The sequence below is a fragment of the Ambystoma mexicanum genome, chromosome 11 (genome assembly GCF_040938575.1).
Source record: "Ambystoma mexicanum isolate Mex_15411 chromosome 11, UKY_AmexF1_1, whole genome shotgun sequence".
Classification (NCBI taxonomy): Eukaryota; Metazoa; Chordata; class Amphibia; order Caudata; family Ambystomatidae; genus Ambystoma; species Ambystoma mexicanum.
The window spans coordinates 397,885,273-398,699,404 of record NC_090934.1 but is presented as its reverse complement, the minus strand read 5'-3'; the positions used below and the strand labels follow the sequence as shown (position 1 = coordinate 398,699,404).

Here is an 814,132-nt window from a genome sequence, read left to right as displayed (position 1 = left end):
GATGAATTTTCTGTAGAAATTGGCCAGGCCCAGAAACCGTTGGACCTCTTTCACCGAGGTGGGGATGGGCCAGTCCAAGATGGCAGATACCTTCCTTGGATCCATAATGATACCATCAGGGGAAAGAATGTATCCCAAATACGGAACGGATGACTTCTTGAAGACACACTTCTCTGGTTTAACTAATAGATGTTGTAATTGCAAGCGATGCAAAACCGTCTGGAGATGTATCATATGTTCAGATGGGGATTTTGAGAAAACCAGAATGTCATCCAAGTATACTATGACACTGAGGTATAGCAGGTCAGAGAAAAGACGATCCATAAAGCGCTGGAATATGGCAGGAGCGTTAACCAAGCCAAAAGGCATCACTCGGTACTCAAAGAGACCAAACGGAGTACGAAATGCGGTCTTCCATTCGTCTCCATCCTTTATACGTAGAAGGTGATATGCACTCCGGAGGTCCAGCTTAGAGAAGATAGTAGCACCCTGGAACGCTTCCACTATATCTGTTATAAGAGGCATGGGGTATCGGTCCCGAACTGTAACCTTATTTAGCCCTCTATAGTCAATGCAGGGCCTTAACTCAGTAGAATCCCTCTTAGGTATGAAGAACAGCGAAGCTCCAGCCGGTGATTTGGAAGGACGAATGAGGCCATTGGTCAAATGAGAGTCCAAATATCTGCGAAGCGCCCTTTTTTCTAGTAGAGACAGAGAAAACATGCGGCTGAACGGCACCAGGGCATCGGGCACCAACTCAATAGCGCAATCCTCCGGCCTATGTGGAGGTAGATCCAGGATTGGATCATCCTTGAAGACTTCCTTGAATTCTGCCAATTCCGGAGGCACCCTACTGATCTCATGTACTCCTTCCTTTTGTGGAGTAAGGACTTGCACCATTTCCTCTGAAGCAGGGGATAAACAATACTGTTTGCAGTATGGGGAGGAAAAAGCCAAGGTGTTTTGTGCCCAATCGATGTGCGGGTTATGCCTCCTCAACCAAGGAATCCCCAGGATCACAGGGAAATGTGCAGCTCGTATCAAATCAAATTGTAATTCTTCCGAATGCTGGAACACCTGGACCTTCATGGTTTCCGTGGAATGGGTAATCGGTCCTGACGAGAGTGGTGAACCGTCAACTCCCTCTACTTTCTGACATTCCTTTCGTTGTAACAGAGGGAGGCCTTGTTGGTGAGCCCACATGGTATCCATGAATATGCCTGCGGCACCACAATCTACCAGAGCCATGGTTGTAAGAACCTCTGTAGGAGTCTCCAACTGGATGGGAACTGCCATGAGACGAGAGTCCATCGAGACGGCTTGTGAGGCTACCGTTACAGTGACATAGGGACTAGCACTCTGTCCTCGGATACTCGTCCCCTTTAGTTCCGAGGTTGATCGTTTCCCGACCGCTTAGGTGGAACTTCTGGACAGTTTCGTAGTAAATGAGTGCCTGATGCACAATACATACAAAGGCCAGCATTCCTCCGACGTCTTCTTTCTTCAGGAGTCAAGGAAGATCTAGCAGACCCCACTTGCATTGGTTCTTCCTTGTTCTCGGAGTCAGGTAGGGAGGGCAATGAGTGGGTACTCGGTAGAAACGAGGCCGGGGCTCTTTGCTTCTTTCTCTCCGCCTTGCGTTCACAAAGGCGATAGTCAATTTGAGTAACAATGGAGAACAAATCAGACAGGGTGGTGGGGCGAGCTATCCTTGCCAGTTCGTCCTTTAATTCGTCCTTCAAACCTCGACGAAATATGGTGTATTGAGCCCGTTCTGGCCATCCAGCTTCTGTAGCCAAACGTTTAAATGTGGATATATAAGTCTGTATATCTCTAGAACCTTGGTTAACATCCAGGAGTTCTTCCGCAGCAACATGGGTAATCTCTGGTTGCTCGAAAGCCTGGCGCAATAAGGACAGAAACCCCTCATAATCTCTTATGACGGGGTTATTGTTAGTCACCAACGGGGCAGCCCAGGCTAATGCATTCCCCGTTAAGTTGGATACCATAAATCCCACCTTGGTATGATCATTCTGGAACAACAGAGGTCTAAAGGTGAAGTAAATGGTACAAGCATCCAAAAATTCCTTTAGTCGTTTCGGAGTACCATCGTACTTGCCAGTGGATAAAGCCATGGGAGGTAAGTCAGAATCCCTTGTATCCCTAGTAGAGACCATCTGTCTCAATACGGCATTATCCGCTTTCACATTCTGGAGTTCCACATTCAGGGCCTGGACAGCAGCCACTAATTCCTGTATTTGTTCTGAAGTGGCCATCCTTTTATCCTGGCGTTGCAAACTGTCAAGCTCACTCTTGATTTCCGTCAATTCCACTCCACCTTCCTGAGTACCCCTCGTGCCCTTCTCCTCACCTGTAGTATCCTGGTCTGACGCAACTCCGAATCTCCGGATTCTCAATGCTTCTTCCCTGGATAGTCGATGTGGTCTGCCTCGAGAGGAAGCCACCCTGCCCCTCTAACTCGGGGCCAAGGGGGCCCCCGTACCGGGGCAGACCGGTTTAGGGGAAAAAGCCAGCGGGCATAAAAAACCCCTCGTAGCGGAACCAGGTAGCCGGTTAGCTGACACAAGAAACTAAATGCAGACCAGCAGGATAATCGGAAAAGGACTGACTGCTCGGAGGAGTGTGAAAAGACAGTCGAGGTAAAGGGAAAACCAGGAAGCGCTACCATAGATAGCAAGGTACGCCAAGAGAGTGCAATCTCGTAGAAAGGAGAAAGAAAAGAGCGGCAGGGCGCCGCGGAGGAAAGACCTACAGCGTCTCAACCCGAAAGCCTGACGCGGAAGGTTGCAACGCATCTGCTTCCGGGTTGGAGCCGGCTAAAAGGAACTCGTCGGTCTGAAGACTAGACCGCTGCGGACAAGAACGTAATGCGTAACGGCAAGGTTAATGGCCGCTCCATCGCCAGCGTTTCCACAATCGCCAGGGACAGCGGTGTGTGACAGAAGGGCATGTTCTTTCCTGACATTTAGATTCCTTCCTTGGCTTGGGAATGGAGCTCGACATCCCTGTGAATGCAGATTTGGGACTGAGGTCCTGTGCTATGTTCCTCTTAGGCTATTAAATCCGACTTAATGGCCATCATCCTGCTCCCGATCTACTTCCCTTGTAGTTTATATGGTCAAAGCCAGAGATTCGTAAGTCTCCTCTGCTTTGGAGAAGAGATCAGGGAGGACTCTGTCTCACCATGGGTTCTGGCTGGTGGGGAGGTTCTTGGAGTCTAATGTTCAGGAGCTCTATCTCCATCGGCTCTTCCCTCCGCTGGCCTCGCCAGCACCTTACTCGATGCCTTGGTTTGTCACAGGTTTAGCATCACTTCACCTCTAGATGTAGGCTGGGACGTTGTGCCATACCACTTTTGTCTGTGAGGGGCAATGCCACCTTTGAATCTGAGGCAGTTTATCCAGAAGTTGGCCTCTTCTGGCTTAAGCTTTCTTCCCTCAAAAGGGCCAGGGTTTGGTCTCACTGGGTTTCCTTGCTTCCACTAACAGGTCCTGGGATACATGGGTCTCTAATGGGGATTGGCCATTCGACTTGTTTCCTCCAATGAAGGCTCATGTAACTCGTAAACAACCTTTTGTAAATGTGGTGGCAAAGATTTCTCAAGTTGCTTTAGTATGAGCATTTATTTAGCTTCTTCGAAGGTCTTTTGTCCCAACCATTTATTCTGAAAATTCTTAACCCAATATGACATCTGCTTGTAAGTCTCAACCTGCTGCAGTTGTAGGTGTCATAGCCGTAGCCTGTAGTGCTCCTGGACCATACATTCCATGATACCCCTCGTCAGTTCTACATAGGGGGTGGTTCCATCAGGATTCAAAGCTTGAAAGGCCTATGGGCCTCGCCCATAAGAAGAGATGTGATTTACTGAGCCCAAAGTGCTTGGGGCCAACCTGCAGTCTCAGCCACTTGTTCACAATTGATTAAAAAAAAGCTAGCTGAGTCTTCGCCATTACTAAACTTCTGTAGGACAATAGATGTATCACTGAGAGTCCTCGTCCCTGAGCCATGGCTTCTCTTAGGGAGTTTAGGACTTCCTGGTGTTGGCGGCTGATGGTCCATCAACCCGCCACCAAAGCCATTAGAAGGTCAGACGTGCTAGAGCTTGGATTGTCTTCTTGCTCCTGGCTATTGTTAGAGCATTAAGAGAGCTTGGTAACCCACTTCACTTGGTTTATACCTTCTACAACTGGCTTGTTCTTTGTCTGGCATCCTGTATCTTTTCCAACAAGATACTTCCTTAAGCCAGCTGATGTTGCATTTTCAAAATTGCGAATAACGGGGTCTGGTAGCTGAACACTGCCTGTGAATCATTCCAGCCATTTTTGATGACATCCGGTGGTGGATGTATTTATGACCCCTACTGCACAACACTGAAAGGATTTTTGAAAACGACAGAAAAGAAGTGTTTCTCTCCCCTGAAGAGAGTTCAGCCATTTAAGGGCAACAAGAACTGAAACATGTTACATGTCGGGAACAGATGTTTCATCTGTAACACACTTGTTTTGTGATGTTGTAAATAGCTGATGTTGTTGTATTTATGTTAGAGGTTTTATAAGTCATTTATGTCTATTGAGTTATTTCATTATATGATTGTATGATTATATGTTGTGCTGCATTTGAGGGTCTCTTTGTTTTTTTGTATTTTCATATTTTTTATGTATAATAAATCAGATATTTCTGTATTCTCTTTGTACTCTACCTATTTCTTCAAGCTACAAGTACGTGGTTTTCTTAATTAAAAGAACATGTGTGTGTTCCCAGTATTACATCTACATATGATTATTGTATTGTCCTATCTCTTTGTTTGATGAAATAGATCTTTACTACCCCTGAAGGTAGAGATAGTGAATGTTGGGGGTAAGTTGTGTTTTGCCTTTTTGATTCGCCCCACAGACGCAACCTACACCCACAGGTGACTTCAGTAACAAGGATGCTGGGGACATTAATACCTTGCTATTAGCATTCAGAATACTCTTAAAAAGTAAGTAAAAGGCAAAGGTTATTAGAACACCAGAAGTTACACTTTTTCATAAGCAGGGAAAAATACTTTCAGATTGCACTTAGAAGAGTCATTCAATTCAATAGGCTAAGCCAAAGTCAATAGGCCAAAGTCTTTGTATAGGATGCAGCACTTCAGGTAAGTAACTGGAAAGATCTTTGCACATGTGCTTAGGAGTCTTTGGTAAAAATCAAATGTAGGGCCACAAGCTGATTAGACTTGTGAGTTGCAGAAGTTACAAGCACTTCCACAGTAAGAGGTACGTTTTCTTAGACTTGTTTTACAGTAATGAAGAAAAGGTGCAGCTGAAGACTTCTGTTCCCGTGCAGCTCTGCAGATCTCACTGTTCCTGGGTCTCAGTCGTGGGGACAAGAGGGAGGACGTCCGGGGGTCTCCTGCACTGTACTGGCTCCGTCACAGCTGGCAACCAGCAAACTTTACTTTCAGTGGCTGTTTTGAGTTTCAGCTCCTTGCGGTACAGCAAATAGCAATAAGCACGTTCCTGGCTGTCAAGGTGGACTTTCCTCACATCTGAGGTCCTGCACTCAACTGAGGGGGGTCAGGCTTGGTCAGTCCTGCTTCGTGGGCGTCCGGAAGATCTTCCAAAAGCTTTAGGCCAGCTTGCAAGCAATGCACACAATCTGGTGGCCCTCTCCATGGCTCTATGGTTTCCTGCAGCAACTCTGAGGAAATTCAACCAGCTCCGAGATGGGTGTCCTGGTGGCTTACTTGGGAGTTGATTGGTCCCACCAACTCAAAGGGAGAAGTCGTCCTTGCAGGGCTTCTGTCGTCGTGAACTTGGAAAGTAGTCACTGCAGCAGGGCTTCATCGGGCAAACCAACAGTCCAGGAGTTGCAGCAGGCGTCCTCTTCAAGCTCTTCTTTGGTTCCTTCGTCCAGTGGTCGACTCTGCCTTCCAAGCCAAGAGACTCGCCTTTTATTCCGTTCTCTCCCATTCATTCCAGCCTAGCTGTCACTCACCCAGCAGGGTGGCTGTCCTTGCCAGACAGCCAGCCAGCCAATCACCACAGAGTGCATTTGGGTCTTCTAGGAGACTACCCACAGGGAGTTTCCTGCCTACCCCAGACACTCTGGAGCCAGAGGCGGATTTCTCTCAGAAACCCAGCTAAAGGCGAAATTAACAGAGACCAAACCTGGTTTGGCGCACAGAGAAATCCTCTAGATGGACCTTTCCACAAAGACCTGACGAAAAAAGAAGACCAGCACCATTTTAACAAGGATGGCTGGACCCCATTTTCAAAAAGATGGCTCCCGTGGTTAACGTTACCGGGTCCACGAACGGTTGTGGTAAATGCAAACTTTGGTAGTTCAAAACAAAACCACTGCCACCATCCAGTCAAGTGAAGAAAGGGTAACATAAAAAATGTTACATGAGCATCTAGACACAGGGGATAATAAGTAACCCCTCCAGCACTCTATTGTAAGATAGGGTGTGCTGGGTCTAGCAAGTAGAATGCTAAGTAAATTCCATTTCACTTTCCTGCTCTGGGAAACAGTAGTTTATCCCAGAGAAGGTGTTTAAACCTTGGGAAATCTAGAAGACTTCTCTGTGGCACTGCACTGAAGGTGCTTTGTGACACATTTGTAAAAGATGATGCCTATGGAGTTGGTCATTCTCCATAACCAAAAAGAAAGAAACACAGAAAACAAATGGAATTAAAAGTACAAGGTCCCAAAGTTCAGCAAAAGAGCTGGGGGTCTCTAAGGTAGAGAGGAATTAGCACATGTTTGAGAATTCTCCCTAACACAGAGTGGGTATCTTTGCTCTGTATAACCTAAGGAGGAGCCCAGACGTTAAATATGCTGCCCAATACGCAGAGGGTCTGCTGTGTTTGGTACTCTGCTTTCCTGCTTTTGGAGAACTTACACCAGTAGAGCGAGTATCCTTTCTCGGTCTACCCTAATAAGGAGCGCAGGAGTTAAATACCCTGCCCACTATGCTGAGCTCCGCGGAGTGCAGGCAAAGTTTGCTGTGTTTGGCTGGGTTTGCGCGGTTTGTGGAGTGGCTGCTGCAGAGACTCGTATGAAAATTACCGGAGGCACACAAAACACACTTGAACACTGTAAACAGCCCCAAACAAGATCACAACAGCGTTGCCGTAAATCCACACTACCAGAGGGCTTGACGAGAGACCGTGGTCAAGAGCACACACTTCAGCCCTCCCAAAGTACTGTAAGTGAAACAAACGTCTTTGATGAAGTGACTGTTTCTGTTTTGCATAATGAATGCAGTGCAGTTCTGAAGCGGTCCAAAAATCCAGCAGATCGTACTGCGCGTAACCCCAAGCCCCCCACCATAACTCAGAAGTCAGGCCCTTACCTGGGTATTGTGGCACGCCCTGACTGCGTTGTGCTTGTGGGCTGTCCTCTCACTGCTCCCGTTGTTCCTCGCCTGCGTGTCCTTGCATGGCGTGTGGCCAGGGTTCCGGGGGGTGTGGCTGACGGGTGCTTGTGCTCTGCTGGCTTGGATGGGCCCAGGGACCGCAGTCAACAAAGGTTGATGTGTGTTGCACGGGGAAGCACCATAAATGCGCATATGTTCTCCAATAGCTTGAACATTTGTAAAAATGCACACAATGCAAATAGTAAAGCAGTGGCTTCAGCATATGTTTGACAGGTGTTTGAATCCTGAAATTGTGCGAGATGAAATGCAAGACGAAATGTTCACCAATTGTAGCAACATGGATACTGTGAGTCTCGCAAAAGTGCTCAATGAGTCCAAACACCATGAGATAACTAAGGATTGCCCAGGAGGCTACTAATGTAGATGAAAGTTCGATCATCCATAATGCTGAGGCTGCCTTGATTCAGGCGTATGGTCTGCTGTTGCCACACACACAGCATACTCCCATGGAAGAAGATTTTGAGATTGAACAAACTGAGGGAAATCTATAATCAACAATGATAGTGACAAAAAAAGGTGACGATATGCCTCACCGACGCAAATCTCTAGCGGTTGCAGATAAGCGGCTTCAAGATTTGCAACAAATGACCAACAACGTCAGGAGCAATTTGCTTAAAGGAAATGTAAAGGATTATTTCCCAACTCGACTACACTTGTCATTGAAAACAATTCAAAGCAACCTCATGGCACTGACTTGAATGCTAGCCCCAATATCCGCTCCAAAAAACGGAGAACTGTAGAATCTAGCAGCTCGCCCCCAGTCGTCTGTTCTCAAGGTAGAGCTACAACCACTTGGTTTAAAGGTGGAATCAATCCAGGCTCTGTAAACAAGCTCAAGTGCCTGACTTGTAAAATCAGTGGATCGAGGGGTAGAAGGAAGCATTGGACAGAAAATTCGATTGAGTCCTCTGACGACTCGTCGCTTGACTCTTCATGCATAGCTCGAGAATACCCCATAATAAGACTTAACACCACAGTCAGAAGCAATAACCCATCAATAACCACCAGTAGTATTAACAACATCATTGAAAATGTGATTCGTGAATTGAACCCGAACATCATGTTGGCATTAACAATTGCTGTTGCTGCCTTCTTAAAGATGTATGAACATCTGAATGATAACTTGAAAGATCAAAGCACGCTACTCGCAATGCTGAATTTCAAAATTGTAAACCTGTAAAGGGAAATATTCTCAAACAAAACAAAGGCAGCTAATGAGAATGAAAAAAACTAACTTTCAATGAAATTACTGATGGAACAATTGAAAAACAACACAGAAGGCAAAAGGCTAATAGCGGAAGTGGATCAGGAAGTCCTTGACTTATTAAAACGAAGACAAGAGATTACTCTCGTGAGCGACTCTGGTGTTCAACAAAAAGGGCCTGTTAACATCCAACAGCGTGAACACCCACTTACAACAATTTACCATGACAACTACAGTGAGCTAACCCCTTGCCCCACAATGGCAGAAACAAGGACTTGGCCAGGGGGGAGAAACTCGTTCAGCTGCCAAGAGCGAATAACCAAAGAGCTGCCAAAGGACAAAACCAAATGAGACAAAAAAGAGGTGACCGTAAAAGTACCTTCAGGCTCTGGTAGTGCGGAGGGTGGTCCCTCTACCTCGGCCAATGCTGAAGGTCTGGTTGGTAAACCTCCCAGCCCAGAGCAGTAGTTGTCAATGGTGTCACTCCTTAACCCTGTGGGGGTCAGGATGACGGATGGCCCAAGTAACGTCTCTATGAGCCACTCGAATGAAGGGTCGCTAGTGCCCAGTAAAAATGAGGGAAATTATGCAATTTTCCACTCCATTAAGTCAGGATTGAGTATGACACGAGGAAGCAAAATCCCACAAAGGGAAAAAACGAACAATCAGCCAAAGGGGAAGAATCATAATGCTAATAAATCTCAAAAATGTCTTCGGAACATCAAGTCGCTGAACATCATAGTTAATCCCCCCAAGGCAAACTGGGTTTGTTAGAGGCGTTGATTGTGGATTGAACCTGCTCATAATCAACTTGATGAAGATGGAGGCAATACGGCAAGGGACCAAAATATATCTGGCTTTCTTTGATTTGGCTTATGCATTTGACAGTGTGAACAGAAAACTACTGTGGACAAAACTGATAAAAAGGAAATGCCCAGATAGCCTGATTAGAGTACTCAAATAATTGCATACAGAAATGCAAATCAAATTCGACTTGATCAAGCAGGCTCCCTGTCTGCCCCCATCAAGACATTGAGAGGTTTTAAACAGGGATGCCTGCTGGCGTCTGTTAGAGAGAATTCTCCAGAATGGCTAATTTCCCTTACCTACTGAGTCCCTCCGCAGCTTTGCTGGATTTCTGGGATTTATTTTTTCACCTTGTGAGAGTGTGAGCCTTTTTTTCCCACTCTTGCATGTGTTTTGCTGTGCGTGTTTAACATTTTCTTGTGTTCATAGACTGTGGAGCCTCACCTACTCCATAGGCGTCATCTTTTTACTGTATCTTGCACAGCACCTTCAGTGCAATGACACAGGGCTGTCTTTTTGACTTCCCAAATCCGACTCCATTTTCTGGGACTGACTACTGTCTCCCAGAACATGTAAAGTTGCCATTGACTTTATTAGTCTCTTTTAAAAAAAACTCACAGACCCAGTCCAAACTATCTTAAATAGAGTTCTGGAAAGGGTTAATACTTATCCCTTTTTGTCTGTTTCTCTTGGAGCATTGTTTCTCTCTCTTTTCATTAAGACTTGGCTGGTGGCAGTGGTAACTACCCTATTTTTCCTACCGCGGTTATCTTAAATGGCCCTGGTATTGTTTTAGGCTATCTTGGTAGCCTCGAACTTGAACTTGCTACACCATATACGTTTTTATACGGTTCCGGCTGGGTTTAGTCGCCATTTCTTTTTGTAAAAGTCTTCCTCATGTTTTACTCTGCGCGTCAACCAGGTTTGGTTCCTTTGTTCGCCGTCCTTTCGCGGGCTTCTGCACAGAAGCCCTCCTTAGGTGCATGTATGTCTGAGGGGGACAGGATGTGAGGGAGGGTTTAGGACTCCCTGCACAGGGTCTCCTTGGAGACCCATGTCGCACTCTGATCTGACTGGTTGTGGTGACTGTCCCAGCGGGACAGCCACCCTGCTGTGTGAATGGGGGAAAACTGCATAGGCAGAGTCGCCACTGGAACGAGAGAACTGAAGAGGAGCTCACATAAGAGGACCCCTACCACAACTGAACCGCCCGGTGAAGCCCTGCTGCAGGTCCAAATCTTCATACTTGAACGACAGGGAAGATCTGCAAGGAATCTTCTCCCCTTGAGCTGGTGGGAACAACCAGTTTAGCAAACTGCTCGCCAGGCCTCCCTTCTTTGGTTGAATTTGCTGTACAGTGCTACAGTGAACCGGATAGCCAGGAGGAACGGACCCTGCTTGCGTTTTAAGGAGCGCACCTTTTATTTGTTGCTTTGCTCTGCTGCTGGTTTCTTCCCTGGGCAGTGCAGGACCCTCAAGTCTTCCTACTTCATGTCAGTACGACAGTCACTTCAGGAACCGTGAGTCTGCAGGACCTGCCAGGAGCATCTGCCTCAGCTACAGCCTTCTTCTCAATTTTTAAGGTACTGTTCAAATCCAGTTGTTCGTTTCGTCCAGCCGCAGTGAAAGTGTGTGAAACCTTTCGCCAATCCGAGGGCTTATCCTTCTCCATTCTTTAAGCTAACTTTTCTGCCGACCAACTTCGTCCTGAACTCTTGGCAAAGACTTAACCGTGAACTACCCTGAACTGTGTGATCTTGAGCAACAGACTTTGACCCATTAACATTGGACCAGGCCTATTGAATTGAATTCCTCACTGTAGTTCCTTTTTCTAGACTGCCCTGCTTACTTACTTGTTGGTGCTGCTCAATTCTTGTCTAACTTTCTTTCCCTCCCTTTTAAATTGCTGGAGTGCCATTTTGCTCACACTTCATTTTGAGCCTATCTTGTCCAGAATCTATTGATGTGTAAATAAATGTATATTCTTTTACTCAGAAACCTTGAGTCAGTGTTTCTTTGAATCATAGTAATTGCTTCCTTTGTGTAACTATTGATACTGCTCAAATAAAATTTGATTTGATCAAACGGGCCCTGTGTCTGCCCCCATCAAGACCTTGAGTGGTGTTAAACAGGGATGCCTGCTGGCGTCCATACTGTTCAACCGGTTCATTTCAGACAGGAGGGTGAAGTGTCCGCTTTTCATGTTAAAATCAATGGAAACCATATTGGATGGATGCTTTACACAGACGATGTGGTCTTAGTAGACATGACCCCCATTGGCTTGCAGCGAAAACTGTCCGCACTAGAATAGTACGTTGACGCAAACGATCTGAAAAGAAATCCTGCAAAATCTGAGATCCTAATTCCCCAAACTTTAAGAGGGAAATCGCAGAGTGTCACGAAAAACAGAAGAAACCGAGATAGCGCAAAGAGAAAGAGGAAGAACATTCCAGTGCAAGGGAGCCAGCAAGGAGAAAGAGCGAAGATGTGAATGAGCACAAGGCGGACGAGGGACAGCAGGAAAAAATTGGCGACAAGAACGAAGCAGGTGAGTGGGAGTATAGTATGCGACTAGGGAAGATAGGTAATCAGGAGCCAGGCCATAGAGAGATTGAAAGATCAAACACAAGAAAATGAATTTGATGCGAGATTGGAATGAAAGCCAGCCAAGAGACAAAAGAGAAGAAGAAATATAGCCACCGGTGGGGTTTAGAAGACAGAGTAGACAAAAGGAAGCGATAAAGACAGATTTAAGAGGAGCTAGATGAGTAAGAGGGAGACCAAAAAGCACTGAGGAGCAGTAGAAATTGTGCCACTGGTGCTGTTAAATTGGTGCCAAATGCTGCATAGATGTACAGTAAAAGGAGTGAACTATTTTATGTATTACATTTTATTATACGCCCAAACCCTAGGGTATCACGGCATCGGTTTGATAGTTACAGTCAAGCTTTCTGGTTACACGGAAGTAGTGTTAGCACATAGGAATTAAACTTTTGTGGTTACATGCATTCATTTTCAGTTGACAAATATACGATGCTGTTACACTATTTGTGTCGTGGTCGCCTAATAATTTTCTATGTTTCAGATTGAGCAGAGTGTGGATTCCCTTCTCATTGACTTGAATCCATATTATTCATGGAGAACTTTGTTGATTTTGACGTTTTCCTGGAGTTGCTGACGTATGCATGTTTTGAGGATTATAGAGAGGATTTTTGGCGATTGTGTAGTAGTTGGGGTCTGCGGTGTGTTTTGTAAGATGGGGTTTATTGATTTAATGACAGCGATTGGGAAGGTAAGTGATATGCTCCTGTGTTCAATTTAGGTGTTGGGAAGGCATGAGAAAACAGGTACCAAATCTGTTTGTTTGGTTATGATTGAGTAGGAGGTGGGAGAGCATGGGTCTTACAGTGCGCCAGCCAATATGCTGGAGCTGATTGTGGAAGCAAAATCTTGACTAAAGAGGGTGCGAAAAGCAGTTAGTGACAGTAAGGAAGAAGCTGTGGGTGCATTTTCCTTAGGTGGCCAGGGTATTGTTAGTCTTTTCCTGTCAAAGTGGTCTTGTATTTGTTGAATTTTGTTGCTGAAGTGTAGAATCACAAAGTGCTTCTGTGGATATAGGTGCAGGGTTGCAAGCAATAGCATTCTTTTATTAATGTATGATTTTTAAATACTTTTGACCGAATTGTGCAGTAGCTAGTGGGCCGTGTTGGTAGTGCCCTTTTTTTGCTTTGATTTTTTTCAGCCCAGGGGTTTCGTAGTTGATGGTGGTAAGACACCTTGTTTGTTTGTAGGTTACTTCTTCTCCAGCTTTTCTTGCGCTTTTGTTGTCTTTTTTTGATACAATTCTTTTTGAGGGTGAACCATTTGTATTTTTGTTCCTTTTGTGAAGTTATGAAAGGTTTTATGGCGTAATGGTGGTCAGGGTGGTGTTTATCCACTTGTGAATGTCATTGAGTAGGTTGTCTGGTTTTCTGATATTAGATTTGGTTGAGCTGTGAGCTTTAGTGACTTCCAGTTGTTCCAGAAAGAGGTTAACCTGGATTTTTTTCCATACTCTTGTTAACATTAGTAGTCCTTTGGAAGGTTACACTAGTGATGAGGCAGCTGTGTAAATGGTGAATGGGATGGAAAGGTGACCCCCCACAGTAGTTGAGCTGGGTGGAGATGGTAATGGTGGTCTTGTTGCTGAAGACACTGTCTAGGTGAATCCAGCTTTGTGAGTTGGTCCTTCAACCAATTGTTTATGGTGAAGGGTGCTGAGGTTGTGGAAAGAGACTTTGTAGCTATGTTGTCCTCCTTCTCAAGCGAGATGAAATGATATTTTATTTATATTGCGTTCATAAACAAGTGTTTCAGAGATCCTGTTCAAGTTTCCCAATATGTATGCTGAGATACTTGTGGTCTAAGGAGAGATTGTCTGCAAGGTCGTCCCTAAGGCTATGCATAAATGTGATTCCAAGGGGTTTATGGCCACAAGTAAAGTAGGCAAGGATTTAGTACATGGTACTACCTCACGAAGTTCACAGAAATCTTATGCATGGCCTAAGGGACAAGTTCACATAGGATCACTGACTGCACAGATATTGCTGGCATCCCTCTCTCCACAGCAACTTAGCCTATGTTTACACACAATTTCAATTGCCAGCCTCTGTCAAAGAGCATGGCACAGCTCCTGAGGCTCCCAGCAGACCTTAGCAATAATAGAAGATATCCAGGATGGTGGATGCAACATTTAAGAGTTTGGTCTGCCTCCCTGGTCAATTAGTGACCCAAGATGAATGTAATGGACTCAGCCAATTCCAATCCCTCACCAATTTGCCATTACATGGGCTACAGGACTACCTACGCACAAGGTCTCAGATGGTGTGAATGTTTGTCTTTGGAGATGGGACTACTGGCAATATTTTGGAGATGGTTTGAGTGAAAGAGCAACTTGGGGCAAGAGAGGAGCATATAGAACAGTAGGGCTTTGGAGGGTAGGAAGAGGTAAGGTAAGTGGTATTATATAGCACAGTTCTGGCAAGATTGTTGGCTTCGCTGAGCATGGCTCAGTAAAAGAGTCGGCTTGGTAAGGGGTATTGATAGGATAGCGGGAAAGACGGATGCAGAAACCTGTAGTGTTGATGGGTGCAGGTTGGAAGTACATGCATCCCAAAATGCAAACTATGTGTTTTCATCTTTGATACTGACAAGGGCAGTTAAGCCGTAAGGGAAGCCCCCATGTCTCTATGAATTTATTGAAAAAGTTAAAGCCCAAAATCTGTTATGTGTACTGGAGCTGGTGGGTTCTTTATGTGGAGTGTAAGGTTGCAAGATTATTGGATGCATTGAGACATGAGACTGGAAACTGATTCGTTCAGGGGAGGAGAGGGGAGATGTCAGTGTTGTTTCTCCCAAACTCTTAAATTAAGATTTTGAGAGGTTCTATGGCAATACATTGTTATTCTGTGCAGGTAACAAATTTGCGGGAATCTTGAAAATGGTAGCGTGAAGAGGTAGAGTGGATTCTGCGAAGGTACTTGTTAGGAGTTCCGAGTGATAAATTATGAATGTGATGTTAGTCCAGATGGCCCCAGTCTTAATAGGCTGTGGAGTTGACTGGTTGCTCCTTGTAATGGAGAGAGGGTCCCTTCTGAAGGTATGACGTCAATGCGCTGGATTTTGGGTATGATTATTTGGTGGGGGGACTGGTACAGGTCGATAACTGGTTTAAGGCTTTGGGTAATTGTTATTTTCTGTCCTATGTTTCATGTTGGTTAGTAGAATATCCAGGTCTCAAGCAGTTTCCTAAAAGATCGGTGGTTCACTTGCATAGATGTTTTGGTAGTGTGTTCCAGTGATTTGTGGCAAGGAACAAAAAATAAGACCCCCACTTGTCACTTCTTGTTGAAGTTCGGGACTAGTACTAGTGCTGTACGTAGCTGGCCCCAAGAGTTTCAGTAGGATTGAAGTGCTGGAATTTCCTTAGGAAGGAGCGAGGCCCCCTTCCATAGCAGGGGCAGTGTGCAGTGCACAATGTTTTCAAGTGAATCCTTTTCTTGATGGGCAACCAATGGAGAGTATGTAGAGCAGGAATAATGTGTTTGAACCTTTTCATTCTGAGAAACAGAATCACTGCTACATTTTGTCATGATCTCTGCTTCCAAAAGATCAGGACTTGCCCGACTCCCTTGGAAGCAGACCCATAACCCCGGTTCCGAGTGCCAGCCAGTCCCAATTGGGACCTTTTGGACCCTGTCCTGGCGCCAGTGGCACCAGGCTCATAAAGATGCCCAGTCCCAGCGCTGGAAGCGCCGGGCTCACAATGCTTGGGTGGACTTACCTGCAGCAGACCATGCTGCTTACTTACCTGCCAGTTGAACCCCTGATCCTCTTCTGTTTGGGACTACTTTTCCTGTTGGGTGGGGCAGGAGCCACTCCCTAGGTTCAGAACACTGGAACTCTTCTGGAAAGCAGGAACTCTTTTCTTACCTAGGCGTGGCTGTGGAAGGAGACACCTAAGCACTACAGGAGGCTATTTAAACCACACCCGATGGATGAATCTTGCTTTGCGTTATTCTGCATTCTCTGCAGCAGAACGCTCATCGTGTCTTCTGCTTCTGATCCTGGGCCTAAGGGAACAAAGGCTTACCATCCTGGAATCCAGTCTTCAGCAGCACCTGTAAAGACAAAGAAAGAACAGGTTAGCACTACGGTCTTCAGTGGCAGCGCATCTCTTACCTGGTCCATCGGCTGTCACCAACGCCTCGCGCTGCATTCCGGCATCTGAAAGACAAAGGCTTACCTACTCTTCGCATGCTCCGGAGGTCTTCGCACTGCATTCCAGCATCTGAAAGACAAAAGCTTACCAGCTCTTCGCACGCTCCGGAGGCCTTCGGCGCTGCATCCCGCATCTGAAAGACAAAAGAAGGTGCGCTTAAAGACATTGGGCAACTTTATTACTCACGTGCCATTACTCCTTCCCACGCCGAATCCAGTGGGTATTCCAGCACCCTTCAGCTTCTCTAAAGCTCCGAACTTGTACCTGCAAGATAAAAGGGACAGTTAGTGCGCATCGTGAAGCAGGCTACAAGCGCTTACTTACGTGCTTCCAGGCGCTTCTATTCCTCACGCGGGTTCGATCCTCAACTCTCATCAGCCTGCCATCCGCCATCGCCGGAACCCTGCAAAACAAGAGATATCATTACAAAAGACTTTTAAGACATTTGAAGTGCCCAGAACTTACCGTTCGTGCAGTTAACGACGGACAGCAGTCCTCTGAGGTCAAGAGGCCTGCACCCTTATCCAGTGAAGAAACTGGTTACGGCACCCTGCCCCGAGGCAGATGGAGAGCTCGGCGTTCACTTACCTAAGGTGAGGGTGTTAACCTTTGGGGTTCTACAGGAGAAGAGAAAGGGAAGAGGAGAGAGGCACCCAATAACCCCAGTTCATTAATCCCATATTTTCTATCTGCAGACATCTTACTCTTCGAGTCAGACATACAGTGCACAGAGGTCCAGCCCAAAGAGCCAACCGTGTGTTACACATCACCTTGGAAGATACGGCATTCACCCAGTCAAGACCGGCGCCTCTGTGGGAATCAGGTGAGCGTTACACATTTTGAACCATGTCTGGGAGTCCAAGATGGAGGCATTTAGTGTAGTCTAGTCTGGACAGTACTAGAGTGATCACTGCCATGGCTCTGTGGGTGAATGTTAGGTAGGGTAGGATGCGGCCCCAAGTGCAGATTCTGAGAAAGCAGCTTCCGATGATTGCTTTGACCCGAGATTCAAGGGTAAGGTTGCTGTCCATTGTAGTTCCAAGATTCCTTTCTGTAGCTGTCTGGAATGGGCATGGGCCCATCTCATCAGGTCAAAGGACTGTGGTGTGGTTGGACATTGGCAGGTTGCAAGCATAAGTTCAGTTTTGGTAGGTTGAATTTTAGTCTTTTTACTGTCATCCTTCGGTCCCTGTGTGCAGCATTTGTGGATGGATAGTTTCAAAATGTGTAGATTATTTGTGTCATCGGCGTAGTTGAAGCAAATTATGTTTAGTCGTGTAGATGTTGTATAGAAGAGGTGATTGTGTGGAAACTTGGGGATACTTGGGTGAGGCAGGGATTCGTACTGGCCAATGATGGTGGTTTCGGTCCTGTCTGTGAAGAATGAAGCAATCCATCGGAGAGCTGTTTCTTTACTTTTCATGACCGATCTTGTCAAGGGCAGCTGAGATGTCCAGCAAGATGAGAGCATTCTTAGGTGTGTCCCAGATTGTACACAGAGCTGCTTCTGAAGCCATGGATAGTCTGAAGCATGATGTGCATCGGTTAGGAGGGCTTTAGTTTTGACAACATCTCGGAGTTGACTGGCTATGAATGTTTCCAAAAGTGTCCCAATGAAAGGGGTGTTTAAAATTGGACAGTAGTTGGCTGGGTTATTTGGGTTTGCTGTAGTTATTTATTATGTTGAGCAGAGGCTTCATGTAGGCAGAGTTCAGTGGGGCTGGAGCACTTCCGCTGCTGATGGAATTGTTGAGGAAGGATAGGTAGATAAATGTTAGATTAGGGTGTTTTTTGATGGATTTGTAGTAGTTGGGAGGGTATAGATCTGTTGAGTTGCATGTCTCAATGGTGGTGAGTAGGTCCTCAGTGGAGAGAAGGTGAAAGGAGATTAACAAGCTTGGACAAGAAGCAGAGGAAGTTGTCAGGGTGTCGTCTGCAACATATTAATGTGGGGATTCTTTATTGTGCATGTAATCTTGGATCTTAAGGATCTTCTTGTTGAAATGTGCTGCAAATAAATCACTAAGGATTTGGGTTGGGGTAGGAGATGTGTTGCAGGGCACTGGGTTTGTGAAAACTGAAGACTGTGAAGTTGATTGTGTTGTTTAAACTGTTAAAATTGGTGGACGATTGTTGTGACGGCACGCAGTTACTGCTGTGACGTACAGCAGATAGGACTTTTCACAACTGGGAAAAAATAATATAGTGCAACACACCCTTCTGCGGGGAGGTCCATTACCGAAGCTGTGATGGGGCATCATTGTGTCTGGAGTGTATTGCATCAGGCGAGTGGATGAACCACTCACCACAACATGTATGCTGTTGTCTGCAGAGCAGCACACTGGAGCAACTTTAGTACCTGCTGCTGAGCTGCCACATGGGCGTGTGGCTTCTTTGGTGTTTCACCATGGGTGGGCAATTGTGCACAAATTCCATCCCGGCCTGAAGTCTCTGCTGTGGGGTCTCCACATAGACGTGCAGCCTCTTCTTTGATGGGTTCCTTGGGCAGTCAGTGGCATTTTGGTTTGGTTCCTCTTTGTCGCCATCTGTACAGTTGGTCGGAGGAAATACACAGGAGGCAAATAGCATGAGCCTACAATGAGAGTGAGAACACCAGTGTTTCCTCCTTGCTGGGCATGGAGAGGCACTGTATATTGAATCCAGTTGAATAACCCTGTGAGCTGGGCTGCTGTGCAACGCCAGAGGAGGGGTCGCTCTCAAGGTCCATGTGGGGTGAGGGTCCCCTGATTGAGTGGGTCAGGAGGCTTCACTTGCCTATGCAATGCTCAGTTGGATGTAGGTGGCGGAGACAATGTCCCAGTGTATTTGAGGGAGTGGCATTCTGCCAGAGGGCCTCTGTGCAGAGGCTGGGGTGGAGAGAAGTGTTGAAACTGCAAAGGCATTCAAGTTTTCATGGCAATGCCAGAGTAGCATCAGCCAAGTTGGTAAAAGCGTCCTCATTGGTTTGGTGGCCTCTAGTATATATTTGAGAGCTCTTATTCTGGCGGGTTGTTAGAGTCAGGGGCCAGCACAAGAGAGCTCAGAATGGGGAAAATGTAGCCAAGATGACACATTTAGAGGGTCCCTCGTCTTCCACGTCCCCTGAAAGAAGTAGGAAATGGCTTATAAAAGCAGGTGGACTTTCCCAAAAAAGATGGTTACAAGGGCTTTGAAAGCTTTCAAGCAGGAAGGGATATAAGAGGGAAAAGAACAAGAAATCTCCCTCTTCTTCATCATCCTCCTCCAGTTGTTCATCCCCTTCTTCTGATTCGTCTCGGTTATCACTTTCTTCCTTCAATGGTGCACAAAATGGAAAGTATTTGGACAAGGAGGCTGTTGCCTCTCTCCATATACAGGTTGTGAATTGCATGGAATTCTCCGTCTCCCTGAATTAACTCCCCTCTCCTGCTGTGGGTTACAAGAAGCACCTCACTCTAAAGCATGGGCTACATTTGCACCCGGAGGTGAAGGAGAAGATCTCAACAGAATGGAGAGAAACAGAAAAGGTGGCTGTCCCTAGATGTATTGCCAAGCTATGTTCCCTGCCTCTTTCACAATTCCTTCAAGTAGATTCAGTTCTGCCCAGCCTGTTGGGCAGATCATCCATGGCCCTGGAAGAAGGCATCAGTGATAACACAGATAAGAAGGTGGATGGGGCCCTGAAGAAAGTTTATGGAGAAGCTCACCTAGCTCTTCGGGCAGCACCTTGCACCTCATATACAGCAGAGACATCCTTGCCAGGGGATTAAAACTATCCAAGGCCTTTCTTGATGGAGTGATCTTACTCCAGTGCTGCAGATCATCAGGACTTAGAACAATTTCTTTCAGATCTTGTCTTCGACGTGGTCAAGGCCTTCACAATGGTCATGGGGTCCTCTGTTGCAGGGCGAAGGCTGTTATATATTAAGGATTGGCATACAGACTCGCGTCAAAAAAGCGGTCGCCATGAGGATCCCTTTTAAGGGCCTGATTCTTTTCAATTATATGTTGGAGGACAAGGTTCACAGAGTATTCAAATCCAACAAGCATATAGGAAATCTGGAAAAAAAATTAAAATCAAGTCCAAATCCTCCTACCCCAGTACAATGGCATATACATCAAGGAAGTCTTTCTCCTCGACAAGGTGTTGTGGCATGGGAGACACACCGAAATGGCAGCATAAGGACAGAAATGCATTGTCTCCGCAGGGGTCTTAGAGATGCTGTTTGCCAGTCCTGTAGGAGGGTGGTTTTGATGATTCTGCAAGCAATGTATCAAGAGCTCTATGGAAGCTTGGGCCAACAAGTTGATCTGGTGGGGGTATCATATCGAATTGAATTCAGCTCTGTTCCATACCCATTAGGGGCCATAGCTACATCAGTTCCCAGAGGGCGACAGAGAAAGGAGGTGATGTTACAGGAAATTCGAGATCCTCTTCCAAAGAACCAATTGGACAAGTGGTTCTACTGCATAGTCTTCATGGTTCGCAAGCCAATGTGTAAAGTCGGGCTCATCCTGGACTTCGAGAGACTGAACCACTTCATTATCACAAGGCACTTCAAAATGAAGTGTCATGCAGCTAATTAGTCCCATGATCATAGAAAAGGATTATTTAGCTTATCTGCACCTGAGAGGTGGCTACTTTCATATTCCAATCTGGAGAAGCCATCAGCAATTCCTACAGTGTTCCATAGCGGATTTCTAGTTAAGGGCTCTCCTGTTTGGTCTGAAGTGAGCTCTGGGGATTTTCACCAAGGTCTTGGGGGCTGGTGGTGGCTTGGATTCATCAGCAGGGTATTTGTGTGTTTCCCTATCTAGATGATTGGCTGTTCTGTTCAGGGCATTAACACAGGTTCAGTTACATCAGAATCTTCTCGATACATGCAGGACTCTAGAGTTAGGTGAATTCCTGATAAAGTGGAAAACATTCCAGCTCTTTCCAACTCTGGTCCTTCTGTTTATAAGGGCATGGTTTCTCACAGCAGAGGGGATGGTGCTTCTACCAGAGAGCAGAACAAGCACCAACCTGCAAGCAGTCCTCTATCTGGCACTGCCCGGGACTTTCGCCAATCTTCATGAATCATTGCTTCCTGTGTATTCCTGGTTCCTTGGGCTTGCCTACACATGGAACCACTTCCATACCATCTGCGCAAGAACTGGAGGTAGGTCTCCCAGAACGTTAAGGCTCTTGTCCCTGTGCCAGAGTCTGAGAGCCAATCTCAGCTAGTGGTTCTAAAGCAGCAACCTTTTCAGAGAATTTCTGCTCAAGAGGCCTTTGCCAACCATTGTTACTACCAATGACAGCCAAGTGGGGGGCAGTGGTGGAGGGGCAGAGACACCAGGAGAGGTCGTTAGAACACAAAGCCTATTGCTCCTCCAACTGCAGAGAGCTAGCAGGAGCCCCTCACACCCTGAAGTTTCACCAATTTTTCAGTGAAGGGCAGGGACTCTGCAAACATATAATACTACAGCCCTGGTATATATAAAAAAAAATATGGGGGCACTTGTTCCAGACTCCTGGAACATCTGGCTCTGCAGCTGGGGATATGGGATGAGCCAAATCTCCTATCAAGGCACCACATATAAGGGGCAAAGATAATCTGGAACCAAATCTTTTGGCCAGGAAATACCCTTGTGCCACATAGAAACTCATCCCAGAGACATTCATCAAGGTGTGCAAGTTGTTCTGGACTTCCATGCTTAATCTCTCTGCCCCCTCAGAAATTCCCAAACCCCAACAATCTGTATACTGTTTCCGCATCATGGGGCCTTGGCAGTGCATGCAATTGCTATTCAGTGAACAAAGCATCTACTGTATGCCTTCTCTCCTTTGCCGTTGCTCCCAAAAGTAGTTCTGGAAATCCAGGATTTGGCAGCTGAGGTCATTCTGATAGCAACCACTTGGCGTTGCAGATCCTAGTTTCCCCCCCTGATTGTGGACTTAGCAGTTTCCTTGAGGTTTTCTCTTCCGGATCATTCTTATCCCATCCAAGGATTGCGGCAGGGAGGTAATCTAAGGAAACCATCATGGGGGCTTGAAAATTGAGAGGTAAGGACTATCCAAAATAGCTAGAGCAGCCAGAATGATGAGGTTTGCCCGGAGGAGGCGCTGGTATAGGTGTCAGCAATAGGGAGGCCCCTGAGTTGGAGACCAGGATGTCCTTTTTAAACTTCCTCCTACCAGATTTAGTGAGGAGAGCAGGCTAGTTGATAGAGAAGCAGTTAGAAAAGGTAGGAGAGACAGAGAGCACCACAGAGTCGGTAGGGAGAGGAGAGGAGGGGAGACGGGGCAGGGAGAACACTAGGGAAGGGTACAGGGAGGAGCGCAAGCAGATGAGATAGTAGAAGAAAAATTGTACAGATGACAGGAGCTCAAATAATGATAAACACGTTTGCTAGATAAATGCTTTGCTAAGAAGGCAAAAACCACAGAACGGCACTACTTTCACAATGCAATTTTTAAATACTGGAGAAAAACACACCTAAGTCTGAAAGTCCTGTATAGTGGGGGAAAAAGGCCTTGGTTCCTAGGTTTCACAATGCAATTTTAAATATTCTTTTGACTTTTTCCTGTTTTAATAATTGTAGTTAATGTGTGGGTCTTTTTTGCTTCTTGTGATGTTAAGCCTGGTGATATCACTTCATGTGATATCATGGATGACAATGTGTATGTGATGTCACTTCCTTTAGACACAAAGTGGTACTTATAACAATTTTGAAAACGTGAAAGCTGTGTGTTAGGGTCTGGATGGATTGTCATGGCTGATGCCTGACATAGTGATCTGCCTGAGAAGCTCTCTTGTCTTTGAACGTGTGGTTCAGAAAAAATTCTAAAGTTTATAATCACGCATATAGTGTGGACACCTATTCCCTGTCTCTGCTATATGTTTTACTTTAAAATCTGGTCAACAATCCATGTTAGGTTTTCTCCCTCTGGTGCACACCGCTGTAAGATTAATGCTACAGGTACGTTTTTGTGTATGTGAAATTGCTAACTCGGCTATGGCTTCTCCGTCGGCTCTCTGCGAGAGACCCTGTGCTCTAAGTCCTGTGGCCTGCCTTGCAAGGATTGGGGACGCTTTGGGTGGGGAAGCTTTGGGTGATCCCTCCTTTTACGCCTCTAGGATTTGCATCACAGAGCTGGTGGCTTTATGTTCCCCAGTCGGCCTTGGCTGGTGTGGCGACAGTGTCTTTGTCAAACCTGTGAAAGGATTAAGGTGAAAAGGCTGTGGGATGTCATGATCAACTGCCACAGTGCTCTGGAAGGTGCTACTTGTACAGAAGTAGAGGACTGTGATCAGCATCTACAGGGGCGGTAGTGAGGTGATGATCTCCCGGTTCCATGTGTTGAAATCACGGCAAAAATTGCTGTGGTTACAAAATATCGCAGCAAAAATGCTGTGGTTTTGCCGCCGCAATCCATATAAAGGATGTGGGGGACACCCCCGCTACCCTTGGACCCATTATACAATTTAAATGGTATAACAGGGTCAAACCACAGCATTTTTGCTGCAATGTTTTGTATAGGTGAAATTTTTTCTGCGATTTTATCACTGCATACCGATCTCCCTGTTTGTCTCCAAGGCATCCTCTATCTCAGCCATGACTGAGAATAGCGATGGACCTGCTGCTCTAGCAGGCTGATGGGCTACCAGCTGGAAAGGCTGATTAGAAACTAGCTGGGTAGGCTATCATCTGGGAAGGCTGATTAGCGTGAGGTCCTCCTGAAACATGCTTTTGCGCTACCTGCAGAGGAGTGAGGGGGCTTCTACGCTACCTGCTACAGGGGCCTCTGGGCAGGGTGATGAGCTACCTGATGTAGAGGCAGCTGGGAATCAAGAGCTACCTGCTGTGGTCGCTGCTAAGCAGGATGATGGGCTTCCTTTAAGGCAGGCTAGATGATGGGCTACCTGCTGGGGTGGGCTGCTGCCACTAGTCCACCAAGGAAGCTGCCACGAGTAGCAGGATTCACTGCAAGGCAAGGAATCAGTAGGCAATGTTAACATTTCTATGCTGTGTTTCACCCACCACCAAACAATGCATGATTGCAGATGTGGGGAGCCAGTGCTATTTTAAGGTCTTATATTGAGTGTTAAACAGGGTGTACTGGGCTATTATTTTACTTAGCGGACTGACATTTAGTCTATAAAATATGTTAACAATTACTGCCTGTTTCAAGCAGCGAAATTGCATGCACAGTATACATCCTTTCCTCTCCTGCTATCTCTTCTTACCCCTCTCTTGCTCCTCTGCTGCCTCCTTCCTCTGCCACCTATTCGGCACTGCCTGCTGCTTCTTTGACCACCCTGTTGCCTACCTCCTCTGCCCATCCTCAGGCACCTCCAACACTTCCACAGGGTGTACCTCTGGCCTGTACCCCTCCCCAGAAGTCCTTCAAATGTGGCAACTTGCTCCACATTGCTATTCTCAACTTTCGCTCATCTGTCAAACACTCCTCTGACATCTGCCGTCTCCTGGAAGAGCTGGATTTGGATGTACTCGGTCTCACAGAGTCTTGGTTCATGGCCAGCTCTGTCACGAGTTTAGACACTCTCCTTTCCGATGGCTACAAGATCCTCTCCGAACCCAGAACAAACGTCCCAGTGTAGCCTTGATTTTCTCAGAGTGAATCCCTGCTTCTATCATTCCAATGCAGCACTACTACTTCTTTGAATGCCTGGACTGCAGGCTCTCTACCTCTCCTAGCCTCTCTCTCACTTTGGCCACTAACAGGCCGCCTGGCTAGGTAGCCCTCTTCCTCTCTGTTTGGGCCGAACTCTCCTCCTTGCTCCTTGCCTCTACCTCTCAACTTCTCCTCCTCTGAGATTTGAACATCTGCATGGATGCTACCAGCCCTTCTTCAGGACTCCTTCGCAACCTCTGTGATTCGCTCTCTCCCTCTATTCTTCCCTCTGGCCCGACTCACTCTGCAGGGCACACCCTGGATGTTCTGATCTCCTCAGACCTCACCTTCTCTAATCCTCTCACCACTCCTCTCTCTTGGAGTGATCACTTTCTCCTTTCTTTCCACCTCTCTCTACCCCGCAGGTCAAGCCAACTCCAGCACTGCCACCTACCTTCTCGGTCATCTGACACATGAAGCGTGTGTCGGTTAAGGCTTTCACCGCTACTCTCTCTCCTCCTCCTGCATCTTTGGCTGACTCGCAAACTGACACAGCCCTCTCTAATTTTCATCTCTCTATCTCTAACACTCTGGATGTCCTTGCCCCTGTCATGAGGATCCGCTTGAAGCCCAAACCCAACTGCAACTCTTGCTATGATTCTGACCTTGCTGTCCTTATACGCAAGTGTAGGGCGGCGGAGAGGAAGTGGAGGGCATCAGAAGCACCCCCTGACAAACTGGCCTGCCACCTGCTTCAAAGGCAGCACAGATACACTGTCCTCTCTGAGAGCCTACATCCAGGCCTGCCTTTCTGTGGTATATAACAACTCAGCTGAACTTTTCAAAATCTTCAAGAAGCTTGCCAATCCAGCTGCAGTCTCTACCTCTCCTGTTCCCTCCCAGGCCCTCTGCACGGCCTTGGCCTCTCATTTCACTACTAAAACTCAGGACATCTTGTCCACCCTCTCTTCCTCTACCTCCTTTCTCCTCCTTTCCCCAGTTCACTCCTGACAATGTTTCTAGGCAAGTCCGATCTATGAAAGTCTTGTCAAAGCAGGTTCTCCCCTGCTCCTCCAGAACCATCAAAGACCGCATCAACACCCTTGCTCCAGTTTTGGCTGATTTCTGCAGTCTCTTCTTTGCCACTGGACTTCCCCCCTCCCCCTTACGCACTCTCTTGTGCACCCCTTTCTAAAGAAGCCCTCGGCCGATCCTTCCTCTCCGGCTAACTATCGCCTGATCTCCATCACTCCTTTCCTGGGCAAACTCTTGGAAAAGCTGGCCATCTCCAAGCTTAATCTACATACTGAATCTGTTAGTTGTCTCCATGACCACCAGTCTGCCTTCAGAACTACGAGAAGCATGGAAACTGCTCTCCTGAACACCCGTGAAGACTTGTTCTCCAATCTTGACTCTAACCTCCCTTCTGTCCTCATTCTCCTCAACCTATCCTCTGCTTTTGACATGGTCAACCATGCCATCCTGCTCAATCGCCTCCGTGACAACCTTCATATTACTGATCAGGCCCTGGCCTGGAGGACTACCTTTCTCACCGACCGACCCTTTCAGGTTCAACTGGGGTCTTTCCTCTCTCCTATCTTTCTCTCTACTTGTGGTGTTCCCTGTGGCTCTAACCTCTCTCCCCGGCTCTCCAACCACTACCTGGCACCTCTTGGCTACCGCATTCCTTCTTTCAGCTCCAATTTTCAATGTTATGCGGATGACACTCAGCTCTCTTTCAAGCTCCCCTCAGCCACCTCTGCTTCATTACTCAAAACAGGCTGTCTGGCCGCAATTCAGGTATGGTGTCCCACCAATGATCTCTGCCTTAATCCCAGTAAGACTCAGATCCTTCTCATTGGGACACCTGCTCCCTCCTTTCCTCTATCTCTCTGGCTGCCCACTCTGGGCTCTCTTCCTGCTCCTTCCTGTGCGGCTAAGAACCTTGGTGTCATCTTCGACTCCACCCTTTCCCCACATCTCTGACGTCTCTAATAAATCAAACGATCAGCTGCACCTCCTCAGAGATAGTCTTCCTTTTCTCACTTTGCACCTGAAGCTCACTGTCTCCAGAGCGCTGGTTATCTCTATACTGGGATATTTCAACAGCCTGTTTCTAAATCTTCTAGCCGGTCTAGTGGCACAGCGAGTAGAGTGCTCGCTTTGACATCCGTGCAGAGCCTACTAACGTAGGTTCGAATCCCGGCAGGGCCAAACTCAGCCTTTCATCCTTCCGAGGTCGATAAATGAGCACCACACACCGTGGGTAATAATAAGCAGCGCTCAGATACCTGAGGGTTTGTAGCGCTTTATAAATGCGAAATTAATATTATTATTATTATAATAATTATGTTTTCCTGCCTCCACTCTTCGACCTTTACAACTTATCAAGAACAGAACTGGAGAGATACAACTTGTCCTTAGCCTCAAGCCCAGGGATTGTACCTCTCCAGCTATGAAATCTCTTCATTGGCTACCTGTGGCTGCAAGGGTCATGTTCAAGACCCTCTGCATCGTCCACAAGGCTTTCTGGGGCCTGGGACTGCTCTACCTCCAACTTTCTCTTCCAAACCATCTTCCTTCTCGAGCTCGCCGCTCACCCACCTACAACTCTCTGAAGGTCAGATGCTTCTCTAAGCAGAAAGATGGGGGCATATCCATCTCCTCCACTGGGGCCACCCTCTGGAACAGCCTCCCTGCCTCTCTCAGACTTGAGCAGGACCACCTCCGGAAGCACCTCAAGACCTTCCTTTTTGCTTATGCTTTCTCTCTTCCTCTCCCCTGCTGATGTCCCTGACTGCTCCACGCACTGATCACCTGGTCACCCTCTGTACTCTGTCCCAGGCTCCTGCATGCCCAGTTGCCCTCACACTGCATCCGGGGTCACTAGCACTTAAGGGTCTGTATCTGCAATACGACAGCCCATTCGCTATGCACTTACAAGCCCCCTGCTGGCTGCACTTGTGAGTTAACTGCACTTCCTCCTCCCCTCCCCCCTGGCATTTCTCCATTTCCCTCTTCCCTGCACTTGCATCATCTGAATGACACAAGGTCTAGTAAGATTGTTATTTTGGTCTCCCTTTGTTTCCCCATTATTGTCTTGTCATGCCTAGAAACACTTTTGTACAGGCACGTTATAAATGCCACATCATGTCATACAAGGTTGCATACTCTGTGATTTGGTATTTTTTCAACACTGAGATTGTATGTGAAATGTCCACCCATTTTCTTGTCGTCTACAAAAATGTGGTGGTTTAGTGACCTCTCCAGCAGCCACAATACAATTACAGAATAACAACTCATACCTAGTGATCTAGTCTTAGCAGCCCCAAGGGTACATACATCCGGTTGGTCTCCAAGTCGGGGCTCGCTTGGAAGCACGGAGTGGATGTAATGGCCCGGGGTGGTGGACCTAGACTATAGAGGAGATATTAAGATCTTACTCCAGAAAAACGATAAACATACTTCTCATGGAATGACCAAGGGAAGATTGCTCAAGGAATTCTAAGGAGTGTGCTATCCCCTAAACTCATAGAAGTACATGAGCTAGATTCCACAGGGAGAGGGGCTAAATGTTTTGGGGAGGCTGGCCACGGTCCAGACCCACACCTAGGCCTACCAAAGAAGAATTTTGAGGAGGGGGAAACAGAGATAATCCCAGATGTAGCCGTTTCACAAGGCAATAACTCTGTGTTGGCTGAAGCTTTCCTCACTCATCTCTGAGGAGGAAGGCAGAAAGAAAGATGGTCCATTTTTTTCTTGAAACTGGGAATATTACACAGTGGTGCTACCACCAGTGAGGGAACCCTTCAAACCCAAATAGTAGTCACCAGAAGCCACTGCAGGATTGTTTTAGAAATCACCTATGCCCACCTCGCTTTGGGACATTTGGGAACAGCGAAAACCCAGGGACAAGTAGTGAGCCGATTCTATTGGCTGGGAGTATACGCTGACATCAAAATTTCATCATGACATAACCCTCCTCCAGGACCTTTACAACCTCTACCAATAATAGACATCCCCTTCTCCCGAGTAGGGATAGATATTGTGGGACCACTTGGACCATCAAAACTTAGGAACAAGTATATCCTAGTTATACTAGACCATACAACACATTACCCTGAGACCTGTCCTATGCGAAGTAACAACTCCAAGCAAATTCTAAAACGCCTTATCCCCTTTTTTTCACAGGTGGGTTTCCCAAAAGAAATACGAACGTACCAGGGAACAACCTTCATGAGCAAAAATCATGGCAGAGGTCAAACAAATCCTTCAAATTAAAACTTTAAGGACCTCTATATACCATCCTCAGACAGATGGCCTGGTTTAACGATATTATAAAACACTCAAGAGCGTTCTTAAAAAGTTAGTCGAAGCTGAAGGAAAGAACTGGGACATGATCATCCGTTGGGCGGCCCTATTCACCATCAGAAAGGCTCACCAAGCTTCCCTTGCCTTTTCACCTTCCAAACTCCTTTATGGGCGTGATCCCAGGGATGTTTTCGACATGCTAAGGGAAACCTGGGAATAAAGAGAGGAGGCTATCGCACCACAAACTACACAGCATATGGCTGTAGTAAGAGATATAGTCTGTAGTCAACTAGCTAAGACCCAAGAACACCAAAAAGCCCAATGTGACAAAACAGCTGTCACTCGATTGTTTTCCATTGGACAGAAGGACCTAGTACTACTCCCTACTTCTGAACATATGCTCTCTCGCTGGCACAGACCTTATGATGTATTTATTTATTTATTTATAATATGCTCATAGCCACAAATGACTTTACATATACAAACAGTTTAAAACACAGAATCAACAATCCATAATTCTAAAAAAATTTCATACAAAAATTCCCTCTGATAGATCCTTTAAAATTGTTAAAACTAATTCATAAAATTTCATCATGTGATATACCAAATTAATATCATTACCTTCCATCAGACATTTCCAAATAGTTTCAACATCTTCAGTTAGACTGGAATTCTTATAGCGTAAGTGGTACTTTTCACAAATAAGTACAAGACTCTCACAGAAGCATATTAAGTGTTTGGCAGTTTCAATTTCTAACACGCCACATAATCTACAAAACCTTGTCTTTCTCTCAAATCCCAATTTAGAGCCTAGGATTTCCATCGTATCGCAGCGGTTAAATTTGAACATAAAGTACTGTCTCACAGTTGCCGCAGTAGGAAAGGCATATTGGTATTTGGGTTTCACCGATGTTAGTGACCAATGTTCTAAAAATAAACCGCTTGTAGATTTTGTGGATAGGGTGATCATGTCACGCTCCTTTGCATAGCTATATATTACTCCTTGTAACAGATTTTTGATCTTAACTTGCTTTAGGAGTAGCCAACTCTTAGTGTTAACAGTCGCCCATTTCACATATACCGCATGTAATCTACTTAAAGTTGAGAACTGTTTTTGTGACCCTCCTTGGTGAATGTATTCATCAGTTTAACCACAAAAGTACTGGTAGATAACATGCTTAGTTTTGCATATAACATTGCTGATTTGTATTCCAAAATGTCTTTCGCATATCTAAAATTACCTTCTAATAAAATGTATTCACATGATGTTGCACTAGGTAGCCTAAACAATGATTTTAAGATTTTTGCTTCTAATTTACACATTTCATTAGTAAATTTACCTCCCCAAATCTCAGCACCATATAATAAACAGGATATTATCTTACTTGCGTATAATAATAAGATTGTATTTACAGAGATGCCGCCTTGCTTCCCTATAAATTTGCTAATTACACCAGTGTTATTAGAGCATAAAAGTTTTGTTGCCTCCGAATGATGTTTCCATAGCAACTTAGAGTCAATTATGAATCCTAAATAACGATAACATTCAACTTTTTCAAGTTTTTCTGAGTTCACCATCCACTTAAAGTTATTGGACCAAGTTTGTTTCATGGTACCCAGAAAGGCCATTACCTTTGTTTTTGCAATGTTAATTTTTAACCCATTCTTTTCAGAAAAGAGCAACAAGTAGTTTAGCCTTATTTGAAGCCCTGCCGGCGTGTAGTCTGATAAGACCAGATCATCAGCATAGCCTAGCCATGGTAGCTCTATTGTGCCCAACCTCACTGGGTAAACCATATTTTTGTCTACATCATTCATACAATCAGCCAGGTAGAGGTTAAACAATGTCACTGCTAGTCTGCATCCTTGTTTTACTCCACAAGCTGTGGGGATTGATTGCGAGAGTCGTCCTTCACCATCTAGACGTACCCTGACTGAGGTGTCAGAATATAGAGTAGCTGTATCATAAACAGAAGCCCTTCTGGAATCCCCCACAGTTTGTTTGTGCCAAAGTTTATCTCTTATCACAGTATCAAATGCTGCAGAGAAATCTATGAACACCACATATACTGGTAGCTTACGGACATTCCACGAGTACTCAACTGCTGATACTAAAATAATTATATTATGGGTAGTGGAAGAATTTGCTCGAAACCCTGCTTGGTAGATCGGCAAGATCTTATTCCTCTCTATCCATGTATCTAAGTCGTCGAGTAATACTTTTGCAAATAATTTTGCCGGTATGTCAAGCATCGCTAACATACGATAGTTACAAGGGTCTTTCCATTCTCCTTTTTTATATATCGGCAGTATTACACTTTAATGCCATGTTTTTGGAATCACCCCATTCATACCAATCCAACTAAACAGCAGGTATAGAACTTTTGCCCATACTTCTGGTGCTAGATGTAAAAGTGCATTACATGTCCCGTCAGGGCCAGTGGCTCTAGAAGTATGTAGTTGCACAATCATGTTAGCCAGAGAAGATTCAGAGAAATTGCCTACCCAGATTGTCTGTCTTGGCAACAGTGCGTCCTTAGTGATCTTATCGGAGCCCAAAGTATGTTTAACATGCATAATCCACTCATTTTCTCCCACGCTGTTAATTGGGAGGTTATGTTTTTTTGCATCATTTATTACACTCCACATCCCTTGATGGTTATTACTTCTTGCATGGGCCGCAATATTTAACCATATTTCACATGCCTTATTTCTTTTATGGTGACGCATCCACTTCTTATGTTGTTTTTTTTAGCCATTTTATCTCTATTATAGCATCGATACACTTAGTTTCAGCAATTTGCTTAATAGCTTTCCTCAAGACATTTTTTGCTTTATTTATTGCCGGATCATAAGAATTGTGTTTGCCGTGAGTAAGATTCCACTTTTCACCATTGCTGGAATACTCCCATTTTTTGGAGGCAGCTACTTTGATCTTACTTATGGTTTCTTCATATGTAACAACAAGATCATTGTTAGTAGCAGTTTGACCATCATCTATCATCTCCCACCATTCTAGTAGCTCTTTAACTGCTATACAATTAACTTTTTCTAGTTTAGTGGGATTCCAAGAGATCCGGTTAGCAGCATTATTAACTTTTATATTCCCAGCCATGTGGTATTCTGCGTCCTCATTAGGGTACTCCAGCATTACAATAAGTGGAAAGTGGTCACTTTCTTCACGACTATTGCCATATCAATGATGAAACTATTGGCCTTTTCATTAACAAAAATGTAGTCGATTGTGGATAGACTACCCCAACCTACTCTTGTTGTCGCTCGTTTAGCGTCACCTTTAGTGTTTCTATTTAGCATGGTGAGCTCTTGGCTAATTATCAACTTACACCAAGCATCGCCACACTTATTGGATACTTCTATTGCAATAGGGCCAGAAATCTTATCAAAACTCGTGGGGTCCACTGGTAAAAATACCTTGGCATTCAAATCTCCTGCAATAATAATTGGAAACACAGCATTATATTCAGTTAAGATTCTTGTTAGCATCTCAACATTCTCTTTGTTCTTAATTCCATTCGGTGGATTATAAATATTTATAAGCAGGAAACTGGGGAAACAAATGCTATTAGTTTTAACAGTTACTCCCAGAATCATCTGATTAGACCAGCTAGATTTAACACCAGTCCATGGGTGTTTAATAGCTGTTAGAAGACCACCTTTTGGGCGGCCTTTCGGGCCTTTGGATGCCAAACTTTGAGAGGAGCACCACCCGTCTATTTCACATGTGTCACATAGCCATGTCTCTTGTAATGTGACCAAACAAAAAGTGTCTAAATTACTGAGGAGTCCAGCTTTTTCTCATAATGCTGATTCCCTCTAGTGTTCCATGAGATCATCATACTGGTGCCATCAGGAACATTGTTCTAGTCTAGATTTAAACTCTATTGGAAGCCATTGCCAGTAGCCAGTCGTATCTAGATCGCTGTTAGACACACCAGGGACTTTTGGTTTACCGATTTTTTCCGGTTGGTTAACCTTACTAGCATGGGGTTGTTTCACTAGTTCATTAGCACATTTAGGTGGTATAAGTGAGTTAGTATCAGTAGATGTCTCATTCAGGTTTACAAATCTCAAATTCTCACTTCTTTTTACTTCAATAGGAATCCTCTGGTATTTCACTCTACGCATAGAGGTTTCTGTGCAGGTATATCCTAGTTTAATAAAATACTCATGGTGACTTAGTATGAATTCATGAGTATTAGCTTCTAGACACCACACATTGGTCGTGATTAGTTTTGGGGTTACTAATTGGTCAACAATCTTAAAGTCGCTAGATTTTACCATCCGCAGCGGAACTACCAGTGAACAGAGTTCAACTATTCGCTGTCTATTTAGTAACACCATTGGTTTAGATTTGTCAATTGCCTGAAACTGTAGCACCTTAACAAAATTTAATGGGTCTCTCTTATAAGTGGGATCATGCACTTTGTCACTACTATTTTCACAAAAATTGACAACTTTTCCAGCCTGTTTCTCAGCAGCATTACCTTCCAGGGAGGATACTGACTCAGGACAAGAGACTGGACTTTGAACAAGTTCCATTTTTTCTTCTAGAAAAAGAGTTTTAATTGCTTTTAGTACCTTCTTTATTGTTGTTTATCTTTTTTCCCCTCTTTTCTTTTTGCTTTACAGGGACTACCTACTCATCTAGTGTTGGTGTCACTAGGTTGGACGGTTTTAAAGTCTTATACACTTTGCTTAGACCCTTATGCTTTTTGTAACTATCCTTTCCAATCATGTCTACTGGGGCATGGATTCTTACTATGTGTTTACCAGAGAAGTTAGGTTCTTTGGTTATATGAATCGGTTTGGGTCTTATAGGATCTAAAGTGACTTCACTGGAGCATACACATTTTTCCACATTATTAGGCATGGCATCATCACTTACAATGCATCAGTTCGTGATCGCTCTCTCACACACATCATATGGAAGTGATCGCTGAGTTTTTTTCAATTTTCTTTGATTCATTGCTTTTTTTCCCTTTCTCAACTTTTTCTTATACCAGCAGACCGTAGCGTTAGAGTCAATAGAGTACCCCGCACATTGGTCATGTATTGCCTTGACTATGTTTGCTTCGGGTTCAAGTCCACCTTGTGCAGTTGTCTTTAAAGGCAGTTCAGTATTCGTACCGACTTCTCTAAGTGTCATGCATTCTTTAGAGGAGTTAGCATGCTGTATGGCAATGTGACGGTCTAACTTTCGTTCAATCAAATCACACCTTTCAACAATCTCATTTAACACCCGTTCTGGAGCTTCCTATAATTCCTCATTTTTCATCAGAGTGAAACTCCCATTCTCATCAGATTGCCTGCTGTTTATGGAGATCGTACTAGAGTTCATTCTAGAAGTGGGGACATTCGTTTTTGTGTTTGTTACCTTAGGCGTAGTGACAGTATATGTTATTAAGCCAGAGATGGGGTCAACAATAATTTTTTCTTTTGCTTCTTCGTCTAGTTTACTCACTTGACCAGTATTGCAGCTACAATCCTCCTTACTGGCAGTATCATTAAGTATGTCTTTATTTACTGTTTCATGCATCGTCGAATCTAGAACCTGCCAGTTTTTTAAATCTATAGGTCGATGTAATGCTGTGCTACTCCATATAGCCATATCGGTACAACTATTACAAGAGTCCGTGATGTTAATTCTCTTATGGGGACTCGACTCCTCTTTGTTGTTTTGAGTTTCTAACAACTCGGAGAGTAATTTACCGCCGATACATGGTAGTCTATTGGAGAGATCGTCAACTAGTTCAGCGCTTATCTCAGAGCGTACACTCTCTGCCAGGTTAGTGTTAGCCAACTTTATGGACTCAATTCTGTCAAAAAAAGACGTAATTTTAGCTAACTTGGCTTCAGGTAAGAGTCCCTGCTTGCCAATGATCTTTCTTTTACAGGCACGGTTGGGGCGCTGGATCATGTCAGTTATTTTTTTCACTTCAATGTCAATGCTATTATTAGATCTTAAATTCTGACTCATATTCAGTTGAGATTTATTTAGTAAAGGCTGGATAAATATTAAATTACAATTATAGTTCCACTCACCTTGGTTAGGGTTTCACTGATGGACACTCTTTCAGTTATGCACTGTACAGCGTTATAAATAATAGTACAGGTTTAGTGGTTTCCCTCTCATGTATTAATATATCTGGTTCCCTTAATTACACAGCAGCATAGACTCCAAGCAATGCAACTCGCGCCTCGCACCGCGAACAGCACACTTTTGTGCACTTACAGGTGCGCGCGCAAGGTGTGCTGCATGCTGGGTCTTTAGCTCAGTGCAGGGGAAGTGGAGGGGAGGGTCCAGTTAGCGCAAGCCAATCCGTGGATTAGGAAGTCACAGAAGAGACTGGCCCCTGTAACTATAGCATTTTCTAACCCAATAGAAGACTTAAGACTCAGATACACCACATTAACTTCTTAAGAGTGGAAAGAGGACCTAGTGGAATCTTCCTCTGTGGTAATGGCCAGTCTTTTGTCAGAAGAGACAGCCTGGTACAACCTAGTACCAGTAGACCTTCCACCATCCCAGCAACAAGACATCAAGATCTTTTAGATCAATTCACAGATGTTTTTAGCTTTGTGCCTGGGAGGGTGAAGGAGATTTGCCATCATATATGACCGCCTCACCCCCTTAGAAAAGTCATTCATCTCAAGCCCTAGTGGATCTCTGAAGTCTGAAAGGAAATAGTTCTCCAAGAGGTGGAGAAAATGCTTGCTGCAGATATTATTGTACCTTCACAAAGTCTGTAGACCTAGTGGCAACACCTGATCAATTGTGGCGATTTTGCATAGACCATACAAAACTCAATGATGTGCCCCAGTTCGTCAACTACACAATGGGCCTCATTACGACTTTGGCGGTAGCCATGCCGCTATCGCCAAAATCGGGTTCGGGTCCAGGTTCCCTGAATGGGGAATTACCGGGCCATTCCGAGTTCGGAGGGCTCAGTAATTCCTCCCTCCAGGAATCCGGGCCCAGACCTTCCCCATTCCCATTTGAGCCCCCATAGGGCTCAATGGGAATGGGAATGGGAGAGGGAGCGGCCCGTTGTTTGCTCCCTCTTCCCCTCGCAGGACCCAGTAAGGACGCCTGGTTTGACCAGGCGTTACTTACCGGGTCCCGGTGAGGGGAGCTTGTAATGAGGCGGAACGGGTTTAACGGGTCCGCCTCCTTTAGCGGAGCCCGTTAACCCGTTCCGCCTCAGTCGTAATGAGGCCCAATGCCACGGATTGACTACCTTATTGATTGACTGGGTTTGGCCATCCATCTCTTCACGATTGATCTTACCAAGGGCTATTGGCAGGTGCCATTAAACCCAGAAGACAAGGAAACAATTGCATTATCTACCGCTACTGGACTATTTCATTTCAAAAGTAATTTCATTTTGGCTCCATGGCGTTTGCACCACATTCCAGAGATTAATGGACCAGATTTGGCATCCTATTCCGGTTTTAGTGGTGCTTATCTGGACGATTTTGTCATTCATAGCAAAAACTGGGAAGAACATATGTACCATATGTATGAGGTTACTAGAACCCTAAGATGAGCTGGCCTAACTGCCAACCCCAGGAAATGCTGTTTAGCCCAATCAGCAGTAAAATATTTGAGTTTCTATTTGTGAAAACGGGCTGGTTCAACCGCAGTTAGAAAAAGTCTGGACTGTTTAAGATCCCCATTCCCCAAGTCTAAAAGGGATTTAAAGGATTTCCTAGGACTTACAGGTTAGTACAGGGGACATCACCTCCTGTTTGACTGATAAGTTAAAGAATTACAAACCTCAGAATTTACATTCAAGTCCGTCTTAAAAGTCCCCAACTTTAACAAGTTTTTGCGTCAAACAGATGCTTCCAAAGTGGGGCTAGGAGCAGTTTTGCCACAAGAGTATGATGGGGTGGAACATTTATGCTTTAAATCAGCTGGAAACTATTCCCACAGGAGAGAAATTAGGCCACCATTGAATTGGAAGTTTTAACAATAAAATGGGCTATAGGATACCTCAAATTTTACCTTACGGATAGTGAGTTTAAACTAATTATGGACCATTCACCTCTTACGTATTGTATGCATTATTCACTCGAGGATAAAGCGCTGGTTTCTTGATCTTCAACCCTTCTGTTTTATTGTCAAACACAGAAAGGGAAGGGAACAAGGAAACGTTGATTTCCTGTCCCGTTTTCCTCTAGGTGATGAGTAAGCAAGCAGCATTAGAGGAAGGATATGTGACGAATTCCTGGATGTCTTCTCTTCTCCTCTGGGCGGAGCCCCTTTCCATGAGGCCAGGGTGGTGAGGCTGCTACCGGATAGTACCCCTGGGGGTGGTGCACAGTGGGAGGATCATATGGGGAGAGAGACCCCCTCTGGGATAAAAGACAGACATCTAGGGGGAATGCGGTATGCCAAGCCTCCACCCACACCCTGTACACCTTCCTTTCCCATAAAACCCAACTCCATGTATGTCTGTAAGTCTGAAAACGTGATAACTACTGAGACGAGGAAGAGCAGGGACTACCTAAGCAAGGCTTACTTAACATGTACTGGGACGAGGAGGAGGTGTGGAAGAAGGAAGCGCAATGGTGAGAACTTTAATGAACAGTCTAGTCTTCTGTGTTTGCTTATGATAAAAATGAAAGAAGCACTTACCATGTTGTCAAGCCCCCCTTGGAGGGACCGCAAGTGTAGGAGTTGTCCAGCATGGCAAAAAGAAGAGGCTGCTGACTGGGACTCGGGCGATAAGGCAGAGATGTCCCTACACGGTCTGACCCTGAAGGACCAGTTCGGAAGCTGTCCAAGCAGAGGTCCAGACCCGTAAAGAAGCTCAACCATGCAGTCAAGCACAGACTTGCAGTCTGCAAGGTGCCAGACACTGCAGAGCCGCTACAATAAACCTAAGGGTGAGGGAAGCCACAGAGAGATCAAAACCAAAGAAGGAAGAGCCCAAGAATGACCGGAGCAAGCCGCGAAACCCTAAAGGTACCTGGGTTTCCAGGATGGTTGGTGGGGGCAGAACACAGATGGTTGGTGGGGACACAACAGAGTCGGGAAAGACTCGGGAGACGGCAGATCAAAACTCACAGAGCAGGGGCAAGAAGGGAACCTCTGGGGTAAAGAAAAATATTAAGAACACCAAAGACAGAAATAGTGAAACTTGGGTCTGATACCCGCACCCACAAAAGAAGATACATACAAGTCATCTTCTTCATGTCAGTACCTGGCAGGAGAGTGAACCAGGTCTTCCCCCTGGTTGTGTTTAACTGTGAAAACAAGATACCAGGAGAAGGGAGAAATTCTCCCGGTAACCGAAAGCTGAAATTACTTTCTGATACAAAGTGTTAAAAGATAAGCATTGTGCATGTCAAAGAGAAGTGCTTGAACGTTGTCTTTTGTGTTGGGGACAATTTTGACCCAGGGAATGGAATAATTTCCCCAAGAAGAAGGCAAAGCCTGGAAGTAAACTTTTATCCCCAGCCCAGAAGAAGGGAGTGAGTCTTCTTGACCAAGAAGGCCTAGTTTATCTTTTAGTTTAGTTATAGATGTAAGGGACAGAAGTAGGGTTTTAAGATAGGACGGTGGACTATTGATTTACGCTGACATTCTGACAGAACCCTTAGCGTTTTAGTTGAAGCAGGAAAACCCCTATTAGATATTGGTCAAGTTAGGTTTTCTTTTTCTTTTCTTGGTAATACGTCTATAGCAGTCACCACGCCACTGGTGTGTCAGTCTCTTCCTTCTGCACCCTTGCTTAGTTGATAAATGAGACCAGAAAAATGTTGTGCAACATAACGCTCCCCCGGGATGAGATCAACTAGTTCACTGCAGCCCATCAGCCTACAGCCTTAAAGCGCAGAGAGCAAAGGGTTGTGTGGTGTGACCCCATGGAGAACAATTGGAATAGCAAGAGAGACTGTGTGAATGGCCAGTAAAGTCAAAGGCCAATACCCCTTAAGGCAATCTAGACTGAATGTCTACCAAAAGACAAAGCAGGAAAGGATTGAGAAGCCGCAAGTAGATGAAGCTAAGATTAATAGCTGTAACAAGTCTGTATTTTTGAAGGCACCTGACATTTCTGAACAATTCCACCGTTTCCCAGCTCAAACTGCAGGCTGCAATTACAAAGTCATGGCAGAAATTAATATTCAACCTGTATTAAGCCAAGATGGACTAAAGTCACAGTTGGCCCGAAAGATGACTTTGTAATTATGGAATCATACATTTGGTAAATGTGCGTTATTACTGATCATGGATCTGGGTTTTTTTGAGGGGAAACAATAATGAAAGGGTGGGGGCAGCTATCACAGCATCTACCATAGAATGCACCATAGAATGCTCCCCTGAAGAGGCGAAGGGTCAACTGCCTTTGTGGGGTGCCATTTACTCAAAATCAAAGGGCCAGGGTGGAATAAGATGATAAGACCCAAGAGGGTTGCCCAAATTGCTTGGGTCTTAACTCACAGTTGCTAAATCTTTCATCTGCAATGGGAGCTTGAATTCATAAGGTGGATTTAATTCTGCTCAAGGTCAATTTGTGCACCAGTACATCTAAGAAGGATGAGGGTGTTAATGGTTTTAATTGTAACCAAGTTGACATACTGTACCACTTCACCAGCATTAAGTGAATTGTGCAGCATCAGAAGAAGGAGACAGACTAGTAGTTGCCATTCTCAATAAACTGTTATTGAAAATAAGAAATGCCTCACTTTCCCTAATCTATGCTTGTCGTCAATAGTGAAGTCCAAAGTCTGTTGTCCGTCCAAAACTAAGCTGCTCTGACTCTACCATTAATACTAAACCACTAAACTCCAGCAGAATGACTCCCTTCTCCTGGGGCTGCTTTATGAGTGGGCCTATATCAATAAAGAATCTTCAGATAGGTCAGGAAACCAGTAGTCAGGAAGTCACTATAATCCAATGCACATAGCAAGCCTGCCTCCGTCCCCACTTCGTTTCTGTCTCATAGCTCAGGCTCGACTACCAGGAAGTCACTACCATCTACTACACAGAGCACACCTGACCTCTCCTCCACATCGCTTTTGTCTCCTGGTTCAGTAAACCATTGCCTCGGCAAAACCGTACGGCACTCTTTGTCTTTCTGTGAGCGTTGGGGGGTTGCCGTGGAAATGGTGGCGTCCAGCTCACTGTTTCCTGGTAACTCGCTTGCGGCAGTGCCACGTATGGCAAGTCAGGTGACACCGGATATAAGCTCCGCCCATATTCTTGAGCGGCGTTTCTGGATTTGTATTCAGCTGCGTTACTTTGTTTCTTAGTTTTTGCTTGAATTTGGCTTTGAACTCTATTTCTGCTAACCAACCTTGATTTCTGTCTGAGCCCTTGACTACTGCTACGCCTGGATTTAACTGACCCGGTTTTCACTACGGACTGCACTTGACTACGATTTTGTTACAAATACCGCCAGGAACGTTACGACCTCTGAACGGATTAAGGACTTCTTGCTTAATGGATAAATCACCTTGTCATCGACTCCAAAGAACTTTGAGACCCTTGAGCTTCAAGTCTACAGAACTCTGTGTGCTCGGACTAGAGACTTCCTGAGAGAGCACTTGTTTCTTTGCTAGGCGTCCTCATGCCGTCGGTGTTAGGCGTTCTTTCTTGGAACACTGGACTCCATTTCAGGCGTCCTCATGCCGGCTGGACAGGGGACCTTTGCATCACTCCAGTTCTCGACTCTGCACAAGAAAACGTCTCTTGCAGCATATGCTGATGGTAAGACATTATTATTCTTTAACCACTGTAGTATAGGATTGCCATATCACCACTGTTCATTAGTTTGTCATAGTATCATTGTCCTTTGCCTACAGGGTTACGTCTGAAATAACCAGGAACAGGAATTGTCCTTTGCCTACAGGGTTATGTTGGAAATAACCAGGAACAGGAATTCTTTGTGACTAGCCTGAGTCTCCTGCCTGAAACACACAAGTGAGCATTTTGTTCATACTTCTGGTACTACCTTTTCATTGTGGTAAAGGTCCCGATAGTGTGTTTTTCTTGCAGCCAGCTTCCTGTGGCGTTCTTGTTCCATTGGTGTACCACCATCTTCCGGTCAATAGATTTCTTAGTCTGTCCTTGTGTACAACTAAGAGTTATATTGGCAGAAAGAATTTGTCCTCTACACAACGAGTTTCAACTGCCAGTAGGTGCACTCCCCTAGGATACCTTACAAGATAGTTCTTGCTTACCTTTCATAACTGTTTGTTTAGTTCACTTGTCTGGCTTTTCCACAGCCATTTGTTCCCTTTATCTTGGCCTTTCATGTTCCTCTGTACATATTCTCTGATACCATGAGGTTCCTCCACTCTGTTTTTCTCATATGAATTTGAAAGTCTCTCGCTCTCTCTCTCCGACACCCAACTTGTGTTTTGAGGATTATAAACAGTCTACTCTTTAGCACAGCTCGTAATTCTCTGATTACTTGACTTTTCACTGGAATGAGTATGGCGTACCCAGTGATGATTTCCACTTTTCTGGTTGGTTGGTCTTTTGCTGGGACGAGTATGATGAACCCAGTAAAAAGGATTTTCATGATTCTTGTGATTTGGTCCATCACTTGGACAAGTATGCTGAGCCCAATAATAATTATCTCTCTTCTCATTACTTTGTAACTCACTGGGACAAGTATGATGAGCCCAGTAGTGATTTGGGCTCTTCTTATTAGATTATATCTTACTGGGACGAGTATGATTACTCCAATCATTATATTCCTTTTTTCTCATTGTGACAATTAAGACTTTGCCAATCGTTATAACCGCCTCTCGCCCTGGGTCTACTGCTCTCCCTGTTACCTTCCTTGTAGTGGGGCTGCATCACTTGGTTGGGGATCGCCTTCATTTCTCTTTCTCTTGTGCAAGTGATTTCAATCCGGCATACACCCAAGTCACGCCCAGCGTAGTATGCAATTGAAACCCTTATTTATTTTTATCTATACATTCAATATTCTGAACGCTATACCACTCGTATCACACCCTTCTCTTGAAACCCCCCCATCCCCCCGGTCACATCACACTGAACCAGGAATCAGGCTAGTTTGCAAAGGTAAATATTTATTTATGTATTTAAAATTCAATCACAATATATTTAATAGGTAACAACAATCACCAATAGGGTGACAGAACACTGAGTAATATCTTTAATACTTTAATACAGTACGAATCAATTTATGAGCACAAAAACACATGCAGCACAGAAAATAATGCGTTTGGGTTGGTTTGGAATAGATAGCACTTTTGTTAGAGGTTCCCCCTGCAACACCCCTCAGCCCACCAATAGGTAATGTAAAGAGATGGGAAGAGAGAGCAGGTCTTCAGGAATAGCACAAATCAAACAATGTCACTCCCACCTTCCCCCTTGAAACACAAGAGAAAAACGGAATTAACTTTTCAGCTGTCCGGGTGACTTTGAAATTGTCTTTGGAATTGACTGAGCAAAAACACCAAATGTGGTCAGAAATACTTAAATTATTATAATTTCCTATGGGAGCTGCTTTGAACAGTTGCAAACAAGCACAAGCAATGATTTAGTCAAAAGAAAACATTTGAAATCTCAAAGTCCAAGTGGGAATAAATTAAAGTTATTTCACACGTGTAAAATTTCTCAAAATGTAAATTCCCGGCAAACTTTTCCTTATGCAGATCTATGGAAAGCTAAGGGTGTTAGTTACAAGTAGGAGTTGAAATTGCGTTTCTATCATAAAAACTGTGGGAGTTATAGAGGTTTTAGTAAGAGTCGTTTTTGCAAATTAGGCGCAAGAATGGAAAACAGAAATGCACTTTGAAAATGAAAGATGGGTTGAGTACAATAGATTATGACTATGAAAAAGCGAATACCACAGATGGATTTTACAGTCACGTGATCAGCGTAACCCACCTGTTGTGGATACTCTACTTCTTCAGATGAGAAAAGAGTCTGCGCAAAGATAGTTCTAGCAATACAATGGTTCTGAATTAAAAATGGGATGGGTTTTAGATTGGGATCCTACAATGCAGATATATTAGGGTCACTTTTCTTCCTTTTAATACTCACAGAATAAGTTATAATTTGGACCGTCATTTCTGGTCATGGATTGGATCTGGTCTAGGAAGAACAGCACATCAGGCACGGGATTGGATCAGCTAGGCCGGTCCCGGATTTGCACAGGATCTGTCCTTCTTATTTGTGGATATTTCAATCAGCTGGATAGCGAGTTCCTCAGGCAAGCCTAGTGGTAGCAAGCCAGGGAATTTCAGGATACTAGTTCAAAAGGCCTTCTCACACCACAGCGCTTCACTGGGTTGCAAGAATAAGTTTGAAGATTTAGGCCTTGCGGAAAGTCAATAGTTCTCTACTGCTTGCAAGAGTCTTGGCATCTGGATCTGGAAGATGTTAAAGCTGGATGTAGAATGCTGGATCACAGTGCTTTGCCGGAATCAGGAAAGTGAGTGAATCAGTGAGTCCCTATGTGTTGTCAGCTGTCTCTGTTTATCCTTTCAAATGACATCACAAAATGGGTGTATGGGCCGGCTTAGCTAAGCTTGCCCCTGTGAGCTGGGATTGGATCAAAACGTCATCTCCGCCTTGCATTTGAGTGATTGGATCAAGGCCGGATGATGTCACATTTTATGGTTTGCTTTACAGTTCTTAGAAACCTCCCTTTAGCTACTGGTCTCAAAATCAGATTTTATACGAAATACACGTTTCTACAGTGGTCACTTTTACACAAATCAAACACAAAGATTCCATATTTATGTAGCATCTGTTCCTCAAAATCCCACAGCTGTAGGATCTTGTTTCAACTTTCTACAGAATTTTGTCCTTTTTGCTATGAACGCAATTTCCAAACGTTATGCAAATTTCCACAAATGTGTGTGTTTAACATGGGGATGTGTGTGTACATTTTCAAAATTCTAGTATTAAAACATTTCACATAAAACCACATATATTGCCATTCCTGTCCAGAACATGTTACACGGTTCTGCCACCTCTTAAAACGTGCAGCCAAAAATTAGACCAACAGATATGTCCTTGGTATATTTTTCACCACTTTGAATCACAAGTTATGAGTCTTTAAAAATTGTTCTTTGTTCATGTTTAACAGCAAATGGTACGCCCCTTTTTCTCTCCCTGGAGTCCAGGAACGGGCCCCTCCTTTGGGAGTCCCTTCCAGGAGTAGTTTACGATCCTCTTCACACCTCCGTTTCCTGGGCTGAATCTCTGCCATTGTTCCTTCTCTTTCTGTAGACAATAGTCTTGGCTAACCCGCAATTAGCATCTCCCAGTGAGTTTCAGCTGAGAGGATGTTCCCTCCCCCTGGTTTTCCAGTTCTTGCAGCTCAGCCAGGCTAATTTATCCTAAATCCAGGAAAAACAAAATTTGTTGCATCAAACATAAATACATTACTCTCTTAGCTTTAACCTGTGCGATCAAAGACATAACTAAGATCCGCATTCCTTTTAGCCACAATCCTTTTTATGCTTGCATCCATCAGATTTTTAGTTTAGATCACTTTGAAGTTTCATCAAAAGCTCCTCTGACAGCTGTGATTCACAGGTGGCCCAGGGTACTGCATCCAGATTTTGACAGGGGCTGTCAGTTTACAGACAATCCAGTTTTTCTAAACAAATGTTTTGCTCTTCACATTAGGACTTTGTTCGCAATGCTTCATTAGATTACATGAATTTTAGCGCCAAGCAAGGTTTTGGATGTTGAGAAGTATTGTGTTATAGGCCTTTTGGAGTTTTTAGCAACAAAGCACATGTCATTTATAGGCACATTTTGGGGTTTCATTTGCAAAGCTCTGCTTCTCTCTCTGCACTTTGTTTGCTGGTCATGGAGCCCACTGGAACATTTTCTGCAGTGTGTGCTCTATCCCACCACACATGCACCCTGGGTGGCAGGTTGTACATCCATCTTTGTGTGTTGCAGTTTTTGTAGATTTTTGGCGCACACAAGGGTTTTGCCGCCATTGTTGCTTTTTCTTGCACCATCAGTATCAGAGTGATGCAGCATAGCAGAGTGGAGTGGGTCAATACATCCCACACTTGTCAGGATGGCTTTTGCTCTCGGTTCACTTTCTTCTTCCAGTACCTTCCAGCGTCCTTTTCAGTGCATGGTCTTGGCTTCTCTCGCTCCCCGGTCCGGCCACCATTTCCACTTCGTACGTCCCTCCTTGGACAGGACTAATCTTTGCAGGCTCTCTCTGGCTTGCACGTTGAAAAGGGTGGTTCTGGCACCTGTCCACTGCAGCTTCCTTCTCGCTTGTGAAGCAGCCTTTCCCCACGATCATCTGCGTCACTCCAGTAGCTGGTTTGAAACTCCCGGCTCTCTCACTGACGTTCTCTCTCTATTCCCACTTTTATGACGCTGCTGTGGGGCTTCCCCAGCCTTTTGTGGAAGTCCTTTATCTGTGTCTTAGTCATATTCGTTATGACTCCATTGTTTTCCTTTATCTCAGTACCAAGCAGGCAGTTGTCTTCACATAAAACATCACAGTAGCAGATGTATAAGGAGTCTTCCTGTTTTCTCCCAACAGGGTTACATTGTTGGGTTGCCGAGTGAATTGGAAAGGGAGTGCCTCATCGGAATGAGAGCCCTTGTCCCCATGGGGGGAGTCTCTCCCGGTTAGGTCCTGCTTGCCTCTACCTCTAGGGAGGGTATCGCGTACTGGCTCACCTCCCAATGAAAGGCTGGCCCCTGGAGAGAAATGACTGAATCCCATGATTCATCACAAAACCCAAGAATATTGGTTCCATGTGATAATGTCCCTGCAAAAATGTTGCCAAAAAATGGCTGTGGTTTGCAGAGACATTATCACATTGAACATGCAGGGGACACCATATATAAAGTCGCCACAACCTTTTCCCAGCGACCATATGTATGGTGACCATATATATTGGGATAATATTACCGGATACCAGAATATTCAGGATAAACAATGGAAATGATAACCCTCACTGCTTTGATCACTTCTAGAGGGAAAGTTTGTATGATTGCAAACAAATCTAATAGCGAAGTTGGAAGGTGTGTTGGGACTATCAATCCATTATTAAAAAAAAATGTTACTGCAGTCACTGAATCACATGATCGGAAAAAGAAAGATCTGAAGTGGAAACACAAAAAAGGGAATGGGGTACCCAAGCTTACCAAAAATAGGGGCCTAGGAGAAAGGAGATTCTTTATTAAACAAATGTCTTAATTGGTTGGGAAATGAACAGGGTTGTCTATCAGTCATTATAACAGTTGTCAAATCATTTAGGTGCCTTTCAAATGATATGGAAACCAAGTTGACTCTGTGGAGATGGTTTTAACTGATGAATATATAGCAGAGGCTTTACTGAGCATCCACGCTGGGAGCTTAACACTGAATTGTACAGAAATTCAGATCTGAGGTTTGGCTACAGCCTTAGGTAGACCCAAGGCAAAGGATTACAAGGAAAGAGTAAAGGGCATGTTGCTACAACAGGCAGTCACCCGACTGAAACAGTCGGGAGATGTCTTTATGCTAGACTGAGATAGGCTGTCCCCCTCTGCCTCTATCCCATGTGAAGAATCACTTGACAGAGAGGTTGCCATACATACCTTACCTACACCAGTCGACCCGCATGACAGACTATGCCCAATCACATGGAACATCATCCACGTCCTAAACAGCAAAGTTGAGGACGTGGACTGATGTGATTTTGTAAAGGCCCAACATATTATTGCCTTCCAAGAAACCTGGACCCAATGTTTAAGCCTGTCAGCCAGGCTATATTACTTTTATCAAGACAGCAGTTGGTCTAAAAAGGGAAGACCCAGCAGTGAACTGTTAACCTGGGTGTCAGTAGATTTAAATGCTTCTACTAAGGGAAGGCACACCAAATCCCCAGACATGCTTGGGATTAACGTGACGTTCAACAATGTAGATCCTGAAAGAGTCTGTTATATTTATAAAGCATATTTAAGACCAGAGCTTCCGCTACTGGAAAAACAGGTGAACATTGTGGGTTCTATGATGAACCAGAAGGAGTTGTAACCTTTTCTGTGTGCCTCATGTTTGCAAGCCTCCACTGTCCTCTCTTGCACTGCTGCTTGAGTTCTGAGTGCAGCCACAATCTTTAAATGTCCTGCGCAATGTAGCGCAATGTAGTTTGAAAAACAACTAGCCTGCGCGTTGTACTTTGGGCACTTGTTACTTGGCACAAATTCTCTCACCCACCTCCTAGTCTTAGTACCTGAGTGATTATGGGAGTTGGAGTACACGAATGTTATTGGGCTTCTACTTCTCAAATAGTTTTCTTCAGAGGATTGCAATAAGACATATTAGAAACAGAAAGTGGTATGTGTTAGTAATGGGTGTTTGGGCCAAATGTGGAGGCCGGACTACAATGACAATATGCCATTGGGAACTTGGGTATCAAAGGGTCTTCCTCATGGGAAAGCGTCTTGACCAATGGAGCCGAAACCTCATCCAGGTAGTTGTCTTCTCCCATGTGATCCTCTCTCATGAAACCGCCCCCGGGGTCAGGAACAGGTAGCGGGCGGCTGCCATCCCCTGGCTACATGTGAGGAGGTTATCACCAGGGAACCAGTGATGACTCCATTGGATTCATCACATTAGTCACAGTTCCCAAGTCTAAATACATAAGCATGCTAATGTAACACACACTTTATTAATGGGCGATCTAAACTCCCAATTTAAATCCTATGAGCCTTTTACTGATCTGCAGAAAATGGAAGATGAGGCATGGGGAATCCCATTGTGCCTGGCAATAAGGCCTGTAAAAAGGCTACCAGGTGTGTTTTGTGAATCAACAACTATGATGAGGGCTGTCAATAGTCGTCTAAATGGAACCGAAGCACCCCAAAACACTTTTAGAATTTCAAAAAGAACTAGCCTACTTGATTATGTGCTAGTACACATTACGTCTTGGAATATGCTCTAAGAAGTAGCGGTTACAGAGAGGCCTGAGAGCCATGTTGGCCCAATGATGTGATATAAGTCATTTATAATGCGCGTGTACACAAGTGTTTTTAGACGCAACAAGACTAGGAAGGGAAGACTGAAGGAGGACAAAACAGCGATCTTACTAGGCCTTGTGTCATTCAGATCGTGCAAGTGCGGGGGAGGGAGGGCATGAAGTGTCAGGGGGGAGGGGGTATGGAAAGTGCAAAGGAACTCGTAGATGCTGCCAGAGAGGTGGTTCATAAGTCCAGAGAGTCAAGGGACCATAGGGTTGCAGGCCCAGTCCCTAAGTTGTTGGGAGGTCCGGAGGCAGTGCAAGGGCAACTGGTTGTGCAGGAGCCTGGTCCTGTAAATTCAGTGAGTGGCCAGGTAACCAATAAGAACAGCAGACAGGGACATCAGCAAGGGAGCGGGAGAAAGAAAGAAGAAGCAAAAAGGAAGGTCTGAGTTGATTCTGGAACCCTAGGTGCTTCTGCTCAAGTTTGAGTGTCATGATTCCTGCCCCTCATGTCCCCAGCCCTCCAAGATGTCAGGCTGGAGCCAGGCCACGATCACCTACATGGCCCTCAAGGGCCTCTCCATCCCTCCAAAGACCCACTTGGAGTCAGTCTTGGTGCTTGTGGCACCGGACTCACTCACTCCCATAGGATAACATTGGGGATTGGACTTGTAGTGCATTGATGGGGACAAGATGGATGCCCCCACATATTTCGGTTCCCAGAACTGCATGTGCGGTCTAGTCTTTTGGGTGTGGTTCAGCCCAGAGACACCTGGGATATCCATAGACTATTGAAGCCACACCCAGGCTGAGAAACATGCTTTGCGTTTTCTGCACCTGCAGCGTGACACTCACCGTGTTCGGACCGGTCTCCAGTAGGCCTGCATCTTTCTTCTGCGCTCAGCTCCTGCAAGAACAAGAACACCGTTAGGAGCAGCCTTACCTTGCGGCACTTCTGCCCATCATTCATCGCTCCTTCTGTTCTGCGGGCATCTTCGGCGGTGTCATTCCCATCCCGGCACGCTGCTTCCTAAGGAAAAGGGAAAAGAACAGAAAAAAGGCATTAGTAAGCATTCTGCAAATCTTCGCTTATTTTTAAATACTGTACGAGCTTCAAACGCTTACCTGAATCCCAGCCGCTCTGGGGGAACTCTGTCTCCGGAACTTCTCATCCATCTGCAAGAGGGAAAAGAGACTCCAAGTTAGCGTAGAAACATCTAGAGGCGCCGCATACCGTGCTTACCCACCGCATTTGTTCTTTGTAACCGGCATCCACGCTGAAAACATTGCGGCACCTAAAAGACACAGAAAAAGAACTCAGTTCAATGCAAATACGAAAGGGGTGCATCGCGCTCTCACTCACCTTCAGCGCTACTCATCTTAGCAGCACACTGCCATCCCCGGACGCCGGCCATCATCTAAGGAAGGAAAGGAACAAAGTTAGAGAACTGTTCAAAAGACTCATTATACTTACCTGCCGGACTCTTGCCAGTGAAGTAACTAGGCAGCAACGAGCCCGCATCAATCAACGTGCCCCTGCGCTGAAAGCAGGACAGAGAGCACACTATCCAAGAAAACAAGGTGAGCTGTGGATCAAAGGGAAGGGTTGGACCGCGGGGAAGAAGGGTTTCAAGCACACAGAGACAATAGGGTGTTAAACTCTACCAATCCTGTGTTTCAGGCCCAGTCTCCAGTCGAATAGCCTCCAGGGAAGGGTTCGAGGTCGTAAGAGGTCAGAACAGGCTGAGTGACGTCCCCGTGGATACCAGGTGAGCGTTACAGAGAGGCAGGGAGGCTTTTCCAGAGTGAAGCCCCAGCTGAGGACATAGATCTACCCCCACTCTCTGCCTGAAGAAGCGTCTGACCCTCAGAGAGTTGGAGGTGGATGAGCGGAGGGCTCGAGAAGGAAGATGCTTAGGAAGAGAATGTTGGATGTAGTGTGGTTTCTGGCCCCAGAAAGCCTTGTGGACGATGCAGAGGTTCTTGAACTTGATCCTTGCAGCCACAGGGAGCCAGTGGAGAGATTTCAGGGCTGGAGAGATACGATCCCTGGGCTTGAGGCCAAGGACAAGTCTTGCAGTCCTGTTCTGGATTAGTTATAAAGTGCGAAGAGTAGAAAGATGCTGTTGCAATAGTACAGACTAGAGAGGACCAGGGCTCTGGGGGAAAGTGAGAAGAGGAAGAATACTTTTGAGGAGGTGCAGCTGATAGTGTTACTTCTTAGAGACATCAGAGATGTGAGGAGAGAAGGAGAGGGTGGAGTCAAAGATGCCAATAAAGTTCTTAGCCTCACAGGAGGGTGCAGGTAGAAGGCCCAGGGTCGGCGGCCAGAATGAGAGAGCGAAGACGAGAGCAGGTGTCCCAATGAGGAGGATTTCAGTCTTACTGGCATGAAGGCAGAGATCATTGGAGTTACACCATTCCAGAATTGCGGACAGACAGGTATGCGAGGAGGAGTAAAATAGGCTGAGGGGATCCTGAAGGAGAGCTGGGTGTCATCTGCATGACTCAAAGTTAGAGCAGAAGGTAGAGATGCAGTGGGCCAGAGGTGCCAGGTAGCGGTTAAAGAGCCTGGGAGAGAGGTTAGTTGATTTGTGAGAAAGAAAATCAACCATGTTAGGGCCTGACCAGAGATACCCAGGTTGTAACGGAGATGAATGGGCAGGATGGCGTGGTTGACCGTGTCAAAATCAGGGGACAGATCAAAGAGAATGAGGACAGAAAGGTCAGATTCTAGCTTATAGAGCAAGTCTTCACGGGGGATCAGGAGAGCAGTTTCCTTGCTTCTGGCTGCTCTGAAGCCAGACTGGTGGTCAGATTCAGTATATAGATTAAGCTCGGAGATGGCTAGCTTTACCAGGAGTTTGCCCAGCAGTGGAGTGATGGAGATCGGGTGATAGTTTGTTGGAGAGGAAGGATTGGAAGAGGGCTTCTTAAGGTGGGGGTGCACAAGACAGTGCTTTAAGGGGGGGGGAAGGTTCTGGTGGCAAAAGAGTGATTGCAGAAATCGGCCAAGGCTGGAGCAAGGGTGTCGATGTGGTCCTTGATGGTTCTGGAGCTGTAGGGGAGCAGCTACTCTGACAAGACTTTCATGGATCAAACTTGTCTAGAAACATAGTCGGGAGTGAACAGGGCGAAGGAGGAGAAGGAAAGAGGAGATACAGCCGCAGAGGGGCCTGGAATGGGAGAGGGAGAGGAGGTAATAATAATAATAATGATGTGTTATTTATATAGCGCCTTAATCCAAAGCGCTTTACAGAGCACATATTTACATACAATGTCACCCAACCAAAATTGGTACTCATTTATCGACCTCAGAAGGATTAAAGGCTGAGTTGGCCTTGCCGAGATTCGAACCTGCGACCTGCAGATCACGCTCAGATTGCAGCAGCGAGCGCTCAACCCACTGAGCTATATTACCGGCTAGAGGAAGAGGAGAGAGTGGACAGGATGTCCTGAGTTTTAGTGGTGAAATGAGATGCCAGAGCCGTGCAAAGGGCCGGGGAGGGAACAGAGAGGTGGAGACTGCATCCGGATTGGCCAGCTCCTTGCAGATTTGGAAAAGTTCGGCAGAGTTGTTAGAGGCCGCCGAGATGTGGGCTTCGATGTAGGCTCTCTTCTTGGAAAGGACTGAGACTTTGTATTGCCTTTGGAGCAGGTGGCAGACCAGTTTGTCAGAGGATGAGCCTGATGCCCTCCACTTGGATGCAGACTTCAAACGGATCCTCATGGGGCAAGGACATCCAGAATGTTAGAGATTACGAGATGAAGGTTCATGGGTCAGATAACCGAGAATGTGGGTGGCAGTGCTGGGATCGGCCTAACCTGAGGGGCAGAGAGTGACAGGTGAGAGGAGAGAAGAAAGTGTTCAGCCCAGGAGAGAGGAGTCGTCAGAGGGTTGGAGAGGGGGAGGTCTGACGAGATCAGAACATCCAGGGTGTGCCCTGAAGAGAGAGTCGGGCAGGAGGGTGGGGTGGAGGGAGGGAGAGAGGGAGAAAAAGAGGGCGACCGGGCCAGGTGGCCTGTAGATGGTTGCCACAAAGAGAGAGAGGCTGCAGACCAGGCATTCAAAGGAGGAGTAGGCCTACATACGAATGACAGAAGCAGAGATCCACTCAGGGAAGATCAGGGCTACTCCCCCTCCAGGACAGTTGGTTCTGGGTTTGAAGAGGATCTTGTAGCCATCAGGAAGGAGAGTGTCAAAACTTGTGACAGAGCTTCCCGGGAACCAAGTCTGAGGAGGGTTTGACAGCGGAGTGAGAGTTAAGAGTAGCGACGTGGAGCAGATTTCCACCCTTGCAGGACTTCCATGGAGGGGTACAGGCATGCAATATGCCCTGCGGAAGTGTTTCAGATGCCCGAAAATGGGCAGAGGAGGAAGGAGGAGATGGCAGGGTAGCCAGAGAGGAAGAAGAGGGCGCTGGAGAGGTGGCGGCGGAAGGAGAAGGCAGAGCGACCAGAGAGGTGGCTTAGGAAGGAGGCGGAGGGGTAGGTAGGAGTAGAAGGAGAAGGAAGAACGTTGATAAGATGCGGGAAAAGTCTATTGAAAGGAAGGAGATTGGCCTGAGGGCCCTGGACCAAGACGGTGCTATTTAACTAGACATTAATGATGGTCTTGGCGGATGCGGAAGAGGGCCAGGAGGGCGTCTCACTGGGTGCCACCATTAATGAGAGAGGAGAAATTGGAGATAGTACAGATACTATATGGGGGGTTCATTGGCCTGGAGAGGGAACGACAGAGGATGTTGGTGAGTGTCTGTCTGGAGGAAGGGAAGGTGTAGGTATCAGCGATAGGGAGGCCCGGGTTGGAGACCAGGATGTCCATTTTGAGCTTCTTCCTACCAGACTTAGTGAAAGGGATAGGATAGTCGATAGAATAGCAGTTAGAGAGGATAGGGGAGACAGAGAGCACCATAAGGTGCAGGGCAGTGGGAAGGAGGGGGGGGGGGGTCAACTGCTAGTTGCATACAGGAGAGAGGCACACGGGGGGGTGTCACACACAATTGAGGGGGCAACAAGCAAGTACGCCAAAGAACAAGAACACTGGAAAATTCTGCAGGGCCCTAGCGTAAGTGGAGAAAACAGTGCAAGCAACAAATGTACACCACAAGAGTACTCAAGGGCGCGTGAGAATGTAAGTACATTACAGAATACAAAACTGGTAGTCCTAGGAGACCTAAAGGGGAAGAAGAGAAATGCAAATGTTGCAGCACGTAAGCAATGCAATGTTAACACTATAAAACAAAATACGCAAACACTGGTAATCCAAGGAAACCTGGAAATAAGAGGAAAATGCAAGTGATGCATTGGAATGACCATACAATAGTCACAGTACGAAAAGGCGTGGGATGCAGGGAACAATACACTGGTTGCGGCTGATGGGAGCCTGAAGAGGAAGGAGAGGAGGGAAGCGAACCTGGTTTGCGTGGGGAGCAACGCTGAGAAGGATGCGCAGGGCCGGGCGAGCGGGGACAAGTTATGTGGGGAGCAACACAGAGAGGGATGTGCTCAGCCAGGAGAGTGGGGGCAGTCGCATGGGGAGCAACACTGAGAATGATGCGCAAGGCCGAGCGAGCGGGGACAAGTAACATGGGGAGCAACGCAGAGATGGAAGCGCTAGGTCGGGGGAGCAGGGAGAGGGTTGTGTGGGAACGCACATGGTGCAAAGACAGTGAGAGCTGTGCCTAAGTTGCGAGGGAGAGCACGTGGCACTCGGGACATGGGGAGCATTGCCTAAGTTGCAAAGGGAGCAAGTGTGGGGAAGGGCGGGCACAAAAACAGGGGAAGCGGGGAACAGTTGCAAGGGGAACAACTTGTGTGCAAGAGGGAGAATGGAACAGATGTGCAAGGTCAGGGAGAATCATCCGCACTCACAATCTGCACTGCTACCCCATTGCCGCCAAACACCTGCGTTGCACAACACTTCAGCCGTGTCTTGAGAGGGCTTTGCCGCAGAGGGTCCGAACATCGGTTCTTAAGGGCTCAGGAGTGTGGAAAACTGCGTTGTGTGCTACGTGTCATCGGGCAGGGTCTCCTGTGTACCTGTGTCGCACAACACCTCGGCCCTGTCCTGCGAGGGCTTTGTCCAAGGATAAGGACAATAACAGTGTTATCATCAATTCACACATGAGCTGGGGCATGAGATAGTGGGAAGGATCCCTTTTGGACTAAAATAGCAGCTAATAATAAAAAACGTAGGCTGAAGTGGGGCAATCTGGTATTGGTTGTTTCTCTACACAAATATAATGCACTACTCCTATTTTCTTCCAAATGTTATGTTAGCCCCTTCTAAAGAGTCATTAGCAAGTACATTTTATGATGATATAATAAGTGTAGTAACTCCTTATGTGGCAAGGCAAGTGGGAGGAAAGGCAAACAAATAGTGAAAAACACACCCTGATTCAATACACAATGTGGAATTGCTTAATGCTCATGAGTCTATCCCAATTGATAGTTTACAAGTAAGGCTTGCTGGAAGAGAGCATAAGGAACTCCATTTTAAAAACGAGAAGAAGTTAATAGAAGTCGGGCTGAACTCAGGCGTGTGGTACTAGCTGGAGATTCACAGAGAAATGTTGCAGCATGACTAAGTTCTTGGAGAAAGACTGGTTTTCACATTTTAGTGCTCTTTATGATTGCGAAGAAGAAGGACCATTCAAAATAAATCTAATTTTGAAAAGAGGACCATCTGTCCTTCTCAGTTAATCTCACATCCAGAAGGCCCCTGGACCTGATCATATTCCAGATGACCTGTTTTTAAATGAATTAGAAATCTGTGAACCTTTTTTAACAAAGATGTTCCATTGTTGGAACCAGAGCGGACTTCCCTTCTAGCTGTCAAGCTGCCGAGATCACCACCATGTTCACGAAGGGGAAGCGATGCAATCCCTCAAACTGTCGCTCAATATCTTGGAGAAAATATACTGGAAAATTCTATTGGTCAGTTTAGAACAATTGTGTGAGGAGTGTAATGTTATAACCCATCTCCAAGCAGGCTTTAGAAAAGGAATCTCAACGAATGACCAAATCTTCAGGCTAAATCTGCTCATTCAAAGGTATGTAATACTGGACGGCAAAATCCTAAATATGATCTTTACTGATCTGAAAACTGAATTTTACACAGTATCCTGGGGGGAACTATGGCTATGGCTGTGTCTGTGGAGAAATAGTGTACCGCAGAAATGGGTTCAAGCCACTGAACACCTTTTTAATGAGAACTATGCTGCACTTCGATGGGGCAGAGATGGCGAAATGTCAGCCCCCTCCCTCCCTGTTTCGTGGATGAGTAAGGCAAAGCTGTGTTTTGGCCCCACTTCTTTTACCATGTACATACATTAAATGGCAATGCCAACTGCCAGACTAGAAGCTGATGTCCCGATTCTGAGTCACCAGAAGGTTATGTCCCTCCCTCGGTTTAATGGTCTGAATTGTATGCTATGTGCACTTTATCTCTGAGTTCTGGATTAATCCAGCATGTATAATGCCGGATAGTTGTAGGATACTCAACGAATACTATGAGTTCTGGTTCATAAAGGAATGGGTTTGTAAACCAGCCCCACGGAAATTACCAATGAACTACCTGGAAATCGAATCTAGCTATCACTAGAAGGCTATCAGGAGGAACCGGTTCCGTTCTTTAATAGATTACTATACACAAAGTACCTTATGGGAATACTGCCAATAGCCTCTTTTACTATCAAATGGTCTAGAAGGACTGCTCAGTCAGAGGCCCATCCCTTCTGCGTGGGAACAAGGGAAAGTCTCAACCATTTTCTAACTTTTTTTATCACTTCTAACAACAACCAAGGAAAAGAAGGTTGCTACCAATATTTTAAAATCTAGGTATTCGGACAATTAGGGATGCAATCTATCCGACCAAATAATCTGCTAATTTGCACAAAACATATTGCACAATGAAATGATTGACCGTAGCATGGACTATGAGAACAAAATGGTCAAAATCCCATCCTGGTCCAAATTATTGTGGTTGATGGCTCTGGTCATGAATTAATTATTATATAAAGAAACTGTGTACATGGGTGAACAAATCTGCACTCATATTAAAATAGTGAACACTCAAATAAAATTGGTTGCTAAATCGATAATCCATTTGGTCAAATGTAAATAAGCAATAGTCATGTATTGTGCAATATACAAATGGCATAATAATGCCACATGACAGCATGTAAATCGTTTTAGCAACATGTTAAGCCAATAGAATATATTGTGGCTTTAATTTTCACATCCTGAATGGCCAGAATTCAAGATAATGCCAACCTGAAACATCCAGTTAACCCCATTGGACAGTGATTAATGTAATAAAAGAAGTTGTGTAATGAACAAAGATAGATATGCAGATTCTTTGACACACACTTCCAGCACGTCGTTATTCATGATGTTGAAAACATTTCATTAGTGACTTAAAGGACTTTTATTTTTTGCATGTTAAGATAGTAGACATCTTTCATATAAACAAATCTTTAAATGGGTGCTTTGTGGTGCTCACTTCAACTGTCACAGATTTGCAAGGTAACTGGTGCTTTGCGAGCTCTGTGAGTTGGAAATGTTGTCATGCATATGAAAGACTCTGCCACTGATAAAAGAAATGTGTTTGCAACCTGAGCACCTTAACGACCTGCAGACCACGGACGCTGAGTGTGTCTGCCTAGATGTGACTTGGGAAACTGGCAGTGCTTGAATGTCCGGCCTGAGCTGATTCTATATTTGGCGCAGGAGAAAGACAAAGCGTCCATCTTGAGCCTTAGAACTAAAGGTATGCTTTGTCAAAATTAAAAGAACTGGTGGTACGGCGTACCAATGATTTATATTGCACTTCTATCTCTGAAGCTAAGTTATGAGAAGTATATGTTGAAGGCGAGTGAATTGGAATAATCAGCTCCAAAAAGAACCCGCTACAAGTGATTGTCAGAGCCTAGCAATAAGGAAGAGCATAGTTCATTTTTAGGTTTGACAGAATACTATTCCAAATTCGTGCCCAGGTTCTCAGAAACAACTGCATCGTTTAGAGAACTATTGAAGGAGGGAGCAGAATACAATTGGAGCCCAGAACAAAAGAGGGCGTTTGAGGAAGTGAAGACTAGTATTGTGTGTGCCCAATGCCTACGTCCATTTAACTCGATGTGGAAGAGGTATATTACCACAACCGCATGTGGTCTAGGGATGACACTCATGCAGAAGAAAGGCGTTGTAGAACACGTGGTGGCATTTGCCTCCAAGGCACTGTCAGAGGCAGAAAATAGCTACTCCACAGTGGAGAAGGAAATGTAGGCATGTATCTAGGAAGTGGAGTATTTCAGGACATATATGTGGGGCACAAAGCTTCACCTAGTCACTGACCATAAACCACTGGTGCACATATGAGCCCAGGGGGCACAAAGACGTTCACACTCTGGTTGGCAGGCATAGCAGCAAAACCTCAAGAATACACTTATGAAATTGTACATATTCCTGGATGGAAGAATGTGCAAGCAAACTGCATGTCACGCCTGCTGGCCCAAGGGGTCAGGGTGACCACGTTCCTCAAGGATGAGTGAGTGGTGGCATTGGTGGGAGACCTGAAGAGTTCCTAGAGATGAGTGAGAGACATTGGCGAGAAGAAGCGGCCAAGGTTGAAACAATGGCTAAAGTCACTACATGGGTCAAACACGGATTGACCTGATGAAAGGGCCATTCCTGAAGGGTTGAGGCCATATTATTTATTTATTTTGTATTTTTAAAGCGCTCACACAGCCCACGGGCATATTAGAAGCAGAATGTCTGTTACTGAGGGGTGATCGGGTGATACCCCCAGTGGGCATTAAGAAGGTCATTATGTGCAGAGCTCACTCAGGACACTTAGGTAGCAAAATGACCAGGCACAGAGTGAGTCTCGTACTGTTGGCCAGGCATGGACCAAGAAATTCAAGCAATGATGGAGAGGTGCCAAAGTTTATCAACAGCGATAAGTGACTGAAAGTCAGGCAAGCACCATTGATTCCCAAAGAAATACCAGAAGGAGTATGGCACAAGATAGGAGTGGACTTCATTGGACCATTAAGAGCCATGCTGTTGGAACACAAGCGTGGTGATGGTCAACTAACTCTCGAAATAGGTGGAGGCGGAATTTGTGCCTCCACAGCGACAGTCATCAGTGTGTGCACATCTGTCTTTCAAAGAGGAGGGCTGCCAAAGGAAATCGTGATGGACAATGGGGTCAGTGAGTGTCTAGAGATATGGAGGGGTCCATGAGGGACAACATCATCAAGCAGATTAAGTCATCTGTATACCATCCCAAAGCGAATGGGCTGGTGGAAAGGGCAAATAGGTTAATCAAGAGAGCTTTGCAACTGGCCACAGCCTCAGGCATGGACCCCCGCAAGACAGTGAAAGAAGTAGTAGCTTCCCACCACAAACTGACGCCCAACTGGACCACCAATGTATCGCCATTTTACATGCTGAGAGGGAGAAAGGCGGTCTCCACAGTGGTACCTCAATGGTTATCGAAGGTAAGAGAGGATGACTCCATAAACATGGAAGATGTGTGGAGAATCAAGAAAAGCAGAGAGCACATGAAGAGGTGGAATGACCACTGCAGGGCAGTAAAAAGGACTGAAGTAGAGGAAGGAGAATTCGTGAAAACGTGGATGCCTCACAAGGACCATATGGCAGGGTCCAAGTATTGTACACAGGGCTCTCACAAGGCGTGTGGAGGCCCGGGGCAAAGAATTTGGTGAGGCCCCCTTATGATTTTTTGCACTGGACTAGCGGCGGCACCTCCACAAACAGGAGACGTGAGAAATCTCCCCTTGAGGTTTTGTGGAGGAACCAAAATATGGTTTATTACTACAACTGCAAATCAACTAGAGCAGAGTTAGATTTCTCTACTGAAGAAAGGTGTATGCAAGACTAACTTTTGTATCATATGTATAAATATCTATAGGATGGCATGGCGGCATGTGGTGCTTGACAACAGCATTAAGAAACACCCTGCGCCTGTGTGCGCATTAAAGCACACATCATACCCAGTGACAGATAGATGATGTACAGTGGAGGCTGGTGAATTTCTGAACTGAAGAGGCTTAAATGTTTGTGCCAATTATGCAGGATCGATAGAGCACAGTGAGGGAGCACAAACCAAACAAGGGTTGCTTGAGGGGGTTCTCACTCCCAAGAAAATGTTTGAAACATTGGGTGAAAACTATGCATTTTCCAGCACTTTCTTTGCAAAATTGTGAAGAACTCCATACAGTTTGCAATTAGTTTTGTGTGGAAGAGCATGGAAAAACCGAATAGTTGCAAGTCACCAACCATGCACAGAACATTTTCCAGTACATTTCATGCGCCTTTCACACAACATATGCTAGTATAAAAATATATTCATGCTGGTTGTTCCCGTGTATGTCCATGCAGGCTGCACCAATATATGCCATTATTACCATGTACGGACTCTCAGCCAGTAAAAATGCCATGCCACAGAAAGTATGTCTAGGTTGACTGTGCACCATACGTGTTATTATTGGCTAAACTGGTCTAAATTCATTGTGCTCTAGTTTAGGCAATTAGTTTGTTTCCTTTACCCTTGATTCATGGTCCTGTGCATCAAGGGCAAAGCAAAACCAGTATTGGAAATGCGAACAGTTCGGGCTTTTGTGTAGGCATGGGAAAGGCACTGCTTTATTAGTATTAACTGGCAGTTGATGGTAGCAGGTGCAAAATACTTTGGGTACCTGGGCATCTAATAGCAGTGCCTGGCAAATGCCTAATACCTGTGCACAAGCCAAAACTGTTGGTTTTGCCAATGTTTGTTTTTAACAGGACTTCAGTGAAAGAAGTGTGGTGCTTTTAAATCGAGTGGCTGAAGGAAGGCCTGGTCAAGAGATTTTTACTACACCAGTACCATGTTTACAACCCCAATTAACACTTGCAGGTACTTTGAGGGCACTGTTTGCTGGTAAGGCTCGAATAAAGCTAGCTCTAAGAGTTCCAATAAGGAGGTGTTTTGGATGGGTGGGAGGCAGGAACTGGTTGAGAATTGCCATAGGGATTAGAATGGCCATGAGAAGTCGATGGGTGGCCAAATAACCAAACAACACCTACAAGCTTTGTATTACTCTTCATATTCCATTTCTCCCTATCTGTACTGAATGCTGTTATTGGGACGGATCTTCCCAGATCCGGGTTCCAGCAAAAAATGACTTTCCGGATCTCAGATCCAGCTCTACGAACCTGGGAAATCTATGTGTACTACAAGTTTATTTTAGAATGGTGTCTTGTGTTTGTGTTTTAAACTATGTTGGGCAGGGATGCTAGGTTCCAAAGTGAGACACTTCCCCACAAGACCACTTGAGGGTCTGAGCAGGAGCCCTGTGAAATCTCTTGTCAATGTTGCACTGTATTGGAAATATTGATGTGCATTTTTAGGTTTAAAAGGGGTGCAGATTTTGTACTTTGCTGACATTATAATTGTAATTGATTATACATTTATAATTGTTCTTTTATAACGTGCTTAATACCAATGAGTGGTTTCTACGTGTGGGATCGGGATTCAAACCTGTGTTGCGCTGCGCTGTCTTGCTTCCAAGACAAACGTGCTGCCCCTGAGCTAGTCAATTTCTACCACTGTCGGTTCACTAAAGCAATAGTTTTGACTTATTGGTGGCACACCTAATAACGCAAACAAAAAGAATGCCATGCAGCGGCGCAACACCATTGAGCAGATCGGGCTCTAGGCTCCGCCCGAAATGTTGAGCTTTGTTGACTTGACTTGACTAAAGCCCTCCCACTTTGAGGCAGAAGGCTTCTTTCGATGTGTCACCAGCCCATAGTTTTGATAATAACATCAAGAGCCTTTGACGGAGCGTGGTATTTGCTTATGTTTAAGCACTCGTTAAGGTGAGGGAGCAGCATCAAACATGCAGCGGACAAAAGCCTATCCATGCAATATCAACAGACTCACTTTGATGAAGACAACGTCTTGACTTCTAGTATCAGCTTTTGGATGGCCAACCTCTCCAGAGATTAGCATAGCATTATGAAAGTAAACAGCCTCTGAATTGGGGTGAAAGGTATGACAAGTGGCCAAAGGGAAGGTGAAATAGCTAATCAGCTTCCTATCTGGGAAGTGGGAGCAGGGCTGGCTAAAGATGTGTCAGGGCTGGTGGGGGCCCAATGCTGATGTTTGTGGGGCACCCCTTGCCTTACAGATCGGAAAAATAGACCAAGGCACCTGTGGGGTGCTTAAATCAATAATGAAGTCAAAAGAATGCCGTGAGGTGGTTAAAAGCTGCAGATTATCAGTAGGTTTCTGTGTCATAAGAATGCAAACATAAGGTAAGCTGCTTGGGGGCCCATTTCAACTGTAAAAGCTGAAAGGCCCAGATGCCATCCCTCAGTGGGGAGACCAACAGCACAATGGGTTTATTGGCCCCACGCTGGCCCCACTCAATATCTGCTTTCAAAACTGTCATCCAGCCCCTGCCGGGCTGACCAACAGTTCTGTGGCCAGATGGAACAGGACACAAAGGTTAAACTGTGCCTGGGCTTCGCTGTTAAGAAAGGCTCTGCCATTACTAACATAAAACATTTCACTGTTAACACCTGCATTCATATGCATACATTTTTAGGTAATTGAAATAGCGATGTGGGGTTAGCACTTGCATGCTAGGGAAGTGATTAGAAGGGAAGTGGTGATGGGAGACATCTCATTCTCACAACGGTCCTTAGGTGTGTCGTTCAGAAATGGAGTTAGCTGCTTTTAAAATTGTACCTTCACTAGAATAATCTCATTCGAATGTGCAAAGATGTTAGATGCACCTGCACAAGTATGTTTTCCCCTCCCCCACAGTCTCTGGTGTTAGCACCTCCCCCAACATTTGAAGTGTTAGTTCCACCCCCTGAGATTTTACCCAATGTGCACCTCTGATGCCATGCCCCTGACCCTAAATTAAGTGGCCAACAGGGCTGCTAAATTTAGGGGTGGGAACTGCCACACACACTCGCATACAAAACATTCACCCATGCATTCATCCACCACTCCTTGCATGCTCGCACACATAAAGCCAAACACAGCATTGACACAAACATAAACACCAACATGCACACACACATGCATACACATATACATACACATTTAATTTAAAATAAAAACACCTTACCTCCATGCACCCTTCAGAAGCACCGCAGTTACGGGAGGACCAGGTGGTCCTCCCTTCACTGGACACTTAGACATGCTGCCTGACAGGAGAGGACTCCTCTCTTCATCAGTCAGCGTGTTCACGCTCTGCGCAACGTGAACACACTGACTGACAGGAAAGGAGTCCTCTCTTGTCATTCAGCATGTCTACATTGTCAGCTGAATAATGGGAGGCAGCAGAGCCCACTTCTGAGCCCTGCTGTGTCCCATTACTTTGCTGTTTGTTGCTGGCCAAACGGCTTCGGAGAAAACAGAAAAATCATTGCTGGGGCAGAGAGTAGCCAGCACAGTCCCCCGTGTGAATAAAGGACACGGGAGGACTGTGCTGCCTTCTACTCAGGGGAGGGTCCAAAAGGCACCCCCCCCCCCAAGTGCGAGGCCCGGGTAGCAGTTTGCCCCTCCTGCCTCTCCCTTGTGCTGGCCCTGACAGTACACCCATGAAGGTGATACAAAGGGATCGAGGTAGAAAGCCTGCAATCTAAATGTTCGAGGGAGTAAAGACTGAACATTATTTTTCCAAAATAATCTTCGGTCTTTTCTCCCCTGAACATTTACAACTTGGACCCTGCCCCCCCACCATGCCACAGGCCATCATCTCGAGAGACTTCCAGGGAGAACAAGCAGAGGAGAGCGAGATTCCAATTACGCGGAATGAGAAGTAGCAGCACCCTGGCGCTCCTTCTTACATAAAGGACCTGCGGTCCTACACTTAATCCTGCACATATGTGACAGTGATGCAACTGTCAAGGGTAAATAGTATTGATGCGATGACAGTGAATTAACTGTCCAGCGTAAACAATATTGAGAGCGAGCAAGTAAAGCAAGTTCTCCCTCTACTTCATGTGTGGGGTCTTATGTTGGGCCACAACAAAGTGGCATGCCCAGTGTGTGGCCACAGCTTAAGAGGATCTGGGCCACACCCCAATATGGCCAACGCCCCGGCATTTTGGGACTTGTAGTCCCATTTGGATTCCTCAATGCTGGGGTCTTTAAGGGATTACCGGTTTGCCCCAAAAGGTGCACCCTGTTACGGCCCAGGCCTGGCCAGGGAGGAGACAGCCAGGGGCTCCCATATAGGTTTGCTGTTGCTTTTTGCAGCATTTAGTTCTTTTGGGCTGGTTCTGGGGGCGGTCCTTGCCAGTGGAATTGTGACCATCTGACTTATGTATTATCTGAGGGATTTTATCAGGGTTGATCTCATCTATTGAACTGACGTTTTATGTTTGATTGCAGGAGTTTTCATATTCTTTTTTTTTTCTATTTATTAATTCTATTTTAGCAATTATGTCAGTTTCTGTGTTTTCTCGAAATAAAGATGAATTGATTGAGTCATGAAGGAGGTGGCCACGGGTGGTTGCTTCCATCTTTGAGGCTCATTATACATTACCTCCATGTCCACTCTTCCTCGTCCCAGTACTTCCTTCATGAGGCACCTGCCTCCGACACAGGACCTTCTTCTATTTCTTTAAATCCGTATAACTCCTCCCCCACATCCACGTCACTCAGTATAATTTTTCCTGCCTCCAGCAGGTTGGACTTTTTCTTCCCAGTGCGGGGCACCGGGGAGCACCGATTGCTGGCCCCCTGGGGGGGCTGTGTGGTGGGGCCCTCGGCTCCCTCAGGTGCGGCGCTGCTCCTGGGCCCCCTGCGGGGCTTGGGGTCACAGTTGAGCTGGATTGCCTCGCTCGGTTCTTTGCTGGGCTCCGGACCGCAGCGTGAGCATTGTGTCCCGGGTCCTGCACGGCCCGGGGGAAGGTAAGGAGAGGGGAGGACTGGGCTTGATGTTTTTCCCCTCTCCTCCTGTTTTGGCCATCTTGATTAGACTTGGCAGTATGGGCTAGCCTTCCCTTTTTTGTGAGGCCTCTCTGCTTCTTGTCATGGGGTGACAGTGGCAGAGAGTCTTTGGGAGTGTGGGGCTTTGTTCTGTCGCAGGCATGTCACATACCACCCGCTCCTCAGAGACACACGGCCAAGGATGCACCCGATGTTAGCTGCATTATCTGGGGGAAGGTAACGAGAGGGGAGGACTGTGCTTGATATTTTTCCCCTCTCCTGCTGGTATGGCCATCTTGACTCCTTCGACAGGCCATTTTCCTTGTGCTTTGTGTGCACATCTTTATTGGAAAATATGGCAAGCACTTGGCAGTATGGGCTAAGCCTTCCCTTTTGTTGTGAGGCCTCTCTGCTTCTTGTCGTGGAGTGACTGTGACAGAGAGTATTTGAAAGTGCGGGGGCTCTGTTCTTTCGCCGGCATGTCACATACCACCCGCTCCTCAGAGACACATGGCCCAGGATGCACCGGATGTTGGCTGCATTCCTTGCTTGCTGCCTGTGAATACAGCGCAGATTTGGACACGTCTGCAAGTGGCCTGAAGGGTACCGGCCTGGCATAGTCTACATTTCGGGTTCGAGTTTCAGCGGTGCTGACTCGGTCCTTCATCCTTCCTAGACCGACGCATTGGAACCATTTAGAGCATGGGGCTACCAGCTACTGGATACAGGGATCAAGCCATCTCACAGTCATGTGGCGTGTTAGTGGTGTGTTTGGGTCTGTGCTAGCTATGGACGCAGACTCCTTGTCCTGTCCTCTTCCTCTAAACTGTGCAAAAGTCAAAGGAGTTCATTTGCTTTTCCCTTGTCCGGCATGGGATTATGGAAAAAGCATCATGGAAGTAATGGCCCTGCAGGGGGTTGCCAGTGTCTCTTATTTTAGGGCCTAGGTCCTCTGGTGCCGACGTGTTGCTTTCACGCCTCCTCTCAGACTTGTGGGAAGTGATAGGGCACATGGTGGCACATGTCTGTGCTTAGAGGGGTTCTCAGAGCCCCTGGTGCTGGTGGAGGGGGATGTCACTTCAGTGGGTTTTCCAGTATAGGCATACCCCAGGTAGGGGGTTGCCTTTGATGTCTGCTATCCGGGATGAATTGCTTTGCCCCGCTTTGTGACAGTACTCTGCCCTTTTGACGCCAGCCTGGTGGCTCCTCTGTCGGCTGAGGGGGCGATAGTCTGCTGGATAGGTCTGATCTTTTTGTGGGATGACAAGCATGCTGTTATATTGTGGCACAGGCCTGTTTCAATGTCCTGTGATTTCCCTCTGGCGCAAGTGCAGTGACTGGCGGTTTTCCCTGGTTCCTCGTCTCTATCTTCTCGGAGGTGTATGGGACCGGTGGGGTTCGGCTTCCTGGGTAATGGGCTCCTTCCGGAGGGGGGTATCAGTTGCCGTTCCTGTCCCTCCTTTCCAGGTTTGCATGGTTAGGACTTTGGTACCCAGCTCACGGTCCAAGTAGTTGGCCATGGGATCTGTTCTCTCCGAACGGTTGTTGTGGGTTACCGTCTTGCACGTTCCTCACCCTGTTCAGGGTCAAGTTTTCTACTTGCGGGTGTTCCTGGTCCCTATGCCTTCTAGGATGAGTCACCAGCTTATGGGTCTCAAGACCCTGCACTGCTTGTCTGACGTCTGTGGAGAGCGTACTCTGGATGTTGTGCAGGGGGGCGCTTCCTGGCTGTTGTGGGCTGGGTTCTCAGAAGGCAGTATGTCTCGGCTCGCCTGTTGCTGAAGTTACGGGGCACGTGGCGTCTTGCGTGTTTTCCGGTTCCCTGAGTCCGTCTTCGGTTACGTCCCCTGGTGTCTTTTATACTCTCTCCCACTGGCTCCCGACATCTCGGCTTTCGTAGTTTTGTTTTCAGTGTCCCCAGCGCTGCAAGTCTCCCTGCTATGGTGGCGGGGGGGTTCAGGTCTACAGGCTGAGGTGTGCATGGTCCTTCCTCCTGTGGCCTCTCTTACTACCAACACCAGAAGAAAGGGTCTACATTGGGGGTCCTCTCAGCTCAAGGGTTGTTAGATCTGGGGAGAGCCGGCGATCATCCAATTGTCAAGAGTTGTGCCATTGTCCAAGCTCTGGTGTACTTCGAGGAGTTGCTGGACGGTCAGCGGTTTTTGGTCCAATCGGACAATACGACGGCCTTGGCATATGTCAACTGCAAAATGGGTTCCGGCCGCTCCTTGAATGCTATGGCAGCGCTGATAGGCACCTGGGAGGAATCTCATCTGGTGTCTCTGGTGGCCTCACGTATCAGAAGGGTGGACAATGTTCAAGCGGATCTTCTCAGACGCTGGTTTTCACTCCTCTGCGGAACTGGTCCTGTTGGCCCAAGTCTTTGCGGTGACCTGTGTCAGATTAGGGTCCCTGGTTCTAGACCTGTTTGCATCCCCGGCCTCAGCAGAAGTTCCCCTCTTCTGCTCTTGGTTTCAGGCCGAGGGGATTGGGGGGATCTCTGTACAGTGGCCTTGGGGTTTTCTTTTATGCCTTTCCGCCTTTTCCCATTCTGCCCCGGGTGGTTTGGCACATCACAGTGTCCAGGGTGACTGTGTTGTTGTTAGCTCCATTCTGGTCCCACCGGAGTTGGCTCCCCTCTCTGTTGGAGCTTCGGTTCTAGGAACCTTGGCTGGTTCCGAGGTGGCTGTGTCCCCTTCAAGGGGATCTGCGGTTGGAAGTCCACCTGATGCAATGGGCAGTGTGGCTATGGCTCATTCTAGGTTAATATCTCAGGGGTTCTCAGAGCGTCCATAATGGATGCTCTTAGACCCTCCACTCTGAAGGTGTTCGGCAGACATTGGGGCCATTTCCGAGACTGGTATGGGTGGTCTGGGATCCCTCCCCTGCGTTCTGGCCACTCTGCTATCCTTGGGTTCCTCCAGGAGGGGTTTTGACAGGGGCCTGGCAGTTTTTCCAGGCTTCGCTCTCAGTGGGCCTCCAGGAAATTCTTTTTGGGGGACTCTGATGGTCACTTGGATGGGGAGGTGTTGGTGGGGAAGTTGATCCAGGGTTTTTCTTCTCGCCGTCCTTGTGCTGATAAAGGGCTTCCCCCTTGGGATCTCCCTCTTGTATTACGGTTCCTTCACGGGCCTCCTTTTGAGCCCATTTCCGAGATTGATATCAAACATCTTACACTGAAATCTGCTTTTCTTATTGCCCTCCCTTCTGCCCGTAGGCTTGGGGAGATTGGGGCTCTCTTATGTCACGCTCCTTTCCTGAGGGTGCTGCCAGACTCGGTGGTGCTGGGGTGTGGTCCGAAGTTTCTCCTTTAAATTGTCTCTCGGTTTTCACACCTCTCAGGGTCTGGTTCTCCCTGACTTCTTTCATGATCCAAGAACGCCTGAGGAGGTGGCTCGGCTTAACATTAATGTCCGGCGGGACGTGTTGGAGTTTGTTTGTTTGTTTGTTTGTTTATTTGGTATAGCGCAAAAACCAAACCCGAATGGGTAGCTGGGCGCAAACAGTACAAGATTGCTTAAGAACTTGGTTACAGGAGGAAAACACATTATACAGTTCACAGTTAAATCAAGGAAAGTATAGTTTATACAGTTCACGTTGGGTCAACGGTAGGTAAAGTGAGAGAGCAAGGGGAAGAGAGGAAAAAGGAAATAAGAAAAATAAAGAGGTGCGGAACTACGGTTCAGTCAAGTTGGTCGGATGTCATTCATCTGGTTGCAGGCATCTAGTGTCTATGTGGGGAGGTCGAGTTAAGTGTCATTGGCACGGATCCAAGTGAGGACTTTACGTCTAAAGCTAGAGTAGGGTTGGTCCATTCTGAGATCCAAGGGGAGTTTGTTCCAGGTTTGCGCAGCTATGATAGGGAAACTAGAGCCGCCTGCTGTACTCTTTTTGAATCTAGGTATCACTAAGGTGGAGGCGTTGGTCATTCTAGTAGGGCGGTTAGAGGTTCTCTTGTGGATTCTGTTGGCCAGATAGGGGGGGGGCAATGTTGTTGAGGCATTTGGATGTGAGGGAAAGTATTTTGAGGGTGATCCTGTCTTTAATTTTTAGCCAATGGATATTTTTCCTAAAGGTGGAGATGTGGGCTCTGTTAGGAATATTTAAAGCTGCTCTGATAGCGTTATTTTGGAGAGTTTGTAGTTTGTCAAGGATATACTTGTTGGAACCTGCATAAAGGGCATTACAGTAATCCAACTTGGATATGATGAGAGCATTGGCTAATGTGATGCAGCTGGTCTCAGTTAGAAAAGGTCTACATGCTCGGATCAATTTGCAAGTATATGCTGTGGAGGATGCTAGCGAGTTCGTTTGCTTTTTGAAGGTGAGCGCTGAGTCAAGATAGACCCCGAGGGTTTTGACTGCAGGCATCACTTTAATGACGTTATTGTCAATGTTGAATGAGGCATAGTTAGGGTCAAGTTTTTTGATAGCCAACGCTGAGCCAATGATCAGTAGCTCCGTCTTGTCGTCGTTCAGGCAAAGGCCATGGGATGCCATCCAAGCCTGAATGAGGAGATATATCTTATTTACTAAGTCCGTGTCTTCCAAGAAGTTACCCGAAAGGGGGATTAGAATCTGAGTGTCATCTGCGTAATTAGTGTAGACAATACCCAGTCTGTCCAACTTGTCAAACAGGGGCTTAGTAAAGATGTTATACATCGTCGGAGAAACACATGATCCTTGGGGAACACCGCATGAAACTTGTATGGGGTCAGCGGCTGCTAAGGGTGAGAAGACTCTCATTGTCCGGTTTGCAAGGAAGGATTGTATCCACATTATGGCATCACTTGAGAAATGAGCGGCCGAACTTAGGTGATTGCATAAGACTGCATGATCTACCAAGTCGAAGGCCGCGGATAGGTCAAGGAGGAGTAGCATTGCAGTTTTACCAGTAGTATTTGGCTTGGTTTGCTTTTTCCACCAATTTGATAGTCTTCTGATTGCTTGTGGTCCGGCTGGGCATAACGCATCTGTGGTTTCCCTTTTCCGGTGGTTCCGGGTTGTGATCTCCAGGGCCTATGTGGCTTCTGGCCTGCCTGTGCCTGTGCACGATCAGGGGTGGTCCGCCAGGGGTTTGGCGGATTCCTGGGCCGATGCAGGGAGGGTTTTTCTCTGCAAGAGATTTGTATGGCTGCCGCCTTGGCTGGTCTAGGCATTTTCATCAACCGCTATGGGTTGAGTTTCTCCCACTCGGGGGTTGGTTCCTTCGTGGTTGGAGTTTTGACTGTGGGGAGGTGATTTAAGAGTTATTGTGGGTGTGTTTTGCTGCACTATTTTTGGCTCTGTGTCTCATTGGGACCTTTTCCCTGTTGCTGCTTTGGTATACCTCATGAAGTAAGTACTGGGACGAGGAAGAGTGGACGTGGAGGTAATGCTCTGATTACTTACCGGTAATCTCCATTACTCCTAGTGCTACTCTTCCTCGTCACAGTACTGACGACCCTCCTCACCCTCCCTGCGGGGAAGGTCCCATGCTCCGGCTTGGTAATATGAAACTGAGTGACGTGGATGTGGGGGAGGAGTTACAGGGATTTAAAGAAATAGAAGAAGGTCCTGTGTCGGAGGCAGGTGCCTCATGAAGTAAGTACTGTGACGAGGAACAGTAGGACTAGGAGTAATGAAGATTACCGGTAAGTAATCAGAGCAAGAGCGGCTATAGCCTCTAAATGATTCCTTATGGGAGACAGACTGGAGTAGATTCTACATTCAACTGATGAAGGAGTCAACTTTTAAATTGTTTTTTGTCATAAGCGTGTTCAGCATATGGCTAATGTTATATTGCAAGGGCTATGAACTCAGTGCAGTAAGCCCGTTTTGGTGGCGATTGCAGTGGCATAAAATACACTTAACATAACACAGCATCACAGTGCCCCTGGGATGTTTGCGAGCTTTTCTAAATGCAAATAAATACATAAACTAATTTCACTCGCCACCTCTATGCATACCATGTCTTACTCGCCAAGAGTAAAATATCACTAGCCAATGGCTAGTGGCGAGTGCAAATTTTGCCCCCTGACATACTATGGGCCTCATTACGACCCAGGCGGTAAGTTACCGCCTGGGTCGTACCCTTACCACCATGGTGTAAACTATGTTTACACCATGGTGGATGGCGGATTTACCGCCCCATTCCAAGGTGAGTGGGGCGGTAAATCCCCATTTCCCATTTTACCCTTCCCCATTCCCATTTATGCCCCATAGGGCATAATGGGAGTGGGGAAGGCGCTAATTACGCCAACGTAAATTACGGTGGCGTAATTAGCACCATGGTCCCTTAGCGCCATGGCTTTTAACACCTGCAAAAAGCAGGTGTTAATATCACCATGGCGCTAACGGACCTTGTAATCAGGCGTTAAGGGTCGGCGCCGTTTAACCCCTTAACGCTTGATTCAGTTAATCTCACATCCAGAAGGCCCCTGGACCTGATCATATTCCAGATTACCTGTTTTTAAATGAATTAGAAATCTGTGAACCTTTTTTAACAAAGATGTTCCATTGTTGGAACCAGAGCGGACTTCCCTTCTAGCTGTCAAGCTGCCGAGATCACCACCATGTTCACGAAGGGGAAGCGATGCAATCCCTCAAACTGTCGCTCAATATCTTGGAGAAAATATACTGGAAAATTCTATTGGTCAGTTTAGAACAATTGTGTGAGGAGTGTAATGTTATAACCCATCTCCAAGCAGGCTTTAGAAAAGGAATCTCAACGAATGACCAAATCTTCAGGCTAAATCTGCTCATTCAAAGGTATGTAATACTGGACGGCAAAATCCTAAATATGATCTTTACTGATCTGAAAACTGAATTTGACACAGTATCCTGGGGGGAACTATGGCTATGGCTGTGTCTGTGGAGAAATAGTGTACCGCAGAAATGGGTTCAAGCCACTGAACACCTTTTTAATGAGAACTATGCTGCACTTCGATGGGACAGAGATGGCGAAATGTCAGCCCCCTCCCTCCCTGTTTCGTGGATGAGTAAGGCAGAGCTGTGTTTTGGCCCCACTTCTTTTACCATGTACATACATTAAATGGCAATGCCAACTGCCAGACTAGAAGCTGATGTCTCGATTCTGAGTCACCAGAAGGTTATGTCCCTCCCTCTGTTTAATGGTCTGAATTGTATGCTATGTGCACTTTATCTCTGAGTTCTGGATTAATCCAGCATGTATAATGCCGGATAGTTGTAGGATACTCAACGAATACTATGAGTTCTGGTTCATAAAGGAATGGGTTTGTAAACCAGCCCCACGGAAATTACCAATGAACTACCTGGAAATCGAATCTAGCTATCACTAGAAGGCTATCAGGAGGAACCGGTTCCGTTCTTTAATAGATTACTATACACAAAGTACCTTATGGGAATACTGCCAATAGCCTCTTTTACTATCAAATGGTCTAGAAGGACTGCTCAGTCAGAGGCCCATCCCTTCTGCGTGGGAACAAGGGAAAGTCTCAACCATTTTCTAACTTTTTTTATCACTTCTAACAACAACCAAGGAAAAGAAGGTTGCTACCAATATTTTAAAATCTAGGTATTCGGACAATTAGGGATGCAATCTATCCGACCAAATAATCTGCTAATTTGCACAAAACATATTGCACAATGAAATGATTGACCGTAGCATGGACTATGAGAACAAAATGGTCAAAATCCCATCCTGGTCCAAATTATTGTGGTTGATGGCTCTGGTCATGAATTAATTATTATATAAAGAAACTGTGTACATGGGTGAACAAATCTGCATTCATCATATTAAAATAGTGAACACTCAAATAAAATTGGTTGCTAAATCGATAATCCATTTGGTCAAATGTAAATAAGCAATAGTCATGTATTGTGCAATATACAAATGGCATAATAATGCCACATGACAGCATGTAAATCGTTTTAGCAACATGTTAAGCCAATAGAATATATTGTGGCTTTAATTTTCACATCCTGAATGGCCAGAATTCAAGATAATGCCAACCTGAAACATCCAGTTAACCCCATTGGACAGTGATTCATGTAATAAAAGAAGTTGTGTAATGAACAAAGATAGATATGCAGATTCTTTGACACACACTTCCAGCACGTCGTTATTCATGATGTTGAAAACATTTCATTAGTGACTTAAAGGACTTTTATTTTTTGCATGTTAAGATAGTAGACATCTTTCATATAAACAAATCTTTAAATGGGTGCTTTGTGGTGCTCACTTCAACTGTCACAGATTTGCAAGGTAACTGGTGCTTTGCGAGCTCTGTGAGTTGGAAATGTTGTCATGCATATGAAAGACTCTGCCACTGATAAAAGAAATGTGTTTGCAACCTGAGCACCTTAACGACCTGCAGACCACGGACGCTGAGTGTGTCTGCCTAGATGTGACTTGGGAAACTGGCATTGCTTGAATGTCCGGCCTGAGCTGATTCTATATTTGGCGCAGGAGAACGACAAAGCGTCCATCTTGAGCCTTAGAACTAAAGGTATGCTTTGTCAAAATTAAAAGAACTGGTGGTACGGCGTACCAATGATTTATATTGCACTTCTATCTCTGAAGCTAAGTTATGAGAAGTATATGTTGAAGGCGAGTGAATTGGAATAATCAGCTCCAAAAAGAACCCGCTACAAGTGATTGTCAGAGCCTAGCAATAAGGAAGAGCATAGTTCATTTTTAGGTTTGACAGAATACTATTCCAAATTCGTGCCCAGGTTCTCAGAAACAACTGCATCGTTTAGAGAACTATTGAAGGAGGGAGCAGAATACAATTGGAGCCCAGAACAAAAGAGGGGAAGTGAAGTGAAGACTAGTATTGTGTGTGCCCAATGCCTACGTCCATTTAACTCGATGTGGAAGAGGTATATTACCACAACCGCATGTGGTCTAGGGATGACACTCATGCAGAAGAAAGGCGTTGTAGAACACGTGGTGGCATTTGCCTCCAAGGCACTGTCAGAGGCAGAAAATAGCTACTCCACAGTGGAGAAGGAAATGTAGGCATGTATCTAGGAAGTGGAGTATTTCAGGACATATATGTGGGGCACAAAGCTTCACCTAGTCACTGACCATAAACCACTGGTGCACATATGAGCCCAGGGGACACAAAGACGTTCACACTCTGGTTGGCAGGCATAGCAGCAAAACCTCAAGAATACACTTATGAAATTGTACATATTCCTGGATGGAAGAATGTGCAAGCAAACTGCATGTCACGCCTGCTGGCCCAAGGGGTCAGGGTGACCACGTTCCTCAAGGATGAGTGAGTGGTGGCATTGGTGGGAGACCTGAAGAGTTCCTAGAGATGAGTGAGAGACATTGGCGAGAAGAAGCGGCCAAGGTTGAAACAATGGCTAAAGTCACTACATGGGTCAAACACGGATTGACCTGATGAAAGGGCCATTCCTGAAGGGTTGAGGCCATATTATTTATTTATTTTGCATTTTTAAAGCGCTCACACAGCCCGCGGGCATATTAGAAGCAGAATGTCTGTTACTGAGGGGTGATCGGGTGATACCCCCAGTGGGCATTAAGAAGGTCATTATGTGCAGAGCTCACTCAGGACACTTAGGTAGCAACATGACCAGGCACAGAGTGAGTCTCGTACTGTTGGCCAGGCATGGACCAAGAAATTCAAGCAATGATGGAGAGGTGCCAAAGTTTATCAACAGCGATAAGTGACTGAAAGTCAGGCAAGCACCATTGATTCCCAAAGAAATACCAGAAGGAGTATGGCACAAGATAGGAGTGGACTTCATTGGACCATTAAGAGCCATGCTGTTGGAACACAAGCGTGGTGATGGTCGACTAACTCTCGAAATAGGTGGAGGCGGAATTTGTGCCTCCACAGCGACAGTCATCAGTGTGTGCACATCTGTCTTTCAAAGAGGAGGGCTGCCAAAGGAAATCGTGATGGACAATGGGGTCAGTGAGTGTCTAGAGATATGGAGAGGTCCATGAGGGACAACATCATCAAGCAGATTAAGTCATCTGTATACCATCCCAAAGCGAATGGGCTGGTGGAAAGGGCAAATAGGTTAATCAAGAGAGCTTTGCAACTGGCCACAGCCTCAGGCATGGACCCCCGCAAGACAGTGAAAGAAGTAGTAGCTTCCCACCACAAACTGACGCCCAACTGGACCACCCATGTATCGCCATTTTACATGCTGAGAGGGAGAAAGGGGGTCTCCACAGTGGTACCTCAATGGTTATCGAAGGTAAGAGAGGATGACTCCATAAACATGGAAGATGTGTGGAGAATCAAGAAAAGCAGAGAGCACATGAAGAGGTGGAATGACCACTGCAGGGCAGTAAAAAGGACTGAAGTAGAGGAAGGAGAATTCGTGAAAACGTGGATGCCTCACAAGGACCATATGGCAGGGTCCAAGTATTGTACACAGGGCTCTCACAAGGCGTGTGGAGGCCCGGGGCAAAGAATTTGGTGAGGCCCCCTTATGATTTTTTGCACTGGACTAGCGGCGGCACCTCCACAAACAGGAGACGTGAGAAATCTCCCCTTGAGGTTTTGTGGAGGAACCCAAATATGGTTTATTGCTACAACTGCAAATCAACTAGAGCAGAGTTAGATTTCTCTACTGAAGAAAGGTGTATGCAAGACTAACTTTTGTATCATATGTATAAATATCTATAGGATGGCATGGCGGCATGTGGTGCTTGACAACAGCATTAAGAAACACCCTGCGCCTGTGTGCGCATTAAAGCACACATCATACCCAGTGACAGATAGATGATGTACAGTGGAGGCTGGTGAATTTCTGAACTGAAGAGGCTTAAATGTTTGTGCCAATTATGCAGGATCGATAGAGCACAGCGAGGGAGCACAAACCAAACAAGGGTTGCTTGAGGGGGTTCTCACTCCCAAGAAAATGTTTGAAACATTGGGTGAAAACTATGCATTTTCCAGCACTTTCTTTGCAAAATTGTGAAGAACTCCATACAGTTTGCAATTAGTTTTGTGTGGAAGAGCATGGAAAAACCGAATAGTTGCAAGTCACCAACCATGCACAGAACATTTTCCAGTACATTTCATGCGCCTTTCACACAACATATGCTAGTATAAAAATATATTCATGCTGGTTGTTCCCGTGTATGTCCATGCAGGCTGCACCAATATATGCCATTATTACCATGTACGGACTCTCAGCCAGTAAAAATGCCATGCCACAGAAAGTATGTCTAGGTTGACTGTGCACCATACGTGTTATTATTGGCTAAACTGGTCTAAATTCATTGTGCTCTAGTTTAGGCAATTAGTTTGTTTCCTTTACCCTTGATTCATGGTCCTGTGCATCAAGGGCAAAGCAAAACCAGTATTGGAAATGCGAACAGTTCGGGCTTTTGTGTAGGCATGGGAAAGGCACTGCTTTATTAGTATTAACTGGCAGTTGATGGTAGCAGGTGCAAAATACTTTGGGTACCTGGGCATCTAATAGCAGTGCCTGGCAAATGCCTAATACCTGTGCACAAGCCAAAACTGTTGGTTTTGCCAATGTTTGTTTTTAACAGGACTTCAGTGAAAGAAGTGTGGTGCTTTTAAATCGAGTGGCTGAAGGAAGGCCTGGTCAAGAGATTTTTACTACACCAGTACCATGTTTACAACCCCAATTAACACTTGCAGGTACTTTGAGGGCACTGTTTGATGGTAAGGCTCGAATAAAGCTAGCTCTAAGAGTTCCAATAAGGAGGTGTTTTGGATGGGTGGGAGGCAGGAACTGGTTGAGAATTGCCATAGGGATTAGAATGGCCATGAGAAGTCGATGGGTGGCCAAATAACCAAACAACACCTACAAGCTTTGTATTACTCTTCATATTCCATTTCTCCCTATCTGTACTGAATGCTGTTATTGGGACGGATCTTCCCAGATCCGGGTTCCAGCAAAAAATGACTTTCCGGATCTCAGATCCAGCTCTACGAACCTGGGAAATCTATGTGTACTACAAGTTTATTTTAGAATGGTGTCTTGTGTTTGTGTTTTAAACTATGTTGGGCAGGGATGCTAGGTTCCAAAGTGAGACACTTCCCCACAAGACCACTTGAGGGTCTGAGCAGAAGCCCTGTGAAATCTCTTGTCAATGTTGCACTGTATTGGAAATATTGATGTGCATTTTTAGGTTTAAAAGGGGTGCAGATTTTGTACTTTGCTGACATTATAATTGTAATTGATTATACATTTATAATTGTTCTTTTATAACGTGCTTAATACCAATGAGTGGTTTCTACGTGTGGGATCGGGATTCAAACCTGTGTTGCGCTGCGCTGTCTTGCTTCCAAGACAAACGTGCTGCCCCTGAGCTAGTCAATTTCTACCACTGTCTGTTCACTAAAGCAATAGTTTTGACTTATTGGTGGCACACCTAATAACGCAAACAAAAAGAATGCCATGCAGCGGCGCAACACCATTGAGCAGATCGGGCTCTAGGCTCCTCCCGAAATGTTGAGCTTTGTTGACTTGACTAAAGCCCTCCCACTTTGAGGCAGAAGGCTTCTTTCGATGTGTCGCCAGCCCATAGTTTTGATAATAACATCAAGAGCCTTTGACGGAGCGTGGTATTTGCTTATGTTTAAGCACTCGTTAAGGAGAGGGAGCAGCATCAAACATGCAGCGGACAAAAGCCTATCCATGCAATATCAACAGACTCACTTTGATGAAGACAACGTCTTGACTTCTAGTATCAGCTTTTGGATGGCCAACCTCTCCAGAGATTAGCATAGCATTATGAAAGTAAACAGCCTCTGAATTGGGGTGAAAGGTATGACAAGTGGCCAAAGGGAAGGTGAAATAGCTAATCAGCTTCCTATCTGGGAAGTGGGAGCAGGGCTGGCTAAAGATGTGTCAGGGCTGGTGGGGGCCCAATGCTGATGTTTGTGGGGCACCCCTTGCCTTACAGATCGGAAAAATAGGCCGAGGCACCTGTGGGGTGCTTAAATCAATAATGAAGTCAAAAGAATGCCGTGAGGTGGTTAAAAGCTGCAGATTATCAGTAGGTTTCTGTGTCATAAGAATGCAAACATGGGGTAAGCTGCTTGGGGGCCCATTTCAACTGTAAAAGCTGAAAGGCCCAGATGCCATCCCTCAGTGGGGAGACCAACAGCACAATGGGTTTATTGGCCCCACACTGGCCCCACTCAATATCTGCTTTCAAAACTGTCATCCAGCCCCTGCCGGGCTGACCAACAGTTCTGTGGCCAGATGGAACAGGACACAAAGGTTAAACTGTGCCTGGGCTTCGCTGTTAAGAAAGGCTCTGCAATTACTAACATAAAACATTTCACTGTTAACACCTGCATTCATATGCATACATTTTTAGGTAATTGAAATAGCGATGTGGGGTTAGCACTTGCATGCTAGGGAAGTGATTAGAAGGGAAGTGGTGATGGGAGACATCTCATTCTCACAACGGTCCTTAGGTGTGTCGTTCAGAAATGGAGTTAGCTGCTTTTAAAATTGTACCTTCACTAGAATAATCTCATTCGAATGTGCAAAGATGTTAGATGCACCTGCACAAGTATGTTTTCCCCTCCCCCACAGTCTCTGGTGTTAGCACCTCCCCCAACATTTGAAGTGTTAGTTCCACCCCCTGAGATTTTACCCAATGTGCACCTCTGATGCCATGCCCCTGACCCTAAATTAAGTGGCCAACAGGGCTGCTAAATTTAGGGGTGGGAACTGCCACACACACTCGCATACAAAACATTCACCCATGCATTCATCCACCACTCCTTGCATGCTCGCACACATAAAGCCAAACACAGCATTGATACAAACATAAACACCAACATGCACACACACATGCATACACATATACATACACATTTAATTTAAAATAAAAAACACCTTACCTCCATGCACCCTTCAGAAGCACCGCAGTTACGGGAGGACCAGGTGGTCCTCCCTTCACTGGACACTTAGACATGCTGCCTGACAGGAGAGGACTCCTCTCTTCATCAGTCAGCGTGTTCACGCTCTGCGCAACGTGAACACACTGACTGACAGGAAAGGAGTCCTCTCTTGTCATTCAGCATGTCTACATTGTCAGCTGAATAATGGGAGGCAGCAGAGCCCACTTCTGAGCCCTGCTGTGTCCCATTACTTTGCTGTTTGTTGCTGGCCAAACGGCTTCGGAGAAAACAGAAAAATCATTGCTGGGGCAGAGAGTAGCCAGCACAGTCCCCCGTGTGAATAAAGGACACGGGAGGACTGTGCTGCCTTCTACTCAGGGGAGGGTCCAAAAGGCACCCCCCCACCCCCAAGTGCGAGGCCCGGGTAGCAGTTTGCCCCTCCTGCCTCTCCCTTGTGCTGGCCCTGACAGTACACCCATGAAGGTGATACAAAGGGATCGAGGTAGAAAGCCTGCAATCTAAATGTTCGAGGGAGTAAAGACTGAACATTATTTTTCCAAAATAATCTTCGGTCTTTTCTCCCCTGAACATTTACAACTTGGAGCCTGCCCCCCCACCATGCCACAGGCCATCATCTCGAGAGACTTCCAGGGAGAACAAGCAGAGGAGAGCGAGATTCCAATTACGCGGAATGAGAAGTAGCAGCACCCTGGCGCTCCTTCTTACATAAAGGACCTGCGGTCCTACACTTAATCCTGCACATATGTGACAGTGATGCAACTGTCAAGGGTAAATAGTATTGATGCGATGACAGTGAATTAACTGTCCAGCGTAAACAATATTGAGAGCGAGCAAGTAAAGCAAGTTCTCCCTCTACTTCATGTGTGGGGTCTTATGTTGGGCCACAACAAAGTGGCATGCCCAGTGTGTGGCCACAGCTTAAGAGGATCTCGGCCACACCCCAATATGGCCAACGCCCCGGCATTTTGGGACTTGTAGTCCCATTTGGATTCCTCAATGCTGGGGTCTTTAAGGGATTACCGGTTTGCCCCAAAAGGTGCACCCTGTTACGGCCCAGGCCTGGCCAGGGAGGAGACAGCCAGGGGCTCCCATATAGGTTTGCTGTTGCTTTTTGCAGCATTTAGTTCTTTTGGGCTGGTTCTGGGGGCGGTCCTTGCCAGTGGAATTGTGACCATCTGACTTATGTATTATCTGAGGGATTTTATCAGGGTTGATCTCATCTATTGAACTGACGTTTTATGTTTGATTGCAGGAGTTTTCATATTCTTTTATTAATTGTATTTTAGCAATTATGTCAGTTTCTGTGTTTTCTCGAAATAAAGATGAATTGATTGAGTCATGAAGGAGGTGGCCACGGGTGGTTGCTTCCATCTTTGAGGCTCATTATACATTACCTCCATGTCCACTCTTCCTCGTCCCAGTACTTCCTTCATGAGGCACCTGCCTCCGACACAGGACCTTCTTCTATTTCTTTAAATCCGTATAACTCCTCCCCCACATCCACGTCACTCAGTATAATTTTTCCTGCCTCCAGCAGGTTGGACTTTTTCTTCCCAGTGCGGGGCACCGGGGAGCACCGATTGCTGGCCCCCTGGGGGGGCTGTGTGGTGGGGCCCTCGGCTCCCTCAGGTGCGGCGCTGCTCCTGGGCCCCCTGCGGGGCTTGGGGTCACAGTTGAGCTGGATTGCCTCGCTCGGTTCTTTGCTGGGCTCCGGACCGCAGCGTGAGCATTGTGTCCCGGGTCCTGCACGGCCCGGGGGAAGGTAAGGAGAGGGGAGGACTGGGCTTGATGTTTTTCCCTTCTCCTCCTGTTTTGGCCATCTTGATTAGACTTGGCAGTATGGGCTAGCCTTCCCTTTTTTGTGAGGCCTCTCTGCTTCTTGTCATGGGGTGACAGTGGCAGAGAGTCTTTGGGAGTGTGGGGCTTTGTTCTGTCGCAGGCATGTCACATACCACCCGCTCCTCAGAGACACACGGCCAAGGATGCACCCGATGTTAGCTGCATTATCTGGGGGAAGGTAACGAGAGGGGAGGACTGTGCTTGATATTTTTCCCCTCTCCTGCTGGTATGGCCATCTTGACTCCTTCGACAGGCCATTTTCCTTGTGCTTTGTGTGCACATCTTTATTGGAAAATATGGCAAGCACTTGGCAGTATGGGCTAAGCCTTCCCTTTTGTTGTGAGGCCTCTCTGCTTCTTGTCGTGGAGTGACTGTGACCGAGAGTATTTGAAAGTGCGGGGGCTCTGTTCTTTCGCCGGCATGTCACATACCACCCGCTCCTCAGAGACACATGGCCCAGGATGCACCGGATGTTGGCTGCATTCCTTGCTTGCTGCCTGTGAATACAGCGCAGATTTGGACAGGTCTGCAAGTGGCCTGAAGGGTACCGGCCTGGCATAGTCTACATTTCGGGTTCGAGTTTCAGCGGTGCTGTCTCGGTCCTTCATCCTTCCTAGACCGACGCATTGGAACCATTTAGAGCATGGGGCTACCAGCTACTGGATACAGGGATCAAGCCATCTCACAGTCATGTGGCGTGTTAGTGGTGTGTTTGGGTCTGTGCTAGCTATGGACGCAGACTCCTTGTCCTGTCCTCTTCCTCTAAACTGTGCAAAAGTCAAAGGAGTTCATTTGCTTTTCCCTTGTCCGGCATGGGATTATGGAAAAAGCATCATGGAAGTAATGGCCCTGCAGGGGGTTGCCAGTGTCTCTTATTTTAGGGCCTAGGTCCTCTGGTGCCGACGTGTTGCTTTCACGCCTCCTCTCAGACTTGTGGGAAGTGATAGGGCACATGGTGGCACATGTCTGTGCTTAGAGGGGTTCTCAGAGCCCCTGGTGCCGGTGGAGGGGGATGTCACTTCAGTGGGTTTTCCAGTATAGGCATACCCCAGGTAGGGGGTTGCCTTTGATGTCTGCTATCCGGGATGAATTGCTTTGCCCCGCTTTGTGACAGTACTCTGCCCTTTTGACGCCAGCCTGGTGGCTCCTCTGTCGGCTGAGGGGGCGATAGTCTGCTGGATAGGTCTGATCTTTTTGTGGGATGACAAGCATGCTGTTATATTGTGGCACAGGCCTGTTTCAATGTCCTGTGATTTCCCTCTGGCGCAAGTGCAGTGACTGGCGGTTTTCCCTGGTTCCTCGTCTCTATCTTCTCGGAGGTGTATGGGACCGGTGGGGTTCGGCTTCCTGGGTAATGGGCTCCATTTCCGGAGGGGGGTATCAGTTGCCGTTCCTGTCCCTCCTTTCCAGGTTTGCATTGTTAGGACTTTGGTACCCAGCTCACGGTCCAAGTAGTTGGCCATGGGATCTGTTCTCTCCGAACGGTTGTTGTGGGTTACCGTCTTGCACGTTCCTCACCCTGTTCAGGGTCAAGTTTTCTACTTGCGGGTGTTCCTGGTCCCTATGCCTTCTAGGATGAGTCACCAGCTTATGGGTCTCAAGACCCTGCACTGCTTGTCTGACGTCTGGGGAGAGCGTACTCTGGATGTTGTGCAGGGGGGCGCTTCCTGGCTGTTGTGGGCTGGGTTCTCAGAAGGCAGTATGTCTCGGCTCGCCTGTTGCTGAAGTTACGGGGCACGTGGCGTCTTGCGTGTTTTCCGGTTCCCTGAGTCCGTCTTCGGTTACGTCCTCTGGTGTCTTTTATACTCTCTCCCACTGGCTCCCGACATCTCGGCTTTCGCAGTTTTGTTTTCAGTGTCCCCAGCGCTGCAAGTCTCCCTGCTATGGTGGCGGGGGGGGGGTTCAGGTCTACAGGCTGAGGTGTGCATGGTCCTTCCTCCTGTGGCCTCTCTTACTACCAACACCAGAAGAAAGGGTCTACATTGGGGGTCCTCTCAGCTCAAGGGTTGTTAGATCTGGGGAGAGCCGGCGATCATCCGATTGTCAAGAGTTGTGCCATTGTCCAAGCTCTGGTGTACTTCGAGGAGTTGCTGGACGGTCAGCGGTTTTTGGTCCAATCGGACAATAGGACGGCCTTGGCATATGTCAACTGCAAAATGGGTTCCGGCCGCTCCTTGAATGCTATGGCAGCGCTGATAGGCACCTGGGAGGAATCTCATCTGGTGTCTCTGGTGGCCTCACGTATCAGAAGGGTGGACAATGTTCAAGCGGATCTTCTCAGACGCTGGTTTTCACTCCTCTGCGGAACTGGTCCTGTTGGCCCAAGTCTTTGCGGTGACCTGTGTCAGATTAGGGTCCCTGGTTCTAGACCTGTTTGCATCCCCGGCCTCAGCAGAAGTTCCCCTCTTCTGCTCTTGGTTTCAGGCCGAGGGGATTGGGGGATCTCTGTACAGTGGCCTTGGGGTTTTCTTTTATGCCTTTCCGCCTTTTCCCATTCTGCCCCGGGTGGCTTGGCACATCACAGTGTCCAGGGTGACTGTGTTGTTGTTAGCTCCATTCTGGTCCCACCGGAGTTGGCTCCCCTCTCTGTTGGAGCTTCGGTTCTAGGAACCTTGGCTGGTTCCGAGGTGGCTGTGTCCCCTTCAAGGGGATCTGCGGTTGGAAGTCCACCTGATGCAATGGGCAGTGTGGCTATGGCTCATTCTAGGTTAATATCTCAGGGGTTCTCAGAGCGTCCATAATGGATGCTCTTAGACCCTCCACTCTGAAGGTGTTCGGCAGATATTGGGGCCATTTCCGAGACTGGTATGGGTGGTCTGGGATCCCTCCCCTGCGTTCTGGCCACTCTGCTATCCTTGGGTTCCTCCAGGAGGGGTTTTGACAGGGGCCTGGCAGTTTTTCCAGGCTTCGCTCTCAGTGGGCCTCCATGAAATTCTTTTTGGGGGACTCTGATGGTCACTTGGATGGGGAGGTGTTGGTGGGGAAGTTGATCCAGGGTTTTTCTTCTCGCCGTCCTTGTGCTGATAAAGGGCTTCCCCCTTGGGATCTCCCTCTTGTATTACGGTTCCTTCACGGGCCTCCTTTTGAGCCCATTTCCGAGATTGATATCAAACATCTTACACTGAAATCTGCTTTTCTTATTGCCCTCCCTTCTGCCCGTAGGCTTGGGGAGATTGGGGCTCTCTTATGTCACGCTCCTTTCCTGAGGGTGCTGCCAGACTCGGTGGTGCTGGGGTGTGGTCCGAAGTTTCTCCTTTAAATTGTCTCTCGGTTTTCACACCTCTCAGGGTCTGGTTCTCCCTGACTTCTTTCATGATCCAAGAACGCCTGAGGAGGTGGCTCGGCTTAACATTAATGTCCGGCGGGACGTGTTGGAGTATTTGGCTTGGTTTGCTTTTTCCACCAATTTGATAGTCTTCTGATTGCTTGTGGTCCGGCTGGGCATAACGCATCTGTGGTTTCCATTTTCCGGTGGTTCCGGGTTGTGATCTCCAGGGCCTATGTGGCTTCTGGCCTGCCTGTGCACGATCAGGGGTGGTCCGCCAGGGGTTTGGCGGATTCCTGGGCCGATGCAGGGAGGGTTTTTCTCTGCAAGAGATTTGTATGGCTGCCGCCTTGGCTGGTCTAGGCATTTTCATCAACCGCTATGGGTTGAGTTTCTCCCACTCGGGGGTTGGTTCCTTCGTGGTTGGAGTTTTGACTGTGGGGAGGTGATTTAAGAGTTATTGTGGGTGTGTTTTGCTGCACTATTTTTGGCTCTGTGTCTCATTGGGACCTTTTCCCTGTTGCTGCTTTGGTATACCTCATGAAGTAAGTACTGGGACGAGGAAGAGTGGACGTGGAGGTAATGCTCTGATTACTTACCGGTAATCTCCATTACTCCTAGTGCTACTCTTCCTCGTCACAGTACTGACGACCCTCCTTACCCTCCCTGCGGGGAAGGTCCCATGCTCCGGCTTGGTAATATGAAACTGAGTGACGTGGATGTGGGGGAGGAGTTACAGGGATTTAAAGAAATAGAAGAAGGTCCTGTGTCGGAGGCAGGTGCCTCATGAAGTAAGTACTGTGACGAGGAACAGTAGGACTAGGAGTAATGAAGATTACCGGTAAGTAATCAGAGCAAGAGCGGCTATAGCCTCTAAATGATTCCTTATGGGAGACAGACTGGAGTAGATTCTACATTCAACTGATGAAGGAGTCAACTTTTAAAATGTTTTTTGTCATAAGCGTGTCCAGCATATGGCTAATGTTATATTGCGAGGGATATGAACTCAGTGCAGTAAGCCCGTTTTGGTGGCGATTGCAGTGGCATAAAATACACTTAACATAACACAGCGTCACAGTGCCCCTGGGATGTTTGCGAGCTTTTCTAAATGCAAATAAATACATAAACTAATTTCACTCGCCACCTCTATGCATACCATGTCTTACTCGCCAAGAGTAAAATATCACTAGCCAATGGCTAGTGGCGAGTGCAAATTTTGCCCCCTGACATACTATGGGCCTCATTACGACCCAGGCGGTAAGTTACCGCCTGGGTCGTACCCTTACCACCATGGTGTAAACTATGTTTACACCATGGTGGATGGCGGATTTACCGCCCCATTCCAAGGTGAGTGGGGCGGTAAATCCCCATTTCCCATTTTACCCTTCCCCATTCCCATTTATGCCCCATAGGGCATAATGGGAGTGGGGAAGGCGCTAATTACGCCAACGTAAATTACGGTGGCGTAATTAGCACCATGGTCCCTTAGCGCCATGGCTTTTAACACCTGCAAAAAGCAGGTGTTAATATCACCATGGCGCTAACGGACCTTGTAATCAGGCGTTAAGGGTCGGCGCCGTTTAACCCCTTAACGCTTGATTCGTAATGAGGCCCTATGTGTTGTTTCGGTGTTGGACTAATGTGTAAAGATGTGTTGTTGGTTAGGGAGGGAGGAAGAATGATTTTGAGGTGATTATTGTTGCTATAATTTGCCCAGCAGTCCACCCAATAACTACTGAAAAACCTTTTTGACTTTGGAAAAATCAACAATGGTTGCATTTAGTCGTTTACGTCAAAATAAATAATTCTTTCTATCATTTGTATGTCGTGGTTTGCTGTATTATAGAATATTATATGAAGTCATTCTATAGCAGGTTATGCTATGCAAGGGCGTAGATTCAGGGCCCATAATGTGTAGTCACTTACCCAGGATCATTCTTCTGGTGGCCCACTGACACCTCCAAGTCACCCCAACCATAGCACCAGGTTTACATGGGATTATGGTGCAACACATCTCGGCATGACTATGGGGGTGTTTTTTTTCTTAAAAGGGATATGTAATGTCTGCCGCAAGAACATTGGTGGAGAAATGGGGATTAAGTGCAGCAGTTTCCCCCTTAGGTCCCCTCCGTGTGTCACAGTGCACCCCTCACTGCTTGCTTATCCCCTAACTTGCATTAGGATTGCAGTTTGCAGTTGTGATCGGGAAGGTCCCAAATGATTTGCAACAACAATGCATGAAAACCAAGCATGGCAACGGGTTAAATGAGCCTTTCCCCATCCCTTGCACTTTGATTCGTATTGGAGCTAGGAGGAGAATAGTGACTTGCTGTGACATGTTGGCTCTGAAGTGCTACATTTGTTTTTACCCATTTTTATTTTACAAATGCCTGCTAGAATTTTTATTAATTTATTGTTTCTTGCTAGCCGCTTATATGGGAAGAAAATACTGTTTCAAAGCGCCCACAGGGCAACAAGGAGGGGACAAGGTGGACGAAGACAATAATACATTAATACAATTAGTTACTGGCAGGTGTTTTATCACAGGCAGCATGAAAACATTTTAAAGGCAATGCTGGCATAGTTCATAGACATTGGCACAATGTACATGTGCTTCACAGTGGCAGTGCTGACATATGTTCGATACTACCATGAAAGTGTCTCACATTAGAAATACTGACAAATATCTGGTCAAAGGCAGTGTGAAAATGTATTTCATAGGGCAATGCTAGCATACACCACAGACATAAGCCTAACAAACAGATTCTTTAGAGTGGCAATGCTCCCATAACTGCACTATGCCCTGTGTACACTTTGTAACCTGGCATCCATCAATAGGATTTTTTCACAGAACCAATTGTAAATTGTATGGCTTTTTACCAGGTTTTCTATCAACGTGTGCACTGTAAAGTGCACACATTTGACCCATTATTTAAACAAATTCCTCAGGGTGAGAAACCCACCTCATATCCTCTGACAGTGGTTCAGGCTGCGTCCCTGCACTTGGTTGCTCATGCAAATCCAAGAAAAACATTAACGCACCATCAATGAACAAATCTGCTGCCACTTACCTGGCATCATTCGTAATAGAGGTGCCCTCTTATTAACCTCGTTCCACCTGGCACCAAAAGCTGCCTCATCTGCCTCCACTACTGCAGAATAGCAGCACCCTTTGGCAGCTTACAGCTGGGAGAAGATATGATATGGCATTTATAATGCACCTATACACTAGTATTTCAAGGCCTGACAAGGCAAGGGAGGGGGAACAGAGGGAAGATCGAGACAACGATCCCACTAGGCCAGGTGACCATGAGATCCTGCAAGTGCAGGGGAGGGGGGAGAGGATTAAATGCGGGGGGGGAAGAGGGAGGGGGCAGTGCAGTACATCGGATAACAGTAAAATAAATAACTAAAGACAATAAATAGAAGTGCTGCCAGCTGGTGGCAAGTGCAAGGGTAAATGCAGACATCAGGTGTCAAGTGCTAGTAGGGGCTGTGGGTATACAGGAACAGTCCCAGAGTGAAAGGATTTCCAGAAGGGCAGTGCAGGTGTGCAACCGGTGGGAGGGGGCCTGTGCCCAAAATCAGAGGGTAGCCATGTAACCAGTGCGGGTTCGGATTCAGCCAGGAGATTAGCAGGGGAGAGAAAGCAGAAGTAAAGAGGAAGGTCTTGAGGTGCTTACGGAACCAGAGATGGTTCTCCTCAAGTTTCAGAGAGGCAGGGAGGCTGTTCCAGAGAGATACCCCAGCAGAAGAAAAAGTTTTATAATCAAGTCGCTGCTTGGAGAAGCGACTGACCCTGAGGGTGTTGGAGGCGGATGAGCAAAGAGCTCGAGAAGGAAGATATTTAGGAAGAGAGAGTTGAAAGTATTGAGGTCCAGGTCCCCAGAAGGCCTTGTGGACAATGCAGGGGGTTTTGAACGTAATCCCTGCTGCCACTGGGAGCCAGTGCAGAGATTTCAGTCCTGGAGAGATACAATCCCTGGGCTTGAGGCCAAGGACATGTCACGCAGTCCTGTTTTGGATGAGTTGCAGAGGGTGGAGAGTAGAGGTAGGCAGATTTAGAAAGAGGCTGTTGCAGTAGTCCAGCCTAGAGAGAACCAGAGCTCTGGATACAGTGAGCTTCTGGGGAATGAGAGAAGAGGAATAATACCTCTGAGGAGGTGCAGCTGGTAGTGTGACTTCTTAGAGATGTCAGAGATGTGAGGAAAGAAGGAAAGCGTGGAGAAGGATAAATGAACTTCGAGGGAAAAGTCTGTAGGATGTTTTGCTAATACTAAACATGAGCAGTGGTAGAAGAACACCCAATATGGAAATGATAATGTGTTCCACCCCTGAAAAACAAGTGCCTAAATAAAAACTTAGAGTAGCAGTACACCCTTGGAAAGCATAATTTCTCCATTTCATCTTTAATTTTCTTTCATTCTCCTTTCTTCTATTTTTCCACTAAAGTTTAGTTCGCCAAATTATTTAAAAAGAGTGTCCACTTTTTCGAATACAACCCAAATATTGGAGTTACCAATCTGTGTTTTATTTTTGATTATGATGTTTCCACAAAAGGACAGTACATATCACACACAAGTTCTGGTCATATGTGGCTAACTGCAAGGGTATCACTGATAACCATGGTTTGTGAACTATCATAAAATTGTGAAATCTCCCAGAGTCTCCTGTTTAAGTGACAATGCTTTAATAATACAAATGTCAGCACGCAATGTGTGACGACTGTTTGAAAGTGATATGCATGACATTGGGCAATTTGACAGTGATGCACCTCTTTTAACGTATGTATACAAGGAACCTCAGAAATATGAAAATAATGCCTAAAGGAATGCAGGCATAAGGGTAAGGGATTTGGCTTTATCTTCATAGTAAAGAAACATTGGCAGTTCTTGAGATGTAGCAAATGTAACATGTGCATTAACTCCAGCACTCACCTATCCATCTCTGTAACTAATACTCAGTAATATAAAAACGTTTAACCCCTTAACTGCCATGGGATCACCCCCCCTCCTCCCCCCAGTGCCAAGGGGCATTTTTTGGTGATTTCAGTATGTCGCCATTCAATGCCTTGTTACTTTTTTGTTACATGAGATATCTCATGTAAATTTGGCCCCTTTTTTTCCCCACACATAGGCGGTCGTAACGCCACCAAGGAATCCTAGTTTGCTGTAGGGGGGTGAGAGAAAATAACCAAAAAGGGAGAACATTTAGGGTTTTTTCAGAAAATGACAATAAAATGATGTACAAAGAAGCCTGTTGTTTTTTCGTTATAAGTGCTAGGAACAAATGGTTTGCTGTGCTGAATTCCCAATTTCCCAGGTTTTCAAGAACAGGTTGAGTGGAAACCAATAAAACATATTTTGATATGTTTACCAACCGTTTTTTGGGAGGTCGGCGATTTTGGCCTTTTTTTCTAACAGGTCATGCGTGGATGGAATGGAAAAAAAGGGTGGGAAAGCTGAATGGGAGGACAGAAAGGCATACATTTCTGAAAAGTAGACAAAATTCCAAGTTTAGGAAGGGGTGATTTGCGCAGGTCAGGCAACAACTATGTAGGGGAAAATTCCAAAGTTTGGGGAAAAATTGGGAAAATGAAAGAAAAAAAAGGTATGTGGTGGACATGGATGGCCTAGTAAGGTAATGGCTTCTGCGAATTTTGAGAAAAGCAATGCTCTGCTACATTCCCCCGACTCTTCCAGTTTAGGAAATCACACATTTTTTGTAATGTTTCACAAGACAAGCAATACCACAAGCCAAAAACTGAACCATGGTACAAAGCTTTTTTATGCTTACAGCCTGAACAGACCTACTTACATGTGTAAGTAAAGAAAACAAATGTGGTGAGGAAGGGCACGCAGAGCACAGGCATACTTTTTGAAGTGTAGATGACTTGTCCAGGTTAGACAAGTGAATAGTACCTAAAGCAGCGACTAAATGTAAGTCACATTTGGGAAATGAAAGGATTGTGTGACAAAGGGCAGCAGCAAATGGGTGGAAACATTATGAAAACCACGCAAACACAACAAATGTCGTACCTTCCCGCGTTCCCACAGATGTCCCGACGGAAACGGTACCTCACATGTGTGGGTGCACCTACCTGGGCGCAAAAGAAAAAGGCTAAACCACTGGTAACCCCAAGTCTTTTCGGCAGAGCAGATTTTGAGGAATTTTGCTCATGTGGACAACCTACAGATTTGGGCCTAGGGTATGTCCCGGGCCTCCCTGGAAGCAAAGCTGGGCTTGGGGACATTCACCCTCATGAGAGTCAGCTGCCCAAGGCCAGCAATATGACCCCCTACCACCCTGGAGCTCTGGCTGGGTTGCGTAACAGCTTCTCTCCTCTGGGAAAGGACGGATACTCTGCTGAGGCTCCCTGGGACTGCCACTACACTTGGGGATGGTCAACCTACATGGGAGACAGCCGCCCCAAGGCCACGGACGTTACCCCCAACTTTCCTGGAGCTCTGGCTAGCCTGCGTTACAGCTTCTCTCTCTGGGAAAGGTCAGGGACCCTGAAACCGTTGCTGGGCTTGGGGACGGTCAAACCACATGGGAGACAGACGCTCAAGGCCAGGGACATCAGCCCCGACCATCCTGCAGTGCGGGCTGGGCTGCGATACATAATTCTAAATATCTCTACCATAAATGATTCAGTAGTGCTTTTTTTCACAGATACATCATGATTTGTTCGCATTCTGAATACTTGTGATAAAACTTTCAATTTACTTCAATATTAATGTTTGAAACAGACATTTATCTCGTTGGTGGGTGCCTCCCGCCCAGATAACCCATTTAATGCTTTTCTGGGAGAGGATGGATATTTCTTTGAAATGTAGGGGGAATGGTGGGTCTTACTGCAGCTTCTTCCCCCTCCCACAGCTCTCCCTACTTCTTTTTGTTGCTGTATTCTTACACTGGTGCAGCCGTTTTCTATCCTGTGTTTAATCTCTTCTCTTGATGTGGGTTCTTTTGGCTTCCTTGTCGCCAATGTTATGTATTATAGTAGGGCTCTGATAGCACTTACACAGACCAGCTCTGGAGCCAGGTAGGTTAGTCCAGGAAGGCTTTAATGTACATATATGCATATGTATAGGATCCAGTTACTCTCAGTATGTACATCACAGGTTCATGTAGACACAAGCAGACATTACAGGAACAGACCCACCGGCCATCCTTTCACTCCCAGCTCAGGCCCCCAACTGACATTCATAGAACGCTCAGACACACATTCACTCAACATTCTCCTGAACTGTCTATCATGCATACATCAACATTCCATCAGCATGCACACCTGGCCAGTGATACAATACAAGACTGACTTACATTACAACATCTCCCTTCCATAACCAGTCACACACCACAACACCTGCACTCAATAAATACAATCATAATAATAAAGTGTTGCACCTTTCAACATTGTTGAGAGCCTCCAGTACCCACTATGTTGTTTAGGGCTCCCTCTCCTCTTATACATGGTGCATATTTACACCGATCCAGTTTGTTAGGCAAGATTTGGAGCTGTACCCTTTGGGTGCACTACAACAATCTTGACCTCCTGGCAATAGGAACCCAACCTTTGGTATAAGTCTGTACTACACAGGTTGATAGCGTGATGAGCAGCCAGGCTTATATCAAGAGTGGTTAATGCGATTAGTAGTGGAGTTACACAGAGATTTACAGTGACAAGTATCCAAATAAACTCTTACATTCAATGTTTCTTGATTAAACAATTATTAATTTAACAGTCAGTTTGAGTAAACCTTCTTCAGAAGGAGAAATATAACAGTAACACACAAATACACTCCAAAATACACACTCTTAGTTTCTCTAAATCAGCAAAAACCCATTTGGGATGGCACACAGACACTTCCTACACCTTCAGGTGACTTAAATAGCTAGGACACTGTGGACATTAACATATCACTGTTGCATTTAGAGCAATACTTAGAAGTATGTCAAAGAGAAAGGTTATTAGAACAAAACAACAGATCTCACAAATGTTCTGAAGCAGATAATTACTTTTGGAAACCCCCAATGCAAATTAAGTTAACCCCTTCCTGGAAGGAAGACAAAACACAAAGTCAGAGGGAAGAAGAGTCATTCAGGGAGCCAGGTCAGGCCAAGGTCAATTGGACAAAAGTCTAGGTGAACTGAAGCAATTCTTGCAGGTAGGTAAATGTCTTGCACAATGTTTCAGAAGTCTTTGTAGAAAAGAAGAAATCAAAGTAGGGCCACAAGCTGATTAGGCTTGTGGGGTAAAGCAGCTGTTAGCAACTCTACAGAAGCAACAAAGACAAGTCTCAACTGAGAACAAGTGAGGCTACACAACAGGTAAGTTCCCTTAGACTGTACAGTACCTTTGGTTAGAAGAAAAACGGCTCCAGCTGGCTTCTGTTCCTGTGCAGCTCTGCAGATCCTGTGTTCCTGGGCCTCAGTTGTGGGGACAAAAGGGAGGACTCATGCACTTCAATGGGATGGTCGGTGAGAGAAAAGGGCCAACTTCTCTTCAGTGGCACTTCGCGGTTTCAGCTCCTCGTGTCTCAGCAAATAGCACCACCGCAGACTCTTGGCTGTTGAGATGGGCTTTCCTTGCATTTGGGGTCCAGCACTTTGTTGAGGTGGCTCAGGCTCGGTCAGTCCTGCTTCCTGGCAGTCTGGAGGATCTTCCTGGAGCTCTTGGCCAACTTAAAAGCAACGCACACGATCTGGTGTTCCTCTCCCTGGCTATTCGGTTCCAGCAGCAGCAGTAGTGGAAATCCAACCAGCTTTGAGAGGATGTCCAGACGGGCTTACTTTGGAGTTGGTTGGAACCACCAACTCAAAGGGAGTAGTCATCCTTGCAGGGCTTCTCTAATCGAGGCAAATTTGGAGCTTCAGCACAGCAGCAGGGCTTCACTGGGCAAACCAATGGTCCAGGAGTTGCAGCAGGCTGCTCTTCCAAGTTTTTCTTCAGATTCCTTCGTTCAGTGGTCAACTCTGCCTTCCAAGTCAAAAAACTTGCCTTTTATGCAGGTTTCTCCCATTCATTCCAGCCTAGCTGTCAGTCACCCAGGGAGTTCGGGCACCTCCCTCGCTTCCTGTCCCTGTTAGACACCCTGGAGCCAGAGGCAGGCTTCATTCGTGAATCCTGCCAAAGACAAAACGAACAAAGGGACCAAACCTGGTTTGGCACACAGAGTAAATCCCAAGAAGGACCTTTCCACAAAGAAATGGCAAAAAAAGACCAGAACCATTTTGACAGAAATGGCACCCTTGGGTGCTTTACTACGGCTGCGAACACAGCCTGTGGTAAAAGCACACCATAGTAGTTAAAAGTAAACCACTGCCACCAGCCATTCAAGGAAAGGGTAACATAAAAATGCTACATGAGAAACTAGAAAAAGGGGATACTAAGTAACCCCTACAGCACCCTACTGTAAGATAGCTTGTGCTGGGTCTAGAAAGTTACAATGCAAGTAAAGTCAATTTCACTTCACTGCTCTTAGAAACAGAAGTTTATCCAAGAGAAGGTATTTAAACCGTTGGGAAATCTGAAAGACTTCCTTGTGCCACTGCACTGAAGGTGCTGTGTGGTACAATGTAAAAGATGATGCCTATGGAGTTTGTCAGACTGCACAACCAAAAGAAAGTGTTCAAATTATAGGCAAAATACATGAGAGTGGGAAAAAAGGGTCTCCCTCTCTCCACGTTAAAAATTAAAAGTCCTAAAATCCAGCAAAGTTGCCAGTGGTCTCTAAGGTAGAGAGGAATTAGTAAATTTCTGAGAATTCTCCCTAACGGTTACATTCAATAGCCCTTGCTGCCATTCTTGACTGTTTAAAACATACACTGTACTCCTTTTCAGAACTAAAATGTTGTTGGGATTTTCATTTAACACGAATCAATGCTTATGATGCCCATTTGTTCCATTTTCTGTGATTATATGTTATTCCATGTCCATAAATGTGACCCTTTGTCCCGAATGTGCGTCCTTACATTGGTGGTCAATACGGCACACGGACTGCACGTTCAATGAGGAGGTACAGTAAAAAGCAAGTAAATGTGGTATTATAATGCAAATAAGCACAAACCTTATTGTATTCCGATATCATTATATTAAACAATATTACAGTAAGATCTTTTTTTTTTAGGAACAGTCAGCAGAATGTGAACATAACTCGTGGCAGCGAACAAAAATAAGAAGAGTTGATGAATTGATAATCATACATCATAAGAAGACTTGACATAGAATTAATGAGCCAAGGAATTCGTATTGTGATGGGAAAGTTACGCGAGTACGACAGTCTGTCATTACCAATGCGCTTCCTATGGGTGAACCCCTATCAATTTCCGGCCTGTGTGTTGCTGTGAATCGTCCCCCATTGCCGGTCTTGCCCTGCTTCCTGTCCGTTCTGTCACCGGCTCGCCCGGGAGCCTTGCCTTGTACATTCTAGTTCCGGGCGCTATCCTGGCAAGCAGGAAAAAGATAATGACGGCGGCGGTGACAAGTGCTTCTCGGCCGGTCAGTAAGGTCATCCTGCTCTTCTTCCTGAGCCTGGGCGGTGCGGCCCGCACAAAAGCCCGTGAGCTGCAGATGGTCACACTGGTGAGTGACGTGAAGAGGGGTGGAGGTAGCAGACACTGGGGAGAGTTGCAACGCAAGGAGTAGGAATAGGAGAATCCAAAAGAGAAGAGGCAGGCAAACATGGGATTTGGATAGAGATTACCTAAACTACAAAGTCTTTGGGAAAGAAGAAACCCTTCAAAAGAAGAGGTGGTCGAATAGACCCATTCGCAGAAGGTGGGGTGGAGGGGAGTAGGAGAAGACCACCTATTTATACAGCTAAGACTTCTGTACCCCCCCCCCCCCCAGGGCAGTTTCTAGTCCATTTGGTGCCCAGGGCGAAACACTAAATTGCGCCCCCCCCTCCCTCGGCATGCGCGCCGCTCCTAAACTATACCCTGCTGTTAAGTAACTCCTACCCAACGTCAATAAATCACTGTTATACACATGAAACAGGTTTTATTACATTGTGATTCAGGAACTTTTTATTAAAATAGCATTTTATTTTTCTAACAATTAGTGTCTATTTTAATTTCTTGTATGTGTGACTTATAAAAGCACATCATTTGCTTTTTGGACCCTTGGCTTCTCTGGTCCATCGTGCAACTGGTCCTTGATTCGTCGCTCTCCTCCGGTCCTTTCCCTTGCATGCCTGCCAGGTATTTCCATGTACTTCATGACACTGAGCCAGCCCAGGCATTTCCTGTTAATTGCTAGGACTGGTATTTGTGTTCTTCCAATTATAAGCATGGGCCTAGAAGGACCTCCATGCAAAGTGAAAATTCAGGACAGACTTATGGCGTCACGCATGGCATGGGCCCCCCACTTGGCAGCAAAGCCCTTGTGAGTTGCACCGCTTTTCTGTCACCCCTCTGGTCCTTGACTCCCTTGTGAGTCACTCTTTTCTGCTCAGTCGCCCTTCTGGTCTTGGGACACCTGGTTGATCGCTCTCCTCTGGCTCTTGGTTCATATGACCCATGACCCCTCTGGTCATTGGTTCCCTCATGAGTGGCTCTTCTGGCCCATCACCCCTCTGGTTATTGGCACCCTCATGCGTTGCACCTCTAGTTAATCACTCCTCACATTTTGATGTAATTATAAAATACCTAGGTGGTTACTGAGGATAATTTTTGGCAAAATAAGGGAAGAATAGTGGATTTACAATGCATCCGCTTGTACTCCCCCAAGTGAACAAGCCAAGTTCCAATGCTATGGCAGTATTGGCGAAAGGACTCAGTCATCTGGTTCATGCTAGAGTTGTCCTGTCAATGTACTGAGCATGAAGGAAACTCTTTCAGCTCTCTTTAATCAAGCCTTAACATCAAACGTTGCACTCAAAGTGCATGCCAGTGTTTTTTCAAAGAAGTCTTCTGAGAGTTAATGACTTAATTTGAGCTGGAACCACTACTGGTGTAGTAAAAATGTCTTAACCAGGTCTGCTTTCAGCCAATCGATGTATAAGCACTGTGAGTGTCCATCAGCGAAGTCCTGTTTAAAAAAAAACATTGGCAAAGCCAACAGTTTTTGGCTTGTGTATACGTTTTAGGCATTGGGTGTTCAACCTTTCTTTGCACACTTTACTAGGGGATTATCAATTGGGCAGGCTGCTTGTAGCACAAAGTGAACTTGAATTCAGGTGCAGCCTGATTCTATGTGTGTGGGGGCACCATCAGTCATCCCAGGTCGCGCATTGGCTTTCAACACTGTTGACTATGGGGCATTACTAAAGGTTATATTCATCAACATGGAAAACTAGGGGCTACTTTTTAAAGCAGGTTTCATCTCCCTAAAATGGATGCTCAATTCGTGCAGATGCATCCTCTCAAGCTCGAACCGCAATACTGTGGAGTAGATCGTGGTGTGTCCCAGGGGTCAATAACAACCATGCTATTCAACATGCATATTTTAAAGGATAGTTCCGGGACTTTTTTTTTATTGTCCCTACGGTTCGGCCATGTGTTTTTAAGCATAAATCGGTAGATCGTAGAAAACTTTCCTATGGACCTTACCCGACTTTTCGTCCATTAACGCACTCGAAATCAGCCGCCATTTTCTGATAATCCTATCATTTCCCCCCATCGACCTGGCTCACCTGCTTTTGCGGCACTAAATCAAATCCCCCACCCCTGAAACAGACTTTATCAAAACATTCATATTCCCCGCCTCTATCCGTGACGTGACTGTGCTGCGTAGGCAAACGCGCCTTCTACGCGACTCCACACAGAACCCGGAAACCAACACAGATCAGCTCACAACACAGCGCGCCACAATTCGGAATATGAAACTGTACTTTTAAATCAAACCGCAAGATTGTAAATTTGGTAAAGTACATTTATTGGACATCAAATGTTTAGAGAATATTCAGCGATTTGCATTTTTATTTGCTCACGTTCCAAAAAGTTCGTTTTGAGGCACGCGATGTTCCTTTGCTGTACACAGGGTCTTAGATCATCTCACAATACAGCGCCACAATTCGGAATATGAAACTGTGGTTTAAAAGCAAACGGCAAGATTGTACATTTGGCAAAGTACATTTATTGGACATCAAATGTTTAGAGAATATTCAGCGATTTGCATTTTTCTTTGCTCTCGATCCAAAATAGTTCGTCTTGAGGCAAGCGATGTTCGTGTGCAGTACACAGGGTGTTGGTTTACGATAAAATAAGCTCTTCGGTCGCATTGATAATCGCATGGCTGTTCCAACAACGAGGCACTAGGCCACCACAACGGTCTGTATGTTGCATCTAGCCGTTAGTACCGCGTAAGGGCATACTTGTACTTGGCGATCGTCCCATAAAATGGTCAGGGTGGTAACGTTGTTCACGCGGAGAAGCAACTGGCGGTTGTAAAAGCCATCCGCCGGTGTCTGGTACTCGTGACACATACAATAATGAAGGATGTACCTGTTTTAAAAACATAAAAAATGAAATTAGTCTCACCATCAGATCTTTATTAAAATTATTCATTTTATATATTAGGTCGGGAAATTATTTCATAGCTAGGACAGTGCAACTGGGTATTATACGTCAAGGGGGGACTGTAGGATACTGAGACAGTCCCCCAGTGCAGGGGTTGACAGGGAGGCAGTGCAGGTGGAGAGTGGAAGGGCCCAGGACCGAGGTCGCAGACAGTGGACCAGTTGTAGCAGGGGAGAGGGAGAGAGAAAGCAGAAGCAAAGAGGAAGGTTTTGAGGTGCTTCCGTAAAAGGAGATGGTTCTCCTCAAGATAGTGCGTGGTACAAAACAATATGCCACATAGAACGAACAAGTACAACTTAACCCGTCTTTAAAGCTACTGTATAGTAATTAAATTGCGGTATAAACTCATCTAAAGAGTTACTTACATTATATTAGCATTTTCCATTGTGTCTGTGCGTAGGGCAGCCCCGAAATACCACTCCTTCTATGCCGACGTTATTTCTTCTAATGAACGAACATTAAATGGCTTTCGTTTCTGAAATTATATTCATTATCGTTTCTTACGTTATTGCCCCACACCCCCAAAAAGAAGTCTTTCGGGATGGTCCCGGCCTGTCAAGGTCAAATAACAATAGAACCTTATACTGAGTCGTGGGCCGTTCCGGCACCCGAGCAAAAAATCAAAGCAGCTGACCTTCACTTTGAACGAGCACACATTCCTAGTTAGCTACATTCAGTGTAAGGCCATCTCACAGGACTCACAGAGCAATCACTTTTATTTACACAATACATAGCTACACATATTCAATGGGCCTGCGACATGAGGAGACTCGAGAGAACAGACAATCAAATTACAATCATTTAAACCGTGATGTGTATTTCTCAATGAGCTCTGCTTTAGGTGGACATGGAACAGAGGCAATGTTGGGTGGCAATGCAGTTGTCCCCTGCACAGGTTCGTTCACAGCTCCATGTATGTGCCTATCTAGGACATCAACAATAAGTCTCTCAATAAACTCATATTGCATATCCTCAAACACTGGTTTGATCACCCATTGTTTACTTCTTTTAGTGAAGGCCTTATTGTAGCGAAGCGTCCCTAAAGTTCCGGTCGTCCTACTTTGTTGACGGCCAACATTATGGTTATGTGCCAAGACCGCTAGAAGAGTCCGATTTATCATGCCCTCCATGCCAAAATGCAATCGTTTTGGCCTGTACTTTAGGCACATATTGTGGAACACCTCCAAATCTCCTGTGTGGCAGAATTCCCTGAGTCCCCTCAAATCTCTTGTTATAGTTTTATCAAATACAATCTTTTCAATGGCTTTGTGAGTGGGTGATGAAGGAATCAACCACTTCTTCTTCCGTGCCTCCTCTGTGGACAAATGGCCATGTTCACAATTGTGGAAATGTTGGTTTGTGGTCCAGCGGTGAACGTTGCTACAGTGTAGCATTACTGACCGCCATTTTTCCAGTAGAATTTCCAACGACCCTCCACATGTTTTTGAGCTCCACCAAAGATGGTTGCTGATTGACTTGGACCACTGTGAAATACCTTGCATATCTTTTTTTTTACCTGCAGCCGACATTTTTTTATTGATTGTTTTTGCAAGATGCCATACGTCAAATTGGTGATTTATATTTTTGTACTCTTCTCTCATTGTCTTGGCAATTGAAACGTGTCTGTCAGTGGCTATCAGGTCGATCACCATTCCCCGCGATTGTAGTTCTTGCAATGATGCTACAAAGCCAACTTTCTCCATGGCCACTGAGGATGTACTTTGTGACACCTGCACGACCACCGAACTCACAATTTTCTTACTTTCCATGTCCTGAAAGTGGAAGGTGCAGTACTTGGCTGAAAATCCTGGGCTGTCGCACTGTCCATCACCGGCTAGCCTGAACCGTTTGCCCGCGAATGTACTATCAATAGACATTTTTTCCATTCTCCAAGCTTCGCTAATGGCTGGAAATAGATAATCGGTTTGGTATTTGTAGAACTGAGTTTTCGCAATGAAATGGATTCCCACAAACTGAAAGAAAGACTCTAACTTTTTAAAACTTGAACCACTAAAAAGTGCAGCCGCTGCACAAAGTAGATTGCCTGCTGGCAGTTGCCCCAGCATGGGTTGTGCAGACCATGAGAAAGGATGATATTTTGTACAGGTGGCATGTATTTTAAGGTTAGTGCCTCGAATTGCACGAGTCACATTAATCAATGGCTCCCCACATACTTCCCCACCAACCGAATGCCCACATTTCATCCGAATAATAATATCAATCAAACAACTATCGAATACAATGAATTTGGCCTCTTTTCTTATACTGTCGCTCTGCATCCCAGCTGGTTCGGCCTGTAACGTTGAGGACATGTCACTCACATGAAAGGTAGAATCTCTGATATCGTCTTCCGCTATGTTCAGTGATATTGATGGTGTTTCATTGTCGTCCACTTCATTCTCTTCCATTGCAACATCTGTTCCTTCTCCGGCGATGGGTGAATAAAACAATTTCTTCAACTTTCTCGCGGTCTTAGTTTTTGCGGTTGTGGATTCTGTGAATTGATCTCCGACTGCATCCGAACTACCAGGAGGACATTCACTATCAATGGCTGGTGGTGGTATAGCTCCGTTGTCAATCACTTCATATTCTTCCCATTGGCACGATGCATCTCCAGTCTCAAGTCCCTGCCAAAAGGTTTGACAAGCAACATCTCTCGTTCGCTTCACTGTCTGTGTAGATCTAGTTCGTACACCCACTCGCAACTAGAGGACAGATTGGAAAAGGGATGTTCAGTTTAAACACAACTTACAGTATTGAACTATTAACAGTGAAAAACAACATAATATAGTGACCAGGACACTAACCTTCTTTTGCTTTCTTTTCTTTGAAACTTTCTTGCCTCGAACTTCAACATCCGGACGCTGTTGCTCCCACTCGTGTGTGCATGTCTCCACTTCCTCTTGCGCTGCAACGACTATATTTTCATGATAAGCACATCCATCACGCACTGAGGCTCCATCGACTCCCTGAAACATAGAACTTTCATTAGTATGTATAATAATATTGAAAACACAAAATGTACTTGGGGACCAATACCCACGTACATCTCAATAGCAAAACACGAATGAACGCTTTGTGTAGAACATTCAAACGACAATTATTCACGCATTGTTGATCTAGTTAGATGGAACTGTCAAGATCCATACCTCGGGCTCCTCATAGACTTCCATTGATGATATTATTGAAGATGATGCTTCAGTAACTCCCTGAAACACAGTAATTGCATTAGTATGGTTTTCTATTTTGTTAAAAAGAACATAAACTTTGTGCAGGCGTCAACGGCTCATCTAAATAGACCTGCACAAATGATCAGTTGTCTAAAATAAATAATGGATATCTAAATATGATTCGATTTGCTCGATCGTTGGAAGTGTCACCACCCAGAGATCTGCATCAACTACTAGGGGTGACGTTCTTGTAGAAGAAGCTCCGTCATCTCCCTGAAACATAGTACTTGCGTTAATAAAGAAGGAAGTATAGCGGATGTAATCACGTCATATGATTTCGCTTGATCTAACTGTCAGTATCCATACCTCGAAATGCATAAGAACATCAAGGGACGATGTAACTGCGGTGCACACTTCTGCAAGCTGTTGCGCCGACCCGTAACTGCATGCTCCCCCTTCTTCTTGGACTAATGCTCCATCGACTCCCTGAAACATAGGACTTTCATTAGTAATGAACACAATATTGAAAAAAGAAGACACATAGGAGGGCGACGACAGAAGGACATATCAATGGCTAAAAACGAAAGAAACATTGTGTGTAACAATCACGCTACAAGAATGCAAGATCTGATGATCTCCATCGATGGAACTGTCCGGAAACGTACCTCGAGCATCTGAGTGACATCAACGGTTGTCGTCAATACGTTGGACTTCTCAGCATCTCCCTGAAAGACAGTACTTGCATTATTTTGGATAACAATAATTATAACTGAAAACAAAGACTAGAGGACGAGTACAAGGGTGTACCATTAGGTAAAATAATTACACGATAAATTAAAACTATTGATTTACATGCCTAAAACAAGTCAGTGGCAGAATAGCCAAGTAAGATTACCCGATAGGCGCTTGAAGTGGCTGATGACTGCAATAACGACACGGATGGAGAATCTTCCGCCTTCATATTGAGTGGATACATAAATGGGGAAATTATTGTTAGCTAATGCTACACACTACCGCAAGGCCGAGAGATAAATACGTAAACTTGACTCACCAGTGGAGGGATGTGGACGAATAGAGTGGGAATAGCGGTTGAGAGCAATTTTCGCTTCGCTCGCGGTGTGTTCTTCTTTATTAGCAATGATGTGGAGTACATGTCTGAGCTAAAGTGCCTGCTGCAGATGCGGTATCGATCACCCCTCTTGTCCGCAAAGACTTCTAGGACTCTACTTTCAAGCTCAGACGGTGGATATCCGCAATATCGGACCCATTCTCTTATCTGATCTATTGTCTTAGGGAAAACATGCATTATAGTACCTTCAGATTTTTTATGGGTCTTCGAAGGGCAACCGCCAATGGAACAGGCAGGCATTGTGGAAAGTTCTGAAAAGTAAAGATCAACAATTCTATATGAATACCAATGTGTTAAAAAATTAAATGACACATAAAGGGTTCAATGCAAGGTTCGTTTTGGTTCTTGGAACTATACACATTATTCACATGCGGATAAGTATTTGAATAACTTTAAAAAAATAGAAAAATAATTTGACTAAACTCAGAACATGTGACTAGTTCCTTGCATGTACTTTCTTGAACGAAAAGAAATTGGACGCAAAATGATTATGGTACATGGCCTTACCTTGACGAACAAACAGTTAGATGCAGGGATCAGAGTAGTTTCTTGTCGTAGAACAGGGAGCAGTTCACAGGTTGCAAACTGACGAGCTTCCTCGAAGTGGTCACGGAAGTTCACAGAGACGAAGAGCAGATAACCAGCACCTTCACGGGTTGACTAGCAAAGCGCAAAGAACTTCTCATTAGAAATATGAAGTGGGTTATAAAGAATTCGAAACAGGGGTGTGTTTGTGAATGAATGACGTGTATATGTCGTGGCATTATGCGGTTTGCAGGGGGCCGTCCAGCATGAGGGGGGATGCTTGGCAGGAGACACGGGGTCTGGAGGTAGACATGGGAACAACAACCCATGCTCTATAGACCACTTTGAAGTGTACATGGTCTTTGGCACCTCTTGGCCTTTATCGCTCCCTGACAGATCCACTTGCCAGCACAAGTACCCCGGTGCGAACTGCCTTTGATAGGGCGGGGGGTGGATTGGGGCGGTGGTTGTGCAGACAAGACACAGGAAGACTCGTGAATGGAGACACACTTATGTGGATTGCAGGGGGGCGTCCAGCGTGAGGGGGGATGCTTGGCAGGAGACACGGGGTCTGGAGGTAGACATGGGAACAACAACCCATGCTCTATAGACCACTTTGAAGTGTACATGGTCTTTGGCACCTCTTGGCCTTTATCGCTCCCTGACAGCTCCACTTGCCAGCACAAGTACCCCGGTGCGAACTGCCTTTGATAGGGCGGGGGGTGGATTGGGGCGGTGGTCGTGCAGACAAGACACAGGAAGACTCGTGAATGGAGACACACTTATGTGGATTGCAGGGGGGCGTCAAGCGTGAGGGGGGATGCTTGGCAGGAGACACGGGGTCTGGAGGTAGACATGGGAACAACAACCCATGCTCTATAGACCACTTTGAAGTGTACATGGTCTTTGGCACCTCTTGGCCTTTATCGCTCCCTGACAGCTCCACTTGCCAGCACAAGTACCCCGGTGCGAACTGCCTTTGATAGGGCGGGGGGGTGGATTGGGGCGGTGGTCGTGCAGACAAGACTCGTTTGCCGCAGGGCCTCACCAAGGAGAGGCCATCTAACTGCATGTAAGAGGCAGGCTGCAGGATCTAGTACATGGAAGGCAGGGGGGTGAGTTTATAAATACCTCACCCTCCCAGGAGAATTTATGGGTGCAGTTCACCCTGGAGACCCTGGATGCCTAGGCAGTTAGTCAGCAGCAGGCTGGCCTGTGGTGGCAAGGCGGCACGGGCCAGAGGGGGTCATCTCTGTACCCGGTGCCCAAAAGGATGATTTATTATGATCAACTATATTGATTATTTACCTATAACCATGTTTTGTATCAATAAAATCCAACGGCCTTTTATTGCCAACGCTTGAACAAAGTGGTGTGGTAAGTATTTTTGGGGGAGGAGGCAAGGCCGGGAGGCTTGATGCCAACCCGCAAAATAACATATGTATGTCTGCTGCATATGGGTTTAACGGTTATGTGGATTGAAGGTGGGCGGCCAGCGTGAGGGAGGATGCTGGCCGGAGACATGTGGTGTGACAAGACAAGGCACAGGAAGACTATTCAATGGAGACACACTAGATTCATTTACAAAATCAAAACAACCATTGTTAAAATATATGTTGGGTTTTATTTTAGATCTTAATTTCAATTGAACATAAATAATAAACATTACACATTGTAAAGTTCCGGTTGCAGCACATCCAGGGAAAATCCGCGGTATTGTCCACTGTCGCTGGGGAAATGTTGTCTAATGGCAAGTACCGCACAGGCAGGTATTACTCTCCGAACGCGGTGTCCGAGCCTCCCGTGAAGCCACCAAGTGAAGCAACGATAGGCCACCAGCCTGTACCACCTGTGAAAATGAAAGATGCAAACTGTATTAAAATGACAAAACCTTCTTATCACTGTCGATTCAGGTAAAAAATGTCATTCTGCTTTGAAAAAAATTCTATCTAGAAAATGCACAATATGGAACCAATTTACATGCATTCGAATGATATGTAGATGTAATTTTATATGTGGGAAACAACCATTAAATAGTAGTGGCATCACTGACATCACAACCAGAGTATACTTACTCGTTACTCGGATTACGCGGACGAACAGTGCCGCGAAGTTCGTGCATAAGCACCATCATCATCCTCAACACGGTCCGTGAGAGGCAGGCTTCCCTGAACTCTGGCAGCTCGGTGATGCATTGCGGACTTGGCTCGCCTTCCGAAATGTAGGCCAAGCACCCGGAATTTTCACGGCAGCAGCAGTTCTCCTCCTCAGTTGGCATTAGCTCGCACCGATTGCACGTGCACCAGGTGGAGACGCCGTCCATGCGACATGGTCCAGGCTCTTCATCCGTTGACTGGTCCTCCCAACTGCCGTCCGAATCCCCATCGTTTTCGCGTGCTTGCCTTTCCAGTAGTTCTTCCTCGGTGTACTCGGGCTCGTACATATACGGCATTATTGTAGCCATTGTGTGGTAAAGAAAGTAAAATAATTTACAGAGATGGTACAGGTGTTCACAAGGCCTAGAAGCGGCGAAGGTAGCTGACCAGAGCACAGAAACGAGTCACATAATACTCAAAGTAACACAGAGAGAGTAATGGAATCGAAAATCTGCTGCTGTGTGTTGTGAAACGGTGTGTTTATACTTATTGAGGAAAGAGGCGTCCTGCCATTTCCATGGCGACACTTCATTAGCTGAGGCGCAGCGATTGTTGACACGAAACGTGCTTTGGCGTTGGGAAATGGGCGGTACCCGTCTGCTGATGTCAGGCTCAGGGGCGGGGGATTTGATTTAGTGCCGCAAAAGCAGGTGAGCCAGGTCGATGGGGGGAAATGATAGGATTATCAGAAAATGGCGGCTGATTTCGAGTGCGTTAATGGACGAAAAGTCTGGTAAGGTCCATAGGAAAGTTTTCTACGATCTACCGATTTATGCTTAAAAACACATGGCCGAACCGTAGGGACAATAAAAAAAAAAGTCCCGAACTATCCTTTAAGTGAAATCATTCAAAGACTGAATTTTAGTGGATAAGTTCACCTTCTTTTACTTATTCAAAATGTTTTTTCTTTGCCATGCTCACGGAGGTAATCCGCATTTATTTATTTTTTTCCGTTCACTTTTAGATTCTGCTTGAAATGGATGCACCCTTGTCTTGGGGGAACAAAACGCACCCAGTACGGTCCTTTCAAACTGTACAATCTGAAACTGACAAAAAGCCAACATCTTGTGAGTTTCATACAGTATTTCAGGCCCTGGTTGCTTTCGATTTTTACCAGCGAAATTAGCTTTCCGCCTTCTATTTTGCCTCCACTACAAATCATTGTACATGCTACAACAGGCCACAAAAAGCGCACTAAACATCTTCATGCTAGCGAGAACCGTCTCTGGGCACTTAAGAAATTGTGTCCTGTAAACACGAGGACAATGGAGGGGGAAGGGAGTCTTTATGCCTGGGTACAGGGCAGTTTCTAGTCCATAGGCTGCGGTGCCAAGCCCATAAAACTTTGCAGCAGCGATCAGCGCTGCCGATAAGCCACGGGGAAGTTAACTCCTAACATGATTGAAAAAGGAGTTAACTTCCCCGTGGCTTATTGTTTCTTCACTTCACCCGCTGTGGCGCCGAGTCTGATAGTGACCCCTGCTGCTAATGAAATTTAGCAGCAGGGGTCTGGCGCCGCAGCGGGTTTTGAAATGAAGAAGGCTGAGGGGCGGGGGATGTCAAAAGGAGGTCGTTTGTGCACGATTGCTCGAGTAGCTGATGTACTCACGTTAGGTGCCGGGGCATCAGAGGCGGCGCCAGCACCTGCTGCCTCTACTCGAGCAATCGCTCACAGCCTAAGGCAATTGAGCTTGCTGCATGGCGAATGCGCCCCCAGGGCAAGTCGAGCCGTCACCAGTGTGGGCTATTGCGCCCCCGGGGTGATAGCGCCCCTGGGCGGTCGCCCGCCTCGCCCTGGCCAAGAAACGGGCCTGCCCCCCCCAATACCTCAAGCTTGGAAGGGCCCCTCCCAAAATTAGAGAGAACGCGCGGCGAGTGATGTAGTGACTGGAACCATGGAGGCAGTGAGACAGGCTGAACATGGCGATCTTCTCCCGATTTCTGTTTCGGTTTAAGAGAAGGACGAAAAATAAATACGCAAAAAGATCCAAAAAGAGCAAAATAGGGAAAAGAGCGATCGATGGGTGTGAAGGCTTTACCGCTGGAAATTCATCTGGTCACATTATATTTTGTTGTTGTTTAGCTCATTTGTTATAACCCAATCTTTACCACCTTCATACTTGTTGTGCTGTGTACCCTCCCCGTGGGAAAATGAGCAAACCCAGATGTGTTTCTGATTAATGTCGTTACTTTGTACCATATAAGCCAAAGAAGCCACCTAACAGATTTTGCTCTTCTACCGGTTGGCGTACATTTGATACGAGTGATACATTATATAATTTCTGTGTGCTTCTCTTGTATTGCTCAGATTATGTATTCCTAAAATCATGATCAAATAAATAAGTATGCAAAAGATGTAATTGACGTCTCGGAAAAGGAACAGAACCTGATGGAATCTTTCCTCTACCCATATCCCAATACGTTTCTCAACTTTAAAGCAAAACATTCAAATATTTGCATTGAATGAGTCTCCATGTTTTACCCCATTGCAGTACCAACCGTCTCAAAAAAGTATGATGCTCTCATAAGCAGTCGTTGAATAAACCCCCATAAATGAAATTAAGTAGATGTCATCATTAAACCAAACTGGAAAAAAATCACATAAATAGCCTCCCTTTGTGTAATTAACTCCTATAAGCTTTACACTTCTTTTGTCAAAAGTAGTATGTGTTCCTCGCCGCGTTGTAGATCTAATTTTTCTTAGAAAATGTATCTTTAATGTTTCAAGAAAGTTTGAACTTGTTTGAAACAACTTGGAATGTGTTCCAATTAATGTAGTGTAGCCGGGTCCTGTATTGAGCGACATCTGCAATTTTGGCGTCCCTTTTGGCACTATGCCCTGCAAGGGAGAGAGGGAGCTGGTGTTACTAGGAAGTTACGAAACCTGAGGTAGTAATGCGTGCATGTCAAAAGCACATGTTCAAGTGTGGTATACTAGTGAAATTCTGGGCAAATCGCCTTATTGCAGCTTTGCTACAGGGAAGTCCCAAGTGGTATTCTTAGTCTTTGTTGATTGGTAATGCATTTCACCCAGCGACCATAGCTGTTTCTTGGGGAAACTGTACTTTGGTGGATGATGGGTAACTTAGTAGATGAGTGTGAGAGTGTGAATGCTCAACCAGCAGGGGTGCTGCTGTGTGTGTATATGTTGGCCACTGTGTGTAGCAGAAAGATGGATGAAACGAACGTTATAAGAACTTATGTCTGTCACCCATACTTTACTTGTTTCCGTTTTGACTAAGCAATACTGAAGGCATTATCCTGCCTCTTTGTGGGTATTTGGGATTGTTGTTACTGACCCTGTATTGTCTTGCTACTGCAGCCTTAGTTACAGTGCTGAGCTTCTATCATAAATGCCACAGAAGTTCTCCTACCTCTAACCAACACTTTGGACAATCACCTGGCCCAGAAAACCTGAAGATTCAACTGTCACCAGCATGAAACCAGCACAAAAAACCTTAACCAGAAAATAACCACTGTTGCCAGAAAAAACATCCTCTGCCTGATTGCACAAACTTGTTGCAAACGTATACACAACACAACCACCAATAACCCTCAGAGACTGTATTATTTTGGGACTGTCTCCCCACAACCCCTAAACGGAATTAGATTGATACTTACAAGAATATGTAACTCCCAAGTGCTTTTTTCATCACCCAAGAAGTACAGGAGATGGGACTGATTTGGTTGGATGCCTTGCTTCACGTTCCTTCTGTCCACCCATTTAAACTAAACCGGAACAGCAAGAACCTTTCCCAGTAGACAACGACCAAATACTCCAACATCACCGGACCAAAAATCTTGAATCACAAGGTTCCCTCTGGCTAACCTGTGCCACAGTGCCCTCCGATTCATATAGTTTCTTTTCACTTTGCATTACTTGCATAATCAACCCTCAGACATGGCAACACGCTATCTACCAACATGATATTAACATGGTAACATCATGTCTCGCTTCTCTAGCCGTATGTCTCACACCCATGGCAGAGACTAACTAGGTTTTCACAGCACCAACTTTAACTGATCCATCTTGCTCCCTCCCTTCTGGATGAAGCACACACTCAAGGTTTACTGGCTACTACCACCCTAGAGTTACATTGGCACGGAGGACTCTGGTACATCCTGCCTGCTAGCACAGCTGCCCAAATGGCAGAAGTGCACTATATACGACCACTTTACATGTGTTGAGCTGGGATCCCTTATAACAGTTATGAATAAGCACATCATCTTTTTCTTGTTTATTTTGAGATGAGGCATATCTTATAACAGTTTATGAATAAATAGTACCAACAAACATTTTCATGCTTATTATACAATGGTCTAGAAGGCAAACCTGATGGTTGCCCTTTTTCTGAGGGCTGGTCACGTTGATGTGTGGTGTCTTAGTTCCAGTTGTATAAGTAATTCCACAAAGAAAATTCGTGCCCATTTATAAATAATTACGTTTCTTTAGTCTGATTTTCCTTGGATTGGGCAGTAAACCTGGCATGTGTCTCCTTGTTGAACTTTCCAGGCTAAGCAATGTAATCCTGGGCATGTGATGTTTATTGTTGTTGGTCCAGTTGTGGTTCCAATTTATGGGTCAGTCCCAGCCTCACACGAGTTGTCTTTAGCTTCATCTTACTGTATGTAACATGTTCGAAGAGCAAAGCTTTCAGGAATTTCTGAAAGGTTGGTGGGGGGCATCTTGACGTTTTTGTAGATTCCTGGCCATGCTTTTGCAGTCGTTAGTGGCCCTAACAGTAAAGGAAAACCCATATTGACATTTCCTGTTGTACCATGGAACTGTCACCGATGATGCCTCTGTGGATGGTAGTTTCTTCACTGAGACATATCGTATGAACTTAAAGGTGAAGGCAAGTCCCTGAACGCTCACATCAGAGAGAATACAAACCGCTAGGGAAGAAAAGCCCAAGTCGATCTTGTAAGGATAACGAGTTTTAATCTCACACGCAGATGAGAGCAATAGCAAAGAACTCTGCTGCTAAGAACATGCTGCCAAAGGTACACTGCGTCATAATGCCGCAACAACATACAGTAAAAACCTGCGCGGCTGATTGGATGGACCCTATACATGTTCGTCCTTTACCCATAAGGGATGACGGTCTATTGGTCCCAGCCGAGTCCTTCTGTCTTCCATCACGTGGGTGCTGCAGGGCTCATCTTCTCACGTTGAAGGTCAGAAAACAAATTAATTATACTCCTACCATACAACTATTTTATCACTCATACTGTGCACTTGGCAGGCCTTAAGATGGGCACAAAGTAGTCTCTGGGGCACTCTAATCTTCACACACACATTTCACTCACTCCCCTCCGCACCATCCGGCTCCAAGGTCTCCACACTCGTTTGGATTTAATTTAGCCCTCCCTGCACCTTGCAATACAAATCATACGATTGTCACTCCACGATGTGCCCTGTACGTCCTCTTTGAACATTTCAGGACCTGTTGCTTTGGGGTTGGTGGTGAAAGGGCACCTGGTGTCGTGGAATTCAGAGGTCTTAAGTGTTAGTCGGTTATATGGGCCATATCTCGTGGTCGCCTAGGCATGGGCCGATTCATGCTTTGGCCAGTGTGAGATAACATGCACACCAGGCGTCGGTCTGTGATCACAGCCTTGTAGCGCACATTCCTCTCGAACATCTTTGCAACACTGTTGGGACAATGAATAGGCGTTGTGGCAGTTGGGAGTGTGGGCTGTCCTCATGGGAGGTCTGGCATGGCTGGGGATTTCTCTTGACTCGCGTTTTGGGCCCAGTGCATGCAATTCCGCATTTACCGCACAGGCCACCCCTTCTACCTTTGTTTACTAATATCTATGAAAAATAGCAATGCTGCTTGCGCCTTATGCTGTACTATGTGGTTAGACTATATTCGGTTATATCAGAGTGGGTTCCTGCTAAACTGGGAGGTGTCCCTCTCACCGTCCGTCCTCCCCCGTCGCCCATCATAGTGCTTTCTAAAGCATCTCGCCTCACTCTAAAGCGCCTATGGGGGGTGCAACAGGGCTACCCCCTTCCAAACAAAGTTTTCTTCTGTACCCTTTCAGTGGAAGGTTTGAAGGGCGATGACTACTACATGTTTTCAAAGACTTTCTTTTAAAAGTCTGCATTTTGGTCATGCACTTTTGGTCAACTTGCATTCAAACAGTTTTTGTTTGTTATGGGGGTCTCCCCATCCACCTGTCCCTACCCCATTTCCCCATCCTCCCAACACCCACTCCTCCTTAGAAATATACATATTGTGTATACGTATATGTAATTGGTTGATTCGACCAAAAGTGCAAGACGAAACAAGAGGGCTTTCAAACGAGTCTTGTAAAAGAGAGGCTACCGTTTAACTGCACTATGGAAGGGTTAAGAATGCAGAGGTGATGTTACCATCTTTTCAGTTGTATCAGAAGTAGAGTTCAGCATTTTTGATTTCTCTGGTAGCGTAGGGCTGTTGACGTAGATTACCCATGAGACTACAAGTGCAGTGGCTGCCAAGGTTGTGTCTCGGAATGATCAGTAAAGGATAATTTGTATGATTGACCAAGTTTGATTAGTCTTTTTTGTAATTTGTAAAGAGTGGTTATACAGACATACCGTACCCTTGCACGCACCAACATGGAGAGTTTTATTTAGTGAACGTATAGGATTTTAGTTTAGACGATAGCCAATTCCTATATAGTATGCCAAATGCTTAGTTCTGAGTTGCAGGCTCTGATGATTATTAGTTGGTTTTCTTTTTGCAATACTAGGTTGGTGATTTCCGTTATGTGATCATTAGAAATATGACTTTAAATTAATGCACATTTGTATATGTCCATACACCGTTTAGCTAATACAGCACGTTATCTAGATGTCTAAATCTTACATAGCTGTTACTTGGCTTAGATCAATGCTACTTGTTTACATTAGAGTGCACATTTGTCTTTCTTGGGTTTGAGATTACACCTAACACATGTACCAGTGTATGTGTTCCTTGCCTGCCCAGAAATTCTGAAAAAAGATCACATGCCCCCTGCTTAAAGGTGTTGGCCTTTGGGCACCCCCCCCCCCCCCCAAATGAATGTTTCATGCACCAAACAAAGGTAGGGCAATCAAATGGCTGGACAAAAAAATGTACAGTTAATGTGTTTTTAGGAGATTGTTAAACTTCTGGCCAATATAATAAAAGGGATGCACACTCCAGGATAACTTCTCCAAAGGTCCAGTATCCTTCCTGGATGCCACCCTATACGGGGACTGTTGGGGTTTCATCTCTCTCCTCTGATTGGCTAATTGTGTGATACTGCAGCTATCTTGCCGCTTACATGGCTCTGCCTCCCGCCCCCTGTTGTGTAGCTTCGGACTGAGATGTTCTAGCAGTCTGCTACCCTTTAAGTTGTTTCCAGAGTGCTTGTGAAGATCTATGTCGGTTCAGTAGAGCTATGCTCTCTGTGAGGCTGTCTTGCATCTCTGGCTTCAATCTCTTGCTGGGCAAGTTGTTATGTCCTTAGAATTTGTACCGCACACTGCTGCCATTTGCTGGTCTCCAGGTGCTCTGGTGGATCTGGAAGAGACTGATGGGTGTGTCTGGTTAGTTTGGAGGAGAGGGAAAGGTGAGATTGTACTACTTTGTGTTGAGATTGCAGATCGGAAGTACCCTAAACTCTGCATGCTTGTAAGCTTTCTGTCTGAGAAGTGTAGGTGGCATAGAAGGGTTGTGTCTCGAGGGATTGCTTCAGGCTTATAACGTAGACATGTGTTGGGTAGAGGCAGAGGGTTTATTGTAATTATTTATTTGTTAAATAGAAGTTTGAAAGTGGCTGGTTTATGTGTGGGTGTGGTAAGTTGCAGAGAAATTGAGGCTTAATCAAAAGGTAGGGAGTGTTCCGGATTCCATAGTGCTTTCAAAATATTGGTTCTGCTTTCAGTTGTGTTGATGGTGAGAGGTGTTTGGCTTTGGGGGCGCACAAAATGGGTGACATTTACTGCGCCCAAGCAGAGCGGGGATTGCAGGGGTGTCCCCCGCTCTACTTGGACGCCGTAACGGGAGTCAGGGGTTGCAGGGGTGTTTCCCCGCTTACAATTTTGGTAAGCAGGGAAAAGAAAAAAAAGAGAAAATCACCTTGCAGCATCAGCTCTAACTCACGTTAGTGGGAGGAGCTGGTGCTGCAGGATAGCAGGGTGTAGGCGGCACACACAAGTGTGCCGCTGTCAAGGTAAGTGGGGTGGGGGGGTTGGGAAGTAAAATGTGGGCCGAGGGATGCGGGCACAGTGATCTATCTGATCACTGCGCCGTGCCGTAATTTGCATTGACATTTTCGTCTGCGCAGTTACGGGCGGCGCAGTTATTACGTAGATTCTTTGGCTATAATGGTTGATGTGTGAAGATGTCCTGCTTTGAGATTTGGATATTCTGGGAGCCACAGAAGTCGTTCTGTTACACCCAGGTCTACATTTCTACCTCTTCCTTCCCCTCAGTACCCTTAGGAAGCCTTTCTGGCTTGACGAAAAAAGGAGGAACACTCTGTATTTGCAGTGTTGTCAATCCTGTTGTATTTAGCAAGCGGCCCACGTGAGGGTGCAAGACCCTGCTAGAGCGCAGAATTAGTTAGGATTTCAGTACCAAAGATATCCTGAATTGGAATTGGTGAACAAACATATGAGTAATTGAGAACAGGGTCCCAGATACCTTGGCTTGTAGAAGGGGATACATATCTGCACACTTATTTGAGTGAATTCAGTGGTATTCCAAGACTGGAATTAAACAGACATCAACCGCAGCCTATTCAGAGACCATCATCGAGGGACATCCGGGCCCTATTACCTACATGATAGACTTGATAAAGACCCTAGAGGTCAAAACATGTTTCGGCTGACCACTAAAGACTATATGTCTTCTTCTAAATAAATACCACCTGACCACTAAAGACTCTTCTATATACCACTGAACTCACTAAAACATGTGTGCAGATATTTATTCCCTTCTACAAGCAAAGTGTGAGGTATCTGGGACCCTGTTCTCAATGTCTACTAAAGGAGGTGTGGGCACCGGCTCCCACTACCTGTGACCTTGCAGCTATTTAACCAACTAAATCTATCTCTGAGCGAACCGCCGGAAGTGTTCCAATACTGGAGGCCCACCCCCAAGTGTTCCAATACTGGAGGCCCACCCCCACCTTCCGAACATATGAGTAATATTGACATCTTAAAAAGTGTTGAATATGGCTATATTTTTATTTTATTGTTCATTTATAATTCACTTAACAGCCAGTGGTTTCGAAGCACAGGATCGGGATTCCAACCTGTGTTGCGCTGCCATCCTGAGGTACTAGTCCAAGCAAAACAAGGGCATTGTCGAGGATAGTGGGATATTGCAACATGGTACAGCCCGCCTCTGCAGTCCATATAAGTATTGGCACCTGTGGTGCAGATGAAGACTGATAGGAAAAGCCGCCCCCGAAAAAAGAAAATGCTGATAAGCGTGCAACAGGGGTCGGAACATTGGGTGTCGACATAAAACAGAACTACATGGTGCCTGTTTTGGGAACCGGCCATCACAGTTGGTGTAGGCAGCTCGGGGAAGGAGATGCATTGGGAGCAGCTAGTGAATAGGGAGAGGAGAGGAGGAAAACCAGCAGAGGTCAACACAATCTGGGAGAAGGTTAGATGGCGGGCGGAGGGTCAATGCTTGCATTGAGGCTTGCGTTCCCAGTGTTGTGAAAAGCTGAAATGAATTGTAAAGATCTAATGTGATTTAATACATATTTGTTTTTTGTGTGTGTGACCTATGGCATATTTGCACCTTTTAGAATTCCTTTCAGCCAATCTCAACATGGGGGAACACAGTCATTACCTGCTGGGATTCTGTTTCTGAAGTAAAGGAAGCTGTCATGATCTCTGCTTCCAAAAGGTCAGGGTTTTCCCAACTCCCTTGGAAGCAGATCCATAACCCAGGTTCCGAGTGCCAACCAGTCCCAATTGGGACCTTTTGGACCCAGTCCTGGCCCAGTGGCACCAGGCTCATAAATATGCCCAGTCCCAGCGCTGGAAGCGCCGGGCTCATAATGCTTGGGTGGACTTACCTGCAGCAGACCATGCTGCTTACTTGCCTGCCAGTTGAGCCTCTGATCCACTTCTGTTTGGAACTACTTTTCCTGTTGGGTGGGGCAGGAGCCACTCCCTAGATTCAGAACACTGGAACTCTTCTGGAAAGCAGGAACTCTTTTCTTACCTAGGCGTGGCTGTGGAAGGAGACACCTAAGCACTACAGGAGGCTATTTAAACCACACCCGATGGATGAATGTTGCTTTGCGTTATTCTGCATCCTCTGCAGCAGAACGCTCATCGTGTCTTCTGCATCTGATCCTGGGCCTAAGGAAAAAGGCTTACCATCCTGAATCCATCTTCAGCAACACCTATAAAGACAAGAAAGAACAGGTTAGCATTACGGTCTTCAGTGACAGCTCTTCACTTACCTGGTCCATCGGCTGTCACCAACGCCTCGCGCTGCATTCCGGCATCTGAAAGACAAAGGCTTACCTACTCTTCGTGCGCTCCGGAGGTCTTCACACTGCATTCCGGCATCTGAAAGACAAAAGCTTACCAACTCTTCGCACGCTCCGGAGGCCTTCGGCGCTGCATCCCGCATCTGAAAGACAAAACAAGGTGCGTTTAAAGACATTGGGGAACTTTAATACTCACGTGCCATTACTCCTTTCCACATCTAACCCAGTGGGTATTCCGGCACCCTGCAGCCGCTCCGAACTTGTACCTGCAAAATAAAAAGACAGTTAGAGCGCATCGTGAAGCAGGCAACAAGCGCTTACTTACGTGCTTCCAGGCGCTTCTATTCATCACACGGGCTCCATCTTCAACTCACTTCAGCCCGTCATCCGCCATCGCCGGAACCCTGTAAAACAAGAGACATCATTACTAAAGACTTTAAAGACATTAGAATTACTCGAAACTTACCGTTCGTGCAGTAAACGACGGACAGCAGTCCTCTGAAGTCAAGAGGCCTGCTCCCCTTATCCAGTGAAGAAACTGGTTACAGCACCCTGCCCCGAGGCAGATGGAGAGCACAGCGTTCACTTACCTAAGGTGAGAGCGTTAACCTTTGGGGTTCTACAGGAGAAGAGAAAGGGAAGAAGAGAGAGACATTCAATAACCCAGTTCCTTAATCCCATATTTTCTATCTGCAGACATCTTACCCTTCAAGTCAGACATACAGTGCACAGAGGTCCAACCCAAAGAGCCAGCCGTGTGTTACACATCACCTTTGAAGATACGGTATACGCCCAGTCAAGACCGGCGCCTCTACGGGAATCAGGTGAGCGTTACAGAACGCAAAGCCTACCACAAAACTCCCGTCCAGGCACTATGGAAACCTCGGATACCGACCAGCTAGCCCAGTTACTTGGGGAACTAAGGGCAGAAGTGCATGCAGCCCGTCAGGAAACGAACGCTCTAAGAAGGGAACTGATTATTTCCAAGGAGCGAACAGATGATCTCGCTAGACAATTGCTACAGTCACAAGCCGGACAGACCCCGTTACCCGCATCTGGGGGAAATCTTCCTTCTACATCCTCTATGAATCCAGTGCAGATCAACCTACCTGGGAATGTACCTCTGGCTCCGCCCGAACGATTTTCTGGTGACCCAAAGAGGTTTGCAGTATTTATCAATCAGTGCCGGTTGCATTTCTTATGCCGGCCAGCAGCCTTTCCAACTGATCAAACTAAAGTAGCTTTCGTGCTTTCGTACCTTAGTGGCAATGCGGCAGACTGGTCGATCCCTCTAGTAAATCAAGATGATCCGGTCCTCCATGATTTTCAAGCTTTTCAGCTCAGTATGGAAAAACTGTTCGCAAGACATTCACAGGGGCAGGCCTTGGACAATGAGCTTCTTTCGTTGCGACAAGGTAATCAAGACCTTTTGGCTTATATTGCGTCTTTCAATAGACTGATAGTGGAAACTCAATGGCCTGAGGACAAAAGGATTACGCTGTTTTATAGAGGTCTACGTGGAGAGCTCAAAGATGTGTTAGCCCAAGTAGTGAATCCCCCACAAGATTGTTCGGACTATATAGACTTAGTCGTTCAAATAGATCACAGACTGCAGAACAGGAAGGCCGATCGTTCCAAGTTTGATGCTCGAGTATTTTCCAAACCGCCAACTCCTTCCAAAGGAGTAGACTCCGGGGAACCCATGCAAATAGGGGGTCTGAAAGGTCCTCTAACAAAAAAGGAGCGGGAAAGGAGAAAACAGTTGCAATTATGCCTCTATTGCGGAAACTCAGGGCACTTTCTTCGAGACTGTCCGGTGAAACCTGCCAAGAAGGCAGTAGGAGCTGCAGTTACCAAAGTTACAAACTCTGAGCAGGGAAACGACCTCGCCCGACAAGAATAGAGGTCCTCTTGCCGAGCGTGAAAACCAGTTCCGTGACCTCGCATTTCGTGATACCTATGGTCCTCATTGGCCCTGATAATCCGGATCGATTACATGCAATTGAAGCTTACGTCGACAGCGGTGCCATCGGCAATTATGTGGATCATGAAATGGTTTTGAGGATGAATCTAACTCTTTGTCCCAAGACTGTAAAGGACGTCATTACTACGGTGGATGGTACGGAGATAGCCTCCGGGCCAGTAACGCATACCACTCAAGAGGTGACGCTAGTAAGTCAAGATGGACACCATGAGAAGATCGTGTTCGATGTGATCAAGGCCCCTCAGTTTCAGATTATTCTAGGAATACCTTGGTTAGAGAAACACAATCCTCTGATCGATTGGCGAGCAAGAACGGTCCAGTTTCCAGAATGTGTCTCTACTTGTCACCCTCCACCTGGTGTTGCACTGGCAGCAATTTCTTCAGAGACTCCCCAGTTACCTCCCGAATACCTAGAATACCAAGATGTTTTCCGGAAGGATCCGGCTAACTTTCTACCTCCTCATAGGTCTTATGACTGCCAGATAGACCTGATACCTGGATCTACTCCTCCTTGTAGTAGAATTTATGCCCTCACCGAGCCTGAGAACCTTCACCTTCGACAATACCTGGATCAATACCTGGCAAATGGGTTTATTCGTCCTTCCAAGTCCCCTGCTTCTTCAGCTTTGTTCTTCGTTCCAAAAAAGGAAGGAGACCTTAGAACTTGTATAGATTATCGCTCCCTGAACCAGATCACCGTTAAGAATAGATATCCGTTACCTTTGATCCCTGAACTCCTGGACCAAGTCAGAAAAGCATGCATATATACAAAGCTGGATCTTAGAGGATCTTACCACTTGGTACGAGTAAAAGAGGGCGATGAATGGAAGACGGCCTTCCGCACCAAGTATGGGCTATTTGAATATCAGGTCATGCCCTTCGGACTTTGCAATGCCCCGGCCGCCTTTCAATATTTTATGAACGATGTCCTCAGAGAGCTCATAGATGTGTGTGTTGTTGTTTACATTGACAACATCGTCGTTTATTCTTCATCGGAATCTGAACATCGGAAACACGTGAAAATGGTCCGCGAAAGATTGCGTCAACACAAACTTTTCGCTAAGTTGGAAAAATGTGTTTTCAACGTGACTGAAGTTGAATTCTTGGGATTCATATTATCACCTGGCGGAGTGCGTATGGATTCAAAGAAGGTCGATGCAGTTCTCAAATGGCCATCACCATCCTCCGTAAAAGGTGTGCAAAGCATGTTAGGCTTCGCTAACTTTTACCGCAGGTTTATCCCCGAATTCTCTCGAATAGTCCAGCCCATCACTGCCTTGTTAAAGAAAAACAAACGTTTTGAATGGTCTACCGAGGCGGAACAAGCTTTCCAGGATTTGAAGACTAAATTTATCTCTGCACCAATCTTAAAACACCCTCGCCCCGAACTCCCCTACATCGTGGAAACTGATGCTTCAAGCCTTGCCATGGGGGCAGTTCTATCACAAAAGGACCCGGTAACCAATCAGTTGCATCCCGTGGCATTTTGGTCCCGCAAATTCTCGCCTCCTGAAATCAATTACACGATTACTGACAAGGAACTTCTGGCTATCAAGTCTGCCTTTAAGGCTTGGCGGCATTATCTGCTGGAGGCCCGACACACTGTTACTGTGATTACGGATCACCGAAACCTGCAATATTTGAAAACCGCAAAAGCCCAATCCTCTAGACAACTCCGTTGGGCATTATTCTTTGCCGAGTTTGACTTCATAATTACCTATCAACCTGGTACAAAGAACGGTAAAGCTGATGCCCTTTCTCGGATGGGAGTGGAAGAACACTTGATCAACCCTAAACCTGTACCAATCATTCCCGAACAAAGAATTCTGGGTGTAATCGCCACAGAATCCATAGAGGAAGTTAAGGATAAAGCCAGGCAACTTGTAACTCCAGCAGACATACAGAATTGGCATCTGCAGGGAAAGGACTTTGCAGTAAAGGACAACTTATTGTATTTCCAAGAACGATTATACCTACCCAGCACAGATTTACAGAAAAAAGTAATCTCTTGTTATCACGATTCTTTAATGGAAGGACATCCCGGTATGGCCAAGACCTCAGAAAAGATCAAGCGCTACTTCTGGTGGCCGTCTTGGAAAAAAGATATCAGAGACTTTATAATGTCCTGTGGAGTATGCGCCCAAAACAAGAGTCAAAAGGAAAGACCAGCAGGCCTCTTACGCCCTATTGACATCCCACCTCGCCCTTGGCATACGCTTTCTATGGACTTCATCACCGATCTACCTCCATGCTCCGGATACAATACGATTCTAGTAATCGTGAACTTATTCTCCAAGATGGCGCATTTCATTCCGCTCAAAGGCTTGCCAACAGCAGCAACTCTGGCCCGAGAATTTCTCGAAAACATCGTCCGACTGCACGGTTTTCCTTCGGTTCTAATTTCGGATCGAGGTAGTCAATTTATTTCTCATTTTTGGCTAAGTTGCTGTCGGTCGGCTCAAATTGATGTGAGACTATCGACCAGTCACCACCCTCAGACCGACGGACAAACCGAGAGGACCAATCAAACTCTGGAACAGTATTTACGCTGCATGCTGCAACAAACTGAAAAAACTTGGAAAGACATCCTTTAGATAGCCGAATATGCCTACAATAACTCTGTCCATTCGGGAACTGGGAAAACCCCGTTTTTTCTTTTGTACGGCAGTCACCCTCGAACCTCGGAGTTGGATCCCCTCCAAGATCTTGAAACACCAGCAGTAGACTACCTGCATTCTACAATCACCCAAGCCTTTAAGGAAGATGTTTCTCACCTTAAAAGGGCTAAAGAACAATACAAGAAAGGAGCAGATCAACATCGGAAGGAAGCCCCTCAATATCAAGTAGGGGATCAAGTCTGGTTATCCACCAAATATCTACCTCTAAAAGGGCCACGCACATTCAACCCAAGATACCTTGGTCCCTATTCCATCACTACCATAGTAAACCCAGTAGCGGTCAAGTTGGATTTGCCCCCGCACATGAAGATACATCCGGTCTTCCACGTCTCTCTATTAAAACCCGTGCAACCTCAAACCCGACTAACTAAATCTCCAAAACCTATCCTAGTTGATGGAGAACTCGAGTTTGAAGTCAAAAGCATTCTGGACTCCAAGATCTCCAAATCTAAACTATTTTACCTAATTGACTGGAAAGGCTACGGCCCCCAAGAGAGATCCTGGGAACCTGCTGAATATGTCCACGCTCCTCGCCTAATCAAAAGATTTCACCGAACATTTCCTGACAAGCCAAAACCCCCGGAGAAGCCCGGTTTGGGAGGGGCCTTGAGGGGGGGTACTGTCATGATCTCTGCTTCCAAAAGGTCAGGGTTTTCCCAACTCCCTTGGAAGCAGATCCATAACCCAGGTTCCGAGTGCCAACCAGTCCCAATTGGGACCTTTTGGACCCAGTCCTGGCGCCAGTGGCACCAGGCTCATAAATATGCCCAGTCCCAGCGCTGGAAGCGCCGGGCTCATAATGCTTGGGTGGACTTACCTGCAGCAGACCATGCTGCTTACTTGCCTGCCAGTTGAGCCTCTGATCCTCTTCTGTTTGGAACTACTTTTCCTGTTGGGTGGGGCAGGAGCCACTCCCTAGATTCAGAACACTGGAACTCTTCTGGAAAGCAGGAACTCTTTTCTTACCTAGGCGTGGCTGTGGAAGGAGACACCTAAGCACTACAGGAGGCTATTTAAACCACACCCGATGGATAAATCTTGCTTTGCGTTATTCTGCATCCTCTGCAGCAGAACGCTCATCGTGTCTTCTGCATCTGATCCTGGGCCTAAGGAAAAAGGCTTACCATCCTGAATCCAGTCTTCAGCAACACCTATAAAGACAAGAAAGAACAGGTTAGCATTACGGTCTTCAGTGACAGCTCTTCACTTACCTGGTCCATCGGCTGTCACCAACGCCTCGCGCTGCATTCCGGCATCTGAAAGACAAAGGCTTACCTACTCTTTGTGCGCTCCGGAGGTCTTCACACTGCATTCCGGCATCTGAAAGACAAAAGCTTACCAACTCTTCGCACGCTCCGGAGGCCTTCGGCGCTGCATCCCGCATCTGAAAGACAAAACAAGGTGCGTTTAAAGACATTGGGGAACTTTAATACTCACGTGCCATTACTCCTTTCCACATCTAACCCAGTGGGTATTCCGGCACCCTGCAGCCGCTCCGAACTTGTACCTGCAAAATAAAAAGACAGTTAGAGCGCATCGTGAAGCAGGCAACAAGCGCTTACTTACGTGCTTCCAGGCGCTTCTATTCATCACACGGGCTCCATCTTCAACTCACTTCAGCCCGTCATCCGCCATCGCCGGAACCCTGCAAAACAAGAGACATCATTACTAAAGACTTTAAAAACATTAGAATTACTCGAAACTTACCGTTCGTGCAGTAAACGACGGACAGCAGTCCTCTGAAGTCAAGAGGCCTGCTCCCCTTATCCAGTCAAGAAACTGGTTACAGCACCCTGCCCCGAGGCAGATGGAGAGCACAGCGTTCACTTACCTAAGGTGAGAGCGTTAACCTTTGGGGTTCTACAGGAGAAGAGAAAGGGAAGAAGAGAGAGACATTCAATAACCCAGTTCCTTAATCCCATATTTTCTATCTGCAGACATCTTACCCTTCGAGTCAGACATACAGTGCACAGAGGTCCAACCCAAAGAGCCAGCCGTGTGTTACACATCACCTTTGAAGATACGGTATACGCCCAGTCAAGACCGGCGCCTCTACGGGAATCAGGTGAGCGTTACAGAAGCAGGCTATGATCTATTTATTGTTACTTTGGAAAACACCGGCTGTGAAGGTATTCCATTTGTAGTGCTCAAATGGTTAGTTTTGTTGCGTCATCCTTCTATGCTTGATGCAGCCAGCAGAGATAATAATGATTGGTGAGTTCCAGAGGTTCTACTGTTCTTCCCAAATGAGGGTATTGATTGATTGTATGCTAGAACTGCAAATGAATAAGCGCTAACAGTTGAACTTACTGTGATGAATCTGATGGAGTCATCACTATCTCCCCTGCAATGATATCCTCCCACGTGGGGTTTTGCTTTCCAAAAAGTGCACAGACGAGCATATATCTTTTTTTTATCACCAGTACACTGAATGAAAAACCTTGAACGCAGGTAAGCAAGGATTCAGACATACACACTCAGATGATAAATTAGCTCTTATATGGCTATATATTCACAAAAGGCACACATAAATGGATAAACTGCAAAGGAAGTAAATTTCATGAGACAGTGATTTAAAAGGATACATCACTGTTGACGCAACCTTAGCGAACATCCTCATCTTGCCAGAATCGGCCGAAAACCCCCCCAAAACAGCCAGGCACAGAGAACACAGCAGCCAACAGGCCCGGAGCGAAGCGTCCCCCCTCCAAAATGAGGCTTTGTGGCTGACCCTCTCAGAGTCCCGCATTTTAAGCCCTCCGCAAAGGCAGGGTGGCATTTTCTCGAAACCTCTGTCTTGAGTCTGCTCGTTGTCGGCTCCCTGTATGCCCCCGGCTGGATTGACCTACAGTAAACTCAAGGAGCAGAGCTCTTCCCCTTCTCAAGAAAGCAGCAAAAACAACTCTGTAACTCATCCTCAACTTTGACAATGTCCATGGCAACCTTATCAGGTACTAGCCTGCAACTGCAGATCCCAGCCTTTTTGCACACACTGTCCTTAAATGAGCAATGCAAATCATTCTAAGCAATGAATAAAGTTGAAAACATGTTTTCCAGTGAAATAGTTCTAACGATGCTGAAAATATGTTTACAGTTCACAAGTGCAGCTTTTACTGAGGCATGGAGTGAATGTCCATTATGGCTCAGAGCGCACCAGAATGCACTGCGCACCAGCGTCATATTTGAGCTTAAAGTATTGCACATGGCCAGGGTACGGCAGCCGCTACCTGATCCAGACCCTCGGGGTGGTATGATGAGGGAGGATTATGTGGAAGGGGGCGACTGCCGGGAGGAAGTGATAACTCCATTGGAAGAGACGCAGTATTCCCTTCTTTTTTGTGAATACTTTTCTATGACATCCAAGATTCTGATGGCATGTTGTTATTCCAATCACAATTCTGTTCATCCCTCAAACACACACATTACATCCTCTGTTTCTGATGAAGAGAAACTCCTAACCAACATAATTTTAGAAATCTCATGATTTCTAAGGACTTCAACTACCCTAAAGCCTCAAGTACTCGAGTACTGAGACGAGGAAGAGGAGGAAGGAGTTAATGCAAAGTGAAAGTGACTCAAAGTTGAATATGCAGACTAGTTTTTGTAAAGCACAAGTACATGGGACATTTAAAAAGGATGTCCGTATTTAAGAAGGAGAGAGAGAGCCAGAGAACATGGTAACAGAGTCCAAGAAGCAGGCGGAACGACAGCAGGTGTTGCCATAGATGATTGCAGGCACATCCAGAAAGCAGCTCGCAACCTCAATAGATGCATACCTAATTGGCTTGGAAGAGAAACGCAGTGGGCACCTGTGGAGGACCGTTGGAGCTCTGGCAGCATGAACAGCAGGGATACCGGGAATACGATTGTGCTGAAAATCAGCATTCCTCTGCCTGGATCACGGAGAGACGCTGGTGAACAAGCGTAGATTGCAGGAGATTCTGCAGGAAGGTCTTAAGTATGAAGGAGGCCTTCACAGAAAAGAAGCTTCCTTGCAGAGACATGCCACGGGTCTGGGACCCTAGGAACAACCGATGAGTCTGTCCAGAGCCATTGGGGCCCCGTTGCGTACCAACAGACATTTAAACAAGTAAATGAAACAACAGTGTTTGAATACCGACCAGAAAAAGCACAAAAGATGTAAAGGTGGGGAAAGTGGAACACACATTACCCCAAGTCAACAACTAGAAACACAGTGAAGTGATATAACTGTGTTGTGTTAAAAGAAAGTGAAAACTAATAAGGAGCCCTGGCGAAAAGAATACATCAGGCAGTGAACATGTGAGGAGGAGAGACACCTGGCAGAGGAGTATACCAGGCGATCTGCAAAACCCCATAAAAGGATTCCTGACAGGGGAGTATACGAGGCAATCCAACTGAGCACTTAAAGTTATAAGACATTGTGGAAAGATACCTGGCAGGAGAGTATACCAGGGAATCTGAAGAACACATCAAGGGATTCCTGGGCAGGAGAGTATGCCAGGTACCCCTTTAAAGGTGTAGTAAGTATTTGCTAATTTGAATAAGATTTCTTTCTGTGAGTCCAGTTTCAACGAAATCAAGGAAGAACTGAATGTTAAGGAGCATATTGTTTATATAAGAAACTTTTGCCATTCTCAAGAAAATATTGTTTAAAAGAGACACTTTTTGACATCCTGCCTAAATGTCCAGGGTAAGGAAATCCCCTTTGAATACTAGGATTTCTACTTGGAAAAGATAATTTCAGTTGGATTTATTTATTTACTTTGATTATGTACACTTTTTTGCCAAACGTAGATCAGAACATTTCCATGCACCCTTTTTATTGTTTCTTTGTAGTTTGAAGGTCTGATTACAATATTTCGGACATAAGGATAGTGTATAGGTTTAAAACTTAATTCAGACTGATCTTTAGTTTGTTTCATAGGTAGGGAAACTCTTTAGGTTACAGATAGAGAGGTCTTTGTGTTTAATAATTTTTATTAATTTTAAATAAGAACATAATGAAAACCTCACCAGTGAGATAAAAGGATTGGCTAGACTATGAAGCAGGAGCTGCAGCAAGTAAGCCTAATTCCAGCAAGGGAGCAATACAAGAGGGAAAACAAGCAAAAGCTACTTCAGAAACCATTTGTAAAGTTTACCCTTAGTAAATTTGTTCCAACTCTTAAGCAGATTCTCTTGGCCCTGCGGTTTACCTTCCTAAACCATGACAAATGGGCAACCAGTAAGCTTTGTTTGGTTTACCAGCTGTGGTTGTGGAGTCCAGGTCTGCTCTGGGGAGGGGCGGGGTTTAGAGAAGAATGCATGATAAGTGTTACTTTGAATAAAGGAATTTTCACACAGTGATATTTTGAAAAAATATGTTTATCTTGTCAACGTTAAGTAAAAATTGTAATTTGGATTCAGAAAGCTCATAGGAGTTTTCTCATGGCCCTACCCTACTTGGTCATTCGGGACCATAGGTAACTAGTGACAGTTGTACCATTTCCAATATACTACCACTGATAGTCAATACTCCTGTCCTTGCAGAGTGACGTCAAATGTTGGGGTTCCTTTGTTCTGATGATCCACTGATGAAAAAGACGATGTTGAAGCCAGAAGGGCCCCTGTTGTTGCTGAGTATGTTGCTGTACTGTAGAGAAGTAGTGCTTGAACTCCGGTACCATGCAGCCCTGGTGCAAAATATGGAATTTTGTCGTACTCTAAAGTCACCTGTGCATTTGTGAATAGAGGTCGTTTAGTGAAACAAAGTGTTGCGTGCAAATTATGCATGCATGTACATATACCCTGTCCAATGAATTAAAATGTTTCAAATAACATTTATGGTCTTTCCACCTGTGACAGGTTGTCCAGTGAACCTCGATAGAGCACAGAGCCATAATCCATCTATTGGACACTGTAATCTTGGGCAACTGAGTAAATCAGTGGTACCACACTAGAGAATGGAGAGCCACACGCACACACACAAACCCCTCCCCCAATCTTACGGACCTTTTCTTGAATAATTCATACTTGCCAGATTTTCCTTGCACTGATACAGTCAGCGTTCAGAAATAATTTGTCACTTTTTGTAACTACTTTTCTTATTTTGGGGTCTCCAAATAGTCAGCAAGTAAGTGTTTTCATACTGCTGAGTGATCATGACGTATCTCAGACCTTTTACGTCTTTTACTAAGCTTAAGAATGTGTCATGTGCGGTCCAACGTTTTGTCTTTAGAATAAGACAACAATGAGAGTTTTTCAATTAGTATTTAAAGGTCCACAAAAGAGACTTGGACCATGTATTTTTGATCTACTTTCTAAAACATTAACAGTGCCCTTGACATGATGTTTGTACTGGGAGTATTTTACGCCTATTTTTGGAATTTGGGTCTGAAATAATTTTTAGTGGGTAAAAAAGCAATTTCCATTCCAAATGGGGGTATATTTTAGGTGAGAACACCTGTTTTCTCTGAAACATTGTTTTGTAATCCATACATTATTGCACCTAATAGAATCGTGCAAAATAAAAGATGCGTTTTTACCTTAACATTTCCCTTCAGATTTAGGAATAATAATAGTAGAGTTACTCCTTGTGGACTACACTATGCTTCTACCACTGGTGTACACATATTTGTGGAGCTATAAGTGGGGGTTGGGACGTTGGTGGCAGGCGCCAGTTTTTTGTGGGAGTGTTTGCCTGTTTTTAGGCAGTAAAAGCAGCTGGTATGTTGCTTCCTAGTGTCCACCGTTGGCAATTTGGTTGCTGTGCATTGTTGTTGAGTTCGTTGTCTTGAATGGCCGCCACAAGTTGTGGCCTCGTTCGGCTGTCTGGTTATTTCACCTCTTCTTGTCATGTCTGCACAACGACCAGGCATTTTTGCGGGCATGCGACTTGGCTGCAGCGAATGTATTGAAAGGCAATTCCTGGGAGCAGGGAGCATTTAACTGCTTGTATACTGCTGTGCCTATTTGGTCAACGAGCGCAAAGGCCAGTTGCTATGTTCTCTCTAGGTAGTAAACGCCTTTCCGCAGATGCCATCGGAGCAGTTAATGGAAGGATGAGTGGCAGGAGAGGTGGGTGAATGGGGTGAAGGGCAGGTGGATGTTCGGTGTTCGTGGGAAAGTGTCGGTGAAGGTGGATGCAGGGAGTTCAGAATGGAGGAGGGGGGAGGAGGTGATGCTGAATCGGTTGAGGATAGGTCATGTGGGTCTGAATGACTGTCTATTTCAAATAGGGAAGCGTGAATCAAGGGACTGTGCGGTGTGTGGGGTGCCTGAAACGGTGGGACATTTTTTGATTAGGTGTGAAAGACATGTTGCAGAGAGAGAATTGATGAGGGTTCGGTTGACTGCGTTGGGTGTGGCTGAGCTGAGTGAGAGGACTATACTGGGAGGTGATGGGGAGAGAGGCAGGAGGAGGAGTAGTGTGATGTTGGATTTTGTGAGGCAGACAGGGAGGTGGGAGGAGTTGTGAGCTTAAATGGAGCCAAATAATAATTAGTGGGTACGGTGCACATCATCCTATAGGATGGGGAAGCGCCTGCGTGGGTCCGCCCACGCTTCCGATAATTAAGAAGGAAGAGTGCAGTGTCAAGCAGAGCTTCCTTCGGATTCCTCTTCAAGCAGCCGTTCTCTTCCATGTCTGCAAACCTGATCCCAGGTTCGAGGAAATGAAGGATGCAGTTCCTTGAGTTATATTGGAGATTGGGGGCTGCGTAGGTAACCCAGTTCCAAATTGAATGGTTGCATTAATTTAAAACCTTTGGCTGCTACCCAGTTACTGGGTTGCCACTTTGAACTTTCACTGGCTTTTTCCTGGGCTTTCTCCCAGGTGTGAATTCATTCTTGAACCCAGACGACATTCGCCAATTGGTCCCATCTGGTCTGGGCAGTTGGAGCTGGGGGTTTTTCAGAACCACAACTTAAGCTTTGGCACTGGTGAAGCAGGACAATGTCCGTGATTAATTGCCCAGAAGCCCTCATGATTGGCCAGAGTGAAGCAAAGTCTGTTAATGGAGGGCTAAGGACACCTAATGCCCTGCATTGCCGTGCCGCTCGACATTTCCACTAAACTGCCTTTAAAAAAGAAAAAGTAAAAAGGAAGCTTCAGCTTGCCTGAGCACACGGTTGCTATGGTAAACCAAATGCACAGAAATGAGGTGTGAGTGACAGCAAAGGTGGTGTTTGCTTGGCAGGGGCCAGCACACACCGAGTGATAGGTGGAGTCCCAGGGAAAGGAGGGAGACCTCAGAGTGGAGTCCCCGTGATTGAGGGGCTTGAGGTGATTGAGTGGCGAGGGAGCGTGAGCAGGTAAGAGGAGAGGGAAGCTAAGGAAAGCCCAGCTGGGGAACAGGTGGCAGGGACAGGATGACAATGAGTGTTGGCATGGAGGATACAATAGGGCAGTCGGTGGTGCAAGGATGTGTAAGTGGTGAGAGATGTTTCAGCACCAAGTAGCCTCCCACTTGGCAAAGCCAGGCAAGAATGGCGTTTCCAAGAGGGAAGCTAAGGAAAGCCCAGCTGGGGAACAGGTGGCAGGGACAGGATGACAATGAGTGTTGGCATGGAGGATACAATAGGGCAGTCGGTGGTGCAAGGATGTGTAAGTGGTGAGAGATGTTTCAGCACCAAGTAGCCTCCCACTTGGCAAAGCCAGGCAAGAATGGCGTTTCCAAGAGAATACTGACTAATCGAGTCCAGAGTCTCCTCAGAATCTATGTTCCCGAATTGGCTGAAACAAACAGAATATTCCATTAACAGTGCTAATTGGGGGGGGCGTGGCTAGGAAGCCATGTGAAAGGACGTGTCTGTACGGGGGCTCCCGAAGATCCGTACATTATCCGACTGAAAACCGTGCAAGGACCGATGTAATTTGGCTGAGACTGATATGACTGCGTACATGAATCTCAGGTGAACGTGTGGACACGTTTCGATACGGGCCTGCACTGTGAGAGCGCAACAAGAAGCTAAAAGAAGACCTGGAGGCGAGAGTGCGATGAACGAGAAAATGGCCGCCGCCGCCGCCTAACGAAGGAACAAAGGAGTGATTGATCTGGGCGCCTGACGGTCGCACTGGAGCGTGGTGGTGGGGAAGGTGTACGACTCGGGTGCATCGTAGTCATTAAAGACACCCAGTCCTGCGAGGCCGACGGCGCGGACCTGGGAAGGGAGCAGGGCCTGGCCGAAGATACTTTGTAACTGGAGCGTGCGGTGTGACCTGGAACTGTGCCCCGGGCCATTCATGGCCTAAAGTGCGCTTCAAAGGGTGAGACGCGACCTGGCTTAGCCAGATGGCCGGGGGAGCCGGAGGACAGAGGAACTTTGTGTCAGAGATGTGGCGATAATGAGGGGGCACCCGAAGAGCGCACTGTGACACCCTGCCCTAGATCCGAGCGGGGATAGTAGGACGGGAGACATGTCTAACAAGCCCCTGAGAACGAAGACCAAACAGCCCACGCTCGACGAATACGCTAAGACGCCTCCCGGCCCAGACGGAGCCAAAAGCAAAGATAAAACGCAAGCCAAGGAAATGGCCGCCGGGGGTGCGAACCAGGAGGTCCTCGCTGCAATCGCAGACCTGAAAGCGACCTGGGAGACCAAGCTCCAGCTCGCTGTGGCTGAACTGAAGACCGCAATGGAACTCCAGGTTGGGGCAGTACAGGAGGACGTGAACCTCCTAAGGCAGGACGTGCGTACTCTAGCTGAGCGCACGGAGACTTTGGAGAAAGAAATGGGCCCTACCGCGGCGGACTGCGCTGTGCATAAGCGTGAACTCCATGCCCTGGTGCAACGCGTGGGCAATTTGGAGAGTAGGGCGGAGGAGGCAGAAGGACGCGCCCGGAGGAACAACATTCGTATCGTGGGCCTACCGGAGGGAACTGAGGGCCATAATCCAACGGAATTTATCGAAAACATGCTACTGCAGGAGATCACGGGAGGCACCCTGTCGCAGGGTTTTGCGGTTGAGAGAGCGCACAGGGCCTTAACTAGGAAGCCGCCGCCGGGAAACCAGCCCATGCCAGTGATAGCCAAGATCCTTAATTACCGGGACCGAGAAAGGATCCTTGAACACTTCCGCAAGGGAGGCACAATACAACGAGGAGCGGCGAACATAACTGTCTATCCCGATTACACCCTGCAGGTACAGCGCAGTCGTATGAACTTTGGATCGGTGAAGAGGAGATTGCGGGAAGCGGGGCTTAAATACATGTTGCTCTACCCGGCCAAACTGAAGGTTTTCTTTCAGGGCAAGCTGCTGTTCTTTGTCACCCCGGAGGATGCTATGGAGTGGTTGGATGCACAAAACTGCCCTCAGGAGTCAGATGTTCAGACGGCCGTTGGAAAATAAAAGACGAGATAAGTAACGCTGTAGGCCCGGTCGGGTCACGATTATTGGGACTTGAATATAGTCATTGAACTCGCTGGAGAACATGCGTGCGTCAGTGGTTATGAAACGTGGTCCGTGAGCACGGACATGGTTGCGAAGCAGAGGAGCCTCCAGAGGCCGCTCTTTACACCCCTTTTTGTGTTTAGTTTAGTCACTGTTAGTGGGGTGACACCCTGTCGGGTTCTGTATTTGGGTTTTCCAAGGAGGACCGAACACAGGGATGCCTGAGATCCAGGGATGGAGCTGGGCAGTTGTTTGGGGTAGGAGTTTGGGGGGGTGTTTTAGTTTTTGTATGAGCCTGGGGGTGAAACCGGGATTGGGTGTTCACAAAGTGGGGAGGGATTGCCTTGGATGGGGGGAGGAAACTACTGATAAGCCATGGGAGACCTCAGGATATTAACGTGGAACGTCAGAGGGCTTAACAGTTATCTTAAGCGAAATAAAGTCATGTTGTATCTTAAGAGGCAGAAGATAGACGTAGCCCTGCTACAGGAGACACATCTAAAGCGAGAGAAACTGGAGCTGGTAGGGAGGAAGTGGAAAGGAACAGTGGTAGGATCAACGTACTCCGCCTATGCCAGAGGAGTGCTGGTGTGGGTGGCGCCACACGTCCCATTTAAGCTAGTTGAGGAGGTTGTGGAGGAGGATGGGAGGTTGGTTATGGTGAGGGGGCTGGTAGAGAACAAAGTAGTGTGCATTGTAAACACATACGCGCCTAACCAGGAAACGGCGACATATTTTAGGACGCTGTGCACCAAGCTCAGTGTCGGGATGGGGGGAACGGTGATATGGGGTGGCGACTTTAATTGCGTGTTGAATCCCAGGGAGGATAGGTCGGATGACAAGATGGCTAAGCCCAGTCCGGCGGCTAAGGTATTGCAGACGCTGCTGGCGGATTTTGGCCTGGCAGATGTGTGGAGAGCGAAACACCCGGGTGTGAGGCAATACTCACACTATTCGGCTCCGCATCTACTGCACACGAGGCTTGATTACTTTTTCCCTACGCCAGACATAGTCGCGGAGTGCGAACATATAGACTACAGGGCGAGAGTCCTCTCTGACCACTCGCCCCTGGTCATGCGATGGCAGCTGTATTACCCACGAGCGCGTATACCAACATGGCGCCTCAGGGCGGAGGCGCTCAAAGACCCTGCCTTCAGAGAGGATATGAGGGAAGAGATAACTGCTTATTTTGAGGTGAATAAAGGGAGCGTTAAGTCGGCTGGCACTTTATGGGAGGCCTTTAAGGTCGTAATGCGGGGGATCGCCATTGCGAAGTCTAAGGGATTGATGGGGGGAGTCCTGGCGGATCTGCATAGAGCCGAGACTGAGCTGGAGGAGGAGTTGAAAGGTGGTGGGACAGATGCGGAGGCGGTCTCCAAATTGCAACAGGAGTGTGCGGACCATTGGGATAGGCTCTGTAATTTGAACTATAGAAAGTATATCGAGAGGTTGCATGCGGGGGGAGATAAAACGGGCCGACTCTTAGCTTGGCTGTACAAGAGCGAGACCCCACGATCCCCGATCAGATTGGTAACCAATGAAAGGGGGGAGGAGGTAGACACCCAAGAAGGCGTGAACAGGGCATTCGTGCAATACTATAAGGTCTTATACGAAGATTGCGAAGGGGGCAGCCAGGAGGAAATAGACGAAGTGCTGGAAGATATAGGCTTGCCTAAGGTCAGCGATGAGGAGCGAGAGGAGCTGGAGGCTCCGATCACCCTGGAAGAGCTGAAGGAGATTGTGAGACAGTTGCCCACTAGCAAGGCCCCAGGGGCAGATGGGTTCCCCAGTGAATTTTATAAAGTGTATGCGGAGGAAGTGCTCCCGCCCATGCTGGAAATGCTCAACGAAGCGTACGAGATGGGACGGTTGCCGGAGTCACTTAGGGAGGCGATTATAATACCGCTCCCCAAGCCAAATAAACCGGGACATGATTGTGGCTCTTACAGGCCCCTGTCGATGCTGAACCAAGATAGCAAGATCCTGACAGCTGTCCTGGCTACTAGAATGCGTAGAGTGATCAGCAAGTTGATCCACCCTGACCAGACGGGCTATGTCCCTAACAGGAACATTACTCACAACCACAGACGCCTCCACAGGGTGGTCGAGTGGGGTTGTAGTGATGACAGCGAAATGGCGATAGTGGCATTGGACGCGGTTAAAGCGTTCGACTCTGTTCGGTGGCCTTGGCTGCTGGCGGCTCTGAGATGGTACGGGATGGGACCAGGTTACGTTAGGTGGGTCGAGATGTTATACAGTGCACCACTAACCAGGGTCCGCACGGGTGCAGTGGTGTCAGAGAGATGGCAGTTGTGCAGAGGCACTAGGCAGGGGTGCCCCTGGTCCCCAATGTTGTACATCCTGGCCCTAGAACCCTTAGCGATTTACCTCCGGCAGCAATATGACCCGGTCGGCATCGATGTAAGAGGAGAGTGTCACCTTATATCCCTGTATGCAGATGATATGCTGCTATACCTAAGATACCCAGAAGAAAATTTGCAGTTTGTCTTAGAGGTGATGGGGAGGTATGCCTGGTTGTCTGGTATAGCGGTAAACCCCCAGAAATCCATTCTATTTCCGCTGGGGGGCTATGTGGGGACTCCGGTAGACAGGTTGCCAGTGTTGCAGATCCCGTGGGCGACGAGATCCTTTAGATACTTGGGAATTGACGTGTATCACACGACTGTGGAAGAGCACAAGCATAACACTGAACTTGCTGTGGGGAAGATTGAGAAATGCATGAGGTTCTGGGAAAGATTGCCACTAGCGATGATGGGCCGGGGAGCTATGCTTAAAATGGTGGTACTGCCCAGGCTACTGCATTATTTTAACAACATCCCTTACATGATTCCTGGGAAGTTTTTTGTGAGGCTACATAGTGTTTGCAGAGAATTCCTGTGGCACGGCACGCGCAACAGAGTTGCACTGTGGAAGCTGCAGAACTTCTACGAGAAGGGCAGAGTTAAACTGCCGAATTTTGAGGCCTATTATGTGGCAGCGCAGCTACAATATGTGTCCAGGTGGCTCTCTGACGACGAGACCCCTGAACACAGGCTGTTTGGGAGGGATTGCTCCCCTTTTTATCTGCGAGAGGTGATCTGGGTGACTAATGCATGCATGAGGGAGCGGCCTAGAATGCTAGCTTTGGGACGGAACATGTGGAAACGGGCCTGCCGGATGATGGGTAACCCTTTGCCGTGTGTGTCGCAGTTCCCATTGGTTGCACTGGCGAAGGGAGATGGACAGCTCAGAGTAATCATCCGGATGTACTGGGAGTCAGTGGGGTTGGTCACCATGGGAGATATTTGGCAGGATGGGACCATCTTGGAGTTCGAAGAATTAGAGGCAGGGTCGGGATTGCACAGGGGTCAATATATGACATATCACAGGATAGTGCAGGAGATCCGGAATAGGTGGCCCGAAACTACCCTGGCCGATGAACCGGACGCCACGGTGGAGATACTATATGACACATCGGAGGGCGGGCATGAGGTCTCTAGGTTGTACGAGATGTTGATGACGAAGGTTGGGAGTGATTTAGTGCACTTGAGACTGGAATGGGAAACGGAGATGGGGGCCCCGATGGCAGATGGGTTGTGGGAGCGAGCCCTGGGGTATCATAAAAAAGTATCAAGAAACGCCAGGTTTAAGCAAATACAGCTTTATATAACGCACAGGGCATACATGACCCCCTTGAGAATATCCAAATTTCGGGATGTCGGACGCCAGGCGTGCCCCAAGTGTGACGAGGAGAATGCAGACATGATACACATGTTCTGGGCGTGCCCAGTAATTGCAGGCTATTGGAGTGAAGTGGCGCAGAAGCTGGCAGGAAAGGGTGTCACGCTCAAAGTGGATTCAGCCTGGGCCTGCTTACTGGGGGGATATCCCAGAGCGCGTAAACTTAGACATGTCGAGAAATTGAAAGATTTGGCTTATGTGCTTGCTAAACGTAGGATTGCCATGGGATGGAAGGAGTGTCATAAGCCACGAATGGAGGTCTGGTGGAGGGATCTCCAAAAATGGGCGGAGGCCGAGACGGCTGTGTGGCGGGATACCAGTATTGCAGGGGAGGAGGAGGAAATGTGCTCCCTCGCGGCATGGAAATTGTTGATAGCTGAACTGTTTGGAACGGGGTCGGCTCCAATTGAATCTGAGAGCGAGGACGCCCCCCCGTTCACAGCGGATAACGATGGCGAACACCATACAGGCTCATAGGGGGGAGGGATGGGGATTGCAGTGCTTTTTGTTGTTAAATGTGTTTATTTATGTTCAGTTGTATTGTTGTTTGGCTTATATATAAAAAATAAAAATATATTTTAAAAAAAAAAACAGTGCTAATTGTGTATGATTCTGGGAAGCCAACCTTAGTGGACCTGCAACGGTTTAACACAAAAGTCCTGGTAACACAGACAAGCTGTTAGGCGTAGACTTAGGACATCAGGGTTTGGGCCAATGTGCAATTAAAAGATTTCCTAACATTAGTCCTCACTCTCTTAGATGCCATGACAACAAATGGCAACATACACACTCCACAAACTCCCTCATAGGAACAACATCTGACCATTGACGTCTGTAATGAAAGTATACAGGGGTTACACATAGGGTCACCCACAGGATACAGTAGGCTGAATCCTACTAGAATTAAAGAAAGGCTTCCTCAGTGTGGATCCCTTGCATCAATCTGTTTGCCAACTCAGCCAGGAACCCGGGTACCTGGGGGCACCTAACCCCGAGGGACCTTTGATCTTTCAGGAGCAAAGTCTTTCTTTCCTTTCTTGATTCAGTCTGACATGATATGATATGGCATTTATAACGCGCCTATACACAAGTTGTTTCAAGGCACGACGATGCAAGGAAGGGGTACAAACGGAGGACAGACAACGATCCTACTAGGCCAGTGATAGAAGTGTACCGAAAAAGTAGTGGAACTATGACTCCGGTGGGGGACAGAGTAAGAAGGAAAGGAGCAGTGTGCAACAGATTTTTCTGTTTGTAGTCATGCTGGTTGACGGCCAATTGAGTTGAAACAGATTTCAGTTTAGCTGTTACTAATATCCAGTGGTAAAGTGTAGAAGTGTGCTTTAACTTCACAAAGAATAGTTCCGGAATGGGGAAAATGATTGCAAAAAAGTAGTGGAGCTGTTAACAGTCAAAAATAAAAGTAGTGGAACACCGCTCCCGACTGTACCCGCTCACTTCGACTACTGTACTAGGCCAGGTGTCATTCAGATCGTGCAAGTGCGTGGGAAGGGGGCAGGGACAGCGCAGTACATGGGAATAGAAAAAACAATAAGTACGTAATGGCCAGCAAGTGGCAAGTGCATGGGTAAGTGCAGACATCATGTGTCAAGGGCTGTTAGGGGGACTGTAGGGATATCTCAACAGGGAAAAGTGTTTTAAGCTATGTCAGGGGAGAATCGGAAATAGTTTGGGCCTCACCAAAGTGAAGCATAGAAGGTTCATTTACAGATAGAAAAACGTTAGGGATCCAAGGGAATTGGGAAGCGTAGGGACCAGTTCACAGCAGATCCTTGCGGGTGATTAGCTCCTAAGGTTCATGGAGCGGAGAAAGGACCAAATTGTCATAGTTCTTAACGCCTCCTTTATGAATGTAGGAAACAATTGGGTGCATAAGTTTGATTCTGAAATATATTGCAGAGTACCCTTTGCTCGAATGTGTAGGGACTGTAGTTTAGTCTTGGTGGCTGTTGTTTTTGTAGTTCAGGGCCATGTGTACTTCCATGGCCCCTGTAAGATTGACCAGTGTTGTGATGCATCCACAGTGTAGAGTTATGCATAAGTGCAGAAGGCACTAGAGGAAGGGCAGGTGTGAGCATATGAGTTTGCGAGCAAAACCGCTATGCCTGAAGTGAAGCATGGAGCTGCAACTCTCAAAGAAGGAGCCAACTCTCAGAGTGCAACACATGGGGGATCCAAAGCAGCGAGCGTGATGCAATGAGGAGACCAAGGCAGCACTCCCAGGTGTGGCACCTCCCTAGATAGCAGGGCAAAGTCGAAAACAAGTTGCTAAAGCTAAGACCACAGTGCACACATCCATAGTCCCCTAGAAACACAATCGGGCACAACCTCGGCTAGGGGAATTACTAGGCAAATGAAAAAGGAAGCAGATGGCGGCCAAGGAAGGAGACTGCAGCTTGACAAAAAGCATGCAGTGCTGCAACATATTGGTTTGCTTAAGTGGGGGGTTCCCCGCCATGATTAATCTCTAAACATTGATTATTGCGGAAAGGGTATGGTGTCTGTTTAAAATGAGAAAATATGTCTTTTCTTCTTTTACCATTTTTAAAAGAGCCATGATTTGAGGCATTCGTCCCAACGTCTGTGTTTGTGACGTGTGAGTGGAGAGAATCAATACATTAGTAGGAATTGGTCTCATTCTGTGTTCTAGTCTCCTGCTTTAATGAAATTGTTCTGACTTTTTGATTTTTCATTTTTAACAAAAAGAAACATTTTCTGATGTATCTTATTTGTTTTCAGAGCTCTGTTGTACCTGGTTCGATTTGTTGGTGCCATTGCCAAGTTGCATGGAGTATACGTTGGGCGCTGGCACAAATCTCCTGTGAAATTGATGGGTGGAGGTGCTGGAAAGGGTGGACTTTGTTTTCGACAGAGTTTGTTGACTCAGCAGTTTTATTTGCTGCTCCTTAACTTTTTAATATTCAAGCCTCGAAGCAGGTCTTGTGACTGCACACATCGTTCCGGAGAGAAAGGAGGAACCTGAAAGACAAGTTCTTAAAGAGAGAATCACAACAAATCAGTATAAACAGAAGCCAAATGTCTCTGTAGCAAACTGAAGAGTGGCAACCTATGCGAGAAAAGCAATACCAAAAACACCGTGGAGAGAATAGTATGTGACCTATATTAGGATGCATTTAAATACATTGTGGGCTCTTAGTTAGGCGGTCTCCCTTTATATGTTTGTGTCTTGGGCCCCAAATCTGCATGAGCCCTGGTTCAACGAGTCTGCTAGAGGACAACTTGAGCTTGGCAGCAGAATATTTATTCTGTTCAGACTTTTTTGAGCCTCTAAAATTCAACATGTCCTGCTTTTTTCAAATTGTTATCTGAGTACTTAACCATGCGTCCCAGTCACTGCTCCATATAAGATTTTCAGGAGTATTTTATCTCGAAACTTTTATAAGTTGGCAGTAGTGGGGGCATTTTAGGGACTACAAAAAATATATTTTTTTTAACTTTCATTTTTATTTACATTTTAAAAAGAAGAAACCAAACAGCACATTTCTGACGACTTTTAACTCAAAGCTCATAATCAAACTCTACTATATTTTTAATCAAGTTAAATATATTTGTAATTTTAAAACCAGCATTGTTGATTTAATCTACTGTAAATGAAGATGTAGTTATATCCATTAGGCCATGTTAGTATTATGAATCTCATTTGCAGAGCTCTTGTTGTTACACCATGTGGATACTACCGGTCTGATCCCATCAACCAAGCAGTGTAGGTGGCATCAAGGGCCAGGGTCCTATCAACTCATTCTCACTATTTCCATTTCTTTGACATATTCACCTAACTATTAGGAAGTAAAATTGACTGGTACACTGCTTATCTAGACTTTGTTCAAGGTTCACCTTAAGTAATCCCATCATTGAATAGATCAGTGTATTTCTTTGCCTTGCAAAGGTTAATGCCTGCTATTCAGCTGCAGTACAATGCCCAATTTAAGGAGAGCTGTGTCAGTGAGTGCTAATGCTGTATAATGTAGACCTCAGTCCTGATTTATGATGCCTGGTGGTATTGCTCCAGAGGGAAGCAGTAGATGGCTTGAGCTGAGATTCAATGTTAAATACATATGGTTTCTTGTGATTGGAGCACTGGGGGAGGCGTACAGGTGTAACCAAAGATGGACGTGTCTCCTTAAAATAGAGTTTTCAGAACTGAACAAGTGCAGGGAATGTTCATAAGACTCCTGGCCATTTTCTATCAGGGTCATTACCCTGATTGCAAATAGCGCTGACTAGGTACGAATGCATCTGAGCGCTTTACAATAATTATATATATAATAAATAATGACATAAAAGTACAAAACCGTAACATTCAAGATTTAAAACATTGAGATCACAAAAATATAAAAGACTAAGGGCCTCATCATGAGTTGGGCTGTAGCCCTTAAATCCGGCGGTAACTGTATTACCGCTGCATTTAAGGGCTGACCCTATCATGAGTTGGGCGCTAAATGGGCTATTTTACCTTCAGCTTTTATCTGGAGGTGAAAATCCCATGTTTTCAACGGTATTACCGCCAGCTGTATTAGCCCGCATTATTAGCGACGAAAATGCCCCATTGGATCCGATGGATCCAATGGGGAAATTGGATTTACCATTAACACCCAACTCGTGATCCGGCGTTAATACCGCCAGACCGGTTGGTGCTAAGGCTATTGCAGTCGGGTGGTATTACAGCCGGAATACAGCCCAACTCGTGATGAGACCCTAAATACTAACACATTTTCTAAATCATCCAATCAATCCTATTATTTCATAGTGGACTTCCAAAGCCATGCTTTCAGACTTGAATCTCAAGTTTTCCAAAATATTACACAGATCAGGTAGTAGTAGGTTCCAAAAAGACACAGCAGCACCTGAGTGTTTTGCAGAAGTTGCACATCTAAACTTTGGTACTTAAAGAAGTAGTGGGTCTCGACTACAGAGACCTCTAGACCCTCCTGATATTTTTAGTTTAACTGCTTAGTTACCAGGAGTCTGAAGATAGATAGCTTTATAAAGTATACATAATAATTTAAATATAATCTGTGATGAATCTGGCAAATTCGTCCCTTCTCCCTTTGGGGGAGCCTTCCACCTTATTTCCCCCCCCCCTGTGAGGCTAGTCACCTTAAGGCAGAGAAGGTACCAGGGTTGCCTGCGGTGGAGGGGGTCGAATTGAGTTAAATGAAGAGAGAAATAAGTTGTCTAAAGGACCAGAGGGGCCTGGAGATCCCTGAAGAGATAAGAGACATTGTTACAAGAAGGCAACCTGCAGGGTTCAAACAATCTATACAGTATCACTATTAGGGGAAATGAAAAGGGCCAAGTTGGTGGAAACAAGCGAAGGGTATAATCCCTCCCCTTCAAGAATTTGAGACAAGTGGTTTGGGTAAATATCTGCAATTATTTTCTGAGGAATTTTAAAAAGAGTCTTGAAAAAAGTTTCTTTTGTGAACTGTTAAGAGCAAACGTTTTGTGCTACGACCAGTACTTTGGGAGGGATCTAACTGACACTGGCCGAACGAAGCAAGAGCTGGGAGGTTACGGCTTTGGCTCATTTGTATGTTGTTTTTTTCTAAGGTGATAGGGCCAGATAGTGACTTGGATTTGGACTGATAATTACCTTTTTGATTTTGACAGTTGACGAGCGCCATTATTTTAATTTGTAGGCAGGGAAATCCCTCATAGCAATAGGCACAGATGGGCATTTTTTCTTTTGAGTTAATTCCAAGACCCGTGAAATGTTAATCCTGTGTCTGATTACTCCTTCTGGTTTGCCACAAATCCTAGCTTTTAGAGGTAACTAGTGGAGGCAACAAAATAGGCGTATTACTATGAACTCTATGTGCCCCAGAAACTAAACGTGCAGCTGCATAAAACACAACCTTCCGAGGGGACGAAGATGATTGTCGCATACCAATAAAAATGGAGATACCAAAGTGGATTTGTGATTAAACCAGTGATTGAACTAAAAGCCGAAAATAATCAAGAAAGACATATATTTTCACTGCTCTTAATGCAAATAATTGGAAATTAGAAGATTTTACTGACATATTTATATAGCGAATAAAAGACATTTTAGATCCCAGATGAAAACCTAAAGCTGTTGGAAGACCCAGCTGTATTCAAATTAATGAACCAGCTAGAAAGTACTGCTTGCTTTAAGGAGTTGGAAAATAAAAAAAAAAAAACTATGTTTTAGAAGGGTTTAATGGGAGGACATCCATGTTTCAGTTTCAACTAAACAGTTAATTGCTTCATATCTTGCTTTCACAACATTCTGAAATATGCCTGGGTATTGTTGGCATTTTGATGTATAGCAACTCCATGTTTAGCATCCATATTCCCTATCGGCTGCATATATAAATGAAAAAGCAAAGGGGAAAGAATAAGGAACTAAAATGATCTAGATCGTGAGGTCGGTCCCCATCACAACAGTTTGCTTTCTGTTACACAAAAATTAGTGAAAACAATCCAATACCAGACCAGCGACCCCCTTTGACAAGACAAGGTTTCAATGATCTCATGATCGATTTTCTCGAATGTTGCCGACCAGTCCAATAGCACAAAGAAACAGGAGTCACCATCATCCACAATTCGATAGATGTCATTCAGAATATGTAATGTAACCGTTTCTGTGCAACAGCCTGTCCGGAAACCAGACTGAAACACAGCAATTAGGTTCTGATTAGTTATCTAGCCATTCAATTTGTCAAACAACTTTTTCGATGAACTTACCCAAAAATGGTATAAAGGGGTTATAGTTGGCCATACAATTCATGTGAAGATCCGTTTGTACATGCCCTATTGTAAGGGCGTCCAGGAAACAACCAGACCAGATTGACGGATGTATTCATTGTTACAAAAAGGGGAGAAAGATTTGAAAATACTCTTCTGCTATAGTGGCTAGACAAGGGTCGTCCGTAAAGTGAGTAGCTTCAGTCTTTTGTCAACTGTTAAAGTAGCTGCAATCAATTATGAATCTCCTCAGTTCCTCGCACAAAGTTCCACAACAGTTTATGGTCGGGATAGAATTTGCTTGAAAGTGAAATAGTCTTACACAATTGGTATGACATTCATTCATCGCCCGTATTTGTTTTGCAGAGTTTTATGCTGCAAAAACTCATTGGGGTGCTAAAGGCATATAAGGCATATAAGGATTATGGGGTGTGGGAAATAGGTTGTAAATAGCTGTGAAGATGCAGTTGTGGGGTAACCCCCCCCCCTCAAGAAAAGAAAAGCAATGAGTTTTTGTGGCAGAACATTGGCAGCAAAAAACGAAAATTAAATTAAACGGGCAATGGAATGACATAGAATCTTACAATTCTGTGGGTCTGGATTCCTCAGGCTCAATCAAAAACAGTTATTTTGTTTTTGCTCCTTCAACCCCTCGGGGGAAGAGAAGGTTGATAATTGATTGTTCCTCTCAGCTGCAATGACAGTATATTTCTTACTCGTTGGTGTCAGGTGATTTTTGGTCACTCATTATTAACCGCTCCCATTAAAGGGCAGTGTTGCTTGTGTGCAACTGGTCAATGGCTGGTTGGTTTCACCAGTCTTCTCCTTTTGGTTCGCATTTGCTGTAGCCTACCACAGTCTTGCTTCTTTACAGAGTTTTCTGATGCCTGGGCTCACATCTACAAGAAACCTGCTGGGCTTAGGTTCCTCCCCCTGGGGTCAGTCTTTGGCTCATGATCGCTGGCAAATATTCTTTTTTCTCTGCGAGTTCCACCAGTTCTGGATATCGACTCCCGGCAAACATGTCTCTGAACATTTAACTACCAGTTTCTCTGGGGTTCTCTATTCTTGGACTCTGCTGTTCTCTTGCCCAAAGACCACAATGCACAATGCAGGACCAACCTTGGCTCCACTGGTTTTGCCTTGCACCTTTTAGCACCCACTGGCCATCTTGGCCTAGCAGCTTACTTGCATCCTTTCCCCCTCTGCTTTTTCCCGCCCTCCCTCTGTCTTCTTCCTTTCCCTGCTTTATCTTCTTCTTTTCTCTTGGTCTTGCCCACCTAGATACTTTCCTTTCTCTTCTCTTGCCTCCTTCCTGCGCAGCCCCCTTCTCCACTCTATCCCCTGCGAGAATGAATAGATGTCGGACCAAAAAGGTGGGTAAACTCCATAACTCATCGATACGCAGGGTACAGAACAACATGAGAAAAAAGGATCTAGTGTCGCATGGAATGGATTCAAACCATAAATCATCAAAACCTACTGCTCAAGCCGTCAATGTGAACGGCACCAACAGAATCCCGGAACAAAATAGTAATAAACAATGTTAACAAAAATACATTTCAATTTAATGATAATTATGTTATGCACTACAACATAAGACATGATCAAATCACTACTGATAGAAAAACACTGCTACTAAAAACATTTAAATCCATATCAAAATGCATAAGACAGAATAAAGTGCAAACCAGTGCTTGGTAAAAAAATGCCTGCAAACAGATAAAACGGCAGAAAAAGTACTAAGAACAAATCATGAAACACATTTTGTTCCCTAAAAATAACAATGTAATAAAGAAAATGATTCGACATATGGTCAACTAGCTGAGGTCGTGAATGTACAATAAGTATCTATTGCGACTCTTCTGCTGTTTTCAAATCAAACTGGTCATGTTGTAATTAATCTGCAATAGAAAAGATATATTTATTTTCCACCTCCGGGTTCGGATTCGAAGAGCATTTGGCCTCCCCAGAACGCAGAATTCCTTTCAACTCACTTCCTAAAAACACATACTTAGGACCTGGTCATAGTGGTCACAAACAACTACCATAAAGTGAGCTGAAAAACAGTACGGGTTATTCAGTCCATGAAAGTCTGTATAGAAACGCTGCATACTGTTTACTGAACATATTTTAACAATAGCAGATAAACAAAGATCTCGGTTCAACTTGCATACTTGTAGTTTGCATCTTTTGAAGGCAAGTCCCTGATTGCGCACATTCCAGAGTGAATACAAGCCTCTAGGGAAATAAGCCAGCAGATAGCTTGCAAGGATAACAAGGTTTAATTGTACAAAATACAAAACATCAGCAAAGAACTCTGCTGCCCGAGAACGCTCTGACCCCAGAATACATGACAGTGCTGTATGAGGGACCACATTGTTCTAGATGACACCACGTATATGGTCTAAACTAGCACATTTAATTGGATGGACAGTATACACAATCCTGCTCCATATGACATGCCAGGCTACAATTGGTTCGTTCTCTGTTGGTCAGGCTCAACGTGGGTCAGTTGGGCTCATCTCGTTGTATGGTGAAGGTCAGGTTGCTCATGAAATAGTGTTACATCTAAGCTAGCACACCAAGCCTACTACTACATCACTGTAACATGCACCTGGGCGGCTCAGGGACTGGTGCCAGGGGGAAGGGAGGATGAAATACAGTCACACTGACCCACACATTCTGTGCTTTGTTGATACCTCTCCTCTCGCACCGAAGGTGCCCACCCTGGTTTTGATCTACAATTTATCCCTCCTGGTACCTTGTGTTACAAAGGATATATTTTATGCTGGCGGGTGAAGCATGACGCATGCTTAGATCTTTTATGGTCACTTGATTTGTGCTGGGACAGGGGGGGTCGCTTGCTTATCATGGAATGCAGGGATGTGGGGGTCGGGTCAGTGGTGTGGGCTCTGGATTTGACTTTGGGATGGTATAACTGGGGTCTCCCTTCCCTATGTTTTTAGCACGGGACAAGACGGGACTCTCGAGCAGAGCACACTCCTGGGCTTCTCTAGCATGAGCTTACAGTTTGTTTCCAAAATACCAGGGCCTACAATGGTCAAGTCTCTGTTACACCCAGTCTCTTGCCGCAGAGGACCTGATGTACTATTAACAACAAGCAAAATGTTTCTTTCAGTAATGTTCTCGTTGGATGATTTCCTTTCACCCGTGGATCCCCCTCAACCGGGCTCCGATCCTTTTTGTAACCTTGGCTTCCCACAGTCAGGTTCACATTTGCCAGTTTGACACAGTTCACTTTCATGATGCCTTGAGAGATTCACTTCCCTTAGCCTTCTAGCCCCCAGTCAGGCTTTTCACATTTATTGTTCATAGAGCGTTTTCCCTCATCCTGGCGCACACACCTGTTTCACAGTGTCACAACTTGGATAATGGGTTAAGGACTTTCGATTGTACAAAGGATTTTGCCTCGGCCCTCGCATGACCACCTTAACTCTGTATGTTGACCTTTTCTACAGCCTCCTGTTACTATATAATTCACAGGAAAAGGGGACGCGCCAGAGTCTTTTGAATGGACGTCCACGTGGCTCCGGACCACTCGGCAGCTGGTCTTTGCCTTGATTTTTAAAAGTTCAGTAGTACACAAGTTCTTTGTTCATAACAAGTTGCTGCTTGCAACCTTCGCTTAACACAGTCCAGTTATCTATCAGTTCTCCCTCCGACTCACCCGCTGTGCTGACTTCCTTGTCGGTTCTTGTCTCTGGAGTCAAGGATGGTACCACAGTAGCAAGTATGTCTCCCCGCCTCAGTTATCAGTGCAGGAGGGTACATCTAGGTACAACTATTGTACAGTCTAAATATGCAGAGAATGTACAACATGAAAACATAAGGCTTGTTAAAATAACACAGTGGGAAAGACTGATATAAGCAGGGGTAAAGGAGCTATGGTAAAAGCAGATTGGGGGAGAAACCAGGGAAAGAGCAAGAAGGAGGGGAGCTTGGTTGAGACGTTCTAAAAGGGTCTAACACATGGGAAGCAGGAGTTGGTGGGTAGTGATGGCCTTTGGAGGTAGTGGGGTTGTCCCCTGCTTCTGGAGGATTGGAGGCTGCAGGGTCAAAATGAAAGCAGATGCGTAAAAGGTAAGTGGGGGAGGGTGGGGATGTATTGGAGGTTTGAGGGGCATGGATTTGTTGATTTTGGCCACGGCTACGGTCAATTCTGCCGCAAACAATTATGCCACGGCCATCAACAACTCACTAGTTTATTATTCTGATAATGCTAGTGTGAGCTAGCTGCTCTATGCAAATGTCACTTGTGACTATGACATAATGTGCTGATTGTCTATGAATTGGCAGTGACAGACTATGGCGTCCATCGCTGGCAAGACAACAAAAGCTCTACACACATAACCTTAACAAGTTTTGTGCCAATGCACAGGGTATCCTCACTAGACAACCTGATTATCTGGACCAGTATTAGACACTCCTTGCAGAGCATTAGATTGTACACTTGGTGTCCTCACTGGACTACACATCTAACCAGCTCAGTGATAAGGGCACTTCTTGCAGATGTTTGGTCCTTGAGCACTTTGTCGGTGCATGATGATAGTTTGAATGTATTATAAGGCAGCAAATACATTTTTTTAAATAACTTGCTTAATACTGGAGCCGAGGATTCGAACCTGCGTTGTTCTGTGTTGTCTTGCTGTCAAGACAAACGCATTGCCTCTGAGCTATCCTCCGGGCCCAGTGAAAAGCAGATTATGGGGCAGTGGGTAGAATGTCATCATAGCCTCAATCAAGTGCCGTGCAGGGCTACACAAAGCTTGCACACAGAATGGCTTCATGAAATATCTTCACTGGATGCCATGTCTATGTAGGCCAGTGTTAAGGATGCTCCTTGCAGCACCTAACTCCCTGAGCATAACATTCACACCGGATGACCGCTCTTCGTTTGACAATACTGAGGCTAACTCTGATGGAGCTACAGGCTATGCACACGGCATCGTTGCCACACGTCATATGTTCTGAAACAATTAATACAGTCCCTTCTTGCAGCGCCTCGCCTAAAGCAGATCATCGATAGACAATGACAGATCTGTCTTGTATCAGTGATAAGTAGGTTTCATCCAAATGCTTGGACTGTGTGCAGAGTGTACTTGCAGAGAATCTTCTGCATAACCAGCATTTACTTAAACCAATAATAAAAAACATTAAAAGGAATTATGCCTTCATATAGAGTCAAAGAATTACATGGGGGGAATTGGCACATCATTATGACAACAGCTATACACAAGCACTGGCAGCAATAGTTAGCCACTGACACTCACCACCACCAGACCCCCTCACTCCCTAACCTGGTGCAGTCTCCCCACTCGTTCCAGCCTTGGAGGTCTAGATACAGTAGAGATTCTGACCTGCAGCTTCACCCTCCTATGGCAGCTTTTCCTCTTCAAACATGACAGCCGCTGCTGCCCTCCTGTGAAACCCTGGCTGCCTTATGTCTCAGACCCCTGCACCAAATTCTTTAACAACTGCAGAAGAGTGGATAAGTGCTCACCGCCCCATGTGACCTAGGCCTCGACCCTTATTAAGGCATTCCAACAAGGTGTACTTGGTTGGGAGGCTTGATGAGCTGTGACTTAGCTTTAGGAAATACATCTTTGCCTTTTCACAAGCTTATCCACCTCTCCACTTTGCCAGACTTCAGGTCTCTGCTTGTGTCAATATTCCCTTGATTGACTGTATGTGAGTACCTCGTTTTCTGTGTAGTTTTGCTTGCTTTGATACCCATGCTTTCTTCTCCATAAGTCCTTTGGCAGCATTTCATTACTCTAAGCTCCTATCTCTTTGTGCCTCTCAAGCCATTCCCCCAGTTCTACTGTCCATCATCTTGTTTGCTCTCAGGAGACATGCACTCTTGTGAGCCCCCCATGTGATGCTCTTCCCTTGCCCCTTTCTCTCTACATTTAGCACTGTTCCCTGTTTTTCATATCTTGTTAAACCTGACTAACTACCACTTCTTAACCTTCTGGCTTCTCAGCAGCACACTCCGGTGCTTCCTACTAATGTTCTCTATGTTCCCCTTCATCTGTGGCTATTTACTCTGCTCCTTCTGGCATCTGCCTCTTCTTTGCGTACTCTTGGTCATGTCGGTTGTGCTCCTGTATTTCATTGTCGGCAACCTCTTCATTCTCTAACTTCCACCCTCCTTTTCAGATGTGGTCCTCTTGTATCCCTTGCTGAGGCTAGGTTTCAGTATGGCAGTGCCCTGTGTTCATGCTGTTGTGGTATATCTTCCTGACATATGGGGTACCAGTGATTCTTTGGCAATACACTACTACACTTACTGGTAAGTGAACTTTGTAAAATATTCCACAATGTAACAGGTTTGTAAAACAGTTTCAGGAAAGGGTCTCAGTTTAGTAAAGAGTCTTTCCTAGAAGAGAACATGCAGTAACAGGTAAGTAACACAGTTTTCCTATCTATGCCAGAAAGTTTCAAGAAAGATCGAGGTTGACCAGTTGTGTGGCTTTAGGGCAGGCTTTTGGCAGGAAAGAGTTACCTTCTGTGAAAGTGTCTCAAGGAGCAGTTTCTGCGTTTCTGGTGGAGTTCAAGCCACAGAAGACCCTAGGTGACGAAGAGGGGGCCTAGGCATGAAGAAAGGGGTCAGCTGCAGCACTAGAGTTGGGAGAGCAATATTGGAAAAGCATTTCTGCAGAAGCCAGTTGGCTGTTTCCAGAGGTGGTCACTGTGCACGTTTGACAGCTACCGTGCTTTGTAGCGACTTCGTACTGGTGCAGGAGGGAACTCTTGGGAAGAACTATTGTTGATGATTCAGTGACTCCCAGTTAAAGGTTATGAGCCAGAGGAGCTGAAAGGCAAAGATGCTGCGTCTGCAAAGCAGGATTGTTCCGTATTCCTCAGGCACAGGATTCTGCTTTTGAAGATGTGATCAGCTGGAGAAGACCCAAAGGAAGAATGAATATTGAAGAAAAGCATACAAAGGCACTCCAACAAGCCACTTAAGAAGGACTGGGTGTGAGTTTGACAGTGCAGTTGGAGCTTCCCAGATGATGAGATGGCACAAGGGTGCATCCGTGTTGACCTGAGACAAGAACGCTCTGATTGGCTGGGCACAGAGCGTCTTCAGAGTCCTAGCATTGAACTGGCTCCCACTTCAGGCACGGGCAGGAGCTTCAGAGAGGCAAGGCCTTTGAGTAGGAGCTTGGATCCCATTGTTCCAACTAGATCAGGGGGAATGAGGGTCACAGTCAGTTCCTTCTAGAGAGACGGAGGTGTGCCATCAGATTCGGTGGAGTCTCAATAGATGCTGGTCCATCTCTCTGCCTACACAAGGGTTACCAGGATGCAAGAACAGTGCTCTAGCAGTAGACTACGTGAGTGGGTAAGGAGGTCTCGTTTCATCCATCTTGGGAGGTAGTGAGTGAACACATCTGATTACACACCTAGCATAACATAAACAGAGCAGTGGTCAGCCAGTGCCAGACCATCCCTTCAAACACACCCCAGCCTTCAGGAAGGTGTATCTAACAGAGTAATGAATCCACACTATTCCAGATAGTTATTTGCGTATGCCAGTTAGAACTTATTTTAGGCTAACTACAGTGCCCAGTCCCAGGATACATACATCAAATGGGCAAAGGTTGCCACCTCCCCATATGCTCATAAAGAGGGATTGGGATATTCATGTGACCCTCCAGGTCTTCAAGGCAAATCAAGAAAACATCAATTCTGGGCAATAGAGGAGGGGGTCAAAAAGGAACCAGCCAGGTAAAATGGATTACATCCTGGGAGCCATGTTACACAGGCAAAACTTCACCACCAACCTAGCCACATGACTAACGGAGAAGTGGCACCTCACCTGGGACACTATGGAGTACGTTTGGAGTACCCCTATCATGGCCATGCCATTCCTGTAACCCTCCTTTTCCCACCAACCATATCTTCCTTCCCTCTTTTTTATTTTCCTTGCGTCCCTTTGTGTCTCATGCCCTGCTCTCCTTTCTAATAGTCTGTAGCATCATGCCCCTTATCCACTTGATTTTCTTCCTCTTTCCTTCTACCTGCCTTATATCCCTATGACCTCTTCCTCTTCTGGCGCTCAACTGGTAGCTTCTGCAGAGCTCTGGTTTTTCCATCCACCTGCTCTCTTTTGACGGACTATGCAGTACCTCCGGTCCCCTACGTTAGCCTCGCCTTTGTTCATAGCTACTATCCTTTAAATAGGTAATTCCCAAGTAATGCCTACTGCTCTCCACTGTCCTGCTATTTCAACCTTACTTTGCCTTTTTAACTTCTCTCTCCTCCAACCTCAATCTGGTTCTCATTTGTAGTTCTGTTTCAGTCGCAGGGCTGATAACTGGCCCAACCTTACATGGTTATCCACCACACCTGTCTTGTGTAGGATCTGCAGCCTCATCCCACTGCAGTATGCGTTTCATAATAGGATGGTCATTGTAGTGACTACTGCCTATTTCTTGAGGTTCTGTTTCATTCCGGACAGTCGACCCATTTCATCTTAAGGTCTGCAGAATGTTAAAAACGTAATGCTGGTGTTGTGGCCAAGGTGGCTGAGTAGGCAAAAACATACAAAAATATGTTCTTGTCATCAAGAAACTCCGATTGTCCTTTTGAAGGGAAAACTACATTGTACTGAGACGAGGAAAAAGGTCTGTGGAGGAATACAAGCATGAAACAAACATAGAAAAGGGACTGTGACACTGCACCAGGGAAGCCCCACAGCAAAGTAATAAAAGAAAGAGTCGAAGACTGGGAGGAGAGAGAGATAATCCGTGAGTTATGCATTTGCTTGCAGGCATGTGCTGGAGAAGAGGTGGATGCATGGCGTCCTATGCCAAAGAGGAAACCAACTGAAACTTCAGGCATGCAGCATTGAGAAGGTGAAAAGGTGAAAAGAAGAGAGAAAAGAGAGCCTGTGAGTTACAAATTAGCTCACAGGCATATGTGGAAGGAAAGTGGGACGCATAGCGTCGGGGAGGTGAAGAGAGAAGAGAAGCCGAAGGTGGACTTATTGTAGTAAATCATGCAATACTTTTTATGGGACGCTTTGCCCTTCCTTGCCCTTTCTTTTCTTCCCATAAAGACTTTGATTTGTGAAAACGTCTTTTCCACATCGGCACTGGACATGGGCAAGCACAACATGCCACACACAAATTGATAAACTGATAAACCTGGCCACTGTTGGCGCTTTCCCACCTAATACTCATGTAACTTGAGATAATGGATTCTCAGGCACAAGCTCTGCCAAATGGGCATTAAACTGGGTGCACATAGTCTCAGAGGGCCTCATCAGGAGTCTATCAGCGCAGGATCATAAGTAGCGGTTGGGTGGTTATTGCCAACTCCCCATGGGGTCCACATTACCCAATCGGGTTTGGGGGCGCTATTACAACCAGCAGTAATATCGCCGAAAACTGACAGTAAGTGGACATTTTTACCTCCAACTTTTGCCAGAGGTAAACCTACAACTTACCACCCAACTGGAGATTGGCCACCCCAATGTTGGAATTGTTTGAGGTGGGGGCATTTTGCAAGGGAATGCAGGAGCAGGTCTGCAGTGGGGTATAATTATGGCCCACAGCAACAGGGCCAAGAGTATTCGTAACAGGGTTAAGGATATCAGAGTCAAGGGTTTTCCCAGGGGCAACACCAAACATATAACCAACAGCCTCAAGTATCTGACATGCAAGTGCGGCGTATGCCACAGCAGCAGCATGACGTTGCTGTCCTGGTGAACAGGGTACCAAGTGGGGCTACTGGCCCCTTTGGAGGAGCAGCAGTAATAGGAGGCAACCCCTTCTCGTTCACTGGATCGAGCACATACCCTGACTAGGACAGCCCACAGAGAGCACTCGCGTGTCCGGTCTTGTCGATGACCATCCACCCTGAAAAGGAACCTTTGGTGGGGGCAGAGATAGGAAAACAAGCAGTACATATCCATGGTGGACTTTGGTGCAACTAAATCATGTATCATGGAAGGACATTTTCCATTATTGAAAAAATATCTTGACGCGCAGTGATGGGGCTGTTTCCAAGGTTCCATACACTGATGAGCTGGACATAAATGTGGGAGGGAAGGTATTACGGGTGCCCTTACTATATTCCGAAAATTCCCCTGTCAGTTTACTAGGGGCGTACCTGCTCAGCAAGTTAAACATGACCATATCCTTTACAGATAATGGTATAGTCTGCTCCACGCCTGGGATGTGCGCTGTTAGGGCAATGTTGATAATACATACAATGACAAGGGAGGTGGTGGTCCGTCGGATTCCCGTAGACCTGGACATGTTTAGTTATGGTATTACTGTGCTTGTGGAGGTGGTGCCCCAGATCGCCAAACAGTGTTGGCAAGTGCCCACTGATTTTATCTTTCATCCAGCAGTGTCGTCTGAGGTGGTGGCACGAGCAATATTGTTGCTGGATCTGCCGGGGTTGTTGGTTTCAGACAAGAGGCTTGTCCTGTTGGGGGTTGACAGGGACGGATGTGAGTGGCACACAGTGCTCTGTGTAGATCCAATGGTACAACTAAAGGAAGTGACAGATGGTGAATTGTTTGAAAAATAACGACAACAATGGGGAAATAATCCTAGAGATCTGTATCCCCTGTGACACAATGATACAGTACCGAAATGTGCAGTGCCCCCTGATGGCAGTGGTAACTCCTCCCCTATTTATTGATGAAAACCTACAACATGTGCCTTTTACAGTTGTGGACTACAAATCTACACGACGTAGGGTTACTGAAGGGCGTGATCCCTGTGCATATAACACTAAAACCAGGTGCAGTGCTGCCCAGGGTAAGACAATATCCATTATTGAGGGAAGCAGAGGAGGGTATTAGAAATACAATACAGGCTCTATTGGACATGGGGATTATTGTGGCATCTAAATCCCTGTGTAACACTGCGATATACCCTGTAAAAAAAATCAACAGGGGGCAATTGGAGAATAATTCAGGATTTGTGCCCCCTAAATGACGTGGTACAGAAAGAATTTCCTGTTGTTGTTCCAAATCCTGTGACAATTTTATGTAGCATCCCCCAAGAAGCCACGTATTTCACTGTAGGGGACTTGAAAAATGCATTTTTCTCGATTGCACTCCATCCTGATTCGAGGTACCTCACAACATTCACGCAGGGCCATATGCGATTCGAACACACTAGATTACCTCAGCGGTACTGCGAGAGAGTATTTAACAGAATACTGCATGCCGATCTAGGAAATATTCAGTTGCCTAGCACGATTATCCAGTACGTGGACGAACTGCTAGTGTGTAGTGACAGTGAACAGCACTGCTGAAGGGACTCCATTGCACTCTTATAATTGTTGGCCTCTAAGGGGTAGAAGGTCGATCAGGCCATATTGCAATATTGTCAACACGAGGTACTCTATCTTGGGCAGTTCATATCAGGGAACTGTAAAAGAATACTACCAGACAGGGCAGCGTTAGTACGCGCCACCCCCAGACCCGCCTCAGTTAATGTCATGATGACTACCTCCAAGGGGCCAGACAGGGCCCGGCACCCTCAGAGGCAGGCAACATGTATACTAGGGAAGTCCCAGCCACCCCAGATAGGGGCTCTTTGGACTCAGTCCTGGCGCCGTTGGCGTCAGGCTCATAAGGGATAACAGTCTTGGCACCATCGGCGCCAGGCTCATACAAGATATGGAAGGAATAGTGTTTGGTGCAAACTTACCTGGCAGACCATGCTGCAATTTCCTTACCTGGCAGATCATTCTACAACTTCCAGATGAAAAAGGAACTACTTAACCACACGGGAGTGGCTGGTGGCAGGATACATACCTTCAGTGGAAGGATACATACCTGGGACTACTTGAAAGGCTATTTTAGCCACGCCCAGACAGCAAACCACGCTTCACGTTGTTCTGCTCATAGCAGCTGGACGCTCACCGTGCCTGCTCCTGCTCCAGTCCTCGACCACGCCTGCCAGCATCCTGGAAACACCTAAGGATAGAAAAGGGAAGAAGAAACAGGTGAAAACAAACCTTACCTGTTAAAGCTGCATTCCGGATTCAGCGCGCCAACGTTCCTGCAAAAGGACATCATTTTAAATACTCACCGCGCCGCATACATCTCGGCGCACTTCTCTTACCTGCACGTGGCGCCTTCGGCTCTGCGACGCCCATCCGGATCTCCTGCAGCATTCCAGCACCTACGGGGAGACGAAGAGAAGAAAGCAAGGTCAGAAGGGGAAAATAACCAAGAAGCACTTACCCGCCAAGCTAATTCTTCTTACCTTCGGGTCGATGCCATTCCTTGGGCATTTCAGCACCCCGGCCCCTATGGCGAAAAAGCAAACATCACATTAGTGAATGCAAGAACCGTAGCAAACCAACTATTTTAAACTCACCAGCTTACAGGTCGGACTCAGCTTCTGCTTCGTTCCGGCTCCATTTCTTCGGCATTCTCGAACTCCGGCCCCTAAGGGAAAAGAGACAGGAAAAGACAGTAGTGTGCCTACACCAAAACTCACCTGAAATCAGGTTTTCGACGGAAACCGCCCTCAGCCCGGAGTCTTCCATTACCTGCAAAAGAGAAGAGGAAAAGTTTAGACTCAAGCTTGCCATAAACATTTACGGTACTTACCAGAACAGACAAGCGAACTCGAACTACTATCCAGTGACGTAACTGGATCCCAACGCGCCCCTGCATCAAAAGCAGGATGGAGAGCTCGCCTTTTCAATCCCTAAGGTGAGTCTCCACAGGGAATTACAGAAGGGTTGCAAGGAGGGTGAGAAGGGGAACGGGAGATCAACACAAAACCCGCAGAGTATTAACCCTTCCTTTTCGCTCACAGAAGGGTATTCATCCGAGCCAGACAAGCCGGATTTGGGAACCCAGCCCACTCCATCTTCAGGGTGCTGAACTTCTCCTTCGAAGAGGCCACTGCCGTCCAGACCACGCCCGCGCCTCCGTGGGAACCAGGTGAGCGTTACAGTTAAAGAAATGCAGAAGTTTCTGGGCCTGTGTAACTACTGCAGGGCCTGGATTCTAGATTACACGGCATATACAAGTCCACTTTTACCGGTCTTTAGGGAAGCACAACAAACAAAGAACCAAAGGTTACAGTGGACAGCAGAAATTATCAAACCGGTTGATGATTTAAAAGAAGACATTAGTTCGGCACCACGTACCAGCCACCCCAGATTACTTGTTCTCACATTCGGATGGCCAGCTTATGACGGCGGTATTGACCAGAAAAGCACTATGAGCCATAAGCCATTGGCCTATTATAGTGGTACTTTGGACACAGTGATGCAGGGGCAGTTTGCGTGCGAACAAGCCTTAGCAGCTGCTGCCTTTGTAAAAGAGAAAAGTTCCACAATTGTGATGGGGTGTTCAGTCACGTTGTATGTGGAACATTCTTTGTTCGCCATTTTGGAAAGGTCAAAATCTACTCTGACTGCGCAAAGATCTTCGGCACATGAGATCATCATTTCCAAACCCCATATTCATGTGGTTAGGTGTAAAACATTGAACCCTGCCACCTTTTTAATGGACATGCCTACTACAGAGGTCTTAACGACGCACGACTGTGCCGCATATGAGGGGGAGGAGGACAACATTTCCAAAGCAGGGGACTGTGCATTGTCAGAGGGTGAGATACAAAGACGGACTGGGGCAGCAGCATTGAAAAGCTTGCCTATGCATTATTCTGCAAGGCAGCGGAACCCGTAGCACTCATTGAAGCATTGAGAGTGTCTCAAGGGTTCCATGTCGCAATATATGCTGACTCAACATTCGTTACAACAGCTGTGCCCGCTGGCCTATCCCGCTGGAAGAGGAGGGGGTTTCGGAGGGCGGATGGATACCCAGTGCAGCATGTGGCACTGTTAGAAATACTGATAGATGCATTGTACGAGCCATCGGGTGTGGCGGTTGTCAAGTGCGCCACACACACTAACGGGACAGATGAAATATCGATGGGAAATCCAGCCGCCAATGCGGCAGCCAAAATGGCGGCATAGCTGCCAAATTAATACCTGCTGAGTACATTGTGAATACATTGTGACTGCCCCACCGGCAAACGAGCATCCCGTACCTTATACGACATTAGCATCTCCCAAATTATTGAAGTACAAGGAAGGGCACATGAAAGGGAGAAAGAGTTGTGGTCACAGAGTTTCTAAGCAATTTCCGACAGATCTGTTATGGAGCTAAGAGAGCTCTGAGAAGAAAGTAATGCCCCAGGAGCTGCTAACAGTAGCGTTTGAACAGTTACATTACCATCCCACAGTTCAAAGCAGCAGATATACAGGAGGACTGGTTCATACCAAACATCCAGGAAAGCCTTACAGAAATGGTCATACATTGCACCACATGTCAAAGTTTCAATACAGGGATGACACTACGGACGTTACAGGGCACCTTGCCCCGCCCTACTGGGTTGTTCTGTGAATTACATATAAATTACGCTGATATGGGTGAGCGTTTGTAATGTGTCTAGGTACCTCATTGTAGTGGTTTGTCCTTTCTCAAGGTGGGTGGAAGCAGGGCCGTGTGCGCATCCGGATGCCAAGTGTGCTGCTTGATATTTAGTGCAGGAAGTCTTCCCGCAATTGGGTGTGTGTGAAGTTGTAAAATCAGACAATGGCACACATTTCTCCAATGCATTATTTCAGCACGTTACAACACTACTTGGCATTAAGCACCGGATGTGTTCGATTTACCACCCACAGGCCAATGGCGTTGTGTTGCGGATAAATGGGCTGCTTAAAAGCACGTTATCCAAATAGTGTACCCAAAACTGGGTGCACTGTTTGCCCCTGGCCTTCTTCAGTTCCGCACGCAGCTGAGCAAAGGCCACCATTTGTCAATCCATTAAGTGGTCACTGGCCGGCATATGCATACTCCCATATCCCCTGTAAGAAGGGCTTCAGACGCACATAGGGCAGCAGCGGTGCTAGGTAATGAGTTCAAGGAATATTAAATATAGAAAACTAGGGCCATTAAATGTGTCTCGACAGGTTGCACATCCTAGGATTGTGTCGGCAGAGACACCGGATGTCGAGACTACTACTGTGACAGATCCCAAGCATAGATCATGCAACCACTGCTGCCTGGGAACCTCATATACAACCGCAATTTCGTGCACCGATGGAATAAACCTTGGTTCCAAGGGCCCTATAAGGTGGTGTTTTGTACTCCCCTTGCTGTAAAAGTCGAGGAATTCCTATTGGGTCCACCACTCTGACATTCGTAGGACCCCTCCAGAAAGTACATTGGTACATCAGTTGTCTTAAAACAAACCTGTACCCCATCTACCTCACCGACCTGTCCACGGGTGATACTTGTGCGGTAGCACGTTCCGGTGACAGGCCTAAACCTAGCTGCTAGCTCCATATCTTTCTTTTTTCAGGGGCACTTTCTCTCTCTCTCTTTCTCCTTCTCTTCTCCTTTCTCCTCGCTCTCTTTCTCTTTCTTTTCTCTCCCTTTCTCTCTCTTTTCTCTCTTTTTCTTTCTCTCTCTCCCTTGTCCTCCTTTTTTTTGTGTACAAAGTACATCTTGTACGTTTCTCTTCTTCGTTATTTTGTGTGCCTGTGTTTTCATTGCAGGATAGAAGAAGATGGAGGTGACTAATGTAAACAATTTGTTAAGTAGGGACACGAGGTATAGATGCATGAATGAGAGAATATGGACCTATGTTTATTATTGTGGGTTGGCTAACATCATAGGTCTCTGTGTGATATTGATAGTACTGTTGGGATTGCATTGGGGAGGTGTTATAGGGGGACGTCCTATAAAGAGTGTGAAAGGGGGGAATAGGATTGTATATTATCCAAATGGGACAATACATATAAATCTTAATTATATAAGTGGAGTTACATATATTAGCACTAATGTGAACACTAACAATAATAATGGAAACAAATGTAATGACTTTAATAAGCACAATACGTCAGTGGGGGAATCAGTGAAAAGGTTGTTTTCAGCAAGTAGGAGATTGTCTAACACTGCAAAACGGTATAATGTTATTTCTGATAGCACTTAATGAAGCTGCCATCCGTAGAAACAGGTATAGAATAATGAAAAGAGAAGTACAAAGAAAGTATGACATGTATCAAAGGCTGGGTTTTTATGTGATTGAGGATATTCATCATCCCGAGTTCAACTTATGGTATTCTGACATGAGTGGTGTGGGGAGAAACTCTGTGAATGGAAGTTGTCATATTTGTTCACTCATTCCACATGCATCTGGGCTCCCAAGGTGTTAGTACCACAAGCAGTCCCAATTATAGAGGCACAGTGCCTGGTTCATCTTGCGCTATGCAGAATTAAAGGAACGTTCCAAGCAGATAGTGTGCAACTGCAAATGGTGGGTCCAGATCTTGTACAGTCCAGCAGTGATTCAAAAGACATCAAGTGTATGGAGCTGCCATATCTGATGGTGAAAGGAGGTAAACATGTCAATAACTGGCAGGACACCACACTACCCTGCTTGGCAGGACTGGTAACATAGAGCAAGGAAAGGATAGCATGAGTGGACCATTTCTGTGCGCAAATCTGGACAGAGCATATCACAAAGTTGACGTGGATTGCAACAATGGAAAAGCCGGTGCAAGTGCACAAGGAAGAAGAAAATAGACTTTTTTTCCACAGCAAGGGTGCCATTTTTGTTGGCTCAAACAAATGTTGCAATAAGACTCTCTTGATCGCAGACATGAAGATAGGAACAGTAGCAATGATGCATTACTACTGGGTCTGTGGCCGACAGGCTTACTTGTACCTGACACCATCATGGAGGGGCTGTTATTCGCTGGCCACACTGCACTCAGCGCTATTAGTAATCACAGAAGAACACCTGAAAGGGCAAGGACTGCCTGCCGAGGGACCAATTAGTTTCCCACAGTCATAAATGAAGGTAAGGGTCTGTTGCCCACACAGGTGCTCCACATCCTGCCAGGACGAAGACAGTTCTAGCAACCCCAGAGGATGAAACATCGAAATACGTATCCAAACCCTCTTCTACATTGTTTGCGGAAGTACCAGACGAATACAGGCTCTTTAGCTCAGCAGAATCCTTTTTTGCATCCTTACTTTTGCCGGGAGTGCTAGCCGCAGCAATTGCTAAATGGTTCCAGATCGTAAGGTGGGAGCTGTTCCAGCTCGTGAACGACACAGAAAATGGGTTCATCATGATCATGGTTGAGCTGCATGCATTGAGACTTATGATAATGTCAAATCGCTATTTGTTGGACATGTTAACAGTAATGGAAGGTGGGGTTTGCAAAAGGTTTGGCGATTCCTGCTGCACATTCGTGCCTCCAGAGAATGCGGAGAATGCATCATTATCTCACATCATTGCAGCTGTCCATGATCTGGGTGTTCGCATGAAGAAGGAGGGAGGAGTACAGGACATGATTGGTTTATCTGGGCATCTAGTTGGGCGCCATCGTGGCTTGGAGCGATCATGAAGATGTTAATGCCCATCATTGTGTTCATCCTGGTTATCTTCTGCACTTGTCACCTGTCCCTTTGATGTTGTGCCAATGTGGCACCTAAAAGCGTAACAACGATGGTATCAATTGGGGTTCCAAAAGCACCTCGCGAAACAAAAACTATTGAAGTACAAACTGACGTCCCACCAGGTGGCCCTGAACATGAAATGCTCCCCATTCCGTATGGAGCTGAAGTTGATCATCTGTACCACACTATTATTTCTCCACCCACGGATCCAGAAAATTGCACAGCGGTGTGGGTGGACCTGGTGGGGCAGGGGAGATGCATCTACATGACTTGCTCACATGAAGAGTATGTACGCAGAGGGGAGAGTGTGCGGTCAGTGTGCAAGGGCCTGGGTGCCAATAAAGGGAACTCAGCCATATGTAGAAGCAGAGACTGGGAGCTGGGGCGCAGAAGTATATCAGAGTTTGTTACTGTAGAAGTAAGAAAAGGGGGAATGTTGGGAAGGCTACCCCCATAGGTGCTTTAGAGTGAGGCGAGAGGCATTCAAAGCACTATGATGGGCCAAGGGGGAGGAAGAACGGTGAGAGGACCACCTCCCAGTTTAACAGGACCCTACTTGAATATAACTAAATATAGTCTATCCACATAGTACAGCATAAGGGGCGCAAAGTATTGCTATTTTGCATAGATATTAGTAACCATAGGGAAGGCCTGCACAGTGAATTCGGCATTGCATGCATTAGGCCCAAATTGCGAGACGAGGGAAATCTCCACCCATGCCCGAGCTCCCATGAAGACAGCCCACACCCCAACCATCACAACGCCTATTCATTGTTCTAACAGTGTTGCAAAGATGTGTTTTTTACTCGAGAGGAATGTGCCAGACAAGGCCGTGATCACAGACCAGCGCCCGGTGTGCATGTTATCTCACACTGGCCAAAGCATGACCTGGCTCATCCCCAGGCGACCACGAGTTTTAGCCCATATAACTGACTAAAACCTAAGACCTCTGAAGTCCATGGCACCAGGTGCCCTTTGACCACCAACTCCAAAGTAACAAGTCCTGAGATGTTCAAAGAGGACGGACAGGGCACATTCTGAAGCGACAATCATGTGCTTTGTATTGCGAGGTGCTGGGAGGGATGAATTATAGTTCAAAATGAGGGTGGAGACCTTGGAGCAGGATGGCACGTAGGGGAGTGAGTTAAATGTGTGTGTGTGTGTGAAGGTTAGAGTGCTCCAGAACCTCCTTTGTGCCCATCTTGAGGCCTGCCAAGTGAACAGTATGAGTGATAAAATAGTTGTATGGCAGGAGTATAATTAATTTGTTTTCTGACCTACGTGAGAAGAAGATGATCACTGCAGCACCCACGTGATGGAAGACGGACGGACTGGGCTGGAACCAATGGCCTTGCATCCCTTATGGGGCAGGCGGATCCTGTGTAGGCCCCAAACAACCAGCCGTGCAGGATTTTACCCTATGTAATTGCGTCATGTATGACGATTGTTTGTCTTTATAAAATTCTGCTTGTACTACTTTTCGACAGAACGTTCTTAGCAGCAAAGTTCTCTGCTGTTGCTCTCATCTGCATGTAAGATTAAAACTTGTTATCCTTACAAGATTCACTTGGGCCTTTCTTCCCTAGCAGGTTGTATTCTCTCTGGTTTGAGCGTTCAGGGACTTGCCTTCAAAAGTAAAGTGAATAAGACATGAGTCCAAAAACTGCCATTGTTTCCGTGGTGAACTGTGATATTTTTCCAAGGTTGTTCCCAATACCATACTTTCTTGGGTTAGGTCTTCTCTAGTCAGAACCATTGAGTCATTACCAAGCATTGAGACGTGTGGTGCAGAGCCTGCCGGTATTGTTTTTGCCATGATAGCTGGGAGTAGCAACAGCGTTCGGCGGTGCTAAAGAAAAACTAGAGCTCGTCAAATGCTTCCTCATGAACTTAGGTGGCGCCATGTTGGAAGGAAAAATGGCACTGGTCAGCTGCGCCATCATTCTCCATGATGACCACAGTAACCCTGTCCTATAGCATATGACAGGGGAAGGAAGACATACCCCTTGGTTTTATGAACATTGTTGAACCAGCCAAGAGAAGGAGGTTATTCTCTTGGCATCCTGCAGAGCTTGAGAAAGGCCAGGGGAAGGGAGACAAACTCCTTGGTCTCATGAAGATTGTTGAACCAGCCAAGAAAAGGGAGTCCTTCTCTTGGCATCCGGAGGAGCTTTGAGAAAGACCAGGGGGAGGGAGACATACCTTGGTCTTGATGAACATTGTGGAAGGAACCAAGAAGAGGGAAGAGCCCTCTTGGCTTTGTGAAACATCTGTTAAAAGCCAGGAGAAGAAAGACGTTTGTCCTGGCATTGTGAGAACCATTGAGAAACCAAAGAAAGGTCAAGGGGGATCGAGTCATCCCCCTAATGTTGTGAAGATGCACAAGACTTTTGTTTTGTGTGGTTTGCTGGAATGTTTTTGAGACTTTTGATTGACATTTCCGGAGAAGAACAATTTGGTTTGCTTCACCCAGAACTGAACTTTGGGTTGCTGTCCAAAAGAAGGGAGCCATTCTCTTTCTTAGAAGTTCATAGTATAAGAAATGGAATTAGGCTTTTAACACAGGACGGTGGACTCTATGCTTTAGACTGACATCCTTACAATTTCCTTAGTGTTAGTTGAGGCAGGGAAACCTTTCTTGGTACTAGCGTCAGATAGGGTTTTCTTTTATTTGCTCACTAATAAGTCTATAGCCAAAAACATGCAACCTGTGTGTCAGTCTCCTACTTCTACACCCTTACACTTGTCACAACCCTCAATCCAGCAAAGAATGGAATAAACATGTAACACATCTAGTACATTATGTTAAAATAACAAATTGCTGCTTAATGGCAACATCTCTCTCAGATTTTTCTAGGTTCTCCAAAAATACTTTCTGTACGGTTGGTGTAATGTCTTCTTGAACCACAGTTTTGAGTTGTGGTACAAAAATTCCAAGGCCAGTTAAGTCATTGAACAAGACTGCTCTCAAACCAAGGTTTCAGGCTGTTCCCAGTACCAGATTTATTTAATCAAATATCCTGGCAACCAGGTTTCTGCTTTTCAAAATGAGATGGCTGTATGCCGCTCTCCCTTTGCCACACTTCCAGTATTTGTTGGGACAGAAAGCTTTGCTCTATGCACACAACGTGGTGTCCAGTGTAGCCCAACTATGTACCACCAGACGTAATTAATCCATAACCGATGGTAAATGAATTTATTTTGGTCTACCATTTGAAATGGTTTGTAAAACAAAACGGTTTTATGAGGCTTTGAGAAGGCTGGCTGTGAGTGAGTTGGTTGTGCTTATGTGGTACACTTGCATCTCTTGCCGTTGGACTATCTGCATGGCCTATGAACCTAGGCTTTGGTAAAAGTCAGGGTAGTTACACTCCCTCAGTAACAAAAAAGGGTCAGTGGGCCGCAATTTTATTTTGTCCATTATCAAGCTGCAAATAGACACTGTAGTTTTGTGGCACTGCTGTTACAAGAATCCGAGAGATTTGCCCGCGTCTGAAAGTACCGCGGGCAAAACGTTCGCATGAGAAAGGTGCAAGCTACCAAATGTTCGCACCTTTCTCATGCGAACACACATACATTCTCACCCCACTTACCTTCATCTTCACGCTGGTTCCCTGCTGCGCCAGTTCCTTTTCACTTCCATGATCGGGAACCGGCGCTCCAGGGTCCTTTTCTAAAGGCGATGCTGGTACATCCCTGCAGCCCCCGATTTTTATTTTTTTACAATGCTACCTACCACCAAAGGGTCGAATATTTGGTGTTCGAACCTTTGGTGGTAGCATTTTTAGAACTTTTGGTTAATGCGAACCTTTGGATGCGGGAAAATCGTCCTAAACCCTGTTACAACTGGGTTGTTAGCCATTATAGTAATGTTTACCCAGCTCACTCCACAAAGGCTTACCATTTGTTATAATTGTTGAGCGTTCCAAATAGGCAACACAGTTCTTTGGCTTGCTGTGTTGTAACTGTTCAGTTTTCTAACACTAGAGAGCGAGAGAGAGACAGAGAGTCACTTGCCGAATTTGGGTAGACGTCATGCAGTAGTGGACTTGTATCCTTTGTACTTTCTGTACATGTTATGTTATCCAATATTTATACTTCTCCCATCACCACCATAGTGGTCTTACTGTGCCTGGCCTATCCTAAAGGTAGAATATTGCGACTCTGCCAGGGTGTCGCCAGACCTTAGTCTGTGGAGAGGAAGGGGATGGTTGGGGGAAGGAGGTGATATAAAAGCACAATTAGACAATCTAATCACCACAATCGGAGAGGGAAAACAATTGGGATGAGTGGGAGGGGAAATATTTGTTGAAGTAGGAATGCATGTTTCTTAAATGTGATTAGTTACTCTGAAACATGAGTGTACGAATCAGGGGAGTACAACTTGCTTTAAAGCAGAGTTTTATTGTGATGTGATATCTAGACCCGACGAAGCATGCTACTAAATGTAGTTCGTTAGTGAGTGGTTGCGTGATGGACTTGAGATGCTCATGTGGGCCCTAGTACTGTGGAGGCTTTCACTAAATGAGTTTGTAAGAAACAATCCTTATATCAAGGGAGAGGACTGGGTTAGCCACGCATGCTCACCGAAGTGTCAGTGAGAAAAATTGGATATGTATAGAAGAATGCCTGAGGAGAACATGTGGTAAGGGTAGGGGAGCGGAAGAGAAAACATGACAAACTTGTGTCCAGTAATATTAGGTTATGTAAGCTATGAGCTAGGTATAATTCAGTGTAATTCAATAAAATAGCATTTATAACAAAATGGCTCAAGCGACCAACTACTCAAGACAATTACAATCCTAAGCAGAACCTTTGTAGCCACTTGCAAGGGGAACTCCAACGCAGACTAGACACCCAACAGCACCACCCTGTAGATCAAACAGAAAGCAACTGCTGGGTGTGTTGCCTTATCATTAATGCACATTCCATGTCCAAATGCCCAAACATCTATTAACTACTACTTATTGCAGCACATGCTTACTCTTTGTTCTACCTGATTAATTTAATTAACATCACCAGCAAGAGGAGAGGGAGAATCACCCCCATAAACAAGGTTCCATTGATAATGCCATTTCTCTCCACCAACATCCTGATTATGGATCCAGTTTGCATGTAATGTCATGGTTACCACAATAATGTTATACTTGACTAAGCCCTAGGCTTGTACATCTATGACAATGCTCAATGACACACAGTCTGTCTTTGGCTCAACAGCGGTCAGGCTTTCAAGCCTTCTACAGGGTCATTGGTAGGCTGGGTAAGTTGAAACCATTCCCAAGAAATACAGAGGGATGGAGAAAATCGGATCAAAGAGCTTGGGCCAAAGCATCCTCACCACCCTACACTTCTTGGGCCAAAGCATCCTCACCACCCTACACTTAACTTTCTGAGTGCGGATACTCCAAGGTTGACCTTGCTGAAAACAAGCACAGCCTGGAAGCGCAACTGCAGTGGAGACCCCTGAGCTTCCAGGCTCTGCTTTTGTTTCCGGCTTTGGTGCCGCACCCCTCCATCTCAAGACCTCCGTTGCACTGAGCATGGGCATGGAGCTTTGGCGGACAACAAACTGTGTGCTGCCCTTGCCCTGTTAACAACTGGTCAAGAGCTAGAGGAAGTACTTTGGGCACTACCTGAAGGACAGAGGTAAATTATTGTGAATCAAGTAGGAGCTGTCGCATGTTGAGGGGTAGCTCCACCCACCTTGCAGTCCCTCCTCTCCATGGAGGTTCAAACCAATGGTTATCCCAGTATGTAATTCTCTGCCCCCACATGAATTTCCCGAGCTGAAACAAGAGAATAGGCACTTTCAACTTTAACTTTTCAATAGCCCCCATACAATTTTCACCCTAGAGCAAGGAAGCGCTAACCCCCTTATTGTGGCACTCATTCCCATTCCTTTCCAACAAAGAGGTAGACCACTGTGCTCCTCACCGCCCCTCTCACCCACGCCTACACAAATCAGTTTGGTGAGTGTCTTAGTATTTCCCTAGCCCCCCATCCTCCATTAATATAATCCCCCCACTTTTTGCCTTGTTCTTTCCCTGTTGTCGTCTTGTTAGTGCAGGAGCATATGCAATAGCATTCCTTTACATTTATTGTATGATCCTGATATCCTCTCCATTATTTCTCCCAGGAATACAATCCAGCAATTCACAATCCCCTTACTAAATCTCTAGGCTTGCTTCATCTGCCGCAGCCCCTCCCCGATGATGACTTCATGGTACCATCCTCAATTGTCTAGCCCCCCCCCCAACCCCACCTCCAGCATGTGAACTAGCCCCTATGGACAGAAAACAGTAAAGGAAGCACAAATGTAAGAAAGTGAGCATGGATTAGTATGGGAGCTTGTGCACCATGCATTATCTGTCGAAGTCACCATTTATTAAGGATTTCCCAACAAGGCAAACCCTCATTAGCACTTCTGGTAAGAGCCCCATGTATAATTGTTCCACTAGAAGTTTAAGAATAATGTCCATCTAAGAAAAACACCCCCTTAATTACAGGGACCGTTGGCTTCCATGGCAATCCTCCACTTGCTCTACTCTCCACCCCCAATTAATTGAAACCAGTGCTTTGTAATTTCAAAGACGGTTCCAACCTATTTCTGCTTGGTCCATCCGAACACCCTTGTTTGGGCGTGCAACTCCCACCTCCCCTGTAGGGCACCAGGCAGAATTTATCTATACCCCCTTTCTCCAAAATAATTCCTAATGCTTACCTATACCTGTTTGATTTGATTTTTAAAATTATATTGCACATATTCAATGGAGCCAAGCAGAATCTGCATCTGGGCGCAGATGATATCATTAGTTGAGCAGAGAACTGAACAATTATTAAGGGCCACTATTCAAAGAAAATGTTTTGAACTTTTTCCTAAAATCACAGAGGAAGTCGATTTTATGAAGATCATTTGGCAACATATTCCAGGCTCGTGGGCCTGCAGAGGAGAAGCATCTGTCACCCCATGATACATATTTAGATGAAGGGACTACAAGAAATAAGTTGTCCGGAAGATCGGAAGGAGCGGTTTGGATGGTAAACTGCAATGTTTGAGGAGAAATAGGTAGGTAGATAAGTCGTGAAGAAATGACCCTCTGCTGCCAGGGAAGCCAATGGAGACTCCTGCGAGGCTGTGAGGTCAGTGATTTCCTAGGCAAAGAATAAATGAGCCCGATGGCCGAATTCTGAGTAACCTGCAGTCTCTGCATTTGATCTTTTGGGATAGCCATAAGCAGGGCATTACAATAATCCAGCTTGGAGTTAAGTAATACCCCAACTACCACAGGGCGATCTTTCTCTGAAATAAGAGGAAGCAGAAGCTTCAGCAGTTTAAGATGGAAGTAAACCGCTTTCACCATTTGATTAACCTGCATGTTACAACTTAAATTAGCCTACCAAATACAGCTAAGATTCTTTACCTTAGATGAGACGATTGTTGGAACTTCAAAAGTGCTGGGCATGAAACACATTGCAGAATATTTGCTAGTTTCCTCTTAGACCCAAATACAATAACTTTGGTTTTCAAAAGATTAAGGTGAAGCTTATTCTCCACCATCCATGTTTTTATTTTGCCCGCGCAAGATAATATTTTATCAATCGCTTCCACTGGTTGTTTTAGCTGAACATACATTTGTGTATCATCGGCATATCAATTATTTTGCAAACCAAATTGGTTGAAAATTGTCATGATGCCTACCTCCAAGGTGCCAGACAAGACCCAGCTACCCCAGAGGCAGACATCATGTCTTCAAGGGAAGTCACAACAGCCTCAAGTAGGGGCTCTTTGGACTCAGTCCTGGCGCCTTTGGCGTCAGGCTCATATCGGGCCACAGTCCTGGCGCCATAGGCGCCAGGCTCATAAAAGGGGACTTTGTGTTAAAGGTGCTTAGTGTTAACTTACCCGATGCAGACCATGCTGCAACATCCAGGCCTTCTGAGGCCTGAATGGGACTACTTTATCTTTGGAACTACTTAACCACACGGGTGTGGTCAGGGGAGGAATACATACCTGAGAGGAAGGATACATACCTGGAACTACTTTGAAGGCTATTTAAGCCACGCCCAAGCAGCAACTCACGCTTCGCGTTGTTCTGCATCTAGCAGCTGGACGCTCACCATGTTTGCTCCTACATTCTGTCTTCTGCCACTCCTGCCAGCATCCTGGAACACCTGCAAAGAGAGAAGAGAAGAGAAAAGGGTAAAGAAGAGTCCTTACCTGCTAAATCCGCATTCCGGAGACATCTCGCCGACGGTCCTGAAAAGGAAGACATCCATTTAAAAGCACATCGCATCGATCGCTGCAGCGCCGCATCTCACTCACCTGTTCAAGGTACCACCACGTTCTACGGCGATATCTGGACTCACAGCCACATCACCGCGCCTAGGGAGAAAAAGACAATAAAGGTGAGAGGGGAAAGAAAACAAGGAAACCTTAATTTCCATTACAAAGCTTACCTGTTGGGTTATTCCAACTTCATTTCGGGTCGGTGCCGCATCCTGGCATTTCCGGACCCCGGCCCCTAAGGGGAAAAAGAGACATCAGCGTTAGTGGGCGCATAAAAAGACGTTACCCAACGCCCATTAAAGACTTACCTGATTTCTTCTGGATTGATCTTTGTTTCGGGTCGGTGCCACATCCAGGCATTTCCGGACCCCGGCCCCTATGGGGAAAAAAGACATCAGCGTTAGTGAGAGCATTGATACAAGGACACTGAGAGAACTCATCAAGCTCACCAGAGTCTCATTCTTCGGTTCCACAGCTCTTCTCGGAATAGTTTCCGCACCTGAAAAAGAGACAACGAACAATTATTATTGCGGAATCATACTCATTAACAGAATCCTTACGGTACTATACCCGGAAAACAAAACTTGAACCCTCTACAATCAAAATCCCAGTGAAGTAACTGGATACAACGCGCCCCTGCATGAGAAGCAGGATGGAGAGCTCAACCTTTCAAACCCTAAGGTGAGACTTCACGTGGGGGTCGCAGGAGGGTTTCGTAGAGGGGTGAGAGAAGGGAGCGGGAGGCTTATACTTTCTCCCGCAGATTGTTAATACTCCCTTTTCACATACAGAAAGATATTCCTGCGAGCCAGACAAGCCAGATTCGAAGGTCCAGTCCAGTCCATCTTCCGGGTCCTGCGCTTCACCATAGAAGAAGCAACAACACTCCAAACCAGACCTGCGCCTCCGTGGGAGTCAGGTGAGCGTAACAAAAATACTCATCAGTGGACGCATGTAATTATTAAATAATAATGGGGATAGGGGAGAACCCTGGGCCACACCACATTTGGCCGGTAGAGAATCAAACAAATGAGGGTCCAGCTTAACTTGTTGGGTGTGGTTAGTTAAAAAAGAGATCAACAATTTCAAGGAATCATCAGACATCTGAGCCACCATGGACAATTTCGAAATAAGAATGTCAAAATGAACCGTCTTGAAGGCTGCCAATATGTCTACCATGACTAGCAAGCTGATGTCACCCTCATCGGCAGCCCTCAAAATATAATCCCAAACAGAGATAAGTGCCCTCTGAGTACCATATCCTGACTGATACACATCCAGAATCTCATATTTTTCCAAGAAACTGGAGTTGCATGGTGACAATTTCTCTAGGATCTTGGCAGGCCAAAGAAGATCTCCAATTTGTCGGTAGTTTGAGAGGACCTTATCATGTAATGTGTTTTTTTTTTTTAAAGTGGCTTGAGGTACAATTTCTTTAGGTCCATTGCAATACAGACCTGGGCTAATGGGGCATTAACAACTGATAAAATAGGCCCACTTAATGCAGGCACATGTTTTCTCGCCAAATATGCTGGGATGGGATCATAGATGAAGTTTGTGAGTTTGAGCTTACAGATACGATTGGATACTGTCTCCAGATTAACGGCAGAGAATACAATCAGGAGAGGAGTCGATTCCAGATTTTGTTTGCTATGTAAGAAGTGTACCTTGATAGCAAGGCTTTCCCAAGTTGTACATGTGTTGCTGGAATAGCAAATGTTACCACAAAATGATCTGACCAGGTAACAGGAATTCTTTCCTGATAACACAGGGGTTTTCCTCTGAATATTACGAGATCCAAAAAGTGACCACCTGTATGAGATACAGACACAGTAAGTAACTGGAGATCATGAGATGGTAAGATATCTTTAAATTGAATGCAATCTAAATCATCTGGCTTGTTATACCAGATGTTAAAATCGCCCAAGATGATCATATTGGAAGATAAGCATCAAACTCATTTAGAAAAGAGCTAGCAGAGCATGTGGGTCTATAACAGAGAATAAACTGACACGATTCTTTAAAAGATATATATGTAGAAGTAAAAATGTGAGAATGTGTGTCCCAAATTAGTGCTTGAAAATTGAGTAATTCCAGGGACGATTTTGTAATGATAGCAACTCCTGCTGCTTTATGAAGTTCTGGGTTTAGCCACTTAATTTGAAAATGTTATGGAACTAATAAATGAAAGTGTGAAACAGAACTGGCAGTGAACCATGAATCCGTTACAAAAAGAATATCCAATTTTAAAGTTTTAATAAGCTCATTTAGTGCAACAGCATTTTTAACTGCTGATCTTGCACTGTTAATTTTTGAGGGCCCCAAACTCCTGTGCAAGTATTCAGTCCTTTCAATGCACAAACCTTCCTCCATGCAACCCTTGTCTTGGCAAGGCATAAAGACTCACACCCCTCACCCAATGAGAATATATGCCTAGAAAGAATAGATCCCATATTGTGTATCTAACAAACCCTCCTATTCCTTCCTTGTGGAATAATACAGACACTACTAATTTCCCCTCCCTCCCCCAGCCTAAACTCAAAATAACCAGAGCAACTCTGTGTGATGTAACCTATCCCAGAAGCATTCAGAATCTGAAATCTGATATCAAGTTAAGAACGTCATAATTGCCCACCCAACATAAAATGAAAGATATCAGACGCGGGAAGCAAGGTAGTAGACGGACAGGAATGGAGATCTGCTGAGATATATATATATATAGTTAATGTTTAGTTAAGTTGACCAGATTTATTGCAATAAACCCCATGAAATTCAGTGCAGTTGGAAAGTCATAACCAGCTTAACTCTGCGCGTTCCTGTGAATGCCCCCCCATAATGCTATGTCCCCCATAACAATCACTTCTCTAATAATATATATTTGCTCTTGGGCTTTACAAAAGTTTTTCAGTGAATTTGAAGGGTTTTGTCATACCATAGTTTTTTTCGACACCATTGGCCATAGCCTTTGGCCGTGTCCACTTTATATTTTACAACAGTACCAGGCCACTAGCCCGCTGTGCCAAGTCCCTTGGGTTCAACATCGACAGACACCTCATGTTCAAACAGCACATTGCAAGGAAGACGCAAACGCAAATGGCCTGGTAACAACTTTCTCTTGTGTGGAAAATCAAGCCCTTCATCCCTGAAAACCACTTCAGATCTGCTGTCCAAGCCTTGGTCCTCTCCCACCTGGATGGTGACAATGCCCTTTTGGAAGGCCTTCCAGCGACTACCCTGGCACCCTTGAATTGTGTCCTGCATTCTGCAGCAAGACTCGTTCAAGGACTCCGCAAATTCGACCACATCACTCCGACCCTCATCAAACTGCACTGGCTCCCACTACAAGCCCATATCATCTTCAAATCCTGTTGCATCATCTACAAGGCTGTCATACTGAAGAGCCCAAGCTACCTCACTGAGAAACTCAGCATCTCCGGAGGCCTTCGATCCACCAAAAGTAAGGAAATGTGCAGACTTGAATTACGACAGTGCAGGAAGGAAAGCAGAAGACAGGCCTTCTCTGTCTTTGCTCCAGGACTCTGGGACCTTTTCACTGTCAACATCAGACTTGCCCCATCACCTTTACATTTCAGAAAAAAGCTCAGGACCTTCACATTCAAGGAATGGCTCCCCCTTAACACATATGCCACACACCCTGCACTCCCCACCCTAACTGAGACTCGTTGATCTGCTCCCCACTGTCTTCCCCCATGCTGCTAATTGCCCACCCTCCCCTGTTAGCTCCCTGCTCCTTTTTTTTCTGCCTCCCTCACTCTGTTCTTCCCCCTATGATTGTAAAGCGCTCTGTTGCTTCCCGAAGCTAGGTCCACGCTCAATACATTCCTTAATAATAATGGCCTTTGTCCATTGAATATGTTCCCCCAATATATTTTGTTTGGTTATGGCATTGACCACGGCCTTTGGCCGTGGCCACTGCACCTGTTCCCACTCTCTTTTGGGCCCAATAGTTGGGTCCTTCGACAGTGTCCTCTGTATATTTAAAAAAACACTAGCGGGCCACTAGCCATGGCCTTTGGCCATGACCACTATACATTTCTTTTGAACACACTAGCCAGGGCCTTTGGGCCTGACCGTGCCCAGTGTGTATTTTACAACACTACCAGGTCAGTGGCCACTGAATTTAGCCATGTTTACTATCTATGTGTATCGGGCACACTAGCCAGGCCTTTGACCGTGCCCCATGTATGTTTTAGTAGTCGAGTTTCGTGTATCTTAGACTTTCACTTTTGAACTCCACCCCCCAAATACCTTTACCCTAACTTGAAGCATCTGTCGCCCCATAACCCTGAAAACATTCATCATCACCCATGAGTGATAGTCGTTGGCAGCTACTGTTTAATGTAGTTCTTGTTCATCCCGATTCCGACTGTTCCACGTTTCTGCTCTTCTTATTCCGTTATGCTAGGTTGGTCTTAGTTTCCTTTGCCATTGTTCCTTAGTTGCTTGCATCCCCCAAGCTCCCCCTTTCTCTGTACCTTTCAATCTTGGGGTCTCTTTTCCACCTCTTCTAGCCAGTGGTCTCCTGATACTTTCCCCTTGTTTCTCTTTTCCCATGGGTCGTCCTTTATTTTGGCGCCCCCGCCCCCCTTATTATAGCCATATGATTCTGTACATTCTCCTGTTTCCGCCGTGTCGGTAAAGAATCTGGTGCCATGTGGCCCTACCACTCTGAGTGTTGCTGAAAAAAGCATTGCATATGTATTATCTTTTTTTGTATTGTATGGTTAAAATAACCTTTAACAAACACAGTACGATTAATGCTTACAAAAGGAAAAAGAAAAGAAAAACGGAAGGAACAAAAAAGAAAGATCACCATCTTAACATTTCACACAATCAAATTCAACAATAAAACAATAAAAACCTCACATAGTTAAAACTTCTTTTACAAAGTGCACTGCTGTTATCATCCAAGGATCATGAACGTAAAAAAGCATAATAAATTGCCACACCACTTCACCAGATAAAAGTTCATATTTTTGCAGTAGATGTCCAAAATAATGATGTCTTAGATCATTCAGGGCCTGACAATATAATAAAACATGCTGCAATGATTCCACTCTATCAACCGAAAGACAAAATCTACTTATTCTTTGATCTCTAACTCCTCCAACTTTTGTCTTCTGACCCTCTCCTCTCTTCTCTCCTCCTCTCCTATAGCTACTACTTTTCTCTTGCAACTAAGTTATGACTTTTCTGTATGTATAACAAGTCATGTTCATATCTGTAACGAGCGCCACGATGCCCATGGGCTGCATGTGCGCTTAACAAATGCGAATAAATAAATAAATAAATAAATCCCTAGACGTCTTGTCTCTGGCGCCCATAATTTCCCTAGTTGGAAGTAGATTTATTCTTAATTGCATCATCTGGGCACACCAGAATGCGCTCAGTGATTTACTCAAATAAGATGGGCAAATTCCCACAGGCCTCACATCAAGGAGCAAACCTATTTACAACCGGTAAATTCTCACTTTCTCAATAGTGTGGATCCAGTCCATTTCTCTCAGTGTCTTATTTGCCTTCAATGGAGATTGTAGGACCAACACTTTAGATATATCAAATTCATCATACATATTTTCACAATGTTTTTCCCATTCATTCAAAGAGGACCAATATTTGTTTTCCAACAATACCTTAATTTGCCACCCATTCGATTCCCCCCTCAGCACAACACATCGTGTTTAATAAGGAAAGATTTTTTCATAGTATATGAAACATGATAGATGAAAGACCCAACTCTTATTGAATAACAGCTGCTAGCACTCTGCTAGGAAGCTTCAAAACATTATGCCAAAATAGGCCCTCCAGGGCAGCGCAATCCAGCTGAATCAGTAAACCCAGATTTTCAACCACATATGTTATGGGCAACATCTTCATTTTTTATAGAAGTCTAAAACATGACCAACCTTACAGTTTAATATAGAGGCTTGTGCAGCCAACACTGCCATTTTTGAGCGATAATAGCTATGTAGCTCAGTTTTTTTTTAAGCTCAAATAAGCGGATCCCCAGATATAGAAAATTGGAGAGAGTTTCTAAGTCTACCTCTCCCACAGACCAATGGAAATTCGTATACCTCTGCTTCACCCCTCTTCTTCATATTTAATATCTCTTTCCCGCAGTTTTCTCTGGACCCACTCAAAAGATTGGCACACTTTTTGCACTGCTTTCATAAAGTCTGGATACACAGCAACCGGTGCTCCAGGTGCCACCCAGTCTTTGATCCATTCCTCAAGGTATAGCTCCATTGATAGCCCTTCAGTTTTCTCAGGGATGCCCATTATCCTCGGGTTACTGCATCTTGTTTGCCCTTCTGCATCCTCCATTTTCGTCCAACAGCTGTGTCTTAAAGAGTAACGTGCAAAAATCACCCTTAATCAGCACCATTAAGTCTTCCACATCCGACATTGTTGTTTCCGTCTCTCCAACCCTGGTGGACACCTTCTGTAAGTCTTGCTTCAGAAGCCCTACGTCCATAAACATTACATTGATTCTTTTTACAGGGATGACTTGACTTCTTGTATGGCTTTCAGGATCTCTTGGATTGAGTGATTGGGCAATGACTCCTCTTGCTGACTTTGTGCCTTCTTCTCTTGTTCTTTTTCACGGGCCCCCGTTGTCGCTACAGTAGTGTAGGAATCCATTTTTGCCTGAAGGCTCAATTTCTTTTTCTTCTCACTATCTTTTGCCATGCTAAAATGGGATGTGCCTGTGTCAAGGCCTCTCACAGCACACAGTATCGTGTAACCCCCCGCCCCCAGCCGGTTTATCATCCAGTGACGACCTCTATTGCATACACTTGATTACAACGCTTATCGAGCCATTTGGTTAATTTTCTTTCTCAAGCTGATGCTTCCTGACCGAGCCACCTGTTGAGGAGGCCGCAGTGAAGTCCACCCCCACCGTGTCTGCTGGCTCTATTCACTGTAAACCCTTTAGTTACAGTTGAAGTGTGAAGTCCCCCACCACTCTCGACTCGTGTACCCAGATTAGAGTCTGTCTTTCGGCCCAGGGATTTACACCATCTATGCCCCAGAAGGTATCGGGGAGGCTCACCCTGCTCATTATTTCCATCCCCTCCGCACTCGTACCCTGCTCACTTCTCCACCACATCAGGTCTGACGGGCACCTTTCTTAACTCTGTCCTCTGTTCAAGCCCTGAGGTCGGGGTTCCTTCTTCCTTCCCCTCCGGTGCGCCGATCCGCTGTCACTGAGCCACCCCCTGGTACGCCTCGACAAAGTTTAATTTTTGGAGAAGCAAATCTCTTATCTGGTGCTCTGCAACCGTCCCCTCTCTCTGTTCGAGTTCTGAGGTCAGGGTTTCCTCCTTACTCATCTTCCGGTGCCCCAATCTGCTGTCACCATGCCACTATCTTGGTCTGTCTTGGCCCCAGCTCCGCTCCTCGGATTGCTTGCGTTATCAGAGATTTAAACTTTTGGATGTTCGCTCTGGTATTGCACACCCATTCCCGGCCTCGATACAGAGCCAGCAGACATTATTTTCTCAGTTGTACTGGTAGATAACTAGTCTTTTTTCTTATGTCGAAACGGCGCAAAGTGTGGTTGCGACTAGTCCATCACTGCTCAACATTGCCCCACTCCCCCCCCGACCCACCTGCTCCTTTCTTGAGATTAGCGGTTTAGTTGTTGTTCCAAACAGATTACAAATACGCCCACAAACGATGCACCAACTATGTGGCCAGACTAGATCACCAGGGGAGATTACTACATACTCTGATAGGTAAGAAATCAGAAGGTATTAGGTTTCTAGGCTTTACATAGTTTAGCAATGGTAAATGGTAAAAGTTAGACCAATGGAAAAGCACTTGTTTTGTGTCTATTCAGAATGTATACCATCATTCCACAAAAACGAGTGTTCTGTAAAGAATACTGATACCATCACCAGTCAAGGTGAGAGTATTTTCTTGCTTCTGTTGAGCACACCTATTATGTTTTTCAACTATCAGTTTAAAAGGGCTAACAATTTCAAGTTGCAAGCTACTAGACAGCCATATAAAGTCACTTGCCACCTACCTCAACTCTACAAATACACACAGCAGCTAATTTCTTACTTATCAATAGTCAATTATCACCAACCAATGACTAGTGCGAGTGCAGATTTTGCATCCTGAGTTTATTCAAGAGCATTCTTGACTTGTCTCACTTAGGTCTTTGCTTACTTAAGAAGCAATATAGGAATCAAACATCATAAACTGTGCACATATACATGACCTCAATTAATGAGGTGAGTGAGAGCAAATATGTTCTCTTCCTGCATTGATTCATTCATGCGTAGTGTGTATTAGTAAAGAGACTGATCCTCGTTTTCTATTCTTTCTCACAGCCCCACCCTGTCCTTTCACTCTAGGTGATACCTTATCTTCACCATCAATTTGTATATTGCTCTGAGGAAGACTCCAAAACAATATAGAGGATTCAGATATGACAGGTTAGGTCTTTTTGTTTTAGAAAGAGTCACGTATCACATGTGTTTTGACCTTTTTGTTATAATGTTTGGATGTTGTGTTCTATTTGATTGTATTCTGTGTTACTGATTTGTTCTGTGGTTTTCAAATATTTCTGAAATTGGCGTTGTTAGGCAGAAACCTGTGCAGTTCCCTTAGGGACCACTGCAAAAGATTTAGGACTACAGGTGGTTGGCAGTAAACCCAATTGGTAGCAGTCTGTACCACCCAGATTTACCTGGTAGCTGTGGCTGAGCAGTCAGACTTCTCTCAAGATGAGTTAGGCAGTATATAGAGTATACACAACAGGTACAGAGATACAGTAGCACAAGCAAACACTGACCAGAGCTTTGGTGTAAAAGTATATAATTATTTATTTAAAGACACTTGTAAATTACACTAGCACAAAGAGAGGTAAATAAATTCAACACACAGTCACTATTATATATATATATACAACCCTGATTACTTATTAGACAAGTCTTAATGAGAAACACCACTTATTTTCAGACAGAGGTGAGCGCTTAACATAAGATGGCACTCTAATAAGTTATATAAAAAGGGAGGGAAAAAGGCAGAGTTATGAAAGCACACAAATTTCAATACTTTTCAAAGAATCACAGTGAGGCAGGTTAGGCAGAGTCTACTGGAGAGCAAGGAAGTTCAAATGCCAGGCCCACTCTTAGAGAGAGCAAGCAAAATGTGTCCAGGATCACACAGCGGGGTTATGCTCAAAGAGTCTTTGTAAATAGTTCACAAAAAGATTGAGATCAAGTCAGGAAAAGTTAGTTAACAGGTCCCAGGCTAACCCAGGTTAGAAAGTCGGGATTTACTGTCACCCCGAACGATCTGTCGCAAGGGAAGCCAGGCGGGACACAGTACCTGAAAAGGGAAGAACGCTCCAGCGGGGGCAGTTGTTCCTGGCACCGGGTGCAAGTCGGTGTTTCGTCCAGAGGAAGAGAAGGCCTCGACGTGGAGGAAAGCTGGAGGTCGTTGCGCTGCCAGGGAAGAAACCAGCCGCAGAGTTTCCCGGTTACATGGTACCACCCTTTTCTTCGCGGTAGTGGTAAACCGTGGTATTCCGGTTGCCAGGGTGCTTGGCACGGGCAAGGCGGCCACGAGATGGTACAGGAAGGCGAAAAGACGGGCAAACTGGTTATCCCCACCAGTCAAAGGAAGAAGACTCTACGGGCTGGAGATCTCCTCTGTCGTCGGAAAAATTGGTGAGACGGTTCAGCAGGGCTCCACCGGTGGTGTCGTCGTTGCAGGTCGGCTCGGATCCTTTAGGTCCTGTGGCGAATTCTGAAGTTCCAGTCCCCAAAGCCCTGCTTTTATGCAGAAAACCCTCATTCATTCAGCCTAGCTGTCACTCAAACATGCTAAGTGGTGAACCGGGCAGCTCACCACTTGGGCCAATCACACAAGAGTGTGACTTGAGTTGCCGAGGCAACTCAGTCCAGGGTGCCTAAACCCCCTCCCACACTCCCTGTGGTACCCAGACAGAGTGGCACCACTTTTGGAGGCTTCTGTGGAGAAGCCCGCCAAAAAGTGGAACAAAGGGCTCGACTTGGGTTGGAGTCACAGAAGCGAACACAAACGCCATTTTGGAACCAAGTTTCAGCAAAAACTACCAACCGATGAATTTATATTAATTTAATAAACCGGCGGTATGTTCGAGGCTATTTTAAAAAGTGGTAGCCTCGAACAATGGGAAAATCCCAAAGGAATATATTTGCGGTCGAATATAAAAAGTAGTATCCACTGCCACCAGCCAAAACTCGGTCGGGGGGACTGGACAGTGCCCCCTCGAACAACAGACCCCGGGGCAATTGAATTGCCCCGACCAGTACGTCCACAATAGGATGGTGTGTACTGGTTCTGATCACAATTTGAGACTAGTAAAGCCAATAGTGACTTTACATGCCATGCGAGACAGTAGTCAGTCCCAGGGTATGGAGTCTATGTTTGGGGGTTGCTACGACACACCTGGGTTACTGCACGGAGGGTGCTGTGTAACCCACATATCAAAAACACATGAAACCCTATGGGGAAAAGGACCCCATAGCCCATAGAACACCTCAAATCATGTCTAAGAGTGGGAGGAAAAGAGTCTCACTCTAAGCAGGAGAAAAAAAATAAACCCCAAAAATCCAGCAAAGCTGCTGGGGGACTCACTAGGTTTGAGAAATTAGCCTTTACAGAGAATTCTCCCTAACAGGCGTATACACATATTTTGGATTCCCATTTTTGTATTCTCTTCCTTTTGGAGAGAAACGTTTTTTTTGTGTGAACACAGGAGCTTACATGCTGTTAGCCCGTGTTGAGTTATTAATGACACACAGAGTTTTATTGTATACAAAGCAAGGGATCGAGGGGCCTGCAGTTCCCTGGCTATACAGAGAATGAGACAACCAGGGATCAAGCTTCCGTGATGGAAAAGATGTGCTTTGCATAGCTCGCAGAAGAATCTTCTTTTATAGTGTGGCAGTAAAAAAAGGAATGTCAATCTCTCAGCCCTTAAGTTCAGGGTACTTTCTTGATACAACCCAGTCAGAAGATGGCTATTTCCCTCCAATGGGGTGTTTGCGACAGTCATCTTGTGCCAAGTGTGAGAACTGAAACATCATTCCCACTCTGGCTTCAGGACTTTGATCCTGTGTTGTATGTTCATATATCCTATGACGAACCCTAGTTGCCAGCACTAATTTTCTGGTAGTTCATTTCATATAGGAGGTCCCCAGGTGGGTGCATCCTCCAACCACTCAACAACACCCCTGTATGTGTCACATGTGTTCCCGAATCATGTAGCGCGTTAGCAATGGCATAACAATCTGAACCAATCATCACATTATAACATCTGCCCCTCCACTCTTTTTATCAACAACAGGAAAAATATAATAAAGGAAAAAAAATTATAACAAAAATCGCCGGGTAGATATAAAAAGGAAATTAACTAAATTCTTTGAAACTCAACAAAACACACTAAGAACTTTTGTTAACACCATATGAAGGAAAAAGGATATAGCAGCAACATGGAACACTCCAAAGATAATATCCTTTATGTTAGGCGATTACCAACTCAATAGTACACATAGTCCTTCTTGAAATTTTGTGTGATTTTCCTGTCCCTGGATGATACAACTTTTCCACCAACAGTGTCGTTGGAGAACTCTTCAAACTCCCGTACTGTCTCATTCCTGGGATGCTCTCGTACCACTCCATCTTTCATCAAATCGCTTCATTTTGCTATTATAACATCTTTACATGACCATTTCTTTCCATCCTCCAGAAACACTGACTTCTTGAACAATCCATTACTCTTTGTGGAGCCCTATATTTAGATTCACCTTTTAACACTTCCCTTGGCTCTTTTACCTGAACCCAGGTTCCTTTCTTAATTTTGCTTTCTGTCACATGCTTCATGCTATCATAATGTTTCTTGTAGTCATCTTGTCTCTTTCTTACCCTTCTGACAATTTTCTCCTTGTTCTTACCAGGAGTGAGCCAAGCAGGTCTTAGTCTATTGGTAGCCATTCTGCCTCTCATTAAGGTAAACGGTTCTTCAGCAGTGACAGAGTTTGGAGTGACCCTATACGTGTTAAGTGCCTCTTTTAAAATCTCTTTCCAAGGTAAATTATTGACTATTGCTAATTGAATGGTTCCCTTGATAAAACCCTTCATCCTTTCAACTAACCCATTAGCAAAGGATGATATAATGGAATGGTTTTGTGCTCGACGGCTCTTTCCTTCTACTGACATGAATTGAGCGCCATTATCTGAGATCATTTCTCTTGGATATCCTTCCCTGTTGAAAATTTCCTCCAGAAACTTTACTTCTTTCATGGAAGTAACTTTGGCTTCCGCCACTCCACATTCCACCCATTTGGAAGTGTAATGAACTAACACAATAAAGTATACCTTCTGAGGTCCCAATGTTTCATATGTCCGCATTATATCAATGGCCAATTTGTCCACACAGATTTAGGAATTTCCACTGGTTGAAGGGGTGTGGTTTGTGTAGTCTTCGCTTTATCGCTTACTGCACATGCAGTGCAATCCTTGACTAGATTCTCCATTTGATTCCACATGTTCGGCCACCAGTAAGCTTCTCTTATTCTTCTCTTAGTCAAAGACCTTCCCACATGACCCTCATGAGCTATAAGCATTATTCTTTCTCTTAAGGACATGGGCGGAATTATTCGGTCACCTCAATAAACACACACATCATTACTGGAGAACCTCCTCCTTTAACTTCTCCCATGACTTGATACTTGTATCAGCTTCTTTCCAATTGCTCCTGATAGATATCCTAAAATAGTCTTCTTCAACATCATCCTTTGTCGCTTGGACCCATTCTTCCTTAGAGAAACTTGGATGTATATGAGCCACTATGCGCTCAGTCTTGTTCTCGTAATGTTTCATCTTCTCCATTTTCACCGCTCTCATAACTCCAAGGAAGTCTAGAAAAACAGTCTGCTATGGAATTGGATTTCCCAGGAATGTACTTCACTTGGATATTAAATTGCATAATGTCTAAAGTCCATCTTCTTATTCTTGGTGAAGATGGATGTGAATTTTTAGAATGCAACACATGAATCAGTGGCTTATGGTCAGTTCTCAACTCAACTGGGATGCCCCAGATCAGACTTTTAAAATGTTCAAGAATCCATCTAACTCCCAAAGCTTCTCTCTCAATGGTGGAGGAAATTCTCTCCGCACCCCTAAAGAACCTGGACGCAAAAGCAATAGGAACAGCAATTCCTTCCTGTAATTGTTCAAGGACACCCCCCAGACCGATGTTGCTGGCATCAACAGATATCATCGTCTTAAACTTACAATCAAACATTTTGAGTGCAGGAGCCTTATTAACCAGGCCTTTTATGTCATCAAATTCTTCCTTGCATTTATCCAACCACATAAATTTAGCACCTTTGCCCATCACTTCTCTCATATACTTAGTTCTATCCGCATAGTGATCAATAAACTTTGAATAATATTCTGCTAATCCTAGGAAACACCAGAGTTGCTCTTTGTTCACAGGCTCTGGAATGTGTAAGATGGTATCTACCAAGGTTTTCTTTGGTTTAATTCCTTCCGCATTCATGCACTGTCCTAAGTATGTTACTTCACTTTTTCTGATTTTACACTTGTCAATTTTAAGTGTGAGACCTTTCTCTTAAATAACTTGTAGTACTCCTTGTGATTTTGCATTGTGTTCATCAGCACTCATTGCAGAGACAAGCATATTGTCCTGGAAGAAGTAAACATCCCGAAGACCGCTGAATAATTGGTGCATCACTCTCTGGAAGACAGCTGTCGCTGACGCCAAACCGAAAGGCATCCGTTTATATCTAAATGCCCCCAATGGAGTGATTAAAGATGTTAGGTGTCTCGATTCTTCATCCAGTACGACCTGATGATAGGCAGAAGATCGATCTAATGTGGTGAAAAACTTCACTGGTTTCATTGTGGTGAGCATCTCACTTATTAGGTAATGGATGGCGATCTACCCAAATATTTGCATTCAGGTCTCTTAAGTCTACGCACATTCGGATTGAGCTATCTGGTTTCCGTACTATGACAATTGGAGAGAGCCATTCTGAGCACTCTATCGGCTCAGTAATGTCCTGTTCACACAATCTTGTCAGTTCCTTGTGCAAAGCTTCTTTAATGCCTATAGGAATATTCCTCACTCTATGAACTATTGGCTTGGCACCTCTCTTTAACATAATCCGGTGTTTAAAACCTTTTAGTGTGCCAATGGTGTCATTTAAAACTCTTAGAAAACTTTTCGCTAAATTCCCATTTGTTTCACAACAATTTTCAGTAATACTTAGTATGGGAATACTTTCACCAGGGTGTATCTGATTTACAATGACGCTTGTTGGAGAACCCATGTTCAGCTACATATAATTTGCAATAGGTCTCCCTTTCTTTGAAAAGCAAATGTACCCATGTATAGCCATTTATATTAATGGGCGTCTTCCCATACCCTGTCGCTCTTACCTTGTCGGCTGTAGCTCTTCAATTTTCCCTCGTAGATCTTTTGTGATTGTATCCATATCAACCATAGTATATGGAGAGCCTGTGTCCACCATTACTTGTAGGGAAACTCCATTTATTGACATAGACACCCAAGGGCCCATACACTTTCCAGCTGGTGTAAACGCTAACATTTCTATTTCTTCATCAAACCCTTCAGTGACCAACAACAAACCACTCGGATTTCTGGTTTCTTCTAATGTCCTTATGCTGGCCACATTATTTCTCAAATTTCGACCTCCTCCTTCTTTCTGCCATATAGGTCTACCTCTGCCTCTGGAACTCCTGCACACTTTACCAAAATGGCCAACATATCCACATTTATAGCACTCTGCAGAGAATGCTGGGCATTCCCTTTCTACATTTGTGTGTTTGTATTTGCCACCCTTGTGGCACCTGTTTTGTGACCTGTTCACTTATTCTCTATCTCTCTTTGCATTGGTGTTGACATCCATTCTAGTCATCCTTTTCACTAAAGCAACTAGAGTCTCCTAATCTTTATCACGATTTTCATCTTGTGCATTTTGAATGCATTTCACTTCAATATTCTCCATCTTGCTTTGTAACTTGTTCATGCATTTTTCACCCAACTCTATTGACCTTGCTATTTCCATGGCCTGTTCCTAGGTCGGGTCCTTTGCTAGCCACAGTCGCTGTTGTATGCGAGGATCTGGAACTTGTAGAACCAATTGATCTCTCAGGTACTCATCAGCTATACCAGTGAAACTGCAAGTTCATATCAGACCTCTTAACGCTGCCATGAAGGTATCTACGCTCTCTCCTTTATTCTGTCGTCTGGAGAAGAATCTGTACCGTTCCAGTACAATATTAGTCTTGTTACCAAAGTGCCTCAGTTTTTATCAGTGCAGACTCATATTGTCTGCCCCCACTCGCTGCAGAAGTTGAATCACCAGAGCCCTCCGCACCATCCACTATATCAGGCAAAGTCCTAAAAATGCACAATGCCTCTGCAGCCACACAATTTAGTAGAGTAGTTTCTTTTAAGTCATCATTAAATTTAGCTCCACCAATGGCCCTTAGATAAACTTGAAAAATATGTTGCCACTCCACTGCTCCCATGTGCATGTTGGGTTTCCTGGTTGCGCCAAAAATTGGATGGGAGCCGTCGCGTTTTGCATTACTGTCATATATGGGTTCCTATATTATTAGTATCCTTGACCACTTGTTTTATTTTCTCTTTCTGTTGTCGTTTTTCTTTTTTTTTTTTTTTAAAGTTCAGCAAGGAAACTAATAGTCTCAAATTTATTATACTTTTGTTATCACCATTCCTTGTTTGCCTTAAATCTGCTTCCTTTCTTTCTCACAGACCTTTTTTTTTTTTTTACACTCATTGTCCTTTATAATCAGGATTCATCCCCATTCATGTGAATATCAGGCGTTTGCGCTTCCTATGGGCCACTTTCATTAATATTTTCGTTTTCGCCGCTATTCGGCACTTTTTTCTTGTTTTTTGTTGACCACGTTGCTATGGAAACACAGCTTTCCTTAAGATGGTGGCACGTTATTTCACGTAGCTATGTCCTTTCCTCTAATGTTTGGACATGCTCGCACGCGCTTGGGTTCATAAAATGCACTTGGCTCCGGACAGTTTCTTTGAGCTTTATGGACATATGTCTATATATGTATTCTTCTTGCTTCTCTAAGCGGACTTACTTGCTGCCAACGTGCCGCACATTGAGTGATATGCTCCACCGCGTCGTGTTGTCCGTGTTACGCTCCGGTTGTAACGTTTGTTCCAGCAGCGTTGCGGCGTGCTTCTCTGTCGGGGCCTCCTTCCTTCCAGTAAGTGCTATTCCTTGTCGCTAATGTTGTATGTTCATATATCCTATGACGAACACTAGTAGCCAGCACTCAATTTCTGGTAGTTTATTTCATATAGGAGGTCCCAAGGTGGGTGCATCCTCCAACCACTCAACACCTCTGTATGATTCTGGAACACGTGTTCCAGAATCATACAGCGCGTTAGCAATGACAAAACAATCTGAAATAATCATCACATTATAACATCTCGTCACTCATTAATCAGACCTCGGCTTCTGGATGGGACTTTGTGCCACCTGTTTAAGGTTTGGCGTCTTTGCTGCCCCTGCCCTTTTAACAAGTTTGCATCTGCTGCAGGTGCAGCCTGTGCACATGAGTGCCCCGCTGATCTCTCAGAGCCCTGCAAGTGCCTCTGGCTCCAACAACCAGTCAAGGCAGGGCATTTGGGGTGAAGGCTGTTCTGGGCTTTGAATTTCCGCTCTGTCAGTGTGTGAACCATGCAGCTGCTGTTTGGGCCATGTAACTTAGAAGTAACTCACAGGTGAGAATGTCATAATTGATGTTGCTGCATCCAAACCCGAAGAGTGAAGATAGAGGTGGGCACCACCACAAGGTTCTGAATATAAATGAAAATTCAAGTTAGCCGTCAATGAAATTATCCAAAGCAAGCAGGCTTTGTCGGTCCTTTGACACTAGGATCCTCAAAATACAAAGGAACAAAAAGTTGGGTGTTCCCACCCAGCAGTGCATGATGCTCTCAAGAAAAGCTCTAAAAGGAGCTATATGTTTGTGCTTCTTTCAATATTTTCGTGTCTAGTTTTCAAACCAATATGTTCAATTGTAATTATTCTATTTAATTCAACAAAAATAAGTTGTTCACAAAATTTTGGTTCAAAATAGAAAACCAATTTAATTCAGCAACAATCCACATTCAAATTGGTTTGCGTTAATACAAAAGCAGTTCCTAGGTCGAAATATGGCTCAATAGCTGATGCATTTCGGAGACTCGCTCCATCTTCAGGGCTTCAATCAAGCCATAAGTTACAATAACATGTACAACATTAAAATAAACAAGAACACCAAGTAAAGAGTACATACCACAATCATCCAAATACCACACTGATGTTATCACTTCAAGAACATGTAAGCTGAATAACGGCAGCAATTCAGTGGTTCCTCTTGACCAACAGTGAAACAGCTACAGAAAATCCCAAAGTCACAGTACCTATTAGGATTATGACACTGAATGTTATTGGATAAGAATGCCTTATTACCATCTTTATACTCACAAAACCTCTCCCCCCCCCCACCACCCTCACTACTCACCCTGTGGAACAGTTCAGTCGTTCAGACCCTCAACTGGCTGCCTGGTAATATTTTCAAATACAAGATCTGGCCAAACCTCCCTGCCCCGTACACCCATAATAAAGTGGTATTATGGAACTATAATTGCATGTTGCATTTGGTTAATTTTGTAAAAAGAAACACTTGTCAGCAGGGACTGGAACGAGTAGAAGAAGCGGGTAATAGATTTACTTTGATAGTTGCAATCTTGCCAATCCAGGTAATGGTCAGGTTGTGCTAAGATCAGGGGTGGAGAATCCCAGGATAGATAGCCTTGTAGAGGGCAGAAACCTCGTAGTTTATGGCATTGCCTGGGTATTAAATTCTACTAATGGCCCAGCGAAATTGGGTGGGCATTTTCAATTTAATTCAGGATGAGATTCATTTCTTTGCTTTCGGCAGTGTTGATTATAAACCCTGAGACTTCTCAAAATGTAGACATTTTTAACAGGGTGGGGATAGACGTGCTAAGTCTGATAGCTTGAAGAGATAATGCAAGCTGTGATCAATGCAATTTTATGAGAAAGACCCCCATAAGGAATGCCCCTGATGGAGCCAGAGTCTAACCTTGGTTGCCCGGGGCTACTATTAGAGCGAACAAGTGTTGACAGTAGGCAGACTTCTATTGTTTCTCTAAAAAGGAATAGGGAATCCAGCTGGAATCCTTTAAGATCTTCCCTGGCCATTGGGGATGAATAGAGTGTGATGAGCTCAGTATATAGTTCTCAACCCCATGAAAAAGTCCCCATGACTGCCATTTAGTATTGCCACTCATCCTGGTTGAATGCCTTTTCTGCGACCGGGACAAGCAGGACCGACGGGGAATTTGTTTTATGTGCAATATCAATAAGATCTATAAACCCTCCTGATTTAATCTGAAGCCTGCCTCCCTTTAACAAATCCAGACTGGTCTACCGCCATAATGTTAGGAAACATGGCATCGAACATCCGGGGCAATATGTCGAGCATCTTGCTGGATTTTGGTGTCTTTTGGCGGGGGTAGTGTTAATCAAAACATTTTGACTTCACCCATAATACTAGTGGTTAGGCCTACTTTTCCATTTTGTTTTGGACGGTAATATGGTGAGCTAATAAGAGATTGGGTGAAGTTCCTTTTTAAAAAGGAACCAGAGAAGTCGGCAGCACCTGGTGCTGTTTTGATTTCTGCATCAATAAGGGCTAAAACAATCTCCTCTCTAGTGATCTTTCTGCCCAGAGACCGCTTGTCTTCCTTTGAAACATTCGGAAGAGGACAAACATCCAGAAATTCTGTGATATCACCTCCTGCACTCCCTCCACAGAGTAGAGCCCAGAATGAAAATTCCTAAGTTTGGGCATACTGCCTTCTTGTGTGCAAAAGTGGTACTCTCTTGTCTTCTTTCTGGACCAACAGTTTTCAAGCTTTTTTTTGCGAAATACCAAAATTATTTTGCTTATTCTTAAGCAAGGCATTTTGCACCTTGCGGGCCAGCAGGGTGTTATGCTGTGATTGAACGGCCTGAAGTCTGTGGAAGGCTTTGCGGAAGCAGCTTCTCTGTACTTTTGTAAGAGGAAGCATTTTGGTCGATTTCTCCATTAGGAGGCATCTAATGGACAGCTTGAAGGTATCCTATTCTATATTAGTATTGTCTTGTGGCCCAGTGCTCTCGCAGAAGAACTGGGAGATACTGCAGTGACTTCCTAATGAACAAGTAGATCTCTCAAAAAGGCTGTTTAGCTTCGAAAAAAACATGGTCATGTTTTCCCTGGGGCAATATCCAATTGGGCATGCAATAAACTCGCATCTATATCAAATTAATTCATGTTTTATAACACGCTCAATACCGAGGGACCAGTCTCTAAGTGCGGGTCCGGGATTCATACCTCTGTTGCTCTGTGTTGTCTTGCTTCTAAGACAGGGCAAGGCATTGCCCCTGACCTATCCTCCCGGCCCATACAGATGCAATTGATTCTGAAGTGGAACCTGTGATTGAGAGAAAAAGGTAAAACCACCTTCCCCATGTTCAGATGCCTATGGGCTTCCCACAATCCCACCTAGTTTATGGAGTGAATATCTTCCTTTTCTGCTTTAATGGAGGAACTTTGGGAAATTATCATATAGTCACCAGGGCCCAAACCTCGGCTAGAGCACAGGCTGATGTGCTGTAGTCTATGCTTGGCTAACTCATCTCCATTTGTAAAATGGTTCAGTCACAGATAGTCACCCTACAAAGACCCTGCCTCTACGACCCACATTATAGCAGGTTTGTGAGGAGAGCATGGTCACTCTTTGGGATATTGCGAGTATGTGAAAAGGCTTAAAGTGTTAATTTGACTGCAGGGCTATGGCAGCATTCCGGCCGCGTCCCTTTGGGTCTGATATCAAATCTCGCAAACCCTTAAAGACATAGGGGAGCACGACCACTTGCTGCAAATCCCAAGACTGTAGCATTGCAGTGGGGAAAGCTCCTCTGCGAACCCGCGGGCCGACATCAAGGCCCAGACAGCTGTAGCAGTCCGCCATGTTGCATCTGCATCTCTATCCTGTGGAAGAGGAAGAAGGCCCTCCCCTCCACTTTCCAGCGCAAAGAGTGTCACCAACCGTTCCCCTACTGCCACCTGCAGTCAGACATCAACATGCCTCCCCCTTTTCCCCTTCCTTCCCCCTGCCCCCTTCTGCTTTCCCCCGCTCCTGCACCCCCTTTTTAAAGACACACTCTTACAATATATATAATTTAGCTGTGGTACAAGTAAGGATATTCCTGAGAGCCTTAGTTGGCAATGGGTCAGAGAGACTGCAAACTCGAGATTGTACTCTTATTGGAAGGTTCATCATAGCCCCCAGCCCCAAAACCTCTGTCTGTCACTGCCAACACCCTGCTCTTCACCATCCTGCTGCCTTCACACCTCGCTATTCCCTTCTTTATAATAAGGTGCTGCATATTATTTTGAGGAATATACACTCCACCTTCCATCTTTTCCGCTTCTTATTTCATTGTGAAGAGTCCCCTACAGGGTTGTTGCATCACTCTAATACCAAAGACCTGTTGCCACATCACAACCTGGTGAGTTGCTTCTGTTGGTGGTGGTTTAGGGGCAGGGGTCATATTTGGATTGTGAGAAGAGTTTGGTGCTTGTAGGAGACAGCATGGTAGAGCAGCCTCTGGGTGAAATGAGCAGGCAGGGATTCTGGTCTCTGCCCAGACCAATGCCTGACGAACGCCTGACAAACACCTTTTCCTGCCCTGATAGGCAAACATCCCAGTAGGCCACTGAGTATAGTATTGCTGCATGTTAAGGTTTACAGTATCTCCAAGCCTGCTAACCAACATACTAAGAAAGGTGAAATGAATGCCTGTGATTCTCAATTTTCAAGCTGCCCTTTTACTGACCCTTAACTTCTTGTCTTCCATAAGCCATAGCAGGTTATGAAAGTCTGAGTTTCCACAGCAGCCCTTTTCCTCTTCTGCCAACTCACAGATGATTGTTTTGTTCCTCAGTGGGTACAATATATCTATTTGAGAAAAAGACAGGGGAGATAGAGAAAAGGAACCCTCTGCAAATGGCCTGGGGTATGGAAACAGGGTTGCAAATTGTTTTGCCTTGTAAGGCCTACTCCCGCCTTCCCCAGACTAATCCACTTCCCTCTTAAGATTTCTTTCCTCCTTACACTACACACACAAACACCCACATACGGCCCCCACAGGCATAGCCATTAGCACATCAACACTAACTGATCACGACTAAGCTTTCCCCCTTAGCCCTGTCACACTTTTTTTTAAACCAATTTCTATTGATGTTATTGCATCAAAACAATATACAACAGAACTTGCAGTACATATTATAATATTTCAAAATTTACATTTATCCTTCAATGTCTACTGCTTGCCCCTCTCCCTCCCCCCATCCGAGCTTACTCCACTTCCCGGTCTGCATCTATTTCTTCTAAAGGGGTACCTTTTCATGTGTCCTCAGCGGAGTCCTGGTCGCTCAACCAGTCCTGGGTGGGCCTATACAGTGTAGCCACTAAGTGTGTCCAGGCCGTCAGGGTTTCTGCTTCCTCCTCCCCTCCTCTACTCCCCGTTTCATGCCATACTGCTGTTTTAGCTTCAGTCCATTTCTGAAGGTCTCTCCACCAGACCTCTATCCTAGGTCTGTTGCATGCCTTCCACCCATGACAATTCTACGCTTGGCAAGTATGTATGCCAAGTCCTTTAATTTGCTCACATATTTTAATTGGCGTGGCCTAGGGAATCCTCCTTCCAAACATGCCCACGCTGATTCAACATTTATTTTGATCCCCTTCTCATCTAGCCGGTGGGCTACTTCTTCCCAGAATTTCCCCATTTCTGGGCATGCCCAAAACATATGTGTCATCCCAGCGTTTTCTTCCCCGCATTTGGGGCATGTTTGCCGTTCTGCGTTCTTGAATCTAGCTATTCTTTGGGGAGTCCTATATGCCCTGTGGGTTATATATAGCTGTATTTGCTGTAGCCTCGCGTTCCTAGACACTTTCTTGTGGTACCCCTAGGCCCGCTCCCACATCCCGTCACTCATGGGTACACCGACCTCTTCTTCCCAGTCATATCTTAATTGTGCCACTTCCTTCCCCATTTTGTACATCAACAGTTCATATAGTCTGGATACCTCGTGCCCTCCTTCTTCTATATCATATATCGATTCTATGGTAGCGTCAGGTTGCTCATCTAATGTTGTTTCCGACCATGTCTCTCTGATCCGCTGTACCATTCTGTATATGCAATATATTGCCCCGCATGCAACCCTGTTTCCTCCACCAACGCCCCGAATACCTTTATCTCCCCTTCTTGCCATATGTCTCCCATTGGTACGATTCCCACCGGTTCCCAGTGCTTCCTAATTGTCTTCATTAGCTGCCCATCCCCTCCCGCTAATGCGACCAGCAGCATTTGGGGTGAACACGGGGCTGGGTTCTCCATGACCTGACAAGCTCCTCGCCATACCTTCCATCCCAGTACCAGAATCTTGCAGCGCTCTTTCAATTCTAATTTGGCCAGCCATATCATTTCTTTTGGGAAGAACGGGGCTCAGTCTAGTCTCAACAATCTCGATTCTAAGGTGGGGTCTTCTGATAACCACTTGGCCACATATTGTAGTTGACTAGCTAGGTAATAGATCTCATAGTTCGGCAGTTTTATACCCACTTTATCATGCGTATTCTGCAACATCCAAAGGGCGATTCTGTTCCTAGTCCCGTGCCATAGAAATTCCCTGCATATGCTCTGTAGCTTAATAAGGAATCCCCTCGGTATCAGATACGGTATGTTTCCGAAAAAATTGAATAGTCTTGGCAATACCACCATCTTCAGCAGCGCCCCTCTTCCCATCATTGCCAAGGAGAGCACAGACCAGAACCTCATACTATTTTCGATTTTCTGTACCGCTTTTTCAGTGTTATGCTGGTGTTCTGCCTCCACCGTGTGATAAATGTCTATCCCTAGGTACCTGAACGTATTAGACTCCCATGGTATTTGAAAGACTGGTAATTGATAGCCCTGTCACACTTGCCCACATCCGCAACTGCTAATCAGACCCAAAGCACTGTAGCCCATCAGCTATTGGGCTCTTCCCTATTGATAACTTTCACTGGCAAACCATACAAAGCAGAATAGCACTCAGGAACCGGGTGCATCTAACTTGCACCCATCAACACCACATGGTTTGAATCTTCCTTTCCCACTGTCCCACTAATGCGCCCTACCCCCTTTTTTATTGCATGGCCAAGATCAGTGAGGCCGCCAATAGCGGCTGACGGGTGCTATACAAGAACTCTTACATTACAGAATACCTATACAAAAGCCAAAACATTTTTGCCTTTGTATTTTGGACTGGACCTAAGTGCAAGGAATAGATGCAAGAACACCCAACCCCATTTTGCACTGCAACCCATAGAATACAGCGGAGTCCACAAAAAATTTGGGCCAGCTGTCACATAGTCAAAGACATAGCTGTGCTATCTGTGCCTGAACACACTGCTTAGCATGACTTCTATAATGTCTTTAGACTAGTCATCTCTGCTAGTAATTGAATAGTCCTCTAAATGCTCATTACTATTCACGTGCAATGTAACAATGGCAGTAGGCACTATACAAATGCGGAATAACATAATCTTTGTATATAAAGCTGAATGTATGTATGTGTGTGTGAATATGTGTCCGGCTATACAAATCCACACTGTTGAACCCAGTGCTACCAAAGTTTTCATGGATTCCTCATTTATCGGGGGCAAGATTGTAGTCTATTTGGATGCAAAAAATGTACTCCGTAGACACCCTCATTTACTGATGCTCACCCTGATTCACTACAGTAGGTACTAGAAGGAGACAAAAATTGTAAGTGTCTGAAGGTAAATGTTCGATATGTTGCTTATTCCTTTAAAATGTATTACTGCTGTATTCAATTTGAAACTACTTTATTAAAGCAGTTTTTAAAAGGAATTAAAAAAAATCACACCACTCCAAATATGGGAAATGACAAGGTTACAGATTACTTAAGTTCATTCATGAGACGAGAGCACAATCAATCAATATTTCTTGGTCATTTTTTCAAATGTGCTGAAACCATTAAGTGACTGAAACATGCCGAACAAAAAACGAACATCACTTGGAAAAGCTCCATCTGATGCAAAGCGAAAATCAATATCAAGAGCTTCTGGAAAACAACAACAAACGGCAGCACGACTTGCCGACTAGAGGATGAGAAATTTTCTCCAGGTCAGATGAGATGCCAGAGCAACTGAAGCAAGACTTGCTGACACGAGGACCATGGCACTTGAAAACCACTCAATCAGGACATGGGCAACGCTGGGTACCCATAGCCACGAGAGGTGCCCTCGCATAACAGAAGAATAACAGAAAAAAGGATTGAAAATGGGTCAAAGTGAGTCGACCAAACTTGCCACCTTCAGAATTATGACTATTGAAACAAGTTGAACCGCCATCCATGCCACCCACACTGAATGTTAACTGAGTGTTAGTGAATGACTAGTGCCAAGGACGAGCATGCTCATCGTTTTTGCATACACTTGCATAATAGCCTGGCACTTAAGGGGTTAACTTCACGCAAATATGAAGCAACTGCCATTATAATAAGCAGCAGATCACTTTCCCTGTGCCTGCATTCTTAGAGGTGGATGATTGTAACCTTTGTACTATTACAGCTACTGTAAGTCTACCATTAATAATTCAGGACACGAAAACTCCTTAGCAAGCTGTAGGGATGAGAGTACTCAGCCCCACACAGCTACTAAACCAGTATTCATTACAATCATAAAGGTGAATTGGGCGCAGCGCCACAGCTAATCCTCCTTGGCTTCTTTGGTAACATTGGCGGAGGGCAGGCTATACTTTGCAGGAGGGGTTGAGCTGATAACCGTAGCAACCAAAACAGCATTGATACAATGGTTCAAAAATAAAGGAATGTCCAATCAAGGTTCTATAAAAATAAGGACTTAAATAAAAACAAACAAGTGCAAACAGCTAAGTAAAACCCCTAAAAACCCATCCCTGTAAGAGACACACACAGAATGCAGACTTTGATGTGAAAGATCACTCTGACGTGATGAGCAGGTGTGTTCAAGAAAGAGATTTTGGCAGTAACGTCAATTGTCAAGAATGTCTTTGGAAGGTAAAGAAGGGGTAGTCAAATAATAACTTAGTTCTTGTCTTGGGTGCTTGACATCCTCGACCTGGGCTTCTAGGTGCTTTCCTGTAGACTTGCTGGTGTGGGGATGATAGTCGCGTTGATCCAGAGGTGACTTGGCATTGTCTGTTTCTGGATGGGGCTCTTTGTGGCTAGAGTCACCCTCAAGACTGAGTAATTGGGTCACAACTGCTTTCGATGGTCGGTCGCAGTGATGCTTTCACTGGGACAAATGTGCATGTGAAACGAGGGCTTCCAGCAGGTCGAGTTAGCTTTTGAATCTGGCCGAGACAAAGGTTCTATTGAGTCAAGTCAGCAATCGGGATGTAGCAAGTTGGATACTTGCACAGTGGCGAGCCGGCACGTCAGTCACTATAAAGGTGCTGTTCACTGGTGCAAGTCGTCGTTGAGAACACTCAAAGAAGCTGGTAAGCTGTTTGCAGATTGTGGAGAGCAAAAGCAGCACTCCAGGGAGTGCTTTATTTGCAAGAAATAAGGTGGGCAGAAAGTTATAGCGAGGCCTAGCAGAAACTGTGATGATGGAACCCCTCTCTCAGCTTACCACTCCTCTGGCTACTCTCGCACCACCCCTTTCCCATGTCTGCTGTCTTCAAATTGACTCGAGTGATCGGCACACTAGTGTGAGTGTGGCTTTATTTCAGTGTTGCCATTAGTCCCAAGACGACATCGTGACAACGGTTCCTATGCTCTGGGAGGAAGGTGCCTGCCTTGCATGGGGATGTCAAAGAGGCAGCTTTCTGCCCATTGTTCTGCATGTCGGTTGTGGAGACAGTCAAACCAGACAACTAATAAATGCCTCAGTCACAGCTGAGCCCTGCTAGCCAAGCTGACACTAGCATGTTATCGGGTTTCTGTGGCTGTAGAATTGGTTGAGTTTAGTAGCCACCATCAGGTACGGCTTATGTGTATAGATTAACATTCCACAGGGCTGACTAAGGTACTCAATTATTATGTTTTGAATAAGAGGTGCAGAAGATTAAAAAGCCACCTCTAACTGTTGACGCTTTGTGTTCAATAATCTGTCAGAAATGCACGCGACCTTTGAACCTGCTCTGCTGTTACTGTAGAGCAGTTGCTGTAGATGTTAGGATACTTTTAGAGCAAGGGAAGGCACATGATGATTGCATTATACTTTTGTTATGGAGCTTTATAAAAAGTAGGATCTGTTTAGCAGACCACTCTTTCAGAAACAGAATAGCCTGCTTCATTTTATTTAGATAAACCAAAAAAGCTCAAGATATTCCACTCTCACCATGTGGGCATTCTTTCTCAATTGCTGTTATCATCCGCATGCTCTGATATATTTTTACCAACGTTGTTTTGCAATTATTTAACAGGCTATTTGTCAAAATGCAGCACATTATTGTCCAAGACTACCATTACATCTAAGAAATGGAATGAAAGTATACCTCTCACTCAGTCTCAAGAATATTTTGACTACAGAATATTAAATATGCTTTCATTTGTGTATACCTTTATGTCAGAAATAATCCTTTTTGTAGCAGCTCGCCCCACCTGTCTATTTTTCATGCACGTTTGCTGGATTATACTTTCCGTTGGGTATTTGTAAATTTCAGACCAAATAGTTTAGGAGAATTTTGTAGGGACAGGAAAGTATTGAAACCACATTGATTATTGGGTTTGTAGAAATCACGACTTGCATTTCAAATTGAACTTACCTTGCCAACATAATCGCTACTAAAGAGGGAATTAAGTTGTGTCTTATTAACTGCAGATCAGCAGCTGTGAATCTGAGCCACACAGTCTGCAAAACTAAAAGATGGACAATGTGACCTACAGTTCCACAAGCTCAAACCACACTTCCATCCTTAACTTTCACGAGCAGAAAGAGGCCAACACTCACTTACTGAAACCACTTCTAGAGTGATGACCTTTTCATTTGTAGACACCAACAGCTGTTGTCACCTTGTTTGATCACAGGTACTCATTGTGCCCCTGGGATTTGTAAAGCCTTGTCTTAATGTTGTGAATCCCGAGCCTCATGACAGTGCCTGCCATTAGGGTCTCTGGGGCTTATCGATAGGGTATTTGTGCTTTCAACTTGAGCTGCCTATGCAGTGTTTCTCCACTGGCAGGTCCCTTTCCACTATATTTGAATTTTTCTTTGCAGTCTACTTGAATTGTGCATACTGAGAATGTGAAGCTTACTGCCATTTTCAAGGTCCCTGGAAATATCAGTCTGGCAGCTCATTGTGAATGTCAAGTTTACCGGGATTACGTTCCTAGATCTGACATTTTTTAGTTACGTATTTGAGGAGCATCTAAGGGAGCCCTGCCTTTTGTCTTGTGCTGTCCTTGGGAAGCCTTGCCTCAGTAACAAATGTGATTTTTGTTTTCCCGTCGCTGCTTGCTGTTCACTCGCAGTACGATACCGTGTATTCTCCAAGGAAACTTGTCATCGTCTGGTTTATCACAACCACGATGCTCCCGCCCTACTTTCCCTCTCGGAGGGAGTGTGGCGGTTTCCTGGCAGCTCTCAGCTTTAGATCCGGTGGGGTCGGGTGAATGCAGAGTGAGGTGGTGGAGGCAATCGGTTCTTGCTCTAAGGTCAGACATTATTAGTTGAGATTGTACACTGCAGTACACTAAACAGACGTGGTTTTACGTTGAGAATCTTTCTCTATAAGACGGTTCCTTCTTTTTCTTTTCATTTGTAATTGTTATTGGTGTATAGTTGTCCTTTACTTTGAAACTATACATTAGATCTTTGTAGATACATCTGTGGACACTTTTTTAAAAAAGTACTTCTCTCAATGAAATATGACATGCCACGGAGAAGGCTTGGCCAAGAGAATGCATATGTTCATAGCCTTAACTTGAGTTGGCAAGCAAGATAAAGAACTGCAACTACCAATATCATGTTTTTTGAAGTATGTAATTTAGTCCACAATCTTAATGTTTCTAAACAGTACGACCCATGTTGGAATTATATGCGTTGGAAATGCATTAATATGCAATAAACAAGATGGTTCCCAAAACACACTACACCAAAAATGCAATGATTGAAATACAGTCTAATGTTTATTCAAAATGGTCGATCAGCCTGACACGTGTTTCGAGCTTGACTGGCTCTTCATCTGAGGCTTGTGATTGAAGTAGTGATTTCAATTCGGAAGGGCATAGATTGCCTATAATTGCTCTACTGCTTCGCAGATGCGGCAGAGGCTGAATCAAGTATGAAAAGCAACAGAATAGGGCTCCATTTTGAATAAACATCAGAGTGTATTTCAATCGTTGCATTTTTGGCACAGTGTGTTTTGGGAACCATCTTGTTTATTGCTCTTGTAACGTGGTAGTATACTGGCAGTATACCCACACTCCCCAGACACCCGCTTACTTGTTGCTACTTGATATAACTTGTACAAGCGCTGTGGACACGCTTGACTTTTTCCTGCCAATCGTAATTGTTTATGCATTAATATGTAGCCATACTTACATTATTAGAACTGTGGGGTGAGTGTTTGTGTATGTCAAAAATTGTTTTGTGTTGTGTTTTGTGCACTGACATTTTGTGGTAAAACAGACACTCCTTTTGTTTGGTCTCTTGTGGTTTTATTTAAGGACGGGCCTTCACAGAGGATGCACCTTGTGAACATTTTGCGGTGTATTTCTATCTGTTTATGACATTGTGTGTATGAGATTGTGTCATATGAGGTTTTATACAAAACGAAAGGTGATTAAATTTGTACTTTGGTAAAACAAAATGTTTCTTAGTTCAGTGAAAGACAAACGAAATATTTTTAATGAGGTTAACAGGAATGCAATGGCCACTTTTCTGACTTGTGTTGCTCTCTGCTCCTTGACTGTTCTCAATTCCTCGGTTGCTTGAGGAGCCACTTTTTCTCTGTCTGCTTCAGTAAGCTTCTAGCAGGCTTTTGTCTACCTTCAGAATGACAGCTTCCCTATATCCTTGGTAATCAGTTAAGTACTAATGAATACGGCATAAAAAAACTGTGCTGAGCTGTTTTATTGTCTGTGCAAGTCAGCTGCAATTATTGCCTTCATAGCCCACTCCAGAGAACCCAACTTCACTAACCTTGCGGTCCGCTCCATGTGAGCTTTACGACCAACCAAAGTCTCCAGAAATACAGGAGGTCCACCGGAATCAATCAAAGGGCGCAGGCCTCAGAGAGTCCGTTTTCCACTTTCCATACGTACTCCCACAAACGAAGCCCGCAGTGAAGTTCCTCCTGTCACGCGGGACAGCCGTAGACGTGGACGAGACTCCTCAGAGCGTCCAACACTCAGAGGGCATAGTGGGCGGTGGTGGCAACAACGACGATGGTTGCCATGGGGGGGCTGTTGAGCAAAATAATGACATCAATCACCATACAACCGCAACCCGAGAAGGGCGACTCGGTTACCCTGCCTCCTGTCCCCTGGAGTCAAGTCGACATGACTGCTGAACTATCACTGTGTGAAGAGGCTGAAAATCGGGTTCTGGCGGTGGAACCCTGCCAGATAACAGCAGGAAGGAACCACAGACCCCCGTTCCAAATGAAGTCCAGGTGGTCCGACTTAGACTAAAAACTGTACCAGAAAATCCTGCTGGAGGAGCAGTGACCAGCACAGGTCATAACACCACAGAAGGAGCAGCTAAATTAAGGACAAAATTAACAAAAAGAAGAGGGATCCATGCATACTCTAAACAGACGAGTGAAACGACCAAGTCAACAAAAAAGACAGCAAGAATAGTGTTTAGGCCCCAAAAGAAAAGTAACATCGGCTACTGCACAGCACAGACCCTTACCACCAAAAGTCCTAGAGGAATTCTTCAAGAAGAAACATCTGACGGCCGCGAAATCTCAGACGCGGATTTACTGGCAGGAGTGGAGGAAGCATACAGTGCAATCATTCCACACCAAAACTGCAATCTCACTCCGTGGCAGCACCTGGTCAGACTGATACAGGCTCCAAACAACGAAGATGGCATTTCGCAAAGCCCAACATTAATAACGGGCTTTCCTATATGGACACAGAAGGACAGCAGTCTGTCTCCATCCTCGCAAAAACGCTCCATCCTCGCAGACCGCTTTGAGAGACTTGAACAACGCCTTGCCCAAACAGCAGACAACAATCCAGAGTTCGAGATCAACACCGGGAAACCCCACCCCTTACCAGAAGCCACCTCAATGGCGTCGGTAATCCGAGCAGTCGACAAACTACCAGCGGACAACCAGGACTGCATGGAAGGCAAAACAAAGGATTCTCAAAAAGCAGAAACGGTAGTACCAACCCATAAACCAAAGGGATTCATAGAACTTCCCTTACAACCTTCAAGAATCCCAAGGAAGGCTGGAGAGACGGCTCCTGGCAGAAATTGGAACACACCTTGACGACTCATCAAAAAACGAATTACTTCAAAGAACTCCACCACTCCACCGAAGATTGAGTGAGATCTCAACTCCTGTGGCCAAAGATTCTGCCTCCAAAAAACCGAACTTATTAACAATAATGTCCACGGTCCCCATAGCGTTGGCTCCATTCGCTAAACTGTACGAAGCCATAAATTACACTTTAAAGGATCATTCCACCATGATGTCTCTCATACATACTAAAGTGTCATACCTGGAGGGCTTCATAACCGCCAAGACTAACAAGAAACCAACAGTGAAATCTCAGAGCACTGAGACTCATCCTTGGACCTCAGTTCCTTCACCAATGGTAGCGACCAAACAAGCACCGCCTAAACTGACTTTGAAATCTACCAGCACCCAGCGAACAACGTAGCATAGTGGACAACGTGGAAAGACCTAAGAACTTAAGCCTGATAGCAACCAGGTAAACCAACAGCAGCCAAATTAAATCCGTTAGCCCAAGTGTCAGTACCGACAAAAAATCAGCCTGACATAGATCTAACAAAACAAATGACTTCTGATGAAATCAAACGTAACGTCTCAGTAGTCCAAGTAGTGTCAGAAAGGATACATCTTACCGACACTCTCAAAGAGAAACCAAAACAAATGGAACGTCACCGGACGGGGGCCCTCAATTAGCCTCCTTTGGAATTTTTTCTCAAACTACCAACCGAGCCACATAAAGCTCCCTTAGGAGTGAAGTCTTCAAGATACAAGCAGTGGCAGTAAGCAGTCAAGCTACAACGAAAAGGCGAGAAGTTGTTAGAAATCCCTAACAACCCGCCACAGGCGACACCTTCTAAAAAAGATGAGAACAGGAGACCAAAGTCTCCAGAGAAGGAAACAGACAGAAGGACATCCCCCAAAAAGGAAAACGGTGACAACTCCCGGGACCTCATGAATCTGACCCTATACCCAGCAGAAGACTCAGAATCGGAAATACCTCATGTGCTGCAGCAAAAAAGAAAAGCAGATGATCAGACGGAGGAAGTCCTCCCAGACGAACCAAAGACAAAAATAAGGATCATCAATGTCTCTTTGCCTATATTCCTAATGATGGATGAAAAAAGAAACAGGTGCACAAGGAAAGAGACACACAAGATCTTGGGAGCAAAAAAAGAGAAGGGCAGAAGAAGTCCTTATAGAAAACAAAGTTCTTCCTCTGAGAGCAGACTATCAAGGAAAATTATTAGAACTAGAAACCTCTTCAACAACATGCAAAACCACAGCCCCATAACCCAAAGACCACAAAACCAAAGTGACAAAGGGCTAAATGCACGAGGAAAAGATAAATGGACAGCAGAGAATAAGAAAAGATTGGGAAGTGACAGAAACTATGCTGAAAAAAGTGCGTACCTCAAGACACATCTAAGAAGAGAGATCAAACCCCACTCCACTCTTACATTCAAGTTGGAAAGACTTTTAGATCTGAAGGACAATCCTTAACCGGAGAACAATCATGGATCTATTTGAACACGTTCCAAGTTTGAGACGCCTATCCTCGAACGATCTAAAAATAGTTGAGCCGAACCCCAACGGCCGCAAAGATTGTTCTTTTCTTCACATTGATTCACCAGAGATAAAGAGTATATTACTGGAGGCTATAGAAAGCAGTCGAATCTTAAGTTTTGACCTGAGTGAAATAAATGCAGAAGAAGCTGTGAAGAAAGACTACACAGAGATTAAATCTGCACCTCATCGGGGGGAAAGCACCTCAGAGTGCAGTTCTCAGAGAGCTAAAAAATGCATAAACAGTAGTAGACGAGCAAGGAGTCCCAACAAACTGGCGGAAGGCGAGTCGACAAAGAAACAGCCTCTGAATCCCAAGAAGCGGGATTACAAATCATCTAGAAATTGCAATCAACACACCAGGAGACCAATTGAAACTATCCCCAGACAGCCAGTCTTACTCACCAACTACGAGGGATCTGGAGAGACTACCGAAGGGTCCTTTGCCTCATGTAAAAATTACCTTCGCCCAAGATGTATCAACCCAGACTTGGGGGGGAAGGAGCAATTTAGAGGAAAAACGCGAAACGGTAATGGGGAGAAAAGAGTGGTCATGGATTTCAACAGCCTTGGCACCTCATTTGGCATCTTAACCAATAAAATAGAGAAAAGTAGGGCCCTATGTTCCCTGAAAAAACATGGAACGGCCGAAGATCCAAACGCCAAGTTAATAATGGGATCCTGAAACACCTGAGGTTTTGGCCACCTCACTACAAAAAGCGATGTCAATTTGGGCACATTCGATGTACTTTGCTTGCAGGAGACCTCGTTACAAATAAAACCAGCCCTAGATGGCTATCACTTGGCCTTCACACCAGCAACAAAAGGACCAAAGGGATGACCCATGTCGGGATTGTTAACAGCGATTCGCTCAGGCAGCGGTCTCAACTTAAATAAAATCCCCTGGTCGACAGACTTTATTCAGGCCTCATTGATTACTTGGCTCCACCCAGCTTCAAAACATCTAAAGGAAACAGCAGAGAACTTCCTCCTGTTCAACATCTACTGGAATCCTAGATTTATAACCAACGAACAATTCATCAGACAGATAGAAACTGTGATTGAAAAAGCCAACGACAAGCACTCAATAAAATATACATTAATCAACAGGCACCTGAACGCAGTCTGCAATAACATAGAGGCTCCAAGTAACCCAACTACAGGATCAGAGGCATCTAAAGAGAGAGGACAACAATGGGCCTCCCTCATGGATTCGATGGACCTTCATAACTTGCATTGGAGTACAGATAAAACGAAGCCAATAGTGCCAACCTGGGAACGAGAAGGAATCAGTGCAATATTAGACCACACCTACGTCTCACAGGAACTTCTGGAATTAGTAGACAGCTTTGAAGTAATGAGAACAAAGCAAAGCGATCACAACTTACTGATAACCACATGGGGGACGCTTTGAATGCAGAGCAAGAAAATGACCCATGCGGTAGAAAATTGTAACAACGGTACAAGCTTGCGGCTCACGGAAGCAGCAATAAAGCACCTGACCAAGCAATACCCAGATTCAAATTCGCCATGTGAATGTCATGATGCCTACTCCCGGGGAGCCAGTTCATGCCCAGCGTCCCCGAAAGCAGACATCATGTCCCCAGGGAGGGACCCAGCAACCCCTTATAGGGGCTCTTTGGACATTGTCCTGGCGCCTTTGGCGCCAGGCTCATAGAAGGCATCAGTCCTGGCACCATAGGCGCCAGGCTCATTATGGGAGTGCTTGGATGAATTTACCAGATGCAGACCATGAAGCCGGATCCAGACCTCCTTGAGGTCTGAAAGGGACTATTTTACCTATGGGACTATTTTACCACTCGGGCGTCGTTGAGGAAGTATACTTACCTGGAACTACTTTTGGGGCTATTTAAACCACGCCCAGACAGCAGCTCACGCTTCGCGTTGTTCTGCATCTAGCAGCTGGACGCTCACCGTGTCTGCTCCTGCATCCTGGCTCCAGCCACGCCCGCCTGCAACCTGGAACACCTGAAAAGGAAGGAAAGGAGAGAAAGGTGAATAATTGAGCTTTACCTACCTCCATCCGGAGTCCGGAACCATCACTCCGACGATCCTGAGAAAAGACATTATTTTTAGAAGCGCATCGCATCGCTCGCTGCAGCGCCGCATTCCACTCACCTTCACGAGGCGTCCTCGGGCTCTTCAGCGACCATTGGCACCATCCGTCGCCTTTCAGCGCCTAAGGAGAAAAAGAGACAAAACAGAGGTGAGCAAAGGAACAGATTGAGGAAGGCCTGATTCTTCCACCTTAAGACTTACCTGATTATTGTTGGGACAATCTTTCCACACCTCGGGTCGGCGCCGCTTCTTTGGCACTGCCGTACCCCAGCCCCTAAGGGGAAAAAGAGACAAAACAAAGGTGAGCGAAGGAACAGATCGAGGAAGGCCTGATTCTTCCACCTTAAGACTTACCTGATTATTGTTGGGACAATCTTTCCTCACCTCGGGTTGGCGCCGCTTCTTTGGCACTTCCGTACTCCGGCCCCTAAGGGGAAAAAGACACACGCATTAGTGGGTGAAAGCAAGGCCACTAAGGGAACCATCCATCAAAAAGACTCACCAGAGTTTACCTTCGGCGAATCCATTCCTCTACGCGGATTCTTCATCCTGCATCTGAAATAGAGAAAAGGACAACGGACAATTAAGGCTTGAACTTTTGCAACTGAATACTTACGGCCTCATATCGGAAAAGTCAAGCGGAGTTGAATACTTACCAAACCCGAGATCCAGTGAAGTAACTGGAAATCAACGCGCCCCTGCATCAGAAGCAGGATGGAGAGCTCGTCCTTTCAGGCTCTAAGGTGAGACTCTACGGGGAATCGCGGAGGGGGTTCGAGGAGTGTGAGAGGGGGAAGGGGGGAATCCGACACATTATCCAGCAGACAGTTAATCCCCTTTTCCATCTACAGAAGGATTCTTCTATGGGCCAGACAGGCGAGGTTTGGGGGTCCAGTCCAGTCCGTCTTCCGAGTCCTGCGCATCACCTTAGAAGAGGTCACATCAGTCCAGAACAGGTCGGCGCCTCCGTGGGAATCAGGTGAGCGTTACAGTGAACATGCCGTGACGCAAGGGATAGACTATCAAACACTGCTCCTTGCCTACAAAGTGCCTAAGGGCAAGGCATCCGCATGATCAAATACTCCAAACCACGACTACAATCAGCAACTAGTCAAAGGACGACTCTAAGGCAAGCAAAGAGATGTGCAAAGAAATTAACCTCAGACGAGGAAAAAGAAAAAGCGATAAAAGAAGCAGTAAAATCTTTCACCACATGGCTGAAAGATTAGAAATACTGTCTGTACCAAGCCGATTCAGAGACAATGTTATGAGTAGTATGTGGTAAATAAAGCAGAAAATTCTGGACCCTAATAAACAGACAACAAAGGACGCAAACACCAACATGCAGAATAACGTTGGAGAACAAACTTTTCATGGTTCGAGGTTATGGTCCTGGAAATGCAGATTCCTCTCAGGGAACCAGGTTGCCGAAAGAACCAAGGCCGTTTTCATGATACCACTTCTAAACGTTCTTTCCCTTTAAGGAAAAACCTCTGTATTTGTCGTTTGATGGACAGATGGTGGTTGCCATGGAAACAGTGGCGTCCGTTACGTATGGGACAGACCAGACGAGTCATGTGATCAGGTCCTTATCAGTCCTCTTTCTGAAGGAGGCGTTGTTTCTGAACGTTTCCCAGTACACCTTTCTTTTGTCCTGGAATCTTCACGTTGCCGATTTGTTCTTGCCTGGTTTATGGATTCTGTGTTTCGCTCTGCCCTTTGGTCGAATTTGGCCAATTTTGTTTTACAGATTACCTGAACTTGGAACGTCTACGACCTGTCTTAAGCCTAACTCTTAACTTGTTGCCTTACCTGCTTTTCCGTCCTTGCAGCCTCTAGTGGGGTTCTACCTCTGGTTGCCAGTGTCTTGGAACTCTGTGACATCAGCTGTTCATCTATTTCTTTTGTTGTCACTGAAGACGCAAACTTGCGCACCAAGTTTTCTTATCACGTTTCATCGTATTTCTGGGTAAGATCTACTCTTACTTATTACATATCGGTCTACTTCAGGTTAGAGTACTTTGCTGATACCTTGTTTTACTTGTTTAGATCCACCTACTTCACCTGGTTATCATTCTCCAATATTCTGAGTCATCAACTCAGTCATCAACCAGTACAGGTTAGGAAGTGCTTAGAAAGTCTATGTTTTGCACTGTTGTTTGACATTGGTATTAACAGTGCCTTTTCCTCCTTACAGCCTGGTGTTTCGTGGGATCCATCTTCCAACCAATTAGTCCATCTGTATGTGTATTAAGACATCCAGAGGGTCACATTGGTGGGAAGACTAATATTCTTCACTAAGTGTCAAGTAAAACAGAAGAAGTCTTCTTGGTTTTCTGATTGGCATGATACAAACCTGGGTTGACTACTTCTCAGCTTTGTATAAAAAACCAGCTTCAAATCCGCAGACACCACGTCGACAGACAAACTCTGCCTGGAAGATTCCGTTTGACATAGAGATGATAGAAGTGAAAATCAAGAAACCTAACCACTCACGTGCTCCAGGACCGGACGGAATCACGAACTTCGAACTAAAAAAACACACAGAGGCTTGGTCACCTTTCATTACCAAGGACATCCATAACTGCACGAAAACAAGAACAATACCAGTGTCTTGGAAGACAGCGTGCATGGTAACAATTTTCAAAAAAGGAGCCAAAGACAACCCCCAGCACTGGCCCATTGCCTTATTAGACACAATTGGCAACATTTATGGAGCCTTGGTGCTGGAAGATTTCCAGAGATGGATCAACAAAACAGCTAACGGAGACCCTTTTCAATCTGGTTTTGTTAAAGGCTTGGGGACCACAGCAAACATCCTGCTTTTAAGCAGCGTCAAACCAAGAGTCAAGAAGGGGAAAACCTAGAGTTTTTCTAGCATTTGTTGACTTGGTCCAGGCATTTGACCAGGTCAACCGGAACTCATTATGGAGCAAGCTGGCTAAATTAAACTGCCCCAGTAACATACTGGACCCAATAATGGCAAGCTACTCTGACATCACCAGGCGAGTAAGACTGAATCACTCAGGGTTATTATCCAAAGAAATAAAGACAGAAAGAGGCGTCAAACAAGGATGCCCCCTTGGCGCCGGACTTCTACAACACCTATATAGGAGACTTTAAGAATTTTGAAGAGAGAGTCCGGGCATGCCCTCCAACACTGGGTGACGAAAAAGTGTCTAGACTCTTGTACGTGGAACAACATTATCTTAATGGATCAGACCCCAATAGGCCTGCAGCGGTAGCTAACCAACCTGGCAGCCTATATACAGGAGGACAACTTGGAATTGAACAAGGACAAAACAAAAATAATGTTGTTTGAGTTATACCCGAAAAGATCAGAACATCCAAAATGGATGCTTGATGGAGTGAAACTGGAAAAAGTAAAAAGCTTCAAATATTTGGGAGTCAAATGAGCAACAGCTCAAAAGAAACCCCAATGCAGGAAAACTTGTATGCGAAAACAAAGTCTTTGATCGCTCAAACCAAAGCAATAAACAGGAAGTATGGACACTTTTCGCTAATCAACTTCTACAAGGCCAAGGTGGTGCCCAGTCTTGTATACAGAGTAGAGGCTATGCCACCTATCCCGGACAACCTCTGGCAAAAGCTCGAAGGACTGTACTGGCGAAAAGTCTTAGCACTACCACAATCAACACCAGTGGCATTGATATGGCGTGAGTTGGGCGTTACGTCCCTGGTAGGGGCAGTTGCACGAAATGGCCTAATGCTCTTCAGAAAAATTATTCTCCCTGCTCCCCCATTGATTTTAGAGATAATAATGAAAGAAATAGCAGGAGGCAAATGCAACATGCTAACAAAATGGTCAGAAAAGAACAAGAACCTCCTAAGCGATCTGGGAAGTTCGGAAGAGGAGCTTAAGTCAAACCAAGAAAAAGTAAAGAAGCGTCTTTGGGAGTATGACTGGATCCGAACGTTGGATAAAGCAGCAACGTTCAAACTTACCAAAGACTTGCCATATTATCCAATGACAGTCAACCAAGTAAGGCCCTACTTGACCAGGTTTCCGGATAAAAAGGTACGGCACGGATTCCTGCGTATCCGTCTAAACGTGCTACATACAAACTAAGTAATAGCAACTAGAAGTAAATCTGGAAAAAACGTGTGTCGATTCTGCAGACGGTCAGACCAAGTTGAGACAATAAGACACCTGTTGTTATCCTGTCTGGGTACGGAAGCAGAACAAAAAAATTATCTAGGTCACATCTTCAAGGATGTGTATCATTACAGGGAGGAGGAATGGTGGGAGAGGCTCATGAGTGGAGACAAAACCAGCAGGGTAATCGCAGTGGTACATTTCTTCCAGAAATTGGGTTTAGAAGGGCCCTTGACAATCAACAAAGAAACGACAAAGTCACTAGGCCTGGGTGGTACTGGAACTGGAGAAGGACCCAACTTGATATAGAAGACCTATTGTAAAAGGAACAGAATAACTGAAACCAGAAAGCGACCCCGCTTTTTTCTTTTTCTTTTTCAAAGGATTTTTTTTCCCACTTAGTTTTTATTGAACATTTCATCAAACATTACATCCAACAGTCTACAACAGACAAAAGCCAAGAGTAAAACACAATCAAAGAGACCGCAAAACATACCCGCTCCCTCCCCAACCCAAACCCAAACCCACCCACCCCCCCGCCAAAAGCTACCTGGTTTACATAGAGTGAAGAGTACACGAGGAATAGAGTTAGGACACAGTATACATTGAGACTTTTCCACACAACCTCGATGTCTTAGGGTCCCAGTGGGTCGTGCGAGGGCTAGTGGACTACCAGCGAACTAACCACACTCCCCTAACTGCAAACTTCCCCCAACATCTGAATTGTTTACAATTTCAAGCCATCACATTCCGCACTTAACAAACCAATTCTCCATTCCTGTAGAAAAGAAGACATGTTATCATTAACTATGGCTGACAATTTCTCATACGTAAAAATTGCCAACAACTTAGTGAGCCATTCCGCTTTAGAAGGGGCACGGGGACTTTTCCAATTTTGAGCCACAGCCATTCTTCCCGCCCGTAACATAGCACTCATAACCCTAGTGAAGGGATCTGACTCACTATCGGGCAAAGGGGTACCCAGGAGGATCTCCAAGGGGTGAAGAGAAGGGCACAACCCCAAAATGCTCTTGATTCAACTAAGCAATTCCGCCCAGAAGACCTGAATGACCGGGCAATCCCACCACATGTGGAACCAAGTACCACGGAGAGAGCAATCCCTGGGACACATAGGAGATACCCTGGCAAACATCTTAGATAAGGTGACGGGAAGACGATGCCAGGAGTGGAGAATATTAAAATTATGCTCCATAGAAGCTGTATACAAACCCCCCCTAAAGATAGATCTGAAAAATCCCTGCCATGTGCGATCGAGTGTCATGCCCAACCTCTCCTCCGAGATACGCTTGAACGGTTGTCTACCCTCTAAGTTAGCTGTAACCAGCACGTTGTATATCTTGGAGAGCGATCCCTTTCTGGACTTAGCCTCCACAAAAACGTTTTCGAAGGGGGTTAAAGGACGAGTCAAGGACGCCCACCACCCAGCCTGGGTAAGGATACCCTTAACCAATAGGTAATTGAAGATGGAAAGCGGTTTCTCATGCAACACCTCCAGCAACTGGCCAAATTCAATAAACTCACCAAGATGAAAGAGTTGCGCCGCCTTTTCCACCCCCTGATCAGACCAGGATTGGGTTTCTTGGAAACCTCTGGATCCTATATTGAGTGGGGGGGCCTCATAGAGAAGAGAGGGGAGAAGGCCAAGAAGAGAGGAGCTTATTGTCTCTGCTGGGCTTCCAGGCTGCCCACAGAACAGACAGGATTGGGTGTGATTTAGCCACTGCTGGGAGGGATCGTGGAGGAGACCAAAGTAAATCCCTGACTTTGTAAGGATGGACCTGAACATCTTCCACATACGCCCAGTATGTCCTAAGGTCGTCCCTCAGATGTTCTAGCATCACCCGCAGCTGGGCTGCCTTATAGTACATCTTAAAGTCAGGGAGACCGAACCCACCGCGAGGGAGGGTCAGGGTGGAATATTTCACTCTTGCCCTCTTACCGCTCCAGACAAAACGCAGTAGACGGGATAGTAGAGAATCAAAAAAAGAGTCTGGGACAATGCAGGGAAGGGACGAAAAAAGATAGAGAAGTCGGGGGAGCACATTCATTTTAATCGAGACCATGCGCCCAAACCAAGAGAGTGAGAGGAGCCCACCTTGACAGATCCTGAAAGATCCCAACCAGGAGAGGAGGATAATTTAGCTCATACAATTTGTTTAAATCTCTAGGGATGTTAGTGCCAAGATACCTAGTTGCCTCCCGCTCTACTCTCATCCCAAGCACCTCTGATTTACCACTGATCTCACGGTCCAGTCTGCCCATCGGCATAATGCATGACTTGGATATGTTGATTCTAAGCCCCGAAAACGCCCCAAAGAAGTGGATCAAGCCTAACAAATGCGGGAGGGATTCGTGAAGCCTGGTCAGCTATGCTAGAATATCATCCGCGAAGAGGGATAGTTTGAATTCGCAGTCCCCACACTGCACCCCAGAGATACCACTATCAGTTCTGACCGCGATGGCAAAGGGCTCCATTGCCAGAGCATACAAAAGAGGGGAGAGAGGGCACCCCTGACGGGTACCTCTGGAGAGCAGAAAATCGTCCGAAGTGCAGCCGTTCACCAGTACCCGCAGTAGGGGGCCATTGTACAAGGCCGCAACCCACCCACAGAAATTGTCACCCAAGCCCATTTTACGAAGGACCTTCACCACGACACGGTCGAAGGCCTTTTCAGAATCCAACGAAAGGAGGTAAGCCTCCGAGTCCCGCTTAGACACTTCATGCAAAAGGCCCAGGGTTTTCCTTACGTTATCAGAGCCTTGGCGCCCGGGGATAAAGCCTACTTGATCACCATGGACTAGTGAAGGGAAAAGTTTAGACAATCTATTCGCCAACAGTTTAGCCAATATTTTAACATCTACGTTAAGGGGAGAGATGGGCCTATAAGACTGACAAAGCGAGGGATCTTTCCCCTTCTTAGGAAGCACCACGATAAGGGCAGACATCATGGGATCAGGGAGGGAGCCAGATTTCAGGGCCGCACTGTACACCTTCGACAAGAAGGGAGCCAACGTGGAACGGAAGGTCTTAAAGAATCGGACCGAGAAACCATCATCTCCTGGAGCAGTACCACTCTTCAGGGACGCGATAGTGTCAATTATTTCCTGAGCCGAGATGGGGTGCTCTAAAGGTTCCGAGGACTCTCGAGTGAGACAGGGGACAGGGAGGGAGTCCAGGAACCGGTCCACTTCTTTACCATCCCCATCATGTCCGGAAGCATAAAGACCCTCAGAATACTGCCTGAACTGCTCCGCTATTTGGCTATCCTGCAGGATTTTCTCTCCCGCCCGACCAGAGACCCAAATAACCCTCCTACTATTATGCAACTCTCGCAGCCTCCAGGCTAACATCTTATCTGCTTTTTCCCCTTTCTCCATGTATCGTTGTTTTAAGAACGCAAGCTTTCTTTCCGTCTGGTCTACAAGGAGGGCGGATAGTTTTGCTCTGTGGTTCTGAAGCGCTTCACGCTGACCTGGGGCAATCTACGTTTTCAACTTACCCCATGGCTGAATGGCGGCGATTTGCTCCCTCAACTTAGACTCCTCCTTCAACCTCTCCCTCTTTCTCCTAGCTCCCATTTCAATCAAAGTCCTTCTAATCGTGGCCTTAAATGCATCCCAAACAATTGTAGACTCATTCCAAGATGGCTGCCGGGGTAGGGAGACATGGCTGAGTCTCGCTCCTGCCGGGCCGCACCGAAGCACCTCACTTAGCACCAGATCCGAGGGTAAAAAGCACCCCCAGCGGCTGCTGACCCTCCCCGGGACACACCACGGAAGCGGGGGAGAGAACCACCGCAGAGGAGAGCGCGAGCAGAGGCTGCACTGCATCGAGGAGCCACCCCTCCCCCACCGAGGACGCTGCGCGCCCTGAGTGTACAGCGAGAGGGAGAGGCCGGGACAGGGACCTTTCTGCGGACGGCTGGCGGAATATTCAGGCACAGCGACACTCACCCGCCGGGCGAAGGGGATCCAGCGGCAAGCACAGGAGCCGCGGGCGGACCGCACCTGGTCCGCCCCTCCCCCTCCTAGCAAGCGCACTCCGCGCCGGGGAACGTAGCATCGACAGGAGCAGAGGATCCAGAGGCCATACCCCGTCCTCAGGGAGCGCGGCGTCTGGGAAGATGAGTCCCCGCTGGGGCTCCGGAGCCGTGGCTGGGCTGTAATACGAGTGGAACAATACGCGCGTAGGAGGAAACGCACTGCCCAAAGACCCGAGAACCCACAGTGACGAGCCGGGTAGCACAACAGGTGAGAGGGGCTGCCCCCCCACCCGCACAGAGGCACCCCCCACAAGGCCAAGATAGACACTCTGCTTTTAGGGGGCATATCCCCATACACCTCAGCCTTTGGCAGATTTACTGGGAAGTGACAGGCATAGGGTCAAGGACTCTACCCATAGTCCCCCTGACAGCATTGGGGGCAACGAGGCAAGTGGTACCCGGAGGGTGAAGGGCGAATAAGCGTCTCTGCAGGAAGAAGGCAATTTAGTCCGGGGCACACTATCAACCAAGCTCACCCCGCCACATCAAGAAGGCAACATAGGAGCACCCAAGGCACAACAAAGCTGCCAAGGAGCAAATAATCCCAGTGAGTACCTCACTTCGCAAGGGCAATGTCCAAGGCAAAGGGGAAAGGGGGTGTGACGCAACCAAACCAGCAGTCAGCTAAACAGGACCCCAGCATACTCCAAATGTGGGTGTCAGATACCCCTATAACCACCATGGGAAGATCGCAGGATGACCCACCGGTGGACTCCACCCCCCCCAACGCAAGTAACCAACCCCCGTCAAGGGACGATATGCACGCCTGGTTCGTAGAGCTGCAAGACAAACTCATGTCGACGGTTCAAGACCAATTTGCCACGATGAGAAACGACATGAAACAGGCGGTTTAGGACCTAAGGCAAGATGTAGCCAAACTGGAAGAAAGGACGGACACTCTAGAGAAAATTGTGCAAAACGTGGATGAAGAAACTCAGCAAAATAGCGAAACCCAGGAACACCTAGTGCGATTAACCCACAATTTAGAAATTCAATGCGAGGATCTAGAAAATAGGTCCCGCAGATCTAACATCCGCATAAAAAACATGCCTGAGACCCTGCTGGACAAAGATCTTAAGAATGCAGTACAGGAAGTGTTCAGGGACTTAATTGAAGCACAAGAAGCGGACAACATAGGGATGGACAGAATACACAGAGTGGGCCCGAAAAGAACTGGCGCCCTGGGGGCAAGACGTACTGGCAGCCCTCACATCGTACCCACAGAAAGAACATATACTGAGGAGAGCGAGGCAGGTAGACCATATAAGGATGAATGGGGCAGACATACAGCTTTACCAAGACCTGGCATCTGTGACGTTACTAAAAAGAAGGGAAATGGCACCATTAATAAAAGAGCTGATCGCAAAAGAAATAAGGTACAAATGGACATTCCCTTTTGGCCTGCTATTCGAGTGGGAAGGGAAACAAAGGAGAGTGACAACTTGGGAAGAAGGGCTCCACATCTTGGACATACAAGCAGAGGAGGAAGGAGACAGGGGCATCAAAGCAAAAAGGGAACTGCAAAAAAGGCCGAGAGGTTGGGAGGAGGTTCGGCAGAAAAAGAAACCAAGTGGTAGGGGGAACCCCAAACCGGCAACAGCGGAATAGAAGAACACCCATACAGGACGATGACAGGGGGCATCCCCAGACTATGGAACTTGCAGAGGCACTCTATGAAGGAACTCGGAAAAAGTAATTCCCAGCGGCCCGGCTGGGGATCAGGTACGAAAACGCAGAAGGTCTGAGGAATATGCAGGGTTTAAGACTCCCCGTAAAGGTTAACCCGAGTCCACAGAGGGCAGGGAGCGAGAGGCGTAACGCCCTAGCATCCATAGGTACCCGGGCCCTCCTCGGGATCAAAGTTGGTTGTTTGTTTATTATGGGGGGGAGTTGGGAAGTTAGGGGTGGAGGGATGGGAGGGCTACTCCGGAAGACAGCCGGGATCACAATACTCAGGCTCACATAACACCTGATCAAGGTCAACTGCAATGGGGAAAATCAGAATATTAACGTTAAACGTTAGGGGCCTGAACTCCCCAGTGAAGAGGAAGAAAATAGAGAATTTGCTTAAGAGGGAGAAGGCGGACATCTTACTCCTCCAGGAAACACATATAAGAGCACAAGACAGAAGGAAGGTCTCTCTCAGAGGGTACAATGTACTGGCACAATCGAACGCCACTGAAAAGAGAGCGGGGGTTCTAATTGCCACGCGGGGGGGAAGGGACGCAACACTAATAGATAAGCAGACAGACAGGGAGGGGAGAATGGTGCTCGCCAATGTATTGCTAGAGGGCTTTAGGCTCACCCTGGCGTCCATATACGCGCCAAATACAGGTCAAGACGGATTCATGCGGGATGCGATGGAGAAATTGGAGGGGTTTGCGAAAGGAGAGATAATACTGGGGGGTGACCTCAACATGGCATGGCAGCCGCAATTAGATAGGAGCTCGGGGGGACCACTAAACCAAGGGGCCCCATCCAGGCAGTTGTGTGACGCATGGAGGGAACTGAAGGGTCAAAACAAAGGTTACACATACTATTCACATGTCCATAATACGATGTCCCGAATAGACTATTTCTGGGTGTCGGTGGGAATGTTGGGCAAAGTGCAGGGGATGGAACTAGGCCCTATCGCAATCTCGGACCATGCCCCACTCTGGCTGGACGTACAGACCCCAGGGAAGGGTGGGGGGCTCTGGCGATGGAGACTCCCACAGGATCTCCTTTTAGACCCGGTGACTAGAGAAGCAATTAGAGACAAGATTGCAAAATATTTTGAACAAAATGACACAGGGGAGGTTCCATTGGGTACGGTTTGGGAGGCGTTCAAAGCAGTTACCCGGGGACACATGATAGCTCTGAAAGCCACCAAGGACAAACAAAGGTACGGGTGGGAAAGAGAACTAGAAAAAAACTCACTGATATACGAGAGGAACTACTAATACACCCTACCAAAAGCCTTAAGAAAGCACTGAGACACACGCATGGGCAACTGGAAATGCTCCGCAATAAAAAGGCAGAGACATCTCTCCTCTATCTTAAGCAGAGATACTTTATCAAAGCAAACAAGGCAGATACATTCCTAGCGAGACAACTCTCCGCAAAACAAAAATTCATTAACCATATTACACATTAAAGATGCACAAGGCGAACCCCAAAGACGCACTAAGGACATAGGGGAGGTATTCAAGACATTCTACGAAAAACTATACACGACCGAGCACCCAGACGAGGGCGAACAAAACAAATTCCTGCAATCTCTCCCCATTCCTAAGATTACAGAAGAACAGAAAATAGCTTTGGAAACCCAAATCACAGAGGAAGAGGTGAAGAAAGCAATAGCAGGACTCCCATATAACAAGGCACCAGGCCCAGACGGCTTCACGGTCCCCTTCTATAAAAAATATGCAGATATCCTCACCCCATTCCTAACAAAACTACTAAACACCTTCAAAGAAAGCGGAAATGTAACCCCATCCATGAATGAGGCTAAGGTCCTGGTGTTCCACAAACCAGACAAAGATCCATCCCTCCCGGGTTCTTACCGCCCAATATTATTGATTAACCTAGATTCCGAAATGTACACAAAGATCCTAGCAGCCAGGCTCTCTCCGCTATTGTCCTCCCTAATATACCCAGATCAATCAGGCTTTATCCCAGGCAGGCAAACCCACGACAACCTAAGAAGATTGACACACTTAATAGAAAAAGTAGGCATTACACACACGCCAGCCATACTACTCTCACTCAACGCCGAAAAAGTTTTCGACCAGGTGGAATGGTCCATACTTTTCAAAACGCTAGAGCAAATGGGGTTTGGAGAACAATACATAAAAATGGTCAAAGCCAACTATAACTCCCCATCAATAAGGATAGCGATCAACGGAGAAGTCTCAGACAGGGTGGAGATTACCAGGGGGACAAAGCAGGGATGCCCATTATCTCCCCTCCTATATGCGATATTCCTGGAACCGATACTAATTAAGATTAGGGAAACTACCCAAATAAAGGGGATAGAGATGGCAGGCAGACAACATAAGGTAATAGCATATGCAGACGACATGCTACTGGCCCTGGAGGATCCTGGGAAGTCTTTGCCACACATATTACAGGAACTGGAGGCGTTTAGGGAGATATCAGGCCTGAAAATCAATAGGAGCAAATCCGAAATACTACTATTGGCAGGGGACAAAGAGGCACAGGAAAGGGTGGCGGGCTCACTAGGTCTAAAGCTTGCAACAGAAGGAATCAGGTACCTGGGCATTACACTCACGCACAGGGTGGATTTACTGTACAAAGGCAATTACCCCTCTCTACTGGCCAGAGTGAAAAAGGACATGGAACGATGGTGCCGGCTAAGGATCTCATGGTGGGGTAGAATCTAGTCGGTGAAAATGAATATTCTACCTAAGCTACTATATCACTTCCACACCCTCCCGATAACAATTCCAAACTCATTCTTCAAAGCACTGTCAAAGACAATTTCATCATATATTTGGAATAAGAAGCCCCTAAGAGTCGCAAGATCGATCCTCACGACACATGTCCAAGAGGGGGGAATGTCACTACTACACTTCAGGAAATACTACCAAGCAGCGCAACTGTGGGTCCTGAAAGAATGGCTGGGGGATGACCAACAATCGATCTGGGTAACTCAAGACAGGGCAGTCGCCAGAACCCCGTTGGAAGAGATCCTCTGGAAGCTAAAACAACATAGACACCCGAATCTCCGCATTAGTGAAATCATGAATACTACACTGAGCTCATGGGACGAACAGACACGGAAGGGCTCCATGACCTCTGTGACAGCGCCATTCACGCCCATCTGTAGTGAACCCACAATTCCCACCGGGACAAGAGCCTGGGGCCTTTGAGAAATGGGAAGAGGCAGGCTGTAGGAAAATAGGAGAAATGTTCCTCGACAAAGAAGTACAACCCTTTGCAGACTGTAAAACGATGTGGAACTTGACAAAGGCGGATAGTTACAAGTACGAACAACTCAAACACTGGTTGGCAACGCCAGAGATTACCCAGGCGGCCACAAGGGAGTTAACCCCTTTCGAAAAATACATCTTATCCAACTCAGGAACTAAGAAACTGATCTCCACACTATATTACTTCATCAATACCCAGGACAAAGAAATAAAATGGAGTTACATGAAAAGATGGGAAAGAACACTAGGTGAAGAAATCCCAATTCAGCAGTGGCAGAAGCTGTGGACGGGCATTCCCAAACTAACACGAGTGGTGCAGACCAGGGAAATGTGGACAAAAATAGTCACGCAATGGCATTACACTCCGGAGAGGCTTAACAATATGTACCTGGGAACGTCCGACCGCTGTTGGAGAGGCTGCCCAGAAGCTGGCACGTGGAGGCATATCTGGTGGGACTGTCAACGGGTCAAAGGATTCTGGTTGGAACTGATAACAGAAATGAAAAAGATGTACCCAGAGGCGGATCAACTGGGGGAGAAAGTGTGGCTTTGCGGAATGACAGGGCATCAGTCCAAGAAATACAGCAAGGCACAATGGAAAAGCTTCATGAGCCTGGTCATAGCGGCATGGGCCACCACACACAAAACTGGAAAAAACAAGATCCACCACTAATATACACCTGGTTGCAAAAGGTCTGGTCGCAAATGACAATGGAAAAGATCACACTCCATCTACAGGGCTCGAACGAGTCATTCGTGAAGGAGTGGGGGGGAGTTCTGGAATACCTACAGTCGGACTATATGGCACAATGGTGCCCGCACAACATCAGAATCACAGACATATTTACCTCATAGACAATCCTGAGAAAAGTCGGAACATGGAACAAGCCTTCCGGAGAGGGGGGTGGGTGAGGGAGGGGGGGGATCCAAGGGGATGTTACTTTGTTATATTGTACTTTGTTACGCTGTAAAACAATAAAAATATGTTTAAAAAAAAAAAACAATTCTAGACTCCACCTCACCCGTGTCGTTAAGGCTAAAGAATGCCTCCATAGAAGACAGTAGGGACTGCCTCAGCTCCTTATCAACAAGTAATCCTTAGCAACAAGTAATTGCATATCCACCTCGACTTACTCGGGGCCGGGGGAGGGATTCCCAAATTGACTCGAAATAAGTTGTGATCGGACCATGGGACAGCCACAACCCCGAAATCGGACACGCAATCCCTGATCGCAGAATCCACCAACAGATAATCCTTGAGAAGGCTTGATGCACCGTGGAGTAAGACGTAAAAAGGGAATCGCGGTCACGCCAAGCATGGTGCGCATCCTCGAGACCCAGCTCACCATTAACCCAGTAGAATGCCATCCTCAATTGGGATCTGAGGTCGGGGCAAGGTTTTGGGGATCTCCTGTCGTTCTCCGGACACAAAACCATATTAAAGTCCCCCCAACAATTAGCGCGGGGGCGTGGCTAAATGGCCACGTAAGAGGACGCGTCCGTTAGGAGCTCCCGTGATCTGACACCGATCCTTAACAGAAATTGCAGTTTCCAGCTGAAATCTCATGCCAGCAACATTGCCGTGTGTGCATGAATATCTGCGGCATGCTCTGAGCGCTAGAGGGGCCTGATCGGGTGCTGGTACAGGAAGTTATAGCTGAGAAGGAAAAGCGAGGTGCCCACTGCTTGGAGATGGGCAAGATGGTGGCCCCGAACAAAGGGTCATAAACTGACCACAGCGCCGGACCGGGAGTGCTCGCTGGAGCGGTGTGCTTGTGCCCGGCGCTGCAGCACCACGGACACTAATGCCCAGCCTGGAGGCTTGTTAGCGGACCTAGCTGGTGGGAGGCCGGCGGAGCTGAGAGGTGGACACAGCTGTCCTCAGTGGATTCGAGAGGACATGGGTCCCTGTCGGGCAGCGTCACGGCGCGCTGTATAGGGCGGGGGCGGGTGCAAGTGCCCCTGTGTGCGTACGAGGTGAGCGGACCGGCTTGCAGGGAGGAGGGAGCGCCGGCCCGCACTGAGTCTCGGCTGCCGGGGAGAAGCGCCAGAACGTCCCCTGTGCGGCTGCAGCGAGCTCTACAGTGACGGAGCACACGGGGGCCAGGACTGGTCTTGCCCAGCCCCATCACGCCTGGAAACGGGACAGCAAGGTCCTAGAGGACCCGAAGAAGGGTCCCCCACGAGATCTTGAGGATGACAGGAGCACCCTGCGGGAGGTGCCGAGCCGGCCCCCGGTGGGGGGTGCGCAGTTGAACCCGCACACTGAGGTGGGGGAGGACCCCAGCGGGACACGACCCATTCACACGGCGGCCGCCGGCGTAGACATGTGCAGAAGAGCGGTAGCCTGAGTGCCCAGACCCAGTGGCGGACCTGGAGCGCCCTGAGGCTGGTTAAGCCGCGGGTACCGGGCAGCACCCTGGACAGATATGCAAGACGTGGCTACTTGAGGCCAGTGCCCCCAATGTAGTCATATAATCGAAGCAGATCCGAGGGCCACCACGACACGGTCCCTGTGTGGAGGTTTTTGGGGCACTGGAAGGACTCAAGAGTGGGCAGCACATGGGCCTGGTAGGTCGGACCGGCACTGTGGGACAGAGCTGGGCAGGAGCCTGGACCTTGTGAAGGAAGGTTGCAATCACACGTGGAAGGACACAGTCCACTCTGGTAGTGAGACAAGCTATCGGAACACCCGAGATACGGTCAGGCCTGGCTCGGACACCTTTGGGGTACTTTGCACGCCTGAAAGGTCGACTGCACGCTGTGGATTTGGCCCGCTTGCCCCGTTGCACCGAAATGTCCAATAAACCCCCCAGACTAAGGGTCAAGCAGCCCACACTGGATGACTTTGCCAGAACGCCATCAAGCACAGAAGGGGCTAGGAAGAAAGAAAAGGCCCCCAACAAGGGTTCCGGCCCTATGGGCAACCAGGAGGTACTAGAGGCAATCGCAGACCTGAAGGTGGCCTGGGAGACCAATCTGGGCCTAACAATGGACAAACTGGAAGCCGCACTTGAGCTCAAGGTAGGAGCCGTGCAGGAGGACGTGAACCTTCTCCACCAAGATGTAAGGTTACTAGATGAGCGCACGGGGGCCCTAGAAAAAGAGGCAGCCCCGAACATGGCGGCCTGCGCGACTCATCGATCAGAACTTCATGCCCTAGCGCAACGTAGGGGCAATCTAGAGAACAGGGCTGAGGAGGCGGAGGGACGTGCCCGCAGAAATAACATTTGCATTGTCGGATTGCCGGAAGGTGCCGAAGGAACTAACCCCACAGAATTCATCAAGTCCATGCTACTACAGAAGATCCCCAGAGGAGCCCTATCCCAGGGGTTCGCCGTAGAGAGGGCTCACAGGGCCCTGATGAGGAGGCCGCCGCCGGGGTACCCCCCTAGGCCAGTGATTGCTAAGATCTTAAATTAGCGAGATCGGGAAAAAATCCTGGAACACTTTCGGAAGGGAGGCACGATACAGAGAGGGGCTGCGCTTATAACGGCATACCCAGATTACACCTTGCAAACAGAACTTTGGGTCGGTGAAAAGGAGATTGCGGGAAACCGGCCACAAGTACATGCTGCTCTATCCAGCTAAACTGAAGGTATTCCACAAGAGCAGAAACTTTTTTTTCCACACTCCTGAGGATGCTATGGGATGGCTGGACGTACAGAGCTGCCCCAGGAATCGGAGATCCAGGAAAACGATGGCGAAGATAAGTAGCGAGTGTTTGGAGCTTCCTGGGCGCTGTAGCAAGTGACATTGGGACTTGAATATAGCATTGCATATAACTGGTGGGTGTACAAGCCTGGGGCCGCAGTAATAAATATGATCCAGGGGCAATGGATACTTTTTGATATCAATAGGGGAGCTACACGGAGCCTGACCTCATAACCCCCACCAAGTAGCTTAGTTAGGTCACTGGTAGTCCGGTGACACCCTTCTGGGCTCTGGTTCTGGGACTCTAGGGCAGAGCCAAACGCGGGGGGGCCTGAGACCCAGGGATGGAGCTGGGCATGTGTTGGGGTTGGGGCGGAGGTTGGGGGAGAGGGGGGAGGGCTGTGGCGGTGTGCAGTGGTTTGAAGTTGGGGAACTGGGAGGAGGGATGTGGGTGGGAGGGGCGTTGGATGGGAGGGAAAGGGTAACGAGCCAAAACGTGAATCTTCAAAGGCGGGATAATAGGTGGAGGAGGAAGGTGGGACACTGCAGTTATGGCGCCAGGGTGCCTTAGAGTGGTCACCTGGAACGTCAGGGGCCTAAACAGCTACCTGAAACTGAAAAGGTGATGATGTACCTGAAAAGGATGAGGATTGATATAGCGTTGTTACAGGAGACCCACCCCACTAAGGAGAAACTAGAGGTGGTCAGGAAGAAATGGAAGGGGTGCATGGGGGAGCCATGTACTTGGCATATGCTAGAGGGGTTATCACTTGGGTGGCACCGCATGTACCGTTTCAGCTGCTCTGGGTTGTGGCGGACCCGGACAGCAGACTGCTTGTTGTTAAAGGAATAGTAGAAAACCGGGAAGTGTGTATTGTGAACCTGTACGCCGCTAACCATGACACAGCGGCCTACTATAGGACGCTATATAGCAAAATTAGCCCCCTGCTGGGGGGGTGGGATCCTGTGGGGCAGAGACTTCAACTGTGTACTTAACCCTAGGGTGGACAGATCGGCATCCCGTTGACAGACAATTCTCACACTATACAGCACTGCACGACCTTCACACGAGGTTGGAATATGTGTTCACCTCCACGGGGCTGGCAGAAGAGATGGAAGGCACGGAATACAAAGCAAGGGTGCTTTCAGACCACTCCCCCCTGGTCCTGGAGTGGCGACACCAGCCCCCAAGGGCACGGATCCCCACCTGGAGACTCAGGGCCGAGGCCCTGCAGGACCCGGGATTCCGGGAGGATTTAAGAGAGGCGATCACCAAATACTTTGAGATCAATACTGGCAGCGTTAGCTCCATGGGGACCGTGTGGGAGGATTTCAAGGTGGTTATGCGGGGGGTCGCCATATCGAAATCCAAGGGACTTCAGGGAGGCTTAGAACAAGAGTTGAGGCGAATTGAAGAAGAGCTAGAGATAAGATAAGGCAGCTACAACGATCTAGCGGGGAATGCTGGGACAGGCTATGTAATATAAACTACAAGAAATACGTGGAAAGACAGCACGCGGGAGGAGATAAACTGGGCAGGCTGCTGGCCTGGCTATACAAGAGCGAGAAGCCGCGATCGGTGATCAGGGAAATAGAAGGGGACGAAGGGCAGACCCGGAACACCCAGGAGGAGGTGAACGTAGAGTTCTTGAAATATTATAAACACCTCTATGAGGACCCAGGTGGCCCGAGAGACCATGCAATCAAGGAGACGTTGGAGGACGTAGACCTTACCACTCTAGATGATGCAGAACGTGCCAACCTAGATGCCCCTATTACAATAGAAGAACTCGAGCTGGTAGTCCAGCAATTGTCCACCTGTAAAGCCCCTGCGTCGGATGGGCTGGCGAGCGAATTCTATAAAGTCTACAAGCAGGAACTGCTTCCCCCGCTGCTGGCCATGCTTAATGAGTTGTACGAGCAAGGCAGACTACCACCGTCCCTGAAGGAGGCGGGGATCATTCCGCTCCTGAAGCCAGGCAAGCCTAGCACGAACTGCGGGTCGTACAGACCCCTCTCAATGCTTAACCAAGACAGTAAAATCCTTACTGCTGTGCTAGCGAACAGTCTGAAGGCCGTTAATGGTAAACTGATACACACAGACCAAACAGGCTATGTCCCGGGCAGGAACATAACTGAGAACCTTAGGAGGTTGCACCATATCATTAACCAAACAAGAGAAGACCCAGGAGAAATAGTTATAGCCTCATTCGACGCGGTCAAGGCCGTTGACTCAGTTAGATGGCCTTGGCTGACCGCGGCTTTAGAGGGCTATGGAGTGGGTCCGGGGTACCGCAGATGGGTGAACATGCTATACAGCACCCCGATTGCTAGGGTTAAAACGGGGGATATTATCTCGGATAAATGGCAGCTCAGTAGGAGGACCAGACAGGCTTGCCCGTGGTCACCTATGCTATACATACTGGCGCTGGAGCCACTGGCCATCTGCCTGAGACAACAATACGAGGAGATAGGCATCCCTACTGCGGGGGGCATGCATCTTGTTTCCCTATATGCAGATGATATATTGTTGTATCTGCGCTACCCGGAGGAGAACATGCAGTATATACTGGAGGTGCTGGAGAAATTTGCTGCCCTCTCCGGCATAGCGGTGAACCCCAAAAAGTCCAGTGTGTTCCCCCTGGGGAGGTACAGGCATGTCCGCCCTGAGAGCCTGCCAATATTGCCAATACCTTGGTGCACTGAGTCGTTCCGATACCTCAGAATAGACCTACATCATACAGCGGGGAGAAGAACATGTACACAACACGGTAAAGGCAGTGGTGGGAATCAAAAATACCATGGGATTTTGGTCCAGGCTACCGCTGGCTATGGTGGGGAGAGCCGCTTTGCTCAAAATGGTAGTCTTCCCCAGATTGCTGCATTTTTTTGTTAACATCCCGCACGTAATCCCGAGGCGCTTTTTTGCTGGTCTCCACGGTTTGTGCCGAGGCTTCATTTGGAACAACTCCAGGAACAGGGTGGCCCTCTGGAAATTGCAAAATTTGTGTGACGGGGGGGGGGGGATAAACTTGCCGAACTTTGAACTGTATTACCTGGCAGGGCAGCTGCAGTATGTAGCGAGGTGGCTGTCTGATGATGAGACGGCTGAATCTAGACTGCTGGGCGGGGAACCGGCCTCCTTCTTTCTCTGAGAGGTGGTGTGGCTGTCCAAACCAAGGGTTCAGGAGATGGCGGGGATTCTAGTACTGGGCTGGGAGTTGTGGCATAGAGCGTGGCAGACATCGTGACACCAAGTTCCATTCTCCATGCAGATGCCGCTGGCGGCACTATGCAGGGAAGACCAACAGCTGATGCAGGGGGTCTGCAGGTACTGGGAACCAGTAGACCTGGCCACCCTGGGAGACATATGGCAGGAGGGGGAGGCGTTGGAGTTCCCGAACAGATAGAGGATACAGGGTTGCATGAGGGGCAGTACATAACTTACATTAGAATGCTGAAAAGGGTGCGAGCAAGGTGGCCACCGGCGGTGCTCACAGCGCAACCGGATGCCACTATCGAGCCGATACATGATGTCTCGGAGGGCGGGCATGAGATTTTTCGTATATATGAGCTGTTTGGGACCAAGGTGGGGAAGGAATTGACTCAACTGAGACAAATGTGGGAAGAAGAGGTGGGGGAGCCCATGTCGGACGGGCTCTGGGAAAGGGCCCAAAGATATCACAAAAAAGTGTCTCGGAACGCTAGGCTCCAACAAATTCAACTGTTAGTCACGCATAGAGCATACCTCTCCCCCAGTAAGATCGCCAAGTTTGGTGGTCAGGCGGCTCAGAAATGCCCTAGGTGCGGGGAGATGGAAGCCGGACTGCTACACATGTTCTGGGCCTGCCCGGAGGTGGGAAGGTTCTGGTCAGAATTAAAGACACGCTTAGCAGGATGCGGCATCGCTATGGAGGTGGAGTCGGCCTGGGCGTGTATGTTGGGGGGGGGTTTCCCCAGGCAATGTAACTCGAGGCATATAAGCAAAATGAAATACCTAGCATATATCCTGGCCAAACGAAGGATAGCAATGGGCTGGAAAGCGGTCAGAGACCAAGGATAGAGCTGTGGTGGGCTGACCACCTGAAATGGGCAGAGGCAGAAATGACAGTCTGGTTCGAAATGCTATTTAGAGGGGGGGAGGAGGAGGTAGGACCCCTAATTGAATGGAGACAGCTAGTGGCCACCATGAAAGGTCCACCTTAGTCCGATCACAGTGATGTTGAAACAGATACCGAGACGGTAAACCCGCCTGAAGAAACACAAGCTGATAACAGGGACAAATTGGCTCAAGTTGGGGGGGTTTGGGGGAAGGGACTTAAGAACTCGGCTTGTAACATTATGATGTTGAATTATTTGTGGACGTCCCGAGTTTTGTAATGTTTGGTGTGTTGTTATAAAATAATAAAAATGTTTAAAAAAAAAAAAAAACAATTAGCGCCCCTCTGACCTTCTCCCGCATTCCTCCCCAAAAAACATCTTGCCCTTCATTCGGGGCATATACACTCACAAAAGTGAAAAGTCGGCCCCTCAGCTCTCCCTTAACCATAATATAACACCCTTCAGCATCAGCTATGTGGGCTTTGGGGGAGAAGTGGGCATTCTGAGAAATCAAAAGGACGACCCCACGTTTTTTCGCCACATAAGAGGCATGAATCATTTGCTGGACAGCCCTAGATCTGAGCGCAGGCTCCCTCCCCTTGACCCAATGGGAGTCCTGTAGGAAAAGAAAGTGAAGTTTCAATCTAACAAATTCCCTCAACAACAAAGACCTTTTAGTCGGAGAGTTCAGACACCCGTACATTTAAGGACCCCACCGACATCAGCTGTAAGGAGTCAGCCATAAGAAAAGCCAAGAAGATCTTCTGCCCCCACAGGGGTGACTATAGAGAGTGCCCAACCCCTAGACCTCTGTGCACATGTGAAGCCCAAATAAAAGCATATATGACCCCTTAAACCAGGTAGACCCAAGTGCAAAAAACGACCCATCCCAACTCCCAAAAAAGAAACCCACTTCGAACCACCACCCACTGCACCCTTCCCCAACAAAACTCCCCACCCAACCTACCCCTGAGCGCCTGGAACGGACACAACATCCACTTGCCGCACCACCAGGCCGCCAATGATCGTCTCCACTTGAGCGAATTACGACAAGAACAACCTGAAATTCTGGGTCCCCCCCAACTACAAAGACACAACCCAACAGTTCAAACTCCCTAACCTCCTCCCCACCAACAAAGCATAGCCCTGCAGACCGAACACAGGAAGGTCTCAACATTCTTGCACAAGGTCAGATAGCCAACCATAAGGTCCCCGGGCACTCAAGCATGCATAAGAAGCAGGACCCTTCATGTCAACGGCCCATCGCAGACTGCTCTGGGGAGGGCGGGGCCACCTTTCTGTACTTCCTGTGCCCCTGGACGCGGCGCCGACCCGTTGCGTCCGAAGGATCCCGCTGAATCCCCTCCTTCCCGGCTCCCAACTCCGGACCTGAGGACGTGGCCCCCAGCAATTTGCTACTGACTTTGTGAATCTCCGACTCCGTAGTTAGGGAGTACTTATAGTCATCCAACTTGAACGTAAGTGAGAACGGGTGCCCCCACCTATAGTGCACTCCCTTAGCCTGGAGCCACTTTGTCAGAGGGCCACACAGTCTCCGGTGGGCGATGGTGAGCGCTGAAAGGTCCTGATAGATCGATATTTTATCACCCTCCCATTCGAAAGGGCCCTTCTGACGTGCCAGCTCTAGAATTTTTGACTTCTCTACATAGTAGTGAAATATGACCAGAATGGATCTCGGACCTCCCGCACGACCTCCCGCTCTGTGGGCTCTGTCAAATGTGGGCTCTCTGGTATTCTCTACATCAAAGAGCTTACTTATGATTGACTTGACTCTCATCGCAATGTCCAACTGGGTCTCCCCCTCCCGCTCCGGGACACCCAGAAACCTGAGGTTGGATCGCCGTTCCCTATTCTCCAAGTCATCAAGCTTAAGAGCGACCTTCTTCTCTCGCCTCTCTAACTCTGCCAGGCGCATGTCTAATTGAGTCTCGAATCGGTCTGCCGAGGTCTGACTGGCCTCTAAGGCTTGGACCCGGTCCTCGACAGTGTCCACCTTTTTATCTAGAGAGTCAAGCCGCCTGCCAATATCAGCCCTGAAGCCGCGGATCTCCTCCAACAGGGCCGCCATGTTCTCGCTCATGGACTGAGCCTCAGATGTCTCCGATGGACCTGCCGCCTGCATACTGGTCCCGCCTGGCGCCTGTTCAGGGGCATGCCGATACTTGTGCAGAGATTGCACCCAGTCCATCCAGAAACAAGAGAGGCGCGAACCACCTGAGATGTTCCAGAAGCAGGCACAAGGAGATCCCCTCCCCCACAGACAACCAAGTCATCCCAGCGATCCAGTTGCTGCTCAGCTCCCTACACTCTAGGGTGATACCAGGTGGGCCACAACTGCAAGCTAGCTCCAGGAGATGCAGCAGTATAGGCCCATACACGAGACCCACCAGCAAAGTCCACTGGCCCGGCACACTCCAGAGCAGACCTCACCCACTCCCTGGACTACCTCTGGGAGCCTTCTGCGCAGTGGACAGCAGCGAGTACAACCACAGAGTCCGAGGTGCCCCACCACCAGCGCGCGTGTATTCCTGACTGTGCACTCAGATGCCCGATGACCACCCGTAAATGTGGGGCAAAAACCAGGCCAGTAGTGTCCCCCACGGGATTCCTCTGCAGTTCAGGTGCCACTGTTCACAGCAGGATTGCCAAAGAGACCAATCTCAGTCCTCCTCCCGCACCTCGAACTACGGGGGACACCAGCCCAAGTCCCAACACACCACTGACCCAGCAAACAGTCTGAGCTTCAGGGAAAGTCCACAGAAAACCCGCTCGAGGCAATGGAGACAAGCGAACTATAGGCAGGCTGCCGGCCCCTGCCAGGATCTGCACGGGCCGTCCAGGCCCAGGAAAAGTCCAATATGGGGGGGCCACCAGGCCCTGCAGGAGCAAGGGCGCACCACCACCCCGGGCTGCACGTACCTGGAGAGCCACGCTAATGGAACAGCTCCGCGGGGCAAGCCGGCGGGCCTGTCCAGGCACACGGGATCCAACACCTAAGGTCCCGCAAGTAGGGCTGTCTGGCCCGCCAGGACCGCTCCAGGCGCCCTGCTCGCAGCCCCCACAGGGACCGCGACCGTCACGCCAAAGCACTTCGCTGTGGGGGAGGAGACCGCGGCCCAGTCTTCTGCCCCTCCCCCTCCGGCAGGCAGTCAGCAGCCGCGCGGTTCCCGCCACCGGGCGAACTGTCACTCCACTCCAGCTTGCTGCAAGACGGCGGCCGATCTCCGGCTCGGAGGAGTCCACCAGCACCGGAGGCCACAGTCCCCTAATGGCCACCAGCTTCAGCATGCTCAGGAGGGGGTCAGACCTCGACTTCCATGGGGATGTGGGGGCCCAAACAGTCAAATTCCGCACCCAAGGGAGGAGATCAGCCGAGACCTGTCACCACATCTCGGTGCCCCCTAGCGGCTCCTAAAGGATTTTTTTAAGGACTTAAAGGTTTCCTTTTTTCACTATGAAAAGAGACCAACTCTTCTAAAAATTGTATTTCAATTGAACCAAGTAAATAAAAAATAAAAAAGATAACCTATGTTAAGGTTTTGCTTTCTACTTTTGAAACTGATTTTTTTCAGTTCTAGCTTGAGAAAGCTTAACTGTGCCAGATGTCTGATACCAGTCGGCTGCTTCTTAATGCACAGTGTAACTTTCATTGGTGCATTGCAACTTACATTTGGCTTTTTCAATCAGTCACCTCCTCAATTCTGGCTATCGCATCTTTTCCTTCAGAGATAGTAGTTATTAAAACGTTAAAATGGCCCATTTCTAATTCAAGACCTAGGGTTGCTGTTACGTGACAGTTACATTTCAAGTTTGCGTAAGCTGCTGGGGATGGGCCGAGAATATTTGTGCAGCAATATATTGTGTGTCAATTGTGCTTCTGCTAAGGTCTGCAGGAGCCAGATTGCATTTGCGGACGCTTTCTCCTACTCTGTATCCCCACACCCACCTCTCCCTCAACTATAAAACACCCAAAAAGTTGCTCCTGAGCAGTCCTCGTGGACTCATCTTCCATGTTGGTGGCAGTGCCTAAGAAACCAGACAGTCTCTTTGAGTGGTCCAGATTCAGGAATTGGTCACAGACATCCGGGACAACATGCAGACAATTGATTACCGAACATGGTGTCTACAATCCTGAAAGGGAGGTTTGGATGAGGGCATTGAAGACTTGAGTTCAGTGTGTGCAGCAGTAGGGTGGCGATTGTGAGGTGTGACTTAGTGATGCGAGCCATTCGCAACCTGCCAGCATAGTAAGGTGGGAGTCATGGATATGTTTGTACCATGATGCTGAGTTGGGGGTTAGGGGTTGGTGAGGCAAGAATGGGTGACTGTTGAAAACACTTAAATGACTTATATAACAGACGTATAATAGTTTTATGCTGATAATGGCATACTTATTTTGTTCAAAAAGTAAGCAGGCAGGTCAGTCCAGATATAAAATTGTAGAGGAAGCCCCATCTTGCATCTTGGAGCGCTAGCATGCTGCAAGGAGCCAGAGGAGACTTCTTCCACACTACTGCCTCCCTGATCTGCTTCTTGCTGCTTAACATCGTTGGTGATTGGCTCCAAGACCTTATGCCAATCTCCCCTCCCCCAATCTGTACTGGAGAGGTGGACAGATGTGCCATTATCAGCTTGCGCTCATTTGTCTTGCAACTGAAATCTGAGGCTTTTCGTCCCTTCTTCCCAAAGTAGAGCCCCTCCTGTGAGGCTAGGGAGGTGAGCCCACTCTGCAATACCCTCCCTAGAGTTGAGGTAAGTGGGGCCTCAGTGGGAGAGACCTCTCCTTTGGGGAAAAGGTCTCCCGTTCCCATGATGAACTCCCAAGGGCTGAACATACTGTAGCTTAAGTGGGATGCTGAAAGGACCAGAATATATGAAATATGGGATTAAGAAACACATCATCAATGCCATTATTTTATGGGAAACAAGCAAATCCCTTCAAATACAAAATGACCAATCTACTGGGACGAGTAGGTTGATTAATGAGTCTTCTGTGAGAAGGCAGCCAGAAGAGAGACAAGCATGTATGTATGATTGCAGAACTCCCATGCTATGTCATACCTGGGGAATACGGAAACCCAGAAGCCCGCAAGTTGAGAACTCACCTGAGAACGCAGTGCAGGATACCCGTAATATTGCGAACACGAACAGAGAGAAACCAGCCAGGCAGGAGTTTGCGAGAAAGTGGTGACAAGACCATGAATGAGAAGCTGGGGTGGATGGTCTATCCACAAACTATCGCCAGGACCACCAACAGAAGCGAGTCACGAGGTGTCCAGTCACACAGTGAAGTACCGGGGCACTACGAAGAAGCAAGTGAAAGCGGATAGAGGGAGACACCAGTGAAACAAAGCAAACATCGGTCTGTGATCCGAGGTCAGGTGCCCAACCAACAAAGCCCCAGAGGACTTCCCCTGTCAGGATCGAAGGTAACAGGAAAGACAGGAAGCGGGGCAGGCACCCAGGGAATCGTTATACTGCATAAAAAAAATCGTCTCAGTGAAGAATATGAAACAGAGTTCACTTGGAAACACATCCTATTGACACTGGAGAAGTAACTGTTCAAAAGCTAAACAAAGCAAGAGAAAAGCAGTGGGACGAAATACCCTGGGAAAAGTGAAAGTAACTAAATACCTTATATAAGAAGAGTATAATGCGAGAGAGAGAACAAAGTGTGAGCTAGAGTTTGAGAGAACTAGTCAACTGGGCTATATATGAAGGGAAGTATCCCAAGTAAAGGGGATATACAATTTTCCAGGAGGCAAAACCAACCTGAAGAATAATACTTTAACAAGATACACTAACAGTAACATTGCGAGCTATGAATCCTATGAGAAAGTCCCAAAAGGGATTCCCAAAGAGAAAGAAAGATTTAGTAATACAGTTGATCAACTAAAGAGACTGATCCACAAAGTCACAAGAGACTGTTTGAGAATTAAATACTGTACGCAAGACGGCCGCTGAACCAGACGAGTAGCTGGCGAATCGGGATCATATGCTGCATGGGTTATTCACCCAAAATTTGATAGTGGGATTATGTGAACGCCTACCGCCATCCACAGGGCCAGATGCAAGTGGCAAGTTCCATGCCGGCTACAAGAACCGAGGAAATCTGATACGCTTTTCGGTTGAGTGGACACAAAAGATTCAAATTCCACATGAACAAGACTAAAGGACCAGTCGTTTGTCATTCCTCACCAGATTGCAGGCCCGGCGCCCGTAAACACCTACCTATGGGGATGTTCCCAAATGCTGGTTCAGAAGAGAAGATAGATTAATCTTGTGTAAAAGCAACTTAATAGTAGAATTTATGTTTTTCTTGAATAGTAAAAATCAAGAGAAATTCATTGGAGATTTTTTCTTGTGTACGCACATTCTTTGGACAACAGTGTTGATGTTATTTTCAGACAGCCCCTGAAGAATTGCCAGTATATATTGTTTCCAACAGGATGGAAAGAAACATTTTGGGATGTTATTCTTGAAGTATGAATTGGTATGAGTATGATATTATCAGTATGAATGGAGTGCGTGATGCGTTTTATTGTCTTAATCATTCTGCACTGCACAAGACACTTTTTTATTAGTAAAAAAGAAGGCATCAATTGAAATGCTTTGAACATGACAACTTCCTGTCATGTTTTGCACTGTGTATACGACTAGAAATTCACTAGTGGTCACTTATTAGTCCTCCTATTTTGATTGTGTTTTTAAACCTGTATTAACATTAATAAAATGTGTTACAATTTGATTCCTGCTTCCTGAATTGGTAGACATATCTGGCTCTCTTAACCAGTGTTTGGTTAATTACAACTCTTCAGCAACAAAATGGTCTGCCCCTGAGCATTGTTGTTTGCTGTTAAAGGTTTTAAAACCTAATTGAGGGATTGCTTTGAGGTCTCAGTTTCCCTTTGCAGAAGAGACCTCACTTGCTGCTCAGCTTAAATAATAGCCAGTCAAAAAGAGTCAGTTCAACAGAAGAGATATCACTCATTCCCCAGTTTCAAATGATAGTCAAGGACAGTCTGAAACATGAAATATCACCCACAGGCACCGAATACAGGGGGAAAAGGCAACTGCTCCCTTAGTTCTTTAGCAATGGTTGCAGGAATATCACGTTGCCTCTATAGAATTGTGTACAGTTTTCAGTTTCTGGCTGTACATTCCAGTGGTGGCTGTTGAATTCTTTAATTGGAGGGGTGTAAATATTTCCTCAAAATATGCCAGAGCGACTGAATGTTTTGCGAGGAAGCCCGAACCAATCAGGAGACAGAGCCGTTGCAGTGAGAAACACGCCAGAGCCCAATACAGTAAAAGAGATACAGCAATTCCTAGAAAAATGACTGACTCTCCCTATTGCCATGGGAATCTTCCCTACCTAACCAAACTAACTAAGGGTGCCCGTCTTTCGTCAAGAGTCCAAAGAAAAATGTTTTCAGTCCAGAAACTAACCCTAACTTAGTCTATTACTAGACCTAATAACTCAAAATGGACAAAATATACTTCTGGCACCTTCCCTTCAGCCGTCTGTCTTGGAGCTTTGTTTTCAGGGTTTTCAATTGCCACAAGTCTGATTTTGTCACATTCAGACAACAAATTAGTAGTAACTATTGATTCTGACTCTCTGCGTCTCTTTCATGAGTTTCTGTAGTTTGTGCTGTATATACAAGTCGACTGTCCAAGAGGGTGCGAGACCTACCAATGCCCCTCCTGCTATCTTTTTGGATGGAGTCTTGTATATTCCATCCACTTATTATTAGTCCCTTATACTCTTTTTAGTTGATTCTTTCTCTGCTGGGGTCTGTCATACCCTTAATGATGGAGTGGCACCACCAGTACGGGGGCCTGTGGTGGGTCAGAAAGAGGACATTGACTCTTTGAGGTCATTTCAATGATGTATTTATGAAAGAATAAATATAATGCCTAGCTGTCCTTTTTTCTATGGGGTGTTCCCTACCTATTTAACTAGCTAAAGTTTTTTGTCAGTCGTCTTGTGAATGTCCAAAAGAAAAGTGTCCACAGTCCAAACTAAATCTAACGGATCCTATCACTATTCTAACAACAAAAGATCGGAGAATGGCCCCCTTCTCCTTGTGCTTGCTTCTTGCAATTCTCTTCTCCTGTGACTTCTTTAATCTGTTCATATAGTTCCTTCAAGACTTTATTACAGTCCTTTTCCTGTTTAAACGTTGGCTTCTTGAACCCTGAACAATTACTTGGATCATATAGGGTTACTTTCCCAAGGTAGTGATACCCAGTATCTGTAAATCTTTTTTTATATCCCCTTCTCTTTTCCTAATGTCGCAATATTCTTTCTCTTTATCTCCTCACTCCGAATGTGCCTTAAAGATCCTATTGCATTCGTATTTCTCTCATTAAACACTCTGATTTTCTCCTCAGGTGTTTGTTTCTTAACTTTCATGTCTCTTTCCAGGTTTATTATATTAAGACTTCTCTTGTAATCATCATTCCATTTTCTTACTCTTTCGGGTATATCAATAGGACGAGCATGAATAGTCCCATAACGATTCCCCTTAGGCCTCCTGGGTCTCCTGTTTTCCTCTTTACCTGGACTTGCCTGGGATAACATCACCAGGGCCTTCGTATGTTTGGAGGTTCTCTGTTTACCTTGTTTCCTCTGCCTCTTGCTTGTCTCTGCCATCCCAAGCTCCGTATCCTCCCTCATTTCGGGTTAAGAGCTCCACGGGTAACCAGATAGTAGGTGGTCAGGCCGCATATTGGTCTCGGTGTTGATTGAGGGACCGCCAGTCCACCACAGAATCTCTGTGGTCACACAACCACTATTGCCTTCTTTCTTCTTCGTTCTCGCTGGGCGCTCGGTGTCCCGTGCCCTGGTCTCGGCTTCCTTGCAGTTTTCACACTCCTGGGCTTTGGCGTCTGCAGTGTCCTTCCCTGCTCAGGTGTGCGTTGGCCTGAGGCTTTGCAGGCTGACGTACGTGCCTCTCAGCCTCCGCTTGCTGCGGCGTCTCTCCAGTTCATTGTATTCATCCCAGTTAAATGGGACATTCATTTCCTGGTTGACAATAACAAATGGCAGCTTCTTCTTCCCAGTTTCTGTATTGAATGTCCTTCAAGTTGTCTGATATTCCCACATAGGCCATACAAGAATTTGGGAGTTCCTCATAGGAACAGGAGACTCTCCCAGTGAGGTCCCACTTCTCTCGACCCCTACGGAGTGTGCTGCAGAGCAGGCCTACCTCCCTAGCTTCACAGGGGGGGAGGGTGGAGGGCTCCCCCTTCGGGAGAAGGAACAAATTCCCTTGATTCGTCAAAGGCCTCTCTACTGGGCTCCCCTTTCTCTCACTTTGTAAAATTATTACTTGCACTTAACACAGTTTTTCTCTGTTACTTAAGCGTTAATGCGCAAAGGGGCGTTCCGTTTGTCTTCATGTGTTCTATTTACTCCAGCATTAGTTGAAACCAAACAAGAGGGAAACACATTGCTTGTGATGGGAGGCAATCCCATATAGGCAGATAGTGTTGCTTGCACAGGGAGTTTGTTGTGGGAATGAGTCTTTGTCCCCTAGAGGGGAGTCACTCCCAGTGAGTCCCACTTGCCCAGATCTCTAGGGAGGGTTTTGCGGAGCAGGTTCACCTCCTTAGCCTCAAAGTGGTTAGCTCCCCCTCGGGAGAAAGATAGAATACACTCAATTAGTTACAGGCAGGCTCATGTTCTTCTGTTTTTTTTTATGGTGATCAATTGAGTGACTGTGTCAAAGGGACACCATTTATTAGTTTATTTTTTAATCATTGTTTTCTGGTACATAAATCCAGTTGAAAAACAGTAAGACTCCAACCCCCAGAGTACATTGATTTGTTAAATGAAAACCCATCCTGACCTGGCCTGAACCCACGGATGACATAGTGACATGGAGACACGTGGTCACACATGGCCAGCCTCCCTATATTGTGTACTGGGAAACGGTAAGAAGACATTGGGGATATTGTGAACAAAATATTTGAACTAATTTGTTTCTTACTGTTCTTAAAGTTTTAGACAAAGGGGCTAGGATTTGGAAAGAAACCAAAGTGTTGTGGGTTAGAGCAAATTAAGTTATGAAGAGTGAGTTGCATTTGACTGGATAACTGGCATTCTTTGGAGTTGTAGGTGTCTGAACGCAATATCATGCACATATGAGCTTTGCATGAAAAAGATCTCTGTGCACGGGTAGAAAACAAGCATTAATAAAGCTAGCAGTTTTGTCTTGTCTGTAGTGAAAGCGTTTTATTTATAGCTATGCATTAACATCACATGACCAGGTACCAGCACGTTCACGTTTTGTCTAGTGTTACGATTGCATGCGCTGGTTACCATAACTTTGCAGATTTTGTCATATTTTAACACACACATATCATATTGCATGTGTTGTCATCATATAGCATGGTGCTCACATGATTAGCAGTACTCCTACAAACTGCCAGCTTTTGTCATTAGACGGCAGCAACTCATAAGCTTTGCTAGGTATTTAAGAGATTTTTCCATACACTTGAATTATATGCCAGAAATTGCAATTATGTGCCAGTTGTTGGCACTGTATGCCAAGGACTTACTCCATGAGTCCACCATTGCTATCATTTGCATAGGCATTCATGTCATTGTCAACATATACAACATATTGGCATCATATTTTCAAGTACTCACTGTATGCCAGGTTTTGACCTATATGTCTACTTGACAGATATTGATAGAAAGTACTTAAATAAACAACATGGCTCGATCTCCTCATAATATCTCCTTTCCTTCTCCCGTCCACTATGGTGCTTTGAAGCAACTTAAAGGTGTTCTTACGCGCCAAGTATATGACCTAACATTATGGCTTGGAGCTGCCTCAATATCCTCAGCTCCTAACTCATTTCCTTTCTGCCAGACCCCCTTCCATTCTTGTCCTGGAGCATTTGAACATTATCTGGGTGGTACGTTAGGCACTTCATCAGGGCTAAAAGTTTCAAGCTACTAGCCAGCCAGAAAGTCACTTTCCACCTCGATTTTCCACACTCACACAGAACACTATTTCTTACTCGTCAAGAGACCATTTGCACTAGCCAATGGCTAGTGGTGAGTGCATATTTTGAGCCTTGGTTGCTTGTAGTTCTCTTGCTGACTAATTGCTGGACTACCCCTGTTTTTCGCTCCACCCTCCATTGTGTATCTGCTACCCTCACTGTGTCCTTCCGCCAATGACTTGTAAAGCACTCCGTTTCTTCCTGAAGCTAGGCCTCCGCTCAATAAATACCCTAATGATGATGATAATATCAGTGGCCTAATATTAAATATGTATTTCAAAGAAGTTATTCTCACCTTGATTACATTTCTAATTATTTGTTTCTAATAGTTGGAAGAACAGATCACACAGCACTGATAGATGCTTCTTTTGAGGCAAATCTTCGTTAATGAAATAACATAAGCATGAGATAATGAAAATTGAGTTCTATGTTGTTCTTTATCTACTAATTTTAAGTCAATAAAACTATTGAAACCACAAGAATTTAATGAGGTTGGGGAGGGATTGAGGTGCAGTGTTTATGCATACATGCATATATACCACCATTCCGTTTAGGAGCTAGGAGTCCAGTCCTAGTATTTACTTTGCATTTTGGGACTTGTATTCTAGAATTTCAGTGTTAACTTTCCCTCAGAAGCTCAGTGTTACCCGAGCCCTGGTTCTCTCCAGGCTTGACTATTGCAATAGCCTCCTCCTGAATCCACCTTCTTCCACTCTGCATCCCCTACAGCTAATCGAGCATAGGGCAGCAAGACTTATCCTTGACCTCAAGGCCAGGTAATGCATCTCTCCTGCCCAAAAAAGTCTTCACTGGCTCCTGGTTGCTTCACAGATTAAATTCAAATCCATCTGTATCATCCAAAAGGCTTTCTGGGGCCTACGACCACACTATCTGCAACTCTCTATTACTTAATATTCCCCTTCTAGACCTCTGCGCTCCTCCTGCACCAACCCTCTCTGTGTAAAGTGTTTCGCTAAACAGAGGGCAGGAGGTTGATCACTTTCCCCAGCTGGCTTCCTTCTATCGAACAGACACTCCCCGCCTCTGCATCTTGAGCAGGATTTCCTTAAATTCTGTAAGCTCCTCAAGACCTTCCTCTTTACCTCCTCCTTCCCCCCTTCTCTCCTCTGCTAATGTTACAGTTGCTTTGGGTAGGTACCAGGGCCCTTATGCATCCTCTGGGCTCTGACCTCCCACACTCAATCGCCCCCAGCTTCTATCTTCAGCACTTGCCTCTGTACACCCTCCGTCCTGAGGGCTTGCACTCATTTTACCATGCACTTCATATGTCGCTCACCAATGAACACAGGCACCGCAGCACCTACTCCCACTGACCCGTCGCTTCTGCACTTGCACATTCTGAATGCATAGTAGGTTTGTCATTTCTTTTTCCCCTCCACTGTATTTATTATCTTTGTTTATTAATGTCTCTTATTCTCATGTCCCCTCTCTGTTGCCCTCTGGCCACGTTGAAACATAATTTATTTGCTGTATGAGTGCGTAACAGCCAAATAAATAAGTCTCAGAATGCAAAGAAAAAACGGCCCTGCACAAGCATCTTCTGAAAGTGATGGGTCACGTTGGCATGTGTTTTTGCGCTATGGGAACAACGGGGGGGGGCTCATTCTAGTGTTTTGGTCTGGGTGCATTATTCTCTAGAAACTGCTTTGCTTCTCACATGCAGTACCAGAATAGGTAATTTTTCCTCTGCTGATTAGAATTGTTTCTAAAGGGCACCTCCTATTTGGTTCTGTTTTTCAGTTATATCGCCATGGAGATCGATCCCCCATTAAAGGATTTCCCACGGATATCCACAGTGAGAGTGCCTGGCCACAGGGATTTGGACAGCTGACTCAAGTAAGTACAAGCTCTTTCATTATAGTGTTAGTTATCAGTATGCCAGCTGTTTATGCCTGAAAGGAGTTGATCAATTATGTTCAAGATAGTGCCAGTCCCCTCTCACAATCTTTCTCTCACTCCTTTATCAGATCATGACCCTCGTTTCTCTCGCCCTTTTTCTCCTCCTAAACTCTTTTTCCTTACTTCTCACTTTCGCCACCATCAATCTACCTGGGTCTTCTCTCTTCTTTTCTGTCCTTCCAATCTCCTCACATTCCTCCCTTGTCTCTTTACATGCCATGTCCTCTGACTACTCCCTCCTGTCTCCAACCGCTAGCTCCCTCATTCCCTCTGGTATTCTCACACTCCTCCCTTTCCTCTCTCTCTCTTTCTTCTCCTCCCTCCTCTCTCCACCCTCTTTCTTTATGCTTGCCTCCTTCTCCCCTTTCAATCTCACTTCTGTTCTTTTTCATTCAGTTTCGCTGTTCAATCTCTATTTCTATCCTCTACTCTCACTCTCCCCTATCTCTCACAAACCTCCTTTCTATGATCTACTCTTATCACACATTCTCACAACCACAACTTCAACCATTCACACTAGGTACCTGTGACTATTCACAAGGTTCTGTCAGTCTCTTCCCTGTGAGGGTAGGGAGGTGAGACCGCTACCCAATAGTCTCCCCTACAGGTGGTGGAATACGGGACCTTGCAGGGAGAGACTCCCCTCATGGGGATAAGGACTGCCGTTCTGTGAAGGAACTCCCTAACACCTTTTCCATTGGGGCCAAGTGCCTATCAGAAATCCCTTATAATACTACTGTTACGCTCACCTGGTATCCACGGGGACGCCACCCAGCCAGCTGGTCGCTGATGCCCTTCCTGATGGTTCCCCTGTGGTCTCAGTGTCAAGGGAATTGTGCCTGAAAAATGAAGACTATGTCAGGACTTGGCGACCAAGGTAAGCAGTTTAACCCCCCACCTCCTTATATTTCCAGCCCCTCCAGGTTCTCTTCTCACCTGGTTGCCGGAATCGGTGGGCTCTCCGGGCAGGGGCGCGTTGGCTTTTGTGGGCGCTGGCGGTCCAGTTACTTCACTGACTTTGGCCCTTGTAGTGACTTTCAGGTAGGTCTTATTGCAATTAATGGTGTCGTATTTCTTGCATGCCTTTTGTCTGTTCTAATGTCTCTTTTTATCTCCTCTAGGGGCGTGGAGTGTCCACTCGGAGAACGGGATGTGCTGGTTCTCACCAGGAGATGATGGCGCGCTATAGCGCTTTGCTGCGGTAAGGAGGCGCTTTGCGTAGCGCAGCGATGCCTTGTCCTCACTGACCTGTGTTTTTCCCTTTTCGTAGGTCGCAGAGAGTACCCAGCACAGATGGGATTTCCGGAGCAGTGCCGGTTCCGAAGTAACCAGCCAGGTCAGTCTTTAAGCGCTTTTATGGTTGTAATGTCTCTAGTACCTCCGTTAATAATGTCTTTCTCCTTTTCCCAGGTCCCTCGATCCGGGCGGCGAACTCCTCCAACAGAGATGCCCAGGAGCTGTGAGCAGAGATGGATGAAGATTGCAGGTAAGATTCTGCTGCTAACGATGTTTGTTTTTTCTGCAGGTCCGGAATTCGTCGGGTCCGCGAGAAGCTGGACACAGTGAGCGTCACGTTGCTAGAAGCAAAGTAACGCGAAACGTGTTTTCTTGTTCGAGTGTGGTTTAAATAGCCACTGTAAAGTAGTCCAGGTAAACTAGTCCCTAGGCCACCACACCCAAAACACTAGACTGCATAGCTTGGTTCTAGGAACCCAGCTATGTGGATGCCTGCATGTTGGCTGAAAGCCTTAATAAAGTAGTCCCTTAAGCAGATGCCTCTCCCAACTAATTAGCCTGTCGCCAAAGGCGCCAGGACTGGCCCCAAGAGGGCTTGAAAAGTGGAAGTCTTGCCTTATTAAAGATCCGAGCCCTGATTCTACCTGGCTTGTGGGCTTGCCAGTGGGGGTCAGGGCTGAGGGTCGTGACAACTGTGTTATGGTAATGTCTCTTCTGTCTTTGACCAACAAATTAATATAACCCAGACGAAGAAGAGCCAAAGAGACCTGCTGAGTAATAACAGGTGGTTGCCTTACCATAGTACTTGGAAGGGTTGGCCCCAAGGATGCATAAAGATAATCTCAACAGTAAAGAAGGACTTTGACTATACGCGGGGAGGATCCAGCCACAGGAAATAAAGAGCGAGAAAGGACTGGGAAATAGAGAGAGCAGCCAGCGTGAAGCCAGCCCTGCTTGGGAAGTTTGGACCTTGGAACATAAAGCTGCACAAACACTGATCCCCAGTGGCGGGGACCTTCAAGGACGCTCAGCAGAGCACTGCAATGAAAGCCAAGCTGGTGACCGGTGGAAGAGTGAGACAGAAGCTAGTGTTGGCATGACTTAGGGGAGGGGATTGTTTAGTCCAGCAACTGCACCGGAGCCGTGTGGCCCAAGTCTTGGGAGCCACGAGCATGAAGCAGGGAACCGAGTAAAGAAAGTAGGAAGCTCTGAAGCAATGCGCGTCAGCCCATCACCCTAGGAAGAACCAGTGATGCAGTCCCGACACGCAACAGGGAACTGGAGTAGCGGGAGACCCAGTAGGGCCTTGGCACAGCTCAAGAGACAAGAGGACCTTGGGAGTAATCTCCCTCCTCACAGTAGTAATATCCAGCGAACCAAGATTCAAGACTGCATTGGGAGGAATCTCCCTCATCACAGTGGTATTCCAAATAAGAGTAAAGAGGATACTAGACAACAAGAGCTGTCTGGAAGTAATCTTAATAAAATCATAAGACAGAGAAGAATTGCTGGAACTGTAAAGCAAACTTTCAGGAGTATTTGGGAAGAGACTTTTGAGGTCTTTTGTAAAAGACTATCCTAAGACAGCCCTTAAGGCTGTGCAAGGTGGATCAGGAGAAGGGAGTAATTTTACTGACCAGATGCTCTTTGTTGAATCAGAAGCTAGAGCAAAGGAGTTTTGGAAAAGCGATAAAGACTGAGCCCGTTCACTAGGAGAAGAGAGTCATTCTCCTGGTATTATTTTCATTTGGATGCTGAAGCCTTTTGTAGATTAGTGGTAGAGTTAGAGTAGGTTTTTGGACAGAGGATTTGTTCGAACATCCTTATGATGAGCACCCGAGTTTATATTTGTTTAGGTAGGGATAACCCTTTAGAGACGGGGAGAGGCAGGTTTTTTCTTTATTTCTTAAATAAGACTTTGTTGAAAAATGCTACCCCCTTGTCTGACTCCTTACTCCACCACGTGTGGCGATTCACAAGGTGTTGTCACTTCTCCCCAATGGGGAGCCCTTTTCCATTAGGCTAGGGAGGTGCGGCTGCTACTTAATAGTCCCCCTAGGTGTCGTTTAATGTGGTAGAACCTCATGGGGAGTGACTCCCCCTCTGGGGGCAAGGACCATCACCTGGAGTACAGCCCATTGAAGGTTGTCGCTCCCCAACCTTCCCTAGCCCTCCCCACTGTTCAGAACTATTTTATTGAAAGTAAACCTATGTATTGTTGTAACACAGGAGATAAAGCTAAATGTACTGGGACGAGAAAGAGCACAGGAGACATGAAGGTCATTGACTGTGCTAGTACTGGTACGCGGTGGCCCAGAGGAGGCATGACAATTAAATTATCAACAAAGAGAAAGGACTTTTACAATCTGCATGGGAGGAACTGGATACAAGGTATAAAAAGTAACAAAGGACTATCAAATGTGTGACGCTCAGCCATGTCAAGCGCAGCCTTGTCAAATCCTGTGAAGTCTGGCAGCAGTTGTGAGGGCGAACCAGCACCAGAGATCCAGGCACTGTTGAAAGACCGGAGGAAGGAGGATGCCGGTGAAGTACCATGGGAGTCCTCCACTTGTTCTGCACGAACGAACCCGGGCAGAAGACCAAGCAGGAGAGCAGAGCCGCTTAACAAGCGGGAGAAGTACTGCACAGCGGATGGGTTCCCAGGCAGTCCCGGTGACGTACCACAACCCCACACAAGGTAACGGGAGATATGGGAGACCCAGAGGGGACACAAGGATAGAAGGAAGGCTAGTTCATGAAGCTCTTGCTCGCCTCAGTAGTGGGAAGCCTGCTACTGGGGATAGTCAGAGAAGGGTCTGGGAATCCGAAAGTAAATACTGATAGTATTAGAGGAAATCTTTCTTGTTGCAGTGGTGACAATACGTCCACTGACCCCAACAAAAGGGAACTGAGAAAATAAGGAGAACTTCCTCATTGCAGTGACTAGATTAAGCCCAGTGATCAACAAAGAAGGGGACTTGGCTAACAACAAACCAGAGCAGCAAAGTGTACATCAGGCTGAAGATTGTGAGAAAGAACTGGAGTCGTTCTCCTGGTCCAGAACTAGGAGTTGTGCTAAAGACGCCAGGGCAAGGTAGTCATTCTCCTGGTCCTAAAATGAGAGTTGTGCTGGAGACACACGGGAAGGCAGTCATTCAACTGTTTTTTTTTTAAACTATAGATCTACACCAGGAGAAGGGAGCCATTCTCCTGGACGTGGAATTGTATAAAGGCTGTGTGAAACCCACAAGCCAGGAGTAGGGAGTTATTCCCCCTGGCATTTCTGTTGCAAGAGAACATTGTTTTGGACGCTATCTGAGCAGCAGGAGAAGGGGGGCCATTCTCCTGAAAAAGGAACTTTCTGTTATTTTATTCTTTATTTGTAGTGTGAGGGATAGGAGTAAGTAGTGACACAGGATGGTGGAGTTTAATTTGACAGACATTCTGATGTACCCTTTAATATTCGTTTTGATGCACGGAAACCACTCTTAGAAGATAGGGATAGGGAGAGCCTTTTATGCATAAATAAAATTCTATAACTACCACCATGCAACCTTTGTGTCAGCTTCCTTCTTCAACCCCTTACACATGCCACAGTACTACTCTTGCTCACATTCAGTACCTTAAATTCACGTGTATCCAATACTGCTGCAGACTACTCAACACTCCGCTCCACCCTCTTCCTTCCACCTGGTCTCTCGGTCCAACCCCACACTGCCTGACCTCAGCCATACACCTTTTACTCTCATTTTCACCTGCTGTTTATACCCATGACTTCATAGTTCTTTCGTTCCCCTCTCTTCCCATTGGCTCTGTGAGTCACCTTTGGGCCAATTTAGCCCAATGTTTTTACCTAGGGCTAGAACATCACGCCACTCGGGTTTCAAATGCAACCCATACCGCCTATCCCCTTCCCATGCATGGGTTTTCCTGCAGTCTTTGAAGTTTGCTTGTGTCAGTGTTTGTCATCTTGTTATCCTTTCGCCATGGTAAGTTACATTTCATGCTGGTTTGCTGGAGACTGTCATGCACTGCAGTGTCGTACTTGTGTCCGGTTGAGCATCCATCTGCTATGTGTTGCTCTTCTCCACTGACGCTTTGGATTCTAGATTGAGTTGTCTTGCAAGAACTAAGAACTTTGGGAAGAAAAGAAGCTGGACGGCATTGAGTGATGAGGGGTCAGAAACGAGAGGTGGACACAAAGTTGTAATGTTTTCAACATTAGCCATTTTTATTAAAATAAAAAGGGTTTGGGATAAAGGCCTAACTGTCCCCATCCTATCAATAGTTTCCCAGCCCGTGAAACTAAAAATAAAGCAAGCTGACCTTGTGTCCAAAATATACCTGACCCTCACACTAACATACACACCAAAAGGTGCAAGGTAAATGTCCGTTTTCAACTCAACAAAAATGAGCACAAATCCAAAAGTATATGTCCAACACAATACTCCTTGTGTCCAGGGGTCGATTTCCTTCCCCTGAACTATTTCAGCAAAACTGTTGAAAGTGGTTTGTTCCAGCAAGGTTCTGTTAAAGTCAATGAAAATGCCCTTTTCACAAAATACTTTCCTCAAGTTGACAAAGCAAATGTCTTTTCTATAGAATACTTTTCTCAGGATGGTAGAACAAATTTCTTTTTAACTTCTCACAACTGCTTCAAATGATAAAGTGTTTCTTTGACACCAATGTTCAACATTATGCTTACCTTGTATACTCTCCCTGCCAGGAATTTTTCAACTGAATCTCTAGATATTCTGGTGTAGTCCCCGGCCAGGCGTCTTTCAATTTATCTTTTCCTTTTCTCCAACTTATGAATCCCTGGTGTACTCTCCTGCCAGGAATTGCCCCCTTCTGGTTTGTACAGATATCCTAGAGTGCCCCCCTGCCAGGTATCTTTTTCCAAAAAGGGCTGACTGCCTTATGTGTATCTTTCACCAGCCCTTTGCTACAATGTTATCTTTCTTTTAAAGTACAACACAGTTGCACTTATTCACTGGTTATGCCTTGTTGACTCCAGATATCACTTGTTCCAACTTACCCCTTATTGATATCCCATATATGGGAGTTTGTTAAAGTTCTGCCTGTCAACTTCCTTCTCAGTGTCTTTGGCTGTGGCAATGTTTGTACCAAGGTTCCCCAAACTGACGTCTCACGTAAGGGGAATTGTACAACCTTTGCCCTTCTATTTCTTCTTTAATGTCTCTTGGCCTGGCAATGTGGGTTCCAAGTTTTCCCAAATTGACATTTCATGTAAGGTGAATTGCACCCTTTTTGCCTGTGTCCTTCAAATCTACTTGGTTGGTATTCAAAATTACTCCCCAAGTATTCATTAACTTGATAGCCCCTCCCCAGAGCCCCCCAACTCCTCTGGGTTGACTCCCCGGTGTAACGTGCAGCTGCAGCGAAGATGTGTCATCGGACAGGGGTCCCAAGCTAGGCAGTCTCTCCCTTCCCGTGTCAGCTTTTCACTCCTTCGCCTATTGAACCATTGCCACTTCACAATACCGCGTCTACACCGGTCCCGCTGCAAATGACTTCTCGCTTCCAGTGGTCCCTCCAGGGTACCCGCTATAACTTCACAGGAGTTCCTCTCCTACAGGAAGCTATGCCTCCAGGTGGTTGCCTGTAAGCACCTTCTTCCTGCACGGCTCACCTCTGTGAATCTGCCTAACCCTCTGGGTTCGCTTCCCACTCCACGCTCTCTGCAGCTCTTCTTTCCTTCTCTACCTTGCAGTTGATTATCAGGTTTAAATGGCCCGAGCAGCGGATTGTGAACCTGACAACTAGACTGTACGTAATACTTGGCATCACTTTCATTCCATTGGGAGTCTTTGCTCCTCTTCTTTGTCTCAGTACTTGAGGCTCTCTGGAACTTGGAGTTCCAAGGATTTTTAAACTGTTTTAAGTTGCATTCTTTTGTTTAGATAACAACCATCATAAACATTAGATGTGGTTTAGAGGTGTTGGGTACTTCTGACGAGTAAATAGAGTACTGTTTGGAAAGTTTAACAAAAGGGGTTATCAGGGTTTTACCATTGAAAGCTTCTGAATAATGCCAACATGCCTTCAGGTATTCTGAAATTAGGGTTTCTTGGTCACTGGAAAGGGAAGAATACTGCATCTCTCCTGTTGGAGTCACCACCTCCCCCTGACAGCCTTCTTCTCCCATATGATCCACCCCCAGGATACCATCTTCAGGGTCAGGATCAGGTAGCAGCTGCCTTTCCCTGGCCACATGGAAAGCTCTTTAGGCTGGGGATCAGTGATGACTCCATAGGATTCATCACAGTGATTGACAGTGGTACCATTCTTGGCAAGGAAGTCACATGCAGGTGGTTCAGGGCCTGCCCCAACACCCCCCTCTCCAAGTCCCTCACCTCACCTCTGGGGTGGGATCTGCCCTGATATGCTGCCTTCCTCAGGTTGGTAGGGTAGCCTGTCCCCCACCAACCCACCTGATAGGGTGAAGACCCTGACCCTGTGACAAGATTAAAGGACTGTATTTGTTACTCACTTTCACATTTTGAGGGCTAAGGAAAAAGAAACACAAGATTTTACCATTCCTGCAAACGTCTGGGAGCCCCTCTAACGAGAATGAAAATGGCTAATTAACCCACCTGTGGGTAGGTTACCACTCAGGAGGGACTACAACCACTTTTTAGCTCACTATACCTTTCAGAGGGGAAATATCCATGTGCATAGCAGTCTGGTCCTCCCACCCACAAAGGCAGTCTAGCACCAACATATTAGGCAATTCTCCTCTGAACAAGAGTACCAGCAGCAACCCAGACATGTGTTTCAGCATTTTGGGCCTCATCAGGGATTGTAGACCCTTCTGAGTGGAAGACATTCCATAAAACAGGTTATTTAAAACCATGTTTGTTCTCAGTAGAGGGGTTCCCAAACTCTTGGTAAAATTGTTTAGTTTCTGGTCTGTGTTGCTGGGACTTTTCTTTGGCTTTGTGGTGAAAAGGTATGCACATGTGTTCTCGCTCTGTTTCTAACCCTGACTTCTCTAGCTGTGTATCATGGAAAGACTGGTGCATGCTCTCCATGTATCGCTAGCCCTTGGTTGCCTAGCAATCTTACTGACGGGCCTGTTCATTTTCCATAGTTTTTTTCATTCTATATCACATGCCTTGGATGCCACAGAAAGGTGTTTGTTTGCTCCTTTCTATCTCTTGACCTTGGTTTGCTGGCTGTTTATGACAGAACGGTCTGTACTGCTTTCTCATTGTTTTGCTATTGTTGGGATGATTTCTCGAGTAACTAACCCACAGGTACATTTTATGGGTTTTATGCTAGCTGTCCCAGGTTTACCTATTAATTGAGCTGGCTGAGCAGCCAAGGTCAACTCTTAGGAGGCAGGGTCGGACTGGGACAAGAAATAGGCCGGGACACCCAAAAAAAAGTGTCACACCCCTCGCCTCAAAAAAGTGGCACACCCTTTGCCTCAAAAAAGTGGCCCTCAAACCATCATCCATGAATCGCATCAATTCACGAATTTCTAGAAAAGGCTATCCCAAAAACTCACACCTGGATAAAAGGCCCTTTGCAATAGGGTGGCCAACTTTTCAAAATGGCTTTGCAGGACACTTTACACGCTGAGGCTCAAAAATGGTTTGTAGCCCACAAGATTTTATACAGTGCCATTTGTTCTCACCAACATATGGATATTTTTGTTTACGTAGGGCTGTTGTGATGTTTAAATGTCCTGTCCTCTCTGGGTGCAGAGCAGTCAACCATTGACTGATGACTGCACACCTAGTGCACATTATTTTATAGGCTTAGCCATTCTTGAATGTCACATGTATTTTAGGCCTGGCTGTTTCAGGTATGTTTTTGGTCTTGTTTTGCCATAATGTGTCCATGGGTGTTTAATACATGGAAGAGGGCATTAATGCCTGTGCCCTCCGGACACGTGCCACACCACTACTCCAGGGGGAACCTGAGGCAAAATGGTGTTGCACCGGCACCCTGATCTACCAGAGAGAGAGAGAGAGAGAGAGAGAGAGAGAGGTTGTGTGTGCGCGTGTCAGAGAGGGGGTGGGCCTTATGATTTGAGTACTTAGCATAGCATACACTGTCCATATCTCGGGTGCTGTGAGCACCTGGGCATTTGATGACAATACCTGGGAAGACAGAAAACAATTTCTCTATGCATAAGATGTTTTATTAAAATTGTTTACTGAAAGTTTAGCAGAACTTAATACACCAAACTACCCAATATGCTCCTTTTATTGCATCCAGTAGGACTTCTTGGCTAACGTTATTTGTATTGTCAGAACTAAAACATCCAGCGATCAGTGGTCGAAGTGTACAAAAAGAAGTAGTGGAACTATGCTCCCTACTGGCCTGCACCGCTCCCCAAAAACCCCATCGCCACCTCCCTCCCACGCACAATACAAACCCCAAAACACTTGTACTTGCTGTTTTTGGGAAACGTTCAGTGCAGTGCACTGAGAGTGAAAGTTTCAACTTCTTCCTACACTTTTATTTTAAAACAAAGCCATTCTGGAGCGGTTTCTTTTTAAAATAAAAGCATAGGAACAGAACAGTAAAACTGAATTAAAAGAAAAGTGCTTACCACGTACCAATAGTGACAGCGTCGGTGAGGTCGGCGGCTCCAGAATCCAGACGATGGCAGATCCAGCAGCAGGCTCCAGAAGACGACGTGGCGGTTCCGGCTCCTCAAGAGGGCGTGGGCTAAATGCAGACCAGCCACCCTTAAGAAGGCCTGCTGTCCTGGTGTCCTGTGTGCACCACAAAGGGGAATGGGGATAGCCAGAATCTGATTAGGGGAAACATGGCTGGAGGTATGAAGGAAATGTGTCTGGTTTATGTACCAATGATGGTGTCCCAACGCAGCTATTCAGATATGCACCTACAAGAAACAAATGGACCTTCACTATTGGCTTATTTGTGACCTCCCTTTGAACCTTTCTGGTGCCTGTATGCAATGAGATGAGGCTGAGGATTTCACTGATCCCTTGCTATGTCAGGCATCAACAAGGATCCTCCAGCACACTACTGTTTATCTGTGGTTAAGTTCTTATTCCAATAAATAGCTCTGGAATTCCGGTTCCCTTTTTAATTGTGAAACAGGAAATAAAGGCAATGGGATCTTGTGAGGCCTTCAGACAAAGTGACATTATGAGCACAGTATTTTCCTGGAGGTCCTAACAGTTCTCGTTGGCATCACCAGCAGGTTCTCCCGAAATCCTGTTGTAGCCAGCTCTACCGATTGCCCGTCTCGCACAGGGTCAGGAAGGCCATGTAAATTCAACTCAGATGGCAGCCCCAGACCACCAGGGAATTTGTGGTCTGGAGGAGGAACAAAACTATTCCAGTATGCCTGGACACCTAATTAATGGATATTTTAACCTAAATTCTCTAAATACATTTTAAAAAGCTACCGGGCAGAGGAGGAATACAGACCTTGACATGAGGTCTACACAACATACGAAAAATACAAAGTGTCTATCATATAAGACACTCCCGTCCCCTGCACACCTTAATTATTGAACATACAGTCAACAATTTGGTCAAAAAGTAAACATAATTTAATATAGATACAAAGCCAAAAAAGCACATTTTCACATACACATATGCCTAAATGCATCAAGTATCAATCCCTACAAATATTCCACTCCTTGAAGTACATTTGAAATTTTGAAAACAATACACCAAGTATTATACAAAGAAGACAAATGCTCCTTGATGTGAAGTCTTTGTTTCTCTGGCCCAACATGTTTTGGGGGGTGAACCCCTTCTTCAGGAGCATACAATTTCTCTGACCTGTGTCGGAAGACCAGTGTCAAGTGTACTTGTGATCACAGGCAGTCATCTATGCGCTGTTGAACTGTTGCATGACTAATCAATGTGTACCAGGAAGTCTCCTAGCTCCTAGACGTAGAAATTCTTCAGTCCCAATTTCCTTAATACACTCTCCAACTATCCTGATGTTACGGCAGTCTATATCCAAATATTGCTCGCTGCTGAGTTTGTTATGAATAGACATATATCGAGCACCTCCAAGCGCCTTCACGTCCAGACTGTCAAGCTACAATTCCCCTGTTTCACTCTCCCATTAAGCTGATATAGCGGGGATATGTATTCACATATAAATTGTGACTACATATCCCCGCTATATCAGGTTAATGGGAGAGTGAAACACGGGAATTGTAGCTTGACAGTCTGGACGTGAAGGTCTTGATATACATCTATTCATAACAAACTCAGCAGCTTGCCATATTTGGATGTACACCACCTTAACATCAGGATAGTTGGAGAGTGTGAATTGCCATAGCATTTCGGTGCTGGACTGCCCATGTGGGCGGGACAAAGACTGATATGCAAATGGATATTTCCCATCTGTGAAAGGTACAGTGAGCAAAAAGTGTGTGCTGCAAACTCTCATCTCAGAACAGGTTATCATGCCATGTTCTTTCTGGAGAGGAGCGCCTGCTACCTATTTTCAAATAGTTGGAGAGTGTATTAAGGAAATTGGGACTGAAGAATGTCTACGTTTAGGAGCTAGGAGGCTTCCTGGTACACATCGATTAATCACGCATCAGTTCATCAGCAGATAGATGCCTGCCTGTGATCACAGGTACACTTGACACTGGTCTTCCGACATCAGGTCAGGAAATTGTATGCTCCTGAAGAAGGGGTTCACCCCCCGAAACGTGTTGGGCCAGAGAAACAAAGACTTCACATCAAGGAGCATTTGACTTCTTTGTTTAATTCTTGTTGTATTGTGTTCAAATATACTTTAAGGAGTGCAATATTTGCAGAGATTGATACTTGATGTATTTAAGCATATGTGTATGTGAACAGGTGCTTTTTTGACTTTGTATCTATATTAAATTATGTTTACTTTTTGACCAAATTGTTGACTGTATGTTCCATAATCAAGGTGTGCAGGGGACGGGAGTGTCTTATATGATAGACACTTTGTATTTTTCATATGGTCTGGAGGAGGAGACAGCTGAGTCGGTGGGAGGTTGGGAGGCGGACTCACAACATCAGGTTTTGGTGCCACTGATGTACACCGTGATCGTGGACGTGTTAATCTTGACCCGTGACTTTGTTAGCTTGCAGGTAAATTGTGATTTCATGAAAGTGGAATATGGCGCTATGGGAACATGGTTATAGTCAGTAAATTGCACAATGTTGGTGAAACGTCAAAGAGCTTGTTAAAAGTTGTATCTCACAAAAAACACCTTTTTAAAGCGATTGCTGAGTAATTGATGCGATTTAGATACATGAGGGCTGTCATCATAATCTTATGTTTTTTCCTACCGAAATGTAATTGTTTTTTTTTTGTGGGGGCAGATCCAGAATGGTGATAATATCCTTTCCTTTAGTAAACAAAACAAAAAAGGAAAAGACTAGTGCCTGGAAGGCTTGTCGGAGAAAGTACAGGTGGTTTCGTGGGAAAAGAAATATAATGCAAAAGTGGACATATGTCAGCAGGACCAGTAGGGCTGTGATGGAGTCAGTCGTACATCAGACAAAGGAAGCGATCAAACAGTAACGTGAAAGCAACGGGCATGGTAACCAGTCTTGCCAGGCAGAAGGGAGGTGCGCCAGACAGCGAAAATCACTGTGGCCCTGGGAAAACCAACCACATGCTCACCTGGCAGGGGCTTGGAAGCCTGTGGGGGACGCCGCAGACGGGTGCAGCTTTTGAACACGCAGCTGCCTATGCCCAAGAACTGAAAAATCTCACTGGATTTACAGTGTACATGTAGGGGGGCGGAGCCAGAAGAGCGCTCATGGCGGCAATGAGCTGCTCCGCCCCCCTTCTCCATGCTGTTGCGGATGCTTTTTATTATTATTTATTCATTTTTCTCACTCGCTCAACCGGCCTCCAGGGACTCGCTCACATACAAATGATTTCAGCCGGGCCGAGTGACCGATGACCCAATCCGACCCTGTTAGGAGGGAGTATAGTGGTTTCAAGATACAGTGTAAGACACAAGTAACCCTTTCACTGTCAGGACTTCACTGCTTTCCTACGGGAATAATGGCATGCATTTATATGTACATCCTAAGGAAAGTTAAAGGGTTAAACAAAAACATGTCAACACAGGGATTTTATGAAAATAATTATTTAGGTTTGGTGAAGGTAAGTAGACCTGTTTAAAATGGGTCTTTTTCAGGTCATGACTACCAGCTAGGATACTGCCTCTGACCCAGACTCGGTTCATCAAGTTCAATATTTGACTTGTAGTACCCAGGTACACTTGTAGATTTATCTGCTCAATTGTGCGTTTGTCGGAATCAATGGGAGGGACCAAATATCCACTGAAAGCCTGAGTGGAACATGGGTCCTGATGTTGCACTATCCACAATGTTAAACAAACGATGCTCTAAATTAAGATTGGATATACAGGAGCTACAAGCAGATCCTCAGGTGGTGCAGTGACGGTTCCAGTGGTGATGAATAACTGCAAGTAAGCTGGAATGCTGAGGAGTCACTGGAGAAGGTTTTGGCCCAGAGTGAGGCAGAACCGCTGATACTGGAGAGCAGTGCAGCTTTTCGTAAGGCAAATGTTCAACCTCTGGTTCTCAGAAAGTTCAGTTGGAATAGTTCAGGGAGGATCAGGACTTTTCAGAGTACCAACAGTTTATTCACAATTCTTCATTCTTTAGGCACTAAGATGCATCTGTCACTGTCCAGCAGCATTGCTCCTGATTTCCCATTCTACTGTTTCTTCATGTTACTCAATGCAGGGATGGCGTAGCAAGGCTTCGCTGGGAGCAGAGGCTCCTTGAGACTTCAGTCGGTGGTTGAGAAGGGAATTCATAAGCCGAGCAATCACTCTGGGTGCATCCTTTCAAACCATTAATGGAACCCCAATTACTGGAGGCTATTCAGACAGATCTTTTCTTTGCTGTTCAGACACTGCTTTTTCGGCAAAGGCAGAAGCCATGACCTTTTTAATGTCAAAAGCTGTGTTGCATTCACACTCCTAAAAAGTAGCTGCAGAACTCTGCACTGGACTTAGTACAGAAGTGATGTGCCCCGCTTAAGTTGTACACATACACCATTGACTGCCAACAACCAGTCGATCCCACACATCTAACGCTGCAAGGTTACTTACACAGAGAACAGAGCACCATAACCTTTAAAGGCTTATGGTTTCTCAGGAATACACCACATGCTTGTTTCCCTGATGAGGCTTCAGATTAGCACGTTTCAGGGAAAAAGTAATTAAACCAGTTACAGAAAAGCCAAAAATACAGGACCTCTTGCCAGAGGTACAGTTGAGGCCCTTAAACATGCTGGCCCTTGATACTTTGTTTTGCTGTTCCTGGGGCATAGAGGCGGAACCTCGCTGATGACAGTTTGGACTGGACTGCTCCCATTTGTGGTAGGACCAAGACTTATGTGCCTGCGGCTGGTCCCCCTCTGTAATAGCACAAATGGACTCAAAAGCAATGAAAAGGAAGCTGCCCAAAACAATGCCAGTGGTAGAAATTAATATTAAGCTTTTCATTCATCACTTTGTGTTGTCGCAAAAAGGCCTATGCATGTTCCTCTGGATCTGACCTGGGTGTTGTGGTGCATCAACAAAAGCATAGGACCCACGAAGTGTAGTTGAAAGATTATTTAACACAGGATAGGGTTGGAATAAACATTTATGGGGGTCTGTGGATTTGTCTTCCACAGAATAAAAATACCCCAGGGTGCAAAATGTTCCACTCTCCATTAGCCAGGTTAGTGATATTTGACTCTTGGAGAGTTAGAAATGGTATGCTGTGTGCATGTATAGAATTGAGGTGGTGAGTGACATTTTTTAATGGCTGGTTAGTAGCTTGCAACTTGAATTTTTGCACTCTGTATTTTTGTATTTATTGATTTATAGGAAACTTTTGCCAAAGCGTAGAACATACAGAACAAATCAGTACAAAGTCAATGCAAAATTATGCGCAATCAAAAAGAAGATAAAATTAGAGCATGTTAGATAGCAGATGATTTTTGAGATGTGTAAGAAAGAGAGAGTAATAAGGGATAGATGTAATATGCAATTTTTATTTATTATTTTTATTTATTATTATTTATATGTTCCTCTCTGCTCCGCGCTTTCCTCTCTCCCCCTTCCATGCACTTTTCCCATTTCCCTTTCCAATGCACTTTAGCGTTCTGAATGTTACTGGGCCTACTAAGATCGTTGTTTTTGTTCTCCCCTTTTCCCCTCCCTTGCCTTGCCGCTCTCTGAATCACTTGTGTACGAGCGCAATGCAAATAAATGATCATATATCATATCATAAAGCATTCCAAAGTTTAGGAGCTACAAGACTGAAAGAGCGAAAACGAGATTGGGCACAGCGTGGCCTCGGGACAGTTAGCAGAAACTGAAATTGGGAGTAAAGGGAACAAGAGTGGACATATAGAGAGACAAGTGTTCAAAGATGGGGTGATGCAAGCTGTGAAGAGTCGGGAATGAAAGCCGAACATAAAGTCGTCATGGTTTGGTTATGAACTTTTATTAAACTTAAATGACTTGGGAAAATGCCTCTCTGATCCCATTATAAAGAGGAGTTTCCCTAACTAAAAACCAAAACTTAAGGGTCTGTCTTTGTCAGGATGCCATCAATCAAAAGCCATCCTCGCGTCCAAACAATCTATCCTGACCCTCACACTAAAAAAATAAAGTGACACAAGTATAACCTGGTATTTACAAAAAGTGTTCTTAAATAAAAGTAGAATAGCTCCAATGTAAATGTTCTCCAAAAATTGAAAAGACCTTCATTCCAGAGGGTGATTCCCTTCCCCTCGACTCTTCACTGGTATCACAAATGTCTCTGGGTCTAACAGTTCTTTTGTGACTTTCTTGGCCCACAACAATCCTGTTAGACAAACACTGTTTAGCCTTGTAAGTTCTTCTTTAACAAAAAGTTCCTACTTGTAACACAAGTTCCTTCCTTGTTTAACAAACACTGTTTCTGCTAGACACTCCTTGTAAGTTTGCAATTTGCCTGGTATACTCCCCTACGAGGAATCTCGATGCACTTTCAATTGCCTGGTTTACTCTGCTGCCAGGTCATCTCTCGCACTCACAACTCCTTTGTATACTCCCCTGCCAGGACCTCTGTTGTATTCCACAACTGCCTGTTGTATGCTTGCCAGAGCGTCTCTTGTCTTATAGTACCTCTTTATCTTCAAGTAGCATAGACCTTTCTTGTTGGCTTGGTATATCTACTTGACAAACAATCACTTTACTTTCTGTAATTTCACAATGTTCAAAATCTTCTGCGCTCTTGGTTCATAAAGAATCTTCTTGTTATTTCACTTTCTGTAACTTTACAATTTTCTATTTCCATATTATATTCTGAGGGGTCCCCACTCTGATTTGACAGACTCACTGGTCCTCTGTAGCGTTTTTGGGGTTGCTCGTGCTTACGCCACATGCTTCCTACTCTGGTCAGCTCTGACGTCTCTCCAGGCTGCCTTGCAGCTCTGCTCCTGCACACTGGCTTCTCTGGTACGGATAACACTGCCTCGCTTGGCTGCCGTACATCTAGGGACCGTCTCGCGGTTTCTGGTCTCCACGGCATACCTCGCTCACATCACTTTTCTTTCCTTCTCTTTCCTGGCGAGCTCCCTCACTCTGCCACGCTGGCGAGTGCTTCCAGCCTCTGCACACCTACTCGTGCCTCCAGCTTCCACACACCGGCTTGTGTCTCCATTTGCCTTCACTGAAGCAGTCACGACGTCTCCTGAGCTGCTTCTTCCCATGCGGTTCACATTTTTAAAGGTCCAGCACACAGGTGCCGTCATCCAACAATTAGAACGGTCAATACGCTTGCTGCTCTGTGTCAATTCCTTCATCCTCCTCGTCTAAGTACTTAGGCTATTGTGGGATTTGAAGTCCATTGATATTAACTGAGAATTTAGGTGGTTATGGGCATTGAAGTCCTTTGATGATTTATGATGTATATCTCTTGGAAAGTCTTTTTCAAGGTTGCCATAGTTCAATATGAAGCGAAATTAGAACTGAAAAAGGATCTCTTAGATTTCTTGGAGCTTTTAGACAAGGTATTCTTAGTGCTGTCGGTTTTTAGACCAACAATGAGAGGTTGATTTGTAGGGTGTCGGGAAAAGGGTCTTTTACTTTCCCTAAAGGGGGGAACAGACACATGGCAATAGGCTATTAAGGTATTCGGTAACAGGGGGCCTTCCTCATGGGAGAATGGCGGATAGCATGTCTCATCCAATGAATTCATGACATCCACCCGGTAGTTGTTACCTCCCATGTAATCCTGCCTCATATAGCCGCCCCAAGGTCAGGATCAGGTAGCGCTGCCGTCCCCTGGCTACATGGGAGTAGGCCACCGCCAGGGAATTTGTGATGACTCCATTGGATTCATCACAGAGCCCATGAAGACATTTAAAGGTGATACAGAGAGAGTGGAACTGTAAATGATATTTGAAAGATAGCCAGCAAAGAGAATGAAGGGAAGAAGAAATAGAAGAACAATGGGGTTTCCGCAAAGAGTTAGAATGGCAGAATTGAAGATGGAACGAATAGGTGCAAGATGGGAAGCAGGAAGATGAACAAGAAGACAGGAACTGTCATGATGCCTGCCCCCTCATTTCGGGTCGGCACAGTCAACTCTGCTTCATCGCCGTACCCCGGCCCCTAAGGGGAGAAGGCAAGGACAATACCAGTTACCCCCCACAAAACGTACCTGATTTACCACGGGGGTCTCACCTCATCTCGGGTCGGCACAGTAAACTCTGCTTCATCGCCGTACTCCGGCCCCTAAGGGGAAAAACACAATAGACTTACCTGAATCTTACCGAGTGCCATTTGTAAATCTTCGAGTGGATTAATCGGCAACCTGAAAGGAATCGGACAGAGTGAAGAGCAGACATTTGAACTCTTATGAACAATTGGACTTTAGAGTCAATACTGGAACTCACCAATTCCTCTACGCCAGTGAAGTAACTGGTCATCAACGCGCCCCTGCGGTCGATGCAGGATGGAGAGCTCATCCTTCCAAACCATCAGGTGAGACTAAGGAGGGGACATCAAGAGTGATCAGTGGGAAGACAACGGGAGTGGGGAAGGTGGGTTGTCACTCAATTCCACGGGTGGTTAATTCCTCTTCTCCTTTGCAGAAGAATATTCTTGCGAGCCAGACAAACTAGGCTGAGCGGGCCAGTCTAGTCAGTTATCTCGGCGCTACACGTCACGCTGGTGGAAATAACAGCGGCCCAGTTCCGGTCGACGCCCCCGTGGGAACCAGGTGAGCATAACAGAACGCGAAGCCTACCCACAAATACCCACCTGGGCATCATGGAGACCTCGGAAACTGATCAGTTGGCCCAATTATTAGGGGAATTAAGGGCCGTAGTGCATTCCGCCCGCCAAGAAACCAATGCCCTCAGGAGGGAACTGATAGTGTCAAAAGAACGAACTGATGAGTTGGCCAGACAACTATTACAGAGCCAGGCTGGACAAACACCTCTACCAGGACTTGGGGCAAGTCCAGCTCCTGTACCATCGAGTAACCCCGGTGCAGATAAATTTACCTGGAGCCGTTCCTTTGGCTCCGCCTGAACGTTTTGCCGGAGACCCAAAAGGGTTTGCAACATTCATGAATCAATGCCGCTTGCACTTTTTATGTAGACCTGGAGCTTTCCCAAACGATCAGGCCAAGGTAGCCTTTGTACTGTCATATCTCAGCGGCAGTGCGGCGGATTGGTCCATTCTACTAGTTAACCAGGATGACCCGATTCTTCGAGATTTCCAGGGTTTTCGAACAAGCATGGAAAGACTATTTGCCCGACACTCCCGAGGACAGGCTTTGGACAACGAACTTTTATCCCTACGTCAAGGTAACCAGGATCTTTTATCTTACATTGCAACTTTCAATAGATTAGTAGTGGAAACCGAATGGCCTGAAGCCAAGCGAATCACATTATTCCATCGAGGACTTCGAGGAGAACTCAAAGATGTTTTGGCCCAAATCGTGAACCCCCCTCAAGACTGTGCTGAATATATAGATCTAGTGGTCCAGCTCGATTACAGACTTCAAACCAGGAAGGCTGACCGAACCAAGTTTGAGAACAGGGTGTTGGTTAAAACCCACGTAAGCTCCAAGGGAGTAGATGTCTCAGAACCAATGCAAATCGGGGGGGTTAAAGGACCCTTAACCCAAAAGCAGAGAGATAGAAGACGGCAACTGCAATTATGTTTATATTACGGAACTGCTGGTCATTTTCTTCGGAACTGCCCTGTAAGACCACCCAAGAAAGTTATAGGAGCAGCAGACGAAAACCATGTGAAATCTGACTCGGGAAACGACCACGCCTGGCAAGCGTAGAGGTCCGCTTGCCGAGCTTAAAGAAGGACACTCTGACCTCGCATTTCACCATACCCATGGTCCTTGTAGATCCAGAGCAGCCATCACGCATGCACACGGTAAAGGTGTACGTAGACAGTGGAGCCATAGGAAATTACTTGGACTGGGAATTGGCTACCAGGATGAATCTATCTCTCACCCGCAAGACCACGGCCGATGTTGTCACCACTGTATATGGAACGGAAATTGCCTCTGGACCCGTAACTCATTCCACTGCAGAGATGACATTGCTGAGTCAAGATGGGCATCGAGAGGCTATGATGTTTGACTTAATCAAGGCCCCACAGTTTCAGCTGATACTGGGGATACCTTGGTTGGAAAAACATAATCCCTGTATTGATTGGCGAGAGAAGAGACTAATCTTCCCAGAATGTGCTCACACCTGCTACCCAAGGAAAACTGAAAACTCAGTCCTGGCCCCAGTAATTCCAGTAGCCATGCAATTACCTGTTGAATACCAAGACTTTCAGGATGTCTTCCAAAAGGAACAGGCAAACACCTTACCACCTCACAGATCGTATGATTGTCAAATAGATCTTGTACCTGGAGCACAACCACGTTGCAGCAGAATCTATGCCCTTACGGAACCCGAAAATCTTCATTTGCGCCAGTACCTAGACCAGTACCTTGCTAATGGCTTCATTCGCCCGTCCAAATCCCCTGCATCTTCAGCTTTGTTCTTCGTACCGAAAAAGGAAGGCGACCTTAGAACATGTATAGACTACCGCCCACTGAATCAGATAACCATCAAGAATCCATACCCACTGCCTTTGATCCCAGAACTACTAGACCAGGTGAAGGACGCTTGCATATACACGAAACTAGATCTTTGGGGGGCATATCATCTGGTACGTGTCAAAGAGGGTGACGAATGGAAGACTGCTTTTCGCACCAAGTACGGACTATTTGAGTACCAGGTGATGCCCTTAGGACTATGCAATGCACCAGCAGCCTTCCAGTTCTTCATGAACGATGTCCTCCGAGAGCTTATTGACGTTTGTGTGGTTGTTTACATCGACAACATCTTAGTATACTCTTTATCAGAATCTGAGCATGTAAAACACGTCCGAGCAGTCCTAGGGAAGTTACGCCAGCATAAATGATATGCTAAACTGGAAAAATGCATCTTCCACACTACGGAAGTGGAATTCCTTGGATTTATTCTGACCCCGAGAGGAATCCGGATGGATACACGAAATGTGGATGCCATTCTTAATTGGCCTTTGCCAAGTTCAATCAAAGGAGTTCAAAGCATGCTTGGCTTTGCCAATTTCTACCGCAAGTTTATCCCGGACTTCTCGCACATTGTACATCCCATCACAACGCTATTGCGAAAAAACAAACGCTTTGTGTGGACAGAGGAAGCCGAGAACGCCTTCCAGGAGTTAAAAGCTAAATTCACATCTGCTCCCATATTAAGACACCGGCGCCCCGAGCTTCCCTACATAGTGGAAACAGATGCATCCAGTTCAGCCATGGGAGCAGTCCTTTCCCAAAAGGATCCCGAAACTAACCAGCTTCACCCAGTGGCATTTTGGTCAAGAAAATGTTCAGCCCCCGAATTAAACTATGCCATAACCGACAAGGAGCTGCTGGCCATCAAGTCCGCCTTCAAGGCTTGGCGGCACTATCTACTGGGTGCCAGACATACCATCACGGTCATCACCGATCACTGCAATTTACAATACCTAAAGACAGCCAAAGCCCAATCTTCGCGCCAGCTCCGTTGGGCATTGTTCTTCGCCGAGTTTGATTTTGTAATAACCTATCGACCAGGTTGTAAGAATGGTAAAGCAGACGCCTTGTCCCGGATTGGAATGGGAGAAGCAGAAATAACTTTAGAACCCGTACCCATAATTCCGGAACAGAGAATCCTTGGCCTGACATCCATACAGACACTGGAGAACATTCACAACAAGATCCACCAACTCTTTGATTCCGTTGCCCTACAGGACTGGGCAAAGAAAGGTCCAGAGTACTCTGTCATCGATAATTTACCTTATTACCAAGGCCGGCTATTTTTACCGCAAAAGGAACTACAGGAACTTGTCATTTCCCATTACCATGACACCTTAATAGAAGGGCATCAGGGTATTGCAAAAACCGAAGCTAAAATTAGGAAGCAATTTTGGTGGCCTACCTGGCGAAAGGATGTCAAGTCATTTGTCATGTCTTGTGGCATTTGCGCACAAAATAAAGGGCAAAAGAAAAAACCTGCTAGATTATTGCAACCATTAGACATACCACCTACCCCTTGGCATACCTTGTCATTAGACTTTATCACGGATTTACCCCCGTACCAAGGTTACAATACCATCCTAGTTATTGTAGATCTTTTTTCTAAAATGGCCCACTTCATTCCTTTAAAAGGGATACCTTCAGCTTCAATCCTGGCCAAGGAATTCCTTGAAAATGTTGTCCGCCTGCATGGCTTTCCTTCAGTGTTAATTTCAGATCGGGGCAGTCAATTCATTTCACATTTTTGGAGGAAATGCTGCCAACTGGCACAAATTGATGTTAGGCTTTCGACCAGTCACCACCCTCAGACCGACGGTCAAACGGAGAGGACCAACCAGACTCTTGAACAGTACCTCCGTTGTATGCTACATCAGTCTGAGGGGAATTGGAAAGACATTCTGTGGATCGCAGAGTATGCGTACAATAATTCCGTACACTCAGGAACTGGACAAAGTCCTTTTTTTACCAACTATGGGCACCATCCTCGAACCTCGGATTTGGACTCACCCCAGCATTTAGAGATGCCCGCAGTGGACCATCTCCATGCTGTTATTACACAAGCCTTTAAAGAAGCAACCATCCATTTGCAAAAGGCTAAGGAAAAATACAAAAAGGATGCGGATCAGCACAGAAGTGAAGCTCCTCAATACCAAATAGGGGACCAAGTATGGTTAGCCACTAAGCACTTACTACTCAAGGGGACTCAGACCTTTAACCCCAGGTATTTGGGACCTTTTTCTGTCAAGGCAATTATTAACCCAGTGGCCGTCAAGTTGGACCTACCTGCTCATATGCAAATCCATCCCGTTTTCCACGTGTCTCTTTTGAAGCCAGTGCAACCAGGAACAAGGCTAACCACTCTACCTGAACCTATCCTCATAGACGGGGAGCCCGAGTTCGAAGTCAAGAATATTTTGGACTCAAAAAGAGTGAGTTCAAAACTCTTTTACCTAATTGACTGGAAAGGTTATGGTCCACAGGAAAGGTCTTGGGAACCTAGTGACCACGTGCACGCACCTCGTTTAGTGAAGAGGTTCCATCGGGTATTTCCAGACAAACCACGGCCAAGGGGGAGAACGACTTTAGGAGGGGCCTTGAGGGGGAGTGCTGTCATGATGCCTGCCCCCGGAAGACCAGACCAGGCCCAGCAGCCCCGGAAGCAGGCATCATGCCACTTGGAGCATGCCCAAAAGCCCCAGTTAGGGGCCGTTTGGGTACAGTCCTGGCGCCTATGGCGCCAGGCTCATAAAGATAAAGTCAGTCCTGGCGCCATGGGCGCCAGGCTGATTATTGATAACTTACCTGAAGCAGACCATGCTGCATACTCACCTGAGGCAGACCATGCTGCATGAAGACTCAAGCCAAATGAGGCTTAGGAGGGACTATTTTACTGAAGGGACTATTTTGTTACTTGGGTGGGGCTGTGGAAGAATACTTACCTGGATCTTCTTCCAAGGCTATTTAAACCATGCCCGGACCGCCACACGTGCTTCGCATTATTCTGCTTGCTGCAGCGTAACGCTCACTGTGTTTTCAGCAGCTCCAGTCTTCAGCCACGCCCGCTTCAGTCCTGGGACTCCTGAAACAAGAAGACAAAAAGGATAAAGGTTAGAACAGGAGTTTTAACTTAAATCCTTACCTGAATCCTGATCCATTTCGCCAAGGAACTGAAAGACAGAAGTCTTTGAAGCATTGCTTCGCATTTCTACGGCGCCGCGCTGAACTCACCTGCTTGTCGGTACTTCAGCATTCCATCACGCTCTCTCCATCTCGCGGCCGCCCTCCGACACCTAAGGAGACAAAGACAGCAAGGTGAGCAAGGGGACTCTCTAAGGCCATACAAGCTACCCCCAAGGACTTACCTGATTTACCACGGGAGGTACTCACCTCATTTCGGGTCGGCACAGTCAACTCTGCTTCATTGCCGTACCCCGGCCCCTAAGGGGAGAAGGCAAGGACAATACCAGTTACCCCCCACAAAACTTACCTGATTTACCACGGGGGTCTCACCTCATCTCGGGTCGGCACAGTCAACTCTGCTTCATCGCCGTACCCCGGCCCCTAAGGGGAAAAACACAATAGACTTACCTGAATCTTACCGAGTGCCATTTGGAAATCTTCAAGTGGATTAATCGGCAACCTGCAAGAAATCGGACAGAGTGAAGAGCAGACATTTGAACTCTTATGAACAATTGGACTTTAGAGTCAATACTGGAACTCACCAATTCCTCTACGCCAGTGAAGTAACTGGTCATCAACGCGCCCCTGCGGTCGACGCAGGATGGAGAGCTCATCCTTCCAAACCATCAGGTGAGACTAAGGAGGGGACATCAAGAGTGATCAGTGGGAAGACAACGGGAGTGGGGAAGGTGGGTTGTCACTCAATTCCACGGGTGGTTAATTCCTCTTCTCCTTTGCAGAAGAATAATCTTGTGAGCCAGACAAACTAGGCTGAGCGGGCCAGTCCAGTCAGTTATCTCGGCGCTACACGTCACGCTGGTGGAAATAACAGCGGCCAGTTCCTGTCGACGCCCCCGTGGGAACCAGGTGAGCGTAACAGGAACTGCAATAAGGGTGAGAAAAGACTAATGCATTAATAAGAAGTTTAGTGGCATGGAATGTGAGAAGGGGCAATCTTTACAAATATGAAAGAGTTGGAAATGACAGCAGCAAGCAATGTTAGAAATATGTGATGAAAAGGAAACGATGAATCAAAATTTACCCTAGATTACGGGCTGAAGAAGCAAAAGAAAGAGTAGCAGGAGGGATTATTATAGCAGGTGGTGGAATAGGAGGAGGGATATGTGATGAGTCACGGGATCTTGTCATTTCTTCCCAGAGGGAAGCCGTTCACTGTGAGGCTAGAGAGGGAGGCTCGCTATACAACAATCCCCCTAGGGGTGGCAGAATATGGGACTTCTTGGGGACAGAGAGACTCCCCGCATGGGGACAAGGATCCCTGTTCCCTGACGGAAGCCCCTAAACCTTGGAGACCATGCAAACCTCTAGGTCTTCTGAAAACCAACCTGAGAAGACCACTGTCTTTTATTGCAATACTCCCTCCTTTCCTCATATAGGATTTGACTCCACCAACACGAGGAAGAATGAAAGGAACATACACAGCAATATTGAGTCATCTCCTAAAAGTACTGAAGAAGATTGAAGGAGTTATGCAAACCATCCTTTTACAGCTCCAGACAGTATTGGAAGGAGGTGGCTCAGAGGAGGCACAAAGAGTACATCAAAGACCACAGAGGAAAGACTTTGGTACTCCGCTAGAGACGGCCATTTTTCCGGACATAAACATTAAGGAAGGACTAATTGAAAGCGGCAGCCGATGTGAAGCCTGTCAACCCTGGCAAGTTCAAACCTGGGAATGAAAAAGTCTTAAGAAAGAGCAAGTTCACAGTCAAGCAGATGTCTTGGAAAGGTCAGAAGAATCCTCCAAAGCCAGAGGGAGGCATGAACTGAGCAGAAGCTGTACAAAGCCGACAGTGGTGTGACCTCAGAGAGATGGACCCTGTGGTCCTTCAGCTGCACTAAGAGGCTGCAGACCCTGCACCGCAAGAAGCGAAGAGAGAGTTACAGAAAATAGCCGAAGGGAACAAGCCAACCCACCACCCCAGGAACAGCCGACGACGTGGCCCCCAGCAAGCAAAAGGTAATGAGTGCCACAATAGACCTGCTAGGGGCTTGGGAGAAAGTGAAGATTGCATTGGGAGAAATCTCGCTAATCACAGTAACAGTGTTAAAGACATCCCAAGTGAAGATTGTATCAGGAGTAATCTCTCTCGTCTTAGTAACAGTGCCAAAGTTACCAAGAGTGAGGAGGGTATCAAGAATAATCTTCCTCCTCAGAAGAATCAAAAGAAAGACCTCCACAGTGAAAACTGACGTGGAAGTAATCTCCCTCATCATCAGAAGAAAGGCATTCAGAACAAAGGTAGTTACAAGAGTGGTCTCACTGCCGATAGCGCTATTAAGAATAGTGGAAGAAGCCGAGGGCACATCAGGAGTGAACTCCCTTGTTTCATTACTCAAGGAGAAGACCCGGGAAGTCTGGGAGTTTATATTGTGCTGAAAAGGAAGAACTGTTGGACAGTTGGTCAAACCTGGTAAAGTCCCTGGGCAGAGCTACAAGGACTGTTAAAAATGTTAGCAGAGACTATCTGAAAACAGCCTCTACGCCAAATCCAGTTTGAACCAGGAGAAGGGAGTCATTCTCCTGGTTTTTAAAAGATTGTTGGAAGTCAGCCCAAAGGTTGACCCAATTCACCAGAAGAAGGGGGCCATTCTCCTGGCCTCAACTTTGTTGTCAAGAACCTTTGTACAAGACTGTTAGAAAGCAGCCCAGAGGTTGATCCACTTGAACAAGGAGAAGGGAGTCATTCTCCTGGTGTTAGATCTGTTTGTCAAAACCTTTTTGATTAGTGGTAGGGTCAGAATAGGACAGAGGACAAACTCTTTACTTTGACATCCACCCTGATGACAAGTACCTGAGTTATTATTCATTTAGGTAGGGCAAACCCTCTAGTGATCAGGAGAGGTAGGCTCTTTTAAATAAAACTTTAATGCCATTAATATGGTGTTAGGGTGGGATCAAGCCTTACTGATAAAAGTTGGGCAAAGCTGAAGTTCAGCAAATGTAATCCCAGAACATCAAATCCAACAGTTGCTACAGCCGAGTCCATTGGCTTTGATCGTCCTAGTAGTTAAAGGATATTTATACTGTGCACTATCACCACCGTAGTGGTCCCCTGGTGCTCTGGCGGGTCTGAAAGAAAGGGGGGTCGGTTAGGGTATGTTAGTAGGGCAAAGTTTGGATAAAGAGCAAGGGAGCTGTGATGTACTGTTGGCAGCTTCAGTTCGGTTAACCCTGTTCGCTGAGATTTTTGGTGTGGTATCCGGTCGGTGTCTGTCGTGTGCTGTTGTGCAAGGCTCTGTGTGGTGTGTTTGCTGTTGCGGTGTAGTGGAGTGCGTGCGGGTTGCTGCTGTTTAAGGGGTATGTCTGTGTTTGGTTAGGGTTTGAGAGCTATATGAAGAGCGGTGAGGTTTTAGTAGGGTATGTTATTTGCATGATTGACTAAATAGACGCACATTAATTTGTGTGTCTTTCAAGCTTTAGATGAAATTTCTTCCTTAAAGTGATCTTGTTTCAGCATGACACAAGGCTGTCTCTCACCTCTCTCTCTCCATAAATTGTGTTAGTTAGTCTCCACATTTCTGTCTTGGTTGTTTCTCAGTCTGGACCTTACATCCCAGTCTGTGCCCGATGCAAAATGATCCCTGTGGATCTATCTAGTTGTGACCTACCCATAGCTCTATCTGTGTGGGACGTGGTTCAGAGTCAGTCCTTTCCACCATGTCCAGATTGACGGAAGGGAATCATCATATCTATGTCTCTGTTGATTTTCGTTGTGTGTCTCGGGTAAGTCGCTTCGGATGTCAGTCCATCTCCACAAGTCTGTTAGGGTTTTGTGTGCGTCATTCTAGTGCATTCCATCTTCTTATTACTAGCTTGGGTGACGGTTTCCTAGTGTAGCGCTATTGGTCTCGTTTAGGCTGGCGGACTAGCTTATATGGAGAGTGGGTTTGAGGATGGTTGTCTTGTGAGCGTGAGGCAATAGTTGCATAGTTTGGATGCAAAGTTGCATTGGGTTGGTGGTTTACAATGAGTCAGCGCCGGAGGACTGTTGCTGATACAGCGTTTAACGGCGTACGAGTACAAATGCAATAAGGATAAGTATTACAATACATTCAGAGCGTGATTGGATAGGCCCTGATGAAGGACTAATAGTCCGAAATGCATTGGCCGATTTATAATGTTGACTTATGAATGACGTCAACACGCTATACTTTAAAAACTTTGAAGAATAAATACGCTTTTTTCTTATAACTAAATAATCATTTACTTTTGGATTACTGGACAATTGAAGCAGTCAAAAATCCCATTGGGATAAAAGGGTGTGCGGCCCGCACCGCAGACAAGATTGTCGAGCTCATTTTCTAGTTCACTTCTTCTGTGCTGACACACGGTGGCACAAGTTAGTGGGCTGCACCCCAAACAGCATAATCTTTATACAAACCAATATAAGATACAGAATATCTAGCAGTGCCCGCTCAGACTTTTAGTTTTCTTACAATGAGGTAATGTCATGTCTGTCAGGGGATGCTTGATAATGGGGAAGGTTGATAATTGTGCCTGCTGTTCGTGTCAGCCTGGCTAGCTAATTTTCTGTCCTGATTGGGTAGTTGAACTTGGTCGGTTCTGCCTTGCCTAGTCTTGCCTAGTCTTTTTGTTTTTGAGGGTGGTTCCCTTCTCTATTGGTTCTTGGTGTTATCTGTACCGTCACAGGTTTTTATTGACTGGCTCTCTTGCATTTTTTGGTTTTATTGTTTGTCGTTTCCGTCTGGTTCCGAGGTCTTGAAGAGCCAGGTTTTGAGTAGTTTTCTGGATTTTAGGTGGTCTTTTGTGTTTCTTATTTCTTTCTGGAGGTTGTTCCAGGTTTTTGCCGCCAGGTGGAAGAAACAGTATCCCCCAAGTTTTTCCTAGCGTGTGACTTCGGTTCTAGACGGATTTCTTTGCTCGATCTAAGGATTCTCGTCGGCTTGTAGATGGTTATTTTCTTTTGTAGGAATTCTGCTCCCTGGCCGCTGATTGCCCTGTGTGTTATGCACATTGTTTTGAAAGTGATACATTGTTTGATTGGAAGCCAGTGTAGCATTTTTAGCGCCTGCGTGATGTGGTCTCTTTTAGATAGTTTGAAGTCTAGCCGCTGCATTGTGGATGCGTTGCAGTTTCTTCAGCAGGCATTCCGGCATTCCAAGGTAGAGGCTATTGGCGTAGTCGATTCTTGACATGATGAGGGCGACGATTGTCAGAGTTTAGTGGGTGAAGGACAGGAATGGTACGACTCTTTTTGTTGAGTGAAATGGGAAGAAGCATTTCTTAATTATTGTGTTTACTTGTGGTTCTAGTGTTAGTGCGTTGTCCATTAGGATTCACAGACTTTTTACTATGTTTGATGGTGTGGGCGCGGTACTCAATTCTATCGGCCACAGTATGTAGGTGTTCTCTTGGTTTTTGGATATAATCATGATTTCTGTCTTTCCTGGGTTGATTTCTAGTTTGTTGGCGTTCATCCAGTCGTAGATTTCTTTGAGGCATTCTCCTAGAGTTGTTTCCTTCCTGTGTATCTTCTATTTTGTAGATGATTGGAGTGTCTTTTGCATAGTTGTAGCACGTAAGTTTTTTTTTTTTAAGATCTTGATTAGCGGAGTCGGGTAAATGTTGAAGTACAGTGGTGATAGTGAGGATCCTTGTGGTACACCGCAGTTGTTCACTTGTGGAGCAGATTTGAAGGGCTTTATCCACACAGTCTCTGTTCTGTTTGTTAGGAATTATTTTATCCATAGTAGTGCTAAGTCCCTTATACCCATTTCTTCTAATCTCTTGATAGGGTTTCATAGCTTACTGTGTCGAATGCTGCAGAGAGGTCAAGCAGGATCAGGGCCGGGGTTGTGTCAGAGTCATTGTGTGTCTTTAGGTCATCCCAGATGGATAGGAGTGCAGATTCGTTTCCTCTCATAGGTCTGAAGCCGACTTGTGCTTGGTCCAGCAACTGGTGCTTTTGTACGTGCACTTGGGTTAGTTTGTATACATAGGTTTCTAGGAGTTTTACTGGTTAGGGGATGTTTGAGATTGGTCTGTAGTTTGAGAGGTCTTCCACGTCACCACTTGTGTTCTTAAGGAGTGGTTTTATAAACGCTGATTTCAAGGATCGTGGAACAGTATCTGTTGCGAGTGACAGATTCAAGAGACTTCTGTAGTATTCTAATGATGTTCCTTGTGTGAGAATTGATTTGTAGATGTCTGGGGGGCAAGGGTCCATGGGCGAGCCTGCTTTCTTGCTGTCTTGTACCAGCTTGATGAATGTCTCTGCTGATATTTGCGGGAAGTCTTGGAGTTTGTGCTCTGGCTTCTCGTTGGATCTGGTTGTTTGTGTGTTAGGATTGGTCGGTCTCTTTTGTATGATTTGTCGGATGTTATTGATTTTATTTTTGAAATGGTCTGCTATGTTGTTGAATAATTTCTGTGAAGGTATCGGAGTGTTGTCGCAACCTGGTGGGTTTCTCATTTCATTTATAATGTGAACATTTATTTTTGTGGGTTGGTGGCTTTGGTGATTCCATCATCATAGTGCCTTTTCTTTGCCTTTTGAATTTCCTTCTTGTACGATTGGATTTGCCTTTGGAACTGAGTTTTCTTCCATTGGTCATATTCTTTCCTCCATTCTTGTTCCAGTTTCCTCTTCTTCTTTTTTCATTGCGCTCAGTAATGGGGTGAACCATTTTGCCAATGCTCTTTTTCTTGAAGGGGTAAACGGTTTTTCTGGGGAGATCCTTTCGATTGTATCAGCGATCCAATTAGGTAGTAGGCCTGCTTTTCTGTCTAGGTCTGCCTTGTCCATTTCGGTTGCGAATGGTTTTGTTAGCTCAAGTTGTTCGATTAGGTTGCTCACTTTGATGGTTTTCCAGTTTCTCTTTGTGATGGTTGGGAGTTTGAGTGTGAGACAGTGAGACAAATCAGACTAACCTACCATTGGCCTAGCTCCTAGTGGGTGACCATGCATCAGTCTTAGACAATCTCCTAGGGGGTTGTGGATCACTATGCCCCCCCTGCTCTTGTATCTCAGGGCCTTTGTGCACTATGTTACTCCTAGATTACTCCTATCTTACTCCAACGGACACATTAACATAAGACACAAAGAAAACACATGAATGGATTCAACAATAGAAACACTTTTATTCATACATAGCAATGCGTGATGCAAACACTACTATAATGCAAATCTCGAATTTGCACCTTTTATGCTTTTGGTGCAAATCTACCAGCAATGCAATAAGTATAAGCCTTACAGGCTTCTAATGCAAGCATACTTCACACTCTCTCTCTAAGACAAACCCTGTCTGATTACCCCATCTATAGCTCTGTGTGAGTGTCTGTTCTAATTCCCCATGCACGTGTCTTATTCAACAATACTCCCCTCTCCAGCTCACTCTGCCAGTCTGGTCACTCGAACTGCCTCAATGCCTCTGCCAATCTCTCGAACTCTGCTCTCATCAGAATGCTTCCCGAAGCTTCCGAACTCCCAAAGCCATTGGATTCTGCTGCACCAAAAACACTTCTCCCTCAATGGCAACTTCCTTTCATTCGCCTCTCGATCTCATGCCAACCAAAAACGTCTCTCTCCAAGTAATCTACATCTACATCTAAAAACTACAACTCTGGTTATACTATTCAGTGACGTACACATATCCATGGTTACACTCGTTCTCTCTAATCTAAAATGCCTCTCTTTCTGTCTATCAGCGTTTCTAAATATGAGCAGTGCCTAAATGTCTGTGATGCATGTACTGTACTTTTCAATCACTGCATGTTCTGTCATCGTGACATTTTCTACATATCTATACCATATCTATGCCATTGCCTTCTTCTGTCTGCCTGCACCATCTCCTCATATTTCTCCATTCACTCGCTCTCTCCTTCTGCATGCAAAGCTCTCCATGCAAAGCTCTTCTCCCTCCATGGCGCTGCCTATCCCCACCTTCTCTCTCTGTGAAGCACCAGCCATGCTGATAAGGCCAGCATCCCTCTCCTCTCGGTTAAAGGTCATGTTATCTCTGTCTGCCAAGCAAACTGTTTACGCATACTTGTACACTGGAACTCATAACAATCTCTCCACACTCCGCAGAACAAACAGCTTCTGAATGGCTTCAGAGCCAGCTAAATGCTCTGTCTAGCGTTTACTCTTTCTCTCGACAACCCAAGCGCTATCTATAATGCAAACTTCATGCATATTCTAAGTGCACACTCAATACGTGTCTCTCTACAATGCATACATAATACATAACAACATTTCTGATGTTTGTTAATCTACTTAGAATCACATGCTGTGCATAGGTCCGACATCCAGTGGTCACTGCGGAGTATTGCATTTTGTTTTTCGTAGTCGAAAAAGGGGACGTCGACAAGGCGTGTCTGTAACACTATCCCTATAGTGACGTGCGTTGTACCCACAATCCCTCACGCGTCGAGGTCCCTCAGATTGTTTTTTTCCGCCCAGCTTATGGTCGCCTTACTCCTAGAGAGACATTGCAAAACAGTTACTACGGACCTCGGTCCTTAATATATACTTATTGTAAAGATCCCTCCCCTCGACATTAGCTGTGAAGCTGTTTCTCCGCCGTGCAAGTTCTCGACGGAGGGGAAGAGACGGAGGAGATCCCTCGGCGCTGCCGAACACGTGGCCAGGCCTCGCCGGCCAACATACAGTAGGGAGAGTGGGGGTTCGAACTTTTTTCTTCTCGTCGAGAATGTCTTTCTTTCTCCCCTATCTTTCCCTTGGGGTTGTTATCACCAGTTTTTATTGCCTCAGCTATGGAGGGGACACCTTTTAAGTTTTGCCCACGCTGTAGGGGCAAATACACTTGGAAGGACAAACACAAGCTCTGTAATCGTTGCTTGCCCCTCGATCATAAAGAGGACAGCTGTGCGGCCTGTAAGCTCTTGAAACCAAGAACACTTAAAGAACGGAAAGTTAAAAGGTGGGCAGACTACGCTATGGCGAAGTCAGTTTCCTCACCCGCTATTACAGAAAGTGACGAGGAGGGTGATAACTCGACGTCCGTTACGGAAGTCATTAACCCCCAGAAGGAGCGCTCGCGCTCCTCGACGTCCGTCCCCGGCCCCGACGGGCTCGGCTCACGCCCTGCTTATGGGGATGAACACCCCGGCGACAAGGACGCACACAGACCCCATAGGCCTAAGCACAAAACCCACGGCTCTTCTTCGTCGAGGACGAAGGATCCACCAGCGCCGAAGGGGACGCAGGGCACTCCGGCGTCGACCTCAGACCGCAAGGGTCTCGAGCCCCACCCTCAAACGCAGCCGCGACCAGCGATTGGGCTTTCATCTAACACGGGCGCTACCTCAAAAACATACGACGTAACGCTCCATAGAGCGGCCGTCGAAAAACAACGTCGTCGTCGAGAGTCTGGCGAGAATTGTTTCCGAGGATAAACGTAAGCGGACGACGAAACAGATGTCGAATACCGCACCCAAGGAAATAGAAACGCCGAAAAAGCACAAAAGTAGCCAGGAACTGCCCCATTCATCTAAAGGCACTTCTGAACTACCGGAGGGCTTTTCTGAGGGCGACGGAAACCTTTCGTCGACGTTGTGGGAGCGTTCAAAGCGTTTTGAAGGTGATAACACTGATTTCCCCCCTCTAGACTATTCAGGGGTTCCCCATGAGACCATGGAAAGACTCCATTCTTGTATGGAAAAGATGGAGAGGTTTTTGGGTAGCCAAAACCCACCCACACCCAAAAGACCAAGGGAATGGACCCAGGATGACCCTAGGGTCAAGATTCCTACGCTGTTTCCCCCTTCTACAGATGCATATGACCTCACTGAAGAGGAGCAATACCTCCAGGAAGATGAGGAGTGTTTAGATGGAGAGGAAGAACATGAGGAGGAGAGGTTTGAGGAAGACCCTTACACTTTTGAGGAAGATACAGCTACCTCACAGCCCTGGCACTCCCTATCAGTGCAGCCTTGGCAATCCCCATCAGTGCACTCAGACCCTGATGTCTTTCACCCTTCTCCGCCCAAGGACTCACATATTGGGAACACCTCCCCCATAGATGACCAGCCTTCACTTAATGCACTATTGCGCAAGGCAGCAGCGCATTTTGAAATAGACACAGGGGAGACTCTTCCGGACATAGACTTTGTAGAAAAAGTTATCAAAGAAAAAGCCCCGGTCAGTCAGTCCATTCCACTCCTGGCTTCTATAAGGAGAAGAATAACTCCTTCCCTTTCCAATCCGGCCTTAGTCAGAGGGGTCAACCCTCGGATAGAAAAGCTCTTCAGCCCTTCGTCTTCGGACCCTCTGTACATCAGGGGACATTCTATTCCGGACTCTCTGGTAGTTACTAACGCAAGAAAGAGAGCGGGGGTACCACTATCTACTAGTGAGGCACCACCTGACAAAGAGGGCAAGAAGCTCTATGCACTTGGGAAGAGAATCACGACCTCCGCCGCCTTCTCACCTAGGATTGCGAATAACAATTCCCTATTAGCTAGCTACGCAGATGCACAGTGGAGCAAGCTGCGCAGCGAAGCAGAGGATGCACCTGAACCCCTGCGTTCACGCCTGTTGGCTACTATATCAGAGGGAACTCTTGTAAACCAGGGCATCGTAAAGAACTCCTTGGATGCCGCAGAGACAGCTGGACGTTCCCTGGTTCAGGGAATACTTCTCAAACGCCATGTCTGGCTGCGCAATTCGGGATTTAAGCCAGAAACCCAGGCTTCCCTAATAAATAAGCCCATAGAGCAAACACATCTGTTTGGAAAAGCAGTTGATGAGGCCCTAGAACATGCGAAGAAGGAGTTTGATACCATCAAGACTCTTGACCAAATTTCTAGGCCACCTAACAGACGCAGCTATGGCAATAGACGCTCCTTTCGTGGCCAACGCCAGCAGCATAGCAAACAACAATTTTACTCTGCTACCAACTGGCCCTCTAACCAAAGCACCCAGTTCAGTCAAAGAGGCCAACGTCGTGGCAAAGGAAGAGGGCGCGGCTCCAGCCCAAAAGGCCCCACGCCCAATACCAACAAATGACCCAAAGATTCGGGTCCCCTCCCATGCATCACCGGTCGGGGGCCGGCTAACATCGTTCCTTTCAGCATGGGAGGGAATAACGTCAGACCGCTGGGTATTATCCACCATAGCCCACGGATACTGCATCGAATTCAACGGTTCCCCAAAATACAGACCCCCACGGAACCGGCGCATGACACCGGAACACCTCACTATTCTTCTTCAAGAAGTAGAAGAGCTACTGAAAAAAGAAGCTATAGAGGCTGTCCCCCTATCGCAGGTAACAGAAGGTATTTATTCAGTGTACTTCCTTGTACCCAAAAAGGATTTAACCATGCGCCCTGTATTAGATCTGCGTCCAGCGAACAATTTTGTCAAACCCCAAAAGTTTCGTATGGTAACCTTGCAGGATGTAATCCCACTGTTATCACAGGGGGATTACATGACAACACTGGACATGAAAGATGCATACTTTCATATTTTAATGTTGCCAGCGCACAGAAAATACCTCAGGTTCAAGATAGAAAACAAACACTACCAGTTCAGAGTACTACCCTTCGGGATAGCATCTGCACCAAGGGTATTTACGAAAGTACTGACAGTGGCAGCGGCCCACCTGCGCAGATTATCCATCCCGGTTTACCCGTACCTCGACGACTGGCTCATAACAGGGGATTCTTACGAAACGTGCTTCTCCAATACCCAAAGGACCGTAGACCTTTTGTCCCAACTGGGCTTCTCCATCAACGAAAAGAAGTCCAGCTTAGACCCCAGCCAAATCAAACAATTCCTAGGGGCTCTAATTCGAACCAAGGACGGCCTCATCTTTCCCTCCAACGAGAGGGTCCAAAACATGCTGTTTCAGATCCCCCATTATGTGGCAGGTCGAGAGGGTACGGTACGCAAAGCAATGCGTATGCTAGGGATGATGGCGTCATGTATTTATTTGGTACCTCACACGCGCCTGCGCATGCGCCCAATGCAAGAGTGGCTCTACAGCCAGTGGTGTCAGGCCAGCGGACAATGGGACGATCTAGTGGTGGTCTCGCAGGCCTTGGTTCTCTCGCTACGGTGGTGGACAAAGGAAAACCTGTTATTAGGGAAAACTTTTGCCACACCCGCAGTGGAAGCCACTCTAACCACAGACGCATCCCTTACAGGATGGGGGGCTCACCTATCCCATCAGACTGCTCACGGAGTGTGGACTCCGAGCTTAGCATCCAAACATATAAACCTGCTAGAACTATTAGCAGTGTTCAAAGCACTGAAAGCCTTTCAGGAACACTTACAAGGAAAGACAGTGATGGTCCTCACAGACAGCACCACAGCCATGTACTATGTCAACAAGCAAGGGGGCACTCACTCTCCAGGACTGTCCAAGCTGTCCCAGAATATATGGAAGTGGGCTCTCAAACACAACATGTTCCTACTATCACAACATGTACCAGGGGAACTCAATCTGCTAGCAGACAAACTCAGCAGAGACTTCCCCCTACCCAAAGAGTATGAATGGCAATTGCAAGAAGACATCGTCTTAAACGTCTTCACGCAATGGGGTTTCCCGGAAATAGACCTGTTCGCAACCCTGGAGAACTCACAATGCCAAAGTTACGCCTCCAGGTAGCCCCAGAACCAGTCCAAGGGGAACGGTCTGTTGATTCAATGGTCAGGGAAATTTGTTTACGCCTTTCCCCCGACTCCCCTCCTCAACAAGGTGGTGCACAAGATGCACCAAGAGCAGGTGACCATGATACTAGTGGCCCCAATGTGGGCCCGGCAGCCATGGTTCGCTCACTTGATGGAGATGTCCCTATCTCCCCCAATGAAACTTCCTTGCCCGTACAACATGCTGTCACAAGACAAGGGCAGGACACTGCATCCATGCCCTCAGACCATGAACTTAGCAGCCTGGCTCCTGAGATCATAGAATTTGGACATTTACATCTCCCTCAGAGATGTATGGACATCCTCAGGGAAGCCAGAAAACCTAATACTCGCCACTGCTATTCTAGCAAGTGGAAAAGATTTGTCATCTGGTGTAGAAGTAAGAACATCAACCCGGTTGACTGCTCTGCCACTAACATTATTCTGTACTTGACCCATTTACTGGATTCAGGTCTAGTGTTTAATTCCATTAAAGTCCACCTAGCGGCACTTTCTGCATACACCACTTCCCAACTTAAAGTGTCGTGGTGGAAGATACCAGTTATAAAGGCCTTCATGGAAGGGGTAAAGAGAATACACCCCCCGATAGCTAGCCCAGCTCCCGGATGGGACTTAAACGTGGTACTTTCTAGACTCATGGGCACTCCTTTCGAACCCATGCACAAGGCAACTCTTAAATACCTCACTCTTAAGACTGCTTTCCTAATAGCTATCACCTCCATTAGGAGAGTAAGTGAACTACAGGCTCTTTCTGTATTAGACCCCTTCGTATCAGTTCACAAGGATAAGGTTGTTCTTCGCACACACCCAAGGTTTGCACCAAAATTTCTCTCTAAATTTCATGTAAACCAATCTATAGAACTACCAACGTTCTTTCAAAACCCTTCCAACTTGGGAGAAAAAAGTCTGCATACACTAGATGTACGCAGAGCTGTCATGTTCTACATGGAAAGAACCAGATCACTGAGAAAGACTAATCAGTTCTTTGTCTCGGTGGCAGCAGGAAGAGAAGGAGATGCAGTCTCTAAGTCCACTATATCTAGATGGATTGTACAATGCATCACTCTCTGTTACACTCTTGCTAAGAGAGAACTACCCTTCAAGCCAAGAGCACATTCCACTCGAGGCACTGGGGCATCCATAGCATTCATTGCAAATGTTCCCCTTGAGTCCATCTGCAAAGCGGCTACCTGGAGTTCTGTGCACACCTTTACAAAACACTACTGTCTAGATGCACACTCAAGATCTGACTCCCAGGTGGGACAGGCAGTATTAAGAGATCTTTTCTCTACTGTTCCTTCTCATAACCCACCGCCAACTCCGGGTACTGCTCGCTAGTCTATGCACAGCATGTGATTCTAAGCAGATTAACAAACATCAGAAGACAATGCATTACTTACCGTAAAAGCATTTCTGATGGTTGTATCTGCTTAGATTCACATACGCCCACCCTTCCTCCCCGCTCGGATGGAAGGAACATAGACTTCCTTTTATATCTCTCTCTTCTGTACTCACTCACGTCTAGAAGGCTCCCTCAGGGCAGAAAAATACAAACAGAGGGACCTCGACGCGTGAGGGATTGTGGGTACAACGCACGTCACTATAGGGATAGTGTTACAGACACGCCTTGTCGACGTCCCCTTTTTCGACTACGAAAAACAAAATGCAATACTCCGCAGTGACCACTGGATGTCGGACCTATGCACAGCATGTGAATCTAAGCAGATACAACCATCAGAAATGCTTTTACGGTAAGTAATGCATTGTCATCTCTACATGTGTCTCTACAAATATAACATGTCTCTAAATGGCACTTCAAATATAACAGGCCTCATTCTATAGCAAATACAAATGGCTACATATATGTGAATAGTCTAATGTTGTACTTCATGTCACTACTAATCAGTACTATTCAGAATGTATGATGAATAACTAAACAGGATACAATGATCAATAACTGGATCCCTAAATGGGTAATTATTCTCTAACAATGGGTAATGATTCCATAATAATGGGTAATGATTCTGTAATGATAACAAACCAGGCTTCTCCATACTATCAGGTTTTACATGAGGGGCTGGATGGTAGCTTCAGTTGGTAGCGTTATCACAATGGGATGAGGAGATGGTCGCTCCAGAGTTTGTTTGTTTGTTTGTTTGTTTATTTTATTTATATAGCGCGCCTGACCGAGGGGTAAATGGGCGCTTAAGGTAAATGGTTACAGGATACAGTTTATACGTTTAGACCGATACAGAGTATCTGTATCAGAGGTGCGGTGAAGATACGTTTTTGTTGGCGCAAATTGCGTGAAGTGTGTATCCTGTTGTGTGTGTCGCTCCTTTGACCAGTTGTTGTAGTTTCATGATTGCTAGTTGCCTGATTAGTGACCTTTGTGAGTTGGCAAGTTTTAGTAGTGAGGTTACCATTGTCAATGAGTCCCTACCAGCCTACTTTTGTCCCCTCCAAAAGGGACCTATATATATGGTTGGTTTCCATGTCGGGTTTAACCTGGAAGTATGGCCTGGATGTAATATCTGATGTAATAGATTCCGACTATTGAGGTGACATCAAGGTATTGATACAAAACCATGGAAAACCGGCCTACCAGGTTAAAATAGGAGAATACATTGCTCACAGAGAGCACGGTCTTTCACCTACCCACCAACGGGCACAAATAAGATTTTACAGAAAGGGGCCTCTGAGGTTTTGGGAAGGCAGACGTAGTCATACCCAAGAAATCATGAAGAGGCACTACTTATTCCCGATCTAAACTTCGCTCAACATAATGATCCGATCTTAGTGGAGGCTTCCTTGAAAGTAGTTCCAGAAATTGAGGGAAGGGCACAGGGTGGTCCTTTCTTGTTTTTAAAACACATGCTCCTATACCGAGTTGACAAAACCACAGAGGGTCAATTAAGGGCACAATTGGTAGTCCCCCGTAGTCATCGGCGAGTAGTTTTAGAACTGGTGCATTCCCATCTTATGTCTGGGCACCTAAGGGTGACAGAAACTCAAGGACAGGTCAACCACTTGTGCGTTATGCCAGAAGACAGGCCCCCCCCCCCCCCATGGTATCTCCGGCCCCATTTCAACCTCTCCCAGTTATTTAGGTACCCTTCTCTCGGATCGGAATGGACATAGTGGGTCTGCTGAAGCCCTCTAAGTTGAGGAATGAATATATATTGGTGATTGCTGATTATGCCATCTGGTACCCAGAAGCTTGTCCCCTCAAAAACAATACCTCTCGGGGGGCGCTGTTGCGCACTGTAGAAATGACCACCTGATTGCAGAGCTCCCACTCCACTGATAAATCCTGCGCTACGTTATCCTCTCCAGAGTGGCCTGACAAGCTGGAACCAATGGTCCGGACAGCCTACGTGCCCGTGGGTACCCGGTGCAAATCCGGATAAGAAACAGACAAAAATGCCAGAGTTGTAGCTGGTTGAAAACTAGCCGGCCCGCACACCTTGTACCGTGGTCTGCGGAAGCTGCTGAGCCCCCACAATTCCCCTAAGCCGTTGAGTCAACTATTGGATTAAACAGCAGAAAACTCCTCAACTCAGAGGAAAAGGGGGAAGTGGAGAAAATAACAAAGACACAGGTAACTCCTCTGTAGTCGAGAACCTGTGAAAGAAATAAACAAATTACATTAAAACCTCATTACAATAACCTTTCTCCTTATTTTCCCCTTAGAGTCAAAGAAATACCTGTTAAGCCTCCCTGAAGATCTGAGAGGCTAGTTGTGCAACTACTTCTTTTGATTAAGAGGAATACATAAGAAAACATCTGATGGAATTATTCCAAAGTCTTGTTATCCATGACTCTTATGCAAAGTTGATGAGATTGTTTTCTTTTATGAAATGGAATTGCATCAATTGTTCCATTAAGTTCAGTTCTTTAGATTCTTGTATGCCATAGTTCAAAGAAAACACTCCTATACATCTTATATCCACAACTGGGTTGTAGTTATAAAGCCTTCTTATGAGTTCAGACGAATTTCAACACACTTCTGGATTCAAGCTTTAAACCTGACATAAAATAGATTAGAAACTCTTTCTTTTTAAAAACAAATCAGTTTTAAAGAGTCCCATCAAGGCAACACTTTCTCATTAAAAACGCGCGTTGAGATCCAAATATTATTAAATCCCAAACACACGTGCGCAAAACAATAGTGTCCTTTAAACTTTTAGAAATTTCCTACACGCATGCGCAAACAAAAAGTGTCCTTTAAACTCACAACTCTTCCTACGCGCATGCACAAGCAAATAGTGTCCTTCAATACAACCTCCTAACGCGCATGTGCCAAATGTAGTGTTCATAAACACTAATCCTAAATACGCTCGTGTGAATATAGTTAAACTACAATTTCACTCGAACACTGCCATTAATACTGCTAAAAACCTCTCCGTCATATGGACAACCATTTACAAGTTATGTCTTAACATAACTCATGCGCGATGACGGGAATTCTAATCCCTTCATAACCGTCACACGCGCATGCGCATAAGCATCAAAACAATTTCTAATGCGCAAGACGGAATACGGAGATTTCCGTCTAACGCGTATTCATTTAAACACATCAGGGATATTTCTTCAGTCAATAGCATAGGCGCATGAAAAAATATTGAAACATTTACATATGAACAGCGAACGGATCGCAATAAACGTTCCTAATATTAATTAAACATGAATGGAAAAAATATTATAAATGCATGTGATCGAAGCTACTTGCTCTTTTCCTGTGAACAGTCTCTGATGAGCAGAATCAAGAAAGATCCTGAACTAAATACCTAAACTAATAATATATTCTGCTATTTAAAGTCAGAAAAGCCTTTTTTCACAGAAATTTGATTAGAAGTAAAATAAGTTCACAATCTTCAAATGAGCTTTAAATCGCTGCGCTCCCACCAATGAGTCTGCTTGTCCTGTCCAACGATGAATACTTCTTAAAAAAGTGATTACAAGTTCAAATTGACAGTCTTCTAGTTTCATAGATTTTATCCAAACACAGACCAAAGGAAACAGGACCTCCCTGTTTCAGGTAAAACAATGAAAGGCAGTTTAGAACTTTGAAACTGCTCCCAAGTCTCGTAAACTTCCAATCACACAATCGCATCTTGACTACCAATCAGATCCCTGATTGATTCCCCTCTTCCTTCCCACCATGCTGGATTGGGATACTCTCCTTCAGATAAAATGATAGTTGAGGAATATGAAGGGAGAATTGGCCATAAACATAAATTATCATAGAAAACAAATGTTTTTTTCTTTTTTGTTTTATAACTCTGTTTATTGAGTTTGGACAACACAACATAGAAAAAACAACCATGGATCATCGGCATACATAGGATGAAGGCAACATAGCAATAATAACAGTTAGAAGAAGCCCATAAGGCAGAGGAAGAAAACACATTATTAATCACAGGAAACTTAATTAAATGAAGACTGACAGTGAATTGAAACCTGACACACCTGAAGCGATCCGACAGAGAGAACCAGACATACCCACCCGAAATCCGCGGACGCGGATGGTTGGAGGGCCGTGAGTGGGAGGGGCCTGCTCCTGCAGTCAGCGCCTCGCTTGAATCCTTGCTACAACGCGGGAACGTGTGTACAGAATGTGTGAGCGGAGGTGGGCTGTTGGACCGCTGGGAACGACCTGATCTGCGGCGCTATCTCGCCACGGGGCCCCGAGACCGGTCTCTGCTGCTGCTGTCCTCCGCAACGAAGAACTGCCGGCTGCGCTGTGGCTCTGCTGAGAGCGGAGGCCTAAGGTGGACAAAACATGCTCCCCGCGGCAACAAGTAAGAGGAACGGAGAGGCGGTGTGGGGGAGCTGTCCCCGGAAGACACGATTGTTCGGCCCTTGCCATTGAGGGGCTCTGTTGGGGCGGCTACTGGCTTTTGGAGCATAAAATAGGCACGGCGCGCCCTACTGGATCCACGTTGCATGCGGGTGCTTGGTCCCACACCGTGTGTGATAAACGGCTGAACTGGTTGTGTGGTGCCCGGGGGGCCCTCCCTGCGCACAGCCCCCAGTAGGCCACAGAAAACACCTTGATCCTGGGGTGCAGCCCTTATACGTACGCGGATTACACCACACTTGTAAATACGCTATAACACAGGAGGACCCTCGGATGGAGCGCTGGTGATAGTCCCCTAACTGCGCCATTGCATATGAGCACACACTGCCCCGAGAGGCGGGCCGGAGCCGATCCTGTTTAAAACTATCTGGCAAATATTAGTGGCCAAAGACATTGGTTGGGTCAAGACGCCACGTACTACCACGAATTTCACAATCCGACAATAGAGTACGTTGGAGGACACAGGCCACTCGTGATACACGGGCACCGGCAGACCATATCCTGAAACAGCTCGGAAACATCGCTCTCGACCTCAGGGCCTTGTCCAGGCCCCTTGCAGTAACAGTACATAAGAAACAGAACTGTAACCACGCAGAAGTGTGACGAGCGCAATAACGGGCCATTGGGGAAATATAACAGCAAATATCATAAACACGCTATGGGTCAACCACACAAATCGGGCAACGGAGCCAAGACTACTGCCAACAGGAATAAAGGCCCAATGGATGCTTTCACCGGCAGCCAAACTCAAAATCCTGCCATAGACGGCCATACCAGCTCTAATGAGACCCTGGATCCAGAAATTGGAGACCAGGAAGACAGGTTGACAACAATAGTGCAGAACGGATTTCGTGCAGTGAACATGAAGTTGGATGATATAGTAACCACTATTGGCTCCCTCAAGGCCAGAGTGGACAAAGAGAGTGCACGCGTCACGGAAACTGAAAGCAGAATATGCACCAATGAAGATACCATTTCGCAATACACCCGCTACATCATCCAACTTAAAGAGACTGTGTCCAAACTGCAAATTAAATGTGAGGATCTCAAATCGAGATCAAGGAGAAATAACATCCGAGTAGTGGGTGTGGCGGAATCCTTTGGAAAAGGACAGATGGAAAAACAACTGGAAATGCTACTCAAATCTCTGTTTGGGCCGGAGGCATTCCTCGAACACTTCCTAGTTGAAAGAGCGCACCGCACACTGGCGCCAGCATCTAAACCAGGCACACCGCCACGGACAATAATTGCTAGACTCCTTAACTACAGGGTCAGGGACGCAATCCTACGACTGGCAAAGGAAGGCTGGAACGCTCCAGTATGAAGAAAACCGAATACACATTTACCCAGATTTCTCTGCCGGGGTCCAAGCGAGCAGAAGATCCCACGAGCCTGTCAAAAGACTCTTGAAAGAACGCCAAGTCCCATACGCCCTGTTGTTCCCGGCCAAAATGAGGATTCAACATGCAGGAAGAGCGCTTTTTTTCGAATCTCCGGCTGAAGCCGTACAATATATTGAAACTTCCATACCCCTGCCTCCCAGAGGGGCAGACCGATACAGAACAACAGGCCTCGACCGGCGGACTAAAAGTTACCGAGTGAATGAGTACATGCTAAGTTACAAAATCATAGGGGCTGCGGCCTCGACTGATTAATGGTTAAGGTGGACTGCGTACTGTGGTCAAGTGGAGCTGGACCCTGTTCGGCGGCCATGTGAAGCAACATGGCTACCCCTGGAATATTCCACAAGTTCAGATGGGAACATCGTCAAGTTGGGGATGATGATGAGGGTAGGCGGGAATTAAGTGGGACTGGTGTTGGTTATTCCTGCTTGGGAAGAAACTTATTTTGGGTCAAGAAAGGGGGGTATAGCCACTGGACGGTGTTTGATCCAGATGGTTGTTTGACAAAGGTTAATTGTTTGTTGAAGGTTAAAATCGTGGTTGGACTGAGACTGGCGCTGACGGGGGTCGCACCAAAGTTATAACTCTTATGGTCGAAACAATGTCAAATTATCTCCCTATAATGCACTGTGATGGGTTGAGGATAAAATTACTTATGTGGAATGTGAGGGGACTAAATAATCAGATGAAAGTCAAGAAAATTGGTAATTACATTGCCAGACATGGCCCCCAGGTTCTGATGTTGCAAGAAACACACACAATGGGAGTCAGCAACACGCATATAATGCCCAAATGGGGGAATCTACGGTTCCACACAGACTACTCTTCACAGTCCAGAGGGGTTATCACTCTTATTCATCCAAGATTGGGATTTGGGCTGGAGGGCTACAAGGCGGATCAACTGGGCAGATACGTTTTTGTATGGGGAAGAGTTGCTGGCCAACAATTGTTGCTGTTCAATACATACGGGCCTAATATAGACGACCCTACTTTCTATGTGAATGTGTACCAGATGATCGCTTCGTATGGTATGTCCAATGTGATCTGGGGCGGAGACTTAAATGTGGCGCTAAATCCCATACTAGATAGGTCCTCGAAAGAGCTCTGAGCAAGACAGCCCTGACCCTGGGTCACATTCTCTCGCAACTTTCACTGGTGGATGCCTGGCGGGAAATGCACCCTGTGAGTAGGTGATACACATACTATTCTTCGGTTCATGACTCTGAATCCAGAATTGATTATTGGTTTATTTCCTCAGTCATGTCTGTTGCATTGCAGAATTGTGAAATTTTGCCCCGTACATTCTCAGATCATTCCCCAGTGATGTTGGAGCTAATGCTCCGAAAGGCTCCCTGTCCCGCAAGAGGGTGGAGAATGCCGAATGGGATGCTGGGAGACCCCGGGGTGGTGGAAACACTACATGCCGAAATAGCAGAATTCTTCACCAACAGTGTGGGAATGGTGGGAAGATACTGTACATTGTGGAAATCCTTCAAGGTGTGGATCAGGGGAGTGTTGCTGGCTAAGTCTGTAGGCATGCTGAAAAGCATATGTGCCGAGTTAACGGACATTGAAATCAAATTAGACACACTAGGGGAAACATACACCCATACACAAGGTAGAGAAATATTGGCTGACATATACACACACCTACAGGAATTTGACAAACTGGCCACCAGAGAGGTACGCTATGTGGCAGCCCCCATGCATGCACGCAGATACGGGGAGGGCAATAAGGCGGGAAGGACACTGTCCAATCTACTGAAACATGATAAACAACCCAACCGGATCACTAGTATACAAACACCACAAGGGGAGGTACTCTTGAAGGAGGAGGAGATAAATATGGAATTTGTTAAATTTTATAAAGAACTATATGCAAATAAAGATAAGAAATTGCACGCAGATATTAAAACATACCTTGCGGCACTTGCCCTTCCAAAACTCCCAGATGAAGATTGCTTGGCGATGGACCAGCCGGTGACCGCCGAGGAGGTTGAGGAAGCAATCAAAGCACTGTCATCGGGCAAGGCACTGGGGTTAGACAGGATAGGGGCTGAATTCTATAAAGAGTTCCGTGAAGAACTCATGCCAATACTAATGCTGGTATTGGAGGAATCCCTCGAGTGCAATATATTACCTCCAGCTATGGGAGAAGCGGTGATAACGGTGCTCCCCAAGCCTCGGCGACCATCACAAGATGTATCATCCTACAGGCCCCTGTCACTTATAAATACTGATGCTAAAATATTTGCAAAGGTGATGGCCAATCGACTTCTACTGGCGGTTCCTGTCCATCACGATCAAAATTGGTTTATCCCTACCAGATCCACTGCCCTAAATCTTGGCAGGCTTTTTGGCATAATGGCGCAAATAGACCCGGGGAGAAGCGCAGTGGCCATATCCTTGGATGCCGAGAAAGCCTTTGATTCGGTTTCATGGGTTTATCTCTGTTAGGCAGAATCCTGTGCAGTTCCCTTGGGGAACACTGCAAAAAGATTAAGACTACAGGAGTAAGCAGTAAACCCAATTGGTAGCAGTCTGCACCACCCAGATTTACCTGGTAGCTGTGGCTGAGCAGTCAGACTTCTCTCAAGATGAGTAGGGCAGTATACAGAGCATACACGATAGGGCCAAAAACACAGTGGAGCAAACAAACACTGACCAGAGCTTGGTATCAAAGTTTCTGATGTTTGTTAATCTGCTTAGAATCACATGCTCTGCATAGGTCCGACATCCAGTGGTCACTGCGGAGTATTGCATTTTGTTTTTCGTAGTCGAAAAGGGGACGTCGACAAGGCGTGTCTGGAACACTATCCCTATAGTGACGTGCGTTGTACCCACAATGCCTCACGCGTCGAGGTCCCTCAGATTGTTTTTTTCCGCCCAGTTTCTGGTCGCCTTTCGCGGAGCTCCTAGAGAGACATTGCTATACTTGCCACGGACCTCGGTCCTTTTGTCATAACTTAATATACTGATAACGATCCCTCCCCCTCGACGTTAGCTGTGAAGCTGTTTCTCCGCCGAACTGATTTTCGACGGAGAGGAAGAGCGGAGGAGATCCTTCGGCGCTGCCGAACACGTGGCCTGGCCTCGACGGCCAACTTACAGTAGGGAGAGTGGGGGTTAGAACATTGTCTCTTCTCTTTGAGAATGTCTTTCTTTCTCCCCTTTCTTTCCCTTGGGGTTGTTATCGCCAGCTATTATTGCCTCAGCTATGGAGAGGACACCATTTAAGTTTTGCCCACGCTGCAGGGGCAAATATACTTGGAAAGATAAGCACAACCTCTGTAATCGTTGCTTACCCTTCGATCACATAGAGAACAGCTGCGCAGCCTGCAAGCTCTTAAAACCCAGGACTCTTAAAGAACGTAGGGTTAAGAGGTGGGCGGACTACGCGATGTCGAAGTCAGTTTCCTCACCCGCTGCCGCTGTTACTGAAAGTGACGAGGAGTGCGATAACTCGACGTCCGTTACGGAAGTCATGAACCCCCAGAAGGAGCACTCCCGCTCCTCGTCGTCCGTCCCCGGCCCCGACGGGCTCGGCTCACGCCCTGCTTATGGGGATGAACACCCCGGCGACAAGGACGCACACAAACCCCATAAGGCTAAACACACTACCCACGGCTCTTCTTCGTCGAGAACGAAGGATCCATCAGCGCCGAAGGGGACGCAGGGCACTCCGGCGTCTACCGCAGACCGTAAAGGTCACAAGCCCCACCCGCAAACGCAGCCGCGACCAGCGATTGGGCTTCCATCTAACACGGGCGCTACCCCAAAAACATCCGACGCAACGCTCCATAGAGCGACCGTCGAGGTACAACGCGCAACGCACACAACGTCGACACCAGAGCCCTCGACGGACAAAATCGTGGTCGAGAGCCTAGCGAGAATTGTCACCGAAGACAAATGTACGCGGACGACGAAACAAACGTCGAATACCGCGTCGAAAAAACATAAAAGTAGCCAGGAACTGCCCCTTTCTCCAAAGGACGCTTCCGAACTACCTGAAGGCTTTTCAGAAGGAGACGGGAACCTCTTGTCGACGTTGTGGGAGCGTTCGAAACGATTCAAAGGCAAAAACACTAATTTCCCCCCTCTAGACTATTCAGGGGTACCCCATGAGACCCTTGAAAGACTCCATTCTTGCATGGAGAAAATGGAAAGGTTTCTAGGAAACCAAGACCCACCCACTCACAAAAGACAAAGAGAATGGCCACAGGATGACCCTAGAGTCAAGATTCCTAGGCTGGTTGACCTCACTGAGGAGGAGCAATACCTCCAAGAAGATGAGGAGTGTTTGGGTGGAGAAGAAGAGGTAGAACTTGAGGAAGAGGGGTTCGAAGAAGATCCTTACACCACTGCTACAGGGTTTGAAGAGGATACAGCTACCTCGCAGCCCTGGCATTCACCGTCAGTGCAGCCTTGGCAATCCCCATCAGTACATTCAGACCCTAATGCCTTTCTCCCTTCTCCTCTCAAGGATTCACATGGGAACTCCTCTCCCATAGATGACCAACCTTCCCTCAATGCACTATTGCGCAAGGCAGCAGCGCATTTTGAGATTGATACAGGGGAAACTCTTCCAGACATTGACTTTGTAGAAAAAGTCATCAAAGAAAAAGCCCCTGTTAGCCAATCTATTCCACTCCTGGCTTCTATTAAAAGAAGAATTTCTCCTTCCCTTACTAACCCAGCTTTAGTAAGAGGGGTCAACCCTAGAATAGAAAAGCTCTTCAGCCCTTCATCCTCTGACCCTTTATACATCAGAGGACACTCTATTCCGGACTCCCTTGTGGTTACCAGCACAAGAAAAAGAGCAGGGGTGCCACTATCCACTAGTGAAGCACCTCCAGACAAAGAAGGCAAAAAACTCTACGCACTGGGGAAGAGAATCACGACCTCCGCCGCCTTCTCTACTAGAATTGCTAATAACAACTCTCTTTTAGCTAGCTACGCAGATGCACAGTGGAACAAGCTGCGCAGCGAAGCAGAGGAAGCACCTGAACCTCTGCGTTCTCGCCTGCTAGCTATAATATCAGAGGGCACACTGGTAAACCAGGGCATCGTTAAGAACTCCCTAGATGCCGCTGAGACGGCTGGCCGCTCCCTAGTGCAGGGAATACTTCTCAAGCGCCACGTTTGGTTACGCAATTCAGGTTTTAAGCCCGAAACCCAAGCCTCCCTCATAAATAAACCCATTGAACAGACGCATCTGTTTGGGAAAGCAGTAGATGAGGCCCTAGAACATGCTAAAAAAGAGTTTGATACCATCAAGACTCTTGATCAAATTTCTAGGCCCCCTAACAGGCGAGGCTATGGTAATAAACGCTCCTTTCGTGGCCAAAGACAGCAGCAGAACCAACAACAACAATATTACTCTGGCTCCAACTGGCCCACTAACCAGGGTAACACCCAGTTCAGTCAAAGAGGCCAACGCCGTGGCAAAGGAAGAGGTCGTGGCTCCAGCCCCAGAGGTTCCACGCCCAATACCAGCAAATGACCCAAAAATTCGGGTCCCCTCCCATGCATCACCGGTCGGGGGCCGGCTAACATCGTTCCTTTCAGCATGGGAGGGAATCACGTCAGACCGTTGGGTATTATCCACCATAGCCCACGGATAATGCATCGAGTTCAACGGTTCCCCGAAGTACAAACACCCACGGAACCGACGCATGACACCGCAACACCTCTCCATTCTTCTTCAAGAGGTGGAAGAACTACTGAAGAAAGAAGCTATAGAGCCCGTCCCCCTATCACAGGTAACAGAAGGTATTTATTCAGTGTACTTCCTTGTACCCAAAAAGGACTTAACCATGCGCCCTGTATTAGATCTGCGCCCAGCGAACATATTTGTCAAACCCCAAAAGTTTCGTATGGTGACCTTACAGGAGGTAATCCCACTGTTATCTCAAGGGGATTACATGACAACACTGGACATGAAAGATGCATACTTTCATATTTTAATGTTGACATCGCACAGAAAATACCTCAGGTTCAAAATAAAGGACAAACACTACCAGTTCAGAGTACTACCCTTCGGGATAGCATCTGCACCAAGGGTATTCACGAAAGTACTGGCAGTGGCAGCGGCCCACCTGCGCAGATTATCCATCCCGGTATACCCTTACCTCGACGACTGGCTCATAACAGGGGATTCTTACGAAACATGCTTCTCCAATACCCAAAAGACCGTAGACCTTTTGTCCCAACTGGGCTTCTCCATCAACGAAAAGAAGTCCAGCTTAGACCCCAGCCAAACCAAACAATTCCTAGGGGCTCTAATTCGAACAAAGGACGGCCTCGTATTCCCCTCCAACGAGAGGGTCCAAAACATGCTGTTTCAAATTCCCCATTATGTAGCAGGCCGAGAGGTGACGGTACGCAAAGCAATGCGCTTGCTAGGGATGATGGCGTCATGTATTTATTTGGTACCTCACGCGCGCCTGCGCATGCGCCCAATGCAAGAGTGGCTCTACAGCCAGTGGTGTCAGGCCAGCGGACAATGGGACGATCTAGTGGTGGTCTCGCAGGCCTTGGTTCTCTCGCTACGGTGGTGGACAAAAGAAAACCTGTTATTAGGGAAAACCTTTGCCACACCCGCAGTGGAAGCCACTCTAACCACAGACGCATCCCTTACAGGATGGGGGGCTCACCTATCCCATCAGACGGCCCACGGAGTTTGGACTCCGAGCTTAGCATCCAAGCATATAAACCTGCTGGAGCTACTAGCGGTGTTCAAAGCACTGAAAGCCTTTCAGAAACAGCTACAAGAAAAGACAGTGATGGTCCTCACAGACAGCACCACAGCCATGTACTACCTCAACAAGCAAGGAGGCACTCACTCTCCAGGACTGTCCAAACTGTCCCAGAATATATGGAAGTGGGCTCTCAGACACAACATGTTCCTACTGTCACAACATGTACCAGGGGAACTCAATCTTCTAGCAGACAAACTCAGCAGAGACTTCCCCCTGCCCGGAGAGTACGAATGGCAATTACACAAAGACATCGTCTTAGACGTCTTCACTCAATGGGGATTCCCGGAAATAGACCTGTTCGCAACTCTGGAAAACTCACAATGCCAAAGTTACGCCTCCAGGTACCCCCAGAACCAGTCCAAGGGGAACGGTCTGTCGATTCTATGGTCAGGGAAATTTGTTTACGCCTTTCCCCCCGACTCCCCTTCTCAACAAAGTGGTGCACAAGATGCATCAGGAGCAGGTTACAATGATACTAGTGGCCCCAATGTGGGCCCGGCAGCCATGGTTCGCTCACTTGATGGAAATGTCCCTATCTCCCCCAGTGAAACTTCCCTGCCCGTACAACATGCTGTCACAAGACAAGGGCAGAACACTGCATCCATGCCCTCAGACCATGAACTTAGCAGCCTGGCTCCTGAGATCATAGAATTTGGACATTTACAACTCCCACAGAGATGTATGGACATCCTCAGGGAAGCCAGAAAACCTAATACTCGACACTGCTATTCTAGCAAATGGAAAAGATTCGTTATCTGGTGTAGAGGTACTAGCATCAACCCAGTTGACTGCTCTCCTACTGACATTATTCTATACTTGACCCATTTACTGGATTCAGGTTTAGTGTTCAATTCCATTAAAGTCCACCTAGCGGCACTTTCTGCATACACCACTTCCCAACTTAAAGTGTCGTGGTGAAAGATACCAGTTATCAAAGCCTTCATGGAGGGGGTAAAGAGGATACACCCTCCGATAGCTAACCCAGCTCCCGGATGGGACTTAAATGTGGTACTTTCCAGACTCATGGGCCCTCCCTTCGAACCCATGCACAAGGCAACTCTTAAAGATATCACCCTTAAGACTGCTTTCCTAATAGCTATCACCTCCATTAGGAGAGTAAGTGAACTACAGGCTCTTTCTGTACTAGACCCCTTCGTAACAGTTCACAAAGATAAGGTGGTTCTACGCACACACCCAAGGTTTGCACCTAAATTCATCTCGAAATTTCATGTAAACCAAACTATAGAACTACCAACGTTCTTTCAAAACCCTTCCAGCTCGGGAGAAAAAAGTCTGCATACACTAGATGTACGCAGAGCTGTCATGTTCTACATGGAAAGAACCAGACCACTGAGAAAGACTAATCAGTTCTTTGTCTCGGTGGCAGCAGGAAGAGAAGGAGATGCGGTCTCAAAATCCACTATATCTAGATGGATTGTTCAATGCATCACTCTCTGTTTCTCTCTTGCTAAGAGAGAACTACCCTTCAAGCCAAGAGCACATTCCACTCGAGGCACGGGGGCTTCCATAGCATTCATTGCAAATGTTCCCCTTGAGTCCATCTGCAAAGCGGCAACCTGGAGTTCTGTGCACACATTTACAAAACACTACTGTCTAGATGCACACTCTAGATCTGATTCCCAGGTTGGGCAGGCAGTATTAAGACATCTTTTCTCTACTGTTCCTTCTCATAACCCACCGCCAACTCCGGGTACTGCTCGCTAGTCTATGCACAGCATGTGATTCTAAGCAGATTAACAAACATCAGAAGACAATGCATTACTTACCGTAAAAGCATTTCTGATGGTTGTATCTGCTTAGATTCACATGCGCCCACCCTTCCTCCCCGCTCGGATGGAAGGAACATAGACATCCTTTTATATATATTTCTCTCTTTTCTGTACTCACTCACGGCTAAAAGGCTCCCTCAGGGCAGAAAAATACAAACAGAGGGACCTCGACGCGTGAGGGATTGTGGGTACAACGCACGTCACTATAGGGATAGTGTTACAGACACGCCTTGTCGACGTCCCCTTTTCGACTACGAAAAACAAAATGCAATACTCCGCAGTGACCACTGGATGTCGGACCTATGCACAGCATGTGAATCTAAGCAGATACAACCATCAGAAATGCTTTTACGGTAAGTAATGCATTGTCATATAATTATTTATTTACAACACACTTTAGGAAATACACTAAGCACTCGAAATCAAAGCAAGTTCAAACACAGTCAGATAAAGTATACACACCTCCCTTAATAATTATTAGACAAGTCTAGGTTAAAACACCACTAGTTGTAAAAACAGATGCGAGCGCTTAACTTAGATGGCACTCCAATAATTAAGTTAGAGGGAGAGAAAAAGACAGGTTATGGAAATAAACAGTTCCCACCACTTTTCTAAGACCACAGCAAGTTAGTGAAGGCAGAGTCTACTGTAGAGCCAAAGTTCATAGGCCAGGGCCACTTTAAATGGAGCAAGGCGAAATGTGCCCAAGATCACACAGTTTAAAAATGCGCTTAAGTCTTTGCAAGAACGTTCAAAAGAGGTTGGTTTGATGCGAAAGATAAAGTTGGGAGGTCTGGGGGCCAACCCAGTTGGAAAGCCAAGGATTTAAGGGTCACCTTTAGCGATCCAAAGAAAGGGAGGCCAGGTGGAACACAGTACCTTTAAAAGTGAGGAAGCACCAGCGGTGGCAGTTGTTCCTGGCAGCAGGTGAAGTTTGTGGTTTTGACCAGGGGAAGAGAAGATCTCGTCGAGGAGGAAACTTGGAGTCGTTGCACTGCCCAGGGATGAAACCAGCCGCAGAGTTCGTTCGGTTAAAAGGTGCGCTCCTTTTATTTCGCGGTCCCAGTGGACTGAAGCTTGGCTATCCGGCCGCGGGGGTGCTTAGCACTGGCAATTTGACCAAGGGGCATCCTGGAAGGCGAATGTCGAACTGGTTGTCCCCACCAGCTCAGAGGGAGATGACTCTTGCAGCTGAAGATCTTCTCTTGTCGTCGGGGAAAGTGGTGAGGTCGTTGCAGCAGGGCTCCACCGGTGGTGTCGTCGTTGCAGATGGCTCAGCTTCTCCCCTCTTCAGATTTCTTAGGTCCTGTGGCGACTTCCAAAGTTCCAGTCCCAAAAGCCCTGCTTTTATGCAGCAAAACCCCCATTGAACAGCCTAGATGTCACTCATACATGCTAAGTGGTGAGGCGGGTGGCTCACCACTGGGCCAATCAAGACAGAGTGTGACTTAGGTTGCTAATGCAACGCAGTCCATGGTGCCAATTCCCCCACCCACACATCCTTTGAATCCCAGACAGAGTGGCACCAGTTGGAGGGCTTCTGTGGAGAAGCCCGCCAAAAAGTGGAACAAAGGGCCCAACCTTGGTTGGAGTTACAGAGACGGACACGTACGCCATTTTGCGAAAGAGTTCTGGCAAAAAGACCCAACCAGCGATTTTATATTAATTAAATAAACCGGCGGTATCTTTACAATGCACCAAAAAAAGTGGTGCGTTTAAAATGAATGGGAAAATCCCATAGGAAATATTCCGGTGGAATATTTTGTGTGGTAACCACTGCCACCAGCCAGAAACTCGACAAGGGGGGACTGGACAGGGCCCCCTTGGAAACAGACCCAGGGGTAATCTAATTAACCCCTTTCAGTACTTCCACAATATGATGGCTTGTACTGGTTCTGTTCACAATTTTGGACTAATAAAGCCAATGGTGACTTTACATGCCCTGGGAGACAGTAGTCAGTCCCAGGGTATGGAGTCTATGTTTGGGGGGTCACTATGATACCCCTGTGTTACTGCACTGAGGGTGCTGTGTAACACATCTACCAAAACAGATGATACCCTATGGAGTAAAAGACCCCGTAGCCCATAAGCACATACCAAGTCAAAGACATACCTCAAATCATGCCTAAGAGTGGGAAGAAAAGAGTCTCACTCTTAGCAGGAGAAAAAAACAAACCCCAAAAATCCAGCAAAGCTGCTGGGGGACTCACTAGGTTCGGGAAATTAGCCTTATAAGGGAATTTTCCCTATCAATCTCCTAACTGTACTAGAGGCATTTGGGGTGGGTCCCAATTTTATAAGCCATGTAAAACTGCTATAGACTGAACTGGTGGCTCAGGTGTTAACCAATAAATCCAACTCCGAACTGTTTTTGTTGGGCAGGGGCACTAGACCGGGATGCCCGTTCTCGCCCCTGCTATTTGCATTAACCATAGAGCCAATGGCAGCTGCGGTACAGCTGAGGCATGCAGACAGAAGGATAAAAATGAAAGGGTCCACTCAGCTAATCTCACTAAATGCCGATGATACTTTACTATATGTCCGTGAGCCTGAGATAAACATAGCACCCATAATGGCGGAAATACACGAATTTGCAACATATTCCGGATATACTGTAAATAGCACCAAATCGGAAATATTCCTGCTCACACCGGCCACCAGACGCCCCGACATAATAAATTTTCTCAAATGGTCCGAACAGCACAACAGATATTTGTGGATCCTTGTGTCTAGAGATAGACTCACACTATATTCGGATAATTATGAAACCATACTACAAACTATAAATACAAAGCTTCAGATGTGGGGGCGTCTTCCGATATCGTAGTACGGCAGGGTCGCCGTTCTTAAAATGGTAATCCTGCCCAAACTACTCTACTTCTTTGTCAATATCCCCATATGGCCTGGCAGGACTTTTTTCACTAAACTCCGATCCATGGTGGTGGCATTCCTCTGGAATGGGAAAACGGCGAGGATAAGCTGGGAAAAAATGACAGAATCATATGCCTCTGGTGGTATAGCAGCCCCCGACTTTGAGCTCTACTATTATGTTGCCCAAGCGCAATTTGCAAAATATTGGTATAATCCTATAAATGAGGCACCCCACACATGGATAGAGGAATACACCACATACCCTACGGATATACAATCAGTCATCTTTGACACACAATACAAGGATACTTACAAATACAACCCGGTTAGCTGCACGGTCGGGGCATGGGAGGCTATATACAAAAGGCTGAAGTTGGAGACACCCTATAACCCAGAAATACCCTTATGGCATTTCCCGGGTATACCCCCTATGCATGACAGCACCGTACAAGAATCCTGGGACCCTAATAATGAAATGAAAATAGGGGACATGTTCATCAATGGCAAATTTGGGGGAACTGCTGAGGGCGCTGGGAGGTGAGCCACTTAGAACACTCCAATATTACCGTATGAGATCAGCATTTCAGAAAAGAGGGCCGCTATTCCCAGATGAACCTCGGCCACACACATGTGTACAGTTGGTAACAGCTACAGCAGGCCTGGGTACCTCCAGACTGTACTCAGCAGTGCAGGCCCATACCCCCACAGTTAATCAAATTAAAGAGAAATGGGAAAGAGACTTACAGACCCCCATCAAAGAAGAGAAATGGACCAGATACTGCTCACTCAGTAAGAAGGTGTCATTAAACTCTGGGTTACGGTTAATCCAATTCAAAATATTAAATAGGCTGCATTGCACGCCGACTAAAATATCAAAATTTGCCCCAGAGGTCTCTGATGCTTGCCCCAAGTGCAATGCGCCACAGGCAGGAGCCTTGCATATGTACTGGGAATGTCAGGTGGTGGCAGGCTTCTGGAAGGATGTTGTTGTGATGTTGGAAGAAATAACACAGGTACCCCCTGACTTAACTCCTCAAAAATACCTATTTGGGGACATTGGCAAGCGATCCGAGAAAATTAGAAGAATGTTCAATATTTCATGCGCGGTGGCCAAAAAATGCATCTTACAAAAATGGAAAAGCACTGGTCCACCCAGCATGAACCAATTTCTTCATGAACTAACACATGTTAATGAAACAGAAGAACAATATGTCTTGACCCAACCTCCGACATGCAGACCCACAGATATATGGGGCCCATTCAGAGTCTACCTATGTAACATGATCTCCGATGATGATGAGTCTCTGTAATTTCATATGTATAAAATGACCACAAATGTATATTTATTGATTGTATGTGGTGCAATGTGGGTAAGTGCTGTGTATCTCTTTGTGACCACTAATAAACAGAGTTTAAAAAAAAGAAAAAAACAATACCTCTCAAGCGATCTTAAAATATCTGATCCCCTTTTTGTTTAGGGTTGGTTTTCTCCAAGAAATTCTAACAGACCAGGGTAGTACCTTCTTGTCTGAACTATTGGCCGAAGTGAAGGAGATACTACAAATAAAGACTTTACGTATCTCTGTTTACTATCCCCAAACGGATGGATTGGTTGAATGCTTGAACCAGACATTAAAGAACATCCTTAAGAAACTGGTTGAAGCGGCTAGGTGTAATTGGGATACTATGGTTCCTTGGGTGTTATTTATACGGACGGAAATCCCCTCAGGCCTCCTTGGGTTTTTCCCCCTTTGAGCTTGTCTACGGACGAAAGCCGAGGGATGTACTCGACATGCTTCATGGGACCTGTGAGGAAAGAAAAGAAGCAGTTCTTTCCCATGTCACAAACTACTCAACGCTTAAAGGAGAATATGGCTATAGTGAGAGAAAAAGGCACCAAAAATCCTGAAAAAGCCCAAGAGAGTCAAAAGACTCAAGTTGACCGAAAAGCTGTCCACCGTTCCCTTTCGATCAGACAAAAGGTGCTAGTTCTCTTGCTCACCTGTGGCCAGAAGATGATTTCCAAATGGTTTGGGACATATGAAATCTAGGAGAAACAATATAACTATCTGGTAGCCCCACCCGATCAACGGTAAAAGACACTGGTCTACAACATAAACCTTTTAAAGGAGTGGAAGGTAGACCCAGTAGAAACCACGTCGATGACTATAGCCACATTACTGACAGGAGGCCCAGAAAAGAGTTTGTTGTCTCCTGACTTAACATCTCAGCAACAGGATGACATCCAAGATTTACCTTCTTAGTTTCACACTGTCTTTAATGATAAGCCAGGGAGGGTCAAGAATTTCATGCAACACATTCGAACCCTGCAAGGAAAGGTGGTAACCCTAAAACGGTATTGAATCCCTGACGCCAGAAAGAAGCCAATCCTCTGGAAAGTGGATAGCATGTTGGAGACATATATCATTGAGCCGACATAGAGCCGTTGGTCCCTGCCAATAGTCCTATTTGCTAAACTAGATCAGTCGTGGAGATTTTGTATTGACTTTTGAAAGCTCAATTCCATGTCCCAGTTTGACAATTATCCTATGCCTAGGATTGATCCGGTAGACAAACTGGGAACAGCACATCTCCACGATTGATCTGTCAAAGGGCTATTGGCAGGTTCATTTGAATCCATTGGACAAGGAGAAGACATCCTTTTCTGCTCCCAGAGGGCTGTTTCAATTCAAAGTCCTTCTTTTTGGGCTACATGGGGCTACTGCCACCTTTCAAAGGATGATGGAAATGGTATTGCGACCCTTTCACCATTTTTGCGCTGCATACCTAGATGATATCCTGCTCTATAGCCAAACGTTGGAAGAACATCTTTTTCACTTGTATGAAATCATAAGGGCCCTACAGAAGGCTGGACTGACTGCCAACCCTAAAAATGGCATCTGGCACAGTCAGCCATCAAGTACCTTGTTTTTTTTGTTGGGAATGGTTTGGTGCAGCCCCAGGTGGAAAAGGTAAAAGTCGTCCAAGAGACATCTCACCTTAAACAAAAAGGGATCTTTGGGCATTCTTGGGGCTCACCAGGTACTACTGTCGGTGTATGCCTAGTTATTCCACCATAACGTCATGTTTAACGGATAAACTTAAGAATGCGGGATCCCAGAAACTTTGGTGGGAGAAACAAGATCAGGTTAGTGTGATTAATCGAATGATGTCATCACTCCTTTCCCATAAGCAGCCTTTTCCAATGTGGCCAGGCGACGGCAACTGCTACCTGATCCTGACCAGGGGGGTGGCTATATGAGGGAGGGCCATATGGGGGAGGCGACCCTCTTGGGAATGACCCGGCATCATCGGATGAAAACACACATACCCCTTTCCCATTTAGGGATATCCCCTCAATTCCTCATGCCCCTTTATGGCATACTGTGGTAGACTCCTTCAACCAACCATAAAACCTGCTAATAACATCTTTCAGTATTCTGGGAATTAAATATAAAAAAAACTGCCTATGATTCCCATCTGTATGGAAACACTGGGATGTCCACTCTCCATGCTACTATTCATTCTGGTTTTGGAACCATTGGCGGCGATGCTAAGATCCGATGGCAATATAAGTTCGATTGGAGAGGATGTACATATGAATAAGATCTGTCTTTATGCAGATGGTTTACTGGTGCTCTTACGTGACCCCGGCGCTGGTATTGCACATTTAATGAGTGATATCCAGTGTTTCTCAGAATTATCAGGTTATAAGGTGAACCGGGCCAAGTCTGAGATTCTTCCGATTAATAGGGCACGTGTGAGGCACACATGCAGTCAATTCAACTTTACTTGGTGTCCGGAGAGAATGAAATATCTGGGAATTTGGATTGGCGCAGAAGTGGGGAAACTACCAAAGCTGAATTTTGACCAAATAAGACCCAAACTCTAATCTGATCTGGACATATGGGTGCTCTTGAGACTATCTCTGTGGGGCAAAATCAACTGCATCAAAATGAACTTGGCACCACAAGTTAATTATATCCTCTTAATGCTTCCAATCAAGGTGCACACAAATATTTTCAAAGATCTTGATCGGCCATGCAAATGTCATATGGGATGGCAAACCCGCAACGCTGGCTTTATGGAAAATGCAACTCCCTCTAAAACAAGCAGGTATGAACCTGCCTAACTTCTTCGAATATCATCTGGCATTCATGGCTAGACATCTTTGTCAGACTATATGCACAGAGAAAGATGAAGTGGATGAAATGGTGGCAGAAAGTAATACTTTATCGCAGCTAGCTCCTAAGGCCCTGCTGACGACAGTGACGAAACCATCGAGAGGGCAGGACCCGTTCACAGCCTTTATGCGTGAATGTTGGCGCTGCATGTCCAATCGTATGGGAATCTATCCTTTCCTATTGCAGGAAACATTGATTTGGCTGAATCCAGCATTGACCACTGAAAGGAAGGTTCTATCCTGGCTGTCTTGGTTCTTGGGAGGAATGTGATGTATAAAAGATTTGGTAGTGGATGGGTAATGGATCCCTTTTGCGCAACTGTGCTGTAAGTTTGATCTGAGTGAATTCACCTACGCGGAGTACAGGGAATTGAGGGGTATTATTGCTGGCATGTATGGAATTTTACGATCTTGCTGTAAAGGGGATCCAGAATTAGCCAAAATCTGAGCTGGAGAGCACAGTGAAACAATTGATCAGGACTGTTGGTTGAGATGCTGTGGCAATGTTCGACTGGTCAGCATGGATTGGGGTCTAAGAGCGTCGCAGACTAAACTTCTCTTTAGAACCTATTTGAGCCCAGAGCGTATGTTCAAGAGGCGTCTTCTGGATAGTGATCAATGTTGGAAATGCAAGCAAGCAAGGGGTACTTTAAGTCATTTAATCTGGACTTGTAAAAAAACAAAGGACTTTTGGGAATGGGTCCAAGAGAGGCTGGGCTTGGTCTTAAGCTGCACTATTGGAATGAATGCTACAATTTTGGTGCTTGGTGATGTGTCCTCACTGGATGGCATACAATTCTGTAAACATTTTTGGCTACTCTGGGCATGCATGGTTGCAAATAAAATGATTTTGAGGGCTTGGAAATCGCCTGCTTCCTTCTGTATTGATGACTGGGTGGAAGAGTTGTTAACTGTATCTTCCTATGAGAGGCCAATTTATAAGCAATCAGGAGACACTGACACATTTTTAGATATATGGGGATGTTTCCTTGAAATTTATGGCTAACATGTTCTTATGGAATCTGTGTTATTTGTTGTGCACTTATTCTCGATGAACCCCTCCTTTTCATCTTCCCCCCTTCTTTCAGTATCAATTGTTCACCATGATGTATGCACATTGAGAATACAATTTTATGTCTGTTCATTTGTATCATCACAATTACAATGCTGTTTTTAATGATGTTAAGCATCTTTGTTGAGTTCCATGATGTTTGCCATACAAAATAAAAACTTCTAATCGGAAACAAAGGACGTGAAAACGGTGACCCTGTGACATGTAGACAGGATTCCAGAGAGCTGCTTCACATTTACAGTGAGAGGAGCAAAGAGAGCCACAAAAAGGCTGTGAGTCCTAGGAAGGGAAGCTTGGGACACTGGGGCACTTAGGCAGTGCTATTAAGGAAAGGAAAGAGCAAGCAAAATGAATGAAAAGGATTTGCGATCCAATATATGAAAAGGAAGAATACTAGAAGTCAGTGTAAGAAATATGAATGTCAAATTTGCAAGTGTGTAAAGTGAATCACATGAGAAAGTCCTGGCAAAATCAATTTTGCAAATGGAAAAGGCTTAGCAGGGAAAGTATACCAGAAAAAGATATGTTTGTAAGTCAAAGTGCATTAAGTGCGGAAAGATCCTGACGGGGGAGTATATTAGGGGTCCTACGAGGCTGGAGTCCGCATCCAAGTTGTTTTTGCTTTTAAGTTGTCTTGTTGAATAAAGAATCCCAAGCAAGACTCGTACCGTTAGGATTGTGACTGTTTAAAAAGGCTTGATGAAGGGAGATATTCTTCCTAGAAGTGGATTGCAACACCAAGTGGAAGGAGATATCCTCTTGAGGTATATGCAATTTTTATTGTATTGTTGATCTATCGTATTGGTGAAGAGAAACCTGGGCAAGGGAGCCATTCCCTGGAACTGTGAATACTAACCATTGGCAACTTTTTGTGTTGGAGTTACACCTTCCTATTGAACTTGAACATTGCACTTCCAAGGGCAAAGACATTACCATGAACACCTTAGAGTTACTTTTAGAATGTGAGGGCTAGAATCAGATTTCGGACAACAGCCATTTTTGCTTTGGACATCTTGACACAGGACATACACTTAGTTTTGGTTAAGAGCATTTTCAACCCCCCCTTTTAGTTAAAATAAAAGTTTGCTACCACAATCTTTCTTGCATTTATCTATGTATTTTAGGTATAATTATCTGTGTAACTAAGCTGAGAACTTCCTTGTAACCGATGTGCCCTAATACCTTCACGTCTGGAGCGCAATACAAATGAATAAACAAATAATCAAACAAACAATCATGAGTTGTGTGCCCGTCTTGCATTCCTGGCCGCTCACAATAGCTTTAACATGTTAAAGCATATACTATGTAGTGGGCCTGGCCTCAAGGTCCCTGTTTTCACCAGGGTTTGTTTTCTTAGAAACAGCTGCATCCAAGTAGCCTTGGGGATGTTCTTTCTCAAGAGTAGAAGCAGTAGAACACCCTATCCTGCATATCAGCAGGAAACTCTTTCCTCGAGAGAAGAACTATTGAGCTAGAAGCCCTTGCCATCAAATGGGTCATAACATAATTAAAGTATTATCTAACTGGCCACATTATTCCCCTTTGACTTGGCTAAGCCTGAGGAAAGATACAAATCCCTGTATAATGTGTTGGATTTTGGATCTCCAGCCATATTGCTTTTCTGTTGAACACAGGAAAGGGAAGGAACAAGGGAATGTAGATTCCCTATCTAGATTTCTGCTAAATGAAGAAGGGCAAGGCAATTCCTTTAGGGTAACGGTATGTGACGATTCACAGGATCTCGTCACTACTTCCCAGAGAGTAGCCCTTCCCTGTGAGGGTAGGGAGGTAAGCCCACTATGCAACAATCCCCCTAGGGGTGGCAGAATGCGGGACCTCACATAGAGAGACTCCCCTCATGGGGACAAGGACTTATGTTCCGTGATGAAACTCCCTAAACCCCTTACCGTTGAGACCATGCTATCCTCTAGGTCCACCAAAAACCAACCTGAGAAGACTACTATCTGTTATTGCAATATTCCCTCCTTTCCTCATACACGATTTTACTCCACCATGACGAGGATGAATGAAAGGAACTTACAAAGCAATATTGAGGCATCTCCTAAAAGTACTGAGAGGAAGAAGATTGAAGGAGTTGTGCAAAATACTCCTTTTACAGCTCTCGGGAAGAGGTGGCCCTGAGGAGGCATGAAGAATACTTGGTTGTATGTGATATGGTCGCTGCAGAAATCCCACCTGAAATAAGATTGTTTTTTAAAACAAAATTGCACTTTATATGGGGGGCGGGGAGGAGACCCCACGCAGCCCCCCTCAATCATACTGCCCTTGCAATAAATTACCCTGACCCACGCCATATATATATATATATACGTGAAAAGGGCAAAAAATGTTTTTTTTTTGACGCAGGACTTTTCGCAGCGACCATATCACTGGTTATGGAATACTTCAGAGACACAAAGGAAAGATTGTGGTACTCCGACATAAAAAGCAAGGAAGGACTCCTTCAGAGGAGAAGCCGACGTGAAGCCTGTCAATCCTGGGAAGTTGAAACCTGGGAAAGAAGTCTGAAGAAGGAGCAAGTCCGCACCCGAGCAGACGCCATGGGAAGGTCCGAGGAATCCTCCAAAGCCAGATGGAGGCGTGACCTGAGCAGAAGCTGGTGAAAGGCCGACTGTGGCATGACCTCAGGGAGGTGGACCGTGTGGTCCTTCAACAACGCTGACACCGAGAGGACAGAGACCCTGCAGAGCTGCATCAGCACAGCGGGGAGTGAAGCAAGAGCTACAGTGAAAGGGCGAAGGGAACGAGCCACCCCAACACCCCAGGAAGAACCAGCGACATGGCCCCAGCAACCAGAAAGCAACAGGAGCTACAGTAAACCCAGTAGGGGCTTGGGAGAGGGTAAAGATTGCATCGGCACGAATCTCCCTCGTCACAGTGCTAAGCAGGGCAGTACTAAAGAGTGCGTCAGGAGTAATCTCTCTCATCACAGTAACAGTGCCAAAGTTACCAAGGGTGAGGAGGGCATCAAGAATAATCGAATGTAAGACCTCCACAGCGAAAACTTCCCCAGGAGTAATCACTGTCATCCCAATAATGAGAAGAGAGGCTTTCAGAATCAAGGAAGTTACAAGAGTGGTCTCACTGCCGATAGTGCTATTAAAACTACGGGAAGAAACCAAGGACACTTCAGGAGTGACGTCCCTGTTTCATTACACAAGGATGTTTCATTACTCAAGGAGAAAACCAGGGAAGTCTGGGAGTTTATATTTTGTTAAAAAGGAAGAACTGTTGAGCAGTCGGTCAAACAAGGGAAAAGGTCTGGGAGGAGCGGCAAAGATGTTTAAATGCTGTTACCAGAGACTGTCTGAAAACAGCCTCTATGGCAAATACAGTTTGACCAGGAGAAGAGTCATTCTTCTGGTTTTCACCTCTGTTGAATCAGATGCTATTTCAAAAGATTGGCTTTCAGAATCAAGGAAGTTACAAGAGTGGTCTCACTACCGATAGTGCTATTAAAACTAGGGGAAGAAACCAAGGACACTTCAGGAGTGACGTCCCTTGTTTCATTACATAAGGATGTTTCATTACTCAAGGAGAAAACCAGGGAAGTCTGGGAGTTTATATTTTGTTGAAAAGGAAGAACTGTTGAACAGTTGGTCAAACAAGGGAAAGGGTCTGGGAGGAGCAGCAAAGACATTTAAAGGCTGTTACCAGAGACTGTCTGAAAACAGCCTCTATGGCAAATACAGTTTGACCAGAAGAAGAGTCATTCTTCTGGTTTTCACCTCTGTTGAATCAGACACTATTTCAAAAGATTGTAGGAAGTCAGCCCAAAGGTTGACCCAATTGACTAGGAGAAGGGAGTCATTCTCCTGGCCTCATGTTTGTTGTCAAGAACATATGCACAAGATTGTTAGAAAGCAGCCCGTAGGTTGATCCTCTTGAACCAGGAGAAGGGTAATTCTCCTGATGTTATTTCGTTTTGTCAAAACCTTTTTGTATTAGTGGTAGGTTCAGAGTAGACCAGAATTGGATAGAGGATGGACACTTTACTTTGACATCCACCCCGACGAGGAGCACCTGAGTTATTATTCATTTAGTTAGGGTCAACCCTCTAGTTATAGGGAGAGTTCGGCTCTTTTCTCTTTTGTTAAATAAAACTTTAAGTCAAAATGCAACCTCTTTGTCCAACTCTTTCTTCTGACTTACCACAGATTCTAGAAGCAGGCAAGAACCTAATTTCGGTGTTTGAGGCATTATGGTGTAAGTAATGTGAGTGCATCCAAGTTTAAACTGCAAGAAGACGGTCAGAAATAGTAGTGTGAAGAGAAGGAGGAAAAGGAAATAAAAAGCGTAGTCGTCAGCAGCAAAGAAATGTGAAGAAATCCCAAAAGAGGTAATAATGGCAGACAATGGATATATGTACAATGAAAAGATAAGAGGACCCATGACAGAGCCTTGAGGAACTCCACGTGCAAGCAGATATAAAGGGCACTTTGTCAACCAAAGCAACAAAAAAGGAACGATCAGCCATATAGGACATAAACCAAGAAAGAACGGTACCAGAAAAGCCCACAGAGTGTAGAGTGGAGACAAGAGTGGAGTGGTCCACGCATCAAGGCAGCTAAAAGTTCAAGTAAAATGAGGATAGAACAAAGTTTAGAGTGCCTGAAAGATAAAAGGGAATTGGAGACATCGACGAAATCCTTCTGTCTAGTGATACGAACGAAAGCCTGATTGAGTGGGAGGGAGGGAGAATGAGAGTTAAGAACAAGATAAACTAAACATTCTAGAATGTTAGGGAGATAGGCATCCAGTCTAAACTGGATAGCAGTCAGACAAAGGGTGACTTGGTAGGCTCTATAAAGTGCCTACACAGACAGCTAAGCCATTTTAGCCATTCCTCAGGGTCCAAAGACAAAAAGAAAGAGCACAAAGCAAAATGTTCGGGTGCAGAATTTTCAAAATACATTGGTAGCTCAATTGCAACCGCCCTTGGGCATTTGGCTACCAAAAGGCTACAAGTTGGTATAGCCAAAACAAAACGAGTAGCTAATGCCAACCTACTCTCCAACACACTTTCTGGGTGACAAAACTCAGCCAGGGACCAAATGGGATGCCCAAGGAATAGCTTGCTCTGTTAACCTTATGCACTACTAAGGACAGCACATGAGAAAGGCGTTTCAAATAGATTGTCTCCTTCCACCTATTCCTCATCGTTGATATTCAATATCCAGCTTCAGCTGCTTCAGAAACAATTTTCGGCAGAGGGCACTGTGAATCGATGGGGTCGAATTGATGTTCCTCAAGGGCCTCCGTCTCGAGGATGATGTCATTGAAGGTATATAGAGCCCGCGCAGCGCCGGTTGGCTTCAGTTCAGTTTTTCCATGAATGCTATTGCTTTGAGAAATAAGGCACGCTTCATTACTTCATATGCGAGTATGTCTTCTTTGTCAACTCCGACTACCACGAAGATCGGGTTCAAGAAGTGTTGTGATTATGAATCGAAGATGTCTTTGATCGATCCACACTGTATATGTCTATGGTGTCTTGGGTTGGAGCATAAGACCTCGGCCTGCTCCAAGTGCCAGTCGATAACTGGGAAGGCCCTGAAGGAGCAAAAGGGGAAATTGGCAGTAGGTCGAAACCCAAAATCATCTACCCTGACCAAAAAACCTTCGACCGGCGAGTCGAGAGGCAACTCTCTTCGGAGGAAGAAAATAAAAAGGTCCAGAAAGAGGAGTGGTTCCGACCACTGCTCGTCATCGTCGAAGAAGTCCAAAAAGAGGCACCATAGTTTGCATTGTTGGACTTCATCGGCGCACACCTCCCTTGAAAGGGTATCTTGCCTGACAAAAAATCCACTCGTGCTGAGTGGGAAGCTTTTAGGGCAGAAATGCTAAAAATATTTGAAAAGCAGAAACCCACGGCAAGCCATGCTCCTACTGTACCTTCCAAAGAAGCCGGTAAGGAACGGGCTTGACCTAAATCCTGCGCACCCTTGTGCCCGGAACAAAGGCCTGATCCTCACTGAGAGCCGTCGAGGCCTCGAGTCGATGACGTGTCATCGAAGGATCCGTCGAGCCGAAAACATAAGCAAAGGTCGAGGTCGTCGACGCTGGCTGCTCCTTCGACGCCAGCCAAGGCTTTGATGTCGCTTTCGATGCCGAAGGCATTGACCCCAGCGGTGCCATCATTGCCAGCTGCGCCATCAACATGGATGTCGAAAGCCCCATTAAAACCTATGGCGCCATTGAAAAAGGTTTTGACGGCTCTTCCAGTGTCAAATCCATTATTCATAAAACCCTTGATAACTGAAAAACCATTTGTGCTATTACCTAGGAAGGACTATTTTAAATCCCTTACCTCAATATACGAGGAGAATGAACCCTCAGACAACAAGGCACCATTTGTCCTCCAATTTGGTAGTTTCATCCCTGAGGAATCAAGGTTGAAAGACCTTTATGACAACCTGCAGATGACCAGTGGAGTGGACACCTCACCTGAGCTAGAGTTTGAAAGACCAGAGGCTGGGGAGCATGCTGATGCGTCATATAGACAGCTCATGTCCAAGGTAGTGGAATATATGGGGTGGAGTAGGCCTCCGTTACCATTTGAACAGGATGATCTGACGGACATCCTGGATAAGGGTCCTCAGTCAGATCCTATATTACCTTCCACATTGCTCTACAAAAAAGGGTGGCAGCAGATTGGGAGATGCCAGAAACCAAGCCAGCTGTGAATAAAAACTTGACCAAGAAGTACCGGCCTTCCAGTAGTGACCCCGACTACCTGTCTAAACATCCCACTCCAGAGAGTCTGGTGGTACAGCTATTGCAATTTCTAAGCAAACAGATTACCCTACCATTGCTCCAGATAGGGACAACAAAAGAGTAGATGGATGGTCAAGGAAGGTATTTTCTGCAGGGATTATGGCGCTCAAATCAGCCAACTCCAGATGTGCCCTTGCAAAATGTACATTCACTCTATGGGACTGCATTTCCATGGCGGCAGAGCACATTCCCGATGGGGATGAAAGAGACGGGTTCTTAGCCATAATTAGAGATGGCAAAAAAGCCATGTGTGAGTCTCTTCTGTCAGGTCTGGATTTTGCTGACAGCATCAGCAGAGCCATGGCTAACACCGTTATGCGCAAGTTTGTGTGGTTGAGGAAGTCGGGTTTTGCACCTGATGTGCAATCCAGACTCCTTTACATGCCCTTTGACGGGTCTCACCTCTTTGGCAACATGGCTGACGAGAGCCTTGAGAAGTTGCAGACCTGAAAGGTGGTAGCCAAATCTTTAGGTGCTGCTATTAGGAAGCCTCAGCCTTTTCAACCTAGTGGACAGCCTTGGAGGGGTAGAGCATTTCACTACTACTCCTCAGTTGGAAGGGAGAGTGGAATGACTGGTCAAAGGGTCCAGAGAAAGTTCCCTCATGGTGGAAGAGGGAGAGTTGCGAAGCTAGCTCAAGCAGGGGCATCTTTACCATCTGCCACCGCATCAGCTGCCTCAAAACCTCTCTGAGGTCTTGAGTCACAGTTCATCAGTGGGAGGCAGACTGTCTCAGCATCTAGAAGACTGGCAAGACATCACTTCGGATGCCTGGGCATCGGAAACCATAGCCCCTGGGTAGTGGCTTCCTTTCATACAGAGACCTTAGAGAAATCTACCGGGGAGCCACTCTTTGAGGATTCCAGATCCGCTTCTTGTGCAGTAAATGTGAACCCTGCTAGAGAAAGTCACTATAGAGCTGGTGCCTGTAGCGGAGAGGAACAAGGGATGCTATTCCCCTTATAAGTGCCCAGCGTCTCCCAGCCTTTGATTTTTTGATGTTGCTCGGCCTCAGGGCATTGTGCATCTTTCTGGTGCCAGAATGAGGGCCCTTCAATGGGCTCTTAGAACTCAATGGTCCCAGTTCTCAGCAAAGATGTCGGACCTACTTCAGGTTCCAAGCAGGGACACAAAGGATCTTTTGTGGTGGGCCTGCAAGGACAACATTCTGAAGGGAGAAGCCTTTTGGCAACCATGGCCAGAGGAACAGTAGTGACAGACGCCTCACATACGTGGTTGGAAGCCCACACCAACGATCTGACAGTCAGCGGTCGTTGGTCTCCATCGGAGTCCAAACTAAATATCAATCTTTTGGAGATAAGGGCAATCAGACTAGCACTGACGGCTTTCCTGCCTTCTGTGTGGGGAAAGAATATCCTGATAATGACAGACAACACAGTGACCATGTACTACCTCAACAAGAGAGGAGGTGTAGGGTCACTAGCACTGTGCAGAGAGGCAATGCATTTCTGGTACTGGGCACTTCAAGAAGGAATCTCTCTATCAGCAGTTCACCTAGCCGGAGAACTGAACATGACGGCGGATGCTCTGACCAGGCAGAGCACAGTCACCCATGGTTGGGAACGAGCTCAGGCAGTCCTTCAAGAGATCTTCACCCTTTGGGGAATCCCTCAAGTGGATCTGTTCGCAACCAGTGTCAACCGGAAGTGCGAACTGTACTGCTCCTTGGAATTTCCCCCAAGAGGAACTCAAGGGGACATGTTCGTAGTGGACTGGGAATTTCCACTCCTATATTCGTTTCCTCCAGTCCCCATCATTCCTCACGTGAACAGGAGGTTGAGAAAGTTGGGAAACACATGATCCTAATTTTCCCAGATTGGGCCAGGAGGACGTGGTAACCGGACCTTCTGGACATGTCCATCTGCGCTCCAATACGTCTTCCACAAAAAGAGGACCTACTCTTGTGAGAGGAGGGTTGGGTTCTCCATCCAGAGGTGAAGACACTCAGCCTTCACGCATGTTTTCAGAAAGGCTGAGATACAAGGATTGGGACCTCCCAAATGACGTAATGGAGATTTTGCTTTCGGCCACAAAGCCAGAAATAAAGTACTTGTATCATTGTTGTTCGAACAAATTGTGCAACTGGTGCAAGGACAAGAATGTAGACCCTTTTCTGTGCAAAACACCTAAGGTGTTATCCTTTCCACTATCCTTAGCCAATCTAGGGTCCAGGTTGGAACTATTAAAGGCTATTTGGCGGTGCTATCCATTTGTAAGCGCTCATTTGAAGAATGTTCATATTTTAAGATTCCACTGGTGACACAATTTCTAAAGGGGCTCACCAATGTGCTCTCCCCGTCTCCTTTCCAGGTTCCAATTTGGGACCTTAATCTGGTTCTAATATTTCTATTGTGTGCACCCTTTCAACCTTTACACTCATGCCTGCTTCAATCTCCACTGCTTGCAGGTTCCCCATCCCAATTGCTGCTAGGGTGGCTAACAGCATGGTTGTGTTGGAAGGTGGCTTGGGTGTGGGTGTGGGCCTTTTGTAGGCCCCCAGTGCCCTATGATGTGCAGGTGGCCTGATTGTGCACACATGGGGCTTGTTGAAGCTCACCTGCCACTGTTTAACACCATATCCGCGGTGCCGGCGGTACTGGCACAGTGTTCAGTGTTACCGCCATGATCATGCCAGTGTTTCCATGTCCGTGCTACACGTAATATGCCTGGTATTGAACGGTGCCGGTGATTGGGGGTACGCCGCCGACTAGGTCCACTGGTTCTGTACTTGGTGATACCGGGTGCGTTGCGACAGTGGGGTCGGTTTTGCAGTAATGGTGTTTCTGCCATCACAGGTCTGAATGAGCTGATACGGTAAACAGTGCCAGTACGGTTCTACCAACACCGTAAATTCCGGCGTGGCAGACTCCTAATGAGGGCCAGAGTCTCAGAGCTATAGCGAGAAGAACAGGCTTGCTTGCACAGCAACATTCCATATATTCTCTATTACTCTAAATGATCTGTCCAGACTTATTTGCAGTTTGTGTCCAGGGCTGTTATGGCCACCACTGGCATGTAGGGTGCTAATAAAGTCAAATTAACTGCAATATCTAAAGAAAGATACCCCTAGTTCTGTTCAAACCAGTCAATAAGTATAGACAAATTATCAGTTTGAAACCAAGTGTATTGTATTGTGTTAATTACAAAAACAGTAGTACAATCGTATGTATTCATTAGACATAAGACTGTACACGATGACCCTGCCATATAGCCAGAATTTATCACAGTAATTATTTGTATAGTATTCCATTTTAGAGAGACATAAAAGCTCTCTGAGTTTTGGGAATCCAATCCCTTCTTTAGGTGCAGTCTCTTGAATCTGTTAATAGCGCAAAATGTCTTGGGTAACTATTACACATGTTAAAAAAAATCAAAGGATGCTCATCCGTGAAAGCCTTCAATTAAATCGTATACCATATACAGAAAGAAATCATTGCTGTTATTCCAAATCCACTGAGCATAATTAGCCAAACGTATTTAAATTAACAACTACCTCATGGAGTTAGTAAAGGTTCTTCTAAAATTTCTATCGGATTAATACATCTAATCATTGGAATTACCTTCGGTATATCGCCCTGGCCTTTCTTTGTTCAGAATATCTGAGGGTGGTAGCATCAAGCCAATTCTTTTTACAAAGTCCTCTTCAAAGGGGTTTAGCGTACTGCTTGGTATTTGTAATCCTCATATAGTAAGATAGTGTCTGGCATATTGCTCCCTAGTATGGGGTTATACTGTCCCAGTCCACTTTAAGGAATTCCTCTTACCCTATGGCAGTCTCGTGCTTTTTCTCTTATTTTCTCAATAGAAGTGTTATAGGGACCTTCCCACTATCATGGTTTCTACCACTCTTACTTAAAATGGTTAAAGTGCTCCTTCACAGCTCTTTTATGTTATGGATTATAGAGCATATTTAACTCATGAAGGATATGGTGCACTTCACACCTTAAATGGCCACCAGGGTTCAGGAAGGCATAGGGCGGCCCCAGCACCTGAGGCCGTTTAACAGATTCACACACATTTGCAAGGTTAGCATTCCCAGGGGTTCGTAAGTTCTCAACATGAATCTTGCCCTGAGCAGAAATCCCCTTGTCGGTACTCCTAGGAAGCTGTCGCTCATGCTACTGCAGTGTTTGCTCTTCTATGCCTCTCTGCCTCCTGTCTGGTTCAAGGTGCTGGTACACTGTCTTGCTCCCACACTTGCCACCTCTTTACATAGGTCATGCCCCCTGTCTTGCTTTCTCTCTCTTGTCATGATTGGCTTACTTTAGTATCTTTTTGTAAGGTTTCCTGGTTTTGGTCAAGTGGTAAATTGACTCCTTCCCCATCTGGCCTGCTGAAGCGCTAGCTGATCGGATACCCTGTTACCAAACTCCTACATTTTCCTATGGCTTTGTGCCAGTCTCCTATGTCACCACTTTAACATGAATCTGCTGACCAGATAGGACACATGGACTCAGTAGGTTTTACTAAAGACCGAACACAATGCAGGACAAAATGACAAAGGGTGTCAAGTTCAACTAAAAAGTCAATTTTCCCTACATGGTCAGGATTAACTCAGGGCTTCTCCCCAGGTTTCCTTCCTAAGAGAGACTTTCTTGCTAATTGTTCTGGAAACAGCATGTTTGTTTTTACAAAGCACTAATGTTGTCCTGCTCCGAGCTTCTGAGGAGCACACAATCCAGTATCAGCCTCAAGAGAATGTTTTCCTGTTCCTCCTCTTGCTTTTCCCTGAATTGGTCTTTGCATCCTTGGGAGATGATCTCCTTTCCTGCAAGAAGGGTTGCTTTGCATCTTGTCTGTTATCTTCTGCTTTCTGTCAGTTGCAGTCAGGCAAATAAATGGGGCCGAGGGGCAGAGGCAAGCTGCTCTTTGTTCTTACTGTCATGAAAAGGCACATCACCAGCACTGGTAAAGTTTGTCACCAGGTGCTTTGTTTTTTTTTCTTCAAATAAAAAAGTGTTTATCTCACAAGTTCATGGGTCGAGTGCATCTCTCCTAGGTCAAGTAGATAAACTTAATGACTCAACCTGCAGGTCTGCTGGGATTTTAAAGAATTTATGAGGCCTGCAGGATAGCAGAATGCAGGCTAGGAGATATTTTCAGGTCAAGAGAATGGCCTACTAGTCTGTCTCTAACTTCTCACTCTCTCGCCACAAGTACACATAAACAGGAGACAACCACTGACCACCTCTCTCAGCCTAGCTTAGCCTCCAGCTGGCACACACATAGAGCATTCATTCACTCCCATTCACTCACCGTTGATGTGTTCATCAACATTCCATCTCACATTGAGTGGCCAGCAGGACACAAGCCAATACCAAACACATCTCCTTCCCTTACAACAACAAACGCACAAAGCACCCATTCATTCTCACTCATTGACACAACAAGATGGCTAAAACCTACAAGCAGACAGTCCCAATCATAACCCTCAAGAGAGGAACCAGAACTGATAGCTAGTCAAAAATGGACACAAATATTAGTCCCGAAATGTTGGGAAAACCAAGAATATACTAGCTAAACCTACGGCTCTCTAGGCACATGTCAGGGAACAGACATGTGCCAAAAGAATGTAGTTGTAAAATCTAAAAAAAAGCGCTGGATGAGAAGTCTCGAGCAGGAAACACTTCTAATCCCACAATACACATATCCATGCCTGTGCTCAACACCCCCAGACCAGGTCTCCCATACATGCACTTCAATAGTCCCACAATCCCAGGACACACAACCAAACCACAAACATGCCGCTCAGCAGAGGTCTATCAACTGTAGAGGAAAGCTCCTACGGCCACTGACATAGCACCATATATAGTGGTGTTCTCATCACTTTCCAGAACTAAAGAGGCCACCATTGTACACATTCATGTCCAAGCCTGGCACCTCTGACCAGGCCTGCTCCATAAAAGTCCACCATTTCCAGGAAAAACTACTTAAACAACGAAACAAAACCCTGCTGTGTAGATGTTATGAAAACAGCCTACCAGCCACCTCTTTAAACCTAGCTCAGCCTCCAACCAGCACAAACAAAGTGCATTAATTCATTCAAACACACTCGCTGAACGTTCTCTGCGCTAGCACTCACTCTGCACACAGAAACATTCCATCTCCCATTCAGAGCGGTCAGCAGGACAGAGACACCAAGAACCAACACACCACCTTTAATCTGTCTCAGTTAATCTTGTTACTGTCATCTTCAATGGTTCCCTCCTGAATATCCTTACTTTCTTTAGCTTTCTGTTTGCAAACATCTCCTGCTTACTCCTAACACCTTCACTGATTTCAAAATAGACCCCTTTGACAAGCTATACTACCTCTGTTGGTTTTCCCATAAAACACTCCTGCTTGTTCTCGATTGACACACATTTCCTCTCTTTAGATAACTCCCTTGTCTATCAATTCTTCCTGTCTTCTCTCTGCTACTGTTTTGCACTCTGTAGGTGAGCTGTGATGATGTGCGATCCTCTTCTCCATTTCGATGTCGGCATCTATGTAGCTTTGTCTTCTCCTGCTGAAACGTTCTTCTCTTATCCGGCTCCAATGTAGATTGAGCAGGTGCAGTGCTGGCCTGCCAGTCCACAGGGGTCTCATCTGCTCACTTCACTGCTGCCTTAACCTGGCCCTTTTCCCCTCACATGAGGTCGCTGTTTGCCGGGAAGTCAGACTTCAGGGTCTTTAGGTAACATAGGGTGAAGTCATCACTTCACATTGGCCACATACGTTTTGCATTCATGATCACAGCTTTAGGTCAGTCTTTACGCTTTGTTTCCTCTCCAATCTGTATGTATGCTTTTGTATATTGTTCTTATAATAGTCAAATAACAGGCTTTACTTTCATGGACATAGCCAAATAACAGGCTTTACTTTCATGGACATATCACTCACTGGGCATGGAACCTGAAACAGAGGGGGCTCTGCCTGTATCCCCACCTCCGCCAGCATCCCTGCCTCCTCGGACACTATTTGAAGAAATCTCACTCATCTGGCTGTGTAGCCACGCTAGGCCAGCTATACTGGGCAGCAGAGACCCCTCCAGGATTAGTGAAGTCGCTGTGGATCCAATGTAGTCACAGTGGTCTGGCTGTGTATTACAGATAGACCTGTACATGATCCCTGCTTTGTTTAATGTCAGAAAGGCCTGCGCATGTTCCTCTTTGCCATCAGCCCATTGTGCGCTGGCTGTCTGACAAAGGCCTGAACATGTTCCCATCTTAATCCTGCCTAGCCCTAGTGCTCTGGCCAGGTTCTTTTCTGGCAGTGCATGACTGTGATGAATCCTGCAGAGTCATCACTGATCCCCAATCTAAAAGGTACTCCCATGTGGCAAGGGGTAGGCAGTCACTACCTGATCCTGGGAGTAGCATGATGGAGGATCATATGGGAGGAGATGGCTGTCGAGGAGAAGTGGTGACTCCCTTAGGAGAGACACAGTATTCTTCTTTTTGTGTGAAGATAAAGATCCTATAATCCCCAAAAACCTGATGGCATGCTGTCACTGCACATGTCCCTTTCATGTTAGAACCCAAAGAACATTATATGAAAAACAACCTAAACAGAATAAGCTCGACACCTTAGGAATACATGGGTCGCATGATTGATTATAATGGTTCTATCCTGGGTAAGAGTCCTGAACACAATATTACTGCACATAATATTCACATACCAATCGTCTGTTTCTAACAAACATATGTCCAACAAACAACTGAAACAATATAGCCTTGGAAGATTTAAGGATAATACAGACTTAAATTACCATAACACCTAAGGTACAGCGACAAAGAAGAGGCGAGAGGAGTCAGTATGGAACCGAAACAACCTTACGCTAAAGACGCAGACTAGTTATTTAAAGAATCATCAGCTGTGCAGAAGATTTAAAAATGGTGCGTCTTGCCGTGCACAGAGTGTAAGGAGAGGAGGATGGAGGTGCTCGCATTTCGAATGAATGGGCAGGAGCGGAAAGCTATGAAGGATGCAGAGCGGAAGACGAACTCTGAGGCAGAGTCACACAGGCGAGCCGTGCTGAAGGAGGACGACGCTAACAGGCACCTGCCTGCAGGCGTCGCATACCAGAGGAGATAGACTCTGGGGAAAGTCAGCTGCTGCAGGACCAGAGGAGCTGCTGTCTTGCAGAATGGCAATGATTCCATTGGCGGAGGAGTGGGAGACAAACACGGGAACCAAGACACTCTGTGTAACTGGGGAGACCGGCCCAGCAACGGTTCTTTGTTACAGACACACATTAAACCGTTGAGTATAGCTAAAGGAGTTGGGGGCCCTGGGACGTGATATGAAGTTAAAGGACACATGGGGAGGCAATCTGAATACTGACCAAGTAGAATAGAAGGGCAATAAGGGTACAGTTCTCCTCACATGAGATGTCAGTTTGGGGAAACCTGGAGCCCACATTGCGATCAGCAAAAAACAAGCAAATATTGTACAATTCTTCTCATATGTTGGTGTGGGGAAACCTGGAACAAATATTGCCACAAGTAGAAACCATGCCTGGCAGGCGATTCAACCAGGGGAGGAACAGTTGTTTAACGAAGAAACCATTACTGGCAGGCAAGTAAAGCAGGAAAGGAACAGTTGCATGAAGTAGAAACCAATCCTGGCAGGCGAGTAAACCAGGAAAGGAATAATTGTGTAAAGGAACAAACATTGTCATAATGAACAGTGTTGTTGAAAGAAAACCTTTGCTTTATCATCCTGACAAACTATTGTACAACAAGAGATATCTGTTCTGACAAAAGTATTCTATGAGGGAAACACTTACTCCGCCAACCACAACATTCCACCCAGCCTTGATCTGCACCCAAATAGCATCGAATATATATTTTTCCAGTTCCCAATTTACCCTATCAGTTTGACCATTACCCTCGGGATGATAACTTGTAGTCAAATTGATGTCTATCTTCAATTCCTTACAAAATGCCTGCCAAAACTTGGAGACAAACTGAGACCCTCAATCTGAAATCACCTGACTCAGTAAACCATGGATCTTCACCACATTCTGTAAAAAAGCTTGTGCTAGTGACGGAGCGGTAGCGGCCCCCTTTATTGGAATTTAATGTCCCACCTTGGAGAACACATCTACCACCACCAAAAGTGTCAAGCATCCCTTATCAAGAGGCAAATCTACAATGTAATCCATGGATACAGTGTGCCAAGGACGAGGCGGCACTGGAAGGGGCACAAGTAATCCCGCCACCTTCTGATGATCTGATTTGGCTTGAACACACATTTCACACGTCTTAACATAATTTTTGGTATCTTCTCTCATTCCCTTCCACCAAAATTCCCTTTGCAGCAACTCAAGAGTCTTCTTAAATCCCGTATCCCCTGCCAATGGGGAATCATGATAGGCCTTTAATGCTTCCTCTCGTAACTCCTCCGAGGGCAAATACAACCTAGAATATACATATGGTAATCCCTCCTTAATCACACCCACCAGATATTCAGCTTCCCATTCCAAGAGCTGCTCGACCGACATCTGTTGCTGGATTTGTTCCCGGAAATCCTTCCCCTTCTGTACCTCTCCCCCAGTAAAATTCCTTTCCGTAAGTAATGGTCTTGTGTTAGGAAAGGAAGAAGGCAATGAATATGGCAAGGGAAATGTGCACGAAATCGCACAGTGAACAACTTTGAATCTAACAACGTGCATACAATACCCAAGACTCATGTATACTAAAACCCAGGAGTGCAAATAGAGTGAAACAATAATACCAATATATGAAAAGGGATGTGGGGTAAGCACTTAGAACCTCCTTATGACTGAAAGGAAAGTCGGCAAACTCCTTACCCACTATGCTATTACAGATACTGACAGCCATAAGCCCACGTAGAGAGCAAGCAAGGACAGGATCTGTGAGCTGACACTCTAGATGATACTGAATAAGGAACTTAGAAACAGTACTCACGAGGACCGGAAAGACCACTTGAATGCCAGTAAACCCACGAACCCTGTTGATCAAACAGGGACCCAGAAGGCTATAACAGCAATGGGTGGAGGATAACTAAATACATAAGACCCAAGTCAAGGGGCAAGTAGGAATTGTGATTATAGAATAGTGAGGAAAACAAAAGGCATTCACACAGGAGCTAGTTACAACAGCACCCCACATCTAATAATCAATGGGAAATAAATGCAGAAGTGCAATGGAAAACATGGAATGGATCCCAAGAGAAAGTAAGGATCAGGAGCAGGGAAAACGATATCATAAAAGGAAACCATTCCCACCCATCCAAGGAGAAAAGGCAGGAAGCTAAATCTATAAAGGGAAAGACTAATGCATCAAGTTTTTCAGTAGCAAAGGACAACATCAAAGAAACAGAGAACACAGGCAAATTGGGCTGCATCAAAGGGTAAAGCACTGAGAAAGGCTGCCTGCAGACTGAGGAAGACAGAAAGGGAAATCCAGAAAGCAGACATCAATAAGCACATAAATTCAAAATCCAGGGCAGAGGAGCAAGAAACAGGAACTAGGAACTTGGTACAAAAGCTAGGAACCAGGAACAAGGGACTAGTCACAACCGGAACACTGCAACAATGACCAGCGCTGGACTGAAGCAAACTGAGGCTTTTAAAGCTGCTTAACGAGCACACCCCTCAGGTGTGCCGCCTGCTGCACCTGCAGCCACAGGTGTTGCCTGTCCTCCACCCAACCTTGTCCTGCAAGGGAGGAGGTGAAGCAGTGAGCCAGGCATTCTGGGAAGCATAGTCATTAGATTAAAGTAGCATGCTGGCTGCCAAAAACCTGGAATGGATCCGGAAGGGAAGTAACTTGGAAGATAAGGTTTTAGCGCTCCCAATTCATCACAGCACTGTAGCATAAGGTTCGGAGGAAATGTCCAGTATGGAATAAACCCCAAAACATGCCCCCAAGTGGTGGGAACGGGAGCGAAGGGAGCGAGCCGTGACATCTTGGCACAGATGAGTCGTTCTTAACACTTCTGGGAAAACATTGAGATAAAGCATCCGCTTTTCCATTCTGACGCCCGGGCTTGAACATGATGACCAAATCATATTCTGCAAAGAGTAAGGACCAACGGAGTTACCTAATAGTCCAAGTTTTAGAAGATCGAAGAAATGTCAGATTTCTGTGGTCAGTTAGAACCGTCACCCGATGACGACTCCCCATCAAATAATGCCTCCACTCCTCGAAAGCTACTTTGATAGCCAAAAGTTCTCGATCTGAAATTGTATAATTCCTTTCTGCTGGAGAGAATTTCTTCATAAAGAATGCCACCGGATGAAGTTGACCTGTAACAGGATGACGTTGAGACAACACTGCTCCCAATGTACAATCTGAGGCATCGGCCTCTAAGAAGAAGGGCTGGTCTACCGGATACAATAAAATTGGACCAGTTATAAATCTTTCTTTCAAAAACTGAAAGGCCTCTTCAGTCTCCTTACTCCATTCAAATCTTACTCCTTTCTTCAGAAGCAGAGTCAACGGGGCAACCACTTGTGAAAAATCCCGAATAAACCTGCGTAAAAAATGTGCAAACCCAATGAAACTCTGTTTTTCTTTCACAGTAGTCGGTTGAGGCCAATCCTTCACCGCTTTAATCTTGGCTGAATCCATCTCAAGCCCCTCGGTGTTAAAACAAATCCCAGAAATTACACACGATCTGTGTGAAATTGGCTCTTTTCAAGCTTAGCGAACAGGTGATTTTCCCTCAACCTAACTAATTCCTTTTTGACATGTTCTTCGTGCTGATCCGGTCCTTGGAAAAAATCAATATATCGTCGATATATACCACCACGAAAACATCAAAAAATTCACAAAGTACCTCATTAATAAAAAATTGAAAAGCAGCCAGAGCGTTGCACAGACCAAAAGGCATTAATTGACATTCATAAAGCCCATTTCGAGTCCTAAATGCTGTCTTCCATTCTTCACCCTCACAAACCCTCACCAGATGATACGCCCCTCTCAGGTCCAATTTAGTAAAGATCTTCGCTCCCTGTATCCGATCTAACATGACTGATATCAAAGGTAACGGGTAGCGATTCTTGATCGTGATCTTGTTCAATGCTCTATAGTTGATGCAAGTTCTTAGGGTATTATCTTTCTTCGGCACGAAAAATAAAGGCGAGGCTGCAGGGGACTGTGAATGCTGAATGAAGCCCTTGGCAAGGTTCTCCTCCAAATATTCCTTTAGATGCTCATTTTCTTTTTCAGTTAAAGCATAGATCCTGCCACACGGAATAGGAGCCCCATCTTCTAAATCTATCTTACAGTTAAATGGTTGATGTGGGGGTAATTCGCTGGCTTCCTGCTTACTGAACACATCTCGAAATTCCTGATAATCTGGCAAAACCCCAATAACTGCTCCTATGGAATGCTCCTTCACTACCCCTGCTGCCAAACACAACCCTTGAATCTCAGATACCTCTTCCTGATTTCCCTCCTTAACATCCTCGAAACACTGCCCTCTACAAAACTCTGATTTAAACTCCACTGTCCTTTTTCCCCAATCTATAATGGGATTGTGTAAAGTTAGCCATGGCATACCAAGAATAATCTGCAATTGTGGGGCATCAATTAACTCAAAGACTATATCTTCCCTGTGTCCCACACCAATTCTCATTCCCAAAACTCTAGTTCGCATAATTAATCCTGAAGTTACTTGTGTACCATCTACAGCCCTCACTTGTTCTGGAACCTCCTTCCTAACTCGGGCACCCCCAGTTTATTAGCCTCCAAAGTGTCCACAAAATTCCCAGTCACACCAGAATCAATCACACAAGAACCTCCACACTGCAGTTTACCTTCCCATGACAAGGATACGTTAAGCGTGATGTGCAGTACCGCCGTCTGAGTAGTATTTGCCACCAACTGACCCCTTCCCACTCCTGCAGATGGCAGAACCCGCCTCGGGGCTTGTGGACATCTACCCACAAAATGGGTGCTGCTTCTACAGTATAAACATAGATTTTCCTTACATCTTCAGTCTTTTTCTTCCTTGGTCAATGGAGCCCTGATTTGACTTTCACGCACAGGACCCTTAACTTCCCTCACTGCCTGATCCACCCTGGTTCTCTCACTTCTACTCCAAACTCTTCCCTTAGAAAAATGTCTCCTCCTTTCCAACCTTCTTGCTGCTAACCTTGCGTCTAATTGTAGGACCAAAGAAATTAAATCTTCACTAGAGTTTGGCCTCTCCACTATAGTAGACAAGGCATCCTTTAACTCCTCATGTAACCATCTATAAAATAATGACGCCCTCTTTTCTTCTGGCCAACCACTCTCCAATACTAAGGCCCTAAACCGATTAATGTACGCCACCATCTCTCTATCTGCCTGACGTAATTCCATTAATTCTTCGTCTACACTCTGAGAAGACGTTCTTCGGTCGAACATTTTGCCAAACTCCTTCTTAAACCCAATGCAATCATGTAACTCAGCTGCCCCACTTTCCACAAGAGGCATCGACAATGCTGCCGCCTCCCCTGTAAAAAAGGGGAGATTAAAAATGCCACCTTTGAAGTTCCTGTGGGAAAGGATTCAGGTCTGCACATAAAATCCAACTCACATTGCATTAGGAATCACTTGTACTTCCTCAATTCACCTCCAAATCTCCCTGGGGCCGCTAAAGGAGTATTTACTAAAGATATTCCAGGAGTTAAACTTACTCTACTCTTCTCCCCAGATCCACTCCTTAGCCACTCACCACCTTCCTCTGGATACAAAATTGACGGTTCTTTTTCAGATTCTTTGCTAACTCTAGAGGAACCTGCGAGATCTGTCTTGTGCACGAGACTACTTAACTCCTCCATTTTACCACCTAAAGACATGGTTTCCCTTCTAGCCTCCTTCATATCCTCCTTCATTTCCATCAACATCTTTCCTAGCACCTTTAAACTCAACTCGGACTCTAGGTCCATCCTCACTCAGGCAGAAGTAATTACTTGGGCCTTTCATTCTGTCAGGTCCAGCCTCTGAATTCCTGTAGGAGTGACGATAGCCCACCTGGCCTGCCAATCCAACAGTCTTTGAATTACAACTAACAAACTGGCAAACTCAAGGGGAAAGGAGAAGTGGAGAAAATAACAAACACAGGTTTCTTCTAGTATAGACTTCTGAACCTGATCACCTCTGGATTGGATATCTCAGATGAAACCTGCTGCCTATGTTGTTTAGCTGATAGGCCTCTTATGTTTGAAGATTAGAAGCAATGACAACTTGTAATACCATCGACATATTTCTGCGTGGTACATGAGCTGAGACTCTTCCAACCTTCATACCGTATTGTCTTGTCTTTTCCAGAACACTCAAACTTTGTCTTTAAAAATCTTTTCAGTCTTTTTCTTCAAAACGTGGAACCTTTTACTATGTTTTCTAGTTAGAGTTCAGATCCCTACAAGAGACTTCCTAAAACCTACAACTGTCTCCTGATCATAAATTACAAGAGTCCATGCTCTTCCAATCTTATTGCGTTGGTAAAACCTAATACGCGACTCTGAACAGCTGCTCAAACTCTTTTCCTCTGACTGATTTAATACGTGGGTTTGTTTGCTCCCTCACAGATCTAATATCTGCTGTTGGGAAGCAAGCACTTTCGCGCTAACCATTAAACAGATCACTACGCTCACTCGCACTTATGTCTTGTTTACCCTTTTCACAGTTTTGAAGGCAAACACTTCAGACTCCGACACTTTGTCTAAGACTATTGAACTATATACAAGCTTCTGCACTTTTATGCGATCTCAACTTGTTGCTTTAGTTCATAAAACAGTTTATATTCTCATGAAAACGTTTTCTAAAATACTAGAAATGGAAATGTTGATTTCACTTAGCTTTCTTCTTCTGTGAATCTTAGTCTCGACTTCCTCTACTCTTCAGAATTTCTCCAGCGACCCACTCGTTTTCACTGGGACTGAGTCTACGGGTCTCTCTTCTTCAGATGCTAGGATTATCTTTCAAAACTCTGGTTTTTGATCTCTACAGGAACTACTAGGACTGCGACCTGATCAGATGGTTGCTTAGATGAAAGGTAGTTTAGAACTCCTTCAAGAATACCAAACTACCTCACTCTCTGCCTCAACCATGCTACTGTCCAGAGCCTCCATCTTTCCCTGGGCAGACAAAGGCTTCCTGAGGAATACGTTAAGGAGAAAATCTCAATCACTGACCCAAGCCATTCCGACACCAATCACTCCCAGAAGTACTAACTCAAAACCTATACAAACTACCCCTTCAGAAGAATGTCAAAAGCGTGAATGGAATCAAACCCTGATGTTTTTTAACAAGTGTTCTATGGAATAGACATTTAATTTAACAATCTGAGAGACGTGTTGGATAAAAGAAACATTTGTTATTGAACTGAATAGAATATTGTTGGAACAAAACTCTTTCAAAAGTCTTCCTGAATTGGTTCATGGGAAGGGAATCAAACCCTGGACACAAGGAGTACTTTTTTGAAACTATAATATTGAACTTTTACCCATTTTTATTGAATTGAAAATAGATACATTTACCTTCCACATTTTGGTTATATATGTTCGTGTGAGGGCCAGATATATTTTGACACTAAGTACATTTTATATTAGCTTTAGTTTGATTGGTAGGAACATTTCTGTTAGTATAGGGACAGATGGGCCTTTATCCCATCCCCTTTTTATTTGAATAAACATGGCCAATGTTGAGAAATCACAAGTTTGTGTCTGTCTCTCATTTCTGACCCCTCACAAAAACACGTTTTAGGCCAGTGCAAATACCACCCTAGGTCTGTCATTTGGTGCTCTGTTTGTTTGAGAGAAGGACATTTGCTCTTCCTCCTTCAGTAGCTCTTTGTAATATGGATTTGTGACAAAGGCCTGCACCTATTTGCAATTATTTCTTGCTGTCTTCCAGTGCTCTGCTCTAGCTGCTCCAGCTATTTATGACCGGAAGGCCTGTGCATGCCCCCCTCTGTGACAATCCTTTTAAAAAGGCCTGCACATATGGCTTCCTTGTGTCATGGGCTCTTGGCACTTTGTGGTTAGAAAGAACTGCACATTCTTTTCTATAGTGCTTGCTGCCAACACTGGTTGAGTGGTTGAGATTGTTTTTCTCTCTCCATAGGTTGGCATGAAGCAGCACTGGGATTTGGGCCAGTCCCTGCGGAGCCGGTACCATGGTTTCCTTAATGAATCGTACGACAGAACAGAGGTGAGTTCAACATTTTAGATTACTTGGTGGAGTCATTTTATTACATACATATATACTTGCATGCGCTCTCCAGGCTATGGCCTTGTCCTGGCTCGCACCAGTGGGCCCACCTGTCCATGCCCCTGCTCACCCAGGCCTGTCCTCCGACACACACTGGCCCACCCATGCCCTGGCTCGCTTGCGCTCTTGTTCATATCCTTCTCGTTCTCCATTATAGAGAAATATAAACCTAACACAAATTTAGTGTTATAGAACTGCGAGGTGAACTGCCTATAAGACATAAAACTCTTTTATCAAGCCATGTTCCCCTTTCGAGGAACACCAACCATCCTATAAGGCCACTATTTTGCATGTTCACATTAAGACACTTAATATGAAAATAATTTAAGGTCTTAGCTCATTGTCTTATTTTAGACAGCTCTTGCCTTGCCTGCAGCAATTATGTCTTCTCAGACTTTTCATTTTTACCATCAGATCTATGTGCGGAGCACAGACTCAGACCGCACTCTCATGAGTGCTGAGTCTAACCTGGCTGGACTGTACCCACCTGGAGAGAGCCAGACCTTTAACGTGAATATCTCATGGCAGCCGATCCCCATTCACACTGTGCCCGAGAGTGAGGACCAGGTAAGTTTCGCTTAGCGCCCACTTCATGTCTGCCACCAGCTGGACCACGAAGACTGATTCTGATTATCACTTACATTGAGTAATATAGCACCATCCATGATTGTGGATACAGTGAAAGGTTCAAGGATTATGAGAACCTGAGATAGAGGCTGAGTCACCCCATCTACCTGCACAGCCACAAGACCCATAAAACTTCACATGCCGGGCCAAAGGGAAACTGTGATAGCACCTGTATATCCATTGCATGGAAAAACCTGACACTCCCTAACATACCAGTGCCAGGTGATTTGGAAGATTGTGCTCGATTTACAAGTATGCCCACAGATACACCCACACTTGCTCCTTAATCACAGGACACAAACCTGACGCATTTGAAATATCCATCTGACACACATTCAGATTTTCATTTGATGCCCTCACAAAGATGCTCAATGATGCTTCCCTACAGACATTGACCAGACAACCCCTTGCAGAGCTATGTGCTTGAGGGGTGCGGGCCATGGGGCATAGTGTTTGGTTGAGGGTGAGGGGGACATGGGTCATAGTGTTTGGTTGCGGGTGAGGGGGCCATGGGGCACAGTGTTTGGTTGGGGGTGGGAGCCATGGGGCATAGTGTTTGGTTGGGGGTGAGGGACATGGGGCATAGTGTTTGGTTGGGGGTGGGAGCCATGGGGCATAGTGTTTGGTTGGGGGTGGAAGCCATGGGGCATAGTGTTTGGTTGAGGGTGAGGGAGCCATGGGGCATAGTGTTTGGTTGGGGTTGAGGGGGCCATGGCATAGTGTTTGGTTGGGGGTGAGGGGGCAATGGGGCATAGTGTTTAGTTGGGGGTGGGAGCCATGGGGCATAGTGTTTGGTTGGGGGTGAGGGTCATGGGGCATAGTGTTTGGTTGGGGGTGGGAGCCATGGGGCATAGTGTTGCACTCCAAGAGTGAACCCAATAATAAAGCTAAAACAGGCACAGTTAGGAGATGTACATCCTTTGCTTTTTGAGGAAACCTGACTCAACGAAGGCCATACTCCTTTTGGGCAACCCAAACAGCAAACTATAGCAGTCTAAGATATTGGAATGTCTAATCAAGGGTCAATAAAATATAATTTATTTCTATTTAGTTATTGTATATCGTCTGTTTAATTAAATTATATATAACAATGGAAAATGTGTAGTACAAAATGTAGGTTTGAAATACAAATAAAAATTGTTAATCCTCAAAAACATTCTTTTTCCATGTGTTAAATACAAATTGGGGGTTGAAAAAGCCTCCTGCCATGCCCCGCCTACCGCCCCGCCCCCATTTACTTTTCGGCCCACTGTAGCCATCATGTAAGGTACTTTCGGCCCTCTGTCAAAATCAGTTGTACACCCCTGCCCTAGAGGCTCCCCAGCCTCAGGCTCAAAATGACTTGAAGATTCGGGTCCCCTCCCATGCCTCCCCGGTTGGGGGCCGGCTAACATCGTTCCTTCAGGCTTGGGAGGAGATAACTACAGACCAGTGGGTGCTAAAGACCATGGCCCACGGGTACTGTATAGAGTTCAACCGGTCCCCAACATTCAGACCTCCACGAGCAAGACGACTGACACCAAACCATCTTCGCATTCTTCTGTAAGAAGTAGAAACTCTACAGGAGAAAGGAGCCATAGAAATCGTTTCTCTGGCACAGGTAAAAGAAGGTATTTATTTAGTGTACTTCCTTGTATGCAAAAAGGATCTAACCATGCGCCCTGTTTAGATCTGTGCCCAGCGAACAAGTGTGTAAAGCCACAAAAGTTCTGCATGCTCACACTGCAGGAAGTAATCCCACTTCTAACACAGGGGGATTACATAGCAACACTGGACATGAAAGATGCATACTTTGATATTTCAATGTTGCCAGCGCAAAGAAAATACCTCAGATTTATTTGTATTTTGTATTTTATTATTTATATAGCGCTTTTCACCAAAGCGCTTTACAGCATAACAACCAGAATACATTAAACATGGAACATAGAAGCAATAAAATAAACATGATTCAAACCAGAAAAACAGCATGTAGAACAATTTGCATTTGGGAAGGAAGAGAAGTGAAGAGGAGAGGTATGGGAAGGAAGAAAGGGAAAGGGGCGAGGGAGTAGAAGGGAGGGTGGAAGTCAAAGGAGGGGAGACAGGAAGAGATAAAGGAACAGGAAGGAGGAGTGGGGAGGAGAAAGAAGAGGAGGAAGGGGAGAGAAGTCAGGGAGAAGGGTGAAGAAGGAGTGTTTTTAAGGAGGAATGGAAGGAGGAATAGGTGGAGATGGAGCAGAGAGAGAAAGGTAGCGAGTTCTGATGTAAGGGGGCAAGGAGTTGGAAGGAGCGGAAACGAGAGGAGGCACGGAGGGGGGAACAGAGAGTAAAAAGTGATCAGCGGAGCATAGAGAACGAGAGGGGGCATAGAATGAGAGAAGAGAGGAGAGGTAAGGAGGGGCAAGGTCATGAAGAGACTCAAAAACGAGACAAAGGAAGTGGTATTTAAGTTTTATGATACAAGACAAGCATTATCAGTTGAAAGTACTACCCTTCGGCATAGCATCTGCACTAAGGGTATTTACAAAAGTACTAGCGGTGGCAGCAGCACATCTGCGCAGGCAATCCATCCCGGTCTAGCCTTACCTCGACGACTGGCTTATAGCAGGGAACTCTTACGAAATATGTCTGTCAAATACCCAAAAGTCGATAGATCTTTTATTCAGTCTGGGATTCTCTATCAACGAGAAGAAATCCAGCCTAGACCCCAGTCAGGTCAAACAGTTCCTAGGGGCTCTAATTCGAACAAAGGACAGCCCTGTCTTCCCCTCCAACGAAAGGGTCCAAAACATGTTGTTAGGGTCCAAAACATGTTGTTTCAGATCTCTCAATATGTAGCCATTCAAGAGGTGACTGTATGCAAGGCTATGCGACTGCTAGGAATGATGGCGTCATGTATCTACTTGGTTCCTCACGCGCGCCTGCGCATGCGCCCAATGCAAGAGTGGCTGAACAGCCAGTGGTGTCAGGCCAGCGGAGAGTGGGACGATCTAGTAGTCGTCTCGCCGACCCTCATTCTCTCGTTGCAGTGGTGGTCGAGGGAGAACCTCTTGAAAGGGAAATCCTTTACCACCCCCGCAGTGGAAGCCACTCTAACGACAGACGCATCTCTTACAGGGTGGAGAGCTCACCTGCTTCAACAAACAGCGCACGGAGCTTGGTCATCAGACATAGCATCCAACCACATACACCTGTTGGAACTGTTGGCAGTGTTCAAAGCACTAAAAACTTTCCAGACACAACTGCAGGGGAAGACGATACTCATCCTCAAAGACAGCACCACAGCCATGTACTATCTGAACAAACAAGCGGGCACTCATTCTCCAGGGCTGTCCAAACTGTCCCAGAACATTTGGAAGTGGGCTCTCAAACGCAACATGTTCCTACTTTTAAAGACCTGACCCTTAAGACTGCTTTTTTAATAGCTATTACCTCCATCAGGGACTCACCCTAGATTTGCACCTAAATTCATTTCAAAGTTCCATGTGAACTAGTCAATAGAACTACCAACGTTCTTTCAAAATCCTTCAAGCCTCGGAGAAAGAACCCTGCACACACTAGATGTACGCAGAGCTGTCATGTTCTACATGGGAATAACTCGACCACTTAGAAAGACTAATCAGTTTTTCGTTCCGGTGGCGGCAGGCAGAGAAGAAGACACAGTTTCCAAATCCACTATCTCTAGGTGGATTGTCAAATGCATTACACTCTGCTACAATCTTGCTAAGAGAGAACTGCCTTTCAAGCCTTCAGCACATTCCACTCGAGGCACTGGGGCGTCCACAGCATTCATTGCAAATGTTCCATCCGAATCTATTTGCAAAGCGGCAACCTGGAGTTCTGTACACACCTTTACAAAACACTATTGCCTAGACACTCATTTTAGGTCTGATTCTCAGGTGGGACAAGCAGTATTAAGACATCTTTTCACAACTGTTCCTTCTCACAACCCACCTCCAACTCCGGATACTGCTCGCCAGTCTATGCACAGCATGTGATTCGAAGCAGATTAACAAACATCAGAAGACGTGCATTACTTACCGTAAAAGCATTTCTGATGGGTGTATCTGCTTAGATTCACATCCGCCCACCCTTCCTCCCCGCTTGGATGGAAGGAACATAGACGTCTAACCACTTTCTCTCTCTCTTTTCTGTACTCACTCACGGTAGTCACAAGGCTCCCTCTTGGCAGAAAAAGTACAATCGGAGGGACCTCGACGCGTGAGGGATTTTGGGTACACTGCACGTCACGTAGGGATAGTGTTACAGGCACGTCCATGTTGACGTCCGCTTTTGGTTCTCGAAAGACAAGATGCAATACTCTGCGGTTACCACTGGATGTCGGACCATATGCACAGCATGTGAATCTAAGCAGATACAACCATCAGAAATGCTTTTACGGTAAGTAATGCATGTCATATTTCCCAGTTTGCAAGACTCCTATATTTCTCTAACTGCTCTTGTAAGGGTGAAAGAGTATCCTCCCCCGGTGATAGTGCATGTGCGTTTTCAACAGAGCGCAGAATAAGTTCTGTGTGATGTAGTTCCGTTCTAATCGCCTGTAATGTACCATGTGCCCGTGACAATAAATGACCCCGTAGCCAGACATTGAATGATTCCCATACAGTGGCCATAGACCCCACTGATCCCATGTTGTGGTCGAAATATTCGGTGATATCTACCCTCAGGGGTTCTATGATAGCATCATCTTTTAGCAGGGGTGGTGGCATCCGCCAAAGGCGGGGGCCCTGTTCCAAGCGAGCCAGACCCACCTCCAACAGTATCAGTGAGTGATCTGACAGCGTTCGTGGGAGGATAGCACACTCTTTTCCATGAGGAATGTATTCTGGGGAACACAGCCAGTAGTCTTTGCGGGAGATTGAATTATGCTCCGGGGAATGGAAGGTAAACTCCTCTAAGCTGGGGTGTAGCTCTCTCCAAGTATCCATGAGAGGCAAATAGGACATACCCTGAGGAATTGCATATGCCGCTATGGTGGACACCCTGGGGTTCCTGGCAGTTCTGTCTCTCTGTGGGTTAAGGATGATGTGCAGGTAAAAGTCAGGCTTGTCTACATTTGGGCCATATGCATTGATCAGTATAGCATCTTGGTTGCCCAACAAGTCTCATATGATCACGTAACGCCCCCCTGTGTCCACCGTAGATTTGGTAAGTTAAAACCCTGTGCGTTGGTGTATAAGGGTCATCACGCCTCTGGACTGCATGGAGTAGTCAGTACCCACTCGCAGCGAGCCCCTGTCTCACGCAAACACATCGACCACCCTTTTTTGTGCATGCGTTTCCTGCAACATCAGAATATTGATCTTATGCCTCTTGGCGTAGGCCAGAATCTTCTGTGCTTTGATAGGATTGGTCAGCCCTCTGATGTTCCAAGTAAGGCACCTAATCATACGGGCCAACCCCGCCAACGCCATCTGACAACAGTACATGAATAGCAAACAACCATAGTATACACTCTGTAAGTTTTATTTCCTTCCCAACCGTCAGTTATTCTGAATAACCATTCCCCAACTAACCCCCTTCCCCTCACTCCTTCACCATCCCCCCAACTGGACAGTGTATCCCCATACCACAACTTCCATGTCTGTAACAGTGGGTGGCACCATGTGGCCACAACAGGTAGCATCAATACTTTCAACCAATGTGAGCCGCAACATGTGATTTGGAGAACCTCTTGGGGTTATGCCCTCGTGGGCCCAGTAAGTATGGAGTCTGCACATCTTGTAATGCATAGAAAAAAAATGTCAGCCGTTATTAGGTTGAGCCGGAATGTTCTGCTCAATGTATGTCATGACCTCCTCTGGGGATTCAAAGAAATGAGCCCTGCCTGCATGCTGCACTCAGAGCTCAGCTGGGAACATAATGGCGTAGGGTATCTTCCTATCTCTGTGCGCCCTCTTGTCTTGGTCATAATGTACGCCGAGCGGCCTGCACCCCATTGGAGAAGTCATGGTAAATGTGGATTCTGGCTGAATCATAATACAAGGTGCCCCTTTCGCGTCATAAACGGAGTATCAAATCCCGGTCGCAGCAATTCAATAGGCGAACGATGATAGTGTGCAGCGGGGCCCCTGGTTTGGGCGGTGGGACCAGAGATCTATGGGCCCCCTCCACGAGGAATTGCGGCAAGAAATGCGCCTCCGGCCATGACCTCTCGGCCATGCCCACCACCCGAATGTTGTTAGGGCGTGACCTCGACTCCAGGTCCTCGCATTTGACCTGCACCGCTTTTAGACTCTTTTTAATGTCCTCAATGTCTTTGCCATGTGTGGCAGATGTGTCCTCCAGCACACTCACCCTGGTCCCCGCCTCTGTGACTCTTGCATTTAACTTCTGCGGGTCTACTGTTATGGAGATAAAATTGCTGCCTATATCGTCGAGTTTGCTGTTCACTGCAGAAAAGCCAGCTTTCAGTGCTGCCATATACGAGTCCATGTTCATTTCTGCATTGGCCTGTGTCGCTGCTGGGGTGTTCTGTTGGAACCCCTACGTTTCTTCTGTGGTGTTCATATTTGTGTAGGCATCCATAGGGCCCTTATTATTACTTTTTGCGCCGCGTGTCATGACCACTCCTGGTAGACCGGCTGGCTTTGTGGCTGTTTGTTGTGCAAGCCTGTCTGAGACTTTCAACGATGCCCGGCCACCAGGGTGCATTGAACAGGAGCACTATGCTGTTCTTACTCTTCTCTCACACTTGGGGCCTTGATGTTGTGGGGACTGTCGCCCTCCGTATTGCACCAGTAGCGGTATACTAATATGGCGAGTGGCCATGTGCAATCACTGTTGTGCTCCGATCATACACAGTGCAGCACTTCAATATTGATAACCTGGGGCTGTGTTGTTGTAAAAGCAGGTGACCGCTGCGTTTCTCCAGCCGCCTTGAACAGGAGCATTATGCTGTTCTTACTCTTCTCTCACACTTGGGGCCTTGATGTTGTGGGGACAGTCACCCTCCGTATTGCAGTAGTTGCAGTATACTAATATGGCGGGTTCTCACGTGCTATTACTGCTGTACTCTGAGCATACACAGTGCAGGGCTTCCATTTTGACAGCGTGGGGCCTTGTTGCTGTAAAAGCAGATGATTGCTGTGTTTCATCAGCAGCCTTCCGACAGCGCAACCCATGCTCACATACGGTCGCTGCGGGGACGCACCTGCTTTCTTTGCAGGTGACTAGTGTTATTGGCTTGTGTCTGTCCCTCCAACAGCACAGGCCTGTTTTGTTGTAAAGTGAATAACCGCTGTGGTTTTCCGGTGGCCTCCTGAAAGCACCGTTTATGCCCATGTATTGTCGCAGCGGGGGCTCGCACTCGTTCTATGCAGGGAACCAGTTTTATTGAACAGTGTCCGTCCCTCCCCACCTGCTCGCCTCCACCCTGTGTGTGTCTGTGTCTGTGTGTGTGTGCGCCCCGGCCCTGCGTATACCGCAAGTTGCCGGTGACTTCAGTCGAGGGGGCACAGCCACGTACCTTTCACGGCTGCGGCTCCAGCATTTCGAATCTTATGCCGGAGGTGAAAGGGGGTAGAGCGAGCAGCCTCCCCTTTCAGGGTCTGGGACGGTTGAGTGCTGTGTGCTTCATGGCTTGCTGCTTGCTTCAAAGGGAATCCCTCCGGATTTGGCACGCAGTCCTTGCAGCGTCTCCGGGGCTGTGCGATCAAACAAGCCGCTGCTTATGGGTGAACCACAGCGCGTTTTTTTCTCAAACTCGCTCAGCTGGTGCAGAAGCTCGTTGTTGCTCGCGAACATGGTTCTAAATGCCAGAGGTTCAGGCAATCCGCAGGATATTGGTACCAGGATTTATTTCATGCAGAGCTCAGCACTTAAGCGGCCATCTTGGTCGGCACACCACAGCGCCCCATGTGTTACTTTTTTGTTTTTTGTTTCTTCTTTTTCTCTTCTCCACTTCTCCTTTTCCTTTTCCTTTCCCCTCTTACATTCCACGTGTTTACTAAATGGCAGTGTTAAGCATAACAGTTGTATAATTACAAAAACCAGAATGTCGATATAATGTTGTTTTTTTACCTTCATAATGCGTCATGTCTGTATTTCAATCCTCCTCCTACTTGACCTCTCTGCAGCCTTCGACCTGGTTGATGATGAAATCCTCTGCAAACACCTCATCGCAAGTTTCCACCTCGCCCCAGAAGCCACCGTATGGATCCAATCCTTCGTATCCGGCCGATCCACTAGAGTCTTTGCAGGGCCTGAATCAGCTGACCGCATACATGTCTCCTACAGTGCCCCACAAGGCTCCTGCCTCTCCCCTACCCTCTTTAACATGTACACCAAACCCCTCTTTGACCACCTAGACAGCCTCAACATACCCTACACCAATGTTGCCGATGACATGCAAGTCCTCCTCAAAATCACCGGATACCACAAACTAGACTCTGCCAACATCAACCGCGTCTTCAGCGTCATACAGACCTGTTTGGCCACTCATCATCTTTGACTGAACGTTGAAAAAACGGAGCTCTTTATCGTGGGATCCCCACACCACCTCAAACACCTCAGTCCTACCTTCTCTTCTTTCTGCATCAACGGCAAACCATTCGGTTTCTACCCATGTCAAAACATTAGGCGTCTATTTGGATGCTGAATTCAACATGCAAAAATATGTCAAAGTAATCGCCTCCTCAGCAGCCTATTCCACCGAACTAATAAACCTCTCCAGACAATTACTGATCCCCAACAACTGCCTCTCCCTAGCTAGAGCATCATATGCAGCAAACTGGACAATTGCAATGCCATTTTAACAGGGACCTCAACCAAAAACATTAAGAAACAACAACTGTTGCAAAATAATGCTCTTAGAGCTGTTTGGGGCATGTAACGCTCCAATCACATCTCACAAATCAGACGAGAAGTTCATTGGCTCCCCATCAAAGCTTGTATTGACTTCAAACTCCTCACTATCACCTACCGCTGCTTACACAACACTCCCCCCACCTCATGAACTGAAATCACCAAGAAACACAACACACGCAATCTCTGCTGTTCCACCACATCTGCCCTGCACATACCTAGATTCTCCAGAAAGAGAACTGGTAGCTCCTGATTCACTACCATCGCTCCTACACGTTGGAATACTCTCCCTCAGCATATCCAAAATGAACCATCCTACACACTCTTCCGAAAGCAAGTAAAAACCTTACTCTTTAACAAATATGTGTAACTCCTTACTTTCCAATGTATGAATACCACTGCCTCTGACAAAATGTAACCCTACTGTTTCTATTTTTAAACCAATTTATGAAATATTAACAGAAGAAATCAGTGTAACAAAGAGATACAATAGACAATTATCCATACAATAATAATGAAAAATATATTGAGAAAAAAAAATAATAATAAAATTCATACAAAAAAAATAAATAATATATATATATATTTCTGAGGCTTGTGGAATCTGCTTAGATCACATGCTGTGCATAGGCCGACATCTAGTGGAAGCTGCGGAGTATTACAGTTTGTTTTTCGAAAGTCGAAAATGGGCGTCGACACAGGCGTGCCAGTAATACTATCCCTAGTGTGACGTCCACTGTACCCAAGATCCCTCACGCGTGTAGGATCCTCAGATTGTTTTTTTCCGCCATACTGGTCGGAAGCATCTTGCGGAGTTCCCTGGCCTTAGCCATACTTTTGCTGTTATTATAATTTTAATTCTTATTCATTCCCTTCCCCACCCCAACGTCGACCCTCAACCTCGACGACGGCTGGAGAAGTCATCGACCGTCGACTGCTGCACGACGGATCTGGGCCTCGGTAGGCCGCTGGCCTCGGCCCGGGCCTAGTAGGCCGCTGGCCTCGGCCCTTACAAGTAGGGAGAGTGGGGGGTGGTACATACTCTTCACTCTTGATATATAGTTACATTTATATATATTCCTACACTTAGCAGCCCGCTGCCTTAAGGTGCGTATGGAGGGTACCCCTTTTCAATTCTGCCCCAAGTGCAATCGCAAATACCCTTGGGTCGACAGGCACGCCACGTGCAATCTCTGCTTGCCGAGGGATCACCCCGAAGCGAACTGCAGAGCGTGTAGTAGGTTTAAACCTAAGACACTTAAGGACCGTTCGACAAAGCGTTGGGCCCACCACGCCAGGCAGGAGGCCATGGCAGCGGAGGGCGCCTTCAGCGATGGCAGCGACGCCGTACTTTCGGACGGCGAGGGCATTACGGCGTCGAAAGACAGCCGACGAGCGCAGGTCCCCGACCTCGGAAGGTCGTCCGGCAAGGCGGCTATGGGGAAGACCCCCGGCGACGCAAGCGCTACACACCTAACACACACTAAACACACTAAGACCAACCGGACCTCGACCACGTCGACTTCCCGGAAAGAGGCACAAAAAGAACGGTCCGACTCGGTGTCCTCTGGGCGCTCTCGATCGAGATCGCCTCACGACGCAAGGCAATCATCCACTCTTGCCAAGAGTGCCTCGCTACACACACTAACGGAAGTTCGATCGTCGGGAGACGAAGACGACTTCCACCCCCAGGCCGCGCTCCAAGATACCGAGACCGCGGTTAACACCAGTGAGGCCCCACGCCCGAAGCACACAGATACCTTTCCAGACCCTCGACGCCAGGCGTCGAAAGTCTCTGGGGCCCCCAAGGGACAGGGAAAACATTTTTCCACGCACGGAGAAGGGGGGAAACAGCGGAAAGCACAGCCTTACACCCCTGTAAAGCCTAAGCAGACAAGCAAACACAAGTCTACCCTTGAAAATAAATCACCTGCTAAAGTAATACCCTGTTCCAGGGTATGGTCCAGTGAAGACATAGACAGGGTTATGTCTAGGATGTCTTCCTTGGCTGATTTTTATGATAAGAACCCAAAACACTTTCTTTCATATAACCCTCAAGAGGCCACACCCTCAGGCTCCTCCGATCCTATCCCGCTAAGTAAAAAGCCCCGGGTCGAAAGACCTGAACCCTTCGAGGTTCAGCCTTACTCCACTCCATATTCTACTCCACTCCCCAGTTATCAGGGACAAGTTTTCCCTGAAGAGGACCAGGAGTTTGCAATTATGGAAGAACAAACCGGGACAGATTACTATGCAGAGGATGAGGACCTGGAGGAGGGAGAAGATGAGCAGGAAATTTACAGAGTAGATTCCCCAGTACAAAGCGAAGCCCCAGTTACTGACTCTCCAGTTGATAACCAGCCCCTCCTTAACGAGGTTCTCGCTCGAGCAGCGGAACACTTCCACATCGACACCCACGGTGTACAGGAGGAAAGGGACTTCGCGGAGGAGTTTGTAGGAGAGAGAAGACCGGTCGCTCAGACCATCCCTATCCTCAAATCCATCCAACGAAGAATAGATCCTTCCCTGGTGAATCCTAACCTCACCAGAGCTGTCAACCCCAGAATTGAAAAGATTTTCCGGGCAGCCCAGTCTGACCCTCTGTATATAAAGGGACATCTTAAACCAGATTCCCTAGTGGTGACCAACACTAGAAAGAGGGCTGGCACGCCCTTATCTTCATCAGAAGCTCCTCCCGACAAGGAGAGCAAAAAACTTTACGGGTTTGGCAGAAAGGTAGCCTCAACGTCCGCCTACCAAGCAAGGATTGCGAATTCCACCACCCTGTTGGCTAGTTACAATTGCCATCAATGGGAAGAAGTCGCGGCGCTCATTGCCTCTGCTCCAGAACCGTTAAAGGGCCAGCTGGCTCGGATCTCGGCAGAGGGGAGAGCCGTGTCTGGTTGCATTTTAAAAGCAACTTTCGACGCCGCTGACAACGCAGGGAGATTGATAGCAGAAGGTACTGTTATCAAGAGACATGCGTGGTTACGGCAGTCGGGATTCAAGACAGAAACCCAGGCTTCTTTAATAGACAAGCCAGTGGAACCCGACCTATTGTTTGGGAAAGCGGTCGAAGACGCACTTAAAAATGCCAAAGATGAATATGAGACTCTCAAATCCCTTGGCCAGCTTACCAACAAACCCCCTAACCAGAGGGGGAACAATAATTTTCGTCGCCCACGCGGCCAAAATTCACAAAGAGGCAACTATGCCCAGGGACAAGGTACACAATGGAATAACAACCAGCAGTCTACCCAGAGTTACGGCAGGGGTAACAAGAGAGGTCGTGGAAGAGGCAGAGGCAGCCCCAACAAGGGCGGTGGCACGCCTCCACCAAAACAGTGACGCTCAGTTCAGGGTCCCTTGCCACGCAACCCCAGTAGGGGGACGCATTTCCACCTTCACCCAGGCTTGGGAAGGGATCACCTCAGACAGATGGGTGCTGTCAACAGTATCCGCAGGATATTGTATAGAACTACTGCAGCGTCCCCGGAATCATCCTCCACGACAAAGAGTGCACTCCCTAGAGCATCAAAGGATCCTTCTCGAGGAGATCGCCATTCTGCTAGAAAAGGACGCGATAGAACTCGTCCCAGGACACCAGGTAAACAAGGGTATCTATTCAACTTACTTCCTTGTGCCAAAGAAAGATTTGACAATGCGCCCAGTATTGGACTTACGGCCTGCCAACAAATATGTCAAGCCCCAAAAATTCCGTATGACCACGCTACAAGAGGTAATCCCCCTCCTAAAAAAGGGGGATTACATGGCAACCTTGGATATGAAAGATGCTTATTTTCATATTTCCATGCTCCCAGCGCACAAAAAGTACTTGCGCTTCAAGGTGGACAGTCGCCACTACCAATTCAAGGTACTGCCCTTCGGGATAGCTTCAGCACCAAGGGTATTCACCAAGGTACTGGCGGTGGCGGCTGCACACCTACGCAGGGAAGCAATCCCGGTGTACCCTTATCTGGACGACTGGCTCATAACGGGGGAAACCCCAGGAATTTGCAGGTCAAACATTCAGAGGACTATCGACCTCCTCCACGAATTAGGCTTCTCCATCAACGAGAAAAAGTCAAGTCTGGTGCCAAGCACCTCAAAACAGTTTCTAGGAGCTATCCTAGATACTCAGAAAGGATTGACCTTCCCTTCGGAAGAGAGAATTCGGAATATACTTCTGCAAATTCCGCATTATCAGTCAGGTCAACAGATAACAGTACGCAAAGCTATGCGGTTACTGGGCATGATGGCGTCATGCATTTACCTGGTCCCCCACGCGCGTCTGCGCATGCGTCCCATGCAGGAATGGTTGGCGAAACAGTGGTCTCAGGCAAGTGGTCATTGGGACGATCTAGTGGTCGTTTCGCCAACACTCGTACAGAGCCTACACTGGTGGACAAGAGAGAATCTCGCAAAGGGGAAACCCTTTTACGATCCCGAAGTACAAGCCGTGGTGACTACAGATGCATGCCTGACTGGGTGGGGAGCTCACCATCTCCACCACACAGCTCAGGGTCTCTGGTCTCACTCAGTAGCCAAGAACCACATCAATCTGCTAGAGCTTCTGGCAGTATTCCGAGCGCTAAGGGCGTTCGAGCCCCATCTACTGAACTTGTCGGTGCAGATCAGGACGGACAGCACGACAGCCATGTTCTATCTGAACAAGCAAGGGGGGACTCGTTCGCCAAATCTGTCCAAGCTTGCCCAGAAAATATGGATATGGGCACTCAGACGGAACATCTTCCTGTCATCGCAACATGTTCCAGGGGAGCTCAATTCCCTAGCGGATGCTCTAAGCAGAGACTCCCTCCCAGAAGAACACGAATGGGTCCTTCACAGAGACGTAGTAAGAAATCTCTTCTCTCAGTGGGGTTTCCCCACTATAGACCTATTCGCCACAAGCGAAAACAAACAATGCCCAGGATTTGCATCCAGGTTCCCCCAGCCGGACTCCCAAGGGAATGCCCTGTGGATGAACTGGTCAGGGATGTTTGCGTACGCTTTTCCACCAACTCCTCTCATCAGGAAGGTGGTGTACAAGATGAACAAGGAATCTATGACGCTCATCCTAGTTGCTCCCATGTGGGCGAGACAACCATGGTTTCCACACCTACGCAGGATGGCGGTGTGCGAACCCATCAGACTCCCAGCCTGGTACAACCTACTGTCCCAGCAACAGGGTCAAACAGTGCATCAGGAACCCAACTCTATGAACCTAGCAGCATGGCTCCTGAAGTCATAGAGTTTGGACATCTCAAATTACCACAGAGGTGTATGGACATTCTAAAGGAGTCCAGGAAACCAAATACAAGGCACTGTTACTTTGATAAGTGGAAAAGATTCGTTATCTGGTGCCAGAATAAACAAATCAACCCGGTTGATTGCACTCCTTCCAACGTTGTGACATACATGCTCCACCTGCTGGATGCAGGGTTGGTTTTTAACTCGCTGAAAGTACACCTGGCAGCCCTCTCGGCTTACACCACATCCCATAACAAGGTCTCGTGGTGGAAAGTACCAGTGGTTAAAGCCTTCATGGAAGGAGTAAAGAGACTTCACCCTCCTATTTCGAACCCACCGCCAGGATGGGACCTCAACGTGGTGCTAGCTAAGCTCATGGGACCCCCATTCGAACCCATGCATAAAAGTAGTCTCAAACACCTGACTTATAAAACGGCCTTCTTAGTAGCCATTACCTCCATAAGAAGGGTCAGTGAAATTCAGGCTCTGTCAGTGCAGGATCCTTTCTTTACTATCCACAAGGACAAACTGGTTTTACGCACACACCCTAGGTTCTCACCTAAATTCATATCCAAGTTCCATGTAAACCAGTCCATCGAGCTTCCGGCTTTCTTCCAGAACCCGCAAAGCTCGGCTGAGGTGAAACTACACACCCTAGATGTGCGTAGGGCGGTCCTATACTATGTAAATAAAACCAGACCGCTAAGGAAAACAGATCAACTGTTTGTCTCCGTAGCTACAGGCAGAGAGGGGGATCGCGTCTCTAAGGGCGCTATCTCGAAGTGGATTATCAACTGTATACAGCTGTGTTACTCTCTTTCTGACAAGACTCTGCCTTTTACGCCAAGGGCCCACTCTACTAGAGGCATTGGTGCCACTCTGGCTTTCATTGCAAATGTTCCCCTCGACACCATTTGCAAAGCGGCTACTTGGAGCTCTATTCACACTTTTACTCAGCATTACTGCATTGACACTCATTCCAAGACAGATACACAAGTGGGACAAGCGGTTCTAAGACACCTGTTTGCTCATGACCCTTCTCACATCCCACCTCCTTCTTCTGGTACTGCTCGCTAATCTATGCACAGCATGTGATCTAAGCAGATTCCACAAGCCTCAGAAGGGATACATTACTCACCGTAATCGTATTTCTGATGCTTGTATCTGCTTAGATTCACATGCGACCCACCCTTCCTCCCCTCCGAGAGAAGGCGCATGATTGCTTGTAGTCTTACCTTTTCTGTCTATCTGCTTGGATTATCTGTACTCACGCTACTCCTCATGCTTCCTCATGTCAGAAAAAATACAATCTGAGGATCCTACACGCGTGAGGGATCTTGGGTACAGTGGACGTCACACTAGGGATAGTATTACTGGCACGCCTGTGTCGACGCCCATTTTCGACTTTCGAAAAACAAACTGTAATACTCCGCAGCTTCCACTAGATGTCGGCCTATGCACAGCATGTGAATCTAAGCAGATACAAGCATCAGAAATACGATTACGGTGAGTAATGTATCCCATATATTTACAAAAATAATAATAATAAAAATAATAATAATAAATAAATCAATAAAAGGGGGCAGAAAAGGTGTGATGCAAAAGTCAAAAAGCAATAGCAATTCATAACATTGACCTGAAAACAACCTTCTAGAAAACTTTGGCATAGCAACAAACCAAGAAGTAAAAGACATGAACATTATAATGAGTAAATTGAAACATGCATGTCTACTTATCTGAATACAGGTAAACCCTACTGTTTCTAACCACATTGTAACATGTTATGTACTGCCTTCTTAGCGCTGTGATACCTCTAGGTCTGGGAGCTACCAACAAATACAATAAATAAAATAAATAAATTGTGTTCATCAAGATTTCAATAAAAAATATATGTTAAAAAAAAGATTGGTACTGTAAGATTTACAAAAACCTGTTTGAGGAGAAGGATTCACCGAGCAATTGCTCTCCCAGGTTTTCAGGTGTTTTAATATTAAACTGGCAGAGATTTTCCTTTCCAAATCCAAAATTGAGATTGGGTGGTAATTATTTGGTACACTTCTGTTGCCCTTTTTAAAAATTGGGATTATATAAGCAGTACTCCAGCTTCGAGGAAAATTGCCCGTCCTCATGATTTCATCAAACAAGATGTACAAAATTCCAGCCCGTTTCATAGGTGAGCTTTTAAACAGCCTGTTAGAGGTTTTACTGGGCCCTGGTGCCCTCGAGTTACTAGCTTTATTGATAAGTTCTCAATTGCTAACTTACTATAGTCTAGTGTAGCTGAACAATATAAAATGAGATGTTACAGCATTTCATACTGTGAAGGATTTTGCGTAGTCTGCAAATCTGTTTTTTCTTGTCAATACCAGGTATAGAGCCCCATATTTCTAATGTTCCGAGAAGATTAAAGCGAAACCTCATAAACAAACATACCAAAATAAGATAACGGGAGCTGATGCACTGGTCTAACCATTTTAGTGAATTCTGTGAATAGTTTATATTTATGCAATTAGAGAGGTTGATGACGCCAATCTACGTTTTTAATTCCTTTATTATTTTATCCCGGTTTCTAGCAGAGCTGAGGTACTACTATCCAAGTTCGTCAGTATTGAGTACATTTGGATAATGATGTTACAGTATTTTCTGGATAAATATTTTTCAAATCCATATAACACCTTTTTTACAGGATTTAAGATCTTATAAAACATATGCAGTTTATTCAATTTACTATTGAAATCCACAATTGTATCCCTAATTCATAACGAATAATTGACTGGGGAATGGACTTTAGAAGTCCCAGGATCTTTTTCCAGAAGACTCCTTCCATCTGGTCTAATATTTGAACTGTGGATGGAATTGAAAATTCAAGAACATAGAATATTGATGAAATAACTTTCCCACAGTAAAATTTCTCTAAGGGTATCAATGTAAAAATACATTTGGATTTCATTTTTAACATTTGAGCCAAAATTGGAATCCATTTCCTTTTTTAGTCTTAATACAGTATCTTTAATCCAATATTTCTCATGCATACTGAATCCTAGATAAATTAAGTGCGATGTTAAGGCAATCTTTCCCCCTCTATAAACAACGAGAATTTCTTTGTTTATTCTGCCCTCTTCATTGATTAGAATTGCTGATTTTGTTGCATTGATTTGTAAATTAAGTATCATATAATCTGTGCGCGAAGAAAGAGCACACTGCAGTTATATTTGCATTCAATCGAACAGCATAATATCATCTGCAGATAGTAAAATGTGAATTCGCAGGTGGCCTTATTTTGGTGGGAATACATTTCGACCGTCTACTGCTATCAAGTCTGAAATATAAAGATTGAGTAATGCCGGCACCAGGACGGAGCCTTGGCACAGGCCCTTTTTATGTCAGAATTTCTTTGCTTAATTCCTCACTTGAGTTATATGGTACTGTCTTGATATAGACGCATTATCAATTTAAGAAACCCCTCTTGCCTACCCCATGCCTGCAGTTTATTCCAAAGGCAGTTATGATCGACATGATTAAACACAACTGATGGATCAACACATGCACACAAAAGGGGAGAGACGTTATTAACAGCTGTTGTTCCTAAAGTATAACTACAAATATGTTAAGAGATGTCCCAGATTGAGATTGAAATCCAGTTTGAAATTTAGCAGGTTTACCAATTTCGTTTGCCCATTTATTTTACTCATCCAATAGGATAGAAACAAACATTTTTGTTGCTGAATCTAATGGTGAAATCGGGCAATAATTTCCAGGATTAGTCCTCAGACACTTTTTGTCGTTTGGAACTTTGACTCTTTCTCCAAGTACTAGGCAGACTTCTTTCGATCTTAATGTTATTGACATCTCAAAATATAGGTATACATATTAATAAGGATTAACTTTTGAAACCAGCATTGGCAGACCTTCAGGACCCATTGCTCTAGAGCTTTTACATTTTTTAATTTTTTGTTTTCGATTGCAGTAGCCGAAAAGTTGTCCTTCCAATGTTGGTGTGACTTATAGTTAAACGCTAATTGTGTCATTGTTGATTGAGCACATTTCTGTTTATAAAGTTCTATGGAACATGATTCCTGAATCACATTTGCCATTGCACTATTTGGGTAACTTTTCAGTCCATTTATTTGTTTACAAAATGCATGTGATGACTTGTTATTAATAATGGATGGCATATTTGTGTTATCTTGAAAACGGTTTGGCGATATTTATTTACCCAATTTCTTTTGTTGTTGCTTGACTTAGTGTAATTCTTAGATCTATCCTGCTAAAATTAAGGCTCTAATAGATCACCTATTTTGCATTTTTTCCTAGCTAACATTTCATCATAGCAATGAACGATAACCAGTCTTTTTGTGGGTTTCCTCCCCTTTTCTAGCAGTAAGTGCATTGATTTTAAAAAGAAAGTATTAGGTGACCTAAAAAAATAAGTATCTCTAGTATTAGGTTCCACTAAAAATGCTCCATTATCTCTTGTATGATATTCTAATGATAAACAATGTATTGATAAACAAGCATGATCATTTACTTTTGATGGATCCACTGAAATAGATGTTAAGTATGGCCACAGGGACGATACATACATTGCTTTAAAGACAAACATAACACTGCCCTTAAATGGCAACCAGGCCACCTAAAATAAGGTATTCTATTTGATAGTATAATTAAAACCAGAGACATTCAAGAAAAAGCAATTATTGAAAAATTGAACTGATTTCTAAAACATGGTCACTACATTTCTTTAATATGGTGGGGAAGAGCTCGGGCCACCAATATGTATATTACACCCACTAAAAATGACACTCTAAATATGATCCCAAAAAGGATGACAAGAGTCTTTCTTTCTCTCTTTGTTTCTTTGTTTGCTTCTTTCTTTTGCATTTGTAAAGCGCACAAAAACCCACAAGTATCAAGGCGCTGGTTAAGTGAGGGGGAGAGGAAAGGGGAACAAGGGTAATGGGAGGCAGTGAAGGAGGGAGAGGGTAAGGGAGGTGGGAGGGAGTAGGGGTTACATGGCATAATGGTGAAGAAGCATTACAATCATTGAAACAGGGTGGTCGTTACTTGCTTCCTGAATGACCAGTAGGAAGGTACAGAATGAATATGGGGTGAGAGGTTGTTCCAAAAGAGAGAGGCGATGACTGGGAAGCTAGAGCCTCCTGCTCTTGTGCATTTGAAGCATGGTGTCATGAGTCTGTGGCTGTAGATAGAGCCTGTAGGTCTGGAGGAAGTGCACTTGTTAAGTCTTTGTGATAGATAGGTTGGAGCTGTGTTGAAGAGGCATCAGTGCGCGATCGAGAGATTTTTGAAGTTTATGCGTTCTTTGAATGGAAGCAAGTGAGCTGCTCTTCTAAGAGCTGCAACATGTTCATGTTTGGAAAGGTTCATAGCGGCCTGGATGGCATTGTTCTGGATGGTCTGTAGTTTTCAAAGGTTTGCGTTCAGGGTGCCGACAAGGATGGAGTTGCAATAGTCAAGCTGTGAGCCTATGATGGCTCTTGCTATGGTGAGGGGGTCTTGTGAAGAGAGGAGATGTTTGGCAGCGTTTAGTAGCTTAGTGATTTGGGCAACTGAAGATGCAATGGAAATTGACGTGCCGGGTCATGTTGAGTCTAGCGTCCAGGTAGACGATGAGCGTTTTAATGCTAGAGGAGACTGAAATGGTGCAGGCGTCAATGTTAAGAGTGGTGGTCTGAGTCTAGTTTGGCTAACCGGGAAAGAGGTGTTGGGGTTGCTTCTTCCAGGTGAGTTTGAAGTGTGTTTGTTTGTTGTAGGAAAGGAGGTGTTAGGGTTGGCTCTTATGCTTGCATGTGTGCTGTGCCAGAATTGATGTCATCACCAGAATGTAGGCTGTGAGTGTGGAGTGTGAGGTTAGAATGTTTGGAGTTGAATTCGTTCTAACCCAGGCAGTTACAAGATGTGAGCCTGGGTGGTGGGAGCCAGTGGGCTCAATGTCCCTTGTTCCTCTTTATAGCTCAATGACTTGATGACATCTGATCCTGTAACTATGATGCTAATAAAGTAACCACTAAGAGTACCTGCCCTGTGTATCCTGAGTGTCCTTCATGAGTGAACCCTATGACCAAGGGCAGGTCATAACAATTGGCAATGAGGATAGGATGGTCCAAAATATGGTGACGGTGAAGCCAAGTGGAGCAAAAAAAAGAGAAACAGGTACCTGTGTGAAGTCATGTGAGAGAGGAGAAGAGACTCTGCTGCGGGGGGTGCAGGCATGAGTACAAGTGAATGCAAGCAGAGAGGGAGAGCCCACTGCCCCCATGGTCTGGATAGCGCCCACCACCCAGGGCTGGAAAGGGGTAGCCTTTCAGAGGAGACCCCTGGGGAGAGGGAGAGTGCCCTGCTGGAGTCCAGCAGTCATTAGAATCTGCCCAAGAGTCTGGAGAATTGAAGCACCCAGGGCTGTTTGAGGCAGTCATCCAGGGCTGATGGAAGCAGCCCATCCCAAGGGGATAATGGTGCAGGAGGTTTTTGGCAGCACCAGAAGAGGCTGCTTGGGGGCAATCCCTAAGATGAGGGAGATCCCTAAGATATGTGTCCTGGCAATTGAAGAGGCAGCCGGAGGTGCACATAATGAGGAGGCTATCTCTATTCTGCAAGCTCCCATGAAAATGTGAGGATTAATACAGTCCTGCCAATGAAGCTGAGGATTGTATGGTTATGGCGCCATGGATGGTGTTGGTGACTCTGGTTCTGATGAGGATCGTGGGGTCTGTGATTAAAACTGGAAAAAGGGAAAGGCGCAGCGGTCTGTGCCATCAGATATCCGTTGGTGGAGCAGAGCCCAGTCAGGCTTCGCTGCCATACTGCGACTGATGATGTCATAAGGAGTACGTGTGGTGATGGTGATTCAGTTTGGAACTCTGTTGTTACCTGAACTCGTGTCTGGAACAGCAGTGGAGTTCGCCGTCCTGGCGTCTGCAGTGCACGGCTTGAAGTGACCGGAGCAAACATGTTATGACTTTAGACTAAGGGACCTGTGGATGTGTCCCAACGTCATCAGGAAGTCAATCCTGGAAGGTCGTGTCCTTTAGGAGATCGGCTGGGGGCGTGTAGTTTGAGCGCGTTCCATGTGAGGAGAGTGCAACGCCAGGTGAGAAGGTATGATCATTTAGTTGGCGTGGAACAGGGTCAACGTAGTTAATGCTCCAGAAGTGCAGCTTTGCCACCGCAGGTCGTGACGAGCGGGCAGTGATCAAGTGAGACTCTGTGCTAATGTGTATTATTCTCCATTTTTTTACTGCAGTCATTCCTTTGTTCACATATGAAATGTTTATTCTTTAGTGCAATGCTGGTCTTCAAGCGACCAGTGCCTGGGGGTTTTAGCTGGGGGTTTTAGATCTGAATAATATTGTGTTTTGTGGCAATGGTACTCTGTTGTGACTTTAAGAGTGGGTGTTTGTATGGATGTTATTAGTGTCAGAGGGTGATGCTGTTCAATGTAAGATCTGTGGTTTGTGAAATGTAAATTGTGTGTCATTTTGAGAAGCAATAACTTTGAGGCATTCTAGGTTTTAGTGTTGGCCTTAGCTACATGGACTTTTAGGAATCATGTAAAGTCGGTTGCAACTCTGATATTTCAACAGGTTTTGTTTAAATGGTGGCATATATGATGTTAGTTGAGGTGCACTATCAAGATAGTGTTTTAATAGTCCTATTATGCTTAGTATAATGCTTTGAGGGATTTCAGGATCGTAGATTTGCCTGGACAATGGCAACATGGACTTTTAGGACATATGACATGCATGAAAATTGTATATGTGCCAATGTATTTCTCAATGTGTTGTTTAGAATAACCATTTTTGAGGCATTGTAGGTTTGGTGTGTTGCTTGTGTGTTGTTGATGTGTGACCCAAAGTTCCTGCTAGGGCGACTGCAGCACTGTCTAGCAGCCTTACATTCTATGTATGGGTTTACAGTGTTATGTGTCATGAAATATTTGTTGAGAAGTGTGAGTTGAGTGGTGTGAGTGGTGATGCAGGTCCAATGTTGTTTGCCCAGTGTTGTGTGTTGGTGCGTGAACTGTGTTGGTCAAGAAATCCTGTGCATGACCAAGCAGTGGTCAAGTAACTCTGTGGAGTTGCAGGCAGCGGCAGACTGGTATGGAAGCTTGTTAAATTGGGTAGTGACTCCGTGAGAGTCCAGAGGTGTCTAGCACGGGACTAGCACCTGAAGTTTTGAAAACTTTGAAGCTTTGACGTTATGGTGATGTGTGACTTTGTGTAGTTCAGAGGTGTCTAGTAAGGGACTAGAGCCTGAAGCTTTGACGTTGTGGTGATTTGTGGCTCTGCAGGGTCCACGTGAAGCTTTATGAAGTTTTCATGTTGTTTTTGGTTGTGGATCTGCGGAGTCCAGAGAGGCATCTATTAGGAGACTAGTGCCTGAAGCTGTGTGAAGCTTTTTTTTTTTTTTTAAACTTCTTTTTATTATTTTCACCATAATACATACAAATGAACTGTGAACCAATTCGAACGACCCCCTCCCCTACCCACCCATTCCACAGCATCCTCCGGACCCCCCCCCCCATTCGTCCTTTTCCCACCCCTTAACCATATATATCCAGCAGTTTGAGTCTTTGAGGACACCATTGTTCCCTAAATTCCCCTCTCAAATAGGCCAGCGAGTCTCCCCACTCCGCTGAGAAGTTCTCCAACTTATTATCGACTGCATACGCAGCCCATTCCATCGAGACAATGTCCCACATTTTCCTCAGCCAATCTTGTTCTGTCTTGATCGAGGGAGACTTCCACCTCTGTGCGATGAGGGTCATCGCCGCCAATGTAGAGATCACTCTCGCTTTAGGATGACCTAGCGCCCCCCCCATTCCCCCCTGACCATCCCTACCCGAAAGTATCTCCCGGGGATCATAGCGATCGCCCGCCCCCAGATACTGGGAGTGGGCCGTGCAAGATCATTCCAGAACGACTGGAACTTCGGACAATCCTACCATATGTGTGCCGCAGTACCTTCCCCCCCCGCACCTTGCCAGCACTCCCCTGAAGTAGCTGGATAGATATCGTGCAAGCGGGCCGGGGTGTAATGCCAATCGTATAAGTACTTATACCATGCCTCTTGTAGCTGCACTGCTTTTGCCAGTTTCGGGATCTGTCTCCACAGCCTCTCCCATCCCTCAGGCCCTAAACTGACTCCTGATTGTTGTTCCCAGGTCTTCATATACGCCCAAGAAGGGTGCGAGCCGGTGAGCTCTAGCTGCCTATAAAGGTCGGATATTAACCCCTTAGATCCATTGTGAGTAAGAAGGAATCTTTCGAATTGAGTCAGATCCCGGGTTGCAGCCTTTCTTATCTCTGTAGACATGACCCAGTGCCTGATCTGGAAATATCTGTGTCCCTCCCGCTCTCCTATCCCGAATTCCCGCTTACATTTCTCGAACGTTTTAATTCCTGTCCCACTGAACATGACCCTCAGGGTGCTACAACCCCGGACTCCCAGTTCCAAAACGCCCCTTCCTCTAGTCCTGGGGTAAAGTCACCATTTTTAAAGATCGGGGTAAACGGAGAGGGGAGGGTCGTGATTCCTCTCCTAACCACTGCCCTATCCCAATTATCCACTACACCCTTCGTTATTGCGCTTAAGTAAAGGTGGGGTGGTCTCAATCTTCGTGGGAGCCACAACACCTCTCCTAAATGGCGGCGAGCAACAGCTCTGTCCATTTTTACCCAGTGTTTGAGATATTCCGCCGAGAACCACTCCCTGATGACTCTGAGCTGCGCTGCCTCGTAATAGACACGAAAATCGGAGAAAGCCAACCCCCCCGTACCCATAGAGGCCGTTAGTAAGCGTTTGGACAGGCTCGGCCTCTTGCCCTCCCAGACAAAGTACTTGACCGCCCGATCCAGTTTTTTAAAGAAGGTTTCTGGGACCGGTACAGGAATAGCCTGGAACAAATATAAAAGACGGGGAAGAGTAACCATTTTTAGAACCGCCCCCTCCCCAACCAGAAAATCTTCTGGGCCCCCCATTTCCTCAAATCCTTTTTGATAGCCCCTAATATGGGTTCATAGTTTGCCCCAACCCAGCCCGATAGCGAGGGCGGTATCCGAACCCCCAAGTAACGAAGCCCAGCCGGACTCCACTTAAACAGAGAGAGTGCTCTTGTCTCTTCCGCTTCCCCCTCCCCCAAAGACAAGTTCAATAGTTCGGACTTCTGCAGGTTGACGCGCAGCCCAGACACCTCCCCAAATTTGGCAAGTAGTTCTATGCTGTCCTTAATGGACCCCTTAGGATTTGTTAACGAGAGTAACATATCGTCCGCAAACGCTGCAACCTTGTGCTGGGCCCCCCCGAACGGTATCCCTTTAATGTCGTCCGCCTCTCTTATTGCCTGGAGAAGCGGTTCCAGATATAATGCATAAAGCAATGGGGAGAGGGGACAACCTGTTTTGTCCCCCGCCGTAACCAAAATGACCTAGATATCTCACCATTCACCAAGATTCGCAAGGTGGGATTTCTATAGTTGGCAGCGACCAAGTCTATAAACCCCGACCCTAGGCCCATTCTCACCATTACCTGGAATAGAAACGACCACTCCACCCGATCGAACGCTTTTTCTGCATCAAGCGCCAACAGGATCGCCGGAGTGTTCGTTTTACGGGATTTCTCCACCAGATGTTCCACCCTCCTGATGTTGTGGGAAGTTTGTCTTCCCAGCACGAATCCTGCCTGGTCCTGGTGAATAAGGGAAGGCAACTGCTTTTCCAGGTGCCTCGCTAATAAAGTTTTGGCCTCGGTGTTAATAAGAGCGATCGGGCGGTAGGAGGTGCAGTCCTCCGGGTCTTTCCCCATTTTATGGCTAAGAGAGAATTTGGATTCCTCCATAGTGGGGGTGATCCCTCCTTCTCCGCGAAATGTGTTGAATAGTTCTGTTAAATGCGGAACCAGCTGGGGAGAATACATTTTATAGAAGGAGGCTGGGAAGCCATCGGGCCCGGGGGCCTTATTGAGCGGAAGGGACGCGATAACGGAGCGCACTTCGTCCTCGGAAATGGGACGGCCCAGCTCTTCACCCTCTTCCGCCGATAGGCGTCGGAGGAGTATGTTCTCCAGGAACTCTTTCTGCGGCTGAGGGTGCGGGGCCTGCGACGAGTACAGCGCTTCATAAAACCCCACTAGCCTCTCCTGTATCTCCTTAACCCACGTGAGCCTCCCACCCCCAGCATCTTTGATTGTCGAAATAACCTTCTGCTCCTTCTGCCCCCTCAGAAGGTGGGCCAAAAGGGAGCCCGCTTTGTTAGCCTTGGCGTAGAATCCTTGCCGCACTCTCAACATAGCGCCTTCCGCTAGTTTAGTCCTTAGGATCCCCAACTGTCCCTCCACCAGCCTGTACTCCCTATAGGTCTTTCTCGTGGGGTTTTCTTGTACCCGTGCTCTGGCCTCCTCGACCTCCCTTTCCAACTGAGTCTCCAACCCCCTCAACTGCCTGTTTCTCTCCGCCTTCATAGCGATGAGTTCCCCCCTTAAGGCGCCTTGAAGGCGTTCAACCTCGTACTCTGACTGGTGTCTGAACCCTTGTTTCTCACAAAGAAATCCTGGATCCTGTCCCTTATCTCCTCCCTCAACACGTGATCCCTCAAATGTTCCCCCGGAAACTTCCAACTCCAGACCCCCGGCTGTCGTCCCCCGAGATGCATGGTCATCTGCACTACCTTATGGTCAGCTATCCCCAATGGGCCCACCTCCACGGCCTCCACTTTACCCAGCAAACTGGCAGATACCCAAATGTAATCAATACGTGACTGGGTTTTGTGGACGTCAGACAGGAAGGTAAACCCCTCCTTTCCCCCCTGAAAGCTCGCCAAACATGTCTTAACCCGGCCTCCTCCCATCTCTCCTTCAATTGGGGAGACGCCACTGCGCCACCTCCCGCATTTTCCCGCCGCGACCTGTCCCGCCCTCTATCCCAAGCAAGGTTGAAGTCTCCCATCAATATCACTTGCCCTCTCGCGAAGTCCTCCAGGGTACTCAAAGTTTCCCGCAGGAATTGATCCTAACCTGCATTGGGGCCGTACACTGAAGTGATGGTATAACACACGCCCTGTATCTCCCCCCTAACCATAATATACCTCCCGTCCCTGTCCCTAAGGATATCCTGGGGACTAAAGTTGATGCCTCTCCTGAAGGCCAGGGCCACCCCCCCTTTTTTTGTTGGGCCTGATGCAAACAGTAGTTGCGGAAAGTCTTTCAAACGCAGGTGGCCCTGGTCTTGTCGGCGCAGGTGGGTCTCCTGCAATGCCAACACATCTGGTTTATGGGTTCTGGTAAATTGCTCCAATTTTTTCCATTTGAGGGGGGAATTCAGCCCCCTCACGTTATGTGTTAGCCACCTGAAAGCCCCGGAAAGGTCTCTGGCCCCTTCCTCCACTCGGCGCTCGCCTTATCTGGAAAGCACCCGTCAGCCCTCCTCTCCACTTCTCCCGCAACGGGCACAGGAGACTGCCCTCCCCTTCCCACTCCTCATCCCTGCCCTGCTGTTCTCCCAAGCTCGTCCTCGCTCAAAGAACGCTGTGGTTACCTCCCCACCTCCCTCCCCACCCTGCAACCCCAATATAAGGTGAGTCCGTCCCCTCCCACCTCGCCCCTCCCCAACCTTCACGGACAGTTCTGCCCTTATTCGTCCCAAGATGGTCTGATCACCACTAATCGCCTCTCCGCCCTCCCTTTCATTTGAAAGCTTACGAGGCCCACCACCCCTATCACTCCTATCGTTCAGGACCCCCCCTTTGCTCCCCCCTCCACCTCCCCGGTCATCCCTGAGAGACGTGACTGAGCTCCCTTCTGAGGTCGTTTTCTTTTTTCCCCCACTGTAGACCATTTCCAAGGCTTCGACCCAGGCCTGGGGTCGCCTGCATGGGGGGAACCCCGGTCGGGGATAATCTCCAGGTCGACTTGCAGAAGCTCGGCTCCTTCCTGTACCGTTGTGATGCGCTTTAACATTCCCTCCCAAGGCCGAACGGAAAGGTCCAATTGTATCTAATGCTTTTATCGCTGAGTACCTTCAGGACGGGTCCCATCAGTTTCCTTTTACACTAATGTGCTGTTCGCCAAATCCTGATAAAGCGCTATTTGCCGGCCCTGGTATGTTATCGGTTCTCTCTGGCGTGCTTTCCGAAGGACTGCCTCTTTCTGGGCGTACCTGGCAAAGGCCGCCACAACATCCCTTGGCCTTGGCGCTGTCCCTTTCGGAGCCCTCCCCACCCTGTGAACCTGGTCGAGCTCGACCTGTTCCGGGGAGTCTATACCCAAAATGTCCGCAAAGATAGCCTGGGTCACTCCTTTTAGGTCCTTGTCTGCAACCGATTCCGGCAACAGCTTCACCCTTATGTTAATCTTACGAGACCTATTTTCCAAATCTTCAACCTGTGCCTCCAGGTTCTGAGTGGCGACATCTAGTCTTTCGATAGCCTCACTATTGGCGGTGGTATCTTTATCAACGTCCTGTAAACCTTTCTCCAGCAGATCGGTTCTTTCACCCAACTGTCCCATTTCTTGCCGGATCTCTCCTAGAGCCTCATTCAAATCCGCTCTCATGAGCTGAAATTGGTCCTGGACCGTTCTAGCGAGGTTGGTCTGCAAATTGTGTATCTCGCTCAAAAAGTCTTGTTTTGACATCAGAACGGACGCCCGCTCAGCCTCCGATTGAGTGGGGACCACTGCCCCTTCTTGGTCATTTTTTGTCCCTGCTCCAGTGTCCTGCGGGGCCCATAAAGAGCGAAGGGAGCCGGACATCTCGCTCGTGCCCATGTGGGCACGTCCACTTTTACCCTTGGCTTTTGTAGTCATGCCTCCTGCACTCACTCTTCTGTCTCCCTGGCCCCTGTCTCTGGATGCACCTGCGGAAGGCCCCCACTGTAGGGGTCGGGCCTCTTGTATCCCGGCGGTTCCTTTTCCCGCTAAGGTTGCCCTCTAGACTTCACTGCCCCCCCAGGGGTCCACTGCCCAAGTCTTTCCACTCCAGGTCTGGCCTCTCAGGTGGTCAAAAACAAGCTGCCTGCTTCCAGAATTCCGAGAGTCTCCGTATCTCTGTGCAGCTTGCTGCTTGAATTCCGAGGGGCTCTCCCCCTACAAAGCCAGCCCAGCACTCGGGCCCGCCAGAGCACTCCCGAGGGTGACTTCCTCCCCGGCGGGGTAGCGGTCACCAGCTTTCCACCTCCCCCCCCCCGGGGGAGCCATAAGTGGCCTCACTCACCGCCCTCTGCCGGCTTCTTCCTTCCCTTCTTCAGCGCCGCCAGATCCGGGGACAGTTCTTTCCTGAACAGCCGGGGGCTGGGCCCGGGCCCGGGCCCCCACTCCACAGAATTCTCGCCGAGGTCCCCCGAGAATCCGCAGGGAACGGCGCGTGGGACCGAAAGCCCCTCCGCCAGCAGGGCCGTCCCGCGGGATCTGCTTCGCCGTCCCCTGAGGCCTCGGTCAGGGACAGCACAGTGACGCAGCACCAGCTCCTCTACGGCCTCTCCGCGGCTCCCGCCATCGTACTCCTCAGCCGCAGGCAATCCTATCGGGCTTGCCGCTTCCACAGGGGCAGCCCCCCGCAAGTCTCACACCGGGGAGGGAGCCGCTCCGATAGCTCCTCCTCTGCTGCAGGGATTCGAATTTCGGGAGTTCGCTTCTCTCCCCGCGATCGGGCCCGGGGAGTCGCGAGCACCCGCGGCCGCCAGCCGCCTCTCTCTGATCCTCTGATGCCGGTCCGCCGGCACTCGCTACCTCCAGCTCTCCCAGTCTCTCACACGGGGGGCCCTTTCAGTGTAGCTTATCCCGCTGGTGGGGTGGTGGGCACCTCTTTGCCTTCGGGGTACGGGAGCTCGGTCAGCGCGGTCACTCTAAGCCGGCGGCCATCTTGGAAGTTGTGTGTGAAGCTTTGATGTTGTTTTTGGTGACCTTATGGAGTTGTTAGGGTCCAGGGAATTTGGTTTAAATTCTGAAGATGCAGGTGACATTGCATCTTGTGTTCTGCTTTCTGGAACTTTTAGGTGGTTTCTGGAATTGTTCTTGAGTTTTCTCTTGATCAATTTCAGAAGCCTGGCAACCTTTCATCTGCAGCTGTGTTCATTTTGGGGTGTTTTGAATTGTTTAGAAGGGCTCAAGTGTCTGGCCAACATTTGTAGCTAGGGCTAGTGGTGGTTGTTTTAGTGACAGCTTGTTGCCTTTATTTATTGGTGTGATTGGGTGAGTGATTGGTGACCTAGTGTGTCTTTGTTTGCTTGCATGTCTGAGTGGATTTAACAGTGGTATGAGTTAAGACTGTGGTTCCTTGTTGACCCGGGTAGATTGTCGGGTTGTTAGTAAGTGTCTTGTGTTACAATAGTACCTGGTTTTTCCCGGTTTTGGGAGTAAGTGCTCGGAAGTGGCAGTTCGAGGTTCCTTTGTGGCAGGTGGAAACGGAAGGTGAATTGTGGTGTTTGTTAGGAGTGTTGGTTGTGGTGGCTGGGTCAGTCGTAGGATGTTAGTTACGCCTGTTGGTACAATTTCCCGGGTGTTAGTGGAAGATGGTTGAGAGTGAGGAGTGTTCTGATGTTTGAAAGTGTGTGGTAGTGGGGTTGTCTTTATGGAAGAGGAGGAGGTGTTGGGGTTGCTTCCTTGAGGTGTGTTTGAGGTGTGTTTGTTTGTTGTAGGAAAGGAGGTGTTAGGGTTGGCTCTTATGCTTGCATGTGTGCTGTGCCAGGATTGATGTCATCATCAGAATGTAGGCTGTGAGTGTGGAGTGTGAGGTTAGAATGTTTGGAGTTGAATTGGTTCTAACCCAGGCAGTTACAAGATGTGAGCCTGGGTGGTGGGAGCCAGTGGGCTCAATGTCCCTTGTTCCTCTTTATAGCTCAATGACTTGATGACATCTGATCCTGTATCTATGAAGCTAATAAAGTAACCACTAAGTACCTGCCCTGTGTATCCTGAGTGTCCTTGATGAGTGAACCCTTTGACCAAGGGCTGGTCATAGCAGGAGGGCCTACAATTGAGATTTCTGTCTTGTCATCATTTAGACAGAGGTGGTGAGAGGCCATACACGCTTTAACGATGCCATAGATGGTGTTGATTTTGCTGCAGTCTTGTATGTGGTCGTCTGAGAGGGGCGATAAGTATCTGGGTACCGTTGGCATAGTTAGTGAATGAGATAGGGAGTCAAGGTGGTCAAAAAGAGGCTTGGTGTACACATTGTAAAATGTTGGGGAGACACAGGAACCTTGTGGGACGCCACAAGGGACAGGAGAAGGGTGGGCAGCTGCATTACTTGCATAGACACAGGCTGATCTGTCTGCAAAGAAGGAGGCAATCCACTGGACAGCCGATTGGGCAAAGTTGGCATGGCAAGGTGGTGGCAGAGTTTGGTGATTGACCAGGTCAAAGGCAGAGGAGAGTTCCAGTAGGAGGAGGAGAGCAAGGTTACCTGAGTCACGGATATAATCTAGTTGTTTTTCTAGGTCAAGTAAGGCTGATTTGGTGCCATGGTTCATGCAAAACCCAGATTGTCTAGGGCCGTATATGTGGTGGAGCTCCAGGTAGGCTTGAATTTGAGTGTAGGCCAGGATTTTGGAGGGACAAAGTTGTTGGAGAAGGAGGAATTGATGAAAAAAGTGCTGTCATGATGGGGATCAGTACTTCTGCGCAGTCCTTGATTTGAGGGGCAGGACCGTTAGGACAGTTTTTTTAAAGTCCAATCAAGGGGTTCATAAAACCATTCATCTGAGACAGTTCATAAGCTCCACTCTTACTATAAGGCTGTACCACCTGAGAACGTGGGTAGAATGGACAGAGCAGCCAGGCTTATCTTAGGAGGGAGAGGGGCCATTGCTTTTTACAAAGAAATTGTATTATACTGTGAGAAACCTGAAGGTGTCTCACCTGCTAGTCCTCGGAGATCTGTCGTCCAGGTGGCCAGGACACGGCAATCGTTATTGGATCCAGTTCCTGGGGGTAGACCAGTGGAGGATGAATACCTAGATGGGGGGTCTTCGGGGAGTGAAACACCAACGGGCGAAACGCGGTACCCCCTTCCTTCGAACCCCTTTTCCCCATCCTACCCCGTAGGATACTTCGAAGCTCTAACCCCTACCGCCTTTTCCGACACAAACACTTTCCTGCACCATGAAAGACAACAGAGCCGTTTAGCTGACATGTCCCAACACAAGGGTCAGGCAGAGTCAGGCAATTGACAATAACTACGCACACCTGAGGGTCCTTTCCCTTCCCCACAGGGATAAAAGGAAGATCACGATAGCACATTTTGAGCAAGGCCGAACGCACAAGGAAACAGCTACTCCAGACCAGCAGTTCAACGGAGGAGAAAGGCGGCGAGACCTGGAGGGACTACGAGGGAGGAACTGCCCTTGCCCTTTTCAATTCAGACCTGCGAATCCTCCCAAAGGGAAATCATAAGACCGGGAAGTCCAGCTGGCATGTGGTGTGACAGGTGTCAACGGCACACGGGACCTTCCTGCACTGATAGCCAAAGCAGGGAGAAGCCCTTGCCGCCGTGGTGCCGTCCAAAGACTCCCGAGACAAGAAACTCCACAGTTCAGCACAGCCCGTGAGTCAGTGAAATAGTTAAACTGAACTGTGCTGGGCCCAAGTTTGCCGGCAGCAATCTTGTTGAACAAATAACATGTGTAATTGAACTTTAAATAAACCCTAGCATAAGGTTCAGAAGCAGGATGGTCAGGCGTCAACGGGGCGCTCAGTCGAAGGACTCTGACTGAAGTTTTTGTGGATTGTGTTTGTTGAAACTACGAGAACCAAGAGGCTTTAGGAGAGGCCAATGTGAAGTGTCAAAGTGATCCTACAAGGGTCGAGCAAAACCCCTTGTACACTCAAAATTCTTTGACACATTGGAGAATACTGATTGAACTGTGAAACTGGCAAATATGAACCCAACAGAGTTATGCCTGCGAATTGAGGGTAAACGGGGATATACCCATGAACATTGTGACGACAAGTGTGAACCCGGTTGAGGGATACCCACAATGGTTAAATGTTTAAAAGGACTTTGAGATTGTTGAATGATACGTTTTGAGTGAAAGGCTGTCGTGAACCCGATTGAGGGAGGCTAACATTGCAAGAAGGATCAGAGCCTAGCTGAGGGGGATCCAGAGGGGCAAAGAGCAATCGTCCAACATGAAAGATTACCCAAGGAACTTTAGTTTGTTTATTGTTCATAGTACAGTAGGCCTTCTAAGGCAAGACACTTTGCAGGAAAGGGACTTGGCTCCAGAAGGTCCTGGCATCGTTGAAAGGAACTGAAACCTTGTGCTTGCGCGAGGCCCAGGAGTGTGCTGCGCTCAAAGGTCCTGCCTTGTCCCATGCTAAAAACGTGGGGAAAAGTGACCCCAGCCCTATCATCCTGACCTATTATTTGGTGAACACTTCTTTCCTTTCTTATGAACATTATCCCACACTACTTTGTAATTTATTTGTAAGGATTGGCAATATTTATTTTTAGTATAGGCCCTTTTTATTTGACAAGACACCACTAGGACTACCTTATTATTATTTGATGGTCGTAGCTTGCTCCCATCTTAGATTTAGGTTTAGATTAGGTTTGTTTCTCACCCATTATACATTTTAATAAACACTCTAGAACTGTGATCACTTGTTTGTCTTTACTGTTGCCACCATGAGTTCCTTACAATACATATGGTCAAAAGAAACACTGAAACACTATGGGCCTCATCAGGAGTCTGGTGGTATCCCGGCAGTATTACTGCCAGGATACCGACAGCTCAAATAGCATTACTGCTACTTGGTCTGGCACTATTAGCGAGGGATCAAGAGTAGCAGTCGGCCGGCGCAATTTAAGCCACATTTAAGGGCTAGCGCCTAACTCGCGATGAGCCCTCATATATTGTACAAATAAAGGGTTTATTTAAAAACAAGTAGGCCCAGATAAATCTTGGGGAAATAAGTACTATAACATATCCTATGAACATAAGTATATAATAAAAACCAAATCAATACCTATGGTATACAACCCAAAGTATAAAGTATAGCCTTATTGAGAATACAATCAGTAGTCAAGGTGAGTGAAACCTACAATACATTCAGAATGGGAGTCAGCTATTCTTGGGGGGTAAAAGGTTATATATACTTTTAGGATACAAGCACTAAATTAAGGGTAGTAAACACTGTCAATTATATAGTGACACTCAGTTCCGAAAATCACTTAATAAACCAACCCAGTTACAAGTATACACTTTGTAACAGATGTTCTGATGTTTGTTATTCTGCTTAGAATCACATGCTGTGCATAGTCTGACATCCAGTGGTCACTGCGGAGTATTGCATTTTGTTTTTCGTAGTCGAAAAGGGGACGTCGACAAGGCGTGTCTGTAACACTATCCCTATAGTGACGTGCGGTGTACCCACAATCCCTCACGCATCGAGGTCCCTCAGATTGTTTTTTTCCACCCAGATATTGGTCGCCTTTACACGGAGCTCCTCGAGAGACATTGCAAATTCATTTACTCGACCTTTGGTCGTTCCTTATTAATATCCATTACATAGATCCCTCCCTCGACGTAGCTGAGAAGCTGTTTCTCTGCCGAGCAAGAACTTCAACGGCGGGGACGAGACGGAGGAGATCCTTCGGCGCTGCCGAATACGTGGCCTGGCCTCGCCGGCCAAAAGACAGTAGGGAGAGTGGGGTCGTGGGACATTTCGTGTTTCTCTCTGAGAATGCCTTTCCCTTTCCCCTCCCTTTCTCTCGGGGTTGTTATCACAGCTAAATATTTCCTCGGCTATGGAGAGGGACACCCTTTAGGTTTTGCCTGCGTTGCAAGGGCTAGTTCACCTGGAAAGACAAGCATAAACGGTGTAACCGTTGCTTGCCCCTCGATCACAAGGAAGACGGCTGCGCGGCTTGTCAGCTTCTTAAGCCTAAGACTTTACAGGACCGCAGGGTCAAGAGGTGGGCGGCCTAAGCCATGTCGAGGTCCGATTCCTCACCCGCCACCGCCGCCGCAGAAAGTGACGAGGAATGTGATAACCCGACATCCGTTTCGGAAGTCGTAGACCTCTCTAAAGAGTGCTCACGCTCCTCGTCGTCTGTCCCTGGCCCCGACGAGCTCGGCTCACGCCCTGCTTATGGGGATGAACACCCCGGCGACACTGACACACACAAAAAACACTCCCATAAACACATAACCCACGGCTCTTCTTCGTCAAGCCATCAGCGCCAACGGAGACGCAGGTCCCACCGGCGTCCTCCTCAGACCGTAAGAGTTTTAAGCCCCCCTCGCAACCGCAAACACGACCAGCGATTGGGCTTCCCCCAGATAAGGGCGCTACCCCCAAACCACCAGACGAAGCACTCTGGCAGAGAGCCCCGTCGACATAGAACACGCAACGCCCGTAACGTCGAGACCAGAGCCCTCCACAGATAGATTAATCGTCGAGAGCCTGGAGAGGATTGTTTCCACCGATAGCCAGAGGCGGACGGCGAAAGATACGTCGAATACCGCTCAGAAGGCTAGAGACACGCCGAAAAGGCCGGAAGGAAGGCAGGAACTGCCCCCTTCATCTAGAGGGACTCCTAGCCTGCCAAAAGGCTTTTCAGACGGCGACGGAAATCTTTCTTCGATGTTATGGGAGAGGTCGAAGCGTTTTCAGGCCGAATACCCTATTTTCCCCACCCCAGACCGCCCAGGGGTACCTCATGAGACCCTGGAGAGACTCCAGTTCTGTATGGAGAAGATGGAGAGGTTTATGGAGACTCAAAACCTACCAACACCCAAAAGGGCAAGAGAGGGACCTCAGGAGGACCCCAGGGCTAAATTCCCTAGGCTGTTTAATCCCTCCCAAGAGGATGTAGATTTATACAACCTCACTGGAGAGGACCCCCACTTCCAGGATGAGGACGGATTTTTAGGCAACGAAGAGGAACAAAACCCAGAGGAGGAGGGTTTTGAAGGTAATGCAGATATAGGTGAGGGGGGCTTCGGAGAAGACCCAGAGGAAGGTGCTTCACAGCCCTGGCAGTCCCCATCACCGTTTTCGGACCCTGATGCCCTAAACCTATCCCCTCCCAAGGACTCACCTAATAGGAACACGTCACCTATAGACGATCAACCTACATTTAATGCACTACTACGCAAGGCAGCAGCGCAGTTCGAAAAAGACACTGGGGAGAATTCTCCTGACATTGACTTTGTGGAGAAGGTAATCAAAGAGAAACCCCCTGTCAGCCAAACCATTCCCCTCCTCGCCTCAATAAGGAGACGAATTATCCCTTCACTATCTACCCCCGCGTTGGTCAGAGGGGTCAACCCGAGGATAGAAAAACTATTCAGTCCCTCGCCTTCAGACCTGTTGTACGTCAGGGGCCACTCTGTACCAGACTCCCTAGTGGTGACAAATGCAAGGAAAAGAGCAGGGGTCCCGCTGTCAACCAGCGAGGCACCACCAGATAAAGAGGGTAAAAAATGGTATGCCCTAGGGAAGAGGATCACAGCCTCTGCTGCTTTTTCCGCAAGGATTGCAAACAACAACTCCTTGCTAGCAAGTTGTGCAGATGCACAATGGAGCAAGCTACGCAAGGACATCGAGGAGGTGCCAGAACCCCTACGTATACGGCTTCTGGCCACGATTACTGAAGGGACCCTAGTCAACCAAAGCATCGTAAAAAACACTCTGGATGCTGCAGAAACGGCTGGCCGTTACCTAGTCCAAGGAATACTCCTCAAACGTCACGTCTGGCTGCGTAATTCGGGGTTTAAACCTGAAAAACAAGCATCTCTAATCAACAAGCCTATAGAAGATGCCAACCTCTTTGGGAAGGCGGTTGATGAGGCACTAGAAACGGCAAAGAAAGAGTTTGACACCATCAAAACCCTAGACTAGATTTCTAGGCCTCCTAACAGATGTGGCTATGGTAATAGGCGCTTGTTTCGAGGCCAACGCCAGCAGCAAAATCCACAGCAGCAGTACTCTGCAAACAACTGGTCCTCTAACCAAGGTACCAGTGGACAATACAACCAGAGGGGACAACGCTGTGGCAAAGGGAGAGGTCGGGGTTCCACCCCCAGAGGTTCCCAAGCCACCAACATAAAATGACTCGAAGATTCGGGTGCCCTCCCATGCATCGCCGGTCGGGGGCCGATTAACATCCTTTCTTCCAGCATGGGAGGGAATAACATCAGACCGCTGGGTACTACCAACCATAGCCCGTGGCTACTGTATAGAATTCAACAGTTCCCCAACGTACAGACCCCCAAGGGGACGACGCATGACACCAGAACATCTCGCCATCCTTCTGCAGGAAGTGGACCAGCAACTGGAAAAAGGGGCCATAGAGGTTGTGCCTCTATCTCAGGTAACGGAAGGTATTTATTCAGTGTATTTCCTTGTACCCAAAAAGGACTTAACCATGCGCCCTGTACTAGATTTGCACCCAGCAAACAAATTTGTTAAACCTCAAAAGTTTCGTATGGTGACCTTACAGGAAGTGATCCCCCTGCTATCACAAGGAGATTACATGACAACACTGGACATGAAAGATGCATACTTTCATATTTTAATGTAGCCAGCGCACAGGAAATACCTCAGGTTCATGATAGAGGGCAAACACTACCAGTTCAGAGTGATACCCTTCGGCATAGCATCAGCACCGAGGGCATTCACGAAAGTACTGGCAGTGGCAGCGGCCCACCTGCGCAGGTTGTCCATCCCAGTATACCCTTACCTCGACGATTGGCTTATAACAGGGGATTCTTACGAAACATGCTTCTCAAATACCCAAAAGACTGTAGACCTTTTGTTCCAACTGGGCTTCTCCATCAACGAGAAGAAGTCCAGCTTAGACCCCAGCCAGATAAAACAATTCTTAGGGGCTCTAATTCAAACAAAGCACGGCCTCGTCTTCCCCTCCAAAGAGAGGGTCCAAAACATGCTGTTTCAGATCCCTCAATATGTGGCAGGTCGAGGGGTGACGGTACGCACAGCAATGCGCTTGCTAGGAATGATGGCGTCATGTATTTATTTAGTACCTCACGTGCGCCTGCGCCCAATGCAAGAGTGGCTCAACAGCCAGTGGTGTCAGGCCAACGGACAATGGAATGATCTAGTGGTGGTCTTGCAGCCCTTGGTTCTCTCAAACCCAGCTCCCGGCTGGGACCTAAATGTGGTACTTACCAGGCTCATGGGCTCACCCTTTGAACCCATGCACAAGGCAACTCTTAAGGACCTCACTCTTAAGACTGCTTTCCTTATAGCTATCACCTCCATTAGGCGAGTAAGTGAACTACAGGCTCTTTCTATTCTAGACCCCTTCGTAACAGTTCACAAAGATAAAATGGTTCTACGCACACACCGAGGTTTGCACCAAAATTCTTCTCGAAATTCCATGTCAACCAGTCAATAGAACTACCAACGTTCTTTCAAAACCCTTCAATTTGGGAGAAAAAAGCCTGCATACACTTGATGTGCGCAGAGCTGTCATGTTTTATATGGAAAGAACTAGACCACTAAGAAAGACTAATCAGTTCTTTGTCTCTGTGGCAGCAGGAAGAGAAGGGGATGCAGTCTCAAAATCCACTATATCTAGATGGATTGTTCAATGCATCACTCTCTGTTACACTCTTGCTAAGAGAGAGCTACCCTTCAAGCCAAGAGCACACTCTACTCGAGGCACTGGGGCATCCATAGCATTCATTGCAAATGTTCCCTTCCAGTCCATTTGTAAAGCAGCAACCTGGAGTTCTGTACACACCTTTACAAAACACTACTGTCTAGATGCTCACTCTAGATCTGATTCCCAGGTGGGACAAGCAGTATTAAGACATCTTTTCTCTACTGTTCCTTCTCACAACCCACCTCCAACTCCGGGTACTGCTCGCTAGTCTATGCACAGCATGTGATTCTAAGCAGATTAACAAACATATGAAGACAATGCATTACTTACCATAAAAGCATTTCTGATGGTTGTATCTGCTTAGATTCACATGCGCCCACCCTTCCTCCCCGCTCGGATGGAAGGAACATAGACATCTTTTTATATCTCTCTTTTCTGTACTCACTCACGTCTAGAAGGCTCCCTCAGGGCAGAAAAAATACAAACAGAGGGACCTTGATGCGTGAGGGATTGTGGGTACACCGCACGTCACTATAGGGATAGTGTTACAGACACGCCTTGTCGACGTCCCCTTTTCAACTACGAAAAACAAAATGCAATACTCTGCAGTGACCACTGGATGCCGGAATATGCACAGCATGTGAATCTAAGCAGATACAACCATCAGAAATGCTTTTACGGTAAGTAATGCATTGTCTTACTTTGTAGAACACAGTTCAGAGCTAGTAAAACAACTCATATACTCTCTGGAGGGGCCTCAAGCTACTCAATGATAAGCATGAACACTCAACTATTTTAGAATGCACTAAGCAATTCAGGGAAAGCAAAACCCAATTTAAGAAAGAAACTAGAACTGCATTATGAGTTGGGCAGTATCTCGGTGGTGTATCTGCCAGAATACCACCCAAACAAATAATCCTTAATGACACTTGGCCTGCTGGAATTTCCGCCGGACAAGTGGTGGTGATGGTGTAATTCCTCATTTAATTTGAGTCAATTGGACTCAATGGGGCTTTTTGGGCAGAATTACTCTGATGGAATTTCCGCTGTGGTAATTCTACCAATTTCTCAGCAGTGAGTTGGAGGATTTACCTCCAGGATTTTCCTGGAGGCAAAATCCTCCACTCCAGGCCCAAATGTGTAATATGGCATGTTAGCGCCAACTTTATCACTTACCGCCAAACTCACAAAGAGGCTGTATGTATTTCAAGGTAAGTAATTGACGCATTGTACATAACTATCCACCACCTAATAGCTAGTTCTCCCTAGTATACTTTTTAGAAAGTGTATAAAACATTTTCTTAGGCAAGTAAGAACTTAAACTATTTTAGAATAGCACTAATGCAATTCAGGGAAAGCACAACAGAGTTTAGAAGAGCAACAGCTGTTCAAGGTAAGTAAAACCATATACTTTTAAGATGGGCGTCTAGCAACTCATAAAACAAGTGTTAACTGTAAGCCTGTTTTAGATCTGTATAAAGCAGATCAGGGAATGCAAAACCCAATGGTACACTTTAAGAATGACATTCTGTTATTCAAGGCAGGTAAATCCTATTGGTAAGCTTGTATGCTCTTTCAGTTAAGAATAATGAAACCGTATCAACACTTATTATTTTTTAGAATGTGGAACACTATTCAAAGTAAGTAAAGCAATTTGTATACTTTTACATGTGACTGCTTAAAGGGGTAGTCCAGCTAAAAATGTTATTTAAAAAATAGATAGGCAACATTAAAAAAAAAAATACTAGCACTTTTTTTTTTAAACTTCCTATGTAAAATTTTGAGCTATTCAAGCTCAAAATTCGCAAAAGCAAGCACATGGGCGAACCCATTTTGTGAAATGGATGCCCGCCTGTGCTGGCTTTTGCGGCACTAATGAAGGAAAAGCCAGCCAGCTTAGTAAACAAAAGCTACCGCTGGGTGGCTTTTCCTTCATTGGTGCTGTACGCGGAGGACGCGGACCGGAGACCAGAGCAGGAAAGCTGCAGCTGAATCTCGGTAAGTGCTGTTTATTTTTTTTAAAAAATAAGCACTAGCTGCGTTTTATTATCTAAGTTTTCCGGGCTGGAAAACCGCAGCTTTAAAAACGTTGTATTTATGTTTGCGGTCGCTTTTGAAGCGACCGCAAACAAATACAATGTTATTGTGTTTGAAAACGCTGCGGTTTTTCTTTCCAAGTTTCTCAGGCTCTTCTGGCTCGGAGGAGCCTGAGAAACTCGGAAAGAAAAACCGCAGCGTTTTCAAACACAACCGCGTTGTGTTTCTGCCTGCTGTGGCTATCACCCGGGAGCACCGGAGACCCAAAGTAAAAGCCAAGGCAGGCAGAAACACAACGCGGTTGTGTTTCTGCCTAAATCTTCTTTCCCATTTGGGGCTCTCGGTGCTTATTTTTTAAAAAAAATAAATAGCACTTACAGAGATTCAGCTGCAGCTTTCCTGCTCTGGTCTCTGGTCCCCGTCCTACGCGTACAGCACCAATGAAGGAAAAGCCACCCAGCGGTAGCTTTTGTTTACTACAGCTGGCTGGCTTTTCCTTCATTAGTGCCGCAAAAGCAAAAGCCAGCACAGGCGGGCATCCATTTCACAAAATGGATGCGCCCATGTGCTTGCTTTTGCGAATTTTGAGCTTGAATAGCTCAAAATTTTACATGGGAAGTTTAAAAAAAAAAGTGCTAGTATTTTTTTTTTAATGTTGCCTATCTATTTTTTAAATACAATTTTTAGCTGGACTACCCCTTTAAATAGTAGTAACTCGCACCCACAATTGTTACAGGAAAATGACAGTAATGACAGTTCCACTAGCACTAGCAATTGTTACACTTACACTAACTGAGAAGTACGTACTTTATACTTGTTATAATTTCCAGACAGAATCCTTATCATCAAAGTCCTTCCCTGGTATATAGCATGAGTTTTCTCAGAGGCAGAAGAGGGACCCTAGTGGTCTAGGCGCCAGCTGTAGGCAAGTCAGGATAGGGTTCAGTTGCAGGAAAGTCAAAGTTCCAGAGGACCTCTTCTTTAACAAGTAAGTATTAGCTTCAGAGTTAGTTAAAGTGTTCAGGGACTTCTGAGAAGGCTCCCTATATAGCATTCTGCATTAGGCCTGGGCAAGTGGTATGGGCAAATTCCCAACTACACAAATCACCCATTTAGCCTCACAGGATTCACACCAGACCTAAGGTAAGTATTACCCAAGCCCACAGAGTACGTTAGGAGAAAAGTAGAGCTTCTGGGTGGATGCCTGCAGGATGCAGCAGCACAGGGCCTGGTCCCTGGATTCTTGGCCTGGAGACAAAAGAACTGGACACTGGATGGGAACCTTCAGTAGCAGTCGTCAGAGGAGGCTTCCAGCAATGATTTGTTCAAAGATTCTCGCGGCTCTGTGGATTTGGCGCCTTTTTACAGCAGCCAGATGAAGAACGAATATCGCTGGTCGGATTCTCTTCACTAATCTGGTCCTGCACTCTGGTGAGGGGACTTAAAGGATTCGAATCATGTCTCTGGAGATCCAGCAGGAGTCCACCGAAATTTCGGACGGATTCAAATTCGGAAGAGCATGCACCGCACTCAGGCTCGAGGTCCCAGGGTATTGGCGGTTTGCAGCCCAGCAAGTTCGCAGCATGCCGTGGCATGGCTCAAAATATAGGTCCTCTTGTGACTATTGGATCTCACGAGCCTCTGGTTAGGAGTCGTCGCATTGGGGACCCCCAGGTCGAATGGAAAGAAGGGTTGCATCAGGCTTTTGTTACACAGCAGGCTCTCCGGTCGCTGGAATTTGCTACAGACGTCTTTAATTCATCTTCCTCTTCGGAATCAGCTCCAGTGGTTGACTTGTCAGCAGCTTCCAGGTTTGGAGTATTTAATAGGAACTATAGCACAACTTCTGCAAACTCTCTGCAATTTACAGAAAGGGGTGGTCTAGCTGTCCAATCAGGACAGCCAGCCCCCCATTGGAACTTGGCTCCTTTCAGGCACGGTAAAAGACGAAGGGCTGTGGAGACTTTGACTACTCCCTTTATTCCTGCCTTCTCTGACACTCTGGAGCCTTGGCAGCGAATATAATGGATACATGCCAAAGACAACACTTCCACTGAGGTCCTTCCCGCCTAGAAGGGTAGGGGAAGACTGCAGAAACAATAAGCTAACGAGAAATGCCAAAAAAAGGAGCCCATCATTCTAGCAGAATGGTGGCCCTTCTGTGCATTACCAGGCTGATGTAACAGCCTGCGAGTAATAAAACTAAAAAGCCACTAAGATAAAACCACTGCCACCAGCCATTCAAGTAAACTTGCAACTGTAACAAAACGTTACCAGGTAAGTAAGAAAAGGGATACGTGTATCCCACCAGCACCCCACATAAGGTGTGGTGTTCTGGCTCACTTAAATCAATGTAAAGGGGATGTGAATCCCACTTTACTTCTTGGGAACAGTAGTTCACCCAAGAAATAAGAGAATTAAAAGTTAGCCACTGCATTTAAAATGCTGTGTGCTGCCATAGTGCATTACAGTCAGTCCAAACTTAAGACATAAAAAGGTTCTGGGGTTGACACAGGTCAGGAAGATTGATCATAAAGATGAAAATCTTACCTAACAAGGACCAGTGTCCCCTGAGCCGCGTGATGGTTTCAGGCCAGTGATCAGGTTATAAGTATGAATGTGCTATGAAAATGCATGGAAAATCAATACAAATCTGTTTAAAAAAAGATAAAGAAGTATCCAGTTCTGTGATGGGTTGGAAGGTGAAGGGAGGGTGTGTGAGTGGGGGTGGGGTGGGGGCTGAGAAGTGGGGAGGGTCAGTCAAGTTAGCGTTGGTGGTGATGGTAGATAACTTTGTCTTAATTATTTCTTGGAGGGAGACAATTTTGTTTGAGAGGACATCTTGAATATTTTGGCAACATGTCTCATCTTTGAGGCAATTGGAGGAAAGTATACACATGGTTTCAAGCTCTCGAAGAATGGAGAATAGCTCTCAGGGGTGGGATTGTGCTTTGAGGATTCTGTTGGACAGAGCAGATGCTTTAGCAGTGAGGGTGGCTTTTTTTTGTATTCCTTGGAGAGGATAAGGAAGTTTTCTTTGTTGGTGGCAGAGGTGGATTTGCGCCAGGTGTTCTCAAGGGAGCATTTTTTGGCTCTTATATCTTGGAGATCAGAAATGAACCAAGAATGTATGTGCGTGGTGGTTTTGGCTTTTCTGCTTTTAAGTGGGGCAATGGCATCCTTGGCTTAGAGAATGTAGGTATTGTAAGTGTTTACCAAATCCGTAGGGTCGGAAGGTAAGGAAGGTTGGGTGAGGGAAGGGTCAGCAGAGAGGATAATAAGGAGGCATTCTTTTGTGAGGTTCCAGGAATATCTGGTGAGAGCCAGTGTAGTTTAAGGGGGGGGGCAGGTGATGTGGGGACGTTCAAGGAGATGGTGAAGTGGTCTGACCAGAGATTTGGTGAGATTACTATATTCTCTGTGAAGCAGTTCAAATCAGCAATCAAATCAAGGGATCTTCCAAGTTGGTGGGTTGGGCTGGAGATGCACTGTGTGAAGCCAAGTGAGGTTAGGGAGTGAGCCAGCAAAAGGACTTCCTTGTCAGCCGGGTCCATCAGTCCTAAATTGAGGTCACCCAGGATTATGACTTTGGAAGTAGGTTTGGTACTAGTGCTGAGAAGTGAGGGGGGAGGTCTTTCTCAAAGGATTTGGCTGGACCAGGAGGGTGATAGATGATGTGGACAGTTAAGGTGGAGGTGGGTGAGATGGAGATCCTTGTGCGGAGTAAGTCACAAGTAGGCTGGGTAATGGAGGGGAAAGTTTTGAAGGAGAGGGTGTCTTTGTGGATGAGTGCAAATCCTCCACCTTTGTGCAGAGGGTGATCTTTAAAACTATTGATGAATTAATTGGTAACTTATTGTGGGCAAACAGAAAAACTACAAATGTTTTTTGGAAACTGCTACTTCACATTTCCTACAGTGGAATCAACTTTGCTAATTTCTCAAAATGCCTGCCTACTTTTCTAGCTACCCAAAGTTCAAATGGGTCTGCTCTCCCACTGAAAGCATCACACCATGGCTACACGCTGAACATGATTAAACATACTGTGATGACTCCAGGGAGACCGTCACCTTTCCCCAACAGAAAGCCACCCCCTTTGGGGCTGGGGAAGTTAACCTGCTAAGCATACAACCCTTGTGGGAACAGTATAAGTGGGAACCCTCTAGTAACTCCTGCTTAGACGACAGAGTGCCTGATAGGGGTATAAGTCATCATCCTTCCCTCCCTCTTACTAACACCTTTCCTAAGCAATGTAGGGGCTAGGTTTTTTAATGACTGTATACACCCTTTTTTCATGGCTCACTTGGCTTCTGACTGTAGATATGCCCACTCTCCCACAAATAATGAGGACAGACGAGTGAACCAGCCCCCTGGAGGAGTGCCCGTACAATGACCAATAACAGAGGAACCTCTGCAGGCCCCACATAATTTGAATGCGCGATACAGGCCAAAGGAGGTGTGGCTGGGAAGAGAGAGCAACCACCAGCATCAGCATGCTGAGCCGGGGTACCCTACAGGAGAGTGTAGCAGGGCGCAGCAGAAAGACTGATGCTGCGCCCATTGGAAGAGTCACATAAGTGGCGATGCGTCGACAGAAGAGGAAGAGAGACTCAGTGGGCCTCCTGAAGAGTACCGCTGCAAGATGTCCGGTATGTGGTTTCTCAAAGGCACGCAGCAGTTGCCTGGTGGGAACTACAGAGATGCAGAACAAAGTGAGAGAGAAGCCCAAGAAGAGCAGCGCCTCACCCCATCAAAGAGTAACATAAGCGGCTCTGCACCAGCAGAGGAACAGGAGAAACTCGACAGCCCTCCCGAGGAGCACCAACACCTGAAGCCAGGTATGCGACTGCTCAACGACAGAGGGAGGCATGCGAGCGAGAGACCAGAGCGGGGAAGGAGAAAGATTGTAATGCTTGAGAGGGGAAAGAGAAATCGTAACCCCTTGCTGGAGGAGGGAAAAACTGGAATCCCGGAGTGTGGAATGAAAATAAGCAGAACCCCAGAGTGGGGAGCAAGAACGAACAGAACCCCAGAGTTGGCGAGTGGGAACACCCCAGAGTTGAGAATGAAAATAGGAAGCGTCCCAGAGTGGGCAGAGCTTGAGAACCCCAAAGACTGGGGGAAAGACACAAAGAATCCCAGGGCGGGAAGAGGCAGAGAGAGACCTAGGCTGGAACTACAAGACAACCTTCCAGCACAATGAGAACTGCCTTTTTAAAAAAAAAAAACTTGAACTATGGGCAAGGGCCTATACTAAAAGAGACAGGGCAGGGTTAGAAGTCGGTAGCCATCCCTGTTTTCCTTTGGAGATGGGGAAAGTGAACAGGCTGAAAAAAGATTCTGGACGGAACCTATTATTATGTTACAGACATCCTGACTAGCACCCTTTAGAATTTCTTTTTTATAGAATAGGGATTGAGCCTGTAGAGTTGGGGAAAGATTATTTTAATTTAGCTAGAATAAAACCTCTAAAACTGTCTTGGTATCAAAGTCCTGGTTCTGACTTGCCACAATACCCAATCACTCATTTAGATCTTCTCTCGGGACGTAAATATCCTAGGAAACAACATTGTTTTAGCAAGGACATTCCAAACAATTCTATCATTGGATAATCTAATGACCTCCCCATGTATAGGACATATTTACCATCAATCTAGGGGAAACAAAATAAAGTTAAACAAAGAAACAATAAATTGCTCAACCTGGACTTTGAAAGGTTTGACTGTGATGATGAAAGAGCGGGAGGACATTATTAATCATCTCTCCTTTCACAAAAACAGAGACATTCTATAATGTAGCAGATATAGAGGTTTACCCTTTTCTAAATGTTAAATCTGTGAAAGCAAAAGAAAAGCTTTCCCTTTTATTATTATTATTCCCTTTTTGAACAAATATCAAAAACTGGTAATGTAGCATCAAAGATGTATACAATACTCAATGAATAACAAAAAGCACAAAAGATATAATTATCTTCTACATAAAAGATTGCAACAGGAATTCTACCCTAGTGAAACACAGAAGATCAACATAAAAGAAATTGTCTGATTACTCCACAAATATCTCAGCTGACAACTCTCAAACCAGATACCTTACTCTCAGTGGGACAGCAAGGACACCAGACATTTTTTTTGCGGCGGGTGTCCTTCTGTCTAACTTTTGCTGGCACTTTAACAAAGAAATAGGTAACTTAACGCATACATTATACAACCATAAAGATATTCAACCATTGTAGTCCTCAGTATGGGCTGAAGTAAAAAATATATTTGGTACTCAACTGACCCTAAACACTGAGCGAGCTTGCATTGGAGTGTTTGCATTGGCAGCACAACTGGATTCTTATGACCTATCTGTCGCTATCAAAATGGTAATATGTAACTGGAGATCTTCAAACTAACTATCCCAACATTCTTGGTGGGCATGGCTATTGCATATTTGCAGATGCATAGACATATCCTAGTCTGACCCATACGTACTGAATAAATACGTTAAAAACATGCAGAACCACTGCTTCCCATGACAATCCCCCAGAAAGGCTTCAGGTGCCTGACAAAAGCACAGCATCTCTTGCTACGGCCAGAATCAAATCAGTCACACTTCCTAAGCCCAAATCACAGGGAGTGTTAAACCTCCCTGACGCCTAACTCTATTATTGGGCCTCCAAGGTAGCCCAATGCACAAGATATACAGGGTAATTCATAGAATTTCGCAGAAAAGTGTCGCAAGCGGCTGGCGCAGTGTCCGCGTGCGATTGTCTGCGCCAGGCACGTGCGCTAAAACCGATTTCCGCGCACAGCTTATTCATGGATTTCAGGCTCCCAAACCAGCCGTGGCGCAGAGAATCGCAGCGACCCTGCAGCAGCGCCAGTAACGCCCCCAAGAACGCCCTCGCGCAAGGAAAAGACACCCAAATCGCTAAATCATCGCAAAGGGCTGCGCTAACCCTGGACCAGTTCACCGGGCTGGCAAACAGCAAACGCCAAGCGGGGAACGCGTATTGCAGGGGTGCGCGGGAAGTTCCACACGCGATAGTCCCAGTGCGAGCAGGGTACGTGTATTTCAGGGGTGCGCGGGAAGTTACACACGCGATTACAGCAGGGTACGTGTATTTCAGGGGTGTGCGGGAAGTTCCACACGCGATTGGCCCAGTGCGAGCAAGGCATGTGTATTACAGGGGTGCGCGGGAAGTTCCACACGCGATTTCAGCAGGGTACGTGTATTTCAGGGGTTCGCGGGAAGTTCCACACGCGATTGGCCCAGTGCGAGCAGGGTACGTGTATTTCAGGGGTGCGCGGGAAGTAACACACGCGATTGGGCCAGTGCAAGCAAGGCATGTGTATTACAGGGGTGCGCGGGAAGTTCCACACGCAATTTCAGCAGGCTACGTGTATTTCAGGGGTGCGCGGGAAGTTCCACACGCGATTGGCCCAGTGTGAGCAGGGTACGTGTATTTCAGGGGTGCGCGGGAAGTTCCACACGCGATTTCAGCAGGGTACGTGTATTTCAGGGGTGCGCGGGAAGTTCCACACGCGAGAGTCCCAGTGCGAGCAGGGTACGTGTATTTCAGGGGTGCGCGGGAAGTCCCACACGCCATTTCAGCAGGGTACGTGTATTTCAGGGGTTCTGGGGAGTACCAGGTGTACGCTCCACAACCTCCACGGACCCTGCAGGCAGCCCACACCACGGGGGACTACCCTGCACCCATGCTCATGTCCCGCAGGCAGCCCATCCACCATGGGCATGCCCCTCAGCCAACCCACATGTCACCTTGCACTACTGATCAACAATGCATGTCTACCACCACCCCCACCCCCCTGCCACCATGGGCATCCTCCACCAGGCCCCCACACATGTCTCCCACCACCCCCACCCCCCAGCAGTGCAGGGGCAGCCTCCACCAGGCCCCCACTCATGTCTACCACCACCCCCAGCCACCAGGGTCACCCTCGACCAGGCCCCCACTCATGTCACCCACCACCCCCACCCCCCTGCCACCATGGGCAGACTCCACCAGGCCCCCACTCATGTCACCCACCACCCCCACCCCCCAGCAGTGCAGGGGCAGCCTCCACCAGGCCCCCACTCATGTCTCCCAACACCCCCACCCCCCAGCCACCAGGGTCACCCTCCACCAGGCCCCCACTCATGTCTCCCACCACCCCCACCCCCCTGCCACCATGGGCAGACTACACCAGGCACCCACTCATGTCTCCCACCACCCCCACACCCCAGCAGTGCAGGGGCAGCCTCCACCAGGCCCCCACCCATGTCCCCCTGCACCCCCACCCCCCTGCCACCAGGGTCACCCTCCACCAGGCCCCCACTCATGTCTCCCACCACCCCCACCCCCCAGCAGTGCAGGGGCAGCCTCCACCAGGCCCCCACTCATGTCTACCACCACCCCCACCCCCCAGCCACCAGGGTCACCCTCCACCAGGCCCCCACTCATGTCTCCCACCACCCCCACCCCCCAGCCACCAGGGTCACCCTCCACCAGGCCCCCACTCATGTCTCCCACCACCCCCACCCCCCTGCCACCATGGGCAGACTACACCAGGCCCCCACTCATGTCCCCATGCACCCCCACCCCCCTGCCACCATGGGCATCCTCCACCAGGCCCCCACTCATGTCTCCCACCACCCCCACCCCCATGCCACCATGGGCAGACTACACCAGGCCCCCACTCATGTCACCCACCACCGCCACCCCCCTGCCACCATGGGCAGACTCCACCAGGCCCCCACTCATGTCTCCCACCACCCCCACCCCCCAGCCACCAGGGTCACCCTCCACCAGGCCCCCACTCATGTCACCCACCACCCCCACCCCCCTGCCACCATGGGCATCCTCCACCAGGTCCCCACTCATGTCTCCCACCACCCCCACCCCCCTGCCACCATGGGCAGGCTACACCAGGCCCCCACTCATGTCACCCACCACCCCCACCCCCCTGCCACCATGGGCAGACTCCACCAGGCCCCCACTCATGTCACCCACCACCCCCACCCCCCTGCCACCATGGGCAGCCTCCAACAGGCCCCCACCCATGTCCCCCTGCACCCCCACCCCCCTGCCACCAGGGTCACCCTCCACCAGGCCCCCACTCATGTCACCCACCACCCCCACCCCCCTGCCACCATGGGCAGACTCCACCAGGCCCCCACTCATGTCTCCCACCACCCCCACCCCCCTGCCACCATGGGCAGACTACACCAGGCCCCCACTCATGTCCCCCTGCACCCTCACACCCCAGCAGTGCAGGGGCAGCCTTCACCAGGCCCCCACTCATGTCTCCCACCACCCCCACACCCCAGCAGTGCAGGGGCAGCCTCCACCAGGTCCCCACCCATGTCCCCCTGCACCCCCACCCCCCTGCCACCAGGGTCACCCTCCACCAGGCCCCCACTCATGTCACCCACCACCCCCACCCCCCTGCCACCATGGGCAGCCTCCACCAGGCCCCCACCCATGTCCCCCTGCACCCCCACCCCCCTGCCACCAGGGTCACCCTCCACCAGGCCCCCACTCATGTCTCCCACCACCCCCACCCCCCTGCCACCATGGGCAGACTCCACCAGGCCCCCACTCATGTCTCCCGCCACCCCCAGCCCCCAGCAGTGCAGGGGCAGCCTCCACCAGGCCCCCACTCATGTCACCCACCACCCCCACCCCCCAGCCACCAGGGTCACCCTCCACCAGGCCCCCACTCATGTCTCCCACCACCCCCACCCCCCAGCCACCAGGGTCACCCTCCACCAGGCCCCCACTCAGGTCTACCACCACCACCACACCCCAGCAGTGCAGGGGCAGCCTCCACCAGGCCCCCACTCATGTCTCCCACCACCCCCACACCCCAGCAGTGCAGGGGCAGCCTCCACCAGGCCCCCACTCATGTCTCCCACCACCCCCACCCCCCAGCAGTGCAGGGGCAGCCTCCACCAGGCCCCCACTCATGTCTCCCACCACCCCCACCCCCCAGCCACCAGGGTCACCCTCCACCAGGCCCCCACTCATGTCTCCCACCACCCCCACCCCCCTGCCACCATGGGCAGACTACACAAGGCCCCCACTCATGTCCCCCTGCACTCCCACCCCCCAGCAGTGCAGGGGCAGCCTCCACCAGGCCCCCACCCATGTCCCCCTGCACCCCCACCCCCCTGCCACCAGGGTCACCCTCCACCAGGCCCCCACTCATGTCACCCACCACCCCCACCCCCCTGCCACCATGGGCAGCCCCCACCAGGTCCTCACAATCCCCAATCATGTGCGTAATGGTCAGCCTCCACAGCCAAAAAGCCCTACCAAGTAACCCATTCACCCACATGGAAATGGAAATCACATGTTACACCCCCAATGTCCATCAAGCTAATGAACCCATGTCCGTCACACACAATGGTTGCAATTGAATGGGAAAACACACAACATGACATGCATGAAACCAAAGAGATGAAACCACACAGTGAAGTATGCTAACAAAATTGTATTGAAAAAAAATAAATAATGCTAAAGAAAGAAAAATAACTACAATGTGAATGTGAAAAAAAAGAGATGCATGTCCGTATAAAAACACAAAACTGCAAATCAGAATCCAAAAAAATTATGTCCAAAGTCAAATGTAAAAAAATCTCCATGCAAAAAATAAATATGTACAAAACTAACAAGGGTCCATGAGCCCAACTGAACAAAGGAAACCTACTAAAAAACCTACCTAAAAATCAACTATATACAAAAAGTGGAGCAGTGTCCGTCGACTCCAAATCATAATAAGAAAGAAAGGAAACCTAAAACTAAAGAACTATATACAAAGGCGGCGGGCAAGTCCAGCGGCTCACTCTGTGGTGTCCCGGGCCAGGGCATCATCGAACTCCTGTTCGATGTCCCGGAGGCGGTCCAGTTCCATGGCCCCGAGGGTCCGCAGGGACGACGCCGTGTCCTCCTCCAACCCCCTGCGGATTGCCTCGAGGCACTCGCCCCGCCTCAGGGCCCTCCACATGGAGTTCTCCGCCCTGACCATTGTGAGCCGCGCCTCTTCCGCCCGCCGCCGCTCCGCACCTATGGCGTGGCCCAACCGCTGCCACACGGAAGACACTCTCTGTCCTGGGTCCCCCTGCCCTCCGGCCGATGCCTGCCCCTCCGATGTCGAAAGCCCCGAGCCTTCATGTCTCCCACCATGTTGCTGCTGCTGCTGCTCTGCCTCTGCCCGTGCACTGCCTCCTGCTGCCTGCACATCCTCCGCCGGCTGGGGTGCACTCGTTGATGTGGCCACCCCTGCTGGACCTCCGACTCCCGACTGTGGCAGGGATGCCTCCTCCACCAGCCTGGCCGCACCGTCAGAGGCAGCTCCACAGGGCACCCAGGTGACTGATGGGTGGGAAGATGGCACAGAGGACGACTGGCGCGTAGGGGGTCCAGTTGAGGAGGGGGTCGGAGCAAGCCCCATCAGACGGAGGAATCCGGCCTGGGTGACCTGTCCCAGGCTGACGTGGTCAACGAACCATTCGAGATGACGTGCAGTCTCTCCATGAAAAGACTGCAGGTCACCTCGCATGGCCCGTTGACGCAACGCCACACCAGCCAGGACAGGCTCAACCCGGACCTGGATGGCCACGTCCGCAGGCAGAGGAAGGCCAGTTGACGTCAGCTCATCCCCTGCCTGAAAACGGGTCTGGACGTAGGCATCCCTGCTGGTGCAAGATGATGCAGGGACAGGATCGGGGACAGGATTGCACACAGGCACCTCCGCGGCCGCCTGTGCTGCCTCCTGTCCCTGGTCCTGCACTGCACCACTAGCACCAGTGGGATCCCCACCTCCAGACCCTGTCTCTGGTGCTTGCACGGCCCCCTCCTCCACCAAACCCCCCACCAACCTGGATGACTCCGTGCCATCTTCCCCTGTTGGGCCCTGTGGGGTCCCAGCTGCCCCTTCTGCTGCCGAGGAGTCCAAATGCAACCTCCGCCTCTTGGACCTCCTCCCGGCAGCTGCGGCCTGGGACGCGGCACCGGACTCCTCACTCCCCGACGAGATGACAACACGGGAGGGGAGCCGGGCCTTGCGTCTCCGGCTGGCGGTCGGATCCCCGCCGCTGTGCTCCACAGCACCTTCTCCGCCCTCTTCATCAGTTGACGCTGCAGACAGGGAGAAACAAAACACAGGCATCAGGGCACTGTACAATGGACACATACAAGCATGACAGTTGCACATGAGTGGGATTGGCAAACCTCAGACATGTCATCACAATCCCCAACACACATGTCATTGCAACTCGCACACATGAGCCATACCACAGCCATATCACAACTGCCACCACCATCCATACACATACAACAGCATCAGCAGCCAAAGGGGAGCCAGACATCACATGCAACACAGGAAGTGCACCACACATGTACACACACCACCACACTTGCATGCATGTCTACACCTCTGCCAAGTGTCGCACTGTTCAGACGGGCATCCATGTCACATCTGCCAATCAGGCTTCAACATACCGCTGTCACATGCATCCATGTAGCATCACTGTTGCACCCTTGACAAATACACACACATGCACATGTACACAGTGCTCATACATGCAGGCCAAAACAACATACATGCCTGACATCACGGACATGTCTACTTACATGCACATTCATCCAAACATGTGTGCACGCACAACTGCATTTGCCATGCAAGCCCACACACACAAGCACCATCCATGTCTCACACATTACAGCCCTCGCATGTTCAGACCCACGGCCCTGTACACCCCCACCCATACTCGACCCCATACAAACAGATGTGCAACCGGCACAATGCCGAATAATCACCACACGCACTGCTCACAATCAGCATGCATGTACACTCACCGCTCGACTCCAGACGGGTCTGCTTCTCTAGGACCTGGACGTGGAGCGCTGGGGATATGCGTTCCAGGACCCCCATCTGTTCTTCCGACAAGTGGCCCCGGCGCCCCTTGGCATCCGCTGCCTTCAAGAGGCGCCGGGCCTTGTTCAGGGTCCTGGACCTGAAGTCCTCCCAGCGCTTCCTGACATGTTGGAAGTCCCGGACTGCCACCCCCTCCGCGTTGATGGCAGTCACGATGTCAGTCCAGATCAGTGTCCGTCCTTCCTTGTCGGCGTGGGAACTTCCGAAGAGGGCATCATACTGCCCCAGGACTTGCTCCACCAGGACACCAACTTCGGTGGCACTGAAGCTGGTGCCCCTCTGCCTCTCTGGCCGGGGGTTGCCAGTGGTCACAGATGGTGTTTGCCCCGACATGACAACCCCAGAGGCAGGAGTGGGTGGGCAACTGGGTCCTGGGGCTGGGCTGTGGAGCGATGGAATTCCAGTCGGGAGTCTTCGATTCCAGCAGGGGTGGTCACAGCAACAGCACCCCTGGCTGATGTGCAGGCAGCAAATGGCAGTGCACGTGGGCAGCAGGCAGTCAGGCAGCAGCAGATGGCAGGTGGGAGCGTGCTCGGGGCTCTAGGGGGCAGTAGTTCGGCCTTCTGGGCAGGAGCGTGGTCTTCCGTGTGCTTACGCGTGGCCAGCTTGGTACGGAGTGATTTGGCACGTGAAAATCCTGCACGTCAGCGTGAAAACCGAGGAAAGGCGCTTAGCGCGTAAGCGCGTCAGCACGCATACGCAATTCTATTGGACCAAAGGCCCTCAGCGCGTAAGCGCGTCTGTGACGTGACCCGCACGGGTGTTTCCCACACAGCATGTGATGACAGAGCACACGTGGAAAGACTGCACGTCAGAGTGTCATCGCGTGTAATTGGACAGCACGTCAGAGTCTCATCGCGTGTAATTGGACAGCACGGCAGAGTCTCATCGCGTGTAATTGGACTGCACGTCAGTGTGTCATCGCGTGTGATTGGACTAAAGTGCGCGTACATGCGATTGGCCTATGTACATGTATATCAGGTGTGCGCGGACACTTACACACGCAAGTACGTCAGCGCACCTGTATCCCGGTGTGCGCGTGAATTTCCACACGCTATTGGACTGAGTACTGGATTTCAGGGGTGCGCGGGTCACACGCTCGCCTACAACACGCGCAACGCATAAATTTGCGCGCTAAAATAATAACAAGCTCACACCCAGGATGAACATACCGTTCCTAGCAGCAGTGGCCGTGGCCTACCAAAGGAGGAGGAGGAGGATAGTCAGGGCCAGAATATTCACACCCAGAACCAGCCTTTTCGGGATGCCTGATGACCAGGTGCATGGGAGGTACAGGTTTCCACCACACATCATACTGGACCTCGTGAGTGAGTGGGAGGATGACCTCACATCACCCACCCTGTGCTCCCAAGCACTCAGTTCCCTGGAGAAGGTCCTCAATGTACTGCACTTCTTAGCCACTGGATCATTTCAGCGGACAAGTGCCATTGTGGGTGGGGTATCACAGGCCACCCAGTCACGCTGCCTACACCAGGTCTTGAACATCATCACTGCACGCCCATCAGTCCGCAGGCACATATACCTGCCCAGAACACCTGCAGAAAGGCATGCTGCCGCCCTGGATTTCTACGCTGTGGCACGATTCCCCAAAGTGCTAGGTGCCATCGACTGCACCCATGTGGCTCTACGTCCCCCCAGGGCATCTGAGCACATCTATAGGAACCGCAAGCACTGGCATTCCATCAACATGCAGGTAGTATGTAATGCCAAGGAAATCATCACCTCAGTATATGCCAACTATCCCGGGTCAACCCACGACAGCTTCATTTACCGAATGTCCACCCTAAGCCGGGACCTAGAAGCTGGGCGGCATGGCGATACATGGCTGCTTGATGAGTATGAATGCCACTGCACATGCATGCATGTCAGATACTGAGCAAGGTCACAACCCCACCAATGATACCAATCACCACCTCCACAGGGGACAGTGCCTACCCTCTCAGCCCCCACATGATGACGCCAATTCGGAACCCCACCACGCCACCCCAGGTAAGATACAACGCAGCCCACATTACAACCCGGGGCATAGTGGAGCGCACATTCGGAGTGCTGAAGTCACGCTTTCGCTCCCTTGACCGTTCTGGCGGGCAGCTGTTGTACGCTCCCCCAGTAGTGTGCAGGATCATAGTGGCAGCATGTGTCCTGCACAACGTTGCAACACGCCGGGGCCTGGCCGTGGACATGGTGGTGCCCCCCCATCCCCAACCACATGCACAGCCGCTGCGCATGGGAGGGGAAAGGGCACAGGGGGAGGCAGCCCGTACACAGCTAGTGGCTAATTACTTCACATAGAAATCACACCCCTGTGGAGTGCACACTGCCCTGTCACATTCCATCTGACAATCAATGATGACTCAACCTGACACTGATCCTGAATGTCTGGAGAAAGAACCGTGAAAACCATATCAGCCTGAGATTGTTCACCTGGAAGTGTCACAATGTGTGCATCCCTACCCACACAGACACCACCAATGCAGTTTGTTGAAGTTACACATTCAAGCAGCTAAAATGAACACCCACTTGCAAAATGCAACAAGAGGACAGTGCCATGTCAGCCAACCCAACCCCAGCACCGCCACACCACACACCGTGCCATGTCATGCTATTTGCAGGTAAACAAAGTAATCCACACAACATGACACTAGGGTCACAATGTACAGTGTCCCTATTAGAAACTTGCAACACCTGAAATGCTCACAGTAATGCCGGACCAACAACAAAGTTGAGCACGTACTACCATTAACATGACATCACTAATGTTAAATATTAGTAGTCTCACCACCTGGAAATGCCTGCACTCCCACCACTACCAACTGTGCAGTGTTGGCGCCATGTAGAGTTGTAGGTGCACTGCTGCCAACAGGGACCACTGACTGCCCACACAGCTCATGGGAGTCCAACGTCACTGTGTAATTCACTGTCACTTGGGCACACCCTTTGCAAGCCCATGGAAACGGGAAGCAGGAGGGGTGTGTGTGACTCAAACCCAAGCATCGGAACCAAATACATTACAAGCCTGCATGTGCCCAGCCACAATGCAGCGTATGCCCACAGGAACCACGGAAGCCAACAAATCCTCCCAAAAAAATTGGGAATAAAATAAATAAAAATAAAAATAAATATAAAAATAAAATCAAAAATGGCCATTGAAGGGCCCGGGGGGGTTGGGGAGGCCACCCAGGAGGTCCGAGGACAGGATGCACACCAGAACCCACCTGCGTGGATCCTGGGAAAATAAAACACCTCCATGGGCTCATGGCCCACACGGCTACCCTATTGTGGGAGTATCACTGCTGTCGCTATTATCACCCTGTGCAGCTGCATCCGGAGGTGGTTGCACTATGGGAGGCAGCCCACGCAAGGCCCTAGTCTGCTCCTCCATGGCTGCAAGCATGCAGGTGTGGTAGGTCTGGTTCTGGAGGATGAGTGTGCGGAGGTCCCCATGCAACAACTCACGGGATGCCCGGACCTCCGCCCTCGTTGCCTGCATCTCAGCTGAGAGCGTACGGGTGAGACGCTCCAGCTGCTGTTCTGTCCTTTGGTGGGTTGAAGCCTCAAGCTCAACAAGAGTCGTCCTGAGGTGAAGGAGCTCCTGCCTCAGGGCTTCCCTGTGGCCCTGGGACTCAATGGAGATGGCCTCCTGCAGAGTCGCCAGTGCCGCCCGCCTGTCCCTGTTGGACCCCAACATGTCCTCCCTGTGTGACTGGCAGATGGAGTCGGTTGCCTGCTCTAGTCGCTCCATCAGCCTTTCAGGGGGGACAATGGAAGTGGCCACCCTATCCATGGCCTGAGCCATCATCACGGATGATGCTGCCTGTTGGGTTGCCATACCGTAAATGGATTGCTCCCATGCGGTATTGCCAGGTGGCGTACGGCCACCACGTCGGCGGGCACCACACCTGTCTGGGGCAAGGCGAACTGTGCCTTGCTGTGCCGGCACTGCCTGAGGCTGCAGGACTGCATTCCCCCTCTGATCTGCTGGCCCAGGAACAGGATCAGATGTCGCGGAGTGTGACCCTGCATCCGTAACCACCAAAGGCGTAGCTGCCAACACTGACATCCCCATTGAGGGTTCTGACCCTGGTGCAGGTGGGTGAGACAGAACAGAATCCCTCCCTGGAACACTCACCTGCGACGGCACGTAGGTCTCATCCGAATCAACACCTGAGTACAGCTCGGGGGAGGTGCAGCCAGAGACACCCCTTGAGAGCACGACCTGCAGCACTTGTGGGTTCTCACCCACCACCACACCACGTCCCTTACTGGTGGTTGGTCGGCCCTCGGACCCCTCCTGGGTCTGCACCATCTCCACAACCCCAGCAGTATCAGGTGCGTCTTCCCCTGCAAAGACATGAAAACAAAGAAATGGAAACAGGCATTAGCACCATGGCACACAATGAGGGCTGAGAAGCAAGAGAAACAGTACTTGTTTGACACATGTCCCACATGACTAAAACCCTCCCATGCATGCACCCTCACTGCGTATGAAGGGCAGGCAAATGGCACACACTGATGACACCAAGATGGAAGATGAACACATTTTCTGCATGCTGCCTGGCAGTGGCATCACACATTGCCCTGTGATTGGCAGGTGAAACACACATGCCATCACACAGATGGCATGTACCATTGCTATTGAGTGAAGATGGAGAGGAGGGCAGCACCTATTCATTCAGTCCAGTTCCCGCATGTAATAGCTTTACTAATTCAAACAGGTCAGATTCTTCACCTGGAGCTGCCAGTCCAAAATGGTGCAATTGCACAGGGACATGTCTGAACAAATGATATCCAGGTAACAAAGTCACTCCACTTTACCATAGCCATGTCAGACATGTGACTAGAGGACTGCGACATGCCTAGTAAAAGTGGTGGAATGCAAACAATCTGACTAAATGAACAGTGAAAAATCAGGCAACAATGTTGTGGCAGGGTGACACTTCAAGGGCAACTGGCGTGCAGTTGGGCTACATGTCTACTGTTGGCAGAAGGGATACTGCTATGGCCAAATGCAGCTGCGCAGGACGTATTGCATGAAGCACATGGCTGACCCATACGACTCAGGTGCACACACTCTCACCTGTCACACAAACACAAGCCCTCACACATACCATGCACATGGATGACACACACATGCATGTGCACTCACCGGACAATGCCTCGTAATCAGCCAAATCTCCCACGCCTTATCTGTTCCTCCGTGACGTAGGTCCCAGCGACTGACTCATGTGGAGTGAGTTCCATGTCTACTACTGGAGACCCACCTCCAGTCACTAGAGTTGCGGCATGACTTGAGGCCAGCTTACTCTTTGCCCTGCGCTTTAGGTCATTCCAGCGCTTATAGCAATCATTGGCTGTGCGCCTCACGATTCCAAGGGCACTTACGATGTCCGCAACGGTCTGCCAGTGTGCCTGGCGTTGTGCAGGTGTGGTCTTGGATCCTGCAACAATGACCATCTCGTTGTCATGTGCGGACACATACTCGACAAGTGCATTCAGTTCGTCATCCGTGAAGCTGGGCTTCCTGGATGGGCCGGACTGTGTAGCCGTGTCTGGGGCATCAGCCTGTGCCGGACGAGCACTCTTCCTCTTCCGCTTGGAAGGTGGTGGTGATCCTGAGTGTCCTGCGCCGCTCTGGACACTAGGGGCAGGAGCCCTGGTGGACTCTGTATCAGGAGTGTGGGATTGCACACTCAGCATGGGAGTTGGTGCAGGCATTGGCTCTAGTGTGATGGTGTCAGGGGGAATGTCAGCAGCATGGACTAGGACCGACACTGTCCGGGCTGGGTGTGTGAGGGCTGGGGTGGATGGAGCCGCAGCTGCCCCTGCAGCCTCTCCGCCCTGCCTACTTGGTGCAGCAAATGACCTTGCTGCCACAGATGCACGTGGCATGGTGACATCAAAGTGCACCAGCGCACGTGTCATAGGCCTGCTGACCTGGAAGTCAGCCATGGAGTCAGCCAGGTCTGGTGCCTCAATGGGCTGGTCCAACAAGGGCTGAGCATGGATGGTGTCAGCCACATCAGCCTCAACGGGAGGGGGGGGGGATTATGGGTGCCCTTGACTGGTCCTCCACACATGGGGGGACAGGCTCACCCTGCAAGTAACGACCACGTCCCCTACCGGATCCACCACGGCCACCACTTGTGGCTTTTCCACCTTTGCCACCCTTACGGAATCCTCGCCTCCCAGCCATGGCACTGATGTTAATGTGCGTATGGGAGTGGGTGTAATATATTGTCCTGGGCAATTGGGGGTCAAAGGGGTTGGGTACCAGATGGTAATTGTACCCTGGTGCTCTTGCAAGGCTGATTGTAACCCCTGGGGAAAGATGACGGGTCACGCTACGCACAGGAGCCCCAAAAAAGGGAGATGACGTGCACGCAACCCCTCCTAGACCACGTGTGCAGAAAGAAAAACCTGCACTACGCTGTGGCACCCAGTAACACAAGAATGAACGTATGTGTGTCACACGCAGCCTAGAATGACCTCTGAAGGGGTAGGCTACACACGGGGCAAGCACAGATGTTAGATACGTGCGTGACTCACCGTCTGCCAGATAAAAGAGCGTGAAAAAGGAGCGCGTTTGGTTGGCAACACCCCCGCCAAAAGAAGATTTGTACGCTGTCTGAGGAGACAGGACAACAGTAGTAGGGAACACTGTTTGAGGGAACAGGCCCAGGTAAACCAGTTAAAGTGAAAAAAGAGAAAAAGCTGTCAGAGGTAACAGGGAATACGAACTTGAAACGGCGTTAAGTAAATCGCGTGTGAAACGACAAGAAGTACAGAATTCACCCACTCGCTCTCCACGAAAAGCACGTACAAGGAAATGGTGTTCTACGCGTACCTTTTATACAGGCCCACACGTCCAGCGTCACTTACGCGGCGTGTACGCGCTAGGCCCATTTCCACCAATTACACGCTTTGTCACTTCTGCGTGTAGGGCCATTTCCACCAATCACACGCAATGACACACTGACGTGCAGTCCAATTACACGCGATGAGACTCTGCCGTGCTGTCCAATTACACGCGATGACACTCTGACGTGCAGTCTTTCCACGTGTGCTCTGTCATCACGTGCTGTGTGGGAAACACCCGTGCGGGTCACGTCACAGACGCGCTTACGCGCTGAGGGCCTTTGGTCCAATAGAATCGCGTATGCGTGCTGACGCGCTTACGCGCTAAGGGCCTTTCCTCGGTTTTCACGCTGACGTGCAGGATTTTCACATGCCAAATCACTCCGTACCAAGCTGGCCACGCGTAAGCACACGGAAGACCACGCTCCTGCCCAGAAGGCCGAACTACTGCCCCCCAGAGCCCCGAGCACGCTCCCACCTGCCATCTGCTGCTGCCTGACTGCCTGCTGCCCACGTGCACTGCCATTTGCTGCTTGCACATCAGCCAGGGGTGCTGTTGCTGTGACCACCCCTGCTGGAACCGAAGACTCCCGACTGGAATTCCATCGCTCCACAGCCCAGCCCCAGGACCCAGTTGCCCACCCACTCCTGCCTCTGGGGTTGTCATGTCGGGGCAAACACCATCTGTGACCACTGGCAACCCCCGGCCAGAGAGGCAGAGGGGCACCAGCTTCAGTGCCACCGAAGTTGATGTCCTGGTGGAGCAAGTCCTGGGGCAGTATGATGCCCTCTTCGGAAGTTCCCGCGCCGACAAGGAAGGACAGACTCGGATCGGGACTGACATCTTGACTGCCATCAACGCGGAGGGGGTGGCAGTCCGGGACTTCCAACATGTCAGGAAGCGCTGGGAGGACTTCAGGTCCAGGACCCTGAACAAGGCCCGGCGCCTCTTGAAGGCAGCGGATGCCAAGGGGCGCCGGGGCCACTTGTCGGAAGAACAGATGGGGGTCCTGGAACGCATATCCCCAGCGCTCCACGTCCAGGTCCTAGAGAAGCAGATCCGTCTGGAGTCGAGCGGTGAGTGTACATGCATCCTGATTGTGAGCAGTGCGTGTGGTGAATATTCGGCATTGTGCCGGTTGCACATCTGTTTGTATGGGGTCGAGTATGGGTGGGGGTGTACAGGGTCGTGGGTCTGACACATGCGAGAGCTGTAATGTGTGAGACATGGATGGTGCTTGTGTGTGTGGGCTTGCATGGCAAATGCAGTTGTGCGTGCACACATGTTTGGATGAATGTGCATGTAAGTAGACATGTCCGTGATGTCAGGCATGTATGTTGTTTTGGCCTGCATGTATGAGCACTGTGTACATGTGCATGTGTGTGTATTTGTCAAGGGTGCAACAGTGATGCTACATGGATGCATGTGACAGCGGTATGTGGAAGCCTGATTGGCAGATGTGACATGGATGCCCGTCTGAACAGTGCGACACTTGGCAGAGGTGTAGACATGCATGCAAGTGTGGTGGTGTGTGTACATGTGTGGTGCACTTCCTGTGTTGCATGTGATGTCTGGCTCCCCTTTGGCTGCTGATGCTGTTGTATGTGTATGGATGGTGGTGGCAGTTGCGATATGGCTGTGGTATGGCTCATGTGTGCGAGTTGCAATGACATGTGTGTTGGGGATTGTGATGACATGTCTGAGGTTTGCCAATCCCACTCATGTGCAACTGTCATGCGTGTATGTGTCCATTGTACAGTGCCCTGATGCCTGTGTTTTGTTTCTCCCTGTCTGCAGCGTCAACTGATGAAGAGGGCGGAGAAGGTGCTGTGGAGCACAGGGGCGGGGATCCGACCGCCAGCCGGAGACGCAAGGCCCGGCTCCCCTCCCGTGTTGTCATCTCGTCGGGGAGTGAGGAGTCCGGTGCCGCGTCCCAGGCCGCAGCTGCCGGGAGGAGGTCCAAGAGGCGGAGGTTGCAGTTGGACTCCTCGGCAGCAGAAGGGGCAGCTGGGACCCCACAGGGCCCAACAGGGGAAGATGGCACGGAGTCATCCAGGTTGGTGGGGGGTTTGGTGGAGGAGGGGGCCGTGCAAGCACCAGAGACAGGGTCTGGAGGTGGGGATCCCACTGGTGCTAGTGGTGCAGTGCAGGACCAGGGACAGGAGGCAGCACAGGCGGCCGCGGAGGTGCCTGTGTGCAATCCTGTCCCCGATCCTGTCCCTGCATCATCTTGCACCAGCAGGGATGCCTACGTCCAGACCCGTTTTCAGGCAGGGGATGAGCTGACGTCAACTGGCCTTCCTCTGCCTGCGGACGTGGCCATCCAGGTCCGGGTTGAGCCTGTCCTGGCTGGTGTGGCGTTGCGTCAACGGGCCATGCGAGGTGACCTGCAGTCTTTTCATGGAGAGACTGCACGTCATCTCGAATGGCTCGTTGACCACGTCAGCCTGCTGGGACAGGTCACCCAGGCCGGATTCCTCCGTCTGATGGGGCTTGCTCCGACCCCCTCCTCAACTGGACCCCCTACGTGCCAGTCGTCCTCTGTGCCATCTTCCCACCTAACAGTCACCTGGGTGCCCTGTGGAGCTGCCTCTGACGGTGCGGCCAGGCTGGTGGAGGAGGCATCCCTGCCACAGTCGGGAGTCGGAGGTCCAGCAGGGGTGGCCACATCAACGAGTGCACCCCAGCCGGCGGAGGATGTGCAGGCAGCAGGAGGCAGTGCATGGGCAGAGGCAGAGCAGCAGCAGCAGCAACATGGTGGGAGACATGAAGGCTCGGGGCTTTCGACATCGGAGGGGCAGGCATCGGCCGGAGGGCAGGGGGACCCAGGACAGAGAGTGTCTTCCGTGTGGCAGCGGTTGGGCCACGCCATAGGTGCGGAGCGGCGGCGGGCGGAAGAGGCGCGGCTCACAATGGTCAGGGCGGAGAACTCCATGCGGAGGGCCCTGAGGCGGGCCGAGTGCCTCGAGGCAATCCGCAGGGGGTTGGAGGAGGACACGGCGTCGTCCCTGCGGACCCTCGGGGCCATGGAACTGGACCGCCTCCGGGACATCGAACAGGAGTTCGATGATGCCCTGGCCCGGGACACCACGGAGTGAGCCGCTGGACTTGCCCGCCGCCTTTGTATATAGTTCTTTAGTTTTAGGTTTCCTTTCTTTCTTATTATGATTTGGAGTCGACGGACACTGCTCCACTTTTTGTATATAGTTGATTTTTAGGTAGGTTTTTTAGTAGGTTTCCTTTGTTCAGTTGGGCTCATGGACCCTTGTTAGTTTTGTACATATTTATTTTTTGCATGGAGATTTTTTTACATTTGACTTTGGACATAATTTTTTTGGATTCTGATTTGCAGTTTTGTGTTTTTATACGGACATGCAGCTCTTTTTTTTCACATTCACATTGTAGTTATTTTTCTTTCTTTAGCATTATTTATTTTTTTTCAATACAATTTTGTTAGCATACTTCACTGTGTGGTTTCATCTCTTTGGTTTCATGCATGTCATGTTGTGTGTTTTCCCATTCAATTGCAACCATTGTGTGTGACGGACTTGGGTTCATTAGCTTGATGGACATTGGGGGTGTAACATGTGATTTCCATTTCCATGTGGGTGAATGGGTTACTTGGTAGGGCTTTTTGGCTATGGAGGCTGACCATTACGCACATGATTGGGGATTGTGAGGACCTGGTGGGGGCTGCCCATGGTGGCAGGGGGGTGGGGGTGGTGGGTGACATGAGTGGGGGCCTGGTGGAGGGTGACCCTGGTGGCAGGGGGGTGGGGGTGCAGGGGGACATGGGTGGGGGCCTGGTGGAGGCTGCCCCTGCATTGCTGGGGTGTGGGGGTGGTGGGAGACATGAGTGGGGGCCTGGTGTAGTCTGCCCATGGTGGCAGGGGGGTGGGGGTGGTGGGAGACATGAGTGGGGGCCTGGTGGAGGGTGACCCTGGTGGCTGGGGGGTGGGGGTGGTGGGAGACATGAGTGGGGGCCTGGTGGAGGCTGCCCCTGCACTGCTGGGGTGTGGGGGTGGTGGGAGACATGAGTGGGGGCCTGGTGGAGGCTGCCCCTGCACTGCTGGGGTGTGGGGGTGGTGGGAGACATGAGTCGGGGCCTGGTGGAGGCTGCCCCTGCACTGCTGGGGGGTGGGGGTGGTGGGAGACATGAGTGGGGGCCTGGTGGAGTCTGCCCATGGTGGCAGGGGGGTGGGGGTGGTGGGAGACATGAGTGGGGGCCTGGTGGAGGGTGACCCTGGTGGCAGGGGGGTGGGGGTGCAGGGGGACATGGGTGGGGGCCTGGTGGAGGCTGCCTATGGTGGCAGGGGGGTGGGGGTGGTGGGTGACATGAGTGGGGGCCTGGTGGAGGGTGACCCTGGTGGCAGGGGGGTGGGGGTGCAGGGGGACATGGGTGGGGGCCTGTTGGAGGCTGCCCCTGCACTGCTGGGGTGTGGGGGTGGTGGGAGACATGAGTGGGGGCCTGGTGTAGTCTGCCCATGGTGGCAGGGGGGTGGGGGTGGTGGGAGACATGAGTGGGGGCCTGGTGGAGGGTGACCCTGGTGGCAGGGGGGTGGGGGTGGTGGGAGACATGAGTGGGGGCCTGGTGGAGGATGCCCATGGTGGCAGGGGGGTGGGGGTGCAGGGGGACATGAGTGGGGGCCTGGTGTAGTCTGCCCATGGTGGCAGGGGGGTGGGGGTGGTGGGAGACATGAGTGAGGGCCTGGTGGAGGGTGACCCTGGTGGCAGGGGGGTGGGGGTGGTGGGAGACATGAGTGGGGACCTGGTGGAGGGTGACCCTGGTGGCAGGGGGGTGGGGGTGGTGGTAGACATGCATTGTTGATCAGTAGTGCAAGGTGACATGTGGGTTGGCTGAGGGGCATGCCCATGGTGGATGGGCTGCCTGCGGGACATGAGCATGGGTGCAGGGTAGTCCCCCGTGGTGTGGGCTGCCTGCAGGGTCCGTGGAGGTTGTGGAGCGTACACCTGGGAGGGCCCACACGGCCAATTCACGTGTGGTACTCCCCAGAACCCCTGAAATACACGTACCCTGCTGAAATGGCGTGTGGGACTTCCCGCGCACCCCTGAAATACACGTACCCTGCTCGCACTGGGACTCTCGCGTGTGGAACTTCCCGCGCACCCCTGTAATACACATGCCTTGCTCGCACTGGCCCAATCGCGTGTGTAACTTCCCGCGCACCCCTGAAATACACGTACCCTGCTCGCACTGGCCCAATCGCGTGTGGAACTTCCCGCGCACCCCTGAAATACACGTACCCTGCTGTAATCGCGTGTGTAACTTTCCGCGCACCCCTGAAATACACGTACCCTGCTCGCACTGGCCCAATCGCGTGTGTAACTTCCCGCGCACCCCTGAAATACACGTACCCTGCTCGCACTGGGCCAATCGCGTGTGGAACTTCCCGCGCACCCCTGAAATACACGTACCCTGCTGAAATCGCGTGTGTAACTTCCCGCGCACCCCTGAAATACACGTACCCTGCTCGCACTGGGCCAATCGCGTGTGGAACTTCCCGCGCACCCCTGAAATACACGTACCCTGCTCGCACTGGGCCAATCGCGTGTGTAACTTCCCGCGCACCCCTGAAATACATGTACCCTGCTCGCACTGGGCCAATCGCGTGTGGAACTTCCCGCGCACCCCTGAAATCCACGTACCCTGCTGTAATCGCGTGTGTAACTTCCCGCGCCGCCCTGAAATACACGTACCCTGCTCGCACTGGCCCAATCGCGTGTGGAACTTCCCGCGCACCCCTGAAATACACGTACCCTGCTGTAATCGCGTGTGTAACTTCCCGCGCACCCCTGAAATACACGTACCCTGCTCGCACGGGCCCAATCGCGTGTGGAACTTCCCGCGCACCCCTGAAACACACGTACCCTGCTGTAATCGCGTGTGGAACTTCCCGCGCACCCCTGAAATACATGTACCCTGCTCGCACTGGGCCAATCGCGTGTGGAACTTCCCGCGCACCCCTGAAATCCACGTACCCTGCTGTAATCGCGTGTGTAACTTCCCGCGCACCCCTGAAATACACATACCCTGCTCGCACTGGCCCAATCGCGTGTGGAACTTCCCGCGCACCCCTGAAATACACGTACCCTGCTGTAATCGCGTGTGTAACTTCCCGCGCACCCCTGAAATACACGTACCCTGCTCGCACTGGCCCAATCGCGTGTGGAACTTCCCGCGCACCCCTGAAATACACGTACCCTGCTGTAATCGCGTGTGGAACTTCCCGCGCACCCTGGTATACACGCACACGTATTTTTTGTCAGCGGGTGTCCGTGTTTGTGGGTACCCCTTTGCACGTCATTTGTCCTGGAGGGCCACAGTATAGGACATTCATCATGGCAGTATATAGGTGCTATTTGTTGGCGCACCTTTTGGCGCACATTTCTTACAGCCGCAGAGACGCTACCGCCTGCTTTCTTGTGGCGGTCGTGTTTGTACCTGTGCGCTGGTTTGAGCGTGCGCTTTTTTGGCCTATTCTGTTCCATGAATACGTGTTGTAGGCGAGCGTGTGGGCGTTCCGCACTTGTGCCCTGTACTTCCCCCCGTGACGCCCACGTTTTGGCAAGTTGTTCCCCATTCCGAGTGTTACGCCCGTGTTCCGCCTACTTTTGTTGCGTGCGCCGCGCTATGTGCGAATTTCGCTGTGGCCTGTGCGATTTTCGCTGTGACCTGGCGCACGCTGTTAGATGGCCTGTGCGCCAACGTGCGCCGCTCTATTTTTTATCTGTGAAAGATAGTGAGCTAAAGACTCTGGGTAAGTCCCTCGTAACCAGGACTAATGTCTGGCAGAGGGACTCCCAGGACCCCCCTTGTTAAATCTGCATATTTAAGTAACTTTGGGTCTCACCCTAAGTTACTAGGGGAATCCAGACGTGGACCCCTTGCTCACTATTCTTAGAGAGGCACAGATCCACCCTACTGATGAGGTCCAACCAGACCGAAACACGTGTCTGGGGTTTCTGTTGGTACTCTTGTTCAGAGGAGAATTGCCTCGCATTTCGGTGCTGGACTGCCCCAGGGCAGGACAAAGACTGATATGTTTGGGATATTTTTTCTCTGTGAAAGATAGTGAGCTAAAGACTCTGGGTAAGTCCCTCGTAACCAGGACTAATGTCTGGCAGAGGGACTCCCAGGACCCCCCTTGTTAAATCTGCATATTTAAGTAACTTTGGGTCTCACCCTAAGTTACTAGGGGAATCCAGACGTGGACCCCTTGCTCACTATTCTTAGAGAGGCACAGATCCACCCTACTGATGAGGTCCAACCAGACCGAAACACGTGTCTGGGATTTCTGTTGGTACTCTTGTTCAGAGGAGAATTGCCTCGCATTTCGGTGCTGGACTGCCCCAGGGCAGGACAAAGACTGATATGTTTGGGATATTTTTTCTCTGTGAAAGATAGTGAGCTAAAGACTCTGGGTAAGTCCCTCGTAACCAGGACTAATGTCTGGCAGAGGGACTCCCAGGACCCCCCTTGTTAAATCTGCATATTTAAGTAACTTTGGGTCTCACCCTAAGTTACTAGGGGAATCCAGACGTGGACCCCTTGCTCACTATTCTTAGAGAGGCACAGATCCACCCTACTGATGAGGTCCAACCAGACCGAAACACGTGTCTGGGGTTTCTGTTGGTACTCTTGTTCAGAGGAGAATTGCCTCGCATTTCGGTGCTGGACTGCCCCAGGGCAGGACAAAGACTGATATGTTTGGGATATTTTTTCTCTGTGAAAGATAGTGAGCTAAAGACTCTGGGTAAGTCCCTCGTAACCAGGACTAATGTCTGGCAGAGGGACTCCCAGGACCCCCCTTGTTAAAACGGCCACAGTATAGGACATTCATCATGGCAGTATATAGGTGCTATTTGTTGGCGCACATTTCTTACAGCCGCAGAGACGCTACCGCCTGCTTTCTTGTGGCGGTCGTGTTTGTACCTGTGCGCTGGTTTGAGCGTGCGCTTTTTTGGCCTATTCTATTCCATGAATACGTGTTGTAGGCGAGCGTGTGGGCGTTCCGCGCACTTGTGCCCTGTACTTCCCCCCGTGACGCCCACGTTTTGGCAAGTTGTTCCCCATTCCGAGTGTTACCCCCGTGTTCCGCCTACTTTTGTTGCGTGCGCCGCGCTATGTGCGAATTTCGCTGTGGCCTGTGCGATTTTCGCTGTGACCTGGCGCACGCTGTTAGATGGCCTGTGCGCCAACGTGCGCCGCGCTATTTTTTATCGCACATCCGCTGGTTTTCTCGCGCACAGACTTCCATGAATCGATGTGCGCTGCTTTTCGTGCGATTTTCGCACTTGCACTGCGATTTTCGCTATTCCACTGCGATTCGCACGTTTTTGGCCACTTGCGCCGCGCTAATTATTCCATGAATCGGCCTAATAATATAGAAGACACTGAACAACCTTTACAGGCACAATATGAGAGGCAACTTTCAAAGCCCTTCACTACACTAGATTTCCTCCACCAGTCCTTGCTGCCCCCAATATCAAATAAAATCCTACTAAACACTTAGCAGATTTGGACAGTGGTCCATAAGAGAAAGGGGGTAAACGTAGTTCTAATGTAACAAAACCTGATGGGGCTCAATAATTATTCAAGGTGGACAGAAAAACAATATAGAAAGTAATTCCTCTCTTAAAGCAGAGGGATTACATGGCAATATTGGACATGAAAGATGCATACCTTCATATTTCAATGTTCGCAGTGCACAGAAATGATCTGCATTTCCAAATAGCGGAAGAACACTACTAGTTCAAAGTGTTCCCCTTTAGAATAGCCTCAGCTCCAAGGGTATTTGAGAAGGTACTAGCAGTGGTAGCGGCGTACCTACGCAGAGTCAGTCCCAGTGTACCCTTATATAGACGACTGGCTAATAACAGGGGAGTCTCCTCAAATTTGCAAATACAAAACCCAAAGAACAATCAACCTTCTTTTCCGATTGGGATTTTCCAGCAACAAGAAGAAATCAAATCTCGTACCCAGTCAAATAAAACAATTCCTGGGAGCAATCTTAAAGACAAAGGAGGAGCTTGTATTCCCCTCAAACGAGCATGTACAAAACATGCTGTTACAAGTAGCTCACTACCTCACCAGATAACTATGCAAGGCTATGCGCCTTCATTGGATGATGGCCTCATGCATACACCTAGTTCCTCATGCGTGCCTGCGCATGCGCCCAATGCATGAGTGGTTAGCAAAACAATGGTCTCAGGCAAGCAGTCAGTGGGACGATCTAGTGGTTGTTTTTCGTTAACTTTAGCACAGGCCATTCGCTGGTGGTCAAGGGACAACCTGCTAAAAAAAAAAACTTTCGCAATCCACCAGTTCAAGCAATACTATCTACAGACACCTCACTCTCTGGATGATGGGGAGCCCATTACCTTCACCACACAGCTCACGGCCTATGGACACACACCACAGCCCAAAACCACATAATTCTCCAGGCTCTGCAGGCACTTTTATCCTACTTTGGCTGAAGGAAGCCCATCCAGTTATATTTTTTTTGCTTTATAGTTTGGCATGCAAAGTCCTTCTTTAATTGTAAATCTACAATGCCAAGGACCAGAATTCAAAGTGATGTGAGTTCAAATACCAGATTTAGCTGAACATCTTATATGGGACAGCTTGAAATAACTAGCCATTTTAGCTTCTCAGAATTACCAGTGTTGAATTCAATCCATTGTATAACGCATAACAGATGGGTGCTTCTTTTATTTGCAGTCATGAGGAACTGAATTCCGGTTCGTCCATCCATAAACTCTTAGGGAGATTTCTTGCACCTCATGTTGGTGGTGACTCGGGATCAGTGCAATAAATAAGGGGGCCTCACAAATTTGTTGTCCCGTTCCTCACAAATCCTACAACAGACCGGTCTGCTAAACCCACTTGACCAGTAAATAATTCTATCCACTCCCAGTGCAGCATGCTTTGCAATCTCCCATTAGTATAGATGAAAGCGGACTGGACCCACGAGTATTTGTAGTAAGTACAAGTCACTGTAGCGACTACTGTACTTCTACTGTATAGTGACCTTTTCTCCTTATGCCCATCAACAACTCTGAACCCAATAATAAGACAATATTGTTCCACTCTGTTAAAAACACTGACAGGTTGGGCGGCGGGCATTCAAAATGGGTGTGTGTGCTTTGCTGATGGAGCTTTTATGTATGTGCATGCGTTCACCAAGCTGCTTTTGAAAATGAATTCTTCTACGCAACTTGGTCTGGTACCTGTTCCGGCATGACATCCCATTTCTATGGAGGAAATGGCACTATGGACTAAAGGTATAGAAATCACTGCAGTGAGTAACTTGTAGTATTTCTGTCGGATGTAGGCCACTTGGTGACCATACCATTATCTAATACCGGGCAGGTACCTATGTTCAGTACACAGACCCTACCATGATCACTAAGTACACTACAAAACACTCCATTTGAGATTGTTAAGTCAGATCTTAGCAGTATAGAAAGCTTACTTTGCATGCTGATCTGACAGAGGTAATTATCTCAGAAACCCTGTCCTGGGACCCTTCTCATATGGCCAGGAAAAGGCAGATGCTTCCTGAACCTGACCCGGGTGGGGGGGGTGGATCGGCAATGGGACGGGCGGTTTGTTCTATGGGAGGATCACATGAGAGGGGAATCTGGTTAGGAGAACTGGGAGAACCCCACTACTAACTTCCCTAGAGACCGTACATTTTTAATGGCTTACTCTAGAACTGTCTTGGATGAAAAAGATAATCAGAACATTGGGAAATGCAAGTCTCACAATGCCTCACAAGTAGTGGGACGAGGAAGAGGGATTCAGAGGCACTAAACTGCAGTATGCGCTCTAGTGGTTCTAATGACTCACACCTGAGCGGGACTTGAATATTTAAGGCCCTTTCAGGTGCAGGCCATTAGAACCAGGAGGTCGAGTAGTTGCAAAGGCTGTAAGTCACAGTTGCAGCAGAAGAAGAAAGGAAACAGAGCCGCCACTATCTTTGGAGCGGATGACGTCTCTGAGAGGGTCTCCAACATTGATGGTCTTAAATGCAGAGGCTGCGCTATGGGAAGAGATGTTGTAAGAAGCTTTCCCCTTGGAGAGAGAGGCTCTCCTTATTACATGCTGTGGGACACATCCCGGTGGCTGGTGAGCACCGGAGTGCATCAGGAGCAAGAAAAGCTCCTTTCCCGACCTGCACGGTACGCGAAATTCAAACCAAAGCAGTCTGCTGTGCAGGAGGCGGCAGAAGAGGCAGAACGAACAGTGGCAGAGGATTGAGCGGAAGCGTGTGCCCACACTGTTGAATTTACCATTGTCGGGCAATCCCGGTACGCTCCGTAATCGACTGCTGGCTACTGATAACATTTTTGAATACCGAACTAATATAAAGAAGTCGAATTGGCATAAAAAGAACTTTGTAAAAAGACAAGAAAAAAGGTTATAATCATTGCTATCAAGGCCAACATTATTGGCAAGACAGAGAGGGGGAATACTAAAGCAAGCTAACTATAACCACCATTGCCAAAGCAAAGAAAAGGTAATACAGAAGCAAACTAATTATAACCATTATTGCCAGAGTGAGGAAGAAGCAATAGTTGAGAAGAACATCAACGCGCATTGCCTAAGCCAAATTGTAATTTAGACATTTTGTCAGCAGTTATTTGATGAAAAAGTGAGAAAGAGTGGCAGGAGAAAAGCTCTTGTGGTAGAAAGTATCAAGGAGGAGAGGAGCATAACCTGCATTGTAAGTGGCAAATACAACAGTGGAATAAACCGCACCAATGTGTATAATGTTTTCCCAGAAGAAGTTGTGAATTTCAATGTTGTTGAAAGTCAAGCAGCCTCATCACGAGGCTCATCACGAGTTAGGCGGTAACCCCTTAAATGCGGCAGTAACCACCGCATTTAATGGTCTGCCAAATCATGGGTTTGGCTGCATTTTGCCCGAGCTCTGAGCTGGGGATAAATGTGCCGGGAATTCCCTGATTTATGGCGCAATTACCGTGCGGTAATTCCCCTGACGGTAGTTGCACCGAAAATTCCCCACTGGGGAATGGGGAATTCCCGAATGGGCCCAATGGGGAATGGGGAATTACTGTTCCGCCAAACCCGTGATCTGGCGCTAGTAGCGTCAGGGGAGTTGGCTGTAACGCTATTAACCCCGGCGGTATCCCAGCAAAACCACTGCCGCCGGGATACCGCCCAACTCTTGATGAGGCCCAAAGACTTTTCCAGAAGGTTTGAAGTAAATCTCACAACCGAGTACTTATAGTAGTGTTAGAAGCTTTTGTCCTGGCAGGCGAGTGGCAGTCCTGGCAGGTTAGTGTACCAGGAAGAAATTATTGAAGTACTGCATTATGGTTTAAAGTTGTGGAGAAGATTAAGTGGTAAGACCACTAATGTGTTTCATAAATTGTGGTGTAATCATCCAGACAAAATATTGTTGTTGATACAGAAGAATTGTGAAAGTATTTTTGTTTTCTTAAGAATAATTGTGTTGAACTTTTGTCTATATTTGGAGAGATAAAGACTTTTCATCTGGTTGAACATTTGTTAAAATCCAAGTGAAAGACTTCTGGAGTAAGACGAACTTCATGATCTAAACTTGGCTACAAAAGGAACTTTCTTTTAGAACTTTAAAAAAATATATATTTTTATTAATTTTCAACAAGTAAGAAACAAATACTTCTAACACCACTCCATTATTACTCCTCCCTCTCCCCATGTCTGCCTCTCCTCCCTTCCTTTGAGACCAATATGTGCTTATGTCCCGTAGGGGCCATAGTCCTTTTCGCCTATCTAGTATATGTCCCAACAGTTTCAGGCACTGGGGGCACCATTGGGCTCTGAAGCCTTCCTTTAAGAAGGACAGGACCTCCCCCCACTCTCTGGCAAAGCGGGGCAAGATATTGTTCATAGCGTATGTTGCCCACTCCAGTGCTACAAAAACCGAAACCTTGGAAAGTCAATCTTGGTGTGCGGGTATGGCCGCTCCCTTCCAATGCTGGGTCATGAGCAACATCGTCACTAAGGTTAGCATAATCCGGTTCTTCCTTAGTCCTCTTCACTTTCCCTCCCTGGTCCCTTCATCCAACCCCAGTAATACCTCCACAGGTGGTACCCTAGCATTTCCCCCAAAGACCTGAGCCTCCTGTACCTCCTTCCAGAAGTGCTCGATTTTGAAGCACCTCCGCCAAATGTGGGCCCACGTGCCATCCCCCACCACAACCCCTCCAACACTCCCGTGATGACCCAGAATAAATCTTGTGGAGACGGGCCAGAGTGTAATGCCGCCTAAAGAGCAGATGGAACACATGCATGTAATACAGTTAACAGTGTAGACAACAGCAAATAGGTCCGACAACGATTCTGCAGTTTTTCCAAGTGCATTTAGGCGCCACCATGCAGGGAAAGGAGACAAAGGAAAGACAATATTTGAGGCATGATACTTTCGGATCGTGCAAGTGCAAGACAGGTGCAGGCTTGGGGATGGGGGGGGCTCACGTGCAAGGGGCGAGTGGGAGGGATCAAGGTCGCACCCAGTCAGTCATAAACGGGGGTAAGTGCTCAGAGATGTGACTCTCATGGGTCAGTTTACCAAGTGCCTTAGCGATGAAGCAGGTGCAAGGCCCGGAGGCAAGTGCAAGAGGATTGGCGCGGGTGACTGGGACCTGTGTGACTCTGAGGTTCACCAGGCGGCCAGTTAGCAGGCTGTGCAGAAAAAGGAGGGTGGGAGAGATAGAGCGCGAGAGAGGTTAGCAGGGTAGCGGGAGAGAAAAGGAAGAGGAGAAGACGAATGTCTTTAGCCCGCACCCACAGCCTCTTCCAGTCATTCCCGATCAATTTCCTACCAACCGTTCTTTCCCAGCGTTCCATATATGGCCACTCGGCCCGAGGAATAGCCTCATCTAGGATTTTGCAGATTGGATATCAGACCCTTTGACCCATCTTGTGTTATAAGGAACTTTTCAAACAGGGTAAGTTGGTAGGTCGCAGCTGCCTTGTCCTCTGGATCTTGAAGCCAGTGCTGCATCTAAAAATACCAGTGGCACTCGTTTTTGCCAACCCCGAAGCACTGCTTACATTCAGTAAAGGGTCTGATAGTTGGACGAAGGAACATGTCTCGCAGTTTGTACCCCCCCCCACCTTTGCCATTGAGTAAACAACCCTGGTTTCTGTCCCCAGTGAGAAGTTGGAGTTATGAAATATAGGAGTGAATGGGGATGGGAAGGACATGATCCCATATTTCCTTGCCAATGTAACTGCCACCAGCCACGTGATCGCACTCAGATACCTGCGCTTTGGCCTATGCTGTCGAGGCAGCCACAGGACTTCCCACAGCTTGTGCCTCACCACTCCCGGTCCATTGCCACCCACTGTTTCCCCCGGTGCCCCGAAAACCACTCCTGAATAATACGCAGTTAGCATACCTCGTAGTACAATCGAAGGTTTGGGAGCGACATTTCTCTTTCCCTCATTGGGGACATCAGTAGGGTACGACTAATCCTTGGTCTCTTGCCCTCCCATATAAAATTACCTGTTGCCTTCCCCAGGTCGCCAAATAAGCTATTCAGAACTGCCACCGACAGAGCCTGAAAGAAGTAGAGTAGCCGAGGGAGTGTCAACATCTTCCCCTCTTCCATTATGCCTATCCAGGAGATCCTTAGCGCCTGCCACTTTTGAAAGTCTGCTTTGATAGCTAACATCATGGGTGGCTAATTAGTTGCATAATAACCAGCAAGTGTTGGGGTTATTCTGATTCCCAAATAATTGACCTGTGCGATGTGCACCTTGTGTGAATACTTGTTAGGGTTAGGAAAAAGGATGATTTTTGCCTCCTCCATGGACGCTGAGATTCTGACAGACTCCCGGAACTGGTTAAAGAGGTCGGTATGATGCAGAACCAGGAATCCCGCAAATGTCTTGTATAATTAGCCCTGAAGCCGTCCGGCTCGGGCACTTTATTGGGGGGTGGGGGGCTGCTATGACCTTCCAGACCTTGTCTGCAGTGATCTCTTGCCCTAATGTTTCCCTTACTTCTGCTCCCAGCGACGGGAGCCGAATCCTGTCCAGGAAGTCTGTCTGCACCTGAGCCGTTGGATTCTGGGACGCGTACAGGCCCTCATAATAGTTATGAAAAAACTCTTGTATCTTCTCTGCGCGAGAGGGACGTAGACCTTGGTTGTCTATTATAGTGGTAATGTTATCTCTGCCTGCTGCCCCCCTGAGTAGCCGCGCCAGAAGCTTATCGGCCTACGCGTAAAACCGCTGGCGGACAAACAGTAATTACCTCTCTGCCTTCTTAGTTCGAAGGACATTCAACTGGCCCACTGCTTGCTGGTATTTCCTCATTGATCTCCTGGAAGGAGCAGTTGTCGCATGCTTCCTACAGGCTTCCATTTTGGCCTCCAGCTGGGTCTCGAGTACCCTCATTTGCCTTTCCCTCTGCACTTTTAGGGCAATAAAGTCCCCCCTAATTGTGGCTTTAAACGCGTCCCAATGGATACTCTTCCCGTGTCTGAAGCTTTATTTAAAGCGTAGAAATCCCTGATTTTATTCTCCAGTTGCCCCCTTATGAGAGGGTCTCGCAAGACATCCCCTGGTACCCTCCAGCCCCAAATCCATGCATGGTCGCCTACTTCATGTGGGGCTACCTCGATACCCGACCCTGCTCCCAGCAGGAGGGCAGACACTCCTACATAATCAATGCGGATTGTGTCCCATGCAAGTTAGAAAGGAATATGAAGCCTTCCCTGTTCACCTAAACCCCCCTCCAAACATCCCATAATCCCAGGGCTTTGAACCTATCCCATAATGTAGCAGTTGCCACCGCCCCCATGCGCACTTCTCCATGGCGCCTGTCTAGTCCCTGGGACATGTCAGGTTAAAATCACCCATCAGCATCATGTGGCTTTGTGCAAACTCCTCTAAAAGTGTTCAATAGTTGCCTCAGAAAAGCCTCCTGCCTTGCATTAGGGGCGTAATTTGACGCCACTGTGTATGTGACCCACACATATTCCACCACCACCATGACATATCGGATCTTATCCTAAAGTACATCCCATCGTAATGGCCAACGACACTCCACATTTCTTTGTCAGGCTGAGGCGTGACAAATGTGTGAGTTTCCCCTTAGCCTTAGCCTTGTCTGATCTTTCCACAGCAAATGGGTCTCCTGAATTGCAAGTACGTCTGGGGTGGATATCTTAGTGAACTGCTCCAATTTTTCCCTCTTGAGAGAGGAGTTGAGCACTCTCACATTATGTGTAAACCACTTGAATGGTTATCGTCCAGGTATACCCCCCCATCTCTCACAATCTCGCCTCTTTTTCGTGCCCCTCCCTGTACTCGGTCTCCCCTCTCCCTTATCCCCCCCTGGCATCTTGGGGTTGCCTCTTCCCCTTATCCGCTGCCTGGCCCCCTGCCCCCCAACCTTCAGTGCCCCCCCCTGCTCTCCATCCCCCACAACCCCAACTCGGGTATGTCACCCTGTCCCCTTCCCCTTGAAGCATCTCTCCCCCTCCCCATCTCTGTCCTCTCCCTGGCCACTACCGCCCTAACTGATACCAAGATGGAATATCCTCTGGCACTGCCACCACCCAATTTCATCCCTTTTATATCCCACCACCCCGTTTAAGCTGGTCTTCTTGCTTGCTCCTCATCGTTTGCTACTTTTCATCATTCTGCTTCCCCCGTCTTCACCACCCCCCCTCCAGCCTTAGGTTGTGGGCCACGCAGGGCGGCTCTTCACCTGCAACATTCTCCTGCTGTCACCCATTCCCAGGGGCGAGGCCTCGATCAGTTCTCTGTCTGGGGGAGGCAGTCTTCCTTGGGGCCTATGCTAGCATCCAGTTGCAGGTGGTCTACTCCCTCCTGGGTAGATGTGATGCGCTTTTGGGCTCCCTCCCATTGAATGACCAGTCCAAAGGGGAAAGTCCATTTAAAGCGGATTCCTCTACGGTCCAACTCTCTCACTACCTGCCCCATCTGCCTCCTCTTCAGCAATGTGCTGCCCACCAGGTCCTGAAATAGGGATATTGGGGTGCCAGTGCCTGCGCCCTAGCTGTTCGCAGGACTGCTTCCTTCTGACATAACGTGAAAAAGCAGGCAAAACATCCCAAGGCCTGCCGTTGGAGCCCCTTTCCTTTCTGTCGGTTCTATGAATTCGGTCCAGCTCAATTTCTTCCGATCTCGTATCCCCAAGAGATCTGCAAACATCCGTTGAACCCCCACCCCCTTACAGGACCTTATCTGTGACAGTCTCGGGCAAGTTTTTGACCCTTGTGTTGATCCTCCGTGATCGGTTCTCCATGTCTTCCATCTGCAACTCAAGGTTTTGTGTAGCCATGTTTAGCCGTTCTACTTATTTGATTTTTGGATTGAAAATCCTGCTTTCAATCTGGGGAAGGGGATCAGACCCAGGTTACAAAGATACACAGTTATTAGGTTTATGTTGAATATAAATGTTATTTTTGTTACATTTGAATTGCCATCTATTACCTGTATGAGTTTGATGCATGTATAAGTGTGAGGGAAAGATTCCTTTTAATAGAGTGTTTTCCTTTAGTTTATTTTGATAGGCAGGGAAATCCTCTGTAGGTTAGGGATAGTGAGGCTTTTGTCACACCCATATGAGTGAATTAAATGGCTACTTGTGAAAAACCTTTACCAGGTTGTCTGCCTCACATTTTTTACCGGCACCCTTGTTTCCGTCCCGCCACACTTGTAATGAGGCCCATTGTAATGATTGCTATAGACTTTTAATAAAGTAAAAGAAGGGTTGGAAAAATACCTATCTCGCCCTAACACTATGAGGGGTTTTCCTGCTTCACAATCAACGAAACTAACGTATGTCAGTGTCAGAATGTCTAAAAATAAAGAGTTCTCTGTCCTGTGTCCAGCATCCTATTGTGACCCTTCCAGCTAAACTTAAGAAAAAGTGCAAAGGGATAAAGGTTTTCAACTGGCCATCTGTAATCTTCCTTAAGTTCCAAAAGATGCACAAATAACAAATGATTAAAGTTCCCCATGGTTTCACAACTCTCAGAACAATAGGTCTTCCCTTCCCTCGAGTTTTAAGCTTCTCTTCATCTCTCCCACAGTTCTTTTCCTTAGCAAAAGGCAACTTTCCAATCAAGGGGGTATGATCCCCTTACCCTAGTATCACACACTAAAGGGTTCTTATCCCTTGATTTACTCCACTGTTCACAGTTCTTTTACAATTATTCCATTTATTTATGCATTTATTTATAACATTTGTGTAACACCCAAACCCAAAGATATCACAGTTTTTGTACAGAAGAAGCTTGGTTACAGCAGTAATGTCAGCAAAAAGTCAAACAGTGCATTTATACAGAGCAAGTAGAGATGCAACAATTGGTGACTGTGGTAAATAAGTATGGAGAGTCATTATTCGTATTTATTGAAGAGCCAGTTGTTCACAAGTTTCTTAAAGGTATTGTAGGAGTGTTCATCTCGAATGTTTGGAGGTAAAGAGTTCCCGAGCGAGGGGGCAGTGATAGAAAAGCTTACCCTGCATACTCTGGACTTTTTGAAACGAGGATTGTTTAAGCGAGATACTGTTGGCAGAGCAGAGAGCTTCTGAGTGGTGTTTCTGAGAAATACTCTTGTTCAGATAGAGAGGCGCTGTATTATAGATTCATTGATGTGCAAGAGTCAGTGTTTTGAACTCATTGCAGGCTCTAATGGGCAACCAGTGTGCTCCTCGTCTGGCTGCTGAAATGTGGTCTGAGCGACGCAGGCACAGAGCTGCCAGCAGAGCTGTATTTTGGAAGAGTTGGAGCTTAGCAAGGTTGGTCGCTGATATGCCCATGAGGAGAACATTACAATAAACCAGTTGGCTGATGATGGCTCCAGCGAGCGTGAAGCAGTTAGTCGGTGAGAGAAATTGTCTGCTCAGGGCAATGAGTCTAGCAGTGTTAAGTGTGGAGGAGGCCAAACCGTTAATGCGCTTGGTGATGGTAAGCTCAGCATCCAAGTTAACCCCCAGGGTTTTAACTTGTTTGAGTACTGTGATGATGGTGCCATCAATGGGGAACAAGAAGTAAGCAGCATCTAGCTCTTTGAGACAGTGAGGGTATCCCACAATAAGTAGTTCTGTTTTTTCGCCATAAAGGCAGAGATTGTGGGTGGCCATCCAATACTGGATAATACAGTAGACACTGTTAATAACAGCAGTGTCCTCAATGTAGTTTCATGTGATGGGGATGAGGATTTGGGTCAGCAAAATTGGTGTAAGTGATACCAAAGAGTCAAGGATGTCGAATAAAGGTTTGGCATAGGTGTTATATAGCGTGCGCGACAGGCAGAAACCTTGGGGGACACCCAGGGGAACAGGGACAGGGTCAACTGCTGCATTGCTGATGGAGATTCTTGAAGTGCGTTCACCGAAGGAAAGAATTGACCCAGGCAACAGCATCTGTGGTGAATTGAAAGTGTGAGCTGTGGTGTTTGCAGAGAGTGTCGTGGTCAATCAAGTCGAACGCTGCAGACAGGTGAAGGAAGAGGAGGATGGCTAGATTACCTGCATCCCAAATACTGTCTAGCCACATTTTAAGATAGCGCAGGGCTGTTTCTGTACTATGTTTAGGGCAGAACGCCAATTGTCTTGCTCCTAGGAGGTGATGGCATTCTAGGAATTGTTGGACTTGGGAGTAGCCGATGCAGTCAAGGATTTTGAGCTGAAATAGGACGGTAGTGATGGGTCGGTAGTTGGTGGGCAGTGACGGGTCAATAGATGTTTTTTTGAGGAGTGGAGTGATCCACGCTGATTTCATACTGTTGGTTACAACTTTGGTTTTAAAGGCAGCGAGACACGGTGGACGCACACAGCTTGACTATTTGTGCTGGGAAGCAATCACCCTTGCAATTTGAGGGTTTTAGTGACTGTATAGTCTCCAGGACAGTCACTTGGGAAACTTGAGAGACAGAGAAAGGGGTAAAAATTGTATGTTTGGAGTGGTCTAGCGGCAGCGTAGAGGCCTGGAGTGGCCTGTAGATGGTATTTTGTGTCGAGTTGTTTATTTATTTTGGCAATAATTTTGTTTCGTAGTAAGTCAATTTTGTTGGCCAGAGCATCTGACATTGTGTGGTAATAGCAGGGACTGGTTTTTAAGATGGAAAACAATTCTTTGGAATTAGAGCTTGTGTTGAATATTCTGGTATCATACTAGGTCGCGTTAGAGGAGAAGAGGAGATTAATGCTTTCTTGTATTCCTTAGTGGGGTTAGCTAGATTAATGAGGTTTGCTTGAGCGGGGTGTTTCTTGTAATGGTGCTCTAAGTGTCTCTTGTTTCTGCAGAGTGTAACAAGCTCAACGTAGAACCAGGTGTTGGTGAGCTTGTGTGGTTTAGGGGTTTCAGCTTTTCGGGGTTCATGTTGGTTCATAATGCTGAAGAGGCTCAGATGGTAGTGATTCACTATGTCCTCAGCTTTTGTTTAGAGGTGGAGTAGAGGAGAGTAGGGAGGAGAGTGTAAGCTTGAGTGTCTCATGCATAGGTTTGCGTGTATTGCAGACCTGTATGGGTAAAGGTGGTGGTGTGGTGGGTGAGGTGAGTTTTGCGTGAGAGAGGTCAAATACAATGATTATCAGATTCGACCAAAGGGGACGTGGGGACGTGACTGATTACGTGATGTTCATCTCCTGTAAGGACTGGGCTAGTAGGGCTGCTTTGCTATCTCCCGTGTCATTGAATCCCAGGTTGAGGTCACCTAGAATAATGCATTTTTGTAGCTGGCTTTATAAGAGGTGTGATCAAGATGGGGATATCAGATTCAGGTTGGCTGAGTGAGTTGCGTTGCCGCTAGAAGAGAAGGACATTGTATATGTTCTGGGGGTTGAAAGTAAGTTTAAGGAGTAGTATTTCGTACCCGGGCATTTGAGTAGGAGTAATTCTGATGTGGAGGGATGATTTGGCAATGAGGGCGACACCTCCTCCTACGGAGCTAATGTGGTCGGCCCTGAAGATGGAGTAATTAGGGGGAATGGCTAGCGATAGCAGAGGGCCAGAAGCGCTGTGGTGTCAAGATTCGGAGATGGCAGGCAGGTCATGGTGGTGGTCAGTGTTGAGATCATGAATATCGATTGCATGGGCTCCAATAGAGTGTGCATTAATCGGCACCCACTTGAGCAATCCTGCTTGGTTGGTTGGAGGTAGAGGAGAAGGGGTGGACGGGAGCAAGTTAGGCGGGAGGGGGATCTACGGGGTATGCAAGGCCAGACCAATTTACCTGATTTACTCTCCTGCCAGGACATCACGTAATTTGCTTCAAATTCAGTTTGGTCTGGTTTACTCTCCTGCAAAGATTTTACAATGTTTCACACTTGCCTGGTATACTCTCCTGCCAGGACTTGACAACAAGTTACTTTTCCTTTCAGGTACGCATCTCCAGACTCGTCTTCACAATGTTCCACACATATATATGAGTGCGGGTCCCCGTCTCACACAGTGTCTGGTTTACCCTCCTGCCAGGACTTTTCACACTGTCTTTTACAATGTAGAGCCTCCACCTTCTTGTTTGTTACTTTCCCTTTTTATCATAGGGCTTTCTGCCCTCTTTAGCAGACTCCTTAACTTTCCCCACGATGTGCAGCATTCGCCCTGAATTGCGCCGGTCTCCCTCTTTTCACTTTTGGGATCACCAGTTTGTTTTGGCTGCTCTAGCATTCTTCGTGTCATACCATGGTTACTGTAGCTTGCCGGCAACTCGGAACAATGTTCTACCCCTTCTCCGCTTCTCGTCTGGTCTCCAGCATCTCCTAACCGCCTTGCGCTGTCCTCGACCTCACCATGGCAGACCTCTGGCTTCTCAGCTTCCTCTGGACAGCGTTTCCAGCAAGTCTGCAGCACTGGGCAAGACTCTGCTTGCTTTCCAGCTTATTATGTGGGGCAATCAACCAGAACAGCCAAAATGCGTTGGAATGAACATCGCTCCTGCATTCATAATGCGAACACTAACTCTGCAGTGGCTCGCCAGTGGGTCAACACGGGTCACAACTTAACACAAATCAGGTTTCTGATCTTAGAAGTTTTGACCAAAAATAATCCACATGAAGATTTGGGCTTATGGCTCAACAGAAGAGAAAGTTTTTGGATCGATAAACTGGGCAGCTTGACTCTAAATGGTCTCAATGAGGAGATTAATTACCATTGTTTTATCTGAAATGATCAGCTTTGCCTGTTGTAGACTCATATATACTGTTAATGTCAATATACGTTTTGCATTTCAGGCCTCTATGAGTTATAACCTATTCTGGCTATAATGATACATTGGGCATCAGCACTGATTTTACATGTATTAACCAACATTTATGCACATGAAAGGATTAGCTGTCCTTAATCATACGTACTCCTTAGTACTTATATTATTTGTTTCACATACTATGTCTCTTAGTGGTTGATTCACAGCCTTCTTTATGAGGGGTGTCCCAGTACACCACATCTTTAATATATCCAGCATCATCGTACACACAGCACCATTGACACCTTTCCCTGGAGTGGCACCAACCATGTCATTGGTGTTCACACTAACAGCATGGTATATTACTATTATCGGTTTATTTCCCATTACATTTATTCAGCATTTATTATTTACATTTTATTTATGGGTTTATTTTCATTAGACACTGTCTAGTTGAGTTAGCAGTCTTTCTTCTATGTCCATGTCTCTTTTCTTTTCTTTTTCTGAACACACGCTCTACAGTTTCCAGTATAGCAGTATACACTCGAACATGTGTTTTCATTTTAATTGAGCTATTCTCCAGCTTTACACCAGCCGCATTTCATTTTCACTCTGCATCGTGCCACTTTTGGATGCAACGCGGTCACGTGTTACTTAAGAGCTCCGTTGCCTAGGCGACGGCCAAACAAGGAAGCCCCTGGCTCTGCGTACGTGCTCAGCTTGCAGAGGAACACTGACAGAGACTGCATTCTACTCGTCAGGTACACCTAGGACAGATCAATTCATACAGTGCCACCAGCATACGGTGCCCCTTATTCTGACTACAAGTCATGTCTCTTTGTGTTTTCCATAGAGCGGCAGGATCATTCTCACTGCCAACCGTTGATTGTTCACAGCAAGTACTTTGAATTGCTACATCCCCTGATTAGCAGAAGGCTTAACACTTTTCAGGTAAAGGCCATACATTCTCCTACCTTCTCACCTCTGATTTTATTTTGATTTGTCTCTTACACATTTGTTTACCATTTCCTTTCCGGCACTCCACCAACAACTGAAACTATCTACGCATGGAATGTTACCCTTTTCTTCACGATTTTGGCTAATGATGCATTAACCTATGTATTGATTGTAATGTAATTTTTTTACTATGTAATAGACTGGCCCTGATGAAGGAGATCATTCTCCGAAATGCATTGGCAAATTTAGTCTGTTCTTTAAGGATGTGTTGGCCGCTTCCTCACTAAGAAGTTATTAGTGACCATTATTTTGAGATTGAATTTTTGTATATAAATCATTTATATAACAAACAAGGCACAGACTCATTATTTGAGGATGTGTACCCATTTGGATACCTTATCTACATATTTAATGATACACAAGCGATTTACAGACATTTTTTGAAATTCAAAATCCCAGGTTGGGACTAACAGAGAGCGACTGTGTGGCTATGTTATTCTACCCAGCCTTCTGCTTCACATGTATTTTTGAGTCAGGGTGTCTTCAGACTCGTCGCAGTCAGCTCCTGAACACTTCATCATTAAGTTCAAGAACCAGTGAACACATTTATTTCATTTCATTTAATGAACCCCAAGTGATAATTACAAAGTGGTGCCAACTTATTTTTGCTTTGAGTGATCAGTTATCAACCGTAACTTTCTTCCAGTAAAATAGTAACGTAAATATGATACAGCCGATTTAATAGCTAAAGCCTCGAGTTCAATTGTGGCATAATTTCTGTGAGAAACCAGAAGGTGTTTCACCCACTAGTCCCCGTGGATCTCTCTCTCAGATGGCCAGGGCAGGGCCATCGCCTTTGGATCCAGACCCTGGGGGCGGACCAGTGCGGGAGGATCAGCTGGGTGAGGGGTCTTCAGGAAGTGGGAGTAGGACACCGGATGGCGAGACACAGTATCCCTCCCCCTGTAACACCTTTACCCCATCCTACCAGATAGGACACGTGGGAACTTTACCCTTGCACCCCCTTTTCCTTCACAAACACTTCCACACGAACAGCCCGCTCTGGGAGAAAACAGACTCACACCCAAGCATTATACCTGACAATCACTCACACCTGACGTCCATTAAATTTCCCCAGGCAGATAAAAGGCAGAGCACAAGAGCACCCTCTGACCGAGTCAAAGCACAAGAAGGAACAACAGTTTCGAGTTTGTAGCTGAACAAGGGGAGAAAGATGGCAAACCAAGAAGGGTTCACATGGAGGGAAATACTGTTGACCTTTTCGGCAAGAAACCATCACTTTCAAGAAACCTTCAAGTCAGAAAGCGTAAGGCCAGGTAACCAGTCTGAAGAATCTGAATTGTGTGTCGGAGATACCGGAGGCCCTCCCGCGTAACTGACCAAGGCGGGGGGGAGCAGCAGCCGCTGTGGTATCGTCCCTGGCTCCAAGAGCAAAGAAGCGCCAGAGAGATGAACACAGTCGGTGAGTTGGGCAGACAGATGCAAGGCCTTGCAACCTTGACTGTGTTGAAGTCAAGGTTGCAAGCGGCAACATTGTACAACGAGTGCAGGAACAGACATTGTTAAACGTGTGTGATGAAAGACGCGAGTAAAGCTAATCTGCTGTTGAATTTTTGAACTTGAGAAGGAAAGTTACAATACCATTGGCAGAGTGGTCCGGCACCGTGAATGTGTTCCATCGAAGGTCTTTGTAAGGTATCCCACCAAGAAGTGGCAGAAACTAAAGTAGAAGATTGACCAGAACATTGTGTGAAGTAAATCGAAGTGGTCCTGCGATGGTTTAAGCAAAACCCAGCACACATTCAAAAGTCTTTGATTTTGATATCAAGATGAAACAGTAGAAAGTGAGATTACATGGTCCGAGCCCGAACATGGGAGACCAAATGTGAATATTGTGCTAAAGGGATCCAAGCCTGAACGAGGGAGATCCATGATCCGAGCACGAACGAGGGAGATCCATGATCCGAGCAGGAACGAGGGAGCTATAATGTAAACATTTTGGTAAAAAGCGAGCCCAAGCCTGAAGGAGGGAAATCCATGATGAACACTGGAAGCGAGAACTTGTGCATGTGAAGATCCTGATAAGAATGGAACTTTTGATATTTGTTTGTTACGACAGGCCCTCTGCAGTAAGAGACTGCCATTGGAAAAGAGGCTGTGGCAAAAGGCTCTGATACCTATGCTTTGAACTGTATCCTCGTCCCAGAGGAGCCATAGTATGTGCGAAGCTCCAACATGACGCTTTGCCCCGTGCTGAAAACATTGGGAAGGGAAGCCAACTGCTCAACTGTCCTGACATATTATTTCTTGAACACTTTTCTTTTTGCATACTCAATTTTCCCACACCCTTTTGTATTTAGAAATAAGGATTGGCAATAGGTTTATTAGTATAGGCCCTTTTATTTTGACAGAGACTCAAAAAGGACTGTGTTATTATTATTTGATGGTCGTAGTTTTCTCCCATCCTTAAATTTAGGTTTGATAGGCGTTCAACCAACCCAATAGAAGTTCAATAAACACACCTGAACTGTGATAACTTGTGTCTGTCTTCACTGTTTGATACCATGCCTGCCTTACATTTCTACCCCATGGGAATAACTTTAATCCAATAAAGAGAATTGGATGTCCAATACTGTTATACTTTTTTGGTCTGTGATCGTACCAGGCCATTCCCCACAAGAAAAACCTAAATACCTTACTGTAGATTGGGCAAGGTCACACTTCTTGGGGTTTGCAGTAAGTCTGGCTTTTCTGAAGGCCCTTGTTATTTGATATAGGTGGTACATATGTTAATTCCAGGTCTTACTATGTCATCTAAATACGCTCCACAGAACGCCGAATAGGGACAAAGGATTTGGTCCATGGGCCTCTGAAAAGTGGTGGGGGCCTGATGAAGCCCGAAAGTTAATACCTTGAATTGAAATAGCGCTACAGGGGTGGAGAAAGCTGTCTTCTCTTTGTCTGCTGCATAAAGATTTTCCATAATAACTTACTAGAAAGTCTTAATTCTATTAAAGACTCGGAGGCGAGCATTATGCTTCTCTTTCTTTTATCCGACAATAAAGAAAAGGGCTCAGCAGCAAGATATTTGTGCACCAAAAGTAAATGTGCCATGAGTAATGTGCAGAAAACAGGTGCACCAAATATATGTAATGAACATAGCAATATAACAGTAATATAACAGTAATATCTTAACATAAAAGGTAAGAGACTCTGAAGAAAACTACATTTCCCAGGGAGCTTGGCTCCAGTTCATTTAGAGGCCATCAACACGTGACCTAGTCCACCAATAGTAGTTCAGATCCCTGCATAAACAGTCCTAAACGTGATGACACTTCCTCTTTCTGGGCTGCGAACTTGGCTGTCCATAGTAGAAGATAACTGCAGTTAGCTTGAAGAAGAAGAACTTGTGTCGGGCTGTGATCAGGCGGACTTGTCTGCAGGCGCTGTCAAGAAAAAGGAAAATTTTAGCCTCTTGTATATGACAACCCTAGATCCCTTATCAGGGTGGGAGAAAATCTTGTAGTTATTCCGATAGGGTACATGTAAATTTCAGAACGTTAATCTTTTCATTACATTGCTAATTAACATAGGGTGTCACTACGCGTCCGTCCTGGAAACTGTGGAATCGATGGAGGAAACACTAACGGAACTATACACTACGGTCTAGTGTCCGGACTGCCGTGCCACGCCCCCTGAGGTTCAACGTTATCTACGCACCGAACAGCTACGCCGATGCGTTGCAACCCTCAGTCTCCGCTTCGGGTTAACACGCTGAAGTTCCTTCCTTCGCGCTCCGTGTGAGTATTTCTCTGCCCTCCAGCTGTTTCCCCCGCTGGGGTTCTGTCTCCCGCATTTCTCCGCTTTACCTTGCTTGCTTACCTTGTTTGCCTTCCGTCCCCGCTCTATGCTTCTCTTCTCTGATCCAGCTCTCGTTTCTCGCTTTCCTTCGTGTACGAATCCTGCCTCCACTCAGCTGCATTCACTCACCTTCCGCCTTGTTGTGCCTGGATTTTGCTTCGCTTCGCTTTGTTTGGTTCTTGAACGAATCTATTGGGAATCACGTTCTACGCTCTCCTGCATTCCATCCCGCAGCAGTTTACCATCACGCCAGGGTTTTTTCCGGCATACGCCTTTTTCCCTGGGATTGGGGGCGGACTCCCTGAGGGTCCCACTGCCGAGCAAATCTGCGAACTGGCAAGGTGGCCTCCAGACGAGTTCGTCCCAAAACCTACAAAGAGAGAGAAGAGGGAGCTTGGAGAAACAGAAGGACGATAACTACTGAAAGCTCATCTGAGGAACAAGAATCAGGTGAGAAGGAAGAGAGGGAGGATCCTGGTATTAACCTTAACAAAGAACCCCCTAAATCTGAGAGATTGCAACGCCCAAGAATGGCCAGTTTGGAGCAATATCAGGAACTAGTCAATGCTATTCAGGGGATTACAGCCGAACTGCAGGCGGTAAGGATCGAAAATAATGCATTAAAAGCGGATAATGCTGCTCTACGCCTACAAGTTACACAAAGGGAGGAGGTACGAGATGACCTTCCTCCTATGCCCTTGCCCTGTGGCAAGTACGAAGGAAATCCCAATGGAATGAAAGAATTTCTTGATGCCTGTCGAGTTTACTTTACCTTTCGCCCTCGGATGTTTGTATCTGACAGAGCCAAGGTCGGTTTTCTTATCTCCAATCTAGGAGGCAATGCCCTTGCTTGGGCAACTCCGTTGGTGACTAACGCCGACCCAATTCTAGCTGATTATGGAGCCTTTGTTCAACAGTTCCACACAAGATTCGAAAGACCTGAAGTACTATTCTCCTCATATGAGAACCTACTGGATATAAAACAGGGGTCTCAAGACGTACAGACGTACTGGTCAACCTTTCAAAGAATCGCAGCGGAAACAGGATGGCCAGATTCTGCCAAACAGACCCTCTTCAGACGGGGTTTACTAGATGAACTTAAAGATGAACTCTCGAGGGTCGCTAGACCAGAGACCTTCCAGGAACTGGTTACTCTGGCTCTTCAGATAGAGTACCGCATGGCCGAGAGACGCACGGAGAGACGAAGATCCAAGTCTGGAATAACACCCTCCTCTTCCTTCTCCTTTGTTCCTCCAATACCTGAAAGGACCGCGCGACAAACAGAAGAACCCATGCAGGTTGGAACTGCACGAGGGCCTCTAACTGTAATAGAAAAGAAAAGACGTAAAGACTTGAACTTATGTATGTATTGTGGTTCTGAGAAACACCTACTGCGAGATTGTCCGCATGTACCTCCCAGGAGATCGGGAAACGAAAGACCCCGACCCTGAACAGGGACAAGGAAGGGGTTCAAACAGCAGATCCCTGTATTACTAATACACCCCAAGTACCAGATGCCTCACATCAGTTGATGGTTTTACCTGTGGTTCTAGATTGGAAAGGAGGACACTCTGTAGAATGTCTGGCCATGTTGGATTGTGGAGCGGCCGGGAACTTCATGGACGATCAATGGGCTCTAGATCATGCTATCCCCAGAAGAACGAAACCTATCCCAATCCCTGTAGAAGGGGTGGATGGTACCCCTTTGTCCTCGGGCCTTATCAGGCAGGAGACTCAAGAACTGGGAATAAAGATGAAATTTCACCAGGAAAGGATGATGTTCGATCTCATAAGGGCAGCGCACTTTCCCATAATCCTAGGCATCCCATGGTTAAGAAGGCATAATCCTGGCATTGACTGGACAGCCAATGTAGTGGAATTCCGCTCTGAACAATGTTTTCGATCCTGTCTATCCGATAAGGAACAATTATGTCCTCAAGTGTCTACTCTCTCTGTAAGAAGTATCAACACCATTCCAAGACACTATCTAGAGTATGCTGATGTGTTTACAGACGTTCAACCCAGACCTTTACCACCAAGTCGCAATGAGGATTGTAAGATCGATCTGGTACCGGATGCTGTAGTTCCTTTCGGACGTATGTTTCCATTGTCTCTGCCTGAAAGGGAAGCTCTAAGAGATTATTTGGACACCAATATTCAAAATGGTCTTATACAAGAATCCACCTCGTCAGCCGGAGCATCTTTATTTTTTATCCCCAAGAAAGGCACCAAGGAGCTCCGACCTTGTATTGACTATAGGGGTCTTAATAGCTTGACCATTCGGGATCGGTACCCCATGCCCTTGATCAAAGATATAATGGAAGCAGTGCAAGGAGCCAAGTGGTTCACCAAGTTAGACCTAAGAGGAGCATATCATCTCTTGAGGGTACGAAAAGGAGACGAATGGAAGACCGCTTTCCGGACTCCCTTGGGTCATTACGAGTACAAAGTGATGCCTTTTGGGTTGGTGAATGCTCCAGCTCAATTCCAGAGATTTATGGATAAGGTTTTCTGTGATCTATTGTTCAATTCAGTAGTGGTCTATCTGGATGACATATTGGTATTTTCATCAACCCTTACACAACATCGTCAGCAGGTATCAGAGGTACTACGAAGGCTCAGTATTCATCATCTGCTAGTCAAACCAGAAAAATGTTTGTTTGAGGCTGGTACAGTCCCTTATCTGGGATTTATCCTGTCAGAAGGAAGGGTAGAAATGGATCCCAACAAGACCTCAGCCATCCAATACTGGCCCACTCCAAACTCTGTAAAAGATATACAGAGGTTCCTAGGACTGACAAATTTTTACCGTAAATTTATCCTGGGTTTTTCCAACATTGTCCTACCCATCACAGCCTTACTAAAGAAAGGCACACGATTTTCCTGGAACACAGAAGCTGATATGGCTTTCAAACATCTCAAGGAGGCTTTCATTTCCGCACCCATCCTCAGGCAACCTGATCAAACCTTACCTTTTATTGTAGAGACAGATGCCTCACAAGGAGCGATAGGAGCTGCTCTCCTCCAAAAGAAGGAAGATAAACTGGAGCATCCTGTTGCTTATTATTCTAGGACACTCTCCCCGAGTGAAAAGAATTACTCTGTAGTAGAAAAGGAACTGTTGGCCATCAGACAGGCATGTGAAGAATGGAGACACCTTTTACAAGGAGCAAACTTCCCGTTCCAAGTACGAACTGATCACCGAAATCTTAGTGTACTCAAGAGTATGGAATGTCGAAATTCCCGCCATGCCAGGTGGGCATACTTCTTCGCTCAATATGATTTCGAACTAACCTACTTACCAGGAAAGGAGAATCACCTAGCGGATGCCCTCTCCCGAAGTTTTGGGGAAGAATCGGGTTCATACTCCGATCACGAACAGTTACTTCAAGGGAAGAAATTCATAGGAACAGTCAACACCTTTTTACAACAAGTCTTTGAGGCACAAACAAGAACCATAGTCACACGTTTTCCATCCTTAACCAAGAAGGGTGAATACTTGTTCAAAGACGACCAGCTGTTCTTACCAAATACCGGTCTACAGTCTCAAGCACTAGCCTGGTGTCACGATCTACCCACGGCAGGACATAAGGGCCGAGCAGCCACATTACACCTACTAAAGAGAAACTTCTGGTGGCCGACAATGGTCAAGGATGTCTATGCCTATGTATCTTCTTGTCCCACGTGTGCTCAAGGTAAATACAGCACGGCCAAACCACTGGGCCTTCTCCAACAGGATACATTACCTGCGGGTCCCTGGCAGCATATATCCATGGATTTTATCGTGGACTTACCTCCTTCAGAAGGATTCACAGCCATCATGGTTGTAGTAGACTCATTTAGTAAACTAGCTCATTTTTCCTCCCTCCAGGGTACTCCATCTGCTACTAAGACTGCAGAAGTATTTCTGAAAGACGTAGTCAAACTACATGGTCTACCACATACAATAGTCTCGGATCGAGGGACTCAGTTTACCTCGAAATTTTGGTCCTCATTGTGTAAACAATTACAGATCCAAAGGGCATTGTCTTCCGGATTCCATCCCGAGAGCAATGGACAAACCGAACGACTAAACGCTACCCTGGAACAATACCTCAGATGTTACTGCAACCAGACACAGGATAACTGGAGCCAACTTCTATCCATAGCCGAGTTCTCCTATAATAATACAGCACATTCAGCGATTGGGATGAGCCCTTTCAAATGTACTTATGGATACGAACCTCGACATATCCCACAGTCAGTGATTCCAACCACTAACATACCTACTGTAGACCGATTGTTAAATACTCTCAAACAAACCCACTCGAGAGCTCAGGAAACATTAACAGCTAGCCGTCAATCCTATAAGAAATGGGCCGACAGAAAGCGACGAGCAAATCCGATCTGGAAGCCTGGAGATAAGGTTTGGTTATCCACAAAATACTTACCAAGGCGTATATGTCCAGGAAAATTCACTCCAAGGTATATTGGCCCATACATCATTGAACAGCAGATCAATCCAGTAGCTTTTCGACTTAAGCTACCCCCTTTCTTACGAAGGATCCATCCAGTGTTTCACGTGTCCCTTCTCAAGGCTTACAAAAAAGATCCATATCTAAGACCGATCAAGAAATGCATCCCAAACTTAGAAGAAGACCCCGAATATGAAGTTTCCCAAATCTTGGACTCTCGTTACAGACACGGGGCTCTCCAGTATCTCATACTGTGGAAGGGATACCCTTGGACCGAAAGGTCCTGGGAACCTGCAAGAAACCTCAGTGCACCCCGACTACTACGTCTCTTCCATAGAAACCATCCGGGGAAACCCGGAGGAATCCAGAGGAGAAGAGGTTATACTGTCACGACGCGTCCGTCCTGGAAACTGTGGAATCGATGGAGGAAACACTAACGGAACTATACACTACGGTCTAGTGTCCGGACTGCCGTGCCACGCCCCCTGAGGTTCAACGTTATCTACGCACCGAACAGCTACGCCGATGCGTTGCAACCCTCAGTCTCCGCTTCGGGTTAACACGCTGAAGTTCCTTCCTTCGCGCTCCGTGTGAGTATTTCTCTGCCCTCCAGCTGTTTCCCCCGCTGGGGTTCTGTCTCCCGCATTTCTCCGCTTTACCTTGCTTGCTTACCTTGTTTGCCTTCCGTCCCCGCTCTATGCTTCTCTTCTCTGATCCAGCTCTCGTTTCTCGCTTTCCTTCGTGTACGAATCCTGCCTCCACTCAGCTGCATTCACTCACCTTCCGCCTTGTTGTGCCTGGATTTTGCTTCGCTTCGCTTTGTTTGGTTCTTGAACGAATCTATTGGGAATCACGTTCTACGCTCTCCTGCATTCCATCCCGCAGCAGTTTACCATCGCGCCAGGGTTTTTTCCGGCATACGCCTTTTTCCCTGGGATTGGGGGCGGACTCCCTGAGGGTCCCACTGCCGAGCAAATCTGCGAACTGGCAAGGTGGCCTCCAGACGAGTTCGTCCCAAAACCTACAAAGAGAGAGAAGAGGGAGCTTGGAGAAACAGAAGGACGATAACTACTGAAAGCTCATCTGAGGAACAAGAATCAGGTGAGAAGGAAGAGAGGGAGGATCCTGGTATTAACCTTAACAAAGAACCCCCTAAATCTGAGATAGGGTAACATGTTGTTATTTTCTCGCCGGGTGGGATAATGCTTGCCTCTGAGTCTTTAATAGAATTAAGACTTTCTAGTAAGTTATTATGGAAAATGTTTATTCTATGTCAAGACCGGAGGCTCCCATTATGCTTGTTTAAAGCTTACTTACCACAATAGTCCCCGGCTGATCTACTGGCTTTAGATAAAATTTATTTGAAAACTGATTCACTAGCCCAGTCTGCCATCCTCATATCTTCTAGGCGAACTCCCGCCTGAAAGGCTTTGGAGGCCATGGCTCCTCTAACTGAGTGGGCTCCGAAAAGCTTGGTGTCTATCCCTGCTTGAGCTAGCGTCCACCGGACCTAACGTGCTAAGGTCGGTGCTGATACTGCTTTGTGCGGTTTACGCAGAGCGATCAGTAGCTGCCCGTTAGGGGAGGTTCTGAGTGAAGCCGTCTTTTCTTCGTAGACTTTCAGGCATTTAACCAAGCAGAGCTTCGGTTGATCTCTAAAGGCGGGATAGGAAATCACCCTGGAATTGCATTTTGTTCTTCTATGAATATGGAATACAATGCCATCAGGAGAAAAAGTTCTGCCTGCTAGATCTAGAGCTCTGATGTCTGAGACTCTCCTGCAGGAGACCAAGCAGAGTAGAGTAGGGAGTTTGCCAGATAGGGCTGTACGTGATAGTTCTTCGTTACTAGGCCATGCCAGAAAAAGGTTCAGTACTTTATTAACGTCCCAAAGCTTGTCATAGCGAGCTGGAGGTGGGATGGTAAGCCTTACACCCTTGAGCAACCTGCAGACGAGGTGGTGTTCTCCTGCTGGTACTCCTTGGATAAGGTCATGACCTGCGGAAATTGCTGAACGGTAGGCGTTCACAGACCTGTAGGCAAGCCCTTTTTCCGCTAGGGATGCTAGAAAATTCAAAATCTCTCTACAGGTGCTGAAATTGCATGTAATCCTTTCTCACGACACCAGGAGCTCCAGATGCTCCAAGAGTTGGAATATCTCTTCCAGGTACTAGGAGCCCAGCTCTCTTCGATAAGGTTGATCGGTTTGTGGGACATGCCTGGGACTCTCCATCTTGACCTGAAATCCTCCAGGCTGCTAAGGTCAGAGATCTGTTTAGGAGGAGAGGATGACGCTGACCTGATGGATCTAATAGGAGATCCTGAAACTGGGGTAGTAGGATTGGAGAATCCGTAGAAAGTTCCAGAAGAACTGGATACCAAGTCTGAGATGTCCAGACCGGCGCTATAAGGATCAGATTTGCGTGCTCCAGACAGGCCTTCGCCAGGGTCCTCGCTATCATAGTGAAAGGAGGAAAGGCATACAGTATTCCCTGGGACCATGACTGTAGGAATGCATCTGTCGCAGCTGCTGCTGGGTCCAGCCTACAGCTGTAGAAAGTTGGTAGTTGGGAGTTGAGTCTGGAAGCAAAGAGGTCTATGGACATCGGACCCCAGATCTCCTGAAGGCAGAGGAAAACCTCTGTTGATTTTCCAATCTCTGTAATCTGTCAAGTGGCAAGAGTACCAGTCTGCTATTGCATTTGAGAGGCCGGGAAGGTACTCCGCTGTAACTGAAATCTGGTGATCCAGACAGAAATGCCAGAAGTCCTTGGCTAATCCTGCTAGGGGTCTTGACTTGGTGCCGCCCAGATGGTTGATGTATCTTACCGCTGAGATGTTGTCCATCTTTAGTAAAATACAGCAACTCGCTTTGTCTTTGGCAAAAGAGCGCACTGCAAGGGAACCTGCAAGAAGCTCTAGACAATTGATACGAAGGTCCAGCTCCTGTGGGGACCAAGTCCCTCCCGTGGCTATGGGACCGCATCTCGCTCCCCAACCGGAGCGACTGGCATCCGATTTGATAATATCTGGAGCGGAGCCGAAGATGGCTCTGCCGTTCCAGGCTTCCATGTGAGAGAGCAACCAGTTGAGCTCTGTCCTCGCTTGAGGAGACAGTGTCAGGAGTTGAGAATAAGAAAGGTTTCTCCTTAAGTGTTGGCCTTTTAGTCTTTGCAGCTCTCGATGATGAAGTGGGCCGGGAAATATTGCTTGAATGGAAGATGAAAGTAGCCCTATCACTCTTGCTAGTTCTCGAAGGGAGAACATGTTCCTGTAAGAGTCTGCATATTTCTCTTTTGGTAGAGTGAATCTTGGCTGATGGGAGTCGAAGCTGCGAATTCTGTGTATCTATTATGAATCCTAGGAATTCCATATTTTTGGATGGAAGTAGAACTGACTTCTCCTAGTTTATAAGAAAACCTAGGCTGTGCAGCAAGTTTATTGCCAGTTTGGTTTGTTTCTGAACTAACTCCTGTGATTGGGCCATGAAAATAATGTCGTCTAGATAAATTATGAGACGGACACCTTGCTCTCTTAATCGAGCTACTGCAGGTCAGTTTGGTGAATACCCAAGGCGCCGAAGAGAGTCCGAATGGGAGACTTGTGAATTCCCAATCTCGGTTTCTCCAGGAGAATCTGAGGTAACTCATGTGTGTTTGATGAATCGGTACTGCGAGGTAAGCGTCTTTTAAGTCTAGGCGCATAAGCCAGTCTTTCGGTCTCAGAAGATCTCTGAGCATGTGTATACCTTCCATTTTGAAATGTCGGTAAAGGATAAACTCGTTGAGCGCTCCGAGGTTTATGACTGGGCGCACTTTTTGCTTCCTGCGTACCAGAAAAATGGGACTGAAGAAGCCTCCCTGACTTGAGCAGGGGCGAATCGCTTGCTTCTGATGGAGACTGAGTATTTCGCTGTCTAAGGCGGTTTGGTCTGAGAGAGACATTACTATGGGAGTGGGGCGATATGTCTGAACGGGCTGTGTAAAAAACTCTAGGTGTAGACCCCGAGCTGTGTCCCTGACCCAGGCATCTCCCGATAAGGTATCCCAAGCATTTGCAAACATCCTTAACCTCCCCCCTATAGGAGTTAGTGGCGCTGGCGCAGTAATCAGTACACTGACCTGTGGGTTGTTGCTGGGCTGGGTATCTAGCTGCTCTCCTCCAGGGACACCCTCTTCCACGAGCTCTCGAGGGGAAGAAAGTGTCGGGCGTTCTTGCCAGGAATTATGCTGACCTCGAGATTGTTGAGGTCTCTTGTCGAAGAAGTAACGGCCGGAAGAGCGACCTCTTCCTCTTCCGGCCCTGGAGAAAACCTTGGTTGCAAATACTCTTTTTATGGAAGCCTGTGCTTTGTCCAACGCTGTGAATGTCCCGACGAATTTTGTCATCTCCTTCATGAAAGGGTCTCCGAAAAGCTGGCCTTGCGCCGTTGGGCCGGATTCTGTGTCTGCTAGTTTGGTTAATTTAGCATCTATCTTGTACAGGATGCCTTTCCGCCGCTCTGTTGAGATGGCGCAACTGGCGTTGCCCAAGAGGCAAATAGCCCTCTGGACCCAACCGGACAGTATCACTGGGTCGATGGGGTCCGATGAGGTGATGGCTGCATTCGCAAGACCGGAGATTTTTGCTAGTGGACCTGCTATGTCCAGTACTTTGTCCTGGCAGGCCTTCCAGGCTCGATCAGTACCCTTCCTGGGGTCTTTATAGTTTTTACCCAAAAAGGTAATAATTTTAGAATCGAGCTCTGGAGTCAGAGCTACTTTATCCGCAATGTCTGGTCGTGGACATTCAGCACGTAGTCTGGCCCGAACTTCTTTATCAAGCGGCTTGCGCAGCCTAAGGTGAATGTAACTCGATGTCTTGGAAGATGGTTCCCATTCGGTGGACCTGGGGTGTATTAAGTCTTCCGGGGTAAATGTACCTTCAGTAGAAGGTTTGGTCCCGGTTGTGTCATTAGGGATGGGGTCTGCCGCAATCCCTGACGCAGAGGGTCTTGCATCCTCGAAATGAAATTCCTCGTCTGAAGAGGAGTGAGAAAGATCAGCGTCGTAGACGTTTTTGTTATGATCTTCTTCTTCCGAGCCCTGTCCATGTCCCTCCGGGCTTGAGGGTCTTGTTCCCCTGGTTTCCTCCTCGGGTTAAGAGGGTAGCTGGGAAGGGCTTACCTTCCTATTCATGAAGGCTTGTTTCAGCCTTGAGAAGGCGTCCGTTACGGCAGCTGTGGCTGATGGCTGGCTCGGGGGGGTCGTAGAGCTTTTACTCTTGCGAGCCGGTGTACCTCCCCCTTCGGTAAGGTGCTTCCTTTTCTGTGTTCTCTTCCTCCCAGGAGGGGAGGTCCCTCTGAAATGCTCCTCCATAGTGTCCAGACGATTTTGTATGGGAATGAGCATATCCGTTACAGCTTTCTCAACACTGGTCTCTACAGAGGATCCCAGGACCTTCTGTAAACTATTAGCCATTGCCACTTCATCTATGTAACAGTGATCTCCCTCAGCCTCAGACCAAGCCTGATCTGATTGAGGCGAGTACTGTTCTGCCATTATAAAATAAATGCACCTTACTCACTTTTTTTTTTCTTTTCTTTTCTGGGCTTCTGAACGCCTTCTCCCACTGCCCAGTAATGTTATTTCAGTTCAGCTTTGTAATTGTTCTTAATATGATGAATAGGAAATTTCTTTGATATATGCGTGGTGAAAAAACCAGCGAGAAGAAACGGTCGCTCTTGTCTGAGGAAAGATTCCAGCGCAGAAGCTGCGAAAAAAACAGTTATATTATAACGGGCATGCGCGCTCGAGCGCCGGAATGTAGAGGAAAGGACCTAGAGAGCAGGAGCTCCCCTGGCGGCCTGCATGCGGTGCAGCGTGGTCCGACTAGGCCGCACCGGATCCCCACTACTTCAGGAGCGCAACGAAGTTGCGGGAAGCCGGCGCGAGCCGTCGGAGAATCTGCTTGACGAGCGTAATAAATAACTGATGATCCGCAGTGACCGTGAAGCGGTCTCCGAGGTCAGAGTACTGACGTCGGAGCCCAACATAAAGTACAAATTATTATTATTATTATTATTGTTTTTAAATAAATATTCAAAGTAAAATTCGTATAAGTCTATAACTATGCAGTAAACATATATTATGACATTTTGCCACATTTTAAATTATAAAATCATGACGTACGCAGTGCTAAACAGGAAGTACTTATCTCTTGCTGTGAGCAGCAAAGAAAGAGGAAGTGTCATCACGTTTAGGACTGTTTATGCAGGGATCTGAACTACTATTGGTGGACTAGGTCACGTGTTGATGGCCTCTAAATGAACTGGAGCCAAGCTCCCTGGGAAATGTAGTTTTCTTCAGCGGCTCTTACCTTTTATGTTAAGATATTACTGTTATATTACTGTTATATTGCTATGTTGGTGCACCTGTTTTCTGCACATTACTCATGGCACATTTACTTTTGGTGCACAAATATCTTGCTGCTGAGCTCTTTTCTTTATTGTCAAATAAAAGAAAGAGAAGCATAATGGGAGCCTCCGGTCTTGACATAGAATTCACTGGTACCTGCCAATAGCCATTTGTCATATCAATTGTGGACAGGTAAACAGCAGAGCCCAATCAATGAAATCATCAATCTTTGGCATGGGGTAATTGTCAAATTGAGGCACCGCGTTTACTTTTTGAAACTCAATGCAAAACCTCCATGTTTTATCAGGCTTTGTGACAAGGGCTATTGGAGAGGGCCAGGGACTTTGGGATGGTTCTGTAATATCTGAAGCTAGCATCTTTTCCACCTTCTGTACGACTATCCTGGTCTCAGTAATCCTAAAGGGTTTCAGATTAACAATGGACTGGGCTAGTAGGGCTGCTTTGCCAGCTCCCGGGTCATTGAATCCCAGGTTGATCTCGCCTAGAATAATTAATTGTTTAGCTGGCTTTATAAGAGGTGTGATCAGGAGGGGGATATCCGATTCAGGTGGGCTGAGTGAGTTGCGTTTCCGGTAAAGGAGATGGACATTGTATGTGGTCCGGGGGTTGAAAGTAAGTTTAAGAAATAGTATTTCATACCCGGGAATTTGAGGAGTATGGCTAACTCTGATGTGAAAGGATGATTTTGGCAAAGAGGGCGACACTTCCTATGGAGCTAATTTCGGTCAGCCCTGAAGATGGAGTAATTAGGGGGAATGGCTAGCGATAGCAGAGGGCCAGAAGCGCTGTTGAGCCAAGATTCCAAGATGGCAAGCAGTTCAAGGTGGTGGTTAATGAGATCATGGATATCGATTGCATGGGCTCCAAAGGAGAGTGCATTAATCAGCACACACTTGAGCAATACTGCTTGATTGGTTGGAGGTAGAGCACATGGGCTGACCGGCAGCAAGTTAGGCGGGACGGGGGAGGAGGGGATCAATGGGAGGTTGGTGCGGGAGGTGAGCCTACGTTTTCTGGATTCTCCACTCATGGGGTATGCAAGGCCAAACACTGTCATGACCCTCGCTCAAAACCCTCTCTGGCAAACCCATTGGCCAGGTGGAGTCAGGACTCGGGCCTCTAGAGCCTGGCATCCTCTTCAAAAGCCCTGATGGAGCCAGTCCTGGCACCTATGGCACCAGGCTCATACACCATGAACAAAAATGTGCTTGGGAACTACTTTATTGTATTGTCAGCCAACATGGAGGCATCCACATAGCTTGGTTCCTAAGAACCAAGCTATGCGGTCTAGTGTTTTGAGTGTGGCAGGCCTGGAACTACTTTCCCTGGTACTACTTTACCTGGGCTATATAAACCACACCCTGACTGCAGAACATGCTTCGTGTTACTTTGCAGCTTGCAACGTGACGCTCACCGTGTCCAGCTATTCCCTCAAACCTCGGAGAAGCAGAACCTGCAAGGAGACAAAAGGATCATCATTAGCAGCAGCATCTTACCTGCAGTCTTCATCTTTAAACACTTGCAGCTACTGAGAACCGCTTCCTCGAAGCTACACGCCTCCCGGACAGAACGACCTGAAAGAGGAAGCTAGAGGCAACATTAAAGAAAACAGTAGAGACATTTACAAATTACGAACTGCTCAAAAGGCTTACCTGGCTGGTCGCCTCTCGGCTGGCACCACTCTGTACATTCCACTCACGCTGAAGAACACTGCGACCTACAAGGAAGGAAAACACAGGTTAGCAAAGGCAAGACTTTGCAGCGCTGCGCATAGCGCTTACTTACCGCATCATAGCGCTCTTAATGCGCCATGATTTACCAGCGGGGCTCAACCAAGCCAGTTCGTCGCGCTGAAGCTCTGCATGCCTAAGGGAGAAAAAAGAGACATTTTAAACAAAGAAAGGCATGCAGGATAGCAACAAAACTAAAGAACAGCAATAAGACCTACCTGAACAATATCAAACGGGCTGGTGTCAGTGAAGTAACTGGACCACACTCGCCCATGAAAGACAACGCGCCCCTGCAAAGAAGGCAGGACGGAGAGCACACCTAATTCTACCACAAGGTGAGGAGAGGGCGCCAGAGGGCCTGAAAGCATATGGGGGTGGAGGGAGGATACTTACCCCAGTCGGTCAGTCTTGAACACAGTCCTCCTGTATTTTCAGGCAGAACCTTCCCCGCAGACCACATCAGGGCAAAGCTGAAGCATACCAGCGAGTAACCGAGCTGGGTGGCGTCCCTGTGGATACCAGGTGAGTGTAACAGAACACGAAGCCTACCATAACAAATCCACCTGGGCGCCATGGAGACATCAGAAATGGACCAGATGGCCCAATTACTAGGAGAGCTTTGTGCTGAGGTTCATTCTGCCCGACAAGAGACTAATGCCCTCCGGAGAGACCTAATAGTGACCAAGGAACGCACTGAAGAGATTAGCAGGCAATACTTGCAATCACAGGCAGGACAGACGCCTCTACCTGGAAGCAATCCAACGATGCAAAACCCCGCCATACCACCCACTCCGGTACAGATCACGTTACCTGGAACAGTGCCCCTGGCACCACCAGAAAGGTTCTCAGGCGACCCACGGAAGTATGCGGCTTTCATCAATCAGTGCCGCCTTCATTTTCTTTGTAAGCCTGGAACATTTCCAAACGACCAAGCTCGGGTAGCTTTTGTCTTATCATACCTGAGTGGTAGTGCAGCAGATTGGTCGGTGCCGTTCGTAACCCATGACAATCCTCTATTACATGACTTTGGGGGGTTCCAGAGAGAAATGGAAAAACTTTTTGCTCGCCATACCCAGGAACAAGCAGTAGACTATGAACTCTTGTCCCTCCGACAGGGGAATCGGGGCTTGTTAATGTACATTTCTACCTTCAACAGACTGGTTGCCAAAGCTAGGTGGCCAGTAAACAAAAGAACCACCTTATTCCATCGAGGCTTACGAGGCGAATTAAAGGACGTCTTAGCCCAGGTGGTTGATCCACCCAGAGACTGTGCAGAATTCATAAATCTGGTCGTGCAGCTAGACCACCGGTTGCAGGACCGAAAGGCAGACCGGTCTAAGACGGACCCTCGGACCGTGTATGTTCGACCAAGGGAAAACACACCCCATGTACCTGAAAATGCTGTAGACCCCATGCAGATTGGAGGGATACGACCTCCATTAACAAAACAAGAGCGGGCCAAAAGAAGACAACAACAGCTTTGTTTGTATTGTGGGAAGCCAGGACATTTCCTGAAGGACTGTCCAGTAAAACCCCCAAGAAGAACAGACGGGGCCACAGAGAAGGATGAAGCTAAGACATCGGGAAACTACCAAGCTCGACAAACGTAGAGGTCAGTTTGTCGAGTGAGAAGAAAGAGTTGCTGACCTCGCACTTTGCAATACCAGTGATCTTAATTAACCACCAACAGTCGTCAAGAATGCATACCATTGAAGCATACATCGATAGCGGAGCAGTTGGAAATTATATTGATCAATAACTGGCAGCAGAGATGGAGCTTCCTTTGTGTTCTAAGCCAACTATGGACAAGGTAACCACTGTGGATTGGACAGAAATCGCTTCCGGACCAGTAACCCAGTGCACAGCCAGGGTAACATTGCTGTGTCAGGACGGACATCGGGAGTCTATTTCATTCGATCTCATCAAGGCAGCTCAGTTAAGGCTAGTACTAGGGATGCTATGGTTGGTTGCTCACAACCCTTTGATAGACTGGCGGGCGCAAAAATTAACCTTCCCTGGTGACTGCTCCCCTGCCTGCTATTACCAAGAGGAGAAACCCGACGTCTGTATCCCCATGACTCTCGGAGCGACAGTATCAACCCTGGGAACAACTAATACCTTTCCAAGTGAATACCATGATTTCCAGCATGTATTACGAAAGGACCAAGCCAATACATTGCCGCCGCACAGGCCCTATGACTGTCAGATCGACCTTGTTCCTGGTGCACAAATCCCTTGCGGCAGGATCTACGCTCTCACAGAACCAGAAAACCTTAATTTGAAATCCTATTTAGACCAGTACCTTGCAAACGGATTTATCCGTCCTTCGAAGTCCCCCGCAGCCAGTCCTTTGTACCGAAAAAGGAAGGAGACTTGAGAACCTGTATGTGACTACCGCGCATTGAACCATATCACTGTGAAGAACCGCTACCCCTTGCCACTTATCCCTGAGATGCTAGACCAAGTTAAAGATGCCCAGATTTATACCAAATTGGACCTTCGAGGAGCGTACCACCTGGTCCGAGTCAGAAAAGGAGATGAATGGAAAACCGCCTTCCGTACTAAGTACGGCTTGTTTGAATATCAAGTCATACCTTTCGGGTTATGCAACGCTCCTGCGGCATTCCAATATTTCATGAATGACGTCTTAAGGGAGTTAATTGATGTGTGTGCCTTAGTGTACATAGACGACATCTTAGTATACTCCGCCTCGGAACAAGATCATGTCAGGCACGTTCTTTCAGTGCTCACCAAGCTCTGTCAACATCGCTTGTTTGCAAAGCTTGAAAAATGCTTTTTTCACGTCACCGAAGTAGAATTTCTTGGTTTTATCCTTACTCCAGGAGGCATCAGAATGGACGTGCGCAAGGTAGATGCCATTCTGAAATGGCCTTCAACGACGTCTCTGAAAGGGGTACAAAGCATGCTGGGCTTTGCGAACTTCTACCGCCGGTTCATCCCAGACTTCTCTCGGGTTGTGCACCCAATCACAGTACTATTACGAAAAAACAATAAAAAGTTTGCTTGGACCGAAGAAGCAGAAGAAGCCTTTCAGGAACTTAAACAAAGGTTTACCTCTGCTCCAATCCTGCGACATCCTCGTCCAGACCTCCCTTATGTCGTTGAAACTGATGCATCCAGTCTCGCAATGGGGGCTGTCCTTTCACAGAGAGACCCGGAAACCGGCCAGCTACATCCTGTGGCCTTCTGGTCGAAAAAGTTCTCACCTCCAGAGAGTAATTATGCCATCACGGACAAGGAACTCCTGGCTATCAAATCCACCTTTAAAGCCTGGAGGCACTACCTTCTGGGGGCCAGAGACACCATTACAGTCATCACAGACCACCGAAACCTGCAATATCTCAAAACAGCCAAGGCCCAGTTCTCGCGCCAATTACGGTGGGCCCTTTTCTTCGCCGAATATGATTATGTAATCACATTTCAACCAGGAGTCAGAAACGGAAAGGCGGATGCCTTATCTCGCATGGGCATAGATGAAATAGTGTATACAACTCCAGACCCAGTACTTATTAACCTGAAGACAAACTCTTGGGTATCACGACAGCCTTAACACAAGCAGAACTACGAAAAGAAATCCAACGGACAATGAATCCTGATGCTTACCTCGCATGGCAAACTCAAGGAGAAAAATATACCATCAAGGACCACCTACCCTTTTTTAGGGATTGCCTACATGTACCCAAGAAGGAATTACAACAGCATATTATTTCAAACTATCACGATTCACTGATCGAAGGACATCCTGGGATCGCCAAAACCCTAGCTAAGGTGAAAGAGAACTTTTGGTGGCCTACCTGGCGTAAGGACATCATTCAGTATATTCAGTCCTGCGGTGTCTGCGCACAAAATAAATCACAGAAACAAAAACCATCTGGTCTCCTACAACCATTGGACATTCCTCCAGTTCCATGGCACACTCTTTCCCTTGACTTCATCACTGATCTACCTCCAAGCCAAGGGTTCAACACCATCCTTGTAGTTGTGGACTTATTCTCGAAGATGGCCCATTTTATTCCTCGCAAAGGCCTCCCAGACGCAGTCACTTTAGCAAAAGTGTTCCTGGTGGGCGTGGATAAGCTACATGGCTTCCCATTGGTTCTGGTCTCTGATCGAGGCAGCCAGTTTGTTTCAAACCTCTGGAAAAAATGCTGTGCAATGGCGCAGATTGACGTTCGGCTATCTACCAGTCACCATCCCCAAACGGACGGCCAAACCGAGAGAACCAATCAGACACTCGAGCAATATTTACGGTGCATGCTGCACCACGAACAAAGGAATTGAAAGACCTACTATGGATAGCCGAATATGCATATAACAATTCTTTGCATTCAAGCACGGGACAAACGCCCTTTTATACCCTTCATGGCAGACATCCACGTACCTCTGAACTAGACCTTCCAGCCAGCTTGGAAATGCCAGCGGTAAAGACTCTACACACAACCATTATTCAGGCTTTCAAAAGGGCAAAGGAACACCTTATTCATGCCAAAGAAAAACAAAAGAGATTAGCTGACCAACACCGGAAAAAGGCCCCTGATTATCAAGTAGGAGACAAAGTTTGGTTAGACGCTAAATTCATACCCATCAAGGGAACCCGGACCTTTCATCCCATATTTTTAGGACCCTATACCATTAAGGCAATTATCAACCCAGCAGCCGTGAAACTGGATTTACCACCTAATCTACACATCCACACGGTATTCCATGTTTCCCTCCTGAAACCAATGCAACCCGGCACACGGATTGAGACACCACCTAAACCCATACTTGTTGACGGAGAACCAGAATTCGAAGTCAAAGATATCTTGGACTCTAAATACTCTAGGACCAAGCTAAATTATCTTGTTGATTGGAAAGGATTTGGACCACAAGATAGATCCTGGGAGCCCAGTGAGAATATCCACGCACCACGTCTAATCAGAAAATTCCATCGGAACTTCCCAACCAAACCTAGGCCAGACAGAAGGAACACCATGGGAGGGGCCTTAGGGGGGAGTGCTGTCACAACCCTTGCCCAAAACCCCCTCTGGCAAACCCATTGGCCAGGTGGAGCCAGGACTCGGCCTCTAGAGCCTGGCATCCTCTTCAAAACCCCCATGGGGCCAGTCCTGGCGCCTATGGCGCCAGGCTCATACACCATGAACAACAATGTGCTTGGGAACTACTTTATTGTATTGTCAGCCAACATGGAGGCATCCACATAGCTTGGTTCCTAAGAACCAAGCTATGCGGTCTAGTGTTTTGGGTGTGGCAGGCCTGGAACTACTTTCCCTGGTACTACTTTACCTGGGCTATATAAACCACACCCTGACTGCAGAACATGCTTCATGTTACTTTGCAGCTTGCAACGTGACACTCACCGTGTCCAGCTATTCCCTCAAACCTCGGAGAAGCAGAACCTGCAAGGAGACAAAAGGAACATCATTAGCAGCAGCATCTTACCTGCAGTCTTCATCTTTAAACACTTGCAGCTACTGAGAACAGCTTCCTCGAATCTACACGCCTCCCGGACAACACGACCTGAAAGAGGAAGATAGAGGCATCATTAAAGAAAGCAGTAGAGACATTTACAAATTACGAACTGCTCAAAAGGCTTACCTGGCTGGTCGCCTCTCGGCTTGCACCACTCCGGACATTCCACTTGCGCTGAAGAACACTGCGACATACAAGGAAGGAAAACACAGGTTAGAAAAAGCAAGACTTTGCAGCACTGCGCATAGCGCTTACTTACCGCATCATAGTGCTCTTAATGCGCCATCATTTACCAGCGGGGCTCAACCAAGCCAGTTCGCCGTGCTGAAGCTCCGCATACCTAAGGGAGAAAAAAGAGACATTTTAATCAAAGAAAGGCATGCAGGATAGCAACAAAACTAAAGAACAGCAATAAGACCTACCTGAACAATATCAAACGGGCCGGCGTTGGTGAAGTAACTGGACTGCACTCGCCCATGAAAGACAACGCGCCCCTGCAAAGAAAGCAGGACAGAGAGCACGCCTAATTTTACCACAAGGTGAGGAGAGGGCGCCAGAGGGACTGAAAGCATACAGGGGTGGAGGGAGGATACTTACCCCAGTCGGTCAGTCTTGAACACAGTCCTCCTGTATTTTCAGGCAGAACTTTCCCCGCAGACCACATCAGGGCAAAGCTGAAGCATACCAGGGGGGACCCAGCTGGGTGGCGTCCCTGTGGATACCAGATGAGTGTAACAGACACCGATGGTGGTGTTGGAAGGTTCTTGAGCTTAATTTACCTTGTCGTTCGGAACCCAGGCCTGGGCGGGTGTGGTTAATGAAGCCTTTGGGTTGTTGCTGTGAGACTCTGTTCGTGGTGGATGTGGTTTCCCGGTTTATAGATGGAGTCTGTAAGCCAGAGGGTGAGGTAGCTATGATCACCATGTGTTCAAGAGATCAAATTGAGGGTGGTTCCCAATGTCAGTTAGGTTTTGGAGGAAGGGGAAGGGTGTAGGTAGTCTGAAGAAATTGGTAGAGGGTGATTTAGTCTCCTTGAGGTACGTGTAATTTGTTGTACCATGAGGGGTCCTACATGGCTGTTTTTCCTGGCAATAGCGCCAGGGTGGGTTGGGGTGGCTGGTGGCAGTAATGGGGTGGCAGAGGTAGTATGTAGCGTGAGCTGTCTGTGATGGTCATGGGGTGTACATGAGTTGTGCATTGGATGAAGCTGCAAGCGATGCACTGGTCAGTGCTCCCTTTGAGCTCTGAGGGAGCTGCTTGTATTGTAAGTAAGGCAGGGGGTAGGAATGGTGAGGGAGATGGGAGATGGTGCTGGCTTAACGTGAGGACAGTGTCTAGTGATAAAGCAGGTAGACTGGGTTTGCTGCAATTATGCAGCACATCAGTCGCCCACTGGGGCACAGAGGGCACAGGTTTGTCAGGCGGTGCATGGGGGAGCATAGGAGAGCCCCAGGAGTTAGCTTGGTGGTTGGAGAGAAAAGATTGTGCATGGGTGACAGCGAGTGCCTTACCTTGTGTGGTGGAGGAGTGCTCATCAAGGCTGCTATCGATAGGCTTTGTCCTCAAAGCCTTGATTCCTTAAAGTCTGTCTCGTGTGAATTTAGTGTAAATGGAATAGGGCGAGGCGTCAGGAAATACTACATGGCCTGTGTACCGATCACAGCCAGACAGGCGATGAAGGCCTTAGTGGTTGGCCTTTCAGAATAATGAAAGATTCCTTTCACTGTCCCAGGCTCATGACTAAAAACATATGAGTCAGAAGGTCCTGGAGATCTTGTCTCTGATATTGTGGGAGATTTAGGGGTATTAAGTTGTTCTCTTCCTGTCCCTTGTGAGAAACCAGGGGGTGTCTCACCCGCTAGTCCCCAGGGATCTCTCTCTCAGGTGGCCAGGGCACGGCCAGCACGTTTGGATCCAGACCCTGGGGGTCCACCAGTGCAGCAGGATCACCTGGGTGGGGTGTTCGTGGAGTGGGGGTGAGACAGCCGATGGTGAGACGTGATATTCCCCCCCCCTTTTTTGTTCATCTACCCCATCCTATTTTGGAGGATTTTCTGAAGACCCAACTCCCCCCAACACTTTTACACAAACACTGGGCTGAGGAAGAGGGTAACTGAGAGTAACTAGACCAACTCTCTCACATCGTACTGGACATGTCCCGTTAATCTGGTCAGGAAATGTCAGGCACTTTACACTAAGTGCATACAGCTGATACCAGTTAGCTCTCCTCATATGAATAAAAGGCAACTCCCAAAGACACACTCGCAGCAAGGCGGAACACGAGTACGAGCAGAACATCCGGGACAAAGGCACACCTACTGGAACAGAGCAACAGACCAAGGGACGAGACCAGCGGGCCTAAAATCCTAAGGGTTCCCTACTGGAGGTCATTGCTTCCGACAGACCGTGAAAGAAACGTGGAGAAGGCCAGATCCCACAAGTGAAAATTGCATTGTGTTTCAAGGACGGCAGCGACCCTCCCTGGAGAACAGCAGAGTTGGGGCCAAGCCTGTGGAACTAGCCTTGACTCGTGAATTGGAAATAGCAAAACAAGAAAGAAGCACACACAACCGCTTAGTTGGCAAGCGACCGGTGTGTGTTAAAGCGTATGAAGTAGCAACATTATATCACAAGTGAAGAAGGATGCAGACGTGTGGATGAGACGTGAAGAAAGGCAGACCTGTGAATGAACTTTAAAGTAAAAGGCAGCTGTGAGATCAGCGATACTAAGTAATGCAGGGGTCCGGCGAAAGGAAGTAGACCATCGAAAGTCTCTGTGAAAGGTACATTGTTTGATGCTATAAAGCGAACAAACAGCAAAAGTGAATTAAGCGAGAGTAAACGTGAACTTTGAGTCAAAGTGGTCCTGCGGTGGTCTGTAAAGAGAGCCACGCACATTCGAAAAGACTTCGACATCCAAAAGGGGTCCGAGCCTGATTGAGGGAGACTCGAAGTGCAATAAGCTTGTGGAAGGGAGCCCCCTGGCAAGTTTGTATTGAACTGTGATGTGAGCGGTCTGAGCCCGACAGAGGGGGACCTTTGTGAACTTTACATTGGAATACAATTTTGAAAGTCAAGAAAGAGACTTTCACATGGAAGGCCAGGCGGGCTCAATCCACGGTTTGGAACTGCTTAGAGTGTCAGAGACCGAGCCAGAGTGTGGCATCCTGCCTACAAGGACAGCCTTACTCCATGAGGTTTCACGTGAGGAGGAGAGCTGGTTCAACTACCATTATACTTTTGAAACACTGATTTTTCCTTTGCACACATTTCTCTTTTTTTACACTTTTTGTACAAGAGCTAGGGCAGGCATTATGTTGTGTTAGCATAGGCCATTTTTATTTGACTGACTCCACTAGGACTGTTTTGTTCATCGTTTCATGATCGAGACTTCTCCCATCTTTGCTATAGGGCAACATAGGAGTTTCTGCGACCCCACCATTTTCAATAAAGGTTTTACAAATTGTATCGATTGTGTCAGTGTCATACTTGTGATACCATGCCTTCCCTGCACCCTCCGTTAGAAGGCTAGCCATTACTGCAGTTGTGTTTGCTACCGGATCTTCCTTCCATTCCTTTAGCAGGTCCTTGTGATATACTTGGGTCTTCGACTGTCAATCCGGTTGGGAGACCTGGTAGTTACAAAGTCCTGTCTGGTCTAGGACCTCATAGGGTCCATGCCATCTCGATAACATTTTGTTCTCTGAGGTTGACAACCAGACTAGAATCTTCTGTCCTATTGTCAGGCTTGGGCTCTACCTCCCCCTTCTCCTCACCTGATTCTTAGGATGTTAGATCCTTGAGAGCCTCCTTGGCTCTTAGGCGGTTCTTCTCCTTGTTGGAAGCCTTGTCCTTGTGTGTCCGGACCTTCCTCTCGTGTAAATAAGGTCTGGCCTCTCCGGAGGCCACCTTGACGGAGATATAAACCTGCCCTTAGGGGCTCCCAGAGAGCCAGCCTCAACTCCCAGGGAAAAAGCCGGAAACCCGAAACAACCCTGGAGATCTTGTGTATGGGAGATGGTGGTATGAGGATCTTCCGGAACTTAATGAGCAGTGGAGGAAACACTCCAATCAGCTGAGTTGCCAAAGGAACACTCGATGGATGGTTAAAGGCATGATCCGGTAAAAAATGTTATTGTCCCTACGGGTCGGCCATGTTTTTTTAAGCCTAAGTGGCTCGATTTTAGAAATATTTCCTATGGACCTTACCCGAGTTTTCGTCCATTAAACGCACGCGAAAACAGGCACCTGGGCGCTGCCATTTTGTGATAATCCTATCATTTCCCCCATCACCCTGGCTGACCTGCTTTTGCGGCACTAAATCAAATCCCCCGCCCCTGAGCCTGACATTATCAAAACATTCATATTCCTCGCCTCTCTCCGTGACGTTACTGTGCTGCGTAGGCAAACGCGCCCAGTCGTCATCTGCGCGACTCCACACAGAACCCGGAAACCAACACAGATCAACTCACAACACAGCGCGCCACAATTCGGAATATGAAACTGTACTATAAAATGAAACAGCAACACAGTACATTTGGTAAAGTACATTTATTTGACATTAAATGTTTAGAGAATATTCAGCAATTGCCATATGAACTCCGAAAGCCATTTATTTTCTTTTATCTGTATCCGCAATAACTGTTCCGTTTCATCTTGAGTCACGCGCTGTTCCTTTATGGTACACAGGGTGTTCATTTTCGTAAAAAGAATCACTTTGGAAGCACGGTGAACCGCAAGGCTGTTCCATCAACTAGGCACTACTCCAGCGTAAAGGTTAATATGTTGCTTCTAGCCACTAGTACAGCGTAAGGGCATGTGGGCCCTTGGCGATCATCCCATAATATGGTGATCGTGCTCCAGTTGTTGACACGAAGCTGCAGGTGTCTGCTGAAGAATCCATCCGCCAGTGTCTCAAACAGATGGCAGTGGCAGAATGGGATCAAATACCTGTTATGAAAACAAAAAAATTATAATTCGTCTCGCTAGCCGAACTTCATTAATATTACTAATTTTATTTATTACGGCCAATCAGAAACTATTTGCTTGCAAGGATAGTTCAATGGAGTATGTTCGTCTCTAAAATCAATGCAAAAAGTAACGAGATAAATCGAGGCAAACACACAATGAGAAACGACTGTTTGTCTACATGCCTGTGTAATGATATGATATGGCATGTGTAACGCGCCTATACACAAGTGTTTCAAGGCGCGACGAGGCAGGGGGGGAACAAGGGGAGACAGACAACGATACTACTAGGCCAGGTGTCATTCAGATTGCGCAAGGGGAAGGGGGTAGGGGGGCAAAGTGCTGTACATGGTTAGTAGAATACAAGATAAATAATAGGGCCAGCTGGTGGCAAGTGCAAGGTAAGTGCCGGGAGAGGGGGCCAAGGAACAAGATAGTTGAGACCTGTGGACCTGCATGCCCATGTGCCCACTACGAACACGTTTCCCTTTCTTTTCCTAGCTCTTCATTTATTCATTTATTCATGCATCCATTCATTAATTCTTCATTCCGGTATAAAAGCGTCTAAAGATTTACTCACATTATATTTAAAATTTCCAATGTGTCTCTGTGTAATGCAGTCTGTAAATCTGACTGTGCTCTTGACAACGGTTTTTCGTATACTGAACTAACATGAAACTCGGTCTAGTTTCTGAATTTTCTGCCTTATCGTCTCTTTCGTTATTGCGCACCCCCTTCAAATGAAGTTCTTTCGGCATGGTCCCTGTCTCAAGGTCAAAAAACAGCAGACCCTTATACTTCCAGTGCGACTTGTGGGCCTCTTCTGGGCGCAAACTGAAAATCAAAGCCGCTGTCCTTCGCATTCTTTATTTGCAACATCCCGTAGTAAAAGGTATCTGTGAGAACTTGAAGTTTCGAATCCATCTATGTAGTGCGCCTCAATGTGAAAATGCAAACTGGCTTCTCTCCCAAATGCCACGGCCCCCAATTTTGTCCCCGTTGTCTGCGAGCTTTGCAGCCCCAAAGAATCTTAACTATGGAGACACTGAATTTTTGGATGAAGGTCAGGGAAAGTATAAAGTCCCAGAGGAGTTCAGTTAAAAGTGAGATTTATTGTTTGTTTATTTTATTGTTTGCAATACGCAAGCCTCCCCTCCAATAACAGTGCGCAACAGTGCGCAGCATTTACATTTACATGAGATGAGACATGAGAAAAATATATACATATACATATATGAGGTGAATAGAGCGAGAATTCAAAGATGACACCCAGCAATTTCGCCACCCATGATGGTGAAGGTAGGGGTTAGGGTTCCAGGTACAATGTACAATAACATTTATTTGCAAAAAGACAATCGTATTGCAATTATAGACATATAGACATGGTCAGCAATATTCAGACAATGGTCAGCTTGTTCGCCACCCATGATGGTGAAGGTAGGGGTTAGGGTTCCAGGTACACTGTACAATAACATTTATTTACAAAAAGACAATCGTATTGCAATTATAGACATATAGACATGGTCAGCAATATTCAGACAATGGTCAGCTTGTTCGCCACCCATGATGGTGAAGGTAGGGGTTAGGGTTCCAGGTACACTGTACAGTAACATTTATTTACAAAAAGACAATCGTGTTGCAATTATTTAAACCGGGATTTGTACCTCACAACCAGCTCCCCTTTGGGTGGACATGGCACAGTTGCAATGTTCGGTGGCAATGCATCACTGCTCTGCACAGAAACGTCCAAAATTCCATATCTGTGCTTCTAACACAGCAACAATAGGGCCTTTCACAAAGTCGAACTGCATTTCATCATAGACTGGTTGGATCACCCATTGCTTCGTTCGTTTTGAAAAGCGCTTATTGTAGCGAGGCATCCTTACTTTACCCCTAGTCCTAGATTGTTCACGTTCGACATTGCTGTTATGGGCCAAGACCGCTAGTAGAGTGCGATGTTTCATGCCCCAATAGCTAAAATGCAAGCACTTTGGTCTGTACTTGAGGCACATATTGTGGAACACCTCCAAACCTCCTGTGTGACAGAATTCTGTCAGTCCTCTCAAATCTTTTGATAGAGTTTTGTCCAAAACAATCTTCTCAATGACTTTGTGTGTCGGTGAAGATGGAATCAACCACTTCTTCTTCCTTGCCTCCTCTGGGGACAATGGCCCATGTTCACATTGGTTGAAATGTTGGTTTTCTGACCAGCGGTGAACGTTGTTACAGTGGTGCATCAGTGACCGCCATTTTTCAAGTAGTATTTCCACTGACCCTTCACAAGTTTTTGAGCTCCACCAAAGATGGTTTGTGATAGACTGGGACCACTGCAAAATACTTTCAAAACCTTTCTTTTTTCCTGCAGCCGAGATTTTCTTACTGATTGATTTAGCAAGATGCCATACGTCAAATTGATGATTAATATTTGGGAACTGCTCTCTCATTGTCTTGGCAATTGAAACGTGTCTGTCCGTGGCTATGAGTTCGATGTCCATTCCCCTTGATTGTAGATCTTGCACTGATTTTATAAATCCTAGTGGCCACTGAGGATGTACATTGTGACACCTGCACGACCAACGAACTCACAATTTTCTTACTATCCATGTCCTGAAAGTGGTAGGTGCAGTACTTGGCAGAAAATCCAGGGCTGTCGCACTGTCCATCACCGGCTAGCCTGAATCATTTCCCTTCGAATGTACTTGCTAGAGACAATTGTTCAATTTTCCAAGCATCACTAATGGCCGGAAACAGATAATCATGTTGGTATTTGTAGTACTGCGTTTTAGAAATGAAATGGAGTCCAACAAACTGAAAGAAAGCCTATAACTTTCTAAAACTGGAGCCACTAAAAAGTGATGCAGCTCCACACAGTAGATTGCCTGCTGGCATTTTCCCCAGCATCGGTTTTGCAGACCATGAGAAAATATGATTTAATCTACAGGCTGCCTTTATTTTGACGTTACTGCCTTTTATTTGACGAGTCACATTATTCAATGGCTTCCCACATACTTTCCCTCTAACGGAATGCCCACATTTCAGCATACTTATAATATCCATCAAACAACTGTCGAATACAATGTATTTGCTCTCTTTCATTAGATTGTCATCCGGCATCAACGTTGTTTCGGCCTGTGACGTTGTGGAGATTTCAACACATTTGAAAGTAATATCGCTGATATCAAGTTCTGATGCGTCGATGGATGCTGCTGGTTCATTCTTAGTCATTTCAATATCTGTTACTTCAGCATTAATGGGAGAACACAACAATGTCGACAGGTTTTTGGGTGGCAATTTTTTGGCAGGTGTAGATTGTGTGAATTGATCTTCAATATGCGGTGGTGCGGTCTCACTGTAGCAATGGTCCAATGCAACTTTGCTGTATTCTCCAAACTCAGCAAATTCAGTTTCTGGCCATTGGACAGGAGCATCTCGAGCCTGAACACGCTGCGCCTCAATGAATAGTTCCTCCATAGTGTACATGGTCTGGCAAGCAACATCTCTCATTCGCTTCACTGTCTGTGTATGTATAGTTCTGACACCCACGGGTAACTAGAGGAGAGATTGGAAAAGGGATGTTCAGTTTAAACACAAGATAAAGTGTAGTCCAATTGACTGGAAAAAACCATATAATAGTCCCCAGCACAAACATTTTTGAAAAGTTATGAACTGTTTGTGACTAACCTTTTTTGGGTTTCTTTTCTTTGCAACTTTTTTGACTCGACCTTCAACATCTGCACGCTGTAGCTCCGATTCGTTTCCGCATGTCCTCCCTTCCTCTTGCGCTGCAACGACTATATTTTCTGTATTCGCATAGACAGCACGGAATGAGGCTCCATCGACTCCCTGAAACATAGTACTTTCATTACTATGTATCAAAATATTGTTAGCATAAAACACACGTGAGGACGAACACACAGGTACATCTCAATAGCCAAACACGATTAAAACATTGTTTGGAACAATCAAACGACAAGTATTCGACCAGTGATGATGTAGTTCGATGGAACTGTCAGTATCCATACCTCTGGCTCCGCATGGACTGCCATGAATGGTTGTATTGGAGCGGAGGCATCAGCATCTCCCTGAAACACAGTACTTGCATTAGTATGGTTTTCAATATTTGCAACATAACACACACTTGGCGTCGACCGCACAGGTACATAAAAAGAGATAACCACAAATGATGCATTGTCTAAAACAAAAAAGGAAAATCAAAATATGCAGATTTCAACAACTGATTTCACCGATTCCTTTACATCTGCATCTAAATGGGATGTTGTGATTGTAGTGGAAGCTCCGTCGTCTCCCTGAAACACAGCACTTGCGTTAATAGGGAAGAAAGTATAGCAAATGTATTCACGTTATATGATCACGCATGATGGAGCTGTCAGTATCCATACCTCGTGGTGCTGAAGAATATCTATGGATGTTGCAAATGTAGTGCGCACTTCCGAAAGCTGTTGCGCCGATTCGTATACGCAAGGTCCCGCTTCCACTTCCCCTGGAATTACTTGAATGTCAGGCTCTGCATCAAGTGCAGGGGTTGACGCTCCATCAACTGCCTGAAACATAGTACTCGCATTAGTAAGGATTACAATATTGAAAACATAACACACACTTGGGGTCGACAGCACTGGTACATATCAATGGCTAACCAGGAATAAAACATTGCGTAGAACAATCAAACGACAAGTATTACAGCTCTGATGATGACGCTCGATGGAGCTGTCAGTATCCATACCTCCTGCTGGTGAGGAACATCTAGAAATGTTGTAGATGTGGCGGACGCTTCAGCATCTCCCTAAAAGACAGTACTTGCATTAGCATGGATAACACTAATTATAACTGAAAACAAACACCAGTGGACGGTAACTAATGTGTATATCAATTGGAAAGCACTAACCAAACATTCGAAAAAATAGTCACACGATAGAAGAAAATGTATTACTTGACACGCATAAAACAAGTCTGTAGCGGAGTAGCGTAGCAAGATTACCTGATACGCGCTAGAAGTGGTTGATAACTGCGAGCACGTCAAGGATGTAGAATGTTCTTGCTTCAGATTGAAGGGAGAGTCAAGAAGTTGTAAAGGTAAATTATTGATTGATAATGAAATGCCAATATTAAAAATAGCCATGTAAGGCGACAGAATACTTGAAAAATGCGCAATATAGCGCAGTTCCCTGTTCCCATATATATAAATTTCGTTTGTGGGTTATGAAATCGAAAAAGAATTTATTGAAAAATGTCATTATTCAAAAAGCTATACACTCATATCAATATCGAAAGTATTACAAGGGATACAACACCTAAAATATCAATTAATCCATTCGGCTACCTACACACTGCCGCAAGGCCTAAAGCTAAATCCGGACACTTGACTCACCAGAGGCGGAATGTGGACGAATAGAGTGGGAATAGCGTTTGCGAGCAATTTCCGTGTCATTCGCTGTTTATTCTTCTTTGTTACCCAAGATGTGGCGTACATGTCTGAGGAAAAGTGCAGGCTGCAGATGCGGTATCCATCACTCCTCTTGTCCTGTAAGACTTGTTGAACTCTACTTTCAAGCTCATCCAGTGGATATCCGCAATGTCTGACCCATTCCCTGATTCGATCAACAGTTTTCGGGAGCACATGTATTGTAGTGCCTTCAGATTTCGCATGGGTCTTCGAAGGGCAACCGCTAATCGAACAGGCAGGCATTGTTGACAAATCTGAAAAGTAAATATCAACATCATTATACAATATTCATGAATAAAGATTTGATGCAAAACTCTATACTAAACTCTGAACATGTGACTCGTCCCTTGGATGTTCTGTCTTGCACGAGAAGGAAACATGCTTACATTATAGACTGGACCCCCGAAGGATGCAATTCGATGACAATTGACACAGATGAAAATAAATAGATCTGTTGATAGCATAGCAATGGAAATTCAAGTCAATAGCAATGAGACCAATGAACATAGCACTATTGGGTACTCTACTCGCAAATAGATAGAAATTTAAAAATCTGCGAAATATGACCAGGATACATGGCCTTACCTTGACCAACAAACAGTTGGATTCAGCAAGCAGAGCAGTATGTTGCGGGAGAATAGGTGGATGGCCACAGGTAGCGCACTGATGGGTATGCTCGAAGCGGTCACAGAAGTTCACGGATAGCACGACGACGAGCAGATTAGCATAGATCTCAGTGGTTCCCAGGTAGCACGTTCAGGAGTTGACTTGCAAAGCACAAAGATGTTCTCATGAGACATATCGAGTGGTTTTTAAAGTATTAGAAACTGGGGTGTGTTTGTGAATGAATGGCGTATGTATGTCGTGGTATTAGGGGGGCAGCCTGCATCAAGGGGAGGCCTGTATGGAGACACGGTGTCTGAGGAGGCCATGTGACCGATGGCCCCTTGGCGTGGGATACCTTTTCAAGTGTACATGTAGTTTAGCACCTTTGCCTTTCGCGCCCCTGACAGCACGCATCCACTGGCGCGCACCTCCTTTGATAGAGGGTGGGTGGGATCGAGGGGCCTGGGGCGTGCAGATAAGGCACAGGAAGACTGCTGAATAGAGACCCCTTGCCCTCTACTGCAGTATATCGTTGCCTATCAATAACAAATGCCACATACCGGAGATTCTTGTGAGCACAGACCCACACTTCAACCAGTGTATTATAGTGGTCAAGACCCTTGACCTAAGGCCTGTATAATCCAATGTTAATTGATATTATAGATATATGTGTGGCTTTTATAGAGACATAACCTACTGAAAGACTTTGAACAAGTGTTAATTAGTGCAAGCATTATCGAGAATATTTTATTTTAGCTTAGATAGATAGTGACCACCCTGCTTCACAGCGACCATAACCTTCACCAATTCGGCGCACAGATGTCTGATGTCCATCCTTGAATGGAGACACACTTGATTCATTTAAAAAATTGAAACAACCGTTGTTAAAATATATGTGGTGTTTTATTTTGTAACTTATTTTCATGACACAAAAATACAAGACTTTAAAGATTATACAGGTCAGGTTGCAGCACAGCGAGACAAAATCCCCTGTACTGACCACTGTCACTCGGGAACGTTTCTCTTATGGCACGAACGGCACAGGCGGGTATCACTCTTCAAACGCGGTGTCCAAGCCTCCCGTGGAGCCACCATGTAAAGGAACGATAGGCCACCAGCCTGTACCACCTGTGAAAAGGAATGAAACAAACTGTTTTTAAATGACCAAGATAAGTTTTTTCCCCCCCAGTTCCAAGCCCTTTTTGGTGATTTCGGTATTGCAACACTCAATACTTTCTAACATTTTCTCCTTAATTAACCCTTAATTAACCCCTTCAGTGCACTTAAAAGGTTAATAAGCGTTTGTTGTCAATGACAATTCTTGTAACTAATGGCATTCAGCACGGACAAATGCTATCTAGACAATGCACACCATTGAACGACTTTCATGCGTAACTATGAGATGAATATATAATTTTGGATATAGTAGAAGACCATGAAATAGGAGTGGCATGACAAGCAGAGTATACTTACTTGTTACTCGGATTACGAGGACGAACAGTTGCGCGAAGTTCGTGCATAAGCACCATCATTATTCTCAAAACGGTTCGTGTGAGGCAGGCTGCCCTGAAGTCTGGCAGCTCGGTGATGCATTGGGGTCGTGGCTCGCCTTCCGAAATGTAGGCCAGGCATCCCGAGTTTTCTCAGCAGCAGCAGTTCTCGTCCTCGGTTGGCATTAGCTCGCACCGATTGCATGTGTACCAGGTGGAGACGCCGTCCATGCGACTAGGCCCAGGCGCTTCATCTGTTGAATCGTCCTCCCAACTGTTGTCCGAATCCCCATCGTTTTCGCGTGCTTCCCTTTTCAGTAGTTCCTCCTCGGTATACTCGGGCTCGTACATGTAGGGCATTATTGTAGCCATTGTGTGGTAAACAAAGTACAATAATTTATAGAGATGGTACAGGTGTTCACACGGGCTACAAGCGGCGAAGGTAGCTGACCAGAGCACAGAAACGGGTCACAGAATACTCAAAGTAACACAGAGAGAGGAATGGAATTGAAAATCTGCTGCTGTGTGTTGTGAAACGGTCTGTTTATACTTATTGAGGAAAGAGGCGTCCTGCCATTTCCATGGCGACACGTCATTAGCTGAGACGCAGCGATTGTTGACACGAGTCGTGCTTTGGCGTTGGGAAATGGGCGGTACGCGTCTGCTGATGACAGGCTCAGGGGCGGGGGATATGATTTAGTGCCGCAAAAGCAGGTCAGCCAGGGCGATGGGGGAAATGATAGGATTATCACAAAATGGCAGCGCCCAGGTGCCTGTTTTCGCGTGCGTTTAATGGACGAAAACTCGAGAAAGGGCCCTATGGATACCCAGGCTTTGGCAGAGAGTAGCCCAGAATCTTGAGGTAAATTGAGGTCCTCGATCCGAGACAATGGTCCTGGGCAACCTTTGCAGATGGACAATGTCTCGAAGAAAAACTGCAGCGGTCTCTGAGGCAGAAGGAACCTGTTTGAAGGCTGAAAAATGCACCAATTTGCTGAAAGAATCAATTGTCACCATAATCACTGTCATGCCATAGGATTGGGGAAGATTTACTATAAAATCCATGGATATGTGTTCCCATGGGCCTTCTGGTAATGAATGTTGTTGCAGTAGTCCCAGGGGCTTACCCGTTTGATACTTGTTGGAAGCACAGATGGAACAGGTAGACACGTACTGGTATACGTCGTTTCTGAGTGTAGGCCACCAAAACCCTCTACGTAGTAATTTTTAGGTCTTCCGGATACCTGGTTGTCTGGTCAAGGGCGTATCGTGACACCAGGAAAGAACCAAATTCTGGAGTCTTTTGGTGGGAATGAATAGAGCCTTTTCATGATAGTATAACCCATCGTTTCCTTGGACGATTGTGGAATGGACGATTGTGGAAGGTAGATCTGTGCAGGCCTGATACTGGGGAATCAACTCTTTAAGAAATGAGGTAGTGGAAGCCAGAATCTTAAGCTCTGGGAAAACCAGGTCATGTCCCTGATAAGACCCGGAGCTTTCTCCATGACTCTGTGACAAGGCATGTTTTCGGGACCAGGAATGTAAGTAATAACAAAGTCATACTGTAAGAAAAAATAGGCCCATCTGGCATGTCGTGCATTGGTGCATTCCATTTGCTGTAACACATGAAGGTTTCGGTGATCAGTACGGATAACAAAGCAGTGAGTTGCACCTTGCTAGAGATGGCGCCACTCTTGGCAAGCCAATTTGATTGCCAATAGCTCTCTTTCCAATACTGAGTAGTTACGTTCACTGCTCGTCAATGTCTTGGAGAAATATGCCACTGGAAGTTCATATCCGTCGTCTGATCTTTGAAGTAGGATGGCCCCTACTGCTCCTATAGAAGCATCAGTTTCGAGGATGAATGGTTTGGTCTGATCTGGTTGGCCCAACATGGGTGCTGTGGTGAACCTTTTCTTGAGCGTAAGGAAAGCCTTCTTAGGTTCATTATGGAAGGTATATTTGACACCTTTCTTGAGTAGTGAAGTAAGTGGAAGCACAGTCTTGGAGAAATTGGGAATGAACCGTTTATAATAAAGTTGGCTAGACCCAGGAAACTCTAACTCCTTGGTGTTTGCCGGTTCTCTCCATTCCGTAATCGCCTTTAACTTACTGGGATCCATTTCTATTCCCTCCTGGGACAAGATGAAACCTAGGTAAGACACTGAAGTAACCTCAAACTGGCACTTTTCTGGCTTGACCAACAGCTGATGGGATAGTAGACGTTGTAACACCTTCTTCACCAGCTGCCTATGTTCAGTTAACGTCTTGGAAAATATCAGGATGTCGTCCAGGTAGACTACCACAGATAAGAACAACATGTCCGCAAATACCTTATCCATATATCTCTGGAAAATGGCGGGTGCGTTTACGAGACCGAACGGCAACACCCTATATTCAAATAGTCCAAATGGGGTGTGGAAGGCCGTCTTCCATTCGTCTCCTTGTCTTATTCTCAAGAGGTGATATGCACCTATCAGATCAAGCTTGGTAAAGTACACTGCACCTTGAACTGCCTCCAACATGTCCCGTATCAAGGACATGGGGTAACGGTCTTGGATGGTTACCTTGTTGAGGCCTCTGTAGTCAATGCATGGGCGTAGTTCTGAGGAATCCTTCTTTGGTATAAAGAATAACAAAGCTCCACAAGATGATATAGACTCCTGAATTATCCCATTTTGAAGATTGGCATCAAGATAGTCTCGGAGGGCACTCCGTTCCGGGAGAGACAGGGGGTACATCCTTCCAAAAGGCACTGCTGCGTCAGGGATCAGGTCTATACAGCAGTCTTTCGCCCGGTGTGGAGGTAATTGGCGGGGTAAAGTATCCAGGAACACCTCGGAGAACTCCTGATACTGGAGTGGGACTAAGGATACTATTAAGGGACAAATGCTATTGGTTCCGTCTTTAGTTACTGTCTTGGTAGTAGAAGGGTTCATGCAATTTGAACTACAATACTGCGAGTTAAAGCTCACCCTATTGGCAGTTCAATTGATGTGAGGGTTATGCTTCCTTAACCAAGGTATTCCAATAACCAAAGGAAAGTGAGCTGCTCTGATTTGGTCAAATACCAGATACTCTTGATGGTTGCCCAAACTCATTTGCAGAGGAATCGTCTCTCTCATAATAGGCCCCGAGGACAAGGGCTTCCCATCCACACCTTCTGCTGGAAGGGGTCTTGACTTGGGTCTTGTGGGAACAAGGTTCTCCTTGGCCCAGTTAAGGTCCATGAAATTGCCAGCTGCCCCGCAGTCCAACATTGCCAACACCTCAGTGCGATTTGTATCGGACAACCACAGTAAGACCTTGAAAACCATCAGACTGTTTTCTTCATTATCCTCTAGTGTTCTTGAGTTGTAGCAAGGGTTGTTGGTAGATCCCCGAAACGTCCCTTGCAGCAGATCGGGGGGTTGGAGTTTTCATTCCTCCTAGGAGGAACCTCTGGACAGTTTCGTAATAGATGTTTCGAGGAACCACAGTACATTCACAGACCGGCTTCTCAACAGCATTTTCTTTCTTCAGGAGTAAAGGGTCCACGAGTAGCTCCTATCTGCATAGGCTCATCCGTAGGGGAGTTGACCTCGGAGCAGGAATCTGGGAGGGTAAACTGACAGCCTGCAGGGTTCCGCAAAGTCGTCTTCTTTCTTGTCGACGTTCCAGCAACCTGTACTCTATCTGGAGGGATAAAGTCATCAAATCCTGAAAGGATGTCAGCCGGGCTACTCGTGCAAGTTCATCCTTGATCTCGTCTTGGAGACCTCGTCTGAATATAGTCTGTTGGGCAGAGTCGGGCCAATCAGCCTTGGCGGCTAGTCTCTGGAAGCGAGAAATATACGTTTGGACGTCAGTGTTTCCCTGGCGAACATCCAATATGGCTTCCAATGAAGAATACAGCACTTCGAGTCTGTTGAACCTGTCTTTTAAGGCCATTAGAAATTGATCATAGTTATTCAAAGAAGGGTCATCATTGGTGACTAACGGTGTTGCCCAGGATAGGGCGTTTCCTGTGAGATTCGCTATGATGAAACCGACTCTGGACCAGCCCGTCTCATAAGCATGGGGCCGGAAAGTAAAGTACACCTTGCAGGCGTCTAGAAAATCCTTGAGTCTTCCTGGATGACCGTCATATTTGCCACATGAGAGTGGCATAGTTGGTAAGTCGCCGTGATCATCTCGGTGTAACACTACTTGTTGGCGAAGAGCAATATTTTCCGTTCTCAAGGCTTGTACCTCTACTGTAAGATTCTGCATTGCAGCTACAAGTTCTTGATACTGCTCCAAGGACGCCATGGGTAAAGTTGGGCGTTGTATGCTGTCAGGCTTCTGCTCTACCTCCCCCTTCTCCTCACCGGATTCTTCGGATGTTAGATCCTTGAGAGCCTCCTTAGCTTTTAGGCGGTTCTTTTCCTTGTTGGAAGCCTTGTCCTTGTGCATCCGGACCTTCCTCTCGTGTAAATAAGGTCTGGCCCCTCCGGAGGCTACCTTGACAGAGATATAAACCTGCCCTCGGGGGCTCCCAGAGGGCCAGCCTCAACACCCAGGGAAAAAGCTGGAAGGCAGAAACAACCCTGGAGATCTTGTGTATGGGAGATGGTGGTATGAGGATCTTCCGGAACTTAATGAGCAGTGGATGAAACACTCCAATCAGCTGAGTTGCCAAAGGAACACTCGATGGATGGTTAATGGTGGCTGACTCGGAGGCACAGATAAAGTGGAAGAGGCAGTATCCACAACAAACCAAGAAGCACTAAAAGGAATGACAGAAGAACCGGGCACTATAAAATAAACAACCACTGGAGAGAGAAAGTATCTGAAATACTGGTAAGTCCCAACAGAAAGAAGGATAATAAACAGTGTGCTAACAGGTCAAAGACAAATGAAAGGAGGAAGATCAATAAGGCAGAAAACTAGCATAAGGCAAGATCAGAAGAGATGCAATGGAGAGGAATGGCCAGACGCTGTAGTTCAGTAAGTAAGAATAAGTAGGAGGAGACAGGTAGAGCCGCAAGCAGTCGACGACCGCAGGCGACGGAGCAAGGAACAGCAAAAGAAGCCGAAGCGAGAGGTAAGCAAACCGACTCCAGGAGCCGAAGCGAAGCAGGTAAACAATTCGAAAGTTGGAGCGGACAAACGAGGAAAACACAGGCACTAAGAAGCTAAATGGAAAAACCACAGAACAAAACAACTGCGAGGAGTCGAAGGAGAGAAGAGAATATTACTGATCGTCGGAGTGAAAGTACACAGATACAACGCACCGAACCAAGGGGCGGAGTCGGATATTATAGGAGACTCTGCCATGTTGGCTGAGGACTAGAGCGGAACCGTGCATTAAGTTAGTGCCTCCAATTATTCCAAATCCTCCACCCGTGGTTCCTGACACCTATGGAAAAACATTTCAAGGTGGCTTCTGGTCATAAAGAGACTTCTGGTGCTCTTGAGTCTTAGTCAAATGGGAGTGGACTGTAGACCTTACATTTGTCTAATGTTCTTTCAGACATTGGGCGGTCTGAGACGGGAGTAATAAAGCTTCCTCTCTTTCCTCCCACATCTGCCTCAATATATTCATTTCATCCCGTGGCTCTCTACCATACAAAAGCTGAAAAGCCAAAAATCCTAAGGAAGATTGGGGAGTCTTCCTAATGGCGAAGAGAGCCCACAGTACCATGCGGTCCCAATTCTTCCCGTCCGCTTCCACCAATTTCCTAAGAACACTCTTCAGCGTCTTATTAAAACTTTCGACCAACCCATCATTCTGAGGGTGCAAAACTGAGGTTCGAAGTGTTTTAATTTGTAATACCTGTTTGCCCTCTGCCATCAGTTTGCTCATAAAGGTGGTCCCTTGATCCGTGAGGATCACTTTAGGAAATTAACTCTAGAGAAGAAAGGAATTAAATGTTTTATTATTTGCTGGGAAGTGTTATTCCTTAGAGGGAAGTCCTCCGGGTATCGGGTTGCATTATCAAAGATTACCAAGATGTACCGATTCCCTACATTAGATGGTTCAAGGGGTCCCACTATATCCATACCAATACGGGAGATGGGTATATCAATAATTGGCAACAGTTTTGCGTGGAGCTGGGGGGTGTACCTGCGTGCTAGTTTTAGACATAAGGCACAGGTAGTGACAAATGTTTTTTACATCTTTGTAAATGCCAGACCAATAAAACCTGTTTATGACTTGTCCCTGAGTTTTAGCTGTCCCTAGATGGCCACCAGTCAGATGGGAATGGGCGATTTCTAAGACCGTCCTTCTGTGACTTTGGGGAATACAATCTGGGTTCTTAGTATGCCCTCAGGACTGGTATCCTCCCTGTATAGCAATCCTTGTTTGATAAAGAAAGGTCCATCCTTTCTCCCTCCCTCTTCCTCTAAAATAGTGCATAGGAAAGCTTCCGCTAACAGGGGTTCAGTATGTTGTGCAAACGCTAGGTCTGGGATGATTTCAGTTTCGTCATCCCTAGGTTTTGCTGGTGATATGTTTGAGGGACCTGGTGTATTTTCATCCGCCTCTCCAAAACCTTTCTCTTTCCTGTGTCTTGTCTGTCATAGTAACTTCTACCAGTTTAGGAAATGGGGCCTTTTCTAAGATCTGTTGGGCCACTTTCTCTCCCTTCCTAATAGGATAGGGATTTTTACAGTTATTCTGTTCTAGGATGTTCACATCACCTCTAAAGTCAGGGTCTATTACTCCAGCCATGACATCTAGGCTGAACTGCCAGGCTAATCTAGATTCATAAGCCAGCCTTGTATAGGTACCTGGTGGGGGTTCTAGCACTAGATCGGTAGAAATAAACAATATCTCTTCACGGCTGCTGGACAAATCAAAACCAATAGACTCCTTGGTGGCTACAGATGGACTGGATGCTCGCACACTGAGCCTTAAATTTTAGAGTCCCTCAGTTTGTGTCAACTGAGTCAGATCCCACTCTGACACCATGTGTAATGAAGCAGGAGTAAGACTCGAACACAGAGACATTGTGATGATTGCTATAGACTTATTAAAGTAAAAGAAGGGTTGGAGAAAGACCAATCTTGCCCTAACACTATGAGGGGTTTCCCTGCCTCACCGAAACTAAAGGTTGTCAGTATCAGAATTTCCAAAAATAAAGAGTTCTCCGTCCTGTGTCCAAAATCCTATCCTGACTCTTACAGCTAAACTTAAGAAAAGGTGCAAAGGGATAAAGTCTTTCAACTGCCCACCTGTCGTCCTCCTTAATGTTCTAACATAAAGTTCCAAAAGGCGCACAAATGACCAAATGATTAAAGTTCCCCAAGGTTTCACAACTCTCAGAACAATGGGGGAAGATATCCCCATCCCTCAAGTGTTCAGCTTCTCTTCAGCGCTCTACCACAGTTCTTTTTCTTGGCAAAAGGCAACTTTCCAATCAAGGGGGTATGGTCCTCTTCCCCTACCATCACACACTCACGGGTTCTTCCTCACCGCTTGATTTACCCCACAGTTCGTAGTTCTTATACAATTATTCCACTCAGGGGTTATGATTCCCTTCCCCTAGAATTCACACTCTTGAATTGAGATGTGGGTCTCCAGACTCGCATTCACTTTGCCCTGGTTTACTCTCCTGCCAGGACCTCACGATATTTGCTTTACATTCAGTTTGGCCTGGGTTACTCTTCCTCTTCTGCCAGGATTTTACAATATTTCACACTTTCCTGGTATACTCTTCTGCCAGGACTTTACTAGAAGTTACTTTTCTTTTCAGATACGGGTCTCCAGACTCACCTTAACAATGTCCCACAGGTCCCAGACATGCACAGTGCCTGGTTTACTCTCCTGCCAGGACTTTTCACACTGTCTTTCACAACGTAGATGGGTTTTAGACTTGCACACTTTACTAGGCAACAGCCTTGTCCATGCCCTTTTCATCAATTGGGTCAGTAACCCTTTACATTCTTGTTTGTTACTTTCCCTTCTTATCATAGGGCTTTCCGCCCACTTTAGCAGACGCCTTGGCTTTCCCTGCAGTGCGCTGCATTCACCCTGAAGCGCCCCAGTTTCCCAAGTTTTCCTTCTGGGCTCATCGTTTGTATTAGCTGCTCTGGCATTCTTTGCATTGTCCCACGCTGTAGCTTGCCGGCAGCTCGGTACAGCATTCCACCCCTTCTCCGCTTCTCGCCTCGTTTCCTGCATCTCCTAACAGCCTTGCGCTGTCCTCAACTTCCCCACGCCAGTCCTATGGCTTCTCAGCTTCGTCTGGACAGCATTTCCAGCAGCCAGGCAGCACTCTGCTTGTTTTTCATCTTCAGACCTGGTCACTTGCTGCAAGGTTCTTGCTGCGGCATCTCCCTCTCTGCAGCAACTCTCTCTTTCACAGCTGATGGGTATTTAAGCTCCCGCTACTATATAGCTCCCGCCAACAACTAGAACAGAGCGTAGGCTTCCTGGTTCTAGTAATCTTCACCACTCCAGTCTTCTTTCTCGTCCGTACTTTGGTATAATTTGTCAGAAAGAACCCTGATGTCATTATAAGATGGTTGTATGAGTTCACTACCACAGTAAGCCCTGACACTCTGTGAACTTAGAGATGGGGGTATATCCAGAGTGAAAGGTGGATTTCCGTGTTTCCTGCAGCCAGTCTCTCTCCCTTTCATGAGGTTCCTCTCCCCCATATGATCCTCCCTTGGGCAGCCACCCCCAGGGTCAGGATCAGGTAGAGGCTGTCCTTCCCAGGCCATATGGGAAGAGAATTTCCGCAGAGAGGGAGGGATGATGTTGTTGGATTCATCACAGAGCAAAGAGCTAACTCCAATTGTATAATGGGAATAGGGATCCCCCTTGCTAAATTCGGAGGAAATTTCCAGATACTAGTCTCGATTTTCTGCCCAGAGGTATCTGAATTACATGTTTCTGCACCATAGGTGAGACATGGGACTACCTTCCCCTTACAGTATTTTATTATCAGAATTATAGAATATTGTCCACATTTGTAATCTATTTTCCTTAATTGAGTCTTTTTTGGATCCGTGATTTCTAATTGTCGGCGTATTCCAGATGCCATATCAGTGAGTGTCTGGCCAATTGTCGGTGGGAAGGAATGTCCCAGCACCAGTCTCTTACCAAGATCAGAAATCTAGACATTGAAGAGAGCTGGTGCAGGACACATCTCTGTTTTAACTCTCGAAATGTTGGGATTCCCACTAGACATTTCTTCCTTCATATTCAGACAGACTTTATTTGAGCATCTGAGTGTGTTTGATAATGCTAATAAGATTATAATGGCATTCCATTACTTTGTGTTCTCCATAGCTTGCCTCGGTAAACCCTGTCAAATGCTTGTGTCAGATCAATTAAAGCAGATATACTGGCCTACCTTTACCCTTTGCTTCTTGTTGGAGAATAGAGTGAAATTTTTAAATGAGGTGCCCAATACCTTTCTAAATCCTGATTGATACAAGTACCTGTTGTTTGAATGCTCGAGCCAGGCCTTCCAAGTTCTTAAAGATTTTCGCATTGAAAGTCTTGCTCGAAGTGTCCAGTAGCCAGTAGGGATGTAGACCAGTAATTGCCTGCCTCCTCCCTAGCTCCTTTTTAAAAAATTGTTACCAGATTGTATATTTTCCAAGTTGGAGGGTTGTTTGGTGTTTGATGATGTAAGAAAAAAGGAAGAATAGTATCTTTGCCAACATTTTAGGATTACCTTTCATAGTCATCAGAGCCAGCCTGTCTGGACCTGTAGTCCTGGAGGGATTCGCCTTACAAATATTTTGGAAAATGATTTTTTTGTCAAAGTCCAAGCACACACAATGAAGGAAGGGCATAGATTTTACCAGAGTAGGATCTCCATTCAAGCTCTGACACTGAACTTGCACAAGTTTGCCACGCTTTCCAATTTATTTCTCCTGCTTTGCATAGAGGATAAGATGCTTCCCAAAAGAAAGCGTTCAACTTTCTCTGAATTTCCTAGACCCACCGATTATTTTCATGCATCGAGGGTTTTCATATTGTTTGACTTTTTCTTGATGTTGTTTATTGTTATTTTTCTCTCTATCCGTTTAGCATGCGGGACATCTTTTCACTTCCCTTCTCGTGGCACTATGGCGTGTAGTTGTAGAATGGTGCACTAAAGGCTCATCTTTATAAAAACTTTTTTGTTTTGCACAAATTAAACCCTCTAGAAAGTTCACTTTGGCATTAGTTGCATATAAAATGGTACTCTGCTCCTTAAACGCATCATACATATTTTCATATAGTTTGACTAATGAGTTGAGGACATAATTCAAAGCCACAAGTGACGACTGACCCCCTACCTCCATGTTTCCAGGTGGATGTAGTAATTTCGGCGAGAACTGAAGCATTGGCCTGGGCTCGTACGAGTATTCTGATGCTTCTATTGCATGAAAAGCTTGTTTATATAATTTCCTACCCTCCCTGTTCACCGTGTGAAGTTAGCAAGGGGACGAATTGACCTACCAGCCATTTATGCCGATACAGAGGGCCTCATAACGAGTATGGCGGTAGCTGTGCCTGTAATGCCTAATGCCGGTATTGATTTTTATCCGGCGTCCAGAATAGGGCAATTACCGGATCATTATGACCTTGGCGGACCCGGTAATTGCCCTTTTCTGGGCACCGTAAAAAATGAATCTTCATTCCCATTTGATCCCCATAGGGCTCAATGGGAATGAGGAGGGTGGTAGCAACTGTACCGTTATTAACGGTACCGTTGCTACCATCAAGTTTTGCTCGCTGGTGCCGGTTCGGCCACCCGGTAAAACCTGGTGGCTGTAAGGGCACCTGCGATCAGAACTCATAGTATGGTGGTACGGGATCAACGGTGCCGGTAGCGATACCGGCACCGTTGTTGCCTTACCACCATACTCGTAATGAGGCCCAGAAACAGTGGGTTACTTTTCCATGCTTCCCTCCCTTAGCTGCACTGCCCTCCTCGGCATTCCGCGGAGTAGTTAAAAAATGTGTCTCACCAAATCACTTCCTCCCGGCAGCAACGAATCTAGCAACTGACCAGACTGCACTCCTTGGCTCTCTGCTTCAGAATATTAAAAGTATTCCATGTCGAAATAAGCACACACGTTTTCTTTTCTTACACATATTCTGTCCTAAACATGTGTTTCAAGGTGGCCTTCTAAGCTCGCAATGATTAATAACGTAGCAGCATTGCCCTTGACGACTATTCACAATATTGGGTCCTCCGGTAATCCTAAATATTTCTTTACTAAGTGCCCACAACCTAGCCCACTAAGAGCTTTTAAAATAATTCAATTAAAGGCCTACAATTAAAATGCTCCCGCTTCTTTTTGTCAACCCATGTCAGTTGTATTATTTCTACACAGATTTTATCAGAGCTGGAGTAAATGCAAAGAGACAGGCCCTGATTACAAGTTTGCCTGTATCCCACCGGGACACCGGCAATCTGCACTTACCGTCTCTGCCGATATCCCGGGATATTACGGGCGGCGGAGTGCCGGTAAGTTCCCATTCCCTTAGGACTCCATGGGATGGGATTTCTTGAATCATCAGCACCGTTCACAAGTGCTGGTGATTCAGGCATTTGTTTGCCGATAGGGGCCTGAACTCCCGGCAGGTAAGGCCTGCTGGTAGATCTGTGGACCCCAACGGCACACTTGCAGTGTGCCGGTCTGGGAAAAACCGCCGGATTTACCTGCATTTTTCCGGACCGGCACACTCATAATGAGGCCCACAGACACAGTCAGGCATGCTAGTATACCTAACTGTCGCCCAAGACCCATAACCCTCGTCAGATGTCAGGCTCATTAAGACAACGGGTAGAAGTGGGCAGGAAATAGAGGTTTCAACATTCCTCTACTGTTTATTAAAATCCATCACTGTGTCCTTACTTTTTGTTGCTCAGTGCAACATTCTTGGATGACAAAGGGCACTTTGGACCGGGGATTGGCATCTGGGTCCTGCTGGAAATGCTCTAATGTCGGACGCTGTCTGACTTGTTTATTTCAATAGCTTGCTTAGGACGTAAATCCCATTCCCAAGCCACATAGCCCTGCACCTGCAGTGATCATCATTTGTTTTCAGCATTTAAGCACTATTAACGTGAAATTGCTGCAGGCACTCCTGTATGCACGGTAATGGGTGGGTGAAAGGGTATCTGTAGTCCTTAAATAGGTGTGAATGGTGGGTGATAAGGAGGGTGCACAAAGCTGCATGCTGTGTGGGACAATGACTTAAATTAATGGTAATCATTTAAGGTGCATTTTCTTTCATTGTGTTTTATTCAGTCTTGATAGTACAGTTGTAAAACACAGTGCTGGTGGTCGGAGTGGAGGGAAAGGCAGGACCCAGTTTTTTGTATTGGGGGCATAGAGCGTGAGGGCGGATGTGGGGTTGATGCGGAGCGAGGGCTTATGAAGGGACGGGGTAGAGCAAACATATTTTCACAACTTTATTTTGTACACTTTGACCCCCTGATTAATGCCCATCTTATTGGTCCAGTGTTTGGCACCATTCTACAATGAGATACAAAGCATATTTAGTCATCTAATTGAACATTTTCGTTCATAAGGAGGACTTTCTCCTACTTGATAAATACAGAATACTGCATACTTAATTCTAAATGTCTTCCGAGCTCTTGGCAGTTTGTAACTTTGTCTTTAAGTTCTTCCCTCTAACTCTGGGGAGCATTTAAATGTCACATAATTGCAATCCTTGAATCACTTTTCAATTGTCTCTTATAAGCACCTTTTCCTAGAATTGATTCCCCATGTTCTAATTTAATAAATCCTCCTTATGAACAAAAATCTCAGAGATGTTCTGTATCTCGTTGTAGTTGGGTTCAAACACCTGGAACAATAAGATGGGGCTTAGAGATTGAGGGAGCAGCGGGGGGTGTGAACCTTGGACCAAAGCTAAGTATTAAGGGCATTCCTGTCTGAACTTTGCACTTACATCTATCCTGATGAAAGCTGGTCAGAAAAAATACTGCGTAAACCAATTTACAAAAATAATGGATGGGGCCTTTTAATTTAAGGCCCAGACCCATCTAATGGAATGATTTTAAAAGCTCTTATTGGCCTAGGATATGACCATTTAAAAATAAATATTTAGGAACTGCTAGTTTAGATAGTGGCTGATTCGATTTATGTTTAAAGCTTTTTACATTTGCCGCTTATTTTTGTTTTTGGCTGGGATCACAGAAAGGTTTTTATCAGAAAAGTTTCTTCATTCATCCAGTACTTTTAGACCAGTGCCTTGTGCTAGGGCCATTTCCCCAACTCCTGAAAGGAAAGAGCTAGTTTTTCTCCTGTCGCTTCTCTAGAAGATTAGAGGTATCTTTTCCTATTGTGGGTGAGAATAGAGAGGTATCATGTGGAACGTTGTAGCTCCCTACATGTCTTTGTGGGGAGTCTACACTAAGTCCAGAAACAAACCGGTTGTCTGCATGCAAAAGGGGGAGGCATTATCCATACGATGGACAGGGAAGGTTACTATGGAAGCACCACTCTTGTAGAATGTAGATATGCATGAAGTTTGGAAAATGGGTCAACAAGGGGATAACGGTGCTGAAAGATTTGATCCAGGAAAGTAATTTAATGGCATATGGGGGATTTGAAGGCTATATTTCAGCTTTGTAGTCATCACACAGAAGGGTGAAATACAACTTGCTTGATGTTTCTTACATGGATGTGAATATCGAATTTCACTGCCATGTCACTAAAAAAAGGGTTATTGTAAATGTGAAAAAAGATGTGGGCCCCCAAGGCTGTGCAAGACTGGGAGGGAGCTTTCATGACCCACAGGGATGTAGTAATCCCGAGTAGTTTCTAGTTAATCCATTTCAAGATATTGCATAATCATTTGTTCCTCTAAAACAAATGCCACATAACGTGGTCATGGCTACCCCATTCCTATGCTGCTGCTATCCACAGGAGATGCACGCTTTTCTAAACAATCTAGGCATACCCCAAAATACAAACCTTGGGGGTGTCAGTCATTGAGTATTAGTACTACAGCATGTTAGTAGTCACTATCTCTCTGCAGTGCTGCTCCGTATCACTCCCTCTCTAAGCAGCCCTGCTTCTTACATTGCTCTCTCCTCTTAGCAGCACCACACCGTCTACCCTTCCATCTAACCCCATTTTGTTTTGACTCCTCATGTCATTGGCTTTTTCTTTCCTGCAGTTGCTGAAATTCCCACTGCTTCCGTGTCCACGATACCAGCAGCTACAAGAAGAGACCCGTCAATCAGCTGAATATGTGAACAAAACCAAAGAGAATCTGGTAAGACTCCAGGAGAGGATGTTGAGGAATCATGTAGGAGAGTAAGGGTGGCTGGGATGTCTTTGGAGGTACTAGGGAAGCAGAGCAGATAGCAAAGTGTTGGAGGGGATCTAAAAAGCATTGTGGTACTGGGATTGCTGCTAAGGGAGGAAATGGTAATGGGAGAATGTAAGAGGGCTGGGTGAAGGATTGAGGGCAATAATGATGATGGTCTTTCCTCGAAATTCCGCCATTTTGAAACTACAGTAAGCATCCCCATATCACATCTTTATCTCTCCTCCCATGCTCACTAGAAGTCCTCTTCCATTGCTGCCCCTATTCCACAGTGATAGATGTATTTTTTCAGGCAAACATTCCAAGCATGTGACCATCTCCCGGTTCATACATATATTAAAGGGGTGCTTTTGCAGTCTACATCTTGTGCAGGTTGCTTCACCCCCACCCCTTCACTCTGATGTTTTAGGTTTTAGCCATTGGAAGTATTATACATTTTTAGATGGCAGCCATAAGAATCGGCTAATTGACCCCCCCAACCCCCCCCCACCACCATTGCTTGATCAATTGTGCTTATCTTTGGCCATGGGGTACTACTATATTCCTTGAAATTGCCATCTTGGGTCCCCTGGTTTCTGGAGTAGTAAATGTTTGTACCAGAGTCCTCCCACCCATTATGTATTGCCCTTGTCTTGCATTGGTCTCAAATCCTTCTTTGCATCTATCCTTCTCCTACCAGTATTTTATTAAACTTGGAGCTGATGCTCTTCAAGGGGGTTCCCTGTGGTGTTTCCTGGAATTGGTTGCTTCTGTGGCCGCATCTGCCTGTGGGATGATCCTACCTTACTTTAGTGTATGACCATGTATCATCTATGGTCTTTGTCTTACTCCCAAGGGAAAAACATCTACAAACCTTGAAACTACTAAGTACTATAAAGGGTACTTACCTAAACCTTGACAATTTCTGAGGCTACCCTTTGTCAGTGGAGTCAGACACCTAAGACTGGATCTTTAGCCAGTAGCTGTGATTTATTCTGAACTCCAAAGAGAAAAATCACTGCTCTCCTGTCCAAAGAAATGTATCGATTTTTGTTTCCCACCTATTTCTAATAGTTTATTGAGACCATGTAGGTCTAGTATGGTAAGGTAATTTCTTATCTCATTTTTGGTGGTCCTCTAGGCATAATTTCGACTAGGTGTAACCCCTACCCTCTAGGTACTAAACATATATGTTGGATTTACCTGTGGGGGTCATCTGTTTTATTGTGTACAGTTGTGGTGATTACAGTATCAGTTCATGTATTGACATTGTAGAGCCTGAACATGACTGATGCATATTACTGGTTTCTAGTGATCCTTTTTCTACCCACCTTTTGGCATCAAAATGCACTGAGTTTACCACCAGTCATACATTATATATGTGTTCTACTCCAAAGTGACTTAGTTGCTAAATGTGTATTTCTATAATAGTGTGCATATTATTCAGTAAACCTGTGTAGTATCATTTCTTGGGTTATATATTGGGACTAACTGTACCTATCCACCAGATTTCTGCCTTCCCATGAGCGAGGCCAAGACTGCTCAGCCATTACTTCCCCGTAGAGCAAATTTGGTCCATTTTATGGGTAGAACCCTGCCTTACCCTTAGGTAGATGTTCTCACACCCCTCACCAGGGGACTGTAGGAAAGTCTTCCTAATAGCATTGGTGGCTATGACCAAACCCTGTGCAGCACCAGGGATAGAGCAAAATCATTATCTGTAAACCAGATTACCAATATTATTATGACAATGTGGAATGAGGTTACAAAGATTCAGGGGGTTACTTCATTTCCACCTCCCTTTAGACCATTATTTGGGAACCCCATTTCAGCCCACAAACACACAATAATGCCTTTACAACTTGAAAACAAGGTAGATGGAGGAGGGGAGGGCGCTCGAGAGCCCAACGAAGATGGCCGCCTTCCCATGTAGCTCCTGACCTGGCGAGAAAGCTGTGCCGTGACACAACCGCTTGTGTGGCTGAAGGGGCAGCCCGGTATACAGGGGGCTATTAATGACTCCCAGGCAGGGGTCAGTGTGACTCTTGTCCCGATCGAGATGGTGGGGGCTGAGAAATCGGGCCGGTGGAGGAGGCCAGCAGTGCCGCGTGGGTGCGCTGATGGTGTGTCCTGGAGGTGCCTGGGCTCCGATGCAGAGCTGAGATCATCAGCGGTGGCAGCGCTGGGTGTCCCATGCCGGGACTCGTGTGAGGAGCTAGAGCCAGGGTACACAGGCACACCTACGGCGGCTTTGCGGTCTCATGGGTGTAGGCAGCTCGGCCCTATGTAACAGTGAGCTGCCAGGATCTGTGAAGAGGGGCTGGTCCAGAGGCAGGAGGGAGAACAGAGTGGACAGTCAGCGGGAGGTTGACCCTTATCGGATTGCTGGATCTGGATTGCTGCGACTTCGGCATGAAAGGGCGCATGGAGGAATTGGAGATGGCAAAAGGTGCGGAACTGGAACAGATGACCATTTCCCACGTAGATGCATACTTTTGTGGTGTTCTGTAGTGTGAAGGGCTGCAGTGGATCCTGGCACGTGACAGCAAAAAGTATCCACCACTGTAAGACAACGTGGCTATCCTGCCGACCGTTATGGTTTTGCGGTGCCCTGCACTGTCTGTGTGGGCCAACCATGACCCTTGGGGGAGCAGAGAGGAGACCGCGCCTGGTGGGGCCAAAGAAAGCTGCAGTCTTACTAAGTGAGGCCCGTTTCCCAGTGAGACTTCTTGACTAGACTGCTAGGCGGTTCCAGACAGGGGGAATTGCTATAATCCACACAGTGGTCTGACGTTGGATAGCCGTGCTGCACCTTTTCTTTTACATCCCGTCATCCTAGCTGGCATTGAAGAGAGGAGGGTGAAATAGCTTTGGGTAAGTCTAGTAAGAAAACTTAAGGCAGATGAGGCAAACTTTTCCTCACTGCATGGTAGACAACACAGCCAGTAGAAGGTGATGGCTCAGGACCCTGTGAAAGCCTCATTGGGCAGCCTCGTCACCAGCCCTGATGCCCACCATGAACAGAGGCTCAGTGATTTCCAGAAACAGCAGCAACAGGTAAGCCTTGATGGGCCTCACCAGGCTTTTCAGAGCATTATGCTCACTTCCAGCATGGCCACGGCGGCCTCACAAGCAATGCACTATACCTTTGTTGGGAGAAAGCCTGACTCTGCAGTCAGAGGGTTGGCCGTTCTTCTTACACCTTCCGGTGCAGGGAGCTATCAGATGATGCCAGCCCCCTCAAAGGGCCTCCTTTAAAGGCCATGTTCGACCCCTGTCTGGGCCTGTGCAGCCCTGTCACCATCCCGGATGCCCGCCATGAACAGGCACCGTGATTTCCAGAAAGAGCAGCAGCAACCACTAAGCCCTGATGGGCTTGACCAGCATTTTTAGAGTGTTTTGCTCACTTCCAACATGGCCGCAGCAGCTTCACAAGCAATGCACTACATCTTTGTTGGGGAAAGCCCACCTCTGCAGTCGGCGGATTGTCCGTGGCTGCTTCTTACACCTTCCTGTCCAGGAATCTGGCAGGCGATACAAGCACCCTCAAAGGGCCTTCTTTAAGGCCCATGTTCGACCCCTATCTGGGGCTTTGCAGCCTTGTTATCAGCCCTGATGCCCATCATGAGCAGAGGCATTGTGATTTCCAGAAACAGTAGCAGCAACCTGTAAGCCCTGAATGGGTTTACCAGCATTCTTAAGAGCGTTATGCTCACTACCAACATGGCTGCCGTGGCCCCACGAGCAATTCACTACAGATTTATTGGGGGAAAGCCCACTTCTGCAGTCAGCGGATTGCCCATGGCTGCTTCTTACTCCTTCTGTCCAGGGAGCAAGCAGGCAATACCAGCCCCCTCAAAGGGCCTCCTTTAAGGGACATGTTCGACCCCTCTCTGGACCTGACTGGGCCAAGACGGCCCTTGAATGTCAATCTACAAAGGGAGGACCAATACCCTATGCCAAACATTGCTTGATTTGGTTTCCTGAGCTCATCGTTCTACAGTTGACGTATCTGATTCACTACTGCCTTTGTTACTGATGCAGCCCCAGTTCGATATGGGAGTGGCTTTCCCGAAATTCACATAACACCTAACGCGCATCAGTGCCACCTCCATCAATCTGTGATAAACTTGCACCTATACCGCTAGTTGTTTCAACTCCATCAGGGCGATGAGTCATAGTCTCCAGTTTATCAACCAAGATCACTGTTGCTCCATACACCCACCTCTGCTCACATCCTCTGCCTGCGGCAAAACGTGGTTGCGCCGTGTTATGGTATGGCCCTAGAAGTGCAGGCACTCTGTGTACTACTCTCCAAGCCTAGGCAATGCTGTGCTTTGTGATCTGTTTACATTTTAACCTACCTGTAACTACCGGATTTGACTCTTTCAGCCATGTGCTGTTTGCATTTTAACCTACCTATTACTACCAGATTTGACTCACTCAGCCCTACACTGTACTTGCAATCTAACCTGTTTGCAACCTACCTAACTTGACTTGCCTGCCTTGTGATACAATTGTATGTATACTTGTCTTGATGTTACTGTTTCCTTTGCTTGCTGGGTCCTTTATAGCTCCACCATACCTTGACCTGGACCTGGATCAGTAGGTATGGCCTGTCTAACTCTGTGTAGCACCCGTACCATGAGGTGTGGCTTTCTCAGTCTGTATACCTACCCTTACTTTGTCCTCTAATCATATCTGTACACCCAAAGTAACCCCCTGCAACACGAGGAGTGGCTCTGCCAGATTTAAAGGCATGGTCTAGTAAAATTTTTTATTGTCCCTACGGGTCGGCCATGTTTTTTTAAGCCTAAGTGGCTCGATTTTAGAAAACTTTCCTATGGACCTTACCCGAGTTTTCGTCCATTAAACGCACGCGAAAACAAGCACCAGGGAGCCGCCATTTTCTGATAATCCTATCTTTTCCCCGATCGCCCTGGCTGACCTGCTTTTGCGGCACTAAATCAATTCCCCCGCCCCTGAGCCTGACATTATCAAAACATTCATATTCCCCGCCTCTCCCCGTGACGTTACTGTGCTGCGTAGGCAAACGCGCCCAGTCGTCTTCTGCTCGACTCCACACAGAACCCGGAAACCAACACAGATCAACTCACAACACAGCGCGCCACAATTCAGAATATGAAACTGTACTTTAAAATGAAACAGCAACACGGTACATTTGGTAAAGTACATTTATTTGACATTAAATGTTTAGAGAATATTCACCAATTGACATATGAACTCCGGAAGCCATTTATTTTCTTTTATCTGTATCCGCAATAACTGTTCCGTTTCATCTTGAGTCACGCACTGTTCCTTTATGGTACACAGGGTGTTCATTTTCGTAAAAAGAATCACTTTGGAAGCACGGTGAACCGCAAGGCTGTTCCATCAACTAGGCACTAGTCCAGCCTAAAGGTTGATATGTTGCTTCTAGCCACTAGTACAGCGTAAGGGCATGTGGGCCCTTGGCGATCGTCCCATAATATGGTGATCGTGCTCCAGTTGTTGACACGAAGCTGCAGGTGTCTGCTGAAGAATCCATCCGCCGGTGTCTCAAACAGATGGCAGTGGCAGAAAGGGATCAAATACCTGTTACGAAAACAAAAAAATGATAATTAGTCTCGCTAGCCGAACTTCATTAATATTACTCATTTTATTTATTACGGCCGATCAGAAACTATTTGCTTGCAAGGATAGTTCAATGGAGTATGTTCGTCTCTAAAATCAATGCGAAAAGTAACGAGATAAATGGAGGCCAACACACAATGATAAACGACAGTCTACATGCGTGAGGAATGATATGATATATGATATGGCATTTGTAACGCGCCTATACTCAAGTGTTTCTAGGCGTGACGAGGCAGGTGGGGAACAAGGGCAGACAGACAACGATCCTACTAGGCCAGGTGTCTTTCTGATCGCGCATGGGGAAGGGCTGTACATGGTTAGTTGAATACAAATTAAATAATAGGGCCAGCTGGTGGCAAGTGCGAGGTAAATGCCGGGAGAAGGGGCTGAAGGATACAGAGACAGTCCCGTAGTGCAGGTAGGCAGTGCAGGGAAAAGTGGCTGGGCCAAGGACCGAGATCGGTGAGACCAGTGGACCTGCATGCCCATGTGCCCACTACGAACAGTTTTACTTGCTTTTCCTAGCTCTTCATTCATTCATTTATTCATGCATCCATTCATTAAATCTTCATTCCGGTATAAAAGCGTGTAAAGATTTACTTACATTATATTTGAAATTTCCATTGTGTCTCTTCGTAATGCAGTCTGTAAAACGGACCATGCTCTTGACAACGTTTTTTCGTATACTGAACTAAAATGAAACTCGGTCTAGTTTCTGAATTTCTGCCTTATCGTCTCTTACGTTATTGCGCACTCCCTTCAAATGTAGTTCTTTCGGCATGGTCCCTGTCTCAAGGTCAAAAAACAATAGACCCGTATACTTCCAGTGCGATTTGTGGGCCTCATCTGGGCGCTGTCCTTCGCATTCTTTATTTGCAACATTACGTAGTATAGGCATCTGTGAGAACTTGAAGTTTAGAATCCTCTATGTAGTGCGCCTCAATGTGCAAATGCGAACTGGCTTCTCTCCCAAATGCCACGGCCCGCTTGGCTGGCTTGTTCTAAGTGCCCCAATTTTGTCCCCGTTGTTTGCGAGCTTTGCAGCCCAAATTGAGACATTTAATTTTTGGCGGAAGGTCAGGGAAAGTATAAAGTACCACAGGAGTTGAATTAAAAGTGAGATTTATTGTTTGTTTGTTTGTTTTATTATTTGCAATACGCAAGCCTCCCCTCCGTTAACAGTGCGCAGCATTTACATTTACATGAGATGAGACATGAGAAAAATATATACATACACATATGTGAGGTGAATAGAGAGAATTCAAAGATGACACCCAGATGTTTGCCACCCATGATGGTGAAGGTAGGGGTTAGGTTTACAGGTACACTGTACAATAACATTTATTTACTAAAAGACAATCGTATTGCAATTATTTAAACCAGGATTTGTACTTCACAATCAGCAAACTCCAAACGCTCCAAAATAACGCTATCAGAGTGGCCTTAAACATTCCTAACAGAGTTCATATCTCCACCGCTAGGAAGAATATCCACTGGCTAAAAATCAAAGACAGGATTGCGCTTAAGACCTTATCCCTTACCTCCAAATGCCTTAACAACATAGCGCCCCCCTACCTGGTAAACAGAGTCAACAAGAGAATCTCAAACCGGCCCACCAGAATGACGAATGCCTACACTTTAGTGGTGCCCAGATATAAAAAGAGCACAGCGGGCGGCTCCAGCTTCCCGGTCATAGCTGCTCAAACCTGGAACAGACTCCCCCTTGACCTCAGAATGGACCTACCCTACACTAGCTTCAGGCGGAAAGTCCTCACCTGGATTCGCTCCATCGACACCTAGCCTGACCACCTTACCGCCACCTATTCTAGAGACTGCGGATGAGTATAACGGGGAGCAAGGGCGCGGGTGTTGGCGTCCCGCGAAGGGTGTCTGGATTAGCCCAGGAGGGCCACCGTATTCTCGGAGGGGAGGCCACGCCCCCTCCCTATTTCCTCTCCTTATCATCCCCGCAGGGCAGGAAGCCCGCGGGGGAGCAAGAGCGCGGGTGTTGGCGTCCCGCGAAGGGTGTCTGGATTAGCCCAGGAGGGCCACCGTATTCTCGGAGGAGAGGCCACGCCCCCTCCCTATTTCCTCTCCTTATCATCCCTGCAGGAAGCCCGCGGGGGAGCAAGGGCGCGGGTGTTGGCGTCCCGCGAAGGGTGTTTGCGGTCCCGTGGAGGTGCACCTTCAGGACTTTGTCACTTTGACCTTAAGGCGGCGCAAGGACGCAGTGTTTAGGAGGGGAAGAGGAAGGCCCGGCCGCCTGGAGAAAAAGGGTGAAAGTAAGTGTCGGCGAGGGACTGTAAGAGGAGTTGTTGTCTGTTTGTTCTGGACATAAGGGCTGAAAACTGGTGTGGACCTACCAAACCCGTAATGTCACTCCTCAAGTCCCTGAGATCCTTGAAAGCCCACGGCCCCCCTAGGAAACGCCCCCCTCCGTCACCAGCGCTCTCACCCTTCCACCTTCCTCCTTTTTGCTCAGAGGTTCATCTCGCCCGCCAAAAGAGTGGCCCCATTTCTAAGCGTAAGGTCCTGGCTGTGAAGAGGCTTCACTCCCGGGATCAGAAGGGAGTGCCAGTCAAAGCCCTAAATCTGGATGGACAAAACTCTGTTCTAGTACATGCGGGTGAGCACTTTACTTGTTCCCCCGAACCCCCACTAGAGTTGAAAGAAGGGGGTTGTCGGTTACCGCAGGGGAACAGTATAGTCGCAGGTCAAGGGATCAGGGAAGGTCCAATACCTATCAACATTGGCAGTCTGTCTGATCCTTGTGAAGGAGGGGAATTTACCTCTAAGCCTCAGGCTACCACAGACTCCATCGGAGGAAGACCTCCTAGCCCGCTGTTCCATCCATCCACTGCAGTCGTGCTCTCTCCCCATCTTTCCACCTTGAGCGTCAGCCTCCCCAAGGTGTTATCCTTTTCTGGAATTCCTGGTCCCGGAACGGAGATGCCGGAGCCCAATGAGGAAGTCACTGGAGGAATTGGAGCATTAGTCAGCAGCTGTCCCTCAGCTTGCTCCTCTCCTACCAGCAACATCAGGGCCTCCACCCCGCCATCTGGCTCTAACATTCGTGCCAGCCCGGGAAAGACTCCTTCCAACTCTGCTCTGGCTAGCCCAACTGCGGGGGGCAGCCCTTCTTTTGACGATGTCCTTGTATGGAACCTCCCCCTGGGCAATAGAAGTTTCGGGAGTGTACCTATGTCTACAGTGCGCCTATTGGCTAGCCCCACTCTTCATCCATCCCCACTCAAGGTGTCCAAACAACCAAACTGTGAAATCTCCCCGGCTGTAGGGCCGGTTATCAACCCATCAGTCGAGGTGGACATGTCACTCGGGGGGTGTAAGTGTAAACAAGTTTTGGCAGAGTTGGCTGCTATTAGAAATTTGCTTATAACACTAATAGCCATTCAGGGGAAGGGGAAAGGGGAGGGGGAGGCCTTTCCCACTCCAATTGTTTGTAAGGGTCTCTCTGACTTTTCTTTGGTACACCCTAAGAACCTCGACCCTCCTTGTCCCGAGACTATAGCCCCAACTTCTTCTGGCCCTAGCTTGTTGTCTGGGATGATACATTCGGTCATTGAAAAAGTTCCCAGGGTAGGGGGATCCAAGCATAGTGAACCCAGTGGGGCGGTAGAATCTGCCCTAAATCCAGTAGGTTCAATAAGCCCTCATCATGGGGGGATGATCGACTGTGGTCAACGACACAGAGACGGTCCATCTCAGCCTCCTGTTCAAGGCCAGATTGGCCGAGCTACAGTGTATCTCCACGGGGTACCAAAAATGGAAAGGAACTTGCTGGAGTCCAGGGAGTCCCTCGTAAATAAAAGCGTTCACTGGTTACGATCCGTGAGAGGTTGTTCCTTTGTGTCCAGGGAATCCTTGGTGGGCTGTCGTAGAATGGGCAGTTTGGGCAATAGCTCGGAGGACATAGTGGAACTGGCCTTTTCTGACTGGAGACTGGCGAGTAGGGTCCTGGGTCAATGGAGGCGAACGGGAGGGACGCCTGGGAGCGGAATTGTAATCAGCCCACACTTATATTTAGGCTCCAAATATCCCATGAGGCCAGTCAGGAGGCCCTTCCCCCTGTCTGGGGCAAACCTCACTCCCCTGGGCCGTGTTCGGTTAGGCTTTTTGGGGGCCAGGCCCTGGCATGGGGAGTTAGTCAGAGGGTGATGTGGTCCTATGTTTCTTCTTTTTTGTTCCCTTATCTTGTATGGAACTGCAATTTCATGAAATTGTAACCTGGATATGTGTAATAATGTGTATCTCTGTCGTTTAATGGCTGTTTTTATACAACCGAATAAACATGTTTGCTTGCTTGCAAACTCTATTAATGAAAATAATAATGTATAACTAGATTACTGGTCTCTAGACAACCTGCTCTATCTGCATTTCTGTATTTCTGTACTGCCTGTATATGCTTTCTTCTCATCTGTACAACCGTTTCTTGTTTCTTGTATTGTAACTAAGTTCTCAAGTATCCTTGTACTGCCTGCGCCCAGCTACCCTCGCGGGTTTGGTCTCTGCGCTATACCAAATAAACAAACAAACAAACAAACAAGCTGTGCTTCAGGTGGGCATGGCACAGTCGCAATGTTCGGTGGCAATGGATCACTGCTCTGCACAGAAACGTCCAAAATTCCATATCTGTGCTTCTCTAACACAGCAACAATAAGGCCTTTCACAAAGTCGAACTGCATTTCATCATAGACTGGTTTGATCACCCATTGCTTACTTCGTTTTGAAAACACCTTAGTGTAGCGAGGCATCCTTACTTTACCCCTAGTCCTAGATTGTTCACGTCCGACATTGCTGTTATGGGCCAAGACCGCTAGTAGAGTGCAATGTTTCATGCCCCAAAAGCTAAAATGCAAGCGCTTTGGCCTGTACTTTAGGCACATATTGTGGAACACCTCCAAATCTCCTGTGTGACAGAATTCTGTCAGTCCTCTCAAATCTCTTGATAGAGTTTTGTCGAAAACAATCTTCTCAATGGCTTTGTGTGTCGGTGAAGATGGAATCAACCACTTCTTCTTCCGTGCCTCCTCTGGGGACAAAGGGCCATGTTCACATTGGTGGAAATGTTCATTTGCTGTCCAGCGGTGAACGTTGGTACAGTGGTGCATCAGTGACCGCCATTTTTCAAGTAGTATTTCCACTGACCCCTCACAAGTTTTTGAGCTCCACCAAAGATGGTTGGTGATAGAATGTGACCACTGCAAAATACTTTCAAAACCTTTTTTTTTCCCTGCAGCCGAGATTTTCTTATTGATTGATTTAGCAAGATGCCATACGTCAAATTGATGTTTAATATGTGGGAACTGCTCTCTCATTGTCTTGGCAATTGAAAAGTGTCTATCCGTGGCTATGAGGTCGATGTGCATTCCCCTCGATTGTAGATATTCCACTGATTTTATAAAACCTAGTTTCTCCATGGCCACTGAGGATGTACATTGTGTTACCTGCACGACCACCGAACTCACAATTTTCTTACTATCCATGTCCTGAAAGTGGTAGGTGCAGTACTTGGCAGAAAATCCAGGGCTGTCGCACTGTCCATCGCCAGCTAGCCTGAATCGTTTGCCTTCGAATGTACTTGCTAGAGACAATTGTTCAATTTTCCAAGCATCACTAATGGCCGGAAACAGATAATCACGTTGGTATGTGTAGTACAGCGCTTTAGAAATGAAATGGAGTCCCACAAACTGAAAGAAAGCCTCTAACTTTCTAAAACTGGAGCCACTAAAAAGTGATGCAGCTGCACACAGTAGATTGCCTGCTGGCAGTTTCCCCAGCATCGGTTGTGCAGACCATGAGAACCTATGATTTAATCTACAGGCGGCATTTATTTTGACGTTACTGCCTTTTATTTGACGAGTCACATTAATCAATGGCTTCCCACATACTTTCCCTCTAATGGAATGCACACATTTCAGCATACTTACAATTTATATCAAACAACTGTTGAATACAATGTATTTGCTCTCTTTCATTAGACTGTCATCCTGCGTCAACGTTGTTTCGGCCTTTGACGTTGTGGAGATTTCAACACATTGGAAAGTAATATCGCTGATATCAAGTTCTGATGCGTCTATGGATGCTGCGGCTGGTTCATTCTCTGTCATTTCAACATCTATGACTTCAACATTGATGGGAGAACACAACAATGTCGACAGGTTTTTTGGTGGCAAATTTTTGGCGGGTGTAGATTGTGTAAATTGATCTGCAAATACTTCAGAGCTATCTTCAATACATTCAATAACATCTTCTTGTGGTGGTGCGGTCGCACTGTAGCTATGGTCCAATGCAACTTTGCTGTAGTCTCCAAACACAGTTAATTCATGTTCTGGCCATTGGACATGAGCATCTCGAGCCTGAACACGCCTCGCCTCAATTAATAGTTCCTCCATAGTGTACACGGTCTGGCAAGCCACATCTCTCATTCGCTTCACTGTCTGTGTGTGTATAGTTCTGACACCCACGGGTAACTGGAGGAGAGATTGGAAAAGGGATGTTCAGTTTAAACACAAGATGGAGTGTAGTAGAATTGACTGGAAAAAAACATAAAATAGTCCCCAGCACAAACATTTTTTTAAAGTTATGAACTGTTTGTAACTAACCTTTTTTTGTTTTTTTTTCTTTGCAACTTTTTTGACTCGACCTTCAACATCTACACGCTGTAGCTCCGATTCATTTCCGCATGTCCTCCCTTCCTCTTGCGCTGCAATGACTATATATTCTGTATCCGCATAGACAGCACGGAATGAGGCTCCATCGTCTCCCTGAAACATAGTACTTTCATTACTATGTATCAAAATATTGTTAGCATAAAACACACGTGAGGACGAACACAAAGGTACATCTCAATAGCCAAATACGATTTAAACATTGTGTGCAACAATCAAACGACAAGTATTCGACCAGTGATGATCTATTTCGATGGAACTGTCAGTAACCATAGCTCTGGCTCTGCATGGACTGCCATGAATGGTTGTATTGGAGAGGAGGCATCCGCATCTCCCTGAAACACAGTACTTGCATTAGTATGCTTTTCAATATTCAAAACACAACACACACTTGGGGTCGACGGCACAGGTGCATATAAAGAGATAACCGCGAAAGATGCATTGTCCAAAAGAATCAAGGAAAATCCAAATATGATCACATTTCATCGACTTATTTCAACGATTCCTTTACATCTGCATCATCTAAATGAGATGTTGTGATTGTGGTGGAAGCTTCGTCGTCTCCCTGAAACACAGCACTTGCGTTAATAGGGAAGAAAGTATAGCAAATGGAATCACGTTATATGATCACGCATGATGGAGCTGTCATTATCCATACCTCGTGCTGCTGAAGAATATCTATGGATGTTGCAAATGTAGTGCGCACTTCCGAAAGCTGTTGAGCCGATTCGTATACTTGAATGTCAGGCTCTGCATCAAGTGCAGGGGTTGACGCTCCATCAACTGCCTGAAACATAGTACTTGCATTAGTGAGGATTACAATTGTGAAAACATAACACACACCTGGGGTCGACAGCACAGGTACATATCAACGGCTAACCACGAATGAAACATTGTGTAGAACAATCAAACAACAAGAATTCCAGCTCTGATGATGATGCTCGATGGAGTTGTCAGTATCCATACCTCCTGATGTTGAAAAACATCTAGAAATGTTGTAGATGTGGCGGACGCTTCAGCATCTCCCTGAAAGACAGTAATTGCATTAGTATGGATAACAATAATTATAACTGAAAACAAACACCAGTGGACGATAACTAAGGTGTATATCAATTGGAAAGCAGTAACCAAACATTCGGTAAAATAATTACACGATAGAATAAAACTATTACTTGACATGCATAAAACAAGTCTGTAGCGGATTAGCCTAGTAAGATTACCTGATACGCGCTAGAAGTGGTTGATAACTGCGACCACGTCAAGGATGTAGAATGTTCTTGCTTCAGATTCAAGGGATAGTCAAGAAGTTGTAAAGGTCAATTAATGATTGATAATCAAATACCAATATTAAAAATAGCCATGTAAGCCGACAGAATACTTGAAAAATGCTCAATACAGCACAGTTCCCTGTCCCCATATATATATACATTGCGTTTGTGGGTTATGAAATCGAAAAAGAATATATTGATAAATGTCATTATTCAAAAAACTATACACTCATATCAATATCGAAATTATTACAAGGGATTACCTACAATATCAATTAATCCATTCGGCTACCTACACACTACCGCAAGGCCGAAAGCTAAATCTGGACACTTGACTCACCGGTGGCGGAATGTAGACGAATAGAGTGGGAATAGCGTTTTCGTGCAATTTCCGTGTCGTTCGCCGTTTATTCTTCTTTGTTACCCAAGAAGTTGTGTACATGTCCAAGGAAAAGTACCGGCTGCAGATGCGGTATCGATCACCCCTCTTGTCCTCTAAGACTTGTTGGACTCTACTTTCCAGCTCATCCAGTGGATATCCGCAATGTCTGACCCATTCTCTTATTCGATCAACAGTTTTCGGGAATACATGCATTGTAGTTCCTTCAGATTTCGCATGGGTCTTCGAAGGGCAACCGCTAATCGAACAGGCAGGCATTGTTGATAAATCTGGAAAGTAAATATCGACATTATTATACAATCTTCAAGAGTAAAGATTTGATACAAAAGTAAATGAATCATACAATGATCAATGCAATGTTTGTTTTGGTCGCAGGAACTATACCAGTTCATTATGTGCGGCTACGTTTTTGCATAAGTTGCAGAAATGTATAAATGATGTGACTGAAATCTGAACATGTGACTCGTCCCTTGGATGTTCTGTCTTGCACGAGAAGGAAACATGCTTACATTATAGACTGGACCCCCGAAGGATGCAATTCAATGACAATAGACACAGATGAAAATAAATAGATCTATTGATAGCATAGCAATGGAAACTCAAGTCAATACCAATGAGACCAATGAACATAGCACTATTGTGTACTCTACTCGCAAATAGATAGAAATTTAAAAATCTGCGAAATATGACCAGGATACATGGCCTTACCTTGACCAACAAACAGTTGGATTCAGCAAGCAGAGCAGTATGTTGCGGGAGAATAGGTGGATGGCCACAGGTAGCGCACTGATGGGTATGCTCGAAGCGGTCACAGAAGTTCACGGATAGCACGACGACGAGCAGATTAGCATAGATCTCAGTGGTTCCCAGGTAGCACGTTCAGGAGTTGACTTGCAAAGCACAAACATGTTCTCATGAGACATATTGAGTGGTTTTTAAAGTATTAGAAACTGGGGTGTGACGTATGTATGTCGTGGTATTAGGGGGGCGGCCTGCTTGAAGGGGAAGCCTGCCTGGAGACACGGGGTCTGAGGAGGCCATGTGACCGATGGCCCCTTGGCGTGGGACACCTTTTGAAGTGTACATGTAGTTTGGCACCTTGCCCGTTTGCGCCCGTCACAGCCCCCCATGCCAGCGGGCATCCACCGGCGCGAACCGCCTTTTATACACGGGGGTGGGATGGATGGCCCTGGGGCGTGCAGATAAGGCACAGGAAGACTGCTGAATGGAGACACACTTATGTGTATTGCAGGGGGGCGGCCTGCCTCAGCAGAGGCCTGCCTGGAGACACGGGGTCTGAGGAGACCATGTGAACAATGGCCCCTTGGCGTGGTCTACCTTTTGAAGTGTACATGCAGTTTGGCACCTTAGCCTTTCGCGCCCCTGACAGCCCCCCATGCCAGCGCGCATCCACCGGCGCGAACCGCCTTTATATCAATATACAGTATATCGCCTTTATATCAATGATAGTATATCGTTGCTTATCAATAACAAATGCCACATACCGGAGATTCTTGTGAGCACAGACCCACACTTCAACCGGTGTATTATAGTGGTCAAGACTGTATAATCCAATGGTAAATGTTAGTATAGATATATGTGTGACTTTTATAGAGACATAACCTACTGAAAGACTTTGAACAAGTGTGTTTTAGTGCATGCATTATCGAGAATATGTTATGTTAGCTTAGATAGATAGTGACCACCCTGCTTCACAGCAACCAGACCTTCACCCATTCGGAGCACAGATGTCTGACGTCCATCCTTGAATGGAGACACACTTGATTCATTTAAAAAATCGAGACAACCGTTGTTAAAATATATGTGGTGTTTTATTTTGTATCTTATTTTCCTGACACAAAAATACAAGACTTTAAAGATTATACAGGTCAGGTTGCAGCACAGCGAGAGAAAATCCCCTGTACTGACCGCTGTCACTCGGGAACGTTTCTCTAATGGCACGAACGGCACAGGCGGGTATCACTCTTCGAACGCGGTGTCCAAGCCTCCCGTGAAGCCACCATGTAAAGGAACGATAGGCCACCAGCCTGTACCACCTGTGAAAAGGAATGAAACAAACTGTTTTTAAATGACCAAGATAAGTTTAATAAACGTTTGTTGTCAATGACAATTCTTGTACTAATGGCATTTTACACGGACAAATGCTATCTAGACAATGCACACTATTCAACGACTTACATGCGTTACAATGATATGTAGATGTAATTTTGGATATAGTAGAAGACCATGAAATAGGAGTGGCATGACAAGCAGAGTATACTTACTCGTTACTCGGATTACGAGGACGAACAGTTGCTCGAAGTTCGTGCATAAGCACCATCATTATTCTCAACACGGCCCGTGTGAGGCAGGCTGCCCTGAAGTCTGGCAGCTCGGTGATGCATTGCGGTCGTGGCTCGCCTTCCGAAATGTAGGCCAGGCATCCCGAGTTTTCTCGGCAGCAGCAGTTCTCGTCCTCAGTTGGCATTAGCTCGCACCGATTGCTTGTGTACCAGGTGGAGATGCCGTCCATGCGACTAGGCCCAGGCTCTTCATCTGTTGATTCGTCATGCCAACTGCCGTCCGAATCCCCATCGTTTTCGCGTGCTTCCCTTTTCAGTAGTTCCTCCTCGGTATACTCGGGCTCGTACATGTTGGGCATTATTGTAGCCATTGTGTGTTAAACAAACTAAAATAATTTATAGCGGTGGTACTGGTATCTGTTCGCACGGGCTACAAGCGGCGAAGGTAGCTGACCAGAGCACTGAAACGAGTCACAGAATACTCAAAGTAACAAAGAGAGAGGAATGGAATCGAAAATCGGCTGCTGTGTGTTGTGAAACGGTCTGTTTGTACTTATTGAGGAGAGAGGCGTCCTGCCATTTCCATGGCGACACGTCATTAGCTGAAGCGCAGCGAATGTTAACACGAGACGTGCTTTGGCGTTGGGAAATGGGCGGTACGAGTCTGCTGATGACAGGCTCAGGGGCGGGGGAATTGATTTAGTGCCGCAAAAGCAGGTCAGCCAGGGCGATCGGGGAAAAGATAGGATTATCAGAAAATGGCAGCTCCCTGGTGCTTGTTTTCACGTGCGTTTAGTGGATGAAAACTCGGGTAAGGTCCATAGGAAAGTTTTCTAAAATCGAGCCACTTAGGCTTAAAAAAACATGGCCGACCCGTAGGGACAATAAAAAATTTTACTAGACCATGCCTTTAACTTCAAGATCCACCTGCATTTAATTGTAATTTTTGTATCCCTTATACGTGGTCTTGCACTTTTGTAGAATCTCACTTTGCGCTTGCTGTCACTAGCTTCTAGCTGCCTGAGGGTTTTGGGTGCTGCTATAAATGCAAAAATAAAAAGAGAAGTCGATGTCGCAGTTGGAAATCAAATTTGATAAAATGACAGTGGCCCAGTTGGAAATGAGAACCGCTACGCTAGAGCAGAGAACAAACAAAATGTATCAACAGTGTGCCCATATGTTACACTTGGTTCAACAGACTGGGCATGATATGGAGGCTGTGATTAAAGGGAACCTAGCAATGGAGTCCAGATTGGAATACTTGAAGAATGTGGCACGAGCCGTGCAATTGCGGATTATCGGTCTCCCATCTGGAGCGGTTGGGGATGACCACATTAGTTTTATTGCTAGCTGGCTCCCAAAGGTGTTGGACTTGGAGGAGGACCAGGACCTCATATATGTGGACAAATGCTATTGTATTAAGTCCCAAACCTCCAGCCTGTCTCCAAATACGCCTGCAGCACCAACACTCATTGTCAGGTTTGTTGAAGCTCGGGACAGGGAGAGGGTTCTGAAGGCTGCGGTAGCCAACAAGTCTTTTACATTCCAAGAGCATAAGGTCCTTGCCTTTCCTGACCTGGCGCTAGCGACTAAAAATAAAAGGAAGAGGTTAAACATCATAAATACATCTTTTCTGGCACGAGGGGTTAAGGCGGGACTGCTCAGACCAGCTAAACTGTGGGTTTCATGGAAAGAGAATATATTTTTGGGGATGTCGAGAGTGCTGAGAAATTGTTGGCAACCATATTTGTGAAATAAACATCCAGTTAGGACAAGGGACGAGGCGTATTGGTGCCGGGGGTCCTGCCCTCGGTTTTGCTATCTCCTAGATCTACGGTGCACGATTTTCCATTCTTGCTAGAGTAGCGGGTGCCTTTGACAAAACAATTGGGTTCCAATTTGGTGGTTGATATATTAAATATGATAGTGGTTATGTGAATAGTATAGGGTGTGCTTTGCACAGATATTTGCATATTTGCTGTTATGGGCCTTGGATGTGAGCGAGGGTGGTGAACGTTCAACACAAACATCTGTTGCACCCATGAGGAGGGTTTTACCTCTCGCTTGTATTTGCATATTAAACTTTCAATAAAAACAAAGTAAAAACAAAAAAAAGGTGGCTGTACTAAAAGGGAAGGATTTGTTCATGTCCTAAGGTGAAGATCTTGCTGCAGACCAGGAGGACCTCATGATCCATATTCCTATCTCCAGACACTGCAACCATACTAGTAGAGACAGTAGCAGAATCCAACTCATGACACTCTGGAACACACACATACTTGCATATCAGAAAAACGCCAACAGCTTCAAAATGGTTGCTCAGCTTCTAAACCAGCGGATGCTTTGAGCATGGAGAAGCTTCTCTGAAACAAGAAACACTGTCCCGTAGTACCAAAAAAAAAAAAATGATACACACGGTAGACAAAAGAAATGCTCAGGCACTCGTACTGGTTAAAGGTGCATCAGTGCAAAAATGTATTCAATCCAAAAAGTCATGTATCCCAACATCACTGAAATTCATAATGGCGGCGCAAAGACACTGTTCCCCCTAAATGAATAATGCCACACATTCCACCCACATACTGGGCTTCATCAGACAAGTAATCACAATAGTGAAACCAGTGACTGTGTCTGGTGTGCAACAAACGTAATTCCAAAACCGGAGATAATGGAAGGACTAATAATAGTTCAAGAATCTAACGGACAATAAGAGAGCCATTTTGTAAGAGCAAATACAAACCATTAAGATGTAGATGGTCAAAATTATTCTTAGCAAACCAGAACCACAGTTTGTCTCAGCCAATAAACAGTATAAATGATTTGCGCTAGAAAGTGCATAGTGCAAAGAAAGTTTGATGGTGAAACACAAGTGTGCCACCAATCAAACTTTGTCATACCAGAGCAGCAAAACAACATTAAAAGAGGGTAAGTCGGCACAAAAAGCTAAAGGCAGAAAGCTGAAAAGCTAAAATATATACCCGAAGTGTGGGCAATGAAGCTAGCAGTGTTCAATAGACTTATCCTTCTGACAACAATACATACAGTTCACTATCAATATTGTGTATTTTGAAAAACCTGAGGATATTCTCACTCCTAGACCCCTTGGATCCTATGTGCAGGTGGCCAGGGAAAGGCAATCACTTTTGGATCCTGACCCTGGAGGTGGACAAGCGAGGGAGGATCACCTGGGTGGAGGGTCCTTGGGGACTGAGAGTGGCATGCCCTTGGGAGAGACATGGTATCTCCCTTTCCCTACTAACACCCAACCCAGCCCTTCCCCAGCCTTCATGGGTTATTGTGAGCCAGCTCCTCTTCCTTCCTTATATATGACCATTGACAGTATTGGGTCGAAGAAGAGGCAACCGGGATTAATGAAGACTAGGTGCTTTTACCACTCTGGTACTGGGACGAAGAAGATGTCTGCTAGGAACTGTCAGGGTCAGGCATGTCCCTTTGATAATGGTCCGGCAGGTTCAATTGTATATTCACACCTGCAGCCTGTCAAGGGGCTGCAGGTGTATAAAAGGAGCTCAAATCAAGAGGCAGAGAGAGAGGCTGCGGCAGTGGTGTTGAAGCAGCAGCAGAAAGGCCAAGAAAAGCAGCAGGGAACCTTGTTTCTGAAGCACACCAATGGTTCATGGAAGTGCGGCTTAGGAGCTAGGGCTCAGTGGAACCGATCGGACGATGGGAAGGGAACAGTGCAGAGAGGCTCTCTTTTACTGGTGTTCCCAGTGCTAGTTCTCCTGTGGACAGAAGCCGACACAGGAGTGCCTGAGGGGAAGGAGGTGGAACCCTGATGCACAGAACAGAAGGCTGAGTAATCTACACTCATGGAAAACTTGTGGACGCAACCAGTGAGTTTCTATCAGAGGAGAAACCTGGTATGCAAATGTTTGCTCTTTCGTAGAGGATTACTTTGTATCAGAGTAATCACGTGTTTGACTCCTTGTTAACTATTGAACTATTGAGAATACTTTGTAATGGAGTGATCGTGTGCATAAGAAAGCACGCTTTTGAAAGTCTGTGAGTGCTGGGTACTTAATTAAAGGCAACCTACAAAGATATTAAACAACGGGCCGAACTCAATGAAAACCTCAGCAAATACAACCTCATGGTGATTGAATTCTCTACTGAATGAAAACTTAATAAATAAGCAGAACTGTTACATATGGGGATTAAAAATGAATGGAGCTTTCAATTCAAATAAAACCACCATGTGCCGAACTCAAAAATGAATGAAACGTCAATCAAAGTGAAATCCATATATGCTGAACTTTCAAGTGAACAGAACTTTGAATTTAAGTGAAATCAGTACATGCTTAACTTTAAAGTGAATCGTACCTTAACAATGCAAGTGAACCCACTATATGATTAACTTTACGGTGAATGGAACCTTGAACGTGAACTTTAATAGTGATTCAAAGAAAGGCATATTATATAACAGAGTGGGAGAAAATTGTACATTATAAAAAAATATACTTTGAAAGCTGAATGAACTGCAACTATGAAGTTTAACTATCAGTACAGATGTTTGTACAAAGACCAATCATACCAAGAGGCGCAGGTGTGGCGCAGAACTTTAAGAAGATTGAAAATACTGTTATGGTATTGAAATTGAGTCTTGGGGAAGGGAACCCTGAGGCTTAATCTTTTTGACTTGAGCACAGAATCTCAAGATTCTTTTGTGTTTGGAACTGTTATTTGGAACTTGGGAAAGGAAACCTTGAGTATTGCTTAAAACTACCATCCTGAACTTAAAGAAGGCAATTCTGGGACTTTTGTTTGAACTGTTTTATACTTGGAGAAGAGAGCTGAAAGTAAGCTGCGAGCTGAACGGAGCTCAGAACTTTGTGTTGGACATCCCTACATATTGTATAGATTAGTTGTGAGGTCAAGTATGGGTTTTGGACACATATAGATTCTTAAATTGAACTCTTTGACTTTGACTTTCCTTAGTTTTATTTTGGTAGGGAAATCCCACCATAATATAGGGCAAGTTAGGCCTTTTTCCATCCTGACTTTTAATTTAATAAAGTGTTTTATTTCTAATTTAGAATCTGTTGCCTGTGTCTTACTCCAAGATGCCTTCACAGTGTATATATATTTCTGAGGCTTGTGGAATCCGCTTACATTCAAAAGCTGTGCATAGGCCGACATCTAGTGGAAGCTGCGGAGTATTGAAACTCGAAAAGGGACGTTGACAGGGCGTGCCAGTAATACTATTCCTAGTGTGACGTCCACTGTACCCATGGTCCCTCATGCGTCGAGGTCCGTCTGATTGTTTTTTTCTGCCATCATAGATGGACACTGTTTCCCGGAGTTCCCTTTCGGCTTATCGCCATTTATTATTATACAATTAATGATAGTTTTTCTTACTATCCTTTATAACCCTTTTTCTGATGTTTGTTAATCTGCTTAGAATCACATGCTGTGCATAGGTCCGACATCCAGTGGTCACTGCGGAGTATTGCATTTTGTTTTTCGTAGTCGAAAAGGGGACGTCGACAAGGCGTGTCTGTAACACTATCCCTATAGTGACGTGCGTTGTACCCACAATCCCTCACGTGTCGAGGTCCCTCAGATTGTTTTTTTCCGCCCAGCTACTGGTCGCCTTTATGCGGAGCTCCTCGAGAGACATTGCCAAATAGTTTCTTCGACCTTTGGTCGTTTGTTATTAATATCAATAACGATAGATCCCTCCCTCGACGCAGAGCCGTTTCTCCGCCGAGCAAGATCTTCGACGGAAGGACGAGCGGAGGAGATCCTTTGGCGCTGCCGAACACGTGGCCTGGCCTCGCCGGCCATACACAGTAGGGAGAGTGGGGCTTTGTGGTCTTTCTTTCTTTTCTTTAAGAATGCCTTTCTCTTTCCCCTCCCTCTCTTTCAAGGTCGTAGTCACACCTATTACCCTCAGCTATGGAGTGGACGCCATTTAGGTTTTGCCCGCTTTGCAAGGGTAAATATACCTGGAAGGATAAGCATAAACGGTGCAACCGTTGCTTACCCCTCGATCACCAGGAGGACGGCTGTGCGGCCTGCAAATTACTAAAGCCCAAAACTCTAAAGGACCGCAGGGTCAAAAGGTGGGTGGCCTACGCCATGTCTAGGCCTGACTCCTCGCCCGCTGCCGCCGAGTGTGACAAGGACAGTGACTACACGGCCCTCGTAACGGAGGCTGTAGACCTCTCAAAGGAGCGTTCACACTCCTTGTCGTCCGTCCCCGGCCCCGACAAGCCCGGCTCACGCCCAGCTTATGGGGATGAACACCCCGGCGACAAGGACGCACACAGAAAAACACCAAAGCACATACCCCCAGGCACACATTAGTCGAAGACGAAGACAGCCATAGCGCCAACGGGGACGCCGGGCCCACCGACGTCTTCCACCGACCGTAAGGGTCGTCAGCCCTCCCCGCCACCGCTTCCGCGACAGGCGACTGGGCACTCTAAAAATAAGGGCGCTAACACCAAAATTTCCGGCGACACGCATCGCAAGAGCGCTCACGTTGCCAACAAGGACTCGACGACCAAGGACTCGACGAGCAAAGGCTCGACGCTCCATAGCGCAACGGCGACCGATCCCTCGGAAGAGAGAATGATCGCCGAAAGCCTCGCGCGCATAGCATCTAAGGACGGCCAAAGACGTACGGCGAGTGATACGCCGAAAACCGCGCACAAGGCTAAAGATAAGCCGAAGGCGCCGGAAAACAGATCAGGTCAGTTCCCGACGCCGTCGGAAGGCCCTAGCCAGCAAGAAGGCTACTCAGAAGGCGAAGGCTCTCTTTCTTCGACGTTATGGGACAGAACCAGACAATTACAGGAGGAAGAAACCCCCTTTTCTTTCCCAGACCGTCCTGGCCGACCTCAGTGGACCTTTGAAAGGTTCCAGACCTGTATGGACAAACTAGATAGGTTCATGTCCATCCCAGAAGACAGGGCGCCCAAGAGACCAAGGGAGGCACCCCTTGAGAGTCCAAGGGCTAAATACCAGAAGTTTTATAACCCCATACAGGAGGACATAAACTCTTACAATCCCACTGAGGAAGACACCTTCTTCCAAGAGGAAGATGAGTTCACCTATGTTGAGGACCAACAAGAAGAGGAAGGTTTTCCCGAGGAAACTAACCTATGTGAGGAAGGATTCCAGGAAGACACAGGCGAGGGCGACCAAAATCCCTGGCAGTCACCGGCTAGGTCGACTGACAAAGGCAGTAGCAGTATAGTCATCAGGTCTACTGAAACTACACCAGTCAGGAACCCTTCGCCTGTCGATGATCAACCCACCTTCAATGCACTGCTGAAGAAGGCAGCAGCGCATTTCGAAATCGAAACTGGAGACGTCACCCCAGACACCGATTTTGTGGAGAGGATTATCAAAGAAAAACCCCCCACTAGCCAGGTTATACCTATCCTCGCCTCAGTTAAGAGACGTATTACACCTTCTCTTTCCACTCCTGCATTGGTGAGAGGGGTCAATCCGAGGATTGAGAAACTGTTCTCTCCCTCTCAATCAGACCCATTATACATTAAGGGTCACTCAATCCCGGACTCCCTGGTCGTGACCAACACCAGAAAAAGGGCAGGAGTCACACTATCTACTAGCGAGGCACCCCCAGATAAAGAGAAGAAGAAGCTGTATGCCCTAGCCAAGAGAATCACCACCTCTGCAGCATTCTCTACCAGAATCGCCAATAATAATACCCTATTGGCAAGCTACGCCGATGCTCAATGGGCTAAGCTCAGACAGGACATCGAAGAAGCTCCCGAACCCCTAAGGACTCGTTTACTGGCTACAGTTAACGAGGGCTCTCTGGTCAATCAAAGCATCGTCAAGAATACCCTCGATGCAGCAGAGACGGCTGGCCGCACTTTGGTACAAGGAATTTTACTGAAGCGTCACGTCTGGCTTCGCAATTCCGGATTTAAGGCGTAAACACAAGCATCCCTTATTAATAAACCATAGAGGAATCCAACCTCTTTGGGAGAGCAGTGGATGACGCGCTGGAGAACGCGAAGAAAGAATTTGATACTATAAAGACCTTAGACCAAATTTCTAAACCCCCTAATAGGCGGGGATTTGGTAATAAGCGCTTTTTTCGTGGACAACGCCAGCAACAAAACCAACAACAACAGTACTCTGCCAGCAACTACCAGAGTAATAGCGGCCAGTACAATCAGAGGGGTCAACGTCGTGGCAAGGGAAGAGGCCGGGGTTCCACCCCCAGAGGCTCCCAAGCCAACAACACCACCAAGTGACGCGAAGATTCGCGTCCCCTCCCATGCAACGCCGTTCGGGGGCCGGTTAACATCCTTTCTTCCAGCATGGGAGGGAATAACATCAGACCGCTGGGTACTTTCCACCGTAGCCTGCGGCTACTGTATAGAGTTCAACAGTTCCCCAACATACAGACCCCTGAGGGGACACTGCATGACACCAGAACACCTCGCCATCCTTCTCCAAGAAGTGGACCAACTGCTGGAAAAAGGAGCCATAGAGGTCGTGCCTCTATCTCAGGTAATGGAAGGTATTTATTCAGTGTACTTCCTTGTACCCAAAAAGGATCTAACCATGCGCCCTGTATTAGATCTGCGCCCAGCGAACAAGTTTGTCAAACCTCAGAAGTTTCGTATGGTGACCTTACAGGAAGTGATCCCACTGCTATCACAGGGAGATTACATGACAACACTGGACATGAAAGATGCATACTTTCATATTTTAATGTTGCCAACGCACAGAAAATACCTCAGGTTCATGATAGAGGGCAAACACTACCAGTTCAGAGTGCTACCCTTCGGCATAGCATCTGCACCAAGGGTATTCACGAAGGTACTGGCAGTGGCAGCGGCACACCTGCGCAGGTTATCCATCCCAGTATACCCTTACCTCGACGACTGGCTCATAACAGGGGATTCTTACGAGATATGCTTCTCAAACACCCAAAAGACTCTAGACCTTTTGTGCCAACTGGGCTTCTCCATCAACGAGAAGAAGTCCAGCTTAGACCCCAGCCAAGTCAAATAATTCCTAGGGGCTCTAATTCGAACAAAGGACGGCCTCGTCTTCCCCTCCAACGAGAGGGTCCAAAACATGCTGTTTCAGATCCCCCAATATGTGGCAGGTCGAGAGGTGACGGTGCGCAAAGCGATGCGTTTGCTAGGTATGATGGCGTTGTGTATTTATTTGGTACCTCACGCGCGCCTGCGCATGCGCCCAATGGAAGAGTGGCTCAACAGCCAGTGGTGTCAGGCCAGCGGACAATGGGACGATCTAGTGGTGGTCTCACAGGCATTGGTTCTCTCGCTACGGTGGTGGACAAAGGAAAACCTGATAATAGGAAAACCCTTTGCCACACCCGCGGTGGAGGCCACTCTAACCACGGACGCATCCCTCACAGGATGGGGGGCTCACCTATCCCATCAAACTGCTCACGGAGTCTGGACTCCGAACGTAGCATCCAAGCACATAAACCTACTGGAGCTACTGGCGGTGTTCAAAGCACTAAAAGCCTTCCAGGAACACCTACAAGGGAAGACAGTGATGGTCCTTACAGACAGCACCACAGCCATGTACTACATCAACAAGCAGGGGGGAACCCACTCTCCAGGACTGTCCAAACTGTCCCAGAATATATGGAAGTGGGCTCTCAAACACAACATGTTCCTGCTGTCACAAGACTCCCCTTCTCAACAAGGTGGTGCACAAGATGCACCAGGAGCAGGTTACCATGATACTAGTGGCCCCAATGTGGGCCCGGCAGCCATGGTTCGCTCACTTGATGGAGATGTCCCTATCTCCCCCAGTGAGACTTCCCTGCCCGTACAACATGCTGTCACAGGACAAGTGCAGGACACTGCATCCATGCCCTCAGACCATGAACTTAGCAGCCTGGCTCCTGAGATCATAGAATTTGGACATCTACAACTACCGCAGAGATGTATGGACATCCTCAGGGAAGCCAGAAAACCTAATACTCGCCACTGCTATTCTAGCAAGTGGAAAAGATTTGTCATCTGGTGTAGAGGTAAGAGCATCAACCCGGTTGACTGCTCTCCCACAAACATTGTTCTGTACTTGACCCATTTACTGGATTCAGGTCTAGTGTTCAATTCCATTAAAGTCCACCTAGCGGCACTTTCTGCATACACCACTTCCCAACTTAAAGTTTCGTGGTGGAAGATACCAGTTATCAAAGCCTTCATGGAGGTGGTAAAGAGAATACACCCTCTGATAGCTAACCCAGCTCCCGGATGGGACTTAAATGTGGTACTTTCTACACTCATGGGCCCTCCCTTTGAACCCATGCACAAGGCAACTCTTAAAGACCTCACTCTTAAGACTGCTTTCCTAATAGCTATCACCTCCATTAGGAGAGTAAGTGAACTACAGGCTCTTTCTGTTCTAGACCCCTTCGTAACAGTTCACAAGGATAAGGTGGTTCTACGCACACACCCAAGGTTTGCACCAAAATTCATCTCGAAATTTCATGTAAACCAGTCAATAGAACTACCAACGTTCTTTCAAAACCCTTCCAGCTTGGGAGAAAAAAGTCTGCATACACTAGATGTACGCAGAGCTGTCATGTTCTACATGGAAAGAACCAGACCACTGAGAAAGACTAATCAGTTCTTTGTCTCGGTGGCAGCAGGAAGAGAAGGAGATGCAGTCTCAAAGTCCACTATATCTAGATGGATTGTTCAATGCATCACTCTCTGTTACACTCTTGCTAAGAGAGAACTACCCTTCAAGCCAAGAGCACATTCCACTCGAGGCACTGGGGCTTCCATAGCGTTCATTGCAAATGTTCCCCTTGAGTCCATCTGCAAAGCGGCTACCTGGAGTTCTGTGCACACCTTTACAAAACACTACTGTCTAGATGCACACTCTAGATCTGACTCCCAGGTGGGACAGGCAGTATTAAGACATCTTTTCTCTACTGTTCCTTCTCATAACCCACCGCCAACTCCGGGTACTGCTCGCTAGTCTATGCACAGCATGTGATTCTAAGCAGATTAACAAACATCAGAAGACAATGCATTACTTACCGTAAAAGCATTTCTGATGGTTGTATGCTTAGATTCACATGCGCCCACCCTTCCTCCCCGCTCGGATGGAAGGAACATAGACATCTTTCTACATCTCTCTCTTTTCTGTACTCACTCATGTATAGAAGGCTCCCTCAGGGCAGAAAAAATACAAACAGAGGGACCTTGACGCGTAAGGGATTGTGGGTACAACGCACGTCACTATAGGGATAGTGTTACAGACACGCCTTGTCGACGTCCCCTTTTCGACTACGAAAAACAAAATGCAATACTCCGCAGTGACCACTGGATGTCGGACCTATGCACAGCATGTGAATCTAAGCAGATACAACCATCAGAAATGCTTTTACGGTAAGTAATGCATTGTCATATCCACCGGCTGTCGAGACCATCCGACAGCGGTGTAGAAAAGAAACGACCATTGAAGACTCCCATCGACGGATCCGTTCCGTGCTTGGAAGGCCGCTCCGGCCTTCGGCCCACACAGTAGGGAGAGAGGGGGGAGGTCATACTAGAATGTATATGCCCCTTTTCGTACACTACATTCGCCTAACTGCTGTGTCATTTCGTTATGGAAAGGACCCCCTTTAAATTGTGTCTGAAGTGCAACAAAAGGTTCCTGTGGGTCGACAAACACCTTCTGTGTAACCTGTGTCTCCCTCTGGACCACGTCAAGGGTTCCTGTCGAGCGCGTTGACTCTTCAAACCCAAGACGTTAAATGCTGGGCCCATCACGCCAGGCAACTCGGGGCCATGGAAGTTGAGGGTACATTCAGCGACAGCAGTAATGCTGTGGTATCCGACGGCGAAGGCGACGGAGTTACTCTGGTTTCCCAAGCACAGCCCCCCGACCCAACAGAGAGGCTGGCGGCTTTGTTATGGGGACAACACCCGGTGGTGAAAGCGCTCTCACTAGCCCCTCCACTAAACACACAACCCACCGCCGAGACTCAACACACGTGTCTAGCAAATAGCAACGCGCGACGTCTAGGAAGAGGTCTGTTGAATCGCTGTCCTCTGGGCACTCCAGTTTGAGATCGCCACATGACAGGTCCCGACTGTCGAAAGACAGAACAGAGACCGTGGATAAAAATATTCCCGAAGATCGTGAGTCGGCTGACGAGACTCCGAAGGTAAGCGTAGCCGAGATTCAACGTTCTTCGTCGATAGCGGTAAAAAAGCCCATACAGGCCAGACTTGCTCAGTTAGTTAAAAAGCATGTACCGTAAAGCCTTGTAAAGTCAAGGGTGTCTAAGATCCCTCATGGGGATAAGACACAGAAGCATAGGTCCCCTCATAAGAGTAAGGAACCTCAGACACAGGATTCCCTGTCTTCAGCCTTAAAAAAAGGCTACACCTTCTAATGTAATCCCACCCACTCCAGAAGATCCAGGTCTCCCACCCTAATCCCACCCTAAACTGTGGTCGTTCCTAGTTCTGCCCAGTGGTCATCTGAAGATATAGATAGGGTCATGAGTAGAGTGTCTTTGATGGAATACTTTTTTAAGAAAGACCCTAACTACTTCACAGGTTTCCACTCCACCCCTCCCACAACAGCGGCCTCTGGGTCACAGAACCCTGTTGAATCCCCTGCTAAAAGATCTCGCCCCGGTGAAACAGCGCAAGATCCAACTGTAATTGAACTATATGACCCGGACACTGATCATGAAGACCTCTATGACCAAGAAGCAGCAGAACCTTATTATAGGGATAATGAGGATGAGGGTGACCCTGGTACAGACATGTACATCATAGACTCACCAGTTGCTCAAGATCCCCCTATTGTAGATTCACCCATAGATAATCAACCTCATCTTAACAAGGTACTTATCAAAGCTGAACATTTTCAAATATCTACCCAAGAGGATCCACAGGACAAGGATTTCGTGGATGAAATATTGGGAAATAAAAAGGCTTTTACTCACTTTATTCCACAACTAAAGTCTGTTCAACGGAAGGTACAACCCTCGCAGGAGACACCCAATCAGACAAGGGCAGTGAACCCACGCATAAGAAAACCTTTCAGACCTGCACCATCAGACCCGTTGTACATTAGGGGCCAGCTAAAGCCTGGCTCGCTAGTTGTTACTACACCAAGAAAAAGAGCAGATACTCCCTTAGCCTCTCCAAGGCTCCCCCAGACAAAGAAAGCAAGAGGCTTTACACAATGGGCAGGAAGGTGGCCTCTTCTGCATACCAAACCAGAATTGCTAATAACTCTACCTTATTAGCTAGTTATAACTGCCATAAATGGGACAAAGTCTCAGAGCTACTCTCGTCAGCCCTGGAATCCCTCAAGACTCAATTAGCACTGGTGGCTGCAGAAGGGTGGGCAGTGTCAAGCTGCCTGCTAAAGAGTGCTCTTGACGCCGCTGACAACTCTGGCAGAATAATAGCTGAGGGAACCATTATTAAGCGTCACGCTTGGTTACGCCAATCCGGGTTTAAGCCAGAGATGCAGGCTACTCTTATTAACATGCCCATCAAGCCCAATGTACTCTTTGGCAAGGTTGTCGAGGACACCTTAAAAACAGCCAAGGAAGAAAATGATACATTGAAATCATTGGGCCAATTAACCAATAAACCTCCTGGCCAAAGGGGAAACGGCAGTTTTCTTCGCAGACAAGGACAGTATTCCCAGAGGGGTTCCTATAATCAAAGTTAGGGTACGGCCTAGGGGAACAATCAAAGCCAAGCCTCTAAAAATTACCAGAGAGGACCGCACAGATCTCATGGTCGGTGAACGGGTTCCTCCTCCAGAGGTAGTACCCCACCTCGGAAGCAGTGACATCCCGCTTCACGTGCCCTCCCATGCCTCTCCAGTAGGAGTGCGCATTTACAACTGCACCCAAGCATGGGAGAGAATTACCTCATACAGATGGGTGCTCTCCACCGTAGCGGGCGGATATTGTATAGGGCTTCTTGGTCAACCCCGGAATCAGCCCCCACGCCAGAAAACCCACTCCAAAGAAGACCAACACGCCCTCCTCGAGGAAATAGTCACGCTGCTCCAAAAGGACGACATAGAAATCGTCCCAGCCAACCAGGTGAACAAGGCTATTTATTCAACTTACTTCCTTGTGCCAAAGAAAGATCTAACAATGCACCCACTATTAAATTTGCGCCCTGCAAACAAATATGTCAAGCCACAAAAGTTCTGCATGACTACGCTACAAGAGGTAATCACTCTACTAAAAAAGGGGGATTACATAAGCAACACTGGATATGAAAGATGCCTGTTTTCATATTTCAATGTTCCCAGCGCACAGATGATTCTTGTGTTTCAAGATAGCGAACCAGCACTACCAATTCAAAGTGCTGCCCTTTGGACTAGCATCTGCTCCAAGGGTAGTCACAAAGGTACTGGCACTGGTGGCAGCACACCTGCGCAGGGAGGCAATCCCAGTGCACCCTTACCTGGACGACTGGCTGATTACAGGGGAGTCTCCTCTAATTTGCTGGAAAAACATTCAAAGAACTATCAGCCTTCTCTTTCAATTGGGCTTCTCCATCAATGAGAAAAAATCAAGCTTAGTGCCAAGCACAACCAAACAGTTCCTAGGAGCTGTCTTAAGCACAGAAGAGGGGTTGGTCTTCCCGTCAGAGGAAAGAGCCCAAAACATGTTACTGCAAATACCACATTATCAGGCCGGCCACCAGATAAGGGTGCACAAACCTTTGCGTTTGATAGGCATGATGGCATCTTGCATTTACCAGGTACCACACGCGCACCTGCACATGTGGCCTATGCAGGAGTGGTTGGTGAAACAGTGGTCTTAGGCAAGTGATCATTGGGAGGATCTAGTGGTCATTTCGCCAACACTAGTACAAAATCTTCGCTGGTGGACAAGGGAAAATCTGCTGAAGGGGAAACCATTCCACGATCTGGAAGTTCAAGGGATTGTCATGACAGACGCCTCACTTGCTGGGTGGTGGACTCATTACCTTCACCACACAGCTCAAGGTCTGTGGTCTCCGGCAGCTCCTCAGAACCACATAATCTGCTGAAACTACTGCCAGTATTCAGAGCCCTTCAGACATTCGAGTTTCACGTAGCGAACCAATCTGTGCAAGTCCTGACAGATAGCACTATAGCGATGTTCTACATCAACAAACAGGGGGGCACACATTCTCCAAATCTGTTCAGGCTTGCGCAACATATTTGGAGATGGGCACTCAAACAGAAGATATTCCCATCGTCACAGCACGTTCCAGGGGAACTCAACTCTTTGGCAGACTCACTCAGCACGGGGGGCTATCAGTGCATCCTCAACCTCACTCAATGAACTTGTCAGGATATCTCCTAAAGTCATAGAGTTCGGACATCTTAACCTACCACAGAGGTGCATGGATATCTTGAAAGAAGTTAGAAAACCTAACACTAGGCACTGTTACTTCGACAAGTGGAGGAGATTTGTAATTTGGTTCCAGTCTAAACAAATTAACCCCATAGAATGCACTCCATCCCACATTCTAATTTAAATGCTCCTCTTGCTAGATTTGGGGTTAGCATTCAATTCCTTAAAGGTCCACCTAGCGGCCTTGTCAGCCTATACCACCTCCCACAATAAAGTATCATGGTGGAAGGTGCCCGTCATCAAAGCATTCATGGAGGGGATAAAGAGACTTCACCCTCCAATTTCTAATCCACTGCCAGGATGGGATCTCAATGTTGTACTCGCTAAGCTGATGGGACCTCCATTTCGAGCCGATGCTTAAGTGTAGTCTTAAACACCTAACTTACAAAACTGCCTTCTTAGTGGCTATTACTTCCAAAAGAAGAGTTAGTGAAATACAAGCATTGTCAGTGCAGGATCCTTTCTTTGTTATATGCAAGGATAAGCTGGTTTTACGTAAACAGCCTAGGTTCTCCCCTAAGTTCATCTCTAAATTTCACGTAAAACAGTCTATTGAGTTACCAGCTTTCTTTCAGAACCCCACCAGCTCAGCTGAGGTAAAACTCCACATACTAGATGTGAGGAGGGCGGTGCATACTATGTAAACAAGACCATACTGCTAAGAAAAACAGACCGATTGTTTGTCTCCACAGCAACAGGCAGAGAAGGACACCACATTTCCAAAAATGCCATCTCCAGATGGATAGTCAGATGTATACAATTGTGCTATTCATTATCAAACAAAACACTGCCTTTCACGCCTAGAGCTCACTCCACAAGGAGCACAGGAGCCACTCTGCCTTTCATTGCAAATGTCCCTCTATACAGCATTTGCAAAGCAGCTACACAGAGCTCAATACACACTTTCACTCAGGATTACTGCATTGAAACTCATTCCAAGACAGATAGACAGGTGGGACAGGCGGTTATAAGACATCTGTTCGCCCATGAACCTGCTCACATCCCACCACCTTCTCCTAACACTGCTCGCTAATCTATGCACAGCATGTGATCTAAGCAGATTCCACAAGCCTCAGAAGGGATACATTACTCATCGTAATCGTATTTCTGATGCTTGTATCTGCTTATATCCACATGCGCCCACCCTCCCCCCCCCACGGAGAGAAGGTGCATGGATGCTTATGAGCTTGTCTTATACGTATCTGCTTGGATACAACTGTACTCCTGCTACACTTCATGCTACCTAATGTCAGAAAAATAACAATCTGAGGGACCTCGATTCGTGAAGGACCATGGGTACAGTGGACATCTCACTAGGGATAGTATTACTGGCACGCCCTGTCTGTGTCCCTTTTTGAGTTTCGAAAACAACAACCGTAATACTCTGCAGCTTCCACTAGATGTCAGCCTATGCACAACATGTGAATCCAAGCAGATACAAGCATCAGAAATACGATTACGGTGAGTAATGTAATATATATATATATATTTCTGAGGCTTGTGGAATCTGCTTAGATCACATGCTGTGCATAGGCCGACATCTAGTGGAAGCTGCGGAGTATTACAGTTTGTTTTTCGAAAGTCGAAAATGGGCGTCGACACAGGCGTGCCAGTAATACTATCCCTAGTGTGACGTCCACTGTACCCAAGATCCCTCACGCGTGTAGGATCCTCAGATTGTTTTTTTCCGCCATACTGGTCGGAAGCATCTTGCGGAGTTCCCTGGCCTTAGCCATACTTTTGCTGTTATTATAATTTTAATTCTTATTCATTCCCTTCCCCACCCCAACGTCGACCCTCAACCTCGACGACGGCTGGAGAAGTCATCGACCGTCGACTGCTGCACGACGGATCTGGGCCTCGGTAGGCCGCTGGCCTCGGCCCGGGCCTAGTAGGCCGCTGGCCTCGGCCCTTACAAGTAGGGAGAGTGGGGGGTGGTACATACTCTTCACTCTTGATATATAGTTACATTTATATATATTCCTACACTTAGCAGCCCGCTGCCTTAAGGTGCGTATGGAGGGTACCCCTTTTCAATTCTGCCCCAAGTGCAATCGCAAATACCCTTGGGTCGACAGGCACGCCACGTGCAATCTCTGCTTGCCGAGGGATCACCCCGAAGCGAACTGCAGAGCGTGTAGTAGGTTTAAACCTAAGACACTTAAGGACCGTTCGACAAAGCGTTGGGCCCACCACGCCAGGCAGGAGGCCATGGCAGCGGAGGGCGCCTTCAGCGATGGCAGCGACGCCGTACTTTCGGACGGCGAGGGCATTACGGCGTCGAAAGACAGCCGACGAGCGCAGGTCCCCGACCTCGGAAGGTCGTCCGGCAAGGCGGCTATGGGGAAGACCCCCGGCGACGCAAGCGCTACACACCTAACACACACTAAACACACTAAGACCAACCGGACCTCGACGACGTCGACTTCCCGGAAAGAGGCACAAAAAGAACGGTCCGACTCGGTGTCCTCTGGGCGCTCTCGATCGAGATCGCCTCACGACGCAAGGCAATCATCCACTCTTGCCAAGAGTGCCTCGCTACACACACTAACGGAAGTTCGATCGTCGGGAGACGAAGACGACTTCCACCCCCAGGCCGCGCTCCAAGATACCGAGACCGCGGTTAACACCAGTGAGGCCCCACGCCCGAAGCACACAGATACCTTTCCAGACCCTCGACGCCAGGCGTCGAAAGTCTCTGGGGCCCCCAAGGGACAGGGAAAACATTTTTCCACGCACGGAGAAGGGGGGAAACAGCGGAAAGCACAGCCTTCCACCCCTGTAAAGCCTAAGCAGACAAGCAAACACAAGTCTACCCTTGAAAATAAATCACCTGCTAAAGTAATACCCTGTTCCAGGGAATGGTCCAGTGAAGACATAGACAGGGTTATGTCTAGGATGTCTTCCTTGGCTGATTTTTATGATAAGAACCCAGAACACTTTCTTTCATATAACCCTCAAGGGGCCACACCCTCAGGCTCCTCCGATCCTATCCCGCTAAGTAAAAAGCCCCGGGTCGAAAGACCTGAACCCTTCGAGGTTCAGCCTTACTCCACTCCATATTCTACTCCACTCCCCAGTTATCAGGGACAAGTTTTCCCTGAAGAGGACCAGGAGTTTGCAATTATGGAAGAACAAACCGGGACAGATTACTATGCAGAGGATGAGGACCTGGAGGAGGGAGAAGATGAGCAGGAAATTTACAGAGTAGATTCCCCAGTACAAAGCGAAGCCCCAGTTACTGACTCTCCAGTTGATAACCAGCCCCTCCTTAACGAGGTTCTCGCTCGAGCAGCGGAACACTTCCACATCGACACCCACGGTGTACAGGAGGAAAGGGACTTCGCGGAGGAGTTTGTAGGAGAGAGAAGACCGGTCGCTCAGACCATCCCTATCCTCAAATCCATCCAACGAAGAATAGATCCTTCCCTGGTGAATCCTAACCTCACCAGAGCTGTCAACCCCAGAATTGAAAAGATTTTCCGGGCAGCCCAGTCTGACCCTCTGTATATAAAGGGACATCTTAAACCAGATTCCCTAGTGGTGACCAACACTAGAAAGAGGGCTGGCACGCCCTTATCTTCATCAGAAGCTCCTCCCGACAAGGAGAGCAAAAAACTTTACGGGTTTGGCAGAAAGGTAGCCTCAACGTCCGCCTACCAAGCAAGGATTGCGAATTCCACCACCCTGTTGGCTAGTTACAATTGCCATCAATGGGAAGAAGTCGCGGCGCTCATTGCCTCTGCTCCAGAACCGTTAAAGGGCCAGCTGGCTCGGATCTCGGCAGAGGGGAGAGCCGTGTCTGGTTGCATTTTAAAAGCAACTTTCGACGCCGCTGACAACGCAGGGAGATTGATAGCAGAAGGTACTGTTATCAAGAGACATGCGTGGTTACGGCAGTCGGGATTCAAGACAGAAACCCAGGCTTCTTTAATAGACAAGCCAGTGGAACCCGACCTATTGTTTGGGAAAGCGGTCGAAGACGCACTTAAAAATGCCAAAGATGAATATGAGACTCTCAAATCCCTTGGCCAGCTTACCAACAAACCCCCTAACCAGAGGGGGAACAATAATTTTCGTCGCCCACGCGGCCAAAATTCACAAGGAGGCAACTATGCCCAGGGACAAGGTACACAATGGAATAACAACCAGCAGTCTACCCAGAGTTACGGCAGGGGTAACAAGAGAGGTCGTGGAAGAGGCAGAGGCAGCCCCAACAAGGGCGGTGGCACGCCTCCACCAAAACAGTGACGCTCAGTTCAGGGTCCCTTGCCACGCAACCCCAGTAGGGGGACGCATTTCCACCTTCACCCAGGCTTGGGAAGGGATCACCTCAGACAGATGGGTGCTGTCAACAGTATCCGCAGGATATTGTATAGAACTACTGCAGCGTCCCCGGAATCATCCTCCACGACAAAGAGTGCACTCCCTAGAGCATCAAAGGATCCTTCTCGAGGAGATCGCCATTCTGCTAGAAAAGGACGCGATAGAACTCGTCCCAGGACACCAGGTAAACAAGGGTATCTATTCAACTTACTTCCTTGTGCCAAAGAAAGATTTGACAATGCCCCCAGTATTGGACTTACGGCCTGCCAACAAATATGTCAAGCCCCAAAAATTCCGTATGACCACGCTACAAGAGGTAATCCCCCTCCTAAAAAAGGGGGATTACATGGCAACCTTGGATATGAAAGATGCTTATTTTCATATTTCCATGCTCCCAGCGCACAAAAAGTACTTGCGCTTCAAGGTGGACAGTCGCCACTACCAATTCAAGGTACTGCCCTTCGGGATAGCTTCAGCACCAAGGGTATTCACCAAGGTACTGGCGGTGGCGGCTGCACACCTACGCAGGGAAGCAATCCCGGTGTACCCTTATCTGGACGACTGGCTCATAACGGGGGAAACCCCAGGAATTTGCAGGTCAAACATTCAGAGGACTATCGACCTCCTCCACGAATTAGGCTTCTCCATCAACGAGAAAAAGTCAAGTCTGGTGCCAAGCACCTCAAAACAGTTTCTAGGAGCTATCCTAGATACTCAGAAAGGATTGACCTTCCCTTCGGAAGAGAGAATTCGGAATATACTTCTGCAAATTCCGCATTATCAGTCAGGTCAACAGATAACAGTACGCAAAGCTATGCGGTTACTGGGCATGATGGCGTCATGCATTTACCTGGTCCCCCACGCGCGTCTGCGCATGCGTCCCATGCAGGAATGGTTGGCGAAACAGTGGTCTCAGGCAAGTGGTCATTGGGACGATCTAGTGGTCGTTTCGCCAACACTCGTACAGAGCCTACACTGGTGGACAAGAGAGAATCTCGCAAAGGGGAAACCCTTTTACGATCCCGAAGTACAAGCCGTGGTGACTACAGATGCATGCCTGACTGGGTGGGGAGCTCACCATCTCCACCACACAGCTCAGGGTCTCTGGTCTCACTCAGTAGCCAAGAACCACATCAATCTGCTAGAGCTTCTGGCAGTATTCCGAGCGCTAAGGGCGTTCGAGCCCCATCTACTGAACTTGTCGGTGCAGATCAGGACGGACAGCACGACAGCCATGTTCTATCTGAACAAGCAAGGGGGGACTCGTTCGCCAAATCTGTCCAAGCTTGCCCAGAAAATATGGATATGGGCACTCAGACGGAACATCTTCCTGTCATCGCAACATGTTCCAGGGGAGCTCAATTCCCTAGCGGATGCTCTAAGCAGAAACTCCCTCCCAGAAGAACACGAATGGGTCCTTCACAGAGACGTAGTAGAAGATCTCTTCTCTCAGTGGGGTTTCCCCACTATAGACCTATTCGCCACAAGCGAAAACAAACAATGCCCAGGATTTGCATCCAGGTTCCCCCAGCCGGACTCCCAAGGGAATGCCCTGTGGATGAACTGGTCAGGGATGTTTGCGTACGCTTTTCCACCAACTCCTCTCATCAGGAAGGTGGTGTACAAGATGAACAAGGAATCTATGACGCTCATCCTAGTTGCTCCCATGTGGGCGAGACAACCATGGTTTCCACACCTACGCAGGATGGCGGTGTGCGAACCCATCAGACTCCCAGCCTGGTACAACCTACTGTCCCAGCAACAGGGTCAAACAGTGCATCAGGAACCCAACTCTATGAACCTAGCAGCATGGCTCCTGAAGTCATAGAGTTTGGACATCTCAAATTACCACAGAGGTGTATGGACATTCTAAAGGAGTCCAGGAAACCAAATACAAGGCACTGTTACTTTGATAAGTGGAAAAGATTCGTTATCTGGTGCCAGAATAAACAAATCAACCCGGTTAATTGCACTCCTTCCAACGTTGTGACATACATGCTCCACCTGCTGGATGCAGGGTTGGTTTTTAACTCGCTGAAAGTACACCTGGCAGCCCTCTCGGCTTACACCACATCCCATAACAAGGTCTCGTGGTGGAAAGTACCAGTGGTTAAAGCCTTCATGGAAGGAGTAAAGAGACTTCACCCTCCTATTTCGAACCCACCGCCAGGATGGGACCTCAACGTGGTGCTAGCTAAGCTCATGGGACCCCCATTCGAACCCATGCATAAAAGTAGTCTCAAACACCTGACTTATAAAACGGCCTTCTTAGTAGCCATTACCTCCATAAGAAGGGTCAGTGAAATTCAGGCTCTGTCAGTGCAGGATCCTTTCTTTACTATCCACAAGGACAAACTGGTTTTACGCACACACCCTAGGTTCTCACCTAAATTCATATCCAAGTTCCATGTAAACCAGTCCATCGAGCTTCCGGCTTTCTTCCAGAACCCGCAAAGCTCGGCTGAGGTGAAACTACACACCCTAGATGTGCGTAGGGCGGTCCTATACTATGTAAATAAAACCAGACCGCTAAGGAAAACAGATCAACTGTTTGTCTCCGTAGCTACAGGCAGAGAGGGGGATCGCGTCTCTAAGGGCGCTATCTCGAAGTGGATTATCAACTGTATACAGCTGTGTTACTCTCTTTCTGACAAGACTCTGCCTTTTACGCCAAGGGCCCACTCTACTAGAGGCATTGGTGCCACTCTGGCTTTCATTGCAAATGTTCCCCTCGACACCATTTGCAAAGCGGCTACTTGGAGCTCTATTCACACTTTTACTCAGCATTACTGCATTGACACTCATTCCAAGACAGATACACAAGTGGGACAAGCGGTTCTAAGACACCTGTTTGCTCATGACCCTTCTCACATCCCACCTCCTTCTTCTGGTACTGCTCGCTAATCTATGCACAGCATGTGATCTAAGCAGATTCCACAAGCCTCAGAAGGGATACATTACTCACCGTAATCGTATTTCTGATGCTTGTATCTGCTTAGATTCACATGCGACCCACCCTTCCTCCCCTCCGAGAGAAGGCGCATGATTGCTTGTAGTCTTACCTTTTCTGTCTATCTGCTTGGATTATCTGTACTCACGCTACTCCTCATGCTTCCTCATGTCAGAAAAAATACAATCTGAGGATCCTACACGCGTGAGGGATCTTGGGTACAGTGGACGTCACACTAGGGATAGTATTACTGGCACGCCTGTGTCGACGCCCATTTTCGACTTTCGAAAAACAAACTGTAATACTCCGCAGCTTCCACTAGATGTCGGCCTATGCACAGCATGTGAATCTAAGCAGATACAAGCATCAGAAATACGATTACGGTGAGTAATGTATCCCATATATTTCTGAGGCTTGTGGAATCTGCTTAGATCACATGCTGTGCATAGGCCGACATCTAGTGGAAGCTGCGGAGTATTACAGTTTGTTTTTCGAAACTCGAAAATGGACGTCGACACAGGCGTGCCAGTAATACTATCCCTAGTGTGACGTCCACTGTACCCAAGATCCCTCACGCGTCTAGGATCCTCAGATTGTTTTTTTCCGCCATACTGGTCGGAAGCATCTTGCGGAGTCCCCTGGCCTTAGCCATACTTTTGCTTATAATTGAAAATTATTATTCTCATTGACAATCCTTCCCCACCCCAACGTCGACCCTCGACAACTTGACGACGGCTGGAGAAGACAACGACCGTCGGCTGCGACGGATCTGGGCCTCGGAAGGCCGCTGGCCTCGGCCCGGGCCTAGTAGGCCACTGGCCTCGGCCCTACAAGTAGGGAGAGTGGGGGGTGGTACATACTCTTCACTCTTGGTAGATAAGTACACCTTATCTAATATATTTCATACACTTACCAGCCCGCTGCCTTAGGTGCGTATGGAGGGTACCCCTTTCCAATTCTGCCCCAAGTGCAACCGCAAATACCCTTGGGTCGACAGGCACGCCACGTGCAATCTCTGCTTGCCGAGGGACCACCCCGAAGCGAACTGCAGAGCGTGTAGTAGGTTTAAACCTAAGACACTCAAGGACCGTTCGACTAAGCGTTGGGCCCACCACGCCAGGCAGGCGGCCATGGCAGCGGATGGCGCCTTCAGCGATGGCAGCGACGCCGTACTTTCGGACGGCGAGGGCATTACGGCATCGAAGGACAGCCGAGCGCAGGTCCCCGACCTCGGAAGGTCGTCCGGCAGAGGGGCTATGGGGAAGACCCCCGGCGACGCAAGCGATACACACCCTACACACACTAAGCACACTAAGTCCAACCGAACCTCGACGACGTCGACTTCTCGGAAAGAGGCACAGATAGAACGGTCCAACTCGGTGTCCTCTGGGCGCTCTCGATCGAGATCGCCTCATGACGCAAGGCAATCATCCACTCTTGCCAAGAGTGCCTCGCTCCCTAGACTAACGGAAGTTCGATCGTCGGAGGACGAAGACGACTTCCACCCCCAGGCCGCGCTCCAAGAGTCGGAGCCCGTAGTTAATACCAGCGAGGCCCCACGCTCGAAAGACACAGATACCTCTCCTGATCCTCGCCAGACGTCGAAAGTCTCCGGGGCCTCCAAGGGACAGGGAAAACATTTTTCCACGCACGGGGAGGGGGGGAAACAGCGGAAAGCACATTCTTCCACTCCTATACGACCATCCTTCCCCCCTAAGCAAACAGATAAATACAGGTATACTGAGAGATTAACATCCAGCAAGGGTACCGTTGATAAGTCTCCCAGATTGCCTACAAAAATCATACCCTGTTCCAAAGAATGGTCCAGTGAAGACATAGACAGGGTCATGTCAAGGATGTCTTCCTTGGCTGATTTCTACGACAAGAATCCAGACCATTTCCTCTCGTATGACCCTCACGGGGCCACACCCTCAGGTTCCACTGATCCTATCCCCCTAAGTAAGAAGGCCCGGTTCGAAAGACCTGAACCCTTCGAGGTGCAGCCTTACTCTACTCCTTTCCCTGAGGGGGACCAGGAGTTTGAAATAATGGAGGAACAAGCCGGGACGGAATACTATGCGGAGGATGAGGATCAGGAGGAGGGAGAAGATGAGCAGGAAATTTACAGAGTAGATTCCCCGGTAGAGAACGAAGCCCCAGTTACCGACTCGCCAGTCGATAACCAGCCCCTCCTTAATGAGGTTCTCGCTCGCGCGGCAGAACATTTTCACATCGACACCCACGGTGTACAGGAGGAAAGGGACTTTGCAGAAGAGTTGGTGGGAGAGAGGAGGCCGGTCGCTCAGACCATCCCTATCCTTAAATCCATCCAACGAAGATTAGACCCGTCCCTCGTGAGCCCAAACCTCACCAGAGCAGTCAACCCCAGGGTCGAAAAGCTTTTCCGGGCAGCCCAGTCTGACCCTCTCTATATAAGGGGACATCTTAAACCAGACTCCCTAGTTGTTACCAACACTCGGAAGAGGGCTGGAACACCCTTATCTTCATCAGAAGCTCCTCCCGACAAGGAGAGCAAGAAACTTTACGGGTTTGGCAGGAAGGTAGCCTCAACGTCCGCCTACCAAGCAAGGATTGCTAACTCCACCACCCTGTTGGCCAGCTACAACTGCCATCAATGGGAAGAGGTCGCGGCGCTCATAGCCTCTGCTCCTGAACCGTTAAAGGGCCAATTGGCTCGGATCTCGGCAGAAGGGAGAGCCGTGTCTGGTTGCATATTAAAAGCAACTTTCGACGCCGCGGACAACGCAGGGAGATTGATAGCAGAAGGTACTGTTATCAAAAGACATGCGTGGTTACGGCTGTCGGGGTTCAAAACAGAAACTCAGGCTTCATTAATAGACAAGCCGGTGGAACCCGATCTTTTGTTTGGGAAAGCGGTCGAGGACGCACTTAAAAACGCCAAGGACGAATACGAGACACTTAAATCCCTTGGCCAACTAACCAACAAACCCCCTAACCAGAGGGGGAATAGTAATTTTCGTCGCCCACGCGGCCAAAATTCACAAAGAGGCAACTATGCCCAGGTACAGGGTACACAGTGGAACAACAACCAGCAGTCTACCCAAGGCTACAGCAGGGGTAACAAGAGAGGACGTGGGAGAGGCAGAGGCAGCCCCAACAAGGGAGGTGGCACGCCCCCACCAAAGCAGTGACGCTCAGTTCAGGGTCCCTTTTCATGCAACCCCAGTAGGGGGACGCATTTCCAACTTCACCCAGGCTTGGGAAGGGATCATCTCAGACAGATGGGTGCTGTCAACAGTGTCCACAGGATATTGTATAGAATTACTGCAGCGTCCCCGGAACCATCCTCCACGACAAAGAGTACACTCCCTAGAACATCAGAAGATCCTTCTAGAGGAGATTGCCATTCTGCTAGAAAAAGACGCAATAGAACTCGTCCCAGGACACCAGGTAAACAAGGGTATCTATTCAACTTACTTCCTTGTACCAAAGAAAGATTTGACAATGCGCCCAGTACTGGACTTACGGCCTGCCAACAAGTATGTCAAGCCCCAAAAATTCCGTATGACCACACTACAAGAGGTAATCCCCCTCCTAAAAAAGGGGGATTACATGGCAACCTTGGATATGAAAGATGCCTATTTTCATATTTCCATGCTCCCGGCGCACAGAAAGTACTTGCGCTTCAAGGTAGACAGTCGCCACTACCAATTGAAGGTACTGCCCTTCGGGATAGCTTCAGCACCCAGGGTATTCACCAAGGTACTGGCGGTGGCAGCTGCACACCTACGCAGGGAGGCAATCCCAGTGTACCCTTATCTGGGCGACTGGCTCATAACGGGGGAAACCCCAGGAATTTGCAGGACAAACATTCAAAGGACTATCGACCTCCTCCACGAATTAGGCTTCTCAATCAACGAGAAGAAGTCAAGCCTAGTGCCAAGCACCTCAAAACAGTTCCTAGGAGCAATCCTAGATACTCAGAAGGCGTTGACCTTTCCTTCGGAAGACAGGATTCGGAATATACTACTGCAAATTCCACATTATCAGTCCGGTCAACATATAACGGTACGCAAAGCAATGCGGTTACTGGGCATGATGGCGTCATGCATTTACCTGGTCCCCCACGCGCGACTGCGCATGCGTCCGATGCAGGAATGGTTGGCGAAACAGTGGTCTCAGGCAAGTGGTCAGTGGAACGATCTAGTGGTCGTTTCGCCAACACTTGTACAGAGCCTACACTGGTGGACAAGAGAGAATCTCGCAAGGGGAAAACCCTTTCACGATTCAGAAGTACAGGCAGTGGTGACTACAGATGCATGCCTGACTGGGTGGGGAGCTCACCATCTCCACCACACAGCTCAGGGTCTCTGGTCTCACTCAGTAGCCAAGAACCACATCAACCTGCTAGAGCTTCTGGCAGTATTCAGAGCGCTTCGGGCGTTCGAGCCCCATCTAATAAACTTGTCGGTGCAGATCCGGACGGACAGCACGACAGCCATGTTCTATCTGAACAAGCAAGGAGGGACTCGTTCGCCAAATCTGTCCAAGCTTGCCCAGAAAATCTGGATATGGGCACTCAGACGGAACATCTTCCTGTCATCGCAACATGTTCCAGGGGAGCTCAATTCCCTAGCGGATGCTCTAAGCAGAGACTCCCTCCCAGAAGAACACGAATGGGTCCTCCACAGAGAGATCGTAGAAGATCTCTTCTCTCAGTGGGGTTTCCCCACTATAGACTTATTCGCCACAAGCGAAAACAAACAATGCCCAGGATTTGCATCCAGGTTCCCCCAGCCAGACTCCCAAGGGAACGCCCTGTGGATGAACTGGTCAGGGATGTTTGCGTACGCTTTTCCACCAACTCCTCTCATCAGGAAGGTAGTGTACAAGATGAACAAGGAATCGATGACGCTCATCCTAGTTGCTCCCATGTGGGCAAGACAACCATGGTTTCCACACCTACGCAGGATGGCGGTGTGCGAGCCCATCAAACTCCCAGCCTGGTACAACCTACTGTCCCAGCAACAAGGTCAAACAGTGCACCAACAACCCAATTCAATGAACCTAGCAGCATGGCTCCTGAGGTCATAGAGTTTGGACATCTCAATTTACCACAAAGGTGTATGGACATCCTAAAAGAATCCAGGAAACCAAACACAAGGCACTGTTACTTTGACAAGTGGAAGAGATTTGTTATTTGGTGCCAGAATAAACAAATCAACCCGGTTGATTGCACTCCTTCCAACATTGTGACATGCATGCTCCACCTGCTGGATGCAGGATTGGTTTTTAACTCTCTGAAAGTACACCTGGCTGCCCTCTCGGCTTACACCACATCCCATAACAAGGTGTCGTGGTGGAAAGTACCAGTAGTTAAAGCCTTCATGGAAGGAGTAAAGAGACTTCACCCTCCTATTTCTAACCCACCGCCAGGATGGGACCTTAATGTGGTGCTAGCTAAGCTCATGGGCCCCCTTTCGAACCCATGCATAAAAGTAGTCTCAAACACCTGACTTATAAAACTGCCTTCTTAGTAGCCATTACCTCTATAAGAAGGGTCAGTGAAATTCAGGCTCTGTCAGTGCAGGATCCTTTCTTTACTATCCACAAAGACAAACTGGTTTTACGCACACACCCTAGGTTCTCACCTAAATGTATATCTAAATTCCATGTAAACCAGTCCATCGAGCTTCCGGCTTTCTTCCAGAACCCGCAAAGCTCGGCTGAGGTGAAACTACACACCCTAGATGTGCGTAGGGCGGTCCTCTACTATGTAAACAAAACCAGACCGCTAAGGAAAACAGATCAACTGTTTGTCTCCGTAGCTACAGGCAGAGAGGGAGATCGCGTCTCTAAAGGCGCTATCTCGAAGTGGATTATCAACTGTATACAGCTGTGTTACTCTCTTTCTGAAAAGACTCTGCCTTTTACGCCCAGAGCCCACTCTACTAGAGGCATTGGGGCCACTCTGGCTTTCATTGCAAATGTTCCCCTCGACACCATTTGCAAAGCAGCTACTTGAAGCTCTATTCACACTTTTACTCAGCATTACTGCATTGACACTCATTCCAAGACAGATACACAAGTGGGACAAGCGGTTCTGAGACACCTGTTTGCTCATGACTCTTCTCACATCCCACCTCCTTCTTCTGGTACTGCTCGCTAATCTATGCACAGCATGTGATCTAAGCAGATTCCACAAGCCTCAGAAGGGATACATTACTCACCTACATTACTCACCGTAATCGTATTTCTGATGCTTGTATCTGCTTAGATTCACATGCGACCCACCCCTCCTCCCCTCCGAGAGAAGGCGCATGATTGCTGGTAGTCTTACCTTTCTGTCTATCTGCTTGGATTATCTGTACTCACGCTACTCCTCATGCTTCCTCATGTCAGAAAAAATACAATCTGAGGATCCTAGACGCGTGAGGGATCTTGGGTACAGTGGACGTCACACTAGGGATAGTATTACTGGCACGCCTGTGTCGACGCCCATTTTCGAGTTTCGAAAAACAAACTGTAATACTCCGCAGCTTCCACTAGATGTCGGCCTATGCACAGCATGTGAATCTAAGCAGATACAAGCATCAGAAATACGATTACGGTGAGTAATGTATCCCAAATATATATATATATATTTCTGAGGCTTGTGGAATCTGCTTAGATCACATGCTGTGCATAGGCCGACATCTAGTGGAAGCTGCGGAGTATTACAGTTTGTTTTTCGAAAGTCGAAAATGGGCGTCGACACAGGCGTGCCAGTAATACTATCCCTAGTGTGACGTCCACTGTACCCAAGATCCCTCACGCGTGTAGGATCCTCAGATTGTTTTTTTCCGCCATACTGGTCGGAAGCATCTTGCGGAGTTCCCTGGCCTTAGCCATACTTTTGCTGTTATTATAATTTTAATTCTTATTCATTCCCTTCCCCACCCCAACGTCGACCCTCAACCTCGACGACGGCTGGAGAAGTCATCGACCGTCGACTGCTGCACGACGGATCTGGGCCTCGGTAGGCCGCTGGCCTCGGCCCGGGCCTAGTAGGCCGCTGGCCTCGGCCCTTACAAGTAGGGAGAGTGGGGGGTGGTACATACTCTTCACTCTTGATATATAGTTACTTTTATATATATTCCTACACTTAGCAGCCCGCTGCCTTAAGGTGCGTATGGAGGGTACCCCTTTTCAATTCTGCCCCAAGTGCAATCGCAAATACCCTTGGGTCGACAGGCACGCCACGTGCAATCTCTGCTTGCCGAGGGATCACCCCGAAGCGAACTGCAGAGCGTGTAGTAGGTTTAAACCTAAAACACTTAAGGACCGTTCGACAAAGCGTTGGGCCCACCACGCCAGGCAGGAGGCCATGGCAGCGGAGGGCGCCTTCAGCGATGGCAGCGACGCCGTACTTTCGGACGGCGAGGGCATTACGGCGTCGAAAGACAGCCGACGAGCGCAGGTCCCCGACCTCGGAAGGTCGTCCGGCAAGGCGGCTATGGGGAAGACCCCCGGCGACGCAAGCGCTACACACCTAACACACACTAAACACACTAAGACCAACCGGACCTCGACGACGTCGACTTCCCGGAAAGAGGCACAAAAAGAACGGTCCGACTCGGTGTCCTCTGGGCGCTCTCGATCGAGATCGCCTCACGACGCAAGGCAATCATCCACTCTTGCCAAGAGTGCCTCGCTACACACACTAACGGAAGTTCGATCGTCGGGAGACGAAGACGACTTCCACCCCCAGGCCGCGCTCCAAGATACCGAGACTGCGGTTAACACAGATACCTTTCCAGACCCTCGACGCCAGGCGTCGAAAGTCTCTGGGGCCCCCAAGGGACAGGGAAAACATTTTTCCACGCACGGAGAAGGGGGGAAACAGCGGAAAGCACAGCCTTCCACCCCTGTAAAGCCTAAGCAGACAAGCAAACACAAGTCTACCCTTGAAAATAAATCACCTGCTAAAGTAATACCCTGTTCCAGGGAATGGTCCAGTGAAGACATAGACAGGGTTATGTCTAGGATGTCTTCCTTGGCTGATTTTTATGATAAGAACCCAGAACACTTTCTTTCATATAACCCTCAAGGGGCCACACCCTCAGGCTCCTCCGATCCTATCCCGCTAAGTAAAAAGCCCCGGGTCGAAAGACCTGAACCCTTCAAGGTTCAGCCTTACTCCACTCCATATTCTACTCCACTCCCCAGTTATCAGGGACAAGTTTTCCCTGAAGAGGACCAGGAGTTTGCAATTATGGAAGAACAAACCGGGACAGATTACTATGCAGAGGATGAGGACCTGGAGGAGGGAGAAGATGAGCAGGAAATTTACAGAGTAGATTCCCCAGTACAAAGCGAAGCCCCAGTTACTGACTCTCCAGTTGATAACCAGCCCCTCCTTAACGAGGTTCTCGCTCGAGCAGCGGAACACTTCCACATCGACACCCACGGTGTACAGGAGGAAAGGGACTTCGCGGAGGAGTTTGTAGGAGAGAGAAGACCGGTCGCTCAGACCATCCCTATCCTCAAATCCATCCAACGAAGAATAGACCCTTCCCTGGTGAATCCTAACCTCACCAGAGCTGTCAACCCCAGAATTGAAAAGATTTTCCGGGCAGCCCAGTCTGACCCTCTGTATATAAAGGGACATCTTAAACCAGATTCCCTAGTGGTGACCAACACTAGAAAGAGGGCTGGCACGCCCTTATCTTCATCAGAAGCTCCTCCCGACAAGGAGAGCAAAAAACTTTACGGGTTTGGCAGAAAGGTAGCCTCAACGTCCGCCTACCAAGCAAGGATTGCGAATTCCACCACCCTGTTGGCTAGTTACAATTGCCATCAATGGGAAGAAGTCGCGGCGCTCATTGCCTCTGCTCCAGAACCGTTAAAGGGCCAGCTGGCTCGGATCTCGGCAGAGGGGAGAGCCGTGTCTGGTTGCATTTTAAAAGCAACTTTCGACGCCGCTGACAACGCAGGGAGATTGATAGCAGAAGGTACTGTTATCAAGAGACATGCGTGGTTACGGCAGTCTGGATTCAAGACAGAAACCCAGGCTTCTTTAATAGACAAGCCAGTGGAACCCGACCTATTGTTTGGGAAAGCGGTCGAAGACGCACTTAAAAATGCCAAAGATGAATATGAGACTCTCAAATCCCTTGGCCAGCTTACCAACAAACCCCCTAACCAGAGGGGGAACAATAATTTTCGTCGCCCACGCGGCCAAAATTCACAAAGAGGCAACTATGCCCAGGGACAAGGTACACAATGGAATAACAACCAGCAGTCTACCCAAAGTTACGGCAGGGGTAACAAGAGAGGTCGTGGAAGAGGCAGAGGCAGCCCCAACAAGGGCGGTGGCACGCCTCCACCAAAACAGTGACGCTCAGTTCAGGGTCCCTTGCCACGCAACCCCAGTAGGGGGACGCATTTCCACCTTCACCCAGGCTTGGGAAGGGATCACCTCAGACAGATGGGTGCTGTCAACAGTATCCGCAGGATATTGTATAGAACTACTGCAGCGTCCCCGGAATCATCCTCCACGACAAAGAGTGCACTCCCTAGAGCATCAAAGGATCCTTCTCGAGGAGATCGCCATTCTGCTAGAAAAGGACGCGATAGAACTCGTCCCAGGACACCAGGTAAACAAGGGTATCTATTCAACTTACTTCCTTGTGCCAAAGAAAGATTTGACAATGCGCCCAGTATTGGACTTACGGCCTGCCAACAAATATGTCAAGCCCCAAAAATTCCGTATGACCACGCTACAAGAGGTAATCCCCCTCCTAAAAAAGGGGGATTACATGGCAACCTTGGATATGAAAGATGCTTATTTTCATATTTCCATGCTCCCAGCGCACAAAAAGTACTTGCGCTTCAAGGTGGACAGTCGCCACTACCAATTCAAGGTACTGCCCTTCGGGATAGCTTCAGCACCAAGGGTATTCACCAAGGTACTGGCGGTGGCGGCTGCACACCTACGCAGGGAAGCAATCCCGGTGTACCCTTATCTGGACGACTGGCTCATAACGGGGGAAACCCCAGGAATTTGCAGGTCAAACATTCAGAGGACTATCGACCTCCTCCACGAATTAGGCTTCTCCATCAACGAGAAAAAGTCAAGTCTGGTGCCAAGCACCTCAAAACAGTTTCTAGGAGCTATCCTAGATACTCAGAAAGGATTGACCTTCCCTTCGGAAGAGAGAATTCGGAATATACTTCTGCAAATTCCGCATTATCAGTCAGGTCAACAGATAACAGTACGCAAAGCTATGCGGTTACTGGGCATGATGGCGTCATGCATTTACCTGGTCCCCCACGCGCGTCTGCGCATGCGTCCCATGCAGGAATGGTTGGCGAAACAGTGGTCTCAGGCAAGTGGTCATTGGGACGATCTAGTGGTCGTTTCGCCAACACTCGTACAGAGCCTACACTGGTGGACAAGAGAGAATCTCGCAAAGGGGAAACCCTTTTACGATCCCGAAGTACAAGCCGTGGTGACTACAGATGCATGCCTGACTGGGTGGGGAGCTCACCATCTCCACCACACAGCTCAGGGTCTCTGGTCTCACTCAGTAGCCAAGAACCACATCAATCTGCTAGAGCTTCTGGCAGTATTCCGAGCGCTAAGGGCGTTCGAGCCCCATCTACTGAACTTGTCGGTGCAGATCAGGACGGACAGCACGACAGCCATGTTCTATCTGAACAAGCAAGGGGGGACTCGTTCGCCAAATCTGTCCAAGCTTGCCCAGAAAATATGGATATGGGCACTCAGACGGAACATCTTCCTGTCATCGCAACATGTTCCAGGAGAGCTCAATTCCCTAGCGGATGCTCTAAGCAGAAACTCCCTCCCAGAAGAACACGAATGGGTCCTTCACAGAGACGTAGTAGAAGATCTCTTCTCTCAGTGGGGTTTCCCCACTATAGACCTATTCGCCACAAGCGAAAACAAACAATGCCCAGGATTTGCATCCAGGTTCCCCCAGCCGGACTCCCAAGGGAATGCCCTGTGGATGAACTGGTCAGGGATGTTTGCGTACGCTTTTCCACCAACTCCTCTCATCAGGAAGGTGGTGTACAAGATGAACAAGGAATCTATGACGCTCATCCTAGTTGCTCCCATGTGGGCGAGACAACCATGGTTTCCACACCTACGCAGGATGGCGGTGTGCGAACCCATCAGACTCCCAGCCTGGTACAACCTACTGTCCCAGCAACAGGGTCAAACAGTGCATCAGGAACCCAACTCTATGAACCTAGCAGCATGGCTCCTGAAGTCATAGAGTTTGGACATCTCAAATTACCACAGAGGTGTATGGACATTCTAAAGGAGTCCAGGAAACCAAATACAAGGCACTGTTACTTTGATAAGTGGAAAAGATTCGTTATCTGGTGCCAGAATAAACAAATCAACCCGGTTGATTGCACTCCTTCCAACGTTGTGACATACATGCTCCACCTGCTGGATGCAGGGTTGGTTTTTAACTCGCTGAAAGTACACCTGGCAGCCCTCTCGGCTTACACCACATCCCATAACAAGGTCTCGTGGTGGAAAGTACCAGTGGTTAAAGCCTTCATGGAAGGAGTAAAGAGACTTCACCCTCCTATTTCGAACCCACCGCCAGGATGGGACCTCAACGTGGTGCTAGCTAAGCTCATGGGACCCCCATTCGAACCCATGCATAAAAGTAGTCTCAAACACCTGACTTATAAGACGGCCTTCTTAGTAGCCATTACCTCCATAAGAAGGGTCAGTGAAATTCAGGCTCTGTCAGTGCAGGATCCTTTCTTTACTATCCACAAGGACAAACTGGTTTTACGCACACACCCTAGGTTCTCACCTAAATTCATATCCAAGTTCCATGTAAACCAGTCCATCGAGCTTCCGGCTTTCTTCCAGAACCCGCAAAGCTCGGCTGAGGTGAAACTACACACCCTAGATGTGCGTAGGGCGGTCCTATACTATGTAAATAAAACCAGACCGCTAAGGAAAACAGATCAACTGTTTGTCTCCGTAGCTACAGGCAGAGAGGGGGATCGCGTCTCTAAGGGCGCTATCTCGAAGTGGATTATCAACTGTATACAGCTGTGTTACTCTCTTTCTGACAAGACTCTGCCTTTTACGCCAAGGGCCCACTCTACTAGAGGCATTGGTACCACTCTGGCTTTCATTGCAAATGTTCCCCTCGACACCATTTGCAAAGCGGCTACTTGGAGCTCTATTCACACTTTTACTCAGCATTACTGCATTGACACTCATTCCAAGACAGATACACAAGTGGGACAAGCGGTTCTAAGACACCTGTTTGCTCATGACCCTTCTCACATCCCACCTCCTTCTTCTGGTACTGCTCGCTAATCTATGCACAGCATGTGATCTAAGCAGATTCCACAAGCCTCAGAAGGGATACATTACTCACCGTAATCGTATTTCTGATGCTTGTATCTGCTTAGATTCACATGCGACCCACCCTTCCTCCCCTCCGAGAGAAGGCGCATGATTGCTTGTAGTCTTACCTTTTCTGTCTATCTGCTTGGATTATCTGTACTCACGCTACTCCTCATGCTTCCTCATGTCAGAAAAAATACAATCTGAGGATCCTACACGCGTGAGGGATCTTGGGTACAGTGGACGTCACACTAGGGATAGTATTACTGGCACGCCTGTGTCGACGCCCATTTTCGACTTTCGAAAAACAAACTGTAATACTCCGCAGCTTCCACTAGATGTCGGCCTATGCACAGCATGTGAATCTAAGCAGATACAAGCATCAGAAATACGATTACGGTGAGTAATGTATCCCATATATTTCTGAGGCTTTGTGGAATCTGCTTAGATCACATTCTGTGCATAGGCCGACATTTAGTGGAAGCTGCAGAGTATTACAGTTGTTTTTCGAAACTCGAAAAGGGACGTCGAATATGGCGTGCCAGTAATACTATCCCTAGTGTGACGTCCCCTGTACCCATGATCCCTCACGTGTGTAGGTCCCTCAGATTTTTTTTTTCCTCCATACTTATTGGACGCATGTGTGCAGAGTTCCTTTCGGCGTAAGCTGTAGTTATATTTCAATTACCGTTAGATCTCTCTCTATCTTTTGTTCACCGAATGCTAAAGAACGACGCCAGTGACGATTGGAGAGACACCTGAGACTTCCGTTGAAGACTTATGCGATGGACCCCGGCCCTTGGAAGGCCCCCTCAGGCCTCGGCCCAGTCAGTAGGGAGAGTGGGGGGAGGTCATACATATATATAGATATTCCCCTTTTTTCCTACATAAATTCGCCCTGCTGCCATATTTTGACCTTATGGAGAGTACTCTGTTTAAATTCTGCCCCAAGTGTAACAAAACATTTCCCTGGGTAGATAAACATACTGTTTGCAATTTGTGTCTCCCTCTGGACCACTTTGAGGCATCTTGTAAGGCATGTAGGCTTTTTAAGCCGAAAACCCTAAAGGACCGCTCTAGGAAGCGCTGGGCCCATTACACCAGGCAGTTCGAGGCCATCGACGTAGAGGGCGCGTTCAGCAATGGCAGCAACGCCGCCGACCGGACGGTGAGGGCGACGGGGCGGCTTTAGCTACCCATGCACAGACCCCCGACCCTGTAGGACGGGCTGGCGGCCATGTTGTGGGGACCACAAAAAAGCGCAACACGAACATCCACCACCAAGCACACTAGCTCCAGCCGAGAGTCGACACGCATGTCGAGCGATCGGCAACGGTTGGCACCTAGAGAGCGTTCCACGAGTCCTTGTCCTCTGGACGGTCCCGATCACGGTCGCCGCACAACAAGGCCCACACGTCCTCGAACGGAAAAGGTGTCGTCCATCAAACCGCTACTGACACCCGGTCGTCCGATGACGACACTGTGTCTCAACCCACTACGAAACTAGACGCTTCGCACCTAACCCTACACCCGAAATTCGATGCTCCTCATCTGATCACACTGCCGAAAGTGGACGCGATGCGTCGGACCAACTGAAAAACCCCAAGAAGTCTAGTAAGACCACTTCTAGCCATGGGGGAGGGGGTAAACATCTCCAAAAATCATCTAAAGATACCCACACTTCTAAAGAGAAGCATAGGGAGGACAAGGCTGCTAAAAAAAATCAAAGGAACATTAGTCAGTGCCCAAGACCAAAGTAACTCCCACAGATGAGGACATGGGCCTTAACACTCAGTCTGTGATTATACCAAGCTCCAAGGAATGGAGCTCTCAGAACATATACAGGGTTATGAAAAGGATGACCTTCATGGCAAATTTTTATGAAAAAGATCCTAATTATTTTCAGAGTTATAAGAACACCCCTCCCACCTCAGCTCCTTCTGGTTCGAAGGCCACTCCTGTGTCTCCTCAGCCCCCTCCTAAGAGGGCTCGCTCTGATACACCCCTTCAGGATTTAGTAATAGACCCCTTTGTAGTGGAGCTTTATGACCCAAGTTCTTACCATGAAGAACCTGACCCTCAATACGAGGAGGGACAGGCGGCAGACCCTTACTAGGAGGGAATGATGAGGACCAGGAGGCTGAAGATGAAGCTGAAGCTTACACTTTAGACTCCCCAATTCCTAAAGACCCTCCTGTTAATGATTCGCCAGTCGATAACCAGCCTCTCCTTAATGAGGTGTTGGCTAATGCTGCTGAACACTTCCAGATAGACACACAGGAAGTTCAGGAAGACAGGAATTTAGCAGAGAAAATCCTGGGAGACAAAAGGGCAGTAACACAGTCCACCCCTTTACTAAAATGAGTTCAGCGCAGAATTCTACCTTCCTTGCAAACACCTAACCTCACATGTGCAGTAAATCCCCAGGCTGAGAAGTTATTTTGCGCTGCTCCCTCTGACCCTTTATATATCGGGGACAATTAAAGCCAGATTCCCTAGTTGTTACCACCACTAGAAAGAGGGCGGGAACCCCACTTGCTTCCTCGGAGGCTTCTCCAGATAAGGAAAGCTAAAAGATCTATGATCTAGGGAGGAAAGTCGCTTCACCTGCGGCTTATCAGGCTAGGATAGCCAACAGTGCCACCCTTCTAGCAATCTATAATTGCCATAAGTGGGAGGAAGTATCTGCATTGTTTTCCTCCGCACCTGAACCCTTAAAGTCCCAGTTAGCGCAAGTAGCAGCTGAGGGGAGGGCAGTGTCGGGCTGTCTCCTCAAGACCAACTTCGATGCGGCTGATAATGGTGGTAGAATAATCGCTGAGGTCACGATCATTAAGAGCCATGCATGGTTAAGACAGTCAGGATTCAAACCAGAAACTCAGGTGACCCTGATAGACATGCCAGTCGAGCCTAATGTATTATTCGGCAAAGCCGTCGAAGATGCACTCAAAGCGGCGAAGTACGACACATTGAAATCACTTGGTCAACTCACCAACAAACCCTCTGGACAGAGGGGAAGTGGTAATTTTTGCCACTTTCGAGTCCAAAATTCACACAGAGGGTCAAACTATAGCCAAAACCAGGGCTCATCGTGGGGGAATTACCATTCACAATCTTCCGATGGCTACCCAAGAGGGCAGCGCAGAGGTCGTGGGCGGGGAAGAGGCAGCCCCGCTAGAGGTGGTACGCCACCTACCAAACAGTCACGCTCCACTCCAGGTCCCCTCCCATGCATCCCCAGTAGGGGGGTGCATTACCAACTTCACCCCCACATGGGAGGGGATCACCTTGGACAGATGGGTACTGTCCTGAGTGCCCGGAGGCTACTGCATCGAGTTCCTACAGCACCCCCACAACCATCCTCCACGACAGAAAGTACACTCGCAGGAACATCAGAAAATCCTCCTCGAAGAGATCGCAACACTGCTATCAAAGGATGCCATAGAGGTCGTCCCGGCGCATCAGGTAAACAGGAGTATTTATTCAACCTACTTCCTTGTGCCAAAGACAGATCTCACAATGCGCCCAGTATTAGATTTACGCCCTACAAACAAGTATGTCAAGCCACAAAAGTTCTGCATGACTACGCTACACGAGGTAATCCCCCTACTAAAAAAGGGGGATTACATGGCAACACTGGATAGGAAAGATGCCTATTTTCATATTTCTTTTTTTTTTTTTAAACTACTTTATTTTTTGTTGGCATACGAAACACAAGAACATTACACATAATGTAGAACACACATTATTTTTGAGTCTATGGGGGGGACAGCGCCGCCACTGAGTGACAGTATGGGTGCTGGAGCACAAGTGTGCCTTTTCTTCTTTTATGGGATTGGTAATGTAGTTTAACCCAGAGATATACCATTCGGGTCAGGCTCCGAATTGAATTAGTCATTGTTGGGTGGGTCTGGGGCTGGCCTCAAGTAGGTCCGCAGGGTGGCCCATATATCCTTTGGTCGGCAGGCCGCCGTGATATTTCTGACATATGTCTCCTCGGTCTCCTGTACGTATACAAGGTCCTTCAGCCATGCTCGTCGAGTGGGGGGTGTTTTGGATTTCCACACTCTAAGGATATTTCTCTTGGCAACCATTCCCGCCACCGCAAAGAGCCGCTGTGTTTTAATTGGGACCATCCCTATGCCTCCCAGTAGGTATTTCCGGCGAGTGGCTGGGATCTGAAGGCCAATGATATCACTCACCGTTCCGGCCACCTCTATCCAGAACTGTTTTATCAGGGGGCAGGTCCAATACATATGAAAGGAGTCTGCTGCTGTGGTCTGACACTTGGGACATTCTGGGACATTCTGGCTTTTGTTGGGTGTAATGTGTCGGTGATTCAGTATCTTGAATTGAATCAGTCTAAAGTTTGCGCATATTGAGACAGATTTGGTATATTGGCAGTATCTGGTCCATTGAGTTTCTTCTATGGGGGCAACCAGGTCTTTTTCCCATTTAGATTTCATCGTGTTTTTAGAAGGTTTATGTCGTTGGGCGGCCTGGTATAGCGTGGAGATGCCACCTGTGAAGTCTTCCGGTGTCATGTTTTCGGTGAGGAATGGGTGTGTGGTGGGGGATGTCCGGGAAGGAGGGCCACTTTTTTACATGCTGCCTACATTCTGTGGTATTGTAGCGATGTTGTTAGCCCAGTTCCCACTTTTGCTCAAACAATTTCCAGGGTAGCAAAGTTCCCTTCCGGATATAGATCTCCCACCCACATATCTTTCCCAGGGTTGCATCTCTTCTGTAGGGCTGTTTCTAAAGTGGGTTCGAGAGCTGGATAACGCCATAATGGGGTATGTGACCAAAATGGGTTCTGGCATCCTTCTCTGTCAAATATTTGGGACTAGGCTCGTAGAGTGGAGCTTACCGGGTCAGGTTCTCCCCTGTCTCTTGTGACTTTGGCAAATGGCATTGCTCTAAGGTTTAGTGGGGCTGCTGAACATTTCTCAACTAGTATGTGTGCATTTGGTTCTACTGTTGCTGCCCAGTACCTAGCAAAGTGTGCTTGGGCTGCCTGAAAATACAGTATAAAATCTAGAGCAGCAAGCACCCCTGTTTCATACCTTTCACTCGCCTATTTTCATATTTCAATGTTCCCAGCGCACAGAAGATTCTTGCGTTTCAAGATAGCGAACCAGCACTACCAATTCAAGGTGCTGCCCTTTGGAATAGCCTCGGCTCCAAGGGTGTTCACCAAGGTACTGGCGGTGGTGGCAGCACACTTGCGCAGGGAAGCAATCCCAGTGTTCCCTTACCTGGACGACTGGCTCATTACAGGGGAGTCCCCCCTAATTTGCGGACAAAACATCCAAAGAACCATCAACATCCTCTTTCAATTGGGTTTCTCCATCAACGAGAAAAAGTCAAGCCTCGTGCCAAACACCTCCAAACAGTTCCTAGGAGCTGTCTTAAATACTCAAGAGGGGTTGGCCTTTCCGTCTGAGGAAATAATTCGAAATTTGTTGCTGCAAATTCTTCAATAGCAAGCCGGTCGCCAAATAACGATACACAAAGCTATGGGTTTACTAGGCATTATGGCATCTTGCATTTACCTGGTTCCCCACGGGCGCCTGTGCATGCAACCCATGCAGGAGTGGTTGGTGAAACAGTGGTCTCAGGCAAGTGGTCAGTGGAACGATCTAATGGTCGTTTCGCCAACACTAGTACAGAATCTTTGCTGGTGGACGAGAGAGAATCTAACGAAAGGAAACCCCTTCTACGACCCAGAGGTTCAGGCCGTCGTCACAACAGATGCCTCTTTAACATGGTAGGAAGCTCACTACCTTCACCACAAAGCTCAGGGTCTCTGGTCTCACAAGGTTGCTCAGAATCACATCAATCTGCTGGAACTTCTAGCAGTATTCAGAGTGCTTCGGCCATTCGAACCCCTCTTATCGGACCAGTCAGTGCTGATCCTTACAGACAGCACAACTGCCATGTTTTACATAAACAAGCATGGGGGCACTCGATCTCTAAATCTGTCCAAGCTTGCCCAACAAATTTGGAAATGGGCACAGAAGATTTACCTGTCAGTCCAACATGTTCATGGGGAACTCAACTCACTAGCAGACTCTCTGAGCGAGAGATCCCCTTCCAGAGGAACACGAATGGCGGCTAAACGAAGACGTTGTAGAACACCAATTCTCTCTGTGGGGTTTCCCCACATTAGACCTATTCGCCACAAGCGAAAACAGTCAATGCCCAGACTTCTCGTCCAGGTTCCCCCAGCCAGGCTCCAAGGGGAACGCCCTATGGATGAACTGGTCAGGGATATTTGCCTACGCTTTTCCACCGACACCTCTAATGAGGAAGGTGGTCAACAAAATACACAAGGAACCGATGACGCTTATCCTAGTTGCTTCTATGTGGGCGAGACAACCTTGGGATCCACATCTGCACAAACTGGCGATGTGCGATCCCATCAAACACCCGTGCCAGTACAACCTACTCGCCTAGCACAGGGGCTAACAGTGCACCCAAACCCGCACTCAATGAACTTGGCAGCATGGCTCCTGAGGTCATAAGAGTTCGGACAGCTTAATCTGCCACAGAGATGTATGGATATCTTGAAAGAATCAAGAAAACAAAACACTAGGCACTGTTACTTTAACAAATGGAGAGGATTTGTAATTTGGTGCCAGACTAAACAAATCAACCCTATACAATTTACTCCATCACACATTCTAACTTATATGCTCCATTTGCTAGATGCAGGGTTAGTATTTAACTCCCTAAAGGTCCAACTGGCGGCTTTGTCAGCCTACAGGACCTCTCACAATAAGGTCTCATGGTGGAAAGTACCAGTCATCAAAGCTTTTATGGAAGGTGTAAAGAGACTCCACCCTCCAATTTCTAACCCGCAGCCAGGGTGGGACCTCAATGTAGTACTAGCTAAGCTCATGGGCCCCCCTTTCGAGCCTATGCACAAGTCTAGTCTCAAACACCTGACTTATAAAACTGCCTTCTTAGTAGCTATCACTTCCATAAGAAGGGTCAGTGAAATTCAAGCTTTGCCAGTGCAGGATCCTTTCTTTGTTGTACACAAAGACAAGCTGGTTTTACGAACTCGCCCTAGGTTCTCACCTAATTCATTTCCAAATGTCATGTAAACCAGTCAATTGAGCTACCGGCTTTCTTCCAGGAACCCAAAAGCTCAGCTGAGGTAAAACTCCACACTAGATGTGAGACGAGCGGTCCTCTACTGCGTAGACAAGAGCAGACCGCTAAGACCCCAGTCAACACGAACCTCCAGAGATTCTGGCTAGCCCCCCAACTGCAGGAGCAGTGGCTACCCACACCACAGGTGAGACCAGAGATGGTCTGTGACTCCACCTGAGTCCGCCAAGCTACGAAATCGTTTTTTATTCTGAGCAAAATTGAAAATTGCAACTGCATCCGATCAAACATCTACAAAAAATAGTGCTTTCTTCAAGAATTGCTGCTATTTTACCATTTAATTGCCTTTCTCTCTGTGCCTCCATTGCAACCCACGAGGCAATCCACAATTCAAAATGGCTGATGCCACCCTGATGCTGCTACACAGCCTCCATATGGCCTGAACAGATTGGATTGGCTGACCTACTATTTTTCTGTCCAATACGATCACCGGCAGGCGAACGCCGGCCCAACCCACTAAGGCCACCCAACAAGGCTGCCTGTCTGGAGCCTGAGCTGCCTTCCAGGGACCCCAGTCAACACGAACCTCCAGAGATGCTGGCTAGCCCCCCAACTGCAGGAGCAGGGGCTATCCACACCACAGGTGAGACCAGAGATGGTCTGTGACTCCACCTGAGTGCGACGAGCTACGAAATCGTTTTTTATTCTGAGCAAAATTGAAAATTGCATTGCGACCGTATCCGATCGAACATCTACAAAAAATAGTGCTTTCTTCAAGAATTGCTGCTATTTTACCATTTAATTGCCTTTCTCTGTGTGCCTCCATTGCAACCCACGAGGCAATCCACACTTCAAAATGGCCGACTCCACCCTGATGCTGCTACACAGCCTCCATCTGGCCTGAACAGATCGGATTGGCTGACCTACTATTTTTCTGTCCAATACGATCGCCGGCAGGTGAACGCTGGCCCAACCCTGTCGTGAGCTGTCGGAGCCAGGGGCCACGAACGCTGCCCTACTCTCCAGATATTGCCTTCAGAGTCAATGCATCATCCGCACTCTTATCTGGATAAGTGCTTGCACTGCGCCCTGTAGATACCTTTAATTACCTTGACACTTGTGCGTTACTTTGTTGGAACTTTGCGAGCATTTGCCATACACGTGACTCCCACCGTTGTGCTTTCCTCCCCTCACGCAACCTCCCCGCCTTGTCTATGATTGTTCCTGTTGCCCGCCTTCGAATAATAATACTTGGGGAGAGGAAGATTGATTAGATCACCATTAGTTGCTGCGTACCATAACCACTTTTCGATCTAATGCCTGTGCTCTCAGCATTTTATGTACAGCTTGTATAACGGATTCTTAGATTTCTATGTACTGCCTGCAAAACGGATTCTTAGATTTCTATGTACTGCCTGCAAAACGGATTCTTAGATTTCTATGTATTGACTGTAAAACGGCTTCTTAGATTTCTATGTATTGCTGGTAAAATGGACTATTGGCTTTTTTTATGTACTGCTTGTAAAACAGACATTTAGCATATTGTACCCCTAGTAATCAGATTGTGCATCCTGCACACAGTGCTGCAGCTCCTATCTTATGGTCCTGCACAGCCCACTCAACACACATCCCCAGGGCGCCACTCTATATCTTCCCATGCCAGTCTTCTGTATTGCACTGCCCGCTCTTTGTGCCTCCTTAGGTCATTATATATCTGATACATATGGTCATTGCTAGGCATCTGTACTCATTGTGCCGCCTTAGGTCAATATATGTCTGATACATATGGTCATTGCTAGGCATTTGTACTCATTGTACCTCCTCAGGTCATTATATGTCTGATACATATGGTAATTTCTAGTCATTTGTATTCATTGTGCTCCCTTAGGTCATTTTATGTTTGTTACATATGGTCATTGCTAGCCACGTGTACTGCTCTGCCCGCTTTATGACCCCACTGTATGACTGCCACACATGGTCCCAGCTAGTCACCTGTATTGCATTGCCCCTTCATTGTGCCTCTTCAGGTTGCCCTATTATGTATGTTGCAGTTGCACAGTGCACTGCCCACACACTGTACCGCCACAGGCTGCCATGCTATGTCTGCTGCGCCCCTGGTATGCTGCACATGCTCTTGTGCTAGTCATCTGAAGCGCTCTGCCCATTCATTGTGCCGCTATAGGCTGCCAGTCAATGCCTGTTGCACTTCTTCCGGCTAGTCTATTGAAGTACATAGCCTACATTATCTACTAAAATGTATTGTACCCCTAGTACACACCCACATTACTTAGCCTCGTACGCTAGCACCTTAAAGCACGCATATCTGCCTACCTTACATCTCGCCCCCTACGTACTGCTTACCATTTTGGCCTTATCTGTGCCACAGCTCGACCCCACTATTGCCCAACACCACACACCGACCTCTCCTACTATGTGTACAAATCTACCTCACGTACCACCTCCCTCATTCAACATGACCGCTCTCAATCCATATCTAAATGCGCCAGCCCTCTGGTTACAAAATTTCACTACCAAACCGACCCCTAACCAACCATGCCCTACTCGCATTAGGAATGATAGGCTCGGCTCTCGCCTGTACCACCTACCAGGCCTCCAAACTACATCACTCAATAGCATATCTTCACCCTCATGTCGCCACACTATGTCTGACATAGGCATACTGAAACCTGCTGCGAATAAACCCACACTGTCTCTCCTGACCAGATTGACATCTCCTAATCTACCTAGTCAACCATGTGCCACTTCAGTCAGAAACCATAGATTAGCATCCAGATGTCACCACTGGTCCTATCACGTGAATAACCTCAGTATGGAAAAAATCACCAACCCTAACAAGAAAAACGCCATTGCCCCTGTGGCTCTGATAACTGACGAGGCCCCCACAGCCAATAATAACATCGTGACCAAACTCAAAGGTGTGCTTATTAACGCACGTTCTGTCCCTGCACACTCTTTAGACATTGCAGATTTCATCGTTGCATAAAACCTTGACTTTCTTGCAATCACGGAAACTTGGCTGCATGCATCCTCGGGTCCTGCCCTGACCCTAGCCATCCCCGAAAGCTACACCATCATCAGGTGCGACAGGGACACTAATCAAACCACGGGAGGTGGACTAGCATTCATATTTAAGAATTTGCTTAATCTTAGAGCTGCCAACACCCTACAGCTGCCATCCGCTGAATTACTTTCTATTAAACTACCGATCTCAGCCAATCACACCGCTTTAGTGCATCTCATCTATAAGCCACCTAGCCCTAACTCCACATTTGTTGAGGATATCTCATCCATCCTAGCCTCTAGCACCAAGCCCAAATCTCAAAACATCATACTTGACGACCTCAACCTGGGATACCAGGACACGAATGATGCCAAAGCCAGTGACGTAGCCAGTGTTCTGGCTGACTTCGGCCTCACCCAACATGTTAGTGAACCTACCCATATCAAGGGTCGTACACTTGACTGGGTCTCAGACATGAACTGTGCACTAAATGTAACCTCTGTGTCACCATGTGCGTTGTCTGATCATCATAAAATAATATTCTCCATTAACTCTAGTCCACCCACAGACAAACCCAACCTTGCCCCACCCACCTATACATGCAACAAGAAGGATATTGCGGCTGAGAAACTACTCCCACTTATCGTCCCTTTAATGAACACGGCCTCCTCCACTTGCTCGGACCCTACTGTTCTAGTTGATACTTACAACCGTGCCATGTTAAAAGCCCTCAACACTATTGCCCCGCTCAAACTGCGCAAACAAAAACCCTGCAACCACCTTAATTCGTGGTTCACCCCACACTTACGTGAACTTCGTAAAGAAAAAAGAAAAGCTGAATCACACTGGAAAAGTTCACCTAGTCTAGTCAACAGAAATAACTTTACAACCACCTTCCTCACTTACTAAGAAGCTATCCTAGCGGCCAAAAAAGAAGTGTACAACAATAGGATCACGCAAGCACAATCCAACACCAAGGAACTCTTTAAGATCCTTAAGGAACTAGAGTCTCCAGTCGCCCCACTTGATACGTGCACCCCTGACGCTGAATGGTGTTCCAATATACAAAAAGAACTATTAGAAAAAATTGCCTTGCTCCAAGCCAAAATTAATATAAAAAAAGACATCTCTCGGACTCAGCGGGTAACCCCAAATCCTACAATGCTCCCTCTCCCAAGCACTCCTTCAAACCTTTCAGCTTCTCACCCCTTACCATTAAGGAAGTTGTAACATCATCATGAAGCTTAGGCCTTCCAACTGCCAAGTCGACGCCTGCCCTGCGCCGGTCGTAAAGGAAGCATCGCATGATCTCGCCCCATTCATCACCTCCTTTATCAATTCCTCATTCAAATCGGGCACAGTACCCGACAACCTTGAGGATGCGTGGGTCATCCCTCTAATTAAAAAACCTAATCTCGACCGTAGCAATCCCACCAACTACCGGCCCATCAACACGGTGCCTTACCTACTCAAAATTCTGTATCGTGCAGTTTATCTCCAACTCCAGGATTACCTTGATACTAACCACCTATTAGGCGTCAGACAATCTGGCTTCTGTCCAAGACATGGCACAGAGACAGCCCTGATCGATTTGAATACCCAAATCGAGGACCTGAAAGATAAGGGCAAACAAGCACTCCTGCTCCGCCTCGACCTTTCAGCTGCATTCGATTTGGTCGATCACCAAGATTGCCGCTCACTTCTCTGACGCAGCTACTTCCTGGATCAGCTCTTTCCTGGCAAATATATCCATGATTGTCTTCTCTCCCTTAGCCGCCGCTGACCCTGCACATGTCCCCTGCGGAGTCCCACAAGGCTCTTGTGTATCGGCCACGCTTTACAACATGTTTACTAAACCGCTCTTTGATATTCTTGACTATCTGGGTGTCTCCTATACGAATTATGCAGACGACACCCAGACACTCATCCCTATCACTGGCGACTATGTAACCGACGTCAAAGCTCTTAATGCAGTCTACACTGTCATCCATGCCTGGAGGGCACACCATGGGCTCTGCCTTAATGATGAGAAAACAGAGTTACTCATCCTAGGCTCTCAGTCCAAACTCACAAAACTTGACGCCAAATACAATTCCTTCATTATTGATGGAAACGTTATCAAAGTCACTAACGTCACCAAAACACTTGGAATTTACCTAGACTCCACTCTCTCTCTCAATAGACAAACCAATTCAGTAGTCTCAGCATCATCGTATACGTGTAAACTCATCACAGCATGTTGCCCCTTCTTGTCAACGGACAACTGCCTGATCCTCGCCAGAACCCTCATGTCAAAAATTGATTATTGCAACGCCTTTTACTTAGGGACTAGTCAAAGAAACCTTGATAAACTTCAGGTCACCCAGAACAATGCCATTAGGGCTGCTCTCTACGTTCCCAGGCGCTCCCTCATCTCCTCTACCAGGTGCAACTTACATTGGCTACCCATTACACTTCGCATCTCCCTCAAAGCACTTGTTCTAACAAGGCACAGAATAATGCTGCACCTGCCTACTTGTCCACGCGCTTCACACAACATACAGCATCCAGTCCCCTGAGATCTGCACAGGCGCACACACTAACCATTCCCAGTTTCAAGCTTCAGACAGCCAGAGGCTCGAGCTTCCCAGTCCTTGCGGCTAAGCTCTGGAACTCCCTACCCAATGCTCTTAGGAATGTTCCATCTATCCAATCCTTCAAAAATAAAACTAAACAGTGGCTTCACGAACAGGATGCCCTGGCCACCTCACTGTAATTCATGCAGCTGCTACCAGCTAACAGGCTACACAGTGTATATACTGTATATGTAGGCCGCTAGGCCATTCCTTGTAATGTTTCTTATTCATGTTCTTACTGTTGCTGTAAATATGTTTATATAATGTAACTTGTATCTATCTATGTAACACGTATCTGTAACCCGATGCCCCTGGGCAGGGTGCGCAATTCAAATAAACAAAATACAAATACAAGAAAAACAGATTGACTGTTTGCCTCCATAGTGCCAGGCAGAGAAGGTGACCGCATCTCTAAGAATGCCATCTCTAGGTGGATAGTGCGATGTATCCAACTGTGCTATTCCCTAACAGATAAGACACTGTCTTTCACGCCCAGGGCTCACTCCACAAGAGGTACTGGAGCCACTCTGGCTTTCATTGCAAATGTCCATTTAGACAGTATTTGCAAGGCAGCTACATGGAGCTATATACATACTTTCACTCGGCACTACTGCATTGACACCCATTCCAAGACAGATACACAAGTTGGACAAGCGGTTCTAAGACATTTATTCGCTCATGAACCTTCTCACATCCCACCTCCTTCTTCCACTGCTCGTTAATCTATGCACAGCATGTGATCTAAGCAGATTCCACAAGCCTCAGAAGGGATACATTACTCACCGTAATCGTATTGCTGATGCTTGTATCTGCTTAGATTCACATGCGACCCACCCTTATGCTTATGAGCTTGTCTCTCATATCTGCTTGAATACAACTGTACTCATGCTACACCTCATGCTACCTCATGTCAGAAAAATACAATCTGAGCGACCTACACGTGTGAGTGATCATGGGTACAGGGGACGTCACACTAGGGATAGTATTACTGGCACGTACAAATGGTAACGTAGTCACAAGCAAGCATTCTAAAAAAGCAGAGGACAGAAATCACACTCAACCCTCAGAACCTAGATCAGAAAAGTCATCCTAGAAGCTCTTGTAGACAGTGCTATAAGTGTGAAGCAGAAATTGTTTATAGTAATTTTGGAGAGAATGAAACCACTAACAAGTTTAATTAGTAAGTTGCAAGCACAACTTCGAAACAAACACACCGTGAGCATAGATACTTTTGGCCACATCTGTACAGGTGAGTGGAGTCACACCACCAACACAGAGCCATACTTCAATGAAGAATCATACAAACAACAACAAACTAACCAAATTGCCGTACATCGGAGTGGATGAGGGTATGAAAAGATACACAATACCATAATGGAAGAGGAAACGCTGCTTTCAGAAATATCCCCATCAAACTTAGATGGCACTCTCTAATCCACCAAACCAAAACGCCACACCTACAAATGGCCTTGCACATCAATGTGCAACGTTCGCCAAAGCCTCATCAAAAATGTGCAGCAATTCCTCAATCAGTATGTCAAAGGCAACAACAAAAGATGAATGAAAATACTGCAAACTATGGCCTCCTGTCCAGTAAGCAACTACACTGGAATACGGGGACATTCCTTAGCCTGTATTTCTGGACCAGCTTGCAAAAGCACCTTCCACCGTATTTAAATGTTAGCAACCCACCATTCAACAGTCAGAAATCTAGTGTACAAACTGTACTATGCAAAAACTCCAGCTTTAGCACTCCAACATGTAATGATATTCTCCTGCACGGTACAGCCAAAGAAGTGCTCGATGAAATTCAGCACATCCAAAGGAAATACTGTGGAACTGAAGTGCAGTTACACACTCCAACATTTTCAGACAACAGTACTGACAACAGTGCAGCTATCAACCTTTTATATCACACATACAGAAAAGAAATACAAAAGTTCAAAAGCACTTCTGCTGAAATGCCAAACCAAATATGTGTGTGTTGTCGTAGAACTTTCCATAAAAAGAGCACCAAAACTGTAGATATAATGCAGAAAATAGGCAATTAAGAATCCCAATGGTTTCAATTAGCTCTGTACCTTCTAGCAGAAAACAAGTATGACATTACTACCACCTCCATGCTGTGCACATACTGCACTGCAAAACTTGACAATAACCAAAGGCCTTCACAGGCAATTGATAATAATTTGGAACTATTTCCACTGCCAAATGCACTGCAGCAGCTAAATGTGTATGAGAACATTATAATACAAACAGTACACCCATTTCAAGCAATAATACGTCTTCAACCAAAAACTGAAAAATTACTTCCCACTGAATTACTGAAAGGCATTCGTGGTAAAGTGGTCTATTTACCGTTAAATCTCAAAGAAAATGTAGACACTCTACGAGTGCAAAGGCTAATACACAAATCTTTAATTATACTGGTGAATGGTATACCTACAAAAGACAAAAAGAATTGGCAACACCTAGTGGTCTTAACCAAAGTTAGAGAGGTGTTGCAGTACCTCAAAGAAAACAATGAATACTACAAGGAAATAAACGTTCAAGAAAACCTGAGAGAAACAACCAAAATAATTCAGGACTCCTCAACAAGTGGCCAATTTCAGCGTCTAGATCCTAGTGCAGCCTCCAGTATTTTAGACCAGTACACAATTCACCCAGTGCACTCCAAAGACACCATAGACGATGCACTAGAAACATATCAAATGCGGCAAGCCAAAGGAGCGCCAATCAGTATATGGGAAAAAAGTGTGGAAGCACAAGCCTTTCCTCCACTGTTCAACATTGCAAAAGATATGATGAAAGAAGCACACAAATAACAGCATCAGAATACTGCTGTTTACAAATGTATTCTAAAGACCCTAGATATAGCCAGAACGTGGAGTACATATTCCACCTGCTCTTTGAAAGTGAACTAGCAACGCTATGTTATGGAGTTGGCCACACATTAAAAAGCGGTTCCCATTTCCAAAACATGTCTGCTACACAACTACTTCAAAAAGTGCAAGTGAAGGACAAGGTTTTACAATCCAGTGTTACAAATCTCTTGGCAAACATGCATGGTACGAAAGAGTACTGGTTTCGATGGCACGCAGATGTCCGGTGTATGCTACGCAACCTTGGCCCTCCCACGTGGTTTGTCACTTTAAGTTGTGCTGACTTTCCTACGCATAGCAAACCAAAATAAAACAGGTATAGACATTAAAACACCAGGAGAGCTGTGCTCTCTCGATCCAGTAAACGTTTCACGCTACTTTTGTCATCGCTTCCTTGCCATGCTGCACTTCATTTGCAATAAAACACTTCCTCCCCTCGGAGAAGTGGAACACTTCTTTTGGAGAAGATAATATCAAGCCAGAGGAGCACCACACATCCACATGTTTTTGTGGGTTAAAAACACTCCTAAATTTGGTCAGGAAAGTGATGGAAACTGTTTTGTAGTTCATTCACAAATATGTCACTTGCAGAATCCCTTCAGAAAGTACCCATAGTGAGCTACGAGCACAAATCTTGCAATTCCAAAGACACAAGTGTAGCAAGTATTGTCGATGCAAATATAAGAACAGAGGCAAATACTACACCAAATGTCGCTCTGGTTTCCCTAGACCAGTTTCAACAGCAGGCCAAGTAAACAGCTTCATGTCTTCGGTTCGACACAGTGTGAAAGGAAAATCTCCTAAAAACACATACTGCATAAAAAGGAGCGAAGCATCAAAGTACATCAATGATTACAATGCAATTATTGTCCTCTTATGGAATGCCAATGTTGAGCTATTGTACATTGCAGACAATTCCACTGCTGTTGCATGCTATGTCACCGCCTAATTAACCAAAGCAGAGAAAACAGAGCTCAAAGACCTCTGGGATGACATATCCTCTGACAAACACTGGCACAAAACTGTTACAGCTTTGGCATTAAAATGCTGTCCCATAGAGAATGTGGCAGCAACGAAGCCGCATCCATACAATAGGGCTGAATAACTTCCAACCCTGGGTGAGCTCGCTCTTTCTCCCCTCGACGGGTTTCAATTCATTTTCATTAGTAATTTATATTTCTTCGTTAAGTAATCCACCATTTTTGTTATAATATTTCCAATATTTCAATTGTTTATTTATTCCTAACCAATCAGTGTTGCAAAATTATTGCCAATGCATTTCGGACATCCGTCCTTCATCAGGGCTATCAACACTCATTGAAATCCTTGCAGGATTCGAGTACATCCCTGCAGCCTCCTCTTTTCCAAAACGCGTCACTGGATAGATTGCTGCTTCTGCTTCCTCTCAAAAGCTTCACAGCTATCCAGGAAGTGGTGTGATTACAGCCTCCATGACAGAGAGGGTACAACGAAGCCGCTGCCAGCTTAACCGGCACAGCCTTATATGGGAAATCAGACAACAAAGTGTGGATAATCCTTGGGCCTGCTGCATCGAGAAGAAGAGTACTTAAATCGTACGAAGACATACAAACAAAGCCAAAAACGATCCCAACAGACAAGATATTTAGAAGAACAACTTATTGGGCATTTACTACCCAAAAAGAAGTAGTACTTTAGAAGGCTCGTGCTTGTACAGGTAGCCCAAAACCTCTCATACAAAACCAACATTACACCAAATGAGGAAAAAGGTACATACAGAGTGGAAAGTTGTGAAGGCAGCCTGGTGAGACTTATCAAATGTAGCCTAATTAATCATATGAAGCTGCCCTTAAAGACTCCTCAACACAAATGACTGTACTACATGGCTTTACTGTAACTCTTTAAACCATGGAGAAAAGAAGATTTATTAGCCACCTACACCTCCTATGAAGATGCTTTCAAAGCCACTGAAAGTACGATCGCAGATTAAAACTTTATACAGTAAAAAACCATATTGAACCGTGAACGCCAACAAGAAGTTCATGTACAACTACTGTAGACACTTCTGAGAGCAATGAGCCTTCGCAAACAGGCAGCTAAGAACCACTTGGAGTGCCACTTGTAGCAAATGAGGCAGAATTAGCCATGACACAGGTTACCACCACTATGCTTCAGTATGAGCACTCTACAAAAGAGTTGGAAGTACTTAAATCCCAACTAAACGATGAGCAGCATCCCATTTTTGAAGAAGTAAGTAAAACCATTGAACATGGTATACAGCACGAGTGTAAAACTTGCACCTGTGACAGCTACAAACCAGTACTGCTGTATCTAAGTGGTGAAGCTGGGTCAGGTAAAACATTCTTAATAACAATTATCAGTAAGTACCTCCAACAATTAACAACAACCTTTCTGCCGCTATAACTGCCACTACAGGTTTGGCTGCCTCCAACATAGGTGGAATCACTCTACACCGACTGCTACTCCTTCCAGTAGAACACCAAAACAAATGAGAGTACTATAAACTTTTAGCAGAATCTGCTGTGGAGCTACGCAGAGTTTTGAAACAAATGAAAATGCTCCTAATGGATGAGGTGAGCATGGTTTCCAACCTAATGTTGGCGTTGATTCACCTCAGATTGCAAGAGGTACCTAAAACAGACTACGAAGAACTCTTTGGAGGAAAACATGTAATTGTTTTCAGAGATCTCCTTCAATTGACACCAGTCACAGGTGAACCTATCTTCAAAACCTTGGGACACAAACAGTGCTGTAAAAGTCTTGGAAGCATCGGGAATATAAATCTTTGGCAACATTTCCAATACAGAGAACTAACTCAAAACATGCGTCAGTCTGCAGACCTCACCTATGCCAACATTTTAAAAAACATACGGATTGGTGTACTATCAAAGGAGGTACAGTCTACCCTCAATAGTAGACGCATCCATGAGCTGTACGGGCGTAACACATGTGCTACAGATGTCATGGAACAATTAGCTCAGAAAAATGTCAGCTGTATGGCCTTAATGCCAACTCTAGCAAGCTGTGCACAATTTAATGCAACAGTGCTGCAAAAAGAAAAACAACCACTAGCGCCAATTCATGCCACAGACAAACTGGATGTACACGGTATGACAATACCTATGTGTCAACAAGGCATAGCACGACTACAAGCCTTGGAGAACTCTATCTCCAACACAGCTGGTTTGGAGAAAATGTTAACTTTATATGTCAACTGTAGAGTTATGCTAAAGCGTAACATTGATGTAGAACAAGGTTTAGTTAATGGAGCACTTGGTACAGTTGATAGCTTCCAGACATACCCATGGTACAACAGCATTCAGTTTGTAAATATCAAGTTTGATAAACTTTCAGAAATAAAAAATATAGGACGCACAACTGAGAGATTCCTTCTTTTCAAAGACATGTATGTATGCAGAGAACAGTTTTCTCTCTCACCAGCTTATGCAGTAACTTTTCATAAATCGCAAGGTTTCACCTTCGATGAAGCATTGATTGATATTGGCCACACAGTCTTCAAAGAAGGCATGAGTTACGTAGCACTGTCGCGGCTACGTAGAGTGGAAGGACTGTGTCTAGTAAATTTTCATGCAACTGCAGACATTCCTTGCATCATAGAGTACAATAGACTATGTACACTGTACACACCCCATCTAAAAATGTACCCTATTGCTCAAAATCCAAAATGTTTGAAAAGAAGGCTCATTCCATCAGAAGTACTAAATGATTTCACCACACGACCATCAAAGAAATTGAAAGAAAGTCATACTACAGCAACAACCAAAAGCAGTTACAAAAGAAGTAAAATAGACAAACCATACCCAACTCCACCCACAAAAAAAATGCCTCTGCAAAGAAACCACGTTCCCTTCCATCAAAGGGCTCAGACACAGAAGTACATGGACCGTTCAAATATTCCAATACAGCAGGTGTTAATTGCTATGCAAATGTAACAATCAATGTTCTATTCCAAATATCAGCACTTGTTGAAAACATTTATTTAAATACCGCAGACCAGTTGTGTTTGCAAATGCTTGTCCTTCACAGAAATGCAGTAAGTAATCCTGACACCATTTACAGTGTCTCGGGTATAAGGCAAGAATTGGACTACAGTGCTGGAATGGTGACATTCACTTTAAACCGACAAGAAGATCCACTGGAATTTCAAATGTACTTACTACAAATACTGGAAAGAAAAAACATAATTATAAATTAAATCTTTGACATTTCCTACATGTGGAAACATACTTGCACTCTTTGCAACCATGCCATTCAGGAGCAAGTCCCTAACAAATTCTTCGTGTATGTAGAAATACCTAACTGTGACTCCATTCCGTTTCAACAACCGGTGTAAAATGCAAACCATTGCATGTGGTGTACACTACATATACACTCAAAAAGTCAATATGTGATATTAATGCTCTTAAGATACAATGCCGACAATACCAAAAAGAACTGCAAACGTACTGCCTTCACACACGGACAGGTATCACTTGGCAAAAAAAACTTCACAACTGTACCCATAATCTACCACACAGGGGACTGCACCAATCGAGGCCACTATACTGCATACATTAGAAAGCAATCGGCATGGTGGGAATGCAATGATACTTGCATCAGTCCAAAGCACAGACTACCTGCAAATCATGCAAATGCCTACTTAATATTCTTGAAACCAAAATGTCCTTGTTGATGTACAAACCTACTATACCGTACTCCCCAGCAGCAACCAGTACCTTCGTAAGTGGACAACAAATATTTCTCCTTCCACACTATCAACCTCAAGCAACGTACCATACTAGAAGCATTGCCAAAATGCACTACAGTGTGTGTTGGACAATTTTATCCCCAATTAACCTAAGGAGTACAGTCACACAAACAGTACATGCACACAAAGCACAGTACCACTATTTTCCACTGGATACGTGGAAGGGAAAGTGCTAAGTATGAGGGTTCAAAACTATGCTCAGTAACCTCTAAAATCACCACTTACGCAAATCAATCACCAGCTCTCCAAGAAAAGTTGTACAACTCCAACACATATGGACGTATCACCACGTAAATCTGCAATTGGACAGTGCCACTTCAAAATGTGCACAGATGTCCAAGTAACCACAGGAATGCACAAGCTTCTCTACGTACCCTTTATGAACGGAACACTGCAAACAGTTAGAATACGCCACCTGGTATCTAACTGCAACATAAATACGACAATGTTTTTTGCAGCATCACAACTACCCAACTGAACATTCAACAACTACTGTCTTACAAACATAGCATCAAACATTTCCAAAATGTGAGCAGTTACAGTACACCAACAGGTACGTAACTACCTTCACAATTCTGCACTAGCAGGCACTCTGCCAATGGAGGCCACTATACTGCATCCATTAGAAAGCAATCGTCATGGTGGGAATGCAATGATACTTCCATCTGTCCAAAGACCAGACTACCTGCAAATCTTGAAAATGCCTACTTAATATTCTTCTGGCTAAAATGTACTCATTAATGTACAAACATACTATACCTTACTCCCCAGCACCAACCAGAACCTTCGTAAGTGGACATAACATGTGTTTCCTTCCACACTATCAACCTAAAGCAATGTACCATACTGCAAGCATTAACGAAATGCACTACAGTGTGAGTTGGACTATTTTATCCCCAATGCACCCAAGGAGTACAGACACACAAACAGTGCGTGTGCACAAAGCACAGTACCAGTATTTTCCACCTCACGTCAAGGTTATTTGCAGCATCACAACTACCCACCTCAATCTTCAACAACTACTGTGCTACAAACATAGGGTCACACACTTCCAAACTATGAGCAGTTACAGTACGCCAACAGGTACGTAACAACAATCAGAAATCTGCATTAGCACAGAACAATGTCATAATACTTGCAAACCACCAGCAGCAACCAAACACATAAACAGTGGTACAAAAAGGAAGCAGGAACACATTTACAAATCACCCCCTGCTATACAGCGCCACCCATCGCACCAACACATAAGTCCAGATATCGTACACCCTTACATTTCCTCCCACTTGAAGAGTATACCTTACAAAGTGCTCTAACCACTTCACTGTTCTCTTTTCCCACAGATAATGGAGCAAGCAGTACCACAACATTTTACACTCCATACACACCATACACAAACACAGTGCAGGCCTTCCTCAATCCAAACAGTAAGTGTTCAACGATTGCTCTAATACCTCTGCACAATATCCACAGTGCAATAAGTGCACTTATTTGTGCTATACACATACCAATACCACCATTTACAATGCACAGCCATATTACACTATGCAGCTTGTGCCTATGCCCTACACGCTTCACTACACCCTGTACGTTGTAAGGCCTCCAGCCATACACTAAACATTGTACACCCCGCCCACTATTGCTGCTGCACTGCAGAACTATACATACAGGCATCCTTCCACGTACCACTAACGCGACACATAACACAGCCACCTACCCCTTAGCCACTACAGTTGACATTGGCTTCTATTTCTTCCACAAAATATATAACCTGTGTCCTACTTACGCCGGTCACCTAAGCGTATCATAAGTGCACACACTGAATAAACAACCCTATAGTTAGCTACCCTACAATCTGCACAATCACAACAATGCAATTTCATGCATGCATCAATACATCTTACATAACTTTCCTAACTGCTGCAACATTTGGCTTCTTGCTTTCCACTGGCACCGTGTAGGCCATTAGGTAATTTTCATTGTTATGAACATCATTTCCAAGAAACGTATCCAACCCATATGTCACTGTTGCTAATACAGCATAGCTCCCCAGCCATACTGCAACCACTGCCTTACTACTTACATTTTTAAACTACTGTTTTCCTTTCACATTGTGCAAAGGAAACACCATTTAAAGCTCATAACCGCCTTACAATGTTAGACAAATGTTCAAACTACCTCCTTTCCTTTCCTGAATAGTAGTCCCAAAGAAGGTCATGCAGCACGACACCAAACTGCGTACAATCGACCACCCACCCACGTCTTCTAAAACAGCAAACACAGTCTGACATCACCCACCATTGCCTGTTAACACATTGCACATATAACTGGTCCTTACTCACTGTAAAAGGGCTTTTTATGTATTTTGCCATCACTGCATTCAGGGAACCATTTGTATAGCACCATCATTTCAACTTGTACATTGCACTACCTTCACCATACTAACATTACCAACATTCGTAAATGCATACTACAATCGCAACACGTTGCCCACTTATTCCTTCTTTTTTTTCCTGCATCATCTTTGGAAATCGAAACCTTACATACCTCTCCTTCAACAGAACACACGCTCATTGTAAAACAGCTTTGAGGGGGAAGCATGTTTAGCTCCAAGGTCAGATATTGTATAGAAGTCTAGCAAAAAAAAATATAGAACTTGCACTGCAGTTCCTCTGTCCATGTGCCCCAAAGGTAGTCTGCAACGAACCCATACGGCGTACACTGCAATGGCACGGCTACCCAATAGAAGCATGGAATTCACTGAAATTATGTAAGTACACCTTTACATTACATGTGTATTGTGATTAACATTTCTTAACATGCTTCTCAGTATGCATATTTACCAATGTATTCTACCGCTCACTTCCTCTCTCTACCTTACACAGACCTTTATGACGGCAGTAAAAAAACAAACGCTGTTACACTGCCATGTCTCCACCATTCCCAGTAAATTGCAACTGTCATTGTACTTTCTTTTGCTGCCATTCTTCCCCGCCCCCTCCAAATGCACACATACAATGCAAGACGACATGGAGCGGAAGTCAGACAGTAAAGCACTACACCTTCTACGCAATCGTACACTGCTGCATTCCCTGTTCTGCCCTTTGTATGCCCTATCACACAATTACTATGTCTACGCATCCTCAGTGAACTGTACGTTATAACGGCCACAGGTGCACGCAGAGGTCACCCGGCACAAAAACATGTACAGCTCACATGTCATTGACACACTTCTTACCAAAGCCGCTCCTCCATTCTGCAGCAATCCGAGGTGACCCCCATTACATTTCTTATTGTATTACTTTCTTTGCGGACACACAGACACATTGTGCCGTGGGTCCAACTACACTCGTTACCACTGTCAACTTTTGTAAAAAGGAAACACATGGAAACAGCATCTAGTCCCAACGGTTCGAACACATTTTCTTGTGTGCATCCGTACAATCACATCATTACCTACAAACCAGAGACCAAGGCAGTGGGTTAATATATGACGCTATGCTCTAACACACAGTTCATGGCCCATCAGGCATACAGCTATTACTACATTATCCTTCCTGAAAAGGTTTGTCATGTACGCTGCAACTAATACCTGCTACTTACATGTACTCTTATTCCTCTTTCTACTCAGATATCTAGCACCCTACTGTGCGTGCCACTCCTTCCACATTCCAGTAGACGGCTGGTGGACCAACCATTGCAAAATTACCATAAGCAATGTCTTTGCCATCGTTATTATCTTGGCCGAATGATATGGCCCAGTATGCCCACTTGCAGTTCCTGCTATATGAACCAACCTGCACACCTTTACTCTGTAAACCATCCCAGCGGCACCATATGCTTCCTTTGCTACCTTTCCAAGAAAATGCATTCTTCCACACGGGCCACCAAGTACCACTATGTACTCCTTCTCCCACTTTGCTAGAGGAGAACAGAAGTACAGGATTGCACAGATGGCATAGCTCACTGGATTTTGTTTGCGAAATAAAAGAGAGGTGAATGCACGTCGTTTACATTGTGTGGCAAAAGAAAGCACTTCCAACCACTCATTGTATTGTTAGTAAAGTATGGAATGTTCTAGAACCGTACACTCTGTGTGCGCATGTCCGCTTTTGCTATTGTTAATGTTGTTCCTTTCCAGAGATACATGCTCAAATGACAGAGTGTGCTACGCTTGGCACGCACATAAAATAATTACCTGGACTGCACGCCGTGAGGAACGACTGTCCACAAGTGAAGTCACTGACGACAGTAACTGCTGCGATGGTGTATGTGGCACACAGACATACCTAACGGAAGCGATGCACACATTAAAATTGCACACACCAACAGCTCCACACGCTTCCGTTGCCCATTTGAACAAGTACGCCAAACAAAGGTAACAGTCTTATGGCCTGCCATCCTGTATATAGCTGGACTTAACAGCGTTCATAATGTTATCGGCTGAAAATGTATGTGTGTTGGACTGTACATTATCCATACTTTGCATGTGTAATGCTTATTAACCTGTGCCATTTCCCACTACCTTCCTTCGCTCTCGAGTACAGGGTATCACGAGAGGTATACCATACTGTAGATTAAGGAAGTGGAAAGACAACTAGCAGATGAGGATACCTACCTGCAAATTCACATAGACCCGACAGAGAAAGTTAACAAATTAATCAAAACCATACTGGATGAAGCAGAAAATGATGAATTAATAAGCCATCGCACAAAAAACTTCTTGATGAATGCACATCCATCAATTCTTATTATATATTTATTACCGAAAGTGCACAAGAATTTGACCAATCCGCCAGGGAGACCCATCATTGCAGCTAACAACAGTGTGCTGGAACCATTAGCGCAATACATAGACCGAGCAATTCAACCTCTGACTCACAAATTTAAAACCTACATAAAAGACACCAATGACTTTTTGAACAAACTAAACTCAATTGAAACAAATGAAGAGCAAGACATTCTGTTCACAGTGGACGTCGTAAGTTTGTATACTAACATCACCCATGAATGGGTCTCGGGAGGATAGCACAGCGGCAGCGTGCGTGTCTTGGAAGCAAGACGACACGGAGCAACAACAGGTTCGATCCCCGGGTCCGCGCTTAGAAACCTCTGAGTGTTTAAGCGCGTTATAAATACGTAACTAAGACAAAAAACAAAAAAAAAAACACAATTACACAACTAAGAAAAATAAACAATTCCTGTAACAGCGCCTCGATGCCTGCGGGCTGTGTGAGCGCTTTATAAATGTAAAATTAAAATTAAAAAAAAAATGAAGGGGGGCTAGAAGCCATGGAATGGCTATTACTGAAACCTGACTCAGACTGCAGAGCTGATAAATTGTTTATCGTGAAATTGTTAAAGATTGTATTACAGAACAACTTCTTCATATTTGAACATAAATATTTTATACGAACATCTGGAACATCGATGGGGGCCGTGATGGCCCCTAGCTATGCAACCACATACATGGCTTACCTGAAAGAAACCAACATCTTTAATGATGAAAGATGAACTCAACAATTGAAATGCATCTACAGATTCATAGATGACATATTTGGGATTTGGAGAGGCACACATGAAGAATTGGAAGCTTTCTTTCAACACCTGAACCAGATGCACCGAGGATCAAATTAACATCAAAAACAAGTAAAGAAACAATAGAATTCTTAGATGTACAAATATACAAGAAAAGAGGGAAATTGGAGACCACCATATACACGAAAGAAACAGACAGAAACAGCATATTGCATGCCAGCAGTTTTCACCCAAAAGAAACTGTACAAAGTATACCGTTTAGCCAATTTTTAAGATACAGAAGAATTATCTCTGAAGAAGCAGAATACAATAAAAAATCACAAGATCTGAAACAAAAATTTGACAAAAGAGGCTATCAAGCAACAAACATAACTACCAGTGCAGAAAAAGTCAGTAAAATCAGTAGAAAAGATGCTTTAAAACACAAGACCAAGGACAAAGTGGACAATCTGGTATATGTTACCACCTTTTCACAACAGAGTCCCAAGATTTAAAAAATTATAATAAATAACTGGACAACCCTCACATTGGATCCTGTGATGAAAAGACTTTTTCCTGAACCTCCACTCTGCCTACAACAAAGGGAGATCGATCAAAGATCAGCTAATAAAGGCAGACTTTTCGGGAGTAAGGGAAACACAGAAAGATCATAAAGGGACGATTCCTTGTCACAATTGCAACAATAGTAATAATTTAATTAAAGGCAACACCATCACTCATCCCCACAAAGGATACAAGATAAACCTTCAACATTCTTCGACATGTGACTCGAAAAATGTAATATACGGCATAAAATGCCCGTGTGGGATATATTATGTCGGGATGACAATGAGAAAAGCCAAAACAAGATGGGCGGAACACAAGTCTAATACAAGAACAGGGGCCCTCAAATCGCCAGTGACACAACATTTTAAACAAGAGCAACATAACCTCGCCCAGATGAGGTTCATCATCCTGGAACAAGAGAAAGCCCCAAGACGGGGAGGCAATCTAAATAAAATGTTGCTTCAAAAGGAAACTTACTGGATCGAAAAACTGAATTCCATGCAACCCAACGGCATGAATACAGATTGGGATTTCAGTTGTTTTTTATAACAACTGAATAGATGAAGAAGTGGCAGCTACTCTCCTGCTACGAAGATTGCACATGAGACCAACACTCATACTTAAACACACTTAAATGAATTAATGTGCTATACTTTTTAAAGCCATCATCTCAGCATAAGGCATCCCGAATTTGGAGAGGCCATCCAATCAAAAGAGAACAGTGAAACTTATTAATATGAGCACTTTTACATCTGTCTTCAAAACCATAGGAATTGAACTGATGACCACCACCATTGCCGTACACACGCCCTTATGAACAACCAGTAAAGAGATCTCGATATTCAATAGCAAAAATTAAACCCCTTGGAAGAACGTAAACACGTTATTTGAAACAACAGGGCACAAAAATAGATAAATGCGTATGAAGCACTGTTTCATTGGTTTTCAATACAACTGCATGTGTAGAATGAAGATTTCAACACGATCATATAGAAAGTAAGGACACGTTAAGATGGCACCCATGGAAAACGAGTAGTTAGTCACCTCATCTAATTCCACAACAATACAGTTACCATAACAACCTAACAGAACGGGAACGCTGAGCCATAGTGGAACGCTCCAAACACATGCAGACACTAAGTGGTGGATTACGGAGAAGGAGAGAAGCAAGACGAGACGAACGATCGGTGAGCGGTTGACTGAATTCACACAGCAGTCCCGTTACGTTAACGGGTACACGCATGGAACTGGAATTCAAGGACAGAGGTGAGCACACGATCGAAATGCGCTTTAACTTTTACCCAGCCTGAAAACTTAAAAAATCAGGGTTTTGACACTGGCACTCAGCGCTTTAACACAAACGACTGATCCCGGTGCAAAACCCACATCAAAACGCTTGAAGAAAAGACTGAATGGAGTGAAAACAATTTCCTATTGTTTTCCCAACAGATCTAACAAAAAGACTCTTCGTTGCACGCTAAAGAAAAACAAATCACTAAGAATCTACCGGCTAATTACAAGTGTGGAAGGTGTTTGGAAGAACACTGGATCTTGTGTATCAGTGAAACTGAAGGTCAGAGTTATTTTGAATTAACACCTTTAGAAGAATGTATTAAGTATTAAGCCACACTGAGTGAACAATGACACTGATTAGAATTTTTCTCTATTTAAATTCTAGAAAATGATTTATTACAACTTGTGAATGGACCGCACCTGATGAAGGGCTACAATGCCTGAAACACGTTGTGCATTAAAAATCAACATAAAAGCAATTACATTGAAAGAAAGGAAGCCACACATTGGGACTACCACCATCAGAACAAGTTAGGGAACAAACCCATAAAAGAGATATATATGGGTAACTAACCATAGGCAACTATGGACTAATCATGGAAACTTGAGTGGTTAACTCTCTTATTACATTTGGTTTGCATGTTGTAAAGAATTATACCTGGTACTTTAATTACCAAGAAAGAAATGTTTGTTTATTTATGCAATGGAAAAGGTACTATATACACAGAAAACTGCAATGTTTAATTGCGAGGAATACAGAAATTCCGTTTTGGAAATGTACTTTGTTTTGAAACATTAAAAAAATTAACCAAATCATTTAAGAGTATATTTTAATTGAAAGGCAAGATTTAAATTTGCATAGTGATATGCACAAGAGTGTGCACGGAGACAAGGTCACTCTGGTGTTGAGCGACCCTGTTCACTTTGTCTACTTCCAACCAGTGCCCACCCTGTTTTGTCCAAGGGCCCCAGCCATGCACACAAGGCAGTATGGGTTTTGCAGGCACAATACAACATAGCACTGCCACTGCAAATATCCTCATATTGTCTCCAATGCACTCCCCAGCCCCAATGCAGACTGCGTGCACTCACCAGAAAATGATAGTCGCCTGTATAAGTACCCACCGATACAGTGGATGTGAGTATCTGCATTGTAATTCCTTCCATATGCTAATATCTGACTGCCCTCCCTACAACAATGCAGTGCTCAAACCCTGCGCTCTTGGGTGCATAGTTGTCAGGTTTTCACATTTTGTACCTCACATTGGCAAGGTTCCTAGGAGAATAGGGTATGTCAAATACTATTCCAGGAAAGTTAGAAAGGGAGGGTGGTTAAAATATTCAATAAATTCTGTTTAGAGAGTAGAACATTTCCTTTTTTAGTTTGTTCTATTTTCCCTTGACTAACTTTCATTTAGAAAGATGAAATGCCCCCAAGCCAAGATGGTGGAACACTTTCCCGGCAGTGATTGGTTTAGTTTACAGCAGGCAGCATTGTGATGTCATTTAGAATGTTCCTAATAATTTGCCTTTCATTGGAATAATCATTAGAGTAGGTCATGTTTTCCTTAGCTCTAAGGTAAATTACAGTAAAGTTACATTTAAAGTTGTAAAATCTCTAGTTTGTTAGTTCTAGATATATTGTAGATCATTTAGGTACTGTAACGCTCACCTGATTCCCGTAGAGGCGTCGGTCTTGACTGGGCGTATACCGTATCTTCAAAGGTGATGTGTAACACACGGCTGGCTCTTTGGGCTGGACCTCTGTGCACTGTATGTCTGACTCGAAGGGTAAGATGTCTGCAGATAGAAAATATGGGGTTAAGGAACTGGGTTATTGAATGTCTCTCTCTTGTTCCCTTTCTCTTCTCCTGTAGAACCCCAAAGGTTAACGCTCTCACCTTAGGTAAGTGAACGCCGTGCTCTCCATCTGCCTCAGGGCAGGGTGCTGTAACCAGTTTCTTCACTGGATAAGGGGAGCAGGCCTCTTGACTTCAGAGGACTGCTGTCCGTCGTTTACTGCACGAACGGTAAGTTTCGAGTAATCCTAATGTCTTTAAAGTCTTTAGTAATGATGTCTCTTGTTTTGCAGGGTTCCGGCGATGGCGGATGACGGGCTGAAGTGAGTTGAAGATGGAGCCCGTGTGATGAATAGAAGCGCCTGGAAGCACGTAAGTAAGCGCTTGTTGCCTGCTTCACGATGCGCTCTAACTGTCTTTTTATTTTGCAGGTACAAGTTCGGAGCGGCTGCAGGGTGCCGGAATACCCACTGGGTTAGATGTGGAAAGGAGTAATGGCACGTGAGTATTAAAGTTCCCCAATGTCTTTAAACACACCTTGTTTTGTCTTTCAGATGCGGGATGCAGCACCGAAGGCCTACGGAGCGTGCAAAGAGTTGGTAAGCTTTTGTCTTTCAGATGCTGGAATGCAGTGTGAAGACCTCCGGAGCGCACGAAGAGTAGGTAAGCCTTTATCTTTCAGATGCCGGAATGCAGCGAGAGGCGTTGGTGACAGCCGATGGACCAGGTAAGTGAAGAGCTGTCACTGAAGACCGTAATGCTAACCTGTTCTTTCTTGTCTTTATAGGTGTTTCTGAAGACTGGATTCAGGATGGTAAGCCTTTTTCCTTAGGCCCAGGATCAGATGCAGAGGACACGATGAGCGTTCTGCTGCAGAGGATGCAGAATAACGCAAAGCAAGATTCATCCATCGGGTGTGGTTTAAATAGCCTCCTGTAATGCTTAGGTGTCTCCTTCCAGAGCCACGCCTAGGTAAGAAAAGAGTTCCTGCTTTCCAGAAGAGTTCCAGTGTTCTGAATCTAGGGAGTGGCTCCTGCCCCACCCAACAGGAAAAGTAGTTCCAAACAGAAGAGGATCAGAGGCTCAACTGGCAGGCAAGTAAGCAGCATGGTCTGCTGCAGGTAAGTCCACCCAAGCATTATGAGCCCGGCGCTTCCAGCGCTGGGACTGGGCATATTTATGAGCCTGGTGCCACTGGCGCCAGGACTGGGTCCAAAAGGTCCCAATTGGGACTGGTTGGCACTCGGAACCTGGGTTATGGATCTGTTTCCAAGGGAGTTGGGAAAACCCTGACCTTTTGGAAGCAGAGATCATGACAGTACCCCCTCAAGGCCCCTCCCAAACCGGGCTTCTCCGGGGGTTTTGGCTTGTCAGGAAATGTTCGGTGAAATCTTTTGATTAGGCGAGAAGCGTGGACATATTCAGCAGGTTCCCAGGATCTCTCTTGGGGGCCGTAGCCTTTCCAGTCAATTAGGTAAAATAGTTTAGATTTGGAGATCTTGGAGTCCAGAATGCTTTTGACTTCAAACTCGAGTTCTCCATCAACTAGGATAGGTTTTGGAGATTTAGTTAGTCGGGTTTGAGGTTGCACGGGTTTTAATAGAGAGACGTGGAAGACCGGATGTATCTTCATATGCGGGGGCAAGTCCAACTTGACCGCTACTGGGTTTACTATGGTAGTGATGGAATAGGGACCAAGGTATCTTGGGTTGAATTTGCGTGGCCCTTTTAGAGGTAGATATTTGGTGGATAACCAGACTTGATCCCCTACTTGATATTGAGGGGCTTCCTTCCGATGTTGATCTGCTCCTTTCTTGTATTGTTCTTTAGCCCTTTGAAGGTGAGAAACAGCTTCCTTAAAGGCTTGGGTGATTGTCGAATGCAGGTAGTCTACTGCTGGTGTTTCAAGATCTTGGAGGGGATCCAACTCCGAGGTTCGAGGGTGACTGCCGTACAAAAGAAAAAACGGGGTTTTCCCAGTTCCCGAATGGACAGAGTTATTGTAGGCATATTCGGCTATCCAAAGGATGTCTTTCCAAGTTTTTTCCGTTTGTTGCAGCATGCAGCGTAAATACTGTTCCAGAGTTTGATTGGTCCTCTCGGTTTGTCCGTCGGTCTGAGGGTGGTGACTGGTCGATAGTCTCACATCAATATGAGCCGACCGACAGCAACTTCGCCAAAAATGAGAAATAAATTGACTACCTCGATCCGAAATTAGAACCGAAGGAAAACCGTGCAGTCGGACGATGTTTTCGAGAAATTCTCAGGCCAGAGTTGCTGCTGTTGGCAAGCCTTTGAGCGGAATGAAATGCGCCATCTTGGAGAATAAGTCCACGATTACTAGAATCGTATTGTATCCGGAGCATGGAGGTAGATCGGTGATGAAGTCCATAGAAAGTGTATGCCAAGGGCGAGGTGGGATGTCAATAGGGCGTAAGAGGCCTGCTGGTCTTTCCTTTTGACTCTTGTTTTGGGCGCATACTCCACAGGACATTATAAAGTCTCTGATATCTTTTTTCCAAGACGGCCACCAGAAGTAGCGCTTGATCTTTTCTGAGGTCTTGGCCATACCGGGATGTCCTTCCATTAAAGAATCGTGATAACAAGAGATTACTTTTTTCTGTAAATCTGTGCTGGGTAGGTATAATCGTTCTTGGAAATACAATAAGTTGTCCTTTACTGCAAAGTCCTTTCCCTGCAGATGCCAATTCTGTATGTCTGCTGGAGTTACAAGTTGCCTGGCCTTATCCTTAACTTCCTCTATGGATTCTGTGGCGATTACACCCAGAATTCTTTGTTCGGGAATGATTGGTACAGGTTTAGGGTTGATCAAGTGTTCTTCCACTCCCATCCGAGAAAGGGCATCAGCTTTACCGTTCTTTGTACCAGGTCGATAGGTAATTATGAAGTCAAACTCGCAAAGAATAATGCCCAACGGAGTTGTCTAGAGGATTGGGCTTTTGCGGTTTTCAAATATTGCAGGTTTCGGTGATCCGTAATCACAGTAACGGTGTGTCGGGCCCCCAGCAGATAATGCCGCCAAGCCTTAAAGGCAGACTTGATAGCCAGAAGTTCCTTGTCAGTAATCGTGTAATTGATTTCAGGAGGCGAGAATTTGCGGGACCAAAATGCCACGGGATGCAACTGATTGGTTACCGGGTCCTTTTGTGATAGAACTGCCCCCATGGCAAGGCTTGAAGCATCAGTTTCCACGATGTAGGGGAGTTCGGGGCGAGGGTGTTTTAAGATTGGTGCAGAGATAAATTTAGTCTTCAAATCCTGGAAAGCTTGTTCCGCCTCGGTAGACCATTCAAAACGTTTGTTTTTCTTTAACAAGGCAGTGATGGGCTGGACTATTCGAGAGAATTCGGGGATAAACCTGCGGTAAAAGTTAGCGAAGCCTAACATGCTTTGCACACCTTTTTACGGAGGATGGTGATGGCCATTTGAGAACTGCATCGACCTTCTTTGAATCCATACGCACTCTGCCAGGTGATAATATGAATCCCAAGAATTCAACTTCAGTCACGTTGAAAACACATTTTTCCAATTTAGCGAAAAGTTTGTGTTGACGCAATCTTTCGAGGACCATTTTCACGTGTTTCCGATGTTCAGATTCCGATGAAGAATAAACGAGGATGTCGTCAATGTAAACAACAACACACACATCTATGAGCTCTCTGAGGACATCGTTCATAAAATATTGAAAGGCGGCCGGGGCATTGCAAAGTCCGAAGGGCATGACCTGATATTCAAATAGCCCATACTTGGTGCGGAAGGCCGTCTTCCATTCATCGCCCTCTTTTACTCGTACCAAGTGGTAAGCTCCTCTAAGATCCAGCTTTGTATATATGCATGCTTTTCTGACTTGGGCCAGGAGTTCAGGGATCAAAGGTAACGGATATCTATTCTTAACGGTGATCTGGTTCAGGGAGCGATAATCTATACAAGTTCTAAGGTCTCCTTCCTTTTTTGGAACGAAGAACAAAGCTGAAGAAGCAGGGGACTTGGAAGGACGAATAAACCCATTTGCCAGGTATTGATCCAGGTATTGTCGAAGGTGAAGGTTCTCAGGCTCGGTGAGGGCATAAATTCTACTACAAGGAGGAGTAGATCCAAGTATCAGGTCTATCTGGCAGTCATAAGACCTATGAGGAGGTAGAGAGTTAGCCTGATCCTTCCGGAAAACATCTTGGTATTCTAGGTATTCGGGAGGTAACTGGGGAGTCTCTGAAGAAATTGCTGCCAGTGCAACACCAGGTGGAGGGTGACAAGTAGAGACACATTCTGGAAACTGGACCGTTCTTGCTCGCCAATCGATCAGAGGATTGTGTTTCTCTAACCAAGGTATTCCTAGAATAATCTGAAACTGAGGGGCCTTGATCACATCGAACACGATCTTCTCATGGTGTCCATCTTGACTTACTAGCGTCACCTCTTGAGTGGTATGCGTTACTGGCCCGGAGGCTATCTCCGTACCATCCACCGTAGTAATGACGTCCTTTACAGCCTTGGGACAAAGAGTTAGATTCATCCTCAAAACCATTTCATGATCCACATAATTGCCGATGGCACCGCTGTCGACGTAAGCTTCAATTGCATGTAATCGATCCGGATTATCAGGGCTAATGAGGACCATAGGTATCACGAAATGCGAGGTCACGGAACTGGTTTTAACGCTCGGCAAGAGGACCTGTATTCTTGTTGGGCGAGGTCGTTTCCCTGCTCAGAGTTTGTGACCCTGGTAACTGCAGCTCCTACTGCCTTCTTGGCTGGTTTCACCGGACAGTCTCGAAGAAAGTGCCCTGAGTTTCCTCAATAGAGGCATAATTGCAACTGTTTTCTCCTTTCCCGCTCCTTTTGTGTTAGAGGACCTTTCAGACCCCCTATTTGCATGGGTTCCCCGGAGTCTACTCCTTTGGAAGGAGTTGGCGGTTTGGAAAATACTCGAGCATCAAACTTGGAACGATCGGCCTTCCTGTTCTGCAGTCTGTGATCTATTTGAACGACTAAGTCTATATAGTCCGAACAATCTTGTGGGGGATTCACTACTTGGGCTAACACATCTTTGAGCTCTCCACGTAGACCTCTATAAAACAGCGTAATCCTTTTGTCCTCAGGCCATTGAGTTTCCACTATCAGTCTGTTGAAAGACGCAATATAAGCCAAAAGGTCTTGATTACCTTGTCGCAACGAAAGAAGCTCATTGTCCAAGGCCTGCCCCTGTGAATGTCTTGCGAAAAGTTTTTCCATACTGAGCTGAAAAGCTTGAAAATCATGGAGGACCGGATCATCTTGATTTACTAGAGGGATCGACCAGTCTGCCGCATTGCCACTAAGGTACGAAAGCACGAAAGCTACTTTAGCTTGATCAGTTGGAAAGGCTGCTGGCCGGCATAAGAAATGCAACCGGCACTGATTGATAAATACTGCAAACCTCTTTGGGTCACCAGAAAATCGTTCGGGCGGAGCCAGAGGTACATTCCCAGGTAGGTTGATCTGCACTGGATTCATAGAGGATGTAGAAGGAAGATTTCCCCCAGATGCGGGTAACGGGGTCTGTCCGGCTTGTGACTGTAGCAATTGTCTAGCGAGATCATCTGTTCGCTCCTTGGAAATAATCAGTTCCCTTCTTAGAGCGTTCATTTCCTGACGGGCTGCATGCACGTCTGCCCTTAGTTCCCCAAGTAACTGGGCTAGCTGGTCGGTATCCGAGGTTTCCATAGCGCCTAGACGGGAGTTTTGTGGTAGGCTTTGCGTTCTGTAACGCTCACCTGATTCCCGTAAAGGCATCGGTCTTGACTGGGCGTATACCGTATCTTCAAAGGTGATGTGTAACACACGGCTGGCTCTTTGGGCTGGACCTCTGTGCACTGTATGTCTGACTCGAAGGGTAAGATGTCTGCAGATAGAAAATATGGGGTTAAGGAACTGGGTTATTGAATGTCTCTCTCTTCTTCCCTTTCTCTTCTCCTGTAGAACCCCAAAGGTGAACGCTCTCACCTTAGGTAAGTGAACGCCGTGCTCTCCATCTGCCTCGGGGCAGGGTGCTGTAACCAGTTTCTTCACTGGATAAGGGGAGCAGGCCTCTTGACTTCAGAGGACTGCTGTCCGTCGTTTACTGCACGAACGGTAAGTTTTGAGTAATCCTAATGTCTTTAAAGTCTTTAGTAATGATGTCTCTTGTTTTGCAGGGTTCCGGCGATGGCGGATGACGGGCTGAAGTGAGTTGAAGATGGAGCCCGTGTGATGAATAGAAGCGCCTGGAAGCACGTAAGTAAGCGCTTGTTGCCTGCTTCACAATGCGCTCTAACTGTCTTTTTATTTTGCAGGTACAAGTTCGGAGCGGCTGCAGGGTGCCGGAATACCCACTGGGTTAGATGTGGAAAGGAGTAATGGCACGTGAGTATTAAAGTTCCCCAATGTCTTTAAACGCACCTTGTTTTGTCTTTCAGATGCGGGATGCAGTGTGAAGACCTCCGGAGCGCACGAAGAGTAGGTAAGCCTTTGTCTTTCAGATGCCGGAATGCAGCGCGAGGCGTTGGTGACAGCCGATGGACCAGGTAAGTGAAGAGCTGTCACTGAAGACCGTAATGCTAACCTGTTCTTTCTTGTCTTTATAGGTGTTGCTGAAGACTGGATTCAGGATGGTAAGCCTTTTTCCTTAGGCCCAGGATCAGATGCAGAGGACACGATGAGCGTTCTGCTGCAGAGGATGCAGAATAACGCAAAGCAAGATTCATCCATCGGGTGTGGTTTAAATAGCCTCCTGTAGTGCTTAGGTGTTTCCTTCCACAGCCACGCCTAGGTAAGAAAAGAGTTCCTGCTTTCCAGAAGAGTTCCAGTGTTCTGAATCTAGGGAGTGGCTCCTGCCCCACCCAACAGGAAAGGTAGTTCCAAACAGAAGAGGATCAGAGGCTCAACTGGCAGGCAAGTAAGCAGCATGGTCTGCTGCAGGTAAATCCACCCAAGCATTATGAGCCCGGCGCTTCCAGCGCTGGGACTGGGCATATTTATGAGCCTGGTGCCACTGGCGCCAGGACTGGGTCCAAAAGGTCCCAATTGGGACTGGTTGGCACTCGGAACCTGGGTTATGGATCTGTTTCCAAGGGAGTTGGGAAAACCCTGACCTTTTGGAAGCAGAGATCATGACAGGTACAAGGAAACAGAAAATTGATTGAATTCCATTTCAAACCCTCAAAGACTGAGCTAATTGAATTCTCTTTTGTGAAAAATTCAAAGATTGGACTTTTTGAACTGAACTCACTTTAAAGACTGTTCAATAATCAGATTTGGAAAGTATATGTATATAATGCTGAGTTCCAAGTATTTATTGAAAAGTAAACAAGTTTGTTAAGAATATTTACGAACAAGATTCAACAAATATTTTTAGCTGTAAAAAATTCATTTTATACTAATTAGGCGTGCGGATCGTTACCGTCGTGTTACTAATATTTTTTAACCAACATAAGAGTAGTTTTCATTACATTTTCCTTCAGCGCGTATTGCAATCCTCTTCAGGCAAGCGCGGTTAGAGAAAAGGACATTAGAACGTCACGCTTGCGTCGCAGCCATTTTGTAGATTTCAATTCATTTGTCGTTTCCTTTCAGCGACGCGCTGTGCCAGGAAAAGAACTTTCCGAGATAAGCATTTTGTTTCTTTATTCCTCAACATTTATTTTCACTTTCAAAAGCTATATCAAAAATTTAGAGACTTGTCAGGTTGATACGCTGTGCGAATTAGAGGGTCTCATCCATTATCATTTCATCCAACCAAAACGAGTGCTCATATATTTAATGGCAAGTAAGAGCTCATGACCAGAACTTTACTAAAGACATTCTTTTTTAAGAACACGCAGCAGTTATTTGAATAACCAAAAATCTTAGCACTAATTACTTTTGAAAAGACTACAAAGAAATTACAGCAGGTAATTTATATAGAAGATACCATATATATATATATATATATATATATATATATATATATATATATATATATATATATATATTTCTGAGGCTTGTGGAATCTGCTTAGATCACATGCTGTGCATAGGCCGACATCTAGTGGGAGCTGCGGAGTATTACAGTTTGTTTTTCGAAACTCGAAAATGGGCGTCGACACAGGGCGTGCCAGTAATACTATCCCTAGTGTGACGTCCACTGTACCCAAGTTCCCTCACGGGTCTAGGACCCTCAGATTGTTTTTTTCCGCCATACTGGTCTGAAGCATTTTGCGGAGTCCCCTGGCCTTAGCCATACTTTTGCTAAAAATTTAATTTAATAATCTATTGACATCCTTCCCCACCCCAACGTCGAACTTCGACACTCGACGCCGGCTGGAGAAGAAATTGACCGTTCGCTTGCTGCACGACGGACTTGGGCCTCGGAAGGCCGCTGGCCTCGGCCCGGGCCTTGGAAGGCCTCTGGCCTCGGCCCTGCAAGTAGGGAGAGTGGAGGGTTGTACATACTCTACACTCTTGGTATATAGGTACACCTTATACATTTCCTACACTTAACAGCCCGCTGCCTCAAGGTGCGTATGGAGGGTACCCCTTTTCAATTCTGCCCCAAGTGCAATCGCAAATACCCTTGGGTCGACAGGCACGCCACGTTCAATCTCTGCTTGCCGAGGGACCACCCCGAAGCGAACTGCAGAGCGTGTAGTAGGTTTAAACCTAAGACACTTAAGTACCGTTCGACGAAGCGTTGGGCCCACCACGCCAGGCAGGCGGCCATGGCAGCGGAGGGTGCCTTCAGCGACGGCAGCGACGCCGTACTTTCGGACGGCGAGGGCATTACGGCGTCGAAAGACAGCCGAGCGCAGGTCCCCGACCTCGGAAGGTCGTCCAGCAGGGCGGCTATGGGGAAGACCCCCGGCGACACAAGCGCTTCACATACTACACACACTAAACACACTAAGTCCAACCGAGACTCGACGACGTCGAGTTCTCGGAAAGAGGCACAAACAGAACGTCCGATTCGGTGTCCTCTGGGCGCTCTCGATCAAGATCGCCGCATGACTCCAGGCAATCATCCACTCTTACCAAAAGTGCCTCGCTCCCTAGGCTAACAGAAGTTCGATCGTCGGAAGACGAAGACGACTTCCACCCCCAGGCCGCGCTCCAGGAGTCGGAGCCCGCAGTTAAAACCAGCGAGGCCCCACGCTCGAAGGACAGGGACACCACCCCCGATCCTCGACGCCAGGCGTCGAAAACCTCCGGAGCCACTAAAGGACAGGGAAAACATTTTTCCACTCACGGGGAGGGGGGAAAACAGCAAAAGAAACAACCTTTGCACTCTTCCACACCTGTGAAACACACCACTCCCCCTAAACAGACAGACAAGACCAGGTCTGCTGATATGTCTAAAACCAGCAAAGCTACTCAAGATAAATCCCATAGACTTGCTGAGAGAGTCATCCCCAGTTCCAAAAAATGGTCCAGTGAAGACATAGATAGGGTCATGTCAAGAATGTCTTCTTTGGCAGATTTTTATGATAAAAATCCAGAACATTTCCTCTCGTATGATCCACAAGGGGCGACTCCCTCAGGCTCTACTGATCCTATCCCCCCGAGTAAGAAGCCCCGGTTTGAAACTCCGATGAGGTCAGAACCCTTCGAGGTACAACCATACGCAAGACCATACTCACTGTATCAAGTAGAGGCTTCCTTTTGTGAGGACCAAGAATTTGGTATGATAGAAGAGCAAACCGGGACGGGCTACTATGGGGATGATGAGGACCAGGAAGAGGAAGAGGAGGACCCGGAAACATACAGAGTAGATTCCCCGGTAGAGAACGAAGCCCCAGTTACCGACTCCCCGGTCGATAACCAACCCCTCCTAAACGAGGTTCTCGCACGCGCAGCAGAACATTTCCACATTGACACCCACGGTGTCCAGGAGGAAAGGGACTTCGCAGAAGAGTTGGTGGGAGAAAGGAGGCCTGTTGCCCAGACCATCCCTATCTTTAAGTCCATTCAGCAGAGAATAGATCCGTCCCTGGTGAACCCGAACCTCACCAGAGCAGTCAATCCCAGGGTTGAAAAACTTTTCAGGGCGGCCCAGTCTGACCCTCTCTATATAAGAGGACATCTGAAGCCAGACTCCCTAGTTGTCACCAACACTCCTAAGAGGGCTGGAACACCCTTGTCATCGTCCGAAGTTCCTCCCGACAAGGAGAGCAAAAAACTATACGGTTTCGGCAGGAAAGTAGCCTCAACGTCCGCCTATCAAGCAAGGATTGCAAACTCCACCACCATGTTGGCCAGCTACAACTGCCATCAGTGGGAAGAAGTCACGGCACTCATAGCCTCTGCTCCTGAACCTTTAAAGGGCCAGTTAGCTCGGATTTCCGCAGAGGGTAGAGCCGTGTCTGGTTGCATTTTGAAAGCAACCTTCGACGCCGCGGACAACGCAGGTTGATTGATAACGGAAGGCACTGTTATCAAAAGACATGCGTGGTTACGGCAGTCTGGTTTTAAGGCAGAAACCCAGGCATCATTGTTGGACAAACCGGTGGAAACCGATCTGTTGTTTGGTAAGGCGGTCGAAGACGCACTGAAGAATGCCAAGGATGAATACGAAACACTCAAGTCCCTTGGCCAGTTAACCAATAAACCCCCTAACCAAAGAGGGAATAGTAATTTTCGTCACCCACGCGGCCAAAATTCCCAGAGAGGATCTACCTATTCCCAGGGGCAGGGTACACAGTGGAACAACAACCAACAGTCTACCCAGGGTTACGGCAGGGGTAATAGGAGAGGTTGTGGTAAAGGCAGAGGCAGCCCCAACAAGGGAGGCGGCACGCCTCCACCAAAGCAGTGACGCTCAGTTCAGGGTCCCTTCTCACGCAACCCCAGTAGGGGGACGCATTTCCAACTTCACCCAGGCTTGGGAAGGGATCACATCAGACAGATGGGTGCTGTCAACAGTATCCACAGGATATTGTATAGAACTACTGCAGCGTCCCCGGAACCATCCTCCACGACAAAGAGTACACTCTTTAGAACATCAGAAGATTTTCCTCGAGGAGATCGCCATTCTGCTAGAAAAGGACGCGATAGAACTCGTCCCGGGACACCAGGTAAACAAGGGTATTTGTTCAACTTACTTCCTTGTGCCAAAGAAAGATTTGACAATGCGCCCAGTATTGGACTTACGGCCTGCCAACAAGTATGTCAAGCCCCAAAAATTTCATATGACCACGCTACAAGAGGTAATCCTCCTCCTAAAAAAGGGGGATTACATGGCAACCTTGGATATGAAAGATGCATATTTTCATATTTCCATGTTCATATTTCCATGTTCCCACCGCACAGAAAGTATTTGCGCTTCAAGGTGGACAGTCGACACTACCAATTCAAGATACTGCCCTTCGGAATAGCTTCAGCACCAAGGGTATTCACCAAGGTACTGGCGGTGGCGGCTGCACACCTAGGCAGGGAGGCAATCCCAGTGTACCCTTATCTGGACGACTGGCTCATAACGGGGGAAACCCCAAGAATTTGCAGGACAAACATTCAAAGGACTATCGACCTCCTTCACGAGTTAGGCTTCTCAATCAACGAGAAGAAGTCAAGCCTAGTGCCAAGCACCTCAAAACAGTTCCGAGGAGCTATCCTAGATATCCAAGAGGGGTTGACCTTTCCTTCAGAAGAAAGAATTCGGAATATACTACTGCAAATTCCACATTATCAGTCCGGTCAACAAATAACGGTACGCAAAGCAATGCGTTTACTGGGCATGATGGCGTGCGTCCATGCAGGAATGGTTGGCGAAACAGTGGTCTCAGGCAAGTGGTCAGTGGGACGATCTAGTGGTCGTTTCACCAACACTGGTACAAAGCCTTCACTGGTGGACAAGAGAGAATCTCGCACAGGGGAAACCCTTTTACGATCCCGAGGTACAGGCAGTAGTCACTACAGATGCATGCCTGACGGGGTGGGGAGCTCATCATCTCCACCACACAGCTCAGGGTCTCTGGTCTCACTCAGTGGCCAAGAACCACATCAACCTGCTAGAGCTTCTGGCAGTATTCAGAGCGCTTCAGGCGTTCGAGCCCCACCTACTAAACCTGTCAGTGCAAGTCCGGACGGACAGCACAACAGCCATGTTCTACCTGAACAAGCAAGGAGGGACTCGCTCGCCAAATCTGTCCAAGCTTGCCCAGAAAATCTGGATATGGGCACTCAGACGGAACATCTTCCTGTCATCACAACATGTTCCAGGGGAGCTCAATTCCCTAGCGGATGCTCTGAGCAGCGACTCCCTCCCAGAGGAACACAAATGGGTTCTACACAGAGAGGTCGTAGAAGATATCTTCTCTCAGTGGGGTTTCCCCACTATAGACCTATTTGCCACAAGCGAAAACAGACAATGCCCAGGATTTGCATCCAGGTTCCCCCAACCAGACTCCCAGGCGAACACCATGTGGATGAACTGGTCAGGGATGTTTGCGTACGCTTTTCCACCAACTCCTCTCATCAGGAAAGTGGTGAACAAGATGAACAGAGAGTCGATGACGCTCGTCCTAGTTGCTCCCATGTGGGCAAGACAACCGTGGTTCCCACACCTATGCAGGATGGCGGTGTGCGAGCCCATCAAACTTCCAGCCTGGTACAACCTATTGTCCCAGCACCAAGGTCAAACAGTGCACCAGCAACCCAACTCAATGAACCTGGCAGCATGGCTCCTGAGGTCATAGAGTTTGGACATCTCAATTTGCCACAGAGGTGTATGGACATCCTAAAAGAATCTAGGAAACCAAACACAAGGAACTGTTACTTTGACAAGTGGAAGAGGTTTGTTATCTGGTGCCAAAGTAGATCAATCAACCCCGTTGATTGCACTCCTTCCACTATTGTTACATACATGCTCCACCTGCTCGATGCAGGATTGGTTTTTTAACTCACTGAAAGTACACCTGGCAGCCCCGTCGGCTTACACCACTTCCCATAGCAAAGTTTTGTGGTGGAAAGTACCAGTAGTTAAAGCCTTCATGGAAGGAGTAAAGAGACTTCACCCTCCTATTTCAAACCCACCACCAGGGTGGGACCTTAATGTGGTGCTAGCCAAGCTCATGGGCCCCCCTTTCGAACCCATGCATAAAAGCAGTCTCAAACACCTGACTTATAAAACGGCCTTCTTAGTAGCTATTACTTCTATAAGAAGGGTCAGTGAAATTCAGGCTCTGTCAGTGCAGGATCCCTTCTTTACTGTCCATAAAGACAAACTGGTTTTACGCACACACCCTAGGTTCTCACCTAAATTTATATCTAAATACCATGTAAACCAGTCCATCGAGCTTCCGGCTTTCTTCCAGGACCCGCAAAGCTCGGCTGAGGTGAAACTACACACCCTAGATGTGCGTAGGGCGGTGCTCTACTATGTAAATAAGACCAGATCGCTAAGAAAAACAGATCAACTGTTTGTCTCTGTAGCTACAGGCAGGGAGGGGGAGGCGTCTCTAAAGGTGCCATCTCGAAGTGGATTATTAACTGTATCCAGCTGTGTTACTCACTTTCTGAAAGAACTCTGCCTTTCACACCAAGAGCCCACTCTACTAGAGGCATTGGGGCCACTCTGGCTTTCATTGCAAATGTACCCCTTGACACTATTTGCAAAGCAGCTACTTGGAGCTCTATTCACACTTTTACTCAGCATTACTGCATTGACACCCATTCCAAGGCAGATGCACAAGTGGGACAAGCGGTTCTAAGACACTTATTTGCTCATGACCCTTCTCACATCCCACCTCCTTCTTTAGGTACTGCTCGCTAATCTATGCACAGCATGTGATCTAAGCAGATTCCACAAGCCTCAGAAGGGATACATTACTCACTGTAATCGTATTTCTGATGCTTGTATCTGCTTAGATTCACATGCGACCCACCCTTCCTCCCCTCTGAGAGAAGGCGCATCCTCATGCTACCTCATGTCAGTAAAAATACAATCTGAGGATCCTAGACGCGTGAGGGATCTTGGGTACAGTGGACGTCACACTAGGGATAGTATGACTGGCACGCCCTGTGTCGACGCCCATTTTCGAGTTTCGAAAAACAAACTGTAATACTCCGCAGCTTCCACTAGATGTCGGCCTATGCACAGCATGTGAATCTAAGCAGATACAAGCATCAGAAATACGATTACGGTGAGTAATGTATCCCATATATATATAATATTTTTACCATAGTTAGTGTCATATCACTATTAATCACATTGTTGTTTGGGAACTAAAGCAGAGGAGTCCAGAAGTGAAGAGATTAGTGAGAAGATAGACAAGTAGAAGACAAAGCATAAAGAGTATCCACAGTCATCTTCTTACATCCTTTGAAGCAGCCTAATGACAAATCAAGTTTAGGCTACAGGTAATTTAGTGAATTGTTAGTGAGAAAACATTTTAGACTGAATAGAAAACATAATATTAAAAATTGTATTTTCCTTTTAGGAACCCTACTGAGTCAAAGTCCTCCAGTGAGAACAGTCTGAAGTACCTGCAGTGGGAGTTCTTGTCTTTTGTTGTTTTCTCATTCCCCATTCCCCTTGGGTTTTCCTGGCCAATAGTTTTAAAGAAGCAGGATTGTTGAGCAGACAGGCTTAGGGGGCTTGGTGGGCCAGCTTCACTCCTGCAGGATCCAACTACTTCAGTTTTCTGACAATAGTAGGCCTCCACCCATACACCCAATAGCCTACTCCTTCAACACACCCACCAAAATGCAATGTAGACATGCATGCTACCATGTGGCCACGTACCTTTCCTAACTACCAGTACGTATAGTTACACTAACGAAGTCCCACAACTTTACATTCTCCAACCTACTTCCAAACAGTGGCAAAACTGTTACATGCAATCACCCTAGCCATGCACACAATCCAGTACACCTTTATAGGCGCAACACACTATCATACATCAACTGCAAATATCTTCATATTACCTCCAATGCACTCCCCATCCCCAAGGCCCTCTACCTGGACTCAATGCACTATTTCTATATATGTGTACAATTCACACACCATTATTACATTCCTCCCATATATGTCTACATTATGTTTCAGGTATTGTGCCGAACACCAATACTACTCTTTGTACGTATCTGTGCAATCCACATACCAATATTACAACACTCCCGTACATTGTAGCATTTCGTTGCGGTTTTATTGGCAACAGCCTACTCCTTTGTCACACCCACTGCAAAGCAATGGAGCCATTCATTGAAAAATTTGACCACTTGTCTTTCCTGTCCACAGGTTACACATTGGTACGGTAATGACCCCAATCAAGGCAACATTCTATAACTTACTTCCAACCAGTGGCCCCCCTGTTATGTCCAAGGACCCAATGCAACATTATAAACCCTTCTTCCAACCAGTAGCCATCCTGTTATGTCCAAGGGCCCCAGCCACGCACACAAGTCATTAGGGGCAGGCACAACACAACATAGCACTCCACTGCAAATATCTTCAGATTGTCTCCAGTGCACTGCCCATTCCCAATGGAGTCTGCCTGCAGTCACCAAACAATTATAGTAACCTCTACAACTGGCCACCGATACAGTATATATGAGTACCTCCTACATTGCGTTTCAGGTATTATGCCAAACACTTTTGCTACTCTTTGTACATATGTGTGCAATCCACATACCAATATCAAAATACTCCCATACATTGCAGCATTTCGTTGTTGTTTTATTTGCAACAACCTACTCCTTCGTCACATCCACTGCAAAGCAATGATGGCAACACATGCCCACTTGTCTTTCCTGTCCACAGGTACAGATTGGTACGGTAATGACCCCAATCAAGTCAACATTGTAGAACCTACTTCCAACCATTGGCCACCTTTTATGTCCAAGGGCCCCAGTCATGCACACAAGCCATTAGGGCTTGCAGGCACAACACAACATAGCAGTCCAACTGCAAATATCCTCATATTGTCTTCAGTGCACTCCCCATCCCCAATGGAGTCTGCCTGCACTCACCGAAAAATTATATTAACATCTACTGACCACTCATACAGTATATATGCGTACCTCCATACAAAATCATTCCTTGTGCCATTGTCTGACTGCCCTCCCTACACCAAGGTTGTACCCAAAAGCCTACGCCTTCAATACACCCAGGGAAATGCAATAGAGGCATGCACAGTACCATGTGACCACATACCTTTCCTGACTACTGGTACGTATGGGTACACTGACGTACTCACACAACTCTACATTCCCCAGCTTACTTCCAACCAGTGCCCACCCTCCTATGTCCAAGTGCCCAAGCCATGGACACAAGCCAATTATGCGTTTCGCAGGCACAATGCAACATAGCAGTCCAGCTGTAAAAATCCTCATATTGTCTCCAGTGCACTGCCCATTTCCAATAGTCTCCCTGCACTCACCAAAAAAGGATAGTGGCCTCCACAACTGCCCACTAATAAAGTATATGAGAGTACCTGCGTACAAATGTCTTCCATGTGCCAATGTCTGACTGCCCTCCGCAAAGGAAGGTTGTGCCCAATCCCTAGGCTCTTTAGTACTTAGGCAGAGGCCAAAGGCCTCCGCCCATGCAGCCAATTACCTAGTCCTACTACACACCCACTGGAAAGCAATCGAGTGCCCCTGCTATGGAGACTACACCCGGCGACAATGGCACACTGTGAGAAACCAGAATGAGTCTCACCTGCAAGTCCCTGGGGATCTGTCATCCAGGTGGCCAGGACAGAGCCATCGCTTTTGGATCCAGTTCCTGGGAGTGGACCAGTGCGGGAGGATCACCTGGAGGAGGGGTTTTCAGGGAGTGGGAGTGGGACACTAGACGGTGAGACGCGGCATTTCCTTTCCTGTAACACCTTTTCCCCATTCTACCAGGTAGAATACTTAGGAGCTCAAACTCCCTCCCCATTCCCAACACAAACACTTTCTCACAGACAGCTCATTGTGAAGCAATCGAGGCATGCATGGTAACATTTCCCACAGTGCTTGCCTACCTACAAATATGTACAGCTACACTAACGAACCCAAATAAGGCCACATTCTCACACCTACTTCCTACCAGTGTCCACACTGTTACGGCCAAGCGCCGTAGCCAGGCACACAAGGCAGTTGGGCTTTTGCAGGCACAACATAGTACACTGACTGCCAATCTTCTCATATTATCTCCAATGCACTCCCCATCCCCTATACAGTCTGCCTACACAACCAACATATGATAGTCCCCTGTGCACCTAACCACCAATGCAGTGTATGTCAGCAGCTGCAGGAATTTTCCACATCGCAACAGTGTGCTGAAACACAGTCCTTCCATTTCTGCATGTCGTTATGGCCTCCCTTGCAGCAACGGTGTGGCCAGACTCGGCTGCATATCTACCCGCTAAGTGCCTCACTGCTTTCCCATGCATGGAGGCATTATATTGCGAAGGTGGTGCCCAAGGCCTACGCTCTTTTGACGTGCCATGCCCATACTAGCATGGGAACAATTCCCCACAAACCCACCGCTGTACAACGCAAATGCACAAAGGCAACATAACCACCGGCAGCCTTAGCCTACAGCACAAAACATTGCCAATATCTCCGCTTTGCCCTCTTTCACCCAGCCTATCCTGCAAACCATGTTTTCCAACGGCTTTCGGCGCTCCACTATCCTCCGCTACACCATGGCGCTGTTTCCCAAAAACTTTGATGCACTGCACGCTTCCCTCCAGCCAACCACCGGCCGCGTCCAATGTTCGCCGACATCACGGTGTCCCGTGGGCCAATCAGACTTCGGTCTGCGGTGCGAACAGGGAAATGGGTCCGCGCAGCGGACCCCGATATCACACATTTTTTGGGACGTACATTTCAGTGTTTTGCAAAAAAGCTACCGGTCCGATTTCCACCAAAGACACAAAAGCACGTTTTGGGCCCCCTGCTCCTGCGGCAAATTTGGTGAAAATCCGTCCAGCCATTTGGGCTGTAGCCATGCACAGTTTTTCCCCATTCAGTCTGAGTAAAAAAATAATAATTTGGGACCCCCCTATAACTCCCCTCCGCCCCCGCACTAAGCCTCACCCAACTTGGCAAAAACATTCAGAACCGGCCATATACTATTTTTTGCAACGTTTTGTGAGGATTCATCCAGGAGGAGCGAACTTATAAGCCGCAGAAAAAGTGCTCTTCATATGAGTTTAGCAACTTAACCATAACTACATTTGTGTCACACGCATCACTTCAAGAGTGAGTGGCTGCTAATGTCAGCTAGAATGCTGATAGTGTGGAAAGTTTTCATGAACTGCTGAACTTAAGGAACAATTAGCGCAGAACTACGGCGTGAAGAGCCAAATGGCAGGGGTAAGCATTGCAGACCGCTTTAAACAAAAAGAAATCCGAAAAAAAGGTATATTTTATACTTGTTAGCTTGTCTAACCCATGGAACCTACCCACATGCCAAATTTCATGTTTGTAGCATGTTGGGAAGTATGCTGAACATTTCGAACACACACACATATCCAAGCATTGCAGACCTCTTAAATTTTATTTTTTAGAAAAATGAGCATATTATACTTTTAACATTGTCTACACCATGTAATCGACCCACATGCCAAATTTCAGGTGTGTTGCATGTTGGACATTATGCTGAACATTTCGAACAGACACACACAAATATCTACAAATGTTGCATAGATAGATAGATAGATAGATAGATAGATAGATAGATAGATAGATAGATAGATAGATAGATAGGTTTCTGAGGCTTTTGGATCTGCTTAAGAATCACACGATTGCATAGGCTGACATTTAGTGGTAGGTGCAAATTATTGCATGACATGTTTTCGAAGTTCGAAAATGGACGTCGATTGGCCGTGTTTGTAATACTATCCCTAGTGTGACGTGTACTGTACCCATTGTCCTTCACACGTCGAGGTCCCTCGGATTGTTTTTTCCACCATCGTGGTCGGTCGCATACTGCAGAGTTTGTGGCTTATAGCCTTTTGTCACTTATTGTGACTTAAACTTGAAACCGTTTCTTTAAACATCTTCGACGATCAACACTGCAGCAGTTTTTCGACTACATTTCCAGAAGAAGCATTTTGACGACCGTCTGCACGCCAGACGCACACTGGGCGTGCAATCACTGCCTGCCAAGGGACCACTGTGAATCATGCTGCTCAGACTGTCAGCTGTTTTGGCCTAAAACATTAAAAGATTGATGCACAGAATGTTGGCGGCCTACACTATTCCGGCCGAAGCTTGTTCAGGCATCCTACCAGACACCGAAGAGTCAGTGATGCAGAGGAAAATATGGGATCTGCAGATTCCCGTGTGCCTGTCCCCGCTAGTCCCCAGAAGGCAGGCCAGCGCCCCTGCTATGGAGACTACACCCGGCGACAATGGCACACTGTGAGAAACCAGAATGAGTCTCACCTGCAAGTCCCTGGGGATCTGTCATCCAGGTGGCCAGGACAGAGCCATCGCTTTTGGATCCAGTTCCTGGGAGTGGACCAGTGCGGGAGGATCACCTGGAGGAGGGGTTTTCAGGGAGTGGGAGTGGGACACTAGACGGTGAGACGTGGTATTTCCTTTCCTGTAACACCTTTTCCCCATTCTACCAGGTAGAATACTTAGGAGCTCAAACTCCCTCCCCATTCCCAACACAAACACTTTCTCACAGACAGCTCATTGTGAGAGAAAACGGACTAACACCCGAGCCGTATACTTGACATGTCCCAACACAAGGGTCATGCAGAGTGAGGCAATTACTGATAATTACACACACCTGACTTCCATCACACTTCCCCACACGGATAAAAGGCAGAGCATGAAAGCACACTCTGCGCAAGGCAAAACACACGAGGAAGCAGCAGTTCTGAGATGGCAGTTTAATACGAGAAGAAAGACTGCAAGACCGGGGCGGTTGCAAGGAGGGAAGTGGCCTTGACCTTTTTGAAGAAAAAAAGCTACTTTACTGAGCCCTTGAGATTAAGAAACATAACACCTGGATTTAAAGCAGAAGAAAAGTGGATAGTGTGTCAGAGGTACCTGGGGCTCTCCCGTGTCGATAACCCAGGCGGGAAGGAGTGATTGCCGCTGTGATACTGTCCTTGGCTCCTACAAAAAAAAGCAGCACCAGTAAAGTCCACCACAGCTGGTGACTCGGGGAGACTGATAGCAGACCAGCCTATGTTAGAACCAAGGATGCAAGTGGCAACTTTGTATGAAGCAATCTGAAGAAACAGTGTGTGAAGCGTATGTGATGAGCACTGAGAATATAATTAAACACCCAGGGAGTGACTGTACTTTTGAAGCCAAGATAGATACCATATACAGAGTGGTCCGGCACCACATGGGTGCTCATGCGAAGGTCCCTGTTAGGTATCCAACTGAGAGGTGGCAAATGTGAGATGTGAATTATGAAGTAGAAATGGTCCTGCAACGGGTCAAGCTAAATCCTGTGCACATTCAAAAGTCTTCGATGGCTAACACAAACTGCAATTGGTCAGAGTCCGGCCCAGGGAGACGGATTGTGTAAGAGGAAGGATCTGAGCCCGGCTGAGGGGGATCCGGGGTGAACTGTGAGTCACGCGAGAAAGGATATTCTCTGAACATTGGAGAAGGGGATCTGAGCCTGGAAGAAGTGGATCCAAAGTAACGGTTGTGGTATAGAAGGAGTCCGAGCCTGGCTGAGGGGGATCCAGGGTGAAGAGTGAATCACCTAACTTGAAGAATGGAACTTCTCATTTGTTTTGGTACATCAGGCCCTCTGCATCAAGAGACTTTTGATAACTTAAGAGACTTGGTCACAGAAGGCCCTGTTGGAACTGTGTCCACATGCCAAAGAAGCCAGAGAGTGTGCTATTCTTGTGTGAACCACCTGTCCCGTTCTGAAAAGATGGGGAAGGGATGCCAACGTCCTGAACATCCTGACATATCCTTTTGTGAGCACTTCTTTCTTTTTCATGAACACTACCCTACTCTATTTGTATTTAACAGTAAGGATTGGCAATCTTTTTTTTTTGTATAGGCCCTTTTATTTTGGCAAGACTCCACTAGGACTGCATTATTATTATTTGATGGTCCCAGCTTGCTCCCATCTGTAGATTTAGGATTAGATAGATGTTTATCACACACTTGTTAAAGTTCAATAAACACCCTTGAACTGGGGTCACTTGTGTCTGTCTTACTATTGATGCCATTTCTTTCTTACAACACAAAAAGCACAAACAACACAGGGTAAGGCATAAACACTCCAAACACACAACCCCCAGCCATTCGTCAACAAAATTGTTGAATAAATGGCACCAGGTGTCCGAACCCACTTCTAGTAGCTCTTCCTCGACGCGGTCTTCTGCGCCCCATCCACGTGCGTGACAAGCTGTACTACCCAAACAAGCATCGAGCGGAACCACCACTGCGCATAAAAAGACACTGGGCCTCATTACGAGGTAGGACGTAGCCATGGTGCTATTAGCACCATGGCTGTACCCCCTTACCGGATTCTGGGTCCGGGTTCTCAAAATAGGGATTTACCGGGTCATTCCAACCTTGGAGGACCCGGTAAGTCCCCATTCCGAGAACCATTCCCCATTCCCATTCGAGCCCCCATAGGGCTCAATGGGAATGGGATGGAGTTAGCTCCCTGGTCCCTTAGCGGCTCCCGCTAAGGGTGCCTGGTAAAACCAGGTGCCCATAGCGGGACCCGCTAAGGGACCTCGGAATAGGGCGGTAAGGGTTTACCGGCCCCGGTCTCCTTACCAGTGCCCGTTAACCCTTACCGCCCACCTCGTAATGCGGCCCACTGGTTGACATTTCAAAAGTGAGCACCCCTCAACGTGTGCCGAAACAGACGACTGATTCGTCAAACACTTCCAAACAACTGCTGAAACGCACACACGCACAAGAGGAAACCTCGATGCAACAACAGAAGTCGTCGAAAGAAACACATTACACACAAGCCTTATCCTCTTTGTTGGAGGCTTTACTCTCACACCATCCTCCTAATCCTGATGAGGTTATAGTCCCTCTAAGGGATACACCAAGCAACAGTTCATGAACTAGAGAATGGCTTGAAGAGACTATGCATAAGGTATCTTTTGTTACTTTCATGGAAAAATACCCAGTGCGACAAAAGGACATTGGGCCTCATGCCGAGTTTGCCGGTCCGTAATGATTGGTGCCGGTAAGCTGACTGAGCCGCTGTGTCCAACAGGTCTGACCCTGCCGGGCACAGCGGTTGCGGTAGGCAAAGCTGTCACGGAAGCACCAGCACCGTTAACAATGGTGCCAGTGCTTCTGTGTCCCCACTCCCATAGAGTCCTATAGTCCTATAGGACTCTATGGGACATGAAATTAAATGTTATTTTATTTATATCGTGCTCATACACAAGCGTTTCAGAGCGCCACCAGGCAAAGGGAGGGGAACAGGGGAGAACAAAAACGAACAATCTTACTATGCCCAGTGACATGAAGAACGCACAGGTGCATGGGAAAGGGAAGAGGGGGAAATAGGGGGAAAGTGCATGGGGGGGGGTGGAAAGTGTGGAAACAGAGGAGAGAAGCAGAATAGATATTAATAAGTAAAATAAATAAATGCGATAAACCGTGGTACTGCAGCCAGCAAGTGGCTAGTGGTAGGTTAGTTAGGGTATATATATAAGTGCAGAGAGAAAAAGTGGGTGGGGGGACTGTATGGGTACATATACAGACCTCAGTGCAAGTGGTGGCCCGGAGGCAGAGCAGGCGGGTGGCAGGGTGAGCAGGTACCTGGGCCCGAAGAACAGAGGGTGGCCAGGTGCATGGTGCCAAGGGAGAAAACAGATCAGCAAGCGAGAAGAGGGAAAAAGGCAGAACCGAAGAGGAAGGTCTTGAGGTGCTTCCGGAACCAGAGATGGTTCTCCTCAAGTTTCAAGGTGGCGGGGAGGCTCTTCCAAAGGGAGGCCCCAGCCGAAGACAGAGATCTACCTCCAGCACATTTCTTTGAAAAACGACTGACCCTGAGGGAGTTAGAAGTAGAGGAGCAAAGGGCTCGAGAGGGGAGGTATTTACAGAGAGATAGTTGAAGGTATTTTGTACCCAGGCCCCAGGAATGGGGATTAGCAAAATTACCGGCGCCTGACTTCCCGGCCTCCGGACTTGAAATAGCCCAGTGACACCGGGAAGTCAGGCGCTGGTAATTTTCTGTGGGTCCAGCGGCAAACTGCCGGTAGCACCAGCAGAGTTACCGCCGGACCCGTAATGAGGCCCAGTGATTTAGAGGAGGGCCAGCCCCATGTAAATCTCCCAGGTTACAAAAGGAGACCTCTACACAACCACAAGATGAAGTGGTGCAAGTGGTTATAGATGACCAATGTAAAGAGGCTACAGATAATCAGGGATCTTTAGATAATTACTGTGATGATGACCCCGAGGAAAATATCTATGATGATACTGATGAATATTTACTCCTGTCACATGAAAAACAGGACCACCTACTAGATGACTCACCTGTTCATGGACAAATACTTGATAATGATTTACTCAAAAAGGCGGCGGATCACTTTAAAATCCAGACTCAAGAAACCATACAAAATATGGAGTTTGTTGATGAAATGTTAGAGGAAAACACATCAGTAGGTCAATTTATTCCACTGCTCCAATCAGTTGCTAAGTGTATTCAGCCCTCTTCAGTCACTCCTTCCGTTACTAGGGCAGTTAATCCCAGCATAGAGAACACCTTTAGACCTGCTCCTTCAGACCCATTATATATAAGAGGACATCTTAAACCAGATTCTCTAGTGGTAACTACCACCCAGAAAAGATCAGATACTCCTCTAGCATCAGCTGAAGCACTACCCAAAAAGGAAAGTAAAAATAATTTTGCATTGGGGAAACAAGTAGCTACTTAAGCTGCTTAGAGTGCTATGGGACATCGTGCACAGTCAACTAGATTCTGTTCCAGAAACCGTACGCTCTCTTGTCTCAAAGACTGTGGCTGAACGCAAACAGGTTGCCAATAACATTATTAAAGGCAGTTTAGAAGCAGCAAATACTGCAGGCAGTATTGTGTCGGAGCGTACGCTATTAAAATGCCAATGTTTGGCTGCGTTAGCCAGGCTTTAAGCTTGAAACAGAAGCCACCTTACTCAATATTCCTTGTGACGAATCTGAGGATGTCATCCCTTATGCCTAAGGGGGAGACTTTTCCCATGAGGCCAGGGCGGTGTGCGTCCACAGAACAATAGTCCCCCCTGGGAGTGGTGCACTGAGGGAGGAGGAAGGAATTCCCCTATGGGATTGGGGTTGACCATAACCAGAGAACGCGGTATCCACCTGCCCTATTACCTCCAACTCCTCCAACTTTAAATGCTCCTTCCCTTTCTAAGACAGACCTGATATATTGTGTTGTCGGGTCAGTCCACCTAATCTAAACGATAACACTGAAAACTCGACTAATACAAACTATCTTGAATGTAGCTCTAGAACAAACTTAGATGACAATACTGAGGGACCAAATAATGCAAAATATTGTGCATGTAGTCAAACCAACCTATATGACAATATTGAAAACCCAGACAATATAAAGCATTATGCATGTTGCCAAACTAACCTACATAATAACATTGAAAAACCAAACAACACAAAGGGCCTCATTACGACCCTTGCGGAAATGGAAAAATGATGGCGGAAATGCAATACCGCCATCGAACACCGCTCGTTGCGATCATGACCCGTCACCGTAAAGTACGATGCCATTAGCGACACCGCAGTGAACGGCAACGCTAACTGCACCAAGTACGCGCACGCGCGCCTTGCAAAACCGGAATCACCGCCATGGCGCAACGGTACGCGAATTCTGACCCTAGCGGACATGTACTGAACGCCATCAAGCACGTCGTAAAGTACCATTCCGCCATGGCGAGAAATACGGCAACGCGAACCAACCGTAAATGGCCCACTGAGTGCCTGTACTCCACTCCCTGGCCTCATTGCACAACTCCTGGCAGGCGCAATGTACACACACTATGCAACCAGTGAAATCCACAATTCACCCATGCATGCCAACGTAGAAAAGCATGCAGGGGCTCAAAGCGCCCCGTGAGTGGGCATCCATGTACGGCATGTCACCATAGCCGTACTGACGCAGCACAGGCATGTGAAGGTACAACACATCAAAATGAAAATCAAGAACACATGACACAAAACAACAGTAGTCCCCCATCGCTTGCCACCAGCGCAAGGCAACATCCACAACAGCATCCTGAGGGGGATTGCACCAGCCCTGTACTCATGCCAGTAAACAAACCAACCATCAGCAGAAGCATGTACCACACAAGTCGGCAGAGTGACTGAGCAGCCAGGCCCATCCCAAGAGGGGCCGATGGGAGCTGCAGGGCACAGATGGCATCAATACAGAAGCTATTCCAATGGACATGACCCCAGTCCCCCTCCAACAAACGCACGCAAACACAGTCACCTGTGACCAGCCACATTCTGAACAACCCATCATTCCACCAATCGACCTGGCTGACAGGCACCAGTCGGCCAAAAGCCAATCCCCCGCCCCTGAACAGCACATCATGTAAACAGACACAATGGCAGCCTCTATCCGTGACCATACTGTGCTACGTAGGCAAACGCGGCCAGTACTGTACCACACAACTCAACTCAGAAGGCGGAACACAAAGCAGATCATCATGCAATACATACCGCCACAAAGCGAAAATCGCCACATCACCTGCAAAGAACAACGCAACACGACAAATATCGGAATACAATTTAAATGCACATCCAAATGACAAAGGCCCCACATCAATTTGCAAAATCCCACCAAAACAACCATCATCACCGAGGGCTGCATCTGCAATAATTGACCGGCTTCCACTTGTGTGACGCCCTGTACCATCATGGCACACAGGGCTTACATCAACGTTCCAAAAGGCAACATGGAAGCGGCAAGAACCGCAGGTCCGTCCCATGAGGCAGGCACTAGTCGAGCTGAAAGGCCGAAATGTTGCACCTAGCCACCAGTACAGCGTAAGGGCATGTGGCCCATTGGCGATCGTCCCATATGATCGAAATGGTGCTCCACTGATTCACCCGAAGCTGCAGGAGTCGAGAGTAAAAACCATCTGGAGGAGTGGCGTAGAGATGGCATCTGCAATAGGGCAGGAGATACCTGTCACCCAAAAGAAACACAAATCAACCGATTGCATTACGGGACTCATGATGCATTACAATCTTCATTCAACACACCAAATCCACACCCATATGCATGCTAGCCCACTCCAAAGGAATATACACACCCCTAATCCAGTATCGAATCACAACGAAACCAATCGAGCTAAATACACCATTGGCAACGTCGGTTACTGTGCATGCGTCCGTCAAGATAGAACCCATGACATGGGATTAGTAACGTGCCTAGACACAAGTGTATGAAGGCGCGTCGAGACAGGGAGGATCCGACAAGGGCAGAGAGACGTATGTCCCACTATGGCAGCCTTGCATCACATAACGCAGGGGAAGGGGAGTGAACCAAGAAACCCATGTACATGGCAGACCCTGAACGGATTCATCAGTCCATGCATCCACACATCATTCCCTCATCCCGCAATGAAAACGCATGAATATTCACTCACATAATATGTGAAACTTCCATCGCGTCTGTGCGTAATGCAGTCCGCAAAAACCACTGTGCCCCTGGCCGGATCTGTAGTGTTGTGAAGCAAGATGGATTTGGGAACGTCCTGCCTTATCGTCCACTACGCTATTGCGCATCCCATTCAATTCATATCATTCATTGCCTGCTCGTTATGGGCCATGTCCCAAGGACATTCTACAATAGAACGTTACATTTCCAGCCAGACCTGTGGGCGTATCCTCGCCGCTACTTCAAAACCAAAAATGCTGGCCTTCGAATTCCTCACTTGCAACATTACGTCGAAAAGGCTTCTGTGAACGCTTGCATTCACAATTACATCAATGTAGTGCGGCTGTGTGTCATGATGCTAACTGGCTGCAATCACAAATGGGACGCCACGCCCGTCGGTGAAGTACGTTACTGTGCTGCATGAGGGTCGGCCATCGATCGAGCCCTACATACCACTGACTCTTCACAGGTATGTAAGCGGCTGCAATCATAGCATGTGTAACAATGGGAGCATAGCATGAAAATCAGTCAAAGTACATCACACTGCCATCGGGATTTGATACATGATTCCAATCCCAAGATGCCATGCGGCCAAATGCAGCCTTACGTGCGGGCCGTGCTCGACCAGAAGGGATTGCATCTGCCACAGATTCATTCAATCAGCACAGGTGGAGGCCATACAGGCCGACAGCACATATATTGCAGACCCAAACCCCTCCCACAACCACTCCCACTCCAAAATGCTACCGGCAGGACTAGCGATGTTGGGCCTGGGGTACCAGATAGCACTGCAAGTGCTACAACTACAAGAAGACGACGAACAACAACAGGTACAACAACCGGGCGCACAGGGGAGACGGAGGAAGAGGAGGAGGAGGAGGGCAAGGCAGGGTCAGCAAGGCCCACAAGCACTGCCACCACCACCACGCAGGCGGCCCGCAATCCCACGCCTCCGAGCCGATCCGTTCAACCTCACTGCTGAGCAGATCCACACCCTCTACCGTTTGGACCGGGACACCATAATCGCCATTGTGGACATGACACATGCTGACCTCGTGAGCATGATAGATAGCCCAACCGCCATCCCACCCCTACTGAAGGTGGTGTCTGCACTCCACTTCCTGGCCACAGGCACCTACCAGCACACAGTGGGACAGTTGCATGGCATTTCACAGCCACTGTTCTCACGGACACTCTTCCAAGTGCACGATGCCCTCCTGAAGCACGCCGACGACCACATCACACTACCACGCACGTACCAGGAGATTACCAACGCTAAAGTGGGATTCCATGCACTTGGCGGCATCCCGGGTTGCATTGGTGCCATCGACTGCACCCATGTTGAATTGGTTGTCCCACATGCCATGGAGGTCCAGTACCGCAACCGGAAACAATTTCATTCAATCAATGTGCAAATGGTGTGTGACTCCAACAAGATATTTACGCATTGTTGTGCCAGATTTCCAGGATCTACCCATGATTCTATGGTCCTGAGGAACACAAGAATACCACGCTACATGGAGCGACACGCAGGGCACAGATCCTGGCTACTCGGTGAGTCTCATTTCATGCATGACATCGTGGCCCATTTGATGCGTCAATGACCTTGCAGGGGGGGGGGGGGGGGCTACTTAGCACTATCATTCCACTGACACCCTTTATTCGTCTCATACAGGTGATGCCGGGTATCCACTGAAGAGATGGCTCCTTACACCAATCCGGAACCCACAGAACGAGCATGAGGAGGACTACAACCATGCCCACTCACGTACCCGTGTAGTCATCGAACAGGCATTCGGCCTACTGAAGGCTCGTTTCCGCAGCCTCAGCAGGTCTGGCGGGGCACTCATATACAGCCATGAGAAGGTTTCTAAGATGGTCATGGCATGTGTCATGCTGCACAACATGTGCATACGTAGGAATGTGCCCATGCCCCCTGACGCTGTACTGCATGCACCTGAAGATGATGATGATGATGAGGGTGGGGATGTGGAGGCACCTCAAGGAGTCCATGAGGCACAGGATGCACGTGCAATCCGACAGAGCATCATAGATGCATGCTTCTAGCAACCACGCATGGTGCCTATTACACGGAAAGGGGACCTGTGGCACTGTGTGTGTGTAGTACAGGCACATTGTGGACTGTACGCCTATGAAGGCCTCGTACGCAAATATCAATGTCCACACATGTCATTGGATGATAATGAGGTGCTGTATTGTTAATGTGATTTGATTTATACACCCTATGGACCCGCCACCCAGTGAAGCCCAACACACCCCCTCCACCCTACTACCTCCCCCCCAACACCAGTGTCCAAATATGCATGCTGTCCGTGGGTAGACGCTATTGCAAGCCCCCTCTACGGGTATCAGGGGCACCCCTGCCCGTGGAGCGCAGGTTCCTGCCAGATCTGCGTTGGGGGCTGCCCTGGACGGAACTTGCCACGGATGAGGTCTCTGCCTGCTCGCGTCCATGCATGTCTCTGAGGGTTTGTGAGAGCTCCGAGAGCACACGGCGCACAGCAGCAAGTTCAGCACAGACGTCTTTGGACGTCGCATGCAGTTCCCCCCTCAGGCTCTCGGTGCTTTTCTCCATTTGTGCTCTCAGGCTCTCGGTGCTTCTCTCCATTTCTCCCCTGAGGCTCTCACTACTTTTCTCTATTTGTGCCCTGAGTGTCTCGGTGGATGTTTCCATGGCTGCCCTGGAACCCCCGCATTCATTTGCATGGTCCTTGAGTAGCGTGGACGCTTCCTGCTGTTGCTCGATCAGCAGGTCGAGGGACTGTTGCCTCTGCTGGGCCATGGACATTTGCGGTGGTGTGACAGGGGGGCTGCTCAACACATGTTGCCTTGGCACAGGACTTGTGGGGGTTGGCCAGTCGTCGTCTTCAGGATGCCCCTGCGTGGTTTCGTCATGGTGTAGGGGATGGGACATGCAGGGGGATTGGGAAAGGTCATGGATGGTACCTACGTCGCCAGCACTGTTTTCCGTGTCGGAGCATGCTGGCATGACAGCTGTGTCCCCTATGGTGCTGCTACCACCAGAGGCGGTGCCATCAGATACGTTCTTTGGGGGGACCTGTGGTGCTGGGGTTGTGGACTTGCTGGCTGCTGGGGTGCCTGTTGCAGTCCCCTCCAGTGTGCTGCCACTTGATTCCTGCTGCTGCCGTGTCTTGATCCTTGCACCTGAGGTGGAGGCTCTTGGGACGTTGGTCCTGGCCCTCTTTGCAGGCGTGCTGGTAGGGGTGTCCTGCAGCTCGTCGTTGGTATCGGACCCTGTGGTGGAGTAAAGAGGGGCGAGCGTTAGTTATGGGTCTGTCGGATTTGGAATGGCAACGTATCAAATGCATTGGGGTGGTACATGAGGCTGATTTGGGACTGGGCCTTGGAGGTGGTCTCATTTCCGTGTGGATTGAGGATGCATTCATTTGGCTGCCTGCAGTTAGGGGGTGCATGCTGCACATGTAGGGGTTGTTTATGGCTTCTTGATTGATTTGTTTGTTCATTCTGACTTTTAGAGGGCGCTGTCAGGGCTAAGTATGTATTGCACTATGGGGTCACATGGTACTGCACATGTTCGTGGTTTGTGGATTTCGCATTGTTTCTCTTGGCCAACCTACCTGATTCTCCGGATGTCGGCACTCCTTTCTCCATCCCTCCGACTCCCTCTATGCTCTCCATTCCTATGGTGGAGGCGCAGATTTCCTCCCAGGGGGTCAACTTGATGGGCGACTCTGAACCCCCCCCGGTAGCTGTGGCGATGTTCCTGTTCGCAGAAAGTATGCTGCGTACGCGGATCCGCAGGTCGTCCCACCGCTTGCGACATTGCTGTGGCGTGCGGGGTGTTGTCCCCACCGCACTTACGCGCTGTGCCACCAGGACCCATATGGCCTTCTTGTTGGCAAGGGCCGTCCTGGTCATTTGACTGGAGAAGACGACGGCGGAATTTTCCTGTAGGGTCTCGGTGAGCACGGTCAGTTCCTCTCGGGAGAAGTGTACCTGCCGCTTGCGGTCACACGCTTTCTTGGCTACCTTTCCCATATTTATTTTTTTAACTGGGGTTGCTAACGGGTTGGGATGTGTGTCAGGGTCGGATTTTTTATGGTTGTGTTGGGATTCGGATTTTATAGTTGTGCGGCGTGCTGTTTCCCGTTCCGGCCACATGCTTTTACTTCCGTTTCCGTATATTTACGGTGGCCGTAATTTGCGGTGCACGCTCGTTACGGTGACCGCTCATTACGGTGACCGCTAAGATGGGTGGCGGTATTGCACCTGGTGCAGCGTACGGCGGCGGTAAGGGCCGTTTTGGGGTCATTTCCGCCATCGCAGCCTTTCGGATTCCGCCATGGCGTAATGCTCGTGCCCGATGGGTCGTGATTGGCCGCACTTTGCTCCTTCGTGCAATGGCGGAAACGCTATTTACGCTGTTGCGGTCCGGTCAGTCAATTTCCGCAAGGGTCGTAATGAGGGCCAAAGTATTATGCATATAGCCAAACTGACCTGCACAACAACACTGAAAACCAGCTAATATAAAGTATTGTGCATGTAGCTTAAAAGATGGTACTGCAACGAAGAAGATGGCCAGAGTACAAAGATCACTCGTAAGCAGCTGAACAAGCAGCCTAGTTTCCAAAGGCCAGTGTTTTTGCTCTAAGGAATACATCAGTCCAACGTGGGAATTCCAACCGAGTTCAAGGTCAGGCTCAAACAAGCGGGGAGGAGCAGCACCCTTTACAGTGTAGAACTGAAGGTGGGGGGAAAGGATGTCGAGGCCTCTCTTTGCAGTTACTCTTTGCTCTCTACAGCTGACAGGCAGGCCGCTGAGGGCGCTATCAGCAGAAGTCGGTGGGGGGGAGGGGGGGGGGCTGTGCTCGCAGTCAGGCGGTATGATACGCTCCCGGGGGCCTCGGGGTACGGTGCCTCGTCGCCATTGTAATAAAGAGGCACACTCAAATTGAAGGAGTTTGAGAGCTTTATTCGAGGCCCCCGGGGTTGTCGCAGTAGGAACAAGAGACCATTATATATTTGAGAGAGGGTCTGGGACCCTGAGGCAAATGAGAAAGAGTTGCACACTTGGTAAGAAGTGAACCAAGTGAGCACAAAGCAACATAGCGAGTCTGGGACTCGCACCCATATGTGAAACCAAAGTTTAAAGCCAGAAGCGTCTGGGACCCCTGGAGAGAAGAAAATATAACACAAGAGAAAACACGTGTTTAACTAGGGAACCAAACAAGCCGTATAAAGTAATGTAAGTCTGGGACCCACAACCACATGAGATATTGAGAATAAGAGGGTCAGGAAAGACTGAAAATAAAGGAATTCTAAGCCTGCCAGCGAAGCGTGCCAAGCTGATAGGATACAGGAACTGTGAAGCTGGGAAACACTTCCTCCGGGTTTCTATACATGATTTATCATCAAAAGAAGTCTTGAGGCAAGAAGAATTCTAGGGGAAAGGAGCACAACCCTAGCTTTTAAGTCTTGTATTTTTTAACATTGTTTTGCATCACTTTTTTCTACCAGTGAACCTGGGAACTTTTCTTTTGTTTGAAAACACAAAAAGTACTTTTTCCTTTGCAAAAAAATCATCCTTGCACAGTAGGTGTTTGGGACACGACAGTGAAAGACTTTTTAGTTTCTGACTTCTTGACAATCTCATTAGTTTTGTTTGAGTTAGGGAATCCCCTCTTAGCTTTAGGGATAGAGAGGCATTTTTCAACCCACTTATTATTAATAAAAGTCTATATCAAAAAACATGCCACTAATGTGTCTGAGCCTTACTTCTGCACCCTAACAGCCTATAGAAGCAAATGTGTTGTTTAGTAAGGTAGTAGATGATGCCCTAGACAACGCTAAGAAAGAGCATTAGACCCTATAGTCTTTAGCCCAAATCTCTAATAAGTCTAACGTCCAGTGAGGTGTTTTCAACACCCACTGTTTTTCCAAGGGCCAGCATACCCACAAATAACACATACTAACTACTCCCAAGGATATTCATTGCCTTGGTATTCTGCCACTTCACAATCTACCTCTTATCAATCCAGCTTTCAAAGGGGCTTTAAATGAGTTAGAGGTCATAGTAGGGGCGCAGTCGCCAAGGGGCCTGCTGCCCCAAAACTGTGACATACGCATTCAATTTCCCTCTAATCTCTCCCCAGTAGCGGGGCGCATCTCACAAGTCACCCACACATGGGAGGGAATCACTTCAGACAAGTGGATACTGTCAGCTGTATCCAAAGAGTACTCAATAGAGTTCCTCAAAAACCTTGTTACCATCCACAGAGGAATGTCGCAAGAACAACAGCAGATTCTAGAGGATGAAATACAGTCTCTTCTGCACAAAGAAGTGATAGAACTGGTCCCTCCTCATGGAGGTAAACAAGGGTATTTATTCAACATACTTCCCTTCTACGCAAAAAGGACTTAACTATGCACCGTGTATTAGACCTACGTCCAGCAAATACATATGTCAAACCGCAAACATTTCGAATGACTACATTTCAAGAAGTAATTCCACTCTTAAATCAGGGGGATTGCATGGCAACATTGGATATGAAAGATGCCTACTTTCATATTTCAATGTTGAGAGCACACAGGAAATACCTAAGGTTGAAGGTAGGAATTACTCACTACCAGTTCAAAGTACCTCCCTTCGGCATAGCCTCAGCACCAAGGGTATTCACCAAATTGCTTACACTTATAGTAGTAGACACTCAATTCCAGTTTATCCTTATCTCAACGACTGGCAAATTACAGGAGAGACAACTCAAGCGTATCTGCAAAACACCCAAGAAAGAATCAACCTACTCTTCAAGCTAGGCTTCTCAATCAACGACAATGTTGTTTCGCAGTCCCTCATTCACTCTCTGCAGTGGTGGACAAAAGAGAAGCTTTTGAGGGGAAATGTATTCACCACCCCCGCAGTAGATGCCACTCTAACCACAGACCCATCGCTATCAGGGTGGTGAGCGATCTTCTCCAGCATACTGCGCGCAGTGTGTGGACATAGCCTCTATGAAACAAACACATCAACCTTCTAGAGCTAATAGCAGTGTTCAAAGCTCTTCAAGCTTTCAAATGCCACCTGAGGGGGAAAACAGTCCTAGTCCTAACAGACACCACTTTAGCCATGTTCTATATAAACAAGCAAGGCGGGACACACTTACATGGGCTGTCCAAACTAGCCCAGAACATATGGAATTGGGCACTAAAGCACAACATGTTCCTCTTATCCTAACATGTTCCAGGGGAACACAACTGTCTAGCCAATGTGCTAAGCAGAAACGTAGAACTTCCATCAGAGCACAAATGGCAGTTGCACAAAGACATCCTACACAGCGTTTTCACAACCTGGGGTCAACCAAGCATAAATCTCTTTGCAATTCAAGAATATGCACAATGCCCAGACTACCTATCCAAGTATCTCCAAACAGGGTCCAAAGGGAACGCTATGTGGATGAACTGGTCAGGGAGATTTGCATACACTTTTCTCCCAAGACCACTTCTGAACAAAATAGTCCACAGGATGCACCAGGAACAAGTCAAACCTATTCTAATAATGCCAATGTCGGCACATCAACCATGGTTTTCACACCTGCTCAAGATGTCTCTTTGCACACCAGTCAAACTTCCATCCCCTCACAACATGCTGTCCCAGGATCAGGGAACAACACTTTTCACCCATGTCCTCAAAAACTGAACTTGGCAGCTTGGCTCCTGACATCATAGAGTTTGGACATTTAAACTTGCCACAAAGATGTATGGACATCCTAAATGAGGCATGCAAGCCCTACACAAGACACTGCTATTTCAACAAGTGGAAACGCTTTGTCATTTGGTGCGAAACACGCAACACCAGTCATATTGACTGCTCACCTTCTCACATAGTTCTCTATCTGGTTTACTTGTTAGACTCAGGGTTAGACTTTCACTCCCTTAGAGTTCATTTAGCAGCACTCTCTGCATACACCACATCTCAGAGTAAAGTATCTTGGTGGAAAATTCCAGTAATAAAAGCCTTCATGGAAGGAGTTAAAAGATTACACCCCCCAATTTCAAATCTAACCCCCCGGATGGGACTTAAATCTTGTACCTACTAAACTCATGGGTTACCCTTTTGAGCCAGTGCATAAAACCAGTCTTAGACATCTCACTACAAGACTGTTTCTTGTGGCCATTCCATCAATAAGAAGGGTTAGTGAACTGCAAATCGTCTTAGTTCAAGATCCATCTGTTATTCATAAAGACAAAGTGGCTTTAAGAACACATCCACGATTCTATCCGAAATGTATCTCAAAGTTCCATGTCAATCAGTCCATAGACCTTCAGGGTTTTTTCGAACATCCAACTAGTTCAGCAGAAATTAGCCTCCATACCTTAAATGTTGGAAGGGCTGTTATATATCACCTAGACAAAACCAAACCATAAGGGAAACAGATCAGTTCTTTGTTTCCATAGCTGCAGGGAGAGAAGGGGATCCTTTGTCAGCTATTTCGAAACAAACAGATCGTCAAATGCATACAAAGACAACTCTACCTTTTACACCTAGCGCACACTCAACTCGAGGCACATGGGCTACATTAGCTTTTATTACAAATGTGCCATTAGATGCCATTTGCAAGGCAGCTACTTGGAGTTCAATTCACACCTTCACACAGCACTACTGTCTAGATACACATTCTAAGCGAGATTCTCAGGTGGAACAATCAGTGTTAAGACATCTTTTTGCCACCGTACCTTCAAACAACTCACCACCTTCTCCAGGTACTGCCCACTAGTCTATGCAATCATGTGATTCTATGCAGATCCACAAGCCTCAGAAGGCATACATACACTCACTGTGATGGTATTTCTGATGCTTATATTTGCTTAGATTCACATGCGCCTCCCCTTCCTCCCCTCCTGGAGTTAAAGCCACATAGACATCTTTCACTTGCCTTTCATCTTTCTACTCCTGCATACACGTCATGCTCCCTCATGTCAGGAAAAAAACTATCTGAGTGACTTCGACATGTAAAGGACCATGGGTACAGTACACATCACACTAGGGATAGTCTTGCAAACACACCCAGTCTACGTTTGAAAACAAGTCATGCAATACTCCACACCTACCACTATATGTCAGCCTATGAAAGCATATGATTCTAAGCAGATACAAGCAACAGAAATACGGTTACGGTGAGTAATGTATGCCATGTATGCACTGCAAAAACCCTTAGTTAAGGTGCAGTTAAGTTGATTTAACACAACAAAACCCTTAAAATTCAGCAGATGTGAGAGGTCATGACCAGCTTTATTCAGCGCACTCCTGTTGATGTCCCCCATAATGCCATGTCCCCCATAATGACATTTTTTATGTCATTGTGAATCCCTTCTCTTATAATATTTATGTGCTCAAGCAATTTGCAACAGAAACGCTGTTAAGCTGGTCATGACTTCCTATAGCCTTCGGCCGTGTCCACTCTACATGTTCCCCTTATAGCTTTCCTCGGGCTCCCACTAGCCATGGCCTTTGCCCATGGCCACTCTACATGTTGCTCCAATAGGTTTCCTAAACAGGCCCACTAGCCATTTCCTTCGGCCGTTTCCATTGTAAATATTACCCCAATAGCTTTCCTCTGGTCCTTCTAGCCATGGCCTTTCAACCGTGGCATCTCTACATGTTGCTCCAATAGGTTTCCTAAACAAGCCCACGAGGCCCACTAGCCATGGCGGCCAATGGCCTTCTGCCATGGCCACACCAGTAGGTTTGTTTTGGGCACACTAGCCATTGCCTTTGGCTATGGCCAGTGGCCGCGTCCTTTGGACATGTCCACTACACGTGATTCCCCAATAGCTTTCCTCAGGACCCACTAGCCATGGCCTTTGGCCGTGGCCACTCTACATGTTGCTACAAAGGGGTTTTCTAAACGTAGCCACACCACAAGGTTTCGTTTCGCCACACTTGCCATGGCCAGTGGCCGCAGCCTTCTACCATTGCCCCATACCATATTGCCCCAATAGGTTTTGTTGGGGCCCACTAGCCATGGCTAATAGCCACGCTCCATATTGCACTATTTGGTTCCATAGAGTAATCCACTAGCTATAGCCTTGGGCCACTCCCATCACCCCCTACCCCATTGTTGCTGTAAAATTCCTTTTTTGTCTGAATATCATTTTTGTAACTCTCTCCTTTTTTTTAATTCACAAAATATCCACGGTTATCAGAAAAAACGCACACCCAATCCAAAAATCTCTCCTCCCCTCCCAGGCACGCTCCAAGTGCCCACCTGCCCCTCTTGTCATGCTCACCCACTCCCCTCACGCCTTTTTTTCCCCTCTGTTTTTCCCCTCCCTAGCCCTCTCCCATTCCCCACAAACAGTTGTTGTTTTGTATGATGCACTTTCATTCCCGATCACTTCTACTATAACTGCGGTTATCCCATCGGATAACCCTGGTTATGTGAAAACTTTCAGATTCTGAACTTTTTCCCCAGACTCCTCCGCCGCTCACCAGTTTCACATGGTGTCCTCTTTCCCCCTCCCCACCTCTACTGTGATGCCATTTCATCCTTTTTCTTCATCCTTATGGCATTTCTTTCGTTTTCGGCTAACCCTGGTTATTCCCGCTATAACCGTGATTATCTCTCACATTGAATTTAAAAAACAGCAGCTTTTTCATTTCCAAAATGCCATATGCACCATCCAAGATATAGCTATCATTTTGGAAGAAGGGGACACCCTCTTCCCCATCCAATATTTTAACAACTACTGTGTGGAATAACCCCAAATCTCTCTTCGAAATTGAGTCAATGCTTCATGCCCATGTTGTTTCGTACCTGGTAGAATTCCACAAAGCTATTTTTGCTGTGTGCTGTGCAGAAATTTGGACTTTTCTCTATAGGGAAATGAATGGGAGTAGGCCGTAAAACAGAGGTTTTTATTGCTTTCTTAATAACTTTTTAATTTTCTTATAAATCTTTAGCAACACCTCCAGTTGCTGAGCGTGACAGTTTGTTTGCAAAATATCAGCCAAATCGGTCATGCAAGTCAAAAGTTAATAGCAATTCAATTTTTGGGTTTCTTATGGAACTTGATACTCAACTTAACTAAAGTGCAGCGACCGCAGCACTATAGTATAATCAGCCTGAATATGCTGTCATAACAGCTATTTAAAAACACAGAGCAAATGTATCTACTAAAGGCATCTCAGTGGGTTGATATTTTTCTATGCGTTTAGCCAAAATGTTAATGTTCAGGTTTGTGTCTGTTAATCAATGAGGTTCATGATTAGCGCATTTGGGTGCCCTTTCCTGCTTTGGGGATAACAGTGTTTTGGGATTCCATAATTCCTCAGAGACAACTGCCCATTTTCTTTAATGCTATTGTGAAGCCAATGGGCCCGGCCTTTTGTTTATTTTGAGCCCTTCAACTGCTTTCAAGACCTTTATATCGAAATTGAGAGATCCAAGAAGTCTGTGTGTGTGTGTGTGTTTTTTTTTTAAATTTATTTATTTATTTTTTTTTAACGTTTGCCTTTGCCAGATGGGCCTCATGTTGCTTGGCAGAGTATTCATCTGCAACATTAAGGGATGCGAAGCTCGTCCTTCCCTGTCCCTGTCCCTACCAAAATCCCATTTGTTTCTTAATAAGGTGGATTACATGATTTGTTTCTCTGTTCATGTAACTTTTGTGTCAGTACTGTGCCACATAAGCCACAGCACATAAAGAAACAATGCTTTAATTCAATCCACAAGGCTTTTTGGGGCCAGGACCTGCACTTTCTACAATGCTCTCTTCCTAAATACTCCCCCTCCAGAGCCCTCCGATCTTCCTCCTCCAACTCTCTGCGGGTGAGCCGTTTCTCCAAGCAGAGATTTGAGGGTAGATCTTTATCCTCTGCAGGTGCTTCCCTCTGGAGCAGCCTCCCTGCCTCTGTCTGTCTTGAGCCTGAGCACCTTAAGTTCCGGAAACTCCTCAAGACCTCTTACTCTTCTCTTCCTCATGACCTAAAGGTACTAGGACCAGTACGTTTGTTTGTCTTGTCCCCCCTCCCTAGCATGTTAGTGCACTTCATGCACTTGCACTAGCAGAAATGCTGCCAGGCGTAGTATGCTATTTTATGTCTGATCATTTGGAAACTTCAAGGCCTAAAAATGATTACTGTATTCCCTTGCTCCCTTCCCTCCTTGAAGCGCTTTGAAGCACTCCATTTGTGTAGAAGCGCTATGTAAATGAACAATTACACTGTTTGTATCTCATAAATGTGGCCTCAGCCTTACTTTTAGACATAGCACTAAGTTGAGTCCTTAGCATTGTTGCTTCCGGGGGAACTTTAATGGATCGGGTTTCCTTATGCTTTTTTCCAATTGAGCATCTTCTCATAATTTTCCCTCTGTGGCGTGCCTCAAGCACTCAATAAACTCAAGCAGTCAATAAACGTATCCCTGTTTATTAGCTTCTCTTCCAGTTTCTTCTTATAAAGGTAGTCTCTAAAGAGATGTTCTTCCATTTTACAGCACCCTCCCTTTCGCCTTTTCCCATCTTGTTTTGGCGTTAACCACTCTGGTGCATGATCAGATACAGAGATTATACCAATTCCTGCCGTCTGCACTGCTTTTGTAGTGGTCTTCCTTTGCTAAGATGTGATCAGTTCTAGAATACGAGCGATGTTAATGGGAATACAACACAAACACCTTGGCCCTCATTACGACCCTGGCGGAAATCGTGGCGCAATATGCACCATGGAGCACGGCGGAAAGCTGCCGATAGCGCCATGGGGGTTGGCGGATTTACCGCCCCATTCCGACCTTGGCGGGGCGGTAAATCCCCATTCCCCATTTTACCCTTCCCCATTCCCATTTTTGCCCGGTAGGGTATAATGGGAGTGGGGAAGGCGTTAATTGCGCCACCGTAAAATACGGTGGCGTAATTAACAACAAGGTCCCGTAGCGCCATGGATTTCTCCGCCCGGAAAAACCAGGCAGAAAACGCTCCATGGCGCTACGGGAACTCGTAGTAGGGCGGACGGGTCCGCCGCGAATAACGCTGGCGTAAACCCACTCCGCCAGGGTCGTAATGAGGCCCCTTGTCTTTGAGGATTAACCATCCTCCATACATCAATTTGACCCATGCTAGAGATCCTATCTTTCAGCTTGCCTGACATCGGGCCATTTGAGTGATATATATTATTGGAACACTGTCTTTCTTTGTGTCATATTCTAAATTAAATTCCGCTGCTACAATTAGAGTCCTTTTCCTTTCTATCAAGATGTAAACATTTCTCCATAGAGGATTCTTGTCTCTGATTAGAGGAATATCTCGCTAAGAATGTGATTTCCCTATTATACAACTCTCCAGCTACCAAAACATATCTGACACCAGGGTCAGATTTCAAAAAGACTACATGGAATGGTAGATTCTTCCGTACAATATTGGAATCACAGACTTTTCTTCTATACTATACTATACTATACTATACTATACTATACTATACTATACAAACTCCCTCCTGATTCAGCCATGTGGTTACTTACTTGGTATTCCCTGTCCATTTTGTAGCTCGTGCCAGGTGGATCTTATGTAATTGTAATAAATAGCAGGCGGCACAAACAGTGTGTTATATCTGCGCCTTCTGACCTGTTTTCCAAATCTTTGCATTCATCAGACAGGGTTTCCAAAGCCTCTCGCATACTGCTGACCTCTGTTATTAATGGTTGATTCATCTGTTGTAATTGGCTCAGATCCTCCTCGGATGAGTTTATTCTACTGCCACCCCACCACTCCAAGGCTGAAATGTTAACTTAATTTTACTTTATGGATTTCTGTACGTCTGATCTGAGGGATGCCATTTCCTCTCTCACATTTCACTAATTTCTTATTTGAAGTGCTGTGTTGACGATTCTACCATTACCCTGGTTACTGCTGGATCAGCCTTTTTACGTGTTTAAAATGCTTCACCTGTAATTTTAATCCATGCCTTTAGATTGCTTCTAGGTTGTTCTTAGTTGACTTTAAACGGATTTAGGAACCACCGACTTTTGACAGAGTGTTCTAACCCTTTGCATTTAACAGGTATTTCCCTTTGAAATTACAATTCAAATGTTCAAGACAGTTCATCTTTATTAAAAAGCAAAGCCATGCTCAAGTCATTCAGGTTCCATGGCTCACACATGCCTTAAAGGGGAATGTCAGGTTTGACAGGGATCATGTTTTCAGATTTACCAAATTTAAGAATTCCTAAATACCTTAACACCATAATGGACAGTGCATTCTATCTGCCATCTATCTGCCATTTGACAACCTGAGGCAAAACTCCCTAGTACTAATCATGTTAATGTCAAGTACCTAGCTCCCAAAACAATGTTCCCTTTGAGATTGCAGTGTGGAACATTCTATGTGTTTGTATGACCTCGGAGTGTCCTATGCGTCTCCTCTCAATCTGCGGTTGTGCTTTTAATAAGGTTTCAATATCTCAGGCCCCTTTTACAGACTTTATTTTCTTTCCAGGCATGTAGAGGTGTCTTCCAGGGTGGTCTCTTTAGCTCTCTGAATATTTATTAGGTTGCCCAGCTGCTGTCAAATTCTCAGTTTTCCAACCTTGCTTGCGTTTTTTTACACCAGTTGAACATGCATTCAATATGTCAGATTTCACCTCGATCATAGTGGCCATAGCACGTATAACTTCAGACTAAAGGTTTGCGCCCTCTCCAAGGCTGCCCTGCTTTCCATGCAAGGATGACAGCTCTGGCCAGAGTTCCCTGCTTTGCTTGTATAGGAGGACAAAGGTTCAGCTTCTCCCTCGATTCTCTCTTCAATCATGTGCGCAGTCTTCCTTGTTCTCAGCAATATGGTTGTTATTGGTCACGGCTCTGCCTCCTGGTCTCTGTTCTGACGCCTCACACTTTAATGCTGTCAGTGTGCCTTCTCTTTTCTATCTCGTCCCCCACAGTGGCGTGGAGTCTCCGGTGCTCGGGGTGACCTTGCTCTTTCTATGCCACTCTGCTCTTTACTTCACAGACTTGCTGGAGCTGCCTCGCAGGGAGGGCACTGACTTACGTCCATAAACTCACCACCTGTCCTACTGCTACTTTTGAATGAGCTACTTCCTTTCGCCGGACCACTCTGTTACTTAGTATCGCTGATGTCACAGCTGCCTTTTAATTCACGGTTCATTTAAAGGTCTGCCTTTCTTCGCGTCTCATCCACACAAATGCAGCCTTCACTTGTGATATAACTTTGCTACTTCATTCGCTTTAACACACACCGGTCTCTCAGGTTGCTTGCCAACTCACCGGCTGGATGTGCTTCTTTCTTGTTTTGCTATTTCCAATTCAGGAGTCAAGGTTAGCACCACCAGCTTGGCCTTGCCTCCCCAACACTGCCATTCACCCCGGGATGGTCACTGGTGTCCTTGAAACACAATGCAATCTTCACTTGTGGGATCTCACCTTCTCCACGTGTCTTTCGTGGTCTGTCTGGTGCAACAACCTCCAGTAGGGAACCCTTGGGGTTTTCGGCCCTCTGCTCTCGTCCCTTGGTCTGTTGCTCTGCTCCAGTAGGTGTGCCTTTGTCGCGGAAGTTCTGCTTGTATACTAGTGTTCCACCTTGTTCAGAGTCTGTCTTTCGGTGTTGCCTTTTATTCATGTGAGGATAGCTAACTGGTATCGGGTGTATGCACTTACTGAAAAGTGCCTGACTTTGCTTGGCCCGATTAACTGGACATGTCCAGTAGGATGTGAGAGAGTTGGTATGGTTACTCTCAGTCACTCTCTTCCTCGGCTCAGTGTTCGTGCAAAAGGGGGGGGAGTTGGGACTTCAGAAAATCCTACAAATTAGGATGGGGTAAATGAACAAAAAAGGGGGGAATATCGTGTCTCACCATCGGCTGTCTCACCCCCCCTCCCAATAGACCCCTCACCCAGGTGATCCTCCCGCTCTGGTTCACCCCTAGGAACTGGATCCAAAAGCGATGGCCGTGTCCTGACCACCTGGATGACATGTCCCCGAGGACTAGCAGGTGAGACACCCTTTGGTTTCGCACAGGTCCAAGCCCAATGGAGGTAGACCTACGTGAACTTTTTGTTGAACTTTGAAAGAACTTTTGGAATGCTGGAAAAGTGACTTTAATGTGGAAGGCCAGGCAGGCCTTGATCCACGGTTTGAACTGCCTTTGTTTTGAGAAACTGAGCCAGCGTGTGCCATCCTGTCTTTGAGGGCTGCCTTACTCCGTGCTGTCCAGCGTGGGGAGCAGAGCTGACTCTGTGTAACGCTCACCTGATTCCCGCAGAGGCGCCGGTCTTGACTGGGTGAATGCCGTATCTTCAAAGGTGATGTGTAACACACGGTTGGCTCTTTGGGCTGGACCTCTGTGCACTGTATGTCTGACTCGAAGAGTAAGATATCTTAGGTAAGTGAACGCCGAGCTCTCCATCTGCCTCGGGGCAGGGTGCCGTAACCAGTTTCTTCACTGGATAAGGGTGCAGGCCTCTTGACCTCAGAGGACTGCTGTCCGTCGTTAACTGCACGAACGGTAAGTTCTGGGCACTTCAAATGTCTTAAAAGTCTTTTGTAATGATATCTCTTGTTTTGCAGGGTTCCGGCGATGGCGGATGGCGGGCTGATGAGAGTTGAGGATCGAACCCGCGTGAGGAATAGAAGCGCCTGGAAGCACGTAAGTAAGCGCTTGTAGCCTGCTTCACGATGCGCACTAACTGTCCCTTTTATCTTGCAGGTACAAGTTCGGAGCTTTAGAGAAGCTGAAGGGTGCTGGAATACCCACTGGATTCGGCGTGGGAAGGAGTAATGGCACGTGAGTAATAAAGTTGCCCAATGTCTTTAAGCGCACCTTCTTTTGTCTTTCAGATGCGGGATGCAGCGCTGAAGGCCTCCGGAGCGTGCGAAGAACTGGTAAGCTTTTGTCTTTCAGATGCCGGAATGCAGTGCGAAGACCTCCGGAGCATGCGAAGAGTAGGTAAGCCTTTGTCTTTCAGATGCCGGAATGCAGCGCGAGGCGTTGGTGACAGCCGATGGACCAGGTAAGAGATGCGCTGCCACTGAAGACCGTAGTGCTAACCTGTTCTTTCTTTGTCTTTACAGGTGCTGCTGAAGACTGGATTCCAGGATGGTAAGCCTTTGTTCCCTTAGGCCCAGGATCAGAAGCAGAAGGCACGATGAGCGTTCTGCTGCAGAGAATGCAGAATAACACAAAGCAAGATTCATCCATCGGGTGTGGTTTAAATAGCCTCCTGTAGTGCTTAGGTGTCTCCTTCCACAGCCACGCCTAGGTAAGAAAAGAGTTCCTGCTTTCCAGAAGAGTTCCAGTGTTCTGAACCTAGGGAGTGGCTCCTGCCCCACCCAACAGGAAAAGTAGTCCCAAACAGAAGAGGATCAGGGGTTCAACTGGCAGGTAAGTAAGCAGCATGGTCTGCTGCAGGTAAGTCCACCCAAGCATTATGAGCCCGGCGCTTCCAGCGCTGGGACTGGGCATCTTTATGAGCCTGGTGCCACTGGCGCCAGGACAGGGTCCAAAAGGTCCCAATTGGGACTGGCTGGCACTCGGAACCGGGGTTATGGGTCTGCTTCCAAGGGAGTCGGGCAAGTCCTGATCTTTTGGAAGCAGAGATCATGACAGTACCCCCCCTCAAGGCCCCTCCCAAACCGGGCTTCTCCGGGGGTTTGGGCTTGTTAGGAAATGTTCAATGAAATCTTTTGATTAGACGAGGCGCGTTGACATATTCTGCAGGTTCCCAGGATCTTTCTTGGGGACCGTAGCCTTTCCAGTCAATCAGGTAAAATAGTTTAGATTTGGAGATCTTGGAATCCAGGATGCTTTTGACTTCAAACTCGAGTTCTCCATCAACTAGAATAGGTTTTGGAGATGTAGTTAGTCGGGTTTGAGGTTGCACGGGTTTTAATAGAGAGACGTGGAAGACCGGATGTATCTTCATGTGAGGGGGCAAGTCCAACTTGACCGCTACTGGATTTACTATGGTAGTGATGGAATAGGGACCAAGGTATCTTGGGTTGAATGTGCGTGGTCCTTTTAGAGGTAGATATTTGGTGGATAACCAGACTTGATCTCCTACTTGATATTGGGGGGCTTCCTTCCGATGTTGGTCTGCTCCTTTCTTGTATTGTTCTTTAGCCCTTTGAAGGTGAGAAACGGCTTCCTTAAAGGCTTGGGTGATTGTAGAATGCAGGTGGTCTACTGCTGGTGTTCCAAGATCTTGGAGTGGATCCAACTCCGAGGTTCGAGGGTGACTACCGTATAAAAGAAAAAACGGGGTCTTCCCAGTTCCCGAGTGGACAGAGTTATTGTAGGCATATTCGGCTATCCAAAGGATATCTTTCCAAGTTTTTTCAGTTTGTTGTAGCATGCAGCGCAAATACTGTTCCAGAGTTTGATTGGTCCTCTCGGTTTGGCCATCGGTTTGAGGGTGGTGGCTGGTCGAAAGTCTCACATCAATTTGAGCCGACCGACAGCAACTTCGCCAAAAATGAGAAATAAATTGACTACCTCGATCCGAAATTAGAACTGAAGGAAAACCGTGCAGTCGGACGATGTTTTCTAGAAATTCTCGGGCCAGAGTGCTGCTGTTGGTAAGCCTGTGAGTGGAATGAAATGCGCCATCTTGGAGAATAGGTCCACGATTACTAGGATCGTATTGTATCCGGAGCATGGAGGTAGATCGGTGATGAAGTCCATAGAAAGCGTATGCCAAGGGCGAGGCGGTATGTCAATAGGGCGTAAGAGGCCGGCTGGTTTTTCCTTTTGACTCTTGTTTTGGGCGCATACTCCACAGGACATTATAAAGTCTCTGATATCTTTTTTCCAAGGCGGCCACCAGAAGTAGCGCTTGATCTTTTCCGAGGTCTTGGTCATACCGGGATGTCCTTCCATTAAAGAATCGTGATAACAAGAGATTACCTTTTTCTGTAAATCTGTGCTGGGCAGGTATAACCGTTCTTGGAAATATAATAGGTTGTCCTTCACCGTAAAGTCCTTTCCCTGCAGATGCCAATTCTGTATGTCTGCTGGAGTTACCAGTAGCCTGGCTTTATCCTTAACTTCCTCTATGGATTGTGTGGTGATTACACCTAGAATTCTTTGTTCGGGAATGATAGGTACAGGTTTAGGATTGATCAAATGTTCTTCCACTCCCATCCGAGAAAGGGCATCAGCTTTACCGTTTTTTGTACCAGGTCGATAGGTAATTATGAAGTCAAACTCGGCAAAGAATAGTGCCCAACGGAGTTGCCTAGAGGATTGAGCTTTTGCGGTTTTCAAATATTGCAGGTTTCGGTGATCTGTAACGGTGTGTCGGGCCCCCAGAAGATAATGCCGCCAAGCCTTAAAGGCGGACTTGATAGCTAGAAGTTCCTTATCAGTAATAGTGTAATTGATTTCAGGAGGCGAGAATTTGCGGGACCAAAATGCCACGGGATGCAACTGATTGGTTACTGGGTCCTTTTGTGATAGAACTGCCCCCATGGCAAGGCTCGAAGCATCAGTTTTAACGATGTAGGGGAGTTCTGGGCGAGGATGTTTTAAGATCGGTGCAGAGATAAATCTAGTCTTCAAATTCTGGAAAGCTTGTTCCGCCTCGGTAGACCATTCAAAACGTTTGTTTTTCTTTAACAAGGCGGTGATGGGCTGCACTATTCGAGAGAATTCGGGGATAAACCTGCGGTAAAAGTTAGCGAAGCCTAACATGCTTTGAACACCTTTTACGGAGGATGGCGATGGCCATTTGAGAATTGCATCAACCTTCTTTGAATCCATACGCACTCCGCTAGGTGATAATATGAATCCCAAGAATTCAACTTCAGTCACGTTGAAAACACATTTTTCCAATTTAGCGAAAAGTTTGTGTTGACGCAATCTCTCGAGGACCATTTTCACGTGTTTCCGATGTTCAGTTTCCGATGAAGAATAAACGAGGATGTCGTCAATGTAAACAACAACATACACATCTATGAGCTCTCTGAGGACATCGTTCAAAAAATATTGAAAGGCGGCCGGGGCATTGCAAAGTCCAAAGGGCATGACCTGATATTCAAATAGCCCATACTTGGTGCGGAAGGCCGTCTTCCATTCATCGCCCTCTTTTACTCGTACCAAGTGGTAGGCTCCTCTAAGATCCAGCTTTGTATATATGCATGCTTTTCTGACTTGGTCCAGGAGTTCAGGGATCAAAGGTAACGGATATCTATTCTTAACGGTGATCTGGTTCAGGGCGCGATAATCTATACAAGTTCTAAGGTCCCCTTCTTTTTTTGGAACGAAGAACAAAGCTGAGGAAGCAGGGGACTTGGAAGGACGAATAAACCCATTCGCTAGGTATTGTCGGAGGTGAAGATTCTCAGGCTCGGTGAGGGCATAAATTCTACTACAAGGAGGAGTAGATCCAGGTATCAGGTCTATCTGGCAGTCATAAGACCTATGAGGAGGTAGAGAGTTAGCCTGATCCTTCCGGAAAACATCTTGGAATTCTAGGTATTCAGGAGGTAACTGGGGAGCCTCCGAGGAAATTGCTGCCAGTGCAACACCAGGTCGAGGGTGACAAGTAGAGACACATTCTGGAAACTGAACCGTTCTTGCTCGCCAATCGATCTGAGGATTGTGCTTCTCTAACCAAGGAATTCCTAGAATAATCTGGAACTGAGGGGCCTTGATCACATCGAACACGATCTTCTCATGGTGTCCATCTTGACTTACTAGCGTCACTTCTTGGGTGGTATGCGTTACTGGTCCGGAGGCTATCTCCGTACCATCCACCGTAGTAATGACGTCCTTTACAGCCTTTGGACAAAGAGTCAGATTCATCCTCAAAACCATTTCATGATCCACATAATTGCTGATGGCACCGCTGTCGACGTAAGCTTCAATCGCATGTAATCGATCCGGATGTTCAGGGCTAATGAGGACCATAGGTATCACGAAATGCGAGGTCACTGAACTGGTTTTAACGCTCGGCAAGAGGACCTCTATTCTTGTCGGGCGAGGTTGTTTCCCTGCTCAGAGTTTGTGACCCTGGTAACTGCAGCTCCTACTGCCTTCTTGGCTGGTTTCACCGGACAGTCTCGAAGAAAGTGCCCCGAGTTTCCGCAATAGAGGCATAATTGCAGCTGTTTTCTCCTTTCCCGCTCCTTTTGTGTTAGTGGTCCTTTCAGGCCCCCTATTTGCATGGGTTCCCCGGAGTCTACTCCTTTGGTAGGAGTTGGTGGTTTGGAAAATACTCGAGCATCAAACTTGGAACGATCGGCCTTCCTGTTCTGCAGTCTGTGGTCAATTTGAACGACTAAGTCAATATAGTCCGAACAGTCTTGCGGGGGATTCACTACTTGGGCTAACACATCTTTGAGCTCTCCACGTAGACCTCTATAAAACAGCGTAATCCTTTTGTCCTCAGGCCATCGAGTTTCCACTATCAGTCTGTTGAAAGACGCAATATAAGCCAAAAGGTCTTGATTACCCTGTCGCAATGAAAGGAGCTCATTGTCCAAGGCCTGCCCCTGTGAATGTCTTGCAAACAGTTTTTCCATACTGAGCTGAAAAGCTTGAAAATCATGGAGAACCGGATCATCTTGATTAACTAGAGGGATCGACCAGTCTGCCGCATTGCCACTAAGGTACGAAAGCACGAAAGCTACCTTAGCTTGATCAGTTGGAAAGGCTGCTGGCCGGCATAAGAAGTGCAACCGGCACTGATTAATAAATACTGCAAACCTCTTTGGGTCACCAGAAAATCGTTCGGGTGGAGCCAGAGGTACATTCCCAGGTAGGTTGATCTGCACTGGGTTCGTAGAGGATGTTGAAGGAAGATTTGCCCCTGATGCGGGTAACAGAGTTTGTCCGGCTTGTGACTGTAGCAATTGTCTAGCGAGATCGTCTGTTCGCTCCTTGGAAATAATCAGTTCCCTTCTTAGAGCATTCGTTTCCTGACGGGCTGCATGCACTTCTGCTCTTAGTTCCCCAAGTAACTGGGCTAGCTGGTCGGTATCCGAGGTTTCCATAGCGCCTGGGTGGGAGTTTTGCGGTAGGCTTTGTGTTCTGTAACGCTCACCTGATTCCCGCAGAGGCGCCGGTCTTGACTGGGTGAATGCCGTATCTTCAAAGGTGATGTGTAACACACGGTTGGCTCTTTGGGCTGGACCTCTGTGCACTGTATGTCTGACTCGAAGAGTAAGATGTCTTAGGTAAGTGAACGCCAAGCTCTCCATCTGCCTCGGGGCAGGGTGCCGTAACCAGTTTCTTCACTGGATAAGGGTGCAGGCCTCTTGACCTCAGAGGACTGCTGTCCGTCGTTAACTGCACGAACGGTAAGTTCTGGGCACTTCAAATGTCTTAAAAGTCTTTTGTAATGATATCTCTTGTTTTGCAGGGTTCCGGCGATGGCGGATGGCGGGCTGATGAGAGTTGAGGATCGAACCCGCGTGAGGAATAGAAGCGCCTGGAAGCACGTAAGTAAGCGCTTGTAGCCTGCTTCACGATGCGCACTAACTGTCCCTTTTATCTTGCAGGTACAAGTTCGGAGCTTTAGAGAAGCTGAAGGGTGCTGGAATACCCACTGGATTCGGCGTGGGAAGGAGTAATGGCACGTGAGTAATAAAGTTGCCCAATGTCTTTAAACGCACCTTCTTTTGTCTTTCAGATGCGGGATGCAGCGCCGAAGGCCTCCGGAGCGTGCGAAGAACTGGTAAGCTTTTATCTTTCAGATGCCGGAATGCAGTGCGAAGACCTCCGGAGCATGCGAAGAGTAGGTAAGCCTTTGTCTTTCAGATGCCGGAATGCAGCACAAGGCGTTGGTGACAGCCGATGGACCAGGTAAGAGATGCGCTGCCACTGAAGACCGTAGTGCTAACCTGTTCTTTCTTTGTCTTTACAGGTGCTGCTGAAGACTGGATTCCAGGATGGTAAGCCTTTGTTCCCTTACGCCCAGGATCAGAAGCAGAAGACACGATGAGCGTTCTGCTGCAGAGAATGCAGAATAACACAAAGCAAGATTCATCCATCGGGTGTGGTTTAAATAGCCTCCTGTAGTGCTTAGGTGTCTCCTTCCACAGCCACGCCTAGGTAAGAAAAGAGTTCCTGCTTTCCAGAAGAGTTCCAGTGTTCTGAACCTAGGGAGTGGCTCCTGCCCCACCCAACAGGAAAAGTAGTCCCAAACAGAAGAGGATCAGGGGTTCAACTGGCAGGTAAGTAAGCAGCATGGTCTGCTGCAGGTAAGTCCACCCAAGCATTATGAGCCCGGCGCTTCCAGCGCTGGGACTGGGCATCTTTATGAGCCTGGTGCCACTGGCGCCAGGACAGGGTCCAAAAGGTCCCAATTGGGACTGGCTGGCACTCGGAACCGGGGTTATGGGTCTGCTTCCAAGGGAGTCGGGCAAGTCCTGATCTTTTGGAAGCAGAGATCATGACACTCTGTCATTTTGATCTTTTTTGTTATAAAACTGATTTTCCTTTACATACACCTTTTTCCATGCATCCATTTATTGTAATAGCGTAATGGCAGACTATAGGTTTATTTAGTATATGCCACTTTATTTTGACATGCATGACTAGGACTGTGTTATTTATTATTTGATGATAGAGCTTGCTCCCATTTTTAGATATAGGGCCAGATAGGAGTTTTTCCAACCCTTGTTCAATAAATATCCTTGAACCTTGTATCTCTTGTGTCTGTCTTCACTTGTGATACCATGCCTCCCTTTCAGCACCTTGAATTTTCGCAAAATGCCTGGCAGCTCACCTCCTTTGCTCAGGCATTTACGTCTACCCTTATCTGGATTTACACCTACCCTTACCTGGATGATTGGCTAGTGTGTGCAGTGTCTAATTTCTCTAGGGTTCTCCATAAAGTTTCCGAAGTCCTGCATACAGCCTGCACAGAACACACTGTTCTTAGGCTCATGCCTCAACACCCTCACCTGTCTAGCCACTGTCTCGGAGGAGAGGAGTAAGACTGTACTGCAGAAAGTCCATCAGCTATAACCTGCCGATGGCGTCAGTCCGCTCCATCAAGTCCCTGCTAGAAATGATGTCCTCATGCATCCCCTTGGTACAGAACTGCAGGCTCCGCATGATACATCTTCAAGAATTCCTCTACTCACGTTGGAAACAAATATCAGGATCTTGGGAGGATAAGCTTCTTCGTGCACCTTCCGTCCAGAAAGCTCTCCAACGGTGGAGTCAACGCCCGAATCTCACACAGGGAACTGCTTTCCGCCTTCCAATACACCAGGCTACCGTTATCACAGACGCCTCACTGGAAGGGTGGGGAGCCCACACAGGACGGTTCCACACCAGAGGGCTATGGCAACTTGAAGACAAAGTCCTACACATCAACGCCCTAGAATTACGAGCAGTGTTTTGGGCCATGAAGTTCTTCATACAGGAATTTCAGAACACAGTGGTTTGTATCTTCAGGGACAACACGACCACTATGTTTATATCCGGAAGCAAGGGGGCACCCGTTCTCCAGTCAGCACAAGCCCTATGGAAGTGGGAACTAGCGCACAACACGTTCCTGATCCCCCTCCATCTACCGGGGATCCACAATACCATTGCAGACTCTCTCAGCAGGGTGCTCTGGTCCTGCCACGAATGGGAGATTCACAAGCACCAAGTTAGCCGCCTTTTCTTTCAATGGGGCTTCCAGAAATCGACTTTTTTGCCACAGATACCAACACAAAGTGTACTAGTTTGCAAGTCATTATCCCCAAGCTGGGAGTCTAGGGGCTGCCTTCTCATTCCCATGGGAGGGACTGTTCCTCTGTGCCTTCCCACTTATTCTGCGAATACTTCGAGTTCTAATTACACTCAAACAGAACCACTGCAGGATGATCCTCGTTGGCACTGGCATGGCCATGTCAAATTTGGTACTCCGACCTCCTTCACCTGTCGGTTGCCTCATACATCAAACTGTCTCATCTTCCCAACCTGCTTTTTCAGAGAAAGCGGGTCAGTGCTTCACAATGATCCAGCATCCCTCAATTTGACGGCTTGGCTCCTGCAGCCCTAGAATTCCGCAACCTCACTTTGCCTCCTGAATGTACAAAAATTCTGGCCAGGGCTAGAGCATCCTCTACGCTGTCATGTTATAAACATTAATGGAAACGGTTTACAACATGGTGTGAATCTCAGCAGCAGAACCCGTGCCACATCCTAGCTGAGCAAGTCTTACCATACCTCCTGTCCTTGGCTAAAGCAGGTTTGGCATACTTGTACGTTAAAGTACATTTGGCAGCGATTTCCTGCTACACAGTGATGAAACCAAGCGAGTTATCACTGATTCCCCTGCGGTAGCCTCCTCCCATGTGGTCCGGGGATGGCAGCCGCTACCTGATCCTGACCCTGGGGCGGCTACATGAGGGATGGCAGCCGCTACATGATCCTGACCCTGGACCGGCTACATGAGGGATTATCACATAGGAGGAGATGGCTACCTGGGAGATGTCATGGCTTCATTGGATAAGGTGCGGTTTCCCCCATTTTCCCATGAGGAAGACCCCCTGTTTCCAGACACCCTAATGGCCTATTGCCTTGCATCTGTTCCCCCCTGTAGGAAATGGACTGTAGGAAATGTAAAGAAACCTTTTTCCAACACCCTTTAGGCCACACTCTCATTCCTAACCTGAAGAGTAAAGCTCCAAAAAAAAACCTTTTCAGTTCTAGTTTTCTTTCATGTAGAACTGATCTTTCATGTGGAATCATTGAGAGTTAATATCAGTGGACTTCATTTCCCACAACCACCTAAGTTACTGAGACAAGGAGGATGAAGAAATTGATAAAGAGCAACAAGCATAATGAGCATGCTAGATGAAAACACCTGTGTGAGGGACCTTTCAAAATTGTACCCAAAGTAGGAGAGGGAGTTCAGGAGAAGACGTTGCATATCTATTGAAGGTGGACAGGGACAGAAGCTGGAAGCAGGGGCTGGTGTGTGGAACCTGGAGGCACAAGCCACTGTGTGGAAGATGTAGGAACAACCCGGTGTGCGGAAGATGGAGGCATGAGGCTGTGTGGCGGAGCAAAGGAGCTCGCCAGCAGAAAAGGAAAGAAACGTGGTGCGAGTAAGGTGTGCCGTGAAGACGCCGGGAACCGCGTGAGGAACCCTGGGTGTCCGGCAGCCAGGAGAAGCAGTGTTGCCCTTACCGGGAGCCGAAGAGAAGCCAGTGTTCAGGAGCGGAGCCGCAAGAGAAGCTGGAGATACATCAGAAGCAAGCGGCAAAGGTAAGCGCGAGCAAGACCGAAGACGCTACACAGAGCAGGCGAGTCCGCCAGAGCAGAATGGGTATCCCAGGGTATTTCGCTGACCGCACACAGAATTTGAACATTGTGTAGTTATGGAAAGTTAAATGCTAAAAGGATTGTTTGTGACTCGAAAGGGCAAAATAATTTGAACATTGTGGAAAATACGGAAAGTGAAATAATAATAAGCTTATTTGTGAAGCGTAAGGGCAGAGGGCCAACCCGAACCCCAATAAGAAAATAATACAAATGTGGGGAAAGCCTAAGTGAGACAAATAGATATACCAGAAAGGTATATGCTACTTGGTTGTAAAGAGGAACTATAATATATGAGAAAGTCGGGCAAGCATACAACAGACAGTTGAAAGCACAAGAAGGGAAGTCCTGGCAGGGAGTACACCAGGCAGCGTAAGAGAAGTTTTGGCAGAAGAGTACACCAGGCACTTGTAAATACATAAGGAGTCCTGGCAGAGGAGTATACCAGGCAAATTGTAAACCTACAAGGAGTGTCAAGCAGAAACAGTGGGCCTCATCACGAGTTGGGCGGTAGCCCTTAAATGCAGCGGTAACGCTATTACCTCCACAGTTAAGGGTCTGCACAATCTCGGCTTGGCAGCATTTACCTCCAGCTCTAAGCTGGGGGTAAATGCACCGCAAAATTGCCAATTTGCGGTGCAATTACTGCACGGTAATGGCTCCGAAAATTCCAATGGTCCCAATGGGAAATTGCAGTTACCGCCCAACCTGTTATCCGGCGGTAATAACGCTGGAGGGTTGGGCGGTAATGCAAATACAGTTGCAAAGTATCCCAGTCGGGGTATCGCCCAACTCGTGATGAGGCTGAGTGTTTGTTATACAAAGAAGGAACTTGTGTTAAAAGAAGGAACTTGTGTTAAAAGAAGGAATTTTTGTTAAAGAAGAACTTACAAGACTGAACGGTTTTCATTTTACAGGATTGTTGTGGGCCAAGAAAGACACAAGAAACTGTTAGACCTATAGACATTTGTGATACCAGTAAAGATTCCAGAGGAAGGGATTCACCTACTGGAATTAAGGTCCTTTCATTTTTGGGGAACATTTACGTTGGAGCTATTCTATTTTTATTTAAGAACAATTTTTGCCAACATCAGGTTAAAGACTGTTCCCTTGTCACTTTTTTATTTTGGTTGTAGTGTGAGTCAGGATAGAACATTGGGACACAAGGACAGCTTTTGATTTATGACATCCTGACAAAGACAGATCCTTAGTTTTTGGTAAGGAAACTCCTCTTAGAGCAGGGTCAGATAGGCAATTTCCCAACCAGTTTAAGTTAAATAAAAGTCTTTAACCAAAAACATGACAACTTTGCGTCCGGCTTTCATTTCTAACCCCTTCCAACACACACTGCTGACCAGCCCTCTGTCTGGTCACAAAACCTTATTAAGGAATTCCTGAAAGGATTGTTCTGGCCGTTTTCCCCTATACGGGCCTCAGCTCAAACTTGGAAACTAAATGTGGTCCTTTTTAAGCTAATGGGTCCTCCGTTTCAGCCTCTCCATCTTGCTCCATTGAAAATCCTCTCCTGGAAGATGGCATTTCTGGTAGCTATCACTTGCATTATCCTGCAAGACCAGAGATCAAACGTTTCACAAGTACTATGGACAAACCCTTCATTCATGCCAAAGGTGCCTTCAGCATTTCAACTGAATGAACCGCTTATACTGCCTGTGTTTTGTGGATTCCTTTTTCCGGCGGAACGGTCCTTACATTCTCATGATGTCACATGAGCCCTCAAGTTTTATGTGGCTTGCACAAAAGAATTCTGCCAATCATCCCAGCTGTTTGTTGTCCTTCGGACCAGTGGGTAAAGGCAAAGCCCGGGCAAAATCTTCAATTTCAAGATGGTGATCGGTGTGCATTTCACACTGCCATCAGCTGGCCAACAGGCCCCTGCCATGAGGACCAAGAGCACACTCAACTAGAGCCGTGGAGTCGACTTCAGCCTTCCTGTCCCATGTCCCCATGCTCAACATTTTCAGGGAAGCCACTTGGAGGTCTGCCCATACCTTCACAAGGATCTACTTCGTCGTCAGGAATTCCAGGGGGGAGTCTCAGGTCAGCCAAGCAGTGCTTTGCAACCTGTTCGCATAATGTGAGTGTTCCAGAGGTGAGTTTAATTGTTTCTGTTGAGCTATAGCGCCGCCGATTGGTTGTGTATATCTTTGGCTTTATAATCGTGTTCAATACGCATGTGAATCCATGAAAGATCCAATGCTGGAGAAGGAACAAGTTACTTACCTGTAACTACTGTTCTCCAGCATTGGTCTCTTTCATGGTTTCACATGCAACCCTCCCACTACCCCTCTCTGACTCTTCTTGGTTCCTACTGCTACATTATGTGCGCTTCCAAATCTGAAGATGACCACCAGGGTTGGACCTAAAGTGGACCTGTCTCATTGGCTGTGGGCAGTATGACCCAAAGTGACACTAATAGACTACTAAAGTGACAAGCAGTTTAACACTTTAAAGGTAAATGCTTTAACATTACTGAGGATTCCCAGCCTGACTGGGAATATTCAATGAGCATGTGAATCCATTAAAGGTGCCAATGCTGCAGAACAGGAGTAATCGGTAAGTAACTTGTTCCTTGTTAATGAAAGGGTTTGAACAATTGCTGTCCTCGTCGGGATAAAGGCAGCGAGAGACCACAGGTCATTGTCCTGTAGCCGTGGAATGCTGTCAGCATCTGCACACGCACCAGAAGAATTCCAAGATGGCAGCAATGCTACAAGCTGCACTTAAAGACGCGGAACAAACCAGTGAGAGAAACTTCGTAATTAGTCAATGCAAAGAGAGTCGGGTAGAAGGATTTGAATATCCGTTGGGGGGACACAAATATCAATGACGGCCCGAGCCAATCCCAAACCCCGAGACAAGTACCTAAACTCCAAAGGAACTATAAAAGAGGGCTATAAGAAGGAGGAAATGGTTGGAGGAAAGCTGCTGTGCTTCTAACCCATTCATGAATATATGGGGAAAATGCTACCTGGAAAGGATAGTACACACTTTGGCAAACCTACAGCAGTTACACTGGAGAGGTCTACACCATAGAACTAACCCATAGGAGGGCATGCATCTGGGAGAAAGCATGCCCTAGGAAAGTATAGGTACCTGAACCAAGCATAAGGAGGCTTGAAGGTGAAGGGCTTCTAAGGGTAAGAGACTCTTGGCAGAAGGGCAATATTTTCTCTGTTTGACAGGGACCCTGAATGAGGGTGAAAATACCCACTGTAGTGAATGTTGTAAAAACCCAAGGTCTGGGAAAGACCATAACTGAATGCTAAAGAATCCCAATGTGTGTGGTAAAGCTCAAGGGAAAGCAAGCAAATGATGTCCAGCGTCTGGGAGAAACCTCAAATGAATGCTGAAAGAAATCCAAGGTCTGAGATAGGCCTTGTGTGAATGTTGATGAAATTCCAGGTCTGTAGAGACCTCAAGTAAAAGGTGAAGAAACCAAAGGTCTTATAAATATCTAAACTGCGGGAAACCAAGAGTAAGTTGGAGAAACCAGAGGCTGAAGTAAAGCTGAGAAAAGGAACCTGAAACGCCTGACAACTGGGAGAGGAATTAAAAGCCACAGTGAAAGCAATTTAGTTTAAACATATTTTTATTCAATTATCAAACAATCCAATAGCATTATGCCGACATTTCAATTTGTACAATTATATAAATACTGAATTACAATTGTAGTAATTGTGATAACCAGCTAACGATCTCTAGGTGAATGTCAGGTTACAGCGTGCCCAACAAGCTCCTACATCAGATGGTGCCTCTCGTGATTTCATTTTTTCAATCGAAGTGTAAAATTTCCCCCAATAGTCTCTTGTGCGAGCAGGCAGGGGCTGTGGGCCTAACTACACATTCCTGACCATTACACCATAGTAGACATTTTAACCAGGTATTGACTTTTGACAGTGTGGCCTTCATCCAGGTTTTATTTTTAATGTCCAGTGTGCAGAAACTGAGGGCATCTTCACTTCTTTTCCCTAAGGATCCTCCTCTCAGATGGCCAGGGAAAGGCCATTGCTTTTGGATCCTGACCCTGGGCATGGATATGCGAGGGAGGATCACCTGGGTGGAGGAGACTTGGGGAGTGCGGAGAGGACGTTCTTAGGTGAGCAATGGGGCCTCATTACGAGTCTGGCGGTAACCGTTACCGCCGGATTCGTATTACCATTCCGCCTCAGTGATTGTCAGAATCAACGGGGCAACCCCGGTGACCCGGTAATTCCGGAGGCGGAATTCTGTTAATCCCCATTCCTATGGAGTCAGGACTCCATGGGAATGGGGAAGTGGAAACACCGGCACCATGCTGTAATGGTGCCAGTGTTTCCATGTCCGCCTGCAGGTGGGTGGCGTTAAACCTGGCGGGAGTGACACCTCCCGCCTGCAGGACTCTTAATCAGCCGGTCCGGAAAGAACAGTGGTGGGGGATTTACCACCACCGTTCTTTCCGGACCGGCTGATTCGCAATGAGGCCCATGGTATCCACATTTCCCTTTCACCACAAATCTTCCAACCCTCAAGCCTTTATCAGCCCTTTCCCTGTGTTTCTACCCATCCATTTCCAAAAACATACCAGTATGCTACTGGGACGAAGAAGAGAACCACTAGAACAACACAACCTCATTTTATTAATGCAGACACATCTCCAACTCATTTTGGGTACTGGGACGAACAAGAGGATACCTACAACACCACATTTGTGAAAAGAAACACTTGTCAACCCCAGCCAAGTACTGGGACGAGGAGCAAGACAACAAGACCAAAGCAGGAGTACCTCTTTGATGGTGAGCGGTCTAGGCATTTTTGGAATAAGAATGGAGGCGGTAGCTTTAAAAGCTGGAGGCCTGGAAGAAATGGAGTCACCTGTGTGAGAGCAGTCAGCTGTGGGAGAACACCAACAAACTGCTGGGTGCAGGCGGACCCGTTCGGTGTGGCGGCGTGGCACGAGAGGCTCTGGAGACCCGTTGAGAAGTTCAGAGCTTATGCAGCAGGAAGCAAAGGTACAGGACTCTGGAGACCGGTGGTGAGCCGTATGAAGGACACTGGCAGGACCGAGGGAAATAGTTGTGTGAGTCCTGCTTCGCCGAGGAAGCACTGCTGGGTGTGTGCGAGTGTCAGATCTCTCCTGGCGATGACCTGGCTTTCAGTAGCTTTAGTATGCTGTTCTCCAACTACCCAAAGGAAGAAGCCCAACAGACTAAGGAACAATCTAGGTGGCCTGATCCCCCAAGTAGGAGTGCTACTGGACACCTCTCACCCTGCCCCCCGGAACTGTTGGCTAGGAGAACACAGAAGCTACAGTAATACAAAAAAGTGGAACAGTATGTAATAAGGGAACTAACCTGACACACAACAATTGGTTAGACAGTATCTCAGCGCCCCTCCTCTTAGCTTCTGATTGAAGCTCCTGGGTGTCATGGAACCTCTGTGAATGATCCTGGTTGCCTCCCCTACTCTAATCTAATAGATCAACCTCAATACCTATGAGAATAGCACAATTGTTGGGCACCAGGATGCACAAGTCCGGAGCATTGTGGCAAACCACCGTTGCGAGATGCTAAACTCTGCTAAATGGGACTCTTTATATGAATTCGGAAATGCGCGTGGCCATTAGAGGAACGGATGCACGCAACATGACGTCACATCACTGGTGACTGGACGTGAGAAAATTATGCCAACCATGGTGTCTGGAATCCCTCAGACGCCACAGCAATCCATAGCGGGACAAGAAAGATCCCCCCAAAGTTGCGGGCATGGAGGACTGCCCCTCTGATGTTGCAGGGTGTCCTCCCACCTCCAGGTAGGCACGGCAAACACTGCTGCAGCAGCGGTGTCCACCATGGTACCCTAACAGGGAGCCACAGAAGACGCTAGGAATCGCACACAGAGAGACCCGTGGTGGCAGAGGACCTCACGAGGAGCCATAAGGCCACCGGTGAGTGCAACCAGAAAGGGGGAACACTGGGCTGGCAGGCGGTGGTAGAAATAACGCCATGGACCTTAAAGCAAGTGAAAGCAGATGAAAAGTATTTCTGAATAGCGAAAGAAATAAAACAAAGTTGAGAACATTCTTGCATCTTGAGATAAGTGAAAGAAATGTTGTGAATTGTGCTGAAAGAAAGTTTTAAACTTCATTGAAAAAATGAACAGCATTTACTGAAACCAAGTGCTAGCAAAGCCAAGAGAGCACAAAGACATGTGTGCATGATATGAGAAATCCAGCATTCGTCACAGCCAAGAAAGCTCAAAGAATTGTATATCATAAGACAAACACGCATTGGCAAGAGCCAAGAGAAAATAAGAGTTGTATGCCTGATATGACAATTCCAGCATTGCCCATAGCCAAGAAAGTGCAGAGAACTGTATATTATAAAGAAACCAGCATTGGCAAGAGCCGAAGGAACCTTAGAAAGGGTATCAAGTGCATGGTGGCCAGCCAAGCCACGCTTTAGTGTCAGGAGAGTGTGACACGTGACTTATTGTAAGTCAGAAGATTTGCACTCCTGGGGCAGGGGAACCCCCTTTATTTGATGAACTACTTTGAACTTGGGGAAGGGGAGCTGATTTCAAGCCAGGAAGCTAGAAGAACCTCTGAACTTTACTTTGAACGCTATTCCTTTTTGATGCTGACATCCCTAAACATTGTATGCAGTTAGTTATGAGGGCAAGAACTTGAACATGTTGTCTGTGTCTTACTCATGATGCCTTCACACTAGATTAGTTATTTCCAAATCGCAGTCCAGAATACTTCAAAGGAGGGACTTGACCAAGAAGTCAGCGTTCTGCATGTGTCATCTCAAACAGTCCTTGTTCTCTGGCGGTCTGAATTTTACCTTTTGTCGTGGTGCGCAGTAGCATTGATGAAGAAATTTGAACTGTATACGTTTGTGGGAGTATCACATGGATAATTTGCTAATGTGATTCAGGGTGCATTTCCAGTAGGCATCAGATAATTGTGCTCCAAGTGTGTTCTCCCACCTCCTAACAGCTAGTGGTCGCTTCATGGTGAACGGCGCAGGTTTATAAAGTATTGAAATAATATGGTTGCATCCTGATGATTTTATGAAGAAATTGACAATCGGTCTATCGTGGAGCATTCTGGATATGGAGGGTATCCTAACTCTCAGAGGATTGCAGTCTCTTCAACCAAAGTGCTTACAGATTACGCCCCCCTCCCAACTCTCCTAGGATGTCATTTGTTAGGAATTTACCCCCCTGGGGAAATATCTTCTAATTATACAAGACCCAGCTAAAACCCTTCTGGAAGGCGGTGTCGAATGTTATAGGGACTCCTCTGATTTTATGTAGAAAAATTTGCAAGGATATGCATGGGCCTATACCCAAATGTTTGTGAAGTTTCTTACACGCCCACAGAGTGGTTTCTACGGTATCAATCTCTGATGTGAGGTCACCTGTGGTTTCCACTAAGGCGCTAGTTAAATTGTTCGGGTGTCGTATAATTTTTTCAATTATTACCTGTAGCGGTTTGGGTCCGGTTGAGTACTAGTGGCAAGCTATGAGATATTATAATTCAAAGTCAGGTAAACAAAGAACGCCACTGTCTGGAGGTTGTGTACATGTCTCTCATCTTCCCTTGCGTGAGTTTGAGCCCCATATCAATTTGGCAAGGAAGCAGCACAGCCCTTTACAAGAGAATGTTGGTATTTGAACCAGAATATTTTCAAACAGGTATAGGGTCTGGGCAGGGTCACCATGCAGGCTATCAATACTTTCCCCAATAGTGTAATAGGGAGTGTGGACCACCTGGTGATCTACTGCTCAAGTTGCTGCATTAGAGCTGTGTGGTTAAAGGCTTATAAAACCGGCTGGGGTGCAAGCTAGATGCAGAACCAGATAGTGTGCCCATTCCTGTCGCCATAGGAGGTTACCTGTATGTTTAGTACTGTCAGTAAGAGGGAAAATTTCAGATTTGACTGGGTTGACTCTCGAGCCAGATGAAGTTACGTCCCTTAACAGGGGTTCCAAGTTGTCATGTGGATTCTTGAAGTATAGCATTGTCATCTGCATACAGTGACACAAACGCTTGAATGCCGTAGAAGTTCACCCCTCTGTCAATGTGCCTTTCCCATAGGGTGCTGGCCGGGGGCTCTATAGCAACATCAAATAACAGGAGAGACAGCGGGCAGCCCTGGCATATGCCCCAAGCTATCCAGAAGAGGGTTGATGCTATGCCATCTCTACTGAATCTTGCACTGAGGTCTATATATAGCAACAATATCATGGTCATGAAATTCTGTCCTATTCCTATCTTCGGGAGCACAGAAAATAAGTAGTTCCACTCTAGCGTGTTGAATGCTTTTTTCATGTCTAGTAGGACCGACACTTATGAAATGTCCAGCGAGATCTGGTATAATATTGCAAAAAACCTACAAAGATTTTGTTTGGTTGCCCTACAAGGAATAGTACAATGTCAGACATTAATGGTAATAATGTGCGCACCAGCAATTTAGCGAAAATCTTATAGTCCACATTCAACAAAGAAAAAGGTCTGTAGGAGGAGCAGCCCTTGCTGTCCTTTCCAGGTTTCAATAGTACTATGATATTGACTTCAAACAGTGTGGCCGCAAGGAGACTGTGTTAATTTTGTTCTGCAGTAATGGGGCAACCTAGCCATTCCCTTTAGTTATCATCTAGCATAGCAATATTAAACCATCTAAATAGTCTGATATCTGTTGTCGAGGAAGCATGCAGGTTGGAATACAAGGTTTTAAAGCATTTGTTTATTGCACTAGAGGTTGTTAAGTGCCTACCATCTGAGTGTCCTATTAAGTCTATAGTTTGCAGCCATGTTCCTGTGTTAGGATGATCTTGCCTGGCCTTTTGAGAATTGCCGTATTTCGTGGCGCTGTGCTTGCCATGTAGGAAATTAACTTCACAATTTGCCAGTTCCTGAAATTTCTCTTTGGATGTTGCTATAGTATGTGTTGTGTGGTGACAGTGTGTTTGATCATTTTCCCCTTCTAGGTTCTTCATTTCACTGTCTAACTCGGTTTTATTGCTGTGAATAGTTTTCAGTATATAAACTTTGAAGGACTCCCAGACTGTACCGAAATGTACTACTGATTCTTCCTTATGATCGAAAAAGTCTAGATTTTCACTCTTAAGAGGTGTAATGAAGTTTAGGTAGTGGGTTGAATTACTTTTAAATCTCCAGGGTGGGCATGACATGCTTGGGTTAACCATTAACCAGCGCCAGATGGCAGGCTCTCGGCTGGCAGCTCCCACTTGGTCAACACCAGTGCCTCGGCCGCACTATGCACGTCGACACTTGATGAGTGTCTTAGGGATCAGTGGGCAGCAGCCCGAGGTCTAAACAGCAGTTCCTGCGTCCCATGGAAACACAGCACCAAATCTCGTCAACGCCAGCACCTTCGTACAGGATTTCATGATAGGATATGCGAGGCTTGAGCTCCTTGATTAGACCACATGTTGGTCGTGGTCTGCTAGTACAAAGCAGTAAGACTGAATTAGAGTCCATCATGACAGTAAACCCTTGAAAGAGCTTTCCCAAGAGCATTTTTGGTTGTTACATTAGGATTGGATATTTCAGAGTATGATCTGTGAACTCTTGTTAACCAAACCTTGGAATAATTATTTTGAAAGCTTGGGATAGCCAGCAGGCTAAGGACTTGGGCCCACCCCCAGATATTTGTGAAGATTAGGAATTTAGACTTTCTGTTGGTCACATCTTTTGGACATTGTTTAGTAGAATGGGCTGTCACAGGAGGAACAAGGACTCTTTGGAGTAGGTTAAGTGGTTTACGATTTCCACACTTATTCATGAAGGTGTTTGACACCTACCTAAAGAAGGCTCCACTTTGTGTTGCCCCATCCATGGCTTTGTTGCTTTATGAACACCCTTATTGTTTATAGACCTGTTCCTAGTCCCTCTAGGTGTTTTAGAGTGACTTGTGTCATTGCTTGGCCTTACCTCAATTATTAAACTTTTCATTCTGGTGTGCCATGAATAGTCTGTGCATAATTGGTTCTTGGCTCTCAAATTCCTGTTCTTCCCATTGCGAGACCATAAGTCCCATCACACCAGTCTGACAAGCATCCTGAGCATCCTTTTCCTTATCTTTCCCTGTTAACCCAAAGTGTTCAATGATGTACCCTTGAGTGAAGCATCATCAGAGGTAGAAATATCATTTGTGCTTGAAAAAGAATGTTTTGAAGGGTCAGGGTGCTATATTTCCTGCTGTTTAATCAAGCAGCTGGCTCTGTGGCTCCACTCATTGGTGGCACTCTTTCTATAATCCTAATGGGATACAGCTTGCTCATTCGTATGAGTGGAATATGGATTTGTCCACATGTGGTCATGGCTTCTGCCTGCCTCGGGAGGCTAAGGCTACAGTTGCCACAACCAGTTCTGACCTGCTTGTGAGTGGTAACTGGGATTCAAGCCCAAGTCAACACCTGAGAAAAAAGTCAGAAAGAAACCATGAGTGAGGCAGACCCCAATTGTTTTGTGGGTTCCAGAATACTTGAATGGATGCAACCCAATGATTAATGCTTCTGTTCCTTTCCCAGCCTGAATACCTTTTAATGCTGAGGTTCTAATCCTTTACCATGTGATGCCTAGGGACAAACCCTGATGAATAGCCAACTGAAAGACCGATCGCCAGGAGGCCCTGCATGAACCAACAAACTGACAAGACCCTTCCTGATTATGAATCTTTGCCCCGGTACCAACTGTATCGAACCTCCCATTGTCTGAGAGAATTGGGCATAGTGTTTTCTTCCTTTGATCGGTGGGACCAGTCAAATTTCAAGCCCTCAAGGAAGCCTTTCTATCTTGTCTCTGTGTTAGGGAAGATTGTATGCGGCTTTCCCTCCATAGACATTCATGGAACACCCAACCTTTTGCTACTGTTTTTAACCTGTTCTGATTTTTGGAGGCCAGTGAAGCCTTTTTACTTTACTGGCCTTGCTAAGTTCATCTGTTTTGGGTGGCACTGATCAGTCCCTGTGGCTGTCAGCGCAGGAGAACTCTTATTTCCATAGTATAATTCTCTGTTTCTTTTTCCCTGCGCACATAGCCTTCTGTGAAGTGTGGTTGGGACACTGTGTCCTTGTAGCTTTGTTATTTTTAACTTTTTGGTTACTAATATGAGCTGTCCAGGATGGGCTGGTGGCAGTGGATACTTTGAACCGCTTTCATTTTTGTTGCCTCTTGCATTTTTGCATTTTACCACTTAATGCCATACGGAGTACCATATACTCTAAAATGATTCTGCCATAAGATGTTTGCCTTGTAGTTTGGCCTTCTTCCTGCTCTCGAAAAGCCAGAATTGCCATATGTGGAGGCCTTTCAGTCTGTGTTTGTGGCCGGATGTGTGGGATGTGACTATTTGGTTCCACTCCAAATCAATGCCAAAGTTTGTCTGTTTTTGGGAAGATGTGTTCACGAGAGTGTGTCCAGGTTTGGACAGCCTCTGGCAGTTTGAATATTGCAGATCCCTTACCATTAGGACTCCAACTCGGATCCTGGGTACAAGAGTGACTCCTGCCGCCATTCTTGAGATTACCGTTGGAGCCAAGACCCCTATGAAGACGTGCATCCTGCTAAAGACCCTTAATTTGTCATTGGAAGCAGCAGCACTTTCTTCAAACTTCCCGGCGAAGCCCTGTTCCTTCGCTGATCTCCTGAAGGCCTTTATCGGTGCTTCGACCCTTGGACCAGTGGCGAACAACCAGTCTCTACTTCTGCTTGAGGATCATGTCCTTGGAAGCCTTGGGAAGAGTCCCAGAATTATCCTGTGGTCTGATCAGCTTTACATTTCTCTCCCTTGTTGCACAAGTTGTCATCCTCAGTTGTGCCTTCCGATGCCGCAGAGCCTCGACTTCCTAAACAATAATTCCCTTGTAGTTGCAGCTCTGCTCTACAAGAGGGGCCTAGTTGGAGCAGTTTCTTTCTTTGCGCCACAAAGATAGACTCCCGCCTTTTCTTTGAAGTGGTAATTTCTGATCGCCACCTGCATCGTGTCCTGGTAGTCCTCTGAGGATCTCGCCACAGTGATGGTTTTTCCTTCAGTCCGGTAGATGTGTCCAGGACTGATCCATCGGAACACGAACTAGCCAGCACCAAAAACCTGACAGCAGAAAAAGTGATCTATACATATAAGACCTTCTGCACCTACCTTCATAGGAACCAAGGTATGAGAAAAGGGGGCCCAGCAATTTTAGGAACGTCTGCAGTGGCCCCTGATTGAATCAGCATACAAGGGGTGAGTGAACATACATATTCCTACCCCCTACCTCCATAGGTTTTAACAGCAGTAAAGTCCTTATCATACCTCTCCCTTGCCTGACTGTGAGCAGTGGAGTTCTGGACAAGGATCCTGCCGAAGGCTTCACGTAGGGTGGTCAGATAGGGAGAGAGACTGCTAAGAACCTTTCTTCAATTGTTATCTAACTTTGAGAGACACTTACAAACTGCCTGTTGGCTTTGCCAACTGTTGTTCAGACTATTAAAAAGATTCATAGCCCTCTGAAGAAAACTACATTGGAGTCTGCACTAGGCGCCATCTTGTCATTTTGAAGGATTTGGATGTTGTTTTTAACTCCTTAATTTTCAGCATATTACTTTTCTAACTAATGATTACTTACCGGGTTCTTTAATTCACTTGCTTTGCTATCCTACTGTATTCTGAAACTGAGTTAATTGTATTCTAAAAGCAAAGTGTTGGTGCTCTTAGAAGAGCACAACAAAGTGAATCTGTATATAACAGTAGTGAATGTTTTAGTGCGTTTCTTACCTTTGGGGTTTCATTGCCTAGAGATTGTCTAAATAAATAATTTGATACATTATGCCTAGGATTTCAGTGTTTATTTTATTTATTTATTTTACTCCCAGTGTTGTGTTTCCAGTGTCTTCAAGTGTTTTCAGAATCTGTGTTTATTTGTGTTTTCCTGTTTGACCCAATTAAAAAATCACAGACATAAAAACACAAATATTCTTATTGTTTTATTGCATGCATAACTAGGGTAATATCTCTCAGAGCAAGATGTAATGAACACATTCTGGAGAATAAAGATGAATGTGTTAATCCATTAATATGTAACATTTCTACATGTCAATATTATCGTAGTAAATCGTGCAATACATTTTCAGGGACTCTTTGCCCATCCTTGCCCTTTCTTTTCTTCCCGTGAAGACATTGGGCCTCATTACGAGGAAGGCGGTAGAGGGTTAACGTCGCCGGTAGAGCTGCCGGCCCCGTTAACCCTCTACCGCCTCATTACGAGGTCTGCTTGCGGGTCCCTCTAAGGACGCTTGGTGAAAAAATATTCCTTTATCTGCTGGAAGCAGGCAGCTGGTGCCCCTATGGCCGCGGACCCTGGTCAGCGGCACACACCTCCCATGCCTCGGGCCGGCCCTGTGTGCCACAGATGTCTGTAAGCGGTTACTAGCCTGCCATGCATATATGTTGCTATTAGTGTGACAGTGTACCTTCACCTGCCGACGGATGTTAGATATGGCACTGCACTGGGAGAAATATTGTTTGTCATCCAGATTTATGGCTTTCCTTTTTAAGCCGACAGGCAGTGGACACTTTTCAGCACTCTCCTCTAGACAGATTTGGCATGCTCAAAGGAGGGATCTTTCACTGGCAGGATGAGAGAAAAGAAAGTTGCTGACATGTGCTGCAGAGAGACTGGCAAGAGATCAAAGGACCTAATGAAAGAGTGTTACAATTGGGAGCACCACCTCCTCACCCTGCGGAGTCCATGGGAGTGCTCTGGGGCAGGGTTTTTAATGCTTCCCTCTCCCAGGAACAATGAAACTGCTGGGAGCACACGGAGCGCAGCTGAAACCAGTGTTTTCCGGGTTCCCCAGAGAAGAAAGAAAACAATCTCGAGCAACGTTTGCCGGGCAATTTTGGATTTTACCGAAAGTCGGAAAGCCTAATTATGCCTAACTTGTATTATAAAGAGTGTTCTCTGTGTGCTAAACTGAACCCTTCACCACTCTGACACTTAATATGTCTAAGCCTTGCTGTTCAGCCACACTACCCATATAGTTTAGCACAGTTCACCAGAACCGGATGGGTTCTCATCTGTCAACAAGGGCTGATTCTGACAATGAAATGTATTACCCCCAATCATCTATCTGATATAGATAAGTGCACCGGACCAAAAGCCTTCCAAATCCTGTGGTTGCTACAACCAGAGACACTAAAATACAACAAGTATAAAAAACTAACATCACATTAGAGTAACGTCCGCACTCTAAATAGTATGCCTTCTACCTGAAATTCCATTGGTGGACACAGTCTGTCTCTTCTGCCATTGGAGCAGCACTTCCAATGAATGAGACAGCTGCACCGCATTTAGGCTACAGCAGTTCTTCTTGAGCAAACCAGGGTGTAATGTGTCTCCATAGCAGTCGTGCTTCCTTGATGGTAGCTCCACCGGAACCACTGTTAGACCACCATAACTCAGGAACTGTTGCTCTTGACTTCATGGGGCCTGAGTATCAGTTGTAAAGTAGCTGTAAATGCCAGAGGTTTGTGGTCGCAAGTTTACCACCACTCGCTTCCCTTCAGATAGGTGTCAGAGTGGTCCCATAGAAAGGATGCATCTTCATCATTGGCCCAGTCTTTCACATTTGGTCCTATACTTGTTACCACTGCGAAACGTGCAGCATCAGGACCAATACCCCACTTGACCAATCAGAATCCTGTCCCTGTCTCACACGATTTTCTATTCAATACTAAGCCTCGGCTTGAGTGATGAGAAGTACTATGAAAGCCTGGGGGCAGCCTATTGGAAACTTATTTTCCAAAGATTCTGGTCGACCTTGAATTGTACCGACCTGACAGGGTCTCTCTGACACTTAAATCTTTCTAAACTGAACTAACCTTTAGAGTACTGTTTTGTCAGGGGTCCACCGGATTCCGTCGGGTGGTCTTAGTGGGAAGGAGTATGCAGGGCGCACTGCTCCTAACTAAGACCTAAACATACACCTTGTGACAGTAAACAAGCACATTTTAGGATGTATATATGTCTGAAGAACACTCAAAGGTTTAATTACCTGTAACCTGCGCGTGCCAACATTCTTAATGACCTTTTACAACATAAAAATATATGTTCATAATGCTCTATAGTCTTTCCTATTCTTGAAAGTGTTAATGTTCCCACTGCATTCTTTTCTGCCATGCTAGCCTACAACTGCCACTGAGCATATGAGCACTTTAGGATAGTCTGTTTAGCTAAGTTCAGGAAGGTAACACCAGACCCTTAAAATAGGGCTTGGAGACCCCTAACACTCGTAATGTTTTCTTAATTAATTTCGCGTTGCTAATCATGAACCCTGCTCTAGTAACCACTCAGTCTGAATCTGGTCTAACAGTTTTTTTTGTCCTACAGAGCTTCCTTGAGATGGTGGCAAACGCAACTGGGATGAAGGAGGTTTCTTTAGAATCCATCTGGAGTGTTTATGATACTCTCTTCTGTGAGGTCTGTGTTTCATTACCTGGAATACACTTTCAAGGCTCTGTCACCTTTGACTGCTCTCTTATGCTTTCTTGAGTGCAAATAGGTAATACGTTTGCTTGATGTCTCTTTCTTTTTAGAAGCAACACAACATGAGCATGCCCCTCTGGGTCACCAGTGAGGTCTTTAAGCGCCTGGAAGACCTAAAAAACTTCAGCTTCAGATTCCTCTTTGGGATCTACCAACCAGTGGAGAAATCTCGCTTGCAAGGGGGTAAGTCAACATGCCTGTGAAAGGTAGTGAGCTAGGCACATCTGCAAGGGTTGAGTTGTGTGCCCTTGGTGGGGAGGGGAGTGGAGGCGCTGTTGATAGTACAAGACCGTGAAGTGGTGTAAGACTTGGGCACCTGCAAGAAAGTGTGTCCTGCTTTTGTGCATGGTGGCGTGTGGGGGGAAAGTCAGGTGCACCTGCAGTGGATTGAGTTTGCTATGCTTTTCCCACCATACACTAGCCTGTGGCTTATTTATCAGTGCAAAAAGCAGTGGTGAGGGGGTGCACCCCTGAATAGTGCTCCTAGAGAGCGTGAAATAATATTAGTGCAAACTATTGGTTCAGTGTATAACCGCTGTACTAACCGGAGGAACCAGGAACCTCTTCCCCTTTCACAGATTGAACAGAATCTTAAATTAAAAGTGCCTTTCTAGTGAATCAAATGTATTTTCATCATATAATAAGACTGTCACTGTATAGTGGTTAGTGTTAATCAAATGGGCATGTTAGACCTTCGGTGCAGTTTTAGATTGAGTGGTTCTGCGTGGTATTAAAACGAGCTTCTCAGGAAATACAAATGCAGGTAAAAAAGGGGCCAACCTGTAGGCCAGAACCTTAGCCATTCATTTATTGCCTAATTACGGATGGGATGCATGTCAAGGTAGGTGTGAGGTATTGGGTGGGTGTAGTGGTTGTGGGGGTTTGGTGGATGTAGGGATAGACCTGTCTATGATTGGGTGATTGTGGGGCTACAGGATTGTTTTTCGTAGCAGCTTCTGTGCAGAATGGAAAGGGTTGGGAGAATGTATGGATAAAGGGGTGGAGAGGGTTTTGAATGGATGGTACAGTAACTTTTGTGCATCAGTAGTATACTGATGCAGCCACTGGAAGCCTCTGGTCATCATTTTGAACCATTTAATGATAAGGTGCTTGACTAATCCGTGCTGGAGTTAGTTGGCAGTTGTTTATTGTTCAATACCACAAACTGATAAATGGATGGTGGAAAGTGATTAACCCCATCTCCCGTCCCACCATACTCATGAAATCTTGTTCCCGAGAAGTGGATGGGATGGGAGCATAATACACAGCGGTATTAAAATCTAACCAGCGATATGCCTGTGAGCACGTGCATGCATTCTCTGTGTGCATACCATTTCTTATAGATGACCGCGGATCCAATTGCCAGTTAATTTCCTTGTGTGGCCTTGGCAGAGTATTACTTGACACTTGCTTGATTGCACTCCAACTTGTTTCTGTTTTTTCCACCTGTGCTTATACCCAGAAAAACTGGGTGTGCTTCCTGCGGCTCCTGTGTGTGTTCCAGTTTAGACACACCCGGCCTGTGCTTGGAGTATTTACGGCTGGGCCATACCTACATATGAGACACTTTGTTTCTCAAACTGGCACTCCAGTCTTTCCAACTTGAAAGACATCTTAAACCAGGTTCCTTGAGTGAGCTGGTGGGGTTCATGGAAAAGAAGTGTGTCAGGATGTCTACTCCACTATTTCACAGGTACCCTGCCCTGCTGACAGGTTTACTACATATTTGCAGGTAGGGAGCTATTCAAAGAGCTCTAACAAATGCTAGTCACCACGTGCTACCAGGTGGAAACCTGAATTTCTCTTTGGGCCTAATTCTGGTAACTCTACTTTGCAATCTGAATACAGGGTGCATCAGAGGTGGTACACAAGCAGTCGGAAAACAGCCATAAGACTAAACGCAACCTCGTAAGGGATCCTACCCAGTTATTTTCTGAATGCATAACTCTTCTACGCCTGGCAGCAAGCTTCTTCCTCTGGGACATCACCACTGCTGCACCAGGCCTGCTCACAGAAGCCGCTAGAGTAGCCTCGCCAATGGTAGTGTCACTGCAAATACAGATTTGATCATGTGTTGCACACATAAATCTACAAGTAGTGCATTTGCACAGTGTTGACCTAGGCACAGTATCGCAGCATATGCGTATGGATCAATAAAAAAATGGCAGGAAAGCCTGACAAGACCTCAACTGCTTTAATCTCAGTTCGTAAGAGAACAAAGCCAGCAGTGCCTGCATGTAGGGCTCCTAGTCCAAATAACTTGGAGCACCAGTCTTCCATGGGTGCCGCTTCACAAAGTGTTGAGGTGCATTTCCCAAAATCATCCATTGGGAGGAGTTGAGAGGCCACCCTATTATGCTGAACAGGGAAGACGCTGAATGTTTAGCGAAACCCAATTAAGGGTAAGAAGCAAGGCTTAGTCTCAGGAAGGGTGTGAGAGGTATTCTAGGGCTACAATGAGTCCACACATAGCAATACTAATAATTATAGTTAGACAGATAATTATACAAATATACAATAGTTTATTGTAAAACTTTTAGTCAAATATTGTCACACAATCCTTTATATGAATTCAAACTTAGGATATCTAGACTAGCATTTGATTCAATGACCAAGGAAACTCATGTAAGTACTCGGATACATTAGAAATAGAAAAAACACTTCAGTGTAATCATAGAACAGCTTACCTGGCTCTAATAAAGTCCACCCTAAGATGGGTTGGGAGCTTGTTCCCAAAAGTAACCAGTTCCAAAGTATATACCTCACAGGTAGGTTCATGAAGAGATTGGCAATGACAATGGTTGTTTATTAATGATCAAAAAGTTAATGTTCAGGAAAGTAAACTCTGTCAGGTCCAGTCCTTAGATTAGTCCTAGGAAGGAATTCTCGACCAGGCCTCCACTGACCAAAGTCAGGAAAGAGTGCTTTACATCTTTTCGACATACTTCATACTTATGTTACTGCCACTTTGCTTCTTTTCTATTAGTTCGGTATTCAAAAGGTCAATTTCTTGCCAGCAGGTGGTTACGGATCGCTCTGAGATTCACAACACACAAGTGAACTCACCGGGTTTGCTGTGCGCATCCGCTCGCCTCGCTACCTTTGGTTTCTTGGCTTCTTCTGCTCCGAGCGACGTGGAAAACAGTCTCACCTGGTTTTTCATGACCTGTGCTGAGCAAAACAAGACTGTTCCGTGCTCGAGTGTCTGCATTGCTGGGGGGAAGGCTTCTTGGCTTCACGCTTCCCGCCGCGCTACCTCTGCAAACACGATCTTCAGGGGGCAAGCTTGTAAAAATAACGCTTCCCGCTGCATGACCTCTGCAACCACAATCTTGTATAATTAACGTTTCCCGCTGCACAATCTCTGCGCCTGAGGTCTCTGAAAGAAAAGAAGCTCTCAGAACCAGGATCCATACTGCAAGCCACAGAGGATCCGCTGTCTCCACGCTCCTTCAGATGCAACTTCTGTAATGTGAAGTCCCTGCAGCCACTCAACCTTCCACTTCTACTCTTCTCTATGGCTTGCACCTGAGTGGGCCGTTTATGCCTCCCAGTTTCCCATAGGTGTGGGTCATTAGCCCTGTTACCCTGCATCTGGCAAACTAGGGCCTCTGAATTCTTCTTCTTCGTCCCAGTTCTTTTAGCATTATGGCACTTGAAGTCCCCATTGTTCAAGTTGCTTATTTAAAGGGGTTAATTATTCCCACCTTCATCATTATCCTTAATTATCCTCTTTAAAGGAGTTTCACAAGATTCTGCTGTATGGTTTGGTTCTATAGGGGAAGTAGGACTCTCAGAATCGAATTAGTTAACATTTGAAGTTTCAACTTTAATGTCCCTCTGCTGAACATGGGAGCTTTCACCACTACATTTATTCTTACTCCCAAGATAGGGTTGGTGAGAAAGGATTTTACCATTGCCTACACAAATAGTGTTGGGAAAGAATAGCTCATCTGATAGCGAGCCATTACATATTTAGGAATACTGATTTTCCCTCCTCTGAGGATGAAAAGTACTACGCCATTCCCAACAGAGTCCTCCCGCTCCCTTGGGGACCTTCTCCTCCCAGGTGATCCTCCCAGCTAATACCACCCCCAGGGTCAAGATCAGGAAGCGGCTGCCTTCCACTGAGAGGAGACTTTAGTTAGGGATTTTGTGAGGACTATGCAGGATTCGTCACAGAAGGCCAAGAACAAGCAAAAAAACCTTTACTAGCCATTTGCAGTAAATGGAAACGTAAAATCCAAAAATGACAAAAAATAATCACTGCTGCCTTCAGCTTGTTTTGGGCACATTGTAGAAGTAACCAAAAAGTCATTATATAAAATGATCTAAGGATACAAAGTCTCCTAACTGCACCTCGCTGGAAGGTGATGTGTGCAATTGTAACAATACAGGAAATTCACAAAGAGAGCCTCTCAGTACTGATAGTCTTAGGGACTAATACTGTTCCCCATAAGAATGAGCAATGAAACAAGGGAAGTAAGGCAGAAGGATATGGGAGGAAAGCAGCAGCAAAAAGAAAATCTTTCCTAACAAGAAGTACCAGTGGAAGAAGCAGCTCTCTAATGGAGGACTCCACCAGCAAAATACTGTGCAGGGAAAGCTGTGGGTTAACACTGCTTTTCGGCCAGTGCCTCGGCCAAGGGCAATGTGATAGCCAATGTGTTTGGGGCCCTCACCTCTTGACATACATCACTCACTGCTTTACCACTGGCCTGACCCATTTGCACAAGGTATCATGCATTGTCCTGTACTGCACCAGGTTATTCACAGGGGCTCTACTTCCTTTCTCATCCACAATATAAGGACATAAGATTTTATTTTCAAAATGTAAACGACTCATTACTTCACCTGCGATGAGGCCCTTATATAGGGACATTCTCCTACTTCCCATCTCCTTCCCTCCACACTTATGGGGTCTCTCCGGAAAAAGAAATGGAGGTGAGACTATTGCACAGTGGCATTATTTAAAATTGTGCCATGTCCTTGAACAACCATGCCCCCACACATGACCTTCCTCATGCATTCTCCTGCTATCAATCGGCAGGTTTTCTTTTCATGCGGTCATCGCAGGAGCATTGCATGGAAGCTGCGCATTTGCACATACTAAATGTGTGTTTTCTGACTTTTTGTAGCCTCCCATTCCTGAGGATTTAGACAATACTTTCTGTGCAGGCACCTGTGTCTAGGGTGTCTCTGATGCCTCCATCGTTCGGCAGCCTGCGCTGCATGTGACACACTTTCCCATAGTGTGAATTGTTTCTTGGTTGAATGACCAAGAAGATTGGTAAGAAAGACCTCTTGTGCAGATGCACAAACCCAATATAGTTTCTTACAATCCAATATAGTCTCTTGGTTAGCATAAAGCATAGGACCAAAAAGCTTGTATGGATAATAAACAAATGATCATAAATTGTTCATAAAAAAGAAGAGACAAAGGCAAATAAACGGGTCCAATGCATTTTGGACTAGATTCCTTCTTCAGGGACCATAATCTAAAATCAATACAAAAAACCATGAATAAACTAAATAGGTACACAATAATACAGTCCAGACTTATATTTAGTGAATACGTTGAGGGAAAATGTAGTTTTTCCTAACTGCCTGTCATCCAGCTGTTTCAATCTTTTGCAAATCTGAAATGGATTTATGACTAGTTCTTCACTGAGCCAAGGCGTAAGATTAATGTCACCACTACTTGATAATTGTACAACTGATAACAATTCATACCTATATCATCACTTGAACTCCATCGAGAGTTCCAACACAATGTTGTCAAACAACCAGCTACTGCACCCTCAAACACAATAGTTTGATATAAGAGGATATCCGTAAAAGACCGGGTAAAGTCTATAATAGCCACCATAGTAGAGAGATGAAATGGGTTGGCTTACCTTGTGTGTCAAAGCCAGTGATGTGGAGTAACGTGCTGTAAACCTCCCGTGTGTATGGGACCCGTGTATATACCATACAACCATACATCAGGCAAAAGGGCAGATTGCGTGCACATGCCATGACGTCATGACAGTAGTACGCCCAGCAGCCATTTTGCCTCATTCTGTACACAATGGATGTCGTATTCTTTGTATGTGTACCCCAATACAAAATTAATTAAAAGGTAAACCAACCAGAAAAAGTGGTGTACCATGCAGGAATTACACTGCTACTGTATTCTCAATGTACATAGGGAAATTATGATAGTGTGCTTTGTAAAGAATTAGGCAATATGAAAAACGTTAATGTAAACCTGGACAATATTATCTATCGGACACTAATGATAAGCCAAAATGGCATAAACATTCGTACCATTGATGACAGTATGAATGTTGCGCGCATGTTCATATTGCAATAATTACAACTTGGAAACGTACAGCTTTGTTCATAGTGATGTTATATGAAGCAAGGAAAATTGCACTGAAGTTGAACTTAACATGTTTTTATACACACAGGTTTTATCATAATGGTAGATTGCAAAGCTGCACGTTTCCAAGTTGTAATTAATGCAACATGAACATGTGTGCAACATACATACTGTCATTAATAGTACAGGTACAGATGTCTATGTAATTTTGCAATATAACTATGTCATGCATATTGTCACCAATGTTACAGATATCAATGGATATTCGCCATACTTCTTCAGTTTTGTCTGATATACAACTTATCGTTACTGTCCGATAGATAATATTGGCCATGTTTACATTATCTTTTTCCATATTCCCTAATTTTTTAGCTTACTTTATCATAATTTCCCTATGTACTGTGATGAATCCAATGGAGTCAACGCAGATTCCCCAGTGGTAACCTCCTCACATGTGGCCATGGTACGGCAGCCGCTACCTGATTCTGACCCTGGCGGTGGCTATATGAGGGAGGATCACATGGGAGGGCATAGCCACTTGGAAGATGTCATGGCTTCATTGGATAAGGCGCGGTATCTCTCATTTCCCCATGAGGAAAACTCTGTTGCCCAAGACCCTGATGGCCTATTGCCGTACATCTATTGCTCCATTTAGGAAAAGTGAGGAAACCATTTTCCAGTACCCTTTAGGTCAAACTTCCATCCCTGACCTAAAGAGTAAAAGTTCCAAAAACATCCCTTTCAAATACAGTTTTCCTTCAGGCAGAACTGATCTTCCATGTGGACTCAGTAAGAAAGACATTTCAAGAATAATGCATCAGAAATCATCAATGGAGTTTTATCCCCACAACCACCTAAATCCTCAGTTAGTATCAGTGGACTTCAATTCCCACAACTACTTGTTACGCTAGGCACACCGAATACAATCAGATGCAGTAGAAAGATTAGAATGACTTACCAAAGCTGCAATGTTCAAATAGTTGTGATGCCTAGCGTGTGATGATCTTCTCTTGTTATGGCCAGGTACTTTAAGAGAAGGAATTCCAAGGAAAAAACGAATAAGGATGAAGGGTTAGTAGTGGGCCTTCACACGAACGGCACAAGGGATGCACTAGTGTCGGGTTGGTGCACTGAATAACTGCAAAGCGTCATGGCAGCCTTTGCACATGAAGAAGTTCCCAAATCAAGATCCAATAGTATTAACACCCAAATCCTCTAATGTCAATAGGAAGGAGTCTCCCTTGAAGAAGAGTGAAACGACAAGGTTATAAAAACCGTAAAATCTAATGCTAAAGCTACAACTGTGGATTCCCAGAATTATACGAAGAACTCGTACCTGAAATGATGGTGGACCAGGCATAGTTAAGTTATGAATTGCTGAATGATGTAAATGGAGTGGATTAGTCAGAGGGAACACTGTAGCTATAAAGCAAAAGTCTTTGAATCCAAATGCTGAAAAAACCTTCTGGAGAAATCCGCCGTGGAAAACTGAACTCTTCAAAGGTCTTCAAAATCCTCACGGAAACAGACGAAGCTCAGCTGAAGTGACAGAAACAGCAGCGGTCCCAGGCGACTGTATAAACCTGGCAAACCTGGACATACGCCTGGAACCAAAACCCTACAACAGAAAAAAACTCGGAGGATCGTCTTTCTCTCACCAGGCACCCAAAACCTGGAATGACCTACCTAAGAATATACGGAATACAACAAACCACCTAGCATTCAGGAAACTCCTCAAATCATGGCTCTTCAAAGCGTAACCACAACGGAGACGCACTAGAATGCCCAGACATTAAAATAATGATGAAAACATCTCCAACCTCGGCCACTCTCAAATTGGACAAAAACTCAAACCAAAGAACCAACCACTCGACATAGCATAAAACCTCATGGAAATAGCCACAAAGGAAGGCTACAGAGACTGACCACATACCTAGACCCAGCCGAAAGCCCTCAAATGACTCTCCCACTCGTACGTACCGGACAAACATATCCAGACCGGCAAACGCACCTAGATAGATGTTGGCCTGCGTCACATCTGGATAGGATTGACTGAAGGATAACATGCACGCGCCTAGAAAAACGTGAATACTAGCGTGTGCCACACTTAGAGTTGTGAACACCAGCCTGCGTGGCGTTCGGATGGAGTTGTGAATGTTAGCATGCCCACACCTGGACGGATCTCTAAACTCTAGCCTGCGCCGCATATAGATAAAAGTGTGAATATTGGCATGACCGCACCTGGAGGGAGTCCTAAACCCTGGACTGTGCCGCGTCTAGATGGGAATGTGAAGGCCAACAAGTGTCACACTCAGACAGAACTGTGGATGTTAGCATGGTAAAGGTCAGGTAACCCACTAACCAATATAAACTCTAACTCTGCATACTTATCTCACTCAATAAACTCACACAACCATCTCTCACACAACAAGCCGCACGCACTTCACAACACTGCAACAACACATAAGCCGGAACAACAGCACACGCGGACTGACTCCGATCCGATACCCGCACCAAAGCTCAGCACCCGGTGTATACTGAGTTGAAGTGGCCAACAGAACACCACTCCTCTCACTATCCTACTCCCTTCTTCACCTTACTAACCCATCCCACCTTTATCATTTACAGATCTGCCTGAGCGCCTGTGGACCAATTCCGTTGGTGACGGTGCGCGGTACAAATACCTTTAACATTTAACCAAACCTGGCTCTTTGTGCAACTCAGCTGATTTAAGATAAGCGCACAGATGCAGATACAGGCGTCTGCAGTGAAATCACTGAAGCTGAACGCTGAAAGCCGCCTGTTCCTTGCGGCATAGCATATAAATGAACCAAAAGCACAGGAGTAGAACACTGCAAGCCGCGTGCTCCTTGCGGTGTATGTATGAAAGAAACACTTCACAGGAGCAGAAATGCTGTAAATGCTGCTCAAACTGAAATGAAGGGAAGCCAGAATAACGGTCCCTTTGGAGACAAAACAAAGGTTGAATGCTGTCCTCCGAACGTAACATGGAGCAGCAGAGCTTTGAATGTAAACTCAATCAGAAGCAACGGGCTTCTATGACCGCGGTGCATAAATGGGAACAACCACGCCCCCAGACATGTTACCTAGTCACATAACGTGCAAATCACATAAAACAACCAGCCCCTAATGTCACCTCCATGAGAACCTGCCAGAGAGTTTATAATAGGAATAGAAAGGCCTGGCAGCCGTTCTCTTTCCAAAGCACTGTTTAGTACGCAGAGCTTTCATAAAGGCAGAGGGAGCCAATCTAGCAGAAGGAACCAATCTAGCAGGCATGACACTACTCAAGTACTGAGACGAGGAAAATGAAGGAATTAATACTGAGCAGCAAGCGTGGTGAACTTTCTAGTCTTTGGATGGAAACACCTTTGATCAGGACCTTTAAAAATGGTCATTGCGATGAGAGAGGGTGCTCAGGAGAAGACGTGATCTCTCCAGGGAATGACGTGATCTCCCCAGGGAATGCAGACGGAGACTGGAGGCGTGCAGAAGCTGGAAGTGCGAGCTGGTGTGGCGGAGTGAAAGGGCACGCCGGCAGAGAGGAATGAAGAGTGAAGAATCGGTGGTGATGGTATGTCACGTAAGCACGAGGAAGCCTGGAAATGCTACAATAAGTCGGTGAGCCTGCCAGAGCACAGTGGGGACCTCGGGGCCTTTCGTCGACTGCACTGGAGAGAATTAGATCATTGGGAAGTTACAAAAGTGAAACGGCAAGAAGATTGTGTATGAATAAAAAAAGGCAAAAGATTTTTTAGAAAATACTCACTAGGGAGGACTTGTGACTTTCATTTAGATAACCTGGATCACTAGGTAAATGTCCCTGGACACTCTAACTGTCCCTGTGCATTGGTGTGCTATCCCTAGTCAGCACTGGTGGGCCGCCTACCTAGGTGAAAGACAGAGAGAAGAACTGTCCCTATCTGTGCTAGTTCTGAAAATACTAATGGTTCCTAACTAGTCAATATTCATTTTTATTGTCGACCGTTAGACCAATAGCTGAAAATTGATTGGTTCAAAAAGGAACAGTTTTTCCGTGGCAAAATGGAAAAAAGCAAGCAGGGGAGACCTTCACTTGTAAATGTATTATCCCAGTAATTTCTCTAGGTGTGTATTTTTTCCTTAGCACATCCTATTTATAACTCAACCGGTTTCGGTGGGATAGAGTTGAGTGTTACCACCTTCTTCAGGACACACATTAATCATGAACCACCTTAGTTTTTGTCTATTCTGTTTACCATTGGCCCTGTGCCGCAGCATGATTGCTTCATGCTCTGAACATTGCACAGCCTGTAGGGGACAAAATAGGCACACCAATAATGTACTTTTAGTATCAACTACTTAACGGGCTACATACGTCTTAATGCATTCTACATGCATTTCATTACCACATTCAGTTAGCTCCATAGTTAATTAGAGGTAAAACTGAAGTTGGTGACTAGTGGCCACAGTTACAATGTTGCATTGTGAAGTGCTTGTCGAGTGCAGTTAAGCAGTAGGACCCTTGCCGCTGGATGCGCTAATTTGTATGCTTTTTGGACGATAATTACTGACCTTTTCTGCAAAGCGGCTTACTCCAACCTCTTTTACTCCAACTGCCCATAAAAACAACAGGGCCTGCGCACTCGCGCAGTGCTTGTCAAGTGCAGTTAAGCAGTTAGGCAGGTGGGCTGGGGGTATGTGAGCGATTTATTTATGCTTTTATATATCCTGCTGGTTTCACTATTGTACTTTGCTGTTATTTCCAACCTGTACATTGTTGTATAGTACGTATGTCGATAGTGGACCTTCCACTGCTGATTCATTTGTGTAGTGTGTCATAATGCAAATGAACCACGTTTATATGCTGAAGTCCGCCATGCCATCCCTAAATGAATTCATTAAATTGGTGAATGGAGGAAAGTCCAATTCTGCGGGACTTCAACTTTCCGACAATGCGCACCGAGTGTTAGGGAGAATTCTCTCTTTAGGCTGAATTTCCTAACCTAGTGAGTCCCCCAGCAGCTTTGCTGGATTTCTGGAGTTTGTTTTTTTCTCCTGCCAAGAGTGACTCTTTTTTTCTCCCACTCTTGGACATGATTTATGGTGTTCCTTTGACTGTTAATGTGTTTTATGGGCTATGGGGTCCTTTACTCCATAGGGTCTCATGTGTTTTTGTGATGTGTGTTACACAGCACCCTCCGTGCAGTGACACAGGGGTGTCATAGTGACACCCCACCATAGACTCCATACCCTGGGACTGACTACTGTCTCCCAGGGCATGTAAAGTCACCATTGGCTTTACTAGTCCCAAATTATTAACAGAAACCAGTACAAACTATCATATTGTGGACGTACTGGTCGGGGCAATTCGATTGCCCCGGGGTCTGTTAGTCGAGGGGGCGCATCTCCGTCTCCCCTGATCGAGTTTTGGCTGCTGGCAGTGGATACTACTTTTTATATTCGACCGCGAATATATCCCTGTGGGATTTTCTCATTGTTCGAGGCTACCAACTTTAATTATTTAATTCTCATAGCCTCGAACATACCGCCGGTTTATTTATTTAATATTAATTCGCCAGTTGGTATTTTTTGCCAGGACTCTATTCTAAAATGGCGTTTGTGTTCTCTTCTGTGACTCCAACCCAAGTCGAGCCCTTTGTTCCACATTTTGGCGGGCTTCTCCACAGAGGCCTCCAAAAGTGGTGCCACTCTGTCTGGGTACCACAGGGGGTATGGGAGGGGGTTTAGGCATCCTAGACTGAGTTACCTTGGTAACTCAAGTCGCACTCTTGTGTGATTGGCCCAAGTGGTGAGCCGGCCGGCTCACCACTTAACATGTTTGATTGACAGCTAGGCTGAGTGAATGGGGGTGTGCTGCATAAAAGCAGGGCTTTGGGGACTGGGACTTCAGAAGTCGCCACAGGACCGAGAATCCGACGAGGGAGAAGCTGAGCCGACCTACCACGACGACACCACCGATGGAGCCCTGCGGAACCGACTCACCACTTCCCGACGACAGAGAAGATCTCCCGGCTGGAGAGGCTTCTTCCCCTGACTGGTGGGCACAACCAGTTTACCTTCTTCTCTTTGCACCCCAGACCGGCTTGTGGTCGAATTGCCCGTGCCAAGCACCCCGGCAACCGGATAGCCACTTACCACTGGACCGCGAATCAAAGGACTGCTCCTTTTACCTGAGAAACTCCGCGGCTGGTCCCTTCCCTGGCAGTGCAACGGACTCCTGTCTTCCTCCCCAACGAGATCCTCTCTTCCCCCGGACGAAGCACCGGCTTGCATCTGCTGCCAGGAACAACTGCCCCCGCTGGAGTATTCTCACCACTTTAAGGTACCGTGTCCGCCAGGCCTCCCTTTCTAAAGATTGCTACAAGGTAATAATAACCCCTTAACCTTCTGGACTGGGCTGGCCGCCTTGACCTTCTAACTGTTCCCTTTCTTTGGTCCAACTCTTTTTGAACCTTTTCAAGACTTTTGTGCACTGCAACCGTGTGACCTTGGACACATTTCGTTTGATCCTCTTAAAGTGGATCCAGCCTACTGAACTCTAACTTCACGGTTTTACTTTGCCTTCCTCTCTTTTTGTGTTCTTGTAAAAGTGTTGGGACCTGTTTCAATTTATTCTCTGCTTTTCTCTCCCTTTTAAAACTAATTATTAGAGTGCCATCTGCGTTAAGAGCTCACTGCTGTCTGAAAATAAGTGGGGCTTTACTTAAGACTTGTCTAATATTCTTCTAAGGGAGTGTATATTTTTAGTGACAGTGTTTTTGAATTGCTTACTATTAGTGCCTGTGTGTTTTTCTAGATGTGGTTTTCAATAAATAATTATATCTCTTTTACACCAAGCCCTGGTCAGTGTTTACTTGTTCTACTGTGTTCTTTTGACCTATTGTGAATACTCTGTATACTGCCTAACTCTTCTTGAGGGAAGTCTGACTGCTCAGCCACAGCTACCAAGTGAATCTGTGTGGTACAGACTGCTACCAAGTGGGTTTACTGCCAAACACCTGTAGTCTTAAATCTTTTGCAGTGGTCCCAGAGGGAACAGCACAGGTTTCTGTCTAACACCGACAAGCTGGTGTACAATCTCTGAAGCGTGCTCAGTCACTCATGTCTGACATCAGGGGCTTTTGTTGTGTGAAGCACCCTCCAAAAGCACCTGTAATAAGTGAGGCCGCAGGTCCTAGAACTAAGGCGTCAGCCTACGATGCTGATAAAGGCCCTAGAGAGGACAAACTGTTAATAGACTTGCTGAAATATCTGATTCGGTCATTGTGGCGGAAGTGAGCTCCTTGAACAACTACAGATTATAAAATACACTCAAGGCAAGGATCGGGCATTGCAGGCTACGCTGGAAGCACAGAGCAGCGAAGTCACAGAGCCACCTTCAATTCAGCAGAACTCACACACTACATCAGGACAAATACACCCATGTGCACAACATTTAAACATTCACACACACCTTGAAACCTCTACAAGAAATGACGTACACGCTGTACCCAGACTAGATCTCTCACCAGGGATCAACATGGCAGTGGCCTATTCGGCTGTCTGTCTAAAGCAATCTTTGAATGATGTGGTGGATGTACTTGATATTCAGTCGTTACTTGTGCGCCCCTCCCTTCCTTCGCCTATAAGATTATCACAAACACCAATTATGTTCTTTAATTCTACAAACACCTCAATGCCTTTATCAATATCATATGCTAAGCCTACACTGAGGAAAGCAGCTCTCCCGAAGCAAGAATATTTGTCTCTTGTGGAAATAACATTAGCGGCTATGAATATGGCTTTAATGTCCCTCGCCAAACTTTACGAAACATTGAATGCTAAGATTAACAGACAGAATGAGTTACTAACTGTGCTACTTACCAAATGTGATAATAGCAAAGGGATTGTTCCCACACATGTCTGCAGGGGGAAGAGTGCAAAGGGTGCATATCATGTGAAAGGTAATGCTCCAGACTCTTTCACACCTTCACGAACCCAAGTGTTGCAAGACAGTGTCGCATATATTGCTTCACAAGATCCTACCAATCCTGATATGCTACACAAATCTGTGATTGAAGTCGTTCAGGATCCTGTGCAAGACATTGCCCTACATATACAGCCTCTTACTAAACCTGCTTTCACATTTTTTTCTCATTCTAAAGCAGTAGTTCAGTCTGCTAATCAGATTACAAAAAAACTTAGAATCAGAACTTGCAATCTAGGTAATTGCAGTCAGGCTTGCGGGAATGTATACAGTCTTCATCTACGCCCGTAATGCAAGGCCTGCAGGCAAAAAATGCAATAACAAAAAAATATGCAAATCTGGCTTGGGCAAAGAAAGATAACAAGAAACCCACCCTAATCTCACAATCTGCCTCTGTAATTCGTAGCATAATGTATCATGAACCTATTGATGATCCAATTCATGAAGCAGGGCTTTTAGATCATTTAGGAAGCACAAATGAGGAAATTCCTTCTGAAGATCGACCAACACCTCTGAATACGCAGGGTCTCAACCTTGTTCATGGCATCTGTCCCTGGGCAGCCCTGTAGAGGCCATTAATTTCCTCACATTCGAACAGCAGAGAAACGAAATTGCCAAATCCATTACTCTGTTTACTGCTTTGCCCAAGTCTGGGAACAACATTATAAAGCCACTTCATGGTTAATCTGAGGAATCTTGGACTTGCCCAGGGCATGATGGCCTAGGCAGCAAGCTGATATTAGAGTTTAAGTCATATAGACCCACCTATAGCTATGAGAAGACATCACACACTGCAACAAATTGTCATTACTTAATACTGCAGTGTAGAGGGGGAGCCCATCCGGTATATGCCTTGAACAAAACCAGTATATTGAATATCTTTGGTGATGTTCAGGCCTTGGAGTATTTGTGCTCTTCTGCTTTAGGTCAAGTTGAATTTCTCTATGAGCAAGACCTCACCATCGTCAGATTATAGATTCAGTCTGGGATAGTCTTGAATACATTATGGAGGGCTAGATTTGAGCTATATCAGATGGGTTTTATTTTGAAGCAAGACCATTTGTGTCAACAAGCCAATACAAATGGCAAACTTGGGCTTAATGGCAATCTTTGTGATGGGTCCAATACAAACGCACTTTTAAGAATGACTTGTACCCGAGGCGCCTTTGATGCGATGCGACAGGTCGTATCCATACACAAGCCAGCTTGTGTGAATCTGCATCGAGGGTCATTCAATAAATAACAACTCATGCTTATCCAGCAGAGAAGTTGCAAGCTGGCTAGTTGGAACAGCAGGGGGTTTATACATTTATTAATTACTGAGGATAACCCCTTGGTTGATTTCAGAATCGTCTGCAAGAAACTTGGTTTGTTGAGCCTCCGGTGTGGGATGGTTATGCTTTATCCTTGTTGCCCGCATAGGCACCTGCTTGGGGTAGACCGCCGGCTGTCCTTATAGTAGCCGTAAAAGTAGCTCTGGTGCTCATTTTGGACCCGCGGGCCATACCAAATATGTTTACGCAACAGGTAAGAATAAAATTTCCAAACACGGTGTTGGCCATTCTGAACTTGTATTGGAATCATGCTTTTATTTCGGCAAAAACATTCTTGCGAGGTGTAGAGCAAATGTTAGATCTAATTAGAAATGACTTGACTGTCAGCCTTGTTGTGCTGTCAGGTGATTTACACTTACATTGTTTTATCTACTAAGTCACCTAAAATATCTGATCTAGCGCAGCAATTGCTCATTGTAATGACTGAAAGGCAATTTGTCATGCTTAATTGGGCCTTAAAAGGGGATATTCCCCCTAAAAGCACATGGAGAAGGGGCAGTCAAGCAGCTATCATAGATTATATATTTGTACAAAGAGATAGGCTTGCCATTATCGAGGATTTTCAAGTTCTGGCTCAAGTTCATAGTGATCATGAATTACTATCCTTAACCTGAACATGGGAATATTCACTGCTACAGGCCAATTATTATAATCCAATACTTGAGCTTTCAGGTGGGAGGAACAAGTTTAGATGGTCATCAGATACAGTGGCCAAGCTGGGAAGGTGCATCCGGGTTGATTATGTGCATCTTGATTCAGAGCTGATTAAATCAGATGGTTTGTATGTGGCTGCCATGAGTTTGTTTAAATTGCAGTCAGCCATTAATCAGCAACCAACCTTCAAAGATAAGCATATGTTTGATTGTGAAGTGAGCTTGAGAAAAACTCAATTACATAAAGATAAGAGGTTTGGCACACCTACCTTTAGAGTGTAGATTGCTTGCAGTATGGACATTGAAAATACGACATGAAAACTGGCTCAAATCCCATCATGCTATTATTATTCAAACAGATGCGGAATTGATGCTAGCTGCATTTGCCTCCAAAACAGTTCCCAAATTTGGGGAATTTTGAATTGTGCAAATCATGACACGGAAACCCCTTTCCAGATTAATTCGGTATAAGAAGAGGCTTCAGTCCAACACTTTCGACACTTATATGCGCAGCAATAAGTAAATCAAGGTAAAGTGATACAGAACTGGAAAGCTGGTGATGTCATGCTAAGTGATAGGGATGACATAATATATAAAATCTCCAAATTAAATAGTTCCAGAGCTCCAGGCCCAGACGGCTTTACAAACTTCATGTTGAAAGCCCATCTTGAAGCTTGGACGGCAGTCTTCTCCATCATCTTTTCTAATGTACTAATTCAAAAGCAGATTCCTCTGACTTGGAGAAATTCGATTATAATCCCAATTTTTAAAAAGGGTGATTATGAGCAACCAAAAAATTATCGGCCAATTGCACGCTTGGACTTACCAGGCAAGGTTTTTGCATGGGTTCTTTTAAGAGATTTTAATCGCTGGGTGAAAGCGGCGCACTTGTTGGATAATTTTCAAACAGGATTTGTAACAGGATTAGGGACAGTGGTTAATTTACTTGCAATTGCCGTAATTAAAACTCATGGACAACAAACAAAACAACCTATTTACATGGCGTTTATAGATTTTAAAACAGCCTTTGATTCAGTGTCGAGAGAACTATTACTAGGCAAGTTGGCAGAGGCGGCATGTCCATCTCACATGCTAGCCCTGGTCTCACAGTTCCATTCAAATACACTGATTCAGATTTGTTTGTTTTTAGATGGACGATTATCAGAATCTGTTCCCACTTATACAGGTCTCAAACAGGGCTGCATAATGGCGTCAGCCCTGTTCAACTTCTTCATTGCAGATATTGGTCTACATTTAACAAATGTAGTGTCTGATTCCCCGAAACTCTGATCGTGCCGTTTGCCATGGCTTCTGTACGCTGATGACCTTGTTCTCTTCTCCAAAACGCCAAAGGCTCTACAAAATTTTCTGTCAGCACTTGAGTCTTATGTAAACAAAAATCAGTCGATTTATAAATTTGGACAAAATCAAGGTTATGATTTGTGCATCTAAACAGCAGATCAAGAGGTGTGCTTATTACTGGCGTCTTCATAAAAACCCGTCTTGAAGTAATCAGTGAATACTGTTACCTCGTTTTAATATTAACAATCACTCTTCTGATCTCACGTACCATTTGGAGTTGAGAAGAAAGGTACAAGTAACAGCTGCAGATCCCTGGGTAATACATAGGAAATATGGGAAATTTTCGAAGGAACTGCTCATAAAGTTTTACAAACCAAAGGTTGTGCCGATTATTAACTATGGTGCCAAGACCAGGGCTTGGAGGGACATGGGATTCTGGACAAGGCTTGAAGGCCGATTCTGGAAGAATGTGTTGTCTCTTCCAGCTAGCCAACCTATGAGCATTATATGACATGAACTTTGTTTTTCTATCACTTTGCCTCATCTGCACATGGAAAATGTTCAGTTTGTCTAAGAAATACATGTTGGCTTCGGATCCGGACTCTCTGTGGTTAACCTTAGCTAGCTATCTAAATTCTACCATGGGCTCCCCAATGGTAGTTCGGAAGCAGCACATTGCTTATAGAATCTTGGCAGCTGATATTTCTTTTGAATTTTTGACACCTAACCCGGAACGTGCCAAAAGGAAGTTGTGGCTCTATGATTGGAAGATGACTCGACAACGATGCATGCAATACCAGCATTTCAAGGATGGACATATTAGAATCAAAGGCCTCAACGAACCTGAATTGTATTTGATAAATGTTTAACTTTTGATATGTTATGGTATAAAATCTTCAATGTTGAGTGCACATCTGTTATTGTTGCAGCAATAACATTTCTAGAGTCTCTTGGGCTAGAGGCAGCTATATGAGGCGCATACTATTGAATGCATGTCGTTATTTTTTTAGACAATTTTTAAGTTCTGCCATATTATAAATTTTAAAGACATGGGGCCTCATTACGACCGTGGCGGTCCGGAAATAACGGTGGCGGTAAACCCGCCGCCACCGTTGTTTCCGGACCGCCTGATCCCGACCCCTGCAGGCGGGAGGTGATGTTCCCGCCAGGTCTGACCTGGCGGGTTTAACACCGCCCGCCTGCAGGCGGACGAGGAAACACGGCAGCATTACAAGATGCTGCCGGTGTTTCCATGATCCCGATTCCCATTGAGTCCCATAGGACTCAATGGGAATGGGGATTTACACCATTCCGCCTCCGTGATTCCCGGAAAACCGGGGTTGTGATGCCCCGGTAATTCCGGGAATCACGGAGGCGGAATGGTAATACGAGTCCGGCGTTAACCAGGCGGTTTTACCGCCTCGGTTAACGCCGGACTCGTAATGAGGCCCATGGTTTTGTCATGATTCCTCTTATTGGCAATTGTAGCTCTATTCAGTTCTTAATGTGTATTTTTAAAAGGAGGTTTTATGAATTTGTCTTGTGTATTTGTATTGAGATATATTGAAAGGTTGGAATGTCAAAAATACCAATAAAAAATAATGTTGTTTAAAAACAAGAAACAATAATATTTCTTTGTTGTAAATGCGGGGGGACAAATGTTATCAAGAATTACCAGTGCTGCTGTTCACCGGTGCGCCACCCTGTTGCTGGAGTGGTGTGAAGCACCTGAATGTTTTCCGGGGCCCTAGGTCTCGTTTTCTGTGTGCCAGTAAGAGAACCAGACACGTATATTGGGAAGGATTTTTGTTCTTACGTGCTTATGAACGCACATGCCTTGCTCCTTTGCCACCTATTGTTGTCAACCACGAGAGCTTGTGTTGAGTTGTATTATACATACTAAAGGGTATGGAGTGTACTTAAAATGCGCAGATAGACCTTCATTGCAGTAGATAATACTTGAGTTATCAATTCAGAATTCATGACAACATAGAAAAATATACATGGATAAGGCCATTGGATATATGTGAAAAGATTTTAATCCAAGCACAACCGACATGTGTTTCGACCACTAGGTCGTTATCAAGGCAAACTGGTAATGCTGAGCAAGATCCCACATATTGTTGTCAACCATGAGAGCTTGTGTTCAGTTGTATTATACATAACTCCATTCCCTGCCAACTTTCTTTTGTGATTTTAGCCCAGACTTGCATATACTCAATTGTGTGAGTATTGTGTTAGGGCCAGGAATCCCGTTGCTTCTGGCTGTATAGTATGTGTCCACGGCGCTCATGCCCTGAAGAACACATCCTCTAGGCATTTTGAGTGTATTATCAGCCATGATTGCATTGATCGCCACTGTTTTATTGCAGTTTCATTAGGATTGCCACTATGGGCTATAAATCATTACTCTTAGTTTAACTGCGCTTGGACTGCTCGTTGCTCGTAACTTTCCTTGAGTCTGTGAAAGAAGCTTTGGAAAAAGCCTCTAGGCTGTGCACGAGTCGTGCCCCCATATGCATACATGCCAACATTCTGTGACCAAAAATCTGTAGGAATCTTAAAGTTTCAAAAATAGTAACTCGCATAATGATGATATCCCATGAAATGATGTCACATGAACTTTGGCCTTATGTCATCACAGAAAATTACCTGAAGTGACATATGGCCTTGAAGAGATCACAGGAAAAGACTGCCTGGTGTGGCCTATCCCAAATCCTCTGACCGATCATTAGAAAGAAATGTACCAAATAAGTGTGCTGTGAGCAGTATGACCAGCTTCTTCCTCATTAACACATATTTTCCTCTTCAAACATACCCACTGATAATCACGAGATGGCCAGCCAGCAGGGAGCTGAAACACAAAATACCCTCTGAAAAGCTATAAATCCTTCTATTTGAACATGTGCCTGCTTTGGAGGATCCGGTGTGAAGAGGCAACAAGGTGATAACACTTCTCTATACCCGAAGGGAAGTGACGGCCGGAAGGACTCCCACAAATGCAGCTTGTAAGGCAACCCCCAGAACAAAAGTAATATAGAGAAAAATATATTGCTGTGTTATAAAACTGCTGACTGGCAACAGGCATCAGTTGCTAGGGGTCTCCTTTAGGCTCAGGGCCACTCAACTAAAAGGTTGAAAGGCCCTGATGCCGTTCATGCCCTTGACACATCAAATAGTTCAAAAAGTTACTAATTAAACCTGCCTCACCCCAAGGGAAGTGACAGCCACAAGGGCTCCCACAAATGCAGCTTGTAAGGCAAGCCCCAGCTGAACAAAAGTAATATAGAGATAAATATATTGTCAGGTTATGAGACTGCAAAATGGCAACATGGGGCAGTTGCTGAGGGGGGCTTCCTTAATCGCTGCTTGGCTTCTTAACAGTTGTTCTCATGGCCCCTCAGTGTCTCCTGCCCTCCTTTCATCCTTCTCATTCATCTGCCTGTATTTTCACCTGCTCCCTCGGTACCTCCTGTCTTCCACTCATCTTTCTCATCCCCTGTTTTTTCTCACATCCCCTCAGTGCCTCCTGTCCTCCTTTCATCTTTCTCATCCATCTGCCTGTTTTTTCTCATGTCCCCTCAGTGCCTCCTGCCCTCCTTTCGTCTTTCTCATCCATCTGCCTGTTTTTTCTCCTATTCCCTCAGTACCTCCTGCCTTCCTCTCATTTTTCTCATCCACCTGCCTGTTTCTTCTCCCCCATAGCCTCCTTGATCCTTTAATTTTTCCCATTGATTTACTTAACTTCCGGATTTCTTCTCTTGCCCCTCTCTTGAGGCTTCTCTTGTACAAGCACCCGTTCACTGCCGGACTATCGACCCCCTGCTTACTTCTCTCACCCATCCCCCACTCGTCCTCTCCCCCATTTCTCCTTACCTGCCGCCCCAGATCGCGTTGCTCTGCTCTTTCAGTCAAGCTTTCCCTTCTACGATTCAATCTACATCATGCAGGTAATGGGTTTGGCCGGGGCCCCGGAGGGAAGGCAGCACTGACATGATTCTACCCCTTGCCCCCAGATGACAGGACACTGGGCTTTCGGACATGGCCCCCTACCCAAAAGCCTTGCTATTCAAGCGCCCGGGCACCTCCATTCATGAAGTTGCTTCTGCACAAGTTCTGGGGCATTCTTGCACTAACCCAAGTCCTTTTTCCAACTCTAGGTCAGGAGCCAAATCACATTGAGAGCCAGTCACGAGAGGCTGTTGGCTTGAAAACATCAATAGGGAAAAGCAGCCTAACGTATGTGTGTGTAATTGTTCCACAAGAGTTGAAACACATTTACTGCGGAGTGTGTGGCTTTTTTCCTTTTTCAGTGCCTCCAGAGCCTGACTGCACATGGTCATTTTCGAACTGCTATCCTTTGATCTGCCACCCTCATTTCACCAGGAACACTTACAAAGTAATAATTCACAAATGCTACCTGTAGAAATTTGGGAGAAGGTGGGTTTGCAACTAGCAGCTGTATATTTACAACTCAGCTGAGCAGAGACGGAAACCAGCAAAGAATTTCTAGTGAGAGACGCCGGCTCAGAGCTCACAGCACAACGATGAGGCAGACAGCAGCCTCTGCCCAGAGAATGTCACAGGATGCCAATGGCAGGCATCTCACGCTGACACTGACAGTGACTGCCTGGACTACAGGGTGCAAAGGGCAGAACAGAGTGTCTCTTTCACGCTGGCCAGGCACGCAATGATCAATCAAAATGATGGGCCATTACCAGGCCGACCAGAGGATGCTGATCATGCTGTGCCGGGCCTCAGGCAGCCAGGCCAATAAAAATCGGTATTTGTTGACACTCAATTGGTAGGTGGTAGGATTGCTTAAAAAGCGGTATACTACCGCCTAAATAGGTAGGGTTGGCAAGTATGCATATGTCTGCTTGACTCTTATCCTGAGTCTGTGTGTCTCAGTCCACTGATCGGCTCGTCTGCAACTAAGCGAGCCGATCAGTGCGGACATGTTTAGTAAGCACGCCATCTTGGAGTGGAGTGTGGGGCTCCATGCTTAATGCGAACGGCCACGAAATGTGGTCCTGCTTCATCTCGGGAAAGATTAGGGCGTCTATTATAATATACATTTCATTACTATTCTTATGTTGTTTGTATCCTGCCCATTATTCTGTTTTTTCACTAATTTACCGTATTGCGCGATTTAAGCTTATCAAGTCTTCATTTTTCATCTAAGCCCTTGGGGGCAATCCTGTCATATATCTCAATATATGCAGGTCTCACCTGCTGTTCCCAATAGTTGCTCTGTCTAGAGAGCACTTCCCAGTATCTGTGCCAGCCCCTGATGCGTTGCGCGGCCTCGTCTAGCACTCCTGATGTGTTGGTGAGAAGTGCCTGCAGTTTGGAGGCTCGGGGTGTCTGCATCTATAAGCCAGTGTTTATAGTGCACTAACTGGATGTACACTGGCTCTTCTCTCATACTGTTCTGTCTTTAATTAGTCAAGCTGTCACACTCGGTATGCACATAATCCATACATGCCAACATTCCGAGGCACCTGGGAGGGTGATTTCTTCAGAGAAATCGTGAGAGAACAATTTCCCCATAGGTATGCATTGGGGAAAGTACAATTTTAGGTGGTAGAATGTAAAAATAGCAGTATTTTTCCCTGAAAAATTGTGAGTCTCCCGCTTAAATCGGAAGGGTTGGCATGCATGATGATCTTACCAAGTCGCCCTTCTCATTACAGAACAGGTCTTGTTAATTGGTGTTAAATGGCTCCTAAGAAAGCTGCCTTTTATTGCTATCTTCTATCTATGTTTTTGCCTGACTGTCTAAATAGAGGTGTGCTATGCTTCTTACCCCATGGTCCATTACCCCAAGATTTTTTTAACATTGTAAGATGACACATGTTTCTCTTTCGAACAGCAGTTTCTTGGTATCACAAAATTGTCTCTTTTTCCAATAGTTTATTTGGTTCTTTATACTAGATTCAGGAAGTTCTTGTTCAAACAATACATTCCATGGCATCCAACACTTCCTTGGTTTGTTTGTACTGGATTCACAAAGTTCGTATTCGTACAATAAATTCCACAATAAGCTTTCTTTAACTTCTCTTGTACTTTAGTCTTTTGTCTGGTGTACTCCTTTATCAGGAATCCCCATGTGAGCTCTTCAGATCTCCAGGTATACTCCCCTGCCAGAAATCTTGTCACAGTGCTAAAAGTCTTGGTACAATCCGAAGTGCCTGGTGTATCTACCTACCAAGACTTATTTCATGGGCTCCTCCGATTCCTTGGTATACTTCCCTGCCAGGTATTTTGTAACATGGTTATACTTTCCTCTGTAGTTTTGGTGCAGCTCCTGGTATACTTATGTGCCAGGAATCCTTTTATGGCTTCTTCAGATGCCCTGGTCTACTCCCCTAACAGGTATCTTCCCATAGTCTTAGACTGTTCTTACAGCTTTGGTGGATTGTCTGGTATACTCCTCTGCCAGGAATCCTTTTATGGGCTCTTGGGTTCCCCTGTATACTCCCCCGCCAGGTATATTCCCACAGTTCTAAAGGTCTTATTCAGTTTTAAGATGCCTGGTATATTTGGTTGCCAGGACTTCTTTTATGGACTTGATAGATCCCCTGGCATGCTTCTCTGCCAGGTATCTTGCCACAATGTTAGAGACTTTATACAACTTTGGTGGATTGGCTGATATACTCCCCTGCCAGGAATCCTTCCCTGGCATACTGCAGCTCCCCTGGTATACTTCCTTGCCAGGTATCTTTCCCCAAATGTCAACTGCCTGGTGTATTCCTTTTACCAGGACTTCTCATTGGTTTCACTGTCCTTTTTACTATGCCACAGCCGTATCAACTTTGTTTTGTTTCAATATGTTAACAAATGCTCCAGATTTCCCCCACATGCACATTGCATGCATAGGTATTACTTCAGGTTTTGTTGCTGCACTTAAGCTTGTCGATATTCAAATATTCGTCCTTTAGGGCATTGCTTTAACATTGAGTTTTGTCTGTATTTAAATTGCCTTTGAGCATTGTCCATAATAACATATAAAGTAAAAAACTGGGTTCTAGATAATGAACACTCCAGTGCTAGGCTCTGTCTATAGATCTCTTGGGGTTGGTTTATTGCTGCAAGGTCACAGGTTGGAAGAGGCAAACCCAATACCTCTTAATGAGGAGATTTGAGAGAAAAAAGGTCCTGGTTACCTTGCAGGATAAGTAATCGGACCTTTATTTATGGAAGGATCTCAAGCTTTTCTGCTGTGGTTGTTACATGAAAAGCTATTATTTGTATTTGTCACAAGGTTTAGACACATTGTCTAGTGGGTGAAGGTCAGCCGACACGTGTTTCTACCCGTGAGGGTCTTTATCAAGGCTGAGTTGTTGAGAGATACATACAGTTTCATGTCACATTTTAAAGTGCAATAATGCCCGTGTTTATTATTGTGTTGAGGATCCAAGTTAAGTGAAAATGGTGAAAAGTGACATTGTGTTAGTGATATGTATTTATTAATAAAGACAAGAAGTGATCAGGTTTATGCATCAAGTGATTTGGTTGGGCAAATAGCATAGCAATAGGTAAATGCATCGAAGGAGAGGAGGAGGGAAGGAGGAAACAAAAGATGGGAGAAAGCAAAATGAGAAATTCATTAGAACGTATGTCAGAGTTGAGCGCTATAATAGTATGAAATGGAAGAAAGAAAGGGGCCAAGTGGCATCTTATCATTTGGTAAGGTTCATATGCAGATATTCCAGTTAGTCTGTGGAGCCTTAAGCTACGATCCGTTTAATTATTAGAATAATATGGGCTGAGGAACGGATAAAGAAAAGGAATTGTCATGGTGAATGGGATAGAATGCTGGTGGCATAGGGTCCTGGAATGTGTCTGGGTTGAAAAAATGGGAGTTAAATCAGTGGTAGCAAGGTCAGCTTGCTGGTGGATGAGATGTGCGGCGAAAGTGACCAAGATTAGTGACATGGGTCATGACAGGAAAAAGTCCATAGGGCATAAGTGCCATAGCTATGGCTGAAAAGGGGAAAAGGGCAGAGAGATATTTATTTAAAACTACAAGGGAGTTGTAGAGTGCTTGGCCGTGACGGAATTGCTGGAGGCAACCATATGGTGGTTGGAACTGAAATACTAAGCTGGGTGGGGAAATCCCAAACGTGCTGCGCACGTTATTGACAAAATGAAATGAGTTTGTCAGTAAAGGGAAATAGTCCATGGCAAAGATAGCCGATATATGCTAAGCACGTAAGCTATTAACGAGTTGCATTAGTAAGCGATAAGAACAATTGCCATTAAATGGCCAGAGGTCGTATCAAAAATATTAGCACTACAGTGTGGCAAAAATGAGTGTAACAGAGCTTACCTGATGCCCGTGTTCGATCCACTCCCTGCGTTGTGTGTCAAAGGGGAGCAAAGCTCTTGATGTAAGAATCAAGGTATTACCAGGGTTGCGTGCGCAACTCCCTGGTGTGAAACACTAATCCCGCACGCATGTGTGGGAGAAGTTTCGTAGTGACTGTGCAAAAGCACTGAGCGTGTGGGCCTCAAATGCTATTCCAGCACGCAGGCGCGCAAAGAACAAGGGATCAAGGTGGCTAGTGCAAAATAAGCACTGATCCATGTACACAGGGAAAATAAGGGTTCTTGAAGAAAACCGTAATTGAAGCATTAGAGTAATTATCAGATTGGAGAACCACTGATGGAATGAACGTAGAACGTTTAACTAAATGAAAACCTGTTGGGGGTTTGAAAGACTGCATAAATTAAATTGGACAAAGCCAAGCATACCATATTAAAATCCATGGTAAATTGTCAAGGTAAGGGAGACAGGTTGTGTGGTAAAGTGTGAATCCCTGGATTAGGGACAGCTCTTGATGTGGATAAAAAAGGGGTGAGGGGTTTCCCGGTACAGCAAAGCCACAGGGGGAAGGCCAATGGCTGTAGGCTGTGTGTGTTGCGCACAGTCTGAGATATGAGGCGGTGTCGCTGAATCAAAAATGATAGCTGACATTGAAAGTGTGAGCATAATGTCAGAAAAGCTTATTGAAAGGAACTGGAGGAGCCACTTGTGGAAATTATTGCTGAATTGAATAAAGCGAGGTCTATGGCTTAGAAAGGAACCGAGAGAACCGTGTAATGTAATCCCCATAGTCTCAGGGTCCAGGGGAGGCATCAGAAGGTGGAGAGCAATCATGGGTCATGGTATGAACGGTTAGAGCCAGGCATGCCTAATTCAGAACGCACGCCATGTTATGATAGCTAATTTGAAGCAAGATGAGGGGGGATGAAAAAAGAGAGGGAGTAGGGATGGAGAGAAACAGTGCCTTGATGCTTATAGAAATGCATCAAAATCATGATCTGAGTTGAGGCCGTTCTTGGTGCATCTGAAATGGCAGATCAGTTTAGCTTCCTCTTGGCGTAGTTTCCGCTCTGTCACCCCTCTGGGTCCGCATTTGATTGTTCTTAGTCCTATGAATCGTATCTGTCTTTTGTCATCCATCTGGTGTTGTCTCTGCCAATGGTTGGCCAGGGGCACTTTCGGGACTTGTGAGTGTATGCTATTGAGATGTTCTCGTATCCTGATCCGTAGCTCTCTAATTGTGCTCCCAATGTAGATTTTGTTACATGTGCATATGATTACATATATTGTGTATCTGGTTCTGCAGTTTATATGGTCTTTGATTTTGTACTCTTGGCAGTTGGAAAACTTAGCGATTGTTGTTTTCTCTGCATAGTTACACATAGAGCATGTTCCACATTTAGTGAAGCCAGTTGTTGTTCTTGGTGTTAGCCAGTTGGTTTTAACTTCCTTCTGTTCTGGCATGTAGGAGGGGCTTAGTAATGTTCGTAATGTTGGTGCCCTGCTGTAAGAGATGCTGGGGTACGGTTTCAGTTGCTGTTTGATATCTAGATCCAGTAGTAGGAGTTGCCAGTGTTTTTGGAGTATCCGTTGTATCTTGAAACTGTCCGAGTTGTATCTTGTTATGAATCTAATGGTTTCCTCTTTGTTCTTGCTCATTCTGGTTTTTGGGGTGAGTAGTGTTGACCTTGGCAAGACTTGTGTTTTTGCTTCTGCTTTGACAAAGGTTTGTGTTGCATAGCCCCTTGTTTTGAAGCGGTTGTCTAATAGAGCACATTCATTTTCAAAGGTTTCCAAAGTATTGCAATTTCTCTTGACCCTTATATATTCGCCTTTGGGTATATTGTTAACCAATATTCTGTGGCAACTCTGTGCATGGAGTATTGAGTTCACCTCTGTGGGTTTTCAAAATGTTTTGGTTGTGATTTTTTTGTTCTTGATCTCAATCGTGAGGTCCAAGAAGTCCATAATGTTGGCGCTGATGTTGCTTGTCAATTCGATTCCGAATTGGTTGCTGTTGAGTATTCTCACAAATTCTTCTAGATGGTCTTGTGTTCCGTTCCATATCAGGATAATGTCATCTATGAAGCTGAACAATATGATAATATGTTCCTTGTATTCAGGCATTGTCAATGCAAACTGGCTTTCGTAACTGTGCATGGAGCAGTTTGCCAATGCGGGGGCGTAGCTGGCTCCCATGGCAATCCCACGTGTCTGCCGGTAATAGTCGCCGTTAGACAGAAAGACGTTGTTGCTTAAGGAAAAATCGAGGAAGTCCTTGGTCATTTCGACCTGTTCGTAGTAGGATGCTGATTCATGGCTGAGTAGATGTTCTACGCTTTGTAAGGCTAGTTGATGGTCTATTGATGTGTAGAACGCCTTAACATCTAACGTCGCAAAGAGGTATTCAGGTTCCCATTCAGTGTCTGATTTTGAGTGTGTGCATCGAGTCCTTCAGATATGTAGGTATTGTTGTCACTAATGGCTGTATCACATTGTTTATATAGTGTCCAAGGTTTTCTGCAATGCCGCCTATCCCGCTAAGAATTGGCCTTCCTTCAGGTATTACTTTTTTTTTAAACGTTTTTATTTTAAACAGGCAGGTTATGGCAATACAAAGCTTAATCACTTGCGACATGTAGCATACAGTAATACCAGTTGACGCTCCTCCCACCCCACCCTTCGGTCTCAAGTTCCTTCTTCACTTCCCTGTAGGGGGTCTCCATCCCGAATTGTTCTCCTGGCCAGTTGGGGCTTAAAAGTCAGGGCTGGGAACCTTTGGTCAAACTCCAGTAGCGGACCCCAGATGCATCGCGTCGGCTCCAAGCCACGCCCCCCTTCAGGTATTTCTACAAAGGTTTTATGTATCTTTGGCAAAAAGTAAAGTGTTGGAGTCACTGGGTGGCATGTGTTGATATAGCCTAATTTGTCATCCGTCAATAGGCCCAGTTTGTGGTATTTCTTTGAGTGTCCCATGTTTGGTAAGGATACCTGGCTGTGGGTTAGTGTTCAATTTCTCATAATTTCCTGGAAGGCTGAGGTGTGTTTCTGCCATTCTGATATAGTCTTTGGTGTTCATGATGACAATGTTGCCGCCTTTGTCTGCTTCTTTAATGGTAATGTCTCTGTTTGTCTGTAGTTCTTGTAGTACTTGGCTTTGTGCCGTGTTCAGGTTTGTTCTACCTGTGGGGCGATGTTTTCATGTCTTCAAACTTGTGGAGGTCTAGAGCAACCGCTTCTTGGAAAGTGTCTATAAAGTTTTCTGTGAAGAGTTGTGGCGTAAATTTTGACTTTTTCTTAAGTTCCGGTATTCTCATGGGAGCGTCTTCAATTGCTAATTCCTTTATACAAGATTGTTTAGTAATATTGTCATTGCCTTCCATTGTTGCCAATAGGTGGATGGTGTTGAGAACTCTTATGGTCAGTGCGCTTGGTATCTCAATTTTTGTTGGTGGTTTATATGAAGTTACGTGTGTCGCGAAGAATATTTTGAGTTTCAGTCTTCTTGTGAATTTGAACAAATCTATGTGGATATCCACAAAGTCGTTGTAGCTTGTTGGTGAAAAAGACAAGCCTCTGTTGAGAACTTGCATTTCTTTTGGTGTCAATATTTTGTCAGAGAGGTTCATGACTAAGTTTTGTTGTTCCCCTGTCCCACTTGCTTCTGTGTTTTTGATCTCGTTAGTCTTTGATCTATTTCTTTTTCGAGTTCGTCGCCGTCTTCTGTTTGTTCCTCCACCTCTTCCTCATTTGGTGTAGTTGATGTATTTGTTAGAGGGTCTGCAAACCGAACAGTTTTGGAATTTGTGGGCTTGCTTCTGTTGGCTTTCCTATGGCGTTTGATTTGTTCTAAAAAAGAAAGTTTGTTGGTTGTGGGTTCTTGGTTTTCACCTTCTTCTGGTTCACTGTCTGGTTCCGAGCTTGCTGGTGAGCTTCCTGACGTGCTTTCTCGTGATTTTGAGACCATGTTATATTTCGCTTGGAAAGTAAAAACTTGGTCTTCTCAGTAATCTTTGTCATCCCTGAAGAATGTGTGAAGTTTCCTCATTTTAACTCCATCTTGGTGTTTTTTGAGGGTAGAATACATGGTTCTGTAGTTTTTCTTTTTTGTGGCTGCTGGTGCATCATAGTTTTCAATTTCTTTTTTCAGTTCTTCTATTTGCTCTACCAGTCTGGTGTGTGCTCTTTCTGCATGGTCAATAAGTGAATGGATCATATTAGCAGAGCTTTGTATCAAGTTTTTTCCCCAGGCATCTGCTAGATCTGTGTCTTTGGGGTCTTCAAAGTCTGGGAATATTAATATCCTGAGTCCTCTGGGTATTTTCCTTTGGTCTGAGTATTGCTGCATGGTGTTTTTTCCCCAGAATTTATTGATTTCTTTGGTTGACAGTTTTTCTAATCTCAGAAATTTTTGTTTGAGGTCTTCCTGGGGAGTATTGCTAGATCTGAATGTGTTCTCGGTGGACCCTCTTGGTGCAAAGAGGGCTTTGATGTCTTCTGTTCTTGAAAGTAAGTATTCTGCTATATTTGCAGGGAGCTAGAGCACTGGTGGTTCTCTAGTATGATAGGGTATAAAGTAAAAAACTGGGTTCTAGATAATGAACACTCCAGTGCTAGGCTCTGTGTATAGATCTCTTGTAGTTGGTTTATTTTTGCAAGGTCACAGGTTGGAAGAGGCAAACCCAATACATCTTAATGGGGGGATTTGAGAGAGAAAAGGTCCTGGTTACCTTGCAGGATAAGTAATCGGACCCTTATTTATGGAAGGATCTCAAGCGTTTCTGCTGTGGTTGTTACATGAAAAGCTTTTATGTGTATTTGTCACAAGGTTTATACACATTGTTTAGTGGCTGAAGATCAGCCGACAGATGTTTCTACCCCTGAGGGCCTTTATCAAGGCTGAGTTGTTGAGAGATACATACAGTTTCATGTCATATTTTAAAGTGCAATAATGCCCGTGTTTATTATTGTGTTGAGGATCCAAGTTAAGTGAAAATGGTGAAAAGTGGCATTGTGTTAGTGATATGTATTTATTAATAAAGACAAGAAGTGATCAGATTTATGCATCAAGTGATTTGGTTGGGCAAATAGCATAGCAATAGGTAAATGCATCGAAGGAGAGGAGGAGGAAAGGAGGAAACAAAAGATGGGAGAAAGCAAAATGAGAAATTCATTAGAACGTATGTCAGAGTTGGGCGCTATAATAGTATGAAATGGAAGAAAGAAAGGGGCCAAGTGTCATCTTAGCATTTGGTAAGGTTCATATGGAGATATTCCAGTCAGTCTGGATGGTGCCCGCAAGACGGCCCATTTGTAAGGGTTAGCGCATGTTTGCCGAGTCACATATTGTGACTACGGCGCATGTGCGGGGGTTTAGTGTCCCTGTGTGCACGTGTGCCTGTAGTAGGGGATAGTGGCGCGTGATTGCACATGCGCTGGGCAGTGCATGTCCTGGGTTGGAGGGATTGGGTCACATGCGCGTTTTCGAGGGGAATAGTGTCCCTGTTGGCACGAAAGCCCAGAGTAGTGGGCATCGGTGTTGTGGATCCGGAGACGGGGTCTGCGAGCTGGGAGTGGGCTTAGCCCTGGTGGGGCGGCCGTTCAGTTGGTAGTTAGTCTGGTGACATATGGCAGTTGCACTGGGTTGATAATGGAGCATATGAGATGCGGGGTTGGTGTAATGGTCACGCCCCTGTGAGCCTATGCTAGAATAAGGCCATGGTTGGGGATGTGGCCTGGCATGTAAGTGGCATGAGCAGTGTCATGTTAGGTGATATATGGTATTAAAATGGAGGCCCGGTGGCAGTGTTCATGGCTGTCTGGGCTTAATTGGGGTCAGTCGATCCTTGTTGGTCCTGATGGTATGTGTAAGGGCATGGAGATTGCCTTGCCAGCCAGTAGGGCTGGTGCGTCAGGGTCACGGATGAGAACGGAGGTTCACTGATCCATGTGAGTCCTTGGATTGGTTAAGGCCATCAAGGCCGTGATTGTCCTGTGGTCAGCCGTGGGTCTGGGTTGGGTCCAGAGGAACTGGGGTCGGTTTGTTGGACACAAATGGGGGGAAATGTTTATGGAATCTCTCGGCCAGGTAGCTGGGGGCAGCATTGTTGAGCGACCAACTTTTTAGAAGGATTTTGTCATTGGTTGGGAGCCAGTTGTTCTGTCGGCTGCACTCGGAAATGTGATCTGTTCTGGAAATGCCTAGTGCCGCTCTAAGGGCATTGTTTTGTAATGTTTGGATTCTTCTGATAGTGGCTTTAGTCGATCCTAAATAGAGGGCATTGCAATAGTCCGGGTGAGACAGGATGAGGGCTCTGGCCAGGATAGTGCAGCTACTATCAGAGAGAAATGGCTTGCCGGTGCGAATACGTTTGCATGTGTAAGCCCTGGAGGACACTAACATCTAAAATGTGACATGAAACTGTATGTATGTCTCAAGAACTCAGCCTTGTTAAAGACCCTCAGGGATAGAAACACGTGTCGGCTGACCTTCACCCACTAGACAATGGGCCTCATTACGAGTCAGCCAGTCTGGAAAGAACGGTGGTGGTAAATCCGCCACCACTGTTCTTTCCGGACCGGCTGATCTAGTGTTCTGCAGGCGGGAGGTGTCACTCCCACCAGGTCTGACCTGGCGGGTTTAACACCACCCGCCTGCAGGCGGACATGGAAACACCGGCACCATTACAACATGGTGCCGGTGTTTCCACTTCCCCACTCCCATGGAGTCCTAAGTGACTCCATGGGAATGGGGATTTACAGAATTCCACCTCTGGAATTCCCGGGTCACCGGGGTCATAATGCCCTGGTAATTCCGGGAATCATGTAGGCAGAATGGTAATACGAGTCCGGCGGTAACCTGCCGGTTTTTCCGGCTCGGTTACCGCAGGACTCGTAATGAGGCCCAATGTGACTAAACCTTGTGACAAATACAAATAAAAGCTTTTCATGTAACAACCACTGCAGAAACGCTTGAGATCCTTCCATAAATAAGGGTCCGATTACTTATCCTGCAAGGTAACGAGGACCTTTTTTGTCCATAAAAGCAGTCTCACATAACTCATTCACTTGATTGCATGTGTGTCGGTACACCCGGGGATCCCCAATGGCTCTGGGCGGACTCACCGGTAATTTGCAGCATCTCCGTTTTATGGCATGCCTCTGCAGTGAAGCTTCCTCCCTGGGACGGCTTCTTACACAGTGTAGACGTTTCTCTAGCATTTCCTGCAGCTCTGCGTTCACTCGCCGGCTTCCCTCTGTGGCTTGGACCGGAGAATGCTGCTTCCCGGTATGACGGTACCTCCAGGAGCTCCGCTGCAGCTCCCAATGCTCACACAGCCCTTCAGGTGTGCCCGCTGTGTCTCTCCTCCCTTCACGCCATGCTGGTATCTGTGATTCAAGTTCGCGAGCCGATGCGTGGGTGTGCCCGTTATCTCTCTGTCGGCTTTCTCCAGCGCGGTTCTCTTACATTCTGCTGCATTTAGTGCTAATGCCATTTTTTTTTTTGTAAATTTGCTTTTATTAAGTTTTACAAGTGAGAGTCATGTTACAAAAGATATTTCAGAGCTTGTGATTACAAAACAAACCCGAAAGATTCAGTATTTTCGGTACGTATATTTACAGATGCATTGTTCTTAATTGGGTCATGTGTGAATACATGCCTTCCCCTCCCCTCTTTCCCTCCCTCTTACCCCCATGGGTCATGTAGTTCATAGCTTAGTCATTGCAGTGTGTTACAACTGAGGATCACAATTTGTGTGTATTGTAGGGATCACTTCCAGAGAATGGGTACATGAGAGTAATACCAGAGTACATTTTTTCAGGTTGTTTCTTGTCCGTCACCTTTGTGAGTGTCAATTCTGTTACGAGAAAGTCCACTGGGGAGGTATTTGTTCTTAAAGTCCATCCATAGGGCCCCAGCCTGTGATGATCTACCTTGTAATGACGCTGTTATGTGCTCCATTATGCATATGTTAGTGGCAACATTGATCCATTCATTTTTGGTGGGGGCTGACGCAGATTTCCATTTCATGACAATTGTTGCTTGAGCTGCTAGTAGTAGTTGTGAGGCGAAGTCTCTTACTCTGATCCATTCGTCTTCATCCTTCTCGAGGCCAAATAGTATGAGATGAGGATCAGCTGCTCTGGTAATACCGTCGATCTCTTTAATCCAGCCCTGGACTTCTTTCCAGAAGACTTTTGGTTTGGTTTGCTTTATTTATTTATAAAGCGCAACCAGGCCCAGGGGCATACGGGCGCGTACGTTTTTTGAACATGTTACATGAAAGTACAGTTACAGTAGCAAGCAGTAGGCAACAGTTACAATAGTTGCGGTTACGAATAAATACATACATTGGTATTACAGGTACAAGCATACATGTTGCAATTTAAGGCGGTGGGCCGAAGGTGAGACAGACAGTAATATTATCTACAATATGTACAATGGGTAGGCAGTAGATCTAAGCTCTAGGAAGCTAAGCTGTTGACGAGTCCAGGTCATGAAGCCAGCGTTTGGTGTTGCGTTTAAATAAGTTGAAGGAGGTTACAGACCAGATTGGAACAGGTAGTGTGTTCCAAAGCTTTGAGGCTTGTACAGGGAAACTAACTCCTCCCGAGTTATGGAGTTTGAATCTCGGTATGGACATGGTGTTAACTTGAGCTGTTCTAAGTGATCTTGTAGATATGTGTGGGGTAACTTGATTGGAGATGTAGGATGGTGCGAGGTTAGCCCTGGCTTTGTGGGTCAGGGCAAGAGCTTTGAGGAATATTCTGTGCTCTATAGGGAGCCAATGCAAGTTACGTCTAGTCTCGGAGGTATGCGACTTCTTGGAGATGTTGAGGGCTGCCCTGATGGCGTTATTTTGAGTTACTTGTAGTTTGTGCCTAGTTAGAGGGCATTACAGTAATCTACTTTGCACAAGACTAATGTTCTAGCAAGAGTAATGCAGTTAGGTGTGGAGATAAACGGCCTGCATGCGGTAATGAGTTTACAAGTGTAGGCGGCTGATGACGCTACTGCATTGGTTTGTTTAGTGAAGGATAATGTGGCATCGAGGTAAATACCAAGGGTTTTAGTATTGTTAGAGACAGGGATGAGGTTACCATCAATAGTGAACGATTTGAAAGCAGTATTTAGCTTTTTTAGTTTAGCATGAGTGCCAAGGATAATCAACTCAGTTTTTCGTCATTGAGACAAAGTCCATGGTGTGCCATCCACGCTTGTATTACTGTGTATATTTCATTGAGGGTTTTGCTATCATTTCCGTAGTCGCCAGAGATAGGAATGAGTATCTGGGTGTCATCCACATAATTCGTGCACGTGACACCCAGATAGTCAAGGATATTGAAAAGGGGCTTCGTAAATACATTATAGAGCGTTGAGGACACGCAAGAGCCTTGCGGGACACCACAAGGGACTGGTGAGGGTTCAGCCGAGTCAGTAGGAGAAAAGATCCTCATGGTTCTGTTCGCCAAAAAGGAGCTGATCCAGGCAGTGACTGCGTCAGAAAAGTGAGCTGCAGATTTCAGGTGTTGGCAAAGCGTTTGGGGGTTGACCAAGTCAAAAGCTGCTGACAGATCAAGCAGTAAGAGCAGTGCTAGTTTGCCATTTTCTTTTAAAATTTGAATCTGAGTAGTGAGATCTATTAGGGCAGTTTCCGTGCCATGTCTAGGTCGGAAGCCGGATTGCCTTAGTCCCAGAAGATTGTTTGTTTCTAGATAGGCCTGTATTTGCAGATAAGCTGCTCTATCTAGTATCTTTAGTAAGAAGGGTACAGTTGTGATCGGCCTATAGTTAGACGGGTTGGCTTGGTCAAGAGTGGGTTTTCTGATTAGTGGGATGACCCAGGCGTCTTTTGTTATCAGGCACTACTCCCGTTTTGAAGGAGGCGTTGATAAGGTTAGTAATAAATGGTGCCAGTTCATGAGCTGCTGCTTTGATAATCGGAGCAGGACAAAGCGTTGCCTTGGCAATTAAATGGTTTGAGTTTCCTAATGATGTTTTCTACTTCCCAAATTGAGAGGGGTGAGAAACTAAATGGTTTACAGGTTGGCTCAAAGGTAGGTGACTTGTTAGGAGGTTGTTTGTGTTCAGGGTCGGCGAGTAACAGGTCTTTTTTTGCATTGATTTTAGATTGTAAACGGGCTATTTTGTCTAGAAGTGCCTTCTGGATGTTGCTGCACCATAGTGTATCTGTGACACATTTATGGATGGGGGCAATAGGGGATTCTAATTCTTTTAGAATCTTAAAGAGTTCGTTTGTGCTAGATTCCGCTTGTTCAATCCTTTTGTTGTAGGTGTTCTTTTTGGCAAGTATAATGGCCTCTTTATAGCTAGATGTTGCTAAGGTTAGTTCAGTTTTATTATTTACTGAAGGGCACTTTTTCCAATGTGCTTCTGCAGTTCTCTTAGTTTTACGTAGTTCTCTAAGGTGCGGCGTGAACCAAGTGTTCAGGTGACGTTGCGGTTTAGGTTCCTGCAACTTTAGGGGGCGATGGTATTCAAGGCTTTCAGTATTGCCTGATTGTAAATGTTTTACTAAGACTCTGGGGTCGGAGGTGGCCACGTTGTCAAGAAGGGGAAGTAATAGCGGTAGGAGTTTGTCTGGTGTGATGTCTTTCTTTTTTCTAGTGCTGGTGGCTGGAGCGATGATAGGAGCAGGGTGTTGTGCGTTGGCTTTGATGGAAAAGGTTACTTTATGATGATCAGACCAAATACATGGATCATTGGAAAGAAGATCAATCGAGCAGTTGAGGTTGGTGAGCCAGTCCAATGTTCTTCCTTTAATATGAGTAGGCTCGTGAATAATATGGGTATGACCCAAGTCTGATAGGGCGTTAGCTAGATCATGGGCATTATTATTCGTGGGGGTCATTAAAACCCAGGTTGAAGTCCCCTAGTAGGATAGTTTGTGAATTAGGTTTGGTGTCGGTGAAAACAAGGGATACAACATCCTCTATGAATGAGGAAATGGGTCCTGGTGGTCGGTAGATAAGGTGCACTGTTGCTGTGTGGTTAGGTGATAGTGGCAATTTGACGGACAGGGATTCAGCAGAGGGAATTTGAGCGTCCTGAATAATTCTAATGTCGAAAGTATTTCTGAAGATGAGGGCAAGTCCGCCTCCTTTCACTTGGTTGGTTTTTCTATCACATCTTATGATAACATAGTCATTTGGTATAGCAAGGGCCAAAGATGGACCAGAGGCTGCATTAAGCCAAGTTTCCGTAACTGCAAGGAGATCACTAGTCGTGCTCCTAGTCTGGAGTTTCTAATTGAGATGCTTGGGTGGTGAGAGTATGGTAGGGTTGGGGCGTAGTTGTACGTGATGTTGTTACAGTGTGGGGATGAGCTATTATAAAGCTTCAAGTATGGGCGTTGTTTTAGTGGTGTGGTTCTAGAATTGAGTCTGAGGTTTCTATTAGTAATATCGCATGGTTGATTCGGAGTTGGTCTAGTTGCAAAACGGTGTATCCAGAGTGCTGGGTCATCCAAGCAAGGGTTTCCCGTGTCCATAGTGGTAGTCCACAAGGTGTGGGTAATAGCTAGCTTAGGTGTGCTAGTGTTTGTGTATTGGTTAGTATGTAGGTGGGGCTGGCCTGTCCAACGTCTAGTGTAAGTGTACATTAGGTGGAGGAGTGTGGTCAGGCACCAATACATAGTGAGATTACGGTAAGCCAATGGGCAGTAGGGAAGAGCTATGCCAGTGGGCAGGGATGGAAGACTCAGAGTGTGTAGTGAGTACTATGTCTGAGAGCAATGGATAGCATCAGGTGATGGCATAAAGCTAGTGGTACAAGCAATACATAAGTTCAAGCATAGGCAATGAATGAGTTGCCCAAGAGGCACATAGATCAGCATAGGCAGTGACTAAAATATACAAAGGCAAAGTGCGAAATGTTCAACATAGGCAATGACTAAGTTGCCCAAGAGGCACAGTGGGCATAGATCAGCATAGGCAGTGACTAAAATATACAAAGGCAAAGTGCGAAATGTTCAACATAGGCTTGCAGGGTACCCAAGACATTGGCTAGGCAAAGGGGCACGTAATGGCTCCCCATTGAACTTAGTCATAGGTAGCTTGATCTTTGTGAGGCAGAGCAGTCATTATGGCATGGCTAACCTCATGCAGTAGGACACCCTACTGCATGAGGTTTTATTCGAGTACACCGCCACCACATGTGCCAATAATCGGCGTTTTCGCCGCATCCTCGCCAACATTTTGGATTTGCTGTTTGGGACATTTTGGAAAGTCTAACAGGATCGTATTGCCATCTATGTAACAATTTGATCGCATGGAGTTTATATTGATTCGAGATGGATATTTATGTAGCAGCTTGGCATATTGTTCCCCACAGGTCCGGGGCGATCTGTTCACCGAAATCGTTTTCCCATCTGTCTTTCAATTAATCTGTAGTCCCTCTCCTCCTCCTATTAGTTCTTTATACATTTCTGATATTAGGCCCTTCACTTCTGTTCTTGAGTCTAGTATCTTCTCAAAGGGCGTGAGGTCTCATCAGTTTGGGCTTCCACATCGATCTCGTCAGAATGCCCTTTATTTGTATACATTGGAAGGTAGATAGTGGGTCTATTCGGCCTCCGACAGTTCTGGGAGTGATATGAAGGAGTCCTTTTTTTGTAGTTGTCCAACCCTCTCTAAGCCGGCTTCGTACCATGCTTGAAACCTTCCTACATTTGGAATATGATCATTGATTCCAGGGGACCATAGATGGCTTAGGGGAGCAGGCCATGTGGTAATGTCTTGCATGTTTCTGCCCTGTGTCCAGATGTCCCATATAGTGCTCAGTATTGGGTGTTCTTTAAGTTTTCTGCAAATCCTCTTCTTGGGGGACCAGAGCTACTCAGATACTGTGGCTGGCGAGAAGTAGTGGTTGTCCATATTGACCCATTGGGTGTTTGTGTGGTTGCGCAAGTGGGGGTTAGTACCCGAAGTTGAGAAGCTTTGTAGTATTTTTGTAGGTTAGGGAGCCCAACCCCACCCTTTGTCACAACCCTCAGCCCTAATCCCCACTGGCAAGCCCATTGGCCAGGTGGAATCAGAACTCGGATCGCAAATAAGGCCTGGCATCCACTTCTCAGGCCCTCTTGGGGCCAGTCCTGGCGCCTTTGGCGCAAGGCTCATAAACAGGGAAAGACATCTGCTTAAGGAACTACTTTATTTAGGCTTGCAGCCAACATGGAGGCATCCACATAGTTTGTGATTCCTAGAACCAAGCTATGCGGTATAGTCTTTTGGGTGTGGTGGCCTAGGGACTACTTTACCTGGACTACTTTGCAGAGGCTATTTAACCCACACCCGAACAAGACAACACGCTTCGCGTTACTTTGCTACTAGCAACGTGACGCTCACCGTGTCCAGCTTTCTCACGAGCCTGGCAAAATCCAGACCTGCGGAAAAACAAAGAACATTGTTAGCAGCAGAATCTTACCTGCCATCTCCATCCTTCACTGCTCGCAGCTCCTGGGCAGCTCCGTTGGAAGGATTCGCCACCCGGGTCGAAGGACCTGAGAAAGGAAGAAAGACATCATTAAAGGAGGTAGTAGAGACATTACACCCACAAATTGCTTAGAGACTTACCTGGCTGGTTGCTTTTCGACCGGCATAGCTCCGGAACTCCAGCCACGCTCTGGGAGCACACCGCGACCTACAAAAAGAGAAAACACAGGTCAGTGAAGACAAGACATCGCTGCGCTGTGCAAAGCGCCTACTTACCGCATCATAGCGCTATTGTGCACCATTATTTACCGGCGAGAACCAGCCTACCCAGTTCGCCAAGCGGACGCTCCGCGCACCTAAGGGAGATAAAGAGACATTATCGAACAGAGAAAAGGCATGCAAGAATAACAACACCATAAACCGCAAAGAGACCTACCTGAAAGACATTACTTGGGCCGCTGTCGGTGAAGTAACTGGACCGCACGCGCCGCCGAAAGACAACGCGCCCCTGCCCAGAAAGCAGGACGGAGAGCCCACCAACTTCGATAACAAGGTGAGAAGAGAACCCAAAGGAGCTGAAATCACAAGGGAGGTGGGGTAAAACTTACCTTGGTCGTCCAGTTCTAAACATAGTCTTCATTTCCAGGCGGAATTCCACCGAGAACCACACCAGGGAATCATTGAGAAGGGCACCAGCGACCAACTGGCTGGGTGGCATCCCCGTTGATACGAGGTGAGCGTAACACCCTTGTCTTTAGGGAGTATTAAGGTCTTATACGGAATTCTCACTTTCTTCCCTCGCCAAAGAAATTTGAGAATGGCTCCTTTGGTCTCAGCAAAGAAACTGTTTGGGATCCTGATGGGTAACATTTGGAAGGGGTATAAGAACCGTGGGAGGGATGCCATTTTGATCGCATTAAGTCACCCCAACCATGAGATTGTGAGCTTGTCCCATCTTGTCAGATCAGCCCGGAACTGTTGTAACAAAGGGGCAAAATTCGCCTCATATAGGTCGTTCAAATTTCTAGTGATTTGTATCCCCAAGTATTGTAATGTTGAGTGCTCGATTTTGAGACCTAATGTGGAGAACTTGATGGCATTCGTTTCTTCTTGCCCTTGTAAGGGGAAGAGTGTAGACTTCGTTTTGTTTACCTTAAAGCCTGAGAGTTTCCCGTATTCCACCAGCAGGAAGAGAGCTCGGGGACAAAAGTTGTGGGGTTAGTAATATGGAGGAGGATGTCATCTGCGTAGAGGGCTACTTTGTATTCTATTGTCCCCAATTGGATACCTTCTAATGTGGGGTCCCCTCTCATTGTTATTGCTAGGGGCTCTAGGGAGAGTGCAAAGAGGATTGCAGAGAGGGGGCATCCCTGGCGAGTTCCACATTCTAGATTAAACCATCTAGAATATTCGCAGGTTTACTAATATTGAAGCCTTGGGGTCCGTGTTTCCCGCCTGTATTGCCTTTCTAAACCTTGTGCCCATCCCCACTTTGCATAATACTGCTTTCAGAAATCCCCATTCCACCCTGTCGAAAGCCTTTTCTGTGTCAATGGAAAGAAGGACTGGGTCATTGGACATGGTTTGGGAGGCGTGGATAAGGTGTAGTGTCTTATGCATTGTATCAGCTCCCTGTCTCCACAGTATAAACCCCACTTGGTCAGGGTGTATGAGTTGCGGCATTAATGTTTCCAACCTTGCAGCCAGGACTCTTGTGTAGATTTGCGCATCCGGGTTGAGTAGGGAGATAGGGTGGTACGATCTGCATTTCGCGGGGTCACTCCCATCTTTGGGGATAACTGTAATCAATGCTTTGGTGAAAGAGTCTGGGGGTTTCCCGGATTCCATTATTTCATTGAAGAGTTCTGTTAGGAAAGACGTTAGTGATGTGTTGAAGGTTTTATAGAATCCGGCTGTGTAGCTGTCTTCACCCGGGGATTTGCCTATGGTTAATCTTTTTATAGCAGCCTGGACTTCCTGTTCATATATGGGGGATTCCAGTAATTCAGCATCTAAACGTGGTATTTGGGGTATGTTTATTGAGGACAGGTAGGTGTCTATCTCTGGTTATTCAGGGTTAGTTTCCGAGGAGTATAGAGCTTCATAGAAGTTGGCAAAGCTTTCTGGGATAGTGGGGCGAGTGTGTGATGTAGGGGGGGGTATCTTCGGTGATTTCTGAAACTCTTCGCTCAGCTCTTTTGCTCTCGGAGACTGACGGCAACTAGTGCGTCCGCCTTGTCTCCCTTTTTGTCTAATTTTTGTTTCAAAAATCTTAATTTGCGGACTATCTGTTCATGTTCTCATAATTTTAATTAGTTTCTTTTCTCTTTTGCTTTATTCATTTTCATGTCATCAATCTCTGTGCCCCTCTTAATATCGTCCTCTAGTTTCCTCTAGATTTCGGTTCGTAGTCTCTGTTCAATAATATTTCGCTCCCTTTTCTTTTCTTTGACGATCCTTCCCTGTTAGAATCCCCCTCCAGGTGGCCTTTCCCGCCTCCCACACCGTTTAGATACTTCACCATTATTATTTGTTTCGAGGAATTGGATGATTTCAGTTTCCATTTCATCCTTGAAGGCTGTGTCTTTCCAGAGGCTCTCATTAAACCACCATTTCCCACCCTTAGTTGGTAGATTCAACCATTGCATTTTCTGTGAGGACCATATCATGGTCGGACCATGTGATCGGGGTAATCTCTGAATGTGATGCTACATCAGCAAGCTCTCTCGATAGATATATATAGTCAATTCGGGTAAACGTGCTATGGGGGGCTGAGTAAAAGGTGTAGCCTTGTTCATCGGGGTGATGGTCTCTCCATCTTTCATGTTATACATTTCCATTGCCAATTCGGTTTGGTCTGCCCTGTTCTGGTGTTTCGCATTAGGGTTGCCAGGTTTCCGTTCTCTGACAGGGTCTGCCCACTGAATAAAGTCACCACCTAGGAGGATGTGGCCTGATGCTTCCAATAGTATCTTAGGGATCACTCTGGTGAGGAATCTAGATTGTCCTGTGTTTGGGGAGTAGATGGTTGCAATTGTTACATTCACTTTACCTATATGTCCAGTTACTAGTAAAGCTCAGCCTTCCACATCGGACCATGTCTTGGTGAGTACAAATTATATGCCTCTTCTAATGAGAATTCCCACACCACCTTTTCTCAATGGACCAGAGCTCCAGAATTCTATCCCAATACGTTTTCCTAGAATTCGTCGTCCTTCACCCTTTATGTATTTCGTTTCCAGCAAGAGGAGAATATCAATTTCGGCCCTGCGAAATTCTCTGGCTACGAGTGATCGTTTCGTTGGTGAGTTGAGCCCTTTTACGTTGAGTGTCCCTACTCTTAAAGGGACAGTTCTTCCTGTGTCAGTGTTTGAAGCCATTACTCATTTTCGCAGAAACATGCCTTCTGTTGCCTGATCGCTGCTGCTTATCTGTTCTAAGTTGTGCGCTGCATTGGTTGTCTTGAAGTACTATACATGCTGCTCTGACCTCTTCCACTCTCCCTCTCACCCTTCCCCCTCGAATTCCCTGTTGGTGGCGTCCGATCGAACCCGGTTGACTGCACCGAGTTGGCATCGAACCCCCTGTGTGGGCCGTTACATCACGCCCCTTGTTCAATTACGACATTTCTGTTTTAATTGAGCCCCTCAATGGTTCCCCCCCTGGATTTCTTCATTACAGTCATGGGATTGTGTACATGCTAATGTCTCTTCCGAGCACTGCTTACTTAGTTACGTAGGTTTGTTTTACCGGAATCGTCTAGTTTCAGTTGTCCCCCTCTGGGGAGAGGTTACCTCTTCGGAACTTTCGCGACCTTTTCACTTTCTTTCTCCTGGGGCCTTGGACTCGCCATTCTCGTTCTTCTCTTTGCGTTTCCCCTCGATTGCCGTCTTCTTCCTGGGGGCCGTGGAGATGGGAGATGCATGTCTTTATTTCTTTTTGAGATCTCAGCCTAAATCTAGATCCTTCATATTCGAATGTGAGCGAGAAGGGGTAGCCCCACCTATATCGGATGTTCTTCTCCTTGAGTTTCTTTGTGAGGGGACCACACATCTTCCTGAGGGCTAGTCAACGAGGATACATCTTGATATATTGAAATTTGGGCTCCTCCTAGCGTGATCGCTTCGCTTCTTCTGGCTTTTTCGAGAATTCGAGCTTTGTCTCGAAATCGATGGAACCGGGCAAGAACTGATCGTGGTCCCCCCGGAGGGCCACCGGCTCTGTGGATTCGCTCTGTTATTGATTAATCTACAGCATCATCTGCTATCAAATATTGTGAAGTGTTTCCTTCAGGTCAGCTGCTGTTTCGCCTTTTCTTTCCGGGATTCCAAAAATGCGTAAATTGTTCCGTCTTTCTCCGTTTTCCAAATCATCGAGCTTGAGTTTGAACTCTTCTTCCCTGTGTTCCAATTCAGTCATTCTCTGGTCGAGTTGCGCCTCTAGGGTGTCAATGGAGGCCTGGTTGTTCTCTACCCCTTCAAGTCTATCCTCCATGCTGTCTGTTCTTTGGGTGATTTTATCGATCTTGCCTCCTATGTTGGTGCCCAGGTTTTTAATTTCCCCCAACAGGGCTGCGATATCTCCTTTTGTTGCTGCGGCGAGCTCATTTCCTGCGGTGATGCTGTTCGCCATCGTGGGCTCAGAGGTTGTGAGAGGAGTGGGGGTGTAAGCAAAGAGCACCAATTTGTGTCTGATGTTATATAGTTCTCTAGCGGTGGTATCAGTCGGGCAATATGTGACTTGTGGGGCCAGGTATAGTCTTCGTTTGGGAGCCTGTTGGTGATGATTTCAGGGCCTGGGTTTGGCAGTGGGGTTCTCTTATGGCCATTTCGGGAGAATTCTTCTCTCACACTGGACACCCACAGTTAGTCGTATCTTCCGGGTTGTTGTGTAAATATTTTCATCCGAGGTTTTGGGAAGCGGCTCACACTAATGGAGAGTCACTGCGTGCTTTGACACGCGTATGTGTGTGCTGCTGGCAGGGCCCAAAACACCGGACCCTACTGTCACTCAGACCATGCAGGGCCTCCACTGGACTCCCGTTACAGGTGGGGTTGGCAGTGGTTGCCGTCAAGGACTTCGTGTGAAGCGTTGTCGCCCCTTTTTAATTGTAGGGGAGCATCTGTGTTTCTCCGGGCATCTGTTGGGACCACGACCCCTGTATTGGTGAGGAGTGGCTCACTTTTCGGTGGGGAGAGGAGGCCACAGGGTCACATATGGTGCCGTTGCGGGGGTGAGGGGTGCCCAGGGGCGCGAACAGGTATGGCGCATGGTAGTAATAATGGGCTCACTTAGGCGCTCTCTGTAGGATCCTTACCTCCTTGTGTTGCTGGCGTGAGAGCGCTTTATATGATGTCTTTAAATGTCACGTGGGGCCTAGATCCTCTGTCGTTGGACTTTGTGCTTATTTGTTAACTTGAGATGCATTTTCTACACCTCGCTGTACCACTATACCACCTTATGGGGGGGTCGCGTGTGGGAGTAGTGAGGGTTCCAGTCCTCCCTTAGTTGCATGTCGCGAGCCTCCGTTATTATTAAGTTCTGTCGGGAGGGGGCCTGAGATGGGACGGAAGCCAGGAGTCGTCCTTGTGTCCCTCGGCGCTTGCTGGCGCTGTAGCCTCTGGGTCGGTGAGGCCCGATTCACTTTCCGTTGGGGGGAGGACCCTCGGGGCACTAGCACCGGACCTGCGGGAGATGGGAGGTGTAGAGATGGACAGGCTGTGTCTAATGCGTAGGCTCACCGCAAAGTGGAGGTCTCGGGGATATCGGCCGTTGTGTCCTGCTGCGTGACGTGCTCTCCCGGGGGTTCGAATATGGTGAGCAGTCAACACCATTCAGGCAGCAGCCCTGCCGTGCAAGCCACTCATGGGGGAGGTCTCCGCTCGGGACAGCTCTCACACCACTCCGTTAGGAGCCCCCACCTCTCGGGACCTGCAGTCTAAATCCTTGTCTCGTGTTCTTTATGATCCAACGCCGAGGTGACTCTCTGTTTTCTGTCTGAACGGGCGCTGTGCGGTGGGGTCTGCTCAGGGGGCCAGAGTATCTTCTTGCACGCACGTGCGAACGGGATCTTACTTTCGGTTTTGCCAGGTCCTGGGGGCCTTCGCATCTTTTCTCTGTTTTAGGGGCTTCCGAACTCCGATTTTCCCCAGGATTTTTCCTGTGCAGAGGGGCGTGGGGGGTATTCCCATGATGAGATCTTGCTTTATTTTCACGGGGGGGTTCCAGAAAGTGGGGGCTCAATCCATCTTTCGGGGCATTGGGAACAGAGCTCACGCAAAGGGCATGGTTGCCTCTGCGCCCACTGGTGGCCAGTTCCGCAGATGCCATTTTTAAATGTCTATGCACTCTAGGTTCAGCCAAACAACTAGTCTGCACATTAGGCTCTAGTTTTCTCTTAGTCTGCATCAACTACTTCCTCTTCTTCTTCGTCTCAGTACTTGGGGCTTTATGGGCACTGAAGTCCATAGATGTTATTGGATTTCTAAAATGGTATTGTTCAAACATTTTATATTGAGAAACATCAGAAACAGTAGATGCTATATGTGCATTGTGAATGTTTGAGGTATAAATGGATTTTTGTCCAGAGTGACATAAAGGAAGGGTTTTTTGTTTTTTACAACAAGGAGGGTTTGTGGGATGACAACAAGCCATCAAGAACTTGGTTATTGTACAGTTCTAGGGAGGAAGGGGAGAATACTGCATCTCGTTTGATGGAGTCACCACATCCCCCAACACCTGTGTCCTCCCATGTGATCCTCCCTCACATATCCACCCCCAGGTTCAGGATCAGATAGTGACTGCCGTCCCCTGGCTCCATGGGAGGAGGTCAATGCCTGGGAATTAGTGACTCCTCCACCGGATTCATCACAGCGCCCAATGTGCTCTTTAGCATTGTGAACACGTCACTCAACAAGGGCTCATTCCCAGGCGCACTAAAGACACTGCACATGCAACCCCTCTTAAAGAAGCCCACATTTGTCCGAGAGGACCCAGCTAACTACAGACCCATTACAAGCCTGCCATTCATTGGGAAATTAATAGGAAACTTTTTTGCATCCCAAATATTAATAGGGTTTCCACCCTAATTGCAGTAGTACTGAGACTGCCACTATCCAAGGAGTGGATGGCACATTGCAAATCATTGACAAGGGTGACTCATGCCTCTGAGTTCTTTTTGACCTCTCAGCACATTAGGTACCATCAACCATGAGGCACTCCTAGAGCTCCTCACTGACAGGATGGCTTCTGCAATACCATCCTAAAAGGTTTCTCTTCCTACCTATCTTGTCATACATCAAGCCATACAGATGGGTCCGTTCAGACCCAAAAGACTCCCAGTCATATATTAAGTCCTCCAAGGTTCCATCCTCTTCCCCAATCATCTTTAACCTCTATATGGAACCTTAGGGAATTTACCTAAAAGACCCCAACTTAACCATTCATTAACACGGTGATATCACCCCAAGTATACCTAAGTACCACAAGGTCAAAGGTCCACAGGACATCCCCTGCCTCCAGGAGTGCTTGACCACCATGCAAACCTGGATGTTGAATGCCTACCTTAATCTTAACCCCACCAAGACCAAATTGGTCGCCCTTCTATAAAGCATGTCCAAACGTGGCTTGACGATATGCAATTGGAAGGATTCACCCTGCAGCTGTCAGACTCAGACACATCTTTAAGCTTCATTGTCATCAGCCTCTCCTTCCAGAAGCAGTTAACCAACAAAGCCCAAATGGCCTGGCTACAGATTGCCACATTCTGCAAAATCAAACCCTTTACCCTTCCCCCCTAAGACTGCTGCACCATGGTTCAGGCTCTCTTGATCTTCCACACTGATGGTGGAAATGCCCTAAACCATCCTTGTGTGAGTTTCACTTACTTCCCCACCCCACCCCACCCCACCAGGATCATATTCAAAACTCTGTGCATCTGCTACTTAAGCGGCACGCCAGAATACCTGGTGACTAAACTCCACACCTTTTTATAGGTCATTGCCCCTCCCATAGCAAATTCATCAACAGGTTGGTGTCAAAACTAGCCTGCAAAGGGAAGACGTGCAAACAGTCCTTCTCATGCCACGGCCCGTCTTTGGAACGCTATCCTGCTGCAGTTTCCAACGCCCCGACCATCCTCCAATTCTACAAAACACTAAAAACGTGGCTGTTCCATCAATACCTCCCACACGACTAAATACACCTTTTTTCACCCTTCCGCCAAGAGTACTGCGCTGCTGTCCAAGAATGCCATGTCCTACTCTGGCTTCAACACGTTGTAAAGCGCTCTGCTGCTCTCGAGCTAGGTTTGCACAATAAACAATACAATACAATGGATTTTGAATGGTTGACATTCACTGGCCCTCTCCCCCAGCTAAGGTGTAGCCACTACCTCCTGAATGACTTGTGGTCAGGCCATGGCTCCGCGGGCCAAAGCTATAAAAGGTGGGCCCACCATTTTTGGGATCAGTGTAATGAAGGCATGTTATCAAACAGTAAGACAGACACAAGTGATCACACTTCAAGGGTTTTCATTGAACTTTAATTGGGTTTGAAAAACACCTATCTGATCCTAAATCTAAAGATGGGAGCAAGCTACAAACATCAAACAATAATAACGCAGTCCCAATCGAGTCTGTCAAAATAAAAAGGGCCTATACTAATAAACCTATTGCCAATCCTTACTTCTAATTACAAATAGTGTGGGAAACAATGTTATGCAACCTTCCCCACCCGTCTGAAGCACTCTCTTGTGCACCCTCTTCTCAAGAAACCCACAGCTGACCCTTCTTGCCCAACTAACTATTGCCGGTTCTCCCGCACTCATTTCCTGGGCAAACTCCTGGAAAAGCTGGCCATCTCACAGCTTAACTTTCACTCCGATTCTGTTGGTTATCTCCATGACCATCAGTCTGACTTTAGAGCTGCCAGAAGCACGGAAATTGCTCTTGTGAACGTCCATCAAAACCTGCTCTCCAACCTTGACTCTAGCATCCCTTCTGTCCTCATCCTACTCAATCTCTCTTCTGCCTTCGACACTGTCAACCATGTCATTCTGCTCAACCGTCTCTGTGACAACCTGCGTATCACTGATCAGGCTCTGGCCTGGCTGACTTCTTTCCTCTCTGATTGACCCTCCCAGGTCAAACTTGGGTCCTTCCTTTCCTCTATCTCCCTCTCTACCTGCGGTGCTCCCCAGGGGTCTAACCTCTCACCCTGGCCTTTCAACCAAAACCTGGCAACTTATTGCTGCTCACTGCTCCAATTTTCAGTGCTATGCAGATGACACTCAACTCATGCTTCAACCTGCTTCTACTCTCCGCCCTTTGCAACTCATCCAGAACAGGACTGCAACACTTGTCCTTGGCCTCAAGTCCTGGGATTGGGATTGTATCTCTCCAGCCCTGAAATCTCTTCATTGGTTCCCAGTGGCTGCAAGGATTAAATTCAAGACTCTTTGCATTGTCCACAAGGCTTTCTGGGGCCTATGTCCAAACTACCTTCAGCTGTCCCACCGTAAATACCTTCCCTCTCAAGCTCTTCGCTCCTCCACCTCCAACTCTCTCAGGGTCAGTCGTTTCTCAACGAAACGAACTTGGTGGTAGATCTGTTTTTGGCTGGGGTCTCCCTGCCACTCTGAAACTTGAGGAGAACCATCTCCAGTTCCGACAGCACCTCAAGACCTTCCTCTTTGCTTCTGCTTTCTCTCCTCCTGTCCCCTGCTGATCTGTTCTGCTTCGGCATTAGCACCTGGTTACCCTCTGATTTCGGGGCGAGGTACTTGACCACCCTGCCACACACCCTCACTGCCTCCTGGCAACTCTTGCACTTTGGTCTGTATCTGTAACCCATACAGCACCCCCTTTTTCTGCACTAATCAGACACCCCCTGTCTGTGCCGTAAACCTAGCACTTGCCACTTGCTTGCTGCACTACCACTTGTTGTTTTATTTTATCCTTTGCTCAGCACTTTCCACTTCTACCTTCCCCCCTGCACTTTCCCCCTTCCCTCTCCCCTCCACTGGGCCTAGTAAGATTGTTGTTTTGGTCTCCCTTGTTCCCCTCCCTTGCCTCGTCATGCTCTGAAACACTTGTGCAAGAGCACAATACAAATAAAATATATCATATCAAAAGAAAAGTGTTCAAGAAATGATATGTCAGGATATTCAGGCCGTTGGCTTCCCTTCCCCACGTTTTCAGCACGGGACAAGGCGGCACACTCCAGCTTGGTACAGTCTCTGGCTCCTCTAGCACGAGGATGCAGTTCAAATCTCAGTATAAGGGCCTTCTGTGCCAAAGTCTCTTTGCCATTCAAAGTCTCTTACTTCAGAGGGCCTGATGCGACAAACATTCAAAAGTTCCTTTCTCCTCAGGAGTCTCATGTACAACTTCTTGGGTGATTTTCGATTCACCCCGGGTCCCCCTCCACCAGGCTCAGACCCACTTTACCACAAAGGCTTCTTGGGTGAATCATTGTTTGCCCTGGGTCCCCGTCTGCCTGACTCAGACCCACTTTAACACAAAGCTTTCAATTGATCTCCCTCTGTCGAGCTCAGACCAACTTTCTCTACTTTTTCAAGTTTTATTTACTTCAGAAATCGAAGACTTTCGACTGTGTGCGGTTTTTGTTCAACCCGTCACAGGACCACTTTGATTCATAATTACTTGCCCTTTTCTAGATTATGTGAGAAACCTGAAGGTCTATGTCACCCAGGTGGCCAGGACATGGCCATCGCTTTTGGGTCCAGTTCCTGAGGGTGGACCAGTGTGGGAGGATCACTTGGGTGCAGGGTCTTCAGGGAGTGGGAGTGGTACACTGGATGGTGAGACACAGTATCCCCTTCCCTGTAACACCTTTACCCCATTCTACCAGGTATGCCTCAGAGCTCAACCCCTTCTAATCACTCCAACGATCTGAGAGTTTCATTAGAGCTCTAAAATCATCTCCAAACCATAGATGTCGACTTCGGTTGAGGCCTTCGAACCCGTTCTGGTGAGTAAGCCTCACCCAATGTAAAGCCATGTGCCAGAGTTCGTGGCACCGTTTTTGCATTAAAAAAGACTATCTATTAGACAGAGGGCAATCTTCTCCCGGCAGGCTTAGACGTCGCCCCAAATTACTTTTCCGCAACTCATATCTGCTTATTTTGAGAATCTAAATCTAGCTGTAGACCTGCACGATGCAAACTGTGTGGACTCGTCGCTGGACCTACATATGCAGCAGGCTTTCCCATATGGTTGCTTGAGAACAGCCATTTGCAAGACTATCAAAAAAGTGGTTGTAGTGCTGGGACTTGGGACTTCCCCCAAACCGTTGGCACAATATGACACAATGCATGTCTCAGACAAAGGCCCTTAAAAGGAGATAGTTCCGCCCTTTAAAACGGCGGAAGCCAACCAGATCTTTTCAGTGTGGCAGAACCCCAGGTAGGCACCTGCCAAGAGACTTGGCAAAAAAAGTCAATACCAGCAACAACAGCCCTGGAAAATTTGTAGCAGCATACAAACCTGGAGAGCCTGGTAGCACAGGCTGCTATGATCAATATGTAATCTTTTTCCTCCTTTCCAACTTTGCCTCCTAACATAGAAAAAACATTGATGTGATGAGCTATAAAGTATTTGCATCATGTAGTATGCCACCGAAGGCCATTAATACTGCTTGTGTCTTACCAAATATGCACTTATTCTGTGATCTGTAATTTCTAAGACTGCTGACCACCTCCCTGAATGTGAAATAAGAGGAATTTGTTCAGCCATGTTCGATGACGGTAGGAAGGTGGCATGTCAGTTATTAAAGTATGGTCTGAACGTGGCATATGTATTGGCATATCAACGGTATTCACTTTCATTATGAGGCAGTTCTCCTTCTTGAGGATGTCAGCCTTCACTTGGGACATGCAGGCAAAAAGGGTAGACATGCTGTTCGACAACACTAATCTATTCAGCATGAAAGCGGATAAGTCCCAGGAAAAATGTAAGGACGCTAAGGTCACTTCGTAGGCCCTAGGAATGGCAGTCCAGAAGACTATGCCTTCTGCCGCTCATTTGAATTTGCTAGCGGCCGTGGTTTTAAGCATTTTCCATCTTATGCCCTCTGGGGTTGAACTCAATTTGCATCCAATAAGAATGTTCAGATGTGATACACACGCTCAGGCTGGTCCAGAGGCGTGCAGGAAAAGGCAGTCATCGACATGTTGGCACCCACATCAGCAAAACCACTTTGAGATGCCCTACCCCTACTATTTGCCTTCCGGGGGGTTCATCTCTCTAAATGTACTGTGAGGAACCAGAAGGTGTCTCACCCACTAGTCCCCGGCGATCTGTCATCCAGGTGGCCAGGACACGGCCATCAATTTTGCATCCAGTTCCTGAGGGTGCACCAGTGTGGGAGGATCACCTGGGTGAGGGGTCCTCTGGGAGTGGAAGTGTGGATGCCGGAGGGCGAGACGCTTTATCACCTTCCCTCTAACACCTTTACTCCATCTTACCAGGTTGAGTTGAGTTACTACTAGGATCTCAACCGCCCCCCTTTCCCAACACAAACACTTTCTCACAGACAGCTCACTGTGAGAGAAAATAGACTAACACCGAGCCGTATACCTGACATGTCCCAATGCAATGGTCAAGCAATCCCTGACCATTACACACACCAGACTTCCATCACACTCTCCCACACAGATAAAAGGAGGAGCACGAAAGCACACTCTAAGCAAAGCACACGAGGAAGCAGTGGTTCCAAGATGACAGTTTAATACAAGGCAAAAGACGGCAAAACCGAAGAGCATTGCAAGGAGGGAAATGCCATTGACCTTTTCAATGAAAGACTGTCACTTTCAGAAACCTTTGAGAATAGGAAACGTAAGACCAGGAATCGAAGACCAAGAACACTGCGTTGTGTGTCGGAGGTACCCGGGGCTGTCCTGTGTCGATAATCAAGGCTGTGAGAATTGTGTGCTGCTGTGATACTGTCCTTAGCTCCTACAGCAAAGCAGCGCCAGTGAAGTCAGCAAAGCCGGTGAGTTGGGGAGACTGATACCAGACCGATCTGTGTTGAAGCCAAGGTTGCAAGCGACAACATTGTATAATGAAAAGAGAAGAGAACAGTGTGAAAAGAGAAGAGAACAGTGTATGAAGCGTATGTGGCAAGCGACGTGACCATAATTAATCAGCGGATGAGTGATTGAACTTTGAAGCCAAGATACGAGTGGTCCAGCACCACGTAGGTACTCATTTGAATGTCTCTGTTAGGTATCCAGCTGAAAGGTGACAAATTTGATGAGTGATAAAGAATTGTGAAATCAAAGTGGTCCTGCAACGGGTCAAGCAAAACCCTGTGCACATTCGAAAGTCTTCGATAGTTGATGAAAACGTATATAAAGTTGGTCCGAGCCCAGCGGAGGGAGATCAGCCTACGAAGATTTTGGTTAAAGCAAGTTTGTGTAAAGTTATGAACATTGTGTTAAAAGGAATCTGAGCCCGACCAAGGGGGGGTCCAAGGTCTGAGCCCGACCGAGGGTGATCCGACAACTGAGCCCGACTGAGGGGGGATCGGGGGTGAACCGCGAGTCACCTGAGATAGAATACCCTAATAGGCATAAGATGCATAAATAATGTACGGACATTGTGGTGAAAGGATCTGAGCCCGGCTGAGGGGGATCCGAGGTGAATAGCGAATCGCCTAAGAACTTAAGTACTTGTGATAATCTGAAGAATTTAGCGTTTGTTTGTCGCATCAGGCCCTCTGAATTAAGAGACTTTGAAAGGAAAAGAGACTTGAACACGGAAGGCCCTGATGCTCATGTCTTGAACTGTATCCTTGTGTTAGAGAAGCCAGAGACTGTGCTAAGCTCGAGTGTACAGCCTTGTCCTGTGCTGAAAATGTGGGAAAGGGAGGCCAACGGCCTGAACATCCTGACATATCATTTTGTGAATACTTCTTTCTTTTTTGTAACATTATTTCCCACACTATTTGTATTTAGATGTAGGGATTGGCAATAGTTTTTATTAGTATAGACCATTTTATTTTGACAAGACACTACAAAGACTGCGTTATTATTATTTGATGGTTGTAGCTTGCTCCCATCTATAGATTTGGGATTAGAGAGGCGTTTTTGAAAACCCCTTTTTTGAAGTTCAATAAACACCCTTGAACTGTGGTCGCTTGTGTCTGTCTTACTGTTGATACCATGCCTTCCTTACGATATGCTCTCTTTCACTTTGCCGATTCTTAGCCGGATAATTTACAGAGACTTTCGACTGACCACCCATGCAGCGCCAGACCACTCTGTTAAGGGTAGTGTACCTTGCTTTAAAAGTTCAATCACTCATCAGTAGTTCAACTTTACTTGCGTCCTTTATCACATACGTTATAACAATGTTCGTTCCAGCGCTTGCCATACACTGTTGCTGCCTGCAACCTTGGCTTCAACACAGACCAGTCTTGTATCAGTCTCCCCAACTCACCAGCTGTGTTGAGTTCACTGACGCCGCTTTGTTCTTGAAGCCAAGGATAGTACCACTCATCTGGTGCTTCTTCTTGCCTTGATAATTGACTTGGGAGGGCCCAGGGTACCTTCGACACACAATGCAGGATTTTTCAGTCTAGTTTCCTGGTGTTACGCTTTCTATTCTCGAGGTTTCATGAAAGTAATTGTTCCTTGTCGAAAAGGTCATGGGAACTTCCCTCCTTGCGACCCCATTCTGTTTTGCCATCTTTCTTCTCTCGTTAAACTGCCATTTTGGAACTGCTGTTTCCTTGTGTGCTGTGTCTTGCTCTGAGTGTGCTCTCATGCTCTGCCTTTTATCCGTGTGGGGAAGTAAATATCCTACCTGTTAGAATGGGGTAAAGGTGTTACAAGGAAGGGGATACCGCGTCTGACCATGTTGTGTCCCACTCCCTGAAGACCTCTCACCCAGGAGATTCTCCCGCACTGATCCACCCCCAGGAACTGTATCCAAAAGCGATGGCTGTGTCCTGTCCTCCTGGATCACAGATCCCTGGGGACTAGTGAGTGAGACACCTTCTGGTTTCTCACATCAGGCAGTCCTGATATTGGCTGCTTGATTTTGCTGTGGTTCCCTCCAACTGGTGTCCTGTCTGCCTTTTCTGAACTGCTGCTTGCAGAAGTCTGTGGTGCACTCTGTTCCCCTTGTACAACCGGTAAGATAACTCAGTAGGTTGAGTGCTTGATGCTGTGATCTATGTGTGATCTAGAGGTTGCAGGTGCGAATCCTTGCAAGACCAACTCAGCCTTTCATCCTTCCGAGGTCGATATATGAGTACCAACTTCGGTTGGGATGATTAATGTATGTAAATATGTTATATGTACAGCACTTAGGCAGAAGCGATATATAAATAACAAAACATTATCACCTGCAAATCTCTGGTAATCATGCACTCATTGTTTGACCTGTGGACCACGCTTGCACACGTCTTCCCAATTTCTGTTCCATGATCATGAATGGGACAAGCAAACTATGATCGGCTGAGCAGATCCACCACTATCTAAATTGTGGTTCTCACTGTTTGAGAGCATGGGGGTGGAGATTGGGAACATACAGAGATTGGGAACAGGAATGAGCCCTGGGGAATGGGAATGAGTCCTTGGGGGATCCTCTCTGTACCTTCTGCATGATTGACATCATAAAGCAGAGCGCCTCCCTCTTTCCCCAGAACACCTCTAACCCTATCTACTGGCCTCAGATCGGGCTTCATCACACAGCCCTTTGTCATCCTGTTCGTGTCAGTTGAGCAGGGCAAGCAACAAGAGGTTGTGAAGAGTCAAGAATGAAACTCGGACACAAGTTAGCCATATTTTTGGTTAAAGACTTTCATTAAAAGAAAGAGGGGGTTGGGAAATGGCCTCTCTGACCATGCTCTAAGCAGAATTTCCCTACCTAAACCAAAACTAAGGATCTGTCTGTTTCAGAATGTCCAAAACAATACTTTCTTCTGCCCAAAGTTCTATTCTGACGCTCACACTAAAACTAAACTATAAGGTAAAACGTGAAATGTCTTTAAACTTTGGAAGGTTTTTAAAAGTGTTCACAAAATAAGAATAAATGGTTACAACACAAATGTTCTTCGAGGATAAAGAAGTCTCTGCTCCAAAGGGTGGCTCCCTTCCCCTGGACTCTTCTTTGGGCTCTGAAATTGTACATATTTACATATAACAGTTCCTTACTCCTCTTTTGGCCCACAACAATGTTAACATACCAATTTGTCTGACTTTGCAATATGTCTCCACCTGAATACCTTATCTGCATTCCTTCCAGGCTTTTGCTTTTTCCTTCTTGGTCCACACAGTTCCTTTTCTAGTCCTGATCTTTCCTTTCGGGACCTCTTTTTTTCACACAATTATTATTGCAGCGTGTTTTTCTTGTAAGCAAGACAACGCAGCGCAACACAGGTTCGAATCACAATCCTACGCTTAGAAACCACTTGCTGGTATTAATCGCGTTATAAAAGAAAAATTATAATTACCATGTCCCACCCGATGAAGTTATGACATCTTCCCAGAGGTTTTCTCCCCCCCATGTGATCCACCCTCTTAATAGCCGACCCCAGGGTCAGGATCAGGTAGTGACTGCCGTCCCTTGCCGTCACACAATTATTATTGCCTGGTATACTCTCCTGACAGGGCATCTTGTATTCACACCCTTGTGACTGCCTGGTATACTCTCCTGCCAGTGCATCATTTATTCACACACTTGTGACTGCCTGATATACTCTCCTGCCAGGGCTTCTTGTATTCACACACTTGCAATCACACAGGCTCTCTGCCCTTCTGCAAAGTTGTACACATACTTTGTCTCACACTATGCCCTTCGTATTTATTACCCGTTCCGGGTTCCTTCTATAATTGCACAATACATATTCGTTCATGTGCTTGTAAGGGATTTGTTTGTAATTCAAGTTTGCTTTTTATATTAAGTTAATTTGTTCTACCTCTCTAGGTGGTTTGTATTTGGTTTACTTTCATTCGGTATGGCCGCCGATGTGCCCCGGGGTCGCCACTGCCTCTGGGCACACTCATCAGCTTTTCTTGCTGTTGCTGTGTTCTCCCACGGTCAACCGGAAAAGCGTTACCATCGATTTTCCTCTCCCGACTACTTCCTCCTGCTTTCTTCAGCCTTTGCGGCTTCTCCTTCACACATTTGCTTTGCTACGATAAGCAAAATTCTGCTCGCAATCACATAAGTACCCCTAAGAGTCCCTCACTGGTTCCTAGTGTTCCTGCAGCATGTCTTTTCCTCGCAGTGGCTTCTGCTTTCTTCGATGGCGAGCCTCCTGGCCCCACCATGGCTGCTTTTTTGTTAACCTCACGGAGAGACTTCGCTCTCTCCCACCAGCTGTAGTCGACCCTCATTCTCTGCTTTACTTGTCATTTAAACTTCCCGGTCACCAGTGTGTATGCACAACCACTAGAGGAGTCGCTGGGGTTATTGCTTCCTGTGCTCCATACTGCTCGATCCCCCTTCCTCGTCCCAGTATTTTCGGTCATTCTGGGAAAAGTTCAGTTTTGAGATTTGATTAGAATTACTTGAATAACCATTCTCAGTAGTCTCAAATGATGAATGAGTTTTGTATATATGATAGGTGAAACTGGAGAGAGTGATTTCTCTATTCTTTGTGGGTGAAGGAGTGTATGCAAAACAATAGGCCATGAGGGAATTGTATAAAGAATTGTTAATTTCAAAGGAAATTGGGAGATACCCATTGGTGAGGAAGGGGCAGTGCATTTGTCTTGGAAGCAAGACAACGCAGCGCAACACAGGTTCGAATCACAATCCTACGCTTAGAAAGCAAACGCTGGTATTAATCGTGTTATAAAAGAACAATTATAATTACCATGTCCCACCCTATGAAGCTATGACATCTTCCCAGAGATTTTCTCCCCCACATGTGATCCTCCCTCTTAGTAGCCGACCCCAGGGTCAGGATCAGGTAGTGACTGCCGTCCCCTGGACACAGGAGAGGAGGGTAACACTGGCAAATCAGTGATGACTCCATCAGATTCATCGCAGTGTCTTCTGGGAGCCGAGGGGTCTTTTAAGGCTTTTAAATGTCATGGTCCTTTTGAGCATTGAGAAGTGTGGAATCTGCAGATCCCAGTGATGATTTGTCAACAGTTTGGTCTTAGACAGATGCTGCAGGAGAGGTTCCTCATGGTCGATCATAGGTTTCTGGTTGCTTCCCTGTGCTTGGAAATTCCTCGCAGTGATTGACAAAGTATAGGTGGAGAACCCCCTTTCTCATATGAACATTGGAAGCTGGGTATGCACACCAATCCAAATCACAACCCCGCATCCTTTCAAACATGTGGTGGCCACCAAGTCATTTGGCATTCCCACTGGTAGGGAGATGTTTTTTATTTCTTTTAATTGTGATGCGGTTTACAAATAAGCCTTTCACAAACAATAAATACAATTCATTAGAATTCCCTCTGGGGAGGGGTGTGAACCATCAAATCCAAAGGTTTTCAGTATTTTAACTAGAAGGAAACACCAGACCTCTCTAAGGATCGTAGCTGTGGCAGAGTAGTCTGGCTTAACTTAAACGAGGAGGGTTGTAAGGGAGTACAGTTAATGCACAGTTAACCAAAGAATACAGTATGGTATACTGAAAATATATACTTTAAATAACATTACACACACTGTGAAGAATCAAGGATATTTGCCCCTTGTCCCCAAGGGGGAGCCTCCCCTGTTGAGGCTAGGGAGGTGAACCCACTCAGCAAGACCCTGCGTAAGGGTCTGGGCCAATGGGACTTTACAGGGAGAGACTTCCACTTAGGGGACAAGGCCTCCCGTTACTGTGAGTAACTCCCTAGACCATCCATCATAGCAGCATATATGGCACTGTCAGGTTTGAAGAACATTATAAGATCCAGTTGTTTGGCTGAAAGCAAAACTATGCTACATCATTTTGCACAAGGAAAAGTATCCGTCTCTTTCAGGGAAGCTGGAGGGAGAGAGAGAAGAAAAAAAAGAAAAAAAAAAAGCAGGGTAACCCCCTGACATCAGGTCTCCGTGGAGAGGCGAGAGAGTAGATGGTAAGCAGGGTTAGACCCTAGACATCATCACTCCTATGAGGAGCGCAGGAGAGCCGCAAAGCCCGCGACTTTCAGAGAAGTCCTGAATGCCAGCCCAGCGTTTACAAGGGCAGAGATGCAGCGACGAGGGGAATCCTAAACCCTGTGGTTGTGTGAAAAGGATGAATTTGTGGTGGGCCCTGCGCCCGTCGAGCTGCGCCACAACCATCCAGGTGGGGAGTGAACGAGACTCCCTGTTGCCGGCACCTATAACCGGTCACAAGGAGAGAGAAGACCAAGGGTGGGATGCTGACAATATCGAGAAGCACAAGATCCAGAGCCGAGGAAGAGAACCAGAGCGAGCGCCCAGCCCGACAGCATTTCCCTTCAGACACAGAGGTAACAGGGAGAACCGGGAGGCCGCCGGCATCGTTATGAAGCAGCAAAAACTCATCCCAGTGAAATTGATTATTAGGGCAGTTGAAAGTAGGAGTGAGAGTGTGAGGAGGAGTGAGTCAGAAGAAGGGGGAGAATAGTGAGGATGAGTAAGAGAAGGAGGGGAGAATATTAAGGAGGAGAGTAAAAGGAAGGCAGGGAGAGAAGTAAGGAGTAGGGCGAGGAGGAGTAAGAGGCGAGAAATAGGATGATTAGGAAGAGTGAGAGAAAAAGCAAGACAATATTGGAGTGGCAGCAGTATGAAGGGTGTGTGAAGATCAGAGAAGTAGATAGGACAGGATTCAGAGGAAAAGACTGTCAATCACCACGAGAGGGACCATTCCATTTATGTCACTTAGGAATTCCCAGAGAGATAAGGTCAAGGACTTTAGGCCTCCATATGGGTAGAGAAATATTAGATCATAGGGCAATACTATCTGTATGGCATCAACCAGAGAATGCCCAGCTGGATAGGTGGACCTTTGTTAGTGACACTGCAGACCCTAAGAACGAGTGACAGACTTAAGGCACCTCCTCTACACCTAGTGCTCAACCCTTGTGTACAAGTAGCAATAAATAATCGTAAACTAATGTCTTGGTCTGAGAGAATTTTTGACAACTTGTCACAAAGCCCACTATATGGCAATAGGCACAGTGCATATAGTTAAAAGGAGTTGGAAGAACATGGAAACTGTGGATAATAAAACACACACTAATAAAACCATAAGCAAGACCCCATATGCCAACACTGAACACAGTCACAGGATTCCCAGATCTTAGAAAATAGTATTTTATATACAATTCAAATGCACATCTAACAGTTAATGTAGGATCTCGAAGGAAGAAAATCGGGGACCCATAGCCAGAGTCCAACAAAAGCTAACCCTTTCATTTGCTGTTCCTGCTGCCCTTCTCGTTTGTCCTGGTCAGTTTTTGTCTTATATGTATGCCCTCAGGCGTGTGACCCATTATAAGTCCCATTATAAGGCCACTCATTTGATAAGGCATCTCATTTCATCTCTAAAATGCAGGACATCATGTCCACCCTCTCTTCCTCTCCTCCTCCTCCCTCTACACTCTCCTCTACCTCTCCTCCCTCTTTCTCTGCCTTTCCTCTGTTCTGCCCTGACTAGGTTTCTAGATAAGTCTGATCTATGAAAGTCTCATCAAAAGAGGTTCTTCCCAGTTTGTCCACAACCATCAAGGACCATATTAACACTGTTTTTCCCGCCCTGGATGACTTCTGCAGCCACTCCTTCGCCACTGGAGACTTCCCTCCCACTGAAGCACTCTCTTGTGCACCCCCTTTGCAAGAAACCCTCAGCCGACCCCTTCTGCCCGGTTTACTATCGCCCGATCTCCATCACTCCTTTCCTGGGCAAACTCCCGGAAAAGCTGGTCACCTCCCAGCTTAATCTTCACACTGAATCTGTTGGTTGTCTCCATGACCATCGGGCTGGCTTCAGAGCAGCCAGAAGCACAGAAACTGCTCTCCTGAACATCACTGAAGACCTCTCTCTAACCTTGATTCTAATCTCCCCTCTCTCCTCATCTTACTCGATCTCTCTTCTGCCTGCTCAATCGTCTCCATGATAACCTGGGTATTACCGATCAGGCCCTGGCCTAGCTGACCTCTTTCCTCTCTGATCGACCCTCCCAGGTCCAACTTGGGTCCTTCCTTTGCTCTATTTCTTTCTCTACCTGTGGTGTTCTCCAGAGGTCTAACCTCCCTCCCTGGCTGTTCAACCAATACCTGGCACCTCTCGCCCACCGCATTGCCACTCTCTGCCAGAACTTTCAGTGCTATGCGAACGACACTAAGCTCGTTTTCAGGCTCCCCTCTGCCACCTCCTCTCCTTCTCTCATCTCCAACTGTCTGTCTTTTATCCAGGAGTGGTGTGCCGCCAACGATCTCTGCCTTAATGCCAGTAAGACGGAGATTCTCCTAATCGGTGCACCTGCTCCTTCCTTTCCTGTCACTCTCTAGCCGGCCTCCCTTGGCCCTCTTCCTGTTCCCGCCTGTGAGGCGAAGAACCTCGGGGTCATCTTCGACTCCACACTCTCCTTTTCTCCTCACATCTCTGATGTTTCTAAGAAGTCAAACTACCAGCTGTACCTCCTCAGAGCTATTCTTCCTTTCCTCTCATTCCCCCAGAAGCTCACTGTCTCTAGAGCTCCGATTCTCTCTAGGCTAGACTACTGCAACAGCCTCTTTCTAAATCTGTCTGTTTCTACTCTCCGACCTCTGCAACCCATCCAGAACAGGACTGCAAGACTTGTCCTTGACCTCAAGCCCAGGGATTGTATCTCTCCATCACTGAAATCTCTGCATTGGCTCCCAGTGGCTGCGAGGATTAAGTTCAAGACCCTCTGCATTGTCCACAAGGCCTTCTGGGGCCTGGGTCTGCATTACCTCCAACGCTCCCTGCGTAAATACCTGCCTACTTAAGCTCTTCGCTCCTCCACCTCCAACTCCCCCAGGGTCACTCGCTTCTCCAAGCAACAAGTTGGTGGTAGATCTCTTTCTTCGGCTGGGGCCTCCCTCTGGAACCGCCTCCCTGCCTCTCTGAAACATGAGGAAACCATCTCCAGTTCCGGAAGCACCTCAAGACCTTCCTGTTTGATTCTGCCTTCTTTCTTCTTCTCCCCTGCGGATTTTCTGTCCGATACTGCACTAGTCACCTGGCTACCCTCTGATTTTGGGCCCAGGTCCCTGCCTGCCCAGTTGCACACCTGCACTGCATCCTGGCAGCCCTTGCACTTGGGTCTGTATCTGTATCCCTACAGTCCCCCTACCTGCACTTGGACCCCAACTGTCTGCACTTACCCTTGCACTTGCCACCTGCTGGCCGCCCTTCTTGTTATTGTTTTGATTCCATGTACAGCACTAGCCCACGCCCCTTCCCCCTGTCTCTTTTCCCCTCACCCTCCCCTGCACTTGCACTATCTCAATGTCACTTGGCCTAGTAAGATCGTTGTCTCTATGCTCCCTCTGTTCCCCCTCCCTTACCTCGTCGCGCCTTGAAACACTTGTGTATACACGCGTTATAAATGCCTTATCATATATCGTATCATAAGAAATAAATAATAATATAAGAAGCACATAGGGGAGATAATTACAGTAATATTTTGAAGTTATATATTGTTAAGATGGAATTCTAAAATCTTGCCTAATGGACAGATTTTAGGAGGCCACCCTACTTGGTGAACAGGGAACTCTGAGAGGTTTCCCAAAACCCAATCAAAGTAAACGTGGAGAGCAGTCAAGGCTATTCTCAGGAGAGAATCAGTGGTGTCAGGGGTCCACAATGAGTACACACAGTAAAGCGCACAATCATTCAATTTAGACAGGAATTTATAAAAATACAATATATTATCTATGCCTTAAACACACACACTAAAAATTAGAACTAGCAGGTGATATTATCACACTGTACTCAATAATAAACATATATACATTCACCATAGGTTCTTAAAATGCATTCAGATGACTTAAACACTACATGAAGTAAGTACATCTATGCAGTAAAGATGGAACCAAGTCTTACGTGAATTTCCCTAACTTCAGCAGAGCATTCCCTAAGAAGAATGGGGCATTGTGCCCAAAAGTCACAGGAGCCACAATGCTTTTCTTCAGAATGTTTCTTTAGCAAGTAAGTTACTTGTGTTAGTGATTGATTCAAAGAAGATATTCAACAATGGTATTAGATAAGTAAATTGTGTTCATCTTTCAAGGGGTACTACCCCGGTTCGACAACCAAATGGCAGTGTATTGTTATCTTATGTTATGTTATTATTTCTTGTAAAGCGCGATATTCACTGTGGCCATCTTGTTGCTAGAAATACCAGCTGGAGGGCAATAATAGTCAACACTGTCCTAAAAGAGGAAGGGCCTCGATAGAGCATTCCAGGGTTTAGCCGCGGATATAGAAAAGTCATGTCCTCCAATTCTAGGGAGCTTAAAGCGAGGGACTTGGATCAAAAGAGCGTGCTATGAGTGCAGAGGCTGTGTAGGGATATATGGCCCAAATTTCCATCGCAGGTATTCTGCTACGGTACAAAAGGAAGCTTGATGCACTATACATAAGGCTTAACAATCGATTTGTTTACAAATCGGAAGCCAATGTAGAGATTTAAGCACAGGGCATATAAGAGCCCTGAAAGGGGTTTCAGTAGCTGTCTGAGAAGCCGAGTTCTGTAAAATCTGAAGACGATTAAGCATATAGTCCGGTTGAGCCAGATAGAGTGAGTTGCAATATTCAATGGTACTCAAAACCAAGGATGCAACAACTGGAGCTCACAAGTTCACGCCATTCGGAATGAATGGAAGGACTTTCCGAAGTATCTTTAAATGAAAATGGCCAGATTGACAGACTGCACTTATCTAGGTGTCATGATTTCCCAACGAGTTCCCTGATTAAGCCCATGTTTTCGTAGGTTATTATTGCTCTGTCATTTGAGAGAAGGTATTGTTCCCATTCAGATCCATATAGTAAGTCATGGGGAAATGGGTATTCCAAAATGGCCGCCTAGTGGTGTCAACCAGGAACTAATCAGTAGGTCTAGTCTTTTGCGATCTCTGTTTACAAGTACTAATTTTCTGAGGAGACTCACGCTTCGCGTTGCTGACTGCCTTGCAGTGCGGACGCTCACCGCGGTCTCCGTAGAAGTCCAGTCAGAGTTTCCCTGCCCTCCCAATTTTTAGTCAAAATTCTTTCGTCCTGTCCTATTGTCTCCTCCCCTGCTCACAGCCAGTAATTTCCTTTATTATTTGTTGGTCCCTAGTTACCGTGTCCTTAGTTCTAGTCCGGAGTTTTCCTGTCAGAGTTTCGTGAGGAGTGCACCTTACACAGACGCAAGTACCTGTTTTCAAGGTTTCCCGTGGGTTACCAGTGTTAGTTGTTTTTCGTTGCAAGTGTTTTAGCAACGGATTAGTTACTGTGCATTTCGCATTTTGTGTTTTTGCTTATACGCATTGTTCCGCACGCCAATATTTGAAAACTCATTTGCTGTCCCAGGTTGCCGTCACACTGCCTGTAAATTTTGCCAAGGTGTGTAGCTAGCTTCAACATTCATTTACTTCTTGTGACTCGCTATAGTGCAAGAAAGGGTTTCCTCTCATTCCGCATTACACTCTGCTGGTAGTTGTTTAGTTAGTTCCCTACTGAACAGCAGCGCTACACCACTTATTACGGAACAGAGTGTCATTTGAAATTCCACTATTGCTCTCCAGTTTGAATGTATTAAGGCTTACACAGTTTTTTCTATTTTTTCGGAACCATCATAGCTTTTGTACTTCCTTTTCACAGCTACTCTCATATTGGTTATACTTAATAGGAATTATTTTCTCCTTGCCACTTAGTCGCCTATTTTCATTATATAAGAATTCTATTGGCATCCAGACTACACCGTTTCTTCAGGACATGCGCCCCTGTATGAATGCAGGGTGGAGGGCTCACTAAAAAAGAACCTTAGGTGAGCTTTTCCTGTTGTTGGTTATTATTCTTTTTCAGTAATGGAGAGTTATTTCAGAATAGGGTAGGAACATTATTAAGGAGGGTTGTTTTCTTGTCATCCTTTTCTACAGGGATAGTGTTTTACTGAAGTTCCAGGGAGTTCTTCTGGCGTTCCCGCAGATTGACAGGTGAGCGTTACAGAACGCAAAGCCGCCTTTTTGAAAGTATCTGCCTGAGCGCCATGGAGACTCCTGAGGTGGATCAGCTGGCTCAGTTATTGGGAGAATTGAGGGCGGAGGTTCATGCCGCACGTTCTGAAACGTGTGCATTGCGTAGGGAGTTAGTGGTTAATAGGGACCGTACTGACGAATTGGCACGCCAACTTTTACAAACACAGGCTGGTCAAGTTCCCTTACCCGCAGCTAATCCATCAGCCCCTATTCCCGCTACACCCCAAGCTCCAGTCCAAGTAATTGTTCCTGGAAACATTCCTTTAGCTCCTCCGGAGCGTTTTCTGGGGGATTCCAAGAAATTTGCTGTGTTTATGAATCAGTGTAGGTTACATTTCCTCTGTCGTCCAGGAGTATTTCCCACTGATCAGGCCAAGGTGGCCTTTATTTTATCTTACTTGGGTGGTTATGCTGCGGATTGGTCCATTCCCCTAGTCAGTAGAGACGACCCAATCTTGAGGAATCTACCAGAGTTCCAGAAAGAAACGGAAAAATTATTCGCACGACATACCCAGGGTCAGGCCCTAGATAATGAGCTGCTCTCTCTCCGACAGGGAAACCAAGAATTGTTGGCTTATGTGGCAACCTTCAATAGACTAGTAGCAGAGTCCAATTGGCCCAATGAAAAAAGAACAACCTTGTTTCATAGAGGATTGCGAAGTGAATTAAAAGATGTCTTGGCTCAAGTAGTCAATCCACCAGATGGTATTGCCGACTTTATTGACCTCACTATCCAATTAGACCAGCGATTGCAAGATAGAAGAGTGGATCGTTCTCGTTCCGAAAGTCGGACTTATTTTGTGCGCCCAAAGGAAAACCCAGTAAGAGCTGGTCCGGATACTCGCCCAGAACCGATGCAGTTAGGGGTTGTTAGGGGGCCCATTTCGCAGGCTGAGAGGGACAAGAGGCGTCAACAACAATTGTGCCTTTACTGTGGCAAACCTGGACATTTCCTAAAACATTGCCCTGTGAAACCTTCGAGAAAACCTATTGGAGGCATCAACCAGGAAACAACGAATCAGATTTCGGAAAACTCCAGTGCCCGGCAAGTGTAGAGGTCAGCTTGTCGAGCATGAAACAGGGAGTAATGACTTCTCACTTTGTCTTTTCAATTATCTTATTTAGTCCAGAACAGCCCACTAAGATGCATGCTTTACAAGCCTACATAGATTGTGGTGCCATAGGGAACTACATGGATTCTAAACTGGCATGCAAGTTAGATCTCTTCCTTGTGGACAAATCCGAAGCTGACAATGTATCTACAGTAGATGGTACTCCTTTAGCTTCTGGCCCAGTCACACAATGTACGAGTGACCTTATCATGCCTTGCCAGGAAAGTCATAAAGAGAGGATAACGTTCGACCTTATAAGTGCTCCACAATTACAAATCATTCTAGGTATGCCTTGGCTCGAGAAACACAATCCCACTATAGATTGGCGTTCCAGATCCCTCACCTTTGCTGCTGAATGTGAAGACTCCTGTTCTATGATTGGTAACCTAAAGAATTTCGGTCTCGAGAGAGCATCTACTGACTCAACGCTTGGATTGATTGGAAGTTTACCCGCGGATTATAGGAAATTTCAAGAAGTTTTTGAAGAGAAATTGGCTGAGGTATTGCCTCCTCATCGTCCCTACGATTGTCAGATCGACTTACTTCCAGGAGGACAACTTCCTTGTAATCGAATATATTCATTAACAGAGAAGGAGGATGCCCACCTGGAGAAGTATCTAGACCAGTATTTAGCGAATGGATTCATTAGGCCTTCTAAGTCCCCTGCTGCCTCTCCTCTTTTTTTTGTACCGAAAAAGAAAGGAGATCTCAGGACTTGTATTGATTATCGTGCCTTAAACCAGATTACAGTCAAGAACCGGTACCCCATTCCCCTCATTTCTAATTTGTTAGATCAAATCAAGGGCGCCCAGATCTTCACCAAATTTGATCTTCGTGGTGCATACCATCTCATTCGAATAAAGGAGGGTGATGAATGGAAGACCGCTTTTCGCACCAAATATGGCTTATTTGAGTACCAAGTGATGCCCTTCGGATTATGCAATGCTCCGGCAGCTTTTCAATGTTTTATGAACGATGTCTTAAGGGATCTGCTGGATGTATGTGCAGTGGTCTATATTGACGATATCCTGATTTTCTCCAGAAACCACCAAGAACATGTGAAACATGTTACAGCTGTTCTTCAGAAGCTACAAGAGAATTCTCTTTTTGTGAAGTTAGAAAAATGTTCTTTCCATGTTTCCGAAGTCGAATTTCTAGGTTTTGTACTATCCTCTCAAGGAGTCAATATGGACATGCGAAAGGTGGAGGCTATACTCACCTGGCCGGCTCCAACGTCTGTGAAGGGAGTCCAAAGTTTTTTGGGTTTTGCTAATTTCTGTCGTCGCTTTGTGGATAATTTCTCCCTATTGGTACACCCCCATTACGTCCTTGCTTAGGAAAAATAAAAAATTTGAATGGACCAAGGAGGCGGAGGAAGCCTTTCAGAATTTAAAGACCAAATTTACTGAGGCTCCAGTCTTGCAACATCCTCAAGCTGACTTACCATTTGTCATGGAAACTGATGCCTCAAATGTTGCTATGGGTGCCGTCCTCTCGCAGCGCAATCCAGAAACTCAGGTCTTGCACCCAGTGGCCTTCTGGTCGAAGAAACTCTCTCCAGCTGAACGCAATTACACCATTACAGACAAGGAGTTGTTAGCCATCAAGTGTGCACTGAAGGAGTGGAGACACTGGCCCTCATTCTGACTCAGGCGTTAAGGGGTTTACGGCGCCGTAAACGGCGCCGACCCTTAATGCCTGATTACAAGGTTCCCTTTGCGGGATGGCTTTTAACGGCTGCTTTTTGCAGCCGTTAAAATCCATGCCGCAAAGGGACCTTGGCGATAATTACGGCACCGTAATTTACGGTGCCGTAATTATCGCCTTTCCCCATTCCCATTATGCCCTATGGGGCAAAAATGGGAATGGGGAAGAGGCCATTGGTGAATGGGGAATTACCGCCCCACTCACCTTGGAATGGGGCGGTAATTCCGCCATCCACCATGGCGGAATTGCAACCTTAGCGGCATGGACCATGGTGCTAATAGCACCATGGTCCTCCGCCAAGGTGGTAATGAGGGCCACTATCTCTTGGGAGCTCAGCACACGATTACCATCCTCACTGATCATAGAAACCTCCAGTATTTGCGTTCCGTTAAGGCCCAATCTGCCGGCCAACTGCGATGGGCCTTGTTCTTCGCAGAATATGTTTTCGTCATCACGTTTAGACCTGGAGTGCGGAATGGGAAGGCTGACGCGTTATCTCGAATTGGCAATGGAGAGGAAGCGTTTGTCTCTTCTGCTCCCATGAACGTCATCGCCGGAGAAAGAGTCCTGGGTTTATTGCACAATGAAGAACCATATTTCGAGAACCTGAAGAAGGTAGTTAAAGAAACCGTTACTCAAGAAGAGCTGCTAACATGGGTTAATCGAGGAGATCCATTCAAGGTCCAAGATGAATTGCCTTACTATCAAGATCAAATGTATCTCCCTACTCGGACTATGAGAAACCAAGTAATTTCCAACTACCATGGCTCCCTCATTGAGGGTCATCCCGGAGTGACCAAGACCTTGGAGAAGATCAAGAGGTACTACTGGTGGCCAACTTGGCGTAAGGATGTGACTCATTTCATTCAGACTTGCGGAAATTGTGCACAAAACAAGAATTCAAAAAAGAAACCGGCCGGTCTTCTGCAACCTTTAAATGTTCCACCCAATCCATGGCATACCATATCTATGGATTTTATCACGGATCTGACGTCATGTGAGGGTTACAATACCATCCTGGTGGTGGTAGATTTATTTTTTTCGAAGATGGCTCATTTTGTGCCCCTACAAGGGATTCCCACCGCTGCTGGCCTGGCAAAGAGTTGTTTAGAAAATATTGTCAAACTACACAGGTTCCCTTCCATAGTCGTTTCTGACAGGGGTAGTCAATTTGTTTCCAGATTCTGGAGAAAGTGTTGTAACCTGGCCCAGATTGATGTTAGACTATCCAATAGTCACCACCCTCAAACGGATGGTCAAACAGAGCGCACTAATCAGACCCTGGAACAGTACTTACGCTGCATGCTTCATCAAACTAATGATTCCAGGTTAGACATTTTGTGGGTGGCAGAATACGCTTACAACAATTCTATCCACTCTTCTACTGGTCTCACGCCGTTCTATGCCTTGCATGGTCGACATCCTCGAACATCTGCATTTGACCCTCCAGATCCACTAGAAATGCCGGCAGTTAGGAACCTTCATGACAAGATTTTAACCGCAACCAGGGAGGCCCAAACTAGCTTAGTGGCGGCTAAGGAATCCCAAAAGAAGTTCGCTGATCGACATAGAAGTACTCCTCCCAGTTTCCAAGTTGGTGACTCTGTCTGGTTGTCATCCAGAAACCTGGCCTTAAAGGGTTCTAAGAACTTTCTTCCCAGATATTTAGGACCATTTGTCATTGAAGCTGTCATTAATCCAGTGGCTATGAGGTTGACACTCCCGGAGAAAATGAGAATATATCCAGTTTTTCATGTTTCTCTATTAAAACCGGTAGAAGCAGGGACACGTTTGCCATAAGCCCCACCCCCAGTGGAAGTTGAAGACGATCAACCAGAATATGAAGTCAGGGAGATTTTGGACTCTAAGATAATGCGTCATAAATTATTTTACCTGGTAGATTGGAAAGGTTATGGTCCCCTTGAGAGATCTTGGGAACCTTGGAGAACGTTGATGCCCCAAGATTGTTAAAAAGATTTCATCGTAACCACCCAACCAAGCCGGGAAGGAAATCTTTGAGGGGGGGGTACTGTCATGATTTCCCAACGAGTTCCCTGATTAAGCCCATGTTTTCGTAGGTTATTATTGCTCTGTCATTTGAGAGAAGTTATTGTTCCCATTCCGATCCATATAGTAAGTCATGGGGAAATGGGTATTCCAAAATGGCCGCCTAGTGGTGTCAACCAGGAACTAATCAGTAGGTCTAGTCTTTTGCGACCTCTGTTTAAAGTACTCATTTTCTGAGGAGACTCACGATTCGCGTTGCTGACTGCCTTGCAGTACGGACGCTCACCGCGGTCTCCGTAGAAGTCCAGTCAGAGTTTCCCTGCCCTCCCAATTTTTAGTCAGAATTCTTTCGTCCTGGGGGGCGCTGTTGGGCGCCGAGCAAGATGGCCGCCTGATACGTGTGCTCCGAGGCGGACGGACCTCCAAATCCTGATTTAGGAGGTTTCCACGGATTACAGCCGGGCGCGGAGCACACGACTTTTCCCCCGCTGCTTCTGGGATCCTGGGGATCTGATCCCGCTTTGAATCGGAGCCGGGAAGTGCATCCCCGACTCCACGCTGCCCATCCCCCTTCCTGCGGCGCTCCTCCGCGCCTGAAATCCAGCCCCGGCGGAGGGTGGTCGTTCCCGCCGGGGGCCTGCTGCGCTCCTCCTCGCGCTCCTCCTCGCATTCGCCGGGCATCGGTGGGAGCTGGCGCGCCTCGACCTTCCTGGCGGCGGGGTCGTCGGAGTCCTGGGACCGTGACCCGCCGGCCAGGCCGCTGGTCCTGCTGAGTCGCTGCTCCCGGGTCCCTGGAGGGACGTCGGCCCAGCGGTGCGTCCACCCTGCCTGCATCCGCTGCCTGCCTGCGCTACATCGGGGCCTCCCTGCCGCCCCTGCGGCTCCGCAGCCCGTGGTGAAGACCCAGGGCCCCCTCTTCCCCCCGACAGCACACGCCGCGCTGCTGGAGCGGCGCGGCTCTCAGGTACGTGCTGCTGGGGAACTTCGCTCTTTGCTGGCCGCTCCTCCTTCCTGTGGCGACCCCGCGGAAGGCGCACAAACTCTCCCTGCATCTGTGCTCGGCTGGGGGGGCCGTGCTTTTATTCTCGTTGTTCCTGGCCTGCCTCTCCCCCCCCAGCCTGGTGAATCGCCGTGGGATCTCCTTTCTTCTCCTGTGGAATCCGGCGGGGGGGTTGTGGAGACCCTTCCCCCCCAGCTTGCACGCGCCTCGCTGCCGGAGCGCTGCGGCCTCCTGGGGTGCGCAGGGGGGGCTTCGTGGACTGTTGGGCCTGGATACCTGCCTCCCTGCCTTGTGACTCCGGGGTCGCCCCTCTCTGGTGGGACGTCCCTGCGGCGTTGTTGGAGGCCCACGGTCGGTGACGTCTGGATCCGCCTGGGGGGCCCTGACTCTCGTGGCTCCTTGTCTTCTGGCCCAGCGGCCCTCTCCCCCCGCTGGGAAGCCACTGGGCCCTCACTGCCCTCGCACTTCTGGAATCCCACGCCCTGAGCGACCCTACCGTTCACTGGGGGCTTGTTTCTCCTCGCCTCGCCGCCTTGAAGCTGCTGTCCCTACACCCGGATTGTTACTTGGCGAAAGGGTGCCGCTAACATCGCTGCTTCCTACCCTCCATCTTTAGGCACCCCCGCCCTCAAGGCCCCCTGCCGCCGCTTTCAGCGCCCTCCCAGTCGGGCTGTAGCCTTGCGGTCTACACTTCGGGACCGCTCCCCGCTCCCCTTTCGCTTACGCACCCTACCTGGAGTATCGGCTCTCGCGGCCTGGGATCTCCCCGTCTCCTACTAGGGGCTGCTAGCGATCCCCCCCTTCTTTACCCCACACTACCATCACCCTTGTCAAAATGACTAAGGGGGGCGCGAGGAAGCAAAGCTCCATTAACATGGTTGCGAGGGCGGCTGTGAGAGCTCCGGAGGACCCTACTGAGCAGCCACCTGTTGCGTCATCGTCCGCGGTGACACCTGAACCCCAAAACATGATGGACTTCATCAGGGAGGGCTTCACCGCCCTACACTCAAAACTGGATGACATGAACGGTACAATATCCTCGATCAAGGCCCACATGGAGAGGACTGATGGTCGCGTGTCTGAGGTCGAGACACGGGTCGGCTCTGCCGAGGAGGCATTGGGAGCACTGCGCTCTGAGTTTGTCGCTCTCTCCGGCCGAGTCCTCGAGGTGGAGAAGAAGAACGAAGACTTGGAATCCCGCTCGAGGCGCAATAACCTGCGTATAATTGGGGTCCCTGAGGACGAAGTCCATGAGCCAATGGAGGACTTTGTTGAGCACACGTTAATGACGCTTCTGGACTCACCCAAGCTCTCCCCTCATTTTGCTATCGAGCGTGCACACCGTGCCCTTTCCGCCAAACCCAAGCCTGGGGCTCCACCCCGCCCCATCATCGCTCGAGTCCTGAACTACCGGGACCGGGACACCCTACTCAGAGCCGCGAGGGTCAAGGGCGAGCTGCTACTGGGGGGAGCGAGAATTCATCTTTACCCCGACTACTCGACTACCGTCCAACGGGAACGTAAGACTTTCCAAGCTGTGAAGCGCAGGCTACGAGATCATTCCATCAAATATGCCATGCTCTACCCAGCTAAACTGCGCATAGAACATGCTAACCAGGTGTTCTTTTTCACGATCCCGGAGGAGGCTTCCAAATTTATGGATGAACACTTCCCAGGTTGACTTCCCCCTTCTATCTACAGTCTTGCAGCTTCCCCCTCTGGGCCGTTTGGGGGGCGGCCGGGCCCGGCCTTCCCCCTGTACTGATGCCGCATTGATCCTCTTTCCCGGATTCGACTTGTTCAAGATTCTCCTCTTATCTCAACTATGTGCTATACTGCTAAATGCAAAATGCCTTTCCTAAGTTGTATAAGTTATTGCAGTTGCACCTCGAGCTATACTGGTTCCGCTGCAGCCCGGAGCGCTGCGGTCAGCACGGCCTGCAGGCCCCCAGGCGATGATGCCGCTAGTTTGGTTTTGGCTGAAGGGGTTTGGGATTGTCATTCCTCTGTTTGGGAGGGGGATGTGGGTGGGGGTGGGACATGTTAGGGGTGTTATTGTTAGAAAATTGGCACTGGCAGCGAAGGCGGACCGTGGCGCAGCACACACCCACTGGTCCTGGTCACCTTTTTCGACTCTACCACTACCACATCTATGGCTGAGGGGGACTTAACCTTTATGAGTTGGAATGTACGGGGGTTGGGGAATTATAGAAAGATGAGACAACTCCAGCTGCAGGCCGAGCGCCATGGGTCCAAGATCCTCTTTTTGCAGGAGACACATGCTAGATCAGCCCAATGCGTCCGATTTGCCAGGACCTGGGGCTCTCATAGATTCTTCACCGACTACTCGACTCAAAGTCGTGGGGTCATGACTCTCATTCATAAGAGTCTCCGGTTCACTCTCTTCTCCTCACACATTGACCCCCTGGGCAGGTATGTTCTGTTACACGCTACGCTTCAGGGGAGGGAGGTAGTCTTGTTGAATATTTATGGCCCCAATCTCGATGACCCGGAGTTCTACAGACAGATCACGTCTCTCCTAGATGGCTTCCCCCTTGTACCAATTCTCTGGGGGGGTGACTTCAATACTATCTTCGATGTAGCCCTTGATAGATCTGGGTCCAAGCCCCGTCATCTTTACAGGGCAGCCTATGCTGCATTATCATCCCTGCCCCGGTTGGCCATGGTGGATGCATGGAGATTCTTCTACCCCGATTCCCGCATCTACTCATTCTATTCCTCAGTCCATGACTCATACTCCCGCATTGACCGCTGGGTGATCTCCAATGTCTTGGTCAAGGACGTGAAACAACTAATGATTTTACCCAGAACCTTGTCCGACCACTCTCCAGTGACCATCACGGTGAGTTGGGCCCCTGATCCTGGCCGGTCCCGCTGCTGGAGATTGAAACCCCTAGCCCTGCTCGATCCAGAGTTCCACTCCGAGCTCGAGGACTCAATCGTGGAGTTCTTTGAGCTGAACACGGGCTCGGTATCATCGCTTGCCACACTGTGGGAATCTTTTAAGGCCTATGTCAGGGGGATTGCACTCTCCAAGGAAAACGGGGTTCTTAAGTCAATTCGGAGAGATATAGCCTTGAGTGAAGCTAGGTTGTCGTCACTGGAGGCTGCATGTTCACTCGATTCTACCACGGGTAACCTAGCTGCCATCGGGGAGGAGCTGGACACGTTTCGCTCCCTAGCCGACCGTGAACAGAAGTTTCTGGATAACCCAGGCATCGCACGGAAATACGGTGAGGGCGAACGCCCTGGCCACTTCCTCGCGAGGTTGATCCGACACGAGACAGGTTCCCCACACATTTCCGGGATTGAGAGACCGGACGGCTCTTTGGCTGTCTCCTCCCGGGACGTCAACACGGAATTTTTCAACTTTTACGGGTCCCTATACTCCAACTCAGACGAGGTGTCAGTGGAGGAGATTGACTCTTTTCTCGACTCCCTTCCGTTGGCAACATTATCCCCCGAGGCCTCGGGCTCTCTCGACTCTCCGCTTACACAGGAGGAGCTCTCCGACGCTATCGATTCCCTATCCTCCGGGAAGGCTCCCGGGTCGGACGGTATCCCAGTTGAATTTTATAAGTCCTATAAGGCACTTCTCCTTCCCCACTTGTTGGCAGTGTGGGAGGAGTCGGTGGAGACAGGCGTGTTCCCCCCCTCACTGCGTGAGGCCACGATCACTGTATTGTTAAAGGCTGGTAAACCCCCTTCACGTTGTGGTTCGTACCGCCCACTCTCCCTCATAAATTGCGACGCCAAAATATACGCAAAAGCCCTGGCCCTAAGGTTAGCTCCCATCCTTCCATCCATCATTCACCCCGATCAAGCGGGCTTTGTTCCGGGGCGGTCTACCTCCTTGAACCTGAGGCGTATATTCAACATAATTGACAGAATTAGCCCGGAGACTTCGGCTGTGGCGGCCACGTTGGATATGCAAAAGGCCTTCGATTCGGTATCATGGCAATTCCTCTGGCGGGTTCTCGAAAACTGTAAATTTGGTCCCTCCTTTCTCTCTTGGGTCAGGCTACTCTATTCGCTTCCTGTGGCTAGAGTCCGCACGGGTGACCACTGTTCTCCTCTCTTTGGGATCGCCAGGGGAACAAGGCAGGGGTGTCCATTTTCTCCCTTGGTTTTTGCGGTTGCCATGGAGCCGTTTGCGGACATGCTTCGTCACCGCCATGCTCACAGAGGCCTCCGTTCTGCCGGGAAGGCAGACATAGTTTCCCTATACGCGGACGACGCGTTGCTGTTCATCCGCTCCCCATCTCTTAACTTGTCTCCGGTCCTTGAGGATATCATCTACTTTGGTCGGGTCTCGGGCCTCAGGGTGAACTGCTCGAAATCCACCCTCTTCCCACTCACGGAGTGCACTCTTCCCCCTCCTGACACTCTGGGATTCACTTGGGCTCAATCTGCATTCACCTACCTGGGAGTAGAGGTGACGCGTCAACAGACACTGACCCTCGAAGAGAACTTTCGGAAGTACCTTTCACATCTGTCCGTTAAGGTTGCAGCCTGGGAAAAGCTCCCGATTTCTCTTGCGGGCAGAATGGGTCTACTGAAAATGGTGGTTCTACCTCAGTTGCTCTACAGGTTTGCCAACGTACCCTTGTGGCCAGGCGCAGACTTTTTCCGAGACTTGACTCGCACAATTACCTCCTTCCTCTGGCACTCGGGGGCGGTTCGACTTAAATATGAGACCTTGTCCACCTCCATGGCTAGGGGGGGCTTCGGGGCTCCGGATTTTCTCAGATATTGGTTGGTATCTCAAATTCAATATGTCTCTTATTGGTTCGACACAACTGACCCCCCCCCCTCATGTCCGGCTCGAGAAGTTGGCGGTCTGTGACCGCGAAATCCGCTCCTTACTTATTCAACCCGCTCCTCAGGTACTGGACTCACAGAGTCCGGTCGCCTGCACATCCCTGGCATTGGCCAAAACATGGAAACAGCTCGGAATAACCCAGGCTTTCCACGGCAACCTTCCCCTCTGGAACTTCCTCCCGGGGGTTCCTCAGGTTGCACCATCTACCGTTCGTCGCTGGGCCGAGGCAGGCTACGAGCTGTTGCGGGACGTGTTTGACCAGGGCACATTCATTGAGTGGGCTGATCTCCCCCTACCCTTGAGAAGTGACCGGAGCGTCTGGCTTCAATACGCGTCTCTCCGAAGGACCCTTAAGCGCAACTATCAAACATTCCCTGCGTTACCACCCGACGACCCGGCCATTGAGGAGCTCACTTCCCCTTCACCCATGAAAGGCAAAATCTCCAGGTTGTACTCCATGCTACAGTCCAGATCCTTTCCAGGATTTGCTAAACTTAGGGGGTCTTGGGAGGAAGACTTGGGGGTAGAGATATCGGACGATCGCTGGGCACATTTATGCGACCGCACTCACCGGGTGTCCTTTAACTCACGATTTAAACTCATTCAGTTTAAAGTGTTGCACAGGTTCCACTACACCCCGGCCAGACTGCATCGCATGTCCAGCGGGCGTTCGTCTAGCTGCCCCCGCTGCGGGCATGTTGATGCGGACTACATCCACATGATCTGGTCCTGCCCCCGCCTCTCACAGTTTTGGGGTATGGTTTGTTCAACGGTTTCCGCTGTGCTCGATCACCCCATCGATCCTTCCCCTGCATTGTGCCTTTTTCACGACCTCCCGGGCCTTCCTCGAAACTCCAGGAAGCTGGCCGGCCTCTGCATGCTCTTAGCGGTTCGGTCCATCTTGCTCTGCTGGCTTCGCCCCTCTCCCCCCACGCATGCCCAATGGCTGAGGGCGGTCACTTGGGCCTCTGACACCGAGGAAACTTGGGCACACATGCAACCCACTCACTCCAGGCCTAGGGACGTCTGGCTTAGGTTCCGTTCCTACATGTCCGACTTCGTCACCTCTCCGGTGGCTTCCCCGCCTGCTCCTTCTCACTAGTCTGGCATATTTCCGGTGGATCCCCCACCACCCCCCCCTTCTCACTGGTCTGAGAGCTCCTCCCGTATCGTTTGGTTTAACTACTTTCCCTCATATGTGGATTGAATCTCTGTGCCCGTATCATATTGTATGTAATCTTTATGTGACCATATCATGAACTGTAATGCTAATCTATATTTGCTGGGCGCTGTTCGCCTGTTGTTATGCTGCCATGCTGCCTAATAATAAAAAGAAGTTTAAAAAAAAAAAGAATTCTTTCGTCCTGTCCTATTGTCTCCTCCCCTGCTCACAGCCAGTAATTTCCTTTATTATTTGTTGTCCCCTAGTTACCGTGTCCTTAGTTCTAGTCCGGAGTTTTCCTGTCAGAGTTTCATGAGGAGTACACCTTACACAGACGCAAGTACCTGTTTTCAAGGTTTCCCGTGGGTTACCAGTGTTAGTTGTTTTTCGTTGCAAGTGTTTTAGCAACGGATTAGTTACTGTGCATTTTGCATTTTGTGTTTTTGCTTATACGCATTGTTCCGCACGCCAATATTTGAAAACTCATTTGCTGTCCTAGGTTGCCGTCACACTGCCCGTAAATTTTGCCAAGGTGTGTAGCTAGCTTCAAGATTCATTTACTTCTTGTGACTCGCTATAGTGCAAGAAAGGGTTTCCTCTCATTCCGCATTACACTCTGCTGGTAGTTGTTTGTTTAGTTAGTTCCCTATTGAACAGCAGCGCTACACCACTTATTACGGAACAGAGTGTCATTTGAAATTCCACTATTACTCTCCAGTTTGAATGTATTAAGGCTTACACAGTTTTTTCTATTTTTTTAGGAACCATCATAGCTTTTGTACTTCCTTTTCACAGCTACACTCATATTGGTTATACTTAATAGGAATTATTTTCTCCTTGCCACTTAGTCGCCTATTTTCATTATATAAGAATTCTATTGGCATCCAGACTACACCTTTTCTTCAGGACATGCGCCCCTGTATGAATGCAGGATGGAGGGCTCACTAAAAAAGAACCTTAGGTGAGCTTTTCCTGTTGTTGGTTATTATTCTTTTTCAGTACTGGAGAGTTATTTCAGAATAGGGTAGGAACATTATTAAGGAGGGTTGTTTTCTTGTCATCCTTTTCTACAGGGATAGTGTTTTACTGAAGTTCCAGGGAGTTCTTCTAGCGTTCCCGCAGATTGACAGGTGAGCGTTACACTAGGTAGCAAAGGACTGCCAGGCCCTGAGGAAACTTTGCATATGGAAACAAGGCATAATCACCATACACTAGTGATACGACAGACACAAGGTTCGATTTACAAGTACTAGGATTTATTGCAAAGCAAATATATTCTCAGTCGGCCGACTGGGTCTAACGTCTCGCAACGTGTGAGACGCAAGCGAGCAAACATTTTACAACAGTCTTATATATAGAAAAAAACAATCATACAATCTCTTTGTGACACATCAAAACCGCCCATAATGTATCTTCCAGGGGATTGGGTCCTCCGACGTATTCCATATCTATGACAGTAATCACCACAGCTGTGCTGCTTTGGAAAATCTTCGGCATTTGCGTCCTGCGTCGATGACGTCGATACGCCGCCGTCGAGGACCTCCTCCGACGGCCGACGTCACTGGATGTTATAAGTAGGACGCACGACGCCCATAGCCTCAGTTCCGTTTTTTCCGCAAACGTGTTTGCTTCGTGAATCTTGGTACGCCTCGACTCTTTGGAGTTTCTGTTGTTCATCTCGGTTCTTCGAACCTGTTAGTTTGTGAAGTTATTCTTCGTGAAGATGTCTACCTCGTCTTCCACACCGCGTCCGGGCTTTAAGAAGTGCGGGGACTGTGGGTCCAAGATGTCGGTCACAGACTTGCACAACACCTGCCTCTGGTGCCTCGGGGAGGCCCATGACACGGATGACTATGTCGACTGCCAGTCGCTCACGTCGAAAGCCTTGCAGGAGCGCAAGAAGAAGTTATCGGTAGGTAAGGTGTCCAAGCCCCGGAAGACGCGGTCTGCAGGGCTTTCGACGGACGACTCGAGGGGCGACTCTCCGTGTCGTTGTCGAAAGTTCAGTGGGTCTCGGTCCCGGAGTCAGTCTCGCCACTCCTCTGCCTCTTCGAGGCACTCCCGGAAGCGCCGTCATCGGTCACCTTCCCCGTCCTCATCCGAGGACTCCGCCCGTCGGCAGGTCGCTTACCCCACCAAGCATACCACACCGGAGGAATGGGCTTCCTTCGGGAAAAAAATGTTGGCGATTCTCGAATCGCAGGGCACTGGTCCGTCCGCGCCTCCGAGTGGGGTTGGTCGTAATCAGCCGAGAGACGCAGCTCGCACGCCTTCAGGCTCGGGTGGTCGTCACGATTTGCGGGAAAGGTCCCGCTCGGCCAAGGGGAATCATTCTCAGCATGCCCGGTCCGGCTCCCAGTCCTCGACACGCGTGAGTGAGCCTGTGAAGTCTTCGAGGAAGACATCGATGCCTGTGGCGCCGAGGTCGTTGACGGACTCTCCCGAGGCTCCGCCTCTGAGGAAGTCGTTGACGCCGTCGGCGCCCAGGATGTCGAGGGACACTCTCGGGGCTCTGCCCTCGAGGCCTGTGTCGACGCCGTCGATGTTGTCAGCACCGCGTCTGTCGTCGACGCCAATTCTCTCGATACCGGCGCCGATTCACTCGACGCCCTCGATGCCTTCCGGGGCTGTGTCGACAGGGGTACCCCGTGGCTCGGAGGAACCACCTAGAAAGGCTCTGGCCAAGGTCAAGCATGGCTTTGGTTCCAGTTCTGTGCCTTCTTACCGCCATCTGGAATTCATTTCAGAGGTGAATGAGGGCTCTGATGATGGCATGGTGCCTGACACGGTGCCTGACGAGATTCTCTCGGGCCATACCCAGTTTGAGGACCTGAGGCAGTCCCTGCATGATGCTAGTGGGCTGGACACCTCTCCGGAGGTGGAGTTTTGTAGGCCTGAGCCTGGCACTCATGATGATTCTTTGTACCGGCGACTTATGTCACGGGTCACCGAGTACTTAGGATGGTCTGCTCCCCCAGGGGATTTTTTCAGGATGACCTTACGGATATCCTCGACATTGGTCCACCAACTGACCAATAGAAATGCCATTCCATATGGCTCTGCAAAGAAGGGTGGCAGTGGCTTGGACTGCTCCGGAGAGTCTCCCGGCACTGAGCAAGTCTTTGCCGCGAAATTACCGCCCAGCCAGTAGGGACCCCTGCTACTTGTCCAAGCACCCTACTCCGGAGAGTTAGGTGGTGCAGGTGGCTACGGCCCCGGCAAAGCAGGCATCGTACCCTACCATCCCTCCTGATGGGGACGACAAGCGTTTTGATGGCTGGGCGAAGAAAGTGTTTTCTGCAGGGGGTATGGCGCTTCAGGCGGCCAACTCCATTTGTACCTTGTCTCATTTCAGGCACACTCTGTGGAACTGTGTTTCCTTGGCGGCTGAACAAATTCCCGAAGGGGATGAACAGGATGGTTTCCTTGCCATAGTTCAGGATGGCAAGGATGCTATGTGTGAGGCCGTTCAGTCGGGTTTGGACATGGCAGATTGCGTCAGCCGGTCCATGGCGGCGAGCACCGTGATATGCAGGTTTGCGTGGTTGCGGAAGTCGGGGTTTGCTCCTGATGTGCAGGCCCGGCTCCTCAACATGCCCTTTGACGGGGAACATCTTTTTGGCAGCAAGGCTGAGGAGAGCCTTGAGAGGTTGCAGACCTCAAAGGCTGCAGCAAAGTCGTTGGGTGCTGCAGTTCGACAACCTCTGCCTTTTCGTCCTAGGGGAAAGCAATGGAGGGGAGGTTCCTTTCGTTATTACTCATCCTTTGGTAAAGCGAGAGGAGCTGCCGGTCAAAGGGGCCACCGTAGGAGTGCCAGAGGTGGAAAACAAGGTACTCGAGGTGCCAAGGCCGCTCGGGCTGTTGCCCCTTTGCCCTCAGGCAACGCCGCAGCCGCTTCAGCTCAGTCATGAGGCCATGTCCCATGGTTCGCTGTTTGGGGGAAGGCTGGCGCATCATCTTGCAGAGTGGCGCGCCATTACTTCAGATGTGTGGGTTCTGGAGATCATAACCCACGGCTACTGTCTTCCTTTCCGGCAGAGACCTCAAGACAATCCACCGGGGAATCTCTCTTTGAAGAGTCCGGATCCGCTCCTTGCGCAGGAAATTCAATCCCTGCTGGAGAAAGGTGCCATAGAACTGGTGCCTGTAGCGGAGAGGAACAAGGGATGGTATTCCCTTTATTTTTTGATTTCCAAGAAAGAAGGGGGATTGAGACCCATCAAGGACTTGCGCGGTTTGAACAAACTCCTCAGGAAGGACAAGTTCAAGATGGTTAATCTTTCTCAAGTCCTCCAGGCTCTTCAACTTCAGGACTGGTTGGTGTCTCTCGACCTCAAGGACACTTATTTTCATGTGCCTATCCATCCGAAGCACAAAAAGTACCTGAGGTTTGCGGTTGGCGACTCGCACTTTCAGTTTCGGGTCCTGCCGTTCGGATTTACCTCCGCCCCGAGGGTCTTCACCAAGCTCATGGTAGTGGTGGCAGCGCACCTCAGGAAATGGGGGATTCACGTCTACCCCTACCTACACGATTGGTTGATCAGGGCGCGCTCTCCCGAGCAAGTCCTGGATCATCTGTCAGTCACCTGCCACTCCATCCACAAGCTGGGCTTCTCCCTCAATTAAAGAAGTCCCATTTGACACCAACTCAGAGGCTCCAGTACATCGGAGCAGTGCTCGACACGTCCCTGGTGCAGTGTTTTCCTCCCTAGGTGAGGGCTCATCATGTTCAGCAGATGGTGCACAAGTTTCAACTTGCCCAGACTCTCCCAGCATTCGAGTTCTTGAGACTGCTCGGCCTCATGGCATCCTGCATTCTTCTGGTGCCAGAGGCCAGGTTGTGGATGAGATCTTTGCAGTGGGCACTGAAGCTCCAGTGGTCTCAGTCCTCCGGCAGGATGTCGGACCCTGTTCAGGTGGCGTCTTCGGTAGCCCGGGATCTTCTGTGGTGGGCCGACGAAGGCAATTTGATGAGGGGGGCTCCATTTTGGCTGTCCTGGCCGGATGTGACGATCGTGACAGATGCATCCCTCACGGGATGGGGAGCTCATGCCAACGAGTTGACAGTCAGTGGTCGTTGGTCACTGTCGGAGTCCAGACTCCATATCAATCTGTTGGAGCTGAAGGCCATCAGGCTGGCCCTGAAGGCTTTTCTGCCGACTGTGCGAGGAAAGAATGCCCTGATCCTGACGGACAACACAGTGGCCATGCACTACCTCAACAAAAAGGGGGGGGCAGGGTCAGTTCCTTTGTGCAGGGAGGCGATGCAGCTCTGGTTCTGGGTAATCCAGCAGGAAGTTTCGATCTCGGCAATTCATCTGGCAGGAGACGAAAACGAGACGGCGGACGCTCTGAGCAGGCAGAGCGCGATCTCTTACGAGTGGGAGTTGGCTCAAGAGATTCTCCTGGAGATCTTCGCCCTTTGGGGGACCCCTCAGGTGGATCTCTTCGCCTCCAGTGTCAACCGGAAGTGCGAGAGATTCTGCTCGCGGGAATTTCCTCCAAAAGGAGCCTTAGGAGACGCGTTTGTGGTGGAGTGGTCATTCCTACTGCTGTACGTGTTTCCTCCAGTCCCCGTCATCCCGCAAGTACTGTGGAGGTTACGGAGGTTCGGTTCCCGGATGATCCTCATTGCTCCGGCGTGGGCCCGGAGGACGTGGCACCCAGACCTTCATCTGCCCTCCACTTCGTCTTCCCTACCGAGACGATCTGCTCTCACGGGAGGAGGGTCAGGTTCTCCATCCTGAGGTCAGGTCCCTCAACCTTCACGCTTGCTTTCTGAAAGATTGAGGTATAAGGATTGGGACCTCCCTGAAGACGTGATGGAGGTGTTGCTTTCGGCCAGAAGGCCCGCAACAAAGTCCCTGTACCGTTGCCGTTGGAGGAAGTTCTGCGACTGGTGCAGGGGTAAGAATGTGGATCCTTTTGCATGTGAAATTCCCATGGTTCTGTCTTTTTTGCTTTCTTTGGCCCACAGGGGCCTTCAAGTGGGTACCATTAAAGGTTACCTGGCAGCGCTGTCCATCTTTAAGCGCTCGTCTGAAGAGTGTTCCTATTTTAAAATTCCTTTAATTTCAGTTTCTGAAAGGGCTCACTAATGTGTTCCCTCCGTCACCCCGTTCTGGTGCCAGGTTGGGATTTGAACCTTGCTCTTAAGTTTCTTATGGGTGCTCCGTTTTAGCCTTTACATTCTTGCCCTTTGAGGCTGTTAACTCTGAAAACTGTATTTTTGTTTGCGGTTACTTCCGCTCGCAGAGTGAGTGAGTTACAGGCACTTTCAGTTAAGCCACCCTTCACTGTGTTTCATAAGGACAGGGTTGTCCTTAGAGTCCATCCTTCTTTTCTTCCGAAGGTGTCATGCCCCGCGTTCCTGCACACGGACGACTGGGGTCATCCGTTTCCATGTGGAAGTTGCCTTGGCGACTATTTCCAAGCCGCGGGACACGCCGCACTACATTTCCCAGCATTCCCCCTTTTTGCGGTCACATGACACGCCGACAACGCGTTTCACGTCCTGGGAAAGAAACTCGTATTTAACTCAGATTGTCCATGCAACGGGTGCTCCTAAAACTAAGCAGTTAGTTGAAGTGCCCGATTCTCGTTATCCTGTTTTCTAAATCTCCTGGACCCGGCTCTTTCTTTAAGGACTATTCCATACGTGGCCTCCCTTACCATTTCTGGCGCTAAAACCCTCGACTGTTTTTCCCTTTGGTAACCGAACCCCTGGCTTTGTATACGGATTGCTCTCTCCTGCTCCTGTTTGTTGTGACGCTTTCGGATTTGCTTCCTCATCACTGAACTTCCAATTAAGCTTTGTTTATCTCTGGCTGCTATCTCCACGGACTTCCTAATTCCCCTCCAATATTCAACGCATTCTGGATTGTTTAATGGTACTTTTCATTTTGTCACAAGACACATCACTCTACGCATCAACGTGACTATATGGACGCTTTCCTGATTCTACTGGTCACTACCTGGATTGCTTACCATCACTTCAGGGACGCTTTGCTGAATTGAACAAGGGATTTCTTGTTGGACATTAGCGGCGTGCCGTTTGGGTTAGGTGAACCTCTGCACTAACTTCGACCAACTGGGACCTTCTTCCTGCATCACCCGGTTTCCGTGGTGTGTTTGAACTCACATAAGGTTGTGGGATATCTTTCTGGCTAAGCAGGTAAGAGAGGGAAATTGTGGGTGGCTGGTCGCTGCATTTTGGGTAACCTTAGTTATCCTATTGAATCATTGTTTTGTTTGCTCCCTTAGCTCTGTTGTCGCTGCTCCTGCCTTTTCACTCAAGCCCCTGGCCTGTTAGTTATTATTAAATTCCTACAGGCTATGCTCTTGGGGGGGAAGTCTTTTTAGCATCACGCGCAAGGTGTCCCGGAAGAATCTGGTTCACTGCACGTTCAAGCTACCCCAGAGCGGAAGGGCTTCCCGAGAGTGGATGCTGACTGTATCCTTTACACGACTGTATCCTTTTATAAAGTTTGTCTAAACTGTGACAGATTTAGGAGCCTATTCTATTATTGCCTGTCGGTCATGGACACCGGAGCTGATCAAATGGCTACTTTGATGCAAGCCTTTGCGGCTTTGCGTACCGACATGGCATCAGCACATGCGACCCTCCATCAGCGCATGGATGTACTACAGAGCTTCGTGCAGCCACTACCACCCGATGAGGAGTTTGATGATGCTGTTGCAGCGGCAGCTCCTCCTACACCCCAAGTTCAACCTCCTGCTTCAGCCCCCATTGTACTTCCTGGACCTTTTCCCTTGGCCCCTCCGGAACGCTTTTTTGGAGATCCAAAAACATATCGGACCTTCATAAATCAGTGCCGTCTGCATTTTCTGTGTCGGCCACTGGCATTTCCTGATGCTGTTACTAAAGCAGCGTTCCTTCTTTCCCATTTGGGAGGAACAGCAGCGGCTTGGGCTAACCCGTTACTCGAAGCCAACGACCCAGCCTTGTATGATTTTGATACCCTTATTCAATCCATGAATAGAGTATTCGACATGCGTTACAAGGCACAAACTTCCGACCTCGAGTTCCTTGCTATCAGCCAGGGCAAAACGGACCTTTTATCTTACCTTGCCCGCTTTAATCAGTTAGCAGTGGAAACTACATGGCCCGAACAGAAGAAAGCAGCCGTCTTCTATAAAGGACTTTCGGAAGAGCTAAAAGACGCTCTATCAGTGGTACCGGCTCTACCGCCCAGTTTTCCGGAACTGGTAGACTTGGTTTTACAGGTCGATGCTAGGCTACGACAGAGACGTGGCGAACGACGTATCCCTGATCTTCGTCTTCCAGCCAAGTCAGAAACCTCCTCTTCTGCCTCTCCAGGAGAGGTCGAACCGATGCAAATAGGAGCTGTCAGAGGCCCATTAACCAAAGCCGAACGGGAACGGCGTATGGTTAACAATCTATGTTTCTATTGCGGCCAGTCAGGCCACTATATCCGTGTATGCCCTAGGCGACCCGTCAAGATGGCGGGAAACGCCAAGACTCGTCCTTAAGCCGAGCCCTAAGGGTGAGTCACCAAACGGATGGCTCGGAACAACGTTCCCCCTCCTCACACATCTACCTGGCTATGTATTTTGTGATCCCTGGTGTGGAGCCTTTCACCAATCCAGTCATGATTGATTCGGGGGCTAACGGTAACTTTATGGATATACAGTTGGCTCGGTGCCATGGTTTAATGGTAGTTCCTAAGGTTAGACCTGAGGAGGTGCATGCTGTAGACGGTTCTCGTCTGGTATCCGGATGGGTAACGGAACAGACAACCCCGCTTTGCATGTCCACCACAGAAGGCCACACTGAATATATAGTATTTGACCTTATTTCGGCCCCTCAGTTTGGGATCATTCTCGGTCTCCCCTGGCTTCGGACTCACAACCCTGAAATCGACTGGATCCAACAGACGGTGCGTTTTTCTTCTGTGTTTTGTACCCAACATTGTCTTCAAAACCCAGATACGACGTCTGTTTCTCCTTGTTTGGCTTTGGTGGCTAATGTCCCCTCCATTAATGCCACGCGGAGTGATCCAACGTCCGAACTGCCGACGGTATACAAGGACTTTTCTGATGTCTTTGACAAGGGACTATCAGAGAAACTCCCTCCACACCGTTGTTACGACTGCCCCATCGACTTAGTGCCTGGGGCAGTGGTGCCCCACGGTCGTGTCTACTCCTTAACTGTCCAAGAAGAGGTTCACCTAAAGGAGTATGTGGATAAAGCATTGCGTCTGGGACATATTCGACCTTCCCGGTCCCCTGCTGCCTCTCCCATATTTTTTGTGCCAAAAAAGGAGGGGGACCTACGCCCTTGCATAGATTATAGGGCCTTGAACAAGATAACAATAAAAAACCAGTACCCACTACCCCTCATAACGGAACTACTTGACAAGATGACATCTTCCACCATTTATACCAAATTAGATCTCAGAGGGGCATATAATTTGGTTAGAATGCGAAGTGGTGATGAATGGAAAACCGCATTTAAGACGAAGTTTGGGCTCTACGAATACTGTGTCATGCCCTTTGGGCTTTGTAACGCCCCCGCCACTTTTCAGCACTTCGTTAACGACATCTTTGGAGACATGCTGGATTGTTATGTAGTGATCTACTTAGACGACATCCTGATATTCTCGGATTCACTCACTCAACACATCCAGCATGTCCGCTCCGTGCTGCGGCGTTTACGTACTCACTCCCTCTATGCTAAGCTAGAGAAATGTGTGTTCCACGCCGCCTCAGTTGAGTTCTTAGGGTTCCAAATATCAGCAGAAGGGGTGCTCATGTGCACTTCCAAAGTCAAAGCTGTGATGGACTGGCCGGTTCCGGACTCTGTAAAAGCGCTCCAGTCTTTTCTGGGTTTTTCAAATTTCTACAGACGCTTTATTGCCTCCTTCTCTGAAATAGTGGCACCTCTTACTCGTCTCACTAGTCCCAAAGTCCCCTTTGTTTGGGACAATGAAGCCCAGTCGGCCTTTGAGGCATTAAAAAAGGCCTTCACCACAGCTCCTGTTCTACAACACCCAAACTCCTCTCTCCCTTTTATAGTGGAGGCTGATGCCTCCGCAATAGCGGTGGGGGCCATCCTGTCTCAGACCTGCCCTGCTACGCAGCGGTTGCACCCGGTGGCCTATTTCTCCCGAAAACTGTCCCCGGCTGAACGCAACTATACCGTTATGGAGAGAGAGTTTCTGGCAATTCGAGCGGCTTTCAAGGAGTGGAGGCACCATCTCCTGGGTGCTCGACACACCATAACGGTGTACTCTGACCATCGGAACCTCCAAGCTCTTTCACATGCAAAATGTACTAATGCCCGCCAAATACGTTGGCATTTGTTCTTCACACTGTTCAATTTCACGGTTACATATCTCCCTGGCCTTCTACATGGGAAGGCGGATGCCCTATCCCGTGTCGGTACCGATTTTATTACCCAGGACTCGGTGTCGCCTATATTGCCCTCGGGTTCTGTAGTATGTGTCTGTTCGGTCTCCGCCTCACTCCTTGACCGAGTACGACAGTGGACCAAAGATCATGCTTCTTTTCTCAATACTTTGGATGCCCGAATCGTTACGGGTCTTCCTTATGTTCATGGGCTTTTGTATTTACCTGATGACCAAACCAGACGGAAGGCCTTGGAATGGGCACATGATACCCCGTTGGCTGCGCACCCGGGTCAGCTTAAAACCTATGACCTGTTACATCGATGGTGCTGGTGGCCGGGCATGAGGAAAGATTCTGATTCATACGTATCCAAATGTGCGGTGTGTATTCAATGCAAGAGACAACCTGGGAAACCTTTCGGTCTATTGATGAAGATGCCTCTCCCACCACATCCGTGGCATACGGTTACTCTAGATTTCGTGGTGGAACTCCCCTTGGTCAGGGGGATGTCAACTGTGCTTGTAGTAGTGGATGTTTTCACAAAGATGGCACGGTTTATACCATGTTCTGGTCTACCTACTGCTCCATTGCTGGCTAAACTATTCTTCGATCATGTGGTACGTTTTTTCGGTCTTCCTACAATCATGATTTCCGATCGGGGCACCCAGTTTACCTCACGGTTCTGGAGAGCCCTTACCCATTCCTTGGGCATAGATGCACGGCTTTCATCATCCTACCACCCTCAAACGGACGGACAAACCGAACGCACCAATGGCACCATGGAGCAGTACCTTCGCTGTCTGTGCTTGCAACATCAGACCGACTGGTTGTCTGTTCTGGGAACCGCAGAATTTGCTTATAATAACTCTCGGCACTCTTCAACAGGTTGTTCCCCGTTTTACGCTTTGTATGGTCTACACCCAAGGATTCTTCCGCATGTCCTACCTTCATTGGACCAGATCCCTGCTGCAAAATCTACAAGAGACACATTGGTTGCTATCCGCGATTCGATTATGTCTCATCTACTGGCTGCGCAGTCTCGGACAAAAGAACAAGCGGATAGGCATCGTTCACCTGCCCCCTCATATGCACCGGGTGATCATGCCTGGCTCTCGACCAAGCATCTCAACATTCGGGGTAAACGAAAGCTTTTGCCTCGCTATGTAGGTCCTTATAAGGTACTGCATTGTCTCAATCCTGCGGCAATCCGTTTGGACATTCCATGTCATTGGCGGATTCACCCTGTTTTCCATGTTTCCCTCCTCCGCCCCTTTGTACCTGGTACCCGTCTTTCTGTTGCTCCCGCTCCCATCGATGTGCAGGGGGAAGACGAATACGAAGTGCATGCTATACTGGACACTCGTCTGCGTCACGGAGTGCGATCTTACCTGATTGATTGGAAAGGTTACGGCCCCGAAGATAGAACTTGGGAACCGGCCTCAAATGTGCATGCACCCCGGCTTTTGCGTGCCTTCTTTTTGGAAAGATTGCGTGCCCGCAGGGGTAGTCGCTCTTTGCGGAGGGGTACTGTCATGCCCCGCGTTCCTGCACACGGACGACTGGGGTCATCCGTTTCCATGTGGAAGTTGCCTTGGCGACTATTTCCAAGCCGCGGGACACGCCGCACTACATTTCCCAGCATTCCCCCTTTTTGCGGTCACATGACACGCCGACAACGCGTCTCACGTCCTGGGAAAGAAACTCGTATTTAACTTAGATTGTCCATGCAACGGGTGCTCCTAAAACTAAGCAGTTAGTTGAAGTGCCCGATTCTCGTTATCCTGTTTTCTAAATCTCCTGGACCCGGCTCTTGCTTTAAGGACTATTCCATACGTCTCCTCCCTTACCATTTCTGGCGCTAAAACCCTCGACTGTTTTTCCCTTTGGTAACCGAACCCCTGGCTTTGTATACGGATTGCTCTCTCCTGCTCCTGTTTGTTGTGACGCTTTCGGATTTGCTTCCTCATCACTGAACTTCCAATTAAGCTTTGTTTATCTCTGGCTGCTATCTCCACGGACTTCCTAATTCCCCTCCAATATTCAACGCATTCTGGATTGTTTAATGGTACTTTTCATTTTGTCACAAGACACATCACTCTACGCATCAACGTGACTATATGGACGCTTTCCTGATTCTACTGGTCACTACCTGGATTGCTTACCATCACTTCAGGGACGCTTTGCTGAATTGAACAAGGGATTTCTTTTTGGACATTAGCGGCGTGCCGTTTGGGTTAGGTGAACCTCTGCACTAACTTCGACCAACTGGGACCTTCTTCCTGCATCACCCGGTTTCCGTGGTGTGTTTGAACTCACATAAGGTTGTGGGATATCTTTCTGGCTAAGCAGGTAAGAGAGGGAAATTGTGGGTGGCTGGTCGCTGCATTTTGGGTAACCTTAGTTATCCTATTGAATCATTGTTTTGTTTGCTCCCTTAGCTCTGTTGTCGCTGCTCCTGCCTTTTCACTCAAGCCCCTGGCCTGTTAGTTATTATTAAATTCCTACAGGCTATGCTCTTGGGGGGGGGAAGTCTTGTTTAGCATCACGCGCAAGGTGTCCCGGAAGAATCTGGTTCACTGCACGTTCAAGCTACCCCAGAGCGGAAGGGCTTCCCGAGAGTGGATGCTGACTGTATCCTTTACACGACTGTATCCTTTTATAAAGTTTGTCTAAACTGTGACAGAAGGTGGTGTTGGAATTTCATTTAGGCCAGAAGGTTGTTCTTCCGGCATTTTATCCTGCTCCGCACCCTGGTCAGGAAGAGGAGAGGCTCCTTAGGCTTGATCCTAGGAGAGCGTTAAGCTTTAATATTTCACGCAGGTCCCGGGTCAGAGTGGATGATCAGCTCTTTATTGGTTACGCTGGAAAGCGTTCGGGACAGGCTGTGACGAAACAGACTTTGTCTCGCTGGATTATTTTGGCTATCTCTGAGTGTTACCGCTTGGTGGGTAAGGACCCACCAGTCGGCTTACGGGCCCATTCTATCAGGGGTATGGCTGCCTCTACTGCCCTGCAGAAGGGTGTTCCTATTCGCAACATCTGTGATGCAGCCACCCGGGCTTCGGTACATACTTTTGTACGTCACTATTCCCTCGATTCCATCCGGGGGCAGGATCTGGCCTTTGGCAAGGCGGTCCTTTACTCCGCAACTTGATTGGGCATGCTAAATTTCTGTTTTCTAAATTCTTTTTACCACCTCCTTGCATTGGTACTGCTTTGGGAGTCTGTCATAGATATGGAATATGTCGGAGGACCCAATCCCCTCGAAGAACAAGTTACTCTCTTACCTGGTAACATTCTTTCGATGGGATGGTCCGACGACGTATTCCATATCGCTCCCTCCCTGCCTTCCCCACTACAGAATTTCTTATGCGATTGCAGCTTACGTTTCCGCAAGGCTTTCTGTGTCAGACTGGCAGAAGACTGGTGGCACACGTTCTGGGAAAAAACTACAACTGAGGCTACCGGCGTCGTGCGTCCTACTTATAACATCCAGTGACGTCGGGCGTTGGAGGAGGTCCTCGAGGGCGGCGTATCGACGTCATCGACGCAGGACGCACACGCCGAAGATTTTCCGAAGCAGCACAGCTGTGGTGATTACTGTCATAGATATGGAATATGTCGTCGGACCATCCCATCGAAAGAACGTTACCAGGTAAGAGAGTAACTTGTTCTTCTTGAGCTAGGGTTCAGTGATTGACAATTATGACAAATATGACACATTTCTTACCCAATCTATATTACTCGTTTTAGCAACAGTTGCAATTTGCAGTAAGCAGACATAGTTCTTTGTTATGAAGAACATAAGGCACTTCTTCAGCGAAGATACTGTGTTCGTAGGAGAGACACATTCCAAAGCGTGTTATCTACTGGTTTCTATTCGTGAACTAAGGGTCAGCCTGATCTAAGGAGAGCCCCAAAGGGGGGCCGCTAGGAAAGAATAGTTCATGCTTTAACGGCCTGTTTCTACAGCTTCAGCGAGACCGGCTGGCACCTGGTCCGCTGATTAAATGCCTCTCTGATCGTCTTCAAGGACTTGTGAGGGAGGAAAACAATGTATTTCTGTACTGTTTGGCATTTCTGTCTGGGCCGGTCTCTCAACATGTAAAACTGTGGCCTTCCTCCGTGCATGAGCTTATGAAATAAAATACATTTTGCAAAGCGTTGAACAGAAAGGAAGACATAGCAAATGGCGGATGTTACAGTACAAAATGGACGCCCTCTGGTTATGCTGACGATTCCTTATTGGCGATGTAGGGCATATGATGCGATTGGTACTCAGCCAACATAATATACCTTCTATTCTGTGGTAGGGTAGTTTCTAGACTCTCAAATTCTCCTTTTGGCCGTAAACCAAGAGCATCATCCGTACATCGCATCTTCGTCTGACCATGTATCTAGCTCTGAGCTATGCATGCTACTGTAATCGTCATCATCAATATTAATTGACATGAACTCTTTCATTGTTTCTATTTCGTAGTTTGTATTTGTATCCAATTTGGGAGCTCTTGTTTCTGTTACCATGTGTACAAATTAATTTGTTATTTCGGAGCATATGATTGGCAGGCAGTGTATGCAACAACAACATGTCATGAGGATTCCAAGTAATGTTACTAGAATTGCAATTAGTTTCCATCCCCATGGGCACAGTAACTCCCAAAACCAGGAACTTATATTTAGCTCCCAACCGCATGTCAGAGTATGAATGTCAGAACTCAGAATGTGCAATTTCTTGATTGCCTCGAAAATCGTAGGGGAGGAGTCACTTACAAATACACAGCATGCTGACCCCACAATCTTGCAGACACCTCCACGGTCGGCCAAAATTATATCAAGAGTCATTCTGTTTTGAAGTGTCATTAATCTAACTGCCTTTTCTTCTATGGTCATATTATACAATATGTCGGTCGTTCCATTTATCATTTTTTCTAATATCCTGGACAATCTTCGTATATTCCAGGAGTTTATGGCCTACCCCCAAAATGGGATAAATGATTTTGCTATGTCCTCTGTAATTAATCCTGTGTCATCCCGCCGGGGCCTAGATCTAGATATTTTCGATATGCCTGATGTTTTGGAAAGGAATACACCAGGGAAAAGGATTCCTAAGTAACAGGTCCCTCCCCAATTTCTAGGCAACCAGGGATAGGCTTTTTCAACACATATAAAATAAACGGGATCACCTGCATATATTGGGTCTTCTTCTCTCTCAAGTACTGCAATATTCATGCATCTAGTGAATGTCCCTACTGAATAAGAACCTTTCTTTCGTAAGCAAAATGGGACAGTGCGCAGGTTTTAATTAATAGTATAGGAGAGTGGCACAACGTCCTGGTTACCTGCTGGATTCATGTGAAAAGTGATTACAGATGATTTATAAGGCACATAAACTCTATCTAATGGTTTTACCACAGGTTTTATTACTCTTGCTCTGTTAAATATGGAACAACCTACAGGTTCCATTACCACCCTTTCGAACTCATCTATGTTTGTTCCATCTAATTGACCCGTGTCACTCTTATTCGCCTTCCCATAAAATAGTGCACTTGGTGATGCATAACATGCCGTATTAAGGGGTAATGGCTGTACATACCAACCCATTCCTTTCCCGCCATGCTGGGGTAAATGGGAGCAGACCCAGCAATTGGTTCTATTCAGGATAGAGTGAGTCATATTCATGATCAAGAGCAATGTGTTATTGTTGTATCCTCTCCTGTGTCTTTCTTCTAGAGGAGGGAGAGTATACGAGAGTACATGGACTGGACTGTCTGGGGCAGGTGCATTTGTAGCAGGCAACAGAGAACCTAATGGATGCACGCTTTCCAGATACCATAATACTGGGATCAGTGTACTCAGAATGCAAAGTAGTGTTATAATCATCAGCAGGAATTTCCTACAGCAAATTCTTCTAGATATTTTTATAGTCTCTACATCTATCACGTCATCAGCGTTGGTGCAGGAGGGAACAGAAGTGAGTATAGGCATTGTTTGCAATTCCTCTCTTGGCAGTGTCGGTCGCGAATAATTTCTTCACAGCAGCATTTGTTCAATCAGCAAAGCGTTCAAAGAAGTCAGCAAAGCGTCTAGGCCAGTCCTCAGCCTGAATTGATAATCGTGTGGCAAGCTTATTGTGACTCGGCACAGTGCTCCAAAAACATTAGAGCAGACATCAATTGTGTTTGTAGCATATGCCGCCCACTTGTTCGCACGGGCTGCACGGGGAAGCCGCGTTTCAGAGCTTTTGATTCGATGCAGCTCCCACGCTCCACTTTCCTAGGCCTCCGATTCCCAATTCATCCGTGTCGGGAATAGAGACAAAACAAGACATGTAGGTCAGATCACATCTGATTTTGAGAACGTAGGTTGTATCTTATTGCTCCAGGTACTGTGTGATCCATGAATAATGCAGATTCACTTCCAGATGCAGGCTCAGTGTCAACCTTTGATGATGCAGGTTCAGCTGGACATAGTTGGGGCACCTTTGCCCTTTCTCCTTCGTGACAATCTTTTCAGGCTCTTTCTAAGGGTTAGGAAGTACTTGTGGTAGAGAACTGGCGATGGTGTCTTTCAAGTCAAGGGCAGCTATTTCTTTTTTGCTGTCTGGATCAGGCAGCTCTTTCAATGGGAATGGAATTCTTTTCGTGTGGGTGGCATGAATCCATGCCTTTCGACCATCCACTCGGACTGCAGTCTGTGTGGCCAGGAGGATCTGGTAGGGGCCCTTCCAGCACGGTGCAAGCGAGGATTTTCTTTCAAAGTTCTTTACCAGAATCCACTCTCCTGGCTGTAGACAATGCCTAGGGCCTGTGTACTTGACAGGAAGAGCCTCCTGCACCTGCTGATGAATCAAATGCAGTTTTTGAGTTAACACGTTACAATAAGTGCTGAGCAAAGGGTATTTAATTTTGCTCAAACACCTAGGCTGCGGGGCGCTCCAAACATTTGCAGGTCTCCGCATCCCGATTTCGTACAGGGAGAGTCCAGTCCTTTCCTGCACAGACGTGTGCATGCACAACAAAGCTAATGGCAGCACATCAGGCCACTTCAACTGACTCACTGAACATATTTTACTAATCTTATTCTTCAGGATGCCGTTTTGGCGCTCAACAAGACCGGCACTCATTGGATGCCTGGCCGAATGGAATCGCTTATCAATCTTGAGGCCTGCACAAATTTGTAATGTCAAGGCGGCAACGAAATGCGGTCTGTTATCTGACCATATGACTCGTGGCAAGCCGAATCTGGAAAAGTACTCCTTCAGCATCACTTTTGCTGTGCTCATTGCTGTGAAATCCTTAAGCGGGTATGCTTCCACCCATTTACTGAATGCACAGACTACTACAAGGATGTACTTTAGGTTCTGACATCTTTCCATTTCTATGAAATCAAAATGTACCACTTCAAATGGCATGGAGGGGGGAAACTACCTACTGGGGTAGTTGTTCCTTTTCCAATGTTGTGTTGCAGACATGTCATACAATTCTGAACCAATCTTTCAGCAGTTTTTCTAATGTGCGGATTCTGCCATATTGTGTTTAAATGCTAAGTCATTTTCTTAGCACATATGTGTGTGGGACTGTGGGCCATAATGACCATTGCGGTTACATAGGAGTTAGGCCGCATCCATTTTTTACTTTCTTTGTCTGCCCAACAACCCTCTATGTCTAATTCTGCTGAACCCTCAGCCCAAGCTTTTATTTCATCTGCAGTTGCTTCTGCTTGCATCTCCTTAACTGTGGAAATCCCATTTTCTATCATACAGGGTATTTCTTCTGATTTCTCAATGAACATTTTTGTGTGTGGATCAGTGGCAGTTTGTTTCGCAATCTTGTCTGCCAATGTGTTCCCTTTTCCAACGTTACCTGTTACTTTCTTATGCGCTTGGCATTTCATTATTGCTAATTGCTTAGTATGCGCCAGTCCAGACAACAACCTTGCTATCAAAGGACCATGTTGAATCTTGGTTCCATGTGATGTCAGAAAACCCCTCTCAGCTTAGAGTCGAACAAAAGTGTGTACCATCCCAAATGCGTACTGACTGTCAGTATATATGTTTACATTCAAGTTTTCAGAGATTTCACATGCTCTGGTCAACGCTATTATTTCTGAAGCCTGTGCTGAATTATATGGGATCTTTTTGCTCTCTACAATACTCTTTAGTGTCGTGATGGCATATGCAGCAGTTGATGTGCCATGGGGCAATTTGAAACAGGAACCGTCACAAAACAGTTCTCCGCCTGGCTCTTTCTGTGGGGTGTCTGTTAGGTCAATTCTTCCTTTTGTTTCCTGTTCAGTAACCATTACACAATCATGGGGTGGTGGTCCTTTTCACCCGTTCTTACATTGGGTTGGGAGCATTAACTCTGCAGGATTCAAAGCACAACATCTCAGAATTTGAATATGCGGTGCAAATAGTATAATTTCATATCTCGTCAGTCTAGCTGATGTAAGATGTTGCATCTGCGTTCTATTTAAAAGAACGTCTACTGTGTGAGGCACCATTAAGGTTAAGGCATGACCCAAAACCATTCCCTCGGTTTGTTTTACTGACGCGGCAGCCGCAGCAACAGCTCGCAGACAGCGCGGCAAAGCGCATGCAACAGAATCCAGCGCGGAAGAAAAATAACAGCATGGTCTATTTCTCCCTCCTTGTTCCTGAGTCAACACTGCCAAAGCACAGCCATTACTCTCATGCACAAATAACTTGAAATCCTTTTGATAATTTGGTGTGCCCAAAACTGGAGCTGAAAATAATGCAACTTTGAGCAGATCAAATGCATCCTGACATTCCACGCTCCATGGCAAAGGCAAGGCAACATCCTTCTTTGTCAATGCCACCATCGGTTTCACAATCATGGCGAAGTTAGCAATCCACTGCCTACAATATGAAGCCATGCCTATTATGGCTTTGACTTCCTTCTGTGTCTTTGGAATAGGCATACCAGAGATGCTTTCTATTCTTTCTGGTGTCAGTCTCCTACCCTCTTTCGAAAGTAGGTAGCCTAAATAGGCCACCTCCTTTCGACAATACTGGCATTTTTTTAATGAAGATTTATGTCCATGTGCTGCCAAGTGTGTCAACAATTTAGCAGTACTCTCTTTGCAAATGTCCTCTGTGTCAGCAGCAATCAATAGGTCATCAATGTACTGCAATAGTACACATCCCGGTGGTAACTCTAGCATGTCTAGTTGTTCTTTTAATGCTCTGCTATAAATACTCGGGCTCTCAGTGTAACCTTGTGGAATTCGTGTGAATGTGAAAGAACGTCCTCCTAACGTAAAAGCAAATGGATATCTGCTATCAGGATGCACTGGGATGCTAAAAAATGCATTCTTTAGATCGATCTATAACACTAAAATATGATGGAGATGCTGGTATCATAGTTAAAATGGTAGCGACATCTGGAACCAATGGGAATTGGGGATCAACTACTTTATTCAATCCGCTCAAGGGTATTATGAAACGATAGGGTATGTCATTACCTCCCTTCTTGTAAACTGGAAGAATTGGACTATTGCAAGTACTACCAGTAATTTCTTCAATTTCCGTTTAATTAAATCAGAAACAATACATTTTAACGCTTTCTCACCTTCCACCAGTATTTTATACTGTGGAATAGTAGGCAATATAACTCCCTCCTTCAGAATGATTTTCACTGGCTCTATTTTCAGACAACCAACATCATTGTCATTCATGGCCCATATACAAGTTGGCACACTACTTAATTCGGTTGGTAATGGTTTAGACAAAAAATGTGACACTGGCATTTTTTGTGGTGCTATTGTTAAATACACTCCATCAGGGGAACAATGAAAAACCACACTCAATTTTTTCAACAAATTTAAACCCAATAGATTTTCGCCGCAATTTTGTGTCAACAGAAATGGGCAAGACTCGGTGAATGGGCCTAATGTTATAGGTACCGACTGTGACACTGGACTGATTACTGGCGTACCTGAGAACCCTACTTAAACATTCTTTTGCCCTGACAGTGGTATTTCTGGAACCAGGTGATGGTCTATCGAGCACTTTTGCGCACCTGTGTCCACTAGAAAAGTCTGCTCTCTATTCCCAACTTTCATTTCTATGTCGGGCCCTTTCTGGTCTATGGGAATAGACACTGGTTCCAACCCCTGTCTTGGGCTCTGTCCTAGTTGAACAATACATCAGATGTAAAGTCACCAGAATAGTATGAATTGGATTGAGAATCAAAAACGTTTCCTTTCCCTGCACTATTCTGCTGATTTTGGTTCTGATTGTTATTCCCCTAGTTATTCTGATTCTGCGGCATACTTGAGTTTCTATTTTGTCCTTGCGTTCCCGGGCGACCTCTATTCTGCCTTCTCGGGGCATTTCCATTCCTATTCTGCAAATGTGGGCATTGTGCTCGCCAGTGACCTTCTTCTCTACAATATGCGCATTGATTCAGTCCAATTGGCCCTCCGTGCATGTTTGAAAAATTCCATCTAGTTTGTGCATGCTCTCCTACCCTGTTATTATTCACTACCCTCTGCATTAATACCCTCGTTTTTAAATTAACTCTATCCCTTGTTTCTTTCTCTTTCTCTGTATTTACTCTATTCTCATAATATTGTGCCATGTGTAATACCTCACTCTGTGATTTCGCTTGCCGCGCACTTTCAGATGTCATTATTAAATTTACAATTTTCGGTAACAGTCCTAACACACATTTGTCAACAAATAATCTCTTCCCGGGTTCAGTGCTCAAATCTTTTCGACTAAAATCTGCAAATATTTCTTCAAATATATTAAAATAGTCAGTAGCCAATTCATCTTTATCTTGCACGCATGCCGTTAATTTATCCCAGACAATTCTTCTTTCAGGAACCAGTATTTTTAATTTCTGAACTATGCGCGCTGGTAATGCTAATAAAACCGGCAATGGCTTCTCGCCAGCTTTTCTGTCTGTATCCTCTTTAATCAAATGTTCCCATGTCCCACCCAAAATGTCTACATCATCTACATTTCTAATTCGTTTTCTAATTTGTTTCCATATATCTTTTGGGAGAATTACAGGAAATAATAGGTAAATATCACTCATTGTGAAAATGGACAATTTTAAATAGGACTCAATCTCTTTATAAATCCCGCCGGATTCTTTCTTAAATCAGGGATTGTCTGTTTTATATTATTCACCTCTTGTCTGGAAAAGGGGACAAGCACAAACTGTGCTGTACAAAGCTTCTATCACCTGTGGAGGATTTCCATCCGTGGCAGCAATCTCTACTTTTGGCACAAAGATGGGAGGTACTTCTCTCATGGGCAATATCGAACTGAGCGTTGCTTCATTGGTTCGCTTATTAAGCACTACAGCTAGATCGAGGGAGAGGGCAGACTTTCCAGTTTCAGGTAAAAACACTCTTTTGTGTATCGTCATTAAATCGGGGGCGGCAACAATACTTCTTTTCAAAACATTAATCTTGTAAATACTCAACCATCACCTGCAATGCATCTCTACTGTATACTGATCAAACGTATCATGCACCTCCATCAGAGAAATGTTAGCATCCGTAATCCAACTAAGCGCCTCTCGTGTACATATTTTAATTTCTTCACTAACAGGTTTTGACGGCGGGAAAAATCGCTGCTTGACATCTGGTACCACCTGTTGTTTCCCTCTTTTCACCTCTTTATGCAATTCATCAAGCTCATTTTTAAACTCAAATAGCCGATCTACATGCTCTTTTATTTCTGCCGCACTTTCCCTCATATGCGAAAAAGCATTCAGATACCGCAACTTCTGCGGTGCTAACATACCGGTCAATTTCTTCCAGCTAACTATCAGATACTCCCCCATGCATTCCAACAATACCTGTTGTTCACTAAGCTTCCTATAGTCATACATTGCACTCAGCGTGGATCCCTCGTCATTGCCTTCAATGTACGTTTCTGCCCATTCTTTCAGTTCTTCTCTCCTCTCCTTGCTCACTGTACTATGAGTTACTCTTGTGCTGCCTCTTTATGCAGGCCCCACCCCGTAAAACTGCCTCCTTTGGCAGCTGCTAATTCATGCTCTGTCGGTGGTGGGGGAAATGGTATCACATGCACAGGGGGGATGGTGGTGCAGATGGAACAACAGGAATGGGGGGTGACAACTGAGGTGGAGCAATGTGTATTGGTGCATAGTGTCAACATTACTTTGAGGATGCTCTTTTCTCTGTTCGTTCAGAATTGTATTTATTAGTTCATCTGATGCATGCAACTCTTGTTGTGGATATATTTTTTGTATGCCTAATTGGATACTCCTATCCCTTCTCCTGATATCTTCAGTCATTTTTAGCTCTTCCAATTCTAGCGCTTTTTCTGTTTGATTTGTGTCTCCATGCATGTTTCTCCATACTTTTTAAATGGAGATTAACTTCCTTCCTCTAGTCTCTTATGATGTCAAATGTCACAGGGCGTGCTTTCTTGCGCACCAGTACTGATTCTAAGTGCTCTATAAGGGCCATTTCAAAAGTACCATCTTTTGGCCACTGCAAATCTACTACATGTCTGGTCTGCCTATGCCAAACTTCATTAAACATTATTGCCCCTATTCCATATTTTACATACATTTCAAACACTGGCGACCCTATGGGTGGCGCAACCTGGCCAGTTTCCAAAGATTGTCTACCACAGTGGAAAAATCCCACTAGACAGGAAGACAATTTCCCAGGCATATTGATCTTATTCGTACCTTACCCTGGGCGTTTGATCTTGCAAGAGCAACTCTCAACCAATATCAGGGCTGTTAAGAATCGGGGCACGACTCACCTGATCAATCAATTCGTCTCTCAAGACGCAATTCGTCCGTATACAGACGCAACCAAGAATCGTCGTGACTGCGTATCTGGCTCAGTCTGCCTCGTTTCGGGACCCTGGCCTCGATGCTCTGTCCGCTGCGCGTCGATCAGTGATCGGCTGTGTACAGATCTGCAAAGGAGTCGCTCATCACCTTTACAGGAGCGCCCCAAACACCTTTTGATCCCGGCTCGACAGCCTCGTCCTCGATTCGTTTTCGCCTTCTTCAAATTCAATGTATCCAATGGAGCAAAAGGGGGAGGGTCCCTATTCGGGCGCCATTTTTTGATAGGCCCTGATGACTCTTTGCATATGGAAACGAGGCATAATCACCATACACTAGTGATACGACAGACACGAGATTCGATTTCCAAGTACTAGTGTTTATTCCAAAGCAAATATATTCTCAGTTGGCCGACTGGGTCTAACTTCTCGCAACGTGTGTCACCCAGACCTCGTGAGGCGCAAGAGAGCGAACATTTTACAACAGTCTCATATTTAGAAAAAAACAACCATACGATCTCTTCGTGACACATCAAAACCATCCATAATGTATCTTCTTGAGCTAGGGTTCAATGATTGACAATTATGACAAATATGACATATTTCTTACCCAATCTATATTACTCGTTATAGCAACAGTTACAATTTGCAGTAAGCAGATATAATTCTTTGTTATAAAGAACACCAGCCACTTGTTCAGCAAGGATACTGTGTTCGTAGAAGAGATACATTCCAAAGCGTGTTATCTACTGTTTTGTATTTGTGAACTAAGGGTCAGCCTGATCTAAGGAGAGTCCCGAAAAGGGGGCCGCTAGGAAAGTATAATTCATGCTTTAACGACCTATTTCTACAGCTTCAGCGAGACCGGCCGGCACCTAGGCCGCTGATTAAATGCCTCTCTGCTCGCCTTCAAGGACTTGTGAGGGAGGAAAATAATGTATTTCTGTATTGTTTGGCATTTCTGTTTGGGCCGGTCTCTCAACATGTAAAACTGTGGCCTTCCTCCGTGCATGAGCTTATGAAATAAAATACATTTTGCAAAGCGTTGAACAGAAAGGAAGAGAAAGCAAATGGCGGATTTTACAGTACAAAATGGACGCCCTCATGTTATGCTGACGATTCCCTATTGGCGATGTAAGGCATATGACGCGATTGGTTCTCGGCAAACATATAATATACCTTCTATGCTCTGGTAGGGTAGTTTCTAGACTCGCAGGACAAGGCTAGAGAAAGCTGTATGCCCAGGTCCTTCACAACAGAAACTGGAGATGAAAAGGACCAATCGATAGGGGTCAGAACTCAGAAGTCCAGAGTACAGTAGCAGAAGGGGGACCAATCACCATCACATCTGTTTTGTCACCATTCAGTTTAAGCCAGTTGTCACCCATCCAACATCCCACTGCCTCAAGGCAACTCCTCAGCTGAGTAGCAGTATCACCAATCAAGAGATCTAAACAAATGATGATCTGAGTATCATCAGCGTAAGGGTAGCAGTTGAGGCCGTGGGAGTGGATACGTTTGGATACAGTGGAATGGAATGTTAGGATACAAAGGGACTGGTTCCTAATGTGATCGTGTGGAGGACAGGGGGGAGACAAATGCTTTACTTACCTGACTCTGATTTTCCCAGATGGCTTGATGGGCCGACTAGGGGTCGTTGTAGGTTGGATTTCCTGCTGTTGCCTCAGTTGAGAGGTGCCCAGGAGCTGCAGGTGCAAGGATTCTTCCGTCGGGAGCAGATGCAAGATGCAACCCTTGGCGAGGAAGAAATGCAAGATTCAGTGATGCAGGCCTCTTGAGAATACTTCACAGGATGGGGGAAGGCGAGTTCCAGCGACGGCCACTGCTCACAGGTGACAGTAGGCATCCTTTGAGTCGCGGTTGAAGACACTTCTCCAGGACCGGATCCCTTGATGGTGGGAGGCTGATATTCACAGGGAAGGCAACCTGTACCACAGGCTGGCGACCATGAAGGTTCTGGGTAAAAATGCGGAACTGTGATGCTTCTGGCGAGGTAACCCACAAGAGAGCTGGTCAGTCCAGGGACACTTCGGAAGGCTCAGAACATCTAGATCCTCAAGAAGGTGTAGGGACTAGTTGGTCACACTAGTCAAAAGTCTGAAGCACCACTCAGGATCTTGGGAGGTCAGGTAGTCCAAAAGGGCTTTACCGGACCAGACGCAGGAAGGGATGCCAGGTGTCTTCAGTAGTCTTCTTCGGATCTTCAATCGGCTGTTCATCTTAGATCCAACGCTGATATGAAGAAATGGCTAAAGGAGTCCTCTTTGTATCCCAAATCCAGCCTCAAAAAAAGTCTGAGCCCACCAATGGTAAGGATTTGCACCATTCAAACAGCCAGTAGTTTTCCAATCAGGGGCAACTATTTGTTTCACTCATGCCCCACACTCAGACTTTCTGGCACCACGGATGTGGAAGGGTTACCAGACAGTCCCACCTCTTTCCTGGGCCACACACACACAAAGGCAGCACTAGCTCGCGAAAGCAGCAGCTTGTCTGTGCAAGTGTATGACCTTATATGGGATTTCCTGACCTGGCAAGGCAAGAAGATAGCCAAACTACAATAAAACTAAAAAACAAGCGAAAATCTCCTTTCACAGCATTTTAGGGCACTAGCCACTTTTAGTAGCCATATGCGAAAAACGAGATGTGCACAATAGAAATATTGCAAAAATGGTAAAAATATATCTGCTTAGGGCATTGTTTTTTTTTACCCTCTTCTAGCAACATGTGAATTACTGAAAAAAAATATTATAGTGCCTTTAACTACTGTACTGTTCTTGTGGTTTTTGATGTAGTACCTTATATGTACTGTGATGAATCCTATGGATCCCTCACTAACTCGCTGCCTAAAGTCTCCTCTCAGGTGATCAGGGAAAGGCAGACCCTTCCTGATCCTGACCTTGGGGGGTGTACTGGGGGAGGATCACCTGGGAGGAGAAAGGGCACAGGGGAGTGAGAGGAATCTGTGGGGTGAGACATGGTATTCATCTGCCTCTAGGGAAGATCATTTACCAATGGCAAAGTCTGTAATGGCTTGTTGTAACAAACATCTGGTTGGACCACAGGATATTAATCAAAATAGGGGAGAACCCACTCATACACCCCTAGACCTAGAGACAAATTAAAATCCTTCTAAATTTCGGGAGATCGATAAAGCTCCCTTATACCCAAGGAGGAAGTGAAAGGAAAATTGGGAAAAACAACAGCGTAAACGAATTGCATTTTTCTGTACAATCAGGGATAATGACTAATTCTTGCAAGGTTTCTTTAGATAATGTTCTAAGGAACAACTTGAGGTTTGAAAGTGGTACAACAGAAGTAAGAAATCATGATTTTTCCTTTAGGGACTTCAAGTCCCAGAATTCCCTAGGTACTGGGACAAGGTAGAGGGCTGAAGAGGCACAATGTTGCAGGAGTGGCCAGTTCCTTAGTGTATATGACCCACACATGAGGGAGACTGGGATGCTTAAAAGGCCCCGTCATGGGGCTAGCCATAAAGAAGGAGTTGACTCTGCTGGAGAGCAGAGGAAGCCAGAAGCTGGAGGAAAGAGAGGATGCCAGGACCATTGTAGAGCAGATTCTAGGTGCCGGTGTGGAGAAGGTCCGTATCCCCAGAAACCTGAAGTGCAGAGTTTGCACAACAGGAAGCATGCAGAAGGAAGGCTTTCCCCCGTGTGACCGCTCTGCAGAGGCTGCTCAGCAGGAAGCATGCAGGACACTGTTTTGGGTGGCTGGCGTGTACCTGTGAGACTTGGGGTCGTCTCTGGTGGCTGGCAGGCATCAGGGGACCTCCAGAGCAAGAGGTGCACATCTGAACCATTGAGTGACCCTAGAGCGCTCTGCCCTGCTCGCAGGCTGGAAGCAGGCGTGCGAGTGAGAGACACTTGTGTAGTAGTAGAATGAGTGCAAAGCAGCACTGGTGTGTGAATGAAAATAATCCACATGCTAGTTTTGAATACCAAATAATTATAAGTAGCAGAAGGACTGCAAAGCAACACTCGCGTGTGAATGAAAATAATCGACACGCTGGTTTTGAATACCGATTATAAAACAGCACTTGCATGAGAATGAAAGTGGTTGCCAAACAACTATTGCATATCTAGCTAGAGAAAAGCAGCGAAGATTTGATATACAAGAGCCAATTGACTGTAATCTTGAAAGTGGGAGTTTGTGAAAAACCTAACTAAATGTGGGGCGACTTTATTGAAGGTTGTCAGTAAGCATTGCCCAAGCCTAGAAAGGCTGGAAATAAGATAAACACTATCTGGCCAATATTACAAACAGCAGAAGGGGTCTAATGCAATAGATGTGAAATTTGGAACTAAGTGCCCATATTACATACAACACTTGGTACATGTTGGGAATCCTACAGCTTGTCAAAACCAGGGTAGAGGCAGAAGGAGACTCTATCCCTGTCAGTCTTTGGTTGTTTGTGAAGTGTGAAAACAAGAGCGGCAAAAAAGGCTGCCCTTCTGGGGACCAGAAGGAAAGGAACATCATTTGCAGAAAAGTGTTGAAGAGCATCAGTGTGAATCTCGTCTTCCCTGAAAAGGTGTTTCAAGTCTTAAAACTTAATTTGTTGAATGTTGTGAAGCTGTTGTAACCTCTTGTCAGCTGACCTTGAATGTAAAAGACTTGTTGGGAAAAATGGTTTGGGCAAGGGAGCATACCCAAATGGCACACCTTTGAAGAGTGTAGGGCAGGCAAGGATTTCCTTGTGTTCTTTTCTTGATCTGGAAAGCAGAATCCCGTTTAAAACCTAAGGAAGGGAGTTCATTTTGTTTTTGAGCTGTTCGACTTCTGTATAATTGGTGTGCAGTTGGGTTCAAGGCAGACTTCGCACTGACAGCTAGTGACTTGTTTTCGGGCCAGGGGGCAGACCCCTCCCAGCATTGCACACTTTTGTTAGAATGCCTTGTGGTAGAATTTGAAATTGAGCCTTTTTCTTTACTTTTGTGTGCAGTCCCCACACCTTTGTTCTGAAAAATATATCTGCTGCCACCAACCTGTCTTTAGGCACATATGAAAGTAGCCATAAATCCCAAGTGTAAAAAGTCTGGGTGATACAACAGTATCCCCATTGCACTGTAAGATGCTGGTGCAATGTTAAAAAGTCACAAAAGATAAAAGGGAAACGTAGTTTCCCAGCACTGATAGTCAGAAAGACTGACCAGTTTCCCCATAACAAATGAGCAAAAGGCAAGGGAAGTGAAGCTGAATGCTTTGCTTCCTTTCAAAAAGTCAGAAAAGGTTCAAAAACAAAACAACAAGGCAGGGAAATGTGCTAAAACAGAAATCTTTCCTAACATATATTTTAGCCACACATTTCTCATTGACAAGAGTTTCTACAGGATAAAATTCCAGTCTTTGGTTGAAACTAAATGAACTCTCTGGTGACAGAGGAAAAATATCCAGAGGCAGGTAGGTACCTCCAAAGTAGGTTCTTCAGTTCCCCATAGGAATGAATGTGACAAAGTCACTAGGTACAGCCGCAGTTTTGGGTAAACGGAAGATCAGTACCAGAACTACCCGGATTGGGGTTGTTTGACCAAATTTATTTGCCCATGGTCGATTTGACCACATTTTCTTTTGGGTTGTTTTGATTGCACATATATGCGGGGGAGACCCCTGCAACCTCCCCTAAAGCCCCTTTTATTATTTACTAACCCAAACTCACCCCCCACGTATATTTGCGGTAAAAACACCCTCCCTAAATTTGGTCAAATCGACCTTGGGCAATTCATCTGTGATCAGCTTGGTTAATACTGCACTATCCATAACTCTGGAGGTGACCACAACCAATCCTAGGGGACTCTAGAGGACACCCCCTTGAAGGGCTATAGTGCCAGGAATATATGCAGCCAAGTATGATGCAAGCCAATAGAAGTCTATTGCAATACACACTTGACAGGGATCTGCAGAAACTTTCAACGAAGGGGATCCCTGGGTGGTATGCATCTCGAATATGTATACAAACTATCACAAGCCTTATAAGGCTATAAGGTTGTACCAATCCAAAAAAGCTGTACTTCCAATCCCTAACACAGAGCACATGGCTGGTAACATAACCTAGTTGATGCTACTTTGACGCAGTTTCCTAAACGTCTGCCATAGGTAATAATGTGTCTTAATCCAGTAGTTGGTACTAGTCAGTGACCCAATTCGTATAATGGCAAAGGTAGGTCTCCCACCTGCAGCTGCCAATCCTAGTCGTCCAGGGACACCCCAGAAAGGATTACCATGATCAGGCATCTCCACCAAAAGCAAGGCAATGGCCTCTGCAAGGTTGACTTGATGCACATTAAAATGAATATCAATAGCATCAAGGCGGGCAACAGAACAGGTAAGCAACCCAGCCCCTCTAACACAATACAAAAGTACCCAGCCCCTCTAACACAATAAAGATTGGCAACAATGCCAGGTAAATCAGGGCTGACTGTTTGGGACAACTGCTGACTGTAGGTTCTAAAAGTGTGAGGTCCAGGGGCCATTGGGGTAGTGTGCCCCTCAACTGACAAGTTTGAAAGTTGGGTCTGCTGATTACGAGATTAAGGTCTCCACCAGCAACCTAATGGAAAGGATCACCACCAACTGAACATGGCTTTAGTTACAGAGGACCTGTTCGATGACATCCTTCTCGTAGTCTCTTTATATCAATGTCTCTTGGCCCCACTCTTCTCCCGTTCTTCCCGTTACCTTTCTGTATGCAGAGGAACGTTGCAGGGCATGGCATTCACTTGGTTATCCCTCTTGCCTTCTCGTTCCTCAGTTTTGCCGGTCTCCCATTCTCGGATTCCCTTCTGGCTGCAGCCGTATATGGGTGCTGGTGTTAGGAAGCGATTCGTGCTTCCTTCTCAGATGGTCTTGGCATGGTTTGTTGGGCGACATGCCCATCACAATAAGGACATGGTCCCGCCGCCACCACCTAGTACAGTATTCCATTATCCTGCTTTGCAGCAGCTTCTCTGTTGTTGGATGCACCGACCTCCAGCGTCTCAGAATGGCGTTCTGTTTCCTCGAAAGCTGCAGGTTCCGCCACTCGTCTTAGGACCGGCTCTCACAGGCCTGCTCATGTGCATGATACTCTGTCCTCCTCTTTGGTCCTCCAGGTGTCTCAGTTAAGTACACATCTCTTCTTAAAGAGATATCTTCTTTTTCCTTTTCTGGTTGGATTATTTCAGTATTGCTTTCAGCCAAACATGCACTGGTTACATTATTCTTCGTAGCAGATAGTCCCATGTACACTACCATGGTATGTGGCATAGGGCATTCCTCACAGGAATGGGAGTTCCTGTGCCCTAAGGGGGAGTCTGACCCAGTGAGATTCCACTTGCCCAGACCCCTAGTGAGGGTCTTCTGGAGCAGGCTCACCTACCTAGCCTCAAAGGGGGAGGCTTACCCCGGGAAGAAGAGACGAATATCCTTGACTCGGCATATGCCCCATACCCAAGCATGCCTACATGGCATAGAACAAACTTTTTTAAATGTACCTTTCTGCCCCACTCTGCCCCCCACCTCCAGAGTTCCTCTGTAGCCCAGTCCCTTAGCTGCTCTGTTGCAGATGTGGATCTACATACAAACTGGGAAAATACCTATAAGTATAAATGTAGCAGGTCCCTTGATAGGTAGGCTGGGGTCACCTAAACCCAGGATTTAAAATGTTAGATGAATCATCATTCAGTCAACCACTAAAGCCAAGAACCCGAAGCATGACAGGCTGCAGAGGGATGCTGGAGAAATGCTGCTGCGACCACCACTGCACAAAACATGCAATGAAAGTCGAAGCTCAACTCTGTTAGAACGGTGAAGACCTTCCACAGCACCTCAGTACCTTGAAATCGTGGGCCTAACCAGTTGCGATTCCTGCTTCGCCAAGGTCATCCTCCTTCAGCTCTGAAGAGTGCGGGCCTGTAACTGGCATCCATCTTCAGAGAACTTATCCTGTCGCCTGGATCTCATGCAGCCTGCTGCTGTGAAACTTGCAGTGCATCCTCGTTGTGGGCCCGGGACAATGCTGCCCCTCTATGAAGAAGAGCATTGCTAGAGCCCTAGCAGACCCCTTGCAGGGTAACTCCAACTGTTCACTGCATCCGGGGTGCCCTGATAGGTTAGGTTATGATAGGTTATTTATAACGTGCTTAATACCCAGAGGTTTCTGAGTATTATATTATATTAGGGGTAGATTGGGTAGAATTAGATTTGGACTGAGAACATATCTTCCTTTGGGACTTCTTGACGATAGACAAGCACCTTAAGTTCCTTTAAATAATGCAGGCAAACCCCTCTGGCAGTAGGAAAAGATAGGCCTTCTTCTTACAAGTTTATTAAAAGCAAGTTAAAATGTCCTTAATGTGTCTGCCTCTTTCTTCCGACCCGTCACAGGGAGGAGCAACTAAGACGCAATGGCAGTGAAATGTTATACTGGAAGTGACATTGGGCAGAATTGGAACAATGAGATTAACATGGGGGCAGCACTGGGGCAATTAGAGTGACATGGGCAGAACTGGGGTAGTGAGAGAGACCTGGGGCTGAGCTCGAGCATTGAGGGAAACATGGGACAGGACCGGGACTGCAGGAGGGGCATGAGGCAGAACAAGGGCAGTGAGCAGGACGTGGGGTAGATCTGGGCTAGTTTGAGCAAAACGGGGCAGATCCAGGGTGGCATGGGAAAGAATTGGTAGGTAGCGTGACATGGGGCAGTGAAAATGGAACAGGGGGGTAGTAAGTGCGATGACGTGATGCAGAACTGGGATGGGGAGAGGGACATGGGGCAGAACTGAGCAGTGAGAGGGATATGGGGCATAACTTGAACAGTGAGGGACTAGTGGGCTAGTGAGAGGAACAGGATAGCACTGGGCTAGTGAGTGCTGAATACGGCAGAACTGAGCAAGTGAGAATGAAATGAATCATTATTAAGAGGATAAGATTTGTTCGAGCGAAAGGCGGCATTGAGGATAATGTGGCAACACTAGTGCAGTTAGAATGAATGGGTTAGAGAGGTAAAAGGTGCAGAATTGTGTCTGTGCTGGAGACATAAAGCAGACCTGGAACAGTAAGAGTGATTTCAGGCAGAACCAGGGCAATGAGACATATCATGCTTGCTCACTAAGCTTACACTAAATCCATTTAGATCCAACCCTCTAAACATTCACTAGTCAGCACCAGTATCCCGCTCAGCCAATCAGAAAGGATCTGTCACTCGTTTCCAATGGGCGACTGACTACCAGTTAATCCTCTAAAAGTCCACGAGTACCCCTTGGGTTCGAATTGGCAAACTTTGTACCCAAAGGTCATAGGTGACATTTGACTTCACACTGGACCTTTAAAGGACCATCGAGTCTTACAGAATCCTCCAAGTATCTATTACTGTGTTGCTTACCTCTAACCTACACCAAGACCTATATTTACCTTTAACAAGGTATAACGTTTATTTTCAGAGAATGACCTATACCAGGACATCCCTTTACTTAAAGCAGTACTGTGTTACTTTCATTCTGGTCGACACCTTGTCCCCTCCTTAAGAGTTGACTGTGACAGTGCGACCACTGGGTGAGTCAAGGAAATCTTAAGGAACCAGTAAGCGAGGATTAGATAGGTCCTCTCAAATCTTTAACGCAGGGCATAGAGGATTTGTGCAACTGTAAACCCCCTCACGAACTGTGGTGCTTAAAAGTAATTGTCTTTTCACAACAGGCCTTCTCCTGAATCAGATTCTCAAGAATTTCACAGAAGCTGCCAAAAGTACTGAAAAGCAGCGCTTAAAGGTCATCATGTATTCAGCGGTAAGTGACTACTTTGCAGCCATCTTATATCCCACTTAAAAACCATCACTCCACATAAAGAGCCTGTATTTCAGCATCCTCACACTCAGTTCTACGGATTAACCTTGCCCAATAGTAAAATCTAATCAGATAACGTACATTCTGAAAAGGATTTGCCTGTCTGCCGAGTGAATATGTTGAGCCCTATACAACACCATAATAGTCTTTACTCTACACCCATCATGGCCACAGCATCACATCTCTTTACTTCACAGCCATCACATATCTGTACACCACACCAATTTTGCATTCGGCACCAAGTCCATATACTGCACGACCATCTCACACTCTGCACCAGGTTCCTGTTCTACACACCCATCTCACACCCAACACAAAATCCCTGTCTTCTCCCTCCCAACATCCCTGCATCTAGTTTTGCTTGTAGACTTGTAGTTTCTGAAAATGTCAACACTACATTATAATGTGCGTATTTTGAATGTCTTTTCTCAAGTTGATTTTTTCTGATGTATTAACATTGTGTTGCTTTGTGCCTGTTTATTGCGTCTGCTTGCACAGGAAGCAACTGTGCCGTTACATAAGTCCTCTACATAAGTCCTCTTTGTTGCCTTTCTTAGCATGATACAACTGTGGTAGCTCTGCAAACAGCCCTGGATGTTTATAATGGTGTACAAACCCCTTATGCTGCCTGCCACATAATGGAGCTCTACAGAGAGGATTCTGGGTAAGTCTGAATCACCTCATGCAGGGGATAGTTTAATGGGGAGCAATCTGCACAGAGATTTTCTAAGCAATATATTTTGTCCTCAGTAACTTCTCAGTAGAGATGTACTTTAGGAACGACAGTGCAAAAGATCCATTCCCGCTGACGCTTCCTGGCTGCCCTAGCTCTTGTCCCCTGCCGGAATTCCTTCGCCTCACACGAGCTGTCATTTCAGAGGACCGGGAGCATGAGTGTCAGATTCCAAGCAGTACGCAGGACACTGGTAAGCAGATACCAGTGATATTGACATTTCCCTATGCATTCTGCTTTAATAACATAGTTAAATGCACTAGCTACAATAAATGGCCTATATGGAAAGAGGATTGCAAACTATCGCAATATTAGCATGTTCGTGTGTGTACAATGAATGCAAGCCAACCCGACTGGTAGTAATATCTGGGAAGAAAACTAGGTCACTGTAACGTACTGTTCGAATGGATTGTGTCCTCCCAGGTATTACTCCTCTTAGATATATCCTTACCTTCAGCTTTGCTGCTTCGGACATTTTTTCTCTCTCCACCAGAGGGCGCTCCCCTCGAGGCCGTGGCGTTGATGTCCCTCGACGGCATCCGTGGAGCACCGACGCCATCCGCTGTATAAATGCCTAGAGCGCTCCTGTTGGCTTCAGTTCAGTTTTTTTCATTAGCTTCGCTTCGGTTCGTTACAAACGACACTTCAGTTTTTCGTGAGAAAAATGTCATCTTCATCGAACCCTTCCACACCGAAGACGGGATTCAAGAAAGGTCAAAAATGTGGAAAGAAAATGTCTTTAACTGATCCACACAAAAATTGCCTCTGGTGCCTCGGTTTCGACCACCGTATTGAAGACTACAGTTCATGTCAGTCGATGACACATAAGGCCTTAAAAGAGCGTAGAGGTAAACTGTCGATGGGGGAGGGTTCATCGAAGTCTTCTTCGAAGGGGAGGAAAGACTCTGCTGAGTCTTCGGTGAAACAACATAAAAAATATAGATCGAGGAGCAGATCTGGGAAGTCTTCTTCGTCCTCCAAAAAGACAAAGAAAAGACGGCACCGATCTCCCTCTTCCTCTTCTTTCTCGACGTCATCTGAGGAAGTGATAACTTGCCCTTCGAAACATGACTCCCCTAGTAAATGGGAAGCATTTAGAGTTTCCATGTTAAAAAAGTTTGAGAACGCGGCCCAGACCCCCTCAAAAAAGCCTAAAGAAGACCATGCCCCTGCTCACGAGAAACATGACAGGGGAAGATGTAAAACAAGAAAGTCTGACAAAAAGTTGTCGAGGGTGGCACCGAGGGACTCTTCCCAGTCCCCTCATGAAAAAAACCTACCGGTGCTTAAATCGGAGGTAGAAGGAAACAAGATGGCATCAAGCTCTTATGCGTCATCGAGGTCAACATCGGAAACGCCCTCGAAGTCATCGAAGGCAATCGAGTACAAGGCGTTGACAACTCATTCTAAAAAAATCACGTTGAGTATACAGTCGACATCTTCGAAGGCTCCTTCGACAGTGTCGATGGTTTCCACAATTCCCTCGACGATTCCATCGAAGGCTACCTCGAACAATATCGAAGGTTGCTGTGACAGCATCAACGGCATCGACTTTTCTGTCGACGTCCGCGCCTATACGAAGGAAAAAACCTGCATTACCTGAAAAGGTTTTTCATCGTGAAAGTAGACATGATTATTTCAGGACCTTGTTATCAATTTATGAGGGAGAGTCATCAGCATAGAAGAAATTACCTCTGCTGGTGTTAAATTTGGCACAAGACCTGTTCCTGAGGAGTTAGTTGATCCTCAATCTAAAATACATGATTTACAGGAATGCTTACAATCAGCAAGTGGTCTGGATACCTCTCCAGAGTACGAATTTGATAAACCAGACCCAGCAGAACATGCTGATGCGGGCTACAGAAAATTAATGAATAGAGTCACTGAATTTATGGGATGGGGTAGAAATTCACCAGTCTATCAAGATGATGATATGACTGATATTCTTTCAGGAACACCTCAGCAAGGCCCCATACTTCCATTTCATATTGCCTTACAAAGGCACCTTGAAGCCATTCCAGCAGTTAATAAAAAGTTTGTGTCGAAATATAGACCCTGTAATTCTGACCCAGAATACTTAAGCAAACACCCATCTCCAGAAAGTCTGGTAGTTCAAGCAGCTACCTCCACTAGAAATGCTGCATACCCCATATTCCCTCCGGATAGGGACATTAGAAAGGTTGATGCATGGTCCAGGAAGATTTTTACATCAGGGAGTATGGCTTTAAAATCCACTAATGTAACTTGCACCCTGGCAAGGTTTACATATACCCTGTAGGACTGCATGTCAGCGGCAGCTGAACACATCCCAGAAGGTGAGGAACCTGATGGCTTTCTAGCCATAATAAGGGATGGAAAGGAAGATTCGGGAGAATGCCTTCAATCAGGTTTGGACACAGCTGACAGTATCAGTAGGTCCATGGCGTCTAGCACAGTGCTACGTAGGTTTGCGTGGCTAAGAAAGTCGGGTTTTGCATCGGATGTGCAATCCAGGCTTCTTAATATGCCATTTGACGGCTCGAGGTTGTTTGGCAGCAAGGCGGATGAACGTTTGGAGAAGCTGCAGACCTCCAAAGCGGCGGCAAAATCTCTAAGTGCCGCCATAAGACAACCTCAACAACGCCCCTAGACAGGCTCATCTTCCTGGAGGGGTCGTCCTTTTCATTTTTATTCCTCAATTGGAAAAGGAAGAGGACAGGCCAGTCAGAAAGGCCAAAGAAAATTTCCTCGGGGGCGAGGAAAAGGTGCTAGATCTGCCCCAGCAGGGCATCTGCCCCTTCAGCCGCTGCTGCAGCTGGCACAAAACCACTCTGAGGTTTTGACCCACAAGACCCCAGTGGGAGGCAGGATTTCACAGCATCTAGAAGAATGGCGGGGCATTACTTCAGATGCTTGGGCACTGGAAACAGTATCCCAAGGTTACTGCCTTCCTTTTCAAAAGAAACCTCAGGATCACCCACCGGGGTACAACTCTGTCAAACATCCCAATCCGCTCCTGTTGCAGGAAGTCTTAACCCTGCTACAGAAAGGTGCAATAGAACATGTACCTGTAGCAGAGAGGAACAAGGGTTGGTATTCTCCATATTTCCTCATCCCAAAGAAAGATGGAGGACTGAGACCCATCTTGGACTTGAGAAACTTGAACAAGTTCCTAAGGAAGGACTCGTTTAAGATGGTCACACATTCTCAGATCCTTCAGGCTCTCCAACTCCAGGATTGGCTGGTATCATTGGACCTTCAGGATGCTTACTTTTATGTGCCAATCCATCTCAAGCACAGAAAGTACCTGAGGTTTGCGATTGGCAATTCTCACTATCAGTTTCGAGTTCTGCCATTCGGGTTAACCTCCGCCCCAAGAGTTTTCACCACGTTGATGGCAGTAGTTGCAGCGAGTCTCAGGAGAGGGGGGATTCATGTCTACCCCTATCTGGACAGTTGGATGATCAGGGCACGTTCTCAAGAACAAGCCCAGGATCATCTGTCCAAGACTTGTCACTCCCTTCACGAACTAGGGTTTTCTCTGAATTTAAAAATGTCAAACATGATACCATCACAAAAACTCCAATTTATTGGAGCAGTCCTGGATACTTGCTCGGGAAAAGCCTCGCCCCCCGAAGAGAGCACACCACATTCTGCAGATGGTAACAAAATTCCAGAATGCCCAGTATCTTCCGGCCTTCGATTTTCTCAGGTTGCTCGGCCTGATGGCAATCTGCTTTTTTTGGTGCCAGAAGCCAGATTGAGAATGAGATCCCTTCAATGGGCTCTCAGGTCTCAATGGTCCCAATTCTCAGGGGAAATGTCAGATCTGTTGCAGGTTCCAACCAAAGTAGCACAAGATCTACAATGGTGGGCTTGCAGACATCATATCCTCAGAGGAGAATCTTTTTGGCAACCATGGCCGGAGATAACAGTAGTAACGGACGCCTCACTCATGGGGTGGGGAGCTCACACCAGCGGGTTGACAATCCGCGGTCGCTGGTCTCCATCGGAGTCCAAACTACACATCAACCTCTTGGAGCTGAGGGCGCTGAATGCCTTCCTGCCCTCTGTACGGGAAAAGAATGTCCTGATAATGATGGACAACACAGTGGCCATGTACTACCTCAACAAAAGAGGAGGAGTGGGGTCACTTCCACTGTGCAGAGAGGCGATGCAGCTCTGGTTCTGGGCAATACAAGAGGGGATCTCTCCATCGACAGTTCATCTAGCCGGAGAGCAAAACACAGCGGCGGATGCTCTGAGCAGGCAGAGCACAGTCTCCCACGAGTGGGAGCTAGCTCAGGAAGTCATTTAAGAGAGCTTCACCCTTTGGGGAACCCCTCAAGTGGATCTGTTTGCGACCACTACCAACCGGAAGTGCGAACTGTATTGCTCAAGGGAATTTCCCCCAAGAGGAGCTCTAAGGGACTCGTTTGTGGTTTATTGGGAGTTGCCACTTCTGTACGCATTCCCTCCAGTCCCTGTGATCCCTCAAGTATTAAGGAGGTTGAGAAAGTTAAGGAAAACCATGATCCTAATTGCCCCGGATTGGGCCAGGAGAACATGGTACCCGGACCTTCTGGACATGTCCATCTGCCCTCCAATACGTCTTCCAAAAAGAGAGGATCTTCTCTCACGAGGGGAAGGTCATGTTCCCCATCCGGAGGTCAACACACTCAACCTTCACGCATGGCTTCAGAGAGGTTGAGATATAATTATTGGGACCTTCCGGATGACGTGATGGAGATTTTGCTTTCGGCCAGAAGACCAGCAACCAAATCTCTGTATCGGTGTCCTTGGAACAAGTTCAGTAACTGGTGCAGGGAAAAGAATGTGGACATGTTTCAATGTAATATTCCCACAATTTTATCTTTTCTATTACATTTAGCTAATCTGGGGCTCCAGATTGGTACGATAAAGGGAAACGTAGCAGCGCTGTCCATTTACAAGCGCTCCTCAGAGGAAGAATCCTACTTTAAGGTACCTTTAATAATTCAATTTTTAAAAGGTCTAAATAATGTGTTTCCGCCAATACCTTTTCAAGTTCCTGTATGGGATTTGAACTTAGTTCTAAAATTCTTCACATGCATTCCATTTGAGCCTTTACACTCTTGTCCGCTAAGGCTCCTTACTTTGAAAACAATACTTCGAGGGGATTGGGTCCTCTGACGTATTCCATATCTATGACATGTAATCACCACAGCTGTGCTGCTTTGGAAACTTTTTTCGGCGTCTGCGTCCTGCGTCGATGACGTCGATGCGCCGTCGTCGAGGACCACGTCCGACGTCATCCGATGTGATAAGTAGGACGCACGACGCCCGTAGCCTCAGTTGTTTTTTTCTCTTCCGCGAATGTGTTGCTTCGTGATTCTCGGTTCACGCCTCGACTCTTTAGAGTTCTGTTCTTCTCGGTTCTTCGAACCTGTTCGTTTTTGTGAAAATCCTTTGTGTCAAGATGTCTTCTACTTCGTCTTCGACCCCGCGTCCGGTTTTCAAGAAGTGCGGGGAGTGTGGGTCCAAGATGTCGGTGACGGACTCGCACAACGCCTGCCTCTGGTGCCTCGGGGAGGCCCACGACACGGATGACTGTATCGACTGCCAGTCGCTCACGTCCAAAGCCTTACGCGAACGTAAGAAGAAGTTGTCGGTAGGTCGGGTGTCCAAGCCCAGGAAGTCGAAGTCTGCGGGGCTTTCGACGGATGATTCGAGGGGTGACTCTCCGCGTCATCGTCGGAAGTCTCGTGGGTCTCCTTCTAGGAGTCGGTCTCGCCACTCCTCAGCCTCTTCGAGGCATTCTCGGAAGCGCCGACAGCGGTCGTCTTCCCGGTCCTCTTCGGAGGACTCTGCCCGGCACGTCGCTTACCCCACCAGCCGTGCAACGCCGGAGGAATGGGCTTCCTTCGGGAAGGAAATGCTGGCGATTCTTGAGTCGCAGGGTACTAAGCCGTCCGCGCCCCCGAGTGGGGTCGGTCGTGAGAGGTCGAGAGACACCGCTCGCAAGAGTGGTCGGCACGAGTCACGGGAGAGGTCCCGTTCGGACAAGGAGACTCGTTCTCGACGTACCCGTTCCAGGTCCCGGTCCTCGACGCGTTCGAGACCGTGTGCACCTGTGAGGTCTTCGAGGAAGACATCGACGTCTGAGGCGTCGAGGGCGTCGACAGGCTTTCTCGAGGCTCCGGCTCCAAGGAAGTCGTCGAAGCCGTCGACGCTCAGGTCGTCGAGGGACACGCTCGGGGCTCTGGCCTCGAGGGCTGTGTCGACGCCGCCGATGCTGGAGGCGCTGCATCTGACGTCGATGCCGATCACCTCGACGTCGTCGCCGATCCTCTCAGCGCCGATGCCGGTTCTCTCGACGCCGGCGCCGATTCGCTTGACGCCATCGATGCCTTTCGTGTCGGAGGTACCCCGTGGCACGGGAGGACCCCCTAGGAAGGCTCTGGTTAAGAGCAAGCACTCTCGGGTGCCTTCTTTTCGCCACCTGGACTATATTTCATAGGCGGATGAGGATTCTGATGGCCTGGTTCCTAGTCAGGTTCCAGATGAAATTGTCTCGGGCCATAGTCAGTTTGACGATTTGAGACAGTCACTGCATGATGCCAGTGGACTGGACACCTCTCCGGAGGTGGAGTTTTGTAGGCCTGAGCCTGGCTCTCATGCCGATTCCTCGTACCGGCGCCTTATGGCTAGGGTTTCTGAGTACTTGGGATGGTCTGCTCCCCCAGGGGAGTTTGTGCAGGATGATCTGATGGACATCCTTGATGTTGGTCCCCCAACTGATCCGGTACTGCCGTTCCATATGGCTTTACAGAGAAGGGTGGCGGCGGCTTGGACTGCTCCGGAGAGTCTCCCGGCGGTGGGCAGATCCTTGTCGCGAAAATACCGTCCAGCCAGTAGCGACCCCTGCTACTTGACCAGGCACCCCACTCCGGAGAGTTTGGTGGTGCAGGCGGCCACGGCCCCGGCAAAGCAGGCGTCGTACCCTACCATCCCTCCTGATAGGGACGACAAACGTTTTGATGGCTGGGCGAAGAAAGTGTTTTCTTCTGGTGGTATGGCGCTTCAGGCGGCCAACTCCATTTGTGCCTTGTCACGTTTCACGCACACTCTGTGGAACTGTGTTGCGTTAGCGGCTGAACATATTCCCGAAGGGGACGAACGGGATGGTTTCCTTGCTATGGTTCAGGATGGTAAGGATGCCATGTGTGAGTCCGTTCAGTCGGGTTTGGACTTAGCTGAATGCGTCAGTGGGTCCATGGCGGCGAGCACCGTGATACGCAGGTTTGCGTGGTTGCGGAAGTCGGGGTTTGCTCCTGATGTACAGTCTCGGCTCCTCAACATGCCCTTTGACGGTGAACACCTTTTTGGCAGCAAGGCTGACGAGAGCCTTGAGAGGTTGCAGACCTCGAAAGCTGCAGCGAAGTCGTTGGGCGCTGCAGTTCGCCAACCTCTGCCTTTTCGTCCTAGGGGACAGCAGTGGAGGGGTGGTTCCTTTCGCTATTACTCGTCCTTCAGTAAAGCGAGAGGAGCTGGCAGTCAAAGAGGCCAACGCAGGGGTACCAGAGGTGGACGACAGGGTACCCGTGGTGCCAAGGCCGCTCGGGCAGTTGCCTCTTTGCCCTCAGGTAACGCCGCGGCCGCTCCCACTCAGTCATGAGGCCATGTCCCATGGTTCGCCGGTTGGGGGAAGGCTGGCGCAGCATCTTGTAGAGTGGCATGCCATTACTTCAGATGTGTGGGTTCTGGAGATCATAACCCACGGCTACTGTCTTCCCTTTCGGCACAGGCCTCGCGACAATCCACTGGGAACCTCTCTTTGCAGAGTCCGGATCCGCTCCTTGCGCAGGAAATTCGAGACCTGCTGGAGAAAGGCGCCATAGAACTGGTGCCTGTAGCGGAGAGGAACAAGGGATGGTATTCCCCTTATTTTTTGATTTCGAAGAAAGACAGGAGATTGAGACCCATCATGGACTTGCGCGGTTTGAACAAACTCCTCAGGAAGGACAAGTTCAAGATGGTTACTCTCTCTCAAGTCCTCCAGGCCCTTCAGCTTCAGGACTGGTTGGTGTCACTCGACCTCAAGGCTGCTTACTTCTATGTGCCGATCCATCCCAAGCACAAGAAGTACCTGAGGTTCGCGGTTGGCGACTCGCACTTTCAGTTTCGGGTCCTGCCGTTCGGATTGACCTCCGCCCCGAGGGTTTTCACCAAGCTCATGGTGGTGGTGGCAGCGCATCTCAGGCAAGGGGGGATTCACATCTACCCCTACCTGGACGATTGGTTGATCAGGGGGAGCTCTCCCGAGCAAGTCCTGGATCGTCTGTCCGTCACCTGCCACTCCCTTCACAGGCTGGGCTTCTCCCTCAATTTAAAGAAGTCCCATTTGACGCCAACACAGCGGCTCCAGTACTTCGGAGCAGTGCTCGACACTTCCCTGGGGCAGTGTTTTCCTCCCCAGGTGAGGGCTCTTCACATTCAGCAGATGGTGCACAAGTTTCAGCATGCCCAGACGCTCCCAGCATTCGAGTTCTTGAGGTTGCTCGGCCTCATGGCATCCTGCATTCTTCTGGTGCCAGAGGCTCGCCTGCGGATGAGATCTTTGCAGTGGGCGCTCAAGACGCAATGGTCGCAGTCCTCCGGCAGGATGTCGGACCCGGTCCAGGTGCCGCCCTCGGTCGCCCGGGACCTTCTGTGGGGGACCGTCGAAGGCAACTTGATGAAGGGGGCTCCATTTTGGCTTCCCTGGCCGGAGGTGACGATTGTGACGGATGCATCCCTCACGGGTTGGGGAGCTCATGCCAACGGGCTGACAGTCAGCGGTCGTTGGTCTCCGTCGGAGTCCAGACTCCATATCAATCTGTTGGAGCTGAGGGCCGTCAGGCTAGCCCTGAAGGCTTTTCTGCCGACTGTGCGAGGAAAGAGTGTCCTGATCCTGACGGACAACACAGTGGCCATGCACTACATCAACAAAAGGGGGGTGGGGTAGGGTCACTTCCTCTGTGCAGGGAGGCGATGCAGCTCGAGTTCTGGGCCATCCAGCAGGAAGTTTCGATCTCGGCAGTTCATCTGGCCGGAGACGAAAACGTGACGGCGGACGCTCTGAGCAGGCAGAGCACGATCTCTCACGAGTGGGAGTTGGCTCAGGAGATTCTCCTGGAGATCTTCGCCCTTTGGGGGACCCCTCATGTGGATCTCTTCGCCTCCAGGGTCAACCGGAAGTGCGAAAGGTTTTGCTCGCGGGAATTTCCTCCAAAAGGAGCCTTAGGAGACGCGTTCGTGGTGGAGTGGTCGTTCCCGCTGCTGTACACATTTCCTCCAGTCCCCGTCATCCCGCAAGTGCTGCGGAGGTTACGGAAGTTCGGTTCCCGGATGATCCTCATTGCTCCGGCGTGGGCTCGGAGGACGTGGTATCCGGACCTTCTCGACATGTCCATCTGCCCTCCGCGTCGTCTTCCCTACCGAGACGATCTGCTCTCACGGGAGGGGGGTCAGGTTCTCCATCCAGAGGTCGGATCCCTCAACCTTCACGCTTGGCTTCTGAAAGGTTGAGGTATAGGGATTGGGACCTCCCTGAGGACGTGATGGAGGTGTTGCTTTCGGCCCGAAGGCCAGCAACAAAGTCTCTGTACCGTTGCCGTTGGCGTAAGTTCTGCGACTGGTGCAGAGTTCAGAATGTGGATCCTTTTGCATGTGACATCCCCATGGTTCTGTCCTTTTTACTTTCTTTGGCCCACAGGGGCTTGCAAGTGGGTACCATTAAAGGTTACCTGGCGGCGCTGTCCATCTTTAAGCGCTCGTCTGAAGAGTGTTCTTACTTTAAAATCCCTTTAATTTCACAGTTTCTGAAAGGGCTCACTAATGTGTTCCCTCTGTCACCTTTCCTGGTGCCCGGTTGGGATTTAAACCTTGTTCTTAAGTTTCTTATGGGTGCTCCGTTTGAGCCTTTACATTCTTGCCCTTTGAGGCTGTTAACTCTGAAAACTGTGTTTTTAGTTGCGGTTACTTCCGTTCGCAGATTGAGTGAGTTACAGGCACTTTCAGTTAAGCCACCCTTCACTGTATTTCACAAGGACAGGGTTGTCCTTAGAGTTCGTCCTTCTTTTCTTCCGAAGGTAGTGTCGGAATTTCATTTGGCCCAGAAGGTTGTTCTTCCGGCATTCTATCCTCCTCCGCATCCTGGTAAGGAAGTGGAGAGGCTCCATAGGCTTGATCCTAGGAGAGCTTTAAGCTTTTATGTTTCACGCATGTCCCGGGTCAGAGTGGACGATCAACTCTTTATTGGTTACGCTGGAAAGCGTTTGGGGCAAGCGGTGACGAAACAGACTTTGTCTCGCTGGATTATTTTAGCCATCTCGGAGTGTTACCGCTTGGCGGGTAAGGACCCACCGGCTGGCTTGCGAGCCCATTCTACCAGGGGTGTGGCTGCATCTACTGCCCTGCAGAGGGGTGTTCCTATTCGCAACATCTGTGATGCAGCCACCTGGGCTTCAGTACATACATTTGTACGTCACTATTCCCTCGATTCCATCCGGGGACAGTATCTGGCCTTTGGCAAGGCGGTCCTTTGCTCTGCTATTTGATTGGCTATTCTAAATTTTGATTCTAAATTCTTTCCCTCCTCCTTGCTCTGGTACTGCTTTGGGAGTCTGTCATAGATATGGAATACGTCGGAGGACCCAATCCCCTCGAAGAACAAGTTACTTTCTTACCTGGTAACGTTCTTTCGATGGGATGGTCCGACGACGTATCCCATATCGCTCCCGCCCTGCCTTCCCCGCTGCAGAATTTCTTTTGCGATTGCAGCTTACGTTCCGCAAAGCTTTGTGTCTGACTGGCAGTTGACTAATGTCACACGTTCTGGGGGAAAAAACTACAACTGAGGCTACGGGCGTCGTGCGTCCTACTTATCACATCGGATGACGTCGGAGGAGGTCCTCGACGACGGCGCATCAACGTCATCGACGCAGGACGCAGACGCCGAAAAAAGTTTCCGAAGCAGCACAGCTGTGGTGATTACATGTCATAGATATGGAATACGTCGTCGGACCATCCCATCGAAAGAACGTTACCAGGTAAGAAAGTAACTTGTTCTTCTTGTAGCATTGACATCAGCCCGCAGGGTAAGTGAGTTGCAGGTGCTTTCTAGCGGTCCTCCTCACACCATCTTTTATAAAGACAAAGTAGTACTTAGAGTTAAACCATCATTTTTGCCAAAAATTGTTTCAGATTTTCACCTGTCACAAAAAATAACATTGCCTACTTTTTACCCTTCTCCTAACGCAAGTATGGAAGAGGAACGACTACATAGACTAGATCCCACGAGAGCTCTTAGCTTCTATATTTCAAGATTGGCCAAAAATACATCAGTGTGATCATCTGTTTGTGGGGTACACTGGCCGCAAATTTGGGCTTGCTGTAACTAAACAAGCATTATCTAGATGGATAATTTTGGCTATAACAGAATGTTATATATTGGCTGGGAAAGAACCACCAGATGGGCTGAGAGCTCATTCGACCAGGGGCATGGCAACTTCAACAGCATTAAAAAAGAGGTGTCCATGAACAAGATATTTGTGCAGCAGCCACTTGGTCATCCATGCATATGTTTATAGAACATTATGCTCTAGACTCGACTTCTTCTCAAGGAGGTCTGTTTGCTAAATCTGTACTCCATTCTGTACATGACTAGAATAATTCTGTACTCCCACATCCAAAACAAAACTGCTTTGGGAGTCCATCTAAGATGGGGAATACATGGGAGCACACAATCCATTCGAAGAACAAGTTACTTACCAACTGTAACGTTCGTTCGATTGGATGTTCCTCCCACGTATTCCTCATCAACCCTCCCAGCCAACCCCACAGTACAGTTTACGTGATTTACACTGTAAATTCTTTTAAGGCTTGGGTCAAAAGGAGCACTCCATTAACTACAATCCATTAGCTACAATATACAAAAAAACAGAACTGAAGCCAACGGGCGCACTCGAGGGATGTATACAACGGATGATGTTGGTGCTTGATGGATGACGCCGAGGGACATCGATGCCGCGGCCTCGAGGGGAGCGCCCTCTGGTGGAGAGAGAAAACATTTCCGAAGCAGCATAGCTGAAGGTAGGGATATATCTACGATGAGGAATACGTGGGAAGAACATCCAATCGAAAGAACGTTACAGTTGGTAAGTAACTTGTTCTTCTATTGTGTGACAACCCCAAAAGTGGACTGTGAGCATATTGCGTTCATAGGTGAATATGATTTAGATATAACTGTATTTGACCCTGGGAATTGGTTAACGCCACCAGTTTTCTGTGGTCTCCTGTTGGGGTGTAATTTCACAATATGTGAAGACTTTGGTTTGACATGTGAGGCCGAATGTCTAGATTGGGTGCCCCAGATTAGGGTGAAGTCAGTTAGACACCTAAAAATGTGGGCTGTCCAAGAAGAACAATTAAGAGCTTTGAGTTGGCCGCAAAGTCCTTAGGCTACTCCTTTTATTCATGCAGTGAACCATGGCTGTAAAACAGGAGACAAGCTGTAAAACTCCCCATGCCCCTATCTTCAGTGCTTCTTAGTGCTGTGGTCATATACCTTGATTGTTTGCTCAGTCTATCTCAGGGTTGGTTCCTCTTCCTCGCTTTTGATTGGTCATCTGTTTTCCCTCTAGTGTCTCTAGGATATCATCCACTTTTGGTACAACCTGCTGCTCTTCTACCAGAGTGTTTGCCGTGACAGCACCTCTCAGGTTCTCAATCCCACGTGTTGGCAACGTTTCCTTTATGCTGCTTTCCTCCCGTAGAGTTCAATGGGACATTGTATCTTTTTGCTATTGTCTTCATCCTGATCAGACTTTTCGGAGGTAAGTAAAGCCCTCTGCTTTACTTTCCCTGCTCTCACTTTTTTATGGGGAGACTGGTCAGTCCTTTGGACTATCAGTACTTGAAAACTCTGTCTCCCTTAGTGGAATTCTTGTATTTTTCAAACTGCACACATCACCTTACCATGCAGTGTGGTTGGGACACTTGTGTGCCTATAACTTTGTTTTGCAACTTTGTTGTTGCAGACATAATGGGCTTCATCAGAAGTTGGGTGGTGCGATAAAAATGCTGCAGAAATAGCATTACCGCCGCATTACCGCACTGCTGAATCACAAGTTTGGGCAAAAGCCGGAGGATTCACGTCCAGCTCTTAGATCTCCAGAATGCCATGGTCGGAGCTTCACCCGCTGGAGTGGTGGGGACGACATGTCACAACACCTTCTTCAGGATCCATGCCTGGTGAGCCTTCTGAGGTGTCCGTGGGCCACCCAGTGGACTAACCAGTTCTCTCCTGGGCTACATCGCTGCAGTCGCTGCCATTCTGAGTTCAGCCTTGAAAACCTGCAGATCAGATCTTTAACTTGTGAAACAAGTCACCTGTCCTTGCAGTTTCAGCTTTTTTGACCGAAGGAATACCGTGCAGGGTCTGGTCCTTTGTTCTCGCCGCATGGATCGTCTGTCGTGGCCTCGCCATGGTGAATCCAGCCTTCTTCGCGTCCGCTGGTCTCCTGAGGTCGCCTGCTCTGTGGAGGTCTTCATCCTGTCATGCCAAGGGTGTCCAGCTGTCAGGTCTCACGACAATCCCGCTAGAGTCTGGAACCTCTGACTGGTGGGACCCAATCCCAACACAGAAAATGACCTCTTTATCTGCAGCCCCTCGACCGGACAAAGCCTAGAAGTAAGTGGCCCCTGCTGATTCAGGAACCCCTGAAGTGGTTGCTGAAGAAATCCAAGTAAGCAGGGGAGTTTGCATACCTATTCTCACCCCCCTCCTGCCATAGGGTGTCACAGATGGCACAGAAAACACTATGAATCTTTGAGACAGTTCCAGAGTTTTTACTTTATTTGTGTGGATTACGGCTATTCTTCTCCCTCTAGACTGCCCACAAACCTCCTCCCAACTGAGGCGTAAGTAACCTCTGTTTAGTTCTACCGAATGGTAACCCCTACTGTCAACGATCTTGCCTTCTTCTACAGATGGTTCCTCTTTAGGCAGGCTATCCAAAGTCTCTCAGGGCATTTCCAACTGTCCAATTTCTAGCTCTAGATTAGTGTCCTAATGGGAGCTTGGACAGTGTCTTGCATTTATTCTTGTATTCAAGCTAGGACAGTCACGGCCACTCTTCACCAGTCCTCTGTCTCTTAGATGTTTCATTCCTCCTACTCCTCACCTCCACCCTTTGATGTAACTGCTGCCTTCCCTTTCTACTACTGCCCTCCTTCTACTCCTGCACTCATCCCACTATTCATTCAGTGCCCAAGAAAGCAGGAGTGGGAGCTCCCGATCTCTCTGAGCTGCAGGAGCAGCTCACCCACTGCAACAAACTGCATAGTCCCAGGGTAAGCCTTGTGGGCTATTTGTGCGATACTTGCACCGGAACAGGGATCCACTCTGCCTCACTTGTTTAATTCCTAAATTAAAGCACAATCTAAATATACTATCATCACGACCCCGGAGAGGTGACTGCAACGAACAAGGCACACTAACGCCTGACCCGGCACCAGTAAACCATGAGGTTTACACATACTAAGATGGCCGCTGCTGTATGTTTCCTGCCCGTCCCAGAGCAATTGAAGGCAAGCGTCCCCAGATAGCACAACCCTCCCCGCAATGAGAGGCAAGAATGGACTCTCCCACGAATGGGAATAAGGCTAGGACCAAGTGCGGGTGAGCTTAAGGGAGGCTTTATCTAAGTTAAAATAGGGCATGCAAAGGACTCTGCAAACTCCGAGAGCGCTCTGTCTGACAATCGCAAAGACAGGTGTTTATATTTACAAAAAGTGTCATATGTACCTACACACTATAGGGGACACATGTACATAGGGATTGGGTGGCATCGACTAACTATATGTGCAGCTGTGATGCGTCTCTCCGTGGTTGGTGGACACCACCGGGTGCCAACGTGGGGTGGGCAGGTCAGCTGGGCTCATCCGGTCCGGCGTGATCAGTGTCATTGATGGACGTCTTTCTTGGCTTTCTGCCCTTGGGGCCAGGCACACCCCATTCATTCAATGCTGCAATGTCAGTTGTCCTGTAAATCCTACAGAAGGTTATTCTACAGGTTAATATAACACAGGAGGAATGCGCATTAGGTGGGGTACTTTGGCGATGCATCAATGCAGGGTTGCTGTTATCCTGTTGACTAGGTATCATAGGCCACGGGGTCGGGTCTCAGGGCACGGGGTAAGCTGTCCGGGCTTTGGGTCTCGTTAGAAGTCATGACAGATGCTTTTACACAATATTGGTGCAATATTAGGTGTCTTCTTTTACAAGCGTCATTAATCTGGGGTGAACTGGTGGGTCATGGGACCTATGATAGGGCACCTCTGGCCTCTGGTTATGGCCGGATTTTGCTGCTGGGTTGTAAATAATTCAGGTGGCTGTTCGTGGCCATGTGAGCTGCGGGGGAATCATGAATGCTTGAAGCGGCTCCAGCCGAATTGGGGGAGGTGAAGCGGTGTAGCTCGGCCTTTGCTTTCTCTGGCAGGCTTCAATGGGAAGGGAGGGGAGGTGGCCTTGGATATGCCCGCAATGATAGCCTTCTTGCAAGCTGCAAATTTGTATTGAATTGCATTGAAGACGAAGGGATTCGTATAATGTAATAATGTATAATGTAAAAATGGCTAAGGGGTTACACATCTATAGTATTTACATCAGTACATATTCATTTCAGAATTCGTTAACTGTATCAACAACTCTATTAGTCACTACAGGGTAAGTATTTGCAAGATTAGCAGTTTTAGCATCACATTGTAAACACGACACGTGAGGTAGCATTAGGGTTGGTGGAGCACGCAGGAGCAAAAGACCAGTACGGTTGACAGCAGTAGAATACACGTTAAACTCGTACATTTACATTTGATGGCATTCTATGTATCTCGTTAAACAATTTACAGGAGCTCACAATACTGTCGTGCTTGTGTTCCTTAGCACTCTAGCAGCACCAGGGTAGTCATGGCATAAGGACTTGGTATCACTCTCTTTACATTACCCCTAGAGAAGCACATAGTCGGAGGCCAGGTGCCCTGAGTGTGTGCGCATACTGAGGGGGTTTGAGTATTGTGACCATGTGGTCACACAATGACACATTCTTCTGTTCGTACAGTGTTTGTAGATTTTTGACACAGAGGTTGTGCAGAAGGGATATCATTGTAATGCAATATAAGTATATATGTATGAGCAGTTTCTTGGTGTGGGATTAAGGCTTTTGTTTCATCGAGGACGGTTTACAGTTATTTTCCGAGCCAGCCCCGCTGCCCGGGTCACGCTGAGGATAATGATGCACTGCGGAAGGTGAAAGATACAGCGTTTGCTCTAACACTAGCTCATGTCCGACTGGTCGTGGGAACGGGCTTTCAGTGGATCTGCCAGGGAGCGGAGGCAACAGGGTAGACGAGGACTCTCTGAAGGTGGGGGCCGTGCTGCAACGCACAAGGAGTCATGTCTTAAGATGGCGTTCTGGTTTTCAAAATGGTTTCCTGGGCCTAGCCTAATACAGTATGTTTAGTCGATGTGTCGGCCAGTGGTCCACCCACCACCTGGACCCTGGTGGTAGGGGGTCCCCTGACGAGTCATAGACATCACAAGGAGGGGGCTGCAGGGGAGGGGGGTCTCTTTGACCTGTCCTCCCATACATTTCCCCCCTTTTGTTACTTAAGTAACAAATACTTTAAGTCCCCCAATCGCTCACATTCCTTTTCATCTGCCACTGCCTCGTCCCATGCCGGGGTGCCCTTTATGGGCATCCAGGCCCTGCATACCCCCCTCAGGCTTTCTCCCCTTCTAGCATATTCGTCTGGGGTACAAGTCAAGTATATACAATCCCTATTCCCTTCCAGGTCTACCCACACCTCCGTATACCATTCAAGTTCCCGGGGCTCTCTAATTGTTGTGTGCCATAATCTGTCCACTATATCCCCATTGCGGTATGCCGGCACCATCTGGTATTTAGGCCCAGGCTCTTCGCCTGTTTGTACTTGAGCTTCCTGCATAGCTTGCACTGTGCCTCGAGCATTGCCCATTGTCACCATCATCAATGTACCATTTGGTACCGCGCCTACACAGCATCGAAGGCCCATCTGGCACACGCAAAAAATCAGAAGTAAAACTACTACTGTGGGCATTAGTAGTTTAACAGTCATTCCCAGCCGTGATAGGACCCAGGAGAAGAGGTTGTCGAACCACGTGCTTGCTTCTGCCCCACCTTCCGTTTTTCATTCTTTCTCCCAGGTTGTGCAGTGCTGCGATCACGTGGGACAATGTACCATTATCTGCGTCTTCAGAAGGTACGAAAGTGCAGCATGCACTTCCAATTTTTCGGCAAACACCTCCGTCCATTGCTGTTAATAGGTCTAGGACATACCTATTTTGCATTGTCATTAGCCGCATTGTTGTTTGTTTAGCAGTTGCGCTCATGTCTGCATACCATTTATTAGTCTGGTGAGGGTGTCGTGGGTCTTCCATTTGATCTAAACCCGGACCATGATACTAGTCATACTCCCTACTTCCCACCGCCCTTTTCCTTCTATTATTTCTAAGATATCTCGCAGCTTCATGGGCAATGTGTGATCTATACCCCCCTTTTCCCACATCCCCCTCTTTCCATTCATCATATAGCAATGCAAACTTTTCTGCCATCTTTTTGTTTTCTTCCGTTATTTTATGATGCATTGGACTGGCTGCTGTAGGGGGGGTTACTTGTGTGGGCTGGGTATTATAAAGCCACGATATGACAGAAGGGTTGCGATTATTTAGGCTGTGGGCATTGAAGTTAGAGACATTTGGCAGGGGACTCATGCTAACATTCATTTCAGCACTGTTTTTCTTGGAGTGGTTGATTGTTTTGGGCGGGTTCGTTTTATACCCCCATACAAGCTGGTATCCGTTCCATACCCAAAAATCACCTTCTTTTGCCTTTTCAGTTGTTATATTTTCATTTGCAATATTACTTCTGTTCTCCCCTCCCCCCTCATTCATCTCAACAGAGATGAATGCTATGAACCAATATGTGCTTATGCCAAACACTATCACAAAAAATAATACGACACACACAGACAATCCACATTCATACGAATATCTACAACTTTCTACTATAGCATTTCTATATCTCGATATTCTATTGCTCTCCATTGCGGGCTGCCCGTTTGTTGCCATGGTTGTTCCTATTTGAAACATAAAAGTGCATTAAGTATATACATGTAAACATTTTCTTTTTGTACTGTAGCCACTATACAATTATAATGTGAGATAGAGGGGATGGGTGTAGAGAGAACGAGAGAGAGAGAGAGAGAGAGGGAGAGAGACATATTCTCATTCATATTTGATCACTTTTTCCATTTTTCATTTCAACCATTAATGTTATTCATTTTTTATTTGTTTTCGTACCTGTAATTCAATTTCTTTGTTAGCATATTAATATTCCTGATACACTTCTGTTTGGCTGTACCTTTTTCATTTAATGTTTCATTTGTTGTCGTTTGCTGTTGTCTGTGCCTCCTCATACACTTCCGCCTGAACATTATTGTAGGCCCTCTGTACGTCTGTTAAATGTATCCAGTACCTCAGCCCTTTAACCTTTACTGCTGTGGGAGTACAAAAAACTACCTCGTAGGGGCCATGGAATCTTGGGGCACTCCATCTGCGCACAAAACTTCTAACATAAATAAAATCCCCTGGCATCAGATGTCTTTGGGGGTCCTGTTCCACAAATGACACAGCTTGGTGAAAGTTGTCTTGAGATTGCACGCGCTGCCCTAGTCAGTTTTTTCAGATAATCAGTAAACTCATCTCCTAATATCGTGGCGCTTCTGTGTGCATCTGAGTGTCTACGCAGCGGAGAATGTGCTGTGTGCATTCTTCTCCCTGTCACAATTCCGTGAGGGGACAAGTGGTGGTCCTTACTTGGCTGGTTTTTCAACTCGAATAGTGCTAGGGATAAGCAATACAACCAGTTCTTTTTGAGTGAGAAGCATAGTTTGGACAATCTTCCTTTTAATAGGCCGTTGATCTTGTCGACAATGCCATTGCTTTGAGGGTGATAAATCGAGCAAAGCTTGTGTTTGATCCCCAATAATGTAGTAACTTCCTTGAACAGTTCGTTCACAAAATGAGTGCCGTTGTCTGAGCGAATCACGTCGCAGATTCCCCAGCGCGGGAATACTTCCCTCACTAGGAACTTTGCTGCGCACTTAGCATCAGGACGTGCACATGGACCAGCCTCAACCCATCTTGAAAATGGACATACAACTACTATCATGTAGCGTGCCCCATTACACCTTTTCCCCCATGTCTGCGTAATCAATATGTAGTTCCCGGAAGGGCCCTGTTGGTTTTGGAATTGTCCCTCTGAGAGTCCGTAATGTCATTCCAGAATTGTATATCTGACACGTTGTGCACTCCATTGCCAATCTTGATATATGTTCCTGGAGCCCTGGCACAAACCAATCTTCCTGTATCTCTGCTGCTATGTGTTGTTTGGCATTGTGTGCTGGAAAGTGTAATTGCTGGAACGCTATCTCCATCAATTTAATGGGCATCACCACTTTACCTGTGTTGCTCTGGCGCCATAGTAAATCTGTTGCCGATTGGCTGCAACCCCTTTTTTCCCACAATGCTTTTTCTTCATTACTTGCTCCTTCCTGTAACTCTAATATTTGTGATATGGGCATGGCATTGTACCCTTCTGGTACTTCCTCACTCGCTTGTTGCTGCAATATGTACTCACCTGCAGTTTCCTTTTGGAAATATGACGCCTCCTGGTCGGCAGCGCCCGCTGCTGCGTTTCCCAAAGATACAATATCTGTATTGGACGTATGTATTTGGCACTTGACGATTGCCACCATTGTAAGTTCTTTAAGTGCCTCAATTAATTCCTGCAGCAACTCGGCATGTTGTACTGGGGTCTCATCCGCCCTGTGAAACCCTCTCCGCCCCCACCGGGCCAGACCACCGTGTACCGTTGTAGTCATGTATGCTGAATCTGTGTATATTGTGACTGTGCATCCCTTGGCTGCACGTAAGGCTTCAATTAGGGCAACAAGTTCTGCTGCTTGTGCGGAAAAGTGTGATGGTAGGCGATATTGTACTAACACTTCATACTCACCTTCTTCTAATCTCACTACCGCCATTCCTACATGTTATTCACCTGTATCCATGTCAATTGATGCTGATCCATCTACAAAGTACACTTCTCCTTCTGTCAGGGCATTTTCACTTACCACCGGGCCCTCACCCTGTTCTCCTGTGTATGTTGCACAATTGTGCTTTTGCATGTCTTCTACTGCACATGGCTCTGTGATGAATGTCGCTGGAATTACTGTTCTACACCTCACTATGTGGATGTTAGCGCTGGATAATATTATCTTGTACGCTGTTGCTCGCTGTGTTGTTAGTGTGCTTTTTGATCTTTCCAGTATTGCGAAAAGGGAGTGTTCCACATATAATTTAACGGAGCATCCCATTACTATAGAGGCACTTTTCTCAATGGCGAACGCGGCGGCAGCGAGAGACTGTTCGCATGCAAAGTGGCCCTGCATTACTGCTTCGAGTGTGCCACTGTAGTAGGCCAATGGCTTGTGCCCCATGGATGTCTTTTGTGTCAGAACAGCTGTCATTAGTGTTCCCTTGCAGTGAGAAAACAGGTAAAATTCTCGCTCATAGTCCGGGTTGGCGAGTACTGGAGCGCTTGAAATTAGTTGTTTGAGTGACGCAAATGAGTCACTCATCTCTTTTGACCGGTTTATTTCTTTATTCTCCCGCTGGGCCTCCTTGAGTGCTTGTAGTAAGGGTCTTGTGTATTCTGCGTAGTCTAGTATCCATGCTCTGCAATAGTTGCACATTCCTAAAAACTTCTGTTTCTTTTACCGTTTTTGGCTCTTTTACTGCTGTGATCGCTTCTACTCTGTCAGGTATTATCTTTTTGCGATCCTTTGATATCAGTTGTCCCAGGTATAATACATCTGGTTGACAGTATTGTAGTTTCCCTCTGTCCACTTTGTACCCTTTGTGGGCCAGCAGAGTTAGGAGGGTAACTGAGTCCTTCCTGCACTCTTCCTCATTCTGTGCACATATGAGCAAGTCATCTACGTACTGAATGATTGTGCTCTCCGCTGTCAAGTTTCCCAAATCTTCGTGGAGGATACGATTGAATATACTGGGGCTCTCACAGTAACCCTGTGGTAACCTGCAATGCTCATATCTTTTCCCCCCTAGTGTAAATGCTGTCACGTATCTGCTCTCTTCTGCCAGGGGAATGGAGGAAAATGCATTTTTCAAATCAACTACTGTGAAATGTGATGCGTTTTTTGGGATACTGCAAAGTATCGATGCAGGGTTCGGGACTAGGGGAAACTCTTTTTGTATGACGTCATTTAGTGGGCGTAGGTCCTGGATCATCCTCCATGCCCCTCCCTTTGCTTTTTTGATCGGGTAAATGCAAGTATTACATGGGGAATTTGAGGGTATTATTATTCCCTGGGCCAATAGGGCACTTATCGTTTCTTTTATCCCTTCCTCAGCTTCCCGGGACAATGGGTACTGTTTGACTCGGGGCAGGATCGCTCCTGGTTTTAGTTTTATCGTGACTGGGGTAACTCCGTGCAACAGCCCTACATCATGGGGGCCTGTAGTCCACAAGTTGTTTGGCACTAGTTTCATGTCGTCATCAAAAAAGGAAGGTGGTGCTCCCACCACAGCCATTAACTGTACAGGCACTTGTCTCGTTTGTATCAAGATACCACATGGTATTGCTATTTCCATTATTATTTCTCCGTCACTTTCTGAGTCAGAAAAGAGATCCTCATCTGATAGGTCACGTAAGGCAAGGTCAGCATTGATGCACAACACAGTGTGCCATTCACACCCATCTATGTCCATACCAATTACTGCAATTCTTTTGGCTGATATCTGTACCGCATGCAAATCTAAAGATATCACTGACCCCGGTGTAATGTCTGTGCGTACTATTGGGCGGAAGATGAATTCAGTTGGTACCCTCCATTCTAATCTTTTCAGCTCAGGTACTACTCGTGCTAGAGTTTTCAACCCTTCAATGAACACACTTTCGTCTACCGGCATGCCGCGTATCTCCGGTGCTGTTGCTCGTGCATGTACCACTAGCATTACACGCAGCAGGCATATTCCTGGGGTGGAGCAAACTATCCCTCTTTCTGTAAAGGATATAGTCATATTGAGCTTACTGAGAAGGTCCCTTCCAAGCAAGTTTATTGGGGAATGTTCATAATAAAGTAGGGGCGTCCTCACTGTCTTCCCCTCCACTGTCACATCCAACTCTTCTTTGTAAGGAACTTCGATGACGGCCCCAGAGAACCCCTGCGTCTCCAACCTACGGTTAGAAAGCGGAAACCGACCCTCACGTATGCATGATATTTCGGGTCCCTAATCCACCATAAATATGAACTGCTTGTCTCCTATCTGCTCCCCCATTAATGGTTCCTCCGCTGCATTGTAGGTGGTAGATAGGATGGGACACGCAAGTGTTCCCTGTGGGCTGTCCTATGCTGGCTGCCTCATGGTTCCCCCTTGACTAAATAAATTGCCTGACACTACTGCTACACCGCTGTAGGGGGCTGGGGCTGGTGCCCCGTTCGCAACTGTTGCGAACGGGTTTCCCGGTGTGTAGTGCATAGGTTCGTCGTTCTGTGGATGACCCTGTGTTCTATTGTGTTGAGCGGGTCTTTGGTCTACATACGCTTGCTCCTGTTGCCTCTGTTGTCTTCCCATTGGGAGGCCATATGGGCTCCCTGGGTGGGGGTTACCGTATTGCTCCATATCCTGAAATCCGTTGTTTGGTCTGTTCCTACATTCTCGTTTGAAGTGAACCCACCTCCCGCAATTCCAACAGCTCCCTTCTGCACCTCTGGGGCCTTGCCCCCCACATCCCCCATTACCACCGTACCCCTGCCCCCCTCCTCTGCGACCCCTGTACCCACCTCGTCCCCCTCGAGGGGCCCAATCCTGCCACTGCGGACCTCTGTACTGCTCCTGTCCGTTCCACTGCGGTTGTCCCGCTCCTGCCCAATTCGCTGCCATCCTCCCCTGTATTGCTACCAGCCCCTCCTCCTCCTCGTCTCCCTCCCTACTATGTGGGAGCGCTGCAACTGATGCAGGGACCTTCAACAGTTTTGTTTGTACTAACTTGGCCTCATCTGCCAATCTTTTTTGTGCTATTTCCTTTTCTCGTTCCTTTATTCGTTTGCAGTGTTGTACTATTATACTCTGTATTTCGGGCCACCCCTTCGCCTCGATCCCTGCAATTTTGTCAAGTGCTTTCTGTACCTCTTTAGGCAGGCCTCTCTTGATTATGAAATAAAATGATGATGTTGACTGGTACCAGGGCGTGCCCGTTTCCGCTCTCCACATCTCCTGTACCCGAAAGATGTAATCCATAGCATCCTCCCCCTCGTTCATTGTTCATTGCATAACCGATTGTAAGTCTGGTGTATCTGGAAATGTCTCTCTTAATGCGTCCCACACTCGTGCTTGCACCGTGTTAAATGAGGCACCATCATGACGGTCACAATCTAATGTCACCCCCGGAAAACCGGCTTTTATCCACACTCTATCTGCTTGGTCCCCAACCGCTGATACTAGTAGGCTTTTTACATCCCCTACCGCCAGTGGGACCCCCGCTGTGTGCATCTCGAATGCATATATCCACTTACTTGCCCCTCCGGACAGCGGTGGTAAACATTTTAACAGATTGACCTTATCCATTTGAGCCCAGGGTATGTAGTTTGGTCTCCCTCCTCCCCTGTGTATCAATGGGAGTTGTAACTTCCCCTTTGTCGCTCTACTTGTACTCACCTTCATTCCCTTCTTTCCTAGTGGAGCCATTCTCCCCAACCTATTTCTTTTTTTTTTTTTTAATAACTCTTTTTATTGAATTTAAACAACAGAACATAAGAGACGTATAAGAATAAGACATGAATCAGCAGTATACATGTTGAAGGTAATCGTCCATATCAACAGGGCCCGTGGGGCCGAGGACCAAAAGACAACAATAGGACCAGGCAGGCAAACAAGGCAAGCATCACTACCGGTGCACCCCCACCACAGAGCTTATTGAGCATCTAGCCATTTACCCCATATTTTTTCGAATTTGCGGGGGCAGCCCCTTGCATTATAGATTTGGCGCTCTAAGGTTGCGCATCTGTCCAGCTCATTACTCCATCGATTCAGGCTCAATGGTTCGTCCGATCCCCAATTGGCCGCTATAAGTCTTTTGCCCGCCCCCAACGCAGTTGCCAAGAACATTTTCTCATATTTGGACAGGTCTACTTCCCCCCCAATGCCCAATAGTACCATCTTGGGGTCCCTGGGAATTGGTGTCCCCAGAGCGGCTGAGATTGTATTAACACATTCCACCCAGAAGGCCTGTATCACCTGACAGTCCCATATCATATGGTAGAAGGTGGCGGGTTCAGTTTTGCATCGGACACATGTCTCGTCTTCTATTCCACCCCATCTGGCCATTGCAGTGCGTGAGTGATATGAACGATGTAGGATCCTCAACTGTATTAGTCTAAGCTTGGATTCTATCCCAATTTCTCTGGGGGACATTAACGCTTCTACCCAATCTTCAGGTTCCAGGGGGCCCAGGTCCCTTTCCCACTTTGCCTTTAGTCCGTCGAGTTGTGGAGCCCCGAATGAGCTAAGGGCCTGAAAAAGGGTGGAAGTGACCCTAGAAGAGATGTACTGGGGGAGAATATTGGTCTCGATGGGAGAGCAAGGGGGTAGGACCGTTGTGTCGGGGAATTGGGCGCGGATTGCGTGGGACAGTTGCGCATGCCGAAACCGGTCCATGGGTGCCAGGTCGAATTGTTCGCGCATGGACTCAAAGCTCAAGAGGCGGCCCTCCTGTATTACTTGTGCTAATGTGTGTATTCCTTTGGTCAGCCAGTGACCGAAGGAGCCCATTTTTACCAGTTCCGGGAGGAGCGCATTGTGCCATATGGGTTGCGACAGTGTTGGCTGGCCTTCCCAGCCGATTAGCTTGTGTGCGGCCCGCCAGGCTCGCCGGATGTGGTGGGACATTTTGGGCAGCACCGGGAGTTGGTCGCGGGTGGCGTAGAGGACTTGGAGCGGTGTTAGTGGGGACATTGTCTCCAGCTCTATACGGTTGTGTGGCTGTGTGGGGTCTGCGTGCATCCAGTCATTCACTACTCCTATCTGTGTGGCCAAGTCATAGGTGCGTATGCAAGGTAACCGGATGCCTCCCTCCCACACCGATCTCTGGAGCGTGTCAAGGGCAATCCTGGATTGTTTCCCTCCCCATAGCAGTGTGCGCAGATTCTTGTCGATGAGTGCGAAGGTTTCTCGGGGGATGGGGAATGGGGCGTTCTGGAGGACATACAACAGTCTGGGAAGGGTCATCATTTTGAATAGTGCAGCCCGGCCCATTAGCGACAGGGGGAGAGATTGCCAGTGGGGGATGTCTCTAATGAACCGCTCTATTACTGGTTGTATATTAAGTCAGGGGAACCCATCGAGCGTCGGGTCGAGCCGTATACCCAGGTATTTGAATTCCCTGATAGAGACGTGATATGGGCAGGTCACCGGGGTCGCAGGCTCGCCACCCTGAATCGGGAAGAAAATGGTTTTGGCCTCATTAACCTTTAGGCCTGCGAAGGACTGATATTCCCTGAGTATGCGGGAGACCACCGGGCACGAGATACTTGGGTTACTAAGGTATATGAGCAGGTCGTCCGCATATAGCGAAAGGCGGTCTTCCCCCCCCCTCCCGGCCAGACAAAACCGTCCCAATTGGTGTTAGCTCTAAGCTCAATCGCTAGTGGCTCGATGGCCAGGAGGAAGAGGAGTGGAGACAGCGGGCACCCCTGTCTCGTGCCCCGACCTAGGGGGAATGGTTTGGAGGACATGCCGTTCACCCTCACTGTGGCCTCCGGGGATGCATATAACAGTTTTACCCAGGATATAAATGTCTGCCCCAAGTTCATCCTGGCCATGATCTCCCACAAGGCATCCCACCCCACAGAGTCAAACGCCTTTTCGAAGTCCACTGCCAGGAGGGCGAGTGGGGCCGGTATCTCTTTTGCCCTGGATAGCGCCAATTGGACCCTGCGCAAGTTCATCCGGGTTGACTTATTGGGCATAAAACCACATTGGTCCGGGTGGATTAGGGTCTCAATCACTTGCAGTAGTCTGTTGGCGAGTGTTTTGGCGAGGACCTTCGCTTTGCCATTAATCAAGGATATCGGGCGATAGGAGGCGCATTCCTCCGGGGGTTTCCCAGGCTTATGTATGACCACTATGCATGCCTTCCTGAGGTCTGGGTGAAGTGCTCCTAGTTCCCTGCTGCGTAGAAACATGTGGTGCATGTGGGTGGGTAGCATGCTACCAAGGCACTTCCACGTTTCTGTTGGGAACCCATTAGGGCCCGGAGTTTTCCCGGGCTGGAGTTGTGCCAGTGCATCTTGCACCTCGGTGTCAGTAATGTCAGCATTCAGGAGGTCTGATTGGTGCTGCGGGAGTGTCGGGATCTCGATGTGGTCGAGGTATCGGGAGGGTTCAACTGATGGGTTCCCCGTGGGTGGGGTGTAAAGATTTTTGTAATAGGTGGCGCATGCCTCGACAATATCTAAATCTTCCGTCAATAATGTCCCACCCGGAGATCTGATTGCCCTAACGTGTCCCCTGCTCTGCACGCGTCTCTCCAACCAGGCCAGTGTCTTGTTAGCTTTGTCGCCCCTTTCATATATTTGGCTTCGGACTAACTGTTGAGCAGTTCGTGCATTGTCTAGGGACAGGTTACTGAGGGCGTCTTGCGCCGTGAGCATCGCCTCCTTTGCTTCTTGGGTGTTCTGTATAAGGGTTTGTCGCTCACACTCCAGGACGCGTGTTTCTGCATCCCTGACCTTCTGGACTTGGCGTCGTTGGTAGGCGGAGACCGTGGAAATAACCTCCCCTCGTAAGACTGTTTTGTATGCCTCCCAGATCGAAATCGGGCAGTCCACCGAGCCCTCATTGAGTTCGAAATATTCCGCTGTCGTCTTCTCTAGCTCTTCTGCAATTTCAGGAAGACGGAGATGGTATGTATTTAGGCGCCAATTACGGTCCGGGCGGCAGGAAGAGTTCTTGAGGGTTAAAAGAAGCAGGGAGTGGTCCGAAATCCCTCTTGCGAGGAATACAGCATCGAGGAGCCTGTGGGCTATGTTGCGGGGGATGAAGGCGTAGTCGATCCTGGAGAATGATTTGTGGACCCCTGAATAGAAGGAGAACCCTGCCTCGTCGCCATGGAGTGTGCGCCAGGTGTCCACCATTCCTGAGGTTTCCGCGAACGTGGTGAGCGGCGTAAAGGTGGGACGTGTTCCAGCTCTCCTATAGGTTCTGTCGATTGTGATGTCCATTACTTCGTTAAAGTCCCCTCCGAGCACCCACACATCCGCCTCCTCCTCCAGAAGTAAGTTCTGTAATTCGGCGAGCAGTTCCTTCCTCAGCGTGGGGGGGGGCATAGAGCGCTGCCAGGCCCCATCTCTCACCCCAGATGTCCGCCAGCATCAGCACATAGCGGCCCCGGGGGTCCGTCCTGATCTTCCTAACCTGGAGAGGAACTCTCTTGTGGATGAGTATCATTGTGCCCCTAGCCCCTTTCGTGAATCCGGCATGGTAGACCTTCGAGTAGTTGGATCTTTTGAAAAAGATGGTGTCTGTGCCTGTCAGATGCGTTTCAGTTAAGAGGGCAATGTCTGGCGAGTGTCGGTTTAGGTACTGGAGCACCAGTCTTCGCTTTATGCTGGAGCCGAGGCCATTGACGTTCCAGGACAGTATCGTCACTTTGTTGGAGTTCATCCTGTCAGCGTGAGTCTATTTGTTGAGGTATCTGAGAGGATTAGTGGCCGTTGCATTTTTCCCCCGGGGGCGTACATCGTTTTCTTCTCGGGGTGGGGGGACCCCCAGCGGCCGCCTCGCACCGGAGTGCCTGAAGACTGGCAGATACCTGCGTCTCTGATCCTGTCCCAAAGTAGTGTTTGTCTGACCTGCCTGCTTTCATCGGTTTCCAGCTTTCTTTTCTCGTGATTTCGCTTCTTCAAATCCCCAAAACTCCCCCCACCCTGCACTTCCCTTCCAACTGGGAGCACCTGTCGCCCAAACATCGAATTTATAACTTGGTGAACTTAAACTTCGTCGGAATGACCCGACCTAGGGTGGTAGCTCCAGTGGAGTCGCCCTGACTGTGCTTGAAACTGCGGTGTCAAGGTGGTGGTGGCCGCGGTGGTGTAGTTTCCATGGTGTCTCTTGGTGACCTCAGTACTGTGATGCCCAGGCCTCATCCGTTCTCTGTGGTATTCCTGGAGGGGCGCCTTGGTGCTTCTGTTTCGGGGCGCATCGGAGTAGGAGACGGCGAGTCCTGCCCGGGTTTGCGAGCGGGCGGCCCAGAGGGCGAGCGTCGGGCCGCCGGCCCATTAAGGATCTGTGTTTCGAGCCAGTCCCATGCTTCTTTGGGGTTGTGGAATAGGTGCGTCGTTCCCTCGTGGTGGACCTTCAGCAACGCCGGGAAGAAGAGGGTGAACTTAATTGATAGAGAGTGAAGCTTTTTCTTAACCGAGTCAAACGACTGGCGGGCCCGCTGGACCTCTTTAGTGTAGTCCGGATAGAGCCCTACTTTATAGCCGTTGTATGTGATTGGGCCGGAGGCCCGTGCCATCTGGAGGATGGCGTCTCGGTAGTTCAGGAGGCGTGCAATTATAGTTCTGGGGGGGGCTCCTGGGGTAGGTCGCCCAGTGGGTACCCTATGTGCTCTTTCGATAGAGAAGAATTTCGACAGTTTCTTGGGGGCAAAGATGTGGGTCAGCCAGTCTTCTAGGAAGAGTTCGACACTGGGGCCCTCCTCTTTTTCCGGGATCCCAAGAATCCTGAGGTTATTGCGTCGTGCCCTGCCCTCACTGTCTTCAGCTCGGTATTCTAGTTGGTTAACCTTCTGGGCAATTATGGCGAGTTGTTGTTCCAACTGGCGGACGTGTCCGACACTCTTTGCTCCGCTTCTCCTACCCTGGACGATAGATTGCGGAGATCCTGACGTAGGAGAGATACTTCCGTGCAGACTCCGCCAATTTTGAGTTCCAGCGATGTTCTCGAGTCCCCAATTGCCTTCATTAAGTCCCTCAGGGAGAGTTGGGGGTCCTGAGCTGCTTCCCCGCTATCCGCTTCCGCTGGGGTTTGCATTTCCAGGCGGGGGGGGCTTCCACGGTATAGAGGTCCATTTTGCTTTGTAGGGTTTGCCTCTTAGCCTTATCTTTGCCCATGGCGGAGTCGGGTATTTGTGTGAGGCGGCAAGTCCGGATGGGTCGTATTGGTGCCCCCCAGGGGGTTGTTGTGAAGTCTGAATTGGGGTGGGTTAGTCGGGCGACGGTCTTTCACTATTGTGTCCCTGTTCAGGAGTGCCGGCGGGATTGCTTGGCCGCTGGGAGCAGACCCCTGCTATGGTTGGCCCGTTGTGTCTATTGGAGGGTCGTGGGCCCACAGAGATGGCATCCGCATATACGCCCACCCAGGGTCCGTATTATGTTCTTTTCATGAGTGGCGTGTGGAAGGCGGTAGCCGCGGCTCTCCGCTGTGCGCGCCACCTTGTTCTGCCCCTGGAGGCTGTTAATTGTGTTAATTGTGAGGTAGTTCCCTTGTCGTTGGCGGTTCCAAGGGTCCCTGGTCAGGGTTGGTCCGGTGAATTTCGGGGTTTGCCCCAATGCGTGGTCTCACACAGGGCAGTCTCCCCCCAGTGGCGTATCCGCCCAGCTCCTTATGCTTGTGAAGTTGTGGTCCTTACATCGGGGGTCTCCGTCCCTCCCAGGGTCACTGCCCACAGTTGCCAACTTGTTGCCTGTTCTCTGGGCCCCAGATCGTTTGTGGAGGGTGCTGCAGGTGTTGTCACCAGTTCTGGGTGCAAGTGGTGATGGGGGAGGAGATCGTCCCCAGTCCCCTCAGCTCCGTGCCCCCCACAGGTGGACCTCTGAGTTCACTTTTAGGCGGGGGTGAGGCGTCTCCTTAATGCGGGTCAGTATCCCGTTGTCCGCCGGCTGGGGGAGGGAAGGGGGGGGGTTTGCCCTTACCTCGTTGATGCTGATGGGGGAGCGCAACACCGCGTTGCCGGTTTTCTTGTCGCGGCTCAACCCCAGGCTTCGCAGTCCCGCAGATGGGGGGAGAGGGGTGGGGCGGAAAGGCCCCGAGCCCGCGGCGCGCTGCTCGCTTCCGTTTGCGCCGCCGGGTCAGGTAGCACAGCGTAGATATCCCCCGCTGTCAATGTCCAGGTGCCCCGTGCAGTGCCGGTGTCCAGGGTCGCCGCAGCTTCAACGCCGAGTGTCGGCAGCGGCCGTGTCCGCGGTTCGGGCACTCGACAGCCACCTCAAGCAGGGAACTCAGCAGGGTGGAGGGGCCTCGGGCGGCAGTCAGGAGGGGCCGGAGCGATGCCGCGAGCAGGCGTCTTCGGCTCGCTCGTTCCCCGAGGGCCTCAGTGGCCGCCGCAGCCCATGGGGGCAGGGGCGAAGGAGCCGCCGTCAACCGCCCAGCAATGGCGGCGAGTCTTGGGCTGGCGGACACAGGGACGTCTCTCGCGCTCCCCGGGCCAATTATGTTCGAGGCTGTAGCAGGCAGTGCCTGGATGGGTCCGCCACTGCTGTGCTGCTTCGGGAGGTCGGGCGAATTCCCAGAGCGGAGTAAATGCAGGATATTTTATCGCGGCCACCGGGAGCCGACGCGATTAGTTCTTCATGCGCGGCTCGCGCATCAACCTATTTCTTAATCGCCCTGTCCATTCCTCATCCATTGTTCTCCCCAGATGAGCACTATCCATTCTCCCACTCTCTCCTCTCATTGCCACACTTAATCTCCCACCTTCTTCTTCATCGTCCTCCACATCACACCACAAATCCTCTCTTCCCCCTGTGACCAACATCTCGTCATCAGCATGTTCACTCGCCCCGTCTATTTCTATTATTCGCGTGGGCTCTTCTTGTATTCTGAACAATATTTCCCCCTTCTTCCACCCCTCCTCAATCGCCCTGTCATTGTTTTGTGCTCTTGGTGTTTGCTCTGACCGGGCAACATTAGTCCCACTTTGCTCACAGATATTTTTAATTCTAGATAATTCCTCTCTTGCTAATGAGAGCCTTGAATCTAAATCCTCTGTTAACTTCTCTATGTCTACTGTGGGTGTACTTATCTGTCCACGCTGTCGATGACCCTCATATGGCGGGGGTGCAGTCGGGCCATGTGTTGTTGTAGCTTGAGTTGGGGGCACATAGGTGGGGTCGCTATACCCTTCTGCGGGCACCGGTTTATTAAGTATAGGGTACAACCGTGTCACTTTACCTGTTTTTTCTTCCTCAGTCACTTCTTTATCGCCTTTGGGTATCAGTAATGGGTTGTCTGTGGTGGACGGCAAATGGGTCGTCGGCTCTATCTTTTTGATAGGAGGTACCTCTTCAAACAATCGCCAGAGATCTAATATCTCCCTCCTATTGTGGAACTGTTTCCCCTTATATTTCATAAAGATTCAGGTAGCCACCATGTCTAGAACATTTTTGTCAAAGGATCCTCCTTCGGGCCATATTTGGGGCAGACCTTCTCCCTTTAATTCTGTGACCCACTGATCGTGATACTTTCTAATGCGTTCAGCATATCCAGGTAAACTCTTACAGATATGGGCCAGGGGTGTCTCTGTCCCCATTGTATGTGGTTGGCTTGTATAACAATATTTCTGATGTTTGTTAATCTGCTTAGAATCACATGCTGTGCATAGGTCCGACATCCAGTGGTCACTGCGGAGTATTGCATTTTGTTTTTCGTAGTCGAAAAGGGGACGTCGACAAGGCGTGTCTGTAACACTATCCCTATAGTGACGTGCGTTGTACCCACATTCCCTCACGCGTCGAGGTCCCTCAGATTGTTTTTTTCCGCCCAGCTTATGGTCGCCTTACGCGGAGCTCCTAGAGAGACATTGCAAAACAATTACTACGGACCTCGGTCCTTAATATATACTTATTGTAAAGATCCCTCCCCTCGACGTTAGCTGTGAAGCTGTTTCTCCGCCGTGCAAGTTTTCGACAGAGGGGAAGAGACGGAGGAGATCCCTCGGCGCTGCCGAACACGTGGCCAGGCCTCGCCGGCCAACATACAGTAGGGAGAGTGGGGGTTCGAACTTTTATCTTCTCGTCGAGAATGTCTTTCTTTCTCCCCTATCTTTCCCTTGGGGTTGTTATCACCAGTTTTTATTGCCTCAGCTATGGAGAGGACACCTTTTAAGTTTTGCCCACGCTGTAGGGGCAAATACACTTGGAAGGACAAACACAAGCTCTGTAATCGTTGCTTGCCCCTCGATCATAAAGAGGACAGCTGCGCGGCCTGTAAGCTCTTGAAACCAAGAACACTTAAAGAACGGAAAGTTAAGAGGTGGGCGGACTACGCTATGTCGAAGTCAGTTTCCTCACCCGCTGCCGCTGTTACAGAAAGTGACGAGGAGGGTGATAACTCGACGTCCGTTACGGAAGTCATTAACCCCCAGAAGGAGCGCTCGCGCTCCTCGACGTCCGTCCCCAGCCCCGACGGGCTCGGCTCACGCCCTGCTTATGGGGATGAACACCCCGGCGACAAGGACGCACACAGACCCCATAGGCCTAAGCACACAACCCACGGCTCTTCTTCGTCGAGGACGAAGGATCCACCAGCGCCGAAGGGGACGCAGGGCACTCCGGCGTCGACCTCAGACCGCAAGGGTCTCAAGCCCCACCCGCAAACGCAGCCGCGACCAGCGATTCGGCTTTCATCTAACACGGGCGCTACCTCAAAAAAATCCGACGTAACGCTCCATAGAGCGGCCGCCGAAAAACAACGCGCAGCGCAGGCAACGCCGACTCCAGAACCCTCGACTGACAAACTCGTCGTCGAGAGTCTGGCGAGAATTGTTTCCGAGGATAAACGTAAGCGGACGACGAAACAAACGTCGAATACCGCACCCAAGGAAATAGAAACGCCGAAAAAGCACAAGAGTAGCCAGGAACTGCCCCATTCATCTAAAGGCACTTCTGAACTACCGGAGGGCTTTTCTGAGGGCGACGGAAACCTTTCGTCGACGTTGTGGGAGCGTTCGAAGCGTTTTGAAGGTGATAACACTGATTTCCCCCCTCTAGACTATTCAGGGGTTCCCCATGAGACCATGGAAAGACTCCATTCTTGTATGGAAAAGATGGAGAGGTTTTTTGGTAGCCAAAACCCACCCACACCCAAAAGACCAAGAGAATGGACCCAGGATGACCCTAGGGTCAAGATTCCTAGGCTGTTTCCCCCTTCTACAGATGCATATGACCTCACTGAAGAGGAGCAATACCTCCAGGAAGATGAGGAGTGTTTAGGTGGAGAGGAAGAACATGAGGAGGAGAGGTTTGAGGAAGACCCTTACACTAGCGCAGGAGCTTTTGAGGAAGATACAGCTACCTCACAGCCCTGGCACTCCCCATCAGTGCAGCCTTGGCAATCCCCATCAGTGCACTCAGACCCTGATGTCTTTCACCCTTCTCCTCCCAAGGACTCACCTATTGGGAACACCTCCCCCATAGATGACCAGCCTTCACTTAATGCACTATTGCGCAAGGCAGCAGCGCATTTTGAAATAGACACAGGGGAGACTCTTCCGGACATAGACTTTGTAGAAAAAGTTATTAAACAAAAAGCCCCGGTCAGTCAGTCCATTCCGCTCCTGGCTTCTATAAGGAGAAGAATAACTCCTTCCCTTTCCAATCCGGCCTTAGTCAGAGGGGTCAACCCTCGGATAGAAAAGCTCTTCAGCCCTTCGTCTTCTGACCCTTTGTACATCAGGGGACATTCTATTCCGGACTCTCTGGTAGTTACTAACGCAAGAAAGAGAGCGGGGGTACCACTATCTACTAGTGAGGCACCACCTGACAAAGAGGGCAAGAAGCTCTATGCACTTGGGAAGAGAATCACGACCTCCACCGCCTTCTCAACTAGGATTGCGAATAACAATTCCCTATTAGCTAGCTACGCAGATGCACAGTGGAGCAAGCTGCGCAGCGAAGCAGAGGACGCACCAGAACCCCTGCGTTCACGCCTGTTGGCTACTATATCAGAGGGAACTCTTGTAAACCAGGGCATCGTAAAGAACTCCTTGGATGCCGCAGAGACAGCTGGACGTTCCCTGGTTCAGGGAATACTTCTCAAACGCCATGTCTGGCTGCGCAATTGGGGATTTAAGCCAGAAACCCAGGCTTCCCTAATAAATAAGCCCATAGAGCAAACACATCTGTTTGGAAAAGCAGTTGATGAGGCCCTAGAACATGCGAAGAAGGAGTTTGATACCATCAAGACTCTTGACCAAATTTCTAGGCCACCTAACAGACGCAGCTATGGCAATAGACGCTCCTTTCGTGGCCAACGCCAGCAGCAAAGCCAACAACAATTTTACTCTGCTACCAACTGGCCCTCTAACCAAAGCACCCAGTTTAGTCAAAGAGGCCAACGTCGTGGCAAAGGAAGAGGGCGCGGCTCCAGTCCAAAAGGCCCCACGCCCAATACCAACAAATGACCCAAAGATTCGGGTCCCCTCCCATGCATCACCGGTCGGGGGCCGGCTAACATCGTTCCTTTCAGCATGGGAGGGAATAACGTCAGACCGCTGGGTATTATCCACCATAGCCCACGGATACTGCATCGAATTCAACGGTTCCCCAAAATACAGACCCCCACGGAACCGGCGCATGACACCGGAACACCTCACTATTCTTCTTCAAGAAGTAGAAGAGCTACTGAAAAAAGAAGCTATAGAGGCTGTCCCCCTATCCCCCTATCGCAGGTAACAGAAGGTATTTATTCAGTGTACTTCCTTGTACCCAAAAAGGATTTAACCATGCGCCCTGTATTAGATCTGCGTCCAGCGAACAATTTTGTCAAACCCCAAAAGTTTCGTATGGTAACCTTGCAGGATGTAATCCCACTGTTATCACAGGGGGATTACATGACAACACTAGACATGAAAGATGCATACTTTCATATTTTAATGTTGCCAGCGCACAGAAAATACCTCAGGTTCAAGATAGAGAACAAACACTACCAGTTCAGAGTACTACCCTTCGGGATAGCATCTGCACCAAGGGTATTCACGAAAGTACTGGCAGTGGCAGCGGCCCACCTGCGCAGATTATCCATCCCGGTTTACCCGTACCTCGACGACTGGCTCATAACAGGGGATTCTTACGAAACATGCTTCTCCAATACCCAAAGGACCGTAGACCTTTTGTCCCAACTGGGCTTCTCCATCAACGAAAATAAGTCCAGCTTAGACCCCAGCCAAATCAAACAATTCCTAGGGGCTCTAATTCGAACAAAGGACGGCCTCGTCTTCCCCTCCAACGAGAGGGTCCAAAACATGCTGTTTCAGATCCCCCATTATGTGGCAGGTCGAGAGGTTACGGTACGCAAAGCAATGCGTTTGCTAGGGATGATGGCATCATGTATTTATTTGGTACCTCACGCGCGCCTGCCCATGCGCCCAATGCAAGAGTGGCTCTACAGCCAGTGGTGTCAGGCCAGCGGACAATGGGACGATCTAGTGGTGGTCTCGCAGGCCTTGGTTCTCTCGCTACGGTGGTGGACAAAGGAAAACCTGTTATTAGGGAAAACTTTTGCCACACCCGCAGTGGAAGCCACTCTAACCACAGACGCATCCCTTACAGGATGGGGGGCTCACCTATCCCATCAGACTGCTCACGGAGTGTGGACTCCGAGCTTAGCATCCAAACATATAAACCTGCTGGAACTATTAGCAGTGTTCAAAGCACTGAAAGCCTTTCAGGAACACTTACAAGGAAAGACAGTGATGGTCCTCACAGACAGCACCACAGCCATGTACTCTCTCAACTAGCAAGGGGGCACTCACTCTCCAGGACTGTCCAAGCTGTCCCAGAATATATGGAATGGGCTCTCAAACACAACATGTTCCTACTATCACAACATGTACCAGGGGAACTCAATCTGCTAGCAGACAAACTCAGCAGAGACTTCCCCCTACCCAAAGAGTACGAATGGCAATTGCAAGAAGACATCGTCTTAAACGTCTTCACGCAATGGGGTTTCCCGGAAATAGACCTGTTCGCAACCCTGGAGAACTCACAATGCCAAGGTTACGCCTCCAGGTACCCCCAGAACCAGTCCAAGGGGAACGGTCTGTTGATTCAATGGTCAGGGAAATTTGTTTACGCCTTTCCCCCCGACTCCCCTCCTCAACAAGGTGGTGCACAAGATGCACCAAGAGCAGGTGACCATGAAACTAGTGGCCCCAATGTGGGCCCGGCAGCCATGGTTCGCTCACTTGATGGAGATGTCCCTATCTCCCCCAATGAAACTTCCTTGCCCGTACAACATGCTGTCACAAGACAAGGGCAGGACACTGCATCCATGCCCTCAGACCATGAACTTAGCAGCCTGGCTCCTGAGATCATAGAATTTGGACATTTACATCTCCCTCAGAAATGTATGGACATCCTCAGGGAAGCCAGAAAACCTAATACTCGCCACTGCTATTCTAGCAAGTGGAAAAGATTTGTCATCTGGTGTAGAAGTAAGAACATCAACCCGGTTGACTGCTCTGCCACTAACATTATTCTGTACTTGACCCATTTACTGGATTCAGGTCTAGTGTTTAATTCCATTAAAGTCCACCTAGCGGCACTTTCTGCATACACCACTTCCCAACTTAAAGTGTCGTGGTGGAAGATACCAGTTATAAAGGCCTTCATGGAAGGGGTAAAGAGAATACACCCCCCAATAGCTAGCCCAGCTCCCGGATGGGACTTAAACGTGGTACTTTCTAGACTCATGGGCACTCCTTTTGAACCCATGCACAAGGCAACTCTTAAATACCTCACTCTTAAGACTGCTTTCCTAATAGCTATCACCTTCATTAGGAGAGTAAGTGAACTACAGGCTCTTTCTGTATTAGACCCCTTCGTATCAGTTCACAAGGATAAGGTGGTTCTTCGCACACACCCAAGGTTTGCACCAAAATTCATATCTAAATTTCATGTAAACCAATCTATAGAACTACCAACGTTCTTTCAAAACCCTTCCAACTTGGGAGAAAAAAGTCTGCATACACTAGATGTACGCAGAGCTGTCATGTTCTACATGGAAAGAACCAGATCACTGAGAAAGACTAATCAGTTCTTTGTCTCGGTGGCAGCAGGAAGAGAAGGAGATGCAGTCTCTAAGTCCACTATATCTAGATGGATTGTACAATGCATCACTCTCTGTTACACTCTTGCTAAGGGAGAACTACCCTTCAAGCCAAGAGCACATTCCACTCGAGGCACTGGGGCATCCATAGCATTCATTGCAAATGTTCCCCTTGAGTCCATCTGCAAAGCGGCTACCTGGAGTTCTGTGCACACCTTTACAAAACACTACTGTCTAGATGCACACTCAAGATCTGACTCCCAGGTGGGACAGGCAGTATTAAGACATCTTTTCTCTACTGTTCCTTCTCATAACCCACCGCCAACTCCGGGTACTGCTCGTTAGTCTATGCACAGCATGTGATTCTAAGCAGATTAACAAACATCAGAAGACAATGCATTACTTACCGTAAAAGCATTTCTGATGGTTGTATCTGCTTAGATTCACATGCGCCCACCCTTCCTCCCCGCTCGGATGGAAGGAACATAGACTTCCTTTTATATCTCTCTTTTCTGTACTCACTCACGTCTAGAAGGCTCCCTCAGGGCAGAAAAATACAAACAGAGGGACCTCGACGCGTGAGGGATTGTGGGTACAACGCACATCACTATAGAGATAGTGTTACAGACACGCCTTGTCGACGTCCCCTTTTCGACTACGAAAAACAAAATGCAATACTCCGCAGTGACCACTGGATGTCGGACCTATGCACAGCATGTGAATCTAAGCAGATACAACCTTCAGAAATGCTTTTACGGTAAGTAATGCATTGTCATATATATATAGATATGTATCTCTAAAACTTTATACTTTTCTGACACCTTGGCAATAAGGGAGTGTGCGTTTTGTGTAGTTTATACTAAAAATGACTTAGGGGGCACATACAAGAGCAAACCACCTTCTGCACACTAGCAATATTTCCAGCACAAATATTCAAAAGAAACAGCTTAATTCATTGGGCTTACCACCTTATAATGTTTCCTGGTCACACTTACCATGACCACACCATGATCATGCACATTTTACAATTCACTAAAATCATCATAACATGGCTTTGTTTCAACACATATAATGCATATACAATGATAGTCGATACCCTATTGGAAGTTAACCTTAAATCTCTTTCTTCTCTCCCTTGTTTCCCCTAATCTTTCTTTATTTGTTATGAGGTCCCCCTTTTTCACGCAAATCTCTTTTTGTCTTTACTAAGTATTTCACCTATTTTCATTTATAGCCCCAGAAAGAATGAAAGAAAAGCATTTACTAATATATTCACTGTGTCTCCTTTTTCTACCAGACACCTTTATCTTATTCTCCACTTGTTCATATATTCCCAGTACTAGTCAAGATAGCACTATGCAGCGCCGCCTTCTACCCCCTTGCAGAGCTAGGTTCCCGCTTCTTTATCTCTTTTCACCTTTTGATCCTAATGGCCATATGTAAAGAAAAAGGAAAGAAAGTATAGTATGATTCTAGTGATCCCCACTGTGTCCCCTTTTTAAATGACCTTGTTTTTTTGTTGTTTTTTTAAAAAATCCTGTTCCCTTCCCCTACTCCCCGTATCCCTTATGATCACTCACACTTAATACTCACGTGCCCGTCTTGAACCGAGAGTCTCCGAACTGGGTTCGTCCAGGCGGCGCTGCCACACGCTCAACGGCCAGCCCCAGCTCCGGCGAGCGGTACTCAAAGGGGATTTTTTGGAACGGGATCCCTTACCCTTTCTCCAATACGTGCGCACTTCTGAGCGTACCAGTTGCCGTAGGCGGGTAGCTTTCCGGAGCAGGCGTACCGTGCGTCTCCCCTTTCGACCAGAGATTTTCGTGCCAGAGGGGACGGAAAGGATGTACCAGGAGATGTAATCACGCAATCGGGGTCACCACTGAAGGCAAGCGTCCCCAGATAGCACGACCCTCCCCGCAATGAGAGGCAAGAATGGACTCTCCCACGAATGGGAATAAGGCTAGGACCAAGTGCGGGTGAGCTTAAGGGAGGCTTTATCTAAGTCACAATAGGGCATGCAAAGGACTCTGCAAACTCAGAGAGCGCTCTGTCTGACAATTGCAAAGACAGGCGTTTATATTTACAAAAAGTGTCATAGGTACCTACACACTATAGGGGGCACATGTACATGGGGATTGGGTGGCGTCGACTAACTATATGTGCAGCTGTGATGCGTCTCTCCGTGGTTGGTGGACACCGCCGGGTGCCAACGTGGGGTGGGCAGGTCAGCTGGGCTCATCCGGGAGGCGCTGTCCGGTCAGGCGTGGTCCGTGTCATTGATGGACGTCTTTCTTGGCTTTCTGCCCTAAGGGCCAAGCACACCCCATTCATTCAATGCTGCAATGTCAGTTGTCCTGTAAATCCTACAATAGATTATTCTACAGGTTAATATAACACAGGAGGAATGCGCATTAGGTGGGGTACTTTGGCGATACATCAATACAGGGTTGCTGTTATCCTGTTGACTAGGTATCATAGGCCACGGAGTGTCGGGTCTCAGGGCACGGGGTAAGCTGTCCAGGCTTTGGGTCTCGTTAGAAGTCATGACGGATGCTTTTACACAATATTGGTGCAATATTAGGTGTCTTCTTTTACAACCGTCATTAATCTGGGATGAACTGGTGGGGTCCTGGGACCTCTGAGGGGGCACCTCTGGACTCTGGTTATGGCCGGATTTTGCTGCTGGGTTGTAAACAATTCAGGTGGCTGTTCATGGCCATGTGAGCTGTGGGGAATCATGAATGCTTGAAGCGGCTCCAGCCGAATTGGGGGAGGTGAAGCCGTGTAGCTCGGTCTTTGCTTTCTCTGGCAGGCTTCAATGGGAAGGGAGGGGAGGTGGTCTTGGATATGCCCGCGATGATAGCCTTCTTGCAAGCTGCAAATTTGTATCGAATTGCATTGAAGACGAAGGGATTTGTATAATGTAATAATGTATAATGTGAAAATGGCTAAGGGGTTACACATCTATAGTATTTACATCAGTACATATTCATTTCAGAATTTGTTAACTGTATCAACAGTTCTATTAGTCACTACAGGGTAAGTATTTGCAAGATTAGCAGTTTTAGCATCACATTGTAAACACGATACGTGAGGTAGCATTAGGGTTGGTGGAGCATGCGGGAACAACAGACCAGTACGGTTGACAGCGGTAGAATACACGTTAAACTCGTACATTTACATTTGATGGCATTCTATGTATCTCGTTAAACAATTTACATGAGCTCACAATACTGTCGTGCTTGTGTTCCTTTGCACTCTAGCAGCACCAGGGTAATCATGGCATAAGGACTTGGTATCACTCTCTTTACATTACCCCTAGAGAAGCACATAGTAGGAGGCCAGGGGCCTTGAGTGTGTGCGCATACTGAGGGGGTTTGAGTATTGTGACCATGTGGTCACACAATGACACATTCTTCTGTTCGTACAGTGTTTGTAGATTTTTGACACGGAGGTCGTGCAGAAGGGATATCATTGTAATGCAATATATGTATCTATGCATATATGTATGAGCAGTTTCTTGGTGTGGGATTAAGGCTTTTGTTTCATCGAGGACGGTTTACAGTTATTTTCCAAGCCAGCCCCGCTGCCTGGGTCACGCTGAGGATAATGATGCACTGCGGAAGGTGTTTGCTCTAACACTAGCTCATGTCCGACTGGTCGTGGGAACTAACTTTCAGCGGATCTGCCAGGGAGCGGAGGCAACAGGGTAGACGAGGACTCTCTGAAGGTGGGGGCCGTGCTGCAGCGCACAAGGAGTCATGTCTTAAGATGGCGTTCTGGTTTTCAAAATGGTTTCCTGGGCCTAGCCTAATACAGTATGTTTAGTCGATGTGTCGGCCAGTGGTCCACCCACCACCTGGGCCCTGGTGGTAGGGGGTCCCCTGACGAGTCATAGACATCACAAGGAGGGGACTGCAGGGGAGAGGGGTCTCTTTGACCTGTCCTCCCATACACAATGTTTGCCCAGCCTTCGCTGATTGGTGAATCCTACAATTTAACCAATCCAGGGGCGCCGGCAGGCTTTAGCTGGCCCCGACAAAGGCACCTGTCCTGTGCCTGTCCAGTGACGACCTGACGCCTAGTATGCCAGGACCACTGCCATTTTTCTGCGTTACTGCACCTTTGCTGCACACTAACAATGCCCCTCCAGATCGCTGCTTGAACCATTGATTAAGACACTAACTGCTGCCACTGCACACTGGTCATTAATACAGCGCGGTAATACTTTGCATGAACATTCAAATATCATGCTCCCTCAACCACCAGCTTTGCATCATGGTCACTGTGTGAATCACTGTCCCAATGTTTGTATAAGCGTCGGCTCGCAATCTAGTCTTTAATTTTATTGAGTGTTGCCACACTATAACTGTTTTTCATGTTTTAGATATTTTGCATTGAAATGCCACGATATATGCATCTATCAATTCCGCTATCCTGTTAGAATGCCCGCCGCTTAGATACGCATTGACATTTCATTTTGCATTGTTGCGCGCGACACGTTGCGCACGTCTCTATCCAAGTGGCTGTATACTTGACTGCACATAGATAGCTCTTGTCATTACCAACTTTAATGATATAGTATCACTAAGGCATCGCGATCTGTATTGCCATGCAATATGTAATTATTTACTGTGTTTAACTGTTAGAATGCTAGTAGGCTAGGATCGCATTGATTTCTGCTCGCACCAACTTCATGCTGCACTGTTGTGCGCGACACGTCGCGTGCATCTGTGCCTGAGTGACCGTATCACTCACTAAAATATAATTAGCCCCTGCAGGATTTAGCATTGCCGCATTAATGACTGTTTGGCTAGATTAGCTATCGTGAACTGTAATGCCATAATATCTACAGCTACTAATAGCTTCCATTCGTAAGACTGCCCACTTGGGTAGGACTGCACACACTTACCTAGGGTGACTTTGCAACTGTGAGTTGTTTAGCATCTACTGCCTGTTACTTGCTTATATTAATGGTGTTCTCGTGACCAACTCTGGCAGTTTATTGACCGCTGCCGTTAGTCAAACACCCCACCCCACCCCACCAGGCTCTCCTATCTCCCCTGCCCACAACGTCACTGCTATTCTAGACAGCGCGCCTATGCCGAATCTCACATACACTTGCACCATTGCCACATACTAACGTCACTACTAGCTACGGTCTCCAACAAATACACGCTAGAGACCATAACGTATCCCACCTAGCACTAATCACCATGATAACATAGTTATCAAGGTACTATCTTCATTATTTAGCCCTGCTCACCAGTACTACTTCCACAACCAACTTTCCACACCTCGAAACGATGGCCCTCCACCAGGGCAGCAGCCACTCGGACACTAGGGCTTGCTCTAAGGGTGCCTTCCTTCATTTAGGCACAGGCCTTGCTTGCCTCCACTGTCCGAGACACCACCCTGTACCATGCCCCACACCATTCTTGCCCAGTACTGTAGCCTTTCCACCCATACGGCTGAATCGCACCTGTAAGGCCCACTCCACGACCTTGCTGCCTGGCGCTATATGCCACACACGCCTATATACAAGAACACACACTATCATACCATCAGTCACTAGACCTATAAGAGGCCACACAAGAAGAGTTAGACTATCCTCCCGCACTTTCAAACAACACACAGACACTAGTTTCCATAACAACCATGCCGCCAACAACATCCCACATAAGCAACAGTTTCCCAATGACCAGAAGTTGCCCACCTCCACCACCTCACCAGCTCCTCATTCCCTGAAATGACACCACACAACGCAAAGGGATACCACAACACACCAGCCACCACCACCAGCCAAAGCACCTCCATCGCCATTGCCCAGAGCACCACTAAAAGGCGCTCTATTAAACGTAAGATCCTTAGGTGCTCATGCTATAGATGTGCACAACCTCATCCTATGTGCACGACCTCATCCTAGAACATCAACCAGATTTGATGATAATGACCGAAAAGTGGCTCCACCCAGCTTCCGGACCCCTACTCACTTTAGAGATCCCACCTGACTTCACCATCCTCAGGGCTGACAGACAAGAGACCACTGGAGGAGGTGTAGCCATTATTGCTAAAACCACCCTAGGATTCAGAGAATGCAAACTGGAGTCGCTAACAGGGTACAAACTCCTTTCTTTCGAATTAACTACTGACGCTAATACTACCATCAACGTCCTAATAGTGTACAGAGGCCCTAGTGCATTAAATCACCAGACATTGACCTCCCGTTACCAATCACCCCATTCCTCAAGCCTAAAACGAAATATTTCATTTTAGGAGACATCAACTTAGTTTAGTTTATTATTTATATAGTGCACCGCTAGACCCTAGGGCATCCAGGCGCTTATATATGTTTACATAGTAATGAAAAAGTGTTACAGTTACAGTTACAGTTTTGGTAAGAATGGGTAAGCATTACAAGAGTGAGTAGACATTACATCTACTGGGGCTTTAATGATGCAACAGACCACAAACCCACTGCTCTACATAATGCACTACTAGAAATGCAATTCACACAAATAGTCAACGCCCGGCACACTCTAAAGGAAGAATCCGAGACTGGATCCTAACCTTAAACACCACCATCACTCTTGAAGACATCTTGGAGTTATCCTGGACAGACCATTACTTAATTCGGTTCAACATAACCATGACCAATGATCCAATTCCCCCACCAGCCCCCCCATTCCTATCTTGACTAGAAACTCACGGAAACTCGCCCCAGAAACCCTAACACCCAATCTGATCAAACTACTTAAATGCTCAACCCACAGGTGGCATTACCCCTGATAAAATGTCTTCACACTACCATAACTGCCTGAGCTTAGCTATCGATGAAGTAGCCCCACGTATATCAAAACTGCCCTAGACTCAAGCGCAACAACACTTGGTTCAATGATGAACTAATTGAACTCAGAAGGAGAAAAAGAGCCTTAGAACATCTCTTCAGAAAAAAGCCCTCTGATGAAACTAAAAAAGAACTCCACAATATCTCAAAAACCTATAAACTCGCTGTGATTACACACAAAGCCAACTCCCTGAACCTCTGTATCTCAAATGCCACCTCTAACAGTAAAGAATTGTTCTCTATCATCAAAGAATTAGAAACACCTATCCCACCTCCCAGCTTGTCCTCGGCAAGTAAAGCATGGTGCACCACCATTCAGGATGCACTAGCCTCCAAAATGAATACTCTCCAAAATAAAATCACACTGCAAAGAAAATCGCTAGCACAGACTAGCGAACTCAACCCAACTCAACTGACAGATACTGCAGACTCCATACCTAAATTCCACTTCAATGCAGTAACACCCACCCAGGTACTTAATACTATAGCATCACTCAAACCATCTAATTGCAAAGGAGCCAGCTTTCCAGCTAAACTAGGTAAAGCATTCGCCCCCATACTAGCACCTACTATCACTAATTTCATCAACGTCTCATTCAATACTAACTTTATCCCAGCCAATATCAAAGAAGCTTGGGTAACACATCTCCTCAAAAAGCCCACATTAGACCCCACCACCCCAACCAACTATAGACCCATCACAACAGTCTCCTTCCTGCTCAACATCATAGACAAAATCGCGTATACACAAATTCAATCCCATTTAGAACAATAACCACTTACTAGGAGATAGGCAATCCGGCTTCCGCCCCAGGCACATCACAGAGACAGCACTATTAGATTTGAAAATGAAATGGATGACATTAGAGGAAACCTCTGCATCCTACTCTTGCTAGACCTTTTGGCAGCGTTTGATTTAGTGGACCACAACAAACTATGTCATACAGTAGCAAAAAACCTCCACTTCTCTTAGGATGCCACATCATGGATCAAATCATTTCTCTCAGACCGTACCTCCAGAGTAGCTATTGGTGATGATGCAGCCAATCCCATATCCGTTCTACTAGGCGTTCCACAAGGCTCATGCCTCTCACCAACCCTCTATAATGCGTATACCAAACTTCTCTTCTCGGCCTTCCTCCCGCCTCTCCTTCCTCACTCCCTCACTCCCTCCCTTCTTCCCTCCCTTTCTTCCTTCCTTGTTTCCTCCCTCCCTTCCTTCCTTCCTGCTGGTCTCTTTGTCTACCTATATCTCTGACCCTCACCCTGTAAGCCCACACTTCCTACTTCCGTTTCCTCCCTTAAGTACCCCTTCATCTTTATGGATTGGTGACGTTTCCCTATTCTCTCCCGTCACCCCCAGCCTTGTTCTCTCTTACTCACTCTCTCTCATTCTATTTCTTGCCATCTCTTTAGCGCTCTTTCTCGCTTTCTCTTTCGCTCTCTCTCCTCCTCCTCTCTCTCTCCCGGGTCTTTGGAGGGTTTCAGTCTCATGGGTGATTTCTCCCCTTTGGGTGATTCATGGTTCCTTGGCTGGTTATCTCTAACAGCTTTTGATATGAAAGCACATGAGAAACTCTGGCAAGCATTTTGGTAACAAGACATATCTGGCAATAAGGGTCTACAGAAATGCATACTGACACCAGGAGGAGCAAGAATGTGGACCCTCTCTCCTGCCACCGTCCACCTCAGACATAGGACTGGTTCTGAACTCCCCTCTGCACCTCCCAAAAAGAGGGCTTCTCCACCCCTCTGGGCAAGGACAAAGACTTGGCCTTGTCACACATCTCCACCTTTTACATTGAGTCCTCGTTCTGTCACCGAATTTCTGGCTGAATGCTCCTCCCAAGCACCCAACCAGGGAAAAGCACTTGCAGACTCTTCAACCTCCCTAAAACCATGATCGAACAAGGTGAAATCTGTGCCCAGTAGAACTTCTTCAGGGAGTCCCGGCATTATGATAATTGGCATTTATATTTCGTTATTCAGTATCCGCAGGGTTATCACAGTGAACACAGATGATCTATCTGGATGGGGCTTCCAGGGCTCAGCTCATCCACAGGGACTCTATGGGCTTGCACAGCCACCTTCTTGCTCCAGGAGAGCCTCTCTCATCTCTGACTGTCTGTCTGCTATACAGGAGTGGTGTGCCGCCAACAATCTCTGCCTTAATGCCAGTAAGACGGAAATTCTCCTCATAGGCACACCTGCACCCTCCTTTCCTGTCACTCTCTGGCCGGCCTCCCTTGGCCCTCTTCCTACTCCCACCTGTGAGGCTAAGAACCTCTGTGTCATCTTCAACTCCACACTCTCCTTTTCTCCTCACATCTCTGACATCTCTAAGAAGTCAAACTACCAACTGCACCTCCTCACAGGTATTCTTCCTTTCCTCTCTGTCCCCCAGAAGCTCAGTGTCTCTAGAGCTCTGGTTCTCTCTAGGCTGGACTACTGCAACAGCCTCTTTCTAAATCTGCCTGCCTCTACTCTCTGCCCTCTGCAACTCATCCAGAACAGGACTGCAAGACTGGTCCTTGGCCTCAAGCCCAGGGATCGTATCTCTCCAACACTGAAATCTCTCCACTGGCTCCCAGTGGCTGCACAGATTAAGTGCAAGACCCTCTGCATTGTGGGCAAGGCCTTCTGGGGCCTGGGTCCCCAATACCTCCAACTTCTCTTTGTAAATACCTTCCTACTCCAGCTCTTCGCTCCTCCACCTCCAACTACATCAAGGTCAGTCACTACTCCAAGCAACAAGTTGGTGGTAGATCTCTTTCTTTGGCTGGGGCCTCCCTCTGCAACTGGCTCCCTGCCACTCTGAAACTTGAGGAGTACCATCTCCGGTTCCGGAAGCACCTCAAGACCTTCCTCTTTGTTTCTGCCTTCTCTCTTCCTCTCCCCTGCTGATTCCTGTCTAATACCGCACTGGTCACCTGGCTATCCTCTGATTTTGGGCCCAGGTCCCTGCCCGCCCAGTTGCACTCCTGCACTGCCTCTTGGCAACCCTTGCACTTGGGTCTGTATCTGTAATCCTACAGTCCCCCTACCTGCTGTCTGCACTTACCCTTGCACCTGCCACTTGCTGGCTGCACTTCTTGTTATTGTTTGATCCCATGTACAGCACTGCCCCCACCCCCCCTTCCCCTACTCCCCCACAACCTGCACTTACGCATTCTCAATGTTCACCTGGCCTAGTAAGATCAATGTCTCTATCCTCCCTCTGTTCCCCCTCCCTAGCCTTGACGCACCTTGAAACACTTTTGTATAGGCGCGTTATAAATATCATATCAAACCCTTGTATTTCCACTGGAAGGGTAGTGCAGACTTCCCAAATTCCGGCTACCCCTCTTACTCCTGGAACAAATCAGTGAAACATTCTGGGTCTGGTTCTGCATCTTCCCACTGAGCAGGATCTTGGGTGAGAGTTTCAAAGTGTTTTCTTTGTTGGAGGAGGCGAATCTCCTTCAGCTCTTCCTTGGTTTTTTCCAGACAGAACTTCACCAGACTCTTTAGTTTCCCACAGGTGTAATACTGGATTAGTTTGGGCCTGGGAGAAGGGCCTGGTTTCTTCCCCTCGATTAGGCTAGGAGTTCTACTTTTACTCCTGCACAGACTCTGCATACTGGGGCCCAGCTTCCTGGTAAGTGGACTCTCATCTCTTCCCTGCCCTATTGATCAGTTGTCGGATGTTTTTCTTGGTCCACCCACTGGCATTCATGGATCATTGCTGGGCATTCACTGTTTGAATTGCCTAATCCAGAGTGGGTTCATGAAACTGCCAGATAACTTTCTGCAGGTAATGGAGTAGCAAATCAATGAATTTTCTTCTACCTCCAAAATGCCCCTTACTTCGTAGTTTTCGTTTGACCACTACTTATTGACCAGATCTCTGACTTTATAAAGTAGTTGTCTAGATGTGTCTCCCTGCCTCAGGCATACATTTCGGAGGCAGAATCTGTAATGCTCACTGTTAAGAGACATTTCTAAAATCAACCTTGGTGTGCAGATTTTAGGTGGTGTGAGGAACCTGAGGGTGCCCTCAATTCTTTTGCCCCTGTAGCCTCCTCTCGGGTGGGCAGGTGAAGGCCATCGCTTTTGGAACCCGACCCTGGGGGTGGATATGCGAGGGAGGGTCACCTGAGAGGAGCAGACTTTGAGAGTGGGGAACGGACATCCTTGGTTGAGACATGGTATCCCCCATTTGTCTTTCAGAACAAACACTCCATCCCTCAAGCCTTTATAGGCTTTTGTAAACCCGTTCCCTGTTCCTCCCTTAAAACCTTCCCCAAAACACATCAGTATGCTACTGGGATGAAGAAGAGGATAACTAGAACTGCACATCCTCATTTTATTAATGCAGACACATATCGACCCTAACCAAGTACAGAGACGAAGAGGAGGACAACAAGAGTAAAGCAGGACTACTGCTTTAATGGTGAGCAGTCTAGTCCTTTTTGGAATACTCATGGAGGCGGGAATCAAGAGGGAAATGGAGTCAGCTGTGGAGGCCGAGGCAGCAGCCGGGAAAGCAACTCAACGGCAGCAGTGTGGCAGAAGGAGCATTTGAGACCCGTGTGCCAATGCAGAGTTTATGCTGCAGGAAGCAAAACCAATGTGTGCTGGAAGCCGGTAGCAGTCTGCGAAAGGGACAGGCTTGACCAAGCAAAGCGGTCACAAGAATCCTGACCTGCAAGTGGAGCATCACTGGGGAGCTGCGCCACATAGAGCTGCTCAGAGAGGAAGACAAGGTAATGCACGGGAAAGCAAAAACCTGTGTTGACAGAGACCTCCCAACGCTATGAACTCTGATAGGTAAGTGTGGTAGAAACTGGAGTGGCAGGCGTAGATGCCATGAGCATGCTTTTGAATGCTGAATGAAATGAAAACCTTCACAAGTACTTTTGAATAACGAACTAATTGAAAGTCATTATAAACACTTTTGAATACCGAACAGAGCAAAAGCAACTTTTGAGCACTCGTGAGTGGAGTGAAAGAAAGGTGAAATTAATGGATGCTACGAACTATATTTTGTGAATCACAAGTATTGGCAAAGTCAGGATAACACCCGGAAAGGGTATGGTTTGAGAGACTGAGTATTGGCCAAAGCCAAAATAGGTCAAAGACCAGCATTACCTAAAGCCAGGAAAAGTCAAGAAAGGGGACTTATTTGCCTGAATTGTAGTGGGTGGACGTGCGGTCCAACAACTCCGCCTAGACTGAGAGGGCCCCTGCATGGGAGCAGTGTTGATCGACAATAGCCAAGAAAGGGTTATCGGTTGCGTGACCTGTAATGGGTGGAACGTGTGGTCTGACAACTGCACTTAGACTGAAGGCCCTGTATGGAGAAGCCATTGAAAGTATCCATAAAGAAATGTATGTTGTGCAGCAAACATTTATGCGCTTTTGAAACGGATCAGGGTTGGAATCCTGTGACGGAAATGTTCAAGGGAAAAAAGACTGAAGATTATTTTTCTGAAAATACCCTTTGGTCTTTTCTCCCCAAAACATTTCTGACTTGCCCCCGCCCGCCCCTCCCACCCCCGTACTTACCTTCCTGCGGCACACTTCACTGTGTGCCACCGACTCGCTATGTCCCTGCAATGCCTGTTCCCTTTCACTTCCGTGATCGGGATCCGGTGCCGCACGGTCTTTTCCCTTTTCTCCAGCATGGGGTCTGGCATGGATTCACATGCTCATGAATATTCCCCGTCGTCAGGCTGGGAATCCTCGGTAAAGAAAAAACCAGTATCAGTTTCGTTTCTGATCTGTCTTTCGTAGTAATAACCAATCACTGGTCTCTGCGTCATACTGACCACAGCCAATGACTGCCCTCTACCTAAGCACCGCCTCTGGCAGCCATCTTCAGATTTTTACCGCACGTTCATGTGTTGGGATCCTCGTGCTATTGCTCTCGAGCGTTAGTGCTATTTTTTCACGTTTTTTCTCAAAAACTTTGTTTTTTCGGTCAAAAGAGCCTCAAGCTCCACCGACTCTCCATCCGATCAACGGGGACCCGTGTCGGATTCGTCTGCGCCCCTCAAGGGTGAAGATTTCGTCGAGCTACGTTTTTGGAGGACTCCAGAAGCTTCTCAGGCCCGGACATGGCCCAGGAGAAGGGAAGCTCGACGCCCGGAAAGCTGTTCAGGGTCTGCCCTGGATGCCAGCTGCAGAACGTCTTTAAGGAGGACGAACACTCCTTTTGTCTCTACTGCTTACATGAGGACAAGACGCACGTGGAGAAGGACTGTGCGTTTTGCGGCAATATGTCGGAGCGGACCATGAAGGACCGCCATCAACGCCTCGCCAACTGGCTGGAAGGGAAGAGCCCGTCAGGCGAGAAGAAGAGGAAGAAATCCGAGCGGTCTTCTAAGACCTTTGAGGACGCCCCGGCGACGGGGGTCCAACACAAGGCCAAGCACCGCGAGTCCGCTGGCACCGGGAGCGCCGAACGGTCGGGCTCTATGGGCGCCAGGCAGGGCGCACCCTCCCCGACACTTTCAACCACGAGCCAACGCTCTGGGTCGGGTAAGAGGAAGGGCGAGCACCCGGCGAAGCTCCTGGAGAGGCCCCGGTCGAGCTCTAAGGCCCCATCGGAGGGGGAGCGAGGCAGTGTCCCCCCCCTCAAGGATAAGGCGGTGAGTGCACCTAAGGTGGTGAAGGCCTTAATCCATCCGGCCAAGCCCTCTATCGATACTGTCGCGGCGGCCCTGGCTCAGCCTGTGGAGGCGACACCAGTGGTGGCGATCTCGGGGCTCAGAGTCTCCCTGCCACCTGGGAGGGAGTCCTCTTTTGTGCCCATCGATAGGACCCCCGTGAAATCCCCGGTGGGGAAGAAAAAGGGGGGCAGGGCGTCGTCGTAGATTCGGCTTCAACCTTGGAGGAAGAGCTGATCGAGGTCTTAAGCCACGGCCTTGGCGTGGATGAAGACCGGCCCGTCGGGATGGATCCCGACGCAGGTGACGACGACGTCGTCGAGGGTGCCGACGGGGCCCCTGATCGCCCGTCGGATTCCCCTCTGCCAGCGCCGCAAGACAACTCGGCGGCCATTTTGTTGGCTATACAGTCCTTATGCTCAGAGATAAGGACGAGACTACCGTTGCCGACGGAGGAACCTCTCCCGTCGGGGGATCCTGAACCGGGACCTTCTGGTGTTCCCCCGCCCAAGAAAAGAAGGATTCACCCTCCACCTCCTTTTCAGCCGTCGCGCCCCGTCCAGCCCTCCTCCCCGTCCACCCGAGGGGATGATACAGGGACTGACACGGCAGCGACGGGTACGGACGACGAGGTATACGACGAGGATCTACCGTCGTCACCTCCCACCAGGGCTTCTCCGCCCGACGAGATTGGATCGTTCCACTCCATGATCGCCAGGGCATCCGAGCTTTTCCAACTCTGCCCTGAGGAGAAGAAAAAGGAAGGATTCCTTTATCAACGGCGTGAGGCCAAGAGGAAGACGGTCCTCGCGGTGCCTCTACTGGACGACATTTGGGATGAGGGCCTCGCCCTCCTCAAGAACCCTTCCACGACGCCAGCTAGAAGAGACCGGTACGAGAAGAAGTACCGGGTCCCGGACGCGGCCCCCCTGTGCCTCCGGGCGCAGCCTACCCCGGACTCCGTCGTCTCCGCGGCGGCCAGGAAGAAAGCGGGGGGGGTGCGGCCTCCACATCGACTTCCCCACCGGACGGCGAGGGAAAGAAATTGGACGCTATGGGACGCAGGGTCATCTCGTCTGCAGCGACGACGATTAAAGCGGCCAACGCCTTGGCTATCGTGGCCCGCTGCGACAGGGAGCTATGGTACAAACTGGCTCCCCTGCTGGACTTCCTACCGGACGACAAGAGGGCGGATGCCCTGGAGATCCTACAGGAAGGTGAGGTGGCGTCGGACCACGCCATCACTATTGCGACGGACATCGCCGACACTGGGTTTCGCCAGTTGGGCAACGGCGTGTGCCTTAGGCGGCGTGGATGGCTCAAGGCTACGGACTTCCGTCAAGACGTACAGACCAGAGTCCTGGACATGCCGTTCGATGGGAACAACCTGTTTGGGAAAACAGTGGACGATTCCCTTCAGGCCATTAAAGCGGACACTGAGACGGCCCGGGCCCTTGGGGTTCTGCAGCAACGACGGACGCCCTTTCGGAGCAGCGGAGGCAAGGGCGCCTCCAAAGGTTCCGGCGGCGGTTTCTCCACCTACCGTCAAGCGGCCCGCTCGTCGTCTCAGGAGGCCTACAGAGGACGAGGCAAGTCTGGCGGACCCCGCCGTCGTCACCAAGGAGGTCAAGGCGGCAAAGCCTCGTCGAAACAGGATTGAACCGGCCGTGGGGTCGGGCCCCCACCGAAGCACCCCGGTGGGAGGCCGGCTGGCGAGCTTCGTCAGCGTGTGGGAGTCCATCTCCACCGACCGTTGGGTGCTGGACGCCTTAGCCCGGGGCCACGCGCTCGAGTTTCAAAGAAGGTGCCCGCGCGTCCCCCCCGTAGCCAGGAAAGAGCTTCACGTCCCTCAGCTTCTCCTGGAGGTGAAGGTGATGCTCAGGAAGGCGCCATCGAACTCGTCCCAAAGAGGCTTCGGGGCTCCGGAGTTTACTCGAGATACTTCCTCGTGAAGAAGAAGACGGGAGGATGGCGCCCCATCCTAGACCTGCGACGTCTGAACAAGTTCATCAAGGCGCAGAAGTTCCGGATGGTCACCCTCCAGCACGTCCTGGGTCAGCTGGAGGAAGGAGACTTCCTGTCGTCGTTGGATTTGGAGGATGCCTACTTCCATATTCCCATCCTAAAGGGGCACCGAAAATTCCTCAGGTTTGTGGTCCAAGGGCGTCACTACCAGTTCAAAGCCCTCCCCTTCGGACTACGGTCGGCACCCAGGGTATTCACCAAGTGCCTTGCACCGGTGGCGGCGCAGCTGCGCTGCGAGGGGATCCACGTCTACCCCTACCTGGACGACTGGCTCATCCGAGCCAAGACGAGGGAGCTCGCCGTGGAGCACACGGCAAGGACCGTCCAGTTTCTCACGGACCTGGGATTCTCCGTGAACTACGCCAAGTCCCACCTGGTACCCGCACAAAACGCCCTGTTTCTGGGAGCGAAGCTCGACACAGTGTCCCTTCTGGCCTCCCCGTCGGAGGAAAGGACCAGGTCCATCCTGGGCAAGGTACAGCGGATGTTGGTTTCCGATGCGGCCAAGGTGAGGCCCATCAAGTCCCTCCTCGGAATGAGGTCTTCTTGCATCTACCTCATTCCCATGTGCAGGCTCCGGATGCGCCCGTTGCAGGAGTTCCTGGACGCGCGCTGGATCCAAACGACGGGCGGCTTCGAGGAGAGGATCACACTCGACGAGAGTTTCCGCCGAGCGGTCCGGTGGTGGGGCACCCGCGCGCATCTGACGGCGGGCATGGACTTCCAGACCCCAGACCACCAGGAGACAGTGACCACGGATGCCTCCCTGGAAGGGTGGGGAGCGCACACCGAAAATCTGCACGCGAGAGGCCTTTGGCTCCCGACGGAGAAGTCCCTCCATATCAACGTCCTGGAGCTCCGTGCAGTGTTCTGGGCCCTCAGGTCCTTCCTTCCGTCCCTCAAGGGCAAGGTGGTGAGGATCTTCACCGACAACACCACCACCATGTTTTACATCAGGAAACAGGGCGGAACCAGGTCCCCAGCACTGTTCAAGGAGGCGCAGGACCTGTGGCATTGGGCCCTCGCCCAAAGGATGTTTCTGGTGCCGTTTCATCTGGCAGGGATAAAAAACACCATCGCCGACTCACTCAGCAGGGAGCTGCGCTCGTGCCACGAGTGGGAACTACGGCAGGATCTAGTGGATCGCCTCTTCCGACGGTGGGGCACACCCCAGATCGACCTGTTCGCGACGGCGACGAACTCCAAGTGCCGGAGGTTCGCCAGCAGGTTTCCCCAGGCGAGGAGCATGGGCGATGCTTTCTCGTTCCCCTGGGAGGGCCTGTTCCTCTACGCGTTCCCTCCTTTGCCACTGCTATTCCGGCTAGTCAACCAGCTCAAGAGGTCACGGTGCAGGATGATCCTCGTCGCACCTGCGTGGCCGAGGCAGATATGGTTCCCGGACCTTCTGCACTTGTCAGCGTCCCCGCCAATCAAGCTGCCGGTGGACGCGGATCTACTCTCCAGGGAAGGAGGCGCCATCCTCCACCACAACCCGAAATCGCTGAACTTGCAGGCCTGGCTCCTGCAGCGCTAGAGTTTGGAGGATACGACATACCGGCCGACTGCAGAGAGGTTCTTGCAAAGGCCAGGGCGTCCTCGACTCTTAAATGCTACGGACACAAATTGAAGAGGTTCTCTGTCTGGTGCCACGCACAGAAGATTAACCCTCTACGGATTACGGCTCCCCAGGTACTGCCGTACCTGCTGACGCTGGCCAAAGCTGGACTGGCACACGCGTCCATCAAGATTCATCTTGCTGCGATCTCCCGATACACCAGAACCACGGGCCGGACATCCTTGTGGTCTCATCGTCTGGTGAAAGAGTTCATGAAGGGACTGTTCAGATCGTTCCCGCCGGTGAAGGCTCCGGCCCCGGCGTGGGAGCTCAACGTGGTGCTGACCAAGCTCATGGGACCTCCGTTCGAGCCTCTGCACTCGGCCCCGTTGAAGTTTCTGTCGTGGAAAACAGCGTTTCTTGTGGCCATCACCTCCGCACGACGGGTGGGAGAGATCCAGGCCCTTTCCTGCAAGGCCCCGTACTTGACTTTTCACGACACGAGGGTAGTGCTCAGGACGCACCCCTCCTTCATGCCCAAGGTACCGTCGGACTTCCATCTCAACGAACCCTTGGTGTTGCCTGTGTTCTTCCCGTCGCCTTCGTCGCCGGCTGAGAGGACTTTGCACTCGCTGGATGTGGCTAGAGCGCTGAAGTTCTACGTGGACCGCACAAAGTGTTTTCGGAAGACGTCACAACTCTTTGTGAACTTTGGACCTGTCAATCAGGGGAAGGCTCTCTCGAAGGCTTCCATTTCTAGATGGCTCTCCGGCTGTATCATGTACTGTCATCGGTTGGCAAACCGACCGCTGCCTGGCCGTCCGAGAGCCCATTCCACCAGAGCGATCGCAGGTACCACGGCGTTCCTTTCTGGTGTGCCCCTGCTGGACATATGCAGGGCTGCTACGTGGAGGTCGACGCACACCTTCACGAAATTCTACTGCGTCGATCGGGATTCCAGGGAGGAGTCCAGGGTCGGCCAAGCAGTGCTGCGCAACCTGTTCGCCTGAGGTGAGCCTGGTGAGGAGGTAAGATGCTTAATGTTGAGTTTGATGTAATGCTTAATGTTGAGCCTTTGCCACCTCCCGTGGTTGTGCATGTGTGTGTACTGCTATGTATTCTTTATTCATCAGCATGTGAATCCATGCCAGACCCCATGCTGGAGAAGGAACAAGTTACTTACCTGTAACTGTTGCCAACAATTGTGGGATCGCTATTGGGTCATGTGCGCTATTTACCACCAAAAATCTTAAAAATTGGGTCGGCAGCAAGTTATATCTTACCCTCAAACTTCCCACAAAGTTTGTAACAAAGATACAAGTTGAAAAACTGGTTCGGGAAGATATCTCGCGCTCACACCCGTGCTTTAACAAAATTCCTCAACAATTTTAGTCTAAACAACATCAATTAAAGTCCATCAGTGCAAAGGTTCCTAACAAAAATGTTTTTTAATTTGTCAACAAAAAAACAGCCGACACGTGTTTTGACCTTAGGTGGTTTTCAAGGCTATATAAAAGGTCGAAACACGTGTCGGCTGTTTTTTTGTTGACAAATTAAAAAACATTTTTGTTAGGAACCTTTGCACTGATGGACTTTAATTGATGTTGTTTAGACTAAAATTGTTGAGGAATTTTGTTAAAGCACGGGTGTGAGCGCGAGATATCTTCCCGAACCAGTTTTTCAACTTGTACCTGTAACTGTTGTTCTCCAGCATGGGTCTGGCATGGATTCACATGCGAACCCTCCCGCCTACCCCTCTGCGGCTCTTCACTTGGTCATACTGCCACTTCACGTGCTTCCAAATCTGAAGATGGCTGCCAGAGGCGGTGCTTAGGTAGAGGGCAGTCATTGGCTGTGGTCAGTATGACGCAGAGACCAGTGATTGGTTATTACTACGAAAGACAGATCAGAAACGAAACTGATACTGGTTTTTTCTTTACCGAGGATTCCCAGCTTGACGACAGGGAATATTCATGAGCATGTGAATCCATGCCAGACCCATGCTGGAGAACAACAGTTACAGGTAAGTAACTTGTTCCTTATTTCTTTTAAAAAAAATAAAATGTGAGACACCCCCGCAACCCCTGCTCACAATATAGTGAACAAAGTTGCGAGGGACACCCCCGCAGCCCCAGCATCCCTTAGCACTGAATGGGGGATTTGTTCCAACTTTTTAGCTGTTCAGAATTTTCAAACGGCCGAAGTTCGGCCTAATCTCCCATTCAGGCTTTTATTTACTGGCTTTTTGGATGTTTTCTTTGAAACCAAGATATTGAACTGCCTATATGAACTTGTGAAAAGAACCAATATCAAAAGGGCTACCAAAGGAACTGTATTGTTTTGAAAAAGCTAGAAGATTTGAACTCTTGGGCAAGGGAACCCCAGTATCTTGTGCACTAATTTGAACTTGGTGTAGCTGAGCTGGAAAAAGCTCTGAACTTTATTTTGAACACTATTCATTTTGATGCTGACATCCCTCACATTGTATACAGTTAGTTGTGAGGGCAAGTGTAGGTTTTGGATACAGACATACTTTATTTTTTATAGTGTTTATTTGGTCTAATTGTACTTTACAATTTTTACAAAAGAATAAAACTTTCCAGTATCCTCCAGGTTATGCAGTTTGATTTGTAGTTTGTCTAAACTTAAGTTAATTAGTCAACTAGAGATGAATGACTTTGTTGCTCAAGGTCCCTACTTCCTCGATAATCAATTCAAAGTTCCTCATTCATTTGAGTGTGCCTGGATTATATGTGCTTCATTTCAAAATTAGGTTTTTTTACATGGAAGGACCTTATTCATAAATGCCACTATTGAGATCACTAGTGAGGTTTTTTCTCCATTTAGCAAAAGTGACCACCGTTCGTCTCTGGTGAGAGATTGATTTTTCAACCAAAGCGCTTCCAAGAAGAATTTTCTTGTCGCCTCCAGCGCTTGACAGTCTAATAATAAGTGCCTCAGATTTCACCTTTATCCTTGGTTTTACAAAAACGGCACTGGTTGGACTCTACCAAACCTCTCTTTTCCGGGATCTCGTTAGTGGGGAATAGATTTAATCTCAATCTTTAGAATATATCCCAATATGATTTTCTCAGGAATTTAACCAAGTAGGTTGTCAGTTGGTTTAGTCTTTTACTTGCCCATGGTAGGTTTATTGTCAATCGGTAAGATGTTGAAATTTCTTGAGTCTTGATCCAATCCATCTCCCCCAACTTCTTTTTTAGTTTGATTGGGTTTGCAATAAGGTCGTCTTCAGAACAAGCAATTTCCACAAGTTTGGCACTGTTTCTTGCCGCCCAGTCATTCATGAGCTTACTGTTGCCCCTTTTTAATTCTTCGTTGATGATTTTGAAGATTCTTGGGCCATTTGGTTGGATAATTTTTCTAAACAGAGCCAAGGTGTTCCAATCTATCACTGTTTCTAATGGCAACAGGCCTAGTTCCCTCCAAATCGTGGCGATCAGTGTTCAGTTTGGCAGACCCAGCACTCTCCTTCAGAAGAGGCCTTCCAGTGTTGGCCCAAGTTTTGATGATATCTCAGGCATTGCTTCTACTCCATAAGTTACTGAGGGAACTACCTTCCCTTTATAAAAGTTTACAACAAGGAGTATGGAAAAACGCCCGTATTTTTTGTCGATAACACTGGCTTGGCTTGATATCATTTTTATTTTCCCTCTTAGTGAGATTTGTGCAGCCATCTCCACTTTGCTGTTACACAGCGTCACACCTAGGTATTGGAATTTTTGTACCTGCTCAATCTTTGCATCGTCTACATACCATCCTAGCTTTTCCTTCCTCTTTTTTCCCTTCTCGAAGCACATTTTTGTTTTTTCTTTATTTATCTCCAAGTTATTTTTTTCATGTACTTTTGAAGCGCTTCGAGTTGGTGCTGGAGCCCCACCACCGTCTGATCTATAAGGATCAAGTTGTCCGCATATAATAAATGCTTCAGTTGTACTCCTCCTACTATAGGTGGGAAAGATCTTACTAACGACTCGTCATCTTTTATGTCAATTAGAAAACAGTTGAACAAGGCCGGTGCCAAAGGGCACCCCTGCTTTACACTTCTGGCTGTGGTTATTTCTGATGACAACACCCCCGCCTTGTTTGACCGTGCTCTGATGGTGGTACCAGAATGCAGGACCATTATCGTTTCCAGGACTGGATTTGGGCAATCATGATGATGCAGTTTATCCCATCGTTTTTCCCGATCAATCTGATTGAATGCCTGAGTAATGTCTACAAAGGCCAGGAAAATTCTAGGTTTACCTTCTGCCACTTTCCCTTTCAAGATGCTAAGAAGTAGTATGTTTGATGATGTCCCTATCCCTTTAACAAACCCGGTTTGAAAAGGGTTGTTACGTTCTTTTTTCGCCATCCATTCTTGACATTTTTGCAATAGGAGTGCAGCAAAAACATTACTGATTACATCCAGTAGTTGTTATCCCTGGACAGCTTAGTCAGGGGATTGTACAGAAACCATATAGCTGTCCAACCATATGAAGTCACTAACCTGTTCCAGACGGTGCAGATAGAAGTAGAAGTAATGAAAGCCTACCTGGGCACCTCTCTGCGTTCTCGTGCCAAGATGGAACAGAGAGAGGCTTCCAGGGAAACCCTCCTGGGGAAAAAAACCTTAGCTGAGCGGCTCAGGGGTGAAGGATCCCACTGTAGTAGTTTGCCTTCCTGATGTGAAACTCCTGTTGCAGCGTGAAAGCAGCGTGCTAATATCAGTTTACTGCAAAGACATGGAATACAGGGTGAGGAGTGCCGAACCCCACAACTACTCTATGTATAGTGGGGGCCTCTTAGAGGAAGAGTCCTACCGTTTTACTGGTAACTTCTTGACTCCTCAAAAGAGAGGTCCAGAGTTGCGAGTGTAAAAGCTGCGGCTTCGTTCTGCACGGAAACCACAGCGGAAATCCTGAAGGTGGAAAGGCAGAGTAAAGTGAGGAAACATAAGAGAAGGAGCAGAAGAAGTGATGAATGAAACCTAACCCTTCCCCAGATTAGACTACATACTGTGTTTGTAGTAAACAACTCATACAGTATGGATCGTGAGAACGCCACCAAGGACTTCTGGGAAATGGAGTCCTGAGAGAGCGTGACCACACAAATAGATCCAGCCTATGGGGAATAAAGGATGGTGTGACTACTGCCTACTTGTCCTGAATAGATTTCACAATGAGGGGTTGATCCTGCCTCCTGAGATCGGGGGGTCGTCCTGAGAGACGCGGACAAAATGTCCCGTGAATCCAGGGCTGTCAGAACTACGGCGTTGGGCAGCAATGGGCACTAGAGAAGAGCAGAAGGTTTAGTAGAGATCACAGGTGCAGAGAACAACAAAAAAGGATTTGAAATGCCTGGGAGATGCGAGGAATACAACTTGCGTGGGCTGACTCGGAGAGTAGCAATGCGAAGTGGTGTTGCGGGTCTGGGCTGAAGTAGCTCTTCTGTTTTGGGGGCATGGATAACAGCGTAGATACTGCTGGTAAGCCATCAGACGAACGTGACACTGCCATGTTGGGAAGATACCGTCCCAGCATTGCTAGCTGCCTGCGCTTGCATGTCTGATGGCGACAGAGTGGTCAACGCCTCATCACACTATGTCGCCTCCTAGGGGGGGCACACCCCTGGCTTTCCCGGGTGACGGCGATGGAAATTCCGCACCAGTTGCGGGGCATGGTCCGCCACAGCCGGTTCCCAGGTGCACTTCGCCGGCGAGTAACCCTTCCAGTCAACCAGGTATTGCAATACTCCTTTGCGGTAATGGGAATCGCAGATCTCTGCAACCTCATATTCTGGTCCAGATGAGGTAAGAATCGGAGGGGATTGTGTTGCCACTCTTGGATGGAAATGACTCAGTCTATCCGGCTTTACCTGGGAGATGTGGAAAACTGGATGAATGCGGACCCAGGAACCGGGAGTCAGAAACGAAAGGCAGCTGTTCCAACTTGAGGCCGGATGCAAAATGGACCAAAGTACTTGGGGGACAATTTAGACGGAATTAGGTGATGAGGCAAGAACCGAGATGCCAGCCATACCTGGTCACCCACTGTGATTGCAGGTGGGGGAGTCCTATGACGGTCTGCAAACATCTTGCGTTTTTCTTGTGCCTCCTGGAGGGCGGATCGAGCCAATTTGTGGCCCTGTTGGATGTTCTTGATCAGCATGTCCACATCTGGAAATGAGGTAGCCGTGGGGACCAGAGTAGGGAAGGATGTTGGATGATAGCCTAACGTACAAAAGAATGGACTGGTCTTAATCAAAGAATGGTGAGTTATATGTGAATGCTGCGATTGGCAAAAGGTCCTTCCAGTCATCTTGGGCGACCGAAACATAGCTACGGAGGTAGACTTCCAGGGTTTGGTTCAGTCGTTCCATCTGTCCATTAGATTGCAGGTGATAGGCAGAACTGAGAGTATGAGAAATACCAAGAATGGAACACACTTGTTTCCAATTACGAGAGGTATATTGGGAACTGCGGTCTGAGATGATAACTTCCGGCAAGCCGTGAAGAGAGAAAATGCGCTCTATAAAAATCTGTGCCATCTTTGCTGCAGAGGTTGTTCCTGGCAACGGGACAAAATGGGCCAATTTAGAAAAAGAGTCTATGGTAACCATAATAGCTAAACAGTTCCCTGAAGATGGGAGTTCCACCACAAAATCGGTGGAAATAATCAGCCAGGTTTTGGTTGGGATCAGCATCTTGACCAATTCTCTAAAAGGAGAGGTGCGTGGGGTCTTGGATTGTAGAAAGACTGCGTATGATGCCACGTATTCTTGAACATCCTGATCCAGAGATGGCCACCAGAAGTGTCGTAAGACTAACTCCTTGGTGTTTGCAGAACCCCTGTGTCTAGCGGTTTTCGAATCATGGCATATCTGCAATACTTCTTTTTGTAACATCTTGGTAGGGACGTACACCCTATCCCCCTGGAAATAACATCCACCTCCCTTTGTGAGTTGGTGATGCTTTAGGAAAGAGGCTTGCTGAGTTCCCAGATAGTTTGAGTGTTTCTTGATCTGTGATAAGAAATCCAAAACTGCTTGAATCACTGTGGCCTTAGGGAAGATTGGCTCAGATTCAAACTGGGCGTTGGGTATAGGATCCTTCCGGGACAAAGCATCTGCCCGTAGGTTGGTTCTTCCGGGAATTAATGTGAAGGTGATTCTGTAAGGGGAGAAACAATTCGCCCATCTCGCCTGTCTGCTGTTGCGGGTCTGAGCGTATTGTAAAGCCTTTAAAGTTATGATGGTCTGTTCTGTTCTTACCTCGAGTGGGTGTTGAGCACCAAGTAATAGGTGACGCCACTCTTCAAAAGCTTTCTTGCTAACAGTTCCTTCTCCAAAACTGTGTAATTCGATTCCGCCAGCAATAATGTCTTCGAGAGGTAAGCTACCGGTCTTTCCTGACCGAGTGAATCTGGTTGTAGTAACACCGCCCCTAAGGCGTGTTGGGACGCGTCGGTCTCAACAATAAATCTGCAGTTCTGGTCCGGAGTGATGAGTATGTGGGCGCTTGTGAATAGCCCTTTTAACATATCAAAGGCATGTTGTGTATGTAAGGACCAATGGAAAGGAACCCCCTTCTTCAACAAAGACATCATAGGTTGGGTTAGGGTGGAAAATCGAGGAATAAAACATCTGTAGAAATTGGTGAATCCTATGAACCGCTGTATATCCTTTACTCAAGAGGGAGTTGGCCAGTTCAGAACTGCCAAAATCTTTTCTGGGTCCATTGCTATGCCCTCTGCGGACAACACATAACCTAGATAGACCACCCGTGATTGGGGGGAAACACACATTTTTCCAGCTTGCAGAAAAAATGATTGCGTTGCAGCCGACGAAGAACTTCACTTACATGATTAACATGCGCTTGTGATGAGGCGGAATAAACCAGGATGTCATCAAGATAAATTATGATTTAGTGTAGCAGGAAATCAGCAAATAGATGTCCATAGATCGCTGAAATACGGCTGGTGCATTTGATAATCCAAAAGGCAGAACCCGGTACTGGTAATGCCCGAAAGGTGTGTGGAAAGCCGTCTTCCACTCATCACCCTGTTTAATTTGAATCGATGGTAGGCCCCACGTAGATCTAATTTGGTGTAGATGTTAGCCCCGTTGACTGCCTCCAAGATGTCAGGTATGAGGGGCATAGGGTACCTGTCGGAAACTGTAATTCTATTCAACCCGCGAAAGACTATGCACGGGCGTAGTTCTGATGTGTTTTTCTTGGGTATAAAAGAGTGAGGCAGCTGCCGGGGAAGTTGACTCTGATATCAGACCATTTTTGAGATTAGTCTGAATGTAGTCTTTAAGAACCTCCTTTTCCTTGGCTGACAGGATATACATGCACCCAAAGGGCAATGGATTATCCGGGATTAACTCGATAGTACAGTCGTCCCATCTATGGGGTGGCAATTCTGAATATTCAGTAGTGGAGAAAACCTCCTGAAACTGTTGGTATGGTTCAGGAAGTTCCGCAATCTGGTTGAGTGTAGTAATTCTTTTGGGCTCTGCATTAATGCTGGTTGGGGGTTTTGGTTCCCCGATTGATGCCCCTATACAATGGTTTAGGCAATGCTTGGACCCTAGAAAGAATGACCCTGCCGTCCAGTTTATATATATATGGATTATAGTCTCTCAAACAGTGTAGGCCTAAAATGACTGGATAGTGAGCAGCCTTAATGATGTCCAGTATCAATATCTCTCGGTGAGAGGCTATTCTCATCTCCAAAGACCCCGTCTGATCCCTAATGGGGCCTGACACCAATGGGCTTCCATCAACGCTTTCTCAGGGAATGGACACAGTGTTGTTGGACCGAGGAATACTGTGAGATCTGGCCCATTGGTCATCCATGAAGTTCCCTGCTGCTCGGCTCTCAATGAGAGCAGGGATGTTCAATATCTGAGTCTGACCAACGAGAAAGGATACCTGAAGCACAATCATGGATGTGCCCGAAGGCTTGGTGCATTGGAAGGTTTGTGACATCCTTGGGGAACCATTTTCCTGAACGTGGTCCCAAAACCGAAGTTCCCCCTACGGTCGGGAGCTGGCGTTTTTCCGCCCTCAGTGGTGGAGCTATGGGACATTCTCTCACTGTATGGCTATTCGCTCCGCAATACATACAAAGACCAATTCATCTTCTGCGTTCCTCTGCTTACAAGGGACCACGAGCGGCGGATCCCAGTTGCATGGGCTCTTCTGCTGCTGATGCTGCTCGACCCATGGTCGGTGCTGTATCTGGAGGGGGTCTGGGTGATCGCCTTTTCCTCCTGTCTACCTGTCTTTCCTGCATGAGATTGTCTAATTGCATAACCAACGCAATAAATTCTGCTAGACTATGAGGGCGAGGCACCCAAGAGACCTCATCCTTAAGGTCCTTGGAGAGTCCTCTCCTAAAGATTGTGATCAAAGCTTCATCAAGCCAAGCAGTTTCAGTGGCCATCTGTTTGAACCGGGTTATGTATGTTAGAATATCTTAATTGCCTTGTCTTAGATCGAGAAAATGCTCTTGTGAAGCTACTGTGAGCTCTTGTCTCCCAAACATGCTCCAAATACTGTTGTAAAAGGCAGTATGTGAATCAAGAATGGGGTTGTTAGTTGTGACTAATGGCTTAGCCCATGCTAGGGCTGGACCTGTCATTTGTGAGATCATATATCCCACCCAATCCCTTTCTGTATGAATAAATGCTTCTTTAAATGCGAACTGCACCGTACATGAGTCCAGAATTTCCTTGACTTCATGGGGGTTCCCATCGAAGCGACCTCCTGGTATTGGCCCAGGAGGTATTTCGGAACACAGTGGTGACCATCCCACCTGTTGCCTCAGTGCAGCATTCTCCTGTTTGAGATGCTGCACTTCCGCTGTTAGTCACTGAACAGCTGAGACTAGCTGCCGTATCTGGTGGTCCATGTTAGTGGCTGCCTATGTTAGACTGCTGAGCTTCTTATCTTTTAGGCATTGCTGTCTGTTATGCCTGGACAGTTTAGTCAGGGGATTGTAGCAGAAACCATATAGCTGTCCAACCGTATGAAGTCACTAACCTGTTCGAGACGGTGCAGACAGAAGTAGAAGTAATGAAAGCCTACCTGGTCACCTCTCTGCGTTCTCGTGCCAAGATGGAACAGAGAGAGGCTTCCAGGGAAACCCTCCTGGGGGGAAAAACCTTTAGCTGAGCTGCTCAGGGGCGAAGGATCCCGCTGTCATAGGTTGCTTTCCTGATGTGAAAGTCCTGTTGCAGCGTGGTAGCAGCGTGGTAATATCGGTTTACTGCAAAAACGTGTGGAGAATGAAACCTAACCCTTCCCCAGATTAGACTACATACCGTGTTTGTAGTAAACAACTCCTACAGTATGGATCGCGAGAACACCACCAAGGACTTCTGGGAAATGGAGTCCCGAGAGAGCGTGACCGCACATATAGATCCAGCCTATGGGGAATAATGGATTGTGTGACTACTGCCTACTTGTCCTGAATAGATTGCACAATGGGGGGGTTGATCCTACCTCCTGAGATCGGGTGGTCGTCTTGGGAGACACGGACAAAACGTCCCGTGAATCCGGGGCTGTCGGGAAGGTGCGCTACAGAAGTGCAGACAGTTTAGTAGAGATCACAGGAGCAGAGAACAACAAAAAAGGATTTGAAATGCCTGGGAGAGGCGAGGAATGTGACGTACTATGCATGGGCTGACTCTAAGAGTAGCAACGGGAAGCAGCTTTGCGGGTCTGGGCTGAAGTAGCTCTTCCTGTGTTGGGGGCGTAGATACTGCTGGTAAACCACCAGAGGAACGTGACACTGCCATGTTGGGGGGATACCGGCCCAGCATTGCTAGCTGCCTGCGCTTCCGTGTCTGATGGCGACAGAGCGGTGAACGCCTCATCACAGTATGCCCCCTCCTAGGCGTGCACACCCCTGGCTTTCCTGGGTGACGGCGATGGACATTCTGCACCAGTCATGGGGCATGGGCTGCTGCAGCAGGTTCCCAGGTGGCTCCTGAATTCTTGGTTCCTGATTTTTATTTTGGCCTTTTGTTATCCAATAATATTCTAGTAAAGTTGTGTAATCAACTTGGGCATTGTGCGTTGGTGTGGTGTTATCCCTTATGTTTCCCTCGTAGGTTTTTGTTAGCTGTTGTACATCACTCTTTCTTATTCTCAGCCTTGTTCCGCCGTGACATTCTTCCACTTGCAGCAGGAATTGAGATCTTGTTTCCCCGATTTCTGCTAACCAAGTAATATATAGCAAATTATGATCACTGTTCCTGGTGCGAATCACTGTATAAGAAGTTGATCAAATAAAAAGGCTTCTCGACACGTAGATGTCATCGATGTCTGCCACTTGGTTACCTCTTTCCCATGTAAGAGTTAGGTTTTCAGAACCTTCCAACAGAGTGGACATATTGTGGAAGTCCCATGTTTTCATCAGGGAATCCCACAGTTTGGCTCTTTTTTTTTTACCGTGTATTTTATGCTTTAGACTTAAATTCAGGTCTCCACATATTATTATGTGAGTTGCGCTTTGAATAGTGTAAGTGTCCTCAATAAGGTGAGAGACCGTTTTTAGAAAAGTCTCGGTTGAGACAGCCATCGGGTTCCAGTAGAGATTACTACTAAAGATACTTTTCCCATTTGTCTTGATTTGTTCAAGGAATGATTCCACGATAGCAATAGTTCATGCATGAATATGTTTTGGAAAATAAGTCGAGACAACGTTAGGCCACTTGACACTTATCGCTGTCAAGAGGCCTGAAGTTGGCCGTCCTTTTGTATCTTTCTTTGCTGGAGATAAAATGATTTAGAAACCATCCATACCAGGACCTTCTCTCTGCCAGGTTTCTTGAAGACAAATAAGGTCGAAATCCCCCAGATTGACATCAATCAATGCTGTGAAATGTTTTAAACTGCGAGTGTTCCAAGATGCAATCTTTAGCTCCGTTTGTCCAATCAGTGAGTTCCCCTCATCCTCCGAGTGGTGGTTCACCCGTTCCTTAAACTTCCTTTGCTATGGTCGATCTTGCTGAGCCAGAGCTTCTGGAATTCCAGACCAATTATCTGTATCGTGATCATCCAGTTGGGTAACTCCATTGAGGTCTGACTTCTTTGACTTCTTCATCTGGTAAATTAGCTTAAAGGTTTCTTTTTAGCTAGGTTTCGATCCTTTAGGGTATCTCCCAATATTCAAATGGTCTTTAAACTATTTTGGGCCTATTGTTTCCATCTCTACACTTGAATCAAGGTGTGGTCCCTTTTGGACACCCTTATGCTCACCTTTGGGAATGTTTTTTGACTCCTCTTGTCTTTTTCCGTCACCATGTCTATTGGTTGCCTGTCTCGTTTCTGTCAGGTCAAACCCCAGCATCAATAGGCTTTCCGCTGCTTCAATTAACATCCTTTTAACTGGTGGCAAAGTGACGTGCAGAAAGACACTATCAGTGCGGCTTTCTCTTTCAAATTCTGCGATCATTAAATAATTTGACCGAATAGTTAAGTTTGGAATACAGTTAAATAGAGACATGACTGTTGCTCTGCATATTCAATATGCAGTCGTCCCCTTTGTCTAAAATTCTTTCCAATTTAAGACTATGAGTGGTAGCGCTTTTATCACGTGACCTTAAGTCGCCTTCGGCTTTTTGGGCCGTTCTTCCACTTTTCCTTTCTCTATCATTCCTTCTCTTGTTGTTGGGTTGTGACTCCCTTATTGGAGATTCCGTGTGGCCCTTTTGATCCTCTGATCGGGGTTGGGCCTCTGGTTGTTTTTCTCTTCTTTTTTTGGATAATGTTGGTTTTTCCACGCAAGCTTTTTGATTGTCGTAGAATCATTTGATGGAAATTGTGTTGTGTTTAATCTTACTTCTACTAGCTTTCTCTTTTCTGCCAAGGTTTTAAATCCTCTGGAGGCTTTAATTTTTGGGACTTCGACTACCTCCGGTCGCTCTTTAGATTTAGTTCCTATCGGGAGTTGACCTTTACTCTTCGAGTGATTAAAGGAATTTCGGGTACATTGCGATTCAGATTTCTTCACCGAATAGGTCGATAGACCCATCAAATCCCGAAAGTCTTGGTGGTAACGAAATTAGTCTCGAGCTGCTCCCGTTTTCGGGTGTTTTTCCTTGAGGTTTTTCTAGAGGTTGGTTTCTTTGAACTCTTGTTCTTGGGGGCTGGCTGGGGTGGTTTCACATTTCCAATTTCCTTAGAATCGTTTGTTAAATTGGAACCATTTTTTTCCTTAGTTAATGTCTGTTTTAGTTGAACCCCATCATTGTGCTTTTTCCTTTGCCCAGAGAAAATTGAATGGTCAGCACTTTTTTCTTCCACCATTCTTGGAGTTGATGTAGATTTTGTATAATTGTCATGTATCGTTTCGTGTTTTTTTGTCCTTTGGTGTGTGAGATCGTATTCTTTGGGCCCTCTCCTGATTTACCTGTGTTATTAGGGATTTGGCGTTTCTCCGTTCTTTTTTTCCTCCTGGACGGATCCTCTCTCTGCTTGTTATCTGGCTAATCATTTTGTTCCAGTTCCTGTTCATTATTTATAACACATCCCTTTTTTTCTTGTGCGGTTCCCCTTCTCTTAAGGGAATTTCCATGTTCTGGTTGCTTTTGGATGTGATCAGGGGATCTTGAGAGGTCAACCAATCCTATAAATGTATCTAGTTGTTGTGGTTTGTTCTCTATACCTTCCCAATTTGTGTGTTTTTAGTCTGTGTGTGTCATTACCTCCTTACATAGCTGATCGCTACGCTGATGTAAGGTTCTTTGAGAATCGGTGGTAGGGAAGTTTTGTATTTCGGATCTACGTGCTATGTGTTCTTGGTCCAAGTTGTTTACAGCCGTAACGTATCCCTCTATAAAAATCAATTTGGAGTGGATCATCGCTATCATTGCCAAATTGTCTTTCACTGAATCATTTAGGGCCTCATAAAGCTTGGTAAAGGGGGCCAAAGCTATTATCAAGGTAGACATTATTGCCAGAAGATCATGTTTTTTATTCTGGTTTTCCTTATCAGTTGGCCCATTTTGTTGATCTTGGTCCTTTTCGATAGAACGTCCAGAGGGGCAGTTGGCTGATGGTCTCCTATAAATTCATTAATTTGGGTAGAAAATGTCCCTTGCAAGTTCTTTATCACCTCTGGCTGTGGTTTTTATTATTGGTTCACAGGTGTCTGTGCCCTCTCGGCTTCTCAGGTCGCTCATACAGGTACCATAATGTAATCCTGTACAATCTCGTTGCTCCATAATAGGGACATTTTCCTCTAAAGATCTTGGCCAGTTCTTCAGTCTTATTTGGTTTGAAGGCTCCTCTGGGGCATCTAAAGTTTGTTGTCGATTAGGTAGATTCCCTACTATATTATGAATGTCTGGTGTGCTAGGTTCATGGTGATGAACCCTGGTCTAGGTTTCCTTTTCGTTTGCCGGCTCTCTTCCCCTTTTCATGTTCTAGTTCTTTTTCTCCGTTATTACACTGATCCACCTATATTACGGTTGGTGGTTCCATTATTCTTGGGTTGCAGGGAGTCAAAGTGCCATTTAGTCTTTTGTGATTTAGTAGGGAAATTCACAAAGAATCGAACTGCGTCGTCCTCTTATTCGTTTTGATCAGAGATGCCTTCGATTAGATCTGCATCAGATATTTCTTTTAAGCGGTGCGCAATAGCGGTGTTAGGTGTTTTTGTAAAGAAGCTGTTTGGATTCTGGTACCACTTTTAATGAGTTAGTTTGAGTTGGACTTTTCGGGTGAATCTGGAATGTGTTCCAAGTTTAGAACTCTGTTAGGTTGAAGATGAAAATCAAGGTTTGGATGATCACGGTATCTTTTAGAAATACCATCGTCGATCTTGGGATCTGTTTCATACATTGATCGATCCAAATTTCCATGTGTTTCCTACAGAATTTTTATCACTATGAATTTGTGCTTTGATATTCATTTGAGTGCCCCTCAATTCCTCCATGATTTCATTCATGTTCAATACGGAGGAGGAGCTACAGTCGTCCTGCTCATTGACAGGAGCGACAGGGATTTTCAAGGGTAGGAAAACTTCCTGGTCTTCAAAGACTTGGTCACAGACTTCGCCACTAGGGCCGTGTGGTGAGTCTGGGTAGCTGAGTCTTTTCCACAGAATTTTTTTCCTGAATGGCCACACAGTGCTCAGTCTGCGGGTCTCACGGAGCTTGCTGCTGTGGCGAGCAGTTATTTTTATGACTTTGTTCAGTCTCTCCCAATTTTGATAGAATGAGGCAGGTCACAGGAGAATCTTCTAAAGGGAACGTGTATCCACGAGGATTTGGTGTTTTAAGTGTTGCTTTGAGTGGATTTAGTGATTTTGTCACTCTGGGTGCAGGGAGTGTTGGGGGCATTAATGTGAGAGAAATATTCACAAAGTTTGAAGGATTTCTTTCAGCCGTTTTACCTGCCGCCCTTTCGCTACCCTCACCTGGTAAGTCTTACTGGGTCACCAGACATGTAGGAGCTGTTTGCTGGAGCGACGAGGGAGCCTGCACAGACGTTGCTCCAACTTTGTTTGACTCCTCCTGGCATCGAGTCCTTGAGCTCCGCAGACAGCGGACCTCCTCCATAATACTCGGGTCGCTCTGCCCTCGGGTCGCTCTGCCCTCAGAGCGGACCGCGCTGACTGCCACTGAGCTCGTCAGCCAAGCTCTGCTCTGCGGACACTCTGAGGTTTTTCAAAGGATCAGAGCCTCCCACAGAGTGGATACGTCCAGTTGAAGTTGTGTAACGTTGACAGCAAGTCGGCTGGGTTTCGACAGATTAATGTGTCTAGATGTTGTTGTAAACTGTTTTCCTTCCACTCGCCCACTGAACACTCTGCTCAGTTTTTTATGGGCTCCTCCTCCCGGTGTTGGGGTAGCCACTGAAGACAGACTCCAGTCTGTGTGGCACGCAAGGCACGGAAGGACTTTTACAATTGTAGCAGGCAGCAAAGTTTGCACAAGAAGGAGAGGACTACCCTTAGTTTTCTTTAGGCAGGGAAATCCCACCTCAGAGTAGGGCAGGTTTGTGAACCAAACTTGAACCTGTTGTCTGTGTCTACCTCATGATGCCTTCACAGAGGCCACCCTAGTATTGGTGAACAGGGTGACTCTAAGAGTTTAGCCACAACTCAATTTAAGGTAGTGTGGAGAGTGTGGGTGTGGTCAGGGAGCCTTAACGAGTCCTCACAGAATAATACACAATATTTCTGGTTGGACAGTCAGGAAAAATAAAATACAGGTATTTATTTAGGCCATTAGAACATACTGAAAATGAAACTAGTAGTTAGTAATATCACACAACACCATTTAAAACCAATATATACATTCACCAGCAGGCTTACGTACAATACATTACTAAATAACCAGGTGAAACAGTTAAGTACTCAAATGTAGGTAAAATGATTAGATTGAGTCACAAGTACAATTCCCTATACTTCATAAGTCCAACCCTAAGATGTATGGGGCCTAGTGCACAAAAGTCACAGGTTCCAATACAAGGGTTCTCATAGGAAGGTATTCTCTAAAGGGATGTAATGGACTTTGCGATGGTGATTCAAACAGTCCCGCATTTTTCAAAGTTCAGCAACAATTTGTCAGAAGACAGGTAAGTTCTCCTTTCTCTTCTAGACCCAAGGCTAACCCAGGGGCAGTATACTTCACTCAGGTTCGATGGCCGAAGGTAGGTAAGGGGAAGAGAAGAGACAAAGGGCTTTGCACACAATGGGCCTCATTACGACCCAGGCGGTAAGTTACCGCCTGGGCCGTGACTTTACCACCATGGCGTAAACTATGTTTACGCCATGGTGGTTGGCGGACTTACCGCCCCATTCCGAGGTTGGCGGGGCGGTAAGTCCCCAATCCCCATTTACCCTTCCCCATTCCCATTTTTGCCCCATAGGGCATAATGGGAGTGGGGAAGGCGTTAATTACGCCACCGTAAATTACGGTGGCGTAATTAACTCCATGGTCCCTTAGCGCCATGGATTTTAACACCTGCTAAAAGCAGGTGTTAAATCCGCCATGGCGCTAAGGGACCTCGTACTCAGGCGGTAAGGGTCGGCGCTGTTTACGCCGCCGTAAAACCCTTACCGCCTGAGTCGTAATGAGGCCCAATGTTTTTCTATGGAGAACAGGTATGCTTACTTACCCTCCTGGCTCCGATTTTCGCTGGGGTCACAATGTGGGCATTTGTTTGTATGGTGAGGCAAAGCAATGCTGATTTCTGTTGTGTTTTCATGCTCACCCATGTAAGTGATTTACAGTAACCATTACTGGCATAGATTCACAGTAGCCCTTGCTAGCATAGATGGGTTGGGGCCTCAGGCTCATGCAATTTATTTCTAGGGACCATTGCTAGAATAGTAGGTGGTAGCTGCAGCTTTCTGCATGTGATTTTCTTTTTCTTCAAAAAACTTATATTTAACGCACTGTGGGTACAGAAAGAAATATGAATGACGGGCACAATTCAGACACTTCTGGCGACAAAGTACTATGCAAAACAAATATAGCACAATAGTAAAGTAAGCCCCAGCTTCCAGCAGCCCCCAACCCCCCTCCCCCCCCAATGCCAACCCATTGTCCACTCCAAAGGATCAAGTGGTCTTACAATGATGAAAAGTGCTTCAAGAAGGGGGGCTTGGTAACGATCGCAGGATAAGTCTCTGCAAAGTCAGTGAATGGGCTCTAGATAGAGACATAATTTGCATAGGGTCCATCACACAGCGCAGTAATTTTGTCAGCAACCAAAATGTCCCAAATCTTAAACCACCACATCTGAGTCACAGGGCCAACTACCAATTTCCAGTTTCGCTGCCAGGAGAAAATTCCCAATTAGGGTGGCCATTGGACCAGGAAGGGGGAACCGTCCAACACCCGTATCACCCAGGATTACCACCCTTGGCTCCATGGGGAGTGACAGTCTTGTAATATCCTTTATTCAGGAGAGCATCTCCTTCAAGAAAAGGCCTACCTTTTATACAAGACCACACCATATGAAGAAGAGAACCCTTGTGTCACAACTTCGCCAACAGGCCGAAGAATGGTCTCTAACAATGTGATGCAGACTTTCCGGAGTGAGATACCACCTATAACAACATTTATAGGAGCACTCCCTCTCTGTGACACATCTGGAGAACTTAAGCATCCTGCCCCATATTCTGAGCCACGCCTCATCCTCAGTGGGCCCCCCAGGTCAGCTTCCCATTTAGCCATATGTCAGTAGGTGCACAACAGGGTCCCCTGTGTCCAATAACTTGTATAGCTTTGAGATCCGACCCTGTGACAAACCCCCCAGTATTGATAGCTCAAGGGCAAACAGTGGCCTATTGGCCCCTTTATTTGTCGCAGCTATGCATAGCAGAACCATTCCGTTTCCAGTAAAGTAAAGGCCTGTTTACATTCATCAAACGTCATTGGGCGATTATCCTTGTAAAGCTGCTGTAGGTTCAACAAGCCACCCGCTACCCACTTCCCAAAGCGCACCTGGTCACAGTCAGGCTGAAAACCTGGATTGTCCCATATGGGTGTGAGAGGCCCCATTCCCATTGACACCCCCCATCTACGGAGAGCCCTCCCCATATCATACAGTGTGCATTTGGTTACTGCGAGCAGAGAGAATCCCCACTCCTGGCTCATGTATCTCTAATCCATGTATGGTACCTGAGTCAAGCTGACCACCGACTGGGCTTGCTCGATTAGTTTTCCTTTTGGCTGAAAATCGGTCTCACCCCAGGAAAAAACATGAGAAAGCTGTGCAGCTAGTTTATAGTGAAAAACATCAGGGACTCCCAAGCCACCCACACCCATTGTCCTCATCAGCACTTTCCTAGATATCCTAGCGTGCTTGTTCCCCCAAATAAATTTGAAGATCTTCCCCTGAAGTGTGCAGAGATCCAAGTCGGGGATCCTTACCGGCAACGCCGAGCACAGATAAGAGCAGATTCATTCGGACCGCCACGATACAACCGAACCAAGATATCTCCTGGTGCCCCCACCCGAGTAAGTCTTCAGCCAGTTCCTGAAAGAGCGATGGGAAATTAGCCCAAAAGACCTCTGAGATCCCCCTCAGGATACACACCCCCAGATAGGGGATAGACTCCCGGGTCCATTTTACTGGGGCAAGAGTCCTAATCAGATTCCTATCTTGGGGCTTTAAGGAAACATCCGGCCTGTGCGATTTCTCATAGTTTACCTTGAACTAAGAGACCCGTCCAAAACCACCCAACTCCTGCAGCACCTCGGCTAGAGAAGAACAGGATTACTCAGGGTGAGCAGAATGGAATTGTACGATCAGACCGGAAAAAAAGGTCAGACCATCCAAAAAATGCTAACACCAAAGGTTCAAACACCAAGAGTTTGAACCTTTGGCGGTAGCATTTTAGGTAAGTATATTAAAAAAAAAGGAAGTGGCCACCAAGGGGCGCACGGATGATTACTCTTTCTGTGTAAGCTCTCCCCTAACGGTCCATGAAGTGGATTGAGCCCCCACTCCTGGACCCCTCCTCCGGAGCCACAAACAGGCACACCTCTGCATGAAGGTCTTCCCCCCTCCCTCCAGCAGGAGAAAACCTGACAAAAATCAGCATCGAATTGCCTAAAAATCAGCAGCCAGACGAAAATGAAACTGGGACACCAGGACAGCGAGGCTGTGAAATAAGAGCCCAGCACACTACAGGTTGCGCCCGAGCGAGTCCCCCTGCACTCGCCCCCAGAGCAACAAGAGAAGAAAAGTGACACCTCCGAACGGAGGAGCAGAAACGCTGAGCGCACCGGGACACCTATTCAATGGATCTCCAAGAGCCTCTGCACAACACGTCGTCGCAAGGAACGACCCCCACGAGACTGGCATGGACCCTGACAGCACACCACCCTGAAGCACCTGCCGAATCTGACTACACCCGCGCCAGCCTAACGTGGTGAGGGACCCCCCCACCCGGAAACACGCCAGGGCCACGCTACATAGCCCAAACTCCCACAGGACAACTAAACATACTCTTTGAGGCCCTGGAGCCTCACAGAAACAGGAAAATGCCGGAGCGCCACCTTCACCACCAAGCACAGACCCGAGGCGGGGCAGAGGGAAAACACCCAGAAATGGCCGCCCGGACTCACAAGTAAGTGTCACGCCTCGCACCGACCGCTCCTACGGCGATTGAAAGGGCTACATGCACACAGGTACCGTGTTGTAAAATCTGCATAATACAGTATAGCTTAAGCATGTACCTTCGACTTGCAATCTGCGGCCTATCTTCCACGCCCTGTGTACGGTAGCAGCTATAAGCATATAAGCTCGAAGTAGCCCTCTCCGGCTCCCATGCTACCTCTGCCCCGTCCAGCCATTCCTAAATACAACTAGCATACAACAGGAAATCTGTCAGCGGCCACTGCTAGTGCCTCCACATTGAACAGCATGCAGGAGAGCCGTTAGCTTGTTTCAAACTCTATTGTATCTCACTGCCCCTTCGAATTATGCTCCTACCTACAAAAGGAAACGACTACTAATCTGTTCAAACTGTTATTATTCGTCACTATATGCCTTGCTAATACAGTCTAGCTTACAATAGGAGAGTTTCTCTTAGACTGCCTCATACTGTTTTACCTCACTGCTTTCCGCTAAATTGCTCTAGCCTATAGTAGAAAGTTCTTCTTAGTCTGTTTAAATTGTTATTATATGTTACCATATGCCATGCAAATACGTTCTAGCATACAACAGGAGAGCTGTTGTTAGATTGTCTCATACCGTTGTACCTCATTGCTCTCTGCTAACTTGCTCTAGCCTATAGTAGAAAGTTCCTTCGTATCTGCCCTAACTGCTTAGCTCATTGCCATTGCTAATTACTATTATACTCTAGCCAACCATAACTGTACTAGCCTAATACCAGGCTGTTACACGGTACCAGCGTGAACCCAACCATTGTGGACCCCTACGGTATCGCCACATCCTCTCCACAGGTTACTCAGGCCCCTACATGTCCATCACAGGTCAACTCACCTACCAACATCGTTATGACATTCTCTACGTCTGCTACACCTATATGCTACCTAGCCATACTCTCATCACTCACTGCCCTATTAACTATGACAACACCCAACCTCAATCCACCCACAGAAAGGGATTTGACCAGAATGATGTACACACAACTGGCACCCCAAAGTCAGCTCCTCATTTCCAAACCCAACCCAACCCAATCTGGCCTGCCCTACTGATCTTAGGAACTATAGATTAGGCACTAGACTGCTCAAGCCAACATATGCCCACCAGCCCCCTATCCTCCGTAAGACTGAGCCAACTCACAACAGGCGCAACAAGCACAATAGGAAACCTAGCTGTAATAAAACACCTAGGATCAAATCTTCAGAAACCTTGCTCAGCAATGTCCATACCACTGAAAGTTCAAAAGTAATACACAACCTTAAGGGAGGCCTCATTAACGCTAGATCCCTAACAGCCCACGCCTCTGAAATTGCTGACATTATTACCTGCAACCAACTTGACTTCCTAGCAGTTACTGAAACTTGGCTGCACAAAGCCGCTGGCCCGGCCTTAATGCTTGCCATACCCCCGAACTTTGTCATCTTTAGGAAAGATAGAGAAACCTCCAAAGGAGGTGGCACAGCCTTTATATGTAGAGATAACCTTATCATCAAAGAAATAGATAGTATTACTATGCTATCAGCAGAATTACTCTCTCTAAAACTAGAAATCTCCCCCTCACGCACAAACACGGTACACCTCATTTATAGACCTCCAGGTCCACTAGGCACCTTCAAAGATGACTTAACCGCCCTCCTAAACACCAATGCCAAACCAGGAACTCAAATCATCCTACTAGGTGATTTCAACTTAGGTTACAACGACCTTAAAGACACGAATGCTTCTTCTATAGCCAACACCATTTCAGAAGCAGGCCTCACCATACGGAGTAACGGCCCCACGCATTGCAAAGGCTGCACACTGGACTGGGTCGCAGACATTAATTGTGTATCCATCACAACGGCAACTGAACCATGCATTTGGACAGACCACTATCTGATCTCATTGACCATTTCTGATCTTCCACAACATATATCTACTAAACTATATGCTCCTCCTGCCCTCCCAGGCTGCAAACAAAATATAACACTGTCTAACCTCCTCCCGCTGATTCAACCTATCACCAACCATTCTAGCCTGATCACCGACCCTAATGATCTAGCTAACCTGTACAACAACACCATCAACTTAGCGATAGACGCTATTGCGCCACTCAAGCTTACCAAATCCAAACCCCTCGCCCATCTTAACACATGGTTCACCCCAACGTTAAAAGCCCTACGTAAGGAGAAATGACACGCAGAAGCATGCTGGAGAAAAAACCCTTCTCCTGACAATAAAAACCTCCTACCACCCTCACCAACAGTTACAAAGAGCAAATCATTCAGGCAAAAAAAGAGACTTTCAATGACAGAATCAAAAAAGCGAACTCTAACCCTAAGGAAATCTTCTCCATCCTGAGAGAACTAGAATCTCCCATTGCTGCTATAGACTCTTGCGTCAAAGACAAAATTTGGTGTACAAACATTCAAAATGCCCTATGCAACAAAATCACAATGTTACAAGATAAAATAGCAGCTAAAAAATTCTCCCTCCACAATATTGCCCTCTCAACACAAAAAAACCATCCTACAGGAACTTGCCATAAACCATACCAAACCTCTCAACCAATTCAGCTTTAAAGCCATTTCTATTCAGGAAACGAAGAATATCATTACGTCTCTCAAACCTTCTCGATGCCTTGGTGACACATGCCCAGCCCCTATCATCAAAGAGGCTGTACATGAAATAGCCCCCTTCGTCACCTTATTTATCAACGCATCATTCAAATCATGCTCTGTACCTACCGACCTTAAAGATGCTTGGATACTACCCCTCCTAAAAAAAAAAGCCAACCTGGACCCAAGTATCACAACGAACTACAGGCCTATAACAACTGCCCCGTTCCTCCTCAAAATCCTAGATTAAGCAGCATATCTACAGATCCAATCCTATCTGGAGATCAACAATCTACTAGGGACTAGACAATCAGGTTTTAGACCGAGACATGGAACTGAAACGGCCCTCCTTGATCTCAAAAACCAACTAGATGAGCGTAAAGACAGAGGTGATATCTCTATTCTCCTACTCCTAGACCTATCCGCCGCTTTCGATCTGGTTGATCATAAGGTTCTATGTAACCACCTTCAATCGGCGGCCAACTTCTCTACACAAGCTACAGCGTGGATAACCTCATTCTTGGACAAGAGAACCATAAGAGTCTTCTCACCCACTTCAGCAGCAGATGCAGTCCCCATCACCTGTGGAGTCCCCCAGGGGTCTTGTGTTTCCCCCACTTTGTACAATATTTTTACAAAGCCTCTCTTTGATATATTGGACAAACTAAGGGTCTCATACACTAATTATGCGGATGACATGCAGATCCTTATCCCAATCCAAGGTGACTATGACAATGATACTAACCTCATAAACAAAGTCTACCAAATTATCCAAACGTGGATGGCCACACATGGCCTATGTCTTAACGATGACAAGACCGAGCTTTTAATCATCGGATCCACTAACAAACTTAACAAACTATCCCATCTCTACAACTCCATCACTATTGATGGTATCAAAATCAAGGTAGCTAAGGAAGTTAAAACTTTAGGATTTTACTTAGATTCGGCCCTCACCCTTGAAAAACAAGTAAATGCCACTGCATCAGCAACTAGCTATACATGCAAACTTATTCATGCATGCAAACCTTTCCTATCTATAGCCAGTTGTACCACCATAACGTAAGCCCTCATCCTCTCCAAACTGGACTACTGCAATGCACTGTATCTAGGCACCAGCAAACACAGTAGTAACAAACTCCAAGCTTTGCAGAACAATGCCCTCAGAACAGCATTAGGCATTCCTAAAGGGAAACACATATCAGACCAAAGAAGAGCCGTCAACTGGCTTGCCATTAATGACCGGATCAAGCTCAAAACCCTTAATATTATACACAACTGTATGAATAACAAAGCACCTGCATACCTCACCGGTAAATTCACTAAGCACACCTCTGAACGTCCTATTAGAAGAGCCCAGGAAAAAAACATAAAAATCCACAATTTTAAATTGAAAAGAACTGGAGGATCTAGCTTCCGGGTACTAGCTGCTCACCTCTGGAACTCCATCCCAGACTCACTTCCCCCTCCTTTCATGTGTTCAAAACCAATGTCAAACGCTGGCTCCACACTAATGACTGCTAGCTTCAACTGTACATACCTGAACACTATGTATACTGAATGTAAATAATCTGAAACAGTAACTACTTTCTTTTATCGTTGTAAACCATGTGACAATGTAATATAATATATGATGTACATGTCTTCCTGTAACATAAGCAATGTATAATAACTATGTACTTGAACTAAGAATTTGCAAGCGCCCAGTTCCTTAACGGCCCGGTGCGCTCTACAAATAAATAAACAATAAATATAAACAATACAATACAACCGCCCCCTCATGTGCCTGACCCATAGTGGAAGAAGAAGTCCATAGAGGACAAAGCTCAGCCACCGGTGTGCCTTGAGTAGCCTGCACTCACCCCTCACCCAAAATTTGGGCAATGCATAAACCCCGACTCCTGAACATCAGCCGGAGAAACAATCCAGTCTCCAACTTAAACGGACGTGCGGAGCAGATCACGTCGAACTCCCTCCACCGCAAGACAACATAATAACCCCTCTCTAACCACACAGCACAATCCACATACAGTACCACAACCCATTGATCCTGGTACATGCAAGGCAAGCTCGGAGAAAGTGGTAATCTCATCACGCAGTACTGGAATCACTCTGAAGACATCCTGAGACTGGTCCAGCAGAATCAAAACCCCAAGTCCACACTTCCCTACAGACCCAAAGTGCTAAATCAACCCAGTACAAACCACAAATCGGGAAAAGCAGGGAAACCCCTCTGGAGATCAACAAAACGCACATAGAACTTGGTGCACATGAACATACGAGAAAAACTTGCACCCTTTAAATTCTCTCCACACCACGAGTATGGCAACTTCAGGACTAGAGGCAGCATCCACTAAAGCTGATTTGGCTGACCTACTAACTGAAGTGAATAGCATGAGAGGAAACATCACTGGAAAGATGGAAAAAAAACACAGAATAGACAAAATGGAGGAGAGGCTGGAAGAAGTAGAACATAATCAGACCTCCCTTTCTGCACTTGAAACTCAAATGGACGTCAGAATCGCAGAGATAGAAACGAGAGAAGAAGAATTTTGCATGAAGGTTGATGATCTCGAAAACCGAGAGCAACGCAACATACGTGTCTTTGGAGTTCCTGAAAAGGAAAGGGAAACAGACCTACATCTAAAAAAAAGCTGCACACAATGATAAAAATACTTTTCGGAGATGACTCACTAGACGAGCCGAAACTCGACCGCATCCACCGTGCAGGCAGAACAGCAGGTGGCCAAGATTGATACTCGCCAGATTAAACAACTATGCAGACAAAGCCCAAGTCCTCGACAAGGTCAGAAAAGGTACCCACATCCCCCTGGAAGGAGTGAATATAACCATCTACCAGGACCTCTCCTCTCTTACCCTAGTGATGAGAAGGAAATGTATCCTGCTTACCAAATTCCTAAAAGACAAAGCAGTGAGATATCAATGGGGATACCCCTTTGCGCTAACATTCGAATGGGAAGGCGCCCTGATGCAAAAGGACATTGCAGGATGCATAGTGGACATAGTCGGAGGACAGGAGGGAGGATCAGCCCCCGACGACGGAAGAAATAGAGAAGCTGGGTGGAAGATCAAAGGACCAAGATGGGAAAAGATTCCTGGCGCACGGAAATTCAGAAGGATGAACGCGCCCTCCGACACGGAACACTGAAATCCTGAGACCACAGCAAAGACAAAGGTGTGTTGACCCACGAAGGGCAAGAGCCGACCTGCTTCAAGCGAAGTGCTCCAGTTATAAGGTCATGACACACCTGGAAGAAAGTAAGAATTTTTGTTACAAACATTATACACCTAAGACATACAGAGGGACGGGGGAACGAGGGGAACGCACTATCGACAGAAGTGTACACCACTGCCAGAAGAATGCGGGAATGGGGGGGAATCAAAGAGGGCTCACTACAGAGAGAAGTGTTAAGCTCGCAGACTAAACCAGGTTAGTTCTTCACTGGTGGTACGAAACTGATAAGATCAAGAAGGCTCAGAAGTATCAGACACCATAAAAAGGACAAAGGGAGGGAGGGGGGTGGTAGGGGGAAATCTATAACGTTCATGACAGGCAAACTTAACGAACCAAACAACTTTAGGTCGTTGACATTGAAAGATAACACATGGGACCCAGAGAGCAGACACATAGAAAGTAGCCATGGCCCAGACAAATGACGCGGTAACCGACAGGCCCAGATCCATCAAAACCGGCACTCTGAACATCAAGGGACTTAATTCCCCCACTAAAAGGTCATTAGTCTCCAGAGAATTTAAAAGGGCCAATCTCGACATACTTTTCCTACAAGAGACAAGATACATACAAGGGGAAGAACGTAGGGTTCTATACACCAGATTTGGTCTTCAATATTGGGGCTCCGGCCCATTACGGAAAGCCGGCGTAGGTATTAGTCAGAAAGGGACTCTTGAAGTTCGGAAAACTTGGTCCGATGTGGGCGGTAGAGCAATCGTGGTAGTGGGCAGGCTACACAATACCACCATAACACTCACCTCCATTTACGCACCCAACACTGGACAGTCCCGCTTCCTACAACACATGGTCCCCAAAGTTATGCTTGAGGCGGAAGGAGAAGTAATCCTTGGAGGTGACTTTGACATGTGGGCAGACCCCACACTTGACAGACAAGCCGGCAACCCACTAGCAAAGGAACCGCCCAATGCCCGCCTGCTCCAAAGTGATCAAAATGATGAACATATACAGGCTACAAGACGCATGGCGTCTCACACATCCTCCTCAAACAGGGTTTACATTCTACCCTACCCCACACGCCACATGCACAAGTATTGATTACATATACCTCACCCCCGGCTTAACAGAAGCGATGTCCACATCAATGATCACCCCAATCACATGGTCAGACCACAACATGGTCACGGTTACCCTTAGCCTACAGGTCTTTCCAAAGTGTTTTGTTGCAACGCCATTTCGAATTCTTGTGAGGAAGCACTATAAGGCTAAGGGTGACCGTGACCAAACAATTAGCGAAGGAAATCAGTGAATATTTTGAGCGAAATAATACAGGGGAATTGTCCAAAAACACAGTGTGGGAAGCGAGGAAAGCAACATGGAGAGGTTTATTAATGAGAGAGGGGGCGTCCAAGAAGAGAGCGAGAACCCTGATAGAAAATAAACTCAGAAACGAGATTTGCACAATCCAACGATGCCGAGAGGAGAAAGAGAATAGCGGACACGGCCAAGAAAAGGGAAGAACTTTGCCGGCTGGAGCTAGGACAAGTTCTTCGTAGACTCCAATTCCTAAAACAAACACATTATGAGAAAGGAGACAAAGCCGTCGCGTTACCAGCAGCCAGATTGAGAGGGCAACGGACAGATAGATGGGTGACATCCATAGAAAACGCAAATAATTCCCAGGCAACAGCCCCCACCAATGTCTTTGAGGCCTTCGCCGACTTTTATGAAAATCTATACACCTCCGAAACCACACAGGAAGAAGGGGAGTTAGACAAATATGGATGAAATTACAATGCCGAAACTCACCCAAGATATAGTTGACACACTCGAATCCCCCATTACGCCATCAAAAGGCTTCCGACAGGGAAGGACCCAGGTGACGACGGCTATACCGCAGGGTTTTACAAAACCTTCCTGAACCCCCTCCTCCCTTTTATGTTCGAACTATTTAACCATATCCTTCAGACAGGATCAGCTCCCAAATCATTCTGACACACTAATTTCGGTAATTCCCAAGGAAGGCAAAGACCCCAAGCAGTGTGCATCCTACCGCCCCATCTCTCTCCTCAACATCGATGCCAAAATATACACACAAGTGCTCACCGCCAAACTTGAAATACATATGCCCTCCATAATTCATCCTGACCAGGTTGGGTTCATCCTCGGAAGACAAGGTGCCGACTCCACCCGTAAAACCCTCCACCTAATACATGAAGCTAAAAAAATGCCAAATGCCCCCTCACTGCTCTCGATCGACGCAGAGAAAGTGTTCGACAGAGTCGAATGGCGCTTCCTGGAGGCAATACTGAATAAGATAGGCCTCGGCCCAACACTTGGGAGAGGAATTAAGCCAGTATACACTTCACCCCGAGCATTGGTCATGGTAAACACACAATACTCACGATGGTTCTCCCTGGGAAGAGGCACGAGACAAGGATGCCCCCTCTTGGCAATATTATTCGCCTTATCCCTAGAACCCCTTGCCCAAACACTCAGAGCCGACAAACAAGTAGAGGGCCTGCATGTTCATGGAAGGGAATACAAACTGGCCTTATATGCAGACAATATCTTACTCCCTGTTCAAAACCCCATGAGTTGTGTACCCCACGCTATACAACTCATCGAGAAATATGGCACACTATTAGGCTTCAAAATCAACCGAACCAAATCCATCCTCTTCCCACTACAGGAACTCACCACAGACCAACTCTTGGAATTTTCCCAGCTAGTTCTGATGATGGGAGGCCCAATGCTCTGATACCTAGGTATTAATTTAACTAGAAATATTTCAGACATATATGAGGCCAATTTCCCACAACTCCTTGCCGCGTTCCGCGCAGATCTCGCGAAATGGCACCCCCTTGCGATCTCATGGATGGGACGTCTCAACGCTATCAAGATGGTTAGCCTCCCACGGTTCCTATACCCCTTCCAGGTCCTCCCCGTGAAGATCCCAGAAGACTTCTTGAGAGAAGTGAAAAAGGCGATCCTACAATTCCTATGGGGTGGGAAAAAACCAAGAATATCTTATGAAACTCTCATACTCCCTGAAGAGAAAGGCGGCGTGGGCCTCCCAGACCTCAAGCTGTATTATCAAGCGGTCCAATTGAGGGTACTTATCCCTATCTAAGAGATAAAAAAGACCTGCAATGGGTCCAATTGGACAACGCCAACCTGACCCCTGTCCCGCTCTCAGAATGGCTATGGGTCCCGAGACCAAAACTCATGCGAAAACTTCGCGATCGCATAATCTTGGGAACGATGTGGGAAATATGGAAAGAGGGGAAATAAATGGTAGGGGTAACAACATGGCCTTCCCCCCTTAAGCCACCTATGGGCCCCGGGAATTAGAGAGGAAATCCCAGAACACCCAAGATACCAACCCTGGTTCGAGGCAGGGCTAGAGAGAGTTGTGGAGAGACAGAAAATGTATTGCAGTCTCCAAACTGGAGGAGGCCCTTCAGCTCAACCCAATCCCAGTCTTCCTTTACTTACGTCTCAAAGGCATGCTATCAAAACAAGAATGGTACAGAAAGTTATGCAGGGAACTCACACCCTTTGAAAAAATCCTCGACACAGTCACCACGACAGAAGGATTGATCACTCGCATTTACTGAGCACTGCTCGACAAAGGCCCAAACCCAATCCCAAAACTAAAAAATAAATGGGAGAAAGACTTCAAAAGAGAATTCGACCAATATACGTAGGACACAATATGCAAAACACCATCTTGAATATCAATCGCCGCACGATATAAGCTACACGCCATAAAACTACTACATAGATGGCAATATGACCCTCACAGACTATCCAAGATGTTCCAGGCCAACAGTCCAAAGTGCTGGCGGGGTTGTGGGAAAAACGCCAACTACTGGCACATGTGGTGGGATTGCCCTAAAGTACGCATCTACTGGGAAGAGGTGCTAGGCTGGATCAAACAGATAGATGGCATTGACTGAAAAGCAACACCTCTCCTGGCTCTGTTTGGCCTAGATGAGGATGAAGAGGAAGTACTTAGAACAAAAGGAATAGCAACCCCACTACTACTAGCGGCGCTAGTGGACTAAATGGAAATCCCTATATCTCCCAGCAAAAAAGGAATGGATCGGAGTAGCCACAAACATATATACGATGGAAAAAATCACAGCCACCCTCCACAAAAGAGCTGCCTAACACGAAGAACTCTAGTGCGACTTTGCAGCCCTATATGTCCCCAACCCGGGAGGAAATATCTCCAACAACTGAGGAACATAATGCTAGCAAAACTTGATAACAGACCAGAGTTCACCAAACAGACCATCCGGATAAGATCCTGTCGCAAGTACTCAAATGAACATTTAAATACTCAATCTGCGTCCCACTACGATGTGTAAATACATCTCTGTCAACGAACTTCTCATGTAACATGCCTGCCTTGGAGGGAGGGGGGAGGGAAAGGGGGTTGTTAAGTTAATTGCAATGGTATTGTCTTTGATTACGCAGACATGCTTGTTGGTGTTTACAAGTTTATTCGCTGTAATCTGACAATGATACCAAGAAAGTCGTAAATGTTCTTTCTTTTTCATATGTTTTTTGAAAACCAATAAAAACTTAAATCTAAAAAATAAAAAAAGACTGCGGGTGTACTTTAGAGTATAGTGAGCAGGGGTTGCTGGGGAAACCCATGCAGCCCCCGAAAAAAAAGAAAAGGACCCTGCGGCGCCGGGTTTCCCAATCACGGAAGTGAGCTGGCGCTGCAGGGGACACAGCGTGAAGAGAAGATAAGAAGAGTTTGTTTATGTTGGGGTTGTGGTTGGGGGTGTGTTGGGGTTTTGAACGTGTGTTTGCATCGGAAATGTACAAACCTTTTGTTGTTCGTACATTTCACATGCTAACTTTCCGGCCGCTGGAAAATCAGCTGCCGTCGGATCACATAGATTCGAGCAGAACATCATCTGCATAAGGGACACCTTATATTCCATCTCTCCAACCCGGATTTCCTCTATTGCCTCATTAGCTCTCATTCAGCTAGCATGTGGTTCCATACACAGGGCAAAAATCAACAGAGACAACTGGTAGTCCTGTCTCGTACCCCTGGTAATTGACAGTCTGGACTACAGTGCCCCGGTAACCGTAAGGCATGTAAACTGGTGTTGGTAGATTGTCATTATCCTGCTTATAAACCCCGGGTCAAACCCAAACGGCACCAAAACTTCCCAGAGATATCCTCAATCCACCCTGTCAAAGGCCTTGTGGGCATCCAGTGCAATATTTCCAAAATCAATGCCCGAGTGCTTCCCCACTTCCAATAGGCTCAGAACTCGGTGCATATTATCATGGCCACTCCGGCTCACAATGGAACCCGTCTGATCACTATCTATGAGTCTGGCAAGGACCTCCATCATCCGACGGGCCAAAACTTTGGAGAAGAGCTTCGAGTCCATGTTAGTGAGGGTAATGGGGCGATTGGAGTCGCAAAGTAGTGGATCTTTGCCCGGCTTGGAAATCAAGACCGTTGTAGAGACCCCCATCGAAGGAGTTACCCTACCGGAGGACATAAAGGAATTAAAGAGGTTTACCCGGGGGGAATCAAAAGTTCACCATCTTTCTTGTAAAAGAGAGCCGTAAATCCATCCGGACCCGGGGTCTTGTTGTTCAGGGTCATGATTGTCCAATCCACTTCCCCCAGCAAGATTGGTGCCTCCAGAGAATCCTGACCCTCACAAGAGAGACTGAGCAGATGCTCACCACCCACATACTGGGCCTGGCCCTCTGTATGGGGAATCTCGCCATTGAATATTGATTTAAAATGTGCCTCAAAAAATCCCCAATGTATCTGCCTCCTCCCGCTGCACCACCCCTTGCTCATCACGTAAGAGTAATATAGAGTTCCAGTTCTGGAGCTTGCATAGCTTGGCTACGAGTAGGTGATTGGCGTAATAATACTGCTTGGTTTTCAGCATTGCTTAAGATGTTCTGTCAGCCAGGTGCGCCTCCAATTTTTTCCGTGCCATCCTAAGTTTGCGTAGCGCCTTACAAGACTCCCAAATTCTTGTGCTCCTTCTAAGCCTGAGAAAACGTACCCTCTAATCCCCCTTCTAACCAGCTGTCTCTCTCTAGTGTACAGCGCTGACTTACTGATGAGTACCACCCTAACTACGGCCTTCATAGTGTCCCACACAATGTCTCGTGAGGGACCAGAGTTTTTATTTTCCCTGAAGTCATTGGAGATGACCTCTCCCAGCTCTTTAGTCAACCCAGGGTCTCTGAAGTACCGGGTCATATAGTTTCCATGGGCCTCTGGGCCTCTCGGCCTCTCGGGCCTAGCTAGCACTGCCAGAGACATTGACACACAAGGGCATGGTCAGACGGGCTGGGTGTGCCTATTTCCACCCCTCGAACGCACGGATACAATGCACTAGGAATGAGAATGAGATCTAGTCTAGAGAAGCCCCCATGCACATGTGAATAGAAAAAGAAGTTGCTGTCCTGCCCGTGAACCAGTCTCCATGTGTCAACCAACTCCAGTTCACGGAGGAATAGCCCAAAAGCCGCTGAGTGTTTAAAGTCTAACTTGGTGGGAGGGAGAGTCTTGTCCACCAAGGGTTGGGCACCAGATTGAAATCTCTGCCTAACATGACTTGCCTCTCAACCAAAGGGAGCACCTTGAGTAGAAAACTTTCCAAAAAGGCATCATGACCAACATTAGGGACATATAGGGACACCAACGTGAAAATCTGATCCCACAGCAAGCCTTTAACACAAACATAGCGCCCCTCTGGGTCCCGAAGGACCTTAACTTTCGAGATCAGGATCTGCTCACCCACCAAAATGGCCACCCCTGTTTTTTCTCCCCTCCAGAGGCAAACAAATGGCGCGGGAATGCCCTATTTTTCATGCGCTTCTCATCCTGTACAAGCAGGTGGGTCTCCTGGAGGAAGACAATGGAGGAAATATGTCCTCAGTTTGGCCAAAACAGATGTCCTTTATTCAAGCCCTGTACATTCCATGTGCCCATCAATAGTAAGTCTTCCCAATCAGCATCAATCTCTACATTAGCCAACATTCCCCCTCAAATCAAGTTGCCCTCCCTGTCATCACAGCCTGAAATGCCCACACACTAGTTTCGTAGAATAACTGTCCGTTCCACAGTAAACATTTATGAACTAACCCCCCTACCCCCTTTTCCCAACCACAAACCATGCTCAAACATGAGCGACTGGACATCTGGGAACTCAGCCGGGAACCCGGCTTGGAGGGCGGAGAAGAACCATAACCCCAAGAGACACTCCCCTCAGCACAGCCCCTGCCGATAAATACAAACCTCCCACTCCTGACCACCACAACTCAATCCCAGAGAATACCTCATCAGGCACAGCTCCATAGGAGGCATCACCCCAACAAATAAGCTAACACATAAAACTCCCAGCTCTTTCAAATCTTTCTGGGTGGCCCCTTCACCCACCTCTTCCTGCCCACCTTGCTCCATTTCTGCAAGGAGACCGGAACAGCACCCGGACTCGAGTCCTGCCCACTCTCAGGATTCCCTCTGCCCCCTGCGGATACAGCAATTTCTCCACCTCCTTCATTGATCGGACCACCCAGCGCCTCCCTTGATGATTGAAATGGGGTGCAGTAGGAAAGCCCCACCTATAGGGCACTTCCCTTGCCCGTAGCCACTCAGTCAGCAGGTGCAGTGCCTTTCGCTTTACCAAAGTCGTTGACGCCAAATCCTGATACAGGGAGAGAGACATGTTGCGAAACGAGAAGGATGGCAAGGGTCTTGCCGCAGCCATTACGCATTCCTTGATTTTAAAGAAGTGAGCCCAGGACAGCCCATCATCAGACCTGTCCTGGGTCAGGGCGGCTTGAGATCTGGCTCGGTGAGTTCTGTCGAGTTGAATCTCCTGATCTCCAGGCAGTTCAAGAATGGAACGAAAGAGGTCAGCCCCAAAGTTGGGAAGGTCATCATCTCGCACCTTTGAGGAAACACCCCAGGTTCGGATATTATTTCTGCGGGAACGATTTTACCCATCCTCCTGTTTGTCTTCTAGCTCCTCACAGCGGGCATCCAAAGCGTAAAGTCGATTGGAGCACTCGCGCCTACTTCATAGAACTACTCACAGAGGGTGTCCTCACCTCCGACACCCTGTGCTCAATCTCTGAGACTCTTTTATCCAACGCCATGATCTTGTGGGAGAGTTCCTCTGTGCTCTTGTGGATCTCTTTACGAATTTCAGCCAACAGATCTTGTAGGTCAGACTTGGTAGACTTCTGTGTAAGCATAGCCACAAGGTGGTCCGACCCATGCACCTGAGCCGTTACCACCTCAGAGCGCTTGCTCTTGTCTGTGGGTTGCAGCATTTTAGCAATGTCCCCTTGCTTCCCTGTCTTAGGAGTTTTGGCCATGTTGTACATAGGAGGCCTCCGCCGGTCAGATCCGGGTGCACTGCAATGCCTGTACCACCAAGGGACAGAAGGCGTGCTTCCAAAGCAGTCCCCCAAAGCAAACCCTATATTAGGTCGTCCAAGACCTTAAAGAATGTAAACTAGTTCACAGCTCGCCTGGGCAGGCAATCACGCTTAGGTACAGGGACACCAAACGCCAAAACAAAACCTCACTCGGCAGGCGCGGAGCAGAACAGCGTGGCAACCAGATTGAGGATGTTGGTAACAGTGCCACCCTCTCAGCCAGGATTTCAGTAGGTAGGGAGTGTGGGCGCTGAATGAAGATGCAGCCATAATGCAGGATCCTCACCAGGCAGGGAGATTAGCAAGCTTGGAGGTGACCCCTTCAGCTGTAGTAACACACACACATCCGGTGTATAGCAGGGGGTACCCTGAGATGACAGTTCCAGCATCAGCCACAGCAAGCCCAGGACCATGCCTGCCTCATCCCTCAAACTGGGCATGGGGAGCCCAATGTCGCAAATCTGCGTCTCTCCCAATGTACTAGGCCCCATGCAGTGTATGATCAAAGTGCTGCTAATGAGTCGTTATATGATGCAAAAGCAGTGAATCCAAACATTGCAATGCAACAGTGGGCGCCTTCCCATAACACCACAGAGCATGCTTGTTGTTTATAGCTGTAGTCCGTTTACCTGCACCTTCACCTGTCATTCGCTATAGGAGACGGTAGATAGCAGAGATATGCAGTACAGGAGCCAGTGTGAGGAGGAGCTGCTGGTGAGTCCACGGCCCTCCCCGGGCCACTGGCGCACCATAGGCACCTCCTGTGCATCAAGGAAAGAGGACTCAGGGACCCATGCCCGGAGCGCCGGCAAGTGAGACCCCTGACTCACTGCCGCTACATCAGCTGCATCAGTGTCACTGCCACCTCAGCCCAGGTGCGTTACAGACAGGGAGCCCAGGTCGTTGGTGGCCCGCTCCCTCACGCGCAGGCCCCTGCACCTGCGCGTTCATGCCCAGTACCGGCTACCGCCTTCCTTTCAGGGCCAGTGCCACGGCCTCCAGACCAACACGGCCGGAGAAGCGATATCTTCAGGGGGCAGCGATCACCCCACCACAGGGCTCACCAAAAGCAGCTCTGACACAGGTCAGCAGTCGGAGCCACGCAGCAAGCACTCCACCTCCTTCATGCTCGGGTCCAGCCCAGGGCGCCATCTTCCCGCAAAGCCAGGCACACAGCATCAGGGCCAATACTCGGAAACGCTGGCACCCCCAGCACTCTACGTTTCACCCAGCAATGCTCGCAGGGCTCAGGGTTAACACCACGCCATCCCCACATGCTTTGGGGTACTAAAAGAGGTCTGCAATTTGATTTGCAGCCCTCTCGACGCTGCAGACACTTAGGCAGCCATTTTCATGATGGTGTGCCTAGCCACGCCCCCTCTGCATGTGATTTATGATCACCATTTCTGGCATAGATGGATTGTGGCCGAAGGCTCATTGAAGGGATTTACATTGTACATTAGTAACATAGATAGGTTGTGTGTGGCGCCTCATGGAAGGGATTTACAGTAACCATTACTGGCATTGATCTTCTGACTCAAGTGAGGCCCTAAATACCTCATCTCTAACCAATCTGGCATTTAGTCACCAAGATGGAACCGGCAAGGGAAGTCTCTCCATGCTGCATTTGGTGACTAGCGGCGCATGGTCAAAGTCTCCTGTCTTTTTACTCTGTATGTCCAAACCTATGCATATCCTTAACTCTTGTGAATGCCAGATCTATCTGAGAATAGTACTTGTGCATCGCTGAATAATCAGAAGAGCCCTTCGAGGGGATTGGGTCCTCCGACGTATTCCATATCTATGACATGTAATCACCACAGCTGTGCTGCTTCGGAAACTTTTTCGGCGTCTGCGTCCTGCGTCGATGACGTCGATGCGCCGTCGTCGAGGACCTCGTCCGATGTCATCCGATGTGATAAGTAGGACGCACGACGCCCATAGCCTCAGTTCCGTTTTTTCCGCGAACGTGTTGCTTCGTGTTTCTCGGTTCTAAGCCTCGACTCTTTGGAGTTCTGTTCTTTCTGGCTCTTCGAACCTGTTCGTTTGTGAATTTCCTTCGGCGATGTCTTCCACTTCGTCTTCAACCCCGCGTCCGGGCTTTAAGAAGTGCGGGGAGTGTGGGTCCAAGATGTCGGTGACTGACTCGCACGACGCCTGCCTCTGGTGCCTCGGGGAGGCCCACGACACGGATGACTGTATCGACTGCCAGTCGCTCACGTCCAAAGCCTTACGCGAACGTAAGAAGAAGTTGTCGGTAGGTCGGGTGTCCAAGCCCCGGAAGTCGAAGTCGGCAGGGCTTTCGACGGATGATTCGAGGGGTGACTCTCCGCGTCATCGTCGGAAGTCTCGTCGGTCTTCTTCTAGGAGTGGGTCTCGCCACTCCTCAGCCTCTTCGAGGCATTCTCGGAAGCGCCGTCACCGGTCGCCTTCCGGGTCCTCTTCCGAGGATTCTGCACGGCACGTCGGTTACCCCACCAGCCGTGCGACGCCGGAGGAATGGGCTTCCTTCGGGAAGAAAATGTTGGCGATTCTTGAGTCGCAGGGTACTCAGCCGTCCGCGCCCACGAGTGGGGTCGGCCGTGTGAGGTCGAGAGACGCCGCTCGCAAGAGTGGTCGGCACGAGTCACGGGAGCGGTCCCGTTCGGACAAGGAGGCTCGTTCTCGCCGTACCCGTTCCAGGTCCCGGTCCTCGACGCGTTCGAGACCGTGTGCTCCTGTGCAGTCTTCGAGGAAGACATCGACGTCTGAGGCGTCGAGGGCGTCGACAGGCTTTCTCGAGGCTCCGGCTTCGAGGACGTCGTCGAGGCCGTCGACGATCAGGTCGTCGAGGGACACGCTCGGGGCTCTGGCTTCGAGGGCTGTGTCGACGCCGCCGATACTGGAGGCGCTGCATCTGACGTCGACGCCGATTTCCTCGACGTCGACGCCGATCCTCTCGGCGCCGTTGCCGGTTTTCTCGGCGTCGGCGCTGATTCGCTCGACGCCATCGACGCCTTTCGTGTCGGAGGTGCCCCGTGTCACGGGTGTACCCCCTAGGAAGGCTCTGGTTAAGAGCAAGCACTCTCGGGTGCCTTTTCGCCACCTGGAATATATTTCGGAGGCGGATGAGGATTCTGATGGCCTGGTTCCTAGTCAGGTGCCAGATGAAATTGTCTCGGGCCATAGTCAGTTTGACGATTTGAGGCAGTCACTGCATGATGCCAGTGGACTGGACACCTCTCCGGAGGTGGAATTTTGTAGGCCTGAGCCTGGCTCCCATGCCGATTCCTCGTACCGGCGCCTTATGGCTAGGGTGTCTGAGTATCTGGGATGGTCTGCTCCCCCAGGGGAGTTTGTGCAGGATGATCTGACGGACATCCTTGATGTTGGTCCCCCAACTGACCCGGTACTGCCGTTCCATATGGCTTTACAGAGAAGGGTGACGGCGGCTTGGACTGCTCCGGAGAGTCTCCCGGCGGTGGGCAGATCCTTGTCGCGTAAATACCGTCCAGCCAGTAGCGACCCCTGCTACTTGACCAGGCACCCCACTCCGGAAAGTTTGGTGGTGCAGGCGGCCACGGCCCCGGCAAAGCAGGCGTCGTACCCTACCATCCCTCCTGATAGGGACGACAAACGTTTTGATGGCTGGGCGAAGAAAGTGTTTTCTTCTGGTGGTATGGCGCTTCAGGCGGCCAACTCCATTTGTGCCTTGTCACGTTTCACGCACACTCTGTGGAACTGTGTTGCGTTAGCGGCTGAACATATTCCCGAAGGGGATGAACGGGATGGTTTCCTTGCTATGGTCCAGGATGGTAAGGATGCCATGTGTGAGTCCGTTCAGTCGGGTCTGGACTTGGCTGAATGCGTCAGTAGGTCCAATGGCGGCGAGCACCGTGATACGCAGGTTTGCGTGGTTGCGGAAGTCGGGGTTTGCTCCTGATGTGCAGTCCCGGCTCCTCAACATGCCCTTTGATGGTGAACACCTTTTTGGCAGCAAGGCTGACGAGAGCCTTGAGAGGTTGCAGACCTCAAAAGCTGCAGCGAAGTCGTTGGGCGCTGCAGTTCGCCAGCCTCCGCCTTTTCGTCCTAGGGGACAGCAGTGGAGGGGTGGTTCCTTTCGCTATTACTCATCCTTCAGTAAAGCGAGAGGAGCTGGCAGTCATAGAGGCCAACGCAGGGGTACCAGAGGTGGACGACAGGGTACCCGTGGTGCCAAGGCCGCTCGGGCAGTTGCCTCTTTGCCCTCAGGTAACGCCGCAGCCGCTCCCACTCAGTCGTGAGGCCATGTCCCATGGTTCGCCGGTTGGGGGAAGGCTGGCGCAGCATCTTGTAGAGTGGCAAGCCATTACTTCAGATGTGTGGGTTCTGGAGATCATAACCCACGGCTACTGTCTTCCTTTTCGGCACAGGCCTCGCGACAATCCACCGGGGAACCTCTCTTTGCAGAGTCCGGATCCGCTCCTTGCGCAGGAAATTCAAGCCCTGCTGGAGAAAGGCGCCATAGAACTGGTGCCTGTAGCGGAGAGGAACAAGGGATGGTATTCCCCTTATTTTTTGGTTTCGAAGAAAGACGGGGGATTGAGACCCATCATGGACTTGCGCGGTTTGAACAAACTCCTCAGGAAGGACAAGTTCAAGATGGTTACTCTCTCTCAAGTCCTCCAGGCCCTTCAGCTTCAGGACTGGTTGGTGTCACTCGACCTCAAGGATGCTTACTTCCATGTGCCGATCCATCCCAAGCACAAGAAGTACCTGAGGTTCGCGGTTGGCGACTCGCACTTTCAGTTTCGGGTCCTGCCGTTCGGATTGTCCTCCGCCCCGAGGGTTTTCACCAAGCTCATGGTGGTGGTGGCAGCGCATCTCAGGCAAGGGGGGATTCACGTCTACCCCTACCTGGACGATTGGTTGATCAGGGGGAGCTCTCCCGAGCAAGTCCTGGATCATCTATCGATCACCTGTCGCTCCCTTCACAGGCTGGGCTTCTCCCTCAATTTAAAGAAGTCCCATTTGACACCAACACAGCGGCTCCAGTACATCGGAGCAGTGCTCGACACTTCCCTGGGGCAGTGTTTTCCTCCCCAGGTGAGGGCTCTTCACATTCAGCAGATGGTGCACAAGTTTCAGCATGCCCAGACGCTCCCAGCGTTCGAGTTCTTGAGGTTGCTCGGCCTCATGGCATCCTGCATTCTTCTGGTGCCAGAGGCTCGCCTGCGGATGAGATCTTTGCAGTGGGCACTCAAGACGCAATGGTCGCAGTCCTCCGGCAGGATGTCGGACTCGATTCAGGTGCCGTCCTCGGTCGCCCGGGACCTTCTGTGGTGGGCCGTCGAAGGCAACTTGATGAAGGGGGCTCCATTTTGGCTTCCCTGGCCGGAGGTGACGATCGTGACGGATGCATCCCTCACGGGATGGGGAGCTCATGCCAACGGGCTGACAGTCAGCGGTCGTTGGTCTCCGTCGGAGTCCAGACTCCATATCAATCTGTTGGAGCTGAGGGCCGTCAGGCTAGCCCTGAAGGCTTTTCTGCCGTCTGTGCGAGGGAAGAATGTCCTGATCCTGACGGACAACACAGTGGCCATGCACTACCTCAACAAAAAGGGGGGGGCAGGGTCACTTCCTCTGTGCAGAGAGGCGATGCAGCTCGAGTTCTGGGCCATCCAGCAAGAAGTTTCGATCTCGGCAGTTCATCTGGCCGGAGCCGAAAACATGACGGCGGACGCTCTGAGCAGGCAGAGCGGAATCTCGCACGAGTGGGAGTTGGCTCAGGAGATTCTCCTGGAGATCTTCGCCCTTTGGGGGACCCCTTAAGTGGATCTCTTCGCCTCCAGTGTCAACCGGAAGTGCGAAAGGTTTTGCTCGCGGGAATTTCCTCCAGAAGGAGCCTTAGGAGACGCGTTCGTGGTGGAGTGGTCATTCCCGCTGCTGTACGCGTTTCCTCCAGTCCCCGTCATCCCGCAAGTGCTGCGGAGGTTACGGAAGTTCGGTTCCCGGATGATCCTCATTGCCCCGGCGTGGGCTCGGAGGACGTGGTACCCGGACCTTCTTGACTTATCCATCTGCCCTCCACGTCGTCTTCCCTACCGAGACGATCTGCTCTCACGGGAGGGGGGTCAGGTTCTCCATCCAGAGGTCAGATCCCTCAACCTTCACGCTTGGCTTCTGAAAGGTTGAGGTATAAGGATTGGGACCTCCCTGAGGACGTGATGGAGGTGTTGCTTTCGGCCCGAAGGCCGGCAACAAAGTCTCTGTACCGTTGCCGTTGGCGTAAGTTCTGCGACTGGTGCAGAGTTCAGAATGTGGATCCTTTTGCATGTGACAGCCCCATGGTTCTGTCCTTTTTACTTTCTTTGGCCCACAGGGGCTTGCAAGTGGGTACCGTTAAGGGTTACCTGGCGGCGCTGTCCATCTTTAAGCGCTCGTCTGAAGAGTGTTCTTACTTTAAGATCCCTTTGATTTCACAGTTCCTGAAAGGGCTCACTAATGTGTTCCCTCCGTCACCTTTCCTGGTGCCCGGTTGGGATTTAAACCTGGTTCTTAAGTTTCTTATGGGTGCTCCGTTTGAGCCTTTACATTCTTGCCCTTTGAGGCTGTTAACTCTGAAAACTGTGTTTTTAGTTGCGGTTACTTCCGCTCGCAGAGTGAGTGAGTTACAGGCACTTTCAGTTAAGCCTCCCTTCACTGTATTTCACAAGGACAGGGTTGTCCTTAGAGTTCGTCCTTCTTTTCTTCCGAAGGTAGTGACGGAATTTCATTTGGCCCAGAAGGTTGTTCTTCCGGCATTCTATCCTCCTCCGCATCCTGGTAAGGAAGAGGAGAGGCTCCATAGGCTTCATCCTAGGAGAGCTTTAAGCTTTTATGTTTCACGCATGTCCCGGGTCAGAGTGGATGATCAACTCTTTATTGGTTACGCTGGAAAGCGTTTGGGGCAAGCTGTGACGAAACAGACTTTGTCTCGCTGGATTATTTTGGCCATCTCGGAGTGCTACCGTTTGGCGGGTAAGGACCCACCGGCTGGCTTGCGGGCCCATTCTACCAGGGGTATGGCTGCGTCTACTGCCCTGCAGAGGGGTGTTCCTATTCGCAACATCTGTGATGCAGCCACCTGGGCTTCAGTGCATACATTTGTACGTCACTATTCCCTTGATTCCATCCGAGCACAGGATCTGGCCTTTGGCAAGGCGGTCCTTTGCTCTGCTATTTGATTGGCTATTCTACATTTTGATTCTAAATTCTTTCCCTCCTCCTTGCTTTGGTACTGCTTTGGGAGTCTGTCATAGATATGGAATACGTCGGAGGACCCAATCCCCTCGAAGAACAAGTTACTGTCTTACCTGGTAACGTTCTTTCGATGGGATGGTCCGACGACGTATTCCATATCGCTCCCGCCCGGCCTTCCCCGCTGCAGAATTTCTTTTGCGATTGCAGCTTACGTTCCGCAAGGCTTTGTGTCTGACTGGCAGTTGACTTATGTCACACGTTCTGGGGGAAAAAACTACAACTGAGGCTATGGGAGTCGTGCGTCCTACTTATCACATCGGATGACGTCGGACGTCGGAGGAGGTCCTCGACGACGGCGCATCGACGTCATCGACGCAGGACGCAGACGCTGAAAAAGTTTCTGAAGTAGCACAGCTGTGGTGATTACATGTCATAGATATGGAATATGTCGTCGGACCATCCCATCGAAAGAACGTTACCAGGTAAGAAAGTAACTTGTTCTTCTCTGTATCATGCAGTGCCCTTCAAATTTCTAGGAGCTGCAAATCACCCATCACACTGGGCAGTGTCTTACTTGCATTACGCAACAACTTGGCTCTATCCCCCTTCCTCTACTGAACCATGTTGAGTACATAATTTAAGTCCTCCATCCATAACAGCATGTGATCCCAGTAGGTCCTAATGATACGTCTTCAGAAAAAAGGTATCAAGGTCAAATTTGATGACATGGATGAAGCCTTATAAGGACATTTCCTGGTTTAGCACGTTTACTGGGTTAGCTGAATGGACTAGCATGAAACAGTGTCTGGCGTGTCTACAGGGAATACAAATCCCCACCCAGGAACAGACCAGTGAAGTTTGAATGTGGGATTTCGATTGATTGGCTGGAGTGGCCTACACAATGGTTGAATAGATACATACACAGGAGTGAAGACTGTTTTAGGGCCTACTGTACAGCACTTTTAGGAATAGTGCAAGTCTGCTTGGAGGAGCTTGCTTTTCAGTTGTTGAAGATCTAGTAATATTCTAAGAAATTGTGCAGGCCCACTTACTTTGGGGTGAGTTCATGGCATCTGGTACTGTTTTACCGAGTGGGGAGTGCTTTGTATCACAGTGTATGATGTAGTTAATTGCATATAGGTTTTTTTAAGTATAAGGTCATATCTTCTGGGAGTAGATGCTAGGGATCACGTTGTATGATGTAGTATCTCATTTCTTGGCATGAGAAATATTGATATTGTTTGGCACTTCCTGATGCACTGATCTGGTGTTGTCTGCTTCTCTCTCCCACACAGAAGTGATTGTCGGACTGGCTATATGTGGGTTCTTCCTCTTGCTCCTCATAGTTCTGCTGCTGGTTGTCCTCTACCGCCTGCAGTCCAAGCCCAATGGCGGCTACCATCATGTGTCGGATGAGGGGGATGAGCACCCATGAATCTCGTATTAAGCCCTGGTGATGCCCACACACCGCGATGAAGGTCCAACTGTGGATGGGATGCTGTGGCTCAGGCGGCTCTCGACAATCTGCACAGAATGCTCCCACCCTTGGGAAGCTGAACTTTTTATTTACAATTTTATCAGGTTTTTAACACTCCTGTCTTTGTGAGATTTTGTGACTTCCAGAGTGGACCTCAATGTTCACCGCAGGATAATGTTCAGGATTTGTGAAGATTTCTGGGCCAAATCAATTATTCCATCGGGCACTAAAGCATTTTACTTGTATTTTTTACTTGTCTTGCTACAGCATATAAGGTGACTGTGGTAGTCGGAAGAGTCTAAAGTGGTTAGAGAAAATGGTAGGACCAAGCGAGACTTGGGAACAGATCAGTACTTCTTCCCCAAGCTCACCGTAATCTAACTTCCAGGGGAAAACCGTTTCCGTTTTTAATGTTAATTTGTCTTTTACTTGAACAGCTTAAGTGTGGCATAGGTAATAACGTAATGTTAAACATTAACGCAAAGGCTTCCTAGCAATGGCGACAGCACACATCTCAGGGAGGAGTTATAGGGTATGCTGAGCTTTGAGCTCTACATAGAGAAAGGTATAAGGTTTATGTTTGCGCCATATCGGCGGAGCAGACAGAACTCTGCTAAACTGTGTGAGGAACAAAGTTAAAGGCAGTCATGTCTACACCCCACATGAGCAGCACAGAGCTCTACTCAGCTGTGGTATACACAGAGCTATGACAGAGCTCTGTGTATACCACATATGGTAGGGAGCGCTGTGCGGGGTGCCCAGGGAATGGATGAGCACTGCTATCCCCCCATATGGTACAAAGCTCAACTGACCTGTTTGGGGCACGCAGCAAATGGCTGAGCACTCTGCTCATCCCACATGAAGATAGAGCTTTGCTTAGCTGTGTGATGTGCACAAGAAATAGCTGATTCCTATATACACTCTACGCCAATGGTATGCTGAGCTGCTTGAGGTGCACAGAGAATGGGCTTCATACAATAGAAGTACAGGGTGTGTCTGAGTTGTATGATAAGCACAGGAAATCGCTAATCCACCAGTACATCCCATCTTGGTGGTACAGTTGAATGCTTATTTTTGTGATGAGGCCAGGGAACAGCTGAGCCCTCCCTTCATGCTACATCGGTACAGGGATCTGTCTTCCCCATGTCAGGTGCACAGGGAATATCCGAGACGTGGGTCCATCCCACGACATAAGGTTATGAAAGACATTTAGAATGTCTGAGACATGTATACCTCGCTGACGGTCTCACCGGACTACTGATTGTAATTTTATTGTGGTAGAATGTACTCAACAAATGATACAATAAATACTTAAGCGTTTAACTGTAGACGGGTCACACTACAGAGTTCATAATTTAGTTAGTAATTTTATTTATTTGATGTTCTCTTTAATAATCAGCCTGTTCTCTCCAGGGTAATATGAGACTGATTAATGTTCAAGGCAATCGATTATTGGGAGGGGCATCCTCTATTTGATGCTCTCTCTTTCTATGGGCGTGTTCTAGATGTTGGGTTTTAGAGAAACACTTTTTAACGTTAGCTTTTTAAATACGAACAGGTAAAATCTTTGCTCACAATGTGGGTATAAGATTTACGGATCTCTTTTTATGGATTTACTGCCCCATTCCCAAAACATGTTAGTTTCATGTTTTTAGTAATTCAGAGTTGCAGCACCTCATGTTATACTGAGAGATGGAACACCACAGCACAGTAACAGGTCATCATGGGTTGAGATGCACGCCTCCCACTCTGTCATGGACAGGATTGTTGTAAGCTCCCCCGCCAGCATCTGCATTGTTCAACAGAAGCTTATCTTTGAAAGCATCTTTAGGTTTAGAATTTACTCACTTTTGCATTTATTTTGATTAGTACATCCGAATTTTGTCATCCATAGCGACGAGTGAGATGTACAATGTGAACATCTACTGCACAGCATTGCCCCTCTAGATGCAGGCATAGGTGGCAGCAGGGCTCATGCAAGAAGTGAAGGGGGAATAACCAGCATAGGTATAGGACTTGCTCCGATGGGCAGTATGAGATAACATTTCTTTTTTACGGCTATGCAAAGGACTGTAGCTCTATCGTACTTATTTCCTTTATGCTACAATATCTAAAAGTTGTGAAATACACAATATAGGTGTGGTCACTCACTTTTGGGGCACATATGTGTCCACCAGTAATGGCAAGAGGGTGTCCTAAACCACAGAAGATATGTTTTGCCAACGAATGTACATTGAGGATGACGTCCTTTGTTTAGGGTTTGTAAATGTATGTTTTTGATATGACAGTGATGGCAAGAATGTAAGAACATAAAAGTAAACTTGACAGATGTGGGACATGTCTTGGAATAAAGGATTGAGCTCTGTTTTGGTGTGTGAAGAGTCATTTCTGTGCAGATGTACATGGATCCTATAACCGGTCTGTCAGGGAGGAGGTACTAGAGCCCTTCTTGTCATGACTGGGTGCGGTTTAAAATGTAGCCACCCTGGAGAGGGTGAGGATATGATCACTGCCAAAGTCTTCTATGGCAATTAAATGACGTAACAACACAATGACAGTCCAATGGGAATGGCATTTAGTGGTGGTGTTGCCATAGGGCTGCAAATGGCACTTAAGCATGAGCAAGGAGACCTGGTATTGCAGCATTCAATGTTGATCATGACAGAGCATCAATGCAAGTCCACTCCTGTAATAAAAGTGCCTTACATATGCCTACCAACAGTATATACAGTAGTACCAAAATTTCCAGTGAACAGCCATAGCAACATTTCCAGTGGACAACATACAGTTTGCAGAAGATGGTAAATCAGCTTTTTTAGAAAATGAAGATTACTGACTGGTCAATTCAAAGATTGGGAAACATTTTAAAACATATCAATAGCAAAACAGGCACTGAACCCAAGACTTTGGCACTAACCTAAGTAGAAGTAGTAGTAGCAAAATTAAGCAAGAATAAAGGCTCACTATGCACTTGACTCCTGTAGGAAACAAGCATTGGCAATGCCAACAGTTTAGTCTTTTGTGTAGATATGGGAAAGGCACGTGCCAGGCACTGTTGTAGTTGTATTAAATGGCTATTAATGGTAGAAGATGCTTAATAGTGCAAGTACCTAGGCATCTAATAGCATTGCCTGGCAAATGCCTAATGCTTAAACACAGGCCAAAACTGTTGACTCTTCCAATGCTTGATTATAAAAGGACTTCAGTGAAGGATACTTATAGTGCTTATACAGCTCAAATGAAGTCATTGGGCCTCATTATGACTATGGCGGTAGCCGTGCCGGTAATTACCGGCACGGCCGCCGGAGTCGTTTTTTGCCGGCACCCAGCAATGGGCAATTACCGGGGCATTCCGGCCCCGCCGGACCCGGTAATTGCCCATTGCCGGGTGCCGGTATTTATTACTTTCAGGCCAGAACCTCTTCGGCTATCCAGATACTGTAGCCTAGGTGTTCAGTTGCTGCCTAGGTCTCCAGTCTAGGTGTTAATTGCTGCCGGCCACTTGGAGCCTTGAACCTTCCTCCCGATATCTAGGCGTCAATTTGGCTTTCATTACCACCAACCTCCTTCAAGCGAAACCCCCCTGTCACTCAGGTGTCTCCAACGTGATACTTGATCACCCCTGCCACCTGCGAAACCAAACCCTCTCCTGATAGATCAAGGTCCTGACCTTGATCACAGACTGCCTTGTGCAACCAAACCTACCCTTTGCTGTCCAAGGATCAGAAATGTAACGTTTCAATCAGCTTTGGTACCCGCCGAAACCCACATCACCTCGGACTTCGGATACCCCACAACCAAGAACACAATCTCTCTGTAAACCGCCTGTAAAATTCTTAACTCTCCACCTCCTGTCCCTTAGTTGTCTAGGTGTTATCAGTAGCTGCTACTGCTGAATCCTAGGAACCTGAAACCCAGGGCATCCATCAAGCACCTGAGCCTGTAACTAATACCATCATTCCCCACAGTTACCTGCACCCTTAGCCCAATCCATACACCCACCCTCTAACGTACAATATCCTCAGGACAGCCCTTCCGTTGTAAGAGGAACACCACACCCAACTGAATGAACTAAGACAAACCCTCGACAACCTCGAGACAGAACAACTTAAGAGGATTGGAAACAGCTGACAGAATAAATTCCCACTGACCCAAGACCCATCTGACTGAACAAAGACACACCATCGGAAACTAGCAGACAGAACTATTGAAGGTTAAAATCAACACTAGCCCAGCACAAGTACTGAAGTAGTAGGGTCCTGCAGGAGTGAAGCTGGCCCACCAAACCCCCTAAGCCTGCTAGCCCAACAATCCTGATACTATAAAACTATTGGCCAGGCAAACCCAAGGGGAAAGGGGAATGGAGAAAACAACAAAAGACAAGAACTCCCACTGCAGGTACTTCAGACTGTCTTCTGAGGGTGTTTCATTTTGATCAGTAGAGTTCCTAAAAGGAAAATACAGCCTTAAGTGAATATATATATATATCTCACTTTCTGACTACACTCTCTCTATGTAATATGTCTTTAATTACCTCTTACCTAAACTTGATTAGCCCTTAGGCTGCTTCTGAGAGAATACTACGGCTGTTTAAGATGCTTTGTATGACCTTCTCTTCTATTTGTCTTTCTTCTCTCTTTCTCTTTTTTACTTCTAGCCGTTCTCTTAAATAGAATATACCTAACAATGTAACTGTTACTATCGCACCTGAATATTTTGCTTCTATGTATTTTCGTTTCTTGAAATAAATTATATTTGCCAAATTACCCTCTTTAACATCTGACATCTCTTTACTAATTTTCTGGCATATTCAAGTTCAACAAAAAATTTGCTGCTTTTAACTTCCTCAAATAATGGCTCTTGAAAATATTTAGTCAAAGGCGCTCACTAGAAAAAGAAACTGACACGCTTTCAAAATCCGAAACGTTATCTTCAAAAGAATGTCTTAATCAATGCAGTCCCTTACGAAATGCGACGCATAAAAAATGACATCCAAAATGGCCTCGATGCAAGCGCGACATCGTGAGATCCTTTCTTCAAACCGCGCTTATGAAAACAACGATAGCGCTGTACACTTACGAAAATTCAATGTTTAGTTAGGAGGTTAAAAGTCATTAATAAAAGTCAGTAACACGCCAAAATTGATCCGCATGCCTAATTAGTACCAAAAAACTTATTTACAAGCAAAATTGAAGCGCAACTCATTTTCTTGTATTTTCAACAATTTAGTCTTGCTTCACAAAAAATATTACGCTTTCTCTTTCAAGTCTAAAGTGATCTTCAGATCAAAAGTCTTAGAATCTTCTTCAAGAAATAAGAAAATACACTTAGCTTAGTTTTTGTTCTTCAGTAAACGATTCAGCTGCTCAGCAAACTGGTTCTATTGGAAAATCTTCTACTGTAGATTTCTTCAACTTCTTTCTTGACTTTATTTCTAATATTTAGATTAGAACTACAAAAGATTCTAAACCTTGAAAAATAATAACTATAACTTTATTTTAACTGGAGCTCTAAAATATATGACCTACTCAGATGAATACTTTAATGAAAGGCAGTTTAGAATTATGAAGAACATTCCAAATGACAACACAATGCTGCCTGCTGTAAACTAAACCAATCAATGCTGGGATATTATTCCACCATCTTGGCTTGGGAGCATTTCATCTTTCTAAGTGGAAGATAGTTAAGGGAATATAAGCAAACTTTTAAATGAAAATTTCTACACTCTAACCTGAGTTCCCTTTTTAACTTTCCTGAAATAATATTTGAAACACCCAACTCTCATATGGCCCTTGCAAATGTGAGGTACAAAATGTGAAAACCTGACACAAGGTACCATAATTGGAAACTGCCCTATAAACCTAACACCCAGAACAACTCCTCCAAAATAAGACCAAAATGACCCAACATAGAATTGGACGCAGACAAAGATAAAAAGAACACAGTACAAATAACACGGATACCCGAGCTCAACCGGCTCCAGAAGAAGACGCCTTCAATACAGAACAGACCCTGCAAAACAATACTATCGACATAACAAACATCACAAGAGAAAAATCGTTATACCTTACACCGTACCTCGCACCAACTGAAGAACCTAGATACTGCAACGACACCAACATTTCCAGATGGATAAAAAAACACCAGAACAACGGAACAAAAGAAGAGGGGACCAGAGAAGAGAATGGGATGAAGCCAACCCCCTTACTCCCTACATCACAAGAGCAGATGGGCACTATCGATACCCTCACCAAATGACAAGAGATGAAGAAACAATAGAGGTCAGCGACCCAATTATCAATCTCACAGACCGATTCAAGACAAAGCCACCTTCACAGAACCTCTACTGCCCAGAGGCAACATAAAAGCACCCCAACTGAACACCCACAAACCAAAACCAGGAACGAAAAATAAACCAAACAACACCAAAAAGATCCACTGCAATCTTATCAACGCAAGATCAATGTCCAAACACGCCACTGAAATCTACGACCGCCTAAGTGACAGAGGCATCGACATCCTTTTTGTAACCGAGACATGGCTAGATGACAATTACAAGATCACCCTCAATAACTGCCTGCCCGACACCTTCAAGTGCATCCAAGTAAACAGAAAAACAAAAAGAGGTGGTGGACTAACAATCATCCACAAGGAACACCTGGAAATTAAAGCGGAAGACCCATTAAACATCAATAAATGTGAATCCCTAATCATACGTCTATCAACAAATCCCAGAACAAACCTGAAATTCATACTGATATACAGACCACAAACGTACGATGCAGCCTTCAGAGACAACTTCATAGAAGCAATCACCAACCTAGCTATCGAGCGTAAACAACTGATTATGCTCAGAGACTTGAACGTCTGCTTCGATGAAGAAACCACAACCTCACAAAAATCTCTTACCGGCCAACTAACAACAATGGAACTTCATCAGCTGGTCAAAGGAGCAACTCACACGGCAGGACATACACTAGACGCAATCTTCGCCGACAGAAAACTAATTACCACCTCATCATCCCCTTCGTAATCACACTGCCCTCCCCAATAACCAGGGAATAAGAAAAACCACCAATCATCATGAAAAGAAACTGGAGAACCATAAAAAACTCCAACTTAACGGAACGACTGGAGATCACCAAATCACAAACAACGACCATGGGCGAAGCTGACCTAGACACTAAAATAGATATACTTCACAACTGGATCACCACAACAATCTACGAAATCGCAAAAGAAAAACCTTTCAGTCCATCCGGCAAAAGAGCAACTGCAAAATGGTTCACCCCACTACTAGGCGCCATGAAAAGGAAAAAACTAAAACTAGAACTAGAATGGAGGGTCAATAAAGACAGCGGAAAAAAAATTCACACTTCAACAACATACCCGTTCATACAAAAAGGAAATAAAAAAAGAAAATACTACGACAACTGAATCCTCAAAGAACCAAACACCCAAAAAGAACTGTTTAAAATCATAAACGAATTTGAAAACCCTCAAAGAAATTATGCAGTGACCCTGCAGACCACTTCAAAAATAAAATCAAGACCATCCAACAGAGCATTCAAAACAGACCATGCAACCACTACACTGAAGACACTGACCGATGCAAGGAACACCAGAACAAACGCCAAAACTTCCTGCACATATCAGTGGAGACTTTCATCAAACTAGTAAATCAAAGCAACAAATCTGGCTCCCCCGCATATCCCTGCCCCCCTGACATCTACAAGTCAATCCTCGTACAAGGAACAACAATGGAATACTACAGGAACGTCCTCAACCAATCAATCTCGACAGGAAGAGTACCTCAAGCCTTCAAATCAGTATACATCAAACCACTACTCAAGGATACAAGAGGAAACATAGAGGACCTCTCCAACTACAGACCCATTTCCAACATCCCCAACCCAGCTAAACTCCTGGAAACACACATATATAGAGCAAACCAAGATATCATAGAAGAACCTCACCTATTAAACCAGGCACAAGTAGGCTTCAGACCGATGAGAGGAACAGAAACAGCACTTATTTCAACCTGGGATGATCTAAAGGCTAATGCAGACTCAAACAAAGGCATTGCTCTGATACTTTTAGACCTCTCTGCAGCATTCGACACAGTTAACGACGACATCCTCATCATGAGACTGGAAGTATTCGGAATCACTAATAACGCCTTTCTTTGGGTCAGATCCTTCCTAACAAACAGAACCGAAAGAATATGAATGAAACCCTATAAATCGAGCCCACAAGAATCATGCGGAGTCCCACAAGGATCATCCTCTCGCCACTACTATTCAACATCTACCTGTCACAACTAATTAAAATCATCGAAAGACATGGCCTCACCTGTTACAATTACGCTGACGACACACAAATAATCTACAAAATACAAGACTCACAAGAAGACAACGCAACACTAGAGAACTGCCTTTGTGAAATACACAACTGGATGTACTTAAAATACCTTAAACTCAACCCAGGCAAAACAAAAATAATGATCATCACAAAAAATGGAGAAGACAACCTCTACATCCCATGGCCAACCGAACTTGGCGAAACCC

General features: G+C 47.0%; 1 protein-coding gene across 1 annotated transcript; it reads left to right on the top strand.

Moving 5' to 3' along the window:
• The first annotated feature begins 93,426 nt into the window (after positions 1-93,426).
• On the top strand, positions 93,427-807,930 carry ACP2 (acid phosphatase 2, lysosomal). The gene is made up of 11 exons (XM_069623159.1): positions 93,427-93,597; positions 233,256-233,351; positions 316,441-316,527; positions 317,002-317,154; positions 448,495-448,593; positions 597,803-597,892; positions 598,009-598,141; positions 707,285-707,373; positions 707,988-708,094; positions 708,181-708,356; positions 805,384-807,930. The coding sequence occupies exons 1-11, from the start codon at positions 93,481-93,483 to the stop codon at positions 805,521-805,523; spliced, it is 1,287 nt and encodes a 428-aa protein (XP_069479260.1). The 5' UTR covers positions 93,427-93,480; the 3' UTR covers positions 805,524-807,930.
• The last annotated feature ends 6,202 nt before the right edge of the window (positions 807,931-814,132 follow it).

What these genes read in the sequence shown, in the direction of transcription:
- ACP2 (XM_069623159.1), top strand. Translation starts at nt 93,481, where the DNA reads ATGACGGCGGCGGTGACAAGTGCTTCTCGGCCGGTCAGTAAGGTCATC. An exon ending in AGCTGCAGATGGTCACACTG is followed by an intron (nt 93,598 to 233,255) that starts GTGAGTGACGTG and finishes TCTGTTTTTCAG; the next exon opens with TTATATCGCCATGGAGATCG. An exon ending in AATCGTACGACAGAACAGAG is followed by an intron (nt 316,528 to 317,001) that starts GTGAGTTCAACA and finishes TTTTACCATCAG; the next exon opens with ATCTATGTGCGGAGCACAGA.